This window comes from Ambystoma mexicanum, chromosome 8 (genome assembly GCF_040938575.1).
Source record: "Ambystoma mexicanum isolate Mex_15411 chromosome 8, UKY_AmexF1_1, whole genome shotgun sequence".
In the NCBI taxonomy this organism is placed as follows: Eukaryota; Metazoa; Chordata; class Amphibia; order Caudata; family Ambystomatidae; genus Ambystoma; species Ambystoma mexicanum.
In genome coordinates this window covers 1,192,579,531-1,193,731,120 of record NC_090929.1, presented here as the reverse complement: position 1 = coordinate 1,193,731,120, position 1,151,590 = coordinate 1,192,579,531, and the positions used below count along the sequence as shown (strand labels likewise).

General features: G+C 47.1%; 1 protein-coding gene across 6 annotated transcripts; it reads right to left on the bottom strand.

The window, feature by feature from the left end:
• Positions 1 to 332,704: 332,704 nt before the first annotated feature.
• On the bottom strand, positions 332,705 to 1,124,061 carry ATAD1 (ATPase family AAA domain containing 1). 6 transcript variants are annotated; one of them, XM_069611285.1, is made up of 11 exons: positions 1,123,929 to 1,124,023; positions 1,040,774 to 1,040,893; positions 1,013,059 to 1,013,238; positions 988,473 to 988,571; positions 814,994 to 815,114; positions 732,712 to 732,912; positions 696,313 to 696,419; positions 647,845 to 647,934; positions 562,213 to 562,263; positions 402,405 to 402,538; positions 333,399 to 333,656 (listed from the first exon to the last, which is right to left on the bottom strand). In XM_069611285.1, exons 2-11 carry the CDS (start codon positions 1,040,891 to 1,040,893, stop codon positions 333,539 to 333,541), a joined length of 1,221 nt encoding a protein of 406 aa, XP_069467386.1. In that variant the 5' UTR covers positions 1,123,929 to 1,124,023; the 3' UTR covers positions 333,399 to 333,538. The 6 variants fall into 6 exon arrangements, with proteins under 6 accessions (XP_069467388.1, XP_069467391.1, XP_069467390.1 ...); XM_069611288.1 differs by lacking the exon at positions 1,040,774 to 1,040,893 and adding an exon at positions 1,123,045 to 1,123,109 and having other exon boundaries at positions 1,123,929 to 1,123,991; XM_069611287.1 differs by lacking the exon at positions 1,040,774 to 1,040,893 and having other exon boundaries at positions 332,705 to 333,656; positions 1,123,929 to 1,124,061.
• Between the last annotated feature and the right edge of the window lie 27,529 nt (positions 1,124,062 to 1,151,590).

The window sequence follows — 1,151,590 nt, the reverse complement described above, 5'->3', positions numbered from 1 at the left end:
TTGCTCTGTGTCGTCTTGCTTCCAAGGCGAGCACGATGCCCCTGGGCTATCCTCCCGAGACAAAATGACTATCTTTTTCAAAAGAGAACAAAACAAACATCATCTACTTCTTAAAAGATTTTCTTTTTAAGAAACCATAATCAAGGAAACATTTCAGATGGGGAAGGTACATCTCCCCCCCCCCCCCTCAAGTAAGCTTATTTCCAGAATTGCCATATTAGTAATTGAGTCGTTTGCACCAGGGATTGTGATATAATGATGGAAGGCACTCACTAGCACTCACCCACTGTTTGTGTATCTGTCACCTGGCCACATTGGACATCAATTTGCACGTATCCTTGGGCACGGCTATTTCAGGCAGTGTGTGCGTGGCAAGGGTATCCCTATATATTATCCCCACCAAAAATATTGCCGTATATATGGTCGTCTGGAACGTCATAGGCAATATTTTTGTATTGCAATATTTTTGCAGGGATATTAACACATTGAACCGTGGCAAGGAGGTTGGTTGTTTCTGAATATTACTGGCAAGCTTCTCAGGACAGTTGGACTCTAGTCCGGCTTCTGCTTTCTATCTGTCGCCCATTTCAAACTCGCCAGGCAACAAAGAGTGTCTCCCCAAATTACATACACGGACACCCGGATATGCTTTATTGAAAGAATGCTTGACATGGCAGCCAACAATGCACCACTTGTCAGAGCGCCAAGAACTACACACTGGCTTTCTTTGTCAAGATGCTATTGTTGCGCATTGCTGACACATGCCACTAATCGGGACAAACACCTGTACAATACATCGAAACATGTGCTACTTAATATTCAAATGAGAGGGAAATGGAGTAGAGGCACATAGCGTAACCAACGTCACAAACGCTCAAAGATACCTACTCCAAAAGAGAAGATGTTGCAAGAAGACTGCCCACCAAGGGTGCCTCTATGGATGAAGACACAGAAAAACATTCCCCAGGAGAACGCGGACACTCACGAGCCTGTGCTCCACGGTCCCTGTAACCAGAGGGATTCTGTGCCACACCGGCTAGAGGGAAGGGAGGTGATAGCACGTGTAACCTTTCCAGGGACATGAGTAGCACAGTCTTTAAATGCACACACACGACTGCACCAGAAGGTAAGTGGGGGCTGACATTGCTTGGGGGTTGTGCAAATATGCTGCAAGTTCACATAGATTGTATCTCCAGAATGTGGGCACCTCAAAATCCTGCTGCCCAACTTGAAACAAAAGTGCAGCATTATCTTCTGCAACTGCCCAACATTGCTAATACATTAGCTAAATAAGCGTATAAGTGTCTCTTAATGTATTTGGACATATTCATTAGAAAGGACCACAAGGCAAATGCAGGATGTTTTGTTCAATGTTTGCTTGAACGATGTTTCGGCTGAGTAGTGCAACGTGTTGCATAATTCTTATCAAAGCAGGAAAAAGACCAGGTAAGACGAGCCCTACAAAATATTCTTTAAGTAGGAACTAATCTCTTTCAAACTCTTTTCTCCATTATCACCAACATTCCTCAGCATTTCTCTAGTTTCACTGTGTCAGGCACATCAGCATGTGCATGGACTTTCCCTACAGTATCTAAATGCATTAAGGGTGTTACCAGTGGGCATAATGGCACACAGAGGAATTGCACCATGACTGACTAGCCTAGCACTTGCCATTTGCTGGCTGCACTACCACTGTTTATCGCCTTCATCTATTTATCTGACTTATTAATATTTATTCTGTTCTCTCCTCTGTTTCGCACTTTCCACTTCTCCCCCTTCCATGCACTTTCACCCTTTTTCCCTTTCCCATGCACTTACGCGTTCTTAATGTCACTGGGCCTAGTAAGATCGCTTTTTTTTTGTTTTCCCCTGTTCCCCTCCCTTTGCCTGGTCGCGCTCTAAAATACTTTTTTTTTTTAAATTTATTTTTATTATTTTACACAAACAAAACCAACAAACAATACAGCTTTTCGGGATGTACATAATCAATATCAAACCGTCACAGTGTTATTCTCTGTCCTCTCCCCACCCACCCCATAAACTTGAGCCGGCTCATCCGTGTCATCTACAGGAGCGTTTTCGGGAATCGCATTGCTTGTAGACTCGTCTGAGTCTCCTGTTTCATAGTTAACCTGGTGGGGGTTTACCATAGAGGTCACTAATTGTCGCCAGGCTATCAGGGAGCCCACTTCCTCCTCACCCTCCCTAGTAACGGCTTCAAACCATACTACTGATTCTGCTTCTACCCATCTCAGGAGGTCCGCCCACCATGTCTCCACCCTGGGTCTGTGGGCCGCCTTCCAGCACATTGCGATCCTACGCTTGGCCAGGATGTAAGCCAAGTCCTTCATCTTGCTTATGTGCTTTAGATTGCGTGGCCTGGGAAAAATCCCGAGCATGCATGCCCAAGCCGACCCCACATCCAGCACCACTCCCCCACCGGCCATCTTAGTCTTTATTTCGTCCCAGAATCTGTGCACCTCGGGACAGGCCCAGAACATGTGTAGCAACCCCGCTTCCACCTCCCCGCACCTGGGGCATTTCTGTGTGGCCGAGCCTCCAAACCTGGCTATTTTCCCGGGGGTCAGATAAGCCCTATGGGTGACATACAACTGGATCTGTTGGAGTCTCGCATTTCGGGACACCTTTTTATGGTACCTTTGAGCTCTCTCCGATTGCCCCTCTGTCATGGGTCCTCCTACCTCCTCCTCCCAGTCCTGCCTCAGTTGAAGCAGCTCCTTCCCAGCCTTTGCTCTCAGGAGCTCGTATACCCTGGATATTTCGTGCCCGCCCTCTGAGACATCGTACATCGTTTCCAGGGCGGCATCAGGTTCTTCCACCAACACTGTCTCAGGCCACCTCTCCCTCACCCATTTCGTGAGTCTGGTGTAAGTTATATATTGGTATCTATGCACCCCTGTCTCCTCCTGCAAACTCTGGAATTCCAATACCTCCCCTTCCTGCCATATATCCCAGAGGGTGGCCAAGCCCATCGGTTCCCAGTATCTATGGACTACCTCAAGCAATTGGGAGTCGTTTCCACACAGCGCCACCAGCGGAACCTGCTGGGAGAGCGGATCGGATCACCCACCGTTCTCCACGTCCTGCGCCAGACCTCCCAACCCAGCTCCAATAGTCTCCCTCTTCCCACCAGTTTACTCTTTTGTAGCCACACCGTCTCTCTCTGAAAGTATGGAGCCAAGTCGCCCTGCAAAAGTCTAGCTTCTGCTGAGTCCTCTGACGACAACCACCTGGCCACAAACAATAGCTGCCCCGCCAGATAATAAAGCTCAAAGTCGGCAAGTTTATGCCCCCCCTGTCACACGAGTTCTGTAGTTTCCACAGGGCTACTCTGTTCCTGTAGTTGCCCCATATGAAGCTCCTGCACATACCATGAAGTCTCTTGAAAAAGCTTCTGGGAATCAAATGCGGGACATTTACAAAAAAATGTAAGAGTCTGGGCAAAACCACCATCTTGAGCAGAGCTGCTCTCCCCATCATAGATAGGGGTAATCTAGACCAGAATACCATACTATTCTTAACTCCCTCAATCGCTTTCTCTGTGTTATGTTTGTGCTCTGTTACTATCTTGTGATAAATGTTTACTCCCAGATACCTAAATGTCTCAGGTTGCCAGGGTATTTGCAAGACAGGCAGCCTCTCCAACGGGACACTCTTATACCTTCCCAAGGGGAACAAACTAGACTTCCCGGGGTTCACCAATATGCCCGAGAGCGTGGCATAACGATCCATCACCTCCAATACATATTGCAGGTTTTCCTCCAGGTAGCGCAAATAGAGGAGCATGTCATCTGCATACAGCCATATCAGGTGCATGCCACTTATCGTACGAATCCCCACCTCCCCGTATTGTTGTCGCAGGCATATTGCCAGCGGCTGTAGTGTCAGTATGTATAACATGGGTGACCAGGGGCATCCCTGTCTGGTCCCTCTGCTGAGTTGCCATTTGTCTGAAATTGTGGATCCCGTTTTAACTCTCGCTATAACATCTGAACCCACCTGATGTATCCAGGTCCCATTCCGTATCCTTTCAGGGTCGCTTTCAACCATGGCCACCGCAGCGAGTCAAAGGCTTTGACCGCGTCTAGCGACACGATAGCCAACTCGCCCGTGTCCTCCCCGGTGTAATCCATGACATGGTGCAGCCTCCTATGGTTGTCTGTGATATTCCTACCAGGGACATAGCCCGTCTGATCTGGGTTTATCAACTTACCAATCACCCTCTTTAGCCTATTGGCTAGCACTGCCGTGAGTATTTTACTGTCCTGATTGAGCATGGACAAGGGTCTATAGGACCCGCACTCCATGGCCGGCTTGCCTGGTTTCAGAAGTGGGATGATCACTGCCTCGCAGAGGGACGGTGGCAGTTCCCACCGCTCGTAGGCTTCATTAAACATGTCAAGCAACGGCTGGAGTAGCTCCTGCTTATATGTCTTGTAAAACTCGCTAGGCAACCCATCTGACCCAGGCGCTTTACATGTGGGCAGATGTTGGATCACCACTTCCAGTTCGTCCGAGGTAACAGGGGCATCCAGATCCGCACGTTCTAGGTCATCCAGGGTGGGCAGCCCTATATCCTCTATTCCCAGTATGTCTTGGTTCGTATCCTCCCCTGTGTCCTCATATAGTTGTGTATAATACTTGAGGAACTCCTCATTTACTCCCTCCTGGGTGTTAAGGGTTCAGCCTTCCGCATCCCTGATCTCTCTAATCACTGAGCGGGGGGTCTCCTTCTTGTACAGCCAGGCCAGCAATCTACCCGGCTTATCCCCCCCTGCATGTAGCCTCTCTGTGTATTTCTTGTAATTTAATTTGCATAGTCTATCCCAGAGTCCACTGCAGGTTAACTGTGAGTCTTTTATCTTAGCACTGTTCTCCCGGGTAGTCTCCTCAATTTGCATAAGACCCTCCAACTCTCTTTCTGATTCCTGAAGTTCCCGTTCAATGCCCCCTTGAAGCCCTTTAGATTTTGATATAGCGACCCCCCGCACCACCACCTTAAACGCCTCCCATACTGTACCCACAGAGCGTACACTGCCCGTGTTAGTTTCAAAATATTCCTCGATGGCCTCCCTCAGGTCCTCTCGAAACCCTGCATCTTGTAACGCCTCAGTTCTGAGTCTCCATGTCGGGATGCGCGCCCTGGGGGGGTTGATATCGCCACTCTACGACCAAAGGCGAGTGATCGGATAATACCCGACCCTTATATTCTGCTCCCATCATTTCTCCCAATATCTCGGCAGCTGCAAACACATAGGGCCTCATTACGACTCAGGCGGTAAGGGGTTTACGGCGGCGTAAACAGCGCCGACCCTTACCGCCTGATTCCGAGGTCCCTTAGCGCCATGGAGGTTTTAACACCTGGTTTTAGCAGGTGTTAAAATCCATGGCGCTAAGGGACCTTGATGTTAATTACGCCACCGTAATTTACAGTGGCGTAATTAACGCCTTCCCCACTCCCATTATGCCCTATGGGGCAAAAATGGGAATGGGGAAGGGTAAATGGGGATTGGGGACTTACCGCCCCGCCGACCTCGGAATGGGGCGGTAAGTCCGCCAACCACCATGGCGTAAACGTAGTTTACGCCATGGTGGTAAAGGTACGACCCAGGCGGTAACTTACCGCCTGGGTCGTAATGAGGCCCATAGTCTAGCCTCGTGTGCAAGTCATGTGGTGCTGTGTAGCGCGAGTATTGTCTATCCAATGGATGCAGTTTCCTCCAAACATCCACTAGGCCTAGGTCTTCCAACATTGTCCCCAGCGCTTTAGCCGCTGGCGCTGGCTTCCTTGATTTGTCATCTGACCTGTCTATTCTAGGCTTCAGGGTACAATTAAAGTCCCCTCCCCACACTATCGCGCCACCCACCAGGGGGCTAATCTTACTGTATAGGGACCTAAAGTAAGCCGCTGTATCATGGTTAGGGGCGTACAAATTGATGATGTGCACCTCTCTGTTCTCCAGGAGTCCCGTTACCACCACCATTCTGCCCTCTTGGTCTATTGATGAACTGAGCACCTGGAACGGCACGTGCGGTCCCACCCATGTGACCACCCCTCTGGCATATGTCGAATACGTGGCCCCCATGACACTACCCCTCCATTTTCTCCTGGCCACCTACAGCTTCTCCTTCGTGAGGTGGGTCTCTTGTAGCAAGGCTATATCAATACGCATCTTTTTTAGATACAGCATCACTTTGTTGCATTTTAAGTAACTGTTTAGGCCCCGCACATTCCAGGTCACCACTCTAAGATTACCCGATGCCATCTAATCGGTGTGCTCCCAATCCACTCCTCCCTCCGATGCTTCCCGTGATGGCCCGTTTACCGACTCTTACCCTTCCAAGCCTCAATTCCCGCCCCCTGTACCCCAATTCCACCCCACTGCACACAACCCAACCCCTCCTCCCACCCTACCCAACCCCAACAAATGCCCAGCTCCATCCCTGGATCTCAGGCCCACCCGCGTCTGTTCCTATCTAGCGTCCGAGGACTAGGACCCCGCAGGGCGTCACCGATCTAACAGTGACCTAACTAGGTGTACTACTAATGGGTTCAACGGATGCCTCCTAGGTGCTCCCACTTATCTATTTAGGGTTGTTGCGCCCAGCGGATCCCGCCAGCCTATCTTGCAGCACACTCCCCACAAGCTTAATTTAACTCTATATTCAAGTCCCAATGTCCTAGCCATGTCCCCGAGGAGGACATAGCTGCGTGCTACTTATCTTCTGCAGCCCCCATCTGGATATCCGGCTCCTGAGGGCGGCCCTGCATATCCAGCCATTCCATCGCATCCTTCGGCGTCTCAAAGAACAGGGATTTGTTTTTGCAGAACACTTTCAACTTGGCTGGGTAAAGCAACATATAACGATGGCCTGCTTCTTTTAATCTTCTTTTCACCGACCCAAAGTTCATCCTACTACGCTGTACGTGCAGCGTACAGTCCGGATATGCCGTGATTTTTGCTGACCCCCTTTTGATCGTTCCTCCCTTCCGAAACAATTGGAGTATCTTCTCCCGGTCTCGATAGTTCAGAATTTTTGCGATCAGCGGTCGCGGGGGGGTTCCTGGGGGCGGTCTCCTTGTCAAGGCCCTGTGCGCCCTTTCAACCGCGAACCCCTGGGTCAGCGCACCGCCAGTTATCTCCTGCAGGAGCATGGTTTCCACATATTCTGTTGGGTTGGGCTCCTCCATTCCTTCTGGCAAGCCAACAATTCATATGTTGTTTCGTCTGGCCTGCCCTTCTGCCTCCTCCGCTCTGTCCTCCAGGTTGCCCACCCGCACAAGGGCATGTAGCTCCGATCCATGTGCGGCGCACGCTGCAGTATTTGGGGCCATCTCCTTCTCCAAATTCCCGGTGCGCTCCGCAATCATCCGCACGTCCAGTCTCAGCAGGTTCACTTCCTCTTGGACCGCACCAATCTTGAGGTCCAAGCCCACCTTCAGATCGTTCATTACCAGGCCCAGTTTAGTCTCCCAGGCCACTTTCAAGTCTGCAATTGCTGCTAGCACCTCCTGGATCGTGCCCGGTGCCTCTGTCGTGGGGGACTCCTTGCTTTTGCCTCCCTCCACAGCTGGGGCCGTCTTAGTGTAGGCCTCCATCGTGGGCTGTTTGGTCCTGGGTCTAACAACTTTATTAGACATCCTGCCGTGTTGTACGGGCGTAAGCCAGCTGCACCTCCCCGCACACAAAGGTCTGCATGGCACCAGGCCATTCTTGGCAGTATAGGGCCATAGCGGCTATGCCCATGTGTGTCTTGGTCGCTTGCCTCTCCCTTAGAGTGGGCTGTGTCCACCCACGTAGTTGCGCACTATTGGTGTCGTGACCCCGGTCTCTGCCTTACTCCATGGGCACCTTCCAAGTTCGGTTTAACTTCACTGTGGGCCCAGCATCAGCAGTGAGTTCGCTCTGCAAGTCCCGTCCGTTACCATCTATGCGCATTCGGGCTCCGGGCGCACGCCTCTTCGGGCGTCTTGCTGTCTCGATCTTGTCCCTCGGCTCGCAAAGCATAAGCGCGGCCCGGGCAGTCCGCCTTCTTTCCTCCGCTTCTCCACACCACGGCCCCTTCGGGTCTATTGCTTAAAACAGGATCCTGAAGTCCATTACAGGTACCGTCTGATCCTTCTGTCAGTTATCGCTGCAACGCGCCCATGACCCTCGATGATCCCTTTGTTCCCGTGGCCATTTTGTCTCAATTTTTCGAGTCGGGCCCGCAGTTATACAAATGGGTATAACGTTGTGTCCGTGCATCCCATATGCACCAAAAGTTCAGCAAGTACGGCCCCAACCTTCATGGTCACGGATGTTAATTCACAGCGCTGTCAGGCATCCGTGCGCGCACTTTTTCCCCAGGATCAATACAGGATCGAAGGAGCTCCTCCGGAGCACGTCCCTTTACATGGCCGTCCTAGCCACGCCCGCTCTGAAATACTTGTGTATGAGCGCGATATAAATATAATATAATTTCATTTCATGAGATTGATGACCCACAGAATGCAACACTGAAACGTGCAATTAGACTAGAGTTCTCAAAACAACCCCCTCTTGTCGAACTAGTTGCTGCTGCACCCATATCCCTATGATGCCTGCAATAGTGAACCGCCACCTTAGCAACCCTCTAGTTGCTTTTTCAGAACCTCACCTACCTGCTTAACTGCTTCCCACATCCTGCCAAACTCATCCTCCATCTACGGGCCTCCCTGCCATATTAGCTGCATGTCCAGCTCTCATGGCCCTGTGCTTCCATGTGTATGTACTGCTGCTCCATGTTCCACCCTCGTTCCTTTCCTCAAAGTTCCACTTTCCTCTTTAGCCTCCCTTCCGTACTGGCCCCGCCTTTAGCCCTGCTCCCGCCCACCTGCACCTACCCTTCATGTGCTTCCATGCCAACCCCTCCATGGCACTACCCCTGACATCTTCTGTGTGCAACCGCGCATACACAAACCATTCCATCGACAAACATTTTCGAACAGGAAGGATTGACTGTCCAAATTTGCAATGATTTATATTCAAATTCCTTTTTTCTCAAACATGAAAGATTGGTGAGCTAGAGATCTTTTTAAGAGAGATTTCGGAGAGCACTGTTGTTTGGAAAGAGAACTGGTACCCTCTGGAAAGAGAGTTATTAAGGTTGGGGGTAGAGGTTTAAGTTATTGAGGAAATTGGCAGATACTTATTGAGGAGGTGAGAAGAATCATTCCAATGAGAGAGAGTTATTGAGGGAGCTGGAGGAAGAGTTACTGAGGAGGCTGGAGGGAGAATCATTGAGGGGGTTGAAAGGAAAATGTGTACCATCTGGAAACATATTTCTTTAAGTGGTTGGAGAACGAGATCTATCTGGAGAAATGTCGAGGTTGGAGAAGGAGATAACCATTTCCATCTTGGGATGAGGACAGAGAAAAGTTAGAGGGTGGAAATGGGGTTGTAGTGGCTGGGAAGAGAGCAGTCCCCCTCACTAGCCAACTAGACCAGGGAGGTACTGGTGAACCAGGTCAGTCCAGTGCAGGCACATGAGGGGCAGAGGCTAAGGGGAGGCTAGCAAAGATGGGGAGTGTATGCTGTGGGAAAAAAGTCTAGAACTGGGAGGGGTTCCGGTGGCAGCAAATTCCACAACCCCCTGGATCTGATACCCTGGGGGAATGGACCTTGGTCTCAGACATCTGGAAGAAGACTTAAGACTCTGCCAGGCCTGTGAGGTCCCTTACCTCAGACACTCTTGTGGTTTGGATCACCAAAAATCTGCAACACAAAGATAAAAGGCCTCATTACAAGTTTGCCGGTGTGGAATTAATATGCCGGTAATCCGTTCACCGCCACGGTTCCGGACCAACATGCTGCAAGTTTGCCAGTGGGGTGGCCTGAATTACCTCCAGCTCCTGGCTGGAGGTCATTCAGGCCACACCTCTGGCAAAAAACAGACAGTATTACTGGCCCTGGTATTACTGGTGCTAGTAATACCGGCAATCCCCCGAATGGAGTCCTATTGGACTCCATGGAATGGGGATAAAAATACCCTTGCTGGCACCTGTAATCTGCCAGTTATTCCAGTAAACCAGGTGCCGGGAACGGTATCACCATTTGGTGATGATATCACGCCAGATTTACCGGCGGGATACCACCAAATTTATAATGTGGCCCAAAGACCAGGGCTTCCCACTTTACACTGGAGCAGGTCCAGAATGAGCCCAAGCCAGGACCTTTGGAAGATACCTTTTCTTTGCCCAAAATTCATTCGCATCTGCTTGTTTCTTTGGGACTATTCGGAGTAACTGTTTCTTTATCATAGCTTTTGAGTTTCCGGACCTCCCAATTTGATTGTCTTCCATGTTTCGGCGGAAGGTCATGAACACTTGAGAGAACATTGACCTTGCTAAACTCAAGCCTACCTTTAGTTGTATATTCTTCTCCCCACCCTCTCATTCGTTTATTTTCCTCACCTCGACTTGCCTGAAACACATTATTCTTTAGTTAACTAACAAAATGCTTACGTTATTCCAATGTACTTATCATGTGTTGTGTTCCTACTCAGTACACTCTATGCCAGTACCTGTAGCGTACACATACAATTTCATATGGTGCTATTAAATTATGCACAGACCAGGTGGCAAACATGAATAACGTGCACAATGGCACTTAACAAAACGCAAAGACTGTCTCATAAGGTGATTTTAGTGTATGCTCAATATACCCAGGGTATCATGGCACAGACACACACACACACACACCGACACATTCTAGCGTGATAATAGCATATATGTAATTTATGCCAAGTGTGGCCATGCCAAGCATTGACAACCCTAGAGGATTGATGGCATACATTAAATGTCCAGCAGACATATATTACAATGATTGCGCTTTAGGATAATAGCATAAAAACACTGTGCCCTCGACAGAATGATAGTACGCACCCACATTGAAATGGGGTTATGTTGGATAAATATGTTCTGTACACTGATTTTCCACATTATGGCCTTGATTCATGGAATTATCTCTGCGTGTAAAATCGGGACTTTGCGTGCCATTTTGCACGCAAATCCCTACTTGTCGATTCATGGAATCGACCGCGCAGTGCGTTCTAGGGACTTCAATGGACTTCGTGCAAGTCTAGCACGCCTCCGAAAGCAGTCGAGCGCCTTGCGCAAGACTCCTCGCAGAGTTTGGATTGGGCTTATGCAGAGTCCAAAATAGGGGACGGAACATGCAGAATGAGGAAGAACTCGGCAAAATGTCGGCATGTTGAGGTAACGGTCCACGGCTAAGCAAGCATACGCCCATTCCTATGAAAACCCAAACGTATTCATGGATCTCAATGCAAAACGTTGCGATGGAAAAAGGTACACGCAAATGCCAAGATCCATCCGACACATGATAGCAGGCGTAAACTTCAACGCATATAGGAACCAATGCATATAAAGCACACAATGCACACCAAACTAATGTCTACTGCCACGATTAACCCAGCAATAGTAGGAGCTATCGTGCACTGACACCCCAGGAGGAGGAAAATGTCCAGGACCCGGATCTTCACACCACGCACCATGCTGTTTGGAATGCCGGATGACCAGGTAAATGCAAGGTACACCTTCCCCCCCATGTAATCCTAGACCTCGTCAGGGACTAGGAAGATGACTTAGCATCACCCACCATCTGCTCCCAGGCCGTTAGCCACCTACAAAAAGTGCTCCCTGCCCTCCATTTCATAGCAACTAGGTCCTTCCAGTGAACCACCACGATAGTTGGTCGGATATCGCAGGCCACCCAATTCCGCTGCCTACACCAGGTATTGCCATGCATAACAGCACACGCATGTGTGTGCAGGCACATGTTTATGCCCCGAACACTGGTGGAAAGGCAGACAGTGATCCAGGAATTATATGAAGTAGCACACTTGTAGCAGGTGCAATTGACTGCACATATGTTGTGCCACGGCCCCCGATTGATGGAGCACATCTACCGTAATTCAAAGCGCTGTCATTCTATTAACATAGTGTGTAATGCCAATGGGATCATCATGGAAGTGCATGCTAATTTTCTGGGCAGCACACATGATAGCTACCTCTTCCACGAGTTACCACTGCACCGGGCACTGGCATCTGGAAAACATAGCAATGCATGGCTCATCTGTGAGTATGAATAATCACGCACATGCATGCACGTGACACATTGAACAACAGACCCTGACAATAAATTGCAATGACAACCATGTATACATTTACAGTAGACAGTGCCTATCCACTATAAACGTTCATGATTACACCAATCCGGTATCCCACAACACCAGCTGAGTTGAGATACAATACAGCACATATAGCCACTAGGGGCTTAGTGGAGTGCACATTCGGAGTGCTGAATTCATGGTTCCGCTCCCCTGACCACTCTGGTGGGGTGTTGCTATATGCACCACCAGTAGTATGTAAAATCATAGTGGCTGCATGTGTACTGCACAATGTGGCCACACGGCATGGCGTACCAGTGGAAATGCAGGTGGGACACCGCCCGCACCCACAGGAATCAACCTTGCGATTGGTTGGCCGAAGGGCCTTTGGAGAGGTTGCACGCACCTAGCTGGTGCACTCATACCTCACATACAAACCTGCTCCTGTGGAGCACACACAGTGAGGCCACATCCAAGGTGCCATTCAATGATGAATTGGGGCCTATCCTTCATGCCCATAACAACACCCTTAGAATGTGTCTCTGGGAGAGCCATATTGTGTGCATCCATTAGACATAAAACAACATGCACAAACAGAGCCCCAGATAAGACTTGTAAGTGGGAGTATTCTACCCCCACTATTCAAAGTTGGGAGTAACATGATTTTGCAGGCATAAAAAATGTCCAAATCACAAATGTGAGAAATTCATAAGCAAATAAAAATATGTTTGAACAGAAAAATGCAATAACTTGGCAGCATTCAATTCTTAGCACCTTGGCCACATGTTTACTAATTTCAATCAACCAGTCAAAATACAATTGTCAACCTGTGGGACTACGTGCACTACTGGGCGAAACCTATCCATGTTGCTGTGAGAGTTTTGTTGGCCAAGATAAGGCCCCATCAGCCAGCCTCAGTTTGCAACAAATAAGGAGATCAGACAGCCGGGTGGTAAATCAAGCTTCATCTATTTATATCGCAAATACACAGAACACAGAGTTATCAGCAGAGAAAAACAGCATACAGCAGGCAAGTGTTTGGGCAGCCAGCACAAGGAGCTCTCTCCTCTCTAGCGCCCCAACTGCACGTTTAAATAGCATATCATAGGCAAACACTAATATGTTTCTGTACTATCACAGTGGAGGTGTTACTTGGCACAACATTACAGACAGTTGGCAAGAACTGTCGACATCTTTGTATTTTTTTCTGTATTTGTTTTTATTTGTAGCGCGCTCCCTCAGGCTCAGAGGCATCAGGGCACAACTTAAACAGGTTACATAGCAAACATACATATATTCAAACTATAGGTACAATGCAAAGTATTCAGAACATACAGCTATATACATAAATTACAGAATAAAGATTAGCGCAGGCACATTGCAGACACATAAGCAGTCAAAGTTTCAGGACTGATTGAAGAGCCAGGCTTTTGTTTTGGCATTGAAGGCACTGAAGCATTCTTCCGATCTAATGGTGAGGGGGAGAGCATTCCAAAGCTTGGAAGCCAGCACAAGGAAACTTGATCCACCCGCTTTTTGTAGTTTGAACCTGGGGATAGTTAAACAGTGGGTCTGGGGGGTTAATTGAAGGCGGGTAGGTGCGTAGCGGGATAGCCGGTTGCAGAGATACGGGGGGCTTGGTTGGCTAGGCATTTGTGGGTAAGGCCTAAAGCTTTCAGTGGGATTCTCTGTTTGACATGAAGCCAGTGTAGATTGGATCGGGATTCCGAAATGTGGTGGTTTCTTGGGATATTTAGAGCCGATCTAATGGCGTTGTTCTGAGAGATTTGCAATTTGTGCAGATTCTCTTGGCTAGTTCCTAGGTAGAGGGCACTACCATAGTCAATTTTGGCCATAATGAGGGTTCTGGCCAGTGTGACCGTGTTTGGCGTGGTCAGAAATGGCCTGCAGGCTGCAATGAGTTTGCAGGTGTATGCAGAGGCTGATCTAACTGCATTTGTTTGTCGGGATAGGGATAAGGTGGCGTCAAGGTAAACGCCTAAGGTTTTCGTGTCTTTCGAGACTTGGATGGTGTTGCCATCGATGATGAACGATTGGTAAGACGGTTCAAGTTTACTAAGATTTTGCGTAGTGCCCAGGATGAGGAGCTCAGTCTTGTCATCGTTGAGGCATAGTTGGTGTTGTGCCATCCAAGCTTGGATGACTAAATAGACATCATTCAGGGCCTTGGTGTCAGCCAAGTAGTCTCCAGTGATGGGAATGAGTATCTGGGTGTCGTCCGCGTAATTCGTATAGGAGACACCCAGATGGTCAAGTACATCAAAGAGCGGTTTTGTAAAGACATTATAGAGAGTTGGCGACACGCAGGAGCCCTGAGGGACGCCACAATGAATAGGAGAGGGATCAGCAGCTGCAGATTGAGAAAAGACCCGCATAGATCTATTACTCAGAAAAGATTTGATCCAAGCTGTAGCTGACGGGGAGAAATGGGCGGCAGAGTGCAGATGCTTGCCTAAGATTTGGTGATTGACCAGATCGAATGCCGCGGAGAGGTCGAGTAGGAGTAGCAGGGCCAGTTTGCCGTTGTCCTTTAGAACTTCAATTTGAGTTTTTAAGTCTAGTAAAGCTGTCTCAGTTCCGTGTCTGGGGCGGAGACCAGATTGTCTGAGACCTAGGAGATTATTTGCTTCCAAGTACTCTTGGATTTGCAGGTATGCTGCATGGTCAAGGATTTTTAGCAAGAACGAGACAGTAGTAATGGGTCGGTAGTTGGTGGGTATGCTCGGGTCCAGGGAGGGTTTCTTGAGCAGGGGGGTCACCCATACGTCCTTGAGATTGTCAGGGACAGTTCCTGTTTTAAAGGAGGCGTTAATGAAGGATGTGATGAATGGGGCCAAATCATGTGCCGAATCCTTAATGATTGGGGCAAGACAGGGATCACCCTGGCAGTTGGATGGTTTGAGCCTCAGGATGATATTTTCCACCTCTGCGATGGTGAGTGAAGTGAAGGCAAACCGTTTGAGATTGGGTAAGTCAGGGGAAAGGGCCCCAGCTGGAATGGGATGGCGATTGTCCAATTTCAGGCTATCTTGCTTAGCTGTAATTTTAGATTGGAGCGTGGTGATTTTGTTCAGTAATGCTGCCTGAATGTCAGAACACCATTTGCTATCTTTGATGCAGGTGTCGGGGGGGGGGCGGTTAACGGGAGTTTCAAGCTCTTTTAGGATCTTAAAGAGTTCCTTGGAATTGGAGTTAGCTTGCAAGATGCGATTATTGAGCGACTCTTTTTTTGCCTCTATAATGGCTGCTTTGTAAGTAAGCGAAGCCAAGAAGAAATTGTCTTTGTGCGTGTCAGAGGGGTGACTTTTCCAACGATTTTTGGCACAACGTTTGGTTTTACGGAGTACTCTTAGCTGTGGTGTGAACCACGAGTTAAGGTGTGCCCGTGGTTTGGCCTTCCTCAGTTTTATAGGGGCGATGACATCTATAGCTGTGACCATGCTGGAGTTGTAAATGTCAGCTAGAATGGTGGGGTCATTGCTGGAGACAATGGCAGTTTTAAGCGAAGGGAGTAGCAGAGGGAGGAGTTTCTCCTTGGTTATGTCCTTTTTGTTTCTGGTCGGGAGGGCAGGTGCTATCAAGGTCGGGATGCGAGGGGAAGCTTCAATATTAAAAGTGATAATGTGGTGGTCCATCCATAGGCATGGGGTATTAGCCAAGACATTAATATTGCAGGTAGAGCTGGCTAGCCAGTTAAGGGTCCTACCTTTGGAGTGTGTGGGCTCTTGGATGTGCAGGGTGAAGCCAGAGTTAGAGAGGTTGTTTTCCAGGTCTAATGCAAAGGGGTCTTTAGGGTCGTCAAGTCCTAGGTTGAAGTCTCCAAGGATAATGATTTGCGAGTTGGTTTTTGCGTTGTCAAGGAGGAGGGTAGAGATTTCGCCAACGAAGGAGGGTGCGGGGCATGGGGGCCGGTAATTAGGTGAAAGGTGGCTGTTTGATTAGGAGTTAGTGAGAGTTTGACTGATAGTAGTTCAGCAGACTCGAGTTTGGTGTTTGTCGATATTCTTAGGTGGAGAGTAGTTTTGTGGATGATGGCTAGGCCACCACCTCTGGTGTGTGAGGCAGAGGTGCGGTCACATTTCATGATGCCGAAGCCGGGTGGTATGGCAAGGGATAAGGAGGGACCAGATGCCGCATGAAGCCAAGTTTCAGCTACGACAATGAAGTCAAGATCAGAAGATATTATAAGGTCAGCAATATCTAGCGCGTGTGCTGGGAGGGATCTGGCGTTGATGAGGGCGCCCTTGATAATTGGCAGTTTCACCTCTATAGAGCGGGATTTGGAGGGTGCAGTAGATGAGCACGGTGGAGTGTGTTGTGTTTGTTTGGGGAAATTACTAAGGGTAGTGCGTATGCGGAATCTGGTGCCTAATCTTTTGTTTCTGAGAGATAAGGTGCACGGTTAATTCGGAGTAGGTTTACTAGCGAAGTGTTTCAGCCAGAGGGCTGGGTCATTAAAGTATGGGTTAATGTCAGTGTTGAGGTGCTGAAGGGCTATGGTAGGAGTCATAGGTTCCATTGTGGGGGTCGCCAAGCGCAGGGTTTGGGGGACAAGGCTAGGGCGAAATAAGGTGGCTGATGGCTGGGGGTGTGTTGGCCGTATGAATGGCTGGGTTATAATTGCTGCTTCAACAGGCAGGATGTGGTACAGTATGAAGAGTGCCCTAAGGAGCATGGTGGGTAGGCACCTAGGAGGAGGTGCGTCGTGGCAGTAGGCAAATTTGATTATACTAAGGCGGAGCAAAATCAACAGTAGGCGGGTTCGAGTTTAACTAGGCAATTCAAGTTGGCAGTAGGCTGAGATGCACAAGGCGGGGTAGCACCTAGATTTGACACAGCGCATTTAGGCTAAAAAGCACAGAGCAGGGCACCATCTAGATTGCACTATCACAGTTAGGCTAAAAAGCACAAAGCAGGGCACCAACTAAGACTGTAATGTCACAGTAGGCTGAAAGATACAGGGCGGAGCAGCACCTAGATTTGACGTAACGCAGTTAGGCTAAAAAGCACAGAGCAGGGCACCATCTAGATTGCAGTATCACAGGCTAAAAAGCACAAAGCAGGGCACCAACTAGAATTGTAATGTCACAGTAGGCTAAAAGACACAGGGCGGAGCAGCACCTAAATTTGACATAACGCAGTTAGGCTAAAAAGCACAAAGCAGGGCACCAACTAGAATTGTAATGTCACAGTAGGCTAAAAGGCAGAGTGGCCGTAAGGGACAGTTACGGGCGGTTGCTCACCGAGCTTCGCAAATGTCCGATGTAGTTGGTACGTGCCCATGCTACATAACCCAACGTTCACAATTGGACACCTCCTCAAGCTCCATGGCGCGAACAGGGTGCAAACAGGGGCCTTTGTATGGGCCTTCGTGTGGCCGGCGCTTCAGCCTGCCGGCGGATGTAGGGCGAAGAAAACAGCTGCTAGTAACCTAGCAACGAGGCCTCAGCCTCGGTCTGGTGCCGCGTTGCGCCCAGTATTGTTAGGTCAGGCAGGGGAGGGTCAGGCAGTGCGGGAACGAGTAAGCCTGCACGATGGTGCCAGAAATTGCAGATTAGCTGGTGGAGGCAGTTGGGATTATGCCTTACCCACGGAGTGCGGCTCTTCAGTAGCTTTTGCAGCGGCTTTTGCAGCGGAACGGTGCCGTAGGTGTAGATGGCTGAGCACGTGGTGTGCCTCTGCTGCCTCCTGGATGCTGCTGTGCTTGAGGAGGGGCTCCTGCCCTTTCCTCAGGATATCTGCTTGCGAGGACTCCTACCTTGTGACACAGTCCTACAGGGACATCGTGTTGTATTATGAATAAGCGGCATTCACAGAAACCCCTTCTGATATCTCCCATATAATGTTAAACTTGTAGAGAATAAGCACAAGGGAAGGTCTGACGTGGCCTCTGCCTGAGGAGGGGTTTGGGCCTGTCCGGGTGCCATGTACAGCAGGCCAAGGGAGGACGAGCGAGGAGACATGGAGGGTCTGAGGCCTAACTGTATGGGAGAGCCTAATAGTATTGCATAACATAGCATAGCAATCATGCATATCCTAGCATAGCAATCCTGCCACATCAACCCCCAGTTTGGTCGTCCCTGAACAGGGTGTAGAACACAGGGAGCAGGAATTCTATTTCAAAAGTTCTAAAATTCGGTGTTGGACATGTAACCTAAAACATATACCATCTCACGTTCATTGGAGACGTCCTCCGTAATATGGAATATCTCTATTTCAAGTGGCAACAGTCTAGCCTTGCTGGGCAAGTGAGACACCTGTTTAGCACAGCATGATAGAATGCAGCGAATATGAAAAACAATCATATTGAACAGGACAGGGATGACGGGAATACCCCTGCTGGCGTACATAGGGGCATGGCAGCATATATAGCAATCAGAAACATTCATTAGGTCAGCGTAGGCCCAAGGTGGTGAGGAAGGTGAGGAAGGTGGTGGTGTCTTGGTCTAAGATGGGGTATGTACGGTGGGGTAGAGCAAATATCATGGTAAGAAACAGCAACATGTTGAAAATACTCCACCTAAACTAATGTAATAGCAGTAATATTCTTAGCTTTAGCAGTCCAACCCTTTGAAGATTGGGGCCTTATGCCCAAAAGTTCCAAAGCGTGTCAATCGTGACCAGACCCATTAGGCAGGAGAGATCATGATGTAAAAGTTCAGAATCCCCATCAGGGGGATGCTGACAGATGCGTGGGGCTGAGAAAACCTTTGAGAGCGATGGGTCACCTGCCAGAGACAAGTGTAGCCAGAAACTTTGAGAGCGATGGGCCACCTGCCGGAGACAAGTGTAGCAAAAAAATGTTTAAGAGCAATGGGCCACCTGCCAGAGGCAAGTGTAGCAAAAACTTTTCAGAGCGATGGGTCACCTGCCGAAGGCAAGTGAGATGGTGACCCCACTCCGCAAATTGTACCCCGGTACCGGTATCAGAACTTCGTTGTCAAGAAGTGCTGAATGTGGAGTTCCTGGTGTTTTAGCTTCTTGGACCACAGGGAGCAGGAAAGAGGTGTCTCTTTCTCCTGTACCCCTGCAGATTTCAAGTTTGCTGTGTCTTTGTTGCTGACGGATGGCGGGTTAGCTTCGTCCTGGACCACTGACTGTTTTCTGTCACCGAGTGTAGGTGCTGCTTTCACACACTGGCTGGCGTGAACCCAGGAGTGATTTCCCTTACAGCGAACAGCCGTGTGTGCCATCAATAATATCTGGAAATGTCCTTTCCAGCGAGGATGCAGGGATGATATTTGCTGATGTACTTTCAGGACCACCCAATCTCCCGGCAGGAGGCTGTGGCACAGCGTTTTAGGTGGTTGAGGCAGAGCTTCTTTAATTTGCTGGATGTGAGAACTGACAATGAGCATTAGTCTTTTGCAATATGACACCACCAGATCATCCTTCAGTTGTAAGTCACAGTGCTCAGGGGAAGGTGGTGGAGTAACTGGGGCATTCGCGTGGGCCTCCCCATGAGGATCTTGCAGGGGGAGAGTCCATGTACTCAATTTACAGAGTTTCTTAGGTCCATGAGTTTAGGCTGGTTTCCTGGTAGACCGTAGCAAGGTGGAGCTTCACGTCAAAGTTTCGGCGTTCCACTGCCCCTGCCGATTGTGGGTGAAAACTACAATGCAGGTGCTGGAGGATCCCCAAGGCACGGCAAATGTTCTGTACAATTTGTCTGAAGCAATGGGCGCCTCTGTCAGAGTTTATGGAAACTGGAAGGCCAAAGCGTGGGGTAAACTCCTTTAGCAGTTTCCTGTCCACCGTAATGGAATCAGCGTATTTACATGGGTAGGCCTCAGCCCATCCTGAAAATGTATCCATTATTACTAGGACGTACTCAAAGGAGGCACATTTGGGTAAGCTAATTAAATCTATTTGGATATTCACAAAGGGGCCATGAGGGAGGGTGTCTACAGGCTTTCCAGGGTTAAACGTGAGACATGTTGGACAGCGAGCACAGTATTTCTGAGCAATGGAGAGGAACTTGGGGACAAACCAATATTTCTGGACCTCAGAGCTTGAATGGAACACAGAGTGAACACCATGTGCAAGGGATGGTAGGAGTGCTAGTGGGTCCACTAACCAACCAGTGTTATCACGCCACAGGTGATCGGAGCAACAAACACATTCCTGCTTTTCCCAGCCCTGTTTCTCGGCCTCTGGGGCCGCGCTTGGAGGTCTGCCAGGACAGAAAGAGATGCTAGGGGGGCCTCCACTGAGAGGAGAAACAGTGGCACATAATCTGGAGCCGCAGGGCAATGGAGAGCCGCATTTTCCAGAGGGTCCCGTAGCCATGTGAAATACCAAAAGCGTAGCGTGAATCCGTGTACATCGTGACTGTGTGTTGTGTGGTGATCATGCAAGCCCGTGTTAGGGCAGTGAGTTCAGAAACTTGTGTTGATCGTACTGATGGGAGCTAAAAAGCTTCTAATACTACAAAGGAGGTGCACACGGCAAAACCTGCCTGGATACTACCTGTTGAATCTCTAAGACAAGACCCGTCAACAAAGAGAATGAGGTCTACATTGGGGAGGGGGATATCCTTGAGGCCAGTTCTTGGTGATGATACGTCAACCACTACCAGGCAGTCGTGCGGGTGACCATCATCGGGTGTAGGCAGGAGGGAGGCAGGGTTGAGTGGGGCTCATCCGATGAGAGTGATGTCGTGGAAGAGAGAAGCAGTTTTTCATATTTGGTGAGACGTGCAGCCGATAGGTGTTATGTTTTACCCCTGAGGAGTGCTAATACAGACTGTGGTACTGCTACATTTATGGGGATCTGGTCTTTCCATCGAAAATGTATACACCGAAGTTCATTCATCGAAATGCTTTTCCATCGAAAAGCATATTCATTGAATGAATTTCGATGGATTTCGATGGATTTTAGGGTTAGGGATAGGGCAAGGATTAGAGCAAGGGTTAGGGTTAGGGCAAGGGTTAGAGTAAGGGTAAGGGTAAGGGTTAGGGTTACATGTAGGGTTACATTAAGGGTTAGGGTTAGAGTTAGAGTTAGAGTTAGAGTTGGGGTTAGGTTAGGGTTAGGGTCAGGGTTACATTTAGGGTTAGGTTTAGGGTTAGATTTATGTTTAGGGCAAGGGTTAGGGTTGGGGGGTGCCCTTGGGGTGAGGGGGGTTTGGAGGGACCCCCCCAAATAAACAATAAATACAACAAGTTACAGGGAGCGGTCCGGTGCTAAAATGCATTACATTTTCAGCACTGGACAAGGGTTACATTTAGAAAATGGGGGTTGGGGTGGGGGGTTGGAGAGGGAGGACCCCTGGGAGTAGAGGGGGTGGGGGAGAGACAGGGGGGACCCCCAAATAAAAAATAAATATTGTAAGTTACAGGGAGCTATCCAGCTCCCTGTAATGTTATGTTCCATTGAATTTCCAGGCAAAAAAATGTAGTCTTTTTCGATGAAACGGTTTAGATGGAAAAACACTTTGCATTTTATGTATGGGAATTCGATGGAACATATTTCGATGGAATAAATTTGATGATACTTACCTTCGATGCAACATTTTCGATGGAAAGACCATTAACCACGTTTATGTGATGTGCTAGGGCGATGTTGTTAGCTTTTGTAAGGAGAAGGATAGTGGCAGCTACCGCTCTCAGATATTTGGGAAATGCAGAAGCCACAGGGTCTAACTGTGAAATAAAATTGGCTACAGGGCATTGTTTGTCCCTGTGCTTCTGCGTGAGTATGTCTGTGGCATGCTCCTCTTTCTCATCACAGAACCAGGTAAATATTTTAGAGTCGTCCGGGAGGGCGGGAGCAATGGTGCGGGGCAGTCTCGCTCTTGGCGAAGGCTGTGGAAGCATCAGGAGACCCCGTGAGTCAGAGTCGGCGTGGGAAACCTGAAAGGAAGGTGATGCTAACAGTAGGTCATCCATGTATTGGATCATAGTGGAACCCCCCGGAAAGGTGACATCCTGAAGGTCTTCCTGCAGAATCTGTGAGAAGAGAGATGGGGTATCAATAAAGTCCATTGGAAGGGACTTGTAGGTGAGTTAGCATCCCTTGTAAGTGGATGCATATGTCATGGGTACTAGCATGGGAACACAAACACATGGGGTAAAGCCTGAGACACAAGTAGGGGCTAGATGGGTGAAAGCCTGCCAAGCAAAACATGCACAGAGGAACTGTTCATATGAACACCTTCTTATAGGCCTTGTTTTCCAGCCACTTCCTGTGCTCCCAACATGGATGCCTGGGGACATCCAGGAACTGTGAGAAACTGTAAGGCACGCTCTAGTGTTTGGGTGTGGCTGCCTATATAAACCACACCCAAGAATTGGTCCATGCTTCGTGTGCCTTCTGTTGCCTTGTGCACACATTCACCGTCGGCTGGATTCCTGCCTGTTTCAGCCGCTCTGCAGCTTGGACCGAACCTACCTCTTTCCTCTCTCCTATCACTCGGATATCCTGGGATCACCCATCACACCCGTACCCCTGCCCCACCAACGGACCAAAGGACCCTACTCACCCGGCCACTACATCCTGCCTTTTCCCCGCCGCAACCCCCTCCAACATCCACCACCGACCCTACCCCATACCCTCCCTAAAAACACATATCTCACCCTGGCTAGAACTGTAGCCGCATCTGCATCGCCGTACGTCCCCCCACCCTCTCACACACACCAAATACATCAAAAACCCTGCAAAAAAGGAAATGGGCCTGGTCTCCTACATTCTCCCATTACTCCTTGCGCCTCCTGTCTCGGCCTCACTCTCTCACTCTCATCCCCACCCTCCTAGCGTCCCTCACCCCGCTTTGAACCCCTCTCCCTTGAATTTTCACCAACCAGACCAATAACCCCTAACCCCCTCCACGTTGCCCTCGAATCCCCAACCCCAAAGCCGTCTTCCCAACTGACCACCCTCACACACCCGTCCAACCCCATCCCCCCACACCCACCTCCTCCTCCCCCGCCTACTCTTCCCAACCACCACTGCCACTCTCACCTCCCAAATCCCACTCACTCCCCTCACTGCCTACCACCTCTACCCTCGCCAACCCTCCCAGTAACTCTCCCATTCCTCTCAACTACCACCCCCTCAACCTCCACAACACCCCCCTGTGCCGAAGTAAGATGCATTCTTTTTAATGCCCGATCTGTAGCAAAAAACAGACATAGCATCTTTGACCTACTCGCCTCAGACAAACCAGAAATAGGGCCTCATTATAAGTCAGGCGGTAAGGGGTTAACGGTGCTAGTAAAGGTGCCAGCGCCGTGGTTTTACCAGACGTGCAGAGCGGGTCCAGCGAGGGGAAGAGGGAGCAAACAATGGGCCGTTCGTAATCGGCCCGTTGTTTGCTCCCTCTCCCATTCCCATTCACCCCTATGGGGGCTGAATGGGAATGGGGAAGGTCCGGGCCCGGGTTCCTGAAGGGAGGAATTACCGGGCCCTCCAAACTCGGAATGATCCGGTAATTCCCCATTCCGGGGACCCAGACCCGATTTTGGCTACCGCCAAAGTCATAATGACGGCCATAGTCTTTATCACGGAAACCTGGCTCTCCGACGACTATGCCCCGATCGCCCATGAAGCCTTCCTCTCGGACTACTCCCTCATCCAACTCAACCGACCCTCAAGAGGAGGAGGAGTAGGAATCGCCTTCAAGTCACACTTCTCCGCCTCTTACATCGACTCCCAGACAATCATCCTTTCCAGCGAGTCAATCCTTGTCAAACTTTCTTTCCCTCCAACGTTCTCCCACAGCTTCCTAATCATCTACAGACCCCCTGGCTATGACATACAATTCTCAAGCAACCTCTGTGATTCGATAGCCACCATCCAATTAAACCATCCCACCCTCACTCTTCTAGGGGATTTCAACATCTGGTTAGACATTCCAACCAACCCCATTTCCCACTCACTGGTCGACTGCCTAGATGCACTTAACCTCCGCCTTCACATGAACAGCCCAACTCACTCTAAAGGACACATCCTTGATGCCATCTTTAACTCCCATGACCAGATACATCTAAGCCCTCCTACACCCATCATCTGGTCTGATCACTTCATTGTACCTTTCACCATTCGCTCACCTGCCCCCCTCCCCATACTAGAACCAGAACCCCCAAAACAGCAAATGCTGGAAGAAACTAAAAATCCTCCCTGACCTAGCTGATGCGCTGCTTCAAGCTCCTCCCCCAACTACCCCACGTAATGAACCCTTGACCAGTGACTCCTTTGACTCATGGCTCAATATCTCACGAATCCCTCTCACCCCACTTGCCAATCTTCCGCTCGCTGTGGCGCTTTCCTCAAATGGTTTACACCAGAACTGAAGACTGCAAAACAACTGTATAAATCCCTCGAACGCAAATGGCAGAAAGATAAAACCATCCTGAGTACATCCACCCTGGCCCGGCACCACCGCTTTTACAAAGCCGAAATCCGAAAAGCAAAAAAAGTACACTACAACTCTCGAATTCTCAACTGTGAAAACCCCTACAAAGAACTCCACAAAATAATTTCTGAATTCACAAAACCAACCAGTACCACCTCCCAATCAACCCAATCTCAGTCACTCTGCGACTCTCTCTCTCTCCACTTCTACTCCACTGCTCTTGAAAGAACAAATTCTCTCAACAAACTGCTCATGTCAAACCCCTTCTAAAAAAACCTTCCCTCGACCCTCTCAACCCCAAAAACTGCTGCCCCATCTCAAACACCAGGTTCCTTGCTAAACTCATTGATCGAACTGCATACTCCCAACTAAATGCCTTTGTCGAAGCCAACAATCTCCTAGACCCTGCGCAATCAGGCTTCAGACCTCGACAAGGAACCAAAACCACTCTGACCTCAATCTGGGACGACCTTAAGATCACTGCAGACTCTGCAGGATGCACTGCACTAATCCTTCTAGACCTATCTGCCGCCTTTGACACAATCAACCACTCAATCCTCCTCGACTGACTCCCTAGAAATATGTGGAAACACTCTCAAGTGGATAGCATCCTTCCTCAACAATAGGAGCCAAATAACCCTCCTCTCCTCCTTTGCTTCCGCTGCCCGACCAGTCAATACCAGAGTCCCACAAGGAGCGTGCCTATCAGCCCTCCTGTTCAACCTCTATATGTCCACCCTCCTAGGAATAATCCGCTTGCATAGTATCCTGTACTATAACTACACCGACAACACTCAATTCATCCTAAAACTCCTCAACTCAAACCCCAACTGTCAGCCCAACCTCGCCGCCTGCCTCCTTGACATTAATAGCTAGATGACCACAAACCACCTCCTCTTAAACCCCTCCAAAACTGAAATAATGGTATGTGGCAACACCAAGCTTCTCCCCCACCCTCTACCCTGGCCACCTTCCATGGGCAATCCACTGACCACCTCAACCACAGTAAAAAACCTTGAAGGTACTCTCGACTCTGACCTACCCTCTCTCGCCAACTCAACGTCTCTAAGTCCTGCCATTACCACCTCAAAATTCTTAGATAAATCTTTCCGTACCTCTCCTTCCCAAACAGACTCACCGCTGTCCAATCTATTGTTATCTCAAGACTGGACTATGCCAACTCCCTCTACCTCGGGGTCCAAGCATACCACCTCATTAAACTACAAAGAGCACAACACACTACATCCAAATTGCTTCTAGCACTTGGCCCAAGAGACCACACCTCCCCTGCTCTCAAAACTCTCCACTGGCTCCCGGTAGGACGAAGGGTGACTTTCAAAACCTTATGCATCTCCCACCGAGCAATGCATAAAACCGGAACTCTATACCTACAGGCCAAGCTAAAACCCTACCATCCACCGTGCACTCTAACATCAAGATCTGCCCTCCTCCTAGTGATACCAAACACCAACTCAGTCAGGTTAGGAGGATCATCATTCTCAGCCTTAGTCCCCACTCTATGGAACTCACTTCCACCCCGCATTCGACTCACCGAATACTATATGTCTTTCCGCAAACTACTGAAAACATGGCTCTTCCCCTAAGGTAACAACGGTTAGAACAAACGGAATAAACTACCACAATAAACAGAAACCCAAGGCTGTCGAATTAGAGAAAACAAAGAGCAAAGGGAGTCGATCGACCAGACAGAAAGTCTAAAACGGATAGTGTAACTAAATCGGATGGACTGAGTGGAACGGATGAAGTGGATGGAATGGATGAAGTGGATGGAATGGATGAAGTGGATGGAACGGATGGAGTAGATGCAACAGATGGAGTGGATGGAATGGATGGAGTGGATGGAATAGATGAAGTGGATAGAACGGTTGGAGTGGATAGAATGGTTGAAGTGGATGGAACGGATGGAGTGCATGGAACAGATGGAGTGGATAGAACTGATGGAGTGGATAGAACGGTTGGAGTGCATGGAATGGTTGGAGTGGATGGAACGAATGGAGTGGATGGAATGGATACAGTGGATGGAGTGCACAGAACAGATGAAGTAGATGGAACCAGCTGGAACGGACGAAGTGGAGGAATGGACGAAGTGGTGGAACGGTTCGAGTGGACGGAACAGATGGAGTGGATAGAATAGTTGGAGTGGATAGAATAGTTGGAGTGGATGGAACAAATGGAACTGATGCAACCGATGGAACGGATGGAATGGACGGAGTAGATGAAACCGGATCGAACCGATGAAGTGGATAGAATGAATGAAGTGGATGAAACGGATGAAGTGGATGAAACGGATGAAGTCGATAGAATGGAAGAAGCGGATAGAACGAATAAGAGCGGATGGAACGGATAGAGCGCATGGTACGGATAGAACGGATGGTATGGATAAAATGGATGACACGGATAGAGTGGATGGTACGGATAGAGTGGATGGTACGGATAGAGTGACGGAGCGAACGGAGTGGCTGGAACGGACAAGGAGAATGGAACGGATGGAGAGAAGGAACAGACAAAGTGAATGGAACAGACGAAGTGAATGGAACTGATGAGATGGATGGAACGGATGAAGTGGATGGAACGGATGAAGTGGATGGGACGGATGAAGTGGATGGCACGGATGAAGTGGATGAAACCGAAGTGGATGAAATGGACGAAGTAGATGTAGACAGAACGGATGAAGTGGACTCAACGGATGAAGCGGACTCAACGGATGAAGCAGGTTCAACGGATGAAGTGAATGGAATAGATGAAGCGGGTGGAACGGATGGAAAAGTTCGAGTGAATAGATGGAATGAGTGGACGGATGGATGGAGTGAATAGATGGATGGATGGAGTGGATAGATGATGGATGGAGTGGACAGATGGATGGATGAAGCAGACAATTAGACAGATTAGAAGGAATGGATGGATGGAGTGGATGGAGCAGATGGAGCAGATAGACTGGACAGAGTGGATAGAATGGATAAATTAGATGGAACGGATGAAATGGATGGAACAGATGAGGTGGATGGAACAAATGAAGTGGATGGAACAAATGAAATGGATGGAACGGATGAACTGGAGGAATGGATGAAGTGGATGGAACAGATGAAATGGACAGAACGAATCAAGCTGATGGAACTGATGGGAAGGCTGGAGTGGATGAAGTGGATGGAGTAGATGGAGAGGATGAGTAAATGAACTGGATGGAGAGGATGAGCGGACGGAGGGTATGAGTGGATGGAGTGGATGAGACGGATGAAGTGGGTGGAACGAACAAAGTGGATGGAATCCATGAAGTGGATGGAACAGATGAAGTGGATAGAACAGATGAAGTAGATGGAACAAAAAAAGTGGATGGAACAAATGAAGGGGATGGAACAAATGAAGTAGATGGTGGATTGATGGATGGAGTGAATAGATGGGCGGATGGATGAAGTTAAATGGAATGGATGGAGTGGACGGAAGAGATGGAGTGGATAAAATAGTTGGAGTGGATGGAACAGAGGGAAACGATGGAACGGATGGAACAGACGGAGTAGATGAAACCGGATGGAACCGTTGAAGTGGATAGAATTAGACGGATGGGAAGGATGGAGTGGGTGGGTGGAATGGATGGAGTGGATCGAGTAGATGGAGTGGATTCGAGTAGATGGAGTGGATTCGAGGGGATGAATGGATAGAATTGATAAGTGGATGGAACTGATGGGACCAATGGAACGGACGGAGCAGATGAAACTGGATGGAACCGATGAAGTGGATAGAATGAATGAAGTGGATAGAATGAATGAAGTGGATAGAACGGATGAAGTGGATGAAACGGATGAAGTGGATGAAACGGATGAAGTCGATGGAACGGAAGAAGCGGATAGAACGAATGAGAGCGGATCGAACGGATATAGCGTATGGTACGGATAGAACGGATGGTATGGATAAAATGGATGACATGGATAGAGTGGATAGTACGAATAGAATGGATGGTACGGATAGAGTGGATGGTACGGATAGAGTGGCGGAGCGAACGGAGTGGCTGGAACGGACAAAGAGAATGCAACGGACAGAGAGAAGGAACAGACGAAGTGAATGGAACAGGCAAAGTGAATGGAACTGATGAGATGGATGGAACGGATGAAGTGGATGGGACAGATGAAGTGGATGGGACGGATGAAGTGGATGAAACAGATGAAGGTGATGAACGGACTAAGTAGATATAGATAGAACAGAGGAAGTTGACTCAACGGATGAAGCAGATTCAACAGATGAAGTAAATGGAACAGATGAAGTAAATGGAGCAGATGAAGCAGATGGAACGGACGGAAAAAATTGAGTGGATAGATAGAATGAGTAGACCGATGGATGGAGTGAATAGATGGATGGATGGAGTGGATAGATGGATGGATGGAGTGGACAGATGGATGGATGGAGCAGACAATTAGACAGATTAGAAGGAATGGATGGATGGAGTGGACGGAGCAGATGAAGAAGATAGACTGGACAGAGTAGATAGAATGGATAAAGTAGATGGAACGGATGAAATGGATGGAACAGATGAAGTGGATGGAACGAATGAAGTGGATGGAACAGATGAAGTGGATGGAACGGATGAAGTGGATGGAACGGATGAAAGTGGACGGAATGGATTTAAGTGGATGTAATGGATGGAAGTGGAAGGAACAGATGTATATGGATTGAATGGATGGAAGCAGATTAAACAGATAAAGGCCGATGGAACAGATAAAAGCGGATGGAACGGATGGAATCGATGAAACGGATGAAGCGGATGGAAAGGATGAAGCGGATAGAACAGTGAAGTGGATGGAACGTACAAAGCAGATGGAATGGACGAAGCCGATTGAATGGACAAAGTGGATGGAACAGATGAGGCGGACGCAATGGATGATTGGAACAGACTAGAACGTATGGAATGGATGGAAAAGATAGAGCGGATGAGCGATAGAGTGGATGGAATCCCCATGTTATCCGTATCACATGTCTTCCCCATCCATCCTGTTTTCCCTCTGTATATGCATGACCGCTATGTACCCCCCTGCCCGCTCTCGTGCCTGGTCCCAGGCGCTTTACTGATAACCACCATATCACACTACTATGTTTACTCTCTCCTAGACACCATCACTCAACTAGAACACAGCTATACTATGACACATTTGGTATAGCTGCCATCAAACTAACATGACCCCTCATCATCCTAATAAAACACAACTAGCGGAGCACATACCGCTAGCTTAGGCATCTCTTCAGGCCTAACGCAGCCAGAACTCAGTCTGGGTATCCACCCTCCAGACTGAACACATCCAACAGATTTCCTCAGCACCATACCTATCGCTAAGAAGCAGCTATCATGCAACAACCACACCAGCTGCACACATATTCCGGTGCGCCCACTCACCATAAGACTCTCTCTCTCTAATGACTTGAACTGCGGTTCCCAAGGGCGTTCAACCTACCAGCGCTTTGAGGTCATACCAATGATACATAAGGTGCTATACAAATGCCAAGTAACATAACATACCATCACATATGGGAAATCTGAAAACATAGTGTGGCTAAGCCTTGGTCCTGCTGCATCCAGAAAAAGAGTGATCAAATCGTACCAGGACATAGAAACAATTGCCAAAAACGATCCCAACAGCCAAGACATTCTGAAAAATAATGTATTGGACACATTCTACCCAAACAGGAGTACTGCTTTGGAAAACATATGTCAATACCACATAGCCCAAAATGTCTCATACAAGAATAATATTAAACCAGATGAAAAAAAAGGTAAATACATAGTCAAAACCTGTGAAGGCAGTCTTGTTAAACTTACCAAACCCAGCCTGATTAATCATATGAAGCTATAATTTAAAACTCATCAACATAGAGAACTTTACTACATGTCCCTACTCCAACTTTTTAAACCATGGAGAAAAGAAGAAGATTTATTGGACACCCATGACTCCTATGAAGATGCTTTCAATGCAAATGAAAGCAGTATAACAAATATTAATTTCAAGCAGTACAAAAACATGTTGGACAATGAACGCTAACAAGAGGAAGAAGTTCAAGCACAACTAAATGAAGACACTCCTGAGGGCAGTCAACCTTCTGTTACAGGAAGCCAAGGAGAGCCACTCATAGTAAATGAAGCAGAAAACACCATGGGCCTCATTACAAGATTGGCGGTAGCCTTGCCGGTAAAACCGGCAGGCTGCCTCCAAACTTGCAGAATTTTCTGGCACCCACCAAAGGGCAATTACCGGGTCATTACAGGCCTGCTATTAGCGCCATGACTACCTCCAATACCGGTACCGAGTCCGCCCTCGTTCAATGGGGACTTACCGGTCTATTCCGAACTTTGCGGGACCGGTAAGTCCCCATTGAAAAAGCCATTCCCCATTCCCATTTCAGCTCCCATAGGGGTCAATAGGAAAGGGGAAGGCACTTATAACGGTACCGCAAATTGTAGTACCGTTATTAGCTCTGAAGTCCCTTAATGGGCCCGTCCATAACGCCTGGTAAAACCAGACCTCGGAATAGGGCGCAAAGGGATTACCGGCACCAATGTCCTTAACGGTGCCCGGTATCCCTTTGCCGGTATCCCTTTGCGCCCACCTCGTAATGACGCCCATTGTTTTCGGAGATCTTCTACAATTAACACCAGTGAAAGGTGAACCTATTTTTAAAACCTTAGGACACAAACTGTGCCATCACACAGTTGGAGGCATAGGAAATGTAAATCTCTGGCAAAATTTCCAATATAGAGAACTAACTAAAAACATGCGTCAGTCTGCAGACCTCACCAATGCTAACATTTTAAAAAGCATTCAGATTGGTCTTTTCTTCTAAGGATGCACAGTCTATCATAAATAGTAGACTCATCCATGAGCTATACGGGCATGCCACATCTGCTGCTGATGTCATGGAACAATTAGCACACCGAAATGTGAAATATATGTCCCTAATGCCAACCCTATAAACAAAAAGGGAAGGAATTGTTGCTGCGCCAGAAAAGAGGGACTTGGTTAAGTGAGTTAAGATAACCACTCAAAGTCGACCTCTTATTAGTCCAGAAAATTAATTTGTGTTCTGGAATACAGGTATTCATTGGTTCAATTAGAACCATGCGTATTCAAGCCTATTGGCAAAGGAATCAAACTGACTCATATGTTGAATTATTGAATTATTTAATTAAGTTTATAAAGTAAAACAACAACACTCTTGTGAAACAGGAAAAATCAACATCAACTATACATGGACATATAAAACTCATGAACTAGTTTAGGTACAAATGCAAAGAGAATTTGAGCATTGATACAAATACAGTACAACCTGCAAATTCTGTTGTGCCAAAAAACATCATCATGAAACATACATCTGAGATTATCACTAATGAAAGACAAGAATAGAAAAAACAAAGGGAAGGGGACGGGAAGTAAGGATAGGAAAGATATCAAAAAATGCAAACAATTAGAACATTCAAGAATTGATCATCATATACATCAATAGAAACAAAAAAAATGTGGGAAAACCTCACAGGGGATACATAGAACACTTGAGCTGAATCTTTTTAAGTCTTTTCACATCTTTTTAATGCCAACCCTAGCAAGCTGTACACAATTCAATGAAACAATGTTAAAAAATGAAATGCAACCAATAGTGCAAATTAACTCCATGGACGAACTGGAAGTGCATGGTATGACACTGCCAATGTGTCAACAAGCCACAGCACGACTAAATAGCTTAAAAAACTGTATCTCCAACACAGTTGGTTTGGAGAAAACTTTAACATTGTGTTTAAACTGTAGAATCATGCTAAAACATAACCTTGACATGGAACAAGGTTTATTTAATGGAGCACTTGCTGCAGTTGTCGGCTTACAGACATATCCACGTGATAACAACATTCAGTTTGTCAACATCCACTTTGACAAACTTTCATAACTTAAAAGAATATGATGCTCAACAGCCTGATTCCTTCTTCTCAAAGATATGTATGTACGCAGAGAACAGTTCTCTCTGTTTCTTGCATATGCAGTCACTATTCATACATCGCAAGGTCTAACCCTAGATCAGGCATTGATTGACATTGGCAGTGCAGTCTTTACAGAAGGTATGAGTTACGTAGCACTGTCATGGCTACGTACACTTGAAGGACTCTTTCTAGTCAATTTTGATACAAAGTCAAGGCTGACATTCCTTGTATCGTAGAGTACAACACACTACGTGCACTCTACACACCCCATGTCGATAGAACTTATTGAAAGAAAAGTAATGCAAACGGAACCTATAAGAGATCTCCCAACAGTATCACCAAAGAAATTGAAAGCAGCTGCTACTCCATCAAGTAGCAGAACCACGAAAGGATGTAGTGCAAATGCGAGTGCACATCCAACAGCACAAATAAAGAGAAGTACGTCTTCTAAAAAAACAAGTGGGGCTCCAGAAAATGACACAGACACAGAACTGACCCCCTCGGGAGGATAGCTCAGGGGCATCGTGCTTGCCTTAGAAGCAAGACAACACGGAGCAACACAGGTTCGATCCCCGGGTCCGCGCTTAGAAAGCTCTGGGTAATAAGCGTGTTATAAATAACCTATCATAACTGTCAGGTCCATTCAAATTTTCCAACACAACTGGTGTAAATTGCTATGCAAATGTAGCAATCAATGTTCTGTTCCAATTGCCAGCAATTGTTCAAAACATTTACTTGAACGGTGCAGACCAGTTGTGTTTGCAAATGCTCCTCCTTCATAGAAATGCAACAGACAATCCTGAGAACACTTAGGGCCTCATTACAACCCTGGCGTTGGACCATGGTGCTATAAGCACCATGGTCCATGCCGGATTCCGCCATGGTGGATGGCGGATTTACCGCCCCATTCCAAGGTTGGCGGAGCGGTAAATCCCCATTCAGCATGGCCCCTTCCCCATTCCCATTTTTGGCCCATAGGGCTCAATGGGAATGGGGAAGGCGCTAATTACGGCACCGTAAATTACGGTGCCGTAATTAGCACCAAGGTCCCTTAGCGGGATGGACTTTAATGCCTGCAAAAAGCAGGCGTTAAAGTGTGAATCTGGCGTTAAGGGTTTAACGGCGCTGCAGCCTTTTACGGCACCGCTAACCCCTTAACGCCAGGGTTGTAATGAGGCCCTTAGTGTCTCAGAAATAAGGCAGGAATTGGACTGCTGTGTGGGAATGGTGAGATTGACCATAAACATAGAAGAAGATCCATACAAATTTCTAATGTACTTACTGTACATTAACATACATGCTCTCTCTGCAACAATGTTGCGCAGGATCAAGTCCCTAATGAGCGCTTTGTTTATATATCTATACCTAATTGTGAATCCATTACATTTCAGCAGCTGATGCAAAATGCAAACCATGGCATATTATGTACTGTTTGCAGTTCAGACAATCGTTCCACCTTACAAATAAACTCACGTAGCCAATACGTAATAGCAATGCTTTTAAGATACAACGCAGATGGTACCAAAAATAACTGCAAGCTTGCTAGCTTCACACACGGGCAAGTATCGCTTGGCAAGAAAACTTCACGACAGTAGGCTTAATCTACCACACGGGTGCCACAACCAATGCAAGTAACTATACTGCATACATTAAAAAGAAATGTGGGTGTTTTGAATGCAATGATAGTTCTGTTACTCTGAAACAGAGATTACCAGCAAATCTAACAAAGGCCTACTTAATATTCCTGAAATCTAAATGTACTCACTGGCCTGTAAAAGTAGCATAACCTACTGCCCGATAGACACCAACAGGTATGCAAGTTCAAAATAAAAATACCCTTCTGCCCTGTGAAACTGTAAGAAATTAGCATACACCAACTGGTTTGTGAGTACATCAGTTGCACTGCAATGATGTTTCTGAAATGGAAACTAGTTTCAATATGGGAACAGATGTGCATGTTGTTCATTTTTCACAATGCTATACAGTTTCTTCCCCAATGAGTATAGACACACAAACAACAACTGTGGAAAACTTGCACTAATATTGTTTCACCCATAGTACTTAAAAAGTACTGAGTACGAGGGTCTACAAACTGTACTCACTAACCTGTAAAACTACCAACTTTTAGAATATGCCAACTGCTGTCTGACTGTGCCCATACCACTGAAATGAATACGGCAACTGGCATCTAACTGCACCCATAATACTGCAATGTCACTTGCCAATAGTGAAACATTTGAAATCCACCAACAGTAATGAAAGTGCTTTGAAACATACCCTGCAAAACTGTGAAACTGTGAACAGTTAGAATACACCAACTGGTATCTAACTGCACTCATAATACTGCAATAGTACTTTCCATTATTATTAAAGGTAAAATCCACCATCAAAAATGAAAGTGCTTCTGAAGATGCCCTTCAAGACTCATAAAGTATCAACAGTCAGAATACGCCAAGTGGTATCTCAGTACACCCATAGTACTCCAATATTACTTCAAGTAGTGAAACTGATAAAATCCACCTTCAGGAATCAAACTGCTTCAAAACATACCCTCGAGAACTGTAAAACTACCAACAGTTAGAATATGCCAAAAGGTATCTAACTGCCCCTGCAATACTGCAATATTAGTTTTCAAAAGTACAGTACTTGGAATACACCAACAGGAATCAAACTGCATCAAATGATAGTGTTAAAAAGTGAAAAATGATAAACAGTTAGAATACGCCAACTGGTATCTAACTGCAACGATATCACCACCACGTCCGAAAAGCAAAACACATACCCCATTTAATTTCCTCCTACTGCAAAAGTGCTTGTAACAGCAAAAGCACGTAGTTGTGCACCTGAAACATTCCTGTACACACTTCAATGAAACATAGTGTGACACGTAACGGCAAATAAATGTACTGTTTTTTTCTTATCCTGCATGGAATTTTTTTTCCCACTGAGCCAATGATTATGCAACCGAACGCAGGAACTGTGCACATTGCACAGTAAAGTTGTTTGAAACATAGTACATTTAATGTACTAATTATGAGAGTCTACAAAGTACATGAATATGTGAAATTAAGTAGAATATGACATTATGAAGTACCTTACCTAACATATTATGCTGTTTCATTCACAGAAAAAGAAGCAAAGATGTCTCCTACATTACCATGTGCAAGAAACAGAATGTGTGCCCGCAATGGCACATCCATGAAAAGTGCTATTTCCACTTCAATAGTATTTTGTCACTGCGTTCCAAAAAGTATACAGTGCCTGCACAGTATGTATAATGAGTATACACATATTAGGGTCATGCTTCCTTCCAATGGGCAAATTGCATTTCTATACACATATTAGTGCAATGCTAGTGCCAGTGGGCACATTCTTGGGTGCATGGCCGTATTTTGCTGTGGTGGTTGTGGCCAGCCCCTAGACTCTTAGGTGCATGGCCTATGGCCTACGACCTGCAGCCATGCACTCAAGAGTCTAGGGGCTGGCCACAACCACCACAGAATAATACGGCCATGAACCCAAGAATCTAGCCAGTGGCCACAACCCACACACAACAATTTGCCAATATCTTCCCAATTTCAACACCATCTGCACATATTGAACTAGACCGCCAACCCTATTTTCCCCCAATGCCAATATCACTATATCATCCAGACTCCACTCCCCTACTGTAAGAAGCCCTCAGGAAATCACCAAATAAGCCCAAACATGTTTTCCCAACTGCCCACCAAACACTAGCTACTGCAATATTTATGTGTGCAGTCTTGGGTGCATGGCCGTATGAGACTGCAGTCGTTATGCCAGTGCCTAGATTCTTGGGCATATAGCCTATTTTTAACCTATGCACACATCCTCCTATCATCTACATTCCACTCCCCTAACTTAATAAAGCCTGCCTGCAGTCACCACATAAGTTGTCCGCCCGAAGGCCTGGTCTATGGACTACTATACACACATTATTGTAATGGTTTTTTCCAATGGTCAAATTGCACTCCTGTACACATATTATTACAGCACTTGCAGTCAGTGGCCAGATTCTTGGGTTCATGTGTGTATTATGCTGTGGTGGTTGTGGACAGTCCCTATACTCTTGGGTGCATGGCCTACGGGTCTGCCCACAACCACCACAGCATAATACGCCCATGCACCCATGAATCTGGCCACTAACAACAAACAACACACAACAATTTGCCCTTTTTCACCAACACCACTATCATCATATCTATGTTGCACTCCCCTAGTGTAACAAGCCTGTGTGCAGTCACCAAATAACCCCAAACATGTTCCTCCAATTGCCCACCAAACACTACCTACTGCAATAGTTATAGACACATTCGTGGTTGCATGTCCGTATGATACTGCAGTAGATGTGGCAGAGCCTAGATTCTTCGGTGGATGGTCTATTTTTAACCTATACAAACATCCTCATATCATCTACATTCCACTCCCCTACCCTAATGAAGCCTGCCTGAAGTCACTAGATAAGCTGTCTGCACAAGCATCTATCCACAGACTACCGCAGTGTCCGCGGACTGCCGCGCCCTGCACGCTCTTCTTCCACCTAAACAAATGCATTATATTAACCAACTTTGACTCCCTCACCCTTCCCCGCCCCTCTTCCCAAGAGCAAATGCCTCAAAACATGTTTCCCAGCCCTGTTCCCCACCGCACAATCCGTCATGTCTGCTTGTCTCTTTCATGCCATTTGCTTCGGTGCCCTGCCTTCCAGTATGACTGCTGCCTCTGTGAAGCGCTGTCTTCTGCAGGATCCTGTCTTCTGTGCAATTGGTGAGCTTTTTGCATCATTGTCTTGGACTTTACATTATCTGCTTCCCTGCCAGGGTTTACTGCACGGTCCCACTGCCACGTTAATCAGGGAATGCCATATTGTGGTACTGGGAGCACTTTCAAGGTGATCCTGGATTTCCAACCTCTCAGTGGTCTCCTTTTGGGAGTCCTCTCAGTGTCATACTGACTGCAGTCACATGGCACTCAGGGGGGCAGGCAGTTTAGGTGTTGTGGGTGGGTAAGGTGTCACTGTATGGGGTGTTCATATTGCATTGGCTTGAGGTGGGCGGATCTGGCTGCATGGGTGCCGGGACACATGGTGATGGGTGGCTGGTGAGTTCTTGTTTGTATTTGTTGCATGTCACTCAGGAGGGTACATGTTGCTGTGTAATTGGGTGCATGGATGTGTTACCTGCCCTCACATTGTGTTGTATTTCTCTACAGAGGGATTCTGCAGGGGAAGATGGCTGCTGCGAGGGAACGAGAAGTTGATGCTGTATGACACAGCATCAGAGTTTGGTGGTTTCCAAGTCTACAGAGGGGGATTCCAGGGTCTGGCTGTTGCAGGCTCACAAGGGATAAGGTGTGAGGTGGGATGTGCATCTTTCTTGCAGTGCACTTGCATTTATCTGATTTCAGCATGACTGTTTTGATGTGACTGTGTATTGTGAGCATAGTTGTTGTCAGGGAATGGGTTGGCCACTCAACATGTTTATTGTTGTGGAACATGCATGGGGGTCCAGGGCAGTCCGCACATGTCTTTGTTGATCACTTGAATTTTGTACTATGCCTTCCTACTTGTGGTCTCATGTGTGTAGTTTGGGGTCTATGTGCAGAACAGTTGTTGTCCATGCAACTGTGGTCGGGGACTTTGTTGCTTGTGCTGTGTGCTTTTGGCTGTACTACATGGACACTTTTTGTTCAAGTTGCTATGACTGTGTTGGTGATTTGTGCACAGCCATACAGATTAGGGGTGTATCAACCACTTTTGCTCACTTACTAATTAGCTAATACTCAGTGGATGTTAAGATGTGGGCCTCACCACGAGTTGGGTGGTAGCCCTTAAGTGCAGTGGTAATGTGGTTACTGCCGCATTTAGGGATCCGCCCAATTATGAGTATGGCATGTTTACTCCCAGCTGACAGCTGGGGGTAAACACACTGGAAAAAAATGCTGATTTTCAGTACAATTACCAGACAGTAATAGCACTGGCAGTAATTGTGCCAAAAGTTCCCCATGAATTGGGGAATAACGTTTAACGTCCAACCCGTAATCCGGTGATAATAGCGCCGGACGGGTGGGTGGTAACATAAATTAAGTTGGGCGGTATCCCAGTCGGGATACTGCCCAACCCGTGATGAGGCCCATGGACTACTAATGCTCCCTCTTCACATTATGCAAGAAACATGTTGAATCTTGCACCCCTGATTTCAGTCTGATGTGGCAGGATTGCTCTGCTATGCTATGATGTGCAGGATTGCTATGCTATGCTATGATATGCAGGATTGCTATGCTCCGCTATGATTTGCAGGATTGCTATGCTAGGATATGCAGGATTGCTATGCTATGTTATGCAATGCTCTCCCATACAGTTAGGCCTCAGACCCTCCATGTCACCTCCCTCGGCCTCCCTGGGCCTGCTCTACACCAAACCCCGGACAGGCCCAAACTCCTCCCATGGCAGAGGACACGTTAGACCTTCCCTTCTGCTTATTCTCTACAAGTTTAGCATTAGCCCTATATATGGGAGATATCAGAAGGGGTTTCTGAGAATGCCGCTTATTCATAATACAACACGATGTCCCCGCAGGACTGCGTCACAAGATCACAAAGAAGATGTTGACAGTTCTTGACAACTGTCTGTAATGTTGTGCCAACTAACACCCCATTGTGATAGTACAGAAACATATTCGTTTTTGACTATGATATTCTATATAAACCTGCAGTAGGGTTGCAGTGCTAGAGAGAGCTCCTTGTGCCGGCTGCCCGAATACTTGCCTGCTGCATGCTGTTTTTCCCTGCTGAAAACTCTGTATGCTGTGTATCTGCGATATAAATACATGAAGCTTGATTTACCACATGGCTGTCTGATCTTATTATTTGCTGCAAACCGAGACTGGCCGAGGGGGCCTTATCTTGGCTACAACAGAAATGGTGCTGTAACTTCTGGTAAGACCTGCGCAGTAGTTTTTTCTGCGGACTGCCATCGACCACCACCGCCAGCGGGCTACATTAGGTTCTCATCATACTGAGGGTGCTATTAAGAAGCATTGGAAAACCTTTTATCTGCAAAAATGCCAAACTCAGTGGTGTGATTGGGAAGTGGCCTCTGGAAAATCTATGTCGCAGAGCACGACCGGGAACCTGTTTTGATTTTCCTCAGATGGAGTGGTAAATATCAACCTTCTGCTTATGGCACTGTGTTTTCGCAGCAATGCATGTTATTGTGACTAAAGTTGTTTTGCAATGTCTTCTATGCTATTTCTCTCGCTCCTTACATGCCCTGATGTTGTGTGTTGAGTATTTGTATGTATCAGAATGCGTCCACTAACCTGTGGAATCCTGAAGACTGTGCCGCAATTGAAGTAAGTAGAAGAAATCCCCTATACCATCCGACCCCTTAATTGAGACAGGCGGTTGTGTGGTCCAGGGGAAAACCTCTGTTCAACTGAGGAAAAACCCCAGAACGCTGAAATGTGGATTTTTGCTGTAAGACAGTGCTCCAAGTTGCCAAAGGACTTGTGATCCGATCCGGAGCCGGCTTCGAGCAGGAAGGATCCAATTGCGAAAGCAGGATGGGAGAGGAGCAATTGATGCAGTATATAACCAAGTAGCCAGAAAGAAGAAAACAGGAGCACAGGTCCAAGTCGAAACAAGATCGGGATGGCAGGGAGGAGCAAAGGTATTTGGAACAGAATCAGAAGAATGAGGAAGCAAGGAGGAGAAACAGAGGCTGGGAGAGAGAGGACAAACTAGTGTGGTACATAGAAGTAGCAATGCGCGTCCTACCTTGCCGGTTCTCTTTTCACCTATGCTGCATGTCCCGTGATAGGCGCACCTGAGCACAGTGGCCTTCAGTGGTACTGCTGTACCATTCCTCTACTGTTGTTGACACAGGATGATTCAGTCGCCATCTTGGGGGAAGTCCAATACGATAACAAAGATGCTTCCATCTGTTCCAGAGGGTCCAGGAGGGACGATGAATCTGAACAGTATGCCCCCCTCATGGGGGTTGGGACCCTTTTTCAATGGATGGCTCCTGTGGACTTTGTTGACCAACATAGGGGCGTGTATGGTGGAGGCACTCTCCCAAGCCTGTTCAGCAGGACTATACTCCAACCAATCAATGAGGTACTGCAAACGCCCCCTGTAATAACGAGAATCACATATCTTCTTCACTTCATATTTTGCCCCATGTTCGGTATCCACCGCTGGGGGTGTTATCCTTCTTTTTCTGCCAAACCGATCTTTGACATGTTGTTTGAGTTGGGACACGTGGAAGACCAAATGGATTCTGGACCAGTATACGGGCAAGGAAAGGCGATAAGCCACTGGTCCTATGGAAGAAAGAATCCTAAAGGGACCAGCATATTGTGGTGAGAGTTTAGAGGGGGTCAACCGTCTTGGGAGGAATTTAGAAGCAAGCCAGACTTCATCTCCAACCTGAAACACTGGTTCTTTCGTTCTTCTCAGATCTGCATATCGCTTCTAGTGCTGGAAAGCGTAGACAAGGACTGGAAATGTGTAGACTTGGTGTCTGCCATTAGAGCGGTCAGTGAAGGAGCGTTTGAAGGGGGAAGATTTCCAGAGGGAAGACTTGCAGGATGGAACCCATAAGTGCAATAGAAAGGGCTCATGGAAATCGAGGAATGTAAGGAATTGTTGTAAGCAAATTCAGCCAATGATAAGATGTTACTACAATTGTTGGCAGAGCAGGAGACAAAACAGCAGAGGTATTGTTCCAAAGTCTAATTCAGGCATTGGTTTGGCAGTTGGATCGAGGATGGTATCCCAAAGTGAGTAATCTTTTAATCCCCTGGATTTTATATACTTCCTTCCAGTATTTAGACGTGAATTGGGAACCACAATCCAAGAAAATAGATTTCAGTAGGCCATGTAACCGGTACGTAGATTGAAGAAAGTGTTCTGCCATTTGAACTGCTGAAGTCACTAGTGGTAAGGGGATGAAATGGGCGAGTTTGGTCATGGAATCCACTAGCACCATTATTGCTGTGTAACCGTTAGACAATGGGAGTTTCACAATAAAGTCAGTTGAAATGTGTTGCCACAGTTTGGTTGGTAAAAACCAGCTGGATTGATAGCCCGAATGGATGATGATGTGGAACCTTCGTTTGAAGGCAAGTGGTGCAGGCGGAAATGTATTCATGTAATCCTGGGACATGCGTGGCCACCAGAAGTGATGAGTGAGAAACTCCTCAGTAGCGCTGTTTCCCCGATGACCTGTGATGGGAGAGTTGTGACCCATGCAAAGCACTTCAGTCCTTAGGGACCCCGTGGGTATGAACAATTGTTGGTCGTGGTACAGGAGCCCTCCTTCTTGGGTTAACTGATGGCTTTGTATTTCTGAGTGCAGTTCTGAAAGACCTGATGTAGTGGCTCTCTGCACTGACTGTAAGAAATCACCAACATAACCTAGGAAGAAGGCGTTTGGAAACATCTTTTCAGGTAAGAAGGGGTGATGACAATGTTCATTAATGCAAGATAAAGCATCTGCCATTAAATTGTTCTTGCCAGGAAGAAAGGTAAACTGGATGTGATAAGGAGAGAAAAAATATGCCCAGCGAGGCTGACAGATGTTTTGGGTCTCAGTGATTTGAAGAATCTGGGGATTGCGGTGATCAGTTTTCACTTCAATGGGGTACTGTGATCCTAGAAGGAGATGTCTTTACTCCTTAAAGGACTTTTTTATTGGCAGGAGCTCCTTTTCTAGGACTGTATAATGAGATTCTGAAATGGTTAGAGTTTTGGAAAGGTAACTGACAGAGTATTCTTCGCCATTCTTGTTCTTTTGCTTTAGGACCGTGCCAATGGCTTTATTAGAAGCACCGGTTTCGACAATAAATGGTTGTAGTTGATCTGGTAGATGCAACCCTGGGGCGTTGGAAAAGACCTTCTTTAGATCCTCAAAGGCAGCTTGTGCATTGGAGTTCCATATGTACCGTCTTCCCTTCTTAAGTAGAGCTGTGAGAGGATAGATCTGACAAGAGAATTTGGGAATTAATTTTCTGTAAAAGTTAGTGAAACCTATGAATCTCTGAATGCCCTTTTGCAGGGACGAGTGGTGTCCAGTCGAGTATGGATTGTACCTTGGAGGGGTCCATTGAGGTTCTGTTGCCTGACAAGATATATCCTAGATATGAGATTTCTGTCCGAAGGAATGAGCACTTGGAAAGTTTGGCGTAGAGATGATTGTTCCATAATCGTTGTAACACCTCCTGTACATGTTGTACATGTTCGGACATGGTTTGAGAAAAGATCAGTATATTATCCAGATATACGACCACCAAATGGAGGAGTAGGTCAGCAAATACATGGTTCGCGGTGTTGGAAGACAGCCGGGGCATTAGAAAGGCCAAAGGGCATTATGCAGTATTCAAAATGTCCAAATGGAGTACGGAATGCTGTCTTCTGTTCATAGCCTTGGTGGATACGGATGAGATGATAAGCGCCTCTGAGGTCCAATTTGGTGAACCATTTAACTCCCTGGAAGGCCTCTAATATGTCAGAAATGAGTGTCATGGGGTACGTATCTGGTACAGTGATTTTATTTACCCCTCTGTTGTCTATACACAGCCTTAATTCTTTAGTGTCTTTTCGAGGAATGAAGAACAACAAGGCTCCTGCAGGGGATTTAGATTCTCTAATAAGGCCGTTCCAAAGAATGGTCTGAAGGTATTCTTTAAGAGCTTCCTCCTCGGGTCTTGACAATACATACAACCTACCAAACGGAATGGGTTTTCCAGGATTTAAAGGGGTGGTACAGTCATCGCGCCTGTGAGGAGGCAGTTCTTTGTATTCTTGTTCTTCAAATAAGTCCTGAAATTCAGCATATGGGCCTGGCAATGTATAAAGGGAATCCACAATAAGAGAATGTTAGGCAGGTTCCACGGTTTGGTGGGGAGAAAGAAGACCATCTGATCCTTGGGTCAGACAGTGGGAAACACATAGTTCAGAACCCAGAAATAGAAACCCTGCAGACCAGTTTATGTAGGGACTATGGAGTCTTAACCAGAGTAGTCCCAAAATAACTGCAAAATGAGCTGCTTTGATTAGGTTGAATTGGATTGTTTCAAGATGAAATGCTATAGCCATGGTTACTGGTTCAGTTTGTTCTATGATGAGGCCTAAAGACAAGGGGGTACCATCCACTCCCTCTACCGGAACTGAAATGGTCTTTATTTCCCGGGATATCTGATGTAAGGAGGGCCCATTGATCGTCCAAAAAGTTGCCAGCCGCTCCACAGTCTACCAGAGCGGGTACACAGTTGAAATGTCTTCCTTGGATTTCGAATGGAGACTGCAATTACTACCATAGATTGGTATTTGCTCTTGGTATTGTTCTGATGGGAATCCAATATCCCTTTCTATATCATGGTCCCCTTTATGATCTGGGGAGGTGTTTCGTAGGAGGAGCTACAGGACAATCCCATACTAAGTAAGTGTTTGCTGCACATTATATACACAAACCCAACGTCTTAGGATGATCACGCTCTTCTTGAGTGAGTGGTCCTCTAGCTGTTCCAACTTGCATTGGTTAATCCTCAGGAACAGTCTTAAGAAGGGTTTTTCCTCCTTCAGTGGCTCCTCTTGGGACTCGCCCTTTCCTTCTTTCGGCATGTATTACTTGAAGAGGGTAATCTATTTGCATTACCATAGTAATTATGTCTGCCAGGCTCCCGGGTCTGGGGACTCTGGACACTTCATCTTTCAATTCTACAGTAAGGCCTCGAAGGAACAGAATCATCAAGGTGTCATCTGGCCAGGCCATGCCCCCAGCAAATTGGTTGAGCTGGGTGATGTAGGCTAGGGTGTCTAAAGAGCTTTGTTTACGATCAAGCAATTGTTCTTGGGCTGAGACAATGATTTCTTGGCATCCAAACATAGCATGCAAACATGCTACAAACCCCGGATAGGAATCCAACACAGCATTATTTGCTGTGACAATGGGGGTGGCCCAAGATAGAGCCCCGCCGTATAGATTAGATATCATAAACCCCACCTTAGCTCTGTCCGTGGGGAAATAGTTAGGTTTGAAAGTGAACTGAATAATGCAGGCATCCAGGTATTCCTTAAGTTTCCAAAAGTTCCCATCGTATTTACCCCCTGTGAGGGAAAGTGGGGGTATTTCAGGTGCCCTGGGGGCTGACCCACTGGGTGTAGTAGTGCTACATTTTCCTTTTTCGATATTTGTACTTCAGTAGTTGGAGACTGTACGGCAGCAACCAATTGTTTTATTTGATCCATCTCCGTTGGTTGGGGCGTTGCTATCTATCAGATTGCGTGCACTGACCTGTGAAATCCTGAAGGATGTGCCGCAATTGAAGTAAGCACAATAACTCCCCTATACGCCTATTCCACTTAATCCCCTATACCATCCAACGCCTGAATGAGACAGGCGGTCGTGTTGTCCAGAGGAAAACCTCTGTTCACCAGAGACAAAACCCTGCAGCGCTGAGATGTGGATTTTTGTTGTAAGGCCAGCGCTCCAAGCTGCCAAAGAACTTCCAATCCGATCGGGAGCCAGCTGAGAGCAGGAAGGATACAATTACGAAAGTAGGATGGGAGAGGAACAATGTTCCTGAAGCGGTATACAACCAAAAAGCCAGAAAGAAGAAAACAGGAGCACAGCTCCACGTCGAAGCAAGATTGGGATGCAAGGGAGCAGCAAAGGTAGGTGGAACAGAAGCAGAAGAACAAGGAAACAAGAAAGGGAAACGGAGGCTGGGAGAGAGAGGACCCACTAATGTGGTACAGAGAAGTAGCAACGCGCCGTCCTACCTTGCCTGTTCTCTTTTCACCTATGCTGCATATCCCGCTGAGCACAGTGGGCTTCAGTGGTACTAACTAACTAACTAACTAAATAGTTTCTTATATAGCACAAATCTCACCCAAAAGTCTCAGGGCGCTTACATAGACAAAGATAACAAGAAACAAAACATAAATGCAAGTAGGGGATTCAGAGGTTATTCTTAATCAAATGACAAACAGTGTAATGGAGAGAGGCAGGTTTTTAGGTTTTCGTCAGTTTTTTATTAGCCTTCAAACAAAAACGTCTTCAGCCGCTTCCTGAACTGCTGCAGCATTGCACATTGTTTCAGATGAATTGGGATCACGTTCCAATTTCTTGGGCCCCAGGCAACAAAACTTGCTCCGCCTAGTTTTTTCGTGATCATGCGTGGTTGGGTCAGTAACATCTGATTATTTGAACGTAAACTATGTTTAGGTGTTACCATTTTTAATCTAGCTTTAAGATATTCTGGAGCACTACCTAATGAACATTTACAGACTGTGACTAACCCCTTAAAGGTCAGTCGTTGCTCAATGGAGAGCCACTGTAGTCTTTTGCGATGTTCTGTAATGTGTGATTGACGACTCAATCCTCAGACAGCCCAAACTGCTCCATTTTGGATTGTTTGAAGGCTCTTGACGTTAGATTTGGTGGTGCCAATAAAGAGACTATTATAGTAGTCTAGTTTAGTATTTACAATCGCTGCTGAGATTGATGCTCTATTGATGAAGTATATAAACATTGTCATCAAACTGTGAGCAGCAAAAGGAACTGCAAGATAAACAGTTAAACGGCTGTACCGCTGTTGACACGGGACGATTCAGTCGCCATCTTGGGGGAAGTCCAATCTGTTCCAGATGGTCCAGGAGGGACGATGAATCCTGACAGTATGTGATAACAGCACGGCACAGAGTTTCAGCTCTGTCGAATGCATTCAACAGGTTTGTCTGTGGTCTGTCTGTTGTGAGCTTCTAGGTGCTAGATGCTGCCTTCGGTGTAGGGATACAATTGAATAACTAAGATTGAGTGCAGCAAGCTATCTGGTGCATAAGGATTTTAAATTTGGTGATTATCCATTTACTGAGAGATAAATAGCATTACAAGTTCATGTACAGTTTATGGCAGGCAAATAGAGAAACAGATAGTGGGCCTCATTAGGAGTTTGGAGGTAGCCATGCTGTTTTTTGCGGCATGGCTACCTCCAAACCGGGTACCGGGTCCGGGTCCCAAAAATAGGGAATTACCAGGCCATGCCAACTTTAGCGGGCCCGGTAATTCCCATTCTCGGGACCCGGACCCGGTACATCCCCATTCCCATTTGAGTCCCTATAGGGCTCAATGGGAATGGGGAGGATGCTAACAATGGGCCCGTTAATGACGGGCCCGTTGTTAGCATCCTGGACTGCTAGCGGGTACCGCTCTGCACGTCTCGTCTGGCCAGGCGTCCAGAGCGGGACCACCTGCAGACCTCGTAATGTGGCGGCCCGGAATGAACAGTGCTGGTCCCTTAACGGCACCATTCATTCCGTGGCCGCCACACTCTTAATGAGGCCCAGTGTCTCATAGTATAGCAGAGCAGAGCAGTGCCCTTGCATTTGCCAATGACCCCCTCTTCCCTGTATCAGTGCAGCATGATCCGAAGACGGAAAGCACTGTCACAGCTCAACGTTGAAGCCGAATGTTTAATGTTCAGTGTTAATGTTTTGCAAATGTTCTTGACAAACATAAAATGATGATAAAGTTCAAGCTCTGGACTACAGAAAGCAGGAGAGGTGCAGTTTTTTTAAATGGGCTTTTCTGCCGAACAACTGATCAATCGTGTAATGTAATTTTGGTCTATTTGTCATGTTCTGGGTAAGAATGAAGGAAGTGTTGTTTATAGTACTGGAAAATTTGGTATCGCTTTTTGCACTGGCAGTTTGGATTATACATTTGTCATGTTGGGTTTAACTGTTATCTTGCAGTTCGTTTTGCTGCTCGCACTGTTTGAAGACGATGTTTAGATACTTCTTGCATTTTCTTCTGATTTAGGAAAGTGGCTGTGTGCTGTCAGGTCGAGTTCTGGTTTTGGAGCTAGTGAGACATTTTGCTATCTCCTAGTTAAGTGGGTTGAGAGTCACTGCGTCTGTGGTTTGTGTGTGCTGTAAGGAAGGCATGGTATCAAAATAAGACAGACACAAGTGATCACAGTTCAAGGGTGTTTATTAAACTATAAAAATAGGTGAGATAAACACCTAATCTAAACCTAAATCTAAGATGGGAGCATGCTACGACCATCAAATAATAATACCGTCAGCGTGGAGTCTAGTCAAATAAGAAGGGCCTTTACTGAAAAACCTATTGCCAATCCTTACCACTATGCTACAATAATGTGTAGGATAATGTTCACAAGAAAAGAAAGAAGTGTTCACAAAATGATAAGTCAGGATGTTATGGCCAGTGACTCCCTTCCCCACGTTTTTAGCACGGGACAAGGCAAGACTCTTGAGCACAGCACACTCATGGGCTTCTCCGGCACGAGGTTACAGTTCCTTTTCTCAATATCAGCGCCTTCTGTGTCCAAGTCTCTTTCACGCAAAGTCTCTTGCTTCAGAGGGCCTGATATGCCATTAGCAACAAGACAAACGTTCCTTCTGCTAATCTTTACGTCGGGTGATTACTCTTCAACCCTGGATCCCTCTGAGCCCGGCTCCGATCCTTCCCTCAACGATAGCCTCCCTCAGTCGGGCTCAGACCAACCACTCTCAACGTTAGCTCCTTCAGTCGGACTCAGATCAACCACTCACTGTGGACATCCCTCAGTCGGGTTCACACTTGTCATCACAATGTTCACAGGTGTATTACTGCTCAGCCTTATTCGCAGGCATCCATTTTAACACAGTTCCAAAGAAAATTATTCTAGACCCCTTCGGTTCTTCTCTTACCTAAGTCTGGGTCTCAGCCCCCAGTGAGGCTTTCCCTTAAGCCCCAGTCAGACTTCACAGTTTTATCACCACAGTGTTCTCGGATGGGTTACTGTTTACCCTAATTTGCAGGCATCCCTCAGTCGGGTTCACACTTGCCCCATTTACACAGTTCACTTTGTTTGGCTTTCTCTTGGTGTCTGTCAGCCAGGCTCACATTTGTTAATGGTAATGGTAATGTTTATTTATATAGCGCCTATACAAAGGCAAGTGTTTCAAAGCGCTCAAGGAGGGTGGGAACACAGGGAAAAACAACAATCACTCAGAGCCCTTGAATTTCTGAGACGATAACAGTCTGCACAGGCAGATTAATTGAATATGATACATTAAACAGTTTAGAAACAGCAAATAGGCCTGACGGCATTTCTGTGTTTATATTTCAAGTGCAGTGGGGTTGGAATGCCCTATGGCAAGTGCAGAAAGGACTGGCAGGGATGTCTGGGACATGTGAGACTCTGAGGTACACCAGGCGGCCAGCCGGTAAGCTGTGTGGACGGAGGGAGAGAAGGAAGACCAGAGAGCTAGGTTAGCAGGATAGGGTGAGAGAGAATGAAGAGGAGGAGAGGAAGGTCTTGAGAAGTTTCCGGAACTTAAGAATATCAGGCTCAAGACGGAGGGTGGCAGGGAGGCTGTTCCAAAGGGAGGCACCTGCTGAGGAAAGGGATCGCCCGCCAAATCTCTGCTTGCAGAACCGGCTCACGCGCAGAAGGTTAGAGGTAGATGAGTGCAGGGCTCGAGAGGGATAGTATTTAGGAAGGCAGCGTTGAAGGTAGGTAGGTCCCAGGCCCCAAAAAGCCTTGTGGACAATGCAGAGGGTCTTGAATTCGATCCTTGCAGCCACTGGGAGCCAACATTGCCTCCTCAACGTGCGTGCCAAAGACTTTCGACTGTACAAGGGGTTTGGCTTGACCCTCGTATGACCACTTTGACACTTCATGCCGGCCACCCATAGGGCCTCTTGGTACTTGTAGTTTCTACAACAACCGTAGACTTTCGACTGTGCACAGGATTCAACATAACCCGCTGCAGGACCACTTCGATTTCCCAGTTCAATACATTCTCCTTGGTGATCAGTGCGGGAGGGTGCCATGTACCGCTGACATCCTTCGCACCATTCGCCAGCTGCAATTCCCGGTCTTACGTTTCCATTCTCGGAGGCTCCATGGGTCTGGGTTGAAAAGAGCAAGGCCAATACCCTCCTCATCGTCCTTTCAGGTCCCGCCACCTTTCTCCTCCGTTTGAACTGCCGTTCAGGAATAGCTGCTTCCTCATGCATTTGGCCTTGCTCCCAGTGTGCTTTCGTGCTCCGGCTTTTATCGTTATGGGAAAACGGAAGGGAAGTCAGGTCTATGTAATTATCGGCAATTGCCTGACTCTGCCTGACCCTTGTGATAGGACATGTCAGGTATATGGCTCTGGTGTTAGTCCGTTGTCTTTCTGTAAGACAGTGTTCATGTCAAGAAAGGGGGGGGTTGAGTTTCTAGATATCCTACGGGGTAGAATGGGGAAAAGGTGTCATAAGGAAGGGTAGGGGGGTACTGTAACGCTCACCTGATTCCCGTAGAGGCGCCGGTCTTGACTGGGCGTATACCGTATCTTCAAAGGTGATGTGTAACACACGGCTGGCTCTTTGGGCTGGACCTCTGTGCACTGTATGTCTGACTCGAAGGGTAAGATGTCTGCAGATAGAAAATATGGGATTAAGGAACTGGGTTATTGAATGTCTCTCTCTTCTTCAATTTCTCTTCTCCTGTAGAACCCCAAAGGTTAACGCTCTCACCTTAGGTAAGTGAACGCTGTGCTCTCCATCTGCCTCGGGGCAGGGTGCTGTAACCAGTTTCTTCACTGGATAAGGGGAGCGGGCCTCTTGACTTCAGAGGACTGCTGTCCGTCGTTTACTGCACGAACGGTAAGTTTCGAGTAATTCTAATGTCTTTAAAGTCTTTAGTAATGATGTCTCTTGTTTTGCAGGGTTCCGGCGATGGCGGATGACGGGCTGAAGTGAGTTGAAGATGGAGCCCGTGTGATGAATAGAAGAGCCTGGAAGCACGTAAGTAAGCGCTTGTTGCCTGCTTCACGATGCGCTCTAACTGTCTTTTTATTTTGCAGGTACAAGTTCGGAGCGGCTGCAGGGTGCCGGAATACCCACTGGGTTAGATGTGGAAAGGAGTAATGGCACGTGAGTATTAAAGTTCCCCAATGTCTTTAAACGCACCTTGTTTTGTCTTTCAGATGCGGGATGCAGCGCCGAAGGCCTCCGGAGCGTGCGAAGAGTTGGTAAGCTTTTGTCTTTCAGATGCCGGAATGCAGTGTGAAGACCTCCCGAGCGCACGAAGAGTAGGTAAGCCTTTGTCTTTCAGATGCCGGAATGCAGCGCGAGGCATTGGTGACAGCCGATGGACCAGGTAAGTGAAGAGCTGTCACTGAAGACCGTAATGCTAACCTGTTCTTTCTTGTCTTTATAGGTGTTGCTGAAGACTGGATTCAGGATGGTAAGCCTTTTTCCTTAGGCCCAGGATCAGATGCAGAAGACACAATGAGCGTTCTGCTGCAGAGGATGCAGAATAACGCAAAGCAAGATTCATCCATCGGGTGTGGTTTAAATAGCCTCCTGTAGTGCTTAGGTGTCTCCTTCCACAGCCACGCCTAGGTAAGAAAAGAGTTCCTGCTTTCCAGAAGAGTTCCAGTGTTCTGAATCTAGGGAGTGGCTCCTGCCCCACCCAACAGGAAAAGTAGTTCCAAACAGAATAGGATCAGAGGCTCAACTGGCAGGCAAGTAAGCAGCATGGTCTGCTGCAGGTAAGTCCACCCAAGCATTATGAGCCCGGTGCTTCCAGCGCTGGGACTGGGCATATTTATGAGCCTGGTGCCACTGGCGCCAGGACTGGGTCCAAAAGGTCCCAATTGGGACTGGTTGGCACTCGGAACCTGGGTTATGGATCTGCTTCCAAGGGAGTTGGGAAAACCCTGACCTTTTGGAAGCAGAGATCATGACAGGTACCGCGTCTCACCCTGCGGTATCCCACTTCCACTCCCCGAAGACCCCCTCACCCAGGTGATCCTCCCACAGTGGTCCACCCACAAGAACTGGTTCCAATAGCGATGGCCGTGTCCTGGCCACCTAGATGACAGACCCCGGGGACTAGCGAGTGAGACACCTTCAGGTTTCTCACAGTGCTGTCACATAAACACGGTTTGTGACTAGGTGTGGGGGATCCAGGTGTGCTGCAACTAGGTGGCTATTAAGGGTATTTTCTCAGATTGATTGTTGTGCATTCATGTGGGCTACAGTTTCCAGGATTTGTATTGTTTTTTATTTCTCTCCACTACCGTACAGTTACCACGATTTTGGTCCTTGGTTGAAGCTAATTTAACCCTTAAACTATCCCAAACCCCAACCCTAGCCCTAGCCCCAACCCTAATTTAACCCATAAACTAACACAAGCCCCAACCCTAACCCTAATTTAACTCTTAAACTAACCCTAGCACCAACCCCAACACAATACTTACCCATAACTTGTTGATGGAACCATCACATTTTTTTCAAGGGAATGGCCATTCAAGGGAATGGCTTTTCGCTGGTAAGTATTCAATGGATTTGTTTTCGATGCTTTGTATTTCGAAATAATGACTGGATACAGTTGCTGGGAGGTTGTTTGCAATACCCCTCTTGTTATGCAGTACCTGTGGGCATACCTCCCTTTGGGCCTCATTACGACCCTGGCGGTAAGGGGTTAGCGCCAGCGTTAGCTGCGCCGACCCCTTACCGCCAATCACGAGTTCCCTTTCCGCCATGGCGGATTTTACACCTGCTTCTAGCGGGTGTAAAAAACCATGGCGGTAAGGGAACTTGATGTTAATTACGCCACCGTAATTTACGGTGGCGTAATTAACGCCTTCCCCACTCCCATTATGCCCTATGGGGCAAAAATGGGAATGGGGAAGGGTAAATGGGGATTGGGGACTTACCGCCCCGCCGACCTCGGAATGGGGCGGTAAGTCCGCCAACCACCATGGCGTAAACGTAGTTTACGCCATGGTGGTAAAGTCACGGCCCAGGCGGTAACTTACCGCCTGGGTCGTAATGAGGCCCTTTGTGTCTCCCCCGCTCTTTTGGATTTCTAGACTTAGCTATGGGCTCTGAGCTTTCCACAACACAACCTACTCCTGCAGTAGAGATAAATGCCCTCTACATGTTTTTGACGTATGGGGCATTCACCTGTAAATATTTGAAAGTGTGGAATTTTTTGACTCAGGGTCAAAAGGGGTTTCAGTGGCCACTGGAGGGGTTGTTTCAGTTGGACTACCTCGTTGTCTTGCGCGAGGCCTTGGATCAAAGAAAGTGTAAGGTGTCTGATGGTCATTGGTCAGCTTATTTTGCATGGTACAAAGTGTCTATGGACAGATTGCACGACAGTCAAACTAGATCACTTGAGAACTCTCATGCTAGGTTGGAGAACGAATTAGAGCAGAACAGGATGCTCTCAAAAGCTGGCCAGCAAAAAAGTACACCCACTAGCAAACCAGGCCTCTAACCAAGTGTTTCTGCAGTCACCAATAGAGATGCCGGTTCAGAGGCACCAACAGCGTTAGCTGTAGACCTTTTAGATGGACTAGCACCATGTTCGCCTCACCTGAGGGCTTTCAAACCTCCTTGTCTGCCACCACCTCCAACTGCCACGCTCCCGCCAACTGTCACACTCCCCCCAACTGCCCACGCCACACTAAGCTGCCAGACCAGCTACCCCCACCACACTCCCCTACCTCTCACACCCCCGCCTGCACCCCGGCTGCCTTATTTTCCTCTCCCGCCACAACCTCATCTTCCTTCCGTTGCCCCGCCTCCACTTCCGCCGCCAGCGGCCTCTACTTACGTGCCACCCTGGACCCGCTCTCAGCAAAGTAGGTTTCCAGCTCAATGTATATCCACTACCGTGTCTACCCCCAGTGTTTACCAGGCAAGATATTCAATTGTCACATCAATTTATGTCTGAGCAACCCTTGCTACACACTGTAGACGCCTCAACATCCTCCGTTCCATCCACCCTCATGCCTATGCGCACCTTCTCTCAGGCTAATACTGATGCAGAACTAATGAGGATTCACACTCCCTGGAGCTCCACTGACATAACAATTCCCCACGTTGCATGACAACCACCACCACTTTCATGGAACATTTCGACACAGTGGCCCTCATTACGACCCTGGCGGAAAGTGACTGACCGGACCGCCACAGCGTAAATAGCGTTTCCGCCATTGCACGATGGAGCAAAGTGCGGCTCATTCCGACCCATCGGGCACGAGCACCACGCCATGGCGGAAGTGCAAAGTCCGCGATGGCGGAAATGACCCCAAAACGGCCCACACCGCCGCCGTACGGCGCCCTAGGTGCAATACCGCCACCCATCTTAGCGGACACCGCAGTGAGCGCCAACCGGAAAGTACGGTGACCGTAAATATACGGAAACGGAAGTAAAAGCATGGTCCCGGAACGGGAAACATCACGCCGTACACCTATAAAACCACTAAATCCACACAACCATTAAAAATACTACCCTGAGACACATCCCAACCCGTCATCCACCCTAGTGAAACCAAGAAAAATGGGAAAAGTAGCGAAGAAAGCGTGCGACCGCAAGCGGCAGGTCCACTTCTCCCGTGAGGAACTCACCGTACTCACAGAGACCCTCCAGGAGAATGCAGCCGCCGTCTTCTCCACGCAAATGACCAGGACGGCACTTGCGAACAAGAAGGCCATATGGGCCCTGGTGGCACAGCGGGTAAGTGCGGTGGGGACCGCACCCCGCAACCCACAGCAATGCAGAAAGCGATGGGACGACCTGCGGATACGCGTCCGTAGCATACTTTCTGCCAACCGCAACATTGCCACAGCCACCGGGGGAGGATCGGAATCACCCATCAAGTTGACCCCCTGGGAAGAAATCTGTGCCTCCACCATAGGAATGGAGAGCATAGAGGGAGTCGGAGGGATGGAGAAAGGAGTGCAGACATCCGAAGAATCAGGTAGGTGGCCCAAATAAAACAATGCCAAAACCACAATGTCCAATCATGTGAAGTACCACGTGCCCACATAGTGCAACAGTAACACATGACCAGGAGAACGTCCACATACATAGGCCTGATAGCACACTTCAAAACTCACATCAAATACATAAATAATTAAAAATCCTAAAAACACCCTCTACACGTGCAGCAGGCACACCCTAACTGCAGGCTGCCAAACAACTGCACCCTCACTCCACACACAAATGAAACCACCTCCAAGGCCCCGACCCAAATCACCCTCAGGTACCACCCCAATGCATGTGATACATTGCCATTCCAATTCCCACAGACCCATTAATAACGCACGCCCTCCCTTACTCCACCACAGGGTCCGATCCAAACGACGTGCTCCAGGACACCCCTACCAGCACACCTGCAAAGAGGGCCAAGACCAACGGCCAAAGACCCTCCACCTCAGCTGCACGCATCAAGACACGGCAGCAGCACAAATCAAGTGGCAGCACAGAGGAGGGAACTCCAACAGGCACCCCAGCAGCCAGCATGCCCACACCACCACCACCACAGGTCCCCCCAATGGATGCCACAGTAGGCACTGCTTCTGGTGGCAGCAGCACCATAGGTGACACTGCATTAATGGCAGCATGCTCCGACACAGAAAACGGGGATGTCGAAGTCAGATCCATCCATGACCTGTCCCAATCCCCCTGTCTGTTCCATCCCGTACACCATGAGGATACCACGCAGGGGCACCCACAAGACGACGACTGGCCATCCCCCACAAGCCCTGTGGCAGGGCAACATGAGGCGAACAGCCACTCTGTGACACCACCGCAAATGGCCATGGCCCAGCAGAGGCAACAGTCCCTCGACCAGTTAATCGTGCAACAGCAGCAACTGGCCACGCTCCTCAAGGACCATGCCGATGAATGTGGGGGCACTAAGGCAGACATAGAAACATCAACTGAGACACTTAGGGCAGAAATGGAGAGAAGTACAGAGACACTAAGGGCACAAATGGAGAGTAGCACCGAGTGCCTGAGAGTCCAAATGGAGAGTAGCACCGAGAGCCTGAGAGTCCAAATGGAGAGAAGCACCGAGAGCCTGAGGGGGGAACTGCATGCGACGTCCAAAGACGTATGTGCCGAACTTGCCGCAGTGCGCCGTGTGCTCACTGAGCTCTCACAAACCCTTAGGGACATGCATGGACGTGAGCAGGCAGAGACATCATCCGTTGCAAGTTCCGTCCAGGGCAGCCCCCAACGTAGATCTGGGAGGAACCTGCGCTCCACAGGCAGGGGTGCCCCTGATACCCGCAGAGGGGGCTTGCAATAGCGACTGCCCACTGACAATGAGCATCTCTGGACACTGGTGTTCGGGGGGGAGGTAGGAGGGTGGAGGGGGGGTGTTGGGCTCACTTGGGTGGCGGGTCGATAGGGTGTTTAACATGATATCACATATGCCATAAACAATGCACGATCAACCAATGAGATGTGTGGACATTGATCTTTGTGTACGAGGCCATTATAGGCGTACAGTCCATATTGTGCATGTACCAGACACACACAGTGCCACGAGTCCCGTGTCCATGTATCAGCCACCAGGCGTGAGTGCTAGAAGCATGCATCTATGAGATGCTGACGAATGTCACGGCCCTCCTGTGCCTCGCAGACTCCTTGAGGTGCTGCCACATCCCCACCCTCATCATGACCATCTTCAGGTGCTTGCAGTTCTGCGTCAGGGGGCATGGGCACATTTCTACGTACGCACATGTTGTGTAGCATGACACATGCCATCACCATCTTCGCAACCTTCACATGGCGGTACAGGAGTGCCCCGCCAGACCTGCTGAGGCACCGGAAACGAGTCTTCAGTAGGCCGAATGCCTGTTCTATGACTACACGGGTACGTGAGTGGGCATGGTTGTAGTCCTCCTCATGCTGGTCCCGTGGGTTCCGGACTGGTGTGAGGAGCCATCTCTTCAGTGGATATCCGGCATCACCTGTATGTGGACGATAAACGAATTATGTGGAATGCCATTGCTACGTACGCACCCCCCCCTTCCTGCCAGGTCATTGCCGCATCACATACCCCACATCATCATGCATGAAATGAGACTCACCGAGTAGCCAGGATCTGTTCCCTGCGTGTCGCTCCATGTAGCGTGGTATTGTAGAGTTCCTCAAGATCATAGAATCATGGGTTGATCCAGGGAATCGGGCACAACAATGTGTAATGATCCTGTTGGAGTCACACACCATTTGTACATTCAGAGAATGAAATTGTTTCCGGTTGCGGTACTGGGCCTCCATGGCATGTGGGACGACCAATTCCACATGGGTGCAGTCGATGGCACCAATGCAACCCGGTATGCCGGCAAGTGCATGGAATCCCACTTTTGTGTTGGTAATTTCCTGCTCCGAGCGTGGTAGAGAGATGTAGTCGTCTGCGTGCTGCAGGAGGGCATCGAGCACTTGCAATAGTGTCCGTGAGAACAGTGGCTGTGAAATGCCATGCAACTGTCCGACTGTGTGCTGGTAGGTGCCTGTGGCCAGGAAGTGGAGTACAGACACCACCTTCAGTAGGGGTGGGATGGCGGTTGGGCTATCTATCATGCTGACAAGGTCAGCCTGTGTCATGTCCACAATGGCGGTTATGGTGTCCCGGTCCAAACGGTAGAGGGTGTGGATCTGCTCATCAGTGAGGTTGAACGGATGTGCTCGGAGGCGTGGGATTGCGGGCTGCCTGCGTGGTGGTAGTGGCTGTGCTGGCGGCCCTTGCTGGCCCTGCCTTGCCCTCCTCCTCCTCCTGCGTCTCCTCCGTGCGGCCGGTTGTAGTTGGTGTTCGTCTTCTTCTTGAAGTTGGAGTACTTGCAGTGCTATCAGGTCCCCCAGGGCCAACATAGCTAGTCCTGCCGGTAGCATTTCGGAGTGGTTGTGGGAGGAGACTGGGTGTGCAATTTATGTGTTTTCAGGCTGTATGGCCTCCACCTGTGGTGATTCATTCCACCTGTGCAAGCTGCTCTCCCCTTTGGGCGAGCACGTCCCGCACACAACGCTGCAATTCGACGAATGGCATCTTGCTATTACAATCATGTATTTGTACCCGATGGCAGTGTAACATTGGTTGATATGTTCATTCGGCTATGGTCCCATTGTTTCACATACTATCTTTGCAGTCGCGAACAGACTTGTGAAGGGTCAGTGGAACGTAGGACTCGAGTAACGGTGGACCCTCATGCATCACTCTACCGCGGTTCAACGACGGGTGGGGCGTCCCATTTGTGAGTGAAGGCAGTTGCCATTTTCACACACAGCCGCACTAGATGGATTAATTTGTGATTTCAAGCGGCCACAGATGCCTTTTCGACGTGATGTTGCAAATGAGGAATTCGAAGGGCGGCGCTTTCGGTTTTCAGCTAGCGGCGAGGAGATGCCCACAGGTCTGACTGCAAATATAACGTTCTATTGTTCAATGTCCTTGGGACAGGGGCCATGGCGAGGATGCAATGATTGATATGAATAGTTTGGGATGCGCAATGGCGAAGTGGACGATGAGGCCGGACGTTCCCAAATACATGTTACTTCACAACACTGGAATTACGGGCTGGGGCACAGTGGATTTTGCAGGCTGCATAACGCACAGACTCAATGGAAATTTCACATGTTATGTGAGTATGGAAACAGGCGTTTTCATTACGGGATGAGGGAATGATGAATGGATGCATGGACAGATGAATTGATACAGAGTTTGCCATGTACAGGGCTTCTTGGAATCTGTCCGCCTCCCCTGCGCTATGTGATGCAGGGCTGCCATAGTGGGACCATCGTCTATCTGGCCTTGTTGAGCCCTCCCTGTCTCGACGCGCCTTCAGACACTTGTGTCTATGCACGTTACCAATCCCATCTGATGGATTCTGTTTTAACAGACGCATGCAAAGGTACACTTGTTTGTGATGGTGTTTTCACCTCGATATAGATAGTTATGATTCGCATGTGGTTTTTGGGTGGTGATGATCCTTTGGAGTGGGCTAGCATGCATATGGCTGTGGATTTGGTGTGATCATTGAAGTGAGTAATTCAAATGTAGTTCTGATGGCCATACTATTCTTTTTCATTTCATTTGGTTGACAGGTATCTCCTCCCCTTTTGCCACTGCCTTCTGTATGCCACTCCTGCAGATGGATTTTACTCCCGACACCTGCTGCTTCGTGTTAATCAGTGGAGCAGCATTACGATCTTATGGGACGATCGCCAATGGGCCACATGCCCTTACGCAGGACTAGTGGCTAGGAGCAACATTTCGGCCTTTCAGCTGGACAAATGCCTCCCCATTGGGACGGCCCTGCGGTTCTAGGCGCTTCCATGTTGCCTTTTCGTACGAGAATGTAGCCCCTGTGTACCATGAAGGAACAGGGCGTCACACAAGAAGTAGCTGGTCATTTATTGCGGATGCAGCCCACAATGGTGAAATGTGTTTTGGAGTTCATGGCCTAATGGCTGTATGGGCTTGGTGAATTTGTTGTGCATTAAATTTCTATTCTGATATGGACCGTGTAGCGTTCTTCTTTGCAAGTGATGTGGCATATTCCTATTTGGGGAGCGATGTATTGTGAGGAGATCTGCATTGGGTTCCAGCTTCGGAGTATAGTTGCGTGGTACTGTGCTGGGCGCGTTTGCCTACGAAGCCCAGTGAGGTCAGGGATGAGGGCTGCCAATATGACTGTTTTAATGATGTCATGCTCAGGGGCGGGGGATTAGCTTTTGTGTAACAGATGCCGGTCAGCCAGGTGGATTGGTGGAATTGTGGAAATCGATATAATATTATGACCCCAATGGCATTGTTTAAATGTATGTTGGCCTACGCCAAGCTGTCTAAAGGATACTATGTACATAGTTTCCGCGGCAAGGTCTTGACCTTAATGTATTGTGTAAGCCGCCATCTTGAATCTAGCCGCCATTTTAGGTACTCTTGCAGTGTGGAAGTCACCCTGAATCACAAAATGGAGGCCGAATGACATTTCGAGTAAGACTTCGGCCATGGTGACCTCCGCACACGTGAATGAATAATATGTCCGCAGGCTACTTGTTAGGGTCATGAACTAAGACCCTGTCCTCTGTTTAACCTATATGTAAATTTGTAACCGTATCAGCGGAACTGATCTAATGTACGGAAATTGTGTGTTCGACCTGGCTACGAACCCTAGCCATGGTTCCAGAAATGGTTAACTTGTAAGAGGGCTGGCCAATGCAGTACTAAATGTATAAAAACCCAAGCATCCCGATGATCGGTCTCTCCCACTTTCAGTGCGAACCTAACGTTGAAGGTTCGTGTGTTAGTCAGAGGGCCGAATAGCTATTCGCATGTCAATTGACTTTGGTAACTTTGTAACTTTGAAATAAAGCGCTTTGTATGTCCTTTGTAACCTGTGTTGGTGTGTTTCCTTTTGGGCTTCCCGGCCTCATGTCAATTTCTTTGTTTCCACAGAATGATGTGATTTTCGGAATATTGCTGGTCACAGGTGCCTGTGTTTGCGTGCGTTTCTTGGTGGGAGACTGAGGTCATGTCCATTGGGATGGCTTCTGTATTCGTGCCATCTGTGCCCTGCAGCTCCCATTGGCCCCTCTTGAGATTCATTTGTTCGTTGGCAGGCATGGATGACTAGTGCATTTCACTGGTTGCATTGTGTGACTTCATTGCACCTACGGGGAGTTGTACAATGTGGCCAGGGAGCGGTGTACAGGCACTCAGTGGGGCCGTTTACGGTTGGTTCGCGATGCCGTACTTCTCACCATGGCGGAATGGTACTTTCCGCCGTGCTTGATGGCGTTAGGTGCATGTCCGCTAGGGTCAGAATTCGCGTACCGTTGCGCCATGGTGGTAATTACGGTTTGGCATGGCGCGCGCGCGCGTACTTGGTGCAGTTAGCGTTGGCGTTCACTACGGTGTCGCTAATGGCATCGTACTTTGCGGTGACGGGTCATAATCGCACCGAGCGCTATTCGATGGCGGTATTGCATTTCCGCCATCGTTTTTCGATTCCCGCCAGGGTCGTAATGAGGCCCAGTGATTGCCTGTTATGATCCTGCCATTGGGGACCTTAAACAACTCTCACGAGCTGTGCTCAAAGACACTCTATACAAAAATGAATTATGGACAAACTGCAATGGCCTGACACACTAGTGGAAGGTGAGAATATTACAGCTAATATTACCGCTATTACCACCTGCATCAAGGAAAATACTGTCTGATCAAAGACTGCATCTTTCAAACAGAACCAATGTGAATACCCTGTGACTGCCTATCAAGACTGACTAACATTCTTTTACCAATTTATTTGTGACTAATCTACTTCCAGAAATTGCTAACGAAAAATATGTTCAGGTGGGGGGTTAGGTGGAAGCTTAATTTATTGAAAAAGCACAACAAACAGCTCAAGATTTCTATGCCAAACTCAAACGCCAGGAGCAAGATGTGGCTACCCGCCTCATGGCTTTACAAATAGAGCATGCTCAACAAAAGAGTGCCTCTGGGGGCCGGGGACTCCTGGGTACTCCACACCAGACCTATGCCCAACAGAATCCTCCACCACCTTTCACCAGGGCCACCAGCCACTATAGACTTTTGCACACCCATTGTTGCCTGCACAACAACCCCTGCCAGGGCAACCTTTCTGCAGATATCATAAGCAGAGGGGTCATTTCATCCAACAATGTCCAACCAAGCATTCCAGACCATAGTAATATGGTCCCACTACTGCTCACAATGATTTAATTCCTCCAAACAGTTCTGTTTGCTACCCTACACCCACACCACCTGCCCCTCCACCTACTCCTCCTCATAACAAGGGCTACCAGGATATTCAGATCTTCTATGTTCCACAATGATTTTGCCAGAGGGAGCCTGCCAGGCGGTCTGCTGCTTTTCTAACACTGGACTATTTGACACTGGTGCAGGCGCTCCACGCTGCGAGCTGCTGATTTTCTAAATGTGGATGTCTCCAAAGAAATTGTCAATGCTGTTGGCATATCCTGCACCACTATCCCACACCCAGTATCACCTGGACTATCTGTTTCCATTGGTCCCATCACTGAACACCACCCCTTTTTGGTAAGCTCTTGCTCACCTACTAAGATGTTATGTATTGATCTGCTATGTAAAATGCATTATATCAGTGATTGTTCATGTGATGGTATTTATCTAGAGGTTCCACAATCTAGGAAAGCTGAAGGTTGGTTTTGCCTCCAACACCCCACTGACATGGCGCCTCCTACAGACCCTCCTTCACTACTAACACCCACACAAGCTACACAGGTGCAACACCTTCTTGACTCCTGTTCACATCACTCGCAATTCAGGGGTGCCTCTCGACACATGTGCCCCAATACAGAATATCACCTCAAGCAGAAGAGGGTATCAAGCATGGCATCTCCTCCCTCTTCGCACAGACTAGCACCTACTCTCTTTCGCTTGTCCCTGGTCTTATGTCTGAGTTTCCATACTGTCTCTCGCCTCTCGCTCTGGTTTTCATTTTTATCATGTTTCCAAAATCTCCCCCCACACCACACTCACATTTCTGTTATTTCTGGTATTTCTCTCGATTTCCAGACTCACTTACTTCTATTATTCCTCCCCGCCCTATGTGTCCAGAACACTCGACGATCACTGTGTATCTTATTTCTGTTTCTTCTCAATGATTTTGACTCGCTGCATCCATCTATTCTCCTCCCCAATTATTCAGCCTCTCTCGCTTGGTCCAGGCAAACTGTCCCTCTGTGTTCTCGTGTTCCTGATGATCATCTGTTTCCAGAAACTCTCCCTGACACTGTTTCTCTGGGTAATTTTCTGTCTCTGTTTCTTACATTTGGCCTTTCTTCTAGCTCTCTTATTCCTGATTATCATGCCTTCTGTCTGCAGATCGTATCCTCCCCCTGCTTTGTGTCTTTATTCTTCTGAACAACGCCTGCTTCTTTTGTTTGTCTAGTTTTCTTATGTATTCTGTTGCTGTTCACTTTTTCTTTCCGGATCTCCTCCTTAAGTTCACTGCTCATTTCCTACAGCTCTCCACCCCCTTTGTTTCTTCCCAATGCACTGCTGTCCTCGACATGGCCGTGTAGGCTCGGGGCCTGCGGCTTTCCATGTGTGTTGTACTATGACTTCAATCATGCCTGGAACCCGTGGGTGCAGGAGCACTCCCATCGTCACCCCAGCACTCCAGCATGATGCAGGCTCAGCATGATTCGTATTGAGCAGGGGACCGCTTCTCCCGGCAGAAATGGTTAAATATATCAGATTTTGTTCCGCGCGCTCCTTGCGTGTCCCCAGCACAAGAGAGGAACATCACAGCATTGGGCACCCCTGCTGGGCAGTTTTTGATGCCCCCACTTGGTGCCTCAGCCCCTCACACAGAGCTGCTAATAGCAGTCAGCATTAGCAGCACGGAAGCCCAAAATGTCAGCTTGTGTTGCAGCATGGCAACAGAGTAGCTTCCAGCGACTGGAGGGAGTGGATTGGTTGCTGCTGTACAGAAGTTGCAACCACGGCAGACAGCAGGCGGAAGCCGACCCATCCACCCATGGCCCTGTACCAAAGGCTCCTGTCTGAGCCTGAGCCTCATCTTCATATCATTCCTAGAGCCTGTGGGTGCCGGAGCACTCCCATCGTCACCCCAGTACTCCAGCATGATGCAGGAGCAGCGTGATTCGTATTTAGCAGAGGACCGCTTCTCCCAGTGGAAATAATGAAATATTTTGGATTTCATTTTGCGCGCTCCTTGTGTGTCCCCATCATGGCATTGGGCAACCCTGTTGGGCAGTTTTTGATGCCCCCACCTGGTGCCTCAGCCCCCCTCACAACGCTGCTTAGCCCAAAGAAGCCCAAAAAAGCCCCTCCACCCAAGGCCCGTACCAAAGGCTCCTGTCTGAGCCTGTCCGAGACAGTACGAGCAGCACAGCCAGCACACTGCCCACTGCACCTCTTCTATCCTGTTGGCTAGGCCTGCCACTCAGGAGAGACCGTGCAGCTCTAACTCCTGATGGTCCACTTATTGATCAGCAGCATTTTATATACTGTTAACTGGCTTACCTGAAGCATGGTAAGGAACTCATGTTCACCTGTTCTTTATGCCATTTATTATGCCTGTCTAGCCGCTAACTATTCGTCTTGACTGCTAATCTCACCTCATGCCCTTGCACCCCCACTAACCCCTTAACCCCCTCACCCCCTCCTCTTCACGCCTGTAAACCACAATGCACAGCCCAGCTCACACACCACTGCAGTTATACCTGACTCGCAGGCAATTCATGCTAAGGTACTGCACAGAACCCCTACACCTCTTAACGCTCCACAGGCCAACTGCTCTCAGAAACCAACAACTTGGCCTGCAAACCTTCCACTTAGAAGCCCATTCACGCACCACATTTGTCAAAGGCACAAGACAGCGTGCCGTCAACTCAACTGCGTCCATGAGTTGCAAGGTACACCCTGCCATCCCAGTGGAACTAAACAACATTGCTAAATCCACCCCATGCCTCTAACCCAACCCCAGGGCTCTGGCTTCGGCACTTCCCCATCTAGGCCCTACGCTCGCCCATGCCTGCGGCCTCAGCCCCTCCCTAACCACACCAGAGATTACACGCTCCAGACAAGTGGTCACCCTCCTAAAACTGCTCGCTAGCTTGAGAACAACACACAACTTTCAAGTAGGCACGCCCACCTTCTTCTTGTTGGGTCTGCTACAAACTCAGCCCACCTAGACCTAAGTACCCCTTGCAGACTCAAAGTTGCACCAGCTCCACCGCTAACCTGTCAGCCATGCCGCACACCTACCTCGCTCCCCATCCTAGGCCCCAACATCCACCAAACTCAAGTACACCCACCTATCACGGGTGTCACTCCTTCTAACACCTTGGCACCCATAGCCACAAATGCCTCCCTAATTGCTCAGCCAAAGCAGGTTCATAGCATGAGTCCTGTTGCATATCTGAAGACACACCTCACTCCCATGCCTAGTCTCAATCACACAATGCCACAAACGTCAGACTATGCCACCTCCACTACACCACACCAGGACCACTCACATGGCCCATCCTCCTCCAACAATATGCACCCACTCACCCCTCTTAAATGTGCCCTTATCAATGCACGCTCTATCCCAGCTCACTCTACAGAGATCCAGGACCTCCTAAAAACCCATAATCTAGATCGCCTAGCAGTCATGGAAACCTGGCTCCATGAAGCATGATTACATTAGCTCTCGGCCAAGGATACACCATGTTTCGGCAGGACCGTCAGCAAGCGAAAGGGGAGGGGGATCGCCCTTATAGCAAAAGAATCAATTCAGGTCAGACAAACAAACTCTTATATAATAAGTAACATAGACTCTATTTCCCTCAAGCTCTCTCTATCGCACAGCTGCACCATAGCAATCTACATCATTTACCGACCTCCTGGCCCATCAGTCGACTTCCATGAAAGCCTATCACACCTCATTGGTAACAACCTAAAAACCGCTTCCAAATCGATTCTCCTCGCCTATCTCAACTTGGGTTTTAATAACCCAAAAGACCTGCATGCAAACTTGTTTGCCAAAGCCCTAAACACCATGGGCTTCTTACAACTAGTCAACAGCCCCCCTCACGCTAAAGGCCGAATCGTAGAATTGATTGTGGACCACAACTGCTCTGCCACCATCAGCACCAATTCTACCTGGCCACCATGTTATTTTCTTCTCCGTCCCTAAATCTACCAATACTAAAACACATGCCTTCCACTACCTCGCTCCCTTGCTAGGAGTTCCTGCAAACTAACTAAAGAGAACCTCTTACCATATCTTGACTCGCCTGTCTTCAAACCTCCCTTCTCAAACAACCCCACTCTGCTAGCTCAAAGCTACATTGATACACTCAAAGAAGCAGTGGAGTCCATAGCCCCACTTTCTCTAAAAAAGCCAAAGCTGTAAGACATGCCAATTCATGGTTCACAGTGGAGCTCCTTGAACTACGTTCCTTGAAGCGCACAGCGCTCTCCAAATGGCAAGCAAACCCCCAAGAATTCACCCAAAAAGAATTCAACGTGATAGCCAATCAATATAAAAAAACATCATGCTCGCTAAATCAAACTCCTTTAACACTAGAATTTTTAATGCAAAATCTGAATTCAAAGAGATGTTCGCCATATTCAGGGAGCTAGTTACGCCGGCGCCTATAACACAAGTCATCTCCAAAGACGAACCTTGGTGCTCCAGCATTCAATCGGCTATAATCAACAAAATAACCCTTCTACAAAACAAAATCAGAACAAGCCAGAAATCCCCTTCCTCTCCTCTTCCCACCACGCCTCCAACCAACACGCCTCCTACCAACACTCCAACACTGGTCAATTCAGGCTTCGCCTTCAAAGACGTCACAGACCTTGAAGTTCTCACACTCCTCAAACACATTAAGCCATCCAACTGCAAAGGGGATATTTGCCCTGCCAATATCATCAAAGACTGCACAACCACCCTAGCCCCGTTCCTCACCACATTTATAAAAGCATCATTTGCAACAGGTATGGTTCCCCCATGCCTTAAAGAAGCCTGGGTACGCCCGCTCCTAAAAAAAAACTCTCTAGACCCTACCTCCCCCAACAACTACCGTCCCATCACCACAGTGCCCTTCCTCTTAAAGATTATGGACTAAGCAGCATACACTCAGGTCCAACATTTCCTAGAATCCAACTGTACTCTAGGTAAGTGTCAATCTGGCTTCCGCCCAGGGCATGGAACAGAATCAGCCCTACTCGACTTAAAAAACCAACTATGCAAAATTATCAATGAAGGGAAACTAACACTCCTCCTCCTCCTCGATCTATTTGCAGCGTTTGACCTAGTGGACCATAAGACCCTTTGCAAACCCCTCACTTCTGCAACTCTGTTCTCACTCAAAGCCACCTCCTGAATCTCCTCCTTTCTCAAAGGAACAGCCACAAGGTTGTTCTCAGACCAGGCCTGTGCAGCGCCCACTACTATACACTGTGGAGTCCCGGAGCGCTCTTGCATTGCTCCCACGCTCTACAATATTTTTACAAAGCCACTTTTTTGACATCCTGGATGCGGTCGGCATAGTGTACACTAACTATGCCGACGACACACAGGTCCTCCTCCCCCTCACCGTCATGCATGAAGCAGACGCCAAAAATCTTGATGCGGTTTACATCACAATCCAGGCTTGGATGGTGGCCAACGGGCTCTGCCTAAACGGAGACTAACCCAAAATTCTTCTAGTGAGTCCCAAGGAAACTCTCAATAAACTCAACACGCAATACACCTCCTTCACTGTCGACAACACTCAGATTACGCTCTCTTCGTCCGCCAAGACTCTTGGCGCCTACCTGGACTCCACACTCTCCATGTCATGTCAAGTAAATGTTATTACATCATCAGCAGTGTACTCCACCAAGCTTATTAATGCAGACAAACCATTCCCATCTACTCAAAACTGGCTTGCCATTGCGAGAGCCACTATAAGATCAAAATGAGACTACTGCAACGTCCTCCTAGCCGGCACCTCAGGAAGAAATGTCAACAGATAGCAAATAATTCAAAATAACGCCCTCAACACGGCCCTCAACATACCAGACAGGGAACACATATCAGCTGCTAGACGTTCTGCACACTGGCTCCTTCCTGTAAAAGAATGCATCCTTTTCAAGACACTTGCCATCACGCAAAAATGCCTCTCGCACACAGCCCCAGCAAACCTGTCGGAGAAACTAGGCAGAGCAGTCTCCACCAGCCCTACAAGGGCACACTACGACAAACAACTCTACACCCCCAGGGTTAAGCATGCTAAGGCAGTTGGTGCCTTGCCACCCTCCCTCAGGAATAAACCTTCTCACTATGCCTTCCGCAAAATATTTATTAAAGCCCTGAAAACAAGGATATTCATCTAGGACACACACACACACACCCCAGCACCACTCTGCCACCTGGATAATTCCATTGCATTATTAACTCATGTATAGTTTCTAGCAGTACCAGGTTTGCCTGTAACCGTACGAACCTCGGACTGCTCTATGTTAATTTTTTATGTGTCTGTTTAATCTTTGCAACTAAGTAAGCCTGCCTGTAACAGTGCCATGATGCACAAGGGCTGCCCTGTGCACTTTATAAATGTAAAAAAAAATAAAAACATTAAAAAAATGATCCAACACAAAATGTTTCACTTGCATCTTGCCTCTGCCTTCTTCTATGTCCCTATCCACCAGGAATATTAGTACCTCTATGCTGTCACGCTCACCTGGGTCTCTGCAGGAGCAATGGAGTCCTCCAGATCCTTCTTCTCGTAACCCCGGGACTGGGAAGCAGACCTGCCAAGAGAATAGGTGTTTAGAGGGGTTTTGTGAATAGGCTTTCTAAACCTCCCTCTGCCCTCCCTGTGTCCCTGTGGAGTGTCTTCCCTTACTGGGGTGTGGCTCACCTTTTGAATTAGAGTGGCACACTCTCCATCCTACATCTGCAGGGGCGCTGAAGTCTGGGATTCAGAGCTAATTGCTCACTAGGTTCAGGCAGATGTACGTACGAGGTGCACTTTCCGGAGTTCGCCCAGTTACAGCACTGGGTATGTCTGTGAGTTCAATGAAGCAAGAGCCCACAGGTAAGTCCAACTGTGAGTGGCAAGTTGTCATGATTCGCCATTTCAGCCCCGTCTGGACTACGTGGTCCATAAGACATTGCTACATTCCCTCTAAGCTACACTCAACATGGCCGACGTTAGTGCGTGATTGCCGTCTAGCGTTTTCAGACGTTCGCCAGTTCCTTGAAAAGAGATACGCCCCCGCGGCGCTTCGCGTCTCAATGCTAACTTCCGAACTTCGGCAAGTGTGGACGTACTTTCCTGTGCTCATACCTTACTTTCCAGGTTCTGTAGTCCTCCTCTACCCTAGCCATCTTCAGCGCTCTCCTTTTCTAGGGCCTTCTGCCCGTTGCGCTCAGTCCTTACCATGTTACATCCTGGTTCCTCCCTGGCTTCTTTCCTCCCGGGACTTTTGTTACTCGTGCTCCTTCCTGGAATTGAACGCACACTCCCTCGCTCAGACTGGCTTGCACACTGGCGACGGAGGATACGCGACCGTGTCTCTACAAGTCCTGAGCTGTCCGGAAAAAGGAAAAGACCCAGTTCAAGACTTCGAAAGACAAACAGGTGAGATTTCAGGCAAAGTGTGACAGTTTGCAACGCCAAGGATTGAATATTGATTCTACAGTGGAAGCAGCCGTCCAAGACCTCATGAGAGGTATGCAAGAACTGACAACCGAAATACAGAACTTAAAGGCTGAAAATGCAGCCTTGAAACAACTTGTGCTCTCCAGGGATTCGGCCTTCCAAGAAAGTGCCATAGTAGGGGGTATTGTGGACAAATACGATGGAACCACCAAGGCTTTGCGTTCCTTCCTCGACTTGTGTTTGGTGCATTTTACCTTCAAACCTTACTACTTCTCAACACCCAGAGCCAAGGTTGGCTTTATAATTTCCCACCTTTCCGGAAACGCATTGGCCTGGGCAACACCCCTCGTTAATGCAGGGGAGCCACTCCTGGACAACTATGAAGGATTTGTAGATGCCTTTAAAACTATGTTTGATCGACCTGAACAAGTTTACAGTGCTCAAGAGAAGCAGTTTCAACAAGGTTCTCAGGATATGTTGTCATACGTCACCCATTTCAAACAATTGGCCAAGGAGGCTGATTGGGCTCCGGCAGAGCTTTAAGTGGGCCGGGGCCTGCCAGGGCCGGGCCCTGGCAGTCTCCAAAAAGTGAAGCTGAGCCGGGGCCATGCCGGGGCCCCCAGTCCCACACAACATTGGCGGGATGCATTATCCCGCCGCAGCCGCGAAGGGATATTCGCCCGCATTAAGTCAGGCGAGCTGAGCATCAGAGGAAGTTACTGTCCCTTTCTTTGCCCTCCCCAGGTCACTGACCCTCGCGAACCTGCGGGCTTCGTGATTTAATATGCAGATTAGATCACGGAGTTCGCGGGTTAGCAGAGGGTGAAAGGCGCCTCGGGCTCTGTGATCTATCTGCTCTGAGCAGAAATCACTGAGCCCGAGGCGCCTTTCTCCGTTGGCAAAGCTTTATAAAAGATGTCTTGAATTATGCACATTTAAAGCCATCTTTTATAAACGTAGAAATATTTCTATGTTTATAACAGACAACTTGAAACGTGCACAATTCAAGGCATCTTTTATAACGCTTTGTCGACAGACAAAGCCACATTGGGTTTTGTCCGTCCTCAACGCTTTATATAAGATGGCTTGAATAGTGCACGTTTCAAGCGATCTTTTATGAAAATAGAAATATGTTACAAATGTCTGTTTATAAAAGGTGGCTTGAAAAGTGCACAAACCATAGTAAGGTAAGCACACAAGTGTGGGTAACTTACTATGGTTTGTGCATTTTTCAAGCCACCTTTTAAAAAGTGCACAAACCATAGTGTGTAACTTACTATGGTTTGCGCACTTTTCAAGCCACCTTTTAAAAAGTGCACAAACCATAGTAAAGTTAGCACACAAGTGTGCGTAACTTACTATGGTGTGCGCACTTTTTAAGCCACCTTTTATAAACATAGAGATCTGTAACATTGCTATGTTTATAAAAGATGGTTTGAAAAGTACACAAAGCAAAGTAGTACGCATACAAACATGTAAATGCTCACATACATTTATATATTTGTTTGCGCAACTTACTATGATTTGTGCATTTTTTAGGCCACGCCCACAATGGAAGACACGCCCCCAAACGAGGGCCCCCCTCAATTTCTTACCCCACTTAAAGCACTGGTGTCTACATTTTCTTTAAGATCTAATGACAAGTATACTACTTTGCCAAAAATTCCTTTTAGTCATTCAGAAGGAGGCAACTTGGCTGTTTTAGGTTGAAGGCATATTATAGCTTGAAATGGGTGTACTGTTTGGATTATAATGCTCTCATACAAATTAAGCATTTGCAGTGGTATTGGAAGTGGGAATATTTCCAAGTTATTCATGATAGCCAGTGAAGGCATTTGGTTACTATCAAGCTTTGTAGTGGAGTATGTGCAAAGTATTGAGGGGTTAGTAATTTCATATTTGTTTTCTACTATGAGGTAGCGAGCTAATTGGAACCATTTGGATTCCTCATGATCTTCTATTTTGTACTCTATATCTACAGTTTTGGTGCTCTTCGTATAAAGGGACTGATTAATGGAATTATTTGCACCGAAAAACAGGGATTTGTGCACCATTCTGCCCGCAAATCCCCATTGGTTAAACAGGGATTTGCAGGGAGAATGGCGCACAAATCCCTGTTTTTCGGCGCAAATAATTCCATGAATCAGCCCCAAAATGTTCTGCAACAACACACACATACTTGGTTTGGTACTTCAGCAGATGTGCTTTTAAACTTTTCAATTTCTTTTTTGAATGTGTGTATTAGAAGGTTGGCATCTGTGAGGTTGTCGCTAATCCTCTCTAAAGTTACTGGATTTTGTAAGTGCTCTTCACTTCCAAAATACTTGCTCTGGATGTGGTCTATTTCTTCCAGGAGTTCTTTGGCTGTGCCATGTAGGTGAATGTGATTTAAATGCTCCAGTATAAAGCAGGACTTTTTGCATAGTGCAGTCTCTGGACAAGATTCCGTATAGTAGAATGGTGTGTTGCTAACATTTTGATGTTGTGGAAGGTGCTTCTGCAAGCAGTAACGGAAATGCAGGCTAATGAATGTCCTTGCAGTCCTGTGTACTTGCGTACATGGTTTGCAACATTTTCATTCTCATTTTCGCTTTCGCTTTTACATAGTGATTGAGGAATTGCCGTGAAGATTTGAAGGATTGTTTTTGTACGTTACACATTGAGGTGCAGAGCCATTTTTAGACGGGAGGGATTGGTTCGGAGGAATGGAGAGTTGATTGTAAGTTTGTTGGTGACTTTCTTTCAAAGAGCATTTCTTCTGGCATAATGGTGTTGTCTACCATTTCATAACCTCGGACACTGCTATGTATGGCAATTGGGTTTGTCTGCTCTTGTTTGTATGCCTTTTCATTGAAATATGGGTCTGTGCTGGTTGTGTGAATCCACTCACCTGCACAGAAGTTTGCAAAGGTATCTTGTTTGTTTGCTTTGTTTATTTATTTATTGTGCGCGCCGGACCCTGAGGTATCAGGGCGCATGAGAACAAGTAGGTTTACAGCTTGGTTACAGAAGTTACAAGTATACAGAACATGGGAAAACAACATTTTCTTAGCACCACAGGGTGAGGCAAGAACAAGTACAGAAGATGCACAGCCAAACAGTCATCATATAGCTAGCGTTAACATAATATCAAGTCAGTCTATATCAGGAGCAGAGGTAGGTGCGTGGAGAGTGTGCAGGTTACATAGCATTCTCAGTGAGCCATTTTATTGTGTTCTTTCTGAATTTGTTGAAAGTTGGTCAGATCTAAGTGCATGAGGTAGGGAGTTCCACAATTGAGCTGCCTTGACAGGGAAGCTGGATCCTTCAATGGTGGTTAGTTTAAATCTGGGCACTAAGAGGCAATTAGGGCTGACTGTTCTTGTGAGTCTAGTAGGTTTTTTTTAATTAAATCGTTCTGTTAGGTTGCGGGGGGCTTTATTATTTAAGCATTTGTGGATGAGGGATGCAGCTTTAAGATCGATTTTTTTCTTGGGTAGATAGCCATTTGTATTCCCGTCTTATTTCAGAGATATGTGCTCTTCTGGGAATACTTAGGGCCGCTCTAAGTGCATTATTTTGGAGCACTTGTATTCTGTTGATTATTTGTTTGGTTGTCCCTATGTAGAGGGAGTTACAATAATCTAATTTTGATAAGATAAGGGCTCTGGCTAGGATAAGACAACTATCATCTGATAAGAAAGGTTTCCCCGCTCGTATTAATTTACATGTATAGGCCGAGGATGAAGCCAATGAGTTCACTTGTTTGGTAAAGGATAAGGTCGAGTCAAGGTAAAAACCTAGGGTTTTTACTTCTTTGGCGACCTTAATAGTGTTCCCATCGATGATAAATGCTGAGTAGTTTCGGTTGAGTTTCGAGATGCAAGCTGTGGTGCCCATGATGATGAGCTCTGTTTTGTCATCGTTTAAGCATAGGCCGTGGTTGGCCATCCATGCCTGAACGATGCTATAGACTCTGTTCACCAAAGGCAAATCTTCTCCGTAATCCCTGGTAAGTGGTAGGAGAATCTGGGTATTGTCTGCGTAGTTAGTGTAGGTGATACCCAGAATATCTATGTTGATATTGCGCATGTTGCGAAGTACTTTTTGTAGTTTACTAATTAATTTTGTTAGTGGTTCCATTGTGTCTAAAATTAATATAAACAATTTTCTTTTGAGGAGCATTGCACTGTCAATGAGAGCTTCCAGGATTAGTTTTCTGTGGTACGTTTTAAGGGTTGAGCGTGATTTCTCTGCTGTTTTTATAAGATTCTGAAGGACTCTATTGTGGAACATTCTTTGGACTATTAATTCTTGGGAATACTTACCTGTGGCTATGTTAACATTCGTAGATGCAGTGCTAGCACTACTGGTAGTTGTATTCTTCTTAATACATTTCTTTTTATTTTTGCATTTTGGAAGAGGGGCCACACTTTTTTTTGCTAGCTGGTTCAGTTTTGTTCAGTGACTGTTGGCTGTTTTGTTTCACACAAACTCTGCTAGAGTTGAATGACTATTTAGCATGCTTTTAGTTTTATCTGCTCTATTTTTGCGTTTTCTATGGAGTTGCTTTTTGGTAGGCATTCTCTTTTGTCTGTTGGAGAAAAAAGAAAAGTGTGGGTTTCAAAGTTGTGCAATGTATTTGCGTGCACACGTGTCTGAATATCAGGGTAGGCATAAATAGAGGGGTGTGTGATTGTGCAATGGGCTGTTACTTCTGGTTGGGAAGGTTCTACTGGTAGTTGTGTAGTTGTGTGTGTTGATGTGTAAAAGGTTTGCTTCAGTGTGTATGACAGTGTACTGTGCATGTATAAGTAAGGACATTACAATGTTTTCACAAAACTAGTGGGTGTTATAATACTGGTGTTCAGATGAGACTACAAAGAGTGGACCTGCTGAAGTGCAATGAGTAGGAGTGAAGCAAATGCTGTTGGGTTGGATAGAAATGTGTAGGCTACTATACAACAACACTGCACTGTATGAGTAACAGGAAGAACAGTACTGCACTTACTTTGTTGGATGTGAAGAGTAGGTTTCTTCTGGGTTTTGTCTTCCAGTAGAGACGTTTCTGTCTTTCAGGAGGCTGTTCTTCACTGCAATTGTGAAAGAAGGAGGTTTGTGGGTATGTGTGTTAATGGCACAATAATTGTACTAGGAGAAAACATTATTTTACATTGTAGGAGGAATTGTTGGGAAGAAGAGTTAGTAACATTGCACGTGATTACTAATACAATTATAACACTGCTGTTGGTGCAGACAAGTTGCCACTACATTCCTAATATTTGTTTGGCAGGAAGATTCCCAGTGTTACTAGGATATCATAGGCCATGTTGGTTTGGAAAGTCAGGTGTTGTTGTTGGAAAATGTTAGTCTGTATGTGTGTGCAATTGTACAGCACTGTATAGAAATGGGGACTTGGGAGGATCAGCATCGTTGGTATGAGGGCCGGTGATGCTGTGATAAGTATGCCCTACGAGACTGCAGTTATCCAAGTGTGTGAGTTGTTGTTGCACTATTTGCATTGGAAATTCAGTAGTACAAGTCCTAGTAGACTGAGAAAAAGGCAGAAGCCCAGAAAGGTATATAGATTACAAAGAAGAAGGTTAGTGTGTGCAATTTTATTAACTTTCCCACACATAGATGCCATTGCAGTACGTTGAAGAAATCATTTCCTGTTCCTTTCATTTATGTATCAAAATGTACAGATAGCACTGTTGCACATGTACACATGCATTTATTTGCTTTCCTTCAAATGGTGCTGAAATGAGTAGTTGTAAGTGCAGTGCATTTTGTTAATTTTGCAATCTATGTGTTTTGGTAAAATACATGCAGTTTTCATTTTTCTGTGTGCATTCTTGGCATTTTACAGAAGGTGTGTTAGTGGGAGAAGTGGTTGTAAAAGTGACAGAAGGAAAGAAGAAAATAACAGTTTGCATATTAGAATGGGTGGTATGGGCAAGCATGCATGTTGTGGTAATATATTGATGTTTCACATACGATCTGGCACGTTAACATGCTTTGCAAATGTTCCCAATGTGGTTTTCTTTTTTGTGCTGCTAAAATTGAAATATGTGGTTTGCAACTGTTATGCATGTGGGCATTAAAAGAAAGCTTTGAAAGCACGCAGCATTGCAAGTAACTGCCACTGTTCATATGCATGTGTAAAAGAGTTGCAAATGTATTCTACAAAATATATGCATACCAGTAGTTTGTGTTACTGGATGCAGATGTGGATGAATCTGGAAGCAGAAATCTTGTAGAGTTTTACAGTACGTTTTGATGGAGGTGCTTTGAAATAACAAGAGACCTGTACTCTGAGTGTTGAACAGTACATCTAAAGGGTATCAGGTAATATTATCCCCACTAATAATATTGCCATATACATGGTTGTGGGATAAGGCCATAGGCGATATTATTAGTGGGGATAATTTATGGGGTAAATGGGACAAGGGGTTGAGGGGGTGTACTCCGCTCCCTTTAAACAAATATGGGGGTTGCAGGAGTCGCCCCCAGAACGCTCCATGGCTTAATATTGCAGCAAAAATTGTTACGCTCACCTGGTCTATGCGGGGACTTTGGGGCACGGTTGGAGCCCTCCCTGGATTCGGCTCCCCGGGATCGGTTCTCACCCCCAGCTGCTGCCAAGTATACTGTTCTGGATGCTGTTACTGCCCCTGCGGGAACACGAGAGGCAATGAGAAGGGTGTGGAGGTATTGTGACTCCCCTCTGACCTTTCGTGCCACACTGAGGTAAATAAGCGTTTACCCATATAGGCTGACCTGATATATAGTTAGGGTGACCTCTCCATCCTGCTTCTCATCAGCTCGGGCGCTTCAAGATGACCAAGTTGCTTCACTGATCCATAGATGTGGTGGCCCAGGCCGGCTGTGACCGAACCACTTTGAAGGTAGGAGTCTTTGTGATGATTATTGTTCATATAAGTATTAATGTCTTGTCACATTATTTAAGTTCAAACTAATGTCTCTTTTTCCCTTATAGGTGATGGCAGCCCAGCGGAGCCGTTGCGCCGGTGGAGGACTTCGAAGTGTTCCCAAGAAGATGACTAGTTGGAATCCAAAGGTAAGCGCTAGATGCGATGTTAAGTTTCTACCTTATTTGTTCTTTCCTCCTGCAGGTATAGTCTGGCGGCACTTGGAGAAGAGTTGTGGTGTGCGGACCTGGCAGCGGGTGAAGGATGCATGCGACCGCGATGAAGCTGGCCGTGTAGAACTTCTGAGTTGGTGTCCAAGCTGAAGGTCAGGTAAGGCGTGCAGTTGGTGGTTGTATTCCACAAGCCAGGTAAGTGCACTCTGGTCGATCGCGGATGGAGTCACTGCGAGCAGGTACGAGATGCTTCAGCGACGATTCAGCTGGTTCTGATGGAGAAAACTGGTAAGTTGCGCCTCCGCGATGGTTTGGCTGGCTATGCAGGTTAGATGCTTCTCCGCAATGGTTTCACTGGACGACAGGTAAGAAGCTTCTCCGAGACCGTTTCGCTGGACGACAGGTAAGATGCTTCTCTGAGATGATTTGCTGGGAGGCAGGTAAGAGGCTTCTCCAAGATGGTATCACTGGAAAACGGGTAAGATGCTTCTCAGATGGCAGTGAGCATTACGCTCCTCAGGCAGAATAATGCGAAGCCTAGGCCTGTGGGCGGGGCAGGCTTAAAGAACCTGGTCCCGACCACGCCCCCTTGCTCTGCTAGATGGTTCCACCCTGCCACTCCCAAATGATGCTGCACGTGCAGCTTCATTGATTCCTATGGCCACGCCCGGCTAAGATATACGTGGTTGACCTAAATGAGATGGAATGACACGTGCCCAAGGGAAAAAGTGTGCAGAGTCCACTTTCCTATGAGCCTGCCGCCAAAGGCGCCAGGACTGGTCCAACTGGACCCTTTAGGGGATGTGAACTGGCGTTCCTGTCCAGTGGCCATGACAGCACTCCCCCTCAAGGCCCCTCTCACGATTGTTGTGCCTCCTGGCCTTGGTTTGGTGGGATTATTATGATGAAATCGTCTAACTAACCGTGGGGCATGGATGAATTCACTGGGCTCCCAAGTTCAATCTTGCGGTCCGTAGCCTTTCCAATCAATTAAGTAGTACAGTTTGGATCGTACTACCTTAGAATCCAAAATGTCTTTGACTTTGTATTCCAGTTCCCCTTCTATGACAGCTGGTTCGGGTGGTGTTTCAATCCGAGTATCTGGCTTCATTGGTTTCAAGAGGGAGACATGGAATACCGGATGGATCCGCATGTTAGTTGGTAAATCTAACTTCATGGCTGCAGGATTAATATTAGCCTTGATGGGATAGGGTCCTAAGTATCTGGGTGAAGGCCCGGGGTCCTTTAAATGGGATGTTCTTGGATGCCAACCAAACTTCATCCCCAACTTGGTAATGTGGAGCTTCCTTTCGGTGTCTATCTGCAAATCTGCAAACTTTTTCTGTTGTTCTTTAGCCCTGGTTTTAGTGTCTCTGTAGCCATTTTTAGTTTGTGAGATAGTTTCGTGTAAGGTTTTGACAGCTGGAATTTTCAAATCGTCAGGAGAGTCAAAGACGGATGTTCGAGGGTGGCGACCTTGGACTGTATAAAACGGGGTCTGTCCGGTGCTAGTGTGGGATGAGTTGTTGTAGGCAAATTCCGTTAACCAGAGAAGGTTTTTCCAAGGTTCCTCAGTTAGTTGCAGCATGCACCGGAGGTATTTGTTACAACTGTCCTGTGGAATCGCACTGCTGCACACTTCCAGGAATCGATACCCGTGACACCCATGGTTCAACCCGGAATTGGGACCCTCAATGTGGAGGATCCAGAAACTGTAAGCCGCGCTCTAGTTGTTCCCGCTCCCCGGACCGCGGAATTAGCTCCGCCCCCAACTTCCGGAATGGTATTTCCGGCAACAGGAACTTCAGCACTACGCATTGCTTCTCTATTCAGAGTCGCGTTGCGCATCGTAAGTTCGCTACCTTCTTATCTGAAGTTATTCTTCTGCTGCTTTTCAGTGGATCATTCCTTGTAGCTTCAATCCCTTTTTCTCCTTACTTTTCCGTTTCCTGAAACTTAGAGATCTCGATTTCCTTCCGAGCCCATCGGATCAACAGGAAGGCACCTCTCTGTGTTCCCGACTGTTCTCTCTGGTAGTGTTTTGTTCTGTCCAGCTATTTGTGTTTCCGTGTCTCTCACGGGGTTTTCTCCCTCTAATCTTGCTTATCTATTATGTCAACATTAGATTTCAACTTCAGACCTCCTATTCAGTCTTCAGTCCCCTCGAGCTCAAGCCCTCTATCTTGCTCATTACAATTCCTCCCTTGGGTTATCACCTGTTGGTAAGACTCCAATTCCTACAACATCCTTTGCATCTTCGTGTCTTTACTTTTGGACATATCCTAACCTCTTTAATATCATATAGGCGCATTGCCAAGTCTTCACATCTGATTGAAGAAGAAAAGCTTAGAAGGGAATAGGCTTGTCAGGGTAAGCTGCCTTTCTTATCCCTACCACTCTACTATTAGAGATTCGGTATCTTTACTTATCTGTAATTCTATTCTGTTTCTATCAGAATCCTCCCTGACAAGATTCCGGTTCACAGTCCAACCAGTGTGACCTTCCACCAGCCGCTGCAGGAATCCACGCTCCCCAGCAGCACCTCACGGGGTTTTTCTCCCTTCGGGGTTTCCCCTGGAGACTTCACTTCAATCTAGCCTTTGGCTGGGTTTAAGAGGGGTTTTCAGGTAATTCCCTCCTGCTTCTATTTCAAAGAGAGCTGACCATCACGGAGGTAGGTGTCATTCTCATTTGCCGAGAGATAATTTGCTCCAAGTGCTTTGTTAGTATAAAGTTATAACAGTAAGCAACTCCTGGTTGACCTAGAGAATTCTCTTATCTTCGGCATTTGTGAAAGACGACTTTGGTGATGGATCAACAGATTCAGCAGCTCATAGCTTCGGTACAATCTCTGACTTCAGAGGTGCAAAGTCTGAAACAAGAAAATGCTAATCTTCGACAGGCTCAGCATCAGTCTCAGCAACAAACTGCCCAGTTGGCCTCCCAACAGGCAGCAGCTAGCAGGGTTCCGCATTGCTCAGAAGTTCCTCCTGGTCCCTTACCAGGGGGTCAGTTCGATGGCAATCCACATAAGATAAAGGAATTCCTTGATGCTTGCGCAGTACAATTTGCCTTTAAGGCAGCCTTCTTCCACACTGATCGTGACAAAGTAGGGTATATGATTTCACAGATGGTGGGACCTGCCCTAGCCTGGGCTACTCCCTTGGTCACAACCAATAATGATATGATATGGTATTTGTAACGCGCCTATACACAAGTGTTTCAAGGCGCGACGAGGCAGGGAGGGAGGGAAACAAGGGGAAGACAGACAAACGATCCTACTAGGCCAGGTGTCATTCAGATCGCGCAAGTGCAGAGGTAAGGGGAAAAGGAGGAAGTGCAGGGGGAGGAGGTGGGGGGGAAGTGCAGTACAAGGTAAGTAGCGTCAAAAATAATAAATAATAAATAAAAAGGGCCAGCTGGTGGCAAGTGCGAGGTAAGTGCAGAGCAAGTGCTGGGAAGGGGGCTGTAGGGATACAGTGACAGTCCCACAGTGCAGGGGGAGCCAGGGAGGCAGTGCAAGTGGAGAGTGGCTGGGCCCTGGACCGAGGTTGCTGAGAGTGGCCCAGATGCAGGTTTAGTGCTGAATTCAGTGGGGAGTTAAGCAGGATTAGCAGGGGAGAGGGAGAGAGAAGGCAGAAGCGAAGAGGAAGGTTTTGAGGTGCTTCCGGAACCGGAGATGGTTCTCCTCAAGTTTCAGGGAGGCAGGAAGGCTGTTCCAGAGGGAGGCCCCTGCTGCGGAGAGAGATCTACCCCCAGCTCGTTGCTTCGAGAAGCGGCTGACCATGAGGGAGTTGGAGACGGATGAGCGAAGGGCTCGTGAAGGAAGATATTTAGGAAGAGAGAGTTGAAGGTATTTAGGTCCCAGGCCATGCTATATTAGATTCCCATTCTGCCTTCTGCAATAGCATTAGATCAATGTTCGGTAGGCAGGAGATTCGGATAGCGGCCAAGGAACAACTACTAGACCTTAGACAGGGCAATCAAGACATCCTGACCTATATTACTAGATTCAAACAGATTGCCAGTGAATCTACTTGGTCAGATGATGCACAGGTTACTCTATTCCGGAGAGGCCTGTCTGAGGATCTTAAAGATGAAGTATATAGGGTCCCAAGTCCCACGTCATTGACAGAATTCATCGCTTTAGTCATGCAAGTTGACTATAGGATAAAAGAAAGGAGCAGTGAAAGGGAAACTCACTACTCGTACATATTCCACTACTCCTGTAACACACAGAGGTAACTCAAATGAGGAACCTATGCAGTTAGGATCAGCTAATCGTGGGCCTTTATCCCCTGAGGAGAGATCACGCAGAAGGACTCAGGGATTGTGCATGTTTTGCAGCTCAAATACTCACACTGTCCAGGAGTGCCCCATCACTCCCCCGAGACGATCGGGAAACGCCAGCTCCCGGTCGTAGGAGGAACCGCGTTCCGGGATTCTAAAGTGTCTTTAGGTTCCTCTCTAAATATGCCGGCCTCACAAGGAAACCAGCATTCTCACACTCTAATGTTTGTATTACATATCACCCTCACATCTGATAACCAGAAGATGACCGAGATTCCGGCACTAGTGGACAGTGGCGCCGCCGGAAATTTCATTGATGAAATTTGGGCAAAACAACATCATCTACCTTTGTTTTCTAAAGGTGAAGCCATCCCTGTTGAGAGTGTAGATGGTAGCCCTTTAACATCAGGGCCAATTATTAATCAAACCTGTCCATTAATCATGTCAATTCTTACACACGAGGAAGTCATTACCTTGGATGTTATACGAACCGCTCATCACCCTGTCATTTTAGGACTACCTTGGCTACGAATGCATAATCCCTACATAAATTGGGCGGCAGGTTCACTCTTCCTGGGATCAGAGTTTTGCCTCAATAATTGTTTGGGGAAAACTAGCAGGGTTTTTCATCCAAGACAAGAGGAGAACAGACAAGTCACTATTGTTGGGTCTGTCATCGGCCTTCCTTCTGAGTACCGTGAGTTTGTTGAGGTTTTTTCCTCCTCGGAATACTCACTGCTTCCCCCTCATCGCAGAGATGATTGTGTTATCGATCTTATTCCAGACCAGCCGTTACCCTTCGGAAGGATGTACATCCTCTCTTCATCTGAGAAGGTCGCCCTAAGGGAATACCTAGATCTCAATCTAAGGAATGGATTTATTACCGAATCTACATCTCCAGCGGCAGCCTCACTATTCTTCGTGCCCAAGAAGAATTCTTCTGAACTTTGACCCTGCATAGACTTCAGAGGGTTGAACAAGATCACCATTCCAGACCGATACCCGATGCCTTTGATTCCAGGTATTTTAGAGGCCGTCAAGGGAGCCCTCATTTATACAAAGCTGGACTTAAAGGGTGCTTACCACCTTATCAGGATCAGAAAGGGAGATGAATGGAAAACGGCCTTCCGCACACCTTTTGGCCATTTTCAATACCAAGTCGTGCCATTTGGGTTGTCCAATGCCCCGGCCATTTTCCAGCGATTCATGGATCATCTATTTTCGGATTTACTATTACATTCTGTTATCGTTTATCTAGATGATATTCTGATCTTTTCAAAGAACATTTCTGAACATCAATCCCAGGTCAGAGAGGTATTACATAGACTCCAGAACAATCATTTATTTTGCAATCTGGAGAAATGTTTCTTTCATCAGCCCCAGGTGAACTACCTGGGTTATATTCTTTCGGCACCAGGTATCGCAATGGATCCAGACAAGGTTATGGCGGTTCAGAACTGGGCTAACCCTCGATCAATCAAAGAAATTCAACGTTTTGTTGGATTCTCTAATTTTTATCGTCGGTTTATCCCCAGCTTCTCGGCTCTTACTCAGCCTTTAACCAACCTTTTAAAAAGAGGAGTTCCATATGTCTGGAATGAGGAGACGCAAAAAGCTTTCGATACTTTGAAGAAGAGGTTCACTTCAGCGCCCATTCTCATGACTCCATATCAATCTCGCCGTTTCATTCTCAAAACAGATGCCTCCCAATATGCCTTGGGTGCTGTTCTCTTTCAAGAGGATGATCAAGGTTTGGAACGCCCCATCGCATATTTATCCAAGACTCTCTCTCCGGCAGAATTAAACTACACCGTTCTTGAGAAAGAGCTATTGGCGATCAAGAGGGCTTTTGAGGAGTGGAGACACTTGCTATTGGGAGCTCAGTTTCCAGTGGAGGTCCGTACTGACCATCAAAACTTAAGGATCCTTCAATACGCTCAGACATGCAACAGCCGACAGGCTAGATGGGCTCATTTTTTCTCCCCTTTCAGGATCATATTTTCATTCATACCTGGGAGATGTAATTTACAGGCTGATGCCTTATCGCGTAAAGAGATCACTGATCAATTATCGGTCAAACCAGAACCGATTTTTCCCCGTTGGGTTCTGAACATCAAAAGGAATTACAAATCTACGGATTTTCTCAAACGTCTGGAACAAAGCTCTGTGCCCTCCATTTTGAAGAGGTTAACTAGGAAAGAGGTGAGCCTCTTGTCCAAAAAGGAAGGGTGTTATTTCCGTGGTAAACAGGTTTTTGTACCCACTAAATCCTTACAGAAGGAAGTTCTAAATATGTGCCACGACTCTAAATCTGCAGGACATAGAGGTAATGTCAATACCCGTGAATTGGCCTCCCGATATTTTTGGTGGCCTTTAATGCGAAATGACATTTTAACATATGTCAAGTCTTGCCCTGTCTGCCTGCAAAATAAGAGTCCTAGACATTCTCCCTTCGGAACTCTGGTCAGAATGCCAATACCACTCGACCTTGGGAGATTATTTCGACAGACTTTATTGTGGATCTTCCAATCTCCGAAGGACGTTCGACTATTATGGTTGTAATTGATTCATTTACCAAACTGGCTCACTTTCTCCCCTTCTCTGGTCTCCCTTCGGTGGCTCAAATGGCACGAACTTTCATTTCCCGAATTTTTTCTCTTCATGGTCTACCTGAGACTATCATCTCCGATAGAGGCTCTCAATACACATCAAAATATTGGAAACAGGTCTGTCAAATTTTGGGTATCACCCGGGCTTTGAGCTCTGGGTATCACCCACAAACCAACGGTCAGACTGAAAGATTAAATCAGACCCTGGAAGGATACCTATGGAGCTACATCTCAGCAGCTCAAGATAACTGGCTAAGTTTACTACCAATCGCTGAATACGCTTATAACAATGCGTATCATTCCGCGATTAAGACCTCTCCTTTCTTTTGTTCCTATGGATTCCATCCTGCTTCTTTCCCTGACAAAAGATCTTTGGATGACAAATGTCCGGACGTGAAGTCTCTCCTGGAAAAGATACATCGGGGTCAACACGCAGCCTCTCAGGCTCTTAAATCTACTCAGGGAAGAACAAAGAAGATGGCAGATCGCCTCCGATCTAAAGCTCCCGTAATACGACCTGGAGATCTAGTTTGCTTATCTTCCCGATTCCTACCTAGACACCTTAGGCCTTCCAAATTTTCCCCTAAATTCATGGGCCCTTTTCGGGTGATTTCGGCCATAGGGGCAGCAGCCTTCAAGCTGAAGTTACCCAAGACATGGGCTCGGATACATCCGGTTTTTCATGTTTCTCAGCTGAAACAAGACATTCGAAGTACTTTCCATCCTATGGTTTCTTCTCGTCCACCACCTGTTCTGCACCATACTGATGCGGAGTACGAAGTCTCAGAGTTATGTGACTCACGTATTCACTGTGGAAGACTTCAGTATTTGGTGGACTGGAAGGGCTACGCCCCTTCTGATCGAACTTGGGAATCAGAATCCAGTATCCATGCTCCGCAGCTAATTAAAAGGTTTCACAAGAGACACCCCGGTAAACCAGGGGGTAACGACTTTAAGAGGGGGCATACTGTTACAACTGTCCTGTGGAATCGCACTGCTGCACACTTCCAGGAATCGATACCCGTGACACCCACGGTTCAACCCGGAATCGGGACTCTCAATGGGGAGGATCCAGAGACTGTAAGCCGCGCTCTAGTTGTTCCCGCTCCCCGGACCGCGGAATTAGCTCCGCCCCCAACTTCCGGAATGGTATTTCCGGCAACAGGAACTTCAGCACTACGCGTTGCTTCTCTATTCAGAGTCGCGTTGCGCATCGTAAGTTCGCTACCTTCTTATCTGAAGTTATTCTTCTGCTGCTTTTCAGTGGATCATTCCTTGTAGCTTCAATCCCTTTTTCTCCTTACTTTTCCATTTCCTGAAACTTAGAGATCTCGATTTCCTTCCGAGCCCATCGGATCAACAGGAAGGCACCTCCCTGTGTTCCCGACTGTTCTCTCTGGTAGTGTTTTGTTCTGTCCAGCTATTTGTGTTTCCGTGTCTCTCACTGGGTTTTCTCCCTCTAATCTTGCTTATCTATTATGTCAACATTAGATTTCAACTTCAGACCTCCTATTCAGTCTTCAGTCCCCTCGAGCTCAAGCCCTCTAGCTTGCTCATTACAATTCCTCCCTTGGGCTATCACCTGTTGTTAAGACTCCAATTCCTACAACATTCTTTGCATCTTCTTGTCTTTACTTTTGGACATATCCTAACCTCTTTAATATCATATAGGCGCTACTCTTCACATCCGATTGAAGAAGAAAAGCTTAGAAGGGAATAGGCTTGTCAGGGTAAGATGCCTTTCTTATCCCTACCACTCTACTATTAGAGATTCGGTATCTTTACTTATCTGTAATTCTATTCTGTTTCTATCAGAATCCTCCCTGACAAGATTCCGGTTCACAGTCCAACCAGTGTGACCTTCCACCAGCCGCTGCAGGAATCCACGCTCCCCAGCAGCACCTCACATGTTTTTTTTCCCTTCGGGTTTTCCCCTGGAGACTTCACTTCAATCTAGCCTTTGGCTGGGTTTAAGAGGGGTTTTCAGGTAATTCCCTCCTGCTTCTATTTCAAAGAGAGCTGACCATCACGGAGGTAGGTGTCATTCTCATTTGCCGAGAGATAATTTGCTCCAAGTGCTTTGTTAGTATAAAGTTATAACAGTATTGCTCTAAGGTCGGTTGGTCCTTTCGGTCTGGCCATTGGTTTGGGGATGATGACGCGTGGATAGCCGGAGGTCAATCTTGGCTCTTTTGCAGCATCTCCTCCAGAGAGCAGAAACAAACTGTGTTCCACGATCCGAAATTAGCACCGACGGGAAACCATGTAGTTTTACAACTTGCTCTAAAAACACTGTGGCGAGTGCGGAAGCAGTTGGAAGCCCCTTCAAAGGAATAAAGTTGGCCATCTTGGAGAGCAAGTCTACAATAACCAGAATTGTATTGAACCCGTTGCAAGAAGGTATGTCGGTAAACAAATCCATCGACAGTGTATGCCATGGTGCTGGTGGTACCGCTAAAGGACGTAATAACCCCGCAGGGCTTTGTTTCAGAGATTTATTTTGTGCGCACACCCCACAGGTGGCGATGTATTGAGCAATGTCTTTTCTCCAGATCGGCCACAAGTAGCCCTTTTGGATGTTGGCCCGAGTCTTGGTGATTCCAGGGTGCCCTTCCACAAGCGATTCATGGTAATTTGCTATTATCTGCCTTTGCAAGACTTTGTCTTGAACATATAACCTTTCTCGGAAATGAGGCAAATCGTCCTTAATGGAGTATTCGTTTCCTCAAGCTAGCCATTCCTGTTGTGTAGTCGGAGTCATTCGGGATCGAAAATCAGTTTTCACTTCTTCCAAACAGGAGGTTGCAGCGATTTGATTCTGAATCCGTACTTCGGGTGTAATGGCCACAGACTCGGAGGTTGCAAAGGCTTCCTTGTCTTCTCCCATACGGGATAGGATGTCGGCTTTCCCATTGCGCACCCCTGGTCTGTATGTGATTACGAAATCATATTCTGGAAAGAAAAGAGCCCAGCGGAGCTGGCGCAAGGATTGGGTTTTGGCTGTCTTTAGTTATTGTAAATTTCGGTGATCTGTAATAACCGTGACCGTGTGCCTGGCTCCCAAAAGATAGTGTCTGCATGTCTTGAAGGCCCCTTTGATTGCCTTGTCGGCAATTGAATAGTTCAACTCAGGTGTAGAGAACTTACAGGACCAGAAGGCTATGAGATGCAGTTGTCCAGTATCCAGACCTCTCTGTGATAAGACGGCTCCCATAACAATGCTAGAAGCGTCTGTTTCAACTACATATGGCAGGTCAGGATGGGGATGCCGCAGAACTGGTGCTGAAGTGAAGGCCTTTTTCAGTTGCTGTAAGGCCTTTTCTGCCTCAGGAGACCAAAGGAATCTTTTATTATTTTTCAGTAAGGAAGTGATTGGATGGACTATTTGCGAAAATCCAGGAATGAATCGTCGGTAAAAGTTAGCAAATCCGAGTACGCTTTGCATACCTTTGATGGATGTTGGTGATGGCCATTGTAGAATTGCGTCCACATTGCGGGTATCCATATGAACACCTCGTAGGGTAAGCATGAATCCCAAAAATTCGACTTCAGTGACATGAAAAGAGCACTTTTCCAATTTGGCAAATAGCCGGTGTTGACGTAGCTTTTCTAAAACTGCTCTTACATGGGTGACGTGTTCTTCCTTGGATGATGAGTAAATGAGAATATCATCAATGTACACGAGTGCACAAACGTCTAACAATTTGTGAAGTACATCATTCATGAAGAACTGAAATGCCGCAGGTGCATTGCATAATCCGAAGGGCATGGCCTGATACTCGAAAAGCCTGTACTTGGTTCGCAATGCCGTTTTCCATTTGTCCCCGTTTTTTACCCGCAAAAGATGGTAGGCCCCTCGTAAGTCCGATTTAGTGTAGATTTGGGCATTCTTGACTTGATCGAGCAATTCCAGGATAAATTGTAAGGGATACCTGTTCTTTACAGTGATTTGGTTCAGTGTTCTATAGTCTATACAAGTTCTCAAATCACCTTCCTTCTTAGGTACGAAGAATAGAGCTGAAGAGGCACGGGACTTAGTCGGGCAGATAAAACGTTAGCTAGGTACTGGTCCAAGTAAGATTTCAGATGTTGATTTTCTTGCTCAGTTAGAGCATAAATTCGACTGCATGGAATTTGTACCCCGGCACCAGATCGATTTGGCAGTCGTAAGGCCTGTGAGGAGGAAGAGGATTTGCTTTTTCCTTTTGGAACACATCCTGATAATCCCGATATTCCAGGGGTAAAGAGCCAGAAAGTCCCAAAATGGATTTGGTTTTGAGTTCTTTGATCTTCTCTTCTTGGTGGAAACAAACGTTAATGCATTCTGAAGGAAAGGTCAGCACTCTTGTTCGCCAGTCGATCCTTGGGTTATGTGTTTCCAGCCACGGCATTCCTAAGATCATCTGGAACTATGGAGCTCCAATAAGGTCGAAGGTAATGTCTTCTCGATGGCCGCCCTGACATATCAGCATGACTTTGTCGGTATGTCGCGTCACAGGGCCAGATGACAGTTGAGACCGTCCATCGCTGTGACGTTTTCTGACTTGAGCTTTTGCTGAAGAGGAAGGCCTATTCGTTCGGCCAGATTTTGATCAATATAATTTCCTACAGCGCCACTGTCAATATATGCCTCCAAGGCATGCACCTTTGTGGATTGCTGATGGTTGACCAAAAGTACCGGGATGACCAGGTGTGACGTCTGTACAGATTCCTTCTTTTCGCTCGACAAGTGGACCCCTACACTTGCCAGGCGCTGGAGTTTGACTGATCTTGTTTCTTTTCTTCCTCCCCATTGTCAGTTGCTCCTACACTTCTGTTGGGGGGTTTGATGGGGCACTCTCGAAGGAAATGTCCAGCTTTTATGCAGTATAAAGATAGTCGTTGCTGCCTCCTCTTCTCTCACTCCGCCTTGGAGATATGAGCGGGCATTCCTCCAATCTGCATTGGTTTGACTGGTTCATGGGTTTTGACTGAATTGCCCTGGGGTCGCATATAGACGGACCTCCCTTAATTCCTTGAACAGTCCATTCTTCGATTCTGCATCCGGTGATCTAGTTGTGCCGTCAGATTTATATACTCTGCACACCCTTCAGGAGGATTAACCACTTGGGCTAGCACATCTTTTAATTCCCCACGCAAACCCCGATAAAAGAGCGTGGTTCTTTTTTCTTCTGGCCAATTTGTCTGCACTACGAGGTGATTGAAGGTGGTGATATAGGTAAGCAGGCCTTGGCTCCCCATTCTGAGGGACAACAGTTCAATGTCCAGGGATTGGCCTTGGGTATGTCTAGCAAACAACTTTTCCATTTCTAGTTCGAAATCCCCAAAGTTTCGGAGCAGAGGATCATCCTGGTTCACTAATGGTATCGACCAGTCTGCTGCACTTCCTCCTAAATAGGAAAGGACGAAAGCCACTCGTCCACTATCGTTTGGAAAGGACCCAGTTCGGCACAGAAAGTGAAGACGACATTGATTCATAAATATTGCATATTTGTTTGGATCGCCAGTGAAATGTTCAGGTGGGGCTAGTGGCACTGCCCCTGGAAGCACCACCTGGACTTGTGGTGATGTCTGTGATGTAGGAGGTTGTGACATCCCAGGTAGCAGAACCTGTCCTGCGTGTGTCTGAAGCATTTGCCTTGCCAAATCATCGGTTCGTTCCCAAGTTACAATTAAGTCCATTCGCAAGGCACTGGTCTCTTGTGTGGAAGCATGGACTTCAGCCCACAATTCCCTTAGTAATTGGGCCAGCTGGTCGGTTTCATAGGTTTCCATAACGCCCAGGCAGAGATTCAGAGAGGCTTTGCGTCTTTTGCGCTCACCTGGTCTCTGCGGGGACATTGGGGCACGGTTGGAGCCCTCCCTGGATTCAGCTCCCCGGGATCTGTGCTCACCCCCAGCTGCTGCCAAGTATACTGTTCTGGGTGCTGGTACTGCCCCTGCGGGAACACGAGAGGCAATGTGAAGGGTGTGGATGTATCGTGACTCCCCTCTGACCTTTTCTGCCACGCTGAGGTAAGAGTTTACCCATACAGGCTCACCTGATATATAGTTAGGGCAAGCTCTCCACCCTGCTTCTCATCAGCAGGGGTGCTTCAAGAGGACCAAGTTGCTTCACTGGTCCATAAATGTGGTGGCCCAGGCCGGCTGTGACCGAACCACTTTGAAGGTAGAAGTCTTTGTGATGATTATTGTTCATATAAGTATTAATGTCTTGTCACATTATTTAAGTTCAACTAATGTCTCTTTTTCCCTTATAGGTGATGGCAGCCGAGCGGAGCCGTTGCGCCGGTGGAGGACTTCAAAGTGTTCCCAAGAAGATGACTAGTTGGAATCCAAAGGTAAGCGCTAGATGTGATGGTGCACGACCTTAGCAAATGTCTCAATTAAGTTTCTAACCTTATTTTTTCTTTCCTCCTACAGGTATAGTCTGGCGGCGCTTGGAGAAGAATTGTGGTGCACGGACCTGGTGGCGGGTGAAGGATGGCTGCGAGCGCGACAAAGCTGGCCGTGTAGTAATTCTGAGTTGGTGTCCGAGCTGAAGGTCAGGTAAGGCGTGCAGTCGGTGGTTGTATTCCACAAGCCAGGTAATTGCGCTCTGGTCGATCGCGGATGGAGTCACTGCGAGCAGGTAAGAGACGCTTCAGCAACGATTCAGCTGGTTCTGATGGAGAAAACTAGTAAGTCGCGCCTCTGCAATGATTTAGCTGGCTATGGAGGTAAGATGCTTCCCCACAATGGTTTCACTGGACGACAGGGAAGAAGCTTCTCCAAGATGTTTTCGGTTGGACGACAGGTAAGATGCTTCTCCGAGATGGTTTGCTGGGAGGCAGGTAAGAGGCTTCTCCGAGATGGTTGCACTGGAAAACAGGTAAGATGTTTCTCAGGCGGTGGTGAGCGTTACACTGCTTAGGCAGAATAACACGAAGCCTAGGCCTGTGGGTGGGTCACGCTTAAATAGCCTGGTCCCGACCACGCCTCCTTGCTCTGCTAGATGGTTCCACCCTGCCACTCCCAAATGATGCTGCACATGCAGCTTCATTGATTCTTATGGCCACGCCCGGCCCAGATACACATGGTTGACTGAAATGAGATGGAATGACACGTGCCCAAGGGAAAAAGTATGCAGAGCACACATTCTTATGAGCCTGGCGCAACAGGCGCCAGGACTGGGTCCAACTGGACCCTTCAGGGGATGTGAACTGGGGTTCCTGTCTAGTGGCCATGACAAAAATATGGTAATATTTTTGTATGGCGATATTTTGCGGGGATATTAACACATCAAATCATCTAAAGTGTTGAACTGTGATGACAGAGTTAGATGTAGAGTTTTTGGATGTGATTTGTGGATAGTTGTGTGACTGCTTAACAGTAGCCAATAAGGGAGAGTTGCAAAGAGTGAAGTGGAAAGGGAAGAAGGGCTGTCCCTGTGTTACAGGGTCCGCAGACACTGCAGTAGTCTGCGGACAGTGCATGCCACATCAGGGGCTTCTCAGCATGCCTGGCATGGAAATGGGACTGGGGGATTAGCCAATCAGGTGTTCAGGTTGTGCTACATAGGAAGAAAGGGTAATACTGTTTTTCCATTGCTGTGTGCAGTTATGATGGCAGAGATGCAAAAAAGTCAGAGTGTTGATGGTTAGAGATTCCTTTGTAAGTGATCAGCAGAGGTATGCAGAGGGAAGAGGCCTTTCTGACAATCTTGGTTTTCAAGGAGTAGAGGATTTGTGGTGCAGTGTGCCTGGCCACAATTTGCAATGATGCTTGCTCTTTGCAGAGTTGTGATCACTTTCAGTACTCCTGATGTTCTAGTGGTGCATTGTGGAGCTCTGCATTTGGGTTACATCAATGCTCCAAGTTTGCTGAATGCACTGAATGGCTTGGTGAAGGCACTGATGCTGCTTTTTCCCAGTGCAGAGGTGGTTTTCTCACAAATACCACCTAGAGCAGTATGGAACAACCCCAATGTCCTCTGTCCCCAGCAAAATGCCGGAAGGTGTCTTGTAAACAGAGGCATGTCTGCATGTTTGCCTAGTGCTGGGATGTTCTCTTTCCACAATCAGAACATTGATTCTCTTAGTGTGTACTTTTTCACTGCAGATGGCATTTATTTGTCCACCTTTGGAAATGCCATTTTCTTTCGCAATCTAAGGGATGCTTTGATGAGGTTCATGTAAGACTGTAAGGAAGAAAAGAAGAAAAAAGGCAAAATAAAATTAGGAAAAAAAAGGAATTTGTTTACAAATATCTTTAAAAAAGACATTTAAAAAATGCACTTTTCAGAGCCACCACTACAGAGGAAATCTAATACCCTGGGTTAAATTTCTGTCCCCACCCCTTTGAATCGGCCGTTTTATCCGCGGACACTGCGTAGTCCTCAGATCGCACAAGCCACATCCGGGGCTTTTGAGGATGGCAAGAATGGAAATGGGACTGTGGAGGGCAGGGGATTGGCCAATAAGGTTCCCTCGGTGTGGTGTGAAAGGAGAGAGTGTGACAGAAGGTCTGTTTCATGAGAGGAGTGCAGGTGGCTATGGCTATGGCTGTGTCTTTCAGGAGGCAGAGTGTCTGGATTTTGGGGGATTCGTGGACACATTGGTTGCAGGTGTATGCAGAGCACTGTGGAGTGGCTGCACATCTTGGATTTGATTATGTGGATGTGCACTGGCATGGAGTGCAAGACATGAAGTGGGTGGACTTGCTTCCCCATTGTGCAACTTTGGTGACCCGCCATCATCCAGCCATTATTATTGTTCATTGTGGAGGGAACAGTTCAGGCCATGTTACCGGAATCTCACTGCAGTTTGTGATGAAGGAGGCATTTGGGAAAGTCATGGACAGGTTTCCTAGCTGTCGAGTCATTTATTTTTGCATTGCCCAGAGAGAAATAAGGCTGCGCTCTTCTTCATTTGGTCCGCAAATGGTGAAAGCGAGGCGCAATGTCAACAAGGCTGTTTGCACATTTTTGAAAGATGTTGGCATGTCGTTCTTCCACGATGAAAACATTACATTTCGTAGCACCAATACTTTTCGCAGAGATGGAGTCCATCTTACCGATGCTGGCAATCAGCTTTTTTTGCGAAATAGTCAAAATGCTTTGAGCTGCTTTTGCAATTATAGCAAGCATTTTCCAGTATGTGTTGCCTACTTTTTCTCTAAACTGTGAAAAAAACCTTCCAAATACTAAAAAAAACACAAAAAGGCTCTTTTCAGAGCCACCACTTTCTCACGCAAGAGTGCAATGGTTTAGATGCTGCCACCACCCACATTCTTTTAGATGTCCGCAGACTACCGTTGTGATGTCCGCGGAATTTGCAGGCTGCGCAGGAACCTGCACATTTCATTGGCACTTCTATTTTTTTACTTTGAAAGGTGGCTCTGAAAAGAGTATTTTTTTTATTTTTGTGTTTTGTAAATATTTTTGGATTTTTCAGATATGAGACAGAAGGGAGGGGAGGGAAGGGCCACCAACCACAGGGATGAAAGGGCAGGTGGAGAGAGGAAGATGTTGGGTGGGCCTCACAGAGGTAGGGGACAATGTTTCTTGTGCTCCCAGACCGTAGCCTCGAAAGCACTTTGAAATTGTTCCCCCATGCAGAGTACTGCATTGCAGTACATACACAGTACAGGGACCCTCGAAAGGCAAGGGTCCACTGCATTGTGTATGGCCTGTGAGGCCTGGTTAGGGATCTGCTGCCCCACAGGAGTGTCTCTTGTGGTGACAGTAGCAGATGCGGAGGATGTGACAGTGGAACTCAACCTACTACCGCCTTCCAAGGGGATGATCCTCCAAAATGCTGCCTTGTGGTTCGACCTCAGGTGTCGCCACATGGAGGTGGTCCCGTAGCTGTACAGCCCAGGCTTGCCGCGACTGAGTGCAGAGTACTCAGTGCAGCAAACCTTGCAGAAGCTGGTGGTGGTGGGGGTGTTGGTGCTGAGGAAGCAGCAGCAGCCAGGGCCATAATGTCCAACAGCAGGAATTCAGCAATGCTCCAGCAACAGCTCAGTCAAGTGCTTTGTCCTGGGTAACAGCTCAGCCAAGTTCTCTGTCCTGGGTATCCAAAAACAGAATCAGGAGCAGCAGTGGGGCGTGGCCTTTTATAGGGGTCCAGGGGAGCGCTCTGCGGACAGTCGCATGCAGCGAAGACACTTCGGACCGCAAGCTGGGCTCCAAAATGTTGCAAAAAGTCTCTAGATCGACCAGGGCATGGTCTGGGACCTCTGCAAGGGTGATGTTTCATCTTAAAACACCTTGGATTAGGTATCCAGGTGTACAAACAGTGTCCGCGGATATGGACTGACGCTCAGCCTCGGTGCGGTCACATGATGATGTTGCGAACATTCGCGAATGGGAGGGCTGTCCGCAGGACACCTACTGCACGGGATGCGATGTGCGCATGCGCTTCGGTGTCTGTAGGACAGGGGCGGCATCCCCGAACTAATTAAAAGTGCAACATGTGCATCGGACAGTTCTGGACAGGCGTGGTGTTCGGAGGGAACAGGGGATCAGATACTCATGCGTCCAGGTGTCCATAGGACAGGGACGGGACCCCCAAGCTAATTAAAAGTATGTCATAACTTTATGGACATCTGCGGACAGGCGCAGTGTTCAGAGGGCACAGGAGATCAGGTGCTCATGCGTCCAGGTGTCCGTAGGACAGGGACAGGACCCCCAAGCTAATTAAAAGTATGCCACAACTTTATGGGCATCTGCAGACAGGCGCAGTGTTTGGAGGGCACAGGGGATCAAATGCACTCAGGTGTCCGTAGGACAGGGGCGGGACCCCCAGACTAATTCAAGTACGTCACGTTTGTGCGGACATCTGCGGACAGGCATGTTGATTGGATGGCACAGGGGATTAGATGCGCATGCACCCAGGTGTCCGTAGGACAGGGTGTGGCTCCCCAAACCATATAAAGGTGCGTCATGATTTTGAGGACATGTCCGGCCAGGCGCGCTGTCAATAGGACACCTCCATTTCGATTACGGACAGCCAGGATGGGCACTGTATCTGAAGGACACCTCCATTTTGATTGCGGACAGCCCGTACGGGCGCAGTGTCCGTAGGACACCTCCATTTTGATTGCAGGCATGCCGGACAGTCGCGCTGTCCAAGGACTCCAAACGGGGCTTTCATTAAAAAAAAACACAAAGCAACAGTAAACACATAGAAATGTATTTACACAGACCAAAAACATTCAATTAGGAAAGGGAAGGGGTAGCAGAATGGGAAATTCCATATACAGGGGAATTGGGGATTTTCCACAGGCTGGTCATCAGTGGAGGAAGGGATTGAGGTCTCATCATAGCGTCTTTGACTACAGGGAATTTGTGGGGATGGTTGGCTGGGACAGGTGGAAAGGGAACAGGTACAAGTGGGGCAGTGGTACTTAATATTGACTATTACATGCCTTTCAACAAACGCTTTCAAGTTAGCAAAATTGGTGTTCAGCTGGTCCATTTTTGCACGTAGGCTCACCAGTTAATTTCCCACATTTGCACTTTGGGTCTGTCTGTGCCCATTTTCTTGAACAGTAGCTAATGCTTCCAGACCATTTTCTTCATTTGCAGTATGTATTGTTAAAAAAGAAGCATGTTTCAGTGACGTTCAGCAATGTGCATTACTTCTCCCTACCTTTAAAAATGGTACTGTGTACCATTAGATTTGCTATTATCACTCATTTCACCATGAGGGAAATTCTTCTCGAGCCCCTCTAGGGTGCTTGCCATTTCTGCTTTCAAAAAAAGCCTTTTACTAGTCATGTACATACAACAAACTCCACTGTTGCAGGAAGAAATATAGTGTACTTACTGTTTTTTGTATGGTTCTCTTCTTAGTACATTGGACTTCCTTGTGACAGTTTCTTATCAGACTGTATGCAAAGCTGCCCTGAGGTAATATTGTTAGATGCACAGGTTATTTTTTCAACTTGGTGCATTCCATTATGTTGCAGAACCTATGTAATTGCACTTCTGCTTCTATAAGTACAGAGTTTGTAGACTTACTTCATTTCTAATTGTAGTATACATATGTGCTGCCCTTTAAACATCTTCTATTCGTTCGCTGCGGGCTAAAACAATGTAAGATAACCCCTGAGCTTTTGGGCAGTGTGGATGCTGCCCGATGTCTGTGGACAGTCGCATATTCCACGGACTCTGTGGCCAGTATGTTGGGCCAGGGGGGTCAGTATGTCATATGATACATGTACATAAATTATGGGTATCCTGGTAAAAACCGATAAACTTCAGTGGAAAAACTGTGTTAAAGGGATACTATGGTTACAACTAAAATCGAAAAGCCCCAGAAATTCGCCAGTTATGGTAAGCTAAGCAACCATAACTCGCACCACCACCGTCCACTGCTAAGACTAACACCCAGGACATCAAAGATGACATCAGACATGTCATTGATGACATCACTGATGATGTCACATGTGAAATAATTTTTGATAAAAAGTCCCTACAAGGGGTTGTGATTATAATGTTGGCAAAAAGATGTCAGGGGTGATCGGGAGACGTATCATGAACTAATTAATCTAGTAAAGAATGTACTGCTCTAAACAACATTCTATTGCAGTGTTGTTCGTAGTACAGGAACGTAATCAGACATATACATAGGCAATGGCTGCAGTATGCACCATAGAGGTACAATATTTGTAATCTTGCAATGTTGGATAGTAAAATAATAAATAGTACCTTATCAGAGTTTTGAGTTCTGTTAAACATGGACTAACCAGATAATAATTGTACACTTACGACACACTTGTGGTACTGCAAACAATACATATAAAGACCAGAATGCATACAAATCAGAGACACATACAGGGAAACTAAAGTAAGCAAAAAAGAAACAGTATCATCAGAAACTGTTAATAACATAGACGTTTATCTTCATGTATAGAAATGATTGGTGTGTTTGAGGCCTGCTTATTTCCCCATGTATATGCACCATGAGCTCAGTTCAAACCCTAAGGAAAGTACTGTAAGAACATATGAGAAGAGTAACGTCTAGATATATAGTCCCTTTTGAATTTTAAGTTTCTGACTCTCAGTGAACAAAACCACCTGGTGTACATATGTCAGTGAACAAAAACAAGAGGCCAGATATGTGATGTCATCAGTGATGTCATCCATGACATGTGTGATGTCATCTTTGATGTCCTGGGTGTTAGTCTTAGCAGTGCACGGTGGTGGGGTGAGTTATGGTTGCTTAGCTTACCATAATTGCCGAATTTGTGGGTTTTTTTATTTTACTTGTAACCGTAATATCCCTTTAACACTGTTTTTCCACTGAATTCGATAGGTTTTTATTAGTGCAATTTAACCATAACGTCCCTTTAACAATGTTTTTTCACTGATATATATATATATAAATATGTAAAAGGTTTGTTGTTGACTCCTTCGTTCAACCAAAAGATGAGCAGCACTCTCCACAGGATAAAATCACCAATCCAGATTCACATTGCTTCGTATGCCCATATCTTCCTTTATTTCATCAAAATTCGGGGAAACACCACGGCGAGCAAAAAACCATAAAATTACAGTCCTCCCAAAGTATGGCAAATTATTTGCCTTGCATTAACGCGTTTCGCGGCTGACTTGCCGCTTGTTCACAACAAAGTGCCTACTCCGACAATCATTTAAACATAGCAGAGGAGTTAGAGGTAGAAAGGGGACTGAGTTGCTCCACTGGCAATCTATAGTGTGTAACATGTCGGCCATCTTTGCCTGATTTCATGTGCGGGCCATGCTTTAGGACTTTAAACTTATTACGGTGCATTTTACCATTTTACCTTATTTGGGGTGAAATGGGGAGGAGGCGCATATCCCGCTCTGTACTTATTACGGGTTTCTTATCACTTGTCATGACCTGGCGTCTCACCCTTCGAGGATGTTGATGTGTCCTATGTCAATTTCTAATAATGTGACATCCGACCATAGAAGTATTATTGCAATAGTCGCCTTCCAGTAACTCATGGTTGGCTGAACCTATCGGTACAGAAATGGCCGCAGCTAATCACTCCTCACCACCACCTGTACTAGTGGTAAATGTAAATGTTGCACACGATTTACTTCCTATGTCCACTCACCCTGGTCATGCACTCAATGCGTACGCCAGTATTATTTGGGTGGTTCGGGCATCATATTATGCCCAACATGATTTTTCAATGGCCAAATGCATACATAATGCGATTGCTATCTTACACAGTGAATGTTTGGATATGCTATCCCCAAGAAGTATGTATTGCTCCGAAAGGAGAAATACATGATTCACGCATCTGGAGTTTGTCGGCAGACAAGATATGGTAATGTCATAAAGTGCATAGTGCATTGGCAGCCTATAGTGCATTCACAGCCCATCCAAATGTCCTAGAATGCATAGTACAAATCAAAGTATAACATTTCTCGGAACTTCCATAGTTAGAATCAGTGCATAATCTACAGCTAGAAACGATGCAACACCCAGCTGTGTTTGGAAATGTGGAAATGTGCTAAAGTGCATAGTGCATTAGCAGCTTATCAGTATTTACTCATAAAGTGCATGGTGATATATTGGCAGTCTAGCAGTGTTGATTCATAATGATAATGATAATTATGTGTTATTCATATAGCGCCTTAATCCAAAGTGCTTTACAGAGCACATATTTACATACAATATTACCCAACCGAAATTGGTTCTCAGTTATCGACCTCGGAAGGATGAAAAGCTGAGTTGGCCTTGCTGGGATTCGAACCTGCGACCTGCAGATTACGCTCAGATCGCAGCAGCGAGCACTCAACCCGCTGAGCTATGTTACCGGTGCAAAAGGCAACCTTAATGATTATATTCACATACACATTGTATCCCACAAACAGCACATAGTAATGTGCTTAAGTGCAGAGTGCTTTAGCAGCTTATGATGCATTAGCAGCCTACTAGAGTGTCCTAAAGTGCACACCACAGATCAAGTATTTAGTTGCTTGCTCAGCTGCCATAGTTAGAAAAAGTGCATAATCTACACCTCCAAACTCTACCTCAACCAGCTGCGTGTGGAACTATGCTAAAGTGCATAGTGCATTGGCAGCCTGTCAATATTGGCTCATGCAGTGCATAATGCATTGGAGGTCCAACAACATTGACTGATAAAGTGCATAATGCAAATAGCAGCCTTAGTAATTGCATTCACATACACATTGTGACCCAAATTTCACCACACTCTGTAAGGTCCATTTTATGTTGAACAATTCAAAGTAAAATCGTTAATCCACATCCCTTTCTGGTTTTTCAGAAAGTACTAAGTCGGGAGTCCAATGGCTGAAGATCGTTCTATCCAGTGCAATGTAAAGTATCTTTCTTTCCCAGGATCACCATTATCGTAATGGGTCTTGACATTGAACTTTCACTATTTTAGGCTCTGTGGAATTCTGTATCAACCCATTCTTTCACCCTCAACCTCACTCTTCTCTCTATCAAAGACCAGTTCAATTAAGTCATTGAACAGTGTTTAATAGAAACACCTAACCATTAAAAACAGTTAAAATTGACACATTTAAAATACATCATGATCATTACATTCAAGTTCCAAATTTTTCCCAGTGTCATACAACTCTCGACATTGTATATGACACGGAACCGCAGATTTTAAAGCTGTAGATGTGAAACTGTGAGGTGGTGGTGTGTACCTAATAAACCATAAAAACATGTACACATTGTTTAGTTAACCAATCCTTGCCCTTTGTTAATTTCCCACATATTCCCTTCTTTAAAATGATTCACTGTCCCAGGAATGTGTAAAGTTCTTCATCAATGTTGTGCCCACTCGGTTGTTTGCTCTCCAAGTCGAGAATGCAACAAGTCTCTTGTTCTCGCAATAGGGTTTCTTTATCTCCTCCCCTAGGGCCAGTGTCTATCTTGTGGATTCCAAAGAATCCAAAACTGTCCATCTTGTTGTTGAGGCATTCTGTAAAATGTTTGGCCATAGGGTAGTTGGCATCACTGTGCAGGATGGCTCGGACGTGCTGTTGTATTCGTATTTTTAGTTTGCACTTGGTGCTGCCTATATACCATTTTTGACATGCACAGGTTAGGACATACACCATATGGTCTGTCCCACAGGTGATTTTCTCTGATATCCTGATGGTCTGTCCTGTGACTGGATGTTTGTATGTTCCACAGTTCATTGCATATTTGCAGATGTTAGACCGTGTGCATTTAAAGAAACCCTTCTTTTGCGTTGTCAGCCAAATGACTTGATTCCTTGCTTCTTCTTTGTACATAAAACTTTGGACCAACATATCTTTGAAGGATCAGTTTCTTCTAAAACTGATCTCAGGGTTATTTTTAAGACTGTTATCCAGATCAGAGTCCGTTAATAGGATGCTCCAATGTTTTTGTAAAATCTTTCTGATTGTTTTCGCCTGGCTATCAAATGTCAGGATCAGACGTCTACTATTCATATTTGCCTTTAGTTTGGCTTTTTTGCAGGATCTGGATAGAAGGCTTTGTCTATCTAATAGTTTTGCTCTGAGGTAAGCCATTTCGATGACTTTTTTAGGGTACATTTATCTGTGGAAACCTGCTGCTGTTATTTTGCTCTCCAAATCGTAAGTTTTTAAGGTGGTGTCCTTCCTTCTCAATCTTACAAATTCACCATACGGGACACTCCAGATTAGATTTTTTGGGTGCCCACTTGTAGCATGTAGTGGTGTATTGGAGCCTGTGTTTTTTTCTATGTAATTCACAGGTTATGGTGTCATTTACGGTTCTTAAATTGACGTCCAAAAAAGTAATTAATGTCCGACTATGAGTTTCTATGAATTTCAGATTGTTTTAATTCATGTTCAACTACTTGACAAACTCCAGCCAACCCTTCTCCGTCCCCTTCCAGATTATGAATAGGTCATCTGTATATATTAACCATAATGCAATGTTTTTGGTTTGTTCTTGATTGTTGTCCGTCCACACCTCCAATTCCTTCCATGCACCCATCGTGAGATTTGCATAGGCTGGTGCAAAGGTCGTGCCCATTGCGGTCCCATGTACCGGTTTGAAGTATTCTTCATTGAAGACGAAAACATTATTCGTCAGACAGATGTCGATCATGTCCATTACCATTTTGGTTTGCTCACAGTAGTTTAGAGATTTGGTGTTCAGATAGTGTTGATGAGCCCTTTTACCATAAACATGTCCAGTGGAAGTGAAAAAACATACATCGTTGCCATCAGATACTCTTTTTCCCATGGTATGCCTTCAATATGGGGTCAAAAAGTCAGTAATATGTTTTATGTATGATGGCACTGTAAATACAAATGGGAACAGTACTTCATCTATATATTTAGACATATTTTCTAGCGCTGAACCTATTAGACACACAATTGGTCTCCCGGGCGTTTTTTTTATGTTTTTATGCACCTTCGGGAGAAAGTATATTATGGGTGTGATAAAATTGGTTGTGGTCAGAAATTTGCAGTTCTCTTCAGATATTATTCTCTTTTGTTCCCAATTAAAGAGAAACAGCTTCACTTTATGTTCGAGTTCTTTGACCAGATTTCTGTTGATCTTGATGTAACATCTTTGATCATTAAGCTGCTTGTATGCTTATTGGATTCTTGTTCCACACCCCCATTGTTGTCTTTTTCGAGTTCCATCAGATCTGATAGTATGCCTAGTTCCTTTATTGTAATTTCTGTTCTGCCTGTTTGTACTTCTTTCTTCCGTCGACTTGGACTATTCGTGGTAAAGAATTTTCTCAGATGAACCTTTCATATGAAGTGGTCAAAATCTATTCTTGTTTGAGCCTGATCATTTTTGGCAATCAGAGAAAAATCCAACCCAAGACTTAGTATTTTATGCTGGTCATCAGTTCGAGTGTGTTCTGAAAGATTAATTATCTTAAAACTGCCATCGTCCTTGACAGATATCCCACTTATTTGCCAGAGCGCAGAGATGTGGCTGGGGTATTTTTCGTTGCATTTCCTGCTCCTCTGTCCCCTGCTCGTATTTTTCCGCCACCTCTGCTTCTGCCCCGATTTTGACTTCTACCTCTTGTTTGCTTGTTTTTTTTGCCATCTTGACGTAGCAAATGCTTTTTGTCTAAAAGATTTTAACGAATATTTGGTTTTTCTGTATCGCTGCCAGTCAAGACTCTGACAGTGATGAATTTTCACTGGTACTTATCCCGGTTTCATCAGTGCTTGGAAGTGGTACTTTCACTGATGCTTGCATTCGCTGATCAAACCTCCGAGCAAAGGTGTAGGCTCTTCCTTTCTCGTAGTCCTCCTTACCTTTTAAGAATTTTCTTTGTTTTCTTTGTTTGATTTCTTCCTCATATTCAGACAGATTTTTCTCCATATTCATCTTCATTTTCTTACCCTTTTCAGTTTCTGATATTGTTTTCTATTTGTTCTCCACTTCCGTTATTTTGTCCAATAATATTGTAAGGCATATTTAATCAGCAAGTGTAGGAAGGTTTTGAAACAACCGTTGGTGGCCTCGCTCCATTCTTTTAACATTAGTGGGTATTGTTCCTCAAAGGATGGGATTGTCAAAATCCTTAATCCCTGTGGGATCCTACCAACCTCTATATAATTCTTAAGAGAATGTTATTCCCACCATTTGCTGACTTCTTTGCGTTGTAGTTTTCAAGTTCTTATAAAAGCCCAATTTCGCTATCATTTTTAGACACCACTGTAGTCAGTGCTGCCTTTTTGCTGATTTGTAATGTCTCATTAAATAGGGTTAGGGCTTGTGCCCTTCGTGTTGCTTCTTTATCTACTTGGGAGTTGGCCATTTTCAAATCCCCTTTTGGAAGAAGGTAATGGAAATCCAAGCTCTTTTTCTTCAATTAGTTGCCAATTACACTTTTACACCGTCCATATAGGCAATAAATAACAAGCTTAACTGTGGAACTTATTGACACACTCTAGTATCTTTGTGTGAGTCGTGGATTCATTATTTTGGAGGTGAAAAGGATCACAGTATATTCCCACTCAGTCTGAGTGGAGTGGCTAAATGGCACTTTCCCACTTTCCCCAGCACACCCTTAGTGCTTACCCTGCTCTGCTTTTCCGTCCGTTCTTCAACCCACGGTTCTGCATTGCACTGGGTTTTCCTTAATGGCTGCCCTGTTCTTGCTTTCGTTGTCGTGCCTTCCTTCACTTAATCCGAGCAGCAACAGAACAATTATCGTTTCAGAACGTGTCGAAGCCGTGCGCTCCACCTCCTTGTTAACCACTGGTGCTTCTCTCTGCATTAACAAGTTGCAGCGTGAAGAAATGTAAAAGGTTTGTTGTTGACTCCTTCGTTCAACCAAAAGATGAGCACCACTCTCCACAGGATAAAATCACCAATCCAGATTCGCATTGCTTCGTGTGACCATTTCTTCATTTATTTCATCTAAATTCGGGGAAACGTTACGCCACACAAAAAACCATAAAATGAAAGTCCTCCCAAAGTATGGCAAATAATTTGCCCAGGCATTAACGCGTTTCGCGGCTGGCTTACCGCTTGTTTACAACAAAGTGCCTACTCCGACACAATCATTTAAAAATAGGAGAGCAGTTAGAGGTAGAAAGGGAACTGAGTTGCTCCACTGGCCATCTATAGTGTGTAACATATCGTACATCTTTGCCTGATTTCATGTGCAGGCCATGCTTTAGGACTTGAAACTTATTACGGTGCATTTTACCAATCAGATTGTATAATCAAATACATATTTGGGGTGAAATGGGGAGGAGGCGAATACCCCCCCTCTGCACTTATTACGGGTTTCTTATCACTTGTCATGGCCTGGAGTCTCACCCTTCGAGGATGTCGATATATATATATATATATATATATATATATATATATATATATATATATATATATATATATATATATATATATATATATGCTGGTGTACTTGTTTTCTGGCTTGCTAGCAAAACCTCACACCATCTCACCCGTTGTATACTCCCCTTCTCCTACCATCGCCCACCAAGTTGGTTCCCTGGGTCAACTGCTTGCTTTTTTTCCCTCAGGATCCTGTGTTAAAGGAATTAAAAAGCATATACCTGGATGTAAGCCTTGCCCCTTTTTGTACACAGGTACATCAGTGTTTGGTAATGGCGGCCTGCTAAAGGTAAAATCAATTTCATAGTTTGTACCTTGATCGAGTGGAGCATCTAGATTTCTGGTTGGATGTGTGCGACGTTCCTCATTCACTCTGTTTGCCACAGCTTCCCTCTTGGGTATGCTACAGGCTTGGGTCTTTACCACTAGGAATACTGGTTCTCGAGAAAGAAGACTGGCCAGTTTGACAAGTCTCTGGAATTCGTCCCTTCTCCCCAAGGGGGAGCCCCTCCTGTGAGGCTAGGGATGTGAGCCCACTCTGCAACACCCTTCCTAGTGGTCGAGGCAAGAGGGGCCTCACCGGGAGAGACACCTCCTTTGGGGACAAGGACTCCCGTTCCTGAAGAAACCGGCCAACAGCACCTCTTCAAAAACATCCATTAAGAAATGTATGAAGAACATACCAAAATGTGTTACTTTCATTAAAAAACTCCTTTGATGGAAAAATTACCTTTTACTGAGATGAAGAGAAAGGTCTGTGTAGCAGTACCGAAGGCAGAACAAATAGAGAGAAAGGAATACGAGACTGCACCATGCTCACGGCTCCAGCTGATGAAGAGATTGTGTTGGACAGAACACATCGGATTTACCCCTCCTACCAATTGAACAAGAACTTACCTCTGGATGTCCTTACGAAGGTCCATCTTTTTCAGGTGAAAAAAAAGATTATGAAAGTAGCAAGGATGCAAGAACCAATATGGTTCTGAGACTCTCCTTTATCGCTGTTTCAAGACCTAGCCCAGGCAGCGTTAATTAAGCAGAAATGGCTGTGAGTGGTGACTAACTGGCCAAATGCAAAAGATGTTGGTTACTGGTGGACTATTCCAGGTGGCTTAAGGTTTGAATTTCAATTCAAGACATATGACATATTTCCAAGGAAGAAGAGATGGCACATAATAGAGAATTAGGGGGACCCACACATGCCGATGGCTCACTGGACTGGGAACTCAGCAAGAGAGGCAGGGGTTGTGGAACTTGTAATACAGCTCTCACCTGAATGGTGGATGCACACAGAAACAGGGAAAGTGCTGTAGAAGAGCTTGGGAAGGGGTTCTTGAATGGCTGATGGCTTCAGAGATTCACGATGCTCACATTATTGAAATATGTTCATGAAAGTTTAATGGGTCATTATAATTCATTTGAAAGCTGAGGCTTCTGTGGGGATGGGTTTGATTCCTTTGGGGGAGGATTGGATGAGGCATTGGAAATTAGCCCTATGCATCCCGGCCGCTCTTCAGACGCGATATAGATTGTAGGGGATTGGGGCTTTATTAGAAGTTGGTTGAAGCTTCATATTGTTTGGTTTCGTTTGTGACATGGCAACAGATTCATGGATCGCAAAGTGGCAATTAAGGAATGGGTCGAATTCTTCCTCTGAGGGTCAAATAATCCAGTGCATTGATGATGACTGAGCGAAATAGGGATATTCTGAATGTTCAGGGTCCAAAGTCACCTGTTAAAAGACGTTCTATCTTGCAGCGGTTTATTGAAAGGCCTCCATTGTGGTTTACAGGAGATGCAACTACTACTAAATGTGTAATAGACTCGATCTTGGACAAAATGCTCGGACCCCCAGCTAACGATGGTAGATATCAGCAGGCACTGGCATGATTCTTTAGATAACTGGGCCTAATACAGAAATGGAGATTTTTCCACCAGAACAAACAGAATTACACACATTTCTCCATGGCACACAGGGTGTTCTCACGTATAGATATGGCTCTGGTATCAGGCACACTCATCCCTCAGGTCATGGACATAGAAATAAATAAGATACCTGATGGACCATGCACCTGCTATTCTCGGGGTTGAAGTGGATAGACCCTCGGTTAGAGACAGAAAGTAATGGAGGCTGAACGTACTGATATTGCAAGACATAGCATTAAGAACGCATATTGAAACAGCGATTTGCAATTACTTTCAAGGAAATGACACAGGGAAAGTGGGCTAGAGAACGGTTGGGATGCAAGTAAGGCCGCAATTAGGGGGGTGTTTATAACACAGTCAGCAGCCTTTCTAAGGGGTAAGGAACTTCAATGTATCGACATGGACTAGGAGGTGAAAGAGGATGAAACACTACACAAGAGTCGGGGTTCCCTAAAAACACTACAGGCCTTGATGGCGGTTAGGTCAAAATTAGAAGCCCAAAGATCGGCATAACTACTATTACAGACCAAAAATTCCTATTACCTGAGGGGTGGTAAAGCCAATTGTTTTTAGTGGAATCATTGAGGAAGCAGAGGGCGGAAACATTATAATTCACTTGAAAGACAGAGTTGATCATTTGAGAGGCACAGAGACTGATAAGATGGGGATCATAATGGCCTTTCACCCCCAACTTCTGAAGGGGGAGGATCGGGGCCCTAGTATCCAAAAGGCATTCCTGGGGATAATAGAGTTACCTCGGATCTCGGAAGAGGATGGGCAGCTCCTAGAGGCGCCAATTACAACAGAGTAAGTGGGTGCAGATATAGGATCCCTACCGGGTAATAAGACACCGGGCCCAGATGGTTTTGGGAATGCTTATTATAAAACATTCGGAAGTTTCCTGGTTCAACCTTTAACAAAATTATTTAACAAGATCAGGAAAAAGTGGGGTGATTTCAGGGGATATGGCGCTCTCTATGACATCACTGATACTCAAACCAGGGAAAGACCCAACTGATTATGCCAGCTATCGACCCAAAATATTGCTTAATCATGATGCAAAATTCTACGCTAAGGTCCTGGCCAGACGGTTAATAAGGGTGCTGCCCAAGATTATACATCCAGGCAAAGCAGGATGTATTCTAGGAAGACATACCCAAGATAATATTAGAAGAGCAGTGGATGTCGCTCATTGGGGGAATAGATCAGGGCAGACATTTTCTATAGCAGCCCTCAACACCACCAGGAGGGCATTTGATAGTTTGGACTGGTTTTTTTTAGGCAAACCCTGGAGAGGATTGGATGTGGACCGGAATTCGTATGCATGGTAACGGCCAACTTCCAGATCCCTTCCACGAAATTGGTGATCAGCGATGATGCTTTTGAGTTCAATCTAAGTGAGAAGGGGCACATGACAGGGATGCCCATCATCAAAACTTATTTTTGCAATGGCCATGGAGCCACTGGATGAGGCAATTAGAGGTGATGAAGAGATTTACGGGGTGGCCATCAACACAGAAACACATAGCGTTGCACTTTATGAAGACAGGTCCCACTCTCTGCCAAGAGTGATGTCTCTGCTATAAGAGTTTGCTGAGGCCTCAGGATTTACAATTAATTACTAGAAATCGAAGGCACTCAATATGACAGAAGATGGATGGATGGCGTAAGAGTTTCCCCCTGGTTTGGGAAATTAGAGAAATAGAATACCTGTGACTCATACTGACTCAGAACTATGGGGATTTATATAGGGCGAACATACCCTCCTTATGGAAGACACCTATTGACGATCTTTGGAGGTTGGACCTACAAGAACTTTCTTGATTCTCACAGATTGCAGCTGTTAAAATTACCTTACTACCCACACTCATGGTTAGCTCCCTCCCAGTTAAGATTTTAACTCAAATGGTTAAACATTTACAGAAGGAGGTTCTTTCCTTTATTTGGACTGGGAAAAAACCTACGGTTCCCAGAAGGGTTCTCTTTCAGTCGCCATTGTTGGCGAGGGGGTTAGGGTTTACCGAAATAGCACTGTATTTAATGGTAGTCCAGACAGCTGAACTGGACATGATCTGAGGGAGGGAGAGGTTGGCGTAAACCTGAACAGGAAGCTACAACGTTTCCCCTGGAGTCACGACTGTTCTTTGGCAATGCAGCATGTGGGGCAGGGGGCTCTCTATTGGAAACTCCACAATTCTCCCTAGGATACTGGGATCAGGCTTCACGCTGGAAGGGTCAGACACCGGGATTGGGACCAAATACCCCAATGGTATATAATACTGACTTTGGCCCAGTGGTAGATCAACAGCTTTTGGGAGAGTTGGGGTGGATGAGCAACACTAACACTACAGACCTTTATCAAGGGGGAACTCCTCTAGAGTTCGAAGACTTCAAGGCAAGATTCCAAGTGGGGGGAACAAGAAAGGTTCCGTTATATACAGGTCAGACATTGGATCTCAAACAGAGCAGTAAAAGAGGCAAGCACGAGAACTCCATTGGGCTTTGAAACCATGACGAGGGACGGGTCATCACAAAAGAGTGCCTTAAGGCTTTATCGCCTTTTGGATAAGGCATTATGGGAGATTAGACTCCCATATATGGATAAATGGGAAAGGAAATTGGCATTCACAGTCACTGAGGAAGAGTGGGACCAGATTTGGTGGAAAGCCCACAAAACATAAAAAGGTACAGGCATTAAAGAATCGGCCTACAAAATATGTTTCAGGTGGTACCTGACCCCACAACAAATACATAAAATCAACAATTGGCACTCGCCCTTATGCTGGAGGAAATGTGGGTTGGTGGGTGACCTGGGACACATTTGGTGGCGTAAGGAAGGAAGGGGTCGGTTTAGACCACCTGCTTTTGCACTAGTGAAGGGACGCCTTCCTCGCCCTTCTATGGCGGCAGGGTACAAGTCCCTGGCATATACGGAGGTGGGGCTATTGCAAGACACATTTGCACTCCATTTTGTGTACCCCCGACTCCATTTTTGGACTAGGCTGCATTCTGATAGCTGCAAAGCCTTCTCTCCCCTCAGCAGCGCAGCGCACGGCGAGCACTAAAAGCCCCCACATTTTTCCTCCCGCACCTGTGCCTCCCAAGTCCCTTTCTCACAGATGCTCTAACACAAATTGTTGCAAGTAAACAGTGTATTCTTTTATCCTTCCTCTGAGATCACTGTCCTTTGTGTGACCGGGCCGAACCAAGACTTGTAGCCCATCCATCTCAACAAACCTGCTCCTGCACTTCTCACCTCCACTGTCGGAAAATGACTGCCTGTTTAACCCGATGCCCCTCCAAAGCTATCTTTTGATGTAGCAAAAGTGTAGCCTTTCCTTGCTGACCACCCTAGAGTTCCCCCAATAAAACCATGCCCCTGTCACGGTATATTCTGTTCTAAACCCCCATGTGTCACCCACTCCCCACCCACTCTGATGTGGTGCCAGACCCGACAGCTATTAATCCTGCCCCCCACATGTCTCCTAAGAGGGCAATACCCCCACAACCTTCACCTTATCAATGATCCAAAGCAGGATAATGTAAATATACGTGTACAATTTATAAGCCTCTCGTAAAACCTCAAAGGTGTAGTAATGGTCATTATTTACTGTATGTCTTAAGATAGTGTGTAGATTAGTTAGCCAGAATCCGCCACCTCTCCGGACCTCACCCAATCTTCACCTCGCACGGACCAAAACAGATGAACCACGTGATGTCCCGACATCCCACCAAGCCACCAGCCAATCACATGGAGTCGGCCCCTACAGCACTTTACTCCAACCCCATCCCTCACCAATCAAAATGTAATTTATAGACTCACTGATGATGCTGTAACCCTTTAAAATGTATTGTTTCTGTATTGTTTGCCAGAGCACTCTGTGAAGGCAGCAGAGTTCTCTGGATGCTGAATCTTATAGAAACTTTGTTGCCTCTCACAACCAATCTCTTGGTCTCATTCCCTACTGGGATGTGTCTATTATTCTGAGTTTTATCTGTGATGTGGGGAGTGAGCACCTTCAGTGGTCCTGCCCGAAAGCCCTGATGTTTTGGAAGGAGATTTTAAGTCACATCAAGGACATAGTGTACAACCTCCCTATACCCCGACGGTATTGATTTTGGGGATGGTTGCTGAGGACCTGTATGATGCCAGTGGGGCGATCTGCAGTGGTGGGACTCTCAACCAGTGGGTGTCCATGCCCGGAAGTGAATATAGAATGGATTTGGACCAGTTTATCGAAAGGTCCGATGTTTCACCAAACCTACTATTTCCAGAATTTCTCCAAATATCATGCTCATCCTGTGTACATATAGAAGTATGGCATCAGCATACAATGATATAATATGCTTCTGCTGCACCACTGCTATCCCATTTTCTGCAAGCATATTTCTAATTACACACGCCAATGGTGCGATGGCCAGCATGAATATTAATGGAGAGTGCTGGCAGCCCTGCCTTGTCCCCCTGTTGATCGGCCATCTATCCAAGGTGTTATTGTTCATCTTAATCCTAGATACGGGATGCCACATAAAAGAGTGACACCCATCCGATAAATTCCAGGCCAAATCCGGACCTGTGCAGGATCTCCTGGATGAACCTCCAATCGATGGACACAAATCCCTTATGGACATCTTGACTTATTGTCTAGTCCAGATCTGTCTCCTCGATGGACTCCAGCAGCAGGAATAACCTATACAGGTTCATCATGGTTCATCATGATAAAGCCTGCCTGGTCATGGTGGACGAGTGAGTGATAATGTGTAATAGGAGTTGACCCAGGACTCTCCCTAGAATTTCTTTGGCAAAATTAATCATGGATAGCGGTCTATAAGACCCACAGTCCAGGAGGTCCTTGCATGCCTTAGGTAAAAGTATTATAGTCATCTCACAAGTCGATTCAGGGAGTGACCCCATGGTATTTGCTGTATTCTACATTACCAATAAGAGAGGAACTATCATATTTTTATGATATTTGTAGAACTCCACCGGGAACCCATCACAGCCGGGGGTCTTCCCCACTTTTAAGCTGTTGATGGCCCAGTAGATCTCAGACGCTGCTAGTGGATCTTCCAGTGGCTCCCTGTCTGCGTATGATAGGCAGGGCAGTTTGGCTTGTTCGAGGGTCCCCTGGACCAGTGCCGGGTGAGGGGTGGGGCGGCATGCATATGGTGCATGATAGTATTTCTTGAATACCTTGTTGGTCTCCAACTGCCCATATATTTGTGTGCCATGTGAGTCTCTGATCTTGCCGATCCCCTTCCCTCTACTTTCTCTGTTCACCAACCAGGTGAGAGTACGGCCCACCTTATCCCCCTCCCTGAGGCTCCCAGCCATGTATGTCTTGTGATCAAACTTCCCTAGCCTATCCTGCATTCCAGTAGTATCCTCTTGTTGTCCACTGCTGACATACCTTGACTATTGTCGCCCATCACCTCCCTGTTTAGGGCCGTATGCAATTTTTATGCGGCAGTGATCACCTTTATCAACTGTGCGTGTGTCCCTCACCACAGTGACATGCACTTGCCTCTAATTTTGGACTTGAATGCTTCCTGTATTATCGCCTGCAATGTGGTTGTGTGTTCTTAATATCAACAGAATTTTTGTATTTCCTGCAAGATTGTCTGCACAGTGGTGACATCGCGCAGCATGTCTGTGGAGAGTTTCCAGCATCTGGTTGCCCCAGTGCGGCCCAGTCCTATCCACCCTAAAAGGTGCGTGGTCTGACCTGGTCACAGCATTTTGGTTCTCTGTAAAAATATCTTCAATCGTGTATAAGTGGCCAGGGGACTATTAGCAGCCTCCCCATCGGTGTCCAGTCAACTGGTCGACGACAAACTGGTCGACTGCAATTTGGTCGACACCATTTGGTCGAATGCCAAATGGTTGATTTTTTTTTTTTTTTATATATATATATATGTGTTTTGTGGGTGTTTGTGTGGGGAAAAAAAATAAAAAAGAAAAAAAGGGGGTTGGGGGGGGGACCCCCCCCAAAAAAAACCAAAAAATGGGTAAAAAAAAAAATTCGACCATTTGGCATTCGACCAAATGGTGTCGACCAAATTGTCTGTCGACCAAATGTTTTCGACCATTTGACTGGTAACCCTCCCCATCTATATGCACGAGAAACTGGGCTCTCGAAATCCCATGCACCAAGAACAGAAGACCCAGCCATTGGCACAGGTTTACTGCCTTTATTATAAATCCAAATGACAGGGATTGCAGCATGAACAATGTAAAATTCCCAACACGCTCTCAGTGTCTAGACGGTTTTAAGACAGTTTTCTCAGTCTGTGACATCACAAAAATATGGTTACATCCCAAAAACTTAACAGGGGAAGGATTGGTTAGTTAGGTGTACTATATATATTTTATATAAGGGATTAGTACACTCACTGGGTGAGCCATATCTGTGTGCTCCTCCTGAGACCACCTCTTTGTGTAACAAATACAAAGTTTTAGGTTAGTGAAAGGTGGTTGGCCAATGCAGCATAGTGTGGACTTTTCCTGAAAGGTGAATAGGGATTGGATAGAATGGATCTTCTCAGCCTTGGAGCCTTGGACAGTTAGCAGGCTAAGTGCAACAACTCAAGGTAGTAAGGACGCCACGAAGGTGCTGCATGTTCCCAATAAATTACCTTCTCCGACCTCCTAAGCCGTGAGACAGAACATTTGGCTCTGAACCTGTGCTATTTTCACATCTCCCAGCCTTTAATTCGATGAGAACCGTCATCTCAGCCTGGCTCTAATGAATAGGCTGTGTCTGGCAGGTTCAGGTCACGTGTGTAAGGACCATGAAATGGACTGCTCTACTTGCAATGTGTGAGGGTTTTCAGCTTGTATTTTCTGAAGGTGTCCTATCTTCTCTGTTAACTGGAAACTTTCCTTCTCCTAGTGTCCTTGGCTGGCTGTACACAGTGGTCACACTGGAAACATGGCCTGCATGCTGCAGCAGGAACAGTCTGTTAGCTTTCTATGTTTTCTCAAACTCTCTATGCTTTCCCATTCACTCCAATGTACCTGTAACTCCCATCTTTTATTGCATGGCCATCCATGTTAGTCGTGTTTAAGCGTCAGCAAGCCGTTCGTATTTATTCTGTGCATCTTGCGGTTACAGAGCAGCGAAAAGTATCTACATCATGTCAATCATCATGTTCATCGGCTCTCCGTGGGTACAATCAGTCGACTTGCTCCATCAATTGTAAGCTTGTCTCTTCTATGATGCCATCAGGATAAGGTCAGAAGATAAGGATGAAGAGATGGCACATAATAGAGAATTAGGGGGACCCACACATGCCTATGGCTCACCGGACTGTGAACTCAGCATCGAGGCAGGGGTTGTGGAACTTGTAATACAGCTCTCACCTGAATGGTGGATGCACACAGAAACAGGGAAAGTGCTGTAGAAGAGCTTGGGAAGGGGTTCTTGAATGGCTGATGGCTTCAGAGATTCACGATGCTCACATTATTGAAATATTTTCATGAAAGTTTAATGGGTCATTAAAACTCATTTGAAAGCTGAGGCTTCTGTGGGGATGGGTTTGATTCCTTTGTGGGAGGATTGGATGAGGCATTGGAAATTAGCCCTATGCATCCCGGCCGCTCTTCAGACGCGATATAGATTGTAGGGGATTGGGGCTTTATTAGAAGTTGGTTGAAGCTTCATATTGTTTGGTTTCGTTTGTGACATGGCAACAGATTCATGGATCGCAAAGTGGCAATTAAGGAATGGGTCGAATTCTTCCTCTGAGGGTCAAATGATCCAGTGCATTGATGATGACTGAGCGAAATAGGGATATTCTGAATGTTCAGGGTCCAAAGTCATCTGTTAAAAGACGTTCTATCTTGCAGCGGTTTATTGAAAGGCCTCCATTGTGGTTTACAGGAGATGCAACTACTACTAAATGTGTAATAGACTCGATCTTGGACAAAATGCTCGGACCCCCAGCTAACGATGGTAGATATCAGCAGGCACTGGCATGATTCTTTAGATAACTGGGCCTAATACAGAAATGGAGATTTTTCCACCAGAACAAACAGGATTACACACATTTCTCCATGGCACACAGGGTGTTCTCACGTATAGATATGGCTCTGGTATCAGGCACACTCATCCCTCAGGTCATGGACATAGAAATAAATAAGATACCTGATGGACCATGCACCTGCTATTCTCGGGGTTGAAGTGGATAAACCCTCGGTTAGAGACAGAAAGTAATGGAGGCTGAACGTACTGATATTGCAAGACATAGCATTAAGAACGCATATTGAAACAGCGATTTGCAATTACTTTCAAGGAAATGACACAGGGAAAGTGGGCTAGAGAACGGTTGGGGATGCAAGTAAGGCCGCAATTAGGGGGGTGTTTATAACACAGTCAGCAGCCTTTCTAAGGGGTAAGGAACTTCAATGTATCGACATGGACTAGGAGGTGAAAGAGGATGAAACACTACACAAGAGTCGGGGTTCCCTAAAAACACTACAGGCCTTGATGGCGGTTAGGTCACAATTAGAAGCCCAAAGATCGGCACAACTACTATTACAGACCAAAAATTCCTATTACCTGAGGGGTGGTAAAACCAATTGTTTTTAAAAGAATCATTGAGGAAGCAGAGGGCGGAAACATTATAATTCACTTGAAAGACCGAGTTGATCATTTGAGAGGCACAGAGACTGATAAGATGGGGATCATGATGGCCTTTCACACCCGACTTCTGAAGGGGGAGGACCGGGGCCCTAGTATCCAAAAGGCATTCCTGGGGATAATAGAGTTACCTCGGAAGAGGATGGGCAGCTCCTAGAGGCGCCAATTACAACAGAGTAAGTGGGTGCAGATATAGGATCCCTACCGGGTAATAAGACACCGGGCCTAGACGGTTTTGGGAATGCTTATTATAAAACATTCGGAAGTTTCCTGGTTCAACCTTTAACAAAATTATTTAACAAGATCAGGAAAAAGTGGGGTGATTTCAGGGGATATGGGGCTCTCTATGACATCACTGATACTCAAACCAGGGAAAGACCCAACTGATTATGCCAGCTATCGACCCAAATTATTGCTTAATCATGATGCAAAATTCTACGCTAAGGTCCTGGCCAGACGGTTAATGAGGGTGCTGCCCAAGATTATACATCCAGGCAAAGCAGGATGTATTCTAGGAAGACATACCCAAGATAATATTAGAAGAGCAGTGGATGTCGCTCATTGGGGGAATAGATCAGGGCAGACATTTTCTATAGGAGCCCTCGACACCACCAGGAGGGCATTTGATAGTTTGGACTGTTTTTTTTTAGGCAAACCCTGGAGAGGATTGGATGTGGACCGGAATTCGTATGCATGGTAACGGCCAACTTCCAGATCCCTTCCACGAAATTGGTGATCAACGGAGATGCTTTTGAGTTCAATCTAAGTGAGAAGGGGCACATGACAGGTATGCCCATCATCAAAACTTATTTTTGCAATGGCCATGGAGCCACTGGATGAGGCAATTAGAGGTGATGAAGAGATTTACGGGGTGGCCATCAACACAGAAACACATAGCATTGCACTTTATGAAGACAGGTCCCACTCTCTGCCAAGAGTGATGTCTCTGCTATAAGAGTTTGCTGAGGATTAACAATTAATTACTAGAAATCGAAGGCACTCAATATAACAGAAGATGGATGGATGGCATAAGAGTTTCCCCCTGGTTTGGGAAATTAGAGAAATAGAATACCTGTTACTCATACTGACTCAGAACTATGGGGATTTATATGGGGCGAACATACCCTCCTTATGGAAGACACCTATTGACGATCTTAGGAGGTGGGACCTACAAGAACTTTCTTGATTCTCACGGATAGCAGCTGTTAAAATTACCTTACTACCCACACTCATGGTTAGCTCCCTCCCAATTAAGATTTTAACTCAAATGGTTAAACATTTACAGAAGGAGGTTCTTTCCTTTATTTGGACTGGGAAAAAACCTACGGTTCCCAGAAGGGTTCTCTTTCAGTCACCATTGTTGGCGAGGGGGTTAGGGTTTACCGAAATAGCACTGTATTTAATGGTAGTCCAGACAGCTGAACTGGACATGCTCTGAGGGAGGGAGAGGTTGGCGTAAACCTGAACAGGAAGCTACAATGTTTCCCCTGGAGTCACGACTGTTCTTTGGCAATGCAGCATGTGGGGCAGGGGGATCTCTATTGGAAACTACACAATTCTCCCTTGGATACTGGGATCAGGCTTCACGCTGGAAGGGTCAGACACCGGGATTGGGACCAAATACCCCAATGGGATATAATACTGACTTTGGCCCAGTGGTAGATCAACAGCTTTTGGGAGAGTTGGGGTGGATGAGCAACACTAACACTACAGACCTTTATCAAGGGGGAACTGCTCTAGAGTTTGAAGACTTCAAGGCAAGATTCCAAGTGGGGGGAACAAGAAAGGTTCCGTTATATACAGGTCAGACATTGGATCTCAAACAGGGCAGTAAAAGAGGCAAGCACGAGAACTCCATTGGGCTTCGAAACCATGACGAGGGACGGGTCATCACAAAAGAGTGCCTTAAGGCTTTATCGCCTTTTGGATAAGGCATTATGGAAGATTAAACTCCCATATATGGATAAATGGGAACGGAAATTGGCAATCACAGTCACTGAGGAAGAGTGGGACCAGATTTGGTGGAAAGCCCACAAAACATAAAAATGTACAGGCATTAAAGAATCGGCCTACAAAATATGTTTCAGGTGGTACCTGACCCCACAACAAATACATAAGATCAACAATTGGCACTCGCCCTTATGCTGGAGGAAATGTGGGTTGGTGGGTGACCTGGGACACATTTGGTGGTGTAAGGAAGGAAGGGGTCGGTTTAGACCACCTGCTTTTGCACTAGTGAAGGGACGCCTTCCTCGCCCTTCTATGGCGGCAGGGTACAAGTCCCTGGCATATACGGAGGTGGGGCTATTGCAAGACACATTTGCACTCCATTTTGTGTACCCCCGACTCCATTTTTGGACTAGGCTGCATTCTGATAGCTGCAAAGCCTTCTCTCCCCTCAGCAGCGCAGCGCACGGCGAGCACTAAAAGCCCCCACATTTTTCCTCCCGCACCTGTGCCTCCCAAGTCCCTTTCTCACATATGCTCTAACACAAATTGTTGCAAGTAAACAGTGTATTCTTTTATCCTTCTTCTGAGATCACTGTCCTTTGTGTGACCGGGCCGAACCAAGACTTGTAGCCCATCCATCTCAACAAACCTGCTCCTGCACTTCTCACCTCCACTATCGGAAAATGACTGCCTGTTTAACCCGATGCCCCTCCAAAGCTATTCTTTTGATGTAGCAAAAGTGTGGCCTTTCCTTGCTGACCACCCTAGAGTGCCCCCAATAAAACCATGCCCCTGTCACAGTATATTCTGTTCTAAACCCCCATGTGTCACCCACTCCCCACCCACTCTGATGTGGTGCCAGACCCGACAGCTATCAATCCTGCCCCCCACATGTCTCCTAAGAGGGCAAGACCCCCACACCCTTCACCTTATCAATGATCCAAAGCAGGATAATGTAAATATACGTGTACAATTTATAAGCCTCTCGTAAAACCTCAAAGGTGTAGTAATGGTCATTATTTACTGTATGTCTTAAGATAGTGTGTAGATTAGTTAGCCAGAATCAGCCACCTCTCCGGACCTCACCCAACCTTCACCTCGCACGGACCAAAACAGATGAACCACATGATGTCCCGACATCCCACCAAGCCACCAGCCAATCACATGGAGTCGGCCCCTACAGCACTATACTCCAACCCCATCCCTCACCAATCAAAATGTAATTTATAGACTCACTGATGATGCTGTAACCCTTTAAAATGTATTGTTTCTGTATTGTTTGCCAGAGCACTCTGCGAAGGCAGCAGAGTTCTCTGGATGCTGAATCTTATAGAAACTTTGTTGCCTCTCACAACCAATCTCTTGGTCTCATTCCCTACTGGGATGTGTCTATTATTCTGAGTTTTATCTGTGATGTGGGGAGTGAGCACCTTCAGTGGTCCTGCCCGAAAGCCCTGATGTTTTGGAAGGAGATTTTAAGTCAGATCAAGGACATAGTGTACAACCTCCCTATACCCCGACGGTATTGATTTTGGGGATGGTTGCTGAGGACCTGTATGATGCCAGTGGGGCGATCTGCAGTGGTGGGACTCTCAACCAGTGGGTGTCCATGCCCGGAAGTGAATATAGAATGGATTTGGACCAGTTCATCGAAAGGTCCGATGTTTCACCAAACCTACTATTTCCAGAATTTCTCCAAATATCATGCTCATCCTGTGTACATATAGAAGTATGGCATCAGCATACAATGATATAATATGCTTCTGCTGCACCACTGCTATCCCATTTTCTGCAAGCATATATCTAATTACACACGCCAATGGTGCGATGGCCAGCATGAATATTAATGGAGAGTGCTGGCAGCCCTGCCTTGTCCCCCTGTTGATCGGCCATCTATCCAAGGTGTTATTGTTCATCTTAATCCTAGATACGGGATGCCACATAAAAGAGTGACACCCATCCGATAAATTCCAGGCCAAATCCGGACCTGTGCAGGATCTCCTGGATGAACCTCCAATCGATGGACACAAATCCCTTATGGACATCTTGACTTATTGTCTAGTCCAGATCTGTCTCCTCGATGGACTCCAGCAGCAGGAATAACCTATACAGGTTCATCATGGTTCATCATGGTAAAGCCTGCCTGGTCGTGGTGGATGAGTGAGTGATAATGTGTAATAGGAGTTGACCCAGGACTCTCCCTAGAATTTCTTTGGCAAAATTAATCATGGATAGCGGTCTATGAGACCCACAGTCCAGGAGGTCCTTGCATGCCTTAGGTAAAAGTATTATAGTCACCTCACAAGTCGATTCAGGGAGTGACCCCATGGTATTTGCTGTATTCTACATTACCAATAAGAGAGGAACTATCATATTTTTATGCTATTTGTAGAACTCCACCGGGAACCCATCACAGCCGGGGGTCTTCCCCACTTTTAAGCTGTTGATGGCCCAGTAGATCTCAGACGCCGCTAGTGGATCTTCCAGTGGCTCCCTGTCTGCGTATGATAGGCAGGGCAGTTTGGCTTGTTCGAGGGTCCCCTGGACTAGTGCCGGGTGAGGGGTGGGGCTGCATGCATATGGTGCATGATAGTATTTCTTGAATACCTTGTTGGTCTCCAACTGCCCATATATTTGTGTGCCATGTGAGTATCTGATCTTGCCGATCCCCTTCCCTCTACTTTCTCTGTTCACCAACCAGGTGAGAGTACGGCCCACCTTATCCCCCTCCCTGAGGCTCCCAGCCATGTATGTCTTGTGATCAAACTTCCCTAGCCTATCCTGCATTCCAGTAGTATCCTCTTGTTGTCCACTGCTGACATACCTTGACTATTGTCGCCCATCACCTCCCTGTTTAGGGCCGTATGCAATTTTTATGCAGCAGTGATCACCTTTATCAACTGTGCGTGTGTCCCTCACCACAGAGACATGCACTTGCCTCTAATTTTGGACTTGAATGCTTCCTGTATTATCGCCTGCGATGTGGTTGTGTGTTCTTAATATCAGCAGAATTTTTGTATTTCCTGCAAGATTGTCTGCACAGTGGTGACATCGCGCAGCATGTCTGTGGAGAGTTTCCAGCATCTGGTTGCCCCAGTGCGGCCCAGTCCTATCCACCCTAAAAGGTGCGTGGTCTGACCTGGTCACAGCATTTTGGTTCTCTGTAAAAATATATTCAATCGTGTATAAGTGGCCAGGGGACTATTAGCAGCCTCCCCATCTACATGCACGAGAAACTGGGCTCTCGAAATCCCTGCACCAAGAACAGAAGACCCAGCCATTGGCACAGGTTTACTGCCTTTATTATAAATCCAAATGACAGGGATTGCAGCATGAACAATGTAAAATTCCCCACACGCTCTCAGTGTCTAGACGGTTTTAAGACAGTTTTCTCAGTCCGTGACATCACAAACATATGGTTACATCCCAAAAACTTAACAGGGGAAGGGATTGGTTAGTTAGGTGTACTATATATATTTTATATAAGGGATTAGTACACTCATTGGGTGAGCCATATCTGTGTGCTCCTCCTGAGACCACCTCTTTGTGTAACAAATACAAAGTTTTAGGTTAGTGAAAGGTGGTTGGCCAATGCAGCATAGTGTGGACTTTTCCTGAAAGGTGAATAGGGATTGGATAGAATGGATCTTCTCAGCCTTGGAGCCTTGGACAGTTAGCAGGCTAAGTGCAACAACTCAAGGTAGTGAGGACGCCACGAAGGTGCTGCATGTTCCCAATAAATTACCTTCTCCGACCTCCTAAACCGTGAGACAGAACATTTGGCTCTGAACCTGTGCTATTTTCACATCTCCCAGCCTTTAATTCGATGAGAACCGTCATCTCAGCCTGGCTCTAATGAATAGGCTGTGTCTGGCAGGTTCAGGTCACGTGTGTAAGGACCATGAAATGGACTGCTCTACTTGCAATGTGTGAGGGTTTTCAGCTTGTATTTTCTGAAGGTGTCCTATCTTCTCTGTTAACTGGAAACTTTCCTTCTCCTAGTGTCCTTGGCTGGCTGTACACAGTGGTCACACTGGAAACATGGCCTGCATGGTGCAGCAGGAACACTCTGTTAGCTTTCTATGTTTTCTCAAACTCTCTATGCTTTCCCCATTCACTCCAATGTACCTGTAACTCCCATCTTTTATTGCATGGCCATCCATGTTAATCGTGTTTAAGCGTCAGCAAGCCGTTCGTATTTATTCTGTGCATCTTGCGGTTACAGAGCAGCGAAAAGTATCTACATCATGTCAATCATCATGTTCATCGGCTCTCCGTGGGTACAATCAGTCGACTTGCTCCATCGATTGTAAGCTTGTCTCTTCTATGATGCCATCAGGATAAGGTCTGAATGGCTTCCTGAATAGCATCTCTCATATCTGCGATACATCAACAATGAAGGGGAGGAGGGAGCCATGAGCGATGTACATCTCTCGTTTCTCTGTAGTCGGGCTCAGAGTGGGATGGGTGTAAGGAGGACCACATCTAAGCTCCCCTCTACAATCGGTGTGTATGAGGTGTGAGCCACAAAGTAGAAGGAGTACCCCCATCCTGTAGATGAAAGTGGCGCCACGTCTCATTAAGAGACTATTCCGCAGTCATATTCGTTAGTTCTCTCACTGCAGGACTCAGAGGTCTAGTTGTTGGCCTAGAGCTATCAAGGACATTATTGAATACACAGTTGAAATCATGGAAAAAATGGTCTAGATACTCCTGCAGAGATGGCTCCAGGGTTCTGAAAAAGGTGCTGTTGTGTACACTTTGCAGAATAGGTGCAGAGTAGAAGTGTCGGTCTGTCCCGTAGCAACAAGTTGCGAGTTACAAAGGGAGGCGTCAATGTTTATCCAAATCAGAATACCCCTCCCCAACAATGTGAAGGATGAGTGATACATTTGGCCCCTCCACCTACTAGCCAGTTTACCATGCTCTGACCTGGTCAGAGGTGGTTCTTCCTGGAGAGCTAAGCATGGATTATTTGCCTTTTGACTACTCCACTCACGCCCTTTATGCTCCAAGATATAATGGTAAGCCTGTCACCCACCATTTTGGACTAGTTTTCCCTCACCCAAGTGTGGCCCACCGTGACACCAGCCCTTCAAGACCGGTTTCCATTGCGCCAATGCGTGAGCATGTAACTGTTTAAATCCCCCCAAATGCCCCAGTGCCTCTCCCCTCTCCTGTGCAGTAAGATCCCCCCAACTTGCACTGCAACATCTTGTGGGGTCCAACTACAAAATATGAGCCGCATTCCCCCCATCTGTCCTGCCCTCCAGAACACCCAAACCATATAATGAACATAAACATTAGAAGTGTACCAATATTTGACTCACTCTATTCATAAGTAGCCCAACATAGTGGGAATGGGCCTGCTTGGAGATTGCAATGAGAGAGCAGAGGCAGATTAAGTACCTATGCCCACTGGCTTTCCCTGCGGTGCGATCCCCACCAGTTCAACCCAAAAATCCACAGGAGTCCAGAGCCACTCGGTGAAGGCCCACTCAATTGCCCACCTCCCTGTACTTCAGCACCCAACAATGTGCGCCACCACGCCATACTCGATGAGGATGATGCCCACTTTGCTCTGAACTGTGGCATTCTGGATCTGTGTATAGCTAGAAACTATCTTGCTGCCAGTCCAGTTTCATAGTCATTGTTATTATTATTATTATTATTAACAGACTTCTAAAGCGCTGCTTACACCAGAGGGTATCATGGCGCTGAGGAATCCCTGTGAAGGGAGATACAGTTTAGAAAGAGCGATGGCACTAAGCCAAAGAAACTAAAACAAGTGAGTTTTCAGCATCTTACTAAAAACAAGATGAGCAGTAATGGTGCGCAGTGCCAGAGGAAGCCAATTCAACAGTCCTGGAGCCGAGACAAAGAAAGCTCGACTGCCAATTGTGGACCTAGAAAAACTCAAACACGCAGCAGAAGCTGGGTGGCCGATCGGAGATTCCTTGTGGGGGCATACCTAGATTTTGACGCAGGTACAAGGCACCAGAGACATAAAAAGCATGGTGGACCAGACAGAAGGTCTTAAATTTGATTCTGGCCTCAACTGGCAGCCAGTGAACATTCAGCAGTACCAGCGATATGTGAGCAAATTTAGGGAGACCAACCGGCAGGCGGGCGACTGTTAGGCAGAAACCTGTGCAGTTCCCTTTGGGAACACTGCAAAAGATTTAGGACTACAGGTGTTAGCAGTAAACCCACTTGGTAGCAGTCTGTACCACCCAGATTTACCTGGTAGCTGTGGTTGGGCAGTCAGACTTCCCTCGAGAAGAGTTAGGCAGTATGTAAAGTATACACAATAGGCACTCAGACACAATAGCACAAGCAAACACTGACCAGAGCTTTGGTATCAAGGTATATAATTATATATTTAAAAACACACTGATTGAAACACTCCAGCACTATTATTGTAAATCACTTCAAACACAGTTACTATTAATCTATATACATCCCTTATTCCTTATCAGACAAGTCTTAGTTAACACCACTTATTTCCAGACAGAGGTGAGCGCTTAACTATAGATGACACTCAAATAAGTTAACGAAAAAGGGAGGCAAAAAGGCAGAATGTAGGAAAATACACCACACTAATACTTAGGAACTCTTAAGCAAGGCAGGAAAGTCAAAAGTTACTTGTGAGCCAAAGTCCATAGGCCGGGCCCACTCTTGGAGAGAGCAGGGCACAAATGCACCCAAGATCACACAATGACAACAGGCTTAAAAAGTCTTGCAGGGAGTTCAGAAAGGTTTTAGTTGGGCTCAGAAAAGTTTAGCCAGGGTGTCCCAGGCTAAACCAGGTTCGAAATCCGGGGGCTAAATCTACCCCGTACAGTCAGTTGCAAGGGAAGCCAGGCAGAACACGGTACCTTATGTGGAAAGGATCCTCCAGTGGGGGCAGTTGTTCCTGGCAGCGGGTGCAAGTCGCGGCGTTGTCCAGAGGAAGAGAAGATCTCGACGTGGAGTACAGATGAAGGTCGTTGCACTGCCAGGGAAGAAACCAGCCACAGAGTTTTCCGGTTAAAGGTACTACCCTTTGATTCGCGGTAGTGGTAAAACGTGGTATCCCGGTTACCGGGGTGCTTGGCACATGCAAGGCGGCCATGAGATGCTCCAGGAAGCAAAAAAGGAAGCAGACTGGTTATCCCCACCAGTTGAAGGAAGAAGACTCTCCGGGCTGGAGATCTCCTCTGTCGTTGGGAAAAGTGGTGAGTCGCTTCAGCAGGGCTCCACCGGTGGTGTCGTCGTAGCAGGTCGGCTCAGCTTCTCCCTCGTCAGATTCTTAGGTCCTGTGGCGACTTCTAAAGTTCCAGTCCCTAAAGCCCTGCTTTTATGCAGAAAACCCCCATTCACTCAGCCTAGCTGTCACTCAAACATGCTAAGTGGTGAGCCGGCCGGCTCACCAATTGGGCCAATCACACAAGAGTGCGACTTGAGTTACCAAGGTAACTCAGTCCAGGGTGCCTAAACCCCCTCCGACACCCCCTGTGGTACCCAGATAGATTGGCACCACTTTTGGAGGCTTCTATGGAGAAGCCCGCCAAAAAGTGGAACGAAGGGCTCAACTTGGGTTGGAGTCACAGAAGCAAACACAAACGCCATTTTAGAACCGAGTTCTGGCAGAAAATACCAACCGGAGAATTAATATTAAATAAATAAACCGGCGGTATGTTCGAGGGTATAGGAATTAAATAATTAAAGTTGGTAGCCTCGAACAATGGGAAATCCCATAGGGAAATATTTGCAGTCGAATATAAAAAGTAGTTTCCACTGCCACCAGCCAAAACTCGATCAGGGGGGACGGAGACGTGCCCCCTCGACTAACAGACCCCGGGGCAATCGAATTGCCCCAACCAGTACGTCCACAATATGATGGTTTGTACTGGTTTATGTTAATAATTTGGGACTAGTAAAGCCAATGGTGACTTTACATGCCCTGGGAGGCAGTAGTCAGTCCCAGGGTATGGAGTCTATGGTGGGGGGGGTCACTATGACACCCCTGTGTTACTGCATGGAGGGTGCTGTGTAACACACATAGTAAAAACACATGAGACCCTATGGAGTAAAGGACCCCATAGCCCATAAAACACATTAACAGTCAAAGGAACACCATAAATCATGTCCAAGAGTGGGAGAAAAAGAGTCTCACTCTTGGCAGGAGAAAAAAACAAACTCCAGAAATCCAGCAAAGCTGCTGGGGGACTCACTAGGTTAGGAAATTCAGCCGGAAGAGAGAATTCTCTCTAACACTCGCCCCCCCCCAGCCTAAGGGACAGGAGGATTTAATCCACTCCTGGATGAACCTCATACCTCTAGTCGATGACAAACATCCTAGAGAGACCATCAGCATTTTGGTGGTGACACCTTGACCTATGTTCTATGGTCAAATCAAAGGTTTTCCTTTGCAAGCTATAGGACCTACAAATCCTTTGAGGAACATCAGTCTTTTTGAAACTATAGGGGATCTGGTTCACCAGTCCCTCAGAGGTTGGTACAACTTCTGAGCCTGTTTTAGGCTTTTTCAAGGGGTCCTTATAAAGGATTCCCTTAGACCTAGAGGGGCCTCCAAGGTTCTTCACCACCTCTCTTGTGGGAGCAGGTTGGGTCTTAGGCCTCTTGGTGGGAGGGGTTAGGGTTAGGCAGTGTACCTGCTTCCCCTTCCTCTTAGATCTAACCTTACCTACTTTAGGAGTTTCCCCCCTAATATTAGGATTTGAGTTGGGGTCTTCAGTAGAAGGTCCAACAGTCTGAAGGGTTTTGGCCTTAGACTTTTCTTTCCTGGTTTTCCACCAGCATTGAGAATTACCAGTTCTCTCCGGCCTAGGTAAGGGTCCAGTAGGTCTATCCTCCTCTTCCTCAGAAGCAGGGGGGGTCACAGACTCTGAAACTGGGGGAACAATGATGGAGCTTGGTTGGGGCTCCCATTTCCCTAATGTACTAGCCTGAAATGTGCCTGAGTTAGAAGTCGATTTACTAACACCAGGGCTTGTAGTGGGTGTCTCAGTAGAGGTTCCCACAGGCTTAGAGTGGTCCCTTAAGGTGGCCTCTCTAGCCAATTTGGTTAGGTTCTGGTTCTCCATACTGGGAGGCCCGGGGGTATGTGACACTACTCCTTGAGTTCTCAGGTCATTCCCCAACAGGACTTTCCCAGGCACCTCAGTCTGCACACTGACAGGGATCCTCACTGTCATGTTGTTACACTGAATGAGGGCTGGTAGAATAGGAACCATTTGGACAGGGGCCTCCAGACATTTTAGTGGGACCTTTGGGTGCTTTGGCCACATCCTCAGGTTGAAAGAAGCTTTCATCCACTACTGTTCTACTGGCGCAAGTGTCTCTCGTGGCAGGAGTATCCTCGCCATTGGCAAGAACACTGTACTTATAATACACTTTAGAGTTAGCTGGTAGGGAGTTATACACAACCCTATTCTGGGACTTAACCAGATCCATGGACTCTATAGATACAGTTGCTTGAAGACCCAAGGGTTCTTCAGCAAAAGTTTCAAAGTGAGCACTAGCCATCTGTACTTCATCCTCAGGAGTGAAGGCTAAGGAGACTGTGCTGATCCCTGCAGGTTTACCCTTGCATCTGGGATCCCCTTTGATATGGTCAGTAGTCTTACAGATATAGCATTGTCCAAATGCTCTCTGAAAGGGTGGCTTGTTCTGACCTCCTTCTGATTGTTGACCAGAAGGTACACTAGCCTGTTGTGGTTTACCCTGGGGCTTACCCTGGTTATTTTGTTGTTTGTTGCCCTCTTTGGTATGGGAGGTATTAGAATTCTTCTCTGGATTCACTTTAGGTGGCTGCTTTCCCTCATCCTTTTTCTGAGTGACCCCTGAATCCTTGTGAGTAGCCCTGTTGGCAACCCACAAGTCAGCAGCCTTAGCTAGCTTTCTAGGATCTAATTCCTTTGAATCAGCCAAGTGATGTCTGAGCTCAGGAGAGCAGGCATCATAAATTGACTCCAACATTACAAGATTTCTCATTCCCTTGTAAGTGTTCACCTTGTAACCCTTAATCCATCCCTCTACATTTTTCAAACACTCACTCACCCAGGTAGCCCAAGGGGTACCATCATTCTTTTTGAGGGTCCTAAACCTCTTAAGGTACTGGGAAGGGGTCTTCCCAAATCTAGCTATCAAAGCTAGCTTCACACATTCATAATCCTTCTTATCCTCCTCCCCTAACTCCATTACCACATCAGTTGCAACAGGGGGAAGCCTAGAGAACAACCAGGGAAGTAACTCATTCCCTGTGATGTCCTGGAGCCCATGATTATACTCAAACAGAGACAACCAATCCAACACATCCAACTTAGGCTCATACATACCAATCAATTCCTTAGGCATCCGGGGTCTTTTAGGACTGGAACTTCTAGAGGAGTCAGAGAGAGAAGCATTGTCTACAGATAATTTCTTCATTTCTAGCTCATGCTTGAGCTCCGTTTCTCTTAGCCTGAGTTCTTGATTCAGTTCCTGGTGTCTTTGTTCAGCCTGAGTATTCAGTCTCTTGAATTCTAATTCAAGTTTCATTTTCTCTAGCTCAAGATATTGAGGACTAAGTGTGGGACCTGGCAAAGGTCCAGTAGGTACAGCTGGCAGAGCAGACAGAGGCCTAGGGGGGACATTCACAGCAGCCTCACCCTCCTCTTCTGACTCTTCCTCAAGATTATCAACATTTTGATCAACATCAATCTCTATACTGTTATCTACAGTTTCTGGCATGGTAGGTTCCTCTGAACCATCATCCAGACTTTGGTTAGCTAACAACCTTTCTATCAATTCCATTTTCTTGCCTTTAGTCAGGAGATTCTTATGCTTACAGAGACCTCTTAAACAATCAGTAGTTTTTGTAGCAAGGGACTCGACTATAATTTTCCATAGTTGACATGTTAGAAAGATTACTTTTTCAGTGTTAAGCTTTGTGGTTAGTTGCACTAAGGTCTCTTAAAGCACTCTAAAATGTATACTCAATACAAATCCCACCGCTGTACACCAGTGTTAGGCAGAAACCTGTGCAGTTCCCTTTGGGAACACTGCAAAAGATTTAGGACTACAGGTGTTAGCGGCAAACCCACTTGGTAGCAGTCGACCACCCAGATTTACTTGGTAGCTGTGGCTGGGCAGTCAGACTTTGATTCGCGGTAGTGGTAAAACGTGGTATCCCGGTTGCCGGGGTGCTTGGCACAGGCAAGGCAGCCACGAGATGCTCCAGGAAGCGAAAAAGGAAGCAGACTGGTTATCCCCACCAGTCGAAGGAAGAAGACTCTCCGTGGCTGGAGATCTCCTCTGTCGTTGGGAAAAGTGGTGAGACGGTTCAGCAGGGCTCCACCGGTGGTGTCATTGTAGCAGGTCGGCTCAGCTTCTCCCTCGTCAGATTCTTAGGTCCTGTGGCGACTTCTAAAGTTCCAGTCCCCAAAGCCCTGCTTTTATGCAGAAAACCCCCATTCACTCAGCCTAGCTGTCACTCAAACATGCTAAGTGGTGAGCCGGCCGGCTCACCACTTGCGCCAATCACACAAGAGTGCGACTTGAGTTACCAAGGTAACTCAGTCCAGGGTGTCTAAACACCCTCCCGCACCCCCTGTGGTAGCCAGACAGAGTGGCACCACTTTTGGAGGCTTCCCGCCAAAAAGTGGAACAAAGGGCTCAACTTGGGTTGGAGTCACAGAAGCGAACACAAACGCCATTTTAGAACCGAGTTCTGGCAGAAAATACCAACGGGAGAATTAATATTAAATAAATAAACCGGCGGTATGTTCGAGGGTATAGGAATTAAATAATTAAAGTTGGTAGCCTCGAACAATGGGAAATCCCATAGGGAAATATTTGCGGTCGAATATAAAACGTAGTTTCCACTGCCACCAGCCAAAACTCGATCAGGGGGGACGGAGACATGCCCCCTCGACTAACAGACCCCGGGGCAATCGAATTGCCCCGACCAGTACGTCCACAATATGATGGTTTGTACTGGTTTCTGTTACTAATTTGGGACTAGTAAAGCCAATGGTGACTTTACATGCCCTGGGAGACAGTAGTCAGTCCCAGGGTATGGAGTCTATGGTGTGGGGTCACTTTGACACCCCTGTGTTACTGCACGGAGGGTGCTGTGTAACACACATAGTAAAAATGCATGAGACCCTATGGAGTAAAGGACCCCATAGCCCATATAACACATTAACAGTCAAAGGAACACCATAAATCATGTCCAAGAGTGGGAGAAAAAGAGTCTCACTCTTGGCAGGAGAAAAAAACAAACTCCAGAAATCCAGCAAAGCTGCTGGGGGAATCACTAGGTTAGGAAATTCAGCCGGAAGAGAGAATTCTCCCTAACAGCAACAGAGTTCTGCAACACTTGAAAATGCTGTATCAAAAACTTGGGTTGAGAAAGTAGTTCTGCGTTGCAATAATCAAGAGTCCCAAAGATGGAAACGGAGACAACCCGGCTTCACAAATTTGCAGGAATATAAGGGCGAATTTTCATCAACTGCTTAAGCTTAGCGTGACCTGCGCTGCATCTGGCACTGACTTGAGGGAAAGCAGAAAAGGGATGAGGCTATTTTTATTCCTAGATTTTTTATGAGGGCGACCGCAGTAGGTAATGAGCCCAATGAGGAAGGACAGAAATCACTGGTCCAGAGGGCCTGGCAGCTGGCGAATGCCCGAGAACCGTAACCTCCGTTTTCTCTGCATTACGTTTTAACCATTTAGCATTCATTCAGCTGACAATATCATCCACGCAGTTTCTAAGGCGAGAAGCCATCAGATACTGATCGAGTCTGAGAATGAGTTGCGCATTATCCGCATATGCATAGAACCTACACCGGTGAGAATGATTTTGTTTAGTCAGGGGGAGAACATTGATATTAAAGAGAAGAGGTGGAATGGCAGAACCCTGAGGGACGCTGCAGATCAAAGGGGAAGGAGAAGAGAGAAAAGCAGGAAGTGAAAGCACTTGCATTCGATCAGCTGTCCAGGACTGACCCCTCAGTTCCAATCTCCTCAATACGTAGACACAAAATACAATGGTCAATTGTGTTAAATGCAGCAGAAAGGTCTAACAATATTAGCAAACCTACACTGCCCTGATTGCCAGTTTATTTGTTTTTTCATTTAAAAAAAATAGTTTTATGGTTAATCAAATACCTTTAACAAATACAAAACATTGATAAAACCAATGATAAAACTGAAAGGATTTATTACATCATTAATACATCAATCTCTCATCACAATTCTAAAAAACCAAGTACAAGTCACACAATATTTAAAACCAGAAAACATAAGTCATGTCCTAATGAGAATGGTCATCACCACAAGTCCAATTAATGGCATAATCAATCACTAATTTATGACATTCTAATCAAGCTGTAACCATTTTTATAAAACCCACTATTGCTATAACGAGTGAGGTAGTTTTGGCCTGCTAAGCATTCATTCCAAAAATCGTGCTCTCTAACAGGGCGATAGAAATGTTCGAATTTGCTAAAATAGCACTGGTGCTCTACAATAAGAGCTGGCCATGCAATCACTAAATGTCTACACGATTCTTGAGTGCCAGGCGAGTCACAAAATCTGCACTTGTTAGCCTCACAAGAAAAAAGGCCATACCTCCCAAAATGTGCTTTGTTAAGAGCAGATTCCATCTAAGTTTCAGAAAGGACTTTCTAACTTATCTACTCGGGTAAATGGTCAAAACTGGTGCTGCTATTCCTCATATTTATTGTGATCGTTCCTAAGATGATGCATCGAATCATAGCCATGAACTTTTTCAATAATCAAAGACCAGTCCCTCAGATAAAGACTCTTCTTAACCCTCATTGGGTTTCTACTTAGATCATCCTCCAACATCCCCAACTGACTCAACAGAGTTGTGCACAATTCTACAAATTCTCTTCAAATCACCACCTTGTTTGTTTGTGCTAAAGTATGCAAACCAGAGTATAGAGAATGCTCCATAGGACAAATAATATTTTGATAAAATGATAACATTGTCCAATTTACCCTATCCGTAAGAGTTGATGCCCAGTTCATATTGAATTGCTGCCAATGGGACTGAGTTCTGCAACCCTAAAATTCTTGGCCACATTAATCCTTCTAGCAAAGGTAAGAATTCCAGAACCCATAAAGATTGCACTTCTATTCCGTAGAGCAGTTTCGGAATAACCTTCCCTTCGTAGAATCTCAAGATAGAGAGCAGTGAGAATTTGCCATATCTGGCATCCACCCAGCTGATCTGATTTGACAGGGTTATCTCCCAGGTTATCAACCACTTCTGCACCCAAGACTTATGAGGCTTACTAAGGATAGGAAATCCCACATAGATAAAGTACTCCATCCTCTCCAAAAGCTCAGTTCAAACACGCCATTAAAATAAAGTGGCTCTTTTTTTCAGTGTATATGGCATAACCTTTGTCTTCCATGAATTAATCGCCAAGGAATTACAAATTTTACAAAAGCGTTGATCATTCGTTTTAGGCCTATTTCGGTGAAATCAAAAATAAGGAAGACATCTGCAAAACTCATCCATGTCACTGCAAGATTATTCAATTTGGCAGACACAAACGTTGCAGGTTCCATATAGTCTCCCATGTCTGACATGAACACATTAAAAAGACAGGGGGCCAAAATGAACCCCTGTCTAAAATCTCTAAAAGTCGGGATTCTTCTTGACAGTGCTCCTTGTCTATTCAGTCTTACCCGCACAACTGAATGCTCATGTAATCCTACAATGAATCGTCGCAATCCATGCAGCATTCCCCAGTCCTGCCGCTTACACCACACATGATTCCTATTTACTGCATCAAATATGCTGGTAAGGTCTATAGTAGCAATGTACTCTGATTCATATTTTGTTGACCAGGCAAGTGATTGTACGCACTTCCAGACAAATCCATTCAGTGAAATCACCATGTATTTTCTACACCCGGTCTGCCACTTCTTTACCCGTTTCACTGGTCCATCTTTCCAAATGCTCTAACCAGAAAGATGCAAAATCTTTGCAATCAGCATCCAATAAGGTGATCGGTATGCAGTGTTTTTGCTCCGATCTCTCCCCTTTTTTTATATATTGGGATAATATATGCTACTCTCCATGAATCAGGAAAGGAGATAGTCCAACTTTCCAGGCAGCTCTTAAAACGAGCATTGGAAAGTTTATTCAAACCCAGAGCCCTTGAGGAGCTGATTTTTCTCAAAATGCCCTCAATCGCCTCCTGGTCAATACTCAAATTACAACCCATGTCCTCCTTTCTCCCAACTAGGGACCATACTGGCACACCTGAGAACTTCTCTGAAAATGTCTCCTCAAATTATCTTACCCATTCCATCTCAGGGACTGCATTAATCTGGTCATCTGCTGTGGATTCCCCACCCTCATTGGCCATCTTCCAGAATTCTTGAGTATTTTTATTTGTTAGCGCTAAACGCATTTTCTCTGTATCCCTTTGTAATATGCACACTCTATTTCCCCTCACCCAATTTTTGTAATTTTGTTTCACATTCTTTATATGTTTGACGACAGCCTCAGCAGACAGATCTTCCATGCTTTCAAAGCTTTAGTTTGCCCTCTCGTTAAACATTTTTTATCAACAAGATTCTGGTCACGGAAATGCACATGTTTTTTTACTATGCTTGCGACCAAGGGACCCATGGAAATTCAGTGATTTTTTTTAAGAGATCATCCACAAAAGGCTCAAATTAGTCCAAACTAAATGCATCATGCTTCCATGAAAAGCTTGTTTCCCCCATGCAACCTATTAACGCATCATTTACCAGTTTCATGGCGGGCGAATTCCATTTGATCTTATTTCCGCTGGATTTACTGTAAGATCCACCGGACCATCACAGCCAACTATACCCATCAGCAGCCTAAATTCTCCAATTAACATACAATGGTCACTTAGTGATGTGCACTTGACCTTCAGGAAAGAGCATTGACTGAAGAGCAACTCCCCAACAAATATGCAAAAGATGTCAAATTTCAGACTTTAAATGGAGTAGGTCGGGAAGTCTTAACATCCGCCTCATTACATGCTCCATTGAAGTCACCTGCTATAATGGGCTGCCCTCACTGACTCTACCACACCAGTCATTTACAAATACCACCAGGGAATCTATGGCCACCTCCAAGTTGCAGATTCCATTTTGCCAGTACACGTTGACCAGGAGCAGAATAGTCACATTTCCCGCCTCTGCTACCTTCACACGTATGGCTACAATCCCTCTACATATATTGTGCGAACTCACAATCTCTAGACCGACGTCTGATTTAATCAGCGCCACTAACCCACCCGAAGGACGTCCCAAAAGACCTTTGCAGGGTGACTGATTTCGTGAGAAATACCCATCAAAAGAGGGACAATCTACTAACCACGTCTCTTGTAACAATATGAAATTATATGATTTTAAGGATTTACAAAGGTCAGGGACTGTGAAAAGATTAGAGAGCGCCCTAGTATTCCAAGACATACTTGACTGTTCACACTAGAGACTCTAGGAATGCTGCATATTTGTCCTCAGCCCCTGAAGAGATAAGGCGCCAGACAACCATGACCAGTCCCTTATATTCTTTTCACACCTCACTGTTTCCTTATCCACATGGATCATGGATCGCTCTCCTGTCTGCGTCCCTTGAATCGACTGAGACTCTTATTTCAATGGGTAGTAGTACAGTCACACGCGACTTCGGTTTATAGTGAAAATGTCGACTGCAAAAATGTGGAAAAAAAAATTTTGAATGTTTTTTTCTTTTTTTTTAATGGGGGGGTTACCCCCTAACCCACCGTTTATTGTTACTAGCTAGACCCCCAAAAAAATACAAAGAAAAACACATTTAAATATTTTTTCGACATTTTTGCATTCGACTTTTTGCAGTCGACATTATAACTGGACACCGCTCTTTCCAGATCTCTTGAAGTAAGCGCCCTTAAATTGGAATTTCTGTCAATAGACGTGCGGTATATGATCTATTTAACATGAGTTCTCTATTCTCTGGCAAGAGGTTCTCCACAAAAACTTTGTAAGTGAGGCACTGATGGGGATCGGGAACATACTTTCTATTCTCCTGGTTCTGAGATGCCCAATGGGAGTCATATGAGCCAACCACATCCCCTATATTTGTAATTTCTGTGCCTTTCGAACTAACCAGAATACTAAATACTCATGTATGGCTCTATATTTTGTTTTTCCCATAATTTCCCAATTTAGAACCCAGCACATTAACACTTCATAAACCACTGTTCGTGAGGCTAGATTCAGAGTTATGATCTCTTGATTGCTCTCCTTCTGTTAACTACGTCCCCAGGCTTCCTTCACTGTAATTCCATTTCTTCAAATATGGTGACCCGTAGCCTTTTGACCAAGGCTCCTTCTCTGGCGACTGCTTCGTTGAGACAAAGTTCCCCAGAAGGCACACCAGTAGAGAAAGACAGAGTCATCTGTGTGGACTGAGTGTGATACACTCCTTTCCGACCTTTCGTTGTACTTTTTTATTCTTCGAAACCTTCACCTAGAGACAGTGAAGACAGTGTACCCCAGTCTTTTTCTGCATACTAGTCTTTTTGACAGGCATGTTTCTAAGTGCTGCTATGACTGCGGGTTGCTTAGAAAGTGAGCGCAGGAATTTCCGAGAGGGTTGGTTTGAGTGGGTTCCCCTTGGCTTGTTTTTTTTTCCTTTTTCTCCTCGCTTTCCCTTTCTGCTTTCCCGTTGTTATAATCTTCTGTGCCGAACCCCTCTCCGGTGCAGCTGTTTCCAAGCCTCCATTCACCTCCTCACCAGGCTCTTCCACAACATACCCTTCTCCAAGATCTACTTCCGTTCTTTCCAAAATCTCTACCATCAAGGGTTCGCCCAAAAGCGACTCTGCACGCTCCAAATCCCATTTCCTAAAACCAGAATTTTTTACGAGCTTCTCCTCAGGAGACTTACTACTGTTCAATGTTGCCAGATTTCTCTCCACGTTTCTCTAAAAAATAAACTTAAAAAAGCATTTGGCCCCCGCTCTGCAGTTGGTGCAGACCTTTGGAAGCTCCTTTGTTGCACGCCATTGTAGTGATTATCTACGCTTGCTTACTCCCATGTTTGCGCCTCATGTTACCCTGGTAGCTTCTGATTTGTATTAGCATTCAGGAATTATTTTAGTTTACTGTGTACATTCCCACGTGGTTAAGCTTAAAGAGTAAGGACTCTAGAAGGGACGTGTGGATCCTGTATTCCAGTTTAAGTCCTTCATATAGATTCACAAGGGCACATAACACCTGGTTAATTTCATGTAAAGGCCCATTCATCCCTGCCCTGTTCCCTTTGACAATTTATTGTCAACCTGCATCACCATGGCCGATAATTTCCTAGGAGGGAGAGGAGCCGGGGTGGACACATAAGATATTGATGTCTCTGATTCTTGCAATGAGACCTCAACGGGGTCCGGTGCCTCCTCGTACGACCCTCACTCGAACCCCAATTGCTCTTCATTCAGATCCAAAGTGCTCAACAGGGCTTCATCCGAGATAATGGAACTTCACCAGCATCCAAATGTTGGACCATGGCCATATCCGTAGACGCCTCACCCTCTTTTCCCAAAGGCGGAATTTGCGAGTGTTGAGAATGCATTGCCACTGGGTTAAAGAAAGAGGGAATTTTGCTCAGCTTGTTATTTTCTAAAGGTTGCTCATGTATTTTCGTGTTTAACATTGACTTTGCCAACCAACAACCCACTAAACCAGAAGGACCCTCGCAAGGTATGGTATGGTATGGACATGTTTATTTGAATAGCACCTATACACAGGCAAGCATTTCAAAGCGCTCAAGGAGGGAAGGAACACGGGGGAAAAACAACAGTCGCTCAGAGCCCTTCAATTTCTGAGATGATAAGGGTCTGAACAGGCAGATTAAGTGAATATTATACATTTAACAGTTTAGATACAGCAAATAGGCCTGCCGGCGATTCCGCACTTTTTTCAAGTGCACATTAAGAGGTGAAGACAGGGAGAACAGACAGAACGATCTTCAGCCCGTGCTGTATAAAAGACTGTGCAAGTGCGGAAGGGCAAGGGCGGAAAGGGAACCAAGTGCGCCCAGTCAGTAGAGACTGGTGAAGTGCAGAGAGAGAAGCTCTCAAGTTTTTAATTACAAGTGCAGTGGGGTGTAGGGCCTTGTGGCAAGTGCAGGAGGACTGGCCGGGGTGCCTGGGACCTGTGAGACTCTGAGGTTTACCAGGCGGTCAGTCAATAAGCTGTATGGAAGGAGGGCGAGAAGGAAGAGCAGAGAGCTAGGATAGCAGGGTAGGGTGAGAGAGAAGGAAGAAGAGAAGAGGATGGTCTTGAGGAGTTTCCAGAACTTGAGAATTTCAGGCTCAAGACAGAGGGTGGCAGGAAGGCTGTTCCAGAAGCAGGCACCTGCTGAGGAAAGAGATCTCCCTCAAAATGTCTGCTTGGCGAACCGGCTCACTCGCAGAAAGTTGGAGGTAGAAGAGTGGAGGGCTTGAGAGGGACAGTATTTAGGAAGGTAACGTTGAAGGTAAGTAGATCCCTTGCCCCAGAAAGCCTTGTGGGCAAAGCAGAGGATCCTGAATTTGATCCTTGCAGCCACGTGGTGCCAGTGGAGGGATTTCAGTGCCGGAGAGATGCAGTCCCTGGGCTTGAGGCCAAGGATAAGTCTTGCGGTTCTGTTCTGGATGAGTTGAAGAGAGCGCAGGGCGGAAGTCGGCAGGTTGAGGAAGAGGCTGTTACAGTAGTCCAGTCTGGAGAGAACTAGGGCTCTGGGGACAGTGAGGCGCTGAGGGAAAGTGAGAAAAGGTAGAGTGCCTCTAAGGAGGTGTAGTTGATAGACTTTTTTGAAATGTCAGAGATGTGAGATGAGAAGGAGAGAGTGGAGTCGAAGATGACCCCAAGGTTTTTGGCCTCACAGGTGGGGGTAGGTGCAGGGCCAAGGGAGGCCGGCCATAGTGAGACGGGGAAAGCCAGAGCAGGTGTCCCAATGTGAACAATCTCAGTTTTACTGGCATTGAGACAAAGGCCATTTGCAGCACACCATGACTGAATAGCGGACAGTCAGGTATGAGTGAGGAGGAGGAGGAGGCGGCTGAGGGTAGCCTGAAGGAAAGCTGTATGTCATCCGCATAACACTGGAAATTAGAGGTGAAAGTGGCAATCACACGTGCCAGGGCAGCCATGCAGAGGTTGAAGAACCAGGGGTATAGGTTAGAACCCTGGGGAACGCCGCAGGTAGAGGGGGTGATAGTTGAGAAAAACGCACCAAGTTCGATCTGGAATGGGCGGTCGGAGAGAAAAGAGGTTAACCAAGCCAGATGATGGCGATTCTGCCAAGGGTAAGTCGATCGCCATTTGAAGGGTGACTGCTGATTTCTGCAAAGACTCCTGTATAACAAATCATTTCTTCCGGCTTCTCAGATCGTACATAAGGAGGGGGGCCCACAAACTAAAAAGACTAAGCACTCACCTTATGTCCACAATGTCCAGATTTGGTGTAACTTCTGTGGCACCCCTCATACCGAACTGCCAAACTGTTTTCACATACAACGCACACATTGGCATTTTAACTGTACCAGTGTCTGCATGACTAATTGCTGCGCCTATGGAAGTGCTTCGATATACTGTATTGCCACCAGCGGATCATCAAAGTACTGCCGTTTGCCTTTGACTATGCAGAGCTTCGCCGGGATAGCAGCGCATAGAGTATGCCCCTCGTTTGCAGGAGCCTCTTGACTTTATCAAAGGTTTTACTGCATTTTTGAATCTCCAGCCCGAAGTCTGGGTAGAAGGAGATCCTATTGCCATTGTAGGTAATCTCCCTCTTTTACCTGGCGGCTGACAGAATCTTAAGATTTTCCTGGAATATCAGCAAATGTATTATCACCATTTTGGGCATTGCACCCAGGTTTGGACATTCTGAGGGAGTTCTGTGCGCTCTATCAATCTGTATGTCGATGGGTCACTCCGGTTGTTCCCCTCCAGTATCATCTGTTTGAGCTCCAAGCTACCCCTTTGGTCCAACTACCCTGCTCCATGCCGCACTGCGCCTCTCCACTGGGTGCAGCCTCTGAGAGCTACACGCGAAACCTTAAATTATGGGCCTCTTCTGGCCCTCCAACCTACTTGCCAACCCTTCCGATTTAGGTGGTGTGCCTGTCAAATTGCTTTATGGCCCCCCAGGCGTTGATGCCTGGGAGCGAGATCCGGACACAACCAGTAGCTGCAGACCTTAAAGCTGCAGGATGAAACTTTGCACTGTTTTTACCTCATCAGTGACAGTCTCCTGGTGTGATCTCATCTGCCATCTCTATGCTGTAAAATTCTTGCAGTTTGTCCCTGCGCAGCAGTCTCTCTCCAACCTGCAATCTGACAGTTTTGGACTCTCGAGCAATGGTGCCCTGGAGTGTGTCTGCCGTTTATGTCCCGGATGCAGTCTGTTTTTTTCTTCTGTAGCTTAACCCTTCTGCCACAGGTCTTTTTTCAGCTGACCTTTCCCAGCAGCCTTTTGTTGTTCAGTTTTCACCATTGCACAGCAGGCACCCTCTTGCCCTGCAATCGCACTTCCTACTGCGGGGCACATCTGACCCTGTAGTTGCTTTTCATCCAGGACGGGAAAATGTTTTTTGGTTTCTAAGTTGTCACTTCCAAACATCTACCTAGTGTAAGGAAAAGGGCAATAAGTATTACCCCTGTAAGTTCTCAGTCTGTCCCTTATCCAGTTTGAGATCCTGCAGCCCCTGTCATTTTGGTTCATGTCATTCTATTTTATTTATTTGCATTTTTAAAGTGCTCACACATCCCGGGGGCATTGAGGCGCTGTTACAGGAATATGTCTCTTAGTTACGTTTTTATAACACGCTTAATAACCGGAGGTTTCTAAGCGCGCACCCGGGGATCGAACCTGTGTTGCTTCGTGTCCTCTTGTTTCCAAGGCGAGCACGTTGCCGCTGAGCTTGAGCTATCCTCCCGGGACGATTTTGTATTTTTTTTTCTCACAACTATAAAATAAGGACTGCAAGTACCATATTGTACAATGATAGGTGCCAGAAGGCAAGAGCTGGCTGTGCATTTGACACCTGGAATAGGGAAATGTTTTATCTTATTAGATCTGACAGAAGCATTCAGTGTACTGTTATGTTTGATGTAAATAGAATCTGCAGTTCTTCACACAAAAAAGCATACACAGAGGTCATGTTGGTCATGCTAACGGATCGGGTGGCTTTGCAAAGTTTTACAATGAATGGGCTTTACTTTAAAATGCATGCGAATGCCAAGTACCAACAGTTCTGCAGACCATAATGGAACACAACAAGTTGTGGTCATTTCATTGGCAGCTGGGCTTACGGCTCAGAGTGTAGTAGCTGCCATGCTGCATGATAGACCCGAGATCCGGCCGGGGCTACACCCAAAAAAAACAAGCATTGGCAAAGCTATCTGCTTTGGCTTTTGTGTAGGCATGTGACAGCCATTTGCCAGGCGCTAGCATATTAGTACTACTTGGCAATAGCTGGAAAAAGGTGTGATTACCTGGCCATTTGATAGGATTGCCTGACAAACAGCTATTCTAATACCGTTCGCGCCTTGAAACACTTGTGTATAGGTGCGTTACAAATGCCATATCATAAACCAGAAGTGGTGGCTTTGTTAATGCTGGTTTCTAGCAGGACCTCAGTGCAAGGAACATACATAAATCGATTGCCTGAAGACACACTTGGTTAAGATGTTTTTCTTACACCAGGAGTGTGTTACAGTTGTAATTAAGCCATTATCTCTCAGCAGGCTGCTTTGCTGTAACACTCACAGGCCAACGTTTGATCTTACTGCTTGATACCACTCGCTCAAAGAGATCCCAGAGGATGTGTTTTGGGCGGATAGGAGCAGATACTGGGTGGGAATGGCCCTAAGCAGTAGCATGGCGAGGGGCAGTCAATGAGTGGGTAAATCACCAAATAGCAACCACAAGCTGTGTGTCCATCCTCACATGTCAGCTGTATGCCAATGCAATATTTTCGGCATATTGGTGGTGCTTAGGTGCCACCTATTAGCAAAAACTAAAAAGTGCGAAGGACTCCAAAGAGAAACACATACCAATTCACACGGTAAGGCCTCCTTGATTTGGAATTTCTGGGCCTCTTCTTTTCCTTGTTTCTTTGCACGCATAAGCGTACCACAATTCTCTCCAAGTCCCACCACCAGGAACTCAGCACAAAAGCCCATCATTTCAAGGAGACAATAGAAATCCAAACAGAGGATGCAGTGATAGGTTGATAACAATACCAGGCTCTGGATTCAAACCAGAAAGCGTTTGATCCCAGAAAGAGCAGAGAATTCAAGTAGCAGCTTCCCAGCAAAACTTTGACAGTGGGGGTTTGTTTAGGAGTTCTGGTGTGGAGCGGAGCCGAACACATTACATGGGTTCAAAAAGGCACAGGTCAGAAACAGGAACAATGTTACTGATGAACTGAGGGTAAAGCTGGGGACCATGTGTATCAAGAGTTGGCACATTGGATGAACTGGGCAGTCATTGTCTGCCCTCACATGTTACTTTTTTACTGGTTCTTGAATCATACCCATTCTTAGAAGGGGGCTGCAGAGGAGGCAAGCCTGATAAGAAGCTGTTATCCTTAATTACCAGGCGGGAGCTCTGAGCACAGCCCCGGTCTGACAGAGGAGCACATTTGCATTGTTCTGTTGTGACTTTCCAAATTATTCTTCGAGAGCAATCACTTTGTTGTGTTCAGATTACCCTGAGCTATGAGAGGCTAAGAGCAATGGCAGTGCAGCAGGAAGAATCAGGCTGTAAAGTGTAAATGCAGGGAGTTGGGTGTAGGAAAGGAATTTGAAGCGAAGTTACAGGCCTGGGGGCACAGGAAGTTGAGGCAACGTGGGACTGGGGGATTCAGAAGTACAAAATTACTGGGTACCCAAACCACAAGTCCATGAGTGCAGAAGCAAGCAGCACAAAGGAAGTAAGCTAACTCCGAAGGGTCTGAGGTAGGTAGTTGGACATGTCCAAAGCTTAGATGATGTGTGCAGAAGAGAGAACACACATAGGGACAGTCTGGACCACAAATGAAGTCAAGGAATACATACAATGATGGCAGTTCGTGTGTGGGGCTGGTAGTCGTCGAGTCATGTGGTAGCACACCTGCATTACGTGATATTGCAGTTGGGTTAGCGCAAGTTGCAGAGAGCACATGTAGTGTGTGGGGCTGCATTTCAACATGATGGTTGATGGGAGCTTGCTTAGAGCAGAAAACAGTCTGAGGCACCCATGGAGTGCATACATTTTAATGGAGACAGAGAAATACAAGGTGGAGGGGGTCTTGCTGACACTGATTATCAAAAGATTGCTGGCCAGCAGGGAGTTGAAACAATACATGCCCACTGAAAAGCTATACATCCTTCTTTGTGGGTGATGCAGAGGAACTGGTGTTAAAGGCAACAAGGTGATAACACTTCTGCATACCCCAAGGGATGTGACGGAGGAAGGTCTCCAGCAAATGCAGCTTGTAAGGCGAGTGCCAATACCTATGATTTTTATTTCAATTTGTTATGCATAGAACCTTCAGGCCATGTGGCAGGTGATGTTTTTCCTGAGATGTTATAAGGTCAATGTTGCGTAGTACCTACGCTGGTGATACGCATGCGCGAGTGGCAACGAGGCTCGCGCATGCGCAGTGTGGAATAAAGACGGTCACCCGGCAGTTCGAGCCAGGGACCCGAGCAGAACACACGCGTCCTGCGTGGTTCCTTGCGTGTGTGTGCTGGTGTGCGTGTGAGTGCCGGCGGGGGCCCTGGGCAGCCCCCACCATCCAACACTGGAGACGAGGAGGCTCAGGAGCATTCCATCACCGTTCCGACAGCATCGGAGTCGGAATTGATGCTCCGTGTCTATTCGAACTCGCGCGTATGGCCGGCGACCATTTTGTATGATTAAGGATCGCAGTGGTTGCGGCCCAGGAGCATGCTCGTGCGTCGGCTGCGATCCCCATGGCATCATAAACAATTTTTGGACCCTCCCACGGCCCTAGCTCACTGCAGGGCTGTGGCTTCAAAACAAAAAAAAAGAAGATCTACAAGGGTGAAAAGGACTTGCCAGGCTTGGCCTCTACAGGCCTCCCAGGTGCAGTCCCTGGTGTTTGGAGTAACATCATCTCCTCTGGTGCCTGGATCACACCTACACTTTCAAGTACCATCAACCTGTGGGTAATCTGCCTGATCATCAGCATGTGCGAGGAAGGAGAGGTGGAAGGTGCCGTTGCGCCCATCCCACGCAGGATGCACAGCACACTGGCCCCTATGCCTGAGTTTGACACCACCAGTCCACCATCCAAGATGGGGCCGAAATGGCTCCTGTGGGTCAAGAAACTAGAAATGTTTTTCAGGGCCTCTGGGGAGGAGGATGATGACGCCAAAATTGCATCATGGTGTACTCCGCAGGCACGGAGGTGCACAGAATTTATGACTCTCTCAATATCCCGGTGGTCACGTATGACGCTGTGAAGCAGGCCCTACAAGATCATTTTCTGCCCCTGGCCAACGTGGATTTTGACAGATTTGTCATGTGCGCGGAAAGGCAGCAAGAAGAGGAATCGCTGGACGAGTTCTGTGCGTGGATGAGACATCTGGCAACCTCCTGCCGGTGGGTGAATGAGAATGAGATGGTCCGAAACCCGCTACTGCAAGGGTGCAGTTCAGGGAAGCTAAGGAGGCAAGTACTGAGAGAGCCTGGTCTGACTCTACAGCAAATCCTGGACACGGGGAGAGCTTACGAGCTGGCGGAGGAGAGGGGGTGAAGATGGATGCAGCCACGCACTCTGGCAAGGGTGAAGAGGCATTTGCCATTAGACGCTCTGCTCCAGGGAGGGCGAGATGGACACCTAAGAGAGGAGATAGCCCTCCAGCGCCTGGTGCTGCTCAGTCGTGCCCCTACTGCGGGTATGACCTGCCACACGTGGGGGAGTGCCCAGCAAAGTCGAGGGTCTGCGGCCGGTGTGGCACACCAGGACATTACGCGAGGGTGTGCAGGGCAACCACACCGGTAGCAGCCTCGAGAGGACCAGCAAGAGTTGGGGAAGCAATGCCCAGAGGATGAGGCGCGTGTCAGCTGTCGAGCAAGGCCTGCAGGACCTGAATATCGCAGAAGAGGAGGAAGAGGAGGACATCTTCTTTATTTCAAGCATTGCCACAGGCCCCAGAGGAAGCCGACAACCGACATGCCTGGTAAACATCAGAGAAGTTCCCACCCCGGTCCTCATAGATACGGGGCGTCTGTCTGTATGCTAGCTACTGAACATTATGAAGCACTCCCAGGCCCTCCCGAATTGACAGAATCCAAGGCATGGTTATATGCCTTCGGGGGAGACATGCCACTCCCCATCCGAGGGGTGTTTGTGGCACCTCTGTCTCATGGACTGAGCAAGATAAAAGCAAGATTCTTCGTCACAAGCGTGAGCCCACACTCCCTCCTGAGTTGTACTGCCTCTGAAGCGCTGAACATGGTGCACTTCATGTTCGCAGTATATCACACCGGCCTGGAACGCCTGCTCCAACGCTTTGACATGATCTTCCAAGGGATAGGGAAGTTAAAGGCCGACCCCATACGGCTCCACATCGATGGGTCGGTGAGACCAACGGCACTCAAGCATCGCCGCATCCCGTTCCACCTGCGGGCATAGGTGGAGAAAGAGTTAGAGACACTGGTTGACTTAGACATTATCAAGAGGGTGGAAGGCCCTACCCCCTGGGTCTCCCCGATCGTGGTCGCTCAAAGCCTAAACAACCAGGTGCAGTCCGCATCTGCGTGGACATGAGGTTGCCAAACATGGCGATCAAAAGGGAACGTCACCTCACGTTCCCGAGCTGCAGGGGGCGAGAGTCTTCTCTAAATTGGATCTGAGGTCGGGCTACCACCAGCTGGAGCTTCACCCCAAGTCTAGATACATTAACACCTTTACGACTCACAAGGCGTTATACCAGTTTAGGAGGCTCAGCTTCGGGGTCTCGTTGGCAGCGGAAGTCTTCCAAAATGCCATCAGGGGGGCCCTGTTGGGACTAAAAGGGGTAATAAACATGTCGGACGACATTCTGGTGTTTGCAAGGTCTGAGGCGGAACACCTGAAGCGCCTGGAGAACACCCTGGAAAGACTCCGCAGCCTAGGACTGACCCTACACAGACAAAAATGTGAGTTTTTGAAGGACTGGCTGGAATTCTTTGGGTTTGTGTTTCACGCCGGGGTCATCGCCCCGTATCCGAAGAAGGTGAAGGACATTCAGGAGGCCGCCCCACCGGGGTCCCGCGCGGAAATAAGGAGTTTCCTGGAGATGGTCAATTACTGTGGACGATTTATTCGCGATTTGGCCTCCCTGTCGGAACCCTTGCAGGAACTCATGAGAAATGACGTGGCCTGGACCTGGACCGGGAAAGAACGGAGGGCGTTCACTGCCATCAAGAACGCCCTGTCAGGGCAAGAGACTATGGCCTACTTCAATCCTGACCGGGAATCAGAGATTGTGGTTGACGCAAGCCCGGTGGGCTGGGAGCAGTCCTAATGCAGGCGGATCCTCAGGGGACCATGCGGCCCATTGCTTACGCTAGCAAAGCTCTCCCCGAAACTGAGAAGCACTATTCCCAAATTGAGCGTGAAGCCTTGGCCATCTTATGGGGCTGCAAGCATTTTCAGATTTACATCCTTGGGAAGCCTGTAGTTGTGACAGATCACAAGCCCCTGATCCCGATCATGTCGAGAGATGGATGCTCTCGCTCATGGAGTACGGGGTCAAGTTGCTGTATCGGCCTGGCATGCACAACCCAGCGGACTATCTGTCCCGACATCCAGGAGCGGGACGGCCCAGGGACTCGGAGGAGGTGGCAGACTGCGTGGAAGCTGTGCACCTGGTGGTGAAATCGGCGCTGCCTGTCGCCCTGGCGTGCCAAGAGATTGCGGACGAATCAAATGCTGACAAGGTATTTCTGAGAATAAACAAAGCTGTGGCCAGCGGGGAATGGCGCAAAGTCCTCGCGAACAATGCTCGGACGGACGACAGCGCACAAAAGGACCTTCAGGCTCTCTGGAGGACATGTCACGAGCTGTCGATAGCAGAGGACGATCTCCTGCTGAGGGGCCACCAAATCGTGATCCCACGGACACTGGTAGGCAGAGTGCTGCAGCTCGCCCACAAAGGGCACCAGGGGATGGCAAAGACGAAGGCACGCCTACGGTTAAAAGTTTGGTTCCCGGACCTGGAGAGCGGGGTTGACGAGTTGTGAGGGCTTGCATCCCCTGCCAAGCAGCGAGTCCCGTAGAAAGAGGGCCACCCATTCAGGCGTGGGGGACAGTGCATGCAGACTTTGGGTCCACAGGCCGGGTAATGTACTTTTTGGCAGTGACAGACCAGTGGTTGCGCTATCCCGAGGTGGAGCTAGCTGAGTCCACGGCCAGTGACCACACCATCCTGGCCATGGAAAAGATGTTTGCCACCCATGGATTTCCCCTGGAGATATGCTCAGACAACAAAGCGCCGTTCCAGGGGCAACAGTTTGCTCAGTACTGTGAGGAGAGGGGGATAAAGGGGATAAAGCATCGGAAAGTCACCCCGCTCTGGCCCAGAGCAAATGGGGAGGTAGAACGCTTCATGCGAACGCTCAATAAGGTTTTCCGCATATCGCTGAATGGAGGGGAGGAACTCTGGCGCAAACCGGTTCGACTTCCTGCACGAATACCGCACGACCCCGCATCAGTCCACTGGGGTCGCGCCGGCAGAAGCCCTTTTCAAGCAGGCTCCACGAGGACTGTTACCCGAAGTTGAAGGTCGACGTCCGGGAGAGATTGATAACAACCAGGTGCGAGCAGAGAGGTCTGCCCAGAACGAACGAGAGACTGTCCGGCGAAGACTACCAGAGAAGGTGATTGCAGTGGGGGACACCCTGCTGGTGCGTAATCGAAGACCAGAAGGGAAGTTGTTACCTTACGAAGTGCAGCCGCTGGGGGTGACCCACGTCAAGGGATCCATGGTCACAGCGGCCAATGCCTGAGGGACAGTCACCAACAATGCGTCGTTCTTCAAACGCATAGAGGTGGCGCTGAACCCGGCAGAGAACGACATGCAGAGAGACCAGAGGAAGACGCAGGAGCGACACCAAGAGACGATTGACCGCCAGAGGCTCCAGAGTCACCAGAGGCACCCGCATCCGAGGCACGCAGGTACCCGAGCTGTGCGGGGCGCAAGCCGCCGCAGTGGTTCCAAGACTTTATTATGGACCCTGCCTCGTAACTGGGGAAGACTGTCAGTTTAAGTTTCGATTGTTGCTGTTGAGTGCATTATTTGAAATGGTTTATTGTTTGGGGGAAAAGGAGGTATGTTGCGTAGTGCCTACGCTGGTGATACGCATGCGCGAGTGGCAACGAGGCTCGCGCATGCGCTGTTTGGAATAAAGACGGTCACCCGGCAGTTCGAGCCGGGGACCCGAGCAGAACATATGCGTCCTTGGTGGTTCCTTGCTCGTCTGTGCTGGCGTGCGTGTGAGTGCCGGCGGGGGCCCTGGGCAGCCCCCACCATCCAACAGTCAAATTATGCCATTTTCCATTAAGTTATAATTATGTCAATTACCATTTTTGGAACACTCGTGGGAAAGTACTGTCGTGAAGTGCCGCTTGGCTGCGTGTTCCCCTGGTGCTACTTCTGTTCTTTATCTGCGCTAAGTGCTCCATACATCAGAAGGCTTGCAAGGATCCTGCCAGCCCTTTAAGAAGAGCTCCACCTTCATCTTTGACCTGATTGGTCAACTGAATATAAGCAAAACGCACCCGCGCGCGTGCGCACTCGTGGGAAAGTACCTGGTGAAGTGCCGCTTGGGTGAGTGTTCCCCAGGTGCTACTTCTGTTTGTCTGCGCTACGTGCTCCATACATCAGAAGGCTTGCAAGGATCCTGCCAGCCCTTTCAGAAGGCGAAACCTTGCATTCATATACGTCCACGTCGTGGCAAAGACTTTGTTCAGATTTTGACTGTTTTTTTACTCAATCTACAGAGCTCCGCCTTCATCTTTGACCTGATTGGTCAACTCATTGTAAGCAAAACACACGCGCACACGTGGGAAAGTACTGTGGTGAAGTGCCGCTTGGCTGCATAGCCTGCGCCCGGTGCTTCCCACTGTGTCAGTTTGACTTAATTTTATTGATGTATTAATTTTATTGATGTATTGTGTCTGTGATTACAAGAGTGCACATTAATTTCTACTGTGCCTGCATTGTGCTTGCAGTATAACATTTTCTATTTTCAGTTTCTTTTTTTTTTTTTGTAATTATGTTATTTAAGTCCATTGTTACCGATGTCTTTCACTCTTACTTCAGGTTCGCCGAATGTCATTAATGCGTTCACCAATTCCAAAATGGCCACAGCTGGTCGTGCACTGTGTGCTTCTCATAAAACTATTACTTTAACTCCTGTTCATCTAGCCGCGCTCAATACGCCTTCTAGCAAGCCGGAAACTGCACAAAGCAATTCTCGCTTGACAAGTTTTCGACCGCCACGGCAGCAACCACAGCCCCTTCTTAAACCATTATCCCACTTTCTGTGCAGCAGCAGAATCACTTCTCATCACCTCTCAGACCAAACAATGCTCCATACGCCATTGCCATGAGTGTCACCCCCGCCACCCTGAGATTTGTCACCCCCTGCCTATTGCTCCTCCTCGTGCTGCAATGATGCACCCCTTTCGCTCTATGCAAGTCAGTGCGAATCACCAATTTCCATAATTGATGATTGCCCCCCCCCCTTGCGAAGAAGCTGTGGTGTCGAGGTGTTCTTTGAACTCCACCCCAGTTTCCTTCGTCTCTCCAACTCCACGCAGAGTGAAGCCCAACATAGTAGACAACCACCACTACTTCCGACTCCTTTGATTGAAGTGGCGCTTGCTGCCATTAATTTCACTTTGCAAAGACTTTTCATATTATTTGAAGGTTTAGATGACAAGGTTAATAAACAATCCTTTCAAACGGAACAACTACCACAATGGCTCGAAGCCCATTTGCACCACCTTGAATCAGCCATCACAGATGTGAGAATGGAAGAATGTGTGCCGAGCGACAATGTTTCAATTGTGAGGATACGCTCTAACGCGGCCTCCCCTTGCACTGCCCCGTCAGTTCTGCCTGCCTTTCCCAATATCATCACCAATAGTTTGCATGCGGAATCCGCTCCCAGTGTGTCAGAGGAGCATGACTCGTGGATTAGCATCCCAGATGTACCTAGTGCACAGGATGGCAATGCAATGGTTTCGCCTTCAATCCAGCCACAGGTAAAAAAGCCTAGGTCGTCCTGCCCAGAGCCAAAGATTTAAAAAAAAAAAAAAAAAACAAGTCCATGCTATTGCAGTCTTGACCTTGGAAAACAATCTAAATGCTAGACTCCGCAAGGATATTTTGCGCTCGTTCTTCCCAGTTGTTAAATCCACTGCTTGTCAAGAGCCAATCCTTAAGGGAACAAGGTCGGTACAACTGCCCATAAATGAGACGGGCGCAGTGACTCCAACTCCCTCATTGCCCATGTTGCCAGCCACCACCTCGTTACAAAGTCCATCATAGGCTGAGGTTATTGATCATGTTGTGCCTGTTTCCTACCCTCCATTAAATGATTTAATACGTGAACTTGATCGTGTTGATAACAACCAACTTTCTAGTTCACGTACCAAAAATATCACATTGCCCCTAATGCCATCAAAATCTAACGTTGCTCCTGATTCAGGATATGATCTAGTTTCGGCTGCTATGCTCGATCATATGAGACAAGCAATAGATACTTATCTCATTCAACGTCTCCAGTTAGAAGCAAAGGGAAAAAAAGCCTGCTCCAATGCATAAAGATCTTCAACTGCAACATTGGCTTTTACGTAATGACACTACTCCGCAGTTGCCAGCTGCTTTAATGCCAAATCCTTTAATCCATGCCCAAGATTGTAATGCTCCTTCGCAAATATGCATGGATAGTGCTGAGCAGCCTCCAAAACAAGAGACAATTGCACCTTCCCCATTCAGACTAAATCAGTGATTGCGTCTGTTTCTTGACATACCCAACAGCACTCAAACTGCCACTCGCTTATTCTAAAATGCAGACAAGGTGCTTTTGAAGTCTGAAATTTGAATAGGCGTAGTGTCCTCAATATCTTCTCTGATGTCGTGGAACTAGAAGACATCTCCTCAGGCGACATCGAACAGATCGAATTTATATCAGACTCCACATGTTCAGTGGTAAGACTCTCGATCCCATCTGGGGTTGTTCTCAATACAATATGGAAAGCTAAAATGCAACTCTTTAGCATGGGCTTCTTGCTTACGCAAGACGCCCACTCGCCTGAATTCAAGATCCTTACCATCACACCAAGTTGCTAACACCTATTTGAGTCACTCAACTGGGATCTCAGTGCAGCAATCAAATTCTTCTGTGTCATAACCATCAGTACAGTCCCCAGGTACATCCTTTTCTATTGCTAGTTGAAACACATGTGGTCATTTGCATTTACAAACATCTACTCGTAGTTTCCCCTTGGAGTATGATATCAAAGCACTCCAAGAAACTTGGCTTACACACACACCCGTTTGGAAAAACTATGAAGTCACGTTGATTCCTGCCATTACCGGAACCAAAGGTAGGCCGTCTTCAGGCCTCTTGGTTGGAGTTAACATGAGAAAAGGTCTTTCAATCTTGCCATGGAATTCGGAGTCGGCCTACCTACAATTAGTCAAGGTCTTGTGCTTGCCATATAGAATTGCTCTCATCAACTTGTATCGTAATCCCCTTGGACTTACAGATGAGGCCTTCTATGTAGGTCTCACTAGATTACTTGATTTAGTGATCACCACCCCCAGTATCATCGACACGATCATTGTTGGTGACCTCAACCTTGACGGTTTGTGCCCAAAAACTAAATACAACTCCTTAAAAGTCAATCGATGGTCTACTTTCATGAGTGAGAGGAATTTTCACATGGTCAATGGCTCGATGGAAAGTGATAGACCAGCTCATTCTACCTGGCAAAGGGATACAGTGAATAGCATTATTGACTACATCTATGTCCATTCGACTTTGAGTGGACTCATACAATCGTTTGACGTTATACAGCAAAAGCATAGTGATCACAATTTGCTATCGCTAACAATCAGCTGGTCACACGAACCCTTTCTGCAACTATTGCATTGTCAGGAATTAGTAGTCAATAATGCTAAAACCCCCTTACGTTGGTCTCAACCCAACCTTATGGCTCTTCAGAAGTTGTTTCTCTTAAATAACAATATCCAAATGTCTGTTCATTACCCTAATTTACTTACTACATTCCGAAATTTGAATAAGACCACTGAGCGAGTGGGGTCTCGTCATCCACATTCATTTAACATTGACATAAAAACTAGGAAAGTGCAATATAGATGGGGGGGGGGAATCGATCCTTCTTATGCAGCCTTTGCCCCATGTTCAGCTTTTAAAAACTGCCAAATGCAGATACCGTAATTGGCTCCGACAGTATCGAGTATTAATTGCTAGTAAAAACTCAGCAGAAATCTGTTTTTAATTATTGTGCTCAACAGACTCAGCCTTTGTTACAGTCGCATAATGTCACCGAAGCTCAATGGATATTGTATTATACCAATCTATACTCGGACAGTACCTTTTCTCGTCTTACTACACCATCACAGTATCCCGCAGAATGGATTGTAGAATGTTCTCCCGCCATTATTGAAGACCATATCAAGAAAATCAGCCCTTCCAGAGCGATGGGCCCTGATGGGCTTATCAACTCTGTTTAAAGCAAACCCTGTCATATGGGCAGAGATTTTGAATAGTCTTTTTGAACAGGTTAAAGCCTTGCGCATGATCCCCATGTCCTGGAAAACATCTATAATTGTGCCGATCCATAAGAAGGGTGATCGTGCGGACCCACACAATTATAGGCCGATTGCACTTTTAGATGCGCCAGGAAAACTGATTGCGAAGCTGATCTTGCGTGACTTCAACAGGTGGACAAAGACTACCAATAGACGAGATCCTTTCCAGACTGGATTCTTGGCGGGTATGGGTACTAATATAAACTTGCTTTGCCTTAGTTCTATAAAAACCCAATGCCAAATGCTAAAACAACCAGTATGTTTTGCATTTGTTGACCTGCATACTGCTTTTGATGCTATCTCCAGACCCCTACTATTTTCTAAACTTAAAAGAGATAACTGTCCTCACACATTGTCAGAAAATATTTACTCGTTACATTCACAAACTTGGATTCGTATCCGATTAACCACTGAGGGTCTGTTGTTTGCTTCAATTCCCACGGAACGGGGTCTCAAAAAGGGTTGTTTGCTCGCTTCGGCTATCTTCAACTATTTCCTACATGACGTTAGACACATTTTTGGCGGCGGTACCTTCAAATTCACCGAAATTAAATAACATTCCCATACAAACTCTTATATATGCCGATGATTTGGTTCTCATTTCAAAAACCCTTAGTGGTTTACAGAGACTGCTCGATAATTTTAACATCTATATAGAGCAAAATGAGTTAAAAATTAACACCAAAAAAAAACAAATCGTCGTTTATTCGGCGAATAAATCTAGTGCAATCAATTTTCATTGGACCATCAGACTATATAGTTAGTAGTTTCAAATTACACCTATCTTGGCATGAAATTCGAGGGTACTGTCGCATCTAAAGGTCATCTAGGATTAGTGAATCAGAAATTAGCCACAGCGATTTCACAAACTAAAATCATTTTGCATCGCTATGGCAAGTTTACCCTGAAACCTGCTTTAACATACTGGAAACAAAAAGCAAGTCCTTGTATTCTATACTGCCTTGAATCCCAACTAGTGTGGTCCAAACAGACTCTAGACAAGCTTGAAGCAAAATTTTGGAAAGCAGTTTTGTGTCTTCCACAATGCGTCCCAGGGTCATGGGTACACTATGAATTGGGGTTGGTTTCTTTACATGCTCAATATCAATGGAAAATCTGTGCTCTCTTTCGCAAATGCCTAATATCAACTTGTGATGAGAACATCTTGAACTATTTGTCAAACTATATATTTGCAACAAATCATAACTTTGCCAAAGGCTGGTTAAAGGGCATTTTTTGTACTCTTCTGAGAGCCGAGGTGCCTATTAATGTTTTGGTAACCAACCCCGACAAAGCAAAGTCCTTGATTTATCTCAGTTATTTGGTCAATACGAGAGGTGAATGCTTACACTATAAACATACTTCCATCCAGAGGTTTAAACATAAAGCGTTGGCACACTAAAACCTTATCTGCTCAAATTCCCGTCTCCCCATATACGCACTGGCATACTACGCTTGCGTTTCAATTTGTGGTATACTCGTGACATCCTGGCTAAATGTAGGCTTATTCCGGAGGAAGCAAAATGTTGTTGTTTTTGTCTGTCCACTGAGGCGATTGAGACACTAGAACATCTTATCTCGTTATGTCCCTCGTTGATTAAAGAGCGCTTAAAGTACTTCATCCATCACTGTGTCCATCTAGGAATATTACATACTGTCCTGGTTAACATGCGCGAGAACAAGCAACATAAGGGAAACCAGAGAATGTTTCAAAAACGACACTTATAATCAATATAGAACGGAGCTGCGAGCCGAGGTGAGAGCAGTCTGCAGCAGTCCTGTAGTCCGACCACATCGTTGTGCCAGGAAGTGGTTAATTAACCCAGTACACCGCGTAGCGGTGAGCGGAGCTTCGAGCCGAGGTGAGAGCAGTCTGCAGCATTCCTGTAGTCCGACCACATCGTTGTGCCAGGAAGTGGTTAATTAGCCCAGTACACCGCAGAGCGGTGAGCGGAGGTGAGAGCAGTCTGCAGCAGTCCGCTGCAGACGCGGAGTAAAAGCGCGATGGAGCCTGAAGTGCGTCCTCCCACACCCCCAGCAGGAAAGGCCAAGACGACCTACCGGGAGTCGGAAGAACGTGGAGAATCAACATCTAAACCAACACAGAAAATGAGATCACCGGAGGCCGACGCCGCGGATGCGGGGGCTGTGGCCAAGAGAGCGGAAAAAGTAAGAACCCCCAGAGGTAAGCTTATAATGAAAACGCATCAATGGCAAGCACAAACAAGTTTACCAGCTTTGTGGGCTGTGGCTGCGGTCTCGACGCCGGCGAGCGCAAACGCGCCTGAAGCTGTGAGTCCGAGTCCTCCTGTCAGATCCACCCCTGCCCCCGCCGACACAGCACCCGCAGAGTGCGGAGTGCGAGGAAACCAGCCGGTGGAGACAGAGACGGAGACGGAGGTGGAAGAAGTAGAGAGCCCCTGCCACGCCGGGCTGGGCGGGAGAGAGAAAAAGAGCATACCTGACCCAGTTGCCTTCCCAATCGTCCGCGACGCAGCGGGGGTCCTAGCAACCGTCCTAGAGACGAGTGGTGGTGGCGTCAGGGTTGTCGGAGGACGACCGGCGCCACCACCTTTACAAGGCTCCTGCTGTGGGGCGGGTGGAGAAGGGCGGAGTGAGGAGGTGGACGACGTCTGGAAGACCCCGAGTTTGGAGGTGCCAGTGGGTAACCTGATCCACAACAACGTCGATGTAGCAGCCTGCGGGTGGACTCCCCTTACATGTAACACCCCCTGTGAGAAATGCTTCAACCCCCCTAGCAGCCAAGCCCCAGTGGATGCAAATGTGCAGATCCAAAATAACGTGGAGAAAGGAACAAAAAAGACATCGCTTTCCCCCGTGGGAACAGCAAAAAATATGGACTGCCCTAAGAAAACGTTGAACATCAAGGCAATGATCCACTCAGACCATAAGAGCAAAGACACAGACCAGAGAAACACAACAGTTGTGTACAAAAATCAAGTAAAGGAACACAAGGAACCAGTTGAAATCAGTTCCGGTGAATCGTCCTCAGATAGAGATAGTGACGAAGTCTTTGAAGAAGATAACAAACGAGGGGACGCACACAGAGTAAGCGACCAGGAGGACTCAACCAAGGAAACAGAGGATGAGAGTGCAAAACCCGGTGTAAATCAACAAAAAAAGAAAAAACTCAAATCTAAAAGAAACCAAACACCTCGGAAGGCACCCTCAACTCAAGAAAAAAAAAGGGGTACAAAAGACTTGACCACAAAAAGTAGAGAAGAAGGAAAATGGTCTAAAAGAAAAAGACCATCAAAACTTCCGGCACCGCTACTATCCTGCCCCCTAAAAACATTCTTTACCCAACAGTACAAACGCAAACTAACAGCGGACTCAGAGGTATCAGATGCAGAGATGCTCGAAATAGCGAAAGAAATCATGCCAGGATCAAAACTAAGAAAAACAGACGATACCCAAACCAAAATCGCCACACAGATGGGAAAAAAACCAAACGGTGCAGTCTGCACAGAAAACAGCAATGAAAGAGAAACCAAAGCCCAGTCCAAGAGCGGGGAAGAGGATCAGCCTCGGGAAAGACAAATGGAATCCTCCAATCCCAAGATCTCGTCGGACACTGAAACTTTAAACTCAGAGCCCAAAAAGAAGCAAAAAACCCCAATGACAAACAAGGACGAAAGGACAAAGGCAACCGTAGACGATCATATAGCAAGCCTGTCCTCGGAGGAAACCCAAAGACCAGGGGACCTAACAGATGACAGTGAACAACGGCCTGTATGGACGAAGCCGCACTTGGTCACGGAACTACAAACAGCGGCCTTACCATCCACAAGGAACTGGGAACTCCAACGGACACCTCGGAAGCTACAGGCAGGGAGAACGTCAACAAGTCAGGACCCTACTTCACAAACAGAACACCGGGGCCCACACAGTATAGGTATGTCAAAAAGAGCTGAGAAAACCCAAATCTCTCCTAAAAATCGCCGGCTAAGCGATATTGCCACGGCCATTCACAAAGACACCTCAAACCAGAAACCGGACATGATAGCAACCATGTCGGCAATGTCAATTGTACTAGCGCCTTTCTGCAAACTATATGAAGCACTAAAAAATGAAATACAGGACAATACAGCAATCCTCGGAAATATGAGCGCAAAAATGGCCCATGTTGAAAGCTATATAACTGCCATAGAAACACAGAAAAATATCCAGGAAATAAACTGGGAAAGAAAAATCGAGGCGCTTGAGCGAAAAATTGAACGTCTAGAACAACAAACTAGAAACCCTACACCACCTCAGGGTTCAAACCTGGGAAATCCTCTAGAACTCCAAACACAGAAGCTGCACAGTGGAACAACAGGCCCGGAAGCCCGAATCCAGAAAGTGCTCAGTGGGATAAAAGGCCTGGAAGACAGAACAGAAAAGATCCAGACAAACCTCTGTATAAACAAAAAAAAAGAAATAAGAGCGAGCACATCCGGCAAACTCCCTGGAGTCACTAAACTACTACCAGGACAATTGGTCATAACTCTAAAAAAAGGAGAGGGTTAAAAAGATGAGATCGTAACCCTGGATGATCCCTGCTCCCCGAAGAACACCACCCAAAGATCTCCACGAACAGTGGAAGAATTTATGACAGACTTGCCGCTAATGAATGTATCACAGCACCGGGAATCTACTGACCCGGATAACAGAAAACAAGACGTAACTTCCAACGTAACAGCCAAAAAAACGTGGGAAGTAGAAATCATTAGTGAAGAAAAAGGAGCCTCGAGTGAGGAAAAGGCCAAATGGCAAGAAACGAAACAAAAGGACAAATCCGGAAAGAAAGGCGACGCAATCATGTCCACCGGCACGTATTTGAAAGCAAACATACCATCGAGACGGAAAGAGAGTGCGAGAGATAGAAGTAATCCGAGACTCCAATCTCCCGTGGGAGAAAAGAGGAAAAAGGAAACGACAAACAAGAGTTACACCCGCTTATTTAAACTCGAACAACAAGTTATCACAAAGGAGTATTTAATCTTAAACCGACCAACCATCCTTCAGATCATGAAAAAATCAAAAACCCTTAGGGTTGTGAGGTCAAGAGACATCGAGTTGGTAGAGCCTTACCACAAGGGCAGGACGGCGAAAGCCTATTTACATGTAAAGGCTGAGAGCATCATTCACATGGACAAAGCAGTTTTTGAGGAAATGGCATCAATGGGACTCCAGCTGACTGAAATGACAAAGACCAAACGAGAGGAGCAAGACTGGAAAATAACAAAACTCAGAAATTACAAAGCGCACTATCACTCAAAAACAGAAGATCTATACGCGCACAACCGATGGAACAAGACGAAGGACAAAGAAAATGCGCATGAAGAAATCAAACAATACCGTAGAGACAACTCACGAGACCAGAGAGGGTCCTTGAACCACGCAGACCCAAACTCACGCAAAAGAAGTAACGTGGACGACAATCGTCATCAACACGAAATTGGACCAAACGGAAGGAGTGGAAAAGAAAATCGAACACCACAGCCAACTAGACATTCCATCGCAAAAGTGAACGACCGGAAGAGCCCCCAAAAAACACGGAACTTCAGACCTTCAAGAGGCCCGTGGGACTGGTTTACATCTACCTCGTCTAAGAAAACTATGAAATAGCAGCGAGCAGGGCCGGGCCTCGAAATAGTGGGAACAACGTCGACCATCGAGAAATGGCCCGACAAGGATCTTTTTATCCTCGGATCCTGGAACACCAGAGGACACAATCACCTAACTACCCCGGGAGATGTGAACTTGGGTTTCTTCGACATTCTATGTCTAAAAGAGACATGGCTGCTTCAGAAACCCACCTTGGATGGATTCTGCTTGGAAATCGCAGCAGCAACGAGGGGACCCCTAGGAAGACCATCATCTGGGCTGCTAACGGCGATAAAAAACGGCCTGGGTCTCGAAGTGCCGAAGAAATGGAGAGAATCATATGAAATGTTAGTGACTCTTACCACATGGTCCCCATCTACCCAGAACGCCAAGAGGATAAAACTCAACATTTTGGCAATTATAAATTGCTACTGGAATCCCCAACGAACAACCGTAAAAGAGTTCTGCTCAACGATGAGTTCGACCATCGATCAACTATATGAAGAGTTTGATGAAATAGAGATAATGGTATGTGGGGACCTCAACGCAAAATGCAACAAAGAAAATCAGGGAACGTGGACAGACGCAGCTTTGGAACGTGGGAAAGCCTGGATGGAAATAATCAGCTCGAGAAACCTACAAAATACAGCTGCCCTATTCCCCAGCCAATTGAACATTCCAACTTGGGAACGAGGTGCCTCTAAAGCGACGTTAGATTACATCTTCATCTCCGCGGCCATAGCAACAAACATAACAAGATTTGAAGTCATAAAAACGGCTAATAGCGACCACAACCTACTCACATGCACTTGGCATGGGTGGAAACCAAGGAAACCGGTCTACTCGGCCACGGTGGGAACGAACGCCCAGCAAACACGGCTATGTCTAACGGAAGCAAACCTCAAACAAATAAAATCGGTCTGGGAGGAAAAAACATCAGCTAACCAACTAAGCAAGAATAAAGAGAGACCAAATTATCTCGCTCTGCTGCTGCCATACAAGAAACCGGCAGGAGCCAGAAGGACGCCCCAACCACACACTGCCCACGCATATAACAAAGAGCTGGTAGAACAAAGAAAACTAGGGCGCAAACTAAAAAGAAGGGCAAAAAACTCAAAAAAAGAACAAGACTGGCGGGAGTGGAAAACTGAAGTAAAAAGATACGCAAATTGGCGGAAAGAAACTAGAGCAGCGCAATACCAACTAGACGCTGAAGAAATGCTGAGAACACTGGCAACAAACAAATCTAGCAACTTCTGGTCATTAATCAAAAAAAGCAGCCTTACATCGAACTCAGCTCCGATAAATGCTGTCCCAGAAGCGAAATGGATCAAGTACCTATCAAGGGAGTTTGAAGAGCCCAAGGAATCAGTAGAACAGACTAAAACAACTGCAATCACAACCTGGGTATCCACCTCAAACCCGGAAGTTATCGAATTAAAAATCAGAAAATTGAAATCATCTAGAGCTCCAGGTCCAGATGGATTAACAAACACCACCCTCAAGCAATTTCCAAAAGAATGGGCAGAACTGATTGGAAGGATCTTCGAGGAATGCGAAAGAACGCAACAAATCCCAGAGTCCTGGCTAAAAGCAGTTATCGTCCCGATTCATAAGAAGGGTTGTCGGGAAGACCCAGTAAACTATAGACCAATCGCATTACTAGACATTATGGGAAAGATCTTCTCTTCGATCATTCTGGACCAGTGGAGGATTTGGGAAAAATCAGCAAAGTGTAAAGACACTCTGCAAACCGGCTTCCAAAAAAATTGATCAACAGCTATCAACACCTTGATAATTAACATCTTAAAAGCCAAAGTAAAAGAAGGAGCACCCAAGATCTATCTGGCGTTTGTTGACCTGTCAAAAGCTTTTGACAAAATAGAAGAAACCTGTTATGGAAAAAATTGGAAGCCTGGGATTGTCCCAAATCAGTGCTCGACCCTCTAATCGCACTACACTCGCACACAACTGTAAGAGTGAAGCTTAATCAAGAGGGCACCTTATTGGACGAAATCCAGGTAAAAAGAGGAGTAAAACAGGGCTGCCCGTTTGCGCCAGCGCTCTTTATCGCCTTTCTTGGTGACCTGCAATATGCTGAAGAAAACATCAGAACATTTCCGCCAAAAATAGGGAAAACCACCATCCCCCGCCTACTATACGCTGATGACGTAATTTTGATCGACCAGGCTAAGGTGGGTCTGCAAAGGAAACTAACAAATCTTACAGAATACATTGCGACAAATCATCTAGAGATTAATAAAAATAAAACAAAAATCATGACACTTGAGAAAAAATCGAAAAAACCAACAAGAGCAGAGTCATGGCACTTAGATGACATCAAAATTGAAAAAGTCAAAGAGATCAGATATCTAGGGTTCGAACTAGACAACTCAAAAACTGATCAGGCAATGCAAGCAGCAATCTGGGACAAAGCGAAGAGACTGGCAGCGCAAACGAGAACACTGGATAGGAAATTTGGCAAATTTTCGCTAAGCCCAGCAATTAATTTTTACAAATCGAAAGTTGTGCCGACGCTAATCTTTGGAACAGAGGCCTCACTTAGCATGCCTCAGACGATATGGAACAAAATAGAAGGTATGATCTGGAAAGCCGCTTTAGGGCTACCTAAATCAACGGCAATTGCGGCTATCAGAAGAGAGCTTGGACTGCTATCATTGGCATCGATAGCTGAGTTCAGTGCAATGAGACTATTCAGAAAAATCATCGTAGCCGACTACCTGCCAATATACGCTTCGATCAAAGAAGAACTGGAGTACGGTAACTGCGCCGCCTTCAAAAAATGGGCCAAAATCAGAGAAGAAAGTTTATCGGATATATCATGTACAGAAACAAATCTAAAGGAAAATCCGGATAAAATCAAACGCAAACCCGAAGAAAGGGACTGGATCATGACGTTGCAGACAGCAGCTGACAACAAACTATTACAACACCTTCCGCCCACGTTCAACAAACTGAAAGTGCCAATCAAGTATGTCAGCAAATTTCCAGAAAAGAAAAAAAGACTGCTGTTCATGAAAGCAAGACTCAACATACTGCAGACAAAAGAAATACTCGCCATTCGAGGCATGGCGGAAAACCAAACCTGCCGACTATGTGAACACACGGAGAGCGTGGAAACGCTCAGGCACCTGGTGCTAACGTGTCCCTGCACCAAACAAAACATAATCATTTATCTGTTACCACTGATTATGAACCCCTTGTTGGCCCAGGAAGACGATATGTGGAAAAGATGAATCTCCGGAGAATCCACACGGTGGACGATGGCCATGGCGACCCTTGTCGAACTGGCTTTCATACAGATCAACGAGACCATCCTTTAAATGAGGCAACTTTCATGCAGCAAGCTTATTGGCCAAATCGCGCGACAACCTCTTTTGTGGCTGTCGCATCCCGCACTACTCACCTAGTTTTTGATCTGTGGAAAGCCTTTTTAGAAAGAACCTGGAAAACCTTTTTAGAAGAACCTGAAAAGAAAAACTATTCAAAAACAAATTCTCAAGACTTCCTTTGATAAAATTACAGGTTCACCTGAAATATAAATCAAATAAAATAAATATAATACTGTCCAAAGATGGGATTACCTGATGTGTACCAAAAATGTTTCAATTCAAATAGCAACTGTACATTTTTTGGATTAATTGAAACCAGAGTGTTAGTGACTAATGACATTTGCTCTTACTTTTATTAATGATCTTGATTTTGTCTTATCATAATTGAATCTTATGTGCAATGTTAAATAGCTTTTGTCTATATCTACAGTGACTAACTGCCTATGTTGCCACAATGAACTTGATTGCGTTTATTACATTTGAATTTTCTTTACAATGTAAATAGTGAAAAGTTTCAATGTCGCATGAGGAAAAAATTGTATTTGAACTAAGTTCATACTTTTCATGATTTAATTTGGTCAAATTCTTCTCCTTGTGTAATTGTTAGCTTTAGATGTTTTTGTTTCTCTCTCGTATAACATTTTGTCTAAACTTTTGATGTCTTTTATTGTTTTTTATATTGAAAAGTTGATTAAATTCAGCTGAATCAATAAAATCTTTTAAAAAAATAAACTAAAAAATCCTAAAGTGTTTTGGTCACAGTGGCGTACCACTAGCCTTCTTTCTGTGCCATGAGCTCTGTGCAGTGTATTGCTCTGCCAGGTGGCCACTACTAATCTTCGGGGCCCTCACAATGCGCCACACAGCTTCGGTGAAAGGCAGCCCCCAACACCCAGGCTGCAGGGAGGGCACCCCCTATGCCAGTATCCACACTGATGTCAGCACAGCCTTCTCCGCCCCCACTCACCCCGCAGCACTGCATTCTCCTGTAGCCTCTGCACCAGTGAAACGGGGGACCAGGATGGGTCTCTGCAACTCGTGGGCTCCTCTCAGCAAGATACAGCCACAGTGGCAGCGAGTTCACAGCTCTGACTCTGTGGCGGAGCAGCAGAGTTGCTGGGAGAGTGTGTTACTAGTCCATCTTGGCTCATCCCCTCTGGAAGTTCTTTTTAAAAACAAATAATGATCCCTCATCTATAAGGCCACTCATCTATTGACTTTCTATTGATCTGTAAAGATGAGCAGCTTGCGCCCATAACTCCTGCGATAACTCTCCAACCCAGGCTGCACAGTTGGTCTCCAGTACTTTCAAATAAGCCAGCATTACTTCTTAAAACTTGACAAAAATCAAACATTCACTTTCATGTGAGCTTCTAACTAAATATTCTTATAAAGGTGTTTATATTTTTCTTCTCTATGCGTCTATGTGTTTGTTGAGCGCCTAAGCCCTTGGGCATCAGGGCACTACATGGAGACAAAAACGGTACAGGCGGAAGGACAAGGACAGACAATAAAGAGGGCTGGTGATGCCAGGCCTAAGCAAATAGTCTAGTTTTCGGATTTTCCCTAAAGGCACAGTGATTTTTTTTTCCTTCCGCAGGCATTCAGGCAGTTCGTTCCAGGCCTGAGCCATCCGGACTGGGAAAGATCGGCCCTTTCCCCTGCTTCTCTTGATACATTGGACGGTAAGACAATGGCCTCATTACGAGGAAGACTGTAGAGGGATAACTGTGCCGGTAGAGCTGCCGGCCCCGTTATCCCTCTACCGCCTCATTACAAGGTCTGCTCGCGGGTCCCGCAAAGGACGTCTGGTAAAACTGGCTGGCTGCCTCAGATAACGTCTGGAAGGCCCACATCAAACAGACAGCTAAGAATGCAGCTGCAGACAAGGGCCCCTCTATACAGACATGATCCTCACAAGACTACGAGAGCACGAAGAGACGTTGGCTCGAGAAGCCGGCATTCTGAGGGCAGGCTAAGCCCAAGAGGCACTGTTGCCCCAGCACTCCTCTTAAGAGCCCACGTCCTGGCTCCCTAATGTTTCCCTCATCACCAGCATTCTAGCCCTTATACACATATGTGAAGGATTCTAACTGGGCGTCAAATACCGGATCAGTACTGTTGCCCTTAGCCTAGGATGTAGCGCTCAATTAGAATACTTTCTCTTTATTTTCTACGGATTCAAATTGAGCCAATACCCAACCCGTCTCGCACCCCCTTTTACAAATACCCCGGGTCACAATGGACCATGGACCAGGCCGGTTGGTGGGAATACAATATTTATTTATTTTAATTTCAAAGGAAATCACACAATTTTTATATTGGGCAGCAATCACCAATGGGGTGATAATTACAATGAAAACGACCAAAATATACTTCAGTAACCTTCTACCAGAACATATCTAAAGCACAAATGAATAGGAGCACTTTTTCAATTAGGATAGATAGCACCCAATTTAAGATTCCCCCCTGCAATGTTCCCTCAAACCCCAATTAGCAGCAAGGAATCAGGCATATGAGGCAGCAAACGTAATTAAAATCCAACCTTCCCTCACAAAATAAGAGGCAAAACCCTTTGCAATGGCATAAATGACACTCAGATTTTGACAAATAATTAATCATATGTGTGTTTAAATAATGATATACATATGTTTTATCACAGTATCAGGGATGTTATATCACTAGCAACTATAAGCTAAGGTATCACAAAAGGCATACAGTTAAAAAAAACTTGAAATGAAAACAAAGTGCAGCCAAAGTCACACGTTGAAAATTTACACATTTGCAGTTTTTAAATGTCAAAACCGTTTTTATTATTAAACGGGTGAAATACATAGAATCGGAACGCTGTTTTTAGGCTGGGGAATAGATGCACATCACAGAAACAATATAGAAGTGAAAGAGTGACTATAGCTAAAGAATTGGATGAGATTTTCAAGGTGAAAGGAGGTTCAGTTTTGGTAAAATAAAGCAATTAAAGAGAGAAAATCGGTTTTAAAGAAAAGACAGGTTTCACTTACACTAGCTTTAATGGCTAGAAAAGAGCAACGCCACCCGTGAATATAAAAGTTACGCTGCAGTTGTAACCCTTCACGCAGTGTACCCCTTTTCTTTATGGAAAATTAATTAATTAAATCAAAATATTGCTAAGGACTTGAATGATCTATGCAAGACAGAAATGAAGAGAAACATGGTGCTAATGCATGGAGATCAAGGACAGGGTGCACAGAGAATTCTAACAGTTTTAAACAAGTTATCAGGGTATGGATAGAATTACTTATAGAATAGGACAAAGAAAAAAGGTCCAGATGGGATAGGCTATGTGTTGCTATGGGATGGGGAAATACAATCCACACTTGAGTTGGGATTTGGGACAGTCAACCGGGTTCTGGACTCAAAACTCTGGTCACCACAAGGCGGGCGCACCTCACAGCAAACAGCTGGGCAAGTCTGGTCCCTGGATGGCAAGGGTACAGTGGGCATGCAGGTAATGGAAAAAAAGCCGGTCTGGACACAGGATACTCCCAAAAGGGTCCACAGCTTTTCCCCCTTGTTGTTGGGATTTTAGTGGGGTTTCTGCATCAATGGCCTTGCTGGGATAGGGTCAGTTATGCTTTGGCCTGGCAGTAGAGTCTGCAATCTTGCAAAGATGGATCTGGAATGTTTGGATACGCAGGTGCTGGAAATTCAGGAGAGAGTCTCCTGTCCCTGTGAGCTCCCACCCTTTACATAAAAGCGGGTGACATCACTGGGTTTATTGATGGGCAGAACTGAGCTAGACCTACCCCCAAGAACCGGATAGGTCAGCCAATGTTGGTTGCCACCTCTAGGAGGGGACTCAGTTCATGTGGTTGTGTTTTTATGAGGTGCAAAGCCTTCCTACAGTCCTTTTTGCCAAAATCAATCTTAACATAAATTACACATTTGTACGGTTGTGGCACGTTCGGAAATTACCTAGGCAAATGCCATATTTTATACAGAGCATGGTGTTCCCACTCCCAGGTTTGTGCGCCATTGTTTCGCCCTTCTAGTAGTTTTTCACAATTTTAGTGAGAACCGCTTATCCCAAAATCCCACAATTTTAGGTGTGTGTGCATATTATCATAGGGCTTATTTCTATTAATTTTTAATGTTCCACCATGTGTACTTTTACCATGATTTATATTTTCTTGGGGTTTGCGTCCCATACATGCTATGGACGGCCACAATATCTTGTTTAAAAGCCACGAAAATCACATTTAAACTGTACAACTTTTACACTACTGCACTGTCTGGTTACAGAATTAACAGTCTTAAAAGTCTATTCATTAAATAGTATTTTGAGCCAAATGGGGCTGGCCTTTGTCCTGTAGGGTATTTTGTGGAGATTTGGGGCCTGACGGTATTTTCTTACCGCCGAAAAAAATAACTTAGCAACAATCACTCCTTGTATTCAGATTGGGCCATGTACAACAATAATACAGTGGACATGCATTATTTCAGCACACAGACATGCGTATTTGGTATGCGTGGTTGGTATGCGTGGTTGGTGGTATTTTGGTGAGCATAATTCCCTTGTTTTATTTGTGGCCCCAATATCCAGAACCCCTTATTTTTGCTTAGATTTTTCGTGTAATCACTAGAGAGACCTCAGGCTTGCATTTCAGGAACACCACATTTTCATTTTTAGTGTGCCACCATGGGCAATTTCTCTCTGTCTTATATACGGCAGCGAGCTATCATGTGGTATTTTCACTATCTTATATACGGTAGTGAACTATGTCCCGGGCCTCCCTTTTTGCCGACTCATAGACCTCCGACAAACTACAACACACACAGTTAGTTATAATTGCTCATACTGAATTACATTGTGCACCCGGCTGCAGCAAATTTGACATTTAGCTACCTTGAAAATGACAATTGCACTGTCTAAACATCTCCCCACATCATCAGCACTGTATTGGTAAATATAAAACACACCACCCGTCTGCTTTCAAATATTTTTGTGTATTATAAAAGTTGCATTTAAACACGATCTCACTCTTTACAGAAATAAATAAAATAGCACAGTAACAGCATTGTCTGTGATACACTGAAAAGAGAGTGGCGGAGACAAGAACTCAATTTGCAACATTAAACATGTGATTAAAGCACAGGAATCTCCTTTCCTACACTGACTGAATATTCTCGTACACACTCAGCCCCCACACTTCTGTAATTACCTTATCTGTTCAGCATGAGTTTTCTTCAGCTGTTCTCTTTCTGAATTTGGCTCCCTTGAAGATTAACCCCAGTGAAAACAAGCGTCTTTCGTTCTCAAACCGGGGTTACTGCCTGGAATTCTCAGCTTTTGCAGCAGGAATGCTTCAGCCAGGAAACAGGTCCTTCTCCCAGCTCTGCCAAATCCCGACTGTCCTCCCCCTCTCCTCAAGCTTGCCCAGCAAAACTCTCATCACTGCCTCTAGCATGATACTTGCTATGACGCTGCTCCAATCAGAAATCAATCATGCCATCTCCTCCCTCACTACACAATGGCTCATTTCTACAGTAATTATTTGTAACCAACTGATTTCCTGTTCCTTCAAGCTCTTTTGCTTCCTGTAGTTATGTGGACAGAGCAGCAGAGAAAAAGAAAAAAATGAATGTGCGTTTAAAAGTTCACTTTCAGAGTAGGCCTAATTCTGCAGTGGAGACACATTTTTATTAGTGGGTTATGTTAAATGCAGTTTTATTAGTCAGGTTATTTATTAATAATGTTAGTTATTAATTTTCAAATGTGTCTCTTGCACCATAGGCATTTCAGGTGAAAAATAGTGTGCATTTTTGAATGTGCACGTGTGCTTTTAACTGTAAAAATAGATTTGCATCTTATATGTTAAAATCGTTTTTGACTGAATAGCCTGTCTTTACTTATATGTCCATGTTAATCTGGCAACACATATAGCAATGCACCACACCCATGTGATGGTGCTGCATCAAAAAGATTGCTACCTGTGCAGTAGTGCTGTACTCTGTGCTGTAACACGCCAAATATCCTTAAATATACCCTCCTTTTGTTTTTAGAACTTGGCTACAATCCAAGCCAATTCCTAAAAACAACTTGTTCTTTTTTTTCTTTTAAAATGCATTTGTGTTGGGATATCTTTCTCTTCCCGATGTAGCTAGTAAAATCAGTAACATTTTCATTTTTACTGATAGCACAATCAACCATCCACCCATGATTATCACCAGGACAGCCAAACCCACTATTGAGCGTTCCCCCCAGGTTCCCCAATTAAATCTTTCCACTTCTATTATCCCCAGATTACTAATTGTAATATTGTTCTTTTCTCAAATTCATTTTTATAACATGTCTTTCTTTGTGATTCAATAAATATTCCACATCCGGATCTATTGGAAAAGTATCCCTTTGGAAAAAATCGATATTTTCCACTTGGCTTTCCCAAACATCATTTGTTACATGAAACAATGTTAACCCCCCAATTGACACAATTGTATCCTTTGGAACCTGTAAATAAAAAAACATTATATTTCACCTGTTTAACCACGTATGTTCCATGGTTTAAATGTACTACCGTCATGTTCTTTAAACAGGTGCTGACCAACCATTTACCTCTGACCATCTTAGCCTGTGCCATTTCTTCACTCCCCATATTGCTAATAATCACTTCACATCCCTCTGATATACTTGGGTCAGATTTCAAACCACAAATAGCATCTGTGGCATCAGGAACAAAAGGTTTACCTGGACACATATAATTTTGTTCTTTAAATTTTACACATGTTTCCAGGTTTGGTATTAAATAAACTTCAGGTTCCCATGACTGAAATGCCACCACTTCTGGAGTCTTAATCTTAATAAATTTGTCCTCTTGCCAAAATCCCACGTTGTGTACCCACTTCGTTTGGTAAATAAGTTCAGGGGCTACATATGGGATGCATAGCAAAAATCCGATCTCTAGTCTTTCCAAGTCCACATATAACGGCATTGCATTACCCATTTCAAATGCAATTTTTACCTGTATTATATCAATTTCCCTCCTGGTCAATCTTTCTATCATTTGACGAATAATATCCTGCGAAATAAAATACAAGGGGATATGTCCTTGAATCAATTGTGAAACTGCCGTTTGAACTTCTCTCATATAATTCGTTAATAGTCTATCAACAGGACTCATTATGTTCAATATTTCATTTAAAGTTCTGTCATGCTTATTTTAGTCGCCCGTTGCATTACATCCGCTTGTTCATTTAGAATGATTGCAGTTTCATTTATGAATCTTACTTGTTCATCCAGTCCCCCTCTAATTCCATCTAATGTTTTTTGTATTATTTCTAGGTCAATACTCAGTTGTTGCGCTTTAGTACTCAGTGTTCCTACCGAAATAGAATTGGCTGTTGATATTGTCGTACCTATTATGGCTCCAACTATAGACATTACCAATGATATCGCGAGCATCACCGCACCTCTCTTTCCTCTCTTCTTCTTAATGTCTGCTGAATTCACGAATGTTTTTTCCAATTGCATTAATATATCTCTTATTGACTGCCTAGTGTCCTCTTTTCTTATTTCCAGCCACTCTTTAGTCTGTTCAATCTTAATTCCGGTATTGTTCAAGTGTTTTTCAATCAAAATCTCAGGATTCAATGGTATGTATATATTTTGGAAAATCATCCTTCTATCACTCATGGGAATCCTGGTGCCTCTTCCACCGCGATACCAGATGCTGGTCCAGGTTCAATGACAACCTGTGCTTCTGAATTCTTGAAGATCCCTCCAAATATCATCATCATTAACCATATCATCGGTATCATCTTCAATGCTGATCGCTTTGCAGCCTTGGTCTTCACCCCTCTTTGGGGCTTTCCCGGAATCCGTCCACGTGGGCTCCAGGACTCCATCGTCTCCCGTGGGCTCTGATCCCGGAACCTCCGACCAAATAATGTTAATTTTCTAAATCAAATAGAAAATAAACAAATTAAGTACATAGCACAATACTAACTTCACCCTTTTGCCAAAAATAAAACATGCTTGGTAAAAATATTTCGTTTTTTTTTTTTTTTCTGAAATTAAACACAAGTTAAAAAGAAAACAAGCACATATAAAACAGCATTCAATATTTAATACATTTTCTCTCTGCACACCAACCATGATCTTCCATTATATATATTTATTTATTTATTTATTATATATTTTTACATATATTACAGTGTTTATGTGCCATTATAACAATCAACTTTTTAACTTCTTGGTCACTGCCTCCTGATTGTACCCATTTATTTTCTCTTTTTGTGTTCAAGGGACTTTATCTGTTTCTACATGCTCAAGCTGCCTGATCTCATGTCTGGGATGGCATGGTTTGATTTGATTTACATGGACAAACTTCTCTATTGCCGTTTCACCTTCATTTTTCAAAATTTTATAAACTACAGGAGAGACCTTATCTATAATTCGAAATGGCCCCTGCCAGGCTGCTAGAAATTTAGAATTTTTCTGTTTACTTTTTCCAAAATGAAACCTGTACACCTGATCCCCTACACTGTATTCCTTTACTGATGTCTTTTTGTCATAATAAGACTTTGCACTGTCAGCAGCTCTTTCCAGATTTCTCTGCACAAAAGCAAAAGCATGTTGCAAATGCCTCCTCAGTTCATCAATATATTCATGAACTGTGGATGCACTCACAAGTGTCTGTTCATGTGTTCTGTATAGTAGGTGTTGTGGTAACACCATTTTCCTACCTGTCAAGACCTCTTGGGGGCTAACACCTGTTGCTTTGGCAGGAGTTGATCTGATTGCCATCAAAACCAACGGTAAACGTAAATCCCAGCTGGAACCTGCTTCTGCCACAAATTTCTTTAAAATATCCACAACAGACCTATTGCTTCTTTCAACTGTACCTGAAGACGCTGCCCGATATGCGATATGTAGTTTCCTTTTCACACCTAGTATTTGCCATACCTTACTCATTAGAGTACTTGTGAAATGACTTCCTCTGTCTGACTCAATTCTTTGTGGCAACCCAAACCTTGAGAACACATGGTTCACCAGCAATGTGGCTGCTGTTTGCGCACTACAATCTGGTGCAGGAATGCATTCAATCCACTTTGACATCAAACATACCACACTCAAAATATAACGGCTTCCCCTACTCGACCTTTTTAAAGGACCTACATAGTCTATTTGCAAATCTGACCATGGGAGAGTTAGGCCTCTTTTCATCAATGGTGCTCTATGCATTGGTGAAGCAGGTTTAAATTGGGTGCATACTAGACATCCTCTAGTATATAATTCCACATCTTGGGACAAATGTGGCCAGTAAGCATAATCTTTTAGTATTTCTAATGTTTTTTGTGAACCTTTATGGCCTGCAGTTATGGCATCATGTGCATGGTGTAGCATTAGCCCTCTGAATGAAAGGGGTACGACCCACTGTATTTGTCCTGTTATGGACTCTCTAATCATGAGTCCATCCTGTAATCTAATTCGTGTTTTGTTCTTTAATAGCACCCTCAACTCTTCTTTTCCCATACAATCATTTTCTGTTAAAGAATTTTGTTCGGGATCTATCAAATGATTATAATAGATTCCCAAAATTCGATCATTCTTTTGTGCCTCAATCAAATCTTGGTCTGGCGTGTCATGACTCCACTGCACCACCGGTTGATCTACCTCCTTTGGTGCTTTAGAACGTGTCACTGCATCAATTTGTATTTCACCCATTAAATAATCAATAGGTAGCAATTCTCCCATCACAGCCCCAATCTTAGCCAGGTGGTCTGCCTTATCATTTCCCTCCTTATCCTCTCCTGGTGTTTTTAAATGCCCACAAATTTTTCTCCAGTATATTGTTCAATTATTCTCTGACACCAATTTGTCTATGGCTTGTATCATTTTTCCATGTTTAAGTGGCTTTTTGTTGTATGTAACCATGCCTCTTGCTTTCCAACCAGGCAAATACTTCACAAAGCTATTCCGTGCATAGTCAGAATCAGTCACCAGGACAATTTCACTGAACTTTTTATCAACTGCAGTAGCAATTGCTTTATAAATGGCTGCCAATTCCGCCACCTGACTGCTCCTATCTCCAATCCTCATCCCTATACTGGGGACACCTTCACATTTCAACCAGACATTTCCTATTCCTGCAACTAATTGTTTATTACTGTCATTTTCAATGTGAAAAGCACAACCATCCACATATACAGTTGGCAAATCCTTGCATGTTTTTTCATCAAAAGCTTTGTGTGGTGATTGTTCAAATTCCTGCAAACTAGTTTCCACTTCCATTTCATTTGGTATTTGTTCAGCTGCACAGTCATGTAAGTCAGCTAACCCTTGAGCAATTGGGTTCTTTTTATTTTGTCCATATCTCACTTGTACGGGAAAACCTTGTAATGCCAGCGTCCATGAAGTGATTCTGGATTGCGCTAGATTACCTGATCTAATTCTTTTACTCTCTAAAAATTGCAAAGGTTGATGATTTGTTTCAATAATCACCTTTTCTCCCTGAACAATGGGGCGGAAATGTTGTATCGCCCACACAGTGGTTAATAGGGCCTTTTCACATTCATTGAATTTAATTTCAACTTGGGAAAATGCCTTACTTGCATATGCAATGGTTTTGTGATTCAAATCGTGTTTTTGTGATAACACTGCTAACATACAATGTTCAGAAAAACCTATTTCTATAAAGAAATCCCTGTCCTTTATGGGGTATGCTAAACATGGTGCCTTTACAAGACATTCCTTTAATTTAGCCACTGCATCAGACTGCTCTTTTTCCCATTTCCAGGGAGTATTCAGTTTAAGCAGTTTAGTCAATGGTTGAGTGATTTCTGCATAATTTTCAATGAACTTTCTGTTATAGCCTGTCATCCCTAATAAACTTTTTACTCCTTTCACATTTTTAGGATCTTTTAATCTTTGTATGGGCTCTATTTTCTTCTTTTGTGGATTTAGCCCATGTTCAGTCACTTCATGCCCTAGAAAGTTCACTTTTTTCTTGCACCATTGTGCTTTTTGCAAAGATACTTTGGCGCCTGCTTTCTGCAATTGGCCAAGTACATGTCTTATTTCATCAAAATGGCTTTTCAGGCTTTCATTTTTTATCAGGACATCGTCCACATAAACTATTGTTCCTCTTTCCGCTGCATCCGGCATGGCCTTTCTCAAAAATATGCCAAATTCACTCCCACTATTGATGTACCCGAACGGAGCTCTAAGCCAGGCATATTGAGTCCTGTCAAATGTAAAGGAAAATAAATGTTGTATCTCCTCTGCCAATGGCACGCACCAATATCCAGAGGTGAGATCTAATGTGGTAAATACATTTGAAGCATGTACCTGAGCTAGGCCCTGATCAATGAATGGCAGTGGCCATCTAGATACTGGTACTCTTTTTTTTTTAACTCTCTCAAGTCTGCACACAGCCGCCATTGACCATTTGGCTTTAACACACCTAAAATAGGTGTATTGGATGTGCTATGAATGGGCCTGATGATTCCCCGCGATTCCAAATTTTTAATAATCTCTGCCAATGATTCTAAACATGCCAGCGGTAGTCTATACTGGCGTACAAACACTGGATTTCTGCTACACCCTTCTGGTAGTGTGGCCACATGTAAATCAGTTAAACCACAATCATAAGCATCTTTTGCAAATACATCCTTAAACTCCATAAATATCTCCCTCAGATTGTCCCTATCTTCATTGCTTTCACACGCATTCGCTAAGGAGATCTGCTCTTCTATCATTTTGGAAAATTCTGGAAAATCTTCTGGTAAGGGAATCTCGGCGCTTTCCTCTAACTGTGTGGCTGTGTCTTTTTGTAAAGCTGACACTTTTAAATATTTTGGCATATCAGCTTCCACTTCAATGGGCTGATTTTCTGTTTCATTTTCATTTAAATTAAATATTATGCAATCCTCTTGATGGCAGTACACTGTCTCATTTGAATCATAAGGATACACAGAATGAATTTTAAATATTCCTTTGGGCTGAGAGTCCAGGTGTTCTGAAACTCACCCTTGGCATCTACATACTTTTCAGGAATATTTCCAATCACCATGTTATTTAAATCTGCCGTATAATGTGATTTTTGTATGGCCATTCCTAATTGGGAGTTTTCCTCTAAATGAATATCCTGACAACCTTTATTATTTACCATAATTTTTACAGATCCTTCACCAATATCTACCAATGGAATGTATTCATAATCCAGGCCTTGCTGTTTTATGGATTCATTCAGGCATACAAATGCATCAGAGCCTTTCATCTGCTGTCCATTTTTGCATTTCAGTGTTATTGCAAACTGTTTTGTAAATGCAGGAATAATAGTATCTTTCCTCATTTGTAATTCGATTGCATAAGGAACCAGTTGTGCACAATGATAAGCCCTTCTTTTGTCTTCAAATTCAGGTGCCGGACCACCTAGGCGTGACCATATTTTTTGATTAAGGAAATCTAACACCATACACATTCTGTGCATGATGTCATTGCCCATGTAAAATTCATTTTGTGCTCCACTCACTATCCATACATTATGGTAAATTGTTTTCTGCCCAATGCTAATTTTAAGCATGCATCTGCCTGCAATTCGGTTTTCAAAGTCTGGACTGTCCAACCCAGAAACATATTGGTTTTTAATCCTAAATCTCGGGATTTCTTCCCTCTCCATTATTTTTTGCAACAAAATCTCATTAATGAAACTCCTTTCATGTTCAAGCGCTAAAGTGGCTTTTATTGTTTTAAAATAATCATTTATACCAACATGAACCCATGGTTGCTCATCTTCCATGTGTATTTCTGCCAGAGTGGTAATGTGTTTTTCTGAATCTGTTTTAGGAGCAATATTCTGTTTGCATGTTTTCTCTTTTAAATAAAAACGTAATGTGTGCTCATCTATGGCAGTCTGCCAATTTTTCCTTGGGTCCAAGTATATTTGTACAGGTAGATTTTCATTGTCGCTCTGCATTTTGTCTTGACACATTAATATAACAGTGACACTAGGTATGCAGCTATTCTGGAGATATACCTCCACAGCATCATTTGTTTTGGCAACGGTGTGACATTCATTTATATTGCTGTTTTGTGATTTTAGTTTCTTAGGCCTAAATGGTTTTTTGGTTAAGGACCACAGCACTCCATTCACCCCATCTATTAGAGGAGACAATCTTTTCAGGCAATCTGTCCCCATCAGAAATGGAATTTCACAAATAGATGTGATCAATACCTCTTGTTTCATTCTGTGCTTTCCTATTTTTATGTCCACCTCAGTTACACCTATGATGGGCACCTCCTCCCCATTAAAGTTATGCACTGGGCCTTGATTTTCCTTCACTGTGATCTGACTCTGTGGGGGTCTCCCTTCATTGATACTCTTTACCAGCTCCTTGGACATAATTGTGGCCTGTGCGCCAGTGTCAATCATAGCAAAGGTGTGGCATTTTTCTTCTACAGTGATGGGTGCATAATATCTGTCCTCAACTTCCTCTAATACACATAAGAAATGTGAATTCTTACTGATTTCAGGGCTCACCTTTCTCAGGTCTTTTTCACTTTTGGCTAAACACATTGGTAAATGGAAAGACGTTTTTCCCTCCTTTTTACCCATTTCTGCGCGAGAGACTTTATTCATTTCTCCATGATCAGAGGTTTTTTGGAGTGTGGCCACTGTTCGCCCATCCATCTGGGTAACATCAGAGACCACATTACAACCTTCCAACTGAACATGTGTAACAACATCATTCAGCAATTTGTCATTTTTTAATTCTGTGCATTTGTGATCATTTAGTGTGATACCAGCCCTTTCAGCCTCTTCAAAAATATGTGGCTCAAAGAATTCTTCAGGTGATTGACTTGTACCCTCCTTTTGAGTATTTCCTTTTCTGTCTGTGTTTGGTCATTGTTTTGCTTGCCCAGGGAAGGAGCTATAGTATCCCCACTTACTCCCTGTTCACTGGTATTCCCCATGCATGAGTCATTTTTCTTAAATCTGTCCCTTTGTTCTTTTGGAATTCCTAATGTTTCTTTTTCATTTGTACAAATCTTTACTTTTTTATTTAGCTCTAGGTTGGACCATACCTCTTTTTTAGAAGTATTTGCACTTTCTATCACAAGTTCATTTACTGGCACTTTCACATTTAATCCATTAGGCATCTCAGAGTCGTTATGCAAAATTATATCAGAGCAATCTGTCATTTTGGCACTGCAGTTATCATGAGTACTTAGTCACTTTTCGGAAGCCCCCCGGTCATTGCTATGGCCATCAGCCCCCTCTTTGGAAGGTTGTTTTTGCGCTGTACAGAGCTTTCCTATTTGCTCAGCTAACATTTTCACTTGGGCCTCAAGGCACTGGAACCTTTCCATCTCTCTAGGATCCTCTTTCTGTGGCCTAGGTCGATATTGGTTGTTTTCCCCCTGATTGGATCTATTCTGATACCTCTCAGGTGATTGATGTCGGTTGGGATGGTTTCTGAACTCTTGATTCATTTGTGGAGGTGAGCGGGTTGCACCCATCCTTTGATTATAGTCCCCTGGTGGGGAATCATTGTACTGACGTGGATTGTAGTTCACGTTTTGCCTCATGTCCTGTCTCTCAGATTGTGGGTACTGGCCCCTAGGTTGATTTCCATTATCAGTAAATCGATCCACATATCGGGGCCTATCCTGATTACCATATATCATGGTGTTGGGATCAAATCTGCTCTGTGTCCCCAATGCCTGGTAGGGACCATCATTTCTTTGATCTTGATTTTGTCTCTGGTTATTGTTCATACCTGCCATATCAGGCCGATATCCTACCCGGGGTCTGTCCCCTAAATACCTAGGGCTGATGTAGCTCTCTCTATTACTAGGATCATGTGATTGGAACATTGGTACAGGAAATGGCGATCTTTGTTGATTACCCCTTTGTTCAGGTGTCACATTATTTTTACCTTGGCTTTGAGCAGACTCAAGGGACATTTTGGCTGACCTGATTTCCATTACTGTGGCTGAGGGTTCTTTAGATTTAGGTCTAGTATCTTTCATTTTATCACTTTCTCTACCCTGACAATAGAGTACCTCATATAGTTTTGTGCTTTGATGTACAATCCATTCAAGGGACTTGTCACGGTCAAATTCACGGACCAATTGGGATATGATGTCTTTCTGTAGCCCATAGAAGTATGCAGTTTTAAACTCATTGGAATTTGAGTCAAAAGATACATCAAAGCGAGAAAATGCTCTTTTTAAGTCTTGTAAAAATTGGCGAGGGGATGTATTAGGTCCAGCAGTAATTGTGTAAGCGACTTTCTTTGCCTCCTGCAATGACTGAAAAGGAGAAAAATGACGCCTAATTTATTTTTCAAACTCCAACCAAGTCATATTCTGCTGTTCATTTAATCCCCTTATGATGCTGGCCGTCGGGGCATCTAAAGTTAAATGAAAATATTGTCTGTACTGTTCCTTAGGTATCTGGAGTGCTTTAAAAATGTCATGCACCGCTTCTAAGTGATCCTCAATGCAGCATTCACCTCCCTTTTTAAATGGTTTGATCAGGGCTTTAATGGATTTCATTATTTTTATGGGGCTACTTGTTGCAATGCATGGAATTGCACTATTTTGTGATTCAATCCTGTTTTCAGGTGTATGAGATTGGTGGCTGCCCCCAATGGGAGTATCAAATCCCCCAAGGGCGCTGCAACCAAGTTCAGTCACCGGCCCAGTCACTGGAGCACTAGCTCTTTGGGCAGAGCTAGAATTCACCTCCACTCCATTGAATGTGGTACGCTGCCGCCTCTCCTGGGACCTGGGAATGCACATTTGCTGCTCTAAGTCCTTACACTTTTTAAGGAGTCTGTTTGCTTCATTTTGCAAATAGTTGTTTTCATCACTCATCTTATTAATCACCTCCTGCATGTCGCACATTTGCATTTGGCATTCATTGAACTCTTTATTTCTCTTGTCTCTTTCTTGAATCATTTTAATAATTTCTTGTTCTGCACTCTGGAGATCACATTATTTTTCACAATGTTCTTTTTGTAAAATCTGCATTTCTAAAACAACCTCATCTTTATCCTGTCTAATGTGGTCCACTAAGGCTTTTAAGTGTACCAATTCTTGCTCACTATCCTCAAATTGTTTCTTGCTTTTGGATAACTGAGTATCAAAGTCTCTGCATTTTAATTGCATGTCTTTTTGGCATACATCCAATTCTGCTCTCAACATTTCCTGATTTTTACTTGCCCCATCTAATTCAGTCTTTAACATGTTAATTAGCTGAGTATCATTCTCCTGCATTCGCAGGGACTTATTCAAAATAAACCATATTTTGCCGCATAGCCGTATTAAACAGTCTTTCTCTGCACTTTTATCGGCTGCATTCAATAATCTTGTAAGGCAGACCTGAATTATGCTGCCTTCTGCAAAAATATTGTCTAGTTTTTCTTTCTGCACCTCATCCTGAATGCGTTCACGCCATTCTAACGTGCTATTCGACGACCAAGTCCCACGTGCAAACAACTTTGCCTCTAAATATTGCACTAGGTCTGAGAATGTGGTTTCCCTTTGTGACATTCTGAAATTCGTTTTTAGTGGCACACTGCTATTATAAAATGGGTTCCCTTTAATGTGCAAATGGCAGTGTGAGACACGCTTGCCATTTCCCGGCCAATGCACCATAAATATGTAGGGTATTTTGTGGAGATTTGGGGCCTGACGGTATTTTCTTACCGCCGAAAAATAACTTAGCAACAATCACTCCTTGTATTCAGATTGGGCCATGTACAACAATAATACAGTGGACATGCATTATTTCAGCACACAGACATGCGTATTTGGTATGCTTGGTTGGTATGCGTGGTTGGTGGTATTTTGGTGAGCATAATTCCCTTGTTTTATTTGTGGCCCCAATATCCAGAACCCCTTATTTTTGCTTAGATTTTTCGTGTAATCACTAGAGAGACCTCAGGCTTGCATTTCAGGAACACCACATTTTCATTTTTAGTGTGCCACCATGGGCAATTTCTCTCTGTCTTATATACGGCAGCGAGCTATCATGTGGTATTTTCACTATCTTATATACGGTAGTGAACTATGTCCCGGGCCTCCCTTTTTGCCGACTCATAGACCTCCGACAAACTACAACACACACAGTTAGTTATAATTGCTCATACTGAATTACATTGTGCACCCGGCTGCAGCAAATTTGACATTTAGCTACCTTGAAAATGACAATTGCACTGTCTAAACATCTCCCCACATCATCAGCACTGTATTGGTAAATATAAAACACACCACCGTCTGCTTTCAAATATTTTTGTGTATTATAAAAGTTGCATTTAAACACGATCTCACTCTTTACAGAAATAAATAAAATAGCACAGTAACAGCATTGTCTGTGATACACTGAAAAGAGAGTGGCGGAGACAAGAACTCAATTTGCAACATTAAACATGTGATTAAAGCACAGGAATCTCCTTTCCTACACTGACTGAATATTCTCGTACACACTCAGCCCCCACACTTCTGTAATTACCTTATCTGTTCAGCATGAGTTTTCTTCAGCTGTTCTCTTTCTGAATTTGGCTCCCTTGAAGATTAACCCCAGTGAAAACAAGCGTCTTTCGTTCTCAAACCGGGGTTATTGCCTGGAATTCTCAGCTTTTGCAGCAGGAATGCCTCAGCCAGGAAACAGGTCCTTCTCCCAGCTCTGCCAAATCCCGACTGTCCTCCCTCTCTCCTCAAGCTTGCCCAGCAAAACTCTCATCACTGCCTCTAGCATGATACTTGCTATGACGCTGCTCCAATCAGAAATCAATCATGCCATCTCCTCCCTCACTACACAATGGCTCATTTCTACAGTAATTATTTGTAACCAACTGATTTCCTGTTCCTTCAAGCCCTTTTGCTTCCTGTAGATATGTGGACAGAGCAGCAGAGAAAAAGAAAAAAATGAATGTGCGTTTAAAAGTTCACTTTCAGAGTAGGCCTAATTCTGCAGTGGAGACACATTTTATTAGTGGGTTATGTTAAATGCAGTTTTATTAGTCAGGTTATTTATTAATAATGTTAGTTATTAATTTTCAAATGTGTCTCTTGCACCATAGGCATTTCAGGTGAAAAATAGTGTGCATTTTTGAATGTGCACGTGTGCTTTTAACTGTAAAAATAGATTTGCATCTTATATGTTAAAATCGTTTTTGACTGAATAGCCTGTCTTTACTTATATGTCCATGTTAATCTGGCAACACATATAGCAATGCACCACACCCATGTGGTGTGCTGCATCAAAAAAATTGCTACCTGTGCAGTAGTGCTGTACTCTGTGCTGTAACACGCCAAATATCCTTACAGTCCTTTAACTAGGACCATTTCTTTCAGGGTACCAGCAAAGGTCAGCTTAGCCCAGGGTTGTCATGGAGTTTTTCTTTGGAGATCCTTGGTTTGAGTGGATGATTGTCACTTGCAGAAGTCACACGTAGGTGTCCCAGAATCTATTGCCTCAAGCTGGAGCACAGACACAAGTCTGATGACCGTGGGATATTTCTTTCTCTTGGTCTATTCAGAGTTTCCAAGGGCACAATTAGCACATAAGTGTCCCAGAATCTATTGTGGATTCTTTTGGGGAGTAAGGCCTCTCCTGTTGCTAGCAACCCCCCAAGCAGAAAACCTGTTTGTCTAGTTCCACAACACAGCCAATACCTTAGTTATTTTAGTTTTCTGCATCAGAATCATGTCTGTTGGAATAAAACATCCCCTATATGTTTTCACACAACACCCCCCTGACATTCCTAGGCAAGGAAAGGGCTTTATTCAACAGTGTATTTTTAAAACGGGCATTTTTCTTGTTTTGCAAAAACACATTTTAACACGCGGTGAATGCTGCTGGGATTTCCCTTTCAAATTTGTTTTTCTCTCCCATCTGGACTTCAAACATTGTTTGTAGCCGTAGCCAGTTTCTCTTACACAACAGTCTGTACAAGGCAAAGGTCCCTTGAAATTGACATATGCACAGAGAGCTAGAGTTTCTTTTTGCAGGGTTTATTTTTGACACTTTGTAGCCAAAAGTCAACCGCTTTTCCGTACGGCTGAAAGTAAAGTTTCTGGTGACTTCCCAGACCATGCCTGACACAGCCTGCCATTCTGTGACAGTGCTCTCTTTTGCTGGCACAATCTGAATGTGGATGGGCACAGCTAGATCTCCCGGGATCCAAACTGTGTAAGGTTGAACAGATGAGAAAGAGCATCAGGGCGCCATCATTATGAAGGCCAAATATTTCCTTTTTCAAGGGGGAATGTGGATCTAGCAGCAAAGCAGTGCTGGGTCTCAATTTTCGTCTTGGTGCATGTAAGAAACGCACTGGCAGGCTTTCTCAGTGTGCTCCCTTGTTCCATCCTGCCCAATAGGTGCTTGGCAAGACAGTGCAGCCATCATTTAGCTGCAAATGCAGTTTTGATGCGGGGCAATGGTGCTTAAAGGAGCCAGCACAGCCATTCTGCTGTTAACTGCTGAAGTGCAGCTTGGTGATGTGGGGAAGTACTGCTGAGCGGGTAAATGTATCCCACAAATCCCCCCGACTCTTCTGAGATTTCTTGTCGAGGCAGAGTAGGGCAAAGTGGGGTTCATCAGGAGGAGTCCTTCTTCCATTAGGGAGCGAGACATCACAATCCTCCCGTTATCTTTCGTTGGGGTGTGGAGCGACACCCCCAGCTTTTCTTTCAATCTTTCTTTGTGGTGTGGAGCGACACCCCCAGTTTTTCCTCCGGCCTTTCCTTTTTCAGGTGCCCGGGGAAGTCCCCCTTGGTCTGGAACTAGTACGAATCTAGTGAATAAATAACAACCGGTTACAACATTTTCCCACTGACTGCCTTCCCGGAAGGATGACAGCAGTGGGACACACATATATTATGATCATTACAGTATGGAGATAATTACAACACATAATTCTTCAAAAGTCACAGATCATTATTGACGTTTACTAGAATTTTTGGTGATATGAAAAAAATATATATATTCCCTGTTAGATAAATATACCTATGAACCTACCTGTTCCCTTCTGGTTCTTTTTCTTGTTGTTATTCTCCAGATGTCTCCTATAGCTGACTTTCTCTTGGCTCCTCAATCCGCCGCAAAGTATGTCTGGGGTGACAACTCTTAAACTGATTCTTCTGCCAACTCTCCTTTGGGGATGTGAATTTTGTAAGCTAGGCCTGGGATGGTGACCTCCTTTCCATCTTTGAAATTCAACTGCCTATGGTAGCAATGGGGCTGACCGGGAGGCTTTCTTTAGGATTGCCAGTGCCCTGGGATTTGCCCTGCAGTTGGTAGCGGGCTTGGCAATTACTAGGATCCAAATTAATTTTCAGTCGGTTGAGGAAATGACTGCCCATGTAAAAGGCAGAGGGAACACCTCGCACGGCCGGCCCAACAATTATGTTCTATGCTTTTGTATCCTATAGAAATTTTGAGCATACAACTGCTAAGCAGAAGATGTTTGGAACAGGGAATTTCCAGAACCATTTCCCACTTATCGATCACTTTAAATGTGGGAATGGCTGGATCTTTTGGGAGCTTCCTGAACATAGCTTCGCTGATGAAGCTCTTTCTGTTGTTCACGCACTCGGGTGAGAACAGACTCCTTCGCATCATTTAACTGAATAGGGTGGAACAACTGTTTTCCAATTTTCTGAATGTCAGCTAAACTTTGAGCTGGTTTGTCATCACTTTTGACTATAAAATTGTGATTTTCAGAGTGTGAATCAGTATATAATTTCAAAGTATTTCATTCCAATGTGGAATGCCACTTAAAACTGGAAGGAAGGTTGATTTTCAGGAATGGAGAGGAGTTCCCATCACCAGTTTGTTCTCCTATAGCAATTATTGTAACATCAGGGGTTTGATTGTTTTGAAGATAAAAATCAACCATGTGGCAGGCGCCATTTAAACTAACGTGGTTGACACTGTTTTTTAAATGTATTACCCTGTTAGTCCAGAGTACCTTTTTCACACAGTCCATTAGGGTAGACAACCTGCGCAGGCTGTCATTACCTAGTAGACGGTTCGTTCCCTCTGGAGTCACGTCTATGTTCGGGTGTTTCACCTTGTGTCGCCCAATTTTTATTTCCAAATCCGCAGTCCCTTCGACAGGAATTTCCTTCCCGTCTAAGTTCTGGAGTTGTCCAGGAAGAGGGGTGAGAGGGATCTGGTGTCTCTCCCCCCTTCCTGAATTTAGCTGCTCAAAGGCCCTTTTGGACCGAAGAGTGGCTTGGGATCGGGTGTCCACCAGTGCTAAAATTGCACATGGTCCCTGCACTTGGACAGAGGCATAGAATCTACCTGCTTTCTCCTGCAATGGGCACAGCTAATGAGCATTTCGGGCAAGCTGGGTGGTCAATTTCTTTATTTTGGACTCTGACACAGTGGCATTTTGGACTATTTTCTGTGTCAGAGTCTGGGAATCTGTAATAAAAATGTGACATCCGGAAATAGATGGGATTTCGGAATCCCCTTTCTCCCCTCTCTCTGTGCTGCCCCCTTTTACCAGGATGCAGTCACTAGGACCCGTTTGTGGGAAGGATCCCTCCTTTACTATTTTTTTCTCAGATTGACAATTCTGGGGTTCAGAGATGGTGGTTCTGAACCCACTCCCGGTGTCCACGTGTTGGACCTAAAGGGTAATCTAACACCCGAATCTTCCCTCAATCATGTTAATCACATTCTGATTCAGATTTTGTTTGTTTAGTAGTTTTGGAGAATGAATAATTGGTTTCTATTTCTGTTGCCTTTAGGCCATGTGAAGACTGCCTTCCAAGTGAAACATTATTTTATTCTTTATTCAGTTTCTATGGAGAGCAAATATTCTTAAAAAACCCATAGGTTTTTGGTAGATACCTGTAACGCTCACTTGGTATCCACGGGGACGTCACTCAGCCTGTTCTGACCTCTTACGACCTTGAACCCTTCCCTGGAGACTGGGCCTGAAACACAGGATTGGTAGAGTTTAACTCCCTATTGTCTGTGTGCTTGAACCCTTTCTTCCCCGGGGTCCAACCCTTCCCTTTGATCCACATCTCATCTTGTTTTCTTGGAAAGTGTGCTCTCCATCCTGCTTTCAGCGCAGGGGTGCGTTGATTGAGGCAGGCTCGTTGCTGCCTAGTTACTTCACTGGCAAGAGTCCGACAGGTAAGTATAATGAGTCTTTTGAACAGTTCTCTAACTTCGTTCCTTTCCTTCCTTAGATGATGGCCGGCATCCAGAGATGGCGACGTGCTGCCGAGATGAGTAACATTGAAGGTGAGTGAGAGCGCGATGCGCGATGCAACGCTTTCGTATTTGTATTGATATGAGTTCTTTTTCTGTGTCTTTTAGGTGCCGCAACGTTTTCAGCGTGGATGCCGGTTATGAAGAAGAAATGCGGTGAGTAAGCGCTGTAAGCGGCGCCTCTAGATGTTTGCACGCTAACCTGGAGTGTCTTTTCCCTCCTGCAGATGGATGAGAAGTTCAGGAGACCGAGTTCCCCAAGAGCGGCTGGGATTCAGGTAAGCGTTTGAAGCTCGTACAGTCTTTAAAAATAAGCAAAGATTTGCTTAATGCTTACTAATGCCTTTTTTCTGTTCTTTTCCTTAGGAAGCGGCGTGCCGGGATGGGAATGACACCGCCGAAGATGCCTGCAGAACAGAAGAAGCGATGAATGATGGGCAGAAGCGCTGCAAGGTAAGGCTGTTCCTAACAGTGTTTTTGTTCTTGCCGGAGCTAAGCGCAGAAGAAAGATGCAGGCCTACTGGAGACCGATCCGAACACGGTGAATGTCACGCTGCAGGTGCAGAAAACACAAAGCATGTTTCTCAGCCTGGGCGTGGCTTAAATAGTCTCTGGGTATCCCAGGTGTCTCTGGGCTGAACCACACCTAAAAGACTAGACTGCACATGCAGTGCTGGGAACCAAAATATGTGGGGACATCCATTTTGTCCCCATCAATGCACTACAAGTCCAATCCCCAATGTTATCCTATGGGAGTGAGTGAGTCTGGTGCCACAAGCGCCAAGTCTGACTCCAAGTGGGTCTTTGGAGGGATGGAGAGGCCCTTGAGGGCCATGTAGGTGATCGTGGCCTGGCTCCAGCCTGACATCTTGGACGGCTGGGGACATGAGGGGCAGGAATCATGACAATACCACAGACCGATGGTATACGCAAGTGGGCAAAATTAAAAAGAAAAAAGGATTTTGATAATTTCTCCTATATTCTAGTGTGTGGAGTAGTTTACACCTTTCTAAGCTCCAAACACACTAGTTGAATGTCATCAACCTCTCTTTCTTGATTTGAGAGAGGATTAAACTGTAGTCTGGCATAGAGTCTTTACATTCTTAGTCCATCTTTGCCAAGGTACAGAGTAAAAGCAAGCCGACCGGTTTCAGTGGTATTGGGCTATTGGGTATTGTTCCCAGACAGAGTATTTTGCGTTTTTGTGGTACGGGGTTATGAAATTCCTAATAGCCATGATCTGCCTAATGGGGTCTTTCACCAGAACTCTCTTTAGTTTATTTGCCTTCTTTTGCCACTTTACCTGGGTCCACTCGCCCTCAGACTCGAAGGCGCTACTGTTGGAGGACCCCTCATGATCTTCTAGGCGCTCCCTGATTCTGTAAGCTTTGGAGGGGCTCGCAGAATGGTGGGGCCTAGTTTCTTCTCCCCTGTGGCGCACAGGAGAGTAGTCTTCTGTCTCCTCCCTGCTTCCAGGGTTGGCAGAGGGTCCCCCAACTGCCCTGATTGGGTGGGGGCCTTCAGAATGCTCTTTTTGGGCCTCATTTCATTCTGTTTTTCTGCAAATTGATCCAACTGGTCTCTTTGGAGGTAGTATTTCTGCAGATCTAATTCCCTGACTTTCTCCTCATAGGAGACTTCCTTGTCAGAGAGATCAGCCTTAATATTTTTGTATCTGTACAGGGACGGCCGTCCATCAATTTCTGGGGGGCGCTGACCTGTGAGACCCATCATGCTAGACCTATTTAATTCTGCTGGCCTCATGGTTTCTGGCTCATGGGAACCAGTAGACATGAATTCAGCAGTCAGGGACGTCATTTAGGGGTCACCAGAGGTCTCCCTTGCAACCTCTGTGGTCTCCCTTGCGACCTCTAAAAAAAAAAACTCTGTGGCTCTTTACTTCTGGAGAGGCTGGCTTTCTTGTTCAGGCCCTTTTAAAAAAAGCACTGACCCTAAACAAGAAAGAATAGGAATACCAAATAATGTGTCTTTCTGGAATTATATATAATAATTGCTAGACTAATTAAAGGTTTATTTCAGGCACACTTTAGGGGGTGAGTCACTGATTTAGTCTGTTCTTAAATGCCTCAACTCAGCCTTTCGTCCTTCTGAGGTCAATAAATGAGTACCAACACAGGTTGGGTGATATTGGATTTATATTTTTTCTATATAAAGCACTTAAGCGTAAGTGCTATATAATAATACATCATTATCATTTGGTCATGGGCGTCTGCTTGCATTCACAGTAATTTGGTAATGTGGGCCTATAAACACTGATCTTAACAATACATATGGCGATCCATTCTTGTATGAAATGTACATCACATTATAGTGATATCGTAACCATATTTTTCGGAGTGTACAATACTATGTGATGCCACTTCCTGTTTTGTCAACGGATGAAAGGTTGTGTTCCATCGCTTCCTGCGATATCACTTTGGGGTGGGATCAAATGACATCACTTCCTGTGATGTCATCAGAGGGTCAAGGGTCGTGTGATGTCACTTCTGCTACCCCTAGCATTTTGGTGAAATGACGTCCCTGTCAGCAATGTTCAAAGTATTAAATGGGTTTGAGTCCCTTAGCACAGAGGTCATCATACTATGATCAGGGGTTGCCCTGTCCCTCTCTACCTGTTCGGGGTCCCTCCAGTTTGGATTAAATCTAGCACCCTCTTCCTCCAACCTCACTAGTTTCTCCTTCCCAGCCCCTAACTCCTGATAATAGGCAGAGATCGGAGCCTTTTGCTCAGCTATCATGGCTTTACTGGCCTCTATGACCCACTCTTGAACTACCACCTGCTGTTCGAGCCCCTCTTTCTCCTCACAAAGGGCCTCATTATCTTTTTGTGCTGCCTGTATACTTTGGGAACACTGAGACAGTTTCTGTTGCAGGAGGTGAACCTCCTTTTTCTGCATATTTAGAGTCTCTATGGCCTGCTCTCGAATTCTATTTGTCTCCTATGTCCCATAATCTTTTACATTCTTCTTTTATCCCAGTCAGTACCTGAAGGTCTGACTCCCTTCTCTCCAGGTTAGTTTTTTCCACTGCACATTTCCTGATACAGAGTGCCCCTTTGTTCAACCATGTCATCCGTGTGTCGTGTTATGGCGCCTAATTTCTGGTGCTCTTCATCAAATTCTGATTGAGAGTGGAGGCCTCCCTTAATTAATTTTTAGTTTCCTCTTCCACTTGATCATTCAGCTTCTGTAACACGCCACTGTCCTGCCACATGTCCATGGCGGTGACCTGTTGCATTATTTCTTCTAGCCAGACTTTTTCATCTTGTTGCTGCCATTCTCCCCTGACAAATAATTTGTGCAGAAGATGCTCCCTAGCCATCTTGATCTCTAATGTGGTCATTTTGGAAAGTGTTCTTTCTTTATTAATTTTTTTATGTAAGGATAATCTGTATTCTGTTGCTTTTTTGTCTAGTTTGGGGTTGATTTAGCTTTAATTTTATACACAGGCCTGATATTTAGGATTTTTGTTTAGGGGAGGCGCTTCTACAGCATAACAGTGTTCCAACCACACAAAGTATCACTACCTTGAAGGTTAGTCGGCTGTGTTAAGCTGTCATGGGTGCATAAACGATCCCAAATCCTGGACGAGCCACCAATTTGTGAAGGATTCTAAACGGGAATCACACACAGGATCACATTAGCCTAGGATTTAGTGCTCAATTAGAATACTTTCTCTTTATTTTCTACGGATTCAAATTGAGCCGATACCCAACCCGTCTCACACCACCGTTTACAAATACCCTGGGTCACAATGGACCATGGACCAGGCCGGTTGGTGGGAGTACAATATTTATTTATTTTAATTTCAAAGGAAATCACACAATTATTATATTGGGCAGCAATCACCAATGGGGTGATAATTACAATGAAGACTACTGAAATACACCTTGGTAACCTCCTACAAGAAGATATCTAAAGCACAAATTAATAGGAGCAGTTTTTCAATTAGGATAGATAGCACCTGAGTTAATATTCCCCCCTGCAATGTTCCCTCAAACCCCAATTAATCGAATTCTGAGTGGACAGAAAGAAGCAGCAGGGAATCGGGGATATGAGGCAGCAAACAGAATCAAAATCCGACCTTAAAACCCTTTGCAATGGCATAAATGACACTCAGATTTTGACAAATAATGAATTATATGTGTATTTAAATAATGATGTACATATGTTTTCTCACAGTATCAGGGATGTTATATCACTAGCAACTAACTATAAGGTATGGTATCACAAATGGCATACATTTAAAAAAAACAACTTGAAATGAAAACACAGCGCAGCCAAATTCACACGTTGAAAAGTTGCAATTTACACATTTGCAGTTTTTAAATGTCAAATTGTTGCCTCCTCTAGGAGGGGACTCAGTTTATGGGGTTGTGTTTTTATGAGGTGCAAAGCCTTCCCACAGTCCTTTTTGCCAAAATCAATCTTAACATAAATTACACATTTGTACAGTTGTGGCACGTTCGCAAATTACCTAGGCAAATGACATTTTATACAGAGCATGGTGTTCCCACTCCCAGGTTTGTATGCCATTGTTTCACCCTTCTAATAGTTTTTCACGATTTTAGTGAGAACCGTTCACCCAAAATCCCACCATTTTAGGTGTTTGTGCATATTATCATGGGGCATATTTCTATTCATTTTTAACGTTCCACCATGTGTACTTTTACCATGATTCATATTTTCTTGGGGTTTGCATCCCCTACTTGCTATAGACGGCCACGATATCTTGTTTAGAAGCCATGAAAATCACATTTAAACTGTACAACTTTTACATTACTGCGCTGTCCGGTTACCAAATTAACAGTCTTAAAAGTTTATTCATCAAATTGTATTTTGAGCCAAATGGGGCTGGCCTTTGTACTTCAACTGGGACCATTTCATTCAGGCTACCAGCAAATGTCAGCTTAGCCCAGGGTTGTCATAGAGTTTTTCTTTGGAGCTCCTTGGTTTGAGTGGATGATTCTTGTCATTTCCAGAAGTTACACGTAGGTGTCCCAGAATCTATTGTCTCAAGCTGGATCACAGACCCAAGTCTGACGAGCGTGCAATATTTCTTTCTCTTGGCCTATTCAGAGTTTCCAAGGGCACAATTAGCAAGTAAGTGTTCCAGAATCTATTGTGGCTTCTTTTGGGGAGGAATGCCTCTCCTGTTGCTAGCAACAACCCTCCCCCACCCCCCAAGCAGAAAACCTGTTTGGCTAATGTGCTGTAAGGTCTGAGCCTGGCAGAGGTGGACCTTTGTGAACTTTTCGTTGGAATACAATTTTGAAAGTCAAGAAAGAGACTTTAACGTGGAAGGCCAGGCAGGCCTTAATCCATGGTTTGGAATTGATTAGAGTGTTACAAACCGTGCCAGATTGTGTCATCCTGCCTACAAGGACAGCATTACTCCGTGAGATTTAACGTGAGGAGGAGAGCTGGTTCAACTACCTTTTATTCTTTTGAACACTGATTTTTCCTTTGAATACATTTCTCCTTTTTACACTTTTTGTACAAGAGATAGAGCAGGCATTAGGTTTTTGTTAGTATAGCCAATTTTGATTTGACGGACTACACTAGAACTGTTTTGTTTACCGTTTTATGGTCGAGACTACTCCCATCTTAGTCATAGGGCAAATAGGAGTTTCTCTGATCCCATAATTTTCAATAAAGGTTTTACAAATTGTATTCATTGTGTCAGTGTCATACTTGTGATACCATGCCTTCCCAACAACGTGCAGTTCAGGGGGAGGCAAGACAGGTGGCAGCAGGATCCCAAAGAAAAGAGAGCGGGAAGTCGGGAACTGCTCAAATGTCACAGATGCGCAAGTCACCTGGCAAACAGCAGAGAATGCCAAACATGGAACATGGAGTGTTGAAAGTGCAGATTCTGACATTTTGCAATAGCTTGCACATGGAGAGGAAAGAAAGTGGCGGTTTCGGTTCAGATTGACCGAATAAGGAATGAGGCATCATCAGAGGAAGAGGGATATCCTACCATCATCATGGTTAACAGTGTCACAGCTTGCACAGAAAATCTGCACTGTGTAATCAAGATTGACAGGAATGTAAGGGAAGCATGGTGCCACACGTAGACACTGACACAAGATTACAAGTTTCAAAACCTTTATTTATATATTTTGAATGGGGAGTTGGGAGAACTCCTAGCTTCCCCTAATACTAAGAGGGGAGTAATCACAACCATAAACTAAAGAAAACCCAGTCCTGGTCAGTCTTGTCAAAATAATAATGGCCTATGTTAACAAAATCTAATGCCTGCCCTTACTCAAATATAAGAAATGGGTAGTGAAGGGATATGTATTGGTTCAAAATAATATCAGTGTGAAAAACCAATGTCAGTGTGGCTGAGCAACCATCTCTCCCCACGTTTGGCAGCACATAGTAAGGTGGCACACTTGGCTTGGGTGACACACTCTCGCTCCAGACAAACAGAGGCAGTTCAGAGATTGTGGACCCGGGACTGCTTGGCCTGCCACAATCAAGGTCCTTTCTTTGGCAGTTCAACAAAATTACCACAGTTCACAATCACGGCTCAGCTTCTTATCCAAAAGTACAATTTCACCCAGTTCTCCGCTGCCAGGCTCAGACCTTTATATCAGTGTTAAATGACTTAAATTCAGCACTCCAACTAAGTCAATGCCGAGACTGGGATGCCCAAGGGAAGCCCTTAATTATATATTTGCATGACAAGTTCATAGATCTGGATGATAAACCCTTGTATAACGCCCATCTCTTTGAATCCCCCTGACCTCACTGAGCCAAGAAGTAGGTTTGTTTTGCAAATTAAAATATTTTTTTTACAATTTAAACAATATATGTATAACATTTTTATAAATAATATTTGATAGCACACTTATGAAGATAATGTTGATCAACAATGGATATATTACACTAGCACACTTATTTAATTACTTAGGAGTTGGTATAGAGAGGATAAGGTAGCTGAGAATGCTTTTATGGGTTCAAGGAAATGCAATGATGGAAAAGAATGCAGCACAGGCATAAACTGAGATGGTTTCACAAGAGATAATATGATCACTCTTTTGACAATTCACTCCCCCCCCCATGCAATATAAGGAGATGGAAGGAGAGCACACAATTTTCAGGAATACAATCAAATGCAATACCAATTCAGTTCCCCCCTGGCAAGCTTAGAGCAACAGGGATGAGTTTAAAACACAGGCAAAAATACTTTAAATGTGATTTGCAAAGAAGTGAAAATATGCTAAAAATGATTTTAAATCCCTATAGGAGATTCAGGGTAGGTGATAGCTACTTAAGATTGGTTCAGGTCAACACTATCAGTGATTCATGAGGGATTATCAGGTTGAAAACAGATTTCAGCAGTTGCAAGCAAAAGACAGCGATTTTGACAGGTGGAGCAATTTGATTCAAATTGCAATTCGCGGCACTTTTTCCGAGTGCGTCGAGCGCGATTACAGAAAGGAGTAGAAAGACGATTTTGTGGAGGTAGATTTTCTGAAATGAAATAATGATTCAGAATGGCACTTGACATTTTCACAGGTTTGAAATCACAGAATGGACACACGATTTCTATGCAGTTCTAAATAGGTGGAAATGGTTTGAATTAGATTATTTTAAAGTAAGAGATTGGTTTGCACAGCTCTGGCTGGATACTCACTCCTAATTTTGGAAGGAATGGGCCTCGTCACAGATCTGGTCAACAGGTTTAGCTAAGGTTCTCTCTGCTCTGCTGGTCTGGATCTCTGGTTCTGGCAAAAGTTCTGGCACTGCACAGCGGTCTGGTCTGGGTCTGGTCTTCTATCGGCACTGCACAGTGGTCTGGATACAGCTCTGCTTTCTGGGTTCTGGCACAGGGTTCTAGGCCAGAATCAAACAGCATGCCCGGCTGTTGAATAGTTTGGTTAGGTTGCTGTATTCTGAGGCCTCTGAAGGATTCAGCTTGTGGACTAGGCTTCTCTGCTACAAGTTCTGAAGTCTGGATTCTAAGTTCTGGTTCTGGAGTCTTCTGGATTTGAAGTCTGGATTCTAAGTTCTGGTTCTGGAGTCTTCTGGGAAAGCGCTTCGCAGGAAATCAGTTTGAAGTGGGAAGTGAGTGTTCCTACCTGGGTTTCAGTGGTCCTTTTTATGTCTTTTGAAAGTGGGTAGGAAGGCTGACTTTCTATGCCCAACCCTCTGAAGATCCTGATAGGTTAGCAGATTTTCTGTGCTCTCACTGGAGAACAGAGTTGTGAGTCATCCGGTGTCATATTTATGGCATACAGAAAGAACACTCCCCTTGTCACTTTGCACACAAATCTATTTTTGATCCAAATGCGTATTTATCTATGTACAATTTTTCTAATATTATATGTCCAGTTAACATATTTTCTGTGGCACTAAACCATCCGATCCCTGTCTTTGTAAGATGTTGTGTCCACTTCTGACAGAATTCTGCCTTTTTCATCCAGAACACAACCTCTAAACCTTTCCAGAATTTACACAAATGTGCGCAAGGAATATGGGCATCAGATGAAGTGTCAGATTTTTAACATACAGACACTTGGAGTAACACCCTATTTTCCACTACTACTGCCCAGAACATACCACAGAGTCCTAACACCTCTTAAAAAGTGAACAGAAAAATCACAGGAATAATGATATTATTTACATAATTTTGACACTTCCGTACTATGAATTATCCATCTTTTTAAAATCATGCTCTGGCCAGATGGGTGTGGTTTAGGTTCCAAAGCACATGGGGGAATTTCTGTCTGTCCCCGGTCCAGCTCAGGTGGCTCCCAGAGGCAGCGCCCCCCCCATTTCCTTCCAAGAGGAAGCCATTTACGACCCCTGAGTTAGCATTTGCCTGAGCCAAAGAAAGTTCATTGTTCTGTTTTCCTGCAGCCCCAGGTACCCCTCCCCTAATTCAATCAGAGAGGTGTAATCTCCTTTTGGTGGGGGCAGGAGAAGACAGGCCAGGCCTGGGAATGCAGTTGCTGGGCAAGTTTCAACTCCTGTCGGGGGTAGTTGCCGGGCAGAATTCAATCTCTTCAAGCCAGGCTTCAGCTAAATGTCACTTTTGTTCCAGTTTTCTTCATTCAGATCAAACTTACAATTTTTACACATGCAGCTAGCTGATTCTAAGTTCAAAACTATGACATTTAAACAGTTGCAACCTATGTGACACTCAAAAGTAGATCACTCATTTATTTTAAACATTTCAATTTTAGTGCTTTTAAATCCAATTTCACTTAATCTGCTGACGTCCACAGCTCAGCCAGTTTTGTTATAAACATTGTTTTAGGCTCTTCATCTTTCCAGATTTTGTATGCACACAAGACTACATTCTGCCAAATGTCTGCTGGTGTTCAGTGAGATTTTTGAATATCTTGCAAGGTTTGAAAAGGCATTTTGAGCTTGCATTTCAGAGAAACAAATGTGATTTCAAAGCACTTTTTGAGCTAACAGGCACTGCTGTTTTTCCTTTGGCACCCCGATTCACTCATGGTGCTTCTGGCCCATCAAGCTCGCACTGGTGGGTGGCAGGTCAGGCAACCATTTTGGTGTGCGCAAAACTTGCGCGGTTTCCCTGGATTCTGGCGCAAATGTGGGCTTTTCGGCCATCTTGGATTTTCTAAGCCCACAGCAGCAAATGTTGTAGCCTAATTCAAACGTGGGTCAAGACACCTGACAAGCCCCCCCGCCCAACTGCACTTTGATTTCGAGTCGAGGGGGAGTCGGGTGCAAAGGTTGTTTTGATCCACGCGCTGGGATGTCCGCATCATCTTCTTCCAATTCCGTAGATGGCACAGTGCAGCATCTTTTTCTCCATCAGGGTGGATCGATCGGTTCTCCTTGCCGGTCCTGATGGGAGTTTCGGGCGGTACCTCGGGCCCCTCGGATCTTTGCTCCCGGTCCCCGGGTCGTCCTCCTTGGTCAGTCTCCATGGTTTCATCTCTCCTAGGATGACAAAGCAAAAGCGGCAGAAACGTATTCGTAGACACTTCCCCACCACTATTAATGGTGGGGCGCACATATACATTTTATACATCAGGAGACATTTGCATTCAAGAATCATAGAATTTTATAGGCTACATGTGGAATATTTTAGGGTTGGACTTGTATTAATCTGGAGCGGCCCCCTCTGGGATTGCAGAGGACTCCTCCAGTTGCTGCAAGTGTGCCTGGGATGGCAACACTTTAGCTGATTTATATGGACCCACTTGTCTTCCTCTTCCGCCAAACTACCTTTGAGGATGCGGATCTTGTAGGCGACTGGGGAGATCTTGTCTACAATTTCAAAAGGTCGCTACCAGGTAGGCAGGAATTTCCGCTGTTTGGCCTGGTTCCTTTGGAAATTGTATAGTTAGACCCGGTCTGCCACATTGTATTCTTTCCTAGTAGTCTTTAAATCATAATGAGTCTTCATGCTGTCGGCTGATCTTTCTAGGTTTCGCTGAGCATAGGCAAAAGCATGTTGATGGTGTTTCCTTAAATTGTCAATATATTCATGAGTAGTGGAAGCATTGATCTTGGGTCCTGTAGAGCAAATGCTGGGGAAACACCATCCTGCGTCCAGTCATCAGCTCAAACGGCAACATTTTAGTTGCAGATGAAGGGGAAGATCTGATGGCCATTAGGACAAGAGGTAATCGGATATCCCAACTTGGCCCAGAATCTGCCACAAACTTTTTTAAGATGCTCACAATGGTTCGGTTGTAACGTTCTACTGCACCAGAAGAGGCCGGCCAGTAAGCAATATGTAGCTTCCTTTTAACCCCCAGTATCTCCCACATAACATCTTAGTCATTACTTTGCTGGTAAAATGGCTACCCCTGTCTGACTCGATCCTTTGGGGTAGACTAAAATGCAAAAAGATGTGGTCGATCATCAGGGCAGCTGCTGTTTCTGCCTTGCAGTTTGGGACCGGGAGACATTCCACCCATTTAGTAAATAAGCATGTCCCCGTCAACATGTACTTATTTCCCCTAGAGGAGCGAATCACGGGGCCTTTGAAGTCAACTTGCAAATCTGACCATGGCAGTGTCATCCGCCTCTTTTGGAGAGGCGCACGGTGTGTGAGGAATGTTGGCTGAAATTGTGCACACACAAGACACCCCTTCAAGTATTGGTCGAGGTCCTGCCCCATGTGTGGCCAGTAAGCAACCTCTCTTAAAATCTCAAGTGTTGTATGAAACCCCCTATGACTGGCGGTGGCCGCATCATGGGCGTGACTTCACATCAGGCTTCGGAATGAGGTAGGGACCACCCACTGATCATGGCCAGCTTGGGTTTTCCTTACCAACAAACCGTCTTGGATTCGGAACATTTTTGGACATTTCATCAACCCTTTAAGGTCCTCTTTCCCAATGTAATCGGTATCCGTCAGGGAAAGTTCTCAGGGTCCTCAATGTGTTGGTAAAACTTACCAATTATTGGATCCCCCTTCTGAGCTGTAATCAAATCAGCATCTGGGGTCTCCTTACTCTATTGTGCAGTTGAAAGATCATTGTGAGCATTTGTCTGGGATCTAGAGATAGCAGTGACCTGGATTTCCCCCAACAGGGACTCAATCGCTATTAGATTCCCTTGCAGGGCGCCGGTTTTGGCCAGCTGCTCAGCTAAGTCATTTCCAGTTTTGTCTGGTCCCTCTACTTTGGAATGACCCTTGATCTTCTTCCAGTAGATGGTCATCCCATTCACTGTGACCAGATCATCAATGTTTTGAATTAACTTCCCATGTTTCAAGGGTTTGTTATTAGCACATAACATGCCTCTGGTTTGCCAATTAACCAGGTGCTCCACAAACCCGTTCCGTACATAATCCGAATCTGTGATGATGACAGTTCATGGAGTTCATGTTGGACAGCAGTAAGGATGGCCTGATGCATAGCCATCAACTCTGCCACCTGACTACTTCGGGGACCAATCTTGTATCCAGCGGAGGGTTCTGGGGACTCATTCACCCATGCATTCCCTACGCCGGCCACCAGTTCTTTCTCCCCGTTGTTGTCAACATGGTAAGAGCATCCATCCACATATACAGTGGCCATTCCCTCACACTTGTCTTCTTCAAAGACTTTGTGTGGGGAATTAAGGTATGCCTCCATGTTGTCCTTGATCTTTAGACTTTCTTCCTCGAGACGGTTTTCTCTGGCACAATCATGCAAGTCAGCCAGACCTTGCGCGAGGGGTCTCTTCTTGTTTTGGCCATATCTGACCTCCACAGGAAAGCCTTGCATTGACAGAATACAGGAAGTAATTCGGGAATTACTCACATTTCCGGCCCGGATTCTGTCACTTTGGAGATATTGCAGAGGCTGGTGTGGAGTCTCCACTATGATGTGTTCCCCCTGGATAAACGGGCGGTAATTCTTCAATGCCCACACCGTTGCCAGGAGTGCCTTCTCACAATCGTTGAATTTTTCCTCCACAGAGGATAAAGTTTTGCTCGCATAGGAGATTACCTTATTGACCTTGTCATGCTTTTGATATAATACTGCAGTCAAGCATGTATTAGAGAACCCTGTCTCCAAGGAAAACTCTTTGTTCTTCTTTTGAGCTGTCTTACTTCCTCGGATTGTTCTGGAGCCCATTCCCACTTGACCCCCCCCCCTTCAAGAGATGAATCAGGGGTCTGGTGATCTCTGCGTAGCCCTCAATGAACTTTCTGCTGTAATTAGTCAGTCCAAGAAGGCTCCTTAGTTCCCGCAGAGTTGTGGGGTCTTTCAGTTTCTGGAGTGCTTCCACTTTCTTTTCCTGGGGACAGAGACCCTGAGGAGTAATCTCATGCCCCAAGAAATTAACACGGGTTCTACACCACTGTGCCTTCTGAAAGGAAAGTTTTGCTCCAGCGGCCCTCAACTGTGTCAGAACATAACGGATCTCCACTATGTGTTCCTCCACAGATGAACTTTTGATGAGGACATCATCTACATAAGCCAGGTTACCCCTTGCACCCTGGTCGGGCATGGCCTTGTGTAGGAAAATGTTGAATTCATTGCCGGAGTTGAGGTATCCGAAGGGAGTCCGGGTCCATGTGTACTGCTGGCCCCCAAAGGTAAAAGCCAGCTTGTATTGGTCCTCCCTACTGACAGGCACAGTCCAGTATCCATTGGTCAGGTCTATTGCAGTGAATACCTGTGACCCATGGATCTGGGCCAGACCTTGGTCAATGTAGGGAAGAGGCCATCGGGAAGTATGGACCCGTTTGTTGAGCTCCCTAAGGTCGGCGCAGAGTCTCCACTGGCCATTTGGCTTCAATATTCCCAGCACCAGATTATTGAAGGTGCTGTGGACTGGACGGATTATTCCCCGGGACTCAAAGTTCTTAATTATTTCAGTAAGCGACTCCATGGATGCGAGAGGCAAGCGATATTGCTTCACAAACACTGGAGTCATGCCAGGGTCTGTGGGAATTGTTGTTGTGTGGATGTCAGTGCGACCACAGTCATATGAGTCTACCGCAAAGAGATCTTGGAAATCCAAGAAAACTTGTTTCAACGTTTGCTTCTGTTCCAGAGTCACACAGGCATCAGCTGGTTGACTCTCTCTTCCACCATCTGCCTGAACCCTGGAAAGACTTCTGGTTTTGCTATCTCAGCGGCCTCCTCCAGCTGGGTGGAGAAGTCCCTGGTCAGAGTGCTGATTTGGACTGGAGGCTTCAGGTGGGAAAGGCAGCCCTCATGGACCTGGAAAATCACCTCATCCCTTCTGAAGTCACAAGTCACATGTTCCTTACCATAAGGGCAGGAAGTGTACACCAGGAAGTCACACCCTCCTCCCCCATGCTAGGTAAAGATCCTGTCTGGTGTTGTAGTGTCATCACTGTCAAAACAGTCCTTGGGGATTGGTCCTAACAGTTAATTTCCTAAATCAATGGAGAAATGTCGGTCATCAACCGCCATTCCAATAATGGTGCCTGCGGCTAGAGTAATACTCTTTAAGTCGCTGTTATCCACCTCTATTGGAATGGTGTCATGTTCTATGTTGACTAATGGGGTTGGGTTTACCCCTAACCCTTGCTGTTGGAGAAAAGCATTTAGATGAATAGAAGCATCAGGGTTTTTCAATTTTTGTCCTCTTAACTTTCACTTCCAGGGAGAATTGTCGGGCCCTTTCTGGGATGGTGACTTCCTCTTTAATCTGAATTTCAACTGCATAAGGTAGCAATTGAGCTGACCTAATGCTTTTTCTGGATCATCAAAGCTCATGGGATTATACGCTAATCGGGACCAAGCTTTGAAGTTTATTAGGTCCAAACTAATGGCAAAGCGATTGAGAATATCACTGCCTAAGTAAAAGGCGGCAGTGACGTCTCACACGACCCAACAATTATGGACTATGCTCTTGTTGCCAATGGAGATTTTGAGCATACACCTGCTTGGCAGGAGATGTCTGGAATAGAGTGTTTCCAGATCCATTTCCCATTTGTCTATCAGTTTGAATGTGGGAATGGCTGGATCTTTTGGGAGTTGGCGGAACATGTCTTCGCTGATGAAGCTCTTACCGTTGTTCACACACACTCGGGCGAGAACGGAGTCCTTCCCATCATTTAACTGAACAGGGATGAACAACTGCTCTCCAATTTGCTGAATATCAGCCATGCTCTGAGCTGATTTCACATCTTTCTGGACTATTGGAGTGGCAATGTCTGATTGTGGATTAGTAAAGAATTTCAGAGTATTTCCTTCCGGTGTGGAATACCACCTTAAACTGGAAGGAAGGTTGATTTTCGGAAATAGAGAGGACCCCCCATCACCAGTCTGTTGTCCTACTGCTATTACCGTCACGTCTGGAATTTGGTTGTTCTGCAAATGAAATTCTACTTGGTCAGATTTTTGTTCAACCATGTGGCATGTGCCGTTTAAACTAACATGGTTGACACTCTGTTTTAATTTTATGGGTCGGCTAGTCTGGGTCCAGAGGACCATGTTTACGCAATCTATTAGGGGTGACAACCTTCTCAGGAGGTCATTCCCTAGTAAACAAGGGGTGCCCTCTGGAGTCACTACTATGACCGTGTGTTTCACCTTGTGTCGCCCAATTTTGATGTCCAAATCTGCAGTCCCCTCGATGGGAATTTCCTTCCCGTCAAAGTTCTGAAGTTGTCCAAGAAGAGAGGTGAGAGGAATTTGGTAATTCTCCCCCTCCCTGCATTTAGTTCATCAAAGGCCCTTTTGGACAAAAGGGTAGCTTGGGATCCAGTGTCCACCAGTGCCAAAATTGTACCCTGCCCCTGTACTTGTACCGGGGCATAGTATCTTCCCTCCTTCTCCTCAAGGGGGCACAGATAATGCACATTTTTTGGACAACTTGTGGGCTAATTTTGTAGTTTTGGCCATTGCGAGAGAAGAGATTTGGGCAGAATTCTGTGGAGAGTCATGGGAATCTGCAAGAAAAAGTTGGCAACTGGAAATCGGAGCCGTTGTGGGTTCCCCTGGTTCTGGTTCTGGGCCGCCCCCCCCCTTTTTGGAGGCAGTCACCAGGATGGGTTTGAACCAGGGGATTTTGATGCGGTTGGTTCTGGGATGATATGATGGGCGGCGCTAGCTCAGTCCCCACATCTCCCCAGTCGGGATGTGAATCCCTTGGGACCCATCTTTCTTTGGGAGGAGTTCCCCCATCTCTGAAGGAGAAGATCCTTTTACCAGGATCCTCTGAAGATCCCTCTCCCTCAAATTGGAAGATCTGTACCTCCTCCACAAACTGGGTCTGTTTGGGTCCTTTGTTTCTCCTACCTCCTCTCTGCTCCTTGGGTGGCAGACTTTCAGGGGTAGGAGATTTTGTTTCCGGTTCCTGGGTTTCCAGGGGCTGTTTACAAGTGGGGAAGGAAGCTTCCTCCAAGGCTTTACACCCCCTTCCCCTTGTGCCACCTCCCTGGGAACCAGTGGGTTATCGGTGGTGCTGCCCCCGTCATTGTTCTGGAGCACCAGGCCCAGAGTTTGGGGCATTCTGCGCCGGCATGCTCATCTGGGGGTTCTGTTGAGCCCTCAGCATGTGACCCAGATCCCGTGCCATATTTTGGACCTGGCGCTCTAACTGTGAAACCCGCTCAGGCTGAGACGGGGTTCTAGTTTCTCCCCTGGGCTGATCCCGGGAAGGGTAGCTATCCCTTCTCTGGTAGTACCCCAGGTTGGGAAGATTTAGGTACCCCTCCACCCTTGGCCTCCCCTCTCCCGGATTAGGTGGCCTGGGCTCAGGGAATTGGGGAAAGAAGGATGGATGATTTTGGGGCTGGAAATTGGGTGGATACCTGGGGGAAAAAAGTTCTGCCCAGGGTTTGGTGAATTTCTGCCCTCCTGTGGGAAGTTGGGAGGGAAGTTCCCTGGGCCTGGTTGGTGCCTGGTTGGATCCCCCCCTTGGGCCGGAGGAGTCCACACATAACCCAGGGTGGGTCGGTTTCCCTTGTAGCTCCCTTGTAGCGGGGACTTACATAGTAAGGGGAGCGAGGGACCCCATTTATGGGACTACCTCCTTGACTCCCTGTCTGTGACTGGCCCGAGGGCCTTCTGGGCTGAGAATTATTCGGTGAAGGCAGGTTTTTAGGCCCCCCCATCTCCAAATCTAAAATGGGGGCAACCTTTACCTCTGCCACCTTGGCAGCTGCAGGGGTGCTGGTCGGTTTGGGACTTTTCTGGGTGTTATTTTTATTTTCTATGGGCTTCTGCACCTCATAGATACGGGTGGCCTGTTCAATGACCCAGTCTAGTGATATTTTCTCGTGAAAATCTGTCACTAGCTGGGTCATGATGTATTTGGACAAAGCATGGAAAAACGTATTTACAAACTCTTTACTGTCCGTGCGCACCCTTTTTGCGCAAAGGCACACTTCAATTCCTGCACAAATTCTTGTGGGGCCTGATCCTCCCCACATTGCAAATTGTAGGCTGCCCTGCGAGCCTCTTGGGGGTTCTGGTGAACAAAATTTTTTTTCAAGATGGCTGCTCTATATGTGGACCATCTTGAATGGTTTTGGTCCTCCAGCCCCGCAAAGTAACTGGAGTATTCTGGGGAGAATGTCCATTTTACATACTGTATGCAGCTACTGCTGTCCTTCAAATGGAAAGTCTCCATCATTTGCTCGTAAAGCTCCAAGTGTTCCCAAACAGAATACTTGCCGTTCTTGTGATAAGGGGTGATGACACTCCTAATCGCCTTAATCTTTTTTACGGGGTCCTTAAGCAAGGCCCTTTTTGCCTTATTGGCCTTTTTGGTTCGGGTAACCCTGGTCCATTCATCCTGTGACTCAGAAGCACTGCTCCCAGAGCTGCCCGTCTGATCTTCCAGGTTTTCCCGGATTCTGCGAGCCTGGGAATGGCTGGCAGAATGTGGGGACCTGGTCTCCTGTGTCCTGTGACGCTCAGAGGAGTCTTCAGATCCCTCCTTGCTGCCAGGATTTGATGGGTACCCCCACCCCCCACTGACCTAACTGGGCAGAGGTTTTCAGATTGCCCTTAGTGGGCCTACTCTCCTGGGGTTCCCCACTAAATTGCACTGTACTTAGATGCCCATACCCGGATGGTACTGGCCTATGAGCCCCCATACTTTTGGCTGGATAGTATCTGCCATCCCTGTGGCCCTGTGCTCATGTGCGCCAGGGGACATTGGGGTGGCAGAGTCCAGGGACTGGGAGAGGTGAAGGCCTCTGCTAGTAGGGCTCCTGAGGTTATGCTCGGGTGTTTCCCTTTCCCAGCGAACCTCATCTCTATCAGCCCCTGCTCCCTGTTTCCATGCAAGAGCCTGTGCTTTCAGTTCCTCAGTCAAGGCCTTACTAGACTCTATCAGTCTCTCCTGCATGGCTACCTGTTGCTGGAGCCTATCATTGTGCTGACAGAGAGCCTCATTTTCTCTGTGCCTCCTGGTTGGTCCTGGAATACTGGGCCAGTCTTTGCTGCAGGAGGGTTACCTCCTGAGTCCCATCCCTACTGGCCTGTTCCTTTCTTGCCAGAGCATCTTCCACCCTCCTTGTGTGCTCTAACAAGTTCTGATGCTCTTTTTGGAGGTCACCCAGTCCCTGGAGGGCCAAGTGATTTTCTTCAATTTTTCCTTTTAATTGGCAGACTTCCTGGCCTAAGGTGTTCCTTTCCAGACTAAGAGCCTTCATCTGTGCCGCCAGGTCGTCCCTCTGCCTTTCAAGGGCACCAGCTTTCTGGCGCTCTTCCTGAAATTCTGTCTGAGTATCCAGGTCTTTCAGAATCAGTTTGTTGCTCTCTGCCTTCTCCCTATCTAGGTGTCGCTGCAGGGTGACTACCTGCTCTGCGCATGCCCTATTGAAGTCCAGTTGTTGCTCCAGCTTTTTCTGGCTCTGCAGTAGGGAGTCGAAACCTTCTTGGTACTTCTTCAACAAGGCCAGAAATCTGGTATCCTGGTCAGACTTTTCCTGTTGCAGGATACCCATATCCTCTTTGATTTTAATGAGATACTGTCTGACTCCTGGCTCCTGTGCATCCTCTGCTCAGAAGAGACCAGGTCAGATCGGGCCTTCTCTAATGCTGTCTGTTGCCTATTTGCCAGATCTTGGCCTTCAGCACATTTGTCCTGTATGGCTCCCATATATAAATACAAATATGCCGCTATCCTAACAATCTTGTTGTGCTCATCTTTGGCCTTAGGGGCCATGTATAGTTCGCTCAGGGCCATGTGTAAGGGACCCTGATCTTTCCAGTTGTCTAACCCAGTCGCATTGACCTGTTGTGTGATCGCCTGCAGCCACACATTCTGGTCCTGTTCAGACCATTCACCTCTCACAAACAGTTTATGTAAGAGGTGCTCTCAAGCTATCTTCATATTTACCAATCTTGAAATTGATTTCCTTCCTGACTTACAGAAGTTTGTATTTTATTTTGCAAAACAGACTGTCTCCTTAGAGAGTCCTTCTTTTGAGGGGTGATTTTACAGTGTAACACAGCGTGGTGATCCAACAGGATTTATGTATCCTGTCAGTTAGCACACTGTATTAAGCTGCACAAGTGTTAGATCTAATCCAGTCGTTCTGGCTCGAGCCCCCACTCTGTTAAATGACTTCAATTCAGCACTCCAACTAAGTCAATGCCGAGTCTGGGATGCCCAAGGGAAGCCCTTAATTATATATTTTTATGACAAGTTCGTAGATCTGGATGATAAACCCTTGTATAATGCCCCTCTCTTTGAATCCCCCTGACCTCACTGAGCCAAGAAGTAGGTTTGTTTTGCAAATTAAAAGATTTATTTTACAATTTAAACAATATATGTATAACACTTTTATAAATAAATTAATATTTGATAGCACACTTATGAAGATAATGTTGATCAACAATGGATAATATTACACTAGCACACTTATTTAATTACTTAGGAGTTGGTATAGAGAGGATAAGGTAGCTGAGAATGTTTTTATGAGTTCAAGGAAATGCAATGATGGAAAAGAATGTAGCACAGGCATAAACTGAGATGGTTTCACAAGAGATAATATGATCACTTTTTTTCTTTTGACAATTCACTCCCCCCCCTATGCAATATAAGCAGATGGAAGGAGAGCACACAATTTTCAGGAATACAATCAAATGCAATACCAATTCAGTTCCCCCCTAGCAAGCTTAGAGCAACAGGGATGATTTTAAAACACAGGCAAAAATACTTTAAATGTGACTTGCAAAGAAGTGAAAATATGCTAAAAATGATTTGAATTCCCTATAGGAGATTCGGGGTAGGTGATAGCTACTTAAGATTGGTTCAGGTCAACACTATCGGTGATTCATGAGGGATTATCAGGTTGAAAACGGATTTCAGCAGTTGCAAGCAAAAGACAGCGATTTTGACAGGTGGAGAAATTTGATTAAAATTGCAGTTCGCTGCACTTTTTCCGAGTGCGTCGCGCGCGATTACAGAAAAACTATAAAGTCGGTTTTACGCTTGTTGGAAAGCTGAGGATATTAGCTTTAAAATGAAAGTTGCATCTCGTTCCTAGCACACGCGGTTCAAAAGATACAGATGATTTTTGTGGAGGTAGATTTTCAGAAATGAAATAATGATTCAGAATGGCACTTGACACTTTCACAGGTTTGAAATCACAGAATGGACACACGATTTCTATGCAGTTCTAAATAGGTGGAAATGGTTTTCGTCACAGATCTGGTCAACAGGTTTAGCTGCGGTTCTCTCTGCTCTGCTGGTCTGGATCTCTGGTTCTGGCAAAAGTTCTGGCACTGCACAGCGGTCTGATCTTCTATCGGCACTGCACGGCGGTCTGGATACAGCTCTGCTTTCTGGGTTCTGGCACAGGGTTCTAGGCCAGAATCAACCAGCTCACCCGGCCATTGAATAGTTTGGTCAGGTTGCTGTATTCTGAGGCCTCTGAAGGATTCAGCTTGTGGACTAGGCCTCTCTGCTACAAGTTCTGAAGTCTGGATTCTAAGTTCTGGTTCTGGAGTCTTCTGGATTTGAAGTCTGGATTCTAAGTTCTGGTTCTGGAGTCTTCTGGCAAAGCGCTTCACAGGAAATCAGTTTGAAGTGTGAAGTGAGTGTTCCTACCTGGGTTTCAGTGGTCCTTTCTTTTTATGTCTTTTAATAGTGAGTAGGAAGGCTGACTTTCTATGCCCAGCCCTCTGAAGATCCTGATAGGTTAGCAGATTTTCTGTGCTCTCACTGGAGAACAGAGTTGTGAGTCATCCGGTGTCATTTTTATGGCATACAGAAAGAACACTCCCCTTGTCCCTTTGCACACAAATCTATTTTTGATCCAAATGTGTATTTATCTATGTACAAATTTTCTAATATTATATGTCCAGTTAACATATTTTCTGTAGCACCAAACCATCCGATACCTGTCTTTGCAAGATGTTGTGTCCACTTCTGACAGAATTCTGCTCTTTTCATCCAGAACACAATCTCTAAACTTTTCCAGAATTTACACAAATGTACGCAAGGAATATGGGCATCAGATGAAGTGTCAGATTTTTAACATACAGAAACTTGGAGTAACACCCTATTTTCCGCTACTACTCCTCAGAATATACCACAGAGTCCTAACACCTCTTAAAATGTGAACAGAAAAATCACAGGAATAATGATATTATTTACATAATTTTGACACTTCGGTACTATGAATTATCCATCTTTTTTAAAATTATGCTCTGGCCCAGATGGGTGTGGTTTAGGTTCCAAAGCACATGGGGGAATTTCTGTCTGTCCCCGCCTCCAGCTTAGGTGGCTCCCAGATGCAGCGCCCCTCCCATTTCCTTCCAAGAGGAAGCCATTTACGACCCCTGATTTAGCATTTGCCTGAGCCAAGGAAAGTTCATTGTTCTGTTTTCCTGCAGCCCCAGGTACCCCTCTCCTAATTCAATCAGAGAGGTGCAATCTCCTTTTGGTGGGGGCAGGAGAAGACCGGCCAGGCCTGGGAATGCAGTTGCTGGGCAAGTTTCAACTCCTGTCGGGGCGTAGTTGCCGGGCAGAATTCAATCTCTTCAAGCCAGGCTTCAGCTAAATGTCACTTTTGTTCCAGTTTTCTTCATTCAAATCAAACTTACAATTTTTACACATGCAGCTAGAACGCTGATTCTTAGTTCAAAACTATGACATTTAAACAGTTGCAACCTATGTGACACTCAAAAGTAGGTCACTCATTTATTTTAAACATTTCGATTTTAGTGGTTTTAAATCCAATTTCACTTAATCTGCTGACATCCACAGCTCAGCCAGTTTTGTTATAAACATTGTTTTAGGCTCTTCATCTTTCCAGATTTTGTATGCACACAAGACTACATTGTGCCAAATGTCTGCTGGTGTTCAGTGATATTTTTGAATATCTTGCAAGGTTTGAAATAGGCATTTTGAGCTTGCATTTCAGAGAAACAAATGTGATTTCAAAGCGCTTTTTGAGCTAACAGGCACTGCTGTTTTTCCTTTGGCACCACGTTTCACTCATGGCGCTTCTGGCCCATCACGCTCGCACTGGCAGGTCAGGCGACCATTTTGGTGTGCGCAAAACTTGCGCGGTTTCCCTGGATTGTGGTGCAAATGTGGGCTTTTCGGCCATCTTGGATTTTCTAAGCCCACAGCACCAAATGTTGTATCCTAATAATTCAAACGTGGGTCAAGACACCTGACAACAGTTCATGGGGTTCCCATCCCCAAGCTTTGTGTCACATTCACTAGGCTCCCCTTCATCGGGCTCAAGCCTCCCTTACTTTTCCCACTGGCGAAGACTTTCGAATGTGCAAGGATTTTTCTAAGACCTCTGCATGACCACTACAACTACATTCACTAGGCTCCCCTCCGTCAGCCTCAAGCCTCTCTTTTACTTTTCCTTCTGTCAAAGATTTTTGAATGTGCATGACCACTTCGACTTTCTCTTCTCATTTGCTTTTCCCTTATAACACAAAAGTTCCTTGATTCCTTCTAAGTTCTCAAACATATAAAAAGAAATTTCAACAAAATCTTCACCAAATGACACTTTCTTGCAATGCCTTCTAGTACTTCCAGTTATTCAACAAAATCTTCACCAACTGACACTTTCTTGCAATGCCTTCTGGTACTTGCCGTTTTTCCCTCACAGGCTCCCCTCAGTCAGGCGCACGCCTTGTTTCCCACTTTCTCGATGTATTTCTTGTCTGAGCGATATCACAAAGCCCTTCGATTGTACCGCTTCTTACGGCATGACCACTTTGCTACTTGGTATCACGATGCACCTTTAACTACAAACAAGAGTCTTACGCGCCATTTTTGGTTCACACAGACCGGCCTTTCATGGCATTCATTTCACTTCACTTCACTCACCGGCTGTGTTAACTCCTTGCGTTTTCTCGTGGCTCTGTTCCTGGAATCAAGGTTTGCAGTTTACAGCTGGTGCCTCGCCTCCCCAACTTTGTCGTTCACCCGGTAGGGCGGCTGATAACATGGAAACACTATGCAAGCTTTCTCTTTGCTTTCAATCAGTCTTTCATCCGCAACATTCAGGATTCTGGGGTGGTAACTACCTCTGACAGGGATGTTCAGGGCTTCTCTCCCCTTTGCTTCAGTCCCTCGGTCTGTTGTCCTGCTCCACCTGGTTTGCCACAGCTCTGGAAGTACTGCTTCATTCCGTGTCCCAGCTTGCTCCAATCCTCATTGGGTCACCCTCAGCTGGGCTTGGACCCCTCCTATGTACAGAAGTTCAATCAAAAAATAAATGTCTCTAGAATTCAAGTCCCACAATGCAGCTTTCTTATTTCGATCCCACTTTGCCAGCTCCCCTTAACGGGATCCAGGTGGTTTTGGGAGTTGCAGAGGGTTTTAATAGGATGCCTCTGAGGTCAGGGCCTCACTACCTGCCCCTCAAAGGCCTGGGCCTCTGTATCTGACCCAGGGGAGGAGTTCTGGCTTGGGTGCTGCCAGGTAGTCCCAGCTGCCCCTGGTTTGGCTTCCTGAAGTCACAGCTCTCTCGCCACACGGTAGCGTCCCTTTACTCACAGGATCAGTGTTCAGGCAGTCTTTCTCCTTCCAGGCCCTCCAGGGTTTCTCCAGCTGCTCTTCCTTCCTCCCGGCCTGTGTGCACCATTCATCATCCCCAGCTCGTTCAAAGTGTACCTGTGTGCTCTGCCTTTTATACTAACTGGGAGGCTTAACAGGTTTCAGGTGGGAATGATTGTGGAGGGAGGCCTGACCTTGCCTGGCCTCCTTATCAGGACAAAATGCCAACTGCACATAGGATTCCCTGGTGCATTTGTTCCTATGGCTAATCTTCGTACCTCCCTTTTCCCTCGTCGTCTTCTTAGTATTATTCTTTGGGTTTTTATAATGGACAAAGGGATTGTGGGAGTTGTAGTTTTTCTTATGGATTAGGAGATAATTATATATGTTTTTGTCAGGGTAAATGGGTTTTGGGTGATAATGTCCTATAACAACTGCGGGGATGTTGGGTAGGGATGTATTGGAGCGCGGGAATACCATATCTCGCCCGAGGGCGTTCCTCCCACAGTCTCCAAGGGTCCCCTTCCCAGGTAATTCTTCCTCGCTCGTCCGCCCCCAGGGTTGGAACCTACCATGGCCACCTGAGTCAGGGATCCCTGGTAATAGCATGGGAGAAACACCTCAGGTTTCTCACAGTAACTAAACAAGAGTGATGGCAGATTCCGGCTCAGACCTTACTATTTTACCCCTCGACATGTACAAAAATATGGTTGGAAAGCACTGAGTGAAAGTCAGCACAACGAAACACATGTCCAAGGTGTTTGGGGGTGCCACCGTAAACCTTTTTGGATACATTGTGAGCACGGTCGAATTCAAGGGAAGAGTAGTGAAGACTAGTCTACTTCGCGGGAAAAAGGCCCAGCTGGGTTAGGCTGAGACGACCAAGCCAAGTTACAGATCAGATTGTATCCCAGTGTAGAAGGACATGTGTTATCTGTCACCAAAGTAAGAGCATCAGTGTCCAGAGAAGAATTTCCAGACTTATTCTATGATAAACCATGAAAAATGAAGAAATATGTGCACAAAATAAAGTTGAAGCAAGGAGCAGTCCCAGTGGAACACAAGGTGAGACCTGTGCCAGCGAAGGCAAGAGGTGCGTAGCAAGCGCAACTGGATAACATGCTAAAGGATGTAATGATAGAAACAGTTGAGTCATCCGAGTAGCTAAGCCCAGTGGTCCTGATAAAAAAACAACACTCAGATGATCTACGAATTTGCATTGACTTGCGCAGTTTGAACCTTGAAGTAGTGATGGACAGTTACCCACTACCCAGCATAAATGATTTGATCCTATTGATGAGAGGCCAAGTCTTCTCCAAGCTCGATATGAGAGATGCCTATCATCAAATCAGTTTGCATAAAGATTCGAGATCTCTGACTGCATTTTTTTTATTTTATTGGTTTAAGTTCAAACCTTTAAAATATTACACAAACAAGACAAAACAACAATTAACACAATTACTATTTGACCCCAACTATCCTCCTCCCTTCTCACATCCCTTGTCATAGTATTACAAAAGGTTTCACATGACCGAATCTTTAACGTTACCGCTCGTCCATAAGTTTACTTGACATCTTATGATGGAGGCCGTTCAATTACATTTTTTAGTCTCTCTTCTATTATGGCCAAGAAGGAAGTCAGGGGCATAATTAATTTCATGTCCAATCCGTTCCACATTCTCTGCCACCATTCATCCGCGCACACAGTCTGGTGGGCATCGTACCACTGGCCCAGATGAATTGATCTTACATCTTTTTAGTTCTGGACAGAAAAGCACTAGATGCTTGAGGTATTCCAGCTCTTTATTGCAAAAACGACAAGTGAAATTTGATCCAACGTTACAAGCCCAATGGCTAGTCCGCTCCTTGGTTTTAATCGCATTTAGCCGGAATAACATGAATAGTCTTCTGGCTTTCGAATTTGGGAAGCAAATCAGGTATTTTTGAAGCACATTGTAGCCTCTTGCTTCGGCAGGAGAGTCTTTCATAGCGCTGGCAGAATGGCGCTCACTACATGTAGCGATCCAATCGGCTCGCCAAATCATCACTTTAGCTGCCGTAGGATTTCAGTGGAGAGTTTCCAAGCTGATGTTAGTTAGTAAGTAGTTTCGAAACAAAGCCAGTAGGTTCCAGCAGATCCGGGCATGCGGCGAAATTAGGGCGAGTTCATACCTTATGCAGGCTGTTGAAATTCCGATTGGTAGGCTTAATGCCTTGGTCCAGAACGTATGTTCCAGTGAAGCCCAGTGATTCAACGGGCATCCAAAGGCATTTTCCGCACCATAAGTCAGGATCGGGACAACTTTCTGTTCATAAAAGTTTTGCAGCGGTTGCATTGAAAAGCGCCCACATTTTCTGTGTATGACAACACCCTGACATGCCAGCTGACCGCATTTCCTCTTGGATTCAGCTACCCAAGGCTCATCACAGATGCTGGAGTTCAGAATCATGCCCAGGTACTTTACGCTTTTTGAGATACCTAGATGGTCTTCTTCTAATGACCACACATATTTTGAGACCCTTGACCTTTGGCTTGTTTTTAAGTTCTCAAACATCAGTATTTCGGTCTTTGCTGTGTTTATCTTCAGGTTGTTCATGCTCACGTATTTTTGCACTGCCTCAAGTTTACATTGAAGGCCAATCAGGGTTAAATTTAAGAGTACCAAATCGTCGGCGTACAACAGCCAGCTTATCTTCGATGTGTTGAGCTTAGGTGGAAAGGCTCTCACAGATTGTATCGCCTCACCGATGTCGGAAATTAAAAGGCTAAAAATTGCATCTGCCAACGGGCAACCCTGTTTAACCCCTTTGTGCGTCTTGATTTGAGCTGACAGGGACCCTGATTGATCTAGTCGAATAGCAATTGACGTGTCTGTGCGGAGTTCTTTATTTGCCGTAACCAAACATGCCGGGCAACCCCACACTCCCATTTTTTGCCACAAAGCTTCACGATCAATCATATCAAATGCCATAGAAAAGTCAACAAAGGCAAGATACACTCATGTTAGCTCGCAGGGCTTCCATTTTCAGTAGATTTAGGACAACCAGGTTCAGAGAACACCCAACAAATTTCACGAAGCCCGCTTGTCTTTCGTCCACTCTTTTAGCTGTTTTGGCCCAGGTGATCAATTTTGTTGGCAGCAAAGACACATAAATCTTATCCAGTACATCAAGCAGGGCCACCGGACAACAGTTTTTCGGTGATGATCTATTTCCTTTCTTGAAGATCGGCACTATTATCCCTGTCTTCCATGAAGTTGGCACTGTTTTTGCAAGTTGATTCTAGCAAATAGATCAAAACACAGGTCAGACCAAAGATCAGGAAACTGTTTGATCATGAAGTTTGACATGCCGTCAGGGTCAGGCGCCCGAGAGTTTTTCGCTCTCATAATTACCTCACGGATATCTTCCCTTGTAAAGTGTAGATTCCATGATGCTAGGTTAGATGTTTCCAAGTTACGGGTAAGATTTTTGTGGTATAAAGCAGTAAAATGATGCACCCACTCAATTTCTGGAACCAGGCATACTTGCAATGCCTCTTGCGGTGTTTCCATGCAATTAATGGTTTGCCAGAACTCGCCACTGTTCTTATTAGTTAGAGTCCTCAACATAGCCTAAGCATCGTTCTGGTGTATTACAGATCGATGGCTTTTAATCCAATTTTTATAGGACTGTTTGGCTACTTTGTTTCTTGCCGTTATTTCCTCCTTTGGGCCTTTATTGTTTTTCCAGATTTCAGCTCTCATTATTCTTTTGCGCTGCATCACCGTTAGGTCGAAACAGTGTTTGTTCCGAAATGACCAATTTTTCAGCCCGATATTTTTGGCTTTAAATTACGACAATACAGGCACATATTCAATCTCCTCCGGCGTAGACTTTGAATTGGGAGCATATATTGGCCACCTCATGTTCCTCCAGCCTCACACGTAGACGATTTGACTCCACCAGAACTTTTGTGCCCCATTTTTGGCTTTGCACGCCTCTTAAATCTTGAAATTTTAATACCATCATTTCATGGTTACTATTGACCATTGTAAGGATTTCCACGGTTTATATCCTCGCATGCATTGTATCAGAGGCAAAGATGTAATCGATGATAGAGCTTTGGCCATCACGCTGCCACGTGGGCTTCGCCGGAATGTCCCCATGGGTACAGCCATTTAGCATTGAGAGACCTTGTGTGTTCAGTTCTTCTGACCAGGTTTTAGCTAATTGACCTTTGAAAGAACTCTGTGGTTTGAAAAAGTCAACATTTAGATCACCACAAACTATCAAGCCACTTCCACTGCTTGACTCTAGCAGGTTATCGATTATTGAGGTTACCTGATCGATGAAAGGATATGTGCCGGTCCATCGATGGTTCCAATATAAATTGATTATGTGGATCACATCAAGCGCTTTAGGTGATCCATGGATTTTCGTATCTCGCAAACTTGAATGTAGGGCGTATAGTTTTTTTTAATTCAGCAACCGGTAGCCTGAGGATTGTTTGATCATCGTTAAGAGTCCTGCTAATGGACGCCCCTTCTCCGCCTTGATGGCTGGGTTCAGAGCACATTCAAATCCTGAGATCACTGGCAAGTCGCACATCCAAGTTTCTTGAAGACAAATCAGTTGTAAGTCGTGTAGCCAGTCGTTTTTTAGGAGATGTATGAAGGCGCGTGTGTTCCATGAAGCAAAAGAACATTCCTGAACCGCGCTAGTCTTCGAGCGTTAGCTGTGAGTATTAGCGTTGAAAGCCGAGGCCATCCAATTCCATTCTTGCATAGAATCTTGTTCCATAAAGCTGCTTGTTTTCGTGGAAGAGGACTTGTCGGCTGGGCCACCATTATTTATGGTAATTTTAATTTTCTCCATTGGACTAGTTTGTTATCACATCTTACTCAGCCGCAACTACACTTTGAGGGGTGAAAACGGGTTGTCGAACTTTGAGTACTGGTCCGTTCTGACCAGTCTGTTCCTGCCGATTTTGTTCAAATACTGTAGTTTTTTGCGAGATCTCCAATGGCCTTAAATTACCCTTTTGAGCAAGCCATGCTTCGCTTGGTCCATCTTTCATCTCCGCTCGTTTATGCCCTTCCGGTTCTATTACTTTATAAGTATCGAAACCCAGCGACAACAACTCTCCGTCTGCATCCAAAATTACATTCGCAATTATATTAGAGTTTACGTACAGAATCACCTTATCGGCACACAGATCGTCCGGGAATTCGACAATTTTCAAATCTTTCGAACCAAGGGATCGCAGCCGAGGTATGTGATGGAGCAGTCTTAACACGTTTGTTCTGTTCAAGATTAGTTTGTCACTGTCTTCCAGCCTCTCCAGCATTAGTTTGACCAAAAGGAGTCGGTTCCACAGGACAGGCTGTAACCTGACGGTTCCTAGTCTTCTGATGTTGCATCAATGTTTCTGACTGATGGTGGTCAATTTTCAGGGGCATAGATGCTTCGGCAGCCGCAACAGCCGCCACATGCTCTACCGTTCCAACTTGCAAAGTTCACCCCATTCAAAAGCCGCTGGCATGGACTACCAACCTCCTGGTGCCTCACCTGCACACTTGTCCTCTGTCTTTCCCATTTTGCTTGTAATGTGATGAACTCCGGGCTCTTGGGTTTTGGGCCCCCCATCCCTTGTCTCAGGGGGGACTAACTCACATAACCTATCTCTGATCTCTCGTGATATGTTAGTTGGTAATCCTTGAATCATTTGCGGCATACCCAGTTTGGAGTTTAATGCATCTGTTACCGAGTTCTTAGGCTCACTGATCGATTTTGAGTTTGTTAGCAACAGGGCGTCTTTTTGGGTATAAGGTACTTCGAGAGGGGCTTTTGCAAGTTCAACTGCCACCTCCACAGGGTCTACATAGGTTGATAGGTCCATTAATTCCTCATGAATTGCCAATTCCTTTTTGTTTAGCGGAGTTTCCACAATTTTCATGTTATTTCCCCCTGGGTCTAGGTGGGCCATTTTGTTCTCCTTGATTGTGTCAGCTAATTTCAAAGTGGTAGTGATAGCTTTATCGACAAGTTGAATCATATTTATGTTACGAAGGAATTTTCGGGCTCCTTTTTGTTGAGATTTTTTACAGGCTGGCATGTTCTTTTGTTTTTTCGTTTGGGGGGGATTTTTTTTGGCGTCCACATTTGATTTAGTTTGAGCTTCAGCATCTAGACTTCCAAAAATGGCCAATGGGCCTGCAGATTTAGTAATGACAATAGGCACCTCTTTCAGACCAGAATCCTGATCCACTCCTATCAAAGGAGGAGATGAGCCAGAAGCCTTTTGAGAGTCCAGTAAGGCTGGAGTTGATGCATTTTTAGCTTGCAGAAATGCTGTATTAAACGACATTTTGAATAAATTGGACTGCCCATCACTTTTACTCTGTCTCGCTGAGGTTCTCGGATTTTCCCCCTCGAATACCACCAGAGGAGAGGCAACCTTAAGCCCTCCATTGGGTGAATCAGTCACTTCCGTTACAAGACTTTCGAATAGCATGATGGGCTGGGAAGTCTGCTTCACAAGTTGAGGTGGCTGCGTTTGGCAGTCGGATAGCAGTGTTGGATGGAACTTGTAAGAGAGAAGTCTTTTCCTTACCATGTCTTTCATGTTGCCAACATTGCCCAACTCCTCTCCCCTTTGATCAAAGTGTGATTTGCGAAAGAGAGACAGTGCTTCCTTCGCGACCTCTGCGAACAATTTTTTATCAATCATGTCATTCCGTTTAGCATCCTTAGCTGATTCTATGCCCGCCAATATTTTTTGATTCACCTCTTCTTGTTTGGTCCTTTGTGCACCATGCATTACTTCTAGGTGCATCAATTTTGAGTTCATCATAGCCAATAAAGTCGTGACATCCTTCACGTTTTCATTTAGTGTTTCATACAACTTGGTGAAAGGTGTAAGCGAGATTGCCATTGCAGACATTAGGGCTATTAGGAGGTCATTTGAAGGCACGTGTACGCAAAGGGCTGGGCTCCCACCTCCAGCTTTCCCCTGTGGCTCTCGTGTGGCTCGTGCAAACCGTGCCCGTTCTCTCCTAATTTTTGGAAATGGACGCTCGACAAGTGACGAGTCCCTAGTAGTCGGGTCATCTGACGAGTCCTCACAATTAGAAGATTGACTTAATAGGCTTTGGTTTCTCATCCTAAGCTCACTCCCTACATTATTATGGGCGGGCAATTTTTTCTGAGAATCAGCCACCTTTCCCTCTTGTGACTGTACTGACCCATCAGAAGACGCAATCTCTTGTGACTTGAGTCTTTTGTAATTGCCGGATCCCCATATATCTCGATTTACATCAGTAACATTAATGCAGTGCCTTTTCTGGGGGACTTTATGTATAAATTCCTGAACTGGGGTAGATACGGCAGTCCGTTTACATGAGCAGGATTTGTTTAAGTTGATCAGATTTTGTAATACAGAGGACACTACCTCCAAAGAGTTTCTTTTATCAATATGGGATGGATCGTCCCCTACAACCCACTGCTCGCTTTCACTTTGTGATACTGTGTTAGAAGTGGATGCTTTGAGGTGAGGATCCATTAAGTTTGCATCAGGGGTAGGGGTTTTCTGAGTGGAGGCAGAAGCCTCGCGATGATCAGCACTTAGCATTCCGTTCGAGTGTGAAATTCCGACCCTGGGAGAATCAGGAATTGCACTTACTTCTGAGTCGTCATCAGAACCCACAAGGCATCTTCCATTAGACACAGCTTTCAGCCGCCACGCTGACTCAGCATGGGCAAGCGATCGGCTGGTTAAACGCGCCTCAGCCAAGTCCAACTGGCGCTGCACGGCTTCAGAGGCTTTGGAGGAGATGCCGTGCTCGCTCACGGACGCCGCACTTCCATCCTGTCCCCGCCCACCAGTGTCATCAGTAGCGGCCGCGGACAACATCACGGTTTCCCGTGCCCGCTCAACAGCAGCCTGCATGCAGCCCGGCACCGCGGCCACCAACACAGCCCCCCATCCCCACATGACGACCACGGCACAGCGACCTCACCAGCCGGTACGCCGTGATCAGTATCGTTGGCAGCCTTGTCAATTAAACTTATCGTACTTGTTGAGTCATACCCTCAGCTGGCTGAGTAATATTGGGAGAAAGGGCGGGGGGGCAACAAGGCAGGGGAAGAGGGTGAGTCTGGATGAACAGGGTGCACCTCTGCATCACAAGTAGGATAGGAGCACTCCTCTGATCTTGAAGGTTCAAAAACATCTTCTAGCATCACCACTATTGGATCTTCAGCTATTCCTGTGTTTTCAGACACTGAACCGCATGAAAAATATTGGCACACCTGTTGTCGCGCTCGTTTTGCAGGGAGCTCCTCTAAATTGGCCATGCATTTTACTTGGGCTCTGGTCCTTGAAATGAGATTAGATGGGTCCATCATTTGCAGAGCGCGGCAGGGCCAACGCCTTATGCCACTCGCCACAGCCAAACAGTGAAATCCTCAGCCCTTTGGTCCTCAGGGCTTAGCGCCGCAAGGGCGGCAGAGGCTGCCTTTTGTATCAGGTGACCTGGGTCAGGTGACTTGGTCAGGTGGTCAGTTGTTAAGGGTACAGGCACACGCACCTCTGTCTCTACTTTTCCTCTCTTCCTGATAGAGACACTCGCCACAGCCAAACAGTGAAGTCCTCAGCCCTTTGGTCCTCAGGGCTTAGCGCTGCAAGGGCGGCAGAGGCGGCCTTTTGTACCAGGGTCAAGTGACTTGGTCAGGTGGTCAGCTGTTAAGGGTACAGGCACACGCACCTCTGTCTCTACTTCTACTCTCTTCCTGATAGAGACACTCGCCACAGCCAAACAATGAAGTCCTCAGCCCTTTGGTCCTCATGGCTGACAGCATTCATAACCCCTTTCGGCACCTACCAGTTTACTCACATTCCATTTGGCCTATTCTCGCTGCGTCAATGTTCCAGCGCACGATAGACTCTCTTTAACGAAACATGGGCAATGTATCGCACTTTCATGATCGTATCCTGATCTATGCCGAGTGCCTGGATACTCATGACAGGGTGTTTCGGAAAGTGTTGACAAAACTACAGGAAGCAGGCGTCAGACTGCGTTTCAACAAGTGCGTGTTAAAAGCGGAGGAAGTGGCATACCTGGGTTACAACATCTCCAGGGCAGGTATCGGCCCAAAAATAAACTTGTTGCAGGCCATTGTGAAGGTACCAGCACCGACCAGCAAAGAAGAGCTGAGGTTGTTCTTAGGGGTGGCTGAATATTATGCATAATTTGTACCAAACTTCTCAGAGGTCACCTCCCCATGAGGGAAAAGTGTCGAGTACCAGTGGGAAGAGGAGCAACTAAAGGCGTTTGAAAAGGTTAAGGAGAGTATCGCACATGCAGCCATTCAACCCTCAGTGGAAAACTATAATAACTACTGACTCCAGCTCATATGGACTAGGGGCAACGCTGACCCAGAAGAAGGGAATGTGAAGCACATAGTGGCTTTTGCGTCCAAGGCACTTTTCCAGGCTGAAAATAACTACTCAACAGTAGAGAAGGAAATGCTGGCATGCGCCTGGGTGGCGGATTATTTACGAGCATACGTGTGGGGCATGCAATTTCAACTGGTGACAGACCATAAAGCATTAGTACACATGCTCAATCCAGGAGTCACAAGAACATCCATGCCTCACCCGTATTGGAGCTCAGCTATAAGAATATACCTATGAAATTGTGCACATTGCATGGTGGAAAAATGCAGAGACAGACTGCTTGTCGAGATTACCAGAGAAAAGTGACATAACAACCAGTTTCCTTAAAAACAAATGTGTAGTGGCATCTTTGGGAGATCTCAGAAGCAACAAATTCCTCGAAATGAGTGAAAACCATTGGAAAGAAGAGTCGGCGAAGGATGCGACAATGACAAATCTTACCGAATGGGTCCGAAATGGTTGGCCAAATAAGAGATTGATCCCTGAAGGCATGCGCCCCTACTGGAAAGTGGCTGAAGAGATTTTCGAATACAAGGGTATGTTGATCAGAGGTGATCAAGCCATCCCACCCATTGCATTGAGAAAGCACATAATGTGCAGTGCCCATGCAGGACACTTGGGGAGCAACACAACATGACATGGAGATGAGTGAGAGAGTCCTATTGGTGGCCCTGTATGGACCAGGATACAAGAATAATGATGGAAAGGTGTCATGAGTGCCTCAACAGTGATAAAAGGCTGAAGGTTAGACAGGCAACGTTGCACCGCACAGAGATATCGAAGTGTGTGGGGAAAAAGTGGGGCTGGATTTTATAGGTCCCTTGGAGTTGATGCGGCCGGAACACAGGCACAGAATTGTGTAGATTATCTATCAAAGTGGGTGGAAGTAGAGTTTGTGCCCGGCATCACAACATCCACAGTCATTGGTATTCTTAAAGAAATCTTTCAAAGAGAAGGATTGGCCAAGGAACTAGTCACGGACAATCAGCGGAGAGAGGGGTAATCAGTTCTCCAATTTTTCTATGTGTGGTCTGATTATTTCCCAACTGATCCCCCAAAAACAATAAATTAGGGAAAATAACCAATTCTGTAACAATGGACAGTGGAGTCCAACTCGTCTCCAGACAGATGGACATGTTTTTTAAGGACAATAACATACATCAGATAAAGACGCAGTTGTTTCATCCCCAGGCCAATGGGCTGGTAGAACGGACAAATTGATTTATTAAAGGGGCAATGCAATTGGCCACGGCGTTCGGCATGGACCTGTACAGCATGATCAAGGAAGCAGTTGTGGTCCATCGCCTGACCCCCAATGGAACTTCGAATATTTCCCTGTTTCGCCTGTTGAGAGGGCATATCCAGCCTGGTTCCACCCTGGTTGTCAAAGGTAAGGTTGGATGACACCATAGACATGGATGAACTAGCCTGGAGGAGGAGGACAGGCAAGTCCCACATGAAACAAAAGGAGAGCTCCTCAGAGTAATGAAGTATAGGAGGGCGATCTGGTTAAAATAAAGCTGTCCAATTAAGACCCGGTGACAGGATCCAAGTTCAGCAGACCCCTCAAGTGAGTGAAAGAGGGGCCAACCATGTTTGCACTCAAGATGGGAGAAGATGGAACTTGGAACGAGTAGCACTGTTTGAAAGAGGGGGGGGCCAAAGCATCGCACAACCCAGTGAGTCGCGAGCGGGTGCACAAGGTATGTAGGGACCTGAGCCTTTCGAGAGTCAGCAGCCCAACCTCTCATAAGAGTACAAGAAACCGGCATTCTGAGCGTGGGCTAAGCACAAGAGACACTGCTGGGCCAGCGCTCCTCTTAAGAGCCCACCTCATGGGTCCCTAATGTTTCCCCGCAATACCAGCATTCTAGCCCTTACTGTGCACATATGTTTACCCCGCTGTGCAGTAACTGTGAGACTTATATTTTGTTAGCACAATAAAGTCGTAATACCAAACCCCCTTAGCTCAGTGTGATTATTGGGGGGCCACAACGCCCTCCTTCGCTGCTTTTCCCCCAAACCATCTTCTGTGTGAGAGGAGCCAGCAGTTTAATCTTCAGGTCTAGTTTCAATGTAAAATGCCCCGAAACAGCAACAGAGCTGGATCTCTTCAGACAGCAAAATACATGTTTCTTTTCCCAACCAGGGAGACAAGCCAGCCCCCAATCCAGGACGAAAACCAGGGAAAAGGGAAAACCTCAAAAAGGCCTCCTCCGCCTTCCTCTGTACTCAATGTTTATAGCGGTTTTGCTTGGCATACAGTTATACGCATTTAGATAGTCATCCATACAGAACCTTTCTTTCTACTTGAAACAAATTAATTTCTAAAATGAAATTAAGGCCACCCCTGGCCGTAGGCGTCATCAACCATGTAATATTAGGTGCTATCCGTTCCATTCTCTGAACAATGACCCTTGATACATTCAGAAACAGGATATTATGGTTTCATAAACTGTATTTCTCAGTTCCACCACAGAGGTTCCCGCAGCTCAACAAAAAAAGTAACTTTTGTCGCTTGCACAGACTTTCATCGGAACATGAACTGCTGAACTAATTCATTCTTCTCTCGAGCTCCTCCAGATCTTGGTCGGGTTCCCCCACCTTTTGCACCCCAGGAACATATTCAAGCTGTAGTCATTCTTATCGTGTAACGGTCATGTTTCAATTCAAGCGCTCCCTCTCTGGTCATTTTTTCGGGTATAAAACTTGGGTCTCTGGTTGCTAACGGACAAGGTTATTATGGCTATGAGAGCATGCGTTCTTCTCTTTACACAATCAGAAAGTGTGGCACTCTGTCTATAACCGTAGTAGAAGCCTATGGTCCATGCCTCTTCTTTCTTCTTCTCACTGCCAATCAGCAAGCTTGGAACATAGGCTATGCATGCATGAAACGGTTGCACTCAAATCTCCAGTATGTGATGTGTACGCACTAGGTAACTGGTCCAAGAAACATGGACAAGCTGCGTCACAGCAAGTCTCAGAAGAGACTGCGCCTTTGGCTCAGGGCCACTAACTTGGGCGGTGGTCACCTACCACACAAAATAGCTATTGGTTGACTTATAGGTTCCCCAGGGCATAGCGGTGCTTAATGTGTGGGGGGTGCTTGCCAGGGCTCAGCCCTAGTACTTATTTTCGAGAACCAGCACTTATTGTCTCAGACTCAGTTAAAATAATAAAGTTGCCAAAACACCACATACCAATAAAACTATCAGTCACATAAGAAATAACTATAAAATTAGCAAAATGTTAACGATGATTGCATTTAAAGATACACTTAAACATTTGTCTTATGTCAGGACACAACGAGTTTGTTATGTTGATTGGTATTTATAAATCACACATCTGCCAAAGTCAGTACAACCATCAACCCCAATAAGCCTGTGGGAGCTGCAGCTTTAACCCCATATATGCTGACACCATGGTGAGAAGCTGAGGGTGGTGGCAACAGAGGGGGCACAGCTACCTGTTATGATATGTCGCAGGTGTGATAGAAAATGTTTAAGCCCTGGCACTTATTTTTTTTTATAAATTAAGAACTTGGCCAGTGTCATGATCACAAACTGTGGCATGAATCCTATTTAAGCTAATACTTAAGTAAGCAATTTCTGAACATACTCCCTAGTCATGAAGACCCTCCCATTCTTACAGATGCAGACATTATTTCTGCCAGATCAGCTTTCCAAATTGTAAGTTTGGGATGTGAGTCCATTAATTTACAGCTCTTAAAACTTTGAAGTTTTCAGTTTTCCAGCTCAGTAACAATAATCTTAAGTGAGCATATATGATTCTCTGTTTAGAATCGAGCTATTTCCAAAATCGAATTCTGGATATCACCTATTGGCTCACTTTGAGTTTGATTGAGGAATTCCACTTGGCTGACATATGGCGTCTGGAGCACCCATCAGGAAGGGACTACAGCTTCCACCCAGCATGACATGATGTAAATTCCAGGGCAGATTTCTTCTTAACTTCTCGACTCATAAAATCAAGCTGTTATAACTAAGAGATAGGTATTACCACAGTTACACACTGATCAAATCCTTCTTGTACAGAATGAATATATCCCTTCTGCAAAATGAAAACACGAAAGACGACTTTGTGAGGGAAATTGAGGATTTATTGAACATAAAAGAACTGATACATCTCGGTTTCCACTATCTGGAAAATATTAAAGTGCTACATGAGGAAGGAGGGGGGTGCTGATGTGAAAGACTGGCTGATACAGAAGGGACAAGAACAGAGAAACAAAAACATTCTCAGAAAAGGCAAAAGATCTTGAACTATTTTTTAAATTTTTTTATTGAAACTTCAGCTCAACGTGCCCTGAATGCGAACAGTCACGACACCGAACTTTTGTTACAACATATCAATTCATAATGGTCCAACTTCCAATTCAAGCAGTAAAAAAACCTAAGGAGGCACAAAGGCCTCCTTTGTAATGGTAATGGTTTTCCTTAAAAACAAAAACATTCATTATGAGGCAGAAATCTCATTTAACTGTAGTGAGTCTATAAAGTCCACGACAGCACAGCTCAGTTTGACATTTTGGTCCCGCGGAGGCATATGACCACCAATTTTGATTGTTCGATTCAATCTTGAACTATGCAATGTGAACACATGTGACCCGGTGATTCAAGCACAACTCAGGAAGAAAAAATATGAGTTGAATAAGATAATAACCGACACGGTGGTGTATGCAATGTTAAGGTGTAGGATACAATATTTCGAACAAGGAGAAAGAGCGGGGAAGCTTCTGGCCCATAGGTTGAAGATGGCAGAGAGTGAGCGGATCATTATGGTGATCAATATGATATTTTATTCATATCGCGCTTATACACAGGTGTTACAGAGCGCGATAAAAGACAACAATGATAAACATTTTGATGACTCCCAGAGATATCAATGAGTTTCTGAACTTTTATGAACAGTTATACTGCCCTGAAATTAAATGTGGGACTGACGATTTAGCAACAGCCCTATGTCAGATTGAGATTTCCAGATTAACAGAGGAGCGTGCACATCAAATCTTGGCAGAGGATAACTGCTTGGCAATCTCCACTCTGCATGGAAACAAAATGACAGGTATAGATGGGCTTACCTCCGAGTTCTACCGGATCTTACTTGAAAACGTCATTGCACTTCTTCTGGATGTGTACGCCAAATCTTTTGACAAAAGGAGCTTTACCCAACACTATGAGGCATGCATTAATCACGTTATACTGAAGAAAGACAAATCCCTGATGTGTTGTGTGAACTACAGACCTATTAGTCTGATTTACGTGAATTGCAAAATTGTGGTCAAAATAATGGCTGGGAGATTGGAAAAAGTGATAACTCTGCTTATCCATGAAAATCAAGTCGGCTTTGTCCAAGGGAAATTTGCAGAAGACAATAGGAGAAAACTGCTTTTAACTATAGAACAGGGAAATAAGCGTGCAGGCCCAGCGACAGTCATCTCCCACGATGATGAAAAAGCCTTTGACAGGATGGAGTGGGTATATCTCTTTAAAACCCTGATGATGATCTAGCTACTTTATACAGGTCCTACTGCTAGTATCCTAAAACATTGTTTAGTGTCAATCATTTCCAGCTATGGCGAGGAACCAGGCAGGGATTTCCGCTCTCTTCTTTGTTGTTCATTATTGCTATGGAATCCTTGGCCATTCTATTAAGGACAATTGAGGCATTCTTGAAGTCAGACATTGAGGTCGCTCTGGCAAGATCTGGTTATATGCAGATGATCTTCTGGTGGCTGTGGAAGATTCTGATTCGAGCATTGCCTCCCAGATGTTGTCAATCAATGCCTTCTCCAAGATCTCAGGGTACAAAGTTAACTGGAGCAAGTCCGAGATCCTACCTGTCACTGCTTCCTGCATGAAGCACATGTTTGATCACTTGAGCTTTACATGGTGCCCTACCAAAATGAGGTACTTTGGAATCTGGATCGTACTGGAGGATAATGAACTTGTCCAGCTAAATTTCTCTATCATGTTACCTAAAATCAAATCCGACATGGATCAGTGGTCCCTTTTTAAAACTTTAATTGTGGGGGAAAGTTAATTGCATTAAGAAGACTATGACATCCAAGATCAACTATATCCTTTCTATGCTGCTCCTCAGAACGCTGGAAAACCATTTCAAAGAGATAAATGCTCTTATGCAAAAATTCCTGTGGGATGGCAAACCTCCTAGACTGGCGGTATGGAAACTACAACTTTCATCAAATTTGGGTGGCATGAATCTACTGTACTTTTCAAATTATCATCTGGCATTTATGTAGGATAATAAGGCCTGAGACCGACCTGTGGGTGAATATTGAATCGAGCCACAGCACACAGTTGGAACCCAAGGCATTATTAAACACGATCTCATAGAATTTACGAATGAAGAACCCTCTTACAGAATCTTTGCGTGACTGTTGGTGCATAATCTCACGATTGTTAGGTTCTGACCTGTTTGTATTCCCAGACCCATCTACATGGCTGAAGCCTGCATTTACGATATAGGGGAAAAGTGTTATCTGGCCGTCCTGATACGAGAGGTATTCGCTATGTTAACGATCTGCTCGACAAAGACGGGTGAATACCTTTTGCCCAATTGTGCATGGAGTATGATTAGCAAGACTGCACTGATATGGAATATAGACAATTGAGAGGAGTTACTGCTGAGAAGCTCAATTTCACATACTTATCATTTCATCAGAATGTGACATGGTCACATTTGGAAATGTGCATGAGTGCTGCGCATCTGGCTGCAACGTTGTACAAGATTTTGGCTTCTGTTGGTTATGGTGACACAGAACCGCTGGCTATATGGACCCTGGCTGCTGGAGGAGACGCTGCAATTAAATTTGCCTGTCATCCATAGACTGCTGGCTAAGGACATTGCATGCTCTACAGGACCTACTTGACTCCGGAGCAGATGTTCTGGAGACACCTGTGTGACGATGATTTGTGCTGAAAGTGCAGGCAGGAGAAAGGAATGTTGAGACGTTTAATCTGGTATTGCTGCAAAACTAATGAGTTCTGGAGGCCCGCGTCGGAGAGATTGAGTCTGGTACTACGGCCTACTAAACCCGTGAAGGCTTCCCTGATTGTTCTTTGGGATGAGCGCCTAATAGACAATTTGAGTCATGCAAACAAAACCTGCCTACTCCGCAGTTGCATGCTGGCAAAGAAAATGATCCTGCATGCCTGGCAATCTCCAAATTGCTTTTGCATCGACGACTGGATCGATGAGCTGCTAACCCTCTCGACCTCTGAGGAGGTCATTTATAAGCATAAGGGTGAATTGGCCAAATTTGATGAGATCTGGGGTCAGCTCCTGGACATGTATGTTTAACATGGACAAGAGTTGAGGACATTACACCTTGCATTCTGCTTGATACATGAGTCTGTATATTTTATGTAGTTTCATTGAATTTCTACTAACCATGCGATATAAATGCTGTGCTTTTTTGTTTGTATTGTTGTGATGTTTAGATGAAGGAAGCTCACAAACTGCCTAATGTTTAAAGCTTTTGCTTCTGATGTGTTGCGCCTATGTATTTTCACTCTCTGTTATACCGCTCTGCCTATGTTGTTTTGAATATTGTATTTTTACATTTTATATTAAAAATTCAACCTGAAAACCATCTGTACGACTTACTAGGAAGTCACTCTATTCTGACTGGTGCATCTCTAGCACAGAACCTACATCAGGGTACACACAGTTGGGGCTGCTAATATCGGATTGCCCCTTGCCTTCTGTTAAACAGGGATCCCAAAAGCTACTGATTGTGGGTCAGACCATTAAAACAGCAGTTCATCGGACGCAAGAGTGCGGCTTCCAAGACAAAGTTTGCTATAATGCTCACAAATGTATTCAAAGTGTAGCACAGGGGATTACAACATGGAGTGATTACGTAATAAATTGTGCTTTACTTGAGAAAATACACTGCACAGCAACACAGCTACTGCAGCAAACGTATCGAGCCCTGCATGTCCCAGTGAACCGGAAATTAGACAATCTCTAGGCTGGCTATCTTCAGACAGCAGCAAAGCTCACATGCTCATGGCCTGAGCTCCACACTGCCTGACTGTATGCAGCTGTGGAGAGCCAGCTCCCACAACTGAAGTCAGGAACGTCATTTCACTAAAATGCTGGGGGTAGCAGAAGTGACATCACACGACCTTCGACCTCTGATGACATCACAGGAAGTGATGTCATTTGACACATCCCAAAGAGACATCACAGGAGCGATGGACCACTACCTTTCACCCCTTGACAAAACAGAAGTGACATCACATAGCATTGTTCCTAACTACACTATGAAAGATATGGTTACGATATCACTATAATGTGATATACATTTCATACAAGAATGGATCACCATATGTATCATTAATATCAGTGTGTATAGGTCCATATTACCAAATTACGATGAATACAAGCAGTCGTCCAGAGCCAACTGATAATGATGTATTATATAGCATTTACGCTTAAGCACTTTATATAGAACCAGTATATTGTACAATATCACCCAAACTATGTTGGTACTCATTTATCGACCCCAGAAGGAGTTGAGGTATTTTAAGAACAGACTAAATCAGTGACTCACCCCCTGAAGTGTGCCTGAAATAAACCTTTAATGAGTCTAGCAATTATGGTATAGAATTCAGAAAGACAAATTATCTGTTATTCTTATTTAGGGTAACTGCTGAAAGTGTTGACACTTGTGGAACCCCCTGTTTTTTTTAAGTAGCCTGAACAAGAAATCCAGCCACTCCCAAAATAAAGAGCCACATGGCGCTGGCCACAGCCCAGTAACTTACATTGAAAAAAATACAAAAAAACGTTTAAAAATAGCAAGGGAGACCATAGGGGTAACTAGGGAGACCACACGGGTTGCAACTGTGACCGCTGGCAACTCCCCAAATGACGTCCCTGACTGAAGTTACTGCAACCTGATGCTGGTTAAACTGATGTTAGGGGGACCCCCAGACAGGCAGAGCCGTGCTAGTAGTCTGCAGACACCCAGTTCACAGAAGGCCCTAACTCCTTCTCTTGTCCCAAAGAAGTTGAGATCCATAGAAGTAGCAAAATTTCACTGTGGTTTATTACAGGCAACAAACAGGGGTCATATGCGTGGAGGGAAGTCCAGGCACATCTCGGTGCATTCTGGCTCGCAAGCCAGTTTTCATAACTTGTGACATCACAGTCTGCGTCACTTGCTCGGCTCCCTCCCAGAAACCTATTGCCACTCAGGATAGGCCACTGAGTGGTAGTTCCAGTATAGGAACCTATAGAGAAATGAGGTTAGTGGACGCGGCTGTGTCAGGGGGTGTGCTTGGATCATCCCTGAAAATTGCTACTCTAAAAATGTTACAGTGAGAAAGCCTTGTGATTGGTCAGCAGCCCCCCTGCTATCTGCCCCTAGACCCAAGGGTTCTCATTGGTCAGGCCACAGGTCCCCCAAGCCTGGGAAAATCTCAGTTCCCAACCCGCGAGACACCCGTTTGTAATACATGTATACTATGTGTCAGCGTTTACAATAGGGTGGAAGACTAGAGCCATGAGAGCATTCCATTCCCAACGTGCAAGCGTAGCTGGAGAGTAGGAAATTTGTTGCAACCATTGTCTAGTCATGGGACGGCTGCTTCTTCCCAGCCTGTGTCTTGGCCCAGTATCATCTCGCCCGGGTCACGTGTTGGGAGACCATGTTTGCGAGCTCAATAGCTCTGAATTAGTCTGTATCTTGCAGGGAATATTCCTTGCTAAAGCCGGTCTCACCTTGGCTCTGCGTGTGGAATGTAGTTTACAACATTTCAGCCTTGGCAGTGCCTTCGCTCCTGCCGTAGTAGTTCTGCTTGAACAGCATCTTGTGAGGCTTGTGATTTCTCTGAGGTGATCATGGCCTACTGTTTCCTAAGGCCTGGTCTGGCTTCTATTATGTATCTTCCATAGTGTCCATAGGTTAATGTGTCATGGCTGTCAGGTACCTTGGGTGCGCCCGTCATACCATAGGGTTAGTTGCATGTAAGCATCTGCAAGCATGTACAGAGCTCTTCTTGCTTCTTGCATTTCTGTGATGGGCCTAAGTGGCAAAATAATAAACGTGCAGACAGTATGTATATGTGACTGTCCCCTAACTCATAGAGCTGTAGCCATGTGTTCTTCCTTTAGTTGGGTGTATGAGTGTCCCGGAAGTGCGGATGGCACGTGTGCTTCCTGTCCAGCATAGCTATGTCGTCGTGATGTCTCTAACGACTTGAGGCATGGCTTCTTGGGGCTTTAGTCGATTCTGTACATGTAGCAGTTTCCAGCTCTGTCTCGTGTCTCCTCGTCCACTCTGGGTAGAGTTTGTATTGCTGCAGGGTTATAAGGTCTGCTGACAGGGTATCTTTCATGGTAGTTATCCATCGTGGGAGCAGTGGGAATTGCCGTAAGTTCATACGATCGGCGGCCGTGTTGTCGTTGGTGCTTCTTCCGGGACGGAAGGCATGTCCGGATTTTCCCTCTTCACTGACTTTCTGTGAAACGCACTGAATAGACTCTACCTCACCATCAGTGCTCACCACTGCCCATGCCCACAGTGGGAGACGATGTGGCAAACCTCTTTCTATAGCTTTAGAAACACAGATTGCAGACCCAACTTTCCTATGGCTGATTGAGGGCCCCACCACAGTCTCACATTAGTGCCATGTACCATTACAGCGCAAAACCTAGGATAAACTGCACCGATAGGCACACGTAAATCAGCACATGTGTAGATCTGACAAGTCCCTCTCTGCTGTGGGTGTACCCCTCTTTTTCATTAAATTTGCACTGAAAATAATTGTGGGTTTGAATGGCGCTTACTCTGCCTCACAGCTACCACCACTTTTCAACTGGTCAGCCTGACATGTAACCTCTGAGGGACCCCACTAACTGATTATCCATTGCATAAGCTGCTCTGTTGAGAAGTGGTCTGTTTGCTACGGCAAAACACATGGAACACTGCAAACATTTGGTGCATTAGACTATTCTGTTGCGGTCATAGAATCATACCTAGCCACTAGCAGCTACTATGTATATTGTCTGTAATGAAGAAAGTAACAACCTCCTTAACTTACTCTCATCGGACTCTCTGCAGTGGCTAATCAATGTGCTAACTCAATGTGTTAACTCCCTGCAGTAATTATTTGCCTATCAGCATATCCTGTTTATTTAACCTTGCTGACAAATAGCTGCGGCCCATATTCACTGCATAAAAGCTGGAACCCCCTACTGCACCATGTGCATACACCAATCATCAAACATTTAAGCTGAACGCCTGGACGTAATCACACATAGTTACTATGTATAGTCCTCTGTGATGCATTCTTGTTAAAATGAAGACAACCCTAATCCAACCTTGATGGACTTGCCAAGGACTTTGCCAATGTTAACAGACCAAACAAATTCCTCATCTGCAGACTTTGAGGCAACTTAAGGACAACAGAGATTCTCATCTTCCGATGGTCCTTCAAAAGTTGCAGCAAAGAATTGCCACCATCGACCAAAAATTGTGTGGTCTTTACAGACTATAGACATCTGTCCAATTCCCAATCGATATTCTACTCTACGTTCTACGACACATTCAACGCTCACTACGATAAAATCTATGCACCCGACCCTCTGCGGCAAAGCCTGCGTAGGCCAAGGGTGCGGTGCTGTGCAATGGCGCCACAGATCTCACCCGCTAAGCTATCCTATCTGAACCCACTCACCCTGGATTTTTGACTTTCGCACTCAGGCCTATGGCCATAGTAGACCCGACAAGATGGCCACCATCATCCCTATATCGAAGCCCCATGCCACCATGGAAGCCCCCAAACAGCATTTGGCATACTTTTACACTGCTGCAGCAATGTGCCCCCAAGCAGAAGGTAAGCCCCTTGTACTAACATGTACTGCCAGCATCTATTTGACTGTGAGCGATGACCTTACTCCCCTACGTTGCCAGAGACACACTCCCACCCCCTGCCCGACAATTCCTACGTCTGGCATCACCTTTGGCTTAGCTAGCAGCCCCCAAGTCCCAGTGAGTAACCGCGCCCCTTCACTTCCCATGTCGTGACCTAAGGTTGCTCCGAACAGACCCAGTGTGCACCCACTTAACATGACTCCAGTTGCCCGCCGGCCCAGCACCAAACTAAATCTGCCCCGTCGAGAGACGTGCCAACCTCCACAGCCTCAAGATACAGCATCTCCTCCCCACAGGCCACATACAGTCTCCCCTCTACCCCCACCACAACGCTCATGCAGCACTCCCAATCCAGTCCCATCTCCCATCAAGACATGCAAGTTCCTGTGCACAGCCCTGTATAAGCTCCGAACAAGGTCACCCTGAGTGAAAACTCTTATCAACCTTTAACAGGCCTTGCAAAGAGCAAGAGAATTGGACACTTTCCTCACCTATATGAACTCTATCCACAACACCATTAAATTCCCAATGGAAATCGGTGAACCCCGCCTACACTTTTTGGATGTAGACATGGAAATTAAAGAACACCGTATATGGACCACGGTCTATCACAAACCCACTGATACGAATAACCTATTACACTTTACAAGTCATCATCCCAAATCCATGCTTAAGAGTCTACCATATAGTCAAGTCTTGAGACTAAAACAGATAATTTTGGACCCAGCAGGTCTGGACACAGAGAGCAACACCCTATTGGAAAGATTTTCAGCCAGAGGCTATCCTAACACCATCCTAGAGGAAGCCAAAGAAAGATCTGGACTCATCAATAAAGAACAACTACTGGTACCCAAAAACAAAACAAAGGATACACCATTACTGCATATTAGCAAGTACTCAAGACAGAGCTTCCAGATAAGTAAATCCATCAGGAAACATTGGAGTATTCTTCACAATGACCAGACACTGAAATAACTCTTTCCTAAAGCACCTATGATGGCCTTCAGACGTGGTAGGAACCTGAGGGGCACTCTGATCAGAGCAGAAATACCACCTAAAGACAAACAGATGGTCCTACCAACTAAAGAAATCGGCACTTTCCCTTGCCTATGCTGTACTCATTGTAACAACGTCATAAAAGGTGAAAAAATTGTTCACCCATATACTGGGAAGAACATTAAACTACGGCACCTGCATGTCATCCGGGGTCATTTATGCGATCAAAAATCCCTGTGGCAAACTATATGTGGGTCAAACCACAAGACCTGTCAAAGAACGCCTTACGGAACACAAATCCAATATTAGATGTAAAAACATCAAATCCCCCCTCTCCAGACATTTCATGGAGAATAACCACACAATTGCACAATTAAAATTTCAAATCCTTGAAGTTGTAAAAAAAACCTACAGGGGAGGGGACTATGCATCGATGCTCTCACGTAGAGAAAAATATTGGCTACACGCACTGAACACATTACTACCTAAGGGGCTTAATGACAAATTCTCTCTAAAATGTTTTATCTGACTTGTTGCTAGATTGTTTCTCTTTAAACGCTAGCTCTGCCTGCACTCAACAGATCTCTGTGTATTGTCTTTTTAAACATAATTGTCACCTTAAGTAAGATGTTTTTTCATGTATCATTATACGATCACATTCCCTCCATAGACACTTGGGCCATTTTGGACCTCTCTCCAATTTATAACTGCTACTAGTAGCGAATTCTGTGCTACCTTAAGAATATTTGTCTGTTTCACGCACAATGTAAATCCAGAGTCACCATATCGGAACTTAGATGGCCAATTTCTTGGCCAATTTCTTTTCCGGTTGGATACAGGCTTTTCTGAATCTAAACCATTGTAAGTAGCTCACACATTCAACATGATTCAATTCTACTTTGGACACCTTTCCACCTTCTAAGATGGCCACCGCTTTCTAGCGTGTGCCCAACTTGCTATCTTACTCATATTTATCACTTTAGTCCGTTCTTTATTACTACGCATGCCTTCCTTGCTTCACAGACCAACGGCGCAGCGAGGGGCTTGTGTATCTGCATGAGCGTCCCGCGCATAGCAACAGTCTCTGGGGACATCCTCCAAGCTGGAGGGGCTTGTACGAGCTCCGTCTACTCCGTAGCCCACTATTCATCAGCCGATGTTACAACTATCACAAGACCCAAGTAAGTTATTAGAAACACGAGGCGTTTTTCGCCGTGCCTCTTTAGCTTTGTATACTTACGTGTCACTTTGACACTAACTTTGAGGGGCCGCTGTTTTTCTCTATAGACCCAGCTAGCCCTGTGTGGATTATATTGGAATCCTTAGACTGCGTGCCACGCAAGCACCGCTTTGATGTAATAGTTGGTCCTACCTTGAACTCATTGGGCATCCCGCATTGGTGAGTAGTTGCCCGTTCATTGTTTCACTCACCTTATCTGCCACTTTTGGCATTTAACACTTATAGTTGCACGCACTATTTTTCGTTTAGAGTGCACAAGATTCTGCTTTTCCTGCTGGATGAACTATGTTGGAATTCAACTCAGAATTTCTTTCCCGCTCATATTTAGCGGCTTTCCACATGCACTGAATCACAGGTCTTCAGTAAAACTTGGCGAGCTATTCATTTATAATTATTCGGTAGTTGACCCATGCCGATGTAATTTACAATGCATTTCCAATTTATCATTAGAAAAATGGCCATTCTTTGTCCCGATAGTTTGTGGCTCTGGATACTATTTACAGGTGCTGGTCATGTTGACCCATTTTATTTATTTTACCCTTGCTTCCTTAAACAATGCATTACGACGACTTAATTGATTATTTGTTCTTGGGAACATGTTATTTGTTTAACGCTGAACATTAAATACATGTAGCGGTTATGTGGAGAGTTTACAAATAGCTGATTATACATATTTCTTTATTTACAGTGTTTAATTCATTATTCTGGGCTCTTGATGAAGAGAATGAACTTCTCGAAACGCGTCAGCCACAGTCAAATGAATTGAATCCTCCCTGTTTCTCGCGTTTGGAATAAAGAATCCTCTTTTACATTGGATGTTATTACTGCATTCTTTCTAAAATGTTATTATCATTTGAAGTTCATTGGAATATATATCTAATTTATTTTGATAAAAGTCAATTTCAAGGTGTCATACTGACGTTAACATAAGTTGTGCAAGGGACGGGAGGGTTCCGTTTTTGGATCCTCGTTTCTCTCCTTTTTGTACCTTTAGTAACCCTGTGCCAGGGCTACATTTCCTCCCCTGCACCCTAAAATACTCTCAACTACTGACAAACTGTTATATGAATCAATGTTTCTAGAAATTTAGTGTGTGCACCCTCCACTCTCCTCCTTGCAAAGAGCACCCTCCCACCAGGCCACCAAAGCATACAGCACTTTGCAAGCCCTACCCTACCAACACCTCTTCACTCAGAGCTCCCTCTGCCCCCAGAGCAACACCTCCAGCCAGCATCACTATCCCTAGAGAACACCATAAATCCTCACCTGCTACCATCTGTGATAGGAATGCCAGGCTATGCTAAATTACCCCCCGCCAACTCCCAACCTCCACCTTAAGCTTAAACGTTCATCTCAGTTCCAGAACCCACACTAGTCTATGTACCATAACAACGAAATCAAGCTATGATTTTAACAAACTAGCCGGCAAAATAACTACATGCCCCAAGCCTCCTAACCATGCCTATCACAGCCGGAACTCAGAACCCGCCTCCACCACTCACTGCCTCCACATCGAGGATATCAGCAGGTCTCAGGCCGAGCAACACACAGGCTGTCCCTCAAATGGAAGCACACCCTGACCCTGTTAGAGGTAGCTCTCCCTAGATGGCCGGTGGTTTGCCACCTATCTAATAGGGATAGAGTGTGAAAACTGTCCCTCATCACCAATTTGCACACTCAGTGAGCTCTACAGAATTAAAAAATCCCAAAAAGGGGTGATCACAGAAAAGCCTAATTTATTTATTTATTTACTTGTGTATAATCAAAATGTATGATTTTTACAAGGCTGAGCATCAAACATCAAGAAGTTTCGCTACGTCCCTCAGCGTTGATTTTACTAAACGCTGCTTCCAACAGTTTAGCTGAGGCTATCACCCAACGGGTTTTCTCCCCTGAAATGAGACGACACCACCAAGTATTTTCTTCTATCAGACGGGGGTCGAGCCAGCATGGTGATAGGAAAGCGGTGCGTTCATTCGTTAAGGTGGGACAATGCAAAAGAAGGTGACAAACTGTCTTAATAGAGTCTGAGGCTTTGCATAGCCTGCAGCTTTTTGTGGCTGTTTGTTGTCTTATTGTCAAGATTTCTCTTGTGTGGAGTAAATTCAAACGTGCTCTTAAGAAGGTAGATCTTAGTTTTCTGTCTGGAAATTTCGAACAATAGGCTAGAGGAATGTGCAGTCTATTGAACGTAGGAGGAAGATGGGTCAGCAGCTTGCATGCTTGTACTTGGTCGTTAGTTGTTATCCAGTTCAGATCCTTCAGTTTTTTGGCGACTCTAACTGGGTTGGTGATCAGATCGTCCACGGAGCACATAATCTCCTGCAGTTTATTTTTTTGGCGTTTGACCCAGTTCACAAGAGTCTTGCATTCTGAGGAAGCCATCTCTTGGGCGATGATGTTGAGGATAGGGAGACCATCTGTTACAAGAGTCTTTCTAAATAGCCTAAATAGCCTAATTAGTTGACCCTGTCTAGTATGTGCTCCTGAGAGTCATGCGGCCAAGGGGAATTTCCTCAAACTATTAACCAACTGGGCAGCAGGTTCAAGGAACATCAATAGTCACTCCTGGATCCAAAGAAACCCCTGCATAACGTAAAAACAATACTCAAACAAGGTAATCTTAAATACAACCGACATATCCTAAAACAATTTTGCAGATATTGTCATGATCATGATGGGTCTCATGATCAAAAAAGGTTGACCGTTTTCGATGACTGTTGGAAGTGGTGTCATCTTCTTCAGGACCAATTTATTCAAATTGCAGCATAACTCCGTAATCAATTCGTACTTGGGGATTGGGCGACCACCTCCGTCCCCTATTGGGAGACAAAAGGGGGAAAGCAATAGGTCAACCCCTACCGCTATCTGTGCACACCACCATAATCCATTCCCCGGCACGCAAACTACCCTCCACCCTATTAGGAGCCCGCATCAACACTAGGTCACTACCGGATCATGCTCTAGATATCCATGACTTGATAACCATGCAAAATCTAAACCTATTGGCTATCACAAAAAATGTGGCTTCACCAAGCCGCTGGCCCAGCACTCTCTAGCCATCCCAGACGGATTCTCGATCCTGAGGTGCAATAGCACACTTAACCGAGGCAGAGGCGTCGCTCTCATCTTCAGAGACTCCCTCCAAATCAGACGGTGGTATATCCACTGAGTGTCACTGTGAGCGTCTCTCGATTAAATTGACCATCACCCCCACTGACTCCATCACCATACACATCCTCTATCACCAGCCAGGCCTATCAGATACCTTTGAGGAAGACCTTGTCTACATCACATGAAACAATATCAACGTCTAGAGTTATACTACTACTGAGTGACCACAATCTAGGCCTCCACAAACCCATAGATAAGGCAGGTACCACAGTAGCCAATGTCCTCACTGAGCTCAGCTTCACACACTGCATTGCCTCCCCCACCCACAATAAATGCAGAAGCCTAGATTGGATTGCCGACCTGAACAACCAGATCCTCATCACCTCTAACACCCTGCCCCTGGTCAGACCATCACATACTGAGCTTCTCTCTTCAATCACTGACACCATCATTTCCCTCCCTATCCACACTAGCCTGCAGTTCCCGCAAAATCACCAGTCGATTGTTCTCTCCCGTGCACAACTCGGCCTGGAATGCATTAACGTTACTGACCCGCAAAAACTAGCTAACATCTATGTCAACCCACTGACCAAGGCAGTAAACATGGTGGCCCTGCTCTTCCCCAGAAAATCCAAACCGACCTGCCACCTCAAACCTTGATTCACCTCTGACATCCAATCCCTGCACTCTCTACAGAGGCAGGCAGAAGCCACCCGGAAAAAAAAAAAACACCGGACCTCCATAAAACTGGATTTTACAAGATTGCTAAAGTTACAAACAAGCCATATCAGCAGCCAAAGCCGAAGTGTACAATACCAGAATCGCGAATGCCAGCTCCAATTCTAAAGAACTATTCAAAATACTCAGAACTAGAATCCCCTGTCCCAGCCATGAACAGAACCAACAAAGACGAAACCTGGTGCACTAACATTCAGAATGCCATGCGTACCAAAATATGCACGCTACAGCAAGAAATAGCAAATAGGCAAGCATTAATCACCAGTCCCAACTCTCCACCCATCACTAAATTACACCCTGCACCTCCATTCCACTTTAGAGAGATCTCAGAATGAGAAACAGCCAACATCCTCCGAAACCTCAAACCATTTAATTGTAAAGGAGACATCTGTCCAGCATCGATCATCAAAGATTGCTCCGAAGCCCTAGTGCCCTTCATCACTAAATTCATTAACTCCCCTTTCTCAGACGACCTGGTCCCATCCAGCCTCAAAGAATCCTGGGTCCTGCCCTTACTGAAAAATCCATCCCTGGACCTGGCAATGCCCAACAACTACCACCCAATGACTACAGTACCCTTCATCCTTAAGATCCTGGATAGAGCAGCCTACATTCAGATACAACATTACTTGGAATCTAATCATATCCCAGGGATTCGGCAATTAGGCTTCCACCCATGTCAGGGCACTGAATCAGCTCTATTGGATCTAAAGATCCAACTGGATGCCGTCAGAGATGAGGGCACACCAGCCACCCTCCTCCTACTGGATCTGTTGGCCGCCTTTGACCTAGTAGACCATGAGACCCTCTGTCACCACCACACCATCTCTGCACATTTTTACCACAAGGCCACCGCTTGGATAGCATCTTTCCTAGAAGGCAGATCCATGAGCGTCCTCTCTGACATTGTGAGTGTCTTGCCCATCCCCATACCTTGTGGTGTCCCTCAAGGTTCCTGCGTCTCCCCCTTCCTGTGCAACATATTCACCAAACCCCTATTTGACATACTGGATGACATCAGCATATCATACACCAACAATGCCAATGACACCCAAATACTCATTCCCCCGTCAGGATCCTGTGACGAAGACTCCTTCAGGATAAACAAAGTGTATGCAACTATCCACACCTAGATGGCCACGAACCACTTATGTCTGACGACAAAACTGAGATATTACTGGTAGGCTCTCACACTATGCGGCAGAAGCTCAAACCTCAGTACACCACCTTCCCGATATATGGAATCCAGATCCCCTTATCAACAGCTGTAAAAACACTGGGCGTCTATCTGGATGCCTCCCTATCGCTCAACAAAAAAGTGAGTGCTGTGGCCTTTTCGGCAGCTTACACTGCCAAACTTATCAATTCAGTAAGACAGTTCCTGTCCCCCGATAGCTGCCTCACTATTGCAAGAGCAATCACTGGTGCAAGACTGGATTATTGCAATGTCATCTTTGCTGGGACTTCAAAACGGAACATCAATACATTACAGATAATCCAAAATAACTCTTTCCATGCAGTCTTAAAGACCACATCACTGCTGCTAGAAAAAAGGAGTATTGGATCCCTATTAGAGAAAGGATTATGTTCAAAACGTTGTCTATCACCTACAGATGCCTGAGCAACACTTCCCCGCAATACCTTGCTAAGGAAATTGTTAAATCAAAGTGTAGCAGGCCGGTTAGGTCTATCCACGCACATCGGCTATGCCAGCCCAAAGTGAAAAGAGCCAAAGGAGGCGGGGTGCGCTTCCTCTCGGTAGCCCTGAACCAATGGAACACTCTCCCCCCTCAACTAAGAGCATAGGACTCCTACTGGGCCTTCCGTAAAGCCCTGAAAACTTACCTATTTGCCAAGCTGTCCTCCTTAAACCCACCAGAGCACAATGACTCAATGTCATTTCTGTATATTACCTTGTCTGTGTGTCATGGGCGGGAGGACACATTTCTGCTGAAGCTTTTGTATCATAACTGGTTTGCAACAGCGCCCTGATACCTCAGGGTTTAGGTGCTTTACAAATGTAAAAATAAATAAATGTAACAGTGTCAGAAAAGAACGTACAAAAAAGAAAGTACAATAATCCAAGGTTGTTCTCAGCTAAACTGAACATTCTATCAAATGGGAAATCTTTACTTCCGCCGAGGAGTTTCTGCCTATGTAAAAATGCATGTGAAGAGTGCTAATCCAACACCCTGAAGCCTGTTGCCATTACAATAACACAATTAAACATGAATGTTTATCTGCAGCTACACTAGTGTTTTACTTAAACTGCCTCATGCACAATATTGTTCTTATGCTACTTTACAGAAATTGAGCTCTCTCTGTGATAACATGACTGACTAAATATTGCTGTGTGGTTGTTCACTCCTATCACTTAAAGTGCTGATATATTAATACCAGTTCTGAAGCTTTGGCTATTTGATGTGGAAGGATGGCAAAAAGACTTTTGGATTCATATACATATACAAGATTGAGCCGCCACTTCTCTGCACTAGGACTCCTACTGTATGTTTCGCTTGTAACAACTATCGTAAGGTCATCAGTTTGTTCTTACTTATGGTTGGTATAGTTATTGGGCACCACTCACTGGATGTTGGGGCTTAACCAGGGATGGATTTGGGAATGGGGTGCATGTTCCTTACTTTTTACCAGGATGACTAGCTGGTTTGAAACACGTTTGATACATAGTTACACCATCAAGAAGTATCATGATATAGCCCTGCAATGTAAGTCTGAATAGCGTTTATCTAATTCTCATGTGATTCAGGATTACTGGCCCTAACAGAATTTGAGGACTTTCCTGGAACATGAGAGGTGTTGTGACAAGATTCTCAATGAGTCACAAGACAACCGGAATAAACGTTGTTTTTATTATAAAAACGTATATTTAAAAAGAGGTGCTTGGGATTTGAAGGCTATCGGTGATCAATGAACTCTTTCCGTTCACCTATGAGAGGGCTCTCACCTCCCTGGTAGACTTCCCACTCAAAAGATGTTTTGCAGTGCCGATTCACTAAAGTCAACGTATACTTACTGGCTAAGTTGGCCCCACTATAGAAGGGAGAAAGGCTGTAGTCTTACCCAACTCCCTTATGGGCTTTAAGGGTGACATAGCGAAGTAGTCCAACTTCCCTGGCACCCTTCCTCCCAAACCTTTCAATATGCATTTCAACTTTGGTCAACCACCAGCTGCACCCAATGAAAACTTGGAAAACAACATAATCATGGTTGACGTAATCAGAGATGTTGTTCACAGAACTCTGGGGGGAAGCACATGATTGAAAGGTCCTGTTGGCTTGCAAGGAACTGGAGATGATTTGTTGCCAAACTCAACATTGCCAAAAGGCGAGGCTGAGGGTCCTGTTTTATAGTTTTGTTCCACCAGTGATTCTGAGTCGGGGCTGCCGAACTGTGTACTTTGCAGCTTATGCCTCTTGCTTGGACCTGAAACAGAAGGTACTTCTTCCACTTGACAGGATAAAACGTTTCGGCAGTGGCAAAATAAAGATACTAAGACAGAAAGAGAAAGAAGAATAAGTTACTCTCTTACCTGGTAACGTTCTTTCGATGGGATGGTCCGACGACGTATTCCATATCTATGACAGTAATCAGCACAGCTGTGGTGATTACTGTCATAGATATGGAATACGTTGGAGGACCCAATCCCCTCAAAAGTGTTTGTGTGTAGTCCGAAACGGACAACACGCTCATCAGTATCACCTCTTACTGCCTGCGCTGCTTATTAAAGCAAAGCAGCAACAGGCTGCAGCCAGCCATGCAAGGCGTCATGTGATCCCACAAAGGTGAGGCCATGCGCTCCCCAACCCAACAAAGGTGAGACCCTGAGCCTAGCCACCGTTGACCCGTGCCTTAAGAAGTTTCAGCTTTTATGTAGTAAGGGCTGTACAACCTCAAGAGTGTGCTGTAACTGTGTCCCATTTGTGAGGCCAGGAAATGGGAAAAGACTCTCTAGGGACCGGTAAGGAGATCACTTGCTACGCAATTTCAAACAGGAGGTGGTACATGGTGGGTACTCGCTGGCCTTTTCTCCATTCTTGACCTTGGACAACTGCTTAAATATGCCCCAAAAAAGGAATTGGAAATGCAGTTTACTTCCTGGTTTCTCAAGTGGGGGCGCTTCCAAATAACTACCACCGCCCACCAGCTACAGTTGTACTTAAGCTTGTGGCCCACAAACAGCTGCTTATCCCAGATTTGTGGACATAGAAACCAGGGCTCTGCCTGCTAACAGCTGGCAGTACAGAGGTAGGAGACACACACACAGAACAATAAGGAACTTTTTAGAATCAGGCAGCAGCCAAGACAGGACCACCTGATTTGAAGTTGGCAGCCCTGATATTTATGCACTTTGCCTCTGGGCCGGTAAGCATCAATAGCATGCTTCTTAGCTGCACTGAGGTTTCAGGGTGTCGCCTGTAGCATGGCCACACTGACCTTTAGTATAAATTACACAGAGTATAAAAGGGAGCCAAACGCTGTGACTAGTGCAAAGGTCTAGATGTGGTTGGAGCAAGCGAGGCAGAGAGGAGCAGGAAGAGGAACGAGTATGAGGAATGCGAGAGCAGGAAAAGGGAGGGAAGACGTTAGGAGGAAGGATATCAGAAAAGAAACATCAGGTGGAAGATGAAGAGAAGTCAGGATGAGGAAGGCAATGGGAAGAGACCTATCAGGAGGAAGGCACGAGCAGTGAAAGGGAGGCATGGAAGACGGTAGAGAGACGGAGGATAGAGGGAAATCACATGGGGAGGGAGAAGAGTTATTGTCAGGAGGTGGGGTAGAGTGATACAGTGAGGCCAAGCAGGCTAATAAATAAAGGAGTCAGGAGGTGGAAGGTAGTGGGGCCTAGTAGGAAGAGGGTCCGAGAACCTGATCTGAAGCAGCTGCAAGCCCTGAACAGAGTGAGGACAGCTGGTAGCTAAAGAGGTCTGGTAGAGTTAGCAACTTAACCAACAACTCAAATCAATACCTGCCATTCACAAGTGAGACTGAATCCATGAGACAACTGAAAGATGGTAGTCATAGACCAGATCCAGTGGGATTGGCAAGCCCACAAATGATGCTAAACAACACTTTCTAACAGTACAGAACCATTGACTTGTAACCCAGGGACCCCCTTGGTTACCTGACCTGTAGAGTTCCCTAAGATCAAGCCCAGATGCGAAAGAGCCAGAATGAGGATGAAGCCTGCAGCATACTTTCACATGATTGAGCAAAGAGGAACAGTGATTAGAGATTGCCAGTGGCAAGGGGCTAGAATTGAGAAAGCCAGAAAATATACTAAGGTCCGGTGGAGAAATCAATAGTCATCTGAAAATTATCATTCTCTGCGACACGGGACCCTGACGCGTGAGGAGTTATTGAAGGAACAGTGACTGTTTTGTGGACCCCCTTCACCACATCCTTTTATTTAACGTTCCCGTAGGGTGACAATACAACCAGTAACTGGCCTTGAACCGTGAGACCATGTCCTGCACTTATCAGTTTATTACCCTGAGATGTAGCCTACCTTGGTTTTCATTTTGCTCCTTTACGATGAGCCTGTTTTATGAGTCCTCTGTTAATCTGCTTTATCATCCTGACAGTGTCGTCTACTTCATTGGTTAGAAGAGCATTGAGCTGAACCTAAGTCTTTTGCGAATGTGTTAATTTATGATTCTGCTCAAGGGAGCCAAACTCAGGAAAGTTTTTCCTTCTCTACATGTCTAAGGTACTTCAAGTATGCAGAGTCTGCATTGCGTTTCCCTCTGATCACCACCTTACAGATGTTTGCTCTCCGTTTCAGCAATACAGTTAATCTAGAAAAACACTGTGATATGCACATCCTTTTGTAAAGTATGCAAGAATTTCCATTCCCTCGGACGGTGCACTCTATAAAAAGTGAAACTGGGCTAAGGCGACGCTACTGTATGCCCACAATGAGGTTGAAATCTGCCTCCAATATAATGTGGCCTTCTACAAAAGCGGGAAGGATGAATCCCCCATGGTAACAGTGAGTCTAACAGTGCAACTCCTTTAGACCTGCTGAGAGAGTAAGACTGGGTAGTTGCTGACATTCTTCCTAACCCAACATGATCCAGCAACAAATTGGTATTAATATGCTTCTTGCAAGAGCCATAGCTAAACAACCAGCAGCACAACTTACCCTGCATTTTTCAGAGGTATCCTCAGAGTCCTACTGACTTCAGGGACAGCAGCAGCTAGAACAATTCAGAAAGCATCATTAGGAGTCAGTGTTATTCCTTACAATATACCAGGATACTCGGTTTTCATTTCTGTTGCGCCTCAGTTGAAGGGATTTACACCAGCCCCAGGGACAGGCTCTTCTTGAGGAATAATTTTGCGTGTTGTCCATCCTCCACTGCAAAATTCAATAATTCAACTGTTTCAGCTACCATACTTCCATGTTAATTCCTCAATTGAAAGGAAGTGGGGAGCCCAAAATAAAACGTTCACCTGTATCAGATACTGTTTTTTGTGAGGTGAGATGTGATGAGTTTTATGCTTTGTCTCCTGCCAAGTTATGAGATATATTGCAGGTGTGGTCATCAAAGTTGATCGTACCAAGGCCTATCACAGCAGACAATATTCTTTCTTTCAGCTTATACTGTAGTTTTGGAACTTATCATTTGGTCTACACTCAAATTTGAGTTGGGAAACGCTATGGATAGTGTTCAGTATTATTTTGACATGCGCATCAGTAGTAATGCTCTGAATAAACGTATTTATTCATCAATGTCTTTTCTCTCTTCTACTGATCCAGCCCACTGGACAAAAATTGAGGCTGCTTTTTCCTCTAGGTCCAGGAGCCTATGAACATTACATGGTCATGTTGTATCTGTTTTGTTTTTTTAAACTTTATTTTTGAATACAAACGCACCAACATGGTGCTCTGTCGAAACCATTGGAAAGGGGAAAAAGGGAAGAAGGGAAAAGAGGGGCCATGAGAGGAAATGAAGGGAAGATAGAAGGAAGAGAAATAACACAACGTTACCCAATCCCGAGTTCCCCTCGGAGGGCGCCTCCCCTCCCACCCCCACAAGACGAAAAAAGTCCGAAACAATCCTTCATGGTCTGATCATTTAAAAATTCACGTGGAGTGTTGAGGATCTTAGTTCCATAATCTCCTTTCAGGTACTAGTTGAATCGGAGTCAGAAGATTCATTACTATTTAGCAGGCATGCAATATATGGTCCGCAGATGTCGAGGGGGGGCGTGCATGCAATGGTAGGGTTCTTATAAATTCGTTTTCCACGTCCTGGCAGTATGTTATGTCTTTTTTCCAGTCTTCAGTTTTGGGTAGTGGGCCTCGGCTCCATGACATGGTGAACCTCCTTCGGGCCAGCACCAGAAGAAGGGATGCTAATTCACGTGCTGCGGGTTGAAGGTATTTAGTGAGACCCAGTAGGGGCCCCAGTGGTAGTGGGGTCACCTGTTCGCCTGTGATGTCGGCAATTGTTCGCAGAACCGAGTTCCAGAAACACCTTATTCCAGGACAGTCCCACGCTAGGTGGAGGAAGTCCGCCTGGGCCGCAGCACATCTATCGCATTGGGGCGACGTTTTCGGGTGAAGATTGTGTTTCTTAACTGGGGTATAATATGTTTGGTGTACAAAATTGAAGTGTATTAATTTATAGCGAGTGTTTAGTGCGACCTTTTGAGTTTGACATAGGATATAGGACCAGTCCTCCGTGGGTATCATCTCTTGAATGGCAGTTTCCCATTTTAGCTGTGTTTTAGGGTTGGGTTTCCCAATATCGACCACCAGGGATTTATATAGCAACAAGACTAACCTCCGCTCCCCTCCCCATGCGCCTGAATTGTGTTATGCAGTAACTCCCATGTAGGGGGTTGTTTGGGAAATGAGGGAAATATTTTGTGTAAGGTGTGGCGTAGTCTAAAGGAATACACCCAGGGAAGTGTCCCCGTCCCTATCTTTGGCCATTTGGACATCAACCTTGTCAGCCCATATCAGGAATACATTTTGATTCATGAGGGGGATGCCAGGAATAAATCTGATAGGCAATAGCGGGGAGAATCTTACGTCCACACCGTATTTGGCCGCCATCTTTTTACAGATTGCGTATGTAGACAAGACTGTGTTGAGCGTGCTGTATGGAACTGGGATCTGACTTATGATGACAGCACTTAGCAAATCGGGTGAGGCCAGGGCTCGTTCCACCTGCACGTGTGGGCGAACAAAGTGAGTCATATACCAGAAGCTCAGGAAGTGAGCCTGTGCCGCCCAATAGTATTTTTCTATGTCTGGGAGAGCTAGACCTCCTTTCGACGTCAGTAGAACTAGTGTGTTGTACGCGACACGAGCCGGTTTACCCGCCCATATTAGCTCTAGGACTGCTGACTTGACTTTCTGGAGAAAGGATTTGGGGAGGAGTAGTGGGATGTTTATGAATAGATACAGACGCTTAGGAAGAACGACCATTTTAGTCAAGGATGTTCTACCCCAGGCTCGTCCAACCCTTTTGAATGTGGGGCCAAAGCATTCACTTTTTGTCACCCGTGGGCCGGCGAGCCAAAAGTGAACACCCTGACCCAAAGCAGTATATTGAAAAGCGATGGTGTGTGACCTTTGATGCAATAGCATCACAGGCATAGCCATGCAGTCCCAAAGATAGCTTTTGGTGTTGGGGGCAGTGATCAAAGGTTAGTTTCTTGTGATTTCTTCCAGTGTGTATGTGTTGATATTTCTCGGAAATAGTGGGGGCGACCGAGCGTAGCGAGGGAGCTATAACAATCTAGGGTGGGTTTGGGGGGATCTCCCCCCCCCCCAAAGATTTTTTTTCCAAATATGGGGCTGAAATTGTGCACTTTACAGCAGGAAAAGTGACCAAAAAGCCATAAGTTTACAATCAGTTCTAAAGGGGAACATGTACATTCCATGTCACTAACAGGAGACAAGAACATTGTAGAACACAACACTTTTTAATGATCAATGTGTCCACAGTGTAAGACAGCACTGTCACTGATGTAACACATTGACATGCTGGTTGTGCCCAAAATATGCCTCTGTAGCAACATGTCTATGCTGGCTGTTCCCAATTTAGGCCAGCATTGTCCTCTACAAAGCATGATTGATGCTGCCTGAGCATGTGCAGTTTGCCCAATACATATGCCAGCTTATCTCTGTAATACACATTCATTACTTCTGTGGTAATGAAAGAAGCATAATCCAATTCCAGGGGGAACCTGAGGCAGTAAACGTCCTCTGCCACGGCCCGGTTTATTGGTCAGACCCAACATTGCAGAAATAAATTAATTAATCGTGTCCACGGACCCGACAAACATTGAACAAATAAATAAATCGGGCAGGGGAGCCGACTTATGAATTCCCTGGGGGGTGCCCAAATATAGGAAGTGACATAACCAGCACTTATATGACCGCATTTGCACGTAGTCGCCAACTTGGTGCGAGGGGTACGGGGGGTGAAGAACAGTGGAAACATTGGCTAGCATGTATTGAATATACTAAAGGCAAGTAAGAAGGAGGTTTAAGCCTTCCAGTTGCATTCCAGTAGGCCAATATTGCCCCTACTCCACCCCTCTATAATCATCCAGGTTGTAGTAGCCCTCAAAAGGCAGAGCAACACAACTAGGATAGGAGAACGAAATGCCATCCCATCCTGTGAGTGTGTCAAACCTCAGAGCAAAGACTGTGCGAGTGCCTTGGAGCACAATCTCACTAATTTGGTGCAAATCTCGCAAGTAGGTGCATGGGAATCCCATGCATGTGTGGGCTGCAGACCCCAGATCACTTCTTCAGTGTGAAACTCTGTCCAAGGCAGTACTGTCCCAATGGTGAGAAGTGTCATATTTCCACATTAACTATGCTTAAGCACTTTGGGTTATTTAATAGTGCTGCTACATTCGGAGTAATTCCATCCCTTTAAATATATTAGCTTTTGTATAACCACAACAGTGCTGATTTATTCTGATGATGATGATGATGATGTTAGACTTGCTCAATAGTTCTGGTTCTGCATCATTAAATGTACTTCAGAGTCTCGGGAGGATAGCTCAGGGGCACCGTGCTCGCCTTGGAAGCAAGACGACAAGCAGCAACACAGGTTTGATCCCTCTGAGTATGTTATACCTCTACATCTGTGCACCCCTCTTGCCAAGAGGGGTGCACAGAGGGGTGCACAGATCTACAAATACACCCAAACCAAAACGATTTTTAGAAATTGAAGGACAGACTTGCTTTGCATCTGTGCCTCCATTTTTAGAAATTGAGGGACAGACTTGCTTTGCATCTGTGCCTCCATTTCTAAAAATCGTTTTGGGTTGGGTGTACCTCTACATCTGTGCACTCCTCTTGCCAAGAGGGGTGCACAGATGTACAAATACACCCAACCCAAAACGATTTTTAGACATTGAGGGACAGACTTGCTTTGCATCTGTGCCTCCATTTCTAAAAATCGTTTTGGTTTGGGTGTACTTCTACATCCGTGCACACAGATGTAGAAGTATACCCAACCCAAAACGATTTTTAGAAATTGAGGGACAGATGCAATGCAAGAGCCTCTTACTTTGCATCTGTCCCTCAATTTTTAAACACCATTTTTTCCCCGGCTTTCACCCGGGCCGCCAGAGAGAGACACAGTAAGGATGGAACAAAGGGCCATCCATACTGCGTCTCTTCTCTCCGGCCTGGGGGGCCGGAGGACCCGCATACTCTGCGCCCCTGAAACCGGGCCGTGGCCTGTAACTGCCTCTGGTGCTCGGGGCACCAGAGGCAGTTACAGATCACGGCCCGGTTTATTTATTTGTTCAATGTTTGTCGGGTCCATGGACCCAATTAATTTATTTATTTCTGCAGAAATAAATAAATTAATTGGGTGCATGGACCCGACAAACATTGAACAAATAAATAAATAAACCGGGCCATGGCAAAGGCAGTAACAGTCCTCCGCCACAGCCTGGTTAATTTATTTATTTGTTCAATGTTTGCCGGGTCCGTGGACCCGATTTATTTATTTATGCAATGTTGGGCGGACCCGACAAACATTGAACAAATAAATAAACAAACCGGGCCGTGGCCTGTTACTGCCTCTGGTGCCCTCCCTCCCCCTTTTAGGGGGCACCAGAGGCAGTAACAGTCCTCCATTATTTTATTTGGTCAATGTTGTCTGTACAGCCTCGCGGGCCACATGAAATGGCTTGGAGGGCCGTATTGTGGCCCGCGGGCCGTATGTTGGACAACCTTGTTCTACCCCAGAGCGTTAGTGGTGGCATTTTCCACCTGTGTATGCGTTCCTGCAGAGCGTTTAACGTGGCAACATAATTATCTTTGTAGATCTCATGATGGTTATGTGACATGTAAATACCCAAATAGCGCACCTTTGAGTGCTCCCATTTAAAACCATGATCATCAATAAATTCAGTTGTAGTGGGAGTCAAGGGGAATACTACCGATTTGGAATGATTAGTTTTGAGACCTGACATTTGGCCGAATCTTAACACTTCGTGCATTACAGGGTTAAGATTCTCTTGGGGGTCACTGACTAACAACACAACGTCATCAGCATAAAGACAGACAGTCAACCTGTGGGGGCCCAGTTTAATACCTCGGTGCAGGTGGTTTTCTCGTAATCTCGATGCCAGGGGTTCCATGAAAAGGGTGAATATCAGGGCCGAAAGCGGGCAACCTTGTCGTGTGCCCCGCTCTAATGGTATGCTCGTGGAGCTAGTGTTTCCTAGAGTGACATATGACCTTGGGTCGTTATATAACAGAGATACTAACTTGATAAAGAAATTGCCGAAGCCCATTTGCCTAAGCGTCACCATCATGAATGGCCATTCTACAGAGTCAAACGCCTTCTCGGCGTCGAGCAGTACCGCAATTGCTTGTAGCGTTGGATCTACGGCCTCAATGACCCCAAACAGTCTCCTGATGCCGTATGTGGTGCTGCGATCTGGGATGAATCCGGTTTGGTCTCCAATCACCAGAGCCGGCATGAGAGGGAGGAGCCGTGATGAGAGTATTTTGGCTAGGATTTTATTGTCCAGGTTGATGAAGGAGATCGGCCTGTAAGATGCGCAGTCATCTGCGGGTTTGCCGGCTTTGTGCAGCACCATAACGTTGGCTTCGCGCAGTGTGGGGGGAAGGCTTCCACGTTCGTTCGATTGCTTCTTCGTAAACGCGAAGCAGGAGTGGGGCGAGGATGGACGCGTGCGCTTTGTAGAACTCTCCAATGAGCCCATCTGGGCCTGGTGCTTTTGAGTTTGGGAGGGATTTTATTGCTTCCAGAATTTCCTCCTCTGTCAGCGGTGCGTTCAGTGGTTCTCGCAGGTCTGCCTCCACCCAGTACAACTGGGTGTAGTCGAGATACTCTTGTATAGCTTTTGGATCTGAGATACCTGTGGAGCTGTACGGTTTCTGATAAAAGTTCTGAAATGTGAGAGCAATATCCTCCTCCGTGTACACTCGCTGCCCTTGATCGTCTTTAACGCATTCAACTCGAGTCGGGGTTCTGTCCATCGACAGCAGCCGGGCTAACAAAGCGCCTGGTTTCTGTCCTTCCTCATATTGTCAGACCTGGCGACCGCGACCCAAGAATTTTATCTCTCGTTCGGCCTTTTCCTTGAACTTCAGAAGTTCTTCCTTTAGTTTGGCTTGGGTGTGCGAGTTTGAGGTAGTGAGGACCTGGAGCTCTAGTGTCTTCAGACGTTGTTCACTGTCCGATAACTCTTTGCGGATCCATTTTAGTATGCCATTTTCTTTAGCTAGGCATATGACACGAACAAAGCACTTTAGAGCTTCCCAGATGGTACCGGGCGAGTCAACAGAGCCCTCATTTGTCTCGATGAAGGCCATTATTTCTTTGCGCAATTCATCTGCGAAAACTGCATCGGCAAGTGTGCCTGGTTTGAATCTCCAGTTAAGGCCGGGAACTGCTGTGTTCGCTAGGGAGACGTCGAGAATGACCATTGAGTGGTCGGACAAGGTGCGTGGCAAAATTTGGCTCATCCCCCCCAGACGAATGGGCTGTGGGTGGACGCCAAGATGTAATCAACCCGGGAGCTGGTGTTATGGACGGCGGAGGAGAATGTGTAGTCCTTCGCGTCTCGGTTGTGGTGCCTCCCGGTGTCGGATAGGCCAAAAGTCTGGCAGATCTCCTGAACTTGAGCGAGGCTTTGGACGGATTCCCAGAGGTGTTGTGGGATTTATCAAGTCTGGGATCAATTGGTGTGTTAAGGTCCTCTCCCCCATATAATGGTTGCTGCGTTGGTCTTTCCTAGTTGGACATCACCCAGTTAAAGTTGTTTGGGCTGTCAGTATTCGGTGCGTAGGAGTTCACAATTACTACTTCCTTTCCTGCGATTATCCCCCTCACCAGCAGAGCTCTCCCCTCAGAGTCTTTCTGCGAGTCAATTACACTAAAGTTCGTTCTCCTGTCTATTAAGATTGCAACTCCCCTGGCATAGGAAGAGAACGATGAGAAATACCTGCGACAGCCCCAAGATTTGGCCCAGTGCAGTTCCGACTGTGGCAAGAGATGGGTTTCCTGCAGTATGGCAATGTTGATTTTGTGTCTGCGGAGGTACTGGAAGATTCTCCTTGCTTTTGCTTGCTGGTTGCCCCCACGGATGTTCCAGGTGGCGACTTTAAATGTTGGCACTGTCATCAGAGAGATCTGGTGAGTTCATGTTTGACAGGTCCGGATGTTGCGACTAATGGCTTGATCCGTATGAGTGACTGGAGGACTTGGCTTCTGATCGGACTGCTTCGTGTAGCGCGATTGTTGTGGAATGGGAGTACAGGGTATAAGGCGGCCGTACTGAACTTGTATCCCTCCCTTGAGTGGGCAACCCCCAACTGGCCCACGACGAACAGTCCCTAATAAAACAAACTGTCAACATTGCTGTGCAAGGGGTGCTGGTAGCCCTCCAAGAGGAGGTTTGCTCCCTCCCACTGTTACGCTTTTATTTCGTGATGATGAATTTATTGCGTCGAGGGAAAATGGAAGCCTTTGATTTGTTTTTGCATCTGGAGGTAACTTTATGGCGGGTCTCTTCTTGGTCGGTGTCCCCTTTGTGGGAGACCATTATTTTGGGCTGGTCTGCAGCCAGCGCGATCCAGGTAGTCACTTGTTTCTTCAGGCGTGCTAAAAAATAGTTTTTCCCTCGAATTGGATGCAAAGTTTCACCGGGAATAGCATCGAATATTGAATTTGGTTTTCTTGCAGCCTGCGTTTCACAGCTGTGAACGACCGTCTCTGTGTCTGTACTGCTTGCGAAAAGTCAGTGAAGAACTGTATCTTATCTCCCTCGTACAGTAGGTCCCCTTTTTCCCTTGCGGCCCTGGGCATTGCGTCTCGATCCTTATAGTTTAGTAGCTTAGCTATGATGGGACGCAGGTTCGCTCCCGGGATAGGTCTTGAGTTGGGAATTCTGTGGGCTCTTTCGACTACAAAAAGCTTGGACAGGATCTCAGGACCAAACAAGTCAGTGCAGATCTTCTCCACGTGGTCCTCCATCTTGGAAGTCGGTTGGTGCTCTCTGACTGCGACAATCCTTATGTTATTGCGCCGGGAGCGACCTTCCAAGTCCTCATTTTTGGCCGTTACCACTCTCATTTGCGTCTCGAGTGAGGACACTCTGGTCGTCAGGGCTCACACCCCATTGTCAAGGTCGGAGACCCTCTGCTCGACTGCATCCAGTCGGTCAGCGTGCTTGTCCAACCGGTGTTGGAGCTGGTCTGCTTTGGAGGAGCGTGTATCCAGTTTGCTTCCCAGGCCACCTATGCCAGCTTTAAGATCAAGTAGTATTTCCCTGATGTCGAAGTCCTGCGTCACTTCTCCGTCTTGCAGTGAGTCCTGGGTGGGGGATTGCAATCTACTGTTGGGGGGCCCCGTTTTGGTAGAGGAGCAGCTGTCAAAGGTCATCTTTCTCTGTGATCTATCGGTATTCCCCATTCTTTTTGTGGATGGGGCCGGCTGTGTCCCCGGAGGCGTTGTGGCAGATTTTCGGGACTCAAGTCTGTATATAGTACCTCAGTAGGATATTCAGAACCCCAGGGCCACCAGGGCTCCCCGCTATATTTTGTTGCTTGAGTCTGGGGGTGCCGCTCGCTGCCAAGTATTCCTCGCTGTCCCCTCTGACGTGTGCACCAGTGTCGCGCCTCGGGACCCCCTCCGCAGCTCTTCTGTTCTTAGGGAACGGGCCTCCTGGACGATGCAGCCTCGAGACTTGTCGCTTGCTTGCCGGACGGGGGAGATCGGGATATTTGGCCTGCCTGCCTGCCGTGCGTGTGTATGCGGCTTAGGGGTGCGCAGGACGCTCGTACCTGGGCTCCTGCGGGTCGCGTCCGGTTGCCTCTACGTTCTTCCTGGTGTCTGTGTTGGGCCACTCGCTCTTCTCAGGCCGCACCCAGATGCAGCGGTGACCACGGGCCCATCCAGCGGTCTCGGAGCTTATCTTGAAGTGGGCGCTGCCCGGATGTTGCAAACGGGAGGCAGGCTCCTCCCAGCCAGCTGCCTTCCCGTGCCCCCGGCCCTCCGCGCCCGAGCAGAGGCCGCATCCTCAGGCCTGCAAGTGGAGGGGGGGGTGGGGGTCCTTTCCGCCGTGTGTTCAGAGGCGAAGCGTCAGATAACAAGCAGATTAATCGCAAATTTGGGTTCGCAAACGCTTCGTCTAAGTATTGCTGGCGTTAGGGCTTCATATCACCATCACGATAGCTGCGATTTATCAGGATCTCGGGGGAGCTCACAGGGAGGCCGCCATCTTGGACGGCTCTCTAGCGCCCTCTGTCATGTTGTATCTGTGACATAGCTCATTAAATGGTTTGACCCATTCCCTATGCTGTCCATATCTTTCTTTGCTTCCTTCAGGTGGTTCCTCTTTTCCATATTTAGTTCTTGTCTGGAGGTTTGCCTCGATCACCATTATGAGCTGATCTAGACAGGCAAGCAAGATGTCTTTAGAGAGGGATTGTGCTTCAGACGAGGAGGGTTCCTTGGTGGTGGGTTGATTCGTCTTGTCACGCTTATTTTATTTGTATTTGTGTATGGTTTATTCAAACCTTTACAAAACATCAAAACAATAATTAAAAAAATGTTTTCACATTATACCCAAACAACTCTACCATCAAGACGGACAGAGTGGAGTTAGACATTATATAAAAAAAAAAGAAAACAGAATATAAAATATGATATTCATTGTGCTCAAGCATTGCATAAACAATTTCACATTCCTGACAGGGTAACAAACTTAGCTCTATATTATTATAAATGAAAGCTTTTAATAAATCCAAATAGGGCCAAGTCCTCATGAGTGGTTTGGAAATATTCAGGCATCTTTTCCATGCCCACTCATCCTCAAACATAATGTAGTTGATTTTTAGAGGTTCCAGATATTTTACCCTAAGTGGGTGAAGGATCACACATTCCATAACCAAATGTTTTAAGGACTCCTCATTGGCCAGGCAGAACCTGCATCTAGCAAGATCCGCAGAAATCGCCCCTCTTCTGACCAAGACGTCTCTAGTGGGAAGGATATTCCATCTAGCTCTAAGGACAATACCTCGATATAATCTATCTGGAAATTGTAAAATGACCTTAGTGGGAGATCCACAGGCTCTATGTTCATGATTGAAATGCACCAATGAAGGATAAGAATGAAACGTATCTACAGTTTCACACCAATCAAGATTGAATAATGCACGCTTTACACACATAGGATTGCAAATCAAAGTCTCAGTTGACATTCCAATCTTTTCTAAAATGGCCTCTGATCGGTCCCTTAAAGAAATCAATGTGCTTGAGAGATCTAGGTTTCTATCTAGTAGGTGATACAATGTGTTTGGCACTCCAGTTTTAATTTTTGTGTACTGAGATATACAGGCCCACTGTACCCGAGCCCACATTGATACAACACCAATTAGAACCTAATTGCAGAGATTGGGATTGCATTCGGCATACCCAGCAGTCTTCTCCAAATACGACCCTCAATGCAATTCAATGTATCACTCACTCTCTCGAGAAGCAATTCCAGGCCATAGATTAATTTAGGTATAATTTTCCCCTCATAAAATTATCAGGGCAGACTTCAGAGAAAATTTACCAAACTTTCGATTGATCCTGACCACCTGTGCTTCTAACAATTTTGCCTTATGTAAAATAGGTTCGATTAAAGCCTTAGAGCCAGGGTAGGCAGAGGTATTGAAACCCAAATATCGCACAGACTCAACCAATTTCAAAGAAGTCTCACCCAATTTACCAATATAGCCTGATGTCTTGACCCTCGCTTTTCTAAAGGACAGAATTCGAGTTTTAGAGGGATTAATTATTAAACCATTGGTTTTAGCATATTCTACAAAATTTCTTAGAGACCGTTGCAAGCCCACCTTGGTATTATCAAAGATCATCAGCATATGCTAGCCAAATAATGTTGTCCTTGCTGATCTTTGGGGCCAGAAGTCCTTCTTTGGCAAGTGAGATGGCTACATCTGAAAAATATTGGTTGAACAACCAGGGTGCCAATGTGCAACCCTGTCTGACCCCCTGATAAGATCTAATTCTCCTTGAAAAATCTACTTCTTGGTTCAAAGGGACCCAGACCCCACAGTTCTCATAGACCCCACTGATTAATCTCAGGAGCCCTACAGGTAGGCCCCAACCAGCCAGTATTAACCACAACCTGCCCCGGTCAAACGCGGCCGTCAGGTCAATTGAAGCCATATACGTGCAGCCACCTGCTATTGACCATGCCGCCTCTTGTACACACTTCAGGGCAAGCCCATTGACATTGGTCAAGTGACCACTTCTAAAACCCACCTGGAATTGATCCAGCCGGTGACTCCTGAGAGCCCACTCCTCCAAGTGTGACAACAGGAAAGGGGAAAATATCTTGCAATCCACATCCATTAAAGAAATCTGACGATAATTTGCGAGATCAGCCCTGCTGCCACACTTGAAAAATGGGACAATATGAGCTGTGTTCCAAGATACAGGGGTCACCCCTGAAGACAAAATGTCACTGAACTCCAGGCACAACAACTGAGCCCACAAATTAGGATTGTCCTTGAAGGTGTTATTTGTTAGGCCATTTGGGCCTGGAGGCCTAGAACGCTTACATCTGGCGATTAGTTTTGAGATGGTTTCTACCTCAACTTGTGGATCCCACCTGTACTCTCTAGTCAGGTCCAAAACCAATGGTGGGTCCATAGAGGATTTCCCAAATCTACTCTCCAAGAATTTGACCCAATCTTTTTCAGAAATTGAGTTCGACTGGCAAGTTGTATAGTTTGGGTCCTGCCCATTAACCAAGTACCAAAATGCACTTGTATCTGCAGAAATGAGGGTACCAAGCATATTTTCTGAATCATTCTGAAGTATTACAGATTTAATAGACTTACAGTAGTTCGTATATGATTGCTTAACCTTCCCAATTAGCTTTCTACGTACTGCCTCGTCCTGATTAGTACTCTGAATCTGCTTTACTGTTCTTCTTAACATCTTTTTTTGCAGATGCTACATCGGTATTATAACAGTGGGCATGCCTAACTTGGCCAAAACCATTTATTCTCATTCCCAGAGCTATTTTATCAGTGATTTGACCCACAAACAAATTGGAACTCGACTGCATTAAAATTTAGGAGCTTAGAATCATAAGTTGAACGGTTCAATACGTGATGTATTTCGGAGTTCAAGGCACCATTGTTTGGGTCAGTCCACTTAACAGCATTATGCCCTACCTTGGCCACTAACTAATTTTTGCCAGCGTTTTCTAATATTTAGAACCCAATTAAATTGTGCCGTAAGAATGCAATGGTCGCTCCAATCATTTTTAAGTATTTCAAATGACAGACAAGAGTTCGTAAGGGAAGTGTCTACAAAGATATAATCGATCAGAGAAGAACTATCCCCTCTGTGCCAAGTATGCCATTTGCTAGATTTCCCTGATTCAGTGCTTTTCCCCACAAGGGGAAAAAGACCCCTGCCCCCAAATTTGTTATCCATTTCTAACCAGCCACTTCCTTCGCTGAATTACCCCCACCAATCTCTTCCAATTCCCACAATCTGTGAGAATGTGCACAATTTGCATTTAGATCTCCCATAGCTATGACCCTGCCATCTGGGTGGGTTTCCATCCACTCGTCCAACACCCGGCAGAGGCCATCTACAAATGGATCAACCAATTCAATACCCTTATGCCAATAAATATTGAGTAATAGTAGGTTGAGCAAACCATCTATTGACCTACCATCAACCCCCAATACACCAAAGGGCAAGTTCGCAATTGCCATCCCACTAAGACCAAGGGAGATATCTACAGCAATCAAAAGGCCCCCCGATGGTCTCCCCCTGTCCCATCTCTAGCCGATTGAATAAAAACACTATATCCATCCAGAGAGGGTGCTGAGTTTAACCATGTCTCTTGCAAACAAATACAATTAGCCTTTCCAGGGTTTTCATACATACAGAATTAGAAAAAAGATGGATATTGCCTCGAGTATTCCAAGATTTCAAACATAGCTTTGTGCTCTTTCATTGATCACTCGAAGAGGGATGCTTTTCATGGGACCAATTTTTGCCATAGAGAGGAGATAATGGATGCCCAATCCATATCATTCAACACTCCACTCTGGGCCAATTTATCAGAAATAGCAGCAACCTTGGGAAGGCTAGCAATAGATTGGGTCATACCATTCTTGACGATTCCCTTATACGATTCATGTATCAGAGAGATTTCAAAACCCAATCCTGCCAGTTCTTCTTTTTGAGTAAAAATTAGTTCTCTTACTAGCGGAGAGGACAGAGACATAATTCTAGTACTCATATCCTCTCTGACTGGGAAGGAAACTCTCCCAATGTCAGCCGATGACACCAGAGCCAGGCTTGGGATAGATGCAAAAATGGTTAAAATATTTTGCCGATTCATACAAATCTGATAGTCCAAACACAGGGTACAGTGGATCTTAACTTGATGTGTTTCACGGCCCCCACCCTTCACCCTCTGTTGTGTAACTATTTTCCTTTTGCGTACATCAGAATAGGAATGTTTTGTTGGTGGAGCACTTAATGGACCATAACACAGATCTACATTCCCTGCAGGAGCATCAGTGAGCCCTCTAACAGTAGCACCTGAAGGGTAGTGAAAGCACTGCAACAGAATCTTTATTCTGGCTGAAACTCTGGGGTAGTTAGATTCCGGGGGGAGGTCAGCCACCTCTTTGAGGAATATTGATTTTCCCATACCAGATCCTGCCACCACCCTGTCTATAGGGAAAATAGGGTTAGCACATGGGAGGTGCAGTTGTGGAATAGGAATATCCTCTGTAGCCAACATAGGTCTGGTAATGTCGTTCGTAACACCCAGACTCACAACCGGCACCTCATTCAAGACTACAAGAGGACTTACTGTTGAACATACATGCACCATTTTTCCCTCCGCTCTGTTCCCCAGCATCGTAGAAGTAGTTGCCCCCTCTGATGGGCCCCAGATAGACTGAGATTGGCTAGAGAATGGATTGAATCTAAAAGGACATGCTCGCCCCAAAACCCAGTTAGATATGGGAATGGAGTCATCGGAGAGTCTTTCAGCCTCACACCCAGATTCATATCGGGAGCTCCCACTACCTTAGTAATTTCCATATTCTTTACAAGTGACTCTGTAATAGGATTCCGTGGAGCTGGAACTCCGACCACCCTATCTGGTATAGTTAGGATGTTCTCAGGTGTGATCTGAGATTCTAACACTGGTTCATGTATTGAAATTACCTGTTCCGGGACTATTTTTTTGCCCCCCCACCCCCCCCCCCTCCGCTTCAAAGCTTTACCTTTCAGCACAGTAGTAGTTTTTTTAGAAACTAGGGGGTTCTCTTGCCCTTTGGCTAAGATCCCTTCACCCTCCATGGGCACATTAATCACCTCCTCAACCGGAGATTGATTGTTAGTAATATCAATTATGTCAACAACAATCCCAGTAGTTCCCCGTGCTGGAAAATCAATTAAAGGATCCATTCCACTAAATGATGACCTCACTTCCAAGCGGGTCAGCTGATCATTTGAACCCAGATCATCAGAGATTTCAATGACAGACCCCAAAGCATTATCAGAGTTTGCCTTAGGCTGTGGAACATTCCTAATTTCAACCTCATCTCTCATGGGCACATTAGCAAAACGAATCTCAAACTCTAATTCCTCAAGTTTTGAGGTAACATTAGTCAATATAGTGTTGGTAGATTTCAGTTCTGTCCAAATGTTGCCATATAGGGCAACGAAAGAACTCAACACCATATTCAGAGCAGATACAGTGGGGTGGGACAGGTGAATACGTTCATCCACCTCCTTCAACGTATGGTTTAACTCTGAGGAGCCTTCATGAACTCCTAAGCCATCCCTCATTTGGAAAGGGACGTGACAGTCTTCTTGGTCATGGCAAGATGATTCCTCATTTATTACATCCAACAAAGGGGTTGGCGAGTCAAAAGTAGCAGCATTAAGAGGCTTCTGAAACTGTGAATTAGACTGCTCCATATTCAGGGCCTCCAATTTGCCTTCCGCTTGATCAGCCAGTTCAATGATGCCAATATCTGTCAGGTCTCTGAGCCCCCCAAAATTGGGCTGCGTAGACATCACTGAATGGTCAAGCATTGCTGTCCATAACCCATTGGCCTGAAATTGGCTTTAAAAACTGCATCGAATTAGATGCCCGAGAGGCTGATAAGTTTGAAATTACTGCCTTGCTCCCCTTCCGATACACTTGGGGTGTGGTGGTCGAAATAGGAAGACTTTCCAACATTGCCTCAACATCCTTCTTTCAATTATCCATCCCTTTATGAATAGACACTATTGGTTCAAGTACAGGAGGTGGATTACTAGGCATATGGGGAATTTTTATGGCCGTTTTCTGGGCTTCACATGCCTGTACCTCATCCTCGGCAGTAAATGTTAACCCTGTTTCTGGTGGTAGTGGGATATTCGCCATGGTATGTAAAGTTTTCATATTCCTTGCAGGTATTACATAATCCCCCAGCTGAGTTCCACTAACTCCACAGGGTACCACCCTGGGCTCTTGTAAAAGTGTACGTAGGCCAACTCCACTTCGTAGTGTTGATCTCATTAGGATAAGTCAACAGTCAATTTACTATACTGAAGTCGGGTCAAAGGGTAAAGACAACAGACTCACCCCACAGTCCCCGAGCCTGGAAATGTGACCCTATAAAAAGATCAAAATCAACCTCAGTCAAAATTATAATTACTAAAAGCACTTTTGCTTATTTTCCTAATATATCTGCTGTTTAAAACACCAAAATCACAAAAACAAAATGGGATCAAAGAGGACTTGTCTCAACAGTCTCCCACTCACAAAACTCATATAGCAATTTTGTGATCTTACCCTACGCTAGCTATAATGTCCTGAGCAGATTCACTTTGCTTGCTTATATGGCCAAGAGCCCCTGCTCCTCGCACAGAGCACACAAAACAGCACCAGCCCTTCTGCCACTAGGGTTTACGCCGCAAGGGTGGTTTCGCGGCAAATATGAAGTTCTTCTGCAAGTCACGTGACCACATCACTTGTTCCTCAGTGGCTCCGCCTCCTTGTAAACAGCAAGAGCCCTGTGCTCGCAATGCTCTATGGAGGGGGAGCTGGCTGATATAAAAGCAGTTAATGTAGGTAAAACAGCGGCCAGCAGCACGTTCACACAATTAAATAAATGCCTTCATCCACTCCGCTCGGGCGGCTTCGCGGCAGATATGAAGTTCTTCTGCAAGTCACGTGACCGTGTCATGTGTTCCTCAGCGGCTCCGCCTCCTTGGAGACAGCAAGGGCCCATGCTCGCAATGCTGTATGGAGGGGGAGCTGGCTGATATAAAAGCAGTTCATGTAGGTAAAACAGCAGCAAGCAGCTCTTTCACACAATTAAATAAATGCCTTCCCTCTTGTTTTTTAAATGTGTGTTTATTTGGTTTTTAGAGATCAACATTAAGGCATTCAATAAATAACATGGGAGAGAAAATAACCAAACGAAAAATAAAATAGAAATGTGAGTCGTTATCACAAAGGAGTCGTGGGATTGGCATTGCATATCACAGCAGTTAAAATCAATACAGAATAGTGATAAGCTAACTAACACATATGGACTCACTAGTATTTGGTGTGTTTCGTTAAAACGGCAGTGTCCTCCCTTAACATCAATGCTTCCGCTAGAACGATAACGTGCCAACAATCACACTTTCATTGTAATGTACATTTTTGAACTCTCCTTGGAAAATGTCCCTTAATGGAATCCATCTTAAGGTTCTGCAGTCTACTAGGCAACATGTGCTACAAAGAACAGCACTGTAGCTTGGGCACTCAAATGCAGATCTGACTCAAATATAGATCCGACTGGTGGGGGGGGTTAGAAGGATGCAGACACTGAGGACATTTCTACTAGCCGTTTCCTGAGTGCTGTGGTTTCAGCATCGTTGGACGGGTGCTTTGCCCACCACAAAAGGGTCATTGTCACGCCAACACCGGGATTTGGATTACTGGCTTCTCACTGCCTGTAAACACTAGCCTTCCGGCGTTTCATTGTCACGTTCAGACCACTTCTGAAAGTAGCAGGCTCCATGGCTCTCCTTGACTGCAGCTCTCACAGGTGAGGCCGTAAGGGTGCTTCCCCTTGCGTACGCTCTCTACTCTCTCGCCACTCCTCAGTGTGATGCTTCCTTTCAGTCCACTTGATGAGTTATATGGAGGTCTCATTAAAGAGCCACATCCTCTTCCGTGTTCGCAAATGTATATTTTAGTTTTGTCTTCTGCCAAGTCCCTGGCTTCTATAGTGTTCTTCATATCTGACAGTCTCATATGACACTGTGGGAAATGGCTAAGGGAGTTCCTAATTGGAACGGGAGTCCTTGTCCCTTAAGAGGGGAGTCTCTTCCTAGCCTCAAAGGGGGAGGCTCCCCCTTGGAGAGAAGGGACGAATTCCCTTGATTCAATACACTGGGTAGAAGACTCTGTAGCTATTGTGACCAAAAGCCCCTAAAAAAAATTGCTGAAAACTTAAAGGAACTGTCATGGGGCATCTTGGCTGCAAGGCAGTAGTGTCCCATCCAACATGGAAGCTCTGCTGGGATCACAGCACAGTGCACCCAATATTACATTCGGATGCTGTGCAGCCTACATCCCCCTTTGAAACCTCAGTTGGATTGCATTGCAACGCTCTATGAAGTCTGTTGTCGTGTTGGCCTCTGTTCCTCCTTCGTCCAGTCTCCTTTCCAAGTCACCGACTTCTTCTTGCTGACTACAGCTTTCTACAGTGATTAGCCTGCTGTCTCCTTGCCTCTTCCTGCCCTTTCTTCTTCCTGGCTCCTGGGGTGGGTGTCTTGGGGTATAGTGTTTGGTTGGGGGGTGGGTGTCTTGGGGCATAGTGTTTGCTTGAGGGGTGGGAGCCCTTTACTTTTCGGCCCACTATAGCCATCAGCTAAGGTAGTTTCGGCCCTCTATCAAAATCAGTTGGGCACCCCTGCCCTAGAGGATAATGTCATTAAAGGCATATATAGCACGCGCAGCACCCGTTGGCTTCAGTTCCGTTTTTTCCATGTCATTCTAAAGTAGAACTCCCAGCATCAACACAGGTTTGACTGTACTAGGCTCTGAAGGAATGAAAGCTGTAATAGCATGGGAAATTCTATTGTGGGTTAGGCTGGGAGGGCGATGAGGAATACGTGGGAGGAACATCCAGTCGCAAGAAGATCACCAGGGGTAAGTAACTTGTTCTCCGAATGGATTGTGTCCTCCCACGTATTCCTCATGTTTGATATACTCCCATAGCAGTGTTAGGGCGGGAGTAAGAATTTAGCGATCAATGGTTTCCATGAACAGATTGGAGGACAGTTTTTCCAAAGCTTCCATTCTGACTTAGGGTATAATCATGGCAGTAATGCTTAGTGAAAGTGTATTGTAGACCAATTAGCTGCCTCACAAATATTTTTTATAGGAACACCTCTCTGCAGAGCAGAAGAAGTGGCCATGCCCCTAGTGGAGTGGTATATATTCACCCACTGAATGGCATTCACCACATCACCAAGCTGCATTTGCGCAAGAAACAACAACCATGCTACGATGGCTCTTGTGCGCACCCGAACATCAAAACTGCATTTTGGCAGCAACAGCAAAAATTGCTGCACCATCCAGCCTAGCACACTTCAGGCAACATGGAACAAAGGGACACTCTGAAAAAGTATGCCAGTGTGTTCTGAAACCTATATATGGACTCAAGTGAGCAGGCAGCACTGTTTAGCTGCAAAAGCCAAAATCCCCTTCAAAATGAAAAATGTTCACCCTTTCAAAATGCTGTTTTTACGCTAATTCCATCTGGTCATTCTGAAACCACTGTGATTCAAAAGGCCCTGTCATGACCAGGATATTTCACTGTGCTTCACCAAAGCCAGGCATAATTCTTGAATGACAGGCCCAGTCAAACCAATTCTCAGAGAAATCAAGAAGCAATTTAATTTTCATTTTCACTCACATGGGAACACGCATTTATTTTCCTTCCAAATGTATCCAGGCGCAGCAGTTCAAAGAGACTTTTAACTCTTTGATCCAGGTCAAGTACAAATGTATCTATAATTTAAAGACTCCTGCTTCAAGGAAATGACTACAGTTGCAAAGACAGTGTGGGCAATCTGAGGCAGCTGCCAAAAAGAATTAAAGAAAGAAATGCTAGCAGTTTTACACATGTGGAAAAACGGGCTTTACTGACTGAAGAAAAAATGGGTCTTTTTAAAAGTAAATTGTGAATTAAAGCCTACTTACTTCACAATGAAAAGGTTTTTTATGTTAGTGGTGATAATACACACATAGGCTATCTTCTTTCGCAGGCTTGTTTTAATTCAGGGCCCAAAATAAGAAACTAAAGAGTTTAAAACATAGGGGCTGGATTTGCAAGCTCTCAGAAAAAAGTATTTCCAGTTGCCAGCTATGAAACTTCCCCAAGGAAGGGAGACGCACCATAAACCCAGGATACGCAGGTGAAAATTGCCAGCTTGAAAAACTTTGTATGGGCCAGGACAATGAATGTTCACACACTCGTCAGACATTCGACTGTGCTCCAGGCCAGGACAATAGCAATCCTGGGACACTCACCTGTCAAGTGTGAAGGGGCAATAAAACCTTCAATTAAGACTGGAAGCCGCCACTTTGCCTTGAAGGAAATGACAGTTGGCAGCAGTTGAAGTTAAAGAAAAAGAAAATGACCTAACAAAGGAACTGCCTTTTGGTGAAAATATTATATTAGAAAGAAACTTTAAAGACTTTTATTCTCGGCAGCAAGAATTAGTAAAATTCTAAAATAATTCGCTATTTGGAGTCTAATTTACAAAAGTTACAAAATGACAGATTCCAAGGAAAGTATTAATGTTGCAAACATAACATGTTGTATATACATCCTTGGGGACAATTCACATCTGTGTATAAAAATGGGGAATTTTAGGCCGAATCTTTCATGTTTAAAATTACCAGATTGTATCAGAAAGGCGAAACAAGGTCACACAGACTGGAGGTTTGGACTGAAATGTGATGCACAAAATATGTAACCTGTGTATCTGATTTGCGAAGAGGTTGCAATTGTGTAAATATGTTTGTGGCAAAATTAGATTTTAGTTCCAGTAACTATGCAAAGTTTCTGGACACTGTACAACTCACCCCATAAACCGGACATCATTTTTCTGAAAGCCAACCAGCGGAGAGCAGGGCGGAGATTAGCTCCCCTGCCCAATACAAGTAGTTTAGGGGCGTGTGTAGTTAACTCTGTCCAGCCTCTACCTTGATGATGTCATTTTGCACTATAAATAAGGGTCCCTGACAAGACCCTGGACACACACACTTCCTGATTTCCTGTTTCATCATCTAGACTCCAGATCCCAACTACAAGGCCAAACATTGCTGACCCTGCTCCCTCCTCCTGGGCCCATTGCAAACCCAACCATTGCTGATCCTGCTCCAGCAAGGCCTACCCAACAATATAAAAACCCACTAATCTCCCATTAACCAGGAGAAACTGTGGTACTTTTGGCATCCTGATCCAGATTGGCTTGCCACCACTCAGTGCATGCTGCTGCCATCCTGCTAATCGGATGACCTATATTATCCAGTAACCAGAGTTGCCAGTCTAGAGGTGCTATCCGGTTACCAGTCCATGCCCAGCTGATCCTGTCCCGCTGACTTTGTCCGGCTGTCCTTTCTAGACCAGATCCGTGTGGTGACCAGAATGCTGCCTTTCCAAAAACTAAAAAGTGGACTGTGAGTATCAATAGGAACCATAGAAAACCGTAGTATAACTTGCCTTGTCCTTAGTTTCCCTCTCTAAGTCATCCTATCCTTATCCTGATAACTTGTAATGTTGTCAGAATCATTCTTGAAACCCTGCCATTTATTTCTATTGCTAGCGCCAGATCTTTTAGTAATTTTGTCTTGTAAAATCCTAAGCTACTAATACGAGTTATCGGACTGGTTCCGCCAGGGCGGGCACTGGGGAACTAGGGTTGAATTCGCGAATCAACCCTGGAGCTTTCTGTGTTCCTCTTTGGTATCCTAGACTGAATGCTCTAGTGTAGAGTAAAAACTGTTCTTGTCAAAACGGATTTCCTTTCCTTTTTCACCACTTTTTTTATTTTACTCAAAACGCACCTCACTCTATCTTGCATAACTCACGCAATTTACCAGCTAGAAACCTAATTTCACTTCCATATTGTACCTATGATCTATAGCTACACCCCAACACAACCCCTATTTCACCCGTTTTGGTAATTTCAGGCGGGATTTGCAAGGTTTGCCAAATTCCCAACATGTTATTTGCTGCAAACATGATTTAAAACCTGCCACTCATTTTCAAACTGTATGCTCTTGGTTATACCTTGCTTGTGATTGTTTGTACTTCTACATTGTTGCTTGAGTGAAGAACTGTATTTGTTTCAAGGTTTTAAACACATTCATTCATCCATTTCTGGGTGTCATTTTTAGCATTGCCAAGGTTTAAATCTGGTTTTCTCTCGTTTGGGGAGGGAAGGTCTGATTTCCATTCTGTTTTCTATTTGTCATTCCTGATTACCGGCCGCATCTGTTTATCCACTCAGAATTGATTATTTTTTGGTTGAGGGAACAACGCAGGGGGAAATGCTAACTCAAGTGCTATCTTACCTAAAATCAAAAAGTGCTCCTATTCCCTGGTGTTTTGTAGATGTGTCAATAGAAGGTTAAACTAAGTGCCTTGCTTACATTCCTTTTGTTCTTATCACCCCATTGGTGGTTGCTGCCCCATATTAAAAATTGTATGATTTCTTTTAATTTTCAAATAAATAAATTTTATATTTTATCAACCAGCCTGGTCTATGGTCCATTGTGACCCGGGGTATTTGAAAAGGGTGTGTGATATGAGTGGTGTATCATCTCAATATTGAATCTAACATAAAGACCTACCTACCTACCTATCTATCTAGGTTCTTGTATTGCGCCACTAACCCAAAGGTCTCAGGGCTCACACAGGAGAAAGAAGAGACAGACGGCAGATAACACAAAAAGAGAGAAATGGATTCAGAAGGAAAAAAAACATAACACAAAAGGACAGTATTCATCCAGCAAAAGACCAATGTAAAAATACATAGTCGGAATACAAGAACAAATACTCAGATCGCATAAGAAAGAAAATAGTTAACCTTGACCTATATCAAACAGGAAGGTTTTTAGTTTTTTCTTAAAAATACTCAGAGAACTGCTATCCACAAGATATTTAGGCATAGAATGCCATAGAGCAGGAGCCCAGGAATCAAAGCCTGTACCCCCAAATCTCTTCAAAGTGGGCTGCGGTTGAACTAGAGTAGTGTTATTACTAGAGCGTAAAACGAGCAACCAGTTTCTTTTTTATCCTAGCAGTCAGGTATGATGGAGCTTTGCAATACAGGCATTTATACACAATGGTCAACCCTTTGTGATGTAGCCCCTGTTGAACCGGCAGCCAGTGCAGGCTGCACCTTGCCTCAGAAACATGCATATTGCGCTTAAGTCCCATCACAGCTCGTACTGCAATATTCTGAATCACCTGCAGCGTCTTGAGGTTGGCCTGAGAGGTACCAATCAAAAGACTATTACAGTAGTCCAGTTTACAATTCACAATCGCAGCTGCGATCAGTGCAAGATTATCTTTGGACAAATATGGACGTATCTGCCATAAGAGCTGAATATAGTACTGGCAAGAGGATTTTAGATAACTAGTCTGTCGATTTAAAGGACAGCTGAGGGTCAAAAAAGACCCCTAGGGTTTTTACAGATTTCGATATAACGTGTTGACCAATCAAAAAGTTATCATATTTTATATCCAATTTCTTTAACCTCTGCAGAGTGCCCAACATCAGCAACTCAGTTTTGGTGTTGTTAAGGGCCAAAGAGTTTAACGCCATCCACTTCTGAATTTCAGAAAAGATATGATTAATGTGCTCTAGGTCTTTTTGGTACTCACCAGTGAGTTTAATAACAATCTGCGTGTCGTCAGCATAATTGGCAAAATAAATGCCATAGCTGACAGAAGAGCGCAGAGAAGACGTGAGTAGATATTGAAGAGTAAAGGTGAAAGACATGAACCCTGCAGCACGCCACAAAGTAATATAAAAGCAAAGGAGTGAGCATCGCCCTTGGTCACTTTCATGTATCGTGGACCTAGAAAAGATTTAAACCATGCTGATGCTTTTGTGGAACATTTGCCAATTGAAATCAGCCTGTCCGCCAAAAGTTGATGATCAATTAAATCGAACAGGTCTAAAAGCAGCAGCAAAACTGTATTGCCTTCATCGATAAGACCCGTAATACATGATTTCAAATCGAACAGCACAGTCTCTGTCCCATAGTTGGGTCGGAAACGGACTGTTGGGTAGCTAATATATCGTGCTCATCGACGAAGGCTTGATATTGGCAATAGGCACTTTTATCGAAAATTTTCAGTATAAAACGGACATTTGTAATAGGGCGATAATTCCCTGCTTCAGCAGGATCTAGGTTTTCCTTCTTAAGCAAGGGAATAACCCGGGCCTCCTTTATATTCTCGGGGATATATGACGCCTGAAAAGATCAATTTACAAACATGGTGATCCATGGAGCAAGGGTTTGAATATGTTCTTTAAATAGAGTAGCCTGATAAAAATCCCCTTTGCAAGAAGTAGGTTTAAGTTTAGAAACTATATCAATAACTTCTTCTGTAGAAACTATTTTGAAGGAAAATGCAGGGAGATCTCTAGCAATATCTGCAATCTATTGTGGATGACGGAGGGTCAGAGGTAAGTTTAACTTGAGCGTTGATATTGTTTTGATGAGTTAAAGTTTTATTAACAAAGCTATTATGAATGTTTTGGCACCACAGTGCCGAGCAGCACACTGACTTATCTCAGGTGGATGTTTGCGCCACAGTCGTTCCAATTGACGCTTTTTTGTAAGAGCTTTGATTATTTCAGCTGAAAAAGGGGTATAGGATGCATTTTTCCCTTTTTTGATGGAAGATTTAAGGGGAGCAAGTATTTTGAAGGCTTCATCAATGTTACGCTCACCTGGCTCCCACAGAGGCGTCGATCGGAACTGGACAGCTGCGGTCTCCACCAATGTGACGCATAGGGCCGAGATGTCAGACTGGACTGGCCCACCTAGCTTCGTTTGCTTGGCCCATAGGAATATTCTTCTGCAAATGGAGAAAGGGAATTAACCACCCGTGGAGTTGAGCGTAAATACCCCCCCCCCCCACACCTGCTGTTTTCTCCACAGATCACCTTTGATGTCCCCTCTTATAGTCTCACCTGATGGTTTGAAAAGATGAGTTCTCCATCGTGCATTGAGCGCAGGGGCGCGTTGATAAGCAGTTGCTTCACTGGCTCGAAGGAATTGGTGAGTTCCAGAATAATATTGACTCCGAGATTCCCGGCAAGACGCCGTAAGTATAAAGTTCGTAAGAGTTCAAATGCCTGACTTTCACTCTTGTCCGATTCCTTGCAGGTTGCAGCTTGACCCTAATGAAGAGTTCCTCGTGGCAACCGGTAGTATTCTGGTAAGGATTTGTATTTTCCAACACAGTTCGATAGAATAATGTCAATATGTAACCTGTTGCTTTCTCCCTTATTCAGGCGCTGAGAAGTATGAAGTCTTGGGGAATAATACCTCCGGCGGTAAAATCAGGTAAGTCTATTGTGGTAAGAAGGGTTCCGCTTGTTAGTCCCTTTGTTTCACCTTGCTGTCCTTTTGTTTCCCCTTACAGGCCGGGGTTCGGCGAAGATGCAGTGGAAGTTGCGCCAACCCGTGAAGAGGAATAGTACCCCCGGTGGTAAAATCAGGTAAGTCTATGGGGGGGTAACTAATATTCCTCTGTGTATTCCCTTGGCTCACCTTGCTGTTCTTGTCTTCTCCTTAGGTGCCGGAGTGCGGCGGGAACATGCAGGAGGATGCAGTGGAATGTGAAGATTCTGCGAATGCCGGTGAGTTCAGCGCTGTGCTGCAGCAGGCGAGGCGACGCGCATAAAATAACTTTTTTCTTCCAGCTCGAAGGCGCGATGGAATGGGGGTTCAGGTAAGGATTAAAGGTATTGCTCTTGTTCTAACCTTTTCTCCTTCTTTCCCCCTTTTTCTAGGAGCTCCAAACTCGAGGCGGGCGTGGCAGAAGGCTGGATGCAGACTTGCAGGCACGGTGAGCGGTACGCTGCTGGATGCAGAATAACGCAAAGCGTGTGCTGCTCTTTGGAGTGGATTAAATAGCCTCCAAAGTAGTCCCAGATAAGTATTCCTCCCCAGCCCCGCCCGAGTAAAAAATAGTCCCCAAGTAAAGTAGTCCCTTCCAAGCCTCTTTTGGCTTGGAGCTCTTGCAGCATGGTCTGCATCAGGTAAGTTTTAATCTATGAGCATGGCGCCAGGACTGACTCTCCATATGAGCCTGGCACCATAGGCGCCAGGACTGGACCCAAATAGCCCCTAGCAGGGGTTGTTGGGCTTGCTTAGGATAACTTGATGCCTGCTTCCGGGGTTGCTGGACATGGTCTGGGTCCCCGGGGGTAGACATGACAATCAACTGTAGATCTTATTTTAGCTACATAGGCTTCAAGTGGCATAGGCTCCTCCAGAGACGGTACGAATGGAAGTACCATAGCCTGAAAAGCATCTTGTGTAATTTTACGTATATTCCTAGTCATAATAGGTATAACCAATTGTTTCTCGGTATGAGTAGTATGATAATGATCAGTCTCAAAACATACTGAGTGGTGATCTGACCAAATACATTGATTCACTTTAATATTACCAATAGAAATGTTTTTCGATATGACCCAATCTAATATATTGCCACCTACATGAGTAGGAACCTTAACATGCTGGGTAAACAATAATGAGGATAAGGATTCAGCTAGAGAAGTAGAGGATCCATCCGATGGGTTATTTGCCCATGGGTTGATATCTCCTAGGATGATAATAGGAGAAAGTGGCTTACATGAGTTTCCAACAAAAGCCAATATTTGTTCTTCAAAAAGAGTTGTAGCTATGGGAGGTCTATAAAGTAACCGTAAGTTAAGAGAGGATGTTGGGGCAAGACTAAGTTTAAGAAAAAGTGCTTCACATTGATCAAACACTGGTTTACCTGATTTGTGTAATGTCACGGTCCATACCCCCAAACATCAGGTACAGACACTGCCCAAGGCGTTGGGCCCCATGGGGGCCTTGAAGGCCCCAAGGAATCTTGCAGGGGCTTCCTGGACTCGGTCCTGGTGCCGTTAGCGCCAGGCTCATACTGCCATCACCAACATGGCACGTTTCAGACCCAGAGAGGCACGTGCGAACCAATATAAAGCAGGGTGAAGGGATTATTTTCCGTGGGACTATTTGCTTGGGTATGATTGCTGGAACTACTTTACCTGAGAACTACTTTCAGAAGACTATATAAGCCACACCCTTCATACAGAACACGCTTCGCGTTATTCTGCACTCCTGCAGCGTAACGCTCACCGTGTCTGCAGCTCCAGGCCAGCGATCAGCCACGGCCATCCAGTTGTCTCGAGTTACCTGCAAAGAAGAGGGAGAAAGAAGAGAAGAACAAGATACTTACCAGTCTCTTTATCGCGGCCGCTCGGGAGTCCACGCTTCTTCAGAACTGAAAAATAAAGATCAGATTAGCCTTGCAGACCACACGCTCTTCATCGCAGTTCAGCGCCGCACTAATACTTACCAGCAAACCATCGGAACGTCATCACTCGATCTCCGCTTCATCTTCCGATCGCCGCTCCGGGACTGCCGCATCTGTAAAACAGAAAGAAGACATCAGGTTAGCAGAGCAGTGGGAAGGCCTCATTCTGACTTATAATCCTGCACAACGCAGCTCTCACCTGAAGGCAGTAATCCTCACAGGCTCACTATTCTTCATCACGCAGCCTTTGTTCAGGAGATTCCACACCTGCAGAATATAAAAGCAGCAGGTTAGTTGTGCGGAAAAACAGTATCAGGTGGAAAGACTTTTGCATAGCACTGGAGCAAATCTTACCTTGGGAAGCCAACTACCAAGAACCTCGCTCCATCGTATGCACGAAGAGGGAATCTGTAAAGAAAGGTACAGAGTGAACTTTTGTACTTAAACTCTTAGCCAACCATATCTTTGCAATAAGACTTACCATAGAGTCACAGTTGTCTGGAACTTTCAATAGGATCAGTGAAGTAACTAGATCCTAGAACTACGACGCACCCCTGCGAACAGTGGCAGGACGGAGAGCCCGCTATTCGTAACTCAAAGGTGAGATATAACGGGGGGGTGCAAGAGGACACCACGGGAGGTGGGAGGCGCCCTCATCCACATGGTTGGGTAACCTGTGATTTACCTTTCTAGGCAAGCCTGCTTTCGTATCGGAGGTGAGTACAAGACACCACTCACCACCAAATCATCCAGCTCCGTTCGGCGCCCCTGTGGAGATCTACACACAAACCTCTACCTGGGAGCCATAGAAACCTCAGAGACAGACCAATTAGCCCAGCTTTTAGGTGAACTCAGAGCAGAGGTACACTCGGCTAGACAAGAGACTAACGCTTTATGAAGAGAACTGATTGTGGCGAAAGAGCGCACTGATGTTTTAGCCCGGCAACTACTCCAGGCTCAGGCTGGCCACACCGTTGCCAACAATGGGAGCTTCAGTCCCAACCCAGTCCAGTAATCCAGTGCAAGTAAGTGGTCCTTCCAGGAGCCATACCTTTGGCTCCACCAGAACGCTTTGCGGGCGATCCTAAGCGGTTTGCGGTTTTTATGAACCAGTGCCGTCTACACTTCCTATGCAGACCCGGGACCTTTCCGAATGACCAAGCTAAGGTGGCCTTTATTCTTTCATACCTCAGTGGGAGTGCAGCAGATTGGTCCATACCGCTAGTGAATCAAGACGGCCCCCCCTTCTTCGAGACTTTCAGGGGTTTCAGCAGAACATCGAGAAGTTGTTTGCTCGGCACTCCCAAGGTCAAGCCTTGGATAAGGAACTGCTCTCTCTTCGTCAAGGGAACCAAGACCAGTTAACTTAGATTGCAACCTTTAATAAACTAGTGATGGAAACCAGTTGGCTGGAGGAAAAAAGGGTCACGTTATTTCATTGTGAGTTGAGAGGTGAGCTAAAAGATGTCTTGGCTCAAGTGGTCAACCCACCTCAAGATTGTTCGGAATACATTGACCTAGTGGTACAACTAGATCATAGACTGCAGAACCGGAAAGCTGATCGAACTAGATTTGAGCGTTTTTGCGTCCTAAAGATACCACTGCTAAGACTACAGACACGTCGGAACCCATGCAAATCGGAGGTGTGCGAGGACCGCTATCTAGGTCCGAAAGGGATAAGAGAAGACAACAACAATTGTGCCTATATTGCGGCACGGCATGCCATTTCCTCCGAGACTGTCCAGTGAAACCACCCAAGGAAGCAGTTGGGGTTGCTGACAAGGTTAGCACTGAACCTGAGTCGGAAAACTACCATGCCCGGCAAGCGTAGAGGTCCGCTTGTCGAGCGAGAAGAAGGGTACCCAGACCTCACATCTAGCCTTGCCAATCATCCTCATCAGTCACCAGCACCCGTCTCGTATGCACACGGTCAGAGCTTACATCGACAGTGGAGCTATAGGTAACTATATGGATCAGGAATTGGCTTCAAGGATGAGTCTATCTCTTTGCCCAAAGGCAACCATCGATGGGACAGAGATCTCTTCTGGTCCTGTAACGCACTCGACGAGGGAGATGACACTGTTGTGCCAAGACGGACATCGAGAAACCATTATGTTTGACTTAATTAAGACCCCCCAATTTCAAGTGATCCTGGGTATACCGTGGTTAGAAACACATAATCCTTGTATAGACTGGTGAGAAAAAAGGTTGACCTTCGCAAATTGTGCTCACGCCTGCTACCCAGAAGAATCCAAGGCAATTGCAACAGTCACAAGTCCAACAAAACGACTACCTCAGGAATACCAGGACTTTCAGGATGTCTTTCAGAAGGACCAAGCCAACACCTTACTACCCCATAGACCGTATGATTGCCAGATCGACTTAATACCTGGAGCTCCGATCCCATGCAGTAGAATCTACGCACTCACAGAAACTGAAAATCTTCACCTAAAACAATATCTGGACCAGTAATTGGCTAATGGCATCATTCGTCCATTCAAATCTCCAGCGGCTTCGCCCTTAGTCTTCGTCCCAAAAAATGAAGGAGAACTAAGGACCGCGCATTAAACCAGGTGACAATTAAAAACCAATATTCCCTGCCTCTAATCCCGGAACTGCTGGACCAAGTAAAAGAGGCTCAAATTTACACATAGTTGGATCTTAGAGGGGCGTACCATCTCGTAAGAGTTAAAAAGGGGATGAATGGAAGACCGCCTTCCGCACTAAGTATGGGCTCTTCGAATATCAAGTGATGCCCTTTGAGCTTTGTAATGACCCAGCAGCATTTCAATACTTTATGAACGATGTCCTTCGAGAGCTGATCGATGTTTGTGTCGTCGTATATATTGACGATATCCTAGTGTACTCAGCTTCTAAGCAGGATCATGTGAAACACGTCTGCGCCATACTTAAAAAAAACTCCGGCAACATAAGTTGTATGCTAAATTGGAAAAATGTTTCTTCCACGTTACAGAGGTCGAGTTTCTTGGTTTTGTTCTAACTCCATGTGGTGTTCATATGGATTCAAGGAAGGTGGACGCTATCCTCAAATGGCCCTCTCCAACTTCAATTAAAGGAGTTCAGAGTATGCTTGGATTTGCAAACTTGTATCGCAGATTCATCCCCGGCTTTTCATAATTGGTGCATCCCATCACATCCTTATTATGAAAGCACAAACGCTTCCATTGGTCGAACGAAGCGGAAAAGGCCTTCCAAGACTTAAAAGGAAAATTCACCTCAGCTCCAGTCCTAAATCACCCTCGCCCGGATCTCCCATACGTAGTAGAAACTGATGCTTCTAGTTTGGCGATGGGAGCAGTTCTTTCCCAGAAAGATCCGGAGACAAGTCAACTTCACCCAGTGGCCTTTTGGTCGTGGAAATTCACAGCACCAGAACTGAACTTTGCCGTAACGGATAAAGAGCTGCTGGCCATCAAGGCAGCATTCAAGGCTTGGCGGCATTATCTCCTAGGGGCCAGACACACCATTACTGTGATTACAGATCACCGAAATTTACAATACATAAAGTCGGCCAAGGCTCAGTCTTCTCGTCAGCTCCGATGGGCACTATTTTTTGCAGAATACGATTTCGTGATCACTTACCGACCTGGTTGCCGAAACGGCAAAGCTGATGCGCTGTCTCGCATAGGGATGGAAGAAGCATATTCAAATCCGGATCCGGTACACATCATCCCAGGAGGGAGAATCCTTGGAATCACTACCACATTGACCCTGGACGACATCCACAAGGAAATTCCACTCCTCCTCGATTCTAAGGCCTTACAAGAATGGTCGGCCAAAAGTGAACACCATTCAGTTGTCAATCATTTACCATATTTCCAAGGACGTCTCTACTTGCCTAGTAAGGAGCTTCAAGAACAAGTCATCTCAAATTATCATGAGTCATTGGTAGAAGGTCACCCTGGAATTGCAAAAACCAAAGCCAAGATCAAGAGACATTTTTGGTGGCCGACATGGCGTAAGGATATCAAACAATTTGTGCTTTCGTGTGGCATTTGTGCTCAGAACAAGGCACAGAAAAAGAAACCACCCGGTCTACTTCAGCCTCTAGATGTACCACCTACACCCTGACATACGTTGTCTCTTGATTTCATCACGGATCTGCCTCCCTGTAATGGTTTCAACACCATATTGGTGGTGGTGGACCAGTTTTCTAAAATGGCCCATTTTATTCCGTTAAAAGGTTTGCCCTCCGCTTTAATCTTGGCGAAAGAATTCCTAGAACAAATTGTTCGGATACATGGATTCCCCTCCGTCTTAGTCTCAGATTGGGGCAGTCAGTTTATCTCTCAATTTTGGAGAAAATGTTGTCAGTTGGCCAGACTGACGTAAGACTTTCGACCAGCCACCATCCCCAAACAGACGGTCAAACCAAAAGAACCAAGCAAACTCTGGAACAATACCTAAGGTGCATGTTACATCAAACTGAAACCAATTGGAAAGACATGTTATGGATTACTGAGTATGCCTACAATAACTCTTTGCATTCCAGCACGGGGCAAACTCCATTCTATACAATTTATGGAATGCATCCACGAACCTCAGAACTCAACCCACCTCAACATTTAGAAATGCCTGCCGTAAGCAGCCTACATGCAACCATCACCCAAGCTTTCAAAAAAGCAACAGAACATCTGAGGCAAGCTAACGAGAGGTTCAGGAAATGTGCAGATCAACATAGGAGTGAAGCTCCGAAATACCAGATTGGAGATGAGGTTTGGTTAGCCTCCAGACATATACCACTAAAAGGAACCCACACGTTTAACCCCAGGTATTTGGGACCATACACCATCAAGGTCATCAACAACCCTGTGGCAGTAAAACTGGAGTTTCCCCCGAACATGCGAGTCCATCCCGTATTACACGTCTCCCTGTTGAAACCAGTACAACCAGGAACTCGGATAACGAAACCGCCAAAACCCATTTTGGTAAATGGGGAATCAGAATTCGAGGTCAAAGACATTATAGACTCAAAGTGGGTCAGATCAAAACTTTTCTACCTAGTTGATTGGAAAGGCTATGGTCCAAGAAAGGTCATGGGAACCAAGTGACTTTGTTCATGCACCACGCCTAGTGAACCGTTTCCATCGAAAACACCCGACCAAACCCGGACCACTGGGACAAACCCCCTTGGGAGGGGTCTTGAGGGTGTGGGTGCTGTCACGGTCCATACCCCCAAACATCAGGTACAGACCACCCTGCCCAAGGCGTTGGGCCCCATGGGGGCCTTGAAGGCCCCAAGGAATCTTGCAGGGGCTTCCTGGACTCAGTCCTGGTGCCATTGGCGCCAGGCTCATACTGCCATCACCAACATGGCACGTTTCAGACCAGAGAGGCACGTGCAAACCAATATGAGGCAGGGTGAAGGGATTATTTGCTGTGGGACTATTTGCTTGGGTTTGGTTGCTGGAACTACTTTACCTGAGAACTACTTTCAGAAGACTATATAAGCCACACCCTTCATACAGAACACGCTTCGCGTTATTCTGCACTCCTGCAGCGTAACGCTCACCGTGTCTGCAGCTCCAGGCCAGCCATCAGCCACGCCCGTCCAGTTGTCTCGCGTTACCTGCAAAGAAGAGTTAGAAAGAAGAGCAGAACAAGATACTTACCAGTCTCGTCATCGCGGCCACTCGGGAGTCCACGCTTCTTCAGAACTGAAAAGGAAAGAACATCAGACTAGCCTTGCAGACCACACGCTCTTCATCGCAGTTCAGCGCCGCACTAATACTTACCAGCAAACCATCGGAACGTCATCACTCTATCTCCGCTTCATCTTCCGATCGCCGCTCCGGGACTGCCGCATCTGTAAAACAGAAAGAAGATATCAAGGTTAGCAGAGCAGTGGGAAGGCCTCATTCTGACTTATAATCCTGCACGAGGCAGCTCTCACCTGAAGGCAGTAATCCTCACGGGCTCACAATTCTTCATCACGCAGCCTTTGTTCAGGAGATTCCGCACCTGCAGAATATAAAGGCAGCAGGTTAGTTGTGCGGAAAAACAGCATCGGGTGGAAAGACTTTTGCATAGCACTGGCGCAAATCTTACCTTGGGAAGACAACTACCAAGAACCTTGCTCCATCGTATGCACGAAGAGGGAATCTGTAAAGAAAGGTACAGAGTGAACTTTTGAAACTTGAACTCTTAGCTATCTATATCTTTGGAATACGACTTACCATAGAGTCACAGTTGTCTGGAACTTTCAATAGGATCAGTGAAGTAACTAGATCCTAGAACTACGGCGTCCCCCTGCGAACAGTGGCAGGATGGAGAGCCCGCTATTCGTAACTCAAAGGTGAGATATAGCGGGGGGGGGTGCAAGAGGACGATACGGGAGGCAGGAGTCGCCCTCATACACATGGTTGGGTAACCTGTGATTTACCTTTCTAGGGAAGCCTGCTTTTGTATCGGAGGGGAGTACAAGACACCACTCACTACCAGATCATCCAGCTCCGTTTGGCGCCCCTGTGGAGATCAGGTGAGCAAAACATGTAATTTGAGAGTAGTTCTATATATTAGAGCCACACCTCCACCCCGTTTTTTTTCGTCTCTTTGAGTAAAAAGATAGATAACCAGGTGGGGTGGCCATTTGAAGAGTATGAATAGCAACATCATGAACCCAAGTTTCTGTGAGAACACATATATCCACTTGTGTTTCTAAAATGAGGTCAGCTACTTCATGGCAATGCTTGACTAAAGAGCGTGTATTTAATAACAAGTACTTGATTATGGTCCCTTTTGAATATAGTTTTATTTGGAGTATTTGGGGGCACACTGGTAATCGGTTCTGATAACAAAACCTGCTCAGATTGACTAGGGTCTGTTATTGTATCTATAAGGGCAGGGACAGGACAGTTAGCAACATAATCATTTGTTGCCGACAGTAACCTATTTCTACGATTATGTAGGATGGTTGTAACCAGGTCACAACGGGACGTCATAATCGATTAAAATACAAAAGGCAACCAACAAATTATAAAAACTAACAGTAAAAATAGTAGCAGATACAGATACTCACTGCCGCAAACTGCACATAAACTGTCGTTGACGCGCCTGACGTGTCTAGAAGTACGGTACACGAACTACAAAACAGATGGTATTTATAGTTCTATAATACTACGGTGCAGGAAGTACAATGCAAACTGAGTCCCCAAGGAAGGAGTGAGCTGAAATTGACAGCGCGGTTTTAAAAAAATAATTAAACAAAGTAAGTCACTAGGACTACTACGCGAAATTCGCTGGGAGTGCTAAAATAATGCTAGTCTGATAAAATAAAGATTCTACCTACAACTATGTTTCAGACTTCAATAGGCTATCTCATACAAATACTGTATTAGCAATGAACTCGTAGCTAAAATCCAGATTCTACAAATTTAGCTGCTAATAGCTAGACTTTTCAAGCATTTCAATTGCGTGCTGCATACTAGGCCGAGACTAAGGTGTGAGTCGCCTGATTGAAATCCTTAACAGTGGGCCCTCAAGCCTTCTGAAGGATCCTTGCCCGCCAGCCTGTAGCATTCTGAAACTAGAACAATGCATCTGGATACTGTCTGCTTTGTCACAGCCTGACCCATATAACCTATGAATAGTTGGTCATCCAGACTAAGTTTTGACAACCTTGAAATGTAGAAGCTCGGAGCCCTACGTGGATCGAGCCTGTGCAACCTCCTTGCCAGGATGAGGTGAAGGATAGAAAGTAGGTAGCACAATCTTTTGTCCTAAATGAAAGTCTGAAATGACCTTAGGTAGAAATGAAGGCTTAACCCTCAGGACGAACTTGTCCTTATGAAATACTGTAAATGGTGGTTAAGAGGATAGTGCCTGCAACTCACTCACTACGGGCTGAAGTTAGTGCTACCAACAAGATGGTCTGCAACGTTAGTAACCTTAAGGGAATTAATGGAGTGGTTCAAATGGTGCACAGATAAGACATTTTAACACCAGATTAAGGTCCCAAACAGCAACCTGAAAGGGAGATGGAGGGAACACATTAGTGAGTCCCTTTGGAAATTGAATCGCCAAAGGTATCTTAAAATATCAAGTTTCATCAGACGAGCACTTTAACATGGATAGCACCGACAAATACCCTTTAATGGTCCCAACCTGGAGCCCCAGATTGGCTACGTACAGTAGAAAGGATAACACCTCCAGTGTTTTGCATGTTAATGTTAAAGGCCATTTGTACCGCGCACTATCACCACCCGAGTGTTCCCCTGGCCGTTCTGAAAGAGGGGAAAAAGGGAGGGTGAGTTAGTGGGAGGAAGCTGGAAAAGTGCAAGAGAGCGGTGATGTGCTGTTGGCGGCCTCAGCCCGGTGGGTCAGTTGGCTGGGCCTGAGGTGTTTGCGGCCGGTAGTCATTGTGTACTGTTGTGTGAGTCTATGTGTGTGTTTGTTTTGTTGTTGCAATGTAGTGAAGTTTGTGCGGTTTCTTGTGCTGTAGGTTTGTGGTTGTGTTTGGTTTGGAGTTTGAGAGGTGTATGCAGAGGGGAAAATTGTTAGTGGATTGGTTAGTTGGCATTTCTTTCTCTAAGTGAAGCGCTGGGTTTGCGTAATCTCCCAGATGGGGTGTGGGAGCATTTCTGCGCCTCTGTCCTGATCTGGGCTTGTCCGGTACACTCAGTCCCTTTCACATCTGGCCTCCACTTCCATCTACTTCTTTCATAACCTTACCTGCCTTCCTTTTCCACTCATAAGGCCAGTGTACCTGCTAATGTCCACAACTCAGTTCGACTATGTGCACAACCACAGGAGGTGGCAAGGCTCAACATTTAGAATTTCAACATTAAGCATCTCTTACCTCCTCAACAGGCTCACCTTCAAGCAAACAGGTTGCGTAGCACTGCTTGGCCGACTCTGGACTCCTCCCTGGAATCCCGGTCGACGCAGTAGAATCTCGTGAAGGTGTGCGTCGACCTCCACTTAGCAGCCCTGCAGATGTCCAGCAGACACGAACACTGTAGTTGCAGCGATCGCTCTGGTCGAGTGGGCTCTCGGACGGCCAGGCAACAGTTGGTTTGCCAACCGGTGACAATGGGTGATGCAGCCGGAGAGCCACCTGGAAATGAAAGCCTTGAAGAGGGCCTTCCCTTGGTTCACAGGGCCAAAGCTCACAAACAGCTGTGACGTCTTCCGAAAACTCTTTGTGCGGTCCATGTAGAACTACAGCGCTCTAGCCACATCCAGAAAGTGCAAAGTCCTCTCAGCCGGCGACGGGAAGAAAAAAGCACCAAGGGCTCGTTGAGATGAAAGTCCGACGGCACCTTGGGCATGAAGGAAGGATGCGTCCGTAGCACTACCCTCCTCTCATGAAATGTTAAGTACAGAGGTTTACAAGAGAGGGCCTGGATCTCTCCCACTCTTCATGCAGAGGCGATGGCCACAAGAAACGCTGTCTTCTACAATAAGAATTTCAGTGGTGCCAAATGCATAGGCTCGAACGGTGGACCCATGAGCCAGGACAGTACCACATTGAGCTCCCACGCCGGGGTCTGGGCCTTCACCGGCGGGAATAAATGGAGAAGTCCTTTGATGAACTCCTTGACAAGGAGGTGTGAGCACGACGATGACTGCCCCAGAGTTCTAGTGTAGCGGGAGATAGCACCGGAGGAGCCATAATCCGTAGAGGGTCTATCTTCTGTGCACGGCACCAGACAGTGAACCTCTTCCACTTATGTCTGTAGCATTTCAGTGTAGATGAAGCCCTGGCTTTGGCAAGTACCTCCTCGCAGTCCGCTGGAATCTCGTATCCTCCAAACTCGAGCACTGCAGGAGTCAGGCCTGTAAGTTCAGCGACCCTGGGTGATGCAGGATAGCACCTCCTCTGGCGAGAAGATCTGAGACCACCGGAAGCTTGACTGGAAGGGACACCGACAAATCCAGAAGGTCCGGGTACCATATCTGTCAAGGCCACGCTGGTGCGACGAGGATCATCCTGCACTGGGACCATCTGAGTTGATTGATGAGTTGCAGAAGCAACAGCGGGAACACAGAGAAACAGGCCGTCCCAGGGGAATGAGACGGCGTCCCCCATGCTCCCTGGCTGGGGAAACCTGCTGGCGAACCTCTGGCACTTGGTGTTCGTCGTCGTCGCAAACAGATCAATGTGGGGATTGCCTCATCGTCTGAACAGAAGATCTACTTAGTCCTGCCGAAGCTCCCACTCGTGGCACGAGCGCAGCTCCCTGCTGAGGCAATTGGCGATTATGTTCTTCACTCCGGCCAGATGAAATGGGACGAGGAACATCCCCTGGGCAACAGTCCAGTGCTATAGGTCCTGCGCCTCTCTGGAGAGTGCTGGGGATCTGGTGCCCCCCTTGCTTCCAGATGTAGAACATCGTGATGTTGCTGTCCATGAAGACCTGTATCACCTTTCCCTTGAGGGACGGAAGGAAACACTTGAGGGCCCAAACACTGCCCGTAGCTCCAGTACGTTGATATGCAACGACTTCTCCTCTGTTAGCCACAGGCCTCTTGCGTGGAGACTTCCGGTTTGAGTCCGTCGTGACCGTATCCTGATGAGGTGGGGGTCTGGAAGTCTGCGCCTGCTGACAGATGTGCGCCGACTCCCCACCACTGTATCGCTAGATGGAAATCCGCATCGAGAAAGATTTTGTCCTCAAAGCTTCCCGATGCCTGGATCAAACCGGCGTCGAGGAACTCCTGCAGTGGCCGCATCCGCAGCCTGCACAGCCTAATGAGGTAGATGCATGACGACATCATGCCCAGAAGGGACTTGATGGACCTCACCCATGCGCTCTTCAGGGTCAACAGCCGTTGTACCTTGCCCAGGATGGCCGCTATCCTCTCCTCCGACAGAGACGCCAGGCATGAACATTGTGTCGAGACCCCAGAAACAGTGCGTCTTGCTATGGCACCAAGCAAGACTACACATAGTTCACTGAGAACCCCAGCTCCGTCAGCAGCTGGAAAGTTTCTGCTGTGTGTGCGATGACGGTCTCCCTTGATTTCGCTCGGATGACCCAGTCGTCCAGGTAGGGGTAAACGTGGATCCCTCGGATGCAGCTGCGCCGCCACTGGTGCCAGGCACTTGGTGAAAACCCTTGGCGCCGACTTCAATCCGAAGGGAAGGGCCTTGAAGGAACAAGTTACTTACCTGTAACTGTTGTTCTCCAGCATGGGTCTGGCATGGATTCACACGCTCATGAACACTCCCCGTAGCCTGGCTGAATATCCTCGGCAAAGTGTCCACATTCTTGTCCCTGCACCAGCTGTAGAGTTTGCTCCAAAGGCAGTGGTACAAAGACTTTCCTGCTGGCCTTCTGGCCGATAGCAAAATCACCATTATGTTATCCGTGCGGTCCCATTCCTTATACCTCAGCCTCTCAGAAAATATGCATGAAGGCAGAGTGTCTTGACCTCTGGTTGGAGAACCCAACCCTCCTCTCACGAGAGAAGGTCCTCTCTTTGTGGAAGACGTATTGGAGGGCAAATGGACAAGTCCAGAAGGTCCAGGTACCAGGTCCTCCTGGTCCAATCCCGGACAATTAGGATCATGGATTTCCTGAACTTCTTAACCTTCTGATCATGTGAGGAATGACAGGGACTGGAGGAAACACGCACAGGAGTAGAGACTCCCAGTCCACCACAAACGCATCTCCTACAGCTCCTCTTGGGGGAAATTCCCTGGAGCTGAACAGTTTGCAATTCCTGTTGACACTGGTCATGAACAGATCCACATGAGGGGTTACACAAAGGGTGAAGATGTCTTGAAGGACTTCCTGAGCTAGTTCACACTCATGGGAGACTGTGCTCTGCCTGCTCGGATCATCAGCCGCTGTGTACTTCTATCTGGCTAGCTGAATTGCCGATAAAGGGATTCCTTGTATTGCCCAGAACCAGAGCTGCATTGCCTCCCTACACAGTGGTCGTGACCCTACACCTCCTCTTTTGTTGAGGTAGTACATGGCCACTGTGTTGTCCATCATTATCAGGACATTCTTTCCCCGTACAGAGGGCAGAAAAGCATTCAGCGCAAGTCTGATTGCTCTCACCTCCAAAAGACTGATGTGTAGTTTGGACTCTGATGGAGACCAACAACCGCTGATTGTCAGATTATTGGCGTGGGCTCCCCATCCCATGAGTGAGGCGTCCGTCACTACTGTTATCTCCGGCCATGGTTGCCAAAAAGGTTCTCCCTTCAGAATGTTGTCCATGTGCGACCCTGCTTGGAACCTGAAGTTGGTCGGACATATTGCTCGAGAATTGAGACCATTGTGTCCCGAGAGCTGTGAGAAACCTGACGGTTTGTCATCCAGGTGGCCAGGACATTGCCAACGCTATTCGATCCAGTTCCTGGGGGTGGAGCAGTGAGGGAGTATCACCTGGATGGGGGGGGGGGGTCCTTGTGGAGTGGGACACTGACAGGTGAGATGCGGTATCCCCCTTCTTTCAACGACATTTCCCATGTTACTATGTAGGATATTCCAAAACACTGCCCCACCCCCTTTTCCGTCACAAACACTTTTGCACAACTCGAAAGACAACACCAGAGCTGTTTAACTGACATGTCCCAATACAAGGATCAGACAAAGTCAGGCAATTGACAAGAATCACGCGCACCTGATGGCCCTTTCCCTTACCCACAGGGAGAAAAGGTGGATCACAAGATGAGCAAGGCAGACCGCATGACGTGAAAGCTAACTGAGCACGCTAGTTCAAGAAGAGGAGAAAGACGGCGCATACCGAGAGGGTGACAAGGAGAGAAGCAACCTTGCCCTTTCCGACCAATGCCTGTGAAACCTCAGCAGAAGGAAACATAAGACCGCTAATAGCCAGCATGCGTTGCAGCAGATGTCACCGGTACAGAAAACCCTCCTCTGCTGATTATCAAGCCGGGGAGAGACGCTTTGTCTCTGAGGTACCAACCTCGACTCCAAAGAGATAGAAAGCCAAGCGGCTCATCAGAGCCGGTGAGTTCAGGGGAGCTTCGATAAGAAACCGAACTGTGTTGAAGGAAAAGTAGCCAACAGCTAATTTGAACTTTGAAAGGTTTAAAGAAACTATTGATGAAAGTTTAGTTTAGTTTATTATTTGTATAGCGCCGCCTGGCCCTAGGGCATCCAGGCGCTTGCGATGAATACAACAAGAATAATACAACAGAAATGTACAAACCGATTACATATTTACAAATTTACAGTCTTGGTGCATGCTAGTAAGGTAGGGCTAGGCAGTTTACGTTTCTTTGGATAGAAGCCAAATTTTGGTGTTGTGTCTAAATCTGTGAAAGGAAGGTTCTGATCTCAGCTCGAGTGGAAGTGAATTCCAAAGTTTGGAGGCAAGCACGGGGAAGCTGGAGCCACCTGCTTTTTGGAGCTTAAATCTTGGGATATTTAAGCAATGTGTTTGAGCTGATCTGGTAGGGCGCGCTGGGGTGTGGTGATTGAGATTGTCGGATAGGTATCTGGGTGCTTGGTTAGCTAGGCATTTGTGTGTGAGTGAGATGGTTTTATATTCAATTCTTTGTGGTATGGATAGCCAATGGCAGGTGCGTCTGGCGTCCGAAATGTGTTCATGTTTGGGTATGTTCAGGGCTGCTCGCAAGGCGTTGTTTTGTATGACTTGTAGTTTGTTGATGTTTTTCTGACTGGTTCCTAAGTATAACGCATTGCAGTAGTCAACTTTGGAAAGGACTAGCGCTCTGGCTAAGGTGATGCAGTTGGATGGTGAGAGGTAAGGTCTGCTGGCATTGATGAGTTTACAGGTGTAAGCAGTGGCTGATGATATGGAATTGATCTGTCTTGTCAGTGTGAGGGAGGAGTCGAGGTAGATTCCTAGGGTTTTGACGCTGTTAGAGACGATGATGTTATTGCCGTCTATAGTGAATGCTTGATAGAGTTTGTCGAGTTTATTAAGTCTGGGTTGGGAACCTAGGAGAAGAAGTTCGGTCTTGTCGTCATTGAGGCATAGGCCATGCTTGGCCATCCATTTTTGGATAATGGAATAAATGTTGTTGAGAGCAGTGAGGTCGGTGGAGTAGTCGCCTGTTAAAGGGATCAGTATTTGGGTGTCATCTGCGTAGTTGGTGTAGATGACACCCAAGCGGTCCAATATGTCAAAGAGGGGTTTCGTGAACACATTATATAGAGTGGGGGAGACGCAGGAGCCCTGGGGGACACCGCAAGTGACTGGGGCTGGGATGGCAGAGGCTGTGGGTGCGTAGACTCTCATGGATCTGTTGTTAAGGAAGGAATGGATCCATGCGTTGGCGTTATCTGAAAATTTGGCTGCTGAGGATAGATGTTTGCAGAGGATGTCGTGGTTGACCAGGTTGAAGGCGGCCGATAAGTCAAGAAGGAGAAGGATGGCTAGTTTACCATTGTCTTTAATGTTGTCCATCTGTATCTTAAGGTCAATCAGGGCGGTCTCAGTGCCGTGTTTGGGGCGGAATCCTGATTGTCTGAGTCCTAGTAAGTTATTTTTCTCAAGGTGGTTCTGTATCTGAAGATAGGCAGCTCTGTCGAGGATTTTTAGTAGGAAGGGTACTGTCGTAATGGGTCTGTAGTTGGTGGGGACATTAGGGTCAAGGGTGGGCTTCTTAAGTAAAGGAAGAACCCAGGAGTCCTTGAGGTTGTTGGGCACTATGTTGGAGGTGAAAGATGAGTTGATGAGGGAAGTGATGAAGGGAGCAAGTTGTTTGGCTGCATCTTTAATGACTGGGGCTGGGCAGGTATCGCCTTGGCATTTGGACGGTTTAAGAGAGTAGATTATTTCTTCAACCTCTTTGATGGTTATGGTGGAAAACTCAAAGAGGTTATTGTCATCATTTTGGGGGGTGATGTGGGTGTGTGTAGAGGGGGTGATGTTATCAGTGAGGGTGAGGCTTTCTTTCTTTGTCAGGATTTTGGCTTGTAGTGTGGCAATTTTGCCTAGGAGTGCTTCCTGGATGCTCGTGCACCAGTGGATGTCTTTGTTACAAGTGTCTGGAGTGGGGGAGGGTGATTCGAGTTCTCTCAGGATATTGAATAGCTCTTTGGTATTAGATTTGGCGTTGCTGATTCTTTCATTGTACATGTTTTTTTTAGACTGGATGATGGCTGATTTATAGATGTTCGATGCCAGTGCGTAAGATGTCTTATTAATAGTGGATGGTGATTGTTTCCATGCTAATTCAGCTTGTCTTTTGGATTTGCGGAGTGTTTTTAGTTTGGGGGTGAACCAAGAATTGAGGTGTGCTCGTGGTTTGGCTTTCCGAAGCTTGAGTGGTGCTATGGTGTTTATGGCCTTAAGGATAGTTGTGTTGTATAACTCTACTAGTTCAGTAGGGTTGGTCATGGTGGGTGAGAAGTTGATGATGGGTTGGAGTAACGGGAGGAGTTTCTCTAGTGTGATATTTTTGTTGTTTCTTGTGAGTGTGGGTGGGGCATTGGAGGAAGGCCCTGGTGTTTGAGTGCCTTTGTTGATGGTGAAGGTAATAAGGTGGTGATCAGTCCAAGCGCATGGAGTGTTGGAAAGGATGGTAGTGTTGCAGTTGAGGTCAGCTATCCAGTCAAGGATGCGGCCTTTGTTGTGTGTGGGTTGTGTGATATGGTGGGTGAGTCCTAATTCTGAAATTGTGTTGGCGACAGTGTGAGCTTTGTCATCTTTCTCATCATTGAGACCTAGATTAAAGTCTCCTAGGATGAGTAGTCGAGAATTAGGTTTGATATTGTCAGAGAGTAAAAGGGCTATGTCGTCATTAAAGGATAGTATAGGGCCTGGCGGTCTGTAAATGAGGTGGATGGTGATAGTGCTTGTGTGCGTTGTGTGTAGTTTGAGGGTGAGTAGTTCCGCCGATGGCAGTGATTGGTTTTGTATGTGTCTTATGTTGATGGAGCTTTTTGCAATAATGGCTACTCCACCACCTTTAGCTGTTTGTCTGTCTGCACGGTAGATGGTATAGTCATTGGGTATAGCAAGTGATAGAGAGGGGCCAGACGCTGGGTGGAGCCAGGTCTCTGTAATAGCTATGAAGTCGAGATCATTGAAGGAAATAATGTCGGCTATGTCTAGGGCATGGGCGACTACAGATCTTGCATTGATGAGTGCACCTTTGATGGTTTCGGTGGTGATGCGTGATTTTTTGATGTGGGTGCGGGGGGAGGGTGCGTTCAGGCCGTGTGATATGAAAGAGGGGGAAAACCAGCAACAGAGAAATCCGGTACCACGTGGGTTCTCACGCAGGAATCTCTGGGCGATTACTTGATGGTAGAAACTACCGTAACCAGAAGGCCTTGTGAAAAGGCTTAATGAGATCAAAGTGGTCCTACAGGGGCCTTGTAAAATCCTCCGTACTGTTGAGTCTTTGACCTACAGATGATTGTGAAGGAAAGGGAGATGAACCTCACTTGGTGAAATTAGCACATTAACTGTGCGTTGTAAAGGTTGGCAAGAGTGAACCCGGCAGAGGGATGCTACAAAGAGGGGCAAGGCCTAAAGTCCCTATGAACAGTGTGTTGACAGGAGTGAACCCTACAGTGGAATGTCCACAGTGAACTGTTGTGCAAAAGGTGGCCAGAGTGAACCGTGCAGAGGGAGGCCGACAAACATGGGTGAATCCTGAGGAACCGTTTAAAAAGACATTAAGATTCATGAAAGCAAGACGTATTGTAAGACAATGGGAAGTTAATTGTCCCACTTGTAGTTTGGGTCTGAGCCCAGCCGAGGGAGATCCAGGGGGGGAAGTCATCACCCAAAGTTCATTGAGAAAGGAACCGTTTAGTTGATTTGTTGAATACGACTTGTGAGGGGTCTGCGCCCGGAAGAGGGGGACCCAGGGGTGAAGCCAACCCCAAAGTATACATGGAACAGAACTTTGCGTTTGTTTGCTGAAAACATCAGGCCCACAAAGGCAAGAGACTTTTGTTAAGAGACTTAACCATCGAAGAACCTGATAGCTGGTACAGAACTGTTGGCTCGTGCTGGGAAAGCTCAGCCGCGTGCTGTGCTCCAAAGTCCCACCTTGTCCCGTGCTGAAAACATGGGGAAGGGAGACCTCAAGCCAATCACATTCTGACTTATTATTTATGAACACTTTTTTCTTTATTTTAGACCTCATCACACTCATTCTGTAATTAGTTGTAAGGATTTGCCAATAGTTTTAGGCCTTTTACTTTGACAAGATGCCACAAGGACGGCCTTATTTTTCATTTGATGGTCGAAGCTTGCTCCCATCTTAGATTTAGGTTAAGCGTTTTTCCACCCTGCATTTACAGTAATAAACACCTTTAAACTGCGATCACTTGTGTCTGTCTTTACTGTTGCCACCATGAGCTCCTTACAGAGCCCACTGAAGGGATCTCATTCTCAGGTGAGCCTCTGGCACCTAGAAAAATGCAGGCTGCCATGAGGCAGAGCAACCTCAAAACGTCAAAGGCCGGGAGACGTGGGGACTCTGAAAACCTAGAGACCATCTGTACAATGTCTTGAGCCATCACCTCGGGTGGCGAGCTCTTTCCCAAGGATGCATCCAGTACAGCCCAGATGAACTGGAGCTTTTGATATGGTGCCATATGGGACTTCCTGAGAGAAGCCCAGTCTGTGAAGAGAGTGGCAGGTGACGTTGAGATGATCAGCCAATCATCCAGGTAGGAGTAGACCTGAATCACCCTTCTCCTGAGACTAGCTGCCACCACTTCCATCAGTTTGGTGAAAACCATTGGGGCAGAGGTCAGCTCGAATGGCAGATGAGAACCGCCAACTGCGAACCTCAGGTACTTTCTGTGCTTGAAATGGATTGGCACATGAAAATAAGCATCCCAAAGGCCCAATGACACCATCTAATCCTGGAGTTGGAGTGCCTGAAGGATCCGAGAAAGTGTGACCATCTTCAACTTGTCCTTCCTGAGGAACTTGTTCAAGTATCTGAAGTCCAAGATGGGTCTCAGTCCTCCGTCCTTCTTGGAGATTAGGAAATATGGAGAATACCATTCTTTGCACTACAGGTACCAGCTCAACAGCACCTTTCGCTAGCAGGGTTAACATTTCCTGCGCAAGTAATGGATGTGGAACCTTCAAACAATGGCTCCCCGGTGGATGGTTCTGAGGGCTCTGAATGAAGGGTAGGCAGTAACCTTGGGCTATGGTTTCTAATGCCCAAGCATCCAAAGTGATGTCTCGCCATTCTTTCAGCTGCTGAGCCAGACATAAAGCTTTTCAGGCAGCTGAAGCAGTGGCTGTTGGTAAAGATGCCGCTGCTTGAGCGGACTTTGCACCTCTCCCTTGTCCACCACGAGGGAATCTTCTTTGGCCTCTTTGACCAGACATTCCTCTCGCTCTTTCAACTGAGAAGTAGTAGCGAAAGGATCTACCCCTCCAAGACGGTCCACTGGGGTGAAAAGGCTGAGTCTGCCTAATAGTGGCACCGAAAGATTTGGCTGCCGCCTTCGAGGTCTGCAGCTTCTTGAGGCTTTTGTCAGCCTTGCTGCCAAAAAGATGGGACACGTCAAAAGGCATGTTAAGGAGGCTAGACCGAATGTCCGGTGCAAATCCAGATTTCCTTAACCACGCAAATCTGCAAATTATGGTGCTTGCTGCCATGGCTCTGCTGATGCTGTCAGCAGAATCCAGACCAGACTGAAGTGACTCACACATGGCTTCTTTGCCATCCTTAACAATGGCCAAGAAACCGTCTCTTTCCTCCCCTTCAGGAATATGCTCAGCCGCCATAGAAGAACAAGTTACTCTCTTACCTGGTAACGTTCTTTCGATGGGAAGGTCCGACGACGTATTCCATATCTATGACAGGTAATGTCCACAGCTGAGCTGCTTCGGAAAATTTTCGGCGTCTGCGTCCTGCGTTGATGCGCCGTCCCTGAGGATCTCCTCCGACGGCCGACGTCACCCGATGTGATAAGTAGGACGCACGACGCCCGTAGCCTCAGTTGTAGTATTTCCCCCCCCCGAACGTGACACACCAGTTTTCTGCCAGTCAGACACACAAGGCCTTGCGGAACGCAGGCTGCAATCGCATAAGAAATTCTGCAGCGGGGAAGGTAGGGAGGGAGCGATATGGAATACGTCGTCGGACCATCCCATCGAAAGAACGTTACCAGGTAAGAGAGTAACTTGTTCTTCCAGGGGATTGGGTCCTCTGACATATCCCATATCTATGACAGACTCCCAAAGCAGTACCAAGCAAGGAGGTGGGAAAAGAATTTAGAACACAAATATAGCATGCTCAATCAAATTGCGGAATAAAGGACTGCCTTGCCAAAGGCCAGATCCTGCCCTCGGATGGAATCGAGGGAGAAGTGACGTACAAAAGTATGTACCGAAGCCCAGGTGGCTGCATCACAGTTGTGACGAATAGGCACACCCCTCTGCAGGGCAGTAGATGCAGCCACTCTCCTGGTAGAATGGGCCCGCAAGCCAGCTGGAGGGTCCTTACCCGCCAAGCGGTAACACTCGGAGATAGCTAAACTAATCTGAGACAAAGTCTGTTTCGTCACAGCTTGTCCCAAACACTTTCCAACGTAACCAATGAAAAGTTGATCGTCCACTCTGACCCGGGACATGCGCGAAATATAAAAGTTCAACGCTCTCCTAGGATCAAGCCTATGGAGCCTCTCCTCTTCCTTACCAGGATGTGGAGGAAGATAGAACGCCGGAAGAACAACCTTCTGGCTCAAATGAAGTTCCGAAACCACCTTCGGGGGAAAGGAAGGACGAACTCTAAGGACAACCCTGTCCTTATGAAACACAGTGAAGGGTGGGTTAACTGAAAGTGCCTGTAACTCACTCACTCTGCGAGCGGAAGTAACCGCAACCAAGAACACAGTTTTCAGAGTTAACAGTCTCAAAGGGCAAGAATGCAAAGGCTCAAACGGAACACCCATAAGAAACTTAAGAACAAGGTTCAAATCCCAACAGGGCACCAGAAAAGGTGACGGAGGGAACGCATTAGTGAGCCCTTTCAAAAAATGAGAAATTAAAGGAATCTTAAAATAGGAACATTCTTCAGACGAGCGCTTAAATATGGACAGCGCCGCCAGGTAACCTTTAATGGTCCCCACTTGCAAGCCCCTGTGGGCCAAGGAACGCAAAAAAGACAGAACCATGGGAATGTCACACTCAAAAGGATCCACATTCTTAACTCTGCACCAGTCGCAGAACTTTCTCCAACGGCAGTGGTACAGAGACTTTGTTGCCGGCCGCCTGGCCGAGAGCAACACCTCCATCACGTCTTCAGGGAGGTCCCAATCCTTATACCTAAACCTTTCAGAAGCCAAGCGTGAAGGTTGAGGGATCTGACCTCTGGATGGAGAACCGGACCCCCGCCCATGAGAGCAGATCGTCTCGGTAGGGAAGACGTGGAGGGCAGATGGACAAGTCGAGAAGGTCCGGGTACCACGTCCTCTGGGCCCACGTCGGAGCAATGAGGATCATCCGGGAACCGGACTGGAGGAAACGTGTACAGCAGTGGGAATGACCACTCCACCACGAACGCGTCTCCTAAGGCTCCTTTTGGAGGAAATTCCCACGAGCAGAACCTCTCGCACTTCCGGTGGACACTGGAGGCGAAGAGATCCACTTGAGGGGTCCCCCAAAGGGCGAAGATCTCCAGGAGAATCTCCTGAGCCAGCTCACACTCGTGAGAGATCGTGCTCTGCCTGCTCAGAGCGTCCACCGTCTCGTTGTCTCCGGCCAGATGAACAGCAGAGATCGAAACTTCCTGCTGGATGGCCCAAAACTCGAGCTGCATCGCCTCCCTGCACAGAGGAAGTGACCCTGCCTCCCCCCCCTTTTTGTTGAGGTAGTGCATGGCCACTGTGTTGTCTGTTAGAATCAGGACACTCTTCCTTCGCACAGTCAGCAGAAAAGCCTTCAGGGCAAGCTTGACGGCCCTCAGCTCCAACAGATTGATATGGAGTCTGGACTCCGACAGAGACCAACGACCGCTGACTGTCAACTCGTTGGCATGAGCTCCCCATCCCGTGAGGGATCCGTCCGTCGCGATCGTCACCTCCGGCCAGGGCAGCCAAAATGGGGCCCCCTTCATCAGATTGCCTTCGACGGCCCACCACAGACGGTCCTGGGCGACTGAGGGCGGCACCTGAACAGGGTCTGACAGCCTGCCGGAGGACTGAGACCACTGGAGCTTGAGTGCCCACTGCAAAGATCTCATCCGCAGAAGAGCCTCTGGCACCAGAAGAATGCAGGATGCCATGAGGCCGAGCAGTCTCAAGAACAAGGACGCTGGGAGATTCTGGGCAAGTTGAAACTTGTGCACCATCTGCTGAATGTGAAGAGCCCTCACCTGGGGAGGAAAACACTGCCCCAGGGATGTGTTGAGCACTGCTCCGATGTACTGGAGCTGCTGTGTTGGCGTCAAATGGGACTTCTTTAAATTGAGGGAGAAGCCCAGCTTCTGAAGGGAGTGGCAGGTGACTGACAGATGATCCAGGACTTGCTCGGGATAGTTCCCTCTGATCAGCCAATCGTCAAGATAGGGGTAGACGTGAATCCTCCCTTTCCTGAGATGCGTTGCCACCTCCACCATTAGCTTGGTGAAAACCCTCGGGGCGGAGGTCAATCCGAACAGCAGGACCCGAAACTGAAAGTGCGAGTCGCCAACCGCGAACCTCAGGTACTTCTTGTGCTTGGGATGGATCAGCACATGGAAGTAAGCGTCCTTGAGGTCAAGAGACACCAACCAGTCCTGAAGTTGAAGGGCCTGGAGGACTTGAGAGAGAGTAACTATCTTGAACTAGTCCTTCCTGAGGAGTTTGTTCAAACCGAGCAAGTCCATGATGGGTCTCAATCCCCCGTCTTTCTTCGAAATCAAAAAATAAGGGGAATACTATCCCTTGTTCCTCTCCGCTACAGGCACCAGTTCTATGGCGCCTTTCTCCAGCAGGGCTTGAATTTCCTGTGCAAGGAGCGGATCCGGACTCTTCAAAGAGAGGTTCTGTAAGATTATTTTATTTAGCATTTTTATGCAGTGCCACTGCATGGGTTTAATGCATTGCTATAATGTGGTACAGCAAGGCATGTGTTGCCAGTGTGACATGGACATGTAAATGAAAACAGGCTATTCAGTCAAAAACGATTTCTACATCTAAAATGCATATCATTTTTTTTCACAATTAAAAGCATATATTTTTTTTTCTCACCTGAAATTCCTCTGTTGCAGGAGACACATTTGAGGATTAATGAACTAACCTCATTAACAATACTAACATGATTCTAACTCATTAATAATATAATGTGTTCTCCAGTGCAAAATGAGATGGAAAAGACAGGCTCTGAAAGTCATTTTAAACGTGCATCCAGATTTTTTTTCTTTGCTTCTATCTGTGCTCTGTCCACAGTATTTGCAGGAAACAAAACTCGAATAAGCAGGAAATTAGTTTTGTTACAGTTGCAACTGTATAAGCCAAGCCATTGTTGAAAGTAGGAGTATAGGACATGATGGATTTTTATTGGATGGATGTCACATTAAGGGAGGTAACAAGAGTTTTCTTGCAGAATCTCGGGGAAGAAGAGAGTTAGAAGACATTTTTACACAGCTCGGAGAAAGACCTGGCTGGTGGCTGGGGAGTTTCTGTAACGCTCACCTGATTCCCGCAGAGGCGCCGGTCTTGACTGGGTGAATGCCGTATCTTCAAAGGTGATGTGTAACACACGGTTGGCTCTTTGGGCTGGACCTCTGTGCACTGTATGTCTGACTCGAAGAGTAAGATGTCTGCAGATAGAAAATATGGGATTAATGAACTGGGGTTATTGGGTGCCTCTATCCTCTTCCCTTTCTCTTCTCCTGTAGAACCCCAAAGGTTAACACCCTCACCTTAGGTAAGTGAACGCCGAGCTCTCCATCTGCCTCGGGGCAGGGTGCCGTAACCAGTTTCTTCACTGGATAAGGGTGCAGGCCTCTTGACCTCAGAGGACTGCTGTCCGTCGTTAACTGCACAATCGGTTAGTTCTGGGCACTTCAAATGTCTTAAAAGTCTTTTGTAATGATATCTCTTGTTTTGCAGGGTTCCGGCGATGGCGGATGGCGGGCTGATGAGTTGTGGATCGAACCCGCGTGAGGAATAGAAGCGCCTGGAAGCACGTAAGTAAGCGCTTGTAGCCTGCTTCACGATGCGCACTAACTGTCCCTTTTATCTTGCAGGTACAAGTTCGGAGCTTTAGAGAAGCTGAAGGGTGCTGGAATACCCACTGGATTCGGCGTGGGAAGGAGTAATGGCACGTGAGTAATAAAGTTGCCCAATGTCTTTAAACGCACCTTCTTTTGTCTTTCAGATGCGGGATGCAGCGCCGAAGGCCTCCGGAGCGTGCGAAGAGCTGGTAAGCTTTTGTCTTTCAGATGCCGGAATGCAGTGCGAAGACCGGAGCATGCGAAGAGTAGGTAAGCCTTTGTCTTTCAGATGCCGGAATGCAGCGCGAGGCGTTAGTGACAGCCGATGGACCAGGTAAGAGATGCGCTGCCACTGAAGACCGTAGTGCTAACCTGTTCTTTCTTTGTCTTTACAGGTGCTGCTGAAGACTGGATTCCAGGATGGTAAGCCTTTGTTCCCTTAGGCCCAGGATCAGAAGCAGAAGACACGATGAGCGTTCTGCTGCAGAGAATGCAGAATAACGCAAAGCAAGATTCATCCATCGGGTGTGGTTTAAATAGCCTCCTGTAGTGCTTAGGTGTCTCCTTCCACAGCCACGCCTAAGAAAAGAGTTCCTGCTTTCCAGAAGAGTTCCAGTGTTCTGAACCTAGGGAGTGGCTCCTGCCCCACCCAACAGGAAAAGTAGTCCCAAACAGAAGAGGATCAGGGGTTCAACTGGCAGGTAAGTAAGCAGCATGGTCTGCTGCAGGTAAGTCCACCCAAGCATTATGAGCCCGGCACTTCCAGCGCTGGCACTGGGCATCTTTATGAGCCTGGTGCCACTGGCGCCAGGACAGGGTCCAAAAGGTCCCAATTGGGACTGGCTGGCACTCGGAACCGGGGTTATGGGTCTGCTTCCAAGGGAGTCGGGCAAGTCCTGATCTTTTGGAAGCAGAGATCATGACAGCACCCCCCCCTCAAGGCCCCTCCCAAACCGGGCTTCTCCGGGGATTTGGGCTTGTTAGGAAATGTTCGATGAAATCTTTTGATTAGACGAGGCGCGTGGACATATTCTGCAGGTTCCCAGGATCTTTCTTGGGGACCGTAGCCTTTCCAGTCAATCAGGTAAAATAGTTTAGGTTTGGAGATCTTGGAATCCAGGATGCTTTTGACTTCAAACTCGAGTTCTCCATCAACTAGAATAGGTTTTGGAGATGTAGTTAGTCGGTTTGAGGTTGCACAGGTTTTAATAGAGAGACGTGGAAGACCGGATGTATCTTCATGTGAGGGGGCAAGTCCAACTTGACCGCTTCTGGATTTACTATGGTAGTGATGGAATAGGGACCAAGGTATCTTGGGTTGAATGTGCGTGGTCCTTTTAGAGGTAGATATTTGGTGGATAACCAGACTTGATCTCCTACTTGATATTGGGGGGCTTCCTTCCGATGTTGGTCTGCTCCTTTCTTGTATTGTTCTTTAGCCCTTTGAAGGTGAGAAATGGCTTCCTTAAAGGCTTGGGTGATTGTAGAATGCAGGTGGTCTACTGCTGGTGTTCCAAGATCTTGGAGTGGATCCAACTCCGAGGTTCGAGGGTGACTACCGTATGAAAGAAAAAACGGGGTCTTCCCAGTTCCCGAGTGGACAGAGTTATTGTAGGCATATTCGGCTATCCAAAGGATATCTTTCCAAGTTTTTTCAGTTTGTTGTAGCATGCAGCGCAAATACTGTTCCAGTGTTTGATTGGTCCTCTCAGTTTGTCCGTCGGTTTGAGGGTGGTGGCTGGTCGAAAGTCTCACATCAATTTGAGCCGACCGACAGCAACTTCTCCAAAAATGAGAAATAAATTGACTACCTCGATCCGAAATTAGAACTGAAGGAAAACCGTGCAGTCGGACGATGTTTTCGAGAAATTCTCGGGCCAGAGTTGCTGCTGTTGGTAAGCCTTTGAGTGGAATGAAATGCGCCATCTTGGAGAATAGGTTCACGATTACTAGGATCGTATTGTATCCGGAGCATGGAGGTAGATCGGTGATGAAGTCCATAGAAAGCGTATGCCAAGGGCGAGGCGGGATGTCAATATGGCGTAAGAGGCCGGCTGGTTTTTCCTTTTGACTCTTGTTTTGGGCGCATACTCCACAGGACATTATAAAGTCTCTGATATCTTTTTTCCAAGACGGCCACCAGAAGTAGCGCTTGATCTTTTCCGAGGTCTTGGTCATACCGGGATGTCCTTCCATTAAAGAATCGTGATAACAAGAGATTACCTTTTTCTGTAAATCTGTGCTGGGCAGGTATAACCGTTCTTGGAAATATAATAGGTTGTCCTTCACGGTAAAGTCCTTTCCCTGCAGATGCCAATTCTGTATGTCTGCTGGAGTTACCAGTAGCCTGGCTTTATCCTTAACTTCCTCTATGGATTGTGTGGCGATTACACCTAGAATTCTTTGTTCGGGAATGATAGGTACAGGTTTAGGATTGATCAAATGTTCTTCCACTCCCATCCGAGAAAGGGCATCAGCTTTACCGTTTTTTGTACCAGGTCGATAGGTAATTATGAAGTCAAACTCGGCAAAGAATAGTGCCCAACGGAGTTGCCTAGAGGATTGAGCTTTTGCGGTTTTCAAATATTGCAGGTTTCGGTGATCTGTAATCACAGTAACGGTGTGTCGGGCCCCCAGAAGATAATGCCGCCAAGCCTTAAAGGCGGACTTGATAGCTAGAAGTTCCTTATCAGTAATAGTGTAATTGATTTCAGGAGGCGAGAATTTGTAGACAAAAATGCCACGGGATGCAACTGATTGGTTACTGGGTCCTTTTGTGATAGAACTGCCCCCATGGCAAGGCTCGAAGCATCAGTTTCAACGATGTAGGGGAGTTCTGGGCGAGGATGTTTTAAGATCGGTGCAGAGATAAATCTAGTCTTCAAATTCTGGAAAGCTTGTTCCGCCTCGGTAGACCATTCAAAACGTTTGTTTTTCTTTAACAAGGCGGTGATGGGCTGGACTATTTGAGAGAATTCGGGGATAAACCTGCGGTAAAAGTTAGCGAAGCCTAACATGCTTTGAACACCTTTTACGGAGGATGGCGATGGCCATTTAAGAATTGCATCGACCTTCTTTGAATCCATACGCACTCCGCTAGGTGATAATATGAATCCCAAGAATTCAACTTCAGTCACGTTGAAAACACATTTTTCCAACTTAGCGAAAAGTTTGTGTTGACGCAATCTCTCGAGGACCATTTTCACGTGTTTCCGATGTTCAGTTTCCGATGAAGAATAAACGAGGATGTCGTCAATGTAAACAACAACACACACATCTATGAGCTCTTTGAGGACATCGTTCATAAAATATTGAAAGGCGGCCGGGGCATTGCAAAGTCCGAAGGGCATGACCTGATATTCAAATGGCCCATACTTGGTGCGGAAGGCCGTCTTCCATTCATCGCCCTCTTTTGCTCGTACCAAGTGGTAGGCTCCTCTAAGATCCAGCTTTGTATATATGCATGCTTTTCTGACTTGGTCCAGGAGTTCAGGGATCAAAGGTAACGGATATCTATTCTTAACGGTGATCTGGTTCAGGGCGCGATAATCTATACAAGTTCTAAGGTCCCCTTCTTTTTTTGGAACGAAGAACAAAGCTGAGGAAGCAGGGGACTTGGAAGGACGAATAAACCCATTCGCTAGGTATTGATCCAGGTATTGTCGGAGGTGAAGATTCTCAGGCTCGGTGAGGGCATAAATTCTACTACAAGGAGGAGTAGATCCAGGTATCAGGTCTATCTGGCAGTCATAAGACCTATGAGGAGGTAGAGAGTCAGCCTGTTCCTTCCGGAAAACATCTTGGAATTCTAGGTATTCAGGAGGTAACTGAGGAGCCTCCGAGGAAATTGCTGCCAGTGCAACACCAGGTCGAGGGTGACAAGTAGAGACACATTCTGGAAACTGCACCGTTCTTGCTCGCCAATCGATCTGAGGATTGTGCTTCTCTAACCAAGGAATTCCTAGAATAATCTGGAACTGGGGTGCCTTGATCACATCGAACACGATCTTCTCATGGTGTCCATCTTGACTTACTAGCGTCACTTCTTGGGTGGTATGCGTTACTGGTCCGGAGGCTATCTCCGTACCATCCACCGTAGTAATGACGTCCTTTTCAGCCTTTGGACAAAGAGTCAGATTCATCCTCAAAACCATTTCATGATCCACATAATTGCCGATGGCACCGCTGTCGACGTAAGCTTCAATCGCATGTAATCGATCCGGATGTTCAGGGCTAATGAGGACCATAGGTATCACGAAATGCGAGGTCACGGCAAGAGGACCTCTATTCTTGTCGGGCGAGGTCGTTTCCCTGCTCAGAGTTTGTGACCCTGGTAACTGCAGCTCCTACTGCCTTCTTGGCTGGTTTCACCGGACAGTCTCGAAGAAAGTGCCCCGAGTTTCCGCAATAGAGGCATAATTGCAGCTGTTTTCTCCTTTCCCGCTCCTTTTGTGTTAGTGGTCCTTTCAGGCCCCCCATTTGCATGGGTTCCCCGGAGTCTACTCCTTTGGTAGGAGTTGGTGGTTTGGTAAATACTCGAGCATCAAGCTTGGAACGATCGGCCTTCCTGTTCTGCAGTCTGTGGTCAATTTGAACGACTAAGTCAATATAGTCCGAACAGTCTTGCGGGGGATTCACTACTTGGGCTAACACATCTTAGAGCTCTCCACGTAGACCTCTATAAAACAGCGTAATCCTTTTGTCCTCAGGCCATCGAGTTTCCACTATCAGTCTGTTGAAAGACGCAATATAAGCCAAAAGGTCTTGATTACCCTGTCGCAATGAAAGGAGCTCATTGTCCAAGGCCTGCCCCTGTGAATGTCTTGCAAACAGTTTTTCCATACTGAGCTGAAAAGCTCGAAAATCATGGAGAACCGGATCATCTTGATTAACTAGAGGGATCGACCAGTCTGCCGCATTGCCACTAAGGTACGAAAGCACGAAAGCTACCTTAGCTTGATCAGTTGGAAAGGCTGCTGGCCGGCATAAGAAGTGCAACCGGCACTGATTAATAAATACTGCAAACCTCTTTGGGTCACCAGAAAATCGTTCGGGCGGAGCCAGAGGTACATTCCCAGGTAGGTTGATCTGCACTGGGTTCGTAGAGGATGTTGAAGGAAGATTTGCCCCTGATGCAGGTAACAGAGTTTGTCCGGCTTGTGACTGTAGCAATTGTCTAGCGAGATCGTCTGTTCGCTCCTTGGAAATAATCAGTTCCCTTCTTAGAGCATTCGTTTCCTGACTGGCTGCATGCACTTCTGCTCTTAGTTCCCCAAGTAACTGGGCTAGCTGGTCGGTATCCGAGGTTTCCATAGCGCCTGGGTGGGAGTTTTGCGATAGGCTTTGCGTTCTGTAACGCTCACCTGATTCCCGCAGAGGCGCCGGTCTTGACTGGGTGAATGCCGTATCTTCAAAGGTGATGTGTAACACACGGTTGGCTCTTTGGGCTGGACCTCTGTGCACTGTATGTCTGACTCGAAGAGTAAGATGTCTGCAGATAGAAAATATGGGATTAATGAACTGGGGTTATTGGGTGCCTCTCTCCTCTTCCCTTTCTCTTCTCCTGTAGAACCCCAAAGGTTAACACCCTCACCTTAGGTAAGTGAACGCCGAGCTCTCCATCTGCCTCGGGGCAGGGTGCCGTAACCAGTTTCTTCACTGGATAAGGGTGCAGGCCTCTTGACCTCAGAGGACTGCTGTCCGTCGTTAACTGCACAATCGGTAAGTTCTGGGCACTTCAAATGTCTTAAAAGTCTTTTGTAATGATATCTCTTGTTTTGCAGGGTTCCGGCGATGGCGGATGGCGGGCTGATGAGAGTTGAGGATCGAACCCGCGTGAGGAATAGAAGCGCCTGGAAGTACGTAAGTAAGCGCTTGTAGCCTGCTTCACGATGCGCACTAACTGTCCCTTTTTTATCTTGCAGGTACAAGTTTGGAGCTTTAGAGAAGCTGAAGGGTGCTGGAATACCCACTGGATTCGGCGTGGGAAGGAGTAATGGCACGTGAGTAATAAAGTTGCCCAATGTCTTTAAACACACCTTCTTTTGTCTTTCAGATGCGGGATGCAGCGCCGAAGGCCTCCGGAGCGTGCGAAGAGCTGGTAAGCTTTTGTCTTTCAGATGCCGGAATGCAGCGCGAGGCGTTGGTGACAGCCGATGGACCAGGTAAGAGATGCGCTGCCACTGAAGACCGTAGGTCTAACCTGTTCTTTCTTTGTCTTTACAGGTGCTGCTGAAGACTGGATTCCAGGATGGTAAGCCTTTGTTCCCTTAGGCCCAGGATCAGAAGCAGAAGACACGATGAGCGTTCTGCTGCAGAGAATGCAGAACAACGCAAAGCAAGATTCATCCATCGGGTGTGGTTTAAATAGCCTCCTGTAGTGCTTAGATGTCTCCTTCCACAGCCACGCCTAAGAAAAGAGTTCCTGCTTTCCAGAAGAGTTCCAGTGTTCTGAACCTAGGGAGTGGCTCCTGCCCCACCCAACAGGAAAAGTAGTCCCAAACAGAAGAGGATCAGGGGTTCATCTGGCAGGTAAGTAAGCAGCATGGTCTGCTGCAGGTAAGTCCACCCAAGCATTATGAGCCCGGCGCTTCCAGCGCTGGGACTGGGCATCTTTATGAGCCTGGTGCCACTGGCGCCAGGACAGGGTCCAAAAGGTCCCAATTGGGACTGGCTGGCACTCGGAACCGGGGTTATGGGTCTGCTTCCAAGGGAGTCGGGCAAGTCCTGATCTTTTGGAAGCAGAGATCATGACAGTTTCCTGATTGAAAAAGCAGATCCCAGTGCACTGCTGCAGAGACTGGGAATTCCAGTCAACAAGCCCCGGTTTGAGTGACAGCAGATGCTCATCCTTGCTGGGGTGCTTTAAGAGGGAGCATTGAGCCACTTCCAGAAGGCGACCAGCCGAAGAATTTCACATGCTGGACATTGCAGAGTGCGGGGGTAGTGTGAATGTGTGCGAAACTATTCAGTCAGAGTAGAAGAGGGAATTCCAGTGTTTTATCAACATGTTTAATGTTGCAAATTGAATATGTTCTCGCTGCTCTCTTCTCATTTTGTTACAGATAATGTTGTTACTGTGCAATTTCCATTAATTTCTGTAAAAAGAGTAAGATCGTGTTGAAATGCAATTTTTTATAATACACAAAAATATCTGAAAGCAGACAGGCAGTGCGTTTTATTTTTCTCTTTTCTTTGTCCATCTATCATTATAGCACTGGTAATATGGGAAGATGTTTAGACAGTGCAATTGTCATTTTTAAGGTAGCTAAAAGTAAGTCTTGGCGGTAGCTGTGGGTACGATTCCATTCAGTATATAAGTGTGTGTGTTTCCTGAACGGAACATAATATTAACATAATGAAATAGCCTGCTGCTGGAGGTACATGAGTCAGCAGAAAGAGAGGCCCTGGACATAGTTCACTAATGTAGGTAAGTTGGTGATGAATACCACATGTTAGCTCGCTGTCGTAGATAAGTCAGTGAAGACAGCCCATGGTGGCACTCCAAATGAAAATGTGGTGTTCCTGAAATGTAAGCCTGAGGCCTCTCTAGTGATCACACGAACAAACTAAACAAAAATAAGGGGTTCTGGATATTGGGGCCACATATAAAACAAAGGAATTATGCTCACCTGTCATGATCTCTGCTTCCAAAAGATCAGGGTTTTCCCAACTCCCTTGGAAGCAGATCCATAACCCAGGTTCCGAGTGCCAACCAGTCCCAATTGGGACCTTTTGGCACCAGGCTCATAAATATGTCCAGTCCCAGCGCTGGAAGCGCCAGGCTCATAATGCTTGGGTGGACTTACCTGCAGCAGACCATGTTGCTTACTTGCCTGCCAGTTGAGCCTCTGATCCTCTTCTGTTTGGAACTACTTTTCCTGTTGGGTGGGGCAGGAGCCACTCCCTAGATTCTGAACACTGGAACTCTTCTGGAAAGCAGGAACTCTTTTCTTACCTAGGCGTGGCTGTGGAAGGAGACACCTAAGCACTACAGGAGGCTATTTAAACCACACCCGATGGATGCATCTTGCTTTGCGTTATTCTGCATCCTCTGCAGCAGAACAATCATCGTGTCTTCTGCATCTGATCCTGGGCCTAAGGAAAAAGGCTTACCATCCTGAATCCAGTCTTCAGCAACACCTATAAAGACAAGAAAGAACAGGTTAGCATTACGGTCTTCAGTGACAGCTCTTCACTTACCTGATCCATCGGCTGTCACCAACGCCTCGCGCTGCATTCCGGCATCTGAAAGACAAAGGCTTACCTACTCTTCGTGCGCTCCGGAGGTCTTCACATTGCATTCCGGCATCTGAAAGACAAAAGCTTACCAACTCTTCGCACGCTCCGGGGGCCTTCGGCGCTGCATCCCGCATCTGAAAGACAAAACAAGGTGCGTTTAAAGACATTGGGGAACTTTAATACTCACGTGCCATTACTCCTTTCCACCTCTAACCCAGTGGGTATTCCGGCACCCTGCAGCCGCTCCGAACTTGTACCTGCAAAATAAAAAGACAGTTAGAGCGCATCGTGAAGCAGGCAACAAGCGCTTTCTTACGTGCTTCCAGGCGCTTCTATTCATCACACGGGCTCCATCTTCAACTCTCTTCAGCCCGTCATCCGCCATCGCCGGAACCCTGCAAAACAAGAGACATCATTACTAAGGACTTTAAAGACATTAGAATTACTCGAAACTTACCGTTCGTGCAGTAAACGACGGACAGCAGTCCTCTGAAGTCAAGAGGCCTGCTCCCCTTATCCAGTGAAGAAACTGGTTACAGCACCCTGCCCCGAGGCAGATGGAGAGCACAGCGTTCACTTACCTAAGACATCTTACCCTTCGTGCCAGACATACAGTGCACAGAGGTTCAGCCCAAAGAGCCAGCCGTGTGTTACACATCACCTTTGAAGATACGGTATACGCCCAGTCAAGACCGGCGCCTCTACGGGAATCAGGTGAGCGTTACATCACCAGAAATACCACCAATAACGCATACCAACATAATGTATACCACTAAATGTATCTGTGTGCTGAAATAATGTATGTATACTGTAGTACTATATACCAAATCCAATCTGAATGCAAAGAGTGATTATTACTGAATTATTTTCATTTTTGTCGGTAAGAAAATACGCTAGGCCCCAAATCTACACAAAATACCCAACAGTTCCCAGGTGGATTGTCGTGAGGCCTCTGCCAAAAGGGAAGACAGTAGCCGTGGGTTATGATCTCCAGAACCCACACATTTGAAGTAATGGCACGCCACTCTACAAGATGCTGCGCCAGCCTTCCCCCAACCGGCGAACCATGGGACCTGGCCTCATGACTGAGTGGTAGCGGCTGCGGCGTTGCCTGAAGGCAAAGAGGCAACTGCCCGAGCAGCCTTGGCACCTCGAGTACCGTGTTTTCCACCCCTGGCACTCTTACGGTGGCCTCTTTGACCGACAGCTCATCTCGCTTTAGTGAGGGAAGAGTAATAGCGAAAGGAACCTCCCCTCCATTGTTGTCCCCTAGGACAAAAAGGCAGAGGTTGTTGAACTGCAGCGCCCAACGACTTGGCTGCAGCTTTGGAGGTCTGCAACCTCTCAAGGCTCTCGTCAGCTTTGCTGCCAAAAAGATGTTCACCGTCAAAGGGCATGTTGAGGAGCCGGGACTGCACATCAGGAGCGAACCCAGACTTCCGCCACCACGCAAACCTGCGTATTACGGTGCTCACCGCCATGGACCGGCTGACACAATCTGCCATGTCCAAACCCGACTGAACGGCCTCACACATGGCATCCTTGCCATCCTGAACCATAGCAAGGAAACCATCCCGTTTGTCCCCTTCCGGAATATGTTCAGCCGCTGAAGCAACACAGTTCCACAGAGTGTGTGTGAAACGAGACAAGGCACATACAGAGTTGGCCGCCTGAAGCACCATACCCCCTGAAGAAAACACTTTCTTCGCCCAGCAGTTAAAACGTTTGTCGTCCCTATCCGGAGGGATGGTAGGGTACGACGCCTGCTTTGCCGGGGCCGTAGCCGGCTGCACCACCAAACTCTCCGGAGTGGGGTGCCTGGACAAGTAGCAGGGGTCTCTACTGGCTGGACGGTATTTTCGCGACAAAGACTTGCCCACTGCCGGGAGACTCTCCGGAGCAGTCCAAGCCGCCGCCACCCTTCTCTGCAGAGCCATATGAAACGGCAGTACCGGGTCAGTGGGGGGACCAAGATCAAGGATGTCCGTGAGCTCATCCTGAACAAACTCCGCTAGGGGAGCCGTCCATCCCAAGTACTCGGTGACCCGAGACATAAGGCGCCGGTACGAAGAATCGGCATGAGTGCCAGGCTCCGGCCTACAAAACTCCACCTCCGGAGAGGTGTCCAGTCCACTGGCATCATGCAGTGACTGCCTCAGGTCATCAAGCTGGCTATTGCCCAAGAGAAGCTCATCGGGCACCGTAACCAAGCCTTCATCAGAGCCTTCATAACCCTCTGAAATGTACTCCAGGCTGTGAGAGGAAGACACCTGGGGACCAAAGCTATGCCTGACCTTAGCCAGAGCCTTTCTAGGGGCTAACCCCGTATCACAGGGCCCCTCCGACACCACCGACTCGAAAGGCGTTGAGGGCGCCGAACGAGTCGGCGCCGGTGTCGAGAGAATCGGCATCGACGTCAAGTGAATCGGTGTCAGCTGCAGTGCCGCCAGCATCGACGGCGTCAACACAGGCCTCGAAGCCGAAGCTCCAAGCGTGTCTCTCGACGACCTAGGCGGCGACAGCGTCAACGACCCCCTCGGAGGTGGAGCCTCGAGAGAGATAGTTGACGACCTCGGCGCCACAGGCGTCGACATCTTCCTCGAAGACGGCACAGGATCACGTGGTCTCGAGCGTGTCGAGGACCGGGACCAGGAACGGGCATGGCGACAACGGCTACCCTTGTCTGAGCGGGACCTCTCCCGCGAGCTGTGCCGACCACTCGAGCCCGAAGGCGTACGAGCGGTGTCTCTCGACCGGTGCCGACCGACCCCACTCGGAGGCACGGACGGACTGGTGCCCTGCGATTCAAGAATCACTAACATCTGCTTCCTGAAGGAAGCCCATTCCTCCGGTGTCGCTTGCATGGTGGGATAAGTGACCCGCCGACGGGCAGAGTCCTCGTAAGAGGACGGGGAAGGCGACCGATGCCAGCGCTTCCGGGAATGCCTCGAAGAGGCAGAGGAGTGGCGAGACCGACTCCTGGAAGGAGACCCACTGGACTTCCGACGATGACGCGGAGAGTCGCCTCTCGAGTCATCCGTCGAAAGCCCCGTAGACCTCTACTTTCCGGGGCTTAGACACCCGACCTACCGACAACTTCTTCTTGCGCTCCCGCAAGGCCTTGGCCATGAACGACTGGCAGTCGACACAGTCATCCGTATCGTGGGCCTCCCCGAGGCACCAGAGGCAGGCGTCATGCAAGTCCGTGACCGACATCTTGGACCCACAGTCCCCGCATTTCTTGAAGCCCGGACGCAGGGTTGAAGATGAGGTAGACATCGTCACGAACAGCTTTTCACAAAAACCAAACAGGTTCCAAGAACCGAGAAGAATACAACAAACTCCAAAGAGTCGAGGCGTACCGAGATTCATGAAGCAAACACGTTTGCGGATAAAATGGAACTGAGGCTACGGGCGTTGTGCATCCTACTTATCACATCGGGTGACGTCGGCCGTCGGAGGAGGTCCTCGGGGACGGCGCATCGACGCAGAAAATTTTCCGAAGCAGCACAGCTGTGGACATTACCTGTCATAGATATGGAATACGTCGGAGGACCCAATCCCCCTCGAAATGCAGTCCTATAGAGTGTATGAAAACTTTGCCAAGGCACATGTGGAGTTGGCTGATTTAAGAGCCATACTCCCTGCAGAAAATACTTTTCTTGACCAGGCATCTACCCTTTTATCATCCCTATCCAGTGGGATGGTCTGATAAACTGATTGTTTCGAGGTAGCGGTTGCTGCCTGTACTACCAGACTTTCTGGGGTAGTTTGTTTCGATAAGTAGCTGGGGTCAATACTTGATGGGCAGCATTTCCTTGACAAGTTCTTATTTACTGCCAGACTTGACTCTGGTGCTTCCCAATTGGCACTTACTCGCTTCAGAAAAGCAATGTGGAAATGTAAAATGGGATCCTTTTGAGGACCATCATCCTGTTTGAAAGGGAGGCCATGTCTGCTCCAACCAAAGCAATCCACCACCTTGGTCATCAACTGCCTGTAAGAGGCATCTGTCCAATCCACTGGCTGTCTGCAAATTTTCATATAGGTCTTTCAGTCTGGATTCCTCTGATATGAAACTATCAGGGGCATTTGGTGTACCATACTGCAAACCAAAGGGTGCATCATTATCAGATGGCTCATTGTCCACATAAATAGAGGTCAGGGATTTAAAGAAATCCTTTCTTGGTAAAGGAGTGAAGGTTTTCTGATATAAAGTCGTTGAAGGCATTGAAAAGTTTGAGCCTGATGCCCGAGAAGTCGTTGATGTCTTCGATGAAGATGTCTACAACTTCGATGGCACTGGAGGCTTTGATGGGCCTGCTGGCTTCGATGACCTCGACTTGTCTTTTGACTTATGACTCAAAGGATCCCTCGATTTCTCATCATGTCGAGGCCTTGACAGCTCTCAATGGGGATCTGGTCTTCACCCCATTGCGGGGTGGTGCAGGCCTGGTAGGCCAATGGAGAACAGAGTGCTGGAGGCCACTCTTCCCCCATACTGGAACCCCTAGGGAATGAGTCAATCACTGGTGCTCCTGGTGATGAAAGCATGGACGCCACAGCCCCAGCTGCCTGAGGCCTTGAAGGCAGGGTCACCTTGGAAGCGGCTGTCACTGTGGAGACTGTAACCATCATTGGGATGGAAGCTGGCAACGCCGGTTTGGTGGATGTTGTCCTTGACTGGGTCTTCATAGTTGAAGTCGATGACGGTTTGGCTGTTGAAGACATCAACAAGGATTTGGAAGACAAAGTCTTTAATATGTTTCATCAACGGAGGGCCTGTCGACGGGGCATGACCAGTCGATCACCGGCCTATAGATGAAGGTATAGTCTTTGTGGTCGTAGTCGACCCTGTTGACGGAAACGTCAGAGCGTGGGGCGACTTTTAGCCTTTTACGGTATCTTTCCCTTGGAAGTCTCCTCAAAGGATCTCAGCCTCTTGACAGAGGGAGTACACTCTCTGGGTCTGCTTGTCCTGGTGGAGGAATGACTGCGCACAGATGCCGATTCAGGGGCCCTACCCTCATCGATCCATGCCACCAACCTCCTATGACAGTCTCTCTGTGTCTTGGAGGAAAAGAATTGGCAAATCGGACAGCCCTCTGCATCGTGGCTGGATGAAGGCATTAGATGCACGTCTGATGGTGACCTTCCAAAAAATATGTTCTTTGGTCCGCATCTCGAACAGGCCCTGAAGAGGCGGCTCTTCGATGCGTCAAGTCTGGGACAACAGCTCCACACGACACCCAGGACCACTACCGGCACTACCGGCAAAAATGATTCATGATATGATACGTCATTTATAACACGTCTGTGCACAAGTGTTTCTAGGCGAGACAAGACACGGGGGGGCAGAGGGAGGACAATACAAAGGATTGTACTAGGCCTTGTGTCATTCAGATATTGCAAGTGCAAACAGCGAAAAAAGTGTCGGAGAAGGGGGAAGTGCTAGGGAGATGGAAGTGCCATCAGGGCAGCATTGCTTTGAGGAGGAGCAGCCAGGGCAGCACGGCTCAGGGTAAGTGTAGGATGCAGGGACTGTCGGGTTACAGTTACAGCCCCCAAGTGTACAGTAAGCCCAGAGGCCGTGCAGGGAAGACTGGTCATGAGGAGCCTGGTACACAGTGAAACTCTGGGGGTAGCCAGGCAGATGGTTAGTGCAGAGGACAAGAAGGTCAACAGGGGAGAGAAAGAGGCAAAAAGGAAGGTCTTGAGCTGCTTCGGGAACTTCAGGTTGCCCAGCTCAAGTTTGAGAAGGGCAGGGAGGACATTCCAGAGGGAGGCACCTGCAAAGGAGAGAGACCTACTCCCCACTCTCATCCTGTAGAAGTGTCTGACACTCAGAGTTGGAGGTACCTGAGCCCAGTGCTCGAGAAGAACAAGTTACTTTCTTACCTGGTAACGTTCTTTCGATGGGATGGTCCGACGACGTATTCCATATCTATGACAGGTAATCACCACAGCTGTGCTGCTTCGGAAACTTTTCCGGCGTCTGCGTCCTGCGTCGATGACGTCGATGCGCCGACGTCGAGGACCTCCTCCGACGTCCGACGTCATCCGATGTGATAAGTAGGACGCACGACGCCTGTAGCCTCAGTTGTAGTTTTTTCCCCCAGAACGTGTGACATAAGTCAACTGCCAGTCAGACACAAAGCCTTGCGGAACGTAAGCTGCAATCGCAAAAGAAATTCTGCAGCGGGGAAGGCAGGGCGGGAGCGATATGGAATACGTCGTCGGACCATCCCATCGAAAGAACGTTACCAGGTAAGAAAGTAACTTGTTCTTCGAGGGGATTGGGTCCTCCGACGTATTCCATATCTATGACAGACTCCCAAAGCAGTACCAGAGCAAGGAGGAGGGAAAGAATTTATAAACAAAATTTAGAATAGCCAATCAAAGAGCAGAGCAAAGGACCGCCTTGCCAAAGGCCAGATCCTGCCCTCTGATGGAATCGAGGGAATAATGCCGTACAAATGTATGTACTGAAGCCCAGGTGGCTGCATCACAGATGTTGCGAATAGGAACACCCCTCTGCAGCGCAGTAGATGCAGCCACCCCCCTGGTAGAATGGGCCCGCAAGCCAGCCGGTGGGTCCTTACCCGCCAAGCGGTAACACTCCGAGATGGCCAAAATAATCCAGCGGGACAAAGTCTGTTTCGTCACAGCTTGCCCCAAACGCTTACCAGCGTAACCAATAAAGAGTTGATCGTCCACTCTGACCCGGGACATGCGTGAAACATAAAAGCTTAAAGCTCTCCTAGGATCAAGCCTATGGAGCCTCTCCTCTTCCTTACCAGGATGCGGAGGAGGATAGAATGCCGGAAGAACAACCTTCTGGGCCAAATGAAATTCCGTCACTACCTTCGGAAGAAAAGAAGGACGAACACGAAGGACAACCCTGTCCTTGTGGAAAACAGTGAAGGGTGGCTTAACTGAAAGTGCCTGTAACTCACTCACTCTGCGAGCGGAAGTAACCGCAACTAAAAACACAGTTTTCAGCCTCAAAGGGCAAGAATGCAAAGGCTCAAACGGAGCACCCATAAGAAACCTCAGAACAAGGTTTAAATCCCAACCGGGCACCAGGAAAGGAGACGGAGGGAACACATTAGTGAGCCCTTTCAGAAACTGTGAAATTAAAGGGATCTTAAAGTAAGAACACTCATCAGACGAGCGCTTAAAGATGGACAGCGCCGCCAGGTAACCTTTAATGGTACCCACTTGCAAGCCCCTGTGGGCCAAAGAAAGCAAAAAGGACAGAACCATGGGGATGTCACATGCAAAAGGATCCACATTCCGAACTCTGCACCAGTCGCAGAACTTACGCCAACGGTACAGAGACTTAGTTGCTGGCCTTCGGGCCGAAAGCAACACCTCCATCACGTCTTCAGGGAGGTCCCAATCCCTATACCTCAACCTTTCAGAAGCCAAGCGTGAAGGTTGAGGGATCTGACCTCTGGATGGAGAACCAGACCCCCCTCCCATGAGAGCAGATCGTCTCGGTAGGGAAGACGACGTGGAGGGCAGATGGACAAGTCGAGAAGGTCCGGGTACCACGTCCTCCGAGCCCACGCCGGAGCAATGAGGATCATCCGGGAACCGAACTTCCGCAACCTCCGCAGCACTTGCGGGATGACGGGGACTGGAGGAAACGCGTACAGCAGCGGGAACGACCAATCCACCACGAACGCGTCTCCTAAGGCTCCTTTTGGAGGAAATTACCGCGAGCAGAACCTCTCGCACTTCCGGTTGACACTGGAGGCGAAGAGGTCCACTTGAGGGGTCCCCCAAAGGGCGAAGATCTCCAGGAGAATCTCCTGAGCCAACTCCCACTCGTGAGAGATTGCGCTCTGCCTGCTCAGAGCGTCCGCCGTCACGTTTTCGGCTCCGGCCAGATGAACCGCCGAGATCGAAACTTCCTGCTGGATGGCCCAGAACTCGAGCTGCATCGCCTCTCTGCACAGAGGAAGTGACCCTGCCCCCCCCTTTTTGTTGAGGTAGTGCATGGCCACTGTGTTGTCCGTCAGGATCAGGACATTCTTCCCTCGCACAGACGGCAGAAAAGCCTTCAGGGCTAGCCTGACGGCCCTCAGCTCCAACAGATTGATATGGAGTCTGGACTCCGACGGAGACCAACGACCGCTGACTGTCAGCCCGCTGGCATGAGCTCCCCATCCTGTGAGGGATGCATCCGTCACGACCGTCACCTCCGGCCAGGGAAGCCAAAATGGAGCCCCCCTCATCAAGTTGCCTTCGACGGCCCACCACAGAAGGTCCCGGGCGACCGAGGACGGCACCTGAATCGAGTCCGACATCCTGCCGGAGGACTGCGACCATTGCATCTTGAGTGCCCACTGCAAAGATCTCATGCGCAGGCGAGCCTCTGGCACCAGAAGAATGCAGGATGCCATGAGGCCGAGCAACCTCAAGAACTCGAACGCTGGGAGCGTCTGGGCATGCTGAAACTTGTGCACCATCTGCTGAATGTGAAGAGCCCTCACCTGGGGAGGAAAACACTGCCCCAGGGAAGTGTCGAGCACTGCTCCGATGTACTGGAGCCTTTGCGTTGGCGTCAAATGGGACTTCTTTAAATTGAGGGAGAAGCCCAGCCCGTGGAGGGAGTGGCAGGTGACGGACAGATGATCCAGGACTTGCTCGGGAGAGCTCCCCCTGATCAACCAATCGTCCAGGTAGGGGTAGACGTGAATCCCCCCTTGCCTGAGATGCGCTGCCACCACCACCATGAGCTTGGTGAAAACCCTCGGGGCGGAGGTCAATCCGAACGGCAGGACCCGAAACTGAAAGTGCGAGTCGCCAACCGCGAACCTCAGGTACTTCTTGTGCTTGGGATGGATCGGCACATGGAAGTAAGCATCCTTGAGGTCGAGTGACACCAACCAGTCCTGAAGCTGAAGGGCCTGGAGGACTTGAGAGAGAGTAACCATCTTGAACTTGTCCTTCCTGAGGAGTTTGTTCAAACCGCGCAAGTCCATGATGGGTCTCAATCCCCCGTCTTTCTTGGAAATCAAAAAATAAGGGGAATACCATCCCTTGTTCCTCTCCGCTATAGGCACCAGTTCTATAGCGCCTTTCTCCAGCAGGGCTTGAATTTCCTGCGCAAGGAGCGGATCCGGACACTTCAAAGAGAGGTTCCCCGGTGGATTGTCGCGAGGCCTGTGCCGAAAGGGAAGACAGTAGCCGTGGGCTATGATCTCCAGAACCCACACATCTGAAGTAATGGCTTGCCACTCTACAAGATGCTGCGCCAGCCTTCCCCCAACCGGCGAACCATGGGACATGGCCTCATGACTGAGTGGGAGCGGCTGCGGCGTTACCCGAGGGCAAAGAGGCAACTGCCCGAGCGGCCTTGGCACCACGGGTACCCTGTCGTCCACCTCTGGTACCCCTGCGTTGGCCTCTTTGACTGCCAGCTCCTCTCGCTTTACTGAAGGATGAGTAATAGCGAAAGGAACCACCCCTCCACTGCTGTCCCCTAGGACGAAAAGGCGGAGGTTGGCGAACTGCACCGCCCAACGACTTTGCTGCAGCTTTTGAGGTCTGCAACCTCTCAAGGCTCTCGTCAGCCTTGCTGCCAAAAAGGTGTTCACCATCAAAGGGCATGTTGAGGAGCCGGGACTGCACATCAGGAGCAAACCCCGACTTCCGCAACCACGCAAACCTGCGTATCACGGTGCTCGCCGCCATGGACCTACTGACGCATTCAGCCAAGTCCAGACCCGACTGAACGGACTCACATGGCATCCTTACCATCCTGGACCAAAGAAAGGAAACCATCCCGTTCATCCCCTTCGGGAATACGTTCAGCCGCTAAAGCAACACAGTTCCACAGAGTGTGCGTGAAACGTGACAAGGCACAAATGGAGTTGGCCGCCTGAAGCGCCATACCACCAGAAGAAAACACTTTCTTCGCCCAGCCATCAAAACGTTTGTCGTCCCCATCAGGAGGGATGGTAGGGTACGACGCCTGCTTCGCCGGGGCCGTGGCCGCCTGCACCACCAAACTTTCTGGAGTGGGGTGCCTGGTCAAGTAGCAGGGGTCGCTACTGGCTGGACGGTATTAACGCGACAAGGATCTGCCCACCGCCGGGAGACTCTCCGGAGCAGTCCAAGCCGCCGCCACCCTTCTCTGTAAAGCCATATGGAACGGCAGTACCGGGTCAGTTGGGGGACCAACATCAAGGATGTCCGTCAGATCATCCTGCACAAACTCCCCTGGGGGAGCAGACCATCCCAGATACTCAGACACCCTAGCCATAAGGCGCCGGTACGAGGAATCGGCATGGGAGCCAGGCTCAGGCCTACAAAATTCCACCTCCGGAGAGGTGTCCAGTCCACTGGCATCATGCAGTGACTGCCTCAAATCGTCAAACTGACTATGGCCCGAGACAATTTCATCTGGCACCCGACTAGGAACCAGGCCATCAGAATCCTCATCCGCCTCCGAAATATATTCCAGGCGGCGAAAAGGCACCCGAGAGTGCTTGCTCTTAACCAGAGCCTTCCTAGGGGGCACACCCGTGACACGGGGCACCTCCGACACGAAAGGCGTCGATAGCGTCGAGCGAATCGGCGCCGACGCCGAGAAAACCGGCAACGGCGCCGAGAGGATCGGCGTCGAGGAAATCGGCGTCGACGTCAGATGCAGCGCCTCCAGTATCGGCGGCGTCGACACAGCCCCCGAGGCCGGAGCCCCGAGCGTGTCCCTCGACGACCTGATCGTCGACGGCCTCGACGACGTCCTCGAAGCCGGAGCCTCGAGAAAGCCTGTCGACGCCCTCGACGCCTCAGACGTCGATGTCTTCCTTGAAGACTTCACAGGAGCACACGGTCTCGAACGCGTCGAGGACCGGGACCTGGAACGGGTACGGCGAGAACGAGCCTCCTTGTCCGAACGGGACCGCTCCCGCGACTCGTGCCGACCACTCTTGCGAGCGGTGTCTCTCGACCTCACACTGCCGACCCCACTCGGGGGCGCGGACGGCTGAGTACCCTGCGACTCAAGAATCGCCAACATTTTCTTCCCGAAGGAAGCCCATTCCACTGGCGTCGCACGGCTGGTGGGGTAACCGACGTGCCGTGCAGAATCCTCGGAAGAGGACCTGGAAGGCGACCGGTGACGGCGCTTCTGAGAATGCCTCAAAGAGGCTGAGGAGTGGCGAGACCCACTCCTAGAAGAAGACCGACGAGACTTCCGACGATGACGCGGAGAGTCACCCCTCAAATCATCCGTCGAAAGCCCCGCCGACTTCGACTTCCGGGGCTTGGACACCCGACCTACCGACAACTTCTTCTTACGTTCGCGTAAGGCCTTGGACGTGAGCGACTGGCAGTCGATACAGTCATCCGTGTCGTGGGCCTCCCCGAGGCACCAGAGGCAGGCGTCGTGCGAGTCAGTCACCGACATCTTGGACCCACACTCCCCGCACTTCTTAAAGCCCGGACGCGGGGTTGAAGACGAAGTGGAAGACATCGCCGAAGGAAATTCACAAACGAACAGGTTCGAAGAACCAGAAAGAACAGAACTCCAAAGAGTCGAGGCTTAGAACCGAGAAACACGAAGCAACACGTTCGCGGAAAAAAACGGAACTGAGGCTACAGGCGTCGTGCGTCCTACTTATCACATCGGATGACGTCGGACGTCGGAGGAGGTCCTCGACGTCGGCGCATCGACGTCATCGACGCAGGACGCAGACGCCGGAAAAGTTTCCGAAGCAGCACAGCTGTGGTGATTACCTGTCATAGATATGGAATACGTCGGAGGACCCAATCCCCTCGAAGTAAGGTGTTTTGGAAGAGAGAGCTGGATGTAGTGCGGTCTCCATCCACAGAAAGCATTGTGGACAATGCAGAGGGTCTTGAACTTGATCCTTGCAGTCACCAGGAGCCAGTGGAGGGATTTCACGGCTGGAGAGATACGGTACGTGGACTTGAGGCCAAGGACAAGCCTTGCAGTCATTTTCTGCATTAGCTGCAGAGGGCGGAGAGTAGAGGAAGTTGAGAAAGAGGCAGTTGCAGTAGTGCAGCCTAGAGAGAACCAGGGCTCTGAAGACAGTGAGCTTCATGGGGGAAGTGAGAAAAGGAAGAATACCTCTTTAGAGGTGCAGCTGGTAGTGGGCCTTCTTAGCAAGGTCTGTGATGTGAGGAGAGAGTGGTGTCGAAGATGACACCAACGTTTTTTGCATCACAGGAAAGCGAAGGAAGAGGGCCCAAGGAGGGCGGCCAGAGTGAAAGAGGGAAAGCAAGGGCAGGGGTCCCGATGAGAAGGATCTCAGTCTTACGGTGTTAAGGCAGTGGGAGGCACACCAATTCTGAAAAGCAGATAGACTGTCAGGAATCATCGAGAGACGAGAGGAGGCTGAGGGCAGCCTGCTGGAGAGCTGAGTGTCATCCGCATAACACAAAGTTAGAGATGGTAGAGATCAGGTGGGCCAAAGTGGCCAAGTAGACATTGAAGAGCCAGGGTGAGAGGTTAGGGCAACGGGAACACCACACGAGGAGAGAGAGGTGGCGGAGAGAAAAATCAACCACTCAAGGGGCCTAGTACGTGATGATGCCGAGGTTCTCAAAAAGTCAATACATCAGGATGGCGTGATTGACCGTGTCAAAAGCAGAGGAAAAGTCAAGAAGGATGGGGACAGAAGGCATGCTTGAATCAAGATTAGTGAGCAGAGTAGTTTCAGTACCTCTGGCTGCTCTGAAGTCAGACTGATGGGCATGGAGACAACCAACAGATTCAGTGTAGAGAGTAAGCTGGGAGATAGCCAGCTTTTCCAGGTGTTTGCCCAGAAAAGGAGTGATAGAGATCGGGCAATAGTTTGCTGGACAGGTAGGATCGGCAGAAGGCTTTTTAAGGAGGGGGGTGCACAAGAGAGTGCTTGAGGAGAGAGGGGAACGTTCCAGTGGCAAAAGAGTGATTGCAAAAATCGGCCAATGCTGGAGCGAAGGTGCTCAAGGCTGGAGTGACGGTGTGAACGTGGTCCTTGTTGGTTCTGAAGGAGCATGGGAGCGCCCGTTTGGACAACACTTTCATAGATTGACTTGTCTAGAAACATCATCAGGTGTCAGAAAGGCAGCCAGAGCGGGGCCGGAGAGGGAGAGGAGAGAGAGGACACACAAATAGGCAAAATTCAATCAGATGTCCACGAGGTGTGGAGCTAAGGAGGGCGGATGTCATTGGCTGGGGCAGTATGACCCTAAGTGATAGCAATAGGCTATACAAGCGACAATTTTTTAAACTTAGAGCTAAACTGCTTTTTGTTACCAAAGATTTAGAACCTTACAATGATAAATATTTATGAGCATGTGAATCCATGTAAGACCGCATGTTGGAGAAGGAACTGAACTAAGAAAGCTGATCCAGGAGAAGGAAGCCATTCTCCTGGAATTTGTTTTGTTTAGTGCTAGGGTCAACATAGTTTAGTTTTGGACCTAGGATTGGCTTTACATTTGGACTTCACAAACTGACGGCGAGCACCCTAGTTAGTTGCGTTAGGTAGGGAAACCCAAAGTCTAGGGAAAGCTGGGCATGTTTATATTATTTAAATAAAAGTACATTAACATGGCAACTGCTAGCCTGTCACCTCCTTCTGACCCTCCACATATGGTGTCAGAGTGGGATTACTTCAACCTGACACAAAGTTTGTCCACGTGAGCAATTCCCCAGAATCTAAACCCAATAGGACTAGTTTGGGTCTCAGCTTTCATAGCGTGAGTCCTGGGGCTGTTTTGCCCTGGTCGGAAAAGTGTAGAGGGGAACGATTATACAATATTTAGTCCAAAGGGGCAATGGATACCTGGACGGGACAAGGTTGTTCTTAAGTCTAGGTTTCCATGCAAAAATCCCTCACTGTTTCATGGCTTATGTGATTCCACCGGCCAAACAAGACTAATTGTTCTGTCCCTTTTACACCATGAAGAAGAGTTCCGACACGTTCGCCTAAATTATTCCCCTGGACCTAAAATCCAGGGGGGAGGGGTGGGTGTTGGGTTACTGGCCTATCTTCTGTACAAGGTCCTCCTACAGGAACCCTGCAATCCGGAGAAACTGTATGATAGAAAAATATATCCTGAGGAAAACATTTTCCCCACCAATTTGAAGGAACAGTTATGTCCCAACAAAATTCAAATAGGACCTACTATCCCCTTAACCAATATAGACACCTTTGACTCTGAGGAAGGTGCTTTTTCACAAGAAAAAGAGAATGAGAACCTCAAGGAAACACTCATTCAATCTGTTACCTGGGAAAAATTCTCCTAGAAAATAAAGAAAAGGGAAAAGAGCCATTAATACAGACAAGTATGCCATTTAGTTTAGAACGCGTCAGCCGACTGTACCTCTTCCTCAGAATTCCACAAACCCCCATCCTCCTCACCTGTACTGCTGTCTTCAGCTGTGGTCTTTTTTCTCAATAAGCTTCCTCCTTTTTTTAGTGTAGGTACGGCCTACCCCGGGAGGACGCCACCATGACTCCCCAGTATTGGGAAGAGTCAGCTGGCCCCCCTCCGGGACAACCCAGAAACAGGGAAAAAACCCAAAGGCACCAAAAAACCCTGATGACTCGAGGAGTTCTTTCAACATTTGGTAGCTCTCTGATGTCATGCTTCGTCTTTGCTGTCAAGCAGTATTGGCCGTTATGGCTGGAGTGCTGTGCCCAGTGGAATATGGGTTCCGGGCCCTAAGAGCAACTGGATCCAGACAGAGAGAAGTTCCGTGTATACGCAGTAAGTGATGTGCAGGTCTGTCTGAAAAATTAGTCCGGAAGCGAGCAGCGCAGGGATGAATGTAAACAGGGCGCAAGGAGAGTAGCGAGCACCGTCAGTGGGGAAAGTAGTGGAGAGAGCCAGGAACACGAGAGAGAGAGAAAGAGAAAGAGAGAGAGAGAGACACACTCTGGTAGGGCGGGAGCCGGGAGAAAAGGCGATTGAGAGGAGAGTGAAGAAGCGAGGGGAGAGCTGGGGCGAGACCCGTCGCAGAGCGGGCAAGGGACACGGGAATAAAGAGCCAGGCGTGCAGCACGAAGCAAAGAACTGGCAGCATTAAACCCCAAGGAAGCGAAATGCAGCAAAGGGTTGCAGCACGTCCGTCGCCGGCACGAGGGGATACTAGTACCTCCCTGGCGGCGGCCATTTGCAATAACCACTAGAGCGACACCCAGTGCAGCAAAAAGAAACGTGGTGGAACCGCTAGTGGACACCAGTGATCCCAAAGGCGCCGACTGAACCGGCGCGTGACTGTACGTTTGGAGACATCTAACCCGTTAGCACTACTAGATCTGTTGCCATGAGAAAATAAAGGGCTCATTCATTGCTCTGAAGGGAACATTCAAGATGTTTCCAGGTCCCTATACACCACATTTCCACTCTAGGGAACAAAAATGTTATTGTTGCAAAGAAACAGGACATTCAGCTAGACACCATCCTCTTAATTTCTAATACCCTCCCAACTCACCACAAAGAAAGCAGCCATCGATAAATCCTTCCACAGGGGCAGAGAAAGCTGAAGGACCATTCACCTCCATTTTAAATGCTCTAAATACATCCCCAGTTTTGAGGAAAGAAGGTCTATACCCCTTCTCTCCCAAAAAGGGTGTACTCCCTAATGAAAATCAATATATATATATTATTTTTTATTTGTTTTAGTTGTAAAAAACAACTTTTCAAATATCACATTATTGATAACTTTGAAACCTATTACAATTTTAAAAATAAGGGAAAGAAGAAGAAAATCAAGGACACATTTCTTTTTGTATGTACAGAGATTGACATTGCTTACATGACATTGTTAACAATATTTTTACTATTAACCAAAGTTAAAATATAACATTTCAGTATGAAATACATGTTTCCATTTAAAGATGTTACGGATGTAGACTTAACCGGGTTAGAATTCCCCTTTCTCACTAGTACAAAGTACTCATCCATCACTTTTAATGTTTTTATTAAATATTCAGTTTCATTAAGAACTTTATAGTTGCTAAATTTAGGGATATATGGTGAGCGTTAAAAATCATTTTCCACATTTGGTGTGGTGTCAATATTCGGTAATCAGCAAAATATTATTAAAAATATTCTCACCTTAAAGATTTTAAATTTGAACATTCAACCAGCAGATGCTTTAACGTCTCTGGGTAAATAGGAAGATTACAAAATCGACAAGTGGAATAAAAATTTCCCTTAGTTCTCGAGGCTAATCGTTCCATTGTAGGCCATAGGTGAAAGCATAACTGCATGAGATGTGTGCGGTACTGCTGATTGGGAAATTGCGCCAAATAAATCAGAATTGTATGCAATTGTTTTTCCATAAACAAACCAGAAGTGAATATGATATGGCATTTATAACGCGCCTATACACAAGTGTTTCAAAGCGTGACGAGGCAAGGGAGGGGAACAGAGGGAAGACGGACAACCATCTTACTAGGCCAGGAGACATTGTGATTGCGCAAGTGCAGGGGAGATGGGGAAGGGGAAAGGTGCAAGGGGGGAAGGCGGGAGGGGAAGTGCAGTACATAGGATAACAGTAAATACATAGAATCAATAAATAGGAACAATAAATAAGAAGTGCAGCCAGATGGTGGCAGGTGAAGGGTGTCAAGGGGCTGTACGGATACAGAAACAGCCCCAGAGTGTAAGGGTTGCCAGGGGGGACAGTGCAGGTGTGCAACTGGTGGGGAGGAGACCTGGGCACGAGAGCAGAGGGTAGCCAGGTGACCAGTGCAGCTTCAGTTTCAACCAGACGTTCAGCAGGGGAGAGGAGGAGAGAAAGCAGAAGCAAAGAGTAAGGTCTTGAGGTGCGTCCGGAACCGGAGATGGTTCTCAATTTTCAGAGACGGGGATGCTGTTCCAGAGGGAGGCCGCTGTCGAAGAAAGATCTACCACCAATTTGGTGCTTGGAGAAGCAACTGACCCAGAGGTAGTTGGAGGAGGATGAGCGAAGAGCACGAGAAGGAAGATATTTAGGAAGAGAGAGTTGAAGGTATTGAGGACCCAGGCCCCAGAAGGCCTTGTGGACAACTCAGAGCGTATTGAACTTAATCCTCACAGCCACCAGTAGCCAGTGCAGAGATTTCAGTCCTGGAGAGATACGATTCCTGGGCTTGAAGCCAAGGACAAGCCTTGCAGTCCTGTTCTGGATGCGATGCAGACGGCAGAGTTAGTTGCATTCATGCCAAGTGTCATTCCAGTCAGAGTACCAAAATTTTACTTTGGATCGTACTGGATTCGTAAATTAGTAATTCTGGCTCAATATCCGCTCTATTCATTATTACAGTACATGATTGTTTCCATGACTCTAAAGGTTTATTACTTCCTACGCTAGAAGCTAAAGCTGGTATTGGCGAGGACGAGTACAGATCCTTATTCATGCATTTGCTATATAGTATTAAGCCATTCCATGAGACAATACTTTCATTGATATTAATCCCAGTTGTCCTGGGGGGGAGCCTTTCCTTGCGAGTCTAACAAGGTGAGCCCCCCGCTATGCGATACCCTCCCTAGGGGAAGAGGCAAGCAGAACCTCAGCTGGAGAGACTGTCCCCGTGGGGACAAGGACTCCTGTAACGATGACGAACTCCCTTCACAAGTCACTCAGCCATCCAATAAAAACAAACCTGTTGCAATAACCCCAGTAGAGTCTACATATATTTGTCAGTGAGAGAGTAAGAAGATAAAATAACTCTTTAAACAACAAGAACCAACATAACAATTTGCCCACACCACCTACTTGTACCATGGAGAAAGCAAATAACCATAAGAGAGAGAGTCATTACTGGGAACATTCTACTCGTCCCAGTAGCAAGGACAGTAAGAAGAACTACTGGGCTAATCCTACTCGTCCTGTAACAAGGAGTGTGATAATAACTACTCAGCTAATCATAGTAGTCCCAGTAACAAGGAGTGGGAGAAAAATTACTGTGGGCATCATACTCGTCCCAGTGAAAGAAGTAGGGATGAATGGAATAACAACTGTGGACCTCACATTCATCCAAGTGAAAGGGCCAGGGATGAAAAGAAAGATTACTGTAAACATTATACTCGTCCCAGTGAGGGAACAAATAATCAAGAGAGTGAGAATCACCAGTGTTTACATCACACTCGTGGAAGTCTGACAGAGTGGGAAAACCAATAAACAAGGAAGTGAGAACCAATACTTGTTTCACTATCGCTACATAAATGAGAAAGTGACTAACCAAGAAGGTGAGGGTCGACCAGAAAGAGAGAGACTTTTATCAATGTCTAAGAAAGACCAAGGGAATCCAAGACAAAAACCAGGAACTTTGATCAGAGGGATCCTTCAACAACAAGGAACGGTGAAGCAGAGGACTGGAGAAGTCCCCATAATGAACTGAAACTTGTGAGAAAGATGGAGAACTAGCTGAAGATTCGTTATTAAAAGGAACCGAACTGAGAAAGCTGATCTAGGAGAAGGGCGTCATTCTCTTGGACTTTAGTTGTTGTGTCTTAGTGGAAGGGTCAGCATAGTTTTGACCTAAGGACAGACTTTACTTTTGGTCTCCATAAACTGATGACAAGCTTTGTTTAGTTGTGTTAGGTAGGGAAACGCGGACTAGGGAAAGTTAGTCATGTTTCTATTATTTGAATAAAGATACCTTAACGTGGCAACTTCTAGTCTGTCCTTTCCTTCTGACCCTCCACAGGGGATACATAAACTGTTGGAAGGAGGGTGAACTAGACTAAATTAGAGGGTTCGGGAAGAAAAGAGAAAGGAGAGAAGAAAAAGTTACTTACCAACTGGTAACGTTCTTTCGCTTGGATGTTCCTCCAACGTATTCCTCATCTTAGATGTGTTCCCATCCAGCAGCTTTGCTGCTCTTCGGAAATTTTTGCGTCAATGTCGTCGAGTCGATGGTCCCTCGAAAGCCTCCGTCGAGGGTGACGTCATCGGGTGTATAAGTAGCACGCGCGGCGCCCGTTGGCCTCAGTTCTGTTTTTCCCTGTTGTTTTGCCTGTGATCTTGTACTGTGTAGATTGTGCCGGCAGACAGGTATCAGCCTTGCGAGATTTGAGATGGCAATAACGCGGAAAAATCTACAGAAGGGTAGGTTGGGAGGGAGATGAGGAATACGTTGGAGGAACATCCAATCGAAAGAACGTTACCAGTTGGTAAGTAACTTGTTCTTCGAGTGGATTGTGTCCTCCAACGTATTCCTCATCTTAGATAGACTCCCAAAGCAGTATTTTGTTACTTTCTCTGGAGGAGGGGTCAGATTTTTTTAAATTATTTTTTTATCAATGCCTTTAGATGGCAGAATAAAGCACTGCTTTTCCAAAAGCCAGCTCCCTAGACTGGGAAGCATCCAGGCTATAGAATTTTGAGAAGGTGTGAAGTGAAGACCAAGTTGCTGCTTCGCAAATTGACCTTATTGGGACACCTCTTTGAAGGGCCGTGGAAGAGGCAATGCCTCAGGTGGAAAGAGCCCTCAAACCTTCTGGTGGGTCTTTTTGTGCTAGTTTGTAGCATTCTGAAATGCAAAGTACAATCCAGCGTGAAATTGTCTGTTTTGTTACCGATTCACCCAGTTTCCTTCCTGTGTAGCCTATAAACAACTGGTTGTCCACTCTAAGCCTAGAAAGTCTAGAGATGTAAAAGCTTAAAGCTCTTTTTGGATCCAGTCTGTGTAATCTTTCTCCCTCCTTAGAAGGATGAGGTGGAGGATAGAATGAGGGTTAAACAATTTTCTCACAAATGAAAATCAGATATTACTTTTGGTAAAAATGATGGTTTAACCCTCAATACAACCCTGTCCTTATGGAACACAGTATAGGGTGGCCCAGAAGACAGTGCCTGCAATTCGCTCACTCTTCTTGCCAATGTTAGAGCAACTAAAAAGGCAGTTTTCCAGGTTAGTAATCTTAATGGACACGTGTGCATAGGCTCAAAAGGGGCACACATTAAGAATTTTAGGACTAAATTTAGATCCCAAATCGGTACTTGAAATGGGTGAGGAGGAAACACATTAGTGAGACCTTTTAAGAATTGTGTTATCAAAGGAATTTTGAAGTAGGAGCTTTCTTCCGATGACCGCTTGAAAATGGAAAGCGCTGCAAGGTAACCTTTTATTGTTCCGATATTCAGACCTCTATGTGCTAGGGTCAGAAGGAAAGATAGTACTTCCGGAATAGAACATAGAAAAGGATCAACATTCTTTTCCCTGCACCAGTTGCAAAACCTTTTCCAACGGCAACAGTATAGAGACTTTGTTGCTGGCCTTCTTGCCGAAAGCAACACCTCCATAATATCATCTGGAAAGTTCCAATCCCTGTATCTCAGCCTTTCAGATACCAAGCATGAAGGTTGAGTGTTCTGACCTCTGGGTGGAGAACCTGAGAAGGTTCTCTCTCTGAGGAAGACGTACTGGAGGACAGATGGACATATCTAGAAGGTCCGGATACAACGTTCTCCTGGCCCATTCCGGGGCAATTAGGATCATGCGGTTCCCGAAGCGTCTCAGCCTCCTGATGACCTGATGAATGACGGGAATCGGAGGGAACGCGTACAATAGTGGGAAATTCCAATCCACCACGAACGCGTCCCCCAGGGCTCCTCTCGGGGGAAATTCCCTTGAGCAATACCTTTCGCATTTTCGGTTGGTGCTGGTTGCGAATAGGTCTACCTCAGGGGTTCCCCAAAGGGCGAAGATCTCTTGAATGACTTCCTGAGCCAGTTCACATTCGTGGGACACCGTGCTCTGCCTGCTCAGAGCATCTGCCGTCATATTGTCTTCCCCGGCTATATGAATTGCCGTTAAAGAGATTCCCTCCTGAATCGCCAATACCAGAGCTGCATTGCCTCTCTGCACAGGGGTAGTGACCCCACACCACCTCTTTTGTTTAGGTAGTGCATGGCCACTGTGTTGTCCATCATTATCAGGACATTCTTTCCCCTGACAGATGGCAGGAAGGCCTTCAGCGCTAGTCTGCTTTCCCTCAGCTCTAAAAGGTTGATATGTAGTTTGGACTCCAATTGAGACCAACGACCGTTGATTGTCAAATCGTTGGCATGAGCTCCCCACCCCAGGAGTGAGACGTCCGTTACTACTATGATCTCCGGCCATGGTTGCCAAAAAGGTTCTCCTTTTAGGATGTTCTCTGTACAGGTCCACCATAGAAGGTCTTGTCTGACCTTGTTCGTAATCTGAAGAAAGATCCGTCATTTGACCCGAGAACTGGGACCACTGAGTCTTTAGGGCCCATTGAAGGGATCTCATCCTGAAGCGTGCCTCTGGCACCAGAAAGATGCAGGATGCCATGAGGCCGAGCAACCTTAAAAAGTCGTAAGCCTGGAGATTTTGGGCATTTTGGAAATTGGAAACCATCTGAAGAATGTCTTGAGCTCTCGTCTTGGGAGGCGAGCTCTTTCCCAAGGATGTGTCTAGTACAGCTCCTATGTACTGAAGCTGTTGGGAAGGTGTCATTTGAGACTTCTTGAAATTGAGGGAGAAGCCCAGTTTGTGGAGGAAGTGGCAGGTGACTATCAGATGATCCAGTGCTTGCTCGGCAGAGCGCGCTCTGATCAACCAATCATCCAGGTAGGGGTAGACATGAATCCCCCCTCTCCTGAGGTGCGATGCCACCACTACCATTAACTTGGTGAAGACCCTCGGGGCGGAGGTCAACCCGAATGGCAGGACTCAAAACTGATAGTGTGAGTCGCCAACTACGAATCTCAGGTATTTTCCGTTTTGGAGATGAATCGGCACATGAAAATAAGCATCCTGGAGGTCCAATGACACCAACCAGTCCTGGAGTTGAAGGGCCTGAAGGTCTGAGAAAGGGTAACCATCTTGAATTTGTCTTTCCTGAGGAACTTGTTCAAGTTTCTTAAGTCCAAGATGGGTCTCAGTCCTCCGTCCTTTTTGGGGATCAAAAAATACGGGGAGTACCATCCCTTGTTCCTCTCCGCTGCAGGTACTGGTTCTATAGCACTTTTCTCCAGCAGGGTTAGAACTTCCTGCTGTAGGAGCGGGTTTGAAAACTTCAACGGGTGTCTCCCTGGTGGATTGCTTTGAGGTTGCTTTAGAAAAGGAAGGCAGTAGCCTTGGGCTATTATTTCTAGAGCCCAAACATCTGAAGTAATGGCTCGCCATTCTTGCAGATGCTGCGACAGCCTGCCTCCTACAGGTGTTTTGTGATGCAAGTCCTCAAAGTGGTTTTGTGGCGGATGTGGCAGCCGCTGATGGCAAAAAGGCTGCAGCTGGAGCCGGTTTAGCAGGTTTTCCTTGTCCACCACGAGTGGCATTTCTTTGGCCTCTGACTGGCCATTCCTCTCGTCTTTCCATATGAGGTGTAATAACGATAGGATTGTCCCCTCCATGATTGCCCTTGCGCACGAAAAGGCTGAGGTTGCATAATAGTAGCTCCTAAAGATTTGGCCACTGCTTTTGAGGTCTGCAACCTCTCAAGGCTCTAGTCAGCCTTGTTGCCAAAAAGGTGAGACCCGTCAAAAGGCATGTTTAGAAGGCGATTCTGTAAGTCCGGTGCAAAACCTGACTTCCGTAACCACGCAAACCTGCGCATTACTGTGCTAGTGCCCATGGACCTGCTTACACTATCCGCAGTGTCCCATCTAGATTTAAGGGATTCCTGCATGGCCTCCTTTCCATCTCTAACGAGGGCTAGGAAACCTTCCCTTTATTCCCCTTCTGGTATGTGCTCCGCCACCATTGCGATGCACTCCAACAGACTGTACGAAAATGTTGCCAAGGCACATGTGGAGTTGGCAGATTTTAATGCCATGCTCCCGGCTGAAAATACCTTCCGTGCCCAACCATCCACACGCTTATCGTCCCTGTCTGGAGGGATAGACGGGTATGCAAGTTTGTTGGAAGCTGTGGCTGCCTGTATGACCAGACTCTCGGGAGTTGGATGTTTTGACAAATAGCCGGGGTCGCTACTGGCTGGGTGGTATTTTGATGCGAGGGACTTATTTACCGGAGGAATAGAATCGGGAGTTTCCCAATTCTTGGCCACCCTGTTTTGTAAGGCTACATGAAAAGGTAGTACTGGGTCGTCAGTGGGACCATGGTCCAATATGTCTGTTAAATCGTCTTGGACGAATTGGGCTGGTGGTCTAGCCCATCCCAAGTAATCTACCACCTTGGTCATTAACTGACGGTAAGATGGACTGGCATGCTCTCCAGGATCTGGTCTACCAAAGTCATTCTCAGGAGAAGCGTCAATGCCACTTGCATTATGTAAAGACTCCACCAAATCCCTCATTCTGCTTTCCTCTGAGCTCAAGCATTCTGGGACATTTGGGGTGCCATACTCCAATCCAAAAAGTACATTTTCCCCCTCGGATCTCTCCTGTTCCTCAAAAATTGAGGTCAAGGATTTGAAAAACTCCTTCCTAGGGAGAGGCTTGAAAACCTTCTCTGGGAGAGGAGGAGGAAGAGGTGTAGTACCAGGCTCTGAAGAAATTACATGTTTTGTAACTTTCTCCTTCCCTTTTTCTGGCTGCCCTGGCTTGGTTGGAGCCTTTGGCGCCGAGGGTTTCAGCGTCGACGACATAGTGGTCGTCGACAGGGTCAGCTTCGAAGGCGTCGAGGCAGTCTTCGACGATTTTCCCTTCGAGGTGTGAGAGGTCTCGGACGGCGTCGGTGACCTCGAGCGGTCGACTCGAGCGTTTATCGCTCGGCGTCCTGGAAGGTTCCCTATCCTTCATTTTACGATCACCCGGGCTCGAGGGCGCGCGAGTGTCGGAGCGATGACGCTCCCGGCCGGCTTCCGAAGAAGGTGCGGACCAAGGCTTTGCCTTCTCAAACACCTCCATCATTTTGACCCTGAATGCTTCCCACTCTTCGGAAGACGAATGTTTCGTGGGGCATTTAATTTTTTTCGGAGACTCGTCTGACGACGAGGTGGAGGGAGACCTGTGGCGTCATTTCTTCGATTTTTTTGACGAAGACAACGAGCGATGAGAATCGCTTCGGGATCTAGATCGATGCCTTTCGCGTCTAGGAGATTTCTCCTCATGGGGTCTCGACTCGACGCTAGAGGCTTTTCGATCCTTCCGACCAACTTGTAGCTTTCCTCTCCTTTCTCGCAAGGCCTTCCCTGTCATCGCCTGACACTTCGAACAGGCCTCCATGTCGTAGCCTTCTCCAAGGCACCACAAACACTCGGGGAGCGGGTCCGTGATCGACATTTTTGAGCCGCACAACTTGCATTTCTTGAAACCCGATCTCGGGGTCGTGGTCGGTGTCGATGACTAGGACATTTCTTCTTGTTTATATATGAGATACATTACTCACCGTAATCGTATTTCTGATGCTTGTATCTGCTTAGATTCACATGCTGTGCATAGGCCAACATCTAGTGGAAGCTGCGGAGTATTACAGTTTGTTTTTCGAAATTCGAAAATGGGTGTCGACACAGGGCGTGCCAGTAATACTATCCCTAGTGTGACGTCCACTGTACCCATAATCCCTCACGCGTCTAGGACCCTCAGATTGTATTTTTCTGACATGAGGTAGCATGAGGAGTAGCGTGAGTACAGATAATCCAAGCAGATAGATAGATAGATAGATAGATAGATAGATGGATGGATGGATGGATGGATGGATGGATGGATAAGACTACAAGCATCCATGCGCCTTCTCTCAGAGGGGAGGAAGGGTGGGTCGCAAGCATCAGAAATACGATTAAGGTGAGTAATGTATCTCTTCTGAGGCTTGTTGAATCTGCTTAGAGGACATGCTGTGCATAGATTAGCGAGCAGTGTTAGAAGAAGGAGGTGGGATGTGAGAAGGGTCATGAGCAAATAAATGTCTTAAAACCGCTTGTCCCACTTGAGTATGTGTCTTGGAATGGGGGTCAATGCAGTAGTGCTGAGTAAAAGTGTGAATATAGCTCCAAGTAGCTGCTTTGCAAATGGTGTCAAGGGGTACATTTGCAATGTAAGCCTGAGTGGCCCCAATGCCTCTAGTAGAGTGGGCTCTTGGTGTGAAAGGCAGAGTTTTTTCAGAAAGAGAGTAACACAGCTGGATACAGTTAACAATCAACTTAGAGATGGCACCTTTAGAGACGCGATCTCCCTCTCTGCCTGTAGCTACGGAGACAAACAGCTGATCTGTTTTCCTTAGCGGTCTGGTCTTGTTTATATAGTAGAGGACCGCCCTACGCACATCTAGGGTGTGTAGTTTCACCTCAGCCGAGCTTTGTGGGTCTTGGAAGAAAGCCGGAAGCTCGATGGACTGGTTCACGTGGAATTTAGAAATAAACTTAGGCGAGAACCTAGGGTGTGTACATAAAACCAGTTTATCTTTATGACCTGTAAAGAATGGATCCTGCACTGACAGAGCCTGAATTTCACTGCTACTAAGAAGGCTGTCTTATAAGTCAGGTGTTTGAGACTGCTTTTATGCATGGGTTCGAATGGGGGGGCCCATGAGTTTAGATAGCACCACATTAAGGTCCCATCCTGGTGGTGGGTTTGAAATAGGAGGGTGAAGTCTCTTTATTCCTTCCATGAAAGCTTTAACCACTGGTATCTTCCACCACGACACCTTGTTATGGGATGTGGTGTATGCTGACAGCGCTGCGAGGTGTACCTTCATTGAGTTAAATACCAGTCCTGCATCCAGCAGGTGGAGCATGTATGTGACAATTGTGGAAGGAGTGCAATCAACTGGGTTGACTGGCTTGTTCTGGTACCAGATAACGAATCGTTTCCATTTGTCAAAGTAGCAGTGCCTCGTGTTTGGCTTCCTAGATTCCTTTAGGATGTCCATACACCTCTGAGATAATCTGAGATGTCCGAACTCTATGACCTCAGGAGCCATGCTGCTAGGTTCATTGAGTTGGGTTGATGATGCACTGTTTGACCTTGGTGCTGGGACAGTAGGTTGTACCAGCCCTGGAGGTTGATGGGTTCGCACACCGCTAGTCTGCGTAGGTGTGGAAACCACGGTTGTCTCGCCCACATGGGAGCAACTAGGACGAGCGTCATTGACTCCGTTCATCTTGTTGACCACCTTCCTGATGAGGTGTTGGTGGAAAAGCGTACGCAAACATCCCTGACCAGTTCATCCACAGGGTGTTCCCCTGGGAGTCTGGCTGGGGGAACCTGGATGCAAAACCTGGGCACTGTCTGTTTTCGCTTGTGGTGAATAGGTCTATAGTGGGGAAACCCCACTGAGAGAAGATATCTTCTACGATTTCTCTGTGTAGACACCATTCGTGTTCCTCTGGGAGGGGATCTCTGCTCAAAGCATCCGCCAGAGAATTGAGATCCCCTGGAACATGTTGAGATGACAGGAAGATCTTCCGTCTGAGTGCCCATATCCAAATGTTCTGGGCAAGCTTGGACAGATTTGGCGAACGAGTGCCTAGCTGCTTGTTTATGTAAAACATGGCTGTAGTACTGTCCGTCCGGATCTGCACTGACAGATTGAGAAGGTAGGGCTCGAACGCTTGAAGCGCTCTGAATACTGCCAGAAGCTCTAGCAGGTTGATGTGATTCTTGGCCACTGAGTGAGACCAGAGACCGTGAGCTTTGTGGTGGAGGAGGTGATCTCCCCACCCTGTCAGGCATGCATCGGTTGTGACTACCGTCTGTATCTCGGGATCGTAAAAGGGTTTCCCCTTGGACAGATTTTCTCTTGTCCACCAGTGAAGGCTTTGTACCAGTGTTGGCGAAACGACCACTAGATCGTCCCACTGACCACTTGGCTGAGACCACTGTTTCACCAACCATTCCTGCATGGGACGCATGCGCAGGAACAGGTAAATACATGACGCCATCATGCCTAGCAAACGCATTGCTTTGCGTACCGTTATCTGGCGACCGGCCTGATATTGCGGAATTTGAAGCAGTATATTCCGAATTCTTTCCTCTGATGGAAAGGTCAACCCCTCTTGCGTGTCTAGGATAGCTCCTAGGAACTGTTTGGAGGTGCTTGGCACCAGACTTGACGACTTCTCGTTTATTGAGAAGCCTAATTCAAAGAGGAGGTCGATCGTCCTTTGAATGTTTGTTCTGCAAATTATTGGGGTCTCCCCCGTGATGAGCCAGTCATCCAGGTAAGGGTACGCCGGGATTGCCTCCCTGCTTAGGTGTGCTGCCGCCACCGCCAGTCCTTGGTGAATACCCTTGGAGCCGAGGTTATCCGGAAGGGCAGTACCTTGAACTGGTAGTGCCGCCTGTCCACCTTGAAGCGCAAGTACTTTCTGTGCGCTGGGAACATGGAAATATGAAAATCGGCATCTTTCATGTCCAATGTTGCCATGTAATCCCCCTTTTTTAGGAGGGGGATTACCTCATGGAGAGTAGTCATGCAAAATTTTTGGGGCTTGACATACTTGTTTGCAGGCCGTAAATCCAATACTGGGCGCATTGTCAAATCTTTTTTTGGCACAAGCAAGTAAGTTGAATAAATACCCTTGTTTACCTGGTGTCCCGGGACGAATTCTATCACGTCCTTTGCTAGAAGATTGACGATCTCCTCGAGGAGGATCTTCTGGTGGTCCAAAGAATGTATTCTTTGTCGTGGAGGGTGGTTTGGGGGACGCTCTAACAGTTCTATGCAGTATCCTGCGGACACTGTGGACAGCACCCATCTGTCTGAAGTGATCCCTTCCCAAGCTTGGGTGAAGTTGGAAATGCGTACCCCTACTGGGGATGTGTGAGAAGGGACCCTGAACGGAACGTCACTGTTTTGGTGGAGGTGTGCCGCCGCCTCTACCGGGGCTGCCTCTACCCTTACCACGCCCTCTCTTATTACTCCTGCCATAACTCTGGGTAGACTGCTGGCTGTTTTTCCATTGTGTACCCTGCCCCTGGGAATAGTTAGACCCTCTTTGGGAATTTTGTACACGTGGGTGTCGAAAATTGCCATTCCCTCTCTGGTTAGGGGGTTTATTGGTTAGTTGGCCTAGGGATTTGAGTGTCTCATACTCGTCCTTGGCATTTTTCAGCGCGTCCTTGACCGCCTTTCCAAACAATAGATCCGGCTCCACCGGTTTGTCTATCAATGAAGCCTGGGTTTCGGCTTTGAAACCAGACTGTCACAACCAAGCATGCCTTTTGATAACAGCACCTTCTGTTATCAATCTGCCGGCGTTATCCGCGGCATCAAAGGTTGCTTTTAATATGCAACCGGACACGGCTCTTCCTTCTGCCGAAACTCGTGCCAATTGGCTTTTTAAGGGTTCTTGGGCGGAATCTAGGAGTGCCGCGACTTCTTCCCACTGATGGCAGTTGTAACTTGCCAGTAGGGTGGTGGAGTTGGCAATCCTTGCCTGGTAGGTGGAAGTGGAGGCTACTTTCCTGCCCAAGCCATAAATCTTCTTGCTCTCCTTGTCGGGAGGCGCTTCTGACGATGACAAGGGTGTTCCCTCCCTCTTACGGGTGTTAGTAACTACCAGGGAGTCCGGTTTCAGATGCCCTCTTATGTACAGTGGGTCTGTTTGGGCTGCCCTGAAAAGCTTCTGAACTCTGGGGTTTACCGCCCTAGTGAGATAGGGATTAACAAGGGAAGGGTCTATTCTCCTTTGTATAGACTTAAGGATAGGGATGGCCTGGGCAACAGGTCTCCTTTCTCCCACTAACTCCTCGGCAAAATCCATCTCTTCTTGCGCACCCTGGGTGTCAATGTGAAAGTGTTCTGCTGCTCTGGACAGCACTTCATTCAAAAGAGGCTGGTTATCGACAGGGGAGTTGGTAACCAGGGGTTATTTATCTACCGGGGAATCTAGCCTGTAGGTTTCTGGGTTGTCCTCCTCCTCCTCTTGGTCCTCGTCCTCCCCATAGTAGCCTGTCCAAGTTTGTTCTTCCAACATGCCCAAATCTGGATCCTCATAAAGGGATGGATCTCCTGGATATTGATAATAGGGCTGTATACTGAAGGGGTCTGAAGTAGGAGCTTCAACCCGGGACTTCTTACTTGGGGGTATAGGATCCCTAGAGCTCCCTCCCTGAGGGAGTTGACCCGTCTGGGGTAAAAGAGAGAAAGTGTTCAGGGTTTTTGGCATAGAAATCTGCCAATGATGACATCCTTGACATGACTGTCTATGTCATCAGTAGACCACTCTTGAACTGGGAATGATTCTTCCTTGAAGACCTTTCCCTGTTTTATCTAGACTAGACCTACTGGTTTGAACAGAGGTCTTTGGGATAACAGAAGACCGAGACTTGTCCATCTGTTTAAGTGGGGTAGAAAGTCTTTGAGGTGTGGAAGTAGGCTGAGACTGCTACCTCTTTTGTTTTTCCCCTTCCCCGTGTGTTGAATAGTGTTTACCCTGTTTTTTAGCCCCTCCGGAGACTTTCGACGCCTGGCGCCGAGGTTCGGGGGTAGTGTCCCTATCTCTGTTTAGTCGAGGTTGGGACTCGGGAGCAGCCGTTGCGCGGCCTGTTGACGCCGACTTCTGGAGTGCGGGCTGGGGATAGAGGTCGGTTTCGTCTTCTGACGATCGAACCTCCATTACCTTGGGGAGCGAGGCACTTCTGGAAACCGTGGATGGTTGCCTGGAGTCATGCGGCGATCTAGATCGAGAACGCCCAGAGGACACCAAATCGGACCGTTCTGTATGTGCCTCTTTCCGAGTACTCGGCGTGCGCATCGAGCGAGTCTCGGTTGGACTTCATGTGTTTTGTGGAAGTGCTGTGGGTAGCGCTTGTGTCGCCGGGGGTCTTCCCCATAGCCGCCTTGCCGGACGACCTTCCGAGGTCGGGGACTTGCCCTTGGCTGTCAATTGACGCCACGTTGCCCTCACCGTCCAAAAGCACGGCGTCGCTGCCATCACTGAAGGCGCCCTACGCTGCCATGGCCTCTTGACGCCTGGCGTGGTGGGCCCAACGCTTGATCGAACGGTCCTCGAGTGTTTTCGGTTAGAACCTACTACACGCTCTGCAGTTAGCCTCGGGGTGGTCCCTCGGTAAGCAGAGATTGCACGTGGCGTGCCTGTCAACCCAAGGGTACTTGCGGTTGCACTTGGGGCAAAATTGGAAAGGGGTACCCTCCATACACACCTTGTGGCAGCGGGCTAATAAGTGTAGGAATATATAAGAATGTACCTATATACCAAAAGAGTGTAGAGTATGTCCACCCCCCACTCTCCCTACTTGCAGGGCCGAGGCCAGAGGCCTTCCTAGTCCCGGGCCGAGGCCAGAGGCCTTCCGAGGCCCAAATCCGTCATGCAGCTCTCGACGGTCGATTCTTTCTCCGTGCCGGCGTCGAGTGTAATGTTCGGTGACTCGACGTTGGGGTGGAGAAATGGGGAAATAACAATATTTTAGCAAAAGTATGGCTAAAGCCAGGGAACTCTGCGGAATGAATCCGACCAGTATGGCGGAAAAAAAACAATCAAAGGGTCCTAGACGCGTGAGGGATCACGGGTACAGTGGACGTCACACTAGGGATAGTATTACTGGCACGCCCTGTGTCGATGCCCATTTTCGAATTTCGAAAAACAAACTAATACTCTGCAGCTTCCACTAGATGTCGGCCTATGCACAGCATGTGATCTAAGCAGATTCAACAAGCCTCAGAAATATTCTTCACAGAACTCGAGGCGTGCTGAATGTCCGAAGCAACCGAACTGCGGAAAAACGGAACTGAGGCCAACGGGCGCCGCGCGTGCTACTTACACACCCGATGACGTCACCCTCGACGGAGGCCTTCAAGGGACCATTGACTCGACATCGACGCACGGCGCCCTCTGCCGAAAAGATTTCCAAAGAGCAGCAAAGCTGCTGGATGGAATACATCTAAGATGAGGAATACGTTGGAGGACATAATCCACTCGAATAGAGTGCCATTTAGAAAGAGAATGCAGGATAGTGATCTGGAGATAAAGTGGAGGACCGAGTGAGCGGTGGGACAGACCAAAGGGTAGGCATAGGTCCTAAGTGAAAAGAATAGTGAGGACAGTAAGAAGGCAGGAGTACGAGTTGGGGAAGCCTGGTGAAGTAAGAGGAACAAAAGGTTAGGTGGGAGAGGGGTGTGGTATTTGAAAATGAAGCAATACATGAAGGTGGTGCTTAACTTGTCAGGTGATTAGGGATCCCACTGAGAGCAGGGGCAGTGGTCCTTAACCCATTCAGACATGAACAGGACTAAACCGGTGCTGCCCTTAGCCTTGATGGCCTTTGTAGGAGATGCCTGGTGACTGTACACTGTAGGTGTTATTGATAGAGTAGGCACATGTTCAGACAGACCAAAAGGCAGACTGATGTTAAATAGCAGCTTTCGAGGAAAGGACCAGGCAGTTGCAGGGTCTCGACCAGGTCTAGAGTGAAGTAGTCCTTGAGCAGCCCTCTAATCAATTGGGCTCTGGGGCAGAGTGAGAAAGAACATGGGTTCACACAGACCACTCCGAGGGCAGCTAGTAGTTAAAATGTCAGCCTTTGCAGACAGGATCAGGATTGAGTACGTATGGGCGAAGTGGGATACGGAGTTGAATTTTCAACAGACCGACTGAGTAGAAGAAATGCTGTATAAATACAAGGTATGTGTGCTTAATACCACACTTAAGCTTATAAACTTTGGGCTTATAAATTTATTTAAAAAGCATTTCTAACACTAGCTATTGTTGTAGATGGCCCGAAGAACACACCAACTCCCAGAGACAATTCAAGAGTTTATATTTCAATCTGTAGAAAATGGCTCTAACGGCAGTCCTTGTCTCTCTCGTCTAGGTTAGGGAGGTACTGCCCATACTCAGGACTCATAACCCAGGCTGGTACTAGAGATTGGTACCCCCCCCCTACTATTTAATCTCTATTTACCTTAACAAGATGGCCCAAAGGCAAACATCTATTTAGGCTTCCTCTGGGAATAATCTAGGAGCTCCAATGCAAGGATTTCCCAATGATGTGATTCATGTTTTGGGCCTTCCAGACACTTAAGTCATACTTTATCTTGTCCTTCTGGATTCTGGTGTTCATCTCCCTATTTCTCTCTGTCACTTTCCCTTTCTATTCTCCGCTCTTCAATTGCACCCACTGTGCCTTTCCTTTCTCACCCTAGCTCTTCCTCCTCTATTCCTCTGATGTTCCTCCTGCTATGGTCTACCTCCAACCCTAGTACCCATCACTCTTCTCTCCATGCCACTACTAATCTTCCCCTCTCCAAACTACTCCTACTCTTCCGCTCTCCACAGCGCTATTACTCCCCTCTCCACACCACTATTCTCTCTCCACACCACTATTCCCTCTCCACACCCACTTAATGACTCCCTATTTCTCTTTCAGACACCTACTCCCTACTCACTTCTGTCATTCCACGTACACACACGTGTATTGATCTCCTAGTACCACTTCCTCTCACGATACCTCACCTTGCACACTGTCTGAATAATCTGCCTCCATGCTCCTCTCCAACATCCTTCGTCCGCCTGGTTTCTGGGTCTGCCTCCACCTCCTCTGACTTCACCTGAACAAACCATAACATCTTGGGTCTCCTTTTATCCTGCCCCTTTTCCTCCAATGGATGTCCTCCCCTGCTGGTTCCACAGGCCAATTCGCCCAAAGACATAAAAGGGGTCCAAGCCCCTCCCCTTTCTCATGTGTGGGCTCACCTGGCAATAGCAGCACGCTGCTGTGAATTCATGAGTTCATTCCAGTTAATGTGAGGGTCTTCCTGGCTCGTTGGTCTATTCGTATGGCTGAGGAGCCACTCCATGACACCATAACAGGTAAGTATCATTATTTGATAAAGCAGTTGGCAACTCACTGCATCTGTGCCGATATTCACCTGGTTCGCTCCTGTTGGATCACAAAGTGGCTTTGCTTTATCCTATTGCCATTTGGGGTGCATGCTTCCTCCATAATTTGCTGGAGTGCCTCTCAGGATGTTCTGTTGTCCTCTGCCCACTGTGCATGCTGGAACCTGTGTGTTTCTACAAGAAAAAGAAACAAACTGGCCAACATCATGCAAGGCAGGTATGCAGTGCTTGATAGCTGTTATGTTATGTTAGCAGCACTTCTAAAGCGCACGTACACCCGGGGGCATCTTGGCGCTGTGGAGGCAGGCAGAAAGGAACGAAGCTAGAAAATCAGGGTTTTTAAACCTCGCCGAAAAGCAAGATGATTGGTAGTGTTGCGTAGCGGGAGGGGAAGGTCATTCCACATTTTAGCAGCAGCAACAGAAAAGGCACGGCCACCCTTATGGGCCATCTTAAAATAAGGTACAACCACCCGTCGGGTGGTAAGAGAACGGAGAGTGCGGGAGGGCTGATAGGGAGCGAATTTTCTTTGCAGATATTCTGCTCCAAATCCGTAAAACACCCGATGAACTATGCACATAGACTTCAACAGATTACGTTGAGCAACAGGGAGCCAATGAAGTTGTCGCAATACTGGGGTCATGTGGGCTCCAAAAGGGGGATGGATAATGGAACGAGCTGCAGCACTTTGAAGCAGCTGCAGCCGGCCAATCAGGTAGGCAGGTTGTGCCAGGTAAAGTGAGTTGCAGTAGTCAAGGAAACTAAGGACCAAGGCAGCCACAACCGGGGCCTGACTGGCAGGGGGGGATGAAGGGAAGGACTTTACGAAGGACCCTAAGTTTGAAATGACCTGATTTGCAGACTGCTCCGACTTGCTCATCCATGGTAGGGTAACCGAAAAACGAACTCCAAGATTTCTCACTGTTGAGACGGGTAAAGGAAGTGGGCCCAATGACGGGGGCCAGAAGTCGGCTGTCCAGAACACATGAGGGGTAGAAGTACCCACAACCAAGACTTCAGTTTTTGTGCCGTTTAACTTAAGGCAGTTCAGCGTCATCCATAGACCAAGATCCTGCAAACACTTTTTTAATCTATGGGCTGTATCAAGGTTGGTTAGGTCAAGACGGACCAGTAGCTGTGTATCATCTGCATATGAATAGAAGTGGAACCCATGGGACTCGATAAGGAACAGCAGATACCTTATATAAATGTTAAACAGAATAGGGGAAAGTGCCGAGCCCTGAGGGACACCACAAGAAAGGGAAACAGGAGCAGAGCAGAGCAGAAAGGAGGAAGCGAGATTGGTAAGGAAGGCTATGAACCAATCAAGAACTTGACCTGAAATTCCGGCCTCAGAGAGCCGAGAAATAAGAAAATGATCGACGGTGTCGAACGCAGCCGACAGATCTAAAAGCAGGACTGCTCCAACACCGCCCTGGTCGACAAGACGCATACGGTCATCCATCACCGAGTTAAGGACAGACTCGGTCCCTCTCCCAGGTCGGAAGCCAGATTGGAAGGAGTCAAGAAACTGTGTGGATTCCAAGAATGTGGATAGTAGTGGCGACACAAGTAACTCCATAACCTTCATCGGGAAAGGTAGGTGTGAAATGGGACGATAATTAGCCATTATTTCAGGGTCGAGGGAAGGCTTTTTAAGCAAGGGGATCACTAAAGCATGTTTAAGTGAATCCGGAATCACTCCCGTAGTGATAGAGTTGTTGACTGCTGACATGATAAAATCAATCAGGTCTACTGACGTCTCCTGCAAAAGAGCGAGTGGTATAGCATCAATAGGGGATGCAGATTTGAGCTTTTGAATAGCAGAAAGAACCTCAGTATTGGAGAAGAGGGGGAAAGATATCAGCAACAGCAGCAGCCTCCACCATGATGTTATCTAGAATGGTGGTTATTTTAGAGAGAAAGAAAGTAGAGATTGAGTCGCAGAGCACTTGGGAGGGGGGAACAGTATCTTGTGCTAGTTTAGGTGTGGAAAGAGATTGCACTAGATCAAATAGTGCCTTGGGCTTGTTAATAGCCTCCTCAACAGTTTGAGCGAAGTAGGCTTTTTAGCGATACTGTGTACAAGCATTTCGGCACTGTAAGAAGGGACAGGGACATGGCCAACTACCACCTACCCCCTATGGGGTAGGTCTAGATTTGGCTTCCATTTTGGTAGACTTCCGACACCCAGGCTTAGAGGGGGTTCCTATGCCCTCTTGGCAGGGTCAGTTCACTGACCCGGTCACACTACGCTGCATAAGATTAAAGCCAGGGGTGCTCAGATGTGTGAGTCATGCAAGCACAAAAGCCATTTCATATGGTGTTGTATTGCACAGGTTTGCAGAAATTGCGGAAAAACAGATCAACACATCTGGAAGAACTCACAGGTCATGTGTTTGTTTATTATTTATAAAGCGCTCCACACCCGTAGGCATCTGGGCTTGTTAAGAGTTATTAAGCAGCACTTGTTAAGACTGATTCTCATAAGGAATAAAGCTTTAAACCCGAACAAATTGTTGCATACAGCATTGTACTCACCAAATGACTTTGGTTCCTAGGTGTCATAAAATTCAGAAGCAATTTGCAAAGTAGACCATAGCGATAAGGGACATAGCCAAAGCACAAGACAGTGTGCTTTGACAATTAACAGTTTAATTTACTCTATATGGGAGGCATTTGCATATTTATTAAAGTGTTCATTCCACCGGATTCCATACAATTATATATTTAAATGAAGTCCTCAAGACTTACTGTATTGAAACCTCCAGCTGGGAACCCGAAAGAAATAAGACAGATGACAAATTTAAGAAGAATGTGATATTGTTACACTATGTTCTAGAGAGATGAACTGGAAACCAGGATTGGTATGCAGATTTCTGAAGTGCGTTCTTAGTTGGGGTGGAGATGGCAGGAGATAAGGTGGTGGCATTCATTATTAATTTCTGTATTCATACAATATGGATACTGTCATGAATCTGATTGTGTTATCACTCCTTTCCCAGTGATGACTTCTCCCCATGTGGTCAGGGGAAGGTAGTCGCTACCTGATCCGGACCCTGGGGGGTGTCTATTTGAGGGATGGTCACACGTGGGAGGCAATTCCTCAAGGGACTGGCATGTCATCATCAGATGAGGCATGGTATCCCGCTCTTTCTTTTGAGGATACCCTGACCATTCCCCATGCTTTGATGGCATATTGTTATAACCCCCTCACACACCTAGGAAGACTCCTGAGAACACTGTCCTAGACTCTGCATACAAGTTGCCAAAAACAGACTTCCATTTCCCTAAATGCGAAAGTACTGTGATGAAGAAAATGAGCCGAGTAATGAGGAACATAAGTGGCCAGGAGCACAAGATGCGCTCTAGTTGTTGTAGCAACATGTCTGATGCTGGGAGATTTAAACCGGCAAACCAACTGACAATCAGAGGCTGGCTGAAGAACTCAAGTCTGTTCAGTAGTAGCTGAGGGACTGCATCGCTGGTGCAAGATTCTTGGAGCCAACCGGCGCACAGAAAAGACAGAGAAGAGCTGGGAAAAGGATATGGTATTCTGGAAGGACACCCGAAGCAGGAGAAAGGCTCCAGAGCTACTGTGAATCAGCCTTCACACCGCCCAGGCCTGGAGAGATGCCGGACAGACGAGCGGGAGCCACATGAGAGACGGAAGCTACAGTGCAGAAGCGGCAGAAGGTAGCGGAACGCTGAAAAGCCACCACAGGCATACCACAGAAGAATCTGCTTGCGCCATCAAGAGCCGGCGAGTCCACCCGAGGGAAACAGGGGCATATTGGCAACCCTGCCGAGAGCAAACCATGGCAAATGCAATATATATGGGAGAACAAGCAAATGAATGTTACTGAAAGAGACAGAGTGAAGTAGATTCAAAAGACTGTCAAGTTTGTATATGTATGCTGAACACATGAGAAACCCCCTGGAGCGAGAATATACCAGACAAATTCAAGTGACAAGACAAAACCCCTGTCAAGAACATATACCAGGCAGATTTAAGTCACAAGAGGAAAGACCTGGCAGGAGAGTATACCAGGCAGTTGCAAGTGTGTTCAAATAAGAAAGCCCTGGTAGGGAAGCACACCAGGCAAGGACAAGCTGAACAGTATACATTAAATACATTACCTAAAGATATCTTGAGAAGGATATATCAGGACTAGCAAAAAGGCTGTGTTAAGACATATTGAAGAGGAGTCCAGGGGAAGGGAACTACCCCCTGGAACAAGGTATTCTACCCTTCTGGAACTTTTGTGTTGGAGTTACACCTTTTCCTTTTGAACATGTGTGCACGACTTAAGGCCAAAGACATTTTCACTTTCACCTTAGAGTTGATTTTTAGTATGTGAGGGCTAGAGTACTACTTTGGACACAGGATGTTTGCTTTTGACATTCTGACAGACCCTTAGTTTTGTTTGAGGTACGGAACAATCTCCTAGTGTATGGATAGAGAGACATTTGCCAAACCCCCTTTCTTTTGTCAATACAAGTTTATGGCCCAAATCATGAACCCCCTCTGTCCGTGTATCATTCTTGGCTCCTGAACTTTAAAATAACTGAGTTTTATCAATATATTGAGTGTGTTAGTCATCCATGTCGACCAGCAGCAAAGATATCCTTATTTAATATATTCTGAAACAAATCATTCATGTATTACACAGCTCTTATTTTGTCATTCAGAACTAAAACAAGTAACTCTTTCAAGTCATTTATTTCTGATGGGTGTCTCAAAATTGTGTTGGTTGATTGGGCTGTATGACATTTCAATTATACAAACTTTAATTTCTACCAAAATGTTGTACATTAACATGTAATAACTTTAAAAATATATATTCTGCTAGTAAACAAAATAAAACATGTTCAAAATAAATATACATGCATTTATACATTATTCACAACTGGATTATGCTTCATGTAAAAAGATACATTAAGCATTAAAAGATGACGTCCTTTAAACTACAAAATTCAAGGCATTATCTAACAGGAAATTTTACAAAATTGTTAATCATTGCTACGTACAGCAAAATAAAGGCAAAAGCGACTTTAATTATTTTTGAATTTTGAAAACATTTACTAAGCATATAACTGATGCCATCCAGCTGAGAATTATTTCACCCATCACAATTTGACAGGAATATTGAAAGGCTTATGAGCAGGAAAGAAGTTCTACCAAATTCTAAAATAGTAATGATGAAGTCAAAATGCCCCACATGGTTTTGAAACATTGCTGAGAAATTAAAAATTGTGATTTTTATTAAGATACTGCAGCAACAAGACATTTTTATTACAAAATAAAATACAATGATGCATTTAAAGATGGCTATATTGTTCCACTCCATTCTTTGTACACAGGTCTCGTCTGCTCTATGGTCCAATAAATAGAATTCAGAATTGTTCAAATATCTGAATTTGAAAATCCCTTTTTACAGGGGGTATTTCTTCCTTACACGGGATGTTCCCGAACGAATACATTTGATGACCATTGGCCATAAACGACAATGTCAGAGTGCATGCTATGTTTTAGTATCAATCTACATTAACATGAAGTAAAACATTCTGGAACGTCGTGTCCTTAGATTTCTTCATTTTAACAATCGACTTTCGCAAATCATTCTCATGCATCGGTCGGATTTCATCATAAAAGCTGAAAAAATATTGAAAATGTTAAAAAAAATCTGTACATTAATTTAAAAAAGTCATGAATGCATGAACTAATAAACAGTAAGAACCAACTAAAATTAGTTTCACACCTATTATTTTCTGTGAACAACAGTAAAATTATAACAAATGAACGTGGCTCTAAAAACTGACAATGGGTAGGAATGCTTGATCGTTCATTTCAATGCAAATGTTTACAAAATCAATTTTCTTTCTATAGATGAAAGTGAAGTACAGAAGGCAGGAGAGCCCACAAATGTAATGTAAGATGGTCTTATATAGAGCAATATGTTGTGGCCTCGCTGGAGACGGTTCTGTAAGAAAAGGGGTGGGGGTTCTTAGATGGAGGACGAGACAGATTTTAAACCACTGATGTTGATGAGTGCAGGTCGATGTACCTGGGGTGTAGTTAAGATTTTAAGTGTTTGGCTGTTTGGGATTATGTTTGAGAGGAGGTCCCCCAAAAGCTGAAAAAATAAAGTGGTCAAATTCTGGGTTAGCCACTAATATGGGGGAGTGGGTTAGACCTAAAGAATTGAGCTTTGTCATAGCACGATTAATGTTATATGATATGATATGGCATTTGTAACGCGCCTACACACACACACACACACGTGTTTCAAGGCGGGACGAGGCGGGGGGAACAAGGGGAGACGACAATGATCCTACTAGGCCAGGTGTCATTCAGATCGTGCAAGTGCAAGGGTAAGGGGGAGGGGAAAAGTGGAAGGGGAGAGGGGAAAGTGCAATACATGGTTAGTAGAATACAAGATAAATAATAGGGCCAGCTGGTGGCAAGTGCAAGGTAAGTGCCGGGAGAAGGGGCTGTAGGATACAGAGAGTCCCGTAGTGCAGGTAGGCAGTGCAGGGAAGAGTGGCTGGGCCAAGGACCGAGATCGGCGAGTGGCCCAGTTGCAGATTCAGTGTAGGTTCAGTGATTTTAGCAGGGGAGAGAGGGAGAGAAAGCGGAGGCAAAGAGGAAGGTTTTGAGGTGCTTCCGGAACCGGAGATGGTTCTCCTCAAGTTTCAGGGAGGCGGGAAGGCTGTTACAGAGGGAGGCCCCTGCTCGAGAGAGAGATCTACCCCCAGCTCGTTGCTTGGAGAAGCGGCTGACCCTGAGGTAGTTGGAGGTGGATGAGCGAAGAGCTCGAGAAGGAAGATATTTAGGAAGAGAGAGTTGAAGGTATTTTGGCCCAAGGCCCCAGAAGGCCTTGTGGACAATGCAGAGGGTTTTGAACTTAATCCTCGCAGCCACTGGGAGCCAGTGTAGTGATTTCAGTCCTGGAGACATACGGTCCCTGGGCTTGAGGCCAAGGACAAGTCTCGCAGTCCTGTTCTGGATGAGTTGCAAAGGGCGTAGAGTAGAGGCAGGAAGATTTAGATAGAGGCTGTTACAGTAGTCCAGCTTCGAGAGAACCAGGGCTCTGGAGACAGTGAGCTTTTGGGGGAAGGAGAGAAAATGAAGGATACCTCTGAGGAGGTGTAGCTGGTAGTGTGACTTCTTAGAGACGTCAGATATGTGAGGAAAGAAAGAGTGTGGAGTCGAAGATGACCCCAAGGTTTTTTGCCTTGCAGGTAGGAGCAGGAAGAGTGCCAAGGGAGGCCGGCCAGAGAGCTGCAGGGAAGGAGGGAGTGGGTGTGCCGATAAGGAGAATCTCAGTCTTACTGGCATTAAGGCAGAGGTCGTTGGCGGCACACCATTCCTGGATAGCAGAAAGACAGTAAGAGATGAGGGAAAGGGAAGTGGAAGAGGAGGCCGAGGGTAGCCTGAAAATGAGCTGGGTATCATCCGCGTAGCACTGAAAGTTGGGACAGAGAGCAGCGATCCGGTGAGCAAGAAGTGCCAGATACTGGTTGAACAGCCAGGGGGAGAGGTTAGATCCCTGGGGGACCCAGGGAAGGAACCCAGTTGGACCTGGGAGGGTCGATTGGAGAGGAATGTGGTCAGCCAGACCAGAGCTTGACCAGTGATACCCAGGTTATCACGGAGACGGTTGAGCAGGATGGTGTGGTTGACAGTGTCAAAGGCAGAAGAGAGGTCGAGCAAAATGAGAACACAAGGGGTGTTAGAGTCAAGGTTTGAGAGCAGGTCCTCACGGATGTTCAGGAGAGCAGTTTCCGTGCTTCTGGCAGCTCTGAAGCCAGACTGATGGTCATGAAGACTACCAACAGATTCAGCATGGAGATTAAGCTGGGAGATGGCCAGTTTCTCCAGGAGCTTGCCCAGGAAGGGAGTGATAGAGATTGGGCGATAGTTAGCTGGGCAGGAGGGGTCGGAGGAGGGTTTCCTAAGAACGGGGAGCGGCGCTGCTGCGCTCGTTACAGATGGCCGCCTGACGCGAGGCTCCGTGCTGAGAGGCGATATTTTGACAAATTCCCCTCTGGTGCACTGTTCTCCGTTCCACCACCAACCTCAAGACCTAGCTGTTGATCTCGCGCACCCGCAGGCTTGGATCCGTGCTTCGATGGAGATCTGCGGAGCTGATCTGAGCCCAAGGGCCGGCACTGCTCCGTCCCGCCTCTCGGCTCTGGCGCGTTTCCACCTTAGGATCGAGGGCCTGCAGTGGGGGAGGGGCGCGTGTGCTGTGCGCGGCATCCTCCCTCCTTCATCCGCTGGCGACCTGCGGCGTGGGGGCCTACATACTGTGTGGACCCAGAGGTCCTTCACACCCCGCTACTCCTCCCTTCCTGCGGGGACCCTCCACGTTGCACCCCCTACCAGGGGACCTCCCTATTGCCAGAGAACTGTGAGCCTGGATTCCTTTCAGACCTGGCGGTCCCTCCTACGCTGCACTTCGGAGCAGCGTACTGATGCCCTGTGCCTATACCAGTGTGGTGCCTCCTCGGACCTGGAGGCCCTCCACGCCGCAGAGCGCCCTGCTCCGCTGCCCCTGTCGGGCAGCATGCTGTCTCCTGGGGCCGTGGTTGCCTGTTGCCCTGGAGTGTATCGAGAGTTGCTGCCTCCTCCTGGATAACCGCAGTGAGTCCTGGGGCCCCCTGTTTCCATTGCTGTCTGGTCCCGGACACCACCTACCTTGCCCAGTACTGTCTTGAGACTGCCACCGGTGCCCATACCTTCTTCTACTATAGTGCTAGGGGGCCTCACTGGACAGCAATTGATATATCCCATCCCCCCATCCGACGCCAACGCTCCAGGTCGCCTGTGAACTGCCGGATAAAGATCCCTCCCTGTCCTGGGGCCCCTGGCTCTCCCTGAGGCACTCCACATTGAAAGCCCTCCTGCAGACCCAAGCCAGCCACGTCCTCTACTTGTGTGCATCTGGGATAGACCCGGGGGCCCTGCAGACCGCCTCTAACACCAGAACTGTACCCACCACTTGGACTGTGCGGCAAGCAGATCCCTAACTTCTCCAGTGCGCCCGTTGCACCGGAGGCCCCCGCCCTGACCATCTAACTGCTGTCGGTTTACCCCCCCATTTGCTGAGAGTCGGCACGCTGTGCGTTCTGACTGTCTACTCACTGACAGGCGAGGCCCTTGCTCCAATCTCTTCAGCGGAACCCTCAGTTATTGCTTTCCTGGACACTTGTATTGCGCTGCTACCACGCTGGCTCTTAGGCCTCAGCCCCCACTCCATACCACCAGAATAGTCCATTCTGATACCCTCTTCTGCGGCCGAATCAACTTACACCCACTGTGGTGGCCAGGAGAGGTCCCTCCTTGTCCCACTGGCGTGTGGCCAGCCACACTTCAACGGGCTCCACCTCTTACTATTGCTTCACACAGCGCTGCAACTTGACGTGTCTCCAAGTCCCTGAACACCCCGATCTGCTCACCTTTTGTTGCACCCTGACGCGCCCATTGCCTCCTTTGACCCCAGGGCCACCAACCCAGCTGACGCCATGACCAAGGGGATGCGGAAAGAAACAAAGCTCGATTAATATGTTTGCAAAGGCCGCTTCGGGCTCATCGGCGGGGGAACCCGACCAGGAGTCGTCTAATCCATCAACCTCGATTCCCTCGGAGTCACAGAAAATGATGGAATTTATCCGTGAGGGATACACTCCACTCCACAGTAAACAAGATGAAATGAACGGCACTATATCTTCCATTAAAGCCCATATGAAGGGGACGGACAGCCGTGTAGCCGAGATCGAGACACGAGTTAGCACCACTGAGGATCACCTGGGCTCTCTCAGGGCAGAGGTATCCGCGCTCTCTTCCCGCATCACCGAAGTTGAGAAAAAGAATGAGGATCTTGAATCACGCTCGCAGCGCAACAACCTCTGCATAATTGGAATACCCGAAGATAACATACAGGGACCTATGGAGGACTATGTTGAGCACACTTTATTGACACTACTTGATTCTCCAAAGCTCTCCCCACAATTTGTGATTGAGAGAGCCCACCGGGCCCTTACTGCAAAACCCAGGCCGGGCGCACCTCCCCGTCCTATTATAGCTAGGGTGCTTAACTTTCGCGATCGGGATGCCCTTCTTAGAGCAGCGAGAGCTAAGGGTGAACTCCTGCTGGGGGCCGCTAGGATCCATTTATATCCGGACTTCTCGGTGGCAGTTCAACGAAAACGTAAAACATTCCTGGCTGTGAAGAGAAGATTACGTGACCTGGAGGTCAAATACTCCATGCTATATCCTGCCAAATTGCGGATTGAACACTCCAACCGGGTGTACTTCACGATCCCTGAGGAGGTGTCCAGGTTCATCGATGAACACTTTCCTGGCTGATCCCCCTATCCGAGACGCCTGCCTTGTACCGCGGGGGTCCTCAACAGCCTGCATACCGTCCAGATGCCCACTAGCCCGGGTCACCCAATGGGCTTCGTAATGTGCAGGTGATCAATCAATATGTGACCTAACTCTCCTCTACACCTCCCGTCCACCACCTTAGTGGTTCCGATTCACATGTTGATGGATTCAGTTACATGTTTTGTATGACTACAGGGGAGGCCCCTCCCCCTGACCTTGAGAACAAGGTCTTCATTCTATTTGGCTGTGCCTTCCCCGCCCTCGTAGAGCCTTGCTCGGGTTGTGCACATGGCCACCACTAGGCACCACGTTTATCCTTCATGTGCCTTTCTGTTCGGAGCGTTGCCGACTGGCGGTTCACGGCCCCCTCGACGTTGATGCCATTGGTCGTTTGGGTTTGGGGTTATCATTCCTCTGTTTGGGGGAGGGATGTGAGAGGGGGTGGGCGATGTTGGGTTTTATGTTAAAAAAGGCTTGGCATTCATGAGAATAATGGAACGTGGGGCGACGCTGCTCTGTTGTTGCGGGATTGAGCGAGCAGTGCACTGTCCTTGGGGATCACTGTATTGTTATCCTGTAATCATTAACAAATATCCCTAGACTAATGATTGAAGACAATCTAACACTCATGAGTTGGAATGTGCGGGGCCTGGGGAACTACAACAAAAATTAGACAATTACAGCTACAAGCCGAACGACATGGGGCCAAAATCCTATTTTTGCAGGAGAAACATGCCTGCGCTGAACACTCTGGAAGGTTCGCCAAAACTTGGGGCCCTCAAAGGTACTTCACCTGCTACTCCACTCAGAGCCGTGGAGTCATGACTCTGATCCATAAGAGCCTCAAGTACAATTCCATATCCACACAGATCGATCCCCAGGGCAGATATGTCCTCCACGGCGCCCTGCAGAAAAAGGAGCTGGTACTACTAAATATCTATGGCCCTAACATTGACGACCCGGAGTTCTACCTGCATCTCACATCACTTCTCGACAGTTTTCCCCTCATACCGATCCTTTGGGGTGGCGATTTCAACACTATATTTGATGTAGACCTGGACAGGTCCGGCTCCAGACCCTGCCAACTCTCCAGAGCAGCTTATACTAAGTTGCTATCTCTTCCCAGTCTTTCCATGGTGGATATATGGCGACTCCTATACCCCGACTCCCGCTCCTACTCCTTTTATTCCTCTGTACAAGATTCATATTCCCGAATCGATAGATGGCTGGTGTCTGATATACTCGTCAGGAATGTATCCGACCATAAAATCCTCCCCAGGACCCTATCCGACCATTCACCACTGACAATTACCCTCGCATGGGGCCCAGATTGCGACCGGACCAGGCGCTGGAGAATGAAACCCTGCTCCCTTCTCGACCCTGTTTTTAGCTCTGAGCTGGAGACCGCCATTGAGGAGTTTTTCCAAAATTAATACCAATACGGTATCCTCGCAGGCCACTCTCTGGGAAGCTTTCAAAGTATGCATTAGAGGCATTGGCCTTTCCAAAGAAAACGGCATCCTTAAAACGATCCGCAGAGAGATTGCGGAGAGTGAGGCTACCCTGTCCACACTGGAGGCCCAATGCTCGCTACACCAAACCCCAGAACTCCTGCATCAATCGGTGCGGAGCTAGATACGTTCTGCTCCATAGCGCACCGTGAGCTGAAGTTTCTAGACAGCCCGGGCCTTGCTAGAAAGTATGGCGTAGGTGAACGACCAAGCCGCCTCCTGGCCAGACTTCTCCGCCGAGAGTTCGGTACCCTGCTCATTCCTGGAGTAGAAAGACCCGATGGATTCCAAGCCTCGACACCGCAAGAACTCAACTCCGAATTCCACTCCTTCTACAAATCCTTATATGCCAACGCAGATAGTGCTTCATCAACGGAGATTGATTCCTATCTCGACAATCTCCCCCTTTCAGTCCTCTCCCCCGAGACCATCGCATCCCTCGAGAGCCCATTCACCCTCGAAGAATTCTCAGACGCCATCGATTCACTATCAGGCAAATCTCCTGGCTCCGACGGTATCCCCGTTGAATTTTACAAACAATATAAGCCCCTCCTCCTCCCTCACTTAATGTCCCTTTGGGAGGAATCCATAGAGGCGGGCCGGCTCCCCCCCTCACTCTGTGAAGCTACTATAACAGTCTTGCTGAAACCCGAAAAACCTCCTATACAATGCGGCACTTACCGCCCACTCTCGCTTATTAATAGCGATGTAAAAATCTATGCCAAACTCTTAGCCCAACGCCTGGTCCCCTATATGCCTCATATTATCCACCCTGATCAAGCGGGATTCATTCCGGGACGCTCCACATCCCTGAATTTGAGACGTCTCTTCGACATCATAAGCAGAATTAGCCCAAATGTCCAGGCGGTAGCCGCGACCCTCGATATGCAGAAGGCCTTTGATTCAGTCTCGTGGAAATACCTCTGGCGGGTTCTCGAAAAATGCAAATTCGGCCCCTGCTTCCTCTCTTGGGTTAAAATTGCTCTACTCCGATCCGGTAGCTAGGGTCCGCACTGAAGATCGGTGTTCCCCCCTATTTCCAATAGCCAGAGGAACAAGACAGGGTTGCCCCTTCTCCCCCCTGATTTTTGCTATTGCGATGGAGCCATTCGCAGACATGCTCCGTCAATCCCACGCACATAGGGGCTTACGCACAGCGGGTCAGTCGGATATAGTATCTCTATATGCAGATGATGCCCTTCTCTTCATTCGTTCTCCTGATACCAACTTAGCTCCGATACTGGAAGACACCGTCCTTTTCGGGCGAATCTCCGGCCTCAAAGTGAACTGTTCTAAATCCACCCTGTTCCCGCTCACCGCCTGCACCCACCCCCCTTCCGCCACCCTAGGGTTTTCTTGGGCCCAATCACACTTCACCCATCTAGGTATAGTGGTGTATCGCCACTCCGAAAGTGTTTGAGGAGAACTATCAAAAGTACCTCACAACTAAGTCACTGGGATGTCACCTTCCGTCTGGCTCCAGTACACTTCTCTCCGGAGAACTCTTAAGCACATCTACCCCAGCTTCCCAGCGATACCACCGGACGAGCTCATAGTTACAGAGCTGACCTCTCCCGCTCCCATGAGAGGCAAAGTTTCCAGGCTCTACACCCTATTGCAATCCAGAGATGTCCCACCACTTACTAAACTGAGACAAGCTTGGGAGGACGACCTTGGGCTGGATATGTCAGACGAACGTTGGTCCCGCATTGTGTGCCCGCATCCATGGGGTATCCTATAATTCCAGATTCAAGTTGATCCAATTCAAGGTACTCCACAGATACCATTATACCCCAAACAGGCTGCACCACATCTCGAACGAACTTCCCTCTGGCTGCCCTAGGTGCAGCTCAGATAATGCTGGCTACATCCACATGATCTGGTCATGCCCGCACCTCGCCCAATTTTGGAACGCAGTATGCTCAACTATGTCCGAAATTCTTGAGGTTCCTATCACTCTGTCTCCGTTGAGATGCCTTTTTCATGAATTTCCAGACCTCCGCCGAGACTCCAAGAAACTAGCTGGTCTCTGCATGCTACTCGCAGTACGCTCCATACTACTTTGCTGGCTCCGACCTGCCCCTCCCACCCACGCCCAATGGCTCAGGGCGGTCACATGGGCCTCAGACACAGAGGAATCTTGGGCTATACAACAGCCAACCCACTCGAGGCCCAGAAACGTTTGGTCAAATTTTCAGTCATATATGTCCCCCACTGACGCTGTCTCTGATGCTTCTTCCCTAGTCCCTTCCCCCCGCCAGTCTCCCTCTGTCTGTTGAGCAGCCCCTCTGCTCCTCACCCGCCCTCACGTATCCTTGATATGTTTATATTGTCTTTGACTCTACAATTTATGCTTGCGTTTTCCTTCCTTGCACTGCTCTGTATGTAATTGTCTGTATGCCTCTCCGTGTTCTTGTGTTGCCATGCCAAATAAATAAAAGTAAAAAAAAAAACGAAGGGGGTGCACAAGGGAGTGCTTGAGGGGGGATGGGAAGACTCCAGAGGCGAAGGAGTGATTGCAGAAGTCAGCCAGGGCAGGCGCCAGGGAGTCGATGTGGTCCTTGATAGTTTTGGAGGAACATGGGTGGACCTGTTTTGACAAGACTTTCATAGATCGGACTTGTCTTGAAACCTCGTCAGCAGAAAAAAGGGGAAAGGCAGAGAAGGAGGGAGGAGGTGTGGCTGCAGAAGGGCCAGAGGGAGAGCAGGGAATAGAGGAGGGGAGGTGATAGGAGGAGAGTGAGGACAGGATGTCCTGAGTTTTTTAAATGAAGTGAGAGGCCAGTGCCGTGCAGAGGGCCTGGGAGGGGATAGGAGAGGTAGAGACTGCAGCAGGGTTGGCCAGCTCCTTGCAGATTTTAAAGAGTTCGGCCGAATTGTTAGATGCCGCAGAGATGCAGGCTTGGATAGGGCTCTCTTAGTGAGCAGGCGGCAGGCCAGTTTGTCAGAGGATGAACATGAAGCACGCCATTTCCTCTCTGCCACCCTGCACTTGGGTTTAAGGGTGACGAGATCCGAGTCATACCAGGAGTTGCATTTGGCTTTGGGCTTCAGGCAGATTCTCATGACAGGGACAAGGTTATCAAGGGTATCAGATATAGCAGAGTGGAGAGGGCTGTGTCAGGGTGGGAGTCAGCCGAAGGGGGGGAGGGGGGGGGCGAGAAGGTGGTAGCGAAAGCCTCAACTGACACGCGCTTCATGGGTCGGATGACCGCGAAGGTGGGTGGCAGTGATGAGGGTGGCTTTGCCTGTGGGGTAGGGAAGGTGAGGTGGGAGGATAGGAGAAAGCGATCACTCCAGGAGAGAGGAGTGGAGAGAGGGACAGAGAGGGGAAGGTCAGAAGAGATCAGAGCATCAAGAGTGTGCCCTGCAGAATGGGTCGGCCGAGACGGGAGAATAGAGAGTGAGAGAGTGTTGCAGAGGTCGTGAAAGAGTCCAGAGGGAGGACAGGAGGCATCAAGGTGGATATTGAAGTCTCCAAGAAAGAGGAGTTGAGTGGTTGAGGACAGGAGTGAGGAGGAGAGGTCAGCCCACTCAGAGAGGAAGGAGGAAATTTGACCAGGTGGCCGATAGATAGCCAAGGTAAGGGAATGGCTAGGAGAGAGAGAGAGAGTCGGCAGACAAGGCATTCAAAGGAGGAGTAGGTCTGCGTAGGAGTGACAGTGGCAGGAATCCACTCAGGGAAGATGAGGGCAACACCCCCCCAGCACGGTTGGGCTTGGGCAAGGAGAGGATCTTGTAACCGTCAGGTAGGAGTGTGTCAAAGCTGGTGACAGAGCTGGCCGTGAACCATGTCTCACTGAGACCGAGGATGTCAAGGTCCAGTTCCTCAAGAAGGCGACATATCAGAGGAATGTTTGACGGCAGAGCGAGAGTTGGGAGTGGCAATGTGGAGAAGGTTGCCATCCTTGAAGGACTTCCGCGGAGGGGTACAGATCAGAGGTACGCCCTGTGGAGGTGAAGAAGAAGGAGCCAGAGAGAGGGCAGGGTGCGAGGGTGGAGGCAAGGTAGCCGAGGATATAGAAGAGGGGACAGAAGGAGAGGAAAGGAAGTTGATGAGGCGCGGGAAGCGTCTATCAAAGAGGTGGAGGTTGGCCTGAGGGCCTTGAACCAAGACGGTCCCATTAGCGTAGACATTAATGATGGCCTTAGAGGAGCGGAAGGGGGCCAAGAGGACATCCCAACGGGTGCCACCATTAATGGGAGGAGAAGGGAGCAAGCACAGAGACCATATGAAGGGTCCATTGGTCAGGGGAAGGCACAAAAAGAGGATGTCAGTAAGAGTTTCCTTGGAGGAGGCACTAGTGTAGGTGTCAGCGATAGGGAGGCCTGGGTTGGAGACCAGGATATCCTTTTTAAACTTTTTCCTACCAGATTTAGTGAGGAGAGCAGGATAGTCAATGGAGAAGCAGTTAGAGAAGATTTGAGAGATAGAGAGCACCATGGAATAAGGAGGGAGTGGGGGGAAGACAGACGAGAGCAAGCGGACAGGAATGAAGCGGCAAGCCCTAGTGTACCACATTTCAGAGCAATATTAACACAGTAAATACGAATTAGGTACCCCATGTAGAGGCCACCTAAGTTTGAGAGTCCTGCAAGGGGAGAAAAAGCCCTAGTTGTTGTAACTTCTAGCCCTGTGGTGGTCATTTAGGAGATTTGTGTGCATGGTGTAAATTTGTAGGAGATTTTGGAGGGGCATTGGTTATTCCGGGGGGAATAGTTAGTAGGCAGACAAGGAGTGCATGTAGTGGGGTAAAAGTGGCCGGTGCCATCAAGAAAGAGCTAATTGGCACCCTTCATGGATATGGCTAGGATGGTCTATTCAATGTTTGAGGAGATATTAGTGTGATTCAATTACGTTTGCATGGATTTCCACCAGAGTCTGTTGTCCAAAGGTCTTACTTACAAAGTTGTATCTTGGTCCCTGGCGTGTTTATGTAATTTCAGAGCGTGAAAGGCAATGGGGAATAGGACACCAAAAAGGATAGAGGTGAACAAAACAGGACACTCATGAAAACAAAAGTTAATTTTACAAAAACATTTTTCTAAAAATTACAAAGTCAGTAGTCGGACCCTGCATTCACAAGCAAACAAGTAACACTTTCGACAAGAAAACAAGGGTCACCAGACATGCATTCAAGTGACATATAATCAATTTGCACACCACAAACAGACATTTATGGTTTCACTAAGCATTGCATGCTCCACCCAAGACTGATCTCAAGACATTTTAAAACAATTTATGAGTCTGCATTGAACCTGAGGGTGCACAGCAGTATGGAACTGTGTGCAATGTAACAGTGGTGGGTAGAAATATGTCATTTGTTGGTAAAACCCCCCACACCAGTGTGTGATGGCCTTGGCACCTGTAGTAAATCTGAATCAGGAGACAGGCAAGGTGGCATTTTGAGTCAAGGGGGTTCTTTATTAGAACACTCACATCCTATGCTATGTCTAAGTTTCTTGGCCCTAGGTCTAAAGAAAAGAAAGGAATCTAAAAGAGTGCTCGTCAGGATGTCCTACAAAGTTAGTAAAGAACAAGTTACTTCCCTGTAATTATTGTTCTCAAGCATGGGTCTGGCATAGATTCACATGCTCAAATATTCCCTGTTGTCAGGACGGGAACCCTCAGTAAAAGAAAAACTGTATTTCTCCTCTAAACCAATCACTGTCCTCTGGGTCATACTGCCCCCCAGCCAATGACAGTCTTATCCCTAAGCACCTCCCTTCAGCCAACTTCAGATTTTGTAAGCACGTAAAGTGGCAGTATGACCAAGGAGACCCGCAGAGGGGTAGGAGGAAGGGTTTTCATGTGAATCCATGCCAGACCCATGGTGGAGAACAATAGTTACAGGTAAGTAACTTGTTCCTTCTCCAGTATGGGGTCTGGCATGGATTCACATGCTCATGAACGACGAATACATAGCAGTACACCATTACAAAACCACAGGAGGTGGCAAGGTTCAACAGAAGCAATTAGTCTTACCTCTGGAACAGACTCACCTCAAGCAAAGAGGTTGCGTAGCACTGCTTGGCCGACTCTGGACTCCTCTCTCTAGAACGGAATCTCTGTTGACGCAGTAGAACTTTGTGACGGTGTACGTGGACTTCCACATAGCAGCCCTGTAGATTCCAACAGGGGTACACCAGACAGGAATGCTGTCGTTGTAGCGATTGCTCTGGTGGAGTGGGCTCTCGGATGGCCGGGCAGTGGTCGGTTTGCCAACCGATGACAGTGCGTGATGCAGCTGGAAAGCCACCTTCAGATGGAAGCCTTGGACAAGGCCTTCCCAAGGTTCACATGACCAAAATTCACAAATAGTTGAGAAGTCTTCTGAAAACTTCATGCGTGGCACGTAGAACTTCAGTGCACAAGCAACTTCTAGCGAATGCAAGGCCCTTTCAGCCAGTGATTAAGGCTTCGGGAAAAACACAGGTAACACCAAACAGTCATTGAGGTGGAATTCCAACGGAACCTTCGGCATGAAAGAGGGGTGCGTCAGCAGCACCACCCTCCCTCGCTCCTGGCAGAGGTGATGGCCACGAGGTAAACCGACTTCCACAAGAGGAAATTGAGAGGGATCTGAAGCATAGGCTCGAAAGTGGCCCCCATGAGCCTCGTCAGCAACATGTGGAGTTGCCACGCTGGGGCAGGAGCCTTCAACGGGGGAAAGAACGAAACAGTCCTTTGAGGAACTCCTTGACGAGAAAGTGAGACCAAAGAGAAGATCTTCCTGGAGACCTGGTGTAGCAGGAGTTAGCCGCCAGATGCACCTTGACAGAGGCGTGCGCCAGTCGGCCTTGGTCCTTCTTGGGGATTAGGAACTAGAGATAATACTATCCTCTGTTTATCTCCATCACAGATACTGGTTCTATAGCACCTTTCTGTAGCAGGGTCGAAATTTCCTGCAACAGGAATGGATCTACAACATTTAGCGAATGGTGTCAATGGATGATACCGAGGTCTCTGTATAAAAGGGAGGGAGTAACCCTAGGCTACTGTTTACAGTGCCCATGCATCCGAAGTAACACCTTTCCATTCTTTCAGATACTGGGACAGTCTTCCTCCCACCGGGGTGTCGCAAGTCAAGACCTGAGGTGGCTGAAGCAGCGGCTGATGGTAAAGACTCTGCTGCTTGGGCAGGCTTTGCACCTCTCCCTCGTCCACCATGAGGGAATCTTCTTTGTCCTCTTCGACCAGCCTGTCCTATCGCTCTTCCAACAGAGTAGTAGCGAAAAGACCTACCCCTCCAAGATGATCTGCTGGGGTGAAAAGGCTGTGGGTGACTGATGGCGGTACCTAGGTACTTGGCTGCCGCCTTTGAGGTCTGTAGCTTTTCAAGGCTTTCATCAACTTTATTATCAAATCAATAGGAGCCGTTAAAGGGCATGTTAAGGAGTCTGGATTGTACATCAGGTGCAAATCCTGACTTCCTCAACTATGCAAATCTGCCAATGACAGTGCTTGCCGCCAAGGCCCTGCTGATGCTCTCAGCAATGTCCAGACCCGATTGCAGAGACTCACACATGGCCTCCTTGCCATCCCTTATCAGGTTCATGAAGCCATTGCTTCCTTCACCTTCAGGGATGTGATCAGCCGCAAACGCTATGCAGTCCCACAGGGTGAATGTGAACTGTGCAAGGGCCCATGTAGAATTAGCAAACTTTAAAGCCATGCAGGCAGGAGCCTTCAACGGGGGAAAGAACGAAACAGTCCTTTGAGGAACTCCTTGACGAGAAAGTGAGACCAAAGAGAAGATCTTCCTGGAGACCTGGTGTAGCAGGAGTTAGCCGCCAGATGCACCTTGACAGAGGCGTGCGCCAGTCGGCCTTGGCCAAGGATAACAGGAATGGAAGAATCTCCCTCAGAGGGGTGATCTTCTGCGATCGGCAGCACGTAGCGAAACGCTTCCACTTGTGACCGTAGCACTTCAAAGTCGACGATGCTGTGGCTAGGCAAGGACCCCCCCTGCAGTCCGCTGGCAACTTGTATCCTCCAAACTCTAGGGCTGCAGGAGTCAAGCCCTCAGCTTCAGCGATGCTGGTTTGTGGTGCAGGATCGCGCCTCCTTCTCTGGTGAGAAGATTCAGGACTACTGGTAGTTTGACTGGAGGCGACGCCGACAGGTTGAGAAGGTCTGGGTACCAAATCTGCCTCGGCGCTAGTCTCATTGCCTTCAGATCCAAAAGGTTGATGTGTAGTTTGGACTCCGATGGAGACCAACGACCGCTGATTGTCAGATCGTTGGCGTGGTCTCCTCACCCCATTAGTTAGGTGTCCTTCACTACTGTTATCTCCGGCCATGGCTGCCAAAAAGGTTCTTCTTTCAGAATGTTGTCGTTGCAGGCCCTCCACAGAAGGTCCCGTGCGACCCTGCTCGGAACCTGAAGGAGGCCCGACATCCTGCCTGAGAAATGGGACCATTGAGTCCTGAGGGCCCAATGAAGGGCTCTCATTCTGAGGCGGGCCTCTGGCACCAGAAAAATAGAGGATGCCATGAGGCCGAGCAATCATAAAAAGTTGAAGGCCGGAAGAAGCTGGGCACTCAAACTTGGTGACCATCTGCAAAATCTGTTGTGCCCTCACCTCGGGTGGCAAGGCTTTTCCAAAGGATGCATCCAGGACCGTTCCAATGAACTGCAGACTGAGATGGTATCATGTGGCACTTCTTGTAATTGAGGGAGAAGCCTACTCTGTGGGGGTAGTGGCAGGTGATACTGAGATGTTCTTGGGCCTGTTCGGGTGAACGTGCCCTAATCAGCCAATCGCCCATGTAGGCGTAGACGTGAATCCCCCCTCTCCTGAGACTTGCTGCCACCACGGCCATTGACTTGTTGAAAACCCTCAGGGTGGGAGGTCAGCCTGAATGCCAGAACTCGAAACTGATAATGAGAACCACCAACGGCGAACCTCAGGTACTTCCTGTGCTTGTGATGGATTGGCAGATGAAAGTAAGCATCCTGAAGGTCCAATGACACTATCCAGTCCTGGTGCTGGAGGGCCTGAAGGATCTGAGAAAGTGCGACCATCTTGAACTTGTCCTTCCTAGTTCAAGTATCTCAAGTCCAAGATAGGTCTTGGTCCTTCTTGGGGATTAGGAACTAGAGATAATACTATCCTCTGTTTATCTCCATCACAGATACTGGTTCTATAGCACCTTTCTGTAGCAGGGTCGAAATTTCCTGCAACAGGAATGGATCTACAACATTTAGCGAATGGTGTCAATGGATGATACCGAGGTCTCTGTATAAAAGGGAGGGAGTAACCCTAGGCTACTGTTTACAGTGCCCATGCATCCGAAGTAACACCTTTCCATTCTTTCAGATACTGGGACAGTCTTCCTCCCACCGGGGTGTCGCAAGTCAAGACCTGAGGTGGCTGAAGCAGCGGCTGATGGTAAAGACTCTGCTGCTTGGGCAGGCTTTGCACCTCTCCCTCGTCCACCATGAGGGAATCTTCTTTGTCCTCTTCGACCAGCCTGTCCTATCGCTCTTCCAACAGAGTAGTAGCGAAAAGACCTACCCCTCCAAGATGATCTGCTGGGGTGAAAAGGCTGTGGGTGACTGATGGCGGTACCTAGGTACTTGGCTGCCGCCTTTGAGGTCTGTAGCTTTTCAAGGCTTTCATCAACTTTATTATCAAATCAATAGGAGCCGTTAAAGGGCATGTTAAGGAGTCTGGATTGTACATCAGGTGCAAATCCTGACTTCCTCAACTATGCAAATCTGCCAATGACAGTGCTTGCCGCCAAGGCCCTGCTGATGCTCTCAGCAATGTCCAGACCCGATTGCAGAGACTCACACATGGCCTCCTTGCCATCCCTTATCAGGTTCATGAAGCCATTGCTTCCTTCACCTTCAGGGATGTGATCAGCCGCAAACGCTATGCAGTCCCACAGGGTGAATGTGAACTGTGCAAGGGCCCATGTAGAATTAGCAAACTTTAAAGCCATGCTGCTAGCCAAAAAGACTTTCTAAGCCCATGCGTCAATGCGCTTATCATCCCTATCAGGGGGTATGGTTGGGTACGCAGCTTGCTCAGAGGCAGATGTAGCTGCTTGCACTACTAGACTTTCCGGAGTCAGATTTCTGAAAGGTTGCCAGGGTTGTATATTTTTTTGTCAGATTTGTATTTACTGCAGGGCTGGACTCTGGAGCCTCCTATTTTGCGGCAACCCTTTTCTGGAGTGCCACATGAAAAGGTAGTATGGAGTCATATTGAGGACCTTTGTCTAATATGTCTGTATGGTCGTCTTACTCAAATGAAGGAGCTGGTCTACTCCACGCTAGGAATTCTACCACTCTGGACATTAGGCTTCTGTATGATGCATCTGCATGATCAGCCGGGTCCGGTTTCCCAAAATCTAGCTCAGGGGTGGTGTCTACCCCACTAACTGTCTGTAGGGTGCCATGTAGCTCCCTAACCCGGCCTCTTCTGAAGCATTCAGGAACATTAGTTTTCTTATAAATACTAGGGGTATCCAAATGAAGACCACATGGAGGAGTTTCATCTGAAGTTTAATAACCCTCATATATTGATGTTAAGGACCTGAAAAAATACTTTTTAGGTGGAGGTTTAAAAACCTTTCCCTCCCTTTTATGAGGCAAAGGTGTCGAATATACAATCAGCGTAATGTTTTTTGTATCAGCGTCAATGGTGTCGACGTTGGTGGCGTCAACGGAATCGACTCGGCCATCGACTCAATGGTTTCTTCAATGATTTCCTGTCTCGTCCAGTACTCGAAGACTCTCGAGAAGTCTTAGGCTCATGACCGGGGTTCGAGGGCACACAGGTTTTGCCTTGGACTTATGCTGGTCATGGACGGTAGCATGGCCACTTTTCTGATCTTTCAAGAAGGACGAGGCCTGTTCCTCGAAGATTAACAATTTTCTTCCTAAAGAGTTCCCACTCATCTTTGGAGGAGAATTCAGTCGGGCAGACTACGCGCCTTTCATCCGAGGAAGAAGGTGATCTATGCCTTCTCTTCGATTGTTTTTATGACGAGGAGTGTCTGCTCCGCGAGTGGGATTTTTTTGGACCTTTTATGAGAAGAATCTCTCGACTCGAGTGATGACCCAAATTTCAAAGGAGTGGAAAGGGATTTGGGGACAATCCTACACACTGATAGTTTAGCTTTACACTCATTTAAAGCCTTACCTGTCGTCGACTGACAGGATCGACAGCCAGAGGTTAACATGCTCGATGCCCAGGCCCAGATGCATATTTTATGCAGGTCAGTGATTTGGTGCCACTTTTTGAAGCCAGTCTTTGGAGTATTCGGAGATGAAGACTAGGCCATTTTTGAAACGTTTCAGAAGAAAACTGAAACGCGCTGTAATCCTCGAAGCAATCGCATTTACAGGAAAACTGAACTGAAGCCAACGGCTCTGCTGCGCATGATATATGTACTCGCTGATGATGTCAGCCGAGATTAAAGCCCTTGAGGGATATCGAGTCGATCGTCTCGATGCACAGCGGCCTCTGCAGCAAGACATTTCTTCCGAAGCAGCTGAAGCTGGAAACAAAGATATGATAAGATGAGCAATACATTTGAGACACCATCCATTTGAATAAGTAAATATAGGACACTAGCTGCCCAGAGCTTAACGTACATCAATTTATTAGGATGAGGCCTGCTAAGGGTATTGGCTGAGTCATCCTACTCGGCTCATATCCTGTGGAGAAAGTACTATGTACAGAGGGTGCTTGGTGCACAGGCCTTAGCCAGTGCCCCTGTGACAGAGATGTGTGCTTGTTGCCATCACCCCTCCACTAGCCATTCTCTTTTACCTGCTCTGGGCACCCATCTTCTCTCCTCCTCCTCCCCCTTCCCCTTCCCCTTCCTGTTCCTGTTCTGAGCTTACAGCACTCTTATCCTCCTCTCCATGCCCCACGCTTTGCTCTAGATGTGATGTGCATACAGGTTGGAGATGTGGATGAAATGTGTATAGCCGTGTTGTGAATAGGAGGGAATGCGCACAGGATCGCATTAGATTGAGGACTCGAAAAAAGAGAAGCAGCATGGTCCCTTTATGAACAACATTATCTGGGAACCTGCATATAAATCTAGGAATAATGAAGGAACCCGCTTGCTGTTTTTCTTTATTGTGGGCCTAATTGATAACTTGTTTAATGTGCCTCTTGATACTGCAGTACCTGCTCTTTTATGCTGTGCGAAAGCACATAATAACCTATTACCAAAATAACTAAATGTTTCACCTTGGATGTGTTCATAACAGCTTTGGCAATTGACAAGAGGACATGTTTAAACACCATTTTTATTTAAAATGAAAGAAAGCCTTCTCTGAGCCCTGCCTCTGTGTTGAGTTCCCGGCTCTAGAATAATAACAAAAAGGTGCTTGTCGAAAAAATAAACGGAGTCCTCTGTCCAAAACCTAAACTATCCTCACATTTGTCCTACCACTATGAAAAGAAAAAGACAATCTAAGTTTTACATAGGTTAGGGTTGCTCTCCCCCCCTGGGTTTATTTAGTGGGGCTGGTTTTCGGACCCCCACAAAAGAGTACTTAAAAAGTCTTCTCTGGCACCTGGTTTGGTAGTGCCAATGAACAAAGGCAACAAAGCGTCTCTTCCAGCCTTTTCCCTGGTGGTTCCGATGAACTAACAACAACAAAAAGAAACCATTTCTCTTAATGCTATTTTATCACAACAATGGCTGTTGTATCAGCTAGTCCAAATAGTTCTTGGTTTACCCCCTCCTCAGGCCTAAATTAAACTTAATGTGTTCCTCTGATCTGTGGTCATCTGCATTTAGAAAATACCAATCTTTTCTTGTTCCTATTCGGATATTCCTGTTTTCGGTCTCGGGTAGGTCAGGGGCTTGATTAGCCCACCTTGGGTTCTGCTTTTGGTAACAGTTTCTCTGAACACCTCCTGGGTTCTTCTGATTATTAGCCATGGATGGGCTAAGGGTCTATTGGTCCCTGTTCTGGTATCTCTTGCGACTTCTCTTAGCCCCTCCTGAGGTCTTCAGGTGATCAGCCCTGTGTGGGCTAAGGGCCTGCTAGATCACGCTTTGGTTGTGGTATCTCTCATTCTTTATCTTACCCCCCTCTGGGGTCTTCAGGTTACAAGTGGGCTATGGTGTAGTCTCACCGCCCTCCACCCACTTTATTCGCAACACCAAGTAACTTTGCTCCAGCTGCAGTGTCCAGTGTTTTATTAATTAATCTCTGCAGGGCTTTGATACACAAATGATGGTACTGATGAATGTGTATAAGTCACTATGCACTGGAACGTATTAGGCCACATCGACCAATTAATAGACCCAATCATTAGCATCAGAACGACCAACAGATCAACATTATAATTGGATCAATTGCCATCATGTCTCATCAGAATCAGAACAATGAATTACCAATGCTATAACATTGGATTAACACATCAAATTCTGATTTGTTGTCCAGTTGGTACAATCAATTTTCAGCACCAGAATATCTTATTCAGTGAACTATCATCGGATCAGCAGACAATACAGCATTTAAATAATTAGTGTTCTTGTTTGCACTCATTTATCGTTATGATTTTTTGTCCTGTCTTGCTTTGAATTCTTTATAATCCACGTTAGATTTTGTATATTAGTTGATTTAATGTTTGAAGTTTCCTTCTTTGTCGTTTCAATGGTAAAATGTGCATGTTAAGCCATCATTGAGCTAGGCATGTTAAGTTGTTGTTTAAAGATTGTATGCAATATTGTAAACACAATTTTTTTTTTCTCTTTTAGAATAACTGCAGGATTTTGTTTAGTAATGCATTAATAGAGGTTTCCAGGCAAAACCATTTATTGTTGTAAGGTGAAATCTTTTAGATACCATCAACTGCTGAACTGCACCTCTTCCTGCTGAATTCTCAATTTTATTCTATAATACAGCATTAATAAAATGGAAATAAAATGCAAGTCGACATGAAGCCTAGGAGGACTTTTAATTCCCTATTGTTATTCACCACAACCAAAAGCAGCAATGCATACCACTCTAGGGTGCACCGGTCTGGCTCCGTTTCTTGATGTGTCTAGAACAACTTCCAGAAACTGTAAACTTTGTTGCAGCTCCAGAGAGGATTCTTCTCCATTGACAAACAGACCTAAGCTTTTGAAGCAGCAAACACACTGGTGTACATCTTGACGCAGTCATTCCTTGCTGCTGTCTTTGACCAACTGTCGAGGTCAAGGAACACATGGAAGCTTCAGCTTTATAAGTAAGCTGTCACCGGGGACAGAACCTTCATAAAACTCTGGGAGCAGAGCGCAGGCTGAAGTGCAGAAACAAACTGCCAATGGCTTTACTCCACTAGAAACCTGAGTTTTTTTTGCAATTTCTTCTGAATTGGGATATTAGGGAAAAGAGGAAATTTGTTGGTTCAATTTGTGTGATGATACCCACCACAAACTACATCCTGAATGTCTGGAATTTGTCAAAGTCACATGCATGCAGCTAGTTGAAAGGGTGCAAGAGGCACTGGGGCCCAGGAAAAGATGCCTTCTATGTGCATTTCCTCTGGAAACGGCATACATGGGAAAGGGTTGCCTGACAAAACTCCAACAATGAAATGCTTCTTGCTTTTAATGGAACCCCCACTTCTGGTTCAAGGGGCAAGGTACACCCTGGCTGGCGGTCTGGAGTCAGGACATTCCCAGCCAAGACTCCGAAAGAGACCTCAGATGGCAGGAGAAATCCACTCCTCACAGCTGCAATATCTAGCAGGCATACATGCCACCGCTTTAAGGGGAACAACATGCCACGCTTGCCAGAGAACCAAGGTGAGGAACATCAAACTCCAGGCAGGTAGTGAGGTTTCGGGGGAGGTATGGGGACGAAAATGTGCCCCAGCATTCTTCATGCAGAAACGGTACCTCTACCTCAATGACCCAGAGCAGTGCAGAGGAGAACCTGTCCCACCCCATTCAGCCGCAGGGCCTGCCTGTAGAAAATACAAAACCGGAAAGGGAACACCAACCTGAAATGTCCAAATGAAAGATAAGTAAGCACATTCCATCAATTCAGTATTCTCCAGGCTTAAACCATTTTATCGGCAAAGAAGGCATAGTGAAACCAGCGTATCAGCAAAGATTATGTCCAAGGTGGCGAAAAAGCCCTTTTAAAACTCTCCCTTTTGAGTCCCAAACTACAAGGCTTCACTCCCAATTCGATTACTGCAGGGAACCACTTGACCTCACCACCTAATCAGGGAGCACACCTAGTAAAGTTATAAAAGAGGCTCAGTTCCCCCATTTTGGGTGAGAGGAAGCAAGAGTGTGGACATGCATTTCAGAACAGTGAGAACAGAGCCCAGTGAAAGTCCAGGAAAGCTGAAAGGAGCAGCGGAGCCTGTGGCCTTGATAGGCTGCAGAGACCAAAGCAAAACACCCCATATATACTGAGAAGGGCACCCTGTCCCTTACAGAGTGAGTGCACTATGGAAGAGCAGGTCCTTGGAAGAAAGCAAGTACCAGGAAAGGTGCCAGCCCCCAAAATAGGGATCAGACCTAGGGAATAGAGCCCTAGGCAGACAGACGCCCCCTGAGAGGGAGTCAGCTCTGAGAGGGAGACTGGCCCAGACCGAGAACCAAACACTGAACGGGAGGCCCATGGAGTGAGCCAGAACCCCAGAAAGAAAGCAAAAAGCCTGAAAAGAGCTATAGCCCAGATCCCGGGGACAACGAGCAAGTCAGGCTTTAGCTGCCCCGTGATGTACAGCGGGTCTGATGGTGCAGGTCTGAACAATTTTTCTATGCAGGGGTTCACCGCCCGCGTTTGATTGGGTGTTTCCAGCGAGGGTTGTACCTTTAGCTGGACAGACTTTAGTAGGGGAACAAACGGAGTTAAAGCCTTTTTATCTCCCAAGATTCCATAAACTAAATCATTGTCCTGTGGATCCTCTTGGGTAGATATTTGGAAATGTTCAGCCGCTCCGATTATCTATGGGAGAGTCTACAACAGGGGGATCCTTATCAACTGAGGAGTCGATGTTGGACATGTCTGTATCTGGATCACCCTCATCGTTCTCATTATCTGCATAATAAGGGTCTGCAGCTTCTTGGACATAGAGGTCTTCATGATCAGTGTCCGGGTCATATAGGTCGATGACAGTGGGATCTTGTTCTAGCTCACCGGGGTGAGACCTCTTAGCAGGGGGTTGAACAGGGTTCTGAGACCCAGAGGCCGCTGTTGTGGGGGTGGAGTGCAAACTTGTGAAGTAGTTAGGGTCTTTTTCATAAAAATTTGCCATGAAGGACATTCTTCTCATGACCCCATCTGTATCTTCAGCTGACCATTGGGCCGAACTAGGAATGACCATTGGTTGCGGTGTGAGACCTAAATCTTCTGGAGTAGGTGGAACTGCAGTAGCAGGCGTAGCCTTTTTCTTTAAGGCTGAAGACAGGGTATCCTGTACCTGAGGTTCCTTACTCTTGTGGGGGTACCCATCCTTCGGTGATTTATCTCTAGGGGTTTTAGAATAACTCTTCTTAGACTCCGTTGATTTAACAAGGCCTTCTGGGACGTGCTTTTTAACTAAATGGGCTAGTCCCGTCTGTATGCGTTTTTTAACCGATGTCGACGCAGAACGTTGAATCTCAGCTATGGTTAGATGCGAAGTCTCGTCAGCTGACTCACAACCTTCGGGAATGTTTTTAGCCACGACGTCTGTTATGTCTTTCGACAGTCAGGCCTGTCATGTGGCGATCTCAATCTGGAGTGCCCAGAGTACAGCGATTCAACGGACCTCTCCCTAGATGTTGTGCGCTGCAGTTTGCTTGACATGTGTGTCGAGTCTCAGTCGTGGGTTGTGAGAACACTTCCGCAGCCGGGTGTCATCCCCGTAACAAGGCCGCCAGCCTGTCTGTTGAGGTTGGGGGCCTGCACTTGGGAAACCAGAATAACCCTGTTGCCTTTGCCGTCGGATACCGCAGCGTTACTGCCGTCGCTGACGTTCCCCCTCAGCTTCCATGCCCTCGAGCTGCCTGGCGTGTTGGGCCCACCATTTAGTTAAGTGGTCCTTCAAAGTCTTGGGTTTGAAGAGTCTACACGCTCAACAGGTACCCTCAACGTGGTCCCGAGAGAGACAAAGGTTGCACACAAGGTGTTGGTCGCCCCACAGGAACTTTTTATTGCACTTAGGGTACAATTCAAAAGGGGTCCTATCCATAATGGAAAGACACGGTAGCAAGGCGAGTGTAGTGCACGAAAAGGGGTATATACATTAAAAAATGTCCTCCCCCCTCTCCCTAATGTGAGGGCCGAAGCGGCCTTCAAAGGCCGGAACGGATCAGTCGACGGGAGTCTTCAACGGTCGTTTCTTTACTTCACCGGTGTCGGATGGTCTTGATAGTAGGTGAATATAAAGGATAGTAAGAAAAACTGTAGTTAATTGGTAATAATAAATGCCGATGAGCCGAAAAGAGAAAACTGCTAAATAGCTTTCATGCCTCAGCAATCTTCAGGGAGGCTGATTGGATTTAGATGCTCAGGGTTGACTACCTCTGGTAAGTACCAGGACGGGGCAGCAGGGAATTCTGGTAACTGTAGTGTAGAGCCAGCCAGGATCCAAATGATGATTGCTGGGACATGAAAGCGCTTTAGGAGGAGAAGCCCTTTGGACTGTTGAGCAGATTGCAGCTGGGACCCAGATTTGAGCCCCTACCACCCCTCTTTTTGCATATATATATATATATATATATATATATATATATATATATATATATATATATATATATATATATATATATATATATATATAGGATACATTACTCACCGTAATCGTATTTCTGATGCTTGTATCTGCTTAGATTCACATGCTGTGCATAGGCCGACATCTAGTGGAAGCTGCGGAGTATTACAGTTTGTTTTTCGAAAGTCGAAAATGGGCGTCGACACAGGCGTGCCAGTAATACTATCCCTAGTGTGACGTCCACTGTACCCAAGATCCCTCACGCGTGTAGGATCCTCAGATTGTATTTTTTCTGACATGAGGAAGCATGAGGAGTAGCGTGAGTACAGATAATCCAAGCAGATAGACAGAAAGGTAAGACTACAAGCAATCATGCGCCTTCTCTCGGAGGGGAGGAAGGGTGGGTCGCATGTGAATCTAAGCAGATACAAGCATCAGAAATACGATTACGGTGAGTAATGTATCCCTTCTGAGGCTTGTGGAATCTGCTTAGATCACATGCTGTGCATAGATTAGCGAGCAGTACCAGAAGAAGGAGGTGGGATGTGAGAAGGGTCATGAGCAAACAGGTGTCTTAGAACCGCTTGTCCCACTTGTGTATCTGTCTTGGAATGAGTGTCAATGCAGTAATGCTGAGTAAAAGTGTGAATAGAGCTCCAAGTAGCCGCTTTGCAAATGGTGTCGAGGGGAACATTTGCAATGAAAGCCAGAGTGGCACCAATGCCTCTAGTAGAGTGGGCCCTTGGCGTAAAAGGCAGAGTCTTTTCAGAAAGAGAGTAACACAGCTGTATACAGTTGATAATCCACTTCGAGATAGCGCCCTTAGAGACGCGATCCCCCTCTCTGCCTGTAGCTACGGAGACAAACAGTTGATCTGTTTTCCTTAGCGGTCTGGTTTTATTTACATAGTATAGGACCGCCCTACGCACATCTAGGGTGTGTAGTTTCACCTCAGCCGAGCTTTGCGGGTTCTGGAAGAAAGTCGGAAGCTCGATGGACTGGTTTACATGGAACTTGGATATGAATTTAGGTGAGAACCTAGGGTGTGTGCGTAAAACCAGTTTGTCCTTGTGGATAGTAAAGAAAGGATCCTGCACTGACAGAGCCTGAATTTCACTGACCCTTCTTATGGAGGTAATGGCTACTAAGAAGGCCGTTTTATAAGTCAGGTGTTTGAGACTACTTTTATGCATGGGTTCGAATGGGGGTCCCATGAGCTTAGCTAGCACCACGTTGAGGTCCCATCCTGGCGGTGGGTTCGAAATAGGAGGGTGAAGTCTCTTTACTCCTTCCATGAAGGCTTTAACCACTGGTACTTTCCACCACGAGACCTTGTTATGGGATGTGGTGTAAGCCGAGAGGGCTGCCAGGTGTACTTTCAGCGAGTTAAAAACCAACCGTGCATCCAGCAGGTGGAGCATGTATGTCACAACGTTGGAAGGAGTGCAATCAACCGGGTTGATTTGTTTATTCTGGCACCAGATAACGAATCTTTTCCACTTATCCAAGTAACAGTGCCTTGTATTTGGTTTCCTGGACTCCTTTAGAATGTCCATACACCTCTGTGGTAATTTGAGATGTCCAAACTCTATGACTTCAGGAGCCATGCTGCTAGGTTCATAGAGTTGGGTTCCTGATGCACTGTTTGACCCTGTTGCTGGGACAGTAGGTTGTACCAGGCTGGGAGTCTGATGGGTTCGCACACCGCCATCCTGCGTAGGTGTGGAAACCATGGTTGTCTCGCCCACATGGGAGCAACTAGGATGAGCGTCATCGATTCCTTGTTCATCTTGTACACCACCTTCCTGATGAGGAGTTGGTGGAAAAGCGTACGCAAACATCCCTGACCAGTTCATCCACAGGGCATTCCCTTGGGAGTCCGGCTGGGGGAACCTGGATGCAAATCCTGGGCATTGTTTGTTTTCGCTTGTGGCGAATAGGTCTATAGTGGGGAAACCCCACTGAGAGAAGAGATCTTCTACTACGTCTCTGTGAAGGACCCATTTGTGTTCTTCTGGGAGGGAGTCTCTGCTTAGAGCATCCGCTAGGGAATTGAGCTCCCCTGGAACATGTTGCGATGACAGGAAGATGTTCCGTCTGAGTGCCCATATCCATATTTTCTGGGCAAGCTTGGACAGATTTGGCGAACGAGTCCCCCCTTGCTTGTTCAGATAGAACATGGCTGTCGTGCTGTCCGTCCTGATCTGCACCGACAAGTTCAGTAGATGGGGCTCGAACGCCCTTAGCGCTCGGAATACTGCCAGAAGCTCTAGCATATTGATGTGGTTCTTGGCTACTGAGTGAGACCAGAGACCCTGAGCTGTGTGGTGGAGATGGTGAGCTCCCCACCCAGTCAGGCATGCATCTGTAGTCACCACGGCTTGTACTTCGGGATCGTAAAAGGGTTTCCCCCTTGCGAGATTCTCTTTTGTCCACCAGTGTAGGCTCTGTACGAGTGTTGGCGAAACGACCACTAGATCGTCCCAATGACCACTTGCCTGAGACCACTGTTTCGCCAACCATTCCTGCATGGGACGCATGCGCAGACGCGCGTGGGGACCAGGTAAATGCATGACGCCATCATGCCCAGTAACCGCATAGCTTTGCGTACTGTTATCTGTTGACCTGACTGATAATGCGGAATTTGCAGAAGTATATTCCGAATTCTCTCTTCCGAAGGGAAGGTCAATCCTTTCTGAGTATCTAGGATAGCTCCTAGAAACTGTTTTGAGGTGCTTGGCACCAGACTTGACTTTTTCTCGTTGATGGAGAAGCCTAATTCGTGGAGGAGGTCGATAGTCCTTTGAATGTTTGACCTGCAAATTCCTGGGGTTTCCCCCGTTATGAGCCAGTCGTCCAGATAAGGGTACACCGGGATTGCTTCCCTGCGTAGGTGTGCAGCCGCCACCGCCAGTACCTTGGTGAATACCCTTGGTGCTGAAGCTATCCCGAAGGGCAGTACCTTGAATTGGTAGTGGCGACTGTCCACCTTGAAGCGCAAGTACTTTCTGTGCGCTGGGAGCATGGAAATATGAAAATAAGCATCTTTCATATCCAAGGTTGCCATGTAATCCCCCTTTTTTAGGAGGGGGATTACCTCTTGTAGCGTGGTCATACGGAATTTTTGGGGCTTGACATACTTGTTGGCAGGCCGTAAGTCCAATACTGGGCGCATTGTCAAATCTTTCTTTGGCACAAGGAAGTAAGTTGAATAGATACCCTTGTTTACCTGGTGTCCTGGGACGAGTTCTATCGCGTCCTTTTCTAGCAGAATGGCGATCTCCTCGAGAAGGATCTTTTGATGCTCTAGGGAGTGCACTCTTTGTCGTGGAGGATGATTCCGGGGACGCTGCAGTAGTTCTATACAATATCCTGCGGATACTGTTGACAGCACCCATCTGTCTGAGGTGATCCCTTCCCAAGCCTGGGTGAAGGTGGAAATGCGTCCCCCTACTGGGGTTGCGTGGCAAGGGACCCTGAACTGAGCGTCACTGTTTTGGTGGAGGCGTGCCACCTCCCTTGTTGGGGCTGCCTCTGCCTCTTCCACGACCTCTCTTGTTACCCCTGCCGTAACTCTGGGTAGACTGCTGGTTGTTATTCCATTGTGTACCTTGTCCCTGGGCATAGTTGCCTCTTTGTGAATTTTGGCCGCGTGGGCGACGAAAATTATTGTTCCCCCTCTGGTTAGGGGGTTTGTTGGTAAGCTGGCCAAGGGATTTGAGAGTCTCATATTCATCTTTGGCATTTTTAAGTGCGTCTTCGACCGCTTTCCCAAACAATAGGTCGGGTTCCACTGGCTTGTCTATTAAAGAAGCCTGGGTTTCTGTCTTGAATCCCGACTGCCGTAACCACGCATGTCTCTTGATAACAGTACCTTCTGCTATCAATCTCCCTGCGTTGTCAGCGGCGTCGAAAGTTGCTTTTAAAATGCAACCAGACACGGCTCTCCCCTCTGCTGAGATCCGAGCCAGCTGGCCCTTTAACGGTTCTGGAGCAGAGGCAATGAGCGCCGCGACTTCTTCCCATTGATGGCAATTGTAACTAGCCAACAGGGTGGTGGAATTCGCAATCCTTGCTTGGTAGGCGGACGTTGAGGCTACCTTTCTGCCAAACCCGTAAAGTTTTTTGCTCTCCTTATCGGGAGGAGCTTCTGATGAAGATAAGGGCGTGCCAGCCCTTTTTCTAGTGTTGGTCACCACTAGGGAATCTGGTTTAAGATGTCCCCTTATATACACAGGGTCAGACTGGGCTGCCCGGAAAATCTTTTAAATTCTGGGGTTGACAGCTCTGGTGAGGTTAGGATTCACCAGGGAAGGATCTATTCTTCGTTGGATGGATTTGAGGATAGGGATGGTCTGAGCGACCGGTCTTCTCTCTCCTACAAACTCCTCCGCGAAGTCCCTTTCCTCCTGTACACCGTGGGTGTCGATGTGGAAGTGTTCCGCTGCTCGAGCGAGAACCTCGTTGAGGAGGGGCTGGTTATCAACTGGAGAGTCAGTAACTGGGGCTTCGCTTTGTACTGGGGAATCTACTCTGTAAATTTCCTGCTCATCTTCTCCCTCCTCCAGGTCCTCATCCTCTGCATAGTAATCTGTCCCGGTTTGTTCTTCCATAATTTCAAACTCCTGGTCCTCTTCAGGGAAAACTTGTCCCTGGTAACTGGGGAGTGGAGTAGAATATGGAGTGGAGTAAGGCTGAACCTCGAAGGGTTCAGGTCTTTCGACCCGGGGCTTTTTACTTAGCGGGATAGGATCGGAGGAGCCTGAGGGTGTGGCCCCTTGAGGGTTATATGAAAGAAAGTGTTCTGGGTTCTTATCATAAAAATCAGCCAAGGAAGACATCCTAGACATAACCCTGTCTATGTCTTCACTGGACCATTCCCTGGAACAGGGTATTACTTTAGCAGGAGATGATTTATGGGACTTTTCAAGGGTAGACTTGTGTTTACTTGTCTGCCTAGGGTGAGAGGATGGCTTTACAGGGGTGGAAGGCTGTGCTTTCCGCTGTTTCCCCCCCTCCCCGTGCGTGGAAAAATGTTTTCCCTGTCCCTTGGAGGCCCCAGAGATTTTCGACGCCTGGCGCCGAGGGTCTGGAGAGGTATCTGTGTGCTTCGGGCGTGGGGCCTCACTGGTGTTAACCGCGGTCTCGGTATCTTGGAGCGCGGCCTGGGGGTGGAAGTCGTCTTCGTCTCCCGACGATCGAACTTCCGTTAATGTGTGTAGCGAGGCACTCTTGGCAAGAGTGGATGATTGCCTTGCGTCGTGAGGTGATCTCGATCGAGAGCGCCCAGAGGACACCGAGTCGGACCGTTCTTTTTGTGCCTCTTTCCGGGAAGTCGACGTCGTCGAGGTCCGGTTGGTCTTAGTGTGTTTAGTGTGTGTTAGGTGTGTAGCGCTTGCGTCGCCGGGGCTCTTCCCCATAGCCGCCCTGCCGGACGACCTTCCGAGGTCGGGGACCTGCGCTCACCGGCTGTCTTTCGACGCCATAATGCCCTCGCCGTCCGAAAGTACGGCGTCGCTGCCATCGCTGAAGGCGCCCTCCGCTGCCATGGCCTCCTGCCTGGCGTGGTGGGCCCAACGCTTTGTCGAACGGTCCTTAAGTGTCTTAGGTTTAAACCTACTACACGCTCTGCAGTTCGCTTCGGGGTGATCCCTCGGCAAGCAGAGATTGCACGTGGCGTGCCTGTCGACCCAAGGGTATTTGCGATTGCACTTGGGGCAGAATTGAAAAGGGGTACCCTCCATACGCACCTTAAGGCAGCGGGCTGCTAAGTGTAGGAATATATAAAATGTAACTATATATCAAGAGTGAAGAGTATGTACCACCCCCCACTCTCCCTACTTGTAAGGGCCGAGGCCAGCGGCCTACTAGGCCCGGGCCGAGGCCAGCGGCCTTCCGAGGCCCAGATCCGTCGTGCAGCAGTCGACGGTCGATGACTTCTCCAGCCGTCGTCGAGGTTGAGGGTCGACGTTGGGGTGGGGAAGGGAATAAGAATTATAATTATAATAACAGCAAAGTATGGCTAAGGCCAGGGAACTCCGCAAGATACTTCCGACCAGTATGGCGGAAAAAAACAATCTGAGGATCCTACACGCGTGAGGGATCTTGGGTACAGTGGACGTCACACTAGGGATAGTATTACTGGCACGCCTGTGTCGACGCCCATTTTCGACTTTCGAAAAACAAACTGTAATACTCCGCAGCTTCCACTAGATGTCGGCCTATGCACAGCATGTGATCTAAGCAGATTCCACAAGCCTCAGAAATATATATATATATATATATGGAATGCAAAGTGAGATGTTGCCCTTTAAAGGACTAACTGACTTTGTATTGCAAAATGAAATTCAGAACTGAATACATTTTGGCTGCAACATTAAAGTAAGATTGCCTGTGTAAAGTTAAGTATTATTTGAAAATAAGTTTAGTAGTTTAAACTGGTTTTAAGTCACAGTGGGTCATGTGCAATTATGTTTATTGAATTTATATAGCGCTTGAAGCCAAAACGCTTTACAATATAACAGGTACAAAAGTGAGAGAAGCGTATTTACAAACATGAACAGGTCATTAGAACAATAAGTAGAACTATTTACAAGGGGGGGAGGGTGTGGGGAGGCTAGAGGAGGGGATAGGTGAAGGGAGTTACAGTGTAGGATTTGAGGTAGGGGGATGGAGGGGGTGGGAGGGGAAGGAAAGGGGGAGTGATCTGGTGTCCTCATTGCCCTTAAGTAGTATTTGTTACCAAATTAAGGTCAGAGGGGAAGGAGAGAGGATGGGGGTGAAAGGAGGTGGGGCAAGAGTAGGAGGGGTAGGGAAGGGAAGTCAGGGGGGAGTAAGAAGATGGCGAGCAGGAGGGAGTTCCAGTGTAGGGGGTCCAAGAGTTGGAAGGAGTGGAAGCATGAGGCGGCACATGGGGCTGGGGGTACAGTGAGGAGGTAGACGTTTTCTGAGCGGAGAGAGAGGGAGGGGGAGTAAAATGAGAGGAGGGAGGAAAGGTAGGGGGGCGCCAGGTCATGGAGAGATTTGTAAACAAGACAGAGGAATTGAAATTTCAGTTGTGAGAGGAAGGGAAGCCAGTCAAGTTGAGAGAGAGAGGAAGAAAGAGTCTTGAGGGCGGAGGAGAAATAGAGTACGGATAGAGGAGTGGTAGATGGATTTTTGGGGAGTTAGGTTACCAAATTGAGTACTATCACCCTGGATGATATACTGCAGTTAATACCAACAGTAAAGACTATAGAATGGTCTGGATGTTAGCGTGACGAAATGCATGTTGAAAGAATTAACTCTATTCATTAAGAACTTTGCGAAGTGCAAATCCTCTGCATTCTACTACACACACACACACACACACACACACACACACACACACACACACACACACACACACACACACACACACACACACACACACACAGATAAGGGAATAGTTTCTTACCTGTAACTCCATTTCTCCAGCATTGGTATCTTTCATGGATTCACATGCTTAGAATATTCCCGTCGTCAGACTGGGACCCCTCGGTACACATATATAGCCTTTTCCTAAAACCTCTGACACTTTTGTGTCCTATCTACGTCCTTTTGGGGGTCGCATACGAATGCCCCGTAGGACGTCGCGGTATAAAAGCCCCGCCCCTGCGGCTCCCTTCAGATTTTGGCCCCTCCAAAGTAGGAAGGGTTAAACCTATCAAGTATATACATTGCATCCTGGGGAGGCTGGCGGGCGCATGTGAATCCATGAAAGATACCAATGCTGGAGAAATGGAGTTACAGGTAAGAAACTATTCCCTTCTCCAGCATTGGATCTTTCATGGATTCACATGCTTAGAATAGATTGTATAGCAGTAAACTGGAAGACGGCGTTGAGAATGCAATGCAACATACACCCACCAAAAAATATACAATGTATAGGTACACAAGACATAAGTTTACCCATATATCTGTATCTCAATAAAGCATGCGGTCACCAATAGGTAGAAAAAACTCTCCACAGTGTAGAGCTTACCTTATTGAAACAGATGGCGCAGGACTGCTCTTCCCATCTGCACCTCGTCCGCATGCTGCCTCGCAAGGCAGTAGTGGCGGGTAAACGTGTGGGGCACTGACCATGCCGCAGCCTGGCATATGTCCGTTAGCAGGATTTCGGCCCATAATGTTGCTTAAGAGGACGTTGATCTTGTAGAATGGGCTCTAGAATGCCCTTGCAGCGGCCTTCCGGCCTTGGAGTGGCAAAACGCAATCGTCGACGAGACCCACAGAGCAAGTCCTTGCTTAGAAATTGCATTTCCTCTCGTCGACGGACCATACGCGATGAACAGTTGTCGAGTAGACCTGAGTTCTTGTGTACGATGTAGATAACATTTTAGGGCCCTCTTAACGTCCAAGGTATGAAGAGCTTTTTACGCTGCCGATGATGGGGTCGCAAAGAAAGTAGGGAGGACAATGGACGAGTGTTTGTGATACACTGTAGGAGCTTTCGGAACGAAAGTAGGATTAGTTGCCAGAACCACCTTGTCTTTAAAGAATCTAAGGTATGGAGGGTCTACGACCAACGCTTGCAGTTCCGAGATTCTCCTAGCTGACGTGATAGCAATTAAGAACGCCAACTTCCACGATATGAATTTCATGGCCAAAGTGGCCATAGGCTCAAAGGGTGGTTTCATTAAGCCTGCCAGCACTACGTTGAGACTCCATGTTGGTGGAAAACGTTTTACTGGGGGAAAAGTTCGAAATAAACCCCTCATAAAGTGTTTCACTAACCTGTCGCTGAATAAAGGAGACGACTGTCTCTTCCTCGTGAACCTAGAGATGGCCGCCAGGTGCACCTTTATCGATTTGAAAGATAAACCCCCCCCTCTGCCAAGTGAAGCAGATAAGGCAGAACTTGCTCCGGAGTCAGGTTTAACGGGTGTAGTCCTTGTTGTCCTCGACACCATTCACAGAACCTTCTTCACTTATAGGTGTAAGATTTGTTGGTAGAAGGGGCCCGAGCCGCTTGCAGAATTTTCAGGCAATCCTCCAAAACGTCTAAGGTACCAAATTCCGAAAAGTCAGGAGCCAGGCTGTTAGGTTGAGACTGTCCGGGTCGTGATGCCACATCGTATCTTTGTCCCGGGACAGTAGGTTCGGGACCCTCGGAAACACTATTGGTTGTTCCAGCGACAAGTGAAGCAGGTCGGAAAACCATGGTTGCCTCGGCAAGTACGGTGCCACTAGAATTACCCGGCAACTGTACCTGCATATCCACTGCACCGTCCTCCGTATGAGGGGGAACGGAGGAAAAGCGTAAAGGAACTTGTCCGTCCATGGGAAGGAGAACACCACCCCCAGGGAACCCTCCTGAGGCCACCTGCTTGCGAATTGCTCGCATTTCTTGTTTTCCTTCGTTGCGAAGACGTCCAGTGGGGGGTGACCCCATTTCTCGAAAACTTTCATCAGCTGAACTGTGTCCATGTCCCATTCGTGTATCTGGGCCATCCTTCTGCTGAGGCAATCCGCTTGCGAGTTCCTCACTCCCGGGAGATGGTGAGCCACGATGGATATCCCGTGCTTTAATGCCCAATGCCACACTTTCTGGGCCTCCATGGAAAGGGTCCTGGATCGCGTTCCCCCTTGTTTTCTCAAATAAAACATGGCCGTCGTATTGTATGTCAGCACTCGGACTCTCGATCCCTTGATGTGTGGTAGGAACGCCTTCAAGGCCCATCGCACTGCTCTGAGCTCTAACACGTTGATGTGTAGGAGTGACTCCGTTGGAGACCAACGACCTTGCGTTTGAAGAGTGCCCATGTGAGCTCCCCCGCCGGTTAGAGACGCATCCGTAACTATGGTTAGCTGGAACTCCGGCTCCTGTAGGGGTACACCGTTCTTCAGGTTGTGGAAACTCTGCCACCACTGAAGAGTCAGAAGCAGTTTGTCGTCGATTATCTTGTCTGACCAAGATCCTTGGGCCTGTGTCCACCGGTCCGCCAGGAACTCCTGAACTGGGCTCATGAATAGGCGACAGTTGGCCACCAGATGGATGCAGGATGCCATTGCCCCTAGGACCGAAACGTATTTTCTCACTGAAAGCTTGGTGTTTCGTCGTAGTCGACCTGCCAGTCGATTGAGTTTTGAGATTCTGTCGAGGGAAGGCTTCACTAGCCCCGACTGGGTTTCGAACTGTGCCCCCAGGAACACCAACGTTCTCGATGGCATCAGCGAGGATTTTTTGAAGTTTATGGCAAATCCCAGCTGTTGTAGAAGCTGCATGGTGGCTTGCAAACTTGTGTTGGTCGACGCTGGGGAGGATCCCCTTACCAGCCAGTCGTTGAGATATGGGTATACATGGTGGCCTTGCCTTCTTAGCCAGGCCGCTACTGGGGCCAGGCATTTCGTGAACGTTCTGGGGGAGGTTTTGAGCCCAAAGGGAAGCACCGTGAATTGGTAGTGAGTCCGCCCTATTGCAAACCTCAGGAACTTCCTGTGTTTCCGACGCATTGGAATATGGAAGTATGCGTCCTGCAAATCCAGGGACGCCAGAAAATCTCCTTCTTGAAAGGCTCGGATCACTTCCTGGAGCGTGAGCATTTTGAATTTTAGGCTCTTTAAGGACTTGTTGAGATCGCGCAAGTCTAGAATGGGACGCCATTTTCCGTTTGGCTTTTTCACGACGAAGTATCTTGAGTAAACCCCTTGACCTTTCTGTGATGCTGGAACTAATTCTATCACACCTTTTGCTAACATGAGCGTTACCTCCTGTTGCAGTACCCTCAGATGGGAATGAGCGATGAACGCAGGTGGAATGTGCGGAGGGCTGCGCTTGAATTGTAGAGAATGTCCGTTCCTTAGTGTCCAGCACCCATTGATCTGTCGTTATTCGTTCCCATTCGTCGACATAGGCTGATACTCTTCCCCCCCAGAACGGTGTGTTGCTCGTCATTGCTGATCTTTGTTTTGCTTCTCTCTCTCAACGACGACGGATAGGATGGTCTCTTCCTGGAGGTCTGGAAGTTCCAGCGTCGGTTTGCTGTTTGAGAAGCACGCCTGTATCCCTGGGAGGGGTACGCCGACATACCGAAGGATCTGTCTCCTGACGCAGAGAATCTGGAATTGCCTGAAGCCCCTCTAAAGGGACGAAAAGACTTGTAGCTTCGGCCACTCTGGAGGGCACCTAATGAACGTGCCGTGTCAGAGTCCTCTTTCATTCCCTTCAGGGCCTCATCTACCTTCTCTCCGAATAGAAGGTCTCCCTCAAAGGGCATATCTAATACTTTGTATTGTACCTCCGGCCTGAAGTAGGTACACTTAAGCCGTGACTGTCGTCGTAACACGACCCCATTATTGACTTGCTTGAAGCCCGATTCAGTGAGGTCCACCGCAATGTTTATTGCGTGATTAGAGGCTTCCTCACCCTCTCGTACTAGTAACATCGCCGCCTTCCTATGCTCTTCCGGAAGATGATCCAGCAACGGAGCCAGCCTGTGCCACATTTCTCTGTCATATCTGGCTACAATAGCAAGAGAGTTTGCAGCCTTCACTGTAGTTGCTCCCACAGATAGCACTTTTTTGCCGAAGGCATCCTGACCTCTTGCCTCGTTTTCAGGCGGAGTCGTGCACTTGTGCTGGGCCTTCGCTTTCCTCGCCACTGCCACCACAGATTCAGGCGTTGGTTAGGAGGATAAGCACCTGGGGGTAGACTCTGGAGCCTTAAATATTTTCTCAAGGCGACCTTTTACCGCCAGTTCCGAAAAGGGGTGACGCATTGTCTGCAAACCCTCCTTCCACACATGATCTAGTATGGGTATTGAAAACACTGACCACCTTCTCTTACCCCATGTGGTCGAAAAGAAAAGAGTCCTTTTTCTGTTCTTCCTGGGACAAACCGAATTCCTTACACGCCTTCTCCATCATAGAATGGAATGATGCAATATCATCCGGGGGGACGGCTGAGCCGGGCTCCTTGGGGTTTCTAACCACCTCTGACTCCCAGGCTGGATCCCTGGAGGGGGAGGAGGAGATATCCGACATGGCTCCTCTGTCAGACTCCGGATCTGGCAGCTCACCTTCCTCTTGGGGTGCCTGTGGTGCTGAGACTGGCGTGCGTAAGTGAGTCGGTGGACGGGACGGGCCCGGCTCGTCGACGGGTGACTGTGGCAGGTTTACCTGAGGTAGTCTCTGGTCCAACGACTGTACTAAAGACTGAAGCGTGGACAGAATCTCCAACGACAAAACAGATTGAGGATTGAGAAGAGGGGCAGACACCGGAATTCCGGATCCCCTCGTCGACGACTTGTCAACCACTCGTAGCCCGAGGTCTGCCGGGCCAGCTATTCCCCCGCTCTCATCCTCTTCCAAGGACAGCAACGCTGCCTGTTCCTGCAGTAAAGTATCCAGAGGGATCGGATTGAAAACTTCAGGCCTCTAGGCTTCCTGTAGAACCACCGTCGACGAGGCCACCGTTGCAGTCGTAGTCGGTGGGGCGGTAGATACCACATGCATCAGTGGTAGGGAGGAGGCCTATGACTGGACCGCCGTCGACGACGGTGGCTTAGCAGGTGGTTTTGGCGGTCCCGCCTTTTCTGCACTTGGCCTGCTTTTACCCGACTCTCGACTCGTGGTCGATCTATGGTGAAGCCCGAGGAGGATTTCGGCCTTTCCTTGTCATGCTTTTTTGACGAAGATGACGATTTTCTCGTCGAAGATTCTTTAGCTGAATGACTCCGAGATGACTCTTTCTCCGCTGGTCGAGATTCCTTTGTTGGTGGTTCCGACGATCCAGCGCGGTGTGATGTTTTTGCCGATTGTGTGGAGCCTACCTCCGAAGGGGGGTATGCCCCCGCTCCATCATTCAACCATGCCACCAGCCGTCGATTTCGGTCTTTGAGGGTCTTTTGAGAAAACCCTTTGCATATGTCACAGTTATCAGCCGAATGATGAGGGTGGAGACAGTATATACAATCCATATGTCCATCCCCCTCGTAAACTTTTTTCAAGCCGCAGGTCGGGCACGGACGGAACAGCGCCTTTCCCGTCATGAAGGAAAAATTCACCTAACTCCAACTTCAAGTACACAACCTTGTACAAAATAGTAAGACGACGCGAGGAGATCCCACTACTTTGGAGACGGTTGAAATCTGAAGGGAGCCGTGGAGGCGGGGCTTTTATACCGCGACGTCCTACGGGGCATGCGTATGCGGCCCCCAAAAGGATGTAGATAGGACACAAAAGTTTCAGAAGTTTTCCTATAGGAAAAGGCTATATATGTGTACTGAGGGGTCCCAGTCTGACGACGGCGAATATTCTAAGCATGTGAATCCATGAAAGATCCAATGCTGGAGAAATGAAAGAACAAATCCTGGTTTAATTTAAGTCACAGGTATGGTAAGTGAAAACTGTACCCATGTTTTTTAGAGAATGAAATATATGTGGGCTCAGAAATGTTTTTATCTATTGGGTATTTATAATGCGCTTATACACAATGTGTTAGAACAAATAGATTCCGGAGAACATTACTTGTGCATGCAAACATGCATGAGTCAATGCAAAAAAGTTGCCTTTTGTATGCAAACGACTGATTTATTTGTTTTAATATATGTACAACCACATGGTTTTGTATATACATGTAAAACATGACAGAATAAAAATATACAGAATAAAAATATACAATCGATAAAACATTTAAACATTTGAAAATAATTAAAACTATATTACATTTTCTTCTCGCCATGAATCATCTTATTCAATCTAATCAGTCCGTATCTATTAAAACACACCTTCAGGAAGCAGATTTAAAATGTCAATACATTTCCAATAAAATGTGACAAATATATATACAATTCATATCATTACCGTCCATTAAGGGACAGAGTGTTGACAAATTATTACAATCATACTGTCGTATGACTTCAAATAACTTTCTCTAATATCATTTAGACTTTCAAAGTCAACTAACAAGTGTTCTAACATTTCTAATCTAAGATTGCCACAAACAACACCACCTAGTTGGTCGTGGAATACTTACAATTGCCCCTCTGACCTCCAGAGTCTCAACAGTTAAATTTCAGAAGGATATATTGGCGTATTATCTTTGGGTAAGGATAAGCCTGAATATAAGCAGGTACAGTTTTATGGTTCATATGGTGCAGTACATACTTTTCACTATTGCTTAGAGTTGCTAATTTAGCAAAATTCGCTTCCATATTACTTTCTTTGGATTTCTTTTTCATCCATGATTTAAACTTTTCAAAGTTCTGTGGAGCATTAATGCACTCGTATTTGTCTTTCCAAATCTTGTGTACAGACATAATTTTGACAAGCAAGCCCATCTTCAAACAATTTTCAACATTCTTAAAAGCAGATATGAATTGTACCGCTATCGTATCATTATCTAAACATAACAGTTTTTCATAACACATTGTGGAACTGACAATGCTTTTTAAGTCAAACTCTAGCAGAATGTACTCCACAGAAACGCATAAAGGAAGGCACAACAGTTTGCGCAGCACAAAAGCCTCACATTTTTCAAGTTCACATAAAAAAAAATTGTGTGTATTTAGAAGAATCACTGTTAACGGAATACCCTATATTTTTTCCAATGTAACAGCTTATTGTATTTACTACTTTTAGGCATTAACATTTAAATTCAAGCCTTTGGGTTTTCCAATTTAATTTGTCATCTATATATACACCAATGTATTTTTATGTTTCCACTTGCTCCAGTGGCGGAACTTCTAACTTCCATTTTTTTTTGTCTAAATCGATTTTTTCAAACACCATCATTTGTTTTCTCTTCATTTACCTTCACATTATTGTTAACAGCATTGTCACTTAATGCATTAAGCGTGATCTGTAAGCCATGAGGGGTGTGATCGAGCAATAGCAAATCATCGGCATAGGCTAGCCAATTTACAATCAAGAATCCTACATTTACAGGGCATACGTGGGGCTAGTCGACTACCCATTAAAATCTGCCAAATAAAGATTAAAAAGAGTAGCCGCCACAATGCAATCGTGCTTAACACCTTGGTATTTAGGGAATGATTTTGAAAGTTTACCAATACCATCTAAACGTACTTGTATGGAGGTGTCAAGAATATAAAGACATCAGAATTTGTAATAGACCCCTAGGGATGTTCCATTTCACCAATTTAGCCCAAAGTTTATTTCTGTTTACTGAGTCGAAAGCTTCACTAAAATCGATATATGCACTAAAATTTTGAGAGTTACGCTGCTTCCAAGAGTATTCCACTACAGTGGTTAAAATCATTATATTATGTGTTCTACTGGATTTTTCTCTGCAGCCTGTTTGTTAGGGGGGCAACATATTATTCAACCAAATACAGTTATTCAGTTCCACTAGTAGAAAGAACCCTTGCAAAGATTTTCTGCTGGAATGTCAAGCATGGCTAATAGTCTGTAGTTTACCGGATTATTCCATGCACTTTTTTTAATTGATTGGCAATATATTACTCTTCTTCCAAGTTGAAGGTATAGCACTGCTTAGTCCATTTCATTAAATAAAATATGTAGTGCTTGAGCACAACTTCTAGATAAACATTTTAATAGATTGTTACATACCCCATCAGGGCCTGCTGCTGGAGTTGTTCAAGCACTGAATATGTTTTTTGAATGTCAGGAATTGCGGCCCAACATATCTAAGTCGTATCAGGAATCTGCACTTCCTCGATTGTATTATCTGTGTGTCTCAATGTGGTTTGAATAAATATTTCCGGAACTGCTTCTGCCACACAATTAATGGGAAGATCCCTTTTATGTGCCCCATGCATAACTCTCCATAATTCAGTAGTTTTTCTTTGGATTGCCAACATTGCAATTTTTTTCCAGTGCCCCGTCTCACAAGAGTGTTTATATATATATATAGGCCTTTAGCCAGATGTGATAATCGCGCTTCACTAATTTAACATAGGCATTCACCTCACCGTTTTCAGGTCCCCCCCATCATAGGATACAATATTATTGCAATTTTAATACTCATACTCTTTTTTTTGCCTCTGCTATATTTTTATCATAGAATACCCTTTTATTGGTCACTGTAGTTGAGCGTTCATATGGTGTTTTATAATTTCTCTTGGATCCAAGACCTTCACTTATTCTCCTCATGATAGCAGAAAATTCTACAATAATCTTTTCACATGTCAATGTACTTAATGTTTGAAACTGATTTATGTATTCGCTCAGCAGGCATTGTGCTATTGAATCTCCTTTAAGCACATTTTGTGGATTCCATAGTATGCGATTCAAATTACAATTAAGATCTACGTTACCATTAAGATCCTAGGCAGGAGTAGATTCAGGGTTACCGATAATCTTTGCGAGGACGCACAGGGGATAGTGGTCGCTCTCTTCGCGATTAACTATACCCACGTCAACAGTCTATGATAAAGGAAGTGAGTTAACAATGATATAATCGATAATTGATGTCCTTTTACCCGCTTTTCTGGTATATGCCATATCAGCATCCCAGGACAATATCCATTTAAAATCTTAAATTTATGTTCTTAAAACAAGGTAGATCAGAATTTTCCTTGTCGATTTATTTTCTTTGTGTTCACTGGCACAGAGGAGTTCTCGGTAGAACAGTCACTATTCTTGTTCTTCATTTTTGCGTTACCCATCAACCACATCGGGTGAGTGAGCATAACATTTATTCAGATTCTCTACCACTAATATATTTGCTTTCGTATTTTAGCAATTGGGTGGGTCGTTTATATTATCTACCAATATCTTCCATTTGTCTTGTGTCAGGAAGGCAGCCTGTATCGTAGGAGTACTTTCTTTAAGTTCTGTCAATTTCCAAGGTGATGTTACTGAAATTAGCAGCCACCCTTGCAGTCCCTTTGTTACTAAATGATGCAACATAGATCGCCCATCAAATTGGATTTCTTCTAGGAGCCATGTTTCTTGTAGGGCCACTAAAGTCAAGATATCTTGACTACAAGGCCATCTTCTCCAAATATATGTCTAAATCCTCTAGTATTCCATGAGAGCATCATAATTTCATCATCGGGGCTACATGGCCCTATGCTAGTCGGTCCTTGCCTACATGTTAAGTGGCCTCTAAATAGCTAAAACATTCACTATTATTTTTACAATTTAAGTGCATATGGTCAAAACGACTTTCACACTACACCATAAAAAAGTGACAAAAAAATTCATCAACAATATAGATTAATATATTGTGTTGCATCCATAGCATCATGTTAATCATTTAATAAATAAGAAGCTTTATGGTGCCTAGGTAAAACAAAACCATGAATTTGATTGTTCTTCAATTAAAATAGTACAATATCGGTACTTGTGGCCAGCTGGCCACGCTAAAAAGAATTGGTTACGTACAATTTAAGATTGGTGAGGAGTAATACGTTTGACTTTCACAATCTGCCAAATATGGAGTGCTGCAGCAGTTGTAAACAATGATCCCGCAGAAAATATAGCACTCCAAAATTGCTCAGATTCGGTGCTGCGGAATTTAGCATAGCCCTTCTTGTACAACAGACTCAGAACATGACGTGCTGTTACTATGTTTTTTTTTACAGTATCTACATAATCGCTGCTCACTAGGGATATCTCTCCATAGACTAGTGGTCCCCAACACCAGTAAAATGTTGCATCTTAAATGTAATATAAATCCTATGAGCTCGGGTGAGCAGGTTTTAGTTAAATAACTACAGGGACTCTCTGTAAACTGCCTTGTGAGAACATGAGATATATTTCGGTCTCTCAGCCAAGTGAGCTAAGGATTTTATTTCGGTCAAAGTATCTAGTTTTCTTTTCAAATGCAGGTAAATACAAATCGACAGCTGTTATATGAGATTCGCTCATACCAATGTCTGTGAGATGTTTTGACACTTCCGCCTCCATCTCTTTGAACCAAATAGAACTGCTTTTCTTTTGCACATGTTCCAGTCCAAGGCCAAGAAGAGAGGTTTCCACTTGGGTGCTGAATTTAATCTTGGCCCAAAACCTACACACTGCGACCCTCCAGAGGGAGAACAAAGAGTCCTAGCGCCAGTCTAATCGCCTCCACTGGTACAGCACTAGGTAGTTCTAGGAGTGATCGTAAGATCTTACCCTCTGAGGCAGGTAACCAATAGAGTGCCCTTGCTGGAAAGGCTTCTAGGGCATTCAGAATACTTGCAGTTACAGAAATCCTGAAGGCCCAAACCTTAGCTTCAATGTATGCGCCTGCTAGATCATTTATGGCCCTCCTAATTGTCAGCCACTTCCTCCAAGCCCTGGGTGCGATGGTGTCTTCCAAGTGGAAAAAAGATGGGCCAGCTCGAATATGAATGCCCAGATATTTGTATTCCCTTAGTTGCTGTAACTTAATGGCACCCAGTCACCAGACAAATGCCAGATTCCCATAGGCTCTCTTGCCAACGGTCATGATCTTGGTTTTCTCGACATTAATCCGGAGACCATTGGCTTCCGCGTAGCTGTTCAAAACATCCAGCAAGCGTTCTAAGCTGACAGTGGTACGATCAAAAAGGACTGTGTCGTCTGCATACGTTAAGCAGGGAATTACCTCTCTGCCCAGTCAAGGAGGATAATTGTTAGTGGATTTCAGTGTTTGAATGAAGTCCGATACATACAGGTTATAAAGCAGGAGAGCGAACACGCATCCCTGCTTCAATCCTCTGCTGGTCAAGAATGGGTCAGTGAGTTTGCCCCCTTGAGAGGTGCGAACTCTCACAGATGTTTTGCCGTAAAGTAATTTGAGAAACTACAGAATGGATGGATCAATGCACCAATTTATGGGTTTATCTCAGAGCGGCTGACACAGTCAAATGCAAAACTATAATACACAAAACAAATATAAACTACCCTGCTGGGATCCTGGAGAGTATCTGAGATTAAGGGAAGTAGCACCCATATGGAATGTGTAGTAGTACTATTTTTCCTAAATCCAGTTTGGGTCAAATGGAGAAGACCGTTGGTTTCAGTCCATACAGTAAGCAATTGTAACAGAAGCTCAGAAAACATCATTGAGCTAGTCCAACATCGCTGGGATTATGTAATTTCTCGGAAGTTCACATGGGCCCTTTTAATGACTGGGGATCAGTACGGATTGTTGCCAGCAGCATGGAATCCTACCGGTTTCACATGCATGCAGTAGAACAAGTTACTTACCAACTGTAACGTTCTTTCGACTGGATGTTCCTCTCACGTATTCCTTATCTTTGATAAATCCACTTCCAGCTTGCTGGCCTCGGAAAAAAAATGTCAGTAGAGGGCGCTGCGCGTCGACGTCCCATCAGTCGGTGTCACTCGAAGGCACACGTATCGGCACCGACGTCACCACAGATATAAATAGTCTTGCGCAGCGTCCGTTGCCGAGTTCCGTTTTGAAGAGCTGTGATTGTCCGGTATGAGATGGTTAGTACCCTTGAAGGAGCGTAGGCTGCAACTACAAGGGAAGTTTTACTGCGGGGAAGGATGGCAGGGGCGATGAGGAATACATGGGAGGAACATCCAGTCGAAAGAACATTACAGTTGGTAAGTAACTTGTTCATCGAATGGATTGTGTCCTCCCATATATTCCTTATCTTTGATAGACTCCAAAAGCAGTAATGTGTATAGGAGGCGGGAGTTAAATTTAGTACAGTTTTAAGAATGCACATAGCGTAATACAGCTTTCCCAAATGTAGTCTCCTGGCTAGTGGAGGTATCTAGACTGTAGAATTTGGTGAAAGTATGTGCAGATGACCATGTGGCAGCCGCACAGATGTCTTTTATTGGAACTCCTCTTTGGAGAGCTGACGAGGCTGCGATACCCATGGTTGAATGAGCCCCAAGGTGCCAATTTATAGCACTCTATGATAGATCGAATTATCCATCTTGAGAGGGTCTGTTTCGTGATGGGTAAACCTAGTTTATGTCCTGCATACGCCACAAACAACTAGTCTGCTTGCCTAATCTTTGCAAGTCTGTTTATGTAAGAACTTGAGGCATGCTTTGGATCCAGCCCGTGCAATCTCTCTTCCTCTTTCCCTGGGTGAGGAGGAGGGTAAAATGAAGGCAAGGTGATTTTTTGTGTGATATGGAATTCTGAGACAACCTTTGGGAGGAAATTCGGCTTCACTTGAAGAACTACTTTATCTTTGTGAAAAATAGTATGTGGAGGTTTGCAAATAAAGCTTGTAGTACGCTCACTCTTCTGGCAGAAGTTAAAGCCACTAGGAAAACTGTTTTTAGAGTGAGAAACCTTAATGGGCAGGAATGAAGAGGTTCAAAAGGAGTGCCCATTAGAAATTTTAAGACTAGATTTAAATCCCACAGGGGAACCTGAAAGGAGTTGGGGGGGAAGACATTAGTCAACCCTTTCAGAAACTGAATGACTAGAGGCAATTTGAAATATGAAGGTTCCTCAGCCATGCGTTTAAAGTTTGATAGCGCGGCGAGGTAACCCTTGATTGTGCCAACTTCAAGTCCTGAATTTGCCAAGTATAGCAGGAAAGATAACACCATCGGTGTACTGCATGAAAAAGGGTCAATATCCTTACTTCTACACCAGCTGCAGAATTTGTTCCAATGGCAGCGGTATAAAGATTTCGTTGCTGGCCTTCTGGCTGAAAGCAACACCTCCATTATGTCATCCGGGAGGTCCCAATCTTTGTAACTGAACTTTTCAGAAAGCAAGCGTGAAAGTTGAGAGTCCTGATATCCGGATGGAGAACCTGGCCTTCCTCTGGCGAGAGAAGAGCCCCTCTTTGTGGAAGATGAATCGGAGGCCAGATAGACATGTCTAGGAGATCCGGGTACCACGTTCTCCTGGCCCAATCTGGGGCAATCAGAATCATGGGTTTCCGGAATCTTCTGAGCCTCCTTTTTACGTGAGAAATGACGGGGACTGGAGGAAACATATACAGAAGTGGAAAATCCCAGTCAACCACAAACGCATCTCCTAGAGATCCTCTCAGGGAAAATTCCCTTGAACATTAATGTTCGCATTTCTTGTTGACACTCGTTGCGAACAGATCCACCTGAGGGGTTCCCCAAAGGGTGAAGATCTCTTGAAGGACCTCCTCAGCTAGTTCCCACTCGTGGGAGACTGTGGACTGCCTGCTCAGAGCGTCCGCTGCTGTGTTCTTCTCTCCGCCTAGGTGAACTACCTATAGAGAGATTCCTTCTTGCATTGGCCAGAGCCAGAGCTGCAATGCCTCTCTGCACAGTGGCAGTGACCCCTATGCTGCCTCTCTTGTTGAAGTAGAGCATGGCCACTGTGTTGTCCGTCGTCATCAGAACATTATTTCCCTGTACTGATGGCAGAAAATCTTTCAGTGCTAGCCTGATTGCTCTCAGCTCTAATAGGTTGATATGTAGTCTTGACTCTGATGGAGACCAGCGACCACTGATGGTTAAATCGTTGGTATGGGCTCCCCACCCCGTGAGTGAGGCGTCCGTGACTACTGTTATCTCCGGCCATGGTTGCCAAAACAGTTCTCCTTTCAAATGTTCTCCCAACAGGCCCACCCCTGCAGGTCTCGTGCTACTCTGTTCGGGATTTGTAGGAGATTTGAAATCCTTCCTGAGAACTGCGACCACTGGGTCCTTAGCGCCCACTGGAGAGATCTCATTCTCAGGCGAGCCTCTGGCACTAGCAAAATGCAGGATGCCATGAGGCCGAGCAACCTCAAAAAATCAAAGGTTGGTAGACGCCGGGCATTTTGAAATCTGGTCACCATCTGTAGAATATCTTGAGCCCTCACCTCTGGTGGTGAGGCTTTTCCCAGAGATGTGTTCAGGACTGCTCCAATGAACTGGAGTCTCTGTGATGGTATCATATGTGACTTCTTTAAATTGAGGGAGAAGCCCAGCTTGTGGAGGAAGTGGCGAACATAATCTAGATGGATCTGAGCTTGTTCCAGGGACACTGCTCTGATCAACCCGTCGTCCAGGTATGGGTAGACATGAATCCCTCCCCTCCTTAGACTTGCTGCCACGACCACCATTAACTTGGTGAAGACCCTGGGGGCAGAGGTCAGCCCAAATGGCAGAACCTGAAATTGATAGTGAGAGCTGCCAATGGTGAACCTCAGGTACTTTCTGTGCTTGAGATGGATAGGCACATGAAAGTAAGCATCCTGAAGGTCCAGAGATACCAACCAATCCTGAAACTGGAGGGCCTGAAGGATCTGAGAAAGGGTTACCATCTTGATCTTGTCCTTCCAGAGGAATTTGTTCAATTCTCGTAAGTCCAAGATTGGTCTGAATCCACTGTCCTCTTTTGGTATTAGGAACTATGGGGAGTACCAACCCGTGTTCATCTCCGATACAGGTACTGGTTCTATGGCACCTTTCTCTAGCAGGTTTAAAATCTCCTGCATAAGGAGCGGGTCTGGAAACTTCAAAGAGTTTCTCCCCGGTGGATGACTCGGAGGAGTGTGTAGGAAAGGCATGCAGTAACCTTGGGCAATAGTCTCCAATACCCAAGCATCTGATGTAATAGCCTGTCATTCTGTCAGATGTTAACCTGCCTCCTACTGGTGTTTTGTGTGGAGAGACCTCACAGGGGTTTTGGAGCAGCTGACACAGATGAGGGTAAGGCAGCACTGCTGATGCGGACTTGGTACCTTTGACCCGTCCACCACGGCCAAATCGTCTCTGGCCCCTTTGAGCTGGCTGCCCTCTGCCTTTTCCGAATGCGGCGTAAAAACGAAAGGGCTTTCCCCTCCAGGACGTACCTGTGGGCGGTTTGGAGTTTGGCGAATTGCAGCCCCAAGGGATTTGGCTGCCACTTTGGAGGTTTGCAATTTCTCCAAACTGTCATCAGTGTTCTGGCCAAATAGAGAGGTGCCGTCAAAAGGCATATTTAGAAGTCTGGCTTGTACATCAGAAGCAAAACCAGATTTCCGCAATCATGTAAATCTGTGGATTGTGGTACTGGCCGCCATGGCTCTGCTGATGCTGTCAGCAGAGTCGCGACCTGTTTGGAGGGACTCACACATCGCATCCTTCCCATCCTGGATATTCAAGAATGCGTCTCGTTCCTCCCCTTCTGGAGGCCGGTCAGCCACCGATGAAGCACACTCCCAAAGGGTGTGGCTAAATCTCGTTAGCGTGCAAGTGGCGTTAACTGACTTAAGTGCCATGCTACATGCCAAGAAGACCTTTTTGGCTATGGCGTCAAATTTCTCATCGTCCCCATCTTGTGGTATTGTGGGGTACGCCGATTGCCTGCCTGACAAAGTCGCAGCCTGTACTACTAAGCTCTCTGGGGTCGGATGCTTAGTTAGGTACAGAGGATCTGAGGTCGACGTTCTGTATTTCGCAGAGAGCTTTTTGTTTACTCCAGGGGTAACCTCCCGTCTTTCCCAATTTGCAGTTATCTTTCTCTGTAATGCTGCATTAAAAGGAACAATAGGGTCTTCTTGAGGTCCCGTATGTAAGATGTCTGTTAAGATGTTTTGGTGAAAAGAGGGTGCAGGTGCTGACCACCCCAAAACCTCCATAATTCTAGCCATCAGAGATCTATAAGAAATCTCGGCATGCTCCCAAGGTTCTGGTTTGCCGAAGTCTGCCTCTGGGGAGGTATGTATGCCACTGGCATCCTGTAAAGACTCCTGAAGATCTTTCAATCTGACTTCCTCTGATATTAGCTCCTCTGGAATAGGAATTCTTGTAGATTGTAAGCCAAAAGGCCTTTCATTATCAGAGTCTTCCCCTTCTTCATAGAGGACAAAGCTCTCAAGTAGTCAGAGCGTGGGTAAGGAGTAAAACCCATTTAAAGCGATGAAGGAGCCACATTGGTCGACACTGCTTGAGAAAGAGTTGTAGTCATCGATGTTGACGTCATAGGTCTCGACAAACTCACAAACCGCGTCGACATACTCGAGTATGGCCTCAATGTCGTCGAAAGAATCGGAATTCTGCTCGATGGAATCGAAGTCCTTTTGGCTGCCTTGAAGGGATCCCTCGAAGCGTCAGGCGCGGATGACGCGGTCGGGGCATGAGGTTTTGATGACTTCCCTTTCATCGGGGCCAACAACGGTGTAGTTTTGTGTGTCGATGACGCAGTCTTGTGCGAAGGGCTCTTGTCTCTACTCGAGGGTTTGTGACGCTCGATTTTTATTTGCCGAGGTTGACGACTCACAGCGTTTCTCTTTTTCGGGTCTTCCACCCGGGGTAACACCTCTAGGCATCTCAGATGGGGACAAGGCCGCGTTCTCGAAGACCCTTAGCATTTCTTTGGCAAAATTCTTCTCACTTAGCTGGAGAGCTGTGTTTCGTGGGGCAGGTGACCCTTTCTGGTGAATTGGAAGATAAAGAGGAAGGTGATCTATTGCGCCTCTTCTTGGTATGTCTCGATCTGGATGAGTAGTGAGAACCACTTCGAGACCTCGAGCGTGAATGTTTACTCTGATGACGAGGAGACGAATTTCTCGGCCGAGGACAATTTCGAAGAGGTCGAAGGTTTAATGGTCTTACCTTTTTCCAGCTCCCCCCTACGCTCCCTCAAGGCTTTCGCCATCATGGACATACATTCATCACACTCTGAGCATGGGTGCTCTGGGCCCAGGCACCACAGGCAGACTGTGTATCTGTCAACAACATTTTTTTTCCACAATCCTGGCATTTTTTTAAACCGGATCGTGTCGTCGAAGTGGACGAAGATGCCATTACAGATTTGACATTTTCTTCAAGAAAATCGAGGTTTCGGAAAGATTCACTGAGGAACCAAGCGTTGCGTCTCTGAGGCTTACGAAGTGTGGAAAAACGGAACTGAGCAACAGAAGATACGGATGCCTTCGAGGGACACCGACTCGATGGATGTCACCGCGCAGCAACCTCTATTGAAAAGAATTCCGAGGCCAGCAAGCTGGAAGTGGATTTATCAAAGATAAGGAATACATGGGAGGACACAATCCATTCGAAATAGAGATTTTAATATTGCAGCCCAGCACTCAGGATTACTCTTAAACATAACATTACACATGCCGCCTGGGCCAACCGCACTGAAATTTCTGGACTTAATAGTCTCCACAATGTCAGCTTCTTTGATATGTTCCCATACCACCGATCCAGTAAGTCATTTAATTTGTAGTGTGTCGACTGGTTCATAATCATCCCAATAAAGTTCCTTGATATAGTCGGCCCACACTTTTCTGAGATACCACACATCATCACAGTCGCATGGGCCCGCTCTATTGGTACGAATCATGTGGCAAAACTTTTTTTGTGTCACTCGTTTTTATCAATCTATTTACAAAATGTCATCCCACATTTGCTCTATTAAAATCAGTAATTAAGCAACCATCTCTTGTGGTGCGCAAGCAATTTTGCCCTCAAGGTTGGCTTAATCTCCTGGGTTGAATGACTTCTTTTTAATTAGCGCAAAGCACAGTTTAGCTCTCTTCTTCTGCGCTATCCCTCTGTCGTAAAGCTGTCCATGCCTGCCCAGTTGACTATGGGCAAGGATGTGACGAGGAGGTCCCAGCCATTTCACAGCCCAATCTAAATCCCAATTACAAGATTCCAAGATGTCAATGCCCGAAGCACTCAGCGTCACCAGTTTAGAATTACAGCTAGCAATGCTATTGGCTTTCCGACGTAGCCTATTACCCTGGAGGGTCACCATAGGGTTTAACAGTTTGTTTTGCGTCTTTAAAGGCTTCACTTTTAGATCTAGTTCAAGCATAGCATGGTCACTCATGGTGACCGGACAGAAGAGACATGAAAACATGGGAAATTATCCATTACAGCACCATTGACCAAAATAAAGTCTATATAGCTGCTGTATGGACCGTTAGTCCAAGTAAATTGCTATTGCAAATACAAGACCTTAGGGGATATAAAACGAATTCAGCCAGCGCCTCTCTCCACTTTCCCCCCCTTCAATGGTGCTTATTGCCCCAGCATCACAAGATGATTTCTGAGATTTGTCTCAGCAATCTGCATTAGAATCTCCTGTGACAATAATTCCACCTTTAGGGTGTTAGATTGCTAAATTCTAAGTAGATCACACAGGCTGTTTCTTAATGCTTTAGTTATATTCGCACCTGGTAGATCATATAGTGTAAAAATCAGTGTGGGCCCTTTTCCAAAAGGGGATTTCCTAAGTACGGCACCTAACAGGTTATCGTTGTGGGTGGACAGTGACGGCAGCTCTACCATATCGTAAGCCAATTCCGCACCAATACAGAATCCACCTTTCGGGCGTCCAGCACTAGTAGTGGAGGACAGGCGGAAAACCAATGTATAGCCGTCGAAGGCAAAATGGGTGGTCAGCCAAATTTCCTGTAGAAAGAAAAGTTGTACACACAATAGTTTTTTAAATGCATATTTGTTATTTAGGAAAGACTGATGTCCATGTGAGTTCCATGAAATAATATGAAAAGAGTTTTTTTGAATCTACATAGCAATTTTGTTAATAAGCTATCTCCATTACACTTGTCCAATGCCCAGGGATTCCTCGAGTTGCATGCTTTTCTACCTGGTTCTTAAATGAGTGTGTTATATTGGGTAGACTGATTCATCGGCCATTGGTTATGGCTCAAATAACTTGTAGTGGTAGGGTGAAATACATAAAGTTTGAATGCCAGCTCCCAGAACGCACTTGCATTTTTGCAAATGTGCTCCACCACGATGGGGGAAACAAAGGATGCTAGGGCCCAATTTGTCTGACAATACATTGGTGGAAGTGCTAGCCCCTCAATGTCCTTAGTTGTAATAGAGCTTAGGCCAAGAATTAGGTGTAATAGCTGCAATAGCCATGACCGATTTAAGTGAGGACTGCTGCCAAAGGGATTTGACTCAACAAACTTGATGTATTTAGCATTTGCATATCGTCCAATGGCCATTGATGCGAGAGGATGGCACTGCTTGGCATTGCGGTTAGCTTCGACATATTGTAGCCAATTCTCACGCATGGTGTCATTCCGCTGGTCTAACTTGTTTGCCTGTGAACCATGAATGTTGTTGGGTGCACTCTGTGTTGTATTAAGTGTAGTAGTATACCATCTCTCAGGTTGTGCTCCCTTAGTGGGGACGTTTCAATCAACTGTAGACCTCTCATCTTGGTCTGAAGACATGGCTGTAGATCTTAGAGAGTGAGGGGCCTGGTGCTCGGCACATTCTCATCTCCCGAGACTGTAGCAATTTCTAGTACATGTCTAGTACCAGAAACCTTGGAGTGATCTTCGACTCCTCTCTTTCCTTCCTGCCTCACACTCTCGACATTGCCAAGAAGTTCAACTATAAGCTCTGCCTACGCAAAAGAAGTTGACCGTTTCTCACTTTCCCTCAGAGGCTCTATGTGACTCACGCCCTGGTTCTCTCAAGACTGGACCACTGTAACAGCCTCCTCCTGAATCTGCCTTCTACCACTCTTTGACCCCTTCATTTTATCCAGAATAGGGCAGCAAGACTTACCCTTGGCCTTAAGCCAAGGGAACGCATGTCTCCTGTTCCAAAAAGTAATCAGTGGCTCCCGGTTGCTGCACAGATTAAATTCAAATCCCTCTGCATCATCCACAAGGCTGTCTGTGCCAAGGGACCACACTATCTTCAACTTTAGCTCATTAAATACTCTCCCTCTAGTCCACCTTGCTCCTCTGGAACCAACTCCTTGTGTGTAAAGCGTTTTGCTAAACAGAAGACAGGGGGTCGCAGGCTCCCTCCTTTGGAATAGCCTCCCCCTCGCGCTGCGCCTTGAGCAGGATCTTCTCAAATTTCACAAACTCCTCTTTTCCTCCTCCTTCTCTCCTCTGCTAATCTCACCAGTCCTGTATTGGTGTCCTTGACCCTATGCATCTTCGGGGCCTTGACCTCCCACTCCAATGCTCACCAGCTCCTGTCTCCCACAGCACTTTGCATCTGCACACCCTCTGCCCTGGTGAATCACACTTACACCTCCCGCGGCCCAGACCGTGTAGCACTCGACCATTCCTAGCACTTCGTCCATGTCTCACCCTCGAGCTTGGACTCCCCAGCACTTACCCCCCGCTTCCTTCTTCCTTTCTGCACTTGCACATTCGGAATCTCACAAGGCATAGTAGGTTCGTCCCTCTTCCCCCTCTGATCATACAATAGTAAGGGGCAGAAAATGGTCCCCTTACTAAAGAAGCTTTATGCTCTGTCTTCGACTGATGGGACAGTGCTAGACTATTGGGTCACTAAAGAAAACGCATAGAAACCCTTCATCTATCTCGGAGCTCTGTTAATAAATGTCCTACTTTCTATTAAAGTGGAATTTTGCAGCATCAGAGTAATTTTTTAAAGAGGAAAGAGAATGCGAGAGGGATCCTGATCTCATTGGCTAACTATATTGAGAAGCCCAAGGTTGCTGAAAAGGCCAACCGTGGATGCGAGGAAGGGGGTGAATTGAGAGGAAGGGACTGCCCAAAGTATTTAAGCACAATTGTGTCCAGCAGCTATTCCAAACCATTGTTGTAACTTTGTACTAGGGTCGGTATATGTCGGGCTTTGCAATCCCAAATCAAATAGGGGCCATCAGCTACCCGACACATTAAGCTATTTAAAAATAAAAACCTTTATTTAACAAAACGTGGACAGACTACATAACAATGAGAAACCATGGCACATGCAATACATGATATAACAAGAAAGAGGGGCCCACGTCGATATCCATCGATAATCCAAGTCCGCACTTGCATCAGGGGGATACCATAGCCAACCTTTATATCCACAGTCACTGAGTGGTGTCCGAAGTCCCAGTTTGAGCCAGATACAGGCGCAGCGGGACGAGATGTTCTTGGGCCTACATGTTGAAGTTATTATGGCAAGAATAGTCTCCTCCCGCTCATTGTTAAACACCAAGTCCCGCAGCCACTCACCATGTGTCAGAGCCATTTTGGATGTCCAGTGCCGAAGAAGGAACAAGTTACAAGAATACTGTTGTTCTCCAGCATGGGTCTGGCATGGATTCACATGCTCATGAATATTCCCCGTCGTCAGGCTGGGAACCCTCGGTAAAGAAAAAATCAGTATCAGTTTCGTTTCTGATCTGTCTTTCTTAGTAGTAACCAATCACTGATCTCTGGGTCATACTGCCCCGAGCCAATGACTGCCCTCTCCCAAAGCCCCGCCTCTGGCAGCCATCCTCAGATTTGGTAGCACGCCAAGTGGCAGTATGACCAAGTGAAGAGCCGCAGAGGGGTAGGTGGGAGGGTTTGCATGTGAATTCATGCCAGACCCATGCTGGAGAACAACAGTTACAGGTAAGTAAATTGTTCCTTCTCCAGCATGGGGTCTGGCATGGATTCACATGCTCATGAATAAAAGAATACATAGCAGTATACACATGCACAACCACGGGAGGTGGCAACGGGCTCAACATTAAGCAATACAACAACTCAACATTAAGCATCTCTTACCTCATCACCAGGCTCACCTTAAGCGAACAGGTTGCGCAGCACTGCTTGGCCGACCCTGGATTCCTCCCTGAAGTCCCGATCGACGCAGTAGAATCTTGTGAAGGTGTACGCTAACCTCCAGGTAGCAGCCCTGCAGATGTCCAGCAGGGGCACACCAGACAGGAACGCCGTAGTAGCAGCGATCGCTCTGGTCGAATTGGCTCTCGGACGGCCGAGCAGCGGTCGGTTTGCCAACCGATGACAATGCATAATGCAGCCGGAGAGCCATCTGGAAATGGAAGTCTTAGAGAGAGCCTTCCCTTGATTCACAGACCCAAAGTTCACAAACAGTTGCGAGGTCTTCCGAAAACTCTTTGTGCGGTCCACGTAGAACTTCAGCACTCTAGCTATATCCAGCGAGTGCAAAGTCCTCTCGGCCGGCGTCAAAGGCGACAGAAAGAAAACTGGTAACACCAAGGGCTCGTTGAGGTGGAAGTCCGACGGCAGCTTGGGCATGAAGGAGGGGTGCGTCCTCAGCACCACCCTCGTGTCATGAAAAGTCAAGTATGGAGGCTTACAAGATAGGGCCTGAATCTTCCCACTCGTTGTGCAGAGGTGATGCCCACGAGGAACGCTGTCTTCCATGACAGGAACTTCAAAGGCGCCGAATGCATAGGCTCGAATGGGGCCCCCATGAGCCTGGTCAGCACCACATTAAGTTCCCACGCCGGGGCAGGGGCCTTCACCGGTGGGAATGATCGGAATAGTCCCTTCATAAATTCCTCTACCAGGCGATGAGACCACAAGGACGCCCGTCCCGTAGTCCCGGTATATCAGGCGATGGCAGCCAGATGTATTTTTATGGAGGCGTGAGCCAGTCCAGCTTTGGCCAGCGACAGTAAGTACGGCAGCACTTGAGGGGCCGTAATCCGCAGAGGGTTAATCTTCTGTGCACGGCACCAGACAGAGAACCTCTTCCATTTATGACCGTAACACTTGAGAGTTGAGGACGCCCTGGCCTTTGCAAAACCTCTCTGCAATCAGCCGGGATATCGTACCCTCCAAACTCTAGTGCTGCAGGAGCCAGGCCTGCAAGTTCAGCGACTGTGCGTCGTGGTGTAGAATGGCGCCTCCTTCTCTGGAGAGAAGATCCGCGGCCGTCGGCAGCCTGACTGGCGGGGACGTTGACAAGTCCAGAAGGTCCGGGAACCAGATCTGCCTCGGCCACGCCGGTGCGACGAGGATCATCCTGCACCTGGACTTCTTGAGCTGGTTGATGAGGCGGAGCAGCAACGGCAATGGAGGGAACGCGTATAGGAACAGGCCGTCCCAAGGGAACGAGAAAGCATCGCCCATGCTCCTCGGCTGGGGGAACCTGCTGGCGAACCTCTGGCACTTGGAGTTTGTCGCCGTCGCGAACAGGTCAATCTGGGGTTTGCCCCATCGTTGGAAGAGTCGATCCACTTGATCCTGGCGCAGTTCCCACTTGTGGCACAAGCGTAGCTCCCTGCTGAGTGAGTCGGCGATGGTGTTTTTTATTCCTGCCAGGTGGAAGGGAACCAGAAACATCCCCTGGACAACGGCCGAGTGCCACAGATCCTGGGCCTCCTTGGATAGGGCTGGGGATCTGGTGCCCCCCTGCTTCCGTACGTAGAACATCGTGGTGGTGTTGTCGGTGAAGATCCTCACCACTTTGTCCTTCAGGGACGGGAGGAACGACTTGAGCACCCAGAACACTGCACAGAGCTCCAAGATGTTGATGTGAAGAGACCTCTCCTCCGGGAGCGAAAGGCCTCCTGCGTGGAGATCTCCGGTGTGGGCCCCCCAACCCTACAGAGAGGTGTCCATAGTCAACGTCTCCTGAAACGCCGGGGTTTGAAAGTTCGTGCCCGTCGTGAGGTGAGCCCGGGTGCCCCACCATAGGATCGCCCGACGGAACTCCTCGTCGAGGGGGATCCTGTCCTCGAAGCATCCCCCTCGCCTGAAACCAGCGGGCGTCGAGGAACTCCTGTAGCGGACGCATCCGAAGTCTGCAAAGGGGTACAAGGTAGATGCATGAGGACATCATCCCGAGAAGGGACTTGATGGACCTCACCCTGGCCACGTCCGTGGCTAACAGTCGCCGTACCTTGCCCAGGATGGTTTTGGTCCTCTCCTCTGAAGGGGAGGCCAATTGCTCCACTGTATCGAGCTTTGCCCCCAAAAACAGTGCTACTTGCGACGGAACCAGGTGGGATTTGGGGTAGTTGATGGAGAACCCCAGCTCCGTGAGCAACCGGACGGTCCTCGCCATATGATCGACGGCGAGCTCCCTTGACCTTGCCCGGATTAGCCAGTCGTCCAGGTAGGGGTAGACGTGGATCCCCTGCAGGCGCAGCCGCGCCACCACTGGTGCCAGGCACTTGGTGAAAACCCTGGGTGCCGACTTTAATCCGAACGGTAGGGCTCTGAATTGGTATTGGCGTCCTTGAACCACGAACCTGAGGAACTTCCTGTGCCTTCTTAGAATGGGGATGTGGAAGTAAGCATCCTCCAGGTCCAGCGACGATAGGAAGTCGCCTTCCTCCAGCTGTCCCAGCACGTGCTGGAGGGTGACCATCCTGAATTTCTGCACCTTGATGTACCTGTTTAAGCGGCGCAGGTCCACGATGGGGCGCCAACCGCCTGTCTTCTTCCTGACGAGGAAGTACCTCGAGTACACTCCGGAGCCCCGGAGCCTTCTGGGGACGAGCTCGATGGCACCTTTCTTGAGCATCGCCCTTACCTCCAACAGCAGTTGAGGGATGTGATTTTCCTTCCTGGCCACGGGAGGAATGCGAGGGCACTTCTTTTGGAATTCCAGCGAGTGCCCGTTGGCCAGGGTGTCCAACACCCAACGGTCGGTGGCGATGGACTCCCACACGCCGACGAACTTCGTCAGCCGGCCTCCCACCGGGGTGCTTCGGTGGGGGCCTGACAACACGGCTGGCCGGGTCAGTCTTGCCTCCTCGGCGACGACGGCGGGAACCCCCTTGTTTGCCGTGACCTCTGTAGGCCTCCTGGGAAGAGGAGCGGGCCGCCTGGCGGTAGGTGGAGGAGCCACCGCTGGATCCTTTGGAGGCACCCTGTCTGCCTCCAGAGCTCCGAAAGGGCCGTCGCTGCTGAAGCACTCCAAGGGCCCGGGCCGTCTCCGAGTCGGTCTTGATGGCCTGTAGAGACTCATCCACTGCCTTACCAAAGAGGTTGTTGGCGTCGAACGGCATGTCCAACACTCTGGTCTGGACGTCCTGGCGAAAGTCTGTCGCCCTGAGCCATCCTTGTCGTCGGAGGCAAACTCTGTTGCCCAGTTGGCGAAATCCTGTATCAGCAATGTCCGTTGCCACCGTAATGGCGTGATCCGACGCCACCTCGCCCTCCTGCAGAATCTCTAGGGCCTCTGCCCTTTTGTCATCAGGCAGGAAATCTAGCAGGGGAGCTATCTTGAACCAGAGCTCCCTGTTTTAGCGGGGCACGATCGCTAAGGCATTGGCCGCCTTAATCGTCGTCGCCGCTGACGAGATGACTCGTCGTCCCATAGAGTCCAACTTCTTACCCTCGCTGTGCGGCGGGGAGGTGGAAGTTGAAGACGCCGCGCCCGCTGCCTTCTTCTTGGCCGCTGCCGAGACGACAGCGTGGGCTGGGCCCTGAGGCACAAGGGGGTGGCATCAGGGACTCAGTACTTCTTCTCGTACCTGTCCCTCTTGGCGGGTGTCGTGGAAGGGTTCTTGAGGATAGCCAGCCCCTCGTCCCAGATGTCGTCGAGCGAAGGCACCGCGAGGACCGTCTTCCTCTTGGCCTCTCGTCGTTGGTAAAGAAACTCTTCCTTTTTCTGTTCCTCAGGGCAGAGCTGGAAGAGCTCGGATGCCCTGGTTATCATGGCGTGAAAGGAGCCAATTTCGTCAGGGGGTGGGGGGGTGATGACGGGATGTCCGTTGTGTCATCGCCGTCGTCGTCCGTCCCCGTCGCTGTATCCTCTCTAGGGTCCGGCGAGGGGTATGACGGGTCCACAGGCCTCGCGGGCACGAAGGGAGGAGCGGGGTGGACTCTCCTCCGCTTGCTCGGAGGGCTTCCCGACAGGCCTGGTTCTGGATCCTCCGTCGGGGTCCGTGGTAACCTTGTCCTTATCTCAGTACATAAGGATTGGATCGCCAACAAAATGGCCGCCCAGCTATCCTGGGGCTCGGGAAATGACTGCGACAGACGGGATGGCTGCTCCACTGGGCCTTCTTCGTCGCCATCGTTGCTATCTTCGATCACATCAGCGGGAACCATCCCCTGGGATCGAACCTTCTCGAATTTCTCGTTGAGGCCCTTCCCGTTTTCCATCAGATCCTCCTCAGAGACTGATTCCGAGTCTGTAATGGCCACCGGCCCCCCCCCCCTCTTTTTCCACCAGGGCCTTCAAGGGGGTCTTAACGATGGGCTGGAAAGGGGATTCCCTCCACGGTGGCAGGGATACTCTGGGCCCAGAGGCCGTTTCCACTGGCGTAGTCTCAGCCGGCCTCGCCAGGGTCACAGCGACCACTTCGATAGAGGCCTTCGCCGGCTGGATCAAAGCCCTCACCACCTTAGGTGCGTCCTGTGCCTTCACCTTGGGGGGAGGGTCAGCGCCTCGCTCCCCCTCGGGTCCCTTTGAGATCGACCGGGGCCGCTCCAGCAGCTTACCCGGGTTCTCGGACTTCCTCTTCCCCGAACCAGAGCGCTGGCTCGTGGTTGAACGTGCCGGGGAAGTCACGCCCTGCATGGCAGCCGAAGAGCCCGACCTTTCGGTGCTCCCGGTGCCCGTGAACTCGCGGTGCTTGGTTTTCTGTTGGGCCCCCGTCACCGGGGCGCCCTCACAGGACTTAGAAGCCCGCTCAGACTTTTTGTTCGCCTTCTCACCTGCTGTGCCCTTCTCCAGCTAGGCGGTGAGGCTGGAACGACGATCTTGTTTGGTCCGTTCCGAAAGGTTCTTGCAGAACGTACAGTCCTTCTCCACGTGCGTCTTGTCCTCATGAAGGCAGTAGAGACATCGCGAATGCTCGTCCTCCTTGAAAACATTTTGTAATCCGCATCCAGGGCAGTACCTGAACAGCTTGGTTCCGGGCGTCGAGCTTCCCTTGTCCTGGGCCATGTCTGTTGAGGTAGGCCGCAGATCTTCCGGAATCCTCCAAGAAGTGTAAACTCGATGAAAACTTCACCCTCTAGGGGCGTAGAAGAATTCCGAAAAGGGTCCCCGTTATCGGAAGTAGAAACGGTGGAGCTTGAGGCTCGATTAAACCGAAAAATGAGAAAATCTCCTGAAAAAGCGCGAAAACGCAGCAAAAAACAAGAGCTAAGCACGAGGACTCCCAACACTTGAACGTGCGGTAAAAATCTGAGGATGGCTGCCAGAGGCGGGGCTTAGGGAGAGGACAGTCATTGGCTGGGGGCAGTATGACCCAGAGATCAGTGATTGGTTACTAAGAAAGACAGATCAGAAACGAAACTGATACTGATTTTTTCTTTACTGAGGATTCCCAGCCTGACGACGGGGAATATTCATGAGCATGTGAATCCATGCCAGACCCCATGCTGGAGAAATGTGATTTATTGGAAGACACGCAGCAGTGTTAATGGAGTGGTTTTAATGTTTTTGGATCAACGCAGAAGAAACTGTTCTACAATGCAAGAGATGATTATGAAAAAATAATGCATTTTAGAAGTTATGGAGGTTTTATGCTGGTTATTTAGATTCATAGAGATTAAATAATGTGGGGAGGTAAATGCAAATTGGTATTGCATATAGTGCTGGAGTATAGCGTGCATCATTGCCGGAATGAGTGTGAAATGCATTTTAGTGAAATGCATTTTGGATAAATTTGAATAGTGTTTCAGCTATGGTAAAATGTTTTGCTCAAGGAGTACATTCATGGAAATAAGGATGTAAATTGAGATGTTCACAATGAGTATAATTATTAAGTTATGAGAAGTGAAGTACTGAGATGTTCACAGATTTCTTTAGTAGATCTAATATGCACAGGGATGTTTTATAAAATTTGGAGAGTATTTAATAATCACTTTTGATGATTAATTGTGTCTACGCGCGCCCGCATCATGGTGACTGATCACCATGGCTGGTGGTGCAACTCATCCCTGTTTAATGTAATGTAGTTTATAATGCGCATTTGTGATGTTTGTGTGTTGTGGACAGCGAATTTGGAGTGGAGTTAGCGTCTGTGAGCGCAATGTGTAGCGTGATTGTGTAAGTATAGGACAAGGGTGTGCACAGGAGGCAACAAGTTGTGTAGTTGTACGTGTGTGAGAGGTAGTACATGTGTGTAGTTGTGTGTGTGCTGGGTGTTTCACGCTTGTGGATGTAATCGTGTGAGAAGTTGCACGTTGTTGTGGAGTAGTTGTGTATATTAGGAGTTGCATGCATGTTTTTGGGGTTGGCTTTCACACCCTGGCCAGGTGTGTTTGCTGTCGTAGAAGCCCCATTGTTTTTGGAGGAGTTTGGACACTAGAGGAGTAGTGCTACAGTAAATTGACCTTTTGAGTGGGTAGCTGTGATGGACACAAGGGCAAGGGGCCCATTATGTGCTTTTAGATGTTTTCATCACAGGTTGTGCGTACAAGATTTGGGGCATGAGGCCCTCATGGTAGTCATTCTGTGCGATGAGGTTTTGTTAGGAGCAAAGTTCAGTCTCCTAATGTTGGTTTCTGTAGTGCCAGGCAGTGCGTATTTAGGAGGAAATATTAGCTGTTATGCACGCCAGTTTATTTTTGGTTTTCAATAGTTGGAGGGCACAACACAGATTGTAGGCCAGTGGTTTCTTTTGGTGTGAAGTTGTGGTCATTGAGGACCAGGTAGATCGACACACTGGCAAAAGTTTTTTTTTTGGTTGAGTTTTATCTATATTGAATTTAACTATATGGTTAAATTGGGAGTTTTCAGACTGCACCACAGATTTTTCCATCTTTTGTTGTGCTTCTGATTTGGTTTGCAAATTTGGAGTTTTGCATTACACCACATCATCCTTGTGGTGGTGTTTTGTTTTGACAGCTTTGCATAGTTTTTCTAGTATGCATATCCCCGCACCACCCTCTTTCTTTTGTGGTTTGTGATTTTTGTGGTCTTTGTGTTGTGTGTCACTTTTACTATCATTTTGCATCCTTTTTAAAGTTTTCTGCGGGGGTGAAGGGATGAGGCATGGTTGTGCGTTTGGAATTCTGTAGGCATGTGTAGGACATTTATTTGACCATTGCGTTAGTTTACAAGTCAGTGGCAATGCCATTTTGGTAGGTGCGTTTGCCTCTCTCTGAGGGGTTGTTTGTGCTCAGGTGTGGCAGACCTGAGACCTGGGGTGGCAGTCCTGGAGGAGGGAGATTAGTTTAGGAGGGTTTTTGTCTGTAGTTTAGTTTGTCCTTTGTGGCAAGGTTTGTGCTTGGTGGTGGCAGCACCGAGACCCTGGCGTGGCAGGCCAGGGTAGGAGTCATGGTTGGATACGATTGTTGTCCTAGCATGATTGTGGGTGTGTGATGGGTCTGTGGTTGTTTTAAGGGGGAGATGTGTTGTAACCTGGATGTTGAGTGCGACTGTCTGTGTGAGTGCAGGGCCTCTTGGAATGTTTGATGTGGAGCTTGGAGTGTGGGAGGTTTGAGTGTTCCAAGAACTGACAGTTGGGACTTGGAGCTGGGCAGGGAACCAGGGCAGAGGCTTGTAGATCTTCTCTCCTACTTCTTATCTAAACTATGTAACTAAGACAATAAAGCATGTTCCTGTTTCTACTCACCTGGGTCAGCCTGGTTCCTGCTCCTTGTACATCAATGGCCCAGGGTACAACTTGCAGCAGGCAAGTTACATCAAGATCCTCACCACCTTGCCCTTCAGAGACAGAAGGAACGACTTGAGGGCCCAGAACACTGCCTGTAGCTCAGGATATTGATATGGAGATGTTTCTCCTCCGGGGGCTACAAACTTCTGGTGTGTAGACGTCTGGTGTGGCGACCCCAGCCTTCCAGGGAAGCGTCCGTGGTGACCGTCTCCTGTTATGGGTGTTTTTGAAATCCCATGCCCTGGGCGATGTTGGAGCCGACGCCTCACCATCCTATTGCCCAACGGAACTCCTCGTCGAGAGGGATCTTGTCCGTGAAGGCACCTGTATCCAGCGAGCATCCAGGAACTCCTTAAGGGGTCACATTTGCAACCTGCAGAGCCGGATGCAGTAGATGCAGGACATCATGCCCAGTAACGACTGGCCCGTACCGTGGCTGTCTTTGTCGACGACAGTCGCTGCACCTTTTCTTGAATGGCTGCTACCCTCTCCTCCGCGGGCCACGCCAGACAAGACACTGTATTGAGTCTGGTGCCTAGGAACAGCACATTCTGCGATGGTGTTAGCAGGACTTCGGATAGTTGATGGAGAATCCCAGATACATCAGTAGCTGGACAGTAGTCTCCTTGTGTCAGATGGCCAGCTCCCGCGAGCGGGCGCAAATGATCCAGTCATTCAGCTACGGGTATACGCGTATGCCCTGTAGACTTAGATGGGCAGCCACTGATGCAAGCAAGGTATTTTGACTTCAAGCCGAAAGGTAGAGCCTTGAACTGGTAGTGCCGTCCCTGCACTACGAAACATAGAAACCTCAAATGTTTCTTGTGAACAGAGACGTGGAGGTAGGTGTCCTCCAGGTCCAACAATGTCAAGAAGTCTCCTTTTTCCAGCTGGCTGGGCACATACTGCAAAGTGACCATCCTGAACTTTTGGGACTTGAGGTATTTGTTCAGATGTCATATGACATTTGTCTAGGATGGGCCTCCAGCCCCGTCTTCTTTCAGAACAGAAAGTATCTGGAATAGACTCCAGAGCCCCAGAGCCGTTCAGGGACTAGCTCCATTGCTCATTTTTGTAGCATGGCCCATACCTCTTCCAGGAGCTGAGGGATGTGCTGCTCCTGACGGGTAACCTGAGGGATCCGCGGACACCTGTGTTGAAACTCCAGGGTGTGTCACTGATCAAGACGTCCTGTCGATGGTGATGATCTTCAACTCGCTGACGAACTTAGTCAGCCAAGCTCCTACTGGGGTGCACGAGTGGGGGCCCGATGTCCCGGCCGGCTCAGTCTTGCTTCGATGCCAGCATCCTGCCCTGCACGCGACTGTGACACTGTCCTCCACTACCGTAGGTCCTGGAATGGCCTCTGTAGGCTTCCTGAGTTGTGGATCTGGGTCAGGGAGAATTCTCATAAATGTGCTTATTCCCTTCACCTTAGATACCCCCAGCAACTTTGCTGGATTTTGAGGACTTGATTTTTTTTTACCTGGAGAGAGAGTGAGCCTTTTTTTGCACTCTCTCATGTATTTTGATATGTTTTTTACTCTTGTGTTCTTTGATTATGGAGTTTTAGCTAACTCCATAAGCATCATCTTTTCATTTTTGTGTCACACAGTACCTTTGGACTTCCCAAAGTTTAAATACCTTCCCTGGATTCAACTACTGTTCCCCAGAGAATGTAAAGTTAAATTGACTTTACTAGTCTTTTTAAATTCATAGACCCAGCACACACTATCTCGCTACAGAGTGCTGAAGGGGTTACTTAGTATCCCCTATGTCTAAACACTCATGTAGCTGTCAAAAGCTACCCTTTCCTATTGAAAAGGTTGGTGGCAGTAGTTTTATAACAAACTACCATGATTTTTCCCGACCGCGAACACCGGTAGCTAAAAATCGGGGCTGCTATGTTTTTCAATATGGCGCCCAAGACCACTCTGTAAAAACAGAGTCTGGTCATCTTTTTTCGCCGTTTCTTTGTGGAAAGGTCCTTCTGGTGTTTAACTCTGCGCGCCAAACCAAATTCGGTCCCTTTGTTCGTGGAACTTTCGCGGGCTTCAGGACTAAAGTCCGCCCTTGGCATCTGAGTGTCTGGGGTGAGCAGGAAGTGAGGGAGGTGCCTGAAACTCCCTGTGCTTGCTTGATTCTCCTAGGAGACCCAGATGCACTCTGATGTGATTGGCTGGCTGACTGTCCAGCAAGGACAGCCACCCTGCTGGGTGAGTGACAGCTAGGCTGGAATCAAAGGGAGAGAACTGTTTAAAAGACGAGTCTCCAGGACTGGAAAGCAGAGTCGACCATTGGAATGAAAGAACCGAAGGCTAGCTGGAAGAGGATGGCTGCTGCAACCACTGGACCGATGGTTTGCCCGGTGAAGCCCTGCTGCAAATCCGAATTGCCAGATCTCCATTCGACAGAGAAGCTCCTTCAAGGATGGCTTCTTCCTTTGAGTTGGTGGGACCAATCAACTCAGAAAACACCTGGATACCATTCTCAAGGCTGGTTAAAGTTTAACCAGGGAGAAGGAAACCAGTTTGTGTTTTGAAGCCACAGCTACTTGAGTGGAAGTGACTCCATTTTGTTTTCTCCAAGACGATCCCGTGCAGTGCAGGCGTCCCCTGACGTCGTCCTTCTTGTCCCCACGACTGAGGCTCAGGAACAGTGAGATCTGCAGGAGCTGCTAGGAACCAACGTCTTCAGCTGCATCTTTTTGCTTCACATTAAGGTACTGTGCCATCCGGTTGAGAGATCCTAACTCTCGCGAGAAAGTTTGTGAAACTTTCCCGACTTGCAGTCCTAATCAGCTTGTGATCCAGCATATCATTCTTTTTCATCTAAACTACTTCTGATAACTTTTACAAAGACTTCTCCATTTGTTACCAGAACTGCTCTGTCCTATACAAGAACACCAGACTATTGACTTTGGCCTGGCTTATTGAATTGAACTGACCCTCCTGGAACACTGAACCTTTGCATTACCTAACAGAAGTGTTTTCTAATCCTTTGTAAAAACCTATGTCTTTTTTAGCCCCATTGAAAGTAACTGAAGTGACATTTGGCTCCTTTTTCAGGGGAGCTCAAACTTTCCCTACAACTTAAGAGTTTGATACTGTAGTGTATTAGTGTTTAATAATAAGTCGATTTCTACTAGTGAATGTTTTCTAAATGATTGTATAATAAATGTATGAGTGTTTTTCCAAGAAACCTTGAGACTAAGTGTATACTTCAACCACTGTGATTGTGATACTTCTGTGTAACTTCATCTACTGCTCACATTCCCTCTTGGGATAAGCCTGGCTGCTCAACTTGCTACGAAAAAGTTTGTGTTACAGACTTATACTAAAGGTTGGTTTTTGCTTACACCTGTAGTCCTAATTGTGTGTGGTGTTCCCAGATGGTACTGCATGCAATTCTGCCTAACAATCTGGAAGGCAGACGGTACGATTTGGAGAAACCTTTGCAAGACCTGCTCGACTTTCCCGTGGAGGAGCAAAAAGAAGAGCGGTGCTGCTGGAGAGTGCCCAGGGAACGAGCCGTCTCCGTATCTGCTTTGATGGCCTGGAGGGACTCGTAGACCTTCCCAAATAAATTCTCTGAGTCGAAGGGCATGTCCACCATCTTCGTTTGGACCTCCCGATAGAAATGTGTGGCCTTTATACAGCCGTGGGGATGAAGGCAGACACTGTTCGTCATCTGCAGGAACTCTGTCTGCGACGTCCAATGCCACTGATGCCGCGATCAGACGCTACTTCCCCTGCCTGGAAGACAGCGATTGCCTCCATTCTCTTATTGTCAGGAGGGACTCCAGAATAGGCCCCAGCTTGTACCACAACTCCCTGTCGTACCTGGCTAGGATCGCCAGTGCATTGGCCACCTTAATAGTGGACGCTGCACTGTAAATTACCTTCTTTCCCATGGTGTACATCCTCTTCCCGTCGCTGTCCGGAGGGTCTGAAGACGACAAGGACGGGTTGGCCGATCATTTCCTCGCGGCCACAGATACCACCGAATCCGGTGATGGCTGCGGCCTCAGGCACTTGGGTGCTGAGTCCGGCACCAGATACTTCTACTCCAGCCTATCCCCTTTGGCTGGAGCTGTGCAAGGGTTCTTCATGAGGACCAGGCCCTCTTGCCAAACGTCGTCCAAAAGGGGTACCGTCATGATCATCTTCTTTCTTGGCCTCGCGCCTCTGGTACAAGAAACACTCCTCCTTGGTTTCCTCGGGCACATGCTGGAATAGCTCAGAGGCTCTGGAGATCATGGAGTGGAACAATACCACCTCATCCAGTGGTGACAGCCTATGTGGAGCATCCAAATGCGGAGACTCGCCGTCTGCTCCGACAAGATCCTCCTTGTCATCTGTCGTGGCCGTATCCGTAGCAGGGTCTGCTGGGGGAGAAGGGATCCTGAGGTGGTGGCGGAGGTTGAAATGGGGCATCGGATGACGCTTCCTCTTCTTTGCTGGAGGCTGATCAGGGACCTGGGGGACCACCGGAGTCCGGTACTTCCTCCTCTGGAACTCTGAGACCAAGGTGTGCAGGGTCCACAGAATGTCCAAGGAAATGTCACTCGGCTGAGACGGCAGGACCAGAAAACTAGGTCCTGCGCCGTCGTTGTCCTCCTCCTCCTCCTGCTCCTCTTCAATGTCGTTGTGGATCATGTTTATGGACTCCTGGTATTTGCCGTCCGTGGACGAGACCTCCATGGCCTGGCCTGTGGCCTGGGAGGGCTGTTTCGGGGCCTTCTCGCCCCCCCTCTTTTTTTCCCCACTGAGGATCTTGAACCGGGGCCTGAACCGGTTTCTCTCCTTCTGGTCTTTGCCAAAGTCACTGCGGCGGTGGCGCACCTTGATGGTAGGGATCCCTTCTGTGCAGCGGGGGCTATCTTTGCAGGGTCAGCGCCCTTAGCTGTCATGGCAGTAGCCATCGCTGACTCTGTCACTGACAAAGCCTTATCCTGTGCCGATTGAGCCTGCTTCGGCTGTTCGGCCTTCTTATTCTCCATCCGCAGCTTCTCGGAATTCTCACGTAGTTTAGCCAGGGTAGATTTCCTTTTCGAGGAGGATCTTGATTGCCGGCTGGCAATGAAGGCGGAAGGTAATGTCGATCGTGCCCTATCCACCTTGGGACCTGCATCTGCAGCAAACCCGGTGGACTCGGAACTTGCGGTTCTTGGCCTTGTCTTGAGCCCCCACGGATGAGGCGCCCTCAAAAGACTGAGAAGACCGCTCCTCGGACCTGCCGGTCCTGGGTGAGGCATGACCCTGCTTGGGGCACGCGTCCGAGGCCTCTTCGTTAAACCACACCGTCAGTCTACTGTGCCTGTCCCTCGTCGTCTTCTTGGAGAACCCGAGGCATATTTCGCACTCCACCTCCTTGTGGTGCAGGTAGTAGAGGCATTGCAGGTGTTTGTCTTCAACAAAAACGTTCCGTAGCCCGCATTTGGTGCAGGGCATGAAGAGTGACCTGCCCTCCGTCTCCTCTGTCATGGTCGGAGGGTGTGAAGTAGGCACGATGGCCTTCTAGAAACTTTGACGATCTTTGCCCTTGCAAGCAGTGTAATTCACCAACAACGGGTCCCGCTGTCGGCAGATGGAGAAAAGAGCACAGAGGCTCCTTTGGTACAATAGTAGAACTTCTTCCATCGAAAACACGAAACAACGTACAAGTAGCTAGGAGACCAAACTCAAGGACTCCCAACACTGAAGCGTGCAGTAAAAATCTAAAGATGGGTGCCAGAGGAGGGACTTAGGGCGAGGACTGTCATTTGATGGGGGCAGTATGACCCAGAGGACAGTGATTAGTTTAAAGGGGAAATACAGTTTGAAATTTAAACTATTTTTTCCTTTACCAAGTATTACCAGCCTGATGACAGGGAATATTCATGAGCATGTGAATCCATGCCAGACCCCATGCTGGAGAAGTGCTAGTACCCTCTAATAAATGGGCCCCGAGCTTGTGAATCAATTACCACTTTTTTCCGTCTGGACTGTGCAATATTAAAATGGTATAAACCTCGTACTAAGTTTATAAGAACTGGTAGAATAATTTGCACCAGCATTTATTTGAGAATTAAGCAGGCAAAACACCACAAGAGTGAAAAAATAAATCATATTTCGGACTGAACAAGCTCTAAAAGATATATGCAACATGGTTATAGAACTACACAGTATAATGAAGTGACGAGAGAGCTGGCGTAACTGTGATATGTAGGCCATCATGTAATTGCCACTATGGTGGTGCTATTTCTGAGGATTGTCGTCTAATGAAGATGGATACTCATATGATAATCTTCGAAGAGAATGTCAGTTGGAAATATCAGCAAGTACTTCAATGATGATTTTAGTAATTCCAGCAATTCTAAAGGGCCCCCAACTTCCACCTAAATGGCTCACTCGCTCCTTAGTTTGGCAAAATATGGGGCCACTTTGAAAAATAAATCTTTCCAGGGCCCAGTTTGGTTCCCAGTCAAGCCCCGAGAATGTATACATATTTAAGAACTATTTATGAAGCATGTGCATCAGAGTTCTTTTAAACAAAAAGATGCTGTTACGGTACATTGAGAAAACCTCACATGACATAATATTAAAGAATACAGTCAAAAAATCTCATCCGCAGGCCATAAAAGCAACACAAATCAAAGGCGAATTATCAATCATTTTAAAGAGTTTCCACTGTTCCCTCCCTAAATACAGTAACACGCACCACATGGATATAAATCAACACCTGTCAGGCAGCGATGCAAGACTTTCAGTTGAGTTTTAGCAAAGAACAACATTTTGTGTCAAGTACGACTTCATACAGAAGCCCACTTACAATATATTTTTTAATAAAATGTGCATGCCTTTATTAGGAGCAGTGTTCTATCAGAAACAATCCAAGGCACAAGGGGAGAAAATACGAGGTCGGTCCCATAAACTCATAAGTAGGGAGAGGCGCTCCTGGTGTTGTAGTGGGGGTAAATGACTCCTGCAGACACAGCTACTGAAACTCTCAAACTGCAGAAACACCATTGCCTCATAATAGTCATAACTGGTTTTTCATTATATTTGTTTTCATATAAATTGTGCATAAAGTACTTGGGTCAATCGCCCCATCCCCCTACCGATTAACGCCCTCCCCCCAAGTTGGGCCAAAGCTGCCCAGATTATCAGTCACAACTAAAATGAGGCACCTTCACTGGATGTGCATTTAGATATCATGGCTTGCCCTTTTGAAGCCGCATTCCTATTGGTTCCTCTAGTGTTTATTTCCCTATGTTTGTACCCTTTCCCAATTGGAAACTGAACGGTGGGCCTCATCGAGGATGCCAGACTTATGCCACAAGCGGGCAAACCACTATCACAGACTGCCATGACATGCCTTTATCCCCAGGTGTCGCTCTCCCACCAACCACTGCAGAGGACGCGAAAGCACCTGCAAATTCCATCCCCAACCCTAATCATGCAAGAGGAGGTAACACAAAATTGGGACTTTGACTTTCGATATCGCTATGCACAGCCCTAATTGATTAACACAGTTACAAGTATTTTAAACTAAAGAACTTTTCAACACAAAAATAAAAAGTACATGTAATGTTATCTCGTGTGTCAACAGAACTACAAAAACATTGTGTTTTCACTAGGAGACAACCTTTGTGTTTAGTAACATTACAGTGTGTTTTAAACACAATCTGCGTATACCAACCCATCTTCCGCTGTAGAGTTGATGTATTCCCTCACACAGAAGAGCGCAGCATCTCGACACATTTCTTTCAGATCACTGCCTGAAAAGCCGTCAGTTTCTTCGGCAACTTTGTGCATGTCCAATTCACTATCCACCTAACAAAGTGAAACATGCATGAATTAGGTCTCATAATTGTGACTTTCAAAGGGAAATGAAGCATTTGTCCAAATTATATTCAAATGTGAATCAAAAAATGCATTCAGACATGCACATTACTATGAGCATGTGTGGTCTCTCAGAACTAGCATTCCAACTCAAACCTCTAACTCTAACGATGAATAAATGAAGTCTTTATATTGTTATCATACGTGTACAGTTGGAAATTGATTATTGGCAAGTCCGTGTTATGGCTGACTGTTGCCACCATTTTCCTAATATATTTCAGGATACAGTCATGCTTTGTATTACCTACAGCCACTGCTGGCAGATTATTTCAGCAATTAGAAGACACACAGCTTAATTAGTAAATAAGGTATGCTGTTACTAGGTCTCGTTATAGCATGACCTGTCATTTGCATTGGCTTCTGGCTCCTACTGTGTTGTGGGTGGGCCAGAGCGAGCAGATCAGAGGGTGCTATTAAATCAGCTGTTTCAGGCAGGCCAGGTTTTACAGCCGCCTGCAAGAAGAGAACGAGAGGGGGTGGAGGGAGGCAGATTAAATGGGGCAATAATGGTCAGAGGAAGAACTAGTAATAGAGGGACGGAGGGCAAATAAGTGAGACAAGTAGAGAAAGTGAAAGGGAGAGGAAAAGTGACAGATGGTGGGCGAAAGAGAGACACAGGAGGTCAGTATTAGAGAAAGAACACGAGTTAGAGAGAGATAATGCATACGTTAGGGTTTTGTTAAGTGTTGGTGTTCAGCATTTCAGAGGCTCACCTGCATACAAGCTAGTACAGGGGCATGTGCAGCAACAAGAGTTGGCGACAAAACTGAAGAGTGCAGCTAGTGCTTAGCTTGTGTGATTCATGTTGACTAAAGCCAGTAAGTCAGGTGAAGGGTGCTATTTTAGAATTTGTAGGGTCGCTATTAAGGTGGGAGATTGATAGTTCTACCTTAGTCATACACCAGGCCAGTAACTAAGGGCCTAACACTGAGACCACAAAGATTAATTTCATGTGCTCGTCTAAAGAGTCCAGCTCCAGAACAGTGGTTGTAAAGACAAAAAACACATTACCTACTTGATACAATAATCATGCAGACTGGGTACCTTCTGTAAAGGATCATGGGCATAGTAACCCAATTACAATTCGAAGGAATTCCAAAAACACAGTATCCTGGAAAAATAAAATACCAGCTTCATTAGGTTTCACCATTTTAATGTCGGAAGGAATTAAATGATTTATGGAGGTATGTTAGTCCAGGTGTCAGCCTGCCTCGACTTCCAAATTTAAGTCCACTTCCAGCTGGTCCTGGGCTCAATCCAAGGTTAACGCTGTGATAATATAACAGAGTTGGAGTTTCCATATGCATTTCCTCACGTCTTGCACCCCCTACATCCGGGACTCCTGCGCCCCTCCTCTCCCCCCACCCAGACTGGACATTTGGGGAAAGATACTCGCATTCATTTACCCATAGAAAAAGTCAAAATGTCTATGCAGTGCACAGCGAAGAACGCTGGACGGAAATGGACCAGGTACAAAACAACTTGGGCATGAAGCGTTGACTCGATTTCTGGGAGGGGTCTGGGGTTATTCCGTCCAGTATTTATTCAAATATTGTACAGGAAGGGGGGTGCCCCCTTCTCCCAAAGTTATATCTATATATGTGTCCCAACAATGCGGGAGATAACCAGGGTTGTTTCCGAAATAACTGGGGTTAACCGAAAACGGGGAGGGGGAAAGAGGATACCATATGAAATTGGCAGGGTGGGGAGAGGCTGAAGACCATGTTCAAAGCTTTAATGTTTTCACATAACCAGGGTTATTTTTGCATAACCCGAGTTATAGTAGAAAATGGGATCGGGAATGAAAATGCGACATGTTTACGAATAACCATTACTATTATCGGGGTTATACTAACCACGGTTATAGGAAACGTTTTTAAAAAGAGGAACATCATTTGATTAATACAAAATAAATTACAAAATGTTAGAGCTACAGTGATGTGGAGGGTAATGGGTGCGGCCGAAGACTATGGCTACTGGGTTACTTTAAGGAACCGAATGGTGCAATATGGAAAGTGCACTCTGCCGAAGGACGTGAACGCTGGCCATTGCCTGCAAAAAAACAATTGTATAACAAAACCCTTGAAAACTGTAGGGCAACTCCCAGCGATCAGTCCGAGAAAATACAACTCGCTAGGGAAAAAGACTAGGTGCACCCACTTTTGAGAAAGACAAGTTTTATTTTGTATACAAAAAGAAAAGGCGACAAGGTATTCCAAGTCCACTTCCACAGAGCACTCCAACGTCTCCCGCACAAGATTCAAGTTATACACCCACAAATCGTCACCCATGACGTAATCAATATACAATGTTAACCCCCCACCCTCATTGGCTACCGCCTATATATATGCTAATGATTACATATAACCCATTCTCAAATTGGTTCCAGTGTCTTCTCACTTATCTTCACCACATGTGGGTGCTGTGCTGGCCCATCATGGAATGCTGTAGAGAAAGGTGTTAACATCAACTGGCACCACCCTACCTTTTATCCTAACCACATGACATGCACCTGGTTATCAATGTAAACTCAGTGGAATTCTTCGAGGTCAGCCTGGTCCTTGTGGACAAAGCAGCCCTTTTCGTATCCCAGACACGTTGGCTCCCCCATCACGCCCCCCCCCACTGTCTGGTCATCATTCTTAGCTCTCCTTGGCACAAAACATAGATCGTGTCATTCTCTTATGTCCCCGTGTATCAGTTCCCTTGCCTGAAAGTGAGCCTAGCATCCCACTAATCAATCCAGTTCACAAAGGATTGTCCGTCATTCTGAGGGGCGCCAATGCCTTAAATCATGGTTCATGTTTTGGCATCCTGAGACCTCTCATTCAAACAAAAGAAAGAGATAGAGGGATAAGGAGCACTAGCACACCCCCAAGATCAAGGGATTTATCCCTTCAAAACAAGTAACAACACAGCTAGTGCTACTCGTGGCTGCTCACTCTCGGTGGTCCCTATTCCTAACTATTGTCCGCTGTTCGGCACAAGAGCAAGAATTACTTCAATGCAAGTTCAATTGTAAACATATACATATTTTATTATTCAAATATATAAAAAAATGCTTTGAGAACACCAAAGGTGTGTGCTCACTGCCTAGTTCGTAAGCATTAGCAATAGATCTTTAAAAAGTAGATCGCCAGATTGTAAGCAACAACCTCAATCCTTCGTTTAATACGCTATGTGATTTTGGTTCAAAAAAGCTTGTGAAGTATACTGTGTTGTGTAGTTTCTCACACACGGTCATACCTTGTTTCACACAACTCACTTATTCTCCTGTTCACTCACTCTCAGAATCCAACATCAATTTCATTCAAAACACACACACCTGTTACCCAACATGTTTCTTTCCGTACGATGTGTCATTATCAAAAATATTAGGGAAATTCATCAGGAGCTTCCTTGAAGGATAGATGCAGCCTGCAAATTCAATCTAGCTTCATTGTAGTTACTTGCAATAAAATCAATACATAAAAACAACACTCTATAAACACATTTCAAATTGCAATTCAACTTGTCTCTTCTCATTCAAAGTTTGAAGTCCCTTCGCCGGTCGTTTGATAAAGGAAAAACAAGGTCCACCACCCTTTCGGATAACCAAAGTCTGTCCACTAATTAGTGTACTGCTGATGCATCGGAAGGATCCTCTGCTTGATCGGGGTCGAGTACCAAAAGCCGCGTAAGTGCGGTGCGGGTCCAACTGCGTCCTTACAGCCTTACGTGTTTCCGGGGTGGTGTCCCGAGACCTCTACCTTCGCTCTCAGGAAAATGACCTTGGTACTAGGCCGCAGCCCTTCACTTGTTCACCTGCACACATTCCTACCCAATTAGTTTAAAGGCCTAACTGATGTGGAGGCATATATGTGTTCTTTGCCGCGCCTGGGAACCAGAATACAATGGTGAGGCGAGAGATAAGGCCTTGTTCTGTGGTTCTGTGAAAACACGGCCTGTGAGTATTCAGGGCTACTCGTAGATGCAGTTTTAGTTCATGTTATGACTGTTGTGTACATATGCATACTACAACCTACATAATTCAATTGCAACACTACTGATTAACTACCCCCTTTATGATTTCCTACTCGCGCCAATTACCCCCACCCATAACACACATCTGCTTCCCCCTACACCATCCCGTGCTCATTTCCGTAATTTAATATATTTATCACAACCGTTTGGGGATGGGTGGTGCTCTGAGCGTGCATCCCAACATTCCCCCCTTTAGTTAATCCTTCATTAACTAATTTATCTCTTTCTCGTTGCTGATCCGCTTCATCCTAGGAACCCATGCCCTACACACATGACGCAAACTGCGTCAGTCTCGTGCGTACCTTTCCGGAGTACATGCAAGACATTCAACAAAGGTAGCAGGCGCCTCTCTCTCGGAAGAACAAGGCATGATAACCTGTTCAGTGGTTGTTAACCACATTGAGAGTTCCCAGCCATCTGCTTTTTGCTCACTGTACCTTTCACAGATGGGAAATTTCCATTTGCATATCAGTCTTTGTCCCGCCCATATGGGCAGTCCAGCACCGAAATGCTATGGCAATTCCTCTCTGAACAAGAGTACCTACAGCAACCCCATACACGTGTTTCAGCCTTGTTGGGCATCATCAGTGAGGTGAAGCTGAGCCTCTCTAAGCACAGTGAGCAGGGAGTCCACGTCTGGTTGCCCGCAGGTAACCTAGGGTGACCAACCCCAAGTTCCTTCAAAAAATTCAACAAAGGTAGCAGGCGCCCCTCTCTCGGAAGAACAAGGCATGATAACCTGTTCAGTGGTTGTTAACCACTGAGAGTTTGCAGCCATCTGCTTTTTGCTCACTGTACCTTTCACAGATGGGAAATTTCCATTTGCATATCAGTCTTTGTCCCGCCCACAAGACATATGCAATCCCCATCACCCGCTAAATCTACCCAGTGCTCAGTGTAGTTCTCATGATCTGGTGGAGGTGATGTTGGTGTCCCTGGGGGATGAAAGGTTTGTTCAAGTCCAACCATTTGTGGCTTATTCAAATCCTCAGTTTGAGCCTGCCCCTCTTTTGTGCCCGGGAGAGCTATTCTTGCCCCAATAGTAACCATAATTTTTGCACTGCTCTGGATAGCCTTGACATAGCATAGGACACCACCAACAGGAACACAACGTTCGGAACCAGAATCTTGACCAGTGCCCCAAGCCAGGACGGAGCCCATGAGAACGTGTCGAACCAATCTTGGGGTTGCACACCCGCTTTGCTTTCCACTCTGGGCTTCAACTTATGCAAGGCCCCTATGATATGCGTCAGGGACCCATTCTCCACGTTATTTGGAGGCATCTACGTGCAACATTATATCCTGATCTTCTTGCCCACGCCCCTTCCATCGCCATTAGGAGATCTAGAACATATCTATTTTGAAGAGTCATCAGCCGGATCGCCCTCAGTTCTCACTTTTGATCACATGGAGGCCTTGTTCAGTGTCATTCGCCAATTGGATAACTTCCCACCGAACAATCTGCAGTCACTTGGCATTCGCTGCAGCATGGATTCATGAAGTCATGAGAGAGGCGAAGAATACTTCCGTTTTGGTGTACAACCGGTATTCATAAGGAACTGCTTTGAGCAATATGGAGAATTCTTACGACAAATAGTTCGATCTCTTCTTTTTAAGCTTCAACAACCAGTTTCTCTTCAGCTGGAAGGGCAGGGGGTTGGATAGACGATGAGATTGACTGCACCACCTCACGTTTGGATACTATTGCCAAGTGTACTTCTGGCACAACAAGGATAGCTGAATGCAGGTTTGTCAATGCACAGGTGCCTGGCCAAAAGGGTGGAAGGTGCAGGTATGCTTGTTGACCGCATGCCCGGTACATGTCCATCAATGCAGCTGTTCCTTTTGCAAAGTAGTGTTCGTGCCAACTGGAACAGTTTCATGCCTTTGAAAGCAAAACTGGTATTCACTGCGATTGCAGTTTTACCAGTGTTTCACGTGCTTCAATCCATGTTAGTTTAGATATGTGTGCAGACCATATCTTGAAACAGTTCTTATAAATGTTCCACATCACTTCTTCTCTGAACCCTCCCAACCCCCCTGCTGCACAGCTCAGCACATCCTTCTTCCAGCTGTTTGATATAAACAATACTCCATCCAATTTCAACAAAGGCAAGAGCTTACATTGAGGGGCACTGTTGTCCGTTCCACATTTTTCTTCATCTTTGTCCATTAGTACAACATGTATTTTGTGCCCCTGGAATAGACTTCACACCCCACAGTGCTGACACTGGGCCTCTAAAGGCGATGTCTCCTGGGGTACTAACATTGTTGGTGCTCCTGAGGTTTCAGGGATGAGGGAGCAGGCATAACTGCCATTGTACCTCTGTTTCCCCACTCGTTCATATAGCTATACCATATATTGTTAAACTCTGGCTGGTGCACATTGGACATTGTATCAAACACTACTCCTTTGTACTGATCATACTTCATGTACTTGAAAAACACTTGTCTATAGGCGCGTTAAAATGCCATATCATATCCTATCATACGCTTTTTCCTACCCCAAACAATTTTTAACTCGTATTTTTAAATCCCATAACAAAGTATTGTGTATTTTTATCTGCTTAATGTGGTTATATATTCATCATTTGGTGTTGTGGATTCTAAAAATTTATCAAAAACCTGAACATATGTACATTCCTTTGTGGTACTACTACATTCCCAACACCCCTTTATATGGCCTGCCCATATATAAAAGCACTAAATATGTATATTTACATGCTTTTCCCCTTTTTTCTTGCTACCCCACCTATGGCGCTTTATTTTTCTCCTATTTTCTCCAACTGCTTCTCCATTGACTATCCTTCCCTTCTCACTAAGTCTGGTAGGAAAACGTTCAAAAAGGATATCTTGGCCTCCAACCTTGGTCTCCCTATGACTGACACCTATTCCAGCGCTTCCTCTGGACAAACCTTCACTGACATCCTCTTTGTCGTTCCTTCGCCAGATCTTTGGACTCTTCATACGATCTCTGTGCTCTCTCCGGTCTCCTCCTCTCCCATTAATGGTGGCACCCGCTGGGAAGTTCTCATGGCTCCCTTCGACTCCTCTAAAGTCATCATTAATGTCTACCTTAATGTAACTGTCATGGCCCAAGGCCCTCAGGCCAATCTCCTCCTCTTTGGTAGGCGCTTCCCTTGTCTCATCAATTTCCTTTCATCTCCTGCTGTTTCCTCCCACTCCCCCAACCCCCTGGCTACCTTGCTACCTAGTCCCTTCTCAGGCTCCTTCACCTCCACGGGGCGTACCTCTGATTTGTACCCTCTCCGGAAGGCATTTAAGGCTAGCAACTTTCTTCATCTTGCCACTCTCCATTCTCCCTCTGCTGTCAAACAATTCTCTGACATCTGCCACCTCCTGGAAGAAGTTGACATCGATCTACTCTGTCTTACTGAGACATGGCAAAAACAAAGAGGTGATGGCTGGAAGGTTTAGAATGAATCCTAACCACTGGCATTGCTCTGGGCAACCCTCCAGACCACCGTTCTTCGCCTGCCAAGCCATTACAGAAGGGGAAAGACCATATGCAAATCAGGCTTGGCCCCACCCCAAAAGGGGCAGTCCAGTCCGAACTGCTAGGTCACATCCCTTCTGCACGAGACCACAAGCATCCCCAAACATGTTTCACCCTTGTTGGGGCTCATCAGTGAGGAGTAGCTTGGGTCTCTAGGCCCAGCAGGCACGGGACCCACGTCTGGGCATACCCGTCCCACTCGGGGTGACAAAGCAAAAACAAAGAGGTGATGGCTGGAAGGTTTAGAATGAATCCTAAACACTGGCATTGCTCTGGGCAACCCTCCAGACCACCATTCTTCGCCTGCCAAGCCATTACAGAAGGGGAAAGACCATATGCAAATCAGGCTTGGCCCCACCCCAAAAGGGGCAGTCCAGTCCGAACTGCTAGGTCACATCCCTTCTGCACGAGACCACAAGCATCCCCAAACATGTTTCACCCTTGTTGGGGCTCATCAGTGAGGAGTAGCTTGGGTCTCTAGGCCCAGCAGGCACGGGACCCACGTCTGGGCATACCCGTCCCACTCGGGGTGACAAAGCAAAAACAAAGAGGTGATGGCTGGAAGGTTTAGAATGAATCCTAACCACTGGCATTGCTCTGGGCAACCCTCCAGACCACCGTTCTTCGCCTGCCAAGCCATTACAGAAGGGGAAAGACCATATGCAAATCAGGCTTGGCCCCACCCCAAAAGGGGCAGTCCAGTCCGAACTGCTAGGTCACATCCCTTCTGCACGAGACCACAAGCATCCCCAAACATGTTTCACCCTTGTTGGGGCTCATCAGTGAGGAGTAGCTTGGGTCTCTAGGCCCAGCAGGCACGGGACCCACGTCTGGGCATACACGTCCCACTCGGGGTGACAAAGCAAAAACAAAGAGGTGATGGCTGGAAGGTTTAGAATGAATCCTAACCACTGGCATTGCTCTGGGCAACCCTCCAGACCACTGTTCTTCGCCTGCCAAGCCATTACAGAAGGGCAAAGACCATATGCAAATCAGGCTTGGCCCCACCCCAAAAGGGGCAGTCCAGTCCGAACTGCTAGGTCACATCCCTTCTGCACGAGACCACAAGCATCCCCAAACATGTTTCACCCTTGTTGGGGCTCATCAGTGAGGAGTAGCTTGGGTCTCTAGGCCCAGCAGGCACGGGACCCACGTCTGGGCATACCCGTCCCACTCGGGGTGACAAAGCAAAAACAAAGAGGTGATGGCTGGAAGGTTTAGAATGAATCCTAACCACTGGCATTGCTCTGGGCAACCCTCCAGACCACCGTTCTTCGCCTGCCAAGCCATTACAGAAGGGGAAAGACCATATGCAAATCAGGCTTGGCCCCACCCCAAAAGGGGCAGTCCAGTCCGAACTGCTAGGTCACATCCCTTCTGCACGAGACCACAAGCATCCCCAAACATGTTTCACCCTTGTTGGGGCTCATCAGTGAGGAGTAGCTTGGGTCTCTAGGCCCAGCAGGCACGGGACCCACGTCTGGGCATACCCGTCCCACTCGGGGTGACAAAGCAAAAACAAAGAGGTGATGGCTGGAAGGTTTAGAATAAATCTTGACCTCTGGAATTGCTCTGGGCAACCCTCCAGACCATCGTTCTTCGCCTGCCAAGCCATTACAAAAGGGGAAAAACCATATGCAAATCAGGCTTGGCCCCACCCCAAAAGGGGCAGTCCAGTCCGAACTGCTAGGTCACATCCCTTCTGCACGAGACCACAAGCATCCCCAAACATGTTTCACCCTTGTTGGGGCTCATCAGTGAGGAGTAGCTTGGGTCTCTAGGCCCAGCAGGCACGGGACCCACGTCTGGGCATACCCATCCCACTCGGGGTGACAAAGCAAAAACAAAGAGGTGATGGCTGGAAGGTTTAGAATGAATCCTAACCACTGGGATGCTTGTGGTCTCGTGCAAAAGGGATGTGACCTAGCAGTTCGGGCTGGACTACCCCTTTGGGGGTGGGACCAAGCCTGATTTGCATATGGTTTTTCCCCTTTTGTAATGGCTTGGCAGGCGAAGAACGATGGTCTGGAGGGTTGCCCAGAGCAATGCCAGAGGTCAAGATTTATTCTAAACCTTCCAGCCATCAACTCTTTTGTTTTGCTATTGTCACCCCGAGTGGGAAGGGTATGCCCAGACGTGGGTCCCTTGCCTGCTGGGCCTAGAGACCCAAGCTACTCCTCACTGATGACGCCCAACAAGGCTGAAAAATGTCTGGGGATGCTTGTGGTCTCGTGCAAAAGGGATGTGACCTAGCAGTTCGGGCTGGACTACCCCTTTGGGGGTGGGACCAAGCCTGATTTGCATATGGTTTTTCCCCTTTTGTAATGGCTTGGCAGGCGAAGAAAGATGGTCTGGAGGGTTGCCCAGAGCAATGCCAGAGGTCAAGATTTATTCTAAACCTTCCAGCCATCAACTCTTTTGTTTTGCTATTGTCACCCCGAGTGGGAAGGGTATGCCCAGACGTGGGTCCCTTGCCTGCTGGGCCTAGAGACCCAAGCTACTCCTCACTGATGACGCCCAACAAGGCTGAAACATGTCTGGGGATGCTTGTGGTCTCGTGCAAAAGGGATGTGACCTAGCAGTTCGGGCTGGACTACCCCTTTGGGGGTGGGACCAAGCCTGATTTGCATATGGTTTTTCCCCTTTTGTAATGGCTTGGCAGGCGAAGAACGATGGTCTGGAGGGTTGCCCAGAGCAATGCCAGAGGTCAAGATTTATTCTAAACCTTCCAGCCATCAACTCTTTTGTTTTGCTATTGTCACCCCGAGTGGGAAGGGTATGCCCAGACGTGGGTCCCTTGCCTGCTGGGCCTAGAGACCCAAGCTACTCCTCACTGATGACGCCCAACAAGGCTGAAACATGTCTGGGGATGCTTGTGGTCTCGTGCAAAAGGGATGTGACCTAGCAGTTCGGGCTGGACTACCCCTTTGGGGGTGGGACCAAGCCTGATTTGCATATGGTTTTTCCCCTTTTGTAATGGCTTGGCAGGCGAAGAACGATGGTCTGGAGGGTTGCCCAGAGCAATGCCAGAGGTCAAGATTTATTCTAAACCTTCCAGCCATCAACTCTTTTGTTTTGCTATTACTGAGACATGGTTCATGGCCAGCTCTGTCACAAGCTTTGACACTCTCCTCTCCAATGGCTACAAGATCCTCTCCGCACCCAGATCCACCTGGTCTGGAGTAGGTGTAGCCCAGATCTTTCCTGAGTGGATTCCTGCCTCTATCATACCCATGCAGACACACTCCTCTTTGGGATGCCTTGTCTGCACACTTTCTCTTTCCCCTAGCCACTCTCTTACTGTGGCTATTATCTATCGGCCTCCTGGTCAGATCACCCAATTTCTCTCTAAGTGGGCGGACCTATCCTCCTCCCTCCTGGCCTCAACCACTCAATTCCTTCTTGGTGACCTCAATATCCATCTAGACTCTCCTTGTTCATCCTCTGCACTCTTCCATGACCTCTGTGATTCCCTCTCCCTTTCTATCCTCCCCTCTGGTCCAACTAACTCCGCAGGGCACACACTTGATGTCTTGAGCTCCTCTGACCGCCCCCTCTCAATCCCTCTGACCACTCCTTTCTCCTAGAGGGACCACTCACTCCTCTCATCTCTCCCTCTCTTCCCGCCAGGCCAAGCCTACCCCAACACTGCCACCTACTTTCTCGGACATCCGGCCCATGAAGCGTGTGTCACTTGAGGCTTTCACTGCCACCTTCTCCCCCCGCCCCATCCACCTCTGGCTGACACAGCCCTGTCCATGCTCTACTCTTCTATTTCCGATACTCTTGATGCTCTTGCCCCTGTCATGAGGATCTGTTTGAAGCCCAAAGCCAAGTGCAATTCTTGGTATGACTCTGACCTAGCTATACTTAAACGTAAGTGTAGGGTGGCTGAGAGGAAATGGAGGGCTTCTTGTTCATCCTCTGACATACTGGCCTGTCGCCTGCTCCAAAGGCAATACTGACTCTGTCCACACTAAGAAGAGAGCCCACATACAAGCCTGTGTCTCTGCGGCATCTAATAACTCGGCCGAACTCTTTAAAATCTGCAAGGAGCTGGCCAAACCTGCTGCAGTCTCTACTTCTCCGGTCGCCTACCAGGCCCTTTGCACAGCCCTTGCTTCTCATCATCTAAAAAACCCAGGATATCCTGTCGACTGTCTCGTTCCCTCCCCCTCTTCTCCCCTCTCCTATGAACACTGACCCTCCTTCAGCCACACCCCACCCTCTTTCTTGTCCTTTCCTCTTTTCTCCCCTGACAAGTTCTCTAGACAAGTCCGATTTATGAAAGTCTCGTCAAAATAGGTTCCTCCCTGTTCTCCAAAACCCTCAAGGACCACAATGACACCCTCGCTCCTGCCCTAGCTGATTTCTGCAACATCTCTTTCGCCTCAGGAGCCTTCTCCTTCCCTCTGAAGCACTCTCTTGTGCAGCCTCTTCTCAAGAAACCCACAGCTGACCCTTCTTGCTATCTATCTATCGCCCAATCTCTATCACTCCTTTTTTGGGCAAACTCTTGGAAAAGCTGGCCATCCTGCAGCTTAACCTTCACTCTGATTCTGTTGGTGGTCTCCACGACCATTAGACTGGCTTTAGAGCTGCCAGATGCATGGAAACTGCTCTCCTGAACATCTGTGAAGATTTGGTCTCCAAACTTGACTCTAACATCCCCTCTGTCCTCCTCCTCCTCCTCCTCCTACTCTTCTGCCTTCAACACAGTTAACCATTCCATCCTGCTCAACTGTCTCTGTGACAACCTGGGTATCACAGATCAGGCTCTGGCTTGGCTGACTTTGATCCTCTCAGATCCAACTTGGGTTCTTCCTTTCATCTATCTCCCTTTCTACCTTTGGTGTTCCCCAGAGGTCTAACCTCTCACCCCGGCTTTTCAACGAATACCTGGCAACTCTCCCCCACCGCATTGCAATTTTCTGCTCCAATTTTCAGTGCTATGCTGATGACAACTCATTTTCAGGCTTCCCTCGGCCACCTCTTCTCCTTCTCTCATCTCCGATTGTCTATCTGCCATTCAGGATTGGTGTGCTGCCAATGATCTCTGCCTGAACGCCAGCAAGACGGAGCTCCTTCTGATCGGCACACCTTCACCCTCCTTTCCAATGACTCTCTGGCTGGCCTCTCTTGGCCCCCTAGCTGCAAGGCTAAGAACCTCTGGGTCATCTTTGACTCCACGCTTTCCTTCTCTGCCCACATCTCTGATGTCTCTAAAAAGTCAGACTTTGTACTGCACTTCCTCATAGGTATTTTGCCTTTCCTCTCCTTTCCACAGAAGATCACTCTCTCTCTCGAGCCCTGGTTCTCGTTAGGCTGGATTATTACAACAGCCTCTTTCTAAATCTACCTGCTTCTACGCTCTGCCCTTTGCAACTTATCCAGAAGAGGAATGCAAGACTTGTCCTTGCCGTCAAGCCCTAGGTTTGTATCTCTCCAGCCCTGAAATCTCTCCACTGGCTCCCAGTGGCTGCAAGGATTAAATTCAAGACCCTGTGCATTGTTCACAAGTCTTTCTGGGCTGGGTCCAAAATACCTTTAGCTGTCCCTCCATAAATACCTTCCCTCCCGAGCTCTTCGCTCCTCCACCTCTAACTCTATCAGGGTCAGTCGTTTTTTAAAGAAATGAGCTGGGGTAGATCTCGGTCTTCGGCTGGAGCCTCCCTCTGGAACAGCCTCCCTGCCACTCTGAAACTTGAGGAGAACCATCTCTGGGTCCAGAAGCACCTCAAGACCTTCCTCTTTGCTTCTCCCTTCGCTCCTCCTCTCCCCTGCTGATCTGTTCTTTCTCGGTATCGTGCACCTGCTTACCCTCTGACTTTCGGGCCCAGGTACCGGCTCACCCAGCCACCCACCCGCACTGCCTCCAGGCAATCCCTTGTACTGGGGTCTGTATCTGTAACCCTACAGTGCCCCCCCCCTTTTTTCTGCACTTATCAGACACACCCTGTCGCCTTAAACCTAGCACTTGAAACTTGCTGTGTGCACTACCATTGTTTGTTGCTTTTATTATTTATTTATTATGTATTCTTATGCCTTTGCTCAGCACTTTCTACCCACTGCATTTTCCCCTTTCCCTCTCCCATGCACTTGCGCGTTCTCAATGTCACTGGGCGTAGTAAAATCGTTGTTTTGTTCTCCCTTGTTCCCCTCCCTTGCCTCGTCGCACTCGAACACTTGTGTACGAGTGCGATACAAATAAAATATCAATATCAATATAAACAATCCAAAGGCCAATCCACACATTAAGTGAATACAGCATGGCACTATAAGTATGCCCAAAATACACATATCTAATACGGTCCCATAAACTGATCATTTTACTAAACATAGTTTAGAAAAAACTCCAAAATATTTTTACAAAATGAATCTCTTCAAAATTCCAAAAAGGGAGAAAAAAGGAAAAAAAAATACCACAATCGATACTGCTGTAAGTTGTTGCAAAAGAGAGTTATGAAACAGCAACAGTGATTCAAAAACATTCATTCAAAATGCTTGCAGGTGGGGGCACAGTTTGTGGTGCTTTTTCGAACATCAGACAAATGTACCCAATAATACAGTTGCTTTGCTTAAACAGCAAGGGAAGTAGCATATACTACAGTATAAGGACGTTTGTAACAGGGTTCACTCCACCTACGCACAACATTTATTGTATAACCCTAATCATTAGGCAACAACTGAAATGTTGCTGAGCTCGCAGATTCCGGTGCAGCGCTGCGATCAGTGTCTTCTGATCGATGTGGAGCAATCTGTTGAGAAAAGTATTTAATACACTTTTTTAACTGGATCAAATACGAATGGAATTCATCCTCCAGGATCGACGCAGCCCTGTGAGCATTTGAAGCACTCTGCACAGGAGTTAGCGGTGTGTGCATACGTCTCTCCATCACAATCTCATGATGGTAGAGGTGGATGGTCCTTACAGGGCTGGGTCCTTAAGCTGAACAAGGCCAATGGGAGGCAATGTACCCAGTTCCTTTTCAGTGCTGCACACAACTTGGACAGTTTTGTTTTGAGCAGACCATTCATCGTTGCTAAAACCCTGTTGGCCTGTGGGTGATAAATGGAACACAGCTTGTGCCTAGTTCCTTAAAAGCTGCAATTTCTCTAAACAACTCATTAAAGAAGTGAGTGCCATTATCACTCCAAAGGGTATAGCACACTCCCCATCGGGGAAACACTTCTTTCACCAAAAACCTTGGCAGCCGATTTGGCATCAGGATGTGCACACGGATCAGCCTCAATCCAACAGGACGACAAACAACCACTATCAAGTACCGAAAGGAATTACACCTCTCTCCCATATGAGCAAAATCTATGTGCAAATCACAAAATGGACAAATAGGGTGCGGCAAAGTGCCTTTTAATGTCTTCACTTCTTCTCTTAGCGGTCTCTCTTAGCAGGTGCTGTGGACGGGTTCTTCAGGAGCGTCAGCCCCTCGTCCCAGATGTCATCCAGTAATGGAACAGAGAGGACCGTCTTCCTCTTGGCCTCACGCCATTGGTAGAGGAACCCTTCCTTCTTCTGGTCTTCGGGGCAGAGCTGGAAAAGCTTGGATGCCCTGGCGATCATGGCGTGGAAGGAGCCAATTTTGTCGGGCGGGGAGGCCCGAGGGGGTGGTGAAGGAAGGTCCATCCCGTCGTCGCCACCGTCGTCATCCGTCCCCGTCGTTGCCGTCTCCGTCCACGTCTCATCCCTCGAAACAAGGGAAGGAGATGAAGGCTGTGAAGGCTGTGCAGGCTGGAAGGGAGGGGGTTGGGGGGGAGGGGGGATGCGTTCTCCTCCGCTTGCTTGGTGGAATTTCTGACGGTCGGGGGTAAGGGCAACCTTGTCCTTATCTCCATACACAAGGCCTGAATCGCCATCAAGATTGCTCCTGAGTTGTCTTGTGGCATCAGAACCAGCTGCAAAGGAAGCGATGGTTGAGGATCCACCGTCCCCTCCACGGCGCGCGGTTCCTCGTCGGCACCGCTGTCTCTTTCTTTGTCCGCCTCGTCGGGATCCCTCCCGTAGGACCGGACCTCCTCGAGCTTCTTGTTCATGATCTTTGCGACACCAGCCAGCTCCACTTCAGTGATGGAATCTGTGCCCTGAAAAGAGGATTCCCTCTGCGGTGGCATTGAAACTCTAGGCCCCCAGGTCGCCTCCGCAGGCTTCTCCAAGGCCGTCACGACCCCCTCGATAGAGGCCTTAAATGGGTGAATCAGGGCCTTCGCGACCTTGGGCGCGCCTGAGGCCTTCACCTTGGGGGGAGGGTCACCACCTCGCTCTCCCTCGTTGTCTTTGTCGGGATCGACTGGGGCTTCTCCCGAAGCTTACCCGAGTTCTCAGACTTCCTCTTCCCCGAGCCAGAGCGTTGGCTCGTGGTTGATGGCGTCGGTGATAATGCGCCTTGCCTGGCAGCCGAGGAGCCAGACCGATCGACGCTCACGGTGCTTTGCCTTTTGTTGGGCCACCGTTGCCGGGGCACCCTCAAAGGTCTTAGAAGACCACTCGGACTCTCTCTTCTTCTCACCTGCTGCTGGGCTCTTCCCTTCCAGCCAGTTGGTGAGGCGGGTACGACGATCCTTCATAGTCCATTCAGACATGTTCTTGCAAAACGCACAGTCCTTCTCCACATGTGTTTTGTCTTTGTGAAGGCAGTAGAGGCATCGAGAATGCTCATCCTCCTTGAAGACATTTTGTAATCCGCTTCCAGGGCAGCTCCTAAAAAGCTTGGATCCGGGCCTTGTGTTTCCTTTATCCTGGGCCATTTCCACGCGGGGTAGGCCTCAAAGGTCTTCTGCAATCCTCCAAGAAGCGAAACTCGACGAAAACATCGCCCTTGAGGGACGTAGAAATTCCGAAACAGGTCCCCGTTGATCGGAAGTAGAATCGGTGGAGCTTGAGGCTCGATTGACCGAAGAAATTAGATTAAGCTCTTTGAAAAATCACAAAACGCTGTAAAAGCTTGAGAGCTATAGCACGAGGACTCCCAACACTTGAATGTGCGGTAAAAATCTGAAGATGGCTGCCAGAGGAGGGGCTTAGGTAGAGGGCAGTCATTGGCTGAGGGCAGTATGATCCAGAGACCAGTGATTGGTTATTAGGAGAAAGACAGTTCAGAAACAAAACTGATTTTTTCTTTACAGAGGATTCCCAGCCTGACGACGGGGAATATTCATGAGCATGTGAATCCATGCCAGACCCCATGCTGGAGAAACACGATTACATTAAGTAACATATGCCTTCTGAGGCTTGTGCAACTGCTTAAAATCACATGCTTAGACTAGTAAGCAGTACCACAAGAAAGTGGTGAGTTGTTGGAAGGTACAGTGGCAAAAAGATTTCTTAACACTGCATGGGCCAACTGTGAATCACCCCTTGAATGTGCATCTAAGCAGTAATGCTGTGTGAAGGTGTGAACTGAACTCCAAGTAGCTGCTTTGCAAATAGCATCTAAGGGCACATTTGCAATGAAAGCTAGAGTAGCCCTGGTACCTCAAGTTGAGTGTGCTTTGGGCATGAATGGTAATGTTCTCATGGACATTGATTAACAAATCTGGATGCATTTGACAATCCATTTTGAAATAGCTGTCTTAGAGACAGGATCCCCTTCTCTTATGAGATCGTTGGCTCCTGGATAGCAGACAGACAGTCCGAGATAAGAGAAGGCGGAAGGGAGCCTGAAAATTAGCTGAGTGTTGTCCGCATAGCACTGAAAGTTGGGGCAGAGAGCTCCAATGCGGTGGGCAATAAGTGGCAGGTATTGGTTGAACAGCCAGGGAGAGGGTTTAGACCCCTGGGGGACCACCACAGGTAGATATAGAGGAGAGGAAGGACCCAAGTTGGACCTGGGAGGGTCGATCTGAGAGGAAAGAGGTCAGCCAAGCCAGGGCCTGATCGGTGATACCAGGTTATCACGGAGACGATTGAGCAGGATGGCATGGTTGACCGTGTCAAAGGCAGAAGAGAGATCAAGTAAGATGAGGACACAGGGGGTATTGGAGTCCAGGTTGGAGAGCAGGTTTTCACGGATGTTCAAGAGAGCAGTTTCTGTGCTTCTGGCAGCTCCGAAGCCAGACTGATGGTCATGGAGACAGCCAACCAATTCAGTGTGAAGATTAAGCTGGGCGATTGCCAGGTTTTCCAGGAGTTTGCCCAGGAAAGAAGTGATGAGATTGTGCGGTAGATAGCAGGGCAGGACGTGTCGGCTGAGGGTTTCTTAAGAAGAGGGCGCACAAGGGAGTGCCTTCAGGGGGGAAGGGAAGACTACAATGGTGAAAGAGTGGTTGCAGAAGTCAGTCAAAGCAGGAGCCACTGTGTCAATCTGGTCCTTGATGGTTTTAGAGGAACAGGGGAGAACCGGTTTTGACGAGACTTTCATAGATCGGACTGGTCTAGAAACCTCATCTGGAGAGAACAGAGGAAAGGCAGAGACAGGGGGAGGAGAGGTGGCCACAGAAAGGCCAGGCGAAGAGAGGGGAGCAGAGGAAGGAGGAGGAGAGAGAGAGAGAGAGAGAGAGGACAGGATGTCCTGAGTTTTAGAGATGAAATGCAAAGCCCGGGCCGTTTCTTCTTGCGGTAAGGGAAGCAAAGAATGGATCTGTTTTGTTTTGGTAATACGTCACTGCCTTTCTGACATCTAGTGTATGGAGGCTTCCTTCTGCTGAATTTTGAGGATTTTGAAAGAAAGTAGGACGTCCAATGGATTGACATGGAACTTTGAAATAAATTTGAGAGGAACGTGGTTGTATATGTAACACAACCTTGTCTTTGTGAATAATAATAAACGGCTCTTAAACTGAAAGAGCTTGCAGTTTGCTGACCCTCCTAATTGAAGTGATAGCAACAAGAAAAGCAGTCTAATAGGTGAGATGTTTAAGACTGGCTTATGTATTGGCTGAAAGGGGTACTCAGTTTTTTAAGGATAACATTAAGATCCTAACCAGGAGTAGGATTGGAAATTGGAGAGTAGTCTCTTAACCCCTTCTATGACTGCTTTAACCACTGCAACCTTCCACCATGAGATTTTACTCTGACATGTGTTATATGCTGACAGTGCGGCTAGATTAACTCTAAGAGAACTAAAAACTAAACCTGAATCCAGTAGATAAAGCAGATGGGGCCTCATTACAAGTGTGGTGGTCCAGAAACAAGGGTGCCATAGGCTCACTGGCACCCTTGTTTCCGGACACCACACTACGAGTCTGCCTGCCGGGGCCGGTGCGCCCGACAGTTCTGAACCTGGTGGGCGCAGTGGCACCGTGAGGCAGATTCGTCACGGAAGCACCGACACCGTTAGAAACGGTGCCGGTGCTTCCGTCTCTCCACTCCCATGGAAGAACAAGTTACTTCTTACCTGGTAACGTTCTTTCGATGGGATGTTCCTCCGACGTATTCCTTATCTTTGATAGATCATCTCCCAGCTTGCTGGCCTCGGAAAATGTTTTCAGTAGAGGGCGCTGAGCGTCGACGTCCCTCGAGCCGATGTCCCTCGACAGCCTCTGTATCGGCGCCGACGTCATCACGCATATAAATAGACTAGCACAGCGTCCGTTGCTCAGTTCCGTTTTGACATTAACAGTTGTTTTACATGAATTGGTTATTGACCTTGAAGGAGCGTAAGCTGCAACCACAAGGGAAGTATTAATGCGGGGATGGATGGGAGGGGCGATAAGGAATACGTCGGAGGAACATCCCATCGAAAGAACGTTACCAGGTAAGAAGTAACTTGTTCTTCGAAGGGATTGTGTTCTCCGACGTATTCCTCATCTTTGATAGACTCCCATAGCAGTGGTGTGTAATTGGAGGTGGGAGTAAAACACCATGTTTCCTTTTAGGAATGAACAGAATGTAATATGGCTTTGCCAAACCTAGTCTCTTGACTAGAGGAGGAATCCAGGTTGTAAATTCTTGTGAAGGTATGTGCGGACGACCATGTGGCAGCCGCACATATGTCTCGAACCGGAACCCCTCTTTGGAGGGCCGAGGAGGCTGCGATACCCCTGGTTGAATGAGCCCTAAGATTTTGAGGAGGCGCTTTCCCTGCTAGTTTGTAACATTCCAGAATGGCCAAAATAATCCATCTGGAAATGGTTTGTTTTGTTATCGGTAGTCCCAATTTGTGTCCTGAGTAACCTACGAACAGTTGGTCTGCTTGCCTAATCCTAGCAAGCCTTCTGATGTAAAAGCTTAAAGCCTGCCTTGGGTCCAGCCTATGTAGCCTTTCTTCCTCTTTCCCGGGATGGGGAGGCGGATAGAATGAAGGTAAGGTCAGTTTCTGAGTGATGTGAAATTCAGAAACCACCTTTGGGAGTAAATTAGGCTTCACCTGTAGGACAACTTTGTCTTTATGAAAAATTGTATGATGGGGTTTACAAGATAGAGCTTGTAATTCGCTCACCCTTCTAGCAGATGTTAAAGCCACTAATAAGACAGTTTTAAGGGTGAGAAATCTTAGCGAACAAGAATGGAGTGGTTCGAAAGGAGTACCCATCAGGAAATGTAAGACTAAATTTAAGTCCCATAAAGGAACCTGGAACGGTCTTGGAGGGTAGACATTAGTTAATCCCTTTAGAAATTGTATTACTAAGGGTAATTTGAAATACGATGGCTCCTGTGCAGTGCGCTTGAAGATCGACAGCGCTGCAAGATAGCCCTTGCTAGTGCCAACTTGAAGGCCTGAATTTGCCAAGTAGAGTAGAAAGGATAACACCGTTGGTGTACCACATGAAAAGGGGTCGATATTCTCTTCTCTACACCAGCTGCAAAATGTGTTCCAACGGCAGCGGTATAAAGACTTTGTTGCTGGCCTTCTGGCCGAAAGCAACACCTCCATGATGTCATCAGGGAGGTCCCAATCCTTGTATCTCAACCTTTCAGAAGCCAGGCGTGAAGGTTGCGGGTTCTGATGTCTGGATGGAGAACCTGACCTCCGTTCTGAGAGAGAAGATTCTCCTTGAGTGGAAGACGAATTGGAGGGCAGATGGACATGTCCAGAAGGTCCAGGTACCACGTTCTCCTGCCCAGTCTGGGGCAATTAGGATCATGGTCCTCCGGAATCTTCTCAACCTCCTGATCATTTGAGGAATGACAGGGACTGATGGAAATGCGTACAGGAGTGGAAACTCCCAGTCCACTACGAACGCGTCCCCTAGAGCTCCTCTCGGGGGAAATTCCCTTGAACAAAACAGATCGCACTTCCGGTTGGTACTGGTGGCGAATAGATCCACTTGAGGGGTTCCCCAAAGGGCGAAGATCTCCTGAAGGACTTCCTGAGCTAGTTCCCATTCATGGGAGACTGTGCCTTGCCTGCTCAGAGAGTCCGCCGTCAAGTTCTTCTCTCCGGCTAGGTGAACTGCCGATAGAGAGATTCCTTCTTGAATTGCCTAAAACCAGAGCTGCATTGCCTCTCTGCACAGTGGCAGTGATCCTACGCCTCCTCTTTTGTTGAGGTAGTGCATGGCCACTGTGTTGTCCGTCATTATCAGGACATTTTTCCCCTGTACAGATGCCAGAAAAGCTTTCAGCGCTAGTCTGATTGCTCTCAGCTCTAACAGGTTGATATGTAGTCTGGACTCCGATGGAGACCAAAGACCGCTGATGGTAAAGTCGTTGGTATGGGCTCTCCACCCCGTGAGTGAGACATCTGTGACTACTGTTATCTCCGGCCATGGTTGCCAAAACAGTTCTCCCTTCAAGATGTTTTTTTGGCAGGCCCACCACTGAAGGTCTTGAGCCACCTTGTCCGGAACCTGAAGGAGGTCTGTCATTCTCCCTGAGAATTGCGACCACTGAGTTCTCAGTGCCCACTGAAGAGATCTCATTCTCAGGCGAGCCTCTGGCACGTTGGGCATTTTGAAACTTGGTGACCATCTGCAGAATATATTGAGCCCTCACCTCTGGTGGCGAGGCTTTTCCCAGGGAAGTGTTCAGGACCGCTCCAATGAACTGGAGTCTCTGTGATGGTATCATCTATGACTTCTTTAAATTGAGGGGAGAAGCCCAGTTTGTGAAGGAAGTGGCAGACATAATCTAGCTGAATCTGAGCTTGTTCAGGAGATACAGCTCTGAACAGCCAATCGTCCAGGTAGGGGTAGACGTGAATTCCTTCCCTCCTTAGACTTGCAGCCACTACTGACATTAGCTTGGTGAAGACCCTCGGGGCGGAGGTCAGCCCAAATGGCATAACTCGAAATTGTTAATGAGAGCCGCCAATTGCGAACCTCGGGTATTTCCTGTGTTTGAGATGGATTGGCACATGGAAATAAGCATCCTGGAGGTCCAGAGATACCAGCCACTCCTGGAGCTGGAGGGCCTGAAGGATCTGAGAGAGAGTTACCATCTTGAACTTGTCCTTCCTGAGGAACTTGTTCAATTCTCGTAAGTCCAAGATAGGTCTCAGTCCTCCGTCTTTCTTCGGTATGAGAAAGTAGGGGGAGTACCAGCCCTTGTTCCTCTCCGCTACACGTATCGGTTCTATGGCACCTTTCTCTAGCAGGTCTACAATTTCCTGCAAGAGGAGCGGATCTGGAACTTTCAGAGAGCTGTTCCCCGGTGGATGACTGAGGGATGCATAGAAAAGACAAGCAGTAACCTTGGGCAACTGTCTCCAATGCCCAAGCATCTGACGTAATAGCCTGCCATTCCGTCAGATGTTGAGTTAACCTGCCCCCTACTGGTGTCTTGTGAGGAGAGTCCTCAGAGCGGTTTGGAGGCGGCTGATGCAGATGCCGAGGGTAAAGAGGCACCTGCTGCAGCTTTTGTATTCTTACCCCGTCCACCTCGGGTGAATTTTTTCTGACCCCTTTGAACCGGCTGTCCTCTGCCTCTTCCGAATGCGGAATAGAAGCGAAAGGGCGTACCTCTCCAAGAGGTTCCTCAGGGGCGATATGGTGTCTGACGGATTGCAGCTCACAGGGATTTTGCTGCTGCCTTTGATGTTTGTAGTTTCTCTAAACTGTCATCCGCCTTCTTACCAAACAAAGAAGAGCTGTCAAAGGGCATATTCAAAAGTCTGCTTTGCACATCTGGAGCAAAACCAGACTTTCGCAACCAAGCAAATCTCTGGGTTGTTGTACTTGCCACCATGGCCCTGCTGATGCTGCCAGCAGAATCGATGCCAGATTGAAGGGATTCGCACATAGCGCATTTACCATCCTTGATGATGTTTAGGAACGCTTCCCTTTGTTCTCCCTCCGGGAGGGAGTCCGCCGCTGATGAAGCACACTGCCAAAGTGTGTGGCTGAACCTTGCGAGCGTACAAGTAGCATTGATGGATTTCAGCGCCATGCTACATGCAGAAAATACTTTTTTGGCCATAGAGTCATATCTCTTATCATCCCTGTCCCGTGGAACAGTAGGGTAAGCCGATTTACTACCTGATGAAGTAGCTGCCTGAACAACCAGACTCTCCGGAGTTGGGTGTTTGGATAAATATTCAGGGTCAGCAGAAGATACCCTATATTTAGCTGATAATGTTTTGTTAACTGCCGGGATTACCTCAGGTGTTTCCCAGTTTACCAATATTCTCCTTTGTAATGCCGCATGAAATGGCACCACAGGATCCTCCTGTGGACCTTTGACCACGATGTCTGAGGTCGTCTTGCTGAAAAGCAGGTGAGGGTGTGGACCACCCCATAAACTCTATTATCCTCGCCATCAAGGTTCTATAAGGGGTTTCAGCATGTTCCCCTGGGTCTGTTCTGGCAAATTCCACTTCTGGGGAAGTGTCCAACCCACTTGCTTCCTGTAAGGATTCTTGGAGGTCTTTCAACCTACCTTCCTCAGAGGTAAATTCCTCTGGTACAGGAGTTGCAGATCCCTGCAACTCAAAAGGTCTTTCCTGATCCGAATCCTCCCCTTCTTCATAAATAGATGATAAGACTCTGGAGTGATCAGGTCTTGAAAATGGTATAAATCCCATTTCCAGAGCAGAAGGGGCCAAATTCGTCATGATTGGCTGAGAAAACGTCGACGTTGTCGACGCGGATGTTAAAGGCTTCGAAGCCATCGAAAAAAGCGTCGAGAAAGGTGGTAGAGGCCTCGATGAACTCAAGAGTATCGGAATTCTACTTTAGGTTGTCGACATTCTCGTGATCGAGGCTCTGGGTATGGCCAATGGCTGTGAGGTGGCCGTGGGTTTGTCCTTTCTCGGCGTCGACTCGACTGACCTGTGCGTCGAAGAACCCTTCGATAATGGCGTCAAAGACGCGACTTTGCCTTTACTCGAGGGTTTGTGACGCTCTCGAGTGGCTTCTTTCACCGGGTGCTGCGATTGCGGCGTTTTGATTTTTCGGGTCTTTCACCCAGGGTATTACCCTCAGCAGTCTTCGAAGGGGTCGAGGCCACTTTCTCAAAGACACTCAGCATCTTTTTCCTGAATTCCTCCCACTCAGCCTGAGTTATGTTTTGTGGGGCAGGAGACCCTTTTTTGGGGAAACGGAAGACGAGGAAGGGGATCTTGGATGTCTCTTTTTTGAATGCTTAGATCTCGAAGAGTCATGGGAACTGCTTCGAGACCTAGAACGAGAATGTCTTGTGATGGCGAGGAGACGGATGTCTCGACTCCGCCGAGGAAACTTTCGAAGAAGTTTTAACTGCCTTACCTCTCTCGAGCTTCCCCTTATGCTCCTTCAAGGCTTTTGCCGTCATGGACATGCAGTCTTCGCACTCTGAACAATGGTGTTCGATTCCCAGACACCACGAACAGATCCTGTGAGGATCCGCCAACGACATTTTCTTTCCACAGTCTCGACATTTTTTGAAGCCGGACCGTGGAGTCGTCGGTTCGGGTGAGGAAGCCATCGAGTACGAGTCGGTATTGAGCAACGATATTCCGAGGCCCCACGAAGCGCGGAAAAACAGAACTGAGCAACAGACGCTGCGTGAGCCTATTTATACGCGTGATGACGTCGGCGACGATACGGAGGCTGTCGAGGGACATCGGCTCGAGGTACGTCGACGTGAGCGCCCTCTACTGACATTTTTTTCCGAGGCCAGAAAGCTGGAAGATGATCTATCAAAGATAAGGAACATGTCGGAGGACACAATCCCTTTGAATGGGGACTTACAAAATCCAGCACCTGACTTCCCATGTCCCGGTGGCACCGGGAAGTCAGGCACCGGATTCAGTGTTAGATGGCTGGTGGCAACCTGCCGGTAGCACGGCAGGTTACCGCCAACCTCGTAATGAGGCCCACAGTGTACTATATATGAAGGTGAGCAGTCAATGGGGTTGATGCTGCATGTTTTGGATTATCTTGTTTAGAAGTGCTGTTGGGGGGGAAAAGCGTGCACAAATATCCCTGACCAATGCATCCACAGTGTGTTCCTCTAGGACCTGGTCTGGGGATATCTGGACGTGCAGTCTTGGCATTGTGCGTTCTCTTGTGTTGCAAAGAGATCTATGTTTGGAAGGCCCCATTGTTTGCAGACATTGTGTAGACTTTTCGCATGTAACTGCCATTTGTGCTCTGAGGGAAGTTGTATGTTTCTGCTTAGCACGTCTACCAGACAGTAGTGTTCCCCTGGAACATCATGTGACAGGAGGAATATATATTGCGTTTGAGTGCCCAATTCCAGATGTTCTGGGTTAGTTTGGACAAATCTGGAGAGTGCCCCCTCCCTCCACCCCCATGTTTGTTTATATAGTACATGGCTATAGTGCAGTTTGTCAGGACTAGGACTGCCTTCCTTGTCAGCTGGTGTTGAAATGCTTGCAAAGCTTTGAACACTGGTTGTAATTCCAGAAGGTTGACATATTTGTTTGTAAACGCTGGTGTCCACATGCTGTGCTCGGAGCGTTGAGAGTGGCCTCGACTGCGGGGGTGGTGAATGATTTGCCTTGCCAAATAGGACAGAGTCTTCTATAGGCATGCTTATGATGCTGGCTTGTGCGTCGGGCTTGAAACCCGAAATTGCAAAGCCAGGAACTGTGTTTCAGCAAGATACCCTCTGCTTTAATTCTGACAGCATTTTCAGTGGAATATAGGGTGTTTTTAAGGATTTTCTGGGCCACCTGCTTCCCCTCTTTAGCAATATTAAGGAATTGTGACTTAATTGGTTCAGGGACTGAATCTAAATGATTTTGCACTGAGTCCTATTGTGCGCTGTTTTAACTGGCGAGCAACTTGGTGTTATTGACTATGCGAGTAGAGAACGCTGCAGATGTGGCTACTCTCTTCCCAAGGGTGTAAAGCCTTTTACATTTTTTATATCAGGTGGTGCTTCAACATTAGACAACGGGAAGCCTGCCCGTTTTCTGGTAGTAACCGGCAGGTTGCCACCAGCCCTCTAACACTGAATCCGGTGCCTGACTTCCCGGTGCCACCGGGACATGGGAAGTCAGGTGCTGGATTTTGTAAGTCCCCATTCAAAGGGATTGTGTCCTCCGACATATTCCTTATCTTTGATAGATCATCTTCCAGCTTTCTGGCCACGGAAAAAAATTAATTCATTTCACTAGTTAATAGCTTCCTATACAGCATCAGTTTCTTTATATGTACTGCACACCTCAGTCGAAACACAAAATAGCAACTGGAACACAATTTGGGAGGCACAATACTTTTCTCCAAATCAACCCTTTTAGTTTACTCAAATCAAGTCTTTAAACCTCGTTTCCAGACCATATAAGAGGGCCGTCACTACTTTGCTCTTAAAGAATTTCACCAAGGGACAAAGGCTAAAGCTGCAGTATTTGTTCTTCAGATGTTTCATTTGGGCTATGAATTATGTTCCTCTAGCACATAGCACCCCTCTTCTGACCTTTAAGTCTATAGGCCTTACTAAGGTTATGCCCAGATATTTTGTTGACATTTAGCCTTGTTCGGCCTAGTCTTCAAGTGAAGTTTGTAGGCTTTTTTCCTCCATCATTAAAGGACATAAATATAGATTTTGAGGGACTGATTGTGACCCTGTTTAGAGCCACATGTGCCTCAAATTTGTTCAGGAGTTTCTGGAGCTCCACTGGCGTCCTGACAACCATGAACAGGCGTCGTCCTGTTTCCTTGGTGCGACCTAGCCTATTTTACCTAAAAAGTTTGTTTGTTTATTATTTATAATGCGCATCATACCCGGGGGTAACAGGGCGCAGCAGTTACAAGTATTTGCGAAGCTTGGTTACATAGATATATGCATAGGCTACATAGATATATACAGGATAAATAGATACATACACGTGAGAATTATATACAGGGAAAACATATTTACAAGCCGATGTACAGTAAGTAGTGGGATATATATCCAAAGAATAGCAAGCTAATGTTGAGGCAGTGAGCATGAGATTAGTAATGCTGGTTGTTGGATTTTAGCCATATAATGGTGTTGGCTCTAAACTTGTGATAAGTTTGGTCTGTTCTTAGGCTGGGAGGCAAAGTGTTCCACAATTTGGGCGCTTGCACTGGGAAGCAGTTACCTCCAATAGTGGATCTTTTGAAGCTAGGTATGATGAGGCGATCTTTGTTCACGAGTCTTACTGGTCTAATGGATGTCTGCTTGTGAAATCTCTCAGCCAGGTAGATGGGTGCGGCATTGTTAATAGATTTGTGTGTCAGTGATAGAGTTTTTAGAAGGACTTTGTCATGGGTAGAGAGCCAATTGTTCTGTCGGCTGGTCTCTGAAATATGGTCCCTTCTAGACATACCTAAGGCCGCTCTATGAGCACTGTCTTGTAAAATTTGGATTCTTTTAATGGTAGCTTTGGGCGATCCTAAGTACCGGACGTTACAGTAGTCCAGACGTGAAAGGATGAGGGCTCTAGCTAGAGTAATAGAAAAAACTACTGTCGGAGAGGAAAGGCTTTCCCGTGCGTATCAGTTTGCACGTGTAGGCTGTGGAGGATGCTAAGGAGTTGACGTGTTTAGTGAATGAGAGATTGGAGTCAAGGTAGACGCCAAGTGTTTTCACCTCATGCTCTACATTTATGATGTTGCCATCAATAGTGAATGATGCATAATTGGGACCTAATTTTTTTAGGTTGGGCGGGGTGCCCAGGATGACGAGTTCAGTTTTATCATCATTCAGGTATAGACCATGTGTGGCCATCCGTGCCTGAATGATAATATACACTCTGTTCACCAAGGCCAAATCCTTTTCATAATCCCCCGAAAGCGGGAGGATCTGGGTATCGTTTGCATAGTTAGTGTAGATGGTCCAGATCATCGAAGAGGGGCTTGGTGAAAATATTGTAGAGTGTGGGTGAAACGCATGAACCCTGGGGCACACCGCAAGTAATGAGTATGGGGTCTGCGGCAGCTAATGGCGAGAAGACCCTAATAGTTCTGCCATTTAAGGTGACAGCTTCATTAGAGAAGTGTGCTGCTGTGTTTAGATGGTTACAGAGGATAGTGTGGTCGACTAGATTGAAGGCAGCTGAGAGATCTAGGAGGAGTAGTGCTGATTTCCCACTGTCCTTGAGCTCGTCAATTTGGGTCTTCAAATTGATAAGGGCAGTTTCAGTACCATGCTGGGGGCGGAAGACTGATTGTCTAGCACCTAACAGTTGTTGTTGTTCCAAGTGTTTTTGAATTTGAGTGTATGCTACCTTATCCAAAATTTTTTTAAGGAAGGGAACAGTAGTAATAGGTCTATAGTTGGTAGGTGAGGATGGGTCAAGGGTGGCTTTTTTTTAAGAGAGGGAGTACCCATGATTGTTTACGTTTAGTAGGAATAATGCCAGTGGAGAAGGATGCATTGATAAGTTTAGTGATGAATGGAGATAGGTCGCGGGCAGCATCCTTAATAAGCTGCGCAGGGCATAGGTCACCCAGACAGTTTGAGGGTTTGAGGGACAGAATAATCTTTTCTTCCACTTCAATGATGGAGACCTTGGTAAAATTCAATCGCGTAGATTCATCTCTGCTAGCCTTACCGGTTGTATTGGAACCAGGGGGATCATTTAGGGTAGTTCTTTTACATGAGATTTTGTTTTGTAAGGTGGCTATTTTGTTCGCTAGGGCATGTTGGATATCTTCACACCATTTTTTATCTTTCGTGTATGTGTCGGGTGGTGCAATCGGAGTCTCTATTTCTTTGAGAATGGTGAACAGTTCCTTTTTGTTAGATTTGGCGTTAGATATGCGTGTGTCAAAGGAAGTTTTTTTGGTTAGGCATATTTCTTTTTTGTAGAGGGAGGACAATTTGGTAAGTTTGAGTTTATTGGCTTCAGATGGATGTTTCATCCATGTAGCCTCGCAACTTCTTTTTTGTTGTCTTAAGTTTTTTTAAGAAGGGTGTGAACCATTTATTCAAATTGGTTTTCTGCTTTCTAGATCTTAGTTTTGCGGGGGCAATCTGGTCCAATGACGAAGTCATGATTTTGTTATATTCTTCAACCAAACTCTCCGGGTCAGTGTTGTCATGGAGTGAGTTGAGAGTGGGGAGTATTATCGGGATAAGCCTGTCTACAGTAATACTATTTATTTCTGGTTAGTGTGGGTGGAGCCCTAAGGGGACGTAGTCGGTGGAGGTTTATTGGTAGAGAGCATGAAGGACATGAGGTGGTGGTCCGTCCAGGCTAGAGGAGAGATGGATAAGATGTTGGCCTGGCAGTTGTGGTCAGCCACCCAGTCAAGTATTCTACCTTTCTCATGTGTGGCACTGTTACATCTTTGGGTGAATTCGAGTTCCGATAGGGTATTAGCTGTGGTTGTAGCAATCTGGTCTGATTGGTCATTGAAGCCCATGTTTAGATCCCCAAGAAGAAGTACTTGCGAGGAACTTTTAAGATTGTTGGTAAGGATAGAGTTGATGTCATCCATGAAGGTTCCAGGTGGACCTGGCGGGCGGTATATCAGGTGGATGTTTAGGGTTTGGCCGTTATTTAGAGGAACTTTGACATAGTAATTTGCACGAATGAATATCGAACTGCGTAGCAAGTCTCATGGCGAGACCGCATTTGTAGATAAAGGCGATACCTCCTCCTCTAGAATTAGGTCTGTCGTGTCTCAGGGTGCAACCATGTTTCAGTAATGGCAAGAAAGTCTAAATCCTCTTTCAGGATCAGATCGGCTACCTCTGTAGCGTGTGCTACCAGGGATCTGGAGTTTATTTGTGGACTCATAGTAGTGTGGTTGGCAAGGGGGCCTGTGGTAGTTTGTTTGCTATACTTAGTTGAGCTAATTTTTGTAGGCATGGAACCGCAGTGGGGGGCTGAGGGCATGCTCGGTGTCCGAGATTCTGGGGATATGTTTAATGACCTAGTGAGAGGCTCGTATATTTTGGCTAGTCTTGCTCTAAGGCATACATTTCTGTCCATGGTTGGGCATGGCTTGCATAGAAGGTAGTTTGTGGTGTCTACCATGTTAGGAAGTGTCGTAGTATGCTGAATGGGTGAGGTGGTGGATGACACGGACGGCGGTGTCCTGTTGGCAGAAGTGATAGGTGCCATGGTGAAGAACAAAGTGATCAGAACAAGGATTATCATGTAGAGAGTGTGGCTAGTAGCTAATGGGGGCATGCTGCTGCTAATGTAGTGAGGGATTAGTAGTTTGCCCAAGGCTAGGTGTCATAGGGTATGTTAAATAGCAATGGTGTATTGAGCAGTCTGTATGTTCAGGGTGGGAGGCTCTCCCAAAATCTGCGTTTCGGTTAAGGGCTATATGTTACTGGGTGGACTAGGATGAAATGTTCAGCCAAGGATATGCAGGATCAGTGTCAATAGTTTGCCTATGAACAGTGTTGATTTAGGGCACATGTACAGTCTGCAGACACTGTATACAGTTTCATTGGTTCACCCCAGATTAGTTTACGATCAGTAGTGCACCAAGATGCAGAATTTGCAATGTAAACTAGCATGAAGTGTGCAAGTGAAGGTATGCAGGTTCAATGACAATGAGTTGCATAAGGTCAATTTGGTATCAGAGGGTTCACCTAGAGTCAATTCACTAAAATGGTACATCTAGACTCAGGATAGGCAATGCAGGCTAAAGAGTAATGTAAAAAGCAGCAGTAGGTAATATGCACAATCAATGGAGCACCAAGTCGGCAAAGTAAAGATTAAATGGACATGCTGCAAGAGAGCATCCCTGCCTTAAACCATGGCCGTCTTAATTGGGTTGGCCACTTCGTCCTTATTACTCAGTCTCACCCTTACAATGGAATTGGCGTGCAGCTGGACAATTATGTCTAATAGATCTTTGGGGATACTCCATTCCAGTAATTTTGTCCACAATCTTTCCCTATCCTGGTGAAGGGTCTAGAATAAAACAACACTAGGGTAAGTTAATTTCCCAATTTTGTAATAAGTTTGGTTAATATACTGTATTAGACAAATAATAAATATAATATGTTCTCAATTTAGAATTTCAAAACTTGAAGTTTTCGGACAGTTGTCTTTTTTGCTCACGTGATTGTCCACATGTACAATCACCAGAGGGGTGTTTTACTGTCAATACCAATATTAATGGGATCACACCCACACTAAAAAGCATTTAGAGAGGACGTTTATGGATAATTTTTAGGCACGCCCAGAGAATATGGGTGAGGGCATAGAGACACACGAGGGTCAGTACAACTCAGGAAACTGGCAGTTCACGCATGAAAACATAGGGACGAATGGACAGCATTTCTAATTATCTGTAATCATATATGCATGAACGATTTGTTTTCGGGTAAGATGCGTCGCTGACGCCTCTCACCATTCGGGAAGCGATCAGCTGACCCAGTCATGTGATGTCCAGGAAGTAGTTTAAATCCTCCTTGCAGTCCTGCGTTCATACGTTTGATGCTGGACAGAAGACGGGATCCAGACCGCGACAAACATGAGACGCCATGGGCGATCTTTGTCAACTCTGCTCGCTCTGTAAAGAGTAGAAAGATTCAGGATTTGTCTCCCCGGTGACAAATAAGCTGTTTGATACTTCCTCAATATTTTCGGCTACTTGTCAATTTTCTGGCCGTCTGCCATTTAATACACTCATTCAACTACAGACCAGGGCTACTGGTCATGAAAGTCTGCGATTGACGTGAATATTAACTAACCTGTCCCTGCTCTGTCCATTACTATCAGAAAAAAAAGCACCACTGGGTTTGGGGGTTTTAATTCCTCATCACATCATTGACACCATGTCCTGATGAAGGCCTGGTTCGATTAAAGAGGAAACCTAGGTTTGGATGCGGTCTACCTCTACCATTTGGGCCAAAACGCACCGCGTCAACACCATTTTCTGCCAACTCATCCACTGCAAACAAAACACCCTTTGAGGTGATAGGTAGCAAGCACCTTATAATCAAGAAGAGACTGATCTATTTTTCATATATTTTTTCAATTGTCTTGACGTATTGAATGTGATAGTACTGTTCTTTTGTCTAAACCCAGACTAAAATTGTGTCTATATGAAAAGACTTCGAAAGGAAAAGATTTTTGGTGACACATTTCTCTTATGTGCTTTCTATGGGCTTTATGTGTTTTAATGTAAAAAGAAAAAACAGACTCAAGATGAGTCAATATTAAAATATGAAGCTCTGTCAATAAATAAGTATGGTTTGTTGTAGTAGAAGTCGATATATGTTATGATTTCAAGTGTACACTTGGTTCTGATCATTTATAGTCAGTGGAAAATGCAGGAGTAGGAGGAAGTTTGTGGTTCTCTTTTTTTGTTCAAGGAACCAGTACCCTAATACACCACAAACCTCTCGTAAAATAAAAATATAGGGTAGAACCTGTTGTATAGAGGAGATCATATATGCATGTAATACAAACTTAGTAGAGAACACGGAGCACAAATTCACTATACTCAACAATGTCTATGTGGATTTTGAGATATAACTGATCCTTGCAATTTTGTCGCATTTTCCTTTATCTGTTCTCCCTACCGGACACCAATTTGCAAAACAGGTATATAACAACCATTACTCTGACTGATTTGAATTTTACATGTGTGAAATTTGACAATGATGTGAAAATATCTTGTGGGAATCGCTGCACAATTATACAATTTTCACGCTGTTTTGATAATAACAGCCTTGAGGACGACCCATAAATCGAAACACGTGTCAGCTGTGTTGGATCTTGTCAATAAATCAAGATATGAAGAGATATGATTGATTATGATATTGATCTTTCTTCTTGTATCTAATAGTGTGGATTGATTAATGTATTAAGGGTCACAGCGAGCATACATCTCTTTCTATGAATGTGAAATTAGTTTGCCAAACCCTTCCATGATACTAGCGTAATCTTTCGGCAGGTTGAATTGACAGGCTCCTTCATATCTCTAGAGGGGTTACCAGTATGGTCGGCTGCTCACGAGTGGATATATAGGCCTGCTCCAGAACGTAGGACTGTCATTGGCCCGTCCCCTGAATCCGGACCAGTTACCTCTGTTGCACCCACCATAGCTTAGTTTACCCAGTAGATCGTTTTTCCAGGTGCCCTGATGTGGGCCCTTGTTTGAGTTAGGGCATGGAGTGATCTTGAAACCTAGCTCTTCAAGTGAGGCACTCTCGTTTAGCAGCATGTGATAGACTACTTTTGATGGAACATTTATCACACTGCTGTGTTCATTCTTTTGTGGTCATGCAGTTTCACTTGAGTAATGTCTTTACTAGATATCAGACACAACACTGCGACTTCTTTGAATAGCGTTAGGATATTCCTGAGGTTTAATACCAAGCCTGGTCACAAACCGGGATCAAGAGCAAATTCTAGCATAGGTAGGTTGAGGCGGAACCCTCGGTTTTGGGAGACCTGTGTAGCTGTTGACCTTTGAGGGTGAACTAGTGCTCGGGTGCAGACACATTACTTTTGGAAAGAGTTTCCGATTGGTTCCCATGGACCCGATGCGCTGAGCCCAATGCGTCACTTTTAGTTTGCGAGTTTACACTGTCATCGTAGACTTCGCCCCCAGTTGGTTTAAAGTTGTTAAAGAAAGCATATTTATTCTTGCACTTAGAAGCCTTCTCAGGTTGTAAATCTGTGGTCAAGGTGGATGGATTGCTTGGATATGTACTCGATGTCAGCTTGTCGAGTGTTGCTAGAGGATGAGTCTCCATCAATCTGCCACAGGCCGCTCTTCTTTGGTCACTTCCACCCCTCCTCCACACATGTGATTTTCTCGCAGATGATGTCCGCAACTAAGGTCTTGGCATTTGCTCCAGGGAACGTAAATCAGGCCCTCTATGTATGCACAACCACAATGTGAGCCACACTACCTTGGGTTCCGGGTTGGATAGAATGTGGGGTTCCATTGAAGTCAAATATATTAACTTGGACCTGGCTGTCATGTTTTCTGGTGCTATTGGGCTCTTCGCCCAGATGTCCATTGACCTTGTGACTTCCCTGCTGAGGAGCATAATGCAGGGTAGGTTCTTCCTTTGTATTTTCGAATTTCAATCCTGCTTTTTGGTGCAGGCAATGTGTGGGAGGCCGAGGTATGTGTTGCCCGAACTGGGGATGTAAAGTCAATGATTTCCAAGCAGGGCGTCTGCTTCGTTGCATCTTTATTGCCCAGCCATGTTTGAGGGCTCTTTGCTGTTCCAGAGGCTTGCCTGAGATGTAATTGTAGAGTGCAACTGTTCTTAGGATGCTGGTCTCCAGTCGATAAAGGAGCTGGTAATGGGCCTTTAGCTCTCAAGACCTTGTTTTTACTTAAGCAGGACTTTGGACAAGTAGTAGCTTTAGCTTTCATTGCCGCTGATGCTGCTTGTTCAGTTATATGTAGGCCATTTAGGAACTTCTGCGTTCCGTTTTGTGCTTTCTTCAGCTGGATTATATTGTTACAGCTCTTTTTTGGAAGGCCCAAGTGTCTTTTCAACTCTGCAGACCTTGTAGGTTGGTAGTATGCCTCCCCCTCTCCTTGGCAGAATTTTGCTCTGAGGGGTCCCGGTTGTTCTCTAGATTTGTAAAAGTTCTTGGAGCTTCCATGTTGTTTGAGCCGGAGTCGAGTGGTTCTGTCACGCTTGCCTGGTCTTGCTGTGGCTTTGGGGATGGTGCACCCAACATGTGTGGCACAGGCCTCTTTGAAGGTGGGAGGCCTGAGCTCAACATATCTAGGTTGATTATTTCATTTAGGCATTCAGAGAGAGCTCTGACCTCTTCCCAGACATTACCATAGAGATTGACAAATGAACTTAAAATGACATTCAGGGCTGAGACGGTGGGTGAAGTCAGCCGCATTCTGTCGTCTACATCTTGCAAAGTGTAATGAAGACGAGAGTCAGAAGTATGAGGCAATGTGCTTCCATACGAGGGACCTTCTTGGCGGTTATGGGTTCTATTATCTGCATCTATGATTTCCGTTAAGTCGGAAGGCAACCCCATGACTGAGTTGTTGCATGTCTGTTGGATGGCACTGTGCCCGTTTTCCACATTGGGTTGGTCAGCGTCTGCAACGTTTGACAAGATGGTATTCATAAAGTTGATCATACTCAAGTCATGGTCATGTGTACAGTCAATTTTGGCTGTAGCGCGCATTGCCGATAGGGCTTTTATTTCCGTGCTAGCGCAGGTTGCTGGAAAAAAAGCAGATGCGCTATACGAGATGTATGCAGGGCATTGGTCCTTTATTTAGAGCAGGTGTGGGTTTCAGGTTCTTTTACTTGGGCTAGTTTGGAGAGCTCTTCACAGTTCTTTTCCGTGTATTCTTCTAACTCAGTAATCTCTTCACCAGGGCCAACCGGTGAGTGTAATCTCTTGGTTACTCTAGGAATTTCCAGCTGGACAAGCGAGAAGGCATCTGTGCCGACTGCTAAGGGAAGATTTGCTCGAACAGTTTGGAGGGTGTCAGTGCCGCCCATGTTCTTTATTGCGTTACCTTCTTAACAGGCTGTTTCGCCCTCAGCCTCAAACTGCACTTTCTGGCTTCTCAAGCCCAGCTGGCTAGCCATAAGCAAAGGAATGTTTAGAAGTGGATTCTAAATGCTCTTCCTTGGGTCGGCTTTGTGGACAAGGTTAGCTATGCGAAAGAGAAAGTCAGTAAGTAGAGTGGAGTGGAATGCACTAATCGCTTAACACATACCACTAAAGCTGAAGTCTCGTGAGCTGCCTGTCTGCCGTTGACGGTCTCTGATTGTAAACACTTCAGCAATCAGCTCCGCCAGACTGTAAAATAGTAACGTTTGGGTCATTCGGGTCACCGTAGGTAGGATCATCATACCATATGCCATGGTCATCATCATCTTGATCCTTGTTATCATGATCATCCTGACTATCTTGGAATAAGTCATGCTGTGGCTGCTCAGTTACATCAATGACACTATGAGTCAGCGATGTGTGCAATGTGTGTAATCTAGGAGACTTTGCTGGTGGTTCTCCTTCTGCTAGTAGAGAATTCTGCCTTACAGGGTAGCGTTCCATAAAGGCTATAAAGGAGGAAACCTTGTTCATGGTCTCCTCAAAACAGTCCCTCGACTATGAACCTGTTCTGGGAGTTTCTGTAAGTGGAAAAATAATAGCTTCTAGATCTACACTCTTATTCTTATGTAGAGACTGGGATCAAGGAGAGGTGGCCCCACTATCCTACAGGGTCTTTTGTGTAGATGGTGTTATTGAAGCACTTTTATTTTATTTTTTATTTTATTGGATATTTGTAAGGTGCCTATACAACAAATGGTGTTTCAAGGTGCCACAAGACAAAAAAGGGTGGGCAACTAGGGAGAAAGATACAATAACGGTCCTATTAGGCCTTGTGACATTTGGATCGTGCATGTGCAGAAGTGCGAGGGAGGGGAGAAGTGCCGGTCTGTATAAAAACAAAGTGCTAAGGTTGGAAGGGAAAAGGGTGAGGGGCAAAGTACAAATGCTAAGGGAAGGGAAGGTCAGAGGCCAAGTGCCAGAGAATGCTGGTAAGTGCAGCCAAGGTAGGGTGGATTGGGCAGGGGGGGGCTGGAGACCTGTAGTACTCAGAAGGAACCAGGCAGCCCATCACTGAGGCAGAAGAAGGTGTTAGCAAGGGAGGGGGAGAGTGAAGGAGGAGGGGAAAAGGAAGGTCTTGAGGAGCTGATCCGGCTCAAGCCTGAAAGGGGCGGGGAGACGATTCAAGAGGGAGGCTCCTGCAGAGGAGAGACATCTATACCCAATCTTTGCTTAGATCAGCGCTTGACTCGCTGAGAGTTGGAGCTAGCAGACCAAAGGGCTCTAGTAGTGAGGTATTTAGGGAGAGAGTTGGATGAAGCAGGGTCCAAGGCCCCAGAACGCCTTGCGGATAATGCAGAGGGTCTTGCATTTGATCCTAGTAGCAACCGGGAGCCAGTGGAGAGAAAGTAGGGTTGGAGAGATGCAGTCCCTGGGCTTGATGCCAAAAATAAGTCTTGCAGTCCTAATCTGGATTAGTTGGAGGGAGGATGAATGAAGAGGCTGTTCCAGTAGTTAAGCCTAGAGAGGACCAGAGCACTGGAGACATTGAGTTTCTGGGTGAGGAAAGGGAAATACCCCTGAGGAGGTGCAGTTGATAGTGGGCCTATTTGGAAAGGTCCATGATGTGAGAGGAGAGAGGAATCAAAGAGTACACCAAGTTCTTTTGCCTGACAAGTGGGTGAGGAGAGCACACCCATAGAGGGTGGCCAGAGGGAGGGAGGGAGGGAAGTAAGGAGGAAGCTAGGGTCCCAATGAAAATGATCCCAGTTTTACTGACATTAAGGCACAGATCATTGGCAGCACACCATGACGGAATGGCAATTAGATGGGGGAGGAGGAAGGGGACGGAAGCTTGAAGGAAAGCTATGTGTTCTCTGCATAACACTGGAAGTGAAGAGTGAAGGAAGAGATCAAGTGGGCAAGGTAGATGTTGAAAACGACGTCTCAGGTGGAACGTGTGAGAGGGGAGAGAAAAGGGCCCAGTTGCACCTGGGAAGGTCGGTTGGAGAGGAAGGAGGTCAACCAGTCCAGTGCCAGGCCTGAGATGCCAAGGGTGTCACAGAACCGATTTGTCAGGGTAGCATGATTGACTGTGGTGAAGGAAGAGGAAAGATAAAGGAGGATAAGAACGGAAGGAGATTTAGAGTCAATCTTAGAGAGCAAGTCATCACGGGTGTTCAGTAGAGCAGTTTATGGGGCTCTGGCAGCTCTGAATCCAGACTGGTGATCGTGGGGACAGCCGACAGATTCGGTATGTTGGGTCAGTTGGGAGATGGCAAGCTTCTCCAGGAGTTTGCTCAGGAAGGGGATAATCGAGATAGGGCGATAGTTAGCAGGGCAGGAAGGGTCCGAAGAGGGGGATGCACAACAAAGTGCTTGAGGAGTAGATGGAAGGAGTTGGTGGAAAAGGAGTGGTTACATAAATCAGCCAGGGAAGGCTCAAGGGAGGCAATGTTGTCCTTGGTCGTTCTGGAGGAGCAGGGGACCACCTGTTTGAAGAGACGTTCAGAGAGGACTAGCTTAGAGACCTCATCCGGTGCTATAGGAGAGGAGGAGGGAAGGGGAGAGGGGAGGCAAGAAAGCTGGGGAGGGAGGAGTGAGAAGGGAGGGATGTAGAGGAGATTGAGGACAGAATATCCTGAGTTTTGGAAAGCAAGTGGGAGGCCAGAGAGGTACAGAGGGTCAGGGATGGCAGGGGTGATGTGGAGACTGCAGAAGGATTGGCAAGTTCCTTGCAGATTTTAAACAGTTTGCCAGAGTTGTTAGTGGCCCGGAGATGCAGGCTTGGATTGGAGTCCTCCTCTACGAGCAAATGGAGAGTCGGTACTGCCTTTGGAGCAGGCGACAGGCCAGTTTGTCAAAGGATGCGTCTAATGCCCGCCACCTCCGCTCAGCCACTCTGCACTTGCGTTTCAGAGAGGCTAGATCGGATTCATACCAGGTGTTGCACTTGGAGGCAGGCTTCATTCGGATCCTCTTGTCAGAGGCAAGGATATCCATGATGTTGGTGATAGAAAGGTGAAGATTTGCAGGTGCAGAGTCAGTGCGGGAGTCCATGGCAGGAGTGGGAGGGGGGGAATAAAGGTGGCAGCGAAGGCAGCAACTGACACTCGCTTCATCGGTTGAATGACAGAGAAGCAGACGGGCAGTGCAGGCAGAGGCTGAGCAGGGGGAGATCAAGAGAGAAGAGAGAGTGCGGACCGAAGGGATGAATGGTGAGGGGAAAGAAAGTTGTAGAGGCTGCGGAAGCATCCAGTGGCCACCTCAGAGGAGTCGAGGTGAATATTGAAGTCAACAAGGAAGAGAAGTTTGGAGGTATAGGCAAGAAGGGAAGAGGTGAGGTCAGACCACTCAGAAAGGAAGAGGGCAGCCGGACGAGGGGTCCTGTAGATGGTGGCTTAAGTCAGCAAAAGCGTTGCTGAGACTACGAGCCTGCAGACGGGGCATTCAAAGGGGGAACAGGACTGAGTGGGTATGATAGTGGCAGGGACCCAGTCAGGGAAGATCAAGGCCACGGCTTGGAGAGGATATTGTAACCCTCATGCAGTAGTGTGTCAAAAACAGTGACAGAGCTGGCAGTGAACCACGTCTCAGTGAGGGCGAGAACATCGAGGTCAAGTCTTCGAGAAGGAGACAGATATCAGAAGCGTGTTTGGCAGCAGAGCGAGAGTTGAGGGTAGCTAGGTGGACCTGGTCACCACCTTTCAAGGTCTTCCAAGAGGGGGTGGAGGAGAGGGGGGGAGGGGTTTACAGGGACGTGGTACGAAGACGCCTATCAAGAAAGAGAAGGTTGGGCTGAGCCCTGGGCCATGACAGTGCCATTTCGATAGACATTAATGATTCACCTGAAGGATGAGAAGCTTGCCAAGAGTACTTCACATCTGGTGCCTCCATTAATGGGAGACAAGGTGAAAGGGAGAGAACAGAGACCATAAGTGGAGTCCACAGGTCTGGGGAGGGAGCGACAAAAAGGATGCTGGGGACCGTCTGCCTGGAAGAAGCGTAGACGTAGGTGTCAGCGATAGGCAGACCTGGATTGGAGACCAGGATATCCTTTTTGAACTTTTTCCTTCCAGGCTTCGAGAGGGAGGTAGGATAAGTGATAGAGTAGCAGTTAGAGTAAATAGGTGAGATGGTGAGCACCATGGATGGAGTGAGATGAAAAGAAAGAGGAGAGAGACAGAAAGGAGAACTGCACAAAGCACGACAAACTCACCAGGCGGCCTAGCAGCAGACAGACAGATGCCAATCGACATGAGTAGACCGTATACCATCTTTTCCGGACCGTTCAGGGCCGCAACAGCCAGTCAGACCTTCCTTCCAACGAGACAGATGCAGCAGATGAAGGACTTAGGTTCTTAAGGAAGGAAGACTCTCCCACTAGCCTCCTCCGGACCAGCGCTTCAGTCCACTGTAACTGCACCACAGTCCTCTGAGCTCCAGCACATGCCTCAGGGCTCAACCAGTGCAGGTATACAGTCCCCACATTCCACCTTACATCATTGCTATACCCTATATCCCTGGGCTCTGTGAGATACACAAAATCAATTGCTCAACCCAATTTCACAGCATCACTATGGAAAAGCATACCTTCCCCAGAATCTCAAGCGCAATCCAGGTACGTCAAGCATAGCACTCGCGACCGAGCCTGGGTGTGCCGACTGGTACCGCCAATACAAGAAGCCTAGTAGCCAACTGTGGCTCTGTGTTGCAGTGGCCCTTGATGTCACTTCATCTGCTCCGGTGTGCAGCACCATGAAGTGTGCCCTTTACTCCATGTAGCCACGTCAATGCATTTAAGAGGTCCTACCACTGTATGACCTTTGATCTTTAATATATATCTCAGCACCAGGGCCCCCACCAGCAGATACTCCATGAGGTCAAGGAGGCCAGGTCCTGCTCCAATGTTATCGCCCACCCTGACTCAACGCAAGGCCCCCGGGCCACTGCAATGCTGGCTTCTCCTGGCAATTAGTCCCAGGCTGCTCCTGGCTTCTCCAGGGCCTCCAGTCCTCCTGCTCACTAGTTATCTCCACCCGCTTCAGCTGACATACTTCTGTGCCCGTGTTTCTTGTGTGCGCGGGCTGTATCTCAGGCAGGATCAGTGCACTGTGGCCAATGGAGTTGGTTGTTTGCTCCAGAACCCGACCCCATGGCAGCCTGCAACCTCCAGGGCTCACTGCTGGTCTGTACTCTCTCACCAAAGTGAAGCACGCAGGGAGGCGTACCGCTCCAGCATATCCTGATCCCAGGCCTCTGATTCACCGGCACTGCCTACCGGTGCAATGCCTATGTCACCGGCGGGCACTGAAGGTGCGCTCCGACTTGATGCACTCAGAGGCTCCCTCCAGCAGCAGCGTTAGCAGCCCCAGTATGATCAGGCTGCTTGCCCGAACGCACCGGCAGCATCAGGTTCACAATGCGGCAGGGACCAGAGCTGCAGCCAAACTTGTAACATAGAAGCAAGGCTATCTCTGGTGGTTTCCGGAGATGTTCCGGTGTTTTTTCCTGTGTTAATAGCAGGCTTTTGTGTTTTCGGCTGATGGGAAACATGTTCCGTCAAAGGTTATTGCACAGCAATCTGCGCCTGTTTTTCTTTACTGCCATGCACTGGACATGAGAGCAGAAGCACAGCAGGCTTATGGCGCATGGAGTCAGAAGGCCTCAAAGTGCCTTCTGTTGCTGTGTGGGCTTTTTTTGACCGATCTGTCGAAGAAAGGCTAAGGGATGTGCGTTTACAATTTATTTATTTTATTTATTTCACGTCAGAGCTGCAGGCATCAGGGCACACAAAAAAGGACAATCACGGAATTATCCTAAAAAGCAAAAGGGACCAGGTGAGCATGTCAAGTGAACAGTAACTTTTTCAGACACTTACGAAAGGTCAGCATATGCTTTTCTCAACGCAAGTCCATGGGCAGCTTATTCCAAGCCAGCACCGCTTGAACAGGAAAAGAGCAGCCAGTTGCTCTTGTGCACTTACTGCAAGGACAGGTTAAATGAATAGCATTGCTAAACCGAGTAACTCGTGTCAACTGCTGCTGTGCAAAATGTTAGCGTAAATAGAATGGGGCCAATCCATAAAGGCATTTGTGTGTCATTGTATTGATCTTAAGTGATTCTGGCTGCAACCCGCAACTGGTGCAGATCTCTTCGAAGCGTGGAGATGCGTTTCTTCCTGGATACACCTTTGATGTGAACCGCATCGTTCTGCAGCCTTTGCTAGCACTGCTCAATAGGGCACTGCAATAGTCAAGCCTCTGTATTATAGTCGCTCTTACCAGTGTTCTGCAGTTTTTAGTGGAAACGTATGGCTTGACTAGCCGCAGCAATCTCAGATATGAGTCAGTAATTTATAATGCGCCTGTACACAAGTGTTTCTAGGCGCGATTATATTGAGACTTTTTCACCACGTTACTTACCTGGTCATCCGTCCCCAAAGATGCTTAAACTCCTAAGGTTTTCACTTTTTTACCACTTCAATACAATGTCTGTCAATAGAGAACCCCGAATATTGAGCTCCCAACTTAGCCAAAAATAAGCAGCTCAGTCTTAGCACCGTTAAGGCAAAGCCAATTTATTGTCATCCGAATCTTGAATTTTTTCATAGATATGTAAAATGTTCTCAGCATCCTTATCATAGTTCCCACTCAGCTGAATAATGAGCGGTGTGTCATCGGCATAATTAGTGAATTGCACTCCCATGTTCTCCAGTAGATTACATAAGAAACAAATATACACATTAAAAAGAGGCAGAGAAAGGCAGGTGCATTGGGGTACACCACAGGTAATTAAAGCCGATTCTGAGGTAGCATTCCCCCAGTAGATATTTGACTTCCTATGTCAAAGAAAAGACCCGATCCATGCTATTGCTTCTCCAGAGCAATACCCTATACTTGACAAGGTATTAATAAGCCTCTCATGATCCACAAGGTCGAAAGCTGCTAACAGATCTAATAACATCAGCAGTCCTGATTTACTTACTCTTGTCAACGATATTCAACATGTGGGTTTGCAGGTCCACCAAAGCACCTTCAGTGCCATGGTGAGACCTGAAGCCTGATTGTCTAGGGTGTAGTATAGCCACTTGTTCCAGATATCCTCGAAATTGTACAGTTGCAATGTTGTCAATTATTTTTAACAAAAAAGGGACATTGGTTATAGGTCTTAAAGTGCTATATATTTTAGGATTTGGACCGGAATTTTTAATCAAGGGGGTAACTGGCACATTTTTTATATTGTCTGGGACCAAGCTATAAGCAAAAGTAACTTTAGTAAAACGTGTCAAAATGAAGTAAATAACTCAACATTATTGAGGATGACCTTAGACGGGATAGAATCCCCAGGGCATGTTGTAGGATGCATCCTCCTCAGTCTGCTCTCCATTTTACACTCAGATATAGGGTAAAAAGAAAACCGTTTTAGCAGGAGGAGGTATTTCTAAAACCTTGTATATATTAGAATTTGTAGTTTTCGTCGTATTACTAATGATTTTGAGGTGGGCTGCTCTGACTTTGTCCGCAAATGCTAACTGAACCACTGTACAATCATTTGTGGGGTAAATAGATCTGTTTGAACATTGTTTTTTCTAATTTCTTGAGAAGTTCAAACAATTTTTGTGTCATTTCCTAATTCTTCAATTTGGGTATTAAAATAATTTCTCCTTGCCATATATATCTCGTCCCTATAAACTTTCTAGAGATTTCCATACATCCTTATTTTTTTCTGTCTTGTCTTTTACCCAGTTACGTTCAGATTTTCTTTTTTCTCGTTTACGAGCAGTAAGGGCAGATGTAAAACAATTCTGATTGTTGGACATTTCTCTAATTATATTTACTTTCCTGAGGGCCACTTGATCTAATAGTGCAGTTAAATAGCTTTCAGAATTGGCTGCCAGAGCACACAGTGAATCAGAATCTGAGGTGGCCTCCATAAGCCTGGCCATACAGACTCCCAATTCTCCTGCACGCACATTAATCAAATTTCTACTAAAACCGCTCGTAGCATGTTCTTTTCTTTGAACTATCATAGTCGGAAGAGTGAGTTCAAAGTTAACAAAACAGTGGTACAACCAGACACATGGTCTGATATGTGGGGGACCAAGGTAAAGATTCCTTGTTGCCACCCAATCTAACATGTTGCCCTTAGTGTGGGTTGGCTCTTTAGTATGAATGAGAAAATTGCTGTTCTGGAGCACTTGCTCTAAAAGCATGTCTTCCGTATGTAAGGTGTTACCTAACCATTGATTAAAATCACCCAATAAGATGGCAGAGCTATTAGGTCTGACCAGCAAAGTCAAAATGTCCGAAATCTCCTAATTAAAGGTAGGCATACCATTAGGGGGACAATATGGCAAGATCATGTTAACACAATCATTATGGGAGGAAGTAACTTTCAGCAACATAATTTTGCATCCCTCACAGGTGACGGAGGACTAGAAAATACCTAGTTCTTGCCGAGCTAGGTGGGGTTGCCCCACCACCCTTGTTATGTTCTCTATTATGTCCACAGAACCTATAACCCTCAGGGGTGGCTAGGTCAATGTTGGGGCCACTGGAATCTTTTAGCCAGGTTTCTGTGGTACACATGATGTCTATTTGATTGTCTAAGATGTAGTCAAAGATATCTGTGGCATGCTTGTCCATCGAACAAGTGTAAGAATGTGTCCTCCTAGTGCAGCTATATTTCTAGAGATTTCTTTGGTGGTTTGGCCCGTCTGTATATTGCAGTCTTGAAATGTAATTGGCAGTGCAGTATTCATATGATCATTAGAAGGTACAACCAGCATAGGCCTCATGGCCCCCTCAGCTATATGGGGACCCACAGTACTGACACAATTTCCCATTGCATCATCATTATGAAGAATCTTACTAGGCCATTTAGTATTACTGGCACCATTAAGGGTAACCACGTCTGTACTAGAACCTAAGCATGGCATTGCAGCTTTGCTTGACTCGAGTATAGCAGCATTTATGTCTAGGTTGCAGTACTTTTGTAGGATTGCTTGACGTGCGAATTTCTGTGCTGCCAGCAATGCATACATTTGCTTGTGCTCCCCATGAAGAGTGTGCTTATGTGCGTCTTTGTCACCAGGTGTTGTCCCCATAGCAGTGCGCTGGGCTTGCCTACCGGGGCTGGGGCATGCGATGAATCCTCGCAATCCTCTCCCATGTGGCCTGGGGAAGGCTGCCGCTACCTGATCCTGACCCAGGTGGGCGACTTTATGAGGAAGGATTACATGGGAGGAGACAACTACTGGGGAGATGTTATGACTTCATTGGATGAAGCACAGTATCCCCACCCCCCTTCCTATGAAGAAGGCTCTTGACACCCAAACGCTTAATGGCCTATTGTCATCTAACTGTTCTGCCTTGTAGAGGACATCAAGAAATCTTTTTTTAACAATATTCTAGTCAGGCCCCCACCTTTGGCCCAAACACCCACAACTCACACAGGTCACCTTCTGTTACTAATATGCCTTATTGTAAAAATCCTGAGAGAGATACATTTTAGAGTGAAAGGCCCATCCATGGACTCCAACTCCCATAACCACTCAGGTAAGGAGATGTGGAGGAGGATGAGAGAATTTGCGCAAAGTGACAGATGCTCGAAGTACAGGCTAGTTGTTTTGTAAAGCCTACAGTGTGCAGGACATTTAAAGATGGTGACTGCACTAACATGTCGAGCAGTGCACAAGAGGACGGTGAACTACAGGTGGAGGCTCGCAAACATGCGGCACCTAGAGAAGGCTACCGCAACAGAAGGAAAGATGCTGCAGATGTGCAGAAAAAGCTGTGGACACACAGGGAGCCCTGCAGAAGCTCCTGGTTGTCAAGCCGCTCGTGGAGGCAGCATTCTTCAGTCCAGGCCGAGAAAGGAAGCCAGTGTGTGACGGCAGAGCCACACAGAACGCTGGAGATACCTCCACTGACTCCAGAGTGAAAAACGAATGAAGCAGCTATTCCACAAAGGCGCAGGCAGAGTTGGAGACACTGGAAGAGACCAGTGAGTCTGCCCAAAGAAGCTGGGGACGCCAGGGCATTCCGACAAGCGCAACAGCAAGTGTTTGATAAATATGAAATTGCTAATGCTGAAAATAGCAAAAGAAGGTTGTTTGAATGCAGTCATGGCAAAGTACTAATTCAACACCCAATAAAAAATATTTTAATCCAGACAAGATGCAGTTCAAAGACAAACCCCAATCCAGTACAGATGCACGAGATGCCAGTGGGGGGGGAGAGTTTAAGCAAGTGTTACAATAGACAAATATACCAAGTACCTCACGGTATAGGCCATTGTGGTATAACCAAGGAACTGTGAATCAATTAAGAGAAGTCCTGGCAGACAAGTACACCAGGCAGTTGAAGTTATGTAAAGATTCTTTGCAGGAGAGTATACCTGGTGATCTGGAAAGAACTATAATAGCAATCTTGGCAGGCGAGTATGCTAGGTGGTTGAGCTTGATTGAAGATTCCTGGCAGGGGAGTACACCACGCAATCTACAGAGTTAAAAGAAATCCTGGCAGCAGAGTACAGCAGGTGGTTGAGATTGATTAAGGATTCCTGGCAGGGGAATACAACAGGCAATTTACAGAGTCACAAGAAATCTGACAAAAAGATTGTTGCAAAACATTTGCTTTAAACAAGAACGTTGTTGAGTCCAGTGAAGGCACAAAGCAACTATTAATTAAAGTGGAACCTTTGCCATCCTATTTAAGAAACCAGGAGAAGGGAACCACTCCTTTGATCCAGGGGGTCTCTACCTTGGTGAATTCTGTTTGGTTGGAGTCATTATTACGTTTTGGTTTTCAACACTGTTGCTAACATCAAGAAAAAGACATTTCCTTGCACCCCTTTGTTATTTTGTTTTAGTGTGACGGTCAGGATAGGACGTTTTGGACACAAACGGCTTTTCAGTTACTGGCTTCCTGACAGACTGATCTTTAGTTTGGATTTTTAGGTAGGGAAATTCCTCTTGGAATAGGGCCAGTTAGGCAGTTTTATTTTAATAAATGTCTTTGTTTGAAAATACATATACCTTGTGTCCGGCTCTCATTGCCGTCTCCTCACACGACTGAGACGCAGGAATCTGCGGACTCCTCTTGAATGTCTTTGGCGTCTGAAACGGAGCCGTAGCTGCCTTGGTCTTCCTTATCTGATGCCAGTAGGGGTTCCGGACCCGGCCTGCATGGGGTAGGCCGCCCACCGTTTAATACTTCTTTTTTTTTAGTGTCTTGGGCCGAAAGAGCTTACATGATGCACAACACCTCTGTGGATGGTCATGGGAAAGACAGTGACTACACACTACGTGTCTTTCCATAGGCATTTCCTATTGCAAGACGGACAGAAATTAAAGAGTTCTTTCCATAATTACACATAAAAGTAAAGGCAGTCAGTCAAATGAGGTAGAAAGAGGAAGTGAGAAGATGCATTCTCTAAGAGAAATGAAACATTTTCACTTCCCCCACTCTCCCTACTGCCAAAGCCAGTCATCGAGACGTGTAAAAAAAAATCTGTGAAGCCTTCAGTCAATGGTATTGAATATCACTTGTCGAGACATGCGTAGAGGATGTATCAGTCGAAAGACGCAAGAAATTTGCCAATTAACTTAATCAATAACAATATCAAAGTAGCAAAAGCTATGGACTCTGCCTAAGATTGACCGACCACGATGGCGGAAGAAAACAATCTGAGGGCCCTCGATGCACGGAAGACCATGGGTACAGTACACGTCACACTAGGGATTGTATTACAAACACGCGCAGTCGACATCCATTTTCGAACTTCGAAAACAAGTCATGCAATACCCTGCACCTAGCACTAGATGTTGGCCTACTCAAAGCATGTGATTCTAAGCAGATCCACAAGCCTCAGAAATATATATAACACACACACTGAAAAACCTTAGTTAAGGTACAGTTAAGTTGCACAGATATAACAACAAAAGCCTTGAAATTCAGCGGATGTGGGCAGTCAGGTTTACCGATACTTTTCTCCAACCTTTGGTTCGAAAGATGACATCATACATACAAGATACCACCCAAATGATCAAACTAGTGGAAAACCTACCTTTTGAACCTGAAACAGAAATTCTCTTGGGTCTTGATGTGGTGGCACTCTATACGAGCATCCCACAGAGAGAATCTATCGATATGTTTTAGAAGAGAAATTACTGAATGACCATACAGTGGTTAATACCCCCATCTCTTTCATCCTGTGGTGCGCCGAGATGAGTCTACAAGAAAACTATTTCCATTTCGACAGTGACTACCAACAAATCCAGGGTACAGCAATGGGGGCCACATTAGCACCCAGCATCGCTGATCTATATATGGAATCCTTTGAGCTCTCTAAAATCTTCCATACCACCAATCCATTTCTGAAGAACATACCGAATGGAAAAGGTGTATAGATGACATTTGTCATCTGGAAAGGTTCAGCAACAGAACTTCAAAACTTTCTCACCTGGATCAATATCCAAAACCGGTTTCTCAAATTCACCTCCAACTCAAGTAAGAAAGAACTTAACTTTCTGGACATAAGAATAACATCGGACACACAGTCTAAAACATTGTATGTCAGACCATACAACAAACCAACCAACTGAAATTCAATGCTCCACTACGAGAGCTTTCACCCAAAACTTGTGCGGGATAATTTGCCACTGAGCCAGTTCTTGAGACTAAAAAGGAATAGCTCTACCAAAGAAGATTTCCAAGTAAGTTCAATGAACATGAAAAATAATTTGGAACAAAGAGGTTATCCCAAACAAATAACCACACAAGCCTTAAAAAGGACCAGAAATAACCATCGCGAGTCCCTATTAGAATACAGGGAACACAATTCACGAAAAAATCAAGACACAAAATTAGTATTCATAAATACTTACAGTGATATATCCAACCAGATTAAGAAAATTGTTCTTAAAAACTGGCACGTCTTGAGCAAAAGTGAAACACCAGTCCCTAAACCGGTGGTAGCGTTCAAACGTAGCAAAAACATCAAAGACTATATCACCAGGAATGACATCACCACCAGATCTGAACAGCAAAGAAGCATTACAGAGACCTGGGATTCCGGTTCGTCGTTGGATTCCGTACGTTGGGAACTCCCGCATAACCCGAATGAGAATTCTCCCTCTGAAGGTAATTGCCATGCAGCCCCTAAAGTTGAAGGGCAGCTTGTTGTTCTCTTTCATAATAGACCTAACGTGGCCTTTTGTATGTCTTACTCTGTTTTTCAGAATAACTAACTGTACCGCCATAACGTGCTTTCTGGTGGACTAATACCCCACAGTAAGGACCTCTATGCTCTGTGCATTCTGGCCCATCGCGCTACTCCCTCTGGTGATTTGTTTGTTGGACCTCCTGAACCATCATACTGATGGTAAGCAACTGTATTAGAAAACGTTGTTTTGACAAGCACTATGCAATACCATAAAGTTGTGCAAAGTCACCTTGGGAGAGCAACAAAGGCTTGATTTAAGGTGACACCATTTGATGTAGTTGTAGATGAGGGATTATGTTGTGTTCGGACCCCTGTGCTGCCTCTATGCCGGCTTGAAGTGAGGATTTGTGGACACTATTTAATTAGCCATATCGAGTTAGCAATCAAACTCGCAACTGGTAATTTGTTTACTGGCTTATTTTGGCAGGACATCTGGACAATTGTTCTAATTGTCCCTTCTTGTTTTCTCTTTTCCTTAGATAACAAGTGGATTCAACAAAGTGTTTGTTTTTTGTGGATGTATACTCTATAGAAAAATTGTAGTGGCATATTGATTTCACGCCATTATTGGTATTTCTATGTAGATATAACTAAATTGTTAGAGACCCAATTGATGTGTTGGTTCTTGCTTTTTTATCTATGACAGCGCCTTGGGCGTTACACAGTGCCCAATTGTAGACATAGACACGACAGTTCCCTGACGAATTTCCCTTCATTTTTGGCTTATACCCCTCTTTTTTTGTGTGGTTGACGGAAAGAAACATGTTGGATGATTGTATGTTGAGAAGGGTGTGTGTGAAATATGTTGAATGAAAGAATGTTATATTGTTCGAGAAAACCCTGTTAACCTCGCTAAAACCTATTGCGTATTTGCACTTGCACAAAGACACTTTAAGTACAAAATACCTCAAACCTTGGAGGACAGTTACCTTGCCCTGCCCTACACACCCTAGACTGATTGTTTTTTTTTTTTCTATGATGTTGCACTGATGTCTTTCTCCTCTTTTATTGTTGTTGAAACTGAAGAGCAAGGGAGGTCAATCTGAATAGAAGTAAATTACATTGCTCCTCTCTTTTGAATCACTCCATGCGAGTACAAATCTTAAACATGTACTGCTCTGTTCTTCGTTTTGTTGTATTGTCCTTGCATATATTTTTATGATTTGACTTTCGCTTATCAATAAAATTTATTTATTTTTTCTAGAAACTGCCTGCTAATTTAATGAAATAAGGGTAGTTCTGTTTATGCAAAGGTTACCATTGTGGAATATAAACAAGAGGCCTGTTTGACCCTAATGTAAAGTATTTAAGGTCGTTGACCTTTTATGAGGGTGGTCGATTACGGGCTCTTTCTTCCCTTCTACCTCCTTTCGTGTTATTGGAAGTCATGACCACTCAGGTTTTCTGTGAATTCCGAGGGTTTTACTATACCATTTATTTTACAGGCCTGGCCAGTGAGCATGGCCTTCGACCGTGACCATTATTATACATGTCTTTCAGGCCCACTGGTCATTAGCCATGGCCTTCAGCGGACCTTGATCATAAACGTAAACATGATTCCCCTTTGATCATCACCTTGATCATCTAGATCACTACATGCTGACCTCCTTGATCATGTTGTTCTTGATCATCACCAGTTAAAAGAAATGACTGCTGTGTGTTGGACAGACGTTTGCAAATTTTGAGACTTAGTAGGGCCTTCCCTCACCTCACGGGTTGAATTATTTATGTTTTAAATGGTTCTTTTCAAGGATGTTTACAAAACATTATATTTTATCCATTGTTTTCCCAAAACATTTCTTTTGTCCAATACCCTTTACTAGGGGCTTTATTAAAATCAAAAGCTATAGAATCACCTTCAGCTTGATATGTGTGATGATTGTAAAACCTCAGGCAAAGCAGATGAGGCTGAAGTATACTATGTGTGTTTCGACGCAGCTTCTAAGGGCGCGTAAACTTGTTTGTGTTGTGTGCGTTACGCCGTACCGTCAGTGTGTGTCAACATTTTGCGTTTCAACACGTTGTTCGGCACGTGAATGACTGATTAGTTTATGCGTGTTTGTAGTACTTTTATGACTTGACGTCTGCTTAGGTTTGTCTTGCGGCAAACGTGAAGACGGGGGCCCAGAGGACAAAGGACATTTCGAGGTAGAATCAGCAGTGATGCTTCCATCCGATACCGTGTGCCCATGTTTCAACTTTTTAGTCGACACATGGGTAGGCGTTGTCCTTAGCATGGGAGAGTTATGTGTGCCCTTGTCGCAGAGTATGGTCTGCATCACAGGACCGTTGGCCTGCTTATCGGAGGCTGGGACTGGCACACAGGATTCGGAGGAATCATAATGTCTTCGGCGGCACTTTGTACGCTGTAGCTGCCTTGCTATTTGTCAGACTAACACGCCCGTTGTGGCGTCAGCGAAAGCCTAGGCCTACATGGCCTAAGCCGCCCAATGTTTCGTACGTCTATTATTTCATGTTTTAGGTTTAAACAATTTACAGGACTGACAGTGCTTTTCGGAGTGGTCTCTCGGAAGGCAGTGGTTGCTAATGCAATGCGCATCCTTCCACAGATGCTTATTACAAGACGGACAGAATTTAAAAGGAGTTTTCTCCATGATGTTTAAAAAAGGCAGCATAACACAGTGTTTATTACAAGGGAGTGAAAAGACATTCTATATAATGTTAGAAATTATGAGATTCTGGGTGCTGTCTAGCAGCCCGCTAATGAGGAAGTGAACCTCTGCCGGGGCAGCAGATATCCTGCAGTATACATACTGCAGCGATGATTTATACAATGTTCAGGAGTGGAACGTCTCTACTGCATCCTGCTTTATTTCTTTAGCAAAATTGATGCAGGGGAACCCCGGACTGACATATCCTTCTGAGAGCGCCTGGGCCGGGCGCCATTGTGGTGAGGCGTCTGGTGTGGCCATGGGCTGCCAGAGGGAATGGTATCACAAGCCCTGTGACAGCAAGCTTGTTGGTGCACTGAAGAGAGGGAGCGTTGCCAGTAACGTGAGGCAGAGAGTAGTGGAACAGCCTGTAACTCGCTGGGAGCACCGGCCGTGATCTCCGAAGTCCCAGCAAGGTGTGAAAACACAGGGCCTGCCGGCAGTGAGCGACATGTTCACTGGCGCATAGAGAGTCACAGCAGAGAGCTGGAGACCCGGCACGTATTGTGTGCGCTCGGGTGGGAAGTTTACAGGAGCTTCATGTAAACATGCCCAGCATCAGTAAATGCTGTAATGGTTTGACTTGTAATAAGCGCATTGCTGGGAGGCACACTCAAACAGCGATTGTACACTCCCTGTGAGCTGGGGTGTATTCCTACCCCCCAGGGTCAGACATATACAGGATCCTCATGAAAATATACCCAGCATGAGTGAAGGCTGGAGCGGGTTGACTTTTAAACACATTGCTGGGAGGCATATGTGAACAGTGATGTCACACTCTCTGTGAGCTGGGGCGCAATCCCATCCTATTATATACTGCAGCATCGGCCTTTGGCCCCCCCCCCCACCGGTGCAGGCAAGCAATCCACACCGTGGAGCTGCACTGGTCATCAGGAGCAGAGTGAAAACCATGGCAGACAGTGCACTTTCCTCAAAATGCACGACTGCGACAGCAATTGATGGTGATTGACTGGTGGCTATAGACAAACCTCACTGGACCCTCTGTTGCTAAAAACCCAGGGGCTGATTAGCACGAATAGGCCGTTGTGAACAGGATCTGCTCCATGGGTCGGACAGGTATTGCGCAATGGTCAAGGATAAGTTATGGAAAGCAGGTCTCCAAAATAAAATGGATCAATACACTGAGTGGACCCTCATCCGCCACATCTCACAACCTGGCAACGGTGTATATAGGGGCAGAAGTGCAAAACTCCCAGACTTCCGTCACAGACAAGAGTGGCATAGGAACGCCTAGATCTAGAAGTGTCCTTCTTACGGCATGATTTTCGCAAACTCCCTTCGAGAGTGGAAGAAGCAGAACAACGCATCTCAGATTCAGAAGGCGCTCTCAAACACATGGAAAAGCAGCTGTCTCGCAGAAACCTACTCACCCGGAAAGCAGAGCGGAAGACAGCGAGGGGCGGTCACAGCTCAACAATCTCTGTATCCAGGCGGTACCAGAGAGGGAGGAGGGGCCCAGTATGGACCTTTACCTGGACCAATGGCTGACGGACGTGTTTGCACCGAAGAAACTCTTCAAATTCTTTTCCATAGAAAGTGCCAACAGGATCCGAACGGGTTGCCCCATCCCTGGAGCACCCCCCCACGCACAATATTTGTACGACTTCTGAACTACAGAGATCGAAACGCACTGCTGCAAATTGCGAGGGCCACTGGCCCAATCACTTACACCGGTTACTGGAAAATACAGATATCGCTGGGCAACAAATATGCTCTCTTCTTCCCCACACAGCTCAAGGTGTACCATGGACATCTGGTTCACCTCTTCGGGGAGGAAGGATAGCTCAGGGGCAATGCATTTGTCTTGGAAGCAAGACAAAGCAACAACAGTGGTTCGAATCCCGATCCCGCGCTTGGAAACCACTCGCTGGTATAAGCGCGTTATAAATGAACAATAAAAAAACAATTCCAAGGAAGCATGGAACTGGCTGGAAATAGATCCTTCCCGCACCAGTGCCTAAGTCGCAAAGAGAGGCCAAGGCCAGAACCTGAGCGAGTGTCATCTCCAGTATTGTTTTGAGTCGCAGAAGGCAGAGCAAACCGCAGGCATGAACGCCGCTCCAGAAAAGGCGGGCAACGGTTGAACTTGCTGCTAAGGGGGCGTTAGCTCACAGATAGTTGCTCTCAATAATAGGGTTAATGTCTATAGGAGGCGCCTGGCGGGGCACTGGGGCTCGAACTGGCTTTTTTGGTGGTCACTCCACACATGGTTGACATTGTTTTCTCGTGTAAGTTCCACACAGGACAAGGGCAACAGGTGCATCAAGTTGGAGGATGGCGGGGGGAGGGGCAGTAGGGGCCCGGTGAACTAGGGACGTTTTCATGGTTGATATCTACAGGAGGTTATAAAGGGGCAGGAAAGTTGTGATATGTCAGTAGCAGGGATGGGGGCGAATTCACTTAAGGTTAGACTCTCAATACAAATTCTCAGGGCTGATGGCACATGTGGGGGTGCAATAGGTGTTGGTTCTGGAATCTGATATTTCTGAAGATGAAATTACTGCTGCGCTCTCTCAGCTGCAGACCGGGAAAATCCCTTGACCCAATGGCTTTCCTATAGAAGTGTGAAAGTGACTGGGGACCTTGGGAAAGCTTGCATACTAGTCCTCTCCAAACCCAGGAAACCACCTGAGCAGTGCGCCTCTTAGTGGCTGATATCGCTCATCAACGACAAGGCCAAGATTTTGGTGCAAGTTCTGGCTAATGGTATACTTGATAGGCTCCCTGATCCATCCGGACCAATGAGGGTTCATGCCTTCTAGATCCACACACATGAATCTCCGGAAGGTGCATTTTGCTATAAATCCAGCTTCCTTGATACCAGATCCATTAGCACTTCTATCTGTGGATTTCGAGAAAGATTTTCATTCCGTCTGTTGGGATTCCCTATAGGAGATGATGGGCCTTATGGGGTTTGGGGAGAATTTCCTGACTTGGGTCCACCTGCTCCATACCTCCACCAAAGCATTTAAGAGTCAATGGGATATCCTCCAGGCCCTTTCCCCTGGGGCGAGGAACGAGACAGGGTTGCCCCCTTTCTCCCTTGCTGTTCACTTTGGCCATAGAGCCACTTGCGATCAAACTTGGAGCGGATCAGTATTGCGTGGGATTTAAATGGATGTGGGGTGGGGGGGGGGGCGAGGATCAGGTCTCGCTATATGCTGACAACTTTATGATTTAGATGAGCAATCCCTCAGTCTCCTGTCCTGCAATGACCCAAATACTCGCAAATTATCAAGGGTTTAGCGAGCTCAAAATAACCTGGCAGAAGTCCTTTTTCTTCCCAGTACAGGGAGGGGATGGGACAATGCCGCGGGAATGACCTTATCGGATATAGGTCTCTGGTTTAAAAAATGTGCCCATTCTGAGTTTGGGTCCCTCAGACTTCCCCCAGCTTAATCTCCACCCGGTGATGGACAAATTTGCTCTAGAATTTGCTCTAGACACGGTGCAATGGCAATCTCTACATTTGACTTTACTAGGTAAGGTGGCTCTCATAAAGATGTTGACACTGCTTAAGTTTCTCTATGCATTACAAAACGCTCCACTCCTTGTCCCTAATGCGGTTTTTGCTAAGATCGAGGTTACCCTTTGTGGGTTGTGGTAGGGAGGGAACAGCCACGTATTGCCCTTAAAACGTTGCAGCGCTCATTGCGGGAGGGAGGAATGGGCCTGCTCGATCTCCAGCAGTATAACCGAGTCGCACAACTAGGCGCGGCGAACGACTGGTTGCATATAGACCCAAGCGTCCCCAGATTGCAATAGAAAAGGGATGAATGAGACGGATCCTGCTTAACATGTGCTTTATGGGGGCACCAAAGGGAGGACGGTCCTGCCGCCGATGATGCTCCACACACGTCGGGTAGGGTCCGATTCACACAAACATTTGGGGGACGGGGGTCAGGCGACCCTGGATCAACCCCTCAAGAACAATGCACACCTACCCGAGTTACTGGGAGGAACGAGGGATACTTGCCCTACCCAATGTGGTGCATGAGGGACGGCTCACCCCATTTGCGACACTACAACACACATATGGCCTGCCGGTTAGGGAGCAGTATAGACATATGCAACTTGCCTACTTTATGGGAGCCCAGTTTCCATCCCTGGAAGAGATTCCAAGAGGCTCACCCCTTGAAGCTAATCTCCTCCCCGAACCAACTGTTATCAAGGGAACTTCGACTTTATATCAGGTACTAACAGCGTTCGGGACTATGGAGTTTACCTGCTGAAGGGAACTATGGGAACAGGATAATGGGTTGCTGGACCCTGAGGAATGGGTGGAGGCCTCTTGTTTCCACGGGAGGTTGGGATATCTGCCAGACTCTGACTTATTCAATACAAGATCTGCACTGTGTTTACTACTCTCTAACGGCACTGGTTAACTGGGGTAAAGCGGACTATATCCGTCTGCGGTGCAGGAGATCGAGGGGCACCTTTTTTCACTTGTCATCGGAATGCAAGCAAATTCAGATTTTTGGGGGAAATGTATTCACAAACTGACCACACTACTGGGTTCACAGGTGCAGCTCGACGCGAAATTAGCGCTGCTTAGGATTTGGGGAGAAGAACAAGTTACTTACCAACTGTAACGTTCTTTCGATAGGATGTTCCTCCCACGTATTCCTCATCTTCAATATAGTTGTATCTTCAGCTCTGCTGCTTCGCGAAAAGACCAACCACCAGGGAACGCTGTGCTCAAGGTCGCGGCGTCGGGCTGCCGTTGAGCGCCAACGTCTTCCGCAGTATAAAGGGCTCGAGCGGCGCTAGTTGGCTTCAGTTCTGTTTTTTCCATATACTCAGCTGAGTAGTTGACCAGGCGTTCTTTAGACCTCAAGTTCTCAAGGAATTCAGAGTGCAATTGATGTAAACTGTACAGCGAGGTAGGCTAGGAGGGTCGATGAGGAATACGTGGGAGGAACATCCAATCGAAAAAATGTTACAGTTGGTGGGGGGCGTGGCTTGGGCAGCCATGGAGTAGGACGTACTTCCTGAGCAGCTCCGGAGGATCCGACATATGATCCGTGAAAACTACCTTCAAAAATGCGCTACTGGTTCCAGGATTGACTATACATGCATAGGAACGTGTGTTCTGCTCACTGTATAAAGACCGAGAGAATCGTGAGTGGAATTCTGGAGGAATTGCTCGGCGAACGACGGCGGCTGCTCGGTCCATTGTCACACAAGATGGCCGACAACAAAGGAAACGAAACTGGAGCACCCGGAGCGGCAGAATAGAGACGGCAGCCGCGGGGAAAGAATGATGATGGCGAAGTGGAGACGGAGCGAAACCCCTGTGGCGGTAAGCCTTGTGTCGCGATGGCTTGCGTGCTGACCCGGAAGGCAAGAGCCCGGGGGTGCGAACAGATAGGCCGCGCCACGACAGGCATGGGAAGCGCTCGCTCAGCATTGATGAGCAGTAAGCTGCGGCGAGAGGCGGCGGACGGTGCAACTGCTTGAAGATTACTATTAACAGCTGTTAAGGGTGGAAAAGATGGTCGGTGAGGCACGCGGACGCTGAATCGTGATAGAGAGGCCCAAAGGAGGCAGCAGAATGTCAGCGCGTGGGGCCGTGGGCAAGAATAAGAATAAACAACCCACAATGGATATTTTTGCCAAAACGCAACATTCTCCTGCGGCCATCGCACCCAAAGACTCGATGGTACCAGCAGAGGGCACCACAGTGGCTGATAATCATCAGATTTTAGAGGCCATCACGGAGCTGAAAGACTCTTGGGGGGGTTGCGATGTTGGACCTGCGCACTTCCCTGGAGGCTCAAATAGACGCAGTGGGCATAGAAGTCTCCCTGCTGAGGCAAGATGTCAGGGGGCTGGCGGAACGAACAAGCAGCCTGGAAGTTGCGGTGAAAACTAACACGGACACTAGCACTAACAACGCAAAGGAGATCCATGTACTCAAACAACAGGTGGCTAACTCGGAGTCTTGAGCAGAGGAAGCAGAGGGGAGAGCGAGGAGAAACAATATTCGCCGGAGGGTGAGGAGGGCCAGGACCCGACAGACTATGTCGAGAACCTACTCCTACAAGGAATTGGGGCTGGCAAACTCTCGCAGGGATTTGCAGTGGAGCGTGCACATAGAGCCCTTATGAGGAAGCCGCGACCAGGGGCCCCTCCCCGGGCGATAATCGCCAAAATATTGAACTACAAAGACCGCAAGAAAATACTGGAGTACTTTCGATAAGGTGGAACAATCGAAAGGGCCTCGAGCACCATCACGGCTTATCCGGACTACACTATGTTGGCCCAGAGGCAACGGTACAGCTATGTGGCCATCAAAAGGAGACTGCGTGCGGCTGGGATAAAATATATGCTTCTTACCCCGTGAAATTGAAGGTGGTGCACAAGAGCAAAATGTCTTTTTTTGACACTCCGGAAGAAGCAACGACGTGGCTGGATGTGCAGGGCTGCCCGGAACAAGACACGGAAGAGACCCAAGAGGGACGCGATAAGTGACTGGAATACAGTATGCATACTGTTAAGGCGTCGAGTGAGCACCCCAGGGGTGCCTAGACGAAGATTAAGAACAATGGGCGTGGCTGTGAGAGGCTGATATTTTGATAAAATACAGCTGATTGTAACGGACTTGAAGGACTGGAATATAGTAGCGTGTACATATATTCAAATTGTATAGCAATGTCTAGTCAATCTGATGCGTCATAGGAGCGGCAGGGAGAAAGCACCCTACCCCCCGAATTATAGTTGTAGTAGTAGGTTGGCCACTAGGGCGGCCTCACCCTGCGGAGCTTCGAGTACAGGCGAGAGCCAGAAAGAGCTAGATGCAGGGGAGCCTGAGATCCAGGGATGGAGCTGGGCAACAGTTAGGGGGTGTGATGTTGGGGAAGGGACGGGAGGCGGGAGGGAGATATTGCATTGCTGCAGGAAACCCACCTTACACGAGAGAGGATGGACACGATCGCTGGGAAGTGGAAAGGGGTGTTGGTGGGCTCATCGTACTCTGCTTATGCAAGAGGAGTGCTTATTTGCGTGGCGCCACATGTCCCTTTTCAGCGATTGCATGTGGTGGTTGAGACAGACGGGAAGATGGTTATGCTGAGGGGACCGGTGGAGAACAGGGAGATGAGCATTGTTAACACGTATGCCCCGAACCAGAACACAGTGGCGTACATTAGGACATTGAGTGCGAATTTGAGCGTATGTGTAGGAAGCGCGATGACCTGGGGAGGGGACTTCAACTGCGTATTGAACCCGAGGGTGCACAGATCGGATGGGAAGATGGATAGACCGGCCCCTGCAGCCAGGGCGTTACAGACATTGCTGGATGACTTTGGGTTGGAAGATGCATGTAGAGTGAGGCACCCCCAGGAAAGGCAATATTCACATTATTCTGCCCGACAGCAGTTATCAATGAGGTTGGATTATGTCTTCACATCACCTGAAATGATACCGGAGATCGCACAAATAGAGTACAAGGCCAGGGTCCTTTCGGACCACTCGCCCCTGATTCTCGCATGGCAATACTGCCTCCCCGAAAACGAGAATCCCGACATGGCGCCTACGAGCGGAGGAGTTGCGGGACCCCTTTTTTAGGGAGGACTTGAGGGAGGAGATCGTAAATTATTTTGAAACAAATACTGGGAGCGTGGATTCCACGGGAACACTATGGGAGGACTTTAAAGTTGTCATGAGGGGAGTAGCCATAGCGGAATCCAAGGGCCTACAAGGTGGGGTTTTGGCTGAACTGCAGGAGACGGAAGAAAAATTAGAAGAGGCCTTAAGGGGCGTAGACGATACAGCAGAGAAGCTAGAATTGACACTTAGGCTACAGCAAAAATCTGCGGAATATTGGGAGAGATTGTGTAACCTTAATTATAAAAAATACATAGAGAGACAGCATGCGGGAGGTGATAAACCGGGGAGACTTTTGTCGTGGTTATATAAGAGTAAGACCCCCAGAGTCACAATCAGGACTATAGAGAGAGAAGACGGTCGCGTAGAGGACACCCAGGAGGGAGTTAATCAAGCGTTTGTGGATTATTATAAAGTATTATACGGAGATGACGGGAAAAGTAGTTGCGCTATGATGGAAGAAACACTTGAGGATATGGGGTTGCCCAAGATAAGTGAGGAGGAGAGAGAGGAACTAGATACCCCGATCGCCTTGGAAGAATTAGGGGAGGTGGTGAGGCAGCTGCCTACTAGTAAAACCCCAGGGACAGATGGACTCCCAAATGAGTTTTACAAAGTATACATGGAAGAGGTCCTCCCCCCCACTGCTAGAGATATTAAACGAAGCGTTCGAGACGGGACGCTTACCGGAGTCACTGAGAGAGGCTGTCATAATACCTCTCCCCAAACCTAATAAACCTGGGCACAGCTGTGGTTCCTATAGACCCTTGTCAATGCTGAATCAAGACGGCAAGATATTAACTGCTGTCTTAGCAAATAGACTGAAGGAGGTTATTAGCAAATTATTACATCCAGATCAAACGGGCTATGTTCCCCATAGAAACATTACCAATAATCATAGGCGACTCCAGAGAATCATTGAGCTTGGCAGGGAAAGAGATGAGGAAATGGCAATTGTGTCTTTGGATGCGATCAAGGCCTTTGACTCCGTTAAATGGCCATGGCTGCTGGCGGCCCTGAAGCACTACGGGTTAGGGCCTGGATATGTAAGGTGGGCGAAAATTTTATATAGCGAACCGCTGGCTAGAGTTAGGACAGGATCTGTGATATCGGAAAGGTGGCAGCTCAGCAGGGGCACGAGACAGGGATGCCCGTGATCTCCAATGCTCTACATACTTGCCCTGGAACCTCTAGCAATATATCTGAGGCAGCAATAGGACACCAGAGGCATCGAGGTGAAAGGGGAGCGGCATCTGATCTCCCTATATGCAGATGACATGCTGCTGTACCTGCGATTCCCAGAAGAAAATCTCCAGTACATTCTAGAAGTGCTGGGGAGATATGCTGTGCTGTCCGGCATAGCAGTGAACCCCCAGAAGTCCAGCTTGTTCCCATTAGGGGGGTACATGGGGATTCCAGCGGAGCGGTTACCTGTATTGCAAGTGCCGTGGGCGGTTAGCACATTTCGGTACCTGGGGATAGATATATACCACACCGTGGAGGAAGAGCATAGGTGCAATACAGAAGTAGCCATTAAAAAAATTGAGAAGTGCATGATGTTTTGGGCCAAGCTGCCCTTGGCGATGATGGGGCGGGGAGCAATGCTAAAGATGGTGGTCCTGCCAAGGCTCCTACACTACTTCGGGAACATACCGTACCTGATTCCCAAGAAGTTCTTCACCAAATTGAATAGCATGTGTAGGGACTTTTTGTGGCTTGGCACGCGAAATAGAGTGGCGTTATGGAAGCTACAGAACTTCCCTGACAAAGGAGGGATAAAGCTGCCCAACTACGAGGCGTACTATGTGGCAATCCAGTTACAGTATGTTTCCAAATGGCTCTCTGACGAAGAGACCTCTGAAATCAGGTTGTTTGGGGGTGATTGTGCACCTTTTTATTTAAAAGAGACGATGTGGGTCCCCAAAGCAGAAATGGTGGGGCGCCCTAAAATGATGCTACTGGGGTGGAAGGTGTGGCGCAGGGCATGTCAAATGATGGAGGACCCGTCCCCATGCTCACTGCAGATACCACTGGTTGTATTGACGGGGGCAGACGCGCAGCTACATATGATACTCAAGAACCACGGGGAACCGGCTGGGGTGGCAACAATGGGTGTTATTTGGCGGGAGGGCTCTAGTATTACTTTTGAGGGGCTGAGGGAAGAAACTGGGTTGCACGAGGGCCGGTATATTACGTATCAGAGTGGTACAGAGGATTAAGAGAACATGGCCTGAATCTGTGTTGGAGGAAGAATCGGACGCCACCATAGACGTGATATATGACATAGCTGAGGGGGGGGGGTCTCGAGATTTCCAGATTGTATGAAATGCTGATGTCTAAAGTGGGGAAGGAGGTCACGCAGTTGAGACTCGACTGGGAAGTGGAGGTGGGGGCCCTGATGGGAGACGGGATGTGGGAACGGGTGCAGGGGTATCATAAGAAGGTGTCTAGAAACGCGAGGCTGAAACAGATTCAGCTGTACATAATGCACAGGGCCTATATGACGCCTTGGAGGATATCGAGGTTTGAAAATGCAGGGCGGCAAGCATGCCCCAAATGTGATGAGGCGAACGCGGGCATGGTGCATATGTTCTGGTCATGCCCGATCATAGAGCGATTCTGGAGGGGAGTGAAAGAGAAACTGGAAAAAAAGGGGTCAAGATGGTAGTGGATACAGTGTGGGCCTGTCTGCTGGGGAGGTTCCCCAGACCACAGAAGCTCAGGCATGTAAGTAAGCTGAGGGGTCTGGCGTATGTGCTTGCAAAAAGGAGGATTGACATGGGATGGAAGTCATGCCATGTGCCAAAGGTAGAGATGTGGTGGAGAGATTTGCAAAAATGGGCGGAAGCCGAAACCATGGCATGGCAATAAGCGAGTAGCACCGGAAGGGGGGAGGAGGAGAATGAGTCCCTGATGGCCTGGAAATCACAGATAGCCGAACTGTTTGGGTCATTAGCTGACCCAGCGGAGCCTGTAGAAGAGGAGACCGAACCACAGGTTGCAGAAACTGAAGGTTTAATGCAATAGACTCATAAAGGGGGGTGGGTTAGGGGAAGTAGTGGTTAGAAGAAAGTGTAATGAAACTGTTGGAACATGCACTGCTTGTTTGGTTTGGTTTGTATTGTTTGTATAATTAAATAAAATCTTTTTTTTAAACAAATGTTACAGTTGGTAAGTAACTTGTTCTTCGAATGGATTGTGTCCTCCCACGTATTCCTCATCTTAGATAGATTCCCAAAGCAGTATAAATTTGGAGGAGGGAGTACTAGATAATACTAATCATGGACCGTATGAAGAAAGGCCATAGCAAATAGGCCTCCTTGTGATGAGGTGGAATCTAGAGTATAGTGTTTCACGAAAGTGTGCATAGACGACCAGGTGGCCGCTGCACAAATATCTTGCACCGGGAAACCCCTCTGGAAAGCCGTCGAAGTTGCCATGCCCCTAGTTGAGTGAGCCCTTAGCCAATCTGGAGGCTCTTTTCCAGCTAATCTGTAGCATTCAGTAATTGCCAAAATTAGCCATATGGATAATGTCTGTTTCGTTATTGCTAGGCCCAATTTATGTCCAGTATATCTAATGAAAAGTTGGTCACTTTGCCAAAATGCTGCCAATCTCGTGATATAAAAACAGAGCCCTTTTGGGCTCCAGTCTGTGTACTCTTTCTTCCTCCTTACTTGCATGAGGAGGAGGATAAAAAGAAGGCAGATTGATTTTTTGTGACAGGTGAAAAGTCAGACTATTTTAGGAAAAAACAAGGGTTTGACTCTAAGAATAACCTTGTCCTTATGAAAGATGGTGTGAGGAGGATTACAAGAGAGCCTGCAACTCCTCCTACGGGCTGATATAATTGCCGCTAGAAGGATTGTCTTTAAAGCAAGGATCCTTTGCGGACAAAAGTGCAAGGGCTCAAAAGGAATGCCTGTAAGGAACTTTAAAACAAAATTTAAATCCCACACGGGTAAATGAAATGGGACTGGAGGGTACACATTAGTGAGACCTTTTAGAAACTGTACAATCAAAGGCATCTTGAAGTAAGACACTTCTTCTGAGGAGCGCTTAAAAAATAGACAGGGCTGCCAGGTATCCTTTTATTGTGCCTACCTGAAGCCCCAGATTGGCCAAGTGTAAAAGGAAAGAAAGTACCATAGGTGTATTACATAGGAATGTGACCACATTCTTGTCCTTGCTTGTTCCAACTACACCGGTACAAGGATGTTGTTGCTGGCCTTCTGGCCGAAAGCAAAATCTCCATTACGCCATCCGGGAGGTCCCAATACTTCCATCTCAGCCTCTCAGAAACCATGCGTGAAGGCGGAGTGTCTTGACCTCTGGATGGAGAACCCAACCTTCCTCCTGCGAGAGTAGACCCTCTCTTTGTGAAGAAGTATTGCAGGGCCATATGGTATGGGGTAGGTGGGATGCTTAAAAAGAATTATTTTTTGCTTTTGCTGTATATTCTGTAGGATGATGGACCGGTCCCATTGGGGTCTTTTCTCTGTTGCTATGTGACAGGTTGTTATGATAATCCACTGACGATGTTTAATCGAGCAATGGCATATGTTATTGCTTTCTCTGTACTGTTACTAATTTAAGACGATAAAAAGTTTCAAGAAAAAAGGAAAAGAAAAAGTATGCGATTCACCTCACTCTCCCTACTGTAACAGGCCGAAGCTTGGTGGAGGCCGAAGCCAGTGAGTCGTTGAGATGAAGTGAAGACCGGCGCTGGAAGCCTCGGAAACGGTTGATGTTTGGCGAAAGGTGTTGAAGAGATGATCATCGAGCGATCATTTTATGATGACAAACTAATAGTAGCCAAGAAACTTTGCATAGACTGACCGACTACAATGGCAGAAAAAAACAACCTGAGGGACATCGACACGTGAAGGACCATGGGTACAGTACATGTCACACTAGGGAAAGCATTACAAACACGTCCAGTCAACGTCCCTTTTCGAACATCGAAAACATGATGCAATACTCTGCACCTACCATTAGATGTTGGCCTACGCACAGCATGTGATTCTAAGCAGATCCACAAGCCTCAGAATATATATGAATATTTATTACAGGGCCTGTGGTAGCAGCCCTATAGTTCTGGTTAAGTTGCTCTACTCATAGAAAGAGCACTTTTTTGGTGGCTTATAACTTTGTCCCCCATGGACGAATCCTCACCGAACTAAGTATATGGCCCCTTCCAAATGATTTTGTGAAGTTTGGTACGGTTTTATCCAGGGGGCGGTGGGCAAAGTTATAGGGGGGGGTCCCAAAATGTGTGGAAATCCTCATCGATGCAATGGAAACTAATTTTTGCTCACGCCTACAGCCCAAACCAATTTTGACCAAATTTGCCCTAGGAGCGGCAGCTTGGTCCCGAAAGCGTGCTTTTGTTAATTTTGTGCACATCCGTCCAGTCCTTTTTATAAAAATGCACAAAAAATAGGTAAAAATAAAAAAATTATATCTTGGCCCAGTCTGCTGACTCTTCCTGATTCGGGGTCTGCATACGCCTCTGGACCAATCGGGGACGGCGTGATGTCTGCAGACATCGTACGTACCCGCTGATTGGATGGTGAAAAAGGAACATGTTACTTGCCTGTAACTGTTGTTCTCCAGCATGGGTCTGGCATGGATTCACATGCTCATGAATATTCCCCGTCGTCAGGCTGGGAATCCTCGGTAAAGAAAAAATCAGTTTCAGTTTTGTTTCTGAACTCTCTTTCTACTAGTAACCAATCACTGGTCTCTGGGTCATATTGCCAACAGCCAATGACTGCCCTCTACCTAAGACCCTCCTCTGGCAGCCATCTTCAGATTTGGTTGCACGTAAAGTGGCAGTAGGACCCAGAGAAGAGCCGCAGAGGGGTAGGAGGGAGGGTTCGCATGTGAATCCATGCCAGACCCATGCTGGAGAACAACAGTTACAGGTAAGTAACTTGTTCCTTCTCCAGCATGGGGTCTGGCATGGATTCACATGCTCATGAATATAAGAATACATAGCAGTACACACATACACAACCACAGGAGGTGGCAAGGCTCAACATTAAGCATTTCATCAACTCGCCATTAAGCAACTCTTACCTCCTCACCAGGCCCATCTTCAGGCGAACAGGTTGCGCAGCACTGCCTGGCCGACCCTGGGCTCCTCCCTGGAATCCCGGTCGACTGAGTAGAATCTCGTGAAGGTGTGTGTCGACCTCCACGTAGCAGCCCTGCAGATGTCCAGCAGGGGTACACCAGACAAGAACGCCGTGGTAGCAGTGATCGCTCAGGTCGAATGGGCTCTCGGACGGCCGGGCAACGGTCGGTTTGCCAACCGGCGACAGTGCATGATGCAGCCGGAGAGCCATCTGGAAATGGAAGCCTTCGAGAGGGCCTTCCCTTGGTTCACAAGTCCAAAGTTCACAAACAGTTGTGATGTCTTCCGAAGGCTCTTCGTGCGGTCCACATAGAACTTCAGCGCTCTAGCTACATCCAGCGAGTGCAAAGTCCTCTCAGCCGGCGACGAAGGTGACGGGAAGAAAACAGTTAACACCAAGGGCTCATTGAGATGGAAGTCCGACAGCCACTTGGGCATGAAGGAGAGGTGCGTCCTCAGCACTACCCTCGTCTCGTGCAAAGTCAGGTATGGAGGTTTACAGGAGAGGGCCTGGATCTCTCCCACTCGTCGTGCAGAGGTGATGGCCACAAACGCTGAATGCAGCGGCTCGAATGGAGGCCCCATGAGCCTGGTCAGCACCACGTTGAGCTCCCATGCCGGGGCTGGACCCGGAGCCTTCACCGGTGAGAACGATCGGACAGTCCTTTCATGAACTCCTTCACCAGGCGATGAGACCACAGAGATGACCGCCCCAGAGTTCTGGTGTAGCGGGAGATAGCCGCCAGATGGATCTTGATGGAGGCATGTGCCAGCCCCGCCTTGGTCAGCGATAGCAAGTACGGCAGCACTTGAGGTGCCGTAATTCGCAGAGGGTTTATCTTCAGTGCATGGCACCAGACAGAGAACCTCTTCTATTTGTGTCCAATGCACTCGAGAGTCAAGGACGCCCTTGCCTTCGCAAGGACCTCCTTGCAGTCTGCCGGGATATCGTACCCTCTAAACTCTAGTGCTGCAGGAGCCAGGCCTGCAGGTTCAGCGACCCCGGGTCGTGGTGGAGGATGGTGCCTCCTTCTCTGGCGAGACGATCCGCATCCGTCGGCAGTTTGACTGGGGGGGGGATGCTGACATGTCCAGAAGGTCCGGGAACCAAATCTGCCTCGGCCACGCTGGTGCAACGAGGATCATCCTGCACCGGGACCGTCTGAGTTGACTGATGAGTCACAGCAGCAATGGCAATGGCGGGAACGCATACAGGAATATGCCGTCCCAGAGGAATGAGAAGGCATCGCCCATGCTCCCCGACTGGGGAAACCTGCTGGCGAATCTCTGGCACTTGGCATTCATCGCCGTCGTGAATAGGTCGATCTGGGGATTGCCCCATCGTCGAAATAGGAGATCCACTTGATCCTGCCGGAGCTCCCACTCGTGGCACGAGAGCAGCTCCCTGTGAGTGAGTCGGCGACAGTGTTCTTTATTCCTGCCAGATGGAAGGGTACCAGAAACATCCCTTGTGCTATGGCCCAGTGTCACAGATCCTGCGCTTCCTTGGATAGGGCTGGGGATCTGGTGCCCCCCTGCTTCCATATGTAAAACATTGTGGTGGTGGTGTCGGTGAAGATCCTTACCACCTTGCCCTTGAGGGATTGAAGGAACGACCTGAAGGCCCAGAACACGGCTCGGAGCTCCAGGACATTGATGTGCAGGGACCTCTCCTCCGGGAGCCAAAGGCCTCTTGCGTGGAGATCTCCGGTGTGCGCTCCCCATCCCTCCAAGGAAGCATCCGTCGTCACCGTTTCCTGATGTGCCGGGATCTGGAAGTCCATACCTGCCGCCAGATGTGCGCGGGTGCCCCACCACCGGATCGCTAGGCGGAAAGTCTCGTTGAGTAAGATCCTGTCTTCGAAGCTGCCCGCCGCTTGCATCCAACGGGCGTCGAGGAACTCCTGCAGTGGTAGCATTCGCAGCCTGCATAGGTGCACGAGATAGATGCACGACGACATCATGCCGAGTAGGGGCTTGATGGACCTCACCCATACCACCTCCATGGTCGACAGCCGTTGCACCTTGCCCAGGATGGCCTTCGTCCTTTCCTCCGACAGGTGGGTGGGGGGGGCAATCGCGCCACTGTGTCGAGCCTGGCTCCCAGGAACAGGACGACTTGCGACGGTACCAAGTGGGATTTCGCGAAGTTGATCGAGAATCCCAGATCCGTGAGCAGTTGGACGGTCTTTGCTGTGTGATCGACGGAGAGTTCCTTTGCTTTTGCTCGGATGAGCCAGTCGTCCAGGTAGGGGTAGACGTGAATGCCCTGCAGGCGCAGCCGCCCCGCCACTGTTGCCAGGCACTTGGTGAATACCCTGGGAGCCGACTTCAAACGGAAGGGAAGGGCATTGAACTGATAGTGCTGCCCCTGGACCACAAATTGTAGGAATTTGCAATGTCCCTTTAGAATGGGGATGTGGAAGTAGGCATCCTCCAAGTCCAGCGACGATAGGAAATCGCCTCCCTCTAGCTGTTACAGCATGTGTTGGAGGGTGACCATCCGGAATTTCTGAGACTTGATGTACTTGTTTAGACGACGAAGATCCAGGATGGGTCGCCAACCGCCGGTCTTCTTCCGGACGAGGAAGTACCGCGAGTACACTCCAGAGCCCCGTAGCCTTTTTGGGACGAGTTCTATGGCTCCCTTCCTTAGCATCGCTCGTACCTCCAGAAGAAGTTGTGGGAAGTGGTTTTCCTTCCTGGCCACGGGTGGTATACGGGGACACCTTCTCTGAAATTCCAGGGTGTACCTGCGGGCCAGGGCATCTAGCACCCAACGGTCGGTGGAGATGGACTTCCACACGCTGGTGAACTTCGCCAGGCGGCCTCCCACCGGGGTGCTTGGGTGGGGGCACAACGTCATGGCCTATTCAGTCCTGCTTGGCCGCGGCCTTGCCGCCTTGGCCTCCTTGGCGACAACGACAAGATCCTTCCGTCTCGCTGCGTCCTCTGTAGGCTTCCAGCGATGAGGAGCGGGCCGATTGGCGGTACGAGGAACCGCCGCCGAATCCTTTGGAGGCAACTTGCTTGCCTCCAGAGTTCCAAAAGGACGGCCGCCGTTGTTGTAGAACACCCAATGCTCGAGCCGTCTCTGTGTCCGCCTTGATGGCCTGCAGTGACTCGTCCACAGTCTTGCCGAACAGGTTGTTCCCGTCTTGCACGATCTGAATGACACCTGGCCTAGTAGGATCGTTGTCTGTCTTCCCCCTGTTCCCCCCTCCCTGCCTCGTCGCGCCTTGAAACACTTGTGTATAGGCGCGTTACAAATGCCATATCATATCATATATCATGTCCAGAACCCTGGTCTGCACGTCTTGGCGGAAGTCAGTTGATTTGAGCCAGCCGCGTCGACGAAGGCAAACGCCATTGCACATCTGGCGAAAGCCGGTGTCAGCGATGTCAGTGGCCACCGTAATGGCATGGTCCGTAGCCACCTCGCCTTCCTGTAGGATTTCCAGGGCCTCAGCCCTCTTGTCGTCCGGGAGGAAGTCCAAATGGCAACAGGAAAAAGTTGCCCCCTCTCCCATTTAGCCAATTCTATACAGCCCTCCTAATTTTAAAGGGGGTATAAACTTGTTCCTTCCTTGTCACGTATTGAATCAACACTAGATGCTTAGACAAGGGGACTACTTTGGAAATCTTCACATAATTCTGCAGATGGTTGTGGTCTATATCCTTACTTATAAGTCATTCAGATGCCACTATTTATTAAGGCTCTATATTTGCTGAAAAGAAGTATGACCCTATGCAACCAACTCTAATGGAAAAACAATGTATGTAGTGAAAGGGACCACATTATATAATACAAGTGTGTAGTGAGCAATTTACAGTGACACATATATACAAAGGTGAAACAAAATGAAAACAAAGTATAACAATGTTGCACTTTAAATCCTTAGTGCTAAACAACCGGTGTGCATTGAGGGAATAAGCTTAAATCCGGCCTAAATATTTCCTGCAACGTAATTTGTGTGACATATAATCAGACAGAGCAATTATTGGACTGTATGAAATATCACATGAATCTTGAGGCTAGGCTTCCTCGAGGGTTAGTGGTTTGAGCAGAGTGTTCTTAATAGTTCTCACAACTTCAGTGCTCAGGGTTGACTTTTTAGGGTCTAAAGCCTTGGACTTAAGGGATATCTCTGTATTAAGCCAACGTGCTCTTCAAACATTTGTTTAGCACATTAGGGGATGAAGAAAAAAGGTACATTTCCGTCCTCGGTCTTCATCTGTGTGTTGGTAAGAGGGTGCACGTTTCAGTGCTTAGAAGTACTTGTCCAGTAGTAGGCACCTTCTTCAGGGCGTCCAATTGGTAGACCCTGTGTGAGGGAGCAGAGAAATGTTAGGTTACCTCAGGTTTGTGTAGCCGATAGTGCAGCTTATATTAATTCATTAAAATGATCTCTTTACCGGCTGAGCTCATGGCGTTGTCGGTATCGTGATCCCAAGTCCCTTGGGGAGTCCAGGGAGGGTCGGGCACTCGCATAGGACCTATGGCAGATGGTGTCTGTTGGTAAGCAGCACGGAACTTCCAGGTGTAGTCCTCAGGGCCTGTGGGGGTCTGGGGTGGAGCGACAAGAGGAGGAGAGAGGAAAAAGAAGGGTCAACTCTTGTGAATCCCCTAAAGTGAGAGGGGTAATGGTTAGTGGTTATATTTGATTTCGAAGCCGTTGCTCGGAAGCGGCCATTCCGCTGGTGTGCTTTCTTCTGTGCAGTCAAAGTATCTGTCTTTGAAAAAAAGGAGCGTATTACTGGTGTGTGTATATGTATGCGAGATGGAGGGATAGTTCGTATCTCTCGCCCTAATCCCGTATCCTATGTGCGCGGGGACAGGGGCTTGGGCAATGTAGCCGTGTCTTACCAGTTGAAGGAGCACCTGGGTCAGTGTACTCTGTTTCTGTGTCCGTGTGTCTTGTCTGCAGCTGTCGCAGCGCCGTGCAGGAGTTCTGTGCGTTCAGACGCCTCCGGGTAGTTATGGCGACTGTTGTAAAGGAGATGGAGTTTCATTGGTGCCGTGTCATAGGCTGGGGGCTCGTTACGTTGCGTGCCTCGTGATTGGCCACTGCGTGCTCCCCGGGGAGTGGGGAACTCCTGGGTGTGACTCGGGAGTGGGTGTGTCTTAATACGCTTCGCTCCCGCGGGTGAGGACGTGGGAGGCTGTACCAGAAATGTATGCGAAGGTATGTGTCCACGTTTATATGACTAATATGGATTGTGTGTCTGAATATGTGGATCATGTAGACACGTCAACCCATGTAGCAAAGAAATAATTACGTGATCCACTGGAGGCTAGGCCGCATCACTTGATGCAGGAAAGTTGAGGGGTATGGGGTCTGTCCCTCAGTGTGTGTGGGTCACCCGGCATCCCTTGTGGCCAGTAGTGCTTATAGCAGTTCTTATCTGTGCTGTGGTGTCAATCCCTCTGGTCATCGGCGGATGTGCATATAGTTCTGTGGACATGAGAGATCAGAAGATGCTCGGTTGAAAGGACTCATTCAAACCATGATGATATGTGTCTAGCCGATGGATCCATCTAGACTCTCGATGCAGAAGGCTTTTCAAGGGGTTAGGGCCTCCCTTTACTTTCTCCAGTACCCACCAAAGAAGATCATTAGGTGTGTGTCTGGTTGCGATGAAGTGTGTCACCAAAGGGGCGGTTGTGTTCTTGCACCTTATCCTTGAGCGGTGTTCTGAGATGCGTAGATTGACAGCTCTCATGGTCTGGCCTACATATTTCATGCCACACGGGCACTGAATACAATATACCACACATTCGCTTTTGCAGTTCGTGTGGTCTTGAAGATGCCATTCACATTGACTTATTTGAAATGATTTCAATTTTCCCGTAAACCTGCATGAAGTACAGTTGCCACAAGGGTAATGACCTTGTAGTGGTCGTAGAACTCTTTGTGATTGGTGCCTCACGTCAGGCTGAAACAGAGAATGGACCAGGGACTCCATCAGGTTCTTACCTCGTTTGTAAGCAAAGCGAGGGGGTGGGTCGTCTGGTAAAATTAATTTGGCTATGTGCCAATGTTTCTGTATGGTTTTCTTCATTTGGGATGTATGTAATCCATGTGTGATCCCACATGTCAGCCGATCTTCATCGCCTCCGGCTTGTCGTGTTGTGTTATCTTGTTCCAATAGTGTGTCTCTGTTTGTATACAGGGCTCTTTTACCTGCTTGTTTGAGTGTATGTGCTGGATATCCTCTGGTCTTGAGTCTGATGGAAAGGTCTTGGGAGTGTTTCTTAAAATCATCCTTGGATGTACAGTTCCTCCTGATGCGTAGAAATTGACCGTACGGTAAGTTGGCTTTTGTGTGGCTCGGATGATTACTGGTGTAGTGCAGTAAAGTGTCGCAGTCGGTCGGTTTCCGGTACAGGTCACACTCTAGTCTCCCATTTCTGTGCTGGATCATCAAGTCAAGGAATGCGATTTTATTATTACTATGCTCCATCATAAATTGAATGTCCTGGTCGCAGGTATTCAGCCATAGCCAAAAATGTTTGAGGTTGGTCTGATCCCCCTTCCAGATAAAGATGACATCATCAATATATCTGAACCAGGAGCTTATGTACATCCTCCACTGGTTGGTCTGTGATAGTATATGCTTCTCTTCAAACGAAGCCATATATAGGATGGCCATTCTCGGTGCAAAGGCTGCCCCAATAGCAGTACCCTTTTTCTGCAGATATATTTGTCCATCAAAGGTGAAGTAGTTTTTGGTGAGGGCTATGGTCATTAATTCAAGAATGTAGTTGGTTGGGACTCTTTGTTGTAGTGTGTTTCTAGTCAGCCATTCTCGCGTGCATTCAATGGCCGCTTCTTGAGGGATATTTGAGTAGAGGGCTTTTATGTCCATTGTGACTAGGATATCTGTTTTTGGGTCAAACTCTTTGCCTTCAAAGATCGTAATCGTATGTTTTGTGTCCCGTAGGTAGGTATCTGTTCGCGTGCTCAGCGGTTGTAAGAAGGTATCTACGAACTTGCATAGAGGTTCCAAAATTGAGCCGCATCCTGACACTATCGGGCATCCCGGGGGGGTTAATGGGGTCCTTGTGAATTTTGGGTAGGGCGTAAAAGCAAGGTGTGCGTCCCCCCTTCCTGATCAGAAATGCTGCTTCTTTCTCGGTCACCCAGTCTCGTTGCATTGCATAATCTACTGTCTCTGCAATTTCTTGCTCTAAGTTTTTGGTTGGATCGCTGCGAAGGGTAGAGTAGCATTTTTGGTCTTCTAGTATGGTAAGTACCATTTGTTTGTACTGGGTTGTTGACATGATGACTATGCCCCCACCCTTGTCTGCAGGTTTGATTATGTTCTTGTTCTTTTGAAGGTCTGTAAGGGCTTGTCGCTCCTTCCAGGTTAAATTGTGTTTAAGTTTTGTTTTTTTGGTCTTCAGTTTTTCTAGATCTTGGAGGATGCATTTCTCAAATGTTATCAATTCTGATGGTATTTGGTTGTCCATATGTGTAAAGACGGATTTTGGGTGTAGGCCAGTGTCTTCCACTTCTTCCTGTGTGTCAAGTTCATGTTGTTTGAAGAAAGTGCGAAGTCTTACTTTACGTAGGAATGTTCTGATTTCCATTTCCAGGTCATACCAGTCAGTTTGCCTGGCCGGTACGAATGTGAGCCCTTTATTCAGAAGACATTTCTGTTCTGTGGTGAGTTCAATATTTGCCAGATTGAAAATTGGGGTCGTGGAGATCTGATCTCATCGTCCGGGAGGAAGTCCAGCAGGGGAGCGATCTTAAACCACAGCTCCCTGTCGTAGCGAGCCACAATCGCGGGGGCGTTGGCCGCCTTAATAGTCGTCGCTGCCGATGAGATGACCCGTCGTCCCATGGCGTCCAGATGCTTCCCCTGTGGAGTTTTAAGCCGTCGCCCCCGCTGCTTTCTTCTTGGCCACCGCCGAGATGACCGAATCCGGGGACGGCTGTGCCCTAAGGCACATGGGGTGGAGTCCGGGACCCGGTACTTTTTCTTCGTACCGGTCCCTCTTAGACGGGTTCTTCAGGAGCAACAGCCCCTTGTCCCAGAAGTCGTCCAGTAATGGAATGGAGAGGACAGTCTTCCTCTTGGCCACCCGCCATTGGTAGAGGAAACCTTCCTTCTTCTGCTCTTCGGGGCAGAGCTGGAGGAGCTCAGATGCCCTGGCGATCATGGCATCAAAGGAGCCAATTTCGTCGGGAGGGGAGGCCTGAGCGGGTGGTGATGCAAGGTCCATTCCGTCGTCGCTGTCTCCTTTCCCGTCTCATCCCTCGGAGGAGGGGAAGGAGGTGAAGGCTGTGAAGGCTGTAAAGGCTGGTAAGGAGTAGGGGGATGAGTTCTCCTCTGCTTGCTTGGTGGGCTTCCTGATGGTCCAGGCTCCGCTGGATCGTCCGCTGGGGGTAAGGGCAACCTTGTCCTCATCTCCGTACACAAGGCCTGAATAGCCATCAAGATTGCTCCTGAGTTGTCTTGTGGCATAGGCGCCGGTTGCGACAGGAGAGCCGGTTGGGGAGTAGGATCCTCCGTCCCCTCCACGGCCCGCGGTTCCTCATCGGCACCATGATCGCTTTCTTCATCTGCCTCGTCGGGATCCCTCCCGTAGGACCGGACCTCCTCTAACTTCTTGTTCAGGATCTTTGCGACGCCAGGCAGCTCCTCTTCAGAGTTGGTATCTGTGTCCGTAATGGCCACCGGGCCCCTCCCTCTTTCTCCGCCTGGGGTTTCACGGGGGTCTTATCGAGGGGCTGCAAAGAGGATTCCCTCTGCGGTGGCAGGGAAACTATAGGCCCAGGGGTCGTCTCCACTGTGGTAGCCTCCGCAGGCTTCGCCAGGGCCGCCATGACTCCTTTGAACGAGGCCTTTGCCGGGTTAATCAAGGCCTTAGCCAGGTTAATCAGGGCCTTAGCGACTTTGGGCGCACCCGAGGCCTTCACCTTGGGGGGGGGAGGGGTCACCGCCTCGCTCCCCCTCGGCTGTCTCCGTCGGGATTTACCGGGACTTCTCCCGAAGTTTACCCAGGTTCTCCGATTTCCTCTTCTCCGAGCCAGAGCGTTGGCTCGTGGTTGATGGCATCGGTGATAATGCACCCTGCCTGGCAGCCGAGGAGCCCGACCGATCGGCGCTCCCGGTGCCCGCAGTGCTTTGCCTTTTGTTGGGCCCCCGTTGCCGGAGCGCCCTCAAAAAGTCTTAGAAGACCGCTCGGACTTCTTCTCACCTGCTGCTGGGCTCTTCCCTTCCAGCCAGTTGGCGAGTCTTGTACGACAGTCCCTCATTGTCTGTTCGGACATGTTATTACAACATGCACAGTCCTTTTCCACGTGCGATTTGTCGTCATGACGGCAGTAGAGGCACGAGAGTGCTCATTCTCAAAGACTTTCTGTAGCCCGCATCCAGGGCAGCTCCTGAACAGCTTGGGTCCAACAGGCGTCATGCTTCCTTTGTCCTGGGCCATGACTACGCGGGGTAGGCTTCAAAGATCTTCTGGAATCCTCAGAAGTGGAAACTCGATGAAAAGATGCCTTTGAGAGGCGAAGAAAGTTCCGAACACGGGTCCCCGTTGATCAGAAGTAGAATCGGTGGAGCTTGAGGCTCGATTGACCGAAACTATAAGAGTAAACTCTTCGAAAAAACGCAAAACGCAGTAAAAGCTCGAGAGCTAAAGCACGAGGACTCCCAACACTTGAACGTGCAGTAAAAATCTGAAGATGGCTGCCAGAGGAGGGGCTTAGGTAGAGGGCAGTCATTGGCTGGGGGCAGTATGACCCAGAGACCAGTGATTGGTTACTAGTAGAAAGACTAGTCAGAAACTAAACTGAAACTAATTTTTTCTTTACTGAGGATTCCCAGCCTGACAACTGGGAATATTCATGAGCATGTGAATCCAGAAAAAGCTTTTAAAAAGAAAAACGAAAAATCAGAAAAAAGTGTTTTTTTTCACCTGGCAAACCATTTTAATTTCAGAAATTACACTGTGCAAATTGGCAGTGTGTTCTAACCTTCTACTGCTTTAAATTACACTGACTCATTTCAATGAAATGGATGTTTCCTGCTGCCTCACAGTGTGTTTGGGGTTTTCCATTATGGCTGCCCAGCCTCCGTGTTTGCATGAGGCTGGCTGTGTATCTAAAGTGCTTCCCTCCATCGTCTGCAGCGATTGGCTGTTCGCTTTATTTTCAAGCCAATCGGGGGACCGGCAGGCTTCAGCCGGCCCCTGTTTCAAAGGTCTACTTTCTAAGGTCCCTGTCAGCTTCTCTGTCTGCTTCACAGGCTGCATCATGAGATTCTGCAATAGCCAAACCCTCATTGTCACTGAGGCTGCTTCCCTGGGCTATTGGACTGCCATGACTCTCTTACCATATTCTGTTTGGGTTAGTTCCCTCCTTGATTTACCTGTACTCCCTTCTCAGAGGGTACTCAACTCTTCCTGTCATGCTCTCATGTGAAGCTCATCTATACTCACCTCTACCATCTGACTACCACTCTAAATTCCTTAACTACTGGTCTCCCATTTAACTTTTAAGTCAAACTTGGGTGTATTTTTGCATTTACTTGAAAGTCAAACTTGGGTGTATTCTTGCATTTACTTGAAAGTTCAACTTTAGTGTATTCCTGCACTTAACTTTTGGCCATTGATTGTAACCTGCTAGCCCAGTGACTGTTCAATACTGCTTTACTTGCTTACTCCTCCCTCTGCCTCTTCTCATTTCCACTCATGGCGCTTTCGGTTTCTCCCATCTATTCCAACTGCTTCTCTATCAACTACTCTTCCCTTCTCACTAAGTCTGGAAAAAAGAAATTTAAAAAGGATATCTTGGCCTCCAACCCTGGACTCCCCATCGCCGATACCTATACCAGCGCCTCTTCCAGACAGAACCTCACCGACATCCTCTTTGTTGTTCCTTCGCGGGATCTATGGACCCCCCATATGATCTCTGTGCTTTGTCCCGTCTCCTCCTCTCCCATTAATGTTGGCACTCGCTGGGATGTCCTCATGGCTTCTTTCGACTCCTCCAGAGTCATCCTTAATGTCTACCTAAATGGCACCGTCATGGTCCAAGGTCCTCAGGCCAATCTCCTCCTCTTCGATAGGCGTTTCCCTCGCCTCATCAACTTCCTCTCATCTCCAGCTGTCCCCTCCTCTTACTCCCTGGCTACCTTACCCACTTTTTCCTCCTCCTCTGCCACTCTTCAGGCTACCTCCACAACTCCGCAGGGTGTACACCTCCGATTTGTACCCCTCCCCGGAAGGTCTTTAAGGTTGGCAACCTTCTTCATCTTGCCACTCTCAACTCTCGCTCTGTCGTCAAAAACGCCTCTGACATCTGCCACCTCTTTGAAGAACTGGACCTTGATGTCCTCGGTCTTACGGAGACATGCTTCACGGCTAGCTCTGTCACAAGCTTTGACACTCTACTCCCTGAGGGCTACAAGATCCTCTCCGCACCCAGATACACTCGACCTGGAGGGGGCGTAGCCCTGATTTTTCCTGAGTGGATTCCTGCCACCATCATTCCCATTCAGATTTACTCCTCTTTTGAATGCCTTGTCTGCAGGCTCTCACTCTCTCCTAGCCACTCTCTTACTATTGCTACTCTCTACCGCCCCCCCGGGCAAATCACCTCTTTTCTCTCTGAGTGGGCCGGTCTCTCGTCCTCACTCCTGGCCTCAACCACTCAACTCCTCCTCCTTGGTGACTTCAACATTCACCTCGATTCTCACTGTCCCTCATCGCTGCTCTTTCGCAACCTCTGCGATACCCTCTCCCTCTCTATCCTCCCCTCTGGCCCGACACACTCTGCAAAATACACACTTGATGTCTTGATCTCTCCTGGCCTCCCCCTTTCTATTCCTCTGACCACTCCTCTCTCTCCTGGAGTGACCACTGCCTCCTCTCCTCCCATCTCTCAATCTCTTCTCCCCAAGCCAACCACACCCCAACACTTCCACTTACCTTCTCAGACATCTGACCTATGAAGCGTGTCTCAGCTGAGGCTTTCGCTGCCACCTTCCCTCCCCCTCCTCCTCCTCCTCCCCCTCCTCCTCCTCCTCCTCCTCCTCCTCCTCCTCCTCCCCTGGCTGACTCACACCCCGACACAACCCTGTCCCTTCTCTACTCTTCCATCTCTGATACTCTTGATGCTCTTGCCCCTGTCATGAGGATCCGCATGAAGTCCAAAGCCAAGTGCAATTCCTGGTATGATTCCGACCTAGCTACACTTAAACGTAAGTGTAGGGCGGCTGAGAGGAAATGGAGGTCTTGTTGCTCACCCTCTGACAAACTGGCTTGTCGCCTGCTCCAAAGGCAATACCGACTCTCTGTCTGCACTAAGAAGAGAGCCCACATTCAAGCCTGTGTGTCTGCGGCATCCAACAACTCGGCCAAACTCTTTAAAATCTGCAAGAAGCTTGCCAACCCTGCAGCAGTCTCCTCCCCTCCTCTTGCCTCCCAGGCTCTCTGCAATGCCCTTGCCTCGCACTTTATCTCTAAAACCCAGGACATCCTGTCCACCCTCGCCTCCCCCCCCCCTCCTATTCCCTCTCAGTCTGTGCTTGGAGACCCCCCCTTTAAGCACCCCCACACCATCCTTCTCTTCCTTTCCTATTTTCTCCCCGACGAGGTCGCTAGACAAGTCCGATCTATGAAAGCCTCGTCAAAACAGGTTCATCCCTGTCCCTCCAAAACCATCAAGGACCACATTGACATCCTCGCTCCTGCCCTTGTGATTTTTGCAACCACTCGTTTGCCTCAGGATCCTTTCCCTCCCCTCTGAAGCACTCCCTTGTGCATTCTCTTCTCAAGAAACCCACAGCTGATCCTTCCTGTCCGGCAAACTATCGCCCAATTTCCATTACCCCCTTTCTGGGCAAACTCCTGGAAAAGCTGGCCATCTCTCAAGCTTAACCTTCATTCAGATTCTGTTGGTTGTCTCCATGACCACCAGTCTGGCTTCAGAGCGGCCAGAAGCACGGAAACTGCTCTCCTCAATATCCGTGAAGATCTGCTCTCCAACCTTGATTCTAACATTCCCTCTGTCCTCATCCTTCTTGATCTCTCTTCCGCTTTTGACACGGTCAACCACACCATCCTGCTCAACCGTCTCCGTGATAATCTGGGTATCACTGATCAGGCTCTGGCCTGGCTGACCTCTTTCCTCTCTGATCGACCCTCCCAGGTCCAACTGGGGTCTTTCTTATCTTCTATCTTCCTCTCCACCTGTGGGGTTCCCCAGGGGTCTAACCTCTCACCCTGGCTTTTCAACCAATACCTGGCAACTCTCGCTCACTGCATTTCCATTTTCTGCTCAAATTTCCAGTGCTACGCTGATGACACAACTTATTTTCCGGCTGCCCTCGGCCACCTCCTCTCCCTCTCTCATCTCCGACTGCCTAACTGCCATTCAAAATTGGTGTGCCGCCAATGATCTTTGTCTGAATGCCAGCAAAACGGAGATCCTCCTCATCGGCACACCATCTTCATCCTTTTCCCTCACTCTCTGGCCGGCCTCCCTTGGCCCTCCTCCGACCCCTACCTGCGAGGCTAAGAACCTTGGCGTCATCTTTGACTCCACTTTCCTTCTCGGCCCATATCTCTGATGTCTCTAAAAATTCAAACTTCCGACTGCACCTCCTCAGAGGTTTTCTGCCTTTCCTCTCCTTCCCCTCAGAAGCTCATGGTATCCCAAGCTCTGGTTCTCTCTAGCTTGGACTATTGTAACAGCCTCTTTCTAAATCTACCTGCCTCTACTCTCCGCCCTCTACAACTTATCCAGAGGAGGACTGCAAGACTTGTCCTTGGCCTCAAGCCCTAGGATCGTATCTCTCCAGCTTTGAAATCTCTCCATTGGCTCCCAGTGATGCAAGGATTAAATTCAAAACCCACTGCATTGTCCACAAGGCTTTCTGGGGCCTCGGTCCAAAATACCTTCAGCTATCCCTCCGCAAATACCTCCCCTCTTGAGCTCTTCGCTCCTCTACCTCCCTCAGGGTCAGTTGTTTTTCAAAGAAACGAGCTGGGGGTAGATCTCTATCTTCGGCCGGGGCCTCCCTCTGGAACAGCCTCCCTGCCACTCTAAAACTTGAGAACCATCTCCGGTTCTGGAAGCACCTCAAAACCTTCCTCTTTGCTTCTGTCTTCGCTCCCCATCTCCCCTGATGATCTGCTCTCTTGGCACTGTGCACCTGGCCACCCTCTGTCCCCTGGGTCCAGGTACCTGCTCGCCCTGCCACCTTCCTGCACTGCCTCCTGGCCACCCCTTGCACTGGGGACTGTATCTGTACCCATACAGCCCCCCCACCCCATTTTTCTTCTTTTTCTGCACTTATTCAGACTTACCCAGTCTGCTGCCTTAAACACTGCACTTGCCACTTGCTGGCTGCACTACCACAGTTTGCCTCAATTTTCTATTTATTTTATTTATCTGCGCTCCTTGGCTTCTGCACATTCCACTCTCCCCCTTCCATGCACTTTTTCCCTTTTCCCTTTCCCATGCACTTGCGCGTTCTCAATGTCACTGGGCCTAGTAAGATCATTTTTATGTTGTGCTGTGTTCTCCCTTGTTCCCCTCCCTTGCCTATTCACGCTCTGAAACACTTGTGTACGAGCGCGATACAAATAAAATATCATATTAGACCGCATGCTGGAGAACTTGAGCTGCGTAACATTTTTAGAAACGGTCTCCATGTTGGATCTCTGGTCAGCCGCTGGGGTCCGCGAATAGCGCGGTGAGAAAAAGTGTGAACACACATTTGGGGTTATTTGATGGCTGGAAGAGGTACTGGAAAGGGTGGAGGAGTGGAATAAAGTTGATATGGAGCAGTTTGTATAGGTAAAAATAGGTTAGGAGGTGCCGCCGAGTTAGCGGACATCAACGCTGACTGCAGACAATGCAGTAAGAAAACGAGTTTGGAAAGCAGATTTCGGGTTATTTGGTGGCCGAAAGAGGGCCTGGACAGGGTTGGGGGGGTCGATGAGGGAGCGGGGGGTGTGGAAGGGTTTGGGTGGAATTAAGTTGATATTAAGTTGATATGGAGCTGTTTTTATAGGTGAATAAAAGCATTGAAGGTGCCGCCGAGTCCATGGTCGTCAATTTTAGTGTCCGCGGACATATTTGGGAGTGGGGAGGTTCAGGGTGAGTCTTGTTATTTGAAGGTGCATTGTATGTACTTGTTATATGGTTTAATTCTAGTGTAGGTAGAAGGGCTGCCCTGTGCAATGGTGTCCATGGACCCAAATGTGCCATCCAGGTCTTTTAAGGATACATGTCATGGAGAGAGGACATTGGGGGACTAGCTAATCAGGTTTTGTGGTTGTGGAGGAGTTAAAGGGTACAGGATGGCAAGTCTTATTTGCTGTGTGTAGTGAAGATGGTTGCGACTATGGCGAATAAGAAGCAGTGTGTCTGGATCAGAGATTTTTGTATCTATTCATTGAAGGTTTATACTGAATCTTGTGGCATCTCTGATACTATTGGATTGGAAGAAGTGGACGTTTCGTGGTATGCAGATTGTGTTTCAAATTTATTTTATTTATTTAAATTTATATAGCACGCAAGCAGCCCACGGGCATTGAGGCGCTGTTACTTGTGAGAGCTTAGTTACAGAGGTACAGGAATGGTAGCAGTTGTTGGTACATTATAAGTATTACAGACATAATACAATACTTACAGCTTATGCGATTGGTCATTACATTCCAGCTTATGCAGTGGGTCAAATGTATAGTATTCATACTGATGCGAGGGACCTTATGTGAAGAGGATGGTTTTCATAGCTTTACGGAAGGCGATGAGGGAGGCCTCACCTCGGATAGTGGGAGGTAGGGCATTCCAGTGTGTGGGTGCAAGATATGGGAAGCTGGAACCACCTGCTTTGGCTCTTTTTACTAGTGGCACATAGAGCATGTTGGTATAGGGTGATCTGGTTGGCCTTGTGGAGGAGACAGGGTGGATCCTTTCCGAGAGGTAAACGGGAGCAGTGGTTGACTATTACCATTTTGTGAAAGTATGGCTCACTTTAACTCCTTAAGTGCCAGGGATGAGCTATCTCATCCTTAGCACTACGTTTGCAGTGCCAAGGATGAGAAAGCTCGTCCCTTTTGGCGCTTTTCTTTGTGCGATCACTGCAAAGCAGTGATCGCTCAAATCTACAATCCAACCCCCGGGCTATGTGAGGAGGAGGTTCCTCACGGGCCGGGGGTTGGATTTCCATCCCCAAGCCCAGCAGCGGTTCCAGGGAGCCCCGGCAGGGTCCCGTCCTTTGCGAGAGAGAAAAGCTGTAACGCAGCCCAGCCAGAGGTCCAGGCTGGGGTTGGGGACGGTCGACCCACATTAATGACAGGTGCCAAAGGCCAGGGATATCACCACCGACCATCCTAGAGCTCTGGCTGGCCAGCGTTACAGCTTCTCACTCTGGGAAAGGACAGGAACCCTGCCAGGCCTCCCTAGAACCTCTGCTGGGTTTGGGGACATTTAACCCACATGGGAGACAGCCGGCCAGGGACATGACACCCAACCATCCTGGCGCTCTGGCTGGGTTGCATTACAGCTCCTCCCTCCGGGAAAGGAAGCAGACCCTGCAGAGGATCCCTGGAACTGCTGCTGGGTTTGTGGACGGTCAAACTACATGAGAGACAGCTGCCCAAGGCCAGGGACAGCGCCCCCGACTATCCTGGAGCTCTGGGCTGGCCTGCATTATATTATTTCCCTCCGGGAAGGGATGGGAACCCTGCTGGGGCTCCCTGTGGCTGCCGCTGCACTTGGGGGAAGGTGGACCCACATTGTAGACAGTCGTCCAAGGCTGGGGATATCACCCCCGACTATTCTGGAGCTCTGACTGGCCTGTGTTGCAGCTTCTCCCTCTGGGAAAGCATGGGGACCTTGCCAGGGCTCCCTGGGACTGCCGCTGTACTTGGGGACGGTAGACCCACATGGGAGACAGAGGCCGAATGCCGGGGACATTACATCCAGGAGTTTTGGCTGGGCTGCGTTAAAGCTTTTTCCTCCGGGGAGGTATTGGCACACTCACGGGAGCTCCCTGGTGGGGAAAAGCATTAACACAGGCCAGTCAGAGTTCCAAGATGGTCGGGGGTGTTGTCCCCGGCCTTGGGCGGCTGTCTCCCATGTGGGTCGACCGTCCCAAAGTCGAGCGGCAGTTCCAGTGAGCCCCAGCAGGCTCCACATTCTTCCTCAGAGGGAAAAGCTGTAACGCAGCCCAGCCAGAGGTCCAGGCTGGGGTTGGGGACGGTCGACCCACATGGATGACAGGCGCCAAAGGCCAGGGATATCCCCCTCGACTATCCCGGAGCTCAGGCTGGCCAGCGTTACAGCTTCTCACTCTGGGAAAGGATCGGGACCGTGCCGGGCCTCCCTGGAACCTCTGCTGGGCTTGGGGACGTTCAACCCACAATGGGAGACAGCCGCCCAAGGCCAGGGACATCACCCCCAACCATCCTGCAGCTCTGGCTGGGTTGCGTTACAGAATTTCCCTCTGGGAAGGGATGGAGACCCTGCCGGGCCTCCCTGGAACCACCGTTGGGCTTGGGGACGTTCAACCAACATGGGAGACAGCCGCCCAAGGCCAGGGACATGAGGCCCTGTCACCCTGGACCTCTGGCTGGGTTGCGTTATAGCTTCTCCCTCTGGGAAAGGACGCAGACCCTGCCGAGGCTCCCTGGATCCGCTGCTGGGTTTGTGGACGGTCAAAGCACATAAGGGACAGCCATCCAAGGCCAGGGACAGCATCCTGGAGCTCTGGGCTGGGCTGCATTGTAGAATTTCCCTCCGAGAAGGGATGGGGACCCTCCCGGGGTCCCTGCGGCTGCTGCTTCACTTGGGGATGGTGGACTGTAGGATTATGGAGGATACTGTGGTACATGACATTACATTGCTTTCAATGGAATAAGCAAAATGGATGCAAACAGCAGATTTAAATGCACTGAGCATGCGTAAAGAAATGCTTCATGTAATAAGTGAATTTGCCATCTGTGTAGTTGCATTGAACAAACTAACCCAGATTAATCCATTAACAAGTCCCTATGAAATAACACTGAACTATATTCAATTAGTGCTCCTTCTAACATTGAAATGCAAAGTGACTCAGATGGAAAACTATGCTTTTCATTCGGCAGAAGTAAAACGCGCAAGAGGATGCATTTCCTGTTTCATTCATTTTGAAAGCGTTATTGTCTTTGCAGGAAGCAACGTTGATACATGTAGGCCCTTGCTGGGTGATTGGGCAGAGAAATGCTATGGTTCTAGAAGCTTACTGGGGTGATAGAAGACGTCAGGAAAAGGGCAGGAGATAGTTTTGACTGACACGGCTGATCTATAAATGAATGGAGGCAGAAAAAGGTGGGGCAGTCTGTTTCTTTCTGTCCCGGGAAGAAGAGGAGAGCAGCAGACAGAGGGAAGAGCCGAGCTGTCCAGGCCTTGATGTTGTCTGAGCAAATAGGAAAACTCTGTGCAGTTCAGAAGCAGCCACAAAGTGAGGGTGCAGAATGTCCAAGGAGTGATCTTGTGCGCTCTGACAATAAGTGACTATGTAGTAGCCTCTTTAATGGTAAAAGTACAGAATCCCATGAACCAGTTTTGTCTAATGATCCTGAATTGCTTGCAGATTTAAACATGAAGGTGACCACAAATGAAAATGATGCAGGGGATGCACACGCACATAAAAAGGGAGTGCGATTCAATTTAGAGTTCAACCAGACTATCTAAGTGTGCGCAAATGAAAGACCGAAAGGAGAAAATAAACAAGAAATTCCAAAGGAGCAGAGAGACAGAGTCAAAAAGGACATAACGTACGATGATAAAACACCTGATAGAGAGGTAGGATTAGTTATTAGAATGCCCTCCCTTGATAGCCAGAATACTGATGAAATGCAGAGGGGAAAAAAGAGTGCTCAAAAGGAGGGTACAGGCCAGTCACCTGAAGAGTATTTCGAACCACACATATTCCAAGAGACCGAGAGAACAGGGACCACACACGATGCAAATGGGTGTTCTAAGCCAAATGACAAACTACCACATGATTTTATTGAGGATGTTCAATCAAAAAACTGCAGTGTGAACACAGATGGTCCCTGAACAGAGGGGCAAACAGTGCCTACATTCCAGATGGTTTCTGAACATGGAAAGATAGACAGAGTCCCAAAATGGGATGGGCAAAAAGGAAGGAAAGGTATCATTTCACTTGCCCGTGTTTGGTAAAAAGTGAAAAGGGCCTGAGAAAGGAGAGTCCTGAAATCAGTAAAAAATTCACACTGTGTGCTGGAAGAAGTTGAGGACAGATATTGCGCTTAAAGATTTCGCCGCAGCTTTGGAGGTCTGCAACCTCTCAAGGATCTAGTCAGCCTTTCTTCCAAACAAATGCGCGCCATCAAAGGGCATGTTCAAAAGACGGGTTTGCACATCCAGGGCAAAACCCGACTTCTGCAACCTCACAAATCTGCGTACAATGGTGCTCGCAGCCATGGACCGGCTAATACTGTTGGCTGTGTCCAAACCCGACTGAAGGGATTCACACATGGCATCCTTGCCATCTTGTACGAGAGCAAGTAACCCATCCCTTTCTTCCCCCTCGGGAATATGCTCAGTCGCTAGAGAAACACAGTTCCACAGAGTGTGTGAAAACCTTGCTAAGGCACAAGTGGAGTTGGCTGACTTCAATGCCATACTCCCTGCAGAAAATACCTTGCAAGCCCAACTGTTGAAGCATTTGTCGTCCCTATCAGGAGGGATGGTAGGGTACGCCGCCTGCTTCGAGGTGGCTGGAGCAGCCTGAACCTCTCGGGAGTGGGGCGAGTAGATAAGTAGCTGGGGTCACTAATGGCAGGGCGGCACTTCTTTGTCAATGATTTGTTCACAGCCGGAAGGGATTCCGGTGACTGCCAAGCAGCCGCAACCCTTTTCTGTAAAGTGAGATGAAAAGGTAACAGTGTCAGAGGACGGACCTTGATCTAAAATGTCCGTTAGATCATCTTGTACCAAATCTTCAGGAGGACTGGACCAGCCCAGATACTCTGTGACCCTAGCCATGAGCCTTCTGTAAAACTACTCAGCATGAGCCCCAGGCTCAGGCCTGCCTAATTCCACTTACGGAGAAGTGTCCAGCCCACTGGCAGCATGAAGGGTTTGCCTCAACTCCTCCAATTGATTGTCTCCAGAAAAGAAAGGAGCCACATCAGGCTCAACAGGGTCCTCAAAGTCAGACCTTTCCTCCTCCTCATATATATTGTCCAGAGGGAGATAAAAACCCTGCCTCGGGACAGAAGAGGGTCTGGAGTCCACCACTGGCCTCATAGTCCGACGGACACGGCGCAGAGGGAGTCGACGCAGGCTTTGAACCCTTAGCAGGTTTATGCGGTGTCACTGGGGACGAGGACCGAGACCTGGAAGCACGTCTCTTGCGACTATCCTGAGCCTTGTCCGAACGGGACCTCTAAGGTTCCCGATGCGAGTCACGTCGAGGACCCGAGCCCGATGGCGTGCAAGCCACAGTACGAGACCGTTCCTTGCTGGCTTCAGTAGAAGGCGCGACCGGAACCGTGCCCTGGGATTGGAAAATCACCAACATCTGCTCCTTAAAGGCAGCCCATTCCTCCGGAGTCGAGGACTTCGTCGGGCATGTCACTTTCCTTGTGGCACCATCCTCCGAGGAGGACGGGGAAGGCAACCTGTGACAGCGCTTCCTAGAATGCCGGGACGTGGAAGAAGAATGGCGGGAACCACTCTGGGACCGAGGTCCCCAGGCCTCCTCCCGACGCGGAGAATCACCTCTCGAGTCATCGGTGGAAACCCCCTTGGAAGATTTAGATTTTTGGGACTTACTGGGTTTAGAACCCCTACCTACCTGAAGCTTCCCCTTACGCTCCCGCAAGGCCTTGGCAGTCAGCGGCTGGCATTTTGAACAGTCGTCAGTGTCGTGACTCTCACCCAAGCCCCACAAACAAATGCGATGCGGGTCGGTGATCTACATTTTAGACTTGCAGTCCCGGCAAGTCTTGAAGCCAGACCGCAGAGTCGGCGGGGTCGAAGAAGAAGACATCACTACGATGAAACACACGAGGCGTGCCGAGTTCTCAAAGCAAACACGTTTGCGGAAAAAACAGAACTGAGGCTATGGGCGCCATGCGTCCCATTTACAACGTCCGGTGAGGTCGCCCTCGACAGAAGCCTTCGAGGGACATCGACCCGACGTCATCGACGCAGGACGCCCTCTGCCGAAAAAGTTTGCGAAGTGCACAGCTGTGCACATTACATGTCAAAGATGTGGAGTACGTTGGAGGACGCAATCCATTCGAAAGTGAATTTCTTAGGCCATTTAATGACTGAGCATGGGTTGAATCCACAAAAGAAAAAGGTGGAAGCAATACAGAAATTGGAAAATCCTACTAACTTGAAAGGATTGAAGAGCTTGTTAGGGATGACCGGATATAACAGGAAGTTTATTGAGAATTACAGAGATCACTCAACCCTTAACCAAATTGCTGAAGCAGGGTGAAACCTGGAAATGGGAAAAAGAGCAAGGTGAAATGATGGCTAAATTGAAAGAATGTCTCATGAAGATGCTGTGTTTGGCCTATCCCATAAAGAACCAGGATTTCTTTGTAGAAATAGGATACACTGACCAATGCATGTCAGCTGTGTTATCTCAGAGGCATGATTTAAATCACAAAACTATTGCCTATGCGAGCAAGGCATTATCTCAGGTTGAAACTAAATTCAGTGAATGCAAAGTAAAAGAAACGGTCAGGTAATTTGGAACAGTCCAGAAGTACTTCCTGGACATTGGCATTACAGGGGTTCCCTGTGGAGGTAAAATATGGTCAAAATAAAAAGAGTCCAGTTGCTTAAAGGCTGGAAGATCTGCGTGAGTGCGCAGCTAAATGCATGCCTGATTAAACAGAATTAGAACCCAAATTGAATGAATCTGAACAATCCCCACACAAAGCTTTTAAAGAGAATGTGTGCAAAGATTTGCCAACAGTGTATGTGGATGGATGCGCATATCATGTGGAAAATAATGAAGAAAAGCAACTTGTGGCAGGAATAGGAAATATTTGGTTCAAATGTGACAATATTCCAAGAGCGAGCCTGAGAATTGGAGATAGGAGTAGCCAAATAGCAAAGCTGGCTGGTATTTATAAGGCAATTGCTACTGTCTTTGAAAATAAATTCAAAGAGAATTTTGGTGACTGATTCTGATTATTTGCAAAATAGTTTTGTAGAGTATTTACCTGGCTGGAAGGCAAAAGGGATGCTCACATATAATAACAAACCCCTTAAACATGGTAAGATGATTCAAGCCATAGACAAACGAGTATCAGAAAACTATTTAATAGTACACTGGAGAAAAATCTGTGGCCATTTATAGGCGCCAGGAGAGGACAAGGAGGGAAATGACAAAGCAGATCAATTGGCCAAAATTGTTGGAGTCATGGGAGAGTTGTTTCACATTGAACACCTACTTAGTGAAATACAGGTAGATGCGATCACACGCTCCAAATCTCCAAAAGAAATCGAACAGCCTGTAGTGCAATGGGGTTATGATACCCCGGATGAGGATTTGATCAAAGCGCAAAAAGAAGACCCAATTTTAGGCCTATGTTATAATCGTTTGGTAGATGCAGAACAAAAACCTTTGTCTGAAAATGATTGCAAAGCAAAAGAAGAGTTAAGGGTGTTAAAAAACAAAAGGAGAATTAGGCTACAAGATGGTTTGATGATTAGGGAATCTATAACAGGTCAAATCCAATGGATGGTGCCTCTCATTTCGGGGACTGATGTTACATCATGCACATGATGCAATAACTGCAGGACACAGGGGTTCACAAAAAATCCTTTTTTTAAAGGACTATGCTTACTGGCCACTTATTTCCCAAGATGTTGAACTATACACCAGAGGGTGTCTGGGATGTGCACAATTTCAACCTGCTTCACCTATGCATTGGGCTCCATTAAAGAAAAGAGACTTGACCCTTCCATGGTCAGATTTGCTAATCGACTATGTTGGGCCTGTAAAAAGATCAGCCAGGGGAAATAAATATTAACTAACTGTTGTGTGTCCGATGTCCAAATGGGTGGAATGTATTCCAGCACCGGATTGCAGTGCGCAAACAGCAGCCACACTATTAGTGAATCATATATTTTCAAGATTTGGGTTACCTTAAAGAATAGAATCAGACCGGGAAGTCATTTCACTAGCGCATTGATGTGTGAAGTGGCAGATACTTGGTGTGAAAAGGAAACTGCACATTGCTTATCAGCCATCTTCCTCAGGGGCGGTGTAGAGAAGCAGCAGGTCTATAGTAGACATACTAAAAAAGTTTGTGGCTGAGGCAGGGTCTAGTTGGGATCTTCGTTTGCCTTTAATATTAATGGCCATTAGATCAACTCACGCTAAGGCGACAGGTATCAGCCCTTGTGAGATATTGACAGGAAGAAAAATGGTATTGCCACAACATTTACTGTACAGGACACATGAGCAAACACTTGTGAATGCCTCCACAATTCACAAATATGTGGAGGAATTGAGGAAGCACTTACAACATGCATTTGTGCAGCGAAATCTAGAGAGAGTTGCTGATAGTGCAAAAACATTATGATAGGAAGACATCTGTAAGAGAATACAAGGTAGGTGATCAGGTATATAAATACCACTTTGGGAAAAGTAAGCATAAAAACACTACATTTCTTGCGGCATGGCAAGGCCCGTTTGAAATTATAGACAAAATATCCCCTGTGGTATATAAAATTGTTAAAAAGGAGGGCGACGTGATCACAGAGCACTTCGTACATGTAAACCAGATAAAGCCTTTCCACCCAACGCACGAGGTGAAAAGGCTTGAGCAGGTCGAGACTGGTTGAATGAAAATAGTAGATGCAGTGAAAATAGAGCTAACAGAGGAATTAAAGTAAGCGTCCCTTATAATGACATAATAAGATCATGGTAACACATAGTTTGGTTTGCTAGTGTGCCCATTAAACAGAGAATGATTCATAGTAACATGTAACGCAGTGACACAAGAACATGTGCGATATAGTATACACAAGATTTCACTCCATAAGTAAACAAACGCAAGGACTGTTGAGCAAGCAGAAGTGAACAGAGCCACATGTAACACTTAAAAAATTGGCCATTCTCTACATGAAGAGGCGCTGAACCAAACTGGGCTTTCCTAATATTGTCTAGTAGGGTCTTTTTGCATGGGTTTCAAGCAATTGATGGGAAATGGTAAGGGATGTTAGAAATGTGAAATATTATAGAGGGGTGTGTATTTTTAAAATTATTTTTAGTGCATGGTGTGAAATATTGTTTTGTTTTTGTAGAACAATGAATTTGATTTCAGGTGTTCCAGTATGACGAACCCAGGGAGCTACATGTTTTAATCATAATTCCAGTTTTATTTTCAGGCCTTGTAGCAGAAGAGGGATAGACAATTGTTTTATTCTAAGTACTTAATCTGTGTTTTTTCTGTTTACTCTAGTGATGACTAATATTACCCCGGCAGGGCCGGTTCCTTGGGACGCTGGACCACGGGAGGAGGCCCCGCGAAAGCCCCCGGACCGAAGAGTGAGGGTGAAGAAAAGGAGCCGGAGATGCCAAAAAGATGGCATCTGTGGAGGAGATTCTGCTGCTGATAGCAGTGTGTAGTGTTGATGCAGAGACTGATGGACAGGACCATCACGGAGACGTGATCCTGTGTATTATGGGTACCAGGAACTGAAAATACATAATGTTCATTTAGTTTTGTTTATCTTCACTTTTGTTTAATTTTTCATTTATGGCGTATGGAGCATATTACTATGCTGTGTTCCACCAAATTGTGGAGTGGGCTATGAACCCGAATTTTTTTTAAAAAACTTTTGTTTTTCCTGTAAAGTTACACATTTGTGCTGTTCTTGGTGTATCCGTGGGAGAGATTGCTTGTCCCATGGAATATATATATATATATATATGTGTGTTTTGGACATTTCAGTCGTGAGTGCACATTTCATTTGATTTTTTGTTACATGTGGACATTTCAGATATGGACACTTAAATGGGGGATATACATATTTCTGTTCTTATTACTGTGTTATTGTTTTCAACTGCTGTTTTTATGATGGTATAGGGAAAAGGACGGGGTAGAATATTGAAATCAGAACATTGAGAAACATTCAATTGGGGGATCTGGGTAAAAAACTTTCGGTCTCAATTGGGTTAATGGAGAAAGGCTGATTGTCCTTACCATTGTGATGAGATGTCGTATGCATTCTAGTAAAAGTGGTTGTTCCTCATGTAGTGGTTGTAGGATTATGTAGGATACTGTGGTAGATGACTTTACATTGCTTTCAATAGAATCAGTTAAATGGATGCAGAGAGCAGATTTAAATGCACTGCGCACCTGTAAACAAATGCTTCAAATTCGCCAACTGTGTAGTTGCATTGAACAAACTAACCCAGATTAATCCATTAACAAGTCCCTATTAAATAACATTGAACCATATTCAATCAGTGCCCCTTCTAACATTGAAATGCAAAGTGACTCAGATGGAAAATTCTATTTTTCATTCGGCAGAAGTAAAACGTGCAAGAGGATACATTTGCTGTTTCATTCATTTTGAAAGTGTTATTGTCTTTGCAGGAAGCAAAGTTGATACATGTAGGCCCTCGCTGGGTGATTGGACAGAGAAATGCTATGGTTCTAGAAGCTTACTGGGGTGATAGAAGACGTCAGGAAAAGGGCAGGAGATCATTTTGACAGACAGGGCTGATCTATAAATGAAGGAGGCAGAAAAAGGTGGGGCAGTCTGTTTCTTGCTGTCCGGGGAAGAAGAGGAGAGCAGCAGACAGAGGGAAGAGCCGAGCTGTCCAGGCCTTTAGAACAGCTGGGGCTGTGAACTGACAGTAAATAGTGAATATGGTCAAAGAATATGTAAACTGTAGAACCCCGATTTTGTAAAACGTATTGAATGGAACGAAAGATATGATTTGTGCATGTAGAAGCCTATAAATGTTTTTTAAGATGTTTTTTTAAAAGTGATTTATACATTTGTAACAAAGCATCCGGTCCAAATAATTGTTTCCCTACAAGTGTTTTTTCTGCATAATTAGTAAGCAGTGACTCTGTATCCTTACCTGTGATTCGACAGGTCCACGAGAGAGGGGTAGTCAGTCTGGTTCACACTTTTTCTCTTTAGAACCTCCCTTCCTACAGATCTGACCCCCCGAGAACAAAGAATTTGGGAGTACCCACTTATATCGCTATAGTGGGAGAGAGGCCCATCAATGTTGTCTAAATATCACACAGTGCAATTTGGACACAGACCCCTACTAGAGTTTGAGAGACCTGTATAGTGGGAGAGAGGCCTATCAAAGCGGTCTAAATATCGCACAATGCAGTTTTAACACAGACCCCTACTAGATTTGAGACATGTATCAGTGCAGTTTAGATGTTACACAATGCGATTTGGGAACTCCTGCTCTATTTGAGAGACCTGTATGGAGGGGGGAGGTCTATGTCCAGCAGGTCAGGTTAGTACATTATTAACCAATTATTAAATTTTTTAAGTTGAGGGTGAGAGATGTAGTAGGGAGTAATCACCTTGTTTAATCTAGGTTTGCTAAGTGGCTAGGGTTATAGGGTAGAGTTGTGGCTCTGCCCTAACCCAGGCCACTCCTACCTTACTGGTCCTTGTAGCTGATGGTTGACGGCTGGCCACTGGCTTCCCCTGCTGACATTTCCTGGAGCCGCCTCTGTTGGAGCCGCCCTTGGCTGCACGGGCAGAGGGCTGCCCTGGGAGGAGCGGTGATGAAGGCCGAGGGGACCAATGGGAGCGCGGATCGGGAGGCGGGAAGGCAGGGAAAGCAGAACTGGGCACGGGGTGGGGGCGGGCTGCTGGGGGCCTTGGGGCCTGATAAGTTTAATGAGAAGCTCACCTAGGAAGGGCCAAGCGTTCATCGTGCTCCACTGTAAATCTGTGTAAGATGTGGATACCAGGGTTGTCTCGCCCTCACGGGAGCAACTAGGATAAGCATCATCTGTTCTCTGTGAATCTTATTCACCACCCAGTTCATTAGTGGAGTTGGGAGAAAAGTGTAGGCAAATTTCCCTGACCAACTCATCCATAGGGCGCTCCCCTTGGAGTCTGGTTGGGGAAACCTGCATGTGAAGTCTGGGCATTGCTTGTTTTCTCTTGTAGCGAACAAGTCGAGCGTGGGGTAACTCCACTGTGAGAAAATATGGTCTATGACATTTCTGTCGAGTCGCCACTCGTGATCTTCTGGTAGATGATCTCTGCTTAGCGAGTCTGCTTGAGTGTTGAGTTCCCGTGGAAAATGTTGAGAAGTCAGGAACATACCCAGTTTGAATGCCCATTTCCATATTTTCTGTGCTAGCTTGGAGAATGTGTGCCCCCTTGCTTGTTGATATAGAACATTGCAGTGGTGCTGTCTCTGAGAATTTGTACCAACTAATTTGTCAGGTGTGCTCCGAAGGCTTGTAGCGCTTTGAATACTGCTAGAAGTTCCAGCAGGTTGATATGGTTATGTGCAGTGATGTGAGTCCACAGACGATGTGCTGTGAGATTAAGGTAATGGGCACCCCACCCGGAGAGTTATGGGTCCGTTTTAACTACTGCGTGCACCGCCAGGTAGTGCAAGGGTTTTCCCTTCAACAGATTCTCCTTTGTCCACCAACGTAGTGCTTGCACTAGTGTTGGCGAAACAACCACTAGATCGTCCCACTGGCCGCTTGCCTGAGACCACGGCTTCGCCAACCATTCCTGCATCGGGCGCATGTGCAATCGTGCGTGTGGGATCAGGAAAATGCAAGATGCCATCAAGCCGAGCAAACGCATAGCTATGCGTACCCTTATCTGGTGACCGGCTTGATACCAAGGTATTTGCAGCAGTATGTTTTGTATTCTTTCCTTTGATGGAAAGACCAGGCCTGCCTCTGTTTTTAATGACGGCTCCTAAGAACTGTTTGGTCTTGTTTGGTACGAGGCTTGACTTTTTCTCATTTATCGAGATGCCCAATTGGAAAAGAAGGTTGATCGTTCTCTGAGTATTTTGCTTGCAAATTTGGGGAGTATTCCCCCATGATCAGCCAGTCGTCCAGGTAGGGGTACACTGCGATTGCCTCCCTGCACAGGTGCGCTGCCACCCTCGCCAGTACATTGGTGAATACCCTTGGGGCGGATGCTATACTGAAGGGTAGCACCTTGAATTGGTAGTGCTGGTTTGCTATCTTGAAATGCAAGAATTTTTTTCTGTGCGCTGGGAACATTGAAATATGGAAATAGGCATCTTTCTAATCCAAGGTTGCCATGTAGTCCCCTTGCTTTAGCAGTGTGATTACCTCCTGTAGCATTGTCATGCAGATCTTTTGTGGCTTGACATAGGTGTTTGCAGGGCGTACATCTAATACGGGGTGCATAGTTAGACCTTTTTTGGGCACAAGGAAGTACGTTGAATAGATACCCTTGTTTATCTCGTTCGCCGGGATGATTTTGACAGCGTACTTTAACAGCAGCACTGCAACATCTTCCGAAAGTATACGCTTTTCCTCCTTTGTGGTGATTCTTTGTCGCAGGGGATGGTAGGAGGGTCGCTGTAGTAACTCTATGCAATAACCGCCCGCAAGGGTAGAAAGCACCCACATGTCTGAGGTGATTGCCTTCCATGCGTGATTGAAGTGTGTTATATGTCCTCCTACTGGAGTGACATGCGAGGGGACCTGGAGCGGTTGGTCATTGCTTTGGGGGTGTGGACCCACCTCTGGAAGAGGATCTGCCCAGGCCGCAAGATCTTCGGTGGGCCCTCTGCATGCCCTGTGAAGATTGTTCTTGATTGAAACCCCAGGATGAACCATGACTCTGGTTGTATCCGAATCCCCGCTGAAAATTTTATCCCCTGAAGTGATGAAAATTATTTCCACCCCTTTGTCCGATGGTTTGTTGGTGAGCTGGCCCAGAGACTTCAGAGTGTTGTACTCTTCCTTTGCACTCTTCAATGCATCCTCTACTGCCTTACCGAATAGAACATTAGGCTTGATCGGCATATTGAGGAGGGTTGCTTGTGTATCTAATTTAAAGCCTGACTGGCGTAGCCATGCATGGCGCTTTATAAGTGTGCCCTCTGCGATAATTCTTCCAACATGATCAGCCGTATCCAAGTTATTTTTTTTAATGCAGTTAGCCACAGCCTTGCCTTCCGTTACTGCGAGGGGCAGTTGGGATTTTAATGGCTCTGGGGCTGAGGCCATTAAAGTGGCTATTTTCTTCCACTTGTGGCAGTTGTAACTGGCAAGCAGAGTGGTTTTGTTGGCAATTCTTGGCGTCGATTCGACCGATTTGTGTGTCGACGGACCCTTCGATAAAGGCGTCGATGACGCTGATTTATGAATCGAAGGAACCTTCGACGACTGCGTCGATGACGCAGTCTTACTGCCTTTGCTCGAGGGTTCATGACGCTCTCGGGCAGTTTCTTTCGCCGGGTGCAACGACTCGCGGCGTTTCGTTTTTTCGGGTCTTTCACCCAGGGTATCACCTTTAGCCGTCTCCGAGGGGGTCGAGGCTGCTTTATTGAAGACGCTAGTTTAGATCTCGAAGACTGATGGGAACCGCTTTGAGACCTTGAACGAGAATGATTCCTGTGACGGCGAGGAGACGAATGTCTCGACTCTGCCGAGGAAACTTTCGAAGAAGTAGATGTTTTAAGAGTCTTACCTCTTTCTAGCTTCCCCTTAAGCTCCTTCAAGACTTTCGCCGTCATGGACATACAGTCCTTGCATTCCGAACAGTGATGCTCCGATCCCTAGCACCACAAACAGATCCTGTGAGGATCCGTCAACGACATTTTCTTCCAACAATCGACACTTTTTGAAGCCGGACTGCGGGGTCGACGTTTCGGAAGAGGAAGCCATCCAATGAATTAGATATCTTCGAGGAATAATGAGAAATACTTGATTAAAGAACTGAGCAACACGATTCCGAGGCCCACGAAGCGCGGAAAAACGGAACTGAGCAACGGACGCTTTGCGAGTCTATTTATACGCACGATGACGTTGGTGCCGATACGGAGGCTGTCGAGGGACACCAACTCGAGGGACGTCGACGCGCAGCGCCCTCTACTGAAAAAAATGTCCGAGGCCAGTAAGCTGGAAGTGATCTATCAAGATAAGGAAGACATTGGATGACACAATCCCTTCAAATGATTATTTTTGTCACATCTGATGATGGTATAATTGTCTGGGACAGCCAGGGAAAGTGCTGGGCCAGATGCAGCATGGAGCCAAGTTTCCGTAATGGCCAGAAGGTGCAGATCTTCCTATATGATGAAATCGGCGATATCAAGGGCATGAGCTGGGAGTGACCTAGCATTCATTAGTGCGGCTTTGATAGGTAAGTTTTTGTGAGTCGTGGTGCTGCTGTCATGATTGATAGGGGAGATGTTTTGTGCATGGGACGCAGTGTTGATACTGATAGGAATTAACTTGTGGTTGGTAATGGTGCGTACATGTGAGTGACGTGCTTTGAGGCAGAATCTAGAGCCAAGTCCTAGGTTTCTAAGGGGTGTTGCACAAGGTTGGTTTGGCGTTGGTTTAGCGGCAAAGTGTTGTAACCAGAGGGCTGGCAAGTTCAGGTAGGGATTGGAGTCTGACATATTGATTATAGTTGAGAGAATAGGCATGTTTAGAGTTAGTTTAAGTATGAAGGATGATAGAGGTACGTGTAAAATGCCTATACAGTCCAGGTTCTGTTGTGCGGGTTGAGGTTGGGCACGGTTACTAGAATGCAAAGTGTTAAAGGTAGTGATGTGAGTGTCCTAGAAGGTAACGGGTATATAAAGTAGTGCAGTGAGCATGAGGTGTAGCCAAGTGGGTTTGCACATTGTATTATGTGATGTGACCATGTATGCACACTCCTATGAGCAGGTGCAGCGATACTGGTCAAGATGCAGTATATCAATGTTGACCCTGAATGTGAAACTTCACTAGTCTAGGTGTACAATGTAATATGTGTGGGCACCAGACCTCAGTGGGTCAAAAGTAGACTTCTGTCCATTAGATGCTAATTCAGTGCAAAATGTGATGGGTAGTACAAATTAGAGGTGGGAGAAGTGGATTATGCACTGCAATAACAGTGAGCAAACGGTGATGGAGCATGACATGGGTACAAATGGGTGAACATAGTCTGACTAATGTGGAGTTAGCAAAAAACAGATACAATGCAAGTATTATGGATAGAAGGGCATGCCAGGTAAGGGGAGAGAATGAAGTGAGATAGCAGCCTAACTGGCGATGGTAGACTATTTATACCTTCATATTTCTGATGGTTGCGTCTGCTTCGATTCACATGCTGTGCATAGGCCGACATCTAGTGGAAGCTGCAGAGTATTACAGTTGTTTTTGAAATTCAAAAAGGGTCGTCGACAGACCGTGCCAGTAATATTGTCCCTAGTGTGACGTCTACTGTACACATGGTCCTTCACGTGTCGAGGTCCCTCAGATTGTTTGGTTTCTCACATGAGGCAGCATGAAGTGTAGCGAGAGCATAGTTGTGTAAAGCAGATGCTTGTAGATCAAACCAGAGAACGCATCTATGCACCTTCTACTCCACAGGGGAGGAAGGGTGGGCAAAGGTTAATCTAAGGAGATACAAGTATCAGAAATACGATTACAGTGATTAACGTATCCCTTCTGAGGCTTGTGGAATCTGCTTAGATCACATGCTATGCATAGATTGGTGAGCAGTGTCTGGAGAAGGTAGTGGGATGTGAAGATATTTTAGCACCTCTTGTCCCACCTGTGAAACTACTTTAGAATGTGTGTCAATGCAGTAGTGCTGAGTAAAATATGAATGGAGCTGCATGTAGCTGCTTTGCAAATGGCGTCTAGGGGAACGTTTGCAATAAAGGCCAAGGTAGCTCCTTTACTCCTGGTAGAGTGAGCTCTTGGTGTGAAAGGCAGAGTTTTATTTGATAGAGAGTAACAGAGCTGTATGCATTTCACTATCCATTTGGAGATGGCGTTTTTCGCGACGTGATCACCTTCCTTGCCAGGCGCTATGGAGACAAACAGTCTGTTTTCCGCAGCGGTCTTGTCTCATTTACATAGTAAAAGACCACCCTCCTTAAATCTAGTGTATGGAGTTTTTTCTCAGCTCAGCTTGAAGGGCTTTGAAAGAAAGCTGGTAGTTCGATGGACTGGTTGACATGGAACTTAGACATGAACTTAGGTGAAAACCTAGGGTGTGTTAGTAGTACCAACTTGTCTTTGTGGATAACAAAGAAAGGGTCTTGCACTGACAAAGCTTGTAGTTAGCTGACTCTTCTTATGGAGGCGATAGCCACCAGAAAAGTCATTTTATATGTAAAGTGTTTAAGGCTGGATTCATGCATAGGCTCAAAGGAGGGTCCTATGAGTTTTGCAAGTAGTATGTTTAGGTCCCACCCTGGAAGGGGGTTTGAGATGGGAGGGTAGAGTCTCTTTACTGCTTCCATAAAGGCTTTAATGACCGGGACCTTCCACCAGGACACCTTGCTTTGTGAAGCGGTGTCCACGGATAGAGCCGCCAGCTGAACCTTAATTGAGTTAAATACTAGGAGTCTAGTAAGTTGAGCATGTACTGTAGAATGTGTGATGGCATACATTCTATCGGGTTTATACTCTTTGATTGGCACCATATTACAAATATTTTCCATTTGTTTAAATAACAGTGCCTGGTGTTTGGTTTGCGTGCCTCCCTGAGGATGTCCATACACCTTTGAGGCAGTTTTAAATGTCCAAACTCTATGACTTCAGGAGCCAAGCTGCCACGTTTATAGACTGAGGTTGTGGTTGGAACGTTGTTCCCCTGTGTTGTGTGAGCATATTGCTGGGGCACAGAAGTTTGATTGGGTCGCACATCGCCAGTTTGCGCAGATGTGGAAACCAAGGTTGTCTCGCCCACATAGGAGCAATTAGGATTAGTGTCACTTGTTCCTGGTGCATTTTGTTCACCAACCTGCTCAGTAGCGGGGTCGGGGGAAAAGCATAGGCAAATTCTCCTGACCAGTTCATCCACGAGGCGTTCCCCTTGCAGCCGTGTTGGGGAAACCTGGAGGCGAAGTCTGGTCATTGAGTGTTTTGGCATGTGGAGAATAAGTCTAAAGGGGGGTACCCCCATAGGGAGAAGATATTGTCTAGGATATCTTTGTCGAGTTAACACTCGTGCTCTTCGGGTAAAGGATCGCTGCTTAATGAGTCTGCCAGAAAATTGAGTTCCCCTGGAACATGTTGCGATGATACAAACATGCTCCGCTTGAGTGCCCACTTCCACATTATTTTGTGCTAGCCTGGATAGACTTGGAAAGTGTGTGCCCCCCCCCCCCCTGCTTGTTTATGTAAAACATGGCAGCAGTGCAGTCTGTGAGGACTTGTACTGACTGACCTGACAGATGCACTTTGAAAGCTTGCAGAGCTTTGAGCACTGCTAGTAGTTCCAAAAGGTTTATATGATTTTGGGCTGTGATATGTGTCCACAGGTCATGTGCTGTGTGGTGAAGGTAATGAGCTCCCCACCCAGTGAGTGGCGCGTCTGTTGTGACAACTGCTTGCACCGTTGGGTTGTGAAAAGATTTTCCCTTTAAAATGTTTTCCTTTGTCCACCAGCGTAGCGCTTGAACTAGGGTTAGCGAAACCGGCCCACTGACCGCTTGCCTGAGATCACTTTCGCTAACCACTCTTGCATTGGACGCATGAGCAGCTGTGAGTGCGGAACCAGGAAAATGCATGATGCCATCATCTCAAGCAAGCGCATTGCTTTGCCTACGCTTATTTTCCGACCAGCCAGATACTGAGGTATTTGCAGTAGTATGTTTTGTAGTCTTCCTTTTGACGGAAAGACTAAACCTTCTGTTTTTAGGACACCTGTTAGGGAGAATTCTCAAAAGTTTGCTAATTCCCTCCATCTTAGAGACCGCCAGCAACTTTGCTGGATTTTGAGGACTTGATTTTTTTTTAAACTGGAGAGAGTGAGACCCTTTTTCCCCACTCTCTCATGTATTTTAATGTGATTTATACACTGTTTCTTTTGGTTATGGAGTCTAACCAACTCCATAAGGCATCATCTTTTACATTGTGTCACACAGCACCTTCAGTGCAGTGGCACAGGGAAGTCTTTCAGATTTCCCCAAGGTTTAACTACCTTCTCTGGGATAAACTACTGTTTCCCAGAACAGTAAAGTGACATTGACTTTACTTACCATTGCAAATTTCTAGACCCAGCACACACTATCTTACCATGGAGTGCTGGAGGTGTTACTTAGTATCCCCTATGTCTAACTTCTTATTTAACATGTTTTATGTTACCCTTTCCTCACTGAATGGCTGGTGGCAGTGGTTTTTGTTTTTAACTACAGGGATTTGCATTTACAGTGACCGTTCGCGGCTCCGGTAAAGCAACCGTAGCAAGCCATCTTTTTCAAAATGGCACAGAACCATCTTTGATAAAATGGCCCCCGGTCGTCTTTTTTCGCCATGTCTTTGTGGAAAGGTCCTCCTAGAGATTTTCTGCGCGCCAAATCAGGTTTGGTCTCTTTGTTCATTTTGCCTTTGGTAGGGTTTCTGAGTGAAACCCGCCTCTGGCTCCAGAGTGTCTGGGGTAGGCAGGAAGTGAGGGAGCTGCCCGAAACTCCCTGTGCTTAGTCTCCTAGGAGACCCAAATGCACTCTGTGGTGATTGGCTGGCTGGCTGACTGGCAAGGACAGCCACCCTGCTGGGTGAGTGACAGCTAGGCTGGAATTAATGGGAGAGAACTGAAAAAAGGCAAGTCTTTTGGCTTGGAAGGCAGAGTCGACCACTGGACGAAGGAACCGAAGAAGAGCTTGAAGAGGACGCCCGCTGCTGCTCCTGGACCTTTGGTTTGCCTGGTGAAGCCCTGCTGCAGTGCCAATTTGCCAAGTTTGCATCGACAGAGAAGTCCCTGCAAGGACAACTTTGAGTTGGTGGGACCAATCAACTCCAAAGTAAGCCACCTGGACATCAATCTCGGAGCTGGTTGAATTTCCTCAGAGTTGCTGCAGGAAACCGAATAGCCAGGGAGAGGAACACCAGATTGTGTGCGTTGCTTTTAAGCTGGCCTAAAGCTTTTGGAAGATCCTCCGAACTTCCACGAAGCAGGACTGACCAAGCCTGAGCCCCCTCAGCAGAGTGCAGGACCCCAGAAGGAAGGAAAGTCCACCTTGACAGCCAGTAACTGCATTGTTGCTATTTGGGGTAGCCGTGAGAAGCTGAAACGCGAAACAGCCACTGAAAGTAAAGTTTGCCGGTTGCCAGTTTTGACAGTCGCAGTGCAGGAGTCCCCTGACGTCCTCCCTCTTGTCTCCACGATTGAGGCCCAGGAACAGTGAGATCTGCAGAGCTGCACAGGAACAGAGGTCCTCAGCTGCATCTTTTCTTCTTTACCAAGGTACTGTAAAATAAGTCTAAGAAAACTTACCTCTTACTGTAGAAGTGCTTGTAACTTCTACAACTCACAAGTCTAATCAGCTTGTGGCCCTACATTTGATTCTCCTTTTCATCAAAGACTCCTAAGAACGTGTACAAAGACTTTTCCATTTATTTACCTGAAGTGCAGAATCTTATACAAAGACTTTTGCCCATTATCTTTGGTTTAGCCTATTGAATTATAGGACTCTTCTAAGAGGACCTGAAAGTATTTGCCCTGCTTAAGAATATTGGTGATCTCTTGTGTTCTAATAACCTTTGCCTTTTACCAACTTTTAAGAGCGTTCTGAATGCCAATCGTAATATACTAATGTCCCCAGCACCCTTGCTATTGAAGTCACCTGTGGGTGTAGGTTGTCTCTGCGGGCCATCTCAAAAGGGTCTTGTCTGATTCAGAAACTCAAAGTGTACAGTATTGAAGTGTATTTGTGTGTTGCTATTATATTGCTCCCTTCTAAAGAAGGCTTTATAACTGACTGATAAATAAAATAATTGTTTATGCAAGAAACCTTGAATGTAAGAGTTTATTTGAATACCTGTAACTGTGAACCTTTGTGTAACTCCACTACTGCTCACATTTCCCCTTTTGAGAAGCCTGGCTGCTCAACATGCTACCAAAACTGTGCAGTACAAGCAAGGTTGGGTTGCCTATACCTGCAGACATAGTTGCTTGCAGTGTTCCCAGAGGCTAATGCAATCAAACTTTGCCTAACAACAGCTCCTAAGAACGGTTTGGTCTTGCTTGGAACGAGACTTGATTTTTTCTCGTTGATTGAGAATCCCAATTGGAACAGGAAATTGATTGTTCTCTGGGTGTTCTGCTTGCAAATTGGTGGGATTCCCCGGTTATCAGCCAGTTGTCCAGTTAAGGGTACACTGGGACCGATTCATCTGTCCCTACTTCCAAGACCTTCTTTGGCCTCTTTGAAAACCCTGTTGTGAGGACTGCCCCTGTGACAAACCCCAGGACGAACCATGACCACCTAGATTGAAAATGTGAGGCCCATTGGTAGTTTTGTCCCATGAACCGGCGAGAGTTACAGCCCCCTCTTTGCAGGGTTTGTAGGTAAGCTGCCCTAGGGATTTGAGGGTGTCATATTCCTCTTTCGCACTCTTGAGAGCATCCTCCACCGCTTTGCCAAACAAAGCATTGGGTTCAATGAGCATGTTTAGGAGGGTTGACTGGGTTTCTAGTGGGAGGCCTGATTGGCGTAGTCATGCGTGGCGTTTATTCAGTGGGCCTTCTGCCACAATTCTCCCTGCATTGTCCGCTGCGTCCAAGTTGTTTTTGAGAATGCAGTTGGCTACTTGTTTCCCCTCTGCGATGGTAAGAGCTGAGTTTTAAGTGGCTCTGGGACCGAGTCTATCTGTTAAGTGATTTCTTCACACTTGTGTCAATTATAACTGGCTAATAACGTAGTGTTATTAGCAATCCTTGTTTGGCAGGCTGCTGAGGAAGCTACCTCCCTGCCCAGGGTGTATCTTTTTTTACTCTTCTTGTCAGGAGGGGCTTCGGCAGAGGCTAAAGGGGTTCCCACCCTCTTTCTTGTAGCAGTAACTACTGAAGAGTCAGGCTTTAACTGCCCCCTGATGTATAAGAGGTGAGAGGGGGCTGCTCTGAACATCTTCTCTATGCGCGGTCCACTGCCCGTGTTAAAATGCGTCTTTGTACCGATTTTAACAGGGGGATAAATTGGGTTGCAAATGTTTTATCCCCAAGGATGTCTCCTCCACAAAGTCTTTGTCGACTTGGGCTTCTTGAGTCTCTATTTTTAAGTGGTCTGCAGCCTTTAGGAGCAGGTAATTATATTGTAGCTGGTTTTCTACCAGGGAGTCAGCCACCGGTGCGTCGGAGTGATCTGGGGACTGGATGACGTATACGTCCTCACTGTGGTCGTCATACTATTGGTCCAAGTCCACCGTATCCCCTTCGTCTTCTGGGTCTGTGTATGTGCCAGGGTCTTGTGAGCCTTGCGTGGTATGCAAATAAGTATCTTGCCCTAGGTCCTGATGCGAGGTGGTAGCCTACACAGTGTCTAGGCATGCTCTTTTGGCGGCAGGCTGAGTGACTGCTGCCCTGCTCTGAGCGGCAGCTGCCCCGCTTAGTGGTGTTCCCTGAAGATTTTGGAGGATCTCAGGGTGGTCAAATAAATTAATGAAAGAGGACATTCTCCTCATAACGTTATCAAATTGCTCTGTGGTTCACTGTGACGAGCTTGGTACTACTGAGGGAGTAGCAGGTGTAAATGGGGGCTCTGGGACAGGGGTTCCATTATGGTGCATAGCCCCTGAAAGAGTGCCCTCTGGAGTAGTGGAATCCCTGCGTTTAGTAGTTTGGACTTTTTCCATCTGGGACTTGGAAGATTTGTGGTCTTACGACATTCCGGCCTTTAACAGGGCATCAGGAACGTGTTTTTTGGTTAACTTGCTAATCTTCAAGCTCTTTGTGACCTTTTTTAGAGGCCATCAACGCGTATTTCGGAGTCCAGTCATTGGCGGCTGAGGACTTTGTAGGTTTAGACGTGGTGCTGGAAACTGACTTTACCGTCTATTTCGGGGCATGTCATGTGGTGACCACGATGGCCCAGAGGACAAGGAAAGTTCGAACCTCCCCTGTGACACCGCGTGTGGCCTATCGGTCGGCTGTGTGGTCAACCTTCGGCTGTGGAAGGCGTGCTTAGTGTGATGAGACTTGGTAGTGCTTGAGTCGCCATGTGTCGTCCCCGTAGTAGAACCGCCAGCCTGCCTGGTGGGGTTGGGTGCTCGCATGCGGGAATCCAATGGATCCCGATCGACACTTGTTGTCACTTAAGACGTTGATGCTGCTGTTGCTGGAGGCTCCCTCGACGTCCATGGCGACCTCAGCCTGCATGGCGTGGTGAGCCCAGCGTTTGGTCTTGTGGTCCTTCAGGGTTTTAAGACTGAACAGTTTGCATGACTTGCACTGTTCCTCGGCGTGATGCCTAGGGAGACAAAGATTGCACACCTGGTGCAAGTCTTTCCAAGGGAACTTTTTATTGCAGAAGGGCAACATTTAAAAGGTGTGTTTTCCATGATGTATGGGGGTAGCAGCCTGGCAAAACAGTTGGCAGACTAGAATATAAACTGCCCCCACCCCCCCACTCTCCCTACTGTGCAGGACCGAGGCCCGATGGGGCCTTCAAAGGGTGTAGACAAAGGATCGTTGAGACAGGGATGCTGTCGTTGACGATTGAAAATTCGTCCTTGAAGCCGTTGCCGAAGACCTTGTGGTGAACGAATAACGAGAGGACAGAAAGAAATACAAAAATTAAACTTTTTCTAAATAATGGCCTCAGCCAAAAAGGAACTCTGCGATATACATCCGACCATGATGGTAGAATAAAACAATCTGAATGACCTTGACGTGTGAAGGACCATGGGTACAGTAGATGTCACACTAGGGATATTATTACTGGCACGCCCTGTCGACATCCCTTTTTGAGTTTCGAAAACAAAAACTGTAATACTCTGCAGCTACCACTAGATGTCAGCCTATGCATAGCATGTGATCTAGGCAGATTCCGAGGGGGAGGGTGAGAGAGAGAGAGGGAGAGGGGGAGAGAGAGGGAGAGAGGGAGAGGGGGAGGGGGGAGAGAGGACGAGAGCGGAAGAGAGAGGAAGAGAGAGGGAAGGGAGGGGGAGAGGGAAAAAAAAAACGGCTTAGATTGCAGAGTGGCGGCCGCTACCACCATCGAGGACAGGAGCGGACATGATGCCAAGGCTACTAGCTCGGAGGTGTGAAGCCTATAATGGGCATCAATCCTTTAATTTATGTGTAGCCCGGTGTGGGGCTTATCCCAGACCTTGCGTGTTTCGGCCAGGACGTCCCTCTGGAGGAACAGGCCGGTGCGCTCCTGTGGACACAAGGTTAGCGCCCCCGATAGCACCCCTTCCTGCGGAGCGGGTACCTCAGGCACTGGTATGTCCAGGAGTGACATGTCCAGTACCCGGTCGTGAAATGCTCTGACAGAGCGGGGCTGGTTTTCACTATCCTGATCTGCCAAGGGGTCGTCTGGAGCATCCGGGTCAGGAGGAAGAGCCAGAGGTGTGCCGGGAAGCAGAGGAGGAGCTACCGCCGGGGCGACAGTCACCGTGACAGGAACTGTCGGTGCAGGCGATGGAGTCTGAGGGCAGAATTCTCTAAAGAGGCCCTTAAAGTACTCCCTCATGTGATCAGAGTTCATTAGAATCTGAAATGTCCCAAAAAAGGTATCCTCTGCCAAAACTTTAAGCGCTGGAGTGGGCAAAGGCCTCATGAGGGGCATAACCACACAAATGCAGTGAAGAGGGCTGCCAAGAAGGCCCGCCACCCACCGGGTTCACATAGACCAATGGGGCAGATGTAGGAGGAAGCGAAATCGAATGTGGTAGTGGCACCCGAGCACGTCAGTCATAGGAAGGGCAGAACGGATACACAGTATCGCGTGGAAAAGGTTGGCCACCGAAAAGAAGGTTCCCAGCCCCCGCCGACAATAGCGTGGGTGTGAGGGAAGAATCCAAAATGGATGCCACAGACCACACGGGAACGCCCGCCATTTTGTGAAAATCTGAGGAGAACTGCGTCACATGTGATGAGGCAGTTGACTCCACAGACTGGTCAGGGGACTTGACTGACATTTTAGCCTTGACACAAGGAACCTCGGCAGAGCCGGTACTATGGGGCCTTGGATGTTTACTAGACATGTCCCTTGAATTAGCCTCCAAAGGAGGAACCTCAGCAAAGCCGGTAACAGAGGAGTTATGAACGACAACCTCTCGCTGTGCCCCCTCAACAGAACGGTAACAGCGCAAGCGCGGGAAAGTTGAGGAGTCCACCTTACCGACAAGACCTTAACAGGTCTCTCAGTTCTGTTAGTACACACCTTAGCCTCGTTAAGAGGAACCTCGGAACAGAATCTGGTCTTAATAGCTCCCCCGAGAGGGGCCTCGAACCGTGGTTCGGTACAGAAAGCCTCAACAGAAGTCTCATGGCGCACCCCGGTGTCTGTGCGGGAAGCTCTCGGAGTGAACTCCGGTACCCAACGCCTCAGCACGACTATGCCGGCTATTAGCACCTGATCGGTGAACCTCGGATCGCTATCCGGTACAGGCAGGCCCCTTGCGGAAACCCTTGGAGAAAACTCTGGTATGCCTATTAGGCCTGAGAGGCACCTCAGGGATAAGCCCAGTAGCAGAGTTTAGGAAGCCCCTCCCAGACCTAGGAAGGAGTCCCTCGGCCGGGGTGCCCTGAAAAGTAAAGAATTTACCGGGCGTCTCTTCTTTCCGTCAATGAAGAGTTGGAAATGTGAAGGAGGAACCTTCTGGAAGATTTTTTCCCACCTACGAAGACGACGTTGAAGTGCCCGGACCAAAAGGGAGTTGCAGAAGAAACACGATTCCCAACAGTGATCTGGTCCCAGACACTCCAAGCAGAGAGAATGGGGATCCACCCTAGCGAAGCGACGCTCGCAAGAGGAACAAGTGGAAAATCCCAGACGCTCCGGCATAGACGGAGGACAACGAGACTGCAGAACCGGAGCAGGAGAGAAGGACAACGGGAAAGAAAAAAGGTCTTCCCGGTGATGCTAGGGCATCCAGTCCCGACCGCGCGGAGAAAAGGGCTGAAGGGCGATGCGCAGGGCGGCGCTAAGGAGGGCGGGGTTACGGCTGCGTGCGGTACACCGCGTAAAAAGAGAATGACATTTTTCAATTTAATGCTTTTTTACAAAAGTGCTCCGGTCCCGTCCTACAGGATGGAATGTCCCAAAAGTATGGAGGAAAAGGGACGGGATGATGGATATGAATTTACACAAAATTCCTATGTTTCACTTGCTTTCATTTAGATCGGCATTCAAAAAAAGGCTCACATTAATTTAGATCGGCATTCATTTAAAGTTTTTCCGAGTATAACATGCTCGCCTGCCATCCCAGTGTCACTTTTTCCAGGTTGACTCACTGGTCGGTTCTTACGGCGTTCCAGTGAGGCTTCCGACCGCCACACAGTCTCATGTGGCGCCTCACAGTCTCCCCAGTTGCTCTTTGTGGGTTTGCTCCCTCCACCTATGCGTCTCTCACAGCTCAGGCCTCACTTGATAGCTTTGCCAGGTCATGCCAGTTCGCTTTCCATAGTCCGCCACAGGCCTCCAGCTTCCTTCCGCCTCGATTACCACACTTTGCATCTCTTCAGGGTCCTCGAGCACTCTGTCTGCCACACTGCCTTCCAGTAGACCTGCTTCCATTTTCACTGCTCTTGTTGCTTTTAAACTTCCTGCCAGGTTGATTTGTCCGTAAAGGACTAGACCGCTCATTGCTAGTTTCGGAATTCTTCATTGCTCTTAGTTGCCTCCTCCTCGTCCCAGTACCTAACCGGGGGGTTATCATGAAAGGGAAATGGGGATACCACGTCTCACCCAAGGGTGCCTCGCATCCACGCCTCATGTCTCCTCCACACAATTTGTCCTCCCTTACATATCCACCCCAGTGTCAGGATCCGATATCAACAGTTTATCCCTGGCCACCTGGGAGGAGGATATCTGGGCATATATATATGTTATAAATTACAGAGGATTCCCAGTCTGACGACAGGGAATATTCAAGCATGTGAATCTATGAAAGATCCAATGCTGGAAAATACCAGTCTGATCCTCTTTGTTCAGGTGGCACCTCTTCCTATGGCACCCTTCAGTTACAGGGCCCTCAGTTCATCCTGGAACTCCTGTTCCGGTTGTGGTGAAGGGGAGGTGGTTTGTCGGCCCATTTGCTTAAATGTACAGTACCCCATTCTATGAGTTGCAATGCCCAAGCGTCAAAGGTTATCTTCTTCCACTGGAGTAAGTGCTTGCAAATTCGCACTCCAACCGTAAAAACATGAGGGGAGAACTCAAAGCGGCTTGGCGGATGTTGCTGCCTCTGCTGCAGCTGTCACGGTCTGCTGACCACTAGAGGCCCCTCTGCCCTGTCCGGGACACGAGAAACACCTCTGCACTTGCCTGGCTTGGGGAAGCTGTGCCCTGTTCCCAAACGGGACATACCGCATATAGCCTCTTCCCCTTGAGGAGAAACCAAAAGGTCATTCAGGCGGTTGTTGCACATCCAGGTCCAGCGACTTGGCAGCTAATTTAGAGTCGTTAAATTTCTCCAAGGACTCATCGGCCCTAGGGCTGAACAGGTGCTCTGCATCAAGGCTATGTCCAGCAATTTATCCTGGACATCTGGCGAGAACCCAGAGCTGTGCAGATATGCAGCCCTTCTCAGCACAGTAGCCAATCGCCTTGTCCTGCCCACACAATCTGCAGCGTCCTGGCCCAACTGCAGTTCTTGGCAAGTCACCTTCTTTCAGACATCCACAAGTCGCAGAAAACCATCCCTCATCTCACCAGCAGGGATGTGTTCTGCTGCCTGCTCGAACAGTCTCCACAGACCATGAGAGTATTTGGCGAACGCACAGCATGCCCTAATCGCCTTGAGGGCCATACTGACCGAAGCAAACATCTTCTTAGATAGGGCATCAGTCTTCTTGGACTCCCTGTCTGTTGGCAAGTTTGAAGTGGATGTGGCTGGTTTGGAGCTCACCATAGCGTCTTGCACTAGCAGACCACCAGCAGTAGGGTGAGTACATAGAAATGACAGGTCCCCCCTCATTGGTTTGTACTTCTTGGTCAACTCAGAATCCACAGCTGGAGTGGAGCAAGGTTTCCGCCACAAGGTGGTAATGGTATCAGCTACAGCCACTGTGATGAATCTGATGGAGTTCTCACTGATTACCCGGCGGTGACCTCCTCCCATGTGGCCTGGGGACGGCTGCCACTTTCTGCTCCTGACCCTGAGGGGCGGCTATATGAGTGACTATCACATGGGGGAGACAGCCTCCGGCGAGATGTCACGGATTCATTGGGTGAGACATGGTAACCCCAATTTTCTCTTGAAAACTCTCCCATATCTAGTACCCTAATGGCCTATTGTTATAGGCCCACTCTTTCTCCCATGAAGAATGGGGAGATCAACCTCTCCAGTTCCTCCTACCGTTCATCCAAGAATCATTCATCATTCAAGACTACTAAAAACGTCCATTAATGTATTCCGAACCAATTCCAAAACCTTAACTTCATGTCCCAGAATGACCAAAGTACTGGGGTGAAGAAAACTAAGAATCGAGCATTGCAGAATGAAGAAAGCGCCAAGTACAGTTAGCATTCTAGTGTTTGCTCATATACACCTGTGTCTGGGAAGTTTAAAAAGGCATGTGAAGCAGGACATCAATGTCTTCTGCTGGCGGGAGAGAGCTGCATCTCTCGGTGAGGTTGAGGATAACGAAGGTTGATTTCCAGCATGGTGGAGCCAGGCAGTTCACCAGCGAAGGTGGAGACGGCTGGTGCACGAGAAGGACACGCTGCGGGAGCCAGAAAAGGACTCCTGGGCGTTCGAAGGTGAATAGGAACAATGTTTTACTTTCCGGAGGCCGAAGCGAGGTGGAAGCTGTGAGAACCGAAGAAACCTGGCGGAAGCGATCGCAAGAAGGAAGCCGTCAAAGGCCCTTCTCTGGTTGACTGCAGGAGAATACCAGAACGCCAAAGAAAGCTGGCGAGTCTTCCCAGAAGCAGTGGGAACACCAGGGCATAGCGGTCAGGCCGAATCTAAGTGAATGAACAACAAACAAGTGAGAGAAAGAAAGAATTAACTTTACATTAAAAGGGGAAATATATTGCAAATAAAACCCTTACAAGCAGATAAATGTAAATTGTGCGAACATAGGAGAAACGAAGACTGGATAAAATATCCAGGGACCATATTTGCAAACAAAGTCTGTGTGTATGGAAAAGGGCAGCAGAGCGCCCATGTGAATACAAGAAGCCCTGGCAGGAGAGTATACCAGGCAACCATCACAAGTATGTGAAAATAAGAAGCCCTGGCAGGAAAGTATATCAGGCAACCAGAACTGTGTTGTTTAATAAAAGTAAAGAATTGTGTTGTTCAACCGAGAAGTCCTGAGAAGGATCACAGAGGTCCTCAGAAGGAATATCAGGACTAGGAAAGGATTGTATGAGCCAGATGTTCAAGAGTGATTTATCTGCAAAGTCAAGCCAAGTTTGTACGTCAATATTGTTGTGGGCCAAAAAAGGTGGATGGAACTTTTGAACGTGAAGCTTCAGAGAACAAAGAGAAATCAAGGGCAAGGGAGCCAACCTCTGGAGCAACAACTTATATCCTTGAAAAACCTGTGTTGGAGCCATTTATTCTTCTTTTGTGAACACTTTTCGCAACCTTCCGAGGTTAAAAGACATTTCCCTGTTTCACCTTAACTGACAGATCCTTAGTTTTGGATCAGGTAGGGAAATTCCTCTTTGAACCGTGCCAGAGAGGCATTTTCCCAACCCCTTCATTTTCAATACAAGTCTATAATCAAAAACATGGCTAACTTGTGTAACTTGTGTTTCATTCACGACTCCTCACACCACGTTGAAGGGCAATGCCCTTTCTGTTGGAGGACCACTGTTCAGAAGACAGGGACTTTCCCGGTCGCCCAGACCGAGTGCTTCCACCACCCTCTCAACTGTCCTGCGGTACTGGGCACTAGCATGCCCATATGGGCCGGCTTGCTGCATATCTAGGTCAGGAGTTGTGTCCAGACTACTAGCATCATGGAGCCCTTCTGCAAGAGCGACCAAATCAGCCTGGTCGGCAAAGTAATCGTCTCTACTGGCCCTCTCGCCCAAAGCCAAAAGTCATCTGATCACCCTCGTCCAAAATAGTCTGCATAGAATCGAAAAAAGTCATTTGAGACTCAATGACAAAGGAGCGGTTTGGCGGTCAAGGCCAACGTCGATGGCGTTGTTCCCAAATGGCGCGATGAAATCGGGCTCTTCAGCCTGTCCCACCTGTTAGTCACTCCTTGCTTGTGTGTCAACACAGTAATGTTGAGTACAAGTGTGCACTGAACGCTATTTGGCTGCCCTATAGATAACCTCCAGAGGTACAATTGCATTGAAGTCCAACACAGCCCCCGTACTACGTGTGGCGTGTGCTTTAGGTGTAAATGGTAGTGTTTGGTTGGATAATGTGTAGCACTGCTGAATGCATCTTGCGATCCATCTAGCAATGATAGCCTTTGACATGGGATGCCCTTCTCTCCCAGCTACTAGGGAAACAAAGAACGGTCCGTTTTTCTGATTGGCTTTGTTTTGTTGAGAGTACATATCTGCTCTACGAACATCTAGTGTATGGAATGCTCTCTCCCCAGTGTTTTGAAGGTCTTTAAAAAATGCAGGCAGTTCAATGGATTGACAGAGAACTTGGAAATGAACTTGGCAGAGAAACGGGTGCGTTCTTAAAACCAACTTGTTTTTATGTATTGTGACAAAATATTCTGCTACAGACAATGCCTGAAGCTCACTTACCCTTCTAATATAAGTGATTACTATAAGGAAAGCAGCTTTAGGAGATCTTTAAGGATTGCTTTATGCATAGGCTCTAAGGGAGGGCCTGTGAGCTTACTTAAGACAATATTTCAATCCCAACCAGGGAAAGTAGGATGTTTGACTGGGAGCAGTCCTCCCTGGAGGAGCTACGAGGAAAGGCACTGTCTGCCATGCATGGGAAGAAAGCTTGGATGCCCAAGTAGAGTGACACAGGCAATGACGGCAGGCTGGAGGACACAAGCTATAGTTGGTCCTGAAGCTTGGGAAGTACAAAAGCTTCCTGAAGTACAGTTGGTGCTAAGGAGCCGCTGCAGACCAAACAAAGCCTTCCCAAGCACCACAAGTCCTGCAGCTGATGAAGGAAGCTGTGAGAAGGCAGATAACCTCGCAAACTGAGAAAACGGGTACGCGGAGGTGCAGGGAGATCCTGAGAACCCGACATAGTGGTGGTGAGTGGAAAAGGGGAAGAAATACCCAAAAACCTAGGGTCTGGAACCCTGAAAGGTTACGAAAACTGTGGCAACCCTGACAAGCTAAGGAAGCTGTGGCAAGTGGAAAAGGGGGAGAAATACTCCAAACCTAGGGTCTGGGATCCTGAGAATAAGAAGAGGTGGTGGCAACAGGCACGTCATTTCACCAAAATGCCAGGGGTAGCGGAAGTGACATCACATGACCTCTGACATCACAGGAAGTGATGTCATTTGACCCCTCTCCCACCTTGAAGTGACATCTGAGGAAGCGATGGAATATGACTTTCAACTCCTTGACAAAACAGGAAGGGACATCACATATTGTTCCTAAGTACACTACGAAAAATATGGTTGCGGTATCACTATAATGTTATATACATTTCATACAAAATGGATCACCATATGTATCGCTAATATCAGTGTGTATAGGCCCATATTACCAAATTACTGTGATTGCAAGCAGACGTCCAAGGCCAACTGATAATATGAAATATACATACAATATCACCCAACCTGTGTTGGTACTCGTTTATCGACGTCAGAAGGAAGAAAGGCTGAATTGAGGTGTTAAAGAAAAGACTAAATCAGTGACTCACCCCCCGAAGTGTGCCTGGAAATAAATCTTTATAATTCTAGCAATTATTGGATATTGAGCAGTGACTCTAAATAAGAAAGAATAGGAATAACACAAAATATGTTATTCCTATTCTTTCTTATTTAGAGTCACTGCTCAAAGTGATACACTTGTGGAAGCCCGTTTTTGAACAAGAAAGTCAGACACTCCAAAAATAAAGAGCCACATGACACTGGCCACCGCCCAGGAGCATACATTTAAAAAAAAAGAAAGTAAAAAAAAAAGAAAATCTTTAACAAAAAAAAACAAAAAATCTAGGGGTAGCAAGGGAGAGCACAGGGGTAGCAAGAGACCTGACCCCTGGCGACCCCCAAATGGTGGCAAGTGGAAAAGGGGAAGAAATACTACAAGCTGAGGGTCTGGGACCCTGAAAATAACATTGAAGAAACTTTTACATCTATTGTCATATATGGTAGTGCTTGGCAGGAGAGTAAACCAAGTCTACCAAGAAAGAAAAGTGCTGAAGACCGGTGCGACAGGGACTCGCACACATAAGGGAGAAATACATCAGTTGCTCATTTACATAGTCACAGTGCCTGGGAGGAAGGTGAACCAGGTTGGATGTGCAGTAGGTAGTACTTGGCAGGAGAGTATACCAAGTCCACCTAGGAAAACAGTTGAAACCAGGCGTGTCTGGGACTCATACCCACATAGGAACAGTTGTTATTCCTCTTCTTAATCACAGTACCGGGCAGAAGAATGAACCTGGTTGGCTGTGCAAAGGAAGAGAAACCTGGGGAAGGGCGATGTGAAAAACCACAGGGTGTTTCATAACTTAGTACCCACGGAACCGTACTCAGGTGGCCAGGGAAAGGCCATTGCTTTTGGATCCCGACCCTGTGGGTGGAAAGCGAGGAAGGATCACTTGGGTAGAGGGTCCTTGGGATGGGGGAGAAGCACCCGATGGTGAGACATGAAATCCCCCTTTTCCCACAACCCAGCTAACCCCTATCCCTGCTTATTTTATGGGAAACTACAGCCTCCTCATTTTACATTGACAACACCACTGCGCCGAGGAGGATGAGGAATGAGGCCAGAAAGATTACCTCTGTCCCTGTAATGAGGCCAGGCCGAGTCAGGCACGTAATCCTATCTATACACACCTGCCACTTGTTAACACTCTCGGCACACTCTGAGCGAGGCTTAGTACGAGAAGGAACAGCTCTTTCAGGGCTGATGCAAACCAAGCAACCGAAGTTGGTAGGCCAAGGGGCTAATCAGCAGTTGGGAAGATCGAGAGAGAGCCAGGCAAGAATTCCACACTTTCAGGAAGCCGTAAGCGTTCCAAGACTGAAACCGAGTGAGCCGAAGAAAGAAACCTTCAAGGTGTTTGAAAGCGGCCTGCAACCCTCCTGGGTGACCGACAGAATTGGGGAGGAGCAGAGGAGGCGTTGCTAACGGCCTTGACTGCTTGCTGCATGAAGAGGAGTGATGAAAGAAGAACAGTTAACACGAACAGTAAGTTATTGTTAGGTAAGGTTTGGGAGTAGACACACTGTGTGAGACTACACAACACTTATCTGCTTGGTACTAGGTAACCCACCTTTTGGTATAGGTCTGTACTACACAAGTTGGTAGTGTGACTGAGCAGCCAGGCCTATCTCAAGGGGGGGTAAATGAACTGTAGCAATGAAATTCGTATTTACAAGTAACCAAGTAATACTTCTACTCAAGGTTTCTGTTATAAATAGTTAGTTATTTAACATCAATTGTTAAATGAGCATTCTTTAAAAAGTGCAATTTATGTAACAATCAAATATACTTTAAAATATTTTTCTGGATCACCACAAGTTTAGTGGATACTCTTTAGATATGCTTTTTACACACTTCCTACACCCGCAGGTGACTTCATTCACAAGGACAGTAATGGCATTTATATATCACTAGTTATATTTTGCAGATTATCAGGTTGCAGAAAGGAAAGGTTAAAGGAAGGAAAAGGTTAAACAGGTTCTCAGGGCATGCGAGTATACTTAAATCTTCCAATCAAGTCTAGAGAAGCCTTTCCCAGCAATAACAGTCTAAAACAAGTTACCAGCTATGAGGGACAGAAATACCAAAGTCAATGGACTAGACGAATCGGCAGGGAGCCAGGACAGCCAAAGCCAATTGGAGCACAGTGTATGGAGCTGAGGCACTTCTTGGATAATACAAGTCTTGCACAAAGTTAGAGAGTTTGTAGAAATCACTTGTCGGGTCACAAGCTGTTAGGCCTGTGAAAAGCAGATTTAGAACCAACTCTAAAAAGGTAAGCTAGTGCTAGTCTCAACTGAGAAGAGCACAGCTAAGGAAGCAATGAGGCAAGTATCCCAAGTCTCAACAGTACTTTTGGTTTGAAGAAGAGTGGTCCAGCTGGAATCTGTCCTGTTGCACCGGTGCAGACCCTCATTCATGGGGACAAGAAGGAGGACGTCTGGAGGGCTCCAGCGGCAGCAATTTGGAGGTCGTCGGCAGCTACGGGCTCTTTTCGTTTCAGCTGCACTTTGTGGTTTCACTGCTTGGTAAACCGCATCACTGCGGATCTCGCATACCGGTTGGGTTTCCTTCACTCCTTGGGTCCTACACTCTGGTGAGGGGACTCGAGCTCGGGTCGTCCTGCTTCTGGAGGGTCCTTCAGAGACTCCAGGAGCTTCTGGCCGGATTTCAGACGTTGCACTCGACTCTGGATTTCTCAACCCCTTGTACTCGGTTCCTGCAGTAGCGAAGAAGTACAGCCAGTCGAGAAGATGTTCCAGTGGTGTTTGTCTTGGGGTAGTTGGTCCCCCTAACCCAAGGGAAGATGTTGTCCCTTCCGGAGCGTCTCTTGTCGATTAGAAAAAGGAGTTTCATCACAGCAGCCAGGCTTCACCGGGCAATTCAAAGATCCAGGAGGATGCCGCATGTTTCGTTGACTGTTTCTTCGTCGGATGTTTCTCCCAGGGGTCCACTCCGCCTCTAGTCCCAAAACCCTTGCCTTTTAAGCAGGTTTCTCTCATTCATGTACAACATAGGCTGTCAAACGCCAATCAGGACTGGTTGCATTCAGGCATTCTTAGAGACAAAGGGCAGGGGAGTTTCGGAAACCTCCCTCACATCCTGCCTTTCCAGACACACTGGAGTCAGAGGCGGGCCTCAGGGCTGAAGCCTGTCAAAGGCAAAACGAACAAGGGGCTCAAACCTGGCTCAACGCACAGAGTAAACCCAAAGAAAGACCTCACAAACAGAAAATGGTGAAAAAAAGAAGACCAGGGCCATTTTAACAAAATGGTAACCCATGGGTGCTGTACTGCAGCTGAGGGTTCATCCTGCGGTAGAAAAGCACAATGGTAGGAAAATTAAACCACTGCCACCAGCCATTTAAAGTAGTGAGGGTAACATAAAAAATGTTACATGAGAGAGTAGGATAAGGGGCTACTATGTAACCCCACAGCACTCCACATAAGATGATGTGTGCTGGACCGACTAAGAAAAGGTAAGTAAAGTCAATTTCATTTTACTATTCTTGGGAAAAGTAGTTCACACAAGAAAAGGTATCTAAACCTTATGAGAAATCTAAAAGGAATTCTCTTTGACACTGCACTGAAGGTGCTGTGCGTCACCATACAAAAAGTAGATTCCTATGGAGTTTGTCAGACTCCTTAAACGGAGGAAACATATAATCCAAATCAGGTCAAAACACATGAGTGAGGAAAATGTCTCACTCCAGATTAAAAATGTAGAAGTCCTAAAGTCCAGCAAAAGAGCTGGGGGTCTCCAAGGTTGAATGGAATTAGCACAGAAATGAGAATTCTCTCGTAAAGTTATCCAAGGCAACAAAAGTCTTGTTTGTGTTAAAAGCAAAAGTAACTGTAACCCAATAGTTCAAGGTTGCTTGTGTGCAAATAAATTAAAAAAGTTACTCACCCTAGTCACTAACTTACTCCTATTACATAGTCCCCTTTCCTACATACTGCATGGGCGTCCCTCGCTAGGGACGGGAGACGGAACCTTTTTCACCAGTTAAAAATCTTCTTCCCCTTTAAATTTAGAGGCGCGCTGGGGTGCGGCCGTGGGAGCATGTACTCCCCTGACTCTGCCCACCGACGCTCAGTACAGTTTGATGCGTCGACAATATTACCATTGCTTATGACACCAGTTTTATTAAGGGGGAGGATGGTGGGACGTATAGAGGAAAGGGGACAATGGACTAGGAGAATGTTAGTCACTACGGTGAGCAACTTATAATTACTCCTACGTTCCGTCCCCTTTTCTCCATACTGTATGGGCGATTACAACTGAATGTAGCCCCAGGATGGAGAGGTGACCCTCCTAAGAAAACAAGTTCCTTAATACTGCCTGACCAAATGCCGCGTCTGACCCGGCGCTGGCATCCAAGCAGTAGTTCTTGCAGAAGGCCAAAAGGCGTGGCCCATGTACTGATGACCAGGCATGGAACATGTCTCTGAAAAGCCCCAGCCGTGGCCTTGGCTCTGATAGTGTGGGCATGCATATTTGCCGGAAACAGTTTGTGCTACCCCTCATAAGCCTCCTTGATGGCCGCAACCATCCATCTTGCTATGGAGGCCTTGGAAGATTGATAGCCTGACCTTGACCCACCAAAGGTGACAAAGAGTGCCTCCAATTTGCAGAAGCTCTTGGTTCTGTCTAGGAAGAATTTTAGAGCACGCTTGAAATCAAGACAGTGCAGTACTCTCTGCGGTTCGTACTTGGGGTCCGCAAAGAAAGTAGGTAGCACTATCTCCTCATTGAGATGAAACGACGAGACTACCGTAGGCAAGAATGCAGGATGAGTTCTAAGGACCACCTTGTCGTTGTGAAAGTGTAGGGCTCTGAAGCCACAAGTGCCTGTATTTCACTGAACTTGCATGCCGACTCAAGACCTACCAAGAGAGCTGTCTTGATGGTGACCAGCCTGATGTCCGCGGACACCATTGGCTCAAACGGTTTATGCGCCAAGGTGCCAAAAACTACATTGAGGTCCAACACCAGGTGTGGCTCCTCGATATGAGGCCCGCCAAATGCCTTTTAACTACCGGGTTGGAGGATGAGAAGACGACCTCCTCCAAGTTCCTCTAGGCTCTGTTGGCCGCCAAGATAGGTGCAGCATTTATCTACTTGCACCCCTGAGTGTACAAGGTGTGCTGAGAAGGATAGCAAATCGTCCAACGTGCAAGTCAAAGGATGGCCCTCCCTTTCAGTCTGCCCAGTGACAAAACCTAGTCCACTTGCTCTTGTACTGGCTCTTGTACTGGCTCCTAGTAGTGTCGCTCCTAGCACCCTGTATGATGTCTAGGTTAGCCTATGACAGACGCAGATGCTTTAGTGGGACCTGTTCAGGAACCACGCTGAGAGGGCTAACTTCTGGGGGCTGGGGTTGATGACCGTCTCTCGGCTGAGAGAGTAGGTGAGCTGGACCCAGCAGAAGGTGCACCAGGGCCTGTTCCAACAGGCTGATTAGTTCCGAGAACAATAGCCTCGCGGGCCACCACTGAACTAACAGGATTACACGGAGGTGCTGGAACTCCCTGATCTTGCAGATTACCCTGTCGACCAGGGGAGTGGCATTGAAGGCATATGCATTCATGTTGTCCCATTGTATCTGCATCGCACAGAGAGCCCCAGCCCTGCCCCTGCCAGGACAAAAACTGGGGGAACCTCCTGTTGGACCAGGTGGCAAAGAGATCCACCCGAGGATGACACCATCTGTTGAAGATCCCTTGAAGGACTTTTTCGTTCAACTGCTATTCGTAGCTGTCTGCACCCAGCCTGCTGAGCCTGCCCGCCTCCAGGTTGGACTCCCACGGGAGGTGGCTTGCCCTCAAGTGCATGTTGTTCTCCAGAGCCCACTCCCAGATGCTGACTGCCAAGGTGCATAGGGGAGGAGACCTGTTGCCCCCCTGCTTGTTGATGTAATACATGCTGGTGGAGTTGTCAGTTTGAAGGAGGATCATCTTGCCACTGATCAACAGAAAAAAGGCTTTAAGAGCACGCCAGATCGCGTTGAGCTCCAGCCAATTGATGTGGGCCTCCTGTTCCTGTTGAAACAAGACTCCATGGATGCTGTGCCTGTCCAGGGTGGCTCCCCACCCCTCCACGGAAGAGTCTGTGGTGACCAGCCGTTTGAGTTCCTGCCCCCCTGCTGCATGAAGCTGCACTGAATGGGTGGCCCACAGGCTTAACTGGCCAATCTGGGAGCCGGCAGGTGAACGCCAGCCTCCACTGAAGGCCCCTGTCCCGAGCCTGTCGGAGCCGGGCGGAACGCAGGAAAGAGCCCTAGACCCGTCCCGTCTTGCACACGTGCATTCCCGCATTGTTAGGTAAGTGGTTACAGCCTTCGCGATTGTCTAGCAGTGCATATATATATATATATATATATATATATATATATATATATATATATATATATATTGTACACGCATTTCCATTGAAGGGTACTGAGAACCCGCTCACCCTAATCGCTTACCCTGCCTCCATATAATTAATTGAAACCATAGAAACCACCGTTAATGAAATACTCACGATCGCCCGCCTGAAGCCTAGAGACACTGACCCTGCCGGTCAGTACAACACCCGACTAGCACCGAGCCTGCACCCCTCCATTCTGCGCGGCCCGACCTAACCATCGTCACAACGCGCCTCACATCTAACTAAAGACTTTGCGCTCGGTACGGCCTGTTTTGCCTACAGACCTTGCTACCGTATTGACTAATCTGCCATGGCAGAAGACATAGGCAACTAAATTTCATGTAATACCCCCAAATAGGCTGCGATTATACTCATAGCGCGGACTAAGCACATGCCTCATTGTCTTCTAATCAACACACATATGCACACTTTGACTCTATGTAGCACCACACATCCGGAGACCACATCATACCCACGAAGGATCATATCAGCCAGCATACGCTGCCTTATGCCCGTCTTGTCTGCTCTTTATTGACAACCTATCATGCTTAGAGTAGTGCGCCAACACGCTAAATAACTGATTATGTTTATGCTAGCATGCAAATGTTTAAATGCCAGATTACTCTGCTTACACTACCATGCAAATGTTTCTAAATGACATGCATTACTTACCATAATAGCATTTCTGATGATTGCATCTGGTTAGAATCAAAACTGTACATATAGTCCGACATCTAGTGGTAACCGCAGAGTATTGCATCTTGTCTTTCGATGATCGAAAGGGGATGTCGGCATAGGCGTGTCTGTAAGACTATCCCTAATGTGACGTGTAGTGTACCCAGAAATGCTCACGTGTCGAGGTCCCTCCGATTGTATTTTTCTGCCGTGAGGGAGCCTTAGGACTATTGTGAGCGAGTACAGAAAGAGAAGAGGTAAGACGTCCATGTTCCTTCCATCCGAGCGTGGAGGAAGGGTGGGCGCATGTGAATCTAAGCAGATACAATCATCAGTAATGCATGTCTTCTGATGTTCGTTAACCTGCTTAGAATCACATGCTGTGCATAGATTAGCGAGCAGTACCCGGAGTTGGAGGTGGGATGTGAGAAGGAACAGTAGTGAAAAGATGTCTTAGTACTGCTTTTCCCACCTGAGAATCTGACCTAGAGTGAGTGTCTAGGCAATAGTGTTTTGTAAAAGGTGTGTACAGAACTGCAGGTCGCTGCCTTGCAAATGGACTCGAGAGGAACATTTGCAATGAATGCTATGGAAGCCCCCGTGCCTCGACTAGTGTGCTCTAGGCTTGAAGGGCAGTTCTCTCTTGGTAAGTTTGTAGCAGAGTGTGATGCAGTTGACAATCCATTTAGAGATAGCTGATTTAGAGACAGGGTCCCCTTCTCTACCAGCTGCCACTGAAACGAAAAACTGGTTTGTTTTTCTTAGTGGTTTAGTTCTTTCCAGATAGTACATGACTGCCCTGCCCACATATAGTGTGTGTAGGCTTCTTTCTGCCAAGTGTATGGTAAAGAAGAACACCAGAGACATGTTTTCTATTATAAAAAAACTTTTGTTAGAAAGAGAGACTTTTGCCATCTTTAAGGAACTGCTATTTGAAAGCCACTTCCCCTTCCCCTGGATATTTAGGTAGGATGGCAATCGCCCTCTGGATCCAAGAATTTATCCTTGGAGGAAAACTATTTTGTTGGATTTCTCCATTTTGTTTTCATGAATACTTTTTGCCAAACAAACAGACATTTCCTTACACCCTTAATTGGTCATTTACTGTGAGGGTCAGATATGTATGGTTTTGGACACACGGACAGTTTTTTAAGTTTGACGACGAGACAAATGAGCTATTGGGGGCCCATTCCAAAATTGTGAGAGAGGCTAGTCTGTGTAGATTCTGTAAGGAGGGTGGCATCTTCAAGACTCTTAAACAGATGTGTATTAATTGCGATGCATTACATAGTGTGGGAAATACCCATTTTAGGAACAGTGTTCATAGTGCAGCGGCCCTCGTTAACAAAAAACCTTCAGTCATGTTTAATGCACGGTAGACAAATCGGTTTGATTTTTGCTATGACAAGATTTAGTACTTACTTTTTAAAAAATCCTTTGTAACGTAAGCAGGGGTTTGTAATTTTGTTTTCCTATCTTTCAGTTCATTTTATGACTCAAGTTTATTTATTTTAATGGTTTATTTCAATATTTCTGATTTTGTGTAAGGTTTAATTTAAATCCCTCTCTACCTCTACCAACAGCACTGCATTACTATATTCATTTTATTTTTTGCATTTATAGCAGCGCACAAAGCCCTGAGGCACCTAGGCGCTAGTGGAGTTGAAAGAGATTATCAGTTGTTACAGACAAATTCCATACGCAGCACAAGGCTGGAGAGACGAATCGGGTAGGTTGCATGCAACACATATACAGCACAAGGCTATATAGTCAAAGTCTGGTGGGTTGCAGGCATTACAAGTGCAGCACAAGGCTGTAGAGACAAATCAGGTAGGCTGCAGGTGTTTGAATGCAGTACACACTCTGGGAACACTACAAACAACTATGACTACAGGTATAGGCAACCCACCCTCTGGTATAAGCTTGTACTACATAGTTTTGGTAGCGTGTTGAGCAGCCAGGCTTATCTCAAGAGGGGAAATGTGAGCTGTAGTGGAGTTACACAAAGATTCACAGTTACAGGTATTGAAATAAACTCTTACACTCAAGGTTTCTTGCATAAACAATTAATAATGTATTTATGAGTCAGTGATAAATCCTTCGTCAGAAGGGAGCAATAGAATAGTAACACACAAATACACTTCAATACTGTACACTGAGTTTCTACAGGTGACTTCAGTAATAAGGGTGCTGGGGACATTAATATCCGACTGTTGGCATTCAGAATACTCTTAATAAGTTGGTAAAAGGCTAAGGTTATTAGAACACAAGAGACCACAAATATTCCAAAGCAGTGCAGATACTTTTAGAGTTCACTATAAGAGTCATTCATTTCAATAGGCAAAGCCAAAGTCAATGGGCAAAAGCCTTGAATAGGATAAAGCACTTCTGGTAAGTAATGGACAAGTCTTTGCACAGGTTCCTAGGAGTCTTTGATAAAAAGAAGAATCAAATGTAGAGCCACAAGCTGATTAGACTTGTGAGTTGTGCAAGTTACAAGCACTTCTACAGTAAGAGGTAAATTCTCTGAGACTTGATTAACGGTACCTTGGTAAAGAAGAAAAGATGCATCTGATGGCTTCTGTTCCTGTGCAGCTCTGCAGATCTCGCTGTTCCTGGGCCTCAGTCGTGGCGGCAAGAGGGATGACGTCGGGGGACTCATGCACTGCATTGGCACTGTCAAAACTTGCAACCGGCAAACTTTACTTTCAGTGGCCGTTTCCCATTTCATCTCCTTGCGGTACAGCAAATAGCAAGAAGCATGGTTCCTGGCTGTCAAGGTGGACTGTCCTTGCTTCTGGGGTCCCGCGCTTTGCTGAGGGGGCTCAGGCTTGGTCAGTCCTGCTTCGTGGGAGTCCGAAGGATCTTCCAAAAGCTTGTAGGCAAGCTTAAAAGTAACGCACACAATCTGGTGTCCCTCTCCCTGGCTATACGGTTCCTGCAGCAACTCTGAGGAAATTCAACCAGCTCCGAGATGGGTGTCCAGGTGGCTTACTTTGGAGTTGATTGGTCCCACCAACTCAAAGGGAGAAGTCGTCCTTGCAGGGGCTTCTCTGTCGATGCGAAATTGGCAAGTAGTCACTGCAGCAGGGCTTCACCGGCCAAACCAACAGTCCAGCAGTTGCAGCAGGCGTCCTCTTCAAGCTCTTCTTCGGTTCCTTCGTCCAGTGGTCGACTCTGCCTTCCAAGACAAAATACTTGCCTTTTATTCAATTCTCTCCCATTCATTCCAGCCTAGCTGTCACTCATCGAGCCAATCACCACAGAGTGCATTTGGATCTCCTAGGAGACTAAGCACAGCGAGTTTCGGGCACCTCCCTCACTTCCTGCCCACCCCAGACACTTGGGCGCACTCATGTTGCAATTGTTACACAGGTTACAAGTATACGCAAAGGTTATACAGCAATATTCGGAGCAGTTCCGATACATTGTTATGTTTACATTAACATTACATGTACATTGTTGTATATACACTATTTACAGGTTGCATGCATTACAAGTGCAGTGCAAGGCTGGAGAGATAGATCAGGTAGATTGTAGGCACTATAAGTGCAGCGCAGGTTTGTAAAGTCAAAGTTTGGTGGGTTGCAGGTATTACATGTGCAGCGCATTTGGATATAAAATGCCAATCCCAATTCTGGCACAATCCTTTTTTTTTCTTCCTGTGTTTAAGTAACACTTCTTTAATAATACAAGTCCCCGCATGCAAGCTAGGAATGTTTGAAGGTCACATACGTGATATGGGGCCACTTGACAGATATGCACCTCTTAATACATATTAGGGATGTAACGGTATAACGGTATACCGTTAAAGATACTGTGAACCACTTAATTGAACATTAATAACCGTCACATTGTTTATACCGGTATACCGTTTATACCGTTAAGTGTGCTTTTTAATCTGATTTGTAAAGGCTGCAGTAAGCAAGTGCTGCGCAGTCTTGGTCTTCCACTGTTGGATGTGCCGTCTGCAAAGTAGTTTCAGTTGGAGCAGTTTTTAATGCCATTCCATAAACCACATGTGCCCGACACAAAATCAATGATAGCAATAGGAAGAATAAATACAGTGCCAAGAAGGAAAAGGGTTTACTTTGGGTTGGCGGCTTTGGGGTTTATATATTTATAATGGATAATGTTTGCTAAACATACGACAATGGGGGATTTCTCTGGCTCTATCATTTAATTTACATATAAGTCACACTGCGAAATTCACTCATCTCTGTGGATATTCCCTGCTGCCATACCAAAGGGTAACACGTCCGTGATTACTGAATACCTTTTGGCCCGCAAGTAAACTAAAGGCTGTAACGTAAAGTGTGTGTGTGTGTGTGTATATATGTGTATATATATATGCGTATACTACCATAAGCCTCCATTGATCTGTGGCATGCAGGTTATCAAGATGGCAACATGTTCATCTTCACCAGTAGCCAGTGGGGTAGCTAAAAGCCTAAATGACCACTTAAGAAAAGCTATTCAGTTTGCTTTGCCAGTCTTCGTCGTCCTCCTCCTCCTCCTCCTCCTCCTCCTCATCCTCCTCCCACGTGTGTTTGTGTTTGGTGGAAGCAAGGGGTGGCATTTCAGTGGAAAGTATGTTGAAAAGTCCAATTCTGGCCCTGGGTGCCTTGCTTTGTTTGTGTTGATAAATCTGACAATTTATGACCTTTTAGAAAATATTTGAGATTAGTTAACTCCACCTGCTATACCGCGATAACCATGACATACCGTCATTTGGCAAGAAGGTTATCGTACCGTGATAAAAACTAATAACGTGACACCCTTAATACATATACATCTTCCTAAGGAATCTCAAAAAAATTCAGGCGTAAGGGTACGGGATTTAGGTTTAGAAATGTTACACAAATCTCCCTGTTCAAGAAGCATTGACAGTTCTCCAGCTGAAACAAACGTAGCATGAGCAATCACTCCACCACTCGCTCACTATCCAGCTCTTTATCACTCTTTCTTCTCTGTGACCAACACTCAGCAGCTTGAAAACGTTTAACAGTGGCATACATTGGTCAGGCAAGCATTATGATGATCTGTGGGCACTAGCAGCATAAAAATGATTTACAATGGCATATATTGTTGAGGCAAAACCCATGGTCGTCTTGGGTACAAGCTGCATGAAAATGTTTTACAGTGGCAGTGCTGTTTTATTTGGACGAGACTCAAAATCTTCTTTGAGCACACCTAACTGTAAAGAGGGCCCGTGCTGTCATATATCCTCATGATTGTCTTTTTTGCACTGGCAACATGAAATTGGTTTACAGCAGTAGCAATACCTGCATCTATGTATAACTTGCAGAGGACTTTTCTTTGTGTACCCCCAAGTAAAAATGGGACTGTGCTGGCATATATTAGTAAGAATTGATCCACACTTTACAGCTTTCTAGAGCATTGAGACTGTTTAAGGATACAGGTTGTCCGAACAACCAGAAGTAAGCACACTGTTTATAAATCTCTTTGTAAACTGCCAGTGTGTCTATCCTCTTACATTATTGACTACATTTGTTTTGGGAATGCTATAAAAATTGGCCAATGGTGTTGGCGCATCTTTCCAAATTGTTGAGCTGCCAGTGCACCCAATGACATGCAAGTTGAATCCTCTGCAAACAGATGCAACCTAAACACGTGTGCAAACCCCCGCTAACATCATTCCTCGCCCATTCGTGCAGAAGTACACAGCAAATCTAACCAGACACCTTGGCAGAAGTATATACACCATGGCACAGTCAAGACACACATGACAAACTCATTCAATTCTCACAGGTGCACGCGTAGGTTCTCACACAGGCCCACCACATCGCCATACGTAAACAATGAATAAAACCAGTGCTTTAAGTTGGGCGGGCCAGTCCTCTGCAGTTTTCAAAAAGTGAGGCTGAGCCGGGGCCCTGCCACGGCCCCCCGGTCCCACCACAACATTGGCGGGACACATTATCCCACTGCGGCTGCGACAGTAGATGCGCCTGCCATTTTCGAGTCAGACAAGATGACAGACGTGCCAGCCACCTCTGCCAGTCATTATAAGGAACAAGTTACTTACCTGTAACTGTTGTTCTCCAGCATGGGTCTGGCATGGATTCACATGCTCATGAATATTCCCCGTCGTCAGGCTGGGAATCCTCGGTAAAGAAAAAACCAGTATCAGTTTCGTTTCTGATCTGTCTTTCGTAGTAATAACCAATCACTGGTCTCTGCGTCATACTGACCACAGCCAATGACTGCCCTCTACCTAAGCACCTCCTCCGGCAGCCATCTTCAGATTTGGAAGCACGTGAAGTGGCAGTATGACCAAGTGAAGAGCCGCAGAGGGGTAGGCGGGAGGGTTCGCATGTGAATCCATGCCAGACCCATGCTGGAGAACAACAGTTACAGGTAAGTAACTTGTTCCTTCTCCAGCATGGGGTCTGGCATGGATTCACATGCTCATGAATAAAGAATACATAGCAGTACACACATGCACAACCACGGGAGGTGGCAAAGGCTCAACATTAAGCATCACATTAACTCAACATTAAGCATCTTACCTCCTCACCAGGCTCACCTCAGGCGAACAGGTTGCGCAGCACTGCTTGGCCGACCCTGGACTCCTCCCTGGAATCCCGGTCGACGCAGTAGAATTTCGTGAAGGTGTGCGTCGACCTCCACGTAGCAGCCCTGCATATGTCCAGCAGGGACACACCAGATAGGAACGCCGTGGTAGCTGCGATCGCTCTGGTGGAATGGGCTCTCGGACGGCCAGGCAACGGTCGGTTTGCCAACCGGTGACAGTACATGATACAGCCGGAGAGCCATCTGGAGATGGAAGCCTTCGAGAGAGCCTTCCCCTGATTGACAGGTCCAAAGTTCACAAAGAGTTGTGACGTCTTCCGAAAACCTTTCGTGCGGTCCACGTAGAACTTCAGCGCTCTAGCTACATCCAGCGAGTGCAAAGTCCTCTCAGCCGGCGACGAAGGCGACGGGAAGAACACAGGTAACACCAAGGGTTCGTTGAGATGGAAGTCCGACGGTACCTTGGGCATGAAGGAGGGGTGCGTCCTGAGCACTACCCTCGTGTCGTGGAAAGTCAAGTACGGGGCCTTGCAGGAAAGGGCCTGGATCTCTCCCACTCGTCGTGCGGAGGTGATGGCCACGAGAAAAGCTGTTTTCCACGATAGAAACTTCAACGGGGCCGAGTGCAGAGGCTCGAACGGAGGTCCCATGAGCTTGGTCAGCACCACGTTGAGCTCCCACGCCGGGGCCGGAGCCTTCACCGGCGGGAACGATCTGAACAGTCCCTTCATGAACTCTTTCACCAGACGATGAGACCACAAGGACGTCCGGCCCGTGGTTCTGGTGTATCGGGAGATCGCAGCAAGATGAATCTTGATGGACGCGTGTGCCAGACCAGCTTTGGCCAGCGTCAGCAGGTACGGCAGTACTTGGGGAGCCGTAATCCGTAGAGGGTTAATCTTCTGTGCGTGGCACCAGACAGAGAACCTCTTCCATTTGTGTCCATAGCATTTAAGAGTCGAGGATGCCCTGGCCTTTGCAAGAACCTCTCTGCAATCGGCCGGTATGTCGTATCCTCCAAACTCTAGCGCTGCAGGAGCCAGGCCTGCAAGTTCAGCGACTTCGGGTCGTGGTGGAGGATGGCGCCTCCTTCCCTGGAGAGTAGATCCGCGTCCGCCGGCAGCTTGATTGGCGGGGACGCTGACAAGTCCAGAAGGTCCGGGAACCATATCTGCCTCGGCCACGCAGGTGCGACGAGGATCATCCTGCACCGTGACCTCTTGAGCTGGTTGACGAGCCGGATTAGCAGAGGCAAGGGAGGGAACGCGTAGAGGAACAGGCCCTCCCAGGGGAACGAGAAAGCATCGCCCATGCTCCTCGTCTGGGGAAACCTGCTGGCGAACCTCCGGCACTTGGTGTTCGTCGCCGTCGCGAACAGGTCGATCTGGGGTGTGCCCCACCGTCGGAAGAGGCGATCCACCAGATCCTGCCGTAGTTCCCACTCGTGGCACGAGCGCAGCTCCCTGCTGAGTGAGTCGGCGATGGTGTTTTTTATCCCTGCCAGATGAAACGGCACCAGAAGAATCCCTTGGGCGACGGCCCAATGCCACAGGTCCTGCGCCTCCTTGGACAGCGCTGGGGACCTGGTTCCGCCCTGTTTCCTGATGTAAAACATGGTGGTGGTGTTGTCGGTGAAGATCCTCACCACCTTGCCCTTGAGGGACGGAAGGAAGGACCTGAGGGCCCAAAACACTGCACGGAGCTCCAGGACGTTGATATGCAGGGACTTCTCCGTCGGGAGCCAGAGTCCCCTTGCGTGCAGATTTTCGGTGTGCGCTCCCCACCCTTCCAGGGAGGCATCCGTGGTCACAGTCTCCTGGTGGGCTGGGGTCTGGAAGTCCATGCCCGCCGTCAGATGCGCGCGGGTGCCCCACCACCGTATCGCTCGTCGGAAACTCTCGTCGAGCTTGATCCTTTCCTCGAAGCTGCCCGTCGTCTGGATCCAGCGCGCATCCAGGAATTCTTGCAACGGGCGCATCCGGAGCCTGCACATGGGAATGAGGTAGATGCAGGAAGACATCATCCCGAGGAGGGACTTGATGGACCTCACTTTGGCCGCGTCGGCCACCAACATCCGTTGCACCTTGCCCAAGATGGTCCTGGTCCTCTCCTCCGACGGGGAGGCCAGAAGGGACACTGTGTCGAGCCTCGCTCCCAGAAACAGTGCGACTTGCGCGGGCACCAGGTGGGATTTGGCGTAGTTCACGGAGAATCCCAGGTCCGTGAGGAGTTGGACGGTCCTTGCCGTGTGGACCACGGCGAGCTCCCTCGTCTTGGAGCGGATGAGCCAGTCGTCCAGGTAGGGGTAGACGTGAATCCCCTCGCGGCGCAGCTGCGCCGCCACCGGTGCGAGGCACTTGGTGAAAACCCTGGGTGCCGACCGTAGTCCGAAGGGAAGGGCTTTGAACTGGTAATGACGCCCTTGGACCACGAATCTGAGGAATTTTCGGTGCCCCTTTAGGATGGGAATGTGGAAATAGGCATCCTCCAAATCCAACGACGATAGGAAGTCTCCTTCCTCCAGCTGACCCAGGACGTGCTGGAGGGTGACCATCCGGAACTTCTGCGCCTTGATGAACTTGTTCAGACGTCGCAGGTCCAGGATGGGGCGCCATCCTCCCGTCTTCTTCTTCACGAGGAAGTATCGCGAGTAGACTCCGGAGCCCCGAAGCCTCTTTGGGACGAGTTCGATGGCGCCCTTTCTGAGCATCGCCTTTACCTCCAGGAGAAGTTGAGGGACGTGAAGTTCTTTCCTGGCCACGGGGGGGACGCGCGGGCACCTTTTTTGAAATTCGAGCGCGTGGCCCCGGGCCAGGGCGTCCAGCACCCAACGGTCGGTGGAGATGGACTCCCACACGCTGACGAAGCCCGCCAGCCGGCCTCCCACCGGGGTGCTTCGGTGGGGGCCCGACCCCACGGCCGGTTCAATCCTGCTTGGACGCGGCCTTACCGCCTTGACCTCCTTGGCGACGACGGCGGGGTCCGCTAGACTTGCCTCGTCCTCTGTAGGCCTCTTGCGACGACGAGCGGGCCGCTTGACGGTAGGAAGTGAAACCGCCGCCGGAACCTTTGGAGGCGCCCTTGCCTCCGCCGCTCCGAAAGGGCGTCTTTCGTTGCTGCAGGACTCCAAGGGCCCGGGCCGTCTCAGTATCCGCCTTGATGGCCTGAAGGGAATCGTCCACTGTCTTCCCAAACAGGTTGTTCCCGTCGAAGGGCATGTCCAGGACTCTGGTCTGGACGTCCTGCCGAAAGTCCGTAGCCTTGAGCCATCCACGACGTCGAAGGCAAACGCCGTTGCCCAGCTGGCGGAACCCAGTGTCGGCGATGTCCGTCGCCACGGTGATGGCGTGGTCCGAAGCCACCTCACCTTCCTGCAGGATCTCAAGGGCCTCCGCCCTCTTGTCATCCGGCAGAAAATCCAGCAGGGGAGCTATCTTGTACCAGAGCTCCCTGTCGTAGCGGGCCACGATAGCCAAGGCGTTGGCCGCTTTAATCGTCGTCGCTGCCGACGAGATGACTCTACGTCCCATAGCATCCAATTTCTTTCCCTCGCCGTCCGGCGGGGAAGTCGACGTGGAGGCCGCACCCCCCGCTTTCTTCCTGGCTGCCGCGGAGACGACGGAGTCCGGGGTAGGCTGCGCCCGGAGGCATAGGGGGGCCGTGTCCGGGACCCGGTACTTTTTCTCGTACCGGTCTCTTCTCGCTGGCGTCGTGGAAGGGTTCTTGAGGAGGGAAAGGCCCTCATCCCAAATGTCGTCCAACAGAGGCACTGCGAGGACCGTCTTCCTCTTGGCCTCGCGCCGCTGGTAAAGGAAGCCTTCCTTTTTCTTCTCCTCAGGGCAGAGTTGGAAAAGCTCGGATGCCCTGGCGATCATTGAGTGGAACGATCCAATCTCGTCGGGAGGAGAAGCCCTGGTGGGAGGCGACGACGGAAAATCCTCGTCGTATGCCTCGTCGTCCGTACCCGTCGCTGCCGTGTCAGTCCCCGTATCATCCCCTCGGGTGGACGGGGAGGAGGGCTGGACGGGGCGCGACGGTTGAAAAGGAGGTGGTGGATGGATCCTTCTTTTCTTGGTAGGGGGAACACCAGAAGGTCCCGGTTCTGGATCCCCCGACGGGAGAGGTTCCTCCGTCGGTAACGGTAGCCTCGTCCTTATCTCGGAGCATAAGGACTGTATGGCCAACAAAATGGCCGCCGAGTTGTCTTGCGGCGCTGGCAGAGGGGAATCCGACGGGCGAGCAGGGGCCCCGTCGGTATCCTCGACGATGTCGTCGTCGTCACCTGCGTCGGGGTCCATTCCGACGGGCTGGCCTTCTTCCACGCCTAGGCCGTGGCTTAAGACCTCGATCAGCTCCTCTTCTGAGGTTGAGGCCGAATCTACGACGACGCCCTGCCCCCCCTTCTTCCCCACGGAGGGTTTCACGGGGGTCCTATCGATGGGCACAAAAGAAGACTCCCTCCGAGGAGGCAGGGAGATTCTGGGCCCCGAGGTCGCCACCACTGGTGCAGCCTCCACAGGCTGAGCCAGGGCCGCCGCGACCGTTTCGATAGAGGGCTTGGTCGGATGGATCAAGGCCTTCACCACCTTAGGTGCGCTCACCGCCTTATCCTTGAGGGAGGGGGCACTGCCACGCTCCTCCTCTGCCTTAGAGCTCGACCGGGGCCTCTCCAGGAGCTTCGCCGGGTGCTCGGCCTTCCTCTTACCCGACCCAGAGCGTTGGCTCGTGGTTGATGGTGCCGGGGAGGGTGCGCCCTGCCTGGCGCCCGTAGAGCCCGACCGTTCGGCGCTCCCGGTGCCAGCGGACTCGCGGTGCTTGGCCTTATGTTGGGCCCCCGTCGCCGGGGCGCCCTCAAAGGTCTTAGAAGACCGCTCGGATTTCTTCTTCTTCTCGCCAGACGGGCTCTTACCCTCCAGCCAGTTGGCGAGACGTTGATGGCGGTCCTTCATGGTCCGTTCCGACATGTTGCCGCAAAACGCACAGTCCTTCTCCACGTGCGTCTTGTCCTCATGAAGGCAGTAAAGGCAGAAAGAGTGTTCGTCCTCCTTGAAGACGTTCTGCAGCTGGCATCCAGGGCAGACCCTGAACAGCTTTCCGGGCGTCGAGCTTCCCTTCTCCTGGGCCATCTCCGAGATCGGGCCTGAGAAGCTTCTGGAGTCCTCCGAAGTGTAGCTCGACGAAATCTTCACCCTTGAGGGGCACAGATGAATCCGACACGGGTCCCCGCAGATCGGATGTAGGATCGGTGGAGCTTGAGGCTCTTTTGACCGAAAGAATCGAAGTTTTTTGTGAAAAAGCGCGAAAAATAGCACTAACGCTCAAGAGCAATAGCACGAGGATCCCAACACATGAACGTGCGGTAAAAATCTGAAGATGGCTGCCGGAGGAGGTGCTTAGGTAGAGGGCAGTCATTGGCTGTGGTCAGTATGACGCAGAGACCAGTGATTGGTTATTACTACGAAAGACAGATCAGAAACGAAACTGATACTGGTTTTTTCTTTACCGAGGATTCCCAGCCTGACGACGGGGAATATTCATGAGCATGTGAATCCATGCCAGACCCCATGCTGGAGAACCTCCTTGCGTGAGGGGTCACAAGAAGAAGCCACTGTCCTTTTGTTTCCCCCCCTTCCCCAGGTCACCGAATCGTCTTTGACCTTAGGCAAACTGGGGGCTCTGTGCTAATTTCTATGTTTATAAAAGATGGCTTGAAAAGTACACACTCAAAGCCTTTTATTTTTGTTTTTGAGTTTAAAGTACCAGAGTAAACAATTACAATCTGTGAGCATATATGAAATATCAATTATAAAACAAAGCACACAAGACCTTATAGATGTGTTTGTACAATAATAATTAGGGAACTATAGGGTGAAATTCATTAACTAAGAAATGTGTAACATAAGAATCAAGTTAGCGTAACATAAGAATCAAGTTAGTATAACATTTATTTTATATGCTAGAGTTACTCAGACTAATTTATTATAAGAATGGTGGGCAGGGGATAACATTAAGGAAGGAAAAAAAAGGCATTTCAAATTGATATTAGAATAAAGCAGAAACAGTATTATATCCATATATAGGGTACGCAATATATCAGTCCAGTAATGAAGTATTTGTATTATTTAAGTAATCAACAAAGAAACACAATCTTCTATCATGTCTTAGAGAGAGAGGGTGAGCTAGCACTACATTTTTCCATTCTATGGACATTGCATATATTATTCCACCAGCCTTTTATGGAGATTTTGGTAAATCTTTCCAATTTGATGCAATTAGACGTACCGCCAGAAGGTATAAACAGCGCAAGTATAATGAAAGAGGATTTAATTCTGCTCTCATTGATGGCTAGGCTTACAAGTAGGATGTTGGTCAAATTCAGAGGAATAGAGACCTTGAAAATCCATTGAAGAAAAGTCCAAACCTGGTTCCAAAACGACTTTACCAATGGACAGTCTAAAAACATGTCTAAAGGACGCAGGTGCTGAGTGGCATGACCAGCATAATAGATAGGAAAGGTTTCTTAGGTGTGGTAAATGCTCTATGCATGAAAAAGTAAAGGGTTTGAGTTAGGTTTGCTGATGTAGAGATACATTTAGTCTTATACCATATCTTTGACCACAATTCGACACCATAATATATTACACAATCTTCTTCTCATTGCAATTCAGGTGACCATAGATATTTCAGACCTTCAAACTTTATAAATGTTGGATGCTTTAATTACATCAGGGGATTCAATAATATGCATTCTGGGAGTATCAACAAGTAATTGCTGAGAATCACTTCTGCCTCTGGCATCAAAACAAGCATTAATAAGATTCAGATATTGACTGATAGGAAATGTTGGCAATAAGAATTTGTTTTTAAATTCTTCTGCAGAAAGAAAGGATATTGCCATCTGTAATTAGTTGGTCAATATATTCAATCACTTTATTAATCAAAACTTTATGGAAAATAGGTCTATTATTTATGGTTATATACCTATTGCACCAAATGAAGGGGGAACGGGCCTTAGCAGGTTGATTGATCTGATAGAACAGAAAGTCCTTCAAATACAAGCTTGTGAGGCAAATCGTTTTAGAGAAGCCTACTCTGGATCCATTAAAAAGATATATTGTATCTCTGATATCAAATGGTGCAACAAGAGCCATTTCAACAGTTAACCAAGTAGATGGGTTTAGATCATCATTAACGGAGAATCAATGTTTGGCTTGTTTGAGAACACAGGATATGTGATAATTCTTGAAATAAGGGAAATGTACACCTCCATCCACCGATTGAGATCTTAGTTTTCTAGCTGCAATCCTTTTCTTTTTCTTAGGGCCCCAGAGGAAATCAAGTATTGTATCAATAGATTTAAAGAAGGAGGATGGTAAAGGGATGTGAAGCATTTCCAAATAGTACAAGATCACCGGTGTGAACATTTTAATGGCCTCTAATCTTCCATACCAGGACAAGTATAGAGGCAACCTTCCAGTCATATCTCCCATCCTGAATCCCCAACTGTCCTCTGTGGAACCAACCCAGGGTTCCATCACCAACTAACATTCCATAGCTTGCATTGCATAAGGCAATGCAAGCCACACACTACTATGGTCAAACCTACAATTCATTGAATAAAGACAGTCACGCACTGCCCGCTATGGTATTCAACACACCACAACTTATATCTACTCCTTTACTCAGTTTGTGACACAGTACACACATCCCAGGATTTAATGGAAGGAGATGAGATTTTGGTTAAACTGCAGAATTATCTGTGATATCTACATGATCATATCTGGTAAGGCGCGATACCCAGTAATTTGACATTGAAATTATATGATATTTTATTTGTATTGGGCCCCTACTTAAGTGTTTCAGAGCCTGACAAGGCAAGGGAGGACAAAAACAACGATCTTACTAGGTCCAGTGACATTGAGAAGGCGCAAGGGAGAGGGAAAGGGGACAGTACAAAGGGCGGGGGAGGAATGGAAAGTGCTGAACACGTGATCAAAACAATAATAGGTAGTGCTGCCAGCGGTTGGTAAGTGCAAGAATAAGGCAACAGTGTCAATAAGTGCAGGAAGGAGACTTTAGGGTTGCAGATACAGACCCAAGTGCAAGGGTTGCCAGGAGGCAGTGCAGGTATGCGGCCGGGTGGGCAGGGATCTGGGCCGAAATCAGATAGAGTAGTCAGGTGCCCAATGACATTGATTTAAAGACTCTTGGGAATATATATTTCCCAACTCACCATTGATTTTGTATTTTTGGAATAACTTGCTGGATTATTATATTCAATAAATTGTAGGTTTGACCATGCAAGAATATTAGGTGAGCGTGTATTTATATTTTTGTGTATAGCTTACTGGCAATAAAGTGACAGAATGGAGGGTTGCAAAACTACATAACTAAACACTTTAGTTCATACTGTTCTAGAACACTAATCATGCACCCCATCCACATTGTGGTGCAGCTATTAAGTATGAACACCCCAAGGGAATTGTTATCAAGCAAGGCATGCAGGTGCACATTCCACCACGTTCCATGCCTCAATACTGTACTAGTGCACTATTAGTTGCAATAATTAGGATAGTAAGTTGCTTTGTAAGATTAACTGTATATACACTGGTCATGCTAATTTCTACGCATCAACCGATGTAAGGACTTACCTGTCACTATTTCCAGCAAAAGTGTCTTCCTCGCTCGATTCCTCTTCCGTAGCAAACGAGGACGATCCTTCTAAGGGTGGAGGGTTGTTCTTTCTCATAGACCGGCAGTCCTTGTACAGATAGGAATGACTTTGAGGAGAAGCCACTATGCCCGCTTGGTGTACCAGCAAGGCAAAAGGCCTTCCACACCCCCCACCACCCCACCCCCACCCCCAGGAACGGCCAGGCAGAGGGAAAAAGCCAACCGGCTGAATAAACCCTCTGAAGTATGTTTTTCGCAGTTTAAACTGTTCAGCAGTTCCAATTATCCAGGTAACAATAACGGTGGAAGAAGAGTTAGCCGTCCACAAGCGAGGTAAGAAGCTCAGAGATCCAGATGGAGGCGAAGGCACAGTTAACAGTGAGGCATAGCGGTGCAAGGAGGAAAAGGTAGGCAGTAGAACAAGGGCGAAGAACAAGCACAGCAGAAAGGTAAGCAAGTCCTAGGCAATTGCCAGGGCTGAAAGGAGGCAGTGATCAGCAAGAGCAACAGCGGAGAGAGAGAAGAAAAACACGAAGGAAACAGCGTTTTACCCCGAAAGGCACAGAGCGGAGTTGCAACGCGCAGCGCTGAGTGAGCACTGTGCATAAATGGAACAGCAGCACCATCTTGGAAATAGACTGGAGTGCGTCCTGGCATTGACACGAAAACGTATTGGCACGTTAATGGCGCAAAGTCCAGCGGTTCCATAACCACCACAGGGCTTGGGTGAGGACTGTATGCACCCTCTAGTGGCCACATGTGCTGGGTTTATCCGGATGCAATCGGTGAAACTGCTGAATCAACAAGGTTGCCTTGATATGTATTCTGGGTTCCCAGGTATCATCCGTAGAAGGGTACCCCTTCCAATGGACCAGGTATTGCAGGGCACCTTGGTGGTATCTTGAATCACAAATTCCGGGACACTTCATAATCTTCTGGAATTACCAGTGGTGCGGGTACAGTCTCCTGGGCTTTCCAAAGGAACGTGTCTTCAACAAAGGACTTCCACAAAGATGCACAAAATAGTGGATGAAGTCTCTTCAATTTGGAAGGCAATCTAAGTCGAAAGGCCACTGGATTGATCTTTGAGAGTGTTTCATATGGTCCAAGGAAACGGGGAGAAAGTTTGGTGGGATGTACCCAGTGCTCTAGATAGGATTTTGGAGTAAGAGTATTTTACTCCCAATTTTTAGAATTAGAGAGTAAATCAAATTTCAAGAGAGTAAAAATGATTTTCCTCCTTCACGAAAGAGTAAAAAGTGTATGTAAACTATCCAATTTGTGCGCAAAAATTAAAACTTTTTTCTAAAAAATAAGTGACAAAACAGCTGTATTTTAAAGTGGTTCTAAATAATTGATTGCACCTGTGGAAAACATTTTCCCCACAGAAGAACCTTTCAGATGCATACTACCCAGCTTCATCTTCATGATACTTGGGCACAAACTCTGTTAAGAGTTACCACAGATGCCAGCTAGTTTCATCAGGTTATGCATAAATCAAGTCCCACACTCTACCAGCATCACTTTTCTGCCTCTCGGGCCTACTGTTGCTGCCTGGTACTTCATAGACACTCCCTGTTTTTCCTCCATCTCTCCTTCCCTTTGCTACTTTGTTTTCCCTGTCTCTGACTTTCCGACCCTCTGCCTCTCACCCTTAAGTGTTGAGATGCCACATTTTGGGGTCTGTTTCTCTGTCACTCTGCCTCTCCCATCTCTGAATTCTATTGTTGCTTTTTCCCTCCTAGATCTCGCTTTATGGGTTGATTAACTCCTCTTCCTCTCTCATGTCATTACTCTGGCTATATCAGTTTTTCACTTTCTCGGTTGTGGTTGCTACTCCTTTTAATTATCTTTCTTGCACTCTCTCTTATGTTATTGGCATTCCCATCTCTAATCTTGATTTTCTATTTCCATCGCTCCCCACCTCCTGTTGATCTGCGTTTTATTTTACTGTCTCCAAATGTCTCTCTTGCTCTGCTTCTATCCCCCACTCCTATTGTGTGTTTGTCCTATTATTAACTCTGTTTCCCTTCTCACTTTCTTTGTTGCCCTATAATCTAGCTCATTGCTCTCTCTTCCTTTTGCTCGAATTCCTGTTTTGGAGTGTCTAGTATGTTCTCTGTCCCTTCGCCTCCTACCTGCCACACCTTTGTACTTCTGTGTTGCTTAGGTTCAGAGTTGCTCTTCCTCTCCTGTTTTTGTTTATCTTTTAACATAGCACCAATAAATATCCAAAAAGCTGAAAATGCCTTTTCTATGTAAACATCTAGTGCAGCTTTACCATTAGGTGTGCCTTTTTATATGCGTGCAAACCTTCTTTTGGCCATTAAACTGGGAATTATAGATTAAGAGATTTGTCTGACCAGATGCAGCACTTGCTTTAATGCAGATGCTTTACCAACAATCTAGGCCATCACAAGTACAAGAGCCCATATGAGATGTGTGTTCTAAGCGATTACAAGTCTAGCAGCCTCAATGAGGTGTGTATGCTGAGCCATCACAGGTATAGCAGCCCTAATGAGGTGTGTGTTCTGAGCCATTACAAGTGTAGCAGTCCTCATGGGATGTGCTTCTGAGCCATTTCACATATAACAGCCCAAATGAGATGTGTCTGTTCTGCGCCATCACAGGTATAGCAGCCCTGATGAGTTGTGTGTTATGAGCCATTACAAGTAGAGCATCCCGGATTAAATGTGTGTGTTCTGAATCACTGAACATTTAGTAGTCCTTATAAGTCGAAAGTTAGTTCAATTGTGTTACAATTGAATGTTGCCCGCATCTTAAATGCATCTCTCTGATGCAGACTGATTAGCTCACTATTAACAGGATTTGAACTAACAGGTTACACAATCATCTCTGCAGCAGGGTGAATGACCCACTGAGCTGCCTTTTCCAACACGCTGTGGACAGCTTAATGGCTTGTCAAAAGCTCCAAGCCGGTTTGGACTATCCTACATAAGTCAGGAGATTCATAATGAGGCTTTGAAATGTGCTAGATTTTTGGCAGTGGGACTCAGTAATCTGACAGGAGAGAAGCAGATGTTTCAAAAAGTGCAAGACCGAGTAGAAGTGACTGAAGTATATGACAGCAATGCCATCTTCTCACAGTGTTGGAGGTTGGTGGGAAGAGCTCAGGCACTGTTCTTGCTCTGTACTTTAGCTCGCTGCAGAAAATGCCAAAACATGTTCGTGCTTTCTTAACAGCATCTGTTAATAAATTCAGGTACTGTCCCAAAACATAGCAGTCCTGCTAAGAAATGTGGCCATTATGCGATCAGCCCTGCTCTGAATATTTGGCATTGTTCGATGATATGCGTACGGTATAGCAGGTCTGTTGAGAAATTAGGCTACTTTGCCTGAATATATAGCAGTCCTGTTTAGAGGTACAGGTATAATCTGTGCCACTGAAAATATAAACAGCACTGATTCTACCTGTATCCATTAAACCTGCTTGCGGTGGGTGGTCAGAAAGGGAGTTAAAGTTCAGGCCACATTCCTAGCTATGCAATCGGTGTGCTTCTATGATGAAAAGAAGACAAAGTATGAAATGCCCATGCTGCTGCAACTGCTCTGCCTCTATTAAAGCCAATTAAGCAGAAATGCAGCCCTTCTTCAAGACAATTTTCATTTTACACAGCACTACCTGTGTCCTAAAGCAAATTGAAAAGTATATTCATGATTCAAGATGCTTTAATAACACTAACCTACAAAATTCAGGCAGGTGAACGAAAGACAAATTCCCTTTTACATTACTCAGAAGAACAAGTTACTTACCAACTGTAACGTTCTTTCGACTGGATGTTCGTCGCACGTATTCCTCATCTTATGATAAGTCGTTATCTCCAGCTTCGCTGCTTCGGCAAAAAAATTTCTCGGCAGAGGGCGCTGTGCTCGAGGTCGTGACGTCAACTGTCCCTCGACGGACTCCGTACTCTGTCGACGTCACCGATGGTATTAATAGCTCGAGCCGCGCCCATTGCTTCAGTTCTGTTTTTTCGATGAACATATAGGAGGAACACCCAGGCATGCCCCATGACTGATACATTCTTCTTGAGAGGAAAGTGTAAGAAAACGTAAACTATACTGCAGGGTAGGATGGGAGGGTCGATGAGGAATACGTGGGAGGAACATCCAGTCGAAAGAACGCTACAGTTGGTAAGTAACTTGTTCTTCGAATGGATTGTGTCCTCCCACGTATTCCTCATTTTATGATAGACTCCTATAGCAGTGGCAATTTTGGAGGTGGGAGTACTAATTACAGTTTTCATGGACAGAATGTAGAACTGCCCTGGCAAATAACCTCATTGGAGGAGGCAGTATCCAAGCAGTAATGCTTGATGAAAGCATGCATTGTTTTCCAAGTTGCAGCTGAACAAATATCTGCTGCCGGGACTCCCCTCTTTAGAGCCGCAGAAGTAGCCATTTCCCTTGTAGAATGGGCTCAAAGCCCATCTGGTGGGTCTTTTCCCGCCAATCTGTAGCATTCAATTATGGCCAAAATGATCCAGCGGGATATGGTCTGTTTTGTTACTGATAAACCCAGTTTATGACCAGTATAACCCACAAACATTTGGTCATCTTGTCGTAATTTAGACATCCTTGAGATGTAAAAACTAAGAGCCCTCTTGGGATCTAGTCTATACAGTCTCTCTTCTTCTTTGCCCAAATGAGGAGGATAAAATGTTGGTAATATTATTTTTTGTGACAAATGGAAGTCTGAAACTACCTTTGGTAAAAAGGATTATCCTTATAAAAAATAGTATATGGTGGTTTACATGAGAGAGCCTGAGGTTCACTAACCCTGCGGGCTGATGATAGTGCCACAAGAAGGACAGTTTTTAAATGTAGAAGCCTCATTGGACAGGAGTGCAGAGGCTCAAAAGGTATGCAAGTCAAAAATGTTAGTACTAAATTTAAATCCCAAGTTGGGACATGAAAAGGTACTGGAGGGTATACGTTAGTAAGCCCTTTTAAGAATTGAATGATTCATGGTATTTTGAAATAGGAAACCTCATCCGAGGTGTGCTTGAAAATGGACAGCGCAGCAAGGTATCCTTTGATTGTTCCTATCTGGAGCCCCAGATTGGCCAGATGCAATAGAAAAGAGAGCACTACTGGAGTGCCACATTGAAAAGGGTCCACATCCTTATCTTTGCACCAGTTACGAAACCTGTTCCAGTGACATCGGTACAAAGATTTTGTTGCTGGCCTTCTGGCCGAAAGCAAGACTTCCATTACGTCATCCAAAAGATCCCAATCTTTGTATCTCAACCTCTCAGAAACCATAAGTGAATGTTGAGTGTCTTGACCTCTGGATGGAGAACCCGACCTTCCTCTTGCGAGAGAAGATCCTCTCTTTGTGGAAGACATATTGGAGGGCAGATGGACATGTCTAGAAGGTCCGGGTACCACGTCCTCCTGGCCCAATCCGGGGCAATTAGAATCATGGTTTTCCTGAACTTTCTCAACCTCCCGATTACTTGAGGAATCCCGGGGACTGGTGGAAACGCGTACAGTAGTGGAAAATTCCACTCCACTACGAATGCGTCTCCCAGAGCTCCTCTTTGAGGAAATTCCCTTGAGCAGTACTGCTCGCACTTCCGATTGATTACGGTGGCAAACAGATCCACTTGCGGGGTTCCCCAAAGGGCAAAGATCTCTTGAAGGACTTACTGAGCTAGCTCCCACTCGTGAGAGACTGTGCTCTGCCTGCTCAGTGCATCTGCCGCCGTGTTCTGCTCTCCGGCTAGGTGAATTGCCGATAGAGAGATTCCTTCTCGTATTGCCCAGAACCAGAGCTGCATTGCCTCTCTGCACAGTGGTAGTGACCCTACACCTCCTCTCTTGTTGAGGTAGTACATGGCCACTGTGTTGTCCGTCATTATCAGGACATTCTTTCCCTGTACAGAGGGCAGAAAGGCCTTCTGCGCTAGTCTGATTGCCCTCAGCTCCAAAAGGTTGATGTGTAGTTTGGACTCCGATGGAGACCAACGACCGCTGATTGTCAGATCGTTGGTGTGTGCTCCCCACCCCGTGAGTGAGGCGTCTGTCACTACTGTTATCTCCGGCCATGGTTGCCAAAAAGATTCTCCCTTGAGAATGTTGTTGTTGCAAGCCCACCATAGAAGATCCTGAGCAACTGCACTCGGGACTTGCAGAGGATCCGACATATTCCGTGAGAACTGGGACCACCGAGTTCTGAGCGCCCATTGAAGGGATCTCATTCTCAACCTGGACTCTGGTACTAGGAAAATGCAGGATGCCATGAGGCCGAGCAACCTGAGAAAATCGAAGGCCGGTAGACGTTGGGCATTCTGGAACTTTGTTACCATCTGCAGAATGTGGAGAGCTCTCACCTCGGGGGGCGAGGCTTTTCCCGAGGAAGTATCCAAGACTGCTCTGATAAACTGGAGCTTTTGAGATGGTATCATATGGGTCTTCTTGAAATTGAGGGAGAAGCTCAATTTGTGGAGGAAGTGGCAGGTGATCGAAAGATGTTCCTAAGATTGTTTCGGAGAACCAATCTTCCAGGTAGGGGTAGATGTGAATACCCCCTCTCCTGAGACTCGCTGCCACAACCGCCAACAGTTTGGTGAAAACCCTTGGGGCGGAGGTTAACCCGAATGGCAGAACTTAAAACTGATAATGAGAGTTGCCAATCGCGAACCTCAGGTACTTTCTGTGCTTTGGATGGATTGGCACATGAAAGTAAGCATCATGAAGGTCTAATGATACCAACCAGTCTTGGAGTTGGAGAGCCTGAAGGATCTGAGAAAGGGTCACCATCTTGAACTTGTCCTTCTTGAGGAACTTGTTCAAGTTTCTTAAATCCAAGATGGGTCTCAATCATCTGTCCTTTTTTGGGATGAGAAAATATGGGGAGTACCAACCCCTGTTCCTCTCCGCTACAGGGACCTGTTCTATGGCACCTTTCTCTAGCAGGGTTAAAATTTCCTGCAACAGGATCGGGTCTGGAATTTTTACAGAGTTGGCTCCCGGTGGATAATTCTGAGGCCTTTTTTGGAAGGGGAGACAGTAACCTTGAACTACTGTTTCCAGTGCCCAAGCATCTGAGGTAATGCCCCGCCATTCCTTCAGATGCTGAGAGATCCTGCCTCCCACTGGTGTTTTGTGCAACAAGGTCTCAGAGGGATTTGCAGGCAGCTGCAGGAGTGGCTGAGGGTAAAGCTGCTGCTCCTGATGCTGATTTTGCACCTCTTCCCCGTGCACCAGGAGGGAAATGTCTTTTGCCTCTTTGAGAAGCCTATCCTCTTCCTCTACCAAATGAGTAGTAACGAAAAAACCACCCCCCAGGAAGAGCCGGAATAGGGTTTTTGAGGCTGGTGCATTGAGGCACTAAGCGATTTAGCTGCTGCTTTCGAGGTCTGAAGTTTTTCTAGGCTTTCATCAGCCTTACTACCAAACAGCCTCGAGCCATCAAAGGGCATGTTGAGGAGTCTGGCTTGCACGTCTGGTGCAAACCCCAACTTCCTCAACCACGCAAATCTGCGTAGCACAATGCTTGCAGCCATGGATCTGCTGATACTATCAGCAGTATCCAGTCCAGACTGGAGACATTCCCCCATTGCCTCCTTCCCATCTTTGACTATATTCAGGAAGCCTTCCCTTTCCTCGCCTTCCGGAATATGATCAGCTGCCGCCGAAATACAGTCCCACAGGGTATGGGTAAACCTGGCCAGGGTACAGGTGACATTTGTCGATTTAAGGGCCATGCTGCCTGAAGTGAAAACTTTACGGGCCCAAGCATCAACTTTTTTATCCTCTCTATCTGGAGGGATAGAGGGATATGCAGTTTGTTTTGATGTGGATGCTGCCTGAATAACTAGACTTTCTGGAATCGGATGCCTGTTTAAAAATTCAGGATCCGTACCAGCTGGTCTTTATTTCTTAGGGAAATTACTATTTGCAGCAGCAATGCTCTCAGGATTTTCCCAGTTTTTCTCCACCGTCCTCTGAAGAGCCCTGTGGAAGGGGAGAACTGGATCTTTTTGAGGACCTCTGACAATTATATCTATCATGTCCTCCTGTTCGAAAACGGGTGAAGTGTTACCCCAACCCATATACTCAATCACTCTGGTCATAAGACTCCTGCACCCTGAGTCTGCATGTTCTGCAGGATCAGGCAAAATAATTCTGGGGAGGTCGACTCAAGTTTTTTTGAGAATCCTCGACACTACTGGCTTTTACCATAGTAGTTTTAGACTTCCCTTTGTCGTCCAATGGAGGGACTTTAGGGGTATGGCTCTTCCGAAGTTCATTCAAGGGGGGTCGAGGCCGCATTCTCGAATACCTCCATCATCTTTTTACGAAATTCCTCCTATTTTCTGGGGGAATCTGATTGTCGGACATCGCATTTCTTTGGCCGACTCAGAAGATGATGATGAGGGAGATCTATGTCTCCTCTTCAGAGTGTCTCAATCTACTCCTAGGTAGAGATCTCTTGGAATGCCTATGGCGATCCGATTCCTTCGAATCGATCGCTTTTTTATGTTTTTTGGACATCGCCTTCTTAGAGGCTTCCCTCCCCACCGACAGTTTACCTCTCCTCTCACGAAGGGCCTTCTCGGTCATGGACTGGCAGGAACCACAGTCTTCGATTCGGTGACTTGAACAGAGACACCAGAGACAAACTCGGTGAGGATCCGTGATCGACATTTTCGATCCACAATCTACGCACTTCTTGAACCCAGTCTTGGGTGCCGAAGGAGTCGAAGAAGACGACATTTTCTTCACAGAAAATCTCAAGCGCGCCGTTCTCTATAGCGAAGCGATCGGAAAAACAGAACTGAAACAACGGGCGCGGCTTGAGCTATTTATACCATCGGTGACGTCGACAGAGTACGGAGTCCGTCGAGGGACAATCGACGCCACGACCTCGAGCATAGCACCCTCTGCCAAGAATATTTTTTTCTGAAGCAGCGTAGCTGGAGATAACGACTTATCATAAGATGAGGAATACATGGGAGGACACAATCCATTCGAAAGTATCATCTTGATAGCATCATTATCAGAGGAGAGTGTTAAAAAAAATTAAACAGACCAGGACTCATCCTTGTTGCTTCTTTCAAGGAACTGTGTCAATTACTAAAGTAAAGAGTGGATTTGCAAGCTGCTGATAGCCAGGCTGTTACCAGTGAGCTCCATGATTTATGGGGTGCTGCCATAAATAGCATGTGTAAGTGGTGCGCAAAGAAGAATTAAAAGGGCTGTATTGACAAGTTTTCTGTGTGTAAAAGGGCCTCATAAGCACCTTATCTCGAGCGCTGGATATACCCACCTGGGTAGAAACTTGGTCGAAAGCCAGACCTTGGATCCAATATCCCAATTAGGAGTAGGGTTCCTGTGGACCCCTACTCCTAATTGGGATATTGGACATCCCCATGTCTATTGTACCTTTTCTTTACTCAGTTCTAGATTTTCATAGGCTTCCTTGTGGGCTTGGGCTAGGTTTTCCAGGAGAAAATCAACTGAAGGATCAAGGGAAGCTGGAAAGGTTGAGCTGGGAAAAGCTTGCAGAGGTATACCATAGGCACAATAGAAAGGACTCATTTCTATGGCAGTGTGCTTGGTATTATTATAAGCGAACTCTGACGTTGGTAATGGTTCAACTCAGTTCTGTTTATTGGTAAAACAGCGAAGATACTCCTCCATGTTATAGTTTAGCCTCTCGGTCTGGCCATTGGTCTGACAATGCTCTTTCTATTCCTACAAGATTGCAGAGAGTCTTGCAGAAGGTCGAGGTGTGCTGAGGTCCTCTGAGGTGATCTTTTGCGAGAGTCCATGCAGGCAAAAGATGTCGCAAAAAAAAAACAAAACAAGGCCAAATCTGTTGCTGTCGGTAACCCCGGAAGGGGCACGAAATGTGCCATTTGAGTAAAGGAATCAATGGTGACCATAAGTGCCGTACATCCCCGAGAGGGGAGGAAGGTAGATTACAAAGTCAGTGGATGTGTTGCTCTAGGGCCTAATAGGGGTTTGGTCTTGCTCTAATAGACCTATGGGTTTGCTTGCTTACTTGCATTGGGTACACAGGGGACACGCAAGTACAAAGGATTTAACATCCTTTGTCATGTGAGGCCACCAAAATGAACATGGTATGAGATCCAAGGTAGAATGATATCCCTTGTGTCCAGCAGTGCTTCCGTCATGGCACCACGCCATCACCTGTCTTTGAAGAGACTTGTGGGGTAGGACCATTTGCTTGTCTCGAAAAAGAAATCCTTCCTTCTGGATGAAATTCTGGCGAGGACTGCTAGCTATAAAGTCCGAAGATGCTTTCTTTACTTGTTGGAGGAAGGTGATCACAGTATAGATGATTCTGCTCCTGGGAAATATTGGATCAGTCGTGACAGGATTTGTAAATTCTGAATGATGGTTCCGTGCGAGACCATCGGCTACACTAATCTCCGAGCCGGGTATGTATGTGACCGAAAAGTCAAATTGCATGAAGAAATAGGCCTAGCGAGCGAGCCCAGATTGCATTGGTCTGCTCGGATCTCAAAGGGGTGAGCAGCCCCCTGCAACAAAAGTTGCCACTCCGTACAGACGTGTTTCATGGCCAACAACTCCTTCTCGAAGACTGAATAGTTGCATTCACTTGGGGTAAATGTCCTTGAAAGGTAAGCAACCAGGTGTTCTATTCCATTAGATAGTTGTTTCAAAACTGCTCCTAAAGCGCCAGCTGAAGTATCAGTTTCTACAATAAACAGAACCCTTTGGTCAGGTTGAGTCTGGGCGCTTTACAAAACAAATTCCTTAGTTGCAGGAAGAAGCACCATCTGCATCAGGGTACCAAGCAAATTTCTGGTCCTTTTTAAGGAGATTAGGGATTGGGAGAACCTTTTCCGAGAAGTTGGGAATTAATTTGATATAAATGTGCTACCTCTAAAAAACGCTGCATCTCCTTCACTGAGGTTGGAGCAGGCCATTTAAGAATAGCTGATACCTTAATGTGAGTCAATTTCAATACCCTTATCTTACAGCACAAACCCTAAATATGGTACAGAAGAAACCGCAAACAAAGATTTCTATGGTTTGATAAGAAGCTGGTTGCGTCCAAGACTTCAGCAACATGAACCTGGTGGTGTTCGGTGGATCTGGAAAATACCAAAATGTCATCTAAGTAAACAATGACTGTCCTGAACAACAGATCCGAAAATGGTCTGCCCATTAACCGCTGAAAGACCGCCGGTGCATTCACCAGGCCAAACGGCATAACCCTATATTTGAAGAGAACGAATGGGGTCCTTAAAGTAGTCTTCCACTTGTTCCCTGAGCAGATCCTTAGGAGGTGGTAGGTTAAACGCAGATTGAGCTTAGTAAACCGAATAGCCCCTTGCACTGCCTCTAAGATGTCTTTGATCAAAGGCATCAGGTACCTGTCCCGAATAGTAACTCTATTGAGTCCCCTATAGTCAATGCACAGCTGGAGCTCAGAAGAGTCTTTCTTTGGTATAAAGAACAATGATGCTCCGGCGGGGATTTGTATGGTCTAATGAATCCGTTTTGGAGATTTTCGGCCAAGTATTCTTTTAAGGCTTTCTTTTTTGGAATAGTCAAGGAAAACATGCGACCGAAAGGTACCAAAGCCTCCGGATACAGGTCTATAACTCAGTCTTCAGGGCGATGGGGAGGAAGTTCCATAGACACCTTATCCTGAAACACCACCCGATACCTAACCAGTATACTGAGAACTCTATCTGCCCGAGACCAAGACCGCCTAGTATTTCCTTGTCTTGCAGTCATTGCTCCATACAATATTGCGATTTGATTTCTTCTTCCAATCCATGAGAGGATTGTGCTTCCTAAACCAGGGAATACCCAAAATGACCGGAAAGTGAGTCCCACGAATAACATCAAAGCAAAGGGTTTCTTGATGAGTTAACATTGAAATGACCATGGGCACTGAGGAATGGGTAATGGGATCAGAGCTCAATGGTTTCCGCCATCCACTTCTTTCACCGGCTGGTTAATAGTTTGGGCCAATACAGTCAGAATTCCCTTGCAGGAACAAATGTTATCACACAAATGTCATGCTGCTCCACTGTCAATCAACGCCAAGGCCTCCAACGTTCTGTCAGATGTCTGGACAAACACCCGGACGACAAGGAGCCGCAAATCCTTATTAGCAGAACCCGCATGAAGAGCCGTGCAGGGACCAGTAACTTCTCCCCGGTGCGGGGTTCCTCTTAGGGCCGGAGTCTGTTTCCCTGTCGCCTTTGTGGGACCTCTGGCCAGTCACGCAACAGGTGGGAATTTGATCCGCAGTACATGCAGAGTCTGAGTTCTCTTCTCCTTTCTGATGACGATAGAAGCCCTCTTGGGGAGCCAACTTGCATAGGTTCTTCCTTGGATGAATCAGCCACAGAAGGGAGAGGATTCATGGAGAGGTAGTCAGAGGAGGAGCCCTGTTGTAATGCTCCTTTCCTTCTGCTCTTCTTTCCATTAGACGGTAATCGATTTGTAACACCAATGTGATCAGATCCTGTAGAGTAGCTGGACTGGCAGACCGAGCCAATTCGTCCTTAAGATCTTCATGTAAGCCTCTCCTAAAGATAGAGAACTCTGCACATTCCGGCTACCCATCCTCTTCCGCAGTTTTCTTAAAGTGACTGATGTACATCATTAAATCCATAGATCCTTGACGAATGTCTAGAAGATACTCAAATGCCGTATAGACCACTTCCAGCCTCTCAAAGATCTGCCTCAGTAGGGCAACAAATGATGTATAGTCCTGTAGAACTTGATTAGCCAATGTTACCAGAGAAGTGGCCCACGCCAATGCATTGCCAACCATGCTGGAAACCATAAAGTCCATTCTGCTCTGGTCCATGGCAAAAGTAGAAGGACAAAAGGTAAAGTGGATGGCACAAGCATCTATACATTCTTTAACCCTTTTGAGTGAACAGTCAAATTTGCCTGAAGCTAGCCCCATAGGTGGGAGATCCACAGATCGGTCCTTTCTGACATTGGCTAGCTACCTCAGTACAGTGTTCTCTGCCTTAAGGTTCTGAACCTCCAATGAGAGTCCCTGCACTGCATCGAGAACTTCCTGTACTTGTTCAGCTGAGACCATCCTGGATTGTGACTCTGGGCGTTGCAAACTGTCACTATTTCCAGCAAAAGCGTCTTCCTCACCAGATTCCTCTTCCATATCCAATGAGGATGATTCTTATAAGGGTGGAGGGTTCTTCTTTCTCATAGACCGGTGGTCCTTGTACAGATAGGGCCGACCTCGAGGAGAAGCCACTATGCCCACTTGGTGTACCAGCAAGGCGCGAGCCCCCCCTGGTACCCCCCACCCCCTGGAACTGCCAGGCAGAGGGAAAAATCCAAGCGGCTGAAAGAAAATGGCGAAATATGTTTTTAGCAGTTTAAACGGTATTCAGCGGTTCCGAAGAAGTGGAAGAAGAGTAAGCCGAGGCCAAGCGAGGCAAGAAGCTCCGAGATCCAGATGGAGGAGAAGGCACAGGTAACAACGAAGAAGAGTGGTGCAAGAAGGAAAAGGTAGGCAGTAGAGCAAGGGCGAAGAACAAGCACAGCGGAAAGGTAAGCGAGCCGCAAGTGTGAGGGCGGAAAGGAGGAAGCGATCAGCAAGAGCAACAGCGGAGAAAGTGAAGAAAACCACAAAAGAAACATCTCACCCTGAAAGGCACAGAGCAGGGTTGCAACGCAGAGCGCTGTCAGAGGACTGTGCATAAATGAAACAGCAGCGCCATCTTGGAAATAGACTAGAGCGCATCCTGGCGTTGAAACGAAAACATAGTGGCACGTTAATGGCACCAAGTCCAGCGGTTCGATAACCACCACAGACTCCGGTGATGACATTACCTTCCATTTAATGTGATATAAGAATCTGTTGGGAAATGGAGGCAAAAAGTATTTTATATTTCCTACTTTTGTCTTTTCTTCCTATTCTTGTTGACTCCCCTTAATGGTATGTATTGTCTTATCTTATATTGAAATGGAATGTAATCAATGTTATTGTGTGATTTTCTGTCTAATCATGAAATGCAAATTATGCCAATTTACTTTTAAATGACAGCCTTGAGAAAGACGGAAGTCGAAAAACACGTGTTGGCTGTTCAAGTGGAAAAACGAATATGAGGCTGTTCAAGTGGAAAAAGGAACAAGTTACTTACCAGTAACTGTTGTTCTCCAGCATGGGTCTGGCATGGATTCACATCGTCATGAATATTCCCTGTCGTCAGGCTGGGAATCCTCAGTAAAGAAAAAATCAGTTTCAGTTTCATTTCTGAACTGTCTTTCTCCTAACAAACAATCACTGAGCTCTGGGTCATACGCCCCCAGCCAATGACTGCCCTCTACCTAAGCCCCTCCACTGGCAGCCATCTTCAGATTTGGTAGCACGTAAAGTGGAAGTAGGACCAAGAGAAGAGCCGCAGAGTGGCAGGCGGGAGGGTTCGCATGTGAATCCATGCCAGACCCATGCTGGTAACACCAGTTGCAGTTAAGTAACTTGTTCCTTCTCCAGCATGGGGTCTGGCATGGATTCACATGCTCATGAATAAAGAATACAAAGCAGTACACACATGCACCACCACAGGAGGTGGCAAGGCTCAACATAAGCATCTCTTACCTCCTCACCAGGCTCACCTTCAAGCGAACAGGTTGCGCAGCACTGCTTGGCCGACTCTGGACTCCTCCCTGGAATCCCTGTTGACGCAGTAGAATTTCATGAAGGTGTGCATCGACATCCACGTAGCAGCCCTGCAGATGTCCAGCAGGGGCACACCAGACGGGAACGCTGTAGTAGCAGCGATCGCTCTGGTCAAATGGGCTCCGACAGCCAGACAACAGTCGTTTTGCCAAACAGTGACAATGGGTGATGCAGCCGGAGAGCCACCTGGAAATGGAATCCTTGTAGAGGGCCTTCCCATGTTTCACAGGGCACAAAAAGTTGTGACGGCTTCCGAAAACTCTTTGTGGGGTCCAGGTAGAACTTCAGCGCTCTAGCCACATCCAGCGAGTGCAAAGTGTTTCAGCCAGCGACAAAGGCGTTGGAAAAAACACAGGCAACACCAAGGGCTCGTTTAGATGAAAGTCTGACCGCACCTTGGGCATGAAGGAGGGGTGCGTCTGCAGCACCACCCTCGTTTCGTGAAAAGTCAAATAAGGTGGCTTACAAGACAGGGCCTGAATCTCACCCACTCATCGTGCAGAGGTGATGGCCATGAGGAACGTGGTCTTCCACGACAAGAACTTCAGTGGAACTGTCTGCGTAGGTTCGAATAGAGGGCTCATGAGCCTAGTTAGCACCACTTTGAGTTCCCACGCCGGGGCTGGAGCCTTCACCGGCAGGAACGACCGGAACAGTCCTTTAACAAACTCCTTAACCAGACAGTGTGACCATAACGACAACCGTTCCAGAGATCTGGTGTAGCGAGAGATAGCCGCCAGATGAACTTTGATGGAGGCATGCGTCAGTCCTGCTTTGGCCAACAACAGCAAATATGGTAGTACCTGCGGAGCCGCGACACGTAGAGGATCGATCTTCTGTGCACGGTAACAAACGACAAACCTCTTCCATTTATGTCCATAGCATTTTAGAGTAGATGATGTTCTGGCCTTGGTAAGCACCTCCTTGCAGTCCGCTGGGAGATCGTAGCCACCAAACTCTAACGCTGCAGGGCCAGGCCTTCAGGTTCAGCGATCCTGGGTCGTGGTGCCGAATTGAGCCTCCTTCCCTGGTGAGAAGATCTGCGACCACCGGAAGCTTGACTGGAGGGGACGCTGACATGCTGAGAAGGTCCGTTACCAGATATGCCTTGGCCACGCTGGTGCGACGAGGATCATCCTGCACCGGGACTGTCTGACTTGATTGAGGAGTCGAAGAAGCAACGGCAACAGAGGGAATGCATACAGAAACAGGCCGTCCCATGGAAACAAGAATGCGTCCCCCATGCTCCCTGGCTGGGGAAACCTGCTGGCGAACCTTCAGCACTTGGCGTTTGTCGCCGTCGCAAACAGATCAATTTGGGGATTGCACCATCTGCGGAATAGGTGATCCACTTGGTCCTGCTGAAGTTCCCACTCGTGGCAAGAGCATAACTCCCTGATGAGGGAGTCGGCGACAGTGTTCTTTACTCCTGCCAGATGAAAAGTAATGAGGAACATCCCCTCGGAGACGGCCCAGTACCATAGATCCTGCGCTTCTTTGGAGAGCGCTGGAGATCTGGTGCCCCCTGCTTCCTGATGTAAAACATTGTGGTGGTATTGTCCGTGAAGACCCGCACCACCTTGCCCTTGAGGGACGGGAGGAAGGGCTTGAGGGGGCAAAACACTGCCCACAGCTCCAGCACGTTGATGTGCAAAGTTTTCTCCTCCGGCAGCCACAGGTCTCCTGCGTGAAGACTTCTGGGGTGAGCTCCCCATCCTTCCAGGGAGGCGTCCATCGTGACCATCTCCTGGTAAGGTGGGGTCTGGAAATCCTCGTCTCTGGACAGATGAGCACGAACTTCCCACCACCTTATCCTCGTCGGAAGCTCTCGTCGAGCGTGAACGTGTCCTGGAGGCTTCCCGACACTTGTATCCAATGGTCGTCGAGGAACTCCTGTAGTGGGCGCATCCGTAGCCTACATAGTCGGATGAGGTAGATGCATGACGACATCATGCCGAGCAGAAACTTGATGGTCCTCAGCGTGGTGACCTTCAGTGCCAAAAGCCGTTGCACCTTGCCCAAGATGGCCGCTATCCTTTCCTCTGACGGAGACGCCAGGCACAACACTGTTGAGTCAGGATCCCAGAAACAGCGTGTCCTGCGATGGAGTCAAGCAGGACTTTGCATAGTTCACCGAGAACGCCAGCTCCATCAGTAGGCAAACGGTCCTCGCCGTGTGGTCGACATCGATGGTCTTTGAGCTGGCCCGGATGAGCACGTCGTCCAAGTAATGGTAGACATGGATCCTGCGCAGTCGCAGCTGTGCCGCCACCGGCAGCAGGCACCTGGTGAAACCCCTTGGCGCCGACTTCAATCCGAAGGGAAGGCCCTTGAATTGGTAGTGCTTCCCTTGAACCACAAAGCGCAGAAACTTGTGGTATCCCTTGTTAATGGGGATGTGGAAGTACACATCCTCCAAATCCAGTGACAACAGAAAGTCTCCCTCTTTGAGCTGCCCGAGCACGTGCTGAAGAGTGACCATCCAGAACTTTTGGGACTTGATGTATATGTTCAATCGACGTAGGTCGAGGATGGGCCTCACTCTCCAGTCTTCTTTCTGAAGAGGAAGTACCTTGAGTGCGCCCCGGAGCCTCTTTGGGACAAGCTCCATCATGCCTTTTCTCAACATGGGCAGCAGCTGAGTTCGTGAGAAGGTCTCGTAGCTGCTGCTGGCGTTCAGGTAAGAGTCTGTGTTACCCAACGCTGTGCGGTAACTATTGCATGCGTTAATGTGTTGTTTTTCTCCATCTTTACAGATGCGGCATATGAAAATGTGGAGAGTTATGGAATAATACCGCCGGTGGTAAGTCTATGGTGGTAAGAGGTTGTATTTGTTGATTCCCTTGGCTCACCTTGTTTTTTCTTGTGTCCCCTAGGTGCCGGATTACGGCGAAGAAATGATGGACAGTGCCAGATCGAAAAATGCTGTGAGAACTGGTGAGTATGGCGCCGTGCTGGAGCTGGCGAAGCGACGCGTGCAGGACTGATGTACTTTCCAGGTCCGGAGATGAAATGGTTCCGGAATTAGGTGAGGAATTTGAAATAAGTTTGTTTTCTAACCTTGTCCTTTTCTTCTTCTTTATTCTAGGAGCTCCGGATTCGAGGCGGGCGTGGCAGAAGACTGGATGCTGGCTGCATGCACGGTGAGCGTCACGCTGCTGGATGCAGAATAACGCGAAGCATGTGCTGCTGTTCGGGTGTGGTTTATATAGCCTCCAAAGTAGTTCCAGGTAAGAAGTTCCCTAGAGCCACGCCCCAGTAAAAAATAGTCCCTGTAACAAAATAGTCACATCCAGGCCTCATGTAGGCTTGGACTCTTTTGCAGCATGGTCTGCATCAGGTAAGTAAAGTCTATGAGCCTGGCGCCTATGGCGCCAGGACTTCTATGATGAGCCTGGCACCTACGGTGCCAGGACTGAACCCAGACAGCCCCTAGCCGGGGCTGCTGAGGTTTAAACAAATGTCTGGATGTCTGCTCCCGGAGCTGAGGGCCTTGGTCCTGATGCCCGGGGGTAGGCATCATGACAATATTCGGGGCCACTGTGATGGCGTGGCCCGACGCCACCTCGCCTGCCTGCAGAATTTCCAGCGCTTCTGACCTCTTGTCGCTGCGGAGGAAGTCCAGGATGGGAGTGATCTTGAACCACAGTTCCCGGTCGTAGCGTGCCACGATGGCGAGGGCGTTGGTGGCCTTGATGGTCGTCGCCGCAGTATAGATGACTCATCGTCCCATGGCATCTAACTTCTTGCCCTTGCTGTCTGGAGGGGTGGATGCTGCTGCTGAAGAAGCAGCCGAGGACGACTTCTTGGACGCCGCTGACACCACACAGTCCGGAGACGGTTGGGCCTGCTAGCCCTTGGGCACTGAATCCGGCACACTGTACTACTTCTCAAGGCGACCCCTCTTAGCGGAGGCCGTAAAAGGGTTCTTCATGAGACAAACCTTCATCCCAAATGTCATCCAGGAGTAGTACCGAGAGTATGGTCTTTCTCTTCGCCTCGTGGCACTGATATAAGAATCCCTCCTTTTCATCTGGAGCAAGCCCGAAGAGTTCCGAAGCTCTGGGGATCATCGTGTGGAACAAGCCTATCTCGTCCGGCAGGGAATATCTGGGAGGTGGCGACAGGAGGTCCCCCCATCCTGTCATCGTCGTCCGTGCCCGTATGGGAGATGGGCGAGGGGTGCGAAGGGTGGCAAGGAGGTGGAGGGTGTACTCCTCTTTGTACTCCTCTTCTTGGCCGGAGGCTCCCCTGTCGGCAGGGGGTCGGCCGGCGCCGCGGGAGGGGCCGCCGGCGCGATAGGCATCCTCGTCTGTATCTCCAAGACCAGAGTATGCAGTGCAGAGTGGTCTCTAGTGGGCAGCTGAGGCGGAGTTGGCAGCTGAGGCGGAATAGGCAGCTGGGGCACCGGCTGGGAGCCCAGGCCCTCATTGCCGTGCTCCTCTTCCTCGACGGTATCCTCGCCTTCGTCGGCGTGATCGTCGTAGGGATCCTCCTGGATGGTTTGCAGGCGAACAAGCTCTTCCTCAGAGGAGATATCCATATCCTGGAGGGCTACCACCCTCCTCCCACCCCCTTCTTCACCTCCAGAGGGGAAGGTCTCAGGGAGATGATGGCCATCTCATCTCCAGGTCTTTTCTATGTGCCGAAACTCAGCCTCCCTCCTGGTAGGAAGGGATACCCTCGCCTTCAAGGTTGCGCCCTGCGGAGCCATCTCGGCAGCCTTCGCAAGAGACGCCACCACCCCCTCAACGGAAGGCTGGGCCTTCGCCGGGTGTAACTGGGCCTTCACGGTCAGGACCGGAGCCTTGTCCTGTGAGGCCTTCTTGTCCTGCTTGGCTTTCTCCTTAGGGGGAGGGTCCGTGCTCCGATGCCCCTTGGCCTTCCCTGGCAGGTCGGTCATGGGCTTCTCTTTGAGTTTTCCCTGGATGGTCCGACTTCCTCTTGGCCGAAGATCCTGAGCGCTGACTGGTGACTGAAGCTGGAGACGACGAATGCGCCATGGCTGCCGAGGAGCCTGTGGAAACGGAGTTCCTGGTGGCAGCGGACTCGCAGTGCTTAGTCTTTTGTTGGACCCCCACAGGAGGGGCGTCCTCAAAGGTCTTAGAAGCCCGCTCAGCCTTCTTGGAACTGGAAGAGTCATGCTGCTGGGACCCACCCAGAGCAGGGGCCTTGACCTGTAGCCACTCGTTCAGCCGCCTGTGCCGATCCTTCATCGTGCGAGGGGCCATCTCCTGGCAAAACACACAATCTTCCTCCTTGTGTGATGGGTACAAGCAGTAAAGACACTGGGAATGCTTGTCGTCCGAAAAGACATTCCACAAGCCGCAGTCGGAGCAAATCCTGAAAAGACGTGTTGAATCCTCCTCCTCCTCCGACATGGTCCATGCGGCACAGGCCTTAAGAATCTTCTAGAAGCCTCCAAGAAGAAACTCGATGAAATTCGCCCTTGAGGGGCGCTGAAGAATCTGAAAAACGGGTCCCTGTTAATCGGAAGGTAGATCGATGGCAGAAGGCTCGATTGACGGAAAAATCTCTTCCAAAAAGCAAAAAAACACAGCAAAAGCTCCAGAGCTAAACACAAGGACTCCCAACACTTGAACTTGCAGTAAAAATCTGAAGATGGCTGCCTGAGGAGGGGCTTAGGTAGAGGGCAGTCATTGGATTGAGGCAGTATGACCCAGAGCTCGGTGATTGGTTGTTAGGAGAAAGACAGTTCAGAAATGAAAAACTGATTTTTTCTTTACCGAGGACTCCCAGCCTGATGACAGGGAATATTCATCAGCATGTGAATCCATGCCAGAGCCCATGCTGGAGAACTAATATTAAAAATATATGGAAAACTTCCAAGAAATTTCTTGAGACTTGTACACTAACGTAATTGTGCTTATAACTCAATTTCCACTATTGATGATACTCTATTGGAGAGTTTAGAGAAGTAGAATACTATTTTGTTGCGAAGCGCGAAGTGCTAAAAGTATCTGTATACTCTGTTTTACTTTGTGGTTTGGGGAATGCCATAGACTATTAGCAGCGCGGCTGGCCGAATTTCCTTCTAATTTTGTGCCTCAGCGCAACTGTATACGGCGGGTTACCCCACTCCTGTTTACATATTCAATAAACACGCTCAGAGAATCGATAGAAAACAGAAAAAAACATAATAGAAGGTACCGAATGTGACAATGGATATGTACAATACACCACAAAACAGCATATAAAATACCATTACAGCTAACTTGAAAAGAAAAAACAATCACAGCACAGTCTTCAGCTGATTCCGGCGCTACTCTTATGGGCTTGTTGTATGTGTGGAAGCAGCAGGACAAAGGTCTATACCTCTCAGACTGCAGAGAGAAAAAAACTAATGAATATTTAGACTAGACCTCGTAGGCCACGCTTTAACAAAAAATACAAAATCTGAAAATAACTTGTTTTGTATGTCAAATAGACAAAGAAAAAACTATTGGATAAGACAACTGATTTGGTTTTCTTAGCCTTCTTGGCCTTGATTAATTGTTTTTAGAAAAGTCTCTTCAATTTGAATTGGAAAAATCATTCAAACTCTGACATAAAAGTCACAAAATTAAATTTCTAATGTTCAGCCTGATCCCGACACGTGTTTCCCCGCCTATTGTGTGGCGGTTCTTTCGGGGTTTTAATGGCTAGAGGTTCTCACAAAAAAATATAGTATACATTGCTCTCTTGCTTGTAAGTCAACAATTGAACATTGAAATCACGATCAATCTGTGAGTCAAAGCGTGGTGCTTCACAAATCCCAGATTGGATTGTGAACCGGTGTCTCCAAGACCGAGTAAATATTAGCACTATGTGCTTATGAGATACCCGCGGTGTATGCAGCGTATACTTCAGCGCTACGATTGCCGAGAGTACTGTGGTCCATGCTGTCCAAGAGTTTTTTCTTTGTCTATTTGACATAAAAAACAAGTTATTTTCAGATTTTGTATTTTTTTTTCAAGCGTGGACTACATTGAGGTCTAGTCTAAATATTCACTAACTTGAAAAGAATCCTTTTTCTAAAAGCAAATTTAAAAAAGTTTACAACTGCCACAAAAACTGCATAAGTAGGACATTGTTTCATAACATCAAGGGCAGCACAAATGGTTCTTACTTCTGGATCCACATTGGTTTTAGCCATTAGGACCTCTCAGCGAATTATGTGGGACAATGAAAAATAAAATGCAATTCATCTTCAATCTTGATGGAACAAACAGGGTGCAAGGGTGAAAGGTTCTTGTGCCATTTGGCAGTAAGATGAGCAAGTGGTAAGATTCTAAGGCGAAACTTGCTTAAAGTGCTTTTCGACATGGGCGTTGACTGATGATCAAGATACAGTTTCAGGCCCCAATTTGTCTTAACATGCAAGTAGTTAGTTGCCATTTTTCCTTCATAACAAGTTTCAATCATCTTTCCCGTACCCAACCATTAAAATTATTTTTGATAATAATAATAATAATAATTAGGCATTTATATAGCGCTACGAACCCTCAGGTATCTGAGCGCTGCTTATAATTACCCACGGTGTGTGGTGCTCATTTATCGACCTCGGAAGGATGAAAGGCTGAGTTTGGCCCCACCGGGATTCGAACCTGCGGTAACAGGCTCTGCACAGATGTCAAAGCGAGCGCTCTACTCGCTGTGCCACTTGACCGGCTTAGATACTACGTTTATACACAGTGCCAAACTTGGTGTGGTCTTCCTATAAATCTTCAATCCCAATGTTTAGTAACATGGTTTTAACATGCCTAAACAGCAATTGCGTTCCTCCCGATCTATGCAGCGCCTCCTCCATTCCTTCTCTAGACAATGCAAGCGCCTCAGAGTTTCAAATTTTAACCCAGTACAACACTGGTTTCAACATAATGTCATTTTATTTCGGTTATTCCAACCTTCCACACCACCAGAATAGAAGGTACACTTGATGGTAAACCAAGGAGGCGCATTATGAATTTGTACTTCACTATCTGGATAGAGGGACAAGGAGTGTAGCCCCACAATTCAGAGCCGTATTCCACTGAAGATGCATTACCTTCCGGGCGAAATGCAAGGCTCACAATTAAACCACAATGCGTGAGGTGGTCATGGTGCTCTTTTCAATTTGTTTAAACCATTTCAAATTCTTGGAAAGAGTCAACCCAAGATAAAGTTAAATGATAAGTTAAATGATAAGATAAGTTAAATAAGTCGACCAATTACAGTAAATGGTTATTTAACATTTTTAAAACTGGCCAAAAGGCCCACACCGCCGGGGCACAGATCATGGTCTTTGTTTTAAATTGGTTGATACGCAAACCTTTGGCGTTGCATAAAAACTCAACTACATTGACTTGATGTTGCAACACAGCCAGTGCTTTGGCCAGCAAAACGGCATCATCTGTAAATAGAAGGAGACACCATTCATGCTGCCCAGACTGGGAGCATCTTTTGCTGCAGCATGTAATGCTGGTGTGCTATGCCATTAATATACAATAAAAATAGCAAAGGGGCCAGGACACAACCCTGCCTCACTACGATGTTAATGGGGCACGGGGGTCAATTGTTTGTCCACGAGTTCCCCAGCGAATGCAAGCACTATTCCAATGTCATAGAGACTTAACTGCATTACTAAGACTTTCAGGAATACCCAAATAATCCAAAGTATCCCAGAGAAGATTTCTTGGGACAGTTTTAAAGGCAGTTTGGAGTTCTACATATATTGGGAGTTCAACCGCACCAGACCTCTGTGGTGTAACCTGGGTTATAGATCCTTTCCTAGGCCTACTTTAGTGAATAGGATTGAGTTGCTAAATTGAACTCTGCTAAATACTTACCTAACTTAAAACAATGTCTAAAAGCACCACCACAGCCCGCTGCATCATTTCTTAATGACCTTACCCGAAGAAGCTATACATTGGAAATGATGACTTTTGGGCACAATGTCCAGTATCATCCTAGGGTTGGACTTAAGATTGATGGACGCTGTTCTTGTGTTGGTTTTGCTTATTTTCCTTGCATCCGACTACTAGCCTGTATTGCACTGGTAATTAATTCATATGCAATTCTATTCTCCTAATGGTGAACTTGTATATATGTTCTATAACATTTTGTGTGACAATACTTATCGGTGCTTTTTATATGCTTGGCGCAAGACCTAATAAATACCTGTATTTTTATATACTTACGAGTAAAGCTTAATAATTGGTGTTGCTCTGTGTGAACTGCGAAACATCCCGAGCCAGGGGTGCTAGTCTACATACATGTAGCAAAAGCCCCCTGTCTCCCATAGGGTGCCCCTGTCCGTGAGGTCCTGACCCCAATATACTATGACCTGACCTCTGGTGGTGGAACATGGGTTAAGGATCCTTTCCTAGGTCTATCCTAGTGAATAGGATTGAACTGAGTACTCACCTGAACTTTGCTAAATACTTAATCTAACTTTCAAAAATGTATAAAAGCACCACCACAGCGTCCTTTCTTAATAACCTTATCTGAAGAAGGTGTGCATTGGAACTTCTGACTTTTGGTCACACGGTCCTATACCATCTAAGGGTTAGGGTTAGACTCATTGAGATTGAAGGAAGCTGTTCTTATGTTGGTTTTACTTATTTGAAATCTGACTACTCACCTGTATTGCAATGGTAATGAATTCATATGCAATTCTATTCTCCTAATGGTGAAGGAGTATATGTGTTATATATGTATTTGTGCCCCTATCTTGACTAGTGCTTTATATATAGTTGTTGTGTAACTAAAGAAGTAATAAATAAATGTGTTTTGATATACTTCCGGTTTAACCTGAATAATTGGTGTTGCTCTGTGTGGACTCATTGTAGCCCTAGAGCACACATACTGACCAAGCCTTGACTGCTCGGCTACCTTACCTTGATTGGGTTTCGGCTAACCTCTCAGTGTCTTCCCCGTTTACGACAAACAAAGTGGACTCCCAAAATCCTCCCACCATGGCTGATTTTGGAAGTCCACTTTAACAGCAGAGTTTACTTGTTCACACAACAAAGAGGAAAAAAGAAGAATACAAGCGATTTTGCTTCCATTTTAGAATTTCCTTTAACTCTCCAATTTGAGGATATTTATAATTACATGCAGGGGAACACACAGCACGCAAGTGATTATGTTCATGGTCCCGTGCATGCACTTTACATGTATTAGAAAATCAGCCTGTATGTGTTCCCTTGCCAATGAGACCAAAAACATGGCTTCATCTAGCTATTGGCGAAGGAAAATTGGCTTAAAAGTGAATCTAAATAACGTGAAATGTCTTTGAAAACATGTACTTACTTATGAGAAAGCTACATTTGGATAGACACTATCATCTTCCTATCTAAAACAAAATATGATGGCGGGGTGGCTCTGTAAAACCACTATGGTGAAGGGTGCAGTACAAATACTGGATAGCATAACTTTCATGAAAAGTAGAATTCTCAGTCTACATAGAGGGAGTATATTCATGACGGTCATTTATGGTCTGATTCAACGTGCAATAACTTGCCATTGTTTGAATTCTCGAGAATAAACCATCACAATGATGCCGTAGTGTAGGTAGCCATGAAAAGCTGTTTTGATACCGCAGAGTTACTTTAGCATATACTTAAGCAATACTATAAAAAAATGCTTTACTTACATTTTCGTTCTTCAAAATAAGTTTTAGGATTGCTGCTCTCTGTTCCAATGACTGAAACGAAAAAATATATCTTATTTTTTCAGGACAAAGGGATTACAAAGGATGCACATATACCTTTTTGGCAAAAGAAATGATTGCCCGTTTACCAAAATCAACAGTTTGACAGGTTGTTGTTAAAAGTAATTAACCCACAGTCCCACTAAAACCGATCAGACAATATTGCAATGCTAAAGACCGAGATAACACTTTGATGTACTTATACAAACAATCAGGGCCGGGAGAAGATATGCTTGAGGACATTTCAAAATAATGTTTCGGGCACCCTTGTTTACAGCTGGGAAAACCTGCCAGAATATGTTAACAAAAGCATATTGGTATCGTATTGTTTACGTTTTTCCAACGCAAAAGCGAAGTGGAAACTATAAGTCAAGCAGTTTCAGTTGTTGCAACAATGTTTCCCTGCAGCATAAAACGGACTACATGGAAAGGGAAGAATAAACACATACATAAAATACTTCTGTTGGGGTAGACTGCTGTTTTGGTAAATAGATTATAATGGAGAAAAGGTCTTCTAATACACATTCCAATGGATGATTTCCCTTGTTTTATCATTGATGTTGCATAACATAACTTCACCTTGAAATTCCAAGCATATTTACTGATCCACAGCAAAGAGTTAAAAGCAAGGGGACGCATGCTTGTGATAAATCAAAGTAACATAATTGAATACCTTTTTTTGGTGGCGGTCTATGTTAACATTTCAAGTGGCACATACTTTAGTTTGTGAGGACTGATACTTCCTTAGGAAATATGTGCACACTATCAGCCTCACCTGTATAGCATCAATATGTGGCAAAATACTAGAAAATGCAATGCAGGTTAGAGGCGAGTGGTGGCGGGTTATCAAAGGACAAGTTCATTTGTTGTTGCACAGAACAAAGGAAAGCAGTCGTTGGGAATTGAAACCCTAAATGACCACTTAACAAAAGCTATTAAGCATTCAGTCAGGCCCCCCTTTGACCACCCCTCCAATGTGTGGAGGGTCCCTTTCATTTGAAAAGGATGTGAGGCCCAGAAATTGTGCCTGATAACAAGGATACAAAAATAAAATACATATTAAAGGATTTGATGACATGCCTGATGGGAATGATAACATTTGTCTCTCATGTACAAACATGATCATGTATGCATATTTTCAGGCAAAGAAACTTTGGGTAAAAGCAACGTTATGGTTGCAGAGCAAAAAAGAATTACCAGTTAATTACCAAAAAGACTAACTCTGCCATTGTCTTTTATTTTACTTTCCAATATGTTGGCCCTTTACTTAAATGTGCGGACCAGACCACAAACGCAGACTGGCCAATCAGGGCCCTGCCATGGCTGGGGTTCAACTGACGACTTGGGACCAAGTAAAGGTTTACTAGTAGTTTCAACAAAGTTCAACTGAGCCCACAGGGTAGGGTTTGGGATTTCTGAGGAATCGCAGGATTCAGTCACTTCTCCCCAGGGGGGAGCCGTTCCTTGTGAAACAAAGGAAGTGAGCCTGCAATGCAATATCCCCCCTAGGGGTGGCGGTAAGCGGGAGCTCCCAGGGAGAGACTCCACTCTTGGGGACAAGGAGTCCTGTTCCACAGAGGAACTCCCTAAAGCCCTTTCTCTTGAACCAACAGTAACATCAGGGCTTCAGAAAGACCCAGCAAACCAAGCCACTGTTTGTTATTGTGCCATAAGATCCAGGATACAACCTGGAGATCTAACTGGTAAAACTGCCATGAAGAACAAAAAGAGAGAGTAATACCGTTCGCGGAGTGGTTGGAAACCACCAATACTGTGACGAGGAGAAATGAACACGTAATGCTGTGTGTTCAACTGGAAGAGAAAAGACTACAATCCGCACCTGGGGAGGACTCAGCAATGTATCATAAAAAGGAAACGAGGACCACTGCCAAGGATATGTGAAACCCGGGAGTTTCAAATCAGCAGTGTCGGGAAAGCGGACAGAGACCAGGAGATCCTCTGCTGGGAGGAAGCAACCAGCTGACGTTTGCAAGAAGCACCAAAAGACCGTAAGGCAGAGGAGAAAAGGAGAAGAAAACCCCCAAGAGGCTGAGCCGGTGATGCGTGGTGGCGTGACCTGAGAGAGGTGGATTGTACAGTATGGCAACAGTGCTGAGATGGCTGTAACACTTGCCCTGCAAAGCCGCGGCTAAGCAGCAGAGAGGTTGAAGTGGAAGCAAAAGCCATCCTGACCAAGAGAATCGAAATCCCTGTCCTGCATCCAAGCCCGGTGATACCAACCCATAAGACGAAAGGTAACAGACGGCGAGAGACCCGGAAGGGTACACAGGTATAATGAGTACAAGCAGCCTACTCGTCCCAGTGAATGGAGAAATACCAATAAGAGCAAGAATCATTCAGCAAATCTGCCGAATCGTCCCAGTGAATGGGTCAATACTAAGAGTGAAACCCATCACAGTACTCATCCAACTTGACCCAGTGATATGAGAGAGAACCAAGAGAGTGAGATTCATTACAGGACACATCCTAGTCATCTCAGTAATACACAAAGTAGCCAAGAGAATAAGAATAACTATTTGGTCTACTATACTAGCCCCAAAGAGAAGATCAGTAAACCAGAAAAGGAGAATCCTGATATCAGATATCTTAGACATGAGGAGCTAAATAGCCATAGGAATACGGAGAACAGGAACAACGTAAGGATGGCAACTACTTCCCCAAAGATATCTGAGAAAGGGAGACTTTCAGAGACACTTCAGAAAAGCATAGTAAGCTAAACTCAAAGGCCAAGAAGGATAAGTTTGCAAAGTTAAGAAAAAGGGGAACCAAAGACTTGGACAAGTCCCCTAAAAGAACTGAAAAAGCTAATACAAGAGTTAGGCACAAACTATCTAAGAATTGCATATTAAGACTGGGGAAGGCTATCCAGGAGAAAGGAGTCATTCTCCTGGGCTTTTGATGTTTTGTCTTAGTGATGGGGTCAGGGCAGCTTAGTTTTGGAAGGAGGACAGACTGTTTGCTTTGGAATAAAGAACAGATGATGAAGACTCTAGTTAGTTATGCCAGGCAGGGAATTCCAGAGATTAGGGATAGTGAGGCCGTTTTACTTATTTCGATAAAAAATCTGCAAGAATGCCAAACACTGGTCTGTCTCCTTCTTCTGACCTAGCACAAATTATACAATCGGCATGCAGAGTCTTCCTCAGGCTCTTCAACTCGCTTAGGCCAGTCGTCTTCAGTACGTTCCTCTGTCCCTTAAAATAGGTTTCTTGGCAGCAAACAGACACTCTCAGTCTGTGGGATTCATAGTGCCCTGCACTTCGTTCTTGGCCTTCTCAAGTCAAGATCTGGTGTTGGTTCTCCATGACTTTCTTACCAGATACCCTCACCTAGTATCCTTGGGTCTTCCAAGGAAGTTGCCCCTTTGGACACCGGTCAGATGGTAATGCTGCAAAGATTATCTGGACTTCCTTTTTGTTGGTCTTGGACCATCAAGATTCCTAGGGCCGAGGTTCTGGAAACTTTCTCTTTCTCCCCTCCTTTTTCTCAAGCCTCTACATCCTTTCCCATCTCTTTCCAATACTGCTTGACTCTATACTCTCCTCTGCTTCTCTAGTCCACACTCTTCCTCCCCACAACCAACTCTATCAGGTTTGCTAGGGTTCCGATGCAGGCAGTATTTACACATAGGGCAGGAGGTTGCTTTTCTCTCATGAACTGTGAGGAGAAGAAAGCAGAATGACATGTCAATCTATGCTTGCATGGATGTCAGTTAGGGGCACAGTACAGTTTATTTCCTTTAATCCGGCTATGTTTGAGGAAGCTTAGCCTTTCCCAAAACAAGATGGAGTGGAAGGTTCTGAGTGTTGATTGGCTATATTTTGTCTGCTATATTATGTGGAACATAGACCTACTGTCAGCGAGCGGCTTCACGGCTGGGGACACGCTTACGTGACCGGCCTCAAAAGGGCCACAAGAGCAGGCACCTTGCAACATGCACATTCCCATAGCTGTAGGTTCACAGCCATGCCCCACACCTACTCTGTCACCTCCAGCTGCTTTCCTCTACACTGTGGCTGCTTCAGGCATACGCAACCACTGTTCATGCCAGCAAAAAACCTGTCCTCTCCTCCTCAATTTTGTCCCTGCATTTGCAGAGGCTGCTCCTGGCACATGTGGCCGCCAATTCTTTACTCTCCTCAGCGCAGCACCAGGCATACAGAAATGCCTTTTTGGGGTTTGCTCTGCCCCCTCCCTCATTTCCTCACTCACAGTTGGCTGGAGAGGCAGTTAGTTTGGGCGCTTCCGAGTGGTCTTGAGGAGGTGTGTAGAGAGAATCTGCTGGCCAGGTAACTAGGTGCTTGAAGCAAGAGGCTTTTGTGTGTTAGTGATAGTGCTTTGAGAGAAACTCTTTGGGAGACCGATAGCCAATGGAGATTCCGTCTGGTGTCTGAGATGTGGAGGTTCCTGGGGATGTTAAGTGCTGCTCTGATGGCATTATTTTGAATGATCTGTAGTTTGCTGATGTTGCATTGGTTAGTGCCCAGGTAGAGGGCGTTACAATAGTCGATATTCGACAGGACCAGGGCCCTGGCTAAGGTAGTACAGTTGGCTGGTGATAGGAATGGGCGACATGCAGTGATGAGCTTGCATGTGTATGATGCTGCAGAGGAGACAGCGTTAACCTGTCTCGAGAGTGATAAGGTGGCGTCAAGATAGATACCAAGTGTTTTAGTATCTTTGGCCACTTTGATGGTATTGCCATCAATTATGAATGATTTGAAGGACTTGTCTAGCTTGCTAAGTCTTTGGTGAGAGCCTAGGATGAGAATCTCCGTCTTTTCATCGTTCAGGCACAATTCATGCAGCGCCATCCAGGCCTGGATGACTTGATAGATGGAGTTGATGGCTAGAGTGTCAGTTTTGTGGTCACCTGTGATGGGGATGAGTATCTGGGTGTTGTCGGCGTAATTGGTATATGTGACACCCAGATAGTCCAAAATATCAAAGAGTGGTTTCGTGAACACATTGTAGAGTGTCGGGGAAACACACAAACCTTGAGGGACCCCGCAGGCGACAGGTGCGGGATCAGCCATGGCGGTGGGGGAAAAGACTCATGGATCTGTTTTCCAGAAAGGAAGTGATCCAGGCCGTGGCTTTGTCCGAGAAGTTGGCTGCCGTTTTAAGGTGACGGCAGAGGATTTGGTGATTTAATAAATCGAAGGCTGCAGAGAGATCTAAAAGGAGTAGTAGGGCAAGCTTGCCCTTGTCTTTTAGGTCTTCGATCTGAGTTTTTAGATCTAGAAGGGCAGTTTCCGTACCATACCGAGGGCGGAAGCCTGATTGTCTCAGTCCCAGGAGATTATTGGTTTCCAGGTAGTCCTGGATCTGCAAGTATGCAGCGCGATCAAGAATCTTTAAGAGGAAGGGGACTGTTGTAATGGGTCTGAAGTTAGTGGGTATATTAGCATCGAAGGTGTGTTTTTTGAGGAGGGGAATGACCCAGGCATCCTTGAGGTTATCGGGGACAATCCCAGTACTGAAAGAAGAATTTATGAGTGTGGTGATGAAAGGAGCTAGACTGTGCGATGCTTCTTTAATAATGGTGGGAGGACATAAGTCGCCCTGACAATTGGACGGTTTGAGGTTATTAATGATGTGCTCAACATCAGTAGTGGATAAGGGAGAGAAGGAAATGGTTTTAGGGTATCACGGTTGGTGCTAGCACTGGTCTGATGGATTTTGTACTGCACGCTAGACTGCAGGCTGTTTTTTTTGTCATTGATTTTGTTTTGGAGAGTGGTAATTTTGCCAAGGAGGGCCTTTTGAATGTTAGTACACCAGGTACTGTCTTTGGAACAGGTGTTAGGAGGGGTTGCAGGTGACTCCATTTCCTTTAAGATTTTAAATAACTCCTTTGTGTTTGACTGGGCTTGTTCGATGCGTTTGTTATACTCATCTCTTTTGGCCTCTTTGTAATTTAGAGTGGCAAGAATAACGCTAGCTTTGTTAGTATCAGTACGGTTACTTTTCCAACGTGATTCAAGGTTCTTTTTTTCTTTGCGCAGGGTTCTTAGCTGTGGCGTGTACCAGGAGTTGAGGTGGGCTCGGGGTCTAGGTATACGAAGTTTGGATGGGGCAATTAGGTCAAGGGCTTTTAGCATGGTCTGATTGTAGGTGTCTACAAGGCCTGTAGGGTCAGAACATGAGCTGGAGAGATCGTTGAGAGCAGGGAGGATAAGTGGAAGTAATTTGGCGCAGGTTATGTTGTGCTTGTTTTTTGTGGCGGTGGCAGGTGCGATATCAGTGGTGGTGTGGATCATTTTGGTAGGGATGCTAAAGGTGATGAGGTGGTGGTCGGTCCATGTACATGGTTGGTTGGAGGCAATGGCGGTGTCACAGTTTAATGTAGCAATCCAGTCGAGGATCCTACCCTTAGCGTGTGTTGGTGTATTGATATGTTGTGTGAGGCCGAAGTTCAGTAGCAGGTTGCTGATGGCGTGCGCGGGGGTATCATGAGGGTCTTGGTACCCTAGGTTGAAGTCGCCAAGTAGAATGATTTGGCTCTTAGACAGTGTTATCGGCAAGGATACATGAGAGATCTACAGCAAATGTCGATAGAGGACCAGGTGGTCTGTAGATGAGGTGGAGTGTTATAGTCTGATTGTGGGTGATCGCTAGCTTTACTGTGAGCAGTTCGGTGGAGTTGATTTGGAGTGGTGGTAGGGCGAAGACTAATGGTATTTTTGTGTATGAAGGCAATACCGCCTCCTTTGGATTGGCCGGAGTTGCGGTCACCTCTTATAATTGTGTAGCCATCAGGGATCACTAGGGATAGGAGAGGGCCTAAGGCTGCATGGAGCCAGGTTCCGGTCACAGCTAAGAAATCGAGGTCGTGTGTAGTGATAAGTTCAGCTACATCGAGTGCGTGCGCTGTAAGTGACCTGGTGTTGATTAAAGCAGCCTTTAGAGGTGCTGTAGGAGTGTGAGGTTGGTTACTGGCAATAGGATTGTCATCCACTGTGGGTGTGGGAAGGTGAAGAGGGGGTGGGTACTCTTGGATCTGGGTGGGATGAGTTAGTCCGTAAGTTAATGTTGGTGCGGTGGTAGGAGGCATGATGTAGGCTAGAACCAAGTCGAAGATTCCTAGCGGGACCGATGCATGGTTGGTTGGGGGTGGGTTTAGATGCAAAGTGTTCAAGCCAAAGGGAGGGTGAGTTAAGGTAAGGGTTGCTAGGGCAAGTGGCAGTGGTATTAGCTGGGGCAGGGTTTGGCTGCTGAATGTGGCGCAAGGTGCCACTGAGGCATGGAGTAGGAAGGGCAGTGGACATGGTGGTTGGGCGTTGTGGCACGCAGGAAGGAGGGTGCGTGTGTGGGTGGGTGGGTCAGTGGTAGGGCTGCAAGTCGAGTGTTACTACTGAGGAGGGTAGGGCCTAGCAGTGCAGCTAGGAAGAGGGTGCAGCACAGAGCGCGGCAGATGCAGACGATATGCGTCTGCTTGTTGACCATAGTAACAGTGTGCAAGTACGCAAAGGCGGTAGATGGCACGGAGCAGCGAGAAAACAAGCGCGCCTAAAGGGTGCACAGTATGGTCACAAGTGCAGTGGCACCGTGAAGGTTGGATGAAATGTATGTGCATCAAGTAGTTAGAAGCGCGGGGGCATCACAGTGGCAGTGAGCAGGGGTGCGGCACTAGCGTTGCGACAGTGTAGGCCAGTAGCTGTTTAAGCGTACAATGGCATCACAGATGCAAGGCATCACAAGTACATTGGCATTGTAATTGCTAGGTGCATGCGTGCAATGGCATCACCGGTGCAAGGCATCACAAGTACATTGGCATTGTAATTGCTAGGTGCATGCGTACAATGGCATCACAGATGCAAGGCATCACAAGTACATTGGCATTGTAATTGCTAGGTGCATGCGTGCAATGGCATCACCGGTGTAAGGCATCACAAATACATTGGCATTGAAATCGCTAGGTGCATGCGTGCAAAGGCATCACGGGTGCAAGGCAGCACGAATACATTGGCATTGTAATCGCTAGGTGCATGCGTGCAATGGCGTCACAATGGGCAGGTGGGGCCATGGAGGCAGGCGGAGCGAGAATAAGGTGTACAGGCAAGATAGGCAAGGCAGGCAACTGAGTATCAGGAGTATAAATGGTCATCAACAAAGTCAGAGCACCGGGCGATGAGTACACATGGTGAAAACACGTGGTGTCGAGGCAATTCCAAAAGGGAGTACTATCAATAGGTATTGTTTGTCGAGTAGCTTGAACCAGAGGTATGTTCTGTGGCTCTGGAGCATTGAAATATGAAAGTATGCATCTTTCAAATCTAAGGTTGTCATGAAGTTTCCCTCCTTTAGTAGGGGTATGACTTCTTCCAACATTGTCATATCGGTTTCTTGGTATTAGATCTAGGACTGGTCTCATTGATTCGTCCTTTTTTACCAGAAAACAGAGTAAATTCCTGTGTTAATCTGGTTTGCAGGTACTTATTCTATCACTCCCTTCTGAAGTAGTTCTTGTATTTCCTCCAGTAGAACCTTTAGATTTTCTGGGAGGATGCTTCTTGTTAGGTAGATTTTCTTTTTTATGCACAATCTCCTCTACATGTGAATCCCCCAGCACTTTTTGCTGGACTACTGTATTTTTGGTCTGTTTCCCTGAGTGAGTGGGAATCTTTTTCCACACTCGCTCATTCTTTTACCCTATCTTTTGGAATACTTTGTATTTCTTTTTTTCTTGGAGTTATACTTTCCTCCAGGTTTTATGGCATCAGTCTTTTGACTTTTGCATCACAAAACACTCTGTGCAGTGTTGCTGGGTGCTCTTTGGGATTCTTTTTTTATTTTCTGTTATAGAAGGATATTTTTAACCTTCCTATCTTTTATATTGTGAGATCAGCACACCGCACCTTATGTGCAGTGCTGAGGGGTCACTGCTCCTATAAGTCTTTGGTTACAGTGACAAGCTAACCTGAATGGCTGGTGGCAGTGGTTTTATCGTACCTACTTTTGTGCAATCGTTTAACCCCAGGCTCTACAAACACAGCCACGGTAATACACCATTGACACAAAATGGCAACTGTGTTCTGTTTTCGCCTGTTCTTGTTTGCTTGCCCCTTCTTGATCCTTCTTATGTCGTACTGGTTTGACTTTAGACTTCAGCAGGAATCCTTTGTGAAGCCTGCCAGGGCTCCAGTGTGTCTGAGCAGAGGAACTGAGGGGGAGGACTCAAACTCTGCTGTTCTTTGTCTTCTGTTGTGTCTGCCTGGAACCAGTTCCAGCTGATGGCCTGGCTGTCCTGAAAGGTACATGGGTGCCGATTGGTTGGGTTCCTGCATAAGAGGCATGGATCCTGAGGCTGAAGACGAGCTGACCTCTGGAACAGAAGAACTGAAGAGGAGGAAGTAGAGCTGCCCGCAGCCACTTCCAAATGAGCCTCCGAGTTATTCGCTCCTGTCCGGCCCCTTCTTTCAAGTGTCAGGAGAGCCCCGAAAGGCCCCCCCATAGACTGGTGGGTGAACTCAGTCTTGAGAGGACCTGCATTTTGAACCATCCCATGATGAGCTGCGACCTTCACGGGCTGTAAACCACAAATACCCTGGGACCTGTGTCTAGAGCGCAGTGCCTTGTCTCCCTGGTCTTTGATTTTCGCCATGTCTTTGTGGAAAGGTCCTGCTAGAGTTTTTCTCTGCACACTAAACCAGGTTTGGTCTCTTTGTTCATTCGCCTTTGTGGGCTTCAGGAGTGAATCCTGCCTCTGGCTCCAGAGTATATGGGGTAGGCAGGAAGTGAGGGATATTCCCGAAACTTCCTGTGCTTAGTCTCCTAGGAGACCCAAATGCACACTGGTGATTCGCTGGCTGACTGTCCGGCAAGGATGCTGGGTGAGGGACAGCTAGGCTAGAATGAATGGTAGAGAACTGAATAAAAGGTGAGTCTTTTGGCTTGGAGGGCAGAGTCGACCACTGGACGAAGGAAACGAAGAAGAGCTAGAAGAGGACGCCTGCTGCAACTCCTGGACCGTTGGTTTGCCCGGTGAAGCCCTGCTTCAGTGACTACTTGCCAAGTTCGAATCGACAGAGATGCCCCTGCAAGGACGACTTCTCCCGTTGAGTTGGTGGGACCAATCAACTCCAAAGTAAGCCACCTGGACACCCATCTCAGAGCTGGTTGAATTTCCTCAGAGTTGCTGCAGGAACCGAATAGCCAGGGAGAGGGACACCAGATTGTGCTTGTTACTTTTAAGCCAGTCTAAACCTTTTGGAAGATCCTCCGGACTTCCCCTAGACAGGACTGACCAAGCCTGAGCTGCCTCAGCAGAGTGCGGGACTCCAAAAGTAGGACAGTCCACCTTGACAGCCAGGAACCACGCTTATTGCTATTTGCTGTACCACAAGGAGCTGAAACGCCAAACAACCACTGAAAGTAAAGTTTGCCGGTTGGCCGTTTTGATGGCGGCAGTACAGTGCAGGAGTCCCCCCCTCTTGTCCCCACGACTGAGGCCCAGTAACAGTGAGATCTGCAGAGCTGCACAGGAACAGAAGTCATCAGCTGCATCTTTTCATTTTTACCACGGTACTGTAAAACAAGTCTAAGAGAACTTACCTCTTACTGTAGAAGTGCTTGTAACTTCCACAACTCACAAGTCTAATCAGCTTGTGGCCCTGCATTTGATTCTTCTTTTCATCAAAGACTCCTAAGAACTTGTGCAAAGACTTTTCCATCACTTACCAGAAGTGCTTTATCCTGTCCAAGAATTTTGCCCATTGACTTTGGCTTAGCCTATTGAATTGAATGACTCTTCTAGTGAACTCTAAAAGTATCTGCATTACTTAAGGAATATTTGTAGTCTCTTGTGTTCTAATAACCTTTGCCTTTTACCAACTTTTAAGAGTATTCTAAATGCCAACAGTAAGGTATTAATGTCCCCAGCACGCTTGTTACTGAAGTCACCTGTGGGTGTAGGTTGTGTCAATGGGCCATCCCAAAAGGGCCTTGTCTGATTCAGAAACTCAAAGTGTATAGTATTGAAGTATATTTGTGTGTTACTATTCTATTGCTCCCTTCTAATGAAGGCTTTATAACTGACTGATAAATTATTGTTTATGCAAGAAACCTTGAGTGTATGAGTTTATTTGAATACCTGTAACTGTGGATCTTTGTGTAACTCCACTACAACTTACATATCCCCTCTTGAGATAAGACTGGCTGCTCAACACGCTACCAAAACTGTGTATTACAAGCTTATACCAAAGGTTGGGTTGCCTATACCTGTAGTCATAGTTGTTTGTAGTGTTCCCAGAGGGTACTGCATTCAAACTTTGCCTAACATCTGCCACCCGCTCTTCCTCTATGTGGGTGGCGCGTGGGTGAGAAAGCACTTGCTCCTTGACTGCAGCTCCTTTGGAAGGTTGGGATGCTCCAATTAGAGTGTTATTGAGTTGCTGTTGTGTAGGGCTGGCTCCAAAATGACCGTCTCCCTCTGTAATTTCCTCTCCGAGGGAATGACCTTCCTGAAATATGATGTAAACATTTCAAGGTATCATTTTCCTTCCTAGTTTTTTCTAAGGCTTCGTCTACTGCTGTTCTGCAGAGACAATCATCCTCGACTGGTTTTGCCAGGAGGTTGGCATGGGTCTCCAGTTTGAAACCTGACCGTCTAAGCCAAATGTGCGTTTTTAGTATTGTTGCTCCTGTGATAATCTGGCCCGTAGTTTCTGCGGCATCCAGTGAGCTTTTAATCACTGCGTATGATGTGTTTTTTTCCCTCTGTTATCTTCATCATCGCTGATCAAGTAGGTTCTGCTGCGTAATCAATAAGTTGTTCAATTTCATCCCATTGGTCCCTATCATACCTTGCGCCATGAGAGCTGCCATGAGTGGTCTAGCATTGGCAATTTTTACTACATGAAGGCTGAGGTTGCGATCCTCCTACCAAAAGCGTAAATATTTTTACTTTTGTTACATGGCGGGAATTCACTTGTGGATAACGGTGCCGCCCATCTTTCCCAAGTAGTAGTTGCAACTAGTGAATCTACCTTGATTTCTCCTCTAATATATAATGGGTCATTGGGGGCTGACCTGTATTTATTCTCAGTTCTGGGGTCAATGGGTTTTGTTTGTGCAGAATTGGCGACGGATGGGGTAATTCTCTTGATTACAATCTTAAATAAAGAAAAAGCCTGTGAAGCAGATTTTCTTTCCTTGAGGATGTCCTCAATGAAATCCGTCTCTTCTTGTGGGTCTTCTATCTATATTGCAAATCTTTTTGCTGCCCTTGTTAAAAGGTCAGCATATAACACCTGGTACTCGGTAGGCGCTTCTGTTATTTCTGGAGTTGGCATAGTGTATTCCTCTGGGTCAACCTCTGCAATCTCCTCCTCCTCCTCCTCTTCAACAACCTCTTTTTCGGAGTATATTTCCTTCTCCTCTATTAGGTCTTTCTCACCTTCTTCCTCTTGTGAAGATTGTGGTGTTAATTCAGCCTTCTTACTAGTTATATCAACCAGGGGATTCCCCTTCCTCTTTGTGGGTAGTTTATAGCAGAAATCCACAAAGGATTCCCCATTTTCCACAAGTGGGTGGAAAATCTGTCCTCAGTCCATAGGGATTCCTTGAAGTGTTGTTCTTGTGTCCATACCTCATCTCCTAAGTCTATTGCACCTGTGGTGCCCTTCTTCTGCATAGCAGTTGATAGGGTACTCTTGCCTTCTATAGTTGTGTGTGGTTTCTTAACGATAGGCTATGTGGTGTCTGATTTCTGAGTTTTCCTCATTTCAACGTCTTATGGAGTTGGTTTAGTTACTATAGACTTAGCAATTTTGGCTTCTGCGGTTTTCGGCCTGTGTTCAACGGGAACATCAAAATCTCTGAGCCCTTATGTGTATGTCCCTGGTGTACCCACTCGACTGCTTTGCCTTGGGCATTGTTCTGGCTTCCGAGACCTATGTTGTGGGCACTGCAGAGGGGCGGCCGGGTATTTGTGTTCATTTGTTTGTTGGGCCCTCAGGCATTGTGCAGCCTTGTGGATGCCAGCGGTAGTCTCCACAGCACGACCTGACGTCGGCCCTACGGAACTAGGAGGCGGCTACGAGGAAACATTTGACGTTTCCTCAATCTCTTGCTCCTTGGTTTCGCTAATGAAACTACTGCCCATTTCACTCTGCCTCAAGGTCTTCCATGGTGACTGGTGACTCGCCCGATTTCTTTTCGCCCTGCATTACATAGGCTGCCCACCTTTTAGTTCAACACTCCTTGAGAGTTTTCGGTTGAAAGAGCCTACAGGCCTTAAACTAGGAGTCCTCGTGGTCCCTTGGTGCGTGTCCTTCCAAGGGAATTTTGTGTTACAACGTGAGCAAAATTTAAACCAAGTTTTCTCCATTGGCATGGCTGAGAACGAGCGAAAAATGTTGAGGGAATCAGAAATGAGAGTCAGACACAAGGTATTCATATTCTCAAGTAAAGACATTTATTAAAACCAAAATGGGTTGGGAAACTGCCTAACTGGCCCATCCTAAAAGGAATTTCCCTACCTAAAAATCAAAACTAAGGATCAGTCTGTCAGGAAATCTGTAACTGAAAAGCCGACCTTGTGTCCAAAACGTCCTATCCTGACCCTCACACTTCAACAAAACAAAGGGTGCCAGGGAATGTCTTGTTCTTGATGTTAGCCAATAGTGTTCAAAACCAAAATGAAAATGTTCTCCAGAGTAGAGCCCCTTGAATCCAGAGGGTGGTCCCCTTCCCTGGTTTCTTAAATATTGTTTTGTAATAAAGACCAAGAAAACCAAACCAACTCAAAATAACATAACATGATTAGGTAACCTTGTGGGTACAAGAACAAAGGAACAGGAGAATTGCCACCAAGAAAACAAATAAAGCAGTTATGACCCCATTTAACAGCCATCAAGTCCCCCCTAAACGTCCCCCTCCCACTTCCCCCATATTTTACACCATTTCTCCGGGAAGCCATGAGCATTACACACTCTTTTTTTAGGGCCATGCACCTCTCCATCTCAGAAATCCATGTAATCAGCCCAGGGCGCTCCACTGCCCCCCACACAGATGCAATAATTTGTTTCATCAGTCCAACAGCATTGGATACAACAGCTTCACCCCTGGATCTCCCTTGGTCAGGCTCTGACCCCTCTTGCAGGATTTCTCCTCCCTCAATTTCTCAATGTCTTTTTCTTGGGTGATGGCTTCACCCCTGGATCTCCCTCGGTCGGGCGCGGACCCCCTCTTGACTTCAAATTTTTCCAGTATCGTTAGGATTCACCTGCCTTTCTTTCAGTGTTTGTAGAAGTCTTTCGATTGTACAGGGAGTTTGCGTGACCCTCTGTATGACCACTTTGACCTATTTCGCCAGCCCTCCTACGGCCTTCTGGTACTTGTAGCTTCTCTCATATGGGGCTCGACCAGAGTCTCTCGAGTTAGCAACCACGTGGTGTCGGTTTTCGCTCTGCCGCTGGTCTCCCCTTCACACTTTTTACAGTTCATTCAAAGGTCATCAGCTTTAGTTCAAAACTTGTCACTTTGCGATTCTCACTCATCACAGCCTGGTTACTATCGGTTCTCCCCTCGACTCACCGGCTGTGTCGAACCGCTTGGCTGTTGGCTTATCTGGCGTCTAGGCCAGTACCACGGGTGCAGGAGCTTCCCTCTCTCCTGCTTATTGGCATAGGCTTTCCCCGTGTACCGTTAACATCTGTTGCAAGACACTTTGTGCTATTGTTTGCGGTTTTAAGCTCTCTTGCACGAAGGATCTGCAGGTCTGGGACAAAAAGGGCAAGGTCACTTCTCTCCTCGCAACCCTCTCTATCCTGCCGCCTTTCTCCTTCTCTTGAACTGCCATGTGGTAGCCGTCTCTTCGTGCTGTCTGCTGTGCTCGCCTTGCTCGTACTGTGCTCTCCTACTCCACCTTTTATTCCTGTAGGGAAAAGGAAGGGCCGTCAGATGTGCGCGATTGGAGTCAGTTGCCTGACCCTTCTGTCAGGACATGTCAGGTACACAGTCCTATTACAAGACCATAAACCAATGTTCATGTCGGAAAAGGAAGGGGTTGGAGGAAAAAAGCGGATGGTAGAGTTACCAAATATTCTACAGGGTCGGAAGGGAAGAACACGTTACTTCTTACCTGGTAACGTTCTTTCAATGGGATGCTCCTCCGACGTATTCCCTATTTTATCTTTGATAGATCATCTCCCAGCTTGCTGGCCTTGGAAAAAATTTCAATAGAGGGCGCTGCGCGTCGACGTCCCTCGAGCCGATGTTCCTCGACATCCTCCGTATCGGCGCCGACGTCATCACGCGTATAAATAGCCACGCGCGGCGTCCGTTGCTCAGTTCTGTTTTGTAGCATAAGAAAAGTCATGCCTGAATTGGTTATTGACCTTGAAGGAGCGTAAGCTGCAACCACAAGGGAAGTATTACTGCGGGGATGGATGGGAGGGGCGATAAGGAATACGTCGGAGGAACATCCCATCGAAAGAACGTTACAACGTAAGAAGTAACTTATTCTTTGAAGGGATTGTGTCCTCCAACGTATTCCTTATCTTTGATAGACTCCCATAGCAGTGGCATGTAATTGGAGGTGGGAGTAATGTCATGTATCCCTTTTAGGAATGAACCGAATGTAATACGGCTTTGCCAAATCTGGTCTCTTGACTAGTGGAGGAATCCAGGTTGTAAAATTTTGTGAATGTATGTGCGGACGAACATGTGGCAGCGGCACATATGTCTCGGACCGGTACCCCTCTTTGGAGGGACGAAGAGGCTGCGATACCCTTGGTTGAATGAGCCCTAAGATTTTGGGGTGGCTCTTTCCCTGCCAGTTTGTAACATTCCAGAATGGCCAAAATAATACACCTGGAAATGGTTCGTTTTGTTATGGGTAATCCCAACTTGTGATCAGAGTATCCTACAAACAGTTGGTCTGCTTGCCTAATCCTAGCCAGTCTGCTGATGTAAAAGCTCAGAGCTCGCCTTGGGTCCAGCCTATGTAGCCTTTCTTCCTCTTTCCCCGGATGGGGAGGAGGGTAGAACGAAGGTAAGGTAATTTTCTGAGTAATATGAAATTCAGAAACCACCTTTGGGAGGAAATTAGGCTTCACCTGTAGGACAACTTTGTCCTTGTGAAAAATTGTATGTGGGGGTTTACAGGAGAGAGCTTGTAGCTCGCTCACCCTCCTAGCAGATGTTAGTGCTACCAATAGGACAGTTTTAAGCGCGAGAAATCTCAGCGAACAAGAGTGAAGTGCCCATTAGGAAGTTTAAGACTAAATTTAAGTCCCATAAGGGAACTTGGAATGGTCTTGGAGGATAAACATTAGTTAATCCCTTGAGAAATTGTATTATTAGAGGTAGTTTGAAATACGATGGTTCCTCCGCAGTGCGCTTGAAGATTGAAAGCGCTGTGAGATAGCCTTTTACAGTGCCAACTTGAAGGCCTGAGTTTGCCAAGTAGAGTAGAAACAATAACACCGTTGGTGTACCACATGAAAAAGGGTCGATATTCCCTTCTCTACACTAGCTGCAAAATTAGTTCCAACGGCAGCGGTATAAAGACTTTGTTGCTGGCCTTCTGGACGAAAGCAACACCTCCATGACGTCATCAGGGAGGTCCCAATCCTTGTACCTCACCCTTTCAGAAGCCAGGCGTGAAGGTTGAGGGTTCTGATGTCTGGATGGAGAACCTGACCTCCCTTCTGCGAGAGAAGATTCTCTTTGAGTGGAAGACGGATTGGAGGGCAGATGGACATATCTAAAAGGTCCGGGTACCACGTTCTCCTGGCCCAGTCCGGGGCAATTAGGATCATGGTTTTCCGGAATCTTCTCAACCTCCTGATAATTTGAGGAATGACAGGGACTGGTGGAAACGCGTACAGGAGTGGAAACTTCCAGTCCACTACGAACGCGTCCCCTAGAGCTCCTCTCGGGGGAAATTCCCTTGAACAAAACAGATCGCACTTCCTGTTGATACTGGTGGCGAACAGATCCACTTGAGGGGTTCCCCAATGGGCGAAGATTTCCTGAAGGACTTCCTGAGCTAGTTCCCACTCGTGGGAGACTGTGCCCTGCCTGCTCAGAGCGTCCGCCGTCAAGTTCTTCTCTCCGGCTAGATGAGCTGCCGATAGAGAGATTCCTTCTTGAATTGCCCAAAACCAGAGCTGCATTGCCTCTCTGCACAGTGGCAGTGATGCTACGCCTCCTCTTTTGTTGAGGTAGTGCATGGCTACTGTGTTGTCCGTCATTATCAGGACATTTTTCCCCTGTACAGATGGCAGAAATGCTTTCAGCGCTAGTCTGATTGCTCTCAGCTCTAACAGGTTGATATGTAGTCTGGACTCGGATGGAGACCAACGACCGCTGATGGTCAAGTCGTTGGTATGGGCCCCCCACCCTGTGAGTGAGGCATCTGTGACTACTGTTCTCTCTGGCCATGGTTGCCAAAACAGTTCCCTCTTCAAGATGTTTTTCTGGCAGGCCCACCACTGAAGGTCTCAAGCCACCTTGTCCGGAACCTGAAGGAGGTCTGTCATTCTCCCTGAGAATTGCGACCACAGAGTTCTCAGTGCCCACTGAAGAAATATCATTCTCAGGCGAGCCTCTGGCACAAGGAAGATGCAGGATGCCATGAGGCCTAGCAACCTCAAAAAGTCGAAGGCTGGGAGACGTTGGGCATTTTGAAACTTGGTGACCCATCTGCAGAATATCTTGAGCCCTCACCTCTGGTGGCAAGGCTTTTCCCAGGGAAGTGTCCAGGACCGCTCCAATGAACTGGAGTCTCTGTGATGGTATCATCTGTGACTTCTTTAAATTGAGGGAGAAGCCCAGTTTGTGAAGGAAGTGGCAGACATAATCTAGCTGAATCTGAGCTTGTTCCGGAGATACAGCTCTGATCAGCCAATCGTCCAGGTAGGGGTAGATGTGAATCCCTTCCCTCCTTAGACTTGCAGCCACTACCGACATTAGCTTGGTGAAGACACTCGGGCGTAGGTCAGCCCAAATGGCAGAACTCGAAATTGATAATGAGAGCTGCCAATTGCGAACCTTGGGTATTTCCTGTGTTTGAGATGGATTGGCACATGGAAATAAGCATCCTGGAGGTCCAGAGATAGCAGCCAGTCCTGGAGCTCGAGGGCCTGAAGGATCTGAGAGAGAGTTACCATCTTGAACTTGTCCTTCCTGAGGAACTTGTTCAATTCTCGTAAGTCCAAGATAGGTCTCAGTCCTCCGTCTTTCTTCGGTATGAGAAAGTAGGGGGGAGTACCAGCCCTTGTTCCTCTCCGCTACAGGTACCGGTTCTATGGCACCTTTCTCTAGCAGGTCTACAATTTCCTGCAAGAGGAGCGGATCTGGAACTTTCAGAGAGCTGTTCCCCGGTGGATGACTGAGGGATGCATAGAAAAGGCAGGCACTAACCTTGGGCAACTGTCTCCAATGCCCAAGCATCTGACGGAATAGCCTGCCATTCCGTCAGATGTTGAGTTAACCTGCCCCATACTGGTGTCTTGTGAGGAGAGTCCTCAGAGCGGTTTGGAGACGGCTGATGCAGATGCCGAGGGTAAAGAGGCACCTGCTGCTTTTGTATTTTTACCCCGTCCACCTCGGGTGAATTTTTTTCTGACCCCTTTGAACCAGCTGTCCTCTGCCTCTTCCGAAAGCGGAATAGAAGCGAAAGGACTTACCTCTCCAAGAGGTTCCTGAGGGGCGATATGGTGTCTGACGGATTGCAGCTCCCAGGGATTTTGCTGCTGCCTTTGATGTTTGTAGTTTCTCTAAACTGTCATCCGCCTTCTTACCAAACAAAGAAGAGCCGTCAAAGGGCATATTCAAAAGTCTGCTTTGCACATCTGGAGCAAAACCAGACTTTCGCAACCAAGCAAATTTCCGGGTTGTTGTACTTGCCACCATGGCCCTGCTGATGCTGTCAGCAGAATCGATGCCAGTTTGAAGGGATTTGCACATAGCGTCTTTACCATCCTTGATGTTTAGGAACGCTTCCCTTTCTTCTCCCTCCGGGAGGCAGTCAGCTGCTGATGAAGCTCACTCCCAAAGTGTGTGGCTGAACCTTGCGAGCGTACAAGTAGCATTGATGGATTTCAGCGCCGTGCTACATGCAGAAAAGATTTTTTTGGCCATAGAGTCATATCTCTTATCACCACTGTCCTGTGGAACAGTAGGGTAAGCCGATTTACTACCTGATGAAGTAGCTGCCTGAACAACCAGACTCTCCGGAGTTGGGTGTTTGGATAAATATTCAGGGTCAGCAGAAGACACCATATATTTAGCTGATAATTTTTTTGTTAACCGCCGGGATTACCTCAGGTGTTTCCCAGTTTGCCAATATTCTCCTTTGTAATGCCGCATGAAATGGCACCACAGGATCTTCCTTTGGACCTTTGACCAAGATGTCTGAGGTCGTCTTGCTGAAAAGCAGGTGAGGGTGTGGACCACCTCATAAACTCTATTATCCTTGCCATCAAGGTTCTATAAGGGGTTTCAGCATGTTCCCCTGGGTCTGGTCTGGCAAATTCCACTTCTGGGGAAGTGTCCAACCCACTTGCTTCCTGTAAGGATTCTTCGAGGTCTTTCAACCTACCTTGCTCAGAAGTAAATTCCTCTGGTACAGGAGTTGCAGATCCCTGCAACTCAAAAGGTCTTTCCTGATCCAAATCCTCCCCTTCTTCATAAATAGATGGTAAGACTCTGGAGTGATCAGGTCTTGCAAATGGTGTAAATCCCATTTCCAGAGCAGAAGGGGCCAAATTCGTCATGATTGGCTGAGAAAACGTTGACGTCGTCGACGCGGACGTTAAAGGCTTCGAAGCCATCGAAAAAGGCGTCGAGAAAGGTGGTAGAGGCCTCGAACTCGAGAGAATCGGAATTCTACTCTAGGTTGTCGACGACATTCTCGTGATCGAGGCTCTGGGTATGGCCACTTGCTGTGAGGTGGCCGTGGGTTTGTCCTTTCTCGGCGTCGAAGACGGCGTCGACTCGACTGACCTGTGCATCGAAGAACCCTTCAATAATGGCGTTGAAGGGATCTTCGACGACGGCGTCAAAGACGCGACTTTGCCTTTACTCGAGGGTTTGTTACGCTCTCAAGTGGTTTCTTTCACTGCGTGCTGCGACTCGCAGTGTTTTGATTTTTCTGGTCTTTCACCCAGGGTATCACCCTCAGCAGTCTTTGAGGGGGTCGAGGCCGCTTTCTCAAAGACGCTCAGCATCTTTTTCCTGAATTCCTCATACTCAGCCTGAGAGCTATGTTTTGTGGGGCAGGAGACCCTTTTTGGGGAAACGGAAGACGAGGAAGGGGATCTTCGATGTCTCTTTTTTGAATGCTTAGATCTCGAAGAGTGATGCGAACTGCTTCGAGACCTAGAATGAGAATGTCTTTTGTGATGGCGAGGAGACGAATGTCTCGACTCCGCCGAGGAAACTTTCGAAGAAGTTTTAACTGCCTAACCTCTCTCTCGAGCTTACCCTTACGCTCCTTCAAGGCTTTCGCCGTCAAGGACATGCAGTCCTCGCACTCCGAACAATGGTGCTCGATTCCCAAGCGTAACAAACAGATCCTGTGAGGATCCGTCAACGACATTTTCTTTCCACAGTCTCGGAATATTTTGAAGCCGGACCGTGGGGTCGTCGGTTCGGGTGAGGAAGCCATCGAGTCGAGTCGGTATTCACAAGGAATAATGAAGTATATTTGACTGAAGAACTGAGCAACGATATTCCGAGGCCCCACGAAGCTCGGAAAAAACGGAACTGAGCAACAGACGCTGCGCGAGTCTATTTATATGTGTGATGACGTCAGCGCCAATACGGAGGCTGTCGAGGAACATCGGCTCGAGGGACGTCAACGCGCAGCGCCCTCTACTGAAAAAAAAATTCTGAGGCCAGCAAGCTGGGAGATGATCTATCAAAGATAAGATAAGGAATACGTCGGAGGACACAATCCCTTCGAAAGAGGTGTTACATGGAGGAAAAATCCTCGTATTAGGGTTTGTGGAAATCTCAAAAGGGTAGGTTTTGTAGGGTTTGTGAAAATGATAGCTGTTGGTTACATTTGACAGAGTTCTGCAAAATGATAATCAGAGGGACAGGATCGTTGAGGTTCGTGAGGCATACAGGAATAACTGGGAATGTGAAATGAACACGGGGAATTCTGGGACCGGTAGTGTTTTGTCAGGGTAGACTGGGTGTTCGGAAAAGAATAATCAGAAGGACGTGAAACAGAATGGCTGAGAGTTTTCGGGTAGAAAGCGGGTAAGCAGGGTTGCTGGGAGATGTAGTTTTCAACTCTATTAGGGTTGGTGTTCTTAGGGGATTTTCCAGAGATGGGGTTTGTTTGGTAGATTTGAATACGGGAGATTTTATAGGCGAAAGGGGGCCAACTGTGGCACACCCCACAAAGGGCTCAGGGATCTCGCCATCATTGTCTTCCACCCCGGTAACATACCGCGTCTCACCTGCAGTATTCCCCCGAGCCCAACCCTGGGTTCCCTTTCCCAGGTGATCCTCCCTCACTGGTCCATGCCCAGGAACTGGACCCAACAGCAATGGTTGTGTCCTGGCCACCTGAATAAGGGTTTCTCGAAGACTGGCAGAATACCCTCAGGTTTCTCACACATCCAAGAAGGGGTGGCTGACTAACTGGCTCTGAGTCTGTCAGGAGCTATATAGCCCCTCGTAATAAGCGGCAAATGCTTCTGCGATCTCTGCATCCTCCACAAACCGCCCCCTCCCCTGGGCCAATTATCTCCCTCGCATGTCTGCGTCCCTCATCCCTCTTATCAGGACAGCAATTTCCCAGCCCGTCACCTGTCTCATAGATCTGGCTATGTTTAAGCCTGTATGCTTGCCTAGCGCTGTCCAGGGCCTCACGCTTGTCTGGGGTCCCCTCCTCCAAGTATACCTCTTCGCGTTTACTCCAGCCGATGTGCGTGTCTATGGGCCGCAATGAGAGATAATTTCATCAAGAGTACTGTCTTGTAGCCTTCCCACAGGAGCTCAGGGCTGTGCACTGAGAAACCAAAGGGGGTCTCACCTGCTAGTCCCCGGGGATCGATCTCTCCCTCAGGTGGCCAGGGCACGGCCATCGCCTTTGGATCCAGACCCTGTGGGTGGAGATTGCAGGAGAATCACCTGGGTGAGGGGCATTCAGGGAGTGGAGGTGAGGCAGCCGATGGCCAGACACTGTATTCCTCCCTTTGCCATACCCATGATCCCTCCAATTTCATGGGATTCTCTGATGTCCCAAATCCCCCCCCCCCACTTTTTCCACACAAACACAGGCTGAGGAAGTGGGCAACTAAGAGTAAACATGCTAACTTGTACACATCACATTGAGCATGTGCCACTAATTGGGTCAGGCAAAGTCAGGCACTTAACCCTAAGTGCATACATCAGATACCAATTAGCTCTCCTCACACCGATAAAAGGCGGAATGTAGAAACACTGAGCAAGGTGGAACACGAGTAAGAGTAGAACTTTCGGGGGCGAAGGCGAACCTACTGGAGCAGAGCAACGGACCGAGGGGCGAGAGCCACGACTGGAGAATCACAAGAGTTCCCTGCAGGAGGTTGTTGCCTCCAAAAAGGCAGCGAATGGCACGTGGAGAAGTCCCGAGTCCAACACAAAAAAAGCTGCTTTGTGTTGCAAGGATGCCAACGACCCTCCCGTGTGAACGGCAGAGTTGGGGAGGCGAGGTCAAACCTGTGGTACTAACCTTGACTCAAGAATCAAAGCAGCACAGAACAGAAAAGAAACACACACAGCCAGTGAGTTGGCAAGGGACGCGAGAGGCTGGTGTGTGCTAAAGAAAGATTGAAGTTGCAACATATTCTTGCATAATTGAAGGCTGCACGCATGTGGATTTGACGCGAAGAAAGGCAGACCTGCGAATGAACCTTGAAGTAACGATAGCTGTAACGTCAGCGATACTGAGTAACTGAGTGGTACTGCGAAAGGAAGTAGCCCACTCGAAAATCTCTGTGAAAGGTGAAAAGTTTGTAGCGATAAAGAGAATGAATTGTAAAAGCAAGGTGAATGTTGAACTTTGGTAGATAATACAGTGAATTACCCAGACCAGGAAGCACTGGGGAGAATAATATAGAAGTATGAGTTACAAGGTGGAAAGTCAAAGTGGTCCTGCAGAGGTCTCAAGAAAAAGCCACACATGCGAAAGTCTTCCACATCAGGAAACGGCCCGAGATCGACAGAGGGAGACCGAAGGTGTAATAAGCTAGGTGAAGGGAACCCCTAAAGGAGGTGAAGGAAACTTGAGGAAGGGAACCCCAGCAAGTGTTTTATTTTGCTCTGAAAGGTCCGGGCCAGACAGAGGGAGACAAACTTTTTTGCTGCGAAAGGTATGAGCACTATTGTGGGAGATCGACGTGAACTGTGCCTGAAAATTGGAAACAAAGACTAACGTGCAAGGCCAAGCAGGCCTCGATCCACGTATTGAACTGTCTTTGTGTTAAGAGCCTGAGCATGTCATCTTGCCTACAGGGACCGCCTTACTCCGTGCTGTCGGCGTGGGGAGGAGAGCTGACTCAGCCACATGTATTCTTTATTTTTGAACATTGCTTTCCTTTACATACATATTCTCCTTTTCTCATTTTTGTACAAGGTATAGGGCAGGCATTAGGTTTTTGTTAGCATAGGCCATTTTGATTTGACTAGGACGGTTTTATTTATTGTTTGATGGTCGAGACTACTCCCATCTTAGCTGTAGGGCAAAGTAGGAGTTTCTCCAACCCCATTGAAACTTCAATAAAAGGTTTTACAAATTGTACCTTTTGCGTCAGTTAAATTATATCGGCCTCCTGGTTACGACCCTGTTCTCACCAGCTAGGTTAACACTGCATGCCATTCGCGGACGCCTGCATTCTAGACGCCATTATCCACCATTTAATTTGGATTTGGTTCACCTAAACTAGATTAGATCTTTGCACAGGATAAGTACTCTGTCCATGTCGAGGACCTATCGAGTAGTCCAGATGGTTACAATCCATCACGAGTCCACAGGAAGCTCCCACCACCATTTATCTTGTCCTGATGAAGGCCCACACAAGAACAGCTACAAATTAAGCTCTCTAAGGCCGAAACACAGTCGTGTTGACTATATGACTGAGTCTCAGTGTCTACTTCACACTGGTTTTATTTTGTTGCATTTAAGAACTATGTACGGTTTGTCTAAAATGTGTTACTCATGTGATCCCTCAAGGTTCCCAGGGTATGTACTTGTCATTGACTAAGGATCCGAGACAATGACTTTGGATTAGCACTAACTGTAACTTTTGTTAATTTTTTATGTATAAAATATTTAGCATCCTGCGTGATGTATAGTAAAACTGTTGAATAACCAGCAACTATTGTGGAAATTGTTTAATCTAATATAGGAGTGCGTGTTTTGGGTTTCTATACCCTGTTCACTTTCTTTTTGCGTCAGTTTCATACTTGTGATACCATGCCTCCTTATATCATCCATTCCTCATTGATGGCAAAATACTCAGTCGTCCTGGAGGCCACACCCGCCAGGAACTCCCGGAAGCCCAAGTAGTAGCTGTTCATGCGCCACGGCAGCCCCTCCCTGCGTCTGCCAGAGGTAAGCGCCATGACCAAAGTAGAATGTTCCGAAATACCTCTAGCCAAAATGTTTACCGCCCAAAGCTTATGCAGGCCACCCTGCGGTATATAAAAAAAGAATCCAGCCTGGATAGGGAGCCATGCACCCCTGATAAGAAGCAGCGATTCGAGGGGTGTAGCACCCTCCAGGAGATCGCTAGCCCCAAAGCAAGGGAAAAGGCGGATAATCTCATAGCGGTGCCAATGTTCCTGCCCCAGGAATGCGTGCGATCTTGAAGCGGATCCATGACATCATTAAAGTCCCCCTCAACCCCAATATGACCCAAGTATCTACCTTACTACCAAAGAAATGTCTGGATTTCCTTCAAGAGGTCCACCACCAGGGTGGAGGGGCATACAAACACCACGGCCAAACCTCCCACAACAAATCCCCTTCACCTAAACAAAGCGCCCTTGGGAATCCTGCGTCACAGTCAGAAGCCGGAAGGGAAATCGATTATGCAACAGTATCAGGGTACCCCTTGCCCCTCTAGAGAAACCAGCATGCACCGCCGTCCAATAGTTTGTGCTTTTGAAAAACCAGCATTCCGACCAAACCAGATGAATTTCATTAAGTAGGACTATGTCTGGTGTTTGCATATTGACAATTTGCAGCACAAGCTGCCCCTAACACTGGAACCCAACCCATTCACATTACAGGTCAAAAAGCAAAGCGACCTAGACCCATCCCCTGCTGCCATGTGTATGGATTAAAGAGCATTGCATCGTAGGCGACCTCAACCCCTGCACCCAAGCCAGCACCCCATCATTGTCCCAATCAACAAAGAGAACCCTCAATTCAACAAACCCCAATCACAAAGCCCCTCCCCATAAACCCCCCCCCCCCACTAGAAGCACTTGGCGCACAAACTCCCTCTGAACATAACACCTTGAGAACCAATGAACCTTGGTCAGGGGACAGTGTGAGCTCCCATCAAGCCCCCGTCCGGGGCGTGCATGCCGTCAGATTGGTTTGTACCAGGACTTTTTACGCATGAAAATCTTGCAAACATGACAGCTTTATTATTTTGCTGTGCACATTTACGCACATGTTTAGAGCATAGGGCAGTGCAAAGGTCAGGTTACTCGACAGAAACCAGAATGCTTCTTTTGATATTTATCTACATGGATGTAACTGCAAGCCATGGAGAAAAATCTCTGAAACAATGTATTTTTCTGAAGCCTTTCAAAAAACGGAAACTGCACACTGTGATAAAAGGAGTAGTTGCTTTCCATTCAGCTTCTGCTATGTTGTGTGTAGATGCTAATGGAGCAAACAGAAGCACTGTGCATATTTATTTTCCTAGCATTTTAGGATTGTATAATAAGATGGAAACTTAAGTTGCAAATGAGAATTAATCTTTTCTAACAAATGATGCTTTGTCTTCCAGTGAAAGCAAACCAGTATTGCACAAATGTATTTTTCAGAGTTCCTGTGATGTGTGCATAATCATGCGGAGGAAGATAATTTTTTACACTTATAATTTAATTTACACTCCAATTATAAAAACAGTTTGTAAAATTATGAGTATGTACGGCCTAGTTTACATCCAATCCATTCAACTTTGGAGTCAATGGGATACATTACTATAAATGGTCAATGGCAGCAGAGCCTGCCCAAGGGTTAGTGATTGCCATTACACCAATCACAGGTGTTATAGCCTCTCAATTCTTCAAGACTACAATTTAAAGCTCCAAAGTGCAAGCGCTGTTCAAAAACAAACAAAGCAAAGTTACATTTGTAATTGAAACTCAGCAAAACCTATCCATGTGATAATCCAGATAGGTATTTAACTTTATGTAACGCTTCATACATGGTTCTTCCAACATCTAGGCACTGTGATTATTATACCTTGGTCGATACTCAGTTTACCAACCTCTGAAGGATGTTATCCAATGAGATAGCTCAGCCGGTTAAGTTCTCTGTGCGTGATATGTAGGTTGCCGGTTTGAATCCAGCAAAGCCAACTCAGCCTGTCATCCTTTCGAGGTAGATACAGGAGTACCAACTTTGGTATGGTGATAATTGTGATAAATATGTTCTATGTACAGCGTTTTGCTAAAAGCGCTATAAAATAACCATTTGACCATGAGATTAGGTACAGAATTTAGCATGGAGTCCTTGCCTCTCTGCACTGTTGTATCATAACATTGACATACCATTAGGTAGTACTCCAGGAAATGAGGACTTTCAAGCATCAAAAGACAATTAACTATCATACGTCAAAACACAATTAAATTCATGTTTGCTTTACTATGTAATTAACTAGGGTTTTGTGTTTTCATCATTTAAATATATACAGGAGAGTTCAAATGTCCAGACCTTAGAGAAATAATGAAAGGTATTCTGTCACAATGCAGAAAGCTGCTGCATGGCAATGATTTCCATACAGTTTTTTCACATGTCGGGTGGATGCCACATACATTTTACTCTCTTGCAAAGGAGAAAAGTACTTTTTACTCTCTTGAAATCACATTTACTCAGAAAGTTTAAAAATGTGGAGTAAAATACTCCAACCTCAAGCGAGTAGAGAGCAGCTCAGCGTGCAAGGGGGGGGGGGGGGGCGATGATGGCTTCTTAACAGAGTCAAGGTTTGGCAGGCTCGCTACACTTCCCTTGTGTAGTCGAGAAAAAAGCCAATCCGGATCCCATTGTATGTGATCGAGCATGTCACCCTTGCCATGTGTAAGAGGGTGGTGCAGTCCTGTAGTTCAACAGTCTTGCAATGATAGTGTGCAGAAATGTTCCCGGAACAGGAGGTCCTGTCTGGACCCTAAGGGCCCCTCTATAGAGAAGAGGTTCTACAGCTTCTTTGGCGCCATTAGATCTGCCAGCCAGTGCTCCAGAATAAGCTCCATATGCTGGGCCCTTCCTCCTTCTCTGGTAGTCCAAAGATACAGAGGTTATTCTGCTACGAACTACCCTCACTGTCTTCTCTGCTTTTCTGGGCACTGAGCTTCTGTGAGACCGACCTAAACTGCTTCTCCATTTTCCTGCGTGTCTGTTCTGAGTCTGAAATGCGCTGCTCCGCCTCACTCACCCGCTATGAAAACTTGAGAAAATCCTGTCGGACAAAGGACATCTCTGATGCCAAACCATCTATTTTCACCTCCACTGAGGACCTGGAGTCTCTGATGGCACTCATGATCTCGTTGAGCGAGATCTGGAGTTCTCCCCCTGCAGCTCCCATAGCGGTCGTCTCAGTTTCCTGCGTCACGAGGCGGGGGGGGCCACTCACTGTAACAATCAATCTTTTTCTGGTGGCCCGCTTTCTGTAGCATGACTTTCGCCAACCTGTATAAGCGTGCTCGTGACTGGGTATCCTGCACAGCCAGCTATCCCCTCCGCAAGGCACCCAGGGACCCTGTGTGATGCAGATATGTTTCCAATAGAGGCTCTTGTGTGCTTATTCTACTGGCCCCCAGGAGGATTGGGGGCAAGGAGCCCTGGGTGGCAAGCAGATCTTGCCCATATCACAACACCAGCACACAGCATGACACTCCTTCCCCTTGGCAACGCTCGCAGGTTGATCCTGGTTGTAAAAAAAGAGGGGTGAGGCTCGCACTCCAATTCCTGGCCAATATACTACCTGAAAAAAGAAAAAAGAATAAATGGGTTGAATCCCAAAGTGTCCAATTCACTGGGTTAGATCCCAATTGTTGCAAAAATATTCACAGGTTTAGATCCCAATTGTTGCAAAAATATTCACAGTTAGATCCCTTATGCTGCATTGGTACTGCTGTTCTCCTTCAAATATTTACAGGGCTGGATCCCTTATGCTGCATTTGGGCTGCTGTTCTCCTCCTAGCGCTTTCGGGGAGTCGTTCCTTGGTCACCTGTATTGAACAAATGATTTCACTACTGCTCCCAGAATCCTTAGAGACTGCATTAGCAACTTAATTGGATTCACCTGAAAAGAAAGTCAACACAGCCTCCCTGAAGAGTGTTCGGACACGAAAGCACTAGGAGGAGGAGACAGCAGTACAAATGCAGCAGAAGGAATCTAACCCTGTGAATATTTTTGCAAAAATTGGGATCTAACCCTGTGAATATTTTTGCAACAATTGGAATCCAACCCAGTGCATTGGACACTTTGGGATTTAACCCAGTTATTCTTTTTCTTTTTTCAAGTAGTATATTGGCCAGGACTTGGAGTGCGCGCCTCACCCCCCTTTGATCCTGGTTGTTCCCGCACCCACTCAGAGGAGCAGGTATCCTCCTATGGCAGTCAGTTCCTAGCAGGCCCCCGCCACATGGCCCCTGATGCCCGCTGGTCGTTTGCAGTGTTGCTTCTGCTGCACTGCCACCGTGCCAAACATGCACTCCTTAACGCAGCTTAGTGCCCAAGGGTGGAAGTTATAGTTGAAAGTTGCAGTTGGAGCCAGTCTCTTTGCATCCTAATTGCAGCGGCGCAGTTCAGCCACTTAGCCCTCCAGTCTGCGCCACCCCGCACACCAGGGCCATCAGTCCGGGAACCCACACACCAGGCCACTAAATCCCTGGTGTTGGCGCACTCAGTACCAGTGATTTAACCCAATGGTCAGAGGCACTGGGTATAAGCAGGCCAGTACTTGCCTACCACAGATGTTTTGGACGGTTTATAGTCAAAATCTCGAAAAAAAAAATCTCGAATACAAAAGGCCGAAAAAAAAAATATCGAATTTTTTTTTCAATGTGTTTTTTCCAAAATGGGGGGGTTCCCCCAACCCCCTTTTTTCATTTTTTTTTATTTTACCCCCTTTTTTTTACTTACCTGACCCCAAAAACATATATAAATAAATAAATAAAAAATTCGATATTTTTTTTTTCGAGATTTTTGTTTCGGGCTTTTTGTCATTCGAGATTTTGTTTTCGAGATTTTGACTGACCACCGTTTTGGACCCTCAGAGGCGCCAGGGAATGTTGGCAGGGCGCAAAGGAGTGTAATTCTGGGTACAACACGCCTCTTCCTAAATGGCAGGATGACAGCCATGGGCCCAGATGCTCTGTACCTCCAGAGCATGGGGTTACTGGCTGCAGCGCCTCATATGCTGTGCCTCAGCTGTCGGTGTCCTCTTGCCGGCGGCTGGCCCTGATGCTTTCTTTTGTTACGTTTCAGGTAGTTTAGGAGGGTGCACTCTGCTCCCCCGAAGCGGCGGCCAATGCCCAACGTGTGAGCTGGGCCAGTCCCACCGACCCGCGCAGGACAGCGCACTCTCCGGACCCAGCCTCAGCCAGGTCGCAGTTCTGTCCTCTCACTTGCCACCCGACTTTAAGGGATTGTGTCTGCTCTCCAGCCATCCTGTGGTTCTCTCACCACGTCAGACACCAAAGGCCACGACCCTGCCCACAGTCACTTTCGAGCTGCAGTCTTTCTACCACCCCCAGGGTCAGGATCAGGTAGCAGCTGTCGTCCCCTGGCCACATGTAAGGAAACTTTAGGGTGAGGTTCAGTGATGACTCTGCAGGATTCATCACAAGTAGTATTGGGAGGGAAACAAGTAGTAATGGTAGGAGGAGCGCAATAGTCAAGGAGGGGAGTAGAAGTATGGAGGCAGGAATAGTAGCGGAGTGGAGAAATAGTCAAATGGAGTGAGAGGAGAAGTAACATTGAAGGGTGACGGCAAGACTGGGATGAGTGAAACATTGACGGGGAAAAGCAGAGGGTGGGCGGAGTAAGGGGATGGGTGTAGTAGTGAGAGAAGAGAGGAAAAGGTGAGTGAGGGTGTGAGTGAAGCAGCCTGAATGCAACAGAGTAAGTCCAAGGCACAAATCCCAAAACCGCACTAGAATACTAGAAACTGGTAAGATTATGAACTGTTAGCAAGTGTCTGAGGGAGCCTAGACAGCCAGAATTTAGGAAAACACTTCTAGGCAGAGGAAGGGGTAGAGATTAGTCAGTAGGGGTTGGACACCTGGGTTACTAAGAAAATCCTGTGGGAGAGAGACCGTAGGGCCTACAATTTCTTTTTTAATTTTTACTTTTCCTCTCCATGTGCCGTCTGTGACAGTAAGCTCTCCGTTTCATCGTCTGCAGACCATTCTACCTACTGGTTCTGGGCCTTATATGATTGTAGACAGATAGCGTGGGGTGCTGATGGTTTGAATTCTCGCTGGTGCTCTCGCAATGCTGCTGCTGCATTCATTTTGGTGTTAGCAAAGAAAGAGAATACTTGCCCAGCATCTTCTCAATAGGCATGGGGTGATACAAGTTTGTACTACACATACATAAACAGGACCTTGGGGAGGGGGACAGGAATTGGAGCACTCCTAACTGCCACAATCCCCCACTAGGGTAGGACTGGCTCTGGTGTCCCCTCCCGGTAGGCCTCCCACCCCAGGCTGCGAGGGGTTTCTCTCCTATTGTGACAAAGTCAGGTTACTGACCTCATCATATCAGGTATAAGTGTCACTTCCAAACTAGTTTGAAGTTTTAAAGTTTGAAAAATGAATACAGAACAAAGACAGTAGGCAGTTCTGCTGTAGTGGTAAAAAAAACATTGCAGTTCCCGTTCTCTCCACAGGTGCGGAGAGTGCTGTAAACAATGATCACTCTATTATCCACTTCAATATCAACTACTCCAAAGCACGAGCCACTGCTCATGAAGTTCTGCTGCCCACCCTCACCAGGAGCACAAAGCAACTAACCAAGGAAAGACTACTGCCCCACCTTTTGGTTCCCGAACTCAAACACCCTTTCACCAACAATCCGGACACTCTCGCAGCAACCTACAACGCCATTATTACCAAGGACAGACACCATCGCTCCCTTAGCACACAGGAAAGCTAAACCCACCAAAAAAAACAACTCTTGGTTCACTCAGGATCTCCTGAAACTACGCCCACAAAAACGACTGGCTCTCACAGCATGGCAAACTAACCCCAATGACATCACTAAACAAGCCTTTAAAGACATCGCCAAACAATACAAATCCGCCATCATTGAGGCCAAAGCCAACTCCTTCAATACCAGGATCGCAAACGCCAAATCAGGATCCAGAGAAATCGTTGCAATCTTCAGAGAATTGGAGTCCCCGACTCCCCCCTCAAACCCCTTGAATAAAAACAAAGAATGGTGTAACGACATCCAAGAAGCCATGCTCAACAAACAGAATACGCTGCAAGAAAAAATCATCAGTCACCAAAAAGCCCTATCGCAACAACTATCCAACCTACACCAGAACACCGCCACTTCCGGAATAACAGCCTTCTCGTTCCAGGAGATTACAGAAGAGGAAGTCCTAACCATACTCAACTCCATCAAACCCTCCAATTGCAAAGGCGACTCATGTCCAGCCCAGCTCATCAAGGACAGCGCCCCTGTAGAGGTACCGTTCTTCACAGCCTTCATCAACGCATCGTTCAAATCCAACCAAGTGCCATCCTGCCTCAAAGAAGCGTGGGTCCGCCCATTACTAAAAAAACCTACACTAGACCACAAGGTACCAGGGAACTATAGGCCCATCACTACAGTTCCCTCCCTTCTCAAGATCCTGGATAAAGCTGCATACCTCCAAGTTCAGAGCTACCTAGAATCTCATCGCCTACTTGGTCTCCGGCAATCTGGCTTCTGCCCAAACCATGGCACAGAAACAGCACTACTGGACCTTAAGAACCAAATCGATGACCTAAGAGACGTAGGCAAACCAGCTCTCCTACTTCTCCTCGACCTTTCGGCGGCATTTGACCTGGTCAATCATGACACCCTCTGCCACCACCTCTCTACAGCGGGCAATTTCTCAGCAGAAGCCACCGGCATCACTTACACCAACTATGCGGACAACACACAGGTCCTCATCCCTCTCACTGGAGACTACGAAGCCGACCAAAAAACCCTCATTCTCCATTTACACCACCAACCAAACCTGTATGGCGGAAAACTGGCTCTGCCTCAACAGCGAAAAAACAGTGTTACTCATCATCGGATCACCAGCCACAATCGATAAAATGGGGCCACAATATGACTCCATCGACAATTGCCACATCTCGGTCTCCAAAGCAGTCAAAACCCTTGGAGTTTACCTGGACTCAAACCTCACCATGGACAGACAGGTCAACACAATCTCTTCAGCAGCAGCCTACCACTCAAAACTCATCACTATTGCAAGGCCCTTCCTCTCACAGGAAAATTGCCTCACCATCGCAAGAGCCATCATCGGTTCCCGCCTAGACTACTGCAATGCACTCCTATTAGACACTTCAGCCAAAAACATTAAAAAAACTTCAAACAGTGCAGAACAATGCCCTCAGAGCAGGCACAGGAATCTCGAAAAGAGACCACATCTCAGCCACCAGAAAATCTGTCCACTGGCTTCCAGTCAAGGAACGGATCCTTTTCAAATCACTGGCACTCACCCACAAATGTCGACACGACACAGCACCGCGCTACCTTGCTCAGAGATTCTCTGGTCCCCCCCTCTAACAGACCAACTAGGTCGAGCCACATTAACCGCCTAGTAATTCCAAAAAGCAACAGAACCAGAGCAGGGGGCGCTAGCTTCCCAGTCCTCGCCTACACCAACTGGAACCTATTACCCGCCAAGATCAGAGGCATTGAATCCCACCTGGGCTTCAGGAAAGCAATAAAAACTATGCTGTTTGTATAAACCCCACCTGGGCCCGGTCAACTGTATAACCTCTGTAAAGGCAAACGTCCTTTTTCCAGGCTACGGGTAGACACAATCTCGCTGTAACACCCTCGATCTACCCCTCCCTGCACTGCAACCAAGTCATTTTTGTGCAACAGCGCCCCGATGCGTCTGGGCTGTGTGGCGCTTTACAAATGTAAAAAATAAAAATAAATTAATAATGCCAGGAAAGCCCTATGAAGAGATGCAGGGACAGGCGAGAACCCCAGCAAAGATGCATCCATGCAGGATTTACCCCTGGAAATAACTGTTTGAAGATACTTTAAGAGATCTTCTACCACGGAGATGCCCGAGGATATGTTTGAGGAATAAACCACCAACCCAGGGCTCAGAGATGCGTGTTAATGCAGAAAGTCAATTTTCTGTCCCATGAGTGGCCACACGTTATTTTTTCCAGATTTTTCTCAACTTTACCAGAGTTCTCACAAAGTTGGGGGTAAAGCTGGAGGCTCAATTGGACTATTGCTGGTAATTCCCCTATCTGGGTCCTAACTATTTTTTATCTCCCAATGAGACAAAAATCAGTATTCTCATGAGGGACCACCACTCTCACACATATTGTATATGTCTGCACTGTCTAAGGTGTCCGGCGCGAAATCACGATTTTAAATCGAAAAAGGAGAAATCCAGGAACTGGGGATCGAAAGAAACCAAGTGATGTAAATGGAAAATTACCATTAATAATTAAAGAATTGAAAATCTGTTGAAAATCATTTTTGAAATTGGAACGTTTAGAATAACGTTAACAAAACAACAACACATTTCAAATTGTCATATCACTGTTCACCCTCCTGAGGAACCTTTGACACAAATGGGGAAACACGTGTCAGGGGTTACCATTAGTGTTTGCAACAAAGACTAAAATGGTTTCAAATAAACAGTAAATATTATCTATAAGAATAAAAATCAATTGGAGCGCATTAAACTACAGTGTTTGTAATTCATACAGTTTTTGAATTTAGCTCTGTGCAGCTTAGAGAGCAAACACAACTTAATGCAGCGCCAAAATATAATATCTACCTTTTGGATTTAAAACCAATAGAACTACAAATACTCGCCAGAGGTTGTCATTTTAGGCTGCAAATTTGTTTTTGAGTACCCATGTGGAGCACATAAGGCACCCACTGGGGACATGATGTGGCCATGTATGGGCATTGGTTACTTGCATCCACAGCCTGGGAGAGCACAAAAGTCCATGACCAGTATTGTACTGGTTTAAACCAGGTATGTTTATTCAGGGCTGAAAATACATCCTGGCTGTCTTGTGGGGATGGTCCTGCGAAAGTTAGAATGTGGGATGCTCTCCACTGATTGGAAAACAGTGTCAAACACTATGAGTGCATGGTGTGTGATTTGAAGACAGAGGGAGACAGAGGGAGCCTTGCCTGATCCAGTGTGGGTCTGAACGTGTATAGAAATGCAGACCCCACGGTATTACCTGGTCGACTATCTGGATATAGTCCTGCTGCTGCTGTGCTGAGAGGGACACCCCGGAATTCCTGGAAGCTCTACATACTGAAGGCATTTCCTGTTACAGGCTCCTGTTTCTTCTTCGACCAGAGTGAGCCTGCAAAGGTGCTCCCTTGCTCGTCTGGCACGGACAAACAGGCACCTCGTCCTCTTCACTGCAAAAAACCCGTTGGGCCCTGTGCTATGGCTGTGGACATCCTCGGAAGTGGTGCTGAGAGAAGACATTGGGTCTGCTTCACTGGCGCTGCAGATCCTCCTTCCTCGTGGATGAGACGTCCTTGGGAGCTGGCTGCCATCAGCTATGGCTGTTCTTCTTGGAGGGACGATCGCCTGGAGCGCATGACCCCAAATGGGCTGCTGCTGTGTGCTGGTCGTGCCCAGGCGACATCTTGAGCTGCTGGACAGACAAAAAGTCCTCCTCCAGGCACTCTGCTTTCGTTGTGCTGACCCGAGCACGGCAGGAGCTGCCTGTGAAGTACAGGTCCCATTTCCAGTCCCAAGACTAGAGGTATTGTGAAATCTCCCAATTGGTGCCAACCTTGCTGCTGCTCCCCGTGTGGGGACTCTTCTGATCTGCTTTGAGATCACTGATCTCCCTTGGGCCTCTTCGGAAGGCTGTGAACTGCCTTTGTTCACGGACGGCAGCCCTGTGAAACCAGACACCACCTTGGCCTATTGAAGAACATTGGCACACTCTAACCCCAAACATCTATTTTATGAATGGTTAGGTTTATTTAGCTGTACTGGAGGAAACTTTATTAGTGGTGTCCTCCTATACTGAAATAACCTGCTTTCACAATCTTGGTGTTTACATGTTTTTAAATGTTTTTTGGGTCTTAGGGTCCCCTGCACCACCAGGTCCATTTTTGTTGGGGTCTTCACTGCTTTGTATTCCCATGCCTTAGGACTGTGCTATACTTTATTGACACCGAACCTACCTGGTGACTTACTGTAAATTGTTAAGGTACATTATTTAGCTGTAACTACTACTGCAGGGTTTGGTACTTGTAGGAAAATGTTTTGTTTATTTGTCGAGTGCACCAGGCCGTTAAGCATCTGGGCGCTAATGAAGTCTTTTATATGAATTTACTATTATGCAACTGCTGTCTCTATCCCCTTCTTTTTCCTGGGTAACCTGTTTTCCGGTGCCCGTAATAGGAGAATTACTCACCTGTTAAGAATGACATGTGGAACACAACCCCATCATTTGTAACCTTTTCCCTCACTCTTTTGTGGAAACCTGAGACAAAGTAACAAGCAAATCAATCTCGTTTCTTTTTAGAGTGCGTCACTTACCTCTACTGAAATAATCCCAGGTCTAGTGCCTTCCAATATTCCATGGGTATTACCATAAAATGTATGTTCTACAGGCTGCTCATTTAACAATATAATAAAAGGCCAGATGTAGATTTGTCCAAATATGTTTGTCCGATGAAGTAGCTTTGCCTGTTGTTACCTAGAGGAAGCTGTTGCCTTAAGAATTATATTAGGCCAGCTGTACGTTGTGAACATTTCTCTCCTCACACACTTTGGATCGTGTAAACGGGCTTTCACACTAGTTTGTACATAAATGTATATAGGCTCCACCTCCATTGATGTGTGCTAGTGTTGGTGAAGGACTTAGACATCATATATTATTTTGATTGTACTCAGTCTTTATATAGAATAAACCACTCTTTCTGTATAACTGACAGTGTGGACATTCTCTGTTTTGTACTTTTGGTTCTTAAAAGTCCTGGGTTGACCCTACTTCCCCCTCCTGAGAGGGAAGCCTAGACTGCTCTGCCATGCTACCAATTGGAGTCTGGCCTAGCTTGATGTACGTAGACCACTCTGCAACTTTAGGGGATTCTAAGAGTTCACCAAAGTCCCTCTAGGAAAAACCCTCCTAACAATAAGAACTCACAGTTGTTTCTGAAAACACTGTTCCAACAAGTTGAAAGAACCATGCAAATAAAGCAATTTATTTACAGGTTCCAATTGTTAAGATGGATTTCTAAAATCAACCGAGAGAGGGAAGATTTTAGGAGGCCACCTATTTATGGTGAACAGGAAGCCTCTAAGAGTTTATCCGAAACCCAATCAAGGTATCGTGGGTGAGGAGTTGAGGATTAATCTTGAGAGTGATCGTGGGCTTGGGCCTCATCGAATTTACACAGAATAACGCACAATAATTAATCTTCGACAGTATGTATAAAAAGACAAGTTATTTGTTAGGCCTATAAGAACACAAGAAGAAATAAAACTAGCAGGTAATGTTATCGCACAATCATATTTATTTTAGTTTATTTTATGTTTGCATTTATTTCAGCGCACAAAAACCCTCAGGTATCCAGGCGACGGATACAGAAAGTGCATGGTACATTGGTGTATTGCAAGACAATGCATATGGTTACATACATAAAATGGTGTGTGTAAGCGGACTGGCAAAGCCTCACCTCCTGTTACAGGGGGCTACATCAGACAGCATATGAGTCAAATAGGTACAATTACATGGACTGATAAAGCCTCCCCTCATGTTAGCGGGGGCTATATCAGAAGCATACGAGTCAAATAGGTGCAGTTACACAGTCTGGTAAAGCCTCGCCTCATGTTAGCGTGTGCTATATCAGACAGCATACGAGTCAAATAGGTGCAGTTACACAGACTGGCAGTGCTTCACCTCATGTTACAGGGGACTACATCAGGCAGCATATGAGTCAAATAGGTACAGTGCAGTGGCCATTTTGGAAGGGAGTTTGTCCCAAATGAAGGTACAAGCCCAACTAGTTACAGTAAGTGCAGGTGAGCAAGCAAACAGCTCAGGCCCACACTTGAGGTTACAGAGCGTGGGTGGATTGTGTAGGCAATTTCTAGCAGTGCTGCGTCTCATGGTATAGGGGGGCGCCTACTGCGGTTCAAGTTAGCAAGAGACAAAATCGGTATGGGTGCAAGATCTGGCAAAGCCGCACCTCAGAGGTCATGCCCATCATTTGCAAGCAGGGATATCAAGGGCATACGTGGAATAACAGAGCACAAGTCACAGATATATATATATATAAATTCACCAGTAGGTTCAATTACAATGCATCAGTCAATAATTTAACCAGGAAATTATTCAGATGCAGTTAAAATAAATAGAATCAACACAATCACAATTCCTTTTCTCGTAAGAAGTTCAACACAAAGATGTATGGGTCCTAGTGCCCAAAAGTCACAAGTTCCAAGGCAGGTTTCTCAAGGGAAGGTATTCTCTAAAAGGATGCAATGTGCTAGTGTTGGTAATTTCAAACAGTTCAAAACTATTTAAACGTGGAATACGTATTTGTCCACAGTCATGCAAGTTCTCTTCTTTTCCACCAGTTCCATGGCTAGTCCATGGGTAGGACACTTGACCCAGGTTTGATGACCAAAGGTAAGTGAAGAGGGACTTAGCAAACAAAGGGCTTTGCACAGAGTATTATCCTCTGTAGGACAGGGGAGACAGGAACAGTTGTGTTCACTTACCCCGTGACTCCGATTTCCCAGGTTGCACGATGGAACCTCTAGGGGTGGGGGAGCAGAGGGGACACTGGAGAAACGATCTACCGTCCTTTGTTCGGTTGAGGGGCTCCTCAGTGGTTAAATGTTTGACTGCTTCTTCCGGTCAGGCCCAACTAAGATGCAATGCCAGAGGATGAAGGATGCAGACTTTCACCATGCTGACCACTTTAGGACACTTCACTGCATAGAGGAAGGAGAGTTCCAGCGGTGGTCACCCTTTCCAGGTGACGACAGGTGATCTTCCAGTCATGGTCACAGAAACCGCTCCAGGACAGGTTCCCTTGATGATGGGAATCTGACATTTCGAGAGAAGGGGACTTGTGGCACTAGCTGGCGACCACCAAAAATCTGTCTTGCACACGGAATGATGATGTCTCTGGTGAGGTAGCCCACAAAGACGCTGGTCAGTACATCGGCCAGTGCAGGGACACTTCCAAAGGCTCTTCGGACATGCAACCTCGAGTAGGCTTCGAGAGTAGTTGGTCCCACTAGTCCAAGGGCTGAAGCACTGTCAAAGGTCTTCTGAGATCTTGCAAAAGAGCAGGGCTTTATCAGGCCATTGACTGGAGAGGATGCTGGTCCACTGAGAAGTCGTCTTCAGGTCGTCAAGGGCTGCCCTCCGTCTTAAGAGTACTTGCTCCAAGGCAAATCTGAAAAATGTCTTCAGCAGTCTTCCCCTTATCCAGATTCAAAGCTGGAAGAAAGTCCAAGCCCACCAATGGAAAGGTCCTGCACCATTCCAACAGCTAGTAGTTGTCCAATCAGGGACAATTACTTGTTTCACATCCGCCCCCCACAGACTCTCTGGCACCAAGTGACGTTGACTGGGACCTAGTGCATGACCTTATATGAGATTTCCTGACCTCTGTATTTGTATTTTATTTATTTGTAAAGCGCAGCCGAGCCCTGGGGCAACTGGGCGCTAGAACTTACATGTTACACAAGCAGAAAACCAAAACAAGCATATAGGAAGTTACACATACATAGAGGAAATAATACAGTCTGCTGACATTAGAAATTTACCTATAAACGATACAATTATATACAAATAAACAGGCAATGGAAGTTGAATAATGTGGTTGAATGTATTGTTTTATATTCCGGATGGGTTGTGGTCCTGTTCAGAGAACCAGGCTTTGACTCCGAGGGCAGGAAATAGACCAAACTACAATAAGGCCAAAGCACAAGCGAAATACCTTGTTGCACAGCCATTTTAGGGTGCTAGCCATCTTAAGTGGGCAATCGTGGTAACCGCGAAAGTCCACGAGTAAAATAAAACAGAAAACAGTAAAAATGTTACTGCTGCCCCCAGCTTGTGCTCTTAAGCACATATAAAAAGTGAGCAAAAACCCGAACGATTAAAAGGTTATGGGATACTAAGTATCCTCAATGCACTGGGCTGTTCGATGCTGTGTGCAAATGCCAAAATACAAGAATTACAAAGATAAACAAAGTCAGTTTCCCCATAACAATGAGAAAAAGGCCAGGGAATTCAAGCTTTAGGCTTGACTTCCCTTCAAAACGTTGTGACAGGTTAACAAAAAAAAAAATGCTAAATGAAGGGTGTCCCATTAAATTCCTTGGAGGGAAAGGTGCAAAAGAGAAAATATTTCCCAACACCAGCCACCTAGGAACTTCAACCGGAGTCACTGACCCAAGGGTCCAAAAATGGAACAATCCACCATTCTTTAAGTGGGATCCTCCATTCTGTAGCAAAAGCAGCAACAGGAATGGTTCCAGAAGGAGAGAAAAACCAGACTAAGACAGATACAGGTAGCAGAAACGGTTTTAGCTCGGAAAGTACTCTATAGGCAACCCAGGAATGCCCAGAGGAGAAGGTGATGGGATGTTGGAGGTCAGCAGCAGATTCCAGGAACAAGTTGGGAAGGCCTGGCTGTAAACTGTGGGAAGCAGTGGTAAAATGGCCCTGACAAAGGATCCTGGATGGAAGGCCTAGCACAAGCAGACTAGGAGGTACGACGAAGTGTGGGGGATGAGGAAGACCCAAGAAGTATGCCCAGCAGGCATAAAAGCAGGAATGGAGCTTAGCCCAGAGAACAGGGATCAGCCAAAATGGCCAAATCTGGCCTTAACAATACAGCAGTGGCCCACACAGCAAACAATCCTTCAGCAGTGCTCATCTTCCGAAAATTCAACAGAATTGACATCACAAAGAGGGTTTCCCTTAGATACCCCAACACAGGGTCTGTTCTAAGCCAGCCCACCAATCCCACTAAAGGGACTTAAAAGACATGTTTTGTCAGCCAGCCAATCAGGTTGCCCCTAAAAACTGGTAAACACCGAGGATCACCGCCACATAAAGTGTGAAGTTTGGCCCAGGGCCAGGAACATATCTAGACCACCTCAAATCACTATAGAGGGTACATGGCTAGGCTCACAAAGGGCCAATGTGTGTACAGCTGTCATTTTAGGCTTGCCTCATGGTTCCCCAGAAAAAGTCAAGCCCAATACAAGGGGTTCATAATGGGTACTAAAAGGGTAAATTGGGCTACCAATTAAGTAAAGCGGCATGCACCGCTGGTTAAGTCAAACCTAAAATACAGCTGCCACCACCATATTCTCCAAAACCAATATAGGGTGATCACCATTGGGCAAAAATAGGTGCTTAAAAAGCATCCCGAGTCAGGCAGCATAGCGGGCAACCCAGGACCATATACTTTTAAAGGGTTGCAGTGGCTGGTGGATTTCAGAACAAGTCCATGTGACCACAATTGGTCCAGGGTTCCAAACAAATAAAGAAGGAAAAAGAAAAAAGTTTGGGGGGGTCTAAAAAGGGGGGTCACAAATGGAGTTCTGCCTTAACAGTCTTTATACTATTGATGACTGAGAGCAGAGCCAGAAGGAAGGATGGGAGGATATGCAATAAATTCCGTGCCTGGCTGTGGGGATAAAAGATGCAGCAACTAATTAGCCAGTTGCCTCCACCCACATCATGATGATGGTCTTAGGGGTGGGTATGCGAAGGATATCTCCTGAACAACTGTTAGGCAAAGTTGAAATGCAGTACCCTCTGGGAACACTACAAACAACTAGGACTACAGGTATAGGCAACCAAAAATCTGGTATAAGCTTGCACTACACAGTTTTGGTAGCGTGTTGAGCAGCCAGGCTTATCTCAAGAGGGGAAATGTGAGCTGTAGTGGAGTTACACAAAGCTTCACAGTTACAGGTATTCAAATAAACACTTACACTCAAGGTTTCTTGCATAAACAATTATTAATTTATCAGTCAGTTATAAAGCCTTCTTTAGAAGGGAGCAATATACTAATAACATACAAATACACTTCAATACTGTACGCTCTGAGTTTCTGAATCAGACAAGACCATTTTGGGATGGCCCACAGACACAACCTACACCCACAGGTGACTTCAGTAACAAGTGTGCTGGGGACATTAATACCTTACAGTTGGCATTCAGAACACTTTTAAAAGTTGGTAAAGGGCAAAGGGTATTAGAACACAAGAAATTACAAATATTCATAAGTAGGGCAAATACTTTCAGATAGCAATTAGAAGAGTCATTCAATTCAATAGGCTAAGCCAAAGTCAATAGGCAAAAGTCTTCGTATAGGATGAAGCACTTCAGGCAAGTAAATGGAAAGGTATTTGCTCAAGTTCTTAGGAGTCTTTGATGAAAAGAAGAATCAAATGTAGGGCCACAAGCTGATTAGACTTGTGAGTTGTGGAAGTTACAAGCACTTCTACAGTAAGAGATAAGTTTTCTTAGACTTATTTTACAGTAACTTGGTAAAGAAGAAAAGATGCAGCGGCTGACTTCTGTCCCTGGGCAGCTCTGCAGATCTCACTGTTCCTGGGCCTCAGTCGTGGGGACAAGAGGGAGGACGTCAGGGGACTCCTGCACTGCACTGGTACTGTCAAAACTGGCAACCGGCAAACTTCACTTTCAGTGGCTGTTTCACGTTTCAGCTCCTTGCGGTACAGCAAATAGCAGTAAGCATGGTTCCTGGCTGTCACGGCAGACTTTCCTTGCTTCTGGCGTCCTGCGCTCTGCTGAGGGGGCTCAGGCTTGGTCAGTCCTGCTTCGTGGGAGTCTGGAGGATCTTCCCAAAAGCTTTAGGCCAGCTTAAAAGTAACGCACAGAATCTGGTGTCCCTCTCCCTGGCTATACGGTTTCATGCAGCTCTGAGGAAATTTAACCAGCTCCGAGATGGGTGTCCACCTGGCTTACTTTGGAGTTGATTGGTCCACCAACTCAAATGGAGAAGTCGTCCTTTTATGGGCTTCTCTGTTGATGCGAACTTGGCAAGTAGTCGCTGCAGCAGGGCTTCACCGGGCAAACCAATGGTCCAGGAGTTGCTACAGGCGTCCTTTTCAAGCTCTTCTTTGGTTCCTTCGTCCAGTGGTCAGCTCTGCCTTCCAAGCCAAAAGACTCGCCTTTTATTCAGTTCTCTCCCATTCATTCCAGCCTAGCTGTCACTCACCCATGGTGGCTGTCCTTGCCGGACAGTCAGCCAGCCAATCACCACAGACTGCATTTGGGTCTCCTAGGAGACTAAGCACAGGGAGTTTTGGGCACCTCCCTCACTTCCTGCCTACCCCAGATACTCGGGCGCCAGAGGTGGGTTTCTCTCAGAAACCCTGCCAAAGGTTAAATGAACAAAGAGACCAAACCTGGTTTGACGCGCCTAGAAACTCTCTAGAAGGACCTTCCCACAAAGAGCTGGCGAATAAAGAAGACCGGGCAGCATTTTAGCAAAGATGGCTGTACGCCATATTGAAAAAGATGTCTCCCACGGTTACTTTACCGGAGCCGCGAACAGTCACGGTAAATACAAACCAAGGTAGTTCAAAATGAAGCCACTGCCACCAGCCAGTCAATTGAGGAAAAGGTAACATAACATGCTACATAAGAAGCTAGACAAAGGGCATACTAGGTAACCCCTCCAGCACCCTATTGTAAGATAGTGTGTGCTGGGTCTAGAAAGTTACAATGCTAAGTAAAGTCAATTTCACTTTACTGCTCTGGGAAACAGTAGTTGATCCCAGAGAAGGTATTTAAACCTTGGGAAATCTGGACGACTTCCCGGTAGCAATGCACTGAAGGTGCTTTGTGACAGTTGTAAAAGATGATGCCTATGGAGTTGCTAAGACTCCATAACTAAAAGAAACAGTGTATAAAAATCACATTTAAAATACATGCGAGAGTGGGAAAAAGGGTCTCACTCTCTCCGGGTAAAGAAATCAAGTCCTCAAAATCCAGCAAAGTTGCTGGGGGTCTCTAAGGTGGAGGGAATTAACACATTTTTGAGAATTCTCCCTACCAACAACTCCAGCTTGTTCCCTCTTTATTGCAGGGAGATCATCACAGGGGCCCAAAAGAGGAGGCTGTCACCGCTGTTTGGCAAGAATCTGGTAATGCTAGAACTTCCATAGATTTTCCCTGCAATCCTTGAAAACCCCAGAGTGTTAAACTAGGCCCCCATAGTGTTACACTGAGTAGGGGGCCTCTTTACCCAGACCAGTGGTCTTCACAAACTGTGGGGCTGGGCCTCCCAAGGCCCCTCTGGGAGGGCCCAAAGGATGTCCAGGGGGGGCGGAAGGCTCTTTGAAAAGGAGTTACAGTGACTGCTTTTAATAGTAAATATAAGCAGTTGTAACTTGTGTAGAGGCCGGAAAGAATACATTTACTCAAGAGGGCTCTGTATAAAAAGATTGGAATACCACTAACCTAGACCGAAGAGGAGAGGTCGGGAAAATCAAATGAAGCTGTAGCAGGGAACCCTGCTTGAAGATGTCTGCTTACTTATGTGCTTTCAGGCAACCATTGCGAGACTGGGGAATGTTGGGCGGAAGCGGTAGGAACTTGAACAGTCCAACCGAACCGATCTAAGATCGTGGGCAGTCTTCAACCGGTTCTATTTTTAGTACATTGATGATTATTTTTAAATTGGTTGTGATATGTTGCTTATTTACATTGAATTGATTGGCTGTGTGTTTATTGGATTATTCATGTTCATGTTTATTTATGTAAAAATAAAAATTGTAAAGCTAAAAAAAAAAAAAAAAAAAAAAAAAGAAGGCTTGGTCCAGGGAGAAAAATGGGGGGAGGGGAGGGGTAAGTAGAGTGACAACCCCAACAGAGAGGCCACCCAATGAAAAACATGGTCCAATCCTTAGGCCCACTTCCAAACTATGCACACTTAAATCGCAGAACCGACAGTCCAATCCTGGGGCGTGGATGGAAGAGTATAAAAGCAAAAGAGAAACTAGGTAGGATTTGTGTTGCAAGGAGGAGCAAAGGAGGAGCAGGATGGAGCAGAATGGGGAGCATCAGGAGATAAATTCAGAGGTAGAGGTAGCAGAGAGGAAGAGGGAGGAGGCAGAGACAGAGGAACAGACCTGGAAAGAAGAAAATGTTGGGGGATTGGAGAAAGTAAACTGGAAGAAAGGAGGACCATCAAATCATTTACGGAGATGGCTCGGAGAAGGCAAGGGAAGTTGGCTTAGAGAAGTCAAGAGGAAGAGGTTAGAGAAGAGAAAGGAAAATATGAGGACCATCACAGTATCCAAAGAGGAGGGTTGGAGAGGAGAAAAGAAAGCAGAGGGAAGGAACCAAGAGTAGGGAGTTGAAATGTTCCGAGAGAAGGAGGTGGTTAAGATCTGAGAGGAGAGAGTTGCGGATGAGATCTAGAGGAAGAAGGAATCTAGCCTGCATAGGAAGGTACAAGGTATGGGAATATTTGCACTTGGGAAATGTCTTGGAAGATAACCCTAGTTTTAAGGGGCCAGGCTGTGAGGGTTGGAGGTACGCGCACATGAAGAAGCAGTGAGAATGCACAGGATCAGAAAGGGGTTAACAGAGACCGGAGAAGGGGCAGCTAGTGGGTAGCAGAGCCCGATCCCTAAGACAGGCAGAAGGCAAAGTGCCTAAGAACCAGCGTCTGAAACAATGACTTGGACTAGTGGTTGGCAGCAGCTGAGTGTGGAAGTGAAGTTTCAACAACATCAGTTTGGTAGCTGAATTCCAAATAAGACTACAGAGCCTGATGTGTGACGCAGGAGGAAGTTGTGTTCAAACCACAGCAGAGATACCACCACTAATATACTCAAAAAGAGGAAGGTGCAGACCTTTCAAACCTTTTGGAATTGTTAAAGATTCTTTGTATTGCCTTACTTTAGATGTCATCCTATTACTTGGGTTGACTAAGTCCAACAAGCATAACTACCTAGTGTTGGCTTTTCAATAAAGCCCACCTGGAATTGCGACAAAGCACAGTAGTGTGCGAGGGGTCAAAAATGAAAGACGGACATAAAGTTGTAATGTTTTCAACATTAGATATTTTATTAACATAAAAGGGTTTGGATAAAGGCCTTTCTGTCCCTGTCCTAAAGAGCGTTTCCCTTCCTAGGCAATCAAAACTGGGGATCAGCCTGTGTGTCTACGTTTAAATTAGGCAAACTGTCCTTGTGTCCAAAACGTCTCTGACCCCAACACTAAAAACAAAAAAAAGGTGCAAGGTAAACGTCCCTGCTTCAAATTCAGCAAAAAGTGTGCAAGAACTAACCAACTAACTGAATCCAACAAAACAATCCTTGTATACAGGGGATGAATCCCTTCTCGTGAACTGTTTCAGGGAGAATATTGAAAATGTTCTGTTTAAACAGTGGTAGAAATGTTTCTTTCATCTAACTCTTTCTTATAGATGAAGTGTCTCTTCAAGGGGATGATGTTTTAAGGATGGCAAAAGTAACTCTTAGCAACTTATGTAATGGTGTTTTAATACTTTCAAGAATGATGAGAAAAATGTCTTTTCCAAACAAAGGTTCCTTAAGAGTAGTAGAAATGTCTCTTTCCCATAACACGAAGGATGAAGAAAGAATGCGTTTTCCAAGTAATGTGTTAATGAGGGCTAAAGTGTTTCCTCTATACAGCAACTGATTAAAGATGGTCTCCTGGTGTACTAACCTGCCAGAATCCCTCTCTGGGCTTGGTGGATCCTCTGGTACACTCTCCTGCCAGGTATCTTTCCCCCAAAGGCCTACTGCCTGATGCACTTCTTTTACCAGATTTTCTTACAATCTTATCTTTATCTTTTAGTTCTCCGTCTCAAAGTATAACACATTTGTACTCCATCAATGTTCATACATTATCGGCTCGAGGTCGTACTTGTTCCAGCTTTACCCATATAGGTATCTCATATATGGAGAAGTTTTGTTTGTTAACTTCATTGTTATTGTTCATTGGCTTGTGGTAATACTTGTTCCAATCTTCCCCATACTGACATCTCATATATGACGTTTTGTACAGATTTTGCCTTTAAATTACTTCATTAGTGTTCACTTGCTTATGGCATTTACTTCAGCTTTCCCCACATCGGCATCTCATACGTGGAGACTTGTGTACAGGCTGTCTTTCTATATCATTTGGTTGATATTTAAAATAAGTTCCCAATTGTTTGTACGCCTGGCAGTACACCCCGGAACTCCCAATGCTTCTGGGCAGATGCACCAGTGTTTTCTGGCATTTCTGACCCGTGGAGAATGGCTGCAGACCCTCCTGCGGTTCTCCCACCGGCATCTCCTTCATCCGCCAGTGGAATTGCTGCTCTTCACCGAGACTGTCTCGGTGAAGAGGCGTGCCTCTTCACTGTTGCCGGCTCCTCAGCAGCTCACCTGAAGTGCTTCTCCCGGTCTCTCACCTTGCCAGTAGTAAAACGTCTGCCTCCTTCCACACAGTCCGCTCTCGTGTATATGCTTATGGTTCGGCTTCCCGCTTCGACTTCTTTGCAGTTCTCTTCTCCTCCTCCTTCACATTCAACTTGGAAAGGCACACCATTTTTAAATGTCCTGCACAGCTGATTTCCATCACTAGTCTGCACATTTAGCTTGGTGTTTCTTCTGCTCCACATGAACTCCCTTTTCCCGTCCCAGTACTGGAATTTTGATGAGAGTTGGAGTCCATAGGAGATTTAGACTTTTTAGAACTGCATTGCTTTTAATACTTGTTTGAATCAAAACTATCAGAAACAGGAGATGTTAAGTGAGCATTCTGTACATAGGAAGTGTGAATGGTATCCTGCCTAGGGTGTCTGGCAATAAGGGTTTTTACGGTTTTACCACTGGGAGGATTTGTATAATGACAACATGCCATCAGGAATTTAGGAATTATGGGGTTTTAGTCAAACAGAAGGGACAAATACTGCGTCTTTCCTGATGGAGTCACCACACCTCGCAGACAGCCATCTCCCCCCATTTGATTCTCCCTCATACCACCACCCCTAGGGTCAGGATCAGGTAGCGGCTTTCTTTCTCTGGCCACATGGAGGAAATCTTAGGCTGGCGATCAGTGATGACTCCACAGGATTCATCACAGGTGTCTGAAAAGGATTAACCCAAATCTATCCCGAAAGATAAGCTGAAGATTTTTCATAAAGACATCACTGTAACAATCAGCAAAAATAAATAAGATTTCCCATCTCTGAGAGAATGAGAAAAACATTATGTCTACAGTGGAGATGTCAAAGGGCACAGACACTTAGATAGAACATCTAGAAAATGGTGATGTCACTACAAGCAGAGTTTAAAGGGGTAGATCACTCATAAATGGTATTCTTTGAAAAGATTGCCCATATTAGAAAATATATATTAAGCTTATTTTTTTTTTTAAAGTTGCTATGGAAAGTTTTCGGCAAATGAGCGCCAAGTCTAGATTTTCTTTGACTAGGAAGCATCAATTTTGTTAACTGAAGCAGTTTTGTGTGCTTCAGTTAAGCTCTGCTCTTGCTGCAATAATCAAGCAAAAGCCCGCTACTGGGAGCTTTTGCCTATTGCTGCTTGAGAGCAGAGCCTTTTTCAGCAGCGTGTCTGGGTGTCTTGCAGAGTCCGCCTGCCGTGGAGGCATCCGCCTGAGCACTGAGTGGGATCGGGTCCCTGTGGCAGGTAAGTGCAACGTGGGTCCTGAAAAGTCTTTACCGAGCCCCCAGCTTCGGCGAGAGGGGCTCAGTGATCTAATATGCATGTTTCATTCGTGCATTTGCAGGCCCAGTTTGCCCGGTTGCCAGTCGCACGTTTGCAGGCTAAATTTGCTCAGCCTGTTTTCATTCTTCAAGCCAGAAAGGGGCACCACGGGAATCGTTGGGCAGGACTATCACTGTGGTGGAGGCCATCACTGATAAAAGGAGGCTTCCTACATGCTGGGCACACTATTCTTTTCCAAATGTGCATCTTGCACTTCGACAGAAAGTCACTTCTAGTGATAGTTGATGAAAAAGGTTCTGCTCTCCAGGAGCAGTAAGCAAAAGCTCCCAGGAGAGGGCTTTTGCTTGATTAGTACCACGAGAGCAGAGTTAACAGAAAATGAGGAGGCTGCTTCATTATACAAAATGGATGCCTCCCATTGCAAACTTTAAGGCTCATTTCTCGAAAATGTTACATAAGAAATTTTTGTAAAAATATTTTTTATACATATTTTTCATCATGGCCAATCTTTTTAAGCCATACATTTTTCCATGAGTGAACTACCCCTTTAAAGACCTGGAGAACAGATCTTAGCAAAACAACATTCTTTGTTCCTATTCTTTAGAAAGAATCTGTAACTAAAAAAAAAAGTCTGATTGCATCCAAGATCCCTTTGCCTTGCTGCTGGATTGCATGCTGAGTGATCTTGTCAGAGCAGTTAGCACGCTGTGTCATCAAACTCAAAAGAGATACCCCACATAGACATGCTGTTTAAGCCCCAGTTCTTCACCATGAAAGAAGCCATCATGAATATGGCACAGCATTAAAGTTCTGATTTCGGCATTTGACAGTTCAGCACAAGTGTTCAACGATCTCTCACCAGCAGCACAAGCACCCAGACAACAGCTCAACCAATCACGGGCACACCCACCGAATTTGGACTAAAAGAAATATATCGGCAGACCTTGCTCTTCGGGCTGCAGTAATGACAAGACAACGGGGAGATCACAAATGCCTCCTTGGAGGAAGGGAAAATGGTGGCTGGGCCTAAAAGATGATAACAGAATAGATGGAAGGGTAGGCAAGTAGCTCCTTACGTTAAGAATCTACAAAGTTTCCCTGCAGGCCGATTTCACCAAACCCAATTCCCATAGTCCGGTTTCCGAATATTGGCCAATTTGACAAATAATTTGTAACCGTATGGCCCATTTGACTGAATTTAGGCTGTACGAAATGATCGTACAACCAAAGATTCGGTCAAATGGGCAATATGGTTCCGTCATAGCGAACACAGGGAACAGGGGTTGCAGGGTTGTCCCCCGCTTCCAGGACATTGGAAGTGGGGGACTTAAAAAAATAAAACAGAGTAAGGGGCCCTGCAGCGTCAGTTCTGAGCCGCTTTGCAGGGACGGAACCGACGCTGCAGGGTCAGATGTAAAGCGGTGAAAGTTAAGTGAGGAGAGGGAGATGGGGATGGGGATGTATTGGAGGGATGGGGGATGGATTGGTATGATTTTGCCTGCAGAAAAATTGGGTTGTCAGCGAAATGGACTAGGTTCAAATCCGCTGAAAACAATTATGCCACGGTCAAATCATACCAATCCCGGTTTCGGCACTATGTGGAAACATTTCCTACAAGTGTGTGCTTCTCTCCCCTCTTACAATACATCCCTGCAAACCCCTTTTGCTCCCCTGCCCTGTTCTCCCCGCCTTGCCCTGTGTTCTGCTGGAGAGATATTATCTCTCTATCCTTAAGAAGAACAAGTTACTTACCAACTGGTAATGTTCTTTCGATTGGATGTTCCTCCAACGTATTCCTCATCTTAGATGTATTCCATCCAGCTTTGCTGCTCTTCGGAAATTTTTTCGGCAGAGGGCGCCATGCGTCGATGACGTCGAGTTGATGGTCCCTCGAAGGCCTCCGTCGAGGGTGACGTCATCGGGTATATAAGTAGCAGGCGCGGCGCCCGTTGGCCTCAGTTCTGTTTTTCCCCCTTTTATCTTTGATCTTGTACTGTGTAGATTGTGCCGGCAGACAGGTATCAGCCTTGCAAGATTTGAGTTGGCAATAACCTGGAAAAATCTACAGAGGGGTAGGCTGGGAGGGCGATGAGGAATACGTTGGAGGAACATTCAATCGAAAGAACGTTACCAGTTGATAAGTAACTTGTTCTTCGAGTGGATTGTGTCCTTCAACGTATTCCTCATCTTAGATAGACTCCCAAAGCAGTATGTATAATTTCTCTGGAGGAGGAGTTAGATTTTTCAATGCCCTTAGATGGCGGAATAAAGCACTGCTTTTCCAAAAGTCAGTTCCTTAGACTGGGAAGCATCCAGGCTATAGAATTTTGAAAAGGTGTGTAGTGAAGACCAAGTTGCTGCTTCACAAATGGACCTTATTGGAACACCTCTTTGAAGGGCTGTCGAAGAGGCAATGCCTCTGGTGGAATGAGGCCTTAACCCTTCTGGTGGGTCTTTTTGTGCTAGTCTGTAGCATTCTGAAATGCAAAGCACAATCCAGCGTGAAATTGTCTGTTTTGTCACCGATTGACCCAGTTTCCTTCCTGTGCAACCTATAAACAGCTGGTTGTCCACTTTAAGTCTGGAAAGTCTAGCGATGTAAAAGCTTAAAGCTCTTTTTGGATCCAACCTGTGTAATATTTCCTCCTCCTTAGTAGGATGGGGTGGAGGATAGAATGTGGGTAAAACAATTTTCTGACTTAAATGAAAATCAGATATTACTTTCGGTAAAAATGATGGTTTAACCCTCAACACAACCCTGTCCTTATGGAACACAGTATAGGGTGGCCCAGAAGACAGTGCATGCAATTCGCTCACTCTTCTTGCAGATGTTAAAGCAACTAAGAAGGCAGTTTTCCATGTTAGTAATCTTAATGGACATGTGTGCATAGGCTCAAAAGGAGCACACATTAAGAATTTTAGGACTAAATTGAGATCCCAAATCGGTACTTGAAATGGGTGAAGAGGAAACACATTAGTGAGTCCTTTTGAGAATTGTATTATCAAAGGAATTTTGAAGTAGGAGCATTCTTCCGACGAGCGCTTGAAAATGGAATAGAACATAGAAAAGGATCGACATTCTTTTCTCTGCACCAGTTGCAAAACCTTTTCCAACGGCAACGGTATAGAGACTTTGTTGCTGGCCTTCTTGCCAAAAGCAACACCTCCATATCATCATCTGGAAGGTTCCAATCCCTGTATCTCAGCCTTTCAGATACCAAGCATGAAGGTAGAGCGTTTTGACCTCTGGATGGTGAACCTGACCCTCCATTTGAGAGAGAAGGTTCCACTCTCTGAGGAAGACGTACTGGAGGACAGATGGACATGTCTAGGAGGTCCGGGTACCACGTTCTCCTGGCCCAATCCGGGGCAATTAGGATCATGCGGCTCCCAAAGCGTCTCAGCCTCCTGATGACCTGAGGAATGACGGGAATCGGAGGGAACGCAAACAATAGTGGGAAATTCCACTCCACCACGAACGCGTCCCCCAGGGCTCCTCTCAGGGGAAATTCCCTTGAGCAATACCTTTCGCATTTTCGGTTGATACCGGTTGCAAATAGGTCTACTTGAGGGGTTCCCCAAAGGGTCGAAGATCTCATGAATGACTTCCTGAGCCAGTTCCCATTCGTGGGACACTGTGCTCTGCCTGCTCAGAGCATCTGCCGTCATATTCTCTTCCCCGGCTAGATGAATTGCCGTTAGAGATTCCCTCCTGAATTGCCCAATACCAGAGCTGCATTGCCTCTCTGCACAGAGGTAGTAACCCCACACCACCTCTTTTGTTTAGGTAATGCATGGCCACTGTGTTGTCCGTCAGTATCAGGACATTCTTTCCCCCGACAGATGGCAGGAAGGCCTTCAGCGCTAGTCTGATTGTCCTCAGCTCTAAAAGGTTGATGTGTAGTTTGGACTAAGATGGAGATCAACGGCCGTTGATTGTCAAATCGTTGGCATGAGCTCCCTACCCCATGAGTGAGGCGTCCGTCACTACTGTGATCTCCAGCCATGGTTGCGAAAAATATTCTCCTTTTAGGATGTTCTCTGCACAGGTCCACCATAGAAGATCTTGTCGGACCTTGTTTGGAATCTGAAGAAGATCCGTCATTTGACCCGAGAACTGGGACCACTGAGTCTTTAGAGCCCATTGAAGGGATCTCATCCTCAAGCGTGCCTCTGGCACCAGGAAGATGCAGGATGCCATGAGGCCGAGCAACCTTAAAAAGTCGTAAGCCTGAAGATTTTGGGCATTTTGGAATTTGGAAACCATCTGAAGAATGTCTTGAGCCCTCGACTTGGGAGGCAAGCTATTTCCCAAGGATGTGTCTAATACAGCTCCTATGTACTGAAGCTGTTGGGAATGTGTCATTTGCAACTTCTTGAAATTGAGGGAGAAGCCCAGTATGTGGAGGAAGTGCAGGTGACTTTCAGATGATCCAGTGCTTGCGCGGCAGAACGCACCCTGATCAAACAATCGTCCAGGTAGGGGTAGACATGAATCCCCCCTCTCCTGAGGTGCGCTGCCACCACTACCATGTGAAGACCCTCGGGGCGGAGGTCAATCCGAATGGCAGGACTCGAAACTGATAGTGTGAGTCGCCAACTACGAACCTCAGGTATTTTCTGTGCTTGAGATGAATCGGCACATGAAAATAAGCATCCTGGAGGTCCAATGACACCAACCAGTCCTGAAGTGAAAGGGCCTGAAGGATCTGAGAAAGGGTAACCATCTTGAACTTGTCCTTCCTTAGGAACTTGTTCAAGTTTCTTAAGTCCAAGATGGGTCTGAGTCCTCCGTCCTTTTTGGGGATCAAAAAATACAGGGAGTACCAACCCTTGTTCTTCTCCGCTGCAGGTACTGGTTCTGTAGCACCTTTCTCCAGTAGGGTTAGAACTTCCTGCTGTAGGAGCGGGTTCGAAGACTTCAACGGGTGTCTCCTTGGTGGATTGCTTTGAGGTTGCGTTAGAAAAGGAAGGCAGTAGCCTTGGGCTATTATTTCTAGAGCCCAAACATCTGAAGTAATGGCTCGCCATTCTTGCAGATTCTCTGACAGCCTGCCTCCTACAGGTGTTTTGTGATGCAAGTCCTCAAAGTGGTTTTGTGGCGGTTGTTGCAGCCGCTGATGGCAGAGAGGCTGCAACTGGAGCTGGCTTTGCACGTTTTCATCGTCCACCGCGAGTGGCCTTTCTCTGGCCCCTTTGACTGGCCATTCCTCTCGCCTTTCCATATGAGGAGTAGTAACGATAGGATCGTTCCCTCCACGATTGTCCTTGCGCACGAAAAGGATGAGGTTGCCTAATAGCAGCTCCTAAAGATTTGGCAGCTGCTTTTGAGGTCTGCAACCTCTCAAGGTTCTCGTCAGCCTTGTTGCCAAAAAGGTGAGACCCGTCAAAAGGCATGTTCAGAAGGCAGTTCTATACGTCCGGTGCAAAACCCGACTTCGTAACGACGCAAATCTGCGCATTACGGTGCTAGTGCCCATGGACCTACTTACACTATCCGCAGTGTCCAATCCAGATTGAAGGGATTACTGCATGGCTTCCTTTCCATCTCTAACATTGGCTAGGAACCCTTCCCTTTCTTCCCCTTCTGGTATGTGCTCCGCCGCCATTGCGATGCACTCCCACAGAGTGTACGAACATTTTGCCAAGGCACATGTGGAGTTGGCAGATTTTAAAGCCATACTCCCAGCGGAAAACACCTTTCGTGCCCAGCCATCCACAAGCTTATAGTCCCTGTCTGGAGGGATAGAATGGTACGCAAGTTTGTTAGAAGCTGGGGCTGCCTGTATGACCAGACTCTCGGGAGTTGGATGTTTGGACAGATAGCCGGGGTCCCTACTGGCCGGGCGGTATTTTGAGGTGAGGGATTTATTTACCGGAGGAATAGAATCCGGAGTTTCCCAATTCTTGGCCACCCTATTTTGCAAGGCTACATGAAAGGGTAGTACTGGGTCTTCGGTGGGACCATGGTCCAATATATCTGTTAAATCATCCTGGATGAATTAGGTTGGTGGTCTAGCCCATCCTAAGTAATCTACTACCTTCGTCATTAATTGACGGTATGATGGACTGGCATAGTCTCCTGGTTCTGGTCTGCCAAAGTCATTCTCAGGAGATGTGTCAGTCCCACTTGCATTGTGTAAAGATTCCATCAAATCCCTCATTCTGCTTTCTTCTGAGATCAAGCATTCTGGGACATTTGGGTTGCCATATTCTAGCCCAAAAGGTACACTTTCCTCATCAGATCTCTCCCGTTCCTCAGAAATTGAGGTCAGGGACTTGAAAAACTCCTTCCTGGGGAGAGGCTTGAAAACCTTCTCTGGGAGAGGAGGAGGAAGAGGTGTTATACAGGGCTCTGAAGATATTACAGGTTTTGCAACCTTATCCTTCCCTTTTTCTGGCTTCCCTGGCTTGGCTGGAGCCTTTGGCGCCGAGGGCTTTGGCGTCGACGACATAGTGGTCGTCGACAGGGTCTCCTTCGAGGGCGTCGAGGCAGTCTTTGAAGATTTTTCCTTCGAGGTGTGATGGATCTCAGACGGCATCAGTGACCTCGAACGGTTGACTCGACTCGAGCGTTTTTCGCTCGGCGTCCTGGAAGGTTCCCTATCCTTCCTTTTTCGATCACCCGGGCTCGAGGGCGCGCGAGTGTTGGAGCGATGACGCTCCCGGCCGGCTTCCGAAGAAGGCGCGGACCGAGGCTTCGCTTTCTCAAACACCTCCATCATTTTGACCCTGAATGCTTCCCACTCTTCGGAAGACGAATGTTTCGTGGGGCACTTCATCCTTTTCGGAGACTCGTCTGACGGCGAGGTGGTGGAGGGAGACCTGTGGCGTCGTTTCTTCTATTTTTTTGACGAAGACGACGAGCGATGGGAATCGCTTCGGGACCTGGATCGGTGCCTTTCGCGTCGAGGAGATTTCTCCTCACGGGATCTCGACTCGACGCTAGAGGATTTACGATCGGTTTTGCGACCTACCTGTAGCTTTCCTCTCCTTTCTCGCAAGGCCTTCCCAGTCATCGCCTGACACTTCGTACAGGCCTCCATGTCGTGGCCTTCTCCGAGGCACCACAAACACTCTCGGTGCGGGTCCGTGATCGACATTTTTGAGCCGCATGACTTTTTGAATCCCGATTTCGGGGTCGTGGTCGGCGTCGATGACGAGGACATATTTCGGTATATTTATTATTCTTCAGAGAACTCGAGGAACGCCGAATCTCCGAAGCAATGTATACTGCGGAAAAACGGAACTGAGGCCAACAGGCGCCATGCGTGCTACTTCTATACCCAATGATGTCACCCTCAACGGAGGCCTTCGAGGGACCATCGACTCGACGACATCGACGCACAGCGCCCTCTGCCGAAAAAATTTCCCAAAAGCAGCAAAGCTGGATGGAATACATCTAAGATGAGGAATACGTTGGAGGACACAATCCACTCGAACTGTAGTTACTCTAGGATATAGAAAAGAATCTCAAAAAGAAGAACCCAAAGTGTCCCCAGCAATACTGCCCATAAGGAGCTGTGTGCTGCAACAGTAAAATACAGATGCCTTAAAAGATACATTGAGTAAAGTAGACTCCATCGGACAGTAAAACACACAAAACAGAGTTCCAAAAGACAGAGCCCATAAGAATGAGTGGAAAAAAGGCTTCACCCATTAAAGATTAAAGAAAAAGGTCCAGAAGTCGAACAAAAAGTGCTGGGGATCTCACTAGGACAGGGGCTGAAGCATAAAAATGATAAATCTCTCTTAAAAATACCTTTTATATCCATGTCCACAAATCTTACTCAATAGACGTGGTCTTGTTGTACCCCACACCAATGACTAAATAGGTTGGGACAGATCTAGAAGTGGGGTGTAATAGAATAAAATCATACCCCACTTCTAAAGTGAAGGGTCTCTGAACTCATTGGTGAACCTGGAGATTAGAGGAAATCCCAATAGGAGAATGGTCCCAGAAGAAGAGTGGTCACTGAAACCATGCAACATAGTTTTTCTCAATTTCGACTCCCAGAATCTCAATACAGTGGGGCTCTAAGAGGACAGTCATATGGCAGGGGTCTGCAACCTCTGGCTTGCCAGATGTTTTGAACAGCAGCTCCCATCAGTCATAGCAAGAAAAGTCAACCGAGAGGTATCATGGGAACTGTAGTCCAAAACAACTGCACAGCTGCATGTAGCAAACCCCCCGTCATAAGGGGTAAACTTGTTGAATAAGAAAAAGAAAGCCTTGGAGGGCTTGCTGAGCTAAATGGGGCATTGCAAAACATGAGATGCAACATAAGGCTTGTGGATCCACTGACTTACATTGGAAAATAGCTGCCATCTCTTAAGTATGTGGGAGGGGCTGTTTGTTATTGCAAATATGTTCACTGCAAAGCAGCACATCTCAAAGACAATGGAACATACAGCCTTTTCTTGTCTTTGTGAGATGTAGAAGAAGATTGAGCACTTACACATGCAACGTTTTTTTGGTTGAAACAAAAGGTTGATATTAGCATGGCTGCCAAAGTATGGGTTGGAACAAACACATAGGGATTTGGAAAGTTTATATAACTGAAAACTGTAAGAAACCCAAGGGTATTCTCACTCCTACTCCCTGGAATCTTTTCCACAGGTGGCCAGGGAAAGGCAATCGCTTTTGGATCCTGACCTTTGGGGGGTGGACAAGCGAGGGAGGCTCACCTGGGTGGAAAGTTGGATGCCTTCAGGCGAGACTTTGTATCACCCTTATCCTAATGTCAACTAACCTAGCCCTCCCCAACCTTCATGGGTTATTGTAGGTCAACTCCCCTTCTTTCTTCTCTTGGGACACCTTATAGTACTGAGACAAAGAAGAGACATCTGAGAGTAATGAACACCACATACTCTCACTACTTTAGTACTGAGATGAGGAAGGAGCAACTAAGAGTAATAAACACCAGTCCCTTTCACCACTTAGGTACTGGGACTGAAAAGATGCAGGAAAGGTATGAAGGTCAGGTATGGCCTCTTAATCAGAGTCAGGCAGAATTGAATTATGAAATACACCTGCAGCGCATTGAAGGACCACAGGTGTATAAAAGACAAAGCCATGAGGGAGGAAAAGAGATAACTGGGGAACTTGGACAGAGATCGCCGTAAAACCCAGGGATCCCGGATGCAGCCGTGGTGGGACCCGAGGACAGGATGGGACGCTGGTCGACATCCCCAAACTAAGGGAAGCATCCGGTGTGCAGAATCAAGTCTCCCGTGTGGAATGGGAACAAAAGGACCAGCAGCGAGGCGCAAACATCAAGGACGGTGTGCCCGGCCTCGCAAAGGCATTGAAGCCGCCTTTGCCAACCAAGCTCGTATCCCCTTGCGAGCGGGGCTTGCAGAATCAGCAGCCAGAAGGAGGAAGGAAAGCAGCAAGGACCGACGGAGGAAAACACCTACAACCGGTGAGTGCTGGGGAAGTTACCCAGAGACCGCGGCGCTCCAGGTGGCTACGCAGGTTGGAAACAGCGCTGAGGCAGTAAATACTTCAGTTAAGAATGGAACTATGAGTCAGACTAATTAATGAAAGACAAGTGGCACGAGAACCAGCAAAACTGCTCATTTTGAAGACTGAATCGAACGAAAACAGCAAAACTGCTAATATTGAATACCGAATCGAAAGGAAACCGCAAAACCGTTATTAAATACCGAACTGAATGAAAATAACAAATCTGCTATCTCTAACAACGAACTGAATGAAATAGCAAACCTGCTAATATTAAGCAGATGTTTAATCATGTACTGAAAGAAAATAGTGAATGAAGAACTCTAACTGCAGAGTTGATATCAAGTCTGAGAAACTGTTTGGCTTTGAAGCTGTCTTTGAGAAACCACTTGTTTGTTGAATATTGAACTGCTCAGAGGGAACTCACGATTCCTGGTTGAATGACCTGTAATGGGTGGATAGTGTAGTATAACAACTACGCCAAGACCAGAGAAACCGTATATACTAACAAGGAAACCTACTATTGTGTCAAAAGGAAAACTACTATTGATGCGTATAAGGCTTGGGGAAGGGAACCCTGAGCGGTGAAGAGTTGCTGGAACTAAGCTCAAAGCAAAAGCTTCTAGATACTTTCTTTTGTGACATCTTTGATATTGAACTTGGGGAAGGGAACAGTTAGGCTTCCTGCCATGAAACTATATTGAACATGGGGAAGGGCATCTTGACATTTAAAAGGCGTGGAACTATATTACCTTAAACCCAAGAGAAGGTAATTTGAACACTCTGGTGAACTGGTTAATATTTGGGAAAAGCTCAAGAATAAGCATGAGCTTGTAATAGCTCAGAACTGTATTTTTGGAACACTGTTTAATTTATGGTTGACATCTCTAGACATTTTTTTGATGTTAGCTGTAAGGGCACACACAGGTTTTGGACACAGACCGATTTTTAAGTTGAACTTACTGACACTGACTATCCTTAGTTTCTTTAGGTAGGGAAATCCCACTTTAGCATAGGATAAATTAGGCCTTACAACATTCTGACATTTAAGTTAATAAAGGTATTTTTATTACATTGAATCTGTTGTCTGTGTCTCCTTCCATGATGTCAACCCCACAAAACATACATCTAAATCCAAACAGTCCCAGGAAAGAGATGACATAAAGTAAGGTATTCTTCCAGTGTCCACCATCTTTTGTGGCTTAAGTAAAATCATAACGTTCAACCTCATTGCATAGGTCCTTATCCCTCCAGGGACTCCATAATCTAACGTCCGGAAAATGTGGCCAGCAGAAAGTTACAATCCAATACTTAATGTCTGTAGCCTCGCATCTTGTCCCTATGGTAAAACAAAAATGTTCCAAGTCTTGGACAACGAAAAAGCTCACAAATCCTATTATAAAAAGGTCATCCAATTTTTAAAATCTAAAGAACAAATCTTCTCCCGAGAGGGCTCTTGCAGGGTTCACTCACAATCTGGGCCCCTCTCATCTTCCTGTTTACACTCTGAACCATCAAGGTACCTTAGTTCCCAGCCTGATCAGGCTCTGCTTTCACCTTCTTTTCTTTCAGCTCAGATTCTCAGCCTCTCTTGCAGAGCTGTTGAATGTATCACCAGTTCAACCCAACTTGTCCCAAATCAACCTTCCAGACCCCAGGGTTTATGTGTGAAGGCCCTACAAGTACCCGCTCTTTCAACACAGAACATCATGTTTTCTCACTGTCCACTTGGATAGGTCTCTGTCTGACCTCTATGGCCAGCTTTCACTTGAAAAGATCTCACCAACCTGGTTGACCAGTGTTCAACTCTATAGTTCAGGTTCTTAAGGTTTAATTGGACAGGTTTCACTCCGATCGGAGAGTCAACATTCACGTAACAGGCCTTACTATGACCTTGTTTAGGATTTCTCACTTGGATACATCTTACCCTGACATGTGTCATCAGCATTTGCATGACTGTCTCAACAGGACCTGGATTATCAGCTTTCCCGTGGGTTAGTCTCACCATGACCTGGAGCATCAGTATTCAATTGATCAGGTGGTACCATGACCTGGGTTAGTCTCACCATGACCTGGAGCATCAGTATTCAATTGATCAGGTGGCACCACGACCTGGAGTATCATCATTCACTTGGGTAGATCTTTCCACAGCCTGGAATATCAGAATTCATTCGGGCAGGTCTCACAACGACCTGGGGCATCAACATTCACTTGGAGCAGTCTCACCAGGACCTAACATTTCTGTTTCTTTGAGTATGTCTCACAGCAGCCAGAAGCATCAGAATTCACTTGAGTAGGTCTCACCATGACCTGCAGTTATCAGTGTTCCTTTGGGCAAGTCTCAATGATCAGCATTTCCTTTGGCAGGTCTCACCAGAAACTGGACCATCAGCTTTCACTGGATGGGTCTCATAGTAACCTTTAGTGTCAGCGTTCACTGGGCAGGTCTCCTCGTGGACCTATGGCACCCTTGTATGAGGGTCTTGCCTGGCAGTTTCAACAAGGTCACAAACTTGCACCAAGTAGCATTCTTCCTGCTTCAGCAGGAAGAGGCAAGGAACTAGTCTTTGGTTCCTGCTTCGGACTGCGGATGCTTGGATTGGGCTTTCTCAGCCCTTTTTATACAGACTGTAGGCTTTCCTCCTTTGTCTTGGCACTCATTGTGGTTTTGTTTAATGGCTCAGGATTGATTCTCTCCTACCAGTTGTTTGAATCCCTCTCAGAATTTTCATGATTGCTAATTAAGGGATGTTCCTCACTGATGCTGGAAATGCATTGAAGAGACAGGGCCTCCCTGTCCTTGTCCTGTACTCCTTGTTCGTGTGTGTTCTGTGTTGTTTTCTGCACAGGAGTCCATGTGGGACTCCTGGCAGTGCAGCTCTTCCTCTTTTTGGTTATGGTGAACAGACCCTTGGGATACCCTTATGGCACCCATGGGTGAGGGTACAACCCCGTACCCCTAGTGTATGTTTTTGGGCACAGTGCAGGGTATGGGCTGGTGGCAGCTCTATGCTGAATTTGACAGGTGCTCTGAGTATCCTCCATTTTGGGATACCCAGGCCCTGCCATTGGAATCAGTTGATTCCTGATAGGAGACAAGATGGCCCCTGTGGCCTCTTGCTTTCTATTACCAGTTATCTTGTTTTCCCAAAGACCTGGGAAGCCCGGACTCTGTCCATTCCCCTGACTAGCTGTTGGGTGGAAGCTCCATATATGGTATTGTGGGGAAGTCTAGGCCAGACTGGCAGGAGCCTTCCCAGTGACTGCATGTGTGGGTACACCCTTGGGCAGAGGCGTTGCTAGGGGGGGGGCTAAAGCCCCTGATCTTTTGATTGTAGCCCCAGATAGAATCTCAGGAGCTACAACCAAAAAGGCTAGCTAGCCCCCAGTCCCGACAGTTCCGACATTAGCGTAGCGGGTCTTTTCCAGACCTAGCAACACCCCTGCCCTTGGCATGAGACCTGGGTGAATGGAGTATGTGACCAATATACATTTCATGGTATGGATGTCTGGTTTCTGGTGTGACACACAATGAATGATACAGCCCTGTCCGAAACTGGTATGAATGCAGTGTGGTGTGCTGAAAGGCTGGGTGCTTGCCCCAATCCACGTTCCTTGTTGTGAGTGTCTGGATTGAGAAGAATGGCCTGAATGCACTGTGAGCCTGATTGGCTGCCTGCCTGCTGAATGCCCTTTTGAATGAGTGGCAGCCTGAGTTGGGTCAGTAGTGTGAATGGGAGACAGAACAGCGTATCTGGGGACCTCTCACTTGCTGGAATTGTTCAGAAGCTGAAGTCGAAACGTGATGCTTAACCTTGAAGCTCAGCTGGAAGAAGGCGGCTTTGTTGCTGCTTTGCGTCAATGCAATCCGAAAGCTGTCGTGTCTCCAAGAACTAATCCAAGAGAGGACCTGGCTAGGAGACCTCCTCCCGAGCTACGAGGGACCATCGTGCCTCAGCTTACCTACACCAAAGCTCCCTGAAAGTCAGTCCCGAAAGACAATCGACCAGAGACGGAGACCACCGAGGAATCCTGAAGTAAAGCACCAGGACGTTGAGGCCATCGACGACCATCACCGTCAACCGAGATTCGGAGGACCGCTGTAACCTTGTCGACCGGAGCCGCAACTCTCCATTGCCTAAGACACTTTGAAATCAAGGACTCCTTTGCTCATCACCGTCGACCACTTTGTCCCACCGTAGAAAGTCAAGATCGCTGATGAACCGAGGAGAATCCGCAGGTGGGTTGCCCTCCACCCGAAGTCCACAAAGACGCTGGCAAAGATCCGAAAGCCAGCCGTGGTCGAGTCCCGATCATCAACCCCGATGACCTGACGCCCTTGCTGGGCCTACGTTCCTCATTGACTCTGCTTTGCGGCAATGAACTCTCATCATCAAGGCGCACTGCATGCCTCGTCGTCGCAGGACGTTCACGACCGATCGTCGACAAGCACCACCAAGGCCGAAGCTGCTGCCTCGACCACATTGTTCATCTTTTCTTCGAGGAATCTTGACGAACCGTGGCTTCAAGGGAGTTCACTCAAGAGGGATCCGTCGAAGAACTCTGCTAAACCAGGTACATTGGGGTAGTAGAACATTTTTAGAAGGAACCAAGACTATTTAAACAATATATGGACTGGGTTTGTTGATGCACTTTATTTACAGGTTTATTTACGGGGGATCCTCACACAGAACTGTGTCTTTGGTAGGGACAAAGTATTGTGCCATTTGCTTAGCCCAACTTGTCTTCCTTCCCATGTCCATTGTTGATTCACTTTACTATTTGATTTGTATGCCATTGAGACTGTCAGCAGTTGGTGCATTTTAAAGGAGTCGAGAGTGAACTCTGGTACCACACAGACGTTGTACATATTCATCATATTAGTATTGCCAAATAAAGTGTGTTATTGTTTGTGTATATATTCTGAACCTTATTTATTTATATGAAGAACTGTGTTTTCACTAACAATGTGTGGACATTCCTTTGGGGGGGCTTGGGTACTACACTGTACTTAAGAACCAGCCTGCATCACCTCCTGAGAGCTTAAGCCTTGATTGCTCGTCCATTGCTACCGCATAGAGAATTTTGGCTGAGGTGCTCTGTGCTTCTACTATATAGAGGGCAGGAGTACAGAAACTCCCATCCAGTCTTTATACTCACCGGTTTGCTCTGTGTCATCCCAAGAGTGCTCATCGGTTTGTGGCGCTCTGTATCTTCAGTAAAGTTACAACACAGCTTTCCCCTGTAGCTTCTTACAACAGACTGGGGGGGCATGGTGGCTCCATTGCCTCACACTTCTTTCACCCGTTTCTCAGACTTTGTGTTTGTATTGTCAAATGCTGTACACTTCAGATAAGAGCTGCTTGTTGCACAGCCTGGTTGGTTTTGTCTCAGAAAGTCTCAGTATTAGCCTTACATACATCTGCTACTACAGAGTTAGTGACTTCTGATAGAAACGTGCTGGAGGCTTGTTTTGAGCATGCTCTGGCAATGAGATGTTCGAGCATTTGAGCAGCTCCAATGGTATTGTTCTGGATGTTTGAGTGAGGGTTCTTAAACACCCCTGGTGGAGTTGTACGACCCCTTGGTGGGGACAGCAAGCATGCAGGATTCCATTCCTTCCATACTGAGCGAGGCACATCAGGTAGCAGCTGGACCAACCCAGTCCCTAGTGGCTAGCCTCCCTCACATAATAGCATGGAAATGAATCTCTCTCACAACAGATGTCAAATGATCTGTAAACTACCAGTGTACTTCGGAGAGAAACTTGGGGAAAGCACTTCAGTGACATGAAATGGTGGTCCAAGGCAAACACATGGCACTGCCTTGCTCTTTTATGGGGACCTAACATGAATTTTACAATAACAATGAACAATGGTGTCTGTTAAGGCAGTTTTTGTACCACCCTCTGCTGAGGATGCTACAACTAACCTTAGTAGGAATGCTAACGCACATAGCAAGAAAGTGAAGAAGTAAGTTGCTTACCTGTAGCTCCTGTTCTCCAGCATTAGTATCTTTCATAGATTCACATGCTGTGAATATTCCCTGGTGTCAACCTGGTTATTCTCAGTTACCCTTTTGTTTGACTTTTCTAATAAGAAAGTGTTGGTCTATTTTTTATGCCATAGCCCTCCTTATGGGTGCTTTTGACCCCATCCAATTGGACATAGAGTAGTAAGCCCCTCCTCTACAGCCCTGCCATAGATTCTGACCAGTCATACCGACTAGCTATATGCTGAGCTATGCGATTTTTACCTTGTGGAGGGTGCATGTGAATCTATGAAAGATACCAATACGGGAGAACAGGAGTTACAGGTAAGAAACTTCCTTCTCCTGCATTCGATCTTTCATAGATTCACATGCTGTGAATAGAATATGTAGCAGTTCGATAACTAGCAGTTGTAAGCAGGTAAAAACGCCTACCTTATTGGAACAGACGGCTCTCCCGGTCTGAATGTCCGCTGCGTGCGGTCCTTCCAGGTAGTAGTAGTTCTGGTCGCTGCATGGCAAATGTCTGTGAGCAGGACTCCCGCCCATAGTGCCGTTGACGCTGCCGTAGCTCTTGTAGAATGAGCGTGGGTCGGCTTAACAAATGGTCTGCCTGCCTTTGCATGGCAGAAAGTAATAGCAGCTGCGATGCACCTAGAGATCCCCCCGTTTGCCTCTGTTGGTAGGTCCAAATGCTACATAGAACTTTGCTGAGGCTCTGAAAGATTTGGTTCTGTCCACATAGTACTTGATGACTCTTAACATGCAAAGAATGTAATGTGATCTACGCTGGGGAAGTAGCATTCTGAAAGAAAACTAGCAACGCTATGGTTGCGCTCATATGAAAATTAATGGGAATCCTGGAAATGAACCACGTTGGTTATTAGCAGAAATGCATGTTTATGAAAACGTAAGTAGGGAACGTTGAAGGCAAGTACCTGCAGCTCCAATCCCACCCTGGCTGAGATGATAGCCAATAAGAATGTGACTTTCCAAAAAACATTTAATACTAGCTGTCGCTAGTGGTTCGAACCGTTTTCTCATCAGCCTTGCTAGGACTGTATTCAAGCTTCAATCAGTCAGAGTTTTTCTTGTTGGAGGGAAAGCTCAAAAAGGCCTTTTGGGAAATGCTTAACCAGCCTGTTACCGAACAAGCGTGTCATGTACCCTTTTTCTAGTGTATCTGGAGACAGCCGCTAGATGCACTTTGATGAATGAGTGACTAGTCCCTCTTTTGCCAGAGACAGGTAAGGGAGAAGCTGTCTCGGCTGAACGCTGAGCGGTTGAACCGCTTGCTGTTTCGCACACCATGCACAGAACAATTTCCACTTAAAGCTATGCGAGCGGTTTGTGGGTGGCGCTCTGGCCGTTGCAAGGACGTCTTTACAATCTTGCGGGATGGCTAGGCGTCCAACTTCTGTGAAATCAGGAGCCACGCTGTCAACTTTAGGGACTGCAGGTCATGGTACAGGACCTAAACATGGTCTTGGGATATGATCTCTGGTCGGTTGAGTAGCCTTATTGGCTGATCAGCCGACAATTGAAAAAGGTCCGAGTACCACGTCTGGCATGGCCAGTTGGGAGTGATCAGGATGAGTCAGCACGAATGTGCCCTTTTCTTTTTTATTGCTCATGTATGACCAAAATTAGCGGGAATGTGTAGGCAAACTGGTTCATCCACAGAAAGGAGAGAAGGCGTTTCCCTTCGATCCCTGCTGTGGACTTCTGCTGGCCAACAGCACACACTTTTTGCTGCAGTTGGTGGCAAAGAGGTCTATGGATGGATGCCCCCATTGCCGGATCACTCTTTGAAGTTGACTGTTGTTAAGCGCTCCCATTCGTGAGAATGAGTGGATTGCCTGCTTAGGCTGTCCGCCAACTCGTTCTGGACTCTAGGGAGGTGGAACGCTCGAAAGAGCATGCAGATGGAGATGGCCCAATGCCAAACCCGCTGGGCCTCATGGGACACTGTATATCTTGTTCCTCCCTGCTTCCTGATGTAAAACATTGTGGTGGTATTGTCTGCGAGGATCCTGACTGTGCATCCTTTTAGCACCAGAAGGAAGGATTCTAACCCCCATCTCACTGCTCTTAGCTCTAAGACGTGGATATGGAGCATCGCCCCCTCGGCTGGCCAGAGCCCCATGGTAGGCAGTTGGTCAACATGGGCTCCCCAGCCCAACATGGATGCATCCGTGATGAGAGTTTAGTGGTGACGCAGTTCCTGAAACTGATTCCCTTTTGTAATGTTTCCCTTGTTTGCCCACCACTGAAGCCTGTGTACCAGCCTGGGGGCAATCTGTATCCTGTCGACCCACAATCCTGCCACTTTGGACCAATTGGCGGCTATGAACTCCTGCGGGGGCCTCATGTGGAGTCTGCAGTTGGGCATCAGTGGGATGCACAATGACACAGTGCATTGAAGGCGCATGCACTTGCATACTCCTGTCCATTTGTCTGGTGTGAAGGTGGAGACCAGTGACGTTAGTGTTTTCACTTTGTCTACTAATGGTCTCAATTGCCCCCCCAAGAAAGATTAAAGTCTTGGGACTGCTGCAGAAAGGATTTCTTGCAGTTTATTGAGAAACCGAGGATCTAGAGCGTATGCACCGTCTTCGACATGTATTACTGCGCCCTGGTGTTTGCTGATGCCCTTATGAGACAGTCGTTCAAATAAGGTTAGACCTGGTGGCCCTTCTTTGATAGGCTTGCAGCAATGAGCATTAGGCATTTTGTAAAAGTTTGAGTGGTCGACCTAAGGGCAAACAGTAGCACTCGAAACTGGTAGTGGGTGTTTTGTACCACAAACCTTAGGTACTTCCTGTGTTTTGGTGTATTGGTATATGGAAGTACGTATCTTGGAGGTCGAGGGATCCCAGGAAATCATGTGGTTGGTATTGCTTAGATTACTTGTTGTAACGTCAACATTTGGAATTTTTTTCTTTAGATGAATTTGTTTAACCCCCGTAGATCTAATATGGTGTGTGTGTGTGTCTGTGCCTGCGACTGACTGCAGGGTGTCAGGGGGAGGGAGGATGTGTTGTGAACTCTAAAATGTGTCTATGGGTGACTACCTCCAGAACTCAATTGTGCGTTATTTGGTGCCATTTATAGACCTAGTTGGACACATTTCCCCCCACATGTGCTATTTCTTTATTGTAGCCATGGTAGCCGCTTTTCTTGCCTCCTTCTTTGGGAGCTTGGGGCTTTCTTACACCTCTGTGGCTGTCTGAAGTCGTTGTACCTCTGATAACCTTGATAGGACCTTCTGTATCTTTGGGAGCAGTATGTTCTTTTCTTATATGTTCGACCCCCTCATGTGGAGGTGGAGTATCTGGCTCTTCCCGAGGCGCCCCTAAAGGTATGAAAAGTAATTCTACCCTGTAAATACATGAGTGACTGGTCCATGTCGGTAACTGTTTTTATTGAGTTGAGGGAATCCTCTATCTTTGGGCCAAAAAGATCATCCCCCTTCAAAGGGCATGTCAATGACTATCTTGCACACCCGGTCTGAAATCTGTGCTTCATGCCAGCCTTGACGTCTCATTACCACGCCGTTCGCAATCCATTTAAAACCTGTCTCAGCCAGGTGGACAGCTATATCAATGCTGTGGTTTGATGCCCCTTCAGCCTCTTTCAAGATGGACATTGCCTCTTTTCTTTTGTCCTCTGGCAAGTGTACGAGGACGGGGCAATCCTGCACCAAATTTCACGGTCATACCTTGCCATAATGGCCAAGGAGTTGGCCGCTTTGACTATTGTTGCCCTAATTGTTATTACTTTTTTACCGAAGGCGTCCAGCTTGCATCCTTCGTTCTCCGAGGAGACTACACTTTGGCATGTGGGAACGGGATTCTCTGCCTGCTGCTGCCCAAACTACCGATTCTGGTGCGTGTTGAGACGACACTTGGGTGTCGAGTCTGGAGCTTTGAATTTTTTTTTCTAACTTACCTGTAAACGGCAGGTTCGGTAAAAGGGTTTCATCATACATAATCCCTCATCCGATACGTGATCTAAAATTGTGATGCCACCACAAACTTTCTCCTCTTGCCCGTATGATCGAAGAGAAAACACTCCTTTTTGTCTTCCAATGGAACAAGACCAAACACTTGGCAGGCTTTTGAGATCATGGAATGGATCACCACTATGTCGTCTGGCGCAGAGGGCTTAGGCACTTCCTCCAGAGGTTTGCTGGAGTATCTGTATCCTAATTATTGTCTCTCGTAGACGCTGTTGTAGAAGTTGTGTCATGAGGATCATCTATATCTGTATCCGGAAGTTCCCCTTCCTTGTGTTCTTCCACTCTGGGTGACTATGGATGGTGGTACTATTGAAGGAAGCAGCGGCCCCATTGAAGGTAGCGAAGACCTATGGGGTCTTGGGCCCCTCCCCCCCGCTTGAATTTATACCTTTGTTGCTGTTGGGGGTTCGTGGATCTTTGTGAAGATCTCGATCTGGTAGGTGATGTATGTCATGATGTATGTCATGAGGGTGATCTCGACTTAGTAGGTGATTTACGTTGCGAGGGTGATCTCGGCCGTCATCTAGAGATCTTGTGACCGAAGTATTTCTCTGCCCATTTACCGGGATTACCCCTGAAGGTGGAACCCCGGTTATGCCAGCTGTGGAGGCGATAACCTAGCGTGCAGTTGCGCTAACAGATTTCAATGATGATAGGACCTGTAGAGATAGTGGTGCCTGGGGATTTGACAGTAAAGCTTGCATGTTTACTAGTGGTTGCCCTGTGACTAGATAACTGGGCCCTGGTATTGGGGGTTGCCCTGGAACCGGATGGGCCCTGGTATTGGCTGGCCTGTCCCCAAGGGAATGTGAGGCCGAAGCAGCTAACATTGGATCGACTCCATCCTGGCGTAGGAGGTAGCTTAGGAGAGTGTGGCTGAATGATTACGGAGTCCTCTGAATCTGAAAACTGCAGCGATTGGGTCTGCTGCGCCTAGGTATCTGTATCAATTTTTTTGTGTAAAATATCTTCTGGCATTAGCTCCGAATAAGTAATAGGTTTGGTGAAGTAATCACCTGCATTTGCTTAGTCTCCTGCAGTTCTGTGTTCTCCTGCCGCTCCTGGTGCCCAGAGGGGACTTTCATGGCTTCAGGTGTTATTTTTGACTCTGGCGTAGCTTTAGGAGTATCTGTGGACGACTTCTCCACTAACTGCTGTGGAGATTTCTTCCCTAGGCACGGCCATGCTCCTCTTGGATTCCGACTCTGAGACAGGTTAATTTCCTTCTTGAAGCCAACACACAAGTTGCCAGTGCCTATCTTTAAGGGTTTTGGCACTAAATCCCTTACAAATATCACATTTCTCTACCAAGGTTTGGTTAGGGTTAGAAGTAATAAATGCACTCGGCGTGCTTGTCACCCTCAAACGTTTTAAGGCCACAGGTGTCACAGTTCTTAAACAACAAATTCTTGGCCTTGGCCTCCATCCCGTGTTGCTATTTTCCACAGCAATGTCTGTCTTTTACTCCTCCCTGAAGTTATTAAGAGGAAATGTCCTTCCTGGTATTATTTATGGGTTTTGAAGTAAGAACTTGTTAGGGAGAATTCTCAGAAATATACTAATTCCCTTCTACCTTAGAGACCCCCAGCTATTTTTGCTGGACTTTAGGACTTTTAATTTCCAATGTGGAGAGAGTGAGACCTTTTTCCCCACTCTCTCATGTGTGTTACTGTGATTTGGACTCTGTGTTTCTTTGACTTTGGAGTCTGACAAACTACATAGGCATCATCTTTTTACATTGTGTCACAAACAGCACATTCAGTGCAGTGGCACAGGACAGTCTTTCAGATTTCCCAAAAAGTTTAAATACCTTCTCTTGGATTAACTACTGTTTCCAAGAGCAGCAAAGTGAAATTAACTTTACTTACATTGTAATTTCTAGACCCAGCACACGCTATCATACAATGTTTATGTGGTGCTGGAGGGGTTACTTAGTATCCCCTTTGTCTAGTTTCTAATGTAACATTTTTATGTTACCCTTTCTACAAATTAATGGCTGGTGACAGTGGTTTACTTTTTACTACCATTGAGTGTTTTTACAACGGGCTGCAATTGCAGCTACGTAAAGCACCCATGTGTGCCCATTCTGTCACAATGTTCCGAGTCTTCTGTTTTCACCATTTCTTGTTGGAAAGGTCCTTCTTGAGAATTACTCTGCGCGCAAAACCAGGTTTGGTCCCTTTGTTCGTTTTGTCTTTGGCGGGTTTCACTGCTGAAGCCCACCTCTGGCTCCAGTGTGTCTGGCACGGGCAGGAAGTGAGGGAGGTGCCCGAAACTCCCTGCGCTTAATCCCCTTGGTTACAGGAATGCACCCAAATGTGATTGGCTGGCTGTCCTTGGAGGACAGCCACCCTGCTGTGTGAGTGACAGCTAGGCTGCGAATGAATAGGTGAAACCTGCATAAAAGGCAAGGCTTTTTGCTTGGACGGCAGAGTCGACCACTGGACGAAGGAATCTGAAGAAGAACTTGGAAGAGACGCTTGCTGCAACTCCTGGACCGTTGTGGTTTGCCCGGTGAAGCCCTGCTGCATTGCTGAAGCTCAGAATTCGCCTCGACTAGAGTGACTTCTCCCCTTGGGTTGGTGGGACCAATCAAACCCGAAGCAAACTCATCTGGACATTCTCTCGGAGCTGGCTGTACTTCCATTGCTGCTGCAGGAACAGATTACCTGGGAGAGGAACACCAGATCGAGTGCATTGTTTTTAAGTCGGACCCGAACGCCAGGAAGATCCTCCGGACTCCAGGAAGATCCTCCGGACTCCCAGGACGCAGGACTGACCAAGCCTGAGCCACCTCAACAGAGTGCTGAACCCCAGATGCAAGGAAGGTCCAAAAAGGTATCTGAGAACCGTGGTGGTGCTATTTGCGGAGCAGCAAGGAGCTGAAACAGCAAAGTGCCGCTGATCTGTAGATGACTCATTGCTGCCGCCGACCTTCCATTCGTAGTGCAGGAGTCCCCAGACGTCCTCCCCCTTGTCCCCACGACTGAGGCCCAGAAACAACAGGATCTGCAGACCTACACAGGAACAGAAGCCAGCTGGAACCAAAGGTACTGTAAAACCAATGGATGCTTACCTCTTGTGGTGTAACCTTGCTAGCTCTCAGTTGAGACTTGTCTTGGTTGCCATTGCAGAGTTGCTTGCAGCTTTGCCCCTCACAAGCCTCCCAGCTTGGGGCCCTACAGTGATTTCATTTTCTACAAAGACTTCTAAAACGTTGTGCAAGACTTTTCTATCTACCTACAAGAAGTGCTTTAGCTCACCTAGACTTTTGCTCAACTAACATTGGCTGTCCTGGCTCCCTGAAAGACTTCTTACCTCTGACTTTGTGCTTTAACTATCTCTCAACAAAAGTCACACATTAGATAACTTGTGGGGCTGGGAAAGGGTTAATTTACTTTGCATTGGGGGTTTTAAAGTACTTACCTGCTTCAGAATATTTGTGAACTGTTGTTTTATTCCCAAACCTTTTACTTTTGACACCAAACTTAGTATTGCACTAAATGTGCCACTGGTAAATTAAAGGTCTGCATTGTCCTAGTTACTAAAGTCACCTCAGGGTGTAGGAAGTGTGTGTGCCATCCCAAATGGGTATCTACTGATTTAAAGAAACAAAGAGTGTATATTTTGAAGTATATTTTTGTGTTACATATATTTGCGCCCTTCTAAAGAAGGCGTATTCAACTGACTGATAAATGCCATAGCATATCATAAATTAATAATTGTTTAATCAAGAAACCTTGTGTGCAAGTGTGTATTTGAATAACTGTCACTGTGGAACTCTGTTACAAAGCTACAGCTCACATTGACCCCTCTTGAGATAAGCCTGGCTGCTCAGTCACTCTACCAACTTGTGTAGTACATGCTTATACCAAAGGTTGGGTTAACTATTAGCAAGAGGACAATGACAAGGCTGGTGCAGTCTCCCACAGGGTACTGCATACAATCTCGTCTAACAGAACTTCAACAATTTTCACAGAAAAAAGGTTTTCTTAGTAGAGAAACAACTTGAGGGCCTCTTACAGCATGACACATGGTTAGAATCCGAGGAAGGACTGTAGAGGAGGGGCTTACTACTCAATGGACCATTGGGTGGGAGCAGAAAAGCACCCATAAGTAGGGTAATGGCATACAAAATAGACCAAAATGTTTTCTTAGAAAAGGCAAACAAAAGGGTAACCGAGGATTCCAAGCTTGACACCAGGGAATATTCACAGCATGTGAATCTATGAAAGATCCAATGCTAGACTGCTCTTAAATTTGGGTACTGTGGGCAGAATGACAAAGCACAACTCTCAGGTCAGAGCAGTAAGTCGACACAGCGTTTCAATTAGTCCACACACATAGCTCTAGAAAATACATCACACTGACTTACTGAAAAATATACATATAAAACTATCAGTTCAAATACATGCTTTAGATAATAAAGATGAGCTCCCTGGAAGGGGGCGCTGGCCAATCAGGATGCTCGGAACGTGAGCTGTGTTGTATGGTACAAGCCTGCGTTCCGAGCAGCCTGGGTAGCCAGCGCCACCTTCCCTTCTCCGATCCACCTTCCCCCTCACCTCTTAGCACCAGTGTAGTTCCCTACAAGCAGGTAAGCAAGCAAGCAGCTAAGTTACCTCCTAATACATTTCAAGGACAAATATACACCTTGCTACTAGTTCCAGTTACAGTGTTTCAAGTACATTTACAAAAGCAGAAATGAGAAGAATTATTTTTAAAATGTATATAAAATCACAGGTAAATACAAAAATGATCAATCTTGGACCAGAGATCAGTGAACCACTAAGGGATTCAGGAAAAACGGTGAGAGGCGCAAGTACCTTAAAATCACTTTAAAGAGTAGCAGTGTTGGTTCACAGATCCATAGGAAGCAATGGGAAACGTAAAGGGCCATCCACACTGCTGGAAGCAAGTCTAAGCTTCCCCACAGCAACAGCCGCTCTGTCGATCCTACCCCAGAGAAGGCCACAGGAGACCCCAAGTTAGAGTTCCAGAGGTTGGAAGATGAACCAGAGAAGAAGTTGCAGAACAGGAGGATCCCCAATGAAAGTCTCTGGGGAATTGCGGTTAGGACTCTTTCCAGGATAAAATACCTCCGACCAGAGGTGGGACATGCAGGGGAGTGGGGACGGGTACGGTGAATAAATTACCCTTTTCGAGACCCCAAGGTAGGTACTCACATCAGTGGTTTTGGTGGAAACTGCTCCAGGGACTGAAACATCCTGGTGAGTGAACAGCTCTTTTCCACTGGATTCGGTTCCAAAAGCCTTGCGCCCAGAACCAACGATGATCCCAGTGACACGGGAGAAGAACAAAGGTTCTTCCTAGGACATCTACCCTAAATCCAGGAGTGAAAGGTCCCATGTAGAAGACTTCAGAAAGACCGGAGAACCGAACATATAGCTCCAGGTTTTTCACGGCACAAAGGATGAACGCTCCACAGCAAACGATCTCAGGACGGGGACAATGGTGGGAGGGACGTTCGGACAGACAAAGGTGACGATCTGGTGAAATGAGCAACTCTCAGCACCTCACTTGATTATGTAGCAGCCCACATCCAAGCGGAAGATACTGACAGTAAACGGCTGGGTTCAGCAGTAAAGCAGCCCAGAAACACTCTAAAAAGGAGGACTTAACTTAGCAGATGTGGGGAGTGACCTAGAGTCTTCAAGAAATCCGGACTTTACTTTTAGCAGCAAAAAAACAAACAGGCATATGCCCAAACTGCTGCACTTGGCAAGTATTGCCAAGTGAAGGATTTAAAAATAGCCAAACGGCAGGAATCTGCAGGAAAATTCAAAGTTAATCACTGTAGTGACTAGAGTACTCATAGTCCTTAGTCCCCTTTCCTCCATCCTTGTGGGCATCCCCAAACATGGGGACAGTACCGGAAACCTTTGGCAGAAAAAATAAATGTAGCTTCCCATCTAAAATTAAATATATCGCGAGTGGGCATGGCCCCGGGCGTGGGAACCCCCCCAAAGCCCCGCCTCACCTCAGTCCGCTTTTAACACATCGGACGCTTCGACACCCGACTACAGTGAATATATTGGTCCCTGCCATACAAGCGTGGGAAGGAAGTATGGAGGAAAGGGGACAGAGGACTATGAATACTCTAGTCACTACGGTGAGTAACTTAATAACTCATACGTCCCATCCCCTTTCTTCCACTGAACAAGACCATAGGGTGGAGCTGTGACAACCGGATGTACTAAGTAATATATCCCAAAAGACCGAATTACAAAAATCACAGAGCCCAGTAGCCCGCATTTTGTAATTCAGTCTTGAAAGTTTGGCAGTTTGTCCCCCGCACTGCCTATAATATATGCAGGGGACACCGCCGCAATGCCCGCAGCTCATAATACCGAACTGGCGGTGCGGGCGACTCCCCTGCAACCTTCTTCGGTATTACAGGCTTAGATCTTATCTACTATGCCAAATGTGCTCTAAGCGTGCATTCAGCATTTTAGATACAATCTTTTCGTGCAATCCCGTGACAACCTGCCTCATAACTAGGATGAAGTAGAACGTTTCTTTAGAACCGCCAGACCAAACTCTGCATCGCACCTGCAGCTGGTATCCAGGGAAGGAACAAGTTACTTACCTGTAACTGTTGTTCTCCAGAATGGGTCTGGCATGGATTCACATGCTCATGAATATTCCCCGTTGTCAGGCTGGGAATCCTCGGTAAAGAAAAAATCAGTATCAGTTTCGTTTCTGATCTGTCTTTCTTAGTAGTAACCAATCACTGATCTCTGGGTCATACTGCCCCAGCCAATGACTGCCCTCTCCCTAAGCCCCGCCTCCGGCAGCCATCCTCAGATTTGGTAGCACGCCAAGTGGCAGTATGACCAAGTGAAGAGGGGTAGGTGGGAGGGTTCGCATGTGAATCCATGCCAGACCCATGCTGGAGAACAACAGTTACAGGTAAGTAACTTGTTCCTTCTCCAGCATGGGGTCTGGCATGGATTCACATGCTCACGAATAAAAGAATACATAGCAGCATACACATGCACAACCACGGGAGGTGGCAACAGGCTCAACATTAAGCAATACAACTCAACCTTAAGCATCTCTTACCTCTTCACCAGGCTCACCTTAAGCGAACAGGTTGCGCAGCACTGCTTGGCCGACCCTGGATTCCTCCCTGAAGTCCCGATCGACGCAGTAGAATCTTGTGAAGGTGTACGCCAACCTCCAGGTAGCAGCCCTGCAGATGTCCAGCAGGGGCACACCAGACAGGAACGCCGTGGTAGCAGCGATCGCTCTGGTCGAATGGGCTCTTGGACGGCCGGGCAGCAGTCGGTTTGCCAACCGGTGATAATGCATGATGCAGCCGGAGAGCCATCTGGAAATGGAAGTCTTCGAGAGAGCCTTCCCTTGATTCACAGCCCCAAAGTTCACGAATAGCTGTGACGTCTTCCGAAAACTCTTTGTGCGGTCCACGTAGAACTTCAGCGCTCTAGCTACATCCAGTGAGTGCAAAGTTCTCTCGACCGGCGTCGAAGGCGACGGGAAGAAAACTGGTAACACCAAGGGCTCGTTGAGGTGGAAGTCCGACGGCACCTTGGGCATGAAGGAGGGGTGTGTCCTAAGCACTACCCTTGTGTCATGAAAAGTCAAGTATGGAGGCTTGCAAGATACGGCCTGAATCTCCCCCACTCGTCGTGCAGAGGTGATTGCCACGAGGAACTCTTTCTTCCATGACAGGAACTTCAAGGGCGCCGAGTGCATAGGCTCGAATGGGGCTCCCATGAGCCTGGTCAGCACCACATTAAGTTCCCACGCCGGGGCAGGAGCCTTCACCGGCGGGAATGAACGGAATAGTCCCTTCATAAATTCCTTTACCAGGCGATGAGACCACAAGGACGCCCGTCCCGTAGTCCTGGTATATCGGGAGATGGCAGCCAGATGTATTTTTATGGAGGCGTGAGCCAGTCCACCTTTGGCCAGCGACAGCAAGTACGGCAGCACTTGAGGGGCCGTAATCCGCAGAGGGTTAATCTTCTGTGCACGGCACCAAACAGAGAACCTCTTCCATTTATGACCGTCACACTTGAGAGTTGAGGACGCCCTGGCCTTTGCAAGAACCTCTCGGCAATCAGCCGGGATATCGTACCCTCCAAACTCTAGCGCTGCAGGAGCCAGGCCTGCAAGTTCAGCGACTGTGGGTCGTGGTGAAGAATGGCGCCTCCTTCTCTGGAGAGAAGATCCGCGTCCGGCGGCAGCCTGACTGGAGGGGACGTTGACAAGTCCAGAAGGTCCGGGAACCAGATCTGCCTCGGCCACGCCGGTGCGACGAGGATCATCCTGCACCTGGACATCTTGAGCTGGCTGATGAGGCGGAGCAGCAATGGCAACAGAGGGAACGCGTATAGAAACAGGCCGTCCCAAGGGAACGAGAAAGCATCGCCCATGCTCCTCGGCTGTGGGAACCTGCTGGCGAACCTCTGGCACTTGGAGTTCGTCGCTGTCGCGAACAGGTCGATCTGGGGTTTGCCCCATCGTTGGAAGAGTCGATCCACTTGATCCTGGCGCAGTTCCCACTCGTGGCACGAGCGCAGCTCCCTGCTGAGTGAGTCGGCAATGGTGTTTTATATTCCTGCCAGGAGGAAGGGGACCAGAAACATCCCCTGGGCGACGGCCCAGTGCCACTGCTTCCGTATGTAGAACATCGTGGTGGTGTTGTCGGTGAAGATCCTCACAACCTTGTCCTTGAGGGACAGGAGGAACGACTTGAGCGCCCAGAACACTGCATGGAGCTCCAAGATGTTGATGTGAAGAGACCTCTCCTCCAGGAACCAAAGGCCTCTTGCGTGGAGATCTCCGTTGTGGGCCCCCATACCCTCCAGAGAGGCGTCCGTAGTCACCATCTCCTGAAACGCCGGGGTTTGAAATTCTGTGCCCGACGTGAGGTGAACCCGGGTGCCCAACCATAGGATCGCCCGACGGAACTCCTCGTCAAGGGGGATCCTGTCCTCGAAGCAGCCCCCCGCCTGAACCCAGCGGGCGTCGAGGAACTCCTGTAGCGGACGCATCCGAAGTCTGCAAAGGGGTACAAGGTAGATGCATGAGGACATCATCCCGAGAAGGGACTTGATGGACCTCACCCTGGCCACGTCCGTGGCTAACAGTCGCCATACCTTGCCCAGGATGGTTTTGTTCCTCTCCTCTGAAGGGGAGGCCAATTGCTCCACTGTATCAAGCTTTGCCCCCCAAAAACAGTGCAACTTGTGATGGAACCAGGTGGAATTTGGGGTAGTTGATGGAGAACCCCAGCTCCGTGAGCAACCGGACGGTCCTCGCCGTATGATCGACAGCGAGTTCCCTTGACCTTGCCCGGATTAGCCAGTCGTCCAGGTAGGGGTAGACATGGATCCCCTGCAGGCGCAGCCGCGCCGCCACTGGTGCCAGGCACTTGGAGAAAACCCTGGGTGCCGACTTTAATCCGAACGGTAGGGCTCTGAATTGGTAGTGGCGTCCTTGAACCACGAACCTGAGGAACTTCCTGTGCCTTTGTAGAATGGGGATGTGGAAGTAGGCATCCTCCAGGTCCAGCGACGATAGGAAGTCACCTTCCTCCAGCTGTCCCAGTATGTGCTGGTGGGTGACCATCCTGAATTTCTGCGTCTTGATGTATTTGTTTAACCGACGCAGGTCTAGGATGGGGCGCCAACCGCCTGTCTTCTTCCTGACAAGGAAGTACCTTGAGTACACTCCGGAGCCCCGGAGCCTCCTGGGGACGAGTTTGATGGCACCTTTCTTGAGCATCGCCTTCACCTCCAACAGCAGTTGAGGGACGTGATTCTCCTTCCTGGCCAAGGGAGGAATGCGAGGGCACTTTTTTAGGAATTCCAGTGAGTGCCCATTGGCCAGGGTGTCCAACACCCAACGATCGGTGGAGATGGACTCCCACACCCTGACGAACTTCGTCAGTCGGTCTCCCACTGGGGTGCTTCGGTGGGGGCCCGACCACCCGGCCGGGTCAGTCTTACATGGACGCGGCCTTGCCGCCTTGGGCTCCTTGGCGACGACGGCAGGAACCCCCTTGCTTGCCGCAACCTCTGTAGGCCTCCTGGGAAGAGGAGCGGGCTGCCTGGCGGTAGGTGGAGGAGCCACCGCTGGATCCTTTGGAGGCACCCTGTCTGCCTCCAGAGCTCCGAAAGGGCGTCGCTGCTGAAGCACTCCAAGGGCCCGGGCCGTCTCCGAGTCGGTCTTGGTGGCCTGTAGAGACTCATCCACCGCCTTACCAAAGAGGTTGTTGCCGTCGAACGGCATGTCCAACAATCTGGTCTGGACGTCCTGGCGAAAGTCTGTCGCCTTGAGCCATCCTCGTCGTCGGAGGCAAACTCCGTTGCCCAGTTGGTGAAATCCGGTATCGGCAATGTCCGTTGCCACCGTAATGGCATGATCCGACGCCACCTCGCCCTCCTGCAGAATTTCTAGGGCCTCCGCCCTTTTGTCATCAGGCAGGAAATCTAGCAGGGGAGCTATCTTGAACCACAGCTCCCTGTCGTAGCGGGTCACGATCGCTAAGGCATTGGCCGCCTTAATCTTCGTCGCCGCCGACGAGATGACCCGTCGTCCCATAGAGTCCAACTTCTTGCCCTCGCTGTCCGGCGGGGAAGTGGAAGTTGAAGCCGCCGCACCCACTTCCTTCTTCTTAGCCGCTGCCGAGACGACCGAGTCCGGCGTGGGCTGGGCCCTGAGGCACAAGGGGGCGGCATCGGGGACTCGGTACTTCTTCTCGTACCTGTCCCTCTTGGCGGGTGTCGTGACAGGGTTCTTGAGGACACCAAGCCCCTCGTCCCAGATGTCATCGAGTAAAGGCACTGCGAGGACCGTCTTCCTCTTAGCCTCTCGTCGTTGGTACAGAAACCCCTCCTTTTTCTGTTCTTCAGGGCAGAGCTGGAAGAGCTTGGATGCCCTGGTTATCATGGCGTGGAAAGAGCCAACTGCGTCGGCTGGGGACGCCCGCGGGGGGGTGACGACGGGATGTCTGCTGTGTCATCGCCGTCGTCGTCGTCCGTCCCCGTATCCTCTCCCGGCGAGGGGTCCACCGGCCTCGCGGGCACGAAGGGCGGAGAGGGGTGGACTCTCCTCCGCTTGTTCGGAGAGTTTCCTGATGGGCCTGGTTCTGGATCCTCCGTCGAGGTCCGTGGTAATCTCGTCCTTATCTCGGTACATTAGGATTGGATTGCCAACAAAATGGCCGCCGAGCTATCCTGGGGCTCGGGCAATGGCTGCGACGGACGGGATGGCCGTTCCACTGGACCCTGTTCGTCCTCGTCGCCATCTTCGATTACGTCAGCAGGGACCGTCCCCTGGGATCGAACCTTCTCGAACCTCTCGTTGAGGTTTATGAACCTCTCGTTGAGGCCTATGGACCTTTCGTTGAGGCCCCTCTCGGTCTCCACCAGTTCCTCCTCAGAGGCTGATTCCGAGTCTGTAGCGGCCACCGCCCCCCCTCTTTTTCAGCCGGGGGCTTCACGGGGGTCTTAGCGGTGGGCTGAAAAGAGGATCCCTCCGCGGCGGCAGGGATACTCTGGGCCCAGAGGCCATTTCCATTGGCGTAATTCTCAGCCGGCTCCGCCAGGGTCGCAGAGACCACTTCGGTAGAGGCCTTAGCCGGTTGGATCAAGGCCCTCACCACCTTAGGTACGTCCTGGGCCTTCGCCTTGAGGGGAGAGTCAACGCCTCGCTCCCCCTTCGAGATCGACCGGGTCCGCTCCAGCGGCCTAGCCGGGATCTCGGACTTCCCCTTCCCTGAACCAGAGCGCTGGCTCGTGGTCGAACGTGCCAGGGAAGTCGCGCCCTGCTTGGCAACCGAAGAGCCCGACCTTTCGGCGCTCCCGGAGCCCACAGACTTGCGGTGCTTGGCCTTCTGTTCGGCCCCCGTCGCAGGGGCGCCCTCAAAGGACTTAGAAGCCCGCTCAACCTTCTTCTTCGCCTTCTCACTTGCTGTGCCCTTCTCCAGCCAGGAGGCGAGGCGGGAACAACGATCTTGTTTGGTCCATTCCGAAAGGTTCTTGCAGAACGCACAGTCCTTCTCCACTTGCGTCTTGTCCCCATGGAGGCAGTAGAGACATCGCAAATGCTCGTCCTTCTTGAAAACGTTATATAATCCGCATCCAGGGCAGTTCCTGAACAGCTTGGATCCGGGCGTCGAGCTTCCTTTGTCCTGGGCCATGTCCGTTGAGGTAGGCCGCAGATCTTCCGGAATCCTCCAAGAAGTGTAAACTTGATAAAAACTTCACCCTTGAGGGGCGTAGAAGAATTCCGAAACGGGTCCCCGTTATCGGAAGTAGAAACGGTGGAGCTTGAGGCTCGATTAAACCTAAAAAATGAGAAAATCTCCTGAAAAAGCATGAAAACGCACTAAAAAACTCGAGAGCTAAACACGAGGACTCCCAACACTTGAGCATGCGGTAAAAATCTGAGGATGGCTGCCGGAGGCGGGGCTTAGGGAGAGGGCAGTCATTGGCTGGGGGCAGTATGACCCAGAGATCAGTGATTGGTTACTAAGAAAGACAGATCAGAAACTAAACTGATACTGATTTTTTCTTTACCGAGGATTCCCAGCCTGACGATGGGGAATATTCATGAGCATGTGAATCCATGCCAGACCCCATGCTGGAGAATAGTGCTTACAGAAGGCAGACGGAGTGGCCCAAGTAGCCACCCTGCTGATGACATCCCAAGAAACATGCCTCTGAAATGGGACAGCCGTGGCCTTAGCTCTGACCGCGTGGGCATGAATACCCCCAGGAACCAGTTTGCCCATGGCCATATTCACCTCCGAAATGGCCTGGACCATTCACCAAGCGATAGAAGCTTTGGAAGCTTGGGTGCCGGGGGACGTGCACCCGAAAGTGATAAAAAATGCCTCAGACTTCCTGAAGGATTTCTAAGGGAGAGAAAGAACTTGAGGACCCTCGTGAGGTCCAAGGAATGCAAAGCCCTTCCCGCCTCTGACTGTGGGTTCGGGAAGAACACCGGCAGGCAGATTTCTGGATTCAACTGGAATAGAGAGACCACCTTGGGCAAAACATTTGGATGTGTGCGCGCCAGATGACCTTGTCGTTACGAAAAGTGGGGAAGGGCTTGCATGACAGCAAAGCCTGCAGCCCGCAGACTCTGTGCGCAGAACTGAGCGCCACCAAAAGTACTGTCTTTAGAGTCACAAGCCGGATGTCCACCAAGGCCATCGGCTCATAGGGCTTGCGCTGCAAGAATCACATCGAGGTCCCAGACCGGATGCGGCCTATGCACTGGAGGAAAAAGTCTGGAAAACCCCTTGCGGTGTGCACTAACCACCGGGTTGGCTGCTGAAAAAACGTGCTCTGGGGAATTCTTGTAGGCCACAATGGCCACCAAATAGGTGCAGTAGGTATCCTCCTGAACACCGCAAAGAGCAAGATGTGTGGAGAATGCCAGGACATCGTACAGTGAGCAGGTGATGGGGTCCAGCCCCTTGTTATGAGCCCAGTGGCAAAACCTAGTTCACTTGCTCTTATACTGGGATCGAGTAGACGCCTTCCCGCCCTCCTGTATGATGTCCCAGTTGTCATCCGAAAATTGAGTATGCTGTAGTCTCAGATGGTCGGCATCCAGGCTGCTAGGGCCAGCCTGGCTGGGTTCGGGTGCTCCACTGCCTGGCCTTGCTGCATCAGGAAGCCCCTGCTGGGAATGGGAAGATGGACCGGCTCCTCGGAGCACAACTGCAGCAGATCTGAGAACCAAGCCCTCGAAGGCCAGTGGGGGGCAATCAGGATGAGGCTGCAGCCCACCGACGCCCTGAATTTTCAGACGGTCCGCTGGCTGAAGCAATGAAGGAGAAGAGAACGCATAAGACCTGCGGCTGTGCCAGCAAATCTGGAAGGCATCTCCCAGAGACCCCTGACCCCGTTGTGCCCATGAAGCAAACTGGGGGCACTTGGAATTCATAGGAGATGCAAATAAATCCAGATCCGGAAACCCCCAGAGCAGTAACAGGGGCAACAAGGAGCTGATGTACAACTCCCACTCCTAGTTGTTGAACACCAAATAGCTTAGCTGGTCCGCTTCTGCATTGCTGTCCCCTGGGAGATGGATCGAGGAAATCCATATCCCCTCTGTCAGGGCCCATTCCCAAATCGATACCACCTGCATGCACAGGAGGGTGGGAATGGTTGCCACCCTGCTTGTTCAGGTAAAAACATAGTCGTGGAGTTGTCGGTCCTTACCAGAACCGCCTTGTGGCTGATGAGGGGCAAAAAAGCCTTGAGCACCAGGCTCACTGCACTGAGCTCGAGCAGATTGATCTGAAGGAGGGCTTCCCACCCTAGACCATGAGCCATGAATCAAATAGCCCTCCAGAGTAGCCCTCTAGCCCAAAAGCGAGAAATCTGTCATCACCACTAGAGTGGGCCCTGGCACGGCAAAGGGGCTCCCCCCCCATTGCCACATTGCAGTCCATCAGCCACCACCGAAGATCCGGGTGGAGGAACAGGAGAACTGAGACCCTGTCCGACTGCAAGCCCAATTCCTGGTGGCAATTGACCGCCAGGTGGAGCTGGAGGTGCCTCATCTTGAAGCAGGCATGACGCACCATGAGTACGCAAGACACCATGAGTCCCAGAAGGTGCTGGAGGCACTATGCCGAGGTGGTCGAGTTGGACAGAAAGTGCCCAATCGCCTTGCAGAGAGAGAGGAGCCTCTCGGTCATGGGGAACACTTGCTGAACGGCTGTGTGCCATTGCACTCCAAGGAACACCAGATCCTGGGAGGGAGCCAACTGTGACTTCCTCTGGTTGAGGAGGACCCTAGCTGGTGAAGAACATCTGCCAGTCTCTGGCAGGACTGCACTGCCCCTTGAGGGTGAGCTGGCCCTCACCAACCAGTCATTCAGATAGGGGTATAAGTGATGGCCCTCCAGGCGGAGGTGACTCGCCACTGCAATCATCACCTTCGTGAAGACATGACGGACCGAGTTTAGGCCGAAAGGCAGCACCTTGGACTGAAAATGGTATGACAATCGTGAACCGTAAAAACTTCCGATGTGGCCCGTAGATGGGAACATGCAGGTACGCATCCTTGAGGTCTAGGGAACACATCCAGTTCCCTGCGCAGAGACTCAGCAATGTGCACAGGAGTAATCCTCTTGAAGTGTTCTAAGATAGGTTGAGAAATGACAGGTCCAGGACTTGGGTACGGCAAAAATTCTGGAGTAGTGGTCGGTGCCCCTGTCCGGTAAAGGAACCGGCTCCACCGCCTGCGTCTCTAGAAGAGAGAGGCTCTCCTGTAAAAGGGCTGGGAACCCAATATGAAGCAGAGGAGGAGAGGAAGGTAGAGGCAAAGGAAGAGGACTGAAGTCCATGGAGACCATAGGAAGGATCCAGGGACTCTTGTAGTAACGCTTCCAGCTCTCGTGGAAGAGAGCCAGCCGGCCCCCTAAAGGTAAGCTGTGTTCCCAGACTGTTAAGTCATTGCTTCTTAGTGGCTGAGGCGGGAGCGGAGGAGAGGGAGTGGAAACTCCCACGCAATATCCTCTGCTGTTTCCTCCTGTGGTCACTGGGGGACCTGTCAGGCCTCCATGCAACACAGTCTCGAAACCCTTGAAGCAGAAGAAGAGCGTGGTTTGAGGTCTGTCCTGCCCTGGGACTGAGGGAAGGACCTCCGCCCTGGTTTAGTCAGGAATGCTAGGGACTTGGTGGTCTGCATAGAGGTCCTCTTTTATGTCAGCTTGTCATCAGTTGATGAATGAAAAAGACCCAACCCCTCAAATGAAGACACAGGATCCTCTCCTGCATATCCGAGGTGAATTTAGTGGCATGCATCCACATCGTCTGCCTCAGCTCCAGCCCCAAGCACAGCCCTCTGCTGGCTGTATCGATGTGGGGCACCGAAGACTCCATGAGGTCCTGTGCCACTGCCCGAGCATCCGCCAGGCCAGATCTAAAGGAGGGTTGCCTTTCCAGAGGGAGATCGAGTAGGAACTCCGCAATCTCCCACCACAGCTTCTGGTTAGCCAAGACAAGGAGTGCATCTGCCACAAATGCAGCACCGAGTTGAGGTAGCAGCGCCTGCCAAAAGACTCAATGGCCTTGTCCTCTTTGGAAAGACAACTCGAGACAGCCCCTACAGAGAAAGGCCGAGATGAGGATTTAGAATACAGGGAGGCCACTGCCACCACTGAAGAGCGAGGCAGGTGGTGGGAGGCCAGGAGGACTGGCCCCCATCCACAAGCTTGAATTGGGTGTCCAGCTTTTTATTAATCTGGGCGTTGGCCCTGGGCTTCTCCCAAACCTTTCTTGCCACCTGCAGCACATCCTTTTGGAGGGGGATGCCTGAGCGAATCGTGGTGCATTTGGCTCAAACCGCTGCTAGCCCCACTGACTCTTGGGAAATCAATGAACTCTGCCAGGCCCTGAAGCCGGTCATCCCCGTCATCGTCCTGCGCCCCCTTTTTCCAGGCAGAAGGGAGTCCGGGGCCTGCAACAACAGAGTCGGAGAGTCCCCCCATATCCAGACCCAAAGATAGCTGTAGATCCATTGGCTGAAGTGGGGGAGGTGTTGGTGGTACAGAAGGAGGAGGAGGAGGAGGGCTCTGAAGCACAGGCAGGGCCTGGACCGAGGGAGGGACAGGCAACGGTACCGGCATCACAGGAGACACTGGCAGGGGGCCCAGAGGAGGAGGTCTGACGGCACGACCTGTGGGATAACTTCCTTGACGATGCTCTTGAGGAGTCCCATCATCTGCGGGGAGTGCATGAAAAAGAGGAAGCGGTCCTCGCAAGCTGCCGGATCACGAGGGAAACGGCCCTCAGCGGCGCTGGGAGCCCTCTCCTGATCAAAGCAAATGGGAGCATGGGGGCTGTAGCTGTGAGGCTGCGAAGGGTAGACATAACCCTGCAGGGACCACACACCTTTTCCATAAAGCCTGCTGCCGCTTCTCGAGGGAAGGGGACTGGAACCTTCTTGCATGGCCCACTCTGAGGGCGAAGGGCCGGGAAGGTCAAAATCCAAGATGGCCACCGACCTGGCGTGCTATGCCGCATGCTTGTCCGCCATCTTGGGGCCTTGCGACACGCCCTGAGCGGAAGGGCGTGAAAGCCAGTGCTGATTCATACATGGAAGGTAGCTCTTTGGCCCTAGTATCCGAATCAGAAGCGTCGACTTTGCAGTAATTTAACAAATGTGATATTGCAAATGCCTAATGGTCAAATCATGTGCCCCTGAAGAAGTTTTCTTATGAAATCATTTCAAATGTGTTGAAAATGTTGGTTGAACGTGATAACCCGTCTGTATAACAGAACAGCAAGGGTTTTGTTTTATGGTATATGTATATGTCACAAGTGATCACATGCGTTTTGTGTTTTTTTTTAAAAACAAGAATTAATAAAAATGTATAGTTTTGATATATACAAGTTGTCTCTTTGAAAAGAGCTGGTTCATCTACAGAATGATTAAGTAGATACACGAGTTTCTGCCTGGTATTCACTGGGGGTCATTAGAGAGGGGTAGTCGATCTGAGTTTTCGTTCTTTTTTATGTTTAAACATCCTCCCTGCTGTTTCAGGATCGACCCCCCGATAACAGAAAAAGGGAGTATCCAATTGTATAAGTCAAGAAAGGACATTATGGCAGGATGACTTCAGAATTCCCTCTTGCCACCAAAAAATTATCAAGGAACCAAAAAAAGAGGGGGAAAAGCAAAAGGTTTAGTGGCCTAGAATCCCCAAAATAGCAATTCTGGCTTAAAAGCGTCAGTAAAGTTAAGTGCGGAGTGACAATTGGAAAGCTGGTTAGGTGCAGCAAGAAATCTTTTTTCTAGGGGGACCTTTCCCAAAAACACAGTAGCAGTGAAGACTATACAATCGACTATGTACAGACCTATCACCGACAAAAAGGCATAAAGAAGTACTCACAGGCTGATTGATATGGAACCTTGATGGCATTCTCCTCATTATTGCAGTGTCAAGGTCTTGAGGACGATTAGTGGCTCCCATTACAATGACCTAGGTATTTGCAAATAAAATAAGGGACTGAATGCAGGCAATCTAGGTGAAAAATATGGATTTGCTTTAACTTTGTAAGAAAATAGAACTAAATTAGCACACCTTCAAAAATACACAGGATATGAATGCATTGGCAAAAAATATCTTTTTCAAAATATTCATATATTGCATTTTAAACTGTCAAGAAACACTACAAAGTACTTTTTCACTGTCATTTTTGGTGGCAAAAAGAAAGGTCAATGAACTCAATATTCAAAGCTGGGAGGAAGGGTATGAAGGAGATGTGTTATATATTAAATAAAAAAACAAATGTGGCAAAGCTACATACAACGCCTTTGAATTTTGAATATTGAAGATTCGCACCCGGAGAAGGGTGCTCAGCGGAGCCTCTCCCTGTTGCTTTCCCACTGCCTCCACTTACCTGCAGGACCAGAGCATTGTGCTCCGGTCCCAGAGCTCCTCCCGTCTGGCTGCCATACACATGGAAAATGGACTTAGTCCCTTTTCCATATGGTGGTGGCCATCTTTTTTCCCCCTTTTTTTATTTTTTATCGGGTGATCGGCTGCGTTAGCAGCATGGATCTCCCGATCAAAAACTGTAAAAGATATGCGCACCCCGGATGAATCCCGTGGTGCAAACAGCGATAATGCACTGCCAGGAGGGCTTACATGGCCTAAACAGCCCACAGCTCGAGCTGAGGCTCTTGTTTCGCTGGGGCCCATCTTAGCTCGGGCTGGCGGGCCAATAAAGACCATGTCCACCCTTCTGGCAGGGCATGAAAGCCATATTATTTATTATAAGGTTGCCTAAATTTACAATGGCTTGCCTTTTCCTTAGATTGCAACATTTAAATCCCCTTGTTCTTCCGAACTCATTTTTGATGTAATAAAGTTAGCCATGTTCTTAATGGTGGTTGCCAGACATTTCGTCGAAATAAATTAGCCGACAGGACATTTGGCAGAAACCATTTGGTCGAAAACCAAATGGTCGATTTTTTTTTTATTTTTATTTTCACTTTTTTTGTTTTTGTTTTGGGGGGGGTCCCCCCCAACCCCCTTTTTTCCCTAAACTACAACCTAAAAAATATATATATAAATAAAAAAATAAAAAAATCGACCATTTGGTTTTCGACCAAATTACGTCGACCAAATGTCTTTCGACGAAATTACTTTCGACGAAATGTCCGGACACCCTTAATGGCATGTACTCCCCTGGCTAAATCAGTCTGTATTATGTGGCGTTCCTTGTAACTATTAGGTTTTGCAGCTAAGATATAAGCAATATCAGGTGCTGCAGTGCCATTCGATTGCACCTGCAAACATATCTCAAACATCTATGAACGCATTTGGTTGGCAAGTGTAAGGGTGCAGAAGGGGGAGACTGATACACAGGTGGCATAGTGATTGTTATAGACTTATTAGGCAAGAACATAAAGAGAAAACCTAACTTTCCCTATCTCTAAGAGGGGTTTCCCTGCCTCAACCTAAATACTAACAGGGTTGTCAGAATCTTCTTATAATTTAAAGAGTCCACCGCCCTGTTTCAAAAATCCCCATCTCTGTCCATTACACTTCTAAATAAACTAAAGGTTGCACCAATGCTCTTGGCCCAGGAGAATTACTCCATTCTCTCGGACTGGGTATCACAGTTACTGGTTTGCAATTTGCCTTACAAGGTCTTTACCAGAGGGAATCACTCCCTCCCCCTGCTCCCGGTACTTCATAGATAAAGGACAACCAATCAATAACACTCTGTATTATAACGTTATCAGTTTCTTTACTCCTGGGGGAATAACTCCCTTCCCTTGACCTCTTGGTTTGGTATCTGGCTTCCACCGTTTCACACACCACCGACTCCCTTCCCTGGCAGAAGGTTCCGTGGTTAGTTTTTCCACAATTGTCAAGCGAACGACTCCCTTTTCTTGACTGTCGCTTTTCTTTAACCTGGCGGAATGACTCCATTCCCCAGGCTTCTCTGCCTTTTTTTTGCAGATGTAGCACTACCCTGAGAATTACTACGTTCTCCTGGAATATTGGTTTCACAGTCAACTTCACACAACTGTATCAAGGGAGAATGACTTCCTCCCCATGGTCTCCATTTTCAGCTAGCCTGGGGGGGAATGACTCCCTTCACCAGGCCTTTCCGGCTTGTGCTGGTTTTCTAAATTATCAGGAGAATAGCACCCTTCCTTCTCCTGATGACTTGCTCACAGTTCACTATACCACTAAACAACTTTCACACCTTCAGGGTTCGGCTCTTCTTTGCACTGGCCCACTTCCCTGCCAAGTAATGCCACAAAGAAGAAGACTCTTGTTGCTTTTTGGCTTTGGGTACCCGACCCAGGTTTTACTTCCAGCTCTTCTTTGGTTTGGCCCAACTGTTTCACTTCCCCTCCAGGTACTGACACGAGGAAGAGAACTCTGGTATTTCTCAGAGTAGGGGTCCCAGACCTGCGCCTCACATTCGTTCCCTCCAGGGGACTTATGCTTGCCCCTCCTGAGCCAGACATCCCGCGGTAGCCAAGACCCCCCCTACAGCCCAGCACATGGTCAACCTCTGCCCGGAGGCTGTGCTACTGCCTAGCCAGGCCCATGGGTCTGCTGCTGCTTGACCCAATAGAGACACTCCTTCTCGGTCAGGGTCCCAGTCTCCTGCAGTAGGGATCTCCCGCTCTGAGCAGCTTTCACCAACGCTGTTGCTCGGGGAGGGCTTGACCCACAAGTCCTTTCTCATGTTTATTCTCCGCTTGGATCATTCCTCCACAGAAGACTAGACCGCTTTGGCCATGAGTTGTTCTTCATGGATCTGCACTTCTTCGTCCCAGGACCCCACTCATCCACCCGACAGCACCGACAGCAGTACATGGACCTGGAGTCAAAGAAGAGGTTAGGAGCAGAAAGAGGGGTCCTAAGATGTGGGGCCAGTTGTGCCAGTCGGTTAGTGGGCTCACCATCCTCGCCTCATGAGAAGGGGCTCCCTGCAGATGGCCAGGAAAAGGCCATCGCTTTTGGATCCTGCCCCTGGGGGTGGACAAGCAAGGGAAGATTGCCTGGATAGAGGATCCTCTGGATTGGAAGTGGGATGTGATACACAATATTCCATATCTTCCTTTCCAAAAAGAACCCCTATCCCAGAGAAGGTTATGGGATATTGTTCATCCAGTCCCATGATCTCTGAGAAGGGTAGGAACCAGTATTACATTCGACAAGTTAAAGAAAGGAAGGGGAAGGGTAAAATGAGACCTGGTATACACCCCCAACCCCCATCATCCTCAGGATAGCCAACCTGATCTTCCCCCGACCTTTTTGGGTCATTATAAATGTGTTCCACTTCTCTCCTCCCTTTAAAATGCCTGACAGTACTGAGACGAGGAAGAGAATTCTAGGAGCCATGAAGATTACCTCCCATTCAAATACTGGGATTAAGAAGAGGCCTGAAGGTCAGGCATGTCCCCTTAATTGGTTTAATTGTGGTCAGGCAAGGAAAGCCATTTACTTACACCTGAAGCCTATTAGTAAAGCTCAGGTTTATTGTTGTTTGTTGTTCTTTATTGATTCTGTATGGCGCGCCAAACCCAAAGGTAACAGGGCGCTACAGAAAACAGAAAAAAAAGATTGCTTAAAAACTTAGTTACAGGGCACAGTATACACATACATTACATCAGTTATATGCCAATGTTGAGTATAAACATACATTATATCACGATAAATCAGTTAAAGAATATACATATATACAGTCAGGTAAGTAGGTATAGATTAGTGCATGGTTAATCTTGGGGGTCATTGGACTGTAGCCATGCAAGTATGGTCCGTATAAAGCTGTAATATGACTGGTCTGTTCTGATGTTAAGTGGGAGGGCGTTCCAGTATTGAGCTGCCTTAACTGGAAAGCTGCTGCTGCCGCCTGTTTTTTTTTGGTAAAAATGTGGGAATCTGAAGGCAGTAGGAGTTGGTGGTTCTAGTGGGGCGGGTGGGAGTTTCTCACAATTCTTGCTACCAGGTAAGCGGGGGGCTGCATTATTGAGACATTTGAAGGTGAGTGATGCTGTCTTAAGTGAGATTCTGTCGCAAATTTTGAGCCATTGGTGTTTTCTTCTAGTGTTAGAGATGTGTTCTTTAGAAGGTAAGTTGAGGGCAGTTCTAAGGGCGTTGTTTTGCAATGTTTGAATTTTGTCAATTATGTATTTGTTAGCTCCTAAATAGAGAGCATTGCAATAGTCAAGTTTGGAGAGTATTAAGGCATTGGAAATGATGATACAGCTGGCTTGGGTGAAGAAAGCTCTGCTTGCCCTAATAAGTTTACAAGTGTATGCTGCAGAGGATGCAAGGGAGTTAACTTGGTTCTTTAGTGTAAGGACTGAGTCGAGGTGAAAACCTAGTGTTTTTACTGTTTTGGAGACTGTCATTATATTGCCATCAATGTTAAATGCTGAGTAGTTGGGGCTAAATTTCTTTAAGTTGGCCGTAGATCCGTGGAGTAGGATTTCAGTTTCATCATCATTCAGGCATGGCCCATGTGTGGCCATCCATGCCTGAATGATGAGATATATTTTGTTTACCAAGGCCGTATCCGTGTCGAAATTGCCCGAAAGGGGAATGAGGATCTGGGTGTCGTCTGCGTAATTAGAGTATAAAAAGGGAAACAGCGCACTAGCTTCAGAATGGAGGCAGAAGCCTAAGCAAGAGGACCAGAGTGGAAGCAGTGCGGGAAGAGAAGCCAAGATGCTGTGCTACTGCCTAGCCAGGCCCATGGGCCAAGAAGCCATTATGTAATCAGAAGTGCTGGGAATCCCGTCGGAAGGTGTATGCGGATCAGAGGTTCCCCAGCTGGGCAGGCATGCAGCAGGGGCTGCAGAAAGGCAAAGGTGAAGCCCCGTAGAACAGCCGGCGAGTGCATCGTGAAGAGCCCGGCTATTTGGCTGTCCCCCTGGAAACCGAAAGCAGAAAGAAGGAGCTCCCAAGACAGGGTAAGTGTCTGAAACACCATTGATGAACAATGAAAACATTTAATAAAGCAACTAAACTGAAGGCTTTAAGAAACCAAGGTGATAAAGTTGTGAAGCTGTACTTTATGAAACTTTTTGGTGAATGATATCTTGAACTCTGAAAGAAGCCTGGAAGCTCCTGGGTGCGTGACCTGTAATGGGTGGACTTTGTGGTCTGATACTGCGCCTTGACCAGGGAACTCTATGTTAACAAGGTAGCTTGCTGTAGTGAAATTAAGAAAGTCAATGGTGATGAACATCAGACTTGGGGAAAGGACCCCGAGTTATACAAGTTCATCTAAAAGACAATATCCTCAAGGAAACTTTTTTTCATATGGACATTGAGCTTTGGTAAGGGAACCCTAGGTTTTGGTGTCCTGGAACTGAATTACCCTGGAACTGTGATGAATTTGGGGAATGGCACCTTAACCTTTATAAACTGTATTTCATCTTATGCTAACAAGAAGAGAAATTGAACTTTGTGGTGAACTTATTGACATTTGGGAGAGAAAGCAAATAAGGCAGAGCTTGAAGTAGCTCAGAGCTTTATGTTTGGAACACTATTTTGAGTTATAGTTGATGTTCCTACACCCTATTTGGTGTTAGCTGTGAGGGCAAGTATAGGATGTCGACACAGATAGATTTTTATGTTGAACTAACATTTCTTTAGGTTGGGAAATCCCACCTGAGCATAGGGCAAGTTAAGCCTTAAACCATCCTGACATTTTCTTTAATAAAAGATAGTTCAACTTTGAATTGTTGTCCGTGTCTCCTTTTACGATGCCAACCTCACAGAGGGGACACAAGACTTCACAGCAAAACAGATCTCAAAGCTGCAAGCGAAGCCAGCACACGTCTCCTGGCTGCCATGCTATGACCTCCAGCTTAGCCCGTTAGGCCCCCACCCACCCACACCATGCATGAAGGCTAGCTAACTGAGGGAACATTAGCAGGAGACCTGTTGTGGAGGGGGGTCTATGGACCAACTATGGTGATTAACTTTTAAATATTCCTATGCCCCACCTCTTTTCTCATCTATTTATGGGAAATTATATATATATTTTATTATTATTTGTATTTAATCAACAGATTTTTACAAAGTGCCATTTTGTCATGAAATTCACATAAAACAGATAGTCTCGCTAAAATGTGCCCTTGTCGCAGACTATGTCCGTGGCAGATTTACTGATTCCAATATTTTGTACGTAGCTATCTGCCATTTTGTCTTATCTCCTCCCATTAAGCAAGCCCAACAAGTATCTTCGTCAGCTATAATAAAGTCCGAAAAAATATGTCTCAAGTAACGGCCTCTTACTTGTTGGTTTGCGGCACATTTCAGAAGTAAATGTCGTATCGATTCTATTTCTTGTGCATTGCAAAAACGACAAAAGTGAGATGCGGCTTTGCCTCTTATTGCCAAGATCTCATTTGTAGGCAGAAGATTAAGGCAAGCACGTAACAGCATGTCTCTCCCCTTCCTACAAGGGAATTTTTTGATGAATTCTTGTAATTCATTTAGTCTTTTAACATTTGGCGGCAGGTGTGCAGTTAGTTTATTTTTTTCTGCGATTTCCAGAGTTAGTATCCAATCATATTCTCGTAATTTTTTGAGGACTTGTTTCGGATTGGTGATTAATGTATCTTCGTTCTCCTGTATTTGTTTCAACACTCGGATGTTATCATTTTTCCATTTCGTTAGGCTTCTGGTAGTGGCTCGTTCAATTTCCTGATTTATCAAATTATAGATTGATGGAGGCTCCGCCATCCGGCATTTCCTATAAAGGTTCTACAGAGCTTTTAAGGGACGGCAATCTAAGCTCTTTACGAATTGAAGCACCAGATGTTGAGTTAGGCAACATGAGGACTTTCCTCCAAAACTTTGCCTCCATTTTGGTCCAGATATCTAATGGCAAGTTTATCATGGCATCACCTCCGTATGATAGTGTTGGCATCACCTTTTTCTTGTAAAATTCTCGCACTGGTATCAGCGAGTATCTGCCAAACTTTCTATCTATTGCCCTGGCTTGGGCTGCCATTTGATTTACTTTCGCTGTTAACGATATTTGCATAGCTTTATCTTGTTTTGTGCTGTCTAATGTGACTCCTAGATATTTGAAGTCCAAGACTGTTTCAATCGGCTTGCCCTCAAGATTTAAGCGAGGTCCTTTTCTTTTTCTGGTCGACTTCTCGAATCTCAGCAGTTTTGTTTTTTTAGCGTCAATTTCCAGCTTATTTTCTTGCATATAATTCTGCAAACTTGCCATTTGTCACTGTGATCCCACGGGAGTATAGTCCAAAAGGACTAGGTCGTCCGCATATAGGAGCCTCGTTATAGGCGTTTTGCAAAGTTTCGGTGGGAAAGATCGTGTTGTTGTATCTGAGCCATTTATGTCGCCAATGAATGCCAAGAACAAGGCCGGGGCCAATGGGCACCCCTGTTTCACACCTCTAGCTGTTGATATCGGGTTTGATAGTAATCCGTTTTGATCCAAGCGGATCCGCATGTTGGTGTCTTTATACAGTGCCTTAATTGGATTTAGCAGGGTGGCTGGGCAATCCCACGCCTCCAATTTAGACCAGAGCCTAGACCTGTCAATACGGTCAAAGGCCTGGGTCAGGTCGATGAATGCCACAAAGATGTTTGGACCCCCTTCCAGGACTTTGTTTTTCAGCACGGAAAGGAGTAGAATATTGGCCGTCGTACCCATATTTTTCTTAAATCCCGTTTGAAACGGGTCTTCACATGGAGCATTTGCTGCCCATAGCTTAAAGTGATCTAACAACATTGATCCAAACACTTTCCCTATGACATCAAGCAACGCGATTGGTCCGTAGTTCGCTGGGTCCTTTTTATCACCTTTTTTGAAAATTGGTACCACTGTTGCTGATTTCAAAGACGGCGGTATGGTTCTCAAATCTGAACATTTTCTGAAGATTTTACTCAGTAAGCTTGCCCACTCTTCGGGGTTTGTTTTTAAATCCACATTAGTGACCCCATCGGGCCCTGGGGCTCTTGAGTTCTTTAAACTTGAGATCTTTAGTCGGATCTCCTCAGGATCATCCACTTTTAGCCATGGGCCTGGTTCACATCCAACAAGTTTGGTAGAGGGTTTCGTTGGAGCCAAATACATTGTTTCGAAGTTTTTTACCCATGTTGCTTCACCCACCTCACTTATTAAGGATTTTTCTTGTACATCCATCGTGGCTCTCAAAGTGCTCCAAAATTCCCTTGTGTTTCTCCCACCTATCATTTTTAAGATATTTTCCGAGTCTTGTTGATAGAGTGTTAACCTGTGTCCTCTTACCCAGGATTTGTAGAGTTTTGCTGCAGCCACTGCTTCTTCGTATGCCGCCGGTGTATTTTTAGTTTTTGCTCTACGTTGGATTTTGCGAAGGATACAGCGTTTCTCCACCAGAGATTTATCGAACACATGTTTTGGTGGATTTCCGCCGAACTTTTTTACAAATGCAGTTTTTTTGTACTTCGTTAGAAGCGGAATATAGTTGGTTTTGTTCGCTTCCGCTATCTCCGTCATGGAATTAAATCTGTTCTCTATTTCCACAATGTGCTCCTTTGATAGTTTTAGACGATTTCCTTGTCCATTGATTACAATATTGGCTTCCATATGGTCATTCGGGGGCTTGATGCCTCCCAAGAAGTTGAGGGCAGATTATGGTCACTAGACCTTGTTCTAATTATTCCAAAATCTTTTGTTATGGCCAAAATCGGTTCTGTAACAAACATGTGGTCTATTGTTGCCTTTGAGTTGTTTCTTTCCCATGTTGGCAGACGCTTTGGGTCTGGGAAGGCTTCATGTAAATTATGCACATTTCTCGATTCCATCAGACGGGTCCATAGTTCTCCACGCTGTTCTCACGGTGGTCTGTTTACTTGTCTGTTTCCTTTTTCTGGGACTGCAGAGCATATTGCATTTAAGTCCCCACAGATCAGGAAGTGTTTTACTAAGTGATCCGCCAAGGCTTTATCCAATGCTTCTTCAACTTTTTCCAGGAAGGTAGTTATTTCTGTGGCCGCTGGATTCCAATAGACGTTTGCTATTATTAGTGGTGTTTTTCCATAACCCTCTGTTATTTATCTTGCGGGTCCATGAGGCTTTCACCATCAATATATCAAGGTTACTGATTAATGTCTTTTCTAGTCTGATCCCGCATCCGTTTTTACAGGCGATCAGAAGCCCTGAAGATGGTCTTCCCAAACGGCCCTGCTTAGCGGGTGCCAGGATTAAAGCAAATCCTCTCATAGAGGGTGGTTCACACAGCCAGGTCTCCTGAAGGCATATTAAATCATATGCTCCCAAAATCATGTCACTTGTAGATAGGAGGTGAAGGTGTCCTCTCGTGTTCCACGAGCACATTTTTATTGACTGCTTCTGTTCTCCTGCCTTACATTTTCCTCGTTTAATGTGCTCGTCTCCAAAAAACTGCTATTTTTGCTTTTTTTCTGTTAACGCTTTTGGCAACCAAGACCATATTCCTTTCATTGGGACACATTTTAGTGGAAGTTCGCTCTCAATTTTGTTTTGTTGTTGTTCCTGATTCTGTTCCTTTTGGGCTGTTGTTTTCCTAACTCTATAGATCTTTCTTGTGTCTTCTTGTTTTCGTTCCTGATTTTGATCCTTTTGAGACGATGTTTCCATGACACTATAGGTTTGTCTCTTGCCTTCTCTCTCACTTCTTCCATGTTGGATGGTTTCCTTCGGGTTCAATGGTTTTTGCCCTTCTCGCTTTTTCATTACTCGTGTCTTTTCCTTAACTCCGGGACTTGTATAACTTTTCTTTGTTTGTAAGTTGGAATTCCGCTGTTTATTCAAGTTTATGTCCGGAGATTCTTTCCTCTTCCTTTCTTTACTTTCATGTCTTTGCTCTATCTGCGTCACTGGATACACTCTTAAGTCGTATCCCATATTTTCTAGTTCTCTTTTATTTTCAAGGAAGGTGTTTTTTAGCTTCGTTGACGCTATATGCAAGTAAGTTCTGGCCTTGGTCTTTCTATGACTTGGTTCTACCACTAATAACTCTTCTGATTTGATATATTTTAAGTTTCGGATGTGTTTGAACAGTTTTAACACCGAATTTCTGTTTAGTGTTACCTTGTCCTCATTTACTTCCACTTGCGTTAATTTAATCTGCCATTTCGCTTGGTCCCATTTCCTTGGTTTTTGATTGGACCATTTGGTCCTAGCTCTGTACTGCGAACTCATTTCTCCTGAGCCACTTGATGAATTTGCGGAGGTCTTTTCGTTTTCTCCACGTTTGTCATGTTTGTATTTCATATCAACGCTCGTTGGCGTATGCCCTCTTGAGCTTTTGCTCGTCTTGGCGATACTGAAAGTCATCACGCTGTATCCGATTGGAGCGTTCACCCTCACGGGCCTCTGGTCTTACACGGGAATGGTGATCTACCTTCTCTAAACTTCTGCTACTCCGTTGTTCCGGTGTTCTTGGTCTAGCCCTTTCTCTCTCCTTTTTTGTTTCCATCATTTGTTTTAGAATTTTTTGTCTCGACGTTTCAGTTACCTGGGTTTCTTTTTTGTTTTGACTGCTGGTCTTTACCGTTTTTTGTTTTTGACGCTGTTTGTTCCATTGTGAATTTACCTCTATATTATTATCTGCTTTGTTTGTTTTGCTGGCAGATTGTGGATACGAAATTTTAGACGTTTTCTTTGGGCTCATGCCTGAAGTAGAGTCTTCCGACATATATTGACTCAGGTTCATTAGATCCTCATATGCCAGAAAATCATAAGTCGTCTTCAGTGGTGATATCTTGTTCGTTTCCGAACTTTCCTGTCTTTTCCTGGGTTCTATATTTGTGTCCGAACTCTCCCCAAGGCATACTTTGTCTTTATGATTTACTGGCCGCTTAAAAACTTGAAAAATCGCCTCTACTGATTGAGTACCAGGCTTGGCCGGCCTAGGTGACAGTATTTTTGTTCCCTTTTTTTTTGGACGATTTTTCGCCCTTGAGGTTTTTCTCCTGATACTTCGATTGTAATTTCTGGTTTATTTGAGTTCAGTGTAATATCTGGTTGGCCTGGTCGGGTGTTCGTCTCTGCTACTTTAGTGGCTTCTTCTACTGATGATTTGCTCACTGTTAAATCTATCATGGTGATTGTTTGAGTCTCTATGGTTTTTCTCGTCACTATCTGAGCCTCACCTTTCCCGCATGCTTGTTTAGGCGTGACTGATGAATCTTGGTTCGCTTCTTGATTGTTTGTTTTTCTGGCAGCCATAATGTAGGCTTCTAAAAAGATGACTTTGCTGTACATCATTGCTTGAATACTAGTGTGATCCTTCAATGAGTCAGCGATGGCTTCATAGAGCTTCATAAATGGAGAGAGTGCTATGTTTACCGATGACATAATAGAGAGTAGGTCAGTCTTTTTATTTAAATGTTCCGCTGGACTCGAAGAATGTTGCTGCATTGAGGATCTCCTTGTTGGGGCGTCAGTTATAATTGTTGTCGTATTTCCCCCCTGATTTTTTAACGGTCCAGCAATGTCCAGTGAGCGTCTTCGATTCTCCGTCATATCCGGTCGAGGGCTAAGTGGTTCATGGCCCCACAGGTTTTGATGGTGGTTCTGCAAATGTTTCTTCGTTTGAGCCTGAACTGATTTTGTCGAATTGGACGGGGTTGGTAGGTCTACTGAATATACGTTTTTCTCCATCTTGCTCAGATGTCGTTCCCGTCTAGTCCCATCGATTAATTTCGGATCGGGCTCCTGGAATGGATTAGTGGATGTTACGTTATCTGGTTCAAACGTACCTCCTTTATCCAATTTTGAAGAAAGTGTGGTATCTACTTCCCGCAATATTTTATTTGACTTGTCCATCCCTGTTGGTATACCACCAGAGACGACTTCTTTCTCCCCGGTGTCTGATTTTTCAAATGGGCTTTCTATTTCCAGTTGGTTTATTGATTTCTCCTGCTCCCTGGCAATCGAATTATCCAGTTTCTCCCCCTCTTCTATCGTTTCTATGTCGACTTGTGGATGCAGATCGCCATTAGGCATCTCCGTTTCTTGTAAAGTCGTTAGGGGGGAGTGGTTTCTTGGGTGTCTCAGGCTCTTCACTTACTCCTTTTTCTAGCTGGTTCAATGACCCATCTTTCTCCTCCAGTGTTGAAACATCCCTGGCACTTTGCTTTTCACTCTTTTTACAATCTAGTCTTCGTAGTTTAAAAGGGGGTAAGCATTCATTTAAAGCATCGAGGATCTCCATATCCGATAGCTCCATGTGATGTCTGTTCACCGCTTTTGTGTTTACTCGAGACGTAAAGTAATTTGTAACTGAATTTTTTTCATTTATTGTTGGCCTATTTTTGTTGAAGTATTTACCACCATTTTTTCTTTTAGTGGTAATTTTAACCATTTGTCTTTGCCTTTTTTTATAGTTAGGCGTTTTACTGACTTTACTGACCATAAGGACTGCTTCCGTGTCTGTTTGATCGTCCTTGTCGTCTATACTGCCTTCCATCTCCACGTGGATTACTGCCTCCACTTGGATCCGGGCCGGCCTCGACTCCGGAGGCGGCGACCGGGGCGTGACCTGCTCCCACACGTCTCCCGCCGTCCGAATCTCATCCCCAGAGGCACGTTCCTCCACGTCCACCGCGGATGCTGTCTCACCCCTCGAGCGACTCCCGCTCTCCCCCCCAGCTCCTGACACCGATGGGGGCCCCCCTCCGAGCGACTCCACCATGCGGCGCGGCTCACCCTGTTGGGCTGCGCTGGGAGGGATTCGGCTCGACTCGCCGGGTGGTGCACTTTGCTAGGACTCCGCAGCCTCCCCACCTTCCCCGCCTCCCTGGCCACTCCCCTCCCCACTCATGGATGAGGGACCGACTCCATGGGCCCCCGGCATCCAAACCGAGGGATCCCCACGCAGGTCAACCAGGTCTACCAGGACCGGCTCCACAACGGGATCAGGCTCAGGTAATGATTGCAATGGTAACGATGGCTGCGGTTGTGGTTTTTTCATTTCGTTTAGTGAGCGCACCCATGATGAAGTCATTGACGATTTTGTGGATTCTGTTTGTTGTGTTTGTACAATTTGTTCTGATTGCGGGGCCAAAATCTGATGTAAAGTCTGTTGGCCTCCCTTCTCTTGCAGACCCCGTTCACTGGGTCTGCCATTGTCGTTTATCTTGGGACTATATGTCAATATTCCCTCCTGACTTTTAAGGGTGATTCCCTGTTGTTTTTGGGTCATTTTCATACTTCTTAAACACCTACCTTCGTCATCTTCTAGGGGGGATTCATTGACCTCAATTTTTCTGTTTGCTCTTGCAGCCCTGGCAGTCATATCTTTATGAGGGATCACAGACCGCAAACCTCCACAATCTCCCGACTGAATATAGCACCACCAGCGCCAAACAGCCGCAAAACAGTCGGCGCCCTTCACCCCTGCCGGGCTTAACGCCGCAAGGGTGGTAGCCTTTGTCTTTTGGCTGCTCCCGAGGTCACGTGATCCGAGCACGTGTCGTGCGTGGCCCCGCCTCCTCCAGGAAGCGTGTGGCAAGGATGAAGAGCGGCAAGAGTCGAGGAGCGACTCGCAGTGCCGGTTCTGGGTCGGAGGCTCCGATCAGTGCAATTCCGAATGAAGGTACTACTAAATTATATTACATTACTGAAAACAGGAGCGGATGGACCTGAGCTCTACAACAAACACACGCCTCTTCTTAGAAATGCTTGTACAAACCAAGCATCAGCTCTGGAGCCAACATCCAAGCATAATATTAAAGATGACTAAAATGGTGGCTGTGTAAATTACATCAATAGGCAAATGCCCCTCAAAGGCTATGGACACCGCCATAGCCCTGACTACACTACAATACATGCCATTTGAACAAAGAACTTTCTAAGATTCCAAAATTAAAGAAACTATCCATCTAGCAATGGGCAATTTGATGGCTCGATTTTCCAGGTCAAAGACCCCTGAAGGAATTAACAGCCTGTCTGGGACCAAATCATTGTGGTTCTGTCCAAACACAATTTAAGGGTTCCCCGAATGTCTAATGAGCTCTAAATACATTAGACATTTGCAGTACCTTTAAGAACCTATACATTCAACAACACACTGTTAGGTAAGAATTGATGCCGTCACAGTGTGTGAGACTAGACAACACTTATCTGCTTGGTATTAGTTAACCCACCTTTTGTTATAGGTCTGTACTTCACAAGTTGGTAGTGAGACTGAGCAGCCAGGCCTATCACAATAGGGTTAAATGTGAGCTGTACAAATGAAATCCCTAAATACAAGTAGCTAAGTAACACTTACACTCAAGGTTTCAGTCATAAATAGTTACGTATTTATGATCAATTTTTAAATAAGGGTTCTTTAAAAGGGCAATTTGTGTAACAAGGAAAATATACTTTAAAAATACTTTTCAGAATCAAAACTAGTGGATAATCTTTGAATATGCATGGATAGCTAAATCTCTAAATGCAGCAAAACAGCTAATGCCATGACCAAAAGTCAAATCTAGCGATAGCTACGGGGAACACGAGAGGCCACTCTCATCTCCTAAAATTAACGCCGGAGGCTCTAGTAAATGTCGATGTGATATGCATGCAAGAAACGTGGCTCTCAAAAATGCCATGTATTGAGGGCTTTGAATGCATATTTAATCCAGCCATCACCAAAACTAAAGGGCGTCCGATGTCAGGACAACTAATCCTCATTAAGAGAAATGTGGCCTAAGAGTGAAGCTAGCAGAGTGCCTCTCACCGTTCCTACAGATAGCTCTCATTGAATCAGTGGAGAGAAACGAGATAGCGAATGTCGCATTCATCTAGTAAATGTATATTGGAATACTACGCCAAAAACCCATCAAAAATATGAAGATGACATACTTGACGCTATTGATAAAATTCTAATAGGAGACCTGAAAGCTCTCATAATTTTATGTGGTGACTTTAATATGAGACTAATAGAAAACAATAACCTAAAAGTAGTGTTAAACTGCAAAGAGAGGTCCAAATGTGAAAGTTGGCTAGAAGAAATGACAGAGACTTAATTATGCTAAATGGAGCAACGAAGGGTGACATCCCCGCGAAATCAACTTGGACAAGAGGCCGCCAAAATTCAATATTAGATTATATATTCGTCTCTAAAGTCCTACTGAAAGATATTAACTCTTTGAGAGTGAGCATGACTAACCAAAGTGATCACAACATCGTATCACTAGAGTGGTATAGGCCGAAACCAGCTAAACGAGACCAATGGAGGCACCAATTCTCACTAGAACGTGGTAGGAATAGGCTACGTCTAAAGAATGAAGACAAATAAACCTAACTATCAAAAACATCATTTTGACCCGGAGGTGACCAAAAAAAAAAAGAGAGATAAGTCAATAAGGTGCATCATTGCATCAAAAAACCCAGAATCCAAGACGTTGATAAAGAAAGTGAAAAATCAATATAACTGGTGCAAAGAACGTAGAGGGAGAATGTAAAAGAGGGACGCTGAATTAATGTTGACGGCGTTGAATCAAAATAACTCGAGAGGTTTCTGGACAATTATAAATGAGTCGAACCAGGAAAAAGCTTTATCATCAAACATGGTACCTGAAAAAGAGTGGGAAACCCACTACACAAACCTATTTAAAAAAGTGAAAAATTCAAGTTACCAGAATGTCCCTTTAGCGAGTCCCTGGGAAATAAAGTTCGATCGTGATGACATCCGATCTATTATCAAAAAAAGCAGTGCCTCGAGAGCCGCAGGACCAGATGGTCTGTCAAATGCAGACTTGAAAACAAATATCTATGAGTGGGTTGAATTTTGTTATACTCTGCTCCATCTAATAATCACTGAAAGACGGATACCCTCATCTTGGAAATCAGGGATCATTGTCCCAATCCATAAGAAAGGACCTCGCAATGCGGCTGTAAACTATCGGCCCATAGCCTTATTAGACGTTGTGGGGAAAGTGTTTGCTAGTCTGCTACTTACCCAACTTACAACATGGATCAAAAAACAGAAAATCTATGACGAGCGACAATCTGGCTTTATTAAAGGAGTTGGTTGCAGTGTGAATCTCTGTATCTTGAATGTATTGAAAATTGACGCCATCAGATCAGGGAAAAAGGTTTACTTGGCGTTTATAGACATGGCAAACGCTTTTGATGGTGTCGACAGAGATATGCTGTGGTCTAAACTCAAAGAACGAGGATGTAATGAAAGTTTAATTCAAGCCATCAAAGAATTATACTCTGAAACGTATATCAAAGTAAGACTTGATAATGATGGTAACCTAACAAAACCTATAAGAACGGAGAGGGGAGTGAAGCAGGGTTGCCCCCTTGGAGCAACGCTCTTCAACTTCTATATACTAGAAGTCGGAGCATCCCTGAAAAAAGTGGTTTCGTTTCCTGCGCTGATAAACGGAGTGCAGGTACACCATATATTATACGCGGATGATATGGTCATCATGGATTGGACACCCATTGGCCTACAAAGAAAATTGTCAGCGTTGGAAACCTTTACAAAAGATCTGGGTTTAGAGATAAACGCGACAAAGTCTGAAATCCTTGTCCTAGGAAGCAAAAGGGGAAGGATGAAAAGTAATCGAAGACTAAATTGGGCTCTCGGGTCAAAGAAATTGAATAAGGTCTCTCAAACGAGATATCTTGGAACAATCATCAATTCCAGCATATGTGACGAACCGATGAAAAGAAAACTACTAAGTTCCTGCAAACAATTAACAACGCAAGGTGTAATAATACAAAAAAAGTATGGTAAATACTCATGCCTGGCTGTAAAAAGATTCTACAAAAGTAAAGTAACTCAGATTTTAAACATACGGAGCGGAAAATATGTCCGGATGTGATGTAACGACATGGACAAGATGTGAAGGTTTGTTTTGGAAGAAATCCTGCAGATTCCCCAAAGTACACTGACTGCTTGTATCCTATATGAAATAGGGATTTCTTCATTAAACGCGAGAATAACTTGGAATAAACTAGCACTATTCAGAAAAACCTATATAAAAGCAAATCTACCTCCTTTGAAAATTGTAATGGACAACGATGCAAGCAAAAAATCAGCCCTAATCGAATGGAAACATCATTGTAAAGAACTGCTGAAACAGTTGGAGACTGACGAAAACACACTCTGGTATAATCCAGATTTAGTCAAAAGAAAGCCATTAGATCTTGACTGGATCGACATTGGAGAGAGAAGAACAAATCACAAATCTATGCAAAACTCTCCTCCAGAAGTTAAAAAGCGCTCCACCCTGCAAAAATACTTGAGCATTGCACCCTGTAAACGCCTAAGAAGGTTATACTTAAAATTCTGGTAAAACATCTTTGAAACCAATGAATACTGAGAAATAGACGTCAAATCACAGCAAGAAACACAAAGTGCGGATTCTGTGATGCAGAAGAAGAAAATCTAAAACATTTTGTGCTCAGTTGTCCTGAATTAAAAGACAAACGGGAGAACTGTTTAAGGACAGAGATGAACCGATGCCAGACATACAATAAAGAAGATTGGTGGAGACAATTACATATTACAGAAAGTAAATTGCTGCTGATAGCAATGATGCGATTTTTAGACCAACTCCAATCTTTGCTAGAGCGGTCCTCAGTAAATGACATTTGAAAGCAAAATGATCAAACTAGGAAGAAACTCTGGTCAGAATTTATCTAACCAAAATAACACTCCAGACACCAAGTAGAGAAAGCTCTTTTGTTGTGTTGTATCTTTTCTTTCTCCCTTTTTTTCTTTTTTTATTCTCTTTCTGTTCTACTTTATGGAAAATATGGACTCTAAAAAGCAAATTCTAAGATTAGTACTATTGCAAAGTCTCAATTTGAGTTTTGTTTTGAGTTTTTTTTTATATTTCAAAATGTTTGTATAAACTAAATGAAATAAAACATGTTTTTTTTTTTTAAAGTGGATAATCTTTGAAGATGCTTACACAGTTCCTACACCCTAAGGTGACATCAATCACAAGGACAGTAATGGCATTTATATCTCACACTAGTTATACTTTGTAGAGTCTGAGGTTGCAGAATGGAAAGGTTTAAGGAAGGAAAAGGTTAAACAGGTCCTCAGTAAATGTGAGGACAACTAAATCTTCTAATGAAATCTAGACAAGCCTTTCCCAGGATTAACAGTTCACAACAAGCTGCCACCTATGAGGGACAACAAAGATCAAAGTCAATGAACTAGAAGAGTCTTCAGGGAGCCAGGACTGCCAAATTCAATTGGAACACAGTCTATGGAGCAGAAGTACTTCTTAGATCAGAAACAGTCTTGCACAAAGTTAGAGTGTGTCACGCTCACCTGGTCTCCACGGGGGCGTAGCATGTGGCTGCATGACTGATGTCTGCTCTGGCGTGGCACTGCGTGGATGATGATGCTCGCCGCGACTTCTCTCTTGCTATCACCCCAAGAGGCGTTTGCAAGATCGAAAGAAGATATTAGCGACTGAATCCACCTCCTTAACCATCTGATGCCCTGCTCCTCTTCAGTCTTACCTTAGAGTTTTGTGAGGTAGGCTCTCCGTCCTGCAATCTCTAGCAGGGGCGCAGTAAGCACAGTCTTGCCCGGATCTAGTTACTTCACTGATCCAGTGGGCTGTTGCTGAGTCTAGGAATGCTGGGCCAAACAAATAAGTCTCTATGCCAATGGTTGCTTGGTATAGGTGCTTAAAGTCTTTATTGCCCAAGTTTTGATGTGTTTGTCTTTTCTTTCAGGCGCGGTCTCGAGCAGATTTTGAATGGAGGATTGACTATTCCTATGATGCTGAGCAGATTTCCTTCAGGCGAATATTAGTGCGAGAGAGTGGCGTTGAATGTCTGAATGACTGTTTTCTCTTCCGTGCGCGACTAACCTGCTGTTTCTTTTTCTTCTTTGCAGATGCGGCGTGGCTCTGGAATGGCGAAGGGATGAACCGCTCCAACGTATTCCAGAAGAATTCTGGCCCCGGGTGAGTATTGGATGCCAGAGCCGATACCTTATTTCCAGCAAGTGCAGCAGTCCGGAGAACAGCTGAAGGCGAAACCGATGGGATGGAATGTTGCAGGTAAGGCCTTCGTTGCTGTAATGACTTGTACCGATGGATGGAATTTCTGGACGGGCGTGGCTGTAGCAGTTCGAGGACAGGACAGACACGGTGAGCATTACACTGCAGGAGTGCAGAATAACCCAAAGTGTGTTCTGCCTGCAGGGTGTGGCTTAAATAGCCTTGTAAGTAGCTCCAGGTAAAGTAGTCCCTTAATCACACCCTGCCTTTCAGGTAAAGTAGTCCCCTCAGCCACACCCTGGATATGCAGAAAGACTCAGCCTCACTAGGCTGAGTAAGTAGTCCCATGCAATTCAAGACTTATTATGAGCCTGGTGCCAACGGCACCAGGACCGAGTCCAGGGGGTCCTAGGGCACTTCTTAGGGGCGTGATAAGCCCTTATGGGTGCTTGTGACTGGGGTGGGCCCATCAGTTCCGGGGGTTTCGGAACATGCATCATGACAGCAAGTTTGTACAAAAATCTCTTATAGAGTCACAAGCTGTTAAGCCTGTGAGAAAAAGAGTTGGACTCAACTCTAAAAGTAAGTCACTGCAATTCACTAGACAGTACCTCTGGTTTGTAGAAGAGTGGTCCAGCTGGATTCTGTCTTGCTACAGTGGTGCAGACCCTGTGTTCCTGAGCCTCAGTCATGGGGAAAAGAGGGAGGCCTTCTGGAGGGCTCCTGCGGCGGTACTTGGGAGCTCGTCAATAGCTACGGGCTCTTTCCGGTTCACCGGTTAGCAAACAGCACTGCCGCGGATCTCGGATACCGGTTGGGCTTCCTTCACTCTGGATCTGGTCGTCTTGTTCCTGGAGGGTCCTTAGGAGACTCCATGAGCTTCAAGCTGGATTCGTTACTGCATGAGACGGGTCACTCGACTACGGATTACTCGACCCCTGGCATTCGCTTCTTACAGAAACAAAGAAGTACAGCCAGTCGGGGAAGATGGTCCAGTGGAGTTCGTCTTGGGTTTAGTTGGTTCAACTAACCTAAGGGGAGAAGATGTTCGCCCGGAGCTTCTCTGTCGAAATGAAAAAGGAGTTTCAGCACAGCAGCAGGGCTTTTCCTGATCAAGTCAAAGGTCCAGGAGGCTGCAGCAAACTTTGTTCACTGTTTCTTCATTGGGTGTTTCTCCCAGTGGTCGACTCTGCTTCTAGTCCCAAAACCTTCGCCTTTTAAGCAGGTTTCTTCCATTCATGCACATCCTAGGCTGTCAATCACACAGCAGGATGGCTGTCCAATTGGGACTGATTGCATTCAGGCATTCCTAGAGGCAAAGGACAGGGGTGTTTTGGGTACTTCCCCTCACATCCTGAACTTCCTTCCAGACACACTGGAGCCAGAGGCGGGCTTCAGGGCTGAAGCCCACCAAGGGCAAGACAAACAAAGGGCTTAAAACCAAGAAAGACCTCACAAACAGAAAATGGCGAAAAAAGTAGTCCGTGGCCATTTTGACAAAATGGTCACCCCAGTGTGCTGTACTGCAGCTGAGGGTTCAGCCTGTGGTAGAAACGCACAATGGTAGGACAAATTAAACCACTGCCACAAGCCATTTAAAGTAGTGAGGGTAACATAAAAATGTTACATGAGAATGTAGGATAAGGGGCTTCTAGGTAACCCCTCCCAGCACTCCCCATAGGATGGGGTGTGCTGGACCCACAAAGAGAAAAGCTAAGTAACATCAATTTCACTTTACTACTCTTGGGAACGATAGTTCACCCAAGAAAACCTTATGAGAAATCTAAAGGATTTCTCTGGGATACTGCACTGAAGGTGCCGTGTGTCACCATACAAAAAGTAGATGCCTATGGAATTTGTCAGACTCCAAAAACAGTCAAAACACATGAGGGACTGGGAAACAGATCTCACTCACTACAGGGTTAAAATTAAAAAGTCCTAAAGTCCAGCAGAAGAACTGGGGGTCTCGAAGGTTGAAGGGAATTAGCACAGAAATGAGAATTCTCCCTAACACACACAGAAGTAGGATTTGCAAAAAACAATGGAAACCCAATTTCCTGATTTATTTGACAACAAATTGGATTGTTCCAAAAAGGGAGACCTATGCAAACCATCACCTTCACCCGTTCAAAACACCTTTTTAAGTTCTATTGCAAAATGAGACTGGAATTCACCAACTCTTCTCTACGAAGTAACAGCTAACACAGTAAAAACATCTTCCATGAGACTTGCAGAACCCAGTCTATAGTCATACGTTTGAGGGGTTTGGGTGCTAAAGCTGACAACACCACATTCAGATCTCTAATGGGATTCAGATTTCATACTCGTGGAAAAAGATTAGGAAAGGCCCTGTAGATGTCTCTTTACTACTGGATTGTCAGCTAAAAAAGACCTTTCCTCTGAGTTTAGATAGGTGCCAATAGAAGCCAGGTAGGGGCAACAAGTGTTACGATGTATTTCTAGACTCTGGCCTGAAGGACAGATTTGAGGATGCCACCCTAGTTATAGTGAACAGGGGAAGTCTGCAAGGTTAGCCAAAACCCAATCAAGGTAAACGTGGAGAACAGTCAAGGCTATTCTTAGGAGTGTGTGAGTGGGGTAAGGGGTCCACAATGATCCACACAGTGAAGCACACAATAATTCAATTTAGACAGGAATGTTTAAAAATACAGTATTCATTCTAGGCCTCAAACATAAAAGAATTTAAACAATCAGGTGATATCGTACAACACTCAATAATAAGACTTGCATTCCTCACCATCACATAATTGTGGCGTTACGCTCCTTCGGTTACATCCCGCTCCTGGTGCTCTTACCTTTTTCCTTCCGATTGTTGACTCCCCGGTTCCACGAACCACCTTTGTTTGCTCGGACTACGGCTGCATTTTCCTTCGGTCTAATCAGTGAACTCTGTTGCCGACCCCAGACCGCTACTGCCTTCTCCCTGTCGGTTTGGTTACTTCCTTAACTCCTACGCATTCCGCGTGTACTTATTCTAACACGGACTGTCACGCTGAGCCCTACAGAGTATCCCGCCAACTTCTGCCCGTGTCTGTGCCCATCCGCATTCTTCGAATCCTAGTGGAAGTCATGTCGGACCTACAGAGGGCTCCTCTCTCCTCCACAATAACCCGTGGAGGTATTGGGTACAAAAACAAGGTAAAGAACGACCTAATTCTACCTATTATTGTTTGTGCCTCATTATCTGAACTGCATCCTTCCTCTCTCCGTTGTGTGGATTCCTGGAACCCTATCGTTAATATTACAGCTTGAATTGCCCTACCGGAGTGCATAGAAGGGACGCTTTCCTGTGTATGCACCAACCCGTCACTAGTGCGACTCTCGTGCCGCCCGGGTGTACTCTTCCTTTACTAACCTTCCTGTTTATTATTTTACACCTGCCGTTGTACTCCTTTTCTACTGGAAGTCCCTTAACAATTAGGAATCCCACTTGTCAGGTCTGTGTTGTGTGATACCAGTCATAGTGAGGCTCTATTGGTAGTTTGTGCATATTTATAATCTTGGGTTTTCTTGTAGGTTCATCATATTATTATCAACACCACATCAACCAGTGTCTAGGTATTTAAAGAGATATTGGATTGTCTTGTTTTGATTCCACATTACCTTATCGCTCCTATCCATACTGTATTTTCTTTGCAGCATTGGTTCTTGGCGGTGTGTGTTTTCCCCCGCTCTTTTATGCGATAGACATCTCTGCTGGTTTTCATCCCAAACAGCAGAGAGGTACATCGTAGAGAAGAGCCCCTCTTTGGAGGAAGCCTGAATCATAGAATTCAGGGGAGCAGGATTCCTGGAGGCTGAACTTGAACCTACTAAATACTACCTCCCTCCGCAAGGTCTTCTTACCTACGCTCCAACCACCTACGCTACAACCAATATTCGGAGCGGTAAGTAGCATCAAGCTGCTAAGTTGAGTGTTTGGGGGCACAGGTTTAGTGTCTTCCCTTGGTCTAGTAACAGCATGTTGTATGGGCAAGGTAGTTTCCTGGGAGGGGAGACTGACATTCTAATGAGATGAGAGAACCATGGCTGCCAAGCCCACATTGGTGCCACCAGGATCAGTGTGACGTGTTCCTGGTGCATCTTGTGAACTATTGTGTTCAGTAGGGGAACTGGGGGGGAAATCGGAGGCAAATCTCCCTGGCCGTGTTATCCAGAGACTGTTCCCGTTGGACCATCTCTGTGGGTACCTGAATGCGTAATCTGGGCATTGTGCGTTCTCCAGACTGGCAAACAAGTCGATGCCTGGATAATCCCATTCTGCAAAAACGTGTAGAATGTGTTCTTGCAAGCATCACTTATGCTCTACGGGTAGGTGCAAGTTTCTGCTGAGGAAGTCTGCCAGAAGACTGTTCCACTGGAGCATGCTGTGACAGAAGGTGTATGTTGTGTTTGAGTGCACATTTCCAAATGTGCTGTGACAGTTTGGAGAGCCCTGGAGAGTGAGTGCCCCCCTGTTTGTTCAGGTAATACATGTCCATGGCGCTGTCTGTAAGGACCAGAACGGTTTTCCCTTGCAGTTGTGTCTGAAAGGCTTTGAACACAGCAAGTAGTTCCAACAGATTGATATGTCTGGTTGCTACCGATTCAGTCCACATGCCGCGTGCTGTCTTTTCTAAGAGGTGTGGTCCCCATCCTGACAGATGCGTACGTGGTGAGAGTGGCTTCCATTGTGGGGGTGGTGAAGGATTTTCCTTTCAGAAGGTTCTCCTTGCACTACCACCGAAGAGACTGAACAAGGGCTGTCGAGACCACCACTAGATTGTCCCACTGACCGCTTGCCTGACACCATTGGCTCAAGAGCCACTCCTGCATAGGACGCATGCACAGACAGACGTGTGGAACTAGGAAGATGCAGAATGCCATCATCCCCGATAGCTGAATAGCATACCGTACGGTTATCCGACTGGCTAAATACTGAGGGATCTGGAACAACATATTTTGGAGCCTCTCGTCTGAGGGAAGATGAGCCCGTCTTCTGTCCGAATTAGTGCACCTAGAAACTGTTTAACTTGACTGGAGACAAGACTTGGCTTTTCCTCGTTGATTGAGAATTCTAGATTGAAAAGAAGATCTGCCTTTAAGGTGTTCTGCACACACATCTGGCACAAGTCTCCAGTTCTGAGCCAGTCGTTGAGATAAGCATACACTGGAATGGAAAGCCTGCGCAGGTGAGCCGCTGCCACTGCTAGTACCTTTGCAAACACCCTTATGGCTGAGGCAATGCCCAAGGGGAGTCTATCTTCAACCTGGGGTACTTCCTGTGCTCTGGCAACATTGAAATATGACAATAGGCATCTTTCAAATCCAAGGTGGCCATGTAATCCCCCTATTGTAGTAGTGTGATCACCTCCTGTAGAGACGTCATCCTGAACTTTTGCGGTTTGACATACTTGTTTTCAGGATGCAGATCTAAAGCGGGGCGCATGGTTAGATCCTTTTTAGGTACAAGGAGGAATATATAATAAAAACCCTAATTTACCTGACGATTTGGGACCTCGATCGCTCCCTTCTGCAGCAGGATCTGTAGATGTTCTGGCGACAGCAGTCTTTTCGCAGTCTTTCCGGCGGGTTGTGTGAGGGGTCATAAATATGAGGTGGACAACTTTGTGAAGGTTTTTCAAAAGATGCCATTTTATTAACTCAAATGGTTGGATAAACGCCTCACTATCCCTACCCTGATGAGAATTTCTCTGCCTAAAATAAACTAAAGGAAACACTCTAATAAAAGGTTTCTGTCCCTCACACTTGTACAATAACTAAACAAAGCAGTTTAAAAGATAACAAAAATGTAACAGTTCCGTTCACAGCCTGATAGCCGTCTCTCCTTATAAGATGAATTATTTCCTCCTTCCACAGATTCAAGCAGGATTCGGTTCAACACTTTCAAAGTGATAAGGAAATTTTGCTTTACACAAAAGTCCCAATACAGTTCTGTTTGTTCCACTTGACAACAAAAGTTCCAAAGTTCTACTTGTTCCACTTGTATTCAGCTGACAGTTCAAAATTGACCAACACAGTTTTTCCTCTTTTCCCTTGTGATTAAAGAAACTGAAAGCAACTTCTTTTCATGAACCAAAAATAGTTTGACAGTTCACAAAGCACTTGTTTAAACAACATTAATTTGTCAGGATGATCTGTAACTTTTCATCAAAATGCCTGGGTGGTTCTGCCACTTCTTCGTGACTTAATCATACCACAGTACTTCATTAATGTTCACCTGGTCCACTCACCTGCCAGGCTACCTACTACAAGGTTCTTTTATCCTGGTGTACTCGCCTGCCAAGACAGATGTAACTACAAGAACTTCATTGGTATCAGTTTGATTTCCACCAGATACCAATGTCTTTTGCTTCACAACTTCAATGTCTTAAGAATCTCTTCTGGGACAACCAGAAACACACTGGTGTTGATTGTTACACTCTCGTCATTGCCACACACAATGCAGGTTATGCTCCACTCCCTTCTGAATACCTCCTATCAGAAGGGCAGCCCTCCTGCCACTCTTGTTCCCCTTCTTCAATATTAACCAAGTGCTGACAATGGTTCCTCTCTACTCTTACAATTCTTTGGTTTTGGTAAGGAACAAGTTACTTACCTGTAACTGTTGTTTTCCAGCATGGGTCTGGCATGGATTCACATGCTCATGAATATTCCCCGTCAGGCTGGGAATCCTCGGTAAAGAAAAATCAGTATCAGTTTCGTTTCTGATCTGTCTTTCGTAGCAGTAACCAATCACTGATCTCTGCGTCATACTGACCACAGCCAATGACTGCCATCTCCCTAAGCCCCGCCTCTGGCAGCCATCTTCAGATTTGGTAGCACGTGAAGTGGCAGTATGACCAAGTGAAGAGCCGCAGAGGGGTAGGCGGGAGGGTTCGCATGTGAATCCATGCAGACCCATGCTGGAGAACAACTGTTACAGGTAAGTAACTTGTTCCTTCTCTAGCATGGGGTCTGGCATGGATTCACATGCTCATGAATAAAAGAATACATAGCAGTACACACATGCACAACCACGGGAGGTGGCAAAGGCTCAACATTAAGCAATTCATACCTCCTCACCAGGCTCACCTTAGGCGAACAGGTTGCGCAGCACTGCTTGGCCGACTCTGGACTCCTACCTGGAATCCCGATCGACACAGTAGAATTTCGTGAAGGTGTGCGTCGACCTCCACGTAGCAGCCCTGCAGATGTCCAGCAAGGGCACACCAGATAGGAACGCCGTGGTAGCTGCGATCGCTCTGGTGGAATGGGCTCTTGGACGGCCAGGCAGCGGTCGGTTTTCCAACCGATGACAGTACATGATACAGCCGGAGAGCCATCTGGAAATGGAAGCCTTCGAGAGAGCCTTCCCCTGATTGACAGGTCCAAAGTTCACAAAAAGTTGTGACGTCTTCCAAAAACTCTTCGTGCGGTCCACGTAGAACTTCAGCGCTCTAGCCACATCCAGCGAGTGCAAAGTCCTTTCAGCCGGCGACGAAGGCGACGGGAAGAAAACAGGCAACACCAAGGGTTCGTTGAGGTGGAAGTCCGGCAGCACCTTGGGCATGAAGGAGGGGTGCGTCCTGCTCACTACCCTCGTGTCATGAAAAGTCAAGTACGGGGGCTTGCAGGAAAGGGTCTGGATCTCTCCCACCCGTCGTGCAGAGGTGATGGCCACAAGAAACGCTGTTTTCCACGACAAGAACTTCAATGGAGCCGAGTGCAGAGGCTCAAACGGAGGTCCCATGAGCTTGGTCAGCACCACGTTGAGCTCCCACGCCGGGGCCGGGGCCGGGGTCTTCACCGGCGGGAACGATCTGAACAGTCCCTTCATGAATTCTTTCACCAGACGATGAGACCACAAGGACGTCCGTCCCGTGGTTCTGGTGTATCGGGAGATCGCAGCAAGATGAATCTTGATGGAAGCGTGCGCCAGTCCAGCCTTGGCCAGCGTCAGCAGGTACGGCAGTACTTGAGGAGCCGTAATCCGTAGAGGGTTAATCTTCTGTGCGTGGCACCAGACAGAGAACCTCTTCCATTTGTGTCCGTAGCATTTAAGAGTTGAGGACGCCCTGGCCTTTGCAAGAACCTCTCTGCAGTCGGCCGGTATGTCGTAACCTCCAAACTCTAACGCTGCAGGAGCCAGGCCTGCAAGTTCAGCGACTTCGGGTCGGGATGGAGGATGGCGCCTCCTTCCCTGGAGAGAAGATCCGCGTCCACTGGCAGCTTGATTGACGGGGACGCTGACAAGTCCAGAAGGTCCGGGAACCATATCTGCCTCAGCCACGCAGGTGCGACGAGGATCATCCTGCACCGTGACCTCTTGAGCTGGTTGATGAGCCGGATCAGCAGCGGCAATGGAGGGAACACATATAGGGACAGGCCCTCCCAGGGGAACGAGAAAGCATCGCCCATGCTCCTCGGCTGGGGAAACCTACTGGCGAACCTCCGGCACTTGGAGTTCGTCGCCGTTGCGAACAGATCGATCTGGGGTGTGCCCCACCGTCAGAAGAGGCGGTCCACTAGATCCTGTCGTAGTTCCCACTCGTGGCACGAGCGCAACTCTCTGCTGAGCGAGTCGGCGATGGTGTTTTTTTTATCCCTGCCAGATGAAACGGCACCAGAAACATCCCTTGGGCGACGGCCCAATGCCACAGATCCTGAGCCTCCTTGGACAGGGCTGGGGATCTGGTACCGCCCTGCTTCCTGATGTAGAACATGGTGGTGGTGTTGTCGGTGAAGATCCTCACCACCTTGCCCTTGAGGGACGGAAGAAAGGACGTGAGGGCCCAAAACACTGCACGGAGTTCGAGGACGTTGATATGGAGGGACTTCTCCGTCGGCAGCCAAAGGCCCCTCGCGTGCAGATTTTCGGTGTGCGCTCCCCACCCTTCCAGGGAGGCGTCCGTGGTCACTGTCTTCTGGTGGCACGGGGTCTGGAAGTCCATGCCCGCCGTCAGATGCGCGCGGGTGCCCCACCACCGGATCGCTCGTCGGAAGCTCTCGTCGAGTGTGATCCTGTCCTCGAAGCTGCCCGTCGTCTGGATCCAGCGAGCGTCCAGGAACTCCTGTAACGGGCGCATCCGAAGCCTGCACAGGCGGATGAGATAAATGCAAGAAGACATCATTCCGAGGAGGGACTTGATGGACCTCACCCTGGCTGCGTCCGCAACCAGCATCCGCTGCACCTTGCCCAAGATGGCCCTCGTCCTTTCCTCCGACGGAGAGGCCAGAAGCACCACTGTGTCGAGCTTCGCTCCCAGAAACAGTGCGTCTAGAGCGGGCACAAGGTGGGACTTGGCGTAGTTTATGGAGAATCCCAGGTCTGTGAGTAGTTGGACGGTCCTCGCCGTGTGCTCTGCGGCGAGCTCCTTTGTCTTTGCTCGGATGAGCCAGTCCAGGTAGGGGTAGACGTGGATCCCCTCCAGGCGCAGACGCGCCGCCACCAGTGCGAGGCACTTGGTGGACACCCTGGGTGCCGACCTCAATCCGAAGGGAAGGGCTCTGAACTGGTAGTGACGCCCTTGGACCACGAATCTGAGAAACTTTGGGTGTCCCTTTAGGATGGGGATATGGAAGTAGGCATCCTCCAAATCCACCGACGACAGGAAATCGCCCTCCTCCAGCTGACCCTGGACGTGCTGGAGGGTGACCATCCGGAACTTCTGTGCCTTGATGAATTTGTTCAGTCGTCGTAGGTCCAGGATGGGACGCCATCCTCCCGTCGTCTTCTTCACGAGGAAGTATCTTGAGTAAACTCCGGAGCCCCAAAGCCTCTTTGGGACAAGTTCGATGGCGCCTTTCTTGAGCATCGCCTTTACCTCCAAGAGAAGTTGAGGGACGTGATGTTCCTTCCTGGCCACGGGGGGGGGGGGGGGGGGGGGGGGGGGCTGCGCGGGCACTTCTTTAGAAACTCGAGCGCGTGACCCTGGGCCAGGGCGTCCAGCACCCAACGGTCGGTGGAGATGGACTCCCACACGCTGACGAAGCTCGCCAGCCGGCCTCCCACGGCCGGTTCAGTCCTGCTTCGACGAGGCTTTGCCGCCTTGTCCTCCTTGGCGACGACGGCAGGGTCCGTCCGACTTGCCTCGTCCCCTGTAGGCTTCCTGTGACGACGAACGGGCCGCTTGACGATAGGTGGAAAATCCGCCGCCGGAACCTTTGAAGGCACCCTGCTTGCCTCCGCCGCTCCGAAAGGGCGGCCGTCATTGCTGGAGAACACCAAGAGCCCGGGCCGTCTCCGTGTCTGTCTTGATGGCTTGTAGGGAATCGTCCACTGTTTTCCCAAACAGGTTGCTCCCGTCGAACGGCATGTCCAAGAATCTGGTCTGCACGTCCGGACGGAAGTCAGTTGCCTTGAGCCATCCACGCCGTCTGAGGCACACGCCGTTGCCCAACTGGTGAAATCCAGTGTCAGCGATGTCCGTCGCTATCGTAATGGCGTGGTCTGACGCCACTTCTCCTTCCTGCAAGATCTCTAGGGCCTCCGCCCTCTTGTCGTCTGGTAGGAAGGTAGGAAGTCCAGCAGGGGGGCGATTTTGTACCACAACTCCCTGTCGTAGCGGGCTACGATAGCCAAGGCGTTGGCAGCCTTAATCGTCATCGCTGCCGATGAGATGACTCTGCGTCCCATCGTGTCCAATTGCTTTCCCTCGCCGTCCGGCGGGGAGGTTGACGTAGAGGCCGAGGCCCCCTCCCCCGCTTTCTTCCTGGCCGACACGGAGACGACAGAGTCCGGGGTCGGCTGTGCCCAAAGGCACAAGGGGGCTGCGTCCGGGACCCGGTACTTCTTCTCGTACCGATCCCTTCTCGCAGGCGTTGTGGATGGGTTCTTGAGGAGGGCGAGACCCTCATCCCAGATATCGTCCAATAGAGGTACAGCGAGGACCGTCTTCCTCTTGTCTCGCGCCGTTGATAAAGGAAACCTTCCTCCTTCTTCTCTTCCGGGCAGAGCTGGAAAAGCTCGGATGCCCTGGCGATCATGGCATGAAACGATCCAATCTCGTCGGGCGGGGAAGCCGGGGAGGAGGTGACGACGGGAGATCCTCGTCGTAAACCTCGTCGTCTAAGCCAGTCGCGGCCGTGTCAGTCCCCGTATCATCCCCACGGGTCGTGGACGAGGGCTGAGCAGGGCGTGATGGTTGAAAAGGAGATGGAGGATGAATCCTTCTTCTCTTAGGAGGAGGGCTCCCAGAAGGGCCTGGCTCCGGGTCCCCCGTCGGGAGAGGTTCCTCCGTTGGTGGTAACGGCAATCTCGTCCTTATCTCCGAGCAAAAGGACTGTATAGCCAACAAAATGGCTGCCGAGTTGTCTTGCGGCACTGGTTGAGGGCAGTCCGACGGGCGGTCAGGAGCCCCGTCGGCACCCTCGACGTTCTCGTCGTCTCCTACGTCGGGGTCCCTCCCAACGGGCTGGTCTTCTTCCACGCCAACGCCGTGGCTTAAGACTTCGATCAGCTCCTCCTCAGAGGTTGAGGCCGAATCCACGACTACCTCCTGCCCCCCTTTTCCTTCTCCATCGGAGGTTTCACGGGGGTCCTGTCGATGGGCATGAAAGAGGACTCCCTCTGCGGTGGCAGGGAGACTCTGGGCCCAGAGGTCGCCACCACTGGTGTAGCCTCCACAGGCTGAGCCAGGGCCGCCGCAACTGTCTCGATAGACCTTGGCCGGGTGGATTAAGGCTTTCACCACCTTAGGTGCGCTCACCGCCTTCTCCTTGGGGGGAGGGTCACCGCCTCGCTCCCCCTCCGATGGGGCCTTCGAGCTCGACCGGGGTCTCTCCAGGAGCTTCGCCGGGTGCTCGGCCTTCCTCTTACCCGAGCCAGAGCGTTGGCTCGTGGTTGATGGCGCCGGGGAGGATGCGCCCTGCCTGGCGCCCGTAGAGCCCCACCTTTCGGCGCTCCCGGTGGCAGCGGACTCGCAGTGCTTGGCCTTCTGTTGGACCCCCGTCGCCGGGGCGCCCTCAAAGGTCTTAGAAGACAGCTCGGACTTCTTTTTCTTCTTCTCGCCTGACTGGCTCTTCCCTTCCAGCCAGTTGGCGAGACGCAGATGGCGGTGCTTCATGGTCCGCTCCGACATATTGCCGCAAAACGCACAGTCCTTCTCCACGTGCGTCTTGTCCTCATGCAGGCAGTAGAGGCAAAGGGAGTGTTCGTCCTCCTTAAAGACATTCTGAAGCTGGCATCCAGGGCAGACCCTGAACAGCTTTCCGGGCGTCGAGCTTCCGTTCTCCTGGGCCATGATCGAGATGGGCCTGACAAACTTCTGGAGTCCTCCAAAAGCGTGGCTCGACGAAATCTTCACCTTTGAGGGGCGTAGAAGAATCAGACATGGGTCCCCATTGATCGGATAAAGAAACGGTGGAGCTTGAGGCTCTTTTGACCGAAAGAGAGAACATTTTCCTAAGAAAAAGCGCAAAAAAAGCACTAAAGCTCGAGAGCAATAGCACGAGGATCCCAACACTTGAACGTGCAGTAAAAATTTGAAGATGGCTGCCAGAGGCGGAGCTTAGGGAGATGGCAGTCATTGGCTGTGGTCAGTATGACGCAGAGATCAGTGATTGGTTACTACTACGAAAGACAGATGTGAAACGAAACTGATACTGATTTTTCTTTACCGAGGATTCCCAGCCTGACGACGGGGAATATTCATGAGCATGTGAATCCATGCCAGACCTCATGCTGGAGAATGTGGGTTTAAGTCAGTTCCTTTTATGACCCTCTTTATGTGTGGGCAATATGTTCCACTAACACCTGAATTCTAAGGGGCCCTCCCTTAGCTTTGGCAATGCTGTTTTTTTCTAACTTGCCTTGGGACAATTTGCTGCTAGCTTTGGCAATAGTTGTTGGCACTGTTCTCTGATGATTGTTTTCTTGATGTTGACTTTTATTCTGGCACGCAAACTCACACCCACACCTCCTTTGTCTGTCACGTTATTATTCTGCCACCTCTTTTTTTTACATCAGCTTGGTTGTCATATAAATTATTAGCCAACTTCACATTCGTTAAGTATTCAAAATAAGGGCTAATTAACCCTTTCACTTTTTGTACACTTGTTCTCTGTTTGGAACACCCCAGCTTGGCCAGCGGGCGATCACAGAGCTCTCCGGGGTCATAATTGAACAGTGAACTCACAGGGTCTGGAGTGCGCGTCCGCTCGCTCTGCTGCTTAGCGTGACTCGGCAACCTGACTATTTCAGTCTCCTGCAACCCGTGCCAATCGACAAAGGAGCTTCCTCGGCTCCAGCGGCTCTCCGGTACTCGCCTGCCACCAGAACCAGCCTTACTTCGGGGAAAGATTTCAAAGCTTATGCTTCCTGCTGTGTCGCCTCTGCAATTCCGGTCTCCAGGGGGAAAGTTTCCAACTTGAACACTTCCCGTTGCGCTACCTCTGCAATCACGGCTTCCAGAAGCAAAGATCACCTCAGGACTGGCAAATGCTCGACCCCTGACAGTGGTCCTGGCGTCTCTGTTCTCCTCCAGATTCTGCTTCAATGTGGAGCAGCTGCTGCTACTCTTCCCCTTGGCCTGCCCTGTAGGGGCCTTTTATGCCTCCCAGTCTCCCTCAGGTGTAAGTCATTACTGCTAATAGGCTGCAATGTGCAGTCTTGTGCCTCTGCATCCCTCTTCTTCGTCCCAGTACTTTGGGTTTTTTGGAACTTGGAGTCGATAATGTAAAAATCAGTTTTCCTTACAGCTTCTATTTTACAATAAGCCATTAGAATAGTGGAGTGCGGGGGAAGGTACAAAAGGGGGCTTTCCATTCATCCTGGCCAGCTTCACCACCCATGTGATCCTCCCGCAGAATCCACCCAGGGGTCAGGATCAAAAAGCATCTGCCTTTCCCATGCCAGATGAGAAGGGTACCAGGCCAGGTTTTCTGTGGGAATCACCTCCGATTCATCACAGTGGTATCAGGGTGGTTAAAGGAATTCTAAGCAATAACCGCCACTGACGTTTTTGAGGACCCACTGATCCGAGGTGATCCCCTCCCATGGCTGGGTAAAAGATGTTAATAGTCCCCTTACCAGGAAACACCACCAAGTCATTTGCTTGCAGGGGATGGGGACACTCTGCCTGTCGAGTTTCTCCCTCTACTCTTGCCTCAACAAAATCCCTGGTGTTGAGGGGTTTGAAAACAGCTCGAAGTGCCTTGGCCGGAATACCAAGGAAAACCTCCTGTTCCATAGCCCGCTTGAGAGGAGCGGGCAAAGGATTGCCCGCGAAAGGGACGAAGGGTGCTGAAGACTCCTCGGACAAATGGCTTGGCTGAGATTTGGTTCAGCGACTTGAGCGTCTCGTGGTCTTTCTTTGCTGTTTCGAGGGCCTCGTCAACCGCTTTTCCGAAGAGTGCAGTCTTTCACAGGTTTATTAATAAGGGGGGGCAAAAACAAAGAGGTGATGGCTGGAAGGTTTAGACTGAATCTTAACCACTGCCATTGCTCGGGGCAACCCTCCAGACCATCGTTCTTCGCCTGCCAAGCCATTACAAAAGGGGAAAGACCATATGCAAATCAGGCTTGGCCCCACCCCAAAAGGGGAAGTCCAGCCCGAACTGCTAGGTCACATCCCTTCTGCACGAGACCACAAGCATCCCCAAACATGTTTCACCCTTGTTGGGGCTCATCAGTGAGGAGTAGCTTGGGTCTCTAGGCCCAGCAGGCACGGGACCCACCTCTGGGCATACCCGTCCCACTCAGGGTGACAAAGCAAAAACAAAGAGGTGATGGCTGGAAGGTTTAGACTGAATCTTAACCACTGGCATTGCTCGGGGCAACCCTCCAGACCATCGTTCTTCGCCTGCCAAGCCATTACAAAAGGGGAAAGACCATATGCAAATCAGGTTTGGCCCCACCCCAAAAGGGGAAGTCCAGCCCGAACTGCTAGGTCACATCCCTTCTGCACGAGACCACAAGCATCCCCAAACATGTTTCACCCTTGTTGGGGCTCAACAGTGAGGAGTAGCTTGGGACTCTAGGCCCAGCAGGCACGGGGCTCACGTCTGGGCATACCCGTCCCACTCAGGGTGACAAAGCAAAAACAAAGAGGTGATGGCTGGAAGGTTTAGACTGAATCTTAACCACTGGCATTGCTCGGGGCAACCCTCCAGACCATCGTTCTTCGCCTGCCAAGCCATTACAAAAGGGGAAAGACCATATGCAAATCAGGCTTGGCCCCACCCCAAAAGGGGAAGTCCAGCCCGAACTGCTAGGTCACATCCCTTCTGCACGAGACTACAAGCATCCCCAAACATGTTTCACCCTTGTTGGGGCTCATCAGTGAGGAGTAGCTTGGGTCTCTAGGCCCAGCAGGCACGGGACCCACGTCTGCTGGGCCTAGAGACCCAAGCTACTCCTCACTGATGAACCCCAACAAGGGAGAAACATGTTTGGGGATGCTTGTGGTCTCGTGCAGAAGGGATGTGACCTAGCAGTTCGGGCTGGACTGCCCCTTTTGGGGTGGGGCCAAGACTGATTTGCATATGGTCTTTCCCCTTCTGTAATGGCTTGGCAGGCAAAGAACGGTGGTCTGGAGGGTTGCCCAGAGCAATGCCAGTGGTTAAGATTCATTCTAAACCTTCCAGCCATCACCTCTTTGTTTTTGCTTTGTCACCCCGAGTGGGACGGGTATGCCCAGACGTGGGTCCCGTGCCTGCTGGGCCTAGAGACCCAAGCTACTCCTCACTGATGAGCCCCAACAAGGGCGGCACATGTTTGGGGATGCTTGTGGTCTCGTGCAGAAGGGATGTGACCTAGCAGTTCAGGCTGGACTGCCCCTTTTGGGGTGGGGCCAAGACTGATTTGCATATGGTCTTTCCCCTTCTGTAATGGCTTGGCAGGCAAAGAACGGTGGTCTGGAGGGTTGCCCAGAGCAATGCCAGTGGTTAAGATTCATTCTAAACCTTCCAGCCATCACCTCTTTGTTTTTGCTTTGTCACCCCGAGTGGGACGGGTATGCCCAGACGTGGGTCCCGTGCCTGCTGGGCCTAGAGACCCAAGCTACTCGTCACTGATGAGCCCCAACAAGGGCGGAACATGTTTGGGGATGCTTGTGGTCTCGTGCAGAAGGGATGTGACCTAGCAGTTCGGGCTGGACTGCCCCTTTTGGGGTGGGGCCAAGACTGATTTGCATATGGTCTTTCCCCTTCTGTAATGGCTTGGCAGGCAAAGAACGGTGGTCTGGAGGGTTGCCCAGAGCAATGCCAGTGGTTAAGATTCATTCTAAACCTTCCAGCCATCACCTCTTTGTTTTTGCTTTATTAATAAGGGAAGCCTGTGTTTCAGGCTTAAAACCAGAATTCTTGAGCCATGCATGAAGCTTTAAGAGGGTGCCTCAGCTAGTACGCGACCTGCTGTCTCTGCCGAGTCAAGGGTATTTAATATATTCTGCGTCACCCGACACCCTTCATTCACCACCGGCAGAAGCTGAGATCAAGCAGGCTCTGGGACGTTTTGCAGGTCATCTTGCACTAATCTTCATTGTACATCGCTATAGCTAGCCAGGAGTGTGGTGTTATTAGCTATACAAGTGCTGAAAGCAGCTGAGGTGGTAATATGTTTCCCAAGAGCATAATGCTTCTTACAGTCCTTGTTGGGTGGTGTCTCAGACAAGGACATTGGAAATCCTGCATCTTTCCTGGTGGCTGTCGCAACCATTGAGTCTGGAACGGAATGTCCTCTGATACATAAAGGTTCTAAGGGAGCCGGAAATACATTTTCTCAATTCTCGGGTTGATGGTCTGAGTGATTTAGTTAGGGTGTAAGTAAGGAGGGGGCAAGGCGTTTATTAACTGAGCTCAGAAGAGGAATGGCCTGGCTGACAGGGATTTTCTCTTTGGAGATGTTCTCAACTAAATCCTAGTCGAATAGAGTCTCATGTGCTACATTTTTGAAGATGTCAGCAGCCTTCCTGAGCAGGGTGTTGAACAATATCTGATTGTCACTAGGCGAGGCCTCCAGGGGTTGAGAGACGGAAGGAGTCTCCAGGAAGATCTTGTCCGGGGCAAGCCTGCGGGCAGGGGTATTGGGCCAATTACCCTAGTCGTTTGTGGGGGTTGAGGTATCTGGATCATGTGAAATCTGCTCTTATGACGTCTGATCCGGGTCCGTGACATAATAGATATCATCTGGGTCATCCTGGAAGATGTTCACATGAGTTTGAGATTCGTTGTCTAGGTGGAGAGGAAAACTGAGCACCAGGAGAGTGGTGGCTTGGTGACTTGGAAGGCCTAGGGCAGTCATCTTCAGAATCTCATCTTCAGAATCTTATCAAATGTAGCAGAAAAATCGACAAATTCAGACATTTTGTCCATGCAGCTCTCACATTTTTCCCTGGTCCAGGAAGAGGATTAATCAAAGGGAGGGAAAGATGGAGCAACTGGAGTAGGATCATCCTGCTGTAGGGCATGAGACAGAGGGGAGAGGTTTGAGAATATCCCTCAGGTAACGGCGAGTTTTCTTTTAGGGCCGCAGCCATGAGAATGGTGCTTGGAAAGCTTCTCCCGAAGCTGTGAAAGTGTTTTTTCAAGAGATGTGCATTTCGGCATGTCTTTTCGACGCCACCGCAACATGCACCGAAGTTTTATGGGAGGCACCCGCTAAGGTCGAAGCCTTAGGGCCTTGTGTCGGCTGAAATGGTGAGGGCGCAGTGAGCCCTGAACCATGAGGTTTAGTAGGCCCTGCCAAACACTTTGCGTGAAGGATTTTGGGTACACTACAGGTCACGTTTTTACAGGAACGCCCATGTCAATGTCCCTTTTCAATCTTCGAGAAAAGAATGCAATACTCTGCGATTACCACTAGATGTCAGACTATATGCACAGCATGCTATTCTAAGCAGATTCACAAGCATCGTTGGTTGTTGGATTACCTGCGGTTGGTTCCTTTGAGAGGTGCCCAGGAGTTGCAGGTGCAATGATTCTTCCGGTTGGATCCAAGAGCAGAGTGCAACCCTTGGTTATGGAGAAATTCAAGATGCGCCGATGCAGCCCTCTTCAGGACACTTCACAAGATCCAGCGACGGCCACTGCACACAGACGGTAGGCATTCTTCCAGTTGCGGTTGCATATGTCCTTCCAGGACAGTATCCATTGAGCCTGGGATGTTGAACTTCGACAGTAAAGCGACTTATACCACAAGCTGGCCACCACCAAAATTCTGAGTGCAAACACAGAATGGTGATGGTTCTACAGAGAAAGCCCACTGGAGAGTTGACTGCTAGATCACCAAGTTCACAGGCTTCAGCACCGTACAGAGCCATTGCAGAACAGGTAGTCCAACAGGTCAGAAGCAGGAAGGGATGCCGGGAGTCTTTTTTGAATCTTAAGTCGGCTGTTCTTCTACAAGGGATTCTTGGTTCCAACACTTATCTGAAGAAATGGCTACAAAATCCAGCATGGGAGCAAGTTCAAGCCCACCAATGGTAAGGGTCTGTACAATTCAAGCAACCAGTAGCTGTCCAATTCAGGGACAACTATTTGTTTCACTCATGCCTCACACCCAGACTTTCTAGCACCACAGATGTGATATGATATTTTATTTATATTGCGCTCGTACACACGTGTTTCAGAGCGTGACCAAGCAAGGGAGGGAAACAAAGGAGAACAAAAACAACGATCTTACTAGGCCCGGTGACATTGAGAGCGTGCAAGTGCATGGAGAAAGGAAAAGGGTGAAGTGCATGTAAGGAGGAGAAGTGGAAAGTGCATAATAGAGGGGAGAAAAGAATAAATAATAAGTGAAATAAATCAAAAAGTATAGGCAATGACAAAAGGTGGTAGTGCAGCCAGCAAGTGGCAAGTGCATGATTAGTCAGATAGGGTATATCTGAGTAAGTGCAGTAGAAAAGTGGGGCACTATGGGAGTACAGCTACAGATTCCAGTGCAATGGGTGGCCTGGAGGCAGTGCAGGAGGGAGGCAGGGAGAGCAGGTACCTGGGCCAGAAATACACAGGGTGGACAGGTGCATGGTCCCCAGAGAGAAAACAGGTCAGCAGGGGAGAAGAGGGGCAAAGGCAGAAGGAAAGAGGAAGGTCTTGAGGTGCTTCCGGAATCGGAGATGGTTCTATTCAAGTATGAAGGTGGCAGGGAGGCTGTTCCAAAGGGAGACCCCAGCCGAAGACAGATCTATCCCCAGCTCGTTTCTTTGAAAAACGACTGACCCTGAGGGAATTTGAAGTAGTGGAGCGAAGGGCTCTGGAGGGTAGGTATTTATGGCGGGATAGCTGAACCAAACAGTCCTACCCACTTGCTGGGCCACACAAAGGCATCACTACCCTGTGAAAGCTGCAGCTTTGCTGAGCAAGGCCATGACCTTATGTGGGATTTCCTGCCAAGCAGGAAGCAGGCCAAACAATAATATGGCCAAACAACAAAAGAAATCTTGTGGCATTGCCATTTTAGGGTCCTAGCCACGTTTAGTAGCTATAACCAGAAAACCTAAATGTGCACAGTAGAAATAACAAAAAAATGTACAAATATAATTGCTGTTACCAGCTTGTCTTTAGTCACATATAAAAAGTAACTAAAAACCCCAAGTGTAAAAGGCTAGCGTGAAACAAAGGTATCCCTTTTGCACTGCATTGTAAGATGCGGTGTGCAATGTTAAGTTACAAAAATGTAAAAGATAAAAGGGAAACAGTTTCCCAGTACTGATAGTGTGAAGGTCTGATAATTTTGCCCATAACAAATTAGCAAAAGGCAGGGGAAGTAAAGCTAAGGCTTTATTTAAAGGGATGGTCTAGTAAAAATGTTTATTTAAAAAATAGATAGGCCACATAAAAAAAGAAATACTAGCATCCTCCGTTTTAAAACTTCCTATGTAAAATTTTGAGTTATTCAAGCTCAAAATTCGAAAAAGCAAGCACAGGGGCGCAGCCATTTTGTGAAATGGAGGCCCTCCTGTGCTGGCTTTTTGCTTTTGCGGCACTAATGAAGGAAAAGCCAGCCAGCTGTAGTAAACAAAGGCTACCGCTGGGTGGCTTTCCCTTCATTAGTGCCGGGACTCGGAGGACGCGGACCGGAGACCAGAGCAGGAAAGCTGCAGCTGAATCTCATTAAGTGCTATTTATTTTTTTTACAAAAAATAAGCACTAGCTGCAGTTTTTTTCCTAAGTTTTCCGGGCTGGAGGAGCCCGGAAAACTTAGAAATAAAACCGCAGCTTTAAAAACGTTGTATTTATGTTTGCGGTCGCCTTTGAAGCGACCGCAAACATAAATACAACGTTATTGTGTTGGAAAACGCTGCGGTTTTTCTTTCCAAGTTTCTCAGGCTCCTCCGGCTCGGAGGAGCCTGAGAAACTCGGAAAGAAAAACTGCAGCGTTTTCCAACACAACCGCGTTGTGTCTGCCTGAATCTGCTTTTCCATTTGGGGCTCTCGGGCTCCCCACGGGGAGCCCGAGAGCCCCAAATGGGAAATCAGCTGCAGGTAGAAACACTACGCGGCATGTAAACATAACCGCGTGTGTTTCTGCCTGCTGTGGCTTTCACTTTGGGTCTCCGGTGGGAGCACCGGAGACCCAAAGTGATAGCCACAGCAGGCAGAAACACACGCGGTTGTGTTGGAAAACGCTGTGGTTTTTCTTTCCAAGTTTCTCAGGCTCCTCTGAGCCGGAGGAGCCTGAGAAACTTGGAAAGAAAAACCGCAGCGTTTTCCAACACAATAACGTTGTATTTATGTTTGCGGTCGCTTCAAAAGCGACCGCAAACATAAATACAACGTTTTTAAAGCTGCGGTTTTATTTCGAAGTTTTCCGGGCTCCTCCAGCCCGGAAAACTTAGAAAAAAAACTGCAGCTAGTGCTTATTTTTTGTAAAAAAAATAAATAGCACTTAACGAGATTCAGCTGCAGCTTTCCTGCTCTGGTCTCCGGTCCGCGTCCTCCGAGTCCTGGCACTAATGAAGGGAAAGCCACCCAGCGGTAGCCTTTGTTTACTACAGCTGGCTGGCTTTTCCTTCATTAGTGCCGCAAAAGCAAAAGCCAGCACAGGAGGGCCTCCATTTCACAAAATGGCTGCGCCCCTGTGCTTGCTTTTTCGAATTTTGAGCTTGAATAGCTCAAAATTTTACATAGGAAGTTTTAAAACAGAGGATGCTAGTATTTTTTTTATGTGGCCTATCTATTTTTTAAATAAAATTTTTTACTAGACCATCCCTTTAAGCTAAAAAATGTATAACAGGTTAAAAAACAAAGCAAAACGATTGGAGGGGGGATTCTATAAACACCATGGAAGGAGAGTTGCTAAAAGAGAAATCTTTTCTAACAAGTATCAACCCGATGCTCAGATTTAGTCAAATCCAACCCGAAAGACGAGCCTGAGCCACGATTAACGTGCAAGGCGGGGTTAGGAGCCTTGTGTAGAAAGCAGACAAAAAAATGATAAGACATTCACTACGATAAAAGACATGCTGTTCTGGGTCAGCCCAAGATGACCATCGTTTATTTTCTCACGTATCATGCCGCCTAGCTCATTGATCGAGGTGAGGTGTTAAGTAACATACGGCCCCTTCACTGAGCATTTCTATCCAAGAGGAATGTGACATCAGGAATAACAAAGTTACTCACTGTAGTGACTACCTTACTCCTAAGTCCATAGTCCCGTTTCCTCCATACTTTTGGGACGGGACCAGAGCACTTTTCGTAAAAAAGCATCAAATTGAAAAATGTGTCCTTCTCTTTTTAAGGGGAGTACCGCTTGCGGCCGTAACCCCGCCCTTCTTAGCTCCACCCCACACATCGCCCTTCAGTCCTTTTCTATCGCCAGGTCTGAGACCATTTAAGCAAAAATAGATGATACTTATTAGAGGGTACGGCGGGCGGGCGTATGGAGGAAAGGGGACTGTGGACTAGGTGTAACGTAGTCAGTACGGTTAGTAACTTTGTTCTACTCCTACGTCCCGTCCCCTTTCCTCCATACTTTTGGGAGATTACCAAGCACTCCTCACAGGAAAACGGGTGGATGGAACTCCCTTACTGAAAGAGGTTTTTAAGAACTGTCTGCCCGAACTGAGCATCGGCTCTGGAGCTCAGGTCTAAGCAGTAATGCTTACAAAAATCTGATGGGGAAAACCCATGTGGTTGCTCTGGCAATGGTTTCCCAGGGAACATATTTCTGGAAGGCAACGGCAGCCGCCTTGCCCCGCACAAGATGGGCATGAATTACCTTTGGAGGCTGAAGGCCCTGAACGGTAGACGCCTCCGAAATAAAGGAAGCAATCCATCGGGAGATAGTTGCTTTCGAGGCCGGCTTTCCTTTCGGGTCTCCGAAGGTCACAAAGAGCTGGGAAGAGCTCCTCAGTTTAGATGTCTATCCAAATAAAACTTTACAGCTCGTCTGAAATCCAACTTATGCAATAATCTGTCAGCATCTGAGGCCGGGTCTGGAAAGAAAACGGGTAAGGAAATAGACTGGTTCAGATGAAAAATCACCTTTGGAAGGAAAGAAGGATTGGTCCGGAGGACAACCTTATCCTTGTGAAAGGTGAGGAATGGATGTTCTACAGACAAGGCTTGAAGCTTGCTTACACACCTTGCCGAAGTCACCACAATCAGAAAAGCCATTTTCTACAAAAGAAACTTCAAGTCCACCGTAGCCATGGGCTCAAAAGGTTTATGGCATAAGGCAGGGAGGACCACATTCAGTTCCCACTTTGGATGCGGGTTGCGCATAGGTGGATAAAGATGCAATAGACCTGCAAAGTGTCTTTTAATGACAGGGTTTGCCAATGAAAAAGAGCAAGAGTCCGTGGACAGGTAAGCAGCGATAACCGACAAATAAGTCCTACAAGGCAAGACATGTATGCCTGAAGTTGCCAGATAAGAAACGAATGACAGGACTGTGTCGTTGGTAGCTTCTCAGGGGTCCAGCTGCTTTGCTAAACACCAGTGACAGAAACTGAGCCATTTGCTCCTATACTGAGACCGCATTGAAGGTTTTCTAGCCACCTGGATAACACACATATTATCCGCAGACAAGTTGAAACCTATAGATTTGAACTCAAGTACCAGGCCGCCAAGCTGAATGATTGTGGGGAGGGGTGCCACATCTGCTGATCGCTTTGGTGAAGCAGGTTGGGAATCAGCGGAAGCCTGATCAGTGCGCAAACTGACAGATGCTGAAGCTCCTAAAACCAGAATCTGGCTGGCCACCACGGGACTATGAACAGGAGAGTGCAATTCGTGTTCCTGAGCTTGCATAGCGCCTGGTGAATCAGAGGAAGAGGCGGGAAGGCGTAGGCCCTCATGTTGTGCCACAGAATCTCCAGAGCATTCCTAGGGGAAGAAGCTCTGCGCCCGTTCCTGGAAGCATAAAGAGGAAGTTTCCTGTTTGATGACGTCGCAAAGAGGTCCACTTCTGGAGTGTCCCAATGGTGAAAAAGGTCAGAGAGGATCTCCCTGTTCAGTTCCCACTCGTACCTGACCACCGCTCGTCAGCTGAGAGAGTCTGCAGTCACATTCAGCTCGCCCGGAATGTGCACAGCCAGCAGTCAAACACTGTGCTGAATGGCCCATTCCCAAATCTGAATGGCTAGATCTACAAGGGGATGTGACCTGGTAACCCCCTGCTTGTTGATGTAAAACATGGATACCGCATTGTCTGTGCGGATGCCGAGTACTTTGTTCACAATCACTGGCTTGAAAGCTTTGAGCGCCAGGAAAATCGCCAGAAGCTCCAGATAATTTATGTGAAATTGTCTGTCCTGTGGTGACCCTAGGTTGAAAACCTGAAGATGATCCATCGTTGCGTCCCACCCAACAAGGGGGGAGTCTGTAGTAAGGGTCGTTTGAGGGGAGGGCTCCTGAAAAGGAGCACCCACCGACAGATTGCTGGAAGATGACCACCATAGGAGATCGGTCATCATGTAGGGTGGAACCAGCATCATTTTGGTGTCGGGTCCACTGCCTGAAGCCAGGAGCTCGAAGAGCCATATCGCGTAAATCGCATCTTGAGACGAGCAAGCACGCAGGAAGGCAATGAGGCCTAGAAGCTTCTGGAACCACCAGGCCGACATGCTCTCTGACTGAATGAAAACTTGACACGTGGTTAACAGATCCGCCATCCTGTCCACAGTCAGGTACACTCTGCAGTCAAAGGTGTTCCAACAGAAACCCAGTAATATCAGGTCCTGAGAGATCGTCATGGAGGATTTCTGCCATTTCACAGACAGCCCAAGACCGAACAGGAGCTGAAGGAGAGACTAAGATTGCTCAAGGCTTTCACTGGACAAGGACTGCACAGAAGCCAGTCGTCCAAATATGGATAGACATGAATATCCTGTAGCCGTAGAAAAGCTGTGATGACCGGCATCATCTTCGTGAAGATACGCGGTGCTGAACTGAGACCAAAAGGGAGAGCTCGGAATTGAAAGTGCTCCTCTCCCAGGGAGAACTGTATATATTTCCGATGCAGACTCCAGATCAGGATATGCATATACGAGTCCTGAAGGTCCACAATGCTGAGCCAGTCGCCCCTTGAAGAGAGGACTTTTATTTGGCAGGGCGTGATCATCTTGAATTTCTCTTGGGGAAGAGAAAGGTTGAACTGGGAAAGGTCTAGAATGGTGCGCAGGCCAGCCTGGTTGGGTTTGGGCACTGTAAACAGACGAGAGTAGAAGCCCTCCGCTCGTTCCACTAGGGGAACAGGTTCCACCGCCTTGAGGTCTAGAAGCTTATGGACCTCAGCCCTGACGGAGGGCGTCCCCGACTGATGAAAGGGAGGATTGAAGGGCAGGGTAGGGGGGAGGGGCAATCGGAAGCCTGCCCGAGCGATGGACAAAACCCACCGGTCTTCAGTGATGGTTTGCCACAACTCCAGATGAGAGAAGATTTGTCCTCCCACCAGAGTCTCGTGCGAGCGCCAAAAAATATAATTTTGCAGACTTTTCAGCGAAGAGACTACCTGTCCCTGTTTCTGTCTCTGACGGGAGCTACCTGTCAGGGATGGGGTTGGGGGGTCAGCTCTGCATGACCTGAGGTCCTGGAACCCTCTGAAGCCTGAGGAGGACAGAGACTGGGATCCAGATCGCTGAGCTTTGACTAGGGGCTTCACCAGCACTGACAGAGACTTGGCAGTGTGCGTGCTCGCCTTAGTTTTTTTGCGCTCGTCATCCGTTGAAGAATGAAACCACTCTTTTCCGTCAAAAGGCAGGTCCAGAACTTTATCTTGTACCTCCTTTGAAAACTTTGTTGCATGAAGCCAAGCTTGACGAGACGTGTCCACCCCCAACATAAGGCCTCGAGCTGAATTTTCGACATTGTGCGTTGCAGCCTCCAGCATATCCTGCGCCCATACTCAGGCGTCTGACAAACCGCCCTTAAAGTCTTCCAGCCTGTCCCCAGGAATAAACTCCTGGGGGTCCGCCAAATCCCTCCACAGTTATATATTCGCCGCCGCCAAAATTAGCTCTGCATTAGCCTGATGCAATTGCAGCGCCGCGTTGGCAAAGACTTTCTTGGCCAAGGAGTCGAGCAACTTGTCTTACTTGGCCAGAACTTGAGCTGCGGCAGCAAAGGTTGCAGAGGCCGGCTTGGATTGCAGAGTGGTGGCCGCAACCGCCGTTGAGGAAGGGAGCGGAGATGACGCCAAGGCTACTCCCTCGGAGGTGTGAAGCCCGTAACAGATGTCAATTCTCTTATTTATATGCAGCCCAGTGTGGGGTTTATCCCAGACTTTGCTGGCCTCGGCCAGAACGTCCTTCTGAAGGAACAGGCTGGTGCGTTCCTGTGGAGACAATGTGAGCGCCCCCGAAAGCACCCCTTCCTGCGGAGTGAGTGCCTCAGGTACTGGTATGTCAAGGAGTGACATGTCCAGAACCCTGTCGTGGAATGCTCTTACAGAGCAGGGATGGTCCTCACTATCCTGTTCTGCCTGAGGGTCATACAGAACGTCAGGATCGGCCGGTTGCGAAGTGACCGGCATCAAATTGACGTCTCGCTCTGCTGGAGTCTTGTCAACCCGGAGACAGCAGAAGAGGTGGAGGCAGGCCGGGAGGTAGAGGTGGTACTGCTGCCGGAACAACAGGTGGCATGACTGGAACTGCCAGGGCAGGATGCGGCACAAGAGAGCAGATCTCCCTAAAAAGGCCTTTAAAGTACTCCCTTATGGGATCAGTGTTCATAAGACTCTGAATCTCTCCAAAAAAGGCATCCTCTGCCGAAACTTTAGGAACCGGGATGGGCAGAGGCTGATCATGAGGGGCATACCCCACGAAAGTAGTGAGGAAGGCTGCCAAGAGGGGCCGCCACCAACAGGGTCTACATAGACCAGTGGGACAGAAGCAGGAGGAAGCGAGACCATATGCGGTAGTGGCATCCGAGCGCACCAGTCATAGGAAGGGCTGAACGGATTCACACCGTCCCATGGACAAGGTTGTCCGCCAAAAAGAAGTCTTCCAGCACCCGCCTTCGATAGCGTGGGTGTGAGGGAAGAATCCAAAATGGCCACCGTAGACCACGCAGGAAGGCCCACCATTTTGTGAGCATCTGAGGAGAACTGCGTCACATGTGTGGATGAGGCAGGTGACTCCACAGATTGGTCAGGGGACTTGATCGAAACTTTAGCCTTGACACAAGGATCCTCGGTACTATGGGGCCTGGGATGTTTACTGGACATCCTGTCGTGACCCTTTGAGTTAGCCTCCAAGAGAGGAACCTCGGCCAAGCCAGTAACAGAGAAGAAACGGTCAGCAACCTATCCCTGTGCCCCCTCAGCAGAACCGTTAACACTGCGAGCGCGGGAAAGTTGAGGAATCCACCTCACAGATAAAACCTTAACAGGTCTCAGTTCTGTCGGTACACACCTTAGCCTCGATAAGAGGAACCTCGGAATGGAGTCCGGTCTTTATAGCTCCCCCCGAGACGGGCCTCAATCCGTGGTTCGGTACAGAAAGCCTCAACGCAGGCATCAAGGCGCACCCCAATGTCTGTGTGGGAAGCTCCAGACAAGGAGACCTCGGAGCAAACTCCGGTACCCAATTCCACAGCACGATTAGGCTGGCTATTAGCACCGGATTGGCGAACCTTGGATCGTGATCCGGTATCAGCAGGCACCTCACGGGAACCCTCAGAGAAAACCCTGGTACGCCTATTAGGCCTGCGAGGCACCTCAGGAGAAACCCTGGTAGCAGAGCTTTTGAAGCCCCTCCCAGACCTGGAGGACCCTAGGAAGGAGTCCCCCAGCCTGGGTGCCCTGAAAAGTAAGGAACTTACCGGGCGTTTCTTCTTTCCGTCGATGAAGAGTTGAAAATGCAGTAAAGGAACTCTGGAAAATCTCCTCCCACTAACGAAGACGACGCTGAAGTGCCCGGATTGAAAGGGAGTCACAGAAGAAACACGAGTCCCAATGGTGATCCGGTCCCAGACACTCCAAAAAGAGAGAATGGGGAACCGCCCTACCAAAGCGACGTTCACAAGAGGAACAAGCGACAAATCCCAAACGATCCGGCATAGACTGAGGATTATCCGACCGCAGAACCGGAGCAGGCGAGAAGGACAACGGGAAAAGAAAAATCTTACCGGTGATGCAAGTGCGTCCAGCCCCGACCGCGTGGATAAAAGGACTGAAGGGCGATGCGCGGGGTGGCGCTAAGGAGGGCGGGTTACGGCCGCGTGCGGTACCCCGCGTAAAAAGGACACATTTTTCAATTTGATGCTTTTTTACAAAAAGTGCTCCAGTCCCATCCCACAGGACGGAATGTCACAAAAGTATGGAGGAAAGGAGACGGGAAGTAGGAGTAAGGAGATTCGCCATCTCTGGAAAACAGAATCTGGCTCGCCAATAGGGGGCTATGCAGAGAATGATGCTCCTCAGAATCTTCTTTATAACCTTGTGGATCATTGGAATTGTAGGGAAGCATAATCTCTTAGATTGTTAATGATATGATATTTATAACACACTTAATACCCAGAGGTTTCTAAGCACAGACCCAGGGATCGAACCTGTGGTGCTCCGTGTCGTCTTGTTTCCAAGGCGAGCACGTTGCTCCTGAGCTATCCTCCCAAGACATAGACCTAAGAGCTAGAGCATCTCCCAAAGACTGAGGACCTGGAATGAGGCAAGAGAGACAATTGGTATTGAGATTCGGGGCACTTCCGGAGGGACTTTGCATTTGTGGTTGTCTTGTGTCAAGATGCTGAGGGAATTGGCCTGTGTTTTGCTCTCTTTACCAGATGGCAAGCAATGAGTAATCTAGTCTGCTGATTGGCCCACATCCACAACAGAACAGCAAGACTGCAAAGGTGAGGGGATGTTATACCCACCTGCGGTAGGTCAGAATCAAGAGAGAGACACAGTGCAATGTTATCTGAATGGTTCTTTATTCTTTAACAAAAACAGGGCCTAAGCTAACCCCAAGCTTAAGATTCTGGGCCCTACTCTACAAATAAAAAGTATAAAAAAGGGTGCTTGTCATGATGTCTTATATAAATAAAGTCCCCAGTTCAGAATCCTATTATAACCTGAGTTCTGTCCCTACCACTACAAAGGCTAAAACACAAACCTAACAAAAAATACTTTGGGCTTTTGCCCAAATAAAAAGAGACAGTGGTTGGTTTCTGACCCCCACCCTAGTTTTCTCTTGACCATAGGCTCCTTGTCTTGGTGCACAGTTCCACAAATGCACTGAGCTTTGAGGGTGAAACTCCAAGCACCTGCTGAGGGCTAGATCTCAGCCACTTGCAGAGACCAGACCAAGAGGGATAAAGAGAACCAGGAGCCTGCTTATGACTTTATCTCAATAACCCAGATTGATAGAAATCAAAGAGTTCTCCCCCCCCCTCCTCGCACCCGACCCAGAGTGCTACATTCGAGTCAATGGGAGGAGAGATCATTTTGAGAGAGTTAATAAAGGACCTTGACTAAGGAGGGCAACTCCTAGCTGATAGGTGACGATAACACAGCGTAACAGAAATTCTAAAGAGGGGAAGAAATACTTGCTCATAGAAGTGTCTCAAAAGGAATGGTAATCAGCCCAGGAAAGCAACCCATGGCCAATGGGTGAAAATATCTGAGACTGACCTCAACTCTAAAGCAAGGGCAGTACAAGCAGCGAGCTGAGCGCAATCCCCTTGACACTACGGTGTAGCCAAGAAGTATACCAGGTGCTATGTTCCAGAGACTGCCTTAGAAAATATTAGTGATGTCCAGCATAGCGTTGCAGTGATGTTGAACTTCACCAATGACGCCTGTTTGTTTTGTTGATCCTTTGTCACAATTCTTAATTTTCGTACTTTAAAGACCAGAGAGTATTCCTCAATTAGGTTACAATTATTTTAAAGGTCATGAGAATGTACAGTTATTAAAACAATTATAATTTTTAGGCCTGCACGTTTTGTCATGATAACAATAAGATATGCGGTCACTGAAGTATTTACAAATGCTTTACTTTTCGCATACATTACCTGACAACTGTAATCTGTGTCTAGACCATCCCAAAGGCTCATGAACTGGGCCTTCATCATAGCTGTAGCTTCATGATCACTGCTCGACCGACTTCGGAGGAAGGAATCTAAATGAAGGGGGATGCTTGTTAAGTACATTATGAAAAAACAATAAAGGAATAGCCTTGTCCCTTCAGTTCAATTTAAAATGCAAACCATTTTCAACACCCACACGTAAAAAACACTGGAAGGTGTTTATGGGTAGAGAGGGGGTGAGCTGGACGAACAAGTTACTTACAAACTGGTAATGGTCCTTCGACTGGACGTTCCTCCAACGTAGTCCACATCTTTGACATGTAATGTCCACAGATGTGCTGCTTCGCAAATTCTTCGGCAGAGGGAGTCCTGCGTCGATGGCGCTGGGTCGATATCCCTCGAAGGCCTCCGTCAAGGGTGACCTCATTGGATGTAATAAGTAGGATGCACGGCACCCGTAGCCTCAGTTCATGTTTTTTCCCTCCACCACATGTGCCATAACCGCACACCAAGCCTCCATGACTGCACATAGCCGTGTGGGAACGCAAGCTGAAATAACATGGGAAAATCCTCAGAGGGTTGGGCTGGGAGGGCGATGTGGAATACGTTGGAGGAACATCCAGTCGAAAGAACGTTACCAGTTGGTAAGTAATTTGTTCTTTGACAGACTCCCAAAGCAGTATCCGCGAACAGAGGAGGGAGAAGAATTTGAATATACCCAATCAGATGGCATAATAGAGCACTGCTTTACCAAAGGCCATATCTTGACCATGGAAAGTATCCAGGGAGTAATGCTTGACAAAGGAATGGATGGAAGACCACGTTGCAGCATCACAAATATTCTTAACAGAAACTCCCCTTTGAAGGGCTGTGGATGTAGGCACGCCCCTGGTAGAGTGAGCTCGCAAACCCTCAGGAAGGTCCTTGCCAGCCAATCTGTAACATTCAGCAATGGTGAGGATAATCCACCGGGTCCATTTAGTAACAGCCTGGACCAATCGGTGTCCAATGTCCAATGTATCCCACAAAAAGTTGGTCGTCCACTTGGACCCTGGACATCCTAGAAATATAGAAGCTCAAAGCTTTCATAGGGTCCAACCTATGGAGTCTCTCCTCTTCCTTACCAGGACGAGGAGGATAGAAAGCAGGAAGTACCACCTTCTGGCTCAAATGAAACTCAGACACTACCCTAGGTGGAAAGGAAGGACGTACCCTCAGTACAACCCTATCCCTGTGGAACACAGTAAAGGGTGGCTGAGACGAAAGTGCCTGCAACTCGCTCACTCTGTAAGCAGATGTAACTGCAATCAAGAAACCTGTCTTGAAGGTCAAAACAGTCTCAAAGGACAAGAGAGTAAAGGTTCAAATGGAGCACCCATCAAGAATTTCAAGACTAGATTCAGATCCCAAACCAGCACCTGAAAAGGTGACGTTGGGAACACATTAGAAAGCCCTTTTAGAAACTGGGTAATCAAAGGAATCTTAAAATAAGAGCATTCTTCAGACGAGCGCTTGAACATAGACAGCGCTGCCAGGTAGCCTTTAATGGTACCCGCTTGAAGACACTTGTGGGCCAAAGAAAGAACCATCGGATAGGAACACTGAAAAGGATCAACATTGTGTCCTCTGCACCAGCCAAACTTACGCCAACGGTAAAGGGATTTGGTTGCCGGATGCCTGTCCGAAAGCAACACCTCCATGACATCATCCAGGAGGTCCCAATCCTTATATCTCAACCTTTCAGAAACCAAGCATTAAGGTTGAGATTGTTGACCTCTGGATGGAGAACCCGACCCACCTCGCGTGAGAGAAGATCCTCTCTGTGGGGAAGACGCCGTGGAGGACAGATGGACATTTCTAGAAGGTCTGGGTACCCCGCTCTCCTGGCCCACTCCGGAGCAATTAGGATCATGTGGGACCCGAAGCTCTGCAACTTCCTTAGAACTTGAGGAATGACGGTGACCGGAGGAAACGCATACAGAAGTGGGAATGACCAATCCACAACAAACGCGTCCCATAAAGCTCCTCTCGTAGGAAATTCCCTTGAGCATTATGTCTCGCACTTGCGGTTGGCACCCCTCAAGTGGGATCCCCAAAGAGCAAAGATCTCCTGAAGGACTTCCTGAGCCAACTTCCACTCGTGGGAGACCGCGCTCTGCCTGCTAAGGGCGTCGGCCGCTGCATTCTCCTCTCCGGCCAGATGAACTGCCAAGAGTGAGATTCCCTGGTGTATTGCCCAGAATCAGAGCTGCATCACTTGCCTGCACAGCGGGAGCGACCCTACACCCCCTTTTTGTTGAGGTAATGCATGGGCACTGTGTTGTCTGTCATGATCAGGACACTCTTCCCACGCACAAACGGCAGAAAAGCCTTCAGAGCTAGCCTGATGGCTCTCAGCTACAAAAGATTTATGTGAAGTCTGGACTCCGACTGAGACAACGACCGCTGGCGGTCAGCTCGTTGGAGTGAGCCCCCCCATCCTTTGAGGGAAGCATCAGTCACTACCGTCACCTCCGGCCACGGTTGCCAAACAGCTCTCCCATCATCAGATTCCCTTCACTGGCCCACCACAGAAGATCCTGTGAGACCGTGAGTGGAATCTGAAGGAGATCTGACATTGTGCCCGAGAACTGGGACCACTGCGTCCTGAGGGCCCATTGAAGGGATCTCATCCGCAGTCTGGCCTCCGGCACCAGAAAAAAAGCAGGATGCCATGAGGCCACAACCCCAACTTGTGAAGGGAGTGGCAGGTGAGGCTGAAATGCTCCAAGGCCTGTTCGGGAGAACGCGCTCGGATCAGCCAGTCAAAGTAGAGGTAGACGCGAATCCCACCTCTCCTGAGATGCTGCCACCACCACCATGAGCCTGGTGAAGACCCTCGGGCGGAGGTCAACCCCGAATGGCAGAACCCAAAACTGAAAGTGCAAGCTGCCAACGGCGAACCTCGGGTATTTTCTGTGCTTTGGATGGAGCGGCACATGAACATTAGCATCCTGCAGGTCCAATGACACCAACAAATCTTGAAGTCGAAGGGCCTGAAGGACCTGAGAAAGATTGTCTGGAACTTGTTCAAGCAATGCAAGTCCAAGATGGGTCTCAGTTCTCCGTTCTTCTTGGGAATCAAAAAATATGAGTAATACCAGCCCTTGTTCCTCTCCCCCACAGGCACTAGTTCTATAGCGCCTTCCTCCAGCAGGGTCAAGATTTCCTGCACAAGGAGTGTTAAGCAAAATTGCAGGCAGTACCCTCTGGGACCACTACACACAATAATGACTACAGGTGTTAGCCAAACCAACCTTTGGGATAAGTCTGTGCCACACAGTTTTTGGTAGCGAGCTGAGCAGCCAGGCTTACCTCTTGAGAGAATGTGAGCAGTAGAAGTAGTAGAAACATTAAGGGGACTCCAGGCAAAGGAATATCCACGGCCGTGCTGGCCGGGATATATAAACTTGTACATGTAACAGACCAAATGGAGGCAGTGCCTACAGTAAGCCTATTCTCTTGCAATACATAAAAACATATGTGAAACACTGTAAAGTGAAAGAATTCAATTCACTGCCATAACATATATGAAAAATAGATATCTTTTCATTCATTGAAAAAATGTATCAACATTTTCTAATGTATCAATCATAAAAACACTGTAGAAAAATAGAAATAGAAAAAATATATAATTCACAAGCAGTTACACAGAGGACATTCAATAACAGTGGTTCAAGTAAACACCTATACTCAAGGTTTCTTGGTAAAAACACGCATTAATTTATTACACAATCATTTAGAAAACATTTCACTAGGAGAAGGCAACTTAATAATATAAACAAATATGGGATACATTACTCACCGTAATCGTATTTCTGATGCTTGTATCTGCTTAGATTCACATGCTGTGCATAGGCCGACATCTAGTGGAAGCTGTGGAGTATTACAGTTTGTTTTTCGAAACTCGAAAATGGGCGTCGACACAGGGCGTGCCAGTAATACCATCCCTAGTGTGACATCCACTGTACCCAAGATCCCTCACGCGTCTAGGATCCTCAGATGATATTTTTTCTGACATGAGGTAGCATGAGGAGTAGCGTGAGTACAGATAATCCAAGCAGATAGATAGAAAGGTAAGACTACAAGCAACCATGCGCCTTCTCTCAGAGGGGAGGAAGGGTGGGTTTCATGTGAATCTAAGCAGATACAAGCATCAGAAATACGATTACGGTGAGTAATGTATCCCTTCTGAGGCTTGTGGAATCTGCTTAGATCACATGCTGTGCATAGATTAGCGAGCAGTACCTGAAGAAGGAGGTGGGATGTGAGAAGGGTCATGAGCAAATAAGTGTCTTAGAACCGCTTGTCCCACTTGTGTATCTGCCTTGGAATGGGTGTCAATGCAGTAATGCGGAGTAAAAGTGTGAATAGAGCTCCAAGTAGCTGCTTTGCAAATGGTGTCAAGGGGTACATTTGCAATGAAAGCCAGAGTGGCCCCAATGCCTCTAGTAGAGTGGGCTCTTGGCGTGAAAGGCAGAGTTCTTTCAGAGAGTGAGTAACACAGCTGGATACAGTTAATAATCCACTTCGAGATGGCACCTTTAGAGACGCAATCCCCCTCTCTGCCTGTAGCTACGGAGACAAACAGTTGATCTGTTTTTCTTAGCGGTCTGGTTTTATTTACATAGTAGAGGACTGCCCTACGCACATCTAGGGTGTGTAGTTTCACCTCAGCCGAGCTTTGAGGGTCCTGGAAGAAAGCCGGAAGCTCGATGGACTGGTTTACATGGAATTTTGATATAAACTTAGGTGAGAACCTAGGGTGTGTGCGTAAAACCAGTTTGTCTTTATGGACAGTAAAGAAGGGATCCTGCACTGACAGAGCCTGAATTTCACTGACCCTTCTTATAGAAGTAATAGCTACTAAGAAGGCCGTTTTATAAGTCAGGTGTTTGAGACTGCTTTTATGCATGGGCTCGAAAGGGGGGCCCATGAGCTTGGCTAGCACCACATTAAGGTCCCACCCTGGTGGTGGGTTTGAAATAGGAGGGTGAAGTCTCTTTACTCCTTCCATGAAGGCTTTAACTACTGATACTTTCCACCACGAGACCTTGCTATGGGAAGTGGTGTATGCCGACAGGGTTGCCAGGTGTACTTTCAATGAGTTAAAAACCAATCCTGCATCTAGCAGGTGGAGCATGTATGTAACAATAGTGGAAGGAGTGCAATCAACTGGGTTGATTTGTCTACTCTGGCACCAGATAACGAACCTCTTCCACTTGTCAAAGTAACAGTGCCTTGTGTTTGGTTTCCTAGATTCCTTTAGGATGTCTATACACCTCTGTGGTAAATTGAGATGTCCAAACTCTATGACCTCAGGAGCCATGCTGCCAGGTTCATTTAGTTGGGTAGCTGGTGCACCTTTTGACCTTGGTGCTGGGACAGTAGGTTGTACCAGGCTGGAAGTTTGATGGGCTCGCACACCGCCATCCTGCATAGGTGTGGGAACCACGGTTGTCTTGCCTACATGGGAGCAACTAGGACGAGCGTCATCGATTCCCTGTTCATCTTGTTCACCACTTTCCTGATGAGGAGTTGGTGGAAAAGCGTACACAAACATCCCATACCAGTTCATCCACAGGGCGTTCCCCTGGGAGTCTGGTTGGGGGAACCTGGATGCAAATCCTGGGCATTGTCTGTTTTCGCTTGTGGCGAATAAGTCTATAGTGGGGAAACCCCACTGAGAGAAGATATCTTCTACGACCTCTCTGTGTAGAACCCATTCGTCTTCCTCTGGGAGGGAGTCTCTGCTCAGAGCATCCGCTAGGGAATTGAGCTTCCCTGGAACATGTTGTGATGACAGGAAGATGTTCCGTCTGAGTGCCCATATCCAGATTTTCTGGGCAAGCTTGGACAGATTTGGCGAACGAGTCCCTCCTTGCTTGTTCAGGTAGAACATGGCTGTTGTGCTGTCCGTCCGGATTTGCACTGACAGGTTTAGTAGGTGGGGCTCAAACGCTTGAAGCGCTCCGAATACTGCCAGAAGCTCTAGCAGGTTGATGTGGTTCTTGGCCACTGAGGGGGACCAGAGACCCTGAGCTGTGTGGTGGAGATGGTGAGCTCCCCACCCCGTCAGATATGCATCGGTAGTGACTACTGCCTGTACTCCGGGATCGTAAAAGGGTTTCCCCTGTGCGAGATTCTCTCTTGTCCACCAGTGAAGGCTTTGTACTAGTGTTGGCGAAACGACCACTCGATCGTCCCACTGACCACTTGCCTGAGACCACTGTTTCGCCAACCATTCCTGCATGGGACGCATGCGCAGGCGCGCGTGGGGGACCAGGTAAATACAGGACGCCATCATTATTTGGCGACCGGACTGATAATGCGGAATTTGCAGTAGTATATTCCGAATTCTTTCCTCTGAAGGAAAGGGCAACCCCTCTTGAGTATCTAGGATTGCTCCTAGGAACTGTTTGGAGGTGCTTGGCACCAGGCTTGACTTTTTCTCGTTGATTGAGAAGCCTAACTCGTAGAGGAGGTCGATAGTCCTTTGAATGTTTGTCCTGCAAATTACTGGGGTTTCCCCCGTTATGAGCCAGTCGTCCAGATAAGGGTACACCGGGATTGCCTCCCTGCGTAGGTGTGCAGCCGCCACCGCCAGTACCTTGGTGAATACCCTTGGTGCTGAAGCTATCCCGAAGGGCAATACCTTGAATTGGTAGTGTCGACTGTCCACCTTGAAGCGCAAGTATCTTCTGTGCACTGGGAACACAAGTATCTTTCGTATCCAGGGTTGCCATGTAATCCCCCTTTTTTAGGAGGGGGGTTACCTCTTGTAGCGTAGTCATACGAAACTTTTGGGGCTTGACATACTTGTTGGCAGGCCGTAAGTCCAATACTGGGCGCATTGTCAAATCTTTCTTTGGCACAAGGAAGTAAGTTGAATAAATACCCTTGTTTACCTGGTGTCCCGGGACGAGTTCTATCGCGTCCTTTTCTAGCAGAATGGCGGAGAATCTTCTGAATTTCTAAAGAGTGTACTCTTTGTCGTGGAGGATGGTTCCGGGGACGCTGCAGTAGTTCTATACAGTACCCTGTGGATACTGTTGACAGCACCCATCTGTCTGATGTGATCCCTTCCCAAGCCTGGGTGAAGTTGGAAATGCGTCCCCCTACTGGGGTTGCGTGAGAAGGGACCCTGAACTGAGCGTCACTGCTTTGGTGGAGGTGTGCCGCCTCCCTTGCTGGGGCTGCCTCTGCCTTTACCACAACCTCTCCTATTACCCCTGCCGTAACCCTGGGTAGACTATTGGTTGTTGTTCCACTGTGTACCCTGCCCCTGGGAATAGTTAGATCCTCTCTGGGAATTTTGGCCGCGTGGGCGACAAAAATGACTATTCCCTCTCCCGTTTAGGGGGTTTATTGATTAACTGGCCAAGGGACTGGAGTGTCTCGTATTCGTCCTTGGCATTCTTCAGTGCGTCTTCGACCGCCTTACCAAACAACAGATCGGCCTCCACCGGTTTGTCCAACAATGATGCCTGGGTTTCTGCCTTAAAACCAGACTGCCGTAACCACGCATGTCTCTTGATAACAGTGCCTTCTGCTATCAATCTGCCTGCGTTGTCCGCGGCGTCAAAGGTTGCTTTCAAAATGCAACCAGACACGGCTCTACCCTCTGAGGAAATCCGAGCTAACTGGCCCTTTAAAGGTTCAGGAGCAGAGGCTATGAGTGCCGCTACTTCTTCCCACTGATGGCAGTTGTAGCTGGCCAACAGGGTGGTGGAGTTTGCAATCCTTGCTTGATAGGCAGACGTTGAGGCTACTTTCCTGCCGAAACCATATAGGTTTTTGCTCTCCTTGTCGGGAGGAGCTTCGGACGATGACAAGGGTGTTCCAGCCCTCTTACGAGTGTTAGTGACAACGAGGGAGTCTGGCTTCAGATGTCCTCTTGTATAGAGAGGGTCAGACTGGGCTGCCCTAAAATGTTTTTCAACCCTGGGATTGACTGCTCTGGTGAGGTTCGGGTTCACCAGGGACGGGGCTATTCTTCACTGAATGGACTTAAGGATCGGGATGGTCTGGGCAACAGGCCTCCTTTCTCCCACTAACTCCTCTGCGAAGTCCCTCTCCTCCTGGACACCGTGGGTGTCAATATGGAAATGTTCTGCTGCACGTGCGAGAACCTCGTTTAGGAGGGGTTGGTTATCGACAGGGGAGTCGGTAACCGGGGCTTCGTTTTCTACCGGGGAATCTACTCTGTAGGTTTCAAGGTCTTCCTCTTCTTGGTCCTCATCATCCCCATAGTAGCCCGTCCCGGTTTGCTCTTCTACCATGCCAAATTCTTGGTCCTCACCAAAGGAAGCCTCTCCTTGATACAGTGAGTATGGTCTTGAGTATGGTTGTACCTCGAAGGGGTCTGTAGACCTCATCGGTGTTTCAAACCGGGGCTTCTTACTCGGGGGGATAGGATCATTAGAGCCTGAGGGTGTCGCCCCTTGTGGATCATACGAAAGGAAATGGTCTGGATTTTTATCGTAAAAATCAGCCAAAGAAGACATCATTGACATGACATCTATGTCTTCACTGGACCATTTTTTGGAACTGGGAATGACTCTCTCAGCAAGTCTCGGGGATTTATCTTGAGTAGATTTGCTGGTTTTAGACATATCAGCAGACCAGGTCTTGTCTGTCTGTTTAGGGGGAGTGGTGTGTTTCACAGGTGTGGAAGAGTGCAAAGGCTGCTTCTTCTGCTGTTTTCCCCCCTCCCCGTGAGTGGAAAAATGTTTTCCCTATCCTTTTGTGGCTCCGGAGGTTTTCGATGCCTGGCGTCGAGGATCGGGGGTAGGGTCCCTGTCCTTCGAGCGTGGGGCCTCGCTGATTTTGTCTGCGGGCTCCGACTTCTTGAGCGCGGCCTGGGGGTGGAAGTCGTCTTCGTCCTCCGACGATCGAACTTCTGTTAGCCTAGGGAGCAAGGCACTCTTGGCAAGAGTGGATGATTGCCTGGAGTCATGCGGCGATCTCGATCGAGAACGCCCAGAGGACACCGAATCGGACCGTTTGTGCCTCTTTCCGAGAACTCAATGTTGTCGAGTCTCGGTTGGACTTCGTGTGTTTAGTGTGTGTGGTGTGTGAAGCGCTTGTGTCGCTGGGGGTCTTCCCTATAGCCGCCCTGCCAGACGACCTTCCGAAGTCGGGGACTTGCGCTCGGCTGTCTTTCGACGCCGTAATGCCCTCGCCGTCTGAAAGTACGGCGTCGCTGCCGTCGCTGAAGACGCCCTACGCTGCCATGGCCGCTTGCCTGGCGTGGTGGGCCCAACGCTTTGTCGAACGGTCCTTAAGTGTCTTAGGTTTAAACCTACTACACGCTCTGCAGTTCGCTTCAGGGTGGTCCCTCGGCAAGCAGAGATTGCACGTGGCGTGCCTGTCGACCCAAGGGTATTTGCGATTGCACTTGGGGCAGAATTGAAAAGGGGTACCCTCCATACGCACCTTGTGGCAGCGGGCTGTTAAGTGTAGGAAATGTATAAGGTGTACCTATATACCAAGAGTGTAGAGTATGTACAACCCCCCACTCGCCCTACTTGCAGGGCCGAGGCCAGAGGCCTTCCAAGGCCCGGGCCGAGGCCAGAGGCCTTCCGAGGCCCAAATCCGTCGTGCAGCAGCCGACGGTCGATTTCTTCTCCAGCCGGCGTCGAGTGTCGAAGTTCGACGTTGGGATGGGGAAGGATTTAAATAAATTAATATTTTAGCAAAAGTATGGCTAAGGCCAGGGGACTCCGCAAAATGCTTCCTACCAGTATGGCGGAAAAAAACAATCTGAGGATCCTAGACGCGTGAGGGATCTTGGGTACAGTGGACGTCACACTAGGGATAGTATTACTGGCACGCCCTGTGTCGACGCCCATTTTCGAGTTTCGAAAAAAAATAATAATACTCCGCAGCTTCCACTAGATGTCGGCCTATGCACAGCATGTGATCTAAGCAGATTCCACAAGCCTCAGAAACTTCAATACAAAGCTGTAAGCTTTTGAGGCAGTTTGAGCTCCCCTGAAATAGGAGCAAAAAGGCAGTTCAATTACTTAGCAGTGAGAAAAAAGGACAAAAGTAAGTAGACTAGATCACATATACTTTCTAGGCAGTGCAAATTGTTTCAGTTCACCAGAATAGTTCAATTCAAGTCAATAGGCCAGGCCTAAGTCAATGGGCTAGTGTTCTGGATAGGAAAGAGCAGTTCTGGTATCAAACGGTAAAGTCTTTGCGAAAGTTCTTAGAAATAGTTTAGGCGAAAAAGGATCATACGATGGGTCACAAGCTGATTAGACCTGTAAATTGGGAACGTTTCACAAACTTTCACCGCGAGAGTGGCTTTCTCTCAATCGGGTTGGCACAGTACTTTTGTATGAAGAAACAAATGCTGCTGAAGTCGTGGTTCCTGGCAGGTCCTGCAGATCTCGCTGTTCCTGAGCCTAAGTCATGGGGACAAGAGGGAGGATGTCGGGGACACCTACACTGCACGGGATCATCAATGAAAGCAAACAAAGAACAAGTTAAATTTCGGTAGAGGGCGCCGTGCGTCGGTGTCGTCGAGTCGATGGTCCCTCGAAGGACTCCGTCGAGGGTGATGTCATCGGGTGTATAAGTAGCACTCGCGGCGCACATGGCCTCAGTTCTGTTTTTCCCCCTTCATTATTGATTTTTCACTGTGTAGACTGTGCCGGCAGACAGGTATTTGCCTTGCGAGAGTTGGAGTGGCAATAACCCGGAAAAATCTACAGAGGGGTAGGCGATGAGGAATACGTTGGAGGAACATCCAATCGAAAGAACGTTACCAGTTGGTAAGTAACTTGTTCTTCGAGAGGATTGTGTCCTCCAACGTTTTCCTCATCTAAGATAGACTCCCAAAGCAGTATGGACAATTTCTCTGGAGGGGGGGGATTAGATTTTTTCGATACCCTTAGATGGCCGAATATAGTACTGCTTTACCAAAATTCAGCTCCTTGGACTGGGAAGCATCCAGGCTATAGAATTTTGAAAAAGTATGCAGCGAGGACCAAGTTGCTGCTTCACAAAGGGACCTTATAAGAATACCTCTTTGTAGGGCTGTCGAAGAGGCGATGCTTCTGCTGGAATGAGCCCTTAAATCTTCTGGTGGGTCTTTTTGTGCTAATCTGTAGCATTCTGAAATATAAAGCACAATCCAGCGTGATATTGTTTGTTTTGTCACTGACTGACCCAATCTCTTTCCTGTGTATCCAATAAACAGTTGATTGTCCACTCTAAGCTTAGAAAGCCTTGAGATGTAAAAGCTTAAAGCTCTTTTCGGATCCAACCTGTGTAACCTTTCTTCCTCCTTACTAGGATGAGGTGGAGGATAGAATGCAGGTAAAACAATTCTCTGACTTAAATGAAAATCAGATATCACTTTTGGTAAAAATGAGGGTTTAACCTTCAACACAACTCTGTCCTTATGGAACAAAGTATAGGGTGGCCCAGAATTCGCTCACTCTTCTTGCAGATGTGAAAGCAACTAGGAAAGCAGTTTTCTATGTCAGTAATCTTAATGGACAAGTGTACAAAGGCTCAAAAGGAGCGCATATTAAGAATTTTAGTACCAGATCGAGATCCCAAATTGGCACTTGAAAAGGGTAAGGAGGAAACACATTAGTGCGTCCTTTTAAGAATTGCACTATCAAAGGAATTTTGAAATAGGAGTATTCTTCCGACGAGTGCTTGAAGATGGAAAGCGCCGCAAGATAACCTTTAATGGTTCCAACATTTGGACCTCTATGAGCTAGGGTCAGGAGGAAGGACAGTACTTCCAGAGTAGAACATAGAAAAGGATCGACATTCTTTTCTCTGCACCAGTTGCAAAACCTTTTCCAACGGTATAGAGACTTGGTTGCTGGCCTTCTTGCCGAAAGCAACACCTCCATGACATCATCGGAAAGGTTCCAATCCTTTTATCTCAGCCTTTCAGATACCAAGCGTGAAGGTTGAGCGTTTTGACCTCTGGATGGAGAACCCCGACCCTCGATTTGAGAGAGGAGGTTCTCTCTCTGAGGAAGACGTACTGGGGGACAGATGGACATGTATAGAAGGTCTGGGTACCACATTCTCCTGGCCCAATCCGGGGCAATTAGGATTATGCGGCTCCCGAAGCGTCTCAGTCTCCTGATGACCTGAGGAATGGCGGGAATCGGAGGGAACGCGCACAAATGTGAGAAATTCCACCCCACCACGAACGCGTCCCCCAGGGATCCTCTCGGGGGACATTCCCTTGAGCAATACCTTTCGCACGTCCGGTTGATTCTGGTCGCAAATAGGTCCACTTGAGGGGTTCCCGAAAGGGCGAAGATCTCTTGAATGACTTCCTGAGCCAGTTCCCATTCGTGGGACACCGTGCTCTGCCTGCTCAGAGCGTCTGCCGTCATATTCTCTTCCCCGGCTAGGTAAACTGTCGTTAAAGAGATTCCTTCTTAAATTGCCCAATACCAGGCATTGCCTCTCTGCACAGAAGTAGTAACCTTACACCTTCTCTTTTGTTTAGATAATGCATGGCCACTGTGTTGTCCGTCATTATCGGGACATTTTTTCCCCTTGACAGATGGCAGGAAAGCTTTCAGCGCTAGTCTGATTGCTCTCAGCTCCAGAAGGTTGATGTGTAGTTTGGACTCAGATGGAGACCAACGACCGCTGATTGTCAGATCGTTGGCATGAGCTCCCCACCCCTTGAGTGAGGCGCCTGTCACTTGTGATCTCGGGCCATGGTTGCCAAAAAAGTTCTCCCTTCAGGATATTCTCTTAACAAGTCCACCATAGAAGATCTTGACGAACTTTGTTCGGAATCTGGAGAAGATGCGCCATTCGACCTGAGAACTGGGACCACTGAGTCTTTAGAGCCCATTGAAGGGATCTCATTCTCATACGTGCCTCTGGCACAAGAAAGATGCAGGATGCCATGAGGCCGAGTAACCTTAAGAAGTCGTAAGCTTGAAGATTTTGGGCATTTTGTAATTTGGAAACCATCTGAAGAATGTCTTGAGCCCTCGACCTGGGAGGCGAGCTCTTTCCCAGGGATGTGTCTAATACAGCTCCTATATATTGAAGCCGTTGAGAAGGTGTCATTTGGGACTTCTTGAAATTGAGGGAGAAGCCCAGTCTGTGGAGGAAGCGACAGGTGACCTTCAGGTGATCTAGTGCCTGTTCGGCAGAACGTGCTCTGATCAGCCATTCGTCCAGGTAGGGGTAGACGTGAATCCCCCCTCTCCTGAGGTGCGCTGCCACCGCTACCATCAGTTTGGTGAAGACCCTCGGGGTGAAGGTCAATCCGAATGGCAGGACTTGAAACTGATAGTGTGAGTCGCCAACTACGAACCTCAGGTATTTTCTGTGCTTGAGATGAATAGGCACATGAAAATAAGCATCCTGGAGGTCCAATGACACCAACCAATCCTGGAGTTGAAGGGCCTGAAGGATCTGATAAAGGGTAACCATCTTGAACTTGTCCTTCCTGAGGAACTTGTTCAAGTTTCTTAAGTCCAGGATGGGTCTCAGTCCTCTGTCCTTTTTAGGGATCAAAAAATACAGGGAGTACCATCCCTTGTTCCTCTCTGCTGCAGGTACCGGTTCTATAGCACCTTTCTCCAGCAGGGTTAAAACTTCCTGCTGTAGGAGCGGGTCTGAAAACTTCAAAGGGTGTCTCCTTGGTGGATTGCTTTGAGGTTGCGTTAGAAAAAGAAGGCAAGACCACCAGGGGGCGCAGGGATGCACTGACACATCTGCACTCGTCTCCTCCGAAGGGCGCCGTCAGCGGACCCTGAGCCCCCCCCAGAACCCCAGGAGTGAAGTGCCGACCCCCACGGCAGCCTTCTGACGACTCGGGGCACCCGAGTGCCCCAACTCCGGTCTCCCGACGGGGAGTTTTGGCCGAGTTCTGGTCCTCTGGAGCCAGGAGGGTGAGAGAGCCCCACCTCCCCCAGCGTAAGTAACAGAGCCGCGGCTCAGGTGGGGCCCACGGGAGCATCCCCCCGCCACACCGGACCTCACTGCGGCAGATCCAGCATCCCCTGGAGCCCGAGCGGGGAGCCGGGAGGGAGAGTGAGCCCCGCCTCTTCCAGCGCTGCGGCCCCGCATGAAGCACTGGCGAGCCGCGGCCTATGTGAGGCACACAACACCGCAGGACGGCGCGGAAGTGCGCCCCCCCCCCGGACTTCGCTGCGGGGGTTTCCAAGCCCATCTGAGCCCGGGCGAGGCCACACAGTGCTCCGGGCTGTTTTCCCCTCCTGGAGCTACATTCTGGGGCTGCGTGCCGGCGGGATGTGGAGCTCGCGCAGGAGCGCACACAGGAGGCGCGGTCTGCCTCCTCAAGATCTTCAGCCCCCTCACCACCCGCGGGGCCAGTCTTCATCGGGGGCCCCCAAGAGCAGAGGCCCCCACTGGGGGAGCGAGAGCGGGCACTCCCCCCTCACAGGGGTGCCCACAACAGTCCCTCCACCCCTCCCCCATCGGGCCTCCCTGGATCCCACACAGTTTAGGAGATGTGCAACGAGAGCTCTGTGGCCCCCACAGGTGAGGGTGCCCCAAATCAACAAACAGCATCATGGGCAAAGGGATCCTCTCCTGGGCTAACTGCAGCATTTGTCTGACCCCAAAACAGTGACCACAAAGACCGCTTGTGCAGAGGCGACCTGATTTCCAGCTGGGACGGGGAGCGATAGGCCCTTAGCGGCCGTGGCCTGGAGATTCGGCTCGAGCAACCCCCCGCCCTAACAGTGAGTACAACGTCAGGGCCGCATATAGGGAAGTCCCCTCGCTGCCCTCCCTTTAGTGTTGTTTGGTGACCCGGCGGCGCTGCCCACTAGACCTGGGGCATTCAGGTGGAGATCTCGTGGAGATGGTCTGGGGGGGGGGGCCTATGAACTGGAAGGAATCCCTGCAGAGATTTCGATGCTCGCTTGCCCCCAGGCTCACCAACTCGCCCTTTGATGGCGGCCCCGACACATCAGGAATTATCTGATACTAGCACAGTCACCAAAGGCATGGCTGCCCTCCTGGACGAAATCAGGGGCTTCAGAGCAGACATAGCGGTACGGCTGGACACCCTGGACAAAAAGGTAGATAATATAGAGGACAGGGTCCAAACGCTCGAAAACAACACGGCCTCGAATGACATTTTTGAGACGCAATTCGACATGCGCCTATCGGAGCTCGAGAGGAGGGAAGAGAAATGCTCCCTAAAACTCGAAGACTTAGAGAATAGGGAACGCCGCTGTAACCTGCGTTTTTTGGGCTTCCCTGAGCGTGAAACGCAAATGGACATTATCAAAGCTGTTAATGCTGTGGTGGGATCATTCTTCAAAGGCGCGAACACGACTGAACCAACTATTGACAGAGCTCATAGAGCGGGTGCAGCGAACAGAGGCTCCAGATCCATTCTCGTACGATTCCATTATTTCACGGAGAAAAGCAAAATCCTTGAACTAGCACGCAAGAGGGGTCCGGTTGATTGGGAGGGGCCCCGGATCTCGGTGTATCAAGATCTGTCCGCCTTTACCCTGGCAAGACGTCGACTCGGCTCACCGCTGACGAAAATGCTCCAGGCCAAGGGGGTCCGATACAGGTGGGGATACCCATTTTCACTCTCCTTCGAGCTGGAAGGATACAAGTACGCCCTGGTCACGGAGGACGATATTCGTAGGGTGTCGGGGGAACTCCTGGATGAACCAAACATGGAGGTGGGAGAGCAAGAGCACGAGAGCTCTGGTTGGCCCCGGGGGGACAAAGGCTCCACAGGAGAGGCGTAAAGTTCGAGGCCACAGGAAATTTAGAAGAGTGGCACCGATATCCCCTGGTCAGCCTAACACTTGAGGTGCCCCGGGAAGCTTCACAACCAAGTTTGTACATGACTCTGAATGGGGGAGCACTATAATTGTTCATAATCTGAATGCGACAGGGGGGTGGGGGGGCTCAAGTTGTTGTTTTTGAAGAGTTCAAGAGCCCGGAGGGGGGAGACGATGGTGGCCTGGCTCAGAGACAGGATGAAGCCGCTGGTTTAACAGGCGTTCAGGGGGGAGGGTGGAGGGAAAAGTGGGGGTTTGTTCATTGGGGATTTAGTTGCGACAAGCCAAGTTTTCTGGTCTATTTTGTAACTTTAGAATTGTTTTTTGACTGCAGCAGGGTGCGGAAGTATTGCGGGAGCACTGTAATTTGTTGCTCCACGGAGTGAATCATGAGCTTTTACCATCGCTATGATGGATGATCCATTCCAATTTTTGACAGTGGGGTCGTAAAACGTACGGGGGCTCAACTCTCCTTCTAAGAGGTCGTTGTTGGTGAGAGAATTTTCAAGGCTCCGGCTCCATTTCCTATTCGTACAAGAAACACATTGGGTCCGGGGCAAAGAACCAAGGTTAAGGGCTAAAAACATTGACCAGGTGTATGTAGCGTCCTTTCATGCAAAGAAACGCGGAGTTGCCCTACTGGTCTCTCCCGGGTCCCACTTTGTGGACAAAGCTCAGAGGTCAGACCCGGAAGGACGATATATCATGGTCAAGGAGGAGGTGAGGGGCCGGTTGTTTACCTTGGTTTGTGTATATGGCCCCAAATGAGGCGCAGGATGGCTTCTGGGAATGGATGAAAGAAAAAATCATAGCATTTTCCGAGGGTACTCTATTGGTGGGTGGGGATTTTAACATGGTTCTCTGCCCCGAACGAGATAGGTCGGTCAATCCATGTCCTAACCTGCGACTCCATAGAAAATTGGCTGAAGCCTTCCAAGAAGTTAACGGGGAACTGGGCTTGAGCGATACACACTCCACTAAGCAAGGCTGTGATCCTGAGTTCACCTTTTTCTCAAAGCCACATGCTACATTTTCCCGTATTGATTATATCCTGGTTGACTCCACGCTTCGGGGAGAGGTTACAGACTCGGGGGTGGAGGTTGTTCCATGGACGGACCACGACTTGGTTAAAATAAAAATGGGTATTTGTAATAAAGTCTCTTATTAGTCACACGGGACACACAGACCAGCTGTGGAGACTGATGTTGTTCCAGGTATGCTTTATTGGTACAATATGTACAGTTCCAGTTACTCTCAGGTATTTACAGTAGTCTGGATGACAGGACAAGGACAGGGATAGGTAGTACAGTACACATGAAGGAGAAGACCCACCGGCCATCCACTCACTCCAGCTCAGGCCCCCAACTGGCTCACTAAGAACATTCATACACTGATGCACTCAACATTCTCCTGGCTGCATCATACATCACATTCTATGGCAATCACTCCAGGCCAGTGACACTGTACAAGACTATATATAACATCTCCCTTTCTTACCAGATTCAACCACAACATAACATCATCCTTTCATTCGGGTGGAGGGAGGTCAGCCAAATGCACATCACTCGCCCACTCATAAATCTAAGCACAACCAGAATCTCACACAGATGAACTACAAGTAACAGATGAGGTGCTCCTGGCAGCACCGGAGGTCTTAACCTTAAAACTATTGCTAAAGGAACAATGGTGAATGCTTAACAGTAACTAATGCAAAAGTGCGCACTATATATATACAGAATGTACATTTGCCGGCAATAAAAAAAAAAATTCTTTTTTTTTTTTAGGCACAACCCTTGTTCAGTAAGTTGGCCAAACTCTTTATGGTGCAACCCTTATTCAGTCAGCTGCCCAAACTCTTTATGGTGCAACCCTTATTCAGTCAGCTGCCCAAACTCTTTCATGGCGCAACCCTTATGCAGTCGGTTGGCCACTTAAGCATCTCACATTAGAGCGTACGCATATAACATATACCTCAAAAAAGAGTATACAAACCGCCACATTTTTTTTCTTTGTGGCTCTGGTGGAAATTTAAAATTCTCACCTGCCTTCAAATATCTCCAACACTATTTCATTAGTACACATTAACAGGACTACCCTGCACCACGACCATGAACTACAACACGTGTGTCATGGCCGGGATGGAACACATAACAGTGGGCCACAACATCACACAAACTGAGCAAGACAATGGCCAAAAGTCAATTGCAGGGTATCCAATGTAACTAATGTTTTGTTCAACAACTCTCCAAAGGGTAAATCAGACCCTTAACACCATAACCATAACATACATTATTCAGTATATAAACATTTCTTGATGATGGTGGAAATTTCAGAAAATAAAAAAAAAATGTTATTACTTTGTTCTTAAAAAAAAAATTAAATTCGTTTTTCATTTATATTGATAAGTGTTGCAAAAGTCCATGGTGGCTTTTCCTCATTCATTAAGAAAAAAAAATCAAAATAAAGAAAAAATGTAAATTGTCACGTTTGCATTATTGCCAAACATAATTCAATCCAAAATAATGATGCCAAGAGAAGGGGTTTCTCGTAACATATTTCACAAGTATGCTGCTTGCTCACGTTGTTCCTTTAGTTCTATTGATGTATATAATAATAAAGAAAATGTCTTGCAAAATGTTCCTTTCAGTGCCCCAACTAAAGCTTCCTTAAAGTACGCACACGGCAGCAAGTGTTTTCTCCATCAATCCATTTAACATGAAGAAACGAAACTGACACGTATCACTTCCTTTCATTGTTCGTTCCTCATTCCATGGATCACCATCACCCACTGAATGTTAACACACGTCATTCAATAGATGGGCTTGAGGAGAACAGACCTCGCTGGGCCTCTGATGTAACTGTATTACACGGAGCATTTTTTTTTAAATTCAGGCAGGATCTTTGATAAAATCAAACTCCAAACTGTATCCATGTTCATTCCACATGGGAGACATTGTTTAATACAAAAAAAAAACTTGGCACAACAAAAATGTCTTTCATTACGGTAAAAAACTTGGCACAACAAAAATGTCTTTCATTACGGGTTGCACACTGCCTTTATGTATTCATTTTCACAGTTAATATTCTGAGTGCATGGAGCTCTGGCGCCACCCGGTGGTTTGCAGAATGTACAGGGTGGTCAGTGAAACTGTAAAATGCTCCATGAAGTTATTGCATGTCATTGACACACAAATTGCCCCCAGCTCCTACGCTGAGAGTTATCTTTTTACTTATTAATTTGAACGGGGCTCAAAAAGTTCAGGGAAGACCTGATGGAATGTTCAGTTGTGATGTCACAATGGACCAAGATAGTGAGTGATTAGTCCCGGAAAGTCAGAGTAGCCATTGAGACAATGAAGACTGCTAATGCTGTGTGTGTGTTGCTGTGCAACAGCTAGCAGCTTTTGAAAATGATGCAGGGTTCTGCTCAGGGCAGCAGTGAGGGTTTTACACAAAAAAAATGCCAATAAAAGGAAAGCGTACCTTTCATTTTGTCCGTTTTACACATAAAATGCCAAATGAAAGGAAAGTGTAAGTTTCACTTCGTCCTCCCCCCTCCTCTGACCTGATAGATGGACAGCTCCTGCTGTCTGAAGCACTTTTGGAGTAGGGCGTCTGGGGAAATGTTTTTGGTTGCTGGGGACCTCCCTCCCAGAGTCCAGTGGCACATTATACATTTTCAACTCTGGAGCTGGCAGGATGTTTATTTTTTAGTCTATGGGGGAACGGTGGGTCACTCTTAGGCTGCTTCCCCCCCACAGCTCTCCTTACTGTACATTTTTGTAGCTGCAGCTCCTCAGTTGCACTCTGTCCTTTTAAGTTGTATTTGTCCATAATCCTGGGTTCTTTAACTCTCGTCGCCAATGTAATAAAGTCTCTTATTAGTCACACGGGACACACAGACCAGCTGTGGAGACTGATGTTGTTCCAGGTATGCTTTATTGGTACAATATGTAGAGTTCCAGTTACTCTCAGGTATTTACAGTAGTCTGGATGACAGGACAAGGACAGGGATAGGTACTACAGTACACATGAAGGAGAAGACCCACCGGCCATCCACTCACTCCAGCTCAGGCCCCCAACTGGCTCACTAAGAACATTCATACACTGATGCACTCAACATTCTCCTGGCTGCATCATACATCACATTCTATGGCAATCACTCCAGGCCAGTGACACTGTACAAGACTATATATAACAGTATTCCACCCGCCCCTGCATCTGGGTCCCTGTGGAGGTGCAATGACCTCCTTCTGCACGATAAGGAAGTACGCCAATCCCTCCTAACGGCCATAGAAGAGGACTTCTCCATAAATGACAATGGGGAGGTCGGTGTCATGGGAGTCTGGGAGGCATTCAAGGCAACCACCAGGGGCATTCTTATCGAGACAGGTTTGAGGAAAAAGAGGGAGAGAGGCCATGAGGAGAAAGCATTGAGGGGAAAAAATAGATGCAATCCAACCAGGGGGGAAACTGAAAACGTAGATGTTCCCCGGAAAGTGGGAGGAGCTCCAAAGGCTGCGCTCAAAGTAGGCAGACCTTCAGGTGGGACAAACGGAAAGGAAGCTCTCCTTCCTGAAACAAAAATACATGGAAAAAGGGGAAAAAGCGGATAAGATATTGGCTTGGAAGCTTCGCGAGCTCAGAAATAGTAGGAGGGTGAACTCCATCCACTCCCCTGAAGGGGAATCGACGGTAAGAGACAGTAAAATAGCTGAACAATTCCGGCAATACTACGAGCACCTGTATTGCTCGGAATACGCAGGGGACGGAACCGAGATTGACAACTTCCTGGACTCCCTCCCGATTCCCGGCCTCTCACCCGAGAAAGCAAGTATACTAGAACTCCCCGTAACCCCGCAGGAGATAATAGACACCATATCCTCTTTGAAGAGTGGAACAGCCCCAGGGGATGATGGGTATACAGTCAAGTTTTACAAGACATATCAGTCAACGCTAGCCCCGTTTATGGCCAAGATGTTCAACTCAGCACTGGAACAGGGCTCCCTCCCACCCACGATGTCCGCGCTGATAGTAGTACTCCCAAAAGAGGAGAAGGATCCCTCCCAGTGTCAATCATATCGCCCTATATCCCTTCTCAACGTTGACGTTAAGATCTTGGCCAAACTTTTAACAAATAGACTGGCGAAACTCCTCCCCTCCCTAGTACATGGACATCAGGTAGGCTTTATTCCGGGACGCCAGGGTTCGGACAATATACGGAAGACCCTGGATCTCATGTACGAGGCTTCGAGGCAGGGGGTGCAGGGCTATTTGCTTTCGTTAGACTCTGAAAAGGCCTTTGACCGTGTTGAATGGCCTTCTATGGGTAAAGTTCTCTGGAAAATGGGTCTGGGGGACAATTTTTGTGGGTGGGTCTCAGCACTATATAATGGCCCCATAGCAAGAGTTTTGGTCAATGGCGGCACATAGGAACCCCTGGCCCTATCTAGAGGAACTCGTCAGGGCTGTCCCCTGTCACCCCTCTTATATGCTTTGGCAATGGAGCCCCTGGCCATAGCGATCAGGGCTGACCAAGAAATCACAGGGATAAGTTGTGACGATTGCGACTTCAAACTCTCCCTGTTTGCAGACGATATCTTGGGCTACCTGACCAACCTCCAGGTCTCTCTACCCAGACTGTTTGATCTTTTAAACTACTATGGTGCCTTTTCGGGGCTTAAAGTAAACATGTCCAAGTCTAGTATTATGCCTATGGGTCCCGGGGACCATGATATTGGGGGTAACTCTGAAATACTGGGAGTAAGAATAGAGCGAGTATCCACTAAGTATCTGGGTACTTGCATTCCTAGGGACCTTTCACAACTCTACCAGTGCAACTTCCCGGGGATTTTGGCTAAGATTAGCAGCGACCTCAAACGATGGGCACCTCTTACACTCTCTTGGTTTGGGCGTATGGTTACGGTTAAAATGAACATCTTACCCCGCCTACTGTACCTCTTTGCAGCCCTCCCCGTGGAGATCCCTGATGCTTTCTTCGAAGTTTTGCAGTCCCGAGTCCTTCAGTTTATATGGGACGGGAAAAGAGCAAGAGTCAAGTTCTCTACCCTGACCCTTCCAAAGTCTCACGGCGGATTCGGCCTCCCAGACTTTAGACTATACCACAAAGCAGCCCAGCTCCGGGTGATGTTGGAGCACATGAGAGATGACATGAGGACGTATTGGACATACATTGAGGACACCCACACCAACCCCAAAAAAGTTAGAGACCTACTATGGGCCCCCCCTAAAGCCCTCCCCTCCCACCTCAGAACGCATCCTACTTTCCTCTGGGCATCCTGGAAACCGAATAAAGATAACAAAATGCTGTCATCCTGGCCGTCCCCTTTAACATCACTGTGGGGCCCCCCCGTCAACCTAGACACCAGAGGCTTCCGAGATACCCAAGCATGGTCAGGCATGGGTTTGGAAAGGATTGCCCAACTCTCTCGCGAAGAGGGCTTCATAGAATACGATCAACTGACTGAGGCTCTGGGCGACAATCCACCCTCAATCTTCGAATATTTGCGCCTGAAGGGAATTCTGACGTGGGCTGACAACTTTAAACGTCCCCTCACGCCTTTTGAAAATGTCCTAGCCAAAAGCATCTCCCGGAAGGGCTCCCTATCTAAGTTTTATAGCACATTGATAACGGCTAACTTGGAGGGTAGACAACCATTTAAACGAATATGGGAAGAAAGGCTGGGTATGACGCTGGATGACCACACATGGAGGGCAATTTTCAAATCTATATTCACGGGTTCACTGTATACCGCTGCCATGGAACATAGCTTCAAGATACTCCATTCATGGCATCGCCCCCCGACCACCCTGTCCAAAATGTTTGAAACGGTATCCCCCTTCTGCCCTAGGATAGGTCAACAAAGGGGCACATGGTTCCATATGTGGTGGGGATGTCCGGTCATTCAGATGTACTGGTCGGAACTGCTCAGCTGGATTAAGGATATAGAAGGGTACTGCCCGTCTCAACTCCCACTGGAAATCCTCCTGGGTACTCCCATGCCGGAGACTGAACAGAATGCATTCCCGAGGGTCATCGGGGCCATGTTGAGGGCGGGGAGGTTAGCACTGGCCCAAAAGTGGAAAAGCGCTCTAGCGCCGTCCAAGGAGGAGTGGCTTTGCAAATTAAGGTCGATTTTCACCTATGAAAAGCTTACAGCAATAAAAAAATGATACTATGTCGGAATTTGCGCAGGAATGGACCGCAGTTCTCCTTCATGATGACTGCATGTCAATGAGTCTGTAAAACACGACCTATTTCATATCCATTTTACTCATCCCACCACCGGCCCCAGGGACCAAGTTCGGCCCCCAGACTGCTCAGAACCAATCCGACCCCACTGTAGTGTATGACAAATAACACAATGATGTATGAACGTTCTCTCTGCAGCTTCTATAACCTGCAAAACCTTAAAACTTGTTATGTTGAAAAGTTGGGGGTGGGGGATAAAATATAAAAATACCGACATTTATGTTTGCTTATTGTATTGTTGGCAGGGACTGCTCGTGCACCCTCCCATATCTGTATAATGTCAATAAAAACAAAGTTAAAAAAAAAAGAAAAGGAAGGCAGTAACCTTGGGCTATTATTTGTAGGGCCCAAACATCTGAAGTAATGGCTTGCCATTCTTGCAGATGCTGTGACAGCCTGCCTCTTACAGGTGTCTTGTGATGCAAGTCCTCAAAGTGGCTTTGAGGCGGTTGCTGAAGCCGCTGATGGAAGAGAGGCTGTAGCTGGAGCTGGCTTTGCAAGTTTTCCTCATACACCGCGAGTGGCCTTTCTCTGGCCCCTTTGACTGGCCATTCCTCTCGCCTTTCCATATGAGGAGTAGTAACGATAGGATTGTCCCCTCCAAAATTGACCTGGTGCACGAAAAGGCTGAGGTTGCCTGATGGCAGCTCCCAAAGACTTGGCAGCTGCTTTTGAGGTCTGCAACCTCTCAAGGCTCTCGTCAGCCTTGCTGCCAAAAAGGTGAGACCCGTCAAAGGACATGTTCAGGAGACGGTACTGCATGTCTGGTGCGAAACCCGACTTCCGTAACCATGCAAATCTGTGCATTACCGTGCTAGTGCCCATGGACCTGCTCACACGATCTACAGTGTCCAATCCAGATTCAAGGGATTCCTGTATAGCCTCCTTTCCATCTCTAACGAGGGCTAGGAATCCTTCCCTTTCGTTGCCTTCTGTATGGGCGCCGCCGCCATCGCAATGCACTCCCACAGAGTGTACGAAAACTTTGCCAAGGCACATGTGGAGTTGGCCGATTTTAACGCCATACTCCCAGCTGAAAATACCTTCGGTGTCCAGCCATCCACACGCTTATCGTCCCTGTCCGGAGGGATAGAAGGATACGCCAGTTTGTTAGAAGCTGTGGCTGCCTGTATGACCAAACTCTCTGGAGTGGGATGTTTAGACAGATAGCCGGGGTCGCTACTGGCAGGGCGGTATTTTGAAGTAAGGGATTTATTCACTGGCGGAATAGAATCCGGAGTCTCCCAATTTTTGGCCACCCTGTTTTGCAAGGCTACATGAAAAGGTAGTATTGGGTCTTCGTAGGACCATGATCCAATATATCTGTTATATCATCTTGGATAGATCATCTTGGATGAATTGAGCTGGAGGTCTGGCCCATCCTAAATAATCTATTACCTTTGTCATTAGCTGACGGTATGACGGACTGGCGTGTTCTCCTGGTTCCGGTTTACCAAAATCATTTTCAGGAGATGTATCAATACCACTCGCATTGTGCAGTGATTCAACCAAATCCCTCATCCTGCTTTCTTCTGAAATCAGGCATTCAGGGACATTTGGGGTTCCATATTCTAGCCCAAAAGGTACATTCTCCTCATCAGATTTCTCCTGTTCCTCAAAAATTGAGGTCAGGGACTTGAAAAACTCTTTCCTCGGAAGAGGTTTGAAAACTTTTTCTGGGAGAGGTGGAGGAGGAGTATTAATGGGCCCTGAAGGCATTACAAGTCTTGTAGCCTTCTATTTCACTTTTTCTGGCTGATTTTGCCAAACTGGGGGTTTCGGCGTCGAGGGCTTTGTGGTCGACGTCGACAAAGGCGTCGATGGCGTCAGCGTAGAACCCGTCTTTGACGGCGCCGGCTTCGAAGGCATCGAGGCCCTCTTGGAAGACTTGCCCTTCGAGGTGTGTTAGGTCTCGAACAGCGTCGGTGAACTCGAGCGGTCGACTCGACTGTTTCTCGCTCTGCGTTCTTGAAGGTTCTTGATCCTTCCTCTTTTGATCACCCGGGCTCGAGGACGCGCGAGTTTCGGAGCGATGACGCTCTCTTCCGGCTTCCGAGGAAGGCGCGGACCGAGGCTTTGCTTTTTCGAACACCTCCATCATTTTGACCCTCAATGCTTCCCATTCTTCGGATGATGAATGTTTAGTGGGACATTTCATCCTTTTTGGGGATTCGTCCGAGGATGAGATGGAGGGGGACCTGTGGCGTCGTTGCTTCGATTTTTTCATCAAAGATGACAAGCGATGGGAATCGCTTCGGGATCTGGAGCGATGCCTTTTGTGTCGAGGAGATTTCTCCTCACGGGAACTCGACTCGACGCTAGAGGCTTTACGGTCGGATTTACGACCTACCTGTAGTTTTCCCCTCCTCTCTCGCAAGGCCTTCTCCGTCATCGCTTGACACTTCGTACAGGCCTCCACGTCGTGCCCTTCTCCGAGGCACCACAAACACTCTCTGTAATCAACATTTTCAAACCGCACGATTTGCACTTTTTGAAACCCGATCTCGGGGTCGGGGTCGACGACGAGGACATATTTGTTATTTACTATTCTTCACAGAACTCGAGGCGCGCCGAATCTCCATAGCAACATATACTGAGGAAAAACGGAACTGAGGCAAACGGGCACCGCGCGTGCTACTTATGCACCTGATGACGTCACCCTCGACGGAGGCCTTCGAGGACCACTGACTCAACGACATCGACGCACGGCGCCCTCTGCTGAATTTTTTTTCCAAAGCAGCTAAAGCTGGATGGAATACATCTAAGATGATGAATACATTGGAGGACACAATCCACTCGAAATGGAGTTCCTTCAGTTCCAGTAGCCGTAGATTCAAGAACAAACTGGTGTCCCTCTCCAGGTAGAATTTAAGAGCTCTTCGGACATCCAGGCAGTGTAGAACCCTTTCCACCTCCGAGGCAGGGTTCGGAAAAAAGACCGGAAGGGAAATCGACTGATTCAGATGGAATTCGGTCACTACCTTTGGTAGGAAAGCTGGGTTCGTCCGAAGGACTACCTTGTCCTTGTGAAAGACCAAGAAAGGATGCTCCACCGACAATGCCTGGAGCTCACTCACTCTCCTCGCTGACGTAACGGCTACCAGAAAGGACACTTTCCAGGACACATACTTGAGGTCAACCGTAGCCATTGGCTTAAAGGGTTTATGGCTCCTCCTGCTTCGGCCCCGTTGATGCGAGGAATAGTGAGTTGATTGGTGTAGCATGTTCTAGTGGGTCTTGCTGCGGTGGCTCTAAAGAGAGTTTCTGATAGACAGGAAGGTGTTGTGGAGTTGATGCATTTGTGGGCTGTAGTAAGAATTTTGAATGTAATGCAGTCTTTGACTGCAAGACAGTGAGCTCACCGTCTGGCTTGGGAGATGTGGTCTCTTCTCGGGATGCATAGTGCTGCTCTTAGCGCATTGTTCTGGAGTCTATTGAGATTTTTTGAGGAGGTGCCTGCTAAAAGTGAGTTACAGTAGTCTAATTTAGCACCTACAGTGGCTCTGGCAATTGAGAGGCAGTTAGACTTGGTTAGGAAGGGTTTGATGGCATTGATGAGTTTGGTGCTTAAGGCGGAAGCCGAGGCCATGGCATTGACTTGCTTATTCATGGATAGCGTCGCATCAATGTGAACACCTAAGGTCTTGACGGACTTGAGAACAGGGATGATGGAGTTATCTACGTTAAAGTTAGAATAGAGACCATCTAGTTTAGCTAAAGTAGTCTTTTGACCCAAGATGAGAATCTCTGTCTTATCTCCATTTAGGCATAGACCATTTTCCACCATCCAAGCTTGGATGGTGGCGTAGATTTGGCATAGTGCAGTCGCATCAAGGTCGTATGAGCCAGTTAGCGGTAGAAGTACTTGTGTATCGTCCGCATAGTTAGTATATGCAATCCCAAGTGCATCAAGCTTATCAAAAAGGGGCTTTGTAAAATTACCAGGTTACTCACCATAGTGACCACCTTACTCCTAGTCCATAGTCCCCTTTCCTCCATATTTATGGGACATCTCTCCGTCCCTGTGGGATGGGACCGGAGCACTTTGTAAAAAGCATCCACATTTTTTTCAAAAATGTGTCCCTCCTCTTTCCTGCGCGGGGCCCGGCACGAGGCCGTAACCCCGGCCACATTGGCTCTGCCCTGCGCATCGCCCATCAGTCCTTTTCTATCGCAGGGTCAAAGACCCATTAGCAATAACAGAGGAACCTTATTAGAGGGGACGGCGGGCGGGCGTATGGAGGAAAGGGGACTATGGACTAGGAGTAAGGTGGTCACTACGGTGAGTAACCTGGTAATACTCCTACGTCCCGTTCCCTTTCCTCCATACTTATGGGGGATCCCCAAGCACTCCTTACAGGAACTATGGGTGGATGGAAATACCCCTTACTGAAACAGGTTCTTCAGCACAGCCTGGCCGAACTGAGCGTCAGCTCTATAGCTCATATCGAGGCAGTAATGCTTACAGAAAGCAGATGGGGAGGCCCACGTAGCCGCTTTAGCGATGGACTCCCAGGGAACATACTTCTGAAAAGCAACCGCGGCTGCCTTGCCTCGCACCTGGTGTGCATGGATACCTTTAGGAGGTTTCAGCTTTTGGACGGTGAAAGATTCCGTGATACAGGCGGTAATCCATCTGGAAATGGATTCCTTAGACGCCGGCCTGCCCTGAGGCTTACCGAAGGTCACAAACAGTTGTGAAGAGCTCCGAAGCTCGGCAGTCCTGTCCAGGTAGAACTGAAGACCTCTTTGGACATCCAGGCAGTGTAGAACCCTTTCCACCTCCGAGGCAGGGTTCGGAAAAAAGACCGGAAGGGAAATCGACTGATTCAGATGGAATTCGGTCACTATCTTTGGTAGGAAAGCTGGGTTCGTCCGAAGGACTACCTTGTCCTTGTGAAAGACCAAGAAAGGATGCTCCACCGACAATGCCTGGAGCTCACTCACTCTCCTCGCTGACGTAACGGCTACCAAAAAGGACACTTTCCAGGACACATACTTGAGGTCAACCATAGCCATTGGCTTAAAGGGTTTATGGCACAGCGCCGTCAGGACTACATTTAGGTCCCAAGGCGGGTGCAGACTACGAACCGGAGGGTAGATGCGTGTCAAGCCAGCAAAATGTCTCTTCACCACCGGGTTAAAGAATTAGAACACCGGTCTGTAGAGAGGTAAGCGGAAATCGCCGAGAGATAAGTCCTGCAAGACAGTACATGAACCCCTGACTCTGCTAGGGAGGATACGAAGGACAGCACCATGTCAATGGTTGCCACCCTCGGGTCCAATTCTTTCTCCAAACACCAATGACAGAACCTGAGCCATTTACTCTTGAATTGGGATCTGGTCGAGTGTTTCCTGGCTGCCTGGATAATGCGCATGTTATCCGCAGACAAACCCAAATGCTCTAGAGACGTGAACTCAGGCACCATGCCGCCAAGTTGAGCGATTGTGGGGAGGGGTGCCACATCTGCTGTTCCCCTTGGTGAAGAAGATTGTGAGTTACTGGTAACCTGATCGGCGGACACACTGACAGGTGTTGAAGTTCTGAGAACCAAAACCTGGCCGGCCACCACGGAGCTATCAGTAGAAGAGAACAGTTGACAGAGCTCTTCAAGTTCCAAATTGCTCGATAAACTAGGGGAAGAGGCGGGAAGGCGTAAACTCTCATGTTGTGCCATGGAATCTCAAGTGCGTCCCCCAGAGAGGAGGCTCCCAGCCCCCCTCTGGAGGCGTACTGAGGAAGCTTCTTGTTTACCGCCGTGGCGAAGAGGTCCACCTCCGGTGTGCCCCAATGCGAGAAAATCCACGAGAGGATCTCCGCCTTCAACTCCCACTCGTAGCTGACCACTGTCCCCCGGCTGAGGGCATCCGCAGTGACATTCAGCTGGCCCGGGATGTGCAGCACAGCCCATTCCCAAATCTGGATGGACAGGTCCACGAGAGGGGGAGACTTCGTTCCCCCTTGCTTGTTTATGTAATACATTGATACCACATTGTCCATTCTTATGCGGACCACCTTGTTGACAATGAGAGGTCTGAACGCCTTGAGTGCCAGAAAAATCACCAGAAGCTCCAAATGATTTATGTGCAGGAGCTTGTCCTGAGGTGACCAGAGGTCCGAGACCTGAAGAAGATCTAACGTCGCACCCCACCCCAAAAGGGAGGAGTCTGTCGTGATCGTCACCATGGGGGCTGGGTCCTGGAACCCCGCGCCCACTGACAGTTTGCTGAGAGATGACCACCAGTCCAGGTCCACTCTCATGGAATCCGGAATCATTATCCGCTTGGAACCCGGGTCCACAGCCTGACGCCAGGAACTCCGAAGAGCCATCTGGGTCTGTCTCATTTTGAGACGAGCAAGAGGAAGAGCCAGTACACATGAGGCCATGAGGCCCAGAAGCCTCTGGAACCACCCGGCCGACATGCTCTCCGACTGCGCAAACATCTGACACGTGGCCAACAGATCCGCCATTCTGTCCCCGGTCAGATACACTCGGCAGTCGATCGTGTTCCAACGAAAACCCAGGAAAGTCAGGTCCTGTGAGACTGTCATGGAGGATTTCTGCCAGTTCACCGACAGCCCAAGATGGAACAGGAGCTGAAGGAGAGACTGGAGGTTGTCCGCTGCTGCCAATGGACAAGGGCTGCGTAGGAGCCAGTCGTCCAAATAGGGATACACATGGATACCCTGCAGACAAAGATAGGCCGCAATCACCGACATCTTCGTGAAGACACGCGGCACCGAACTGAGGCCAAAAGGAAGCACCCAAAACTGTAAGTGCTCCTCTCCCAAAGAGAAGCAGAGGCATCTCCTGTGTGGATTCCAAATCAGGATATGCATGTACGCATCCTGAAGATCCACCACGCTGAGCCAATCGCCCATCTGCAAAGAGGAGCGAATCTGGCCGGGCGTGATCATCTTGAATTTCTCTTGGGGTAGGAAAAGATTGAACTGGGAAAGGTCTAGGATGGTGCGCAGGCCTGCCTGGTTGGGTTTGGGCACTGTAAACAGCCGGGAGTAGAAGCCCTCCCCTCGCTCCCCAAGGGGAACGGGTTCCACAGCTCTGAGGTGCAAAAGTTTCTGAACTTCGGCCTTGAGGGAGGGTGAGCCCGACAGCTGAAAAGGAGGGTTGAGGGGTGGGGTACGGGGTAAAGGTAAGCAGAAGCCCGCTCGAGCGACTGACAAGACCCATCTGTCTTCTGTGATGGCCTGCCACTCCTCCCAATGAGACACAACGCGTCCTCCCACCGGGGTCGCGTGCAAGCGTGGAAAACCTTCATTTGGCAGGCTTATCAGTGGCGGTGCCACCTGAACCTGATGAGGAGGCTGAGAAGCGGGAGAAATACCGCGTACACTGTTGTCTACGGCGGTTATTCCCCGCAGGAGTATCCACTCTGAGATTTGCGGTCGAGGAAGCCCCTAAAACCAGAGGAAGGTCGACCTTGCGACAACGGCCTTTGAGACTTGAAGGGAGCTTTAACCAGAACAGACAATGATTTAGCCGTCTGAGTGCCATCTTTGGTTTTGGTGAGTAGAAGAGTGAAAAAGCTCCTTACCATCAAATGGAAGGTCCAGAACCTTGTCTTGCACCTCCTTCGAGAACTTAGTGGCATGCAGCCACGCTTGCCGCGAGGTATCAACCCCAAGCATCAGACCCCGAGCCAAGGTGTCTATGTGAGGAGCCGCAGCCTCCAGGAGATCCTGGGCCAAGACCCTGGCATCAGAAAGGCCTCCTCTGAAATCCTCCAACTTCTCGACCGGAATGTGCTCCTCAAACTCCTACAGACCTCTCCACATCCGCATGTTAGCTCCCGCCAAAATCAATTCTGCATTGGCCTGTCTGAGCTGTAAGGCCGAATTGGCAAAGATTTTCCTCCCTAGGGAGTCCAGGAGCTTGTCCTCCTTTCCCAAGACCTGACTAGCCGTCGTGGAGGAGGATGCTGCAGGCCTGGATTACAACGTAGCCGCAGCCACCACTGTGGAGGAGGGAGGCGGACAAGACAAGGCCACTTCTTCCGAAGAATGCAGCCTGTACCTTGCGTCAATCTTTTTATTGACAAAAAGTCCCGAGTGTGGCTTTTCCCAAACTATTCGGACCTCGGCCAGAACGTCCTTCTGCAAGAACAGGCCGGTACGCTCCATGGGAGACAAGGTGAACGCCCCAGAAAGCACGCCCTCGGGCACCGGAACATCTAAGAAAGTCATCGTGTCCAGCATCCGGTCATGGAAAGCTCTGATAGAGCGGGGAAGGTCCTCGTTGTCCTGATCATCTGACACGTCAGGATCCTGCTGAGCCGTGTCAGGCACTGCCTTGTCCACTGGGGACAATGGTGGCACAGGTGGAAGCACCACGGGCAAAGGAGGCGCCAGCGGGACCACCGTCGGAACGGGTGGAGCCGGAGGCGCGGGTGGACATATCTCCTTGAAAAGCCCTTTGAAAAATTCCCTGATGGGGTCGGTGCGCATAAGCGCTTGAAATTTACCGAAAAAAGCGTTCTCAGGAGATTGTTTCGGAACCTGAGGAGGCCTCTCATGAGGTAGACAAATCCAGGGACGTAACGGAGAAGGGTGCCACACCGCCCGCTCCACCGACGAATCCACATAAATCAAGGGAGCCGCCCCCGCGGGCAACGCAACATTGTGCAGATGAGGCATCCGGGCGTTCCAATCATAAATCGGCCGGTAAGGATACGCACAAGGGACCTTAGGTTCACCCGAAGGACCTAACCCTACACCAGGGTCCGATGGCGTAGTTGTAGGGGTAGTATCTAAAATGGCCGCCGTGGTTGTGGCGGGAACGGCCGCCATTTTGTCCTTATCTGAGGGGGAACAGCGGCACGTGAGGCATTGAGGCAGGGATCCCCGTCGATGGGTCAGGAGTCTTAATTTTAGCCTTAACGTAAGGAACTCGGCAGAGCCGGTACTATGAGGCCTGGAATGTTTCTGCGACATACCAACCGCCAACTGAGCCTTCGAAGGAAGGGCCTCGGCACTGCCGGTAAAAGAAGAAACTTTCTTCTTTACCCTCTCAACAGATCTGGTGTCACCACAAGAGCGGGAACGGTGCGCTTTCACCGACAGGGCCTTGCCCAGCCCCTCAGAACTGTTGGTATCCTTAGCCTCTGTACGAGGGACCTCGGACCTAGGCCCGGTAGAAGCCTTATCGGATCGGGCCTCGAACATCCGTTCGGTAACCTCAAGCCCAGCCAAGACCTTGGGGCGCACCCCGGTTTTGTTTTTGAAGGAAACCGAAAGAGCGGCCTCAGAGCAAGCTTCAGTACCCCACGACTCAGTAGAACTGGGTCTACAAACAGCCCCCACAGGAGGGGCCTCGGAGCGTACTCCGGTGGACACAGGCCCCTTACAGAGACCCTCAGAGAAAACTCAGGTACAATTATTAGGCCCGACAGGCACCTCAGGGCGAACAGGGCTTCAGGGGTAACAGAGCGATCAACGCCCCTCCCGGCTCGAGAGGAACCCGGAAAGGTATCCCCGGCCGGGGTGCTCTGAAAAGTAAAGAATTTACCGGGCATTTTTTCTTCTCATCGATGAACGCCTGAAAATGCGAAGGAGGAATCCGTCCGAACACCTCCTCCCACCGCTCCAACCGACGTTGAAGTGCCCGGACCGAAAGGGAGTCACAGTAAAAACAGGAGTCCCAACGGTCTTCTGGACCCAAACATTCTAAACAAAGAGGATGGGGATCCGCCCTCGCGAAGTGACGGTGACACGATGAACAGTCTGGAAAATCTAGTTTAAAAGACACAGACAGACTAGTAAACGAACGCTAGCGAGAGCCAGAGAGGGAAAAAGGGAAGAAAGTCTTCCGAGGATGCAAGTGCGTCCGGCCCGATCGTGCGGAGAAAAGGACTGATGGGCGATGCACGGGGCGGAGCCAAGGTGGGCGGGGTTACAGCCGCGTGCCGGGCCCCACGCAGGAAAGAGAGGAGGGACACATTTTTGAAAAAAATGTGGATGCTTTTTACAAAGTGCTCCGGTCCCGTCGCGCAGGACGGAGAGATGTCCCATAAGTATGGAGGAAAGGGGACGGGACATAGGAGTAAGATCATATAGCGTTGGCGCGGTACACAATCCCCGTGGGAATGCAAAGTGAATTGTGGTGGGTGCTGCATTTGCTGTATTTGAAAAAACTTTAATTTCTCTTGAGGTAATCCACGAAGTTGCTTGTTTGGAGAATTGTGCTGCTTGAGTGAGGCGAGTGGTGAGAGTTTTGTGGTCAACCAAGTGGGCAGGCTTACCTTTGTCTAGAATTTGGGTAATTTGGTTTTTAAATAGAATAGTGCAGTTTCGGTACATGAGTATTTTAGACACAGGGGATACTATGTAACCCCTCCAGCACTCCATTGTAAGATGGTGTGTGCTGGGTCTAAGAATTTGGAAAAACTAGTAAAGTCAATTTCACTTTACATTCCTTTGGAAAACAGTAGTTTATCCCGGAGAAGGTATTTAAACCTTTGGGAAGTGTAAAAAGACATCCCTGTGTCACTGCATGAGGGTGCTGTGTAACACACATGAAAAGACACCTCTGGAGTTATTTTAAAACTCCAAAGTCAAAGAACACAAATGTAAAACACATCAAAATACATGAGAGTGGGAAAAAAGGCTCACACTCTTTCCAGGTAAAAAAAATCAAGTCCTCAAAATCCAGAAAAGTTGCTGGGGGTCTCTAAGGTGAAGGGAATTCGCACTTTTAGGAGAATTCTCCCTAAAAGAGTTTGCAGAAATCACTTGTAGGGTTACAAGCTGTTGGGCCTGTGAAAAGCAGAGTTAGAACCAACTCTGAAAAGAAAGCTAATGCAAGTCTCAACTGGGAAGAGCACAGCTAACGAGGCAATGAGGTAAGTACCCCAAGTATCAACAGAATCTTTGTTCGGAAGTGTGGTCTGGCTGGATTCTGTCATGTTGCAGCGGTGCAGACCCTGGGTTCCTGAGCCTCAGGTGTGGGGACAAGAGGAGGAGGACTGGAGGGCTCCTGCCGCAGCAATTTCAAGGTCAGCAGCTACGGGCTCTTTTTGGTTCAGCAGCACTTTGCGGTTTCAGCGCTCGGTAAACAGCACCACCACGGATCTCGGATACCGGTTGGGCTTCCTGCACTCTGGTGACGGGACTTGAGCTCGGGTCGTCCTGCTTCTGGAGGGTCCTTAGGAGACTGAGTTTAAGGCCGGATTTCAGACGTTGCGGTAGACTACGGATTTCTCGACCACTAGCAGTTGGTTCCTGCAGCAGCAAAGTAGTAAAGCCAGTCAGGGAAGATAGTCCAGTGAAGTTCGCCTCAGGGTTAGTTGGTCCCACGAACCCAAGGGAAGAAGTCATCCCTTCTGGAGCTTCTCTTGTCGATTAGAAAAAGGAGTTTCAGCACAGCAGCTGGGATTCACCGGGCAATTCAAAGGTCCAGTAGGATGCAGCAAGCTTCATTCACGGTTTCTTCGTCGGGTGTTTCTCCCAGTGGTCGACTCTGCCTCTAGTCCCAAAACCCTCGCCTTTTAAGCAGGTTTCTCCCATTTATGTACAGCCTAGGCCATCAATCACACAGCAGGGCGGCTGTCGTGAAAGGACAGACAGCCAGCCAGCCAATCAGGACTGGTTGCATTTAGGCATTCCTAGAGACTAAGAGCAGGGGAGTTTCGGGAACCTCCCTCACATCCTGCCTTTCCAGACACTGGAGCCAGAGGCGGGCTTCAGGTCTGAAGCCTGCCAAAGGCAAAACAAACAAAGGGCTCAAACCCGGCTCAACGCACAGAGTAAAACCCACGAAAGACCCCACAAACAGAAAATGGCAAAAAAAGAAGACCAGGGCCATTTTGACAAAATGGTCCCCCATGGGTGCTATACTGCAGCTGAGGATTCAACCTGCGGTAGAAAAGCACAATGGTAGGAAAATTAAACCAATGGCAGCAGCCATTTAAAGTAGTGAGGGTAATATACATTTGTTTACATGAGAGAGTAGGATAAGGGGCTACTAAGTAACCCCCCAGAACTCCACATAAGATGGTGTGTGCTGGACCTACGAAGAGAAAAAGGTAAGAAGTCAATTTCACTTTACTATTCTTGGGAACAGTAGTTCACACAAGAAACGATATCTGAACCTTATGAGAAATCTAAAAGGATTTCTCTGTGACACTGCACTGAAAGTGCTGTGTGCCACCATACAAAAAGTAGATGACTATGGAATTTGTCAGACTCCTTAAACAGAGGAAACAATCCAAATCAGGTCAAAACACATGAGGGAGTGAGAAAAGGGTCTCACTCACTCCAGGTTAAAAATGTAAAAAGTCCTAAAGTCCAGCAAAAGAGCTGGGGGTCTCGAAGGTTGAAGGGAATTGGCACAGACACGAGAATTCTCCCCAACAGGAAGAAAGCTGGCCGATATGCCACAGAGACTGCATGGCATTTAGGAATAATCAGAACACTATTATTTGCCACAGCCCAACACACTCAGTTCAAGCCTATTCCGAGGAGGGAATTCCAATTCCGTTTTGGAGAGTACCTTTGTCACCATATGCTTTTATCACAAACTGTCCTATTTTGTGGACTAAAGTGAAAAATGAGCAGGGCACTATAACTTGAACATATACTCTAAAGGAACTTTAGTAGGAGGATCCTGGGGGAAATTAGTATTCTCATATTTAGTACATGGAGCTACTGGAGGTTGCCCATCTATACACCTTTATCCTAGTATCAATTACTCCTAGATAGACTGCGCTAGAATCAACCAGTATTATTCATTCTCAATCTGACTGAATCAATAAAGCATTTAGGGGGGTGGGATGAGTGTGTGTGTTCTCATTCTGTTGATCCTACATCACAGATGCCGTGTATCAGATTTTTATCCTCCGTACATCATCCTGGTAAGAATGCTCTGTAGATTTTAACCAACAGTTACCTTGAAGGACGAATTATTACACTTACATTCTCTCGCACATCATGGAGAAGCGGTCTATGAGTTGAACAAGTTGGGCTTGAGAAGCGGCATGATTAAAGAGGCCCTAGCCTATAAAGCATGCTTTGCTACATTTCCATTTAAAGGTCAACCTACAGAAAAGCAGAGTTAACATAAGTCAGTGATATACATTTCAAATTTCAAGCTACTAGCCAGCCATAAAAAGTCACTCGCCTTCTCAATTGTACACAAAGACATAGCACACCATCCCCTACTCACTAAGAGTGAATTATACCTAGTTAGTGGCAAGTGTAAATGTTGTGCCCGGATTATGTGCTGCTTTGCTTTATACATTCTAGTAAAAAGTCTTAATGATTTTTACCTATTTCATCAATAAAGATGATAGATGGCTGCAACTTTACAGCAAGTGAGAAGACTGCAGCTGCGAGTTTCTGAGACTCCCCATACCATTTATCAGTCAGGGTAGATGGCTGGAGGTTAATAAATCGGCAACCTGCTTCCTTGGCTGTAGCTTTGGCAATCAGCGTTTTTCCACAGCCTGGAGGGCCATACAAAAGTACTCCTACGAAAGTAAGGTAAAAATGCACAACAATTAAAACTTAGAATGCGGAGTGTAGTCTCTCTGGACTTATTATAAAATACCAACCACATACTTAGATTAAAAATGTAATAAAGAAATCCAAATAACTGTGCAGAGTCATATGACAAACGAAAAGGACAATAGAATAATGTTTCTGTAACAGAATAGTAGAAGTTAAACGCCACAGCAAAACGTGCACTCCTAGTATTACAGCTTTCCTCTATGCTAGTGCCAAAGTACAACATTCGCTGGCACAATGAGGCGCTAAAAATTCAGACCACTACTTCTTTCCCTTCCAGCAATACCAAAGGCATTCACAGGAAGTGGCGATAGTCGATGGGGTTTCTTGAGTTACAGGATCTGAACGCCATAACTAAAGGCCGGAGTCAGTGGGGGGACATGCCCGGCAGTAAAAGGCCGACTTTGAGTTATCTTGGAAATCAGGCCATGCGATATCAAAACGAAAAGGAATGGGTTTAGGCGTCAAAGCTTGGAGATACCTGAAAATGTTCTGGGACTCACATGAGGGAAAGCTATAAGAAAACATTTGTAAAAGGTCTGGAAGATCTGAGACCATATTGGCAGAAACGCCAGTGTCCAGCATGTAAATAAAAGTGCCAAGATTGTGAGCAACCCTGCGCAACAGAAAGGAGCTTCACTGTGACAGTAATAATTGCATGTAAAAATCTGTCTTTCCCTTTCGTTTAAAGATATGCTCCTTAAGAATGTGTGAAAAAGGTGCAACAAATGAATTGGAGTTCTGTCCATAAGGAGCCCATCATTAAGTAACAAGAATCTACAAGGAAATGTGAAAGTGCAATAGAATGAAAAGTTTCACAGCTGGAATTGACAAAGGACATTTCAAATTGGGCCTTCTAAATCAACACTAAGTATTTGCATGTACAGCTAAAGTCTTTAAAGATGCATTATGTAGCCCTTCTGTAATCACTGTTTGCAGGTAACCACTGTGCAAGGATTTACATGTTCAGATTGTGTGCATGAACAAACAAAAGGTTGGATTAAATGGAAAAAGCTGTTCAGCAGTGGGGGGTGCGGGGGGGGACGATCAAGTCTTAGTTTCAATTCCCCCAAGTGTGAAACTAGCTTTTCCAAGCTCTGTTGTCACTGAGATGAGATGAGGAATGCTCCTGCTCTCCAGGTTTTATGACCAAAACCCCTTAGGCTGTCATAAAACTGGCCATCAGCCTTTGAAGCATCGGGCTAACCTAAACAAAAGCCTCCCTCCTGACGTCAGAGCTAAAAACCAGATCTCTTCTATGAGAGGGGGCAGAATGAAGACAGAGCTTAACACCCATTGCACAGAATATGAGATATGTTGTTTAGGGGATAACTTGGCAAATATTAATCGTAAGCTGTTCATGGTCTGATTTCTGAAAAGCTGTCGGAGAGCTGCATCTGGTGAGCCAAAAACGATTTTGGTGATGCAAACATACCTAAAGTTATGGGGAATAAGTTGATTGTGACCTCTGCATAAATATGACAACCATAAAAATGTGACAAAATGTATAACAGGTGATAAATATTCCACCCACGGATTGCCAGATTTTTCTGTGATATAGCTCTGGCTTAAACGGGAAAATACTGTAGCTTCGCAACAATAGGTCGCACAGTCATCAAACAAGGCTTATGCGATTCTCTGAAAAATATAGTATAAAAAATTGCTGGCACATATGGCATAACATGAGAAAGGGCATTTGTAATAATGTGAGATTTCCATGTGCAATATCGAGATCCAACCCCCTGTCAATGTTCGATGATGGATCGGGTATCCTCCCTTGGCTTCCCGGAAAACTCCCACTTTCTTTGGACCCATCGACCCACTGATGCCAAGTCCTTTGTGTGCCTGTATATTTAATTCATTTTCCTGTTGAAGAATCCTTTGCTGGTCTGTGCATTTCAGTCACTTTCCCAGGAAATAAAACTTCTGTTGATTGTTGATAGAACCCTAGTATATTTTGCTCATTAAATAAATTAATTGCCACATTTATTTAACAGGAAAGGGACAGTTAGAATTTGAAACTAACTCTACCTTCCCAGTGCCCTGCAAGTCATTATATAGTCATACAGTGCTTTCCCAAAGAATTAAATTCATTATGAGCTAAAAACGAATTTGGCCGCGTGTTTAAATTGTGTTACCAAACAAACTTCTATTTGCATCTGTCATTTTCAACCCAAAGTGATTTTATTATTGTGAGTAATCCCTTTGCTCCAAGTCTACCTGTTATGTGCCCCTGTCATTGTAAATGAACTGTTTTTCCTATGCGAGTTCCCCGTTGCTTAAAGCGTGCCTGTCCTTTGCAGCCTCAGCAAAAAGAGTGCGATTTACATTTTCCTTGCTCTAAAAATGTCGCTTCATCTTTTAAAAATCATTTTTCCTAATTAATCCCTCTTCCCCTACTGTCTTCTGTAACGGATTTACAATTGCATTCCCTTTTATTTTTTTCATGTGTTGCATGTATGAAAATCGAGTCTCCTATTGTGTGCTAGCTAGTCTGTTCTGAAGGCCTATTTGTTTCTAGTCTAAACTGCACAAAGAACCTTTGTGTGCTATCCCCCAACAGTTGTCCCAATAAAGTGGAAACCCATTTTACCTGGTGCAGAAAACAAATTGTCCCATTCATTGCTGGCCTCAGTGTTTCTGAAAACCCCATTCAAAATCCAATTTTAACCCGGTGTTACATGTTTGAGCTGCCTTGATGAGCTAATTGACCAAGAATATTCTGAAGTCTGTGTTACCACACCTTTGTGGTTATTTTAATTGTTCATGCAATGTTTCCATTAAATCACAAATTAATAAATATTCATTGATAACACACCAGCCTAGTTCCTGGTCTACTGTGACTCGGGTGCGTGTGAAGGTTGGGTGCAAGACGGGTTGGATGCCTCAAACAAAGAATCTGATTGTAAAAATAAAAAGCAGTTTTATTGTGCGCCACACTCATTGCAGGGGAAAGAGATCCCTGACTGGCTTGTGCTGCATAATTGATCGTGACAAACTTGTGGGCTCGTAGTCCGGGATCAAGAATAGTTTTCCCCTGTAACAAGGTAGCACAGCAGACTAGCCCATTGAAGGCATAGTGGATGGTAAGCTGTGTTACACTGAAGGTGCCAGCCAAACTTGTACCCTGGAGGTCAGGGCGGTGTGTCTAAATAAAATACAAAATATTATAAGTATAAACTAGGCAGACGCAGGGTGGAGATTTTGCCCTTGCATAGAAAACCCATCAGGTGCAGAAGAACACTTTTCACAATGAGCACCGTGGAAATGAACATGGCTAGGCAGCACCTCCTATCCAAATTGTTCATTAAAGGCAAAAGGGCAGAACAAAAACATGAAGCCTGGCAATCCAGAATGATGCAAGAAGTGACCCCTATAAATATGGATGTGTGGCAGGATAGTGGCCTGTTACATCAAGCCCCGACAGATTTTTACATGACGCAGACCACCAAAAATGACCAAATTAAAATGGTCTAACTCACTGCATATAGGTACTTCCACATGATGATCATGGAAGAAAGGTACCTGGAGAGTGTAACCTCTGTGCAAAATCAATTTGAGCTTTTAGCTCAAACACAGAGTGTGTTAAGGCAGGTAGAGGAGAAAGTGCTGCAGAGCCAAATTAAGAAACATCATTCAGCAGCTAAAGGAGGAGCAGCACAGCAACAAATTAATTCAGAGAGAGAGCACCAATTCTCTGCACTGAAAGAGGAGTGCCAAGAAGGGGTTGAGAAACTAAAAGTCAGCTAAAATTGAGTCAACAAGTGACGAACAATAGAATTTGCTTAGAGGATGTATGTGCTTTGCAAAATCAGATTAAGTAATTAAAAGAGAAGAATAACCAGTTGATTATTAAAGAGGTCCATTCCCAAGAGGAATTTGACCAGGAGCACCGGTGGTTAAGAGCTATGAAACAGAAGAGAGATAACCTTAGTGAACAGAATGGCACACTGCATCAGGAAAAAGATGCCCTATGCCGGGAAGTGTCCCAGCTGAAGGCAGACCTGGAGAAAGGCGAGTCATGCTTTCAGGAACTGACTGTCCTAAAAGTAGAGAATGAAAAGTTAATGGGACATATACAATACAGACTAAAAAATGCACAGAATGATATTAGTCTCCTGAAAAGGAAATGGTCTGAGTATTCCCAGACAATGGAAGACTCTCAGAAAGAAAATGTGGCCCTTTGTGAGGAGAACAAGGGACTCCATGGCCACATAGTGGCACAAGGTAAGGTCATAGAAGCCAGTCAGGCCCTGGTAGCAGAGTACCAAGTGCAGGCCTCTGCATACTACCAAGAAATAGGGGCTGAGAAAGATAAATTAGAGATTAGAAAAAGAACGGGCTAGATTTAATCAGGCCTTGAGGAAACCCGAACAGTTAGGGAATGGAAGAGCAACGCCTGATTATGGTGCAATGCCCCCTATACCAGGGGCCTCAAGCCAGCTCGCCAGCTCACCACCTTGCATGTGCAATGCGCTGCTACTGCTTACCTATGAGTTCACAAAAACCAGGGAATATGAGGCAACTGGACTCAAGTAGGCCTAGCATGACTGAGCCGGAAGGCCAGCCCCCATCAGAGATTGATGGACGTGCATCATTGCTTAGGTTCAAAAATATTTTGGCTAATATATTGTTGCAGCAGGACTCCTATGAAGAGAACATCAGGGAGTTAGACTGACAGACATAAGTTACAAAGGGACCATGGGGTCCACTTTGCAGATAAAAAAGTGTCAGAGTTTAGGCTCCAAACGAGCATCCTGAAAACCTCCACCCATTCAGGGAGGGAGTTCTCCACAAACCCCAGAAGAAGGGACGAGTCAGATAAGTACTCCCCTGTGCAAAAAAGGGAGTCCAAGGGAAGTGACCCCGAGAGCCCACAATACAACAGGGGAGAAGAGACTAGGCCCCGACATTCTGGGAGAGACTCAGAGTATCAAAGAATCAGGGAGCGCCTTGACAATAGGGACTGGACTACAGATGGTAGCAGCTCCGAGTCTGAGGGCGAATGGACTCCGGTGCAGCGGAAAAAGAAGGCTGCCAAACAAGAGAGACTCTGGTAAAAGACCCCATTCGACAAATAGAAGCCATTAGAAACTTCATATCATAACCCTTCACCACAAAAATGCCTACTACTCAGTTTGGGAGCATCAGGAGCTGTATGACCAGATGATGATGTCATTTGGCATAAACAATTCCCATAATTCCATGGAGTTTGCCAAGAGAACATTCTCCCCAGAATACTCCAGCTTCTTTGCTGGGCTGGAGGATCAAAATCATTCAAGATGGTCTACCTACAAGGCAGCCATCTTGAAAAACTTCTCCGTGCACCGGAACCCACAGGAGGTTCGCAGGGCGGCCTATAACCTGCAGCGTTTGAGAGGATCAGGCACTGAGGGAGTTTGTACAAGAATTAAAGCAGGCATTTGCCCAAACCACTAGACGGGTGCGCACAAACAGTAGGACATTCATTAATACCTATTTTCATGCCCTCCCCAAGTATATAATGACAACTGTTTAGGGACTTCCACGATGAAAGGACCCTGGACTGGGTAATAGAACAAGCTACCCGGATCTATGAGGTCCAAAAGCCTGCGGAAAATAAAAATTCCCCCGAAAATCCCAAACCGTCCAACGCCCCCACTGCTGCCAAGGTGGTGGATGTGAATAATACCCCCATTTTGGACCCAGAAATGGGGAGGCCTAAAAATAAACCTCCTGCTAACAAACCAAATGAGAGGCAGAGAAGACCCTCTGACCAGTCCCAAGTGGGTGGTAGCCAGGCAGGGTACCCCACAAATGTGTCACCCGAGGTACAAGGGGAACAGACCCATCTGGGGGTACGTATGGACTCCCCCCTCTCAAAGGGGGGGATCCATTCAGGTAAGTAAGGCCCCAGGAAACTTTCCTCCAAACTTCCCTTAGAAGGGCAGTAATATTCCACCCTGCAGTTTAAGTTTCTTCCCCAGGTACCCTGCAAACCCCAACATTCAGAACAATCCTCTTCTCTCTCCTGCTTTCAGGAGTCTAGACCCCCAAATCCGGCAGAAGGGAGACCAAGGAAGGAGGGCTACCCGGGAAACCCGCAATACCCAACCTACTCTGGGAGAAGAGACAGTAACCCTTCCAGAGAGCAGCAAATGTTTGATCCTAGACCCCCATATCAACCAGAGATGGTGTCACAACTGGACCGCCAGGTTAAAAGCTTAACCTAAGACTTGAGTCACATGTTGAGGGCCCAGTAGAGCCCTCAAATGAACATGGCTGCCCAGAACAGCTCAAACCCAGAGTCTGGTACCACGGAGCAATGACAGGGAGAAAACCCTGACAACAAACAGGTTCCGGAGGAGGAGGCTCGAGAGGAAGGGAGGGGGATGCAAAGCCCTAGACGAAACTTCCTTTCTCACTTGTGAAAAGCCCCTAGAAACCTCTGAACCTGAACTCAAATCTCCTACTCCCAAAAAGCTGAAACCTAGGGAACAGGGCAAGTAGGAGAAACCAAGGGACAAAGAATACCCATTTTGTGACGTTAGTCCGCGTCCTCCAGTTTGGAGGGGAATAATCCCTAGTGGATTCAGGGTAGCAAGTCTTTTTCAAGGATGGGGGATTCCTCCCAAAGAAAAAGGGGCCCCAAAAGTCCCTTAGACTGGGTAAGTATGGGGACTGACCCAGAATCACAAATTCCTGGACCCCAAAAATGTCACCCCAACTACTCAGGCATCAATGAGGGATCCTCCTCCTAAACCGGTTCCAGTGACTGTCTCCAGGAACGGGGGTCAGCACAGAATATGGGAGGAAACAGGGGATTCCCAAATGCCCCAAATGTAAGGATGATACATTTTCTTCACAGATTCCCGAACTCAAAATAAAGAAATTAACTGCCCAGCTGGCCCAAAATGCCATTTCCTTTGCCTGCTTGAGGAGAAAGAACACAGGTTTCATGCCCCCGTCAAGGTGTAAGGCCAGTGTGCATTTTCAGCGCTGGTGGATACAGGATCCCAAGCCACCATTCTATCCATGAAGGCATTTGATCAAATCAATTCTCTAAGGGGGACGAGTCACCCAATTCCCCTCACACCTCTTCCTGGGCAACTCGAGAACTTCGACGGAAATTACATTGCCGTCAAGGGGACTGCAGATCTAGAGATCAAAATTGGGCGACACAAGGTGAAACACCCGGTTACTGTTGTCACCCCAGAGGGCAATCCCGGTCTCTTAGGGAATGAGCTCTTCTGGAGGTTGTCACTCCTACTAGACTGTGTGAACAATGTCCTTTGGACACAGACTAACTCGCCAATAAAATTAAAACAGAGCACCAACTATGTAAGTTTTAATGGAACTTGCCATATGGTTGAGCAGTGAATTAAATTCCACTTTAGGAACAATCAAGTCCCCGACATAACAGTAATGGGCCTGGAAACTCCCAATTCCAAACATCTCCTGCCTAGCATGCTAAAAATGTCCATTGGTGATAAAAGCATAGAGCATAACTGTTGGGTTGTGCGAGATTTGCTCTATGCCTTCTATTTAGGCAGTGACATTCTCAATCGATCGCAATTAATTAGGACCTAATTAATGACAAAGTCTGGTCCCGACTGGGGCGTAAACCCCATGGGCTTTGACAATCCTGAAAAAGCATTTCGGTCAGCTCAATTGCTGCCGTATGCAGTTGAAGTTCAAACTGAAGAAGAGGTCAACCATCCCAGGACTGGTCCGACAATTCATCATCCCCTTAAAAATTGAGAGGACAGAATCTCCACAACCATGACGCTTATGTAAAGTTAAATCATCATCTCCAACAGCAGGGGTTGTGTATTTGAACCCGACACCACTAGTTGACCTAGAACATGACGCCATTCGAATATTTGTGGATAACAGCGACCCTAGGAATATCACTCTGGGTGCAGACACCTTCATTGGAATGGCGGTTGATGCCCAACATTTCTCGATGGACTTCGGGAATGAAATCATGGGACAGATCCCCAATGACTGCTACGCCTGTGAAGATGACTTGCCTCCAGAAAAGATTTTCCCCCGGCAAGGGGGGAATTTCTTGGTGTACTCTTGCGGCCCTTACAGGGGGTGGGGGGAGGAGGGGAGGGAGTGGTGACCTGCAACATCAGAAAGGATGAGGTGGTATTTCAGGTCAACAGTGACTACCTCTCCTACCTGAAACCTCCAACACCATAACCAGAGATCTCTCCACGCAACTGGAGGATACAGCGGAAATCGCCAAACCGAGGTCTTTCCAAATTTCAGGCAAATGGTTGAGGAAAGGATTACTTCGCTGATGTCTGTGAGAGCGAGGAACAGAAGCTAAAGCAGGAGTTTCTGAATTTTCAAGAAATCTTTGCCATGGACTTGTACGACCGTGGTCACACCGAGATACATTCTACATCCATACCCCATGGACCCTGGGATGGCTCCCGTATTCGTGAAGCAATATCGGTTGCTTCTCGCATCTATGGAGTCACTCACGGAGATCATAAAGTATTTAAAATCCTGTGGGATAATTCGTCCAGTCCACAGAACCTTTAATAATCCGGTACTGGGGATACTAAAACCCAACAGCCAATGCAGACTATGAGAAAACCTTAGGGAGTTAAATAAACGGGTCCACATGTCCTGATGGCCTCGTCCCTATTGATCAGGGACTGGCACAGATCCTAGGGTGAAAGGTGTCTACCGCCATTGACCTGACAAATGGATACTGGACAGTACCCGTGAGTAGGGAAGACCAGTACAAGCTGGCCGTTACTTTAAAGAGGGCAGCAGTATACGTCGAACCCCCTTTGGATATATAAACTCCGGCAATTAATTCAAAAATGTTCTGCACAAGGCCATGCCCAACTTGGGTGAAAGGGGAAACCTGGCTTATGTGCATTATGTTCTAATTAAAAGCTCAACCGTGGAGGAACATATAGCGCAAATCCACCATGTTCTGACCCAGTTGGAGGAAGCCGGAGTGACACTGTCCTTCCAGAAGGTGCAGTGGTATAAGACCCGCGTGAACTTCCTAGGGCATGAAATCACCCGAGGGTCTCTGTCCCTAGGCGAAAAAGGGGGAAGCATTACTAAAATTGAAAGACCCCCGCGACTCTGCGTGAACTAAGAAGCCTTCTTGGAATGAATAATTACAGTAGAAAGTTCATAGAAGACTACGCAGAGGTCACGAGACCCGAGGTCCACTTACTCAAGGCCGTGGTGAGTGGGATCCAGAGCAAGCCGAGGCAGTGAAGCAACTGAAGAGAAGCCTCTCAAGCACCTTGTTTAGCTTACCCCGTCAAAAACAAGGAGTTCTTCTTGGAGACGTGGTTATCAAATACTTGCTTAACAGAAGTATTATACCAGAAGCACGACAAGGTCAACAAAGTCATCTCCTATGCGAGCAAGACTTTGTCTTCTGTGGAGGAAAAATTCAACAATTGTGAGAAGGCACTCCTGTCAACAGTGTGGGCATTGAAAAATGACCGCCCGTTTATCCAGGGGAGCACATCATTGTCGAGACTCCTCACCAGCCTTTGGAATATCTTCAAAGCGACCGAATCCGGACGGAGAATGTGAGTAATTCCAGAATTGTAGTCTGTACATGCAAGGCTTTCCTGTGGAGGTCAAATATGGCGAAAACAAGAAGAGTCCCTTCGCGCAAGGTTTGGCTGACTTGCATGAATGTGCTTGAGAAAACTGTTTCAAGGGTGAAAGTCTAAAAACACAAGACAACATGGAGGCATGCCTGACTTCACCGCACAAAGTCTACGAGGAAGACATGTGCCAGGGGATGCCCACAATTTTTGTGAAGGGGTGCTCCTACCATGTTGATAACAACAGGGAAAAGGAACTGGTAGCAGGCGTTGGGAATGCCTAGGTGAATGATGCCCCAGAGCCCTCTGCAGGGTACAAGATCGGTTCCCTAAGTAGTCCGGTGGCGGAGTTGATGGCGGTTCATCAGGTTATCCTTACTGCCGTGCAACACCAACTCCACCAACTCGTCATAATCACTGATTCGGATTATGTCAGGAATGGGTTCGTGGAGCACCTGATGAATTGGAAAACCAGGGGCATGCAGTGTGCAAATAACAAACCACTCAAGCATGGCAAACTAATACACTCCATTGATCTGGTCACTTCTAAACAGATGACCATCTGCTGGAAGAGGATCAAGGGACATTCCAGAGGGACCAGACAAAACTGGAGATGACCTGGGCTGACCAGTTGGCCAAAACCAGAGCCATCCATGCGGATCTCCTTGAGAGCGAGTCCCTGTTGGAGGAAATCCAGGTCGCTGCTGTCACCAGCTCCCAAACACTTGCCCAAAATGAACTCTCAACTGCCCAGTGGAGTAAGGAGACCCTAGATGCCGATTTGATTACGGCACAAAAAGAGGATCCGATTATTGGGAAATGTTATTAACACGTTGAAGACCCCATGAATTTTCCTCTGACCGAAACCGATTACATCGGGAAAGAGGATCTCCGGGTGTTGGTGAAGTCAAGTTTCCCAAAATGTTCTGAATCCAAGACGGTTTGTTGGTACAGAGATCCATCTCTGGATGTGACCAGTGGGTGGTACCTACCTCATTCCGATGTCTGATGTTAAGTCACGCCCATGACGCGGCCACAGCCGGTCATCGGGGGTTTCATACTACTTTGGAAATCTTGCAAGAGGTTGCATACTGGCCGCACATCGGTCAGGACCTCGACCAGAAGGGGTGTGTTATGTGTGTGCAATGTCAGCCAAGTTCTCTTAACACACCGAGCTCCCCTCCAGAAAAGGGGGATGACACTGCCTTGGCCAGATTTACAAGTAGATTTCATCGGGCCTGTGATTCGCTCCTCTAGAGGAAACAAGTATATGTTAACAGTAACATGCTTGTTTATTAAGTGGGTGGAATGTCTCCCGGCTCCAAATTGCAAGGCAGAAACAGCAGCTGCCCTGATGATCAGCCACACCTTCTCGCGTTCCGGCCTTCCCCAAAGGATTGAGTCGGACCGAGGAAGTCACTTCACCAGCAAGGTGATGACAAAGATGTGGGAGATACCATGGTGTAAAGAGAAAACTCCATATTGCCTACCGCCCAGTCTCTAATGGAGTTTAGAGGTACAATAAAATGACTGTGCATCTTAAAGAAGTTTGTGGCGGACTCTGGGCCTAGTTGGAATATCCGACTACCACTTGTCCTGATGGCCATCAGGTCTACACCATCTTCTGCAACAAAAATGTCTCCATTCGAGCTAATGACTGGACGAAAAATGGTGCTACTTCAGCATCTGCTCTACAAAACGCAAGAGCAGACCCTGATCAACGCGTTAACGACACATGAATATATTGATAATCGGAGAAAATACCTTCAACATGCTTTTGCGTATGCTCAATGGAATCTGGAAAAAATCGGCAGAGGGGATGAAAACCCACTACGATTTAAAGACCACTAAAAAAGGATATCAAGTAGGAGACAGGGTCTACTTGTACAATTTTCAGAGGAACCAGACCAAGGAGCGGAAATTCCTTGCCTCCTGGCGCGGCCCCTTTGAAATTGTAGATAAATTCTCACCTGTCGGCTATAAAATCTGCATCCCTAAAGGAGAACAAAGTTGTTCATGGTCCGATTTCTGAAAAGCTGTCCCAAGAGCTGCATCTGGTGAGCCAAAAACAATTTTGGTGACACCAACATACCAAAAGTTATGAGAATAAAATTGATTGATTGGGACCTCTGCATAAATGTGAAAACAATAAAAATTTGAGAAAATGTGTAACAGGTGATAAATATACTGGCCACAAACGGTTTTTCTGTAATATAGTTCTGGCGTAAATGAGAAAATACTGCACCTTCGCAACAATAGGTCGCACAGTCATCAAACAAGGCTTATGCGATTCTCTGAAAAATATATTATAACAAAATGCTGGCAAATGTGGCATAAGATGAGAAAGGGCATTTGTAATAATGTGAGATTTAAATGTGCAAATACAGATCCAACCCCCGGTCACTGTTAGATGATGCATGGGGTATCCTCCCTTGGCTTTCCAGAATGCTCCCACTTTCTTTGGACCCATCGGCCCACTGATGGGAGGGAACCCTTGTACACTGGCCTATGAGTTGTGTGAGAAAGATGACACATCAGTGATGTCATTTGCCTTATAAATGGGTTACTCCGCCTCAAATGAGGGCTCTCCCTACAAAATCTTTAGGTGTGCAGCTGCCGAAAACTGGAACCATCTTTGCAGAATTGGGCCCAATCTTTGAGTGCAGCCAGGAGCTGGAGTGGGACCATTTGGAGGTCAGAAAGGCCTCGACTTACCCCTTTATTGTCCCTGCAGTGAAGCCCTGGTGCCCCTTGAAGTCCATAAAGCAAGTATTTAAATCCCCAGCAATAGATTAAATAAGCCAATCTTCATCAGCATTGCCATAAATATTTCCCCATGGAAAAAAAAACTATTTTGTGTAATTTAGTCATTTTTCCCATTGAAAAATATTTAATTTGTCTATGCACTGTAGTAATTTTTCCCCATTGACCAATCCTGTGTTTGCCCGTGCATTTAAGTCAGTTTTCCATGGAAAAAAAAATCATCTCTTATTTGCCTGTTGATTTTAGTCCTTTTCCACTTGAAATTCCTTTGTGTGCCTGTATATTGAATTCATTTTCCTGTTGATGTCTCTGCATTTCAGTCACTTTCCCAGGAAAAAAACCTCTGTTGCTTGTGAAGATCCTAGTATATCTTACTCATTAAATCAAATCATTCCCACATTTATTTCACAGGATAGGGACAGTCGGAATTTGAAACTAACTCTCCCTTCCCAGTGCCCTGCGAGTCAGAAGTGCATTCCCAAAGAATTAAATTCTTTATGAGCTAAAACGATATTTGCCCGTGTGTTACCAAACAAACTTATATTTGCATCTGTCATTTTGAAACCAAGAACATGGCCCCAACAAATTGCAGGAAACAGGAATTTACTGGAGGGTGCGGAGGTGCTTGGGACAATACCCCCCTGAGATGAGCTCCAGAATCAAAACAAATCAGCAGCAGATCGCAGAAGCCAGCGGTGGTAGCCACAAGGATATGAGCGGATTGCAGAAGCAATGCACTCCACAACAGAGCGGGGAAAGGCATGCATGTTGGCGCACATGCTGTAGCGCTATGTGTGACACAAAGTACAGCTTTAGCCCTGAGCAGGCACAGCCCATGAACATGGTCTGGACTGCTTAGAGAACAACGCATACTGGGGAAGCTGCTATCTATAGCAACCAAACGGCGACAGAAGAAGCAGTCGCGGGAAACACGGACTAAGTGACCAAGGGAGTGCGATAGAACACACTAATAACCGCCAGGCCACGCAGGGCACACATCAGCTTAAGAGAAGCTCCCAGACAACCAGGGACGTGGGGTAAGGAGGTACTGGATAATATAGTGCTGTGTGAACCAGCGAGAGAGATGACATCCAAGACCAATAAGGTTAAAGGGAAGCAACCTATGATGGACATATTTACTAAACCGTCGCAATCACCGGATGCATCCGCACATGCGAAAGGCGACACACGAGGGACAACCACCCCGCTGCGGGACGACCACCAGATCCTAGAAGCCATAGCTGAGCTTAAAGCCTCATGGGGGAATAAGATCGACGCGGCCATGGCGGAATTAAAAACCGCTCTGGAATTCAACATTGATGCGGTCAGTGTCGACGTTAACCTTCTAAGACAGGATGTGAGAACATTGGCAGAGCGCACAAGCGGCCTGGAGAGCAAAGTGAAGACCAACACTGACGTCAGCATGGCTAACGCCAAAGAGGTCCACAAACTACAGAAACAGCTGCGCAACCTAGAAAGCCGAGCAGAGGAGGCGGAAGGGCGTGTGAGATGCAACAACATACGTGTGGTGGGCCTACCGGAAGGAGGAGGAGGCCCGGACCCTACTGACTATGTGGAGAACATGATAATCCAGGAGACTGGGGCAAGCAAGCTCTCCCAGGGGTTCGCGATGGAACGGGCGCACAGGGCCCAGACAAGGAGGCCCCAACCTGGGGCGCCTCCCCGTGCAATCATAGCAAAGATATTAAACTACAAAGACAGGGAAAAGATCCTGGAATTTTTTCGGAAAGGCGGAACAATAACACCGGCGTCGGCGAATGTTACCGCATACCCGGATTACACTATGCTGGTGCAGAGACAGCGCTACAGTTATGTGGCGGGGAAGAGAAGACTGCGAACATCCGGACTCAAATATATGCTTTTGTACCCTGCAAGACTAAAGGTCCTCACTTTTTCGACACCCTGGAGGAGGCGTCATGCTGGATGGTCACTCAGGGCTGTCCAGAGTCTGGAGGCGGGCAGGAGCGAGATGGACAGGATAAGTGATACAGCACCATGTTTGAAATTGTTGGGGGCGGGTAATGGCACTGATACTCTTGAGAGGTGGGCTTGTTGGACTGGAATATAGAAGCATATGAGCAGTAAGTGCGCTGTGATCATTTGCAAATATAAGACGCTGGATGTAGACGACCTATCCCCAATAGGTAGAGTAGTAGGAGCGCCTGTAGGGCGATATCTCCCTGCTGTGCCCAGAGTACTGGCAACGCCAAGAAAAGGGCTAGATGCGGAGGTGACTGAGATCCAGGGATGGAGCTGGGCATCAGTTGGGATGGGGGAGGTAAGGAGTTGGAGATTGAGTTGGTGTAGTTTAAGTTGGGGAATGAGCTTACAGACACGAGCGTCAGCGCTTCAGAGAGGGGTTGAAGATATACAGGGGGGGGACACTGCCAAAAAATGGCAGACCTTAAGTGCATTTCATGGCATGTCAGGGGGCTCAATAGTTACCTAAAAAAGAACAAGGTCATGATGTATCTAAGAAGGCAGAAAATAGATATAGCCCTAATACAGGAGACTCGCCTCACAAAAAGAAAATTGGAGGTGATCCAGAAGCAGTGGAAGGGGGCGGTCATCGTTGCAACATATTCGGCATATGCCAGAGGGGTGATTACTTGGGTAGCGCCACATGTCCCATTTTAGTTGACACAGTCCATGGTTAAAGAGGATGGGAGGATGGTGGTAATACGGGGGGGCTGGTGGAAAATAAGGAAATAAGCATTATCAATACATATGCCCCGAATCAGGTCATAGTGGCATACTTCAAAACCATATACAATAAATTGAGGTTGCATCTGGGAGGGGCCTTGCAGACACGGTTGACAGATTTTCAGGTTAGAGGCTATATGGAGGGTGCACCACCCACTAGAAAGACAATATTCACATTATTCCGCCCCACAGAATCTGTACACAAGGCTAGACTACATGTTTGCCACGCAGGAGGTGACGGCAGAGATTGTACCGACAGAATACAAGGCGAGGGTCCTATCAGGCCACTCGCCCTTCGTCCTTACATGGCAATACGGACCTTCAAGGGCAAGGATTCCAACGTGGCGGCTCAGAGCTGAAGCACTGAAAGATACAATGTTCAGGGAGGGCCTCAGAGAAGAAATCATAAGTTACTTTGAGATCAATACTGGAAGTGTTAAGTCAGCTGGCACGCTATTGGAAGCCTTTAAAGTGGTGGTGAGAGGGATAGCTATAGCTAAGACCAAAGGGCTGCAGGGAGGCATATTAGGGGAACTGAAGAAGGCAGAAACCAGGCTGGAAACAGCCATAAGGAGGGGGGTAACATTAAGGAGGATGCTGATACCGTAAGCCAATGTGTGCAGGACATTGGGAAAGACTATGTAATCTGAGCTATAAAAAGTATGTAGAGAGGCAACATGCGGGTGGAGACAAGCCAGGAAGGATGTTGGCATGGTTGTATAAAAGCGAGACCCCCAGACCTGTGATTAGAGCAATAATGGGGGAGGATGGGCAAATGGTGGACACCCAAGAGGGTGTATATCGAGAGTTCCTGGAATACTATCAAAGATTGTATGGGGATGAAGGAGGGAGCGACAACAGGGAGATAATGGACACACTGGAGGATATAGGTATGCCACAAATAAGCACGGAGGATTGAGAGGACCAAGATGCCCCAATTACTCTAGAAGAACTAGCAGAGGTGGTAGAACAACTACCCACTAGTAAGAACCCCGGTGCGGATGGACTTCCCAGTGAGTTTTATAAACTGTATAGAAAGAGGTGCTTCCCCCGCTGCTAGCAACGCTAAATGAAGCATTCGAAACGGGATGGCTACGAGAATCCCCGAGAGAGGCGATCATTATTCCACTTCCCAAACCCAATAAGCCAAGCAAGGACTGTGGATCATTCAGACCGCTATCGATGCTGAATCAAGGCAGCAAAATGCTTACGGCGGTATTGGCAAACAGAATGAAAGAGATCATTAACAAATGAATACACCCTGATCAGACCGGATATGTTCCGCACAGGAACATATCCGACAACCACAGACGACTTCACTGGGTTATACAGCATGCAAAAGGGGATTCGGGTGAGGTGGCAATAGTATCGCTGGATGCGATAAAAGCCTTTGATTCAGTCAAATGGCCATGGCTGACTGCTGCCCTGACCAACTACGGGATAGGGCCGGGGTACCTCAAATGGGTCAAACTACTATATAGAGCACCGCTAGACAGAGTCCAAACAGGGGCGATCATTTCGTAAAGATGGCAACTGAGTAGGGGTACTAGGCAAGGATGCCCGTAGTCTCCGATGCTGTACATCTTAGCGCTGGAGCCCCTGGCAATATACCTGAGGCAGCAGTACGAGGTCATAGGGATTAGCATCAAAGGGGAGCCGCATTTGGTCTCGCTGTATGCAGACGATATGCTGCTGTTCCTACGATATCCTGGATAAAACCTCCAATATATCCTGGAAGTGATGGAGCGATTTGCATCGCTATCTGGCATAGCGGTGAACCAAAGAAAATCAAGCTTATTCCCACTGGGGAGATATGTAGGAGTCCCACTAGATAAATTACCAATCTTGCAAATACCATGGCAGTTCTCCACGGTCAGATACCTGGGGATAGACATTCATCATACAGTAGAGGCAGAACACCAGCATAATACAGAGAGCGGTAAAGAATATTGAAAGTAATATGAAGTTTTGGACTAAGCTCCCCTTGGCAATGATGAGAAGAGGGGCGCTGCTGAAGATGGTTGTATTGCAGAGACTATTACATTAATTTGGGAACATACCATACCTGGTACAGAGGAGATTTTTATCAAGCTACAAAGCATATGCAGGGGATTCCTGTGGCATGGGACTAGGAATAGAATAGCCCTTTGGAAGTTGCAGAATACGCATGATAAAGGGGGTATTAAACAGCCAAACTATGAGATCTATTACCTAGCTAGTCAACTACAATATGTGGCCAAATGGTTATCAGACGATCTGACCCCAGAATCGAGATTGTTGAGACTAGAGTGTGCCCTGTACTTCTTGAAGGAAATGATATGGCTGCCCGAATTAAATGTGAAACAGCGCTCAAGGATGTTGGTATTGGGATGGAAAATATGGCACAGAGCTTGTCAAGCCATGGAGAGCCCAGCCCAGAGTTCTCCACAACAGCCGTTGGTCACATTGACGGGAGGGGATGAGCAACTAATGAAGTCGATTAGGAGGCACTGGGAAACAGTGGGAATTGTAACATTGGGAGACATATGGCAAGAAGGGAAGATAAAGGTATTCGTAACGCTGGTGGAGGAAGCAGGATTGCATGAAGGCAAATATATCACATATAATAGAATGGTATGGCGGATTAGAATAACTGGTCGGAAATGACACAAGAAGAGCAACCTGATGCCGCCATAGAAACGATATATGATATAGCAGAAGGAGGGCATGAGATATCCAGAATATATGAGCTATTGATGTCCAAAGTGGGGAAGGAAGTAGCACAATTGAGAAATGACTGGGAAGAAGAGGCTGGGATACCCATGAGTGACAGGATGTGGGAGCGGGCCCAAGGATACCACAAGAAAGTATCTAAGAACGCATGGCTACAGCAAATACAGCTATACATAACCCACAGGGCATATAGGACACCCCAGAGGATAGCCAAATTTAAGAATGCAGAACGACAGACATGCCCCAAATGCCGGGAGGAAAATGCGGGCATGACGCATACGTTTTGGGCATGTCCTGAAATTGGGAAATTCTGGGAGGAAGTAGCCCACCGGCTAGAGGAAAAGGGGATTAAGATAGATGTTGAATCAGTATGGGCATGCTTGGTAGGAGGATTCCCTAGGCCACGCCAATCAAAGCATATAAGTAAACTGAAGGACTTGGCATACATACTTGCCAAGCGTAGAATCATCATGGGATGGAAGGCATGCAACAGACCTAGGATAGAAGTCTGGTGGAAAGACCTTCAGAAATGGACTGAAGCTGAAACAGCAGTGTGGCAAGAAGCGGGAAATAGGGGAGGGGAGGGGAGGAAGAGGCAGAAACCCTGACAGCCTGGAAACATTTAGTGGCCACACTACACAGGCCCACCCAAGACTGGACGAGTGACCAGGACTCTGTTGTGGATATAGGAAAAGGAAGCCCTCTGGAAGAAGAGGCGGACTGCGAAGTGGAGTAGGCTTGAATGGAGGGGAGGGCAAGCAGCAGACACTGAATAACATATGCCATTTTCGAAATGTTTCGACATGTACTGCAAGGTTTTGTTATAAGTTGTTTGTGAGAAAATCAATAAAATAGTTTTAATTAAAAAAATAAAAAAACTCCATAATGGTGAGGATAATCCACCTGGACAAGGTCTGTTTGGTAACAACCTGGCCCAATCGGTGTCCAGAATATCCTACGAAGAGTTGATCGTCCACTCTGACACTGGACATCCTAGAAATGTAAAAGCTCAGAGCTCTCCTAGGATCCAACCGATGGAGTCGCTCCTCTTCCTTACCAGGATGAGGAGGAGGGTAGAAAGATGGAAGAACCACCTTTTGACTCAAATGATATTCAGATACTACCTTAGGTAGAAAAGAGGGACGTATTCGCAGTACAACCATGTCCTTCTGAAACACATTAAAGGGTGGCTTAGATGAAAGTGCCTGCAATTCACTCACTCTGCGAGCGGAAGTAACCACAACCAAGAACACAGTATTGAAGGACAGTAATCTCAAAGGACAAGAGTGCAAAGGTTCAAACGGAGCACCCATGAGAAATTTCAAAACCAAATTCAAATCCCAAACTGGCACCTGGAAAGGGGACGGAGGGAATACATTAGTCAGTCCTTTAAGAAACTGAGAAACCAAAGGAATCTTAAAGTAAGAACATTCTTCAGACTAGTGCTTAAAGATGGACAGCGCCACCAGGTAACCTTTAATGGTACCCACTTGAAGGCCTCTGTGGGACAAAGAAAGTAAGAAAGACAAAACTATAGGAATGGAGCACTGAAAAGGATCAACATTGTGATCTCTGCACCAGTCGCAGAACTTACGGCAACGGTACAGGGATTTTGTTGCAGGCCGCCTGGCCGAAAGCTACACCTCCATCATGTCATCCGAGAGGTTCCACTCCTTATACCTCAACCTTTCAGATACCAAGCGTGAAGGTTGAGAGTCTTGACCCCTGGATGGAGAACCTGACGCCCCCCCCCCCCCCGCCTCCATGTGCAAGAGCATATTCTCTCGGTAGGGAAGACGGCGTGGAGGGAAGATGGACATTTCTAGAAGGTCCCGGTACCACACTCTTCTGGCCCAATCTGGAGCAATGAGGATCATGTAGGAACCAAACCTCCGCAACACTTGAGGAATGACAGGGACTGGAGGAAACGCGTACAACAGTGGGAATGACCTCTCCACCACAAACGCCTCTCCTAAGGCTCCTCTTGGAGGAAATTCCCTTGAGCAGAATCTCTCGCACTTCCGGTTGACACTGGTGGCGAAGAGATCCACTTGCAGGGTTCCCCAAAGGGTGAAGATCTCCTGAAGGACTTCATGAGCCAACTCCCACTCGTGAGAGATCGTGCTCTGCCTGCTCAGAGCGTCCGCCGCTGCATTTTCATCTCCGCCCAGATGAACTGCCGAGATCGAAATTTCCTGCTGGATGGCCCAGACCCAGAGCTGCATTGCGCCTCTGCACAACGAGAGTGATCCTATGCTCCCCCTCCCCCCTTTTTTTGTTACGGTAATGCATGGCCACTCTGTTGTCCGTCATGATCAGGACACTCTTCCCCCATACAAAAGGCAGAAAAGCATTCAGGGCTAGCCTGATGGCCCTCAGCTCTAACAGATTGATGTGGAGTTTGGACTCCGATGGAGACCAACGACCACTGGCTGTCAAATCGTTGGCATGAGCGCCCCATCCTGTGAGGGAAGCATCCGTCACTACAGTCATCTCTGGCCATGGTTGCCAAAACTGTTCACTCCCCTCATCAGGCTCCCTTCGTTGGCCCACCACAGAAGATGCTGGGAGACCAAGAGTGGAATCTGAACGGGATCCGACGCCGGAGAACTGTGACCACTGCATCTTGAGAACCCATTGCAGGGATCTCATCCGCAGCCTGGCCTCTGGCACCAGAAAAATACAGGATGTCATGGGGCCAGGCAACCTTAAGAATTCAAAAGCCAGGAGACTCTGGGCATGTTGAAACTTGTCCACCATCTGCACAATGTAATGAGCCCTAACCTTGGGAGGCGAACATTTCGCCAAGGACGTGTCTAACATAGCCCCGATGTACTGCAGCTGTTGGGGAGGTGTCAGATGAGACTTCTTGAAATTCAAGGAGAAGCCCAGCCTGTGGAGGGTGCGGCAGGTGAGACCTAAATGATCCAACGCTTGCTCGGGAGAGCGCGTCTGGATCGGCCAGTCGTCCAGGTAGGGGTAGACGTGAATCCCCCCTCGCCTGAGGTACGCTGCCACCACCACCACCATTAGCTTGGTGAAGACCCTCGGGCGGAGGTCAATCCGAACGGCAGGACCCAAAACTGAAAGTGCGAGTCGACAGCCACAAACCTCAGGTACTTTCTGTGCACAGGATGGATTGGCACATGAAAGTAAGCATTCTTGAGGTCCAGAGACACCAACCAATCCTGAAGTTGAAGGGCCTGGAGGACTTGAGAAAGAGTGACCATCTTGAACTTGTCCTTCCAGAGAAGTTTGTTCAACCAACGCAAGTCCATGATGGGTCTCAATCCCCCATCTTTCTTTGGGATCAAAAAATAAGGGGAATACCATACCTTGTTCCTCTCCGCTAAAGGCACTAGTTCTATAGCGCCTTTCTCCAGCAGGGACAGGATTTCCTGCGCAAGGAGCAGATCCGGAAGCATCAAAGAGTTTCCCCGATGGATTGTCGGGAGGACGCTGAAGGAACGGAAGGCAGTAGCGGTGGGCTATGGTCTCCAGGACCCACGCATCTGAAGTAATGGCTCGCCACTCTTCGAGATGCTGAGACAGTTTGCCCCCAACTGGCAAACCATGGGACGTGGCCTCATGACTGTTTGGAAGCAGCTGCTGCAGTGCCTGAAGGCAAAGAGGCAGCTGCCGGGCAGCTTTGGCACCACAATTTCCCCGACCACCACGGGTATTTTTTCACTGGCCCCTTTGACTGGCGGCCCCTCTTGTTCTACCATAGGAGGAGTAGTAACGAAAAGAACCTCCCCTCCATTGCTGTCCCCTAGGATGAAAAGGCGGAGGTTGATGCACAGCTGCGCTTAAAGATTTAGCCACAGATTTCGAGGTCTGCAACCTCTCAAGGCTCTCGTCAGCCTTGCTGCCAAACAAATGTGCGCCATCAAAGGGCATGTTCAGAAGACGGGCCTGCACATCCGGAGCAAACCCTGACTTCCGGAACCACGCAAATCTGCGTATAACGGTGCTCACAGTCATGGATCGGCTAACACTGTTGGATGTATCCAAACCCGACTGAAGGGATTTGCACATGGCATCCTTGCCGTCCTGCACGAGAGCAAGGAACCGATCCCTTTCTTCCCCCTCGGGAATATGCTCAGCCACCAAAGAAACAATTCCACAGAGTGTGGGAAAACCTTGCCAAGGCACACGTGGAGTTGGCCGATTTCAAGGCCATGCCCCCAGCAGAAAATACCTTCTGGGCTTGTCATCCCTATCCGGAAGGATGGAAGGGTACACCGCCTGCCCCGAGGTGGCCGTAGCCGCCTGAACCACCAAACTCTCGGGAGTGGGGTGAGTAGATAAATAGCTGGGGTCGCTGACGGAAGGGCGACATTTCTTAGTTTAATCAAAGATTTATTAACAGCCAGAAGAAATTCCGGGGACTGCTAAGCAGCTGCCACCTTTTTCTTCAAGGTAAGATGAAATGGCAAAACAGGGTCAGAGGACATACCTTGATCTAAAATGTCAGTTAAATCATCCTGCACAAAGTCTTCTGGAGGACTGGACCAGCCCAGATACTCCGAGACCCTCGCCATGAGCCTCCTGTACGAAGACTCTGCATGAGTCCCAGGCTCAGGCATACCGAATTACACTTCCGGAGAAGTGTCCAACCCACTGGCATCATGGAGGGTCTGCCTCAACTTCTCCAACTGACTGTCTCCAGAAAAAAGTCGAGCCTCATCAAGTTCACCAGGGTCCTCAAACTCAGACCTTTCATCCTCTTCATAAATGTCATCCAGAGGGGGCTGAAAGCCAGGCCTGGTGACAGAAGACGGCCTGGAGGCCAAAACTGACCACACAGACTTTCCAGTAGCCTTCCTTGGAGGATCCACGAGATCCGGGGTACTCCAAAGGCAAATTTTAAGAAAATAAAAACCCCTGAAGGCGCCGATAGCGTTGACAACCTCGACGTTGTGAGCGCTGAAGGCTTTGGCGTCGACACAGGTACCGACGGTGCCGGGGGCTGGTACGGTGGTAAAGCGTCGACAGTCAGTCAGACGGAGACCCTCAATAGGTAGCTGCAGTCTCGCTGGGGACAAGGACCAAGACCTAGAGACACGTCTCTTATGACTTTTCGAATCCTTGTTCGTACGGGACCTCGAAGGCTCCCGATGCGAGTCGCGTCGTGTACCAGAGCCCGAAGTCGTGCGAGCCACGGTACGAGACCGATCCTGGCTGCCTTCATCAAAAGGCACGACCGGACCCGTGCCCTACGAGTGAAAAATCGTTAACATTTGTTCTTCAAAAGCCGCCCACTCCTCCGGAGTCGAGGATTTCGTTGGGCACGCTACCTTCCTCGAGGCACCATCCTCCGAGGAGGACAGGGGAAGGTGACCGGTGACGGCGCTTCCTAGAGTGCCGGGACGAGGAAGAAGAATGGCGGGAACCACTCCAGGACCGAGATCCCCAGGACTCCTTCCGACGTGGAGAGTCGCTCCTCGAGTTGTCGGCAGAAACCCCCGTGGACTAGGATTTTCGGGACCTAAGAAGCTTCCCCTTCCGCAAGGCCTTGGCTGTCAGCGACTGGCATTTCAAGCAGTCGTCGGTGTCGTGCGACTCACCCAGACACCACAAACAAATGCGGTATGGGTCGGTGAGCGACATTTTCGATTTGCAGTCCCGGCAGGTCTTGAAGCCAGACCGCGGAGTCAGAGGGGTCGAAGAGAAAGACATCGTAACGACGAACACATGAGGCAACACGAGTAACCGAGTAACACGAAGCAACACATTCGCTGAAAGACGGAACTGAGGCTACGGGCGCTGTGCGTCTTATTTATACCATCCAGTGACGTCACCCTCGACAGAGGCCTTCAAAGGACATCGACCAGACGCCATCAACGCAGGACGCACTTTGCCAAAAAAGTTTCTGAAGTGCACAGCTGTGGACATACATGTCAAAGACGTGGAATATGTTGGAGGACACAATCCATTCAAAAAACATGCGTATTAACATACAAATACATGACAACATTTCATGTCGTACCACTTTCATCCATTCACATTCATACATAAAGTGTCAAGTGATCAATAATTGCAACCCTTGTGGTATATTATATATCAATTTGTATTGCTGTTCCAAATCAAGGCTACAACTAGTCTTGTTGTTTTTATAAGGACTCAGATCTCCTCAAGGCTTCCCCTACATGTTTCGTTTCATTAGGCACATGAGCAATCACTGGACTTCTTCAGGGGCCATCATATACCAATGATGATATGTATCCTACCTCACTTTTATACATGAAGTACAGATCTCTAATTTGATATAATCTAATTGAAATCAGAACAACCGTTAGTCTTGCAGATTCCAACGTAGCTGGGTTCCATCTTTAAGAGACAGCACTGTTCTACTATTCAACTTCATAGTCTTTCATTGGTTCAACTCCTTTTGAATCTTGTAAGATCAAGTATGTAGTACTGAAAACAATGCATATAACATTGTATTAGCAAGCTTGTAGTTGGCTCATACCTTATTTTTAAGCTGTAGAGTTACCTCTAAATGGAGAGCCCCATCCTTTCTCTGGCGGTCATTTATCAGTCAGGTGACCCCACTCAAGCCGACCATCACCAAGAGACACACAGTGGAGACCTACAAAATCTGACTCAGACCATATGGTGTAACCTGTCACATGTATATAGGTTTTGCTACCATATTCACTTGCTATCAGTGACAAGCCTTGTGTCAGAGCTCTCATGGAAAACACTGAATGCAGTGAAGATATATAATTTCTTATGAACCTGTATCCACATAGTGCCTACGGACGAAATATACTACATCAGAATTTGGATATTTGAAAGCCCTGATGAGTGCCTAATTGGTGCATTTAGAATTTCTACCCACGCATCCTTGCCGCAGTGCTCGTAGCTGGACAATATTCTTAAATGGAAAAAAAATATCTTCCTAGTGTTCCTCATGCTGTAACAAGAACCTCTCTCAGTATCCGATTCAGAAATGCCGTTCTCAATCGCGACACATTTTAAGGGTCAAGGCATAACATGCCATGCTGACCTGTTCGGCTTCTCACAGAGCTTCCAACCTGATTTCCGGTAGTACACGGATAGCAGCAGTCATGTATCATGTTTATAAAGATAGCAGGAAAAAACGGTCTGTGCTTTCCTCATTTGGTTTCAGGATTCAATTCAGACAATTTATGAGAAAGATTGATCTGGAAAAATATTTTGAAGATAACGATTTCACAGGTGAGGAGACCGAGTCCGGCCTTCGTAATAAATCTACCTATATGGCCCTTGCTAGCTCACACTCTGCAGAAGCACAAGTATTCAAGAGAAAAGTTTGGCAGATGTTAAAAGTTGAAAACAAGAAGCAGGGTCCACCTGTCATGTGAACTTCACCAAGATCGAAAAAAGCGGCCATTGAGTCCTCAAAAAACAATTCTAATGCAATCATATGCACAGCAGATAAAGGCAGGACAATAGTCCCATTAAATAGAGCAGACAACATAAGCGAGTGTCTAAAACAATTGCAGGACACAGCATGCTATTTAAGATTATAAGGAAGATCCCACCAACAAACTGAAAGGGATCATAAAAGATAAAGTTGAAAAAGCAAGACATAGGGGTTGGATCAGCAAGCAGGAATCTTGAGTTCCTGGTAAAAGAGAACCTGAGGATCCCCACATTTTATATGCTGGCAAAAGTGCATACAACTCTAACAAATCCCATAGGCAGGCCCATCGTCTCTGAAGTAGACTCTGTGCTTGAACAGCTTTCGCAATTTGCAGATGCTTATTTACGTACGTACAGTTGGAAAATGCATGCAATCTTACCTTCAAGAAATTACAGCTATAATCGATTTGATCAAAGGTTGATCTTTTCATCCCCAGTAAGAGCTGTAATAGGATTAGACGTGACTTCCCTCTACACTAAGATTCCTTAATGAGGAAAGTTTAGAGATGATAGAGGAATTGCCATACTTAAAGCACACAGAAGAAACTATTCCTAACTCATTCATCCTGTGGTGCCAAAGTATGGCCTTGAAAGAGAACCATTTCATTTTTCAGGATGAATTTTTAAAAATACAAGGTACAGCGATGGGCACTATGATGGCAGCTAATGTAGCTAATCTGTGCGTCGAGTTATTAGAAAAGAGCTAAATATATGCAGATTCTAATCCATACAAGGACAACATCCATTTTTCGAAACGGTATATCAAAGATGTGCTGCTCATTTTGAAAGGTGACATGACTTTGCCTGAAGCTTTTGTTAAGTGGCTGAACGAACAAGACAGGTTTCTCATATTCACAGCAACACATAGCAAAATTGACTTTCTAGAGTTCACTATTTTCTGTGAAGAGATTGCGAATAAAGGTTTAAGCTAATTACCTGTAACTCTTGTTCTCCAACATGGGTCCGACATGGATTCACATGCTCATGATTATTCCCTGTTGGCAGGCTGGGCATCCTCAGTAAAAGAAAAAACAGTTTCACTTTCACTTTAAAACTGTATTTCTCCTGTAAACCAATCACTGTCCTCTGAGTCATACTGCCCCCATCCAAAGACAGTCCTCTCCCTAAGATCCACCCCTGGTGGCCATATTCAGATTTGATAAGCACGTACAGTGGCACTATTATGAACCAGGAAGTGCCACAGAGCGGGTGGAGGGAGGGCTCACATTGAATCCATGCCAGACCCACGCTGGAGAACAAGAGTTACAGGTAAGTAACTTAAAGGCATGGTCTAGTAAAAAATGTTATTGTCCCTACGGGCCGGCCATGTTTTTTTAAGCCTAAGTGGCTCGATTTTAGAAAACTTTCCTATGGACCTTACCAGAGTTTTCGTCCATTAAACGCACGCGAAAACAAGCACCAGGGAGCCGCCATTTTCTGATAATCCTATCTTTTCCCCCATCGCCCTGGCTGACCTGCTTTTGCGGCACTAAATCAATGCCCCCGCCCCCGAGCCTGACATTATCAAAACATTCATATTCCCCGCCTCTCTCCGTGACGTTACTGTGCTGCGTAGGCAAACGCGCCCAGTCGTCTTCTGCGCGACTCCACACAGAACCCGGAAACCAACCCAGATCAACTCACAACACAGCGCGCCACAATTCGGAATATGAAACTGTACTTTAAAATGAAACAGCAACACGGTACATTTGGTAAAGTACATTTATTTGACATTCAATGTTTAGAGAATATTCAGCAATTGCCATATGAACTCCGAAAGCCATTTATTTTCTTTTATCTGTATCCGCAATAACTGTTCCGTTTCATCTTGAGTCACACGCTGTTCCTTTATGGTACACAGGGTGTTCATTTTCGTAAAAAGAATCACTTTGGAAGCACGGTGAACCGCAAGGCTGTTCCATCAACTAGGCACTAGTCCAGCCTAAAGGTTGATATGTTGCTTCTAGCCGCTAGTACAGCGTAAGGGCATGTGGGCCCCTGGCGATCGTCCCATAATATGGTGATCGTGCTCCAGTTGTTGACACGAAGCTGCAGGTGTCTGCTGAAGAATCCATCCGCCGGTGTCTCAAACAGATGGCAGTGGCAGAATGGGATCAAATACCTGTTATGAAAACAAAAAAATTATAATTAGTCTCGCTAGCCGAACTTCATTAATATTACTCATTTTATTTATTACGGCCGATCAGAAACTATTTGCTTGCAAGGATAGTTCAATGGAGTATGTTCGTCTCTAAAATCAATGCGAAAAGTAACGAGATAAATCGAGGCAAACACACAATGATAAACAACAGTTAGTCTACATGCGTGAGGAATGATATGATATGGCATTTGTAACGCGCCTATACTCAAGTGTTTCTAGGCGTCACAAGGCAGGTGGGGAACAAGGGCAGACAGACAACGATCCTACTAGGCCAGGTGTCTTTCTGATCGCGCATGGGGAAGGGCTGTACATGGTTAGTTGAATACAAATTAAATAATAGGGCCAGCTGGGTGGCAAGTGCAAGGTAAATGGCGGGAGAAGGGGCTGAAGGATACAGAGACAGTCCCGTAGTGCAGGTAGGCAGTGCAGGGAAAAGTGGCTGGGCCAAGGACCGAGATCGTTGAGACCAGTGGACCTGCATGCCCATGTGCCCATTACGAACACATTTTACTTGCTTTTCCTAGCTCTTCATTCATTCTATTCATGCATCCATTCATTAAATCTTCATTCCGGTATAAAAGCGTGTAAAGATTTACTTACATTATATTTGAAATTTCCATTGTGTCTCTTCGTAATGCAGTCTGTAAAACGGACCGAGCTCTTGACAACGATTTTTCGTATACTGAACTAAAATGAAACTCGGTCTAGTTTCTCAATTTTCTGCCTTATCGTCTCTTACGTTATTGCGCACTCCCTTCAAATTTAGTTCTTTCGGCATGGTCCCTGTCTCAAGGTCAAAAAACAATAGACCCTTATACTTCCAGTGCGACTTGTGGACCTCATCTGGGCGCTGTCCTTCGCATTCTTTATTTGCAACATCACGTAGTATAGGCATCTGTGAGAACTTGAAGTTTAGAATCCGTCTATGTAGTGCGCCTCAATGTGCAAATGCGAACTGGCTTCTCTCCCAAATGCCACGGCCCGCTTGGCTGGCGTATTCTAAGTGCCCCAATTTTGTCCCCGTTGTCTGCGAGCTTTGCAGCCCAAATTGAGACATTTATTTTTTTGCGGAAGGTCAGGGAAAGTAAAAAGTACCACAGGAGTTCAGTTAAAAGTGAGATTTATTGTTTGTTTTATTATTTGCAATACGCAAGCCTCCCCTCCGTTAACAGTGCGCAGCATTTACATTTACATGAGATGAGACATGAGAAAAATATATACATACACATATGTGAGGTGAATAGAGAGAATTCAAAGATGACACCCAGCTTGTTCGCCACCCATGATGGTGAAGGTAGGGGTTAGGTTTACAGGTACACTGAACAATAACATTTATTACCGGGATTTGTAATACACAATCAGCTGTGCTTCGGGTGGGCATGGCACAGTCGCAATGTTCGGTGGCAATGGATCACTGCTCTGCACAGAAACGTCCAAAATTCCATATCTGTGCTTCTCTAACACAGCAACAATAAGGGCTTTCACAAAGTCGAACTGCATTTCATCATAGACTGGTTTGATCACCCATTGCTTACTTCGTTTTGAAAACACCTTAGTGTAGCGAGGCATCCTTACTTTACCCCTAGTCCTAGATTGTTCACCTCCGACATTGCTGTTATGGGCCAAGACCGCTAGTAGAGTGCGATGTTTCATGCCTCGAAAGCTAAAAGGCAAGCGCTTTGGCCTGTACTTTAGGCACATATTGTGGAACACCTCCAAATCTCCTGTGTGACAGAATTCTGTCAGTCCTCTCAAATCTCTTGATAGAGTTTTGTCGAAAACAATCTTCTCAATGGCTTTGTGTGTCGGTGAAGATGGAATCAACCACTTCTTCCGTGCCTCCTCTGGGGACAAAGGGCCATGTTCAGATTGGTGGAAATGTTCATTTACTGTCCAGCGGTGAACGTTGGTAGAGTGGTGCATCAGTGACCGCCATTTTTCAAGTAGTATTTCCACTGACCCCTCACAAGTTTTTGAGCTCCACCAAAGATGGTTGGTGATAGAATGTGACCACTGCAAAATACTTTCAAAACCTTTTTTTTTCCCTGCAGCCGAGATTTTCTTATTGATTGATTTAGCAAGATGCCATACGTCAAATTGATGTTTAATATGTGGGAACTGCTCTCTCATTGTCTTGGCAATTGAAACGTGTCTATCCGTGGCTATGAGGTCGATGTGCATTCCCCTTGATTGTAGATATTCCACTGATTTTATAAATCCTAGTTTCTCCATGGCCACTGACGATGTACATTGTGTTACCTGCACGACCACCGAACTCACAATTTTCTTACTATCCATGTCCTGAAAGTGGTAGGTGCAGTACTTGGCAGAAAATCCAGGGCTGTTGCACTGTCCATCGCCGGCTAGCCTGAATCATTTGCCTTCGAGTGTACTTGCTAGAGACAATTGTTCAATTTTCCAAGCATCACTAATGGCCGGAAACAGATAATCACGTTGGTATATGTAGTACAGCGCTTTAGAAATGAAATGGAGTCCCACAAACTGAAAGAAAGCCTCTAACTTTCTAAAACTGGAGCCACTAAAAAGTGATGCAGCTGCACACAGTAGATTGCCTGCTGGCAGTTTCCCCAGCATCGGTTGTGCAGACCATGAGAACCTATGATTTAATCTACAGGCGGCATTTATTTTGACGTTACTGCCTTTTATTTGACGAGTCACATTAATCAATGGCTTCCCACATACTTTCCCTCTAATGGAATGCACACATTTCAGCATACTTATAATTTCCATCAAACAACTGTCGAATACAATGTATTTGCTCTCTTTCAATAGACTGAGATCCTGCGTCAACGTTGTTTCGGCCTGTGACGTTGTTGAGATTTCAACACATTGGAAAGTAATATCGCTGATATCAAGTTCTAATGAGTCTATTGATGCTGCGGCTGGTTCATTCTCTGTCATTTCGACATCTATTACTTCAACAGTGATGGGAGAACACAACAATGTCGACAGGTTTTTTGGTGGCAAATTTTTGGCAGGTGTAGATTGTGTAAATTGATCTGCAACTACTTCAGAGCTATCTTCAATACATTCAATAACAACATCTTGTGGTGGTGCGGTCGCACTGTAGCTATGGTCCAATGAAACTTTGCTGTAGTCTTCAAACAGTTAATTCATGTTCTGGCCATTGGACATGAGCATCTCAAGCTTGAACACGCCTCGCCTCAATTAATAGTTCCTCCATAGTGTACACGGTCTGGCAAGCCACATCTCTCATTCGCTTCACTGTCTGTGTGTGTATAGTTCTGACACCCACGGGTAACTGGAGGAGAGATTGGAAAAGGGATGTTCAGTTTAAACACAAGATGGAGCGTAGTAGAATTGACTGGAAAAAAACATAAAATAGTCCCCAGCACAAACATTTTTTTAAAGTTATGAACTGTTTGTAACTAACCTTTTTTTTTTTTTTCTTTGCAACTTTTTTGACTCGACCTTCAACATCTGCACGCTGTAGCTCCGATTCATTTCCGCATGTCCTCCCTTCCTCTTGCGCTGCAACGACTATATTTTCTGTATCCGCATAGACAGCACGGAATGAGGCTCCATCGTCTCCCTGAAACATAGTACTTTCATTACTATGTATCAAAATATTGTTAGCATAAAACACACGTGAGGACGAACACACAGGTACATCTCAATAGCCAAACACGATTTAAACATTGTGTGCAACAATCAAACGACAAGTATTCGACCAGTGATGATCTATTTCGATGGAACTGTCAGTATGAATGGTTGTATTGGAGAGGAGGCATCCGCATCTCCCTGAAACACAGTACTTGCATTAGTATGCTTTTCAATATTGGAAACACAACACACACTTGGGGTCGACTGCACAGGTACATATAAAGAGATAACCACAAACGATGCATTGTCCAAAAGAATCAAGGAAAATCCAAATATGATCACATTTCATCGACTTATTTCAACGATTCCTTTACATCTGCATCATCTAAATTGGATGTTGTGATTGTAGTGGAAGCTTCGTCGTCTCCCTGAAACACAGCACTTGCGTTAATAGGGAAGAAAGTATAGCAAATGGAATCACGTTATATGATCACGCATGATGGAGCTGTCATTATCCATACCTCGTGCTGCTGAAGAATGTCTATGGATGTTGCAAATGTAGTGCGCACTTCCGAAAGCTGTTGCGCTGATGCACCGATTCGTATACGCATGGTCCCACTTCCAGTTCCCCTGGAATTACTTGAATGTCAGGCTCTGCATCAAGAGGAGGGGTTGACACTCCATCAACTGCCTGAAACATAGTACTTGCATTAGTGAGGATTACAATAGTGAAAACATAACACACACCTGGGGTCGACAGCACAGGTACATATCAACGGCTAACCACGAATGAAACATTGTGTAGAACAATCAAACAACAAGAATTCCAGCTCTGATGATGACGCTCGAAGCTGTCAGTATCCATACCTCCTGCTGTTGAAGAACATCTAGAAATGTTGTAGATGTGGCGGACGCTTCAGCATCTCCCTGAAAGACAGTACTTGCATTAGTATGGATAACACTAATTATAACTGAAAACAAACACCAGTGGACGATAACTAACGTGTATATCAATTGGAAAGCACTAACCAAACATTCGGTAAAATGATTACACGATAAAATAAAAATATTGCTTGACATGCATAAAACAGGTCTGTAGCGGATTAGCCTAGTAAGATTACCTGATACGCGCTAGAAGTGGTTGATAACTGCGACCACGTCAAGGATGTAGAATGTTCTTGCTTCAGATTCAAGGGATAGTCAAGAAGTTGTAAAGGTAAATTAATGATTGATAATGAAATGCCAATATTAAAAATAGCCATGTAAGGCGACAGAATACTTGTAAAATGCTCAATACAGCACAGTTCCCTGTTCCCATATATATACATTGCGTTTGTGGGTTATGAAATCGAAAAAGAATATATTGGTAAATGTCATTATTCAAAAAACTATACACTCATATCAATATCGAAATTATTACAAGGGATAGAACACCTACAATATCAATTAATCCGTTCGGATACCTACACACTACCGCAAAGCCTAAAGCTAAATCCGGACACTTGACTCACCGGTGGCGGAATGTGGACGAATAGAGTGGGAATAGCGTTTGAGCAATTTCCGTGTCGTTCGCCGTTTATTCTTCTTTGTTACCCAAGATGTTGTGTACATGTCCAAGGAAAAGTGCCGGCTGCAGATGCGGTATCGATCACCCCTCTTGTCCTGTAAGACTTGTTGGACTCTACTTTCCAGCTCATCCAGTGGATATCCGCAATGTCTGACCCATTCTCTTATTCGATCAACAGTTTTCGGGAATACATGCATTGTAGTGCCTTCAGATTTCGCATGGGTCTTCGAAGGGCAACCGCTAATCGAACAGGCAGGCATTGTTGATAAATCTGAAAAGTAAATATCGACATTATTATACAATCTTCAAGAATAAAGATTTGATACAAAAGTAAATGAATCATACAATGATCAATGCAAGGTTTGTTTTGGTTGCTGGAACTATACCAGTTCATTATGTGAGGCTTAGTATTTGCATAAGTTGCAGAAGAACAAGTTACTTTCTTACCTGGTAACGTTCTTTCGATGGGATGGTCCGACGACGTATTCCATATCTATGACAGTAATCACCACAGCTGTGCTGCTTCGGAAACTTTTTCGGCGTCTGCGTCCTGCGTCGATGACGTCGATGCGCCGCCGTCGAGGACCTCCTCCGACGTCCGACGTCATCCGATGTGATAAGTAGGACGCACGACGCCAGTAGCCTCAGTTGTAGTTTTTTCCCCCAGAACGTGTGACAATAGTCAACTGCCAGTCCGACACAAAGCCTTGCGGAACGTAAGCTGCAAACGCAACAGAAATTCTGCAGCGGGGAAGGCAGGGCGGGAGCGATATGGAATACGTCGTCGGACCATCCCATCGAAAGAACGTTACCAGGTAAGAAAGTAACTTGTTCTTCGAGGGGATTGGGTCCTCCGACGTATTCCATATCTATGACAGACTCCCAAAGCAGTACCAAATCAAGGAGGAGGGAAAGAATTAAGAAACAAAATTTAGAATAGCCAATCAAATAGCAGAGCAAAGGACCGCCTTGCCAAAGGCCAGATCCTGCCCTCTGATGGAATCGAGGGAATAATGCCGCACAAATGTATGCACTGAAGCCCAGGTGGCAGCATCACAGATGTTGCGAATAGGAACACCCCTCTGCAGGGCAGTAGATGCAGCCAAGCCCCTGGTAGAATGGGCCCGCAAGCCAGCCGGAGGGTCCTTGCCCGCCAAGCGGTAACACTCCGAGATGGCCAAAATAATCCAGCGGGACAAAGTCTGTTTCGTCACAGCTTGCCCCAAGCGCTTACCAGCGTAACCAATAAAGAGTTGATCGTCCACTCTGACCCGGGACATGCGAGAAACATAAAAGCTCAAAGCTCTCCTAGGATCAAGCCTATGGAGCCTCTCCTCTTCCTTACCAGGATGCGGAGGAGGATAGAATGCCGGAAGAACAATCTTCTGGGCCAAATGAAATTCCGTCACTACCTTCGGAAGAAAAGAAGGACGAACTCGAAGGACAACCCTGTCCTTGTGAAATACAGTGAAGGGTGGCTTAACAGAAAGTGCCTGTAACTCACTCACTCTGCGAGCGGAAGTAACCGCAACTAAAAACACAGTTTTCAAAGTCAACAGCCTCAAAGGGCAAGAATGTAACGGCTCAAACGGAGCACCCATAAGAAACCTAAGAACAAGGTTCAAATCCCAACCGGGCACCAGGAAAGGCGACGGAGGGAACACATTAGTGAGCCCTTTCAGAAACTGTGAAATTAAAGGGATTTTAAAGTAAGAACATTCTTCAGATGAGCGCTTAAAGATGGACAGCGCCGCCAGGTAACCCTTAACGGTACCCACTTGCAAGCCCCTGTGGGCCAAAGAAAGCAAAAAGGACAGAACCATGGGGATGTCACATGCAAAAGGATCCACATTCTGAACTCTGCACCAGTCGCAGAACTTACGCCAACGGCAACGGTACAGAGACTTAGTTGCGGGCCTTTGGGCCGAAAGCAACACCTCCATCACGTCTTCAGGGAGGTCCCAATCCTTATACCTCAACCTTTCAGAAGCCAAGCGTGAAGGTTGAGGGATCCGACCTCTGGATGGAGAACCTGACCCCCCTCCCGTGAGAGCAGATCGTCTCGGTAGGGAAGACGACGTGGAGGGCAGATGGACAAGTCGAGAAGGTCCGGGTACCACGTCCTCCGAGCCCACGCCGGAGCAATGAGGATCATCCGGGAACCGAACTTCCGTAACCTCCGCAGCACTTGCGGGATGACGGGGACCGGAGGAAACGCGTACAGCAGCGGGAACGACCACTCCACCACGAACGCGTCTCCTAAGGCTCCTTTTGGAGGAAATTCCCGCGAGCAAAACCTTTCGCACTTCCGGTTGACACTGGAGGCAAAGAGATCCACTTGAGGGGTCCCCCAAAGGGCGAAGATCTCCAGGAGAATCTCCTGAGCCAACTCCCACTCGTGAGAGATCGTGCACTGCCTGCTCAGAGCGTCCGCCGTCACGTTCTCGACTCCGGCCAGATGAACTGCCGAGATCGAAACTTCCTGCTGGATGGCCCAGAACTCGAGCTGCATCGCCTCCCTGCACAGAGGAAGTGACCCTGCCCCCCCCTTTTTGTTGAGGTAGTGCATGGCCACTGTGTTGTCCGTCAGGATCAGGACATTCTTCCCTCGCACAGTCGGCAGAAAATCCCTCAGGGCTAGCCTGACGGCCCTCAGCTCCAACAGATTGATATGGAGTCTGGACTCCGACGGAGACCAACGACCGCTGACTGTCAGCCCGTTGGCATGAGCTCCCCATCCCGTGAGGGATGCATCCGACACGATCGTCACCTCCGGCCAGGGAAGCCAAAACGGAGCCCCCTTCATCAAGTTGCCTTCGACGGCCCACCACAGAAGGTCCCGGGCGACCGAGGGCGGCACCTGAATCGGGTCCGACATCCTGCCGGAGGACTGCGACCATTGCATCTTGAGTGCCCACTGCAAAGATCTCATTCGCAGGCGAGCCTCTGGCACCAGAAGAATGCAGGATGCCATGAGGCCGAGCAACCTCAAGAACTCGAACGCTGGGAGCGTCTGGGCATGCTGAAACTTGCGCACCATCTGCTGAATGTGAAGAGCCCTCACCTGGGGAGGAAAACACTGCCCCAGGGAAGTGTCGAGCACTGCTCCGATGTACTGGAGCCTCTGCGTTGGCGTCAAATGGGACTTCTTTAAATTGAAGGAGAAGCCCAGCCTGTGAAGGGAGTGGCAGGCGACGGACAGATGATCCAGGACCTGCTCGGGAGAGCTCCCCCTGATCAACCAATCGTCCAGGTAGGGGTAGACGTGAATCCCCCCCTTGCCTGAGATGCGCTGCCACCACCACCATGAGCTTGGTGAAAACCCTCGGGGCGGAGGTCAAACCGAACGGCAGGACCCGAAACTGAAAGTGCGAGTCGCCAACCGCGAACCTCAGGTACTTCTTGTGCTTGGGATGGATCGGCACATGGAAGTAAGCATCCTTGAGGTCGAGTGACACCAACCAGTCCTGAAGCTGAAGGGCCTGGAGGACTTGAGAGAGAGTAACCATCTTGAACTTGTCCTTCCTGAGGAGTTTGTTCAAACCGCGCAAGTCCATGATGGGTCTCAATCCCCCGTCTTTCTTGGAAATCAAAAAATAAGGGGAATACCATCCCTTGTTCCTCTCCGTTACAGGCACCAGTTCTATGGCGCCTTTCTCCAGCAGGGCTTGAATTTCCTGCGCAAGGAGCGGATCCGGACACTTCAAAGAGAGGTTCCCCGGTGGATTGTCGCGAGGCCTGTGCCGAAAGGGAAGACAGTAGCCGTGGGTTATGATCTCCAGAACCCACACATCCGAAGTAATGGCACGCCACTCTACAAGATGCTGCGCCAGCCTTCCCCCAACCGGCGAACCATGGGACAAGGCCTCATGACTGAGTAGGAGCGGCTGCGGCGTTACCTGAGGGCAAAGAGGCAACTGCCCGAGCGGCCTTGGCACCACGGGTACCCTGTCGTCCACCTCTGGTACCCCTGCGTTGGCCCCTTTGACTGCCAGCTCCTCTCGCTCTACCAAAGGACGAGTAATAGCGAAAGGAGCCACCCCTCCACTGCTGTCCCCTAGGACGAAAAGGCGGAGGTTGGCGAACTGCAGCGCCCAACGACTTCGCTGCAGCTTTTGAGGTCTGCAACCTCTCAAGGCTCTCGTCAGCCTTGCTGCCAAAAAGATGTTCACCATCAAAGGGCATGTTGAGGAGCCGGGACTGCACATCAGGAGCAAACCCCGACTTCCGCAACCACGCAAACCTGCGTATCACGGTGCTCGCCGCCATGGACCTACTGACGCATTCAGCTAAGTCCAAACCCGACTGAACGGACTCACACATGGCATCCTTACCATCCTGGACCAAAGCAAGGAAACCATCCCGTTCGTCCCCTTCGGGAATATGTTCAGCCGCTAACGCAACACAGTTCCACAGAGTGTGCGTGAAACGTGACAAGGCACAAATGGAGTTGGCCGCCTGAAGCGCCATACCACCAGAAGAAAACACCTTCTTCGCCCAGCCATCAAAACGTTTGTCGTCCCTATCAGGAGGGATGGTAGGGTACGACGCCTGCTTTGCCGGGGCCGTGGCCGCCTGCACCACCAAACTTTCCGGAGTGGGGTGCCTGGTCAAGTAGCAGGGGTCGCCACTGGCTGGACGGTATTTCCGCGACAAGGATCTGCCCACTGCCGGGAGACTCTCCGGAGCAGTCCAAGCCGCCGCCACCCTACGCTGTAAAGCCATATGGAATGGCAGAACCGGGTCAGATGGGGGACCAACATCAAGGATGTCCGTCAGATCATCCTGCACAAACTCCCCTGGGGGAGCAGACCATCCCAGATACTCAGACACCCTAGCCATAAGGCGCCGGTATGAGGAATCGGCATGGGAGCCAGGCTCAGGCCGACCAAATTCCACCTCCGGAGAGGTGTCCAGACCACTAGCATCATGCAGCGACTGCCTCAATTCGTCAAATTGACTATGGCCCGAGACAATGTCATCCGGCACCTGACCAGGAACCAGGCCAACCGAATCCTCATCCGCCTCCGAAATATAATCCAAGTGGTGGAAAGGCACCTGAGAGTGCCTGCTCTTAGCCAGAGCCTTCCTAGGGGGTACACCCGAGACACGGGGCACCTCCGACACGAAAGGCGTCGATGGCGTCGAGCGAATCGGCGCCGCCGTCGAGAAAACCGGCAACGGCGCCGAGAGGATCGGCGTCGACGTAGAGGAAATCGGCGTCGACGTCAGATGCAGCGCCTCCAATATCGGCGGCGTCGACACAGCCCTCGAAGCCGGAGCCCCGAGCGTGTCCCTCGACGACCTGAACGTCGACGGCTTCGACGACTTCCTCGGAGCCGGAGCTTCGAGAAAGCCTGTCGACGCCCTCGACGCCTCAGACGTCGATGTCTTCCTCGAAGACATCACAGGTGCACACGGTCTCGATCGCGTCGAGGACCGGGACCTGGAACGGGTACGGCGAGAACGAGCCTCCTTGTCCGAACGGGACCTCTCCCGTGACTCGTGCCGACCACTCTTGCGAGCGGCGTCTCTCGACCTCACACGGCCGACCCCACTCGGGGGCGCGGACGGTTGAGTACCCTGCGACTCAAGAATCGCCAACATTTTCTTCCCGAAGGAAGCCCATTCCTCCGGCGTCGCACGGCTGGTGGGATAACCGACGTGCCGGGCAGAGTCCTCGGAAGAGGACCTGGAAGGCGACCGGTGACGGCGCTTCCGAGAACGCCTCGAAGAGGCAGAGGAGTGGCGAGACCGACTCCTAGAAGAAGACCGACGAGACCTCCGACGATGACGCGGAGAGTCACCCCTCGAATCATCCGTCGAAAGCCCCGCCGACTTCGACTTCCGGGGCTTGGACACCCGACCTACCGACAATTTCTTCTTACGTTCGCGTAAGGCCTTGGAAGTGAGCGACAGGCAGTCGACACAGTCATCCGTGTCGTGGGCCTCCCCGAGGCACCAGAGGCAGGCGTCGTGCGAGTCAGTCACCGACATCTTGGACCCACACACCCCGCACTTCTTGAAGCCCGGACGCGGGGTTGAAGACGAAGTGGAAGACATCGCTGCGAAGGAATATTCACAAACGAACAGGCTCGAAGAACCAGAAAGAACAGAACTCCAAAGAGTCGAGGCTAGAACCGAGAACACGAAGCAACACGTTCGCGGAAAAAACGGAACTGAGGCTACTGGCGTCGTGCGTCCTACTTATCACATCGGATGACGTCGGACGTCGGAGGAGGTCCTCGACGGCGGCGCATCGACGTCATCGACGCAGGACGCAGACGCCGAAAAAGTTTCCGAAGCAGCACAGCTGTGGTGATTACTGTCATAGATATGGAATACGTCGGAGGACCCAATCCCCTCGAAATGTATAAATGATGTGTCTAAAATCTGAACATGTGACTCGTTCCTTGGATGTTCTGTCTTGCACGAGAAGGAAACATGCTTACATTATAGACTGGACCCCCGAAGGATGCAATTCGATGACAATAGACACAGATGAAAATAAATAGATCTATTGATAGCATAGGAATGGAAACTCAAGTCAATAGCAATGAGACCAATGAACATAGCACTATTGTGTACTCTACTCGCAAATAGATAGAAATTTAAAAATCTGCGAAATATGACTAGGATACATGGCCTTACCTTAACCAACAAACAGTTGGATTCAGCAAGCAGAGCAGTATGTTGCAGGAGAATAGGTGGGTGGCCACAGGTAGCACACTGATGGGTTTGCTCTAAGCGGTCACAGAAGTTCACGGATAGCACGACGACGAGCAGATTAGCGTAGATCTCAGTGGTTGCCAGGTAACACGTTCAGGAGTTGACTTGCAAAGCACAAAGATGTTCTCATGAGACATATCAAGTGGTTTATAAAGTATTAGAAACAGGGGTGTGTTTGTGAATGAATGACGTATGTATGTCGTGGTTTTAGGGGGGCGTCCTGCTTCAAGGGGAGGCCTGGCTGGAGACACGGGGTCTGAGGAGGCCATGTGACCGATGGCCCCTTGGCGTGGGACACCTTTTGAAGTGTACATGCAGTTTGGCACCTTGGCCTTTCGCGCCCCTGACAGCCCCCCCATGCCAGCGCGCATCCACCGGCGCGAACCGCCTTTGATACAGGGGGGTGGGATGGATGGGCCTGGGGCGTGCAGATAAGGCACAGGAAGACTGCTGAATGGAGACACACTTATGTGGATTGCAGGGGGGCGGCCTGCTTCAAGGGGAGGCCTGGCTGGAGACACAGGGTCTGAGGAGGCTATGTGACCGATGGCCCCTTGGCGTGGGACACCTTTTGAAGTGTACATGCAGTTTGGCACCTTGGCCGTTTGTGCCCGTCACAGCCCCCCATGCCAGCGCTCATCCCCGGGTGCGAACCGCCTTTGATAGAGGGGGGTGGGATGGATGGGCCTGGGGCGTGCAGATAAGGCACAGGAAGACTGCTGAATGGAGACACACTTATGTGGATTGCAGGGGGGCGGCCTGCTTCAAGGGGAGGCCTGGCTGGAGACACGGGGTCTGAGTAGGCCATGTGACCGATGGCCCCTTGGCGTGGTACATCTTTTGAAGTGTACATGTTGTTTGGCACCTTGGCCTTTCGCGCCCCTGACAGCCCCCCATGCCAGCACGCATCCACCGGCGCGAACCGCCTTTATATCAATATATAGTATATTGTCTTTAAATCAATGATAGTATATTGTTGCTTATCAATAACAAATGCCACATACCGGAGATTCTTGTGAGCACAGACCCACACTTCAATCGGTGTATTATAGTGGTCAAGACCCAGGGCCTGTATAATCCAATGGTAATTGTTAGTATAGACATATGTGTGACTTTTATAGAGACATAACCCACTGAAAGACTTTGAACAAGTGTTATTTAGTGCATGCATTATCGAGAATATGTTATGTTAGCTTAGATAGATAGTGACCACCCTGCTTCACAGCGACCAGACCTCCTTCCATTCGGAGCACAGATGTCTGATGTCCATCCTTGAATGGAGACACACTTAATTCATTTAAAAAATCGAAACAACCGTTGTTAAAATATATGTGGTGTTTTATTGTGTGTCTTATTTTGATGACACAAAAATACAAGACTTTAAACATTGTACAGTTCAGGTTGCAGCACAGCGAGAGAAAATCCCCTGTACTGACCGCTGTCACTCGGGAACGTTTCTCTAATGGCACGAACGGCACAGGCGGGTATCACTCTTCGAACGCGGTGCCCAAGCCTCCCGTGGAGCCACCATGTAAAGGAACGATAGGCCACCAGCGAAAAGGAATGAAACAAACTGTTTTTAAATGACCAAGATAAGTTTATTAAACGTTTGTTGTCAATGACAATTCTTGTAACTAATGGCATTCTGCACGGACAAATGCTATCTAGACAATGCACACTATTGAATGACTTACATGCGTTACAATGATATGTAGATGTAATTGTGGATATAGTAGAAGAACATGAAATAGGAGTGGCATGACAAGCAGGGTATACTTACTCGTTACTCGGATTACGAGGACGAACAACAGTTGCGCGAAGTTCTTGCATAAGCACCATCATTATTCTCAACACGGCCCGTGTGAGGGAGGCTGCCCTGAAGTCTGGCAGCTCGGTGATGCATTGCGGTCGTGGCTCGCCTTCCAAAATGTAGGCCAGGCATCCCGAGTTTTCTCGGCAGCAGCAGTTCTCCTCCTCGGTCGGCATTAGCTTGCACCGATTGCATGTCCACTAGGTGGAGACGCCGTCCATTCGACTAGGCCCAGGCTCTTCATCTGTTGATTCGTCCTGCCAACTGCCGTCCGAATCCCCATCGTTTTCGCGTGCTTCCCTTTCGAGTAGTTCCTCCTCGGTATACTCGGGCTCGTACATGTAGGGCATTATTTTAGCCATTGTGTGTTAAACAAACTAAAATAATTTATAGCGGTGGTACTGGTATCTGTTCACACTGGCTACAAGCGGCGAAGGTAGCTGACCAGAGCACTGAAACGAGTCACAGAATACTCAAAGTAACACAGAGAGAGGAATGGAATCGAAAATCTGCTGCTGTGTGTTGTGAAAAGGTCTGTTTATACTTGAGGAAAGAGGCGTCCTGCCATTTCCATGGCGACACGTCATTAGCTGAAGAGCAGCAAATGTTGACACGAGACGTACTTTGGCGTTGGGAAATGGGCGGTACGAGTCTGCTGATGACAGGCTCAGGGGCGGAGGAATTGATTTAGTGCCGCAAAAGCAGGTCAGCCAGGGCGATGGGGAAAAGCTAGGATTATCAGAAAATGGTGGCTCCCTGGTGCTCGTTTTCGCGTACGTTTAATGGACGAAAACTCGGGTAAGGTCCATAGGAAAGTTTTCTAAAATCGAGCCACTTAGGCTTAAAAAAACATGGCTGACCCGTAGGGACAATAACATTTTTTACTAGACCATGCCTTTAAACCTTAAACAGCATGGGTTCTGGCATAGATTCACATGTTCATGAAAAACAATTACACATCAGTACATATACACAGCCATGAGAGGTGGCAAGGCTCAACAGAAGCAATTAAACATTCACCCCTGGAACAGACTCCCCTCAAGAGAACAGGTTGCATAGCACCGCTTGGCCGACCGGGACTCCTCCCTGGTATCCCGAACGACACAGTTGAACCTCATGAAGGTGTGCATGGACCTCCACGTAGCAGCCCTGCAGAAGTCAAGCAGGGGCACACCAGAGAGAAACACAGTTGTTGCTGCAACGGCTCTGGTGGAGTGGGCTCTCGGCCAGCCCGGAAGAGAGCGGTTAGCCAGCCAATGACTTTGCATGATGCAGCTGGAGAGCCACCTGGAGATGGAAGGCATTGACAAGGCCTTTCCGTGATTCACAGGTCCAAAATTGAAAGGGGTTTGTTACTGTTAACTTCTTGAAATGCCAATCAAAAAAAAAAAAAAAATCTTCATGCGTGCCACATAAAACTTCAAGGCACGGGCAACGTTCAGGGAGTGCAACGTCCTCTCCGCTGGCGACGACATTTGGGAAGAAGTTGAGGTGGAAATCAGACGGCACTTTCGGCATAGAGGTGGGGTGTGTACGCAGCACCACCCTTGTAGCGTGGAAGGATAAGTACGGCTGCTTGTAGGACAGGGCGTGAATCTCCCCGACCCTCCTGGCCGAGGTTATAGCCAGGAGGAAAGCAGTCTTCCACAAGAGGACTTTCAGGAGAACCTGATGCATTGGTTCAAAGGGTGCCCCTCATGAGCTTAGTCACTACCACATTGAGTTCCCGAGCTGGAGCTGGAGCCTTCACCAACAGAAAAGGTCTGAAGAGGCCCATGATGAACTCTTTGATGAGTCTGTGAAACCACATGGAAGACCTACAAGATGCGTGAGCCAGTCCAGCTTTGGCCAAGGAGAGCAGGTATGGCCGGAGCTGCGGGGCCGTGACACGCAAGTGATCTTCTGCACTCGGCACCATACAGAGAATCGATTCCATTTATGGCTGCAGCACTTTAACGTGGCCCTGAGGTTCAGAGACGCTGGGTCATGGTACAGATTTGCTCTTCCTTCTCTGGTGAGAAGATAGAGAATTAGCGACAGCCTGATGGATGGCACCATCATAAGACGTAGCAGGTCCAGGTACCATATTTGCTGCTGCCACACCAGAACGACAAGGATCGTGCTGCAGTGGCATTGTTTGAGTGGGTTTATCACTCATAGCAGGAGTGGGAACGGAGGAAAGGTGTAAAGGAAGAGTCCCTCCCACAGCAATGAAAAAGCATCACCCCCATGCTTTTCGGCTGTAGACACTTGGAGTTTGTCGCCGTTGCAAAAGGCTTATGCCATTCGTCGAATAAATGATCCACTTGGTCCTGGCGAAGCTCCCATTCGTGGCAAGAATGTAGTTCCTTGCTGAGCAAGTCTGTAATGGTGTTCTTGGTGCCCGCCAGGTGGAAAAGAATGAGAAACATTTTCTGACGAAGGGCCCAGTGCCACAGCTCCTGGGCCTCCATGGAGAGAGCTGTCAAGAGCGTCCAGCCCTGTTTCCACATGTAGAACATGGTGGTGGTGGTGTCTGTGAACATCCTCACCACCTTGCCCTTCAGCGACGGCAGGAAGGATTTGAGGGCCCAGAAGACTACTCGCAGCTCCAAAATGTTGATGTGAAGAGTCTTCTCTTCTGGCAGCCAGAGACCTCTGCTCTGCAACTGACCGGTGTGGGCTCCCCCCACCCTTCCAGGGAAGCATCTGTGGTGAATGTCTCCTGGTACGGGGGGACTTGGAACGGAGCCCCTTCCGAGAGGTGAGGGTGCACGCCCAACCATTGCATCGACCATGTGAACTCCTTGTTGAGGATGATCTTGTACGCCATGGATCCTGTGACCTGCAGCCACCTCGCATCCAGAAACCCCTGGAGAGGTCTCATCTACAGTCTGCAAAGATGGACAGGGTTGATGCAGAAGGACATCATGCCCAGCAGCGACTTGACAGTTTGGACCGTAGCCGACGACAAGCGCTGTACCTTCCTCAAGGTGGCTACCACGCTCTCTTCCGAGGGGGATGCCAGGCACCTTACTGTGTTGAGTCGGACACCCATCGAGACAAATGAGCACTGTCACCAGAGTGAAGCACTTTGTAAAGACCGTCGGGCCGACTTTAGGCCGAAGGGGAGCGCCTTGAACTGATTGTTTTGTCCCTGTACAAGGAACTGAAGGAATTTGCGGCGTTTCCGGTGTATGGGGATGTGGAAGTAGGCGTCCTCCAGATCCAGCGACACCAGGAGGTCGCCTTGTTCCAGCTGGCCGAACAACATGACCATTCTGAACTTCTGGGAATACAAGTACCTGTGGAGGCGTCTCAGATCCAGGATCAGCCTCCACCCTCCCGTCTTCTTTCGGACCAGAAAGTATCTGAAGTACACTCCGGAGGCCCGGAATCGCTGGGGGATGGATTCTATCACCCCCTTTTTTAAATGACATGGACCTCCTGAAACAGCTATGCCACGTGCTGTTCTTGTTGAGCCACAGGTGGAATATGAGGACACCTGCGTTGGAACTCTAAGGTAAGCCACTGTCCTAGAGCGTCCACCACCATCCGTCGGTGGTGATGTTCTTCCACGTGTTGACGAACCTCGACAGCCGGCCTCCCACTGGGGTGCACAAGTGGGGGCCAGAGTCCACGGCCGTTTCAGGCAGGTTTCGGCCGGCGCTGACGCTGTTCTTCGCTATGTTATGCCTGTGAGCGACCTCTGTACGCCTCTTGCGTCATGGAGTAGGAAGGTTATCGATAAGGGGTGGTATCTCGCTTGGAGGATCTGTCAAACTTTCCTCTCGAGGAACAAAAGGATAACAACCAACGTTGCTACAGGGTACCGAGTGAATGTGCCGTCTCCATGTCAATTTTGATCACTTGCAGCGACTCGTTGGCTGTCTTGCCAAACAGGCTCTCACCATCAAATGGCATGTCCAACACTTTGGACTGAACGTCGGGTTTGAAGTTGGTGGCTTTGAACCATCCCAGCTGCTGAAGAGACACTGAGTTGCCCATTTGCTGGAAACTTGTATCTGCGATGTCTAAAGTCACTGTAATGGTGTGGTACGAGGCCACTTCCCCTTCCTGGAACAGCGCCAGAGCTTCCGCTTTCTTATTGTCAGTTAAGAAGTCCAGAATAGGGCCCAGTTTATACCATAGTTCCCGGTCCTAGCGAGGCAAAATGTCCAGAGTGTTAGCAGCCTTAATGGTTCTGGCAGCCATGTAGAGTATCCTTCTCCCCAAACGCGTCCAGCTTCTTCCCCTCCTGATCCGGGAAGGGGGAGGGGGGCACCATGGACGACGGCTGGTTCGCTGATCATTTCTGGCCACGCATTAGACCACAGAGTTGGTTGAAGGCTGGGAACTCAGGCACTTGGGGGCAGAGTCCGGGACCCTGTATTTCTTTTTGAGTAGATCCCGCTTGTGTGGCGCGGTGCTCATGGTCATCATTAGGGCCACGCCCTCCTCCCAGATATCGTCCAGTAAGGGGACAGACATGATGGTCTTCCATCGGGTCTCACGTCTTTGGTAGAGGAATCATTCCTTTTTAGTCTCCTCAGGGACCAGATGAAACAGCTCAGAGGCCCTGGACATTATAGCATGAAACGAGCCACCCTCATCTGGTGGCGAGGCCCTGTGAGGTTCACCCGCACCCAACGGTTCCCCATCTGTTGGTACAAAGTCATCTGTCTCGTCAGTGTCCGTAGCCATAGCCATAGCCGCTGTATCCATCGCTGTGTCCATGTACGTTGCCGGATCCCCAGTCGGAGTCAAATCCCAAGGTGGAAGTTTCGTTGTGACGCCTTGGTCCCAGTAGGTCCTTTGCCTTGCGCATGCGCCGGGGTGGGCTCCCGGGTTGTGGTCCTGGAGAGTTCCAGTTCTGCTGGATTTCTGAGATTAGCATGTGCAGCGTTGACAGTATGTTCAAGGACATGTCCCTCGGTTGAGGTGTGAAAGGAACTAGTGGTGGAGGTTCAGGATGGACGCGCCTTCTTTGGTGAGGCGGTGCACTTGGCTCCCTCTGCGGGGACCCCCCACTGAGACAGGTCCATGACCCCCTTCGTGGTCCATTTAATAATCTTTGGGCATATCATTGTTGCCCTCTTCAGACCTGGTATAAATCTGCACCATCTTCTACGGGACAGCCTGTGGGCTTGTACCCTTTCTTAGGATCGACAGAAGCCTTACTACTACCCCTCTTCGCAGACTTCTGGGACAGAGCGACCAGGGGAGCTGTCCCCTTTCCAAGTACCTTCGCAGGCGCTGCAGTAGCCACCTCACACCCTGGTGGCAGCGACACTTGAATAGCTGTTATTGTGACCGTGGACACCACCTTCGTGTCCAGCCCCCCGTTCGACGAACAAGTGATGGCTATCGATGAGGTTGTGACAGGATAGTCGACAGTGTGGTTGGAGTCTTCGTTGACGTGGTCGTGGACGCTGATGGCGTCACTGATGGGGGCAGCGCTTAGCTAACACGTGTTTCAACTTTGTCTTTTTCAAGTCTGTTTGTACAACAATTAGAGTCAGTTCACATAGTTACCATATAATTATTTACAAAAACTTTAACCAAAAATGATTAAAAACATGATGCATGGAGTACATACCAGTGCAAAGAACAAGTTACTTCTTACCTGATAACGTTCTTTCGAAGGGATGTTCCTCCGACGTATTCCTCATCTTTGATTGATCATCTCCCAGCTTGCTGGCCTGGGAAAAAATGTTCAGTAGAGGGCGCTGCGCGTCGACGTCCCTCGAGCCGATGTCCCTCGACAGCCTCCGTATCGGCGCCAACGTCATCACGCGTTTAAATAGACTCGCGCAGCGTCCGTTGCTCAGTTCCGTTTTTAACGTTAACAGTTGTTTTACATGAATTGGTTATTGATCTTGAAGGAGCGTAAACTGCAACCACAAGGGAAGTATTACTGCAGGGATGCATGGGAGGGGCGATAAGGAATACAGCGGAGGAACATCCCATCGAAAGAACGTTACCAGGTAAGAAGTAACTTGTTCTTCGAAACGATTGTGTCCTCCGACGTATTCCTCATCTTTGATAGACTCCCATAGCAGTGGTGTGTAATTGGGGGTGGGAGTAAAACGCCATGTTTCCTTTTAGGAATGAACAGAATGTAATACGGCTTTGCCAAACCTAGTCTCTTGACTAGAGGAGGAATCCAGGTTGTAAAATCTTGTGAAGGTATGTGCGGACGACCATGTGGCAGCCGCACATGTGTCTTGGACCGGAACCCCTCTTTGGACGGCCGAGGAGGCTGCGATACCCCTGGTTGAATGAGCCCTAAGATTTTGAGGAAGCTCTTTCCCTGCTAGTTTGTAACATTCCAGAATGGCCAAAATAATCCATCTGGAAATGGTTTGTTTTGTTATCGGTAGTCCCAATTTGTGTCCTGAGTAACCTACGAACAGTTGGTCTGCTTGCCTAATCCTAGCAAGTCTGCAGATGTAAAAGCTTAAAGCCTGCCTTGGGTCCACAGCCTATGCAGCCTTTCCTCCTCTTTCCCCGGATGGGGAGGCGGATAGAATTAAGGTAAGGTAATTTTCTGAGTGATGTGGAATTCAGAAACCGCCTTTGGGAGGAAATTAGGCTTCACCTGTAGGACAACTTTGTCTTTATGAAAAATTGTATGAGGGGGTTTCCAAGATAGAGCTTGTAATTCGCTCACACTTCTAGCAGATGTTAGTGCCACTAATAAGACAGTTTTAAGGGTGAGAAATCTTAGCGAACAAGAGTGGAGTGGTTCGAAAGGAGTACCCATCAGGAAATGTAAGACTAAATTTAAGTCCCATAAAGGAACCTGGAACGGTCTTGGAGGGTAGACATTAGTTAATCCCTTTAGAAATTGTATTAGTAAGGGTAATTTGAAATACGATGGTTCCTCTGCAGTGCGCTTGAAGATCTAAAGCACTGCGAGATAGCCCTTGATAGTGCCACCTTGAAGGCCTGAATTTGCCAAGTAGAGTAGAAAGGATAACACCGTTGGTGTACCACATGAAAAGGGGTCGATATTCTCTTCTCTACACCAGCTGCAAATTTTGTTCCAACGGCAGCGGTATAAAGACTTAGTTGCTGGCCTTCTGGCCGAAAGCAACACCTCCATGACGTCATCAGGGAGGTCCCAATCCTTGTATCTCAACCTTTTAGAAGCCAGGCGTGAAGGTTGAGGGTTCTGATGTCTGGATGGAGAACCTGACCTCCCTTCTGTGAGAGAAGATTCTCCTTGAGTGGAAGACGAATAGGAGGCCAGATGGACATGTCCAGAAGGTCCGGGTACCACGTTCTCCAGGCCCAGTCTGGGGCAATTAGGATCATGGTCCTCCGGAATCTTCTCAACCTCCTGATCATTTGAGGAATGACAGGGACTGGTGGAAACGCGTACAGGAGTGGAAACTCCCAGTCCACTATGAAAGCGTCCCCCAGAGCTCCTCTCGGGGGAAATTCCCTTGAACAAAACAGATCGCACTTCCTGTTGGTGGTGGTGAACAGATCCACTTGAGGGGTTCCCCAAAGGGCGAAGATCTCCTGAAGGAATTCCTGAGCTAGTTCGCACTCGTGGGAGACTGTGCTCTGCCTGCTCAGAGCGTCCGCCGTCAAGTTCTTCTCTCCGGCTAGGTGAACTGCCGATAGAGGGATTCCTTCTTGAATTGCCCAAAACAAGAGCTGCATCGCCTCTCTGCACAGTGGCAGTGATCCTACGGCTCCTCTTTTGTTGAGGTAGTGCATGGCCACTGTGTTGTCCTTCATTATCAGGACATTTTTCTCCTGTACAGATGGCAGGAAAGCTTTCAGCACTAGTCTGATTGCTCTCAGCTCTAACAGGTTGATATGTAGTCTGGACTCCGATGGAGACCAACGACCGCTGATGGTCAAGTCGTTGGTATGGGCTCCCCACCCCGTGAGTGAGGCATCTGTGACTACTGTTATCTCGGGCCATGGTTGCCAAAACAGTTCTCCCTTCAAGATGTTTTTCTGGCAGGCCCACCACTGAAGGTCTCGAGACACCTTGTCCGGAACCTGAAGGAGGTCTATCATTCTCGCTGAGAATTGCGACCACTGAGTTCTTAGTGCCCACTGAAGAGATCTCATTCTCAGGCGAGCCTCTGGCACACGGAAGATGCAGGATGCCATGAGGCCTAGCAACCTCAAAAAGTCGAAGGCTGGGAGACGTTGGGCATTTTCAAACTTGGTGACCATCTGCAGAATATCTTGAGCCCTCACCTTTGGTGGCGAGGCTTTTCCCAGGGAAGTGTCCAGGACCGCTCCAATGAACTGGAGTCTCTGTGATGGTATCATCTGTGATTTCTTTAAATTGAGAGAGAAGCCCAGTTTGTGAAGGAAGTGGCAGACATAATCTAGCTGAATCTGAGCTTGTTCCGGAGATAGAGCTCTGATCAGCCAATCGTCCAGGTAGGGGTAGACGTGAATCCCTTCCCTCCTTAGACTTGCAGCCACTACCGACATTAGCTTGGTGAAGACCCTCGGGGCGGAGGTCAGCCCAAATGACAGAACTCGAAATTGATAATGAGAGCCGCCAATTGCGAACCTCAGGTATTTCCTGTGTTTGAGATGGATTGGCACATGGAAATAAGCATCATGGAGATCCAGAGATACCAGCCAGTCCTGGAGCTGGAGGGCCTGAAGGATCTGTCTGAGAGAGTTACCATCTTGAACTTGTCATTCCTGAGGAACTTGTTCAATTCTCGTAAATACAAGATAGGTCTCAGTCCTCTGTCTTTCTTCGGTATGAGAAAGTAGGGGGAGAACCAGCCCTTGTTCCTCTCCGCTACAGGTACCGGCTCTATGGCACCTTTCTCTAGCAGGTCTACAATTCCCTGCAAGAGGAGCGGATCTGGAACTTTCAGAGAGCTGTTCCACGGTGGATGACTCTGAGGGATGCGTAGAAAAGGCAGGCAGTAACCTTGGGCAACTGTCTCCAATGCCCAAGCATCTGACGGAATAGCCTGCCATTCCGTCAGATGTTGAGTTAACCTGCCCCCTACTGGTGTCTTGTGAGGAGAGTCCTCAGAGCGGTTTGGAGGTGGTTGATGCAGATGCCGAGGGTAAAGAGGCACCTGCTGCTGCTTTTGTATTTTTACCCCGTCCACCTCGGGTGAATTTTTTCGGACCCCTTTGAACCGGCTGTCCTCTGCCTCTTCCGAATGCGGAATAGAAGCGAAAGGACTTACCTCTCCAAGAGGTTCCTGAGGGGCAATATGGTGTCTGACGGATTGCAGCTCCCAGGGATTTTGCTGCTGCCTTTGATGTTTGTAGTTTCTCTAAACTGTCATCCGCCTTCTTACCAAACAAAGAAGAGCCGTCAAAGGGCATATTCATAAGTCTGCTTTGCACATCTGGAGCAAAACTAGACTTTCGCAACCAAGCAAATCTCCGGGTTGTTGTACTTGCCGCCATGGCCCTGCTGATGCTGTCAGCAGAATCAATGCCAGTTTGAAGGGATTCGCACATAGCGTCTTTACCATCCTTGATAATGTTTAGGAACGCTTCCCTTTCTTCTCCCTCCGGGAGGCAGTCAGCCGCTGATGAAGCACACTCCCAAAGTATGTGGCTGAACCTTGCGAGCGTACAAGTAGCACTGATGGATTTCAGCGCCATGCTACATGCAGAAAAGACTTTTTTGGCCATAGAGTCATATCTCTTATCATCCCTGTCCTGTGGAACAGTAGGGTAAGCCGATTTACTACCTGATGAAGTAGCTGCCTGAACAACCAGACTCTCAGGAGTTGGGCGTTTGGATAAATATTCAGGGTCAGCAGAAGACACCCTATATTTAGCTGATAATATTTTGTTAACCTCCCGGATTATCTCAAGGGTTTCCCAGTTTTCCAATATTCTCCTTTGTAATGTCGCATGAAATGGCACCACAGGATCTTCCTGTGGACCTTTGACCAAGATGTCTGAGGTTGTCTTGCTGAAAAGCAGGAGAGGGTGTGGACCACCCCATAAACTCTATTATCCTTGCCATCAAGGTTCTATAAGGGGTTTCAGCATGTTCCCCTGGGTCTGGTCTGGCAAATTCCACTTCTGGGGAAGTGTCCAACCCAGTTGCTTCCTGTAAGGATTCTTGGAGGTCTTTCAACCTACCTTCCCTCAGAGATAAATTCCTCTGGTACAGGAGTTGCAGATCCCCGCAACTCAAAAGGTCTTTCCTGATCCGATTCCTCCCCTTCTTCATAAATAGATGGTAAGACTCTGGAGTGATCAGGTCTTGCAAATGGTATAAATCCCATTTCCATAGCAGAAGGGGCCAAATTCGTCATTATTGGCTGAGAAAACGTTGACGTCGTCGACGCGGACGTTAAAGGCTTCAAAGCCATCGAAAAAGGCGTTGAGAAAGGTGGTAGAGGCCTCGATGAACTCGAGAGAATCGGAATTTTACTCGAGGTTGTAGACGACATTCTTGTGATCGAGGCTCTGGGTATGGCCACTGGCTGTGAGGTGGCTGTGGGTTTGTCCTTCCTCAGCGTCGAAGACTGCGTCGACTCGACTGACCTGTTCGTCGAAGAACCCTTCAACAACGGCATCGAAGACGCTGATCTATGCGTCGAAGGGATCTTCGACGACGGCGAAGACGCGTCTTTGCCTTTACTCGAGGGTTTGTGACGCTTTCGAGTGGTTTCTTTCGCCGGGTGCTGCGACTCGCAGCGTTTTGATTTTTCGGGTCTTTCACCCAGGGCAAAACCCTCAGCAGTCTTCGAGGGGGTCGAGGCCGTTTTCTCGAAGACGCCGAGCATCTTTTTCCTGAATTCCACCCACTCAACGTGAGAGCTATGTTTTGTGGGGCAGGAGACCCTTTTTGGGGAAACGGAAGACGACGAGGAAGGGGATCTTCGACGTCTCTTTTTTGAATGCTTAGATCTCGAAGAGTGATGGGAACTGCTTCGAGACCTAGAACGAGAATGTCTTTTGTGATGGCGAGGAGACGAATGTCTCGACTCCGCCGAGGAAACTTTCGAAGAAGTTTTAACTGCCTTACCTCTCTCGAGCTTCCCCTTACTCTCCTTCAAGGCTTTCGCCGTCATGGACATGCAGTCCTCGCACTCCGAACAATGATGCTCGATTCCCAGGCACCACAAACAGATCCTGTGAGGATCGGTCAAAGACATTTTCTTTCCACAGTCTCGACATTTTTTGAAGCCGGACCATGGAGTCGTCGGTTCGGGTGAGGAAGCCATAGAGTACGAGTCGGTATTCCCGAGGAATAATGAAGTATATATGACTGAAGAACTGAGCAACGATATTCCGAGGCCCCACGAAGCGCGGAAAAACAGAACTGAGCAACGGACGCTGCGCAAGTCTATACGCGTGATGACGTCGGCGCCGATACGGAGGCTGTCGAGGGACATCGGCTCGAGGGACGTCAACGCGCAGTGCCCTCTACTGAAAAGATTTTCCGAGGCCAGCAAGCTGGGAGATGATCTATTAAAGATAAGGAATACGTCGGAGGACACAATCCTTTCGAAATACATGTTCAATGATACATACCAATAACGGGAGTCGAGGAGAATGGAAAGGAAGCAAACATATGGACATATGAAATATTTTTGTCACAAAATATCAAACATATATACATCCCCTTTAAATAACAAATAGGTACCACAGTACCTCTTACACAGGCAGTTGGCAAAAGAGGGGCTAAATAACTAATATACAGTGGGTAATTCTCACCAAGTCTCTTAATGCGCTAACAGATTACAGTGGTATTGTTCCAAATGCAAAATTAGTAAGAGGAGCAGGGTGGATTGTGCACACACATGCATTGCTTAGCATTGTCCTCCTAATATCCGCAGTGATACTATGCAAACCTAAGTGTTAGTTGAAATTAGTTGAGCACCGCCCCATAGTATGGTCATTAAATCCCATTACCATTGTGTTGTAAATTTAAACTGAGATGAAATGCTCACCTATGGTACTCATATGCTAATACCTTCAGTTCATCTGGTGAGATAAAAATTCCAGGTAGAGTCGAAGGTCAGTGTGGGTTAAGTGCTAATCAAGTCTTCTCTGTCCCTTCACCTGTAGATTGGATGACAGTATCTCAATCTCTTTGGCATGTATATATATCCGGATGTGAGTAATAATAGGTAGGCTTGCAGTACTGGTAGATAAATCATCGATTCTAAATACCCTTACCTGAAGGCCTCAGTGCCATTATGAATAATGTATATCAGGACCAATATTGGTTGGAAACCTGTAATAGAGTTTCCATTATTGTACTACCAATATGCGGAGTCCCGCTTTTAGACTAAGTGTTCTTGTCAGGTACTTGGAGAAAAATATAAGTGAGAGATAGTCCCCTCCACAGTACTTACTAATTAACCCTTGGTGTCCTGTCAGGAATCACCTGCGGAGGTCTGCGTGCATCTAGCATGCAGCCATCATTTTCTCTAACATTAAATATTGGGTGACGTCCGTGTGTTAGCGCAATGACGTCACTCGTAGGCGTGCGCAAAGCGCGTTGGGACTAGTTCCCCTTGATCTAAATTGCTAAAGTAGCAAGGAGTATAGCCATTTAAATATGAAAAAAACGCAATTGAAACATATATGCAACGCCCTGCAACACAAATCTCTTCTTGTGTTCAACGTAAGTGCGCACCATCAATTATTATAAGTTCATCAACCAATGTTGCCAGAAAATATGAATATATGTAAATGTATACATTCCATTTCAAACGTATAGTGTTGTACATTAAGAATTATAGAGTCGTGAACATATTATGAAACAGCAAATTTGTTCTAACAGGTCATCCATGAAAGCTTGTGAGCCAGGAGTAAATAGGCTCTGAAAGTTCTACATCGTCAAAATGTCGCCAATGTCATGTGCAATGTTAGCCTGATTTCAAAAACACATTAATTTCATAGTTCTTATATAAAGCATCTGTGGTACATCTTAAAAGACAAATACATTTAGATTCCATCTGTCGAAGTTTAAGTGTGAGATCACTTCCATGTGTAGTTAATTTTGGCTTTCAATAAGTCAATACATTTCAAATCATTCCTATTGTGCATTTGATGGCATTCCTGGCAATGTAAAGCCAGTGGCAGTTTTGGATCTTGGCTGTCAAGATTTGTCACGTTTCCTCGAATACGTATTCGAAGCTGCCTAGGAAAACCATTTTTGTGCACTAAAAATCTGATTATGCCAACAATATACTTCCTGCCAAAAATACACAAGTTTCACGCTACTTGGAAGTACGCCCCCTATAATGAGTGGCATAGGTGGGGAAGGAAGGTTCTGCTCTTAGAGCCAGAGGCATGGAGTTCCAAAGTTTGGCCGCTAGAACTGGGAAACTGTTGCCCCCAGCTTTTTGTAGCTTAAATCTTGGAATATTTAAGCAGTGTGTATGTATGGACCGGGTAGGTCGGTCAGATTGATTACTAGTGAATGTATTCACTTGGTATTTTGGTGCTGAGTTGGAGAGACACATGTGTTCGTACTAAGGTTTTGTAAACTATTCTGTCTCGAACAGGAAGCCAGTGGTCGTTTCGTCTAGCTGATGAGATGTGGTTGGCTTTTGGGACGTTAAGTGCCACTCTCAGTGCATTGTTTTGTAATACTTTTAATTTATTCACATTGCGTCTGTTCGTTCCTAGGTACAGGGCATTGCAATAATCAAGTTTGGAGAGTATAAGGGCTCTGGCCAAGGTAATACAATTGTCCGGGGACAGTAATGGTCTACAGGCATTAATCAGTTTAGATGTGTAGGCTGTTGCTGATGCCGTAGCATTCACTTGTCTGGTCAGAGAAAGGGTGGAATCAAGATCGATGCCATCGATATTGAAGGAGTTAAATTGAGTGTCCAGTTTGGATAGAAGGGCCTGCGATCCGATGAGGAGTAGTTCTGTCTTATCATTGTTAAGGCAGAGGCTGTGAATAGCCATCCACGCATGGATGGTTTGGTATATTTCGTTGAGCAGTTTAGTCTCTGTGTCGCAAGAGCCTGAGATAGGGATGAGGATTTGGGTGTCAACCATGTATTTAGTGTAGGTGACACCCATGTCGTCCAATTTGTCAAAAAGTGGCTTGGTAAAAATGTTATAGAATGTGGGGGAGATGCGGTACTCCACAGGTCCTATAGCAGGCTCAGCTGATGCAGACGGTGCGAATACCCTCATGGTTCTGTTGGCAAGGAATGACTATGTGGGCAGCCAAGGTCAAATGTTTATACAGGACTCTGTGGTCGACTAAATCACAGGCCACTGATAGGTCTTATAGGAGGAGGAGGAGGGCTAGGTTTCCTTTGTCATTTAGTTCGTCCATTTGGGTTTTTAAGTCTATAAGGGCTGATTCAGTACCATGACCTGGTCTGAAGCCTGAGTGTCGAAGGCCTAGGAGATTATTTGATTCTAGATGAGCTTTAATTTGTAGGTATGCCGCCCTGTGCAGAATTTTCAGTAAGCAAGGTACTGTCGTTATAGGCCTGTAATTTGTGGGGATGTTGGGGTAGAGGGTCGGTTTTTTGTGTAGAGGACGGACCCAGGCATCTTTCAGGTAGTCGGGACAATGCTTATTTCGAAGGACGCGTTTGTTAACGAGAGGATTAATGGAGCGAGCTCCACCGCAGCCTTTTTAACGACTGTCGCCGGGCAGATGTCCCCTTGGCATCTAGTTGGTTAAAGACTAGATATTATTCCTTCTACCTTCCTAATGGAGACAGGGGGCAAACTCAAATGGTTTGGAGTGGTTGGTGGGGGAGTCGGTTGTCTCTGAGAGTTGTGTGTCAGCTGGCAGACTACTTTTTTTGGTCTAGATTTTTGTTTGTAAGAGTGAAATTTTGTCTAGTAGTGCTTTTTATATGTTCGAGCACCATATCGCGTCTTTAGTGCAGGATTCTTTAGGTGGTATAGGGGATTCTATTTCTCTCAGGATGATGAACAGAGTTGGCGTTCAAGATTCTGTCGTTGTAGGTATCACTTTTAGTTTGGAGGATAGCCATCTTATAAGTATTAGAGGCAGTAGAGAACTTTATTTTGTTAGAGTCTGATGGTTATTTTAACCAGTTAACTCCTGCTGTTCTTTTGTTCTTGCGCAAGGTTTTAAGGTTGGTAGTGAACCATGTGTTTAGGTGTGCAAGCGTCTTAGCTTTGCACATTTTTAAGGGTGCTACTTTTATCTATGGCCTAAAGTAGAGTATGGTTATACAGCTCCACAAGGGAGGAGGGTCCATTCTTGTGTAAATAGAATGATTTATGATGGGCTGTAATAAAGGCAATAATTTCTGCACTGTGATATTCCGATTGTTTCTGGTGAGCACTGGAGGTGCTTGTGAAGTGCCTAAATGTAATCGCGGGCTGCCTTGCACAGTGAATGAAATAAAAAGTGGTCCGACCAGGCACAAGGAGAGTTGGATAATATCTTGGTGTCATAGTTTATGTCAGCAAGCCAATCCAAGGTTCTGTCTTTATTGTGCGTACGATTAGTGATGCAGTGAGAGAAACCTAACTCAGTGATTGTGTTGGCTAAAGCTAGTGCATTGTCGTCATTAGAGTCATTGAAACCTAGATTAAGACCTCCAAGCAGCATGATTTGGGGGTCTGGTTTAGTATTCCTTCAGAGGAGTTGTGCAAGGTCTTCCTCAAATGATGATATAGGGCCTGGGGGTCAAGACATGAGGTGGATTGTTAAGGTGTGTGCAGCCGTGAGGGGTAGTTTGATCGATAGAAGTTCTCCTGAAGGGTACCTTTGGTTTGGTAGTTTTCTTAGGCCAAGCTGATTTTTTAGCAATGATGGCTACTCTGCATCCACTAGTGGTTTCTCCATCTGATCTGAGAATAGTATAGTTTTCCGGTATGGCTAATGATAGAGTAGGGCCTGCTGTGGCATGGAGCCAGGTTTTTGAGATTGCTAAGAAGTCCAAGTAATTGGTTAAGATGGGGTCAGCTACATCTAGCACATGTGCCAGAAGTGACCTTGCATTTATGAGAGCACCCTTGATTAGAGGGGCTTCAGGATTTATAGCATGAGTTGTGGGAGTAGCATGGACATAGTTAGCGTTGCACTATGCTTATTATCCATTTAGTAAGACTAGTCCGCAGGGAGCAGTATATTAGACTTCTATAATGTGAGCTGATGCATAGCACAGTTTTGGAAGAAGCAGTTTAGAAGGGACAGGAAGTAGGAAATGTGTTGGCAATAGACAGTTCTACAATGCATGTCGACAAATCAAGTAAGGGAAGTTTAACAAGTCTAGGCATGGCCTTGGAGACACGTTGGCAATACACAGTTCAGAAGTACATGTACCGGAGGATAACACGTCTAACTAAGGCAAGTTCAGCAGGTCTAGGGCAGGGGAAACATGGCATAGGAGACATGTTGGCCATACACAGTTCAACAATGCGGGTACCGCAAGTTAACAAGTCTAAGTGTAGGACGTTTCATCAAGTCTAGGCATGGCATAGGGGACACATTAGCGATACACAGTTCAGCAGTAGAGATGCAGCAGTTTAACAGGTCTAGCGTCGGACAGTGAGTAAGAAGGAAGATTACAACACAGGCAGTTGGATTGGGGATAATTCACACAGTGGTTACCGTATGCACAATCTGTAGTATGACAAGTGATGGTATAGGTGTTGCACTCTTAATTATAACAGCGGATTGCAAATTCGGTGAGACCATATGCTGCACGTGAAAAAGGTATCACAGAATATGCATAAAATGGGACAAGGCTTCAGCAATGAGGCCGTAAATACAGATACGGTGGGTGACATCGACAATATTAACAGCAGTGTCTTTGTGTTGCGGTAATACATTTCTATTCACATTGAGTTAAATCAATAAGTGCAAATCTAGCGGTTAACCCGCCATGTAATGTTCGGTACGCATAAAGGTGATACAGTTTGAGATTTATTTTCAATGTTTATGATGCGCTAGTAGAGCGGGTGGGTGATTGCGCAGCAAGTAGTTCAGAGAGGTCGAATAACGAAACGCTTACCCTGCCTACTAGTGGTAGCTGAGGGTGTAGGACCCCGGGGGCGGCGCTGCAGCATTCAGGTCAATGGCGATTCTGCATGAAAGTTAATCAGCTGCGTGGGGGCTCCGCAAGAGTGGCAGACAGCGTGGTGCCTGAAACGAAGGGTCACAGCTCGGGTGGACCAGGAACCGAGACTCCCAAGGCCCGGATAGGCACAGACAGGACCTTAGAACGTAGGGCTGGTTTCCGCCTATCAGCCGACATGGTTGATTATAGTAGTGGAAAGTGGCCAATCATCAAACGCGGTAATGTGGCCAATGAACCTCTCGAGGAGGCACAGGAAATATGGTGGCCATTTTTGAGTAGAAAATCGCAGCTTGTATGCAGCGAGTAAATGAATCAATGCGCAGATCAATGGATTCACAATCCTCGTGGCGGGCTTCCACTTCAGTGGATCTTGTGTTTAAAGCAGTTTTGTAAATTATGTACTGTAGTAAAGTGCTTGTCTGTGAATACATGAGCTGAGAGAATGTTGGAGTGCCAATGTGGAATGTTGTCTTGTGAGAGTGTGTCAAGGTTCTAACCAGTGCCAGTTGAAGCTGAGCTGGCCTGGGTGATGGGACCCAGAGGTGTCCTCTATTGCAATAGCTTCTATGTTACTAAGAATAAAGCTTAAGTGTGAACTTACTGAAGAGTACAGAGCCACTTTTCAACAATGGCGATGAGGGTTACTGAAACAAAGAGCATGCGTGCTAAAGAAGAAGAAGAAGAAGAAGCAGACTGCTGAGGGGTAGCAGCAGGAAAGAAGAGGAACCACTGCCCCCCCCCCCTCCAAGGAGAAGGAACTAAGTCCCATCACCCAGGACAAAAAAAAGAAAGGCAGGAAAAGCCCAGAGCAGGGGTGGAAGCAGCTCCCAGGGCAGAAAGGAGGAAGGTGCCCTAATGCTTATCCCAAAGATTAGGGGGAGAAAGTACCAGTGCAGCGTCTAGAGGAGGAAGAAAACCCCAGAAATGTTAGAAGGAAGATGAGGCGTGCACATATTGAAAGGAAACAAACCGAGACTGTAGGGCCCAAGAGAAAAGGGAAGGAAGATTGTCTCTTGAGTAGTGTTTCCAAGTGAACTGTATGATTCTGGATAGCGATTACCGAGAGCACAGGATTAAGATGGTAATGTTAACAAGTAATGTACTTAATTACAAAGTAGCAAGTATATTTACATACTATAAGAAAATGTGCTAAGAAGTGTGTTATGTTTGTAGTCACCGGTTAGCTGTTGGTGACTTATTAAAGTGACGTGAAAGGCAAAAGGAACTTTACCCTTCTGAATGACGGATGGAAGCAAAAGATCTGCTTTGCTCTGATGCAGAGTTGTGACCCATGACGTAACACAGAGAGCAGCTGGTGATGGCCAAGGCTGTACCGTCATTGCAGTGCTTGCGCAAATGGCTGTTGCCTTTAATGAGTCACCGGATATTGCGGTGTGTATTTAATAGAAGAGAGCAACGCCGTAATACGAGAATGAGATCTGATGGAAATGCAGTGCCTTGAGTAAAGGACCCTCATCTGCGTGCCGCACGGTGCCTCTGTCCAGGAAGGAAAAGGGTGGTGCGGAGTATAAAGCAAGCGATCTACAGAATAGCAGAAGACTAATTAAAAGGAATGTTCCAAGAGTCTCGGGACCGATGTATGTATAAAAAAGATTTCTCTGCGGCTGCATGCCAAAATGGAAAGCGGAAATCCAGTAAGTTTTGCGAGGGTCACCAAGGCCCTTAAAGAGTGAACAGACTATTCCGGCAAGGTCTGCAAGGGTCAGCTGGCCCGTGGTCGAGTGAATGCAGACCTGTCATGATGGAAGCTTTACAGGCGGGGCTAGATGAAGCGAAGATCCCCGAATGCAAAGACTACATTATAGATGTGCCCGAGAAATGGGAAAGGAACATATCCTTTGCGTAGTATATGCCTTAGCAAATTCAGACATTATTGGTTTTAAAATGAATTTATGGTTGTGATGCGTTCTAAGTGAAGTGACAAGTTGGCAAGGGGATGAAATAGTATGGATGTTAAGGCTATTTGCCCAGAGTGAGATCAAACAATGTATGAGGAGAAGAAATTGTTTAAGCACAAGCAGCACATATGCTTTGTGCATGTATGGGATTGCGAAGGTGTTAATAAGTATATTGTAACCTTTTGAGGATTTTCAGGCAAATATGGATTTCCATGGACACTTCATATTTAAAATCGATGAGAGATGGAGTGTAAGCCTGAGTGAGATAAGTATAATGGATTTGAGGAATAGCAGGTTTATGTTGTAAAATACAACAAAGACTTTTAGCAATATTGCAATACTACACTATTCATGTTGTGCTCATTTCTAGCAAAACTGAACAGAATTTCTTTTGTGTATAAATTCTACTATGTCAGTTATCTGTGGTAAATATGTTTGAGGTATATCATAAGAGTGAGTGAATGAATGTGGATGTACCCAAGATGAAAAGGGAATAGTGTAGTCATATTTGCAAATATGGGAAGTCGTGTACCCGCAAACAGTAGAGTGGAGGTCGTGCCTTGTCACTTGGATAAGGGGAGGTTGCGCCTGTCCCAGAGTGAATCTGGGAGCCAGATTAGATTTTTGTGGTTAGTAGGAAGGGTCATGCCCTAAAGAAAATGCGATGGTGAGGTCACGCCTGCAACCATCTACATGATGTGGGAATAGTAATTCTCCAATTGTTGCGTGAGGTCACACCTCAAACAAGTTGTGATCATTAGGTCGCGCATGTTGCCATCCATTGTAGAGGGAGTGTTACCTAGTGTAAAAGGGGTTCACGCTCCAAAACAGTGATGGGGAGGTCACTGCCGCCATCTATCATAGGTGGAATAGTAATTTCCCAAAAGTAGAGTGTGAGGTCACGCCTCGAAAAAGTTGTGATGATTAGGTCGCGCCTGCTGCCATCCATTATTAGAAGGAGAGTTCCATAGTGCAGAAGAAAAGGGGGTCATGCCTCCAATAAGTTGTGATGGTGAGGTTGTGACTGCCATCTATGAGATGTGGAATAGAAATTTCCGAGTTGGAAAAAGGGGTCATGCTCGCAAGTTTTTACAGAGTAGCACACCCTCTCTAGCTACACCCAGAGTAGCAATGTTGTTGTGAGAATATATGTTGTGTATATGTATGTTACGCTCACCTGGTTCCCACAGGGGTGTCGGGCGGAACTGGACAGCCACGGTCTCCACCAACGTGATGCGTAGTGCAGAGATGACTGACTGGACTGGCCCACCTAGCTTCGTCTGCTTGACCCGTAGAAAAGTCTCCTAAAGGCGGAGAAAGGGAATTAGCCACCCATGGATTTGAGTAATAGCCCCTCACTGCATCCCCATTTATCACCTCTGATATTCCCGTTCTCAAAGCTCACCTTATAGTTTTGAATGATGAGCTCTCCATCCTGCGAGGGTCGCAGGGGTGCGTTGATGGCCAGTTACTTCACTGGCTTGAGGATATTGGAAGAGTTCTAGACAAATCTTGGCTCCAAAACTCCTGGCGAAGGACCTTAAGTATATAGTTCTAAAGATTTAAAAAATGTCTGAATAATCACTCTTGTCCAATTCCTTTGTTTATCTTGCAGCTTAGACCCAAAAGAGGATAGTCCTGTGGCAGCTGAAAGCATTCAGGTAAGAGTCTGTGCTATCCCACACTGTCCGTTAAATGATGCCAAGGTTTAACTCGCAGCTTTCTCTTTTCTTACAGGTGCGGCGTAAGAAGATTTGGCGTGCTGGTGAATAATACCTCAGGCGGTAAAATCAGGTAAGTATATGGTGGCAAGAGATTGTCCTTCTTTGTTCCCCTCGGCTGACCTTGTTGTTTTCTTGTCCCCCTTAGGTGTTGGAATGCGGCAACATAATGATGGAGACAGCGCCGGATCGTAGAGATACTGCGAGGAACAGTGAGTATGGCGCGGCGCTGCTGCTGGCGAGGCGACCTGTTTAAAATAAAGTCTTTTTCTGGTTCAAAGGTGCGATGAATCCGGAATCAGGTAAGAAACCCAATAATGTTCTTGTTCTAACCTTTCTTCTTCTTTCCCTTCTTTCTAGGCGCTCTGGACTCGAGGCGGGTGTGGCAAGAGGCTGGATGCTGACTGCAGGTACGGTGAGCGTTACGCTGCAGGATGCAGAATAACGCCAAGCGTGTGCTGCTCTTCGGGCGTGGTTTAAATAGCCTCCAAAGTAGTCCCAGGTAAGTATTCTTCCACAACCACACCTGAGTAACAAAATAGTCCCTAGGTAAAGTAGTCCCTTCCAAACCTCACATGGGCTTGGATCTCTTGCAGCATGGTCTGCATCAGGTAAGTTTTAACATATGAGCCTGGCGCCTATGGCGCCAGGACTGTTGCCCCATATGAGTCTGGCGCCATAGACACCAGGACTGTACCAATATAGCCCCTAACAAGGGTTGCTGGGCTTTCTCTGGGTAACATGATGCCTGCTTCCGGGGTTGATGGACTTGGTCTGGATGCCCGGGGGTAGGCATCATGACAACTTATGAAAAGGAGATGTGCTGTAATGTACATTTATGTGTGTGTGCGTTTGTGGTAAGAGAAGGAGATAGGTTGTAAAGTGCCTGTCTGTGAATCAATGAGCTGAGAGAATGTTGGAGTGCCAATGTGGAATGTTGTCTTGTGAGTGTGTGTCAAGGTTCTAGCCAGTTAAATTACGTATAGGGGAACATAAATCCAAAATCAGAACAGGACAAATGGCCGCACCTTTAGTTACTCATTTTTTAGAAATGAAACACAACCTAGAAGATCTAAAATGGTGGGCTTTAGAAAAGGTTTTTGGTACTGATGCCTTCAACACAGCAGCACGTCTATCACAAAAGGAGCAGTGGTGGATATACCATACTAAAAGCCTAACTATAGGCCTGAACCAGCAGGAAGACTGGAAATGATCCCGAGTTTTTGGTTGCTGATGGGCAACTTTTCTTTATGATATCTATGCCTTAAGTTGCTCGATTCGGCTTTTTTGCCCTCTGGCTCTGCTTTATTTAAAAGGTATTTTTTAAGAAAATGCATTGTCGGGGATTCTTTCCTCTTTTGAGCAGAAAAAATACTATTTAAAGATTATTTGCGTCTTTCTAAATTGGTGTATAAGTACTATGTACTAATCTGATAGTACATAATATGTAGACTTCGCTTTTTTGTGGATGTTTGCTTTCTTATGGAACTAGTTCCGTTTTCCAACTAGGAATACATCATGTTATTCCCTCGCTGAATTTTTCGAGTGGAATATGATTGTGGTAGAGGTGTACCTCTATATGTTGAGCAGGTTCTGTTTCACGGCAAGTTTTCGATTGTTTCTACATGGAGCATTTTTGTTAGACATGCTCCATGATTAGTCCCTTTTTGATTTTCACTAATGGATTGGCCGTAATAAAAGAAGGACGGTAGCCGTACTTTGTCTTTTCGAAACGCGGATGCGAGGTGTACTCACTTCCTGTTTGCAGTCTGTATCCAGATTGATCTTGAGGTAAGACTCCAGCCCGTATGATACTCTTGTCGGTTTACTTATGGAAGAGACGCGCTTATGCTTTCGCTAGACTTTTTGTAATTGCAGATTGGTTTCAAGCGAGCAGGTACCGTGAGCAGGTACCGCGTCTGGGTAAGAAGTGTTCATTTTTCTCATTCATCTCATCGTATTAGACGTGCCGGAATGAGGGGATACATTCGCTTACCTTTGCCACATTGCATTGAAGAGACGCGGCGCTTACGCTTTCGCTCGTGTGTTTTTTTGTAATTGCAGACTGGTTTCAAGCTAGCAGGTACCACGTCTGGGTAAGAAGTGTTCACTTTTCGCATTTATCTCATCATATTAGACGTGCTGGAATGAGGGGATACATTCGTTTATCTTTACTACATTGCATTTGAGGAAAGCGCCGAGTGGATATTCCAATAGGTAATCTGCATCTTTGTTGTGCTTTCGCTATCAACATCAGCGTCTTGTTTGCAGACACTTTGAATATTTACCCAGTTTATGGTTCTTTGTTTACAGAGAGGTACCATTGCACCCGATGCTGAATTGGAAAGCATGTTTTTCTAAAATAAAAGGATTCTTATTATAGGTACTTCCTTATTTTTGATAAGTTCGACAATGTTTAAGTCAGATAATGTCTCCACGTTTTTACCGCGGTTCGGCAGGGAATTAATGTAACCTTTTCCTTCTTTCCTACTAGATCTAATTTCGGGAATTATTACCGTTCCACTTTTCCAGAGGTTCTGGAGTTCAAGTCAGACTACGAATCTCCTTGCTTGTGCAGGTAATGTCCGCATGATATGTCCTTTTGACTGAATTATGACATGTTTAGGGTGTGGGGTTGTGGGATGGGGTGTGGGGCTTTTGCACTAACAAAAGGTTTTTGTCATTGTTTGCGACCACTGACCCAAAGTTAATAAGGGGTTAAGATGGACCAGTGACTATCGGCATATAGTTGTGCTGTAGTGTTTTTGAGCATTGGTTGTAGCCACATATTGGGCTAAGTCTAGGACTGATTTGATTCAGAGGGTCCTTCCTCTTGGCTTTACTTTGGGTGAGAGGGTAATCTTTTATGATGCCCCCCTAGCTTTGATTGATAATTATGTTGGATAAATTGAGTGAGAAAGAATAGGAGTTGTTATTTTAATGGTTTTTTATTGATTTTGTTTTTAGAAATTTGGTTAAGGTTCACTTATCCTGATGAAGACAAACAATCTGTCAAAGTCGAAACTATTTTGTCAACTGGGAAGCCCTGCTTTGTAAAGAAGATCCATGCGGTTGGGCACCAATAGTCGATATTTTTTGGAGTAAACTACTGTTTGAACTACAGCAGAATGAAATTGAATTTTATTGTATAATCATGAAATGTTTTACGATTTATATTAGTGTGAATGAATGAATGCATGATGTTAGGATGTCTTGTTTTAACAAAGAATTAAAAATGTTTAATGATTTTTGATATTTAGCATATAAATCATAAAATTAAATAATGATTTAATACTTATCTCCTCCTTTCTCTCTCGCATCAGTTTATCCACATTTACCCTGGGACCACCATTTGTTTCATGTTAAGGTTCTAGCCAGTGCCAGTTGAAGCTGCCAGTGGTGTCCTCTTTTGTAATAGCTTCTATGTAACTAAGAATAAAGCTTAAGTGTGAACCTACTATAAGAGTACTGAAGCTACCTTCCAACAGGTATGATATTGGTAGAAGGTGGGCGAAGGCTAGGGCACCCCCAGATCTCACCGGTATTTGCGATAGAAGCAGGTATCTTGCTGCTCCTGCAGCCGGAGAAGGGACCCTGGTGGAGAGGGCTCCTGCCCTCTCGGCGTAGCTGAAATCTGCAGTGTTAAGGATACAGGCACAGACAAAGCCTTGTAATACGGCCCTTAGAACGTAGGGCCGGCTTTCGCCTACCGGCCGACGTGGTTGGTTATAGTAGTGGAGAGTAGGCAATCATCAAACGCGGCCATGTTTAGAGACAGTACTACTGTTTTATCGATCTTGCTAAATTTGGTATTGGAGAATTATTACCTACTGGTTACCTTAGATGTCTCTGCACTATCCTTCTATTGAACACAAGTTAGTGGTCAAAGCAATCAAACTTATAAATCGCGATTTCTCAGCATCATGCATGCAACATGTGCAAATGATCAAGGAGTTTTTGAAATGTATTCTGAGTAACAATGCTTTTTTGTTTGACGGCATCTACTACCTACAGATTAAGGGGATTGCAATGGGTGCGAAATGTGCACCTTCTCTCGCCAATCGGTTTATGGCTCATAATGAGGACAAACATGCATTATAGAACAATACATTTGTCAACAACTTTGTTATCTGAGGCAATACATAGATGATATTATAATTGGATGGAATAGGACTAAAGATAAATTCGGAAGCTACATACAATACTTAAACACAAATGACTTTGGACTGACCCTCTGTCATGATGCCTACCCCCGGAGCACCAGGGCAGGCCCAGCACCCAGGGAGCAGGCATCATGCCCCCGAGTAAAAGCCCAGCGGCCCCTTATAGGGGCTCTTTGGACTCTGTCTTGGCGCCGTTGGCGCCAGGCTCATGTTGGACATCAGTCCTGGCGCCATAGGCGCCAGGCTCATTTTGGAAGGTGTTTTGTGCACTTACCTGATGCAGACCATGCTGCAAGATTCAGGCCTCCCCGAGACCTGAAAGGGACTATTTTTTCATTGGGACTATTTTGCCACTCGGGCGTGGCCAGGGAAGGATACTTACCTGGAACTACTTTGGGGGCTATTTAAGCCACGGCCAGACAGTAGCTCACGCTTCGCGTTGTTCTGCATCCATGCAGCTGAAAGCTCACCGTATCTGCTCCTGCATCTGGTCTCCAGCCACGCCCGCCTCGATCCTGGAACACCTGTAAGGAAAGAAGAGAAGAGAAAGGTGAAAACCAAGAATTTTATCAAACTTCTTACCTGCATCCGGAACCTTCACGCCAGCGTTCCTGAGAAAAGAATTTCATTTAAAAGCACCGCGTTGCTCGCTGCAGCGCCGCACTTCACTCACCTGTCCTCGGGAGTTCTTCTGGCTCCACCACGACTGTCTGCACCGGTCACCACATCTCTGCGCCTAGGGGAGAGAAGAAGAGACAAAAGGTGAGCAGAAGGAACATATGAGGAAAGCCTAATTTTCCGCCATAACACTTACCGGTCTTCTGTTGGTGGACCATTCCTCATTTCGGGTCGGCGCCGCTTCGTTGGCAGGTACCGCACCCCGGCCCCTATGGGGAAAGGACAAAAGACATTACTGGAGGAATATAAAGACATTAAGAGGGATCGCCCCCATCGCTAACTCACCTGAGTTTACCATCGGCAATTCAATCCCTCAACGCATCGCCTTCATTCTGCACCTGAAATAAAGGACAGATCACAGGTTAGGAAGGCAACAGAAAAGGAGGCTCTACACTTGAACTTTTGTACTCTTCATACTTACGGCGTTCCGCTTGGAAAAGTCAAGTGGATTTTGCCAGCGCCATTCTGAAAACCAGTGAAGTAACTGGACAAACACGCGCCCCTGCACCAGAAGCAGGATGGAGAGTTCATCCTTTCATACCATAAAGTGAGCTTCAACCGGGGATTTCGGAGGAAGTTAGAGAAGAACGAAGGGGGGAAGGGGGGAGCAAGCACTCTATTCTGCAGACTGTTAATCCCCTTTCTCATCTGCAGAAGGATATTCCTACGGGCCAGACAAGCAAGATTTGAGGGTCCTGTTCAGTCGGTGTTCCGAGTTCTGCGCATCACGCTCGAAGAGGCCACAGCAACCCAGACTAGACCAGCGCCTCCGTGGGAGTCAGGTGAGCGTTACACCCTCACAAGACATTGTGATGCAAATAACATTAACTTTCTGGACTTACATATTTCGTAAGAGTACAGACGTTAATACGATTTTATATGCTAACGAGGGCACTAGCGAGCCGACCAAGATGGCCGCTCTCCTCTGAGCTCCCAAGTGGCTCTCGATAAATCCTGACTCATCGCTGAAGACCCGGTGGGAACACAGTTTAATTCATCAACCCCAAGCAAAGCTGTAAGCCAATGCTCACAATCCGCCCGTCACTACAAGGTTTCAGACCCCCCCCCCCCCGGACCGTAACCTAACACCGCCGGAGAACTGTGCAGCTGTCGGGTGATTGGGCCTCCAGTGCACTGCTGCCACCAGAAAGATCTACATCGCAGCGACGAATGGAGCCCCAGACGAAGACAGTGTGCAGTATAACTTTGCGGAAGAGGTGCTGTGAGGTGCCCGTGCCTACTACACCGAAGGCCCTGCTAACACAACTTGCCAGCAGTAATCCGGAGCCAGGGCTGCGGAGACACGTCCGCTGTGAGGAGTGCTTGGGGAGCCCCTGGCCAATGCGATCCCTGCGGAGTGGGGAGAGTGACCGTGCAGCCTAACCTAGCCTCACAGCCGGGGCTCAGGGCAGTGATCCGGAGCCCATCCAAATCATGCCAGCGAGCGCAGGGCCAACCCCCTGACCGAGGCCGCGGAGAGGGTCGCCACTACCAGCCTAAAACCCTTCCGTCCTGCATCCGATCCCGGACGGTGTGGCGGCAGAGAAGGAGCGCCAGGACAGGACCTGGCGGTCGCGGCAGTCGTGTAACGCCTCCTCTGCCATCCTAACCTCCAAAGCCGGTGGCGACCTGGGGAGACCTCACCCCCTCCGACCGGCACATCGTGAATTCAGGAGGGTAGGTGTGTGGCACCCACAGAAGCGGCCCTCGCCCGCCCAAAAGGTACTGTGCCCCGCAGCGTGCTCCGCCAGCGGCGTTCTCAGCCCTGACGATTTTATATGCTAACATCTGCCACAGAAGATCAACTGTAATTAACATACCCATAGGGAAATTCCACCGGGGGTGTAGAACTTGCAGCCAAGATAAACGGTTTGAAAGAGTGAACTCCTGACCGAGTGGTTTTGGAAGAGAGGGTTCTCTGAAACTGATAAGTATGGCACAGGGCAAAATCAAAACAATTAACAGATCAGACATGATAGTCTGTACACCAAAAGCCCAAATTGGGAGAGATCGAATCAATATAGTCACACAGTTCTCAAAAGACTTACATGTACTACACAGAATTATGCTGAAGCACTGGCATCTGTTGCATATTGACAAGGACCTGCTACCTTATATAGAAAGCAGATCAAAATAGGAATTCACAAGGACCATGACCCTGAGAAACAAACTGCACGTCATTTTTAGACAAGCAGAAAAGAGACCGGGTCTGACTGGTTGAAAACAACAAGGGGCTTTCATAATTGTGGATCCTGTAGAATGAACAAACATGCTTGCAAAGATTGTGCTAGTTTCAAATACAAAGATGATTTAGAGATTTCTATCAAGGACTTCATAAACTGCAGAGCACCACATGTATTATATGCGATTATATGCAATAAGCAATAAACTGTACATAGGAAGTACCATTAGGCAGCTTCGAATACGTATTCGAGAACACCTGACAAATCTTGACAGCCAAGATCCAAAACTGCCATTGGCTTTACATTGGCAGGAATACAATCAAATGCACAATATGAATTATTTGAAAATTATTGGCTTAATGAAAGCCAAATGAACTGAACGTGGAGGTGATCGCACACTTAAACTTCGACAGATGGAATCTAAATGTATATTTCGTTTAAGATGCACCAGAGATGGTTTAAACAAGGAACATGAAATTAATGTGTTTTTGTGAGGATACTAATTATGTTTGCCTTTTAAGATGTACCACAGATGGTTTATGTAAGGACTATGAAATGAATGTGTTTTTGAAATCAGACTAACATTGCACATGACATTGGTTACATTTTGATGATGTATACCTTTCAGAACCTATTTACTCCTGGCTCACAAGCTTTCATGGACGACTTGTTACAACACATCTGGTGTTTCATAATATGTTCACTACTCTATAACTCTTAATGTATAAGACTATACATTTGAAATGGAATGTATACATTTACATATATACATAGTTTCTGGCAACATTGGTTGAAGAGCTTATACTAATTGATGGTGCGCACTTACGGTGAGCACAAGAAGAGATTTCTGGTGCAGTGCGTTGCATACATGTTTCAATGGAATGGGATGGATCGTGCATCCACATGGTACTTCTCATATTTAAATGGGTATACTCATTGCTACTTTAGCAATTTAGATCAAGGGGAACTCAAGTCCCAACGCCCTTTGCACACGCCTACTAGTGACGACGTTGCGCTAACACACGGACGTCACCCGATATTTAATAATAAAGAAAATGGCAGCCGCATGCTAGATGCACGCGGACCACCACAGGCGATTCCTGACAGGACACCAAAGGTTAATTATTAAGTACTGTAGAGGGGACCATCTCTCACTTATATTTTTCTCCAAGTACCTGACAAGAAAACTTAGTCTAAAAGAGGGACTCTGCATATTGTTACTACAATAATGGCAACTCTATTATTACAGGTTTCCAACTAATATTGGTCCTGATATACATTATTCATAACAACACTGAGGCCTTAAGGTACTGCAACCCTACCTACTATTACTCACATCCGGATATATATACATGCCAAACAGATTGAGATACTGTGATCCAATCTACAAGTGAAGGGACAGAGAAGACATAAAAAACTGAATTGCAGACAGAACTCAAAATGACTATTCCACATCACATCTAACATGGTATGTGTCCAATAACTTTTTGCAAGGGGCGGCACTCTCTTGCCCGTTACGGTTTGCCATGTATTGCAATATCTTGGAAGATTAGCACTTAACCCACACTGACCCTAAACTCTACCTGGAATGTTTATCTCACCCAATGAACTGCAGGTATTAACATATGAGAACTATAGGTGAGCATTTCATCTCGGTTTTAATTTACAACACAATGGTAATAGGATTTAATGACTAAGCTATGGGACGGTGCTCAACTAATTTCAACTAACACCACTTAGGTTTGCATAGTATCACTGCAGATATTAGAAGGACAATACTAAGCAAGGCATGTGTGTGCACAATCCATCCGGCTCCTCTTACTAATTTTGCATTTGGAACAATACCACTATAATCGGTTAGCGCATTAAGAGACTGTGGGAATTACCCACTGTATATTGGCTATTTAGCCCCTTTTTTGTCCAACTGCCTATATAAGAGGTACTGTAGTATATCTGTTATTTAAAGGGGATGTATATATGTTTGATATTTTGGGACCAAAGTATTTAATATGTTTGTTTCCTTTCCATTCGCCTCCACTCCCGTTTTTGGTATGTATCATTAAACTTATATTGCACTGGTATGTACTGAATGCATTATGATTTTTTTTAAAAATGTGGTTACAAAAATGTTGGGTAAATAATTATATGGTAACCATGTGAACTGACACTAATTGGTGCACAAACCGCTTTGAAAAAAAGACGCAAAATCGAAACATGTTGGCTAAGCGTGAGGTGCTAGTAGTATATATACACTATATATGCTCTATGGTTTGGGGATTGCCACAGACTAATAGCCACGCGGCTAGCCGCATCGTTGTTTGAAATTTGAGTCTCAGCGCATCTGGACATGGGTCACCCCACCTCCTTTTGCCGTAGAAGTATCTGGTGATGGTAACCTTGTCCTTCCCGCGCTGGGTCTCGCAGCCACGGCAAACTCAGCAGGATCAACGTTGTGCAGCCTGGCCTTCTTTTGGACCCCATGAACGGGGCATCCTCAAAGGACCTCAACCTCTTTTCTGAGAGAGTTCATTCCTGGAACCGGCCAGTCCTAAGTGCAGCATGACCATGCCCTGAAGCAGAGTCAGAGGCTTAACCCGATTTCAAACAAGCCGCCAGCATGCTCTCGTGGTCTTTCTTTGTCTTCTTCGAAAAAACCTGACAGACCTTGCATCCCTCCTCATCATGGTCCGGATGCAGGCAATATAGACATTTATGATGTCGATCTTCGAAGTACGCATTCCTCAATCCACACTTGGCGCAGAGTTTGAAGAGACATTTCTTTTCTTCGGTCATAGTCAAAAGGCACGAAGTAGGCTCAGGCCCGGGCTTTCTCAAAACTCGCTGAAAATCTGCGATGTAGTTTGATCTTCGCAAAGAGCAGGTCCCTGCTTACGGTAGTCAACCTCTGGTCGAACGATGTAACAAAAATCGGTCAAAATGTACTAAACTTTTTTTGAAAAACACTTGAAAATAGGACAAAATTGCTGGCAGAGCAACCAGGGGACTCCCAACACTGAAGCGTGCAGTAAAAATATGAAGATGGCCACCAGGGGTGGAGATTAGGGAGAGGACTCATTTGATGGGGGCAGTATGACCCAGAGGACAGTGATTGGTTTAGAGGAGAAACACAGTTTTTAAAGCGAAAGTGAAACTATTTTCTTTTACTGAGGATTCACAGCCTGACAACAGGGAATATTCATGAGCATATGAATCCATGCCAGACCCCACGCTGGAAAACTTTGGGTTAAACCCTTGTTAGGCAAAGTTTGAATGCAGTACCCACTGGGAACACTATAAGCAACTATGACTACAGGTCAAACCAGCCTTGGTATAAATATGTACTACAAAGTCTTGGTAGCATGTTGAGCAGCCAGGCATATCTCAAGAGGGGAAATGTGAGCAGTAATGATGTTACAGAGGTCTATAATCACAGGTGTTCAAATAAACTCATACACTCAAGGTTTCTTGGTTAAATACTTATTAATTTATGAACCATTCAATTATAAAACATTCAATAGAAAGAGGTAATCATATAATAACACAAATATACTTCAATACTGTACACTCCAAGTTTCTGAATCAGATCAGACCCTTTTGGGATGGCCCACAGACACAACCTACAATCACAGATAACTTTAGTAACAAGGGTGCTGGGGACATGAATATCTTAGTGACATTCAGAATACTTTTCAAGAGGAGTAAAAGGCAAAGGTTATTAAAACATAAAAGGTTACAATTATTCTTAGACAGTGCAAATATTTTGAGTTCACCAGAAGAGTCCGTTCAATTCAATAGGCTAGGCCAAAGTCAATGGGCTAAAGTCTTGGATAGGACAAAGCAGTTCTGGTAAGTAGACAGAAAAGTCTCTGCACAAGTTCTTAGAAGTAGTTTGTAGAAAGAAGAATCATATGTTGGGTCACAAGCTGATTAGGCCTGCGAGTTGCAAAAATTCAAAGCACTTTCACATCGAGAGGCAAGTACTCTGTTATTTTACAGTACCTTACAATGAAGAAAAAGAGGCAGATTATGACTTCTGTTCCTGCAGATCTCGCTGTACCGGGCCTCAGTCGTGGGGACAAGAGGGAGGACGTCGGGGGACTCCTGCACTCCACTGGGTCTGTCAAAGGCTCGCAACTGACAAACTTCAATTCCGGTGGCTGTAATCAAAGCACAGAAACTGGTGTCCCTCTCCCTGGTTATACGGTTTCCTGCAGCACTATGAGGAAATTCAAGCAGCTCCAAGATTAGGTGTCCAGGTGGCTTAATGTCGAGTTGATTGGTCCCACCAACTCAAAAGGGAGAAGTCGTCCTTGCAAGGGCTTCTCTGTCGAGGTTAACTTGGTGATTCAGACCTGGAGCTGGGCTTCACCGGGCAAACCAACGGTCCAGGAGTTGCAGGAGCCGTCCTCTTCAAGCTCGTCTTCGGTTCTTTCGTTCCAGTGGTCGACTCTGCCTTCCAAGCCAAGAGACTCGTTTTTTATTCAGTTATCTCCCATTCATTCCAGCCTAGCTGTCACTCACCCAGCAGGGTGGCTGTCCTTGCCGGACAGTCAGCAAGCCAATCACCAGAGAGTGTATTTGGGTCTCGTAGGAGGCTAAGCACAGGGAGTTTTTCGGGCACCTCCCTCACTTTTTGCCCACCCCAGACACTCGGGCACCAGAGGCGGTCTTCACTGCTGAAGCCCGCCAAAGGCGAATGAACAAAGGGACCAAAACTGGTTTTGCGTGCAGAGAAACTCTAGAAGGACCTTTCCAAAAAGAAAAAGGCGAAAAAAGAAGACCGGCACCCGTTTAAACAAAGGGGGTTCAGACACCATCTTGAAAAACATGGCTCCTGCGATTTAACGTTACCGGAGCTACGAATAGTTTGCGGTCGGGAAAAAATCATGGTAGTTCGTTGTAAAACCACTGCCACCAGCCATTCTGAGAGGAAAGGGTAGCATTTGACTGCTACATGAGTATCTAGAGATAGGGAATATTAAGTAACCCCTCCAGCATTTATTGTAAGATAGGGTGTGCTGGGTCTAGGAATTTAAAAATGCTAGTAAAGTCAATTTCACTTTACTTACTCTGGGAAACAGTAGTTTATCCCAGAGAAGGTATTTAAAACTTGGGAAAGCCTGAAAAAGTTTCCCTGTGCCACTGCACTGAGGGTGCTGTGTGACCCAAATGAAAAGATGATGCCTATGGAGTTGGTTAGACTCCATAACCAAAGAAAACAGAGATAAAACACATATCAAAATACAAGAGAGTGGGAAAAAGGCTCACACTCTCTCCAGCTAAAAAAATAAAGTCCTCAAAATCCAGCAAAGTTGCTGGGGGGTCTCTAAGGTGAAGGTAATTGGCACATTCTTGAGAATTCTACGTCACAACCCTACCATAAGTCAGACAGACAGATATGGCTTATTGATGTATGATATAGCCTTCACCCAAAGTACATGCGCAGTAACTTACTATTCGGCCAATTTTGCAGCCTAAGGAGAAACAGAGTATTGATCTGTTGAACTCCAACCACTTATCCCACACTCCCCCAAACTTCTGTGGGCAGCCCCTGTTCCTATGCACTCCAGTTCCGCACAATAATCCATGTCTTCCCGCCATTTATGTATTCTGGGTGGGGTTGGGTTGCCCCAGTACACTGCCAGTGATCTTTTGCCCAGCATCAACACTGTTATCAGACATTTCTCCCCGCTAGAATACCCTGTATCCCCCACACGTTCAAGAGTGCCACCTTTGGGCATGCTGGAATTGGCTCGCTGACCACCCTGGACAGGCAGTCTTTGATCTGTCCCCAGAACGACTGCACAGCGGGGCCCTCCCATAGCTGGTGGAAGAAGGTTTCCACATTACACCGCACTGGGGATCAGCTGTCTTACCCATCAGGTGGAGGCAGACCCTGCAGTAGTACATCTTGTCTAGGATCTTATATTGTATTAGACGTAGTCGCGTGGATATGCCTGCCTCCCTTGGTGACATTACCGCTTCTGTCCAGTCTTTCTCCTCCATACTACCCACCTCACCCTCCCACTTCCCCCTTAGTTTCAGCAGGGATTTTGGAAGTAAAATTGTTGATCATATGATATAGTTGTGATATTGATTTCCCTTTATTCCCTCCTTCCAGTAGGTTATCGGGGACCTCTCGGGAACCTCCCATGTGTCTCATTTTTCCTGTCCCATTGTGTGCTGCAGCCTTGCATAGGTGTAGCTGTCCCGGTCCTGTAGACCGAATCCCTCCTGCAACCCTTGGAGAGATATAAACCGGCCATGTATTATGTCGTCTTTCATCCTCCTAATCCCTTGGTTTTGCCATCTCTTCTGCACACCCAGTTTGTGAACCTCTGGCAGAGCCGGGTTTCCCAATATGGGGGCTTCCCTCATCACTACTCCTCCCCATCGCTCTGAGTGCTGCCACATTCGCTGCTAGCTCGCAGACCCCGGTTGTGTCATCCTCGATTGGTGGTGCCCCTCCATCTACCACCTGCAGGGGTGACCTAGTCCCCATAATCCTCACCTCCCGCTAGACATGTGGCCAGGCCCTACCCCCAAACAGCCACTAGTTTATTGCTATGAGCTGAGAGGTCCAGTAGTAGTAGTGCTGCACGTTCGGAATCCCCATTTCCGACATCCCATACAGACCTGTTCAATGTGTTAAGTGCTATGCGGGGGGGTTTTGTGCCCCATATAATCTCTCTCTGCACCTTCTCTATGGTGTGGAATACCCCGCCCGGCACATTCCCTGGGGCATTCTGTAGAACGTAAAGAAGACGTGGCAGCGCTAACACTTTGAAGAGGTTTGCCCTTCCCACCATTGAAATGGGAAGTGTCGCCCAGTGTTTGGCGTCACCCCCGAGCCTATCTAGGACCGGATCGAGGTTATGAAGAAATTCCGATTCACATAACCCCACTACAATGCCCAGGTATTTTATAGAGTCCTGCGCCATCATTAGCGAGCATCCCTCTGGTATAGCCTCCCGCTCCCCTTTTACCGGCATGAGTTTGTTCCAGTTTATCTTGCGGCCACTCACTTCTCTGAACTTGCAAAACATGGTCCTAACTCTCGGCCCTGACCGCATCGGCCCCCCAGGTATAGAAGTACATCATCTGTGTACAGAGATATGCTGTCTCCCCGTCCTTCGGGCCATACTGAGCCTCGAAGGAGGGGGTCCGCTCTCACCCTTATCACAAACGACTCCATCGCCAGCAGGCAGGAACAGAAGGGGCGAGAGAGGACATCCCTGCCTGGTGCCCCCCTGCAAAGGAAATGCATCCGAAACCCAGCCGTTCACCAGCATAATTGAGATTGAAACAGGGATTAGAGTACAGATTCCACCAGAACATATGGGATGGATTGCCCCTAGAACTCGATTAGCATTGAAAGGCATTCAAGTGCTAAGAGGGATCATAGATGCCATTAACCAAGGAGAAATAAAAGTAATTCTAATGACTAGTGGAGACCAAATCTTACCGATTCATAAGGGAGATCGAGTAGCCCAATTGATTATTGTACGAGTTAAGTTGTCCATGATCAAAAAGGGGGAACCCCCACAGTTTTAACTACTTTTGGGGATCATGGTTTTGACTCTTTAGTCAGCCTGGGACCAGGTGCAAAAGTGTGGGTCGAAAAACCAAGTGGTCCACCGGTACCCGCAGATGTCATTGCATCAGGCAAGGGCCAAGCAGTCTTAGTGATGGAACCTGGCAAGGAAAGCTGAGTTATGTGCCTGCAGACAAATGTTACTTAAGCAAGTGATTATCAACACGGATACCTCTTTTCTGGGTTTTATTTGTAGATCCTGTGTCTGGCTGGTGTAATTGTGGGACTAAATGGGACTCCTTTCAGGAGAGTCCAGCAGCATGCTTCAACCAATCTGAAATGTCTTATCTGTACAAGTGATCCATGCAAGTCTGTTGATGATGACAAATTATATCCAAAGGCAGACAGGTGTCGATGCCAAAACCCCAGCAGACCGAAGAACGGGATTCGTGGAATGTGAAGGACGCGTCAGTTGTGAACACAGACTACGTTGATTTTGGCTGTGCAAGAGATGTCCTTAGAGCGGCAATATTCACGGATGATTGCCCAAATGGAGAACACGTGGGCACATCTAGCACGGCAAGTTTTAAACATTTCACATTTCGGCCTGAATGACGTGCATCATGCAGAAGCTTTGTTGACTACCTGTTTAGTAGCAGTGCCAACGCCTGCTCCGGACCGGAGGCAAATTTTAAGGCCCATGCACAATGATTCTTCAGTACAGGATTCCGATGTACGGCAGTCCTTTTCCTTCTACGAGTATTGCAAGTTTTGCCAAGAAACAAATCGCAAATGTTACTCAAGGCGATGTTTGCTATCGCATGACCAGTGAACCGAAAGAAAATGGTAAATGCCAACAACTGAACTTAACTGGAGAAATAAATCAAACTGTTTGATAGGAGGTTGTGTGCACAAGTTCCTAGCATGTGTACCAATGTAAACAATATTATGACCTATAACTACACAGTGGTAGCTGCCAGTCATCTGAATCATATGAAACTTCCAACAGGATGGCTTTTTTCATGTAGCAACATCACATACACACATACATTCCAGCTAACATTTCTGGAGGTCCATGTGTCTTAACCCGATTAGGGTTAATGATGCTTTCTTTACACCCAGCAGTATATCGAATCAAAAGATCAACTTTCAAATCTGTAGGGCTATCCCCAAATTGTGATTCACATGTGCATTTGTTATCAGAGGCTGAGGTATTAGCACTGGCCTATTCATTATTGGGTTTAGCTGCTGGAGGCTATACATCTTTAATCAAAATAGCATGTTTAGTAGTGAAAGGACTCAATCACACTTCTCAGGCGTTAGAGGAGTTGCTCCTTGATAGCAAAATTATTAGAAAGGCAGCTTGGCAAAACCAAGCTGCCACTGATTATTTGTTGCTGAAACATAACCTGGGTTTTAACGCAGTTGAAGATATGTGTTTTAATCTGAGCGATCATTCACAATCAATTGAAAGCCATGTTCATGGTTTGAAAGACTGGATATCCCAAGTGTCTCAAGATCATGCAGGGAATTTGTGGGACTGGATATTTTGCGTGGATTCCCGATATTGGGAGTACCCTGCGTTATGCCTTTGTGTGCATTTCTGTGATACTAGTTATTATAATTGCTTGTTGCTGTTGTATTCAATGCATTCACAAACTTAGTTCATCGTCCTGGGCATCATCATAGTTGTCATTGTCGCCCCTTTTTTTACAGACCGAGGGGAATCTGGGCCTTGGGACACGGTTGCCAGCGGATCCCCCTCACCCCCGTGTCGGAGCCACAGACAGGTCCAATGGCTGTTGAGGGGGAGGATTGGTGGTACAGGAGTAAGGTGGATGGGTCAGAACGATAGGTAAGGTCAGCACCGGTGCAGAGACCGGAAGGGCAGGACGAACAGGAGAGTACCCTAGGAGCCCCTTCATCTGAAGGAGTGCATGAGGAGGTGGAAGCGCTAAAAGAAGTTGTCTTCAGCAGCGCCGGGTCCCTAGGTGCCCGGCCCTCTGAGGCGCTGGGCCTCTGCTCCTGGTCAAGACGCTGCAGTGCCAGGTGCGTGTTGCCGTATGGCTGTAATGGGTAGATGTAGCCCTGAGGGGACCAAAAACCTGCACCATAGGATCCGCTGCCGCTTCCCGAGGGAAGGGGGCTGGGATCATCCTGCAAAGCCCATTCGATGGGTGAAAGCACTGGCAGGCCCTGAGCCGGATCCAAGATGGCCGCCTGCCTGGCAGGCTCTGCCATGTGCTGCTCTGCCTTTTTAAAGTCTTATGCCATGCATGGGGTGGAATTGGTGCGGAGGCCCTGGGCCAATAGAGGCCTCAGACACGAGAGGACAACGCTTGGGTCTTGCACCCGAAGCAGAGACGTCAACCTCCGATATCCCTCTGGTATTTTGTATTTGGATTTATTTATATTTTATATAGCGCCTTAAGCCAAGGCACTGAACAGAGAAGCGAAATACGGCACAAATACTGGCAGGCACTGAGCCCTCAGCCAGACAGCCAGTAGTCGTAACGGCCTTACTCACAACCTCAGAGCAAGCTCAGGAACCAGGGCCATCAGTCATGCTGGACCTAACCGAGGACAGACTCTTGAGGTGGCACTTGATGATCCCTTACCCCCTGGGGTAGAAGGAGGATGAACTTGATTGCTCCTCCAAAGACAGCCTGGTAAGGCCCCCTGAGCCCCTCAGCTTGGGAGCCGGTAGCCTGGACAGCCTCAGGTCTGTCCCCGGAGCGCCCGGAAGAGCACCCGGCCCCTTGGCTTGGCAGTCAGAAGCCTTAGCGGCCTCGGGCCTGCCAGAATCTGAGGAACCCCGATCCGTGGGAACCCTGCAGAAGGAGTCGCTGTGCTGCCATGCTGAACAGAGGGCCTACCTTGTCTTGATGAGAGGTCCTGGAGACTAAGTCCTTAAGGTGGGGCGGAGAAGTGTAGATCATCTCCCGCCACTGCGACAAATGATTCTTCAATGCCCTGTGACAGAGCAATGCAGGCCGAACATGAGTCCCAGCGATGGTCAGGCCCCAAACACTCAAGGCATAGTGCCTGTGTCTCGGAACCCAGGAACGAACAGTCGCATGAGGCACAGCTTGTGAAACCTCCTGCGACTGATCTGTGGCAGTGCGCTATACTAAAGTAAAAGCGGAAGCTACATTTTTCGTTGCCAAAGGTTCCGGTATTGTCCCCATGTTGGGGGATACCGCAAGGAAAGGGCGACGATATGCGATAATTATGTGGAAATAAGGGGTTATTCCTGTCCCCTCATTTTTTCATTGTCTAATTTGATTTAATTCAGATTTTCTTCAAACCAATGGAGTAAGAGTCGCCCAACAGACCAGCTGTAACAACCAAGCCTTACCTTTTGTCTTATAACTATGAAAAGTGAATTACGAGGCAGACGCCTATCCCTGAGATTCTGAAATGTTTGTGTTGTGTAAAGAAAACTCAGGATGGGAGGGAACTGTGAACATTCTGTCTTGAAATGCATCTCCCTCTGCGACCCTCCTCCGGCTACCCATGATGGTAACCATAACTCTCTACACACTGCCTGTAATATTTGTAAATATCCGTTTATCCTGTATTATCTGTAATTACCTGTATATACCCTTTCTGTAATTATGGTTTGCAAGTACGTGATCTTATACTATGATTTTGTAACCAAGCTTCGCACATTCTTGTAACTGATGCGCCCCGATACCCCTGGGTCTGAAGCGCATTATAAATAATAAACAAACATTATCCATTTGGAACCTTTTTGTTAGGAGTGAACAGTTTCCTTTGAACTTATCTGTGCACTTTCAAGGTCAGAGACATATCCTTAGCACCTTATAGTTACTTTTATATAGGGCTAGGATAGGATTTCGGAACACAGCACATTTTGCTTTGGCCATCTTGACACACAACAGACCTTTAAGTTTGGTTGAGGTGGGGACATACCTACTAGAGTAGGGATAGTGAAGCATTTTCCAACCCTTTTATTATTTCAATAAAAGTTTGTAGCAATCACTATGAGACATCTGTGTCCGCGTCTCATTCCTGGTACCTCACATATAGCTCTAATTTGCTTTATTCTATTATAGTAGCTTTCTCAGTGTACCTTCTTGTACATGCTTTCATCCTTAAAACGAACCTTGTACACTGATAACATCCTCCTGGCCATCATCCTTAATAATATGTACTGGTACTGTCCTTACTGCTCTTTTTAGGATAGTCAACTCCTCCCTAAGTGAGGGTAGGTTCCCAAATGTCTTAAAAACAGGGTTTATATGTCCACTCCTTAAAAACAAATAAAAAACCGGAATACCTATCGAACTACCAGCCGCTTGCAAGCTTTTATCAGCCAAGTTATCAAGAAGACAGTAGTTAACCAATTACTTGCAAAAATCACCCAACTCGGTCTGTTTGGAATTACCAATCTGAATTCCACCCCAAAAGATACAGTGAAACAGCTACCTTTAGGTGGTCGATGACGCCCTTCAGATTATCGATGAAGAGTTGTGCATGCTAGTTCTCCTGGGCCTCTCTGCTGCATTCGGCATATGCAAGCAACACACACTACTCCATCGCCTTGCACACAGTAAGGGCTTCTCTGGTGCTAAAATTGTTTATACCTTACTTATTTGGGAGACACCAGGCTGTCCAAATGGTCTCCCACATTTCTAAATGTTCCTGCGTCACCAATGGAATCACTCAGGCTTCCATTCTCTCCCTGGCCATCTAACATCTATATGGAACTGCTAGGCTCACTCCTCTACAACCACTAAATCATGATACAACAGTATGCACATGATATACTGGTGTACCTGAAGGTCATGGGGACACAAGATAGCGCCGGCAATGATGTGATTCAGTACCTCGTGCCTTAATTACAAGGCTACCAACAATGGTACGCAGGGCTACCTGGTGGCCAAACTAAAAATATCAGGCTGCACACAGTCATCTCGCAGTAAGATCACCACCAAACTGGAAACGAGATTAGCTCCTCGGAAGAAGAAAGCTAGGAAACAGTCCTTCTCAGACTATGCTCCGGTCCTCTGGAACTCCACCCGGGTGTCAATCCAGACAGCTCCAAGTCTTCTTCAGTGTATAATAGAACTGCAAATCTGTCTCTTTTTCACCAACACCTTGGTGCAACCTAGATTACACCTTTGTGTAACCTAGATTCCAGCTGTCATCTGCGCACCTACATCAGTATATCGTGCTGTGATAATTACTACTAATGTTTATGTCATGACTAGAAAACTCTAGCTAGAAATGTTTTGATCTATAACCTGTAAATCACTCCGTTGCTCAAGAGTTATGTTCACGCTATATTATAATAATAAGAAATCAACTTTTCTAACGGTGGCCCATATCATTAAGCCAGTTGTGAAAAAAAAAGATTAGTGGCCTAGGAGAGGTTTTGTATTGAATTTCTTTTTAAAAGCCAACCATCTAAAGCTTTGTTGTAATTTACTTTGTGTACATTTTTTCGGCTTTGGGGGGGGCTCCCCTTCCCCATGTCCCGGCTTCCCCTTCACTATCACCCCCATCCCAAAACCCTCCCCCACCTTCCTTTTAATTAACTCACAAATACCTACAAAAAAATCAAAGCAGTTGGAACACAAATTAAATAGAACTCAAGTAATTTAGTTTGTGAAAAAAACAGGAGACCAGACTAAATCCATAACTGTCGAAAGTGATTGTCTGGGCTTAGCATGGTACATTTTGCCCACTCAAGCTATTTAGAAAAAGCATACGTTTAAAGTTTTGACTTCAATAATCGTTTATGTAGCAAGATTTAAATCCTGCTTTGTACTTACCCTTTGGAGGTTGCAAAAGCCTGGAATTTTCAAACAAATGTTTTTTCTGAATAGGTAGAATCACTGTATCTTTCAGGTCCGTTATGATTTCATCTAAACCTGCAATATCACTCCAAGTCACCTGAAATAATGAGGAAAATAAACCAATTTCAATATTCAAACGGTCTTAACTGTGGTACTACACAACTCCAACTCATTTGCCAACAGAGCTCACACAATGTTTAAAGAAGCCTCAAATGAATGGAAACAGTACCTATGAAAAAGTATTTCCAAAGCAAAACACCTTTTTGCCCCTGTATTACTGAAGCATTCATAATATCGGTTAGGATGAAAGTCTGCACTTGCGGCTCTAGGAGGAGTCCCCTGATCCTACTGCTAATTCTGAACTGGTTCACTGACATTTTCCCCATAGCGGGTCCTCATCGAACATCTCAATAAGTGTGCTACTATGTGTTTTATACCCCAGAGAGATCTACGCATCTCAGTGTGGGGTGTTCAGAAAAGTTGATTAGTAATATCCTGGGCAAGTGACATTGCCTTGTTAGCTGCGAAAGCCCGGGGAGATTGTGACAGAAAGAATACATGGCAAGTCGGCCAGGCACATGCAAGTTCTTTTAAATTAACAGTGATCTTCCACGAGCACCTCAGAAGGACTTCCAAAACTAAACTTGACCTTCTTCGTGTGCAAGGAAGCAGATGTGGCCTTGCATGATATTGGCTGGCTTAAACTCAGGAAGCCTGAAGCAGGACAGCCAAGACCAGGTCAGGGCATTATTTGAAAAGGATGTCTGCATTGAAGGCTGAAATGAGATTGTGTATTTGCCTATGAAAGGCAGCAGAAAAGGTGTGAATGTGGAGACCCCAATGGTAAGGTGGATGCCTAAAGTTGAAAAGGATGCTCAAATGTGATTGGAGTGAGTGCAAGCTCTGCTTGAAACATTCCTATAATATAAGGGAGTCAAGACATAAATCTTTGCCAAATGCTAGGACAAGTCTGAAGGGCCGAGAAGCAACCTTTGCCCAAATACAAACCTATTGACGCTCTGCTGCTGCAACCTGCCCAAGATCAATTTCTGAAGGCAAAGTGCTGCTTTGATCTGAGGATTCCAACCATATGGACGAGATGGAACCATACGCGCTCATTCCACTTGGCTTGGCAGAGTCAGCTGGATTAAAAGCTTCCAAGATGCATTCTGCTCCGAGAAGGAGCATTCCTGCTTGCTATGCGGCATCTGACCTGCTGAGAGTTGTCCCATCTCTCCAGCTAAATTCAGTCAAATTAATCTCCAGTGAAACCTAGTTATGCGCACAAACGGTCAGAGATGTTAGTCCCGACGAGCAATCCACAGCCACGCAACTTTTATTGATTTGACGGCCAACCAAACTCCATTAATACAGGCCCACCCACACAGATGTGGATTGAAGTATCGAAGTGAATCTCACTCAGATTAAACCAGGTAGTCACCCAAGAGCATTTATCTGCACACGTCACACAAAGGATCATTTGTCTGCGCACCTCAGCATTGACTTCTTTAGGACAGATGTTTACCATTTAGAATACACACTGACTCTGGGACATCATAACCCTAACCTGGGTAACTTTGTTTCCTGAACGCCCAGGTTGATCCTGCACTCTCCCACATACCCTAACCTGGCAAGAGCACAACCTATATTGACTACTCAATTTGCAAAGCTTTTCACCAGTCATACTGCATTTCCTTTTTCCTGCACAGCAAAGATAAACATATATTTTGGGCAATCCATTATTTATATATTCCCCTACTTTATGTAAGAAAGTGAGTGCAGTACATTCAACAACATTGCTCCCCACCCGTGAGTGCTGGCTTGGATGACCACATTTCACACAAGGAGAGTCATGCGAGAGTAAGTATGTTGCCTAACTGAATAGACTGCTCTCAATGGAAGAGCAGAGAGAAATCCTCTGAATATCATGCATAGTATGGGAATGCACCTGTGAGACAGCCAGTGGATTGGCTACTGTTCTGGATCAAATGCTAGTATGCCATATGTGTGTTGCATCAGTCTGGAGCTGGCACAGGGCACCCGACAGAACCCCAGCCCATAATTTTCTTAGAGCACACCAACATGGGGTGCTCTGCTCCCAAAGGGAATTAGTGGGAATCTTTGAGCATTGAGGGGCTCAGCCGGAGGGGCCGTTAATACTTCCCAGACTACGGCTGCCTGGTCCTACGTCCCCTTCTATTCTGCTTCATCTTTTTGATGTTTGGTGGCCAAAACTGTATACTAGCAGCTTGCTCACTTGGTGCTGCTTTAGTCTAGCCATATGGGTCGGAAAAAGAGCTAGACTGTGGGAAAATCCTGCTTCAAAGGAAGGGGCAATTCCTCAGAAGCTAGCACAACGAAATTCAAAGTCCACCTCTTGTTTTGGTCACATGATAAGACAAATGGAGCCCCAGGCTTTTCAAAAGCCCAGAGTTGAGGCGTTGTATGCATCTGACGGTGAAGGCAGAGGCACATTGTCCTAAGGGAAGAGTGGAGACACCAGTCCAATTCCCTTGTGCAGAACGGAGAAGGTGCCACTGATATTGGGTAGGATGCGCCTTCACAGAAACGCTGACCGAGCCTGTAAGGTTGAGGCTAGTTAACTGTCCATCACAGCGTCACCAAAGATCACGAGATGAATGGAAACGCTGGTCAAGGTTTTTGGGCCAAGAAGAAATACGAACAAAGAGAATTATCTGGATCTGAAGGACAGAGAGAAACACAGAAATGAGCGGCGCACCTGGTGAGGTTGTGATCTAAAAGTAGAGAGGAGAGAACAGGAATGTGTTGAGGATAGCTAGTAGAGAGCAAAAAAATATCACTGAGTCAGAACAGGACAAAAAGCCGGTCGGAGAGAAAAGTAGCAGAAGGAAAGGAGAATCGCACCCCATTAAGGCACACCAGAGGGAAATGGGCAAAGAATTACGGTATCCAGTGATAATAGAGAATACAATTACCGAAAATGCTAGAACAGAGGAAGAAAAAAAGAGAAAAAAAAATCAAACATTTTAAAAATAGATATGGGGGTGTTATAAGAGAGGAAAAACAGGGGGGTAATGGGGTTGGTTTGAGCACAGAGAAACAAGGGCTTTGGGTGGGGTGAACCCTCCCGCCCCCAAAAAACAAACAAATGCGATATTTTTTCAATTTTCTTGTTTTCGCTGAAAAAGCACCCTCTGTTATGTATTCAATGTAATCCCTTAGAACCGAAACTACATGAGGAAAGTGAGTGATATACATGCTGGGACACAGTCCGGTATCAGCAATCAAGAGGCTTAACTGGTTATCTAATGCTTCGAAGAACAGTAAAGGAGCCCAATCCAAGTTTAACAGAAATTGAAAAAGCAAGTAATGATGCATGCTTGAAAGCATAGTCTGTTCTAAATCGAAAGGGCATTAATGAAGTTGGATGCAGACTGAACACAAAGATCAATCAAATAGAAGGATCATTTTGAAATAATAAGTTTGTTTGAATAGTGGACAGTAAGCAAAACATTCATTTCAAGTTTAGGAAAAGACTAAAGGAGGGAGTGAGTTACGGAACAAGTCTATGCTAGACTCAGCAGAATCGATAAAATGCAAGAGCTTTGTAACTTCCTTGATAGGTTGCTAGCTATGCAACTATGCTTAGCATTTACCCGATTTTCTTTGTGGGTAGAGATGTTGGGTTGGGGGAGGTACTGGCCCTTTCTTTTACATTAAGATGGGCTGGCCTGAGCAGCCAGGTGCTGTCTTGTGAAACTAAAAAGATCACAGACTCCAAGCACAATGTTGGAAGACACCTATGTCTATGTCTTCTTGTTATACAATTCTTATACACATATTCTTGGGGTTATATTGTCAGTTCTTCCCCCCAGCAATTCCATGCCTCGGACACTAAAAAAAATAAAAGGGGGTCAAGATATTTATAGAGGGAGCTACAATTTAGACCAACCATAAGTGTGACAGCAAGGGAAGGCATGTCATTATGAGTGGATAGGTGGGACGATGTAGAACTAATAATCTTCTAGCTATGTTGCACGTGTGGGTCATGCAGACATCATCCACGCTGCTCTAGCTAATGTATCTGAATTCATCAGCAGTGACCTACTATAAGAGAGGATTATAACCAAGTGATTGACCCAACTATGCACAAAACCACCCCCAGGCTACTAGAGAGGGATCTACGTTGGTCAGACTATTACATCATCTGTCATAGCTGGTCTTGGAGAATATGTGGCATCAATTTCATAGAGGACAAAGGGCCTATGCACACTATTCCCACGTCCAGTGGCTTTTTCATGGGAGAACTATTCCTGTAACGGAGTACCGGTCTTGAGGCCAGAAAATGTGGTCATAGGGACACTGGCTGCTGGGGGAAGGCGCACTCTCCCAGACTGACCCACACAGAAGATATATGCCCAATAACCTCTAAATTCAGGCCACTTACCCCAAATAACATTGATAAAAGTAATTTGGACAGAGCAAAGTTGAACCTGTGATGGCAGTTTGGAAGTCCTGCTTGCGAGAGGAGAAGAGCATACGTACGCAGCTGGCAATCTCAAAGATAGACTAACTACACTTTACACTATAGCACAGTAAAAGCAGTTCAACAAAGTAAACAATAAAATTGTAACATGTAAAGTGAAAAGAACAGTGAATTAAAACATGTACCCCAGCTTATGTTATGTTATTTGGCATTTATATAGTGCTCTATATGTCATTGGTATGATCTCAATGCGCTGGTAGGTTTAACGCCCTTGGGGACCGCAGTCCAGGTCAGTAGAGGGAGGTGGTGTTGTAGGGTGCATGGGTGCACCAGTTATGTGTGCAGCTGATGTAATTGCCGGATGGTAGCTGTATCCTAGCGTTTAGGTGTGGTGGTGAAGATATCCGTTGAATGTGTGCAGTCTGGTGGGTAGACACTCAGGCTGGGTTCTGGCTGTGTTAGGCCTGTAGGACGCTTATGTGAACAGCTAAGCAGGATTGTCAAGGGATAGCTGCGTTTTATTGAAGTGATGAGGTATTTCATGGGTTAATGTTTGTATGTGAACAGCTAGGCTGAATTTATCAGGGGTATAGCTACATTTTAATTGTGTGATGGTGTAGAGTACAGAGTAAGCATAATGCTATGGGATAGGTGTGCTTGCGTGCAATTATGAACCAGTGCAGCAGGAGCAATTTCTAGGTTGAAGTTACTGATATTTGTTCTTCTATCCAAGTGTGGCACTTGCCGACATTTACCATCCTGTCTAGATGTGATGCAGGCCACTGTTCACAATTCTAGTAAGGTTTGGCATTGCTAACATTCACAATCCTGTCAGGGTCTGGCACAGGCTAATATTCACAATTCTAACTAAGTGCGGCACTGCCAACAATCACAATCCTATCCAGAAGCGAGGCAGGCCAATGTTCACATTTCTAATTGTGCTAACATTCACTGTCCTGTCTGGGTCAGGCGTAGACTAATGTTCACAATTCTAACAAAGTGTGGGATTGCTAACAAACACAGTCTTATCTAGATGTGATGCAGGTTAATATTTCACAATAATAATTAGGTGTGGCATTGCTAAGATTCACAATAAGACTGGTGCATGCTATTGTTCACAATTGTAACTAAGTGTGGCATTGATAACACTCACAATCCTGTCCGGGTCCGGCGCAGGCTAATGTTCACAAATCTAATTAGGTTTGGCATTGCTAAAATTCATAATCCAGACTCAGTCTGGCGCATGCTAATGTTCCCAGTTCTACTAAGTGCGGCATTGCTAACAATCACAATCTTATCTAGATGCGGCTCAGGCTAATGTTCACAATTCTAATTAGGTGCAGCATGGTTAGAATTCACAATTCAGAGGTAAGGTAATGTTGAGTGTCCGGCTTTTCTGAAGTAGAGTGATTGCTCTACTCCCCATCCATGCCACACTTACTTTTCTGGTTGGTGCTGGTTGACGGCTGGCAACGGGCTTCCCATGCGGACACCAGCTGCCACTTTCTGGAGCCGCCTCTGTTGGAGCCGCCCTTTGCCTTGGGGTCCTTAGCCACAGGGGATGCCGGGCAGGGGGCTGCCCTGTCCAGGTGTGTTTAAGTGCCTAAGCAGCCAATCGGGGATGGTGGGCGGCGGGGCAAACAACGAGACAAGTAAGTGGAAGCGGGAAGGGGTAGTGCGGACAGCACGCCGCAAGGCCAATTTTTGACTATAATAGACACCTAACTTTAGCAGTACTTCCCCAATCAGTTAAGTAGGTCTAGGTCCTCAGAGTCTAGGTCTAGTAAGTACCTGTGAGTGCCAGTTGGAAGACTCAAAAGTTCCCCTGCACAAGTTTTGGTAAAGCAAGATGTTTAAATGCACATTTTGGAGTAAGAGTTAAAGTAAACAATGTAGGGGTACACAATTCAACCACTCTAGGGGCAACCCTTGGGGCTGAGTCCTTGTTTAGACCTCCACCTATCACTGCCTGGTAAGAGGGTATAGGATGTGGACTTTGCATCCATACAATTCCTATGGTGGAAGGGGGTCAGGAAAATGGCTACATACACGTGTGTGCCTTACACTGATTTTTCGAGTGACAACCCCTGCAGTAGTTAAGAGTGCTTGGCGACACTTCAGCCGTTGGCACAGTCAATGGAGATCCATCAATGGTGCAGTGGTTGAATTTGTTCTTGGGGTTGGGACCAGCTAAACTGTGGTCCCCATCTCCAGTTCAGGGCTGCTCTGACAGACTTGCAGATGGACAGGCCTGAGAACAGCAGATGACATTGGTCCCAAGACATGAAAAGACCTCCAGGAAATGACAGGTGAAGTGTAGAGGTGAAGAAACCTTGGTCAGGTGTAAGTATCCGATTTTTGTGGTGGTGGCAAATATCAAGCTCCAGAAGACCCTCCCACCACCATCCATCATTATCATCATGCATGAGATCAGCAACAACTATGCACCTAAGCTACAAGTCGGCGACCTGCAGAGTGCCTAGCCCCAGCTTGGGGCGGCGACAGGTGCAGTAGAGATGTCATGTCAATGGATGGGCATCAAACAGGGCAGTACCTGGGATAAATCCAACATCTTCCGACAGCAGGCTTCTGATGCAGGGCACAGGACTGGTTGGTTGCACCAGTCTAAGGGCTGAAGCACTGACAAGGGTCTTCTCTGGTCACAGGAAAGGCATTAGGGCTTCCCCAGTAAACGTGGCTTTGGCAACTCTGGTTGCCTGTAACAGCAATATTCCGTTCTTCATCATAGGCTGCTTCAGATTCTTAGTTCCAATTGTCGACTCTCCAGAACAGCTGGATGGCTTCTCTTCTAATTCCCAATTTGGCAGGGTGCTGCCCCAGCCCGACAATGGCAAGGATGGGCACCATGCAGAAAGATGAGGGCTATCCAATCATGGACAGACAAGTCCCACATCGGACCAGGAATGGACATACCTCTGGCCTAAATATTCAATTAGAACCCGAAAGTCCCTAACCCTATTCCCGCGAGTCCGAATACACAAAGCACTGGGCCAGTAAAAACTGAGCGGGACCCCAGGAATTAAAATGTCCACATGACATTTACTGACCTGAAAGGACAAAAAGACATCCAAAAAGCAAGGTGGCACAGCCATTTTGAGTATATAGCACTCAAAAAATAATTGTGCAGAAAAAAAGATGGTGCATGCTGGTGCACTGGAAAAATAAGTAGGACACTGTTCACTGCCACTACCCTGTTCAAGACAGATCAAAAAGGCAAAAAGGGAGCCCCTCATACCGCCCCCAACCTCCAAACCCCCTGTAAGGCTAGGGCAGTGAGCCCGCTCCGCAATTCCCTCCCTAGGGGTAGAGGCAAGTTGGACCTGTGATGAAAGCTGCAGAATCCTCAAAGACACCCTACCTGAAGTCTCCTCCCAGGTACCCAGGGGAAGGCAGCCGCTACCTGATCCTAACCCTGTGGGTGGCATTAGCCGGGAGGATCACCTAAGAGGAGAAGGTCCCCAATGGATTGGGAGGGTTCCACTGGGAGAGAGGCAATATTTATCTTCTTTGGAAGATGAGCTTTTCATGATGCCAGAATAGTTAATGGCTTGCTGTCAAAGTCAGCCCTCTCTTCCTAAACTTACCCACCATGTTGGTAATGAAAACTATAGTTATCAACATGGGAATCAGAGAATTAACATCTTGATTTCTGATAAAGGTAATTCTTCCTTAAATCAAAACCAATCAATGCCCAGTTCAAAATCCTTACGGGGACTTCAGGTCCCACAAAATGCACAAGGTACTGGGACGAAGAAGAGGAGCTCAGAGGCCCAAACCTGCAAAACCCAGTCTAGTGGTTTTAGGTCCCACACCTGAGATGGACTTTGAACGTATAAAGCCTCCTCTGGTGCAGGTCATTAGAACAGGAAGGTGGAGGAATTTCCAGTCAAAGACGCCAGAACCGCTGCTGTTGTTAATTAGGAGTCTGGTCCTGAGAGGGTCTTAAGTGCAGGGAACCGGAATTGCAGAGGTTACGCAGCGGTAAGTGGACAAGCCGCCTCGTGAGAGAAAGAAGCCCCCTTTTTATGGTAGCGCAGGAGGAGCAAGGCAGGTTCCTTTCCCAAGCGCCGGGGGCCCGTGGAAATGCGACCGAATCGGTCCGATGATCAGAAGAGCACAGAAGAGACAGCGGCAACAGCTCAAGCGGTTGTGTGTGGAAATGCCGGTGAGTTTTCCTAAGATAAGAAACCCCGGAATGCTGCGCAGTCTAACGTTGCCCGCTGAATATTATTTTGAATACAGAACTAATGTAAGAAAGATACCAGAACAATGTATTAAATTGAAAAGAAGGCCAGAGAAGAAATGTTACAATTTTAATTGCATAGACAAACAGAGCACAAGAGTGAAAGTGTTTAAAAGACGTGCATTCCCAAAGTAAAGAGGAAGCAATTTCAAAGGAAAGCAATAACAACCATTGGCAAAGTAAAGATGGGGTAATACTTTGTAACACCATGAACCCGCATTGGCAAGATAACCAGAAAATAATATTACATAGAAATCTTAACTATTATCTCCAGGGTAAGGAGGATGCCATACTTAATCCTTACACCAACAAGCATTGCTTTTTTAAAATGTATTGTGATGTAACCAATTTAGGTTTTTTACACAAGCTTTTACATAAAAAAAATAGTTCATCATACAATTATTTCAATAAATATTATCTTCTTTAAAATAGGAGAAAGAAAATTATTAAAGATAAAAATCAAAGTACAACTTGTCCCAAGTTCCCCTGCAGAATCTCAGTATATGCTCAATCGTCTGATCTCTCGGGTCTATACATTCGGGGCACAGAGTCCGAACCCCCTCTGTTGATCCCCATTTGGCCAGAACCGAGCCCGTTTTAATCAGGTTCAGATGTACTTTCAAGAAGCTGTGCCTTCCTTTCACATCTGGAAACTTTGTTAAATACCTTGGAATGTAACCCTGCTTTTTACCGTACTTAAAAAAAAAAGATACAGGAATTGAGGAAGCCCTCACCGTGTCTGATTTTGTAATCCAGTCTCTCATTGGGAGTGCTTTCTTGACCTTCAGGGGGTTAGTGATCAATGTGTGGTTGTCTTGCTCAGAATAAACCAGAATCTCTTCTGCTCTTTTCTTGAGTTCTCTTAAGGTTAAGGAAGAGTTTGAGTTCAAATGGTCTAAAAGATCTTCATAAATCGTATTTGTCATTGGCGCTATTATGGATCTAAACAGAAAAAACAGTTTCCAATTGACTAGGGCCTTGAGCAATCTTAAGCCTAGCTCATACCTTAGAGTTGCCGCCTGGAGGCTTTTGGGGAGACCCAATACTTGCTTCCAAGATGGTGGCTTCTATTTTTTGCCAGACTATAGACCAAAGATGGGGTTTAGCCTCGATTCCATAGAGTAACACTGGAATCGTTTTAGCCATGTAGAACTTGATGATTGTCAAAATGGGAAATTTGCAATAAAGGGCTAAAATCTTTTTCATTTAAGCTATTAACTGAGTGCACTTGGCCAATACTGCGTCCCAATTGTAGGAACCGCATGCAAAGTATATCCAAGGTACACTACTTCCTATACCACGGGAATTGACTGACCTATTTTCCAGGAGAACCTGGCTCCTCGTGCACCCCATTCTCCAAAAATTACAACCCTTGATTTCCCCGGGTTAACAACTAGATTGTTTCCTTTCATATACAGGTCAAGTGTTCTCAGAAGTCTTTGCAGACCTACTGGAGTCCTGTCTAACAAGACAATATCATCTGTGTTCATAAGCCACTTAATGGCCAGAGAACCAACCTTTCTACTTGCCAATGCTGAGGAATCTATTGTCTGACCTAAATCTCCCAGATAGAATTTGAAGAGAAATGGGGCCACCATGCAGCCTTGTCCGACTCCCCTTTTTATATTTATATAATCTGATAGATGGCCTTCCAGATTAAGTCCGACACTGGCTGCATTACCTTCATAAAGACTTACAAGAACGTTCGTCAATGTTTCCGGTACCCCTTTCTGCTCCAGCTTAGACCAAAGCCTTTCACGGTTAACCAAATTGAATGCGCCCAACAAGTCAATGAACGCGCCATAAAGTCTACCTGCATTGTTTTTGTCTTTGGTATTTATTAATGAGGCAAGTATTATGCCATTCAATGTTGTTGAGTGGCCTCTTCTGAATCCAGTCTGTTTGGGAAGTATGTTACCCTCTTTTGCCCAGGTTTCAAGTTCTCGTAGTACGAGACTGGTGAACAGTTTGCTCTCCACATCTAATAACGTTATTGGCCTATTGCTAACTGGGTTTCTACGGTCCCCGTAGGGGTCCAAGAAGGGGGAAATCGATCTTTTGTCTATAAATTCCCCTAAACAATGTACAAAGGATCTGTGTCCACAGGGTCACATTCCCCTTAAATACTTGATAGGTGAGGCCGTTTGGTCCCGCTGATCTAGATGAAGAAGATTTGTCAATCAGATATAGAATGTCTCCCTTATAGAATCTTAGCCCCCATTTTCCTCCCACCCCTTTGAAGGCCGGCTCTCCTCGTGGTTTTTGATATTTTTCTCCAAAGTAATTCAACCAACTCGACTCTGGTACGTTATTCGTTTGGGCGACCTTCTGATCAGTTTTAAGGTTATTAATGAGCTACCAGAAATTGCGCGCACACTTGTTACACAAGGCACGCAGCATTGCTTCACTGTCATTCTGCAGTAGCTCCCCTCTATGATGTCTGGACCAACTCCTATAGTTGTTTTGAATTATTTTTATTGCTACGACAAGACTAGATTTATTTTGTGCCTCCTTCCTTGCTATTCTTAATTGTCTGCGTGTTTAACGCTTTTTTACCCATATGGCTTCATCAAAATTGTGTTTAGACACACACGGACGACCCCTCTGCGTGTTCTGTGGGCAATCTATAGACCATATGAAGTCATGGAAGGTAAGTGGATTATCATTTTTGTCTAGAACTTCAGGAAGCTTCCTATTGTAGAGTTTGTCCAGACCATCATTAAGGCGAGCTCCGTCTCTGTGATATTTAACCAGACAGCTTTTCTGGGAGTTAACAGCCCCCGGGTTGTCCCATACTTCTATTGTGTTACTGGTGTGCCAGCTTATTTGGGTTTCCAATCGCTTATGGTCGCTTGTACCCCCTCCTTAACTGAGAAGTTTATACATTTCCCAAACCAGTTTGCAGATAGAACGACATAGTCCAAGGTTGATTCTGTATTCCCCATCCCCCCATGGAGTGGCGGGAGGGACATCCCCTTCTACTGAGCCATTCAGAAGCTTTAGGTCCCAGTCGTCAAAGAAACAACCACCTTCTGCCATTTGCGGTTATGTCCTTCCTTATTCCCTCTGCACCCTTATGATTAATTTGAATGCATTGTGAATTTAGATCCCCTACTGCAACAATGAATGCCTCAGGGTGAGACAACTTGACTTCACTAAGAACAACTGAGACTGAATCAAGATATTACAGCAATTTTTCCCTTGCCGGGTTCCAATATAAATGTATAATTATGATCTTTTTTGATGAGCCGTTTGAGAGAGTGACTGCCTTCATTACAAGAATTCCTTCTTGTTTACAGGGGACGATTGTTATTTCTTTAAACAAAACCTATCTACAAGCTATTAGTAGACCCCCCCTCCCCCATCGGTCTTCCCTTCGCTGTGCTTATTGCTGGATGTATTACCAAATTGAAACCCTCGATTTCCGGTGTGTTAGCTAGCCAAGTTTCCTGTAGTAAAATCATGTCACTCCCCACACACACCAAAGCTCTCATCTAATTGTTCCTAAAGGAATTGGAACCCCTTGTATTCCAGCTGGTGACTTATGTTTTCACTACTAAAGAGAGGCCTGTGCTACTCCCAGCTTCTGGCAAACTTGCATTTTTATTTCTCGTAGCATCGCCCAAGGTAGTGTTTACGTTCCCTCCGTAGGCTGACTGTCTTTGCTGGTTTGTGCCTGTAGATCTTTTCGCTGTGCTCCCCAGTTTTGTTCAGAAATTTCAACTCTTGCGCCATAGAATGGTCTTATTTCATGGACTTCCAAACCCAAGTGGCATAATTAAACTGACACATTTAAGAACGGTTCGACCCCCATTTTTTAAACAAAGCCAATTTCCACTAGGCTTGTCAAACCCAACTCTGGAGATTGGACATATTCAATATCTCTGGTTGAGAATAAATAGAGTTCTGGGATCTTTTTTACTAATGTAAGAATCGCTCCCCTGTTCAATGGCTTTTTGGACAGCTTGTTTGCTTCACTTGTAAGCCATAATCTCGCAACAGCATAGGGAGCCGAATCTTCTTGGCAGCTGCATATTGCCGAAATCTGGGCTTCAGAGGATTCTATTCTTACTGGCAGAATCCCAATCCCCTTTTCCTCTACTCCTTTGGATTGGTCAGGCTGCTTGTTTTCAGGTTTGGATAACGAATCTTCTCCTTTGCCCTGTATTGGTTCTGTCTGGGTTTCCGGTGTTCCTGTATGTCCTCCTATCTTTTGTCGTGCCATATTAAATATTGGTGCAATCCTTAAGCCAATATCTCTCTGTAGTGGTGCTTTTAATGCAGTTTTTGCCGTGATAGGAATATCGGTGCCACTTTAAGCAACTTCCCTGTTATCTTTGATCTAGCGGTATCCTGTTGGGACAAGGACTTCTGCACTTTTTATTGACCCCCCTTCTTCTTCCGTCTGCGTACCCGTACCCGTAGTTGCTTTATCTGTATGTTCCGCGCCTGACTTTGTTAGTACTTTTCCTTTTATGTTTTTCTTTTTTTTTGGTTCTACTTCCTCCCAAGCTTTTTGTCCCAGAGATACCGTTTGTGGCACATTTATTTCCTCTTCAATGGAGCTTTCAGGCTTTTTTCCTTGGCCCGTGATCCCCTTCACAAAATTGTTGATCTTTGATTTTTTTGTTTTTGACGCCTTCATATTTTTTGTCTTCTTGTCTTGTCTGCATTTAGACTTAGAAGTTTTATGATTGTGCTTTTGGGTTTTTCGCCTTTCTCTTCTTTGTCTTTTATATGATGGCTGTGCACTCCTCCTCCTTTCAGTAGTTCAAACACCTTCACTAGTGAGTTGAGTACAAAATTCAGAGCTGGTAGAGTTGGATCCCCGCCCCTTAAGTCTTGGCTCAAACTCCCAGGGGCATTTCTTGGCCTGTAGTCCGGTTTACTCTGTTTTAGTTCATCAGAGGCAGCTGGCTCCCTTGTAGATTCCTCTGTCTAGTTTAGCCTGTCTCCTTGATACAATGGATTTTGGATTAGATTAAAGAGATGGTTGGGGGTCCGTGAAATATCCATACCTGACCCTGACACTTCGGGTTGCCTGTTTTCGGCAATTATATTTGTATCTTGATATTGCGGCCTGAATGTGGTTGAAGTGACGGCACCCGTACTATTGGGTCTGCCGCTTTGGAAGAATCGATCAATAGTGCCTTTAATATTTGTTGATGACAAGGTGAAGTCATTTGGCATTGTGGCTGTTGGATTTTTCATTTCCTCAATCTGGCGGTCTTTTGTTGAGATCATATTGATGTCCGATTCTTGATGGATTTGAACCTCCACTTGATTAGGTGGGGCCACCTAATGAAGTTATAGAATTCAATGGACCCATATTGACAATTTCTCCATGTAGGAGCCATCCCATTGAGGGGTCCGAGATCGTCAGCAAAAGGTCCACTCCTTAGGTTGTAGCGGTTTGACATTTTCCCAGGTGTATGGGACTCCAGGCAGAGAATGTTGTGTCATTTCCACAACACAAGCCTTGTATTGCTGACTTTGCTAGGCTTGCTATAGCTTTCCATTCAAATCTAGTAACTTGTTTTTGAGTTGCTACGCGGTAGAGAGCAGACGAAGCGGGATCAAAGGAGAATAAACTCCGACAGTCTCCCGTTTCTCTACCGCTGCAGACTTTTGTTGTACGGTCACTGATTAAAGTCTAATCACGTAGTCCACACCTTCTCGTGTGCACGAGGTACATGCTCGGTGTTTTCGTGTCAGCCCTGCACCCCTACCAGAATTGTGGATAAACGTGTACGTTATATTTAATGGTCTGGAGGGCTTACCGTAGTTAGCACTTGTCGGCTTCCCCGGACTCCGCTGTTTGCAAATAATGTCCATATATTCCTGTTCTTCCTCAGCACCAGAGCCAAACAGCACCCAAACAGCACCCAAACAGCACAAGAAATCCACAAAAGCACCGCCCTTGACATTGCCGCCGGGTAACCAGCATTGCATACTCCAAGGAAGGGTAAATGTGACAAAGAGACATTATCAACAGCTGTTCGAAGTAATTACAAAATAAAGAGTGGCAGGATAGAAACAGCCGTTCTAAGAAGTATCAAGGAAGAGAGGAATATAACCTGCATTGGCAGTGAAAAATAAATCAGTGGAACAATCATCACCAATGTGTATTGTGTCCTTAGATAAGAAACTGCGATTCTTTATGTTGTTTAAAGTCCAGAACTTTTAGAGTGTTGAAGAAAATCTTACCACAAAGTACTGGTAGTAGTGTTAGTTGTTTTCTTGGTCCTGGCAGGGGAGTACACCAGTACAAGGATTGTTAGAGGGAGTCCTGGCAGGTTAGTGGACGAGGAAGAAGAAGAGCAAGTTACTTTCTTACCTGGTAACGTTCTTTCGATGGGATGGTCCAACGATGTATTCCATATCTATGACGGGTAATGTCCACAGCTGTGCTGCTTTGGAAAATCTTCGGCGTCTGCGTCCTGTGTCGATGACGTCGATGCGCCGTCCCCGAAGACCTCCTCCGACGGCCGACGTCACCCGATGTGATAAGTAGGACGCACGACGCCCGCAGCCTCAGTTGTAGTTTTTTTCCCCAGAACGTGTGCCACCAGTTTTCTGCCAGTCAGACACACAAAGCCTTGCGGAACGCAAGCTGCAATTGCAAAAGAAATTCTGCAGCGGGGAAGTTAGGGAGGGGGAGCGATATGGAATACGTCATCGGACCATCCCATCGAAAGAAAGTTACCAGGTAAGAAAGTAACTTGTTCTTCGAGGGGATTGGGTCCTCCGACGTATTCCAGATCTATGACAGACTCCCAAAGCAGTAGCAAGCAAGGAGGTGGGGAAAGAATTTAGAACACAAATTTAGCATGCCCAATCAAATTGCAGAATAAAAGGACTGCCTTGCCAAAGGCCAGATCCTGCCCTCGGATGGAATCGAGGTAGTAGTGATGTACAAAAGTATGTACTGAAGCCCAGGTGGCTGCATCACAGATGTGACGAATAGGAACACCCCTCTGCAGGGCAGTAGACGCAGCCACTCCCCTGGTAGAATGGGCCGGCAAGGCAGCCGGAGGGTCCTTCCCGCCAAGCGATAACACTCGGAGATAGCTAAAATAATCCAACGAGACAAAGTCCGTTTCATCACAGCTTGTCCCAAACGCTTTCCAGCGTAATCAATGAAAAGTTGATCGTCCACTCTGACCCGGGACATGCGCGAAATATAATAGCTCAACGCTCTCCTAGGATCAAGCCTATGGAGCCTCTCCTCTTCCTTACCAGGATGTGGAGGAGGATAGAACGCCGGAAGAACAACCTTCTGGCTCAAATGTAATTCCGAAACCACCTTCGGAAGAAAGGACGGACGAACTCTAAGGACAACCCTGTCCTTATGAAACACAGTGAAGGGTGGCTTAACTTAAAGTGCCTGTAACTCACTCACTCTGCGAGCGGAAGTAACCTCAACCAAAAGCACAGTTTTCAGAGTTAACAGTCTCAAAGGGCAAGAATGCAAAGGCTCAAACGGAGCACCCATAAGAAACTTAAGAACAAGGTTCAAATCCCAACCGGGCACCAGAAAAGGTGACGGAGGAAACACATTAGTGAGCCCTTTCAAAAACTTAAAATAGGAACATTCTTCAGGCGAGCGCTTAAATATGGACAGCGCCGCCACTTAACCTTTAATGGTCCCCTCTTGCAAGCCCCTGTGGGCCAAGGAAAGCAAAAAAGACAGAACCATGGGAATGTCACACTCAAAAGGATCCACATTCTTAACTCTGCACCAGTTCCAGAACTTTCTCCAACGGCAACGGCACAGAGACTTTGTTGCCGGCCGCCTGGCCGAGAGCAACACCTCCATCACGTCTTCAGGGAGGTCCCAATCCTTATACCTCAACCTTTCAGAAGCCAAGCGTGAAGGTTGAGGGATCCGACCTCTGGATGGAGAACCTGACCCCCCCCCCCGTCCCGTGAGAGCAGATCGTCTCCGTAGGGAAGACGACGTAGAGGGCAGATGGACAAGTCGAGAAGGACCGGGTTCCACGTCCTCCGGGCCCACGCCGGAGCAATGAGGAGCATCCGGGAACCGAATCTCCGCTGTACTTGCGGGATGACAGGGACTGGTGGAAACGCGTACAGCATTGGGAATGACCACTCCACCACGAACGCGTCTCCCAAGGCTCCTTTTGGAGGAAATTCCCGCGAGCAGAACCCTTCGCACTTCCGGTTGACACTGGAGGCGAAGAGATCCACTTGAGGGGTCCCCCAAAGGGCGAAGATCTCCAGGAGAAACTCCTGAGCCAGCTCCCACTCGTGAGAGATCGTGCTCTGCCTGCTCAGAGCGTCCGCCGTCTTGTTGTCGTCTCTGGCCAGATGAACAGCCGAGATCGAAAGTTCCTGCTGGATGGCCCAGAACTCGAGCTGCATCGCCTCCCTGCACAGAGGAAGTGACCCTGGCCCCCCTTTTTGTTGAGGTAGTGCATGGCCACTGTGTTGTCCGTTAGAATCAGGACACTCTTTCCTCGCACAGTCGGCAGAAAAGCCTTCAGGGCAAGCCTGACGACCCTCAGCTCCAAGTAGGGGTAGACGTGAATCCCCCCTTTCCTGAGATGCGCTGCCAGCACCACCATGAGCTTGGTGAAAACCCTCGGGGCGGAGGTCAATCCGAACGGCAGGACCCGAAACTGAAAGTGTGAGTCGCCAATCGCGAACCTCAGGTACTTCTTGTGCTTGGGATGGATCGGCACATGGAAGTAAGCGTCCTTGAGGTCGAGAGACACCAACCAATCCTGAAGTTGAAGGGCCTGGAGGACTTGAGAGAGAGTAACCATCTTGAACTTGTCCTTCCTGAGGAGTTTGTTCAAACCGCACAAGTCCATGATGGGTCTCAATCCCCTGTCTTTCTTCAAAATCAAAAAATAAGGGGAATACCATCCCTTGTTCCTCTCCGCTACAGGCACCAGTTCTCTGGCGCCTTTCTCCAGCAGGGCTTGAATTTCCTGCGCAAGGAGCGGATCCGGACTCTTCAAAGAGAGATTCTCCGGTGGATTGTCGTGAGGCCTCTGCCGAAAGGGAAGACAGTAGCCGTGGGTTATGATCTCCAGAACTGAAGTAATGGCACGCCACTCTACAAGATGCTGCCCCAGCCTTTCCCCCAACCGGCGAACCATGGGACCTGGCCTCATGACTGAGTGGTAGCGGCTGCGGCGTTGCCTGAGGGCAAAGAGGCAACTGCCCAAGCGGCCTTGGCACCTCGAGTGCCCTGTTTTCCACCTCTGGCACTCTTACGGTGGCCTCTGACTGCTAGCACCTCTCGCTTTACTGAAGGATGAGTAATAGCGAAAGGAACCTCCCCTCCATTGTTGTCCCCTAGGACGAAAAGGCGGAGGTTGTCGAACTGCAGCGCCCAACGACTTTGCTGCAGCTTTGGAGGTTTGCAACCTTGCTGCCAAAAAGATGTTCACCGTCAAAGGGAATGTTGAGGAGCCGGGACTGCACATCAGGAGCGAACCCTGACTTCCGCAACCACGCAAATCTGCGTATTACGGTGCTCGCCGCCATGGACCGGCTGACACAATCTGCCATGTCCAAACACGACTGAACGGCCTCCTTGCCATCCTGAACCATAGCAAGGAAACCATCCCGTTCGTCCCCTTCGGGAATATGGTCAGCCGCTAATGCAACACAGTTCCACAGAGTGTGTGTGAAACGAGACAAGGCACATATGTAATTGGCCGCCTGAAGCGCCATACCCTTTCTTCGCACAGCCGTCAAAACGTTTGTCGTCCCTATCCGGAGGGATGGTAGGATACGACGCCTGCTTTGCCGGGGCCGTAGCCGCCTGCGCCACCAAACTCTCCGGAGTGGGGTGCCTGGACAAGTAGCAGGGGTCGCTACTGGTTGGACGGAATTTTCACGACAAAGACTTGCCCACTGCCGGGAGACTCTCCAGAGCAGTCCAAGCTGCTGCCACCCTTCTCTGCAGAGCCATATGAAACGGCAGTACCGGGTCAGTGGGGGGACCAAGATCAAGGATGTCCGTGAGATCATCCTGAACTAACTCCCCTGGTGGAGCCGACCATGCCAAGTACTCAGTGACCCGAGACATAATGCGCCGGTATGAAGAATCGGCATGAGTGCCAGGCTCCGGCCTACAAAACTCCACCTCCGGAGAGGTGTCCAGTCCGCTGGCATCATGCAGTGACTGCCCCTCAGGTCATCAAACTAGCTATGGCCCGAGAGAAGCTCATCTGGTACCGTAACCGGAACCAAACCGTCATCAGAGCCTTCATCACCCTCTGAAATGTACTCCAGGTGGGACCTGGAACGGGCATGGCGAGAACGGCTACCCTTGTCCGAACGGGACCTTTCCCGCGAGCCATGCCGACCACGAAGGCGTACGAGCATTGTCTCTCGACCGCTGCCGACCGACCCCACTCAGAGGCGCGGACGGACCGGTGCCCTGCGATTCAAGAATCGCTAACATCTGCTTCCCGAAGGAAGCCCATTTCTCCGGTGTCGCTTGCATGGTGGGATAAGCGACCCGCCGACGGGCGGAGTCCTCGGAAGAGGACGGGGAAGGCGACCGATGCCGGCGCTTCCTGGAATGCCTCGAAAAGGCGGAGGAGTGGCGAGACCAATTCCTGGAAGGAGACCCACTGGACTTCCGACGATGACACGGAGAGTCGCCTCTCAAGTCATCCGTCGAAAGCCCCGTAGACCTCGACTTCCGGGGCTTAGACACCCGACCTACCGACAGCTTCTTCTTGCGTTCCCGCAAGGCCTTGGCCGTGAGCGACTGGCAGACGACACAGTCGTCCGTATCGTGGGCCTCCCCGAGGCACCAGAGGCAGGTGTCGGGCGAGTCCGTGACCGACATCTCGGACCCACAGTCCCCGCATTTCTTGAAGCCCGGACGCGGGGTTGAAGATGAAGTAGACATCGCCACGAACAGGTCTTCACAAAAACCGAACAGGTTCAACGAACGGAACTGAGGCTATGGGCGTTGTGCGTCCTACTTATCACATCGGGTGACGTCGGCCATCGGAGGAGGTCCTCGGGGACGGCGCATCGACGTCATCGACACAGGACGCAGATGCCGAAGATTTTCCAAAGCAGCACAGCTGTGGACATTACCTGTCATAGATATGGAATACGTCGGAGGACCCAATCCCCTCGAAATTAAAGTACTGCAGTGTGATTACAGGTTGCAAAGGAAAGAAAGTGGCAAGACCACTGTAGTGTTTGTTGAACTGTGCTAAAAAACATTTGGATACATATGTTGCATAGTCAGAAGAATCGTGAAAGTGTTATGTGGTTTAAGAAGAAAGCCATTCTGGCAAATCATTATTAAACATTAAAAAGACATCACAAACAAATATCGCAACTTGAAGATAAATACTTTTCTTTTGTTTTGTGAGAGCTTTGTTAAATTCCAAGGGTAAGACATTTGAAGCACGTAGAACTTTGTGAACAGAACTTGGCTAAGAGGAGCTTTATCCTTTGGAACTCTGGTAGAAAATTCTACTTTGAACCTGGGGAAGGGAATCCAACCCAAGATGCAAGGATATATTGTTATCGGGTTCATGTTGATTATAATTGCTGTTTGTTGTCAACTTGAAAAGCCATATCTAACCTTTATGAGAATGTATGTACAAGTTTGAGGGACAGATTCCTTTGATTTGAGTGTTTACTTTGGTTTCCTTTTCATAGGCATTTCTGACCCCTCACAGGCCTCACCAGGAAAGACACCCCCTGTGGGGACAAGGAATCCAGTTCCCAAGAGGGACTCCTTAGAGGGCCTTGTAAAATAACACATTTAAACCTTTCTGAAGATGAGATCTGTGAAGAGGTGGTCAGAATGTGCTTTTGCCATTACGAAATGGAAAGTCTCCTTTTTAACTCCCTACCCACTGGGACGAAGAGGACGTAAGGTGAGGAAGAGAACCCACCAAAGAGAGGAAAAGGAACAAAAACGTATGCTGAGGAAGCCCCATGGCTACGTCAGTCTAGAAGGGGGAGGAGACTGGGGAAATGAAGGCAGAGCCCACAAGTTTCATAAGGGCAGAGATACTGGCTTGAGATTGAAGGCGAGGCAAGACGCCCAGCGCCCTGCATACACGAGAGTCCAAGGCAGGTGAGGCGATTTTACCGTTGGTAACCAGGAAGCCAGCAGATTTGAAGCTGGACATCTGGTATACCGAAGCGAAGAGAGAGCAAGAAGCAAAGAACGGTGGCATGACCATGGGAAGACTGGGGTGGAGCATAGGTGAAAATAACCAGGTTACTCACCATATTGACCACCTTACTCCTAGTACATAGTGCCCTTTCCTCCATACTTATGGGACATTCCTCCGTCTTGTGGGACGGGACCAGAGCACTTTGTAAAAAGCATCACATTTTTCCAAAATGTGTCCTTCCTCTCTTTTTACGTGGAGTACCGCACGCGGCCGTAACCCGGCCCTTCTTAGCTCCGCCCAGCGCATCGCCCATCAGTCCTTTTCTATCGCCAGGTCAGAGACCTTTAAGCAATAATAGAGGAACCTTATTAGAGGGCATGGCGGGCGGGTGTATGGAGGAAAGGTGACTATGGACTAGGAGTAAGGTGGTCACTACTGTGAGTAACCTGGTTATACTCCTACGTCCCGTCCCCTTTCTTCCATACTTATGGGAGATTCCCAAGCACTCCTCACAGGAACTACGGGTGGATGGAAACCCCCTTACTGAAAAAGGTTTTTCAGCACAGGCTGGCCAAACTGAGCATCAGATCTGGAGCTCAAGTCCAAGCAGTAATGTTTACAAAAAGCGGATGGGAAGGCCCAAGTAGCCGCTTTCGCGATGGTCTCCCAGGGAACATACTTTTGGAAGGCAACAGCAGCTGCCTTGCCCCGTACCAGATGTGCATGAATCCCTTTAGGAGGCTGTAGACCCTGAATGGTGTAAGACTCTGTAATACAGGCAGCAATCCATCTGTGGATAGTCGCTTTGGAGGCCTGCTTGCCTTGCGGGTTACCAAAGGTCACCAAAAGTTGAGAAGAACTCCTAAGCTCAGAAGTTCTGTCCAGATAGAACTTAAGAGCTCTTCTAACTTCCAGGCAATGCAAAACCATCTCAGCTTCCGAAGCCGGGTTTGGAAAGAAGACAGGCAGAGAGATTGACTGATTTAGATGGAAATCGGAAACGAACTTTGGTAAGAAAGAAAGATTTTTCTGAAGGACAACCTTATCCTTGTGGAAAACCAAGAAGGGATGCTCCACCGACAAAGCTCACTCACACGCCTTGCCGAGGTAACGGCGACTAAGAAAGCCACCTTCCACGAAAGGTGCTAAAGTACTACCGTGGCCATTGGTTCGAAAGGCTTATGGCACAAGGCCGTAAGAATCACGTTCAGATCCCACGTCGGATGCGGTTTGCGAACAGGAGACCCGCAAAGTGCCGTTTAATCACTGGATTTGACAGTGAGAAAGAGCACTGGTACGTGGATAGGTAGGCGGCCACAGCCGAAAGATAAGTCCTGCATGACAGGACATGAATGCCCGACTCTGCTAGATGAAAGACGAAGGACAGCACCGTATCAATCTTAGCCACCCTGGGGTCCAACTGTTTGGCTAAGCACCAGTGACAGAACCGAAGCCACTTGGCTCTTATACTGAGACCTCGTTGAGGGCTTCCTGGCTGCCTGAATAATGCGTATGTTGTCAGCAGACAGGTTGAGATGTTCTAATGATCTGAACTCAGGCACCATGCCGCCAAGCTGAACGATTGTGGGGAGGGGTGCTACAGCTGCCGATCTCTCTGGTGAAGCAGATCGGGAACTAGCGGAAGCCTGATCGGTGCACACACCGACAGATGTTGAAGCTCTGAAAACCAGAACCTGGCCAGCCACCACAGAGCTATGAGCTAGTTCACTGTGTTCTTCAGCTTGCAAATCGTCCGATGAATCAGAGGTAGAGGCGGAAACGCATAGACCCTCATGTTGTGCCATGGAATCTCGAGAGCATCTCCCAGAGAGGAGGCTCCCAGCCCATTTCTGGAGGCATACAGAGGAAGTTTCTTGTTTGTCGATGTTGCGAAGAGGTCCACTTCTGGAGTGCTCCAAAACAGGAAGATCTGTGAGAGGACCGCAGCTTTTAATTCCCACTCGTAGCTGAACATTGTTTGTCGGCTGAGAGCATCTGCTGTGACGTTCGGCTGGCCCGGGATGTGTACTACCACCAGCCAGACACCATGCTGAACCGCCCATTCCCAAATCTGAATGGCCAGATCCACAAGAGGAGGAGACTTGGTGCCCCCCTACTTGGTGATGTAATACATGGACACCCCATTGTCAGTGCGGACACGAACAACTTTGTTGGCAATGACTGGCCTGAACGCCCTGAGCGCCAGGAAGGTCGCCAGAAGCTCCAGATGATTTATATGAAGGAACTTGTCTTGGGGCGACCAGAGGTCAGAGACCTGAAAAAAATCCAACATCGCACCCCACCCCAGAAGGGAGGAGTCCGTCGTGATTGTTACCATCAGAGCGGAGTCTTGGAAACCCGCACCCACCAACAGGTTGCTAAGAGACGACCACCACACCAGGTCCACTCATGAAAGCTGGAATCGATATTATCTTGGAGTCCGGATCCACAGCCTGACGCCAAGAACTCCGAAGAGCCATCTGGGTCCGCCTCATCTTGAGTCAAGCAAGGGGAAGAGCCAATACACACGAGGCCAGGAGGCCCAGAAGCCTCTGGAACCACCAGGCCGACATGTTCTCCGACTGCGCAAACATCTGACACTTGGCCAACAGATCCGCCATTCTGTCCCCGGTCAGGTAAACTCTGCAGTCGATAATGTTCCAGCAAAAACCCAGGAAAATCAAGTCCTGAGAGACCATCATGGAAGATTTCCGCCAGTTCACCGACAGCCCAAGGTGAAACAGGACCAGGAGGAGAGACTGAAGATTGCTCGAGGCTTCCAGCGGACAAGGACTGCGCAGCAGCCAATCATCCAAATACGGATACACATGGATACCCTGTAGCCGAAGAAAAGCTGCGATAACCGACATCTTCGTAAAGACAAGCAGTGCCGCGCTGAGGCCAAAAGGGAGCACTCGGAGCTGGAAGTGCTCCTCCCCCACAGAAAACCATAGGTATCTCCGATGCAGATTCCAGATCAGGATATGCATATATGCATCCTGGAGGTCTACCACGCTGAACCAATCGGTCTTCTGTAAAGAGGACTTTATTTGACAGGGCGTGATCATCTTGAATTTCTCTTGGGGTAGAGAGAGATTGAACTGGGAAAGGTCTAGTATGGTGCACAGGCCAGCCTGGTTGGGTTTGGGCACGTAAACACCCGGGAATAGAAGCCCTCCCCTCGCTTCCTTAGAGGAACGGGTTCCACCGCCCTGAGATGCAATAACTTCTGAATCTCGGCTCTGAGGGAGGGTGACCCCGACTGCTGGAAGGGAGGATTGATGGGTAGGGTAGGAGGAAAGGGTAAGCAGAAGCCTGCCCGAACGGCTGGCAAGACCCACCGGTCCTCGGTGATTGTCTGCCACGCCTCCCAATGAGACGCAATGCATCCTCCCACCGGGGTCTCGTGCGAGCGCAGAAAACCCTAATTTTGCTGGTTTGTTGGTGGTAGCACCACCTGAACCCGAGGAGGCGGAGGAGCGGGAGAAAAACCAACTCTGTTGCTGCCTTTGGTGGGAATTTCCCAATGGGTTGTCAACACTGCAGGATTTCCGATCTAAAAAAAACCTGAAACCATGGAAGGCCGAGGGTTTGACGACGATCTATGTGTCATGAAAGGAGTTTTTACCAGGACAGACAAGGACTTGGCGGTCTGAGTGCTGTCCTTAGTCTTGGTCAGCTCCACGTCTGTTGTAGAATGCTAGAGCTCCTTGCCATCAAAAGGCAGGTCCAAAACCTTATCCTGCACCTCCTTGGAGAACTTGGTGGCGTGCAGCCAAGCCTGACGAGAGGTATCCACACCGAGCATAAGGCCCCGGGCCGAGGTGTCGACGTGATGCGCCTCAGCCTCCAGCAGATCCTGTGCGTCCGACAAACCCGCTTTGAAATCTTCAAGCTTTTCAGTGGGAATAAACTCCGACAGACCTTTCCACATTTTCATAGCCGCCCCGGCTAACACCAGTTCTACAATGGCTTGACGCAGCTGCAAGGCCGAGTTAGTGAAAATCTTCCTCCCAAGGGAGTCGAGAAGCTTATCCTTTTTGGCCAGAACCTGTGTAGCCGTCGTAGAAGAGGATGACGCAGGTCTGGATTGCAAAGTGGCTGCAGCCACTACCATGGAGGAGGGGGCGGACACAACGCTAAAGCCACCTCTTCCGAAGAATGCAGCCTATAACGTGCGTCACTCTTCTTTTTGACAAACAGTCCAGAGTGTGATTTCTCCCTAACTTTACGGACCTCGACCAAAACCTCCTTCTGCAAGAACAAGCCAGTACGCTTCGAAGGAGATAAGGTGAACGCCCCCGAAAGCACGCCCTTCTGCGGAGCGGGTGCCTCAGGTACTGGAACATCCAACAGACACATCATGTCCAGCAAGCACCCGGTCATGAAAAGCTCTGACAGAGCGGGGCTGGTCTTCGCTGTCCTGATCGCCCTGTACGTTGTCTGACAGGCACGGATCAGGTTGAGTCACATCCAGCACCACAATAGCCTTGTCCACTGGGGACAACACTGGGGACAACAGAGGCGGGGGTGGAAGAGTTGGGGGAAGCCCAGCCAGTAAGGGCGGCGATGGCAGAGGCACAGGAACCGCAGCTGGGACCGTCGGCGCAGGTGGGCATATCTCCCTAAACAAGCCTAGAAAGTACTCCTTCATGGGGTCGGAACGCATCAGTTTTTGAAACTTACCGAATAAGGCGTCCTCCGCCGATGATTTTGGTGCAACAGGAGGAGGCCTCTCATGAGCAGAGTAATTCCAGGGGCGTAAGGGAGAGGGTTGCTAAGAGGGTCCTTCCCCACTGTTGTCTACATAAAGGGCGCTGATGCCGCATGAAGCGACACATTGTGCGGTAGAGGCATCCGAGCGTTCCAGTCATAAACTGGACTAAACGGATATGCACAAGGAAACCGATGTTCACCTGAAAAACCACCCCCTACACCTAGGGCCGATGGCGTAGTTGTAAGGGATGTATCCAAAATGGCCACCGTGGTCTTGGCGGGAACGGTCGCCATTTTGTCAGCACCTGAGGAGAACTGCAACACGTGTGGAAGTGATGGTCAGGGGTCTTCATTTTAGCCTTAACGCAAGGAACCTCGGCCGAACCAGTACTGTGTGGCCTAGAATGTTTCTGTGACATACTAACAGCCAAACTAGCCTTCAAAGGAAGGACCTCGGCACTGCCGGTAACGGAGGGATTACAGTCCAAAACCTCACTCCGTGCCCCCTCAACAGATGTGGGGTCTCCGCAAGAGCAGGAACGATGAGGAACACACTTCGCTGACAAGACCTTAACAGGCCTCTCAGAACTGTTGGTCACCTTAGCCTCTAAATGACGGGCCTCGGACCCAAGTCCGGTAAAAGCCTCTTCACGAGAGGCCTCGAACTTCCGTTCAGTGTCAACAACCTCAACCGAGGTCTCAGGGCATACCCTGGTGATTTTACGGGAAGCTCCAACCAAGAAGACCTCGAAGCAAGCTCCGGTACCCGATGCCTCAGTAGAACTGGGCCCACAAATAGCCCCCACAGGAGGGGCCTCGGAATGTAATTGTTACACCCACCTGGTATCCACAGGGACGCCACCCAGCCCTGGTTGGATGATTTTCACTCTCGACCCCTCTCCTGGTCCCTTGGAAAGGCCTCTGGTTAAAGATGGGTCTGCAATATAGGAGAGCTAATTTCAATACCAGATTGTCTTTGTTTTCCCACCTCCCTTGGCCTCAACTCCTTCCTCCCCCTTGGGCCTTCTCCTTACCTTAATATTGTAAAAAGGTGGATTCTCCGTCCTGCTCCTCATGGCAGGGGTGCGTAGATGTGGGGGGCGAGCAGCGACCAAGTTACTTCAATGGTGCAAGCCCCCCTGTGGGAATCCAGGCCTGCTGCGACTCCGTAGGTTTGCTGCTTTACAGTCTTTAGTTCTTATGTTCCTCTTAGTTCGAATAATAATGTCTTGCTTCTTTCCTTTTAGGTATGGAAAGGTATTTTATTGTCATGCAGTTTGAAGATGGGCATGGGCCAGTAGGCAAAAGCGCGGTGTGCACGTTGCTGTCCGGTGAGTAATGCGCGATGCGTGGTGCTGTTTCGCCTTTTATATTGCTAACCTGTGTCTTTTCTCTCCTTGCAGATTGCGATGTTCCTCGCCGAGCGCCGTAATGTTCCAGCAATGATACTGACCAGGAGATGATTACCCAGGTAAGAATTGTGTGGCTTTCTTCATTCGGGATGAAACGTGAGTAAACGCTTACTAATGCTGTCTTTTTTTCTCCTCTTTTCGGGTTATGGTATTCCAGGATGCATGCGGTGCCGGATGATGGAGTTCGTACCTTCAGGTGAGTGGAACTGAAGTCAGCGATGGATTGAACACAGGATACTGTTCCAGGTAAGTTTCCTGGTGTTCTCTCGCTCTCTCTCTCTCTCTCTCTCTCTCTCTCTCTCTCTCTCTGCAGGTCCTTGGTTTCAGGTAAGCTGGCATCAAAGAACTGGACACGGTGAGCGTTACGCTGCCCACAGCAGAACGCCGCAAAGCATGTTCTGCTGTTTGGGTGTGGTTTAAATAGTCTCAGGTAAAGTAGTCCAGGTAAAATAGTCCCAGGCCTGCCACACCGTAAGTAGTCCAGGTAAAGTAGTCCCAGGCCTGCCACACCCAAAAGACTAGACCGCATAGCTCAGTTCCTTGTAACTGAGCTGTGTGTGTGTGTGTCTCCATGTTGGCAGAACCCTCCCTCCTCCCCCCAAGTTAAATAGTCCCAAGTAAATAGTCCCATTCTAATGTTGGTCTTCATGATGGTTATGAGCCTGGCGCCAAAGGCGCCAGGACTGACTCCAAGAGAGTCTTGGATGAGGTTTTAAGGCCTTTGACCTAACCCAAACTGGAAGACTGACTTGCCAGTGAGGGCCAGGGGCAAAGGTCATGACAGTAATCCAGTGTCAATAGGCCCCTTACGGAAGCTGGTACAATTCTTAGACCTGGAAGGCACCTCAGGGCTAGCCCCGGTAATAGAGCTTTTGACACTCCTCCCGGACCGGAAAGAACCTGGGAAGGAGTCCCCCGGCCAGGGTGCCCTAAAAACTAAAGAACTCACCGGGCGTTTCTTTTTCTCGTCGATGAAAGTTTGAAAATGCGCCTGGGGAGTACGTTGAAACACCTCCTCCCACTGCTCCAAATGACGTTGAAGCGCCCGGACCGAAAGGGAGTCGCAATAAAAGCACGAGTCCCACCGGGGGTCCGGACCCAAACACTCTAAGCAAAGAGGATGGGGATCCGCCCTAGCGAAGCGTTGCTGACAAGAACAACCATTTGGAAAGTAGCTGAAACGGCATAGACTGACTACCACGTGACCGCTAAACCAGAGCAAGAGAGGAGGAACTGGAAGGAAAAAATCTTCCGAAGATGCAAGTGGGTCCAGTCCCGAGCGAGTGGAGAAAAGGACTGATGGACGATACGCTGGCCGGAGCTAAGAAGGGCGGGATTACGGCCGTGTGCAGTACCCCGCATAAAAAGAGAGGAAGGACACATTTTTGTAAAATGTGATGCCTTTTACAAAGTGCTCCGGTCCCGTCCCACAGGACGGAGGAATGTCCCATAAGCATGGAGGAAAGGGGACCGGACGTAGGAGTATAACTATGCCGAAACCGTCCTGACACAAACGGCTCAGGACAAGCTAATACCAAAGATACCGGATCTCCACCCACGATCAACGGAGGGGAGCGAAAGAGCAAGACACCAGATTGTGAAAAAGAGAAGGTGATCCTCAACGAACCAAAACACTGGTGACGTTAGCCCCAATTAGAATGGATGGTAATAGTGATAACAGAAGACCCGAGGGAGGGGGAAGGGGGGTGAAAGACAACCAGTGTTATTGGGACACTCTTACTCATCATAGTTAAGGGAGAAGAGTGAATGAGAGACAACTGGTCACAGTTACGAGAGAAATACAGTCATAAGACAGGGAATAAGAGGGAATAAGATATATACTTGAAACACTCATACTCATCACAGTTACAAGAGAAATGAGGCCATTAGACCAGACTGAAGAGTGAGTGAGAAATATTCTTGGAACCCTCACCTTTGTTACAATCAAGGGAGAGAAAACCTGAAGAGTGAATGCACTATTGGGATATCCATACTCGTCACATTCAAGAGAGAGAGAGAGAGAGAGAGAGAGAACATAACAAGAGTGAATAAGAATCATTAATGAAATGCCCATGCTCATCGCATCCAAGAGAGAGAAATCATAACAAGAGTGAATGGGAACCATTGTTGGACTGCTTATACGCGTCAGTCACGTGTTCTACAGTCAATACAAAGAAGTGAAAGAATTGTTCTGGAAAGAACCCATTCACAAAGATTCATACCAGGAAGACCGAAGTGAGGTAAACAAACTGGTTAAAAACAGAAAACATGAGAACAAGCTGGAACTTGTAAAAATAGATCCAGATAAATACAAAATAAATAAAACGAGATATTCAAGAGAATAGCCCAGAAGGAAAAGATTATCCTAGGATAAGCTTACCAGGGAAGAAGAAAATTATCAATCCCTATAGGAAAAGTTCAGAGAAGAATCAAAAGTCTAACACAACAATCAATGAACTGATAAAAGTAATCACCAGAGACTATCTGAAAATCATATATTGAGAAGTGCTTGAAAGAGAAGTCAAGAAACCTCATGAGAAGGGAGACATTCTCCTGATTTTGAGTTGTTACAGATAGTGCTAGGGTCAGATAGGATGGAGTCGGACAGGACTGATTTCATTGATAGACATTCACTGACGACTGACTACCACGATAGCTAGTTTTTGAAAGGTAGGGATACCTTGTAGAATAGGGAAAGATGGGCATTATTCTTTTCCTTTAATAAATCCCACCAGTGAAATGTCTCGTAAGAGTAGGTGTCCTTTTTCTGACCTACCACACCATCCATAGTAAAAGCGATACATTTCTCCATTTGTCAAACAAAGACCCTTGAACCATCATTCGGAGTCTTGGAATTTGCACTACAATTCATGACATAATCCAAACATGCAGAATGTACATCTCTAGATAACAATCATTATTCCCTTTACAGAAATCTTCAGTTGTCTTCATGAACCTTACATTTTCCTCAAGCTTTAGTGTTTTTTTGGGGCGCTTGGTGTGCTGCGTGTCAGGGGGTAGACAAACCACAACCTATATAACAGGAACCTGATAAATTAATCGACAGTCAGTTATAAACTAAGTCCCAAAAATTAAATGTGTGCCATGATATGCAGCACAGCCTGATTCAGCACAGGAGAATCCCTTTTTGATAAGAAAAGAGCACCATTCTATTCTTTGCTGTTGATAGGATATAACTACATTTACGGATATCCAAAGGTATTGTGTCATGGATTACAGAACAGAGGACACCTAAAACAGGAGAGGGCAATCTGACAACTGCAGGTTTCTCATTTAGTTGAGAGGTTGGAGTGAAATTCGGTGAACTCGGACACACAAATGATGACACACAACCTTTAAAAGCCTCAGGACCATCAGGCAAGCAGGTGCCACTGGAGAAACAAAGTCAATGTCATGGGAAAGATGTGCACTGACCCAGCAGCCAGATATTTTCTGGCTCCAAGAGGTACTGCCAGGTCGGATGTAAATAACTGTTGCCCCCATAGCCCCAATCTTTCTTGTGCATTTTATTATAACAATTCATTTAGGGTCAAACAGACAACAGAACCAGTCCAACCGTAAAATTAACAGTACATCACTACAGATCATTACATTGTTACTGAAACAAAGTACTTCCTTAGGCTACAGGTACGTTCCATTAAGCTTTATTAGTACCCGGTGAGGGCGCAAACAGAATGAAAGAACCATTCTGATTGGCCCTCGCCGAGGCATTACCCAGCCGGGAATCCCTCAGTCGGGATTCCACTGCCATTGTCCCCGGCAGGGGCGTGGCAGCCCCTCAGCCAATGAGGAGGCTTGAAGTGGGGCCATCCCCTCTCCGAGCCTCCCACGGCTGAGAGGCTGCCTTCGCTCCCTGCCGGGGACTCAGGTAAGGCTTCTTATTTTTTCCTTCCCCTTTCCTCCCTCCTCCCTGCCCTCCCCACCCCACTTACCTTCTTGCTCCTTTGTCCCCGGTGGGGGACGATGGCAGCCTCCAGCCGTGTGGAGACTCGGAGCGGGGCCATCACTGCTCTGCGCCTCCACACGGCTGGAGGCTTCCATCATCCCCCGCCGGGGACCCAGGTATGTTTATTTTTCCTTTTTTTTTCCCCCCTTCCTCCCTCCCTCCCAACCCCACTTACCTTCTTCTCTGCCTTCTTTAGGGGAACAGACGCACTGGGAACACTTCTGTTCTCAGCGCGTCCGCTCCCAATGGCCACCATGAAAATGGAGTCCGTTTTCCCTTTCCCGGCGACCATTTTCTTGGCCTTTTTTTTCTGTCCCGAAATGCTGCAGCGTTTCAGGACTGAAAAAAATGCTTTTAGTGCCCCGGTCACGCAAATATTGCGGGCCGGCGTGCTAATAGCTATATGCCCCTCGCAGAAGGGGCACTACCTGACTCGGTAATACCCCCGCCGAGAAAGGCCTATTGCTTAATTACATCTTCTTGGGTTACATCTTTTTAGCTCAGCTGGAACAGTTACAAAGAACACTGGCTCCCATCGCCCCAACTGCCTAGGCCCAAAACCCTCACTACAAGCATTCCCTCATTCACACCATAACATTCCACCTTGCATTACATGCTTCTGCATTCACATCCAAGCATACCTTAACACACCCCCCTTCTTCCAGCAATCACGACAAACACACAAACCTACAAATACACAAAATGTATCATAACAGTTACATTATCAGAGTTCAACTCTGCTTCTTGCTCTCCCATAACCTCTATAACCTTGTTCGTCCTGATCCTTATAATGTAATTTCGTCCCTTAAACCACCAGATCTCCCAAAGTTACAACATGTAAAAATGTTTTAGGATGAGCGGTTTGTGACATAACTGCTCATGGGACTGCAACGTCATTATTACCGGGAACCAAGCATTGTAGAAGAATTGCTATGTGTTGTTTAAAATTGCTGTAATCTTTTCCATGGCAATTAGTGACCAAATCCTAATCAACCATTGAGCAACAATCTGGCACTCTCGGGTCTTCCACGATTGAGTCAGTGTCAACCTAGCAGCTAGTAAGAGTGGTGTGATCGTTTTGGACCTGAATCCTTGAAGTAGGTGTTGTGAATGAGAATTTAGGTTTTACATTCTTCATATGTGAGTGGGTTGGTGCCATCAGACATTTGTCCCAGCCTGAGTTTAACCCCCCCTGCGCCCCACTTTCCATCTCTTAAAACCCAATCTTTCCATCCCTGGCGAGAATTCCGGGTTCCTAATAATCGGGGAAAGCTGTTCCAGACCTGAGGAGATCCCCAGCATGCTGCAACCCCTATCCCAGGGAGGCTTCTGTAGCACAAAACATTCGCCCCGCCAACCCCTGACAGAGTGCGACGAACTGTAAATTAGTGAGGGGCATCGCTGTGACACCCTGCTCCAAGTGCCTCCACTCCCCTCACCCTGGGTGGGACCAGTTAAGCACTGCATTTATCTGGGCCTCCATAGGTATCATTTGGTTGAGGGAACCCCCCCAGGTACCGATGCCATGATGAGTACACTAGCGTATTCCTGGCCACTTAAAGATGCATTTTGCTAAAAAAAATAAAAGACAATATTTTGCACTGTAACCGCTCAATGTCCTTTATGGGGACCTTAACCGAAAGTGCATGGAAGGCATAAAGAACCTTCGGGATTAAGGGCATTTTAACTGCTGTGATTCAAACCTGCTAGGAGATATATTGCTCGTCCCATCTCTCCAGTTCCTATTCACACTCTCTAAACAGTAACAGGAAGTTGTCCATATAAGGGGTATCATAAGTCAGTGTCAAAACCACCCCAGGCACCTCGGTTCACCCTAAGGCCACTTTATTTGCAAAACCGGTTGGAGTGTCCTCAGTGTGTGCTCAGATCCACCAATATTCAGCCCTACTGATTTGTCATAATTATGCGAGAGCCCAGAGTTCACTGAAACTTTCTATAACTGAGATGGCTCTTGGCATACACTCCTTGACCTTTCCTAGGAAGAGGATGTTTGCATATAGACCGATCTTGTGTTGCATGTTCCCAAATGAGATGCTTGAGATGGCCCTCATCATTTCTTATCTTGTGTGCCAGGGGGTTCCATTGCTAGTGCGAATATAAGTGTGGACAGAGGGCATTCCTGAAGGGTACCTCTCCCATTTCTAATTGGTTTATTTTTATTCACCTTGATTATCGTAAATGGGTATTGAAAGCTAGCGAGAAACCACCTTATACAGTTTGGGCCAAACCCATATGTTTTTTATGCCTTCGCGATATAGGGCTATCCTACAAAGTCGAATGCTTTATTGGCATCCAACAAAGGACCGATTTCTGTTGCGAGTGGGCACTCTATTCTGTTGGGTCGATTGGGTGTTGAATGTTGTCAAATGTGGAACGTCACTGAATAAAGCCCGTTTGGACCCCACCAATTTATTTAGGGATGCCCTTCATCAACCGATTGGCCAGAATATTGATGAAAATGCTCACATCGCTATTTAGCAGCGTTATTGGCCTATACGAGTTGCACTCTAATGGGTCTTTCCCAGGTTTCAAAATTAGCGTTCTTTCCTGTTTGGAGGAAGGCGTTGAAGACCTTTATCGGGTGGGGGGGTTAGTGTTTTATAAAACGCAGCGGGAAACCCATCGGGACATGGCGCTTTGTTGTGTGGCAGGGCTCGGATGAACCCCCAGCAAACCCCTGAGATGTGATCAGACCCTCCAGCCCTTCTCTATCTCCGAGAGCTGCAGGATGTGCTTTGGGCTCAGAAAGTCCCCCAAGTTCTCCCAATCCTCCCCATCTCCTTTCAGGAACCCTGTAAAACAGGTTCTGGCGATTCAGACCTCCTCTTCCCCCTGCCCGATTAACCCCCCGAGGAGTCATGGAGTGCCCCTACGCGGTTGCACATTTCCGCTCGTTTCAATTTGGCCACCAGAATTTTGTTTGCTTTATCCCCTTTTGAATAATAAAATTGCTTGGTGTGTAGGACCGCTTGAGCTGATTGAACTGCATGTAAAATCCATCTTTGATCGGGCTATTCTCAGCGCACTGTGTGTATTCAGAGAGTTTTTTGTTTTATGGTCCTTCTACCCAATCAGAACCTCCAGCTCAAGATCCTCTCGTACCAGGGCTTTTGCTTTCATTAAGCCAGCAGGCCTCCCAATCAGCTTCCCCTGATAATCGCTTTACTCGCGTCCCATATCAGGTCAGAATCCAGCATTCCTTGTGTATTTTCCCAAAAATAGTTATCTGTGCTGTGTGTTGCCTTGTTACCTGATCCCTCAATGCTGCCTCGGTCATTTGCCATGGCACCCGTTCCCGAGGGAAGGGCGCTAGTCCCACCATAGTAAGCGCAATTGGAGCATGGCATGCCATCGCCATTGTCTCCATGTCTACCACTTGGGTTCTGGGGATTAACTAGAGGGCGACCAGGAGCATATTGTCATGATCTCTGCTTCCAAAAGGTCAGGGTTTTCCCAACTCCCTTGGAAGCAGATCCATAACCCAGGTTCCGAGTGCCAACCAGTCCCAATTGGGACCTTTTGGACCCAGTCCTGGCGCCAGTGGCACCAGGCTCATAAATATGCCCAGTCCCAGCGCTGGAAGCGCCGGGCTCATAATGCTTGGGTGGACTTACCTGCAGCAGACCATGCTGCTTACTTGCCTGCCAGTTGAGCCTCTGATCCTCTTCTGTTTGGAACTACTTTTCCTGTTGGGTGGGGCAGGAGCCACTCCCTAGATTCAGAACACTGGAACTCTTCTGGAAAGCAGGAACTCTTTTCTTACCTAGGCGTGGCTGTGGAAGGAGACACCTAAGCACTACAGGAGGCTATTTAAACCACACCCGATGGATGAATCTTGCTTTGCGTTATTCTGCATCCTCTGCAGCAGAACGCTCATCGTGTCTTCTGCATCTGATCCTGGGCCTAAGGAAAAAGGCTTACCATCCTGAATCCAGTCTTCAGCAACACCTATAAAGACAAGAAAGAACAGGTTAGCATTACGGTCTTCAGTGACAGCTCTTCACTTATCTGGTCCATCGGCTGTCACCAACGCCTCGCACTGCATTCCGGCATCTGAAAGACAAAGGCTTACCTACTCTTCGTGCGCTCGGGAGGTCTTCACACTGCATTCCGGCATCTGAAAGACAAAAGCTTACCAACTCTTCGCACGCTCCGGAGGCCTTCGGCGCTGAATCCCGCATCTGAAAGACAAAACAAGGTGTGTTTAAAGACATTGGGGAACTTTAATACTCACGTGCCATTACTCCTTTCCACATCTAACCCAGTGGGTATTCCGGCACCCTGCAGCCGCTCCGAACTTGTACCTGCAAAATAAAAAGACAGTTAGAGCGCATTGTGAACGTGCTTCCAGGCGCTTCTATTCATCACACGGGCTCCATCTTCAACTCACTTCAGCCCGTCATCCGCCATCGCCGGAACCCTGCAAAACAAGAAACATCATTACTAAAGACTTTAAAGACATTAGAATTACTCGAAACTTACCGTTCGTGCAGTAAACGACGGACAGCAGTCCTCTGAAGTCAAGAGGCCTGCTCCCCTTATCCAGTGAAGAAACTGGTTACAGCACCCTGCCCCGAGGCAGATGGAGAGCACGGCTTTCCCTTACCTAAGGTGAGAGCGTTAACCTTTGGGGTTCTACAGGAGAAGAGAAAGGGAAGAAAAGAGAGACATTCAATAACCCAGTTCCTTAATCCCATATTTTCTATCTGCAGACATCTTACCCTTCAAGTCAGACATACAGTGCACAGAGGTCCAGCCCAAAGAGCCAGCCGTGTGTTACACATCACCTTTGCAGATACGGTATACGCCCAGTCAAGACCGGCGCCTCTACGGGAATCAGGTGAGCGTTACACATATCAAGCCTAGTAGCTTTTATGTACTGCTGAGAAGACTGTGTAGTCCCTTTCCCCCTTGATGGTGAAACCTCCATGCCTCTATTAAGTCCAGTTCCCTTAACCTTATGAATGCTGACATTTCGAAAATCTGCAGGCTCAGCACCAGTGAGGTTTTAACCATGTGTGGACTTACCACGCAATTGAAGTCCTCCTGCCCAAAATAAGTTTTCCTTCCATAAAAGCATGCACTATCGTGATTAATCGGAGTAGGAACCCGTTTTAATTCTCATTAGGGCCATAAACCACCATGCAAGTTACCAAACAGCAATACAACCAACCCTTAAAAGCTATGAATCTCCCCTTAGGGTCCCCGAGTGTATCTTTGTGAACTGTATGTATTGAGCTCTCAGTACGGCCACCGCTCTGTTTTTCTCCCCTGACATGGCAAAGTAGCCACGCAGGTAATCTTTATCCCTCATCCATGTGATCAGGATGTTTTCTATCTTTCCTACAGCGGACCACCAGCGGTCCCTATGCGAGCATGGGTGTTTACCCATCGTTGAGTACTCTGTCTCAGTCAATGACATAGGGTGATGTAAAGAGAACCAGCATATACCCAAATTTTAACAATAAAACCAACTAATCCAACCTTCGACCTCAAAGCATTTTGCCCTGAATGATCTCAGACCCTTAACCTTCCAGGCTAAATCCTGTGCATACAGGCCCCTCCCGTCCACGTCTCCCCGCTATCTCTCACTGCCCAGATATCGTCAGACCCGACGCTATCCAAAGATCCCAGTGTTACCTCTGCTATCACCCCAGTCCTGAGTCTTGTGTACTTAGCATGAGTTCACTCAACCCCCAGCACCAATACAGTCTATCAGGTCCACATTACCACCAACCTAGGAATTCATGTGGACCACAAGGATGTCTCCCCCCTCCGTAGGCTATTTGTCGCCCTCAGGTCTCCCAGAGCCGGCGTCGAGTGCACAAGCAGTCCCCATCCAGGCAGGGCCCACCTCTGCCACTGGATCCCTCAGCTTGCCACACTTTCTGAAGGAGTCGTCCGAAGTTACTCGACCTCCTTCGCCTTCCTTTCCAGTTGTCTAGTCCTCTGTCTCCCATAGAGATGCTGCCTCTTCTTCTTTGGAGAGGTAGTACCTCTTTCCTCCAACCTCAAAAAGTAGCCGGCACGGGGAGCCCCATCTATATGCAGAGTAGCTGAACGGAAGTGGCGAGTTTTGGGTGCACCCTCTGACAAACTGGCCTGCTGCCTGCTCCAAAGGCAATATGCACTATCTTCTCTAAAAAGAGGGCCCATATTGAAGCCAGCATCTCTGTGGCCTGTAACATGGTGAAACGTTTCAAAATCTGCAAGGAGCTGGCCAATCCTACTGCAGTATCTACCTCTTCTACACCTACCCAGGCCCTCTGCATGGCTCTGGCTTCTCATTTCACAACTAAAACCCAGGACATCCTGTCTGCACTACCCTTCTCTTTTCTCTCTCCCTCTACCTCCCTCAGGCTCTTTTGGCCGCCTCTCCTACTGTACTCCCTCTCTCTGTAACACCCGATGAGGTTTCCAGACAAGTCCGGTCTATGAAAGTCTCATCCAAGCAGGTGACCCCACACTCCCTCAGAACCATTAAGGACAACATTGGTTCTCTCGCTCCAGCCTTGGCCGATTTCTGTAATCACTCCTTCACTACTGGATCTTTCCCCTCTCTTCTCAAGCACTCCCTTGTGCACCCCCTACTAAAAAAGCATTCTGCCGACCCCTTATTCCAGCAAATTAATCGCCCGATCTTCATCACTCCATTCCTGGGCAAACTCCTGGAGAAGTTGGCTATCTCCCAGCTAACCCCCAACACACAATCTGTTGGTTGTGTCCACGATCATCAGACTGGCTTCAGAGCAGCCAAAGGCACGTAAACTGCACTGCTTAACACCCTGTGAAGATCTGCTCTCTAATCTTGACTCTAGCTCTCCCTCTGTCCTCATTCTCCTCGACCTTTCCTCTGCATTTGAAACAGTCAACCACAACATCCTGATTACTCACCCCCCGCGAGACCCTGGGCATCACGGATCTGGCCCTACTTTGGCTGACGACCTTCGTCCTGGACCGACCTTCCCAGGTTCATCTTGGGTCTTTTCTCCCCACCACCTCTCTCTCCACATGTGGTGTGCCGTAGGGCTCCATCCTTTACCTCTGGCTCTTCGGCCCTCCTGATCTCTACCTTTCCCTCCAATTTTCAGTGTTATGCGGGTGACACGCAGCTCTCTTTCAGGCTACCCTCAGCCTCCTCCTCCTCACTCATCCCCGACTGTCTATCTGCTATTCAGGCATGGTGCGAATTGAACGATCTCTGCCTTATGGCCAGTAAGACGGAGATCCTTCTCATTGGGACCTCTGCTCCCGCTTTTGCTCTCTCACTCTTGCCGCCCTGCATGGGCCCTCTGCCCTCACCCTCCTGTGAGGCAAAAAACCTTGGGGTCATCTTCGACTCCACCCTCTCCTTCTCTCCACACATTACAGACCTTGCCAAGAAGGCCCATTTCTAGCAGTACCTCCTCAGAGGTATTCTCCCTTTTCTCACTTTCTCCCAGCTCAATGTCTCCAGAGCCCTGGTTTTCTCTAGGTTGGACTACTGCAACAGCCTCTTTCTCAATCTGCATAACTCTACTCTTCACCCTCTAACTCCTCATAACAGTACTGTAAGACTTATCCTTGCCTCAAGCCCAGGGACCGCATCTCTCCAGCCCTGAAATCCCTCCACTGGCTCCCAGTGGCTGCAAGGACTACAGAGGGCAATTAGCCCGGTAGTGCAAGGTTAGCCAGGCGGCAGTGCAAGGGGGGTCAGGTGTCCTGGTTGACTCAGAGGACAACAAGCAGCCAGTCAGACTTGGCAGCAGCAATGGAAGTTTAGCAGGGGAGAGGGAGCGAGAAAGAAGGAGAAAAGGAAGGTCTTGAGGAGCTTCCGGAGCTTAAGGAGATTGGCTCAATGCAGAGGGAGGCCATTCCAGAGGGAGGCACCTGCAGAGATACCCCCCATTCTCTGCTTGGAGAAGCGACTCACCCGCAGAGAATTAGAAGTAGACGAGTGGAGGGCTCTTGAAAGACAGGTACCTAGGAAGAGAGATTTGAAGGTATCCCAGAAAGCCTTGTAGACGATGCAGAGGGCTTAAACTTGATCCTTGCAGCCACTGGGAGCCAGTGGAGGGATTTCAGGGCTGGAGAGATGTGGTCCCTGGGCTTGAGGCCAAGGATAAGTCTTGCAGTACTGTTATGATGAGTTAAAGAGAGTGAAGAGTAGAGTTATGCCCTCCATGCACCCTCTGCCCTCACCCTCCTGTGAGGCAGAAAACCTTAGGGTCATCTTCGACTCCACCCTCTCCTTCTCTCCACACATTACAGACCTTGCCAAGAAGGCCCACTTCTAGCAGTACCTCCTCAGAGGTATTCTCCCTTTTCTCACTTTCTCCCAGAAGCTCAATGTCTCCAGAGCCCTGGTTTTCTCTAGGTTGGACTACTGCAACAGCCTCTTTCTCAATCTGCATAACTCTACTCTTCACCCTCTTTCACTCATCATAACAGTACTGCAAGACTTATCCTTGGCCTCAAGCCCAAGGACCGCATATCTCCAGTCCCCCTGCACTTGCCACCTGACCCACCTTGCACTGCCGCCTGGCTAACCTTGCACTACCGGGCTAATTGCCCTCTGCAGTCCCATTCATCCTTGCACTTAAAGGAATGGTTCGGTCAAAATGTTTTATTGCCCCTACGGGTCGGCCATGTGTTTTTAAGCCTAAGTCGCTCGATTTTAGAAAAATTTCCTATGGACCTTACCCGAGTTTTCGTCCATTAAACGCACGCGAAAACAGGCACCAGGGAGCTGCCATTTTGTGATAATCCTATCATTTCCCCCATCGCCCTGGCTGACCTGTTTTTGAGGCACTAAATCATATCCCCCGCCCCTGAGCCTGTCATCAGCAGACGCGTACCGCCCATTTCACAACGCCAAAGCACGTCTCGTGTCAACATTCGCTGCGCTTCAGCTAATGACGTGTCGCCATGGAAATGGCAGGACGCCTCTTTCCTCAATAAGTATAAACAGACCATTAAACAACACAGCAGCAGATTTTCGATTCCATTCCTCTCTCTGTGTTACTTTGAGTATTCTGTGACTCGTTTCTGTGCTCTGGTCAGCTACCTTCGTTGCTTGTAGCCCGTGTGGACAGATACCAGTACCACCGCTATCAATTATTTTAGTTTGTGTAACACACAATGGATACAATAATGCCCTACATGTACGATCCCGAGTATACTGAGGAGGAGCTACTTGAAAGGGAAACAAGTGAAAACGATGGGGCTTCGGACAGCAGTTGGCAGGACGAATCAACGGATGAAGACACTGGACCTAGTCGCATGGACGGTGTTTCCACCTGGTGCACATGCAATCGGTGCGAGCAAATGCCGACCGAGGAGGAGAACTGCTGCTGCTGTGAAAACTCGGGATGCGTGGCCTACATTTCGGAAGGCGAGCCACGACCGCAATGCGTCACCGAGCTGCCAAACTTCAGGGCAGCCTGCCTCACACGGTCCGTGTTGAGGATAATGATGGTGCTTATGCACGAACTTCGCGCAACTGTTCGTCCTCATAATCCGATTAACAAGTAAGTATACTCTGCTTGTCATGCCACTCCCATTTCATGGTCTTCTACTATATCCAAAATTACATATACATATCATTGTAACGCGTGAAAGTCTTTCAATAGTGTGCAGTGTCTAGATAGCATTTGTCAGAATGCCATTAGTTACAAGAATTGTCATTGACAACAAACGTTTATTAAACTTATCTTGGTCATTTAAAAACAGTTTGTTTCATTCCTTTTCACAGGTAGTACAGGCTGGTGGCCTATCGTTCCTTTACATGGTGGCTTCACGGAGGCTTGGACACCGCGTTCGAAGAGTGATACCCGCCTGTGCCGTTCGTGCCATAAGAGAAACGTTCTCGAGTGACAGCGGTCAGTACAGGGGATTGTCTCTCGCTGTGCTGCAACCTGAACTGTACAATGTGTAAACTTTTGTATTTTTGTGTCATTTTTTTTGTGGGATCCCACAAACCCACAAGGTTTGTGGGATCGTCCTTGTAGCGGGCACATGGGCATGCAGGTCCACATTCCACACGCATGTAGACAAAAAGTCGTTTCTCATTGTGTATCAACCTCGATTTATTTCGTTAGTTTTCGCATTGATTTTAGAGCCTAACATACTCCATTGCACTATCCTTGAAAGCAAATAGTTTCAGCTCTGCCGTAATAAATAAAATGAATAATATTAATAAAGATCGGCTGGCGAGACGAATTATAAATGTTATGTTTTCAAAATAGGTACATCCTTCCATTTTGCCCCTGCCACCAGTTTCAGACACCGGCAGACGGTTTCTTCAGCCGCCAGCTGCAGCTTAATGTAAACAACTGCACCATTCTGATGATCTTATGGGACGATCGCCAAGGGCCCATATGCCCTTACGCGGTACTAGCGGCTAGAAGCAACATATCAACCTTTACGCTGGCCTAGTGCCTACTTGATGGAACAGCCTTGCGGTTCAACATGTGACAAAAGTGCCTCTTTAAACGAAAACCAACACCCTGTGTACCATAAATGAACAGCGCGTGACTTACGATAAAATTCTAAGGATTTGCGGCTAGAGATAAAAGAAAATAAATGACTTTCGGAGTTCATATGGCAATTGCAGAATATTCTATAAACATTTAATGTCAAATAAATGTACTTTACCAAATTTACCGTGTTGCTGTTTGATTTTAAAGTACAGTTTCATATTCCGAATTGTGGCGCGCTGTGTTGTGAGCTGATCTGTGTTGGTTTCCGGGTTCTGTGTGAAGTCGCGTAGAAGACTGGGCGCATTTGCCTACGCAGCACAGCAACGTCACGGAGAGAGGCGGGAATATGAATGTTTTGATAATGTCAGGCTCAGGGGCGGGGGATATGATTCAGTGCCGCAAAAGCAGGTCAGCCAGGGTGATGGGGGAAATGATAGGATTATCACAAAATGGCAGCTCCCTGGTGGCTGTTTTCACGTGCGTTTAATGGACGAAAACTCGCAAAGGTCCATAGGAAATTTTTCTAAAATCGAGCGACTTAGGCTTAAAAACACATGGCCGACCCGTAGGGGCAATAAAACATTTTGACCGAACCATTCCTTTAACTCAGGGCCCTGCTGTCCGGGGTGCACTTCGCCCATTACCCTCTCCCCTGCAATTCTTGTTGCGCACTTGCACAATCTAAATGGCACTAGGCCTAGTACGATTGTTTGTCTTGGCCTCCCTTTGTTCCCTGTCATGATACCTGCCCCCGGGCATCCAGACCAAGTCCATCAACCCAGGAAGCAGGCATCATGTCATCTGGAGCAAGCCCAGCAACCCCTGTTAGGGGCCATCTGGGTACAGTCCTGGCATCTGTGGCGCCAGGCTCATATGGGACATCAGTCCTGGCGCCATAGGCGCCAAGCTCATATGTTTAAACTTACCTGATGCAGACCATGCTGCAAGGAATCCAAGCCCTTGTGAGGCTTGGAAGGGACTACTTTTCCTAGGGAACTATTTTGTTACTTGGGCGTGGTTGTGGAGTAATACGTGGTTGTGTAGGAATACTACCTGGGACTACTTTGGGGGCTATTTAAACCACACCCGAAGAGCAGCACATGTTTCGCGTTATTTTGCATCCTGCAGAGTGACGCTCACCGTGCCTGCAGTCAGCATCTAGCATCCTGCCACGCCCGTTTCGAGTCCAGAGCACCTAGAAAGGAGGAGAAAGAAGAAGAAAGGTTAGAACAAGAACATTACTGGATTTCTTACCTGATTTCGGATTCAACTCATCTTTGAACCAGAAAAAGACTTCATTTTAAATGTGTCGCTTCGCCAGCAGCAGCGCCGCTCCATACTTACCGTTCCTCGCAGCACCACCACGGTCTGGCGCTGTCTCCATCACTTGGTTACCGCATTCCAGCACCTAAGGGGGAACAAGGAAAAAACGACAAGGTGAGCCAAGGGAACAAACAAGGACAATCTCTTTCCATCATATATTTACCTGATTTTACCGCCGGAGGTATTAATCACCAGAACGCCAAATCCTCTTTCGCCGCACCTGCATGAAAAGAGAAAGCAGCAAGTTTAACCTTGGCAACTTTTACTGGACAGTGTTGGATAACACAGACTCTTACCTGATCGCTTTCAGCTGCCACAAGACGATGATCTTTTGGATCTAAGCTGCAACAGAAAACAAAGGAATTGGACAGAGTGATTACTCAGACATTGTGAACTCTTTAGAACTCTTCCAATATCTTCAAGCCAGTGAGGTAACTGGCCATCAACGCGCCCCTGCATTCCTCGCAGGATGGAGAGCTCATCATTCAAAACTATAAGGTGAGCTTTGTGAAAGGGAATATCGGGGTGATAAGTGGGAATGCAGTGAGGTGCTAATACTCGAATCCACGGGTGGCTAATTCCCTTTCCCCGTCTTTAGGAGACTAATTCCACGGGTCAAGCAGACGGAGCTAGGTGGGCCAGTCCAGTCAGTCATCTCTGCACTACGCATCACACTGGTGGAGACCGTGGGAGTCCAGTTCCGTCCGACACCCCTGTGGGAGCCAGGTGAGCGTAACATTCCCCCTCCCTTGCCTGGTTGCACCTTGAAACATTTGTGTATCGGCGCATAATAAATAACGAATCAATCAATCTTTCTCTCCCTAAACTACCATGTGACCACACTGAGGCACCACTGCTTGGTTAGCGTCAGCTGGGAGAAGTCCTGGAACAGCATCAGCTTATTTTCCTTGCATCTAATGTTATTCTGCTTTCGGGTCTCCTGCATTACAGCATCTTTCTGGCGGTAAAAATGCACTTGTTAGGACATCCGGGGTGAGCTTGTTTTGGATTTGGAATGAGGTATTCACCCTGTGGGTGCGATCTGGAAGGAGCTTGTCCCCTGCTGGCAGCTTCAGAAGGTGACGGAACAAGCCCTCTATAGTCTCCAAGTTCTTGGTCAGGAATATGCCCCGGGATCCCCTGTATTCTGACACACTTTCGCCTAGAGGGATTTTTTGCATTTTCCTTCTTCGTTATTAGAGTTTCCATCTGCTGCTACATGTAGTCCATTATTTCAGTGAGCAGGGCTTGCTCCCCTACCTTCTTCTCTGTGACTTTGAGACGGGTTTCAGCAGCCCTTATGTGTGCATTTAGTTTTGCGATGGAGCTCGTCAGTTTATCTGTGCTGCCTTGGATTTCCTGCTTCAATCCACAGTTTGTGATGCAGGATAAAATGAAGGTAGGGTGGGTATCTGGGGTTCAATGAACAGTTCCAAGGGTTAGTACAGTGTATTCTAACTAATAGAAGTGTCCCCAACCTTCGGATGGCATGCACGATCAAGCAATGGCAAAGCCAAAGTATAGCAAAAGTTTTATTAAAGTTAGGCAAACTTTTAAAGGGAGTTTAGGGGTAGGTAAGAACCGCTGTAACTTGCCCCTCTACTCAGTTTCTCCCCAGGACTTGGCAGGTCAATGGACCCTAGAGACCCTTTCGTTCCAGCATCACAAACTGTGTCGGAAATGTTCCTGAACTTTTGGGCATAAGGCCTCGGACAACTTAGCAGCCCTTACAAATTCTTAAAAATCCCCCTACACCTGCAGGTCGAGTTCCTTAGTTTATATACTCAACTTAAGAGAAATGCACTTGCCCCAAGGTTACTGGTGACAAAATATTTACCAGTGCTTTTTGTAAAAGGGTGCATGTCGTCATAAGCATACTTCATATTTGGTGCAATGTTGTCAAGCATGCACAGTGAAACTTCTATTTGCCATTTACTGCAAACAAAGTGTGTTTGCAGAAAATTGAAAAATAAGTTTCTAATATCCCCATTCTCGCCAGCAAGGTCGAGCCTCATGAAAATGGTACTCGCCCTTCATAAAAACTACTAGCCAATGCTAGTGGGCTAGTAGATTTTGCAAGCCCTGCTTAGGAAAATACATTTTGAAGATGGAGTTAATTCTCTGTGGACCTGTAGTACATGGAACTAATCTGCACTTTCTTTTACAGAAGTTTGAGTTGTATTATGCCCTACTCTAGTGACTGTATATATGTCCTCTATTAATAGTGCTGTGCGATACTTTGGCCCGCCAGTAGTAATTATTCATTGCGATATTTGGCCATAAATAAATAACGATTTTTATACATACTGTCTAAGTGTAATTTGTGATTCCCATTGTGTGTGCTCTGAGAAACTTGAAGGTACCTCACCCGCTAGTCCCCGGTGATCCGTCATCCAGGTGGCCAGGACACGGCCATCGCTTTTGGATCCAGTTCCTGGGGGTGGACCAGTGCAGGAGGATCACCTGAATGAGGGTTCCTCAGGGAGTGGAAGTGGGACACTGGAAGGTGAGATGCGGTATCCCCTTCGGTGTAACACCTTTTCCCCATCCTACCAGGTGGGATGCTGGGAACTCAACCCCCCTCATTTCCCGACACGAACACGTTCTCACAGACAGTTCACCATGAGTGACAATGGACTAACACCCGAGCCGTATACCTGACATGTCTGAACACAAGGTTCAGGCAAAGTCAGACAAGTACTGATAAATTACGCACCTGATTTCCATCACACTTCCCCACACGGATAAAAGGGGGAGCACGAAAACAAACTATGAGCAAGGCAAAACACCAGAGGAAGCAGCAGTTCCGAGATGACAGTTTAATAAGAGGACAAAAACAGCGAGACCAGAAAGGGTTGCAAGGAGGGAATTGCCCTAGGCCTTTTCAGAGGAAGAAAACTGTTACTTTCATGAGCCCTTGAGGATAAGACCCATTAGACCGGGAAATAAAGCTGGAGAAAGGTGCATTGTGTCAAAGGTACCCCGGGCTTTCCCGCATCGACAGCCGAGGCGGGGAGGTGCGATTGCCACCATGATATTGTCCTTGGCTCCGACAACAAAGCCACTCCAGTAAAGTCAGCACAGCCGTGGAGACTGATAGCAGACCGGTCTGTGTTAGAACCGAAGTTGCAAGTGGCAACATTGTATGAAGAGATCTGCAAAGAACAGAGTTTAAGGCGTATGTGATGAGTGACGCGAATATAATTGAATATCAAGGAGTGAACTTTTAAAACCAAAGTAGATGCCAGGTACTGAGTGGTCCGGCGCCATGTGGGTGCTCATTCGAAGGCCTATGTAAGGAATCAAACTGAGATTGTAAAATTGTACACTGAAATCGAAGTGGTCCTGCAACAGGTCAAGTCAAACCCTGTGCGCATTCGGAAGTCTTCGATAGCAAATAAGAACTGTGATTGGTCCAAGCCCGGCTGAGGTAGACTAATTGTCAAAAGGGGATCTGAGCCCGACTGAGGGGAATCCGGGGTGAACCATGAATCACCCGAGAGAAGAGTGTGGTACAAAAAGGGGATCTGAGCCCGACTGAGGGGGATCCAGGGTGAAGAGTGAATCGTCCTACTTTTAGAAAGGAAATGTTTTGATTGTTTGATATATCAGGCCCTACGGATCAAGAGACTTTTGATAACGTAAGAGACTTTGGCATAGAAGGTCCAGATGCTTGTTAGAAAACTGTGTCCTTGTGCTAAAGAAGCCCGAGACTGTGCTATGCTCAAGTGAAATAACTTGTCCCCTGCTGAAAACATGGGGCAGGGAGGCCAACGGCCTGAATATCCTGACTTATCATTTTGTGAACACTTTTCTTTTTCATGAACATTTCCCCACACTATTTGTAAATTAGCCCCAAGGATTGGCAATCGTTTTTATTAGTAGAGGCCCTTTTATTTTGACTAGACTCCACGAGGACTGCATTATTATTATTATTTAATGGGTGTAGCTTGCTCCCAAATTAGATTTATGTTTAGACAGGCATTTATCACACCCTTGATAAGGTTCAATAAACACCCTTGAACTGTGGTCACTTGTGTCTGTCTTACTTTACACAAATTGGGAAACCCTACAATTCCAGAATCTTAGTCACAGAGCCTCCAACCCCTCTGTTGCCACAAAAGAATCCCTACAAGCCCACCCAGTAGGGCTTCAATATCTGTAGCAGTAGATGAGCCACTATCCCTCCTGCAAAAAGATGAATGATTCCCACAGATTTAGTTTTGATACCCCCTCCTGGGTGTTATATAAGATTGGACCCATAAACTGGCATGGCCTGGAAGTTCGGTATAGACGTTCTAGCAGGCGTCATCGATCCCGACTTATGGCGAGACAAAGACGAGATCCCATTTGAAGTACATCGTGGAGACAAAATTGCCCAAGGGATTCTTGAAAAACCTCTAATCCCACAAAATGGAGAGACGTACCTTAAGCTTTGGGGAATCTGATGAACCATCGAGCACTAAAGAGAAAAAGGGCGAAGATCCTATCATCTATCCCGACCTCGCCTTCAACCAACGAAATGACCCAGCCCTCGCTGAGGCCTTTTTTAAGATTTATTTCACATTTTTTAAAGCGATCACACAGCCCGTGGGCATCGAGGCGCTGTTACAGGAATGGTTTGTTATAGTTGCATAAATGTTCGTCTTAGTTGCATATTTATAACGTGCTTAAATACCCAGAGGTTTCTAAGCGCGGACCCGGGGATCGAACCAGTGTTGCTTCGTGTCGTCTTGCTTCCAAGGTGAGCATGTTGCCGTTGAGCTATCCTCCCTTTTTTACTAGCAATTCCCAAAGGGGAGGATGTAGAGAAGAGAAGCCCTTTCTTCTTCCAAAAAAAAGGATTGCTATATAGAAAATAAACATCCACAGGAGACTTGAGTAAGAACAAGTTGGTAATCCCCAAAACACACCGAAAGATCATGCTCGAGATTGCGCATTCCCATTTGGATGGGCGACACTTCGGACCATTCAAAACCCAAGCAAACATCAGCGATAGGTTTTACTGGCCAGGTATTCATACAGATATAAAAACCTTTATTCAGATGTGTGAAATATGTCAGAAAATCAGTACTCGCATCCCATTGCGTGCACCTTTGAATCCTTTGCCAATCATAGAAGTCCCTTTTTCAAGAATTGGGATGGACATCAATGGACCTTTAGAAACATCTAGACTGGGCAACAAATAGGTCATCCTCGACTATGCGACCAGATACCCCAAGGCATTCCCTATGCGGAACACCACCACTCAGCAAATTCAAAAGCATCGCCTACCGTATTTGTCCAGGGTTGGCTTTCCTAAGGAAATCCTAACGGATCAAGGCTAAAATGTTATGAGCAAGCTCATTGGGGAAGTCCAGGACTGTCATAAAGCGCGCACGAAGACCTGGGCAGCGCAAGGTAGCGGCAGGTGTGGTGGGGGCTGTCTCATGGAGCTGATGTCATCTCTGCCCTTATTGCAGGTGTATTTGGTGTGGCAGGATGACATCTGCAGGAGAAAGGCGTAAGGGGCCCACAGAGAACAGACCACGTGCCCCAACAAGCATAGCCCCACAGAGACTACAGCCCCAGCAATCCGGGAGCTGCCTGAATTAATTATCAGGCACACAGGGCCTGCAAACTCGTGGGCTAACGCCCAAGTCTTCTTTCCCTATCGGACGCACAGAAGGAGAGCTCCAGCAACTAAGCTCCTTGCGGAGCCTTGCCCTCGCCAGAAGTGATATCTTCGGCCGTGCGAATACGAAAGATAAGTGCATGCCGATCTGGGAGGCGCAGCAAAACCTCTGAACGCATTATACCAGCTTGGGAGGGACACACGGTTTCCGTAGTGACACCCGAGAGCATTGGGGGGAAAAAAACGCATGGGGAAATAACAGCCGCTAAGACCATGAAACCTGGAAACTAATTGCATGCGGATTGGCACCTGCTCCCAATGCAAGCATGCACATGGTCCTGTAACGAACAAACGCAGCATTCTGAATACTGTAGAAGCGTTAACAGGCTAAAAAGCGCACACTAATGTTTTCCCCCTTTTGGTAGGGATAACGCCGTCCCGGCGTCCGTGATCACAGGGGCTTGGACTACGGAGCTGTACCGCACAAGCACAGGAAGCCAGAGCTTCTTTATTTATGTTATTTACTCACGTACTGCAATGTAAGCATGTTGTAATGCAATAGAAGAAGTGTCTCTTGATTGATTGTTTTAGACATCATTTATAAGTTGTTTAGGCACCACAGGTGCGGTGTGTTATCCAAGAGCAGGGTTTAGTGTTAGGTTGGTGACTCGACCATCGAATCCAGGCGCAGTTGCTGCAGTGGCACAACTCAGTGCAGGGGTATACTGAGTGCACCGCCTCAGCAGCAGAAGTGGCGCAACCTTGTGTGTAGTGTGAGAGGTGTGGTATAGTGGGAGTGGTGCTAAAAGCTATACATTACGTCGGCACAACAGAAAAGAAGCAAGGCTCACAGGACAAGAGCCGAGGAGCATACATACCTCTTGTTCCCCATTTGCTACCCATTACCTTTGCCTAACCCTCTACTCGGTTTCCCTAATCCCCCTACCTATCCAATCCGTGGACCCTAGCCCTCTTTCCCTGTGGGGGTCACGGTGGCCTGTGTTCTACACAATCCAGGCGCCAAGACCCCCAAGGGGAGGTAGGAGTTTGTGCTGCTTCTGCGCTCGAAGAGTTGTCTGTGACAAGGACCTACTCCATATTGCCACCTTAGGAACTTCAGTGTACCATCCCCAAACAGATGGTTTGGTAGAGAGATTCAATAAAACGCTTAAAATGATCCTAAAAGTTGGTAGATAAGGATGGGAAGGACTGGGACCATATGATTTCCCCCCCCCCCCCACCCCCCCCCGAGTACTGTTTGCAATGAGAAAAACCCCTCAGGCCTCTACTGGATTCTCTCCTTTTGAGCTACTCTATGACTCTATGGTAGAGAACCTAGAGATATCCTGGATATGCTCTGGAAGACCTGGGAAGAACGAGAGGAGGCACCCATTCCCCTTTCGCAGACGGCTACCAGATTGCGAGAACATATGAGACGTGTTCGCAATCTAGTTTATACTCATATGGAAAAGGCCCAAATCCAGCAAAAATCTTCCTACGACAAAAAGGTGAGTTTAAGATTGTTGTAATGCTTACCTTAGGTCTCTGCGGGAGCGTAATGCCTTTTCATTAAGAGGACCTGTTATCTGGGCTCTGATTCTGTGGAAACAACAAATAACACCACAACTATTGTAATCCCATTCGCAAACAGAAACTGTGATGTACTGTAGCTTTGAATAAAACCTCCCTTCTCACCTGCGCTTATGTGTTGTAGAGCTCTCCATCCTGTATTCTACAGGGGCGCGTTTGGTAGGTAACTTTTAATCTGAGGGGGCCGTCGAGTCGACAGATTCTCAACTGAATGATGTCCAAACCTCTTCTAGGAGGTATCTTGTGTAAGTATTTTGGTGCAAATATAATTATGAACAGTTCTGAGTTGTCCCTACGTTGGAGAGATCTCTTACTAAAATTCTCTTTATATTGCAGGTTCTAGGTTCCTAAAGAGGGGGCGGATGCTGCGGTATGGCTGCAACTATACTCTTTTTGCGTAAACATTAAAGTACGTCAGTTCATCGAAAACAGAGTAATAGCTGCTTTCAGAGGTAAGTGCGGTAAGAATAAAGTGAAGAAAAGCCTTGCTGAGACTTCAGGTAAGCACATATGTAACTTCTTTCTTTCCTATTACAAGTTAATTCATCCACTAAATACCTTTGTTTTGCAGGTCTTTGGAGAAACTGTGGATGAAAATACCTTCGGACGAATGCAGAGGCTGCTGAGGAAAACCTTTGGAACAAGGCACTGCAACCGCGAACGAAGGCTGCTGAGAAAAGAAATGCTGCGGCTGCGACAGATCTTCTGACAGAAGATGCAGAGACAACGAATATAACAGCGGACTGAGGAAAACTTAGAAAAAACTTTGGTTCGGTAAGTCTTTACAATTCTATTAGTATTCTGTTGATTTGCTGTGGAAATTAAAGGAGAGTTCCGGGACTTTTTTTTTATTGTCCCTACGGTTCGGCCATGTGTTTTTAAGCATAACTCGGTAGATCGTGGAAAACTTTCCTATGGACCTTACCCGACTTTTCGTCCATTAACGCACTCGAAATCAGCCGCCATTTTATGATAATCCTATCACTTGCCGCATCGCCCTGGCTCACCTGCTTTTGCGGCACTAAATCAAATCCCCCGCCCCCGAGGCTGACATCAGCAGACGCGTACCGCCCATTTCCCAACGCCAAAGCACGTTTCGTGTCAACAATCGCTGCGCCTCAGCTAATGAAGTGTCGCCATGGAAACGGCAGGACGCCTCTTTCCTCAATAAGTATAAACACACCGTTTCACAACACACAGCAGCAGATTTTCGATTCCATTACTCTCGCTGTGTTACTTTGAGTATTCTGTGACTCGTTTCTGTGCTCTGGTCAAATACCTTCGTTGATTGTAGCCCGTGTGAACAGATACCAGTACCACCGCTATAAATTATTTTACTTTCTTTACCACACAATGGCTACAATAATGCCGTATATGTACGAGCCCGAGTACACCGAGGAAGAACTACTGGAAAGGCAAGCACGCGAAAACGATGGGGGTTCGGACGGCAGTTGGGAGGACCAGTCAACGGATGAAGAGCCTGGACCATGTCGCATGGACGGCGTCTCCACCTGGTGCACGTGCAATCGTTGCGAGCTAATGCCAACTGAGGAGGAGAACTGCTGCTGCCGTGAAAATTCCGGGTGCTTGGCCTACATTTCGGAAGGCGAGCCAAGTCCGCAATGCATCACCGAGCTGCCAGAGTTCAGGGAAGCCTGCCTCTCACGGACAGTGTTGAGGATGATGATGGTGCTTATGCACGAACTTTGCGGCACTGTTCGTCCGCGTAATCCGAGTAACGAGTAAGTATACTCTGGTTGTGATGTCAGTGATGCCACTACTATTTCATGGTCGTCTCCCACATATAAAACTACATCTACATATCATTCGAATGCATGTAAATTGGTTCCATGTTGTGCATTTTCTAGATAGAATTTTTTTCAAAGCAGAATGACATTTTTGTACCTGAATCGACAGTGATAAGAAAGTTGTCATTTTAATACAGTTTGCATCTTTCATTTTCACAGGTGGTACAGGCTGGTGGCCTATCGTTGCTTCACTTGGTGGCTTCACGGGAGGCTCGGACACCGCGTTCGGAGAGTAATACCTGCCTGTGCGGTACTTGCCATTAGACAACATTTCCCCAGCGACAGTGGACAATACTGCGGCTTTTCCCGGGATGTGCTGCAACCGCAACTTTACAATGTGTAATGTTTATTATTTATGTTCAATTGAAATTAAGATCTAAAATAAAACCCAACATATATTTTAACAATGGTTGTTTTGATTTTTTAAATGAATCTAGTGTGTCTCCATTGAATAGTCTTCCTGTTCCTTGTCTTGTCACACCACATGTCTCCGGCCAGCATCCTCCCTCACGCTGGCGGCCCACCTTCAATCCACATAACCGTTGAACCCATATGCAGCAGACATACATATGTTATTTTGCGGGTTGGCATCAAGCCTCCCGGCCTTGCCTCCTCCCCCAAAAATACTTACCACACCACTTTGTTCAGGGTCTCCAGGGTGAACTGCACCCATATATTCTCCTGGGAGGCTGAGGTATTTATAAACTCACCCCCCTGCCTTCCATGTACTAGATCCTGCAGCCTGCCTCTTACATGCAGTTAGATGGCCTCTCCTTGGTGAGGCCCTACGGCAAACGAGTCTTGTCTGCACGACCACCGCCCGCACCGGGGTACTTGCGCTGGCAAGTGGAGCTGTCAGGGAGCGATAAAGGCCAAGAGGTGCCAAAGACCATGTACACTTCAAAGTGGTCTATAGAGCATGGGTTGTTGTTCCCATGTCTACCGCCAGACCCCGTGTCTCCTGCCAAGCATCTCCCCTCACGCTGGACGGCCCCCTGCAATCCACATAAGTGTGTCTCCATTCACGAGTCTTCCTGTGTCTTGTCTGTACGACCACCGCCCCAATCCACCCCCCGCCCTATCAAAGGCAGTTCGCACCGGGGTACTTGTGCTGGCAAGTGGAGCTGTCAGGGAGCGATAAAGGCCAAGAGGTGCCAAAGACCATGTACACTTCAAAGTGGTCTATAGAGCATGGGTTGTTGTTCCCATGTCTACCGCCAGACCCCGTGTCTCCTGCCAAGCATCTCCCCTCACGCTGGACGGCCCCCTGCAATCCACATAAGTGTGTCTCCATTCACGAGTCTTCCTGTGTCTTGTCTGCACGACCACCGCCCCAATCCACCCCCCGCCCTATCAAAGGCAGTTCGCACCGGGGTACTTGTGCTGGCAAGTGGAGCTGTCAGGGAGCGATAAAGGCCAAGAGGTGCCAAAGACCATGTACACTTCAAAGTGGTCTATAGAGCATGGGTTGTTGTTCCCATGTCTACCGCCAGACCCCGTGTCTCCTGCCAAGCATCTCCCCTCACGCTGGACGGCCCCCTGCAATCCACATAAGTGTGTCTCCATTCACGAGTCTTACTGTGTCTTGTCTGCACGACCACCGCCCCAATCCACCCCCCGCCCTATCAAAGGCAGTTCGCACCGGGGTACTTGTGCTGGCAAGTGGAGCTGTCAGGGACCGATAAAGGCCAAGAGGTGCCAAAGACCATGTACACTTCAAAGTGGTCTATAGAGCATGGGTTGTTGTTCCCATGTCTACCGCCAGACCCCGTGTCTCCTGCCAAGCATCTCCCCTCACGCGGGACGCCCCCCTGCAAACCGCATAATGCCACGACATATACACGTCATTCATTCACAAACACACCCCTGTTTCGAATTCTTTATAACCCACTTCATATTTCTAATGAGAACTTCTTTGCGCTTTGCTAGTCAACCCGTGAAGGTGCTGGTTGTCTGCTCTTCGTCTCTGTGAACTTCCGTGACCACTTTGAGCAAACTCATCAGTTTGCAACCTGTGAACTGCTCCCTGTTCTACGACAAGAAACTACTCTGATCCCTGCATCTAACTGTTTGCTCGTCAAGGTAAGGCCATGTACCATACTCATTTTGCGTCCAATTTCTTTTCGTTCAAGACAGTACATGCAAGGAACTAGTCACATGTTCTGAGTTTAGTGAAATTATTTTTGTATTTTTTTAAAGTTATTCAAATACTTATCCGCATGTGAATAACGTGTATAGTTCCAAGAACCAAAACATACCTTGCATTGAACCTTTTATGTATTTAATTTTTTAACACAATGGTATTCATAGAGAATTGTTGATCTTTACTTTTCAGAACTTTCCACAATGCCTGCCTGTTCCATTGGCGGTTGTCCTTCGAAGACCCATAATAAATCTGAAGGTACTATAATGCATGTTTTCCCTAAGACAATAGATCAGATAAGAGAATGGGTCCGATATTGCGGATATCCACCCTCTGAGCTTGAAAGTAGAGTCCTAGAAGTCTTTGCGGACAAGAGGGGTGATCGATACTGCATCTGCAGCAGGCACTTTACCTCTGACATGTACTCCACATCATTGCTAATAAAGAAGAACACACCGCGAGCGAGGCGAAAATTGCTCTCAACCGCTATTCCCACTCTATTCGTCCACATCCCTCCACTGGTGAGTCAAGTTTACGTATTTATCTCTCGGCCTTGCGGTAGTGTGTAGCATTAGCTAACAATAATTTCCCCATTTATGTATCCACTCAATATGAAGGCGGAAGATTCTCCATCCGTGTCGTTATTGCAGTCATCAGCCACTTCAAGCGCCTATCGGGTAATCTTACTTGGCTATTCTGCCACTGACTTGTTTTAGGCATGTAAATCAATAGTTTTAATTTATCGTGTAATTATTTTACCTAATGGTACACCCTTGTACTCGTCCTCTAGTCTTTGCTTTCAGTTATAATTATTGTTATCCAAAATAATTCAAGTACTGTCTTTCAGGGAGATGCTGAGGAGTCCAACGTATTGACGACTACTGTTGATGTCACTCAGATGCTCGAGGTACGTTTCAGGACAGTTCCATCGATGGAGATCATCAGATCTTGCATTCTTGTAGCGTGATTGTTACACACAATGTTTCTATCGTTTTTAGCCATTGATATGTCCTTCTGTCGTCGCCCTCCTATGTGTCTTCTTTTTTCAATATTGTGTTCATTACTAATGAAAGTCCTATGTTTCAGGGAGTCGATGGAGCATTAGTCCAAGAAGAAGGGGGAGCGTGCAGTTACGGGTCGGCGCAACAGCTTGCAGAAGTGTGCACCGCAGTCACATCGTCCCTTGATGTTCTTATGCATTTCGAGGTATGGATACTGACAGCTCGATCAAGCGAGATCATATGACTTGATTACATCCGCTATACTTCCTTCTTTATTAACGCAAGTACTATGTTTCAGGGAGATGACGGAGCTTCTTCTACAAGAACATCACCCCTAGTAGTTGATGCAGATTTCTGGGTGGTGACACTTCCAACGATCGAGCAAATCGAATCATATTTAGATATCCATTATTTATTTTAGACAACTGATCATTTGTGCAGGTCTATTTAGATGAGCCGTTGACGCCTGCACAAACTTTATGTTCTTTTTAACAAAATAGAAAACCATACTAATGCAATTACTGTGTTTCAGGGAGTCACTGAAGCATCATCTTCAATAATATCATCAATGGAAGTCTATGAGGAGCCCGAGGTATGGATCTTGACAGTTCCATCTAACTAGATCAACAATGCGTGAATAATTGTCGTTTGAATGTTCTACACAAAGCGTTCATTCGTGTTTTGCTATTGAGATGTACGTGGGTATTGGTCCCCAAGTACATTTTGTGTTTTCGATATTATTATACATACTAATGAAAGTTCTATGTTTCAGGGAGTCGATGGAGCGTCAGTGCGTGATGGATGTGCTTATCAGGAAAACATAGTCGTTGCAGCGCAAGAGGAAGTGGAGACATATACACACGAGTCGGAGCAACAGCGTCCTGATGTTGAAGTTCGAGGCAAGAAAGTTTCAAAGAAAAGAAAGCAAAAGAAGGTTAGTGTCCTGGTCACTATATTATGTTGTTTTTCACTGTTAATAGTTCAATACTGTAAGTTGTGTTTAAACTGAACACCCCTTTTCCAATCTGTCCTCTAGTTGCGAGTGGGTGTACGAACTAGATCTACACAGACAGTGAAGCGAACGAGAGATGTTGCTTGTCAAACCTTTTGGCAGGGACTTGAGACTGGAGAAGCATCGTGCCAATGGGAAGAATATGAAGTGATTGACAACGGAGCTATACCACCACCAGCCATTGATAGTGAATGTCCTCCTGGTAGTTCGGATGCAGTCGGAGATCAATTCACAGAATCCACACCCGCAAAAACTAAGACCGCGAGAAAGTTGAAGAAATTGTTTTATTCACCCATCGCCGGAGAAGGAACAGATGTTGCAATGGAAGAGAATGAAGTAGGCGACAATGAAACACCATCAATATCACTGAACATAGCGGAAGACGATATCAGAGATTCTACCTTTCATGTGAGTGACATGTCCTCAACGTTACAGGCCGAACCAGCTGGGATGCAGAGTGACAGTATAAGGAAAGAGGCCAAATTCATTGTATTCGATAGTTGTTTGATTGATATTATTATTCGGATGAAATGTGGGCATTTGGTTGGTGGGGAAGTATGTGGGGAGCCATTGATTAATGTGACTCGTGCAATTCGAGGCACTAACCTTAAAATACATGCCACCTGTACAAAATATCATCCTTTCACATGGTCTGCACAACCTATGCTGGGACAACTGCCAGCAGGCAATCTACTTTGTGCAGCGGCTGCACTTTTTAGTGGTTCAAGTTTTAAAAAATTAGAGTCGTTCTTTCAGTTTGTGGGAATCCATTTCATTGCGAAAACTCAGTTCTACAAATACCAAACCGATTATCTATTTCCAGCCATTAGCGAAGCTTGGAGAATGGAAAAAATGTCTATTGATAGTACATTCGCGGGCAAACGGTTCAGGCTAGCCGGTGATGGACAGTGCGACAGCCCAGGATTTTCAGCCAAGTACTGCACCTACCACTTTCAGGACATGGAAAGTAAGAAAATTGTGAGTTCGGTGGTCGTGCAGGTGTCACAAAGTACATCCTCAGTGGCCATGGAGAAAGTTGGCTTTGTAGCATCATTGCAAGAACTACAATCGCGGGGAATGGTGATCGACCTGATAGCCACGGACAGACACGTTTCAATTGCCAAGACAATGAGAGAACAGTACAAAAATATAAATCACCAATTTGACGTTTGGCATCTTGCAAAATCAATCAATAAAAAATTGTCGGCTGCAGGTAAAAAAAAAGAATTGCAAGGTATTTCACAGTGGTCCAAGTCAATCAGCAACCATCTTTGGTGGAGCTCAAAAACATGTGGAGGGTCGTTGGAAATTCTACTGGAAAAATGGCGGTCAGTAATGCCACACTGTACAAATGTTCACCGATGGAACACGAACCAACATTTCCACAATTGTGAACATGGCCATTTGTCCACAGAGGAGGCACGGAAGAAGAAGTGGTTGATTCCTTCATCACCCACTCACAAAGCCATTGAAAAGATTGTATTTGATAAAACTATAACCAAAGCTTTGAGTGGACTCACGGAATTCTGCCACACAGGAGATTTGGAGGTGTTCCACAATATGTGCCTAAAGTACAGGCCAAAACGATTGCATTTTGGCATGGAGGGCATGATAAATCGGACTCTTTTAGCGGTCTTGGCACATAACCATAATGTTGGCCGTCAACAAAGTAGGACGACCGGAACTTTAGGGACGCTTCGCTACAATAAGGCCTTCACTAAAAGAAGTAAACAATGGGTGATCAAACCAGTGTTTGAGGATATGCAATATGAGTTTATTGAGAAACTTATTGTTGACGTCCTAGATAGGCACATAAATGGAGCTGTGAACGAACCTGTGCAGGGGACAACTGCATTGCCACCCAACATTGCATCTGTTCCATGTCCACCTAAAGAAGAACTCATTGAGAAATACACATCACGGTTTAAATGATTGTAATTTGATTGTCTGTTCTCTCAAGTCTCCTCATGTCGCAGGCCCATTGAATATGTGTATCTATGTATTGTGTAAATAAAAGTGATTGCTCAGTGTACATGCAATGTGTCTCTCCACCCTTGCCCCTCCCTTCACCGTGCAGTAGTGCGAACCACCCGGGTGTCACCTGTGACTTTGCTCTGGAGTCTCCTCATGTCGCAGGCCCATTGAATATGTGTATCTATGTATTGTGTAAATAAAAGTGATTGCTCAGTGTACATGCAATGTGTCTCTCCACCCTTGTTCATTTGCGCATTAAATTAAACCAAACAGTAATATAAATCATTTTTCAATAAATATAGAATCTCTCCGTATTTATGGTTCTGTGTGGCTGCAAAGCACGCAGACAAAATGCAAAGATGGAGTGTAAATTTCAAGTCCTGTGAGAATGCCTTACACTGAATGTAGCTAACTTGGAATGTGTGCTCGTTCGAAGTGAAGGTCAGCTGCTTTGATTTTTTCTCGGGTGCCAGAATGGCCCACGACTCAGAATAAGGTTCTATTGTATTTTGACCTTGACAGGCCTGGACCACGTAAGAAACGATAATGAATATAATTTCAGAAACGAAAGCCATTTCATGTTCGTTCATTAGAAGAAATAACGTCGGCATAGAAGGAGTGGTATTTCGGGGCTGCCCTACGCACAGACGCAATGGAAAATGCAAATATAATGTAAGTAACTCTTTAGATGAGTTTATACCGCAATTTAATTACTATACAGTTGCTTTAAAGACGGGTTAAGTTGTACTTGTTCGTTCTATGTGGCATGTTGTTTTGTACCGCGCACTATCTTGGGGAGAACCGTCTACTTGGCCCCCTTCCCGCCCCTACCTGCAAGGCTAAAAACCTCGGGGTCATCTTCGACTCCACACTCTCCTTCTCTCCTCATATATCTGACGTCTCTAAGAAGTCACACTACCAGCTGCACCTCCTCAGAGGTATTCTTCCCTTCCTCTCCTTCCCCCAGAAGCTCACTGTCTCCCGAGCCCTGGTTCTCTCTAGGCTGGACTACTGTAACAGCCTCTATCTTAATCTGCCTGCCTCCACTCTCCGCCCTCTGCAACTTATCCAGAACAGAACTGCGAGACTTGTCCTTGGCCTCAAGCGGGCCCTTTTTATTTATTATTTATTATTTTATTACGCTACTTACCTTGTACTGCACTTCCCCCCCACCTCCTCTCCTTGCACTTTCTCCTTTTCCCCTTACCTCTGCACTTGCGCGATCTGAATGACACCTGGCCTAGTAGGATTGTTTGTCTGTCTTCCCCGTGTTCCCCTCCCTCCCTGCCTCGTCGCGCCTTGAAACACTTGTGTATAGGCGCGTTACAAATACCATATCATATCATATCATACTTTTACGGAAGCACCTCAAAACCTTTGCTTCTGCTTTCTCTCTCCCTCTCCCCTGCTACAGCTGGTCCACTGTCTGCGATCTCGGTCCTGGGCCCTTCCACTCTCCACCTGCACTCCCTGTCAACCCCTGCACTGGGGGACTGTCTCAGTATCCTACAGCCCCCCTTGACGTATAAAACCCAGTTGCACTGTCCTAGCTATGAAATAATTTCCAGACCTAATATATAAAATGAATAATTTTAATAAAGATCTGATGGTGAGACTAATTTCCTTTTTTTATGTTTTTCAAATAGATACATCGTCCATTATTGTCTGTGTCACGAGTACCAGACACCGGCGGATGGGTTTTTTAACCGCCAGTTGCTTCTCCGCGTGAACAACGTTAGCACCCTGACCATTTTGTGGGACGATCGCCAAGTACAAGTATGCCCTTACGCGGTACTAACGGCTAGATGCAACATACAGACCGTTGTGGTGCCCTAGTGCCTCGTTGTTGGAATAGCCATGCGATTATCAGTGCGACCGAAGAGCTTATTTTATCGTAAACCAACACCATGTCTACTGCACACGAACATCGCTTGCCTCAAGACGAAATATTTTGGATCGAGAGCAAATAAAAATTCATTTATCTAAGACCCTGTGTACAGCAAAGGAACATCGTGTGCCTCGAAACGAACTTTTCGGAACGTGAACAAATAAAAATGCAAATCGCTGAATATTCTCAAAACATTTGATGTCCAATAAATGTACTTTGCCAAATGTACAATCTTGCCGTTTGCTTTTAAACCACTGTTTCATATTCCGAATTGTGGCGCTGTATTGTGAGATGATCTAAGACCCTGTGTACAGCAAAGGAACATCATGTGCCTCGAAACGAACTTTTCGGAACGTGAACAAATAAAAATGCAAATCGCTGAATATTCTCAAAACATTTGATGTCAAATAAATTTACTTTACCAAATTTACAATCTTGCGGTTTAATTTAAAAGTACAGTTTCATATTCCCAATTGTGGCGCGCTGTGTTGTTTGAGCTCATCTGTGTTGATTTCCTGGTTCTGTGTGGAGTCGCGTATAAGACGCCTGGGCGCGTTTGCCTACGCAGCTCAGTCACGTCACGGATAGAGGCGGGGAATATGAATGTTTTGATCAAGTCTGTTTCAGGGGCGGGGGATTTGATTTAGTGCCGCAAAAGCAGGTGAGCCAGGGCGATGCGGCAAGTGATAGGATTATCATAAAATGGCGGCTGATTTCGAGTGCGTTAATGGACGAAAAGTCGGGTAAGGTCCATAGGAAAGTTTTCCACGATCTACCGAGTTATGCTTAAAAACACATGGCCGAACCGTAGGGACAATAAAAAAAAAGTCCCGGAACTCTCCTTTAATCTCTTTGAACTAGTTTTCGTCTATTGACCGGTTCTATCAGGAGATCACTGGAAGCATTACCCGCTGTCAGGGGAGAAGACGTGAAGCAATCGCTCCAGCGGAGGCGTGGCTTTAGTAGTTCCCTCTGCAACAGGTGTAGCATGCACTGCGATTTAACTATGGACTTAGCGGCGGCCATGTTGAGTGTAGGGAAGGCAATGTAAGTGCAATGAGCCTATGGGTACAATGCTAAGAGTGAGGCAAATGCCTTTTGCGCTTGGCTTGAAGCCACTGCTAACCCACTGATTGATATGAAGTTCCTTGCCTCCCTAATGTTTCTAAATGGGATCTGTATTCCTTTGCTGGGATCATGATAATCGTCTTCCGCAGGACAAAACGTATTGGTCCTCTTGCCTACCTAGGAAAACAAGCTTGTGGCATGGGCCATATGAAATACTTTGCTAAAATGATTATTCTTTATTTGTTTAAGATTCTAAAAGAATCTTGACAATAAATGATAATGCATTGCTTGAAAAAAATGTATATCTCATTTATACATACATTTAGTAAATAAGTGCTTAACCTAACAATTGGTTAATACCAACTTAAAATCTGGTTGAATAAATAAACAAGGTATGTCTTTGATGTACAAACAGCACAGGTGAAGAACACATGTAAGTACAAATACAATTTCCCGGCTACCACCTATGCATTACATTTTTTTAAATCATATCAATCGATATTTAAAATACTTGAAATTCATAAACTTCATGTTAGTTATTTCAGTTATATTTTACACCTGCCCAATCAATATTTATACATCAACACCGTATCAACATTAAAAATACAATCATTATGTTTTCCTAAACATATCATGACTGGAGGACAGCTACGTATTGCAAACATGATAAATTATTCCTCACAGTCCTCTTCGGATTGGAGTTTCGCTTTGTCAATAGTTAATCGCTTAGCAATATTGCGCCAAAGCCAGTAGAGGCTGATATGGAGGCTAAGTCTGAGTTAAGGCAATACATTCAAAATGAATCGCTCTTTATGGACTCATAATTATGGACATAATTACCCAAGATAGTCGTATACGTATTGCCCATAGTTTGACATTCAGTGAATACATGTTTTGGGGTCTCTATAGCTCTCAGCATTTTACACATACGGCATACTCCTTCAGTGGGGATTTTTAGACGCGCTCCCACAAAGACCAGCAGGGGTAACTGGTTAATGGAAAGTCTCAAAATAAGGTTTCGTACGGCCAGGGAACGACTTTGGTGAAAGTAAGGTTGCAAGCACCACTCTTGCCACGTGTACATAGGAATTTAGCTTGGATAACCAAGTGTAATTATTGGTCCAGACCCACTGGGTCACTTTGTTTCCAAACAGAGATCTTAGTGTTTTGAATTTAGTTCCCCATTCAAATTTAGGGTACCATCCTAAGTCCTTGTACAGACCCTTAATCATAGTGGTGAATATCATTACCGGTTTTCAAAATTTTCCCACTATCTGCTCCCACAAGGGCCAACAATTTACATCCAGGATTAGAGTTTGGCTTTAAGTGCAATCCACCCAGGCGAGTAAGCAATTGTCCCTGCGGCGATACCAAACCCAATTCTAATCTTAAATATTCTACTGAGGTATTCTTTGCCAGCCTCGAGACTTTTTCCCAAAAACATTCCTCTAATAGATCAATCCATCTTAAATCTATCATGGCTATGTCATCCAGTCCATATAAGACCATAGGACAAATGCTTTGCTGATATAGTGCCAATATGCCCTCCAAGGAGTAACCAGCAGTCTGTCAAGCAACTCTTTCTACCAGATTTGCCAATCTATGTCCTTTGATGGCTTTGGCGTCAATTATAGGTTTATATGACGGATCTTGGCTCATATTCAGGTCCAAAGAGGGAGCTTTGCTCACATATTCGATGGGGCCCAAACTTGTATTTATCTGATGTCGATTTATCTTTTTTGCAGAGAAAAGCATAGCCTTGGTTTTTGATATATTGATGTCAGCTTATTTTTAGAGGCGAAATCAACTCTGATTTTGAACATATTCTTTATTCCGCCCAATGTTTGACTAAAAATAACCAAGTCGTCTGCGAAGATCAATCCCGGACTGGTAATGCCATTTATTTTTAGGCCACAGCCGGTGGGTGGTCTGAGCTAAGGCCGCGGGCAAGTCGAGCCAAGACACAACCTTGTTCGACTCCCCTATTCAGACTCAACGAGGCGGCAGTCAATCCAGCATTGTTCATCCTGATTTGCCCCGACATACCCTCGTGGAGCTTTCTCAAAACGTCTAAAAGCCAGCTAGGACATCCCCAATTCGCCAGCTTAGACCACATTCTAGTGCAGTTGTCCCCATTGAATGCTGCTCTGAAATCTATAAAAATGATATATAAAACAGGAGCTGCTGTAATTGAAGCAGCTCCGAATAAATCTATCCAGGGATCTCAAGTTGTGCGTAGTCGAACAGCCCTGTCGAAATCCTGTTTGTATAAAGTGCAACAACCCCTTTTCCTCAACCCAAGACTGAAGATCATGCAGTGATAATAGCCTATAGTTTGAGGGCACAAGTCCATCTCCTCTCTTATAAATAGGTAGGAGGATTGACTGCCGCCAAGATTCGGGGATTTGTCGCTCCTCACATACTCTACCAAACAAAACGTAAAGTAATAGCGCCCACCCATTTGGGTTCTCTTTTAGTACTATACTACGTAGACCATTTGGGCCTGGAGTTCAATATCCCTCGAGGTCCTTAACATGCTCAATGGACTTGATTGTGAACGTCAGTGCCCACTCACCGGGACCATAGCTTTCCCCTGGTTGAATTTCTTCTTTTCCTACATCATCCCCCAAATAAAGTAGCCAATCTATTTCCTGAATAGGCTTTACAGATTGTCTCTATCTATCCCCTTTTGCAAGAGAGAAAATCTTCCAAATATGGCCACTCTTTACTCCGCAATGCGCCGATCATGTCTTCCCAATGGATATTTTTAACTGCAATATGCCAATGTTTTAGCCATCCTCGATATTCAGCTTTTATTACTTTGGCATGATGTCTTTTACACCTTTGCGCACAACCTCTTATATAGAGTTTTCTTAATTTGCTTCTCATTAGACGTTTCGCGTCACGAATTGCTATATCAAATTTGTTGATATGGTTTTCAATTATAACCAGGTTTTCTCTGCGGTCCTTTCTGGCAAAAGACGCCATGTTTTTCACCCAGCTTTCTATTTAGTTTCCATTTGCCTCTGCCAACCAACCATTATCTTGCACAATTACCTTATTAAAAAGCTGGTTTGCCCTTGTAACGTGTTTTGCAGTCCAGCAAATCCAGTTTCTCGCATAGTTAACGAAAATCCCACTACAACAACTTTTATCCAGATTTTTTTTTATGGAGAACCAAAGTCAGCCTGAAGATGGCATGATCGCTGAAGTTGTTTAATTCTATTTTAAGTTCTCTAGTTTTCAGCATACAGGCGTTATTGCCGAAGAAATGATCTAGGGTTTCTCTACTCTTGTTTGAACACTAAGTGTACTTTCCCGGCATGTCTCCCTCTGTTCTCCCGTTTAACATGGTGAGCTCCCACGTTCTAAGGAATTTTACCCATTGGTTTCCCTTTAAGATTGTCTTCTTTTTGCATCATTTGGCACATTTTCATTACACGTCTATATAAAGGGCTTTCTTTGTCATCTATGCATCTAGCATTTAGGTCACCTCCTACTAAGGTTATCTGCTCATCCCACTGCCCTAGCCTACGGTCAGTAGCTCAGCCAGTGCTTCATGTAGGTCTTCAAGATTGTGGGTATCGGATGTAACGTAACATTTTCACGATCAGCATTTTAAGTTCCTTTTCTGCCACCTGGAGAGTTAACTCGACTCCCATTATGGAGCTACTCGTATATGTGAGTGCCAGATGTCGAATACCCAAAGTATGGCTAATGCCCATCACAAGTCCCCCAGAAGGCCTGCCCCAGGGGCCCCGGTTTGCTCTTACTTTTTTAATATCCCTCCATGACCAGGGGAGTCTCTAGCCATGTCCCCTGTAGCAAGAAAATGTCCATAGTTGCAATTAGTTTGGGCCGAACCTTCCTGGATTGCAATGTGGGCATAACCTCTTGTATTCCAACTGGCAATTTTACAACTTCAGAGGGCCATGTGACCACGCTCAGAATGGGCATGGGGGACAAGTCTTCTGGGCTCATCCCGATTTATGTCGGCTTGGTGTCCCCAGCTAATCACTCGTGGGTGTACGTTGCCACAGCAAACTGTAAACTTAAAACGTAAAGATCAACGTATCTGCGCACGTATACAACAACAAGACAATAGAAGGGGAGACAAAATGTATCAAAAGCCCAGTTTTCCTCACTTGACCATGTTGGAAGGCCAATTTGGAGCATGTCTTTGCAAACTCGGAATGGTCGGTCAAAGGCCAAGGAACGTTGTGCGGTTTAAAAAGGGACTATCAACAGAAGGGTTGAGCGCTTCAGGTTTTATCAATGAGCCCAGAGTCGACCACACTTTACGCACAAAGTTAGAGGATGGTAGGTTAGAGGTAGGGGGGTAATAGCAGGCGGCAAAAGGTGTCGCAGTCATTACCGATTTTGGACAAAAGGCAGGGGTTTGGCTATGTTGATGCATAGTTATATATGGGCAGGCTAACAAACTACTCATCGCCACAATCCCTATTCCACACCTTTTATCACAATGGGTAAGCCTTGGTTCACTAGCTTGAATTGGTAATGGGTCATCTATGCTGAACGCCTCCCAACAGCTCGTAAAAGGCCCCAGGCACTTTGTTTCAAAAGTGGCCTCTTGGGTGGGGACACAAGGGATATTTAAAGGCACCACAAGAGGTAAGTTAGTTTTACCGGCCCATTTGTCCAGTGGGCCAGTGAGAAAGACTGGCCATCTGCACATATCTCCCTGGTCTCTGCTAACAATCTTTGGGTTTATACTATGTTTCTTCTGGCTTTTATCTTTATTTCTGGCCGGTTTAGGTGGTGGAAGAGGCAAAATCGGGAAAGTAACCGGTTTTGTAGAATTCCATCATTGATAATTCATTACATAACACGTCCAATGCATCCTCTTCAGTTTCCGCAAAGATGGTCAAGGAATCGGGGTTAGGGTTAGTAGCTGGCTGAGGAGAAACAAAACCTTCCAATGGCATCTCCTTTTCAGGCAACTTTTTTACCTGTGATATTCTTTTTTCATCCATATTACTCTCCACCCGAGTTGCCCCTTGCATGGTTTTATAACTTCAGGATATGAGTCTAGCATAAAATCTGCAATTTTGTCTGCGAGTGATTTCAACTGTAGTTGGTCAGCAGCCATATCAATGCAATGCAAAGATTATCTAAACTTTCAATTTTAAATAACAGTTGCCATTTTTTTTGCAATATCATTTCAACATCCGAGTCCATATTATGATCTAGTAAAAGACTTGAGGTGGTCAATGCCAGCACATCATTGGTCACATCATTAGTTTCTGTCCTGTTTACCAAGTCAGCCATACTTGGGGTGTTTGATAGTCTGGTTGTAATAGGTTTTTCGTTCAAATGCGAGTTTGGCCCCACAGAATTTCGCTTAAAGATCTGCACATTTTTAACAACGAGCCTTTATTATCAATTGATGAAATGGAGCTCAGAATACATCCGTCGAATTCTTCACAGTCGACAGGATCTGAGGTTTTGCAAGAAGATTTCTCTTTGCTGGGGGTCGTCTTGTGCGCCTCGGTTTGATTAAGCTTTATTGTTAGTAGAGGAGCAAATTGCGCATTCAGCACAAGGGAGGATGGTAGAGAAATAATTCTTCTATTCACTACTTCATAGAAGCCCGTGAGTAGTGGTTGATTATGGCTCAGGTTTGGCCCACTGAACGGTTGTCTTTCCTTTGATCCCTTCTCACATTTAGAGAGAAATGGGCTGCAATTCACAGCAGACGTCCGGCTGAGGGTGGATTTATCAAGGTTTTTTATTCCACTACACAGGCCTGGATGACGCTGGTTTCTCCGATAGATTTCTCTGTGGGGTGATGATGACTCATATTGCAGAAATTCAAGTGCAAAGAATACCATCCAGCAGGAAAGGAAGGTAACAAAGAATGGTCAAGAATGAAAAAGCTAAGCGAGGCAAAAATTAAAAATGAAGTGAAGGGGGGGGGGGGGGGGGGGGTCAGAAGACTAGAGTTAGAGGACCAGAAAGAAGGTTGAATAAGAAGGCTCAAAAGGCACCAAAGGCCTTCAAGTCAACTCCCTAGTTAGAACACAGCAAAGGTTTGTATGCCGAAGGAGCAAAAGGGTTGGGTCCAAACAGCCACCTGCACTCTTGTTTAGGGGAGGGGGGGTTTAAAAGGCTTAACGGCCCACAGTCGCCTCCCTCCAAAAGTAGTCTGTAGTATTTTACAACTGTCTAGTCAATTAGACCCGCAATTTTAGGTCTCTAGGAGAGTAGTTTTTCACTCTTGACAAATTGGTGGCGGCTAAGGGAAGTTTACTGCAAGACACCTCACCTTTCCACAGCTTAATAATGTCTTCCTCCAAGGAAGGAATGGGTCAAACCCGCTGCCTGTATCTGCCTCTCCCTCTCCCTCTCCGCGCCGCTCGTTTAAACAGTTGGCCCGCCTCCAATGTGGGCAGTAGAAAGACTCAGGATGCACTCAGGAAAAATAGCGTGTCCTGCAGAGACTGCCTCTATGCCGCCTATCAGCGGATATCCCAGAAATACTGGGATTTCTCCCAGGAATACTGGAATGAACATGAACCTGTACAAAAGGTAGAAAAAACTGACAGGAAACAGATGGTCCATCTATATCATGTAAATCTCTAAAAAGAGTGGAAGGAAAACCCGTCTGCCACCAATGCCATGTTTGGTGCCAGAAGAGGTAGACAACTTTGAATTAATTCCTCAAGAACCAGCGAGTCAACAACAAGGAGATTTAAAAGATGTAATTATCTCTTCCCCCAATGTATTCGCTGAGAAACCAGGACGAGTGAAAGACACCCATCAGTACATTAGAACACCCAAAGGAAAAGTGGTTCATCTAAAACTCCATAGACTCCCAGAAGCCTGCAAGCAGATAGTGGTTGAGAAAGTAAATAAAATGTTAAGAGCGAACATTATCGAACCCTCTTCAAGCCCATGGCCCTCCCCTATTGTATTGGTCACCAAACCTGACCATTCCTGGAGGTTTTGCATAGATTTCTGCCAAGTTAATGCCATTTCAGACGTTGATGCTTATGCCATGCCATGCATCGATGACCTAATTGATAAACTCGGAAACGCCAACTTATTATCAACCCTAGACTTAACCAAAGGGTACTGGCAGGTCCCAGTGTATGGACGTGATAAGGAAAAGACAGCTTTCTCAACACCCCTAGGACTGTTTCACTTCAAAGTCCTCCCTTTTGGCTTACACAAGGCTCCAGCAACTTTCAAACAGCTTATGGACCAACTATTACAGCCCTACTCTGATTTCTGTGTAGTTTATATTGACAATATCGTAATTTATGGTAAAACTTGGGAAGTTCATCTTCTCACCATTATGAGGGCTCTCAGAGAAGCTGGTCTAACTGCCAATCCATCCAAATGCAGAATGGCCCAATCAGCCGTGAAATACATCAGCATCTTTGTAAGGAATGGTAGCGTGCAACCTCAGCGCCAGAAAGTGAAAGCTGTAATAGATACCCCTACACCTAAAACTGAAAGCGATCTCAAAGCATTTCTAGGGTTAATCGGTTACTAGCATAGGTTTATCCCAAACGTCTCGGACAGGACAGCTATGCTGACAAAACGCTGAGCCCCAGAAAATGTATTGGACCGACAGGGATGACATATGGTAAACAACCTAAAACAAACCCTGTGCCAGAACCCAATCCTAAAGATAGTAGATTTCTCATAATAATGTATACTGCAGACAGATGCCGCCCTTACAGGGCTAGGAGCAGTCTTATCACAAATTAGGGACAGATTGGAACAGCCTTCTTGTTCACGAGTCGCAAACTCTTCCCACGTGAAAAAAATTACTCTGTGCTGGAATTGGAGGCCCTTGCCATCAAGTAGGCCATTATCCATCTTAGAAACTACCTCCTAGGAAGAAAGTTCACACTCGTCACTGACCATTTTCCACTAGTTTGGATTAGCCAACAAAAAGACTAACCCCAGGAGTCATGCGATGGTTCTTAGACCTGCAACCCTACTGTTTCACTGTGGAGCACCAAAAGGCTAAATACCAAGGGAATGTGGATTTCCTCTCGGTTCCCCTGTGAAACAGATGTGGCTACATCGCATAGGGGATGGGTATGTGAGAAACCTGAAGGGGTCTCAACCGCTTGTCCCAGGGGATCTGTCATCCAGCTGTACAGCGCACGGCCATTGCTTTTGGATCCAGTTCCTGGGGTGAACCAGTGTGGGAGGATCACGGGTCCTCAGGGAGTGGAAGTGGGACACCAGAAGGTGAGACGTGGTATCTCCTTCCTTGTAACTACTTTTCCCCCTCCTACCCGGTAGGATACCTTCAAAGTCAACCCCCCCTTTCCCGACACGAACATGTTATCACCGACAGTTCACCGTGCGCGATAACGGACTAACACTAGAGCCATATACATGACATGTCCCAATACAAGGGTCAGGCAAGTACTGATAATTACACACTTTACTTTCATCACACATCCCCACACGGATAAAAGGTGGAGCACGAAAGCACACTGAGTGAGGCAAAGCACTCAAGGAAGCAGCAGTTCCGAGATGGCAGTTTAATAAGACGAGAAAGACGGCGAGACCAGAAAGGGTTGCAAGGAGGGAATTGCCCTTGGCGTTTTCAAAGGAAGAAAACGTACTTTTACGAGCCCTTGAGGATAAGACATATTAGACCGGGAATTAAAGCTGACGAAAGGTGGATTGTGTGTCGAAGGTACCCAGGGCTTTCCTGCATCGACGGCCGAGGCAGAAAGGAGCGATTGCCGCCATGGTACTGTCCTAGGCTCCAACAACAAAGCCGCTCCAGTAAAGTCAGCACAGCCGGTGAGTTAGGGAGACTGACAGCAGACCGGTCTCTGTTAGAACCAAAGTTGCAAGCAGCAACATTGTATGAAGAGATTACAGAGAACAGAGTTTAGGGCATATGTGATGAGTGACACAAATATAATTGAATATCCAAGGAGTGAGCGATTGCCGCCATGGTACTGTCCTAGGCTCCAACAACAAAGCCGCTCCAGTAAAGTCAGCACAGCCGGTGAGTTAGGGAGACTGACAGCAGACCGGTCTCTGTTAGAACCAAGGTTGCAAGCAGCAACATTGTATGAAGAGATTACAGAGAACAGAGTTTAGGGCATATGTGATGAGTGACACAAATATAATTGAATATCCAAGGAGTGAGTGAACTTTTGAAACCAAAGTAGATGCCAGATACAGAGTGGTCCGGCGCCACGTGGGTGCTCATTCGATTGTCTCTGTAAGGTATCCAACTGAGGGTGTAAAATTGTAAACTGTGAAATCGAAATGGCCCTGCAACAGGTCATGCCAAACCCAATGCACATTCAAACGTCTTCGATAGCAAATAAGAAGTGTGATTGCTCCGAGCCCGGCTGAGGGAGACTAGTTGTCAAAAGAGGATCTGAACCCGACTGAGGGTGGTCCGGGGTGAACCGTGAGTCATCCGAGAGAAGATTGTGGTACAAAAAGGGAATCTGAGCCGGCTGAGGGGGATCCAGGGTGAAGAGTGAATCGCCCTACTTGAATACTTGGGAAGGACCTTTTTCGTTTGTTTGATACATCAGGCCCACTGGATCATGAGACTTGATAACCTAAGAGACTTGGACATGGAAGGCCCTGATGCTTGTGATAGAACTGTGTCCTAGTGCCAAAGAAGCCCAAGAGTCTGACATGCTCGAGTAAACCGCCTTGTCCTGTGTTGAAAACATGGGAAAGGGAGACCAACGGCCTGAATATCCTGGCTTATCATTTTGTGAACACTTCTTTTTCATGAACATTTCCCCACACTATTTGTAAATTAGCGGTAAGGTTTGGCAATAGTTGTTTTTAGTATGGGCCCTTTTTCATGAGAATTCACTAGAACTGCATTATTATTATTTGATGGTCGTTGTTTGCTCCCATATTAGATTTAGGTTTAGATAGGTGTCTATCACACCCTTGATAAGGTTCAATAAACACCCTGGAACTATGGTCACTTGTGTCTGTCTTACTTTGATACCATGCCTTCCTTACAATACTCATTATGGACCTGTTACAAGCTCACCGCCTCTTGAGATTTAGCATAGACCATTTTTCATTGCTACCTTGAACTGGTTTAGCTACAGGTCCCAGAGTTGTCCTCGTCACACTATAGGTTGGCCTTCTATACATCTATCCACCAGGCCAGAGGAAAGAAAATCAGACCTAACAAATTGGTGTACAGCGGTGGGATGAGCCTCTCCACTGAACATCTGTGTGTTTTGTGAAAAGGATCAGTATTGGGTACCTTAGTGTAGTTCCCTGGTGGTGTGTCCAGATAATACTTACAAAGTACACTGGTTTTTGATTGTCTAGTAGTTAAGTCATCTGCTGATATAGATAACATGAAGACAGTTACTTTCACTACTTTAAGTTCTTCTAAAGGGGATCACTTGAAAAAGTTGTGTAGTGATAGGGGCATAACAGTCTCTGGAACTAAAGCAGAATTGTGAAAATGATCTAATGATACTGGTAGTGGGGCTGGGAATGGACTCAGCAGCAGGAATTGAGTTGCTGACACTGCAGTTTCTAACAGTGAGGAAGAGGAGGAGGAAAGTAAAGCTTCTGGACGTTTGTAACCACCTCAGATGCAGAGACATTGTTTGACCTGAAACAGGAGAAGCTCAGGCTCATGGAGAAAGTGCTTAAGTTCAATATGGCCGGGTGTGAGAAACCACCCACGCAAACCTGGTGAGACCAGGATTCAGTTGAGCGCGTAGTGTAGCCGTAGAAACCTTCCAGACAATGCAACTCCCAATAGTACAAAAGGACTATTTTGGAAGGGGAATTGCCCAGAAGATTATAATGATTCGGAACACAGCTGCCTAGACAAAGAACACAGTGTCAGGAGTTGGGTTCATGAAATAAACACAAGCAAAAAAAAAGGCTGAGCAAACAAAGTACTCACGTAGTGAATACCTCTGGGCAAGGATAGTAAGCCAGGCAGAGCGGAGGACCAGGGATATCCAGGAGATCAGATTTGGTGCTTGTCCGTATAATGTTCTAGCAATGGAAGGGAAGATGATAGGAAGTCCGTCCGACGAGCGTGGTTCCAAAAAACAGGGACAATCCAACCTAAACCTAGACCCGCCGGCACGCAGACGCCTAAGGAAAAAATGTCCGTGAGTAATCCCAGTTCCTTGTGATGAGTTCCAAAAGAAGTGCGCTCCGTGTAAAAAGTCCAAAGAACAGTGTTCCGAGTGACAGGTTTCCGAAGCAAGTGTGTTCCGTGAAAACAACAGTGTTCCGTGTTAAAGATTTCCCAAGCAAGTGATAGAAAAATGCAGGAGAAAAGATCCGAAACGCCAATGCAGAAAAAAATGGACAGGCAAATTTATGGTCGTTCGTTCCGAGGTCGAGTAGCAGGAGGAATCTAATACGAGGTCAAGGGTTGTTCAAGATCAGTCCGTGAGGCAAAAGCAGGGTCAAAGATTCAAGGCAAGACAAGAAAACAGATGAGAGCTCCAAAGCCGAAAATTCAGAAGCAGCGTTCCGAATGCCGGGCGGAGATTTAAACAAATCACGTAACCGCGCGGGGAACGCTGCAACGCCATAAAACGTGCACGTACGTGCTCAGGCAACCAAAGTTTCCACCCCAACCCCCCCAGTCTGAAACTCTGGAAACGCTTCGGCTACCTTTGTGTTGGAAATGTGGAACGTGTAGTTTTAGCATAACGCTTGACGGCACGGGAAGCAGGAGCTGGTTTCTTGACACCGGGTTAGAGTTTGCGAGAGTTGAAAGGCAGAAGGACAAAGATCACCAGATGGAGCTTGCCAAGATTCGGGCTTCAGAGAGTTCTTCCAGAGGATCTGGAGATGGTTCTGGGTCCTCTTCACATTCTAGATTCCCAAAAGATCTTATTAGTATTGTAAGGAAGGCATGGTATCAAACAGTGAAGACAGACACAAGTGATCACAGTTCAAGGGGGTTTATTGAACTTTAATGGGTTGGTTAAAAGACTATCTAACCTAAATCTAAGGATGGGAGCAAGCTACAACCATCAAATAATAACACAGTCCTAGTGGAGTCTCTGGCAAAAATAGAAGGGCCTCTGCTAATAAACCTATTGCCAATCCTTACTTCTAAATACAAAATGGTGTATGCAAAAAAGGAAAGTGTTCAAGAAATAATATTTCAGGACGGTTGAGCAGTTGGCTACCCTTCCCCACGTTCAGCCCAGGGCAAGGCGGCACGTTCGAACTTCGTACACACTCTAGCTTCTCTGCCACGAGGATACAGTTCAAAGCATATATATCAGGGCCTTCTGCCAAAGCCTCTACAATAATAGTCTCTTACTGCAGAGGGCCTGCCGTGACAAACAAATCTCAAAGTTCCATTTCTATCAAGATTTTTATATGTATAAATTCTTGCTTCCAGTGTTCATCTTGGGTCTCCCCTTCTTCAGGCTTGGACCCCCTTTTTATCACAATGTTCACACTTCGTCTCCCTCGTTCGGGCTCGGACCATGGATCTCCCTCATTCGGGCTCGGAACCACTATATCAAAATCGAAAACATTTGAATGTGTGATGGGTTTTGCTTAAACCGTCGCAGGACCACTTTCATTCACTTCACACAAGGTTCTTATCAATCTTCTACTTTAGTTTCTCTTGGTGGGATACCTTACAGACCTCTTCGATTGAGCACATTCATGGTGCCGGACCACTCTGTCGACGGTATCCTATCTTTCCTTCTCAAGTTCAAACATTCATCAACAGTTTAGCTTTACTCGCGTCTTTCATCACGAGTTTAAAATGTTCGTTCCAGCGCTCGTTATACAATGTTGCCGCGTGCAACCTTGACTTCAACACAGACCGGTCTTGCATTGGTCTCCCCAATTTAGCGGCTGTATTGATCTCTCTGGAGCCTCTTTGTTCTTGTTCAAGGACGATACCACAGCGACTACTGCTCCTCCCCGCCTTGATCAGCTATGTGTGAGGGCCTTCGGTATCTCCGACACACAATATGGGATACTTCAGTCTGGTTTCCTGGCCTTACGCTTCTTGAAAGTAAGTGCGTTTTGCCAAAAAGGCAACGGTCTTTCCTTCCTTGCGAACACTTCTTGGTTTTATCGTCTTTCTTCCCTCGTTCAACTGCATACTTGAAACTGCTGTTCCTTTGTGTGCTTTGCCTCGCTCAGAGTCTGGTTTCGTGCACCGCCTTTTATCCATGTGGGAAAGTTTAATGGAAGTCAGGTGTGAGTGATTCTCAGTAATTGCCGGACTTCTCCTGACCATAGTAGCAGGACATGTCAGGTACACTGCTCGGGAGTGAGTCTGTTTTCTCCCAGAGCGGGCTGTCCATGTGAACGTGTTTAAGAAGGGAAGGAGGAGGGGGACTAATGGGGGGGGGGTAAAGGTGTTAAAGGGGGGGGAAGGATACAGCGTCTCGCCATCCGGTGTCCCACTCCCAGAAGATCCCTCATCCAGGTGATGCTCCTGCACTGGTCCACCCCCAGGGTCTGGATCCAAAGGCGATAGCTGTGCCTTGGCCACCCGAGAGAGAGAGAGAGAGATATCTGTGAGGACTAGCGGGTGTGACATCTTCTGGTTTCTCACAGTATATATGAAGATAAGAATTATATAATTGAATGGCTTGTAACTTTTGAGTATGCATGTGAAGTTCAAGGAGTGGGTGATGCGGATAGAATTGCATGGTTGCTCAGCAGACTGGCTGCAGTGCCATTATGGAAATGTCTAAAGCTGACATGCAAGATTGAGCAAAACTTAAGCAAACTCATCTTAAAGTTTGAGAAGACTCCTTTCCAATACTAGAGGAGATTTAGGGCCTCATCACGAGTTGGGCGGTATCCCGGCGGTACTACCGCCGGGACACCACTCGGGCTAATAGCGGTACCGCCAACTGGTCCGGCGCTATAAGCGCCGGATCAAGGGTTGGCCGGAAATGGCCGTTACCCATTGGGTCCATTGGACCTGATGGGGCATTTTCGGCGCAATTAGTGCACGCTAATTGCGCCCGAAAATTGGCATATTCCCGGCACATTTACCCCCAGCTTGGGCGGATCCTTAAATGCACCGGTAATAGCTGCATTTAAAGGCCTACTGCCCAACTCTTGATGAGGCCCTCAGAGTGTACAAAAAGAAAGAATGTATGAACTATGACTTTTGTTGCCGATTCTTTTAAAAAAAAAAAAAGTGTGTGGTTGGGTAGAAGGTGATCAGGTAACCCAATTTGAGGGCATGATTTATTTGGTCATGCTTGAGCATATTTTTGCCTCTTGTTCCCCAAAGCTTCAGCAACATTTGGCTGACTCAAAGGAGTTAAATCCAAAGAGGCAAGCCATTGCTTCTGACTTATGGGTCTCACATAGAGTGTCCCATAAGGAAAAGGTTGCTTCAGGTATGCAGGTGGAGGGAAAGAAGCAGAAGGAGAAAGAGGGTGGGGGTACTGATAAAACTATGTCCAAGAAGACCCACAAGAAGTGTAATAAGGGGAAGTCACAAGAGTCAGGTCCGGGTAGTGGGACTAATCCTCCTAAGCATTAGAGTGGTTTCTCTAAGCCTCCCTGTGTGCCAAGATCCAAATGGGACTTGTTATACTTGTGGAGCCAGTGACCATAGGAAGGGGGACCCCACTAGTCTGGCCTTCTCTCAGAATGAGGAAGAAGAGTTTGCAGGCGTGTCCTTCACTTTAGATCATTTCCCCTCAGGTGAAGAATCTTAAGATAGCTTGCAAGCTTTGGAAGATTGCAGTGCTGGAGCTTCTGCTCCCATCCCAGACCTGCCCCTTAGTCATGTGTTCTTGGAGGATAGTGTTCAGGTAGAAGGTGCAAGTACCTCTATTGTACGGAACACTGGGTCCAGTCTTACTGAAGTAGCTTCCTACATGGTAAACCCACGGGGCCTTGCCAGAAGTCCTGTGGGGGATACTTTGTTGACCGATAGGCCCTCAATGTCCCAGATGCTCTGACCAGTTCACTGCTCACAGCTCTATTGACAGGTGCGTCAGTAGAGCTGCAGGTAGTGAAACTATCAGGGCATCTGTCAATTAGAGGAGAACTGTTCCTAGAAGAGTTCTGGGTGAAATTAGTCTTCAAGACTGATAGACACTCAACAAACCCCTCAAACACTCAGAATCATGGCAGAGGAGTCCGAAAAAAAGGCAGAGAGAAGGAGAATACCCCTCCCTACCTACAGCATCTGTTGAGGTAGTTGGTAGAGTCCCTATTCCTGGTATGGAAGAAAAAAAAAAAAGACTCCCAGAAAATCTTGGATCCTATAGGGCTCCTGAACTACCTAGCATGCTGGTAGAGGAGATCCAAAGGGGAGAGATTAGTATGGGCAATCACAGAAAGAAACCATCTTTCCTAGGCAGGTGGAGAAGAACAAGTTACTTACCCCTGGTAACGTTCTTTTGGCTGGATGTTCCTCCCACGTATTCCTGATCAATGTTATCTCCAATATCCAGCTGCTTTGGAAAAAAGATTTTTTCGTCAGAGGGCGCTGTGCGTCGATGCGGTCGACTCAATGTCCCTCAGTCTCGAGGATGATGTCATCTTAGGTATATATTGAACGCACAGCGCCCGTTGACTTCAGTTCTGTTTTGTCTGGTCGCACCAGACATATTGATACAGATTTAGGCAATTTCAACAGTGGTTTCCAAAATGAACCTTCCAGAACTGACCGGAACAGCTCATCCCTCCAGGCCCTCATCTCAGCACCATACTTTACTATGGGCACAGCTTTTTGACAGTAATATATAATCAGTGGTTCCAAGGAAAATGTTCCATATTTATAATTTAGTAACGAGGCCTGAGCAACAGCCGTCCTCCATTTAGATCTAATTTCCTTATAATACGGAACATCAGACTCTGATGTATTCACGTTCAGGCCCAGATATTTATATTCAGTGACACTTTCAAGGCGCTGAGAATGTAGGGACCATATCTTTTTTTTCTGTGCTGTTCCAATCTTCATGATTTTTGATTTTGACAAATGTATACGCAATTCGTTATTAGACACATGTCCCTAGCACATCCAGTAATCCTTGCAAGCCCCTGGGAGTTTTTGCTAACAAAACTAAGTCATCAGCATAAAACAGCCAGGGGATCGCGATTGAACCTAGGCGAGGGGAGTCAGACACGACCACTCTAAATGTACCTGCTAGATGCGCTATAAAGAAGTTGAATAACGAGGATGCCATCCGGCAGCCCTGTTTCAATCCTCTATAGGTAGGCATACAAGAGGTCAAGGTAACATCCACTGATATTCTGACCTGTATCGAGTGGGGTTAGTGTGAAACTCTTCAATCCAGAACTGCAGATGTAAGGGGCATTTACTGAGTGCTAACTTTTTGAATAATAACTGCCCAGACACCGAATCAAAGGCAGTTTCGAAATCTATAAATGCCATGAATAAAGCTGGTTTCATTTGGAGTTTGTGTTTTTTAATGGCATGAATTACATGTAGATTAATTGCCGTCCCTAAACCGGGACGAAATTCCGACTGAAATGAATCATTAATGTTACAAGCATTGGTCCATTGATTGAATTCATCCAACACTATACGAGCAAATAACTTTCCTGGGGCTTCCAACAATGGCACAGGTCTATAATTTCTCAGATCTGTTCGATCCCCTTTTTTATAAATGGGTATAATAATGGATTTCTGCCACAAAGCTGGAAGTTTGGGTGTATGTATGGTTTGATCAAATATTACACGCAATATAGATGCCCATGCTTCTGGATATTCCTTGAGCACGGCATTCGAAAGCCCATCAGGGCCAATTGCCCTTGAAGTGCTCAATTTCTTAATATTGTAAATTATATCCTTCTCCGAGATTTTTAGCTGTAATGTCGCCTAAAGATTGTAGGATGACTGATGATTAGCCCAAACACTACTACCATATAATGATGAATAGTACTGGATCCAAACCTCCTCAGGAACAGCATTGATTTGTATAACGGATTGTACAGGGACATATATAGACCCCAAATCAGTGCAGAACTCTTCGAGGCTAAAGAGCATAACATGATTCTAGCATATTGCATTATCATGTGCACTCTATGTTGTTTCAACCAATTCTTGTAACAGTTATTCAATTTTGCAAAAGAGCATAACATGATTCTAGCATATTGCCGTATCATGTGCGCTCTATGTTGTTTCAACCAATTCTTGTAACAATTATTCAATTTTGCAGTTGCTCTCATTCTTTCTGGACCAACTAACCCAGCAATGTTCCGAATATCCTCCCTAAGTTTCATCTATTTTAATCTGACCTCATTATCGCTAACATGCCGATGTATTTATTTTTATTGTACTGACCCACCTGTTCATTTTTTTTTAATAGATGGAGAATAGCTATATAATTCCCATCTTGATATAGTATGTTCGGTTCCAATATGTCTTTCGGATATTATATAACTTCCAATAGATCTTGCAACATCGGCGGAGTCCATCTAAATCGATTCCCCCTAGAAGATAGCATCAGAGAGCTATTATATACTTCATTAGTTCCTCTCATACATCCATCAGACCACTGCCAATTCATAGCCAAAATATTATGATCACTCTGTTTATGCTCAGAGATCTTTTGCGTGGTTACCAGAGAACAAATTGTTATCCACAAGGATATAATCAATAAACGATGTTGAATTAGCTCTACGCCATGTATTCTTAGCAGGAATGTCTTTCGGGACGACACCATTAATCATATTAAGACCTCTCTCCTTCATCAGTATGTTCCATTGCTTAGCGGTCGCAGTTCATTTTCCCCTGTTGTCTTCCATGCAACTCATAGTCAAGTCACCAGCCACTATTGTGTAGTTTATTCTAGGATCTTTAGCAATCAGATTTAGACACTCGCCCATGTCTTTTAAGAAGACACTATCTTTGATATCTAGGCGATTCCAATAAATATTTACACAAGCAATGGTTTTGTTACTGTATATAATTTTAACTACTTGAATATATTTATTTGGAGAGGTCCAGGGCAGCAGTTTCAAACCACTTGAGGTCTCGACTGCTACCAACAGTCCTGCCTTGGGTCTACCTCGAGCTTGGTTAGTTGCAGCAATTATTTCAATTTGGTGATTTTCCCAAACTGGAGCTGTATCTAACCACACTTCCTGTAATAAGATAATAGCATACTGCCTTAAAAGGGCCCCTGAGGAAGTATTTAAATGTGAATTGCCCCTCGTATTCCAAGAGGCCAACTCTAAAACTTGATTTGTCTGAATACTGCTTAGTTATCTCGTCATCATTGCACCTGCAGCTGGATAAATTACAGAGCAAGGCCGTTCTGTATGCATTGTGGAATATGAATCTGATACCGGAGTTTGCATCCACGGCTTAATGCTAAGCAAAACCTTCAATTTGAAAACATTTGATTCATCTCCTTGAGTTTTCTCAGCCAGGTTCAGTAACAAAAACCCAATCTGATGGATTTCCAGTCTTGCCTGCCATATAACATCCTTAACAACATTCGTTGTCATCCATATCTTGACCACAGTCCTGTCACATTCATGTATAAATTCGATCTGGGCTAGATCAGATGTCTTTACTCCTTGCAATCCAGGAATTTTCCCCAGAATATTCAAGACAGATCTATTTAGATCATATAACCCAAATTCGCCACCTCTACACTGCATTATTAGGCTTACATGCGTCAAATCATTACAATTGCCATGGCGACCCTTCAGTCCCCCATTCATTTCCACTTGCTTGTTTACATAAGTTTTATTTGTATCAAAATTGTTGTGGGGCAGCCTCACATCTACTTGCTTATTTACATATGGTCTACTTGTATCAAAATGAATGTGGGGCGGCCTCACAACATCCGAATCACGCAAGCTCCAATCCGTCACTTCTTTAAATTTGCTCTCACACAACCGATTTAACTTTTCATCCCCATTTTTCTTTGAGGCCACTGTTGGCCAGATCATAAACAACCTCAGATTTCTCAATTTCCTCTCTCCTATCTTCCAGTGTCATATGTGAGCATATGTGAGCATTGATTTAAGTGTTCTTTGTGTGGAAGTGCAACAGATTTAGTTCATTCAGATTGAGCTAACATTTTTTTAGCTCCTCAGTTTGTCCCTTGTTTTTTCCTATTTCCTGAACCAGATGGGCCATATTTCAAATCAATATACGGGGCGCTAGGGAGTTTTTTTTCTGCCAGTATTGTCCCCTGACTTTTGCATAAGCAGCATATTTCCTCACAATTGCTGCACTTTTATCCTGTACTCGTTTATCAGGTAGAGTAAGCAGTTTGATAAATTCTCTTGACTTCTTACTTTTTTGTAACTTTGATATTTTCTGATTCTTTGCTTTTTTTTGGGTTGTCATAGAATTGTTTACATTTTTCTTGATTTGCTGCCGAGGCCCCTGTCCAGCAAAGATATTGTAAACAGGAGTAGATAACACCACAGAATCTGGTACACAACAACCTTCCTTAGTCAAATCTACTGTTAGAGGATTATTTAGTTCTATTATTTCATCCCCTTTAACTTGTTGCAAAGTGCAACCATTCACAGCTGCTTTCCCAGTATTTTGTTTTAATATGAGAGCATCTAGGTTCATCTCACTTGCTTGCTCTTCTTTTGCTGCTTGTAGGGTCGCTATTGACTGGGCTTCTATTTGTACCTTTATGTTCCCATTTTGCTTAATACAAGGCTCCAATGGGAGCATCTCAGATACCGCCCTTTGTGCAGGCACCACTCGCGTTTCTAGTAATTCCCTTAATAGGAAATTCTGATCAGTGAGCCGCGAGTCAAGAGTCTCAGAGCTTCGTCAGCACAAATAAAGCTGTATTCATTGCCTGGAGCATATTTTCTGCACATAAAGATGCACCCTGCACAGCAGTTTCATTTTCTTCCAAAATTTTATTCCTAGACTGTGGCGGGATAGGTTGAGTAAAGGAGATTGATAGAACTGAGGAATCATGCTGCGAGTCAGTAAACATGACCAGAGACTGTGACAATCGATTCCTTTCTTTTAAGTCAGTTGGCTGCATACCCTGACTATTATTTATAGTCCTCAGAGAAGTCACATCCTCCGGTCGCATTTCCCTCTGCTCATCATTCAAATCAAGATTAGCATGGTTTGTTTTACATTCCTCTTGAAAAACATTTAGTGCTGCATGTATTTACACAGTAGTCACTGTATCCGTATGTACCGGCAGTACAAAGTCTTCAGTAAATCCTTTTGAGAGAATGCCATTAACAATGAGTCTGAGGGAGAGCATAAATCAATGGGCTCAACCAGTCCCCTCACTCCCTCTTTTTTGCTTCCAATGGGCTTCATCATATTTACCATAGCTATCAGTACCATTGTAGGGCACCACACTCGTCGGAGCAGGAAAACATTTTCAAATGTCTGTCGTTATTGAAGTAAGTCTCGAGCGTGGAGCAGTCCTGCGAGGCAAATTTGGAACATAATTCACCCGCTTGGGAGTACCAACACTGGATCAAATTAATCCACCCGGCTGCTCATGGGCGGCATGCCTGTGCATAATGTAAACTTTTACTCATACTCACAGAACCCTTGGTAAAACAGTCACAGTAACCTCAAAACGAGACAATCACTTTATATATACCAGCCTCCACCCTCCACTCACCAGCTCTAACAGCAGTAACGGTCCTTACTCGAATGCACGCGCGCGGATGCGCATGCGCAGCTGTTAATGAAGGGGCTGCAGGGAAAGCAAGGGAGGAGCCAATGGCAATACTATGGAGAAAACAAACAATTGTTGAGAAAAATACCAAAAAACGCCACAATCATGTGACAGCTGGACCTCGTAATGCTGTAAGTTATGTCCAAGTTATCTCCAAGTACTGTATCAATAATACTGCAGGAATCCGAGCCAGCAGGAATTCTCCACAATTCCGCCACAATCCACAAGAAGTTTGCAGCAGTAACAGCCCTTCCAAAAGCTCTTACTCAAATGCGCGCCCTCCTGCAATTAGGATCATGGAATTCCCAAGGTTTCTCAACCTCCTGATCACGTTAGGAATGATGGGTACTGGAGGAAACACATACAGGACTGGAAACTCCCAGTCCACCACAAACGAATCTCCTATTGCTCCTCTTGGGGGAAATTCCAAGGAGCAGTGCACACTTCTGGTTGACACTGGTCGCAAACATGTCCACCTGAGGGGGTTCCCCAAAGGGTGAAGATCTATTGAAGGACTTCCTGCCTTTCTGCACAGCGGAAGTGACCCTACACCACCTCTATTGTTGAGGTAGTACATGGCCACTGTGTTGTCAGTCATTATAAGGACATTATTTCCCCATACAGAGGACAGAAAAGCTTTCAGTGCAAGTTTGGATTGATGTGTAGTTTGAACTCTGATGGAGACCAACGACCACTGATTGTCAGTTCGTTGGCGTGAGCTCCCCACCCCGTGAGTAAGGCGTCCGTCACTACCGTTCTCTCTGGCTAAGGTTGCCAAAAATGTTCTCCCTTCAGAATGTTGTCCTTGCAAGCCCACCACAGGAGATCCTGTGCAACCCTCTTTGGAACCTGAAGTAGGTCTGACATGCTACCCGAGAATTGAGACCACTGTGCCCCGAGAACCCATTGGAGGGATTTCATTCTCAGGTCAGCCTCGGGCACCAGGAAAATTCAGGATGCCATGAGGCCGAGCAAACTTAAGAAGCTGAAGGCCGGGAGACGCTGGGCACTCTGAAATTTGTTGGCCATCTGCAGAATGACTTGAGCACTCACCTCGGGTGGCAAGCTCTTTCCCAAGGATGTATCCAGTACAGCCCCGATGAATTAGAGCTTTGAGATGGTGCAATATGGGACTTCTTGTAATTGATGGAGAAACCCAGTCTGTGGAGAGAGTGGCAGGTCACGCTGAGATGATCCAAGACTTGTTCGAGAGAACGCGCCCTGATCAGGCAATCGTCCAGGAAGGTGTAGACATGAATCCCCCCTCTCCTGAGACTCGCTGTCACCACTGCCATCAGTTCAGCAAAAGCCCTTGGGCGGAGGTCAGCCCAAACGGCAGAACTCAAAACTGATAACGTGAAACGCCAACCACAAAACTCAGGTACTTTCTGTGCTTGAGATGGACTGGCACATGAAAATAAGCATCCTGAATGTCCAATGACACCATCCAATCCTGGAGTTGGAGGGCCTGAAGGATCAGAGAAAGTGTGACCATCTTGAACTTGTCCTTAATGAGGAACTTGCTCAAGTATCTCAAGTCCAAGATGGGTCTCAGTCCTTTGTTGTTCTTGGGGATTATGGAATATGGAAAATATCATGCTTTGTTCTTCTCTGTTACAGGTACTGGCTCTATAGCACCTTTCTCTAGGAGGCTCAACATTTTCTGCAAAAGGAACGGATCTGGAACCTTTAACGAATGGCTTCCCGGTGGAAGATTCAGAGGTCTCTGAATGAAGTGGGGGGCAGTAGCCCTGGGCTATGGATTCTAATGCCCACCCATATGAAGTAATAACCCACCATTCTTTCAGATGCTGAGACAGTCTGCCTCCCACTGGGGTGTTGTGAGTTAAGACCTCAGAGAGGTTTTGAGGTGACTGAAGCAGCAGCTGATGGTGAAGATGCCGCTGCTTGGGCCGGCTTTGCACCTCTCCCTCATCCACCAGGAGGGAATCTTTTTTGGCCTCTTTGACCAGCCATTCCTGTCACTCTTCCAACTGAGGAGTAGTAGCGAAAGTATCTACTCCTTCAAGAAGGTTCACTGGGGTGAAAGGGCTGAGGCTGCCTAATAGTAGCACCTAGAGATTTGGCTGCGGCCTTCGGGGTCTGCAGCTTCTCAATGCTTAGCTGCCAAAAAGATGAGACCCGTCAAAAGGTATATTAAAAGGAATCTAGACTGCACGTCCGGTGCAAACCCAGACTCCCTTAACCACGCAAACCTGCGCATTACGGTGCTTGCCACCATGGCTCTGCTGATACTTTCAGCAGAATCCAAACCCGCCTGTAGAGACTCACACATCGCCCCTTTGTCATCTTTTACAATGCCCAAGAAGCCGTCTCTCTCTTCCCCTTCGAGAATATGTTTAGCCGCCTCACCAGTTGGTCCCTTAGATTTTTTCCTCACTTGTATGCTATAAGAGGGGGTTCTGGGAACAATGTTATAGTTGCAGGTCCAGTTGTATAATCCTCCAGTTTTTCTTGATCAGACGTGCAATTTGTTGAATTTGGCTTGAATATTTTAATGTGTATCCCATTCTTATACACATTAAAATATTCAAGCCAAAGTCACCAAAGTTAAATTGCAATAACTTCAATAATGTAACCAAAGGAGATGGCAGACACGGACAGGTGCAAAGATCAAGTTGAGACATTTTGCCACTTGCGATACTAAATTTGTCATTTACTCATTAAGTTGCCCCTGTGGGATATACTATGTGGGCCAGACTGCTTGTAAAATTAAAAAAAACAGTGCAATGAGCACAAAAGTAACATCAGGACTAACACTCGCTCACCCATATCGAGGCATTTTTCAGAAAAGAGGCACAGTGGCTCAACTAAGATTCTTGGTACTAGAGGTAGTCCAAAGATAAACAAGAGGAGGGGACCATGCAAAGAGACTCTATCAAAGGGAACTCTACTGGATATACAAGCTGGACATTATGAACCCATATGGAATGAATGAAGAGTTCCACCAGGGCGCTTTCCTGTTAACTAGACCTTGCCGCTAAATCAACACTGAGATTAACTACACCTCCTACAGATTAAGGCAACAGAACTGTGGGCTCTACTCTACCGTCAACGACAAGAGGTCACCCACTCAATGATAATCCCAGCCACACTATTCACATTTGGGCGATTCATACTTTTGGTGAACAACGGTAGCTCCACACCAATATCATTAGGAGTATGCTTCTACTCTCCTCTTAAGATATGATCACAACGTGACATTTACTGCTGACAATTACGTGTAAAAGGTAAAGGTATAAGTTGGGCCAGAAACAGCAATGTGTTTTTAGAATATGCATACATCATTGAATATGCACTGTATGAAGTACTGTACATAGTGCATTCTAATACGTGTGAATGTTGATGTAACAATCTGTGTCTATATCATGTTGTAACATATGGCTGAAAAGGAGTATAACATAATACATCCACAATTCCTATACATACTGCAGGATCAGTGCACTTATTACCTTGGGTTTAGAGTGTGAGCATGGGTACTCCTGGGGGCCCTCCCTCTATTAACTATGCCCAATAGGCCCAGACTTACAATATTTTCAAATTAAAAAATCAAATGTGAATGGAGCGCGCAGCAGCTGCGCAGTGACGTTATTTGTTTACATGCAATGTCACTGTGCGGACGCGTTGGAGTGACGTTTTTAAGTTTTCAAATAGTGACCGCATACGTATGGTGTTGCGCCATTGGGTTGACCTACAAACTCCAGTATCGTACTAGGAAAGTACATGATGCCGGAGGTAAGCGTACAGCATTGCGCATATCAGAAATCACAGACAGTTTATCGCGGCATGTTTTTTTACATGCCACTCTTGCTTTGCTTTTAGATTTTTCTACAATCACGGCATACGGCTGCCATATTCCGCCATTGGTCATACCTACAAACTCCAGAACCAGATGAGGGAAGTGACAGACACTAGAGGTAAGCGAGAGCCTTCGCGCATATCAGACAGAACACAGGCATTTTTTATCGCGGCACATTTCTTACATGCCGCTCTCAATTTACTTTCAGATCGCTCTACACACGCAGCAGACTTTCCTGATCTAATGACCTTCATGGCAATAGAGTTAATCCTGCAATCTAAGGAGAGGTTACAACAAAATGGCTCACGTTTTCATTTAAAGTAATCTTTTTGAATCGAATTAGGTACACCATTATTTGCCTGACATTGTAATCTCCATTTCTCCAGGCCTAGATGCATTGAAAGAAAGGCTCCACTATTGAGTGTTAGGGAGAATTCTAAAAGATGTGCTAATTCCCTTCACCTTAGAGACCCCCAGCAACTTTGCTGGATTTTGAGGACTTGTTTTTTACCTGGGGAGAGTGTGACCCTTTTTCTCCCACGCTCTCATGTGTATTGAAATGTGTTTACAGCACCCTCAGTGCAGTGCCACAGGGAACCTTTTACAGGCTTTCCCAAGGTTTAAATACCTTCTCTGGGATAAACTACTGTTTCCCAGAGTAAGTAAAGCGAAATTGACTTTACTAGTCTTTTTAAATTCCTAGACCCAGCACACCCCATCTTACAGTAGAGTGCTGGAGGGGTTACTTAGTATCCCCTGTGTCTAGATACTCATGTAGCAGTCGAATGCTACCCTTTCCTATCGAAACGGCTGGTGGCAGTGGTTTTACAACGAACTACCATGAATTTTCCCGACCGCGAACACCGGTAGGGTTAAATCGCGGGAGCCATGTTTTTCAAGATGGCGCCTGAGCCCCCTCTGTAAAGACAGGTCCCGGTCTTCTTTTTTCGCCGTTTCTTTGTGGAAAGGTCCTTCTAGAGTTTTGCTCTGCGCACCAAACCAGGTTTGGTCCCTTTGTTTCATCGGGACTGAAGACCGCCTCTGGCGCCCGAGTGTCTGGGGTGGGCAGGAAGTGAGGGAGGTGCCCGTAACTCCCTGTGCTTCGACTCCTAGGTGACCCAAATGCACTATGGCGCGATTGGCTGGCTAACTGTCAGGCAAGGAAAGCCACCCTGCTGGGTGAGTGGCAGCTAGGCTGGAATGAATGGGAGGAAACTTAATAAAAGGTGAGTCTCTTGGCTTGGAAGGCAGAGTCGACCACTGGAACAAAAGAACCGAAGACAAGCTTGAAGAGGACGGCTGCTGCAACTCCTGGACCGTTGGTTTACCCGGTGAAGTCCTGCTGCAGGTCCTAATATCCAAGTTCATCCTGACAGAAGCCCTGCAAGGACGACTTCTCCCTTTGAGTTGGTGGGACCAATCAACTCGACCCGTAAGCCACCTGGATTCCATTCTCGGAGCTGGTTGTATTTTCCTCAGAGTGCTACAGGAAACTGAATAAGCAGGGAGAGGGACACCAGTTTGTGTGCTTTACTACAGCTACAGGAATAGAAGATTTGCCAAGTGCCAGCTTTTTGACCAGTCCCCGTGCAGTGCAGGAGTCCCCCGATTTCCTCCCTCTTGTCCCCACGACTGAATCTCAGGAACAGCAAGATCTGCAGCAACTGTCAGGATCAGAAGTCTTCAGCTGCATCTTTTGCTTCATTTGAAAGGTACTGTGAAACGAGACAGAGTGCTTACCTCTCACGCTGAATGTGCTTGAAACTCGCAACTAGCAGGCCTAATTCGCTTGTGACCCAACGTATAATTCTCCTGCTTACAAACTACTCCCAAAAACCTCTATAGGGACTTTACCAGTTACTTGCTAGAATTGTTTTTACCTATCCAAGACTTTAGCCCATTGACTATGGCTATCCTATTGAAATGAATTGACTCTCCTGGTGAACTCAAAGTACCTGCACTGTCTAAGAAATTGTAATTCTTTTATGTTCTGAACCTATTCCTTTTTGCTCCTCCTTCAAAGTATTCTGAATGCCATTTTGCTGCTCCTTCAAAGTAGTTTGAATGCCTCAGAAACTTAACGAGTATAGTATTGAAGTGTATTGATGTATGATATTTAACTGTCTCATTCTAGTGAATGTTTTATAACTGTTGAATAAATTAATAAGTGTTTAACCAAGAAACCTTGAGTGTAACAGTTTATTTGAATACCTGTGATTGTAGACCTCTGTCTAACAACCTTACAGCTCACATTTCAGCTTGAGATAAGCTTGGATGCTCAGCACCGCTACGAAAAACTGTGTAGTACAGACTTATACCAAAGGTTGATTTTACTTTCACCTGTAGTCATAGTTGTGTGTAGTGGTCCCAAAGGGTACTGCATAAAAACTCTGCCTAACATTGAGCCCCACAAATTCAAAACACACAAACGGGTCTTCAAGGGACAACCATGAAAGGTAGGGCAGTATGGTATGTTTGATAATACAATTGACTTTTGAGTACAGTAGACAGAGCTAATGCACACCCTGTTCTTTCACCTTGTTACACAATCTGCTGACTGAACTAGAAGAATGAATAAGAAAGATGAATACTAGATGAATTATTGCTCCTGAAAAGGGAAAAGAATTCCCGAAACGCGTAGAGCTCATTGTTTGATGTCGATATTATGAAACAGAGATACATGTGCATTATACAATATGAATCAAATATTGTAAGATACTTTGTCAAAAATATTTCTTTATGTATGGAAATTAATGAATACATTTTCTTTAAAGATAAACTACTACGGATTATTTGAAATTATTTGGACACGAATGATACAAGTGGTCATTCCACTTTAAGATTATAGTGTTTATGGACGCTAATCCTGATTGACTAATAATCAATTATTGTTTGTCACATAATTATCGTTTGTCACTTGACAAAATCTAGAGTGTGCAGGGGACGCGAGTGTTCCACAGATTGTGGACACCGTCTTCTCCTTGTTCTCATAAAATAGTAAGCCAAGAAATCATTGAGCATGAACGAGGAGCTATGTCGCAGTAGAATAGCAGGCTAGTGGAGCTGCGTGGCAAGGCTGTCTGGTCTGAAGTCAAGAACCAAGAAATCGAGGTAAGCCATCTCCTCTAAAGAACAACAAGTGTACAGAGGATGCATCCTCTCATGTCAAGGTGCAAGAAAGAACACAAAGGATGCCAAATTTAATTCGATTATAGCATTCAGAAGCTGCACAATGAACAGAATCATGGTCTCCTGTCACTTGAGTCAAGACTGAAAATAGGGCATGAACTTGGAGTTCCAGACGCAATAGCCCTCACGCCAGTCCCAGGACGAGAATACTCTGCAAGGCAAGTACAAAGACATTTTCTTTTTTTTTTTTTTTTTGTTTACTTTACTTAACATGCACAGGAATACAGCCACAGCTTATAATTGTTAATTGGGAAAAAGGATTACACATTATATGATATGCTGCAGTTTAGCACATTCTGGGGTCTGCATACATTCACATGGTATTGTTCATGATACAGTTTCTTCCTCCTGTGCCATTGTAGATTACATCTGTGGTTAGAGATGTGGTGGTTTCTAGGTGTCTTGATCAAATCCCACAACACTAATGATCCCTCATAGAACAGGTCTCCCGGGATCACTACCAGCCCCATGCCAATGCAATGCCAGCAGTTTGTCCCTTGACGGACCAAGGAAGGGCGCCCCCCAGATTGGTATAGCTCGGTTATATAATACAGTATTTTCGGGCGTCTAGTTAGCCTGGTCCATGCCTCTTGTGTAACTGCCACTGGGTCTAGCGGATTAGTAGTGCTCCGTATTGCCCTGGCAAGATTATTCAATAGTGTTAAATGCGCCTCCCCATGTTTTTCCAAATTAGTATATGATGCGTGTGGCCCTCCCTCAACCCAATGCACCGCATAGTATGCCTGGGCAGCGAGGTAGTACAACACTTTCATGGCAGAAGGCATGGATAATGAGATCCGGGCTGATTGGGTGGTGAGGTAGCTTCATGTCTCATCTCCCTGCACTTGTGTCTTGGCTTGCGTGCTACTAAATGAACCAAATGTTCCAGACATGGCACAAGCGTGCTAGCCAATTGTATTAGTCCGTATAACGAAGGACCGAATAGCTCAAGAGTCCATTGAAACACTGTATCTGATGTTTCTGAAATGACATGTTTCAAGAGGTAGGCATACATTGTCCACCTGATATCGGACAGCCAATAACAATACTAGCTCCTATATGATTGTATATCTAGAGGTTTCCCTTAACCAATCCCAACCCTTGATCAGTTTTTACTGTTGCCACGTAGTATGGCGTCACTCTGACGCATAATGAATTATAAGAATTATATTTTTGGTGGAAATCACTGAGAGACTGAGCGTACGTCCGTTGATGTTCATTGTAACCTCCCTGTTTTAGATATTTGTTAATAATAACTTGCCATCTTCTTGAGTTTGTCCGGTTATTTGGACTCAGAATTATTCTGGTGTAATCCCATCCAACTATAAATTCACGTTCCAAGGGCCTTAAGCTTAACGTCAAGGCATACCAGTGAGTTGCTCTGTAGCAGTTGACCCAGGGATGCTGCGAAGGAGACCGCTAGGTGAGAATGCTTATTTTGAACACCGAACAATTGAATTGATGCAAACTGGAATCCCTCATTAGGAGAGTTGCGCCAAAATAGGGGACCATTTTAACCTGCAATGCCAAAGCCAGAAGATAGTGATAATAAGGCAAACTGGGCGCAACTCACCTAATGAGGTATTCCAAATAGGGGACAATTGTAACCAGCATTACCAAAGCCAATGAACAGTGATAATTAGACAAACTGGGTACAACTCTCCCAGAAAGAAATGCCAATTGGCAGAGAACTATTGTAATCTGCATTGCCAGCAGCCAAAAGGATGCACAACCAGAAAACAAAGGTCACAGCGGCAAAGCCCTCCATATGAGAAACCAAGGGGAGAGAAGTGTAACCTGAATTGCTTAAAGACAAAAGACAAACAAGAGAACAATTACCCTTTTTGTGAAATTTCAGTTTGGAAAGAAATTGAATAGATTTTAAGAGTCAAAAGACTGGGGCGTGGCCTGGTGCTCATGCAGTGAGGCTGTGTTTCGTCTGAGTTTCCACTGAAGATCCTCATACTGATACTTATCGCAGTGTTTTATGCTGAACGACGAGTGCATCCACAGGCCCCCATCTGGATATCAGAGCCGGTGTGCAGGTTGCACGCTTTCCTGAGTGAAAACCAATATTCCGAATCTTGGGAGTACTCGCACCGAGACCCGATTGAAGGGATCCAAGATGGCGGCTGGTAGATCTCAGCGGTGCCGGGAGAACCACAGAGCCAAATTACATCCGAGAGACAGGCACACCTGCTGAGGCTGAGAGAGTAGCAGTGAACTGGGCCTCCCGCTAGGCAGCGAAGCGATTGAAAAAGACAGCCAGACTGCTTTACTGTGTTGCTCAACTGTGGCCTTGACTGCAGGGGCTGCAAGAGACTGGGGGCTGGTGCATCTGTGCCCCGCTGGAGCTGTGGGTGGCGCGTGCCTGCCCGCAGCCGCGCTACTGCAACACGAGTGGTCAAGGTAAGCGGCCTGCGACTGGTTTACAGAGAGAGGACGGCGCCGACGGGGTGCCCTGACCGAAAGTAGTGCTGAGGAACTGGATATGTGCTGGGAATTACCCCCTCCCTCTGGTTGACACTTCTGCATAATGGTGCTTCTCGCGCTCTGCCCCACGCATATTGTACCAACAAGAGTAATCTACTGTGGGGGGCGCGGGCTGACAGCTGAATTATAGTTGCGACTGGACACTTCATGACAGAAGCACAGGACAGCACTCTGCTGGCCGAGCATCCACTCTGGCTCTAAACTATCAGATACAGCCCACAACCATTTGTTTTCCATTAATGTCCAGATAATTAAAAGTTACTCACCGTAGTGACTAACGTACTCTTAGTCCATAGTCCCCTTTCCTCCATACTGCATGGGTGTCCCTTCCAAGGGACAGGAGACGGAACCTTTTTCACCAGAAAAAAAAAAGAATTCTTCCTGTTTAAATTTAGAGGCGCGCGGGGTGCGGCACAGGGAGCATGCGCTGCCCTGACTGCGCCCTCCGGCGCCACACATCAGTCTCCATTGACTAGTCGACAATAGATTTAACATTGCCAAATGACAACAGTATTATTAGGGGGAAGTTGGTGGGATGTATGGAGGAAAGGGGACTATGGACTAAGAGTACGTTGGTCACTACGTCCCGTCCCCTTTCCTCCATACTGCATGGGCGATTACAACTGAATGTAGCCCCAGGGTGGAGAGACCCTCCTTAAGCAAATAGGAGAACCGCCTGTCCGAAAGCCATGTCAGATCTAGAGCCGGCATCCAAACAGTAATGCTTGCAGAAAGCCGAGGGAGTGGCCCAAGTGGCCGCCCTGCTTATGACTTGCCAAGGGACATGGCGCTGGAATGCGATGGCCTTTGCTTTGGTCCTGACTGCGTGGGCATGCATGTTGGCCGGGAGCGGCTTGTGCTGGCCCTCGTACGCTTCTTTGATGGCTGGGACCATCCAGCGGGATATGGAGGCTTTGGAGGCCTGATAGCATGGTCTTGAGCCTCCGAAAGTTACCAACAGGGTGTCAGATTTGCGAAAGCCCTTGGTCCTGTCTAAGTCGAATTTCAGGGCATGCCCGACATCCAGGCAGTGCAGCACTCTCTGTGCTTCGTCCTTAGAATCAGCAAAGAACGCAGGAAGGACTATTTCCTTGTTGAAGTGGAAAGCAAACGGCACCTTGGGCAGAAATGCTGGGTGTGTCCGCAGGACTACTTTGTCCCTGTGAAAGGTAGTATATGTGTAACGCTCACCTGATTCTTGCAGAGGCGCCGGTCTTGACTGGGCGACTACCGTATCTTCAAAGGTGATGTGCAGCACCCGGTGGGCTCTTTGGGCTGGACCTCTGTGCCCTGTATGCCTGACGTGCTGAGTAAGATGTCTGCAGATAGAAAATACGGGGTTAATGAACTGGGGTTATTGGGGTGTCCCTATCTCTTTCCCCTTCTCCTCTCCTGTAGACCCCCACAGGTTAACGCGCTCACCTTAGGTAAGTGAATGCCGAGCTCTCCATCTGCCTCGGGGCAGGGTGCTGTAACCAGTTTCTTCACTGGATAGGTAGCACAGGCCTCTTGACTTCAGAGGACTGCTGTCCGTCGTTTACTGCACGAACGGTAAGTTTCGAGTAACTCAAATGTCTTTAAAGTCTTTAATAATGATGTCTCTTGTTTTGCAGGGTTCTGGCGATGGCGGATGACGGGCTGAAGTGAGTTGAAGATGGAGCTCGTGTAATGGATAGAAGCGCCTGGAAGCACGTAAGTAAGCGCTTGTTGCCAGCTTCACGATGCGCTCTAACTGTCTTTTTATTTTGCAGGTACAAGTTCGGAGCGGCTGCAGGGTGCCGGGATACCCACTGGGTTAGATGTGGAAAGGAGTAATGGCACGTGAGTATTAAAGTTCCCCAATGTCTTTAAACGCACCTTGTTTTGTCTTTCAGATGCGGGATGCAGCGACGACAGCCTCCGGAGCGTGCAAAGAGTTGGTAAGCTTTTGTCTTTCAGATGCCGGAATGCTAACCTGTTCTTTCTTGTCTTTATAGGTGTTGCTGAAGACTGGATTCAGGATGGTAAGCCTTTTTCCTTAGGCCCAGGACCGGATGCAGAAGACACGATGAGCGTTCTGCTGCAGAGGGTGCAGAATAACGCAAAGCAAGATTCATCCACCGGGTGTGGTTTAAATAGCCTCCTGTAGTGCTTAGGTGTCTCCTTCCACAGCCACGCCTAAGTAAGAAAAGAGTTCCTGGTAAGAAAAGAGTTCCTGCCTTCCAGAACAGTTCCAGTGTTCTGAATCTAGGGAGTGGCTCCAGCCCCACCCAACAGGAAAAGTAGTTCCAAACAGAAGAGGATCAGAGGCTCAACTGGCAGGCAAGTAAGCAGCATGGTCTGCTGCAGGTAATTCCACCCAAGCATTATGAGCCCGGCGCTTCCAGCGCTGGGACTGGGCATATTTATGAGCCTGGTGCCACTGGCGCCAGGACTGGGTCCAAAAGGTCCCAATTGGGACTGGTTGGCACTCGGAACCTGGGTTATGGATCTGCTTCCAAGGGAGTTGGGAAAACCCTGACCTTTTGGAAGCAGAGATCATGACAATATGGTTCCGAGGCGACCAGCGCCTGGATTTCACTGATTCTACGAGCCAAGGTGAGGCCGACTAGTAAGGCCGCCTTGATGGTGACGAGCCTGATGTCCGTGGACGCCATTGGCCGAAATGGTTTGTGCGCCAGGGCGCCCAAGAATATCTTGAGGTCCCACATGGGGTGCGGCTTCTTCACGGGTGGGTAGAGCCTTGCGAGCCCCGTCAAATGTTTGACGATAGGATTGGAGGAGGAGAAGATTCCCTCCTCCGAGGTCCGTTAAGCCCTGATGACTGCGAGGTAGGTACGGCAGGTATCCACCTGCACACCAGAGTGGGCGAGGTGCGCCGAGAAGGAGAGCACGTCATCCACCGTACATGCAAGGGGGTCCATTTCCTTGGAGCCTGCCCAGTGGCAGAATCTGGTCCATTTACAATTATATTGGGCCCTGGTAGCCTTGCTCCTTGTGCCCTGAATGATTTCCAGATTAGCCTGAGAGAGGCTAAGGTGCAGCAGCATTACCTGCTCAGGTACCACGCTGTGAGGGCCAGTTTATGTGGTGCGGGGTGGATGACCCTGCCCCCATGTTGCGCAGGAAGATGTGCTGGGCCTGTCGGGAAGTGAATCAGAGGCATCTGCGAGAGGCTGAGCAGCTCCGAAAACCATGGCCTGGCCGGCCACCATGGAGCTATTAGAATGATGTTGAGTTGGCTAGACTCCTTGATCTTGCAAATCACTCTGTGAATCAGTGGTGCGGGTGGAAAGGCGTAAGCCTCCATGCTGTTCCACTGAAGCCGAAATGTGTCACCCAGGGAGCCGGGGCCCTGTCCCTGCCAGGAGACAAACTGAGGGCACTTCTTGTTGTGCCAGGTGGCAAAGAGATCCACCTGGGGATGACCCCACCTGTTGAAGATCTCCTGAATAACGAGGTAGTTTAGCTGCCCGCTCCCAACCAGCTGAGCCTGTCCGCCTCCAGGTTGGATTCCCCAGGAGGTGGACTGCCGTGAGGTAGATGTCATTTTCCAGGGCCCACTCCCACATGCGGATTGCCAGTCTGCACAGCGGGTCGGGGGAGGGGAGAATCTGGTGCCTCCCTGCTTGTTGACATAGTATATGCTGGTCGAGTTGTCTGTATGGATGAGGACAACCTTGCCCCTGAGAAGTGGTAGTAATGCCCGGAGCACTAGCCAGATGGCGTTCAGCGCTAACCAATTGATGGTGTATTCCTGCTCCTGTCGAGTCCAGGTGCCTTGGACCAAGAGACCGTCCAGGGTGGCTCCCCATCCCTCGAGCGAGGAATCCGTGGTGATGTTGGACTGCGGAGTAGGCGGCTGAAAGGGCTTGACCGTCCGTAGGTTGCAGTCCCTGGACCACCATGTTAGGTCCGGGTGGAGAGATGAAGGAACGTTGATAATCTCAGATTGAGAGCCCCAAGTGCAGCTGAATCCTCATCCTCAATCCCGTGTGCATAACGGCCAATAGGACCACCGCCATTAGACCCAGGAGATGTTGGTACCACCATGCCGAGATCATCTCTGCCGAGGAGTGGGCGGTTGCCCTCTTGATGGCCGGGATATTGTGCTCCGACAGAAATACCTCTCGGAGCACGTGTCCCAGATGAGGCCCAAGAATGTCAGAGTCTGTGTGGGAGGCAGCGGCGACTGCTTGAGATTGAGCGAGAAGCCCAGATCGTGCAGTGTGTTCATAAGGGCATGGGAAGAGTGGTGAACCACGTCCGGAGATGAAGCGCTGACGAGCCAGTCGTCGAGGTATGGGTAGATGTGGAGGCCCTGCGCTGAGGAGGGCTGCCACCGTATTCATGAGCCTGGTAAAGACCCAGGGGGCCGAGTTGAGGCCAAAGGGAAGGACCTTGTATTGAAAATGGTAGCCCATGATCCTGAAGCATAGGAAAGAACGGGGCTGCCAAATCGGGACATGTAGGTGCACGTCCTTCAGATCCAGGGAGCACATCCAGTCTCCCTTGCACAATGTCTCCGCTATAAAAGCTGGCGTAACCATCTTGAATTTTTGCAGGGGTAAGGAGAGGTTGAGGGTGGAAAGGTCCAGCACATCTCTCAGGCCCGCCTGGTTCTTCTTCTGAATGCTGAAAATCCTGGAGTAAAAGCCCAAGCCTCGCTGGGAGGCTGGGACTTCCTCCACTGCCTGGCTCTCTACGAGCGACCGGATCTCCGCCAAAAGAGTTGCTATCCCAACCTGTGGGAGTGGAGGGGAGGAGGGAGGAGAGGCTGGGATAGGGAGGCGTTACCCCGTGGATCCTACGGAGAGGATCCAGGGGTCCGTGAATTTCTGGCGCCAGAAATGCGCGTGAAGAGCAAGCCTGCCCCCCACTGGGGATACGTGGACCCGAAGGGGCGTGTCATGCCTTCTTTCCCTCTGAGGCTGTCGCGGAGGAGGGGGACTGGAAAAAGCCCTTACTCCTCCCCATCCCCTTTTTGTTGTTTGAGCCGGTTTTGAGATGGCGGGCGGTCCGGCTGCATGGATCTCCATTCATGGAAGCCGCCGAACCCTCCATACGTACGCCCCCTGTAATAGCGCTGCTGTGAATGGGTGTACGCCTTGGCCATGGTCTTTGTCAAGATGGATAAAGATTTGGCTGTTTGCGAGCTGTTTGTCCAGCTCTTCGTCCATGGTGGAGTGGAAGAGGTCCCCCCCCCATCCCCACAAACGGTAGATTTAATATGCGTTCCGGGACGTCAGGGTTACATTTCATTGCCCGGTGCCAGGCTGTCCTTCTGGCCATGCCATCTGTATCGCCACAGACATGAGAGGTGTCAATATGGGCAAGGGTGGATTCCATGAGGTCCTGCGCCACCAGCTTGGCCTCAGCGAGCCTCGCCTTAAAACGTGATTGGCTCTGCGTAGGGAGTTCCGGGAGGAAGTCCACGATTTCTCGCCATAACCTTTGGATAGTGGCCGCCAGCATGGCGTCTGCGTTGGCCTGGCAAAGATGGAAGGACGCGTTGTAATAGAGTTTCTTGCCGTATGCCTCCAAGATCTTCTCCTCCTTGCCCATCAGCGCCGCAGAGGAGGAAGCTGAGGACGACTGAGGCTTGGAGTAAAGTGATGCCGCAGCGATCACCGAGGATTGTGGCTGAGGATGGGCCGAGAGCAAGAGTGTATTCCCCCTCCATCTGTCTGTACTTGGCACCCAGGCGTCGATTGACTGGCTGGGCTGAGTGGGGCTTGAGCCAGCCCTTCATGGCCTGGGAGACTACATCCGTTTGCAGTGCAATCCCCGTTTTGGCAGAGGGGCGTTGCGCGAGGACTTCAGCCAGAACCCCCTCTGCCGGCTGCTCTACCTCTGGTTGGGTAGGCCCAGATTCTCGGCCAGTCCTGCAAGACGTTCGTGGAAGGCCCTGGCTGAGGATGGTGCATCGGGATCCTCCTCCTCATCCGTATCCTGAGGATCAGGACGATCCTGCGGAGGTGGAGGAGTACTTGGCACCGGAGGCTGGGGTACAGGGGCCGGTCAGAGGCTGAAGAGGCGGCAGAGGCTGGTACAGAGCCGCCTGAGGAATGAGCTGGGGAGCCGGAGGCAGCAGCTGCACCGGGGGCACCGGCGGAGACGCTTGTGGTGCCGTTAGCATAGTCAGGAGGACTTCCCTCATGGCGTCCTTGAAGATGACACCCATACGAGGTGACTTCATGAGGCCGAGGAACCTCTCGAAGAAACCCTCTTCACTGACCGTAGAGGTGGCAGAGGGTACTGACGCAGTAGACAGGAGCTGCTGGAGCCGCTGCATACCCAGCCCATATGGACGCAGTGGGAAGCTGCCCTGCACATAAGAGGGATAGGCTGTAGGCCACATACCTCGTTGAGGCCAATCCCACCTTGACACTCTTTCTTTGCCGAATTCCTGGAATGGCGCCGGATGGGTGCCTCTGTCTGGCCACCTTGTCGAGCTGCCTGCGACGTGTTGCTCAGCTCGCCAGGCCCAGCCTCCTCCAAGACTCTTGCGTGTGGATCATGAGGCCTACCCTGCTCCTCGGGCCTAGACCCGGTAGGTGTGACACCCTCGACCCAGGGGTCGATAGAGCTGTGTTTAGGCACCCCCTCAGACATATTGCCGGTACTAGGGTGTAGCCCCTCAGCCATATTGCCGGTACAAGGGCGGAGCCCCTCGGATGACAATCCAGTATGAGAACCTACTGGTCCCTCAGCACTACCACCGGGAGGATCCAAGGATCCCTCGGCCCGAAGGCCGGTAGCTGCAGCAGCCTCGGTGCACATGCGGGTATGAGGAACTGCCCGGTCGCTCCTGCGCAGGAGAGTCCTTGGGAAGGAGTCTCCCTTGCAGAGTGCGATGGAGAATAGCGGCCCTACCTTGGGCTTGGCTCGTTGCTTAACGAAATTCTTCAGGTCCTCTGGAAGAGACTTCTGGAAGAGCTACCTCCACCTGGCTAGTCTGTTCTTCAGCGCTTTTGATGACAGCAAGCCACACGCTGTACAAGCTTGCCAACCGTGGTCTGGGACAAGGCAACATAGGCAGAGGGCGTAGGGGTCTGAGCCCGTTGAGGGTTGGACACCTGCTGGACCCTATGGAAGTCTACATGCACCGGGGAGGAGCGCAACGCCTGAGGACAGAGTACCTGAATGATAAAAAAGAAAAAAAAGAAGTATCCGCGCGTGGAATTACATGGCCGAAGCCAAACCCAGGAGCGCTGGCGAATCGGCCAGTACCCGTCAATGTGGAAAAGGGGACTGAGGTGTGGCGCCAGAGGGCAGAGTTAGGGCAGCGCATGATCCCTGGGCCGCACCCCCACGTGCCTCTAAATTTAAAGGGGAAGAAGATTTTTTCTGGTGAAAAAGGTACCGTCTCCCGTCCCTTGGAAGGGACGCCCATGAAGTATGGAGGAAAGGATACGCGACGTACTGAGCTGCAGTGTGTGCAGATCTCTGAGTGGCCAATCCTGCGTCCCCACTTGTGCGCCATTTGAGGAGCAGCGGTTGTGATACTGCTTCAGCACCCCAATACTACTGCTGTGACAAGCCTGTTAGTCTGGAGTACGCTCTAGACTTTGGCAGCTGGACTGAGCCTTGATATAGGAGTGACCTGAAACTAATATATGATTCAAACACTGCAAACAGTCCACACTGAGTATTTTCAATACCACTATCGGAGCACACGGCGAACATTGAGCTACAGCACAGGCTACGTCTCCTACTAAGAACAAGCATAAGGGCTCCGTTATGGATTCCTTCGTTAGCCTGGGGAAGTCTTCAGCGCCAGACCCCTATAGGAGCGGCGCAAGCCGGAGCCCATGCACCTCAACCCACAGGAAGATAAAAGTCTTTGCGGCTATAGCTGCCTTATGATCCTCCCTGGAACACGAAATTGAGGAGATGAAGGTGGATGTCCATCTGCTCCGCCAAGAAGTTAAATCGCTTGCAAAACGAGTGACGACGGAATCACTGTTGAAAGACACTACCACTGAGGACCTGGTCACTAAAATGAAGTCACTGGAATCCAGAAACATCATCCTGGAACGGAGAGATGAGGACACAGAGGGCCGCTCTCGCCAGAACAATGTTGGGGTACTGGGGATCCCAGAGAGCATTGAAGGCAGAGACTTGACGACCTACATTGAGAATTTATTTCTACAGGAAGAAACTGTCAGAGGGATTTGCTGTTGAGCAGGCCCATCGGTTCCTACAAAAAAGACCTCCACCTGGGTTGCACCCTCGCCCAGTAATTGCCAAGATATTAAAATTTAGGGCCCAGGAAGTGCTCCTACAATTTTTAAGGGAGGGTTGGGGGGGCTGATACAAAGAGATAATTCCAACATCGCTATTTACCCGGATTACACTCCACTAGTACAACAGAGAAACAGATTTGTTCCAGTTAAAGCGAGGCTCCGGCAGAGAGGGCTCAAATACATGCTTATATACCCAGCCTGAGTGCTGTTCGGCAGTAAATCACATTTTTTCAAAAGTCCACAGGCTGTGTCCATGTGGATAGAACATAATATAGAGGCTCAAGACAACACTGTAAGACAGGGGGCCCTCGCCCTCCTAGAAACAGACACCAAAACACAAACTTGCTAGCCGGCCTGCTGGATTACATGCTGTCCTGGATGTTGCCTCCATGGATCAATAACTTTAAAAACTACCAGACATGCGACACACACAGAATAGATAATACGGAGAGTGGATCTGCAATGGTTTTTGCTACTCACTGTGGAAATTGCTGCTATTTGGTGGGAGTGAGACATCGTCCACTAGGTGGCGACCAGACTAACCTGTTCCATATGGATCGTCAACACAATCTTGTTGCCGACCTATTCAACTGCCATCATCAACCTTGTCGGGCACCAGTTTGTCTGAATGGGACAGTGCTGTTGGACACTGTTTGTGCCCCATGTTCAGGGGCTTGTGTTTTGTTTAATATACCCTAATGGTTCGAAGATGCTCGCCTTGTGCTTTTATGATGTGCGTGGAGAATTGGGCTTGGTGAAGTCCTTTATTATCTCATAGACTGAATAGCATTGCACATGCTGAAAATGAAAGTGAAGTGATCATGTGTGTTTTGCTCTATGTGAAGGTGTGCTTATATTACTCTACATTATGGCCACACAGTGATAACGTTAACAGGCCATGACACAAATTAGACTCTTGATGTGGAATGTGAGGGGTATTGGTACTTCTATTAGCAGAAATAGGGTGAAATCATACATGAATAGCAAGGAGATTGTCACGCCCTGGGGGAGATGGCGTGTTTGGAACCGCTGGAACAGAGGTCGGCCATTGACCGTTCATCACGCTTCCCTTTACGTCGCGTACAGGTCTAGTTGTTTTCGGCCTTGCGTCCGTCACCGGTAGTTAAATTCAGCCACTTCCGGGTTACGGACGCGTTGCAACATTCCTAGGTTACCTCCTGTTGTTGCTATCGCTTACTGTGTCCTTCTTGCGGTTTCGCCCACTATCCTGTTTTTCGCTTCCCCTGTTATTTCCTTATTTTTCTCCTGCTTGTCCCCGTTTTCTGCTTCCGCTGCCTCTTGCCCATTCCTCCCCCTTCCCTTCCCTTCCTCCCCTGGTCCTGTGCTGTCCTGCCTTCTGTCTTTTCCCTCCGTTCCTCTCTGCTATTCTGCTTACCTGTGTACTGGATACCCTTGCCTGCCTTCGGATTGCATCTGCTCTACGAACTTGTGACTTCTTGCTTGCCTGTGTACTGGAACCCTTGCCTGCCCTCAGACTTCTGATTCTTCTCGTTTTTGGTGTCTCTCGGTCTGCCCGTGTGTCGTAGACTGCCCTTATCCAGCCCTTGGAAGCTTTGTTGGGGTTTTTTGTGCCTCTGGCTTTTTCCCCATATTTGATGACCACAGAGGATTGTCCACAGCCCACCTATACGGTGGCAATGTGGCGTCCTTCCGTGGACGTCCTTCTCTAGATAAAAAAAAAAAAGGAGAGACCCGGGAGTAAAAGACGGAGTTCTCTTTTGAGGAAGAGGATATTTCAGACCCTTGTGACGGAGATAGCCATAGGTCTCCTACAGGAAACCCATTTGACAGCTGAGGAACAGGATTTGGTGATAAAATATTGGGGTGGGACCGTTTATGGGGCCCCATTCTCTAAAAGTATGCTAGAGAGGAGCTTATATGGATAGCTGACTCCCTCCCATTTCGACTATTTAACTTGGAAAAAGACGTGGGGGCCGATACAGAATTTTGCAGGGCTATCTTGGCAGTAAAGAACTATCCATTGTACACTTTTATTTTCCCAACCACGCAATACCATCATACACCTGGATGTTGTGCCCCCATATTGCCTTACAGCGAGATACTTTTTTATCTGGAGAGGTGATTTTAATTGTGTACGAGATATGACATTGGATAGATCTACACTACCCAGGAGCAGCCAACTCCCCGGCAACTGTTCCACTAAAGAATTCAATCGCTGTGTTAGACCTAGTAGATGTTTGGAGCGAACTCCACCCTGAAGTCAGAGTATTCCTTTTACTCATCGCCACATAAATTATAGACCAGGATAGACCATGTTTTTGTTGGGTCGGGCCAGCTAACTGGATTTGTTGGTGCTGAATACATGGGTCGCAGAATATCGGACCATTCCCCATTGCTCGCATCTCTGGACTCCAACTCCCTAGCTGTCCTTATCTTTCTCGATCTCTCCTCTGCATTCGACACAGTTAACCATTCCATCCTCATACCAAGGCTCCACGATACACTTGGTATCTCGGAACGGGCACTGGATTGGCTGTCCTCTTTCCTCACTAACCGCTCTTCCCAAGTCATCCTGGGCCCCTTCTCGTCTCCTACTTCCATCTCCAACTGTGGTGTCCCCCAGGGCTGTATACTCTCCCCCTGGCTTTTAACATCAACCTTGCTCTCCTTGCACGCCTCATCTCCAACTTCTCCTCCAACTTCCAGTTAGGAAGACGACGCACAGCTCTTCTACAGACTCCTGTTGACTGCACCCTCTATCATCCCAGACTGCCCATCTGCCATCCAGTCCTGGTGCGCCTCCAACGATCTCTGCCTCAAAGCCTGCAAAACAGATCCTTCCAATCCGATCTCTGCCTCAAAGCCTGCAAAACAGATCCTTCCAATCGGGACCCCTGCTCCCTCCTTCCACTCACTCTGGCCTTCCTCCTTGGGCTCTCCCCGTTCACCTTAAACTGAAGCCAGAACCCTTGGAGTTATCTTCGACTCCTCTCTCTCTCCTTCCTCCCTCACACTCAGGACATTGCCAATAAGTCTAACTATCAGCTCTTCCTTATCAAAGGAATTCTACCTTTTCTCACTTTCCTTCAGAGGCTCAATGTGACTCAATCCCTGGTTCTCACTAGACTGGACTACTGTAAAAACCTCCTCCTGAATCTTCCTTCTTCCACTCTGCGACCCCTTCAGCTTATCCAGAATAGGGCAGCAAGAACTATCCTTGCACTTAAGCCCAGGGACCGCATCTCTCCTGCACTAAAAAATCTTCACTGGCTCCCGATTGCTTCACATATTAAATTCTAATCCCTCTGCATCATCCACAAGGCTGTCTGGGCCAGGGGACCACACTATCTTCAACTTTATCTCACTAAATACTCTGCCTCTAGACCACTTCGCTCCTCTGGCACCAACTCTGTGTGTGTTAAGCGTTTTGCTAAACAGAGCTGGGGGTCGCTCACTTTCCTCTGCGGGCTCCCTCCCTTGGAATAGCCTCCCCCTGCACCTTGAGCAGGATCTCCTCAAATTCCAGAAGCTCCTTAAGACGTTCCTCTTTTCCTCCTCCTTCTCTCCTCTGCTAATCCCACATTTGCTGAATCAGTATCCTTGGCCCTTATGCATCTTCAGGGCCTTGACCTCCCACACCAATTCTTCCCAGCTCCGGTCTATCCACAGCACTTTGCATCTGCACACCCTCCGCCCTGGAGACTTGCACTTACAACTCCCACGGCCCAGGCCGTGTAGCATTCAACACTCCTAGCACTTCGGCCATGGCTCACCCACGAGTGCTGACTCTGCAGCACTTACCCTCTCTTCACTCTTCCTTTCTGCACTTGCACGTTCTGAATACTCACAAGGCATAGTAGGGTCGTCGTCCATCTTCCTCCTCTGCTCTTATTATTGTGTTGTAAAGTATTTCTCTCCCTCCCTGCCCTGTAGGTGCTTTGAAACAGTATATTCTTTTAGTATAAGCGCCAAACAAGAAATACAATTGATGGTTATGTGGGACAGTGGGACACCTTGCACCCCCATTCCAGCATGGCGCATGCCCTCGGATATCTTATTAGACACTGCCTTTAGAGAACAACTCTGTGCCATGCTGTGCTCCTTCCTAGAAAATAACATTGGTAGTGTAGGTAGCTGGGGAACTGTATGGGAAGCTTTGAAAGTTGTAACCAGAGGTGAGATCACTGCTGGAGCTGGTGACATTCGTAAAAACTGAGAGGGGAACTGGAGATCCTGAAAGCTAAAGTGAATGAGCTCGAGAAGATACAAGCTGGTGCGCTATCTGTAGAGGGAGAACTTAGGGAGATTAGATCTAAATGTCAAATCGCATGGGAGAGACTATCAGATTTGATTACCCCATCAAAACTGCTCAAACACAAACTGAAGGGGATACGTCTGGGAAACTATTGGCTTGGCTACGCAGAAAAGGAACACCCTAATTTTATCGACCATGCTACTATATGACGAATGTGGGGCCCCGTGGAGAGCACAGACAGCAATCAATGAGATATTTGCCAATTATTATGCTAAATTGTATATTCATGACACACGAGCATCCTCTGAAGAAATAGCGGAGGACTTTGTAGCAAATCGACTCCCTAAGCTTACTGCTAGCCAGAGGGACTATGTAGATCAGGCCTTCACGTTAGAGGAACTGGGAGAAACTATAACTTCTCTCACTTCTGGGAAGACCCTGGGAAGCGATGGCCTCTGGGTGGAATTTTATGGAACTCATCAATCCATCCTGGCTCCAATGCTCTTAAAGGTTTTTGAGGAAGCTTTTGATACAGGTATACTCCCGAGCACGATGTAGGAGACATTGGTGGTCCCCATTCTTAAACCCGGGAAGCCGGGAGAAGTATGTGATTCCCATCGCGCTCTGGCTATGCTAAATTATAATGTAAAGCTGCTTACCACCATGCTAGCCGCACGCCTTCGATGATGCATTGCAACTATAATACACTCCGATCAAAGTAGAGCTGTGCTGGGCACAACACCACTCTGAGCTTACGCAGACTACAGCATATTATCGACCAGACCAACACCTGAACTTAAAAATATGTGGTGGCATCGTTAGAGGTTGTCAAAGCTTTTGACTCTGTGTACTGGGAGTGGATAGACGCAGCACTACAGGGCTTTGGGATTGTTGCAAATTTCACTCCCTGGGTTAACTTGCTGTACACCTCTCCCACTGCCAGAGTACGATCCGGCCGGCAGATATCGGGACAAAGGACCATTCAGAGGGAAACGCGACGGGATGCCCGCTTTCGCCCATGCTTTATATATTAGCCTTGAAACCAATGGCAGAATACTTAAGACAGGAGTATCTGGTGGTGGGAATCAATATCGGAGGCTATCCTCCGCTTGTCTCCTTATATGCGGACGACATGCTAATATATTTGTGCCAGCCGACCTACCTATTATACTAGAGAACTTAGATGACTTTGCAAGGCTATCAGGCATTTTTTTTTTAATAAACAAAAGTCGTGCCTTTTTCCTCTGGCAGGATTACGCGGGATAGAAGTGGGCTTATTACCAGAATTGGGCTTGAAATGGGAACCGCACCACTTTAAATATTTGGGCATACAAATTGCATATCACCCTGAGGAAACACGCGCTCAACACGCGGAGGGCATTGGAGGGTCCAAAGAAATCAATGACCGCCACCAAGAGACCCAGGAGATGCTTGTACCACCATGCCGAGGTCACCACTCTGCTGAGGAAGTGGGCGGTGGCCCTCTTGATGGCCGAGATCTTGTCCTCTGACGGAAACACCTTCTCGGAGCACATGTCCCAGATGAGGCCCAAGAATGTCAGAATCTGCGCGGGCTGCAGCAGCGACTTCTAGAGATTGAGAAAAAAGCCCAGATTGTGCAGTGTGTTCATAAGGGCATGGGAAGAGTGGTAAACCGCTTCCAGAGATGTAGCCCTGACTAGCAAGTCGTCGAGGTATGGGTAGATGTGGAGGCCCTACACTCTGAGGAAGGTAGCCATGGTATTCACGAGTCTGGTAAGGACCTTGGGACCGAGTTGAGGCCAAAAGGAAGGACCTTGTGATGGAAATGGTAGCCCATGATCCTGAACCGTAGGAAAGAACGATGGGGCTGCCAAATCGGGACGTGTAGGTACGCATCCTTCAGATCCAGGGAGAAAATCCAGTCTCCCCTGCACAATGTCTCCACTAGAAAAGCTGGCGTAACCATCTTGAATTTTTGTAGAGGTAAGGAGAGGTTGAGGGTGGAAACGTCCAGCACAACTCTCAGGCCCGCCTGGTTCTTCTTCTGAATGGCGAAAATCCAAGAGTAAAAGCCCAAGCCTCGCTGGGAGGCTGGGACTTCCGCCATGGCCTGGCTCTCAAGGAGTGACCAGATCTCCGCCAGAAGAGTTGCTGTCCCAACTTGAGGGAGGGGAGGGGAGGAAGGAGGAGAGGCTGGGATAGGTAGGCGGTACCCCGTGGATCCTACGGAGAGGATCCAGGGGTTCGCGAAATTCTGGTGCCAGAAATGTGCAAGGAGAGCAAGCCTGCCCCCCACTGGAGACACGGCGACCCGGAGGGGCGTCATGCCTTCTTTCCCTCGGAGGCTGTCGTGGAGGAGAGGGACTGGAAAAAGCCCTTACTCCCCCCTCCCAATTTTTGTTGCTTGCGGCGATTTGGAGTCGGCAAGTGGTCCAGCTGCCTGAATCTCCGTTCCTGGAAGCCACGGAACCCTCTGTATGTACGCCCCTTTTTCGGAGCGCTGCTGTGACTGGGTGTACGATTTGGGCGTGGTCTTTGTCAAGATGGATAAAGACTTGGCCGTTTGTGAGCTGTTTTTCTTTTTGTCCAGCTCCTCGTCCGTGGTGGAGTAGAAGAGGTCCTACCCCTCGAACGGCAGGTCTAATATGCATTCCTGGACGTCCGGGTTGAATTTCGTTGCATGGAACCAGGCTGTCCTTCTCATGTGCGTGGTGATACAGATGGCACAGCCAGAGATGTCAATATGGGCCACGGTGGATTCCATGAGGTCCTGCGCCACCAGCTTGGCCTCAGTCAGTCCCGCCTGGAAACGTGATTGGCTCTGCGTAGGGAGTTATGGGTGGAAGGCCGCAATTTCCCGCCATAAGCTTTGGTTAGCAGCAACTAGCATGGCATTGGCCTGACGAAGATGCAAGGATGTATTGGAATACAGCTTCTTCCCATATGCCTCCAAGATCTTCTCCTCCTTGACTAGCAGCGTCGCCGAGGAGGAGGCAGAGGATGACTGTGGCTTGAAGTATAGTGATGCCGCAGTGATCACAGAGGAGTGCAGCTGAGGATGGGCCGATAGCAAGAGTGTATCCCCTTCCATCTGCCTGTACTTCGCGTCCAGGCGTTGATTGACCGGCTGGACAGAGTGGGGCTGAGCCAACCCTTTCTGGCTAGGGAGACTACATCGGTCTCCAGTGGAATTCCCGTTTTGGCAAAGGGGCGTCTCGTGAGGACCTCAGCAAGCACCCCCTTTGCCGGTTGCTCGACCTCAGGTTGAGGTAGGCCCAGATATTCTGCCAGCCCCGCAAGACGTTCATGGAAGGCCTTGGCTGATGAAGGCGTGTCAGGGTCATCCTCCTCATCCTTATCTTGTGGGTGAGGAGGATCCTGCGTAGGTGGGGGAGTAGCGGGAGCCAGAGGCTGGGGTACGGGGAACAGAGCAGGAGGCTGTGGAGGAGGTTGGTACAGACCGCCTGAGCAATCAGCTGGGGGGGTCGGATGCAGAGGCTGCGCCGGGGCTGGGGGCGCCGGCGAAGGAGGTTGTGGTGCCGGAAGCATTGGAGGGAGCACATCCCTGAGGATAACCCCCATCCGAGGGGACTTCATGAGCCCGAGAAACCTCTCAAAGAACCTGTCTTCAGAGGCCAGAGGTGTGGTAGGGGATACAGACGGGGTAGCGGGAGAGTGCTGGAGCCGCTCCATACCCTGCCCGTACGGACGCAGCAGAAACCTGCCATGCGCAAATGCAGGATAGGCTGTAGGCCACATACCTGGTTGAGGCCAGTCCCACGTTGACACTTGTTCCTCCTCAAACTCCTGGAATGGTGCCGGACGGGTGCCGATGTCTGGCGCAGCGGCTATTTTGTCGAGCTGCCTGCCACGTGCCTGCATCATGTTGCTCAGCTCGCTGGGCCTAGCCTCCTCCAAGACTCTTGGGTGTGGATCGCGAGGCCTACCCTACCCCTCGGGCCTAGACCCGGTAGGTGTGACACCCTCAGCCCAGGAGCCAGTAGAGCTGTGTTTAGGCGCCCCCTCAGACGTATTGCCGGTACTAGGGTGTGGCGCCTCGGACATAATGCCGGTACAAGGGCGGAGCCCCTCAGGTGAAGACCCGGTAGAACAACCTTCCGGTCCCTCAACACTGTCACTGGGAGAATCTGGGGATTCCTCGGCCTGTAGCTGCAGCAGCCTCGATGCACTTGCTGGTACAAGGACCCGAGCGGTCCCTCCTGCGCGGGCGAGTCCTTGGGAAGGAGTCTCCCTTGCGGGGTGCAATGGCAAATAGAAGCCCTACCTTGGGCCTGGATCGATGTTTCACAAAGTTTTTGAGGTCCTCTGGAGGCAACTTCTGGAAGAGCTCCCTCCATCTGGGTAGTCCGTTCTTCAGTGACCTCGATGACAGGGCGTTGCACGCTATACAAGCTTGCCAACCGTGGTCTGGACCAAGGCAATGTAGGCAGAGGGCGTGGGGGTCTGAAGTTGGTAAGAGCTAGTCGCAGGATGGACACCTGCTGAACCCTGTGGAAGTCGATATGCGCCAGGGAGGAGCGTGAAGCCTGAGGACCGAGTAGCTGAATGACAAAAAGACAGGAGAAGTATCCACGCGTGGAATTACATGGCCGAAGACAAACCCAGGAGCGCTGGTGAATACGGCCCGTTCCCGTCAACGCGGAAAAGGGGACTGAGGTGTGGCACCGGAGTCAGGGCAGCGCATGCTCCCAAGGCCACACCCCTGCACGGCTCTAAATTTAATGGGGGGAAGAAGGTTTTTTCTGGTGAAAAAGGTTGCGTCTCCGGTCCCTTGGAAGGGATGCCCATGCAGTATGGAGGAAAGGGGACGGGACGTAAGAGTATGATATGCTAACCAGTGCTTGGCCTTTGAGAAACGAACACTTATATTTGATTTATGAACTTATGTTTGGAGGAAAAGACCTTGGTTTAATCAAGCAGGAGGATATGGAGAAATTAACAATGGCCTTTGATGTGTAAACTAGCCTTTGGAAGTAGATACTCACTTTGCCAAGTGAAATGATATACTGAATGAAAAATACATTGTATGCTACATTGCATGGAACTTTGTTATTACCCAGAACATTCTTGAAATTGAACTTGTTCTAGATATTCCTGAATTGACCCAGGGGAAAGGGGGAGGGGGGGTCCAATCCTGGTCACAAGGATTAATGTTTTTGACTGAGTTTGACCTGTTATGTTGTTTTATCAAAGTTAAGATAGCCAAACAGACCTTGTATAATTGTTTTGTGTATAGTGTGAGGGTCAGATACTGTTTGGACTCTAGGTCATTTTCCTTTAGCCTTAGTTTGTTAAGCAGGGACATCCTACTGTCCGTCTCGCATTTCCGACCCCTCACAAATGCAAGTCAGTTTTTGATGGTTTGTATACAGGTCTGGTGAAAAGGTTTTCTACACTCTTCCTAGGTGGATGAGGGGAGGTGCAACAATATGCCATTAAGGCATTGGGTAAGGATGGGATAACCTTAAAGAAAAAGGGGGTTATGTCTCATCCGATGATGCCATGATACTTCCCCAGAGGATGTCTCACCCCCCTAAGCCCCCATGTGGATCCTCATTCATATAGTCGCCCCCAGGGTAAGGATCAAATAGCGGCCGCCGTCCCGCGGCCACATGGGTGAAGGTCACCGCCGGGAAAGGAGTAATGACACCCTCGGATTCATCAATCCTGTGAAGTCCTCACCAAACCTCATCCTAAAGTCCCATCCCATGTAGCCTGGGGAAGGCAGCCGCTACCTGATCCTAGCCCTGGGGGTGCGTCAGGAGGGAGGATCACACGGGAGGAGATAGCAATCATGGGGAAGTTGGGACTCTGCTGGAAGAGGAGTATTCCTCTACTTCTGAGGATGAGAGTCATTCTCAGATACCTAATGGCATGCTATCAATTTACAAGTCCCTCCCATATAACTACTCAAAGAACAGGTTATAGAAAATCATCTAGACGGAACAGGGTTTGTGCCTCGGAAGGTTAAGAGTTAAATGTGAAAGCCTTGAATTATACCAATTATGCATTTAGTAGAACTCATCGCTCTAATGCTGGGTCACAAACTCTTTTCACAACCTTCCCTCACGCTAAGAACTCTCAATATATAAAACAGTAAAAACTAGCCAAGTATAAAAAAGACCCCTAGCCTTATGGAACACAGTACCCATAATACTTATGATACTGGGACGAGGAAGGACTCAGAGGCAGTGAAGATTCAGAATGCTACTTTCCAAAAGGTGCAGTCTAGTGTTGTACACCAAGGCACCTTAGCAGGATATTTAAATCCCAAAATAAAGCACAGCGGAAAGAAGGTGAAGGAGATGAAGATGGAGAAGGTGTATTGATATTGATATTTTATTTGTATCACGCTCATACAGGTGTTCCAGAGCGCGACGAGGCAAGGGAGGGGAACAAGGGAGAACAAAAACAATGATCTTACTAGGCCCAGTGACATTGAGAACGTGCAAGTGTGGGGTAGAGGAAAGGGGGGAGTGTAGGAGGGGAGGGGGGAATTGGAAAGTGCTGAACATAGGAATGAAAAACACAACAAATGGTAGCGTATCCAGCAAGGGGCACGTGCTAGGTTAAAAAGGTACAGACTAGGGGTGTCTGATAAGTGCAGGGAAAAAGGGGGTGGGGGTGGACTGTACGGTTACAGATACAGACCCCAAAGTGCAAGGGTTGCCAGTAGGCAGTGCGTGGCAGTGTGGGCAAGTACCAGGGCGTGAAATCAGACGGTAACCAGGTGCACGCTGCCTAAGTAGAAGAACAGGGGAGAGGAGGAGAGAAGGCAGAAGCAAAGAGGAAGGTCTTGAGGTGCTTCCGGAACCGGAGATTGTTCTCCTCAAGCTTCAGAGTGGCAGGGAGGCTAATGAAGAGGGAGGCCCCAGCCGAAGACAGATCCACCCCGAGCATGTTTCTTTGAGAAACGACTGACTCTGAGGGAGTTGGAGGAGGAGCGAAGAACTCGAGAGGGAAGGTTTTTGCAGAGTGAGAGTTGAAGGTATTTTGGACCCAGGCCCCAGAAAGCCTTGTGGACAATGCAAAGGGTCTTGAATTTAGTCCGTGCATCCACAGGGAGCCAATGAAGAGATTTCAGGGCTGGATAGATATGATCCCACGGCTCGAGGCCCAGGACAAGTCTCGAAGTCTTGTTCTGGATGAGTTGCAGAGGCAGGCAGGTTGACAAAGAGGCTGTTGCAGCAGTCCATCCTAGAGAGAACCAGGGGTCTGGAGACATTGCGTTTCTGGGTGAAAGTGAGAAAAGGAAAAATACCTCTGAGGAGGTGCAGCTGATAGTGGGACTTCTTCGAGAAGTCTGATGTGAGGAGAGAAGGAGAGAGTGGAGTCGAAGATGAACCCAAGGCTTTTTTGCCTCGCAGGAAGGTGCAGGGAGAGGGCGGCCAGAGTGAAAGAGGGAAAGCAGGAGTCCCAATGAGGAGGATCTCAGTCTGTATTGCATTGACGAACGAACTGTACATGGGGAATGCAGAGACTGTAATATTCAGTATATCTGACGTGATGCTCCCTGCTGAGCAAATATCCTTATTAACCAAAGGCCTTTCTTTTGTACCCACCTGTCCACCTAATTTGTACAAAATTGAAACTGAAATCAGGCAATTTCTACACAAGCTTCGACTAAAGACTTTTTTTCATGATAATGAAGAATTAGAGACAATAGATGACACAGGCTTTCGCCCAAAATCCACCTTCACCACCCTGGAACATCAGATTTCTAAGGAGCTAGTGACGTTTGAAAAATGTGTTCTACATGACCTCAGCCAGCTACAGACCAACAACAGCTCCCTTAGATATATTCTTTCCAACACTGGGAGAAGAGCCCTAAAAACAACCCTAAGCAACAACCATGATGTGGTAGTATAATCAGCCGATAAGGGAGGAGGGATAGTGGTGATAACCCTGCACAATATGAAAAAATGTCATGACTCTTCTAAATGGCACACAGAACTACAGTGGCATCAAACAAGATCCCTCCAAAGATATATAGAGACTCATTGAAGAATCCACCACACTCTCACTAACAAAAGAATTTGACTTCCTGAACCTAACCATTGCTAAGGTTCTAAACGTTTAGGCTCTCCCAAAAAAACAGAAAAATATAGACAATCCACCAGGTAGACCAATTGTCTCGGGAAGTGGGTCAGTACTTCACTCATTTGCAAACCTATAGATTATTTTCCTTAAACCCATTAGCCAAAAAAACAGATCTTTCCTCCAAGATAGAAGATCTGTAATAACATTTGAGGGGATGCATTTCCCCACACTAGGACACTAGTTGTAACCATGGACATTCAAGCGCTATACACTAGTATTCCACAAGAGGAAGCTAATGAATGGATAAGGAAGAATGAGACATCGAACCTCATCGACAGCAGGGACAAAGTAGAATTCCTGGTGGAACTTACTACAGTTGCACCACAAATACATGTTTAACAGTTTAATGGGTGCTTTTATCTCCAGATAAAGGGCACAGCTATTGGGGTGGCATTTGCACAGAGTCTTGCGGTCCTCTATATGGCCTTATTTGAGGATTAATTTATCTTCTCAGACCAGAACCCTTTCTCACAATCCATCATTAAATGGAAAAGATACATCGACGATGTACTTCTCATCTGGCATGGGGATATTATTGACCTTAATGAGTTTCATATCTCAAGAGGAGAGCTAGGTACACCCCAAAAAAATGCTTCCTGGATAAGCATGTGGAGGAGATGAGCATAAATGTAATGACTTGTGTCATCACCCACTCGCCAATGACATTGAAGGTAAAAAGTATTATTAAAAATACTGGTCCATTGTCAATCTGAATCTACCAAATGATGCAATTCCCTGGTTTGCACTTAAACGCACACCCAACCTGAAGGATAAATTGGTTCACTCAGCCTTTCAAAAAGAAGCTCCTAGGAATACACTATGGATCGTATGCCCGCTAATAGGCCACCACCCCTGTGGGCAATGCTCGGTCTGTAAGTTCACTACAAAACACTCTCTTTCATGGTGGGTATAAAGCAAAGGAGACTACTGGGATTCACAAATTGTAGGACCAAACAAGTAGTGTACTGTATCGAGTGTCCCTGCAATCTAAGGTACGTCGTTCAAACAACAAGATCTGTAAATATTCGAGTGTCGGATGTGAGAAACCAAAGGGTGTCTCACCCACTAATCCTCTGGGACATGTCATCCAGGTGGACAGAACATGGGCATCGCTTTTGGATCCAGTTCCTGGGGATGGACCAGTGCGAGAGGATCACCTGGGTGAGGGATCTTCGAGGAGTGGGGGTGAGGCAACCAATGGTGAGACGTGGTATTCCCCCCTCTTGTTTATATGATCCATCGTATTTTTTAGGATCTTCCATAGTCCCAACTACCCACCCTTTTTTACAAAAACACTGGGCAGAGGAAGAGGGTGACAGAGCAATCAGACCAACTCTCTCACATCGTATTGGACATGTCCCGTTAATCGGGTCAGGCAAAGTAAGGCACTTTACTCTAAGTGCATACACCTAATACCAATCAGCTCTCCTCACATGAATAAAATGCAACACCTAACAACACACACTGAGCAAGGCAGAACACGAGTACGAGCGGAACTTCCAGGACAAAAGCACACCTACTGGAGCAAAGCAACGGACCAAGGGACAAGAGCAGTGGCCCAAAAACCCCAGGTGTTCTCTACTGCAGGTTGTTGTCTCTGACAGGCCTCAAAAGACTCATGAAGAAGGCCAGATCCCACAAGTGAATATTGCATTGTGTTTCATGGATGCCAGCGACCCTACCAGGTGAACACCACAGTTGGGGAGGCGAGGCCAAGCCTGTGGTACTAACCTTGACTCGTAAATTGGAAATAGCAAAAAGAAAAAAAGATGCACACAGCCATTGAGTTGGCAAGCGACCTGACAGACCGGTGTGTGTTAAAGCAAATGAAGAAGCAATATTATATCACAAATGAAGGCTGCACACGTGTGAATGAGATGCGAAGAAAGGCAGGCCTGTGATGGACAGCTGTGAGATCAGCAATACTAAGTAACCGAGTGGTCAAGCGAAAGGAAGTAGCCCACTCGAAAGTCTCTGTGAAAGGTACATTGTTTGGAACAATAAAGCGGATGAACAGAAAAAGTGAATTAAGCAAGAGTAAACATGAACTTTGAGTCAAAGTGGTCCTATGGTGGTCTGTAAAGAAAGCCACGTACATTCGAAAACCTCCAACTACCAAAAGTGGTCCGATACCAACAGAGGGAGACCCGAAGTATAAGCAGCTTGGGGAAGGGAGCCCCCTTGCAAGCTTGTGTTGACCTTTGACAGAGGGGGACCCAAGTGAACTACAGGGAGAGGTCTGAGCACGACAGAGGGGGACCTTTGTGAACTTTGTGTTGAAGTACTATTTTTGAAAGACAAGAAAAGAGACTTAACATGGAAGGCCATGCGGGCCTCAATCCACGTTTTGGAACTGTTTATAATGTTGGAAACAGAGCCAGAGTGTGTCATCCTGCCTATAGGGACAGCCTTATAATGTGAGGAGGAGAGCTGGTTCAACCACATTTATTCTTTTTGAACACTGATTTTTCCTTTGCATACATTTATCCTCTTTTCACTTTTTGTATAAGAGATGGGGCAGGCATTCGTTTTTTTATTTTTTTAAGTATAGACTGACTAGGACTGCATTTTCTTTATCTTTTGATGGTCAAGACTACTCCCATTTTAGCTATAAGGCAAAGTTTGAGTTTCTTCACTCCCAACATTTTCAATAAAGGTTTTACAAATTGTATCCATTGTGTCAGTATCATACGTGATACCATGCCTCCCCTACACAGAATACAGATCTCGTATCAGGTGTAAGGTCACGACAGCACCCTTGGTCCAACACTTTCTAAGATTCAGACTCTCAGCTAAAGATATCAAGTGGTGGGTCCTAGACCATGTTAATTCCCCCAACAATGTTGATCAGATACTGCTCCAAAAGGAATCCCGTTGGATCTACAGGATGGGTACTCACATCAACCGCCTGAATAAACAGTTTCTGATTTAAACTTACAACTCTAACCCATTGTGAGTATACCTTCATCAATCACCATTTGCTCTTGCATTTCCATATTTAAATATTCAATGTGTTTTCTGAAATCAGGGGTATCACTCATTGACTTGCAAATTATGTAATATAGTCTACAAGATTATGTACCTTACAGGGTCTGGGGAAAGTTTTTCCAACTTCTGCAGAACAAGGTCCTTCTCTTGTAATAACCACCCTCCAACTTCAGAAATGAAACATCTGAATTTCTCAATTATGCACTGTGGGAAATTAGATTGATAACAAAAACTTTGCAATAATAGCACAGATCCTTTATGACGTGCTTAAATAACCAATTGAGTGCCCTTGATGTCATTGTGCCATCCAGAACCTTGACAGATTCTGCTGCACATATACTGCAATTAGGTTAACCCGTTGTTGTGATTAAAAAAAAGATATAATATAAAGAGTCTTAGCCTGCATGTGATCAACATAACTTGTAAATCAAACAGAATGTGTGAAAACTAATACCCCATTGTAAATAAAAATTATGTATAGCCACAATGGCCGCCTGTTATTTCTTCTGCATTTTCACCTCTGTTCAAACAGCACACTCCCGAGCGAATGAAAAGCCGAAACTATTGTTTACATTGATGCGCAGTGTAGCATTGCATGCATTCAGTCTGGGAGCTGCTCGGTGCGAGTGCCTCATCCATTACTTAACAATGACTGAAATTATAAGAATCTCTAATGCAACTTCTTACCAGTAAAACGTGCCATAGCTACAATTGCAATTGAGCATGCTTTTAAATCGAACAATAATTGAACTTTGTTAAAAAGAAAAACATGATGTTAAAATCTGGCACAGTGCAGGACAGCCTGTTTTTTTTTGCATCAATGATGCCGCAGCTACATTTCACGAATGTCCTTGAGTATATCTGTGTGTGTCCTATATAGATAGATATATATATATATATATATATATATATATATATATAGATATATATAGATAGATATATATATGGATATATATATATATAGTAAAAAAGTTGCCCTACTAAAAACATATGCAATTCAGTGAAAAACCTTAAGCAACCATAACTCGCGCCACCACGGTGCACTGCTAAAACTAGCACCCAGGACATCAAAGATGACATTACAAAACCCAGTGAAAGGTGAACCTATTTTTAAAACCTTAGGGCACAAACTGTGACGTAAAGCTCTCGGCAGCATAGGAAATGTCAACCTTTGGCAACATTTCCAATACAGAGAATTAACAGAAAACATGCGCCAGTCTGCAGACCTCACATACGCCAACATTTTTAAAAGTATTAGAGTTGGTGTACTATCTCAAGAAGCACAATCAATATTAAAAACCAGGCACATCCATGCACTCTATGACCATAACTCATGTGCTACTGATGTCATGGAACAATTAGCACACAAAAATGTCAATTGTATGCCCTTTTATGCCAATTCTTGCAAGCTTTTCAAAATTCAATGAAACAACGTTGAAAAAACAAATGCAACCAATAATTGAAATTTGCTCCACAGATAAACTAGACGTACATGGTATGACACTACCCATGTGTCAACAAGCCACAACAAGAGTAAATACCTTAGAAAATTCTATCTCCAACACAGCTGGTTTGGAGAAAATATTAAATTTATCTTTAAACTGTAGAGTAATGCTTAAACGTAACCTTGACGTGGAGCAAGGACTAGTTAATGGAGCACTTGGTACAGTTGTTGGCTTTCACACATACCCACGTGACAACAACATTCAGTTTGCCAATATTCTCTTTGACAAACTGTCAGAAGTTAAAAGGATAAGGCGCTCAACAGCCCGCTTCCTTCTGATCAAAGAAGAAAAAGTTACTTACCAACTGTAACATTCTTTCGATTGGATGTTCCTCCCACGTATTCCTCATCTTAGATATATCCTTACCTTTAGGTTTCGCCTCGGAATTTTTTTTCTCTTTCTCCAGCAGAGTGCGCTCCACTCGAGGTTGCGGAGTCGTCCCTCGGCGGCATCCGTCGAGTATCAACGTAATCCCTCGTATAAGAGCCTTGAGCGCGCCCGTTGGCCTCAGTTCTGTTTTTTCGTATTATATAGTCCATGGATCTTACTTCGTTTAAGGTATGCCTCTTTTGACCCAAGCCCTAAAAGAGTTTAGAGTGTAATACACAAACTGTACTGGGGGTTAGGATGGGAGGGTCGATGAGGAATACGTGGGAGGAACATCCAATCGAAAGAACGTTACAGTTGGTAAGTAACTTGTTCTTCGAATGGATTGTGTCCTCCCACTTATTCCTCGTTTTAGATAGACTCCCGAAGCAGTTTTGTCTCGGAGGTGGGAGTACAGTATCCTTTTTTTTTTAATCATGTACAGAATGTAGTACAAATTTTGCAAACAGACCTCCTTGAGTAGAAGTCGAGTCCAATGCATAATGTTTTATAAAGGTGTGCATAGATGACCATGTGGCTGCTGCACAAATATGTTGCACAGGGACACCCCTTTTTAAAGCTGTAGAAGTTGCCATGCCACTGGTCGAATGAGCTCTTAGTCCATCAGGTGGTTCTTTTCCTGCCAATCTATAACATTCTGTTATGGCTAACATAACTGGATAAAGTTTGTTTTGTTACCGGAAGGCCCAGTTTACGTCCACTGTATCCCACGAAAAGTTGATCACACTGGCGAATCTTTGCAAATCTAGAGATGTAAAAACTAAGACCTCTCCTGGGATCTCATCTATGAAGTCTTTCCTCTTCCTTGCTTGTATGAGGGGATGATAAAACGTAGGCAAAGTTATCTTATGTGACAGATGAAAATCCGAAACAATTTTTGGCAGAAAAGAAGGCTTAACCCTAAGAACTCCTTATAAAAGATGGTGTGAGGAGGTCCGCTTGAAAGCGCCTGCAACTCACTTACCCTGCGGGCTTTTGTCAATGCTACAAGAAGTATTGTTTTTAACGTAAGGAGCCTTAGTGGGCAAGAATGTATAGGCTCAAATGGAATACATGTGAGAAATTTTGAAACTAGGTTTAGATCCAACACCGGAACTTGGAAAGGTACTGGGGGAAAGACATTATTTAAACCTTTTAGGAATGGAATTATCAAGGGTATTTTAAAGCAAGATTCTTATTCAGAAGAGCCTTAAAGATGGATAGTGCTGCTAAATATCCCTTTATTGTCCCAACCTGGAGCCCCAGATTGGCCAAATGCAACAGAAAAGATAAAATTGTGGGGATATTACACTGAAAAGGGTCCATGTTCTTTTCTCTGCACCAGCTACTGAACTTGTTCCAACGACACCGATACAGAGACAGAGACTTAGTTGCTGGCCTTAAGCAAAATCTCCATCACGTCATCCGGAAGGTCCCAATCCTTGTATCTCAGCCTTTCAGAAGCCATGCGTGAAGGTTGAGTGTGTTGACCTCCGGATTGAGAACATGACCTTCCTGTCGCGAAAGAAGAGAGGGCAGATGGACATGTCGAGAAGGTCCGGGTACTACGTTCTCCTGGCCCAATCCGGAGCAATTAGGATCATGGTTTTGCCGAACTTTCTCAACCTCCTGATTACTTGAGGGATCACAGGGATTGGAGGACACACGTCCAGTAGTTGGAACTCCCATTCCACCACAAACGCGTCCTAGAGCTCCTTTTGGGGGAAATTCCCTTGAGCAGTACAGTTCACACTTCCGGTTGTCCCCGGTCACGAACAGATCTACTTGAGGGGTTCCCCAAAGGGCGAAGATCTCTTGAATGACTTCCTGATCGCTCTCCGGCTAGATGAATTGCCGATAGAGAGATCCATTCTCGTATTGCCCAGAACCAGAGTTGCATCGCCTCTCTGCACAACGGTAGTGACCCTACTCCTCCTCTCTTGTTGAGGTAGTACATGGCCACTGTATTGTCCGTCATTATCAGAACATTCTTTCCCCGTACAGAGGGCAGAAAAGCCTTCAGCGCTAGTCTGATTGCCCTCAACTCCAGAAGATTGATATGTAGTTTGGACTCTGATGGAGACCAACGTCCTCTGATTGTTAGGTCGTTGATGTGGGCTCCCCACCCCGTGAGTGAGGCGTCCGTCACTACTGTTATCTCCGGCCAGGGTTGCCAAAATGATTCTCCTCTGAGGATATGATGTCTGCAAGCCCACCATTGTAGATCCTGTACTACTTGGGCAGGGACCTGCAGTAGATCTGACATTTCCCCTGAGAACTGGGACCATTGAGTTCTGAGAGCCCATTGAAGAGATCCCATTCTTAATCTGGCTTCTGGCACCAGGAAAATGCAGGATGCCATCAGACCGAGCAACCTGACAAAATCGAAGGCCGGAAGATTCAGAATGTGGTGAGCTCTCTCTTCGGGAGGCGAGGCTTTGCCCGAACAGGTATCCAGGACTGCTCCTATAAATTGGAGCTTCTGTGATGTTATCATGTTTGATCTTTTTAAATTCAGAGAAAAACCTAGCTTGTGAAGGAAGTGACAAGTCTTGGACAGGTGATCCAGGGCTTGTTCTGGAGAACGTGCTCTGATCATCCAATCGTCCAGATAGGGGTAGACATGAATCCCCCCTCTTCTGAGACTCGCTGTCACCACCGCCATCAACTTGGTGAAAACTCTTGGGGTGGAGGTCAACCCGAATGGCAGAACTCGAAACTGATAGTGAGAATTGCCAATCGCGAACCTCAGGTACTTTCTGTGCTTGAGATGGATTGGCACATGAAGGTAAGCATCCTGAAGGTCCAATGATACCAACCAGTCCTGTAGTTGGAGAGCCTGAAAGATCTAAGAAAGTGTGACCATCTTGAATGTGTCCTTCCTTAGGAACTTGTTCAAGTTTCTCAAGTCAAAGATGGGTCTCAGTCCTCCGTCTTTCTTTGGAATAAGGAAGTATGGGGAATACCAACCCTTGTTCCTCTGCGCTACGGGTACATGTTCTATTGCACCTTTCTGTAGCAGTGTTAAAACTTCCTGCAACAGGAGCGGATGCGTGGCAGAGTTGTATTCCTGAGGATGATTCTGAGGTTTCTTTAGAAAAGGAAGGCAATAACCTTGGGATACTGTTTCCAGTGCCCAAGCATCTGAAGTAATGCCCCGCCATTCTTTCAGATGCTGTGAGATCCTGCCTCCCACCAGGGTCTTGTGGGTCAAAACCTCAGAGGGGATTTGCGGCAGCTGCAGCAGCGGCTGATGGTACAGATGCCATGCTGGAGCTGATCTAGTACCTTTTCCTCTTCCCCCAAGGACATTTTTTTTTACCTCTTTGATTGACCTGCCTTGTTCCTTTTCCAATTGAGGAATAATAGCGAAAAGGACGACCCCTCCAGGAAGATGAGCCTGTGTTGGGGCGTTACTGGGGTTGTCTTATAGCGGCACTTAGAGATTTTGCTGCCGCTTTGGAGGTCTGTAGCTTCTCCAAACTTTCATCTGCCTTGCTACCTAACAACCTCAAGCCATCAAAGGGCATATTAAGAAGTCTGGATTGCACATCAGGAGCAAACCCAGATTTTCTTAGCCACGCAAATCTTTCTAGCACTATGCTAGTCGCCAAGGACCTGCTGATACTGTCAGCTGTGTCCAGTCCTGATTGAAGGCATTCTCCCGAAGCCTCCTTTCCATCCCTTATAATAGCTAGAAAGCCATCACATTCTTCGGCTTCTGGAATGTGTTCAGCTGCCGCTGACATACAGTCCCACAGGGTATAAGAGAACCTTGCTAAAGTACAGGTTACATTAGCAGACTTCAAAGCCATACTACCCGATGTAAAGATTTTCCTGGACCACGCATCCACTTTATCGTCCCTATCTGGAGGGATTGTAGGTTATGCAGCATTTTTTGTGGAAGTAGCTGCCTGTACTACTAAGCTTTACGGAGATGGATGTTTACTGAGGTATTCCGGATCAGATGTACAAGGTCTATACTTTGCCACAAACTTTCTTTTCACAGCCCCTATGGCTTCAGGATGTTCCCATGCAGAACTAACCCTTCTTTGTAATGCAATGTGAAAGGGTAAAATGGGGTCTTGTTGGGGTGTTCCAGATAATATATCTGTCATGTCATCATCATGATTGACTGGTGAACTCCTACCCCACCCCATAAACTCTGTAACTCTGCCCAAGAGTCTTCTATAACTCGTATCCACTTGTTCTGATGGGTCTTGTTTGTCAAATTCATACTCTGGAGAAGTATTCAGGCCACTTGCTGTTTGCAAACATTCTTGCAAATCTTTAATTCTTGATTGAGGATCAATTAATTCCTCTGGGACAGATCTTGTACTATATCTAACACCAGCAGATGTTACTTCCTCTTGTTCTGATGAATCTCCCTCATATATGGGTGACATGGTCCTGAAAAACTCATGTCGACTCTCAGGTTCAAAAACCTTTTCAGGCATTACAGGTCTTTCCTTCAATAGAGGTTTGGGCGTCGCCGAAAGGCGCCGAAGTCTTAATCACTTCCTTCGATATCGTCGAAGGAACTATTGACGATCTCGACGTAATCGTCGAGGAAGCCGTGGAAACCGTCGAAGGAACCTTTGTGGTCTTCGAGCGCGAGCTCGACGTAGCTTCCTTCGAGTGAGTTGTCGACTCGAGGAGCTTCGAAGTCTTCGACGGCGTCGATTGTCGACTTCGATGGCGTATGATCTTTCAACGCCATTTTGTTTCCATCTGCCTTCGATTTATGCACCGAAGGATCTGTTTTACGAGGTGATCGAGAAGAATCTCTCGATGACGTTCGACGTCTTTTTATGAGCCTTTCTTGTTTTGGACCTTCCTCCGTCACCTTTTTCGTGAGCAGGAGCATGGTCTTCTTTAGCTATTTTTGAGGGGGTCTGGGCCGCGTTTTCAAAGATGTTTAACATATATACTCGAAAGGCTTCCCATTTTCTAGGAGAGTCATGTTTGGATGGGCATGTTATAATCTCTTCCGAAGATGTTGAAGAGGATGAAGGAGATCGATGCCGTCTTTTCTTCGCCTTCTTAGAAGATGAAGAAGATTTCCTCGATCTACTTCTCGAATGTCTTTGACGATGAGATTTCGAATACTCGTCCGAGACTTTCTTTTTTAAAGTAGGCTTCGATAAACCCTTCCCCATCGCCAGTTTACCTCTATGCTCTTTCAGGGCTTTGTGGGTCATCGACTGGCACGAACCACAATCTTCCATTCGGTGGTCGGGGCCGAGGCACCATAGACAGTTCTTATGTGGATCCGTCAAAGACATTTTCTTTCCACATCTTAGGCATTTTTTAAAGCCTGTCTTCGGCGTGGAATTGTTCGAAGACGTCATTGCTTTTTGTCACGAAATACTGAAGCGCCGTTTTACTCGAAGCAAACCTAACGGAAAAACGGAACTGAGGCCAACGGGCACGCTCGAGGATCTTAAACGAGGGATGATGTCGATACTCGACGGATGCCGCCGAGGGACATCGACGCCACAACCTCGAGTGGCGCACCCTCTGCTGGAGAAAGAGAAAAAAATGTCTGAGGCGAAACCTAAAGGAAACAATATATCTAAGATGAGGAATACGTGGGAGGACACAATCCATTTGAAATGTATGTACGAAGAGAACAATTTTCACTAACTGTAGCATATGCAGTCACCAAATCACAAGGTCTTACCCTAGATAAAGCATTGATAGATATTGGTAGCACAGTCTTTAAAGAAGGCATGAGCTATGTAGCACTATCACGCTTACGTACACTTCACGGGCTATTTCTAATCAACTTTGATGCAAGTAAAGCAAATGCTGATATTGCTTTCATTCTATAATACAACAGACTGCGTTCACTCTACACCCCCTCATCTAAAAACCTATCCTGTTCTGCAAAAAGCAAAACAATGTAAAAGAAAACTACTTCAAACTGAAACGATACAGGTACCACAACCAAAGAAGAATCTACTGCTCAAAGTAACGCAACTACTTCTTCAAAGAAGCAACACACAATGTTAGTCCTTCATAGAAATGCAACCAACAATCCTGATAACACTTACAGTCTTTATGGAATAAGACAAGAATTGAACTACTGTGCTGGCATGGTCAAATTCACTATAAACTCACAAGAATTTCTAATGTACTTACTACAAGTACTGGAAAACAAAAACATAGCTATAAATTAAATCTTCTAGATTTCATACATGTGGAAACATACATGCACTTTCTGCAGCGATGTGGCACAGGAACAAGTATCTAATGAACGCTTTGTGTATGTATCCATACCTAACTGTGAATCCATTCCATTTCAGCAACTTGTACAAAATGCAAACCATGGCAGATTATGTACTACCTGCAATTCAGATCGCTCCACCTTACAAATACAGACACATAGTAAATACGTAATAGTAATGATTTTACGTTACAATGCAGATGGTACCAAAAACAACTGTAAACTGACTGGATTCACACATGGTCAAGTATCACTTGGTAAGAAAACCTTCACAACAATAGGTATAATCTACCACACAGGAGCCACAACCAATGCAGGTCACTACACTGCATATATAAAAAAGAATTGTGGATGGTTCGAATGTAATGATAGTACCATTACTCTAAAGCAGAGATTACCAGCAAATCTTGTAAAAGCTTACTTAATATTCTTAAAACAAAAATTGTATACGTAACCTGTGTATGAACATAAGCAAAACCTCAACCTCAAAACTATGCAGTTAGAATACACCAACATATATCTAACTGCCCAAATATTCTGCAAGCAGCCAACAGATAAATGAATACCACTAAAATGTAACAAGAAATAAACAGTTAGAATACGCCAACAGATATCTAACTGCCCCAAAAAATCTACAACAACCCAACAGAGAGATACATAGCATAAAAGTAGAAATAAACAATTAGAATACGCCAATAGGTATCTAATTGCCCCAAAAATCTGGAACAAGCAAACAGATAGAAGATTAGGAAAAAAACAAGAAATAAACAGTAGAACAATTAAAGAAATATATTGTACCACAACATAGGTTTTTTTTTTAATCCATCATGGATTTTTTTCACCACAGACCCAATGTTTTAGAAAACAAATACAGAAACTGAGCAAATTGCGCAGTACACTGGTTTGAACTATAGTACTTGTAAAGTACTAAATATGAGGGTAAAAAAAATAAAGAAATGTTTATTATGCAATGCAATAACTCATTATGAACTACCTAATCTAACATATGATCTTTTCTTTTACCACAGATATCGAAAAAGTCTGTCTGGTCCAATTACCCACATCATGAAAAAACTGCATACAACCACAAAAAACTCAAACAGTAAGTATAAAATAAATACACTCACAAACACTGCTGCATAACACACCCATGCAAGCAAACATCTTACAATACACCACAATCTAAAATGTTTACTTCTATGGGTATCTTATGCTGCAGTGCTTGTTACAGACTCTACAATCTTAACTGCATAGCCTAGCCAAAACTTTACATACAAACTCACAAACAAAACAGTACACAAACTTTTGGGTTGTGGATATTTGATAAGTGTTTGATTCTATGGGTGTGTTCTGCTGCGGTGGTTGTGGCCAGGGTCTAGAGTCTTGGGTGCATGGCCGAAGGCCGTACACCACAGCATAACACACCCATGCTACCAAACATTTTCACTATGGTATGTGGGCTGCTTATAAGGGATATTAATTACAATCAATGCTCTACTAGCAACCAAAAACCAACATCATACTAAAAATAGCTAGTAGTGCATTTATTATGTCCGCGGACACGGCGAACACATCAGGGGTACCTGCCACCTAAACAAATACAGTATTTCACCCATCTCTTACTCCCCAGCCCTCCCCAAGCAGTCCTGCACACCAACACACTCCCCAAAATTGCATTTTGCCTCCGTTTGCCGCTGTCCGCGGATCCAAGATGGTGGGCGCATCGAAACAATGTGACGCACCTCACGCCTCACTCCAGCCAATCAGCAAACACGTTGCCTGTCCGCGGACATGTCGCAAGCCAATTACCCAATCGGTGTCCTGTCCGCTGAGCGAACAGGGGAAATAGCAGACAGATATCACAAATTTCTTTGCCTTACATTTTGGTCATTTAAAAAAAAAAAAAACTAATGGACGGATTTACACCAAATTAACAAAAGCACGCTTTCGGGACTAAACTGCCGTTCCTGCCGTGAATTTGGTGGAAATCCGACCAGCGGTTTCAGCTGTAGGCGTGAGCAAAGTTTTTTCCCATTATGTCTATGGCAAAAAAAGAAATGTTGGGACCCCCCCATGGACCAAACCTCACCATTCAGGGGGAGCAAAGTTATAAGCCGCCCAAAAAGTGCTCTTCCTATGGATTAGCAACTTAACCATAACTACATGGCCGCTACCGCAGGCCATGTAATGTAAAATATATATAATTTCCAGGCTGTCGGTCTCTGCCTCCTGACCGCACGCGACGCATGCATGCTTATCTCACTGATCTGACTGGCCCACGGTAAGCGCAACCCATCAACCCCATATGACTAGCTGTCACTTTCAATTTTGCCTCCTGACCGCACGCGACGCATGCATGCTTATCTCACTGATCTGACTGGCCCACGGTAAGCGCAACCCATCCACCCCATATGACTAGCTGTCACTTTCAATTTCGAACAGAGATAAATTCCCTCATCACTGTAACTGTAGTTTTCATTATACCATTCCCTACAGATTTTATCAAGATTCGAAGAGGGATTCAACCCTCTTCCATTTTTGACAGCCCTGTCAGCAATTTCATTTATGTTTCACCTTAGCAACAGAGGTAGGTGGCCTCTTTTTGATTCACTTTATTTTCCTGCCTCCCAGACTGTGCCCTTTAAGATATAGGGACCGACTCCTTGGCATGACATGCTGTTTATTTGGGTTGTTCTTTACAGAAGATAGCCTTGTAAGAAACAATTGTATTGCGAACCCATGCTGAGGATTCTACCTACCGTAGAACGATTTCTTTGGATGCGAGAAAGAATTGGTGAGTTTTAGAATAGTGGCAAAATTATGGATGCATCTATATTTATTAGCTGTTACTTCCGTATACTAGATGATGTCTAGTTTACTTATTACCATTTTTTTTTTCTGTTTACCAGGGAGTCCTGTCCTGGCGTAGGCGTTTGGTTTATGCACGCTGAAACACAGCTACTCTGTGTCGACCCTGCACTATTTGCAAAATTACTTTGCTTTATTTTAGATATTTTGTGTCACTCTGTGCTGTGATTTGAAACATTGTATATATCTCACTCGCACTAACTTTTTGATCCATCATGTTTGTAATACCATTGGTATGCAAGCTTGCTCCCTTTTTTAAATGTTATAACAATTAATAGTTACTCACCGTAGTGACTAACGTACTTAGTCCATAGTCCCCTTTCCTCCAGAATGTATGGGCGTCCCTCGCAAGGGACGGGAGACAACCTTTTTCACCAGAAAAAATCTTCTTCCCCTTTAAATTTAGAGGGGCGCGGCCCTGGGAGCATGTGCTCGTTTGACTCCGCCCACCGGCACAACTCCAGTCCCCATTGACGCGTCAACAATTATCAGCATTGCCTAAAGGCACCAGTATTATTAGGGGGTGGGGGATGGTGGGACGTATGGAGGAAAGGGGACTATGGACTAAGAGTACGTTAGTTACTATGGTGAGCAACAATTAATTACTCTTAAATCCCGTCCCCTTTCCTCCATATGGTATGGGCGATTACAACCGATTGTAGCCACAGGGTGGAGAGGAGCCTCTCCTTAAGAAAACAGGTTTCTTAGAACCGCCTGCCGAACGCCGCGTTTGGCCTAGGGGCGACGTCCAAACAGTAGTGTTTACAGAAAGCTGAAGGGGTGGCCCAGGTAGCCGCCCTGCTGATGACCTGCCACGGCAAATGCCGTTGGAACACGATGGCCGTGGCCTTGGCTCTGACCGCATGGGCATGTAAGTTAGCTGGCACTGGTTTGTGCTGCCCCTCATAGGCCTCCTTGATGGCCGCGACCATCCACATTGCTATGGAGGCCTGATACCGGGCCTTGACCCACCGAAAGTGACAAACAAGGCGGTCGACTTGCGGAAGACCTTGGTCCTGTCCAGGTAGTATTTCAGCGCACGCCTGACATCCAGACGGTGCAAGACCCTCTGAGGCTTGTCTTTGGGGTCGGGAAAGAAAGTGGGTAAGACTATTTCCTTGTTAAAATGGAAGTAGGTTGTTACCTTGGGTAGGAAAGCAGGGTGCGGCTGCAGGACGACCTTGTCCCTGTGAAAAGTGGTGTAGGGTTCTGATGCCACCAGAGCCTGGATCTCGCTGACTCTTCGAGCTGAGGCCCACAAACAGAGCTGTATTTAAGGATACCAGCCTGATGTCGGCAGACACCATAGGCTCAAAAGGTTTGTGCGCCAAGGCGCCCAGCACAACATTAAGGTCCCACACAGGATGTGGCTTCTTTATCGGTGGGTAAAGCCTGTGGAGGCCCGCCAGATGTCACTTGACCACCGGGTGGGAGGTGGAGAAGAGGCCCTCCTCCGAATTCCTGTAAGCCCCTATGGCTGCCAGATAGGTGCGGCATGTATCCGCCTGCACACCGGAGTGGGCGAGGTGTGCTGAAAAGGAGAGCACAACATCTAAGGTGCACTTAATAGGGTTGATCACCCTAGAGTCGGCCCAATGACTGAATCTTGACCATTTACTCTTATATTGGCTCCTAGTAGCCTTGCTTGTAGCGCCCTGGATGATCTCTAGGTTAGCTTGAGGTTAAGTGTTTCAGTGTGACCTGCTCAGGAACCACGTTGCGAGGGCTAGTTCGTGAGGAGCAAAGGGGGGTGAAGGGGGAGGGGGGAGGGGGAGTACCCTGCCCCCCCTGCTGGGCCAGGGTAGGTAAATGGGTGGTCTGTCCGCTAGGCTGAGAAGCTCTGAGAACCACGGTCTGGCCGTCCACCAGGGAGCTATCAAAATGATGCTGAGCTGCCGGGATTCCTTTATTTTACAGATCACCCTGTGGACCAGGGGTGTGGGCGGGGAGGCATATGCCATTACATTGTATCTGGAATGCGTCGCCCAGGGAGCTGGTGCCCTGCTCCTGCCAGGAGGCGAACTGTTGGCATTTCCTGTTGTCCCGGGAGGCAAAAAGATCCACCTGGGGATGCCCCCACTTGAGGAAGATCTCCTTCAGTACCAGGTCGTTCAATTGCCACTCGTAACTGTCTGCCCCCAGTCTGCTGAGCCTGTCCGTTCCCAGGTTGGATTCCCCCGGGAGGTGGACAGCCATGAGGTAAACGTCGTTCTTCAGAGCCCATTCCCACATACCAACTGCTAGGTTGCACAGCGGAGGGGATCTGGTGCCCCCCTGCTTGTTGACATAGTACATGCTGGTTGAGTTGTCTGTCTGGATAAGAACTGTCTTGCACTCGATAAGAAGGAGAAAGGCCTTGAGAGCCAACACATGGCCTTCAATTCTAGCCAATTGTGGGACTCCTGCCGAATCCAGACTCCATGGACACTGTGGTTGTCCAGGGTGGCTCCCCAGACCTCTAGAGAAGAGTCTGTAGTAACTGTGACCTAAGGGTCCGGCTGTTGGAAGGGCTTGCCCTGCCTCAGGTTGAAGTCCGCGGACCACCATTGGAGGTCTGAGACGAGAAAGGGAGGAATGTTGACTGGCTCCTCTTGGGAGCCCTTCTCCTGCTTCTGCGAGGCTGCAAAGTGCATCTGTAATCTCTGCATCCTGAGTCTTGTGTGGGGCACGGCCAACGGGACCGCTGCCCAAAGCCCCAGTAGGTGTAGGTACCACCAGGCCGAGGTCACGGGCCTGGAGAGGAAGTGAGCTATAGATCTCTTGATGGCCGCAATCTTGTCCTCCAAGGGAAAAACTCTCACGGAGCTCGTGTCACAGATGAGGCCCAGGAAGGTCAGGCTCTGCGTGGGCTGCAGCTGAGACTTCTTGAGATCGATAGTGAACCCCAGGTCGTGGAGTGTGTTCATCAGTGCGGAGGCAGTATGCTGAACCGCTTCCAGGGAGGTGGCCCGGACGAGCCAGTTGTCCAGGTATGGGTAGACTTGATGGCCCTCTGCCCCGAGGAGGGCTGCCACTGCATTCATTAACCTGGTAAATACCTCTCTGCGCCGAGTTGAGGCTGAAAGGTAGCACCTTGTATTGGAAATGGAAGCCCATGATCCTGAAGCGCAGTAAGGAACGATGCGGCTGCCAAATCAGGATGTGTGGATAAGCGTCCTTCAGAGCAAGGGAGCAGATCCAGCCTCCCCTATCCAGTGGTTCCGCAATAAGAGCTGGCGTAACCATCTTGAATTTTTGCAGAGGGAGGGAGAGATTGAGGGTGGAAAGGTCCAACAACACTCAAACCAGTATGGTTCTTCTGTATGGCGAAAATCCTGGAATAGAAGCCCAATCCTCGCTGGGAGGCTGGGACTTCTTCCACTGCACGGCTCTCAACGAGCAACCGGATCTCCGCCAGCAGAGTTGTTGTCCCAATCTGTGGGAGAGGAGGGGAGGGAGGAGGAGAGGAAGGTACCAGTTGGCGGTACCCCATGATGACTACGGAGAGGATCCAGGGGTCCGAAAAATTGCACGTGAAAAGCAAGCCTGTCCCCCCCACCAGAGACATGTGAACCCGAAGGGGCATGTCATGCCTTCTTTCCCTTTGAGGCTGTTGCGGAGGAGGGGGGAGGGATTGGAAAAAAAACCTTGCCCCCCCCCTTTGTCATTTCCTCCGATGCCGACTCAGAGAATGGTCAGGTTGTCTGGACCTCCGTTCTTGGAAGCCTCGGAACCCGTCAAACACCCGCCCCTGGTCGGAGCGTTTCTGCGACTGGGTGTAGGCCTTGGGCGTGGCCTTCATAAGAATAGAGAAAGACTTTGCGGTTTGCAAGCTGTTCTTTTTTATCTAATTCCTCATCTGTGGTGGAGTGGAAGAGGTCACTACCTTCGAAGGGAAGGGCCAATATGCGTTGCTGGACATCAGGATTAAACTTAGTAGCCCTTAGCCAGGCCGTCCTTCTCATGTCCGTAGCAATGCAGATGGCTCGGGCAGAGATATTGTGAGCCACGATGGACTCCATTATGTCCTGCGCTACCAGCCTGGATTCTCCTAGTCCCGCCTTGAAGCACGCTTGGCTCTGTGCCAGAAGTTCTTGGAGGAAGTCTGCAATTTCCCACCAGAGCCTTTGGTTAGCAGCTGCCAGCATGGCATCTGCGTTGGTCTGACGCAGGTGCAAGGAGCCGTTGGAGTACAGCTTTTTCCCGTACGCCACCAAGATCATCTCCTCCTTGCCTAGCACCGTCGAGGACGAGGTGGCCGAGGAAGACTGAGGCTTGGAGTAGAGTGACGCCGCAGCGATCATGGAAGAGTGCGGTTGAGGATGCGCCGAAAGCAAGAGTGTGTCCCCCTCCATCTGCCAGTAGTTGGCGTCTAGGTGCCGACTGACAGGCTGGGCGCGGCTTGAGCCACCCCTTCTTGGCCAGGGCGACTACGTCTTTCTGCATCGGGATCCCCGTTTTGGTAGGGGGTCTTGGGGTGAGAACTTCTGCTAATACCCCTCCTCAGGCTGAGGAAGGCCCAAATACTCTGCCAAACCTGCAAGGTGTTCGTGGAAGGCCATGGCTGAAGATAGCGTGTCGGGGTCTTCCTCCTCATCAGTGTCCAGGGTGCTCGGGGGGTGCAGAGCTCGTGGAGTGCTGGGCGCCGTGGGCTGCAGTGTGGAGACCAGAGCCGGCGGCTGCTGCGGAGGCTGGTGTGGAACCGCCTGTACTGTGGGAGGCAGGGAAGACGGAATCGGAGGAGCCGGCTGGGGCAGCAGCGGCTGCGCTGGGGCCTATGGCACAGGAGCCATAGGAGGAATGACTATGGGTGCCGGTGGGGTGGCCTGCGGGAACATGTCCCAAATGGCATCCCGGAGGATTACCCCCATCTGGGGAATTCGCATCAGCCCTAGGAACTTTTCGAAGAACCAGTCTTCAGAGGCTGTAGAGGTGGCAGGTGATATTGACAGAGTGGCTAAGGGCAACTGAGGCCGGGGCACACTCTGCCCGGGGTGCAGGGGAAACCTGCCCTGCACTGCTGATGGATAAACTGAAGGCCACGCACCTGGCTGACACCAGTCCCACCTTGTGACTTTCTCCTCCACCCGCTCTGCAAGAGGGGGTATCGGACGAGCGGGCAGTTTGGCGCGGCGGCCATTTCGTGGAGCTGCGTGCCAAAGTCGTGGGGCCTGGCTCGCTGGAACCAGCCCCGTCCAAGACGCTTGGTGTTGGAACAAAAGGCCTATCTCGCACCTCAGGCTGTGACCTGGAAGGCGTGTTGCCCTCGGCAGAGCTGCCGGTAGTGCTGCGTGAAGGCACGCCCCCTCTGACATGATGCCAGTACTAGAGCGTTGCCCCTCGGGACTAACCCCGGTAAAAGAACCTTGCGGTCCCTCAGCACTGAACCCGGAAGGATCCGGAGACCCCTCAGTCATGAGGCCGGTAGCTGGATTAGCCTTGGTACATGTGCTGGTGCTAGAACCCAACAGTTTCCTCCCGATTGGGCGCCTCCTTGGGAAGGAGTCGCCTTTACGGTGTACAATGGTGAATAGAGGCCTTTCCTTCGGCCTCGAGCGATGTTTGACGAAGTCCTTTAGGTCCTCCGGAGGTGACTTCTGGAAGAGCTCCCTCCACCTCGGGGTCATCTTCGACTCCACACTCTCCTTCTCTCCTCACATATGTGACGTCTCTAAGAAGTCACACTACCAGCTACACCTCCTCAGAGGTATCCTTCCTTTCCTCTCCTTCCCCCAGAAGCTCACTGTCTCTAGGAGCCCTGGTTCTCTCGAAGCTGGACTACTATAACAGCCTCTATCTAAATCTGCCTGCCTCTACTCTCCGCCCTTTACAACTCATCCAGAACAGGACTGCGAGACTTGTCCTTGGCCTCAAGCCCAGGGATCGTATCTCTCCAGGACTGAAATCGCTACACTGGCTTCCAGTGGCTGCGAGGATTCAGTTCAAAACCCTCTGCATTGTCCACAAGGCCTTCTGGGGCCTTGGGCCAAAATACCTTCAACTCTCTCTTCCAAAGTATCTTCCTTCTCGAGCTCTCCGCTCATCCGCCTCCAACTCCCTCAGGGTCAGCCGCTTCTCCAAGCAACGAGTTGGGGGTAGATCTCTCTCCGCAGCAGGGGCCTCCCTCTGGAACAGCCTTCCAGCCTCCCTGAAACTTGAGGAGAACCATCTCTGGTTCCGGAAGCACCTCAAAACCTTCCTCTTTGCGCCTCCGCTTTCTCTCCCCCTCTACCCTGCTAAATTTACTGAAACTGCACTGAATCTGCTACTGGGCCACCCACCTAACTCGGTCCTTGGCCCAGCCACTCTCCCCCGCACTGCCTCCCTGGCAACCCCTGCACTGTGGGACTGTTTCTGTATCCCTACAGCCCCCCTTCCCAGCACTTGTCTGCACTTACCTTGCACTTGCCACCAGCTGGCCCTTATTATTTATTTTTTGCTATTCTACCAACCATATACTGCACTTCCCCTCTCCCTTTCCCCCTTGCACTTTTCCCCTCCCCTCTACCCTTGCACGATCTGAATGACACCTGGCCTAGTAGGATCGTTGTCTGTCTCCCCTTGTCCCCCCCCCCGCCTCGTCGCGCCTTGAAACACTTGTGTATAGGCGCGTTATAAATGCCATATCATATATCACCTAGCTACACTGATCTTCAGTGCCCGTGGAGTCAGTGCGTCGCAAGAGGAACAACCTTCCCAGCCGTGGTCGGGGCCAAGGCAGCAGAGGCAAATGGCATGGGGGTCGGATGGGCCGACATGCGCCGGGGAGGAGCATGGCGTCGGAGGACCAAGTACGTAATTGAAAAGAAAAAGACAAAGATAGAAGAATATCCAGGGAAGAGCGCATGGTATTACATGGCCAAAGCCAAACCCAGGACGCTGGTGAATTCGGCCCATTCCCGTCGACGTGGAAAAGGAGAATGGGGAGTGGCACCGGTGGGCGGAATCAGGCGAGCGCATGCTCCCAGGGCCGCGTGTCTAAATTTAAAGAGGAAGAAGATTTTTTCTGGTGAAATAGGTTCAGTCTCCCGTCCCTCGCGAGGGACACCCATACGGTTTGGAGGAAAGGGGACGGGATGCAAGAGTATTGTGTTCAAATTATGCACGATGAGCATTGAGACTCATGCTCAAATTAATTAAAAATGCTTGATTAAATCAATACTAATAACATTTTGCACCTAATAATTTCAAGTTCTTTCAACAAGATGCCAATACGTGATAAACTGAATGAATTTTAAGAAAACATCAAATAGATTTCGAATTCAACCACTGGTAGGAACACTTCCTTTTGTGTTTAAGGCATTGAGGCAGAGATTGTTCCATGCGCACCATTCCTGAACAGGAGATAGACGGTGAGGAATGAGCGAGAGAGGAGGCGGCAGAGGGAGCCTGAAGTAGAGCCGAGTGTCATCAGCATAACACAAAGTTAGAGAAGGTAGAGATGAGGTGGGCCAAAGGGGCGATGTAGTTGTTGAAAAGCCAGGGCGAGAGGTTGTAGCCCCAGGGAACACCACATGTCCAGAGAGAGGTGTTGGAGGGAAAGGACCCCAGTTGGACCCGAGAGGGACGGTCCCAGAGGAAGGAGGTCTAAACAGGCGAGGGCCTGATCCGCGATACCAAAGTTCTCACAGAGACGATTGATCAGGATAGCATGGTTGACCGTGTTGAAAATAAAGGAAAGATTAACGAGGATAAGGACAGAAGAAAGGCTAGAGTCAAGATTGGTGCGCAGATCTTCACAGATGTTCAGGAGAGCTGTTTCCGTGCCTCTGGCTGCTCTGAAGCCAGACTGATGGTCATGGAGACAGCCAACAGATTCAGTGTGAAGAATGAGCTGGGAGATGGCCAGCTTTTCCAAGAGTTTGCCCAAGAAAGGAGGGATAGAGATAAGGCAGTAGTTTGCCGGACAGGAAGGATAAGCAGAAGGTTTCTTCAGGAGGGGATGCACAAGGGAGTGCTTAAGGGGGAGGGGAAAGTTACAGTCGCAAAAAAGTGATTGCAGAAATTGGCCAGGGCTGGTGCAAGGGTGTCAATGTTGACCTTGATGGTTCTGGAGGAGCAGGGGAACACCTGCTTGGATGACACTTTCATAGCTTGGACATGTCTAGAAACATCATCATGAGTGATCAGAGAAAAAGAGAAGGGATTTTGAAGGCAATGTGTTGTTAGAGGACGCAGGCTTCGATGTGAGCTTTCTTCTTGGACAGGACAGAGAGTCTGTATTGCCTTTGGAGCAGGTGACAGGCCAGTTTATCAGAGGATGTGCCAGATGCACTCCACTTCCTCTCAGCCACCCTACACTTGTGTTTTAGAGTGGCAAGGTCGGAGTCGTACCAAGAGTTTCACTTGGAGGTAGGCTTTAGGCGGATTTTCATGACGGGGCAAGGACATCAAGAGTGTTAATGATAGAAAGATACAGGCTAGAGAGGGAGTGTGAGTCGGCCACAGGACTAGGAGGAGGGGAGAAAGTAGCGTCAAAACCCTCCACGGACACACGCTTCATGGGCCGGATGGCCGAGAAGGTTGGTGGCAGTGCAGGGGTAGGCTTCACCTGGGGGACAGAGAGCTTCAGGTGGGAGGAGAGCAATAAGTGATCGGTCCAAGAGAGAGGACTAGTGAGAGAGTTGGAGAGGGGGGATGTCCGAGAAGAGGACAACATCCAAGGTGTGCCGAGCAAAGTATCGGGCCAGAGGGCAGAACAGTAAGAGAGTATCACAGAGATTGCAAAGAGCCCTAAAGAGAGATTGGAAGAATCCAGATGGATGTTGACGTCGCCAAGTAGGGGAGGTTGAGAGGTAGAGGCAGGGAGAGAAGAGGAGAGTTCAGCCCACTCAAAGAGGAAGGGGGCGACCTGGCCAGGTGGCCACAGTTAGAGAGAGGCCAGAAGAGATAGAGAGCCTGCAGACCAGGCATTCAAAGGAGGAGTAGGCTTGCATAGGGATGACAGAGGCAGGGACCCACTCCGGAACGATCGGGGAGACACCCCCTCCAGGTCAGTTGATTCTGGGTTTGGAGAGGATCTTGTAGCCCTCTGGGAGGAGAGTGTCAAAACTCGTGACAGAGCAGGCTGTGGACCATGTCTCGCTAACAGCGAGGACATCCAGGGCAAGTTCTTCAAGGAGGTGACAGATGTCAGAGGAGTGTTTGATAACAGAACAAGAGTTGAGAGTAGCGATGTGGAGCAGGTTGCCCCTTTTGAAAGACTTCTGTGGAGGGGTACAGGATTGAGGTATGCCCTGCGGAGGTGGTAGAGGGGCCCAAGGGTGGGCAGAGGAGGAAGAGGAGGGTGCCCGGAAGGAGTAACAGTAGAAGAGAGGAAGTTGATAAAACGCGGGATACGCCTATCGAAAAGGAGGAGATTGGGCTGAGGGTCCTGGACCAATATGGTGCCATTCAAGTAGAAATTAATGATGGTCTTGGAGGAGTGGAAGAAGGCCAAGAGGACCTACCAGCGAGTGCCACCATCAATGGGAGTGGAGGAGATAGGAGAGCTGAGATCAAGTGACGGGTACATAGGTCCGGTGCAGGAACAACAAAGAGGCGGTCTGTCTGGAGGAAGCACTGATTTAAGCATCAGCGATAGGGAGGCCAGGGTTGGCAACCAGGATGTCTTTCTTCAACTTCATCCTTCCAGACTTAGTGAGAGGGATAGGAGATGTAGCATAACCTCTGGTTACGTCATTCTGCTCCTTCTTCCGTAGTTAAGGGTCCCCTGGTAAACCCTACTTGCATTGGCTCATCTTCTCTTCTAGGTTTTGGGGCTATTCTAGTTCCTTCCCAGTTTTCAGATTTTCTACCCTTCTTTTTCTCTGCTTGTCTTTCTAGAAGACGGTAGCCCAACTGCATAACCAATGCAATCATTTCGGCAAGGTTACCTGGACGCGGCACTCCAGACACCTCATCTTTTAAATTTTCAGACTGCAACAGAATAAGGTTATCAAAGCGTCATCCGGCCAAGCCGTATCACGAGCCATCTGTTTAAACTGTGTAACATACATTAAAGTTTCCTTATTGCCTTGTTTGAAGTCTAGTAGGTGTTCCTGTGCTGCGATAGTAATGTCTTGTCTCACAAACATGGCCCTTAAACTATTTGAGAAACCAGGGTAAGGATCAATTTGATTTTACTAAAACTCCTTGCACTTCGCGCTCGGCCATTACAATTATGCAATGTCCTTTGAGGAGTTGTCTATGAAATTAGTATCCCAAAGTCTTTAATAGGTTGTCTGTGAAGTTTATTTCCTGGTAGTTTAATTGTGCAAAAACAGCCAACACGTGTTTAGACAAGATGTCTTTCTCAAGGCCAATAGTTTTCTTTTAGACTGTCCTTAGTCGGTTGTCCTCATTTGCATGTAATATTTACAAATATTAGTCATTCTACCCGTCTCCCTTGTTGGAACTGAAATATCAGCAGATAAGTCCTGTGCGGATTCTCCTCCGATGTGCTCCACGGTAAGAATCAAGAATTGGATTGCGCCACCAGTGAGGTCCGAGATCATATGACCCACCTTTGATCTATCTGTAGGAAAATAGGTGGGTTTGAAGGAGAATTGGATTACACAAGAGTCCAGAAAATTCCCTCCGTTTTCGGCGATTGGCATCATATTTTCCCCCAGGGAGGGTTCCTGGAGCCTCCTCTAAGGGAGCCTGTTCCCGAGTAACCATTTGTTTTAAGACTGTTTTCTGCTGGATTTGCTGGTCCATTGTCAGCCCGGGGCATTGCCTTCTGTTATGACCACAAAGCGTTTATCCTCACATAATACAATGCACTCTTACCTGTATAATGCAGCCTCAGTAAATTAATACAATTGAGAGCCTTCCGCACCCACACGCCGGTCTCTGGTAGACAAACAGAGCCCAGTGGGGAATCTGAGAAACCCTTCGGAGGAAGAAAACTCAGTCAGTGTACTGGGTGCAGCTCAGCAGAGAACACGTTTGCAGGAAAGACAAAGCTTCTGCCGATCCATGTGAATTATCACAGGCAAAGACCAAGGGCTGCAAGTGCCAAGAGGGAGTTTCGAGTTCAACTTTTTTTGCGTTACTTTCTTCAGGTCCATGAAGGAAAGGGTAAACGTAAGCAGAGTAGGCTATGGCTGAGACCTAAATGAGCGTGTGCAATGCAACACAGTAACAGGCGTACTACCAAGGAGGGTGACAGAGGCTTGTGCAGGCGTAAGAAACTGGCTACGGCAGTGTGGCAAAGAGAGAATGCTGCCAAGACAAAATAAGCAGCAATGAGTACTGAGCGGTGCGATGAAAGGCGGGGAGCACAGCAGCTTGCAAGTGCGAGAGAGATCTGAATAATGAACAGTGCTATGAGAGAAAGGCTGCTAGAAAGGAACATAGCGTTGACACAAAGGTGAACGTGTTGCGTTGGTCATAGAAATGAAGATCAGGGGGAGTCATAAGTGCCACGACACGGTGGAGCTCGAGAAAACAACAAGCGATAGTAAAGGAGAGACAGAGACCAGAGAGATTGGATGAGAGAAAGTGGAAACAAGAAAAGGCAAAAGCAAAGAAAGTGAGCAGTACGGAGAAAACTCACAAGGGGTTGGTCGAGGGAGAAGCAACGCACTGGGCTGGCAGGAGACAACCTCTTTATAGCTTGTCTGGGAGCTCCTGGTCGAGTGACAAGTTTGTTGGTGCCTATTTTGAAAACAACTAGACAGTTGAAACGGGTTCACAACAGAGGAGCATCTTGATGCCATCTTGGGAGAACGATGAATGGATCTTACTCCCATTCGTTTTCCATTTGCGTCACATGGACCAAGTGGAGTAATGGTTCATGACAAAGAGCTGTCAGAGCTCCTGGAGACAGACACACGGCTCACCGAAAGGTACGTGGAAGCAGGAAAGAGCGTGCAGGACACCGGAAGTCCACCACAACAGCGGACTGTGACGAGGAGCTGATGAGTTGGCTAGATGCAAACGCTGACCTCGGGGCACGCTGCATGAGAAAATTGTTACAGCCCTATAATTTTGAATACTGAACAGTTAATGAAACAGAAGTGGTAAGAGCGCAAGTTCCCTTATAGTTGACTACAAGTGGGGAAAAGTTTATAACCAGCATTGCCAACAGCCAAGACGCTGCGAGAAAACCACATTAAAAACAGCAAAGGCATTATATTCCACATTGTCAAGCGCTAAGAGACTGTTAAACCATACAGCAGCGACAAGGGCGCAACTCTCCGTTTTGGGATATCAACTGGGGGAACCTTGTAACCCAAACTGCCAAAAATCAAGAAGCTGTCAAGAAACAGTTAAGAGATACTTTGAGAATAATTCTTCTAGATCAAGTTCTCAGTTTGGGGAAAGCTGGAACACACATTACCAATAGTTAAGATGCAATAAGAAAAGGCAATTATTGTGCAGCCCTCCTTCCTAGAGACATTGGTGTGGAGAATCTTGGAACCAATATGGCCACCAAGTTGGATTTTAGTTATAGGAGTTTTCTTCCTAGCAGGCGAGTATACCAGGAAAGGGATCATAGTAGTTAGTCCTGGCAGGCGTGTGTACCATAAAAGAAGGTGGTGGTTTGAATAAGTATGTTTAAAACAAAAAGGTGTGTTGGAAAGACTTTTTTTAAATCAAAGAACTTATTGATCTTATTTGTTTGACAAGCTGCGGCATCACCACGTGGAGCTGTTGTGCTATCCTGACAAAAGTAGTTCATTTGGAGAAAGTGTGACATGCTAATAATTTTGGGAAGTTTTGAAAAGAACAATTGCTTTGGCTTTGAACTTGTGTTACGAAAGAAAGACATTTACATTTCCAAGAAGGACACTGTGGAAAACACCACTTGCTTTGAGTTGTTAACAGACATTGTAGAAAAGCTATTTGCTGTGTCAAGGGAAAAGACAAAGTGGATAGAAGAGACTTTGTGTTACATTGAACAGAACTTTGTTGAATCAGAACTGTGCCCCAAGTATTCCTGAATTGATCCAGGGGAAGGGAGCCCAGCCCTGGTCACAAGGAGTACTTTTAAACACCTTCAAGTTTGAATTGATAAATTGTCTTGTTGAACTAAAACTGACCATACATTCCTTATATAATTTTGTTGTGTGTATTAATGTGTGAGTCAGAGATTTTTTTCGGACACACTGTCACTTTTCTTTAGTTTGCTAGGCAGGGACCTCCTTGTTAGGATAGGGAAAGCTAGGTGTTTATCTCACCCTTTTTCATTTAATAAATGGCAAACATTGAGAAAACTTTACTTTTGTGTCCATCTCGAATAGACCCCTCAAGAGACAGCAGGAATGTAAACACGGCACGCAGCCCCGACAACGGAAAAGTAGCAGATATGAGACTTATCCGGCGTCAGAATGCCTCTCGTGCGTCCTGCAGCAACACGGTTTGTCTATGTAATCATATATGAGAAACTTGAATGTGTCTCCCTGACTGGTCCCCAGGGATCTGTCATCCAGGCGGCCAGGACACGGCCATTGATACTGAATCCAGTTCCTGGGGGTGGACCAGTGCGGGAGGATCACCTGGATGGGGGGTCCTCGGGGAGTGAAAGTGGGACACCGATTGGTGAGAAGAGGTATTCCCCTTCTGATAACACCTTTTCCCCATCCTACCATGTAGGATACTTAGAAACTCTACCCCCCCACCCCTTTCCTGACACAAACACTTTCTTGCAACACGAAAGACAACGGACTAACATCAGAGCCGTTTACCCGACATGTCCCAAACACAAGGGTCAGGCACAGTCAGGCAATTGACCAGAATCACACACTCCAGACAACCCTTTCCCTTCCGCACAGGGGTAAAAGGTAGAGCATGAGAGCACACTATGAGCAAGGCAGACTGCACAACGAGATGGCTAACCCAGTACAGCAGTTCAAGAGGAGGAGAAAGGCGGCGAGAAACGAGCAGACGACAAGGAGAAAAGAGACCTTGCCCTTTCCAACCCAGACCGCAAAGCCTCCGGGAAAGGAATCGTAAAACTGCGAACAATAGCCAGCGTGTGTTGCAGCAGATGTCAATGGTAGACAGAACCCTCCTACACTGATAATCAGGAGAGGGAGAGACGCTTGCCACCATGGTTCCATCCTTGACTACAGAGACAAGAAAAGCCAAGCGGTTCATCACAGCCGAGGGGAGAGCCGATAACTGAACTGTGTTGAACGAAAGTTGAAAGTGGCAAATTAAAAGGGAAAATAAAGAACTGTTAAACTCTTCAGGGGAAAACAAGCAACAAAGGTCCGGCACCACGTGGGTGCTCACTCGGGAGAGACTGCTGAATTCCACTACTGTTGAAACTACCAATACCAGAAGGCCTTAAGAGAGCCGGAAGGAGAAGGTTAAAGTGGTCATACAGTGGTCATACATGGGTCTAGCAAAATTCTGTACAGTTGAAGGTCTTTGACCGGTACATAATTTAAAAGCTAAGGGAGATGAATCCTGCATAGTGAGAAAGGAAAAGAAACTGTAGTTGGCAAGAGTGAACCCGACAGAGGGATGTCCACAGTGGATGGTGTAAAAGGACAAAGACTTGTCCTTTTGCAACATGTGAAATTGTACAAGAAAAAGGCCATAGTGAACCCAACAGAGGGAAGCCAACATTCGGAAGGGTCCGAGCCCCAGAAGAGTGGGATCCAGGGGTGAAAATTCATCACCCAACGTAGATACGGAAAGGAACGTTTTACTTTGTTATTTTGAACACATCAGGTCCTCTGAGGCAAGAGACTTTTTGTAGAAAAGAGACTTAACCAGCGAAGGTCCCGATACCCGAGAGCAGAACTGTAGTCTTGTGATGGGAAAGCTCGAGCGGGTGCTGTGCTCTGGAGGCATGCCTTTTCCTGTGCTCAAAACGTGGGGAAGGGAGGACCCCCGGCTACCACATCCCGACTTATCATTTGTGAGCACTTCTTTCTTTCTTGTGAACACTATCCCACACTCTTTTTGTATTAGTTGTAAGGATTGGCAATAGGTTTTACTTGGTATAGGCCCTTTTATTTGACAAGACGCCACTAGGACTGCCTTATTATTATTATTTGATGGTTGTAGCTTGCTCCCATCTTAGATTTAGGTTTAGATTAGGCGTTTTTCAAACCTACCTATACAATTTAATAAACACCCTTGAACTGTGATCACTTGTGTCTGTCTTTACGGTTGCCACCATGAGTTCCTTACATCATCCGAGCCACAGCAACATCCATTAGGTTTTGCAGTTTTACGTCTGAATGAAAGGAATATTAGGAGAATGGGGCACACCCTACTAAAATAACCACCCACACAAACAAGATCAGCAATGAGTAAATGTGCACCATATTTGTTTTCAGTCCAGCATATGAAGGAAAAAAAAGGAAATCTGTGCATGCTAACAAAAATATGTGGGTCTCTTATTACTAGCCCTCTTCCCACAGAAATAGTTCAAAAGTGCAATACATCAGTTATCCTATTTACTATATTCTTATCTGAAAAAGAAATGGTTCTCAGCCCGAGACTGCAGCTACAAGGCCAGGAAGCTTTCTTCCTCACTTATCTATAATCAACTGTTGGCCTTTACAAACGGTCTTGTCTGGATTTTCACAACCCAATTCCTCCATGTTCCACAAAAATCTTTCTTTATAGTACAAGTCTTGTTTTGTCTATGTCAGCAGCTAAAGATGGCAAGCTACAAAAACCCAAAATGCCACACCTTATAGTGCCCCCCCTTTTAGAGTTTACAACTTTAAGCTTGTATGCTACAATGTTGGCAAGCCAGAAATATTGTTACTGGGTGAGGTTGAAGGACTTCTCTCACTACTTCTCTAAAGAGTGTGTATTTAATGCTAGTTATTGACTTCATGCTGTGTGTGCACCATGCCAGTAGTAACTTTGACTACAGGCAACCAACTAACTACTATTAGCAGTAGACCTACTAGAAGAAATGTCAAAATCTTTGAACCCTGGCACCAAAAATGTTTGTGAAAGTTGTCCATAGAGTAGTCTGTAGGGATGTGTGCAGTTTGCCTAATATGTGCAAGATGATCGTGAATGTGCTGCCCATTATAAAAAAGGTATAAATGCACAACATTCGTACTAAATCAATGCATAAATTATTTTTATGTAGCGAGCAGGTGTAGCCAAAGTTCCCTGTTGGGAGATCTCTTAACACCCACGTTGAGGGCAAGGCTTTGTAAACTCTGACATCACAAAGCCAAAATGCCCCTTGTGGGAGACGAAGGCTTGTTCTACTGAAACTGCAAGGATTGGAGTATGTTGCTCTCCTCCCTATACTGCAAGGATAGTGCCAAACCAACTTACTGTGGGATATATTGACCCACTCAACAGCATTTCCCCACAGCACATAACTGCAGTTGCGCAGAAACCACAAAATGGTTGCGCTGGCTCCTGTGAGCGCCATGGCTCAAAACTGCGCTTTGCAACAACAACAAAAATGGCTGCACCATCCTGCCAAGCACACATCGGGCAGGATGGAAGGGGTCACATTGAAGGAGATTGCCAGTGTGTTCCGACATAAATAAAAGGAAGAAAGTGGAAAAGGCAGAGTTGCTTTGATGCAAAAACATTGAAAAGAAACCTTTTTCACCTTCAAAATAAATTCAGCTTTGACGCCAATTCCCTCTGTTCCTTAAGGCCACTGTGATTAATAAGCCCTGTGTGTTTCACTGTGTCTCAGAAAAAGCAAGCATGATTCTGAATTGACAAGCTCAGTCAAACCAACTAAAAAAAAAAAAAAAACACCAACCAGGAACATTACTCACACGGGAAACGCAGTTAGTTTCTTTGCAAAAGAATCCAAAACTCAGCTGTTCAGAGAGATACTAACTAGCTGAGCCATGCCTGCTTCAATGTATCCGTACGTTAGACCAACTCCAACATTTCAAGAGAATAACTATAGCTGCAGACAGTGTGTGAATCTGCTGGAGATGAAAAGTTGAATTTAAGAAGGAAGGCCAGCTGCACCACGTGTAAACATTTTTTTTAAAAATGGGCTTTTGCAAACTAAAGAAAAACAAACGCCTGTGTGTTGGAACAGTACACTGGTGAATGAAAGCCTGCCAGTTTTTGGCAATATCAAGGGGTTTGTTGCTGGTGAGACTATATAACATGGGTTATTTTAGGCAACCGGCTTGCTTTAATTCTGGATCTAAGATCAGAAATTGAAGGTTAAAACAATGGGGGCTGGAGTTGCAAGTTGGAAAACAGGTTTTCTGCTTGGAGGGGTGGCACCAAAAGGAGGGCTCTCTCTCAGCAGATACTAACAACCCCTTGATAATGACAGGGTTGAACAGACTTTCGTCTCTGCTGGGACCCTGACAGTGAAGCTCCCAGGGAAGGAAGTCTGAAGTGTGAAGGGGAAATATAACTTCAATCAAGGGAGAAACCCCCACCATGTTCTGAAGGAAATGACAGTGGGCAGCAGTTGAAGTAAAAAAAAATGTTTTAAAAAAAGGCCCAGGGACAAAGGAACTGCCATTTGTTCACAAAGACTATTTCAGGAATAAACTTTAAAGAATCCTATCGCTGGAGCAAGACTTTGAAAAATTGTAAAATGTAGTTTAAAAGTGATTTTTTGTGCTTTCTTTAGAGACATGATAAAACTCACTGACACCTTAGGGACAGAAAGGGCAAAGTATTGAGGATAAATCAAAAAGTATGAATGTTGCAAACATAAAATTCTGTACATCTATTCTTTGGGATAATTCGCATCTGTTTATAAAGTTGTGGACTTTTAGGCCGAATCTTTCATGTTCAAAATCACCAAAATGTATCAGAAGGGCGAAACAAGATCCCACAGACTGGAGGAATGGACTGATATGTGCTGAACAAAATATGTCACCTGTGTATATGATTTGCTAAGAGATTGCAATTGTATAAATGTATGTTTTTGGCAGAATCGGATTTTAAGTAAAGTGAATGTGGGAGTTTTTGGACATTGTAAAACTCCCCTCATAACGTGGACATCATTCCCTTGAAAATCCAACCAGTTGAGAGCAAGGCAGAGATTGGCACCACTGTCCAATCCAAGTAGTTTAGAGGCGTGCTTAGTTAGCCCTGCCCAGCCTCTACTTTGATGATGTCACTAGGCATTATAAATAAGGGTCCTTGACAAGACTCTAGACACACTCTCTTCCTGATTTCCTGCATGGCGTCCTGTTTCCTTCATCTTGCATTGATCCAGACTCCAGATCCAATTACCAGGCCAAGCATTGCTGACCCTTCCAGCAAGGTCTTAATTCTTAAATCAAATACCCAAAGGGAGAAGCAGTGGTATTTTTGTGGGAAGCCTCCTGATACCAGCCTGGCTTGCGGCCCACCAACTGCATCCAGAGGTACCTGAGCCATCCAGTGACCAGAACTATCATTTGGTATACAGTCTCTACCCAGTTGACCCAGTCCGGGATGACTTTGTCCGGCTGTCCTTTGTAAGACCAGATTCGTGTGGCGAGCAGAATGCCGACGGTCCAAAAATCCTAAACTAAAGTGGACTGCGAGTATCAATAGAAACCCATAGAAATCCATATTATACCTTACCTTGCATTGTCCTATCCCAATCTCTAAGCTATCCTATTCTGACTCCAATATATTGTTAAAACTGGTCAGCATGATCTGTGAAACCCTACCTTTGATTCCTAATGTTAGCGCTTATATTCTCTTCATTTTTGTTTCGCATAGAACATAAGCCATTAGCGATTTTGATTAAATAAATAAAATGTCCATAAAGGAAACTGGGTATGCTACATGAAGGGTTACAACTGCAGTGTAACTTTAGAGATTTGCGGGTGGCATTCTCTTTTTCTTAGTCATTAAATCTAGTTCAAAGTAAAACTGTTCTTCTCGCAACTTGATTTCCTTTCCAATTTCACCCTTCATTTTACTCAAAGCGTGCCTCCTTCTATCTTGCACAACTCTTTCAATTTACCAGCTGGAGACTTACTTTCAATTCCATTCTGTACCTGTGATATATGTCTATACCCCAACACAAAAACTGCATTGCGATTTACAATATTTCACCCGTTTTTCAAAGAAACCGTTATAGTAAGTAAATTTACACGGGAAACAGAAATATTTGCAAAATTTCCAGCGTGTCATTTTGATTGTAAACTGTTTTAAATCTTCAATTCATTTTTCGAACTGTATGCGCTTGCTAATCCATTGCTTGTGATTGTTAGTAACTTTACATTGTTTAGCAAACATTCATTATTTTATTCATCCATTTCAGAGTGTCCTTTTTAACATTGCAAGGTTTTTTTTATTATTTGTATATGGTTTTATTAAACCTTTACAAAAGGGAAAGCAAATACATAGAAAAAGTACAGAAATGCATACGCAGTTGATATATTAACAGATGAAATACAAGAATATTCCCTTAAAGTGACAGAAATGATGTCTAAAAGAGGGGACAACTATGTTTTAAAAAAAAAAAAACACATTGTTAGAACCAGTAGGAAAACTACAATTACATATGTTCCAGATGGAGATTACGTATAAAACTAGACAGAGCCAAGCCCTCTCGAGGGGTTCCAATACACATACAGCGTTGCCAGACCAGTTCAGTTGGTAAACCCAGAAATGAGGCTTTAAGAGTGTTCAGACAAAAGTCTCTCAGCGTTTCAAATTGTGTGCAGAACAAAATGAGGTGTTTAGCTGTTTCCGGAACTAAGTGACAATCTACAGAGGCTATCCGCCACCAGAATCTGTTTCCACCTCAATTTAGTGTCCAGAGTCGGTAAGATGTTCCACCTCAGTCTAAGTAGAATTTGACGATGATCCCGATTAAGAAAAATCCTAAGGATTGGAGATAAGATACCTCTTTTCTTGTGTTCATGAGCCAAATGAGACAGAGCTGTAAGAATGAAAAGCCTCCGTAGTCTGGCACCAATCATAGTCCCAAAGCTTCTTTTTAGTTTTTGTAGGATTAGTGATAAGCTGCTCTAAATCTGAACTGATATTGCACAGAATATCTTTGCATTGCTTAGCAAATTTAATTGAGAAACCAGATTGATTAATGTTATTCCCAACATGTTCATATAGGGTGTTGGGTCTAGGTCCCCTAAGTTTAGCAGAGAGCATGTGCATTCTCCAATCAACTCGGGATTTAAGGGAGATGTAGCCTAACTCGAATCAAATTGCGGCCATCGGGGACAGCATTAGGTCAAAGTAAGACCCGTCGTCAGAGATCTCCTTCAATCCCATCCAGTTTTGAAATAGTTAACCCCGTACAGAGCTCTAGGCCATAGATCAGTTTTGGGGCTATTTTACCCTCAAAGAATAAAAGGGCAGGACTAATGGAAAAGTCCATATTTGCGGTCGATTTTAAGGACCTGCCTGGCCAGTATCTTAGCTTTATTTAAGAGAAGATGAATCTGCCCTTTTGAGCCTCTACTGGCCCAGACATGGTAGTCCAGGTAAGTAAGGCAAGTGGAGCAAGATATTCTTGTGCCCCCAGGTTCCAGAGGTTAGTTTTCTTCTTGCCTGCCCTTTAGAAAGTGCCAGGATTTTGTTTTTTTGCAGGGTTGATGTTCAGTCCATTTAGCTTGGCATAGTTAGCAAATACATCTAGCAGGCGCTGTAGCCCCATCCTAGTTAGGCCAAACAATAAGAAGTCGTCTGCATAGGCCATTCAAATAAGCTTCACAGAGCCAATTGTTGGCGCTAAGAGACCCTCCTTTAACAAATACTCCGCTGCATCAGAGACATATTGATTAAATACCCATGGGGCTAAGCCACAGCCCTGTCTAACCCCACAATATGTGCGAACCACAGATATGTCCCCTTTTTTTCACTTTGTATTTACTGAATTTTTTAATAACAGCAATCACATTGGTAAGCAACTGACAGAGGTCAAAGAACAATCCCAACGAGATGACAAGTAACATCCCACTACCCCCCAACCCCCACACACTCCTCCCGATGTTCCCTCCCCCAACCAATGAGCTACATGGCAATCAACAAGATAAAGGAAATCAAAAGTGCACAAAAGGTAGAGCTAAGGCATAATACCAAGTGAGATTATATAACAACCCCTTTCTACCGGCAAGGTCCCCTGAAGACATTAAAAAACCTGCGGTACATTCAAGGGCCATCCACATCCTCTCATCCTCGCACCCCAGTTAGAGCCCCAGAGCTTAGAGCGTCAAGGCTTTACAGTCCTCACTTAATAGTACAATTGTACAATCCTGTAAGAAAGAGGCCATATTATCGTTGGCAAAAGCTGCAAGTTTCTCGTACGTAAAAAATGCTAAAAGTTTGTTAAACCATTCTGCTTTCGTCAGGGCCTGAGGACTTTTCCATTTCTGAGCTAGGGCCATTCTCCCAGCCCTCAATATCGCTCCCGCCACCCTGGAAAAAGGCAATTCATCACACTCTGGCCAGGGGGTACCCAAAAGAATCTCCATAGGGTGAAGGGAAGGACACGTTCCCAGGATGTCCTTAATCCAGCTCAGCAACTCTGTCCAATATACCTGAATAACCGGACACTCCCACCAAATGTGGAACCATGTTCCCCGACTAGCACAAGATCTAGGACACATAGGAGACACATCGGGAAACATTTTAGACAAAGTGACGGACGCCCGGTGCCAAGAGTGGAGAATTTTGAAATGATGCTCCATGGCAGCTGTATATAGCTTCCCCTTGAAAACCGACCGAAAAACAGAGCCCCATGTACGATCATCGAGAGCCGTGCCCATTCTCTCCTCCCATACATATTTAAACGCTTGCCTGCCCTCTAAATTGGCTGAAACCAGCACACTGTACATTTTGGAGAGAGCTCTTTCTAGACCTGGCTTCCACAAAAACTCTTTCTAACGGAGTCAGCGGGCGGGAGAGTGGAGCCACCCAGTCCGCCCGAGTAAGAATGCCCTTAAGCCGGAGATAGACAAAAATAGAAAAGGACTCTCCGTCAGCACTTCTGATAATTGGTTGAAGTCGATGAATTTCCCCTGGGTAAACAATTGTGCTGCCCTCTCAATCCCATGGTCCGACCAAGACTGTGTCCCTCGAAAGCCTCTAGCCCCCAAATTAAGCGGGGGACCCCACAAAGAGGACAAGGGGGAGGGCCAAGAAGAGAGAAGCTGGTTGTCCCTACTTGGCTTCCATAGTGCCCAGAGCACTGACAGTATTGGGTGGGTCCTGGCAGCTACTGACTATGAGCTTGGGGGGGGGCCCAGAGCAAATCCCTCACCTTATGAGGATGTACCTAGACATCCTCCACGTACGTCCAGTATGTCCTGAGGTCATCCCTTAAATGCTCTAGCATCGCTCGCAACTGCGCTGCCTTGTAATACAGCCTGAAGTCCAGAAAGCCGAAACCTCCGAGCGTTTTAGGAAGGGTCAGAATATCAAATTTAATTCTAGTTTTCTTACCACCCCACACAAATCGGAGAATGCGCAATCGTAGAGATGCAAAGGAGGAGACCGGTATGATACAGGGGAGGGCGGAGAAAAGATAAAGAAGTCTAGGAAGTACGTTCATCTTCACAGAGACCATACGCCCAAACCACGAGTGTAAGGGGAGCCCATCTGACCAAATCGTCAAAAATCTTAGCTTGCAGGGGAAGACAATTTAACTCAAAAATCTTACCTAGATCCCTAGGTAGGTTGGTACCCAGGTACCCAGTACTGATACTCTCAATCCGCATACCAAACACTTCTGTCTTACCTCTAATATCACGGTGCAGCTTACTCATGGGCATAATGCAAGATTTGGAAATATTGATTTTAAGCCCAGAGAACGCCCCAAAACCCTGAATCAGCCCTAATAACTGCAGGAGGGAGACATCAATTCTAGACAAATACACCAAAATATCATCCGGGAAGAGAGAATTTAAATTCATGGTCACCACACCCGGTCACTCCCTCGTCAGCTCTAATCGCTGTGGCAAAGGGCTCCATAGCCAGGGTATACAAAAGGGGGGGGGAAAAGAGGGCATCCCTGGCGTGTTCCTCTAGATAGCGAAAAGCCCAGGGAAGTGCAGCCATTTACCAGCACCCGCACGGAAGGACCATTATACAGGGCCGAGACCCACCCACAGAATTTGTTGCCAAAACCCATCTTGCGGAGCACTTTCCCCATATATAGCCACTCAACGCGGTCAAATACTTTTTAGGAGTCCAGCGAGAGGAGGTAAGCCTCCGACTCCTGCCTGGACACCTCATCCATCAAGCCCAAGGTTTTCCTGATATTATCAGACCCCTGGCATCCAGGGACAAAGCCTGCCTGATCTCCATTAACCAAAGTGGGGAGAAATCTGGACAGTCTGTTCTCTAGGAGCTTAGCTAGTATTTTCACGTCGACGTTCAGAAGTGAGATGGGCCTGTAAGATTGACATAGCGAAGGGTCTTTCCCTTCCTTGGGAATAACTATGATAAGGGCTGACATCATAGAGGGGGGGGGGGCAGCCAGTGTCCAGGGCACCATTATACACCCTAGCCAGAAACGAGGCCAAAGTGGATCGATATGTTTTATAAAAATGGACCGTAAACCTGTCGTCCCCTGGGGCAGTCACGTTCTTCAAAGAAGCAATAGCATCAGCCACTTCCTGAGAGGAGATGGGAAGCTCCAAAGAGGCCTAGTTCGCTCGTGTAAGACAAGGAAGTGGGAGTGAATCACAAAACCCGTCCACATCTGACCCATCTCCAGTATATTCAGAAGTATAAAGTTTTCGATAATACAGTTTGAATTGCTCTGCAATTTGATTATCACCTGTCCATTTTTCACCCAACTGGTCAACAATAAGATTAACTCGCCTACTTTTACGAAGTTCCCTCAGCCTCCAGGCCAGAATCCTGTCCGCCTTTTCCCCTTTCTCCATGTAACATTGTTTCAGGAACGCAAGCTTTTTCTCCGTCTATCCAACAAGGAGGGTGGATAATTTCGCTCTAAGTTTTTGGAGTTGCTCGCGTTGAACAGGACCCATCTGCGATTTCAACTTACTCCCAGGTTGTATAGCAAGGATCTGCTGCCTCAACTTGAGCTCCTCCCCAACTCTGTCCCTCTTCCTCCTTGCTCCCATCTCCATTAGAACACCCCTGATTGTAGCCTTGAACGCGTCCCACACACCTTTGATTTCAACCTCGCCAGTATCATTCAAGCAAAAATATTCAGTGATCGAGGCTAGAAGAGATTGACGCAATTCCTTATCCATTAACAAAGTCATTACATACCCATCGTGAATTGCCGTGGGACATCGAGGGAACCCAAAATTGATTCAAACTAGATCATGGTCAGACCATGGAATAGTCTCCACCTTAAAATCTGAGATGCAGTCACAAATCGAGGAGTCTACCAGCACATAACCAATTCTTGAAAAGGATTGATGTACGGGGGAATAAAAAGTGTACAGAGGATCCAGGCCGCTTCTAGGGGGATGAGCATCGACTAAGCCCAATTCCTCATTTACTCTGTGGAAGGAGTCCACCAACTTTACTTGGGATCTAAGATCAGGACTTGGCCTGGGTGATTTCCTGTCTCTATCTGGGGAAAGAACCATGTTAAAATCCCCCGCGCCCCCCTACTATTATCGCTCCTTCTGCAAATTCCCTAATTTTCCCCCCCATTTCCTGCCAAAAAACATCCTGGGCCTCGTTTGGGGCATAGACTTCCACAAAAGTGAGCAGACGACCCTTCACCTCCCCTTTCACCATAACAAAACACCCTTCTGAGTCAGCCCTATGGGCCCTGGGGGAGAAATGTGCCTCCGGAAAGACTAAGAGCACAACCCCTCGTCTCTTAGATCCGTATGATGACCGGAACATATGCTGGATAGCCCTGGACTTGAAAGCAGGTCCCCTACCCCTCACCCAGTGGGACTCCTGTATGAAGAAAAAGTGAAGTTTTAGCCTGACAAACTCCCTCAAAACCAATGACCTCTTTGTTGGCGAATTCAAACCTCGCACATTTAGGGACCCCACTGACAGGGGATGGACAGAATCACCGATAGAACAGCTAGATAACCCATTCGCCTCCTGTTGGAGGTTGTCCTACAAGCCCTGCCCAAAATCCTCTGTGCACACCCGTAGGCCATAGATAAACATGTTGAGTCACACAATCATGAAAGCTCCAGACCTTCCCCTTCCGACCCAACACCCCACCCCCCCATCCCAACCTTGGAGCGCCTGAAAGGACTGCTTCATCCACCAGCCGAGCCTTCAGACCACCATGGATCACCTCCACCCGGGCGACAAACCTCTCAAAAACTCAACATATCTGGAGCCCCCCCAACTTCAGAGAGAAACAAAAAATGTTCAGACATATAATCGAAGATAGAGTACACAGCTAAATTCCAAGTCTCAAGTCTAGTCCCACAGACAGACAGGAGAAAATCATCAATTAAGTAATGAAAACTCTGCTCCTCATTCAAGTTTCTGGATGTCCCGAAGAGGGAGGCATCATCTTTCTGTATTTTCTGTGACCCGCCGCCGTCCCAGAAACCCAGAGGATTCTTTATGAGGACCTTTATTGGGCCCTACTTCGACTTTCTCCTGCTCCATGGGGGGGAAGGGGGATGTCGCTCAGCAACTCACTCATCGCCTTCCGAATGTCAGATTCTGACTTAAGTGCATACTTATCACCATCAAGCTCAAAAGAAAGTGAGAACAGGTGCCCCCACCTGTAGCGCACACCTTTAACCTGTAGCCATTTCGTCAGTGGACCACAAAGCCTCAGGCGCGCCAGCGTGAATGCCGAAAGGTCCTGGTAGATGGATATCTTAGCCCCTTTCCAATCAATGGGACCCCCCCCTGCGGGCCAATTCCAGGATCTCAGTTTTTTCGACGAAATAATGAAACTTCACCAAGATAGAGAGATGATCCCCCCTGCGGCTTCCAGCTCTATGTGCTCTGTCGATGCTAGGGACAGTAGTATTTTCACCTGCACACAAAGAACTTATAATTTCCTTGACCTTCCGCACAATGTCTGCCTGTGTCTCCCCCTCCTGCTCTGGAACTCCAAGGAATCTCAAATTAGAGCGTCGCTCTCGATTTTCTAAATCATCCAGCTTGAGCATAATCTTTTCCTCCCTTCTCTCCAGTTCCGCCAGGCGCAAGTCAAACTGAGTCTCGAAAAGATCGGCGGATGTTTGGTTAGCCTCTAGGGCTTGGACGCTGTCTTCCACATCATCCACTTTCAAGGGAATCCAGTCTCTTACCAATGTCTGCTCGAAAGCCTGGGATCTCCTCAAGTAAGGCCGCCATATTACGACTCACATCTGAAGTTTCTGTTGTCTCAGGCTGGCTTGCTTCACGCATGGCGAAATCTCTCTCCTGATAAGGCGATCTCCGGAACCTCTGAAATGCCTGCCCTCCGTGCATCGAAGACCAGGTTAGTCCCCAAGCTGAGAAACAGGAGCTCCTAGGGCTCCCGGGCGGAGTGGAGCAGGGCTCAACTATTCTCCTTCTCTTTCACCTCTCGTGGAACACTGCACACCTCCGATGAGTTGCCCTGCAAAGCCTCGGTTGCAGTAGAACACAGGCCCCCCCCCCCCTCAGCCCGCTACAGGCTGTTAAGAGTTTCAGGCAAACCAACCAAGGGAGGATGTTACGCTCACCTGGTTCCACGGGGGTGCCACCCAGCAGTTGGGGTTCAGATGTCCCTCCTTGCGATGCCCAGATACGACCAGCGGAAGAGTTCTGCCTGGAATAAAGGTAAGCTATGTTCAGGACTGGGCAACCAGGGTAAACAGCCTCCCGCCTCCCTGGAGGTCTGCGACCCTTCTGGACTTCTCCTCACCTTGTTTTAGATGTTGGCGGGTTCTCCGTCCTGCTGTCAGGCAGGGGCGCGTTGAGCTTGGTGGGCAATGGCAATCGAGTTGCTTCACTGATGCCAGCCCATCTTGAGTCTTTCAGGTAGGTCTTATTGCTGTGAATATTGCGGTTCTTGCATGCCTTTAAACAATGTCTTTTTCTTCCTAGGTACACGGAAGTCCAATATGTGGCAAGGCGGAATCAGTGTTTCGCCGGTAAGTGTGGGTGTTTTTGGAGCTTCTTGATGCAGTGAGTAGGCGCTATGCGCTGCGCTTAAGGTGCCTTGCCTTTGCTAACCTGTTATCTTTTTCTCTCCACAGGTCGCGGTACTCGGCCGGAGTATGGAATTTCCGTTGTGATGCTGATTGAGGAGCGGCAGGCGAGGTAAGCCTTTCGGCGCAGTTCGTTAATTGTACAATGTCTAATGCCTTGTTTCTTCTCTTTTTTCCAGATCCGTCGATTCCAGGATGATGGTCGGAAGAGCTGCGGACCGCTGGCGATGAAGCTCAGGTAAGCTGCTGCCTTTTCTCACAATGTCTTCTCCTTTCCTTTGCAGGTGCTGTCCTTACGAGGTTCGTGGCTGAAGCTGAACACGGTGAGCGTTACGTTGCAGTAAGCGCGTCAGTCTGTTCGGGTGTGGTTTAAATAGCTTCAAGAAAGAAGTCCAGGTAAAATAGTCCCCATGGTACCACACCCAAAAACACTACACTGCAAGCCTGGTTTCAAGGAGCCAGGTTATGAGGATGCCTCCACATGACTGGCCTTAATGAAAAGTAGTTCCCAAGCACAAGTCCATATTCAAACATGAGCCTGGCCCCAAGACTGGCCCCAAGAAGGCCTATGCTGCAATTTCTTGGGTTTAGTAGGGGCAGGAATCAAGACTCTCCCTGGCCCATAGGTAGGCCAGGGGGTCTTCAGAGTGTGGGTCATGACAGCGGATGGGAAAGGGACCAGAGGAAAGCACAGCCCCCCCTCCTCCTATAAGCAGGTTGGGGGAAGCTGCCCAAGGAAGTCGCTTTCAGCAACAACAAAAAAAGGGAAACCCCCTCAGGGGAACAATGTCACGTGGCACCACTCAAGCAGGAGCCCCACCGTCCCTCTTGTAAGCACCATCCAGCAAGTAGAAAATTAGATAGGGAGACCCTAGCCACTGGCACAGCGTGAAGGAGAGCGCTGGACAGACCCCAGCAGAGTCCAAAGAAAACGTTCCCTGGGTAGGTCTGTCCCCCACCTGCATTTACAGATTCTGGCTCCCTGGAAAAACTCTGCTGCCACAGACCGTCGCTTCTCCCCGGGCCGTAGGTCTGCACTATGGTGTCCAGTCCACACTCCGACTCACGGCGATGAGGTATAGGCTTCAGCAAACTGGCCCCCCAGGCCACAGGAGCGCCACAGCCACAGGGGATCACAAACTCCCGTCCCAACAGTGGAGGCCAGGCAAGCCGCTCTCAAATCAGCAGCAGGCAAACCTCCTTCTGCAGTCCTCCACCCCGCGGCATCCGCGCCCCTCCACCTAACGGCAAGCGGGAAGGGCAGAGAGGACCAACATGCCGACCGTCACTACGGCACCAAATGTCTCTGTAGTGGGGGGATGGGCCGCTTCTCCTATGTCCATGCGGGCATCCCTGCGACCAATGTCAGGAAGGAGCACAGACCGCACTCACAAGCCTGCATCGCCTGCCGACCGAAAATCTCTAGGTCTGCAGGTCAACGCAGGATCCTCCGATGGGCTCTTCACTCGATCTCGGGCCACAGCATGCCGAGGGGATCCTCTCCACTGGGGCGCACTAGTGCTGGCGCTGCCCCTCTCCCACCGACACTCTGGCGAGCTCGCCGCGGAGCTCCCCAGCCGGGACAGGGACAGCACTGTCTCCCCTCGCCGCCAGGGAGGCCTCGTACACCGGGTCCACTGCAACTCCAGACGCCGGAAAAAGGCTCAGGTGGCTCTCGAAGACTTCAGCACGCTGTGATGGGGGCCAGGGTCCGCTGCCAACAAACTGGGGGGCTCAGATCTCCAGTTTAGGCGTCCCGATGTAGAGACTAGCTGAGAAACGTCTACATATCTCAGCGCCCCCTGGTGGCTCCCAAATCCCCCTTTTTAATCAGCCGAATTCGTATACTCAAATTGTTGTAAACCCCCTCTAGAAGTGCAATTAAGCCCCTAGGTAGTCCCCAAGCAGAGGGTTTGTAACATAACCTGTTTCGGTCAACGCAGTCAAAGGCTGCCGAGAGGTCAACTGAAGCCATACAAGTAGGGCCCCTAGTTGAGTTCCAGGCAACCTCCTGAATACACTTAACCACAAGCCCATTGATATTGGTAGAGTGGGATTTACGAAAGCCTGTTTGAAAAGGACTCAGGGGATGGCTGTTTTTTTTCCCAATCCTTCAAATGCGATAGAAGAAAGGCAGAGAAGATTTTGCAATCCGCATCGATCAAAGCAATAGGCCGGTAATTTTTAGGGTCAGACCTACTGCCGCATTTAAAAATTGAGAGAATGTGTGCAGTGGACCAAGAGGTTGGGCACACCCCAGATTGGAGGATGTCTCGGAACTCAATGCATAGAAGATTGGCCCAGAGATTAGGGTCAGCTTTGAAGGTGTTATTAGTTAACCCATTTGGGCCAGGGGCTCTAGATCTTTTGCACTTACAAATTAGAACTAGTTCAATATCAATTGGAGGAGCCCATTTAGACGGAGGGGCTGATATGTCGGAGTTCATAGGGTAATTAATTCCCTCCAAAAAATTAGGGGCAAATCTGGTGGAATAAAAGTCTAACCAAACTTGTTTTGCAATAGGATTCAATAAAGCAATGCCCGGGTTAATTTCTTGTCCATTGACAATATGCCAGAAGGCACCCACATTCGCCTTCATAATAACCTGGAGCATTGTTTCAGAGTCCTGTTGTAATAACTGGCGTTTGATTGTTTTGCAGTAGTTTTTATAAGCTTGTTTGACCTTCTTAATAAGACCTAAGCGAATGGGCAATTCAAAATTTTCTAAATGAAGTTTCCTGATCTGCTTGTTCTTGTTAGTTTTAGCAGCTGCCAAATCAGAGTTATAAAAGTGCATATGCTTACTGGCTGGTATTTGGGATGCGGAGTAATTGGCCAGATCATCCACTGCTACTTGTACCAATGCTGTAACCGATGCAGTATTAAAGGTTGTAATTTTCCAATCAAAAGTAGTCTGTTTCAGCATAGTCCTCAAATTGAGGTTCAAGGCGTTAATGTTTTTAGAAGACCATCGGACTGCAGTACCTGATGAGTTAGGGGTAACCATAGGTTAAGAACGGTACTGAGCCCTTGATTGGCAGATTTTAAATGTAGCCGTTAGTATGCCGTGGTCACTCCAGATATTCATAAACATTTTCAACTTTGAACATCTTGTACACAGGTATTTGTCCACAAAGATGTAATCAAGCATAGAGGTGGAAAGGCCACGGCGCCAGGAAAATGCAATGGGATTTTCGGGGGATTGTGAGTGTCCGAGGAAGGGTTGCAAACCCAGATTGCCCAGCTCCGTATACCAGGTATAACCATCTTGTTTCTTCTTTGTATCATAGGGATTAAAGGTATTCATCTCACACATTTCCCATGATGGATAGTTAAATAAGCAGTCACAATTTAAATCCCCAGCTAATAATACATGGCCTGAATCATTGGCAAGCACCCACTCCAAGATAATCTGAGAGATAGTGGACACAAACAATTTGGCTTCCCCAACGCCTCTATGCCAATAGATGTTAATAATTAACATTTTCAATTGCCCACAGCTAGAAGTAAGATCTACACCTAGAGCCCCATACGGGAGACCCTGCAAAGCCTTACCAAGTAAATCGATGCAGTTATCAACTGCGACAATTAGACCACCTGAGGGTCTACCATTCAGGTTGTGTTGAGCAGGCTGATCGAAGATATGAAAGCCATCCAAACATGGGGTCAAGGTTATCCAGGTCCCCGCAGATGACATCAGCTTCTCTCAACAGCAGTAAGCACTCCAAATTTGTGGTGCTGATTGCCTCTAGAGTTCCAAGATTTAAGACAAAGGTCCGAAGAAGAAACTAAGTCAGAAGTTGGAAAAATTGGCCTAGGGCACAAGTTTTTGCCACAAGGTGGAGATAATGGCGGCACAATCCACTTCCTTATTCAGCTGTTTGGGAGGGTTTTTTGGAGTAGGCAGGATTTCCGTGCCACCTGGATTGGCCCCCGATGATGTAGCTTGAGAGTATCAGAGAAGGCCCCTGGAGTGGCGTTTCCCACGATGTCGCAGCTTCAACTTTAAAATCCAGTTCCTGCAGAGATCAGTTTGAGTAAAGATCAATTCCTTAACCAATGGAGAGGCAAGGCAGATCATACTCGTGTCAAGCAAATTGCGATCCGGAAAAACCACTCTAGTAATGTCCTTCGAAGAGATTAGGGAAAGTGCTGGAATTTAGGCAAAGATAGATAGAACATTGCATCTGTTCAGACAGATTGGGGCCTCTAGATCCAATAGGCTTTGAATTTTTACCAAGAACAAAGATTTTGATTTGGGAACGTAGGTATCTCCTTGGCGTTTTAGAGGGTCAATCGGAGGGTTTTGAATTCCCTTTAAGTTTGTGTCTAGCCTTTTAACAGCATCAGAAAACTGAAGCATAGCAGTTGGTTTGGGCAGGCGGTCCAGCAAGTTTCGAATGCCAGCTGAGATTGTTGGATGTATGAAAGGTGGTGGAATTTTGATGTCCTGTAGCTGCCCCCACGCCGCTCCCAAGTCCAATATTGGAACAGGAATCAGGGACTGGTTAGGAAATTTATTGGTTGGTGGTTGAATTTGGATGGGCCACCATATGGAGGGAGTTTGATCTGTCCTTGTGTCTAAAAGTCCCAATAACGTGGTTGAGTTTATGGCCTGAGCCTGAGCAGATAACTTATGAGCTTCTTCATAAGTCCTATTTTTCCCAATGCCACATCCCTGATTTAAAACCGTTGTGGAGCACAGCTTCACAGTTCGTGAAGCAGTTGATGTTTCTTGTGCATTCAGTGTCAGAGGGATCAAAGGGTACTGCACAAAGCTTCCCTCCAACTTAACCAAAGCCTGAATCGTAGGTAGGTTGCAACTGTCAGTTTGTACTGTAGAATCAACCAAATTGGCCTTAGGGAGACTGGGGACACATAGATGCTTCCCCTCAGATGTAATCCCTAGGTGCAGATGTAATGGAGTGGAAGCAGGAGTTTTGGAAAATAATAAGTTGGTCTGTTTTGTGGCCAATTTCCACTTAGTAAGGCGTGACTTGCTTGGTGGAGTCATTTCTTTCTGGCCAGAGTTCTTAGAAACTCTTCCCTGTATAGCTGGAGCCACGGCAGCGGAGGACGGGATTAGAGAGAAGGTTGGAAGTAATCTGTTTTAAGTTGTTCCTGTTAAGGCATCAACAGTATGCGAAAGACCCGCCGATGGTACTAATTTACAGGCCGATTCATGGAATTAATGTGCGCTGACCTTTTCGTCGAAAACGTGCAAAAGCGTGCGAATCGCAGTGCCAGTGCAAAAATCGCAGCGAAACCCACGCACAGCGATTCATGGAAGTCTGTGCACGTGTAAATCCCAGGATGTGTGCCAAAATTCTGCATGGCGCACGCTGGCGCGCACGTCTCCAAACAGCGTGCGCTATGCGCACAGCAAAATCGCACATAGCGTGGCGCACACAACAAAAGTAGGAGGAACAGGGGGCGTGACACGCGGAATGGGGAACAACGCGTGAAAATGTGGGCGTCACGGGGGAAGTACAGGAGGCAAATGCGCAGAATGCCCACACGCACGTTCAAAACACGTATTCATGGAATCGAACGGGGCTAACGCGTGCACCAAAAAAGACGCGCTAATCCGGAAACACGTATGCCAGCAGGAAGCAGGCATACGTGGACCCGCGCAGCATAAAAGTGCGAGCAAACAACAAACAAGCTCAGACGCCAGGATGAATATATCGTTCCTAGCAGCAGTGGTCGTGGGATACCGCAGGAGGAGGAGGATAGTCAGGCCCAGAATTCTCACAACCAGAACCAGCCTTTTTGGGATGCCTGATGACCAGGTGTATGAGAGGTACAGGTTTCCACCTCACATAATACTCGACCTGGTGATTGAGTGGGAGGATGACCTCACATCACCCAACCTGTGCTCCCAAGCACTCAGCCCCCTGGAGAAGGTCCTCAATGTACTGCACTTCTTGGCCACTGAATCATTTCAGCGGACAAGTGCTATAGTGGGAGGGGGGTGTCACAGGCCACGCAGTCACGCTGCCTACACAAGGTCTTGGCCATCATAACTGCACGCCCATCAGTCCGCAGGCACATATACCTGCCCAGAACACCTGCAGAAAGGCAGGCTGCCGTCCAGGATTTCTACGGGGTGGCACAATTCCCCAAAGTCCTAGGTGCCATTGATTGCACCCATGTGGCTCTACGTCCCCCCCAGGGCAAAAGAGAACATCTGTAGAAACCACAAGCACTGGCATTCCATCAACGTGCAGGTAGTATGTGATGCCAAGGGAATCATCACCTCAGTATATGCCAACTATCCAGGGTCCACCCACGACAGTTTTATTTACAGAATGTCAACCCTAAACCGGGACCTAGAAGCTGGGCAGCATGGCGATACATGGCTGCTCGGTGAGTATAAATGCCACAGCACATGCATGCATGTCACATACTGTGTAATGTCACAACCCCACTAATGATACCCATCACCACCTCCCCAGGGGACAGTGCCTACCCTCTGAGCACCCACATGGCGACGCCAATTCGGAACCCCACCACGCCACCCGAGGTAAGATACAACACAGCCCACATTGCAACCCAGGGCATAATGGAGCGCACATTCGGAGTGCTCAAGTCACGCTTTCGCTCCCTTGACCATTCTGGCGGGCAGCTGTTATACGCTCCCCCAGTAGTGTGCAGGATCATAGTGGCAGCATGTGTCCTGCACAACTTTGCAACACGCCGGGGCCTGCCGGTGGACATGGTGGTGCCCCCATATCCCCAACCACATGCACGGCCGCTGCACATGGGAGGGGAAAGGTCACGGGGTGCGGCAGCCCGTACGCAGCTGGTGGCTAATTACTTCACCTAAAATCACACCCCTGTGGAGTGCACACAGCCCTGGCACATACCAGCTGACAATCAATGATGATGACATAAGGGACAGTCAACTGTCACAACCATACCAGCCTGAGATTGGTCACCTGGAAGTGTTACTTTGTGTGCATCCCTACCTACACAAACACCACCAATGCTGTGTCATCAAAAGACATTTCTATGCTGCTAAATTCATTACCCCCTTGCAAAATACAACATGACAACAGTGCCATGTCACCTAACCCCTCCCCAGCACCGCCACCCAACACACCATGGCATGTCATGCTATGTGAGAGCAAACAAAGCAATCCCCAAAACCTGACAAGTGTCACAAAGTACAGTGTCCCTAATGGAAACTGGCCACACACAATATGCTCCCAGTAATGTAGAACTAACAACACACATGACCAAATACTTACCAACAATACAATGCAGCTACACAACCTCAAACATAGCAAAAACATGGCAGTACTAAGTTAAAGTAGTGGTAGTCTTACAACCTGATTATGCCAGCACATCGACCGCTTCCAACTGTATAGTGTTGCTGCCACGCAAATGTGTAAGTGCACTGCTTACAACATGAACTCCATCACCAAAGTAGACGGCCTTGTGAAGACATGAGGAATTAACCTGCAAATTAGGAGGAAGACATGGATGCGCAAGCACATATCAATACACCATGCAGTGTACAAAACAACAACAATATCCACTAGGAATGTACACACAGTATTGACTACAGACTGCCCACACAGCTCATGGGCACTGAGCTCATGGGAGTCCAATGTCACTGTGTAATTCACTGTCACTTGGGCACACCCTTTGCAAGCCCAGGGAAACGTGAAGCTGGAGGGATGTGTGTCCCACGAACCCAAGCATCTAACCCAAACTCAGGACAAGCCTGCATGTGCCCAGCCGGAATACAGTGGATGCCCACGGGAGCCACACAAGGCAACACACTGTAAAAAAAAAAAAAATCAGAAATCAAAAATGCCCATGTGGGGGCTGGGAGGGGGGGTGTGAGGGAGGCCACCCAGGAGGTCCGAGGACAGGGTGCGCACCAACAGCCACCTGTGTGGATGTTGGGGGGGAAAAAAAAAAAAAACTCCATGGGCTCATGGCCTGCACGGCTATGCCATTGTGGGAGAACTGCTGCTGTCGCTCTCATCACCCTCTGCTGCTGCATCAGGAGGTGGTGGTGCTATGGGAGGCAGCCCACGCAAAGCCCTGGTATGGTCCTCCATGGCAGCAAGCATGCGGGTGTGGAAGGTCTCGTTCTGGAGGATTATAGTGCGGAGATCCCCATGCAGCACCTGACATGATGCCCGGATCTCCTCCCGAGTTGCCTGCATCTCGGCTGAGAGCGAATGTGTGAGCCGCTCCAGCTGCTGTTCTGTCCTCAAGTTAGTGGAAGCCTCAAGGTCAACAAGAGTCTCCCTGAGCTGATGTAGTTCTACCCTCAGGGCTTCCCTGTGGCCCTGGGACTCTATTGATATCGATTGGCGTAGAGTCTCCAGTTCCGCCCGTCGGTCCCTGTTGGATGCCAACATGTCTTCCCTGTGTGATTGGCAAATGGAGTCTGTTGCTTGCTGTAGTTGCTCTATATGCCTTTCAGGGGGTACAATGGAAGTGGCCACCCTCTCCATTGCTTGAGCCATAATCTCAACTGATGCTGCCTGTTGGGTTGCCATACCTTACATGGATTGTTCACATACGCCTGGTGGCATACGGCCACCGCGTCGGCGGGCACCACACCTGTTTGGGGCAAGGCGATCTGCGCCTTGCTGTGCCTGCACTGCCTGAGGCTGCAGGACTGCATTTCCCCTCTGATCTGCTGGCCCAGGAACAGGATCAGATGTTGTGGAGAGTGACCCTGCATCGGTAACCGCCAAAGGCGGACTTACCAACACTGAAATCCCCATAGAGGGTTCTACCACTGGTGCAGGTGGGTTGGACAGAACAGAATCCCTTCCAGAAACACTTACCTGCGACGGCACATAGGTCTCATCATCCGAATAAGCACCTGAATAGAGGTCTGGGGAGTTGCACCCAGAGACACCGCTGGACAGAATGGACTGCAGCAAGATTGGGTTCTCACCCACCACCACACCACCACCACGTCCCCCACTGGTGCCCGGTCGTGCCTGAGATTCCTCCTGGGTCTGCACCATCTCCTCAACCTCAACAGCATCAAGTGCGTCATCCCCTGCAAAAACATGAAAGACAAAAAATGGAAACCGGCATTAGCACCATAACACACAAATAGGCCTGACAAGCTACAGAACCAGTACATGATTTACACATGTCCCACATGACTATAACCCTCCCATGCATGCACTGTCACTGAGTTGGAAGGGGAGGCAAAAGGCAGACACTGATGACACCAATATGGAAGAGCAACACATTTGCTGCATGCTGGGTAGCACTGCCATCAGACACTGGCCTGTGAGTGGCATGTCCAATACACATACATGAAACATGCCATCACACAGATGGCATGTACCATAGCCATGGGACATTCCACAAGTACATCCATATGTCAGTGAATGAGTACTGTCAGCCATCCATGTGAGATGGAAAATGCTACATAGTGTGACAAAATACACATGTGCCACACACTGCAACACATAGTGTACAAAAATACAGTGATTGCAGGCCGATGTACACATCAATGGTTGTGCACTTCAACATGACAGGAAACAACTATCATGTTCCACATTCAAACAGGCCCCAAAAATGTAAGTGATCAGGCCAATACTCAATCAGCCTGAATGGTCAAATCATTCACCTAACAAGGTAACACATGTGGGCCAATGTGGGGTTCATCAATGACAGAAGCATGTAACAAATGTGACAATAGGGCTGAGGAATGCGTAGCAAAAGTGGGAGAATTGAAACAGTCAGCCTGAACGAACACTGAAAAATACAAACAATGTTGTTGCAAGATGCCACTTCAAGGGAAACTGCCGTAATGTTGCGCTAAATTACTACTGTGGGCAGAAGGGATACCGTCACACCCAAATCCAAGGCCGCTGAATGTTTTGGATGAAGCACATGGGTGACCCATACCACTCAGGCACACACACCGTCACCTGGCACTCAATCAGAACCCGTCACCCAAACAACATACACATGCATTACACACATGCATGGGCACTCACCGGACAATGCATCATAATCAGGTAGTTCTCCCACACCTTGGATCTGTTCCTCTGTGACGAAGGCCCCAGCAACAGACTCATGTTCAGTGAGTTTGTTGTCCTCTTGTAGAGACCCACCGCCAGTCACCAGAGTAGCGGCATGATTTGAGGCCAGCTTGTTCTTTGCACTGCGTTTCAGGTCATTCCACCGCTTGTAGCAATCATCAGCTGTGCGCCTCACAAATCCAAGGGCACTTATGCGGTCGGCGATGATCTGCCAGTGTGCCTTACGTTAACCAGTTGTGGTCTTGAACCCTGCAGTCACCAGAATTTCGTGGCTATGTGCCGACACATAGGACACAAGTGCATCAAGTTTCGCGTCATCAAAGCAAGGCTTCCTTGACGTGCCGGAGTGTGTAGCCGTGTCTGGGGTCTCAGCCTGTTGTGCCAGAGCACTCTTCTTTAAAGGTGGAGCGGAGCCAGAGTGGCTTACGTCGCTCTGGTCAGTAGGGGCAGAATCACTGGTGGAATGGGTAGCAGGAGTGTGGGAATGCACAATTACCATAGGTCTTGATGCAGGCATTGGTTGCAGGGTAATGTTGGCAGGGGGAACGTCAGTTTGATGGACCTGGACTGACACTGTCCCGGCTGGGAGAGTCAGAGCTGGGGCGGATGGAGCTGCAGCTGCCCCTGCAGCCTCCCCACCCTGCATACTTGGGGCAGCAGATGACATATCTGCCCCAGATCCACGTGGCTTGGTGACAACAATTTGCACCGCCACATGTGGCCTAGACTTGCTGGAAGTCAGCCTGGGAGTCATCCTGTGCCAGGTCAGGTGCCACAATGGGCTGGTCCAACAGGGGCTGAGCTGGGATGGTGTCAGCCACGTTTCCCTCAACCTTAGAGGGGGGGGGGCATGGGTGTCCCCGATTGTTCCTCCACACAAGGGGGTATAGGGGCACTCTGCAAATCCCGGCCACGTCCCCTACCGCGCTGACCACGCCCACCTTTTGAAGGTCGGCCACCTTTGCCTCCCTTAGCGCTTGGTCGCCTCCCAACCATGGCACTGATGATGTTGTGCGTATGGGAGTTGCAGTAAACTATTGTTCTGGGCAATTGGGGGCCAAAGGGGTAGGATACTAGATGGAATTCGTACCCTAGTGCTCTAACAAGGCTGTCTGTGACCCCTGGAGGAAGATGACGGGTCACGCAATGCACAGGCAGCCCAAAATCAAAAATTAACGTGCACACAACCCCTCGTAGACAAAGTGCGTGAAACAATGAACCCGCACTACGCTGTGGCACCCAGAAACACAAAAATAAGCGTACGCGTAATACACGCAGCCTACAATGACCTCTGAAGGGGAACGCGACACACGGGGCAAGCACAGTTGCTAAGTACGTGCGGAACTCACCGTCTGCCTGGAAAAAGAACGTGAAAAATACATGCGTGTGCGCGTTGGCAACACCCCCGCCAAAAGAAGAATTCTACGCTGTCTGAGGAGACATGACAAAAGGAGAAGTGAACTCTGTTTGAGGAAACAGGCCCAACAAAAAATCAGAAACGAGCTGTCAGAGGTAACAGGGAGTACGAACTAGAAACGCTGTGAAGTAATCGCATGTGAACCGACAAGAAGTACAGATTTCACCCACTCGCTCTCCACGAAAAGCACTACAAGGAAATGGCGTCCTACATGTAGCTTTTAAACCGGCCCACACGTACACGTCAGATACGCGTGTACGCGGGCTCTTTCCTCCAATTACATGCGATGACACTCGGACGTGCAGTTTTTCCATGTGTGCTCTGTCATCACGTGCTATGAGGGAAAAGACCGCGCGCGTAATGTAACTTACGCGCTAAGGGCCTTTGGTCAAATGAAATCGCGTGCGTGTGCTGACGTGCTTACGCGCTAAGGCCCTTTCCTCGAATTACACGCCAAAGTGCAATTTTTTCACGTGCCAAATCACTCCGTATCAAGCTGGCCACGCGAAAACACACGGCCATTTGCTGCCTGCACGTCAGCCAGGGGTGTAGTTGCTGTGACCACCCCTGCTGGAACCGAAGACTCCCGACTGGGATTCCATCGCTCCACAGCCCAGCCCCAGGACCCAGTTGCCCACCCACTCCTGCCTCTGGGGTTGCCATGTCCAGCAAAACACCATCTGGCAGCACTGGCAACCCCCAGCCAGAGAGGCAGAGGGCCACCAGCTTCACTGCCACCGAAGTTGGTGTCCTGGTGGAGCAATTCCTGGGGCAGTATGATGCCCTCTTTGGAGGTTTGCGCGCCGACAATGAAGGACAGACCAGGATCTGGATGGACATCGTGACTGCCATCAACGCGGAGGGGGTGGCAGTCTGCGACTTACATCATGTCAAGAAGTGCTGGGAGGACTTCAGGTCCAGGACCCTCAACAAGGCACGGCGCCTCGCTAAGGCAGCGGATGCCAAGGGGCGCAGGGGCCAGCTGTCGAACCATCAAATGAGGGTCCTGGAACGCATATGCCCAGCGCTCTACGTCCAGATCCTTGAGAGGCAGCCCCGTCTGGAGTCGAGCGGTAAGTGTACATGCATGTTGATAGTACGCTGTGCGTGCCGTGGTGTGCCAGTAGTGTGCAGGTTGCACAAGTTTATGTAGGGCCATGTAGGGATGTGTATGAACATGGGCGTGAGGCTGCCACATGCAAGTCCTCTAAGTTGTGAGACACATTGATGGTGTATGTGTTGGTAAGCATGCTGGGCAAATGCAGGTGTGGGAGCACACGTTTGAATTTCCGTGTATGTACATTGGCATGGTTGTGGCATGGATGGTGGTTCATAATGCATGTATCTGCACTGTGTACATATGCATGCATGTGTATCTGACAAGTGTGCAACTGTGATGCAACATGGATGCTCGTGACACTGATATGTAGAAGGATGAATGGCAGATGTGACATGTATGGCGATCTCATCACTGCAACAGTTGGAGGAGATGTAGACATGCTAAGTGTGGTGGCGTGTGTGCATGTCTAGTGCACTCCTTGTGTTTCATGTGATGTCGGGCTCACCTTTGGCTGTACATGCTGTTGTATGTGTATGGATGGTGCTGCCTGGTGCAATATTGCTGTGGAAATGCTCATGTGTGTGAGTTAAAATGACATGCGTGTCGTGGAGTGTGATGCCGTGTCTGTTAAACAATGCCACTCATGTGCAACTGTCATGTGTGTATCAGTCCATTGTACAGTGCCCTGATACCTGTGTTTCATCTCTCCCTGTCTGCAGCGTCAACTGAAGAAGAGGGCGGAGAGGGTGCTGTGGAGCACAGCGGCAGGGATCATCCCGCCAGCCGGAGACGCAAGGCCCGGCTCCCCTCCCAGGTTGTCATCTTGTCGGGGAGTGAGGAGTCCGGTGCCGCGTCCCAGGCCGCAGCTGCCGAGGGAAGGTCCAAGAGGCGGAGGTTGGAGTTGGACTCCTCGGCAGCAGAAGGGGCAGCTGAGACCACACAGGGTCCGACGGGGGGAAGATGGCATGGAGTCATCCAGGTTGGTGGGGGGTTTGGTGGAGGAGGAGGCTGTGCAAGGGACAGACACGGGGTCTGGAGGTGGGGATTCCACTGGTGCTAGTGGTGCAGTGCAGGGGCAGGGACAGGACGCAGCACAGGCCACCGTGGAGGTGCCTGTGTGAAATCCTGTCCCCGATCCTATGACTGCATCATCCCGCACCAGCAGGGATGCCTACGTCCAGAGCCGTTTTCAGGGAGGGGATCCGCTTACAACAACTGGCCTTCCTCTCCCTGCGGACGTGGCTATCCGGGACCGGGTTGAGCCTGTCCTGGGTGGGGTGGCGTTGCGTGAACGGGCCATGCAAGGTGACCTGCAGTCTTTTCATGAGGAGACTGCACGTCATCTCGAATGGCTCGTTGACCGCGTTGACCTACTGGGACAGCTCACCAGGGCCGGATTCCTCCATTTGCTGGACCTTGTTCCGACCCCCTCCTCAACTGAACCCCCTATGCGCCAGTCGTACTCCATGTCATCTTCCCACCCATGTATCACCTGGGTACCCTGGGGAGCTGCCTCTGACCCTGCGATCAGGCTGGTGGAGGACACATCCCTGCCACAGTTGGGAGTCGGACATCCAGCAGGGGTGGCCACATAAACAACTGCACCCCAGCCGGAGGAGGATGTGCAGGCAGCAAGAGCCAGGGCAGAGGCACAGCAGCAGCAACAAGGGGAGCCATGATGGCTCGGGGCCTTTGTCATCGGAGGGGCAGGCATCGGCCAGAGGGCAGGAGGACCCAGGACTGGAAGTGTCTTCTGTGTGGCAGTGGTTAGGCCATGCTATAGATGCGGAGCGGCAGCGGGCAGAAGAGGCACGGCTCACGATGGTCAGGGCGCAGAACTCCATGCGGAGGGCCCTGAGGCGGGCCAAGTGCCTCGAGGCAATTCGCAGGGAGTTGGAGAACATGTCGTCGTCCCTGCGAACCCTCGGGGCCATAGAAGAGGACCGCCTCCAGGACATTGAGCAGGAGTTCGATGATGCCCTGGCCCGGGACATCCAAAAGTGAGCCGTTGGACTAGCCCGCTGCCATTGTAAATAGTTTTTAGAGTTAGTTTCCTTTTCGCTTTCCTTTTATTTGTGGTCAATGGACAATGCCACACACATTTGTATATAGTTATATTTTTAGGTAGTTTCTTAGGTAGGTTTCATTTGTTTAGTTGGGCTCATGGACCCTTTACATCATTGGACAAAGGATCGATTTATTTTTGGGATTTTTTTTTCATTATGGACACGGAGTAATGGTTTTTATTTCAGGACAATGTATTGTAAATAGTTGGACTATGGATTGATTTCGCATTTTTATTTATCATTATGAACATGAAACAATGGATATCTTTTTTTTACCTTTTTTTGGATTTGCATTGGTGGAGGGAGAGTTTGGACTGTTTTTCTTTCAAAATTTTTTTGCATTGCTTATCATTTTCATTCACTCATCTTTTTCACATGCTTTTCATTTCCTGTTTGATATTTTGGTATGCTTTCATTTCATTTTTTTATGTACATAATACATTTTCATATTTTAGTTCCATGTGTGGGATTTGCTCATTGGGTTGATGCATGTGAAATTGTGGGTTTACACAAGCAATGCCAACTAGTGTATGTGTGTGATGGACATGTGTTGATGTACATAGTTGAGTTTTGGTTTGTCTTGAGATGTCAGTGTGGGGTGGATTGGGAAATCATTCCGTCTCAAGAATGGGGTGGCGTGATGTGGTATTTTTTGGTGTAGAAGTGGGCCATGACTGTGCATCTTTATTTCATGTGGGGGGGGGGACAAGAGTGGGGGCCTGCTGGCAGGTGCCCCTGACTGCTGGGGGGTAGGGGTGCAAAGGGACATGAGTGGGTGATCAATAGTGCAAGCTGACATGTGGCTTGGCTGGGGGGCATGCCCATGGTAGATGAGCTGCCTGCGGGACATGACCAGGGGTACAGGGTAGTCCCTTGTGGTGTGGGATGCCTGCAGGGGCTGTGGGGGGTGTAGAGGGAACACCTGGGAGGACCCACACTGCCAATTCACGTGTAGGACTCCCCGCGCACCCCCGAAATTGAGTACAGCACTCTGACAGCAAAATCGCGTGTGAAACTTCCCACGCACCCCAGGGATACACGTACCCCACTCGCACAGGGCCAATATTCCTGGGGTTCGCGTGAAGTTTTAAATGCGAAAGGGCCCTGTGCGAGTGGGGTACATGTATTCCTGGGGTTCGCGTGAAGTTTTACACGCGAAAGGGCCCTGTGCGAGTAGGGTACATGTATTCCTGGGGTTCACGTGAAGTTTTACACGCGAAAGGGCAAAACCCGTGCGCGATACGTCACAGACGCGCTTACGCGCTAAGGGCCTTTGGTCCAATGAAATCGCATACGTGTGCTGACGCGCTTACGTGCTAAGGGCCTTTCCTCAAATTACACGCTGACGTGCAATTTTTTCACGTGCCAAATCACTCCGTATCAAGCTGGCCACGCGTACACACACGGAAGACCATGCTCCTGCCCTGAAGGCCATTTTCCTGCCCCCCAGGGCCCCGAGCACGCTCCCACCTGCCATCTGCTGCTGCCTGACTGTCTGCTGCCCACGTGCCCTGCTATTTGGTGCCTTCACATCAGCCATCTGCTGGGGTCCAGTTGCTGTGTCCACCCCTGCTGGAACAGAAGACTCCCGACTGGAATACCATCGCTCTACAGCCCAGCCCCAGGACCCAGTTGCCCACCCACTCCTGCCTCTGGGGTTGCCATGTCGGGCACATCTCCATCTGGCACTACTGGCAACCCCCAGCCAGAGAGGCAGAGGGCCACCAGCTTCACTGCCACCGAAGTTGGTGTCCTGGTGGAGCATGTCCTGGGGCATTATGATGCCCTCTTCGGAACATCATGCGCCAACAAGGAAAGACGGGAGAGGATCTGGACGACGTAATGGTTGCCATCAACGCAGAGGGGGTGGAAACCCGCGACATCAAGCACGCCAAGAAACGCTGGGAGGACTTCAGGTCCAGGACCCTCCACAAGGCCCGGCGCCTCGCGGAGGGGGGCCGGGCACGCATGAGTAACATCCAGATGAGGGTCCTGGAACGCGTAGGCCCAGCGCTCCACGCCCAGATCCTTCAGAGGCAGACCCGTCTGGAGTTGAACGCTAAGTGGCCAAGCATTGCTGTGTGAGACAGGGCATATTGCAATGTGCTGGTAGTCTGATGCTTGCCTGTATGTGTGACATAGGCCATCTATGGATGTGTGTGCGCGCAGGGACATCATGGTCATGCATGTGAGACCAGTTATGTGTGAACCACATGGTTGGTGCATGTGTTTTAATGCAACACGGGGAGCTCTATGCGGAATGCACACATGAAAGCATGGCTGTCTCTGTTCCTGGACATGGAGGCGGGTGAGGAATGGGTGCTGATGTCATGTACATGTATGTTGCACATGTGTGTGTGTGCCTGAGAAGTGGGTGTGTGACTTTGAAACGCCATGGATGCATGTGACTTTGAAGGCAACATCTTGGTTTACAGGGGCCCTTCTACATGGAGGTTGATGTTGATTGCAGGCGCCGGGACTGTTTCTGCATGTGTGTTGTGTGCATTCACCCATGTGTTGTGGAATGACAGGATGGAAGTGACATTTGACAGTGCCACTCATGTGTTATTGCTTCCCGTCTAGGGTATTTTGTACTGTACCCTGATGCTTGTGTTCTATGTCTCCCTCTACGCAGTGTCAAGTGAAGAAGAGGGCAGAGACGGCGCTGTGGAGCCAAGCGGCGGGGATGCCTCCACTGGGCGGCGACGCAAGGCCCAGCCACCCTCCCAGGAATTACCATCATCCGGGAGCGAGGGGGCTGGTGCTGCGTCTGCCACAACGGCTGTGGCGGAAGGGCCGGGTGAGCCCCCACAGGGGCTTCCAATGGCGGAAGACGGTGTGGAGACATCCAGGTTGGTGGTCATGATATGGGTTTTCACATTCACTTGCACCCATTGTGTGTGTGTGACGGACATGTGTTCATTTACATACTTGCCATTGGGGTTGTATCATTTAATTGCCACTGTGCGCCACGGCTGGTTTTGGTAGCTAAAATCCATGAATTCTATGAATTACCACCCCTAACCTGTTCCTGAACAATGTCGTTACCGAGAGCACTTTCCTGTGTAGCTGAAGTCGGGATAGATTCAAGATGGGTTGGATTGGAGATCAGATTGGGTTGGCTCAATATCGGGATAGTTATGCAAGTTGCCGGAACACCACAAGGACCGGGACCAGCAGGTGGTACATGTGTAGCTTGGTCTTGGGTAGTAAGATTATTGGTAGGTTCCAATATAGAGATATGGTCAGATAGCTCTATAATGTGTGAAGTGACTGTAGGTGTTTGAATCGGTGCAGAGGCAGAGCTTTCCCCCTGTGAAGCCAACAAGGGAAATTGCACAGCCAACTTCTTAGATAGTTCAGTACCAAACCAGTCCACATTATTATTTAAATCTGCCAAGATTACCGTTCCTATACAATTGATTTTCAGATTTTGTTCCATCTTTGATCTTTGAACCGTTTTAAGCTCGAACAAACGAGCCGAGGGCTACGTTCAGGGCTGAGACTGTCGGATGGGTTAATCCGATCCGTTCATCCAGATCTTTCAACGTATGGTGCAAGTGTGGTGAATTAACATCCTTTGGATTGGAGATACCAGAACTAGCTTCCGCTGCAGGGTCCCCATTGTTAGAATCAATGCCTTCCATAATGTTGGTTAGGGCGGTAGGTGTATTATCTGCCAAACCTGCTAGAGGCGAAGAGATTGTATTTTCCGGTATTCCAACAGTAGAGGGTAAGTTCATTGCTTTAGCCGCACATTCAATTATGCTAATGTCCGTGATATTATTGTTTCCAAAGAAAGCCTGGTTAGTCATTTCTGAATGATCTAACATAGCATTACCTCTAAAAGCGCTGGGTACTTTAATTTCAGTGCTAGTAGTGGTTGCTTTCAAAATGCATTTGTCCATAAATGTTTGACCTGGGACTTTTTTGTTTTCAGTTTCCTAGGAGTTTTGTGACGTGATTTGTAGTAGACAGTGCGGAGATTGATAGTAGAGTCAGCAGATTCACAGTTATGTATCTGAACTTTATGAGTAGCTGTTGCCATATTAGAATCCGTATAGAGATTGTAGGCTTCACTGTTAGAAGGCTGCAGGACATCTCGTTTTTTAGTGCAACGATATACTGCACTAAAGGTGGAACAGCAGAAAATGACTTCGAGGTAGTTGGTTGTACATTAGTAAGTGGGCAACACTTTAAAAATGTGCAGAGAGATTCGGTATAGTGAGCAGGGTCCACTAAAATGGCATCTAGTAGCGCTGAGGAGCCTTTTTGGCTACGGAGAACGGATCTCATGGTTAACACTGAAGTGGGGGAAATGTGTAGAACCACGAGTCTTAGATAAAATCACAGAGTGTGGAAAGTATAAAATGCAGGTCCGTACTTTGCACAGGCTACTATCCCTGGGAGAGCAGGTAATCAGATCAAAGAGATTGCAGCAGTGAGTATTAAGCTGCAACTCTGCAGGCCCACCAAGAGCAGAGTAGGTAAAAAACTATAGAATGTCTGTTTGCCCTTCGCCAAGTTAGAGAGCTCAGTGCTTAAACAGTGACAGATCAATGGTCACAGTAAAGAAAATGAAAGTGCTTAATAGCATCCTGCAGCCGCACACGCTGAACAGCCATACAGCACCAGCCCTTCTGCCACCAGGGCTTCGGCGCAAGGGTGGCGGAGCGGTGCTTTTGCAGTTACGAGCGGTGTCACGTGACACGGTCACGTGCTCCTCAGCGGCTCCACCTCCCTCTGTGCAGCAAGAGCCCAGCACTCGCAGTGCTGCTGGAGGGGGGAGCTGGCAGGCAAATGCGGTCACAATTTAGGTGAAATCCAGCACTCCTGATACTGTGTCCGGATTCACACCAAAGTTCAACTTACATTGCAAGGGGTTCAAATCCTTGCTGTCACAACTGAACCACTTTCCTTCAACGCCATTCGCCTCTCCTCCCTTACCTCCCCCTTTTGTGTTATCTTGTCTGTCCTACTTCCGTTTTCCTTTTAAGTTTAGCTTTGGTCCAAGCCTCAATCTTTTTTACTTGCTTCACAAGTTACTTTTCCTGCGCTTTCCTTTTCGAGAGACGTGGTTAGCAAGTAATCGAGTTCTACACGTTTTGCAATAGCGAGAACGTCTACCAAACTGGGATCGTCCTTTAGTTCCTCTCTCATCTTATCAGCACTGTACCATACATTCATCCATAATATGCCCATCAAACGTATTACCAAAGTTGCATGTGCCAGGCTGTAACATACTCGTCCACGCTGTCATTAACCTCCTGCTCCCACATGACAAAATAATATTCCTCTAGTATAGTATAGTACTAGTCTTGGGGTTAAAGTGTTTGTTTAACTTCTTTAATGCATGTTCCATTTAGGCTGTGACCAAGAACATTTCCATTATCCAATTAAGGAAGTGTTTTATATATCCACTATCAGCAAGGGCACCTTTCTATCCATGCCTATTCCACCTCCACCACGTGGCTTTGAGATGATGTAAAAATCGTTATTTCCTGGTCCCCAATTTATTCTTGGGGAACCTGGCTGTGCCATTAATACAGCTGGGTGTGGAATATTTAGCATTTTTACTGTTTTGTTTTTGTTCCCCTTATTTTCTTTGTGTAGGTGGGATCCTTTCTTTATTATATAGTTCCCTATTTTTCTTTAAGGATAATCAGTCAGCCTCGACTGAATTCGTGACTCGGCATGGATGTATACAAAGAGAATGTTTCCACGTTGTGACAACACTTGTTGTTTGCCGGCGCACAGTTCCCACAGGTAGGTCCCTCCCTATAGTCTGCAGGTCTCTCGCCCGCACACCTGTACGGTGGCAGGTCCACAGGGCTTACCTCGCGCACTGTACTAAGCTTTTTGGGTGCATCTGGCTGGCACACTTTTCGCCCTATTCCGGGCTGTCCTATTGTATCATCCTATAAAATTATATAAATATTTAAATATAATTTATTACGATAGTGTTCATGTGAATAGCTGAATTTGCAAAACACTTATTTCAGTAGACTCGTAACATCAACAGATGTTACCAGGAGAGTAAACCACCAACTGATTTCAAGAAAGAAAGTTGGAGACCACTGATACACCAAGGTACCCACAAGCTCGGTTTCTGACTTTATTATCTTTGAAAGACCAGTCATACTGCAAATTCGATACTTTAATAAATACAGGAAAAAAATCTAGAATTAAATGTGAAGTGTTTAGGAGATAACCAACATTCTATTAGACAAGAATGCTTCGCATTTTACATCAGAACCTAAAACAGATAAAACTAAAACAGCTTAAGCACAAATGTGAAGGCGTTCTTGATTATGTACACAGACATTCACCATTTTACAGGTAGAATTAGAACAACATGGGAGTCACAGATTTACTATTCTAAAGACACGATCTCTTACTTGCATATTGAGAGGGTCCACAAGATGGGCAGCAATGCTCATTTCATACTCTGTAAGCTTTATATTTTTCACACCAATTTGTTTCATTAACTTCTCTGCCTAGAGGGAAAGTAAATCGCAGTTAAAAGTCATGTCTGGAATACTGTCTGGAATACAGTTACATGGATGAGTTGAGACAGACATTTTGTAAACACTGAACGGCCACTTGTTGGGGATGCAACTTACCATTTACTGACAGTAAGAGACAAAGAGATCTGTTCACAATCACATGATGTGTTAATAGTGTAAGCCAATTTCCTGGTGTGAATTCCAGTTGTGTGGCTGCACATACACATGAGCATCAATTTAAAATCGAGGCTAATCAAATTACTTATCTGAAATTAAATTGTGAAACTTCAGAAATGTATCACTCATCACTCCGAATAAAGGGATGTCCACACAGCGGTTGCTATGAAAATAAGATTGATTTCTCATATAAGAAAAGTAAAGCAGTTCAGAAAGCTCCCTTTAAGGCTTGACACCATTTGAGGCTGAACACAAAGTAAAAGGTCAACCCAGGTTTGGTTACAAAATGTAACAGTTTGTATCCCAGATATACATTAGGCTAAGCCAGGCTTATTTTCTCATAGGAATGAGTAGCAAGGATGAGGCACCTTATGACTGAGTGGGCTACTGGCCTTAAAGCCGAGCAGTAGAATATGGTAAGCAAGGGGAGCAAAGTTAAAGATGGGGCCCGAAATAAAAGACAGGACTTAACTTCGGGCTCACTAGTGTGCCTTTCCAAAGGCAATTCAAATGCTGGTAGCCTAATGGTTTGAATATCTTTGTCAATGTTGGATCCCTGACAAACAATATTCTGGTCCACACAGAGCAAATGTGAAGAGGTCAGAAGTGACAGTTCAGTAAGGCTGTTACAGCTAAAGTACTGAGAATGTTTAGTTTAGTAAACCTCTTGAAGACAATGTAAATCACAGCTATTTTCTGGGCACTGATCCCAAAACAAGAAATCGGAAACACAGATACTGTTGCAGAAACAAAGGGAATAGTTGTTGAAAGCCTGATAAAATAGCCAAGTCTTACCTTTGCAAAGGAAAACAGCCATGCCCGCGGTAGATCAGACAAAAAGAGAAAGCGTTCTATAAAGGAAGGTGGGGTAAGGACTGAGAAGACACATCCAACTTCACGAGCAGAACGGAACCTAGGAATAGTAAGAGCACAACACGTAGCCAAGCATAGGCAATGACAGAGAATGTGTTGCATGGGTTTTGAAGAAATAAAACTTAAGACCAGAATTAGAAAAGCAACGATTAACATTACAGAGGGTTTTTGAAAAGGACCCGCTGTCAAACAGGGAGCATATTACGATGGGCCAGGAAAGAAGGGGATGGGGGGGTTGGCCTGAATCTGGGCAGAGCAAGTTCGGGAAGCTCGATCCACTTGAACCAAAAATCCTGAAAGCACCTTTCAATGAGGGTCCTACTGCCCGGAGATGCTGGTTGTGGCTCTCCAAGGGACTCCTGCACGACTTGTTGAATTGACAGGAGCATAGGCTAACTACAGGACAACAATTGTGCTGGTAACCACTGCATGAGTGATTGCAGGCGGGACAGCCGCCATCTGTGGGTCGAGCGGACCTGGAGGTGCAGGACCCTCCGGTGCGTGACCAGACACACATTGATGGGCTGACGCAGGAGATACATGTTCTGGTGTAACGACCGACTTGCCAGGACGCCACTGTATGGGGAGCTGAGGGCGCGCAGACACGGATCCACAGTCAGCTCCGGTGGCAGGGCTGGGGCGACAGGACACCCTGTCGGGTGCTGCTTGCAAGGTTAGCAGCGATGGCGGTGGTCAGTGGCGGTGCGATCCGGTGTGCACGGATTGCGCACTGTGTGGAAGGTGCTGACAGGAAGCCGCGCTCTCGGAGTTGATCAAGCCACACAAACGGGAATCTCTTAGTTGATACAGTGAAAGGACGGGCGGCCTACAAGAACACTGAAAGACTGGTGTCCAATGGTCCCCATTGAAAACTCGGATCTTTGAGCACACACAATATTGCAAACACTTGCTGAGGCCCCTTCCCTGAAACACTGTTTGGGCCTGTACTATTCCTTCTGCGTGCACAAACGTAAGGGCAGCAAGCTAATATCTGGATTTGGTGCACCCAGTCCTTGTCCGCTCCAGATTCTTCATGGTGAAAGGCCAACAGCACCAGCTAAAACTCGAACAGCATTTGGGAACTAAAGGTGGAAGACCAAAAAATATAAAGAATTAGAGTAGTCATACTATGACTGAATATGTGCTTGCTGATGAGGTTATGATACAGGCTGATGAAGACAAGAAAATAATAATTTGGCAGAGAAGCCAAGACAGAAATGATGCGATGAACTGATGTGATGTTATTTAGCTTTTATACTATGCAAGTCACCACCCTAGTGGTCTAAAAGCGCAGAGTCCTTGTCCGTGGGTGAGTGAATTGTGATGCCGCCTAAGGTGCTGAAACTAGACTGCAGTCTGCTGGTGAAGTACAAGTGGGGCAAAAGAAAGGAGGAAAGGGTAATTTGGTGGACAGAGTACAAACAAGGTGGTGTAACCAAAACAAAAGGGAAGGACAGTGTATAATTATTGCGTGAACCTGGATCTATGTCTGAGACATAAGGCTGTTTGTTAGGAAAAGGAAGGGCATGTCAGGAGAGAGATGAAACCTTAATGGCAACCTCATTTTAGGAGGTTAGGTATAACTTGGGTGCATTAGTACATTTATTAAGATTAGTAATGGAAGTATGATGGCCTTGAGATGTGCTCAAGAGTTCCAGGTAGTTTTGGTGGCCATACTTTTTTTTACTTTGTAATGTCAGACCTCTTCCCTGATAGTGGTATTAAAACTGTAGGGCAACCCCAATGGACAGACATTTCTCAGAGCCAGGAGTTGGCTTATGTTTTGAAAAGTCTACAGAGAATACAAAGAGGAAGATGAGACAAAAGAACTTTCCCATCCTGCACCAAAATAATAAGCCTTCGGGCTGAAAAAAAAAGGAATAATAAACACGTGAGGGGTTCTGGTCCTTGTTTTTACTGAATTATCCTTCAGAAACAGTGGTGAAGGTGGTGGTTATATTGGCTTGGAGAAGTCGCTTATGACGGGGCGTGGCCAAGATCCTACATATTGATCCTTACAGTGGTATGCAAAATCCTATAATTGCGTGAAATCACTCTGGAACGTGGCGGCAGCGACTCGCCGACATTTGGGTGCAATTTAACGGTTGCACCTCCTTTGAAGTATTAGAAGCTTTTGAGTTCTCATCATTACGATCAGCACAAGTTGCTGAACTCATTGCCCTAACACGGGCTTGCACGATCGCCACAAAACGCACAGCTACTATATACAAATGATCACCGTTACACTTTTGGGTCCGTCACACGACTTTCATTTTTACTTGATTTATGGGTTATTACGGATGACTCTCTTGCAGACTTTTTATGCTCCCTGATGATTATATTGACTTGTTTGTTTTTATGGATTTGTTGTTTTATGGAATTGTTCCCTGTTTTGTATCATGCTTTTATTTAATACTTGTATCTAATGCTGCTGTGTTTTTTTACAGTTTTTTCATATTGTATTTTCAGCATATTAGCTTATATTTTTATTGTGTTTTTGTGGAATCCTTTTTTTGTGATGTTTTGTGTTATTTGTGTACTCGTTTGCCTTTGGTCCTAAGGCGTTATATAAATGATTAAACATAAACATCAACATACACATTAAGGTTACATATTTTTAAAGCTTGAAACAGATTGGAACTAGCAAATGGAAGGTTAGAAACTGATGGTTGCGCCTTGCGTGTACAGTAGCCTAGAAGAGCTTGGTAACCCTTGACATCAACAGCTACCAGCGGCTCCTATGTAGTCCCCTAGCTCACAGGGGCTATAAAAGCACACATACCTGGCCTTAACTGTGTGTGTTTGGAAACATGTAAAAGGGAGTATTAAAAAAAAAAAAGTCTAGACGACAAAGAATTAAGGATCATGTTTATTGGACAAAAAGATTTTGCATGCATTTCGTATTGAAGTGATATTTGCAGCCTGCTATGCATTAACTCCTCTTTCCCCAGAAGTAGCTCCTGCTTACTGAGTGCTTCCTCATACCCAAGAGCCGCTTTTAGCTCTTGTCCATCAAATGTGTATTCGGATCCCTGCAAATGTGTATCTTGCCTCAAAAACAGGAAGCCTTGTTTACCCTTCTTTAGAATTTTTGGTAGGTTTAAGGTTCTATTTTTAAAAAGGCAGCAGTCTTGTAAATGTTTCTCCACACCTGTTGGTCCCATCCCATCACAGCTTCCAAAAGACTTACTAGCCCTATGACTGACAGGCAAGCTTTTTTCGAAGCAATCCCCAGTTATGTGAGGGTTTCCAGACGCAACATGGTCAGGTGTCGTTCCCTGTTACAGGAGGGTCTGGCACTGCTTCTCTCAAATAGGCTGCATGCAAAAGATACTAAGGTCTGGATGTTCTTCCAGATCACTGACAAATTCCCACGGTTGAGTTCCATTTTGTAACTGTTTGTTGCTAGAGCACTGTTGGTTTGGTCATTTCCTCACTTTAGTTTCACTGATGATTGGCTTTCAGTCCTGTCTTCTTGCCTCACAAATCTTAGGAATCTCTCCTGCTCCCTCCTTCACACCTGGCTAGCCCACATGGATGGGGCAACCAAGGTAGATTATAGTTATACAGGGTTCATCAACAATCTTAGCTTTTAAAACTGAAGGTCTGAGCATCACGCTGCATTTGCGCTGTAAACATTCCAAACCTCAAGTATGGTGGCAGCACTTTAAATTATGTTTCTCTTATCCACAAAAGGTGGTTTGCCAAACTATGGTGTATAGTGTTAGCTTTCACACAATTAGGAAACTGGGACTGTGTTACACAGCATTGTTAATTACTTGGATTTGTTGATACGTCTACGTTTCTATTCTCATCTGCATGATTATGTTCACAATAGGTGAAAGTATGAAGACATGGCAATAACTAAAAATCAATGCTCTCATTTTACAGATTAGAGATTGGTTTGTACTGTGAAGGCCACACAGTACTTAACACCGACATGATTATACAAGGCCAGGGTTTAAGAATTCCACTGATTGATGTATCGATAAACCTTTAAGGAAACATTTTCCAACATAGGTATATGTTGTTTACTCCCAGCTACAAAAAAGGAGAAACATGGCATTAAGGACTGTAAAGGAAGAAAGTTTTCCAGAGAGACATGGACTCCTGGGATTCAGGGGTTGAATCCTTATGCGGCTTGCCCAAGTCTATTTTTTGTGCTAGTTGACAGGCTGATTAGAAGATACCTCTGAACACCTGCACCAGGTTGAGAAGTTGAGGGAAAAAGCATTTGAACTTGTGGGCCTGACTGCCGCACTGAGAGCCTGAAGGAAGTAGTATGATTGGAACCCAAAAGCATCTAAAACTATATTTTCTGACATAAAACACCATAGGACGGCCATCCTATGGTTGACTGAGAGAAATGTTACCATGACGAAAATCTGGATTCATCAGGGGTTGCAATAGTGCAGCCCAGTAATACTTCAAGTCTGGGACACTAACCCCTCCTCCCTTCATCTGTGGAATTACAGGTGTTATTGGGAAAACAAAAAATGAAATGTAGGGAATAAAATCATTGTATAGTTAACTCACACCAAGATTTGTTTCAGTAGATGTGGATTCCTTTCCAGAAGTTTCTTAATTTCAGTCAGTATGAATAAGATATCCAGTGACAATGTCACCATTGAAATTGTTTCCATGGGACGATGTTTACTCAATTGTTCACCCTAAATAAAAATCAGGCACTTAAAATGTAGTGCTTGCCCCAAAGATTCTAAGTTTGGAGTTTAGAATAGTAAGACAGACAAGTTCTAGAATATGTAGCAGAAGGCTTTTAATGATTAAGTTCACCAAACTGTTGATATTTTCCCCGACATCGATTCCGAATAGCTGTGAATGATCATGTGAAATTGGTGTCCCCAGATAGAAAATCTTAGTTCAAATTTGTTTGCTTTCGACCAAAGAAATTCAGGGCATCAAAGCTTTTAATTGTGTGGTGACATTTCAAACAACATATTTAGTCATATATTGTCCTGTGATGTGGAACTGCACCTTCCATTGCAGTTTGGAGTTTTAGATAGAAGACTAAATACTTTTTTTATCATCATCAGGGAAGCTGATTTTTATGGAGTTGCGATATGGCTTATGACACCTGTAACGGTGCCGAAGGAAGGCTCAGACACAATGGTGGCATGTTTTTGGACAGACTTTTATTAATTAAAAGAGGGTTGGAAAACTGCCTCTCCATCCCTAAAGTGAAAAGGCGTGTCCCTACCTCAAAGGAAACTAGTGAAATTGTCAGGAGGTCCAAAACTAAAACGTCTGTTACTGTTGTGTCCCCAAAGCCTACTTCTTTCCCCAACACTAATAATCTAAGACAACTAAGCAAGGATGATCTCTTCTCAAAGTAAAAAGTGTTTTGTGTGTTCAACCAACAGAAAAGTTACCAGTTTCGCTGGTAATAAAGTGATGCAAAATAATTTTCTAAAATTACAAAATCCAAATGCTAGGGTTGTGCTCCTTTCCCCTTGACGACTTCTTATCTTAAGTCACTGGATAATTCACGAGAAACTGTTTCTTAGCTTCACAGTTCGTGTATCCTACCAGCCTGGCACGCTCTGCTATCAAGTGTAGGATTACTTTGATCAGTTCAAGGGGTTTTGAATCTCTTATTCGCCATCTCTCATGTGGGTGCTGGTCCCAGACTCACAATACTTTACCCCGGTTGGTTCACTCTCATGCCAAGCAAGTGTTCTCTACTGGGCTGTTTTCTCTCACAGGGTCCCAGACCCTCTTTGCTTTGGTGCGGTTTCCAAGCTTGCACTGTTGTGTTCTATCCGCTTGGTTCACTCTCCTGCTAAGTATACAATTCTCTCTCCTTTGCTTCAGGGTCCTAGGCTCTCTCTTTCATCAGGGTCCCAGACCCTCTTATTCTTGGGTGCTGGTCCCAAGCTTGCACTGTTGCGTTGTATCTGCTTGGTTCACTCTCCTGCCGAGTATACAACTGGCCCTCATTTGCTTGAGGGTCACAGACCCTCTTTCCAGTTTCTGAGCTCGCCATGTAGCTCCACCAGACCTCTAACAGTTCCTGGGCAACCTGCATACCTGTTTGCTTCCTTCTCTCAGGTACTTGGGGTTCCTGGGAAGTTGTGTCCCTTCGGGAGGCTCCGGTAGCGTTTGGGCATCCGGCGGGGTCTGCAGCACCTCTGCAGTATGACTTTCCTCAGCTGCATGTTCCATCTGTTGTGCTTCACTGGGGACTGGCACGCAGGGAGGCTTCACTTGGCAGCAACCAGAGTAGTCCTCTCGTAATGGACCATGCTCAGGGTCTCTTTCCTCTGGTTCGGGCTTTCCATGCAACCTGCGTCAGCTGTTCCCATACACGGCTCCCGCTGTTCCTCTTTGGATGATGACGCTCTCTCTTTTGCTTCCCACCTACACATGTACTGCTTCGATGTCATTAGGAAGCTAGACCGCTCGCTCTGCTTCTCGTGAGTGGTCCTTGGACTCGCAGCCATCTTCGTTACAGTACCAGCCTTAAAGCTACATTCATGATACTTTGTACTTTCTGGCTTTTCAGTCTTGTCATGTAGGGGAGATTGACTTGACAACAAAATACATTGCTCTATTCAGGGAGAGGGAAGGAAGATTTAGAGAAGGGGTTGAATGTGATACCACAATCTCTGGTGGTGGTCGTTGCCAATCCCATAGGGGGATTCCTTCCATATTTCATTCTCCCTCAGTGCACCAACACCGAGAGGAACTATTGTACTATGGACGCACCGCCTTGGCCCCATTTGAAAGGTCTCCCCGTAGGGGAGAAGGAACAACATCCTCAGATTCGTCACACACCTCAATTCTGCACTGACAGTGAATTATTCAATGGCCGGCATTAGTAAGCCGATGTTACTTTTCAAAACCCAGGTGCCTTGATGTGTCACTTGATCATGAGTATCTGGGAGCTAATAGAAAGATATCAGTGCATGCAGAAGGGGCTGGACGACCAATTGTGGCTGCCATTATACTAATCTTTCTAGAACAGGGGTCTGCAACCTGCAGCTCTTCAGATATTTTGGACTAGTTTTCCCATGAACCCTCACCATTGACTAGGATAGCTAGGGCTGATGGGGGTTGTAGTTCAAAACATGTGGAGAGTCAATAGGTTGCAGACCTCTATTCTAGAAGGTTCTGCAGAGGGTGATGGATGTGATAAGTGCACCTACTTTGATGACAAGATTACAGTGGATATTGAATACTGGTTCAGGCCGACAGCCAAAGTTTTCTTTATCAGAGTTTTGGTTTTAATTAATCACCGCTTGTTTTTCTTAAAATTGGGGGCTCGGTCTACAGTACTCTCTAAAATAAATCGTGCATGTCTGGTTTCTCCTATATCTGTTTTTCCCCAAACATTTTATAGATAGGAGCTAAGAGATGTTCATTGAGGTTAGCGTTCAAGACTAAGTGGTCATCAGCATAAAGACATACTTTATGACAAGATCATGCATCCAATTAGGTTGGCTCAGAGCTGCTGGCCCAAACAGATGGGCAAGGGACCCAAGGTAAAAAGAAAGACCTCACTTCTTAAAGGAAATCCAAGATGACTATTTAGGTGTAGACTAATCATAGGGTGGTTATAGGAGGGTAGTTCAAATTAACAAACTTTTCCGCTATCCCAACTGATCTCAGCATGGTGCAAAGATACTGCCTTTTGGACTCATCACAGACCTTCTCTGCATCAATGTCAACTGCGAAGGTCGAAGGTGGCCAGGATATCCAAGATATTATGGTCCAGCTGCCCAACGTCAATAACCCCTTTTTGCTTGTTATGAGTCACAGTAAGGAGCCAAATTTTCAGCATGTTAGGCAATATCTTAAGAAAGGTTTTGCCACTAGTCTTAACCAAAGAAATCTGTGAACGTGAACCATCGTAAATAATCTATATCGTTTTTGAGAGATTCAGCCGAAGGCCACGGGTGTACAACCACACCTTTTTAGATATAAACTAGATATGTACAATCAATCAGTGGTTGACATGCCTTGTGAGCTCCTGGTACAAAAGCCTTCCTATTAGGCAAAGCCTTTATTGCCTTGTCCACCTCTTTCTCTGATACATGGTAGTTTTCATTCTTGTTTGGCAATAGGAGAAAGATGCAGTCAGTAATTGTTTAACATCCTTGGTCTACAACATTCCCTCTACCTTTAGTCTTTATAAAGCTTCTCAAGCACTTAATTCATACCCTGTTCTTTCTCTATACAAAGCTACGTCTCTGGGTGTTTAATGGTTTGGATTCCCTTTTAAGAGCAGATGGTCACAAGCATCACCCCACTTCTAAATCTGATTTTTCTCAGCCCATGAGCTGTTAATGACTTTACAATAAAGTAATCATTTCCATTTATCCTGCATATTTTCTTTTTTACAACTGTACTTATTAGGTTGTACATGTAGAAAGCATTACAGAAATTACATTTACATTTCAAAAACATTTCTACGAACATAATACATGGCTGTGTTTGACCCTCAATCTCTCCATTCTCACCCACCCACCTGTCCCCCTACCAAAATGTTTGCCGACCACGACTCAAGGGGTCTGCAGAAATAGTCTCAAAAGTTTAGGTGTGTGTGTGTGTCAATGCCAGACATTTTTGATCATAGTCTAAAAAAGGGGGTCATCCACCAAAATGTCCCATACCTTGATCCACCAAAAAATTAACTATGGGCCTTCAGGGGATTCCCAACTTCGAGCTATTGTAATCCGGGCAGTCAACGGGACCTGCGGTCTTAATTTAGCAGAATCCCCAGATTTAGGGTAGATTTCTGTAACTGGAACGCCCAGGAGAATAACCTGAGGGTTCATCTGGAGTTTAATATGGGCAATGACATATTATAGACACACTCTTCCCCCAAAAAGAGTGGACAGTCCCACCACATGTGAAAATATGTCCCTTATGCACCACATTTCCGACAGCTTGTTGGTTGTAACATTGTCCGAAAATGGTGTAGCTGCATTGGGCAATAATACAAACGGAATAGGAGTTTCAGGGCACATTCATTGTTAGTTATACATCTGAAAGAGGAGTGATTTCTAGCCCAGATGTCCAGCCAGGATTGGTCATCCAACGAACAACCCAGGTCCTCCTCCCAGTGACGCATGTAGGTAGGGCAATCCATCACAATGTCATTTCCTAGGAGCTTGTACCAGAATGTACAAAAATATAGAAAAAGGGGTAGTAGATTAATTTTAATAGCTGTTATGCGTCCCATCAAAGAGATTCCCTCAGTTGTCTATCCCTCCAAATCTGGCACCAACCTTTTAAAGAGAAGTGGAAGGTTGACCCCAAACTTCTAGCCGAGAAGCAGTGATGCAAACTCCTAAGTATTCTATTGATTTTTTATCCCATTTAATAGGGCAGGATGATTGCAGTGAGAAGACCACATCAGCTGACAGTCCCACCCTCAGTGCCACTGATTTGGAGTAGTTAATTTCAAAGCCTGGTGCCCGACCAATGGATTTTAGCTCATGAAGGAGAGAGTGAAGAGATTGAATATTGCTCAACGCAAGTAAAACAGTCAGGCGGGGTTGTTTCGTATCCGCCGATCAAGAGGTTCCAGAATTAGGACGAACAGTAGGGGGAAAGAGGGCCTCCCCGACGTGTCCCACATGTGAGGGGGATAGGGGTTGTGTGTTCCCCATTTACTCGCAACAAGGTATTAAGTGCTATACAATTGGCCAAAATCATTTTCCTGAAGAGGGGGCCAAATTGAAAAGATTCTAAAGTTAATTTCATGAAAGACCAGTCTACTTTATCAAATGCTTTAGTAGCATCCAGTGCCAAAAGTGCTCATTTACTTTGTTCGGAAGTTACGGTTTCTATGGAGTCCAGTGCCCGCTGATTGTTGTCCCTGATTTTCCTTCCTAAAACAAATCCTGTTTCGGCTGGATCAATTAAAGCAGGGAGTACTGTAGCTAAACGATTGGCCAAGACCTTAGAATAGATGTTCGCATCAATATTTAAAAGAGAGATTAGTCTATAGAAGGCACATTCCTTAGAGTCTTTATCAAGTTTTAAAAGCATAATGGTCGTAGGGTAGGTCTAACCCCCCTACATTTTCGAGGTGGTTGGGAAATATGAGTCTATGCAAAGAGAGGGAGACCAGGTACGCTGCAACACTCCTGGCCTCCAGCCACCCTTTTGACTACTGGCCTCCCTTCAGACAATATCAAAATCGGACATTGCTCTGAGAACACGGTCCCCAGAGTGCACCCCAGGTCATTGACCAACACAGAGTGGCCTGAACCCGCAGTGACAGTCACAGTGGGGTGCCATAGCGGACACCCCTAAATACGTCCCTTGTGATATCTACAAATCCAATCGAAATATGCGCATGATTTGGTCTCCATTCTGTAACTTTGTGAGAGTCGGAGGAGGAGGGAGGGGACAAGGGGGGGGCAATGTTGGACAGTGTTTTTTGTTTATCTACTTGTGTATGGTTAAACAATATAGAAAGTTTTTTTTTTTTTTTTTTTTTTAAAGCAGAATGGTCTCTCCCCAGGCCTCTGCAACTGCAGCTTCGCTAGCTGGAAGGCTGGCGGCCTCCACAGGGTCTCAGACTTCCTGGAGGGAGGTCAGCCCCTCTCGTTCAAGGACTGCAAGACGAAGTTCGGGATCCCTGAGGAGGAAAGATTTCACTACTCACAGAGCCGTCATTGGATCTCCCAATGAGTCATCAAAGAGCGAGGCTCTATAAACTTAACACCCCTAGAGCTCACACCAACAACTTCCCCTCTAAGGGGAAAAACCATCGCCCTCTACAAACGCCTGGAAAAGTCAAACCCAGAAGCAAAGGAAAGATATATGACCAACTGGGTAAAAGACCTGGGACGTCCTCTGGACCCAGAGGCATGGAACAGAATATGGTTGAGGCTTCACAAAAGCACCTAGTGCATCACCAACAGGGAAAGAGGGTACAAGGTGTGCTACAGGTGGTGTATCACGCCGCCCCAGCTGCACAAAGCCGGCACCATCTCCTCCGCGAACTGCTGGAGATGATGCCCCGAAGAGGGATCGCTATTCCACCTACACTTGGAATGCCCGAAAGCAGCGCACTACTGGGGAGGGGTGCTGAAGCATATCCAGGCAAGCACGGGTCTTTCCATCCTATGGGATCCCATAATCATCCTACTGAGGGACACGGGGGACGGGGACATGCCCTTATCAGGGGAAAGTGGCCCGGCTGTGTACCCAACTGCTAACAACGGCTAAGATAGCCCTCGCCAGACTCTGGAAGCACCCCGAAGGACCCTCTATACCTCTATGGTGGGCTAAGTGTTGGGACATTGTCACAGCGGAAAATATCACAGCACTTCGCATGGCCAACCCGAACCCCTTCCGGAATACATGGGCCCCATTCATTGACTACGCAGAAAGCTTCCCCGCACTCACACAGGCCCCCAATCACCCGCTGGCTGGACTAACCTCCGAGGAACTATCGCCAGGCAGAGACTGCACCACTCCCAGGAGAGACAACCCCACTCCCCTAGGTCCTGATCTTTCGAGAAACAGACTATGCAAAGTATGAATTGTGCTATATTATGTCTTGCTAATACTGACGTCTTTTTTTATTTTTATTTTTTAAATTAATAAAAATATCGTTGAAAAAAGAAAAGAAAAAGCAGAATGGTTGCGGAAGTCTGCATAGATGAAGTCGTGGATCCCGTCTCACTAAAGGAATTAAAAAGTGCTGTCAGAGGGGCTAGAAGTTGGGCACAAAAAAGTTTATAAAATGTAGTCGAAAATCCACGGGGGCCTGGGGCCCTATATTTCAGAGTTTTAATAACCGCATCCTCTTCTTCCATTTGAATTGGGGATTCTAAGGCCGTACTTTCCTCTCGAGAAAGATGTGGTAAGGTACCTTCCCTAATATATTGCTTCTACCCTTCCAAGGAGCAGGGGGGGGGCCCGACATAATTTTCATTAACTGGGATTCTGCTAGCCTGTTCACCATATTGAATTACCCCTTACTAATTGTGCAGGCCTATAATCATATTACGTCTTTTAGCTTTGGCTAGTTTCCGCACCAGAAATTGGTTGGCCTTATTAGTCCTGGCGTAATATCCCTGCTTTGTCACTAAAAGTGAGTGTGCCGTTTCTTCTGCATTAAGGGCCCCTAATTTATTTCTAGAGATTTGCAGAAATCGATACATTTTTGGGCACCAACCTTTTTTATGTTCCCCTTCTAGTTTGGATATTTCATGTTCCCGTTTAGATCTGGCCTGTCGCTTACATTTGTAATAAGCCGCTATATGAGCTATTAAATCCCTCCTTATCACTGTCTTAATGGCATCCCATGTGGTCCCTGTGGATGCGAGTTCAATAGGGTTCTCTTGAAAATAGTTCTGTATAGCTTTGCCTATTGCATCCCTGAAAGCCATACCGTTAAAAATTGAATCATATAGACGCCACTGCGGCCTAGCAGATGGGGCTGGGTCACAAAATCCAACAGTTAAAAGGGCTGGCGCATGATCAGATAACACTCTGGGGCCGATGGACGCTTCCTCCACAAATGACATTAGCTGAGGGAACACCAGAAGCAAGTCTATATGAGAAGGGGAGCGGTGCACATGGGAAAAGAAAGTAAAATCCTGTTAGCTCGGATTAAGCACTCTCCAGGAATTGACAACCCCTATAGTTTAAAAAGGTGGAGAATCCCCAGTGCAATCTTATAATCTCTCGATGTGAGGTCATGCATTCCATCTCCGACCTACTTGACTCCATGGGTGTTGCATATACAAACTATGCAGACGACATTCAAGTATTTTTTACCCCTATCTGGACTCTATCACCAAGACGCCACGGCCCTTCACAACATCTATGCCACTATCCAAGCTTGGATGGCAATCAATGGCCTCTGTCTTAACGGGGAGAAGGCAAATTCTGATCCTGGGCCAGACAAACACATTATCGAAACTAAGCCCCCAATACAACAACTTCAACATAGACAACTCAACCATCTCCGTATCATCCTCTGTCAAGACTCTAGGTGTTCACATTGATGCAGATCTGTCGATGAACAAACAAGTCAGCGCCATAGCCTCTGCATCAGCGTTCAGAACCAAACTCATCAATGCCATTAAACCCTACTTATCCACCCCCAACCGCTTGGCCATAGCTAGTGCAACTATAGGAGCCAAACTCGATTATTGCAACGCCCTTCTAGCTGGCACCTCCGCCAAAAACATTCACAGACTGCAAACCACACAAAACAATGCCCTCAGAGCCGCTATGAGCATCCCTAGAAGAGACCATATATCCCACCCCAGACATGAAGCACGGTGGCTCCAGGTCAAAGACCGTATTACTCTGAAAATCCTCACCATCACTCACAGGTGCATCAACAAAACCACTCCAGCATACCTATCTGAAGCAATATCAAGGATCACATCCACTCGCCCCACCAGAGCTCAGTACACCAACCAGCTACACATACCACGCATAAAGAGAGCCACAGCGGGAGGTCTAGGCTTCTCCTATATTGGACCGAAACTCTGGAACTCACTCCCTGCCACCCTTAGAGCTGAAACTTCCATCTCTGTCTTCCGCAACAACCTCAAGGCCACTCTCCTCTACTAGCAAGTGGAGGACTGCCTCCTCCACTTCTGCCATGTATATTGTAATATAACACAAATGTAATATAACTATATCGTAAACTGTATATATATTGCTAATGACCATGTAACTAAGTAACTAAGCTTTGTACTGTAACAAGTGTGACGATGTCCTCGGGCTGCTGTGCGCTATATAAATACGAATAAAACAAACATCTATTATAGGATCAGGAACCCCATTAAAGTCACCCCCAATTAGAATCTGACCATCCAGAAAGGGGAGTATTGTAGCCTCCAGGTGCTTAAAGAATTGTTCTTGTCCTTCAATGGGGGCATAGATCGAGACCAAACTGCACAATTGTCCAAACAACATACCTTTAACCCCAACATACCGCCCTTCCGGATCATATTTGGTGTCCATTGCCCTGGACAGTATGCCCTTCGCTAACAGGATAGCTGTCCCACCAATTTTCGAACCATTGCAGACTATAAATTGTCTTGAAAAGTCTCGATTGCGCAGGCGAGAAAAATCTGAGGGGAGTACATGAGTTTCCTTATAAAAAGATCTGTGCCATTCAGATCCTTTAGACGTCGCAAAATGTATTTCCGTTTCGCTGAAGAGTTTAGTCCCTTTACATTAAGTGACACAAATTCCAACTTCTGATGAGGTAGAGGGGTCAAACATGAATCAGTGTCTTCTGCAGAAGAGGGAGGAGCCAAGTGAGTTTCCTTTACCATTGAAGTACTGAGTATTCTAACTCGATATGACAACCATAATTTTATTTGAACAAACGGCATGAGCCGCATGGAGCCCATGATCAAAGCAAATTCTTATAGTGCTTCCACCTTAATTATCTTTAGGTCCTCATTTTCTGGAAAATACGGATCCGATGACATCTTCATTTATTCAGGTATGTAGTGGTGATTTCCCTGCTCTATCACCTTTGGGGACCTTCGACCAAATATTGCGTTTCGGTGTTTCACCAACATCAGGTTAACGAGAGTTTGGTAGGGGGGGGGGAAATCGCCATCTTTAGGGGTGAACCCCATGATTTCTTCAGCTTCTTCCAACTCATCAATAGTGCGGATCGTCCCTTCAAACAAACTGCAAAGTCTGTGGGAACAACCAGAGGTATTTCTTTTTTTGGTCTTGCAGGAATAGCGTTGAAGGACGAAGTGCTCTTCGTTTCTGAATTGGTAGTGTTGCCAGATCTTGAAAAATGTGTAATGCTGTTCCCTGATGGGTCAGCTCGCCCGGTGTACGTCCTGCAGCAAGAATCTCCTGTTTGGTGGTAGAGAAATGGACTTTAGTGATTTCATCAGGTGGAGTGTTTGATGATAGGCCCCTTCGAGAGCATAACCTACGAGTACAGTCTAGAAGAAGCAAGGACTTGTCGATCTCAGGCAGAAGAACTTGAAAGAAGTCCCATGTAGTCATTCAAAGCTTGGTCTGAAATTGAAGAAAGCACACCTGATTTGTAGATTATTCCTCCGAGCCCCGTTTTCCATATCTTCATGGTTGCTTTCCATCGTTTCGCTTTTCCTTTCCAAAAATGTAATTCTGTGTTACATGTCAGCCATTGTGGTAGAATGATCTAATACTTGATCCTCTGTTTACCCTTTGGTCTAGGCGATCCAACTTAGTTGCAATTTAAGACATGCAATTACGAAATTCGGTCTTGATATCTAATGCAAAAGCCTGAATGTCCTCCTTAGTGGCCAATAGACCTGCAGGGCGGTCTGGTGATTGAGGTATAGATTTCACCATTCCAGCCTTTTTCTCCCTTGTCTGGAGGTAACAGAGTTGTAGCTGTCAGCATTTTTCTGCATTTTCGATTGTCTAGACATGTTGCACTGCCAGGTAAGGTTTCCTCTTAATAATGAAGCTGGAAGGCTAAGATCTTTACAAATTCTCGGCTTCATGCGGAGGCCATCAGAAAAGCGACTGAATAGCCGGCACTGCTAACCACACTCCCCTGCATATTTTTTATTATATCGAACATCTTTGACTCCGCCCTCTTCCCCCATGTCGTTTGTAACCTTCTTGCTAATCCTTTAAGTTGTTAAGATAAAGAAGAATACTTTGTCGACTCAACTGCTTTCGGAAGACCACTCAATCACATTGTCCCCCATAAGGATGCCTTGCATACATCCTAAACTATCAAGGCTCTGCTGAGCCTTCTGTGGTAAGTCAGAATCAGGAGCCAGACATTTTCTTAAAGGAATTTATTGTTTTACCACCTAATAATCCTACTCTGTCCCTGACATGCAAAGCCTGTGCTAGAAAGAAAGACGCCTAAAGGGTGCTCGTCACAATGTCTTCTATATCTAACTAAGTCAGACAACCAGAAAACCTACTCTTAGTGCGGATGGCAAACGTAACAAGCACAGGAAGGTCTCTTCCCCCCCCTCCATACCCCCACCAACCATGGAATGATGGCTGCCTTCAGACCCCCTAGTGATCTCTCTTAGTCATGAGGAATGCAGCATCTGGGACTTTAAGAGTTCCCGTCTGTAGTACGAGTATCTACTCTACTCTACCCTTCTCTTGTCTTTTCCATCTCTGGGAGGTTTCAAGGTGTCAGAGTCTATGGTTAGGGACGCAACACCACGGCCAACCTGAGGAGACTACAGCACGTCATAGCTGAGACCCAGGAAAGCGCCGAGGACCTGGCGGTACTTTCACTGGACGCCGTCAAGGCCTTCGACTCCATCTACTGGGAGTGGTTAATCGAGGTGTTGAGCGAGCTTGGGTTCGGAGAAGGCTTTGTGAGTTGGGTCAGGGTCCTTTATAGCTCACCCAGGGCCAGAGTGAAGACCGGACGAACGATATCTGAAGCCTGGGCGATACAAAGAGGCACCAGGCAGGGCTGTCCGCTATCACCCATGGTGTACGTCCTGGGACTGGAGCCGATTGCCATCTACTGCAGGAAACAGTTCTTTGATGCAGGCATAAAGCTAGGCAACAGGCACTTCATAATTTCCCTATACGCAGACGACGTTCTCTTATACCTAAAGGACCCACAAATGAACGCGCAGGTTCTTCTCGATGTCCTGGACAATTATGCCCGGTATTCCGGAATCAAATTTAGCAGATCTAAATCCTGCGCATTCCCACTAGCCAAACTCAACAAGATAGCTAAGGAAGATTTGCCAGAGGTGGGGATAAAATGGCAACCAGGAATGTTCCGCTACCTGGGAATCAACATAACGCATACCCCAGAACTCACCCACGACCACAACACTGAAAGAGCAGCAAAAGCACTCCGTAACTCCATGAAGTTCTGGTCAAAGTTGCCACTTGCCATGATGGGCAGAGCAGCAATCGTGAAAATGATTATCCTACCGAGATTCCTCTACTACTTTACAAATGTCTGCTACTACATCCCTATATCCTTCTTCAGAAAGCTGGAATCGCTAATCAGAGACTTCCTATGGGGCCCAACTAGACACAAGCTACCCCTAAAGATCCTCACGCTGCGACACAAGGAGGGGGGGGTCCAGCTCCCGGACCTACACATGTATTACTTAGCGGCTCAACTCAGCCATGTCACAAAATGGCTCCACGACGACCCTAATACAGAGTCGGGACTACTAAGGATAATACCTTCCAATCTGTTTCCCAAGGAATCACTCTGGAACCCACTGAAACAAACACAAGAAGCCCCTATGATTGTGCAGCTGGGTAGACAAATTTGGATTAGAACCTGCTCCATCCTTCAAATGACCCACCCGTATTCTCCGGACACCCCCATCCTCGTCGACACATGTCAAACCAGAACAGACCTCAAGGTGGCAAGAAATTGGGAGCGAGCTGGGATTTACACTTGGGGCGATATGTACGAAGACGCCAAATTCAGAGAATTCGAAGCGATCCTGGAATCAGAGGATCTAAACAGAGGCCAATTCCTGTGGTATCATCGTCTCAGACAGGTTGCAAAAAAAAAATGGCCAGAATGGCCGGAAGAACCCATCCCCAACTCTCTGCTCAACGAGATGCATGAACTCTCAGACGGTTGGAAACCAATAACCCGCCTTTACGGCCGCCTTATAGACAGACCCAACCCTAAAAGTGCAGCACTAAAGGAAAGGTGGGAACTCGACCTCCAGATCACGCTCACGGACACTGAATGGGAGAGAGTATTACTTTTCCCCAAAGAGGTCTCCAGGAACATCAGATTCTGACAAATCCAACTGAATGTTCTCTATAGAACATACATGACCCCGAAGAGAGTCGCCAGCTTCAACAAAAAGATATCATCAAACTGCCCTTGGTGCGGCACCAACGCAGCGGACCTACTGCACATGTTCTGGTCCTGTAACAAGGTGTCGCAATTCTGGTCCAAAATAAAGCAAACTTGCACGGAAGCTGGCATTACCAGATTCAACTGGGACCCCAAGGAATGCCTGCTCGGAACATACCCCAGACTGAGCAAGATCAAACACGTGGTCAAGCTGATGGACATTTCCTGCATCCTAGCCAAAAGAACCATAGCTATGGCTTGGAAGTCAAAACCAGGCCCGAGATACGAACACTGGCTCAGAGAACTAGAGCGTTGGACCACAGCCGAGACCAGAGCCTGGCAGGATGGAGCTAACACTGGAATAGCCGACGTAAACAACACCCTTGAAGCGTGGAAGGCCCTGCTCCGCGACATACCCTTCTCCGCAGACTTCAAACCCCCCTGAGGTGTCCGCCCACTCTAACATTAAACAAATATTGAACCACCCAGAACCTGAACCTTGATCATTCGTAAGCCCTCGAACTCTGCCTCCACACTCCTTTTCTCCGGAACACAAGCCGAACAAGGACACCCACACAAAGAGACTGTGCATTCTTGTTGTTACTGTTGTTGTTACCTGTTACTTTCTCACTCTATATGGCTAATAAGTACCTCCACTAAAAGCAGCTCTGAAATGTAAACTTACCTAAATGCCAATAAAAAGTGTTTAAAAAAAAAATAACGCACAAGAACATTTGCGTCAGTCTTTGGTTAATGAACCAGCCTTGGTCGTTGTCCCACTCACTATTGGGTGGCAAGTAACTTCTCTGGGTACCCCAACCCGGAATCTTGAGCAACTCTTTTCAATGGTGGCTGACAGATTTTTCAGGATGACTTGGCCGGTGAGCTCTGATGTCCCATCTTGGGACTTGACTGTTGTCACTCACTTGCTCTTCGGTTTCTCTTACTCCCACTCTGGAATTTGCTTTCTCCTTCTCCGTCATGGGCTGTCGTCGTCGTTGCCCTTCGTTGGAGTTGGATATCTGATACCTTGCTCTTTGGGGCTGGTTTCTGGGAGCCAGTGACACTATATGGTCTCTCACCCTAGCTTGGGGTATATTCGTTTTTACCCCGCTCCGGGATGTGTTGTTTGGCACCCCACCTTGGGATATGGATTAAGGTAGCCCGGTTTGAGCTGTGTCTTGTTTCACTTCGCTTCAAGGTATGCTTAATCTGACCCCACCCTGGGGTATGATCAGCAACCCTCAAAACCCCACCACATAGTCTGTGGGGGGCCTCTGTGAGAAGACAGGGAACTTCGGGTTGGTATATTTGGCTTGTCTGCGACTCCACTCTTCACGGCTGCTATCACCATCAGGGCCTTTCTTTTCCGGACCCTGCCTTATTCAGTGGTTCTACGCTCTTGGTCCACCGCCATTCTCTCCGCATGAAAGACACTGGATATCCTCGGCTTCTTCGTATGCTGCCGACGTCTCAGCATTCCCTGGAACTCTCTGCTCCCGCGAAGGCCATGCCAGGTGTTGCTCTGCCTCCTCAGGACACGCTTCCTCAGAGGGGGGCCTTCCGAAGCTGCCACTCCGCAAGTGACTCATTTTAACTCTCTCCCAGTGTCCAATGCATTTTTCTGTTTCAGCCCAAAAAGAGGCATGTTCTTTCTCAGTTATTTTCTCCATCAGGTTCTGACGGTATCTGAAGGAGGCCAAACGACAAGTCAACCAGTTCAGTATGCATTTGTGAGTCAGTGCACCATTCAATTGCCATATAATCAGCAACGGTCTTAGGTTTTTGGGATAGGGTAGGATAACGGATATCCCAGTCTGCGGTCTGCCTGTCCTCCGAGGGAGAGGAGAGGGGGGGAATCACCCCCAGTGAGATCTCGCTACCCCTGACCCCCAGTAGGTGTTAATCCTAGCGGACACACTTCTCTAGTCCTAGAGGGTGGTTGCTCCCTATTGGGGAGAGGGGACAAATTACCTGGATTCGTCACACTTCGCTCATCCAAAGAAAAAGCGTTCTCATCATGGCCAGTTAGTTTTTTTGTCCAAGAACGTGGACTGGTCAATGGAGCATCTTCCAGTTACTTGCTGATATTAAATTGCAAAATTTGAAATTCAGGTAGTTATCAAGTAATCCATCAGATGTTGTGTATACACTCAATTCATTCAAATGTTCACTTATTTAGATACTAATAGCCGAGAACAGCATGAACATGATGATTATATGAGAAGAGTATAAAATCTGGAAATTTCAGGTAGAAATGCTGTTGATCAGATTTATGACATGTCTAAACTCAGGTTGTCTTTGGCAGAGCTGATCAATGGAGCAATCGTTTGGTTGAAGTGCCCAATTACAATTGCCACCTAGAACACAGACCACCTATATACATACGTTCTACTACAAGATGTAGAAAGCATGACAGATCATCCCGGTTGGGCACCTGTACAGAGGATACAGTAACAGTGCTTCAACTGCAACTCATTTTGGTGGCGACCCATCTGCCATAACATCCCCAGCCCTCAACATTTTAACAGGTCAAAATGAAGGTGTAATTTCACTGGTAAAATAAATTGCAGCTCCTCAGGTATTCCAGGCTTATACCATAGACAATTAAATTACTAGACCACAGGACACTCGCCTTTCATGAGGCTAATAGTTTTGACTTTAATGGTTAATGGATTCCTGACCTTTTGTGAACACCATCTATGAAAATTCTAGGATATTTGCACCATCGGCAGGTGCGGGAGCCAATCAGGTTGCTCCAAACCCAGGCTGAATCTACTGATGCAAGCCTGCTTTCGGAGCAACCCGAGTGCTCTGCACACCCGCCCTCCATCAGCGGTACTTTTTCCCTCCTCCACTGCTTCCCGCCCTAAATTCAGCCCCTCAACACCCCCTACTCCACCCAACTTACCTTAAATGGGCTCCTCCGCCCGATTCCTCAGCCGCTCTGCCCAGTCAGCTTGGCTTTCTGGTATGCCATGGAAGAGGGGCTCCGAGCGGTGCCCCGGCTTCCATTTCCATGGCAACCCTGACTCTCCCCGGCCGCTTCTGCGAATGAAGCAGAGCTGATAGGTTTTTTCTTTTCTTCAGTTGCTATTTGCACCTTAAAGGTTTGCCTCGGGGTGCTAATAGCAATAATCCTCCCTTCTGCTGGTTTCACTGGCCCGGTAACGGTACCGAGGCAAGGCCCTGGGCCGTTAGCAGCTAGTGAAGGACCACTATAGAAGCTCTTCTGAGAAACTTTAATTCTATTGGAACTCATTTCATGATTAACAATTTTGATATTAGCACACAGCGGTGGGAGGGGACAAGGGTGTGGCTGCCTCCAAGCCAATACCTCTTGGTAAAGCCCCTGCTCCGAACCTCCTAGGGAGCAATAGACCACCATCTTCCCCACCGGCATTAAGGGACGTGTGCCTCCGCGCATCCTCTTCCACCTCCCCGCCCATACATAATTTCACATCCATCACCTACCCCCAGTCCCCCACTTACATGGTGCTCCCTTGTTGCTCACCAGTGCTGTGTTCCCGGTGCATCCCTGTTGCAGCAATGACGGTCATGGAAAGTGAGAAGGGACAACGTGTAGTTCTCTTTTCCCTAGCCCATGGCAGCCAACTTGGTTTGTAGTTTTTTTCAAGTTCAGAAACGGCACACACACAGTTTCTCAACTTTGGGGGGGAAAACAATATGCATCTAGGTATAACATGCCGGGATGTTAATAGCAATAAACCCCTCCGAGCATAGGGACTTTATCCGCACAGCTAATGCCCGGTCTCCCCATTAACTGGCCCGGGAATTACCTGGCCAGGTAAAGCCTCTGCCCGTTTGGGTTTATTGCTTAATTACTGTATTTCCTGTTGGACATGTCGTCCCCTCTAATGTCTAAACAAATGAAGACCCAGATCAACAAAACCTTTAACAGCGAGTAAAGTTAAAGGGTTCCGCAATTGTTACAGAAAGAGTTGATCTTTATTTGTACAAATACAAAACAAGACAAACAACAAGCCATAGGCCGAAAGCTTAAAATAACAGTATACCAACATAAAGGAAAAAAACAACATGATACAAAAAGCATAAAAACAAAATGTAATAAATGGTAGTTTGAACAGGAGTGTCAATCAACATTTACAAAGTACATAGTGAGGAAAATGGTCTGCGTGGTAATAAATTCCTGGAAGCTTCAGGTAGTTGAGATGATGATATATGGTGTCAATCGTTCGACCAGAGAACTTGGGTTTCGACTATGTCGGCATCTAAAATGAAAAATATCCCAGCCTTTATCAGGGCAGATGGAGATAAAAGAAACAATTGTCTGGCCTGTTCTATTTCATGGTTACTACTCTAAAATGTAAGTAACAAGAAATTATATGATAGGGTTGCCTTTCGTTAACAACTGTAAGTGTTAAATACTATACTCAATAAATAGAGAGGCACTCACTGTAATCATCTGGATGGTGGGGTTCTAGCTTCAAAATAAAATCTTGAGCTATCGAGATTGTCAGCTACAGTATATGATTGTCATGGCCAAATCCAATGATCTTGGGCTTCTCAATGATAATCACACGCCAGGGGTCAGGAAAGAGTGTGGAAGTGGGCTCTTCTACAGCAGTTGAGAAGGAAAGGTAATTCCCTGCTACTTCGTGCTGCAAAAAGGCATTTCTGCGTTATGAAATATGCCTAGACAGCCTCATCTTTGCTGCACTCTAAAACCTAACAAAGAGAGTGCCCTGCCAAGGACCTCTGTCACAAAGTCCTGGCAGGTCCTTGACTCTGTTCTTTGAGGGCTCTTGGCTTCAATGCCCCGTTATGACTACAAGCAGTTGGCATCAAATATCAGCAAGCACAAACTAATTAATATCGGTCATTTACTTCAGAGCTCGACTGGTAAATCCATGGATGCAAGAAAAAGTGAGAACACCCTGAAATAAATGTAGAGAAAATAGTCAACAAATGGCAAGGCCAATTAGAAAACACCATTTGTGGTAAAAAAAATAATTCAATTTTCGGTCAGAAAAGGTCTCAGGGGGGCTTAACAGTGGAGTTGAAAAACAAACCATGTCTGCATCCTTGGGCCAAGCAATACGAGTGCGATGGCAAAGATGGTGAAATATTTCAAAGGGCAGAAACTAACTGTTTCGTTCTTTAAGATTTTTAAAAAATAATGTTTACTTTAGAAATCATGCTCTGGAGTTCTGGCTCGGTTAGGGAAAATAGCTAAAGGTTATAATTCTGTTGATCGACAGCTGCAGCAGACGTTTATTAAGACATCAAAGTCTTCAAATAAAAAGAGATAACGAAGAACATCACTCTTTAACTGCTCTATTTAGGAGGGAAGCCCGCTGTATGCCGATCACATACTAGGTCTACTCACTGCAGTATTCAAAGTGCAGCGTTTACATTTTGGATGACCTAACTGACAAACCTATTCAACACTGCTCTAATCGGAATGTGACACAATCCAATGTAATGTTTAAACAGAGCTGTCCCGGTCTGTGCTTCTAATGTCAAAGTTGACCATTTCTTGGCAGCATAATCCTGTTGCTTGATATTAGTGCAGATATTCTATTTGGGGTCCTACATGAACCATGCAGCCCTTATGCAGTAGAGGAGAAATGTGTATTTGTTTTCAGGTCTTACCTGTTTCTGGGCTTCTACTTTTTGCTTCCTGGTGGGGTCGATCGCATCAACCATCCATTTGATGGTGAAGTATGTCACAGCTCCAAATATTGTTAAACGGAAAAGTAAGCCAACAACTTCGTTCCGACTTAAGGGACGTGAGAAAGCTTCTGCTTGTACCATTTTGTCCATTACTTTTACCTGGAAAGAAATTAAAATGCTGTTACAAAGGATAGATGACATTTGTTTAGAAGTTGGCATATTGAAAACGGATTATGATTTTACAATGTGTGTTAACCCCCTATTGTATCACTCCGAGCACATTCAATCTTGGCCTACACATCGACTCCAACCTCTCCCACCACATCTCTCTCACCAGCCAGTCCTGCCGCTTACACCTCTATAACCTCCGCGAAATCCGACCCTTCCTAACCTTCCATGCTTCTAAACTCCCAATTTCCTACCTCATCTTCTCTAGACTCTTCTTCTCCGCTCTCCTTTTTGGTCTCCCCTCTTCACATCTAACCCCCCCCTTAAATCCATCTACCACTCTGCCATCCGTTCTCTCTGCCTTCTCTCTCTTCATGATTTCATCTCCTCTTCCCTCACCTCTGGGCTGGCTCTCCTTTCACTCCCAACTCTATGGTCTTGCTCCACCCTACCTTTTCTCCCTCCTCACTTTCTACTCTGCTTCTCGCCCACTTCGCTCTGCCGATCTTTTCCTACTCACTCCTTCTCCTCCACCACCCTGCGCTCCATCCCGTTTCTGCTCCTTCCAACTTCTTGCTCCTTTCCACTGGAACCGTCTCCCTATCCACTCCATCTCCTACTCCTCCTTCCGCACTTTTATAAAATCTTACCTCTTCCAATCACCATCCTAACACCTCTTTACTGTTTTCTCTCACTACTGTCCTATACTACACATGTCAACCCGTATTTCTCATGTAAATTGTTCTATATACTGTTCTCAGTTACTTGATTCATGTTTTGTTATGTAATGGTTGTTATGTATTCACTGTTGTCTCATGTAAAGAGCTTTGGCATAAGAGCTATATAAAATTTAATAAATACAAATACATAAATTAGGGTATTACTCAGCTCTTCACATAAATACACATGGTTTATGTTTTTATTTCCTCTGTAGAAATATATAAAAATAAAGACAGATACAAAACAGATGTATCTGTGACTGACTCTGAATAAATTGGTCAAAATACTCATCTATAGTCCTGAGGAATGGAACAAAGCTTGGAAGGTTCCAGAAAGCGCTATACCTACTATGTGGGATATCCTTTATTTGTTTGAGATGCCCTACTTATCTGTCTGGTCAAATGGTATACATATTCAGCTGAGGGTGAAATAAAGGACGTAGACAAAATCCCCATCTGAATGTATTATCTGAATATTTTTGAATTAGGACATTCAAGTGATGACGTCACTCAAGCCGAGGGTCAAACTGGAGTAGACTGCCCGTGCAAGCTACTTTTTATCTTGACTTTATAAGAATGCCTACCACTTATTGTCGCTCAAGAAGTATACCTAATAAGCTAAAAAATCAAAATATAAGTACAATGAAAAGGTGCTAAGGTTAGTCATTAGGTTTAAGAAAAATGTCTCTCAATCCTTTTCAGACAGGTGGCACACCACCGCAACCTAGGGGCAGTGACTTTCCATGTAATAGGGGAAGCATTGTTTTTCTCGCAGGAAAGTGATAGCGATTTAGGCACTCCAAAGGACTAAAAGAAGTTTTCCCCACTCAATGTGTTATAGGGTTACCCAACTCCCATCAGCCTAGACAGCATAGTCAATGGTGAGGGATAATCGTACTTGCAATCCAAAATATTTGAAGTCACAGGCTGCCGAAACCTCCCACACACCATTTTCTCCCACTGGCTAAGGCTAATCACTTTAGAACAGTGATTTATCCCCTGTGGCTCCTCATGTTTTGGACTGCATCTCCCATGACTCCTCACCATGGACTATGTTGGCTAGGGCTGATGGGAGATGTAGTCCAAAACATCTAAAGAGCAAAAGGCTGCACCCACTCCTTTAAAGCCTAGCTAGTAGCCCAACATGTATTTTTCTATTTGTTATATTAATAAGAATAATTTCTTACTTTTCTTATAAGTGGAGTGTGAATGATTTTTACTCTTTGAAATAAGGGGGTGTTTTGTGTTGATTTTCTTGTATAAATTGTATTTGGGATTTGTATAATAAACTTCATGCTGGAAGCATATTTTGTCATGAAGTTATAGATGAATAAAGCAATCCTGTAAAAATCCCACCCTCACCAGAAACATGGTTGTGGGTTCTGTACTATTCCAGTAAACATGCAAGCGATACATCCTTTTGGGGGGTCAGTGGGGAAAGAAGTTCCATATCTCTCTCTCTCCATGAGAAATACCACTGATCAAACTGACTCTAAACCCCCAAACTACCATCAACTTCCTCCTCCTCTATAGACAACCTAACTAGCAGAGCACCCCTGAATCTGACATTCCTTTACTCCTCACTCCCTTCATTAAACCTACCACCAATCTCATCTTACTGGACGACTTTATCCTAAGGTTCAGCACCCAATCAGACATCAGAGCTTCAGCCCTCACTAACTCTCTTGCTGAGATGAACATCTCCCAACAGGTTACTACTCCCACTCACAACAAAGGACGTATCCTGGACTGGGTCCTCACACTCAATGCCACCATTACCATCACCACCATTAGCCCAGTGTCCTGGTCTGGCCACTTAATAAATGTCTAAGAGGTCCACTCCCACCCTCTCCTTATCCGCACCACTCCTCCATCCCCCCCATACAAGCCTGCAACACCCAAAGATTCATGGCAGACATCCTCGCACATTACAGAAGCTGCTCACTTCCCATAAACCCACCAGTTATGATCCTCAGGTCCTAGCCGCCCACTACAACTAAGCCCTTTTGCGCACCATGGATCAGTATGTCCCCATTAAATCCACAATCCTGAAACCGTGAAGACAAAACAACTCGTGATTTTCCAAACTGATGGCACTGCGCAGACAAAAACAATCATTAAAGCACGTTTGGAGAAGCACCCTACTTCAGCCAACCATGAAGCATTTATCACCCTTGCCAAAACCTACAAAAATCTGATAGCAACCAAAGCCAACTCCTTCAATAATGGAATCCTTGAGGCCAACTCTAACTACAAAGAGCTCTTTTCAATCCTAAAAGAGTTAGAGAATCCCGTCCCCACCGCCCCCAAACCCGCCCTGACAACGCCTGGTGTACAAATATCCAAATGGCCATCACCAATATAATAGACACATTTGAGAAACAAAATTGCCAGCAAAAAAAATAAATAGCTCGCTTCGACCCCACCCACTTAATGCATGCCCACTCACTCCTTACAAACAGATCAATCAACCTACACCCCTCAATGCCTCCTTCTCCACTAACAATGTTCCCACCTGCCTCAAGGCAGTCTGGGTCACTCCACTCCTCATCCCTTGACCCCTTGACACCTTCCTCCCTCCCCACAAACTACCCCTATTACATCAGTCCCTTTCCTCCTCAAAATACTAGATCATATGGCATAAATCCAGATCCAATCTTTCCTGGAATCTCATCACCTGCTCGGATCATGACAATCAGATTTTTGCACAGCACAGAAACAGCACTACTGGACCTCAAAATCCAACTAGACTGGTTAGACTGTTTGCACAGGGAAATGCTTCAATCCACTTATAGTCTGCCAAGAAGGGGCATGTTGAGAGACACTCTTTCTTCGAAGATGCAGGTTAGGCTGGAGACAGAACCATGTAATACCTGGACTACGTGTTGCTAAAGATAGGAACATGGAATCTGTGGGGCTTGGGCAAGTTTTGAAGTGATTATGTCATCATGGCATTCAGGTGGCGTTATTACAAGTAACACACCTTGTTGAGGCAGATCTTGCAGAACTACGTAGGAGATAGGGAGGCACGCTGGTGGGATCCTCATACTCGTCAAATTCAAGAGGTGTGTGATTTGGGTAGACTAAGGTACAGCTGGAAACCTACAATCATGCACTGTTGTATCTATAGAGATGCTCCCTGCTACCTTCATATCTCCACCAAACCTGCTGTGTGCTTGCTATGGTCATCTTCCAGCCTCACTTTGCAAACTCCCAGATTCAAAAACAAACAGGAGGCTCTAGCATGTGTGTCACGGCGCCCTACCACAACACCCCCCCACCGTACCATCATAAATTAGACTTCCAATCGCATGTTCAGAAAACTTGTAAAAACATGGCTGTTTGACAAATACGACTAATGTTTCTCTCTCTAGCTCCACATTTACCTGTATCCAGTCCTGTTTTACCTACTCCAGTTCAGGCGCTCAGATACCCCCGGGTCTGGGTGCTACAGAAATGTCATAAATACATAAATTATGCTGGCTGCCAGACAATGAGGACAGATGGAGACATAAGAGAGGACAGTTGCGTTCCTACATTTGCAGTGGAATACAAACGAGGGCTGGTATCTGGAGTGGCTGTGTGCATCCCAGTGGACTACCCAGGGGCCGCTCTTGGGCCCCATGCACAATCGGAGAGAGGCCCGACCTGCAGTGGGGGCTCCAATAGTGTATGCTCCGGTGCCTGGAGGCGCTCAAGGACACTGCAGAGAGAATGGAGGTGGGCAAGAAGTCAACCACCGGAGCCCAGGAGGGGAAACGAGCAGAGTGACCCCTTACGCCAGCAGTAAGGGGAACTCCCCTGGCGAGCAAGCGGTGGAGGAGGAGGAAGAAACGGACGGTGGTGAGAGGAGGCGCTGGGGGCCACATCGCAGGCAGTGTCCAACTGAGGTGGGGTGGAAGGCAGTAATCTGGGGCGGCTGCTCCAGCCGAGGTGTGTTGAGGCGGGGAGACTGGAAGAGGGCAAGGTGAAATGAAGGCACGGTTCTGAAAGGCTCCACACCTGCTGGACAGGAGAGGGCACAAGTGAATGAGCGGAATAGGAACCCTCACACAGTACCGCCATCAGGACAGTGAGGCAATGGCAAAGGGCGAAGGGCGACCTCACCCATTCACTGCAGAGATCTGCACAATCAAAAGCGATATCCAGGCCATTCTGGGGGAGATTAGGGGAATGCAGACTGACATAGGAGCAAAGGTGGCATACCTCTCAGCAAGGATGTTAACATTGGAGGCTAACCAGGCCTCAAGGGGGATTGCAGAAATACTAATGGAGACAAACCATGACAGATAGGATAGAAACCATGCTGTTGTGTTGTGAATGGTTGGAGGAGGGGAGGCTTGCTCTGATGCAGTTTACAAGTTATTAGGCTGGATAAGAAGAATGGTGCAGTTAGGGGGTGCAGGTTAGAGTGCTGGGTACCGAGGGGTGTGATTCTGTGACTGCGTTGAGGGGGGGTGGGGGGGACTGCAGTGGTTGGTAAGGGGTTTAAGGAGGAAGGAGGGGGAACTAGGTGGAGTGCCCAGGGCAGAGTCGATGTCCCTGGAGGTTTGATGGGTGTGACCACAATGGTAGGGACACATGGTTAGACGCCTCAGGGAGAGGGAAGGGGGAGGGTTCCATGCAGTGGAGGTTACAGTGGGTTAGGAGGTTCTACTTTAAAAAAAATGATATTTGGTTTATTTCAAACCTTCATCATTTTACAATTTGCACCGGGTATAGACCGAATAAAAAGAAAAAAAAAAATTAAAAGGTTATTAAGGTTGCAGATATCGAGATTCATTACCTATAAAATGTTAATTTGAAAAAAGAAAAGAAGATCAATGTGCTTAAAAGGGAATTCATTCAATCGTCTAAAAAGGTCAACTATATCAGCGCCGTTATCAAATTCATTATGCTTAAAGTACTGAAACATAAAAAGGTGTCCTGATTGAGGACATGCAATATCAAATCATTACATATACATTAATTAAAAATGGAAGAGAAGGAGAGGGAGCTCATTACACTGGTGGAAATTTAACATCTAGGAACTTTGTCAAGGCAAACGTAAATTTGTTGTTTTCTCCTTTGTACATAAATTCCCATCAGTCAGGTATACTCAGAGAAGGTGTTTCGGATATTAGAAGCCCCAGATATTTGGTTCTTTGGGATCTGAGCTCAGTGCAGGACAAAGTCAGATGTTGTAGTGTCTCTTCCACGCCTTTGCACATTCTACATACTCCAGTTGCACCAAGGCTGTTTTTTCTTGAATTAAGTATCTGGTTAGTCGGTAGGAGATTCAACATGAAACGCAGGAAGAGGTTACGATGTTCAGGGCTAGGGAATTTTCACAGGTACTTAAGGAGGACGTTTACTGCTCTTAAATCACGATTTAAGTTTCCATATAATTTATATTTAGATTTTACTGATTCTGACTGTGTCCAATCCCACAACCATAGTTTTCTCTTTGCCGCATCAGGATTTAGAATTAACGTTTCATGCTTTATACAGGCCTCCTCAATGATTGCATTGCATTGTTGGATCCACTGGTTTTGTACCCAATTCATTTGTTTTTTCTCACTACATACAAACATATGAAATTGGATGGGTGGGTTAGGTATGACAACCTATCAAAATAAGGACAAGGCTTTCCATGGAACAGTTGAGTGGATTGAGACTAACCCCAACTCATGCCTTATTATGCGTATGAGCGTGCATCTTGGTAGCTTTAGAACTTTTTTCCAAAACATTCCTTCTATTGAGGCCTATTCCTTCCATGGAAAGGAAAGAGCAGTTTCGGCCTGTACACTAGGATCACAACTACTTTCTGTCTATAGAATTTTATGACAGGAAATAGGGAGAGCTTTCCATATCTTATGTATTATACCCCCCTGAGTGGCAAGATTCTTCGTCTTTGATCTTAATTCTGCTATGCGTGGTGGTTTAAATACTTTGGTTTATATCAATCCCAAGGTATCACATATTGCTAACTTGAGTCATGCGCTCTGTTACCAGATACCATTTCAATTATTGTTGCTTCTTTGTGCCTCAAGCTTGTTGTAATACCATTATCCCAGATTTCGGGATATTTATCTTTAGGCCGTTTCTTCTGGTGTATAGATCAAGGGCATCAGGTAATGTCCCCATACATAATGTCGCCGGGTAAAGCCATTGTTGACATTATATATGGCGACAGGTTGCGAGGATGTCCCCTGCTCGCCTTGTTAAAAAACAAACAAAAAAATAATCAGGAAGTGCAGGGGTGTCCCCTGCATGTTCAATGTAATAATGTCTCCGCAAAAAACAGCGACTTTTTTGTCAGGAGAAATTTTTGCAGGGACATTATTACATGGAACCAGGTTAAGGGCAGTTAATTTTCTTTGGCGGCCAATCAGAGTCTGGTCCAGTATGACAATATCGTGGGCATATAGCATCCAGCCCTTGACGTTGCAGTTTATTTTTGGAAGGAAGGCATCAACAGTTTTCAGCGCTTCTTTGAAGTCTGATATTATAAACAATTTGAACAGCTCTACTGCTAATGGGCATCCTTGCTATAGGTCGCAGAAAGTTGTTATGTTTTTGTTTAACAAATCATCTTTGTTCAATCTGATTTTAACAGAAGTGCTTGTATCTAACAATCTTATTGAGGCCAAGATGTAATCGGGGCATTTCCATTCTTCTATATTTTTCCATAATTGATTTCGGTTCACACCGTCGAAGGCTAGAGCGAGATCTGCAGAAGCGATGTGTATTTTTGTGCCCTCTTTTAACCATTTAAATGCCAGCGACGAGCCGGCTCGTCTGTAAAAACCACTCCAGGTTGCCACCGACGAGCCGGCTTGTCGGTAAAAACCGCTCCAGGTTGCCACCGACGAGCCGGCTCGTCGGTGGCACTTAAGGGGTTAATTAGGGGGGAAATGTTGGCGGGTTTGGGCGGTGAATACCACGATTTTAAAAAAAAGCCATTGGCACTGGGGGGGAACCTCAATGGCACTTAAGAGGTTAAAGATCTTAATTTGAAGACATTCAATATGAGCAGGTTCAAGCCACATCCCACTCATTTGAGAAAGCCGGTTCGTCTTATGTCATAGTGGCCACAGGTCAAGACCAAGTCTAAGTCTGGATAAGATTGCAGTTTCGAATATTGGGTAGTAGTTCTTAGGGTCAAATCTCAGCCCCTTCTTAAAGATGGGAATCACAATTGCTGTCCTCCAAGATTCAGGTATTTTCTTTTTTGAGAGGATTTCTTCAAATAATACCAGACAAAAATCTGCCCACTCATCCGTGGCTTCTTTCAGCATGAAATTCGAAGGTCCGCGTTATTGGTAGCATTGTTAATTAGTGCAATGATGTACTGTTTATCATATTCTAGTTCCCATCTGCCTACTGGTGGCGATGTTTCATGAGACGTATCCGAGGTCTTCCCAAAGAGTGAGCTGAAAAACCGTATACAAACATCCTCTTTACTGCATTATGTTGCAGGGCTTTTTGGTTTACGCCCATTTCATTCAAGACTAGCCACAAGGATCTAGAGTCGTTTGATGCTAGAGTTTTCAGCATGTGTTGTGCGTCACTTTCCATAGTAATCCACTTGTGGCTTCATATCCAGCTTTTGTATTTCTGCTCGTGTTTTTCAGGATTTCCATATGGCTTCCTTGTCGCAGGCTTAGATTGTCCTGGTGGAGCTCTTTTCTTTTCTAAGATTTCTTTATCGAATATATGTTTTAGGGTAAATGCATTTTTTGTCCAGGCATGTTGGTCATGCTGAAATCGCTGAATAAGGGGGGATAAGTGAGGTCGATAACAGTTTCTTGTAGAGTCTTTTTGAAAGTCTTGTTGACTAGCTGGACCTCTTGTGCCTTCATTCGCAACCTGTTCCTGCCTGGTCTTACTTTGACAGGTTGTGTGCACACAGATCTGTCTTCCAGGGTTGGGGCACACAAGGACAGTTTCACTAAATCATGATCACTGTGTGCGGTTTCAATTATTCGTAGTTATCTTATCAAGGGGTGCACATTGCTGGATACAAAAAAGTAGTCTAAAGTTGATGGCTGAATCGCTCTTCTCCAGGAAGCGGCCGCTGGAATATCCCCCGTTGTCTGGCCATTCAGAAGGTGCAAGATTTCACCCTTTCATTTCTCTCATCCAGTTCTCAACTCTTGAGAGATTTTTAGAGGTCTTTCTTTTTGTCTAGACAGTTCATATTTAGATCACCGCATATTATTAGCATAGATCAGGATGTTGGATTCTGCAGTTGTCGATGATGGCCATTACTTCTTCAATAAAACATTTGTCTTGCCATACCACAGGGTTCCAATAGAGATGTAAGATGATCATACCGGGGGGGAGCACTGTCTTTAGGTTTCTACAGCTCCAGTACCACTAGTTGCATAAAGCGGTTTGGGTTCTTTTTGTCAATAATCTTTAGGCCTAGTCCGGCTTTTATAAGGCCTGAGGTAGGTCTTCCTTGTCTATTTTTTTCCACAGGGTTTAACAGGAGTGTGCATCCTTCCACTAACAGTGGAGAGGAAATCCATGTTTCTTAGAGGCACAGGACGTCAACTTGGCTTAAATCCACATGTATTCCAACTTCCAATTGTGATTATTTCTTCTGTTTGGGGTTTTAGACGTTATTGCATTTTGTTTGTATTAAGGGATTTAGATAACCATCCCCAGTTGGTCTCGGCGGAAGTGTGCAGGCGGGACCCCAGCCGGCCCATAGGACTGGGGATTTCCCAAACAGCACTTTAAGATGGAAAAGCAGCACCCGTGAGATGGATGGGGATGCAGATTAATACTCGGCATCAAATCAATAATGACAACTCAATGGTTTGGCAAAGGGAGTCCGTTTAATGACAAGTACAGAAAATGGGGGGTTATGAATATCAGCAGTTGCTAGATCTTCCTTCTCACTTCAACTCCGATGAACTTCACAAAAATCACATCCTTTATACTAAAAACTCGTCATTGCTGACGTGAAATGCTAAAATGTTGCATGCAATTCTATTGGTTATAGGAAGGTAACTTTACTACAGGTACTTGATCTGTATATGGTAACGGGGAGAGGGGATTGGATGGACAATGTCAGGTGGGGCAACTATGAAATGATATGGCCTTTATAACGCGCCTATACACAAGTGTTTCACTACACTAAGCCCTTCCTTCAAAATGGCTACTGTAAACGTCACTAAAAGTACGACGTCTCATTGTTTCTACAGACTATAGGATCCTAGATTACTTTGTTACATTGTGATTGGGTTGCTACCACGTCACCTTGTACTTTGACACTTCGCTTAGCAGCATGCAGAACGGCCGGCCAAGCGCAGGGTGCCAGTCAGCTCCCTTAGCCTCCCACCAACCAGTACCACCATCCATCACTGACCCACTGGCCATGTGTCAATTAGTTTCTAATTTGTAGGCCTCAATGCTGCCTCTCTGTCTGCAAGAACTCGGATATCTGTGCATGGCTCAAGGCTGCGCGTACGTGTGAAGGCCCCAACTCTTCTTGCTTGGCAAGTCACGCCTTTTAGGCACCGTGAAATCGTCTCCATGAAATTTGTGTATTTGATTTTAGCTTTCTGTCCGCCAAATGCCTTCTGCTGCTCATCTCGAATCCTTTGAACAGGATACTCTGCTCTTGGCATCATAAATTGTATTAGCCTGTGTCAGCTAAGATGATCTTGGTTTCTTTGCACGGGTCTCATGCATCTGAGTTTCGTTTCTGTCTTTGGCTTTCGATTCCCGTGTTTGAGGGCCTTCTCTCCTGGGGCTTCTAGTAACTTGCGGTTGGTTCTGCCCTTTTGCAAAGTGGACATATGCTTCATATAAAGTGCTCCTTTTGAGATAGATGTGTATGTGGCGCTTGCCGCAAACTAATTCTCTACTAAGCATAGCAAGCCGCACAATTTCCTCCGTTTTCTTGCGTTTCCAAGCATATGTACACGTGTAAACTGGTTGCATATCTTTGTAGCTCTTACGGCATAAGCTTCTTATACTTGACATCGTCCTTTTAACTTCAGGATGTCGCTTAGCCATGGTGTTTTGTCTCTTTCGTCATTCACAGGTCGTCACTTTCATTATCTGAGAGTCAGTCCGAGTTCTTGTGACGTCACCATTCGTGTTCTTTTAAAGACCTTTTTGGTTTCTTCAGGGGCTGTACTCAGACGATCTTCATTCCGTTTCATTTGTTGATATGGTTTCCTCAATGGATACTTTACTGTCCATGTTTTCTCTGGTGCCGGTATTTCAATAGGCGCTGTTTTTCTGATAGGTACTGGACAGAGCCCCACTGCGGCTCTCTGCTGGTTTATTTGCTCATCATATGTCACGTATTTTGGCGTGAACGCTCCTGGCACTTCGAAATGGACGGTTGGAGTGCGGCCCTTGCTTGGGACTTCCTCTACAGAAGTTGGTGTGTTTTTAGGTATTTGGAGGTTTATTTCCCTTTCGCTCTCATGGAAGCTATTGATGGTCATTTTCATAGGTATTAAAGGATCTTGTCTCTGGGCATCACATTCCATGGGGCCTCGAAATGTAGATCTGTATATGGTTGAATTTCCAGTGGGGATGTCAGTCCGCTCAGACGCCCTTGCAGTGACGCTCGTCATTGCCATGGTTTGTCGCATCATATGTTCGTTGGCTCTCTGGAACTAGGCTGAATCAGGGCTTAATTCTTTTATATCCAAGTCTAGTGGCCAGAGTGATTCCGATTCCTTGAGGAGCAGAGATCATATGATTTTTTTAGTGTATGCACAAACAAACACAATCAAATTGATTTGAGAACGGAAACTCGATTGCTGCTATGTCTCGAGATTCCAAACTGCGAAATCCTGGGTATGTGCTTGAACAAGCAAGAGACATTTGAGCGATTGAGCATCAATCCATCATTCAGTGGCAGCAGTCGTTCTAAGTAGACACACAATTTCTTGATGACATGATTCTATACAAAATCTTATCTTTAACGGTTCTTTCGAAGTTTCTGAATTCAAATACGGGGCTGCGCTCTGTTTTTTCAGTTGCCATCAGGCTCTTAGGTACTTGGATTATCAGTGTTTTTAGGGCTGCTGGAGGGCTTGCTTTGTTGTTGATTGATAGACAGTCGGGACGATGGTTAGCCGGCCACAGATCCAAACTCAAGAGGCCTAGTGAAGATCGATTTTTGCCTTCTTCGGAGGCTGCAACAATTTTTTTCCATCTTTCTTTCAGGGCCAGGAACTGGGTGTTTTCTGGGTGCTCGGTGGATATATGTTTGCTCAAAGCGATGGGAGGCGATAAAAATCTAATGTGTGGTCAATGGTGACGTGTTCATGGCTGCTAGTGATACCGTTGTGCGGGTCATTTCACCATTTGCTGATCCCTCTTCATAAACTGAAATTAATTGAATCTCTGAGTCGCTATTGGCACATTTTTAAGTTTCGGGGTGTGCTCCAGTTGAGTATCGATTAAGGTGATGCTAGGCGTCCGTGGGGACGTTGCAGTCTTATTCCCAGAATGTCTCTTTTCCTCACAGCTTACATTCTCTAACGATGCAGCCGCTCGTTCTGGTAGAACGGTTTTGAGGTTTCGAAAATATCTGCGCGCTCCGCCCACTTTAAGTATTTGCCTCGCCGGTAGATTTTTAGATTTCTTTAATAGTATACGTTTGTTGTTTCGGGCTAGTCGTTTCCTTTTTTTCCTTGAACAGAAGATTTCATAGTTCTAGTTTCTATCCTCCACCACCATTATCATTTCTGTGCATGGGTCCACAGCGGTGGTCGGCGGCCAGAAGGCCACTGAGCTAAAGGATATGGCTTGTATGCTAGCAGAATGAGCTTCACATAAAGTCTCAAGATGAGGTGAGAGAAAGATTGTAGGTGGTAAATGTAGCTCAGTGGTCTGGACTTCAGAATCAATATTATTTACCGATATCGCTGAGACTGTGGCAGAGGAAGGAACTAATGCTGTCTTGAATGATTGAGCGTGTGTCGGTTCTGTGGTTTCAGTTGCCTTGAATATTCGATCAACATCACCAGCGAAAATGTTTGGATTTATTATAGGCATTGGTATAGGAGGACTAATATTTGGTCTGATTATAACCTCAGGATCAAGGGGTGCTCTTTTGTTGATTCTTTGCCCGATTTCAAAGAACTCTTTTGCTACATCTAATTGGATCTTTTTGTTCGCTTCAATCTCTCTCATGTGATCACATAGCAACTTTTGCAGCAGAGTCTGATCCCGATCAATTCTTTGTAGAAGTAAGGATATGAATCTATGTCTATCAGTTTGGTGTGAGCCATGGCTAACAGTGTCGCCTGATCTGTGAAACTCAAGTTGATAGACTCGTATAATTTGAGGAATGGTTCCTTAGCGAATGTCAGGGCCGGCATTAAATTCCATTGAGTTTGAAAGGGGTCAACTTTTTTCTGATCGGCTTGGCGATGGTTTCTCTGTCCAGTTTTTTTTGGGTCATGGTTTTGGGTCGAGAGCTTTTCAGAGTACTCCTAGAATTTGAAGAACAATCAGTTATCTGTTGTAGTTTCGGTGGTTTCATCGGAGGGTGATCGGCGGCGTTGGAAGTGATGGGGCCGCTCACTATTAGTCTCTGCGTTAGATCGCACAGCACTAACCTCATTCCGCTTGTCTGTTGTCTCGCTGTCGATTATATTGTCTTGCAAGGCTGGAGGTCATCTGCATCAGAGAGGGGCGAGTTAACACCTATCTGTATTTGGCACTCATTTTGACAAGTACAAAAAGGTATGCATCTCAGCTGGGCTGAGGATTTCCATGTCGACGAGTTCAACTCTTTCTCTTTTCTATGTAAGGTATTTGATGTCATAGATTTATGGTTGGAAAGGGCATTCATATCAGTTCCCATATCCTGCATTGCAGTTAGAACACCACCATCTTCAAGGACTTGGTGTCGATCTTGGTCAGTTTCCAGGTTTCCGTCAGCTGCTTCAAAACAGCATTGTGTAGCGCGAGTCATAGAGTTGGCAGCAATTGTCTGAGGATCAGCTGCAAAGTATAGATTTTGAATGTGCTCTCCACCCAAACTTTCGCTATATACAAACTATTTTAACTTTCCTTTCTGTTTTTCAAGTGGTTCAAAGGATGTACTTTTTCCAAGGAGAGCAACCTCTAGAGCAGCGTTGTATGGGTTGGGTTTATTGTGTGTTTTCACATGATTCTGCAATGTGTAGAGGGTCGACGTAGCTTTGTTCCTCTGCTGCCACTAAGGAAAGAGCTTTCGTTCTGATAAGACTCCAAGGGGCTGGCTTCTGTTAGCCTGAGCCCCACGCTCGACAATGAGTTTGTCTCACTGTGAGCTTTACAGTATTTGGGTGAGTCTCTTGATTCCAGGCTGCTGTTAAAGCCAGCAGAAGGTGTGCTCGCACAGCTGGTGGGGGAAGAGGTGTGTTTTGGCTGTGATAGAAGTAAGCAAGGCACAGACTCTTGGTTCCGAACTGCTGTTAAAGCCACCAGAAAGTGGGCTCCCGCAACAGATGGGTGGGAAGTGTGTTTTAGCTATGACAGAGGTGAGGTGGGGGAAGATTGTCTGTTTGTGAAGGTTGTGATAAATGTTTATCAATATCAGGTAGGTGCAAAACTGTTTCTTTCTCAGAAACCGACATTCTCATTTTTATTCAAGAGCTCTTTAAATCATCATACTTAGAGAGTATCCATGCTAGGCTACGGGTTTGCAGGGTTGTAAATGCAGCGCTCGGGTCCATCTGCGGTTCTTCTCGTCTCTGCATTTCGTCGAGCCGGGGACGCTGCAAGCACCACTAACAGCACAAACAGCCATGCTCTGCTGCTCTGCCTCTCTGCATGGTGGATGGTGGTTTTAAGGTAGTGCTGCTCCTCCAATTCAACCAACAGGGAAAACAGACTGCAGAGGCTGCACAGCACAAACAGCCACTCTCCGCCTCTCCACCTTTGGATCCAGTCGCTGGAGGTGGACCAGTGCGGGAGGATCACCTTGGTGGGGGATGGTCGGAGTGGGGGTGCTGCATCCGATGGTGAGACACGGTATCCCCCTTTCCATACCCCATTTTATTTTTTAGGATTCTCCAATGTCCCAACCCCCCCCCCATCCACCTTTCTACAGAAACACTGGGCCGAGGAGGAGGGCGACTGCGAGTAAAGAGGCTAACCCTTACATATCTCATTGCACATGTCTGGTTAATCAGGTCAGGCTAAGTCAGGCACTTGACCTTAATCATATACATCTGAGACCCATTAACTCACCCCACCCGGATAAAAGGCGGAACATAGAGACACGGAGCAAGGTGAGACACAGGAAGGAGCAGATCTTCCGGGGCCAAGGCGAACCCACTGGAGCAGGACGCCCGATCGAGGGACCAGAGCGAGGAGTAAGAAAACCCTGAAATTCCCTGCAGGAGGTCGTTGCCTCTGGGAAACCGTGAAGGAGATGCAGAGAAAGACAAATCCCAGACAAGAAGAAGCCTGCAGTGTATTTCAAGGATGCCAGCGACCCTCCCGGATGAACGGCAAAGTTGTGGAGGCAAGGCCAAGCTTGTGGATTTAACCTTGACTCGTGAATGAAAGCTGCAAAAACGAGAAAAGAATGCACACAACTGGTGAGTTAGCGAAAGAAATGAAAGGCCGGTTTGTGTCAAGAAAAGATTAAAGCCGCAACAGTAATGAACTTGTGAGTTACAGGTAACTGAAGCCAGCGATACAGAGTAGCGGAGTGGTCCGTTGGAAGGAAAGAGCCCACTCGAAAGTCTCTGCAAAATGTTTTATGTCTTTTTATAAAGCAGCAAAGTGACCAAACTCTGAAACACACAATGGTCAAGATTAACCCCCGCGAAAGGGGACGTTAAAAAGGGGATTGCTTGAAGAGGAAGATTTCTTTGAACCTTACTGTTTGAGGTGTAGAACTATCAATACCAAGAGACATTGCGTCAAACAACATGAGGGGACAGCTGAAGTGAACGTCCAAGTGGTCCTGATGAGGTCTATTTTTAAAAGCCGAGGTCCATTTTAAAAGCCTCACACATTCGAAAGTCTTCGACAACCATGAAAGGGCCGAGCCCGGCTGAGGGAAATCGGAAACATTAAATAAGTTGGGGGAAACGAACCTCTAAAGAATGTGAATGAAGCTTGGGGAAGGGACCCCTGCAAGTGCTGTCATTGCGAGGTCCAAGCCAGACTGAGGGAGGCCCACATGAACTATTGATGCTTTGAGAGGTCTGAGCCTGGCAGAGAGGGAGACCTATGTGAACTTTTGTTGAAATGTGAAAGAACTTTTGGAAAGCTGGAATAAGTGACTTTAACATGGAAGGCCAAGTGGGCCTCTAGCCACGATTTGAACTGCATTTATTTTGATAACCTGAGCCAGAGCGAGTTAACCTGTTTACGGGGCTGCCTTACTACGTACTGCCAAAGTGGGGAGGAGTGCTAACTCAGACACATTGATCCTTTATGTTATAACATTGACTTGTCTTTGCAAACACATTCCCCTTTACACACTTTTTGTGTAAGAGATAGGGCAGGCATTAGGTTTTGTTAGTATAGGACATTTTGATTTGACAGACTGACTAGGACTGTGTTTTCTTTATTATTTGATGGTAGAGACTACTCCCATCATAGCTATAGGGCAACGTAGGAGATTTCCCAAACCCCAAGAATCTAATGAAGGTTTTTTGCATCTGGGTCATACTTGTGATGCCATGCCTCCCTTACAATACTGATCGCAAAATCAAAAATTAAAAAAGATCTAAATAACTGTAAGGAAGCGAAGACCTACCCTTACCTACGTGTGGGTTTCTACACCGAAATAACAAGTGTGTCTTAAAAGGGCGCTAGCCTCACAGACTGCACTCATGCAAAGATAATACACAACAGTGTTGTATTAGTTAGTAAAGTTTTTGGATTAGAAAATACAAATGAGAGACACTTTGTAAGTGTATAAAGTAAGGTTCCTGTATTTTTAAATACAGCAATAGACAAGTGTATTGATTGCATATATTATTGTCTCAAAAGAAAGGCAATTATACATTCATAAAAAGGACTGTCATGCCTTTTTGTTTCAACAGATGTTAAATATACATGCAACAAAAAAAAGGAGCTTTTATGAATCAGGTATGAATGAAACCTATGTGTACACAGCGACCAAGAATCCCATGGTAGAAATTGAGTCCTCTTTCTACTGCCACCAATAGTCGTGATTCTCCCCCACGCCCATTTTTCACTTGGCCGTGGCGAACCGCCCGACTTGACCACTGGGACCGAGACGCTACTAGCAGTAGGAGGGATAATGCGGGTAAGTCTCGTTTGAGTACACCCGGATGTGTTGGGGTATACTGTTGTATTTGATAGAATCCTGCGTGAGATTTAGTGATTGAGAGCTTTGCAGCTGTACCGTGTCCGCGTTGTTCTACATAGACACCCGGCATGCAGTGAGCCGCGGCAGGGCTAGCGGTATGTCCCGCACTGACTTACAACTAAGGGAGAGAGAAATCCGTGGTCTCGGACCACGGAGGCAAGATGGAACAGAACCCATGGGTAATGAGTTTTAATGCTGAACGGATCGAGCAATATTTGATTATCATGTTTCAACGCTCCGTTGGTATCCAGCTTTATGTCTGTGCTCGCCACTATCTGCACATATTGATGGGATGGTGGAATAGCATGTATAAAGAGCGCCCTATCCCAGGCAAACTATGAATTATGCCAATGGGGTGAGATGAATGTTAGGACACATCATTTAAGATGCGCTAACTCTGTCTTCCATCCCAGCAGAGCTGAACATGTGGAAGTGTAGAAAATAAAGAAAACAATACTGCCGCAGCAAGAGATTGTTGCGCCAGCAAGAAAGCTAGACACACTGGAAATTGGGACCTACCATAATGTTAGTGAGTAAATCACCTATTTATTCCCCGATATGAAATTTGTTGTCATTGAATTGGCTGAATTTACTGTGAAAACGTTTTGCCGAAATGAAGATGGATGGTTTTTAGGCTTTTTCAATTGTGCCCACCATGTGGTTTTCTTATAGGGAACCGGAATAGGAGTAGCAGCATGTGATGCACATGTGTAAAATCAGCAGATTGGTGATTTGTGACGCAGATCGATGAAAGGAATGTGAAAAATTGACCCTGCTCTACTAAAAGTAAGTGATGGGATTATAGAGAATGGAATAGATCTCGTTGTCCTGAGCAGGAATTCGACCCATAGAGAGAGAGAGCTCCTTGCTCACTGAGTGCCTGTGTCTCCTCTCTTTTCAGGCTTCTTTGAATGTATACCTTTGGAGCATTGAGGATTAGTTCCACAGTTGACACTACCGCCATAAATTGTGTTTGAAGGGGAGTGCAAACTAGTATAATCAATAGAGATTTATACACAACTGATATATGTCTAAAAAACGAAGAGGTTGGTTAGTAATATGTTGTGTATTGTTTGTTTGTAGATTTTTTTCTGGTAGAATCTTCCATTGGATGATGTTATCTGGCTTAGGCAATATTGAAGATCTACACATATCCTGAAGGTGGTCAAGAAATGCATGGCTAATTTTAAAAAGCCCTTTTGTAAAGACAGAAACATATGTAGATTGTTTTAATAAGCCGAGGTGCTATTGAACTGAGATACACACTGTTACATGATATGGGTGTAACCAAATTAGACACTGATGTGTGTTTTATGAAGGATCTTATGAACCCGTTCTGTTTAAACTTATCATTGGATGTGTATGAGTGAGATTGAGTATGTATGGTGGAATGAATCTGATGAGGTCTATTGAATATGGATATATGTGCTCTATGAGCAAACAGTGTTAAAACATTTTAAAATTGTTTTGTCAACGCATTTGATTTTTTGAATATTTTCGTATGATAATTTGTTGTTAATATCTTTCCAACCTCATTACCAAGGTCCAGTGCATTCATTATCCCTTACACTACTACAGGGCTGCCCAGATGCGCATATTGGTGGACCAAGTCCTCCAGATAAGGTGCCTATGAGGCCTTTCTATGCACAGAAATCTTAATACGGCCCTTTTCATTCTTCCTTGTGTACAGCTTACATAAGCCATTTATAGCAGCACCCCCATAAATCTTGGAGGTCACTGGATACAGGCTGGCCAGCAGCAGCTTGCAAACCCACCCTTTACTTTAGCAATCAACACAGTTCCTGGAAAGAAGCAACTGGGATGAGTCCTGGTCTATTTTTTTTTTAAACTCCCCGTTAATAATTCTAACAAGATAATACTTTTGAGTAATATAGAAGGGCATTTGTGTTTTGCTCACTTTGTTCAACTGCCTGAATTTTGTAGGTTGGTTGTGTTATTGAAGCATTTTGTATCATGATCATGCTTTTCACATTGCTTTAGGACACGTAGTATTGTGTAAAATGAAAATGGTCTTAAACTAGCGCTGCATTTCTGCTTCATTTTCCTCGGTTTTGATCAGCTATAATAGAGGCAGCCCAGTTGCAGCATCATGGGCACTTCATATTTTGTTCTCTTTTCATCACAGAAGCACATCAATTGCGTTTGAAGTCTCGAAGTTTTAGAAGAGCCTCCCAGCAAGCAGTTGTTTGGCATGTGTGAGAAGGTAAAGCTTTTGGTGTTCTATATGAAGATGTGTTTTATTTAGTCTTAAAATGGTATGTGTCCGTGTACATGTGTATGCATGAAAGGGCACTGTGCATAGTTTGTTGTCTTGGAGAGCAAGAAATAGCTGGGCATGTAGTCTGAACTTTACTTTAACTCCCTTTCTCACCACCCGCCCACTTCAAGCAGGTATAATGGGTCCAGGTAGAAGCAGTGCAGTGGCACAGATTGTATAGGTACCTCTGAACAGGACTGCTATATATTCAGGCAAAGTAGCCTAATTTATCAGCAGAGCTGCTATACGCATGTCATGGCACAGTGGCAATTATTCACAACAGGGCTAATTGCATCATGCCCACATTTCTTAGCAGGACTGCTAAGTTTTGGGACAGTACCTGAATTTCTTAAAAGAGCTTCTGTAATGACAAAGCACGAACATGTGTTGGCATTTTCTGCAGCGGGCTAAAGTACAGTGCCTGAGCTCTTACCACCGGTTTCACTACAAAATTCCCGAATTCCATTACTGCGATGTAGAAAACCTTCCATGGAAAACAAAAAATGTCCCCCAAAGAATAGATGGGGAGGGGTGTTGGGTAGGGGTATTTAATAAAGTGGGTGGATATGGAGGGGGGAGTGCTGTGAGCGGTCTCCCCCTGCTTTTAAAATACAGAAAATGTGTTTTAAACGCAGGATTTTCGACCTCGCAGTAAACAATGTGGTATTTTCACATAGATCCCTCCCACCACTTTCCTGAGCTGGAGTGATGCACACTGGCGGACAGTGCGAGAAGATGGCAATGCTGTCATATACTTCAATCCCTCCCACTCTGCCTTGCGCTTTTCAAAATTTCTGCTTCTCCCATGTCACATTAGTGAGTCCCACTACCAGAAATCTAGCACATTTCAAAGCCTCATTATGAATCTAGACTCATGTAGGATAGTCCAAACAGGCTGAGACATTTTTACAAGCCAGTTATGCAAGGCAAGCCTCACATGGAACTGCCAGTGCCCTAACCCTATTTGCCTTTCCAAGTCAACAGCGTGTTGGGAAAGGTAGCTCAGTTGGTCATAAACCCTGCTGCAAAGATCATTGTGTAACCTGTTAGTTCAAGTCCTGTTGATAGGTGAGCTAGTGTGTCTGCATCAGAGGTATGTGGTTAAGATGCAGATAACATTCAATTGAAACAGAGCTGACTTGGTACGAATCAAAAGGACTACTAAATGTTCAGTGATTCAGAACACACCTCTCTCACCGGGATCATACTATTACTGTGCCTTTTTATAAGGCAACCACTGTAAAAGTTGACTTTTTTATTTCAGCTATATTTGTGGAGGAATGGGTACAGTATATAATGAATGTAGGGGGTAGCAGGGGGGATGCGTGGCGGGGCGTCTCCCCTGCATATACATGGGGTGAAAAGGGTGTTGAATTTCTTTCGTTTTTAAATCAGCATTTTTGGTGGTCGCAGTAAAAACAGCACAGTGATCGCATATATCCCCTCTCATCAGGCCTGTAATGGCTCAGAAGAAGCACATCCCATGAGGGCTGCTATACTTTTAACGGCTCAGAACACACATCTCATCTGGGCTCTTATACTTGTAATGGCATACAGTGCTGGTAAAGCATCTGCATTCAAGCAAGTACTGCATCTGGTGAGACACCTCTAACTCTATAATTCCAAGCCTAATGGCTAAAAGAAGGTTTGCACACATTTAAAAAAGGAGCACCCAATGGTAAAGCTGCCCTGGATTTGTAAATTGAAAATGCATTTTCAGCTTTTTCAATATTTATTAGTGGTTTGACAAAAGGCACAAAGGAGAGAAAGAGCAACTCTGAGCCTAAGCAATACAGGAGAACAAAGTGAGGGGTGGGGGAGAGGCCGCGGGAACCAAGAATGTATTAGACAATCCAAAACAGGAATTCGAGCAACAGGAAGAGAGACACCAATGAGCTATATAAGAGAGCAACAAAGAAAGCGAGATGGGAAACAGAGGTAAATAATAGGGGGCGGGGGAGACACACAATAGGAGTGAGGGATAGAAGCAGAGCAAAAGAGACAGATAGTAAAATAAGAATACACAGATCACAGCAGACAGGGAGATCTGGAAATAGAAAATCCAGATTAGAGAAAGGCAGGCCAATAACATAATAGGCAGTGCAAGAAAGCTAATCAAAAGGAGTAGAAACTACAACAGAGTCATTTCAACCGATTCAGAACAATGTAGGAGGGAAACAGCAATAATAGAATGCAGAGATGGGAGAGGAAGAGTGACAGAGCAACAGACCGCAAGACGTGGAATAGCCAGAGTTAGAGGCAGAACACCAGAAAGTGAGAGACTGAGGAAACAGAGGAGCAAAGGGAAGGAGAGATGGAGCAAAAACATCGAGTGGCTGTCAAGCAGGCATTGCCATGCAGCAACAGTAAACACGAGGCAGAGAAGTGATGCTGGTAGAGTGAGGCGGTTGATTTATGATGTAACTAGCTGACATCTGTAGTAGTTCTTAACAGAGTTTGGGTGTCCAAGTATAATGAAGATGAAGCTGGGTAGTACGCATTGACAAGTTCTTTGTCACTAATGTTTTCACACAGTTTTAATTTTATGCACAAATCGGATAGTTGTCAGAAACTTTTTTACTCCCTTGCGAAGGAAGAAACTAATAGTGGGCACCCGCTTGCAAAAAGTCCCAGGCGGACCCGAGAGGAATTGAAACAGCCTGGACTGCCTGAACACGAATTGGGTTTGTTTTACCGTGGCAGAAATAACCTCCACGGAAAGGACCGAATGAGAATGTACGTAATGCAAAATTGCTCATAAAGTCCTATTCAGTCATTCAAGGTGAAACAACCCCAAATCTAAAGAAACCCTGACCCCCCCCTCCACCCACATACTTTCCTTAACTTCAGTCTCGCTGGTCCCTGTGATCGGGAACTGGCGCCGCAGGGTCCTTTTATTTTATTTTTCTTTTGAGCGGGTCAGCTGCAGGGGTGTCCCCGCAACCCTCCGCTCACTATACTGTATAGTCTATCAATACATAGTTGAAATTATAGTGTGTGTGTGTGTGTATAGTATGGTGAGCAGGGGTTGCGGGGACACCCCTGCAGCCCGCCCCCGCGTCTCTTTTTTTTAACCTACCCCACCAAAAGACCTAATATACATACCACAAAATGTTTGAACGTTTGGTAGTTCAAACTTTTTGTAGTATGTATATTAGGTCTTTTGGTGGGGTAAGTAAATTGGATTTGGTCATTTTGGCCGAATCCCCTGAGCACCGCTAATTCCCCTCAATACCCATAACAAATTTCACAACAAGGAAGCCAGTACCAACAGGCCATCAGAGGAGCACTCCCAAACCCCTCAGAGAAGAGGAAAACAGTATGAGCGCAAGTAGAGGCCTTCCTGCACCTGCTCACCACACCAGAGCGTTGCAGAGGAATCTTCAAGCCCGGAACTCAGGCAGTACAAGTTAAGAATATTGGGAAAATGGCAACAACAAAAAAGACGAAAATCTGCAAAACAAGCTGACATCTCTATGCCATTAGCAGCCTCCTCTACAGAAAAAGCAAAGAAGGGAGACCGAAGTGAAATTATGCCACCGGTTGTGAACCCAGAATCAGCAAGTGGCCCCTCTGGCCAACCAGTGACAAAAACAGATCTTCAGGAACTGCTAGCAGCCATAACTAAAGTATACCAGAAAGGCACTGAGGAGGTTATGAGCAAAATCACGACCCTAGAAAAACACGTGGGCGAAATTGAAGATAGAACAGCGGAGATCGAAACCACCCTATGCGAACAGAACTTCGAAATAGGAGGGCGCAGACCGGATTGTGGCACTGGAGGCCAGATGCGAGGCCCTAGAACTCAAACAAGAAGACGCAAAGAACCGCTCCCGTCACAATAACACCCACCTCCGGGGCATCCCAACATCAGTCTCAGACTTGGAACTCTTCACTTGGGACCTATTGCGCTTTCTTCTAACCCTACCAGACGAAGCCCCACTTTAACTGGACAGAGTTCACAGAACCAGATCAAAGCAAGGCTCTACATCCCCTCTGGACGTACTAGTGCACTTTTAGGAAATAATGCAAGAAGCAAGAAGTTCAGCACGCATCCACTTCAGGGACGCCACCAAATCCCTATACCAAGACCTGGCCGCATCCACCCTTATGAAGCATAAAGTCCTAAAATGCAGCACTGAATGGCTTCGCAAAAGGAAATTGACATACCAATGGGGGTTCCCTACAGCTTTGCACTTCACCTGGGAAGGTAAGCCCTAGCTCATCCGCTCCGCGGAGAAAGCAGAGAGATTCCTAAACCCTTGCTGATAAGGAAACAGCCTCAGAGGGAGGTTCTCAGAGGAACTCTATGAAATCCTGGACCCGAGTAGATCGACGACGCAGGATCAATGGCCCTCCACCCAAATACAGGCAAAACAAAACCTGAAGGAGTGTCTCCGCAGACCCTCCTACTCTGTAGATCCCATAACGGCAAACCTAAAGCCCTACCGAACCCAGTGTTTTTTCACCCGCAGTCTTAACGGAGAACCAACAACCAGGGAAGCCTTGTGCCCCCCCCCCCCCATCAACAGGCCTACTCCCAATCCGGAGGAGCCCATAGGATAGGTCTGCGTCAAACACTAGGTGGATCAGGAGCTTTAAGCAGAACGCCAACTTGGAGCTTTACTCAAAGTCGCAGGAGCCCCTGTGGCCTCTAGGCAGAGCGGTTTGTGAGGGCCCGGCCGGTTACCCAGTTGGTCAAGGGCTGGGGTTCCAGCAACCTGTTTCACTGGGGGCGAGAGGGGAGGATGGGTAGTTGAGGCGGGGCGAGTTATTAGGGGGGACTAAAGTGAAGAGACAACACTGAACAACGGCTCAGCAGAGGAGAATCAAAGGCATTCATCAAAAGCAACCACACACCTAAGCCCAGGTGGAAGGAAAGCACCTTAGGACCAATGAAGCAGAACCATCGGGAGCAACCCCGAATGACATACCCAAGTAAAAGGCTCAAAATGGTAACCTGGAATGTGCTAGGGCTGAACATTTCAGGCAAGCGTAAATCAGTGGAGCGTAGACTGGCCCAGCTACCTGCAGATTTTGTCTGCTTGCAAGAAACGCACCTCCTGGAATCGGACGAGAAGCAAATCAATTTCAATCGCTATTCCAGGTGATTTTTCACTACATCAGGCCAAAAGAAAAGGGGAGTTGCCCTACTAATTAACCGAGAGGTCCCCCTCACACGAATCACAGTTCAGCGTGACCCAGCGGGAAGATACCTCCTAATCGAGGGACTCCTGATCGAGCAACCCATAACCATAGCGTCGATATACTGTCCAAACAACGCACAGGACCACTTCCTCCGGCGTATCCACCCAATCAAACGCATTTGCTGAGGGCCACCTTCTTATTGGGGGGAGGGGACTTAAATCTAAACCCAGACCCACACAAAGATAAAACACTCCACCCCACCAGAGAAGACTTTGCCCGTTCTATTGGGCTTTCAGAGTTCATAAGGGAAACAGGCACAGTAGACGCTTGCCAACAAGGGAGCTTGCGACTAAACGTACTACTCACACGTACACAAGGGATTCTCCAGACTGGACCTTCTAATAGCAACTAGCACCCTATTCCCATGCTTTGAGGAAGTGCACATTGGTCGCAGAATACTATCTGATCACGCCCCAGTTATAGCCCGGCAACTAGTCCAGGGCCTGCCAGAGCCCCCTCAAAGGTTATGGAAATTTAAGACCACATCCTTGCAGCAACCTGTAGCGAACTATCCAAAACTATCACTCGCTATTTCAAAGAAAATACAGCGAGAGGTGACTATGACGCAATGAAGCCAGTCACAAGGGTAGCGATGAACTGCACGGCTGCGCTGAGGAGAAGGAACCAATTACAGCAGACCAGACTAGAAGATAGGGTCGCTGAGCTGGAGGGTAAATTCAAAAATCAGGAATCTACCAAAGTAGGCAGAGAGCTAAAGAAAGCAAAAACCTCTCTAGAGATGCACCTGGCAGGCCCATCAGCACGGGCGCTATCATACACCAGGCAGTATTACTACATAAACAGTAACAAGGCAAAATGCCTACTAGCACACAAACTTAAAAAATAACACATGCAGAACATTCAGTCCCTCCGAGCCCCGAAAGGTAGGCCCTGCTTCTAGAGAGGGAAAAGCTAGAGCTAATGGTAGAACATCACAGGGAAATCATGTCCGGGCACCCACAGACAAAGCTGCACAAACTAGGTACCTACAATCGGCCCAAAAGGTAAACCCTCACCGTCACCTTTAGCACCGCGAGCGCCCAATTACAGCAATCGAATTAGTTGAAGCAATAAAAACATTACAAAATTCCGCCCTAGGCCCTGACAGATTCTCCACTCTGTTCTATAAAAAAATTAGCCCACATCCTGGCCCCCCCCACCTCGCATCCCCATTTAACACATTCCTCTCCACAGGCACCATTACACACTCAATGGAAGTGTCCCTAAGAGTACTCATCCCAAAACCGGGAAAAGATCCTGAACAATGTGCATCATACAGACACATTACAATGACGACAAGATTTTCTCAGAGGTGCTAGCACATAGACTAGCTCCGGTTCTCCCTGATTTGATCCACACAGACCAAACGGGTTTCATCCCAGGCCATAGCACACATGATATTAGGCGCACTGTAAACAATCGAAAACAGATCGGGGGGAGACTTAGCGGTGCTCTCTCGACGCACACAAAACATTTGACCCGTTAGACTGGGGTTACGTTCAGGAAACCTTAGCCCACTTCGGGTTTGGCCTGAAATTCACAAAATGGTCTTTAGCCCACTACCAACGTCCAAAACATCCCTTAGAATAAATTGCAATAGATCCCCCAAAATCCCCATTACCAGAGGCACTCGACAGGGCTACCCCCTGTCGCCTCTAATCTTCTCACTCTCCATGGAGCCCTTCGCCAGCAGAATCCGAAGCAACCCACTGACACACGGGCGAAGGTGAAGGGGACCACCTAGAAATGCAGCCATGTACACAAATCATGTCCCGCTTACCATGACTTAAGCCGACGAATCCATGAAAGCTCTATGGCTAGAGATCGAAACAGCACTAGCCATCAACATCCCACGATAGCTTAGAGAGTCTCTGGCGTCTATACACCCTGTCCCATGAGCTAAATCCCACTTCAGCTACCTGGGAGTCCAGATCCCAAACAAAATTGAGAACACATTCCGCATAAACTTTCCCCCACTATTCAAAGAGCTGCAAAGCAACCTGGAACGCTGGCATGCACAGGAAGTGTCCTGATGGGGAGAATCATGGCCCTGAAGATGAACCTGGTTCCGAGATTACTCTATCATTGCCTGGCACTCCCCATAGCCGTCCCCAAGAAAGGATCTGCAGAAGCTGCAAACTAAAATCTTGAAATGCGTCTGGGGAGGTTGGGGGGGGGGCGCAAATTGCTAAGCGGATCATGCTCCGGGTATAGCTAGTTCCGGACGTCACCCGATTCTGCCTGGCAGCGCAGCTCTCGCAGGCCTTTGTGTGGCTATCAACCACGAAACAACCTTGCTGGAAGAAAATGGAGGAGGACTGGAGCCAGTACTCGCCAGTCGAACTCCAGCACATTAGTAGACTCCAAGATCCTCCCAACTCTGGCCCACTAACTGCCACCAGAAACACTGTAGACAGCTGGAAAAAGGCAGCCCACAGAAGGGGTTCCAAAAGCACTTTGGGTCCCCTATCCTCAATCTGGAACAACCCCAAATTCTCCCCAGGTTTACTCCCAAACGGATCTGGAAAGTGGAGGGAGGGGGGCTTAAAGCAGATAGACTTCTTTGGCAACCGTACCTTCCTAGCATTCAAAGAATGCTAAACTAAATTGCAAGTGCCGGAAATAGAACATTTCAACCTTATACAAACTCTTAGACAAAACAGATCCCAGCAAAAAGAAAAGTTACATGCAGAAATGGGAAAAGGCCATGGGAAAAGAGCTGGAACCAGAGGAATGGGGCTGAATCTGGACACAAATGAATAAAAGCTCAAAATACATCAGAAACAGGGAAGGGCCATCAAGGTGTGCTACAGATGGTACCCGACTCCAGGCACCATGTTCCACCTTCTCTGGACATGCCCGAAGGCAACGCAATTCTGGAAGACAGTACTAGAACAAATCTGATTAATCACAGGACTGATGATCCCATGGGGCCCAGGGATTGTCCTACTGGGGGGCACGGGCGAAGGGCAATTCCCAATGACTGGCCGCTTAGCGGACCTATGCGCTCACCTGCCCACAGCGGCAAAAAATCGCCAGAGCCAGACTGTGGAAACACCCAGAGAGCCTGGCCACTCCCATCTGGTGGGCTAAATGCTGGGACATAGCATTCGCAGAGAAAATCACGGCCATCTGCAACGGAAACAGAAGCAAATTTTACAACGTCTGGGTGCCTTTCCTAGATTACACAGAACAATTTCCGGCAGTGACCCGGCAACCTCCCACCGTTGAATGAGGAAACTGGACTGAAAGATTCCCATGGAGCTGGTTCTCTGATGAACCTCCGGGGCATCCGGAGTTACAGAAATAGACAGAATCTACTCGGCTGCACCTACAACCGGCCACAGCCCCACAGGCATCATAGAAGATATTACAGACTTCCGCCCACCCATATGCTGAGCTACGACTCCAATGTGTGCCCACTCTGTCAAGGGCAGCCTGGGTGAATCAGACTGGGACTGGGGAGGGGGTCGGAGGGTGGGGAGGATCCCACTCTGAGCCTCCTCCCCTAGCCTCAGGGACTTGCTCGCTCACCCATGCATCTACTAGACTCCTTCCTGCGGTGCTTGTCCAGTCACTGCAGCCTTGCGGCTTGGCGCCGGGGGTGCGACCTCATACTCCCTTGATTTTCTGCGACTCCTCCCCTTGCCTGGGTAGCAGAGGGTTGGGGGAAGCCCTGCCGATCCCCTCCCGGCTCCTCTGTTGGTCGCCTGCAGACGCCCTTCCTCTCTCCTCACTCCCAGCTGCCGCGGGCACCCTGTTTACCTGGTGCAAGGGGCGGGGGATTTCCTGCGACTAAATTCGGCTGCTACAGCTTTATGATGGCCCCAAGCCGGGTCTCCACTCCAGCCCGCCTTTCCATTACAAAATTAATTTACGGCCACAGCGGGCCAGGACAACTGCTGCGCCGTCGTGGGGTTCAGCCGGCATGTGGTCTGCGGGGGTTCAGCCGGCATGCGGTCTGCCACTCCTCTGCCTGGACTTGTGTTATGGCGCCTCAAGTTCCCCTGCCTTTTTACGGCATCTGTGAGGATTCCGAGTGCTCTAGGGTGCTGGAGGGAGTCCTAGAATCTCCTCAGGCTTTCAGAGTGGCTGCCGACACGTTTACCTAGTGTCGGCGGCCATCTTAGAAACTGATGGCTTCTCTTTGATGCAAAAGATAAGCAGCAGATTTCCTGAAGTTTGTAAACAACCTGTCAGGATCTGCCTCATTCGCGCCTAACAAATGCTTAATAAAATAAAACATTCAGGTAAGCACAAGGACAATCCAGAACACAGATGTTCAACACACACAAAATGTAATTCTTAACTATGCATGGCTTAAGACCTTTGAATATGTGGTAACATTTTTTTAAAATTTGTGTCACAATTTGCACGTGTTGCTGCTTGCAAATTGAAACTTGTTGCAATGCATATTGTATTCAGGAGTTTATGTTGACTGCACACAACAGAAATATAAGCTGTGAGAATTCTGAGAGCATTCTTCCATTTACCTCCAATAAGACCCCCTATCAGATGACTGAGAAACGGTCATATCCTGTTGGTTTCACTGATGTCCCCCAAAGTACTGTGAAGAAGAGGGTGCTAAGAGTAATGCATATGGCCTCTGAAAAACACCACTATGGTAATGGGACGAATTAGATGCAGAGTCAGACCAGCATACTCAGTGAAAATGTCCCAATAACAATTGAAACTAAGTATGCCCACCTGCAAGCCATTAACCAATCACAGGTGTATAGAAAGGAGTGGGAAAGCAGCTACAACAGTAGTAGTCCTGGGAGTGACAGAAGCAGACGTGAAGGCAGAAGAGAAGCTGAAAGGAGGCGAGACTCTGAGGGGAGCCGGTGTATGCAGTGCGGCAGCCTGGAAAGCGCCCACACCATGGGGACTAGGAAGGCTGTTGGTCCTGGCAGGTGTGGCTAGGAGCTGGAGCTCCTTGGGACAGAGGCGAGGCAGAGGAAGGAGGCCAGCTGAGAGGCAATTTTTCCACCCACCAAGAGGAATGCTTGCCCTGCTGGGGCACTGCGATAGGTAGAGGAAGAACCCCTAGAGGCAATTCACGAAGTTTGTGGCAAGTGCAATAGAAAGTCTTCAAAGGGGAGCCAGTGAGTGCAAGAGGCTGAAAAACCTTGTACGACTTTGATTGCGAATGCTACAGGAAGAACTTCTATTCTATCCAGTTTTTAAAGTATACTTTGCATCGGGAGTGGTTGCGTTCCTTCAAAGAAGGGAAGGGACTTTTATCGAGAGTTTCCATGTGAAATGTACTTTAAAGCAAACAGCCTCTGTGTCAAGGAGGAAGACCTGTAGAAAAGAGGAGCTTTGTGTAGCTGTGAATTGTGAGCAAAAAGGCACAGAGAAAAGGGGAGCTATATGAAAAGATGGTGTGAGCAAAATTCCCAAGAAAAACTATGAAAGATTATTTAAGCATTGGGGTGGCCAACAGGAGGGTTTCCAGAAGGGGGAGAGGCCTAGGAAACCCACAGAGATCCAGCAAAAGATTAATTAAGCATCAGGGTGGCCCCCAAGCAGGAGAATGATCCAGGAGGGCCGCAGAGACCCCACCATTAATAAATATACACTGGGAAGGTTTCCAGGCAGCGGAGTGACACAGGAGAACCACAGAAAGCCAGTAAAGAAAATCTGAAGAAACAGTAATTTATAAAGAAAGTGAATGTTGAAAGAGAATCTTATTTTGGCTAATGTACTTTAACAAGAGGGCACAGCTAAAGGCCAGGACACCTGGTTGCACGAGCTGTAATGGGTGGACCGTGTGACACAACTGCACCACAACCAGCAGAGCCCCCCATTAAATAAGTGAACGGTGTGACAAGTGTAAACTGAATAAACCAAAAGGAGTCATTAAAAATGGACAAAGGAAACCACAAGGAAAGCAGTTGAACTTTTGTATTCTATTGACCATGGAGAAGGGAACCCCTACAGATGTAAGTTGAACTCTGGGGTTTTACAAAGTAGAACTTGACAAGTTGAACATTGGTGTTTGAAAAACAAACTTTGTGAAATCAAAAGGAGTTTGAACTTGGGCAGGGGGAAGTCTGAGAAACCCACTGAAGAGTGGGAACCAGAGGGCTTTGAATTTGAGAAACGGAACCCGGATAAGCCCAGGGAACTTTGTGAACTAAGGTACTGTCTTTTGGCAAGTGAATCCTGATAAGCCTGTGGACCTTTGTGAACCTGAGTGTCTTGAGCGTGGGGAAGGGAGCTATAGGAGAGCTCCAACAACAAGTTGTTTTACTTTTTAACACTATTTAATTTATTAAGATATGGACATTCCCTACACATTGTTATTGTATAGAAGTGAGGACAAGCAAAGGTTATGACACAGACAGTATTTGGCGTTGGATGACAGACTTATACTTTCCCTTAGATAAGGAACATTCCCACCTTAGAGCAAGTTAGGCATTGAACCTTCCTGACCCATAAAATAAAGGTTTTCGATACTTCAGTTGTGTGTGTCCTTATTTCTGTCTCACAAAGCTCAGGATAGGGAAACGTTGATAAGGCAGTGTGGAACTATTCAGAGCATACTTTTCTGTATATAAGCACTTGCTTCTCAAACTGAAGAGCAAACCAGGCTGGTTCAGAACCTCACATCTTTACTAACCGAACGGAACTTAGCAGATGGCAAAGTTTGGATTAAGTGCTTCAGCAAGTACAGGAAGAAGTGATTTGTCGATCTTGGTCATGGATGGCAATGTAAGATCAATAATAGTTGAACATGTCGCTCATGTCGCTCCATGCTTGGGTATTCTGGACCCTGGTCAGCTTGTTTCGCAAAACTCGCCATTGCGAGCAAATACCGCAATTCAACATCTTTCACGATCTAACACCAACAAACAACAGCATGGCGTCACTGTGGTCTAAGAGATGTGAAGAGATTCTGAGTGAATATGGAATCAGTTTGGACATGCTTCATAATGACCCGAACGCCGCCAAACTAAAAATCTGGCGTGCGGATTGGGATCAAACTTGTACACAACGAGCTGCAGCAAAAATGATGAGTGAGGCGCCGCTCGAAACTCGGGCATTTAATTCTCCACAACGCTACATTGAGTTGTTTCCAGATCCTCAGGCATGAAGAATGTTCATGATGCTGTGTCTAAACATATTTAAAACCAAAGAACAGTTGGCCTCATGGAAATGTAATAAAATCACAAATCCATTGTGTAGACTATGCACTAAAGACAAGGAAACCCTTAAGCATTTGGTGCTATTTTGCACGACACTTCGATCAGAAAGGACAATCCATCTGGGCCCTTGGGGCCTAAATTACCCCTCCCTTTGTGCTGACGATTGGTGGACCAATATGTTTCAAGGATCGGACATGAAATTGATACTACCATTGACTCGTTTTCTAATGATAATTGAAAATCGTTTGAATTTACTGTTGGTTGATGAGTAATGAGGATAGTGATTGGACCGCACAGAAGAGCAAATGGGAGGGGTATTTCTAAAGGACTGTGATTCTTTGATGTGTTGTGTTTTGTTTGTGAATATTTTAAAGGTTTGTGATAAACCGATAAAAAAAAAGATTACAAAAAAAATTGTTGAACATTTGAAATCACAATGTATGAGTCATAAGACTCCTCAATTTAGAACACAAACAGCAAATGTATACACGATTTGCAAATAATTCAAGGTATGGTATTTGGAGCTGACCTGCCAACTACTGGGCAAGAGGGGCTGGGGGAAAAGGAGGCATTGTGCAAGGCAACAACCAGCTTTGGTGGCAGGGTAAACCTTTGTGAGAAGATGATACATGTACAGTTGCACAGACATGACATTTCCAGTAATTAGCGTGTGTTCATTGAGAATGTGACAACTTGTTGTAATAACAGCTTTTGCACAGTTTCTTCTGCTAAATTTTACAGTAATGCATTTTTTTCTCAATATTCCTTATGGCTATTATAGCGAACACATGCTCATATGTAGGCACATGTTAATACAGCTTCCTTAATTCATTCTGTGCCCTGTTCCTTATAAAAGCGTGTTGCTTTTATGAGTTGGGAACTCCTCGATAACATTTTATTTCCTGAAGTTCATATCAAGTCTCCTTGGAAGCCCAAAAGCAGGAAAGAATGAAAAGTGCATTTATGATTACCTAATTAGGCCAGAATAGAAAAACAGACATGAGGCTTACAAGGCCAAAAACACTGTCTTTTTAGTGGCCGGTTGCACAGACTAGAAGATGGAGGGGGCATGGGGGCTCTGTAAACCCAATGCGTAAATACATGACAAAACCCTGTGAAGTAGTAATTATCACGTCACAAAGAATGGAACATTTAAATACAGTAAATTATGACCAAACATATCTCACAATGTACAACCAAAACCTGGTGAGAGGATAATTATTGGAAATAAGGCACTTGGTGAAAAAAACATTTGTTTTAATGTTTCAGATTTTAGTCTGGGTTCTCACATCAAGACATGGACGTAAGTAGAAGTAACGATGAACTGACTTAAAACTTCTGGATGGATAACCCTTGAATTGAGTTCTGAAGTCCTCATCACTCAGGGATTATCTATTAGCACTAGCCTGCGGCAAGCACAATTTAAATATACACTCAGAATGTACAACACAAGAGTTGCAACACACAGGGCTGGAAAATGTTGCTTCAGAAACAATCAATCAGAACGGAAATACCAACAGAGCTGGGAACTGAACAAACATTATGACATTTTCAAAAGGGGTTCAAACTATTAAACCACTTGTACTGGAATCATGGCTGAGGAGAACAATACTGCATTCCGGCTGTAATTCTCAATTGGAGGTACCAAGACTTGAATCACACTAGATCACGGCGCAGGAAACTTAACATATGCTTGAAAGAGAGTTCACTTTAAAGAATGAATTAAGGGTGAATTAAGGGTGAAAGTGCTAGCTTGCCAGATCTTTCAAGTTAAGATGATTTTTAAACATGAAGACCATGCTTACAAATTTGACAGAGTATGTGGCCAGTAGGTAGCATTCTCAGCGGTCATTTTTGAGAACCTAGGAGCTGACTGTGGTAGGTCAGACTCAAGATGACAAGAGGTCATGGTTCAACACTTGTATTTTATTGAACTTAAGAAGGTCTATTCTAACCCCATCTAAAAAAGAAAAAAACTAACTAACTGGTGCTAGTCAGTAAGTCTTACAATCCTAACAGTCTTCTGTCCAAAAAGCCTAATGCAACCCAAGTACTGACCCTCCCACTGATACAAATGACTGACTAACGCAATGTTGACCAAACTAGGTCTCTAAAGGATTTCTTCCTTAGTAGTTGAAATGGTTGTTGGGTTCTGACCCCCCTCCCCCCCACCCAAATGCCTCTTTGTACGTTTCCAAGCCTTGTGCCTGGCAGAATAGTTCAGAGTTCCAATACAAATGCCCTTTAAGTCTTTCTCTTGTAGAACAGCCTTTGACTTTGCTAATTAAATATGTATTTATCCACTATGGAGTATGGGGGGTGTCCCTTATACACCAGTATCTCTGGCCACCTTCTTGTCACACTTATTCTACCCCTTCTTTGGGTCGTTTGGTTTTCACCCTGCCAAGGGCCTTCCAGTTTCTAACCCCGCTGTGGGGTTTTCTGTCTCTTACCCCTCTTTGGGTTATGTGGCTTACTCCCTACAAAGGGGTTTCCTGTTTCTCATGCCACCTTGGGGATTTCCATCTATAACCCCTTCTTGGGGTGGAGAATGAGGTGTGTGAGGGTATAGCCGTTTGTGGGTGCGCTTGGACCGTTGAACTTATGGTGTGGCTAGCTGTGTCTCCAGCACTAAAAGGTTTAACTCTAAACCTCTTCTGGTAGGTAAGAGCTAATAGTTTGTGCCGGTAATCAGTTGAGCCTGTAGTTAATGTCTGCTAATTCACACATTTATATCACAGTAATCTTCTGTATAGGGAATTTATTAAAAAAGTCAAGATTTGTTCTGCTCCAGATTTATACCCGTGACAAGTGTTTTGACACCCTTGTTGGGGTGGTTTGGCTTTCTCCCTGCCAATGGTTTCTTGGTTCATCATTCCACTTTGGGGTATTCGTTCTCTTACACACACACACAAAAAAAAAACACAACCCCAAGAAGGTGTATTTGTAAGGCGCTTATACAGCAAGAAAGCGCGTTTCAAAGCGCCCACAGGGCCAGGGGAAGGGACATGGGACAAAAGCAACAGAATACAATAATGAACAGGATAGAGGTGGTCCTACTAGGCCTTGTGAGCATTCATATCATGCAAGTGCAGAGAGAGAAATGACAGGGGTGGGGGAAGAAAGGAAGTGCCAGGAAGTAAGTTGCCGGGAGCCAGTAAGTGCTTGGCAGAGGTCACGTAGTAAGGAGCGGTCATCTGCCGATACAATAAGTGCAGTCTTGTGAGGGAACACTGGACAGTGGGTGCCCATGGGCAAGTGCTGGGACCGGGAGGGGCTGAAGGCGATTGGGAGGGAGGCCAGGACCCAGAAGGACACATAAGGGCCAAGGCCACCAATCTCAGCGACTGAGGGGTTTAGCATGGGGTGGGGAGGGGGAAGGAGGAGGTGGAGAGGAAAGACTTGAGGCGCTTCTGGAATTTGAGGGGATCCGGCTCAAGATGGGAGAGGGAGGCTGTTCCAGAGGAGGGAGCCAGCCGAGGAAAGAGATCGGCCTCCAGCTTGCTGCTTAGAGAAGTGATTGGCAGTTGGAGCCAGAGGAACGTAAAGACCTGGAGGGAGAGTATTTGGTGAGAGCAAGTGGTAGATACCGTGGTCTCTAGCCCCAGACAGCCTTATGGATGATGCAGGTGGATTTGTATTTGATCCCTGCAACAACTGGGAGCCAGTGGAGAGATTTTAGGGCTGGAGAGATACGGTCCGTGGGCTAGAGGCCAAGGATAAGTCTTGCAGCCCAATTCTGGATAAGCTGGAGGGGGCCGAGAGAGGAAGAGGGTAGATTAAGGAAGAGGCTGTTGCAGTAGTCCAGCCTAAAGAGTACCAGGGCTCTAGAGACATTGAGCTTCTGGGAAAAGGTGAGGAAAGGAAGGATGCCTCTGAAGAGGTGAAGTTGGAAGTGGGCCTTCTTGGCAAGGTCCATGGTGTTAAGTGGAGCGAGAAACGTTAAAGAGCCAGGGTGAGAGGTTGGAGCTCTGGGAGACGTCACAGGTAGAGATAGAGGTGAGAGAGGAGAAAGAGCCCAAAATAACCTGGGGAGGACGGTCAGTGAGGAAGGAGGTTAGCCATTCCTGTGCCTGCCCCGATATACCAAGGGTATCATGGAGCCGTTTTGTGAGGATGAAGTGGTTGACCGTATCAAATGCAGAGGAGAGATCGGGTAGAATGAGAACAGCGGGAGAGTCAGAGTCCAGAGTTTTGAGCAGTCCCCACAGGTGTTGAAGAGAGCAGTTTCCGTGCCTCTGGATGCACCGAATCCAGATTGATGGTCGTGTAGGTAACCAACCAGCTCAGTATGCCGAGTCAGTTGTGGAAGGACCAATTTCTCCAAGAGTTTCCCCAGGGAAGGGGGTGATAGAGATGGGGCGATAGTTAGCCTAAAATGAGGAGTCGGGCGAAGGCTTTTTTTACAATGGGGTGCACAAGAGTGCTTCCGAGAAGAAGGGAAAGACAAAGAAGCAAGAGAGTAATTGCAGAAATCAGCAAGTGCAGGGGCAATGGGGCCAATGGTGTCCTTAATAGTTCTGGAAGAACAGGGGGGACCTCATTGGTGGAGACCTTCATAGAGCGGACAACCCAAAAGACCTCATCAGATGTGACTGGAGCGAATGAGGAGAGGAAGACAGAGAGGATGGGAGAAGGGAAACATTAAAAACAGAATGCACATGTATATTTCGAACGAGGGTCAATTTAATTGCCACAGGATTAATTACTTGTCGATTGTATAGAGCCCGATGTATTGAGGTTTAAAATTCAGAGTTTTTCCTTTATGGATGAGTTTTTTTGTACATAAACAGACTTGATCTCTGGGTTGATGCAATGATTCTTTCTTCCGATGTACATAGATATAGATCAGTAGATGTTGCATGATAGTTTGTTGCTCCTGTTGAATTGTTTCCAACCATTCATCTGCAGTGGGAATTAGTGTCTTATGTACTGGTGTGATTGGCATCATCTCGGGATGTCTACCGATGTTTCCAAACAACGATGAGGTACCTGTGGTGGTGTGCAGGGTGTTATTGTATGCAAATTCAGCCAAACATAAAGTGATCCAATAGGATTCTCGTTGTGTACAGTAATACCTAAAGTACTGTTCAAAATTTTGATCTACCCACTCCGTTGCTGTGGACAGATGTGCTTCAATTTCTAGATGTTTTTGCAGTACCTTCCAGAAGCGGTATTGGGGAGCTCTGTCCAAGTTTACGTGTTTAGGTAAACCGATGGCACATACGAATGTCAGGAATATTTGGACTGTACCTGCTGCTGTGGGTATCTTTCAGTGGCTCGAAGTGTCACATCTTGGTAAACGAACTACTATGAGAATAGTGTTAAATCCTTCTTTAGTGATGGGTAAATCAGTAACAAAATCCATACTGATAGTGTGCCACGGATGGACAGAACTGGACATGAGAAGTCCTATCGGGGCTTGTCAGAGATTTTTGGCACAAACACACACACATCAAAATAATAAGATATGTCTTGGTGTCCTGAAACTGGTTTATCCACCAGGCATGTCTTTTCACTAGATCTATGGTTTTTCATTGACAATGTCCAGCGAGTGGGTGGTCATGGCACCACTCCCTTATTTGATGATGTTGTTTACTTTGTGGAATTCATAACGCCTGGTCATGATGTAACCGGCCATCAATATCATGGTTCTTATCGTTTTGTAAAAATTGTAGAATTATCTCAGGAGTCTATGACTTACGAACCTTGTTTAAGAAATCATTGGCTGAAGGCGATAATGCCATCACTATGTTTCCCGGTAAGACAAAAGGCATACCCTCCTGGCATTTCATCAGTCATATCTTCTAGACAAGGCATCAGCTTTCGTGTTCTGTAAACCAAGAGATTGTGAAATCGAACCTCTAAAAAAGTGCACCTCTCATGATTGACTTTGGTTTGTACTTTTGGCAGATTTTAGAAATCCCAGGTTCCGATCTGTCAGAACTGTAAAGGGAAAGGGGGCTCCTTCAAGATAATGTCTTCATGCTTTAAAAAGGTGTCTCGAATTGCGAGGAGTTCCTCACAGATGGCATAATCTGAGGCATTGTTGAGCAGCCGTGGAATGTAGACGCAGGCACACATAGCTCTGTCGAGCCGTAAATATCATCTCCAGCATCCTGAGTCCCAATTCTATTTACAAGACCACAAATACGATATATGGTCAACCGAGAGGTTTGGCAACGTTTCGCTCATCGGAGACGTGAAGCCAGAGATCAAGCCATACTTGCCCGACGTACTTTGGCGCTGCGAGGACCCTGGCGCCATCTTGATGAGCACGGGAGGGAAGAAGGACACTGCACAGTGAATTCCATGGTGGCCTGCTAGAGTTGGAAGACTCGACCTAGGGGGGCGAAGCAGATTGTCACTGTTCAACAGTATGGGCAAAGCACTGGGATAGCCCTACCGGAGAGGAAGAGGCAGTCGTCATGTGGTGTGGGCTCGACCGAGGTGACTGACATCCGAGGCAGAGTTTGCCAATCGAATGAAAACAGCAGCGGCGAGTAAACCACATCGGCGGAAAGGAGCAGACTGGGCATTCTGAGTTAGCATGCACTGAAACAGTAAGAGTGGGCGGGGGCATCCTCCTCCCGCAGCAACGCTAGTGACAATTCTAGTGAAGCATACCAGTGAAGCAAACTGATGGTATACACATTTATTTAAATTTATAGAGAGCACTGCTGCCCATGGGCATCGAGGCGTTTTGAGACAATTTAAGGCTTGATTCAAGGTTACACGAATGCGGCCTCAGCAAAGAAAGCTTGGTGCAGAGGGCAATGTTACAGTTACAGGATTAGCAGAAGGCATATATGAGTGTATAGAGTAAAACAGCACATGGCATTCATGCACTGTCAAACCAAGAGACTAGTTTTGATAGCTTTCCTGAAGGTTACATGGGAGTCACTCATCCTAATGAGGGGGGTAGGGCGTTCCAGTAGGTGACTGCCACATTGGGGAAGCTGGAACCGCCCGCCCGCACTCTGCGGGTGAAAGGGACAGTAACTCTGTTGGTATAGGCAGCTCTGGTGGGTCTGGAAGGGGTATGGAGGGAGATTCTTTGAGCTGGGTGGGGCAAGGCTGTGAAGGCATTTGAGAGTCAATGCTAGTGTCTTGAAGGTAATTCTTTCCTTCACAGGGAGCCAGTGGACTTTCTTCCTGACCTCAGAGATGTGATCCCGTCAGGAGATGCCAGTTGGAGCCCTCAGGGCATTGTTCTGTACTAGTTGTAGTTTGGTCAGATTCTTTTTGGGAGGTGCCAGCGGGGAGGGCATTACAGTAGTCAAGCCTTGACCCTATAATCGCCCTAGCAATGGTGAGGCAATTGGGTAGGGAAAGGAAAGGTCTAGCTGCGGTGAGAAGTTTAGAGTGGTAGGCTGAAGTGGAGGCTACTGCGTTGACCAGTCTGTTCATGGATAGATCAGGTTCAATGTAGAAGCCCAGTGTTTTTATGGTTTTGGCTACAGCGATAGGGATGTTATCCACTGTCAAGGAGCGATATTGATCATCCAGTTTACCCAATGTGGACGGGGACTCAATTAGCAGAAGTTTCGGTCTTCTCACTGTTGAGGCAAAGCCAGTTATCTGCCATCCAGGATTGGAGTGTGGAGTAGATGGAGTTGAGGGTGTTAAGGTCAGCAGAGTAGTCCCCTGAGAGGGGGATGAGCACCTGAGTGTCATCAGCATAGTTAGTGTATGCAATGCCCAGTGAGTCAAGTATCTTGAACAGAGGTCGTGTAAAGAGGTTATAGAGTGTGGGCGCTATGCAGGAACCCTGTGGGACCCCACACTTGATGAGACTAGGGTTGGCACAGGAGGTTTCCCGAGAAAACCTATATCACTTGATCCTGCAGGAAGGAAGTTATCCATGCACAGGCCCTCAGAGAGAAATTGGCTGCAGTAGTGAGGTGGTGGTATAGGATTTTATGGTCCACCAGATCGAAGGCAGCGGATAGGTCCAGGAGCAGAAGGAGCGTGGGTTTTCCCGCATCTCTTAAGTCATCCATTTGGATTTTTAGGTCAAGCAAGGCTGATTCCGTCCCATGCCTGGGCCAGAAACCGGACTGCCGGAGACCAAGGAGGTGGTTGTCCTCAATGAATTTTTGGACTTGCAGGTATGCCGCTTTGTCCCAAATTTTAGCAAATACGGCACAGCGGCGATTGGCCTGTAGTTACCTGGGATAGATGGGTTGAAAGTTTTTTTTTTTTCCATGTCCAGTCTGGAAGGAGGCATTAATGAAGGTGGTGATGAGTGGGGTCAGGGAAGGGGCACAGTCTTTGATGACCTGAGCTGGATAGGCGTCTCCTTTGCAGTTAGAGGGTTTGATGGAGTTGAGGAGGGTGATGACTTCGAGTTCAGATATCTCCTAAAAATCCAACACAGGGGCTTGGTTAGGATAGGTGGCTGGAGTGGAGGTGTGGTGATAGTTATCTATGAGATTGCATAGGGCTTTTTGGTGAGCTAGAATTTGAGCGTAAGGTTTCTAGTTTATCAAGCATGGTGGCTTGAATTTTATTACACTAAGACTCATTTTTCATGATGGTCTGTGGAGGGGGCGCCGGAGCCTCCAGCTCTCTGAATATTGCAAAGATTTCTCGAGTGATGGACTTTTTATAGTCTCTGGCGAGATCATTGTAGACTGCTTTGGTGACGTCGTTGGGGCTTTTTTTCCAAGTGGACAATGCTACCCTTTTATTTGGAGCGAAATACTAGGAGCTCTTGGGTGAACCAGGCATTGGAATGCTTTACTTTCTTAGCTTTTTTAAGGGTGAGATGAGCAAATGTGTTGACAGCCAGGGTGATGGTCTGATTGAAGTCAAGGGCCAGAATATCTGGGTTATTCTGGAACAGGGGCTGGAGCGTGGGAACAGCAAGATGGGGAGAAATGTTTTCCTTAGTGAGTTGGCGTGCGCTTCTTGCATAGGCGGCAGGAAGAGGGGTAGTGAATTTGGGATAAGACATGTTGCTGTACATAGGACTTCTTGTTGTACATTAGATCATGGATGTGGGAAGATATACCTGTGAGGCAAATTTTTGTATACAGATCCCCCAGTAGGGTTTAGGACCGCGGGAGGTGAAATTATTGTGAACGTTTAGCGACATTTGAGATATTCATGAACTTAATATGATTTTCTTGGCTCAGATATTATACTAAAAACATATTATTTGTATTTCTTTATAGAATTGATGTTGAAATATGCCCCTGATGGAGTTATGTCATCTCGAAACGCGTTGGACCCGACGAATAAATACCTTTGATTATCAATGATTATGGTCTCTGGCAAAATCTATAAAGCAAGAAAGAATAATTTATATATAATTTTGGGATTTTGTCTTGACAGACACTATTGATAGATTTGATATCCTAACAATTTATTAACCTTCACTAAGTGTTGAAATTCATGCCCTTAAATATTTGGCTATGAATAAAGTATGGGGTTAGGAGCCCTCTTTTTCTGTTCTCGGAGGGCCTGTTTTGTGAGGAACAACACTATTAGAGCACATATATAGGTGAGATACAGGCTACCCATCCCTTTCACACTGTTAATGTGTGTAATGCAACACAATATGACGGACGTGTTAGTCTGTCTTCATGTAGCAGATCATTATCTCATATTGGTAAAAACACAACAATTTATCCATCTGATACAATTTAAAAACACATAGAATATGTAAAATTACAAAAAACAGAGCCTACAGTTTCAATATTTTCAACTCATACAGAACTCTTGTAGGTTATTCCAAAAAAACCTATGTGAGGTTAGTATATATACAGTGATTTAGTGTGTTGTTTTATTTCTATACACTTTTATAAGTCGACACTATTGGTGTTTCCAGCATGAGGGATGTCTGCACAGTGATTACAGAGCTTTCATGTGAATTGCATCTCTCATGCTTTCCTCCGGACTGGTAGACAAAGTTTGCACTTTCTGGTTCCGGCGTAGCAATAAATATCCGGACCACACTGGGTCTTTTTCTAAAATAACAATAATGATGAGAAACCGGTAAAACACCTGCCACTGCTGTACTAATGACAACTATACTTAAGAAAATAGCCCAACACACCAACAGTATCCGAAAGGTATGTGAAGCACCTAACACACAAGGTTCTAATATATGGATCTAGTCAAATACATGACACCTCAACATCATCCGTTTTTATTGTTATTTTATAAAAAGACCCAGTGTGGTCCGGATATTTATTGCTACCCCAGAACCAGAAAGTGCAAAGTTTTGCTACATGAAGATAGACTAATTAACATGTCCGTCATATTGTGGTGCATTAAACATACCTAACAGTGTGAAAGGGAGGGGGTAGCCTGTATCTCACCTATATATGTGCCTAAATATTTGGCTCAATCAAGAGCTTAGGATAGTGTGCAGGGGACGGGAGTTCCCTACCAGGGAACTTTATTGTGTTCTGGTTCCGTTTTTTCAACCCATGTGCCGGGGTTGACCTTTTCTCCCCGCACTTGAAATTTGACTACATACTAGAAGGAGAGCATAGTGGAACAAGTGTGTTATTCCGTCACACCACTCAGCTCAAGTTTCTCACCTGTCATGCTGCATTGCACGCTCCTAGTGCAAACCTCTGGGTGCAACACCATGTCCGGCGTTCTGTCTCTCCCCTCAATGGGCAGTGCAGCAGAATTAAACTCTGCGGCCTGTGTGGATACTTCTTCCTGACTGATTCCACGCTTGCCATAACTTCAGGGGCTGGTTTTTTGGTCATCTTCAAAGAGGATGAAATGATGTCTGGGTCAGAAGCCAAGACAGCCATTGTTAAAGGGCTTTCATACCTCTTAGTTCCGGCATACCCCATACATATGTTAGTCATTGGGAAGGGATGGTGTCTCAAGTCTCTCTCGGGGGGTTTACCTGTCCCCTAAGGGAGGAGAAGTCACCACGAGAGGATCCTGCTTACTCTGGGGGTGTTACGTTTAACAGGCTCTCCTCTAGTCCCCAATGCAAGACGGATACATAGGTAGAGTTCTCTCACAGGTTGTCATTTTATTAAATAAAAAGGGGGGAGACAAACACCTATTTTTCCCTAGCCTAACAAGGATATCCCTGCCTAACAAACTAGACTAAAAAAAGTGACCTAAAGTCCAAACTGTATCCCGACCCTCACACTTATATACATAACATAATTATATAGGAATTGTTTGGCTGTTTTCAACTCCACAAAATAACATATACATATAAACATTAATCCTTGCAACCAGGAATGAATTCTCTTCCCTTGGATCAATTCAGGATCCTCTGGAACAGTGTTCAGTTTCAAGAAAGTTGTCCACTCAATACACGATACAAAATCTTTTCCATTCAATATATCCTTCACTTGGTAAAGTTATCATCTTGCTTCCAAAGGTTTGTTCACACTTCAAAGCAATTGCTAATGTGTCCACCACCTCCGTTTGGTAAACCCAAAATCTTTTCCTTCAAACTTAAAGTTAAAATTCAAATGCCAATGTACTTTTCCTCAAAGTCCAATCACTTATCAGTATTTCACACTACTTCTTTATATACATAATACTTTAGTCAGGATGGTTCATTCAAAAGAAACACTTATGCAACAGTTCATCAAAGCAAGATGATGGAATTTGCACTTCTTTGCCACCACATTTTTACCACAACCACAACCACATTACTACAAATCATCTTCTTATTCCTGGTGTACTCGCCTGCCAGGTCTTACTAAAATTGGTCCCTTTCCTGGTTTACTCCCCTGCCAGGATAACACTCCTACTACTACAAATTGTACTCTGTGGTAAAGTTTGTTCCAAACTCTCCTCCCTGGAATCATCAATGGGGAGATTTGAACCAACAGCTGCTTCTCTGGTTAGTCTTTTGACTTCTAACACAATTGGCTTACATCTTCTTCAAAATGGATATTTCACAAAAGGACAATAACTCTGGCAACCATTTGGCAATTTAAACATTATGAAAAGTTAAACTAGCTTTGCTGGAACACGCATGGCTTTTCGTTCTTTTCTTTCTCACCCAGAGGGCAAGGCATACGTTAAATCAAAGGACATTTTTATATTACAGGAAACTTGGGCCATTAAAGGCTTTGTTATTGATGACTATAATACTTTACATAGACAGGCTTCCTGTGACCCCAAAGGCCTACTTTCTGGTGGCCTTCTAATTGGAGTCCAGACATATCTTAGTCCAAAACCCTTCTATGAAGACCTCGTTTATCCTTATGTATTACCCGCTGTCCTTTGTGACAGATTTTAGCCTGGCAAAATGTTGATTATAAATGTATACTGCCCTCCGGGTGGGATTTGCTATGAAAATTACACGTATGATAGATGATATTCTTGCCATCCTGGTGGCAATTATTGCTGGAGACTTAGATGCCCCTAACTTGCTCACAGTTATATCGCATGTTACGGAGGCTACTATTTTTGGACCTATGGTCTGACAAAAAACAGTGTACCTTTAACCATTTGGCTTGGATGACTTTAATAAATACACATGATCTGGCTTGCCTTAACCTAACAAATAACAATATGGAAACTGATTTCCCGTATACTTGGACAAATGGTGAAGGTTTTTTTTTAGCTTGGATTATATATTCATACATAAAGCCCTATGGGAACTATGTGGGTCGATAACCCTTACTTTCACCTTGCTTCGCGATCATGCTTTATTGTCTTGGACACACAGGCTTCTATCTCCACTCCACTCCACTCCACTCCACTCCACCTTTTGTCTCAATTCTTGACTCCCATTTCCTTTACCCCCTTCCTACTCCTCCATCTCACATTTCTGGTTCTTGTCTTGATCTTATTTTTATCTCTTCCTTTTCTGCCTCTTCCCTGTGTTCTGATATCAAAGCTTCCATCTCACCTGCACTCGACTTCTTTCACTCCCGCTTCCTCTGCCTCCATTTCCTGCTTTCAACCAATCTCCAATGCAGACACTTCTCTTCTACTGGCTAAAGCCCACCCCACTGCTTCTACCACTGATCCAATTCCTTCTGCACTCATTCTCAAAGTCTATCCTTCCCTGGTGTCTTAGCTACTTCTTCCTTAATATCCATCTTTCGACCTCTACTTTTCCCTCATCTTTTAAGCATACCTCCATCATCCCAATTTTAAAGATACCTCACATTTTCATCCCATCTCCTTGCTACCCCATCTCTCAAAATTACTTGAAAAGTTTACTCTCAAGGATCTACTTTTGTTTCCAATTCTTCTATTCTCCCACAATTCCAGTCAAGCGTTCGCCCTCGTCACTACTGAACCCACTCTCCTTTCTGTTCTGAATTCACTACTTACTGTATGCTATTCTAACCATTCATCCCTTCCTATTCTTCTGGATCGGTCTGTCGAGTTCGACACCGTTGAGCACTCCCTTTTACTGGCGTCCCTTTCTTCCTTTGGTTTTTCGGGTTCTATCCTTTCCTGGTTTCAATCATATCGGTCTTAAAGGACCATTTCTGTCTCGTGGGCCGGCAAATCTTCTGAATCTTTTGCTTGCCCATGGCATTCTGCAGGGGTCTGTTTTGGGCCCTTTTCTGTTCTTCCTCTACACTGTCCCTCTTGCCGCGGTTATTGCCTCCTTTGGTCTTTCACATCACTTTTACACTAATAATACTCAACTTTTTCTCTGCTTTTTCCTCCGATATTAACCACATGCTTTCTGCCTGTCTCTTAGCCATCAAATCCTGGATGTCTTCTCACTAAATCACACTTAATGCTAGGAAAACAGAGGTTCTCTTTTTCCCTGCTAACACTCTTTCCCCTTCTCTTCCTCCATCCTTTATTTCCTTTCCCCCGATCTCAGCTTCCAATCTCTAGTACGGCTGGGAATTTGGGGCTTTATCTTGACTATCTTTCTCGCACCACATTTCTCTAACTTCACGCACCTGCCACTTTCATTCACACAACATCCGCGAAGGCAGCCCATTTCTTACTTTTCAAGCTTCAAAACTGTTCATCTCGTCCTTGATTATTTCCCGAAACTTCTACTGCTCCTCTGCCCTCTTCAGTCTCACAATTTCTCATCTTGTACCTCTAAAATATGTCTTTAACTCATTGTCTTCTTTCTTTCCAATATTCTATCTCACCTTCCCTTGCTACTCTTGGCTGGTTATCTTTTCACACTCAACTCAAATTTTATTTCTTAGGTCTCGTCTTCAAGTCCCTCTACGGACTTGCTCCTGACTATCTTTCTGTCCAGGTATTCTTCTATACCCTTTCTCGTGCTCTTCTTCTCAATTTCTCCTGGTGGCACCTCGGCCCCCCCACCCATGTGCTCAATCTCGCTTTTGTACTTTCGCTCTTTTGGCTCTGCTTCACTGGAATACCCACCCCTACTCCATTTGTTCTATTTCTGCCTATCCTCTATTTTGTAAATCATTGAAGTTTCATTTTCTCCAACATGTTTGATTGGTTTTTTTGTCCATAATTATTTATTTTTATTGTACCGCTCTCCGTTTCTCTGTACAGCGCCTTGGCTTAAGGCACTATATAAAACATAAATGAATACAAATCTCCTAGGAAAGTAAATTATATACATACCCATTTTGAAATAAACACACAGGGAAATGATACAATATGGATCAGGAGAAACATTACAAATATTAACCCATTTATTATAAACAAACAAATATTTCTTTTAAATTGGCTAAAGATGAATCACTGGAATCTCTGTAATTTCTTGACTTTGTTATGATAAAGGTCATTTATAACACGCCTGTACACATGTTGAAGACTATTCTACATTTAGACACTAAGATCTGCGTAAAACAATGAAAAAGTAGTAACTTTTTTGATATGGTCATCTACACTGCAAAAATATTATATTGTTTGAACTGTAAAAATATCCCAATTATACTTGGAAGAGTAAAAGATGCTTGATTGCAGAAGACTACACATTCTAAAAACTGATGCTCTACTACAAATGCGGACCGGAAATGTCTTTTTGGTCTACTTAAAAAAAACGATTAAAAGAAATTCTGGCAAATGGCCAGAGGTTTTCTCAACGAGAAAGTGAATATTGATCTGAATCCGAATGGTGCTATGTCTAGTCGTCTGTGATTAAGGACCTTTATTATGATTCTGACTGTGTGTCTAGTATGGCAGCAGAATACTCTCCCAAACAACACTTTTTGGAGGGATTTTATGAGAAGATAATATTATAAACTCCCTCAATAATTCTCGTGCTCTGTGTCTTGACTCGTTAGCAAATGCTGTCTTCAAGGCAAATCCACAATTTTGGGCTATGGTTTTAGAACAGCTTTCTCACAATATTTTAGTGATTGGTAACATTCCTAGGAGTTGGCATAAATCTATAAGGATACCCTTTTCAAAAAAGGTGATCGTGCCAATCCCATTGATTATTGCCTAGTAGCCATGCTAGATATCAGCCTGAAGGATTTTGCCACAATATTGTTGAAAAAACGTACTAACTGGGCAAAGATGATGAGGAGATTTTCCCCGTTTCAAACTAGCTTTCGAAAAGGCCACAGCACTATTCACACTATACGTGCCCTTCAATTTTTTATTAAGGCCTATAAGAAAAAAGAAAACGGTTAACTTTCCATATGTTTCATTGACTTTAGCAAGGCCTTTGATTCGTTTTCTCGTCCTCTTTTGTGGACAAAACAAAAAAAAAACTCGACTATTGATGACACTATTGCATTTTTTGATGTCCTTATATATGGATGCTACAGTAGTTGTGAGGATTAACCAAACTGGTGAATTTACACATGAAATTCCAACTAGTGTGGGTTTAAAACAGGGTTGCGTCCTTGCACCCATTTCAAATAATGTATATGTCTGTGATATGGGCCTGGCCATTGAACTTGACCATAACTTTCCCTCCGTATTGGTGAGGTACAGTGGTATGGACTGGCTATGCCGATGATATTAATTTGATTGATCAAACTCCCATCGACTTCCAGAATTCTTTAGTGGCATTGATATATGCGAAGGTGAACTTTTAAAAAATGAAACGCACAAAAAAAAACTATTAATTATTCGGAAAAACAGAAAAATGACATAATCATCAGAAATACGATTACGGTGAGTAATGTATCTGCTTAGATTCATATGCTGTGAATATACTCTGACATCTAGTGGTAATCACAGAGTATTTAATCTTTTTTGAAGATCAAAAGGGACGTCGACATGGGCGTGACTAACACCATCCATAACGTGACATGTAGTGTACCCAAAATCCCTGACGCGTCGAGGTCCCACTGGTTGTTATATTCTACCGTGAGGGAGCCTTATAGTCTGCGTGAGCGATAACAGAAGAGAGAAGGTGTAAGAAGTCTATGTTCCTTCTACTCCAAGAGGGGAGCAAAGGTGGGCGCACGTGAATCTAAGCAGATATAATCATCAGATATACGATTATGGTGAGTAATGCATGTCTTCTGATGCTTGTGGATCTGCTTAGAATCACATTCTCTGCATAGACTAGCAAGCAGTACTCAGAGATGGTGGTGGGATGTGTGAAGGAACAGTAGCAAAGATGTCTTAGCACCACTTGTCACACCTGAGAATCAGAACTAGAGTGTCTATCTAGGCAGAAGTGTTGCGTAAAGGTGTGTACAGAACTCCAGGTTGCTGCTTTGCAAATGGAAGCTAGAGGAACATTTGCAATTAATGCTATGGTAGCCCCTGTTCTCCGAGTCGAGTGAGCTCTAGGTGTGAAAGGTAAATCTCTTGGCAAGAGTGCAACACAGTGTGATGCAGTTTACGATCAACTTGGAAATAGCTGATTTAGAGACAGGGTTCCCTTCTCTACCAGCTGCCACTGATACAAGGAACTGGTTTGTCTTTCTTAGTGGCTTTGTTTTCTCCAGATAACCGCTCTCCTCACATCTAGTTCTTGGAGGCTCCTTTCTGCCACGTTAGTGGAATTCTGGAAAAAGGCTGCTAGTTCTATGGACATGCATACATGGAACTTTGAGATAAATTTGGGCGCAAAGTGCGGGTGCGTGCGCAAAACCACCTTGTCTTTGTGAATTGCGACGAAAGGGTCCTGAACTGAAAGGGCCTGCAGTTCACCAACTCTCCTTATAGAGGTGATCGCCACTAGGAAGGCAGTCTTGTAGGTGAGTGCTTTAAGGCTGGCCTTGTGCAATTGTTCAAAGGGAGGTCCCATTCGTCTGGTAAGAACAACATTCAGGTCCCGTCCGGGAGCTCGGGTGGAGATAGGGGGATGAAGTCTCTTTACCCCCTCCAAAAAGACTTTAATCACATGAATCTTCGAGTAGGAAACCCTGCTTTGGGACATGGTGTAATCTGAAAGAGCGGCTAAGTGGACCTTTAGAGAATTGAAAACCAGTCCTGAAACTAACAGATGAGTTGGGTACAAGACAATATATTTAGGGAAGCAATCAATAGGATTGATGCCCTTGGTATTACACCAGGTAACAAAGCGCTTCCACTTACTGGAGTAGCAATGTCTGGTGGTAGGTTTCCGTGCCTCTCTCTCGAGTATGTCCATGTATCTCTGAGGAAGTTGAAGGTGCCCAAACTCTATGTCTTCAGGAGCCAAGCTGCTAAATTGAGAGTTCAGGGGGCATGGATGTAGTGTCTGTCCCTGATCTTGAGACAGCATGTTGTACAGACATGGCAGCTTCCTGGGAGGAGAGACTAACATTGCCATGTGATGGGAGAACCAAGGCTGGCAGGGCCACATAGGGGCCACCGGGATCAGCGTAGCTGGTTCCTGGTGCATCATGTGCACTATTCTGTTGAGAAGGTGAATCTCCCGGACCATGTTATCCAGAGACCGTTCCCCTGGGAGCGGTTCTGTGGTTATCTGGAAGCGTAGTATGGGCACTGGGCGTTTTCCGGGGTGGTGAATAAGTCGATCTCTGGGAAGCCTCATTCTGCAAAGACTGAGTAAAATGCCCTCTTGTAGCCGCCACTTGTGCTCTATGGGTAGAGGGAAGTCTCTGCTGAGTACGTCTGCCAGAGGAGCGAGTTCCCATGGAACATATTTTGAGGGGAGGAACATGGTGCATTTGAGCGTCCACTTCCAGATGTTCTGGGACAGTCTGGATAGCCCTAGACAGCGAGTGCCCCCTTGTTTGTTCAAGTAGTACATGGCTGTGGTACTGTCCGTGAGGACTAGAATGGTCTTCCCCTGGAAGTGTGTGTTGAAAGCCTTCAGGGCCTTGAACACTGCTAGCAGTTCCAACAGGTTGATTCGCTGGACGCTAGTGCTGGAGATTACGCTGTGCACTGTTTGTTGAAGGAGGTGAGCCCCCCCCCCCCCACCATGACAGATTTGTCGGTGGTGCGAGTGGCTTCTACTGCAGGGGTGGTGAAGGTTTTCCCCTTGACCACAACTGCAGAGACTGAACACGGGCTGCCGAGACCACCACTAGATCGTCCCACTGGCCGCTGGCCTCACACCATTGGCTCGAGAGCCACTCTTGCATGGGGCGCATGCGCAGACGAGCGCGAGGAACTAGGAAGACGCAGGAAGCCATCATTCCCATCAATCGCATGGCTTTGCTCAACTGGTGACTGGCTACATAGTGAGGGATCTGGAACATCATGTTTTGGACCCTCTCGTTGGAGGGGAAGACGAGCCAATCTTCTGTTCGAATTAGAGCCCACAGGAACTGTTTGACCTAGATGGGGGTTAGACTGGATTTCTTTTAGTCTACCGTCTTCTGGGTATTTGTCTGGCATATTCTGTACGAATCCTCTGTTATGAGTCAGTCGTCAGGGTAGGGATAGACTAGGATGGACTGCCTGCGCAGGTGAGCCTCCACTGCCGCCAATACCTTTGTGAACACTCGTGGGGCTGAGGCAATGCCGAAGGAGAGACCCTTGAACTGATAGTGGGCATCCTCTATCAAGAACCTGAGGTACTTTCTGTGCGCTGCAAGATTGAAATATGAAAGTATGCATCTTCCATGTCTAATGTGCCCATGTAATCCCCCTACTGCAACAGGGGGAGTGTTGTCATGCCAAACTATTGCGGTTTGACATAGAGGTTCGCAGGGCGCAGTTCTAAAACAGGGCGCATGGTGAGATCCTTTTTGGGTACAAGGAAGTAACTGAATAAATACCCTTGTTTACCTGGAGAAGGGGCCGACTTTGATGACACTGTTTTCCAGAAGGACCTGAACTTCTTCCAGCAGCATGCGCAGGTTTTCTGGCGACAGGAGTCTGCTTCTTGGTGAGTGGTAGCGAGGTGGTGAGAGAAAAATCGATAAAATACCTGTGGGAAATAGTCTTTAGGACCCACTGATCTGAAGTGATCTCCTCCCAGGATTGGATAAATGAAGACACGTGACCCCTGACCAGGGAAGCGTGGGAGGGGACCCGTACCAGCGAGTCACTTAAAGGTGGAGGCCGGGGAGCCCGGGGAGCCTCTGGGAGTAGAGTTGCAGGTAATGGAAGTTGCCAAAGGAGCCCTGACCGGAGGACCAGGGAGCACCTTCCCCCACTCCCTCCCTCGAGCCGTATTGACCTTGGGGCAAGCAGGAGAAGATTGGCCAAGAAAGGACTAGCGGGAGTTAGGGCCGCCGCGCTGGTGAAACGGTTAAGCCGAAATCTAGCTAAGTGACTTTAAAGTCTCGTGCTCCTTTTTCGCCGTCAATCGCCTTTCCAAATAGGTTGGATTCCTCCACATGCTTGTCAATTAAGGAGGCTTGTGTCTCGGGTTTGAACCCAGAGTTCTTTAACCAGGCATGCTTCTTGAGTAGGGTTCCCTGAGCAAGGGTGCGTCCAGCGATTTCAGCCGAGTCCGGAGTGTTCTTCACAATATTCTGGGTCACTTATCTGCCTTCTGTCACAACAGCCAGCAGGCGTGATCGGGTAGGCTCTGGAACCTTCTGAAATCCATCCTGTACTAGGCCCCACTGAACATCACTGTAGCTCGCAAGGAGCGTGGTGGAGTTGGCGATCCTTGAGGAGTAGGCAGCAGAGGTGGAGACCTGCTTACCAAAAAAAAAGTAAAAGTATTTGGCAGTATTTGTCCGGAGGGGATTCTGCTGAAAACAGTGGTAGCCCTGCCCTTTTGCAAGTGGTTGTTACAACCAAGGAGTCCGGTGGGGCATGACCCCTAATGTAGAGGGGGTTTGGCAAAACAATTTTTCCACCTGGGGATTGACTGCTCGTGTAAGAGACAGGGACAGTAAAGAAGGGGCCAGGCACCTTTTAATAGAATTTAATAAGGGGATGGCTTGGCTAACCGGAGTCTTTTCCTTGAGGATGTCCTCCATGAAGTCAGAGTCGGGGGCGGCTTCGTGCGTAGCAATTTTGAAATGGTCAGCTGCTCTTTGAGAGGGAGTTGAACAGCATTTGGCTGTCAACTGGTGACGAATCCCTCTGCGGAGGAGTATTAGGGGGATCCAGCCAGATGACGTCTGGGTCAGTAGTATGTGGCGGTGTGTGCCACAAGCCTTGGTCTTCCGACTGATCCCAGTCTGGGTCTTGATAGACTGGGTTTTGATCATAAAGGTTAAACCCTTCATAAAATACCTCCTTGGTTGGCTCATCTGGGTTGCCCTGCAAAGAGATCATCGTGGTGTCCCTCTGGTTCCTCCAAAGAGGAAAACTGGGCACCAGGGGAGGGAAGTGTCAGAAATTTAGAGGGGATGGGGCAAGAGTTCACTTCCCTAGGTCCATTCAAGGCTCGGTCATACTGGTCTGAAAAGTCGATGAACTTAGACATCTTAGCCATACACTGTCAAACCTCTCCCTAGTACATTCTGAGGAAGCTGAAGGGTCAGGAGGTGGAAAAGGCTGCCTAGAAGGGGGTGAACCCTTATGTAAGGCCTTAAAAGAGGCTGGGGGCCTCAGAATAGTCCTCTCGAGGAGAGGGGGTGTATTTGTAGTCCCTGCCCACCAAAAGGTTGTCCGAAAGCTTCTCGCGAAGCTTCGGAAGCTGTATTGACGGCAGAGGGTTTCGAGGCAGAGGGTCTCGGCACGCCTAAAGGTGCTGCTGGGGTAGGCAACACCACCGAGTCCTTCGGCGTTCGAGTGCCTTTGGACAGCCGGTCGACAGCAGTGGACTTTTTAAGAGGACCGTCCGTTCCAGAAGAAGTCTTCTGTCCAGTCGTATGCCGCGGGTGCGGATGCGGGGAAGGTACCATGGCAAATTTTGGCAGGCCTACGGGCGTTGAGCACTTAGACGAACCCATCGAAGAAGCCTTAAGGGTTGTGTGCTTAAGTACACGTGGTGTGTGGGTGCCCTTGTCACCGGGGTGTGACTTCCCCAGAACAGTGCCGATTGCCTGCCTATCGGGACCGACAGCGCGTTGGCTCTGCAGAAAGGTTGATGGCTTCCGAATCAGAGCCATGGCTTCCGAATCAGAGCCATGGTTTCCGAATCAGAGCCATGGCTGCCGATGGATTCCTCTTCTGAAGCGCCGGCGCAGGAAAGGTTTTCGGCTTGCATAGTGTAGACCGCCCACCACTTAGTCCACCTGTCTTGCAGCGTTTTAGGCCGAAAGAGTTCACAGGCCTTACACGAGCGCTCGTCGAGATCACAAGGAAGACACTTATTGCATCGGCGAGGGGTGTCTTTACGGGGAAATTTGTTGTTACAAGACAAGACGGGCAGAATTTAAAAGGAATCCTCTACATAGCAGAGGTTAGCATCAACCAGACCGAGAAGAGAAAGAGAGGGATAAAGGAAATGCATTCGCAGAGAGAAGAAAGTAACAGGGTCCCACTCTCCCTACTGCAAAGGCCAGGCCTGAGGGACAAGGCCACGCAGTCAATAGTCGCAGAGCAGTTGAAGATGTAGTCGGCGGCGGCAGGAATCCCACGATACAGCCGTCGAGAAGGTTGTCGAACTTGACTAAAACTACTGTAGGCCGTGGGAACAGATATAGCAATATAAACTAACTATCTCCTTATAAGCGGCCAACTAGGTTAGCGAAAAAAAACTATCTGTGGCACCTCGACGCGTGAGGGATTTTGGGTACACTACATGTCATGTTAGGGATAGTGTTACAGTCCCGCCCATGTCAACGTCCCTTTCGATCTTAGAAAAAAAGATGCAATACTCTGCAATTACCACTAGATGTCAGACTGTATGCAGAGCACGTGATTCTAAGCAGATCCACAAGCATCAGAACTAAGGTTTTATTGGGCAATTAATTTTCATTTAGACATTGTTAATAGATATATTTATCTGTGTTTCCTGGTTAGATGTTCTGCATTGCAAGATTTTTACGGTATTTTAATTAGATCTAAAATATTTACACAGTGTATGTTGCTAAGATTTATTTGCAGGAAGGGTGGTGTGAGAAACCAAAGGGTTGCTCACTTGCTAGTCCCCGGTGATCTCGATCTCTCTCTCTCTCAGGTGGACAGGGCACTGCCATCGCCTTTAGATCCAGACCCTGTTTATGATTTATATTGCGCTCCAAGATACACGAAGGCTTAAAGGTGCAAATAGAACAAAGACCATAAAATACAAACAAGGCATACGTAAAACAGGAATCAAGAAGGGTATATGAAACATCAATAAACAAATACACACAACTGCATAACAGACCAGGGAGTAGTGGAGAACTAAAAAGTCAGTTATACTACAATGCATTACTTACCGTAAAAGCATTTCTGATGGTTGTATCTGCTTAGATTCACATGCTGTGCTTAGTCCGACATCCAGTGGTCACTGCGGAGTATTGCATTTTGTTTTCTGTAGTCGAAAAGGGGACGTCGAAAAGGCGCGTCTGTAACCCTATCCCTATAGTGACGTGCAGTGTACCCACAATCCCTCACGCGTCAAGGTCCCTCTGTATTTTTTCTGTACTGACGGAGCCTATTAGACGTGAGTGAGTACAGAAAAGAGAAAGAGATAAAGGATGTCTATGTTCCTACCATCCGAGCGGGGAGGAAGGGTGGGCGCATGTGAATCTAAGCAGATACAACCATCAGAAATGCTTTTACGGTAAGTAATGCATGGTCTTCTGATGTTTGTTAATCTGCTTAGAATCACATGCTGTGCATAGACTAGCGAGCAGTACCCGGAGTTGGAGGTGGGTTGTGATAAGGAACAGTAGAAATAAGATGTCTTAATACTGCTTGTCCCACCTAGGAATCAGATCTAGAGTGGGCATCTAGACAGTAGTGTTTTGTAAAGGTGTGTACAGAACTCCAGGTTGCCGCTTTGAAAATAGACTCAAGAGGGACATTTGCAATTAATGCTATAGAAGCCCCAGTGCCTCGAGTAGAATGTGCTCTAGGCTTGAAGGGTAGTTCTCTCTTAGCAAGAGAGAAACAGAGAGTGATGCATTGGACAATCCATCTAGATATAGTGGACTTTGAAACTGCATCTCCTTCTCTTCCTGCTGCCACCGAGAAAAAGAACTGATTAGTCTTTCTCAGAGGTCTACTTCTTTCCATATAAAACATGACCGCTCTGCGCACATCCAGTGTATGCAGGCTCTTTTCTCCCAAATTTGAAGGGTTTTGAAAGAACATTGGTAGTTCTATTGACTGGTTGACATGGAATTTAGAAATGAATTTTGGTGCAAACCTAGGATGTGTGCGTAGAACCACCTTATCCTTGTGAACTGTTACAAAGGGGTCTAGTATAGAGAGCGCTTGTAGTTCACTCACTCTCCTAATGGAGGTGATGGCTATTAAGAAAGCAGTTTTAAGAGTGAGGTTCTTAAGGGATGCTTTGTGCATGGGTTCAAAGGGTGAGCCCATAAGCCTGGTAAGTACCACATTTAGGTCCCATCCGGGAGCTGGGTTAGCTATAGGGGAATGTATCCTCTTTACTCCCTCCATGAAGGCTTTAATAACTGGGACTTTCCACCATGACACTTTGTGTTGAGAAGTGGTGTATGCGGAAAGTGCAGCTAGATTAACTTTAATAGAATTAAAGACCAATCCTGAGTCTAATAAGTGAGTCAGGTAAAGAACAATCTGTGTGGGAGAGCAGTCAACGGGGTTGATGCTCTTACCTCTACACCAGATGACGAATCTCTTCCACTTGCTAGAATAGCAGTAATGAGTGTTAGGTTTTCTAGCCTCCCTAAGAATGTCCATGCATCTTTGAAGGAGCTGTAAATGTGCAAAATTCTATGATTTCAGTAGCCAGGCTGCTAAATTCATGGTCTGTGGGCATGGGTGTAGCGTCTTGCCCCTGTCCTGTGACAGCATGTTGTACGGGCAGGGTAGTTTCACCGGTGGAGATGGAGACATCTCCATCAGGTGAACGAACCATGGCTGCCGGGCCCACATCGGGGCCACTAATATCATGGTGACTGGTTCCTGGTGCATCTTGTGCACTATTTTGTTGAGAAGGGGAGTCGGGGGGAAAAGCGTAAACAAATTTCCCTGACCATGTTATCCAGAGACCGTTCCCCTTGGATCGGTTCTGGGGGTACCTGGAGGCGTAATCTTTGCATTTGGAGTTCTCCAGAGTTGCTAACAGATCTATTTCTGGGAATCCCCATTGTGTGAAAACGTCGAAGATGATGTCTTCTCGTAACCGCCATTCATACTCTGCGGGCAGAGGGAAGTCTCTACTGAGTTTGTCTGCTAGCAGATTGAGTTCCCCTAATACATGTTGTGACAATAGTAACATGTGTTTGAGAGCCCACTTCCAGATGTTCTGGGACAGCTTGGACAGTCCTGTAGAGTGAGTGCCCCCTTGCTTGTTCAGGTAGTACATGGCTGTGGTGCTGTCTGTGAGGACCATCACTGTCTTCCCTTGTAGGTGTGCCTGGAAAGCCTTCAGTGCTTTGAAGAGCGCTAGCAGTTCCAGCAAGTTTATGTGTTTGGATGCTACACTCGGAGTCCAAACTCCATGTGCAGTCTGATGGGATAGGTGAGCCCCCCATCCTGTGAGGGATGCGTCTGTGGTTAGAGTGGCTTCCACTGTGGCGGTGGCAAATGGTTTCCCCATTAGAAGGTTTTCCTTCAACCACCACTGTAGCGAGAGAACCAAGGCCTGTGAGACCACCACTAGATCGTCCCATTGTCTGCTGGCCTGACACCACTGGCTGTTGAGCCACTCTTGCATTGGGCGCATGCGCAGGCGCGCATGAGGTACCAAATATATACATGATGCCATCATTCCTAGCAAACGCATTGCTTTGCGTACCGTCACCTCTCGACCGGCCACATATTGAGGGATCTGAAACAGCATATTTTGGACCCTCTCGTTGGAGGGGAAGACGAGGCCGTCCTTTGTTCGAATTAGAGCCCCTAGGAATTGTTTGATCTGGCTGGGGTCTAGGCTGGACTTCTTCTCGTTGATGGAGAAGCCCAGTTGGAACAGGTGGTCTACAGTCTTTTGGGTATTTGAGCAGCATGTCTCGTAAGAATCCCCTGTTATGAGCCAATCGTCGAGGTAAGGGTATACTGGGATGGAGCCCTGCCACTGCCAGTACTTTCGTGAATACCCTCGGTACTGACGCTATGCCGAAGGGTAGCACTCTGAACTGGTAGTGTTTGCCCTGTATCATGAACCCGAGATATTTTCTGTGCGCTGGCAACATTGAAATATGAAAGTATGCATCTTTCATGTCAGTGTTGTCATGTAATCTCCCTGTGAAAGCAGGGGGGATTACTTCCTGTAAGGTCACCATGCAACATTTTTGAGGTTTGACAAATTTGTTCGCTGGGCGCAGATCTAATACAGGGCGCATGGGCAAGTCCTTTTTAGGTACAAGGAAGTACACTGAATAAATACCTTCCGTTACCTGTGATAGAGGCACGACCTCTATTGCTTCTTTTAGTAGCAGCAGTTCCACTTCTTGAAGAAGGATGGCGAGGTGCTCCGGTGATAGGCGTCGTCCCCTTGGGGGTCTGTATGTGGGGGACCGACTGAATTCGATGCAGTAACCGCGGGCTATAGTTGACAATACCCAGCGGTCTGATGTTATTCCCTCCCATGCTGGTAGGAAAGATGTTAACCGCCCCCGATCGGCGATGCATGGGAGGGGACCCGAACCTTCGGGTCATTTGGTATTGGTAGCCGGGGAACCTCTGAGAGTGGGGCCTCGACCTCTATCCTTGCCACAGTGTTGTCCTCTGAGTGTATTGGCCACTGGTTCCCCGAGTAGAGGACCAGTTGTCTGCAGTGTACTGCTGTTGACGTTGGCCTCGAAAAAAGTGTTTGTTACCGAATCCTCGCTTATTGGGAGGCCTTGAGATCTGGTCTAAAGTCTTAAGGGCGTCGAAAACCTTCTTAGCGGTCTCCAGTGCGTCGTCCACTGCTTTCCCAAAGAGGTTAGAATCCTCAATTGGTTTGTTTATGAGTGACGCCTGGGTCTGTGGCTTAAAACCTGAGTTCCGGAGCCAGACATGACGCTTCAGAAGTATCCCCTGCACTAAAGAACAGCCAGCCATTTCTGCAGCATCAAGTGAGTTTTTAATGATGCTCTGGTTAACCAAAGTTCCTTCCGTTACAGTGGTTAACAAGCGAGTTCTTAAGGGCTCAGGGACTTCCTCGAGGTCTTGGCGTAACTTCCCCCATTGGGCATCAGCATAACTTGCCAGTAAGGTATTGTTATTGGCAATTCTGGTGGAAAAAGCTGCTGAGGCCTTGTCCGGGGGTGCTTCGCTAGTTGATAGCAAACCCCTGCCCTTTTCCTTGTGGTAGTTACTACCAAGGAATCTAGTATTGAGTGACACTTCATGTATAATGGGTCCGATGGAGAGGGAGTAAACAGTTTTTCAATTCTTGGGTTGACCCCTCTAACCAACGCAGGCGTAGACAGCGATGGGATGATTCGTCTATTAACTGAGCGAGGAGGGGAATGGTCTGGCTAGTGGGAGGTTTTTCCTTAATGATTTTTTCTACAAAATCAATATCGGGAGTAATTCCCCCAGTCTCAATTTCAAAATGCGCTGCTGCTTTCCGTAGTAGCGCTTTGAAAGTGGGTTGGTCATCTATAGGTGACGGGTTCCTGATCGGTGTGGTTTGAGGAGAGGAAAGGTTCAGGATCTCAGGGTCTGTAGATGCTGTTGGGGACTGCCAAGGCTGTGAGCCACCTTCATCTGGGTTTTCTTCGAAGCCCCCCCCCGCCCCCGCCTATGTCAGTGTTTTCCTCAAAACCACCTTCTTCGAGATTCTGTTGGTCTTCACCATCTAAGAACTCCTCATCCTTTTGGAAGTGAGAGTCTTCTTCAGTGAGGTCATAAGTATTAACCTCCTCTTGAAGGGGGTTAAATAGTCTAGGATATTTAGCCCTGGGGTCCTCATGAAGTACCTCTCTTGGCCTCATAGGGCGTTTTATGTTCAGGAGTGGACATACATCTATCCAGCTTGTCCATACATGATTGGAATCTCTCAGATGTCCAATGTGGTAACCCAGAACAGTCTGGAGGCGTATAGGGAAGCTCCTCCGCCTGTAGCCGTCTAGATCCGTCCCATAACGTCGAGGATAATCTCCCTTCGCCTTCTGAGAAACCTTCTCATAGGCTACGGCCTTCCTTCGACGGCGGGAGCGGTCCCTGCCTCCCTTCCGGCATTCTCGACGTCTCCCTGGCCTTGTGAGCGGGGTTCGGCATATCACTCGCCGCCCGTCTCTGGCCGTCAGTGGCAACTATACGAGCAAGCTCTCGACCATTAATTTCTCCGTCGAGGGTTCGTCTGGCGTTGTGTTGGGCGGTGCCGAGTCTCTTTGGGCGACGGTCGCACTCTTACGAGGTGCGTCGCCTGGCGTTTTGGTGGTAGCGCCTTTGTCTGCAGGTAGCCCAGTCGCTAGTCGCGTATGCGGTGGCGGGGAGGGCTTGTGACCCTTACGGCCGGTGGAGGACGCCGGTAGGCCCGGCGTCTCCGTTGGTGCTAGGGCTTTCTTCGTATGTTTATGTTTTCTGTGTTCGTCAGTGTCCCCGGGGTGTTCATCCCCATAAGTAGGGTGTGAGCCGAACTTGTCGGGGCCGGGGACAGACCACGAGGAGCGGGTACGCTCCCAAGAGAGGTCTACAACCTCTGAAACGGAGGTCGGGTTATCACTGTCCTCGTCACACTCGGCGGCGGCGGGTGAGGAATCAGCTCTAGACATAGTGTAGGCTGACCACCTCTTGACCCTGCGGTCCTTTAAAGTCTTTGGGCGAAGAAGTTTACAGGCCGCACAGCCGTCCTCGTTGTGGTTGAGGGGTAAGCAACGGTTACACCGCTTGTGCTTATCCTTCCATGTGAATTTGCCCTTACAGCACGGGCAAAATCTAAGAGTAGTCCTCTCCATAGCTGAAGATATTATTAAAAGGGGGGGGGGTGAAAGAGAAAGGCATTCTTAGAAGAAAAAGAAATGTCCCACAACCCCCACTCTCCCTACTGTTTTAGGCCGGCGAGGCCGGGCCGCGTGTTCAGTAGATCGCCTCTGTCTAAGTCTCTGCCGTCGAAGTTCTTAATCGGCGGTGAAACAGCTTCGCCGTCGAAGGAGGGATCTGATGTAATGTATAAGAAATAACGACCAAAGGGTCAAATAAATGTTTTGCAATTTCTCTCGAACGAGCTCCGCTTTAAGGCGACCAATATCTGGGCAGAAAAAGACTATCTGAGGGACCTCGACGCGTGAGGGATTGTCGGTACAGTGCATGTCACTAAGTGCTACATACACATCTTGTCGACGTCCCCTTTTCGACTACGAAAAACAAAACGCAATACTCTGCAGTGACCACTGGAGGTCGGACCATGCACAATAATAATGAAACAGAAGTGGTACCAGGGTAGCGAGAGAAACTGGTGAGGACAAGGCAGGAGACTTGTAATTATTAAATCATTATTTTATTTTATTCTGATTTAGGCATTAGCATGTGATTGTAAGCAGATTAACAAACATCAGAAATAAGGATCGGAAAGAAGAAATCTCCCTAAACGGTGTTAGGGGAATTGGAGGGGGTAAATCAGATAATCAGATTACAACTGGAGGATACCCTCAGAAGGTATCTGCACAATCTTAGGAACGCAGGTAAGGTACTAGAACCACAGCCCACTAGGACGCAATCATTACTGTCTTGCGGACTCCAGTCTTTCAGATCCGGGCTACAGAGAATTCTAAGATCCGATAGTCTGACCACACCCGGCCCGGTTCTCTGTCTTAGCCAGGCTAAGACCTTGAACCCAAAGGCTTCTTTGGGCTCCTGACTATTATTACTAATATCAGCAAGGTTAATGAAGTTTCTCTGGTCCATAACAAAGTCTTGAGTACTCATGTCTTCTATTTTGCGCATATGACACTTTCTTACGCACAGGTTCTGAGAAGAACCCAACTTGAAGATGGCATTCATCTGTATAGAATGATTGTTCACTTCTTGGCCAATTTCTGCGCGAGTGCTGGGATGGGAGCAGATGATTCCAGTGTAGAGCTGACAATGTTAGTTGTAATACTTTTATCAATAGTCAAAAGGGGCATAGCATGCGCCAGAACTTTGGTACTACAAGTGTCGGATTGTGAAGCCTTGTCTAGCAGCTCTTTTTGAAAGTGTCCAGGTTAAATGACTGGATCTCATCAGTTGGACTAGAGGAATCAATTGTTTGTGAGGCCATATTCTTGCTTGATGAACATGGATCCACAACCAATTTCTTCAGTGAATCCACTAATAGGCCCAGATTGAAAGGGCTAGTACATAGCAGAAGCTCTTTGGCAATGCTGGCCATGAGATCCGGCTATTGATCAAGAACCGATTTAACTGAATGGGATGGAGAGGACCCAATCTCTTCTTGTGAGACACTAACAGATGACTTCAGAAACTCCATATTATTTCCTGTATGTTTCTCACACCCCTCACGGGGAAGAGGAGACAGCAAAGGAAATAGCATGCTCCATAGTGTTACTATTATCAGTTTGGGGTTGAGGCAACCGATGGTGAGACGCGGTATGCCCCCCTTTCCCATACCCTGTCCTATTTTTAAGGATTCTCCAATGTCCCAACTCCCCCAAACCCCTTTCTACAGAAACACTGGGCCGAGGAGGAGGGCGACTGGGAGTAAAGAGGCTAACCCTTACAGATCTCATTGGACATATCCCATTAATCAGGTCAGGCAAAGTCAGACATTTGACCTTAATCACATACATCTGAAACCCATTAGCTAGCCCCACACAGATAAAAGGTGGAGCATAGAGACACACACCGAGTAAGGCGAGACACGAGAAGGAGCAGATCTTATGGGGCGAAGGTGAACCCATTGGAGCAGGACAACTGATCGAGGGACCAGAGCGAGGGGTAGGAACACCCTGAAGTTCCCTGCAGGAGGTTATTGCCTCAGGGAATCTGTGCAGGAGATGCAGAGAAAGCCAAATCCCAGTCAAGAAGAAGCCTGTATTGTGTTTCAAGGATATCAGCGACCGTGCCGGTTCAACAACAGAGTTAGGGAGGCGAGGCCAGGCCTGTGGTATTAACCTTGACGCGTGAAACAAAGCTGCAAAGACAAGAAAGGAATGCACAAAACCGGTGAGTTAGCAAAAGACATGAAAGGCTGGTTTGTGTCAAGAAAAGATTGAAGTCGAAGTCACAACAGTATCGCATGATTGAAGGATGCGCACGTACGGATGAGAAGCCAGTGATACCAAGTAACATAGTGGTCTGGCAAAAGGAAATAAGCCACTCAAAAGTCTCTGCAAAATGTTAGACATCTTTTATAAAGCAGCAAAGTGAACGAACTACGAAAAGCGCAATGGTCAAGATTAACCTAGACGAAAGGGGAAGTTATAAAGGCGATTGCTTGAAGAGGAAGATTTCTTTGAACTTTTCTGTTTGAGGTGTAGAACTACCAATACCAAGAGACATTGCGACAAATAACATTAAGGGAAAGCTGAAAGTTGAAGTGGTCTGTGGGGGTCTACGGTAAAAGCCTTGCACATTTGAAAGTCTTTGACTTAGCTATAGGGCAACGTAGGAATTTTTCCAAACAGCAAGAATCTAAAGGTTTTAAAACTTGTAGCTTTTGTGTCAGTGTCATACTTGTGATACCTTGCCTCCCTTGCAGTGGATACAATATTGAAGGCTTTGTGGCCATCTATCGTAAAAGCATCATACCCGCTATATTATACGCCCTTGAGACATTACCCGAATCAATGATAGAGTGGGTTGAAAAATTCGAGGGCAAGCTACTGCATTCTATTTTGGGAGTACCTAGTGGTGTCCCAGTTGAAGCTCTACGTTGCGAGCTGGGAGTTTCATATATTCATAAATTGTGGCTCACTCAGCGCTGTATCATACTATAAATCTATCTGATCACTTCCCAAATATCATATATAACTTACTTGCCCAATTATTGAAACAAGGACGAGAAAATACATTTCTGGCTGAACTGAACACTACAGTACTTACATTCTTGGCACGTATTGACATGGCTCTGGAGGATTTGATACATGCACCAAATGCCATTCCTATTCTGAGAAAGAAATCCAGGGATTCGGACTATATTATCAATATTGACAATTTAGCAAAAAAGAAGGTGCACACACTTTACAGTACACAGAGTTTCTTACGAAATACACCATGTTCCTATCCAACATAGTTATGTTCATTCGCTCGCGCCCTTCGCTCCTCTACTTCTAACTGTCTCAGGGTCAGTCGCTTTTCAAAGAAACCAGCTGGAGGTAGATCTCAGTCTTCGGCTGGGGCCTCCCTTTGGATTAGCCTCCTGGCCACGTTGAACCTTGAGGAGAACCATCTCCGGTTCCAGAAGCACCTCAAGACCCTCCTCTTCTCTTCCGCTTTTGCCTCTCTTCTCCCCTGCTGATCTGTTTTCTCTGTCGGCACCGTGCACCTGGCCACCCTTGGTACCTTCTCACCCTGCTACCCTCCTGCACTGCCTCCAGGCCACCCCTTGCACTGAAGTCTGGATCTGTACCCATACAGTCCCCCTCCCACTTTTCTTCTGCACTTATCAGATATACCTTATTTGACTAATCTAGCACTTGCCACTTGCGGCCTGCACTACCACTGCTTATTGCATTATTTATTTTACTTATTATTTATTCTGTTCTCTCCTCTGTTTCCGCACTTTCCACTTCTCCCCCCTTCAATGCGCTTTCCCCCTTTTGCACGCACTTGTAAGATTGTTGTTTTTGTTCCCCTCCCTTTGCCTGGTCGCGATCTGAAACACTTGTGTATGAGCGCGATATAAATAAAATATTTCATTGCACATACGTAGAATAATGATATATCCACGTTTGAATATTTTACCTACTTTTGAATATACGGGTCGCTGGAGTAATATTCCGAGAGAAGCTTATGTGTCTGTGAAATTCCTCAATTGAGTCTGCACGTCATCTTCTTACTCAGTGCCCTAAATTATCATCTTTATATGTGAAAAGTTATAGGAGTGATCAGTGCTCCAGATAAGATTTTGAAGGTGGGAGTATTTTATTCTCTATTTTTAAACTTTGAGAGTAAATGTCATTTTAAGAGAGTAAAAATGACTTTTCTCCTTTGCAAGAAAGTAAAATGTATGCGACATCCAGCTGACATGTGCAAAAACTTTATGGAAATCATTACTATGCGGCAGCTTTCTGCATTGTGACAGAATACACCTTCCATTATTTCTGGCCATTTGATCTCTCCTGTATATATTTAAATGTTGAAATCACAAAAACCTAGCCAATTATAAAGCAAACATGAATTGTATTGTGTGTTTTGAGATTCGATAGCAGAATTGTCTTTTGATGTTTAATGAATGTCCTAATTTCCTGGAGCTGTTACTACCTAATGGTATGCCAGTGTTATGATACAACAGTGCAGAGAGACAAGGACTCCATGCTAAATAATATATCTAATCTAGTGGTCAAATGGTTATTTATATAGCTCTTTTGGCAAAGCGCTGGGAGGCTAGCTCAGCGGCAGTGTGCTCGCCTTGGAAGCAAGACGACACAGAGCAAGACAGGTTCGAACACCGGGTCCGCGCTTAGAAACTTCTGGGTATTAAGCGCATTATAAATAACATATCATAGAACATATTTATCACAATTATCACCAAACCAAAGTCGCTTATCCTTTATCGACCTCAAAAGGATGAAAGGCTGAGTTGGACTTGCTGGGATTCGAACCTGCAACCTAGAGATCACGCACAGATAGCCGCAACAAGTGCTCGGCCGGCTGAGCTATTTTATTGGCCAACATCCTTCAGAGGTTGGTTAAATGAATATCGACAGGTATAATAATCGCAGTACCTAGATGTAGGACGAGCCATTCATGAAGCGCTAAATAACGTTAAATACCTATCTGGATTATCACAGGGACAGGTTTTGCTGAGTTTATATTTCAATTACCAATGTAACTTTCATTTGTTTGTTTTGAACAGCGCTTGCACTTCTGTGAGAGCCAGGTTTTGGATGTTTTAATTGTAGTCCTGAAGATTTGAGAGGCTAGAACACCTGTGATCAGTGTAATGACAATCACTCACCCTTGAGCAAAGACTCTGCTGCAACTGACCATTTAAAGTAATGTTCCCCATTGACTGCAAGGTTGAATGGATGTAAACTAGACTGGGATGTTAATTCTATGTCAAGACAGGAGGCGAGCATCATGCTTTCTTTCTTTATTACTGCTCTCACAACCTTTCACACTTTTTAACATCTTTAACTCAAAATACATTTTTTGTCCCACAGCAGATCATCCTGAGCTCAAAACAGAGTTCAAAATGTTTCAAACTACAAATCCGCATTATGTTTCAGGTAGTCCTGGGTAAGCCTCTTTCTACAGCCAACTCCTCTTTCTTTGTTGCTGCTCAAGATAAGTGCATCTTGACTTTGCGTTCACAGTTTATGCCGTTGCATCAAATATTATATGAAGTGCGTAGGTGTACATAATGTAAGCGGGCGCATTACCACTGTATTGGGCAGGGAATTGGTAGCTTGACGTTGTCAAGGGGGAGGCGCGGTAGACGAAGAATTGTACCGTTTACAGCAGCGCAAACACACAGTTACTGTTGAGAGGCGAGCGGGGCCGAAGCGTGAGGCACCCAGTCCTGTCCCCTCTGACCGCCCTTTTGATTTGTCACGGCAGCAGTGCAGTGAGCGATACACCGCGGGACTCTAGGACCACGATTCACATCGTTGCATTCCAGCATACACCGCAATACATTTCAGAACAGCTTAGCAGTGAAAACGTTTCCCGGAGCGCTCAACTACAGAGTTAAAAAGATTATTAAAAAAAAAAAAACATTTTTTTTAAAAAAAAGGAGGACTCTGATAACTAAGTGCACATAACGCTTGCATGCTTGCAGGACACTGCCCAGACCCATAAAGCCGAGTTTCCCTAGCAGCTCGTCAGTTCGAGCAAGCAGAATGGCACAATGTGAAGGGCCCAGAGTGTCCCAAAGTACCTCCCCTGAATGGAGCTCCGAGGAGTGGGTTGAGGAACCCACAGGAGGGGATGAGGACCTCTCCCTTAGTTTCAAGGGGGTTTTAGGTAACTCATTGCCCCAAGCAGTGTCGGAGGGGTGCAGCCCCTAGCACAAAGACTGGATCTGCTAGAGGCCATGCTGAACAAGCAGAAAGCAGGCCAGGACAGAACCAGAAAGAGGAGAGCAGATAGTCCTGGAGGGGGCACCTCCGCACGACACCCCCTACCGGGGGTTGATAAAGAGGGGTGTAAGAAGGCTTGCAAGAGGACCACCTCTTTGACCCCCCCACGAGCCACTGAAGGGGTATGGGACCCCAAGAGCCAGTCAACCCGGTCAGTAAACTGTAAAAAGCCTTTCTGCTGACGGCGACAGTGCCACGCTCTCGACCCCCTGCCCCAGGGGTGAATAATAAAAGGGGATGAAGAGGATGCAGGATATCGCCAGACGACAAAGGAGGGGAGGAAGAGGAGGAGTCCCCGTCCCTCCCTGGACCCCAACGTCGAGGAGCCACCTCCACAAGAAGAAGAGGGTCTAGGTGACATGTTTGACCCTGAGGCGATTAGGCATCCTAAGTCCACAGAACAGGTGCCATCACCAAGGGTAGACAAATATTGCAGCACATACAGAGGCCTTTTGACAGAGAAGTCTGATCCACAATGAGGGCTGAATGCCGGAAGCCAGACCTCCCAGGCAGAGTGAACGAAACTCTGGACCTAGATCCGAAAATGCTAACCTTCGTCACCAAAATGGCCAAAGATATTAGGAAAGGAGTAGACAGGGCTTGGCGAGGATGTAAAGACAAATTCCTAGACCTAGCGGGTCCTCCTCGCAAAAATGATGGATCTGGTCGAGAGGGCCAAAGATACAGGGAAGCCTGTGGACGCTGGGCAGTGGGGCTCAACGATAGGCAATGCAAATTGCGCGCTTTCATCCGAAAAAAGGAGGAGTGTTGCTGAAGATAGACAGCAAGCACAGTGATCTGTCCTCATACGAGGCAGGGGTAGTATCGAAGGGCTTGGTCTTCGGGGAAGCCTTCGCCAAGGAAATGTCACAGTTTCTGGGAACGTACTCGGCCCTAGAGAAGGCTCAGAGCTCCATACGAAAAATATTCCCAGGACGGATTTTTGCAGGGACCCGGCTAGATAGAGGGGGCTGGCGGGGGACATCGGTCGTCAAGTCGCTTCGGAATGCAACAGAGACCCCAAAGTCACAGAGCGCAGTACTGGGAGAGTAGGCAACAAGATCCCCTTTTCCCAGTAGAGCCTGTGTTCCTAGGAGCCACAGAGGAAGAGGAGCATACAGGCAACAGAGTACTACCGGTGGTGTGTACCCAGAGGCCGAACACCCTGAGAGTGGGGGAGGGGGAAGGACGCTCTTGTTCTTGCGCGAATGGCACAAGCTATCCAGCGATGCATGGGTGCTGCAAGCGATTTCGGGCATGCACCTAGAGTTCACAGGCACCCCCTCCCCGGGGCGAGAACTCACAGCTACGTACATGTCTCTGGGGGAGCGAGAACATCTCTACAGCGAGTTGCGCAGCCTAGCAGACAAAGCAGCGTTAGAGCCAGTAGTACAGTGAGGCCCGGGTTTTCTCAACAAACTTTTTCTGGTGCAGAGGGGGGTAGAAAGTGTGGCCAGTGATCAACTTGAAGAGTTTGAACGAATGGATAATTGTGATGCTGCAAATGCATTGCAGGGACAAGGCCTCCCTGTCCTTGTTCTATAGTCCTTTTTCATGTGTGTTCTGTATTGTTGTCTGCTCAGGAGTCCATGTGGACTCCTGGCAGTGCAGCATTTCCTCTTTTTAGTGTGTTGTACAGACCCATGGGATACCCTTATGGCACCCATGGGTGGGAGTACAAACCTGTACTCCTAGTGTATGTTTTTGGGAACATGTGTGCGGCCCACAGAGCAGGGTATGGGCTGGTGGCAGCTCCATGCTGAATTTGACAGGTGCTCCGAGTATCCTCCATTTTGGGATACCCAGGCCCTGCCAATGGAATCAGTTGATTCCAGATAGGAGACAAGATGGCCCTTGTGGACTCTTGCTTTCTATTGCCAGTTACCGTGTTTTTCCCAAAGTCCTGGGAAGCCCTGACTCTGCCCCTTGCCCCTGACTGGCTGTTGGGTGGAAGTTCCATATATGGTATTGTGGGGAAGTCCAGGCCAGACTGGCTGGAGCCTTCCCAATGACTGTAGGTTGTGGCTACGCCCTTGGGGTGGGACCTGGGTGAATGGAGACCAATATGCACTTCTTGTTATGGGTGTCTGGTTTCTGTATGTAACACAACAAATGAGACAGCACTGCCCGAAACTGGTATGAATGCAGTGTGTAGTGCTGAAGGGCTGGGTACTTGTCCCAATACACATTCCTTGTTGTGAGTGTCTGGAGGGAGGAAAATGGCCTGAATGCACTGTGAGTCCGATTGGCTGCCTGCTTGCATGAATGCCATTCTGAATGATTGGTTGCCTGAGTCTGACCCAGCAGAGTGAATGAGAGACCAAACAGTATATCTGGGGACCTCTCACTGATGGAAATTGTTCAGAGGCTGAAGTTGATACTTGATGCTTAACCTTGAAGCCCACTGGAAGAAGAAGAATTGCTGCTGCTATCCTTGGCCAATCTGAAAGCTGCTGTGCCTTCAAGGAACTGATACAAGAGAGGACCTGGCTAGGAGACCTCTTCCCGAGCTATGAGGGACCATCTTGCACAAGCTGACCTTCGCCGAAGCGCCCTCGAAGTCAGTCCTCGAAAGGCTGCCGACCGGAGACGGGGAGCACCGTGGAATCACGAAGCGAAGTGCCCGGACATTGAAGTCCATCCCAGTCGATGACCGCCGGCGCCGGCCGGAGCCGCACTGCTCCTTTGCCTAAGAACACTTTCAACGAAGGACTCCCTCGCTCATCACAGACAAACGCTTTGTCCCGCCGGAGAAAGTCAAGGTCATTGACGACCGAGGAGAATTTACCAGTGGGTTTCCCGCCACCCGAAGGCCGCAGGGACGAGGACTCGACGCCCTTGCGGGGCCAAAGTTCTTCATATACTCCTTGCGGCAATTAACTATCATCGTTGAGGTGCACCGCATGCCTCATCTTCGCAGGACGTCCACGAACGATCGTCGACGAGCACCGCTGCTGCCTCAACGCCTTTGATCACCATTTTCCTTGTGGGATCTCGACGATCCGTGGCTCCTGCCTTAAAGGGAGTCGCTCAAGAAGGATCTGACGTCGAATTCTGCTATTCCAGGTACATTGTGGTGGTAGAACCTTTTTAGAGGGAAATAAGACTCATTGAACAATATATGGACTGGGCTTGTGTTACATCTTTATTTACAGGTTGCCTGGGGCGGGGGGGCCTAGTGGTAGGGGCCCAGTATTCTGCCTATTGTTTTAACCAACCTGCTTTCCTCCCATGTCTATTGTCCACCTTATTAACTGATTTGTATGACATTTGAACTAAGTACAGTTGATACATTTTAATTGAATCAAAGAGTAATTGTGGTACTCGCACCACATAGAAACTATATGTATTTTAAATTAACTCGAGCACAGGCGGAACATTCTGCAGGGCCCGAGTGGACAACTTCACCCGCTAGTGGAGGCGGGCATTCTGCGCCTGATGGCGTGCAGGGAATTTGGCAGTGATAGGAATTGGCAGGCATTTCACGACTCACTGGCGACTGCATTAGAGACTCCGGGTCACCTTCCACAGTTAGGAGCCTGGTGCCGCGTAGAAGCACTCGTCTATCTACTGTCCGAGGGACCCCCCCCCATAATAAATGTTACTATCTGGGGGAAAAAAAAGTGTTTTGGGTTTTCATTTTTTTTTCGAAATTATGACTTTTCCTATTATATGTATGTGTTTTCGACTTTTTTACATTCGACATTTTTTTTTCGACATTTTTGCTATTCGACATTATTTTTTCGACTTTTTGACTATAAACCTAATGTCTCTGATCTTTTCAGGGGATGAACAGAAAGCAGCCTAAGCAGTAGCTGTGGGGAATCAGCAGTTGCAGTTCTCATCAGTTACAGTTTTACAGAGAGTCTCTCTGGCGTTGGCAGTAGCAAAGCTGCAGTTTCGGAAGGAGGGACAGTTGCATTCGTTCTATTGTAATTTATAGTTCACAGTGGAGGTTCGAATGAAGGTGGAGTTCACTGCCAAAGTAAGAGGAGTTGGCTGTAGAAATAGGCTTACTTGTACACAGGGGCAGGCCCTGATTGACTACCTGAAACAGGATTATGGGGATTTGTCATTTGAAACATTTTGAACTCTGGGATTTTCCCTTTTTTGTTTTGAGCTCAGGAGGAGCTGCTGTGGGACGAAAAACATATTTTGAGTTAAAAATGTTAAATATTTGAAAGGCTGCGAGAGCAGTAATAAAGAAAGAAAGCATAATGCTCGCCTCCTCGTCTTTAATAGAATCAAGACTACCCTGTGCTAGAAGCATGGGCAATCTTCATAACTTGTTTTAATCTTGTGTAAATTTTGAAATTAATGTTTGCGCTTTTTTATTTTATGCTTTAACTGTGCAAAAGGTTTGTTGGTTATAACCAAATGCACTAAATAAATATATATTTTTTAAAAGGATAATAATTCTCTCGTAGGTCTATTTGCTCTAGACAATACAGGTTACTGTTCTCGCTCCCAGTTGATCCTTTTCACAAGGAGGGCTTTGCTCCTGCAGTTTTTGATTTGTAGGTGTGCAACCTTTTGGCTGCTGACAATGAGGGTTATAATTCTCACCGCCAGGATATACTTTCCCTGGAAAGTTACACCCAGTTTGTCTGTCTTTCACTTTTCTTAGGCTTTGGCAATGCAGTTTACAGTATTCCCCTATTTGGAATCCCTTTGAACGAGAGCTGCACCAATTTGCCTTTTTATCTCTTTTCTTTTGCTATGTAGGTAATAATATTCCCCTATTCAAAATCGCTCAGTAGGAAAGTCATGCCTGTTTTGCCTTAATTCAATAGTTCAGTATTCAAAAGAGTTATTCCCTAGCAGTCTCCTTCGAAGCGCCCCAACTCACCGGTATGTCTTGGCATCTCCTGACTTTGCCATTACTTCTGCTGTTCAGGACCATCTCCCGACAGTCTGCAGCCACTCGCGCAGACCTTCAAGGTGTTTTCACAGCTAAGTGCACTCGCTGGTGAAAATCTGATGCCGGAGCAGTTTGCGGTGTCTAGAGAGCTTCTAGCTCTCACGGGATGGCTGGCTTAAATATCGCTTCCCGCTGTGCATCCTCTGCATACCCGAGGAGTCCTGACCTCTGCCACAGCTTCTACACGGCACCCTGCTGCCGCCACACCGGCAACTTCTGCTTCTCCCTGCTACGTCTCTTCCATCCACACCTGAAAGGCCTTTAAATGTTCGAGGTCCTGTTCAGGTGTTGGCCATTACAACAACTAAACCGCTCACAGCAGTTTACTAAATCTGGGTAGCTCTTCTTCGTCTCAGTAATTTCTCGTTTGCTCTTTCTTTACTTAATCCAATCTGAATGGCTGATTGAGGATTTACACTTAAGGGAGGATTTTTTTTTTTTCAAAATATTTATTTTAAACAGGCAGGATAAAACAGTACAAAATATGATCATTCACGACAAATGGCATAAAGGAGATACAGTTGGTTGCTCTTCCCTTCCCTCCCCCGGGTCTTAACTTTCTTCTTCCGGTCCCCTCTGAGAGTCATCGTTCCGTAACGTTCTCCTGGCTAATTGGGGCTTGTATGTCAGGGCTGGATAATTCTGATCAAAGTCTAAGATTGGGCCCCAAATGTTCTCGAAGCGATGTAGGTGGCCTGCCCCGGCAGCCGTCACCTTCTCTGCGATTAAGATGTCCCAGATTTTTGCCCACCAAAAAGGCATCAGCGGTCCTTCTGCGGTTTTCCAAGTGCGAGCTATTACGTTTCTGCCCGCCAGTAGGCATTGGGATAGTAGTTTGGCCGTAGGGCCAGATCTAGGGTAGATCCCGGGGACTGGGGCTCCCAGCAGGATGGGTTCGGGCTCCAGGGGAAGTCGCACCTGGGTGATGTCTGTGATTGTTGCTAGGCATTGTTTCCAGAAGGTCTGGGCCCTCGGCAAGGACCACAACATATGAAAGAAAGTCCCTACTTGGCCGCATTGCCTCCAGCAGTTCGGGTTGAGTGTGGGGTTCATATGGTGTAGTCTCAGGGGAGGATAATACCATCGAAGGAGGATTTTGTAGGCGCCTTCTCTGTTCGTAATGCAGGATGAAGAAGTGTGAGCCCGCGACCAAATGTCGACCCATAGCTGGTCTTCGATCGGGCGGCCCAGGTCCGCCTCCCATTGGGCCATGTACCGGGTTTTAGAGATTAGGAAGTCATTTTGGAGGCGTTTGTATAGGGTGGAGATGCTCCCCCTGGCTGGGAGATCTAAAGGAGGTGATGCGTTTAGAACTCAGATCCAAGAGAAGAGTAAGGTAGAATCATAGCTACTGGAAGTTATATTAACTTCCTGATTCTCCTGTGTACCAATTTCTTGTTTGGTGAAAGGGTCTTCATACTTGACACTTTAGGTAATTCGTTGAAAGGGAACTTTACAGTAACAACATGCCATTAGATATTTAGGCATTAGGGAAATCCTCAGAAGAGGATGATTAGCGCATCTCTCCTAATTGAGTCACCACTTTCCCCTGATAGCATCTCCTCCCATGTGATTCTCCCTCCTAATAACACCCCCAGAGTTAGGATCAGGTAGCGGCTGCCTGTCCCTGGTCACATGGGAGGAGACTTTAGGCCGGGGTTTTGTGATGACTCTGCAGGAGTCATCACACGACACTCCCTGGATTCATCAACTTCTCCTAACACTTATCCTCTGCTTGCTTGCCTTCTGGTTAAACATTATACTTTCCATGAAAGTTCATGTAATTAAGATGACCCAATCTGGGAAATGTCAGATCTCTTTATTGCACCAAATCAATCTTGTTCTTCCTTCTGAGCCGTTTCGCTCCGTTGTGGTGTCCCTAGTACTTTCACATATCGATGGGGGGAAATTAACTTTTGGTGGGTCTCCGCAAATGTGTTCTTTGCCCAATAAAGTTCCTGTTTCAAAATACAGCTCGCCTTATTTCTGGCACAATAGAACGTGATCACGTTCCTCATATTTTAAAATCACTTCACTAGATACCTTTTAAAGCCATGATTCAGTTTAAGGTCTGCCTTATTGTTTGTAAAGCTATTCGTCTTCATTACACAAAGTACCTAAGAATATTATCTCTGGTGGACAGTGTGCCACCAGGAGGAAATCTCTTACCTGCTTTGAAATTCCCCGTGACTGAAAAACTAACACTGCAAATTAAGCTTTTGCCGTAGCATTCACTAGTTTAAACACCCTTATTATTATCATCTTTGTTTGGCTCCCTCTCTCGTCTTTAATAAAAGACTGTAAAAACGTTAATTTCCTTCTTAGTTTTCGTTTTTTCTCCTCTATTTCTTTCTCAGAAAATACTGATTTTTGCTTTTTTTTTTAAAAACAGTCTATTAATGTATTTTTATTTCTTGCTGTAGTGTGTCATGTTTTAATTTGTACAGCACTCTGGATGCCTCTGGCAAGATATGCTTTCTATCAAATACTTGTAATAAAGATTAAAAAATTAAAGGAAGAAGTGAGTGAAAGTTAAACAACATCATTACAATAATTAGTACATTACTGTTCTCTCAAGGCCAACATGATTTACCAGGGTGTGTTTACAAAGCGCCAAAGCATACCTGGGATGACAAACAGTGTTCCTGTGTATATTCTGAAATCTCGTTTTGACTTGTGTTGGCGTCTCAGGTCTGGTTGTGTAATGCTCAAATTCCTCACCTGGTGGTTCTGGGGAGGCTTTAGAGGTCTGGTCCTTCCTCTTCTTCTCCTTGTTTCAGACTGTTTCTACCGGAGAAGAGATATGGTCTGTCTGAGATCACTGCGCTTGCTTGGAGAACCACCCTAGCGGTGTGAACTCCCAGGAGACATCCCTGAAGGGGAAAAGGTCATTAAGCCAAAAAACTAAAAAAACAAACACTGGTTCCTCCTTCGATGGACTCCCAGTTGCTCTACTGTTGTTGATAGGCAGTTTTCAGAAGAGCTCTGGGACTCCATTGGTGCAGGAGTTCATACCCAAAAGGCTCTGAGCAGGAGAAGGATCCCAAGGGAGGCAGTGCGTCAACAGAAAAGGAGGCAGAAGGAGAGCAGGGGTACGGTACAACACAGGACGGGGCGAGGTACACTGCTGTAGCACAGAAGAGGGTAATACGGAAGCGAAGGATGAAGGAGGGGAGCAAGAGTACTCACTGAAGGAACAGTATCTAGCCCGGCTGACAAGTGAGGATTGCAGCGCAGTGCAATGCTCCTGCGGCGTTGATATGGGGAGGTGGCTATCTTGGAAACCACTAGACTGCTAGTTGTACTTGCGTTGCAGTCGTAGTGGGACAATCCCAGAAGCCAACAGCCAGTGCCTCAAGATGCTCCACTGGCGCGGCATGACAATATAACCCCTCCTTAACCTGGGTCCTCCTGGTTTCCCTGGATTACGGTGGTGGTATTGCTGAACCAATAGGGGCGCATTGATGTTGTGCACTGGCTCCCATGTTCTTTCTGCATTCGTATAACCTTTCCAGTGCGGTGTGCAGTAAAAAAAAAACGAATACAAAAAATAAATAAAATAAAAATCGAAAACATTCCGTCGAAAGTCATATCGAAAAAAAAGGTCAGAAAAAAAAGTCGAATGCCTTTTTTTTAAATTATACATTTATTTTGGGGTCTGGGAATAAAAATAAAAATGGGTTAAAAATATATTTAAAAAAATAAAAAAGGGGAGGAGCTTGGGGGGTAAATTTTTGTTTGACTTTTTTTTCTCGATATTATGACTTTCGAAAAAATGACATTCCATTATATCATTATAAACCTTCCAGTGCACCAGGTATTGCAAGGTTCCATGCTTATATCGGTAATCGATGATCCGTGAGACCTCATACTCCTCCGGTTCCGTGTTGGAGGCAATCATGGGCCTCGTCTTCTTCTGAAGATATTGGTCTGGGAGGTAGGCTTTTAGTAAAGAAAAATAAAATACTGGGTGGATGCGATTCAAGCTCTTGGGAGACGTAACTTAAATGCCACTGGATTGATCTTGGTGGTTATTTCAAATAGGCCTAAGTAGCGAGGAGACAGTTTGGATTGGCGCACCTACCTGGGTAGGTATTTTGTGGGTAACTAGACAGACCTTGGTTCCCACATCCCAAGGGGGATTATTCCATCGGCCCAATCAGCATAGGCCTTCTATCTTTCCTTACTCCTTTCCAAGGTCTGGTATGCTTCCTTATGTGTTTGTGCAAGACTTCGAGCAGGGAATCTAGTGAAGGTACCTTAGAGGGTAGAAAAGCTGTTTTTGTAAGGTGTTTGGGATGGTACCCGTATGTGCAAAAAAAATAAAAGGACTCGTACCTATGGCAGTATGAAAAGGTGTTACTGTAAGCAAACTGTGCTACTGGCAACAAGTCATACCAGTTGTCTTGTTCCTTGTTTATGAAGCATTGGATGTATTGTTCGAGGGTGTAGTTAAGTCTCTCTGTTTGGCCATTGCTTTGTGTGTGGTAGCCTGATGACGGATCCTGAGAAACCTACATAGAGTTGACCTAAAGGACGAAGTATACAGTGAGTCTCTGTTGGAGACCACTGTTGTTTTCGGAAGTCCGTGCAGCCTAAAGAAGTCGTGGACGGAAGCCATCTGAGGGGCTGTCGGAAGTCCCGGAAAGGGTGTAAAGTAAGCCATCTGACTGAACGAATCAACCGTGACCATAATGGCCATAAATCCTTTGGACAGTGGTAGTTAACGATAAAATCGGTATAGACATGTTGGCATGGCACCGGAGGGGGTGAATCCTGCTGTAACAGACCCAATGGTTTGGCAGTTGTATATCTGCTCTGAGCACAACGAGGACAGGAAGCCACGTATTCTCATACATCCTTTTTATAGACGGGAGATATTAAATCCAACGTGGCTGCAATTCCTTTATGGCCAGCAGACTTGCTATCATGACACCAAGGCATCACCATGGACTGAAGGTCGTAGTGGAAACGTACAATCTCTTTCCTTGAAACAGTAGGCCGCCTTCTTTGACTGTGAGTAAGGAGCCCAATGGCTGGTAGCCTGTTAAACCTCGAGATGCATTCCTAACATCGAGTAGAAAGATGTTGACTTGACTTCAAGGATGAATTACTTTCCTGAGAGGAGTTTCTCCTTTCCCTGAAATCTTCCTGTGCCTTCACCCACGCTCCTGGAAAGACCCTCTGCTAGGATGTTCTTTGCCTGGTATGTATGTGGTAACAAGTAGATGCCCATCTGGCATAACGACAGTTATGGCACTCATTTTTTGGAGGACTCAAATGTTGCTGTGATCCGTTGGTACCTCAGAGGGTTGTGAGGTATCTTGGAGGAGATGAAACCATTCTACACAAGCATGGCAAATAACCAGGAGTTCTTTCTCCAACACAGAGATGTTCCTCTTGTTCGGCATGAGCGTGCGAGAATACTACGCCACACGATGCTCTTCCTTGTCCGGTCCTACCTGTAGGAGGACAGCTCATAAAGCACCCCCTGAGCCATCGGTCTCCATGAAAAAAGGAGCTGTCTGATTCGGTTGGAGGAGAACAGGAGAAGTGCAAAAGGACGAATCGAGTCTTCGAAAGGCCGAATCGACCTCCTTCTTAAGTAATGCTATAATGGTGCCTGAGAAGTTTTGGATGAACTTCCTATAAAAGGTTAGCCAATCCCAGGAAGCGTTCGATGTCTTTGACTGTTCGCAGAACTGGCCATTGCATGATGGCCTTGCTCTTTTGGGGATCCATTGGTGCTCCTCCTTCGGAAACAGACCCAAATAAGGGACAGCGAAGGCTTCGAACAAGCATTTCTCGGGTTGGCTAAAGGTTTGTGTAACCGCAGGCGGTATAAGACCTCTGTTACATGTTGGATATGAACGGCTTTGGATGGGGGAAAAAAATAAAATAAAAATCAAGATATCATCCAGATATATGATTACTGTGCAGAAGAGGGCTGCCAAGATCTTATCCACATAACCCTGGAAGACTTCTGGAGTGTTTACCAAGCTAGGTGGCATTACCCGATATTCATAGTGTCCTAGAAGTGTTCTGAAGGCAATTGTCCACTCATCTCGCTTTCGAATGCGCAGCAGATGATACACTCCCCTTAAATCCAATTTAGAGAAGACTTTGGCGCCCTGAACCACTTCTCATATATCTTTTATCAGAGGCATGGGATAACGGTCTCGCATGGTTATACTATTGAGACCGCAGTAGTCTATGCAGGGTCTCCTTTCCTTGGTGTCCGTTTTTGGGGATGAAGAACAAGGATGCACCGGCTGCAGATTTGGATTCTCCAGTTAGTCAGTTCTGGAGATTACTGCTAAGGTATTCTCAGAGGGCTTCCTTCTCGGGAAGGGATGATGAAAACATCCTTCCAAAGGGGACAGTTGCGTCTGGCATCAGGCAAATGGCACAGTCTTCAGCTTGGTGAGGTGGTAGTTCTTTTGGAGATCTATCCTCAAACACATCTTGGAACTGAGTTGGTATGCACATCAACACTGACGCTGGAAGGCTAACAGGTGCAGCTGACTGAGTGTTTGTTGCCATTTAAACCGCAATTCGTAAAACAGTACCTAAATTGGAACTGTATGGTGTTCTTGGCCCAGTCTATGGTTGGATTATGCTGGCGCAACCAGGGTATACACAACATTACTGGGCAATTGCCTGTTTGAATGAGGTCAAAAGAAACCACCTCCTCGCGGTGGAACATAGACATGCAAATGGGTTGGGTGCCTTGGGTAATGTGACCTGAACCCAAGAGCCGTCCACACCTTCGTCCTGTACTGGCTCAATCTTGTTCGTTCTTGAGATTAGTCTTTCTTAGGGCCAGGAAGCATCCATAAAGTTAGCGGCCACCCAGCAAGACCTGTACATCAATGGATGATTTATGAGGGATGTCCAAAACTACTCTGAATACCATCAACCGGTTATTGCTCGGTGTTGACCCCTTCTGGGTAGTGTTACAGGGACTTCTAAAGACACCCCGGTCCTTGGTCTCAATCAGGGCCGGGGTTGTTTGTTTCACTGTTGGTGAGGGTGGAACATCTGGACAACTCCGAAGGAGATGTGTGCTGGCTCTGCAATACATGCAAAGGCCCTGTTCTCCTCTTCTTTTACGTTCAGCTGTGGATAGCGGTCCTCTAGCCGCCCCAATCTGCCTGGGCTCTTCAGAAGGGGCTCTTTCCGCAGGAATCTGCAATACCAGGGGTAAAGCCGAGAACCCTCTCGTCTTCTCCCGTTCGGACTCTTTTTCTGCCATCCGATATTCAGAGAGAGAGAGAGAGAAAAAGAGAGAGAGAGAAAAAGAGAGAGAAAGGAAAAGAGAGAGAAAGGAAAAGAGAGAGAAAGGAAAAGAAAGAGAAAGGAAAAGAAAGAGAAAGGAAAAGAAAGAGAAAGGAAAAGAAAGAGAAAGGAAAAGAAAGAGAAAGGAAAAGAAAGAGAAAGACCAGTTCCTGGAAGATAGCGGGCGTCCTATTCCAGCCAACTCTTCTTTTATGTGGTTGTTGAGAACCCTTCCAAAAATAGTTTCCTGTGCGGATTCTGGCCAGCCAGCTTCGGAGGCCATTCGTTGAAAGGTAGTCACATACAATTGTACATCCCTGTCGGATGTCCAATAATGTTTCACAGGAGAAAAAAAAAAAAAAAAAAAACACACTTCAGGTATTTCAAATAATTCCTTGAATAGGCGAACGAATGTGGCATAGTCTTTTAAGGCCGGATCGGCTAAGGTAACCAGAGGTGTTGCCCAAGATAAGGCATTTCCGACTAAATTTGAAACCAAAAAAGCAATCCTGGCGTGATCCGACTCATAAGCTTTAGGGCGGAATGTGTAATAGACTACACATGAATCAAGGAACTCTAAGTCTGCAGGGGCTCCATCATGTTTCCGGAAAGGAAACCTTAAAGGGGGTAAGTCGCCGTTCTGGTCCTCTCTGGTAGCTGCTAGTTGTTGTAAGGCTGAATTCTCAGTCTTAAGGTTCTGTACTTCCACAGTGAGTCCTTGTATGGCGTCAACCAGATCCTGATATTGCTCCAAGTTGGCCCTGTCGGATTCTGGGCATTGCAATTTCTCAGGTCTGGTTGTATACTGCTCAAATTCCTCACACAGTGGTTCTTGTGAGGCTTTACAGGTCCGGTCTTTCCTCTTCTTCTCCTTAGTGTTTCGGACTGTTCTTCTACCGGAGAAGAGATATGGTCCGTCTCGGTCACGCCACTGAGCTTGGTTGGAGAACAACCCCAGGGTGTGCCCTTAAGGGGGAAAAAGCTTTTCTGCACAAAAAACCCTGGGTCCTCCTTCAATGTGCTCCCAGTTGCTCTACTGTTGTTGATAGGCTGTTTTCAGAAGAGCTCCGGGACACCGTTGGTGCAGGAGTTCATACCCAAAAGACTCTGAGATCCTTCTCCTGCACTGTCGGAACCCCAAAGTAGGCAGGGCGTTAGCAGAAAAGGAGGCAGAAGGGGAGAGAGCAGGGGTACGGTACAACACAGGAAGGGGTGGGTGTTACAGGGCTGAAGCACAGAGAGGAGGGTAATGCGGAAGCGAACAGAAGCGAAGGATGAGGAGGGGAGCAAGAGAATTCACAGAAGGAACAGCGTCTAGCCCGGCTGACAAGTGAGGGTTGAAACGTACGGTGCTGCGGTATCGATATGGGCTGGCGGCCATCTTGGAAACCACTAGACCGCTAGTTGTTCTTGCGTTACGGTCGTAGTGGGACAATCCCGGAAGCCAACCATCAGTGCCTCCAGATGCGCCATCGGCGTGGCATGACAGGGAGCTGCCACCACTGAATTTAGGGTGGAGTTCCAACAATTTATACGTTAATTACATCTTAAATAATTTTTCGAAGGTCAAGAAAGCATAGATAGTATTAACTATTGTGGACTACGGACTACTACTTTTTGTGCCCCGGTACATAGTTTCTCGCATGAGTCTATTGTCTTCGAAAAAAAAGATTCTTCAAGAAATTTCCAAATTGGAAAATATAGAGAGAGGGGTGAACTCCAACTTCAGCAAAGAACAAAGAGTCCTTATGCAGAAACTAGCTAGGAATCACCAGATTATAGTCCGTCAGGCCGACAAAGGTGGAGCGATTGTACTACTCAACAGGTCCGACTATGTAAGAGAGTGCAATAGTCTGCTTCAAGATAAGAACAAATATCGGGTTTTACTTAAAGACCCCACTGAGAAAATGGTGAAAACGATAAATGACAAGGTTACCTCAGCTTTGGAAAACAATATGATTGGAAGCAGAGTATTTAAAAAGAAAAAACGGTCGAGTACCTGTTTTTTATATTCTGCCTAAACTTCATAAAAATCAAACCAAGCCCCCGGGCCGACCTACAGTATCTGGAGTGAATTCCATTTTAGAGCCATTATCCAAATTTGCTGATGTCTACTTGAGACCTTTTGTTCGTCAGATGAAGTTACCTTAAGGATACGACAGATGCCATTAATAAGATCAAAGGAGTTATGTTTACCCGAGGTGTCCATCTCCTTATTTGTTTAGACATTCAGTCTTTATATACTGTTATCCCACAAAATGCTGCCCTAGAGATGGTTGAGGAGGCACTTTTGGGCCGTACAGACAATTATCCGGTGAGTAATAGTTTTATACTGTGGTGCACTAGATATGCACTCAGCATGACTTTTTTCCAATTTGAGGGGATTTTTTACCAACAAGTTGAAGGGACTACCATGGGAGCTGCCATGGCCCCAAATTTGCCGAACCTGTAAGTCGAAATGTTTGAAAATGTGACCATCTATGCTGACACCAACCCATATAAAACCAAGTTGCAACAGTGGTCGCCATATATTGATGACATTTTTATTATATGAGATGGTGATAAAGAGTCGGCGGAAGAATTCGTGATTTGGCTTACCCAACAAAATAGGTTTTTGAAGTTCACTCAAGAAATCAAAGACTTGAAATTAATTTTCTTGACATCACCATTCTTCATCAAGCAGGGGCACTAGGAGTCAAACCCTAGAGCAAAATCACAGACCGTAATGCACTGTCATTTTTCGAGTCATCATGCCCAACACATTAAATGTAACTTACCTTTTGGCCAGTTTTTAAGGCTGAAACAGAATAGCAGTCTTAATGAACATTTTGTGGATAGTGCGAATATCCTCCCACAGTAAACTAGTGGTACGAGGATACCCTGAGAAACTTGTAAAACAGTCAGCAAAACCGGCATATAATAATAATAATCGTGAGGCACTGTTGGTGCAATTGCCAAAGGAGAACAAGAGACAGAATAATCTAGTCTTTGTAAATACCTTATCTGACCTTTCATACAAGATTAAAAATGTGTTTTATAAGAACTGGAAGGTTTATAACAAAGAAAACTCTACCCCTCTTGTAGCGTTTAAGAGGAGCCAGAATTTAAGAAACATTCTCATTAGGAATGACATAAGAGAGCGAAAGCAAATTCCAGTTAAACAAAACACTCTGTGGGATCTTCCCCTTATTGTTGGTAATCATCCATGTGGATGCTGTGTCATGTGCCAATTTACGTCAGTGGTGAAGGAGGTAGATATTGGACTAGCTTCCATATGGACTATTACTGAGTTCTACAATTGTAACAGCACGAACGTGGTGTATACGATTACATGTCCTTGCGGTTTACATTACATAGGTAAGACAAATAATGGAGCATAGGAGTTGCATCAAGGCCAAGGTTTTACAGGCACCGATGGTAAGACACTTTGTTGAGAGGGGTCATTCACCTGAGGATTTAAGATGGGTGATCTTGAAACGGGTGCATGGAACCAACAAAGAAATTACAGATCAAAAATTGGTTACTCTTGAACAAAAACTGATTTTTAAAACCTGTAGCCACATTATTGGTTTAAAGGAGGATGTAGAGTGGCACAATGTTGGAAGGTGCCAATACCATTTTTTTGCTTCCTCAGTTACGGGGGTTTTTGGCGATTTATGTGTCTTCCTATTGGCTTTGTATGCGGCCCCTGTGCGACAATCATTAGAGCCAGACAAGGACATTAGATTTGTTTTTCTCCTTGGTATTTAACTATCTATGTACCATCAGTAGTTGAGAATGTCCTAGGCTGTGTTTTCATGGTGTAGGTTAATTAATAACAAGAATACCAGTATAGCGTTAAAAGCTCTGTTCTAGATACAAACAGAAAGTAATGGAGTGTGTAGAACATATGCATTGTTGTATGCTTTTTTTAAGAAATCATGCACATTACTAAGTACGCCATTGTGTGTATATCTTGATTAAGTACTCCTTTTTGTCTTGGGCCCAAATTGTGGGATATTTAGTGATCATTGATTTCAGAGATACATGAGGGTGGTGCTCGCAATTTATTTTATTTTTTTGGTTGAGCTACCACATTCAGTATTTTTTGACAAACGGGTCCTTATGTAGACACGTTAAGTTATAGTGTGCAGCTTTCATCTTATTTGAGAGATGCTTTAAAGAGTGAATGTGACCGGTGTTGCTTTAGATTCACTTTTGCCCATCCATCGCGGCGCCAGTCCTGTTTATTTGTTCACAGGTCCTGAGATTAAGCAACACAGTCGGTATAAGCATGCTTGCACTTGGCAGTGTGTCTTTTATTGCTCTGTATCATAGAGGGGCTCTTAACGTGGATAACGGCGTTTGTGCTCCGCCGTGTTGTTTGGTTCGAGTTGTAGGGCTACGCGTGGAGTACACAGAGACCTGCACGTTTGCCGGTAAGCCTATGTAGTCGAACTATCAGAAAAAGAGAGCAACAGGAGGAGGAGGTGACCCTGTGCCCTTGAAACCTCAGTCAGGTGCTCTCTTTTTCTGATATATGATCCCTGAGAGTGGTGTTCCCAGAAATTGGATCTCTTCCTAACGTTACTTTAGTCGAACTATCAGTCAATGGTTAGAGGCAGTTTTTCTAAATGCGGCGACCTGTTTCGAGTCCATTTGTTAATTATGCAAATAAGGCTCAAATTTATTTATCCAGGCTACACACGGGTCATATATTAATAAAAAGGGTGACGGCAGTCTGAAGATGTGTTTCAAAGCAATAATCATAAATAATATTGTGCCGTAGTCACCCCTGTCCTAGAGACATTGTACAGATACATACTTTTTGAGCTATAGCGCTATCCACTTTTTTTGTTGATTGAGCGGGCAACAAAGAAAATACTGCGACACAGACCTTTGGTTCTACAAGAAGATGGGGGTTTGCTAAGAGGCACGTTGTGGTTGAAATATACTTGTCCCACAATGTAAAATGTTACAAGGTAGTAGTAACCGCAAGGGGCAGTCATTGTTAAACCATCTGAGGCGCTGGGACCTCACCATGTTGAACGGTAGAACCGTGAGAGACATACCGAGACAATACACCTGGGAGGGGAATAATACCAAGGTCACCCTAGATTATTTTTTTGAAAACCATGCGTGTCTCCAGGCTGGGGGTGAGCTCAGAGTTATCGCTCACTATTCATCATGGGGATACAAATAGGAAACGGGGGGAGACTTTGTGTGCTCTGGGCTGCTGCCTAACCATTCTGGGAGTCGTGTGGGTTGGACCAGTAGGAATTTTGAAAATTGTGACAATAGTCAATGTTTTAAGGTGGGCAGAGATAGACTCTTGGTGGGCAGAGATAGACTCTCTTGGTGCCCTGGATTGAAATGAGATCGAGGCTTGGCTAAAGCATCTTGCCAATAAAACTGGTAAATGCTCTCTAGCAATAAAGCCACCAAAACGACCGGGTCATTCTGGACGGCAAGCTTACTATGCGCAGAGAAATTAGAATGGTACAATTGTCCACTGTGACTATTAAGGAGAAGAGCCGACAGTTATAACAGATAAAAGAACAATTATAGGGGCTGGAAAAAGTGCTGGAAGTGTCCTATAAAAAACATACACTGGTAAAATATGATCATGGCGCTGGGAAAAGGTAATATTAAGGACATTTGGACACTGCTGAATAAAGCTAAAGGAGACAGTAGAGAAAATGTCCTGAACCCCATCCAGGAGTCTGAGTGGCTGAATTTCATTAAAGGGGATAGCGTGACACCTAAGAGGGTTTCGCGCCTCAGCCCCCCCACCCCTCCAATTCCAGACCGTAGGGTGGCTTTTGATTATTAGTGAAGAGGAAATTGAAAATAAAATTAAGAAGCTTAACAATTCCATGGACCTGGGACCAAATGGTTTGGCAAACGTTGTTCTTAAGCAAAACCCCAGGAAGTGGGCAGCCATTTCGAAAACTATTTGCTAAAGTGTGTTACTCTCAGGTGATACCGACCTCATGGCAACCGACAGTGTTAATACCCGTTTACAAAAAAGGGGATTGTGGAGTGCCTGCCAATTATAGGCTGCTTTCCCTTTTAGATTCTACTGGGAAATGATTTGCCACCTTTGTAGTAGGTGCCCTGCAACACTGGGCGGATGATGCCAACATTTTTAGTTTTGCTCAGACAGGTTTTCGCCTGTATAGGGAAGCACTGTCTCCCGGCGGGTCAGCATTGTACTCTTTGTTGACTTCCGGGCTGCCTTTGACAGAGTGTTGTGGGGCGTGGCTTGGTGCTCATGGAGTGAGGACGCGGAACTTTCGAGCTCCGGCCAAGCCCCGTAGTCTGATCCTGAATTAGGTGCTTCATGCCCGCTGGGCTGCCCTTCCGACAACCTAACCGAAGCTGAGGCGAAGACCCGTGCACCGCAGCTGTTTTCGACGAAAATCGGAGCCCCGATACGGCGCTTTTGCCCGGCTCCCCCCCTCTCCGAGCGGCACATCCAAAATGGCGGCCTCGATGCCCGGGAGAGCCTGAACCTCCTCTCCCCGGGACCTGTCGGGCACTCACACTTCCTGCCGCTCGAGTGAAATCAGCCGAACCGTGTGGCGCCGCCCAACAGAACATCACTGGGGGGCCCAAGACCCTCCTGGCAAGACTCTCTAACCACGGCGGACGGCGCACGGAGCTGCTCCTGCCGAACCCGAGGCCCGCCCGCTGGGACCCTTCCGGATCGTAGCGGGGGAAGTTGTGGGGACCCCCCGAACTGGTAGCAACACGCGGGGGACCGCGCTCCGGAACCAGCACCGACGCCCCATCCTGACGAACATAACAGGCGGATTAGCCTGCTGAGGCACCCCCCCACCCCCCCCCGCGGGCTGCAGGCCGGGGAGAGCCACACGACTGGGTACTCACAACAGGCAAAGGGGACCAGAGGCTCTGTAATGTCTACCTCAAGGGGCAAGGCCAAGAATGCCACTATGGATCCTTTTGTCACCCCGAAACCCCACCCGGGCGCCCAGTCCACGCCTAAAAGCACAGCTCCGCAGACCTGCCCAGAGGAACGCGGCAAGGACAACCAGGTACTCGAGGCGATTGCTGCCCTAAGGACATTTATTGACACGAAAATTGGCGAGGTGAAGGCTGACATCCAACTTATAAGACAAGATGCCCGCAATCTGACGGAACTTGTCACCAACATGGAAACCACCCAGAAGGACATCGTCGAGGACACACAAGACCTCAAGGCTGAGGTGGCGGACCTCCGGAGGAAGGTGAGCTACTTGGAGGCAAGATCGGAGGAGGCGGAGGGCCGCGCTAGGCGCAACAATATTAGGATACTGGGTATTCCCGAAGGAGCCGAGACCACGGGCCCGACGGCCTACATAGAATCCCTAATACAGCAGGAAATTGGGGCGGAAAAACTCTCTCAGGGCTTTGCCATTGAAAGGGCCCACAGATCGCTCCAGAAGAAACCACCCCCGGGCTCCTTTCCCCGCCCCATCATAGCGAAAGTCCTCAATTTCCGGGACCGCGAGGTGATCCTGAAGTTTTCGCGAGAGGGCGGAGAGATAGAGCGGGATAACTCGAAAGTCACTATTTACCCCGATTACACGCAGTCAGTACAGCGAGCAAGGAACTCTTTTGTCCCAATCAAAGCTAGATTGAGAAAACTAAATCTAAAATATATGCTGCTGTATCCCTCCAGACTGAAAGTGATTCATAAGGGGAGAGCGATATTTCTGGAAACTCCAGCCGCCGCCACCATGTGGCTGGAACATAATAACCTGGCGGACGCCCCCCCTGAACCCACCCACGAGAACTGAACCGTAAGCACAAGGGGCGACGGACCGACACCTAGGCACCACTGCCCTTGACCCAGCACTGTACACCATCACAAGAGTATACATCACCACCGAGGAAACTACATTGAGGACATCAAGCGACTACGGGGCCCACCCGGCCTCCCGCTCATGGGCGCCCAGCACACACCCACGCAAGACCAGTGCTGGCTAGCTGCCGGCACAAACCCACTCGTGCTAGAAACCCGGACGGGGACAGACAGCACGAGAGCCCCCGAGCACTGCCCCTCCTCGGCAGCAGCTGGGTGCACCAGTTATGGTTATTTTTGTTCAGTTTTTGTTATGACTGCACTCCTCATGAAGACTGTCCCCCAATTTATGGAGGATCAAAGGCCGGAAACTGGAGCCCACCACCCCACGCAAGCAAATCGAAGCACGACACCCAGCAGTGTATGCCCAGCCCAGAAAAGGGGCGGAGAGCCTCTCCCATCCATGATTAAAACTAAGCAATGGCAACACGCTTCAGAATAATCACATGGAACGTCAGAGGGATGGGATCCTACCTGCGGAGAAACCGAATACACTCCTACTTGAAGAGGAAGAAGATATCGTTTGCCCTCTTGCAGGAAACGCACCTCACATCCGACACCGCGAACAAATTGGCAGACTACTGGGGCGGCCAGGGCAGCGGCTCCTCTTACTCGAAGTACGCACGCGGCGTGTACACGTGGGTGAGCCCTGACACACCCTTTCACCAGATGGGGATGGAGACGGATGAAGAGGGCAGGTATGTGATGATCTGGGGCATGCTTGAAAACTCCCTGCTATGCATAGTCAACTCATACTTCCCGCAACATGGCATACCCTCCCACCTCAGGCAGATATGCGCCAAAATCGCACCCCACAGGGAGGACGCCCTCTTGTGGGGGGGAGACTTTAACTGCGTGATGAACGAAGACACAGACAGATCATTAACGCCGCGTACCCCCAACGGCCCTGCCTCTCGCGCTCTCCGCACTGCGGTCGCGGACTTGTTCCTGGTTGATGCCTGGCGAGACCTACATCCTATCGACAGGGCCTACTCATTCTACTCAGCCCCCCACGATTTACACACCAGGATAGACCACCTTTTCGTCGATAACGCACTGATACCGCTGGTTGAGTCGGCGAACTACCTGGGGAGATCGATCTCGGACCATTCTCCTCTCCTGATACAGCTTCACCTGAGAGGCCCGCGGCCCCCTATTCCAATGTGGCGCATGCCAACTGAAACTTTAACGGACCCTGCATTCAAGGAAACCCTAAGAGGGAAACTAGACGAGTACGTACAGATCAACAAAGGATCGGTCCAGAAGTGGAGCACATTCTGGGAAGCCATGAAGGTGGTAACGAGGGGTGAGATAATAGCCGAGGCCGGTGGCATCAGGAGGCAACTGAGGAAGGAGCTGGAGGACAAGGAGGATGAGATCAGGCAACTGGAAGATGCTTCGCCTCCGACCGCTGCCAGGGAAGCCAAACTGAAGGACATCAGGAAAGAATGCAGGACAGCCTGGGAGAGGCTGTCCAAGTTCGACTTCTCCACACGGACCCTGCGTGCACACAAGGAAGCGGACAAGCCCGGCAAGATACTTGCCTGGTTATGTAAGAGGGAGAACCCAAGGCAGGCCCTTAAAGAGATCAAAGACGAGGGAGGTACAACACAGAGGACACAACTAGCAATAAATGAGGTCTTCTCGGGCTATTACGCCAGACTCTACGCCCACAACGAGAGAATCCCTGAGGAAGACATAAGAGACACCCTGGACGAAATCGGACTACCCAAGCTGAGCCAAGAACACCGCGCCAGGCTGGAGGAGGCTATCACATTAGAAGACATATCGGAAGCTATCAGGTCCCTCTCCACCGGCAAGACACCCGGGACGGATGGCCTCACTCCAGAATTCTACAAGGCTTACGAGGAGACCCTAACCCCGATATTGCATGAAGTCTACTCGGAGGCTTATGAGTCTGGAACCTTGCCGAGCAGTATGAGAGAGACTCTCATAATACCAATGCTCAAGCCGGGCAAACCACCTGACGTATGCGACTCGTACCGCCCCCTGGCTATGCTGAACTATGATGGCAAAATCCTCACGACTATACTAGCCAAGAGGCTCTCTAGGGTGATAGGGTCCCTAATACATGAAGACCAGAACGGCTTTGTCCCAGGACGCAACACCACCGCCAACCTGAGGAGGCTCCAACACGTTGTGGCACAAACAGCAGAGAGCAAGGAGGAACTAGCGGTACTCTCGCTCGACGCTGTAAAAGCTTTCGATTCGATATATTGGGAATGGCCGATTCTGACCCTGAGAGAGTTCGGCCTAGGGGAATACTTCATCCGATGGGTCGAGATACTCTATAACAACCCGGTGGCCCGGGTGAAGACTGGTGGCATGGTATCAAGCGCATGGCCCATCCAAAGAGGAACCAGGCAAGGGTGCCCTCTATCGCCGATGTTGTACATTCTGGGCCTGGAACCAGTGGCAATCTATTTCAGGAAGCAATTGTTCGACTCTGGCATCAGTATTGGCGGAACATACAACATCATTTCCTTATATGCTGACGATGTCCTTCTATACCTCAGGAACCCCCGAGAAACTGCCCCCACAGCACTGGATGTCCTTGATAATTTCGCCAAATACTCGGGGATAAAATTTAGTAGACAGAAATCATGCTTCTTCCCCCTTGCGGGACTCAGAGGACTGGACACAGAGGAATTACCCGGAATGGGGATCCAGTGGCAACCGGAGGCCTTCCGCTACTTGGGCTTAACCATTATGCACACGCCAGCCTCCACCCACGAGCGCAACACCGAAGCAGCAATGTGCGGGGTTCGAAGGTCCATTAAATTCTGGTCAAAGCTCCCCCTCTCAATGATGGGTAGAGCTGCAATCTCCAAAATGATTATACTCCCAAGATTCCTCTACTACTTCACCAACATCACTCACTACATCCCCCCGCCTTTCTTCAGGAAACTGGAATCGCTGGTCAGGGACTTCCTTTGGGGTCAGTCCAGACACAGGCTCGCCCTGAACATCCTCACGCTCCCCCACACCGAGGGCGGCATCCAACTACCCGACTTCCAGAGATACTATCTCGCATCACAACTGGCACACGTAACGAAGTGGCTCTCAGATGAACCCTCCGCAGAGACTGGCCTCCTTCGCCAACTGACCGGGCCTACGCACCCTAAGGAGATAATATGGGGCTCGCAGGTGGGCCCTCCTGACCCGCCCATGATAGTAACCTTGGGGAGGCGGGTCTGGAACAGGGTTAGAACACTACTAGGCCTCCATCACCCGTACATGCCCGAAATCCCCATGCTGACAGACGTGTGCAGGACCCCCATCGACCTCCCAGTAATGAGGAACTGGGAGACTTGTGGCCTCTACACATGGGGAGACATGTTTGACGAGGGAGCCTTTAGGGACTTTGATTCGCTGCAACTAAAGGACGGACTCTCTTCGGGACAATTCTTATTTTACCAGAGGGTGAGGCACGTAGCCAAGACCAAATGGAACACATGGCCTGAGGAACCAGAGACCCACCCCCTTGTTCAGGAGATGTATAACTTGAGTGACGGCTGGAAGCCGACATCGAGGCTCTACGCCCAGATAAACGACCGAATTAACCCCAGAAGAGCGCGCCTGAAAGAGAAGTGGGAGACCGACTTGGGGATTGAAATCACGGAGGAGGAATGGGCAAGAGCTCTGTTGTACCCGAAGGAGGTGTCATGGAACGCCAGGTTCAGGATGATCCAGCTGAATGTCCTTTACAGGACCTACATGACCCCGCATAGGATAGCCACCTTCAACAACAAAATCCACTCGACATGCCCATGGTGCTCCTCTGAACAAGCTGACCTGATCCACATGTTCTGGGCTTGCCCCAGGTCCCAGAAGCTCTGGCTTGCTGCCGAGCGAACCTGCAGGAGAGCTGGACTGGAAAGGTACGAATGGACACCTAAGGAGTGGTCTCCTGGGCACCCACCCGAGACTTGGCAAAATCAAACATCTAGTGAAGCTCATGGACATGGCATCCATTCTTGTGAAAAGAACAATAGCGAAGGCTTGGAAATCGCCCGCAGGCCCCAGATACGGCCCTTGGATCAGGGAAATGGAAAGATGGACCATGGCCGAAACCTGGGCCTGGGAGGAGGGAAACAAAAGAGGCGGGGATGACGTGAGCTCAACACTGGAGTCCTGGAAAGCCCTCATGAGGGACATGATCTTCTCGACCGACTTCAAACCTCCCTGAATAGCCCGACAGGACACAAATTCCAGGTAAAATACCACGATCAGACTGATGAGCCCGAGTGCGTTCCAAGTGCCGTGTCCTGAAACGGCCACGAAGAGGGGTGGCCCTGGCTCTGGGCCAAACACGCAGATCAAAAACCACGTCACGATTCCATGGGAGTGCACAGTCAAGGTTGTTATCACTGTTAATTTTGTTTGTTAGTTCGTTGTTATTTGTTGTTCTCTTGGCAGACACGACACATGGTCAATAATATAAAGCACACCTCGTGCTCTACTGCTATGTATATTATTGCAAATGCCAATAAAAATATTTAAAAATAAATTGACAGAGTGTTGTGAGAAGTTGTGGGTTAAGATGGAAAAATGGGGGTGCTCCGCGTGGCTTTTGAGTATTCTCAAAAATCTTCATTATGACACCGCGGTGCGGGTGCGGCTGGACGATCACGGTGGTGTAACATCTCCAGTGCAAACTTACATGGGTACTAAGCAGGGTTGCCCTCTGGCTCCATTGTGGTACAGCATATATACGTCAGACCTCCCCCTGCTCTTTAGTCAGGCAGTTGGTTGTTGTCCTAGAGTGGAGGGTGGACTTATCTTGTATTCAGACGATCTTGTATTTTTTAACTACACATTTAGTGGAGCAAAGGCAATGTTTGAGAAGTTGGCGGAGTATACTGTGGTCAACGATTTACGTATTAACATCGATAAAACCAAGGTTATGGTTGTTGCCCATAAAACGAGTAAATGTCCAGATTTTAACACTAGTGTTGGTGTTCTAGAAAAGGTCGAAAAGTACCCGTATTTGGGTCTGGAAATGAATTTATCCAGATCCTATTATCACATAAAAGAGTCAAAAAGTATAAAAGCTAAACGCCTGATCCACTTGATAGGCAAGTTTGCGAATTACACTGCAGGCTATTCACTTGAATGGATTTGCACTCTGTACAGTCAATACCTGTGCCTGATGGTCCTTTATGCCCATGTCAGGGTGGATTACCAGTGGCTTGACAGAATAGAGGGTTATTTTTGGAAAAGGATACTTAAATTGCCACTATCGACTCCAATTTAGTTTCTTAGGTTGGAGCGTGGTCTAGTATCTTTAGTATCTTTAAACGGTCAGGCAATGATTAGACAGGGAATGCTGTATTTGAAAACCAATGCAAGCCCGAAATGCCAACTACTTGCCTTGATGAGGATAACCCAAGGTTTGGGGAGGGTGTCTAAAGGAAAGGAGTTTAATAATTTGATTGATAAGCTGTGTGTAAATATGGGCTTGATTCCAGACTTTAAATGTGGTACTAGCATTACCACCTTGCAACATATATTTAAAAAAAAACTAAAACAGTGGGACTGGACTAATAATTATACACACCTCTCAAACTTGAGGACTTATGCAGATGTTACTTATGTCACATATTCGTATCTTATAGTACAAAGAGACTTGATACAGTGCCCTAGCCCTGATGCTAGGTGGTTCCTGTTGAGATGAAGGATGAACCAACTTCGCCTCTTGGCAACCTGCGGGGCAAGGTTTAATATTCTGTGCCAGGAACGGACCCGTCGCATTTGCAATAGCCAGGTCTCGCTCGAGACAGCAAAACATTTATTTACGAAGTGTTCATATTTAGGTACGTCAATTATGGCTACTCTGGGTGGCTTTGTGCACAGTTATGAATCTTTATAATTAGACTCTTTCTGGACATATTGACTTAACACAGAGAGCGAAAGGGTACAGTTAGCTCTGTATAGATTGTGGGGTATTAAGAAATTGTTATCTAAGGATTCACGTGGGGCCAATTAGGGTTTGGGGGGTATTGCAATACTCATGGATGTCAATGACTCCCATACTCAAAACTATGTTTTATTGATTTTAATTATACAAGTCTTTTCTAACTTGTATTCTTAGTATTTATAATATTAAAGATCTTAAATAATACAGGTATGTTTGCTGTGGGAATCCTAATATAGTCTTAATATTGTAACGGTACCTAACATTTAGCTCTTGCTCAACCGTTGACTGTAATTAGAGGTACTTTGTATGCTTATGATGTTTTGTTCCATGAGGGAAGGAGGGTATTGATCGTTTGCACATCTGAAATCTGGTTTACGCTATATGTTAATTGGGTAGCGCGATGCACTAACTAGTTTTGCAATTTAGCCTGCTCTGATAATCTTATCAATAAGTGTATAACTATGATCCAATTGATGTTTTAATTTGTAAAAGTTTGAATTCTACAAATAAATAAAATAATAATAATACAAATATAAATAAAACAAAAAAAAGTCACCAAAGCACTGCATGGTTGGGCCCGAACACATCACCAAATTCTTCCACCTCTATCACCAAACCAGGAAACTATGAGTGGCTTCCCTTAAACAACCCATGCCTCTTCAGTTATGCAAGTTTCGGAGACAGAGATTTTAAACTCAGGGGCCTCTCATTCGGAAATGCCCTTTCCTCCTCACCTAAATGAAAAGGGATTTCCCTAAAATCTGAAGATGCCTGATGATTTCCCTCTTCTGCTACATGAATGGCACCGATTATCTCCCCCCCTGCCTGCATTCGTGGAACTGGTCGGATGCCAAACACACACCCTACTTTGCAACCAAGGCAAGTAACAAGTCACTTTAGACATTAAAGCTTTTGCTGTACTACAAGGAACGCTTGTGGACCTCCATCCTCTATCCGAGCCATCATACCTAGGTCACCTACACTATGTCATAGTTGCGGCATCACGCTAGGGCCCCCATTTTGTTCTTGTTTACCCTAAACCTGAATGAAGCGCTCTACAAAACCCCATAAATACAATTTTAAAAAACAAAATGAGAACTCAAGTTGAAATTCGGACTGAAGTCCTGAAAGCAGTGACAGAGTTTGTTACTTAGCCGTTCATCAAACAAATAATAGTTATCATTCATATGTTACCATCCTTAAATCGCTCCATGTGTCACCAGCTCTGCTTTTACAAATCACCATTACCACCATGTCCACTCTTCTTCGTCCCAGTACTTACCTCATGAGGCCCCCTGCCTCCGACACAGGACCTTATTTTAATTTCCTATAACTCCTGCCCCACACCCACGTCACTCAGTTTAATTTGTCCTGCCTCCGGCAGGTTGGGCTTGTTTTTTCTACCCGGCGCGGGGCGCTGGGGAGCTCCGATTGCTGGCCCCCTGGTGGGGCTGTGTGGCGGGGGCTTCGGCTCCCTCAGGTGCAGCAAGACTCCTGTGTACCCTGCGGGGCTCGGGACCCGGTCAAGTCAGGTTGCCTTGCCTGGTTTCTGCTGGGCTATGGCCAGCGCAGGGCATCGCGGCCGGGTCCTTAGGAAAACGGACCCGAGTTAAGGTAAGGAGTTGGGGCATGTGTTCCTGGCGCATAGCCTTACTTACACAGGCGGCTACGTGCGGCTTGTCGGCTCCTTTTGTTAGTTTGTTCTCTCTCTCCCCACGTTGCTCCAGAGGCGGGTGAGCTCCGCCTCGGTGATTGCAAGCAGTGTTGTCAAAGGAATTGATTGTGATTATTCCTATTGGTTGTTGGTCTTTCTGGCCTCAATTTGAATGTGGGAGAGGAAAGTGATTGTATGTGGAGCCTTGGTTCAGTGTACGGAGGGCTTTGGTGGTGAAGCAGGATTCCTTTGGTCACTGTTTGGAAATACTCGACACAGGGAAACATTCTGCAAAGAGCAGGCATCTGATCCCGTTTGTTCTTTTTCCTCTTCTCCTGAGTTATACAGAAAGAAAGAAGGCGGCTAAGCGTATTTCCCTGAACAAAAAGGAGTTGAAGAAGCTACTTAAGCATCATAGAGGGAGTCGCACACATGCTCATGGACACAAGCGCAGGCGTTTGTCCTCTTCTTCCTCTGCCACCGAGTCATCAGCCTCTTCATGTGCATCATCAGCTGATGCAGAAGGGAAGCATCTGGACAGAGGGAGTGGAGGAGGTGCTTGCTCAATTTGGGAATTGCATGGGATTTTCAGAGCCCCTGGTACCGGTGGAGGGGGCCGACCCTCCCATTCACCAGTATAGGCATACCCCTAGGATGGGGTTGCCATTGGATTCCGCTATCCGGAATAAAATCCTTCGGGACGGGCATGACCCGGAAAAGATTGCAATGCCCTGCTTCCTGTCCAAACTTTACCCATTAAAGGGTGAGACTTTTCGGTCTGATCCAGTTGAGGTCGACGATATCCTTGCCAGCCTGGTGGGTCGCTCCTCTATGTCGGCCGAGGAGGTGGCCGTCCAGGATCCAGTGGACCGCCAAGTTAATTCCAGCCTTAAGAAGGTTCATGCAGGCGCGCATCTGGCCCTTCGAGCGAATATCTACAGTTCCTACATGGCTTTAACAGTGCTGAATGGTTTCAGGAAGTTGAAGAAGGCTGTCAATTAAGGCTCCGATTGTGCCGCTTTGCTTACAGACATGCTGAGACAGGTTGAACTTTTGGCTGTTCTGGCTTTTGATGGGGTGCGTGGTTAAGCCATGGCCATGGGGGCTGGTGTATCTGCCCGGAGGCATTTGCACCTGAGGGACTGGAAGACTGAAGGGTCTCAGTAGGCGGCTGCCCTGAAACTTCCTTTCACTGGGTCCAGGTTTTTTGGAGATTCCCTTGAGGATATGGTGCACAAAGTTTTTAGGGCGGACAAACATGCTGACAAACTTTGCTGCAAGTCTCCTTCAACGGCCAAGAAGTCTTCCTCTGGTGCTGGTCCAGTGACCAGCAGGTCTTTCCCTGGCTCCTAATCACATTCTTTTCGGAGAGCTAGGGGGAGTCGGGGTCCTCCGCGTTCTTCGCGTCCTGGGCCGGCACCTAAGTCCTGATGGTTTGGAATTGCCGGGGGGCGGGCAGCACCGGCAGTTTTTTCCAGTATGGGAAATGTGGTGTTCTGACTCTGGGTTCTGGACACAGTGCAAACGGGTTATCAAGTGCATTTCCTGTCTCCTCCTGTCCAGCATTGCATGGTTCGGACTGTGGTTCCCAGGTCTCGGCTCAAGAGGTCGGCCATGGACGCCGCCCTCTCCCAATTAGTGTTAAAGGCGGCCATCATGCCCGTTTCTCTCCCTGTTCAGGGTCAGGGGTTCTACTTGCGGGTGTTCCTGGTCCCCAAACCTTCTGGGAAGTATCATCTAATTCTGGACCTCAAAGCCCTGAACTGCTTCGTCCAGAAGGAACACTTTACAGAACATTCTTCCAATGTTATTCAAGGGGGATTGGATGACATCTCTGGATCTCCAGGATGCTTATTACCACGTGGCTCTCCGTCCCTGGCACATGAATTTCTTCCACTTTGCCGTGGTTTCCCAACATTTTCAGTTCAGAGTACTCGCTGCGATCAGCCCCCCAGAGCGTTCACCAAGCTGGTGGCTCCCCTGGTGGCGCATTTACATCTGCGGGGCATTCAGATTTTTTCCCCTACTTGGACCATTGGTTGATTAAAGCGCCCTGCCGTCAGACTGTCCGGTCTCATCTCCGATTGGTCTGCCAGGCATTGCAGGACTGGGGTTTCCTGGTGAACTGGCAGAAGTCTCAACTGGAGGCTTCTCAGGATCTAGTTTTTATTGGTGCACAGGTTTGCACCAGGATGGGGAGGGTGTTCCTGTCCCTGGAGAGGGTCCGTCGCTTGCTGGCAGTTCTGGGCAGGGTTCTCAGGAGGCAGTATGTCCCGGCTCACCTATTGCTAAAGTTGCAGCAGCACATGGCTTCTTGCATGTTTCTAGTTCCCAGAGCCCGTCTTCATTTATGCCCCCTGGTGTCTTACCTTCTCTCCCACTGGCTCCCGACGTCTCAAGCATTCGAGTCTTTGATTCTGGTGTCCCCAGCGATGCTAGTCTCCCTGCAGTGGTGGTTGGGGGTTCCAAGTCTACAAGCCGGGGTGTCCCTGATCATTCCTCCTGTGACCACACTTACTACCGACGCCAGAGGAAGGGTTTGGAGGGATAACTGGGGGGAGGGGGGCCTCTCTGCTCAGGGGTTGTGGGATCCGGAGGAAAGCCATCGAACATCCAATTGGCGAGAGTTGTGTGCCATTCCCCGGGCTCTGGTGTACTTCAGGAGGTTGCTGGTGTCTTCACATATCAGGGGGGTGGACAATGTTCGAGCTGATCTTCTCAGCCGCCAGTTTCCCTCCTCTGTGGAACTGGTCCTGTCGACCCAGGTCTTTGCAGAGATCCATGTCAGGTTCGGGGCCCCTATTCTGGACCTGTTTGCATCTCCGGCCTCTGTGAAAGTTACCCTCTTCTGCTCTCGTTTTCAGGCCGAGGGTGCTTGGGGGGTGGACGCCTTATCTGTGCAGTGGCCGCAGGGTCTCCTTTATGCGTTTCCACCTATTCCCCTTCTGCCCCGGGTGGTTCAGCGCATCAGAGTGTCCAGGGTGACTGTATTGTTGGCTCCGTTCTGGCCCCGCCGGAGTTGGTTCCCCTCTCTGTTGGAGCTTCGGTCCCAGGAGTCTTGGTTGGTTCTCAAGTGGCCTTGTCCCCTTCTAGGGGATCTGCGATTAGGGGTCCGCCGATGCAATGGACAGTGTGGCTATTGCGCGGGGTAGGCTGATATCTCAGGGGTTCTCTGGTCCTGTGGTAGAGTCCATAATGAATGCTCTTAGACCCTCCACTCTGAAGGCTTACGGCAGGCACTGGAGCCATTTCCGGGACTGGTGTGGGCGGTGTGGGATCCCTCCCCTACTTTCTGGCATCCCTGCTATCCTTCAATTCCTCTGGGATGGGTTTGACAAGGGCCTGGCGGTTTCCACGCTTCGCTCTTAGTGGGCCTCCATAAGATTCCTTTTGGGGGACTCTGAGGGGCACGTGGATGGGGAGGTGTTGGTGGGGAATTGCTCAGGGGTTTTTCTTCTTCCAGTCATTGTACTTATAAGGGGCTTCCACCTTGGGATCTCCCTCTTGTCTTAAGGTTCCTTCAAGGGCCTCCTTCTGAGCCCATTTACGAGATTGATATAAAACATCTGATGCTGAAGACTGCCTTTCTTATTGTCATAACTTCTGCCCGTAGGCTTGGGTAGATTGGTGCTCTGTCATGTCACTGTAACGCTCACCTGATTCCCGTAGAGGCGCCGGTCTTGAATGGGCGTATACCGTATCTTCAAAGGTGATGTGTAACACACGGCTGGCTCTTTGGGCTGGACCTCTGTGCACTGTATGTCTGACTCGAAGGGTAAGATGCCTGCAGATAGAAAATATGGGATTAAGGAACTGGGTTATTGAATGTCTCTCTCTTCTTCCCTTTCTCTTCTCCTGTAGAACCCCAAAGGTTAACGCTCTCACCTTAGGTAAGTGAACGCTGTGCTCTCCATCTGCCTCGGGGCAGGGTGCTGTAACCAGTTTCTTCACTGGATAAGGGGAGCAGGCCTCTTGACTTCAGAGGACTGCTGTCCGTCGTTTACTGCACGAACGGTAAGTTTCGAGTAATTCTAATGTCTTTAAAGTCTTTAGTAATGTCTCTTGTTTTGCAGGGTTCCGGCGATGGCGGATGACGGGCTGAAGTGAGTTGAAGATGGAGCCCGTGTGATGAATAGAAGCGCCTGGAAGCACGTTCACGATGCGCTCTAACTGTCTTTTTATTTTGCAGGTACAAGTTCGGAGCGGCTGCAGGGTGCCGGAATACCCACTGGGTTAGATGTGGAAAGGAGTAATGGCACGCGAGTATTAAAGTTCCCCAATGTCTTTAAACGCACCTTGTTTTGTCTTTCAGATGCGGGATGCAGCGCCGAAGGCCTCCGGAGCGTGCGAAGAGTTGGTAAGCTTTTGTCTTTCAGATGCCGGAATGCAGTGTGAAGACCTCCGGAGCGCACGAAGAGTAGGTAAGCCTTTGTCTTTCAGATGCCGGAATGCAGCGCGAGGCGTTGGTGACAGCCGATGGACCAGGTAAGTGAAAAGCTGTCACTGAAGACCGTAATGCTAACCTGTTCTTTCTTGTCTTTATAGGTGTTGCTGAAGACTGGATTCAGGATGGTAAGCCTTTTTCCTTAGGCCCAGGATCAGATGCAGAAGACACGATGAGCATTCTGCTGCAGAGGATGCAGAATAACGCAAAGCAAGATTCATCCATCGGGTATGGTTTAAATAGCCTCCTGTAGTGCTTAGGTATCTCCTTCCACAGCCACGCCTAGGTAAGAAAAGAGTTCCTGCTTTCCAGAAGAGTTCCAGTGTTCTGAATCTAGGGAGTGGCTCCTGCCCCACCCAACAGGAAAAGTAGTTCCAAACAGAAGAGGATCAGAGGCTCAACTGGCAGGCAAGTAAGCAGCATGGTCTGCTGCAGGTAAGTCCACCCAAGCATTATGAGCCCGGCGCTTCCAGCGCTGGGACTGGGCATCTTTATGAGCCTGGTGCCACTGGCGCCAGGACTGGGTCCAAAAGGTCCCAATTGGGACTGGTTGGCACTCGGAACCTGGGTTATGGATCTGCTTCCAAGGGAGTTGGGAAAACCCTGACCTTTTGGAAGCAGAGATCATGACAGTACCCCCCCTCAAGGCCCCTCCCAAACCGGGCTTCTCCGGGGGTTTTGGCTTGTCAGGAAATGTTCGGTGAAATCTTTTGATTAGGCGAGGAGCGTGGACATATTCAGCAGGTTCCCAGGATCTCTCTTGGGGGCCGTAGCCTTTCCAGTCAATTAGGTAAAATAGTTTAGATTTGGAGATCTTGGAGTCCAGAATGCTTTTGACTTCAAACTCGAGTTCTCCATCAACTAGGATAGGTTTTGGAGATTTAGTTAGTCGGGTTTGAGGTTGCACGGGTTTTAATAGAGAGACGTGGAAGACCGGATGTATCTTCATGTGCGGGGGCAAGTCCAACTTGACCGCTACTGGGTTTACTATGGTAGTGATGGAATAGGGACCAAGGTATCTTGGGTTGAATGTGCGTGGCCCTTTTAGAGGTAGATATTTGGTGGATAACCAGACTTGATCCCCTACTTGATATTGAGGGGCTTCTTTCCGATGTTGATCTGCTCCTTTCTTGTATTGTTCTTTAGCCCTTTGAAGGTGAGAAACAGCTTCCTTAAAGGCTTGGGTGATTGTAGAATGCAGGTAGTCTACTGCTGGTGTTTCAAGATCTTGGAGGGGATCCAACTCCGAGGTTCGAGGGTGACTGCCGTACAAAAGAAAAAACGGGGTGTTCCCAGTTCCCGAATGGACAGAGTTATTGTAGGCATATTCGGCTATCCAAAGAATGTCTTTCCAAGTTTTTTCAGTTTGTTGCAGCATGCAGCGTAAATACTGTTCCAGAGTTTGATTGGTCCTCTCGGTTTGTCCGTCGGTCTGAGGGTGGTGACTGGTCGATAGTCTCACATCAATTTGAGCCGACCGACAGCAACTTCGCCAAAAATGAGAAATAAATTGACTACCTCGATCCGAAATTAGAACCGAAGGAAAACCGTGCAGTCGGACGATGTTTTTGAGAAATTCTCGGGCCAGAATTGCTGCTGTTGGCAAGCCTTTGAGCGGAATGAAATGCGCCATCTTGGAGAATAAGTCCACGATTACTAGAATCGTATTGTATCCGGAGCATGGAGTTAGATCGGTGATGAAGTCCATAGAAAGCGTATGCCAAGGGCGAGGTGGGATGTCAATAGGGCGTAAGAGGCCTGCTGGTCTTTCCTTTTGACTCTTGTTTTGGGCGCATACTCCACAGGACATTATGAAGTCTCTGATATCTTTTTTCCAAGACGGCCACCAGAAGTAGCGCTTGATCTTTTCTGAGGTCTTGGCCATACCGGGATGTCCTTCCATTAAAGAATCGTGATAACAAGAGATTACTTTTTTCTGTAAATCTGTGCTGGGTAGGTATAATCGTTCTTGGAAATACAATAAGTTGTCCTTTACTGCAAAGTCCTTTCCCTGCAGATGCCAATTCTGTATGTCTGCTGGAGTTACAAGTTGCCTGGCTTTATCCTTAACTTCCTCTATGGATTCTGTGGCGATTACACCCAGAATTCTTTGTTCGGGAATGATTGGTACAGGTTTAGGGTTGATCAAGTGTTCTTCCACTCCCATCCGAGAAAGGGCATCAGCTTTACCGTTCTTTGTACCAGGTCGATAGGTAATTATGAAGTCAAACTCGGCAAAGAATAATGCCCAACGGAGTTGTCTAGAGGATTGGGCTTTTGCGGTTTTCAAATATTGCAGGTTTCGGTGATCCGTAATCACAGTAACGGTGTGTCGGGCCCCCAGCAGATAATGCCGCCAAGCCTTAAAGGCAGACTTGATAGCCAGAAGTTCCTTGTCAGTAATCGTGTAATTGATTTCAGGAGGCGAGAATTTGCGGGACCAAAATGCCACGGGATGCAACTGATTGGTTACCGGGTCCTTTTGTGATAGAACTGCCCCCATGGCAAGGCTTGAAGCATCAGTTTCCACGATGTAGGGGAGTTCGGGGCGAGGGTGTTTTAAGATTGGTGCAGAGATAAATTTAGTCTTCAAATCCTGGAAAGCTTGTTCCGCCTCGGTAGACCATTCAAAACGTTTGTTTTTCTTTAACAAGGCAGTGATGGGCTGGACTATTCGAGAGAATTCGGGGATAAACCTGCGGTAAAAGTTAGCGAAGCCTAACATGCTTTGCACACCTTTTACGGAGGATGGTGATGGCCATGGCCATTTGAGAACTGCATCGACCTTCTTTGAATCCATACGCACTCCGCCAGGTGATAATATGAATCCCAAGAATTCAACTTCAGTCACGTTGAAAACACATTTTTCCAACTTAGCGAAAAGTTTGTGTTGACGCAATCTTTCGAGGACCATTTTCACGTGTTTCCGATGTTCAGATTCCGATGAAGAATAAACGAGGATGTCGTCAATGTAAACAACAACACACACATCTATGAGCTCTCTGAGGACATCGTTCATAAAATATTGAAAGGCGGCCGGGGCATTGCAAAGTCCGAAGGGCATGACCTGATATTCAAATAGCCCATACTTGGTGCGGAAGGCCGTCTTCCATTCATCGCCCTCTTTTACTCGTACCAAGTGGTAAGCTCCTCTAAGATCCAGCTTTGTATATATGCATGCTTTTCTGACTTGGTCCAGGAGTTCAGGGATCAAAGGTAACGGATATCTATTCTTAACGGTGATCTGGTTCAGGGAGCGATAATCTATACAAGTTCTAAGGTCTCCTTCCTTTTTTGGAACGAAGAACAAAGCTGAAGAAGCAGGGGACTTGGAAGGACGAATAAACCCATTTGCCAGGTATTGATCCAGGTATTGTCGAAGGTGAAGGTTCTCAGGCTCGGTGAGGGCATAAATTCTACTACAAGGAGGAGTATATCCAGGTATCAGGTCTATCTGGCAGTCATAAGACCTATGAGGAGGTAGAGAGTTAGCCTGATCCTTCCGGAAAACATCTTGCTATTCGGGAGGTAACTGGGGAGTCTCTGAAGAAATTGCTGCCAGTGCAACACCAGGTGGAGGGTGACAAGTAGAGACACATTCTGGAAACTGGACCGTTCTTGCTCGCCAATCGATCAGAGGATTGTGTTTCTCTAACCAAGGTATTCCTAGAATAATCTGAAACTGAGGGGCCTTGATCACATCGAACACGATCTTCTCATGGTGTCCATCTTGACTTACTAGCGTCACCTCTTGAGTGGTATGCGTTACTCGCCCGGAGGCTATCTCCGTACCATCCACCGTAGTAATGACGTCCTTTACAGCCTTGGGACAAAGAGTTAGATTCATCCTCAAAACCATTTCATGATCCACATAATTGCTGATGGCACCGCTGTCGACATAAGCTTCAATTGCATGTAATCGATCCGGATTATCAGGGCTAATGAGGACCATAGGTATCACGAAATGCGAGGTCACGGAACTGGTTTTCACGCTCGGCAAGAGGACCTCTATTCTTGTCGGGCGAGGTTGTTTCCCTGCTCAGAGTTTGTAACTTTGGTAACTGCAGCTCCTACTGCCTTCTTGGCAGGTTTCACCGGACAGTCTCGAAGAAAGTGCCCTGAGTTTCCGCAATAGAGGCATAATTGCAACTGTTTTCTCCTTTCCCGCTCCTTTTGCGTTAGAGGACCTTTCAGACCCCCTATTTACATGGGTTCCCCGGAGTCTACTCCTTTGGAAGGAGTTGGCGGTTTGGAAAATACTCGAGCATCAAACTTGGAACGATCGGCCTTCCTGTTCTGCAGTCTGTGATCTATTTGAACGACTAAGTCTATATAGTCCGAACAATCTTGTGGGGGATTCACTACTTGGGCTAACACATCTTTGAGCTCTCCACGTAGACCTCTATAAAACAGCGTAATCCTTTTGTCCTCAGGCCATTGAGTTTCCACTATCAGTCTGTTGAAAGACGCAATATAAGCCAAAAGGTCTTGATTACCTTGTTGCAACGAAAGAAGCTCATTGTCCAAGGCCTGCCCCTGTGAATGTCTTGCGAACAGTTTTTCCATACTGAGCTGAAAAGCTTGAAAATCATGGAGGACCGGATCATCTTGATTTACTAGAGGGATCGACCAGTCTGCCGCATTGCCACTAAGGTACGAAAGCACGAAAGCTACTTAGCTTGATCAGTTGGAAAGGCTGCTGGCCGGCATAAGAAATGCAACCGGCACTGATTGATAAATACTGCAAACCTCTTTGGGTCACCAGAAAATCGTTCGGGCGGAGCCAGAGGTACATTCCCAGGTAGGTTGATCTGCACTGGATTCATAGAGGATGTAGAAGGAAGATTTCCCCCAGATGCGGGTAACGGGGTCTGTCCGGCTTGTGACTGTAGCAATTGTCTAGCGAGATCATCTGTTCGCTCCTTGGAAATAATCAGTTCCCTTCTTAGAGCGTTCGTTTCCTGACGGGCTGCATGCACTTCTGCCCTTAGTTCCCCAAGTAACTGGGCTAGCTGGTCGGTATCCGAGGTTTCTATAGCGCCTGGACGGGAGTTTTGTGGTAGGCTTTGCGTTCTGTAACGCTCACCTGATTCCCGTAGAGGCGCCGGTCTTGAATGGGCGTATACCGTAACTTCAAAGGTGATGTGTAACACACGGCTGGCTCTTTGGGCTGGACCTCTGTGCACTGTATGTCTGACTCGAAGGGTAAGATGTCTGCAGATAGAAAATATGGGATTAAGGAACTGGGTTATTGAATGTCTCTTTCTTCTTCCCTTTCTCTTCTCCTGTAGAACCCCAAAGGTTAACGCTCTCACCTTAGGTAAGTGAACGCTGTGCTCTCCATCTGCCTCGGGGCACGGTGCTGTAACCAGTTTCTTCACTGGATAAGGGGAGCAGGCCTCTTGACCTCAGAGGACTGCTGTCCGTCGTTTCCTGCACGAACGGTAAGTTTCGAGTAATTCTAATGTCTTTGAAAGTCTTTAGTAATGATGTCTCTTGTTTTGCAGGGTTCCGGCGATGGCGGATGACGGGCTGAAGTGAGTTGAAGATGGAGCCCGTGTGATTAATAGAAGCGCCTGGAAGCACGTAAGTAAGCGCTTGTTGCCTGCTTCACGATGCGCTCTAACTGTCTTTTTATTTTGCAGGTACAAGTTCGGAGCGGCTGCAGGGTGCCGGAATACCCACTGGGTTAGATGTGGAAAGGAGTAATGGCACGTGAGTATTAAAGTTCCCCAATGTCTTTAAACGCACCTTGTTTTGTCTTTCAGATGCGGGATGCAGCGCCGAAGGCCTCCGGAGCGCACCAAGAGTAGGTAAGCCTTTGTCTTTCAGATGCCGGAATGTAGCGCGAGGCGTTGGTGACAGCCGATGGACCAGGTACGTGAAGAGCTGTCACTGAAGACCGTAATGCTAACCTGTTCTTTCTTGTCTTTATAGGTGTTGCTGAAGACTGGATTCAGGATGGTAAGCCTTTTTCCTTAGGCCCAGGATCAGATGCAGAAGACACGATGAGCGTTCTGCTGCAGAGGATGCAGAATAACGCAAAGCAAGATTCATCCATCGGGTGTGGTTTAAATAGCCTCCTGTAGTGCTTAGATGTCTCCTTCCACAGCCACGCCTAGGTAAGAAAAGAGTTCCTGCTTTCCAGAAGAGTTCCAGTGTTCTGAATCTAGGGAGTGGCTCCTGCCCCCCCAACAGGAAAAGTAGTTCCAAACAGAAGAGGATCAGAGGCTCAACTGGCAGGCAAGTAAGCAGCATGGTCTGCTGCAGGTAAGTCCACCCAAGCATTATGAGCCCGGCGCTTCCAGCGCTGGGACTGGGCATATTTATGAGCCTGGTGCCATTGGTGCCAGGACTGGGTCCAAAAGGTCCCAATTGGGACTGGTTGGCACTCGGAACCTGGGTTATGGATCTGCTTCCAAGGGAGTTGGGAAAACCCTGACCTTTTGGAAGCAGAGATCATGACAGTCACCCCCCCCCTTCCTGAGGGCTCTGCCGGACTCCGTGGTGCTGAGGTGTGATCCGAAGTTTCTCCCTAAAGTTGTTTCTCGGTTTCACACCTCTCGATCTGGTTCTCCCTGCCTTTTTTCAGAATCAGCAATCGCCAGAGGAAGTGGCTTGGCATAACATTTATGTGCGGCGGGCGGTGTTGGAGTATTTGGCTAGGACTGCCCCTTTCCACCACTCTGACAGTCTTCCGATTACTTTTGGCCCGGATGGGCGTAAGGCATCTGTGGTGTCCATTAGCCGGTGAATCTGTGTTGTGGTCTCCATGGCCTATGTGGCTTTGGCCTGCCTGTGCCTGCGCACGTTCAGGGGCGGTCACCAGAGGTTTGGCGGCCTCATGGGCCGATGCAAGGGCAGGTTTCTCTGCAGGAGATTTGTAGGGCTGCCACTTGGGCTGATCAGAGCACTTTCATCAACCACTATAGGTTGAATGTCTCCCACTCGGGGTTGGAGTTTTGTCAGTGGGGATGTGAATTTGGAGTTTCTAAAAGGTGTTTGTTTCTGCACTGTTCTGACTCTGTCATTTGGACCTTTCCCCATTGCTGCTTTGGTATACCTCATGAGGTAAGTATTGGGACGAAGAAGAGTGGACGTGGAGTTAATGCTCTGATTACTTACCGGTAATCTTCATTACTACTGTGGTTATTATTTATTTATTTATTCAGATTTGTAGAGCGCACATCAGCCTGTGGGCATCATGGCGCTTGTTACATACAATGTCTTAGTTACATAGGATACAGTAATACATACAAATACAGTATTTACAGTAAACATGACTACATTAGCAATGCAGAATATTTACATGGAGTCCTGAGAGTTTCGTATTTATAATGCGAGGAATGAGGTTTTCAGTTTCCTGCGAAAAATAGGGAGCGAGTTTTCCGCTCTAATGTCTGCAGGAAGAGCGTTCCAGGTCTTGGCTGCAATGTAGGGGAAACTTAGGCCTTTTTTGATGCGTGGGATGCAGATTAGGTTGGAGTATTGCATCCTAGTGGGATGGGAGGAGGTTGGTTTGAGGATGGTTTCTGATAGATAGGACGGGGCGGGGAGAGAGAGGCATTTGTGAGTGAGGGTGAGGATTTTGAGAGTGATCCGCTCTTTGACCGGGAGCCATTGGGCTGAGTGCCTAGCCTGGGTGATATGCTCTCTTCTTAGGATACTAAGAGCGGCGCGGAGAGCATTGTTCTGCGCGACTTGTAGTCTGTTTAGGTTTTTGGCTGATGTGCCTGCTAGGAGTGCATTGCAGTAGTCCAGTTTGGCTCCAATGGTTGCCCTTGCTATAGAGAGGCAGTTGGGTTTAGAGAGGTAGGGTTTGATGGCGTTTATGAGTTTGGTGGTGTGTGCAGATGCGGAGGTGATTGCGCTGACTTGTCTAGTCATCGATAGTGAAGAGTCAAGGTATACTCCCAGTGTCTTTACGGCTGTGGATACGGGGATGATGGAGTTGTCAATGGAGAAGTTAGCGTACAGTTTGTCGAGTTTGTCTAGGGTGTTCTGTTGACCTAATATGATTTCCGTCTTGTCTCCATTGAGGCAAAGGCCAATAACTGCCATCCATGCCTTGATGAAGGAGTAGATTGTCTGGAGTGCATTGGCGTCTTCGTTGTATGATCCTGAAAGGGGTAGAAGTACTTGTGTGTCGTCAGCGTAGTTCGTGTATGTGATGCCGTATGAGTCAAGTTTGTCAAAGAGGGGTTTGGTGAACAAGTTATAGAGTGTGGGTGCAATGCATGATCCTTGAGGGACCCCGCAGTGGATTGTCGTGGGGGTGGCGTTGGCGATGTCCGAGAAGACTTTCATGGCTCTTCCCTCTAGGAAGGAGGTGATCCAGAAGGCTGCTTCTTTAGAGAAGTTGGCTGAGTGTGTGAGGTGAGAGTCTTGTGATCAACCAGATCAAAAGCGGCTGAGAGATCTAAAATGAGCAGAGGAGCAGGCTTGCCTTTGTCCATGATTTGAGAGATCTGACTCTTAAGATCTACCAGAGCTGTTTCAGTGCCCTGTCCTTTCCGGAAGCCTGATTGCCTAGTCCTGAGGATGGAGTGTGTTTCCAGAAAGTGTTGGATTTGGCAGTGTGCAGCTTTGTCCAGTAATTTCAACAGGAATGGCACCGTGGTTATTGGCCTGTAGTTCTTAGGTTGTAAGGGGTCGAGTAGGTTTTTTTAATTTTTTATAGGAGAGGCCAGACCCAGGCCTCTTTGAGGTTAGCTGGGATGATGCCCGTTTTAAAGGACGCATTGATGAATGCCGTGAAGAGCGGAGCAAAGCAGTCTGCGCAGTCTTTGACGAGTTTAGGTGGGCAAATATCGCCTTTACAGGGGAAGGGTTTGAGATTTTTTAGTAGGTCGATAACTTCTAATTCAGTGACGTCTCTGAAGGAGAAGTCCGGTATGGTGGGCTTGAACGAGGTGGGTGGGGTGTTGGTGGGTTTAGATTCTGTCTGTTGAGGAAGAGCTTTACAGTGGTCTTTGCTTTTCTTTCGGAGAAGGTCAATATTTTGTAGCATGGCAGCTTGAATGCTGGTACACCAAGCTTCATCTTTGATTATTTCGTCCGGTGTATTGGGGGAGATGAGCTCATTAAAAATGGCGAAGATCTCTTTAGGAGTGTGATTTGGCATTGGAGATTCGAGTGTTGAAGGCGTTGGCTTTGGCATTGGTGATAGCTGTCTTGTATTGGTGGGAGATTAAATTGAATTTGTTTTTGGTACTGGTGCAGGGGTCAGATTGCCAGTTTTTTAGTGCTGCTCTTTTGTGGGATCGTATTGAGTGCAGTTCTTCAGTGAACCATGAGTTGGTGTGTAGGGATTTCTTCTCTTTTTCCCATTTGAGTGGTGCTATTTCATTGATAGCTTTGGTGATGACATCTTTGTAGATGTCTGCTAGAATACTGGGGTCATTAGTGAATGGGGGAGCTAACTCGGGGGTGTTGAGGTATGGGCGCAGGTTCTCCTCTGAGTTTTTTAGAGCTTCTGACTTGTGCAGTGCTAGCAGGGGTCAGAGTTTTGTGGTTTTTGGTGATAGGAATAAAGAACTCTATGCAGTTGTGGTCAGACCAGGGCAGTGAGGAGTTAGAGGTGATAGTAGAGAGGCAGTAGTGGTCTACAATCCAGTCAAGAATGCGGCCTTTGGTGTGAGTAGGACTTACTACTTTTTGGGTGAAGCCCAGGTCATTGAGTTCCTTGGTGAGTGGCTGCAGATTTGTCCTTAGTATCATTGAATCTGAGATTGAAGTCTCCTAGTAGAAGGGTTTTTTGTGGAGCTTTTGATATTATTGCTGAGGCTGTGAATGATGTTATCCTGGGAGTCTGGAGTGTTGCCTGGGGGGCGGTATAGTAGGTGAATGTTGATGGTGCTGTTGGCTGACAGTGCGAGTTTGGCCAATAAGAGGTCAGAGTTGTTGGTCGAGGGGTGACTGACAAGTCGGAGCTGGAGGTTCTCTTTGTAGATGAGGGCTACTCCGCCTCCTATTCAATCTGGCCTATCCTGTCTGAGTATGGTGAAGCAGGGTGGTAGTGCAAGTGCAACGGCGGGGCCCGATGCTTCATGTAGCCATCTTTCAGTGATGGCTAATAGGTCAATGTTATTGTTGGTTATGAGGTCATGGATATCAGATGCATGAGCTGGGAGAGATCGGACATTGAGGAGGGCACATTTGATGTGAGGTGTGTGTGGTTTGTTTGTGGAAGTGCGCGTGGTGGTCGTATCTGATATGTTATGTGATGTGGTATTGTGGGATGAGGTGAGGTTAGTGGGTGGTGGGCTGTGGGAGAGTGGGTGTCCCATGCAGGGGCAGCGTTTGGAAGTGGTGCGGGAACTCAGTCAAAGGTTTCTGTATTCTGTGGGAAGGGGTAGAGTGCTAAGTTCTGAGGTCTGTGTGCGAGCTCCAAGTCTTTCTAGTCTATGCATAGTTGCGACACAGGGTGAGCGATGTAGCAAGGTTGGTGTGGTATCCGGGGTAGCAAGATGCTTGTGGTAGGGAAGTGGTGTGGGTATGAGGGGATGGATAGGAGTATAGAGTTTGAGTGCAGTGAGTGTTGCGAAGAGAGTGAGCAGCGTGGTGGTGGCAGCGGTGAGCTTGCAGGACGCTATGGGCATGATTGTATGCTAGGCGGGGCTGTGTGTGGAAGAGGACACAGTCAGGTAGGATGGACTTGGCCTGAGGTAGGCAGGAGTGGATAGGTTCAGAGTGGGTTGAAAGGCTTCCTAGGGAACTAGGAGGCATCAGTGTGGCTAGGTGCAGCGAGAGGCACCGGTCGGATCGCAGATGAGCGGCTATAAGGCACAACACAAAATCGAATATGAACTGTAAGCGACCATAAGACGCAATACACTTCAAATGTGGTCTGAAAGCGACCATTGGGCACAACACAGTTCAAATGTGGTCTGAAAGCGACCATAGGGCATAACACAGTTCAAATGTGGTCTGAAAGCGACCATAGGGCACAACACAGTTCAAATGTGGTCTGAAAGCGACCATAGGGCACAACACAGTTCAAATGTGGTCTGAAAACGACCATAGGGCATAACACAATTCAAATGTGGTCTGAAAGCGATCATAGGGCACAACACAGTTCAAATGTGGTTCTACTCTTCCTCGTCACAGTACTGACAACCCTTCTCACCCTCCCTGCAGGGAAGGTCCCATGCTACGGCTTGGTAATATGAAACTGAGTGACATGGGTGTGGGGGGAGGAGTTACAGGAATAAAAAGAAATAGAAGGTGGTCCTGTGTTGGAGGCAGGGGCGTCATGAGGTAAGTACTGTGGCGAGGAAGAGTATGATTAGGAGTAATGAGTATCAAGTAATCAGAGCGTTCCATCATACAATGCAAACTATAACTGTGTGCCCATTCCGGGTTTGGAAATTGATGGGAGCCAATTTGCTCCCAATTGTAACCTGGAGGAGCCTGGTCAGGTTACTACCAACAGCTACCAGGCTCTTTACTCCCCTAGGCAATTGGAGACATACAAACATGTATAACTTAACTGAACGTTTGGGGAGGGGTAAACGGAGCATAGGACAGATCTAGAAGGGTTTAATCTAGTTTGTTTGTTCTATATGGTGCACGAATGAGCAGCTAAGTACTCTCTTTTCTCTTACTGCAAGTGGGCAAAGGAAGCCTGGAGAATGGAATGTTGGAATGTAGAAGGTAGTGCTGGGATGAGCTGAAAGACAGTTAAAATGAGACATTAAAAGTAGTAAAACCATCTCAATGTCCAAGAGTCATCATTGATGTTATGAATTATTCACATGGAATCAGGGTCACAACAATTGGTGATGAGGAGATGACCGACCCACGCATCTGATGAAAAAGAAAAGGAAATATTGTGCCTAAGGAGGGGGGCCGAAAAAAAAAGAAACTAATGGTCAGCCTATGGAGGTGGCTGAAAGAACAATAAGGAACTGATTATGAGCCTATGTTGACTAAAGGAAGTGTTGCCCAAGGAGGGGGCAAAAGGAAATATTGCCCTAGGAGGGGGCCAAAGATACCTATGGAGGAGGTCGCAAAGGAGACATACAAAATAAAAGAAAACAGCCTGGGGAGGTGGCTGTCTGGAAATTAGGAAATGGATTGAGTGACCTGAGGAGGAGGTCACAAAAAAAAAAAAAAAAAAAAAAGGAGTAAGCAAAACAAAAGGTAACGTGGGGAAAATTGAAAGCAACATCATTGAGGAAAATAAACTGCAGAAATTATGAAGACGTTAAGATGCGCTGCGCTTTTAACCTTATAAAGTAAACTAACTCAAAGGACAGGGCAAACGAACGTTACATTATGCTGTATTTATGCGACTTTCATTAACTTGTATTGCAGCGTATGCGTTTATGAATAGTGCCAGTGCGGTGAGTGCGCTGTGCCGCCGTCGGATATGAACATTTAAGATTGTTATTATTTGGTAATAAACACAATGGTGGCAACGTTATTTGTGATGCGAACTGCTGCATTAAAAAAGCATTTTTTGAAATGGAAATCCGATGTAACGAACCTCACTAAGCGCGAGGCACAGGATTCCAGGAACACTGAAAGTCGCCGCCGCCGCGTAATATCAAAGGTCGGAGGAAGGGACCTTGACGGTGCGTAAGGAAGCGTGCCGCCATATTTGTTTTGCTTTGGGAGATAATTGAAGATCAGAGGAAGGGACCTTAGTACGTGAAGAAGCTAGCCCATAGTGTATGAGTGAAAGAAGAAATAACAAGAGTTGTCATAGCAACCCGAAAACGAATGGAAATAAAGCGGCGTATGGAGATGAAAATGAGTTCCATGATATCTCGCAATCTCTGTGATGTTAAAAAAAGACGCAAAGCAAAAGCAATACAATCTCCAAAACCCATTGTTAATGGTATTTACATCAGGGGCTGCGTCGCATTGCAATTAGGAAACGCTTCAATGAAAATAATACATGACATCTAAAAGAACATTTTAATTTCAGTAATAATACAGAGTGTTTGTTCTTAACAAGTATATGAACTGATTTTAAAAATTGACTTTTCGTTTCTTGAAACACGTGCGGAGCAGCAGCCGGTGTTGTACGGTATCCTGCATCCACATGGCAGCGACTAGTTCCAATCCGAGAAACGATCATAGCAACATCCCGCCCACTCTTCTTCACTTGACCTCTGTTGTCATCCGCGGGAGTTCCACAGCAATGAAGCAGTTCCGGAGCAATTTCAGTGAGCGGGCCATCGACTTAGGTTGATACTAGTTCCCATCCGAGAAACGGACCATCGGTTGTTAGGGCCATTTCTCAGATGGGAAATAGCTGCTTCAGTTTGAGTGAGCTAGTTCCCATTAGAGAAATGGCCCTTTTTTGCACCCTAGTGGCTAAGTCCTGCATAATAATGGGAACTAGCCCACTCACACAGAGAAGGCTAGTTCCCATTAGAGAAATGGCCCTTTTTGCTCCCCTAGTGGCCAAGTCCTGCATAATAATGGGAACTAGCCCAGTCACACAGAGGGCCTCATTACGACCCTTGCGGAAATGGAAAAATGATGGCGGAAATGCAATACCGCCATCGAACACCGCTCGTTGCGATCATGACCCGTCACCGTAAAGTACGATGCCATTAGCGACACCGCAGTGAACGGCAACGCTAACTGCACCAAGTACGCGCACGCGCGCCTTGCAAAACCGGAATCACCGCCATGGCGCAACGGTACGCGAATTCTGACCCTAGCGGACATGTACTGAACGCCATCAAGCACGTCGTAAAGTACCATTCCGCCATGGCGAGAAATACGGCAACGCGAACCAACCGTAAATGGCCCACTGAGTGCCTGTACTCCACTCCCTGGCCTCATTGCACAACTCCTGGCAGGCGCAATGTACACACACTATGCAACCAGTGAAATCCACTATTCACCCATGCAGGCCAACGTAGAAAAGCATGCAGGGGCTCAAAGCGCCCCGTGAGTGGGCATCCATGTACGGCATGTCACCATAGCCGTACTGACGCAGCACAGGCATGTGAAGGTACAACACATCAAAATGAAAATCAAGAACACATGACACAAAACAACAGTAGTCCCCCATCGCTTGCCACCAGCGCAAGGCAACATCCACAACAGCATCCTGAGGGGGATTGCACCAGCCCTGTACTCATGCCAGTAAACAAACCAACCATCAGCAGAAGCATGTACCACACAAGTCAACTCAGAAGGCGGAACACAAAGCAGATCATCATGCAATACATACCGCCACAAAGCGAAAATCGCCACATCACCTGCAAAGAACAACGCAACACGACAAATATCGGAATACAATTTAAATGCACATCCAAATGACAAAGGCCCCACATCAATTTGCAAAATCCCACCAAAACAACCATCATCACCGAGGGCTGCATCTGCAATAATTGACCGGCTTCCACTTGTGTGACGCCCTGTACCATCATGGCACACAGGGCTTACATCAACGTTCCAAAAGGCAACATGGAAGCGGCAAGAACCGCAGGTCCGTCCCATGAGGCAGGCACTAGTCGAGCTGAAAGGCCGAAATGTTGCACCTAGCCACCAGTACAGCGTAAGGGCATGTGGCCCATTGGCGATCGTCCCATATGATCGAAATGGTGCTCCACTGATTCACCCGAAGCTGCAGGAGTCGAGAGTAAAAACCATCTGGAGGAGTGGCGTAGAGATGGCATCTGCAATAGGGCAGGAGATACCTGTCACCCAAAAGAAACACAAATCAACCGATTGCATTACGGGACTCATGATGCATTACAATCTTCATTCAACACACCAAATCCACACCCATATGCATGCTAGCCCACTCCAAAGGAATATACACACCCCTAATCCAGTATCGAATCACAACGAAACCAATCGAGCTAAATACACCATTGGCAACGTCGGTTACTGTGCATGCGTCCGTCAAGATAGAACCCATGACATGGGATTAGTAACGTGCCTAGACACAAGTGTATGAAGGCGCGTCGAGACAGGGAGGATCCGACAAGGGCAGAGAGACGTATGTCCCACTATGGCAGCCTTGCATCACATAACGCAGGGGAAGGGGAGTGAACCAAGAAACCCATGTACATGGCAGACCCTAAACGGATTCATCAGTCCATGCATCCACACATCATTCCCTCATCCCGCAATGAAAACGCATGAATATTCACTCACATAATATGTGAAACTTCCATCGCGTCTGTGCGTAATGCAGTCCGCAAAAACCACTGTGCCCCTGGCCGGATCTGTAGTGTTGTGAAGCAAGATGGATTTGGGAACGTCCTGCCTTATCGTCCACTACGCTATTGCGCATCCCATTCAATTCATATCATTCATTGCCTGCTCGTTATGGGCCATGTCCCAAGGACATTCTACAATAGAACGTTACATTTCCAGCCAGACCTGTGGGCGTATCCTCGCCGCTACTTCAAAACCAAAAATGCTGGCCTTCGAATTCCTCACTTGCAACATTACGTCGAAAAGGCTTCTGTGAACGCTTGCATTCACAATTACATCAATGTAGTGCGGCTGTGTGTCATGATGCTAACTGGCTGCAATCACAAATGGGACGCCACGCCCGTCGGTGAAGTACGTTACTGTGCTGCATGAGGCTCGGCCATCGATCGAGCCCTACATACCACTGACTCTTCACAGGTATGTAAGCGGCTGCAATCATAGCATGTGTAACAATGGGAGCATAGCATGAAAATCAGTCAAAGTACATCACACTGCCATCGGGATTTGATACATGATTCCAATCCCAAGATGCCATGCGGCCAAATGCAGCCTTACGTGCGGGCCGTGCTCGACCAGAAGGGATTGCATCTGCCACAGATTCATTCAATCAGCACAGGTGGAGGCCATACAGGCCGACAGCACATATATTGCAGACCCAAACCCCTCCCACAACCACTCCCACTCCAAAATGCTACCGGCAGGACTAGCGATGTTGGGCCTGGGGTACCAGATAGCACTGCAAGTGCTACAACTACAAGAAGACGACGAACAACAACAGGTACAACAACCGGGCGCACAGGGGAGACGGAGGAGGAGGAGGAGGAGGAGGGCAAGGCAGGGTCAGCAAGGCCCACAAGCACTGCCACCACCACCACGCAGGCGGCCCGCAATCCCACGCCTCCGAGCCGATCCGTTCAACCTCACTGCTGAGCAGATCCACACCCTCTACCGTTTGGACCGGGACACCATAATCGCCATTGTGGACATGACACATGCTGACCTCGTGAGCATGATAGATAGCCCAACCGCCATCCCACCCCTACTGAAGGTGGTGTCTGCACTCCACTTCCTGGCCACAGGCACCTACCAGCACACAGTGGGACAGTTGCATGGCATTTCACAGCCACTGTTCTCACGGACACTCTTCCAAGTGCACGATGCCCTCCTGAAGCACGCCGACGACCACATCACACTACCACGCACGTACCAGGAGATTACCAACGCTAAAGTGGGATTCCATGCACTTGGCGGCATCCCGGGTTGCATTGGTGCCATCGACTGCACCCATGTTGAATTGGTTGTCCCACATGCCATGGAGGTCCAGTACCGCAACCGGAAACAATTTCATTCAATCAATGTGCAAATGGTGTGTGACTCCAACAAGATATTTACGCATTGTTGTGCCAGATTTCCAGGATCTACCCATGATTCTATGGTCCTGAGGAACACAAGAATACCACGCTACATGGAGCGACACGCAGGGCACAGATCCTGGCTACTCGGTGAGTCTCATTTCATGCATGACATCGTGGCCCATTTGATGCGTCAATGACCTTGCAGGTGGGGGGGGGGGGGCTACTTAGCACTATCATTCCACTGACACCCTTTATTCGTCTCATACAGGTGATGCCGGGTATCCACTGAAGAGATGGCTCCTTACACCAATCCGGAACCCACAGAACGAGCATGAGGAGGACTACAACCATGCCCACTCACGTACCCGTGTGGTCATTGAACAGGCATTCGGCCTACTGAAGGCTCGTTTCCGCAGCCTCAGCAGGTCTGGCGGGGCACTCATATACAGCCATGAGAAGGTTTCTAAGATGGTCATGGCATGTGTCATGCTGCACAACATGTGCATACGTAGGAATGTGCCCATGCCCCCTGACGCTGTACTGCATGCACCTGAAGATGATGATGATGATGAGGGTGGGGATGTGGAGGCACCTCAAGGAGTCCATGAGGCACAGGATGCACGTGCAATCCGACAGAGCATCATAGATGCATGCTTCTAGCAACCACGCATGGTGCCTATTACACGGAAAGGGGACCTGTGGCACTGTGTGTGTGTAGTACAGGCACATTGTGGACTGTACGCCTATGAAGGCCTCGTACGCAAATATCAATGTCCACACATGTCATTGGATGATAATGAGGTGCTGTATTGTTAATGTGATTTGATTTATACACCCTATGGACCCGCCACCCAGTGAAGCCCAACACACCCCCTCCACCCTACTACCTCCCCCCCCAACACCAGTGTCCAAATATGCATGCTGTCCGTGGGTAGACGCTATTGCAAGCCCCCTCTACGGGTATCAGGGGCACCCCTGCCCGTGGAGCGCAGGTTCCTGCCAGATCTGCGTTGGGGGCTGCCCTGGACGGAACTTGCCACGGATGAGGTCTCTGCCTGCTCGCGTCCATGCATGTCTCTGAGGGTTTGTGAGAGCTCCGAGAGCACACGGCGCACAGCAGCAAGTTCAGCACAGACGTCTTTGGACGTCGCATGCAGTTCCCCCCTCAGGCTCTCGGTGCTTTTCTCCATTTGTGCTCTCAGGCTCTCGGTGCTTCTCTCCATTTCTCCCCTGAGGCTCTCACTACTTTTCTCTATTTGTGCCCTGAGTGTCTCGGTGGATGTTTCCATGGCTGCCCTGGAACCCCCGCATTCATTTGCATGGTCCTTGAGTAGCGTGGACGCTTCCTGCTGTTGCTCGATCAGCAGGTCGAGGGACTGTTGCCTCTGCTGGGCCATGGACATTTGCGGTGGTGTGACAGGGGGGCTGCTCAACACATGTTGCCTTGGCACAGGACTTGTGGGGGTTGGCCAGTCGTCGTCTTCAGGGTGCCCCTGCGTGGTTTCGTCATGGTGTAGGGGATGGGACATGCAGGGGGATTGGGAAAGGTCATGGATGGTACCTACGTCGCCAGCACTGTTTTCCGTGTCGGAGCATGCTGGCATGACAGCTGTGTCCCCTATGGTGCTGCTACCACCAGAGGCGGTGCCATCAGATACGTTCTTTGGGGGGACCTGTGGTGCTGGGGTTGTGGACTTGCTGGCTGCTGGGGTGCCTGTTGCAGTCCCCTCCAGTGTGCTGCCACTTGATTCCTGCTGCTGCCGTGTCTTGATCCTTGCACCTGAGGTGGAGGCTCTTGGGACGTTGGTCCTGGCCCTCTTTGCAGGCGTGCTGGTAGGGGTGTCCTGCAGCTCGTCGTTGGTATCGGACCCTGTGGTGGAGTAAAGAGGGGCGAGCGTTAGTTATGGGTCTGTCGGATTTGGAATGGCAACGTATCAAATGCATTGGGGTGGTACATGAGGCTGATTTGGGACTGGGCCTTGGAGGTGGTCTCATTTTCGTGTGGATTGAGGATGCATTCATTTGGCTGCCTGCAGTTAGGGGGTGCATGCTGCACATGTAGGGGTTGTTTATGGCTTCTTGATTGATTTGTTTGTTCATTCTGACTTCTAGAGGGCGCTGTCAGGGCTAAGTATGTATTGCACTATGGGGTCACATGGTACTGCACATGTTCGTGGTTTGTGGATTTCGCATTGTTTCTCTTGGCCAACCTACCTGATTCTCCGGATGTCGGCACTCCTTTCTCCATCCCTCCGACTCCCTCTATGCTCTCCATTCCTATGGTGGAGGCGCAGATTTCCTCCCAGGGGGTCAACTTGATGGGCGACTCTGAACCCCCCCCGGTAGCTGTGGCGATGTTCCTGTTCGCAGAAAGTATGCTGCGTACGCGGATCCGCAGGTCGTCCCACCGCTTGCGACATTGCTGTGGCGTGCGGGGTGTTGTCCCCACCGCACTTACGCGCTGTGCCACCAGGACCCATATGGCCTTCTTGTTGGCAAGGGCCGTCCTGGTCATTTGACTGGAGAAGACGACGGCGGAATTTTCCTGTAGGGTCTCGGTGAGCACGGTCAGTTCCTCTCGGGAGAAGTGTACCTGCCGCTTGCGGTCACACGCTTTCTTGGCTACCTTTCCCATATTTATTTTTTTAACTGGGGTTGCTAACGGGTTGGGATGTGTGTCAGGGTCGGATTTTTTATGGTTGTGTTGGGATTCGGATTTTATAGTTGTGCGGCGTGCTGTTTCCCGTTCCGGCCACATGCTTTTACTTCCGTTTCCGTATATTTACGGTGGCCGTAATTTGCGGTGCACGCTCGTTACGGTGACCGCTCATTACGGTGACCGCTAAGATGGGTGGCGGTATTGCACCTGGTGCAGCGTACGGCGGCGGTAAGGGCCGTTTTGGGGTCATTTCCGCCATCGCAGCCTTTCGGATTCCGCCATGGCGTAATGCTCGTGCCCGATGGGTCGTGATTGGCCGCACTTTGCTCCTTCGTGCAATGGCGGAAACGCTATTTACGCTGTTGCGGTCCGGTCAGTCAATTTCCGCAAGGGTCGTAATGAGGGCCAGAGACGGCTAGTTCCCATTAGAGAAATGGCCCTTTTGCCCCTAGTGGCCAAGTCCTGCATAATAATGGGAACTAGCCTACTCAAACTGAGAAGGCTAGTTCCCATTAGAGAAGTGGCCCTTTTTGCACCCCTAGTGGCCAAGTCCTGCATAATAATGCGAACTAGCCTACTCACAGTGAGAAGGCTAGTTCCCATTAGAGAAATGGCCCTTTTTGCCCCTAGTGGCCAAGTCCTGCATAATAATGGGAACTAGCCCACTCACACAGAGAAAGCTAGTTCCCATTAGACAAATGGCCCTTTTTGCTCCCCTAGTGGCCAAGTCCTGCATAATAATGGGAACTAGCCCACTCACACAGAGAAGGCTAGTTCCCATTAGAGAAATGGCCCTTTTTGCCTCTAGTGGCCAAGTCCTGCTATTTCCCATTAGAGAAGTGGCCCTTTTTGGCCCTAGTGGCCAAGTCCTGCATAATAATGGGAACTAGCCCACTCACACAAAGAAGGCTAGTTCCCATTAGAGAAATGGCCCTTTTTGCTCCCCTAGTGGCCAAGTCCTGCATAATAATGGGAACTAGCCTACTCACACTGAGAAGGCTAGTTCCCATTAGAAAAATGGCCCTTTTTGCCCCTAGTGGCCAAGTCCTGCATAATAGTGGGAACTAGCCCACTCACACTGAAGCAGCTATTTCCCATTAGAGAAAGTGCCCTCCGACCTGGAAAGGCAGAAAGGTCCTCTCGTCTAATGGGAACTAGCCCACTCACACTGAAGCAGCTATTTCCCATTAGAGAAAGGGCCCTCCGACCTAGAAAGGCAGAAAGGTCCTCTCGGCTAATGGGAACTAGCCCATTCACACTGAAGCAGCTATTTACCATTAGAGAAGCGGCCCTCCGACCTGCAGAGGCAGAAAGGTCCTCTCGTCTAATGGGAACTAGCCCACTCACACTGAAGCAGCTATTTCCCATTAGAGTAACGGCCCTCCGACCTGTAAAGGCAGAAAGGTCCTCTCGTCTAATGGGAACTAGCCCATTCACACTGAAGCAGCTATTTCCCATTAGAGAAACGGCCCTCCGACCTGGAAAGGCAAAAAGGTCCTCTCGTCTAATGGGAACTAGCCCATTCACACTGAAGCAGCTAGCAGCTATTTCCCATCTGAGAAATGGCCCTAACAACCGATGGTCCGTTTCTCGGATGGGAACTAGTATCAACCCACACAGAGAAGGCTAGTTCCCATTAGAGAAATGGCCCTTTTTGCCTGTAGTGGCCAAGTCCTGCTATTTCCCATTAGAGAAGTGGCCCTTTTTGGCCCTAGTGGCCAAGTCCTGCATAATAATGGGAACTAGCCCACTCACACAAAGAAGGCTGGTTCCCATTAGAGAAATGTCCCTTTTTGCTCCCCTAGTGGCCAAGTCCTGCATAATAATGGGAACTAGCCTACTCACACTGAGAAGGCTAGTTCCCATTAGAAAAATGGCCCTTTTTGCCCCTAGTGGCCAAGTCCTGCATAATAGTGGGAACTAGCCCACTCACACTGAAGCAGCTATTTCCCATTAGAGAAAGTGCCCTCCGACCTGGAAAGGCAGAAAGGTCCTCTCGTCTAATGGGAACTAGCCCACTCACACTGAAGCAGCTATTTCCCATTAGAGAAAGGGCCCTCCGACCTGCAGAGGCAGAAAGGTCCTCTCGTCTAATGGGAACTAGCCCACTCAGACTGAAGCAGCTATTTCCCATTAGAGAAAGGGCCCTCCGACCTGGAAAGGCAGAAAGGTCCTCTCGTCTAATGGGAACTAGCCCATTCACACTGAAGCAGCTATTTCCCATTAGAGAAGCGGCCCTCCGACCTGCAGAGACAGAAAGGTCCTCTCGTCTAATGGGAACTAGCCCACTCAGACTGAAGCAGCTATTTTGCATTAGAGAAACGGCCCTCCGACCTGGAAAGGCAAAAAGTTCCTCTCGTCTAATGGGACTAGCCCATTCACACTGAAGCAGCTATTTCCCATTACAGAAGCGGCCCTCCGACCTGCAGAGGCAGAAAGGTCCTCTCGTCTAATGGGAAATAGCCCACTCACACTGAAGCAGCTATTTCCCATTAGAGTAACGGCCCTCCGACCTGGAAAGGCAGAAAGGTCCTCTCGGCTAATGGGAACTAGCCCACTCACAATGAAGCAGCTATTTCCCATTAGAGAAACGGCCCTCCGACCTGGAAAGGCAGAAAGGTCCTCTCGGCTAATGGGAACTAGCCCACTCACACTGAAGCAGCTATTTCCCATTAGAGAAACTGCCCTCCGACCTGGAAAGGCGAAAGGTCCTCTCGGCTAATGGGAACTAGCCCACTCACACTGAAGCAGCTATTTCCCATTAGAGAATGGCCCTCCGACCTGGAAAGGCAGAAAGGTCCTCTCGGCTAATGGGAACTAGCCCACTCACACTGAAGCAGCTATTTTCCATTAGAGAAGCGGCCCTCCGACCTGGAAAGGCAGAAAGGTCCTCTCGTCTAATGGGAACTAGCCCATTCACACTGAAGCAGCTATTTCCCATTAGAGAAGCGGCCCTCCGACCTGCAGAGGCAGAAAGGTCCTCTCGTCTAATGGGAACTAGCCCACTCACACCGAAGCAGCTATTTCCCATTAGAGTAACGGCCCTCCGACCTGGAAAGGCAAAAAGGTCCTCTCGTCTAATGGGAACTAACCCATTCACACTGAAGCAGCTATTTCCCATTAGAGAAACGGCCCTCCGACCTGCAGAGGCAGAAAGGTCCTCTCGTCTAATGGGAACTAGCCCACTCAGACTGAAGCAGTTATAGAGGCAGAAAGGTCCTCTCGTCTAATGGGAACTAGCCCACTCACACTGAAGCAGCTATTTCCCATTAGAGAAACGGCCCTCCGACCTGGAAAGGCAGAAATGTCCTCTCGTCTAATGGGAACTAGCCCATTCACACTGAAGCAGCTATTTCCCATTAGAGAAGCGGCCCTCCGACCTGCAGAGGCAGACAGGTCCTCTCGTCTAATGGGAACTAGCCCACTCATACTGAAGCAGCTATTTCCCATTAGAGAAACGGCCCTCCGACCTGGAAAGGCAGAAAGGTCCTCTCGGCTAATGGGAACTAGCCCATTCACACTGAAGCAGCTATTTCCCATTAGAGAAACGGCCCTCCGACCTGGAAAGGCAGAAAGGTCCTCTCGGCTAACGGGAACTAGCCCATTCACACTGAAGCAGCTATTTCCCATTAGAAAAGCGGCCCTCCGACCTGCAGAGGCAGAAAGGTCCTCTCGTCTAATGGGAACTAGCCCATTCACACTGAAGCAGCTATTTCCCATTAGAGAAGCGGCCCTCCGACCTGCAGAGACAGAAAGGTCCTCTCGTCTAATGGGAACTAGCCCACTCAGACTGAAGCAGCTATTTTGCATTAGAGAAACGGCCCTCCGACCTGGAAAGGCAAAAAGTTCCTCTCGTCTAATGGGAACTAGCCCATTCACACTGAAGCAGCTATTTCCCATTACAGAAGCGGCCCTCCGACCTGCAGAGGCAGAAAGGTCCTCTCGTCTAATGGGAAATAGCCCACTCACACTGAAGCAGCTATTTCCCATTAGAGTAACGGCCCTCCGACCTGGAAAGGCAGAAAGGTCCTCTCGGCTAATGGGAACTAGCCCACTCACAATGAAGCAGCTATTTCCCATTAGAGAAACGGCCCTCCGACCTGGAAAGGCAGAAAGGTCCTCTCGGCTAATGGGAACTAGCCCACTCACACTGAAGCAGCTATTTCCCATTAGAGAAACGGCCCTCCGACCTGGAAAGGCGAAAGGTCCTCTCGGCTAATGGGAACTAGCCCACTCACACTGAAGCAGCTATTTCCCATTAGAGAATGGCCCTCCGACCTGGAAAGGCAGAAAGGTCCTCTCGGCTAATGGGAACTAGCCCACTCACACTGAAGCAGCTATTTTCCATTAGAGAAGCGGCCCTCCGACCTGGAAAGGCAGAAAGGTCCTCTCGTCTAATGGGAACTAGCCCATTCACACTGAAGCAGCTATTTCCCATTAGAGAAGCGGCCCTCCGACCTGCAGAGGCAGAAAGGTCCTCTCGTCTAATGGGAACTAGCCCACTCACACTGAAGCAGCTATTTCCCATTAGAGTAACGGCCCTCCGACCTGGAAAGGCAAAAAGGTCCTCTCGTCTAATGGGAACTAACCCATTCACACTGAAGCAGCTATTTCCCATTAGAGAAACGGCCCTCCGACCTGCAGAGGCAGAAAGGTCCTCTCGTCTAATGGGAACTAGCCCACTCAGACTGAAGCAGTTATAGAGGCAGAAAGGTCCTCTCGTCTAATGGGAACTAGCCCACTCACACTGAAGCAGCTATTTCCCATTAGAGAAACGGCCCTCCGACCTGGAAAGGCAGAAATGTCCTCTCGTCTAATGGGAACTAGCCCATTCACACTGAAGCAGCTATTTCCCATTAGAGAAGCGGCCCTCCGACCTGCAGAGGCAGACAGGTCCTCTCGTCTAATGGGAACTAGCCCACTCATACTGAAGCAGCTATTTCCCATTAGAGAAACGGCCCTCCGACCTGGAAAGGCAGAAAGGTCCTCTCGGCTAATGGGAACTAGCCCATTCACACTGAAGCAGCTATTTCCCATTAGAGAAACGGCCCTCCGACCTGGAAAGGCAGAAAGGTCCTCTCGGCTAACGGGAACTAGCCCATTCACACTGAAGCAGCTATTTCCCATTAGAAAAGCGGCCCTCCGACCTGCAGAGGCAGAAAGGTCCTCTCGTCTAATGGGAACTAGCCCACTCAGACTGAAGCAGCTATTTCCCATTAGAGAAAGGGCCCTCCGACCTGGAAAGGCAGAAAGGTCCTCTCGCCTAATGGGAACTAGCCCATTCACACTGAAGCAGCTATTTCCCATTAGAGAAGCGGCCCTCCGACCTGCAGAGACAGAAAGGTCCTCTCGTCTAATGGGAACTAGCCCACTCAGACTGAAGCAGCTATTTTGCATTAGAGAAACGGCCCTCCGACCTTGAAAGGCAAAAAGTTCCTCTCGTCTAATGGGAACTAGCCCATTCACACTGAAGCAGCTATTTCCCATTAGAGAAGCGGCCCTCCGACCTGCAGAGGCAGAAAGGTCCTCTCGTCTAATGGGAAATAGCCCACTCACACTGAAGCAGCTATTTCCCATTAGAGTAACGGCCCTCCGACCTGGAAAGGCAGAAAGGTCCTCTCGGCTAATGGGAACTAGCCCACTCACAATGAAGCAGCTATTTCCCATTAGAGAAACGGCCCTCCGACCTGGAAAGGCAGAAAGGTCCTCTCGGCTAATGGGAACTAGCCCACTCACACTGAAGCAGCTATTTCCCATTAGAGAAACGGCCCTCCGACCTGGAAAGGCAGAAAGGTCCTCTCGGCTAATGGGAACTAGCCCACTCACACTGAAGCAGCTATTTCCCATTAGAGAATGGCCCTCCGACCTGGAAAGGCAGAAAGGTCCTCTCGGCTAATGGGAACTAGCCCACTCACAATGAAGCAGCTATTTCCCATTAGAGAAAGGGCCCTCCGACCTGGAAAGGCAGAAAGGTCCTCTCGGCTAATGGGAACTAGCCCACTCAGACTGAAGCAGCTATTTTCCATTAGAGAAGCGGCCCTCCGACCTGCAGAGGCAGAAAGGTCCTCTCGTCTAATGGGAACTAGCCCATTCACACTGAAGCAGCTATTTCCCATTAGAGAAGCGGCCCTCCGACCTGCAGAGGCAGAAAGGTCCTCTCATCTAATGGGAACTAGCCCACTCAGACTGAAGCAGCTATTTCCCATTAGAGAAACGGCCCTCCGACTTTTCTGCCTCTCTAGGTCAGAGGGCCGTTTCTCTAGCTACTTCAGTGTGAGTGGGCTAGTTCCCATTAAACGAGGGGACCACTTGATCTCCTGTTGATCATCAACTTGTCCCGAATGTCCTCTTTCTGATAATGTTCAAAACAACACTTTATAGCCAACCCTCACAGTGCTGTAACAAACTCCTCAATGGTCTCACAACATTTCTGTTGTCTGGTGGAAAATTGATAACAAGCCAAAATGTTATTCCCCTTCACCTCGTAATGCTTGTCCATCTTGGCTATGCATACATCAAGCTGGTTGCCCATCTTGATGCATTCAGCTAGTTTTAAGAAATTGTTGTCCAGCTTTGTATATATGCATGCTTTTCTGACTTGGTCCAGGAGTTCAGGGATCAAAGGTAACGGATATCTATTCTTGACGGTGATCTGGTTCAGGGAGCGATAATCTATACAAGTTCTAAGGTCTCCTTCCTTTTTTGGAACGAAGAACAAAGCTGAAGAAGCAGGGGACTTGGAAGGACGAATAAACCCATTTGCCAGGTATTGATCCAGGTATTGTCGAAGGTGAAGGTTCTCAGGCTCGGTGAGGGCATAAATTCTACTACAAGGAGGAGTAGATCCAGGTATCAGGTCTATCTGGCAGTCATAAGACCTATGAGGAGGTAGAGAGTTAGCCTGGTCCTTCCGGAAAACATCTTGGTATTCTAGGTATTCGGGAGGTAACTGGGGAGTCTCTGAAGAAATTGCTGCCAGTGCAACACCAGGTGGAGGGTGACAAGTAGAGACACATTCTGGAAACTGGACCGTTCTTGCTCGCCAATCAATCAGAGGATTGTGTTTCTCTAACCAAGGTATTCCTAGAATAATCTGAAACTGAGGAGCCTTGATCACATCGAACACGATCTTCTCATGGTGTCCATCTTGACTTGCTAGCGTCACTTCTTGAGTGGTATGCGTTACTGGTCCGGAGGCTATCTCCGTTCCATCCACCGTAGTAATGACGTCCTTTACAGCCTTGGGACAAAGAGTTAGATTCATCCTCAAAACCATTTCATGATCCACATAATTGCCGATGGCACCGCTGTCGACGTAAGCTTCAATTGCATGTAATCGATCCGGATTATCAGGGCTAATGAGGACCATAGGTATCACGAAATGCGAGGTCACGGAACTGGTTTTCACGCTCGGCAAGAGGACCTCTATTCTTGTCGGGCGAGGTCGTTTCCCTGCTCAGAGTTTGTAACTTTGGTAACTGCAGCTCCTACTGCCTTCTTGGCAGGTTTCACCGGACAGTCTCGAAGAAAGTGCCCTGAGTTTCCGCAATAGAGGCATAATTGCAACTGTTTTCTCCTTTCCCGCTCCTTTTGTGTTAGAGGACCTTTCAGGCCCCCTATTTGCATGGGTTCCCCGGAGTCTACTCCTTTGGAAGGAGTTGGCGGTTTGGAAAATACTCGAGCATCAAACTTGGAACGATCGGCCTTCCTGTTCTGCAGTCTGTGATCTATTTGAACGACTAAGTCTATATAGTCCGAACAATCTTGTTGGGGGTTCACTACTTGGGCTAACACATCTTTGAGCTCTCCACGTAGACCTCTATAAAACAGCGTAATCCTTTTGTCCTCAGGCCATTGAGTTTCCACTATCAGTCTGTTGAAAGACGCAATATAAGCCAAAAGGTCTTGATTACCTTGTCGCAACGAAAGAAGCTCATTGTCCAAGGCCTGCCCCTGTGAATGTCTTGCGAACATTTTTTCCATACTGAGCTGAAAAGCTTGAAAATCATGGAGGACCGGATCATCTTGATTTACTAGAGCGATCGACCAGTCTGCCGCATTGCCACTAAGGTACGAAAGCACGAAAGCTACTTTAGCTTGATCAGTTGGAAAGGCTGCTGGCCGGCATAAGAAATGCAACCGGCACTGATTGATAAATACTGCAAACCTCTTTGGCTCACCAGAAAATCGTTCGGGCGGAGCCAGAGGTACATTCCCAGGTAGGTTGATCTGCACTGGATTCATAGAGGATGTAGAAGGAAGATTTCCCCCAGATGCGGGTAACGGGGTCTGTCCGGCTTGTGACTGTAGCAATTGTCTAGCGAGATCATCTGTTCGCTCCTTGGAAATAATCAGCTCCCTTCTTAGAGCGTTCGTTTCCTGACGGGCTGCATGCACTTCTGCCCTTAGTTCCCCAAGTAACTGGGCTAGCTGGTCGGTATCCGAGGTTTCCATAGCGCCTGGACGGGAGTTTTGCGGTAGGCTTTGCGTTCTGTAACGCTCACCTGATTCCCGTAGAGGCGCCGGTCTTGACTGGGCGTATACCGTATCTTCAAAGGTGATGTGTAACACACGGCTGGCTCTTTGGGCTGGACCTCTGTGCACTGTATGTCTGACTCGAAGGGTAAGATGTCTGCAGATAGAAAATATGGGATTAATGAACTGGGTTATTGAATGTCTCTCTCTTCTTCCCTTTCTCTTCTCCTGTAGAACCCCAAAGGTTAACGCTCTCACCTTAGGTAAGTGAACGCCGTGCTCTCCATCTGCCTCGGGGCAGGGTGCTGTAACCAGTTTCTTCACTGGATAAGGGGAGCAGGCCTCTTGACTTCAGAGGACTGCTGTCCGTCGTTTACTGCACGAACGGTAAGTTTCGAGTAATTCTAATGTCTTTAAAAGTCTTTAGTAATGATGTCTCTTGTTTTTGCAGGGTTCCGGTGATGGCGGATGACGGGCTGAAGTGAGTTGAAGATGGAGCCCGTGTGATGAATGGAAGCGCCTGGAAGCACGTAAGTAAGCGCTTGTTGCCTGCTTCACGATGCGCTCTAACTGTCTTTTTATTTTGCAGGTACAAGTTCGGAGCGGCTGCAGGGTGCCGGAATACCCACTGGGTTGGATGTGGAAAGGAGTAATGGCACGTGAGTATTAAAGTTCTCCAATGTCTTTAAACGCCCCTTGTTTTGTCTTTCAGATGCAGGATGCAGCGCCGAAGGCCTCCGGAGCGTGCGAAGAGCTGGCAAGCTTTTGTCTTTCAGATGCCGGAATGCAGTGCGAAGACCTCCAGAGCGCACGAAGAGTAGGTAAGCCTTTGTCTTTCAGATGCCGGAATGCAGCGCGAGGCGTTGGTGACAGCCGATGGACCAGGTAAGTGAAGCGCTGTCACTGAAGACCGTAATGCTAACCTGTTCTTTCTTGTCTTTATAGGTGTTGCTGAAGACTGGATTCAGGATGGTAAGCCTTTTTCCTTAGGCCCAGGATCAGATGCAGAGACACGATGAGCGTTCTGCTGCAGAGGATGCAGAATAACGCAAAGCAAGATTCATCCATCGGGTGTGGTTTAAATAGCCTCCTGTAGTGCTTAGGTGTCTCCTTCCACAGCCACGCCTAGGTAAGAAAAGAGTTCCTGCTTTCCAGAAGAGTTCCAGTGTTCTGAACCTAGGGAGTGGCTCCTGCCCCACCCAACAGGAAAAGTAGTTCCAAACAGAAGAGGATCAGAGGTTCAACTGGCAGGCAAGTAAGCAGCATGGTCTGCTGCAGGTAAGTCCACCCAAGCATTATGAGCCCGGCGCTTCCAGCGCTGGGACTGGGCATATTTATGAGCATGGTGCCACTGGCGCCAGGACTGGGTCCAAAAGGTCCCAATTGGGACTGGTTGGCACTCGGAACCTGGGTTATGGATCTGCTTCCAAGGGAGTTGGGAAAACCCTGACCTTTTGGAAGCAGAGATCATGACACACCCCCGCATCTCAACATACACACAAAATACATTCAAACACAAACATTCATACACATCCGACACACCCCCCCACCCCCGCATCTCAACATACACACAAAATACATTCAAACACAAACATTCATACACATCCGACACACAAACAGACCACTTACCGGAGACGTGCTGAAAGGCAGGCAGGTAAGCGGCAGGTAACCTGGAATGCTGGAATCTTACTACGAAATGCCTTCCGGCATCAAGCCTTATGGACCACGCCAGCCGTAGTGCTGGCCCTCCATTGGTGCAGCACACACGCATTACGTGGCTCGTAGGAGCGACGTGATGCGTGTGTGTGCTGAGCCAATGAGGGCCAGTGTTTTCACCGGCCCGGAAGACAACAAAGACTTTCCTAATGGAGGGCAGCCGCGGGCCGCCCTCCATTAGGGAAGTCTTTGTGCCTCGCGGGCCGGTCAAAAGGGCATGGCGGGCCGCAACTGGCCCGCGGGCCGTATGTTGTGCACCCATGATCTAGATAGTTAATATGTTAGTGTCATGATACATGGCGGAGCCCATGTAGGTCAAGTTACCTTGTCAGTTCCTTTGTAAGTGGTCAGCAGAGGGTTACTGAGCTGGTATCATGAAAAAGGCACAGGATCTGCAAGCATGATTCAAGATGCAACTGTGGATCAAGGGAAGATGTGACCCAGTCAGATGTGCAAGTTGACAAAAGTTCAAGAGTGCTTGTGTGCCAGTATTCAAAAGCTTACTTAGAAAAGGCGTGCCGATTAGTGCTTTGATGTTGTCGCTAAGAAAAGCGTCATAGTATGTGCAGCAGGACCCAGCTTGTAGATAGTCAGGATAGAGGATTCTGCACAGTCAGTAAATGGCTCCATTTTGAGATACCCCGGCCTGCCCTCCGGCCTCTTGCTTTCTATTGCCTGTTACCTTGTTTCCCGAAGTCCCGGGAAGCCCTGACTCTGTCCCTCCCCCTTACTGGCTGTTGCGTGGAAGTTCCATATATGGTATTGTGGGATAGTCCAGGCCAGACTAGATAGAGCCTTCCCAATGACTGTATGTTATGGGTACGCCCATGGGGGTGGGCATGGGTGAATGGAGTGTGTGACGAATACGCATTTCATGTTAGGGGTGTCTAGTATCTGGTGTGTAGAACACATGCAGAGTGGAAAAACAAGATACATTTGTAGACAAGATACATAGATGATATCTTTGGCATCTGGACCGGTACAACCAGTGAGCTCACAGAATTCTTTGACTACCTCAACAGCATTGATCAACGTATCCAGTTTACTCACAAATCATCCTCCACTCTGATTCATTTCCTTGACATGAAGATAAGAATGGATGAAAGTGGATTCAGCACGACTCTGTACCGGAAAGACTGATAGGAAGAACTTACTCCATCGGCTAAGTTTCCATCAGCCGAGTCTTATTCAAAATCTACCCTACAGTCAGCTGCTACGAATCAAAAGAATAGTGAGCGGCCCAGAAGGCTACCACAGAGAACACGCAGAAATGTGTAAGAAATTCTTAACACGTGGGTACACGAATATGGATATAGATAAAGCAACAGAGAGAGTACACCATTTGAATTGCGAAACACTTTTATCTACCACCAAGAAGATCAAAGAGACTCAAAATGTAGTATATGTTTCGAAATGTTCACTTCAGAGCCAACAGATCAAGAAGATCATCCATACGAATTAGGCAATACTTAACTGCGATCAGAGAGTGCAACATCTTTTCAAAGAACCTCCAATATTTGTTTACCAAAGAAGCAGGAATCTTCGAGATGAACTTGTTTCTACTAGGCCACCATTCAAAAGTCCCAGCACACAACGTATTGGAACTTTTCCTTGCCTACACTGTGCTAATTGCAGCTTTGCATTAAAGGAGACACCATCAGCCTCTCTCGAACTGGCCAGAAAATTAGACTTAAGGATTGCACCACATGTGACCGTACCAACATTATATACGTGATTAAATGCCCATGTGGTTTTCACTATGTAGGAAAATCGAAAAGAATGGCGAAGACAAGGTGGAATGAGCATCGATCCTGCATATGCAATTCAAACATGAATTCTGCAGTGGCAAGACATTGGTCAGAGAAAAAACACAACCTATCACAGATAAGATTTCAGATCTTAGAGGTTGTCAGAACATCAAATCCACATGAGGACATGAGCCTAAAATTAGATAAAAGAGAAACGTTCTGGATTGATCAATTGGGATGTCTTAGTCCATCAGGCATCAATGAAGAAATCAATTATCAGTGTTACATTTGAATAATCTGATTTACCTATGATTACGGTTTTGTACTTCTGATTCTTTCCATACATAGTATGCACTCGTGGTGAGAGTAGATAACTAGCATGCTTATTTTTAAAGATCCATTTAGAGTTGTAGCCACATTGTACATTTTATTAGTGTTTCATGCGAATATTCCTATTTACTTATGAATATTATCTGGTTCTTCCCAAACACACTAGGTATGTGGGGTATGCGTTGATAACCTATAAGGTTATCATTAAATATCCATCCATAGTTGTAGTCACATTGAGCTACAATTTGCATCTCATATTGCACATCCATTAGAGAGCACTTTTAATTCTTTATTACTTTTTATTTATTTTTCATTACACCCCTTTCGCATCCACTGGTTATGGTTTTCTCTAAATTACTTATAATTATTAGCCCATCACAAGATTATACATGTACGCCCTGACCTGTAGACAGCTAAACAATGGCTTGGATCCTTTTGGAATTTATTTTCTGTAGGCAAAAACGGTGTGATTATATCTCCTCTTCCGAAGGAGCGGCATACTTGGACCGACATTACTTGAATGCTGTAGATTTAGTGGTGATCATACCGAATATCAGGTTAATTGCTATTATTATAATGTGTATTTCATTTTAATGAGACGTACATGTCAAATTGTGTTATTCCTATGTGTACCGTAACTAACTATCAGCAGTATTGCTATAATCATGTGCATTAGATTTTAAGAAGACGTGCTTGCGGCATTGCAGTATCAGAGCTTCTTGCTCACACGAGTGGTCAACAATGACATAGAGCACTGCAACACTCACTCAGATGAGTGGTTAATTGGGGCAAATAGCTCTAATATGAGGCATACTTAGTTGTGATTACACCATGCATACTACACACTGCCTCATCACGACCTCGGCGGTAACCCTTAAATCTGGCGGTAGCGCTATTACAGCCGGATTTAAGGGTCCACTGAATCAGGGCCTCGGCGGATTTCAACCCAGCTCTGAGCTGGTGTGAAATCCGCCGAGAATTCGCGCTCATACCGCTGGCGGGAAATCCGCCGACGGTATGAGTGTGAAATTTTCCCATTGAGCCCAATGGGGAATGGGGCATTCCCGAATGGGCTCAATGGGGAATGGGGACTTCCAAGTCCGCCCAACTCGTGATCCCGCGCTATTAGCGCCGGGGGCTATGGCGGTCGCGCTAATAGCCCCCGCGCTAATACCGCCAGCGTTACCGCCGAGGTCGTGATGAGGCCCGTAATTGTCAGAATTCAACACAGTCATATACCAGCTCGTTTAGATCTCGATTAGAGGCATTTGTAATTTCGGGCTCCAACGGTCACACGTATATTTGAACATCTACTTTCCACATTATGTTTACCTCGTTGCCATGACTACGCACAGCAGCCAGGGAACATGTCTATTTCATAACACACCCAGTAGCTCGGGCTGTCGTTTTTTAGTTGTAAAACAGTGCAAGTTAAGCTTAAAATATCGATTTGCAAAGAGAGGTTATTGTGCCGGCGATCTGCACGTCCCAACCGAGGCTTTCACAGCAAGGTTGGGGCGCGAGGCGCATGGATTTCAGAGACACCCTCGGGTGCGCCGTTCCCAGGCCTCTCCAGCGGATGCCATGGCAACCGTATATTAGCAGCTGTTAGAGCGCTGCATGCACGCTCTACACTGTGAATACGTTTTCAGGCGAGTGATACGGTAAGCCAGGAGCTCGAATGATTAATGAACCTGAAACATTGATATGGACACAAATGGTAACAGTAGACATTTTGTCTCTGCATTTTTATATTCACAGCAGACTTCACATTGAAGCCCAGACTTGAAAGCAATTTCAGTCACATAGCCGAGTTCCCTGCACGCGCATGTGAAATGTAAGTTTACACTAACTGTAATAATGGTCACTGAGGTAAATATGAAATAGACAGTCCAGAGAGCTAACCAATTATATACCATTATCCTTTAGGATATCTATATGAACACGCACATGTTCATACAAACTCACCAATTGAACAACACACTACCATGAAACTATGACAACTAGTAAAAGGGGCAAAACACTCAGTAGGACACACCCTGGACGCAATTTTCGCCAAGGAAAAACTCATCACCACGGCACCGCCGATACAAATACTGTGGATCGACCATCTCATCATCCCATTCGTGATCACTCTGCCTACTTAAGTCTGCATCCAACCTCCTAAACTCACAACCACCACAAAAAGAAACTGGAAAGACGTAAAAGAAAGCAACCTATTCGAACAACTCGATTTAACCAAACCCTCAACTACAGAAGTAGAGCTAGCTGGCCTAGACCGGAAAGCGGAGCTATTACACAAATGGATTGCAGATACAATTGACAAGATCCCCCCAGAAAAACCATTCACACCATCAAAAAAGAGAGCAGAGCAATGGCAAAATGGTTCACCCCACTATTAAGCACCATGAAAAAGAAAAACAAAAAGATGGAACTGGAATGGAGGAAATAATACAACCCAGACAAAAAAACACTGTTCCAGAAACAAATCCGCGCATACAAGAAGGAAATTCAAAAGGAGAAGAGAAGGCATTATGATGACAGAATCACCAATGCCACCAACACACAAAAAGAAATGTTTAACATCATTAAAGAAATGAGAAACCCACCAGGCTGTGATAACACCCAAACCCCTCAGAGAAACTATGCAACGACCTGGCAGACCACTTCAAGTAAAAAATCAATGACATCCGACAAACCATTCAACAGACGCCAACCAACCACAACATACAACCAAACGAACCTAACTCCAAACCGCACCACAAACTCAAAAACTTTCCTGAAATATCAGCAGAGGCATTTGCAATGCTGGTAAAACACAGCAAGAAAGCTGGTTCACCCATGGATCCCTGTCCCCCGGACATCTACAAATCAATCCTCGCACAAGGAACGCCAGCAGAATATTACAGAAAGCTTCTAAATCTATCACTAGCAACAGGAACTGTACCGAGGACCTTCAAATCAGCATACATCCAACCACTTCTGAAAAATACAAGCAGCGACGTAGAAGACCTCTCCAACTACAGACCGATCTCAAACATCCCCTACCCGGCAAAACTCCTGGAAACCAACGTATACAAACTAACCCAAGAACACGTTGAAAAACACCACCTGCTAGACCAAGCTCAAGTCGGGTTCAGACCCACAAGAGGAACGGAAACAGCACTACTATCCATCTGGGACGACCTAAAAACGAACGCAGATGCAAACACAACCTCAGCCCTTAGTCTGCTCGCACTCTCCGCAGCCTTCGACACAGTTAGCCATGACACACTAGCCAAAAGACTAGAAGACATAGGCATAACAGACACAGCACTACGCTGGACTAAATCATTCCTAGCAGACAGAACAGAAACCGTATGGATTAAACACTTCAAATCCACCCCACGAGTTAACGACTGTGGAGTGCCACAAGGATCGTCACTAGTACCACTGTACTTCAACATCTACCAGACCCCAGTTATCAGAATCTTCAAGAAATACAACATTACATGCTACAACTACGCAGATGATTCTCAAATCATCTACAAAATCAAAGACACCCAAGCCGATCATTCAACCGTAACTGACTGTCTAAAAGAAGTCTTCAACTGGATGAATGCCAACAACCGGAAAATCAACCCAGGAAAAACAGAAAGCATGATCATATCCAAAGACCAAGAGAACGAAACCGACATCCCGTGGCCAACTGAAATGGGAACTGCACCATCACCATCTAAGGTAGTAAAAAATCTGGGAGTCTTGATGGACAACACCCTAACCTTAGAACCACAAATAAATGCAACAGTCAAGAAATGTTTCTTCCTCCACCACACGGCAAGAAAAATCCTACCTTTCCTCTCCTTCACGCACAAAACACGCACTATCGCCGCCCTCATCATGTCAAGAATCGACTATGCAAACAGCCTCTACCTCGGAATACCAGAATACCTCCTGAATAAACTACAACCGATCCAAAATACAGCAGCCAGACTACTCCTCAAACTATCTAGAAGAGACCACATTAGCCCTGCCCTAAAAATACTACAATGGCTCCCAGTAAAACATTGCATCACCTTCAAAACAATGTGTATAACTGTCACGATTCGCTCCCTTAGCTCCGGTTCCCGCCACTTGGGGCATGATTTGGGGTTTATTCCCTACTGGACTTTCTTTCCGAACCTTATGCTACTGTGCTGTGATGAAGTGGGATCGTTAAATCCTTATTTTCCAGCTACTTCCCTTCCAGATCCATTCCAGGTTTTTGGCAGCCAGCATGCTGCTTTAATTTAATCAAATGGCTATGCTTCCCAGAATGCCTGGCCAACTGCTTCATCTCCACCCTTGCAGGACAAGGTTGGGTGGAGGATAGGCAACACCTGTGGCTACATGTGCAGCAAGCAGCACACCTGAGGCATGTGCTCGTTCAGCAGCTTTAAAGCCTCAGTTTGCTTCAGCCCAGCGCTGGTCATTGATGCAGTGTTCCTGTTTGTGACTGGTGCCTTGTGCCTTGTGCCTTGTGGCTTGTGCCTTGTGCCTTGTTCCTAGCTTTGTGCCTAGTTCCTATTTTCTATTTCTTGTTCCTTATCCCTGGATTTCAAATTTAATGTGCTTAATTGATTTCTGCTTCCTAGATTCCCTTTCTGTCTTCCTCTGTTTACAGGCAGCATTTGTCAGTGCTTTCCTTTTTGATGCAGCCCAGTTTGCCTGTGTTCTATATTTCTTTGAATTTGCCCTTTGCTGTAAACCTTGATGACTTAGTCTTTCCTCTTTATAGATATAGCTTCCTGCCTTTTTCCTTGGATGGGTGGGGGAGGTTTGCCTTTGTAATTACTTTTTCTCTGCTCCTGTTCCTTTACTTTCTCTTGGAATCCATTCCAGGTTTTCTCTTGCACTTTTGCATTTATTTTCCCATTGATTATTAGGTGTGGTGTGCTGTTTTAGCTGGCTCTTGTGTGAATGCCTTGTGTGAATGCCTATGTTTTCCTCACTATTCTGTAATCACTATTCCTACTTGCCCCTTGTCTTGAGTCTTATGTATTTAGTTATCCTCCCATTGCTGTTATAGCCTTTCTGGGTCCCTGTTTGATCAACAGGGTTTGTGGGCTTACTGACATTCAAGTGGTATTTGTCGTCCTTGTGAGTACTGTTTTTAAGTTATCTTATTCAATATCATCAAGAGTGTTAGCTCACAGATCCTGTCGTTGCTTTCCCTGTATGTGGGCTTAGCGCTGTCAGTGCCTGTAGCAGCAATTGTGGGTAATGAGCTTGCCGACTTTCCTTGTAACCATAAGGAGCTTCTAAGTGCTTACCCCACATCCCTTTTTTATATATTTGTATTGTTGTCACACTCTATTTGCACTCCTGGGTTTTAGTATACATGTGTCTTGGTTCCTGTGTGCATGTTGTTTGACTCACAGCTATTCACTGGGGGATCTTGTGCACATTTCCTTTACCATATTCACTGTCTTTGTACTCACCTGACAATAATGCACAGGGCACACAGTGGACAAGGAGCCGATTTCCTACAAAAGAAAATAACAATCTACAAGCTAACGAGACTCCTAGGTCAAGCAACGAAATCCGCCTGGAACTAAAACCATACATAAACAAAAAACTTGGAGGCACCGTCTTCTACCACTTAGCCGCAAAAACCTGGAACACCAAAGATCACCTAAAATTCAGAAAATTACTAAAAACCTGGCTCTTCAACACCACAGACCCAAACTGAAAACCGAAACAACAGAAAGGAAAAAGAATGACTAAACCGTAAAGGACACTGACAAGCTCCCAGAACCGACTGAGAAGCACCCACGGCAACTGGACGGGTGACGCCGGGCAGAGTGGAACACAGACGACACCCATGGAGATGGAGTCAACAACCCCAGCCAATTCCATCCAACATCCTCGCCCGCCCCTTAGCTGCTACTAGGTACCACTGTGTTGTGGAATTGTCGAGATATTACCAATCACCACACTAACTGAGTTGTGGACACTGGCAGGTGCACTGGCCATATAAGTGGGAAGGAAGGACATGTAGGGTTGTGAGGGAGGCTGGTGGAGGTGGGAGCGAGATGTGAAAGGGACCGTAAATGCAGGACGGCCCCAGACCTAACCAGAGGCACAGGCTGCACCTGCACCCCATCTGGAGAGATTATGCAAGCCCAGCTCGTCAATTCGGGATAGAGATGCCAACTAACCAATTCCACTAACAATTTCCTCTTCTGCATACACCTCTCAAACTCCAAACCAAACACAACCACAAACCTACAGCACAACAAACCGCACAAACCTCACTACACTGCAACAACAAAACAAAAAACACACATAGACTCGCACAACAGTACACAACGACTACCGGCCGCAAACACCCCAGGCCCAGCCAACCAACCCCCCGGGCTGAGGCCGCCAACAGCACATCACTGCATTCTTGCACTTTTCCAGCTTCCTCCCACTAACTCACCCTCCCTTCCTCTTTCAGAGCCGCCAGAGCGCCAGGGGACCACTCCTGTGGTGATAGTGCGCGGTACAAATGTCCTTTAACATTAACACTTGGTGTGGACATCCTAATTAAGGTACCTTCATACAAATGCTTTTAAACTGATTTCAAGTGAACGTTAATAATGAGAGTCTTTTCTTCTTTTATATTTTGTTTGCACACTTTATTACGTCCCATTGACATATGATATGTATACACTTCTTGTGTTATTTGCGTCATTTATGATTTTGTGACAATATGCTGTCTATTGCTATGTTTTCTACAATACAATTCATACCTAAATGCATTTCGATAACATGTTTTTGTGATTTGGTTTGGTTTTTGATTCACTGCATTACAGAGAGTAAAGCCCTGAAGAAGGAGTCCATACACTCCAAAATGCATTGGCGATAAATCTCTCAATTATACAAGCCTAGGCCTATTGGCTTTTTCTTCTATTTTGACAAAATATTTAATATTTGATAATCTAATTGATGTTTTTCACAGCATAACTTCCTGTTGAAGCAGATTTTGAATGGATATCATATGGTATCCAGGCATTGCATCGACTACGTAGTATCGAATGCAAAAGTTTAGAAAAAAATGCATCGAAAAAATGCTTTTTTTTTGTACGTAAAGTTTTTTTTTTACTATAATGGGTTTTAAGGGGTAAAAAACAGGGGTGGGGGGACCCCCCATTAAAAAAAAATAATAATAATGCATCTTTTCAATGCAGTTTTTTCGATACTTTTGCATTTGATGCTTTTGCATTCGATGCAATCACTAGGAACCATATCACACTAAGAACAAGGAAATTCCGTTAAATATTTGATTGTGAGCAGATGCAGTAATTGTTCAGAGTAACCACTTGTTCCTTTTTCTTGACTAGCCCTTTCAACCTGTCGCGTACCCCGGGGATCTAACCTATCCCCCTGGTTCTTCAATATCTAGGTATGTGTGATTGACACTTTCACCTCTAACTTCCAGTGTTACGCAGATGACACGCAACTATCTTTCAGGCTACCCTCAGCCACCTCCCCCTCGCTCATATCTGAATGTCTGTGCACTATTCGGCCATGCCTCTGCCTCAAAGCCAGTAAGACTGAGATCGTTTGGAATGTGACCCCTGCTCCCGCTTTCCCACTTTCACTCTGGCCGGCCTCCCTTGGCCCTGCACCCACCTGTGAGGCAAGAAACCTTGAGGTCATTTTTGACTCCACTCTCTCATTCTCCTCTCACATTTCGGACATCTCTAAAAAGTCGGTTTTGGACCTAGCGCTCCAGTTAGGACACCCGTTCCGGCTGGTAGGTGGGTCTCTGGTCAACTCTAGGTGGATCACGGGAAGGGTAACTATCCCTTCTTCCGTAGTACCCTGGATATGGTGAATTTTGGTAACCCTCCACCCTTGGCCTCCCCTCTCCTGGATTGGGTTGTCTGGGTTCCTGAAATCGGGGAATGAAAGGAGGGTTGTCCTGCAGGTTGGGGTTTTGTGAGTATCGGGGAAAGAAACTTAACCCAGCATTTGGGGGATTAGTGCCCTCCTGGGGGAAGTTAGGAGGGAAGTTTCCCAGGGCGGTACTTAACTGATTGGATCCCCCCCTGGAGCTGGTGGAGTCCATACACACCCCAAGATTGGTCGGGGGCCCTTGTATCAGGGACTGATATAATCAGGGGAGTTAGGAGTCCCATTAGTGGGATTACCTCCCTGACTGCCACCTGTTTGTGACTGGCCTGAAGGCCTTCTGGGTCTCTGATTTTGCTGATTTTGGGTAGGTACATTTTTAGGCTACCCCATCTCTAGGTCTAAAATGGGGGCAACCTACACCTCCGCCACCTTAGCAGCAGTAGGGGTGTTGGCTGGTTTGGGTTTCTTGGACAGATTTGTATTTTCTTCAGGTTTTTGGACCTCATAAATGTGGATCGCCTGCTCTATGACCCAGTCCAGAGATCTTTTGTCATGGAAATCCCTCACCAGCTGGGTCATGATATACTTGGGGAGTGTATGAAAGAAGTTGGTTACAAACTCCCTGCTATCCGTGTGCACCCTCCTAGTGGTTTGTGCAAAGCACGTTTGAGCTCCTGCACAAATTCTCGTGGGGCCTGATCTTCCCCGCACTGCAGATTGTAGGCCGCTTTGCAAGCCTCTTGGGGGTTTCTGTGGGCGGAAAAGTGTTTCAAGATGGCCGCCCTGTAGGTGGACCATCTTGAATGGTTCTGGT

Coding starts and splice junctions, on each gene's coding strand:
- ATAD1 (XM_069611285.1), bottom strand. CDS start 1,040,893: ATGGCCGTGATTTTCTCTGCGAATGCTATGTCCCAGCATTTAGCCCAC. Junction 1,013,239..1,040,773: donor TTTTTTGCCGCTGTGGGCAG/GTGAGCGCATAG, acceptor ATTTCTTTCCAG/GTAAAAGTAATGGACAAAAT. Junction 562,264..647,844: donor GGTTCCATATCAATCAGCCT/GTGAGTACTTCT, acceptor TTTTCGTTTCAG/TCATTGGAACAGAGAGCAGC.